Source organism: Coregonus clupeaformis, chromosome 23, assembly GCF_020615455.1.
Source record: "Coregonus clupeaformis isolate EN_2021a chromosome 23, ASM2061545v1, whole genome shotgun sequence".
NCBI classification, from domain to species: domain Eukaryota; kingdom Metazoa; phylum Chordata; class Actinopteri; order Salmoniformes; family Salmonidae; genus Coregonus; species Coregonus clupeaformis.
The window spans coordinates 18551263-19695827 of NC_059214.1; the positions used below are offsets into that span (position 1 = coordinate 18551263).

At 43.0% G+C, this 1144565-nt stretch overlaps 19 protein-coding genes across 52 annotated transcripts; 10 read left to right on the forward strand and 9 right to left on the reverse strand.

The window, feature by feature from the left end:
• Nucleotides 1-16285: 16285 nt before the first annotated feature.
• LOC121536685 (polypeptide N-acetylgalactosaminyltransferase 5) lies at nucleotides 16286-31849 on the forward strand. The gene is made up of 10 exons (XM_041844121.1): nucleotides 16286-17981; nucleotides 18112-18278; nucleotides 18614-18733; nucleotides 18904-19039; nucleotides 19844-19963; nucleotides 28939-29056; nucleotides 29323-29646; nucleotides 30213-30293; nucleotides 30576-30728; nucleotides 31097-31849. The coding sequence occupies exons 1-10, from the start codon at nucleotides 16804-16806 to the stop codon at nucleotides 31235-31237; spliced, it is 2538 nt and encodes an 845-aa protein (XP_041700055.1). The 5' UTR covers nucleotides 16286-16803; the 3' UTR covers nucleotides 31238-31849.
• An 8354-nt stretch (nucleotides 31850-40203) lies between these two features.
• LOC121536235 (cytohesin-interacting protein) lies at nucleotides 40204-44667 on the reverse strand. The gene is made up of 8 exons (XM_041843501.2): nucleotides 44299-44667; nucleotides 43768-43817; nucleotides 43596-43650; nucleotides 43384-43486; nucleotides 42600-42693; nucleotides 42218-42284; nucleotides 41814-41880; nucleotides 40204-41578 (listed from the first exon to the last, which is right to left on the reverse strand). Exons 1-8 carry the CDS (start codon nucleotides 44479-44481, stop codon nucleotides 41136-41138), a joined length of 1062 nt encoding a protein of 353 aa, XP_041699435.1. The 5' UTR covers nucleotides 44482-44667; the 3' UTR covers nucleotides 40204-41135.
• A 30789-nt stretch (nucleotides 44668-75456) lies between these two features.
• On the reverse strand, nucleotides 75457-138432 carry LOC121536271 (activin receptor type-1C-like). The gene is made up of 9 exons (XM_041843537.1): nucleotides 138266-138432; nucleotides 117012-117242; nucleotides 106524-106775; nucleotides 106003-106233; nucleotides 105664-105831; nucleotides 104794-104950; nucleotides 104062-104186; nucleotides 82694-82824; nucleotides 75457-76143 (listed from the first exon to the last, which is right to left on the reverse strand). Exons 1-9 carry the CDS (start codon nucleotides 138333-138335, stop codon nucleotides 76018-76020), a joined length of 1491 nt encoding a protein of 496 aa, XP_041699471.1. The 5' UTR covers nucleotides 138336-138432; the 3' UTR covers nucleotides 75457-76017.
• Nucleotides 138433-164433: 26001 nt separating this feature from the next.
• On the reverse strand, nucleotides 164434-296256 carry LOC121536834 (activin receptor type-1). 7 transcript variants are annotated; one of them, XM_041844429.2, is made up of 21 exons: nucleotides 296043-296256; nucleotides 294985-295105; nucleotides 284651-284754; nucleotides 283458-283841; nucleotides 283020-283129; nucleotides 278863-279043; nucleotides 278144-278230; nucleotides 267309-267503; nucleotides 242335-242453; nucleotides 241707-241801; nucleotides 187370-187443; nucleotides 186237-186491; nucleotides 185650-185913; nucleotides 184859-185119; nucleotides 174429-174631; nucleotides 172213-172312; nucleotides 171332-171478; nucleotides 170759-171034; nucleotides 169729-169926; nucleotides 168928-169058; nucleotides 164434-166756 (listed from the first exon to the last, which is right to left on the reverse strand). In XM_041844429.2, the coding sequence occupies exons 11-21, from the start codon at nucleotides 187434-187436 to the stop codon at nucleotides 166622-166624; spliced, it is 2037 nt and encodes a 678-aa protein (XP_041700363.1). In that variant the 5' UTR covers nucleotides 187437-187443; nucleotides 241707-241801; nucleotides 242335-242453; nucleotides 267309-267503; nucleotides 278144-278230; nucleotides 278863-279043; nucleotides 283020-283129; nucleotides 283458-283841; nucleotides 284651-284754; nucleotides 294985-295105; nucleotides 296043-296256; the 3' UTR covers nucleotides 164434-166621. The 7 variants fall into 7 exon arrangements, with proteins under 7 accessions (XP_041700363.1, XP_041700357.1, XP_041700359.1 ...); XM_041844423.2 differs by having other exon boundaries at nucleotides 174429-174634; nucleotides 296043-296255; XM_041844425.2 differs by lacking the exon at nucleotides 283020-283129 and having other exon boundaries at nucleotides 174429-174634; nucleotides 296043-296255.
• On the forward strand, nucleotides 224890-235271 carry LOC121536837 (uncharacterized protein C7orf57 homolog). 2 transcript variants are annotated; one of them, XM_041844431.2, is made up of 9 exons: nucleotides 224890-225034; nucleotides 225243-225295; nucleotides 225553-225720; nucleotides 226209-226317; nucleotides 226914-227010; nucleotides 227534-227613; nucleotides 229822-229860; nucleotides 234325-234425; nucleotides 234784-235271. In XM_041844431.2, the coding sequence occupies exons 2-9, from the start codon at nucleotides 225259-225261 to the stop codon at nucleotides 234795-234797; spliced, it is 645 nt and encodes a 214-aa protein (XP_041700365.1). In that variant the 5' UTR covers nucleotides 224890-225034; nucleotides 225243-225258; the 3' UTR covers nucleotides 234798-235271. The 2 variants fall into 2 exon arrangements, with proteins under 2 accessions (XP_041700365.1, XP_041700366.1); XM_041844432.2 differs by lacking the exon at nucleotides 229822-229860.
• LOC121536835 (uridine phosphorylase 2) lies at nucleotides 236042-238928 on the forward strand. The gene is made up of 8 exons (XM_041844430.1): nucleotides 236042-236151; nucleotides 236301-236378; nucleotides 236493-236628; nucleotides 236729-236887; nucleotides 237569-237683; nucleotides 237791-238000; nucleotides 238183-238329; nucleotides 238492-238928. Exons 2-8 carry the CDS (start codon nucleotides 236320-236322, stop codon nucleotides 238632-238634), a joined length of 969 nt encoding a protein of 322 aa, XP_041700364.1. The 5' UTR covers nucleotides 236042-236151; nucleotides 236301-236319; the 3' UTR covers nucleotides 238635-238928.
• A 1587-nt stretch (nucleotides 296257-297843) lies between the features above and the next one.
• On the forward strand, nucleotides 297844-427142 carry LOC121536833 (plakophilin-4-like). 7 transcript variants are annotated; one of them, XM_045206554.1, is made up of 23 exons: nucleotides 297845-298023; nucleotides 335168-335307; nucleotides 353113-353225; nucleotides 364068-364102; nucleotides 371672-371797; nucleotides 372218-372414; nucleotides 372828-373389; nucleotides 375847-375873; nucleotides 393561-393755; nucleotides 397093-397303; nucleotides 398979-399111; nucleotides 406737-406950; nucleotides 414977-415160; nucleotides 416079-416196; nucleotides 417164-417355; nucleotides 418116-418289; nucleotides 418747-418897; nucleotides 419892-420084; nucleotides 420458-420542; nucleotides 424132-424249; nucleotides 424480-424611; nucleotides 425420-425493; nucleotides 426223-427142. In XM_045206554.1, the coding sequence occupies exons 2-23, from the start codon at nucleotides 335173-335175 to the stop codon at nucleotides 426475-426477; spliced, it is 3624 nt and encodes a 1207-aa protein (XP_045062489.1). In that variant the 5' UTR covers nucleotides 297845-298023; nucleotides 335168-335172; the 3' UTR covers nucleotides 426478-427142. The 7 variants fall into 7 exon arrangements, with proteins under 7 accessions (XP_045062493.1, XP_045062489.1, XP_045062491.1 ...); XM_045206556.1 differs by having other exon boundaries at nucleotides 426226-427142; XM_045206555.1 differs by lacking the exon at nucleotides 297845-298023 and adding an exon at nucleotides 298356-298432.
• An 860-nt stretch (nucleotides 427143-428002) lies between these two features.
• LOC121536832 (death-associated protein-like 1-A) lies at nucleotides 428003-430579 on the forward strand. The gene is made up of 4 exons (XM_041844420.2): nucleotides 428003-428335; nucleotides 429450-429549; nucleotides 429747-429810; nucleotides 430020-430579. Exons 1-4 carry the CDS (start codon nucleotides 428269-428271, stop codon nucleotides 430143-430145), a joined length of 357 nt encoding a protein of 118 aa, XP_041700354.1. The 5' UTR covers nucleotides 428003-428268; the 3' UTR covers nucleotides 430146-430579.
• Nucleotides 430580-431627: 1048 nt separating this feature from the next.
• On the forward strand, nucleotides 431628-724221 carry LOC121536829 (protein TANC1). Of its 4 annotated transcripts, none has more exons than XM_041844415.2 (27): nucleotides 431628-432294; nucleotides 474949-475036; nucleotides 516175-516384; nucleotides 551580-551687; nucleotides 589794-589933; nucleotides 595255-595483; nucleotides 605688-606011; nucleotides 630770-630892; nucleotides 633097-633378; nucleotides 634162-634319; nucleotides 664703-664934; nucleotides 667558-667724; nucleotides 672991-673598; nucleotides 681736-681844; nucleotides 684427-684549; nucleotides 689971-690207; nucleotides 692055-692240; nucleotides 697671-697749; nucleotides 716280-716413; nucleotides 716530-716653; nucleotides 717153-717328; nucleotides 717562-717694; nucleotides 718804-718833; nucleotides 718948-719039; nucleotides 719997-720143; nucleotides 722311-722411; nucleotides 722571-724221. In XM_041844415.2, the coding sequence occupies exons 2-27, from the start codon at nucleotides 474976-474978 to the stop codon at nucleotides 724195-724197; spliced, it is 5940 nt and encodes a 1979-aa protein (XP_041700349.1). In that variant the 5' UTR covers nucleotides 431628-432294; nucleotides 474949-474975; the 3' UTR covers nucleotides 724198-724221. The 4 variants fall into 4 exon arrangements, with proteins under 4 accessions (XP_041700349.1, XP_041700351.1, XP_045062495.1 ...); XM_041844416.2 differs by lacking the exon at nucleotides 431628-432294 and adding an exon at nucleotides 454005-454241; XM_041844417.1 differs by lacking the exons at nucleotides 431628-432294; nucleotides 718804-718833 and adding an exon at nucleotides 433107-433199.
• Nucleotides 724222-725719: 1498 nt separating this feature from the next.
• LOC121536831 (WD repeat, SAM and U-box domain-containing protein 1) lies at nucleotides 725720-746026 on the reverse strand. Its single transcript, XM_041844419.2, has 12 exons — nucleotides 745989-746026; nucleotides 745303-745722; nucleotides 744834-745021; nucleotides 740240-740326; nucleotides 738301-738394; nucleotides 737495-737528; nucleotides 737286-737326; nucleotides 737066-737172; nucleotides 736267-736293; nucleotides 734748-734933; nucleotides 728217-728351; nucleotides 725720-726628 (listed from the first exon to the last, which is right to left on the reverse strand). Exons 1-12 carry the CDS (start codon nucleotides 746009-746011, stop codon nucleotides 726477-726479), a joined length of 1494 nt encoding a protein of 497 aa, XP_041700353.2. The 5' UTR covers nucleotides 746012-746026; the 3' UTR covers nucleotides 725720-726476.
• Nucleotides 746027-751407: 5381 nt separating this feature from the next.
• LOC121536123 (bromodomain adjacent to zinc finger domain protein 2B-like) lies at nucleotides 751408-849283 on the reverse strand. Of its 9 annotated transcripts, none has more exons than XM_045206563.1 (37): nucleotides 849110-849283; nucleotides 835572-835613; nucleotides 793305-793484; nucleotides 788244-788432; nucleotides 786363-786524; nucleotides 785719-785912; nucleotides 785296-785493; nucleotides 784355-784939; nucleotides 782872-783535; nucleotides 782359-782652; nucleotides 781323-781383; nucleotides 779712-779820; nucleotides 779364-779465; nucleotides 778693-778906; nucleotides 772694-772786; nucleotides 772395-772456; nucleotides 771877-771942; nucleotides 770873-770938; nucleotides 770341-770385; nucleotides 770054-770080; nucleotides 768820-768885; nucleotides 768405-768545; nucleotides 767026-767280; nucleotides 765792-766027; nucleotides 765054-765128; nucleotides 764516-764744; nucleotides 764214-764276; nucleotides 763961-764105; nucleotides 763056-763741; nucleotides 762366-762654; nucleotides 762056-762211; nucleotides 759662-759822; nucleotides 759299-759507; nucleotides 754730-754865; nucleotides 753590-753912; nucleotides 752944-753087; nucleotides 751408-752832 (listed from the first exon to the last, which is right to left on the reverse strand). In XM_045206563.1, the coding sequence occupies exons 3-37, from the start codon at nucleotides 793480-793482 to the stop codon at nucleotides 752676-752678; spliced, it is 6780 nt and encodes a 2259-aa protein (XP_045062498.1). In that variant the 5' UTR covers nucleotides 793483-793484; nucleotides 835572-835613; nucleotides 849110-849283; the 3' UTR covers nucleotides 751408-752675. The 9 variants fall into 9 exon arrangements, with proteins under 9 accessions (XP_045062498.1, XP_045062497.1, XP_045062496.1 ...); XM_045206562.1 differs by having other exon boundaries at nucleotides 762366-762651; nucleotides 763056-763747; XM_045206561.1 differs by having other exon boundaries at nucleotides 763056-763747.
• An 8782-nt stretch (nucleotides 849284-858065) lies between these two features.
• LOC121536828 (CD302 antigen) lies at nucleotides 858066-863023 on the reverse strand. 2 transcript variants are annotated; one of them, XM_041844413.2, is made up of 6 exons: nucleotides 862883-863023; nucleotides 861108-861233; nucleotides 860640-860750; nucleotides 859809-859991; nucleotides 859487-859510; nucleotides 858066-859386 (listed from the first exon to the last, which is right to left on the reverse strand). In XM_041844413.2, exons 1-6 carry the CDS (start codon nucleotides 862971-862973, stop codon nucleotides 859187-859189), a joined length of 735 nt encoding a protein of 244 aa, XP_041700347.1. In that variant the 5' UTR covers nucleotides 862974-863023; the 3' UTR covers nucleotides 858066-859186. The 2 variants fall into 2 exon arrangements, with proteins under 2 accessions (XP_041700347.1, XP_041700348.1); XM_041844414.2 differs by lacking the exon at nucleotides 861108-861233.
• Nucleotides 863024-871732: 8709 nt separating this feature from the next.
• LOC121536827 (RNA-binding motif, single-stranded-interacting protein 1-like) lies at nucleotides 871733-918904 on the reverse strand. 6 transcript variants are annotated; one of them, XM_041844407.1, is made up of 14 exons: nucleotides 918680-918904; nucleotides 901053-901231; nucleotides 893926-893984; nucleotides 890132-890229; nucleotides 886167-886324; nucleotides 885262-885341; nucleotides 882431-882546; nucleotides 880430-880479; nucleotides 880157-880244; nucleotides 879659-879709; nucleotides 878182-878292; nucleotides 877821-877898; nucleotides 877424-877502; nucleotides 871733-872172 (listed from the first exon to the last, which is right to left on the reverse strand). In XM_041844407.1, exons 1-13 carry the CDS (start codon nucleotides 918749-918751, stop codon nucleotides 877431-877433), a joined length of 1212 nt encoding a protein of 403 aa, XP_041700341.1. In that variant the 5' UTR covers nucleotides 918752-918904; the 3' UTR covers nucleotides 871733-872172; nucleotides 877424-877430. The 6 variants fall into 6 exon arrangements, with proteins under 6 accessions (XP_041700341.1, XP_041700340.1, XP_041700342.1 ...); XM_041844406.1 differs by lacking the exon at nucleotides 871733-872172 and adding an exon at nucleotides 872864-875442 and having other exon boundaries at nucleotides 918680-918903; XM_041844408.1 differs by lacking the exon at nucleotides 871733-872172 and adding an exon at nucleotides 872864-875442 and having other exon boundaries at nucleotides 890138-890229; nucleotides 918680-918902.
• A 25529-nt stretch (nucleotides 918905-944433) lies between these two features.
• On the forward strand, nucleotides 944434-963537 carry LOC121536826 (TRAF family member-associated NF-kappa-B activator). The gene is made up of 8 exons (XM_041844405.1): nucleotides 944434-944593; nucleotides 956648-956789; nucleotides 957017-957128; nucleotides 957415-957524; nucleotides 959018-959091; nucleotides 959173-959291; nucleotides 959866-960272; nucleotides 963060-963537. Exons 2-8 carry the CDS (start codon nucleotides 956691-956693, stop codon nucleotides 963258-963260), a joined length of 1122 nt encoding a protein of 373 aa, XP_041700339.1. The 5' UTR covers nucleotides 944434-944593; nucleotides 956648-956690; the 3' UTR covers nucleotides 963261-963537.
• A 17990-nt stretch (nucleotides 963538-981527) lies between these two features.
• On the forward strand, nucleotides 981528-999516 carry LOC121536824 (T-box brain protein 1-like). Of its 2 annotated transcripts, none has more exons than XM_041844404.1 (6): nucleotides 981528-981888; nucleotides 995631-995785; nucleotides 996031-996152; nucleotides 996478-996636; nucleotides 996821-996882; nucleotides 997794-999516. In XM_041844404.1, the coding sequence occupies exons 2-6, from the start codon at nucleotides 995635-995637 to the stop codon at nucleotides 998626-998628; spliced, it is 1329 nt and encodes a 442-aa protein (XP_041700338.1). In that variant the 5' UTR covers nucleotides 981528-981888; nucleotides 995631-995634; the 3' UTR covers nucleotides 998629-999516. The 2 variants fall into 2 exon arrangements, with proteins under 2 accessions (XP_041700338.1, XP_041700337.1); XM_041844403.2 differs by lacking the exon at nucleotides 981528-981888 and adding an exon at nucleotides 994084-995320.
• Nucleotides 999517-1017630: 18114 nt separating this feature from the next.
• On the forward strand, nucleotides 1017631-1064840 carry LOC121536823 (sodium-driven chloride bicarbonate exchanger). 3 transcript variants are annotated; one of them, XM_041844402.2, is made up of 27 exons: nucleotides 1017632-1017905; nucleotides 1023510-1023536; nucleotides 1042111-1042192; nucleotides 1045241-1045384; nucleotides 1045754-1045892; nucleotides 1047244-1047404; nucleotides 1047696-1047884; nucleotides 1050531-1050622; nucleotides 1051769-1051926; nucleotides 1052375-1052462; nucleotides 1052558-1052704; nucleotides 1052819-1052916; nucleotides 1054143-1054317; nucleotides 1054511-1054644; nucleotides 1056230-1056475; nucleotides 1056628-1056733; nucleotides 1057182-1057343; nucleotides 1057774-1057887; nucleotides 1058008-1058169; nucleotides 1058526-1058777; nucleotides 1059022-1059090; nucleotides 1060561-1060734; nucleotides 1060965-1061087; nucleotides 1061497-1061564; nucleotides 1061689-1061793; nucleotides 1062245-1062281; nucleotides 1063204-1063285. In XM_041844402.2, the coding sequence occupies exons 1-26, from the start codon at nucleotides 1017858-1017860 to the stop codon at nucleotides 1062261-1062263; spliced, it is 3282 nt and encodes a 1093-aa protein (XP_041700336.1). In that variant the 5' UTR covers nucleotides 1017632-1017857; the 3' UTR covers nucleotides 1062264-1062281; nucleotides 1063204-1063285. The 3 variants fall into 3 exon arrangements, with proteins under 3 accessions (XP_041700334.1, XP_041700336.1, XP_041700335.1); XM_041844400.2 differs by lacking the exon at nucleotides 1062245-1062281 and having other exon boundaries at nucleotides 1017631-1017905; nucleotides 1063204-1064840; XM_041844401.2 differs by lacking the exons at nucleotides 1017632-1017905; nucleotides 1023510-1023536; nucleotides 1062245-1062281 and adding an exon at nucleotides 1023907-1024460 and having other exon boundaries at nucleotides 1063204-1064840.
• A 606-nt stretch (nucleotides 1064841-1065446) lies between these two features.
• On the forward strand, nucleotides 1065447-1066354 carry LOC121536270 (ribose-5-phosphate isomerase-like). Its single transcript, XM_041843536.1, has 2 exons — nucleotides 1065447-1066212; nucleotides 1066280-1066354. The coding sequence occupies exon 1, from the start codon at nucleotides 1065447-1065449 to the stop codon at nucleotides 1066152-1066154; it is 708 nt and encodes a 235-aa protein (XP_041699470.1). The 3' UTR covers nucleotides 1066155-1066212; nucleotides 1066280-1066354.
• Nucleotides 1066355-1075489: 9135 nt separating this feature from the next.
• LOC121536269 (glucagon-1-like) lies at nucleotides 1075490-1076745 on the reverse strand. Its single transcript, XM_041843535.1, has 4 exons — nucleotides 1076636-1076745; nucleotides 1076374-1076479; nucleotides 1076101-1076256; nucleotides 1075490-1075751 (listed from the first exon to the last, which is right to left on the reverse strand). Exons 2-4 carry the CDS (start codon nucleotides 1076466-1076468, stop codon nucleotides 1075631-1075633), a joined length of 372 nt encoding a protein of 123 aa, XP_041699469.1. The 5' UTR covers nucleotides 1076469-1076479; nucleotides 1076636-1076745; the 3' UTR covers nucleotides 1075490-1075630.
• A 604-nt stretch (nucleotides 1076746-1077349) lies between these two features.
• On the reverse strand, nucleotides 1077350-1092232 carry LOC121536822 (fibroblast activation protein, alpha). The gene is made up of 26 exons (XM_041844399.2): nucleotides 1091918-1092232; nucleotides 1091599-1091683; nucleotides 1090916-1091008; nucleotides 1090684-1090778; nucleotides 1090510-1090584; nucleotides 1090365-1090417; nucleotides 1090174-1090246; nucleotides 1089482-1089602; nucleotides 1089225-1089379; nucleotides 1088927-1089024; nucleotides 1088674-1088803; nucleotides 1088458-1088496; nucleotides 1088264-1088362; nucleotides 1088025-1088095; nucleotides 1087856-1087909; nucleotides 1087473-1087597; nucleotides 1087156-1087206; nucleotides 1086930-1087028; nucleotides 1082235-1082304; nucleotides 1081928-1082122; nucleotides 1081587-1081641; nucleotides 1081369-1081468; nucleotides 1081176-1081234; nucleotides 1078926-1078998; nucleotides 1078631-1078704; nucleotides 1077350-1078202 (listed from the first exon to the last, which is right to left on the reverse strand). Exons 1-26 carry the CDS (start codon nucleotides 1091918-1091920, stop codon nucleotides 1078095-1078097), a joined length of 2253 nt encoding a protein of 750 aa, XP_041700333.2. The 5' UTR covers nucleotides 1091921-1092232; the 3' UTR covers nucleotides 1077350-1078094.
• Nucleotides 1092233-1144565: the final 52333 nt, after the last annotated feature.

Consider the following 1144565-nt stretch of genomic DNA (forward strand, 5'->3'; position numbering starts at 1 on the left):
TGTTTTCTTTGTTGACTCGTGTGAAGTGTCTAAAGTTGCTTGAAGTGGCTTGAGAGTGAAAAGCATAATTTACCCCAAAATAAAATAATAAATATGCATTAACCAAGATATTGTAAACTCATTCCAGACTGATAAATGGCCTAACCAATCACAGCCAGGATAGGGACCATAACAAACAAAATGTCAAGATCAAATGCTGAACTATATTACAAGTCACTGAAACAGTGGCTCAGTTTTCCTACTGGAACACAACCAATGACCAGTGTCATTTTAGGTCATCTACCACAAGAATATGCAGAGCTTTGTGAAACAGTATTGAAAGAGAATGAATACACTTCTGCTTATCCATCCAAAATTCCTAGTTGTTTTCCAGCAAATTGGTCAATTTTCAAACAGGACAAACACAGATTTTGTGAATTTTGGACACTCCTTTCTCTCACATAGTTTCCACACCATGTCCCTCCTCTTAACAATCTTCTCATTGTGACACAGGATGACATGGTTCAACAAGTGACTCAGTCCATGAATGTTCACTTTCATTAAAGACTCCAGTAGGCCGGCATAATCACTGATATTGAGCCATGACTCACTTTTCCTGCTCTGTTGTGGTGTTTTTTGTTCTCTTTGCTTTTTTGTCCTTTTCATTGCCTATAAATGGCTCGCACCAGGCTTCCAACGTGATACTAGCTATATCGCTGCAGATAATCAACTACCACATGATTAGGGCTTTAGAAAAATGCAAAACATTGTGGTTGTGAACAAAGAAACATAATAATGAAACATTCCAAAGATATATGTTCAGATATGACAACATCTTACTGTATGAGTAAACCAAACTAACTGAATACGAGAACAAAAGCAATTGGTTTTCTCGTCTTCTGTTCTTTTATTTGTAATTTTGGACACAAATGAATGTCAATAGATGTGCATGTACTACATCTTCTTACAAATTATTCAGAGGCTTCCGTTTTGCCATTGTGGAAGTCAACAGAACAGCATTTACCTGAGTGACAAATGAGTGTGTAATTGGGTCCTTAGGGAAAATAATTCAGCTTAACTACTGGAAATAACGTGTAAATTCAATACATTTCCTAATGAGCTAATTTGAGTTTGCTGCAATTAGTCTGGGTACAGAGAGACATTCTGTGGCAGAGGTGAGGTAAATTAAACCACAGCCCTGTTATATTCATTAAAATTAGCATATGGACCTGTCAACACTACTCTGAGCTGCGTTGTAACAATGCCATTTAGCCCCACATCAAACCATGCCATTGGAATGAATGCATGTGGTGGGTAAATGCTTCCCTACCCCCAGCGACAGGGAGGACTGGGACTGGCAAGCATGGCTCTGACGCACAAAAGACCAAGCCTTTTTACAGCCAGGCCCTGGCTCCTGACCAGAGGCCATCCACATCAACACGACTTACACTCCACCATTGCTCTGAGCTACTGTCTCCTTCTGCTCCATGCTACGGCTGCTCTCCCTTTCCCCTCACAACACACACAGTTAGAGAGAGGCAGTGGGTGAAGGAGGAAGGGAGGGAAGGAGGGAAGGAGAGAAGGAGGGAAGGAGAGCCCTGAGTGTGTGGTTAAGCACAATGGGATTTTCTTATTGTTATTCAAAGCTTTTGCTATTGTCTTGAGATTGATCCCTGTTGTACACTGTTATTTTGTGTTTGTTAGGGTCTAGGTTTTCAATTCTTATATACAATGCCTTCAGAAAGTATTCACACCCCTTTTTCCACATTTTGTTGTGTTACAGCCTGAATTTAAAATGGATTAAATTGAGATTTTTGTAACTAGCCTACACACAATAACCCATAATGTCAAAGTGGAATTATGTTTTTAGACATTTTTACAAATTAATAAAAAATGAAAAGCTGAAATGTCTTGAGTCAATATGTATTCAACCCCTTTGTTATGGCAAGCCTAAATAACTTCAGGAGTAAAACATTTTTGGGATGAATACAACGTGTTATGTTTGGGGAAAATCCAATACAAGACATTCCTGAGTACCACTCTCCATATTTTCAAGCATAGTGGTGGCTGCATCATGTTATGGGTATTATTGTAATCGTCAAGGACTGGGGAGTTTTTCAGGATAAAAAGAAACGGAATGGAGGTAAGCACAGGCAAAATCCTAGAGGAAAACCTGGTTCAGTCTGCTTTCCACCAGACACTGGGAGATGAATTGACCTTTCAGCAGGACAATAATCAAATAAATAAGGCCAAATCTACACTGGACTTGCTTACCAAGAAGACAATGAATGTTCCTGAGCAGCCGTGTTACAGTTTTGACTTAAATCAACTTTAAAATCTATGGCAAGACCTGAAAATGGTTGTCTATCAATGATCAACAACCAATTTGACAGAGCTTGAATAATTTTGAAAATAATAATTGGACAATCCAGGTGTGGAAAGCTCTTAGAGACTTACCCAGAAAGGCTCACAGCTGTAATTGCTGACAAAGGGGTGTGAAGACTTATGTAAATTAGATATTTATGTATTTCATTTTCAATAAATGTGCAAAAGATTCAAAATAAATGTTTTCACTTTGTCATTATGGGGTATTGTATGTATATGGTTGAGAAAATAAATCAATTGAATCCATGTTTTTGAATTCAGGCTGTAACACAACAAAATGTGGAATAAGTCAAGGGGTATGAATACTTTCTGAAGGCACTTTAGCCTATATAGGCCTGACAGTTTTAAGCAGGTACAACATTTGGGAATATACAACATTTAACAAAACATGAATATCCAAATGTGCCAGAATAAAATGAAAATAGTTATTTTGTTGTTGTTGTTGTTGTTTGTCATCTTTACGTTTGAACCCTCTAGTGAAAACAGGTATTGTTACTCAGCAGAGCACAGCAGGCCTTGGTTTCATTGTTCTGCCAGGGTTTTAAAACAGGCTGCTAGTTATCAATACAACACAGACTATTCCACTCACTCAGCTGTGCCTCTCGATACACTTCAGAACCTTGCATGCTGAACAGCCAGCCATGATCTCACACAATTGGGCATCTTCACTGACAGATCCTTTCTTTCTAGATGGATTGGCCAGGCCCGTGCCTAAGCTCTGGGCTTCCTTCTGCTCGCATATTATCTGACTGAACACTATTTCAATTCATTAAATCCCATTAGAGAATGTGCCGTTTTATATATTGGTAGCTACTCCGGATTAAGACCTAATTAACCCTGCGATTTGCTTGTGACAGCAGAAATGGAGCGTCTGAATTCAGCCCTATAGAGGGGGGGGTGTAGTGAAGACAGGCCATGGAGAAGAAGACGGACCCTCTCTTCGTCCCTACCTCGGCTGATCTCCCCACTCTGACTACTTGGAGTAGAAAAGCAAATGTAAAGGCCTTGGGCAGGCTTTGATATGTCAGCTGTTCGTCTGCTTTAACCTGGACTATATCTAACAGACCTAGACTAGAGGTCAATGAGAATCAGAGGACAAGGGATGGAAGAAAGAAAGACAGACAGAAAGACAGAAAGACAGAGGCCCGTGGCCGAATACCTATCCTTGCGTTCTAAATAGTAGACATTTTAGGTAAGCAAAAATAATTATTTTAGAGTATGTGAAATTTAGAAAATTGAGGACGCTTTAAATGCCAGGATGTTATACAAATTTCAACTTTTCATCTAGTAGAAATGGCGTGTGTTTGACAACAGCTGATAATCAGCTGATAGTGAAATAAGGGGACACATTGTACCCAAAGGAAGGAGTGGCTGGAGAATTTATCATTTTTCAAACACCTGAAACAGCTTTTTTAGCAATCTAGAGCTTTAATCAGTAAGCTTAATTCTATGTCCAAATTCTTTTGTTTTGCATATCTAAGCATACCTCTTGAGCTGTCTGTATCCTCCTGACTGGTGGTTCTTTTTTAAAGAAACGTAATATGCTTCTCTGCATCTCTGCTAAAATCTGGGTAAAATATGGAATGTGAGTCTTATTCAGTACATTTAGTTATTTCTTGCTTTTCTAAAGTCTACCAACCTTGCCGGCAGGAATGCCAGCTAAGATACAGTTAACTGCCAAAATAATGGAAACACTTGAGTAAATGAGGGATACAAAGTATATTGAAAGCAGGTCCTGAGTTAATTAAGCAATTAACATCCCATCATGCTTAGGGTCATGTATTATTTTGGCTACCATGACTATGCCCCCATAGGATGGCAATGCCCCCATCCACAGGGCACGAGTGGTCACTGAATGGTTTGATAAGCATGAAAACAATTTAAGCCATATGCCATGGCAGTTTCATTTACCAGATCTCAACCCAATTGAACACTTATGGGAGATTCTGGAGCGTTGCCTGAGAGAGCGTTTTCCACCACCATCAACAAAACACAAAATTATGGAATTTCTCGTGGATGAATGGTGTCGCATCCCTCAAATAGAGTTCCAGACACTTGTAGAATCCATGCCAAGGTGCTTTGAAGGTGTTCTGGCTCGTGGTGGCCCAACGCCCTATTAGTGTTCCCTTTATTTTGGCAGTTACATATAGTTAGACAAGCTAGCTACTCTAACTTGATTGATAGCCTGAAATGGCTTCTTGGTAGCTAGTTATGAGGTTGGGAGATTGGGAACCAATCTGGGCTAGCTAAAGCCAACTTCATAAAATTGCTAGGTGGTTAGTAGTATTACAGAGAAACAACAACAACAAACATTTGTTATGATGTTTTATTTTACAGGACAAATCTGAGGGGGCATGTGCCCCTGTGCCCCTTATAGGCATGACGCCTTTGGCAGGAATCAACGCAATTGCGCATTAGATGACACATTCTCAGGATGGTAGAGCCTTGTATGTTGTTATTTGTTGCTTACTGTATTCGTTTTACTAAACAGTATGTTTGAAATTGTATGTAGTACGATTAGTACACAGTATGTAGAAAGAAAGAAAGAAAGAAAGAAAGAAAGAAAGAACAAACGAATGAAAGAATGAAAGAACGAACCAAAGAAAGTATGTTGAAGATACCCTCCTCCCTCTCTCACTAGTCACGCCCCTGTGATGGCAGTACGGGAGAGATTTGGGAGGCACAGGACGCATAGCGGCCTCATAACGGACACCTTTGTCCAGTATTGTGTTCTATTACCTCTCCCTCCCCAGCATTAAAACCATTAGAAGCACCTTCATCCTGTCACAGTCCGTATTAGAACATTACATATTCACACCTCTGTAGGACAGCCCTTTAATGAGGATGAAGGGAGACCAATAGAGTTTTTTCCGTCCCCTTTTTATGACATAAACTATGGACAATAATGAGCTGGGGGAGTGGAGACAGGGAAACAGCTCCCCTCTTCTCTGAATCAAAGCCAACGTTTATGAGAACGCTATAAGTATGGCACAACAAGAAAACCGAGGGGCTGAAAGCATGTGAATACCGATAAATAAAGGTTTAGAATGTTATTTTTTTAAACCTGCACTATACAAACGATACACAGAATTATTAAGAGTAGGGTACATGCTACTCACTCAAATTCGGCTTAGCGTTCAAGCTCAACGATTTCAAAAGGCCAGTGAAAGCAAAACCTATGAGTGTGAGTATGCGGTCAGAGCCAGTATGCAGTGTAGTGACTGGCCGGCACGTTCAAATTGACTGTAGCCCAGATACAACAGCTCCCTCTGCAGTCTCACACCCTCTGATTGAAAAGACACATTTGCAATGTACAATATTTTCCAGTTAATAAAAAAAAAAGATCAATAATAAATAGCAGCTCAAGAACTATAGTCTCATAAAATCAGAGGCCAGAACAATAATAATACCAAAGCACACTATAAGGTTAGCCGTTGAGGCAAAACCCCAGCAATGGGATTGTATCAATCCCTGCATTACATACAATTCTATTCAACAATCCTAGAACAGTAAATAAAGTGAAATAGGATGTTCATCCATGGGACAAATCTGATTCCTGATGGAGAATTCAACAGCATTTTAACTGTGCTACTTCACATGACAGCTTACAACGCTTTTCTGAAGAAAATAATTCTTATTTGAAGTAATACAGCTCAAATTTCCCTCACCCCTTCAAGCGCAAAACACAAAAAGGCTGCCACCACCTGATTCAATCAAGTGTGCTACAATGTATACCCATGGGCTACAGGGTGACTTGTATTTTAATTCATAATGTAATACCCTATTCTCAACGGCTAGGTCTGTAGTGTTCTGAGCTGCCTTTTCTTATTTTCTTGTAAACACTTTAAAGAAACCAAAAAATATGCTAGGAAGCACATTCTCCCTCATGCAAATTCTATGTGATCTATAACACCATGTGCTCAGACTCTTTTGTGACTACAAGACATATCAGCAAATGGGAAGTCGATTTTAACAACAAATTGGGTTAGCCTATAAACCAACAATGGCGATTGATGAAAATGCAAAAAGGTACATTTGTCTTACAATATGCAGGCATTCAGCAGCAAGCCCAGGGAAATGTTCAGTGGGAGGAAGAGGAGGGTGAGAAGAAGAGGAAGAAGAAGAAGAACAAGAACAAGAAGAACAAGAATAATGGAAGGACCTCAAGGAAGGATAAAAAAAAGCAAGACAATTAAAGAAAGAGAAGGGGGGTGGAGGCCATGTACTACATAGTGGGACTAACTTAATGTTTGAGGCTATTAGCACAGAGACATGGCTGTGGGTGCCAAGTTTTGAGGAATAACAAGAACAGTGAAGGGTGAAAAGCACGCTTGTGTGGAGAGGCTGAATCGGAAGGAGCTATGGGGGAACCCTGGGGTTTTGGGAGATGGGCTGTATTCAACCTTTCTCTTTCTCCAGTCTCACAGTACACCCACAACTGATGTGACTTTTTTACTGCTTAAGTCATGACTCATTTCATATACTCTTATAAATGCATGTGTGATGATGGGAAAATATGCAGTAACATACCAGTACAAAATGATACTGACAAGATGTTAAGACAACATATGAAAATAGATGACGTTCTGTAACTTGAATACAGGTATTTCACTTTGAACATGGCATGCTCTCCCGCTCTCCACATGAAATGTCAAACATTATGTTCCTTACAGACCAATATCGGTTGAATGATACAGTTACAACATAGAAACAGAGCTTGTGTTATAATAAATCTGGAATTTTGTTAATCGTTCTTATTTTCAACCCAATCTGTGACAAAACATTTTCATTACTTTGGATGAGCATGGCTCTCAGAAAATCTAACGTGATTATTCCTGCCCTGGGAGAAGGGCTGTCTCCCTGCGCTCTGTCAAAAGGTCAATTATGGCCCCAAACCGGCATGCAGTGACACTGACCTGGAAGCAGTACTGATGACCCCACATCCAGGAGCCCAAAAGAGTTGATCATCTAACATGCACGCTGCCTGAAGCAATGGAAATCTGACATTTGTCCTTATTCAAATGAACACAAACAATATGCATCTCAGGCCTTTCCCTAACCTGAGCCAAACATAAGACATGGGGACCAGCAATCTGTTTTGCAATGTCCTCCATACATGTTCTAGTCTTTCCCTCTGAATAAAACCAACCAGCAATCACACTGATACAGAAGATACATGCTGCCAGTTTTTACACTTTAGAAATTAGGTTCTGGTTGGATTTGCTTACATCAAACAATGTTATGAGAAGGATTTAATAAGCATTGAGTGCAAAGTTATTTTCACATAAATCTAGTAGCCTATAGTACACTATTAATGGGATGCAGACTTACAGCACAGCACTCTTACGCTGTGGTGAGCTAAATGTTGTCCACATTCAGCTGGTAAAAATGAAGCAAGTATACTACAAAGTGCCATAATACAGGTTTATACACAGTACATTCGCTCTGAATTGCATTTGCCCGGAGCGTTACCTTCCACTATAAATGTTTATCCATGTAGACTTCCCATCTCATGCTGTTTGGTCTCTGTGCTGAAGGTAAAGGGCTGGCTGATAACCGTATGACACAGAGCAAGGGCTCTCATGTCTTCAGGGCGTTTCACAGAGCATGATCATGAAAAGCAGAAACATGGAGCAGACGGTAGAAGGTTGAGCATGGGACCATTTTTCTCCTGCACGTCAGTTAATTTCCTTTCCCTTTTGTTCCACATCACTTTTCTATTATGCTTTGGCCACATTGGCAACATAGTACAAATCTAATCTAATCATTACCCTCAAACGAAAAATGGATAGCCAGTGAGGGGAATGTGGGGGAATTGTTATTTTTCACATTCTAATTCATATCACAAGGAACCCAAAAGAAACACATATATCAGATTGGTTTGGCGCCTTTCCGCCCGCAGCCATGCAGCACACACTGATATTAGTTTTAAATACAGATTGCCGGCAATAACACAGCAGAGGGGTCCCTGTCTGGTACACAAACCACAGCCAGGATTGCTTCACATAGCCGGCTCTCTGTAAGTGAGACACCTTCAATCAAAAAGCTCAAATAAATGTAGTTCTTTGGCTCTGTCAACTGTAAACTGTTATTGATCCCAACAAATGAAATTTGTTCACGCTGATCGATCAAACACATGATCTGTTTTTTTCAGTCTATTACCAGCAAGTGGAAACTCAAGAGGCATCAATAAATACAGCTGGGTCACTCAGGATAGATTCTCTCTGCAGCCAGAGGGCTGTAAAAACAGTAAACCAAACATAAGCACTTGTACTTAAAGGTAATGGACCTGTGTCATGACTAAACGTTAAGTGCCCGAGGTAAGATACAGGATGCAGCTTTGTAGTACCTCCAAGGTCTGTCTGCAGACACTTGGAGTTTGTTTGTCTCTCTTTTTGCCCCTGCTAATATCTCTCTCTCCCCCCTGTATAAGCCTTCCAGCTGGCATGCTGCTGTGCTTGGCAGGTTGGGGGAACATGAGAATTAAACCTATATCGCACCAGCTACCAGTTCTCAAATATCAGCGGAGTCCAGCACTTCACAAGGGACTAGTGGGAGGAAAGCATGTCAACGGTACAAACAACCAGCTCATCCTGGCAGAGCTTCAAGAAAAAAGTTTTCATAAGAAAGTGTGCAATGTGCATCCATTTTTCAAAGATGGATTACATAGATGGAACCATCGGACCATAACTCATATCTGTGCACTAATTAATGGACAAACCTGAAGACTACGGGTACAGTTGCGGGAAAGGCACAGGCAGGACAGGTATTGGTTTCTCCAAAATAGGAGGAGGGGGTATAGCTACTCCCCATAATTCCTGTCACTAACAGGTTTTCCATTTCATCCTTTCAATACTCACATCCTGAACTGGTATAGTAGAACCAGTGCCACGTCTACAGCACTGACCAGACATGGAGAAGCATGATGTTGATCTGTAACCCCACTAAAGCAGCCTTCTCAACTATTGGGTGCCCCCCCCCCCCACCCCCCTTCCAGTAAAACCATGGCTCATGGCCCAGAAATGCATCCATTCCCTTCTTCTAAACAAACAGAAGCCATTAAACCCAAATATCAGAAGTATCAAAGTCATTCATACAGTACTAGTAAAAACTCAAAGGTTGGAGACTAAATTCATCCAGTAAAAACACGGTTCAGTTGACATTCTTATGAAATTCCATGAGACTATTCTTTGTGATCATGACCTTAAATGCCAGATACAGATACTGTAAACAAAGAGATACAGACTATACCACAGGAAATAACACGTTTAGTTGACGAGACACCATAAAAGGTGCCTTTGCCTGGTGCCTGAGAAGAACTGTGGTCTAATTGTTCAATCCTTTGGAATAAGTCCAATGTTCTCGATACTGACTGTAGCTCAATTGGTAGAGCATGGCGCTTGTAACGCCAGGGTAGTGGGTTCGATCCCCGGGACCACCCATACGTAAAAATGTATGCACACATGACTGTAAGTTGCTTTAGATAAAAGCATCTGCTAAATGGCATATTATTATTATCACTGTCTAGGTCCATGGGAAATTAAACACTTTCACCTCCAGTGTCTCATGTTAAGAAGCCTTGCCTGAAGTCAACCCGAAACTATCTTCTTCAGTCCTTTTGCATTTCCTCTGAATACCATGAGAAGAGTGACAGCTTGTCCACAAACCAAAGGGAGACTTCTAGAAATAAGACTATCCACCCCTCCACTGTGATAGAGCAAGGCTGATAAGTCCTTTATAATGGAAAATCATTTAAAAAAGTGTAAAATGTTGGAGGCTCAGTTTTTTCCATGTTTCTGCCACTATCACTCCAGCTATTGATAAGATGTATAAATGTATTGCAGAATAATTCTGCAGGAAAATAGATAAAAGGTTGCTGAATAAAATATGAGGCGAAGGCTGTAAATTGTAGCAATGCATATCATTTGATTCAAATGTAGGACGCAATTACCATCTGCTACACTCATCAGTTCCCTCCTTTATGACTTAATTATATGTTTAATGCTATCAGATCAAAGAAAGGGCAAAACAGATGAATGAGGGAGAAAGAGAAAAGATTCCGCAAAAAGACAAAAGGCACATAAAGGATGGAATTGATTCAATTTACCGGGAAATAGAAAAAGTTAATTTAGATACAATGTTCCCTCATCTTCTTTGCCATTGTGAGATAATAAAGAAGTGTGTTTGCCATTAGGTCTCGTACAAATGTAACAAAAGGAGTCAAGTTCCTCAAAACCAGCTGTCTGCCCGCATTCATTTCTAAAGTATTGTGACTTTGTGAATTTTTCAAAACGTTGTGTGATCACTGACAAGAACCAATCTCTCATTGACATTTATGTAAAAGTTAGTTACAATGTGTAACTTCAATTAACTCTCCCACTGATGGAAAGCCTTGAGAAATCAGTCTATACATCCATATACGATACACATAATTAATAGCAGTATTGATTATAAGTATTGGGTTATTGATGATGCACTGTCCATATATTAAGCAGATCATATCTTTTTACCTGGGTTTATATTGTATGACATCACATTCTATGTATTTATGCATCTGTGCCAAGATGTTAAAATAAACCTAACCTAAACCTAACCAAACCCAGACCCCGAAATCACAGTAGAACTGACTGAAACTTTATTTGGATGCATGAGTAGTCCAAATGGCTGAGGGGTATGTGGCTGCCTGGCCAGTGGCATTCCAGGTGCCAGCGGGCTCCATCTCCTAACTGTGTACCTTTGGCCAGAACTCATTACAGCCTGACATTTAGGACTTGCTGTCCATGCCAAGTCAGCCCACTGGATTGAGACAAATTATGTAGTTCTTTTTTATGTCACACATTAACTCACGTCCAGTGGGAGCCAAATCTGTATCACCTTCATATCAACTGGTTAAAGGATATGGATTTGACCATGGCGTTATGCTCCTTGCCTTCTTCTTGCTGGATGATGTACGTGGTTTTGTTCACCTATGCAGAATAAATATGTTACGCTCTCATCCTCATCATATACATATCCATGGTCCATGCATGGAGTTCATAATGTGCTGGTAGAGAGTCAACAAGACATTACATCTCTATGGTGTGGTTTCCCAGACATAAACTAAGCCTAGTCCTGGATTAAAAATCAACCTCAAATGCTTTTTAGTCCAGGATTAGGCTTTATCTGTGTTGGGAAGCAGCCCCTAAGAGAGGTAAATGTCTATTGTTATGTGATAAACCCCATAGTATCTGTTAATAAAGTTAATCATCAAAATGTACCTATCATGAATAGTTACAACTAATCTTTGTAAGACGGCAACCAAATGTTCTACACTAATATTTTAAAATATGACTGACAAGTTGCTCAACTTTACCTGGGTAGAATGCAGTGATGTCCCCTGTTGTGTTCTGTCCCCAAATGCTGAGAAGAAATTAAAAAGAGATGGAAGAAAAATAATGAATCAACAAGAATAGATGTAATTGTTTCTCCTCTGACAGCATATCCTACCTAATCTTCAAATACATCTTAATTGAAGCATAATGATAATGAATATTTTTGACTATTCTAGATGTTGAAATTAGTCAAACTATTCATATCAAGAGAGATGACTGAGATGAGAGAATGAGACAGATTTATTTGAAAACACCTTCATTAGGGTATTTTTGTGGGTTACAATGAGATGATGCTTTAAATTTATCAAATCATGTTTGGAACTTATTCTCTTTCAATCTTAGGAAATTTCCCATGAAAGGTAGGGGTTTGCTTTTGGACTACTAGACCAAAGAAAAGAACATGAAGAGAGCAAAAGCTCCATCTTGTGGTGTGAAAGGAGAATGGAACTTCAGAACAAACAAATACATTCCCAGGTACTCTACACTACAGAACTGTGAGCAGTATACTACTATACTATACTATACAAACTATACTATAGTAAGCATCTCATAATATAACCACTAGCATTCAATAAGGTAACAAATACTAGATGCAGGTAAGATATTGGTTAATGTCAAGAATCTGTGAGATGGAGTACCAGAAGATATTGTGGGATCTGAATTCATTCAAACCAATGATAATGTTTTGGGGGGAACAAATACAATGATAATGAATAGCAAATGAATGAGACAAATTAAGTGGGAATTAAATATCCCCCTGGGAGCAAACAAGATATCATATGTAGTGGACCCTTGTCTTGTGAATGACATGGCAGACAATATTCTACCTGGTTGAAGGCCTAGTTTCATCATTACGAAGGCCTATACGGTACATTTGGTGATGGAGACGTTTATAGTTGAGGAGGTCTATGAGACAGGCTGTGTCTCAAACGGCACCCTATTCCCTACAGTGAGGGAAAAAAGTATTTGATCCCCTGCTGATTTTGTACATTTGCCCACTGACAAAGAAATGATCCGTCTATAATTTTAATGGTAGGTTTATTTGAACAGTGAGAGACAGAATAACAACAACAAAATCCAGAAAAACGCATGTCAAAAATGTTATAAATTGATTTGCATTTTAATGAGGGAAATAAGTGTTTGACCCCCTCTCAATCAGAAAGATTTCTGGCTCCCAGGTGTCTTTTATACAGGTAACGAGCTGAGATTAGGAGCACACTCTTAAAGGGAGTGCTCCTAATCTCCGCTTGTTACCTGTATAAAAGACACCTGTCCACAGAAGCAATCAATCAGATTCCAAACTCTCCACCATGGCCAAAACCAAAGAGCTCTCCAAGGATGTCAGGGACAAGATTGTAGACCTACACAAGGCTGCAATGGGCAACAAGACCATCGCCAAGCAGCTTGGTGAGAAGGTGACAACAGTTGGTGCGATTATTCACAAATGGAAGAAACACAAAATAACTGTCAATCTCCCTCGGCCTGGGGCTCCATGCAAGATCTCACCTCGTGGAGTTGCAATGATCATGAGAACGGTGAGGAATCAGCCCAGAACTACACGGGAGGATCTTGTCAATGATCTCAAGGCAGCAGGGACCATAGTCACCAAGAAAACAATTGGTACGCCGTGAAGGACTGAAATCCTGCAGCGCCCACAAGGTCCCCCTGCTCAAGAAAGCACATATACAGGGCCATCTGAAGTTTGCCAATGAACATCTGAATGATTCAGAGGAGAACTGGGTGAAAGTGTTGTGGTCAGATGAGACCAAAATCGAGCTCTTTGGCATTAACTCAACTCGCCGTGTTTGGAGGTGGAGGAATGCTGCCTATGACCCCAAGAACACCATCCCCACCGTCAAACATGGAGGTGGAAACATTATGCTTTGGGGGTGTTTTTCTGCTAAGGGGACAGGACAACTTCACCGCATCAAAGGGACAATGGACGGGGCCATGTACCGTCAAATCTTGGGTGAGAACCTCCTTCCCTCAGCCAGGGCATTGAAAATGGGTCGTGGATGGGTATTCCAGCATGACAATGACCCAAAACACACGGCCAAGGCAACAAAGGAGTGGCTCAAGAAGAAGCACATTAAGGTCCTGGAGTGGCCTAGCCACCTCTCCAGACCTTAATCCCATAGAAAATCTGTGGAGGGAGCTGAAGGTTCGAGTTGCCAAACGTCAGCCTCGAAACCTTAATGACTTGGAGAAGATCTGCAAAGAGGAGTGGAACAAAATCCCTCCTGAGATGTGTGCAAACCTGGTGGCCAACTACAAGAAACGTCTGACCTCTGTGATTGCCAACAAGGGTTTTGCCACCAAGTACTAAGTCATGTTTTGCAGAGGGGTCAAATACTTATTTCCCTCATTAAAATGCAATTCAATTTATAACATTTTTGACATGCGTTTTTCTGGATTGTTTTGTTGTTATTCTGTCTCTCACTGTTCAAATAAACCTAACATTAAAATTATAGACTGATCATGTCTTTGTCCGTGGGCAAACGAACAAAATCAGCAGGGGATCAAATACTTTTTTCCCCTCACTGTATATAGAGCACTACTTTTGACCAGAGCCCTATGTGCCCTGGTCAAAAGTAGTGAACTATAAAGGGAATAGGATGCCTTTTGAGATGCAGACATAATGTCACTTACAGAGATTTGATGGACTAGAGATCTAGGGATGCTCCATGACAATTGTGTAGCAAGACTATATTGCTATATTATATGAAACGCTTAATTGCTGATTAAAGCCAGCAACCACTGTACGTGTAGATATAGTATGCAGGAGATTTACAATATCTTGAGTTGACAGTCATTGAGTGCACTATCAGTGCTTAGTTAAGAGATAAACTGCAAAACTTACATTGAGTCTGGCTCATTTATCTGACTTGTACATTGTTAGGGGAATTGTAGATAATAGACCATTAAATGAAGCTTAAATAAAAACCCAGTTGATGCATGTGCCATGGATATTTTCCACACAAATGGAAAAGATGTAACAAAAGGAAAAAATGGAAGTAATTGATTTCAAATTAATTGTGCAAAGGTCTCCCTGATGGGTACCATCTGTCAAAACAAGCTGTACGTTTAGTAAATCTAATCATAATTAATTAAATGGCTAACAAATGACATACATCATAGTTAACACTTGTAGAAACTACCGCAGGAACTGTTATGAAACAAATTAGCTTTAACAATTAAAGAAAATGACATCACATAACTAAATATTACACTCATTTCCGCCAGTCATATTTCTTAATGAATTCTCTAATTAATTTAATTCACACATTGTGCATAATTTGGAGCTGAAAATGTCAGTGGGTCAGACTTAACAACCATTCTTGCTGGCTGTCGGTTTCAACGAGAGACATATTAGCAAAACATGACCTCTATATAAATTACAGAGACCAAATGTTGTCATTTTAATTCCAAGGTCTGATTAGCATGTTCTAAATATATCATACAACTACATGTTGTCCATTTTACACATGCCAGTGTCAAATTAAGAGCTTCAATTGTTAGTCACGTTTTTTGCATAATCCCTCTGTTTCAAAAGAAAATGGCTACCAGTAAACAAGGACAACCTACAGCATATTGAGAATTCAGTACCTATCCCTATAACACAACATAGGATGTATATTCATTCACCTTAAACCAAAAAGCTAATCACTGCATGTTTGTGGGTGCCACAATAGTTAAACGATAATGAATACATGAATAACTTGTCCAATGAATAGGACATATAAACTGACACATGCATTGCGAGGCTTCAGGGCTTTCCTGGGGCCAATAATTTAGCCAAGGCACTAATGAAAGCCCATGTACTGTGGCTAAGGGCAGCCACCAGGGGAGACAGCACAACACCCACCCCGCCTCCCTCTCTCTCTCTCGCTCTCTCTCTCGCACTCTCTCTCTCGCGCGCTCTCTCTCTCTCTATCCAAGTGGTGGGGGCACTTAATGGTCTGGATGGAGCCAATAGGGCTCCCAAGAGATGCCTGCTGATGAAGTGAAAACCTGTTGTTTCCTCTCTGAATCACTGCCTAATGGCTATAGCAATACAGCTTTTATGACGCCTTTGTGTGTGTGTGTGTGTGTGTGTGTGTGTGTGAGAGAGAGAGAGAGAGAGGAGAGAGAGAGAGAGAGAGTGAGTGAGTGACAAACACACAGTTGAACGTTTTACTTGAATTGTGAATATATTCACTGCACCTCTATTACAGACACAAAAGTAACTGACACACCTGTACTGGTTACACCAGTTATGCTTGATTATTATGCCTATTATCACCATACTGACACATCACACTTTGCTATAATTTGAAAGTTGAAAAAACGGCCGTGCAAAGGTCCATTACTGACTAAAAGACTGTCGGGGAAAAAAAACTCATCAAAATAATCAGTTTTTGTTTAGGCCTACACTTACTGTGCGATGCATCATGTATTCTTTTGTTGATATTAGACAGGACACACCCACTTTCACGCCACCTTCCCTGTACCCTAAAACGATTTGCTTAAAATTAAGCTATCTATCCAATCACTGTGTGTGCTCTCAAAGTGCAAAGTTGAAATATGTCGTTGATGGCCGCTACCTCCACGACAGAACAGGGGCAAATGTGTCAAAGAAGTAAATATATGGATGTCTGTGGTTTTCCATTCTTCTCAAGGAAATATGATCCTTTAACTTCTCATTCGAAGATATTTAGGTGAGGGCAAGTAACAACAAAATGCAAGATAATTGCCTGTGCATAATAGTGGACAGCGCATGGATACTTGTGATATACATTGTAACATTCAGGGAAGTAAATTGACAAAGTGGAGGTAAGTTTTATTGATACATTGTTGCGTTTGTGTTTCATGTTTTTCGCTACAAAATGCACACTAGTTCAACGACTTTTGACAGACGATTCCAACGGTAGTTTGGCCAAAGCAATCTTCTCCGCGTGGAATGCCACGCAAGCAATAGCCTACAACTATTATAACTACCCAACGTAAAGAGAAGTTGCACGGGGGGTGAAGTATGACTTGCGCATGCATTAATAAGATATTGTGACCTATTATATATAGACTTACTAAAATGAAGGCTATAAAGAAATACTTTAGGGGTAGTGGGAGGGCATTTGCATTTGTTTTCATTGCATCTGTCATTTGGCTACTTTTCGATATGGCAGCACTTCGCCTTTCAATAAATGATGTTAACAGCCAACTTTTGAAAGAAAGCATGGTGAAGGAAAGGCTGGCTGACATACAGCAGGCCACGAAACGTACGAAGTTGGTGCATAGGGGGTTTAAAAATCCAGTACAGAGAGTAGACTTAGACCTGGACGATGCAGGTAATGAAGGTCCAGTCCAGAATGAAAAGAAAGTCCTTGAAGTGGACAGAAAGCGAGGGCCTACTGTCAAGAAGGACCCGCAGTTGAAGGACAAAATCAACTCACATGAGCAACAAGGGGGGAATGCCCAACCAAAGTCAGAACATGGAAATGTTCTCATTTTTAAGCCTAACCAAATCGAAGCTGTGACTCATGTCACAGTACAGTTGAGTGTGCCTTTGAATACGAAAGCACCTGTCAAAGATACTTTGCCTGTCAAAGACGTGTCAAAAAAGGCAGTGGACTTGATGAAGTCTGAGGATAAGAAAGTGGCATTGCTGGCAGCAGTGCTCTCGAACTTCACCAAAGTGCCACCTGGTGTTCAGGAAGGAAAACATGTTGAAACATTTACCTCAAAGACAGAGAAAGCAGAGGAAAATATAGACCAAGTGCAAAAAGCCAAAGACAATATGGACTCCAAGACAAAGGAGGAAGTCCTAGATTCACTGGAGCCTGGCATACAAGAAAGTTTTATAAAATACAAAGTTGCGGTGGACCCCACAGTTAAACCTGTCAAAAAGGATGTACTGAACGGAAAAGAGGTGGTTGTCAATATTAAGGACAAACAAATCAATGCAGTTGATAAAGGTAAGCCTTATGCTGTAAATGAGAACTTACCACCTACAGCAAAGCCTAAACTCCAACCAGAAGTTCCCACAAACTCCACAGATGTTCGAAACACAGGTGTCCACAAAGTGCTGTCATTAGACATGACCCAAGCCCCCAGAGATGCCAATGCAATTGGGCAATTTGGGCAAGCAGCCATGGTGCCCAGTGACAAAGAGCAGGAGGCGAGGAACCGGTGGAATGAAGGCCATTTCAACGTGTACCTGAGTGACCAGATCCCTGTGGACCGAGCCATCCCAGACACCAGACCTAATACGTGAGTCACACTGTGGCCTGGAGCACATCATGCATACTCACGTACTCCCACACTCATATTACTCATACAGTGATATAGTACGGTTAGCATTAGGTAACCTCTCTTGTTACTGTGTTGTGTTGTTTTCCAGGTGTTCTGAGAGTGTGGTCCATGATGACTTGCCCACCACCAGTGTGATCTTCTGCTTTGTGGACGAGGTGTGGTCCACTTTGCTCCGGTCCGTCCACAGTGTCCTCAACCGCTCTCCACCACACCTTATCAAAGAGATCATCCTGGTGGATGACTTTAGTACCAAAGGTAAGAGAGGGGAGGGGCTTTCCTGGTAAACAGTACAGACTGGGTTCAGAGTTTTTCCCAGCCATGGGAAATTCTGGGCCCAACTGAAGAACATTTAATTTCATGACTCTAGGACCAAGAAAATGTATTCAAAATAGTTAATGAAGTTTCGTAATTGTATTTTCTTAATGGTAAAATATGGCAGTTTTTTGCAATATACTGTAAAATGGCTGATTTGGAGATCTTCAGACAGCAACGATATCTTATAAATAGGACCTGGAGTTTTTCCTGGGCAGGTCACATGGTCAGAATAAACTCAGGGCCCTAAACACACTTGCTCTCATCCACTCTTTCAGAATATCTCAAGGACCACCTGGATGTGTACATGTCCCAGTTTCCCAAAGTGCGGATTGTCCGTCTGCAGGAGAGGCAGGGCCTGATCCGAGCTAGGCTGGCAGGAGCCACCATTGCCAAAGGTAACCAACCACATCCTGCTATATCGTATCACCACTCTCGTTTACCTTGTATGCTGTTTAAACAAAAAATGATATGCAAAGAATCTCAATCTTGTCCTCCCGTACATGTGGCAGTCAAGCGTCCCTGTGGTTTTGTTTGTCTTCAGTGGTTTGTTTGCATTTCCCTTCAGGTGATGTTTTGACTTTTCTTGACTCACATATTGAATGCAATGTGGGCTGGTTGGAACCTCTGCTGGAGAGAGTGTACATGGACAGGAGGAAAGTGGCATGCCCAGTCATCGAAGTCATCAGTGACAAGGACATGAGGTAATGTATCATTACCATAACATTATATGCTTGCGTTTCGAATGGCAAAATATTTCCTATATAGTACATCAGTTACTTTTTTACATTACTTAAAACTACTACTACTACTTTGAAAGTTGTAGCTATCAATTGTCTTGTTAGCAATCACCCATATTAGCAGACATATTTAATTTCAAACTTCACATTTCTCTAGTGTAGGCTACTTATTGTAATTATCAATATCAGTAACATTTTCTCAAGAAGTGATCGTTTCGGTCGGTGTTGCTACATTTTGGTTTATCGTCCCAGCTCTAATTTCAGAGTTATTATTCAACCTTATTGTCTATGAGTTAGACCCCCAAATTTGGTATGTCAATACCATCTGGGGGCAAAATGTCTCATAGTTTTTTTTTTTAGGTCTATTTACCTAGACTGGGCCGTTCTGGCTCGGACACAGCTTACTTAGCTGACTATGTCCCTAAAGTTGCAAAATGTGTGATAGCATTGCAGCAATGGAAGCTTTCTATGTGTTACCTACAAATCATACATCATTAGAAAGATTTTCCGAATATTTCGGTCAACAGACTTCTGACTTCTAGGGTTCAAGTTGGACTTACCTGTATACATTGCTGTAAAAAGTAACCCTGATAACCCAAGAGTTTTATCAGCTTATTTTTATACAGCCAGGTTTGATGCAACATCCTGTTTACTGGAAGTCAGTCCCTGTAATGTTGATTCATCTGAGTTATCTTGAGTTTTGTGCATTTCATTCCCTAATGCATTGTTAATCCAGTAATGTCATATTGTTTAATGATCTGTTTACAGCTATGTGTTGGTGGACAACTTCCAAAGAGGGGTATTCAAATGGCCCTTGGTGTTTTGGTGGAGCAGGTTATCAGAGGACATCATTAAGAAGAATCACATCAAGGATTCAGATCCTATCAGGTAATTCTGGATTTCATTACACCCCTTATTACTGTATGTTTATATACACAGCAAATTGGCCAGTGTTACCTAGTGTTGATTTTTCAGTGTAGCATTTCTAATGTTGATTCAGGAGTTAAATTAACTCTAAGATTGAGAATTACACATCACTCTGCAGGTCAGCATAATGTGACTTGCAGGCCTGATGTGGCCTGTAAACCAGGAGGTTCCTAACACCACTGTGTTAGGGTAAAACATGTCTGTCAAAGTAAGGCCTCCCCACTGGTTGAATCAACGTTGTTTCCACGTCATTTCAATGAAATTACATCGAACCAACATGGAATAGAAGTTGAATTGTCTGTGCCCAGTGGGTTATGATATATATATTTGCATATTTGTTTCTAGCTCCAAACGTGCTCACTCTCCTGCCCTTTATCTTTCACCCCTCCACTTCCCTCCTTCCCGCTCACTCACCAAGTTACTCTCACTTTCACTACACTAGACAGAGCTTTCACTCTTGAGCCTAATATGTACACAACAATACTCCCATAATCCAAAAAGCAAATATCAGAACGAGCAATGTCAGAGTCCGGAATATATATACAGTTGAAGTTGGAAGTTTACATACACTTAGGTTGAAGTCATTAAAACTTGTTTTTCAACCACTCCACAAATTTCTTGTTAACAAACTATAGTTTCTACTTTGTGCATGACACAAGTCATTTTTCCAACAATTGTTACAGACAAATTATTTAACTTATAATTCACTGTATCACAATTCCAGTGGGTCAGAAGTTTACATACACTAAGTTGACTGTGCCTTTAAACAGCTTGGAAAATTCCAGAAAATGATGTCATGGCTTTAGAAGCTTCTGATAGGCTAATTGACATAATTTGAGTCAATTGGAGGTGTACCTGTGGATGTATTTCAAGACCTACATTCAAACTCAGTGGCTCTTTGCTTGACATCATGGGAAAATCATGGGAAAATCAAAAGGAATCAGCCAAGACCTAAAAAAAAGTCTGGTTCATCCTTGGGAGCAATTTCCAAACGCCTGAAGGTACCACGTTCATCTGTACAAACAATAGTACGCAAGTATAAACACCATGGGACCACGCAGTTGTCATACTGCTCAGGAAGGAGATGCGTTCTGTCTCCTAGAGATTAACGTACTTTGGTGCGAAAACTGCAAATTAATCCCATGAAAAACAGCAAAGGACCTTGTGAAGATGCTGGAGGAAACAGGTTCAAAAGTATCTATATCCACAGTAAAACAATATAAAGTGGGTAAAACAGTATGTAAACATTATTATTAAAGTGACCAGTGTTCAATGACATGTGGGAAAGCAGTCTCTTAAGCTTCAGGTCAGGGTACTGGGCGAAAGCCAGCTAGTGGTGACTGTTTAAGAGTCTGATGGCCTGGAGCTGTTTCTTTGTCCCAGCTTTGATCCACCTGTAGTGTCTCATCCTTCTAGATGGTAGTAGGGTGAACCGGCCGTGGCTCGGGTGGCTGAGGTCCTTGATGATCTTCTTGGCCTTCCTGAGACATCGGGTGCTGTAGATGTCCTGGAGGGCAGGCAGTGTGCCCCCAATGATGCGTTGGGCTGACCACACCACCCTCTGGAGAGCCCTGCGGTTGCGGGAAGTGAAATTGCCGTACCAGGGGTGATACAGCCCAACAGGATGCTCTCAATGGTGCATCTGTAGAAGTTTGTGAAGATCTTACTGGCAATGCCGAATTTCTTCGGCCCTCTGAGGTTGAAGAGGCGCTGTTGCGCCTTTTCACCACACTGTCTGTGTAAAAGGACCATTTCAGGTCGTCAGTGATGCGCGCGCCAAAGAACTTGAAGTTTTTGACCCTCTCCAACTCTGCCCCGTCGATGTGAATTGGGGTGTGCTCTCTCTGATATCTCCTGTAGTCCATGATCAGCTCCTTTTGTTTTGTTGACGTAGAGGGAGAGGCACAACTTCCTCCCTGTAGGCTGTCTCGTCATTGTTGGTAATCAGGCCAACCACTGCTGTGTCGTCAGCAAACTTGTTGATCGAGTTGGAGACGTGAGTGGCAACGCAGTCATGGGTGAACAGGAAGTACAGGAGGGGGCTGAGCACGTACCCCTGTGGGGCCCCGTGTTGATGATCTTCTTGGCGGAGGTGTTGTTACCTATCTTCACCACTTGGGCCCAGTTGCACAGGGCGGGGTTCAGACCCAGGGCCCTGAGCTTAGGGATGAGCTTGGATGGCATGATGGTGTTGAAGGCTAAGCTGTAGTCGATGAACAGCATTCTTACATAGGTATTTCTCCTGTCCAGGTGGGATAGGGCAGTGTGCAATGCAATGCCGATTGCGTCGTCCGTGGATCTGTTGGAACGGTATGCGAATTGTAGTGGGTTTAGGGTGTCGGGTAAGGTGGAGGTGATATGGTCCTTAACTAGCTTCTCAAAGCACTTCATTATGACCAGAAGTGAGTGCTACAGGGTGATAGTCATTTAGTTCAGTTACCTTCGCTTTCTTGGGTACAGGACCAATGGTGGACATCTTGAAGCAAGTGGGGACAGCAGACTGGGATATGGAGAGATTGAATATGTCCGTAAACTCTCCAGCCAGCTGGTCTGCACATGCTCTGACAACATGGCTTGGATCAAATCAAATTGTATTTGTCACATGCACCGAATACAACAGGTGTAGACCTTACCATGGAATGCTTACTTACAAGCCCTTAACCAACAATGCAGTTCAAGAAATAGTTAAGAAAATATTTACTAAATAAACTAAAGTAAAAAATAAAATATGAAGTAACAGAATGAAATAACAATACAGAGGCTATATACAGGGGGTACCGGTACCGAGTCAATGTGCGGGGGTACAGGTTAGTCGAGGTAATTTGTAAAAAAAAAATGATTAATTGTTCAGCAGACTTATGGCTTGGGGGTAGGAGCCTTTTGGACCTAGACTTGGCGCTCCGTTACCGCTTGCCTTGCGGTAGCAGAGAGAACAATCTATGACTTGGGTGACTGGCGTCTTTGACAATTTTTTGACACTGCCTACTATATAGGTCCTGGATAGGGGAAAAGGTATTGTCGTGCCCTCTTCACGACTGTCTTGGTGTGTTTCGACCATGAACAGTCGGCCCTCCTTTTCCTGTAGTCCACGATCAGCTCCTTTGTCTTGCTCACGTTGAGGGAGAGGTTGTTGTCCTGGCACCACACTGCCAGGTCTCTGACCTCCTTCCTATAGGCTGTCTCACCACTGTCGGTGGTCAGGCCTACCACTGTTGTGTCGTCAGCAAACTTAATGATGGTGTTGGAGTCGTGCTTGGCCATGCAGTTGTGGGTGAACAGGGAGCACAGGAGGGGACTACGCACGGACCACTGAGGGGCCCCCGTGTTGAGGATCAGCGTGGCAGATGTGTTGATGCCTACCCTTACCACCTTGGGGTGGCATGTCAGGAAGTCCAGGATCCAGTTGCAGAGGGAGGTGTTTAGTCCCATGGTCACTATGGTGTTGAACGCTGAGCTGTGGTCAATGAACAGCATTCTCACATAGGTGCTCCTTTTGTCCAGGTGGGAAAGGGCAGTGTGGAGTGCGATTGAGGTTCCGTCATCTGTGGATCTGTTGGGGTGGTATGCGAATTGGAGTGGGTCTAGGCTTTCCGGGATGATGGTGTTGATGTGAGCCATGACCGGCCTTTCAAAGCACTTCATGGCTACTGACGTGAGTGCTACGGGGCAGTAGTCATTTAGGCAGGTTACCTTCGCTTTCTTGGACACAGGGACTATGGTGGTCTGCTTGAAACATGTAGGTATTACAGACTCTGTCAGGGAGAGGTTGAAAATGTCAGTGAAGACACTTGCCAGTTGGTCCGTGCATGCTCTGAGTACACATCCTGGTAATCCGTCTGGCCCCGCAGCCTTGTGAATGTTGACCTGTTTAAAGGTCTTGCTCACATCTGCTACGGAGAGCGTGATCACACAGTCGTCCAGAACAGCTGATGCTCTCATGCATGCTTCAGTGTTGCTTGCCTCGAAGCGAGCATAAAAGACATTTAGCTCATCTGGTAGGCAAGCGTCACTGGGAAGCTCGCGGCTGGGTTTCCCTTTGTAGTCCGTAATAGTTTGTAAGCCCTGCCACATCCGACGAGCGTCAGAGCCGGTGTAGTAGGATTCAATCTTAGTCCTGTATTGACGCTTTGCCTGCTTGATGGTTCGTCTGAGGGCATAGCGGGATTTCTTATAAGCGTCCTGATCAGTGTCCTGCTCCTTGAAAGCGGCAGCTCTAGCCTTTAGCTCGGTGCAGATGTTGCCTGTAATCCATGGCTTCTGGTTGGGATATGTACGTACGGTCACTGTGGGGACGATGTCATTGGTTCACTTATTCCAGTCTGTGCTAGAAAAACAGTCCTGTAGTGTAGCATCCGCGTCAAATGACCACTTCTGTATTGATTGAGTCACTGGGACTTTCTGCTTTAGTTTTTGCTTGTAAGCAGGAATCAGGAGGATATAATTATGGTCAGATTTGCCAAATGGAGGGCGAGGGAGAGCTTTGTGTGCATCTGTGTGTGTGGAGTAAAGGTGGTCTAGAGTTTATTAATTTTTTGGTTGCACATGTGACATGCTGGTAGAAATTAGGTAAAACGGATTTAAGTTTGCCTGCATTACAATCCCTGGCCACTAGGAGCACCACTTTTGGATGAGCATTTTCTTGTTTGCTTATGGCCTTATACAGCTCAATGAGTGTGGTCTTAGTGCCAGCATCGGTTTATGGTGGTAAATAGATAGTGTGGTCTACAGCTCGCTTGAGGTAGTCTACCTCAGGCGAGCAATAACTTGAGACCTCCTTAATATTAGACATCGCGCACCAGCTGTTATTGACAAATAGACACACACCACCACCCCTCGTCTTACCAGATGTAGCTGTTCTGTCCTGCCGATGCACGGAAAACCCAGCCAATTTATATTATCCGTGTCGTCTTTCAGCAACGACTCGGTGAAACGTAAGATATTTGTTTTTAATGTCCCATTGGTAGGATAGTCTCGAGCGGAGATCATACAGTTTATTCTCCAGTGATTGCACGTTGGCCAATAGAACGGATGGTAGAAGCGGGTTACCCACTCGCCGACGAATTCTCACAAGGCACCCCCGATATATACCCTTGTATTTCCGTCTTTTCTTCACGCTAATGACGGGGATTTGGGCCTGGTCTCGGAGAAGCAGTATATCCTTCGTGTCGGACTCATTAAAGAATAAAATCTTAATCCAGTTCAAGGTGAGTAATCGCTGTTCTGATGTCCAGAAGCTCTTTTCGGTCGTAAGAGACGGTAGCAGCAACATTATGTACAATATAAATTACAAACAATGCGAAAAAACACAAAATAGTGCAGTTGGTTAGGAGCCCGTAAAACAGCAGCCATCCCCTCCGCCACCATTATTATTATCTGGGGCGAGGGTTAACACGCTTAAATGACTTACTCACGTCGGCCACGGAGAACGAGAGCACACAGTCCTCGTGAGCGGAGGGGGCCCGCTTCGGCGGCTCAATGTTTTCCTCGAAGTTGGCGAAGATGATGTTTAGCTTATCCGGGAGCGAGGCGTTGATGTCCACGACGAGGCTGGCTTTCCCTTTTTAATCCGGGATTGTCTGGAGTCCCTGCCGCATACGTCTCGTGTCTGAGCCGTTGAATTGCGACTACACTTTGTCCCTGTACTGTTGTTTTACCTCTTTGATTGCCTTACGGAGGTCATAGCTGGTCTGTTTGTACACATCCATGTTCCCAGTCACCTTGCTATGGTTAAATGCGGTGGTTCGCGCTTTCAGTTTTGTGCGAATGCTGCCATCTTTCCACGGTTTTTGGTTTGGATAAGTTCTAATCCACTATGCACTTCCTGATTAACCCAGTCACGGAGTCAGAGTATGCGTCGAAACTATTCTGAGGTGACCCAGAACATTTCCCAGTCCGCGTGATCAAAACGACCATGTCTCTATCACTAACAAATACAGTCATGGGTGGTAACTCTACAATTCACTCAAAGGCTCACTGGGAAATGATATCAGAGGCATAGCTTAGTGAGGGAGTGGCTTTCAATTGGTTATTTATGGCCACCGTGAGTGGACGTGTTGTGCCAGTTTAAATGGTCTATGGTTATGTTAATTAAAATTTTAGCATGTCCACTGCCAGTTCTTAAGTCTTTGTAAATGTGACCGAACGCCTCGATTCGGTCTTATGTAGCAACATTTGAAATTGTGTTTTGTACATTGGATAAAAGTAGAGACTCAGAGCTAGGAAATGGTATGTCATACACTGCAGTTGAGAAACAATGGGAAAGTTATTTTCAGTTTATGAACTTGTAACCCCACTTTTGAGAAAATGGCCCTTGAATGTTTTGGTACACCTACTGGAGAGCTCTTCTTTGTCTACACCCATTCAGCATCACTCACACCCTCTTAAGCCTTAGCCCCACCCATCTCTTTAAGGATTCACATGTGAAGCCATGTGGTAAACACACGCTATATCAAATAAAATGTAAGTTTATTTGTCACATGCACAGGATACAGAAGGTGTAAATGGTACACTGAAATGGTTACTTGCATAGTAGCAATATCAAAAACAGAAAGTGTCCAGATAAAAATATTTTATAATTATTAGATGACCCTTACACGACACACTTGTCTAAATTGATGGGTCATGTGAAGGTAATGCTATAACCACCCCCCAGCCACATCTAGCTAAGTGGATGGGTTACTATTGTCTAGACATGTACACATGTTCATGAAATACAATAGATGGCCGTAATCACCCCCAGAAACACCTGGCTAATTTGATGGGTCATGTAATAATCCGGCCGAAGTGCAGTCTTTGGTTTAGCTAAAAAATTAACCGGCATAATCCCAACTCATACTACTACCAATGCAAACATTATCATAGCTGTAGTATGAATCTGCAGATAGCTAAAAGCTAACAAACTAGGTTCAATGTTAGCTAGCTAACATTAGGCTATAACTAGCAGTGCAAATGGAATTCTGATTCGAATAATATTACTACACAGATCATACACGTAACGTTAAGCTAACGTTCGCTAGCTAACTAACAGTACGCTTTAACTTGCAATAAAAGCGACTTTCTGACAAAATTTGAAATGTATATCAGAAAATGTAGCTAGACTCTTACCCGTGTACATGGATGAACGCTTCACGGCAGACTGGAACCATTTAACTCCATTTTGTTTGTAGCTACATCTTGTTTGGCCAGCGTTGTGTCAAGTCACTCCGGTTCACATTGACCGTGGCGTGTGCAGAAAGTAGCCCATCACTTTTTCCAACTGATCTGTCGATAGTGCCTGCTAAATTCAGGGCATCAATGTTTTTGAGAAAAGTAGCAAAACTTTTGTAGTTCTCGATGGCTAACATTATATCTTTCAAAAACGGTGCGGTAGAAAGGACTATCAACACATACTGAACAGCTCACGTTACAGACAAAAGCATGCTACATGGAAGACCAATCCAATCTCATGTCCCGGCATGTCCAGCCCATCCATTATCTCAGCCAATCATGGCTAGTGGGAAGGTTCCTGTCTTTTTCCGAGGCTAAACCAACAAGGCTCTTAATTTAGTCATTTTATTCATATTTATGGATGGAATACAAGTTTGTTATTAAGGCACATGAAAGTTCACTTGTTCCAGAAGGAATTTCTGCCAAAAAAACGCATTTAGATAAAAAATACATGTTTACGTTCAAATGCCTCTCCTGTGAAGTAGTGACGTATGACATAGGCCTAGTTTCCTGAAACGAGTCACAAATGCTTACATAAGAGCATGTGGCAATAAAGACTTGTAAATATTATTGCAATGTCCTTAACCCAACACTGAGTGACCTTGTCAAGAGATACAGACCTCTTGATGTAATGGTTAAAAATACTTGGAGGTGTTAATGCATAAAACCATTGGTGTAAACTATATACACTTCCTAGTGTTAAAAATACTAAATGAGGTGTTATTGCATAACACTAAAAGTGTTAATTCCCTAACACTGACAAACTGTAACAGCGTTAGCACTAAACAGTGTTAATCTAACACTCAAAAGTGTGGACCTGTATAGACAGGTTTCCATCCAAACGTTTTATGCGTGTAAAGTACATGATGGAAACAAAGAAAAAAATGGTGGTGAAAGCATGCAGTTTATTAAGCTACAGATTAAATATATTATGATGAACTTCACAGGGGGATAAAAGTGCAAGGGGATGAGCTTGATGCTCCTTTGCAATAAATATTGAGGGTCTTATTCTGGTGACATGATAATCAGTGCTTGGCTGCCGTTTGACAAATAATAATAATCTCATAATGTAGGCTATACGTGCGCTCTAGCCAACAGTATTTCTTATTCGGTACATGGCAATTTAACCGCAAAAGGTATTTTTATGTGTACTACGTCATCACGCACAGCCTTTTTTATCTGCAACAAGTCAATTAGATGGAAACACATCTCTGGTGGGCATATTGTTTTAATGCACATTTTGGAATATTCGCATGAAAATCTTCCGCCAATTGAATGGAAACTAGCTAGTGTTGATTTAACACTGGAGAATTTGCTGTGTAGTAACAGTTGCGGATTAGTTCAAGTACTTAAGTATTGGGCCCCTCTTCCAATACTTCAGAAATTCATCCTTCGTTCCTTGTTTCCTTCAGTTAATCATCGATCTATACATGATTGGATAGGTCAATGCTACTTTACGCCAACCTATTACTAATCCAATCAATTGAGATCAGTGATTACATCAAGGGAAGGATGCAGGATGGAAGTATTCCAACCAGGGTCTGACTCATATCTAAATTCCTCTAAGTTGATAAGACCAAGGAGCAATGTTGTGTTTGTGATAAGGTGAGGAATACAATCTCGGGGAAATATAAACGGAAAACGTTTTGCAACGAAAACAAATGGTACTTATTAGATAAATTCAGCTTAGTCCCTCCCTAGTGAATATGACTGTGTGCGTTGTTCCTCAGGTGTCCCATCATGGCAGGAGGCCTTTTCTCCATCGATAAAAAGTACTTCTATGAACTGGGCTCTTATGATCCTGGCCTGGACGTATGGGGCGGAGAGAACATGGAGATCTCTTTTAAGGTCAGTTTGACTCATTTCTTCCCACTGTTTTCTATTAGAGATTGGACTATTTGCAGGTTTGTTATTCTTCAACCTGTTCCAGGATCACACACTTAACTCTGCCCTTATCTCGGCTCATGATCAAGGCCAAGGCTGCGTCTTAAATGGCAACCTATACCCTATATAGTGCACTACTTTTGACCAGAGCCCTATGAGCAATAGGGTGCCATGTGGGACTTAGATCAAATGTTCTGATCACATCCTACCCTATGTTGTTGATTTTGCAGATTTGGATGTGTGGAGGTGAGATCGAGATCATCCCATGTTCCAGAGTGGGCCACATTTTCCGAGCCGCGAACCCGTACAAGTTCCCCAAGGACAGGCAGAAGACGGTCGAGCGTAACCTGGCCAGGGTGGCAGAGGTGTGGTTGGATGAGTACAAGGACCTGTTCTACGGCCATGGATACTACCATCTGCTGGATAGGAGTGTCATCGACATTGGCAACCTCACAGACCAGATCGAGTTCCGGATGAAGTGCAAGAGCTTCAAATGGTACCTGGATAATGTGTACCCAGACATGGTCGCTCCATTGGTCAAAGCTGAGGGGCTGGTAGGTGTACTTGTTATAATATTAATAATTGATTCGATTTATATAGCTCTTTTCCAGATGCTCAAAGCCCTTACGTATTATGCACCTTGCAGTTTATTCCTGCGGTTTATAACTTCATTTGTCACACTTACAATCATTGTCTTTACTGAATTAGTAGGAATCCAGTTTTTGCTTTTAGGCTGTTTAAAAAAAAAAAGAGCATTAGTGCTCTTTTTCTGGCAAACAATTGTTACTCTTACTTTCTTTCTTTTTTCATTAAATTATCCCTCATCTCAATGCTGACAGACAATTGTACTTTTCTTCTGAGAGGGGGATGTTTACTTGTCTGCTCTCAATGCCTCTGCAACACAAACAGATGTCAATTGTCCTCTTATCTGAACAAAAAGTGACTGTCTCTTCAGGCTTGTGACAGTTCTCTGTCAGGATTTGTTGAAGGCACAGAATGGAAAGAAAGGAGAAGCTTTTCTACTGTCAATATGGTGCAGTGACACTACCCATGTAAACTACTGTTATGACTGCTCTAGGCATTGCCATGTAATGTTGTACCTGTGATCCTCCTTTGCTAGGTTTTCAATCGTGGAGTAAGAAAATGCCTCGCTCTGCAGAAAGGCTCCCTTGCCTTTGAGAGATGTGATCTCAGCAAGCTGGTAAATACTCCTAATTTCCCCATTTGAAATGAAAAGCTTTCTTATGACTATAACTCACTATGGAATGAATCCCTGTTGAGTTTAACACACACCCAACCGGCCTTGAAAACCCCATAGTTATCATGAAGCCTAATATATGTCTGACCCTAAGGTGCATCCCAAATTGCACCCTATTCCCTAGCTAGTGCACTACCCTATGGGCCCCGGTCAAAAGCAGTGCACTATATAGTTAATAGTGCCATTTGGGACGCATCTTAACTCCCCTCTGTCCCTAAACCTCAGAGTCAGCACTTCAATTACACCTGGATGAGGCACGTTCGCCAGAAAGATGTCTGTGTCACTGCTCAGGGCAAAGGTAGCAGGCTGGCTATGCAGCCGTGTGACAACACCAAGCCACAGCTACGCTGGCTCCACAAGGACTCCAACTCCGCTCTGGTAGGTTCGCTTTAGAGTGGGCCTTCACCTCCTCTACTAGAGTTCTCTGAATATCGATTTTGTGAAGAATATTTGTTATTCTTAAACCAAGCTGTTGTCAGCTACTAGCATACATAATATGCTTGATGAAGGTTGAAGTGAAGAGGAAATTCAGCAACTCTTGGAGGATAGTGGAAGTTGATAGAACTGCTTCTTTATTGTTAAAACCATCGCTTTTTGGCCCTTAGCCTTCATCAGGGTTTGCACCTCAATTCATAACACCTTGGTTGGAGAGCGAGGTAGCAGCAGTGTTCCTTTGCTGAACGAAAGTTAACATTATGCACATTGTGATTCTTACTGTACTATTTCCCTGTGTTGTCTTTGCTCAGGTGGAGCACCTCGTTACGGAGCTTGCTCCCCAGCGTTTGTGTCTTGAGGCTGGGGCTCTGGGTGACAGCATGCAGCTGAAGGAGTGTGAGCCTACCAGTCCCTACCAGAAGTGGCAGTTCACACACTACCACACTGGATGACGGGAGTACAGGGCTACAGCACTATTCATGCGTTAGTGATTGACTGTACTGTGTGTATTTGGATGTGGTCAGTGTATGCTGCAATAGGAATATGCATGGTGCGGCTAGTATGTTGGTGTGAGGGTGGTGTTGGGATGTGCAATGTTTTTTTTTCTCTTCCTTTTATCATGATCAACCTTACCTTGGAATTTGAATGTTGCATGACTTATGAGGCCCTGGAATGATTTGAAAGGGCAGCTGTTACACAATATAAGTACAGTGTTTTTGGAAGCATAGTTTACTGGTTTTGCACTTTTTATTGAGATCTTTGGTTTTACATGTTTGTTCATCAGCTTTGCAAAAAAAAATAATTGTCGGTAAAGAGCCGTGGCAAACGACCACGAATGTGCCTTGACTATTTACATGAGGATTTTTCTACAGATGTTCTCTATATTGTAGCACTCGGATTGACCGCACAATTTACCATATTTCTTACTGTTTCAGTGCCAAATAGCTGGATATATTATGCCACTTTTCCATGATTCATGTAAATACAGTACCAGCCAAATGTTTGGACACACCTACTCATTCAAGGGTTTTTATTTTTACTATTTGTTACATTGTAGAATAATAGTGAAGACATCAAAACGATGAAATGACACGTATGGAATCATGTAGTATCCAAAAAAGTGTTAAACAAATCTTCCCTTTGCCTTGATGACAGCTTTGCACACTCTTGGCATTCTCTCAACCAGCTTCACCTGGAATGCTTTTCCAACAGTCTTGAAGGAGTTCCCACATATGCTGAGCACTTGTTGGCTGCTTTTCCTTCACTCTGCCGTCCGACTCATCCCAAACCATCTCAATTGGGTTGAGGTCAGGGGATTGTGGAGGCCAGGTCATCTGATGCAGCACTCCATCACTCTCCTTCTTGGTAAAATAGCCCTTACACAGCCTGGAGGTGTGTTGGGTCATTGTCCTGTTGAAAAACAAATTATAGTCCCACTAAGCCCAAACCAGATTGGATGGCGTATCGCTGCAGAATGCTGTGGTAGCTATGCTTGTTAAGTGTGCCTTGAATTCTAAATAAATCGCAGACAGTGTCACCAACAAAGCACCCCCACAACATGATACCTCCTCCTCCGTGCTTTACGGTGGGAACTCCACATGCGGAGATCATCCGTTCACCCACACCGCGTCTCACAAAGACACAGCGGTTTGAACCAAAAATCTCCAATTTGGACTCCAGACCAAAGGACACATTTCCACCGGTCTAATGTCCATTGCTCGTGTTTCTTGGCCCAAGCAGGTCTCTTCTTCTTATTGGTGTCCTTTAGTAGTGGTTTCTTTGCAGCAATTCGACTATGAAGGCCTGATTCACACAGTGCTCTCTGAACAGTTGATGTTGAGATGTGTCTGTTACTTGAACTCTGTGAAGCATTTATTCGGGATGCAATTTCTGAGGCTGGTAACTCTAATGAAGTTATCCTCTGCAGCAGAGGTAACTCTGGGTCTTCCGTTCCTATGGCGGTCCTCATGAGAGCCAGTTTCATCATAGCGCTTGATGGTTTTTGCGACTGCACTTGAAGAAACTTTTAAAGTTCTTGAAATTGTCAGTATTGACTGACCTTCATGTCTTAAAGTAATGATGGACTGTTGTTTCTCTTTGCTTATTTGAGCTGTTCTTGCCATAATATGGACTTGGTCTTTTACCAAATAGGGCTATCTTCTGTATACCCCCCTTATCTTGTCACAACACAACTGATTGGCTCAAACGCATTAAGAAGGAAATAAATTCCACAAATTAACTTTTAAGATGGCACACCTGTAAATTGAAATGCATTCCAGGTGACGACCTCATGAAGCTGGTTGAGAGAATGCCAAGAGTGTGCAAAGCTGTCATCAAGGCAAAGGGTGGCTATTTGAAGAATCTCACATAAAATGTATTATGATTTGTTTAACGCTTTTTGGGTTACTACATGATTCCATATGTGTTATTTCATAGTTTTGATGTCTTCACTATTATTCTACAATGTAGAAAATAGTAAAAATAAAGAAAAACTCTTGAATGAGTAGGTGTGTCCAAACTTTTGACTGGTAGTGTACATATTTTCTGTCCATGTACTGTTTTCACTGTTTGAAATACCATTTGATGAATTGAAATGCATGCAGTGTGCATGAGCCTGTGTAGACGTTACATATCACAGATGTCTTTAGCAACGCTATCTGACTTTCTTTTATTGAGATAAAATAGAATAGCATTGTATTATGTGAGGTTATGACTCAGCTCCGGGTTGATGTTTTCCCTAGGTACAGATCTAGGATCAGCTTCCCTTCCCCCAATCCTAACCTCAAGGATTAGTGGGGAAAATGCAAAACTGACCCAAGATCAGTGTCTAGGGGCAACTTCACCCTACACCTTATGGCTCACCTGGGATAATAAGAGCTGCTTCTTTTTTACTATATGGTTATGGGTTTAATACATACTGTATGGACATTTCTCTGACACTAGAGGGGACTGTTGTTGATGCCAAAGATGAAAAATATGATTTTCTTTCTCCTTTTCTGAATAGATATTAAAGATGATCATTTAATGTGGGTCCCTTTTTCCAATGTTATGCAACAGATATTTCACGAGAACATATAGGCCTACACTTTCTCACTGTTCTTATGGAAATATTACAGTACAGAAAGGTATGGCTGTTACAGAGAGCTTTAGGGGTTAACTTTAGTAGTTGAGTTCTTATAGCCCAAAGTGAACTAAACCCAGCAAAAAAAGAAAGTCCCTTTTTCAGGACCCTGTCTTTCAAAGATAATTCGTAAAAATCCAAATAACTTCACAGATCTTCATTGTAAAGGGTTTAAACACTGTTTCCCATGCTTGTTCAATGAACCATAAACAATTAATGAACATGCACCTGTGGAACGGTCATTAAGACACTAACAGCTTACAGATGGTAGGCAATTAAGGTCACAGTTATGAAAACTTAGGACACTAAAGAGGCCTTTCTACTGACACTGTAAAAACACCAAAAGAAAGATGCCCAGGGTCCCTGCTTATCTGCGTGAACGTGCCTTAGGTATGCTGCAAGGAGGCATGAGGACTGCAGATGTGGCCAGGGCAATAAATTGCAATGTTTGTACTGTGAGACGCCTAAGACAGCGCTACAGGGAGACAGGATGGACAGCTGATCGTCCTCGCAGTGGCAGACCACATGTAACAACCCCTGCACAGGATCGGTACATCCGAACATCACACCTGCGGGACAGGTACAGGATTGCAACAACAACTGCCCGAGTTACACCAGGAACGCACAATCCCTCCATTATTGCTCAGACTGTCCGCAATCGGCTGAGAGAGGCTGGACTGAGGGCTTGTAGGCCTGTTGTAAGGCAGGTCCTCACCAGACATCACCGGCAACAATCTTGCCTATGGGCACAAACCCACCGTCGCTGGACCAGACAGGACTGGCAAAAAGTGCTCTTCACTGACGAGTCGCGGTTTTGTCTCACCAGGGGTGATGGTCGGATTCGCGTTTATCGTTGAAGGAATGAGCGTTACACAGAGGCCTGTACTCTGGAGCGGGATCGATTTGGAGGTGGAGGGTCCGTCATGGTCTGGGGCGGTGTGTCACAGCATCATCGGACTGAGCTTGTTGTCATTGCAGGCAATCTCAATGCTGTGCGTTACAGGGAAGACATCCTCCTCCCTCATGTGGTACCTTTCCTGCAGGCTCATCCTGACATGACCCTCCAGCATTACAATGCCACCAGCCATACCCAAATATAACCCAAATCCTAAGGGTTATATTCAATCAGATCTGCTTAGCGGTTGTTTTGACGGAGGTGGAACTGTGTTAGAACTGTCACAAGTGGATCATGGCATTATACCTAAAGAGGATATTGCCAGTGGCTGCACGGAGTCGCAATAACAGAAATCCCATACAACCTTGTTTACAAGTTCGAACACTGGAATGTGAGATGTAATCTACACCTCGATTAGGATGACAGAAATCCTCATTATTTGATAAGGATGACAGAAATCCTCATTATTTTGTTAAATTATTTTTTAATTTGAGCATAATTATTTCTATATACAGTGAGGGAAAAAAGTATTTGATCCCCTGCTGATTTTGTACGTTTGCCCACTGACAAAGAAATGATCAGTCTATAATTTTAATGGTAGGTTTATTTTAACAGTGAGAGACAGAATAACAACAAAAAAATCCAGAATAACGCATGTCAAAAATATTATAAATTGATTTGCATTTTAATGAGGGAAATAAGTATTTGACCCCGTCTCAATCAGAAAGATTTCTGGCTCCCAGGTGTCTTTTATACAGGTAACGAGCTGAGATTAGGAGCACACTCTTAAAGGGAGTGCTCCTAATCTCAGCTTGTTACCTGTATAAAAGACACCTGTCCACAGAAGCAATCAATCAATCAGATTCCAAACTCTCCACCATGGCCAAGACCAAAGAGCTCTCCAAGGATGTCAGGGACAACATTGTAGACCTACACAAGGCTGGAATGGGCTACAAGACCATCACCAAGCAGCTTGGTGAGAAGGTGACAACAGTTGGTGTGATTATTCGCAAATGGAAGAAACACAAAATAACTGTCAATCTCCCTCCGCCTGGGGCTCCATGCAATAACTCACCTCGTGGAGTTGCAATGATCATGAGAACGGTGAGAAATCAGCCCAGAACTACACGGAAGGATCTTGTCAATGATCTCAAGGCAGCTGGGACCAGAGTCACCAAGAAAATAATTGGTAACACACTACGCCGTGAAGGACTGAAATCCTGCAGCGCCCGCAAGGTCCCCCTGCTCAAGAAAGCACATATACATGCCCGTCTGAAGTTTGCCAATGAACATCTGAATGATTCAGAGGAGAACTGGGTGAAAGTGTTGTGGTCAGATGAGACCAAAATAGAGCTCTTTGGCATCAACTCAACTCGCCGTGTTTGGAGGAGGAGGAATGCTGCCTATGACCCCAAGAACACCATCCCCACCGTCAAACATGGAGGTGGAAACATTATGCTTTGGGGGTGTTCTTCTGCTAAGGGGACAGGACAACTTCACCGCATCAAAGGGACGATGGAGGGGGCCATGTACTGTCAAATCTTGGGTGAGAACCTCCTTCCCTCAGCCAGGGCATTGAAAATGGGTTGTGAATCGGTATTCCAGTATGACAATGACCTAAAACACACGTCCAAGGCAACAAAGGAGTGGCTCAAGAAGAAGCACATTAAGGTCCTGGAGTGGCCTAGCCAGTCTCCAGACCTTAATCCCATAGAAAATCTGTGGAGGGAGCTGAAGGTTTGAGTTGCCAAACGTCAGCCTTGAAACCTTAATGACTTGAAGAAGATCTGCAAAAAGGAGGGGGCGAAATCCCTCCTGAGATGTGTGCAAACCTGGTGGCCAACTACAAGAAACGTCTGACCTCTGTGATTGCCAACAAGGGTTTTGCCACCAAGTACTAAGTCATGTTTTGCAGAGGGGTCAAATACTTATTTCCCTCATTAAAATACAAATCAATTTATAACATTTTTGACATGCGTTTTTCTGGATTTTTTTGTTGTTATTCTGTCTCTCACTGTTCAAATAAACCTACCATTAAAATTATAGACTGATCATGTCTTTGTCAGTGGGCAAACTTACAAAATCAGCAGGGGATCAAATACTTTTTTCCCTCACTGTAGCCAATACCTTTTTGTTCTGAACTTCTAAAATGAGTGGGGCGGTTGTGGCTTCCTGACAGTGACCAAGTTTACATGTGCACAGTATTCCAGATAGTAGCTCATATCCAGCTTAAGGTCTTATTTGGGATAAACTGTTTACATGCACCTTTGATATCCCACTCACGAGTATCCCTGGTCCATGAATAAACAGAATTTTTCTCATTTAAGTTCATATGGGTTAAATGGAATAGTAACTGAAATATGGACACTGACTGTAGGCCTATAACCTCTCACATGTAGCTTAATATAATATTAACTCCTGCAGTATTAGTCATTTCTTGCAGTAAAATGATAAAACATTTTATTTTGTCTCGGGAACAGGAGTGGAGAAAGATGATTTATTTCTTTCAGCATCTCTTGAGAAAATGTGAATGCACATGTAATGTGTTATCTTTGACACTGTTATGCAAGCAGACAGTATTTCAGAAACGTGTTTCATCGTTTTCTCAGCTTTTGATTTCCTGAAAAACAGGTCAAACTGATGACATTTGGACATTTTGCACAGGACCAATCTTTCCACTGTTTTGGAGTTATTGCGTTTTCTCCCCGGTCCCTAAACGAAACAGACAACTTTACCAATGTTAACTAGATTACTAATGCATTAATTCTACCGATGTAAGACATTATTCTGGTGAGCACAACTTTACTGTCTTCTGGGGCAACAAGTTATGACAGAAGAGAAGCTGCATGTATCTAACTATAGTTGACAAACCAAATGTCAGGAAATTATAATATGGCCTACCAAACTTGTCTAAATTAGGGGTGAAAGTAGCCAGTAGGCTATATGGTCCAGAACAGAGTACCAGCAAAATTAATTATTATGGAATTAAGGTGGATCAAACTGCACAGGTAGGCTACTTTTTGAAATGACTTGTTTGACAATCAGATGCAAACATCATCACACAACATGAAACTGAGCCTGCACAGACCGCATAAAACAACAGTAAACAGGATAAGATGTTTACATGCCACAGTATCCCGTCTAAGATCAGCATATCCCAGTTTCTCATATCCGGGTTTCTCATAACCGGGATACAAGTTTTTTTCGGGTTATTGTAAATGGGATATGATGTTTAAATGAGTCAACTAAAAATCAGAATCCTTCAGTCTCCCGAATAATAATGGGATATTGGTGTGCATGTAAACGTGGTATGATTGCAAGAGCAGCTTCTCATCAATTTGATCCAACACAGTTCCACCCCTGACACCGCCAGTCACCGCTAAAACATCCGTTATGTGGGTGTCTGCTATCGCTGGTTAATGCTTGATCTGGCTGAATTTTAAAGAGCAACTGCCCCAAAAAACAAACTTCTCATTTAGAAAACATCCTATGGTCATTGATATGTCAGAAACATGTATTCTACTGTCAAATTGACTACAAAGTCTAAATAGGATACATTTGGTCACATAGTCAGTCTCATCCAAAACTGAGTTTTGTGAGACTTGTGGTCTGACTGCATCACTAAATAAATGGTTGGGTTTGTTTCAATCCTGCCCACATGCCCATAGCTGGCAGCACACAAGTAACCATCCATTTGGAGTGCAGCTGCACAACACCCCATCATAATGCCTGTTTAACTTAGTTGTAGTCAAAATCTGGTTACCCAGAGGGCCAAGTGTGCGTTTCACTAGCCAAAATGTTTTTTTGAAATGCATCAGTGGAGGCTTCCACTGCTGAGGGGAGGACGGCTCATAATAATGGCTGGAACAGAGCGGAATAGCATCAAACACATGGAAGCCATATGTTTGATGTATTTGATACCATTCCACTTATAGTGCATTCAGAAAGTATTCAGACATTTACATTACATTTTAGTCATTTAGCAGACGCTCTTATCCAGAGCGACTTACAGGAGCAATTAGGGTTAAGTGCCTTGCTCAAGGGCACATTTACGTCATTTAGCAGACGCTCTTATCCAGAGCGACTACAAATTGGTGCATTCACCCTATAGCCAGTGGGATAACCACTTTACAATTATATATATATATATATATATATATATATTTTTTTTTGGGGGGTAGAAGGATTACTTTATCCTATCCCAGGTGTTCCTTTTTCCACATTTTGTTACGTTACAGCCTTATTCTAAAATTGATTAAATTAAACATTTTCCTCATCAATCTACACACAATACCCCATAATGATAAAGCGAAAACACGTTTTTAGATTTTTCTGCAAATGTATTAAAAATAAAAAAGATACCTTATTTACATAAGTATTCAGACCTTTTGCTATGAGACTAAATTGAGCTCAGGTGCATCCTGTTTCCATTGATCATCCTTGAGATGTTTCTAGAGTGGCCAGACGGACGCCACTCCTCAGTAAAAGGCACATGAAGTCTAGTCAGGATTGAGGGAAAGATGAATGGAGCAAAGTACAGAGAGATCCTTGATAAAAACCTGCTCCAGAGTGCTCAGGACCTCAGACTGGGGCGAAGGGTCACCTTCCAACAGGACACAGCCAAGACAGCGCAGGAGTGGCTTCGGGACAAGCCTCTGAATGTCCTTGAGTGGCCCAGCCAGATCCCGGACTTGAACCCAATCGAACATCTCTGGAGAGATCTGAAAATAGCTGTGCAGCGACGCTCCCCATCCAACCTGACAGAGCTTGAGAGGATCAGCAGAGAAGTATGGGAGAAACTCCCCAAATACAGGTGTGCCAAGCTTGTAGCGTCATTCCCAAGAAGACTCAAGGCTGTAATCAATGCAAAAGGTGCTTCAACAAAGTACTGAGTAAAGGGTCTGAATACTTATGTAAATGTTATATTTCCGTTTTTTATTTTTAATAAATGTGCAAACATTTGTGCAAACCAGTTTTTGCTTTGTCATTATGGGGTATTGTGTGTAGATTGATGAGGGGAAAAAATGATTTAATCAATTTTAGAATAAGGTTGGAAAGTAACTAAATGTGGAAAAAGTCAAGGGGTCTGAATACTTTCCGAATGCACTGTATAAAACTCCACGAGCCCGTTAAGTTAAGGTGCCACCAACCTCCTGTGAATGCAATGCTGTCTCTGGCTGCGGAGTCCCCAGTCTTGAGGCTCCAAGTCGAAGTCAAGTCTCAAGTTATTTATTTTTCTATCAAGTTGAATCTCATGTCATCAAATTTGAGACTTGAGTCCAAGTCATGTGACGTTTATGCTACCTACCCTTTAATTTGTTATGTTTATGCTACCTAGCCTTTAATTTAAGCAACAGAAGAAGGCAATATGAGAGTATGAGAGAGAATGTGAAGAGTGACAGTTTAGGAACCAACTATTCGCTGTTTATTTGTTAAGAAAAATGACAGGTCACTTGTGTTCAGAGAAGTTCAAACATATTTGCTTTGATTCTTAATAAAAGCAGCAAAATGAAGATAGCAAGCATACAATAAATTAAATGACACTCAAAGTTACTGAAAAATGTCCTGAATTACAGGAAACTTCAGATGTGTAGTTTATTTATCAAGATTGAAAGTAAGTTGTAGATACGTAAGCCAAAAGTGGCATGGGAACAGAAATAGTGAAGAACGTAGCACCTTCTCTGCCCACATCCTGTTTTGTACTGTGGAGTTAGCTACGTGGTTAAGAACTCACACTTTTTACGTGACTAAACTGCCAGACATGTCCAATATAACTTATTTGATCACATGTAAATATGAAAAGCATATATGTCTTAAGTTATATACAAGCAAAATGTTTAATTGAGGAAGATCGTGCCTTTTCCTTCATATTATCTCTTAATTATCTCCCTACATCTAATGGTCACAATTTTAGAAATGCCAAGCACAATCTTTGTTTCACTGGCTGCACACACATGAACTGAGTCTTGCGTTCTTTATGACAAATAACTGCATTCTTTATTACAAAGAATTGTTACAATTATAAGGATTAATGCTGTCTTCTCAATATGATTTTGGTCAAGAACAAATCCTCTGAAAATGGTTGTGTGAAAGTGCAACACCAAAGCAGTCCATCATGCATACAGTAGCTGTAGATAACTGAAGGCTTTTGTCAAAGGGAGAATGCTTGCTTCCTCCTAATGCTTCTCATGCCCATAATGCTCATATAGTATGTGTCTCTTCCTGAGTCCAGGTATGGTATCCATATAAGGACAACCTCCATCTCAGCAAGAAATGTTTGTATTGAACGTCACATCACACGAAGACGTACTGTAGTGTTCGTTCACAGCTCAGTTCAGGTGTCCTCCTCCTCCACTGAGTGGTTGAATCCAGGGATGAACTTCAGGATGTGTTTGCGGACGTTGGCTCTCCTGGCCTTCCTGGGGAGGGTCCCAAACAGGGAGGAGGCTCTGAAGGGGTCCCATGTGGGGGAGGGGGAGGAGAGGGAACTGCTGCTGCTGGCCAGGCTGCGGGTACGGCTGAGGCTGGCTGGGGGGGGCCCTTCCTGGGTGAAGTCTCTGGAGAAGAAGCAACTATCGTCTGGACTGGCCGCACTGCAGGGGCTCGGGGAGCTCAGGTCACCAAACACACTGGCCAGGTCACTGTCCTCTGTCATCCCACTACGGCAGCTACTGTCACTGGAGAAGCGGTGGCTGCGGTGGCCACTGTGTCCTGACAGAGACATTGGAGACATCAGGGAGTCCGTAGAGGGGTGTAGAGAACTGTCATTCAGGTTACCTGGAGATAAGAGAAGGGTAGTTCGTTGACAGTGTTGACTTATCCAACCACAGTATTCATGTGCACTGTAAAGGATGTGGTTGATTGACAGGATATATATTTTTTTCCAGGTAATTTGTCACAATGACGATCAACGAAGCTCATTAATACACCGATCAGCGATTTACTCGTCATTTTCACATCAGCTAATGAGAAAGGAAGTTCTGTGGTTTCACAGCTGGGCCAAACCCCTCACCTCGCATAAGGCATGTTTCCTTTAATGTGAGCGCTTGCAACTCCATCCTTTTCTCTCTCAGGGTTTGCTGTGTGGACAAAAACATAGAATGAAAATTAGACTTGGATGACTCTCAGGTCAACTATACAGTACTTAACATTATCTTTATAATGGTGTGTTTCCCTGTGACCCAATTCATCTACAGTAGGATTAGTGATGAAATGGTGTTGAGCATACATAGCTATACTGAACCTGTCTCAATACTGTGCTACTGTCGTTCTGTCATGTGAGCTTCTTTGTGTTGTGCTGGGTGGGGTTATGTGGTTGGCTACAGAAGAGTACACCACCCATATTTTCCACTGTAAAGTCTATTCAACTACGGTGTGTTATTGAAGCCAAACATCCGCCCTGTAAGAGAGACACACCTTGAGCAAGCTCATCTTCTTCTCCAGTTCAATCCTCTTCACCACCGTCCCACACACCGTCTCCATCCTGAGATTACACAGAGACAAAATGAGCACAAGCAGCCATCGCTCCGTATATAGTGCGCTATTTCTGACTATGTCCCATAGGACTCTGTATAGTGCACTACTTTGACCAGGGACCATAGGGCTCTGTTCAAAAGTTGTGCACTATATGGGGAATAGGGTACCATTTGGGATGCAGCCAGACAAATCTTACAAATAATTCTGACACCTTGATACAATATCAAGGTTCATCAAAAAGTTTATGTTCAATGTTTTTCTCATTCTTCAGAGTTACAAACAGTAACCCTTTGGTTTGGGTCTCATTGCAGGTCTTACTCACTGTAATAAGTTGGTGGATTCTCGAATCAGGTCAACGATGTGCTGATGGCTTGACCCCTCAATGCTGACCCCATTGATGGTGACGATAACATCACCTATATGCATAGAGCAAGAGAGAGAGCGAGAGCGAGCATGAGAGAGAGAGAGAGAGAGAGAGGTCAGGCCTTGCCTTGTTGGCCCTTTTCTGTGTGAAAGTTACATGTATTGTAATGAGTGTAACGAGGACATCTCTCTGTGTGAGAACCATAATGCACAGCACTGAAGCCAAGGCCTAGATTCAATCAGATCAAGCGTTAACCGGCGATAGCCAACACCCGCATAGCTGATGTTTTGGCTGTGTCCGAGGTGTAACTATGTTGGAGCTGTTAAATCGGTGAGCAGCTGCTCTTGATCATTGTCACGAAGCCACACCCATCCCACTCACGTTAGAAGTTCAGAATGAGAAAGTGTAGGCTATATAGAAATAATGACGCTCAAATTGAAAATCATAAAACTATTCATTTCTGCCAGCCTAATCGAGGTGTAGATCACATCTCACATTTCAGTGTTCAAACTTGTAAACAAGGCTGCATGGGATTTCTCGCAATGCGACTCCGTGCAGCCAATGGCAATGTCCACTTTAAGTATAATGACAGGAGCCGCTTGTGGATTTGACAGCCCTAACACAGTTCCACCTCCGACACCACCAGAACAAACGTTATGCAGATGTCGACTAAAGCGGATCTGATTGAACAGAGCACTGAGTCTGGGCCACAGGTAGAGGAAGTAGGATGTGGGTGTCTCACCAGCGGTAAGGCCTGCACTCTCAGCTGAGCTGTCCTCCTGCACCTTGCACACAAATGTGCACATCTCCACCGCCATGCTTTTCTTCAGCAGCATGCCATACGTCTAGATCAGGAGGAATCATACTTCGGTCACTAGGCAGGACTGATAGCCAGGTTAAACATTTCTTGAAAATGTATTTTGTATTCATTCTAAAACTGATTCAATGTCTTACCTGAATTTCAAATCCAAACGTCTCATTGTCTTGCTTTTGCAACATAATGGTAGTCCTATGTGCAGGAGAAATTCAGTTACACACTTGTCATAACTTGAGTCGTTAAACATAATTGTGTTTGTATCTTAGTATTAATAGTGTACTATACAAATGACAAAGGGCTTGTATTTACCTCTGAGGATCAGTGTAATCCACTAAGGAGTTTGAGCGGGCTCTGTTGGACTGGAAAGTCAAATGTATATTTAATACATTTTCATATATTTTATAAATACAACAGTGAAAATAACTATTCTGATTATATATTTATTTAATTTCATGCAAAATAGACTAGATTTAGACCAGTCTCTTCAAATTCTTGGTATATAATGTGACAATATATTTGTAATTTATCTTAAACATAAACAATTAAACAAACTGTGTTTCCAGGTACTTTTTTTCTGATAATGAACTAGTTTGTCTCTTATGTAAAACAAAAACCTTACAATTGTCAAAAAGCTTTTTGTCTTTGCAAGTGCTCCGTTTTGTTTTGGAACATGTTAATGTATACCTCTGATGCCACTGAAACAGTTTTATATACTATCCACGAACATCAATGACCTCTAAGAATAACAAACTCTGTGCAACTTATAGGTTACATGACTGAAATGATACACAGTAAAACTGTTCAATCTTTTCCTGTTTCTTTCCAAGGTTTCTCACTCACCTGTTTCCAGCCTCTTGGCAGAGTCCCAGGAGTAGTCCCCCCATTCTGACTGGTTTTGTTATGGTGTTCCTTCAGAGAGCGCTGATACCATAGACGACCCTTCTTCCTCAGAGAGCCCTCCATCATGTAACTGTCCTGGCTGCCCTGTCGCAGGAGCCCGTTGAAGTTCATGGTGGATTGCATGGTGGAGTGGAGCGCTCTCTCTTCACAGCACCATAGTGCAGCTCTGCTACAGCTAGTTAAGTACAGTAACTCTGCATGTGTTGTATGTGGTGTGTCCCTGCCCTGCTGCTGAAAGTAAATGTGTCAAAGCGGAAATCCACACCATGTGATTATGGTGAACCTGTGTTAGCCAATCACAGCCCTCGCTCGCTCACTTTCTTCTCTACTTCACCCCTTTTAGCATTTTTTTTCTTATTTTTCTTGTGTCTGCTGTGCTGCAGCCGGGAAAAGGAATCTGCTTACGTTTTTTTTCTTTTCAAAACATCCCCCTTTTCTTTGTTCAGTCTGTGCGATTCGATTTATGGTCTGTCAGAAATCAGCAATGCATGGACAAACTGCCACCTCTGTGGTCTAACCTACCATCACCTGCTTCCCCTTACTCCAGTTTCTGTTTTCTGAATAGGTTGGAGTCAACCTGAGCCTCTCTGGTCTGCCAAGCAAAGAGGCTTGTCTTGTGAGGACAGACAAAAGCAGGCTTTCGCTCGGGGCTAGAGACTTGCTTTACAACAACACAGCATGGGTCAATGGCTAGAAGGCATCAGACATGGTTTGATTAAAGAGGAAATCACACACAGGCCAACGGTCAAGAATAAAAACAAAGTCTGATGTGTTGAAGAAGATGGTCTCACAGGACATAAAAAATATAAAATTGTTCTATTGTTCTTTGATATTGAAGTATTTTTTCCTCATTCATTTTCCAAGATAAAGAACAATATGTATTGGATGATTATACAGTACAAATACCCCAAACTGTATGATGTGTTTGGGATACAAAACAAATGAATTGTCAAATAGAAACATCAGAATGTCCCACACCTAAAGCCAGTCTTTGTGACGCTGTCCCAAATTGCACTGTATTCCCTATATAGTGCACCACTTTTGACCAGAGCCCTATAGGTTGCCATTTGGGACGAGCCCTCACGAAACAGAACAGTGGACGGCAGTGTTGCCTCACTCTAATCCCCTCTGGCCCATTGAACCTGTGTGACCCATAGCAGTGCCAGCTACCAAGCTTCCACGGGACAGTCAGGCCAGTAAATTTCCCCTCCATGGTAACACTGTGTACAGAAAAGGAATGCATCCCAAATGGCACCCTATTCGCTATACAATGCATTCGGAAAGTATTCAGACCCCTTGACTTTTTCCACATTTTGTTACGTTACAGCCTTATTCTAAAATGGATTCAATAAAACATTTTCTTCATCAATCTACAGACAAGACCCCATAATGACAAAGCAAAAACTGGTTTTTAGAAATTTTAGCAAATGTATACCAATAAACCTCAGGAAATATCACATTTACGTAAGTATTCAGACCCTTTACTCAGTACTTTGTTGAAGCACCTTTGGCAGCGCTTACAGCCTCGAGTCTTCTTGGGTATGACACTACAAGCTTGGCACACCTGTATTTGCAGAGTTTCTCCCATTCTTCTCTGCAGATCCTCTCAAGCTCTGTCAGGTTGGATGGGGAGTGTCGCTGCACAGCTATTGTCAGGTCTCTCCAGAGATGTTCGATCGGGTTCAAGTCCGGGCTCTGGCTGGGCCACTCAAGGACATTCAGAGACTTGGCCTGAAGCCACTCCTGCGTTGTCTTGGCTGTGTGCTTAGGGTCGTTGTCCTGTTGGAAGGTGAACCGTCGCCCCCAGTCTGAGGTCCTGAGAGCTCTGGAGCAGGTTTTCATCAAGGATCTCTCTGTACTTTGCTCCGTTCATCTTTCCCTCGATCCTGACTAGTCTCCCAGTCCCTGCCACTGAAAAACATCCCCACAGCATGATGCTGCCACCACCATGCACCGTAGTGATGGTGCCAGGTTTCCTCCAGACGTGACGCTTGGCATTCAGGCCAAAGAGTTCAATCTTGGTTTCATCAAACCATTGAAACTTGTTTCTCATGGTCTGAGAGTCCTTCAGGTGCCTTTGGGCAAACTCCAAGCGGGCTGTCATGTGCCTTTTACTGAGGAGTGGCTTCCGTCTGGCCACTCTACCATAAAGGCCTGATTGGTGGAGTGCTGCAGAGATGGTTGTCCTTCTGGAAGGTTCTCCCATCTCCACAGAGGAACTCTGGAGCTCTGTCAGAGTGACCATCGGGTTCTTGGTCACCTCCCTGACCAAGGCCCTTCTCCCCCGATTGCTCAGTTTGGCCGGGCGGCCAGCTCTAGGAAGAGTCTTGGTGGTTCCAAACTACTTCCATTTAAGAATGATGGAAGCCACTGTGTTCTTGGAGACCTTCAATGCTGCAGAAATGTTTTGATACCCTTCCCCAGATCTGTGCCTCAACACAATCCTGTCTAGGAGCTCTACGGAAAATGGCTTGGTTTTTGCTCTGACGTGCACTGTCAACTATGGGACCTTATATAGACATGTGTGTGCCTTTCCAAATCATGTCCAATCAATTACATTTACCACAGGTGGACCCCAATCAAGAAGTAGAAACATCAAGGATGATCAATGGAAACAGGATGCACCTGAGCTAACTTTCAAGTCTCATAGCAAAGGGTCTGAATACTTATGTAAATGAGGTATTTCCGTTTTTTATTTTTAATAAATGTGCAAAAAAATCTATAAGCCTGTTTTTGCTTTGTCATTATGGGGTATTGTGTGTAGATTGATGAGGGAAAACATTTATTTAACCCATTTTAGAATAAGGCTGTAACGTAACAAAATGTGGAAAAAGTCAAGGGGTCTGAATACTTTCCGAATGCACTTGAGGGCTCTGGTCAAAAGTAGTGCAATGTGTAGGGAATAGGGTGCCATTTGGAACGCATACCATTAGTGTCTCAACTAGAAATGTATATAATAATATATAAATATAATATAATATGCCATTTAGCAGACGCTTTTATCCAAAGCGACTTACAGTCATGCGTGCATACATTTTTGTGGTTGTCACGCTTAACATATTGCAATATTTCATCATCAAGACAAATGTGTTAAACAGACTGAAAAAGTCTCAACATATCTTCACTAAAGTTTCGTTCATACTATCTGATGTGTTGCCCTTGTCCAGTAATACATATTGTGGTTCCAGTGTGTTAGTACAAGGAATTGAAATGGGTTTCGTCCCAGTGCCATTGCACTTTGTGAACGTACACTCTGAGTTAGTCAGTGGATTGTTCAGAGTTGGCGTACGTCCTATGTTGCCAGTAAAAGGTGTGACATTTATAATGGGCAACGATATTGCCGGAGGAAAGGTAATACCCATATTGGAGGTATTGGATAAAAGTGACCAGTCTCTCTCCGAGGAGCTGGCACAGGGTTATCCAGATGTGTTCCCCGCTTGTGCTGTCACACGTGCTCAAGCACGACAAGTGGGTGAAGTGGTAGATTTGTCAGACACGCCTGGCGTGCCTCAAGAACCGCTAGGCTACTGCTACCATACAAAAATACAGTGGGTGGTCCGCTCAGGTCTCACTAGTGTTTATAGACAGAGTTCTTCCTACGGGTAATGTACGCCCAAGGGCAACTAGCTTAAACTCCCCTTTTCCCAGAAACACACAAAGCTACCAAACAGGGTAATCAGCAATTATATAAGTACACACCACAAAGGATACAACAGTATCCACACTCAGGTAAAGAAATAGATTCTAATAAAGTTACCAATAGGGTAACCAACAACTTAGTGAGTACACAACACACAGGACACCACCGTGTCCATACTCACATATGGAAAAAGTCTCTCTCTCCTGGTGGTAGGTGCGGGAAATGCGTTTATAGCCGAGACCTTGGCATCTACAGGGCGCACCTGACCATGGCCGACCTGTTTACCAAGATACGTAACAGTGGCCTTCCCAAACTCGCACTTTGCTAAGTTCAGGGTTAGAGAAGCGGTTGCTAGACGTTCACACACTACCCTTAGAGTGTTAACATGATCAGACCACTCAGTTGAATAAATTACCAGATCATCAAGGTAAGCACTACAATTAGGAACTCCAGCCAATACTGTGTTAACCAGGCGTTGGAAAGTGGCTGGTGCGTTCCGCATCCCAAATGCCATGACAGCATATTGTAGGAAGTGATCTGGGGTCACAAATGCAGAGATGTCGGAGGCACGTGGGGTTAACGGCACCTGCCAGTAACCTTTAGAAGATCTAGTTTGGTTACATAAGTAGCAGCACCAACAGTATCAATACAGTCATCCAGTCTGGGTAACGGGAACGAGTCGGGCACTGTGACCGCATTGACTTTCCGATAGTCCGTACATAATCTGGATGTCCCATCAGGTTTAGGAACCAGGAATGCACGGAGAACTCCAAGGACTTGAACTTGGCATAGCCAGGTTATTCTCCAGCAAATAACCGACCTCACCCCTTATTATCTTTCTCTTACGACGTTGACACGATAAGGATGTTGCTTGATAGGTGCAGCGTTTCCAACATTAATGTCATGTTCTAACACATTTGTACATGTAGGAACATCATTAAAAAGACATGGAAAGCTGTGTAATAGTCTCACAATATCATCTGACTGTCTGTCCATTAAATGAATCAGGCTTGACGGGAGAGACAGCAGCATCTCTGAATTGGGCAATCTAGCACACTGCTGCTGAGTATTGCGCAACTCCAAACCATCTCCGTCCACATCATTAACATGACCTCCCACTACAGCCGTAGCAGCAACAGAGACAGCCGACTCGGCCAGTTTCTCTGGACTATCTACCTGAGTGACGGGTCTGTTGTGGTATGTCTTCAACATGTTAACGTGGCACACACGAGATTGGCGTTTTCTATCAGGAGTCTGTATCACATAGTCAGTTTCAGTTAGTTTCTTTTCAATGACATAGGACCAGAGAAACGTGCTGACAATGACGCTCCTGGCACAGGCAACAATACAAGAACTTCGGTCACCTGGCTGCAGTGAACGAGAAACAGCCTGTGTGTCATAGTGTCGTTTCATCCGTTTCTGTGAGGAAGACAGCGCTTCCTTTGCTAGAGCACAGGCAGCATGTAGGCGCTCACGAAAGCGACTAACGTAGTTCAACACATTTTCTTTCACACACAACTCTTGTGACAAAAACTGATCCTTAAGGACTTTCATAGGTCCTCTCATGGTGTGTCCAAACACCAGTTCAGCTGGGCTGAACCCTAGGGATTCCTGTACTGTCTCACGGACAGCAAACAACACTAGAGGAACTCCCTCATCCCAATCTTTCTCAGATTCCAAGCAATATTTACGGAGCATAGACTTTAGGGTCTGATGCCAGCGTTCAAGCGCACCCTGAGACTCTGGGTGATATGCGCTTGACACACGGTGTATAACTGACAAGGATTTTAACACTTGTTTGAAAAGTTTAGAAAGGAAATTCGTACCCTGATCAGTTTGTATCACCTTAGGTAATCCAAAAGTTGAGAAGAATTTGATCAACGCTTTACTCACCACCGGAGCAGTAATCCTTCGCAGAGGAATGGCCTCTGGGTACCTGGTGGCCACACACATAATTGTCAACATAAACTGGTTACCAGATTTTGTTTTTGGTAATGGTCCAACACAATCAACCATCACATGTTCGAATGGTTCACCTATGGCCGGTATGGGACAAAGAGGCGCGGGGGAAATAACCTGGTTCGGTTTCCCAACTACTTGACAGGTGTGGCAAGTCCGACAGAACTGAGCCACATCTTGTTTTAAGCCAGGCCAAAAGAAATGTCGCAAAACACGATCATAAGTCTTGGTGACTCCCAGATGTCCGGACCACTGGTGATCATGAGCGAGGATAAAACATTTTGTCGAAAGGCTGTAGGAATCACTATTTGGTAAACAGCATTCCAATCTCCGCCAGCGTCAACATGGGATGTCCATTTACGCATGAGGAGATTACCATCAATGAAGTATGCCATGTTTTTCTTCTTTAGCTCGTCCTCTGAGACAACACTAGAAAAACATTTAGCCAGGCTAATGTCAACCTGTTGGTTAGCGATCAGCTGCTCACGAGTAACTGGTAACTGTATTGCCTCAGCAACAAGTTCCACATCCTTCTTCCTTTCTCTGGGCTGTTGGTCAGACTGCACCAGCTTACCAGAGGTAGCACCCGTTGATCAAATTCTTCTCAACATTTTGGATTACATAAGGTGATACAAACTGATCAGGGTACGAATTTCCTTTCTAAACTTTTCAAACAAGTGTTAAAATCCTTGTCGGTTATACACCGTGTGTCAAGCGCATATCACCCAGAGTCTCAGGGTGCGCTTGAACGTTGGCATCAGACCCTGAAGTCTATGCTCCGTAAATATTGCTTGGAATCTGAGAAAGATTGGGATGAGGGAGTTCCTCTAGTGTTGTTTGCTGTCCGTGAGACAGTACAGGAATCCCTAGGGTTCAGCCCAGCTGAACTGGTGTTTGGACACACCATGAGAGGACCTATGAAAGTCCTTAAGGATCAGTTTTTGTCACAAGAGTTGTGTGTGAAAGAAAATGTGTTGAACTACGTTAGTCGCTTTCGTGAGCGCCTACATGCTGCCTGTGCTCTAGCAAAGGAAGCGCTGTCTTCCTCACAGAAACGGATGAAACGACACTATGACACACAGGCTGTTTCTCGTTCACTGCAGCCAGGTGACCGAGTTCTTGTATTGTTGCCTGTGCCAGGAGCGTCATTGTCAGCACGTTTCTCTGGTCCTTATGTCATTGAAAAGAAACTAACTGAAACTGACTATGTGATACAGACTCCTGATAGAAAACGCCAATCTCGTGTGTGCCACGTTAACATGTTGAAGACATACCACAACAGACCCGTCACTCAGGTAGATAGTCCAGAGAAACTGGCCGAGTCGGCTGTCTCTGTTGCTGCTACGGCTGTAGTGGGAGGTCATGTTAATGATGTGGACGGAGATGGTTTGGAGTTGCGCAATACTCAGCAGCAGTGTGCTAGATTGCCCAATTCAGAGATGCTGCTGTCTCTCCCGTCAAGCCTGATTCATTTAATGGACAGACAGTCAGATGATATTGTGAGACTATTACACAGCTTTCCATGTCTTTTTAATGATGTTCCTACATGTACAAATGTGTTAGAACATGACATTAATGTTGGAAACGCTGCACCTATCAAGCAACATCCTTATCGTGTCAACGTCGCTAAGAGAAAGATAATGAGGGGTGAGGTCGGTTATTTGCTGGAGAATAACCTGGCTATGCCAAGATCAAGTCCTTGGAGTTCTCCGTGCATTCTGGTTCCTAAACCTGATGGGACATCCAGATTATGTACGGACTATCGGAAAGTCAATGCGGTCACAGTGCCCGACTCGTTCCCGTTACCCAGACTGGATGACTGTATTGATACTGTTGGTGCTGCTACTTATGTAACCAAACTAGATCTTCTAAAAGGTTACTGGCAGGTGCCGTTAACCCCACGTGCCTCCGACATCTCTGCATTTGTGACCCCAGATCACTTCCTACAATATGCTGTCATGGCATTTGGGATGCGGAACGCACCAGCCACTTTCCAACGCCTGGTTAACACAGTATTGGCTGGAGTTCCTAATTGTAGTGCTTACCTTGATGATCTGGTAATTTATTCAACTGAGTGGTCTGATCATGTTAACACTCTAAGGGTAGTGTGTGAACGTCTAGCAACCGCTTCTCTAACCCTGAACTTAGCAAAGTGCGAGTTTGGGAAGGCCACTGTTACGTATCTTGGTAAACAGGTCGGCCATGGTCAGGTGCGCCCTGTAGATGCCAAGGTCTCGGCTATAAACGCATTTCCCGCACCTACCACCAGAAGAGAGCTACGCCGTTTTTTAGGGATGGTTGGCTACTACCGTAGTTTCTGTAAAAATTTCTCTGCGGTAGTTGCTCCATTAACGGATTTGCTCAGTCCGGCGAGAAAATTTGTATGGTCTGAAGATTGTTGTACTGCTTTCAACACTGCTAAAGCACTCTTGTGTAGTACTCCTGTTCTTGCTGCGCCAGATTTTGAGCGGCCGTTTAAACTGGAGGTAGATGCAAGTGCCAGAGGTGCTGGTGCTGTTCTACTGCAGCAAGACCAGAGTGGAGTGGACCATCCTGTCTGTTATTTTTCACGGAAATTTAGCAAATGTCAGACAAACTATTCCACCATTGAACAAGAAGCTCTAGCTTTGTTGTTAGCTCTGCAGTACTTTGAAGTTTATGTTGGTTCCAGTGCATTACCAGTGATAGTGTATACTGATCATAACCCCTTAGTTTTTCTCCACCGGATGTACAACCAGAACCAACGCCTTATCGTTGGGCACTTGTCGTGCAAAATTATAATTTGGAGATCCGCCACAAAAAAGGGGTTGGATAATGTGTTGGCAGATGCTTTGTCTCGTGTGTAATGATCTAGGTTTTTTTGTTGTTATCCCGGCAGGATGATTTGTGAATTTGGGTGTTGTGATAGATGCGTGTGTCGCAAACCATTGTGGTTTGCTCTTTTAAGGGTGGGAGTGTTACGGATACAGGTATCCTGTGTTTTTGTGTGTTTCTCTCCTTCTGCCCTAATCACAGGTGTCCTGTATGTTCCTGATTGGTGGTCGTTGAGGTGTCTGCTGATTGGACCAATCAGTGAACATTCCTGTGCATTGCACCACCTGTTACTCGTTTGTTCAATCACACAGCCCATTGTATAAAAACCAGTCTTGTGTTTGTTGAGAAAGAGAGAGATTTTTTCCATATGTGAGTATGGACACTGTTGTGTCCTGTGTGTTGTGTACTCACTAAGTTGTTGGTTACCCTATTGGTAACTTTATTAGAATCAATTTCTTTACCTGAGTGTGGATACTGTTGTATCCTGTGTGGTGTGTACTTATATAATTGCTGATTACCCTGTTTGGTAGCTTTGTGTGTTTCTGGGAAAAGGGGAGTTTAAGCTAGTTGCCCTTGGGCGTACATTACCCGTAGGAAGAACTCTGTCTATAAACACTAGTGAGACCTGAGCGGCCACCCACTGTATTTTTGTATGGTAGCAGTAGCCTAGCGGTTCTTGAGGCAGGCAAGATCAGTTTAGGGGGTTTTACACTATTGTTTCATTTCTTGGGTCCTGCTCAGCCCTTTTTCCCAAACCCTTACCGTGTGTTCAGAAATAAACACTTTGTGTTTGACGGTAGTTCATGGTTGTTGTGTCATTTTTGGTTCTCACTGTTCCCTGCCACACTTATAATTTACATGAATTTATGTTACGGGTCTCATGTCCATCCACCCTAGATGTTTAGAGCCACGGGGTTCGTAACATAAAGTGGGGGTTGGTCCGGGATATATCCCATGCTACTCATGTAAATTAGTTAGTGTCTGGTTCAGTGTTGAGCTTAGCAGCTGTAACTACCTGTTTTTTTTTGTGTGTGTTCAGTAGTCGACGGCTCGTGTTGCTAGTAGGATGGCTACTTTTGAGTTGGAGGCATTTTTGGAAAACCCTACGTGGGAGGTTTTTGAGAATTGCCGTAGAGTGGATCTACAGGTTTTGGCTGACCACTTTTCTGTACCGATATCAAGGGTTTTAGTGAAAGCCGAAGTGAGGAAAGCAGTGTTAGAAATATTGTTGAGCGAGCGAGTGCTTGAGTTACCGCCGCCTGAGTCTGCTGCTCCTGTAGGGGAGGTGGTGGCTGTTCCTGTAAGCCCATCAGTGTCTGAGGACGAGGCTAAGGCTCCAGCCACATTGCCCCGTTATGACCCACTCTCCCCACTGACTGACAGTGATGCCAGGATGGATGTCCGCTCGACACGGCTCCAAATGGAGGCGGAAGAGCGGGCACAAATCAGGCTAGACAAACTGGAAACGCGTAGGCTTGATCAGGAACTGGAGACGCGTAAGATGGAACTGGAGACGCGTAGGCTTGATCAAGAACTGGAGACGCGTAAGATGGAACTAGAGGTGCGTAAATGGAACTAGAGGCAGAAACAGCGAGGTTAGTCTCTGCTAATACTATGCCTGCTAGTGAGCCATCCTCACCAGCTGTGTCATCTGCTACGTTTGATATTAGTAGGCAGATCACCTTGGTACCTGTGTTCAGGGAGTCAGAGGTTGATTCCTATTTCAGTGTTTTTGAACGTATAGCGGTAGCATTGAAATGGCCCGACGAGGTATGGTGCCTATTACTTCAGTGTAAGCTAACAGGTAAAGCCCAAGAGGTTCTGGCAGCGCTACCTCTTGAAGACAGTTTGAATTATGAAGTGGTCAAAGCTACTGTTCTTCGTGCCTATGAGCTTGTTCCTGAGGCATATCGGCAGAGATTTAGGTCTCATAAAAAGGCTCCTACTCAGACTTATGTGGAGTTTGCTAGAGACAAAGGAAATCTGTTTGACAAATGGCACAGTGCTAGTAAGGTAACTGATTTTAACTCTCTACGGGAGTTAATCTTGTTAGAAGAGTTTAAAAATTGCTTACCCGGAACGCATTGTAGTTTATCTGAACGAACAGAAAGTATCCTCACTGTCGGAAGCGTCTGTATTGGCAGACGAGTTTGTGTTGACGCATAAGAGCGTGTTTTCGGCTCGTACGGAGAGCAGGGCTGCGGAGTTGCTAACTTTTAGTCCTAGTCGACCAGCAGTACATCCAGCACGCCCAAAAGATGTGCGCCACTGTTTCTATTGTCATAAGGTGGGACATATGGTTAATGATTGCTTTCTGCTTAAACGCAAACCGGGGATACCTCAGCACGCCAGGCCGCCAACGGGTGTTGGGCTGATTACGTGCGGTTGTAAGGCCGGAATCAAGACAGAGGCCTCATACTGAATGTGGTTTGAAAGTCCCTGTCCCAGATCACAGTTATGAACCGTTCATTTTTGAGGGGTTTGTTTCTATATCAGATGACGAAGCGTCTCAGCGTCCAGTTAGAATCCTCAGAGATACTGGTGCGGCGCAGTCGTTCATACTATCTGATGTGTTGCCCTTGTCTAATAATACATATTGTGGGTCCAGTGTGTTAGTACAAGGAATTGAAATGGGTTTCGTCCCAGTGCCATTGCACTTTGTGAACGTACACTCTGAGTTAGTCAGTGGATTGTTCAGAGTTGGCGTACGTCCTATGTTGCCAGTAAAAGGTGTGACATTTATAATGGGCAACGATATTGCCGGAGGAAAGGTGATACCCGTATTGGAGGTATTGGATAAAAGTGACCAGTCTCTCTCCGAGGAGCTGGCACAGGGTTATCCAGATGTGTTCCCCGCTTGTGCTGTCACACGTGCTCAAGCACGACAAGTGGGTGAAGTGATAGATTTGTCGAACACGATTCTATTCAGAGAGTGTGACCCAGAGGATAGTTCGGGTGCTACCTCTGGTAAGCTGGTGCAGTCTGACCAACAGGCCAGAGAAAGGAAGAAGGATGTGGAACTTGTTGCTGAGGCAATACAGTTACCAGTTACTCGTGAGCAGCTAATCGCTAACCAAAAGGTTGACCTTAGCCTGGCTAAATGTTTTTCTAGTGTTGTCTCAGAGGACGAGCTAAAGAAGAAAAACATGGCATACTTCATTGATGGTAATCTCCTCATGCGTAAATGGACATCCCATGTTGACGCTGGCGGAGATTGGAATGCTGTTTACCAAATAGTGATTCCTACAGCTTTTCGACAAAATGTTTTATCCCTCGCTCATGATCACCAGTGGTCCGGACATCTGGGAGTCACCAAGACTTATGATCGAGTTTTGCGACATTTCTTTTGGCCTGGCTTAAAACAAGATGTGGCTCAGTTCTGTCGGACTTGCCACACCTGTCAAGTAGTTGGGAAACCGAACCAGGTTATTTCCCCCGCGCCTCTTTGTCCCATACCGGCCATAGGTGAACCATTCGAACATGTGATGGTTGATTGTGTTGGACCATTACCAAAAACAAAATCTGGTAACCAGTTTATGTTGACAATTATGTGTGTGGCCACCAGGTACCCAGAGGCCATTCCTCTGCGAAGGATTACTGCTCCGGTAGTGAGTAAAGCGTTGATCAAATTCTTCTCAACTTTTGGATTACCTAAGGTGATACAAACTGATCAGGGTACGAATTTCCTTTCTAAACTTTTCAAACAAGTGTTAAAATCCTTGTCAGTTACACACCGTGTGTCAAGTGCATATCACCCAGAGTCTCAGGGTGCGCTTGAACGTTGGCATCAGACCCTGAAGTCTATGCTCCGTAAATATTGCTTGGAATCTGAGAAAGATTGGGATGAGGGAGTTCCTCTAGTGTTGTTTGCTGTCCGTGAGACAGTACAGGAATCCCTAGGGTTCAGCCCAGCTGAACTGGTGTTTGGACACACCATGAGAGGACCTATGAAAGTCCTTAAGGATCAGTTTTTGTCACAAGAGTTGTGTGTGAAAGAAAATGTGTTGGACTACGTTAGTCGCTTTCGTGAGCGCCTACATGCTGCCTGTGCTCTAGCAAAGGAAGCGCTGTCTTCCTCACAGAAACGGATGAAACGACGCTATGACACACAGGCTGTTTCTCGTTCACTGCAGCCAGGTGACCGAGTTCTGGTGTTGTTGCCTGTGCCAGGAGCGTCATTGTCAGCACGTTTCTCTGGTCCTTATGTCATTGAAAAGAAACTAACTGAAACTGACTATGTGATACAGACTCCTGATAGAAAACGCCAATCTCGTGTGTGCCACGTTAACATGTTGAAGACATACCACACCAGACCCGTCACTCAGGTAGACAGTCCAGAGAAACTGGCCGAGTCGGCTGTCTCTGTTGCTGCTACGGCTGTAGTGGGAGGTCATGTTAATGATGTGGACGGAGATGGTTTGGAGTTGCGCAATACTCAGCAGCAGTGTGCTAGATTGCCCAATTCAGAGATGCTGCTGTCTCTCCCGTCAAGCCTGATTCATTTAACGGACAGACAGTCAGATGATATTGTGAGACTATTACACAGCTTTCCATGTCTTTTTAATGATGTTCCTACATGTACAAATGTGTTAGAACATGACATTAATGTTGGAAACGCTGCACCTATCAAGCAACATCCTTATCGTGTCAACGTCGCTAAGAGAAAGATAATGAGGGGTGAGGTCGGTTATTTGCTGGAGAATAACCTGGCTATGCCAAGTTCAAGTCCTTGGAGTTCTCCGTGCATTCTGGTTCCTAAACCTGATGGGACATCCAGATTATGTACGGACTATCGGAAGGTCAATGCTGTCACAGTGCCCGACTCGTTCCCGTTACCCAGACTGGATGACTGTATTGATACTGTTGGTGCTGCTACTTATGTAACCAAACTAGATCTTCTAAAAGGTTACTGGCAGGTGCCGTTAACCCCACGTGCCTCCGACATCTCTGCCTTTGTGACCCCAGATCACTTCCTACAATATGCTGTCATGGCATTTGGGATGCGGAACGCCCAGCCACTTTCCAACGCCTGGTTAACACAGTATTGGCTGGAGTTCCTAATTGTAGTGCTTACCTTGATGATCTGGTAATTTATTCAACTGAGTGGTCTGATCATGTTAACACTCTAAGGGTAGTGTGTGAACGTCTAGCAACCGCTTCTCTAACCCTGAACTTAGCAAAGTGCGAGTTTGGGAAGGCCACTGTTACTTATCTTGGTAAACAGGTCGGCCATGGTCAGGTGCGCCCTGTAGATGCCAAGGTCTCAGCTATAAACGCATTTCCTGCACCTACCACCAGAAGAGAGCTACGCCGTTTTTTAGGGATGGTTGGCTACTACCGTAGTTTCTGTAAACATTTCTCTGCGGTAGTTGCTCCATTAACGGATTTGCTCAGTCCGGCGAGAAAATTTGTATGGTCTGAAGATTGTTGTACTGCTTTCAACACTGCTAAAGCACTCTTGTGTAGTACTCCTGTTCTTGCTGCGCCAGATTTTGAACGACCGTTTAAACTGGAGGTAGATGCAAGTGCCAGAGGTGCTGGTGCTGTTCTACTGCAGCAAGACCAGAGTGGAGTGGACCATCCTGTCTGTTATTTTTCACGGAAATTTAACAAATGTCAGACAAACTATTCCACCATTGAACAAGAAGCTCTAGCTTTGTTGTTAGCTCTGCAGTACTTTGAAGTTTATGTTGGTTCCAGTGCATTACCAGTGGTAGTGTATACTGACCATAACCCCTTAGTTTTTCTCCACCGGATGTACAACCAGAACCAACGCCTTATGCGTTGGGCACTTGTCGTGCAAAATTATAATTTGGAGATCCGCCACAAAAAGGGGTTAGATAATGTGATGGCAGATGCTTTGTCTCGTGTTTGATGATCTAGGTTTTTTTTTGTTATCCCGGCAGGATGATTATAGAATTTTGGGTGTTGTGATAGTACGTGTGTCGCAAACCATTTTGGTTTGCTCTTTTAAGGGTGGGAGTGTTACGGATACAGGTATCCTGTGTTTTTGTGTGTTTCTCTCCTTCTGCCCTAATCACAGGTGTCCTGTATGTTCCTGATTGGTGGTCGTTGAGGTGTCTGCTGATTGGACCAATCAGTGAACATTCCTGTGAATAGCACCACCTGTTACTCGTTTGTTCAATCACACAGCCCATTGTATAAAAACCAGTCTTGTGTTTGTTGAGAGAGAGAGAGACTTTTTCCATATGTGAGTATGGACACGGTGGTGTCCTGTGTGTTGTGTACTCACTAAGTTGTTGGTTACCCTATTGGTAACTTTATTAGACTCTATTTCTTTACATGAGTGTGGATACTGTTGTATCCTGTGTGGTGTGTACTTATATAATTGCTGATTACCCTGTTTGGTAGCTTTGTGTGTTTCTGGGAAAAGGGGAGTTTAAGCTAGTTGCCCTTGGGCGTACATTACCCGTAGGAAGAACTCTGTCTATAAACACTAGTGAGACCTGAGCGGACCACCCACTGTATTTTTGTATGGTAGCAGTAGCCTAGCGGTTCTTGAGGCAGGCAAGATCAGTTTAGGGGGGTTTTACACTATTGTTTCATTTCTTGGGTCCTGCTCAGCCCTTTTTCCCAAACCCTTACCGTGTGTTCAGAAATAAACACTTTGTGTTTGACGGTAGTTCATGGTTGTTGTGTCATTTTTGGTTCTCACTGTTCCCTGCCACACTTATAATTTACATGAATTTATGTTACGGGTCTCATGTCCATCCACCCTAGATGTTTAGAGCCACGGGGTTCGTAACATAATGTGGGGGGCTCGTCCGGGATCTATCCCATGCTACTCATGCAAATTAGGAAGTGTCTGGTTCAGTGTTGAGCTTGGCAGCTGTACTACCTGTTTTTTTTTTGTGTGTTCAGTAGTCGACGGCTCGTGTTGCTAGTAGGATGGCTACTTTTGAGTTGGAGGCATTTTTGGAAAACCCTACGTGGGATGTTTTTCATAATTGCCGTAGAGTGGATCTACAGGCTTTGGCTGACCACTTTTCTGTACCCATACCGAGGGGTTTAGTGAAAGCAGAAGTTAGGGAAGTAGTGCTAGCGATATTGTTAAACGAGCGAGTGCTTGAGTTACCGCCGCCTGAGTCTGCTGCTCCTGTAGGGGATGTGGTTGCTACGCCTGTAAGCCCATCAGTGTCTGAGGACGAGACTAAGGCTCCAGCCACATTGCCCCGTTATGACCCACTCTCCCCACTGACTGACAGTGATGCCAGGATGGATGTCCGCTCGACACGGCTCCAAATGGAGGCGGAAGAGCGGGCACAAATCAGGCAAGACAAGCTGGAGCTGCGTAAATGGAGCTAGAGGCAGAACAGGAGACGCGTAAGCTAGAGGCAGAACAGGAGACGCGTAAGCTAGAGGCAGAACAGGAGACGCGTAAGCTAGAGGCAGAACAGGAGACGCGTAAGCTAGAGGCAGAACAGGAGACGCGTAAGATGGAACTGGAGATGCGTAAGATGGAACTGGAGGTGCGTAAAATGGAACTAGAGGCAGAAACAGCGAGGTTAGTCTCTGCTAATACTATGCCTGCTAGTGAGCCATCCTCACCAGCTGTGTCATCTGCTACGTTTGATATTAGTAGGCAGATCACCTTGGTACCTGTGTTTAGGGAGTCAGAGGTTGATTCCTATTTCAGTGTGTTTGAACGTATAGCGGTAGCATTGAAATGGCCCGAAGAGGTATGGTGCCTATTACTTCAGTGTAAACTAACAGGTAAAGCCCAAGAGGTTCTGGCAGCGCTACCTCTTGAAGACAGTTTGAATTATGAAGTGGTCAAAGCTACTGTTCTTCGTGCCTATGAGCTTGTTCCTGAGGCATATCGACAGAGATTTAGGTCTCATAAAAAGTCTCCTACTCAGACTTATGTGGAGTTTGCTAGAGACAAAGGAAATCTGTTTGACAAATGGCACAGTGCTAGTAAAGTAACTGATTTTAACTCTCTATGGGAGTTAATCTTGTTAGAAGAGTTTAAAAATTGCTTACCCGAACGCATTGTAGTTTATCTGAACGAACAGAAAGTATCCTCACTGTCGGAAGCGTCTGTATTGGCAGACGAGTTTGTATTGACGCATAAGAGCGTGTTTTCGGCTCGTACGGAGAGCAGGGCTGCGGAGTTGCTAACTTTTAGTCCTAGTCGACCAGCAGTACGTCCAGCACGCCCAAAAGATGTGCGTCACTGTTTCTATTGTCATAAGGTGGGACATTTGGTTAATGATTGCTTTCTGCTAAAACGCAAACCGGGGATGCCTCAGCACGCCAGGCCGCCAACGGGTGTTGGGCTGATTCAGTCACGGTTGTAAGGCCGGAATCAAGACAGAGGCCTCATAGTGAATGTGGTTTGAAAGTCCCTGTCCCAGATCACAGTTATGAACCGTTCATTTTTGAGGGGTTTGTTTCTATATCAGATGACGAAGCGTCTCAGCGTCCAGTTAGAATCCTCAGAGATACTGGTGCGGCGCAGTCGTTCATACTATCTGATGTGTTGCCCTTGTCTAATAATACATATTGTGGTTCCAATGTGTTAGTACAAGGAATTGAAATGGGATTTGTCCCAGTGCCATTGCACTTTGTGAACGTACACTCTGAGTTAGTCAGTGGATTGTTCAGAGTTGGCGTACGTCCTATGTTGCCAGTAAAAGGTGTGACATTTATAATGGGCAACGATATTGCCGGAGGAAAGGTGATACCCGTATTGAAGGTATTGGATAAAAGTGACCAGTCTCTCTCCGAGGAAATGGCACAGGGTTATCCAGATGTGTTCCCCGCTTGTGCTGTCACACGTGCTCAAGCACGACAAGTGGGTGAAGTGGTAGATTTGTCAGACACGATTCTATTCAGAGAGTGTGACCCAGAGGATAGTTCGGGTGCTACCTCTGGTAAGCTGGTGCAGTCTGACCAACAGCCCAGAGAAAGGAAGAAGGATGTGGAACTTGTTGCTGAGGCAATACAGTTACCAGTTACTCGTGAGCAGCTGATCGCTAACCAACAGGTTGACATTAGCCTGGCTAAATGTTTTTCTAGTGTTGTCTCAGAGGAGGAGCTAAAGAAGAAAAACATGGCATACTTCATTGATGGTAATCTCCTCATGCGTAAATGGACATCCCATGTTGACGTTTGGCGAAGATTGGAATGCTGTTTACCAAATAGTGATTCCTACAGCCTTTCGACAAAATGTTTTATCCCTCGCTCATGATCACCAGTGGTCCGGACATCTGGGAGTCACCAAGACTTATGATCGTGTTTTGCGACATTTCTTTTGGCCTGGCTTAAAACAAGATGTGGTTCGGTTCTGTCGGACTTGCCACACCTGTCAAGTAGTTGGGAAACTGAACCAGGTTATTTCCCCCGCGCCTCTTTGTCCCATACCGGCCATAGGTGAACCATTCGAACATGTGATGGTTGATTGTGTTGGACCATTACCAAAAACAAAATCTGGTAACCAGTTTATGTTGACAATTATGTGTGTGGCCACCAGGTACCCAGAGGCCATTCCTCTGCGAAGGATTACTGCTCCGGTGGAGAGTAAAGCGTTGATCAAATTCTTCTCAACTTTTGGATTACCTAAGGTGATACAAACTGATCAGGGTACGAATTTCCTTTCTAAACTGTTCAAACAAGTGTTAAAATCCTTGTCAGTTAAACACCGTGTGTCAAGCGCATATCACCCAGAGTCTCAGGGTGCGCTTGAACGTTGGCATCAGACCCTGAAGTCTATGCTCCGTAAATATTATCGTGTCAACGTCGCTAAGAGAAAGATAATGAGGGGTGAGGTCGGTTATTTGCTGGAGAATAACCTGGCTATGCCAAGTTCAAGTCCTTGGAGTTCTCCGTGCATTCTGGTTCCTAAACCTGATGGGACATCCAGATTATGTACGGACTATCGGAAGGTCAATGCTGTCACAGTGCCCGACTCGTTCCCGTTACCCAGACTGGATGACTGTATTGATACTGTTGGTGCTGCTACTTATGTAACCAAACTAGATCTTCTAAAGGTTACTGGCAGGTGCCGTTAACCCCACGTGCCTCCGACATCTCTGCCTTTGTGACCCCAGATCACTTCCTACAATATGCTGTCATGGCATTTGGGATGCGGAACGCTCCAGCCACTTTCCAACGCCTGGTTAACACAGTATTGGCTGGAGTTCCTAATTGTAGTGCTTACCTTGATGATCTGGTAATTTATTCAACTGAGTGGTCTGATCATGTTAACACTCTAAGGGTAGTGTGTGAACGTCTAGCAACCGCTTCTCTAACCCTGAACTTAGCAAAGTGCGAGTTTGGGAAGGCCACTGTTACTTATCTTGGTAAACAGGTCGGCCATGGTCAGGTGCGCCCTGTAGATGCCAAGGTCTCAGCTATAAACGCATTTCCTGCACCTACCACCAGAAGAGAGCTACGCCGTTTTTTAGGGATGGTTGGCTACTACCGTAGTTTCTGTAAACATTTCTCTGCGGTAGTTGCTCCATTAACGGATTTGCTCAGTCCGGCGAGAAAATTTGTATGGTCTGAAGATTGTTGTACTGCTTTCAACACTGCTAAAGCACTCTTGTGTAGTACTCCTGTTCTTGCTGCGCCAGATTTTGAACGACCGTTTAAACTGGAGGTAGATGCAAGTGCCAGAGGTGCTGGTGCTGTTCTACTGCAGCAAGACCAGAGTGGAGTGGACCATCCTGTCTGTTATTTTTCACGGAAATTTAACAAATGTCAGACAAACTATTCCACCATTGAACAAGAAGCTCTAGCTTTGTTGTTAGCTCTGCAGTACTTTGAAGTTTATGTTGGTTCCAGTGCATTACCAGTGGTAGTGTATACTGACCATAACCCCTTAGTTTTTCTCCACCGGATGTACAACCAGAACCAACGCCTTATGCGTTGGGCACTTGTCGTGCAAAATTATAATTTGGAGATCCGCCACAAAAAGGGGTTAGATAATGTGATGGCAGATGCTTTGTCTCGTGTTTGATGATCTAGGTTTTTTTTGTTATCCCGGCAGGATGATTATAGAATTTTGGGTGTTGTGATAGTACGTGTGTCGCAAACCATTTTGGTTTGCTCTTTTAAGGGTGGGGAGTGTTACGGATACAGGTATCCTGTGTTTTTGTGTGTTTCTCTCCTTCTGCCCTAATCACAGGTGTCCTGTATGTTCCTGATTGGTGGTCGTTGAGGTGTCTGCTGATTGGACCAATCAGTGAACATTCCTGTGAATAGCACCACCTGTTACTCGTTTGTTCAATCACACAGCCCATTGTATAAAAAACCAGTCTTGTGTTTGTTGGAGAGAGAGAGAGACTTTTTCCATATGTGAGTATGGACACGGTGGTGTCCTGTGTGTTGTGTACTCACTAAGTTGTTGGTTACCCTATTGGTAACTTTATTAGACTCTATTTCTTTACATGAGTGTGGATACTGTTGTATCCTGTGTGGTGTGTACTTATATAATTGCTGATTACCCTGTTTGGTAGCTTTGTGTGTTTCTGGGAAAAGGGGAGTTTAAGCTAGTTGCCCTTGGGCGTACATTACCCGTAGGGAAGAACTCTGTCTATAAACACTAGTGAGACCTGAGCGGACCACCCACTGTATTTTTGTATGGTAGCAGTAGCCTAGCGGTTCTTGAGGCAGGCAAGATCAGTTTAGGGGGTTTTACACTATTGTTTCATTTCTTGGGTCCTGCTCAGCCCTTTTTCCCAAACCCTTACCGTGTGTTCAGAAATAAACACTTTGTGTTTGACGGTAGTTCATGGTTGTTGTGTCATTTTTGGTTCTCACTGTTCCCTGCCACACTTATAATTTACATGAATTTATGTTACGGGTCTCATGTCCATCCACCCTAGATGTTTAGAGCCACGGGGTTCGTAACATAATGTGGGGGGCTCGTCCGGGATCTATCCCATGCTACTCATGCAAATTAGGAAGTGTCTGGTTCAGTGTTGAGCTTGGCAGCTGTACTACCTGTTTTTTTTTTGTGTGTTCAGTAGTCGACGGCTCGTGTTGCTAGTAGGATGGCTACTTTTGAGTTGGAGGCATTTTTGGAAAACCCTACGTGGGATGTTTTTCATAATTGCCGTAGAGTGGATCTACAGGCTTTGGCTGACCACTTTTCTGTACCGATATCAAGGGTTTTAGTGAAAGCCGAAGTGAGGAAAGCAGTGTTAGAAATATTGTTGAGCGAGCGAGTGCTTGAGTTACCGCCGCCTGAGTCTGCTGCTCCTGTAGGGGAGGTGGTGGCTGTTCCTGTAAGCCCATCAGTGTCTGAGGACGAGGCTAAGGCTCCAGCCACATTGCCCCGTTATGACCCACTCTCCCCACTGACTGACAGTGATGCCAGGATGGATGTCCGCTTGACACGGCTCCAAATGGAGGCGGAAGAGCGGGCACAAATCAGGCTAGACAAACTGGAAACGCGTAGGCTTGATCAGGAACTGGAGACGCGTAAGATGGAACTGGAGACGCGTAGGCTTGATCAAGAACTGGAGACGCGTAAGATGGAACTAGAGGTGCGTAAAATGGAACTAGAGGCAGAAACAGCGAGGTTAGTCTCTGCTAATACTATGCCTGCTAGTGAGCCATCCTCACCAGCTGTGTCATCTGCTACGTTTGATATTAGTAGGCAGATCACCTTGGTACCTGTGTTCAGGGAGTCAGAGGTTGATTCCTATTTCAGTGTTTTTGAACGTATAGCGGTAGCATTGAAATGGCCCGACGAGGTATGGTGCCTATTACTTCAGTGTAAGCTAACAGGTAAAGCCCAAGAGGTTCTGGCAGCGCTACCTCTTGAAGACAGTTTGAATTATGAAGTGGTCAAAGCTACTGTTCTTCGTGCCTATGAGCTTGTTCCTGAGGCATATCGGCAGAGATTTAGGTCTCATAAAAAGGCTCCTACTCAGACTTATGTGGAGTTTGCTAGAGACAAAGGAAATCTGTTTGACAAATGGCACAGTGCTAGTAAGGTAACTGATTTTAACTCTCTACGGGAGTTAATCTTGTTAGAAGAGTTTAAAAATTGCTTACCGGAACGCATTGTAGTTTATCTGAACGAACAGAAAGTATCCTCACTGTCGGAAGCGTCTGTATTGGCAGACGAGTTTGTGTTGACGCATAAGAGCGTGTTTTCGGCTCGTACGGAGAGCAGGGCTGCGGAGTTGCTAACTTTTAGTCCTAGTCGACCAGCAGTACATCCAGCACGCCCAAAAGATGTGCGCCACTGTTTCTATTGTCATAAGGTGGGACATATGGTTAATGATTGCTTTCTGCTTAAACGCAAACCGGGGATACCTCAGCACGCCAGGCCGCCAACGGGTGTTGGGCTGATTCGATGCGGTTGTAAGGGCCGGAATCAAGACAGAGGCCTCATACTGAATGTGGTTTGAAAGTCCCTGTCCCAGATCACAGTTATGAACCGTTCATTTTTGAGGGGTTTGTTTCTATATCAGATGACGAAGCGTCTCAGCGTCCAGTTAGAATCCTCAGAGATACTGGTGCGGCGCAGTCGTTCATACTATCTGATGTGTTGCCCTTGTCTAATAATACATATTGTGGGTCCAGTGTGTTAGTACAAGGAATTGAAATGGGTTTCGTCCCAGTGCCATTGCACTTTGTGAACGTACACTCTGAGTTAGTCAGTGGATTGTTCAGAGTTGGCGACGTCCTATGTTGCCAGTAAAAGGTGTGACATTTATAATGGGCAACGATATTGCCGGAGGAAAGGTGATACCCGTATTGGAGGTATTGGATAAAAGTGACCAGTCTCTCTCCGAGGAGCTGGCACAGGGTTATCCAGATGTGTTCCCCGCTTGTGCTGTCACACGTGCTCAAGCACGACAAGTGGGTGAAGTGATAGATTTGTCGAACACGATTCTATTCAGAGAGTGTGACCCAGAGGATAGTGCGGGTGCTACCTCTGGTAAGCTGGTGCAGTCTGACCAACAGGCCAGAGAAAGGAAGAAGGATGTGGAACTTGTTGCTGAGGCAATACAGTTACCAGTTACTCGTGAGCAGCTAATCGCTAACCAAAAGGTTGACCTTAGCCTGGCTAAATGTTTTTCTAGTGTTGTCTCAGAGGACGAGCTAAAGAAGAAAAACATGGCATACTTCATTGATGGTAATCTCCTCATGCGTAAATGGACATCCCATGTTGACGCTGGCGGAGATTGGAATGCTGTTTACCAAATAGTGATTCCTACAGCTTTTCGACAAAATGTTTTATCCCTCGCTCATGATCACCAGTGGTCCGGACATCTGGGAGTCACCAAGACTTATGATCGAGTTTTGCGACATTTCTTTTGGCCTGGCTTAAAACAAGATGTGGCTCAGTTCTGTCGGACTTGCCACACCTGTCAAGTAGTTGGGAAACCGAACCAGGTTATTTCCCCGCGCCTCTTTGTCCCATACCGGCCATAGGTGAACCATTCGAACATGTGATGGTTGATTGTGTTGGACCATTACCAAAAACAAAATCTGGTAACCAGTTTATGTTGACAATTATGTGTGTGGCTACCAGGTACCCAGAGGCCATTCCTCTGCGAAGGATTACTGCTCCGGTAGTGAGTAAAGCGTTGATCAAATTCTTCTCAACTTTTGGATTACCTAAGGTGATACAAACTGATCAGGGTACGAATTTCCTTTCTAAACTTTTCAAACAAGTGTTAAAATCCTTGTCAGTTACACACCGTGTGTCAAGTGCATATCACCCAGAGTCTCAGGGTGCGCTTGAACGTTGGCATCAGACCCTGAAGTCTATGCTCCGTAAATATTGCTTGGAATCTGAGAAAGATTGGGATGAGGGAGTTCCTCTAGTGTTGTTTGCTGTCCGTGAGACAGTACAGGAATCCCTAGGGTTCAGCCCAGCTGAACTGGTGTTTGGACACACCATGAGAGGACCTATGAAAGTCCTTAAGGATCAGTTTTTGTCACAAGAGTTGTGTGTGAAAGAAAATGTGTTGGACTACGTTAGTCGCTTTCGTGAGCGCCTACATGCTGCCTGTGCTCTAGCAAAGGAAGCGCTGTCTTCCTCACAGAAACGGATGAAACGACGCTATGACACACAGGCTGTTTCTCGTTCACTGCAGCCAGGTGACCGAGTTCTGGTGTTGTTGCCTGTGCCAGGAGCGTCATTGTCAGCACGTTTCTCTGGTCCTTATGTCATTGAAAAGAAACTAACTGAAACTGACTATGTGATACAGACTCCTGATAGAAAACGCCAATCTGCGTGTGTGCCACGTTAACATGTTGAAGACATACCACACCAGACCCGTCACTCAGGTAGACAGTCCAGAGAAACTGGCCGAGTCGGCTGTCTCTGTTGCTGCTACGGCTGTAGTGGGAGGTCATGTTAATGATGTGGACGGAGATGGTTTGGAGTTGCGCAATACTCAGCAGCAGTGTGCTAGATTGCCCAATTCAGAGATGCTGCTGTCTCTCCCGTCAAGCCTGATTCATTTAACGGACAGACAGTCAGATGATATTGTGAGACTATTACACAGCTTTCCATGTCTTTTTTAATGATGTTCCTACATGTACAAATGTGTTAGAACATGACATTAATGTTGGAAACGCTGCACCTATCAAGCAACATCCTTATCGTGTCAACGTCGCTAAGAGAAAGATAATGAGGGGTGAGGTCGGTTATTTGCTGGAGAATAACCTGGCTATGCCAAGTTCAAGTCCTTGGAGTTCTCCGTGCATTCTGGTTCCTAAACCTGATGGGACATCCAGATTATGTACGGACTATCGGAAGGTCAATGCTGTCACAGTGCCCGACTCGTTCCCGTTACCCAGACTGGATGACTGTATTGATACTGTTGGTGCTGCTACTTATGTAACCAAACTAGATCTTCTAAAGGTTACTGGCAGGTGCCGTTAACCCCACGTGCCTCCGACATCTCTGCCTTTGTGACCCCAGATCACTTCCTACAATATGCTGTCATGGCATTTGGGATGCGGAACGCTCCAGCCACTTTCCAACGCCTGGTTAACACAGTATTGGCTGGAGTTCCTAATTGTAGTGCTTACCTTGATGATCTGGTAATTTATTCAACTGAGTGGTCTGATCATGTTAACACTCTAAGGGTAGTGTGTGAACGTCTAGCAACCGCTTCTCTAACCCTGAACTTAGCAAAGTGCGAGTTTGGGAAGGCCACTGTTACTTATCTTGGTAAACAGGTCGGCCATGGTCAGGTGCGCCCTGTAGATGCCAAGGTCTCAGCTATAAACGCATAACTTTATGTTACGAACCCCGTGGCTCTAAACATCTAGGGTGGATGGACATGAGACCCGTAACATAAATTCATGTAAATTATAAGTGTGGCAGGGAACAGTGAGAACCAAAAATGAAACAACAACCATGAACTACCGTCAAACACAAAGTGTTTATTTCTGAACACACGGTAAGGGTTTGGGAAAAAGGGCTGAGCAGGACCCAAGAAATGAAACAATAGTGTAAAACCCCCTAAACTGATCTTGCCTGCCTCAAGAACCGCTAGGCTACTGCTACCATACAAAAATACAGTGGGTGGTCCGCTCAGGTCTCACTAGTGTTTAAAAGTTCACAACACCCACATAAAGTGGGGGCTCATTATATTGTGCTGATCCGCTTTAAGTAGCTGGGATATTAATTGACCAATTGTGTGAATGTAGGAAGTTTACAGTCAGTTGTTCAGATAGGCCTTGCCTAGTAGGAGATTCACTGATGAGAGAGTTTGTAAAGTATGTGTACTGTAAGTGGTTTTATGGCAGTTTTCACTCAACTCTGCAGAACATACAAATCAAATTAGTTTGAGGCCTTGAATACTTCTACGTCACCATTGAGAAAAACCAAGCCTGGGTTCTGAAATGTGTCTCACAAAGCCACATCTGTGAAGTTATGATTGCCCAAGTTCGATTAAACCTAAGCACAGCACATTCAGGAGTGGCTGACTCATCTGAGTAGTGCTGCTAACAGCCAAGATGATAAGGCTTACTTCCTCCGTTTAACTGTTGTAGTTGTCAAGTTAGCTGTCATGTCTTCTGAACCACAGTACAATTATGAATCATTGCAGAGGATAAATGGATGACATACATGGTCATTTCAGGTAAACGACCGAAAATGAGAGGGAAATGCTCTCATTCAGGAAGTTCAAATCATAATCTGTCATGGGGAATTACATTTGACCAAAAAAATGATGAGATATTAAAGTACTCAGAATAATTACATTTTCAATGAAAAGTAGTTTATTGACTCTCTGTTGTCACATATTCATAATAAATAGAGTAAGACAAAGACAATGTGATGACATATTGACATAAGAGACCCATATCTGAATTCACAACACAAAATAGTTACTCTTGTCAACAGAAAGAATGACGCTAATTCATTGGAGGATGACATTTCAACGTCAAACCTTTATAAACTAATACCACATTCCCAGAGCAGGCAAAACTTCCAAATTGTGTCATACACAATCTTCAAAAGATATTTGACCAGAAATTGCAGAATTAGTCTCTTTTCTTTGGAATGACTGCTGGTCTTATAGAAGCAAAACAATTCCACACATCATCTTGAGCAGTTGTCAAACATTGATCAGACTGTTGAGTTCCTCAGAGAAACTGACTCGACTGTAGGCCTTGACACAACAAAAGCACAGCTGAATTTCCAATTAGATCATTAACATTCGCTTGCTTGTCCACAGGATACAGGCAGAGCACTAAATTCTGCAATATATATTTCGTTACAATATTTTTGAAATAATTACATATTAAGTGAAACAATCATTGTTTTTACATACAAAACATAATTGTAACATTGACTTAATGATACAGCTATATGGGCAGCAGAGCAGCGAGCCGGTCATTATGTACACCCATGAAACAACTGCAGATGCTACATTGACCATGCTTAGTAGGTTTACTGTACTGCCCCCCCCAAAATGACACCACAGACAATACATTGGCAAATTTGCAAACATAAGCACATTGGCAAAATGTCTGTGTGATATACACGTCGTATACCTCTGCTTGAACTTGCTGCAGGCCTACACAAACAGAGCACCAGGCCTGCCATGTCGTGTACAGGAGACACCCACACCAGATTTAGCGGCTGATTTTGTACGTTTAACCACTGACAAAGAAATTATGAGTCTATAATTTTAATGGTAGGTTTATTTGAACAGTGAGAGACAGAATAACAACAAAAAAATCCAGAAAAACGCATGTCAAAAATGTTATAAATTGATGTGCATTTCATTGAGGGAAATAAGTATTTGACCCCCTCTCAATCAGAAAGATTTCTGGCTCCCAGGTGTCTTTTATACAGGTAACGAGCTGAGATTAGGAGCACACTCTTAAAGGGAGTGCTCCTAATCTCAGTTTGTTACCTGTATAAAAGACACCTGTCCACAGAAGCAATCAATCAGATTCCAAACTCTCCACCATGGCCAAGACCAAAGAGCTCTCCAAGGATGTCAGGGACAAGATTGTAGACCTACACAAGGCTGGAATGGGCTACAAGACCATTGCCAAGCAGCTTGGTGAGAAGGTGACAACACAAAATAACCGTCAATCTCCCTCGGCCTGGGGCTCCATGCAAGATCTCACCTTGTGGAGTTGCAATGATCATGAGAACGGTGAGGAATCAGCCCAGAACTACACAGGAGGATCTTGTCAATGATCTCAAGGCAGCTGGGACCATAGTCACCAAGAAAACAATTGGTAACACACTACGCCGTGAAGGACTGAAATCCTGCAGCGCCCGCAAGGTCCCCCTGCACAAGAAACCACATTTACATTTTAGTCATTTAGCAGACGCTCTTATCCAGAGCGACTTACAAATTGGTGCATTCACCTTATGATAGCCAGTGGGACAACCACTTTACAATATGTATTTTTTTTTTTATCTTTGGGGTGGGGTAATGGGGGGAGAAGGATTACTTTATCCTATCCCAGGTATTCCTTAAAGAGGTGGGGTTTCAAGTGTCTCCGGAAGGTGGTGAGTGACTCCGCTGTCCTGGCGTCGTGAGGGAGCTTGTTCCACCATTGGGGTGCCAGAGCAGCGAACAGTTTTGACTGGGCTGAGCGAGAACAGTGCTTCCGCAGAGGTAGGGGGGCCAGCAGGCCAGAGGTGGATGAACGCAATGCCCTCATTTGGGTGTAGGGACTGATCAGAGCCTGAAGGTACGGAGGTGCCATTCCCCTCACAGCTCCGTAGCCAAGCACCATGGTCTTGTAGCAGATGTGAGCTTCAACTGGAAGCCAGTGGAGTGTGCGGAGGAGCGGGGTGACGTGAGAGAACTTGGGAAGGTTGAACACCAGACGGTCTGCGGCGTTCTGGATGAGTTGTAGGGGTTTAATGGCACAGGCAGGGAGCCCAGCCAACAGCGAGTTGCAGTAATCCAGACGGGAGATGACAAGTGCCTGGATTAGGACCTGTGCCGCTTCCTGTGTAAGGCAGGGTCGTACTCTGCAAATGTTGTAGAGCATGAACCTACAGGATCGGGTCACCGCCTTGATGTTAGCGGAGAACGAAAGGGTGTTGTCAACATATACAGGCCCGTCTGAAGTTTGCCAATGAACATCTGAATGATTCAGAGGAGAACTGGGTGAAAGTGTTGTGGTCAGATGAGACCAAAATAGAGCTCTTTGGCATCAACTCAACTCGCCATGTTTGGAGGAGGAGGAATGCTGCCTATGACCCCAAGAACACCATCCCCACCGTCAAACATGGAGGTGGAAACATTATGCTTTGGGGGTGTTTTTCTGCTAAGGGGACAGGACAACTTCACCGCATCAAAAGGGACGATGGACGGGGCCATGTACTGTCAAATCTTGGGTGAGAACCTCCTTCCCTCAGCCAGGGCATTGAAAATGGGTCGTGGATGGGTATTCCAGCATGACAATGACCCAAAACACACGGCCAAGGCAACAAAGGAGTGGCTCAAGAAGAAGCACATTAAGGTCCTGGAGTGGCCTAGCCAGTCTCCAGACCTTAATCCCATAGAAAATCTGTGGAGGGAGCTGAAGGTTCGAGTTGCCAAACGTCAGCCTCGAAACCTTAATGACTTGGAGAAGATCTGCAAAGAGGAGTGGAACAAAATCCCTCCTGAGATGTGTGCAAACCTGGTGGCCAACTACAAGAAACGTCTGACCTCTGTGATTGCCAACAAGGGTTTTGCCACCAAGTACTAAGTCATGTTTTGCAGAGGGGTCAAATACTTATTTCCCTCATTAAAATGCAAATCAATTTATAACATTTTTGACATGCGTTTTTCTCGATTTTTTTGTTGTTATTCTGTCTCTCACTGTTCAAATAAACCTACCATTAAAATTATAGACTGATCATGTCTTTGTCAGTGGGCAAACGTACAAAATCAGCAATGGATCAAATACTTTTTTCCCTCACTGTATATATCAATATATTTTAAATGTTTTTTACTAATACTTCTCTCTTCTGTAATATAACAAAAGTTGTGCTTCTCAGAGAAGATGCGATTGTTAGGGAAAATATAGTGTGTGGATGTATTTAAAGGGGCAATCTGCAATAGCTACATCAGTTTGACTTTAATTACATTAATGATATACAGTTGAAGTCGGAAATTTTACATACACCTTAGCCAAATACATTTAAACTCTGTTTTTCACAATTCCTGACATTTAATCCTAGTAAAAATTCCCTGTTTTACGTCAGTTAGGATCACCACTTTATTTTAAGAATGTGAAATGTCAGAATAATAGTAGAGAGAATGATTTATTTCAGAATTTTTTCGTTAATCACATTCCCAGTGGGTCAGAAGTTTACATACACTCATTTAGTATTTGGTAGCATTGCCTTTAAATTGTTTAACTTGGGTCAAACGTTTCGGGTAGCCTTCCACAAGCTTCCCACAATAAGTTGGGTGAATTTTGGCCCATTCCTCTTGACAGAGCTGGTGTAACTGAGACAGGTTTTTAATCCTCCTTGCTCGCACACGCTTTTTCAGTTCTGCCCACAACTTTTATATAGGATTGCGGTCAGGGCTTTGTGATGGCCACTCCAATACCTTGACTTTGTTGTCCTTAAGCCATTTTGCCACAACTTTGGAAGTATGCTTGTGGTCATTGTCCATTTGGAAGACCCATTTGCGACCAAGCTTTAACTTCCTGACTGATGTCTTGAGATGTTGCTTCAATATGTCCACATAATTTTCCTTCCTCATGATGCCATCTATTTTGTGAAGTGCACCAGTCCCTCCTGCAGCAAAGCACCCCCACAGCATGATGCTGCCACCCCCATGCTTCACGGTTGGGATGGTGTTCTTCAGCTTGCAAGCCTTCCCCTTTTTCCTCCAAACATAACGATGGTCATTATGGCCAAACAGTTCTATTTTTGTTTCATCAGACCAGAGGACATTTCTCCAAAAAGTACGATCTTTGTCCCCATGTGCAGTTGCAAACCGTAGTCTGGCTTTTTTATGGCGGTTTTGGAGTAGTGGCTTCTTCCTTGCTGAGCGGCCTTTCAGGTTATGTCGATATAGGACTCGTTTTACTGTGGATATAGATACTTTTGTACCCGTTTCCTCCAGCATCTTCACAAGGTCCTTTGCTGTTGTTCTGGAATTGATTTGCACTTTTCGCACCAAAGTACGTTCATCTCTAGGAGACAGAACGCGTCTCCTTCCTGAGTGGTATGACGGCTGCGTGGTCCCATGGTGTTTATACTTGCGTACTGTTGTTTGTACAGATGAACGTGGTACCTTCAGGCATTTGGAAAATGCTCCCAAGGATGAACCAGACTTGTGGAGGTCTACAATTTTTTGGCTGATTTCTTTTGATTTTCCCATGATGTCAAGCAAAGAGGCACTGAGTTTGAATGTAGGCCTTGAAATACATCCACAGGTACACCTCCAATTGACTCAAATTATGTCAATTAGCCTATCAGAAGCTTCTAAAGCTATGACATCACTTTCTGGAATTTTTCAAGCTGTTTAAAGGCGCAGTCAACTTAGTGTATGTAAACTTCTGACCCACTGGAATTGTGATACAGTGAATTATAAGTGAAATAATCTGTCTGTAAACAATTGTTGGAAAAATTACTTGTGTCATGCACAAAGTAGATGTCCTAACCGACTTGCCAAAACTATAGTTTGTTAACAAGAAATTTGTGGAGTGGTTGAAAAACGAGTTTTAATGACTCCAACCTAAGTGTATGTAAACTTCCGACTTCAACTGTATACACCCATTGATTCTTAAAGAATATAACTTATAAATGCCTCATGAGTTTAGTAAAACTGTCGTAGCACATCAGAACCCAAAATATAAGCTTGTTTTAATCCATTGTTTGTATAGCCTCAAAACATGGTTAAAACCAAAGAGATCCTATTAAATTACTATTATTATTAAAACTATTAGTATTCTAATTCCTAATTATATGGTTAATACTATAATCTTACTATCATGGATGGTCAGTCCTTGCATCCATAGCTCTGTCTATGAATTTGAGAGTAGTTACATTTCTCCAGCCCCATCCCTCAGCTGTTTACCAAAATAGCGGTGGGGTGTCCACTTTGTCATTGATATTGTTTGAAATGCAGATTGCCCCTTTAACAATAATATATTATATTAACATATTATTATATATATATATATATATATATATCAAAAATATATATGGATGAGAAATAGAATAGGGTGGGGAGGGGGAAGCACCCAAGTAACAGCTATCTTTATTGATGTAGACCATGGGTGTCCTTTACTATCAGGCATAGCAGTGAGTGCATTACTCAGTAACATTTACAGTCATTTTGCATGTTGCCTAGCACTACATACATTATTATATGGCATGAAGCATTCAATGTGCAACTTCAAGCTTTGGGCACTTAAAAACATCTGAGGTAGCAGAGGAAAATCGGTACATTGTAAATCATCCTAAAAGGTCACAGTTTCATTTCCTGTTCCTTCTGGATTGGTTGATCCAGTTCCAGTCACACAGTGTTCCCTGCTGGATAGCAACAGTAGGCTCCTTTGGCATCACAAGCTGAGAATGCACACTGCTGGGTCATATTCATTAGTGCACAACATAGCAAACGTTTTACAATGAAAATTAGAGTTTCTTATTTTACAAATTCAGGTAGACTCCTCCCTGCTTCGGCCTGTTTTATTCTGTTTGGTTTCTAATGAATTACCACCCAGTTGAGGGTTTCAGTGTGGTCCTGAGCATGCTTTTCTCCCGACCAATAACAGTACATTGGGGGATGCGCCAGCCAGTGGGCTAGCTTACCTAGCTAATCTTTGATGTCCTTGAGTACAGTCACCTGAGAGACGGTTTTCTTGACCCTCAATGCGGTGAGGCGAGCTGCAGCATTGGCGTACCAGCACTCACGCATCAGCTTGCCTATCACCCGCAGTGCCTGACGAAGGAGGGATTTTTATCAAATCAACAGGCCCAGATTTTACATGGTCAGACCAGGTTTTTAATGGTAATTTAGCATAGGCTCTTATCCAGAGCAACTTACAGTAAGTGCATTCAACTAAGGTACAATGCCTTCAGAAAGTATTCATACCCCTTGACTTATTCCACATTTTGTTGTGTTACAGCCTGAATTCAAAATTGATTAAAAATAATAATCTCATCCATCTACACACAATACCCCATAATGACAAAGTGAAAACATGATTTTAGAAATGTTTGCAAATATATAGAAAATAAAATACATAAATATCTCATTTACGTAAGTAGTCACACCCCTGAGTCAATACTTTGTAGAAGCACCTTTAGCAGCGATTGAGTCTTTCTGGGTAAGTCTCTAAGAGCTTTCCACACCTGGATTGTGCAACATTTGCCCATTATTATTTTCATAATTCTTCAAGCGCTGTCAAATTGGTTGTTGATCATTGCCAGACAAACAATTTCAGGTCTTGCCATAGATTTTTAACTAGATTTAAGTCAAAACTGTAACTTGGCCACTCAGTAACATTCACTATCTTCTTGGTAAGCAACTCCAGTGTAGGTTTGCCCTTGTGTTTTAGGTTATTGTCCTGCTGAAAGGTAAATTCATCTCCCACTGTCTGGTGAAAATCAAATCAAATGTTATTGGTCACATACACATATTTAGCAGATGCTCCAACAGTGCAGTAATATCTAACAATTCACAACAATACATACAAATCTAAAAAGTAAAATAATGGAATTAAGAAATATTTAAATAAATATTATGAAGAGCAATGTCGGAGTGGCATAGACTAAAATACAGTAGAATAGAATACAGTATATACACATACAGTGGGGGAAAAAAGTATTTAGTCAGCCACCAATTGTGCAAGTTCTCCCACTTAAAAAGATGAGAGAGGCCTGTAATTTTCATCATAGGTACACGTCAACTATGACAGACAAATTGAGGAGAAAAAAATCCAGAAAATCACATTGTAGGATTTTTTATGAATTTATTTGCAAATTATGGTGGAAAATAAGTATTTGGTCACCTACAAACAAGCAAGATTTGTGGCTCTCACAGACCTGTAACTTCTTCTTTAAGAGGCTCCTCTGTCCTCCACTCGTTACCTGTATTAATGGCACCTGTTTGAACTTGTTATCAGTATAAAAGACACCTGTCCACAACCTCACACCTCCAAACTCCACTATGGCCAAGACCAAAGAGCTGTCAAAGGACACCAGAAACAAAATTGTAGACCTGCACCAGACTGGGAAGATTGAATCTGCAATAGGTAAGCAGCTTGGTTTGAAGAAATCAACTGTGGGATCAATTATTAGGAAATGGAAGACATACAAGACCACTGATAATCTCCCTCGATCTGGGGCTCCACGCAAGATCTCACCCCGTGGGGTCAAAATGATCACAAGAACGGTGAGCAAAAATCCCAGAACCACACGGGGGGGACCTAGTGAATGACCTGCAGAGAGCTGGGACCAAAGTAACAAAGCCTACCATCAGTAACACACTACGCCGCCAGGGACTCAAATCCTGCAGTGCAAGACGTGTCCCCCTGCTTAAGCCAGTACATGTCCAGGCCCGTCTGAAGTTTGCTAGAGTGCATTTGGATGATCCAGAAGAGGATTGGGAGAATGTCATATGGTCAGATGAAACCAAAATAGAACCTTTTGGTAAAAACTCAACTCGTCGTGTTTGGAGGACAAAGAATGCTGAGTTGCATCCAAAGAACACCATACCTACTGTGAAGCATGGGGGTGGAAACATCATGCTTTGGGGCTGTTTTTCTGCAAAGGGACCAGGACGACTGATCCGTGTAAAGGAAAGAATGAATGGGGCCATGTATCGTGAGATTTTGAGTGAAAACCTCCTTCCATCAGCAAGGGCATTGAAGATGAAACGTGGCTGGGTCTTTCAGCATGACAATGATCCCAAACACACCGCCTGGGCAACGAAGGAGTGGCTTCATAAGAAGCATTTCAAGGTCCTGGAGTGGCCTAGCCAGTCTCCAGATCTCAACCCCATAGAAAATCTTTGGAGGGAGTTGAAAGTCCGTGTTGCCCAGCGACAGCCCCAAAACATCACTGCTCTAGAGGAGATCTGCATGGAGGAATGGGCCAAAATACCAGCAACAATGTGTGAAAACCTTGTGAAGACTTACAGAAAACATTTGACCTGTGTCATTGCCAACAAAGGGTATATAACAAAGTATTGAGAAACTTTTGTTATTAACTTATTTTCCACCATAATTTGCTAATAAATTCATTACAAATCCTACAATGTGATTTTCAGGATTTTTTCTAATTTTGTCTGTCATAGTTGACGTGTACCTATGATGAAAATTACAGGCCTCTCTCATCTTTTTAAGTGGGAGAACTTGCACAATTGGTGGCTGACTAAATACTTTTTTCCCCCACTGTATGAGATGAGTAAAGCAAAAATATGTAAACATTATTAAAGTGGCCAGTGATTTCAAGTCTATGTATATAGGGCAGCAGCCTCTAAGGTGCAGGGTTATGTAACCGGGTGGAAGCTGCCTAGTGATGGCTATTTAACAGTGATGGCCTTGATATAGAATCTGTCTTTCCAGTCTCTCGGTCCCAGCTTTGATGCACCTGTACTGACCTCGCCTTCTGGATGATAGCGGGGTGAACAGGCAGTGACTCGGGTGGTTGTTGTCCTTGATTATCTTTTTGGCCTTCCTGTGACATCGGGTGCTGTAGGTGTCCTGGAGGGCAGGTAGTTTGCCGCCGATGATGCGTTGGGCAGACCGCACCACCCTCTGGAGAGCCCTGCGGTTACAGGTGGTGCAGTTGCCGTACCAGGCGGTGATACAGCCCAACAGGATGCTCTCAATTGTGCATCTGTAAAAGTTTGTGAGGGTTTTAGGTGCCAAGCCAAATTTCTTCAGCCTCCTGAGGTTGAAGAGGCTCTGTTGCGCCTTCCTCACCACACTGTCTGTGTGGGTGGACCATTTCAGATCGTCAGTGATGTGTACGCCGAGGAACTTGAAGCTTTCGACCTTCTCCACTGCGGTCCTGTCAATGTGAGAACACACCCTTCTGGGGCCCCTGTGTTGAGGATCAGCGAAGTGGAGGTATTGTTTCCTACCTTCACCACCTGGGGGCGGCCCGTCAGGAAGTCCAGGACCCAGTTGCACAGGGCGGGGTTCAGACCCAGGGCCCCAAGCTTAATGATGAACTTGGAGGGTTCATTCCAGATGGAATAGGGCAGTGTTCAGTGTGATGGCGATTGCATCGTCTGTGGATCTATTGGGGCGGTAAGCAAATTGAAGTGGGTCTAGGGTGTCAGGTAAGGTAGAGGTGATATGATCCTTAACAAGCCTCTCAAAGTACTTCATGATGACAGAAGTGAGTGCTACGGGGCGATAGTCATGTAGTTCAGTTACCTTTGCTTTCTTGGGAATAGGAACAATGGTAGACATCTTGAAGCAAGTGGCGCCGACAGATAGGGCACCTCTGCTTCTAGCTCCTACGCAACTTTGCAGCATTTTTTTTGTGTCATTTCTTACATTATTAGCCCAGGCATTTTGTGTTATTACATAGAGCCGGAAATAACTTTTGGATATCAGACCGGCGGTAACTCACCAGCATTACGACCAGGAATACAACTTTCCCGAATTGGATCCTTTGTTCGTACCCCCCAGGGCAATTGAACTGATTCCAGAGGCTGATCCAAAACACCGCCGGCGGAGAAGAGGTAGCCGGAGTGGACTTCTAGTTACTCGCTAATGTTCAGTCTCTGGATAAAAAAGTAGACGAGCTCAGGGCGAGAATCTCCTTCCAGAAAGACATCAGAGATTGTAACATACTCTGTTTCACGGAAACATGGCTCTCTCTGAATATATTTTCTTCGTCCATTCAGCCAGCTGGGCTCAGTACATCACGCAGCCAGGAATAAAGAACTCTCCGGGAAGAAGAAAGGCGTTTCATGATTAACTACTCATGGTGTGATTGTGATAACATACAGAAACTCAAGTCCTTTTGTTCACCTGACCTAGAATACCTCACAATCAAATGCCGACCATATTACCTCCCAAGAGAATTCTCTTTGGTTATAGTCACAGCAGTGTATATTCCCCCTCAAGCAGATACCACGACGGCCCTCAAAGAACTACACTGTACTTTATGCAAACTGTAAACCACATATCCTGAGGCCGCATTTATTGTAACTGGGGATTTTAACAAAGTAAATTTGAGGAAAACGCTACCGAAGTTCTATCAACACATTGACTGTAGCACTCGCTCTGAGAAAACGTTAGACCACTGCTAGTCAGCTTTTTTCGAAATCCCTACAAGGCCCTCCCCCGCCCTCCCTTCGGCAAATCTGATCACGACTCCATTTTGATCCTCCCTTCCTATAGGCAGAAACTCACAGGAAGTACCCGTGCTAAGTACTATTCAACGCTGGTCTGACCAATCTGAATCCATGTTTCAAGACTGTTTTGATCACGCGGACTGGGATATGTTCCGGGTAGCCTCTGAGAATAACATTGACGAATATGCGTATACGGTGACTGAGTTCATCAGGAAGTGTATAGGAGATGTTGTACCCACTGTGACTATTAAAACCTACCCAAACCAGAAACCATGGATAGATGGCAGCATTCGCACAAAACTGAAAGCGCGAACCACCGCATTTAACCATGGCAAATGGGAATATGGCCGAATACAAACAGTGTAGTTATTCCCTCCGTAAGGCAATCAAACAGGCAAAACGTCAGTATAGAGACAAAGTGGAGTCGCAACTCAACTGCTCTGACACGAGACGTATGTGGCAGGGTCTACAGACAATCACGGACTACAAAAGGAAAACCAGCCACGTGGCGGACACCGACGTCTTGCTTCCGGACAAGCTAAACACCTTCATCCACTTTGAGGATAACACAGTGCCACCAACGCGGCCCGCTACCAAGGACTGTGGGCTCTCCTTCTCCGTGGCCGATGTGAGTAAGACATTTAAGCGTGTTAACCCTCGCAAGGCTACTGGCCCAGACGGCATCCCTAGCTGTGTCCTCAGAGCATGCGCAGACCAGCTGGCTGGAGTGTTTATGGACATATTCAATCTCTCCCTATTCCAATCTGTTGTCCCCACTTGCTTCAAGATGTCCACCATTGATTTACGGAAATCCTCTAGGATTTTGCCTGTGCTTAGCTCCATTCCGTTTATTTTTTATCCTTAAAAACTCCCAAAGTCCTTAATGATTACAAGCATACCCATAACATGATGCAGCCACCACTATGATTGAAAATATGGAGTGGTACTCAGTAATGTGTTGTATTGGATTTGCCCCAAACATAACACTTTGTATTCAGGACAAGAAGTTAATTGCTTTGCCACATTTTTTGTAGTATTACTTTTAGTGCCTTGTTGCAAACAGGATGCATGTTTTGGAATATTTATATTCTGTATAGGTTTCCTTCTTTTCACTCTGTCAATTAGGTTAGTATTGTGGACTAACTACAATGTTGTTGATCCATACTCAGTTTTCTCCTATCACAGTCATTAAAGTATTTAACTGTTTTAAAGTCACCATTGGCCTCATGGTGAAATCCCTGAACGGTTTCCTTCCTCTCCGCCTGTATCTTTGTAGTGACTGGGTGTATTGATACACCATCCAAAGTGTAATTAATACATTCACCATGCTCAAAGGGATATTCTTTGTCTGCTTTTTAAAATGTTTACCAATCTACCAATAGGTGCCTTTCTTTGCAAGGCATTGGAAAACCACCCTGGTCTTTGTGGTTGTATCTGTGTTTAAATTCACTGCTCGACTGAAGGACCTTACAGATAATTGTATGTGTGGGGTGCAGAGATGAGGTAGTCATTCAAAAATCATGTTAAACAGTGAGTCGATGCAACTTATTATGTGACTTGTTAAGCAAATGTTTACTCCTGAACTTATTTAGGCTTGCCATTACAAAGGGGTTGAATACTTATTGACTCAAGATATTTCAGCTTTTCATTTGTAAAGATTTCGAAAAAACATAATTCCATTTTGACATTATGGGGTATTGTGTGTAGGCCAGTGACAAAAAAACCTCAATTAAATCCTTTTTAAATTCAGGCTGTAACAACAAAATGTGGCTGTAACAACAAAATGTGGAAAAGGTCAAGGGGTGTGAATACTTTCTGACTGCACTGTAGGTAACACAACCCTATATCACAGTCATCGCAAGTAAAAACCTATATAAAAACAGCAGCTCAATTTACAGAGGTACAATTCAAAATGCTAACCAAGCCACAATACAGTATACTGTATTTACCCTATGGCCCTGTAGTTTTTAAAGCAAAAAAATTATAAAATATCCCAGTCTAGGGTTGCAAAATTCTGGTAACTTTCACAAAATTCCCAGGCTTCCCGGTTGGAGGATTCACAGATTTACTGCTGATTACAGGAATCTTCCAACTGGGATTTCTGGAAAACCTGGACATTTTGGGAAAATTACCACAATTCAGCAACCTTATTACAGTCAGAATCTTATCTCACCTCGCAGCTCTGCCACTGGTTGGGAATGTTGGGTCTCAGTTTCTGGTCACAGACGATCTTTCTCATGTCCTCCACAGAGGGATCTGAAGGTACCGTATCATAGTAAGGCAACTGGAAATCTTCTTGAAGTCCTGTGGGAAAAAAAAGACATTTTTTTTTTGATCAGTGCCCTGGCACAAATGTACCTCCCTTCATCAGTTCCATGGCAATATTAAACATTTTGTTTATTCATTATCAGTGGTAATATAATCATTCTTGAAAAAGGTCCCAAACAGTGAAAATCATGTTTTTCATCCAATTTGATGATATTTGGATGAAACCAGTTCATAGTAGGTTGATCCAAGTATTGAAAATTACAGTAGCTGGTACATTGACAAAGTTCATAATAAAGTTACTGGTCCCCTCCCTCCCACCAATGTCAAACACTTGGATTCAGGAGGCAGTCATTACTTCTGGCATTATGCAACGTCACATAACGCTGGACATTATATACACCAATGGTGTAGTGTCAAATATTTTTATAACTAAACCAAGATAGACCACAGCCCGTCGTTTCAAATGGGAACAAATGAGTCACAGTGGGCAGAACAAGCAAGGAGGTGGGCAGAGCCAAGCACGAGCTAGCGAGATCCTATTGGCGCAATCTAGCATGCATTTGCATATTTCCATTAGGTTACGCCTACTCTGTGAAGTGTGCGTGTGCAATAACTCAATTTGACTTTGCACTCCTTCTAAACAACGGCATTTTTTAAAACTTTGGCAAAGGGTAACGTCTAAAAAACATAGTCCAATCGGTTCGTAACATATTTTAGTTTTGGGAACAGAAAACTGTATTGCGATTAAATGTTTCATAGATGAGAAAATTAGCAGAATGTCGTCCAAACTCCATCTCGTTCCATCTTCTCCCACTGCCGGCCACAGGACTTCCTCTCACTACCATATTTGGTAGTGAATGGAAACGCCAAGCGGATGCTTCACATTTATACAGTACCAGTCAAAATTTGATTTGAATGTTGTCCACAAAAGGAGTTGCGGTGTATATAATATTTGTAATTTATTTAATAATATTTGTAATTTATTTAATTGTGTGGGTTATTGTCGTTTGTCTCATTGGGGCTAATCATCATGATTGGGGGGTTATTATTACTTAACTTTCCATCTCCTTTTGTCTTTCCACTATCATCAAGCTGTGTAATGAGACATTTTAGAAAATTCACACAGCTTCCCAGTCAACCACCGCAGCAGGAATGCTGTGATACAAAATCACAGCATATCCCCCAAGGCAAAGAAGGGGGATATTCTGTGAAGCCTGTGAAGACCAACCCAACATACTGTAAGTCATAGTTATTCATTTCAAATCAACTGAGCATTTCAGGCACACACATTGAAAAGTTTCAGCAAAAAGTGCATGACCAAATATTGCATATTTCAAATTGAGTGCTTAAAAAATAACAGAAAACACATTGTAGAATGAGTAGATCACTACATAAACGAATTGATAGCATCATAACTCAGAGCAGTAAATAAAAGGAAATTAAATTCACTACCCATTTAACAAACATTTCCCTTTTCAAAAAAAAATGACATGCTAGGTAGACAGGCTCCTGGATCTTCTTTTCAATGAGGTCACCCTTGATCCAGCGCCGTATATGGTGAAGCTGTGTGCGCTGTCCATCCCAGGACCCCAGTTTGCCCAGTGTGAGAAGCCTGACAAGGAGGAGGCCATAGCTGGATTTGTGTCCCACTTCAATCTTGGGAATGACTGAAGCCAAGTGGGTGACTGAAGCCTGCTTGACTGAAGCAGGGCACATGGATCCCCCTCCTCTCCCGCTCCCCTCCCCATCAATCTCTGTAGTCGGTTGCATTTCCTAAAGCCTAAGTAATTCACTTTTACGTGATATGATATCATATTTTGTTACATTACTTTTTAAAGCATTCAGACGGGAGATGAGTGTTACAAATTGTACAAATCAATGGCGGCCGGGTGCCTATATTAGGCTTATGGATCCCCAAAAAAATATTCTGTCAAATGATGTCTTACCATTATTTCTCACCTTTATTTCTCATGAGTGTTCATGTTGATCAATAATTTGGCTATACTGGCCCATTGTAAATTATCAAATAAATGTCTGATCAATAGATACTATTCTGAACATAGTAATTTATCATGTTAATGCAGAGGCACCAATAAAGTGTCCAGTACACTTATTGAATGCTGTTTTTATGTACATTCCCTTATGTCTAAGCTTTTAAGGTGACTCAGGCTTTACTCATTCTTGTGAAGAGGTGTATCAGTGAACTGTATTTTGTAATTATACTGAACAACTAAAATATAAACGCAACATGTAAAGTGTTGGTCCTATGTTTCATGTGCTGAAATAAAAGATCCCAAAAATGATCCATACACACAAAAAGCTTATTTCTCTCAACTTTTGTGCACAAATTTGTTTACATCCATGTTAGTGAGCATTTATCCTTTGCCAAAATAATCCTTCCACCTGACAGGTGTGGCATATCAAGAAGCTGATTAAACAGCATGATCATTACACAGGTGCACATTCTGCTGGGGACAATAAAAGGCCACTCTAAAATGTACAGTTTTGTCACACAACACAATGCCACAGATGTCTCAAGTTCTGAGGGAGCATGAAATTGGCATGCTGACTGCAGGAATGTCCACCAGAGCTGTTGCCAGAGAACTGAATGTTCATTTTTTTACCATAAGTGTCACGTTCATTGAGTACAGGATTGGACCAAGGTGCAGCGTGGAATGCATACATGTTTATTTATTAATTAAACACCGACAAAACAACGTAACGTGAAGCTCACAATGGCTACACACAAACAAGCCAAACCAGTCCATTAAAAAAATTGGAGGCCCCTTACACTTCAGTGTTGTGATGCAAAAATTATAGCAAAATGTATAGCGCATAGAATTAAAAAGGTATTGTCGGATATTATTCATTCTAATCAGACAGGTTTTTTACATGGAAGATACATTGGAGATAATATAAGGCAAGTATTGGAAACAAAAGAACACTATGGAAAATATGGGAAACCAGGCCTGCTATTCATAGCAGACTTCGAAAAGGCATTTGATAAAGTACGACTGGGGTTTATATATAAATGCCTGGAGCATTTCAATTTTGGAGAATCTCTTATAAAATGGGTCAAAATCATGTATAGTAACCCTAGGTGTAAAATAGTAAATAATGGCTATTTCTCAGAAAGTTTTAAACTGTCAAGAGGAGTGAAACAAGGTTGTCCACTATCAGCATTTCTATTTATTGTGGCCAGATGTTAGCTATTAAAATCAGATCCAATAATAATAGAGGATTAGAAATCCAGGGCTTAAAAACAAAAAGGTGTCATTGTACGCTGATGATTCAAGTTTTCTTTTAAATCCACAACTAGAATCCCTCCACAGCCTCATAGAGGATCTAGATACATTTTCTAACCTCTCTGGATTACAACCAAATTATGACAAATGTACTATATTACGTATTGGATCACTAAAAAATACAATTTTTACATTACCATGTAGTTTACCAATAAAATGGTCTGATGGTGATGTGGATATACTTGGAATACATATCCCAAAGGAAATAAATGATCTCACTTCAATACATTTTAATAGAAAGTTAGCAAAGATAGATAAGATCTTACTACCATGGAAAGGTAAATACCTGTCAATTTGTGGAAAAATGATTATCCCAGTTTACCTATTTGCTTATGGTCTTGCCTACACCTAGCGAACGTTTTTTTTAATTATACGAGAGAAAAAAAAACATTCCATTTTATTTGGAATGGCAAGCCAGACAAAATTAAAAGGGCCTATTTATATAATGAATATGAATTTGGAGGACAGAAATTATTAAATATTAAAGCATTAGACCTATCACTAAAAGCTTCAGTCATACCAAAGTTATACTTAAATCCGAACTGGTTCTCAAGCTAAGGTAATATTTTATGTATCATTAAGGAAAATGTTGGGAAATGTCTAAGATAAAATATAGTAAACATGATTGACATTTTATAAGTCCAGATGCATGTTTAAATAAGGAATATAGTCAATACAATGTGTAAACATGCTTAAATGAATGTATGCATTTTATTTTTAAAAGTGTCTGAGCCACGTCACCAATATAATGAGATAAGGGGAAGAGGCCATATGGAAAAGCGCCCATGGTCTTTTGGAGTAAACAACATGTGTTGTTGGACTTTGAAAGATAATAGTGGCGTGGCAGTTAAAGAAGTTAATCAGTGATCTTAAGGGGAGTAGCTTTGTAAGCTATGTATACATGACTGTGCATTTGTGTGTTATATAAGAGATCTCTAAGCAAAAGAGAGACAGTTGTTCCATGGAGCAAGCTCGGCTTTGTTATGCAATAAAGTCTAATTCTTGGATTCACAAGCTCCGGTCTCTTGAGAAATATATCTTTAAGTTGACTACTTTTCAGTCAAATATTTCTACCACATAATTGGCGAGCTTTTGCCAGGAGTTGAAAAATAGGGACCAGAGACGGTATACATCTGCAGTTGTGAAACGGCTTGGACGGACCATACAAACAAAAGCGGCCTCTTTTAAAAGGTAAGCCAAGTTCTTACTTATATAGTATAACGTTTGTGTGGTCCGATCCGGGGCTCGGCAACATCTAAAGAAATACCAAGTAGGTCTCTCCAAATTTAAGAACCAGAAAATTAAAAACTAGGAGCTTTTGAATTTAAGAATACATGTCGCTGTTGTTTGTCTGAACCATCTGTTCAATTGATTTGATTCATTTGATTCATATGATTCATTAGATTCATCCTGCTGATCGCTTTGTCTGAGTCATTTTGGCACGGGTGGTTGTCCATCTGGTTGAGCGATCAGACAATAACATGTTAAGTCCTGCGAATACCGCTCTAGACGTGTAGTGGAAGTGAATCGTCTTGAGGACTGCTTAGGTAGGCAGAAATCCTGTGTAATACCGCTCCTTTTTCTGTGTTGAGGAAGTGTAACAGAAAAAAATAGGGCAGAATTTACAGGTCGCTTAGGAAAGCGTAGTAGAAGTCCAGGTGTGTCGAGGAAGTGTAACACCTAGGGGGCTAAATAAATAGAATTCCTGTGGATACCGCTTTGGAGAGCTAAAATTAGCACTCCAGAGGTCTGAACGGGCAGGTGGCTACCTACGGTTACCGCTCTAATGAGAAATTCTTTGTTAGAGGTCTGCTCGGGTAGGTAGGGCATCATCCTGTGTTGTGGTGATGCCAAAATTAGGTAGGGTCGATCAGGTAAAAAAGTTAGGTCATCCGGCGTAGGTGACACCATAAATTGGAGTAACACCGGTCATCCTGAGTAGGTGAACGGGTTAAATAGCTACCAGGGCTTCAAAATATTGAGAAAGTGTTAAATAGAGTAGGTCTGCTCATCTCGTATGGGTGAATGGGTTGCTTGGGCGGCTGTGAGTCATTCAACTGTCTGATTCATTTGGGCACAAGTGGCTGCTCATCTGTGTGAGTGAGAATAATAAGAAATCCGGCAAGTAAATAGCCTTTCTGTAAGGAAAGGAAATATATTTGAGGTTGTTTGAAGCTTCTGTCTGATGGAGAAAGGGCGTGCCCAATCTCACATTAGGAAAGAGAAGAATAAATGGTGCGTGGATATTCATTGACCAACTGAGTGTAGAAAATTCACGTTACCAGGAGGCGTAGAATAAATCCTGTTGGAGGAACAGGTCACGTGTACCGGTGTGGTCATATGACGTCTATGCATTGTATTTTGATAAATCTTTTAGGGTATGTTTCTGACATTATATTTAGAAACTTTAGAGGTGATATAGTATTATGATAAATTGACTACAGTAAACTAATAACTAGGATAGGGTTAACATTCCAAATTTGGGCCCTTTGATAGAATAAAATATTCCTGTAGGTTATACAAATAGTAATTAAGGGCGTTTGAGGACAACATTGTATAAATATGGAATAAGAGTGGTATAATGGTGTAAATTAGTCGCACTCTGAAGTTTGAATGATGAGATATAGAGGTGTGTTTGATAATTATATATACGTTGGAATAATAAGCTTTTCTTGTAAATTACATCTTGGAGTTTCGTACAACAATGCCTGTCATAGAATTTTGTAGGATCAGGGAATAGTGACCAGCATATATGATTCTAGGAGGATTCTATGACTGAGGGAAAGGATTTGGGTAATTTGTTGTTTGTTCCGCTGAGACTAGATGGTGATTAACTGATTTGTGGCAATAAAGAATAATTAGAAACATGAATGGTTTGGTAGATATGAATATATTGGAATATAATGAATTTTATGTGAGTGTGATTTAATACGAGGGATTGGATAAAATTATAGGTGTTGACTTGCCCAAACACGTAGACGTACGTGGAAATGGGAGAGAGTACATAGGACATGTGGTAGAATTAAGCATTATAATAAACTATCTATTATTTCAGAAGCAGAGGTAAGATAGTCAAGAAATTTTAGTATGTTAGGGGAAAATATAATTCATTTGGTTAGGTCGTTAGATCTGTTTCCAAATCAATGAATGTGGGGTTTGACTCGTTGACTGTTAAATTGTATATGTTGAGCGTGTGAGATCTATGTCCTTCAAAGCTATTTTCTGATAAGGTGTGGTATGTGCCAGATACTATAACTACTGACCATTATCATTGGAATAAAGGAGGATTAACTTGTCATTTCAATTAAGCATAGATTCTGCATCGCTGAACAGAGTCTAGGTTTTCTAAGTATAGTTTAGCTATAGTTGTGGGTTGTTTAGATTGAAGGAACATTCAGGATAAGACTGGACGATCTAGTAGCCTGAGTCTTTTCAGACTGAAGGACTCACTTATTCAACGTGAAAGAAGGAGGAGTGTCTATAGTCTAAATCAGAAAGGACAGTTGCATTTGAATAGCGGACTGGCAATTTGGATAAGAGATTTGGCCATAATTTGAATTGTTTAGGTAGACTGGAATGAAAGTAAGGTATTATAATAGTATGAATATAAATATATTATTAGTTATTGTTGGGATGTGAATAGACTTTACTAATGCCATGAATTAGTTTCCGGTTAAAAGAGAGTCATACTTGCTTGACTGTATCGAGCTGAAATAGATATTTGAAGCAAGTTTGAATAGCTGGATGGAAAACATTTATTTGACAAAATTCTAATTGTTATTACTTTATTCTATGGTTTGCGTGACATCAGTAATGTATGCGAATAGTTGGTGAATTGTAGAATGATAATGTATTTTCGTTACGTGAAATAGGGAATGCAAGGAGCTTTGGCTTTTATTCTGAGTGAATAGCACCAATTTATAGTGGGTTCTAGATTTTTTGAATAAACAAACTTATATTTTAAACTAAAGTAATGCAATAGGCTACAATTATAACATTATCAGAAAAAGGCACTATACGCTCATCTGTGGTCCTCTGTAGCTCAGTTGGTAGAGCACGGTGCTTGCAATGCCAGGGTTGGGTGTTCGATTCCCAAGGGGGGCTAGTATAAGTATAATAATGTCGTTTGGAATAAGAGCATCTGCTAAAATGTTAACGGACATGGAGCGGAGAGTACGTGGTAGTCATTGAATAAGGTTTTGCTAGATTAAACGAGTGACAATGGTGGAATATTTCTATAGATAAATTGGATTGTGATGAATGGATGATTTCAATATATGATGGTAAACTACAGCAAGTGTTTGGTGTTACTTGTAGCTTACTTAGAAAGGATAGTTAATTCATTCTGATAATGGCAGAGTGATGGTTTAATTGCGTGGCTATGATTTTAGTTGATTACAAGAGAAATAGGATATAGTTTATGACGCATGGAGAAGTGAATGTCTTATATGGTAATAGATCAACTGAACCAAACATGACGTTACTACGGCAATTTAGGATGGTTAATGTTGTTAAGTTCGTTTTTAAACCCTATGATAGAGGTAAATGCAGAACGCTGTTTGAAAGTGTTTTATTAGGTCTGCTAGTAAAAATGGAAGAATTTCCATTTTTGTCTGTGGGTGTTAAACATTGGGGCTTGCTGAAACGTGAGAACGCTATAAGGGACATTATGGGTTAAGTTAGGTGTACAAGGGCCGCGTATGTTGTAGGATGTCGTGGAAGGTTGAATATTATTGGCAGGAAATTGATAGCTAGTTAGCGGTGAGAGCTAGTGCGGTTTTCGTTGGGTGACGTCACTTGCTCTATGAACTGGAAGTAGATGCTTTGTGTGGCATTGGTGGAGCAACGGGTAACGGTGCTTCGGTGGTGAATCCTGTCGATGTGTGCAGAGGGTCCCTGGTTCGAATGCAGTAAGGGACAGAAAGCAAATCTTTTACATTGATGCCATTGATGTGAATTACTGGTTTCATTGATAACATTATAGGAAAGATGTTGTCCTACCAATCCATGTCGGATAGGATAACATAGTGATTAAAATTGCATATTGGTGAATTGGATGTTTTATTGGTTTTTACTATAAATATAAAATAATTTGTCATTTGTTGAGGTACCGTTATGAGGGAAATTAGCGGTAGAGTATGATAGATATTGTAGAGGGTTTAAAAAATAAGTTAATTGGGTGATGAGACAGGTTGACTTGATGTTGAATGGGATTGTTTAATATAAGTAATTATTTATATTTAGGAGAATGAGAATATGTTATTAGGTAGTATTGCTTTGTGGAGACGATTTACTAATGAAGAACCTGTCTCGATAGTTGAATAAGGAACGATATTTGATAATTGATCATTTTATTATGACATTATATAGTTTGTTTAAACAGCAGTGAGTTATGATGATGTTTTATTACTTCAGATAACGATAATTTGTTTATAGTACGTTGAACCTTGGGAGGTAGTTGTTGCTGTTGGCTTGATGGATTAAGTAGACATCTTTTTATGGGTTTTGGATTATGAAACAATAAGTTTATATTTTAAAGAAAAAAAAGAGAACATCAATGCAACAGTTTGCGACGTTTAAATTACTAAAATGGGGTTATAGGTTTATATTAACATAATAGTTAACATAATAAAACGTGTTATTATCTAGTGTCTTCTAAGTGGGAGTTTCTTTTAAGGGTTGATGGGAGTCTCCTATAATATTATGTTAGGGGTAAGGTAGGACACAATGTATCAAACAATTTTAAATTGATGCTGGGGTTAATGATTGTTGATGAGATAGGACTGGGGATATATGTATGATGTTTTGTGTGTAATTACTATCTTTGGATTGTTGATTATATGTTAACGACATGTATACTTTCTCTTCCAGGAACATGGGGATTTCTTTATTGGGAGGTTAAAAAAGTCTGTAGGCCAGGGTGGAACTAGTGAGTAAAATTAAGAAGTTTTATTTTTAGGTTGTCATAGGGAGCTACCAAAATAAATAAGGCCTGGCCATTTTTGTTTGTTTATTGTTTTACTATATGGTGTTCGAATAACCACAAACAAACTACTTAGTATGAAATGTTAGTTGTATAGGATTTTTATTTCTATTTGGGGTTTTTAGATGGGATGGAAGTGAAATATCTTAAAGGGGCATACACATGTAATTTGGGTTTTATTTACTGAGGGATAAGTAAATATGTGTGATTTATGTTGAAAAGAGTTGTACTAAGGACTTACAACATTTATGAAAGGTCTTGATGGTTGTTAGGAGTAGTATACTATTGGATGAAACAATTCATTGAATGATTTCAATTACCTCTGAAATCTGTCCTGGCTTTATAGTGTGACCTGATCACCCGCACTATAAATTCTAGAGGCATGCTGAATTAGGGGGTTAGATAAAATAAGGATAATTGTGAAGAAGTTTATAATTTGGAAAAAATCCTATATATAAATTAGTCGAAACAGGTCAAGGATGTAGTGAGAGGGTTAGTCCTGAAGGAGAGGTATTCCTTGAAAAGTGTTATGGAATACAGTTAAGTAAAGATATGCTCAAGGGTTGTCATTTTAAGGTTAGTTATTATTTTAGGTTTGATAGGCAATATTGTTTTGTTTTGTTTTTTGTACACATGAATCACGATGTGATGCATGTGTCCAAGGGGGGAAGTTGGGATTACAGAGGTTTTAATGTTTTATTATGGTTTTGTGGGGAAATATGCAAGGTGTATTAAGGATATGAGCAGTAGTAATAATGTGTTATGGGTTAGGTTAAATCATTTTTTGTTTTTGTGATAGGAGGCATGGGGTAGAGGTGGTCTGTCTATGAGATAAGTGGACTACAACAAGCTGGAAGCAGGTGTGCTTCATAATCTCAAGGCTTCTCTTGACGGATGAGAGGACATGAGTAGCATACTGTGTCTCACTTAACCTAACAATGCTCTTAAGATTTTATTTTCATGGGTGAAGATAACTCTGCCCAACTAAGTAGGAGTCTGAGCATTCTCTGCGCCCTGGAGACTATGTGATGGCAAAAGACTACAGAAGAAAGAGCTGGAAAGACTAAGTGGAGGGGCCTGTACCAGGTGTTGTTGGCTACCTTAATGATGGTAAAAGTGGTGGAGACAGATACTCAGATCCATGTTTCCCACTATAGGAGTGTTCCAACCTCAGCCATTGGGTAGCATTGTTGTCTTTTGTGTGTGTCTGTGCTTGTGTCTTTGCAGCAGTAACCCTGAGCTTCCCTATGGGTAGGCTGATTGAAGGACACTCTTCGCAGACCGATGTCGATAGATTGAGAGGGACTCTGGCTGACCCGGAGACCCTAGTGATGGAAGAAGGTTAACAGCTAAAGTGACCATACATCGTTGTCCAGGTTACACCTACGGCGGTACGGATAGAGGGGAGCGCGATCGGGTATCATCTAAGCCATTGTACCAGAGTGAGGAAACTGATGATTAAGAGACCACCGAGACTTTCAAGACCTCCAAGACGCACCAGAAATCCTCATCATTGATTTCTCTGTACTTGACTAGTTCCCTGAGAATAAGGGGAATGGGGTACTGATAATAGTAGAGAGCTGAAGAACAAGACATAAAAGGGATATAGACAGGATTAGAAAGTATATTCTTGCACAGGCAGGAACCATAACTAAAATGCAGGAAGGGATCACTATTAAAATACAAGGGTTAAAATATTATTGGTGTGTGAGGAACCAGCACAAAGACTATGGGGAAGTCACATGGGGTAGTGTGACTTTAAGATAATGAAAGAAAGAGACAGGTGAATCATAGACATAAGGAGAACAGTCCAAGACTTAGATAAACAATTTGATGTAGTACTTAGTGTTAGAGTTCCAGGGGGAAATGTTGTTGGAGTAGTTATTCCTTGGGAAAGTGCACTGAACCCTGTACATGTTAGAGCCATACCAAATACAGAAGAAAGGGAATTGAAGGAGCCGTTAAACAATGATTGGTATAGATGAGTACAATATATTGCATTAAAATTAAATAAAAGAATAGTCTAATATGCACCACATCTCCGTTTTAAATAGTTAACAGTAGTTCAACATCTTCACAGTTACTAGGACTGTGTGCTAGGATTCAATCATAATTGTTGTAATGTTTAGGACATTTTAATTATAAAAAAATTTATGATCAACCAGGATGAAGAGAGAAGTGTAAGCAATTGTTGGAATAGGAACAAGGAAAATGGAAACACCAGAGTAATGTCAAATAGATTATGAGCAAAAATATAGGAATGTTAAAGTAAAACAATTGGGTTATATAGTTTGGGAGGATTCAAGGGAGAATGTGAAAATAGGGGGTGTTTAAACAGATAGCCTTTGGAATACAGGGACCCCTCAAAGAAAAATCTATCGGGCATTAGATAGAAATGGGTATTAAGAATGAGTGATGAAACATAAGACATGTAGACAATGTTAATAGGAATGTTTTGGATTGGAAATGAACTCGAACTAAACTGTTATGATCTGTCCTTTCCTGAGGTTACTACGGATGGTGTCGTAATGCATTGCAGAGATAATTTGGTCCAGAGCGGTGCAAACCTCAATAAAAACAAAAAACCCTCTACTCGGCTGAAGAGGAACAACAAAGGCGTTGAAGACGTTCCTGTCTGACACCACTTCTGCCAGGAGACCTGAATCCAGCATCAAATCAAAGCAATCAATTGCCTTCTCTTTTGTGCCTTTTCTTTCAAGAATGTGAGGAAAGAGGTCTATGCAAATGCAACGTTCTTCCTAGTTTGGGTATACTGGTTTGCACATGGACAAAACAGAATGATGGTGAGGTGGGGCGGTTCAGGTGTGACATTGGAATTGGGACATTGCTATGGGTAATCCAAGATGAACTATGAAGCTATCTGAAGAACATAATGAAGACGCCAGAAGATTGAGTGCCGGTAGAGGAAGGGACTGTTAGTTGAGGTAGTATGTTGATTAAGGAGGTATTATACACTACTAAATTTATAGTAATTTGGACAATGCATTAGGGTACTGATCTGTTGTAATTCTCGTTATGAGGAAGTTAATGCTAGAATTATTATAATATAAATATACATTCGGCCAGTGTCAATATGTGCCAAGGTGAGAGTTTTAACTTTGAATGATGGAACAAAGGTGACTAACTAAGAATTGCCATTCCAAAGTTGGTTTGGGTAATTAATTTGATTATGATTATAAATTATAAGTGGACTGATTGATCTGAATAACTTATTAATATTAATGCTTAGTGATGTTGACATGGCAATTACTTGATTAGATATGGATATTGATTATTTTGATTGTTATAATACTTGTGATATGGGTGAAAAAGGTTATGTAAGCTAAAGATATTGACACCATTTTTAAACATGTCCTAGATCAGGGGTGTCAAACTCATTTTAGCTCAGGGGCCACATGGAGGAAAATCTATTCCCAAGTGGGCCGGACCGGAAAAATCATGGTATATATAACTTAAAAACAACAACTTCAGATTGTTTTCTTTGTTTTAATACGATCAACATACAACATAAAGCTGGAGCCTGAGGACAGTGTGTCCAAAATAGTACAAGCACAACATCACTATTAATCATAAAACACGTCAAGTTTATTAGAAAATTTTAAAGAAAAAGAACAAACACACAATGCCTCAGTGATTAACAGAACTGCTTCACAGATCACAGAACTATATCAGGGTGTCATTTCTCAGATAGAAATGTAGATAAAAATAATGAAATCCTGTTCCCCAAACAAGTGCAAGAACCACAGAGTCAAGAATAGGTTAAATATACAAATAAAATAAAATCAATTAAAAACAATAGCACATCAACATAAAAACATATAAACATAAAGCTGGAGCCTGAGGACAGTGTCCAAAAGCACAACATCACTATTAATCATAAAACACCTCAAGTTATTTGAAAGTTCTGAGGACAAAGAACACACAAACACACAATGCCTCAGTGATTAACAGAACTGTTTCACAGATCACAGAACTATATCAGGGTGTCATTTCTCAGGCAGAAATGTAGATACAAATAATGAAATCCTGTTCCCCAAACAAGTGCAAGAACCACAGAGTCAAGAATAGGTTAAATATACAAATAAAATAAAATCAATTAAAAACAATAGCACATCAACATAAAAACATAAATCTGAAAGCGTTGCTCAAACTCCCGTAACAGTCCCGTTAGTTTATCTTTGAACCGCTTCATGTCTGCCACATGTTGGGTCCCGCACACATTTTTCAGACAGGGGAAGTGAGCTGCATCACCACCGGCAAGTTGCGTCTCCCACAATGACAGCTTCAACTTGAAAGAACGTATGCTGTCATAATACTGCGTGACAACTTTGTTGCGCCCTTGCAGCTGTTTGTTCAAGTTATTCAGGTGCTCTGTAACATCCACCATAAATTCAAGGTCCGGCATCCATTCTGCGGAATGAAATTCTAACACTGGTTTGCCCTTTTCTTCCATGAACTGTTCAATTTCTTCTCGTAAATCAAAGAAACGCCTCAGCACAGCACCTCGGCTTAACCATCTTACCTCAGTGTGGTATGGCAGGCCATAGATGTGGTCTTTCTCTCTGAGAAGGCTGTCAAACTGACGGTGATTCAGGCTTCTGGATCAGATGAAATTAACAGTTTGGATGACCACCTTCATGACGTTATCCATCTTTAATGACTTGCAACACAAAGCCTCCTGGTGCAAAATACAGTGAAAAGTCAAAAAATCACGTCCTCCATTTGCAGATTGCACTTTCTCTCTGAACTCTGTCACAACACCTGCTTTTTTCCCGATCATTGAGGGCGCACCATCTGTAGCCAGGCTGACAGCGCGGGACCAGTCCACTCCGACCCTGTCCAGCGCACCGACGAGTGCGGTAAAAATATCAGCTGCTGTCGTTGTATCTGTCATCGGCACCAACTCCACGAACTCCTCAGTGACGGTCAATGTGTCATCAACTCCGCGGATGAAAAAATGGCCAGTTGTGCAACATCTGTAATGTCCGTGCTTTCATCAATTGCAACGGAAAACGCAATAAATGACTTTACTTTTTGCTTCAACTGGCTGTCCAAATCCACTGAAAGATCGGAAATCCTGTCTGCAACTGTGTTTCTTGTCAGGCTGATATTTGCAAAAGCCTGCCGCTTTTCAGGGCACACAATCTCCGCTGCCTTCATCATGCATGTTTTTACAAATTCACCCTCACTAAATGGTTTTGAAGCCACTGCGATTTCATTAGCAATGAGGTAGCTAGCTTTCACTGCAGCGTCACTGATGTCTCGGCTGTGAGTAAACACAGACTGCTGTTTCTTCAGACCCGCCAACAGTTCATTCACCTTCTCTCATCTCCGCTGTCCTTGAAAGTTGTCATATTTGTCGGCATGAAGACTCACATAGTGGCGACGAAGGTTATATTCTTTCAGCACTGCAACATGCTCTGAACACACCAAACATACAGCTTTCCCATTCAATTCCGTGATTAAATAGGATGACAATTTTTCTTGGAACACTCTGCACTCTGCGTCCACTTCTCTTTTTTGACAGAGACATATTGGGGCAATGAGGGTGCCAAAGCACATAATGTTAAAAGTAGAAGCCGTAATAAATATCGCGGGCAAAACAAAGTAGCTCATTGGCTGCACGTGCTTGACCTACTTGCTCTGCCCCGGTATAAACAGTTTGCTTGCTTAACACAATTGTTATTGCGCCATCCAGTGGACGCAATTGGAACAGCAGTTTATTTAATTGAAAAATTGCAGTGCAATGTTTTTTTTTTTTTTTAATTTAATCATCTCGCGGGCCGGATTAAACCTGTTTGCGGGCCTGATCCGGCCCGCACGTTTGACACCCCTGTCCTAGATATTATTGTTAAGACAAAGTTGCATATGTTGATGTGATAGGATACTAACACATATATGGGAAATGCTATAACTAAACAAAAGTGGGGAGCATTGTTTATAAAGAAATACACCCAGTTCAGGGAGCGTCATGACAGTAGGTAAATAAATATGGGACATTTTGGGAATTTGGGAATCCTGAATGTTTGTATGAAGTTGTTCCTGGGGGTGGATGGGCCTGCCATGGTTACAAAGCCTAATAGAAAAACTTGGAGGTTAATTTAGAGGAAAACCTTCCAAACTTGTATCCAATACCTGACTGGGCTCTGGGTCCTCATCAGGATGGGTCAAACAATGAGGAATATATATTGGTTTAAATATATGCATATGAAAAGTAACCACATATGGCAAGGATAAGAATAAGTAAATGCGCATGCTTACATTCATAAAAAAATTAATCTTTGTATTATTTGGGACATTGTTGGAATGTCCCAAAGGGGGGAATTATATGGTAATATTTTATGTATCATTAAGGAAAATGTTGGGAAATGTCTAATATACTAATTGACAAAAAACCTTTGTCAAAAAATAAATGTTTAAAAAAGGGTATAATCTTCGTAAATGTCATCATCGGTAGGACTGGTGGAATTATGTCACACATGCAGCTAACAAAAACATATGGAAATGTCTGCTCTACCCAAAATTACAACCAAATAATTGCAGCCTTACCGCAAAAGTGGAAGAGGAATGTGGAAGGGGGAGAAAGTAAGGAACTTGTCTGTCGGCCTTGCATTAAATAACATAATTGGTTAAGGAAAACTGTGATAAATAAAAAAGTATATCAGTTTCACTTAAGGACCAAAGGATTGACAGCCGTCCCATATAAATTGCAAAATAGTTGGGAAGAGATTTTTGACGTACCGATCCCATGGCATAGTGTTTATGAACTGACACGCAAAACGACACCGGATTCAAAAATTAGAATCTTACAATTTAAATTATTATATTAAATTATTGCTACCAATAGAATGTTATTTATATGGGGGATACAATCTTCCCAGCTCTGCAGATTTTGCTGTGAAGAGACAGAATCATTAGATCATTTGTTTTGGTTCTGTCCATTTGTAGCTTGTTTTTGGACACAGGTCCAGGAATGGCTAAAGGATTGCAATATTTACCTGGAGCTAACCTTGCAGATAGCATTACTGGGTGATCTGAAAAGTCATAGTCAGTCGATCAATAATATAATAATACTTTTAGCAAAAATTTTTATTTTTAAATCACAATCTGTAGAAGCAATGAGAATAGAAAGGTTCAGAACTTTTGTAAAACATCACAGTACGGTTGAAATATATATGGCAAATAGAAATCCTATATGGATGGTGTTAAGAGATAGATGGGAGGTGTTGAATGGAGTTGAAGGATGGGACTAATAACAAATAATAACAAGATAACTAATAATGTAAGCATACTGTGTCCATAATAAGTATATAGGTTGTATGTTGGGAGCTTTTGGGAAAGAGCACAGTTAGAAAGATATGGCATATAGAAGCAAACCGGATGGACATCATGAAAATGATCGGAGAGGTTGAGAGTAGAAGCAAAAATAAATAAAATATAAATATTGTAAAATTGACTGTGTCCATAAGGTGTAGATAGTAAGTATAGGCTGGAAGTAGAGGCCTGGGCATTGTTGTTCACTAATTTACCCCAAGTAGGGAAAGGATGGTGGGGTTGAAAAGTAATAAAGGGGAGTATATATATATATAAAAAACATGGGGGATTGGAAGTGATGCAGACAATTACATTGATGGAAGTTACAATCTATCTGCAATATTAAGCTGATCTACCCCCCCCCAAAAAAAAAACAAGCCAAACAAGAGTCAAGATCCCACAACATAGGTAGGCAAAATGGCTACCTAAGTATGATCCCCAATCAGAGACAACGATCGACAGCTGCCTCTGATTGGGAACCACACCCGGCCAACATAGAAATACAATAACATAGAATCTATACATAGAAAGTCACACCCTGACCAAACCAACGAGAAACAACAGGCATTTAAAAAAGGTTAGGGCGTGACAGTACCCCCCCCCCAAAAGGTGCGGACTCCAGCCGCAAAACCTAACTTAACAGGGGAGGGTCCGGGTGGGCATCTAGCCTCGGTGGCGGCTCCGGCTCCGGGCCTGACGTCCTCTCCCTTACTGCCTCCCCGTTGCATCCCTGGTCCGGTCTGGACCTCGGCATGATGCTTCCCCTCTCAGTCCTCCCACGATGCACCAAGCCCTGTCTGGACCCTGGTGTGGGAGGCCCCGACCCTGGAGAGGGGTTGACGTCTGGTTCTGGAGTGGAGCTGCTGACCGGAGCTGGACTGGGCACCGGTGGAGCAGACAGCTCTGGCACTGGAGTGGAGCAGCTGACCAGAGCTGGACTGGGAACCAGTGGAGCGGACTGCTCTGGCACCAGCCGTACCAGGCTGGGGACACACACCACTGGTCTGGTGCGGGGAACAGGCATGGGCCGCACCGGGCTGGGAACACGCACCACTGGTCTGGTGCGAGGAACAGGCATGGGCCGCACCGGGCTGGGAACACGCACCACTGGTCTGGTGCGAGGAGCAGGCACGGGCTGTGCCGGACTGGGAACACGCACCACTGGTCTGGTGCGAGGAGCAGGCACGGGCTGTGCCGGACTGGGAACACGCACCACTGGTCTGGTGCGAGGAGCAGGCACGGGCTGTGCCGGACTGGGAACACGCACCACTGGTCTGGTGCGAGGAGCAGGCACGGGCCGTGCCGGACTGGAGACACGCACCACTGGTCTGGTGCGAGGAGCAGGCACGGGCGTACCGGGCTGGCGACACGCACCACTGGGCTGGTGCGAGGAGCAGGCACGGGGCGTACCGGGCTGGCGACACGCACCACTGGTTTGGTGCGAGGAGCAGGTATGGGCCGTACCGGACTGGATACACACACCACTAGTTTGGTGCGGGGAGCAGGTACGGGGCGTACCGGGCTGGGGAGGCGCACTGGTGACACAGTGCGTAGAACCGGAGCAGGATATACTGGACCGTGGAGGCGTACTGGAGGTCTGGAGTGTAAAGCTGGCACAACCCATCCTGGCTGGATGCCCACTTTCGCACGACACGTGCGGGGCGCTGGCACAGGACGCACTGGACTGTGAAGGCGCACTGGCGACACTACGTATCTCCGCATAACTAGGTTCCTCAATGAACACACGCTCCTTCTGTTGCCTGGCCAGCTCCTCTCTCCGTGCATCCACTAATTCCTTCTCCCTACGGGCATCCTGCAGCGCCTCCTTTTGAAGGAAGCTCTCCTGCTCTCGGTAATTTTCCCCCAACCGAGGAGGACATCTACCAAGGTTGCTTCCCGCTGTGTCCAGGGTGTTTGCTCCTCCTGGGCACGTTGCTTCGTCCGTTGGTGGTGGGATCTTCTGTCACGTTTGTTGAGTACAGGATTGGACCAAGGTGCAGCGTGGAATGCATACATGTTTATTTATTAATTAAACACCGACAAAACAACAAAAGCAACGTAACGTGAAGCTCACAATGGCTACACACAAACAAGCGTCAAGATCCCACAACATAGGTAGGCAAAATGGCTACCTAAGTATGATCCCCAATCAGAGACAACGATCGACAGCTGCCTCTGATTGGGAACCACACCCGGCCAACATAGAAATACAATAACATAGAATCTATACATAGAAATTCACACCCTGACCAAACCAACGAGAAACAACAGGCATTTAAAGGTCAGGGCGTGACAATAAGCCACCTCCAACATCGTTTTAGACAATTTGGCAGTACGTCCAACCGGCCTCACGACCGCAGACCACGTGTAACCACGCCAGCCCAGGACCTCCACATCCGGTTTCTTCACCTGCGGGATCGTCTGAGACCAGCAACCCGGACAGCTGGTGAAACTGTGGGTTTGCACAACCAAATAATTTCTGAACAAATTGTCAGAAACCTCCCAGGGAAGCTTATCTGCGTGCTTATCATCCTCACCAGGGTCTTGGCCTGACTGCAGTTCGGCGTCGTAACCGACTTCAGTGGACAAATGCTCACCTTCGATGGCCACTGGCACGCTGGAGAAGTGTGCTCTTCACGGATGAATCCCGGTTTGTATGGCGTTGTGTGGGCGAGCGGTTTGCTGATGTCAACGTTGTGGACAGAGTGCACCATGGTGACGGTGGGGTTATGGTATGGGCAGGCATAAGCTACAGACAACAAACAATTGCATTTTATCGATAGCAGTTTGAATGCACAGAGATACCGTGACGTGATCCTGAGGCCCATTGTCGTGCCATTCATCCGCCACCATCACCTCATGTTTAAGCATGATAATGCACGGCCCCATGTCGCAAGGATCTGTACACAATTGCTGGAAGCTGAAAATGTCCCAGTTCTTCCATCGCCTTTATACTCACCAGACATGTCACCCATTGAGCATGTTTGGGATGCTCTGGATAGGCGTGTAAGACAGCGTGTTCCAATTCCCACCAATATCCATCAACTTGGCACAGCCATTGAAGAGGAGTGGGACAACATTCCACAGGCCACAATCAACAGCCTAATCAACTCTATGCGAAGGAGGTGTCGCGCATGAGGCAAATGGTGGTCACACCAGATACTGACTGGATTTCATATGCCCTCCCAGGCCCACCCATGACTGCGCCCCTGCTCAGTCATATGAAATCCATAGATTTTGGCCTAATGAATTTATTTCAATTGACTGATTTCCTTATATGAACTGTAACTCAGTAAAATCTTTGAAATTGTTGCATGTTGCATTTATATTTTTGTTCAGTGTAATTACAAAACAATAGAAATGCAATTGTGTATTGCTGCTGTTTGTCTGATACCCAACAGTCCATGATCAGCTCTGTTGACCATGAGAGAATTTTGCAGAGAAAATGGGGTAACTTATACTATAGGTCATTATGAATAAAACATCACAATAAGGTGCAGAGCATTCGATTTTCCTGCTGGGGGGCAAGGAGACACTAAGCTCCGCTACAACCATTGACAACTGCGTGCTGTTTTTTATTTGGTTGTAATATCATCACCTCTTAAGAGCATAGTCAGAACTACTCATTTGTGATTATTCCATCCAAAACAATTGCGAACATTTAGCTATAGGCCTGTCAGAGTTACACAGCAAGTAACTTCATGCTTTTCATGATACATTGATTGATTGATGGACCACGTCAAATTGGCTAGCTAGCTAATAACAGATCAAGTGCAGTTGGCTAGTTAACAAGCTAACTTTCAGGGGATAAACTAGATGGCTAGGCTATATTTGCTTTGCTTCTATAGTGGTGATGACAGTAGTCCAACTGACAACTGTACCAGGACGAGGATCAATTGATGTTTACTGATCATGAAAAGCATGCAGTTACATGTTGTATAACTCTGATGATAGAGATAAATGTGGAATAATCAGAAACGTGTAGTTCTGACTATGCTCTTCAAGAGGTGATGATATTAAAACCAAATAGTTATAACATTTAACAATCCCTTGAAAATGGCACGTAGTTGTCATTGTTTTTTTGGCCCATTGTTTACCTTGTTACCTGGCAACGACTACAAGGGTGTTTCAAAAAGCTGTCAGTCAAGGCGAGCTCATGAATATAAGCTCCCTGACCACTCCGCCTGTTCTTTCAGGCTTCCTGATCATTAGAGATGAGAGAAAAGGTGCAGTATCTTCAATTCTGAGCATTTTAATAGTGTACAAATATTATGGGTGATGTTTTGGTCATTCAGGGAATTTTTATTTGGGAAATAGGTTGACTGTGCTGTACCTTTAATATTTATAAAATGATGAATCACTGATTAAAGTAATTTGAGTTACCTACCCAATAACTGCATCAGTCACTTCTCCAGTGTAATTTATTTCAGTGCATTAGCTGCAGACTGGACACTTCCATTTACATTTGTTTCAGGTTGCTTTTGTACTAAGAGTTAAATAACTTGATGTGTCCCAAATGGCACCCTATTCCCTATATAGAGGTGCCCTGGTTAAATAGTGTCATTTCTAGGAGTGCATTAGTTCCACAGTCTGGAGACTTCAATTTTATTTGCTTCAGGTTGCTTTTGTACTAAGAGTTGAATAACTTACCCCTGACGGAGCACCTCCGTGCCAGTTCCCAGAACACCAGGCCCAGGGAGTAGATGTCGGCCCGCTTGAATGACTCAAAGCTGCTCATATTGATCGTGTCATCCAGCAGTTCTGGGGCCATGTACCTGCCAAGAGAGAGGATACACTTGTTAACTCCTAATTAACTGGGTTTTAGGGTGAGAGAGTAAACAATGATGCATCTGTCCTTTAGAAGAAGAAGACTCAATGTCCTGGCAGAGATACACAGACAGGCAGCAGGCACACAGAGATACACAGAGTCATTTTATTATTATAGAGACAGGGCTCCATGTGAGCTGCGGTCCCATCACTATGTTTACAGTTTACAAGCAAAGCATATGGTGGCCCTAAAAAAAGGAGCTCTGAATGATGGAGAGAGCATGTGGAAGGGGATACCTGTCGGTTAGCCATCAATTTCCTAAACAAAACGAGGGCGAGTGATATGAGGTAAAGACTTGGTGTGTGTACCAAATGGCACCCTATTCCCTAGTACACTACTTTAGATAAGAGCTGTGGCTTTTGGGACGTACTCAAAGTCAATGTGAGACCTTCCTGATCATCGTCCCAATATTTCTCACTCCATCTCTCTAAAAGGACATATAAATATAAAATACTAATAATTTAATAAGAGGTAGATCAAAGTGGCCAATAAACATGCCCATGCTCCGTCATTGCTCTTGTCGCTCTTCTCTCAGGTAAAAGCTGCCTAGTTACCTCTTTGTTCCTACTCTGTGATTGGACGGTATGTCGATGGTGTTGGTGCTGGAGTCGTGTTTCACAGCCAATCCCAGGTCTGCTATGACAGCTGTCCCATTCTTCTTCACCAGGATGTTTTTAGACTTGATGTCTCTGTGGGCAATGGCAGGTTTCCCTGTAAGACAGATCCCAAATCATAGTTATATTACATGTTATTTCAACTTGCTAACGTGACACATGGGGTTTGCAAAATAGAATAATAGATGTACATATTACAATACAGTCATTTCAATAACTTGCTAACAGGATACATGGATTGATGTTTGTGGTCACTGTTTTATGACCCTTGCAAAACAGACGTCCGATGCTAATAATCGATTAACAGTGGTACTGTGTAAACATCTGATACAAAGAAACCCCATTCAGAAGAAAATACAGTATGTGTTATATTGTAATTATAGAAGTAGGGCTTTGGTTCTGAATGTGACAAGGTCACTACAGCAAGTAACTAGCAACACAAAGAAGTGTGCTTGGGAGTGTAGCTTTTCTAAGAATTAGAAAGCGCTCCATGAAAGAGGATTTTCTGCTGTTAGTGCTTTGTTACAGTAGGAGGCCCTCACCTAGTCACAGTGAGTAATCTTCGGACCTTTCGTAAATAAATACATGTCAATCCTGTGGGATGTTAAAAAGATTATCTATAGCGGGAATGGCATCATTGCAACACTAGATTGACAGATACACAGGTCTGCAGTTGGTACTGGATTGGAGGCTACTATAATGCACTACAAATAAGAGCCTAGGGCATGGTATATCTGTGGAGCTGTGGCTAGGACCTGGGAGCTGTAGTGCCCGATCTAGTCAGAGAGGATTGCGGTGCCAGTCCCTCACCCTGAGTGCCAATGATCTCCATGTGGAGGTGTGCCAGGCCGCTGGTGATGGACAAGGCCAGGACGATCATGCCGTCCACAGACAAAGTGTACCTGTTCAGGTAGTCAAACAGAGAGCCGTGCTCGTGGTACTCTGACACCAGCCACAGCTGAGTCCAAGAGCCGTTATCTGCAACACAAACAGCAGAGGGCATACACCTGGGGTTAGTGTATGTGTACAGTCTTATTGAGAACGTTGGTCTCACATGGTCAAAACAATAGAGATGACCCTGGTCAAAAGTAGTGCACTTAATAGGGAACAGGGTGCCATTTGGGACTCTGTAATTGTGTCAATAAGTACCCTTGTTATCGGCTGCGATGAATCCCAGGATGTTCTCGTGTCGGAGCATGATGGTCTGGTAGATCTCTGCCTCTCTGAACCAGGACCTCTCGTCTCGGGATGAAAAGATCTTCACCGCCACGTCCTCCCCTCGCCACTTCCCTCGCCACACCTCCCCGAAGCGGCCCTTCCCAATGGTCTCCTGCAGCACGATGGTCCGAGCTATTGTCCGCTGTACCAGCAGCGGCAGCCCTGTGAAACAAAAACTAAATCAGGATTTCGTGTTACAAACTATCTGCCTCTCACTTCCTGCCCAATGTGGCCATATCAAGCAAATAAAATGGTGTTCAATATTAAAACAGCAAATTGATTCAAAACACTACACTCACTATGAGGTCTATCTATCAGAGCACCATTACCTGCTCTCCTCTGGTGTGCGCCTAAATGGAATCACCATTACAGACCCATTGACTTGAAAAGGGATGTCCGTTCTAGTGATTCTATTTCTATGACTGTAAATGCATTTATATACTCTCTCTTACCAGAGCCTGAGCCTGACGTGCTCATGTCGTAGATGAGGTCTTTAATACACTTGTCGGGGGACATGAGACTCTGGTCATCCAGGGGCTCGTCCACGTCATTCTTGTGGGCCCTGTTGTAGGCACAGAGCTGGCCCTGCATCACACACACCCCCAGCAGGATGCTCACACACAGCAGGGCAGAGGGAACCAGGATGACCGCTGCCAGCTCCAGCCTGCCCCAGCCGGGCTCCTCCGATGGCCTCTCTACATAGCCTACACAACACAGACATAGCAGCATACTATGTATTCAAAAACAGAGGGCCACATTCAGTAACAACACTTGATCAGTAGATTCATGTGCAATGGCCCACACATTTGTGATATAAGATTTTAAAAATGTGGATGGAGAATGTTTAGGGATGGAAAAAAATGATACATAGGCTAATACTTCTCATGATCCCTATGCCCTCTAGTGGTCCTTTCCAACTTTATTCATTAACCCATTACTGCCAACAACGTACAGTACATAATGTAGTAAAACACTGTACCAGCTTGTCTCCCAAAACGAAGGCACCATTCTGTTCACCAGCAGCTAACAATGTTATGAATGTGGTTGTGTCCCAAATGGCAACCTTTTCCCTATATAGTGCACTACCTTTGACCAGAACCCTATGGGGGTGCCAGGATAATTTACTCCAGGATCGTTTAGTCAGACCGAACCTGGCCTGGGTGCTATTCTGCTTAAAAACAACTTGTCATTGACTTGCCAAACAATGTTGTGTTTTAGTATGGCTGCAGAAAGAGTCAGGCACCCAGGCTAGACAGAACACCGTGAATCCAGAAAATGAATACAGCCCTTCAGCTAATCTAAATCCTCTCAGATCCTGAGAAATTTGAATTTGGCAGATGCAGAGCTAGGTTTGCAATTAAACAGATTTCTAAAAGTCAAGTTCTATGCCAAAAGCCGTAGAATTGCCAGATGTTCTCAGGCAATCAGATTCATCAACAGCACAAGATACAGAAGCTGGGTTTTACTGGCCAAAAGTTTTATAAGTTCAGCTTGTTTTACCAATAATAAATTCCATGGAGTCATGTACTGACTGCAAAATGCATCTTGGAGATATGCATCTAGACTCAATCACTCAACAGATGAACAGGCTCCGGCTGTACTGCCAGACATATACAGTAAGTAAGTCTAACTTTGTGTCGTTATTTTAGTAAATTAATGAGCACTGACTGAATGACATTTATGCAAATGTCCTTGATTCTTTTAGTGGGTGGATTTGGGAACAATATGGTCAAAAACAACCACTTCATGGACAACAACATCTCCTTCTCAAACCCATTTAATAAGGTTAGAATGCTGGAATTACCATGGAAATACTAACTTAAAGAATAATAAAGTAATAGAAAAATTATGTAATAAAGCAGTTATTTTTCCAAGTTGGAATAGCCTTACTATCAACAAAACAGAAAGTGCACTCTAACGCTTAAGTGGTGTCATGTTAGTTTGACCTCATGGTCTTATCCCCAATTGCAGCAATAGTCTATTGAGTGTCCTCATCTAGTAAGACGTCTTGCAACATTGACAGGGTGAGAACTGTACACAGATTCAGATATGTGAACACCACAACCCAAGTCAACTATTTCATAACACGTCTTTCCCTTTGACCTAAAAGCATTTCTACCACACGTCCAAGTAGAGCAAAGCAAGTCACTCAATGAAGCATGCAAAACAACAGGAAAATCAGTCTCTAACCTCCATTGCCCTACTGGTGAAAAGATTGAATGTTTTTCAACATGAATATCAGTTGGATGCACTTGGGACATATCTACTTCCCCATGTGCTTTGAGTAGTTCACTTATCTGTGTCTAATGTTGGGAGGCTACTTTGGGAGTGGCATGTGTTAGGGCAGCAATCTCAAGTCATTCATCATTTTTGACATATTCAAATATTTGTATCCAAATCACAATATCTCCATCTCGATATTTATGTGACGGTATGATACAACGCGTTCTTTAGACTAGGCACATTTCTGGAAATCAACGTCCCGTTTGAAATAAAGAGTAGTGCGTTTTATTTTTCCCAACAACACAGACTGCTACAATCATTTGCCTCAACCTGGAGGCAAACAGTCATTATGACAAGACCATAGAAATAGAATCTATAGAACGGGCCTCCCCATTCAAAACAATGATGGCATAATGGGTGGACAGGTAGCCATTGCTAGCGTACCCATAGGAGCTAGATCATATATTCAATTTCTATGCACAAGGCAGATACAGCTTTTTACATGCACAGAGCCATTCTATTATAGATTTCAAACATTACAACTGTAGTGGGCTAACGTCATCTCATCTACCCTTTGAACTTTCAGTCGTGCTCTAACCGGTTACAATAAGATCCATAAACATATCTAATTGAGCTTGTTTTCACATGATCCATTGAGGTCAGCTTATATATTATATATATATATATATATATATATATATATATATATATATATATATATATATATATATATATATATATATATATATATGAGTTAACTGATTTCAAAAGATCAGCTGTGACTTGAAGGCTAATGAAATATACTGGACAAAGCATGTATAACAGGCATATGGAACAGAGCCTTCTGTTTATACTACTCATTCAAAATGTTTTAACTTTCATCAATGGAGTCCGGAAAGCTTCCATAAACTACACTGAACAAAAATATAAACGCAACTTTTATTTATTTTTATTTCACCTTTATTTAACCAGGTAGGCCAGTTGAGAACAAGTTCTCATTTACAACTGCGACCTGGCCAAGATAAAGCAAAGCAGTGCGATAAAAACAACAACAACAGAGTTACATATGGGGTAAAACAAAACATAAAGTCAAAAATACAAAAGAAAATATATAATAATAATATGCCATTTAGCAGACGCTTTTATCCAAAGCGACTTACAGTCATGCGTGCATACATTTTTGTGTATGGGTGGTCCCGGAGATCGAACCCACTACCTTGGCGTTACAAGCGCCGTGCTCTACCAGCTGAGCTACAGAGGACCACATACATACATACATACATACATATACATACATACATACATACATACATACATACATACATATATATATATATAGTGTGTGCAAATGTAGCAGGTTATGGAGGTAAGGCAATAAATAGGCTATAGTGCAAAATAATTACAATTAGTATTAACACTGGAATGATAGATGTGCAAGAGATTATGTGCAAATAGAGATACTGGGGTGCAAATGAGCAAAATAAATAACTATATGGGGATGAGGTAGTTAGGTGGGCTAATTTCAGATGGGCTCTGTACAGGTGCAGTGATCGGTAAGGTGCTCTGACAACTGATGCTTAAAGTTAGTGAGGGAGATGAGTCTCCAGTTCAGAGATTTTTGCAATTCGTTCCAGTCATTGGCAGCAGAGAACTGGAAGGAATGGCGGCCAAAGGAGGTGTTGGCTTTGGAGATGACCAGTGAGATATACCTGCTGGAGCGCATACTACGGGTGGGTGTTGCTATGGTGACCAATGAGCTAAGATAAGGCAGGGATTTGCTTAGCAGTGATTTATAGATGGCCTGGAGCCAGTGGGTTTGGCGACGAATATGTAGTGAGGACCAGCCAACAAGAGCGTACAGGTCACAGTGGTGGGTAGTATATGGGGCTTTGGTGACAAAACGGATGGCACTGTGATAGACTACATCCAATTTGCTGAGTAGAGTGTTGGAGGCTATTTTGTAAATGACATCGCTGAAGTCAAGGATCGGTAGTATAGTCAGTTTTACGAGGGCATGTTTGGCAGCATGAGTGAAGGAGGCCTTGTTGCGAAATAGGAAGCCGATTCTAGATTTAACTTTGGATTGGAGATTCTTAATGCGAGTCTGGAAGGAGAGTTTACAGTCTAACCAGACACCTAGGTATTTGTAGTTGTCCACATACTCTAGGTCAGACCCGTCGAGAGTAGTGATTCTAGTCGGGTGGGCGGGTGCCAGCAGCGTTCGATTGAAGAGCATGCATTTAGTTTTACTAGTGTTTAAGAGCAGTTGGAGGCTACTGAAGGAGTGTTATATGGCATTGAAGCTCGTTTGGAGGTTTGTTAACACAGTGTCCAATGAAGGGCCAGATGTATACAAAATGGTGTCGTCTGCATAGAGGTGGATCTGAGAGTCACCAGCAGCAAGAGCGACATCATTGATATACACAGAGAAAAGAGTCGGCCCAATAATTGAACCCTGTGGCACCCCCATAGAGACTGCCATAGGTCCAGACAACAGGCCCTCCGATTTGACACATTGAACTCTATCTGAGAAGTAGTTGGTGAATCAGGCAAGGCAGTCATTTGAGAAACCAAGGCTATTTAGTCTGCCAATAAGAATGCGGTGGTTGACAGAGTCGAAAGCCTTGGCCAGGAAGATGAAGACGGCTGCACAGTACTGTCTATTATCGTTTAGGACCTTGAGCGTGGCTGAGGTGCACCCATTACCAGCTCGGAAACCAGATTGCATAGCGGAGAAGGTACGGTGGGATTCGAAATGGTCGGTGATCTGTTTGTTAACTTGGCTTTCAAAAACATTCGAAAGGCAGGGCAGGATGGATATAGGTCTGTAACAGTTTGGATCTAGAGTGTCACCCCCTTTGAAGAGGGGGATGACCGCGGCAGCTTTCCAATCTCTGGGGATCTCAGACGTTACTTAAGAGAGGTTGAACAGGCTAGTAATAGGGGTTGCGACAATTTCGGCGGCTAGTTTTAGAAAGAAAGGGTCCAGATTGTCTAGCCCAGATGATTTGTAGGGGTCCAGATTTTGCAGCTCTTTCAGAACATCAGCTGTCTGAATTTGTGTGAAGGAGAAGCGGGGGGCATGGGCAAGTTGCAGCGGAGGGTGCAGAGCTGGTGGCCGGGGTAGTGTTAGCCAGGTGGAAAGCATGGCCAGCCGTAGCAAAATGCTTATTGAAATTCGATTATTGTAGATTTATCGGTGGTGATAGTGTTTCCTAGCCTCAGTGCAGTGGGCAGCTGGGAGGAGGTGCTCTTATTCTCCATGGACTTTAGTGTCCCAGAACTTTTTGGAGTTAGTGGTACAGGATGCACATTTCTGTTTGAAAAAGTTCGCCTTTGCTTTCCTAACTGCTTGTGTATATTGGTTCCTAACTTCCCTGAAAAAGTTGCCTATCGCGGGGGCTATTTGATGCTAATGCAGTACGCCGCAGGATGTTTTTGTGCTGGTCAAGGGCAGTCAAGTCTGAGGAGAACCAGGGGCTATATCTGTTCTTAGTTCTGTATTTTTTGAATGGGGCATGTTTATTTAAGATTGAGAGGAAATTACTTTTAAAGAACAACCAGGCATCCTCTACTGACGGAATGAGATCTATATCCATCCAGGATACCTGGGCCAGGTCAATTAGGAAGGCCTGCTCGCTAAAGTGTTTTAGGGAGCGTTTGACAGTGATGAGGGGTGGTCGTTTGACCGCGGACCCATTACGGACGCAGGCAATAAGGCAGTGATCGCTGAGATCCTGGTTGAAGACAGCAGAGGTGTATTTAGAGGGTAAGTTAGTCAGGATGATATCTATGAGGGTACCCATGTTTACGGATTTAGGGTTGTACCTGGTAGGTTCGTTGATAATTTGTGTGAGATTGAGGGCATCTAGTTTGGATTGTAGGATGGCTGGGGTGTTAAGCATATCCCAATTTAGGTCACCAAGCAGTGTGAACTCTGAGGATAAATGGGGGGCAATCAATTCACATATGGTGAACAGCACAGCTGGGGGCTGAGGGGGGGTCTGTAGCAAGTGGCAACAGTTAGACTTATTTCTGGAAAGGTGGATTTTTAGAAGTAGAAGCTCAAACTGTTTGGGCACAGACCTGGATAGTATGATAGAGCTCTGCAGGATATCTCTACAGTAGATTGCAACTCCACCCCCTTTGGCAGTTCTATCTAGACGGAAAATGTTGTAGTTGGGGATGGACATTTCAGAATGGTGGCCTTCCTAAGCCAGGATTCAGACACTGCTAGAACATCAGGGTTGGCGGAGTGTGCTAACGCAGTGAATAACTAAAACTTAGGAAGGAGGCTTCTGATGTTAACGTGCAGAATTCCAAGGCTTTTACGGTTACAGAAGTCAACAAATGATAGCTCCTGGGGAGTAGGAGTGATACTGGGGGCTGCAGGGCCTGGGTTAGCCTCTACATCACCAGAGGAACAGAGGAGGACTAGAATAAGGATACGGCTAAAGGATTTAAGAACTGGTCTTCTAGTGCGTTGGGTACAGAGAATAAAGGGGGCAGATTTCCGGGCGTTGTAGAAAAGATTCAGGGCATTATGTACAGACAAGGATATGGAAGGATATGGGTACAGTGGAGGTAAACCTAAGCGTTGGGTAACAATGAAAGAGATAGCATCACTGGAGGCACCGATTGAGCCGGTCTCGGTGTGTATGGGGGGTGGAACAAAGGAACTATTTGAGGCAGTTTCAGAGGGACTTAGGATTCTACAGTGAAATTGTATAATAAGAACTAACTGGAACAGCAATAAGCAAGGCATATTGACATGGGAGAGAGGCATAAAGCAATCACAGGTGTTATTAGAGAGAGCTAAGACAACAACTGGTAATGGCGATAAAGTTTGGGCTGAGGCTAAACAGGACAGGGTACCGTGTAAAAAGGAACAGTCCAGCAGGCATCAGCTGTGCAGCTGAGTGATCATAAGGTCCAGTGAACAGCAATATGTGAGTCCGAGAGCAGTTCAAATTGGTGCTTCAGCACAGCAAGCAGGAAGCACGGTTGTAGTTTGCATGTGCTAGCGGGCCGGGGCTAGCAGATGGATCTTCGTGGTCGTCGCAACGGGAAGCCTGTTGAAACCACAGACGATTACGTCGGCAGACCAGTCATGATGGATCGGCAGGTGCTCCGTGTCGACTCTAGGAGGTCCCGTCTGGTTGACAGAGGGGTAGATAGCCAGGAGATGTGCCCGACTCAAGGCTAGCTCAAGGCTGATTAGCCAACAACAACGTTAATTTGGTTGCAGCTAGCTAGTTGCGATTATCCAGTGTTAAAGGTCCAGTGATTCAGTGTAGCAACATGTAAAGTGTTGGTCCCATGTTTCATGAGCTGAAATAAAAAATCCCAGAAATGTTCCATATGCACAAGAAGCTTATTTTGCTCATATTTTGTGCATCCCTGTTAGTGAGCATTTCTCCTTTGCCAATATAATCCATCCACCTGACAGGTGCGGCATATCAAGAAGCTGATTAAACAGCATGAGCATTACACAGGTGTACCTTGTGCTGGGGACAATAAAAGGCCACTTTAAAATGTGCAGTTTTGTCACACAACACAATGCCACACATGTCTCAAGTTTTGAGGGAGCATGCAATTGGCATGCTCACTGCAGGAATGTCCATAAGAGCTGTTGCCAGAGAATGTAATGTTAATTTCTCTACCATAAGCTGCCTCCAACATAGTTTTAGAGAATTTGGCAGTACGTCCAACCGGCCTCACAACCGTAGACCACGTGTATTGTGTTGTGTGGCCGAGAGGTTTGCTGATGTCAACTTTGTGAACAGAGTGCCCCATGGTGACGGTGGGGTTATGGCATGGGCAGGTATAAGCTACGGACAACAAACACAATTGCATTTTATCGATGGCAATTTGAATGCACAGAGATACCGTGACGAGATCCTGAGGCCCATTGTCATGCCATTAATTCGCCGCCATCACCTCATGTTTCAGGATGATAATGAACGGCCCCATGTCGCAAGGATCTGTACACACTTCCTGGAAGCTGAAAATGTCCCAGTTATTCCATGGCCTTTATACTCAGACATGTCACCCATTGAGCATGTTTGGGATGCTCTGGATCGTTGTGTACGACAGTGTGTTCCAGTTCCCGCCAATATCCAGCAACTTCGCACAGCCATTGAAGAGGAGTGGGACAATATTCTACAGGCCACAAGTCACCAGTCTGATCAACTCCATGCGAAGGAGATGTGTCGCGCTGCATGAGGCAAATGGTGGTCACACCAGATACGGACTGGTTTTCTGATCCACGCCCCTACATTTTTCTAAAGTATCTGTGACCAACAGATGCATATCTGTATTCCCAGTAATGTGAAATCCATAGATTAGGGCCTAATTAATTTATTTCAATTGACTGATTTCCTTATATGAACTGTAACTCAGTAAAATGGTTGAAATTGTTGCATGTGGCGTTTATATTTTTGTTCAGCAAATATTTAAGAACTGGGTGAATTTAGACAGAGTCACTCATTTGGTGCATACAAGGAAAAGTAGAGGAACCCTTGATGTAATCAGTTATTTTATTGGAAAACAATATTGCAACCCCTGGGCAGTCTGTCATACCAACTCCCTGACAAAATAAACAAAATAATGTTCTTTAAAAACAGCTATACACACTTCATCCACAGCAATAGTAGTCAGTTATATCATTGTCATCTCTAAGTGGCCTTTATGAGTAATTGATATAGTTGTTATCTTTTCTCTGTAGCTCGGGCAATTTGAAAGCGGTTGGACCGCTCCGCTTCGGTACATACAATCAATTTGGTAACCAGGGGAACGTACTCAAGGTCATAGCACAGGCACTGAAGAATAGAGGAGAGAGAGTCTGTACCCTCTTAAATAGAGGGAGGTCAGCAATAGTACCCGAAGTCGGTGTGTAGACTATTATCTATGAACAATTTATGAATGTTACCTTAAATGACTTTATCATAATGTGTGTGTTTATTCTTCACATCAAAGCGTCAAAGGGTCTAAGTATAATCTGATGATGGGTTTGGATCCTATATAGCATCACTGTAATGCAGTTATTACCAACCCTGGAGAGATACAGGGTGTGCAGGCCTTTGTTGAAGCTCAGCACAGTCTAATTCGACTTATCAACTATTCTAAACCTTACATATAAGATTCTAGATATAAGAAGCTTTATGACACTCACTATTTATAATATTTCTATGGAAAAGGTCAGATAGGTCAATTATATGATATGAAGAGTACAAGATTTTTTTCTATTCTAGGGTATTGGGCTATTTAGGGAGAGAGCCGATGTTAACTTTCAAGGTACAGCCCTGCCACACTGCTACTGCGAGCTGTACACTGAGTGTACAAAACATTAGGAACACCTGCTCCTTCCATGACATAGACTTACCAGGTGAAAGCTTTGATCCCTTATTGATGTCACTTGTTAAATCCACTTCAAATCAGTGTTGATGAAGGGGAGGAGACAGGTTAAATAAGGATTTTTAAGCCTTGGGACAATTGAGACATGGATTGTGTATGTGTGCCATTCAGAGGGTGAATGTGCAAGACAAAATATTTAAGTGCCTTTGAACGGGGTATGGTAGTAGGTGCCAGGCGCACCGGTTTGAGTGTGTCAAAAACTGCAACACTGCTGGGTTTTTCATGCTCAACAGTTTCCTGTGTGTATCAAGAATGGTCCACCACCCAAAGGACATCCAGCCAACTTGACAACTGTGGGAAGAATTGGAGTCAACATGGGCCAGCATCCCTGTGGAACACTTTGTAGAGTCCATGCCCTGACGAATTGAGGCTGTTCTGAGGGCAAAAGGGGGTGCAACTCAATATTAGGAAAGTGTACACTCAGTGTATATCAATTTCAAGGCCTAAATTGTAATAAATATAAATTTGACCGATTATAATGTGTACAAACCCTCACATTCCTAATGACGAGTAACTTTGTGGAGAGCAAAGGAAAATGCCTGGAACTAAAAAGGGAGAAGCATTTATACAGCTTCAAAATCTACAACTTCAAACAACACCATAACTAACTGCAGATCTTCCATACTGAGCAGTAACAGAAGTCAGATGACATTAAAACATAAAAGATGAGAACGTTTACACCACTAAACTACATTTCATAGAAACACTAAAGGAGCAACAATCGATTTCTAAGCATTTCATACAGCCAGCATACAGGCATAGGCTACATACTGGGGTCACTGAGTCAAGAATAGCAACATGTACCGACAGCTTTAACTAGCCTTCCTCTAAGCCCTCTACCTGCGACAAAGCAGACGTTTCACTCTACCAATTCCACACGCCTGGCCTGACGAGGTGTTTATAAACCTGATGGGCGGATCACTGGCTGGCGGCTGGTAACCTCTGACAACAGGATATGCAAGGCCAATCAATGGTAGCTCAGCTCATCTGGCTAGACCACAGTCTGAGTGAGAAATCCCTCCGGGAATGCGCTCTAGCTACTGATGATGTCTGCGTGGGTTTTCTTCTAATTATTTCCTTTATTAATCTTTCCTTTGGTAGAATAACCACAGGTCAAGCTGAGATTATTAAATGGGTAAGGGCCATATTGTGGAGGTGTGTTTGAGTTTCGAAACCATGTGGTTAAATTCCACAACCATGTGGTTAAATTGCCCAACCATAATGATTGGGCAATAGAGTCTAATAACAGTACAATAGACTTGGCAATAAGTATCATAACTTCATTGCTACCACATAAGTACCTGGATGCAGATGCAGGGTCTCATTGTTGCAGAAGTCTGTGAAGCAGCAGTTTCTCTTGGAGACGTTCCGGGAGCTGTAGCAGAAGACCTGTCCCCTCATCTCGGCCGGGGACAGACAGGACTTGACGGCCTCCTCCTTCCCGTTGATCAGCATCACAGAGTTCCAGCAGGCCCCGTCTGCACCCGTCTCACAGGTGTTGTTGGCACATAGCTGGCACACACACTTCAGAGCTGAAACGCAACAGAGTGACATCAGATGTCTGGCTTTCTACGAAGACATTTCTTAGTACACGCCTAATTTTGTGATTTTCTAGAGCCTTTCTTGCCAGGCTTGCATATCACTTAGACTTCTGAAGAACAAAATTAACAACTGTATACCTCATGTTTTAGGACAAGCAGTCTCAGCTACAGCATGGAAAACAGTCGTTTTTATCAATTTAGAAACACTTTGCATACATTCTTTCAGTACTACAATAGGAAGTGCTGAGTGGCCATTGACCAATGTCTCCTACAGACCTCCATGGATAGTGACCATTATGGCTAGTGGCCATTCGCTCTTTTGAAGCGGAGGCTTCCTGCCTGTTATGTAATCCTGGACATGCTCTTAAAAAAATAAATAAAAGATTACCCTATAATGCCTCTTAGTTTAAACACCCAGATAATATTGTGCTCTTCTTGGAGCGTCTACCCACTCCTGCCCTGTTTTGATAAAGCCACGAGGACAGCAGGGCTCTCCTACTCACAAGGAATTGGTGGTCTATTCTGTAGGATGGGACCAGTGGAGGAAGGGGAGGACCATCCTCCTTAGTGAATTTAATAAAAATAGAGAAATATTAAAAAAGTTATTCTATTCTAAATATATTGACGTCACCAAATAATTGATTAAAACACACTGTTTTGCAATGAAGGTCTACAGTAACCTTAACAGCACTCTGTAGGGTAGCACCAGGGTGTAGCCGGAGGACAGCTAGCTTCTGTCCTCCTCTGCGTACATTGACTTCAATACAAAACCTAGGAGGCTCATGGTTCTCACCTTCTTCCATAGACTTACACAGTAATTATGGTAACACATTAGTTCTACTAGCTATGTTCACTATGACTTTTAGCTAATATGGTGACAACAATGTAGGCTGTGTGTAGCGGTTATGATATGAAGGTTTGGCTTGGAAAGGTTTTATCACTTGGTCACAGACAGCTGATGTCTTGTGCATTGAAGTCCACAGGCGAAGGGAAAAGGTTAGAGGAGGAGAGCGCGGAGGTGCGAGAAGGAATACAACGAGCTGTTTGTATGTGGCTGCTATGAAAGTGAACTGTGTTTGGTGTGATCAGGGATGTATTCATTCCGCCTAATATGTTGAAAAACGTTTCTTAAACGAAGCAAACAGAACAATGATAAACATACCTGAATTTGTCCAATAGAAACTCTCGTTTGCAACTGTTGGACTAATGATTACACCCTAGAACAGCTAGATGCAGGCAAGAGTGTGCAAGGCGGTATAGAATGTGTCACCAAAAAAATTCTCGACCTGTGTGCACCTACGTTGTAAACTTTCATTCATAGGCTAGGTTGTAGCAACCTCATGATGGGTATAGGGAAAATTTGAGTATCATGTAGTACCCTAAACCTATCGATGTTACATTGAACTGGGTGAATGGAATATGAATGACAGTCATCCAATATGCTGTAATAGAAATAAGGCCATGCTCATGAAAATAATCGTCCTCCCTCATCTTAAAAACGGCACCGACCGCCACTGGATGGGACTATGTCCAACTTTTATAGGAGCATAGGAAATGTTTGCCTGGTTGATATGGAGCTGTTGGAAATCGCTCAGGTCCTTATCTCAGGTCCCTGCTACATGTCTGAGCAAAGCTTGATTTCTCTGACTATCAGAACGCCCCACAACACTGCTGATAAATATACTAATCCATTCCAAATAGATGTTTTATTGTAAACAGTATGACTTCACTTGTCCATATGCCTTTACAATATTCCTAGGTGACTTCTGCCATCACTCAGTTGTTGTTGTTTTTAATATATATATATATATATATATATATATAGTGGGGGAAAAAAGTATTTAGTCAGCCACCAATTGTGCAAGTTCTCCCACTTAAAAAGATGAGAGGCCTGTAATTTTCATCATAGGTACACGTCAACTATGACAGACAAAATGAAAAGAAAAAATAAATCCAGAAAATCACATTGTAGGATTTTTAATGAATTTTTTTTGCAAATTATGGTGGAAAATAAGTATTTGGTCAATAACAAAAGTTTCTCAATACTTTGTTATATACCCTTTGTTGGCAATGACACAGGTCAAATGTTTTCTGTAAGTCTTCACAAGGTTTTCACACACTGTTGCTGGTATTTTGGCCCATTCCTCCATGCAGATCATGCAAAGATTTTATATGGGGTTGAGATCTGGAGACTGGCTAGGCCACTCCTTCGTTGCCCGGGCAGTGTGTTTGGGATCATTGTCATGCTGAAAGACCCAGCCACGTTTCATCTTCAATGCCCTTGCTGATGGAAGGAGGTTTTCACTCAAAATCTCACGATACATGGCCCCATTCATTCTTTCCTTTACACGGATCAGTCGTCCTGGTCCCTTTGCAGAAATACAGCCCCAAAGCATGATGTTTCCACCCCCATGCTTCACAGTAGGTATGGTGTTCTTTGGATGCAACTCAGCATTCTTTGTCCTCCAAACACGACGAGTTGAGTTTTTACCAAAAAGTTCTATTTTGGTTTCATCTGACCATATGACATTCTCCCAATCCTCTTCTGGATCATCCAAATGCACTCTAGCAAACTTCAGACGGGCCTGGACATGTACTGGCTTAAGCAGGGGGACACGTCTGGCACTGCAGGATTTGAGTCCCTGGCGGCATAGTGTGTTACTGATGGTAGGCTTTGTTACTTTGGTCCCAGCTCTCTGCAGGTCATTCACTAGGTCCCCCCGTGTGGTTCTGGGATTTTTGCTCACCGTTCTTGTGATCATTTTGACCCCACGGGGTGAGATCTTGCGTGGAGCCCCAGATCGAGGGAGATTATCAGTGGTCTTGTATGTCTTCCATTTCCTAATAATTGCTCCCACAGTTGATTTCTTCAAACCAAGCTGCTTACCTATTGCAGATTCAGTCTTCCCAGCCTGGTGCAGGTCTACAATTTTGTTTCTGGTGTCCTTTGACAGCTCTTTGGTCTTGGCCATAGTGGAGTTTGGAGTGTGACTGTTTGAGGTTGTGGACAGGTGTCTTTTATACTGATAAGTTCAAAACAGGTGCCATTAATACAGGTAACGAGTGGAGGACAGAGGAGCCTCTTAAAGAAGAAGTTACATGTCTGTGAGAGCCAGAAATCTTGCTTGTTTGTAGGTGACCAAATACTTATTTTCCACCATCATTTGCAAATCAATTCATTAAAAATCCTACAATGTGATTTTCTGGATTTTTTTTCCTCAATTTGTCTGCCATAGTTGACGTGTACCTATGATGAAAATTACAGGCCTCTCTCATCTTTTTAAGTAGGAGGACTTGCACAATTGGTGGCTGACTAAATACTTTTTTTCCCCACATATACATATATATATACATATATATATATATATATATATATATATATATATATATATATATATATATATACATATACACACACACACACACACACACACACACACACACACAACCAGTCAAAAGTTTGGACACACCTACTCATTCAAGGGTTTTTCTTTGTTTGTAGTATTTTCTTATTGTTGAATATTAGTGAAGAAATCAAAACTATGAAATAACACATATGGAATCATGTAGTAACCAAAAAAGTGTTAAACAAATCAAACTATATTTTATATTTGAGATTCTTCAAAGTATCCTTTTGCTTTGATGACAGCTTTTCACACTCTTGGCATTCTCTCAACCAGCTTCAGGTCGTCACCTGGAATGCATTTCAATTAACAGGTGTGCCTTGTTAAAAGTTAATTTGTGGAATTTAATGCATTTGAGCCAATCAGTTGTGTTGTGACAAGATAGGGGTATCTTCTGTATACCACCCCTATTTGGTAAAAGTCCATATTATGGCAAGAGCAAAGAGAAACGACAGTCCATCATTACTTTAAGACATGAAGGTCAGTCAATCTGGAACATTAAGAACTTTCAAAGTTTCTTCGAGTGCAGTCGCAAAAACCATCAAGCGCTATGATGAAACTGGCTCTCATGGGTCTTCCTCAGAGTTACCTCTGCTGCAGAGGATAAGTTCATTACAGTTAACTGCACCTCAGATTGCAGCTCAAATAAATGCTTCACAGAGTTCAAGTAACAGACACATCTCAACATCAACTGTTCAGAGGAGACTGCGTGAATCAGGCCTTCATGGTCGAATTGCTGCAAAGAAACCACTACTAAAGGACACCAATAAGAAGAAGAGACTTGCTTGGGCCAAGAAACACGAGCAATGGACATTAGACCGGTGGAAATCTGTCCTTTGGTCTGATGAATCCAAATTTGAGATTTTTGTGTCCAACCGCCGTGTCTTTGTGAGATGCAGAGTAGGTGAACGGATGATCTCCACATGTGTGGTTCCCACCGTGAAGCATGAAGGAGGTGTGATGTGTGGGGTGCTTTGCTGGTGACACTGTCAGTGATTTATTTAGAATTCAAGGAACACTTAACCAGCATGGCTACCACAGCATTCTGCAGCGATACGCCATCCCATCTGGTATGCGCTTAGTGGGACTATCATTTGTTTTTCAACAGGACAATGACCCAAAACACACCTCCAGGCTGTTTAAGGGCTATTTGACCAAGGAGAGTGACGGAGTGCTGCATCAGATGACCTGGCCTCCACAATCACCCGACCTCAACCCAATTGAGATGATTTGGGATGAGGTGGACCGCTGAGTGAAGGGAAAGCAGCCAACAAGTGCTCAGCATATGTGGGAACTCCTTCAAGACTGTTGGAAAAGCATTCCTCATGAAGCTGGTTGAGAGAAGGCCAAGAGTGTGCAAAGCTGTCATCAAGACAAAGGTTGGCTATTTGAAGAATCTAAAATGCAAAATATATTTTGATTTGTTTAACACTTTACTACATGATTCCATATGTGTTATTTCATAGTTTGTCTTCACTATTATTCTACAATGTAGAAAATAGTAAAAAATTAAGAAAAACCCTGGAATTAGTAGGTGTGTCCAAACTTTTGACTGATAGTGTATATATACACACACACACACACACACACACACACACACACACACACACACACACACACTGTCATAAGTCTTTGGGCCCGTTTCCAAGATTGAGCCTATTCCTGACAAAGCATTTTTAACACGAGCATGCTTTTGCTCCAGGAGTAGGCATCAAATGGGTCTGGCTGCCTGACACGGACCAAACATTTAATAGAAATTGTAATTGAAACAATTGCCACTAATTTTGAAGAAGAAAAAACTAAATGATGACCGCAACACACCTTAATTGTGAGGTCAGTTCCTGATAAGATATACTTTATTGGCCCTTAACTTACAGAGAATGGAAATGTGTCTTTATGCTCACAACTCAACCCAACCGAGACGCACACATACCCCTGAGGGGCTGGAAGCAATGGGTCAGCCACCGCGCAGAGCCCCTGGAGCAATAATAGGGGTTTAAGTGCATTGCTAAAGGGCACAACGGCAGGCGATGTATCTAGGATGATGCTGGCTCACTCCACACCAGATTTTCCCATCTGAGCTGGGATCAAAACTAGGCTACCTGCCGCTCCATCTACCATTGAGTGTTTACATTATACTCTGCCCTTCCCATTAGCCATAGTGAAAGGAGAGGTCTGTATCTTAGTGTGCCTGTCCACTGGCAAGCATGGGCAGGCACACTAAAATACAAGAGGGTTTCTGGCATAAGAGGCACTCTACTGTGAACAGATGTCTGGTAAATTATACCTAATCATAAAGTGCAAAGAGAGAGAGAAAGTAGCTGCACTCAACCTAACCTGTCAATGGTAAGACTGCAAATGAGGCAGAGTAGATGAGTGCCTATTTACAAGAAAGAGAACTAAATGGGGGGAAAACAGCTCTGACAGGCAGGCAACCTGTGGCTCTGGATATGTCTTAATTGCCATCTGTGGTTCACAATCATGACAAATCACTATAAAACCACATTGCAAATTGTTTTAATACTAGCAGCTTGTACTGTTTACAAATGGTCATTGATTTGAACTGTACTATACGAATGCAACTCATAATTCTCTCATAGTGATGATTGGGTCTCACTTGCCATTCTTGCTTATCCCCATGGGTAGGGTTGTGATGATTATGGAGTTTGGGTTAACAAATAATTGTTATGCAAATGGGAACACAGTTATTGTAATAAATCATGTTTGTAGAAAAATGTTTTAACCTTATAATGCATCATAATGCATCTATTAATTTATTTTTTAATTGGTTGAAATCTATAAACTACACTCCCCTCATATGTATTTGGACAGTGAAGCTAAAATTGTAAATTTGGCTCTATACTCCTGCATTTTACAAACGTTTCATATGAGGCGACAGTACAGAATGTCCAAAATAGGGGGAGGTTTGTCTAACTCTTTTTTTTGGCTTTGGGGAGAATTGTGTGCGTTTTATTTTATTGTTTTAATTGGGCTCAAGGTAAGGTAGTGCTATTTTCACTGGTTTACATTCGTCCTTTTGCAGATTTTACTATATAATTTCTTCCATCCTAGCCAAAATGTCCTCATCTGCTTGCATGCACCTCCCCTATCAAGGTGTTTTGGTCCTTCCCTTATGCACTGCACTTTTCCACGCGCTAACTATACCGCAGGTCAATATTGTCTACCAGTCTGTCTATCCTGCCCTCTACTCTAATAGTGGTAGGTGAAACGTCTGTCTAGATCTGCAATAGGCTAACTACTAGCAATCATACCACACATACAGTCCTTCAAAGCTGCACCAATTTTCTATATAAATCCACAAGAACAAGGAGGAATAGCTGATAGGCAGCGGAGGCCATGTGCGTCATTGCGCATTGAAAGAACATTGAAGACATGAGACACGCAGCTCAAAATGCTTCCCTATTGATCTTGTTTAGGGACAATACAATGATCCTAGACTAGCCTACAATACCACAATGCAATGAAAAAATAATATTAATTGATTTAACTTCTATAGCACTTAATTACAAAAATAATCTCAAAGCGCTTGAAAAAGCAAAAACAATAAAATAATACAGATATATGATAGAGTAGGTCTGGATTACGATTTTTAGCCGAAGTTGAAAGTTGAGTGTTTCAAGCCTCCAACAGATGGAGCGACAGTCAAGAAGGAACCACATGGGATGAGCACAGTTCACTCCGTTGAAGGCGTCTCACCCGCGCCTTGCCGTTCCTGTGGTCTGACAAATTTCTCCGTAGCTGTTGACTCTCTGGTCTTGTAGAACGAGATTAAGTTTGTTTGAGCTCTCACTCACTCAGGATAATTATGACAGCTGCTCATAACTTCAGATGATAACTTCCTGAGCAATCAAATTGTCACTTCCAGCTCACCATGCATTGTAGTCCTATTTATTGGGTTAGGAGACCGTCGAAACAGAAAATAAATAGTCTGATGTTTTCAAATCAAAATACACCAGCTAGCATTGCTACCGTAACCTGGTAGCATTGCTAGCTAGCCATCTTTAGAAATATGATTTTCCATGAATTCATAGGCAGGAAACAAATAGATGCAATCCAGACTTAACCTATACACATTTGGCTGTTCAAAATCAAAAAAAAAAAAATTAAGTAAGAAGATTCAAACAAAAAACACGGGGAAAATATGTAATATTTACAAATGTACAGAAGCCCTCTGCCTAAGCGACCTCGTGGTGCCACGGCAATCACGGAACTTCAATTGCATTATTGTTTTTAAGTGGGTACAAAATTCTACTCTAGGCTGTAAACTGCAGTGAAGGTGTAATTTGAATAACGAAGCAAAAGCCCTATGATTTGAATGATTCATTCCATTTGGATCACTCATAAATTCATAAGGTCTAGAAAGGCACAGTAGGAGGCCAGTCTGGCTGTATTTTTATTAAACTTCTGACACTGAGATGCACCGTCTGTTATGGCTCATCATTCTCCCAAGTCGTCCTATAATAATGTGGCCACATATGCCCCCAGCAGGCCCAGTTATTCAGGAAAGTGACTCATTTACATTTTAGTCATTTAGCAGACGCTCTTATCCAGAGCGACTTACAGTTAGTGAATACATATCTTTTATTTATTTTTATACTGGCCCCCCGTGGGAATCGAACCCACAACCCTGGCGTTGCAAACGCCATGCTCTATCAACTGAGCTACATCCCTTCCGGCCATTCCCTCCCCTACCCTGGACGACGCTGGGCCAATTGTGCGCCGCCCATGAGACCACTGCGCCACTCAGGAAACATCTACACTCGCTTCCTATTGGGAAAACAAAGCTGTAAATGAATCCAACAAGTTTGTAAAGTCACAATCTTGATGTAGTCATTATGTGCAAGGAATATGGGACCAAATACTGAACTTTTGACTACTTTAATACACTAAGTGAATATATCCAAATACTTATGACTTCTTCAAATGGGGGGACTGGATAAATAAAGTGCTTTAATTTTGTCACGTCTCCTCCCGTTGCTCCCCTCTGCGCTCTGATTCGCCGGTCTACTGAGCCACCGGTCTACTGAGCCACCGGTCTGAGTGCACCACCTCGGCAACACCGGAATGGAAACCCAACGCACCCTAATCACCTCATCACCACCCATATATAGCCCTGGACTGTTCAGTGTTGTGTTGTGTGTGATTGTTAGTGTCATGTCGTCACTCGCTTTTTGTTGTTCTCTTGCTCAGTGTTAATGTAGCCGGCTCGTTCTGCTCGTTGCCGACTACTGCGTTGTGTTCCGGTGCACTGAAGACAAGACACTGGCGTACTTGAAGGCACTTTATTGTGTACAACTCTCTCAATCTGTTCAACATCAAAGAGAGAAAATGTTCAAAACTACCCTCGACCAGAATCCGCCTCTCCCAGCCGAGTACAATGCAGACTGAGAAAAGCATGACCTCCCTCCGCATATAACCAAACCAACTCTAGAGGGCGCACTTACACAACTAACTCTCCCAATATCTGTAGACTACACGAAATGCTGAACAATACAATATTTTGGTGAAATCAACTCACAAAATAAAATAAAAAATAGAAAATGAACGGTTGCAAAAATCTGTAATTCTTTGACCTGTTACATTCACCCCTCTTTAATTTCACCAAAATCCTTCACACTTCGAGGGTGGAAAATAACCAAAAACATATAGAATAAAACTCTTGTCCACTTGGTCCAAGATAGCCCTGGGACTCCATTTCCCATATACAGCGTATAAAGCTACTTACAAAGTAAGTTAAAAGAAAACAGCAGTTGATCAGGCTACTGCCCCTTCTAGTGAATATGATGCCTTATACATCATATGAAATCTTGGAACACTTTCCCTCCATTATGAACATCTCATGACCCAGGTCATACTACTGGTAATAAAGAAAAATATCTCAATCTCAAAAATGTATCTAAAATAAAGAACGGAAAGACAGTGACCTTCTGACTCCTGTAACAAAACCCTTGGTGAGTGGTTTTGCACCATGTTCTCTATCAAGCGATCGACTGCCTTAACAACCCTGCCAGTACGTGTTCTGACAACCTGACTTTCAAACCCTTGTACTTGGGAGGGTATCTGACTATCAATCAGTGTAACAGGTGAATTGACGTCCGAAGACCCTGTCTCATCTAAGTCAGGAACATCAACTGGGGGCAACAGAGTCAGTGTCAGTCATGTGCAAATCAGGGGGTCACTGGAATCCGACAAGTCTCCCACAGGTGAGCATTCATTTTCCCCTTGGCCTCTGACCTCTTCAGACTGGGCTCCCGTGGGTGTCAGCTGAACAGACCTCCTGGACAGAGAGCGGGGCGTCTCATTCTCCATCTCAGACTCATCAGCTTCTCCAATAGACTCAGAGTCAGAGGATGCGTTTAACCACGAACATGTACGGTCCTCAGAAGCATCTACTGCTAGGCCACTCAAAGCATCAACAGAAGGAGGCTGAAACTCACTGGCCACATCCGAGGCAGCTCCATTCGTCTCTTCATCGCTTAGTTCTGGCATGGGCAAGAAGCTCACGTCCAACATCAAATTCCGATGAACAACTTTTGTTTTCCCACTTTCGTCTCTGACTTTGTAAACGTGAGTCTGAGGGTTCCGGTCTATGATGGTATACATAGTGGCTTCCCACTTATCCGCTAACTTCCTCTTCCCTCTCTCTGCTTTATTAGCTAACAAAAACTCGGTCGCCAACGTTCAAGTGGGTTCCACGAACTCTCTTGTTGTAGCCATCAGCTTGATGTTGCTGTCCTTTCCTCGCATGCTGCTGAGCTATGTCGGCAGCCACATGGAGGTTCGCCATCAGTTTCTCTGCATAGGTCTTATAATTCACCACGACTGGATCCCTCAAGACTTGTTTGAAGACCATGTCTACTGGGAGTCTGGGCACTCGACCATACATCAAATAGAATGGAGGATATCCAGTTGTTTCATGAGTGGTGGCATTATACGCAAAAGTCAAAGTCTGTATCTGTTGGGCCCAGTGTTGCTTAGCTGTCAGGGGTAGGGCACGCAACATACTGCCAAGTGTCCTATTGAACCTTTCGGTTTGCCCATTTCCCATGGGATGGTATGCTGTTGTGTGTGTTTTCTTAATCCCTGTGAGGCTGAGGAGTTCAGCTATGAGTTTGCTTTCAAAATTGGCCCCTTGATCAGAATGTATTCGCTCTGGGAAACCGTAGATGCAGAATACGTTATCCCATAACTTCTTCGCTATTTGCTTTGCAGTTTGGTTTACGTGAGGAAAGGCATGAGCCAATTTTGTAAAGTGGTCTGTTATGACTAACACATCGACAGATCTTTGCTTAGAGTCCTCAGCACTCCAAAAATCAATGCACACCAGCTCCATGGGTGCCGAGTGCGAATGCTCTCCAAGGGAGCTCGGGCAGCTGGTTCAGGGGTCTTTGCAAGGATACAGCGTTGGCAGCATTTCACATATTCCTTGATGTCTCTTCCCATTTGCGGCCAGAAGAAACGCTGTCGGGCGAGGGTGTGCTGTCCTAGCCTGCCCTTGATGCCCAGCGAAGTCATGCACACCAGCGAGAGCTTTGGCCTTCAAGCTAGCAGGCAGCACAAACTGATACCTCTTCTCTCTGCTTAATGGGTCTTTGGTTACCCTATATAGGACTCCGTCCTGGACTTTTAGATGATGCCACTGCTTGCACAGTGTCTGGGTCGTAAGAGCTAACCTCCTCCTCCCTCGCCTAGGTGGTGGCTCACCCCTCTGAATGAGTGGCAGGACTTCCCTGATAACTGGATCTATTTCCTGGCTGTGCCTCAGCTCGCCGATGGAGAGGGCTGGAAGTGTGTCTTGTTCTGAGGGCACCGCCTGGGGAAGAACATTGAGAAACTGTGTTGCTCTTATCTCTGCTCCCCTTTCCCACTCTACATGAGCTTCACAAGCAGATTTCACATGAGAGGGTTCTTGACTGCCGGCCAGCCTGTCTTGAGTGGGGTCCATAGTTACACAGCACCCTGCATCAAGTGCCTGGAGACACTGGGTCTTACTCCGGAAGAGATCTTGGACTTTCTCCTCTTTGGTTCCCTCCGCCTCGGCCAAAAGACTTCCATAGGGCTCACTGATCAACCTTTGGCTCACTGATTTAGCAAACGGATCTCTACTCAGGGCATCTGCCACAATGTTCTTTAGGAATGTGTTTTAGGAATGTGTTTGATACTGAAGGTGTAGGGGGAAAGCTTTGCCACCCACCTCTGTTCGCAAGCGTCAAGTTTTGGTTTGGTCATTATATAGGTCAAAGGATTATTGTCGGTCCACACTGTAAAAGTGTGGCCTTTCAACCAGTGGCTGAATTTTTCACAAACACTCCATTTGAGCGCCAAGAACTCCAGTCGGTGAGCAGGATACCTCTTTTGTGAGCCAGTGAGGGTCTTGCTGGCAAAGGCGATCGGGCGTGCCTTCGTTTCTCCTTCTGGTATCTGGGACAGAACTGCCCCAAGGCCATCAAGAGACGCATCAATGGACAAAACCAAGGGCTTAGTAAAGTCTGGATGGCTAAGGACCACACAATTCAGGAGCTTCTCCTTAAGGCCGGCGAAAGCGGAATCGCAGTCAAGGGTCCAATCCGCAGGTTTGAGCTTTCTGTAGACTCCCGCATTCTGACTGTACTTCCCGGCCTTTCCTCTCCGTTTCTGGCCAGCTGTGAGAGCAAACAGGGGTTTTGCGATGGAGGAGCAATTTGGTATGTAGTGTTGGTAATAAAATACCATCCCCAGGAACGACTTCACTCTGCGAACTGAAGGGAGTGCAGCCATCATCTTCCATCAAGTCCCTCTTTGACATTTTGGTGATGACCTCGACCTTCTCTGGGTCAACAGCAACACCGTCACTGTCAACGATGTGTCCGAGAAACTTCACAGATCTCCGCAACAGATGGCATTTTTTTGGACTCAACTTTAGATTGTGCTCCCGTAGCCTCTGGAAAACAACCTCTAATCTGCTGAGGGCCTGCTGTTCATTGGGGGCAAATATCAAGAGATCATCTAGGTAGCACAAGAGACTGCTGAAGTTAAGATCGCCAAAGATACTCATCATCATCCTCATGAAGGACGCTGGACTGTTGCAAAGCCCCTGTGGCATTCTGTTATACTCGTGCAGGCCTAATGGTGTTGTGAAGGCGGTATACTTTTTTGTCCTCCTCATGCATGGGCAAGTTATAAAATCCAGACGTGAGGTCCATGGTGCTGAAGACAGCATTACCGCCAAGGGCAGCCAAGCAGTCCGATTGATGGGGCAAAGGATGAGCATCCTTGATAGTTCTTGCATTCAGCCATCGAAAGTCTGTGCATATCCGGAGGTCGCCATTTTTCTTCCAAACCATCACGAGTGGAGAAGCATATTCACTCATTGATTTCCGTATGATTTCCTGTTCCTCCATCTCGGTGAGAACTTGGCGCAGCTTTTGATAGTGGGCTGGCGGCACTCTGCGATATGAAGCCCTTGGCTTCTCCACAGTCAAGATTATGCTTTGAAAATATATCCTGATATTTCTCCAGCAATGTCACAAGTTGGAGCTTGGTGGAGGGGCTCGCTTCACAATGATCAATGTCGACATTTCCTAGACCAGACTTCTGCAGTCTGTCTTTCAGGTCACCGTTGTCGTCCTGTTTCACATGAGTCACTCCAACAGAGCCAGCATCACTCTGACAGGAACCCTGGAACAGTGTGAGATCTTCAGCTGCAACACAAGTAGAGACGTCCGCAAGCTTGCTGTTCCTTTTCAGTGTGAGTGGTTTGTCTGAGATATTAGTGACTTTCATGGGAGTCCAGCCATCTCCCCATAACGGTGTTACCACTCTCCCCACCATAATGCCCCCGAGGCACACACCTGGAGGTTGTAGGCTCCACCATAACTGTACTCCCAGGTGACTTGGGTATATTACTTGGCAGTCTTCCCCACAGCAGGTACTCTTGTTTGGGAAGGAGAGTCACCGCCTGAGTTAGCTTCACTGTCCCTACTTTTCCTGGGACATCTTCACCCCTCCATCTTGTGAGACTGGTCATCATTTCTAGAAACTGTTCGCCATCTGGAGACCCTTTTGTGTTGCTCGAGATAAGTGTCCAATAACTGTTCTCGTTTTTCAGCTGATGCAGTACACGTTTCAACATGTTGGTGCCTACTATTATGTCGTCTTTCTGACCAGTGATCACCAGAACTGGGACCATGCACTTTACCCCATACAGACTTAGTTCTATGTCATACATGCACTTGGGGCGCACTTGTACTCCTCCACAGCCAACAAGGATGATATGCTGTGAGAGTTCTTGATGTGGGGTCAAGACGGCTATCCGATAGTAGTCTCTGCTCTGCCTCTTCACTTATCGTGCAGGCCATTGAGCCTGTATCGAGGAGCCCTTGCAACTGAGCACAGCCATTAACTGTCACCGGTGCGTGAAATAACTCACTGAACGTCTCAACTCTGTGAATATTCTGAACAATTACCGTGCAATTATCAGACATTGCTTTACAGACATTGACATACATCTCCTTCAATTCTTCACTTTTTTCAAGGGTTGAATCTTCAACGCTCACACATCCCCTTTCCGTATGTGAGCTATCTAGTTTAAACTGGCTCCAACTTGCTCAGAGTTAGGTGGTGTGTGCACTAACTGTGGCTGAGCGTTAATTCTTGGCCGGCGCTGTTGGCATTCTCTCTTCCAGTGGCCGGGCTTGTAACAGCCCATACAGAGGTTCGCCTGTCTACAGTGTGCAGTAGTTGAATGTTCGGCAGACTGACAGACTTTACATCTACTCTGAACAATGGCTGCTGGCCCCCTGCTTGGTGGCACGACTGCTGTTGTGTGTGCCGTCTGCTCTAGCACACGGTCCAGCAAGCCAATGAGAGACTGCATGCAGATGCTCTCTGTCTGAGGAGAGGATGGAAGCCCCATTGCCTTTGGGTAACCAGTAAGGTCTGTTGGGTTTTCAGCAGCGACTGTCTCTGTGGTTAATGCCTGAGCATGTGCACCAATGTTCTTTGGCCGATAAGATTTGGCTTGACACATTGTTCTAGCCTCTCTCTGATGTTCAACGAGGTGTTCATGAATCTCATTTGCTGTCCACTTTTCAGCTGTTTTGCACTTTAGGACACTTGTAAGAGCGGGTCGGGACAGTGTTTCACCAGCATCATTGTGACTTCGTGAGAGGGGTCCTCAATGTTTCGCCCTGCCTTCTCAGACACTCATCTCCGACATCCACAGCCTTGTTCAAGCGTATCCAATAGTCCATGGGACTTTCTCCAGCCAGAGGAAGTGTGTTATAGAAATCTGCTAAAGGCATAGAGGAGTAGGTTAACTCACTGAAATGTTGTTTCAGAATATCAAAGACGAAGCTTGGAGTTCTCAGCTGGCTGCAGCGATGGCATACTGCGCAGGGTAACTTTAACAATGTCTCTAGCCTTTCCCATTAGTCTTGACATTATCTCCTGGGAGTGCTCTTGTGGGTGTACACCCCTCTTATTCAGGTAAACGCTCATAATCTCTTCCCACTCATGCACTGTGTGTTTGTCTGTTCCATCACCCCTGAAGTACGGCGGCTCTTTGACATCTGTCTTCATGACTAACTTTACTCCTGTCATGTTCAAATCAGACTGTCCATATCCTAAGTTCAGGCTAGGCGTAGGGAGTGGTTTGGTTATCTGCACTACCAACAGATCTCTGTAATTGGCTAGCAATGTTCTCTCCTATTTCATGAGCTAACTGTGTGATGAGACTCCCTAGGTCTGCAGAACTCACATGTGAACTAGACACTGGCTGACGTGGAGAATGTTCATCTGTTTGGGTGTGAGTGTATGAAAATGCAGGACAGCCCCCTGAACTAACGCTGCTTGCAATGTCTGGAGCATCTCCTAAGCTACGCATGTGTGGTGCGGGGGGAATATTCATCAGTGCGTAAGCGTGTGGACGAGAGTACAGGTCTGCCTAGTATACCAGCACCCCCTAACCGGCGTGCTCTCCACCATACTCATAAACCTGCCCCTCCCCAGGCTTACCCCTGCAGCATCTCCAACACTAAATGGTGTCTGCGCATCCTTGCCATCAGCCATTTTTTTTAAATAGAAAGTTGTAATAGACTATGGTAATGATATGTGAATCACCAAAACATGTGAATATGAAAAAAAAATTGTACAATGATAGAAGTAGCTGAGGTAAGCAATTAAGAGCTACAATTTACACATTAATGTTTGCCCTTCTACTTGTCAACGTTCCGAAGAGGTTCCTACTTGTCACAGCAACCACCGGCGATCACCCTGGCGATGATCTGAAGCGAAGATATCCGGGTCACGGCACCAATGTAGCCGGCTCGTTCTGCTCGTTGCCGACTACTGCGTTGTGTTCCGGTGCACTGAAGACAAGACACTGGCGTACTTGAAGGCACTTTATTGTGTACAACTCTCTCAATCTGTTCAACATCAAAGAGAGAAAATGTTCAAAACTCTACCCTCGACCAGAATCCGCCTCTCCCAGCCGAGTACAATGCAGACTGAGAAAAGCATGACCTCCCTCCGCATATAACCAAACCAACTCTAGAGGGCGCACTTACACAACTAACTCTCCCAATATCTGTAGACTACACGAAATGCTGAACAATACAATATTTTGGTGAAATCAACTCACAAAATAAAATAAAAAATAGAAAATGAACGGTTGCAAAAATCTGTAATTCTTTGACCTGTTACATTAAGTAAACCTTTACATTGTTAATTCCTGCGTCTGCGTCCTGCCTCTTCGTATCCTCAGTACTCGTCACACATTTCTAAACAGTAAAACAGATATGTATTAAAATACCCTCAAATAAAGGTGACATTCTGTGTCACCTCATGAAACATTTGATGTCAAATCCAAAATGCTGGAGTAGAGAGTCAAATTTAAACTGTAGCTTCACTGTCCAAATACATACGGAGGGAAATGTACCTAATGAATACAACACAGCTTTGGTGACACCCAGTCTTAAAAACCGCTATGAACTTTTGAAAATGAATGTTCTCCTCCCGACCGTGTTGTTCTGCTCGTAAAATTATTGCCAACTTGACCCATTTCATGTCAAAATGAAAAACGTATATTTAATAAACTATATCTACTTGAATATGAAGTTGAATTCCCTTCTCCTAAAATGAATGTATTAAGACGATTATGATTATTCATTATATGTAAAGTTAATGGTTATTGTCCATATTTGTCGGCTACACAATTATACGATAGTTGTGCCAGCCCGACCCATGCGGAAATGGCAGGCTCTCTGGCAGCCTCTCTGGCCCCTGCCCATGCTTGCCATGGGTCAGGCACACTAAGACAGTCCTCTCCTTTCACTATGGCTAATGGGAAGGGCAGAGTACAGTTATGTAGATGGCTCCTGTACAGTCATGTAGATCAGTATTCCTCGATAGTGAGAATGTACACCTGCTCTATCTAGAATGTCCAAATAAGTGATGAGGAAGATGGAAGTCTTCACTCATCACAACATTGAGGATTTTTTACATTTATATTTTACCTTGTAATCATTTAGCAGATGCTCTTATTCAGAGCGACCTACAGTGCTTTCAACTAAGTAGGAAAAACAACCACATAGCACAGTTATTGCAAGTGTAGCACATGGGGATGTGTGAAACTTACTCCTCAAATGCTGACCACACCGCTCGAGTCGCGTGCGCAAGCGTTGCAAAATAAATGTACCCATACATGTTATTCAATCATTGCACCCACACTGCTCACGCGCGTCTGCGTAGCCAGGCGCTAAACAAGAACTTGGTTCTATTTGTGATGCTTGATGTGCTGCAAGTCCTGCCTCTCCCATCTCCTCATTGGTTTTTAGGAGCATATACCCACGTGGGTGATTGAAAGATGAAGTGAGCCATATAAAGTCCAAAGAAGAAGAAGCCTGAAGGAGAGATTACTAGAAACTAATTCTGTTTAACCTTTTATCTGTGGATTAATTGTCAGAGTAGAGGACCTTGTGCATTTCAGGTAAAATAACAACCCAATGTTTATATACCAGGACAAATTAGCTAGCAACAGCAAGCTAGCTAGCTAAATTGCCATAAATGTGTAAGGCTTTTCGACCTGTTCCCAAATTAATATAATTGGTTCAGAGTTCGTTTTGATATTTCAACCTGCGTGTCCTGATCCTGTCTGGTGTGGGTGGACAAAATCAACATGGGTGCGATGGCGCACGAGGACGCACATAGTAGTGTATTTTCCCCCCTAATTTACATAAGCCATTTAGCGGGTTTTACTATATAATGTATTCGATATAGCCACATTTCCACATCTGCTTGCATATGCCTCCCCTATCAAGGTGTTTTGGTACTTCCCTTACGCTCTACAGGTCAACACTGAACAAAAAGATAAACAACATGTAAAGTGATGGTCCCATGTTTCCTGAGTTGAAATAAAATATTCCAGACATTTTAAACAGCATGATCCTTACACAGGTGCACCTTGTGCTTGGGACAATAAAAGACCACTCTAAAATGCATAGTTTTGTCACACAACACCACAGGTGTCTCAAGTTGCGGGAGCGTGCAATTGGCATGCTGACTGCAGGAACATCCACCAGAGCTGTTGTCAAGGGATTTTAATGTTAAATTCTCTAACACATGACGCCTCCAACGTCGTTTTAGAGAATTTGGCAGTACGTCCAACCCGACTAAAAATCGCAGACCACGTGTACCACCCCAGCCCAGCACCTCCACATCCGGCTTCTTCTCCTGCGGGATCGTCTGAGACCAGCCACCCGAACAGCTGCTGAAACTGAGGAGTATTTCTGTCTGTAATAAACCCCTTTTGTGGGGGAAAAACTCATTCTGATTGGCTGGGCCTGGCTCCCCAGTGGGTGGGCCTGGCTCCCAAGTGGGTGGGCCAATGCCCTCCCATGGCTGCGCCCCTGCCCAGTCATATTCAATCCATAGATTAGGGCCTAATGAATTTATTTCAATTGACTGATTTCCTTGTATGAACTCTAACTCAGTAAAATCTTTGTTCAGTATAGTATACCAGTAAACTGTCTATCCTGCCCTCCATCCATAGTGACAATAGTGGTAGTTGGATCGTTTGTCCAGATCTGCAATATGTTAACTAGCAATCATACCACGCATAAAACGAATCAAATCTGCACACATTTTCTATAAAAAATCCACAAGATAGAGGAATAGCTGATAAGCAGTGGAGACCAGGTGCGTCATTGCGCATTAAAAAAGTGAAGACATGCAGCTCAAAAAGCTCCCCTATTGATCTTGTTAAGGGACAAAACATTTATCCTACCTAGACTAGCCTACAACACCACAATCCAATTAATAATTGCATTATTGGTTTCAAGTGAGTACAATTGTACTCTATGCTGTAATATGCAGTGAAAATGTAATTTGAATAATTGAGCAAAAGCACTGTTATTTGACTGTTTCATTCCATTTGGATCAGTTGTGGGTCTACTCTCAATAGATTCTAGAAAGGCACAGTAGCAGACCAGTCTGGTTCTATTTTTACTTCTGATACTGATGAGCTGTCTGTTGCTGATCATCAGTCTCCCACGACCACATAGGCCTATACTCTCCCAGCAGGCCCAGTTATTCAGGAAAGCTTAACACACATCATGCCTCCTTTCCGATCCGAGCGGCTATTCATCAACCTAGAAACTAACGCTTCAATATAGCCTAAATATTTGTCATTTAACTTTTAAAAATGTATTACCTTTTACACAGAGTTTTGTTACACAAAACATTAGGAACACCTGCTCTTTCCATTACATAAACTGGCCAGGTGAATCCAGGTGAAAGCTATGATCCCTTATTGATGTCACCTGTTAAATCCATTTCAAATCAGTGTATATGAAGGGGAGGAGACAGGTAAAAAACATATTTTTAAGCCTTGAGACATTCAGAAGGTGAATGGGCAAGACAAAGGATTGAAGTGCCTCTGAATGGGGTATGGTAGTAGGTGCCAGGCGCACTGTTTTGAGTGTGTCAAGAACTGCAACGCTGCTGGGTTTTTCACCCTCAACAGTTTCCCGTGTGTATCAATATTGGTCCACCACCCAAAGGACATCCAGCCAATTTGACACAACTGTGGGAAACATTGGAGTCAACATGGGCCAGCATTCCTGTGGAACGCTTTCGACACCTTGTAGAGTCCATGCCCTGACGGGATGAGGCTGTTCTGAGGGCAAAAGGAGGTGCAACTCAATATTAGGAAGGTGTTCCTAATGTTTTGTACACTCAGTGTATATGTGGCATAAACAACTAGTCACAATGTTTTAATCTGATTAGGTTACCTACACACGTTCATCCACACTAATATAATTACAGCATCCAAACTGCGCAAAGGACATTCGACTAATGGAAAGAGACATCTGTTCCAAAACATCCAAAAGTTTAATGACATTCGATCCTGTTTTCAAGTTAAATGTCACATGCACAAGTACAGTGAAATGCCTTTCTTGCTAACTCTAAACCCAACAATGCAGTAATCAATAACAATGTAATACTAAAAATAACATAAGGTAGGGAGGGATTGACAATCAATTTAATTGAGGTGTTAAACGCAAACCATGAGAAAGGCTCGAAGTTGGTAATCGGTATGCATTTATGCGTGGTTTATTGGTTGTGTGGAAATTGGCACAGAAACCTGTCGGTGGAAAATTCGTTGCATTTAATGTATATAATTATAGCATCCAAATGTTTGTCTGCAGCCGGCTCTGATCGTAGTGTAATGAAACAGGCAGGGTGAGTGAGCTCGTCCGTGGTGGTCGGTGAATCCTCAATCTTCTGGCCCATTAGCCCTGCATGGCATCAACTTTGCCACAAAAAAAACATGCTGAAGTGGTCGAATCGATATCCACGTTTATAAACAAAGGGTTGCTACAGTTATTGTTATTTATGGTGGTAATATCTATTTATTTTTATTTTGTTATGATGGGGGAGGGGGTGTGTACAAGGGGAGGGTCATGTGAAAATATTTAAGGTTGGAGGGGGGTGCATTGTTTTGACACCTCGAGTTGGACCAGCAATGTAAAGAGCTTTTACATTAAATCTACCTATTGAATAAAAACAGTTTCATCATAGTACTGTAGAAAATAGTTTTAAAAAATTACATTAATAATACAAATGTAAAAAGGTATTACAATTTGTGTTTGGTTCAGTTTAGAAAGGTGGAACAAATTCAGTCTCAGCGAAAGCAATTAATTTGAAAACTAGAGTGAATTAGGTTTATGACATAGTAGCCTACAGCCTAGCCAAGTCATATGAACTGAGCACATGCATATGTTAACTTCTATCACGTTGATTCAAAATAAACCAAGCGCTTTAGACTGATCTTTTGACATTAGCTACTTTTCATATGGTTATAGAGTGTAGCTATTTTACTTAATGTTCAGGATACAAAATGTGTTAACAAAAAGATGTAGCAAACTGTATCATATATGAACGGCAGTCATCATATGATTGAGTCCACTCAAACTGTCAGGCTGTAGCCTAAATTTAAAGTCCAACTGCAAAATAGGACACAGAAAAACAGCCTACAATTACCGCCTAAACAAGTTCTCACGAAACACATGATACATGCAGTGGTCGCACAAAGTTTGTCTTATAGCCTACCTGTGCTCAGCTGTGCAACGGATATAAATATCAACGCCGCTTCTACCGTGTGGAGCCTGGGATTAATCATGGTCGGAGCCACATCTGCTTGGTTCGTGGACGCACTGTCTACACCACTATTCTAGAGAAAATCATTACTTTAGTGTTTAAGTCCGTCATGTGCACACTTCGCATTGCTCCACTCTAAATAACCAGTGAGAGAGCTGAATAAGCAGGCAGATTTGCTCCGCCTCTGTCGACTGGAATTTAAAAGGATTAACGCTCCCCAGCTAGCACATTTGGTTACTTGAAAGCTGTGGGAACGTCTGTTTTTGGTTTCACATTGGTTGTGGGAAGTAAGCCACATACGTTTCCTGACTGGTAAAACGGAACGTTTTGCGAACAGAAGTGACAATTTGGCCTGTTCTGGGAATGTTAATTTTTAGGTTACAGGGAGGTTCTGAGAACGTTTTAATCAAATCAAATCAAATCAAATTTTATTGGTCACATGCGCCGAATACAACAGGTGCAGACATTACAGTGAAATGCTTACTTACAGCCCTTAACCAACAGTGCATTTATTTTAAACAAAAAAGTAAGAATAAAACAACAACAAAAAAGTGTTGAGAAAAAAAGAGCAGAAGTAAAATAAAGTGACAGTAGGGAGGCTATATATACAGTAAAATAAAGTGACAGTAGGGAGGCTATATATACAGGGGGGTACCGTTGCATAGTCAATGTGCGGGGGCACCGGCTAGTTGAGGTAGTTGAGGTAATATGTACATGTGGGTAGAGTTAAAGTGACTATGCATAAATACTTAACAGAGTAGCAGCAGCGTAAAAAGGATGGGGTGGGGGGCAGTGCAAATAGTCCGGGTAGCCATGATTAGCTGTTCAGGAGTCTTATGGCTTGGGGGTAGAAGCTGTTGAGAAGTCTTTTGGACCTAGACTTGGCACTCCGGTACCGCTTGCCGTGCGGTAGCAGAGAGAACAGTCTATGACTAGGGTGGCTGGAGTCTTTGACAATTTTGAGGGCCTTCCTCTGACACCGCCTGGTATAGAGGTCCTGGATGGCAGGGAGCTTTGCCCCAGTGATGTACTGGGCCGTACGCACTACCCTCTGTAGTGCCTTGCGGTCAGAGGCCAAGCAGTTGCCATACCAGGCGGTGATGCAACCAGTCAGGATGCTCTCGATGGTGCAGCTGTAGAATTTTTTGAGGATCTGAGGACCCATGCCAAATCTTTTTAGTCTCCTGAGGGGGAATAGGCTTTGTCGTGCCCTCTTCACGACTGTCTTGGTGTGTTTGGACCATGATAGTTCGTTGGTGATGTGGACACCAAGGAACTTGAAGCTCTCAACCTGTTCCACTACAGCCCCGTCGATGAGAATGGGGGCGTGCTCAGTCCTCTTTTTTTTTCCTGTAGTCCACAATCATCTCCTTTGTCTTGGTCACGTTGAGGGAGAGGTTGTTGTCCTGGCACCACACGGCCAGATCTCTGACCTCCTCCCTATAGGCTGTCTCATCGTTGTCGGTGATCAGGCCTACCACTGTTGTGTCGTCGGCAAACTTAATGATGGTGTTGGAGTCGTGCCTGGCCATGCAGTCATGGGTGAACAGAGAGTACAGGAGGGGACTGAGCACGCACCCCTGAGGGGCCCCCGTGTTGAGGATCAGTGTGGCAGATGTGTTGTTTTACTCTGGATTCTTGAAAAATGTCTTGGGAGGTTTTATTAATGGAAGTCATAGTTTTTAAAACCAGTTGAGTTGACAGATGTTTTGCACTGTTTCGCTATGGCTTTAGTCATCAATCTAGCAAAAGGTCAATATTGTATTAATGTAGGTAGGATTTCACCTGGAATTGTTTATTTATGTCTGAGAAATAAAAAACGTTTCAACACATGTGATCTAGTACACAATAAAAGTATAATAAAACATATACATATATGATGATATGATAAATAAAACAAATGGCATATTGTCTCCTGAGTGGCGCAGTGGTCTAAGGCACTGCATCGCAGTGCTAACTGTGCCACTAGAGATCCTGGTTCGAATCCAGGCTCTGTCGCAGCGGGCCGTGACCGGGAGACTCATGGGCGGCGCATAATTGGCCCAGCGTCGTCCAGGGTAGGGGAGGGAATGGCCGGCAGGGATGTAGCTCAGTTGATAGAGCATGGCGTTTGCAACGCCGGGGTTGTGGGTTCGATTCCCACGGGGGGCCAGTATACAAAAAAATAAATGTATTCACTAACTGTAAGTCGCTCTGGATAAGAGCGTCTGCTAAATGACTAAAATGTATATTATTATAAAACAAATTGTTAATGAATCAGCCTTTTCATACTTTATAATATGTCCAGATATAGTTATAATGTTTTAGGAACATCTACCCAAAATATTTCACCTTTTTATTACTTTAAAAAACATATAATGACATTGGTGATAGTCAAAATCTGTCAGATTTGTGACCGTCTAAATCAACAGCGTGAGTCCGTCCTATAGAAGGGCTATGTAAAGGGCTCGATGTTGTCGTTCTGAGCATATGCAATGTGTCTGCCTCCAACGTAAAACAAATGTTTGACTTCCACACAAAATTACTTCTTCTTCTTACTTATTTTAGGTTTAAGGAAGTGTGTAGGTCACATTCTTTGTTGTAGAGCTATGAAAGTTATGTATTTAGAGACAAATTCAGCGATTGCTTTGCCATGTCTGTGCCATGAAGCAGTCGAGCTGGATAAATGTTTTTCTAAGGACCGCCCCGGTATTTAAAAAATTTTCCATCCTGAGAATAAATCACTTTTCTCCCGGGTAACCCAATATTTCCAAGCAAAACCGGAAGTATCATTTAAAAGCATTATAAAGCATATAAATAGGCCTATGTCTGGATTTGATTAGAGCTTTGAACGAAAATTCAAGCCTGATGCTACCTGAGCCTGATGAGCTATACAATAAATACATTTTATGAGCCCTACATTACAGACATTTAATGAGCCCAAGCCCAAAAAATACCAAATGATTGTGCCGTTATCCAATACATATGACACATAACTATATGATAGGACAATGATCGAAAACACACCTCCAGGCTGTGGAAGGGCTATTTATCAAGAAGGAGAGTGATGGAGTGCTGCATCAGATGACCTGGCTTCCACAATCCCCCAACCACAACCCAATTGAGATGGTTTGGGATGAGTCGGAAGGCAGAGTGAAGGAAAACTCCTTCAAGCTTGTGGGAACTCCTTCAAGACTGTTGGAAAAGCATTCCAGGTGAAGCTGGTTGAGAGAATGCCAAGAGTGTGCAAAGCTGTCATCAAGGCAAAGGGTGGCTATTTGAAGAATCTCAAATATAAAATATACTTTTATTTGTTTAACACTTTTTTGGTTACTACATGATTCCATATGTGTTAGTTCATAGTTTTGATGTCTTCACTATAATTCTACAATGTAAAAAATAGTAAAAATAAAGAAAAACCCTTGAATGAGTAGGTGTGTTCAAACTTTTGACAGGTAGTGTAGGCTACTGCACATTCCTCACGACAGAAAAAAATAAAAGCCCATAGATTTAGCTAGCTACATGCTCTCTTGGGTAAATACACAATATACAGTGCATTCGGAAAGTTTTCAGACCCCTTACTCAATACTTTGTTGAAGTACCTTTGGCAGAGATTACAGCCTTCAGTTTGTAAGTCGCTCTGGATAAGAGCGTCTGCTAAATGACGTAAATGTAAATGTAAATGTGAGTCTTCTTGGGTATGACGCTACAAGCTTGGCACACCTGTATTTGCAGTTTCTCCCATTCTTCTATGCACAGCTATTTTCAGGTCTCTCCAGAGATGTTCGATCAGTTTCAAGTCCGGGCTTTGGCTGGGCCACTCAAGGACATTCAGAGACTTGCCCTGAAGCCACTCCTGCATTGTCTTGGTTGTGTACTAAGGGCCATTGTCCTGTTGGAAGGTGAACCTTCACCCCAGTCTGAGGTCCTAAGAGCTCTGGAGCAGGTTTTCATCATGGATCTCTCTGTACTTTGCTCCGTTCATTTTTCCCTCAATCCTGACTAGTCTCCCAGTCCCTGCCGCTGAAAAACATCCCCGCAGGATGATGCTGCCACCACCATGCTTCACCGTAGGGATGGTGCTAGGTTTCCAGACGTGATGCTTGGCATTCAGGCCAAAGAGTTCTATCTTGGGTTCATCAGACCAGATAATCTTGTTTCTCATGGTCTGAGAGTCCTTCAGGTGCCTTTTGGCAAACTCCAAGTGGGCTGTCATGTGCCTTTTACAGAGGAGTGGCTTCCGTCTGGTCACCCTACCATAAAGACCTGATTGGTGGAGTGCTGCAGAGATGGTTGTCCTTCTGGAAGTTTCTCCCATCTTGCCAGAGGAACTCTGGAGCTCTGTCAGAGTGACCATCGGGTTCTTGGTCACCTCCCTGATCAAGGCCCTTCTCCCCTGATTGTTCAGTTTGGCAGGGTGGCCAGCTTTAGGAAGTCTTGGTAGTTCCAAACTTCTTCCATTTAGGAATGATGGAGGCCACTATGTTCTTGGGAACCTTCAATGCTGCAAAAATGTTTTGATAACCTTCCCCAGATCTGTGCCTCGACACAATCCTGTCTCGTAGCTCTACAGACAATTCCTTCGACCTCATGGCTTGGATTTTGCCCTGACATGCACTGTCAACTGTGGGACCTTATATAGACAGGTGTGTGTCTTTCCAAATCATGTCCAATCAATTTAATTTACCACAGGTGGACTCCAATCAAGTTGTAGAAACATCTCAAGGATGATCAATGGAAACAGGATACACCTAAGCTCAATTTCGAGTCTCATAGCAAAGGGTCTGACTACTTATGTAAATAAGGTTTTTATTTTTTTATTTTTTCAAAAATGTCTAAAAACCTGTTTCGCTTTCTCATTTTTTAGTTAATAAATTTTAGAATAAAGCTGTAACGTAACAAAATGTAGGAAAAAGTTAAGGGGTCTGAATAATTTCCAAATGCACTGTATACAAAAGTATGTGGACACCCCTTCAAATTAGTACATTTGGCTATTTCAGCCACACCCGTTGCTGACAGGTGTATAAAATCAAGCACTCAGCCATGCAATCTCCATAGAGATTGGCAGTAGAATGGCCTTACTGAAGACCTCAGTGACTTTCAAAGTGGCACCGTCATAGGATGCCACCTTTCCAGCAAGTCTAATTTCTGCCCTGCTAGAGCTGCCCCGGTCAACTGTAAGTTCTGTTATTGTGAAGTGGAAACGTCTAGGAGCTACAACAGCTCAGCCACAAAGTGGTAGGCCACACAAGCTCACAGAACGGGACCGCCGAGTGCTGAAGTGCATAGCGTGTAAAAATCGTCTGTCCTCGGTTGCAACACTCACTACCGAGTTCCAAACTGCCTCTGGAAGCAACGTCAGCACAAGAACTGTTCGTCGGGAGCTTCATGAAATGGGTTCCATGGCCGAGCAGCCGCACACAAGCCTAAGATCACCATGCACGATGCCAAGTGTCGGCTGGAGTGGTGTAAAGCTCGCCGCCATTGGACTCTGGAGCAGTAGAATCGCATTCTCTTGAGTGATGAGTCACTCTTCACCATCTGGAAGTCCAACGGACTAATCTGGGTTTGGCGGATGCCAGGAGAACCCTACCCACCCGAATGCATAGTACCAACTGTAAAGTTTGGTGAAGGAGGAATAACGATCTGGGGCTGTTTTTTATGGTTCGGGCTAGGCCCCTTAGTTCCAGTGAATTTAAATCTTAACGCTACAGCATACAATTACAGTGCCTTGCAAAAGTATTCATCCCCCTTTTCCTATTTTGTTGCATTACAACCTGTCATTTAAATGGATTTTTATTTGGATTTCATGTAATGGACATATGCAAAATAGTCCAAATTGGTGAAGTGAAATGAAAAAAATAACTTGTTTCGAAAAAATGTATAAAAGTGGTGCGTGCATATGTATTCACACCCTTTGCTATGAAGCCCTTAAATAAGATCTGGTGCAACCAATTACCTTCAGAAGTCACATAATTAGTTAAATAAAGTCCACCTGTGTGCAATCTAAGTGTCACATGATCTGTCACATGATATCAGTATATATACACCTGTTCTGAAAGGCCCCAGAGTCTACAACAACACCAAGCAAGTGGCACCATGAAGACCAAGGAGCTCTCCAAACAGGTCAGGGACAAAGTTGTGGAGAAGTACAGATCAGGGTTGGGTTATAAGAAAATATCAGAAACTTTGAACATCCAACGGAGCACCATTAAAAATATTTAAAAATTGAAAGAATATGGCACCACAACAAACCTGCCAAGAGAGGGCCACCCACCAAAACTCATGGACCAGGCAGGGAGGGCATTAATCAGAGAGGCAACAAAGAGACCAAAGATAAACATATGGAAGAAGGTACTCTAGTCAGATGTGACTAAAATTGAGCTTTTTGGCGATCAAGAGAATGCTATGTCTGGCGCAAACCCAACACCTCTCATCACCCCGAGAACACCATCCCCACAGTGAAGCATTGTGGTGGCAGCATCATGCTGTGGGGATGTGTTTCATCAGCAGGGACTGGGAAACTGGTCAGAATTGAAGGAATGATGGATGGTGCTAAATACAGGGAAATTCTTGAGGGAAACCTGTTTCAGTCTTCCAGAGATTTGAGACTGGGACGGAGGTTCACCTTCCAGCAGGACAATGACCCTAAGCATACTGCTAAAGCAACATTTGAGTGGTTTAAGGAGAAACATTTAAATGTCTTGGAATGGTCTAGTCAAAGCCCAGACCTCAATCCAATTGAGAATATGTGGTATGACTTAAAGATTGCTGTACACCATCGGAACCCATCCAACTTGAAGGAGCTGGAGCAGTTTTGCCTTGAAGAATGGGCAACAATCCCTGTGGCTAGATGTGCCAAGTTTATAGAGACATACCCCAAGAGACTTGTAGCTGTAATTGCTGCAAAATGTGGCTCTACAAAGTATTGACTTTGGGGGGGTGAATAGTTATGCATGCTCTAGTTTTCTGTTTTTTTGTCTTATTTCTTGTTTGTTTCACAATAAAAACTATTTTGCATCTTCAAAGTGGTAGGCATGTTGTGTAAATCAAATGATACAAACCCCCCCAAAATAAATTTTAATTCCAGGTTGTAAGGCAACAAAATAGGAAAAATTCCAAGGGGGGTGAATCATTTCGCAAGCCACTGTACATTTACGTTTACATTTACGTCATTTAGCAGACGCTCTTATCCAGAGCGACTTACAAATTGGTGCATTCACCTTATAGCCAGTGGGATAACCACTTTACAATATGTTTTTTTGTTTTTTTGTTGGGGGGGTAGAAGGATTACTTTATCCTATCTCAGGTATTCCTTAAAGAGGTGGGGTTTCAAGTGTCTCCGGAAGGTGGTGAGTGACTCCGCTGTCCTAGCGTCGTGAGGGAGCTTGTTCCACCATTGGGGTGACAGAGCAGCGAACAGTTTTGACTGGGTTGAGCGGGAACTGTGCTTCCACAGAGGTAGGGGGACCAGCAGGCCAGAGGTGGATGAACGCAATGCCCTTGTTTGGGTGTAGGCACTGACCAGAGCCTGAAGGTACGGAGGTGCCGTTCCCCTCACAGCTCCGTAGGCAAGCACCATGGTCTTGTAGCAGATGCGAGCTTCAACTGGAAGCCAGTGGAGTGTGTGGAGGAGCGGGGTGACGTGAGAGAACTTGGGAAGGTTGAACACCAGACAGGCTGCGGCATTCTGGATGAGTTGTAGGGGTTTAATGGCACAGGCAGGGAGCCCAGCCAACAGCGAGTTGCAGTAATCCAGACGGGAGATGACAAGTGCCTGGATTAGGACCTGTGCCGCACTCTGCAAATGTTGTAGAGCATGAACCTACAGGATCCAGTCACCGCCTTGATGTTAGCGGAGAACGAAAGGGTGTTGTCAACATATACAGGCCCGTCTGAAGTTTGCCAATGAACATCTGAATGATTCAGAGGAGAACTGGGTGAAAGTGTTGTGGTCAGATGAGACCAAAATCGAGCTCTTTGGCATCAACTCAACTCGCCATGTTTGGAGGAGGACGAATGCTGCCTATGACCCCAAGAACACCATCCCCACCGTCAAACATGGAGGTGGAAACATTATGCTTTGGGGGTGTTTTTCTGCTAAGGGGACAGGACAACTTCACCGCATCAAAAGGGACGAAGTGCCTGGATTAGGACCTGTGCCGCTTCCTGTGTAAGGCAGGGTCGTACTCTCCGAATGTTGTAGAGCATGAACCTACAGGATCGGGTCACTGCCTTGATGTTAGCGGAGAACGACAGGGTGTTGTCCAGGGTCACGCCAAGGCTCTTCGCACTCTGGGAGGAGGACACAACGGAGTTGTCAACCGTGATGGCGAGATCATGAAACGGGCAGTCCTTCCCCGGGAGGAAGAGCAGCTCCGTCTTGCCGAGGTTCAGCTTGAGGTGGTGATCCGTCATCCACACTGATATGTCTGCCAGACATGCAGAGATGCTTTATTGTACATTCTAGATGATTCTGTGCTTCCAACTTTGTGGCAACAATTTGGGGAAGGCCCTTTCCTGTTTCAGCATGACAATGCCCCGGTGCACAAAGCGAGGTCCATACAGAAATGGTTTGTCAAGATCGGTGTGGAAGAACTTTACTGGCCTGCACAGAGCGCTGACCTCAACCCCATCAAACACCTTTGGGATGAATTGGCACGCCGACTGCGAGCCAGGCCTAATCGCCCAACATCAGTGCCCGACCTCACTTATCCTCTTGTGGCTGAATGGAAGCAAGTCCCTACAGCAATGTTCCAACATCTAGTGGAAAGCCTTCCCAGAAGAGTGGAGGCTGTTATAGCAGTAAAGGGGGGACCAACTCCATATTAATGCCCATGATTTCTGGAATGAGATGTTCGACAAGCAGGTGTCCACAAACTTTTGGTAATATAGTGTAAATAAAACTAGCTCCAGTAGGCTAATCTTTTTCATTGTGAACTGTATTACTGTACTGTATTGTATTATACTGTATTATATGGACTGGAATTACGCATATCATTCAAACCATGATAAAGCATGGAGAGAACATGCGATTCTGATGCAGCACATGCTGCCTACAAAGTTACAAGTATAGGCTAGAGAATTTGATTTTAATTGTGAAATACAATAGGGCCTATTTGCATAATCAGTAGGCTGAAGCATACATACCCATCATAATATTTACCCTTATGTTATTAGCCAGTATGAAAATGTATGCACTCTAACTAACTGTAAGTCGCTCTGGATAAGAGCGTCTGCTAAATGGCTAAAATGTAAAAAAATGTTAATGTAATTAGCCGACCTCCTCTTTCTCTCTCTATTGTTGCATCATTCATTCCTTGCTTTCAACAGTTAAATGAAATACGTTTCGTTGTCCTTATCTTCATCATTCTAATGACATCCTTGAATAATATAGGACTAGAATTAGATGCAGAAGGCTTTCACTTCTATTCATGAAGACTGAATGGTTATAATTCTGAATAAATAACTACTATAGCCTACCGCCATCGCGCGTTCGCTCTTCTTTCAAACTACCAGTATAAGGCTAATGCTCCATTGAAGTTATTACCTGAAAGAGGTAGATTAGGACATCTATATACTGTATAGGGCTATATACAGTGCATTCGGAAAGTATTCAGACCCCTTGACTTTTTCCACATTTTGTTGCATTACAAAAAATAAAAATACTCATCAATCTACACACAATACCCCATAATGAAAAAGCAAAAACAGGTTTTTAGAAATGTTTGCAAATATATTACAAATAAAAAACAGAAATACCTTATTTACATAAGTAATCAGATTTGGAAATGCACACATCTGTCTACACTACCGGTCAAAAGTTTTAGAACACCTACTAATTCAAGGGTTTGTCTTTATTTTAACTATTTTCTACATTGTATAATAATTGTGAAGACATCAAAACTATGAAAAACACATATGGAATCATGTAGTAATCAAAAAAGTGTTAAACAAATAAAAATACATGTTATATTTGAGATTCTTCAAATAGCCACCCTTTGCCTTGATGACAGCTTTGCACACTCTTAGCATTCTCTCAACCAGCTTCACCTGGAATGCTTTTCCAACAGTCTTGAAGGAGTTCCCACATATGCTGAGCACATGTTGGCTGCTTTTCCTTCACTCTGCGGTCTGACTCATCCCAAACCATCTCAATTTGGTTGAGGTCGGGGGATTGTGGAGTCCAGGTCATCTGATGCAGCACTCCATCACTCTCCTTCTTGGTAAAATAGCCCTTACACAGCCTGGAGGTGTGCTGGGTCATTGTCCTGATGAAAAAAAAAATGATAGTGCCAGTAAGCCCAAACCAGATGGGATGGCGTATCGCTGCAGAATGCTGTGGTAGCCATGCTGGTTAAGTGTGCCTTGAATTCTAAATTAATCACAGACAGTGTCACCAGCAAAGCACCCCACACCATAACACCTCCTCCTCCATGCTTTACGGTGGGAAATACACATGCGGAGATCCTCTGTTCACCCAAACCGCGTCTCACAAAGACACGGCGGTTGGAACCAAAAATCTCCAATTTGGACTCCAGACCAAAGGACACATTTCTACCGATCTAATGCCCATTGCTCGTGTTTCTTGGCCCAAGCAAGTCTCTTCTTATTATTGGTGTCCTTTAGTAGTGGTTTCTTTGCAGCAATTCGACCATGAAGGCCTGATTCACACAGTCTCCTCTGAACAGTTGATGTTGAGATGTGTCTGTGACTTGAACTCTGTGAAGCATTTATTTGGGCTGCAATTTCTGAGGCTGGTAACTCTAATGAACTTATCCTCTGCAGCAGAGGTAACTCTGGGTCTTCCTTTCCTGTGGCGGTCCTCATGAGAGCCAGTTTCATCATAACGCTTAATGGTTTTTGCAACTGCACTTGAAGAAACTTTCAAAGTTCTTGAAATGTTCCCTATTGACTGACCTTCATGTCTTAAAGTAATGATGGACTGTTGCTTCTCTTTGCTTATTTGAGCTGTTCTTGCAATAATATGGACTTGGTCTTTTACCAAATAGGGCTATCTTCTGTATACCACCCCTACCTTGTCACAACACAACTGATTGGCTTAAACATTAAGAAGGAAAGAAATTCCACAAATGAACTTTTAAGAAGGCACACCTGTTAATTGAAATGCATTCCAGGTGACTACCTCATGAAGCTGGTTGAGAGAATGCCAAGTGTGTGCAAAGTTGTCATCAAGGCAAAGGGTGTTTGAAGAATCTCAAATAAAAAATATATTTTTAGTTCTTTTGGTTACTACATGATTCCATATGTGTTATTTCATAGTTTTGATGTCTTCACTATTATTCTACAATGTAGAAAATAGTAAAAAAAAGAAAGAAAAACCCTTGAATGAGTAGGTGTTCTAAAACCTTTGACCGGTAGTGTATATAAGGTCCCAAAGTTGACAGTGCATGTCAGAGCAAAAAGCAAGCCATGAGGTCAAAGGAGTTGTCCGTAGAGCTCCTAGACAGGATTGTGTTGAGGCACAGATCTGGGGAAGGGTACCAAAACATTTCTGCAGCATTGAAGGTCCCCAAGAACACAGTGTCTTCCATCATTCTTAAATGGAAGTAGTTTGGAACTACCAAGACTCTTCCTTGAGCTGGCCGCCCGGCCAAACTGAACAATCGGGGGAGAAGGGCCTTGGTTAGGGAGGTGACCAAGAACCCGATGGTCACTCTAACAGAGCTCCAGAGTTCCTCTGTGGAGATGGGAGAACCTTCCAGAAGGACAACCATCTCTGCAGCACTCCACCAATCAGGCTTTTATGGTAGAGTGGCCAGGTGGAAGCCACTACTCAGTAAAAGGCACATGACAGCGTGCTTGGAGTTTGCCAAAAGGCACCTAAAGACTCTCAGACCATGAGAAACAAGATTCTCTGGTCTGATGAAACCATTATGGGATATTGTGTGTAGATTGATGAGGGGAAAAAACAATTTAATCCATTTTAGAATAAGCCTGTAAGGTAACACAATGTGGAGAAGTCAGGGGGTCTGAATACTTTCCGAATGCACTGTATCAACCTAGAACAGGATTATCTATTTTGGATGCAATTTGAATGGAGTTGATGCTCACACGTGCACTGATTTAAAGCAACGATATTCGAGTGATAGGCTGTTTTAAAACTCTGGAGCCGCAATAAAAAGCTAAAAAAAATACAATAAAAAAATAAGGTGACCCTCAATAGCCAGATGGAGATGGGTAAATTGGACGCGCAATCAGTCTTTATCTTACTGTAGCATAGACTATGCTGCATAAAAATGCAGGCCTACCTGTCACAAGAAAAAAAGTTACCATGATGAGATGATAGGTCAACATGCATTGTGAACTGCGCTCCATACTGAGATGGGCTGTCTGTCCCCACCCTGAGTGTTGATGATTCATCAGAGGCTGTAGAGAAGCCAGATTTAGACATTTAATATAATTTAACAGTTCCATTTCACGCCATGCTGTTCATATAAATAATTTATTATAATTTACCGGTTTTTCTCAGTTATTTATCCCGTGAAAAGGGAGTGGTTTTGGGCGGTAAATTTCGGTAACCAGGTTCCCGCCATTCAATTGTAAAACAGACCCCATTTCAAAGGAAACAATCGTTCATTAAAATCAGCTGTTGCCATTTAGTGGGCGTGGCCAACACACCTGAACACATTCTTAGAACGTTTTCTGAACTTTACTTAAGTTTTCCTGTGATTTTTATGGTAAGTTTTCTTTATGTTCTGAGAATTATAATATTTTAGAGCATTCCCAGAATATTGCCAAGAACTGACATAAAAGAGAACCATACATTCTCTGAACGTTCTGAGAATATCGCTTCAGTCACATCATTTGTGAGAACATTCCAAGAATGTAGTAAAAATATGACATTAAATAGAACCACATCAGAACTTGTGTGGAATGTTCTGTGGAAGTATTCCCACAGAAGGAAATCGTTTCTTAAAGGGGCAGTGCAGTTAAAAATGTGTTTTTCGTGTATTTCTTATGAAATTTCCACACAATGAGGTCGAAATCACTCAGAAATGTCAGACTGTTTGGTGGGATGTAATTTTGGCCCACCACATCCCTTACAAAAAAAGATTGCAGTTTTGAAACTCCAGTAAAAGTGCAGTAACTGCAGACAACTGTGGTATTTTGGACCCAGTAATTGCAGTTGAATTAAGTGATATTGCCCGAGAACCCAGTGTTTGGAGGATATTGGCACAGGTGTTGTTAAGCCCTAGATGAAGTCGAGGTGCCAATATATCCTCCAAACATCTGCTTGGAGGGCATTATCACTTTTATACAATGGGTTACCAACATATTCAAATAATGATTGACATATTTTCATTAACGTTATTTTGATGCTGTATTCATACTATTTCATCCTTCCACAAGATATAGTCACGACACAAATTTAGGTTGCTACCTGTAGTGTTTGAGAGATAATCTGCATGTTATTATGCACACCTAGTTAAAATGGTATGCACGTGTTCAGTGCGTGATATTGGAAATATGTATCTGAATGGATACGCATAGCTTAATTGGCATGCCCTCATTGGTTGTTGGCCAGGATATTCAAGAGCGCTGCGTTTGAGCCGGTGCAGGTGGACTCTGCTTTGAAGTGGCTGTGTTGTATCTGCTGTCATGTTGGAAATGAACTGTATTCGTGATGTTAATGCTTTATACTGTCGCGTTTCTTTTTGCAATTCCCCCCCAAAAAACGCTTCCTTTAACCTGGGATGCAACAGATTGGCGACGAGGTCCTGGAGGTTTTTGTCTGAAGGAGAAGAGAGCGAGCAAGAAAGCGCTAGCTCTGTCGAGACAGTCTGTGTAGAAAAGCTAACACCGAAGATGGCGTTCTGCAAGGCCGAGGATTTTTACTTCGAGGAAAGTTTCGAAGCCTATTTGGAACAGTACGAGGATGATAAGTCAAAAGCAAATTTTCTGACGATTTGTTAATGGCCTTATTTGCGCCACAGAAACCAAGTGAAAAAACGCAGACCGAGTTGGTCGCGCTGCTGAAACATGCAAGGAGTAAACTCGAGGGGAAATCGATTAGTGAGTACTTGGCTAGTTTTCTTAAACTATCAGCCACGTAAATTCGGTCAATTCTTGAAGAGTCATTACGTGATAGATTTGTGTGCGGTGTTAAATGTGCAGAGCTGAGAGACCGTTTACTGAACGTAACATACACACAAAATACTTTAGTACTTGCTGTGGAAATGTGATTTTCTTTTGAAGTAACAAAGAAAAGTGCACAGCAGTTTTCACAGTACTTTTAAAGCAAATGCACTCGAGAAGAAAAGCGTTGCCAAGAAAACGGAGGCAACAGGTAAACCATGTTACCGTTCCGCGGGAAAAGGGCACAATCCAGATGAATGCTGCTACAAGGATTTTGAGTGTCGGGAGTGCAAGGAGAAAGGACAAATAGCCAGGGCATGCCGCTTGCTTCAAGTGGGAAAGAATGACACGAAGCAAGCGAAATGGAACAAGCACCTGGATGCTACTGAGGGAGAGCCCTCTTTACTGTGACTGCAAGAAGACAAGAGGAGCAACGATGATCAACACTAGGGCAACACACACCAGCGAGAGAGAGGACAAGAAAGTCATTGCAACATAGATGAGCATTGCTTCGCACTCAAGCGCCAGAGTGATGAGCATTAAATCTCACATGAGTGAGACATCTGATAAAGGGTTATCACCACTCACTATGAGTTGGGTAATGTAAATGGAACTGAACTGTTTGCATTAGATACAGGTAAGGACATTACTAAACCGTACTATGTATGTAAGGGTAGATGATGTGAGACTCAAAATGGAAGCTGATACAGGTGCAGTAGTTTCAGTGATAGCAGGGGTTGTACAACCGCAGCTTCAAAAAGGCGAAATGGAGCCCTGCAAACTGTTTAAAAACATACAGTAAAGAGTCACTAGTTCTAAGAGGGAAAATCTCAGTCAACGTCAAGTGTAATGGGAGCACCAAAACTTAACTTGCTGGTGGTCAAGGGAAATGGTCCTACCCTGCTGGTTAGAGACTGGATCAGTCAGTTGAAGCTTGACTGGTCACATGTACACAGAGTAACAGCTGTAGAGACCATAGAGGGTTTGTGTGGAAAAATATTCTGTTTCAGCCAGAGCAGGGAATGCTAAAAGGTAACACAGCCAAGATACATGTAATTAAGGGGGGCTGTACCTACATTTTGCAAGCCTTGCCCAGTGCCTTATGCACTTAGAGAAGCTGTTGAAAACAGCTAGTCAAGTTTGAGTCAAAGGGAGTCCTTACTCCAGTTAACTACAGTGAATGGGCTGCTTCAATTGTGTGTATACCGAAAACAGACAATACTGTAAGAATATGTGGAGATTACAAGGTATCTATCACAAAGCTGACGGGGTGAAAAGTTCACAAAGCTGGATTTGTCACAGGCATACCAGCAAGTACAGTTAGAGGAGAGCTCTAAGCACTATTTCACCATTAACACGCATAAGGAGTTGTTTAAGGTCAACAGGCTTCCTTATGGTGTTGCCTGCGCTCCGGCTATTTTTCAGAAAATGATGGATCAGATCCTACAAGGTATAGATGGGGTAATCTGCAGTCTTGATGATATACTTGTCACAGGGCGTGACATAGGAGCACATGAGAAACCTTGAAGAAGTGCTAAAAAGACAGTCTGCAATCTGAAGGTTAAAAGATAAATTGTCTTTCTTCTAGAACAGCGTAGCCTATCTAGGTCATGTGATAGATGCAGAGGGGATACACCCCATGAAACAGAAAACTGAAGCTATTGAGAAGACTACCATTCCTACAAACACCACTGAGGTCTTTTCTTTCGTTACTTAACTATTATGGCAAATTCATTCAAAATATGTTACCATAGTTAAGCCTATGACCGCTCTACTGCAGAAAGATGTAAAATGGGAATGGTCACAGAAAAGCAGTGCTTTTGAGGAAGCTAGGAGACATCTACTTACTAGCCAGGTGTTAGTTCACTACAACACCGTGCTACCGCTCATACTAGCCTGTGATGCTTCACCAGTAGGTGTAGGTGCAGTGATTTCTCACAAAATGAAGGATAGTTTTGAGAAACCTATAGCATTTGCCTCCAGGATGCTTACCAAAACAGAAAGGAACTATTCTCAAATAGAGAAAGAAGCACTAGGACTGGTGTTTGGAGTTATGACATTTCATGAGTATCTGTATAGTAGGAAATGTACCTTGCTGACTGTCACGAGAATTTCTATCTCTAATTAAACTCAAGCTTGAATAATTCCCAGAGGTTGTAATGCTCTGGTTTTAATAATGAATTAAACAAGGTCCACAACCAGCAAGAATGATCTGTATGTTTAATCATGAGAGCTCTCCTGCCAAAAAACACATACAGCCTTTTTATACCCCTTCACACAAAGGAACTTTGCTCCGCCCACCTTTAGGCGGCCTGCACATTTCCACAGTATAGAATTATTAACTAGTTTCTAAGTCCCCTCCCTCCTGGAATGTTTGTCTCAGCAGTTTCTAACTCACCCCCTCTGTTAGTGGGTTCATAATGATAACCCTAACACAGTTCACACAGTCATCGTCAGTATCGGGGTGGAACAATTTTAGTCATAATCATAATTCCTCTATCACTGACAGACCATAAGCCTCTTAAGATTCTTGGTCCTAACACCGGTGTCCCAACACTTGCAGCAGCTAGAATGCAACAATGGTCTTAGAATTTTTTTTGTTGCAGCTTACACATATGATACAGTAGAAACCGTCAGAGCAGCATGGCATTGCAGATGCATTGTCCAGACTCCCACTGAGTGATTGTAGGATATAGTGTAATTTATAGATGACTTGCCAATCATTGCTAAAGATATAGCACTTGAAATTGAGAAAGGTCCTGTATTGAAAATGGTTAAGCAGTATGTAATGTCAGGTTGGCCAAACCATGTACCAGACGAAGTCTTTTAAGTCAAAAGAAAGTTTGAACTTACCATTGAGGATTACTATTCTTTGGGTTTACAGGGTGGTGATTCCACTAAGCCTGCAAAGCAGACTATTGGCAGAACTACATGAGAGTCATTGGGGTATAGCTAAGATGAAATCCTTAGCTAGAAGTCTTCTCTGGTGGCCTACTCTTGATGAAAATATTGAAACTGAAGTAAGTCTCTGACATGCAAGCTGCAGGGTAGCATACAAAATAAAAAGATGTGTAATGTTAAAACGCTGTAAATGGGTTGTCCTCAGGAATTGTATTTAGTTTGGAGAAAAATAAATAATAATAAAACATTGTTTAAGGTAAAATAAGAGTACGGTTCTCAAAACGAGTTGAAGTTACAGGGGAGGAGCTGTAGTGTTTGAGAGATAAGCAACATGTTATGCACACCTGGTTAAAATGGTATGCACGTGTTCAGTGCGTGATATTGGAAATATGTATCTGATTGGATTAATTAGCAGGCCCTCATTGGTTGTTGGGTATTCAAGAGTGCTACCTTTTGAGCGGGTGCAAATGGACTCAGCTTGGAACTGGCTGTGTTGTATCCGCTGTCATGTTGGAAATGAACCGTCTTCGTGATATTAATGCTTTATACTGTCGAGTTTCTCTTTGCAATAACTAAAAAGAACCCGCTTCCTTTAACTGGGGATGCAACACTACCCAAGCCGGCTGGTCGTTCGTTCTATCGGTTCAGTTGCCAGAGACGTGACCCAGTCATTCAGTCTTCTTGTTCTGTATCTATGGACGTGACCCAGTCGTTTGTTCTAAGTGTTCCATTGCCATACTGGCTGGCAACGTTCTTATCCCTTGCTTGCTAGCTAGCCAACTACGGCTAACTTACAGTCACGTCAAAAAGTGCAGCCAGAATAACACCAAAGTAGCTGCATTTGTTTAAGCTGTTTTCTAGTGACATTTATTTGGATACATCCATAACAATGAGCTAATGAGGCGCGATTTCACCTGGCATAGAAAATGTACTCCCTCGTCAGGACACTGTTGTTCAGAGGAGCTAGCCAACGACACAGCTAACACAATCAATTCAAACTGAAGCTGGAAAGACTGCAAACTAGCTGCCCTTTGTTTTGTTTGACCTTTTTTCAATTGACATTTCTTTATGTATCCATAAAAATGATGCCAGCTGAATCATGATTTTGACTGGCTGAGAAACGCTGCCTGCCTGTCTCTCATCCTGACTCCGACACGTTCATTACTATGGGACAGCTGGAGATCGAATTTGAATATTGAAACAGACGGCAAGGTTTATACAAATCTCCACTGTTGAAAACTAAATGTTAGTCTAAAAGAAATGTGAGATAATGTCTAGATGCTTTTTATAGTGGAGATCAAGTTTATAAATTGCTTGGCTGGGCTGATGAGACAGTGGATTACGCAGTAAGATGGAACAGAGTAAATAGGCATTTTAACATCATAGATTTAGCCGGTGGTAACTTGTGGAATAGACCCCGGCTGGAATGCAGTTTTAACCAATCAGCATTAAGGATTAGACCCATCCATTGTATAACTGCAGTTATACTGCAAAATTGCTGCAGTAAAAACGTGGTGTTATTTTGGACACAGTATTTGCAGCATAGTGCAGTTATACTGCACTCTGACTGCAATCTTTTTTCGTAAGGGATAAAGTCACAGGCAATTTGATTATAATAAACAGATTAACGTTCATAGTTTATTTACATATTCCCTCCTAGTTTTGGTGCTGATCCCGCCCAAAAGCAAGAGTGATTGTGCAGTATGGCTGCATTTGCACTGTATTCCATCCGAAACAATCACTTCGTCTGATTTGTTTTCATAATCAACTGTCAGACTACATTGCAAATCCATCAAGAATCGCATAGATCTTGAAGTCGGCAGCAGCAGCAACCATTCATGAAATGTCTAGATAGTTAGTTATTGTTCTATTATAAGTAAAGGACATCCTATTCATGGGTTGCATGCTTCGTCACTATTGTTTTGAAAAACCATTTTCCACCACCATTTTCGGACAATTTAGCCTGAATGGAGGATGCTTTATGTACAGTGCCAGTCAAAAGTTTGGACACCTACTCATTCAAGGGTTTTTCTTTATTTGTACTATTTTCTACATTGTAGAATAATGGTGAAGACATCAACTATGAAATAACACATATGGAATCATGTAGTAACCAAAAAAAGTGTTAAACAAATCCAAATATATTTTAGATTCTTCAAAGTAGCCACCCTTTGAATTGATGACGGCTTTGCAAACTCTCAACCAGCTTCATGAGGAATGCTTTTCCAACAGTCTTGAAGGAGTTCCCACATATGCTGAGCACTTGTTGGGTGCTTTTCTTTCACTCTGCGGTCCAATTAATCCCAAACAATCTCAATTGGGTTGAGGTCGGGTGATTGTGGAGGCCAGGTCATCTGATGCAGCACTCCATCACTCTCCTTCTTGATCAAATAGCCCTTACACAGCCTGGAGGTGTGTTTTGGGTCATTGTCCTGTTGAAAAACAAATGATAGTCCCACTAAGCGCAAACCGGATAGGATGGTGTATCGCACAGAATGCTGTGGTAGCCATGCTGGTTAAGTGTGCCTTGAATTCTAAATAAATCACAGTGTCACCAGCAAAGCACCATCACACCACCACTTCCATGCTTCGCGGTGGGAACCACACATGCAGAGATCATCCATTCACCTACTCTGCATCTCACAAAGACACGGTGGTTGGAACCAAAAATCTCAAATTTGGACTCATCAGACCAAAGGACAGAATTCCACTGGTCTAATGTCCATTGCTCGTGTTTCTTGGCCCAAGCAAGTCTCTTCTTCTTATTGGTGTCCGTTAGTAGTGGTTTCTTTGCAGGAATTCGACCATGAAGGCCTGATTCACGCAGTCTCCTCTGAACAGTTGATGTTGAGATGTATCTGTTACTTGAACTCTGTGAAGCATTTATTTGGGCTGCAATTTCTGAGGTGCAGTTATTCTAATGAACTTATCCTCTGCAGCAGAGGTAACTCTGGGTCTTTGTCACGAGAATTTCTATCTCTAATTAATCAAACTTAATGCTCTGAATAATTCCCAGAGGGTGTAAGGCTCTGGTTTAATCATGAATTAAACAAAGGTCCACAACCATCAAGAATGATCTGTATGTTTAATCATGGAGAGCTCTGCCGCCAAAAAACACATACAGCCTATATACCACTTCACACAAAGGCACTTTGCACCGCCCACCTTTAGGAGGCCTTTAACCAGTTTCTCAGTCCCCTTCATCCTGGAATGTTTGTCTCAGCAGTTTCTAACTCACCCCCTCTGTTAGTGGGTTTATAATGATAACCCTAACACAGTTCACACAGTCATCATCAGTATTGGGGTTAACAATTTTAGTCATAATCATAATCCCTCTATCAGTCTTCCTTTCCTGTGGCGGTCCTCATGAGAGCCAGTTTCATCATAGCGTTTGATGGTTTTGCGACTGCACTTGAAGAAACGTTCAAAGTTCTTGAAATGTTCCGGATTGACTGACCTTCATGATGGACTGTCATTTCTCTTAGCTTATTTGAGCTATTCTTGCCATAATATGGACTTGGTCTTTTACCAAATAGAGCTATCTTCTGTATACCACCCCTACCTTCTCACAACACAACTGATTGGCTCAAACGCATTAAGAAGGAAATAAATGCCACAAATTAACAAGGCACACCTGTTAATTGAAATACATTTCAGGTGATTACCTCATGAAGCTGGTTGGTAGCGCTCACCTTGTCTTCTCCGGACAAGGTGTTTTCCGGATGCCCCAAACAATCGGAAAGGGTTTCATCAGAGAAAATGACTTTACCCCAGTCCTCAGCAGTCCAATCCCTGTACCTTTTGCAGAATATCAGTCTGTCCCTGATGTTTTTCCTGGAGAGAAGTGGCTTCTTTGCTGCCCTTCTTGACACCAGGCCATCCTCCAAAAGTCTTCGCCTCACTGTGCGTGCAGATGCACTCACACCTGCCTGCTGCCATTCCTGAGCAAGCTCTGCACTGGTGGTGCCCCGATCCCGCAGCTGAATCAACTTTAGGAGAAGTCCTGGCGCTTGCTGGACTTTCTTGGGCGCCCTGAAGCCTTCTTCACAACAATTGAACCTCTCTCCTTGAAGTTCTTGATGATCCGATAAATGGTTGATTTAGGTGCAATCTTACTAGCAGCAATATCCTTGCCTGTGAAGCCCTTTTTGTGCAAAGCAATGATGACGGCACATGTTTCATTGCAGGTAACCATGGTTAACAGAGGAAGAACAATGATTTCAAGCACCACCCTCCTTTTAAAGCTTCCAGTCTGTTATTCTAACTCAATCTGCATGATCGAGTGATATCCAGCCTTGTCAACACTCTCACCTGTGTTAACGAGAGAATCACTGACATGATGTTAGCTGGTCCTTTTGTGGCAGGGCTGAAATGCAGTGGAAATGTTTTTGGGGGATTAAGTTCATTTTCATGGCAAAGAGGGACTTTGCAATTAATTGCAATTCATCTGATCACTCTTCATAACATTCTGGAGTATATGCAAATTGCCATCATAAAAACTGAGGTAGCAGACTTTGACAATTAATATTTGTGTCATTCTCAACTTTTGACCACGACTGTAGGTAATCATGGCATTCTGCAATGAATAGACGGCAGACAGGGTATAGGCCAGGATGGTCCACCAGGTAAACAGGCTTTTCTGGTCCTGCTTCTTCTGCATCATCTTGTGACCTATTGAAAACAGTACAACAATGATTTAGCAAATGTAAGATGCATTATGTATGCCTTTTGTTTTGATGACAAAACAAAGTAGCCCACACACCTGTGGACGTCTGTCACTTTCAGGGTCCAACTCAAGCTCCAACTGACAGGCTGTTTTAAAAAAATAATTTTGAAGGGGTAAGGCCATATCAAATTCCAATCAAATTGTATTTGTTGCATGCTTCGTAAACAACAGGTGTAGACTAACAGTGAAATGATTACTTACGGGCCCTTCCCGACAATGCAGAGAGAAAGAAAAGGCAATCAGGCTGTGTATGTAAATATCTAATTTCCTATTCAATTCAGTTTCCTAATGCAGTAGCCCAAGGGAGGCTCAGGGATATATATATATAGATATATACACACACACACACACAGGGGAAAAAAAGTATTTAGTCAGCCACCAATTGTGCAAGTTCTCCCACTTAAAAAGATGAGGCCTGTAATTTTCATCATAGGTACACGTCAACTATGACAGACAAATTGAGGAAAAAAAATCCAGAAAATCACATTGTAGGATTTTTAATGAATTGATTTGCAAATGATGGTGGAACATAAGTATTTGGTCACCTACAAACAAGCAAGATTTGTCTCTCACAGACCTGTAACTTCTTCTTTAAGAGGCTCCTCTGTCCTCCACTCGTTACCTGTATTAATGGCACCTGTTTGAACTTGTTATCAGTATAAAAGACACCTGTCCACAACCTCAAACAGTCACACTCCAAACTCCACTATGGCCAAGACCAAAGAGCTGTCAAAGGACACCAGAAACAAAATTGTAGACCTGCACCAGGCTGGGAAGACTGAATCTGCAATAGGTAAGCAGCTTGGTTTGAAGAAATCAACTGTGGGAGCAATTATTAGGAAATGGAAGACATACAAGACCACTGATAATCTCCCTCGATCTGGGGCTCCACGCAAGATCTCACCCCGTGGGGTCAAAATGATCACAAGAACGGTGAGCAAAAATCCCAGAACCACACGGGGGGACCTAGTGAATGACCTGCAGAGAGCTGGGACCAAAGTAACAAAGCCTACCATCAGTAACACACTACGCCGCCAGGGACTCAAATCCTGCAGTGCCAGATGTGTCCCCCTGCTTAAGCCAGTACATGTCCAGGCCCGTCTGAAGTTTGCTAGAGTGCATTTGGATGATCCAGAAGAGGATTGGGAGAATGTCATATGGTCAGATGAAACCAAAATAGAACTTTTTGGTAAAAACTCAACTCGTCGTGTTTGGAGGACAAAGAATGCTGAGTTGCATCCAAAGAACACCATACCTACTGTGAAGCATGGGGTGGAAACATCATGCTTTGGGGCTGTTTTTCTGCAAAGGGACCAGGACGACTGATCCGTGTAAAGGAAAGAATGAATGGGGCCATGTATCGTGAGATTTTGAGTGAAAACCTCCTTCCATCAGCAAGGGCATTGAAGATGAAACGTGGCTGGGTCTTTCAGCATGACAATGATCCCAAACACACCACCCGGGCAACGGAGTGGTTTCGTAAGAAGCATTTCAAGGTCCTGGAGTGGCCTAGCCAGTCTCCAGATCTCAACCCCATAGAAAATCTTTGGAGGGAGTTGAAAGTCCGTGTTGCCCAGCGACAGCCCCAAAACATCACTGCTCTAGAGGAGATCTGCATGGAGGAATGGGCCAAAATACCAGCAACAGTGTGTGAAAACCTTGTGAAGACTTACTGAAAACGTTTGACCTGTGTCATTGCCAACAAAGGGTATATAACAAAGTATTGAGAAACTTTTGTTATTGACCAAATACTTATTTTCCCCCATAATTTGCAAATAAATTCATTAAAAATCCTACAATGTGATTTTTCTGGATTTTTTTTTCTAATTTTGTCTGTCATAGTTGACGTGTACCTATGATGAAAATTACAGGCCTCTCTCATCTTTTTAAGTGGGAGAACTTGCACAATTGGTGGCTGACTAAATACTTTTTTTCCCCTGTGTGTGTGTGTGTGTATATATATTTTTTATAATACCTTAAGTGACTTAGACAGTGACAATTTTAAAATAACATTTTAAAAGACTGCATGGGGGCTTTAATCTTCTCTGAACAATTTGAGAACATGACTTTAAATAGAACCATGAGGAAACCTGTAGGAAACATTATGCTGAAGTACGGAAATTCCCCATAGAAGAGCGTTGTTAACGTTCTCTGAACTATTTGAGAACATTCCCAATGTCAAACCAGTTTGAGAATGTTCCTAGAACATTACATTCTGTTAAAGTAATGAAATACCAAGAAAATAACGTTCCTTAAATGTGCTGCTGATAATGTTCCAAAGCCAAGCAATTATCCTGCAGAATTCCCAGAAAGTTGTGGGAAGGTAATATGCAAAATAACCAAAGGACAACCACGCTCTCACCAAGGTCTAAGAAACGTATGGTTCTCAGAACATTTATGTGCTAGCTGGGTTTAGCCCACTGATAAAGACAAGTGAATGAGTGCTGAATATCCTGGTCTGTTTAATCCATTTAAATTGTGGAGCACACTTGTCTGTGATGAACAAAATCTGCAGCCTACATTCAATACATGTTCCATTTATAAAATTGTCCTGTGCTTGGGTTTTCCCAAAACAACATAGCAGTCAAATGAAAACATTGTTTGTGAGGTATGATGACTCACCTCTGCATCTGGCACCACAATCAACTCTATTCTCCTTTTCTGATTCACCTATGTAGGCATATCAGAAGACAATACCACCTTGATCCAGTAAAGAAATATTGTCACCAGAGTCAACATGTAAGATAAGCAATATTTAGATTTCCCATTTCACAGTTTCTAAACTGCTTATAATCCCTATAATAATAATAATATGCCATTTAGCAGACGCTTTTATCCAAAACGACTTAGTCATGTGTGCATACATTTTTACGTATGGGTGGTCCCGGGGATCAAACCCACTACCCTGCCGTTACAAGCGCCATGCTCTACCAATTGAGCTACAGAGGACCACATATCGTGTTTATAAAGGGTACCTTGAAATAAAGTGGTGTATCTACCAACTAATTGTCCATCTAAAACCAATGGTCAAACTAACCTGATACATTTGTAATTCACCAGGGATACCAAAAACACATGAACACACATTGTTTTAATTGATGAAAGGCCATGGTGAATGCTATCTGCATATCCCGGTAGGTGCTATACCAGTAAAATACTGTTCCTACTGTTGCAAATGTGTAGGGATTCACCAGAGCTGGACACAACCTTGCAGCTGTCAGTGTACAGTGTACAATCAAAGCCATTACACCAAGGCGTCTCACAAGTGATTTACTTCAGCCTCTGTTTACACTTGGCGCCAAACTACATGGTACAATAGCCAGGGCACTGCACTAGCGCCATATACTGTATGCACCCTGCAAGCTGTTCTACGGTACCTCAAGCCCCGGCATACCTCCTGGTCCGGTCACATGGTCAGGAAAAACTCAGCCCAATTTATAGCCTCTCGGCAACGCCATTCCAGTTATGAAAACAATGTAGTACATTTCGAAGAAAAAAAACTGTACTTCTCTGCTCAACAGTCCCTCACCCCCTGGCATGCCTCTGGTGTAGTCTGGGACTCTGTCCTCCATATCAGGTCCCTAGTGTAGATTTAAGTGCTGTAACTTTCAGAATGTAGAGGTCAGCCAACTGGGCAACAGAATAAGGTTAAGGGTATTCCATATACAGACCAAGTCCAACAACCACTCGAGTACTGTACTATTTACTGAATCCTTGCAGGACAGTGGAACTTGATTAAAAAGTGCTTCTTTATTGACGAATGCGTCCTTAGCCATCAGGTTTTAACAATAAACACTTCCACTGTCCTTCAAGAATAGATTTATTTCCTCTTGCACCTTAGTTGAAGGGCGAGGTAGCGGCAGTGTTCCCTTCCTATCGTCTGTGAATCTGACTGAAGGCCTCCCATACAGCTACCTGCATGAACATCACTACACAACAGCCATGGGTGACCACATTGTATGCACTGACTACTGTAAGTCGCTCTGGATATGTGTCTGCTAAATGACTAAAATGGAAATGTAACCCATTTCGAACCTACTAGCAAACCCTCTTTGAATGTGGGGGTTGTATTCACTTTCATTCTCACCTGATCTCTCTAGTCTTCAAGGCCAAGGCTACCTAAATTACATGCTGCCCCTGGATAAATAGCACAGCTTCAGGAGATGGAAAGAATGAGAGAAAGCAACAGAGAGGGAAAGCGAAAGGGGTGTGTGTGTGTGTGTGTGTGTGTGTGTGTGTGTTTTCCGTGGTGTCAGGCTGTGTAGGAAGCTGAAAAAGCAACTGCTTCAAAGAAAATGATTTGCCAGCTTAGTGATGAAGTTGGACAAATGAACTCTAGAAATGAATATGAAGAATTCAAGGCCCTCAGGATCTCTGAGCTCTGTTGAAGGATCATTATCACCACAGGCAACACTTTGCTTCAATGTTTTAATTGAAAAGCTACCAAACCTAAAAGCTGAGGGAAAACAAGTACACAAATAATATGCATTGCTGTCGTTTAGCAGTCCTGTAGTGGGAATTAGTCTAAAAAGCCATTTTCTATAATTTGCATGTAAATGGGAAGCAAAGTGAGTGAACAACAGGCCTGATACACAAAGCAGCGAAATTAGACCTTGTTAAAAACTACATCTGGTCATTGTGGATCAGTTCACAGTAAGTCAGGAGACCGATAAAATGGCAGTTAATATTGACCGTGGATCAGTCTCAAAGTGCACTACTTTTGACCAGATTGGTATTGGCCTTGGTCAAAAGTAGTACACTATATAGGGAATAGGGTGCCATTTGGGACAGACTCATATTTCCTAGGATGTTGTCTAGAAAATATTCTAAATTTGGAGATGCTCATTTTGGGTGCCAGTCAGTCCTGGCAGACAACTGACATCCATTGCTTTGCCCTTTACCGGCCCCATGCTGATTCAGGAATACAAATGAGTGCAGGTGACACCATTTACTGTACCATTCTAGACCTGCCTTTTGTTTCTGTTCGGGCAGGTGCTCCACAATTTTTAAGCAGCTCAATTTAGTCATTAGGGCCTAGCAAACCCTCTGACATTTCCCAAATGAAAATGTATTTGTTGCATTTTACAGCTGAGATTGAGCAGTGTTTAATATGGAAATGGATTAACATGCCCTACATACTTTGCTGCATTTCATTATTTGTTTAGTAGTCGACAAACTGGACACAAGAAAAGTTCCTTTGTGCAGTGAACAGCTGCAGGTCAGTAAGACTTTAGGGGCTGCGCTATGCCAAGGCAAGAGAACTGTCTAGCCCGGGGGGACAAAGGAAAATATGCAGAGCTGATGAAATTAAAATACGCTCTGGATTTGCATAACAACCACTGCTAGTACTCACCACGAGCATATTACTTATCCTGACATAGTTGCAAAACTGTGGTAACGTTCACAAACTTCAACCAGGATTGCATGGAAAACCTGGAAAGTATTCCAGATTTACTGTTTATTCCCACCTAAAGTCTGTGAATCTTCCAACTGTCATTTCTGGAAAACCTGGGGATTTTGGGAAGGTTACCAGAATTTTGCAACCCTATCATGGCATGTTGTAACTGTGACAGATGAGACAGATGGCATCTACATGTTTTCTCTATTTAATTAATAGAAATCACTACTTTGATATAAAATGTAAAAAATAAAAAAGGGCTGAAGTCTGACTTCAATTACTTTGACAATGCACAAATTAAGACAATTACTTTACAGGCATACGTTCTGCTTCTGTATGAATTGAGTTCAGCGTCATCTAGTAAATCTTTTATTTGCTCTTTTAGGATTTGTCTCAATAAAGCTGATGAAACAACCAAACAAAGAACAGGTACATAATGTGAAATGTATGGTGATATAAAAAGTTTCTGCGACAGGATATGTTAGATGACATCTCAGAAGGAAGAAGTAAAGAGTGGCTATAACTGTCTGCAGCACAATTCTACAACACAGTGTGTTAGCTAAATTAGTTACAGGTTGGATGAAATACCAAAAGAATTGTTCTAACAGTATTGTAAACAGCAGTGCAAGAGAGATGCAGTCAAAGTAAAACTTAACTATTTTCTCCTCATTCTGATTACTGTTAAGATAGGGAGTTTGTATGGACTATAAACCAAAACATTTTTGGCAAGTTGTTTTTTTCCAAATGCAACAGTGCAAGCCAAGAATGCAAAGATTGCTAGTGCAATAACAGCAATAAAGCACAGCCAATATTGCTAAATTAAATATGTTCAGACGTTTCTCAAACTTAAGTCGTGTCAAAGAAAATCGGCAGCTCTAAAGCGATATACAGTACTCAAATGCCCAGGTAACAGTTTCTTCCTTGAAGAACGTGACTATTAGTTCAATATTCCTATGTCTTAAAAGGGATAGTCACCTAATATCCAAGACTATTGGCAGTCTTTTAAATGCCCTCTAAGCCATCTTTGGATGCCAAAATGTGTCCCACCAAGGGTTTAAAAATAAATACAATGTGCCACTTTAAGAGCACTGAGCCCAACCAGTCCTTTTTTCTCCTGTGTGTTGTCCAGGGGAACCGAACTGCCTGCTGGACGTCTTTAAAGGCCTTTAGGTCTCCTCTCCCTTCGCACCAATGAGGAAGAAGCTCAACAGTCCATTTTAATTTTGTCCAGAGAGTTGTCGATTTTTGTCAGTGTCTTTTTGATGCGTAGTGCCGTTAATCTGGCAGATGGATTCTGGTACCAGCACTCCTTCATAAGTTTTGCGATGGACGTTAAAGTCTGGAAAGCAAGAGGAAATCAGAGTTAAAGTCCATCTCCAGCAATTCTTTTACTTTTCACGTTTCAAAATGATATCCCAGGTATAAAGTAATGAACACACGCAAAATAACGTTGTTTTCTTCTCATTATTTTACTGCGAAAGTGTATAGTTACGCAAAGCAAAGGGTAAAGCAATTATTCTTAAAATCAAATATGTTTATTGGTCCCGTACACAGATTTGCAGATGTTCTTTCAGGTGCAGCGAAATGCTTGTGTTTCTAGCTCCAACAGTGCAGTAATATCTAGAAACAATACAATAACCAAAAAAGTATTAAAAAAATATATAAACTCAGCAAAAAAAGAAACATCCCTTTTCAGGACCCTATCTTTCAAAGATGATTCGTAAAAATCCAAATAACTTCACAGATCTTCATTGTAACATGCACCTATGGAACGGTCGTTAAGACACTAACAGCTTACAGACGGTAGGCAATTAAGGTCACAGTTATGAAAACTTAGGACACTAAAGAGGCCGTTCTACTGACTGAAAAACACCAAAAGAAAGATGCCTAGGGTCCCTGCTCATCTGCGTGAACGTGTCTTAGGCATGCTGCAAGGAGGCATGAGGACTGCAGATGTGGCCAGGGCAATACATTGCAATGTCCATACTGTGAGACGCCTAAGACAGCGCTACAGGGAGACAGGACGGACAGCTGATCGTCCTCGCAGTGGCAGACAGGATCGGTACATCCGAACATCACACCTGCGGGACAGGTACAGGATGGTAACAACAACTGCCCGAGTTACACCAGGAACGCACAATCCCTCCATCAGTGCTCAGACTTTCTGCAATAGGCTGAGAGAGGCTGGACTGAGGGCTTGTAGGCCTGTTGTAAGGCAGGTCCTCACCAGACATCACCGGCAACAACGTCGCCTATGGGCACAAACCCACCGTCGCTGGACCAGACAGGACTGGCAAAAAGTGCTCTTCACTGACGAGTCACTGTTTTGTCTCACCAGGGGTGATGGTCGGATTCGCGTTTATCGTCGAAAGAATGAGCGTTACACCGAGGCCTGTACTCTGGAGCGGGATCTATTTGGAGGTGGACGGTCCGTCATGGTCTGGGGCGGTGTGTCACAGCATCATCGGACTGAGCTTGTTGTCATTGCAGGCAATCTCAATGCTGTGCGTTACAGGGAAGACATCCTCCTCCCTCATGTGGTACCCTTCCTGCAGGCTCATCCTGATATGACCCTCCAGCATGACAATGCCACCAGCCATACTGCTCGTTCTGTGCGTGATTTCCTGCAAGACAGGAATGTCAGTGTTCTGCCATGGCCAGCGAAGAGCCCGGATCTCAATCCCATTGAGCACGTCTGGGACCTGTTGGATAGGAGGGTGAGGGCTAGGGCCATTCCCCCAAAAATGTCAGGGAACTTGCAGGTACCTTGGTGGAAGAGTGGGGTAACATCTCACACCAATAACAGGCAAATCTGGTGCAGTCCATGAGGAGGAGATGCACTGCAGTACCTAATGCAGCTGGTGGCCACACCAGATTCTGACTGTTACTTTTGATTTTGACCCCCCTTCGAATAATGTGTCCCTGAACAATTTCTATTAGTCACATGTCTGTGGAACTTGTTCAGTTTGTGTCTCAGTTGTTGAATCTTATGTTCATACAAATACTTAGTCTTCCCATGTAGCTCAGTTGGTAGAGCATGGCGTTTGCAACGCCAGGGTTGTGGGTTCAATTTCCACGGGGGGCCAGTATGAAAAATGTATGCACTCACTAACTGTAAGTCGCTCTGGATAAGAGCGTCTGCTAAATGACTTAAATGTAAAAAAAAAAAAATGTAAAGTTTGCTGAAAATAAACGCAGTTGACAGTGAGAGGACGTTTCTTTTTTTGCTGAGTTTATTTCAGAATTAGTAATATAAAGGCTAGAATTCTAAGCACAAAATATTTAAACCGCCAATCAGACCGTATTATGTTTTCAATGGAGCTGGGAAATGAGGTTGGCGGCTGACAGGCTGTTTACAGAGACACGTAACCGTCTGATGAAGGACAACCTAGCAGACAGTGCAGCATTCTGCACAGTTTATAAATAGACAGATTTGGAGAGGCTCGTATTATTTATGATTAACATATTAGCTAGTTCTCCACCTCTGCTTGTCTTTGTCTCTGTACTCACTGGGTCTGAGAACCATCGGTTGGGGATGTTGGGTCTCTGCTGGTCCACACACACCACCTTCTTCATGTCTTCAAAGCTGGGGTCGCTGGGCACCACGTCATGGAAGGGAGGCTTGTAGTCCTCTACAATGCCTACACAGAGTATGGGGGAAAATACACAACATAGAAATGTCTGAGATCTCCAATCTGCATGGGAATTTTAATATTGAGCAATATGCAAGTAACAGAGAATAGGAAAAATACATGTCCTCCTCTGAAGTCACATTCACTCATTTCATCAATGAGACTGTCAGCCCAAATATTGATTTGAATCATTTGACTTGTTCTGTCAACAGCCAATGCAACTTTGTGAATAGCAAAGTGATACGGCAGTTTTGCTATTCGATTGCTAGACTTTCTGCGAAAGGAACACTTCCAGCTGGACACTAAATGATGTTCTACATATTATTATAGGTTTTCATTATGCCCTGACAGGGACATCAAATAATATTCCAAGAACAGCATGCAGACACAGACAGGCAGGTAACAGACAGATACCTACAGCAGCTCTGTATGATCAAACTACTACATGTCATGTAGTAAATGCATGACATTCTAGATGTTTGTTTTTATTCTACTTTTTACTAAATACTTGTTATAGTTGCTGCACTGTTTGAGAGGAGAGCTTGCAAGTAAGTATTTCATTGTACTGTGTACACTACACTGTATTCTGTGCATATGACAAATCAACTTTGATTTGATGGTAGATGAGTAAAGGAGTGAGAGAGAACAGAAGAAACCATTCAGCGTGTATTGTACTGACCGTTGCTGACCGTGCTCCTTGCAATCTCCCACAGGACCAGGCCAAAGGCCCAGATGTCCACTCTCTTGAAGGACTCAAAGCAGTCCATCTGGATGGAGTCGTCCAGGACCTCTGGAGCCATGTAGCGCTTCGTGCCTACTTTAGGGTTGTTGCCCACGTCTAACTCATTTGTGTCTTGGAAATGCATCACTGCAAGACCTAGGACAAAAATGATTGTCCCTATAAAATGAATATATCCAAAGTAGAGTATACTGTCCTCCTGGTGGATTTGATTAAAATAGGAATGGTAAAACAACCAGATAGCTTAGGACTGTTGTCAAAAACAACCCTATTTATGAAATGACATCACGGTCGTGTCACGACAAAAACAACTCATCTTCTATGTGAGCAGAATGCAGCTCATAAACAACTTAATAAGGGTGACGGTCGTGATCGTAGTAGTAGTCTCAAAGAGTAGCCAGCGCTACCTGAAATGACTCACACTTTTATCATTAGCACCGAGAACTTTGAGTATGGGACATGAGTGCCCCTTAATGCATGTTTGGTTAAGGCTTAAAAAGCTTCCTGCCCTGCTGTTCTTCCTCTAATGCTCAACAAACAGGGTAGACCGAGGGAAGAGGGTTGGTGACAATTTGAAAAGAAGCAATTACCACCACTTTTACAGCATCACAAGAAACAAAACAGGGCATTTTCTCCGCAGTTAGTTTTATCACAATCTATAATATGGACACAATAACAGAACACGGTCACATTAAATTGATTAATTTACAACATCTAGTGAACAACAACCAGTGGAGGCTGGTGGGAGGAGCTATAGGAGAATGGGCTCATTGTAAAGGCTGGAATGGAATAGATGGAACAGAGTAAAATATGTGGTTTCTATGTTTGATACGGTTCCATTTATTCCATTCCAGCCATTACATTGAGCCCATCCTCCTATAGCAACTCCCACCAGCCTCCTCTGACAACCTATACACATTTGGAATGAACGCATACAGTTTGCTTTATATCCACAACACTATGCTCTTACCCAGGTCGGCGATGCAGCACTGGCCGTTCTTGTTGACGAGTATGTTTTTGCTTTTGAGGTCTCGGTGGGCGATGGCCGGCTTGCCCTGGGTGCCGAAGATCTCCACGTGGAGGTGTGCCAGGCCGCTGGCGATGGACAAAGCCATGCGCAGACAGCTGGCTGTGTCTAGGGTGCTCAGCTGCAGGTAGTCGTAAAGCGAGCCCATCTCGTGGAAGTGGGTGATCAGCCACAGCTGTGTACTCGAGTTTCGAGAAGTCATGTCCGAAGCGATGAAGCCTGCAGTCAAGGACGCACACAGACAGCTATTAGAGCTCAGGGAAAAGCTGGGAAAGGTCTTTCTTCAAAATCAATATGACAGACATTTTTTCACTAAAATAAAAAACACTGCCAGACAGATAGCGGTGAATCTTAACTCCCACAGGTCAAATTTTCACTTAGTCTTCCATTGACACCAATGCAGGACTAAGAAAAAAAAAAAACATTCCACTTCAGTGGGAGTTTGGATTTGCCCCATATAGAGCAGCTCCTGTCAGACTGGGTTGCTTCGCCCAGAGCGTATCTGGAGGTACGTACCCAGGATGTTCTCATGCCTCAGCAGCACTGTGTTGTAGATCTCAGTCTCTCTGAACCAGGACTTCTCATCTCTGGAGGAGAAGATCTTCACAGCCACACTCTCCCCCTGCCACTGGCCTCGCCAAACCTCACCATAGCGCCCCTTACCTATAGCAGGGGGAAACGGGGGAAGAGATGAACACAGCAGACGTTCTCAATAAGCCCTGCATTCATAAGTAGTGTTGACCTAGGATCAGTTTAGCCTTTTAGATCATAATGAATTAAATGATATGGACAGGGGTGACCTGATCCCAGATTAGCACTTTGAGGTGTTTTGGGAATAAAGATCTGGCCATAAATGACAGAATGGCATCCATCAAATACAGTGGAAAAATATAAACCCATCAAACTACGACATGAATACCCCTAATGTTCTCTCCCAACTCAAATGTCAGAATCTCTGTATATAGAGATCGTTTTGCTGATTTTATAGGTTTTATAAAAGGTAGTTACACAAAACTGCAGACCATTAGTTAATGGAACACGCAGTACTTTTATTTTGGTCATCTTACTCAACTTGACCTTTTGCATGAACTACATCTAACTATATCCCCATTTGACATGAAACCACACATCTCTTAAAAATATTTTTGTTGCCAGTTACATTGGCCATTTGGCCATGTTTCAGACCGAGCTGTAAGAAAACGAAGAAAAAGAAAAATAATACTAAGAAAACTCCCAGGGTCAGGGAACAGCACTGGCTCTGTTTTGCAAAACAAATCTGTTCCAAAGGTGCTACACTTTACTCCAAAACCATGTCCATGCATACAATGGATGCCCTGAGCCTAAATGTACACCTCAGTTACTGAACAAAGAGAGAACAGACTGTATTGGATACTGACCCACACACTCGTTGAGTGTGATTTGTCGGGCGACGGTTCTCTGAACTAGGAAGGGGAGTCCGGAGCCACTTCCCGACGTGCACGAGTGATCCAGCAAATCCTGAGAGAAGGGGAGGGACAGCCAATAAAGGAACAGCATCCAGAGGGATCAGATCAACCTGTAGTCCCTAGATGAAAAAGGTGGCCCAGCCCCAGACTCAACATAGCAGAGCATTTGGGATTCAGATGGGGAGCTAACATGGTCCCCCCTCTTTGATGTGCCTGATTGGAGCGGGAGTTGCTCAGTGCTCATACTGCTCAGACTCCAAGGGCTATCTAGCCGTCTCCCTGTCTGGGTAGTGGCCACGCTGGAGAGATGTCTGTCTGTCTGTCAAATCACATTTTTGTCACATGCTTCGCAAACAACAGGTGTAGACTAACAGTGAAATGCTTACTTACGGGCCCTTCCAAACATTGCAGAGTATAATAGTAACACAATGAATAAATACACAATGAGTAACAATAACTTGCCTATATATATGGGGTACCAGTACAGAGTTTATGTGCAGGGGTACAAAGTAATTGATGTAGATATGTACATTAAGGTAGGGATAAAGTTTCTAGGCAACAGGATAGATAATAAGCAGTAGCAGCAGTGCATGTGATGAGTCAAAAGAGTTAGTGCAAACGTGGGTCAATGCAGATAGTTCGGGTAGCTATTTGGTTAACTATTAAGCAATCTTATGGCTTGGGGGTAAAAGCTGTTCAGGGTGCTGTTGGTTGGTTCTGTCTGTCTGGCCTCCCTGGAGCAACAGAGAGTTCTCTGATGGGTAAACAACAGCAGTTCCTGGTGATTAGTGAGCTGAAGGGGCTGATAGATTTGATCTAATCCCAGCCCTAGACTCCAAACAGGCACAATGCTGCTAAATCTTTATTTTGTATCTCTCCAGGCCTCTGCAGGGCACCATGACTGACACAAGGGGGCAGTGTTTAGCAACTCCTTCAAATACAGCTGAGAAAAACACTAACAAGCAGAGAGGAATAAAATGGAAACATTTAAAATATAGATGCTGCATGCGTAAAACAACAGCTGTGTGAAAGCAAGTAAAGGGAAGGAATGGTAAATAGAAGCCGTAAATCCAAATGACGACTCATTTTGTCGTGAGTTTAACATCTCTGTTTGGTGGGAGGGCAGATCTGGGCTGTTCGGTGGAAGGGGAGAGAGGAGCGGGGGGAAATTCAGCCACAGCATTACCATAATCATAATCACCACAGACTTAGGCACCCAGGGCTACAGAGGGAGCTCTACGTGTGTTTTAAGGAAATGTGTTTACATTGTCTACTGCCACCACTGCTCCTAATAACTTTTCTCTGGGTGCTGCCAAGCACTTTTTAATTATACTGAAACAAACATTCTGCGGCAGCATATTTGGGGATTCCGTTGCCAATTTCTCTGATGGGCTTTGAAAATAGCTTGAAATAGATCCAACATCAGCAATTCCTAGTCTAGCACACCCCAGCCCAGTGTTATCAGGGAGACTGGTCAGTGGTCACACTTTGCTGTAAACACTCTGTGTTTAGTGTTTTCCTTAAAGTTTTTAATTACATTTATGGGTTTTTCTTGGGTTTATCAAACAAATGCTGATTACAGTTGCGAGCTTAAAGCATTCTATCACTAGAGTAACCAAAATTCTACAAAACAAGCAATTTTGTTGAAATCATGTGTATCCGTGAAACACATGCACTCAATTTGCTATGGCAAAACAATACGACTATTTTCCATCACAGTTGTAGAACAAATACTTTAATTCCCAATTCACAGGACAAAAATTGAATCCCGGCACAGTTGATATAGGCCTACTACATGAACAACCAGGAACATGGAGTGCATGACTACCTAGCACACATTCTCTAGTCTAGCGCACACAAAAATGCTCTTTGGGCTCAACATAATGACATCGTTTGAGAGTCCATAAATGTTTTCAGTGCTGTACTGTGTGGACTAACCACTTAAACCACAGCACCACACCCAGCCCATCCCAGACCTTGGCCCATATTTTTAAAGCCTCTCACCAGAGTAGAGTGCTGATCTAGGATCAGTTTTAACTTTGAGATCATAATGAAATTACATTATTATGGACATGCAGGACCTGATCCTAGTAAAGCTCCCCTGCTCTGAAATTCTGATAATATGGGCCCTGGTATGGTATGGTACAGTATGATCATGTCCTACTCACCGCCAGAGTGCTCTCCCCCACGTTGGAGGCTATGAGTCCGTCTATTGTGCCGTACTCAGCCTCCCGGGCCGTCAGCCTCTCCATCTGGTTCTGGTGGATCCGTCTGAACACCAGGATGGCGATGCCTGAGAGGATGATGAGCACGATGACCGGAGCCACGATGACAATGGCCAGTGTAGTCAAGCTGTAGTTGGGAAGGTCGCCTGCTACGAGGACAAGAAAGAGGTTTAGGTTCATTTGAACATCTTGATACGTACAGTACCAGTCAAAAGTTTAGACACACCTACTCATTCATTTTTACTATTTTCTACATTGTAGGATAATAGTGAAGACATCAAAACTATGAAATAACACATGGAATCATGTAGTAACCAAAAAAGTGTTAAACAAATCAAAATTTGAGATTCTTCGAAGTAGCCACCCTTTGCCTTGATGACAGCTTTGCACACTCTTGGCAATCTCTCAACCAGCTTCATGAGGAATGCTTTTCCAACAGTCTTGAAGGAGTTCCCACATATGCGGAGCACTTGTTGGGTGCTTTTCCTTCACTCTGCAGTCCAACTTATCTCAAACCATCTCAATTGGGTTGAGGTCGGGTGATTGTGGAGGCCAGGTTATCTGATGCAGCACTCAATCACTCTCCTTCTTGGTCAAATAGCCCTTACACAGCCTGGAGGTGTGTTGGGTCATTGTCCTGTTGAAAAACAAATGATAGTCCCACTAAGCGCAAACCAGATAGGATGGCGTATCGCTGCAGAATGCTGTGGTAGCCATGCTGGTTAGGTGTGCCTTGAATTCTAAATAAATCACGACAGTGTCACCAGCAAAGCATCCCCACACCATCACACCTCCTCCTCCATGCTTCACGGTGGGAACCACACATGCAGAGATCATCCATTCACCTACTCTGCGTCTCACAAAGACACAGCGGTTGGACCAATTGCTTGTGTTTCTTGGCCCAAGCAAATCTCTTCTTCTTATTGGTGTTCTTTAGTAGTGGTTTCTTTGCAGCAATTCGACCATGAAGGCCTGATTCACGCAGTCTCCTCTGAACAGTTGATGTTGAGATGTGTCTGTTACTTGAACTCTGTGAAGCATTTATTTGGGCTGCAATCTGAGGTGCAGTTAACTGTAATGAACTTCTCCTCTGCAGCAGAGGTAACTCTGGGTCTTTCATTCCTGTGGCGGTCCTCATGAGAGCCAGTTTCATTATAGTGCTTGATGTTTTTTGCGACTGCACTTGAAGTTCTTGACATTTTCCGTATTGACTGACCTTGATGGACTGTTGTTTCTCTTTGCTTATTTGAGCTGTTCTTGCCATAATATGGACTTGGTCTTTTACCAATCAGGGCTATCTTCTGTATACCACCCATACCTTGTCACAACACAACTGATTGGCTCAAACGCATTAAGAAGAAAGAAATTCCACAAATTAACTTTTAACACGGCACACCTGTTAATTGAAATGCATTCTAGGTGACTCCATTAACATTTTAGTCATTTAGCAGATGAAGCTGGTTGAGAGAATGCCAAGAGTGTGCAAAGCTGTCATCAATTCAATGGGTGGCTACTTTGAAGAATCTCAAATATAAAATATATTGGGAACCAAAAATCCCTTTTAAACTCAAATTACATGCTTCCAGTACTGTGTTTGGACTATGAGTTAGAAATCATCAGTACAACCAAGTGCCTTCCCCGTTAGGCTCAGTCAAGGGGTCAAACACAGTGTTTACTAAAGCCCTCAGCTTTAGGAGGCATCATTCAAGGAGATGCGATGATAATTAGTTATGTTAAAGAATATATTCTCTCCCTCCTCCGCTGTCCGCTTGCCTGCCTTCCCGCCTGGACCACACTGAGGGGGACCAACCAGAAGCAGGCAGGGAGTCGGAGGTAAGAGCATGCTGCACACACTGCAGCATACAGCCACGGGTGGGTGGGCTACACAACCACAGGCTGCAGGGCTGCAGATCAGAGCCCACCACCACCAAAACCAAGCCTGGGGATATGACTGACTCCTCCACATTCCAGGGAGGAAAGACTGCAGAGACTGCAGCACAGACAATGCTCGTCCTTTTCTCCCTTGCATACTGAACTCTTTCTCCTTCGCATAGCACACATAGTGGAATTCAAAGAGGCTAACCTAGCTCAGAATACACAGCATAGAAAACAACTGATTTTAGGGAGAAATTATGGCACTCAAGTGTCAATAACGTTCTATACTGGTGAGACTTGCACACGGGAACAATAGAAAATATTGACAATATTTTCTACTGTTCCCGTGTTCAAGTCTCACCAGTATAAAATGTAATTGCAGCAGTTTATTGCAGCAGTGGCCAGTTTATTAGGTACATCACCCCGTTCACGAAAATGGTTCGCTCCTACAGACAGTGAGTCACGAGGCCGTGGCTTGCTATTTAAAGCAGGCAGACAAGCATCGAGGCATTCAGTTACTGCTCAATTGAACATTAGAATGGCAAAACAAGTGACCGAAGCTACTGTACTTTGAACGTGGTATGATAGTCAGTGGTAGGCGTGCCGGTTCCAGTATCTCAGAAACAGACAGCCTCCTGGGCTTTGCACCTGCGACAGTGCCTCGGTTTTACAGAGACTGGTGCGACAAGCAAAAAATAAAACTATACAGTCAGCAACAGTCCTATGGACAAATACAGTTTGTTGAGCAGTCAAAGGAGAATGGCAAGAATTGTGAAAGCTAACAGGAGTGCCACAAATAGGAAAAGAATGGCGCAGTACAACAGAACGGCATCTCAGAATGCACAACTCGTCAATCCTTGTCATGGATGGGCTATTGCAGCAGACAACCACAGTGGGTACATGATCACCAACACTGGACAATTGAGGAGTGGAAAAACATCGCCTGGTTGCGTTATGCTGATGGCAGAGTCAGGATTTGGCGTAAGCAGCATGAGTCCATGGCCCCATCCAGCCTGGTGTCAACGGTACAGGCTGGTGGCGGAAGTGTAATGGTGTGTGGAACGCTTTCCTGGTACATGTTAGGTCCCTTGATACCAATTGAGCAACGTTTCCATGCCCCGAAGAATGCAGGCTGTTCTGGAGGCAAAGGGGGTTAGACCCGTTGCTAGATGGTGTACCTAATAAATCGCATGTGTTTGTGTCTAATGCAAAACCGGGTCTAATCTCAAGGAAATATTGATATTTCAGAAATAATTCCATGTAAACTCAGCAAAAAAAGAAACGTCCTATCACTGTCAAATGCGTTTATTTTCAGCAAACCTAACATGTGTAAATATTTCTATGAACATAACAAGATTCAACAACTGAGACATAAACTGAACAAGTTCCACAGACATGTGACTAACATAAATTTAATAATGTGTCCCTGAACAAAGGGGAGGTCAAAATCAAAAAGTAACAGTCAGTATCTGGTGTGGCCACCAGCTGCATTAAGTACTGCAGTGCATCTCCTCCTCATGGACTTGCTGTGAGATGTTACCCCACTCTTCCACCAAGGCACCTGCAAGTTCCCGGTCATTTCTGGGGGGAATGGCCCTTGCCTTCACCCTCCGATCCAATAGGTCCCAGACGTGCTCAATTGGATTGAGATCCGGGCTCAACACATTCCTGTCTTGCAGGAAATCACGCACAGAACAAGCAGTATGGCTGGTGGCATTGTCATACTGGAGGGTCATGTCAGGATGAGCCTGCAGGAAGGGTACTACATGAGGGAGGAGGATATCTTCCCTGTAACGCACAGCGTTGAGATTGCCTGCAATGACAACAAACTCAGTCCGATGATGCTGTGACACACCGCCCCAGACCATGACACACCCTCCACCTCCAAATCGATCCCGCTTCAGAGTACAGGCCTCGGTGTAGAGCTCATTCCTTCGACGATAAAACGCGAATCCGACCATCACCCCTGGTGAGAAAAAACGCGACTCGTTAGTGAGGAGCACTTTTTGCCAGTCCTGTCTGGTCCAGCGACGGTGGGTTTGTGCCCATAAGCGACTTTGTTGCCGGTCATGTCTGGTGAGGACCTGCCTACAAGCCCTCAGTCCAGCCTCTCTCAGCCTATTGCAGAAAGTCTGAGCACTGATGGAGGGATTGTGCGTTCCTGGTGTAACTCGGGCAGTTGTTGTTACCATCCTGTACCTGTCCCGCAGGTGTGATGTTCGGATGTACCGATCCTGTGCAGGTGTTGTTACACGTGGTCTGTCACTGCGAGGACGATCAGCTGTCCGTCCTGTCTACCTGTAGCGCTGTCTTAGGCGTCTCACAGTTCGGACACTGCAATTTATTGCCCTGGCCACATCTGCAGTCCTCATGCCTCCTTGCAGCATACCTAAGGCACGTTCACGCAGATAAGCAGGGACCCTGGGCATCTTTCTTTTGGTGTTTTTCAGAGTCAGTAGAAAGGCCCTTTAGTGTCCTATGTTTTCACAACTGTGACCTTAATTGCCTACTGTCTGTAAGCTGTTAGTGTCTTAATGACCATTCCACAGGTGCATGTTCATTAATTGTTTATGGTTCATTGAACAAGCATGGGACACAGTGTTTAAACCCTTTACAATGAAGATCGTGAAGTTTATACACACACACACACGGTGTACAAAAACATTTAAATATTTTGTCTTGCTCATGCACCCTCTGAATGACACACATACACAATCCATGTCTCAAATTGTCTCAAGGCTTTAAAATCCTTCTTTAACACGTCTCCTCCACTTCATCTACACGGATTGAAGTGGATTTAACAAGTGACATCAATAAGTGATCATAGCTTTCACCTGGAGCAGGTGTCCTTAATGTTTTGTACACTCAGTGTATACAGTGCATTCAAAAAGTATTCAGACCCCTTGACTTTTTCCACATTTTGTTACATTACAGCCTTATTCTAAAATGGATTATATAATTTTTTTCCCCTCATCAATCTGGGTATGACACTACAAGCTTGGCACACCTGTATTTGGGGAGTTTCTCCCATTTCTCTCTGCAGATCCTCTCAAGCTCTGTCAGGTTGGATGGGGAGCGTCGCTGCACAGCTATTTTCAGGTCTCTCCAGAGATGTTAGATCGGGTTCAAGTACGGGCTCTGGCTGGGCCACTCAAGGACATTCAGAGATTTGTCCCGAAGCCACTCCTGTGTTGTCTTGGCTGTGTGCTTAGGGTCGTTGTCCTATTGGAAGGTGAACCTTCGCCACAGTCTGAGGTCCTGAGCGCTCTGGAGCAGGTTTTCATCAAGGATCTTTCTGTACTTTGCTCCGTTCATCTTTCCCTCGATCCTGACGAGTCACCCAGTCCCTGCCACTGAAAAACATCCCCACAGCATGATGCTACCACCACCATGCTTCACCATAGTGATGGTGCCAGGTTTTCCTCCAGACATGACGCTTGGCATTCAGGCCAAAGAGTTCAATCTTGGTTTCATCAGACCAGAGAATGTTGTTTCTCATGGTCTGAGAGTCCTTTGACCTCATGGCTTGGTTTTGCCCTGACATGCACTGTCAACTGTAGGACCTTATATAGACAGGTGTCTGTGCCTTTCCAAATCATGTCCAATCAATTGAATTTACCACAGGTGGACTCCAATGACGTTGTAGAAACATCTCAAGGAAACAGGATGCACCTGAGCTCGATTTCGAGTCTCATATCAAAGGGTCTGAATACTTATGTAAATAAGGTATGTATTTCTTATTTTATAAATTTGCAAAAACTTCTAAAAGCCTGTTTTTGCTTTGTCATTATGGGGTATTGTGTGTAGATTGATGAGGGAAAACATTTATTTAATCAATTTTAGAATAAGCCTGTAACGTAAAATTTTTTGGAAAAGGGAAGATGTCTGAATACTTTCCGAATGCACTGAACAAAAATATAAATGCAACAATTTCAATGATTTTACTGAGTTACAGTTCATATAAGGAAATCAGTCAATTTAATTAAATTCATTAGGCCCTAATCTATGGATTTCACATGACTCGGCAGGGGCGCCATGGGTGGGCCTGGGAGGGCATAGGCCCACCGACTTGGGAGACTGGCCAACCCACTGGGGAGAAAGGCCCAGCCAATCAGAATGAGTTTTTCCCCCACAAAAGGGCTTTAATACAGAAATACTCCTCAGTTTCATCAGCTGTCCGGGTGGCTGGTCTCAGACGACCACAGCTATATATCGCATTCAGTCTGTGTCCCAAATGGCACCCTATTCCCTAGTACACTACCCCATGGGCCCTGGTCCAAAGTAGTACACCATATAGGTCAGTGTTTCCCAACTCCAGTCATCGATTTCCCCCAAAAGTACACATTTGTATTGTAGCCCCAGACAAGCACATCTGATTAAACTTGTCAACTAATCATCAAGCCCTTGGTGAGTTGAATGAGGTGTGTTTGTCCGGGGATACAACTAAAATGTGTACTGTTGGGGGTACTTGAGGACCGGATGTGGGAACCACTGATTTAGGGAATAGGGTGACAATTGGGATGCATCTCAGTTCTGTTCTGCTTTGCCCTAGAGCTCTGTGTCAAACCGCACTGACAATCTCAGAGAGGACAGAGGAGGAAGTAGACCGTGACTAAACAATATTCAAACGTCCGTCTCTTTCCTTAACTCTCCCCTCCTCTGCTGTGGCTGTGGAGGTGCTCATGGTGTAACCGCCACACAGACACTGAAAAGCAAACCAATAGATGGCCGTGCAGCAAACGGATCTGGCAGACAATTTCACACACCGCGGCGTCGTGCCCTCGCTGGAGAATGGCCAAGTGGATGGAATGAGCGTCCCTCGGACCTTAAACACGGGCAGAACTAAACCTTACGGACGGATACGTACAGTCCTAATTGGAAGAGGAAACCTAGTCTTGTTTGCACTTGGCCTGACAATAAGGCTAATCTGGCAGAGCATCATGAATGGGTAAGAAAAGTATATCCCAAAAGAAAATCACAGTGCCTCGACACCATTGGTTTATCAATTGAGCACCTGCCTGTGAACCGTGTCAGTGAATCCATTACAGACAGCAGATCACCAAAAGCATCTGGCACAAAAATGTTTTTGTTTTCCTGGCATGAATAACCTTGGTTTGAATGCAAATGTGCATCACACAGACCTCTCGTTAGAATAGGGATTGCATATAAATGAATGTGAGCCATTGTATTGTGTGTTCCAAATGGCACCCTATTACCTACAGTTGAAGTCGGAAGTTTACATACACTTACAGTGGGGAAAAAAGTATTTAGTCAGCCACCAATTGTGCAAGTTCTCCCACTTAAAAAGATGAGAGAGGCCTGTAATTTTCATCATAGGTACACGTCAACTATGACAGACAAAATGAGAATTTTTTTTCCAGAAAATCACATTGTAGGATTTTTAATGAATTTATTAGCAAATTATGGTGGAAAATAAGTATTTGGTCAATAACAAAAGTTTCTCAATACTTTGTTATATACCCTTTGTTGGCAATGACACAGGTCAAACGTTTTCTGTAAGTCTTCACAAGGTTTTCACACACTGTTGCTGGTATTTTGGCCCATTCCTCCATGCAGATCTCCTCTTGAGCAGTGATGTTTTGGGGCTGTCGCTGGGCAACACGGACTTTCAACTCCCTCCAAAGATTTTCTATGGGGTTGAGATCTGGAGACTGGCTAGGCCACTCCTGGACCTTGAAATGCTTCTTACGAAGCCACTCCTTCGTTGCCCGGGCGGTGTGTTTGGGATCATTGTCATGCTGAAAGACCCAGCCACGTTTCATCTTCAATGCCCTTGCTGATGGAAGGAGGTTTTCACTCAAAATCTCACGATACATGGCCCCATTCATTCTTTCCTTTACACGGATCAGTCGTCCTGGTCCCTTTGCAGAAAAACAGCCCCAAAGCATGATGTTTCCACCCCCATGCTTCACAGTAGGTATGGTGTTCTTTGGATGCAACTCAGCATTCTTTGTCCTCCAAACACAACAAGTTGAGTTTTTACCAAAAAGTTATATTTTGGTTTCATCTGACCATATGACATTCTCCCAATCCTCTTCTGGATCATCCAAATGCACTCTAGCAAACTTCAGACGGGCCTGGACATGTACTGGCTTAAGCAGGGGAACACGTCTGGCACTGCAGGATTTGAGTCCCTGGCGGCGTAGTGTGTTACTGATGGTATGCTTTGTTACTTTGGTCCCAGCTCTCTGCAGGTCATTCACTAGGTCCCCCCGTGTGGTTCTGGGATTTTTGCTCACCGTTCTTGTGATCATTTTGACCCCACGGGGTGAGATCTTGCGTGGAGCCCCAGATTGAGGGAGATTATCAGTGGTCTTGTATGTCTTCCATTTCCTAATAATTGCCCCCACAGTTGATTTCTTCAAACCAAGCTGCTTACCTATTGCAGATTCAGTCTTCCCAGCCTGGTGCAGGTCTACAATTTTGTTTCTGGTGTCCTTTGACAGCTCTTTGGTCTTGGCCATAGTGGAGTTTGGAGTGTGACTGTTTGAGGTTGTGGACAGGTGTCTTTTATACTGATAACAAGTTCAAACAGGTGCCATTAATACAGGTAACGAGTGGAGGACAGAGGAGCCTCTTAAAGAAGAAGTTACAGGTCTGTGAGAGCCAGAAATCTTGCTTGTTTGTAGGTGACCAAATACTTATTTTCCACCATAATTTGCAAATCAATTCATTAAAAATCCTACAATGTGATTTTTCCTCAATTTGTCTGTCATAGTTGACGTGTACCTATGATGAAAATTACAGGCCTCTCTCATCTTTTTAAGTGGGAGAACTTGCACAATTGGTGGCTGACTAAATACTTTTTTTCCCCACTGTAGGTTGGAGTCATTAAAACTTGTTTTTCAACCACTCCACAAACTTCTTGTTAACAAACTATAGTTTTGGCAAGTCGGTTAGGACATCTACTTTGTGCATGACACAAGTAATTTTTCCAACAATTGTTTACAGAAAGATTATTTCACTTATAATTCACTGTATCACAGTTACAGTGGGTCAGAAGTTTACATACACTAAGTTGACTGTACCCTTAAACAGCTTGGAAAATTCCAGAAAATGATGTCATGGCTTTAGAAGCTTCTGATAGGCTAATTGACATAATTTGAGTCAATTGGAGGTGTACCTGTGGATGTATTTCAAGGCTTACCTTCAAACTCAGTGCCTCTTTGCTTGACATCATGGGAAAATCAAAATAAATCAGCCAAGACCTCAGAAAACAAATTGTAGACCTCCACAAGTCTGGTTTATCCTTGGGAGCAATTTCCAAACGCCTGAAGGTACCACGTTCATCTGTACAAACAATAGTACGCAAGTATAAACACCATGGGACCACGCAGCCGTCATACAACTCAGGAAGGAGACGCGTTCTGTCTCCTAGAGATGACTGTACTTTGGTGCGAGAAGTGAAAATCAATCCCAGAACAACAGCAAAGGACCTTGTGAAGATGCTGGAGGAAACAGGTTCAAAAGTATCTATATCCACAGTAAAACGAGTCCTATATTGACATAACCTGAAAGGCCGCTCAGCAAGGAAGAAGCCACTGCTCCAAAACCGTCATAAAAAAGCCAGACTACGGTTTGCAACTGCACATGGGGACAAAGATCGTACTTTTTGGAGAAATGTCCTCTGGTCTGATGAAACAAAAATAGAACTGATTGGCCATAATGACCATCGTTATGTTTGGAGGAAAAAGGGGACAGCTTGCAAGCCCAAGGACACCATCCCAACCGTGAAGCACGGGGGTGGCAGCATCACGCTGTGGGGGTGCTTTGCTGCAGGAGGGACTGGTGCACTTCACAAAATAGATTGCATCATGAGGAAGGAAAATTATGTGGATATATTGAAGCAACATCAGTCAGGAAGTTAAAGCTCGGTCGCAAATGGGTCTTCCAAATGGACAATGACCCCAAGCATACTTCCAAAGTTGTGGCAAAATGGCTTAAGGACAACAAAGTCAAGGTATTGGAGTGGCCATCACAAAGCCCTGACCTCAATCCTATAGAATATTTGTGGGCAGAACTGAAAAAGCGTGTGCAAGCAAGGTGGCCTACAAACCTGACTCAGTTACACCAGCTATGTCAGGAGGAATGGGCCAAAATTCACCCAACTTATTGTGGGAAGCTTGTGGAAGGCTACCCGAAACATTTGACCCAAGTTAAACAGTTTAAAGCCAATGCTACCAAATACTAATTGAGTGTATGTAAATTTCTGACCCACTGGGAATGTGATGAAATAAATAAAAGCAGAAATAAATCATTCTCTCTACTATTATTCTGACATTTCACATTCTTAAAATAAAGTGGTGATCCTAAATGACCTAAGACAGGGAATTCTTACTAGGATTAAATGTCAGGAATTGTGAAAAACTGAGTTTAAATGTATTTGGTTAAGGTGTATGTAAACTTCCGACTTCAACTGTATATAGTGCACTACCTAGGGAATAGGGTTCCATTTGGGACGCAAGTGTTTTATTTACCTATGACAGGCAGCGCCACAGTGATGTTCATGTTACACAGGTGGCCCTGGCAGCACTCAACGATCTGGTCGCGGGAGGGCGGCGTCTTGCAGGTCATCCTGCTCTGCTCGTACACCTTGAAGCAGCCCTTCTGGTAGGCCAGGTCTCCGTCGCTGACCGTCAGACTGGAGAAGCAGTGCTGGCCCATACAGCGCGGCCCAGTGACACACGAGCGCCCCTCGCACACACACTCGTGCTCGGCGGCAGACTTCACTTTATCCTCTGGACAGGTAACAGAAAGACAGAGTAGGGTGAAGTTGCTCCTAGACGCTGATCTTGGGTAAACTTTGAATATTTCCCACTAATGGTTAAGAATGGGGGAAGCTGATACTAGATCTGTACTTAGGGGAAACTTCACCCAGGAGCAAGTTATTCCCCATTCTAACATTTGCTTTCCTGTTTGTAAACAAAATAAATGTGAAGAAACACTATATAGCCTCAAAAATTATATAATAATAATAGAATTGTGATACCATGGATGGTCAGTCCTTGCATCCTATAGCTCTGTCTATGAATTTGAGAGTGGTAACATTTCTCCAGCCCCATCCCGCAGTTATTTACCGAAACATGGGCAGGGATACTCTTTGTTATTGTTTCAACTGCTGATTGCTGCTTTAAGGAATTTCTGTACCTCTAATCATTAATTAAATCTAAATGAATCATGAAACAAAGAAGTGAGATGGACCTTCAGTGAAGCCATGATTATAAAAAATTACAGTAATGATTTCAGTGAAAACAGGGTGGTGGGTTACCTTTCACTGGTGCTTCCACAGTGATGTTCAGGTTACACAGGTGCCCGTGGCAACACTTGACTATGTGGCTGGGAGAGGGAGGGGTGGCGCAGGTGGCTCTCCCCTGGTCGTCATCCTGAAGGCAGCCCTTCTGGGGAACCACAAACCCGTCACTGATCTTCACAGAGGAGAAACACTGCTGGCCCATACAGCGCTCTAAGCCCTCACACGACCGCCCCTCACACACACACTCATTGTCTTGCAAGACAGGCATCACTTCCTCATCTGTTAAAAAAAAGGAGAGGGAGATCAGAGAAATCCATGAATGCTTGTAATTCTCATTCATTTAGGAGAATATAACAACTCTTCCAGGAGTTTTGTTTATGCACGGATTTCACTTATGTACCCAACTGGCCTTGACGCAATTGAACAATGTAAATGTGTCATTAGCTAAATCTATGTGCAAAGTGGTCATGTGCTGCTTAGGTAGGTAGGTATCGGTAGTGGAAATGTTTATGACTCAGCACATTGCTAGTGCTAAGCCTAGGTTGAAGGAGGGATAAAAGCTTGTGTGCGATGACTCTAATCCAATGAGAACAATGTGTCACCTCTCGCTGGTGTTGCCATTGTGACATTCATGTTACAAAGGTCGCCATGGCAGCACTCCACCGTCAGATTATGGGATGGGGGGCTTTCGCAATTTATGGACTCCTCGCCCCGCCCCACAATGCATCCCTTCTGCTGGACGGACATGGCGTTCTGGACGGAGAGGGCCGAGAAGCACTGCTGGCCAAAGCACCGGTCTCCTCTGTCGCATGACGGCCCACCGCACACACACTCGTAGTCGCTCACGCTCCCCTTAACTGCACAGGAAACACAGTCAGAAGAACAGACAGACATTGGATAGAACCGAAAAGGAAACACATTTTAACCATCGATAATTACATTTACATTTTAGTCATTTAGCAGACGCTCTTATCCAGAGCGACTTACAGTTAGTGAATACATATTTTTTTTTATACTGGCCCCCCGTGGGAAACGAATCCACAACCCTGGCGTTGCAAACACCATGCTCTATCAACTGAGCTACATCCCTGCCGGCCATTCCCTCCCCTACCCTGGACGACGCTGGGCCAATTGTGCGCCGCCCATGAGTCTCCCGGTCGCGGCCGGCTGCGACAGAGCCTGGATTCGAACCAGGATCTCTAGTGGCACAGTTAGCACTGCGATGCAGTGCCTTAGACCACTGCGCCACTCAGGAGACTTTGGCATACAGTATACTATGTGGATGTTCGGCATTGTGAATATCATGGTCATATTGTGGTCATGTTAGTGCAAGAGCTTTGGTATATCCAACCTGCCTCATTTACTTCTCTCTTTGATTTGAGAGTTTTATCATTTAGCTGCAACTCTACAGTAGATTATGCAGAATAATAAGTATCCCCAGCCAGACAGTGACAGTGAGAAATCCTCAGTTCTCCCAGAGCTCAGTCTGAGCCTGTCACTGCAGTTGTTAAAAAATGCTGCAAGACAGCGGGGGGAGAGGGAGAGAGACATAGGGAGAAAATGAGAGCCATAACATGCCCTTGACAGGAAGATGTTTAACTCACTACACAGTTTCGGAGCCGTGTACTTGGCCGAATGAATGTGTGTAGTCTCTGAAGAGACACCCTAATGTACCCCAATCTCTTTGTTAGTGAGAGTAGCCATGTTTTTTTAAGGAGATGTGTCAAAATCTTACCTTTCACACTGGAAGAGGGTAAAACCAGAAGTATGAAGACCAGGAAAAACATGTCGCCATCTAACATTGTAGACCTGGAAGACAGGGTAGAAGTTGCGATTAGACCACCAAATGACATTGGAATAATGTGTTCACTAAACATGGACCTGCCCAATAGCTTACAATCTATGTACTCAGAAGATTCCCTGACAAGACGCACACATTTATTTGCATCACACAGAAATTGACAAGCAGCATCTGTATAAATGCCTTTGTCATGTTCACTAAAAGGAATTCAAGCCATTGGTGTGACGGGATAAAAGTAAAGAAAGAGATGAAAGTAAAGGGATTAGATCTAAGAGCACCATGACAGAGGGGAATTTTACTGAGAGAGAAATACCTTCCCTTGTTTTCAGTAAAGAGTCAACACCAAGTTTAAAATGCTCAAGTAAAGTGGGTCTCATGCCTTCCTGTTGTCCTGGCAACAAGGCATTGAGTGGCAAGCAATTGGGCGACTGGTGCTCTCCTATTGGCTGAGCTGTACTGTGAGAGTGAGAGACAGCCTGCTTGGCAGCGAGTGGAGCAGACAGACGCAGGAGAACGAGGAGGAGGACTAGATGATCACAGCAGGGAGCCCAAACAGAAACATTTCAAATGAAGAGGCTGCCTCTAACCCTTCAATATTGCATATGTCTTTAGGCACAACGACATAAATGTACATTTACCTCTGTTTGATTTCAGCTGTGATCTGTCTGACTGATTCAAGCAGAGCCCACCACACTCTACAGCAACACATCCACACTATTCCTGTACCAATTCCACATTGATAAGATTTGATGATTGTTGCTGTTGGCATAAATCTCCCTGCAATTCCGGCACCTATTCCCCATGCAGCGTGTTTTTGACATACTAAGCCCAGGCTGACCGATATCTTGGTAGTGTTTGTGTCTGCCAACTGATAAATACCCCAGTGTGTTTCCCCAAAGCCTTTGTGCCTGCTCCCAGACATAAATGATTAAGCACGTAATGTTAGCATTACCCCAACGTTGCTGTATGGCCCCGCTCACACACAGACCACATGCTGCTTCTTTAATCAGAGCACAAAACAGAGGCTGCCACTGAGAGATAATCAGGGGCTCTGTGCAGAGCAGAGAGGGGGCAGGAGGACAGAGGGGGGCACCCAGGGGGCACAAAAGTATGGCCAGGGGGCAACGAGAGGGCAGAGGGAGGGGGGGGTTCCACTAGATAATGTAGGCAATCTTTCACAAACACAAAGTCCAAATTGGCTACACAAATGTAGGGTTAGGCATAAGGTTAGCATTGTGGTTAAGGTTAGGGTAAAGATTAGGTTTAAAATCAGATTTTAAGAATTACATGTTTAGAAATAGGCGAGCTTTAGCCATAATGACTTTGTGGCTGTGTTAACTAGTGACGACCAGGGAGGGGAGGACACTGAGGAGGAAAGGAGGGGGGCAGGTGAATAGTGGGCCACCCAAAAAGGAAGACAGGGCACAGACAGGTAAAGGGGTATTTATGCCCAACGGAAAAGCATGATTCGGAGCTCCGAAATTCGACATACTCCTGTGCCACATGAAAATTGGAATGTGCCTTATCATTCCTTGCGCAGCCGTGGGTGCAGTGATTCTGTATTTTACCACCAACTCGCTTTGTTCCTTGATCTGATCTACAGTGCCTTCGGAAAGTATTCAGACCCCTTGACTTTTTCCACATTTTGTTACGTTACAGCCTTATTCTAAAATGATGAAATGTTTATTTTATTTTTTTATCCACACAAACAAACAAACACACACACACACACACACACACACACAATACCCCATAATGACAAAGCGAAAACAGGTTTAGAATTTTTTGCAAATGTATTAAAAATAAAAAAGAAATACCTTATTTACATAAGTATTCAGACCCTTTGCTATGAGACTCGAAATTGAGCTCAGGTGCATCCTATTTCCATTGATCATCCTTGAGATGTTTATACAACTTGATTGAAGTCCACCTGTGGTCAATTCAATTAATTGGATATGATTTGGCTGTGGTCTGTGGTCCTCTGTAGCTCAGCTGGTAGATCACGGCGCATGTAACGCCAAGGTAGTGGGTTCGATCCCCGGGACCACCCATACACACAAAATAATGTATGCACGCGTGACTGTAAGTCGCTTTGGATAAAAGCGTCTGCTAAATGGCATATTATTATTATTTGGAAAGGCACACACACGTCTATATAAGGTCCTACAGCTGACAGTGCATGTCAGCGCATAAACCAAGCCATGAGGTCGAAGGAATTGTCCGTAGAGCTCCGAGACAGGATTGTGTCGAGGCACAGATCTGGGGAAACGTACCAAAACATTTCTGCATCAATGAAGGTCCCCAAGAACACAGTGGCCTCCATCATTCTTGAATGGAAGAAGTTTGGAACCACCAAGACTCTTCCTAGAGCTGGCCGCCTGGCCAAACTGAGCAATCGGGGGAGAAGGGCCTTGGTCAGGGAGGTGACCAAGAACCCAATGGTCACTCTGACAGAGCTCCAGAGTTCCTCTGTGGAGATGGGAGAACCTTCCAGAAGGACAACCATCTCTGCAGCACTCCACCAATCAGGCCTTTATGGTAGAGTGGCCAGACGAAAGCCACTCCTCAGTAAAAGGCACATGACAGCCTGCTTGGTGTTTGCCAAAAGGCACCTAAAGACTCTCAGACCATGAGAAACAAGATTCTCTGGTCTGATGAAACCAAGATTGAACTCTTTGGCCTGAATGCCAAGCATCACGTCTGGAGGAAACCTGGCACCATCCCTACGGTGAAGCATGGTGGAGGCAGCATCATACTGTGGGGATGTTTTTCAGCGGCAGGGACTGGGAGACTAGTCAGGATTGAGGCAAAGATGAACGAAGCAAAGTACAGAGAGATCCTTGATGAAAACCTGCTCCAGGGTGCTCAGGACCTCAGACTGGGGAAAAGGTTCACCTTCCAACAGGACAACGACCCTAAGCACACAGCCAAGACAATGCAGGAGTGGCTTCAGGACAAGTCTCTGAATGTCCTTGAGTGGCCCAGCCAGAGCCCGGACTTGAACCCGATCTAACATCTCTGGAGAGACCTGAAAATAGCTGTGCAGCGACGCTCCCCATCCAACTTGACAGAGCTTGAGAGGATCTTCAGAGAAGAATGATAAAAACTCCCCAAATACAGGTGTGCCAAGCTTGTAGCGTCATACCCAATAAGACTAGAGGCTGTAATCGCTGCCAAAGGTGCTTCAACAAAGTATTGAGTTAAGTGTCTGAATAATTATGTAAATGTGATTTACTTTTTTTTTTTTTTATACATTTGCACAAATTTCTAAAACCCTGTTTTTGCTTTGTCATTATGGGGTATTGTGTGTAGATTGATGAGGGAAAAAACAAATGTAATCCATTTCAGAATAAGGCTGTAACGTAACAAATTGTGGAAAAAGTCAAGGGGTATGAATACTTTCCGAATGCACTGTAGGCTATGCATCAAAGTAGTATATTTTTCATTGATAACCAAATATATTCATAGCGACTGTTCAAACAATAAACCAAACAACAACGTAGCCTTATTAATCCCCCCCAAAAAGTATTTTGTTTAGAAGTAATAACTAGTGATTCCAGGCTATTTTGGGTTTTTTTAAACTGCGAGTCATGTGCTTTTTCTCCACGACTAAAACATGACATATTGTTTGCTGATATGGGAGTGAATACATTCAAGCATCACACTAAAAACTGTGATAATGTTGTAGGTTACACTAGCAAGTAAAATAATATTTTTCAAATTATAAAGCTGATAATTTCACATGGCGATGTGGGAAGCTAATCAACTTCAAAATCACTTCAATTTCAAGATTGCTGTCTTGGTTTAGCTTGGCATTAAACAAGCAGCCCATTTTGCATTAATAACCTAATATAATCCCTGTGACTGTTCAAACAATAAACCAGACAACGTTGTAGCCTTTATTAGAATCCCCCAACATGGTATTTTGTTTAGAAGGGATTACTATGTTATTCTATGCTATTTTGGAAATACAGCTGTAGTCATGTGCTTTTTTTTATCCATGACAAAAAATGATGACATTCTATTTTTAGCTGATATGGGAACAAATACATTGAAGTAGCATATCAAATTGGGTTAATGTTGTAGGTTACACTGACAAATATACAAATATTTGCCAGGGCATATTTTACGTAACTATACATCGGAGCGCAGTGGTCTAAGGCACTGAATCGCAGTGCTAGCTGTGCCACTAGAGATCCTGGTTCGAGTCCAGGCTCTGTCGCAGCCGGCCGCGACCGGGAGACCCATGGGCGGCGCAGAATTGGTCCAGCATCGTCCAAGGTAGGGGAGGGTTTGACCGGCAGGGATGTGGGTTCTTTTCCCACGGGGGGCCAGTATGAAAAAACAAAAAAACATGTATGCATTCACTAACTGTAAGTCGCTCTGGATAAGAGCGTCTGCTAAATGACTAAAATGTAAATGTAATTATTTCACATGGAGATGTGGGAAGCTAAAAAGGCTAGCTAGCTATGTTTTTAGCCAGGCTAAAGCTAGCTGCTACTGCTACTACTACTAGCAACTAGCAAGGGCAGACAACTTTTGCTTGCTTTCACCACAAATAAGAAGACAAACAAAAAGACAGCCATCGCCCCCTTGTGAATGGGAGTCTAGGAAACACGGACCGGCGAGGTTATCATGTTACCAAAAGGTGTTTGCTGCTCCAAAAATCAGACTCCACCCACACTCTCATAGATCAATGGAACGAAGCTTGTATCGGCCTTAAGCAAGGACAATGAGGGGGTAGGTTGGTTACAGTGGACAGTATATTTTGGTTAGGGTTTGGTTAGGTTGCAAAATTACGGTAATTATCCCAACATTTTCAGGTTTTCCCAAAGTACTGGTTGGAAGATTCAGGATTTCCTCCTTATTTCCTCCTGATTGCGGAAATTTTGGGGAAAGATACCAGATTTTTGCAACCTTAGGTGAGAACAAACAATACGGGTGCAGAAGCAGATAGGGATGGCATAAAATGACACAGATCTCCCCAACACCCTGATACAGGATGTGGCCCTCCAGGCACTTAATATCCATCCTGACGGATCAATATATCACCTCAATTATCTGCCCAGTGCATCTCAGCCACTTCCACTTAATCTGCCACTAGCCTTTAACTAAATGGGGTGTTTCATTTGCTATCTTTTACATCCCCACAAAAAAATCACTGTCTGTCTGCAGTCTGCCTCCACACAAAGACGAGAATGCAACCCAATTTCTTAAGAGGATAGCCTAGCTTTTGAACCGTATCAAAGGCAAAACCCTATCGCCATCTTGAGAGGACAGCTAGCACCAATGCCGGTGATGAATAACAAGTCGGGTCGGGCAAGGCAGAGTCAGACTGATCTGATGCAGTAGTTTTGTTGAGGGATTAACATGCGCTCCCTCCTGATATTAGAGACCTCAGAGTTGGAGACAAACAAGGCCAGCAGCATCTGCAGAACACATTGAGCAAAGCAGAAAGAGCAGTACGTTTTTAGAGTTGTGTGCCTGTGTTCCCGCTGTCCCTGCATATTGAATTCCCTGGCAGTCTCTTCGCTGCAGTGAGTTCACAGAGTCGACATCCTGACAGGGGTGTGCTGCTTCCCAAACTCCCCGCAATCCCCCCTCTCTCAGTCTCAGGGAGGGAGGCCAGGCAGTTGTCGTTGGCTGCCATTTTCTGTATCTTGGGCTAGTATCTAGTATCACTGTAATAGTCATCCAAGGGAAGGCTAAAACACAAGAGGGGAGATCAAATACAGAGCGCCCTCTACAGTACATAAGCAGAGGATTGGAGCTGGGGTTGGCAGTGGAAAGGCTTTGCTGGGATGTTGTCGTTGAGGACCAAGTGGGACCAAACAAAAATGTGGCCAAGTTGTGGTCAAGGCAGTTCAAAAAAGAATCACGTTTCATGCAGTCTTCCTTCGCTTCCTAAAACTATTCAAAGTCCCTGCTCCTTTTCAAAACCCTAAATTTGCATCAAAATGAACATTTCAGTGTTGACTGTTGAGTCACATGCATACACCAGATATTTGGATTCATCCTCTTTTACCCAACCATCATGATTCCATCATATGTTTGGTTGGTTGTGATATGATTAGATAGTGCTCAAGTAACGATTGGTTCGATGCAGTGTATATTGAGTGAGTGAGTGAGTGAGTGTTGCTTGGGAGCCCTGCAAGAGTTGCAGAGTCATCAGGCTGCCGAGCTAGGAGACAGGAGGTGGAATCTGTGTCTGAGCTGGCATAGTTACCATGGCACAAATAGCCCCAGCGCCAGGGGAGCCACAGGGAGAGAAAGCTGGGCAGAGCAGGGCATAGCTGACCCAGTCTTGGCCTGCTCCGGGGCCCATGCCTCCCCTCACATGTCCCCGTCCCACTCAGCGAGGAGCGTGACACCAGGAACACGCAGATGGCCCGCTCCGAGATAGATGTGGGTGTGACACAGACAGCGCTGGGGGCAAACTAGCCCTCTGTGAGCTCACCTCGCATTTACACAGCAGACTAGCACAGCATATCGAATCAAACACTCCTCCACCTCTTTCAGAGGGGCAATCTCTGCTCACAGCCAAGTGAATCAGAGCGAACAAAGTAAAGCAGACATAGATTTGCAGTGTTTATTTCGGTTGTTTACTAGACCTGTCTGGAAACTCTAAAGAGAGAGAACCGAGAATAGTCTGAGTTAAAGATAGGTGCAGCTACGATAAATAGAAATACTACTATAGGTTATATGAGGAACAGGCGTATCTCATAACTGCACAACAGATTGCAGCCCATGACTGGTTGTGACATGAAGAACGCCATATACAAACACAAAACAATCCCCCATTCAAATTGAAAATGTGCCAATTTCAACAAACACATTAGATGTTAATGTTTGTTATTACAGTGTACTAGGAGCAGGGAAGAAAATGTCCTTGCTTCCAATTGAACAGCAGAGAAATGCTGCACTTAAGTGTAGTGCTTAAAATCAAGAGCAAGGACAACTTCTGTCTTCCCCAGGCACTGCTGTTTAACTCATCCAATGATTAATCATCGTTTTTTTTTGCTTCCATATTTATGCTGCATTTTGCACTTCAATCAATTTCAATCAATTTTATTTTATATAGCCCTTCTTACATCAGCTAATATCTCGAAGTGCTGTACAGAAACCCAGCCTAAAACTCCAAACAGCTAGTAATGCAGGTGTAGAAGCACGGTGGCTAGGAAAAACTCCCTAGAAAGGCGAAAACCTAGGAAGAAACCTAGAGAGGAACCAGGCTATGAGGGGTGGCCAGTCCTCTTCTGGCTGTGCCGGGTGAAGATTATAACAGAACCATGCCAAGATGTTCAAAAATGTTCATAAGTGACAAGCATGGTCAAATAATAATCAGGAATAAATCTCAGTTGGCTTTTCATAGCCGATCATTAAGAGTTGAAAACAGCAGGTCTGGGACAGGTAGGGGTTCCATAACCGCAGGCAGAACAGTTGAAACTGGAATAGCAGCAAGGCCAGGCGGACTGGGGACAGCAAGGAGTCACCACGGCCGGTAGTCCCGACGTATGGTCCTAGGGCTCAGGTCTCTCAGTTGGCTTTTCATAGCCGATCATTAGGAGTTGAAAACAGCAGGTCTGGGACAGGTAGGGGTTTCGTAACCGCAGGCAGAACAGTTGAAACTGGAATAGCAGCAAGGCCAGGCGGACTGGGGACAGCAAGGTGTCAGCATGCCCGGTAGTCCTGACGTATGGTCCTAGGGCTCAGGTTCTCAGAGAGAAAGAGAGAACGAGAGAATTAGAGAGAGCATACTTAAATTCACACAGGACACTGGATAAGACAGGAGAAGTACTCCAGGTATAACCAACTAACCCCAGCCCCCCGACACATAAACTACTGCAGCATAAATACTGGAGGCTGAGACAGGAGCGGTCCGGAGACACTGTGGCCCCATCCGAAGAAACCCCGGACAGGGCCAAACAGGAAGGATATAACCCCACCCACTCTGCCAAAGCACAGCCCCCGCACCACTAGAGGGATATCCTCAACCACCAACTTACAATCCTGAGACAAGGCCGAGTATAGCCCACAGAGGTCTCCACCACAGCACAAACCAAAAGGGGGGCGCCAACCCAGACAGGAAGATCACGTCAGTAACTCAACCCACTCAAGTGACGCACCCCTCCCAGGGACGGCATGAAAGAGCACCAGCAAGCCAGTGACTCAGCCCCTGCAACAGGGTTAGAGGCAGAGAACCCCAGTGGAGAGGGGAACCGGCCTGGCAGAGACAGCAAGGGCTGTTCGTTGCTCCAGAGCCTTTCCGTTCACCTTCACACTCCTGGGCCAGACTACACTCAATCATATGACCTACTGAAGAGATAAGTCTTCAGTAAAGACATTTAGGGACATTACACTTCAAGAATGTGTCATCCTACAACAAAAAATGCAAACAAAAGAAAATGAATAATCTACAGAGAGAGAGACTGCGCTGTAAAAGCGAAACAATCTAAAGAATTCCGGGGCCGCAAACAACTCTGCTATGTTAATTAATTACGGCACGCTAGACAGCTAACAACTGGGGGTTGCCATAATCACACTAAATCAGTTCATTGGAAGAAAACACTCATTAACCTATGGAAATCCTCCTCCACCCTTGCTAGGGGCCTCATCAAATGGGAGATTAAAGATGAAGTGAAAAGCCCCCAGGCAGCCCTCCGTGGGCCCTAGGACCCTATGGAATCTACGGTGGCCCAGTCGGCTCATTCTGACCCTACCGGAGCCCTGCCTGGGTCCGGGCTCTCTCTCCTTTCTCTCTCCAGGGCTTCACTCAGCAGCCGACTTGCTCACAACGTAAGGAATGTCATCAAATGCAAAATGGGCCTTTTCTTGTAAACTCACAGTACTGACACTCCTATCCTGGTAAGAGGCGAGCGCAGCAGGTTTGGTTCTAGGATATTGCAGGAAAGGGTCATTTCAGATACACACATAGGGGCATAATTTGTATTAGATCATTTGTAATCAGAGACAAAAGATGTCTTCTCTTTCAGCAGTACTTTTTTTTACCATCACTCTGGCTTCGACAACAACCAGAGACCCTCCTGAAAACAGGCCATTTTGTTTCTCCTTAGTCTCAGATTATCCATTCCTCACTGAGTAGAATGAAGGATGTTGGCAGGGACTAATGATATAGTCAGACAACCTTGTTTACTTTGAAATTACATTGGATTGAGGAGATGGAGATTGCTACAGGTTTGATCCCATTGAATACAGCAGAGGATCTGAACGAGACATAACTCTGTAGCCTTCAGCCTCAACCTCTGACACTTTGTACAGGTGAGACTTGAGAGCAAGAAAGGAAAAATGTATGATTGCACCATCACAGAAGCTCTAAAATGTTCTAAAACCTCAAGCATAGAGTGAATTCCTGAACAATCAAATAAAGAAGGTGCTTTGTGCTACAGAGATGAATCAAGGGCAATTATTCAAGCACCACTGAAGACATTCCAAGACAAGAAGTCAGCATATTGATGGCCAGAGTATACTGCACCCGGCAGCAGTCACCATGGCACTGCGAAGTTCACTGTAGGGACCACCATCACAACACTCGACACGGCCAATTCAAACACTGTCTTTATGACCTTTAGCAATGTTTGCCTAAAGTGGAATGCACAAACATTCTCCCTCCGAATGACCCACTGATAAAGTTTAGTGTGCTGGAGTGACACGGCTCTCCAAGAGCACCTTGATTTGTAGCACACGGACCCTTGTTCCACCTCTTCTCCACTGTCAGACCTGATTGGTCACATTGGGCTCCCGGACAAAGATCCAAAGATACAGTGTGGGCTTCGAGAGGCGAAACGTCTTAAGACTCTAAAACTACAGTATGGTAGCAATGAGAAGAAGAATCATAGGCGACATCACCAAGCACAGAATTTAAATCTGTTTCTATTGATTTTATGTCCTGTGGCAGAAAGTCAGCTTTGCCATTGAGAATGGGTAAGCCCATTCTCAATGGCAAAGCTGACTTTTTGCCACAAGATCAGTCTCCCCCAGCCACACACATCACCCCCACTCCAGTCCTGCGTGTCTACCTGTCAGCTTGAGTCTTCCCACACTGACTGAGTCCCACACAGCACTACTGCAGCTGGACCATCACAGTCACACCTTCCTGTCAATGGAAGCTTTATGACCTGGGTTTTCTGATATTCCTGAGTGAGAATTCTTCGTAGGAGTGGGACCAACTCCCATTCAATTGTTCTTTCAATTACAGAGAATAGGTGACAAGACATTATAGATTATCTGGTGGATCTCCGCTCTCATTGATCTTGAAGCATAGGAGCACACAAAAGTTTCACTGTTCAATAGCATTTTTTTGTGTCTGGTTATGTTGTTGAATAATCTGGGAACATAATGTCATATTGAGAACAGAGATAATAGGTGACAGATTTGGGGCTCTTTATAAATGTATAAAAATCTCAGGTGTTAGCTAGCTTCCTTACAAAGCCATGGAGATATAACAAATAACAGCATTGTAACAAGTGTAGAGAGGAGTAGGCAGGAGGCAGTCGCAGGTTTAGAACTACTGAATTTATTAAAGCACCATAGCTTAAAGCGGGACGAAACCCACAGAACTAAATATAAAGTACTCAGGAAATACAGTGGGGGAAAAAAGTATTTAGTCAGCCACCAATTGTGCAAGTTCTCCCACTTAAAAAGATGAGAGAGGCCTGTAATTTTCATCATAGCTACACGTCAACTATGACGGACAAAATGAGGAGAAAAAAATCCAGAAAATCACATTGTAGGATTTGTAATGAATTTATTTGCAAATTATGGTGGAAAATAAGTATTTGGTCAATAACAAAAGTTTCTCAATACTTTGTTATATACCCTTTGTTGGCAATGACACAGGTCAAACGTTTTCTGTAAGTCTTCACAAGGTTTTCACACACTGTTGCAGGTATTTTGGCCCATTCCTCCATGCAGATCTCCTCTAGAGCAGTGATGTTTTGGGGCTGTCGCTGGGCAACACAGACTTTCAACTCCCTCCAAAGATTTTCTATGGGGTTGAGATCTGGAGATTGGCTAGGCCACTCCAAGACCTTGAAATGCTTCTTACGAAGTCACTCCTTCGTTGCCCGGGCGGTGTGTTTGGGATCATTGTCATGCTGAAAGACCCAGCCACGTTTAATCTTCAATGCCCTTGCTGATGGAAGGAGGTTTTCACTCAAAATCTCACGATACATGGCCCCATTCATTCTTTCCTTTACACGGATCAGTCGTCCTGGTCCCTTTGCAGAAAAACAGCCCCAAAGCATGATGTTTCCACACCCATGCTTCACAGTAGGTATGGTGTTCTTTGGATGCAACTCAGCATTCTTTGTCCTCCAAACACGACGAGTTTGGAGGACCAAAAAGTTTACCAAAAAGTTATATTTTGGTTTCATCTGACCATATGACATTCTCCCAATCCTCTTCTGGATCATCCAAATGCACTCTAGCAAACTTCAGACGGGCCTGGACATGTACTGGCTTAAGCAGGGGGACACGTCTGGCACTGCAGGATTTGAGTCCCTGGCGGCGTAGTGTGTTACTGATGGTAGGCTTTGTTACTTTGGTCCCAGCTCTCTGCAGGTCATTCACTAGGTCCCCCCGTGTGGTTCTGGGATTTTTGCTCACCGTTCTTGTGATCATTTTGACCCCACGGGGTGAGATCTTGCGTGGAGCCCCCAGATCGAGGGAGATTATCAGTGGTCTTGTATGTCTTCCATTTCCTAATAATTGCTCCCACAGTTGATTTCTTCAAACCAAGCTGCTTACCTATTGCAGATTCAGTCTTCCCAGCCTGGTGCAGGTCTACAATTTTGTTTCTGGTGTCCTTTGACAGCTCTTTGGTCTTGGCCATAGTGGAGTTTGGAGTGTGACTGTTTGAGGTTGTGGACAGGTGTCTTTTATACTGATAACAAGTTCAAACAGGTGCCATTAATACAGGTAACGAGTGGAGGACAGAGGAGCCTCTTAAAGAAGAAGTTACAGGTCTGTGAGAGCCAGAAATCTTGCTTGTTTGTAGGTGACCAAATACTTATTTTCCACCATAATTTGCAAATAAATTCATTAAAAATCCTACAATGTGATTTTCTGGATTTTTTTTCTCAATTTGTCTGTCATAGTTGACGTTTACCTATGATGAAAATTACAGGCCTCTCTCATCTTTTTAAGTGGGAGAACTTGCACAATTGGTGGCTGACTAAATACTTTTTTCCCCCACTGTAGTAGGAGATTCCTCTCAGGAAAACAAGCAACATATACAATGACCAACAAAGACAAATGACAGAGGGAGTATATATACAGTGATAGAGTGGGGATTGGAACCAGGTGTGTGTAATGATGACGGGACAAGTCCGGGGTTGATGAGTGAAGGGCGTTTGCCAGCAGCAGGTTCGGCAGCAGCTAGAAGGCCGGCGACGCCGAACGCCTGAGCTGGACAGGGGGGGGGAGCCAAACCGAAAGCTGGTGTGACAAGCATCACAAAATGGAAAAGAAAAGGAAGTCCAAGTTGAACTGCAGCACACCACAGACGCACATATGTTCGATATTAGAGAGTGTAACTAATGTTAGTCTTAAAGGGATACTTCGGGATTTTTGTAACAAGGCCCTTTATCTACTTCCCCAAAGTCAGAAGAACTCATGGATACCGTTTTTATGTCTATGTGTCCAGTATGAAGGAAGTTAGAGGTAGTTTTGTGAGCCAATGCTAACTAGCGTTAGCACAATGACTAAATCTATGGGTATCTGCTAGCAGATAAATAAATCCTGGAAACGATGTTTGGTTGCAGAGGACAGGCTATATGGTCTTCTCAAACTCATGTAATGAAACGTAATGTGATACTTTGAGTATTTACAAGTCATGCCAAAAATGGCATCTTTGTTATTCTCTTCAACCATCAGCTTATTACATAAGTATTAAATCACACAAAACCGTACATGCCACACAATTCTAATACTGCTCATTTTAACTTTCCAAACACAGACTTGACTTAAATAAGGGAATCCTTAAATAAATGAATGTACAATCACACAAATCAAGGGATCGATCAAAACAGAGGTCACTGCTAAATTAGGGAATTGATCATTGTTTAATTCTATTAGTAAACTACATCCACTCCAAAGCCCAGGAATGGGGAGAGGCAGAGAAACCAAACAGAGCCATAACTTTCCCCCTAACAACTGAGCGATAAGAGCTTTGAAGCGAGTGAAGCGCTCATAAAATGTGTATTGCAGATGGTCTCCAGTGCAGTCATGGGGTAATGGGAGAGAGGGGCCAGGAACACTGCAGATCTTTGTCTGCTTTAGTCTGCATAGACAGCAGACTCCAGTCTCCTCAATTTGCCTTTCACCCACATCTGCAGAGAGAATAGAACTAGAAATCAATAACCCACTGGAGAGCCACCAAAGGAGAGGAACCTGGAAGCAGACACACACACACAGAAGTAGGACCAAAGTCTGGCTGGGGCACAGTCGCTGTCTGACTTCCTGTCTAGCACCAAGCCGAGGCTACAGAGCCCGCTAAGCCCCAGACGACTAGGCTACACTCATCCTGATATGTTTCGGCTGCACTAGGCTTATGATTATTAAAGGCTCAAGGATGTTAACTAAAAATAACACTGTCCTAAAAAGCAGTGGAAAATGGGGTGAAACAGGCAATGCAACCCACATGCTGTGTTCCTCTGCAGCCCCGCCTCATCCACAACTGCTTGGTCCAATGCTAATCCAAACAGAAAACTAAAAGTACAACTTACTCGCACGTCAGCGTGCGGCACATAAGGTCAGGAGTGCCAACCTCACAGCTGATGGGTCCTTAAAACCTCATCAGTCCCAGGAAATGCCACAGTGAAAAAGCTCAAATTCACTACTTTCATTCATCTGCTTTCTCTGCCCTCATATTTAGCCTCACAACGAACTGTTTTACCATTTGCTTTTCAGGACAACCAGGGCTACAAGGAGAACACAAAACAATTTGAAATAAACCGTTGCATTCATGAGTTTTATTGACAAATGTCAATAAAACATTAAAGTCCGCCAAGCAAAAACCGGGAAATTTTTTTTAATTTATAAGAATGCTGTAAGTACAGAAATTGTTTGCTCAGTGGGAAATTAATATCCAAGTAGTCAGTGACAACTGTGTGGAGTTTAACAACAACTATGTGAGCTTATTACAGTATTATAGGCACCATGTCCTGGGATTTCCTATGATCTTCTATGTAGAACTTCTTACCTTCTAACGACTCGTGTAGCTTGTAAGCGTCATAGAGCGAAACACAGCTCTAGCTCAGGACCCGTTAACGAATGGTTGGTATTAGCGGATGCAGAAGAAATAGACTAATCAAATGCAACAACCCAGCAGTCTGTAGCTCAAACACACAATGTTTAAAATGGGTTAGAAATCCAAAACGCGCAGGCGTCATGGTGAGACTGTAGGAGATTGCTGCTCTGTCGTTGGAGTCTCTGCCAAGTCCCACCCCCTCTCTCTTCCTCCGTCCCTCCCTCCCCTTCTCTCTCTCTCTCTCTCGCTCTCTCACACACACACATTCATACACACAGGGATACAACCAACCAACCACACACAGAGTGACACTACCTCCTATTCTCTCTCACCCCCAGGCTGGTTTGAGACGGAGGCACTTACACCACCACGCCTGAGCCAGCCCCAGATTCCTGCTCAGACTTGAAGCCCTGCGTCTCTGTGCATGGCACAGACTGTTGTTAATGACAAAGTGTGTAACTTGATCCTCTCGCAGTCCAGCCAGGGCTCCCTCGCGCTCTCTCGGAGCAAGGCAAGCTCTTCCCTTCTCCCTCTGCTCTGCTCTCGTATTGTCTCAGCCCATACTGCCAGCTGTTTCTGACAGCCAAATTACTGTGCACAGAGAAATGATTGCTGTCGGAGGACTATTTTTCCATCTCGCTCTTTCTTTCTCTCTCGCCTCTGCATTCTGAAATGTTCAGGCCTCAGTGGGCAAATTATACACTTTGTGGTGCACTGAAAGAGCAGCTGCAGAACGGATCTGCTGAGGAGAGGCCAGCATATCTGCTCCAATAGAAGTGGATATCATGTAATGTGGAAATAATGACTTTGATAATGTTTATGAGAGAGAATTAGAAACCATCTGTTCAAAACAATTGACATTACAGTATGATGGGTCAGAAACTATTTATGTTGAACCCACTAACCCAGGGTTTCCCAAACTCAATCATGGGGTCCCCCATGGATGCACATTTTGTTTTTTGCCCTAGCACTGCACAGCTGATTCAAATAATCAAAGCTTGATGATGAGTTGGTTATTTGAATCAGCTGTGTAGTGCTAGGGCAAAAAACGAAACGTGCACCCAGGGGGGACTGAGTTTGGGAAACCCTGAACTAACCCAACATGAACACTTGGTATTGAAATTAACTTGAACAAAATATAAACATCAGAAAATAGAACATTTCTGGTTGCTGTACTCAGGCATAATATCCCAGTAGATAAAGGGTGCATGAATCAAACAGCCTCTAGAGATCCGTAGATAATAGTCCATAAGTAAAATAAAGGTTTGAAAATACATTAAGGAGTTATAATAAGGGAAACATGGTAATATCCAGAATCACATAGGCAAGATATCATTACAATAATATGGGTTGTTCCACCATCAGCAAAGCTTTAATAAACCTTTTCCATTGCTTTGACGGCTACTTGAAATTAACTTTACATCTTTATGGAAGAAAGGAGTGCTAAAGCTCTGAGGAGTCTACCATAGATTTTCACAACATTCATTAGTGTCACTGTCAGGAGGGACACTGGAGAAAGAGACCTTATCAGGACGTTATGGGTGAGCAGGCATGATCAAGTCAGATGGACCTTTCACGTCAGCTGAATAGAGTGGGAGCCCTGTCTCCGTCCAGACTGACTGACATCGTGCTATCTGACCACTATCAGCAGACTCTAGGAATCAGCTAACCTAGTGAGACACTCCAGATCACCAACGACTCACAGCTCCATTAGTAGGTACAAACATCCAACACAGCTCTACTATTCTGAACAACTTTCCTCATAGCAATTTCTATCAATTATATGCACCATTTCTAGCATTGTTTCATAGACAGGTCAGAGCTACAGATTCCCTTCAATATTGATGCCAACCAAAGAAATGACTAGTGATCAACACTCATTTGTGTATTCCAAACTGTCTAGAAGTCTATTCCATGACCAAATTCACCTGCCAATACACACATTGTTCACATGTGTGACAATGTCAACAGTAGGGCAGTCAATCATCAGCTTCAAAAATAGACTATTTTCAAGGTTCTAGGTGAGCTGTGAGGCATACCTGCCTCGACACATTACGATGATCTCACATAGTAGACGCCACTGTAACCAGATTACTCAGACAGCCAAACATTTACACAACATCATCATGACCTCTTGACTCATTTGAGCATGGAGGCTAACCTTGGAGACTTTATGACACACTGATGCCTATGGGATGTAAGGAGATGATTCGTTTCATCAATTAGAAGGGACTAAGGGACAACTGATAATATTAATATTGACATTCACAGCCAATAACTGATTTAGTGTGTGTATAACCTGTTTGAGAAGTGTATTGAAAAAAGCAGGACCTCTAAATGATGATACCAATGACTTGTAAGTGTTACTATAAGGATTTTTGTTTAGTCATAATTCTTTTCAAATGAAATATGCACCACATTCAGATGCACCAGTCTGCTTTCTTTGCCTTGCAAATGCGTTTCAAATCTTCAAACCCATGATAATTGTATGACTTTTTTTTGCGCCTAATTTCTGTGATAGGGTTTGTCTTAAAAACATACTAGTGCAACACGTAATGCAGAAATATTGAATACGTACATGCTATAAAAAGTGTTCATATTATGTAATGTAGCCCAAGTGAGGCCAAAATTAATTAGTTCGTGTGCTGTCTGTGCATGCTCTTAATTAGTTAGTGTGCTGTCTGTGCACACAAAGTGAACTGTGAACTATCAGGTAGTAATCAATGTGTGCTCCAATGTCGTTAAATATTTATAGTTCTTCCCCCTCTCTGGCTACAGGACCATTGTGATGCTTATTGCCCAGCGTGGGCTTGATGGAGGCACACGATCAAGAAGGAGTGATGCTCCCAACAAAGTCTACATGACAAAGACACACTAACAAAGTGAAAAAATTTGATGCAATTTTCAGCCTACGAGTGACTGTAACCGCTGAGCATAGAAAATCGCCGCCAAACAAATACCCAAAATCTTCACATATTTCAGTTAACGGGAGTTTGCGTTGGCTATTGTGGTATTCCTGTCTAGGCTTCTGTAAATAATAACACAAATGTTTTCCTCCACAACAGTAATTTTCTATTGTTTCTTGTTTCTCCAGATTGAAATTTGTTTTGCCTAAAGAATAGTATATATAGGCCTAGTATTTCAAAGAGAGAAATTCACCTTATCTGGTTGACTTAAAGCTTGTCAGAGACTGAATGTGGCACTCGCTGCCTTATTAAGCGAGAAAACAACTGTGATAGTGGGCTACAGACAAGGCTACATTTGTACTATTTAGGGTCCCCGCAAGTCCAAAGAATAGGCTACGCCTAGAACTCTAGCCTACAGGTAGCCACACATTCCTAATAAAATATATAATTCTAAAAACAAACCAAAACAACTTACCTTGCATGTAAAACTTCCGAAGTGATTTGAGGACGCACAGACGTAGCCTAAAATGTGTTTACAGCACAAGTCAGGCTATTCTGCAATCTCCAGAAAATTCACCGACAATAGCCTAACGTTATTTGTTTTGTTTCTTAAAAGCAAGACTCCGGTTTCAGCCGACATTGCCCTTCTTCGGCGTCGATACTATGTTACAATTCAACGAATGTTCATAATCTAAAGTGATGCAAAGTTGCGGTCAGTAACTTTGCCAGCGTTCCATAAGCTTTGGTGTTCTTCACTCGATATACGAACGGTAAAAACCCCTAACACCATATCTTATGTAGCGGAGCTAGGCTAAGGCAAATCCTAGGAGGAAGTAGCCTGCAACTCACTGTAATTAGAGGACCATTACCACATCATTTCCTCTGCGCATATTTCCACACCAGCCACCTGGGGAGGCGGTCATCTATGAAATTTGAATTTGAAATGTATACATTTTCAGTCATCTGACTTGAAAAACATGCATGTTAGGAAAATATTATAGCCAATGTAATAGTGTTCAACAAATTCTCATCCATGAGACCTACATTCAAGAACAAAAAATCACTGAATAGCCATACGCTACTTTATAAAATACACGGAGCCATAATATAAAACCAACCTTAGACATATCAAATCGAGTTAGATCAGTATGGAAGCTCATTCCTGCCACCAAAAATAAATACCTCTGACTACCAGTTATGAGATAGTAAGCAGGGTTGGTTAGGTTACTTTCTAAATGTAATCCGTTACAGTTACTAGTTACCCGTCCAAAATTGTAATCAGTAACATAATTTTTTGATTACCCAAACTCAGTAACGTAATTTGATTACTTTCAATTACTTTTAGATTACTTTCCATTTAAGAGGCATTAAAAGAAGGCAAAAATGAATATTACCAATTGAACGACATCTATTGCAGGATAAATCAATGTTAGAGTTTACATTGCTGGCCATTAATGGATGTTGCATTTTACTTTATGTGTTGGTTATGTAGGCTTCTTTTAACCCATTGCTTTCTACTACAGATAAAAATACGATTAGTTTATATCTTTACATTAAAAACCAAAGTCTATCAGATTTCCAGTCATTCCAATTAATTGAATACCCCTTGATCTTCAAGAATATGACTTGGAAATATAGATTTGCCAAATTGTTTTACCTGAGCATAATCATTTTTTGGAACTCAGTCGGGGGCTCAACTTACTGTTGAGAGTTAGAATAGTAGGATACACAAGATGCAATTTAGAAATGCTGTTGTGCATCTGCAGTTTTTCTCATGTTATGTCAGTCACAGACTGTCACTCAATTAGCCATGTCAGCTAACAATTTTTACATTGTTAAGTTATTCTAGCCAGCTATCTAAACTTGTATTAATAATGGCCGAATACCAACTGGGCATGCAGGGCACGTGCCCAGGTGCCCTTACCTCCAGGCAGCCCCCATTGATTTTGTTAGTCACTCTCACTCAGATATCATTGACATGTCATAAATCATGGCAAAATGTGTAGAAATGCAGGTAATTAGCTTTCTCTCTGCTGTCAGGAGGGGGGTGACTAAAGTGTTTTTTCCGTGAGGTAGGGGGCACCCATCCAAATCTCACTTAGGGCCTGTCATGCCAAATAGTGTCCCCCTGCCAGCTAGCTAGCCAAATAGTTTTATTTAGCTAAAGTTAGCTAGCTAGCTGGCTAGCTACTGTAACTGGTATGGTAGCGTTCTGTTTGTATGTAACTTGCACTTCAATGACATCCCTCGAGGAGATTTTATTTTATCTTTCCAACCAGGCAAAGTACTATGAAGACACCACTGATCTCGACAAGAGGCATAACATTCAGAGAAATTCACAATTCAGGGTAATGTTAAGCAGTTAACTTCTAGTAGATAACTGGACGAATCAAGCTATGTACAACCATTTTCAACAACCATTTTCTATATAGCTAGTTGGTCATCTACATGTTACTAGCTATACATATATAGTTATATGTCTGTCATATTGAGGTATCTAGCTATAAATTAAACCTGATCAATCAAATGGATAGGTTTAACCAATTATGATAATTCCAAATGCCCTTAACTAGGTGTCTTTGCTAGACAGACACAGAGAGATAGAGAGGGGGGGATAGAGAGGAAGAAAGTGAGAAAGAAAGGATGAAAGTGAGAGCGGGAGAGAGAGAGAGGTGGGAAGAGAGTGGAAGACAGACAGAGAGAAAGATGTAGAGAGAGAAATAGAGAGAGAAAGACAGCAGTGCAAATGTACTTAGACTTGAGTATTTCAACAACTCGTCTCTTCCAACTTGTTAGGCAATCACATGTATCTACGGTGTTAAGGATGGCCTGCCACACAGAAGGGTGATTTTTACTAAGGAGGAGAAGGAGGCCGTGCTGACCGAGATGCATGCTGGCCATTTCGGAGTGAAGCGCATGATTGCCAAAATCAACCTACGCTTCTTCTCACGGGGAATTGACAAGGAGGTGGACAGCTGGGCAAGTGAAATAAGCTTTGTTTACCAATCACATTCTATTATATCTGAAATTATTATGATTTCAATTAATGTAATATCAGAGAGCACACAATGTCTCAATGTGTCACTTTTTGCTTAAAGGTCAGTACCCTGTCTAGCCTGCTAGAAGTTTGAGAGGGTGAAGACTGTGGCGCCTGTGTTGAAGTCCATCAAAGTTGTTTCACCATGGCACATGATCGGTAAGTGTCCCAATTCAAGTTTTGCCCTGATAAGTTGTTTTGTAACGGTTGCTTTATTTGACCACAGCAGAGTTCAATATTAAAGAATGTGTGTGTGTGTCAGTATCCTTAAAAATATGAAAATCTGCATACTGTATGATACAGATACGAGTAAGTATAAAGTAATCTTCTCTCTAACACTTTAAATGTTAGGGGTGGACCTCATTGGACCCTTCACAGAATCCAGGAATGGCAACAGCTGGTGTCTGACGGTGACCGATCACTTTACCAAGTGGGTGGAGGCAATACCCATTAAGGTCAGTAAAGGAAGAGAACATGCTTAACTCTAAATTCCCTTCTGTAACCCATCAAAAAGGGTGCTTGAAACCAAAAATTTATTTTCGCTTTGTATGATACCCATCAAGGACGAGACTGGCAAGGCCACCTCCAAGGCGACGATGGACATCTTCCACACCCACGGTTCTCCTGAGGTCATCTTGAGTGACTGAGGTCATGAACGCTGGAACAAGGTACGGATGTTATAGGTTATATTCTATCACCAATGGTTTGTTTTATTAATTTTTTACAATTTGTTTTTGTTTTTCCATGGTACATAATCAGACATATTTCAATATCTTACAGTGTCAATAGATATCGCTTTCCTACCCCCTGTCACGATCGTCGAAGGAGGAGGACCAAGGCGCAGCGTGGAATGCAAACATATTTTATTAATTAACTGATTACACGAACAAAACAATAAACGATAACGTGACGTCCTCGGTCTAACACAAACCAACACGGAACAAGATCCCACAACTACTGTGGGAAAACAGCCTGTCTAAATGTGGTTCCCAATCAGAGACAACCAGCAACAGCTGACACTCGTTGCCTCTGATTGAGAACCACTCTGGCCAACATAGAAATTCAACAACTAGAATCTACAACACAGAACACCAACACATAGAATCTACACACCCTGGCTCAACATATAGAGTCCCCAGAGCCAGGGTGTGACAGTACCCCCCCCCCAAAGGCGCGGACTGCGACCGCGCCTAAACATAAACCGAACAGGGGAGGGCCGGGTGGGCATTCCTCCTCGGAGGCGGTTCCGGCTCCGGGCATGACCACCACCCCTCAACAATCCCCCCGTAGCGCCCCTGGTCCGGTCTAGCCCCGCTGGCTGGACCTGGACTGGACATCGGTGGAGCGGATTGCTTGGGCTCCGATGTGGAGCTGATGACCGGTACCTGACCAGGTACCGGTGACCCAGGCACAGGTTGTGCCGGACTGACGACGCACACCACAGGCTTGGTGCGTGGAGCAGGAACGGGCCGGACCGGGCTGACGACGCGCACCCCTGGCTTGGTGCGTGGACCAGGAACGGGCCGGACCGGGCTGACGACGCGCACCCCTGGCTTGGTGCGTGGAGCAGGAACAGGCCGGACCGGGCTGACGACGCGCACCCCTGGCTTGGTGCGGGGAGCAGGAACGGGCCGGACCGGGCTGACGCCGCGCACCCCTGGCTTGGTGCGTGGAGCAGGAACAGGCCGGGCTGGGCTGGCGACGCGCACCGTAGGCTTGGTGCGTGGAGCAGGAATGGGCCGGACCGGGCTGACGACGCGCACCGTAGGCTTGGTGCGAGGGGCAGGAACAGGCCGGGCTGGGCTGGCGACGTGCACCGTAGGCTTGGTGCGTGGAGCAGGAATGGGCCGGACCGGGCTGACGACGCGCACCGTAGGCTTGGTGCGAGGGGCAGGAACAGGCCGGGCCGGGCTGGCGACGCGCACCGTAGGCTTGGTGCGAGGGGCAGGAACAGGCCGGGCCGGGCTGGCGACGCGCACCGTAGGCTTGGTGCGAGGGGCAGGAACAGGCCGGGCCGGGCTGGCGACGCGCACCGTAGGCTTGGTGCGAGGGGCAGGAACAGGCCGGGCCGGGCTGGCGACGCGCACCGTAGGCTTGGTGCGAGGAGCAGGAACAGGCCGGGCCGGGCTGTGGAGACGGATTGGAGGCCTGGAGTGAAGAGCTGACACAACCGGTCCTGGCTGAATGCCTACCTTCACACACTCTGTGTGAGGCATCAGCACAGGACGTACAGGGCTGTGTACACGTACTGGCATAACAGCACGTGACACTGGCGCAGGATATCCGGGACCGAGGAGGGGCACTGGAGGCCACGAGCGCTGAGCCGGCACACTCCGTCCTGGCTGCATGCCCACCTTCGCACGACACGTGCGGGGTGCTCGCACAGGACGTACCGGATTATGCCGGACCACTCGTGGCACAGTACGCAGCTCAGCATACCCCGGAACCTGCCCAGTCTCACGCTGCCATGCCTGAGTACGGGGAGTTGGCTCTGCTCTACATCCAGGCTCCGCCAACCTGCCTTCCGGCCCCCCAAACCCGGTGGCCTCCTCTCCTAATCCCCAAACTCGACCTGTAGCTGCCTGCAGCAGCCCCGTCGTCCATGCAGTGTGCCCCCCCCTAAACATTTCTTGGGGGTGCCTCTCGCCTGTCCGACCACGGCCCGGTTGGCGCCGCTTCTCCTCTCCTGCCTGGGTCTCCCCCTTCATAGCCCTCCGGTACCGGACGGCCTCCTCCTCCGTAATCTGCCCCCAACCGAGGAGGACATCCACTAGAGTTACCTCCTGCGTGTGCTCCTGGACACGCTGCTTGGTCCTGTTGTGGTGGGATCTTCTGTCACGATCGTTAGAGTGAGTGGACCATGGCGCAGCGTGGAATGCAAACATATTTTATTAATTAACTGATTACACGAACAAAACAATAAACAATAACGTGACGTCCTCGGTCTAACACAAACCAACACGGAACAAGATCCCACAACTACTGTGGGAAAACAGCCTGTCTAAATGTGGTTCCCAATCAGAGACAACCAGCAACAGCTGACACTCGTTGCCTCTGATTGAGAACCACTCTGGCCAACATAGAAATTCAACAACTAGAATCTACAACACAGAACACCAACACATAGAATCTACACACCCTGGCTCAACATATAGAGTCCCCAGAGCCAGGGTGTGACACCCCCCTCCTCCAGGTTTGGTGAATGGACCAACCAGAACCTCAAGACTGCCATAGGCAAGTCCCTTGACGGGTACCAGGAACGGTGGGAGAACAACCTGAAGGTAATTATCTTTGCACACAATAGCAGCGTCCAGGCCTCCACCAAGTAGGGACAGAGGTAAACAATGCAATTGTATATACAATTATTGCACATACTGTAGTCTTTCAAATTTATGATTGACTTAGTGTTGTTTGTCTATTGCTATTTTTGTATAACGTACTTTCAGATCACTGAATCCCCACCTGATGTGGTGGAAATTGTCAAACCAGATCAGCACGCCTTCGAGGACCACCTTCAGGCACGGACTGAGAAGGATGTGGAGGTTTATGACCAGGTAAAAATGATTGTCCGCTGTTAATTTATTTTCTGGCCCTCCAAGAGATATGTAAGAAATGTATTTGTAATATGAAACATAATCGCATTTATTCCTGTTATCAATAAAGGTGAGACTGAACATGGACAAGGCGCAGGAGAAACAGAAGGAGAGCTACCGGAGCTGAATCAAGAAGGGGACCAAGTGCTTCAACATCCGGGCGAATGACTTGGTTTGGAAGAAGGACGAAAAGAAGGCAAGACCTGGGAAACCTCGCTGCTCTTTTGCTCCTAGCTAGGGTCACCATCTGTTAAGGTGAATATAAAACATTACATTTACATTTTAGTCATTTAGCAGACGCTCTTATCCCGAGCGACTTACAGTTAGTGAGTGCATACATGTTTTCATACTGGCCCCCCGTGGGAAACGAACCCTGGCATTGCAAGCGCCATGCTCTACCAACTGAGCTACACGGGGCACACAAAATAACCTAAAGCTAGTTTTAGTTTCCCTAACACTGATATTTTTTACATTTTCTCTTCCTAGGGTTACCTCGGTGGAAGCCAACAATCTTCTCCAGTTGGATGGTCGACCACTGAAAGCCCTGACGCCCTACGTTCCCACGGGGGGCAAGTATGAAAAAAAAAAAAAAAGTGTAATGTAAGTCGCTCTGGATAAGAGCGTCTGCTAAATGACAAAAATGTAAATGTAAAAATGTAAAGCCCAATAGACAAAGTATGTTAAGCTTTGGTGGACATTTGAGAAAGCAAGAAATGGTAGTAATGCTGAGCTTATAAAGATATACCTCTTCAATTTACCTTTCCAAATGACTTTAGGACCATCGACTGTCCGAGCCCCCCAGGAGGTATCCCATCCACCAGAGCCAGTGAGTTCGGATCAGTCTGATTCTCTGTGCTCTGAGTCGGAGGGGGACCAGCTTGAGGTAAGCTATACCTTTCAAAACTGTTGAAAGTACATATCTCCCATTTATAACACTGCACTAATCCATCAAATCTTCTCACAGTAAAGTGTAACCTATGTGTTTGCTTGTTTACGTCTCTGTATCCTACCCTGTTCCCTTTAACTCTGCTCCTGTTCTCCAGGACCTAGGGGTTATGCCCAACACCCAGACATGGATCCACCTGATGTCCTCCATTACCAACCACCCTCCAACTTTTCATTACATAATCTACAGCTACGGTTATTGTCATGTTCTCATTATCTGCTAAAAGGTTTTCTTGCTCTATCATAGAGAGCATCAGTGCCTGGACTTTGCAGTCTCCCTCTTCAAGTCTCCCTTCCGAGACTGGCTGTAACGATCCCGGCAGTCTGAGTCGGGTCCTGTCTGTGTACTAGTTTTTCTGCTCGTGATCTCCAGTTTCCCGAGGGTTCTGGAACGCTCCCTGCCTGGTTGCCGGGCAACGTTGCTAGGCGGGAGCTCTCTTGATTTCCGCACCTGCATCCCATCAGCAATCTGCACACCTGGTCCTGATCATCACCCTTCTTAGGCTCTGGCCTAACATCCATTCCCTGCCGGATCGTTAGCCATGAACAGTATGTTTATCAGCGGATCAGTCTTAGAGCTTAGAGCATTAGTTTTGTTGTTTTGCACCTTGTTTGCTTGTTGTATGCTTACCTCCGTTTTGTTCTCCCTGCAGTCACTCGTCCGGAACCTTCACCCAACCTCTGCCTGATGGTCGGCGGCTGCCGAGCCATCATTGGACCAACTACTGCACCCTCAACAACTCATCCACGCCGCCCGCTCTGTTCCCTGGATTATTCAGCAGCACTCGTGGATCAGTTAAATAAACACTCACCTTTGACACCACTTACCTTGTCCTGGTCTGCTTCTGGGTTCTGGCTTAGTAAACCGTGACAGGCTGCCTGTTGAGAACAAGTCACAGGTAGTACCTCCCACCCACACAGCAACCACCTCCTCTATATTCCACACACCAGAATTCAGTATTTTAGTCTATGATTGCCATGTGTACAAAAAATCTGTGAAAAAAAATGAATGACACAACTGTACCAAAAAAGTATCAGCGTTTATGTATTAAAATCTTTAATATTGCCAGGTTGGTTTTCACAGCTGTTTCAAAAGATGTTGATTATTGTAGGTTGTAAGGTATCCTTTGATGGTATTTATTTGTTCCACATTATTCATTGTTGTATACTAGGACCTACAATAGATACATATACAGTGCCTTTGGAAAGTATTCAGACCCCTTGACTTTTTCCACATTTTGTTTGGTTACAGCCTTATTTAAAATAAAATAAAAGTAAATTGTTTTTTCCCCCTCATTAATCAACACACAATACCCCATAATGACAAAGCAAAAACAGGTTTTTAGACATTTCTGCTAATTTATACCCAAATAAATATCACATTTACATAAGTGTTCAGACCCTTTACTCAGTACTTTGTTGAAGCACCTTTGGCAGCGATTACAACCTCGAGTCTTCTTGGGTATGACACTACAAGCTTGGCACACCTGTATTTGGGGAGTTTCTCCCATTCTTCTCTGCAGATCCTCTCAAGCTCTGTCAGGTTGGATGGGAAGCGTTGCTGCACAGCTATTTTCAGGTCTCTCCAGAGATGTTCGATCGGGTTCAAGTCCGGGCTCTGGCTGGGACACTCAAGGACATTCAGAGACTTGTCCCGAAGCCACTCCTGCCTTGTCTAGGCTGTGTGCTTAGGGTCATTGTCCTGTTGGAAGGTGAACCTTTGCCCAAGTCTAAGGTCCTGAGCGCTCTGGAGCAGGTTTTCATCAAGGATCTCTCTGTACTTTGCTCCGTTCATCTTTCCCTTGATTTTGACAGGTCTCCCAGTCCCTGCTGCTGAAAAACATCCCCACAGCATGATGCTGCCACCACCATGCTTCCCCGTAGGGATGGTGCCAGGGTTCCTCCAGACGTGACGCTTGGCATTCAGGTCAAAGAGTTCAATCTTGGTTCATCAGACCAGAGAATCATGTTTCTCATGGTCTGAGAGTCCTTCAGGTGCGTTTTGGCAAACTCCAAGCGGGCTGTCATGTGCCTTTTACTGAGGAGTGGCTTCAGTCTGGCCACTCTACCATAAAGGCCTGATTGGTGGAGTGCTGCAGAGATGGTTGTCCTTCTGGAAGGTTCTCCCATCTCAACAGAGGAACTCTGGAGCTCTGTCAGAGTGACCATCGGGTTCTTGGTCACCTCCCTGACCAAGGCCCTTCTCCCCGATTGCTCAGTTTGGCTGGGCAGCCAGCTCTAGGAAGAGTCTTGGTAGTTCCAAACTTTTTCGATTTAAGAATGATTGAGGCCACTGTGTTCTTGGGGACCTTCAATGCTGCAGACATGTTTTGGTACCCTTCCCCAGATCTGTGCCTCAACACAATCCTGTCTCAGATCTCTACGGACAATTCCTTCAACCTCATGGCTTGGTTTTTGCTCTGACATGCACTGTCAACTGTGGGACCTTATATAGACAGGTGTGGGTCCTTTCCATATCATGTCCAATCAATTGAATTTACCACAGGTGGACTTCAATCAAGTTGTATAAACATCTCAAGGATGATAAATGGAAACAGGATGCAATCAATTTCGAGTCTCATAGCAACGGGTCTGAATACTTATGTAAATAAGGTATTTCTGTTTTTTATTTTTAATAAATTAGTAAAAAATTCTAAGAACCTGATTTTGCTTTGTCATTATGGGGTATTGTGTGTAGATTGCTGAGGGAAATTTTTTCTTTAATCCATTTTAGATTAAGGCTGTAACGTAACAAAATGTGGAAAAAGTCAAGGGGTCTGAATACTTTCCGAAGGCAACCACAAGGGTTTACTAATGAGCCATGCGAGATAGAAAAAAATGAATAATAATAGAGGACTACTGAAATTATATTATTTCACTGTAGATAAGGGAAGGGCAGGTTCAAATAAAAACATGACAGCCAGACAAGCCAGTGTATGAATCAAACGGATTTGCATATTAATTGAGTGGAAATGAGCTGACTTTGTGATCTGTAAGGTAAGTAACTTTAATGTGTCAAGCAGATTACATGTTTTCTTTGCTATTTCAGAAACATAGCAACGTTTACATGTTGTAATGTTAACAAGGTACCCAAAACACCAGTCTCAATGTCAACAGTGAAGAGGCGACTCCAGGATGCTGACCTTCAAGGCAGAGTTGCAAAGAAAAAGCCATATCTCAGACTGGCCAATAAAAAGAAAAGATTAAGATGGGCAGTCTGAGATATGGCTTTTTCTTTGCAATTCTGCCTAGAAGGTCAGCATCACGGAGTCGCCGCTTCACTGTTGACGTTGAGACTGGTGTTTTGCGGGTACTATTTCATGAAGCTGCCAGTTGAGGACCTGTGAGGCGCCTGTTTCTCAAACTAGACACTCTAATGTATTTGTCCTCTTGCTCAGTTGTGCACCGGGGCCTCCCACTCCTCTTTCTATTCTGGTTAGAGCCAGTTTGCGCTGTTCTGTGAAGGGAGTAGTACACAGCGTTGTACGAGATCTTCAGTTTCTTGGCAATTTCACGCATGGAATAGCCTTCATTTCTCAGAACAAGAATAGACTGTTTAGTTTCAGAAGAAACCTGTAATCGAACCCCCAATTGCTGATGCTCCAGATACTCAGCTAGTCTCAAGAAGGCCAGTTTTATTGCTTCTTTAATCAACAGTTTTCAGCTGTGCTAACATAATTGCAAAAGGGATTTCTAATGATCAATTAGCCTTTTAAAATGATAAACTTGGATTAGCAAACACAACGTGCCATTAGAACACAGGACTGATGGTTGCTGATAATGGGCCTCTGTACGCCTATGTAGACATTCCATTAAAAATCTGCCATTTCCAGCTACAATAGCCATTTACAACATTAACAATGTCTACACTGTATTTCTGATCAATTTCATGTTATTTTAATGGACATAAAAATTGCTTTCTTTCGAAAAACAAGGACATTTCTAAGTGACCCCAAACTTTTGAACGGTAGTGTGATATATATATATATATATATATATATATATATATATATATATATATACATATACAGTGGGGAGAACAAGTATTTGATACACTGTCGATTTTGCAGGTTTTCCTACTTACAAAGCATGTAGAGGTCTTTAAACAAAAATCCAGAAAATCACATTGTATGATTTAGTAGTATTATATATATATATACAGTACCAGTCAAAAGTTTGAACACACCTACTCATCCAAGGGTTTGTCTTTATTTTTACTATTTTCTGCATTGTAGAATAATAGAGAAGACATCAAAACTATGAAATAACACATATGGAATCATGTAGTAATCAAAAAAGTGTTAAACAAATCAAAATATATTATATATTTGAGATTCTTCAAAGTAACCACACTTTGCCTTGATGACAACTTTGCACACTCTTGGCATTCTCTCAACCAGCTTCATGAGGTAGTCACCTGGAATGCATTTCAATTAACAGGTGTGCCTTCTTAAAAGTTAATTTGTTAAATTTCTTTCCTTCTTAATGCGTTTGCGCCAATCAGTTGTGTTGTGACATGGGGGGGGGGGATATCAAGAACTTTGAAAGTTTCTTCAAGTGCAGTCGCAAAAAACATCAAGCGTTATGATGAAACTGGCTCTCATGAGGACCGCCACAGGAAAGGAAGACCCAGAGTTACCTCTGCTGCAGAGGATAAGTTCATTACAGTTAACTGCACCTCAGATTGCAGCCCAAATAAATGCTTCACAGCATTCAAGTAACAGACTCATCTCAACATCAACTGTTCAGAGGAGACTACGTGAATCAGGCCTTCATGGTCGAATTGCTGCAAAGAACCCACTACTAAAGGACACCAATAAGAAGAAGAGACTTGCTTAGGCCAAGAAACACAACCAATGGACATTAGACTGGTGGAAATCTGTCCCGTGGTCTGATGAGTCCAAATTTGAGATTTTTGGTTTGTGAGATGCAGAGTAGGTGAACGGATTATCTCAGCATGTGTGGTTCCCACCGTGAAGCATGGAGGAGGAGGTGTGATGGTGTGGGGGTGCTTTGCAGGTGACACTGTCAGTGATTTATTTTGAATTCAAGGCACACTTAACCAGCATGGCTACCACAGCATTCTGCAGCGATACGCCATCCCATCTGGTTTGCGCTTAGTGGGACTATCATTTGTTTTTCAACAGGACAATGACCCAAAACACACCTCCAGGCTGTGTAAGGGCTATTTGACCAAGAAGGAGAGTGATGGAGTGCTGCATCTAATGACCTGGCCTCCACAATCACCCAACCTCAACCCAATTGAGATGGTCTGAGATGAGTTGGACAGCAGAGTGAAGGAAAAGCAGCCAACAAGTGCTCAGCATATGTGGGAACTCCTTAAAGACTGTTGGAAAAGCATTCCTCATGAAGCTGGTTGAGAGAATGCCAAGAGTGTGCAAAGCTGTCATCAATTCAAAGGGTGGCTACTTTGAAGAATCTCAAATATAAAATACTACATGATTGGTTACTACATGATTCCATATGTGTTATTTCATAGTTTTGATGTCTTCACTATTATTCTACAATGTAGAAAATAGTAAAAAAATTAAGAAAAACCCTGGAATGAGTAGGTATGTCCAAACTTTTGACTGGTACTGTCAAAGTTTGGACATATATATACAGTACGTCAAAATGTTGGACACACCTACTCATTCCAGGGTTTTTCTTTATTTTTTACTATTTTCTACATTGTAGAATAATAGTGAAGACATCAAAACTATGAAATAACACATATGGAATCATGTAGTATGTTACAGGAGGGGGTCGCAGTTACAGGAGGGGGTCGCAGTTCCGGAGCGACCCACTAGGTGTCATCCTCCGACAACCTTAGGCACCTCCTCACTCACAGTCGGGACTAATCATCTTCCTATTGGTGTCACCTGTGTCTGTCTGATTCACCTGTGTATTTATGCCCTCACTTCCCTATGTTCCCTTGCTCAGTTTTCTCTGCTAGTTTCACTATGCCAAGCAGTACTAATCAGTGTCTGATCACAGGACGTATGGACAGGTAAGTGAGAAGTGTTCTCCCTGTTTATGTATTATTTCAGTCATTGTTAGTATTTCGTATTTTTGGCTGTCTGCCAGTTTTTTGGAGTCTTATTTGCTCCGCCTTTCTTTTATTGTGTTAAGTCTGTTGTTTTGTATCCTGGCTTCGGGACCATCAGTAAAGTGCACCGCACCTGGGTCACACCTCACACCAACCCTTACAGTAGTAACCAAAAAAGTGTTAAACAAATCAAAATATATTTTATATTTGAGATTCTTCAAAGTAGCCACCCTTTGAATTGACAGCTTTGCACACTCTTGGCATTCTCTCAACCAGCTTAATGAGGTAGTCACCTGGAATGCATTTCAATTAACAGGTGTGCCTTCTTAAAAGTTAATTTGTTAAATGTATTTCCTTCTTAATGCGTTTGAGCCAATCAGTTGTGTTGTGATAAGGTAGGGGGGTATACAGAAGATAGCCCTATTTGGTAAAAGACCAAGTCCATATTATGGCAAGAACAGCTCAAATATGCAAAGAGAAACAACAGTCCATCATTACTCTAAGACATGAAGGTCCGTCAATACGGAAAATGTCAAGAACTTTGAAAGTTTCTTCAAGTGCAGTCGCAAAAACCATCAAGCACTATGATGAAACTGGCTCTCATGAGAACCGCGACAGGAATGGAAGACCCAGAGTTACCTCTGCTGCAGAGGAGAAGTTCATGCGAGTTACCAGCCTCAAAAATTGCAGCCCAAATAAATGCTTCACAGAGTTCAAGTAACAGACACATCTCAACATCAACTGTTCAGAGGAGACTGCGTGAATCAGGCCTTCATGGTCAAATTGCTGCAAAGAAACCACTACTAAAGGACACCAAGAAGGAGAGACCTGCTTGGGCCAAGAAACACAAGCAATGACATTAGACCGGTCCAAATTTGAGATTTTTGGTTCCAACTGCCATTTCGTTGTGTGGGTGAATGGATGATCTCCGCATGTGTATTTCCCACCGTAAAACATGGAGGACGAGGTGTTATGGTGTGGGGGTGCTTTCCTGGTGACACTCTCTTTTGATTTATTTAGAATTCAAGGCACACTTAACCAGCATGGCTGCGACAATATTCTACGGTGATATGCCATCCCATCTGGTTTGGGCTTAGTGGGACTGTCATTTCAAGACTGTTGGAAAAGCATTCCAGGTGAAGTTGGTTGAGGGAATGCCAAGAGTGTGCATAGCTGTAATCAAGGCAAAGGGTGGCTATTTGTTTACTACATGATTCCATATGTGTTATTTCATAGTTTTGATGTCTTCACTAGTCTACAATTTAAAAATAAAGAAAAACCCTTGAATGAGTAGGTGTGTCCAAACTTTTGACTGGTAGTGTATGTTTCTCTGCCTCAAGGGTCCCTTAAGAGCTTCAGCCCCTGTAAGCCTCTGCATTAAACAGGCCTTGGATCAGCTCTATGCAGCTGTTGCAAGAGCACATTTTTCACTGGCTGTCCATGGTCGCAAAAACAATGATAGATGGGCAGCTTCAACTTATTCAGTTCAACCATTATTGGGTTAAAATACACATAGACATTTGTGAACAGCCATCCACAACAACCACAATCGGCGAGGGGCAAAAATCTAAACGAGAGAACAGCAGTGTGATTCACATCAATGCACTATGTAGATATAAAAAGTTATATCCGTATCGCCTGTAGGCTACACCACTGCTCCCGTCATTACCCCCAAGTGTTTATTTAAGTTGGATGATCTTTGGATGCCGACAGCAGGCACACCATTGGAAGACAGCTTTGACTGTAGCGTATAAACGCCTGTTCCTGCGATCCATCACACACATTTTTACATTTTAGTCATTTAACAGACCCTCTTATCCAGAGCGACTTAGAGTTAGTGAGTGCATACATGTTCATACATATGGTGAGTCATCACAGTGGTCTCCGACTTGTGGTCAGACTCGCTCAGGTGGAACAAACTTAAACTTGCGCCTTTTTTCAATGCTGATTTGAATGTCATTGAGAACCGAAAGGTGTCAGATTTTTTTTCTGCAAACATCTGGTCTGAAAAGTAATCCTAGAAGTAATCATCTAGTTCTTAAAGTATCTGTAATCTGATTACAATATTATTGCTTTCACACCTACTCCCGCTCGACGTCGCCATTCTACTAACCACCGGCCCTGGCAATCATCATTGCACACACCTACTCCCCATCGTTACGCACACCTGGACCTCACCGTCACCTTGATTATTCTCCCTTTATTTAGCCCTCAGTAGCCGCAGTATTGGTTTTTGTCACTTCAGCACGCTTCTCCTGTTTTTGTGTATCTACCTTACTTATCATTAAACTTACCTTCTGCACCTGCTTCCTGACTCCAAGCATATATGTTACATTTGCTGGTAATTGAACGGATTACTTAAAATATATATATATAATCCGTTACTCCCCAACCCTGATAGTAAGTCAATTATGAGATAGTATATCATAATAATGAGAAACAAAGTCATAATTATGAGAAAGTATTCACACCCCTTCACTTTTTCCACATTTTGTTGTGTTACAGCCTGAATTTAAAATTGATCAAATGTACATTTGTTGTCACTGGCCTACACATGATGTCAAAGTGGAATTATGTTTTTTGACATTTTTACAAATTAATAAAAAAGAAAAGCTGAAATGTCTTGAGTCAATAAGTATTCAACCCCTTTCTTATGGCAAGCCTAAATAAGTTCAGGAGTAAACATTTCCTTAACAAGTCACAATAAGTTCTATGGACAATAATAGTGTTAACATTATTTTTTAAATGACTACCTCATCTCTGTACCCCACACATACAATTATCTGTAAGGGCCCTCAGTCGAGCAGTGAATTTCAAACACTGATTCAACCACAAATACCAGGGAGGTTTTCCAATGCCTTGCAAGGGCACCTATTGGGAGATGTGTAAAAATAAGAAACAGACATTGAATATCCCTTTGAGCATGGTGAAGTTATTAATTACACTTTGGATGGTGTAACAATACACCCAGTCACTACAAAGATACAGGCGTCCTTCCTAACTCAGTTGCCAGAGAGGAAGGAAACCGCTCAGGGATTTCACTGAGGCGCATGGTGACTTCTAAACAGTTACAGAGTTTAATGTCTGTGATAGAAGAAAACTGAGGATGGATCAACAACATTGTAGTTACCCCACAATATTAAGCTAATTGACAGAGTGAAAAGAAGGAAGCCTGAACAGAATATAAAATATTCCAAAACATGCATCCTGTTTGCAACAAGGCACTATTGTGATACTGCATAAAATGTGGCAAAGCAATTGACTTTTTTGTCCTGAATATGAAGGGTTATGTTTGGGGCAAATACAACACATTACTAAGTACCACTATCCATATTTTAAAACATAGTGGTGGCTGCATCATGTTATGTGTATGCTTTTAATTGTTAAGGACTGGATAATTGTTCAGACTGAACCAGGTTTTTCATTTTTCAGAAACGGAATGGTGCTAAGCGCAGGCAAAATCCTAGAGGAAAACCTGGTTCAGTCTGCTTTCCACCAGATGAATTGTGAAGACAATAACCTAAAACACAAGGCCAAATCTTCACTGGAGTTGCTTACCAAGAAGACCGGGACTGTTCCTGAGTGGCCGCCTTACAGTTTTGACTTAAATCTACTTTAAAATATATGGCAAGACCTGAAAGTGGTTGTTTAGCAATGATCAACAACCAATTTGACAGAGCTTGAAGAATTTTGAAAAGAATAATGGGCAAATGTTGCACAATCCAGGTGTGGAAAGCTCTTAGACTTACCCAGAAAGACTCAATCGCTGCTAAAGGTGCTTCTACAAAGTATTGACTCAGGGGTGTGAATACTTATGTAAATAGGATTTCTGTATTTCATTTTCAATACATTTGGAAAATGTGTCTAAAAACATGTTTTGACTTTGTCATTATGGGGTATTGTGTGTAGATGGGTGAAATGTGTTATTTATTTCATCCATTTTGAATTCAGGTTGTAACACAACAAAATGTGGGATAAGTCAAGGGATATGAATACTTTCTGAAGGCACTGTAAGTCATACTTATGAGATACTACCTCATAATTATGACATACTAAGTCTGAATCATGGACATTGAATAGTCCTGCAGGTGGACACCTTTTTAAAGGGGCAATCTGGGATTCAAACAATAACAAAAGTGTACTCCACATCACTTTATCTGGTAAACAGCTGAGGAATGGGGCAGGAGAAATATGACCACTCTCAAATACATAGACGCAAGGACTCTCACATATGAACCCAAAATATAAGCTGACTCCATTGTTTGTAAACAATGTAGATGTAAACAAACACTGTATAGCTTCAAAACATGGTCCAGTCAATCATTTTGATCTCATTGATGGTCAGTCCTTGAATCATTCTTCAAGAATCAATGGCTATATATTAATAATTTTAACTTCCCAAAATGGATGTACCAATCCCAGATTGCCCCTTTAATTTAATGAATTAAAGAGATTATCCTGTACTTTTGTATACTTTTTATCCAGTAGTTCTGAAAGTAGAGGGACAAATTGCGTACGACGTCATATATATATATATATACAGATATGTGCACCACGTCATTGCTCTCTCTCGCTCTGCTGTGTGTCCATCTTGCTAGCTTTCACTCAAATGGCGAGGGGCTGAAGCTCATTGGCTAGAACTCTAATTGCTAGGGTGCTGCCCCAAGTGGAGGAAACTGTAGGGAAAATGGCGCAGCACTAGTCTGAGTACCAGTCTCTCTCTTTAGCTAACATTCCACTTGCCACTCCTTGTCAATGCCAAAGAGACTGGCCTTTCAGCAATCTCAATGTTCAATATGCACTGGATTTATGGCGGAGTTGCTCATTGGTTGTTGGAAATAACTTTAACATTTTCCATGACAAAATGTGGAGCCTCGAAACTATAATGAAAATGTATAACAAAGTCAAAAACAAACATTTAGCTGTTAGCTAGGCTAGTTGTTGTATTTTGAGGCTTAAAATCAAAACGAAGATGTTTTGAGGTTGAAATTGCAGTATGTATTTAGTTTGAGAATTTAGACGTGAGCAAGCAACTGTTGACAGACTGGTTTCTAGACAAACAAAAAACGGATGCTGCGCAACCTGATACCAACATGTTCTGTGGAGAAAAAAGTGGAAGAGTTCCAATATTTGCATAATTGTTGTGATTTGAGGATAGCTGTGAGGGTGATTGAGTCAGGATCAAATTCTCTGTTCTCTTCGAGCACATTAATGATAGAATGTTCATATTTGAAGATGGCAGAAAGGCCAGTCTCTTTGGCACATGACATGGAGTACATGGAGTGGATTAGCTAAAGAAACTGGTACCCAGACTAGCGCAGCACAGCTTCCAGAAAAACTATTGCTTTCAAACTAGGGATTTCGAGGTTAATTGGGGTAAAACAGTAATTATGCTCAGATTATGCATGTATGAACTACTAATTGACACATCCAGCCCAAAGCGGGAGGTTTAAAAAAACACTTAGTAGTCGCCAAAGTTCCAGAGCATGTCTGTAATTAAATCTGATGTCAACCAGATGTCATCAAACAGGCACCAACTCACATCAACAAAACGCTCCACTCCATTAATATGGAACAATATCACCATTTTTTACATTTACATTTTAGTCATTTAGCAGACGCTCTTATCCAGAGCGACTTACAGTTAGTGAGTGCATACATTATTATTATTTTAAAAAATATAATTCATACTGGCCCCCCGTGGGAATCGAACCCACAACCCTGGCGTTGTAAACGCCATGCTCTACCAACTGAGCTACATCACCACAAACCCCCTCTCTCTCTTTCTCTCGCTCTCTCTCACACACACGCACACTCACACACGTGATTGACTATAGGATATACATAAGGTAATCCTTGAAAGTTGAGGGCCCGATGCAAAGTGCACATTGGATTCATGTGATACAGATCGCCTAAAAGTATCTCATAATAATGACTTGCTATCTCATAATTATGACTTTCTTTCTCATAGTTATGACTTAGTAAGTCATGATGATAATAATATACTATCTCATAATGACTTACTAGCTCATGACTTACTATCTCTTTATTATGACTTACTATCTCATAATTATGACTCGCATATCTCATAATAATAACGATTTCATTATTATGACTTAATATCTCATAATAATAACTTACGATCTCGTAATAAGGACATACGATCTCATAATAAGGACTTACGATCTCATAATAAGGACTTACGATCTCATAATATTGACTTACTATCTCATAACTTGTAGTCAGATTTTCTGTTTTTGGTGGTGGGAACGAGCTTCCATAGATCAGAGACAGGAGGAGAGAAAGATGTTGTTTTTTCATTTGCTGCATTGCAAGGTAATTCATGGAAAATTAGCCTAATGTTTTAAGACTAGGCATAATATAGGTCTAATTACAAGGTATTCAAATAATAAAGCAGAAGATGAAATATTGTTGTTATTTTTAAATCTCATTTTATTTTTAAACTATATTGTGGGTTATGGATAGGCTACAATAACTGGCAGATAAAGGGTTTGGTGGATTATTCATAATTGAAATATCTTTATTTTCATGTAATAAACAGTCCAAAACAAAATATAGATATCAGCTCTGATTTAATTTAAACCCATTCACGAAAAGAGGTTATTGAACACATCCCTAAAAAGGCAACGCTCCAGCCCTGTTTCCATGGTAACAAAACACTCAGCACAGTCGGACGTTTGTTTTGTCACTCGCTGCCAGCTAGCTCAAAATCCATACTCGGGTTTTCTCCGCTCTCTTTTGCCGGTGTCCAGATTTGCAACCGCTGTATAGCTGGAAATGTAAGTAATGTTTTGCAATGACATCACATTAACTTACTAGCTACCTACACTTACATCCATGTACTAAAACGAACACGTATAGATACAGCTAACTAGCTAATGCTAGCTGGCAACGCCTTATTGCGCTAAGCTAACATCGTTACCGAGCTAGCCATTTGGCCAGCAGTGTTGGCTAGGATGACAATGTACTGCGTTCTTTTTCCATCAGAAAGACGACAGTAGACATGAACACTGACACAGATCGCCGACAAAACGACAATGGCAAGTACAGAGGGTCTTCAAATGTGCAAAGCTGACTAGCTAGCTAACTTAGCTAGCATAGCTAACTACCGTTAGCTGTGAAGGCCTAGCTAATACCTCTGACTCTCTTGGCTAGCTAGCTACACCTCTTATTCTAACGAGCCTCTAAGATGTAACGTTACCAGGTGAAGGTGCTAGCTAGTTGAAGTAGCTAACGTTAGCTAGCGAACTAGCTACAACTTGAAGAAAAGCCTTATAATTGTGTTTGTGTTTTTTAGGCGTTGCCAATGGCGATGATTCAACAAAAGCTGCCCCGACCTCCCAGATTCCTGGGCTGTCTGAAGATGCTAACAATGGTCCTGAGGAGAGGTCTAAAGGACGCCGTACGGGAGTTAATGAGTCCGATTCTGCTTATACTAAACTGGCTAAACAAGGAGGACAGAGGGGTAAAAACTGTATTCTGTTTTAACTAGAAGTAACAAAGATTATCTCCCCTTTCATCTGTGGAAATAAATTAAGTTATAGCTAGCTATCTGTCTAGCTCATAGACTGTAAAAAGGTGCAGCTAGGTAAAAGGACACACCCCATCCAGTTTGGAAGGATGGCCTAGCGAGACTACTAACGTTAACTGGCAAACTCACTCGCTAACTAGCAAATAACTAGTAGTATTCCAGGGGATCCAAAACGTTTTCACTCAGGCCCCCCTTTCAGCATAGGGGAACATCCCGCATGACAGGAGGAAAACTGATGATGCACTACCCAATTTAAAAATTGCAGCTTGTGCATACTACTATTACAACTTTAAAGAGTAAGTTGAAAGCCGGACTGAGTTCCTTTAAAAAGGGAGCCCCTGCTGATCCCTGGGGCACGCCCCACAGTTTGGGAACCACTAGTGTACAACATTGATAACCAAGTTCTTTTCATTCATTTACAGGTTTATTGTGGCACGAGGAGACCAATTTGGACACCAAACCTAACTCTGCATCATCTTACAAAGCTCCTAACTGGTTCTCTGGATCTCCAAAAGCTCAAGAGCAAGCAAGGTAAAGCCAAAAAGGCAAATTAAGATGAGAATAATGAGTCACTCTGGAATTAAAAAGTAATCTATTTGTGAAGGTAGTTTGTTAGTAATTTATGCCTACTTAGCTAGGCCAAGATGGATTGTGTGCATTGATCATTCAAATTGCATATTTGTTTAAGGTTGTATGGCATGTACCCTATTGTAAAACGGGTGTGTTCAGTTTATTAAATGTTTTGCTACATTGCGTGACGGTTTGTACCGAATGACACGTTTTCCCCAAACGGTGCCCACCGTTCTTCAACAGCCTTTGTATGTTTGTATGGAGTGTGGCCTGATCAATATGGGCGCGGTCACCATTTGAAATCGCAAAACTCATGCAAGACACTGTATACACATTCACCCTCTGGGCCACCGTTATCACAACATCCTTCAACTAGTCATTCAGAACAGCACCGTCTCTGTCGTATCAAAGCGTCTGCTAAATGACTTAAATGTAATGTAAATGTATCAAACATTGCACATTGTTGAGTCCAGCTGAACGCAGCCCAGTTATACAGGCTAAGGCTATTATTAGTATAATGGATTATTTGACATTTGTACATTTTGTCTTTCTTCCAGCCCAACTGAGAGCTTCCAAAACTACATGTCAACTAATGCTCCCTTTGGGAGTGATAATAAGTCAACTTGGGAAAGGGACTTTGATGACAAAGAGAAGGTAAATGGAGAAATCCTTGCAATTTCACTTCAGCAAACTTTTTTGGCAGTATTATCACCTGCCTAGTATCATGAAAAGCTAAATGATTTTGGCGCAGTAAAAATAATAACAATATTAGCGAACAATGAATAGGGTTCTCAGACTTAACACCTACTGTATCTAGTAAACTTATAACCAACCACTATACCACCATCTTTGGCTATGTCAACCTTTGTTGCTGAAATGTATTTGATTAGCGTCAAATTGTCACTGGCGTTTACGATATTTGAATTATTCTAGATTTATAAGATTCCTCTCTTGCTGTTGCAGGGATTGAGTAGAACGTGACCAGTATGAAAAATGTATGCACTCACTAAAACTAAGTCGCTCTGGATAAGAGCGTCTGCTAAATGACTATAATGTAAATGTAGGTCCAATAGAAGCAGATTTTTGCCAACTGAATAGGGGGTTTCATCTCTGTTCAATCCTGACGTGATTCCAGATGATAAATTACTATTCAAGACACTTTTGGTTTTGCTGTCAGATCTCTCCCAACAGCCAGATGGAGAACTTGTCTATAGCATCAGGAAAGAATGAAGATGCAGCAGGCAATTTCAAGAAAACGTGAGTGACCCCTTTGAAATATTTGCACCATATATCCACAAGATGGCAATGTGCTACTTTTTCATTCACAGCACAGAAGAGTGCAGCTCCAGACAGCTTGGGCACCTTTACAATATGTAACTCTTTGTTATAGGCTCAAAGATTCAGTCTAATATATATATATATATACTGTACAAAAATATAAAGGCAACAATTTAAACGATTTTACTGAGTTACAGAAATGAACATTCAATTCTCTGGCAACAGCTCTGGTGGACATTCCTGCAGTCAGCATGCCAATTGCACGTGCCTTCAAAACTTGAGACATTTGTGGCATTGTGTTGTGTGACAAAACTGCACATTTTAGAGTGACCTTTTATTGTTCCCAGTACAATATGCACCTGTGTAATGATCATGCTGTTTTAATCAGCTTCTTGATATGCCACACCTGTCAGGTGGATGGATTATTTTGGCAAAGGAGAAATATTCACAAACAGGGATAGTCTACAAATTTGTGTGCATAATTTGAGAGAAATAAGCTTTTTGTGCGTATGGAAAATGTCTGATCTTTTATTTCAGCTCATGAAACATCGGACCAACACTTTACATGTTGCATTTATATTTTGTTCAGTGTATTTACAGTCAAATAGAAATAGAGGTCAAACACATGACTTCAGTATGTAATTCATATTGATTGTTAATGATATGGGATTCTTTGTACTGTAAGGATACAAATAATTATAAAGTACTGTTTTGTAATGTAAAAAAATGGTAACAGCATTTCTGTGATCATTCTAAAAAATACTTCATAAATTGTGACAAAGTGTTTGAAGTAATATGGGAAAAATATATAATATGTTACTGGTTTTGATAGAACAGGGGCCAGCTCTTAGGCCTATGTAGGATGAACATACTGTGGAAACAAACTAAGCTGCATATCGCCCCAAAATAGCCATAATATTGTGTACTTGTTTACTGCACACATTATATAATGATAGAACCATGCAAACAAATGTTGGAATAGTTTTTTTGCACATAAAATGGCCCTAAAATATACAAATGCAAAATCAATTTTATAAATAAAACAATTTGCCATATGGAAACACTGTGACAACGGTAATTCGTAAACTACAAAAATCATAACAAATGTTGGTTTCTAATATAAAGTAGGTGTTTGAATTATAATTGTATCGTTCTTATTCATTCACACTCTGAAATTATGTTTTCTTGAAATAAAGAATTCACTCTGGCCGTATTTTTAGTTTTACTAATGGATATTATACATTTAATTGTACTGTATTATCCATATGTATATAAATACATTGTTTGGCTATATGTTATCTTTACAAAAAAATATGTTAAATTCATATGACTCATGCCAATATTACTTTAAAATTACAGAAAATGACTATTTCACTGTCTTTTGCCTAAGACTTCCAGGAACCTCCCACTTGAGTTGCAGTGCCATCGCACAGTGTTCATTTGGCAACAAATACATCTGATCAGTTTCCTAAGAACAAATACTTGGAAAATCTGATTTAATGTTTAATATCTCTTGAGATTGAGTTTCCATTTTTATTGAAGGAGATATGTACAGATAGTTTTATGAGAACAATTTGTGGAGCATTTCAATAACGGCTAGCTATTTCTGCGTTCGCGTCTAGTCGGAACTAGGAAACTGACATTTCCGACTTGCTAACTGGTTGTAGTTATACAAGTGCTGCGTTCAACCAGTTAGCAAGTCAGACATTTCAGAGTTTCCTTATTCCGAATAGCACATGATCGCGTCATGTGTGCGGGAGAGGAGGTGCATGTCATGTAAGGGTGGCAGGTAGCTTAGTGGGTAAGAGCGTTGTGCCAGTAACCGAAAGGTCGCTGGTTCTAATCCCCGGGCCGACTAGGTGAAAAATCTGTCGATGTGCCCTTAAGCAAGGCACTTAACCCTAAATGCTCCTGTAAGTCGCTCTGGATAAGAGCGTCTGCTAAATGACTAAAATGTAATGTGACTTCACCAAAGGACATCATTGGCTAGTCTAAGGCCCCCCCCTTTTGTCAAGTTCAATGGTGTTTGTATTTCTTCATTCATGGAAGCAAGTGGGTGAAGAGAAATGGTATGTTGCCACATGGCAACATTTATGCATCAAATGTGAAAAGTAGACTCATTTACCAAGCTCAACAGTCTTCATGAGTGTTAATTAAAGCTACACTCTTGGTGTATTTGTGTTTCAGCCCAGCAACCCCGCTACCAATTGATGGGGCTGAAGAAATGTAACTATTTTAACATTTACAGACCGCTTTGGATGCAATTCCATGATATCATCAACATAGTTTTTAAAATGTTTGAAGCTATATATTGTTAACAAACGCATTTGTTTAAAAACAATGGAGTAAAGCAACATTAGATTTTGAGTTATGAAGGGTTAAGACCGTTTTACTCACAAGCTCAAGGCAAGTTATGTTATGCAATTTTTATTACATTATTCAAGAATCAATAGGTATTGGCCTCTTTTTATTTTGGTGACCAAAATCGGCTGCAAATATCCCAGATTGCACCTTTGTCACTCCAGAAGCTTGCAGATTCAATGTGCTGACAATATTCGCTGTGGTAGTCTTGGAACTGGCCTCCCTAGTTCTCATACAATATAGCACTACCCAAAACTCCTGCCCCACACCTTTTAAGAATGGATAAGGCCGCTGTGATGTGGCCAAGGCATAGAGTTAGTTAAATGACTCCTCTTTCTATCTGTCCCATTATGGCATCTGTAACAGCACGGGCAGCACCATTGAAGCCATCTCCATTTTGAAGTAGTCCGTTTTCTTCTTTCGTGTTTGAAAAAAAGCATAAAGCTAATTAATGGTGATTTACCACCACCTGCAGTGCTGGTGACCTGAACCCAATCTTGTCATTGATTTATTGTGGACACCAGATGGCGATGACATTTACAAACCATAGTTAACTCAATTTGAAGAAGTAGACAATAGTGATGCGTGGGTCAGCTGTTTGTTCACCCGCACCCACCCGCAATTGCTAATAACCCATCCGCAACCGCCCGACTATATGTGATAAAGTGAAAATCTGGGACCCTAACCCACAAATAGGCCGATAGAAAATGTGATGTACAGTCAGACGGCAGAACAATATTTCGACAGGGGGTGCAGGATTTCTTTTTTTAAGACTAATTTAGATATGTTTCTGCTTTTCAACGTGTCTATAATTAGATACATGCAGCTTTTCTTCTGTCATTACTGCCCTAGAAGACTAAATACACCCTGAATAATCAAACATCAATGTCATGTCATTAATCGACGAATTCAATCTAGTTGACATTGTTAAAGTTCCCTTTCATCTCTGCTTCTCTCCTGCAGCAGACATTTAGGGACTGGAAGAAAATGCAATAACCCCCAAATCTACAAATGACATCATTTTGACTGGTTTTAAGGAAATTAATAGCAGTGAAAAATAAATATTTCTGATAAGATTTAAATTAGTCTTGGATGCATATTTTATGTGGTTGAAATACGATCAGCTTTTAGGACGCTGATAAAGATGGCACCTTTACAGACGGTCCCTAACCGCGCATTCATTCTTTCAAGATGCTGAAAGAAATCACATTTCTCCATTCCTGTTCCCGAGTCAAAATGTACATTTGGTGTATCATTTTACTGCAAGACATGCTTAATTCTGCAGGAGTTAATATTATATTAGGCTAAGTGAGAGGTTATACAGTGCTATGAAAAAGTATTTGCCCCCTTTCTAATTTTCTCTACTTTTGCATATTTGTGATACTGAATGTTATCAGATCTTCAACCGAAACCTAATATTAGATAAAGGGAACATAAGTGAACAAATAACACAACAATTACATATTTATTTCATAAACAAAGTTATGCAACACCCAATTCCCCTGTGTGAAAAAGTAATTGCCCCCTTACACTCAATAACTGGTTGTGCCACCTTTAGCTGCAATGACTCCAACCAAATGCTTCCTGTAGTTGTTGATCAGTCTCTCACGTCGCTGTGGAGGAATTTTGGCCCACTCTTCCATGCAGAACTGCTTTAACTCAGTGACGTGTGAGTTTTCAAGCATGAACTGCTCGTTTCAAGTCCTGCCACAACATCTCAATTGGGATTAGGTCTGGACTTTGACTAGGCCATTCCAAAACTTCCAATTTGTTGCTTTTTAGCAATTTTCATGTAGACTTGATTGTGTGTTTTGGATCATTGTCTTGCTGCATGACCCAGCTGCGCTTCAGCTTCAGCTCAGATGGATGGTCTGACATTCTCCTGTAGAATTATTTGATACAGAGCAGAATTCATGGTTCCTTCTATTAAGGCAAGTCATCCAGGTCCTGAGGCAGCAAAGCATCCCCAAACCATCACACCACCACCACCATGCTTGACCTTTGGTATGATGTTCTTACTGTGGAATGCAGAGTTTGGTTTTCTCCAGGCATTACTGGAACCATGTCGTCCAAAAAGTTATACTTTTGAATCATCTGGCCATAGAACGTTCTTCCAAGAGTCTTGATGATCATCCAGGTGCTTTTTGTCAAACTTGAGTCAACTTTTTGGACGAGATGGGTCCCATTATGCCTGGCGAAAACCAAACACTGCATTCCACAGTAAGAACATCATACCAAAGGTCAAGCATGATGGTGGTGGTGTGATGGTTTGGGGATGCTTTGCTGCCTCAGGACCTGGACGACTTGCCTTAATAGAAGGAACCATGAATTCTGCTCTGTATCAAATAATTCTACAGGAGAATGTCAGACCATCCATCTGAGCTGAAGCTGAAGCGCAGCTGGGTCATGCAGCAAGACAATGATCCAAAACACACAATCAAGTCTACATGAAAATTGCTAAAAAGCAACAAATTGGAAGTTTTGGAATGGCCTAGTCAAAGTCCAGACCTAATCCCAATTGAGATGTTGTGGCAGGACTTGAAACGAGCAGTTCATGCTTGAAAACTCACACGTCACTGAGTTAAAGCAGTTCTGCATGGAAGAGTGGGCCAAAATTCCTCCACAGCGACGTGAGAGACTGATCAACAACTACAGGAAGCATTTGGTTGGAGTCATTGCAGCTAAAGGTGGCACAACCAGTTATTGAGTGTAAGGGGGCAATTACTTTTTCACACAGGGGAATTGGGTGTTGCATAACTTTGTTTATGAAATAAATATGTAATTGTTGTGTTATTTGTTCACTTATGTTCCCTTTATCTAATATTAGGTTTTGGTTGAAGATCTGATAACATTCAGTATCACAAATATGCAAAAGTAGAGGAAATTAGAAAGGGGGCAAATGCTTTTTCATAGCACTGTAGACCTACAGTCAGTGTCCAGTTTTCAGTTAGGCTACAAGTCCCTTGACGTGCCATATTTGAGAAAAAAAAATTAATAATAATATTTGAAGTCCCTGTCTTTTGACTCTCGAATTTGTGTAATTCATCACACATAACATAGTCGGCACTGCTATCATCCTCTTTTACCACTTCACCAAATCTTTCCCAAACATTACTTTTCTGGCCCTCCCTTCTCTTTATTTTCAACTCTCCATTTCGCCGCTTTTCTCTTATTGAATTAAACTCCAACATTGTCCTTTTTGCCTCAGTGGACCGACGTTATTTCCTCCCCCCAAGTTCCCAAAAGCACAGTTAGGCCCTAAAGCTAAGGCTTGCGCACTAACGGCAGATACAAATAATGAAAGAAAAACCTCAGTGTAGCCTATAGACATGAATTGCACAAGAAATATATTTATGGATTTTAAATGCATTGTTTTCTCTTTATTCAACCCGCCACCTACCCGCCCTTCAGGGGACTGCGGTTATGAGTCACCGCCCTACGGATATAACCGCGGGGACTGCGGGTTATGAGTCAACGGGTTATGAGTCACTAGTAGACAATGCTCTCAACATTGTCTGATCGCTCCCAACCCATAGGAATCTCCACCCAGTTAACTACTGAAAAATGGTGGAAGGCCTTAATGGCAATGTCCATACAAATATGGGTCATCTATCTCTATGGGCCAATGCCATACATGCCTGTCTGCAAACCTCCCATGCCTGGCTGCAAATAATACTGATCAAAGAGCACAGATGTCCTCACAAACCGTTCAGCTCAGTTAGCTATATGAACCAATACATCAACAAACAGATCGCTAGCTTCAAATAGTGTGGTGACATGACCACCCCCTGACTTAGTTTTTGCTTCCAATGTGGTCATTACTCTACAATTCAAGTCATTGTGCAAATGTTTTTTTAAATGTGCCACCTGTCAGTGACCTGTGACATTGACCTGTCAAACATGGGCCTACAGATGTCTCTTAAGCATATAGCATGATGTCAGAGATGGCAAATAGCTACGGCTACACAGTCAATAAATTATTAGAACCATAATGAATAACAGGACATTTTAAAATGTAAAGATATTGTTGATCCATTTTGTAGGGTATAAAAACATGTATTAGTTCAACTGTAGCTCAGTTAGAGGTGTTTTCAGGGTCCAAATTCAATGTTTGCTGTTAGTGTACTCCCTCTCACCATATCAATATTACCATCAGCTGACTGATTCTCCCACTGTTTTTATGGTTGTTCTGAAGTTTTATGGTTATGAACCCTCCACTAGCTCTAAATGTTCAAGAGCTCAATGATTTTTACGTTTTGTTTCCGCATTTTGTTTAGGCCCCATTTTGCCTCCCGCTGTTTTTTAAATGCTTGCCTTTTGGTCTTGCAGATCTCAGAAATCTCAGAATTCGACCCCTGTCAACATGTCTACGCTCTTGAGCTTCGGCTATTTAGAGGACAAGAAAGGGGCACCAAATACGCATTCATCAAGTAAGTAGATGTTAGTGACTGTGGGTTGATGTTCGAACTTCAAGGTAATTTGAATTCAATTGGCAATTTGTCTCATTGCTCAGAAGCACATGCCCCATAGACTAACTAATAAAATATTGAATGAATATCAAGTAGTATAGATTATTTTTGATGACAAATCATGTATAGATCTACATAAGGGCACCGAAGTAAGGTTGCAAAATTACAATGCATGTACTGTTCAGACATGATGATATGCCTGTCGGGAAAATTGGAAATCCTGACTTGCATTGTTATCTGTGATCATGGGGTGGGACAGCAAATGAAAATGTGTGGGGAAAACGCGCACACACAAATGAACTTGTGTGTATTCCTGCAGGTTCCAACGAGTAGAAGGGAGCAAGGGCAGTGGCGCACGACTGACTCCTCAATGTTCTCCTCCACAACGTTCCTTCACCAGGTTTTGCCTGTTCACAACCGCATATAGGTGAATTAAAGCAGTTTGTTTTGGTTCAAGTCAGAGTTATAGCACTCTTGTCATGCTACATGTTTATGCTTGTCCCAAGAAGTATACACAACTGCAAAATTAGATTGCACTCAGACCCGCTCTGTTCTGTACCTGAAGTTGTTGCTAATGAACTGCATTTGCACTGTAACACTAATAACAGCTAATGTACTAGCCTGAGCTATGCTCTTGTTCGTCTGTTGTAGTTTTGGGAAAGATTGTTTACTTTTAAAAGGTGTCTATGGCTTAGAAGGGCTCCTCTAAAAATGCCTGCTGTTTGAAGTGTTATGTGTTTTTTTGTGCCTCGTTATGGTTGCTATAAAGATTTGTTTTAAAAAAAATAAATGTGTTGTGCATGGAAATATTGGATGTGTTCTCATTCTCTTTGTGTGCTTAATGAAGCACTCGTCACTATTTGAAATGGCACCTAGACATGTATTTGTTGAAATGTGACTCATAGCTAGATTGCTCCAGAGACCTGTGATCTCTGAATTTACTTAATTGTTCCTTCCTCTTTCCCACTGTCATCATAGTAGAAATTATGTTCTACGGATGTAATTGACACAGGATACAAAGTGAATATGCAATATAATTGGACATGTTTCTCCCCATAATGATTAAACAAATGACTAGGATATGCGGCATATCTGAAACATCTGGTTAAGGTAATATATTTTGTTGATACACACACACAGTCAAATATTTGTGCACACTCAATTCGTTTGGAACCTGAACATCATGAGATCCCCAGGATTCTGTGAAAATTACATAAGTCTAGCTCGTGTTTGAAAACTTGCCAGGACATAGTGACGTTGTTTATGTAACTTCATTCTTCACGTTTTTTAGAATGGTTGAATGCACCTGGCAATCAGAACATTGACTTGGCTTTTTACTATTTCACTACTTTTCAATGGCATGGCCGTTGTACAGGATTTTACACCACTGAAGTAATTCATAGGTTTTCAAAAAGATATACTGTGTCGAGTCATGACTTTGGATCTGGGCCAAGTATTTGTAATGTTTGGAACAGTGTTTGTTTGAGATCAGTTAACGTTTCAGTGGGAGAGACTGGACCAGACAGTCACTACCCCTCTCTCCACAACCAATCACTCCTGAGAGAGGTCACAGGTCAAAGCTATATCAGCCCAAGAGGCAGAGACAGGCAACGCGTATTTGGGAACTGCTACACAGCACAACAGAATATTACCCATTGAATTCAGAAGAACCTTTCTAGCCTGAAAGGTATGTGTTGCACTTGTGGCTGTATGTAATATTGTGCTTATAGTACATTGTGTGTAATATTGTAGCTCTAAGTATTGTGTTTATAATATATCGTGTTATAACTCAACAGTTGATAGTAATTATACATGTTTTCTTCATATTTATTTTAGTATACAGTGAACAACAGCCATGTCACCTATTTTACTGAACGGTATGGGGATTGTCAATGACCATTCTGAATATATTGAGTGAGTATATGTATTTTACTTTGAGGTTTTATTACACTACTGGTTATTGTTCTGCACTAGAGAACCTTCTGTTATGCAATTCTCATGTGCTCTCTCATATCAATGTTATTACAGACCCGAGGTCCCTTTCAAGAACCCCCAGATCCATGTCAAGAACCCCCACTTGGATACAATGGAAGAGGACATTCTCTATCACTTCAACCTGGGGACCAAGACCCACAACCTGCCTGAAATGTTTGGAGACATCAAGGTTTGTGAAAGTTGCCCAGACAAAATATTTGCAATACCTGATTACGAAAGCTAGTCTCATAGACAGAGGAATACAATGGTCTTTCTATCTCCCCATTAAGTTTGTGTGCGTCGGTGGCAGTGCCAATCGGATGAAGTCCTTTGCCCAGTTCATTCACCAGGAGCTGGCCTTGCCCGGAAACATGGATGACATCACAGATATCTGTGAGGGAACCGACCGCTACTCCATGTACAAAGTGGGACCCGTACTTTCTATCAGTGTAAGTATTGCACAATGGATACATCTCCCTCACACAAGATAATGATCTGACTTTCGATAGCCTGTATAAGACTTTAGAACTTGATAAGTGAAGATACTTTATGTAAGCCAGTGACTGACACCTGAAATGATGTAATATTATCAGATGTTTGTCCAGTTCGGTGTATTGCTGTATCTTATAATAATTGTTTGGATTTATATAGCGCTTTTCCACCTAGATGCTCAAAGCACTTTATGGCACCCACCTGGGTGATGCACAGCAGCCATTTTTGTGGCAGAATGCAATTCAACGTCTATTCCACGTTGGTTCAAAGAAATGTCATTGAAATGACGTGGAAACAATGTTGATTCAACCAGTGTGCCCAGTGGGAGGAGTGCATGTCGACCTGAGTTGCTTCCCACTGCACAGCTGTATCACTGTGTCGCCGGCAGTAGCTAACGTGGCCAAATGTTTTCCTCCAAGTAAGGTAGCAGCCTTCATGAAAAATAATTGTTAATTTGGTAATCATCTGGATGTCACTGTGACCGTCTACTCGTTGGAGAGAGCATGCACGACAAGTCGGTGTTTCACAACACCAGGACATAGTGTCGTTCGCCACCCCACCTGCGACGCACTGCTTTCCCGCAGTTCTGTTAACGTTAGTCAGTAAAGATTGTTAAGCTCACCCTTCTGTGTCTGCAGCATGGTATGGGCGTCCCTTCCATCTCCATCATGCTCCATGAGCTCATCAAGCTGCTGCATCATGCCCGTTGCATCGATTTTGTCCTCCTCCGCATTGGCACCTCCGGTGGAGTTGGTAAGAGCATCCTCCCCTCTTCCATTCTTCTTTCAAATGTTGATACACATGTTTATATAATTGAGTGCCACTGCTCTCTAAATCATGTCACTGGTGTCCCGTCACAGGTCTGGCACCAGGAACAGTAGTGGTCACAGACAAGGCGGTGGACTGTTTCTTCCGTGCCCAGTTTGAGCAGGTGGTTCTAGGTAAGGTGATCACAAGGGGCACAGAGCTGGACGTGGGTGTCTCCAAGGAACTGTTGCAGTGCTCCTCCGAGTTAGAGGATGTGCCCACCGTCATCGGAAACACCATGTGCACCCATGACTTCTATGAAGGTAACCACATCATGTATCTCACCTCTGTACGCTCTGCTACACAAAAGCCCTAAGTTAAAGATAGTCTGCAAGTTGTTTTGTTTTTCGAAACGCAGACTGCCCCTTTAACTTAGGATGTACGTTCCCAATGTTGCCTCCTGGCCTTGATCTAACCCAGTCTGTTTTCTGTTGTGGTCCACCAGGTCAGGGTCGGCTGGATGGAGCTCTCTGCTCCTTCTCCACTGAGGACAAGCTGGAGTACCTGAGGAAAGCCTATAACACGGGAGTCAGGAATATTGAGATGGAGTCCACTGTCTTCGCAGCCATGTGTCGTGCTTGTGGCATCAAAGGTGTTATTCCAAATAAATGACTGTCCCACTGTCTCCAATGCCACTAACTTTGACAGAGAGAACCTGTAATCAAATATGTTTTTTCTTTGTTTTGCCACTTTTGCATGATTTTTGTTTTACATTGTTTTGACATTTGTAACAGATTTCACTTTTTCTCCGCAGCTGCAGTCGTATGTGTGACTTTGTTGAACCGTTTCGATGGGGACCAGATCTCCACCCCTCATGATGTGCTGGTGGAGTACCAACAGAGACCTCAGGTTCTGGTGGCCCACTTTATCAAGAAACACCTGGGCCTAATCGTCTAAGCTCCCTCCGATCACCTCTGCTGCCCATGAAGTGTATATAGCTACAGACCCAACTGATATGTGGATATATGTATAAACATGTTGATATGTGATAAGATATTATTTAAAGAGTTCTAAGAGTACATGAAGATACATTTTACAGATTTGTTTTACGAAAATTGTGGTATTTGTGTATATTTGTATGGTATTATATATTGTGTTACTTTGACTGTATAGATTAAATTGTTGTTTGTTACTACTTGATGAAGTTAAGTCCTGTGACTTTTAAAATGAATAAAATACTGAAACAAAGAAGCTCTCTTCTGACTGTAATTGAATCAACCGTCTCATGGCTCAGGAGTTAGGCACTGGTGTTGCCGGGCTATATTTAAAAATGGAAATACATCTGACTTCATTGTACCTGACATTTTAAAATCCTGAATACATTCCCTTCAGGTCTGGCTGATATGGGTCCACATCCTCTTATTCCACATGGATTAGTAAGAAATTATTAGCTTCAAAATGGAGATGACACTACAGGATTGCAGCCAGAAAATAGTCTGAACTTTGCACTGACACGTAGCCCAATCAGCTGATGGTTACAACATCCATGTATGTCAAATGAGCAAATATATACAGCTAAATAACATGCCTGTCATGACAAACCTTTCATGTAAGTTTTATCTAACGTCACAGTGGCATGAAACACAGACATTGTGTTAAATGATGTATCAGATATTGATGGATTGCAGAGGGAGGCATATAACATTTTACAAGGAGTACATGAAAAGTTGAGCCAACATGGTCTGCATTGACAATCACAGAAGTATCCCAAAGAAGACATGTGGACAAATGACTTTTTATCTTTATCTGTACCTTCAGCCAGGTTTCCAAGTTGCGTAAAAAGTAATTCAACTTCACATCAATGCAAATATGCTCTCTCACTGGCCTGGGAAAATGCTATTTACATTATGACTTATTCCGGACATCTGGTTAGTGGTTTTGATTGAATAGGGCTAAACACTCTTTGAGGAAGACTTGAACCCTGTGGAATCAGTGTCCCATCGAGGTGGTCTGGGTGGCTGGACTCCAGAGAGAACCTCCTTAGCATACAGTGTGTTGTGGAGTACTGTTTAATCCTTACTCTTGGATCAGACACAATCTGGAATACAGTAGTAATAGGGCTCTGGTCAACAGAAGTGCACTATATTGGGAATACGGTGCCATTTGGGACACACTCATTGTAAGGTCCAAAAGGCACCAAAAAAAAAGATGAGGACGATACTGTTACACCCTTGTTCGTTATTCTTTATGATATTTTGGTATTCTAGTCAAACATGTCTATGTGTGTTCCTCACATTCCTCAAACCAAGGTCAGTTAGTTATTGATCACAAGTTTCAATTGGAGGAGATGATCTAACCGTCACTGGCCTGATTCCACAATAGACTGCAGGTAAACAAGTGTGCTCTCCTGCACAGTGGAGTCTTGACAAAATGTACCAGACAGATGTACTGTATGTTGATTCACCCACCGGCCTTGAGGGGAGGTCGTTTAAAGGTCTGTCTGCATGAGGGTAAGGTTTGGTTTAGCCAGGTCAAACATTGTTGTGAATGATTTTCTGGGTTTTATGTCAGTGTGAGGCAGAAAAGCAGTAAACACAAAATAGTACATTGACACGTTAACAAACTTGGGAACTAGTGGAGAAAACCAAACACTTAAAGCAGAGGTGTCAAACATATGGCCCGCATCCGGCCCACGAGGGGGTCCGATCCGGCCTGCGGGTGGTTTGAGTAAAACATTTTAATGATACAAAATGTTTAAAGGCCCAGTGCAGTCAAAAATGTGATTTTCCTGTGTTTTATATACACTGAGTGTACAAAGCATTAGGAACACCTTCCTAATATTGAGTTGCACCCCTTTTTGCCCCCAGAACAGCCTCAATTCATCGGGGCATGAACTCTACAAGGTGTCGAAAGCGTTCCACAGGGATGCTGGCCCATGTTGACTCCAATGCTTCCCACAGTTGTTTCAAGTTGGCTGATGTCCTTTGGGTGGTGGACCATTCTTGATACACACGGGAAACTGTTAAACGTGAAAAACCCAGCAGAGTTGCAGTTCTTGACACACTCAAACTGGTTCGCCTGGCATCTACTACCATACCCCATTCAAAGGCACTTAAGTATTTTGTCTTGCCCATTCACCCTCTGAATGGCACACATACAATCCATGTCTCAATTGTCTCAAGGCTCTCCTCCCCTTCATCTACACTGATCTACGAGTGACATCACTAAGGGATCATAGCTTTCACCTGGATGCACCTGTCAGTCTGTCATGGAAAGAGCAGGTGTTCCTAATGTTTTGTACACTAAGTGTATATTTCCACACTGAGGTTGGAATAATACTGTGAAATTGTGAAAATGATGATAATGCCCTTTTAGTGTAAGACATTTTTGAAAAGACTGCCTGAAATTTCAGCGTGTTTTGGTGGGAGGGAGTTTTGGTCTTCCATGGTGACATCCCCATGCTGTAAATAGACAATAAGAGAGTTCCAAACCACTCTGCCAATAACAGCTAATGTTCAGTTTTCCCCTTCCCACTCAAACCACTCCCAGACAGTCCTAGCAAAATTCTAGCTTGAGAAATTGCTCTTTGCTAAGAAGCCATTTTTGTTTATTTTTGACTATTTTAATTGAAAACAATTACAGTAAGGGGGGGACTCTATAATTTAAAATAACTACAATCAAATTGAAACTGTGTAGAAATGATAATGGTTTCAATACTGTGTCCAGCTCGCTAATAAAAATCTAAATGAAAATTCCCCAAATGATGGATATTTTATAAAAGGCCTCCGTATCTCCCATCATCCTCTCTGGGTCTGGCTCTGCCATCACTCCCAAATTGACCGTGTGGAGGGTGGGAAAAACCCTAGTAATTTCCTTGTATTGCTCCATCCCACCAGAAAGTGGCAGTGATGCCTCAAAACCAACATGAAACAGGGTCAAAACCCTCCACAAATCTTATCTGGCATAGCATTTTACATGGCAGATCCAATCAGGGCAGCTAATGGGAATAAGTGCTGATAAGAGACGTACCTAATTTCTCAGGGCCTCCAGACGACTGTCTCTCCTCTTCCCGCACCTCCCTCTACTCCCTGCGCTGCAGCAGCATCTCCTCGCAAAACTGAACCCTGAAGGCAGTAGGGACAGAAAGGGGGGAGGGAGAGAAGTGGCCAAGGACATCAGCCCAGGCACCACCTATCTGTGGTGGCACAGCGGCCCTGCAGGTTGAGAGAGCTTTACGAGCTGCCAGAGAGCTGCTCCTCACAGTCACAGCTATCTCATCTCCCCTCAGTCCTCCTCACCCTGCCCTGACTAACTCAACCTCTATCTCTTTCTCCTAGCACGGTTTAAATGCCAGGGGCTTGAAAGGAGGATACAATTTTAGCAAAGACCATGGATAAAGAGGAGACGCACGGAACAGAAAAGAAAACACTACATCGAATCATACCAGTGGTTCGTGAAATGCATGGGATATTTCCTCAATTTGTCATGGACTTGTATATACATCTCCATAAATGAGTCATTGTTAAACATAAAGAATAACATACAGAACATCATCCAAAGCCTGAACTGTCTTTCAGTCAGGTGTCGAGCCCTCTCCTTTAGCGTCCTTGAGGCTAAGCTGCTGCTGCTGCAGTCATGGCCCATGATGCATGCTTACCTCTCCTTATCACTCTTAGCTTGCTCTGCCATGAGTCTCCTCAGCTCTGTCAGTCTCTGCTGACCTCTACTCTCCAGCTCCTCTCTCCTCCTCTGTTTCTCCGCGTAATACAGCTTCACCTGAGATACAGAGGAACAAACATTCACAACACAAAGCAACTAAAAAGTTTACAACAATGCCCGCAGCGAGTCAACACGAGGGAAACTTTACTGTAATATCTTCAAGTCCTATTGATTGTGACATTGCGAAATCAGATAAGAGTAAATCAAATGAATGAGATAATATTTCATTGTCTGCAAGACGATTGTGGAGAAGTATATGTAATCCATTTCAGCCTAAACGGCATCATTAATCAGAGATTCTCCCAGCTGTTCTGTGCTACTGTAGCAAGCCCCACAGGAGGGGCGCAATTAAAAACAAGACCGGCACCCCTACACACCCTGGGGGGATGCCAGGGGCAATGCGGGTCAGGGACCACACACACTCATACACATGCACACACTGTCAGGGCGTGTGTAGGTGTGGTGTAAGGAATCAAATGCAGGACGCAGACGGTAGGTTCCAAATGCTGTATTCTGGCCCAAACACAGGCAACAGGACAATTAAGCCCAACAGCTAAACTACGCACGAGGCGAAAAGGCAAATGCGCACAAACAGGTGCGACAAAACGAAGTGGTGCACGAAACAGGTGCAACTGAGCTCCAGCGCAGTGGAGAAAATATGCTCAACCGAGCAAACACAACACTGACGAAAAACAATCATACACAACCCATGACAAACACAACGAGAAACTTATAGGACACTAATTACGTAAAACAGAAACAGGTGTGACACAAACAGACAAAAGCAAACGAACATGAAACATCTATCGGTGGCAGCTAGAATTCCGGAGACGACGAGCGCCGAAGCCTGCCCGAACAAGGAGGAGAGGCAGCCTCGGCCGAAACCGTGACAGTACCCCCCCTTGACGCGCGGCTCCAGACGCGCGCCGACTCCGGCCTCGGGACGGCCAGGGGGACGCGGGCGCAGGGCGCGTCGGATGCCTCCGATGGAACTCCGTCAGGAGCGACGGGTCCAACACGTCTCTCCTCGGCACCCAGCACCGCTCCTCCGGACCGTACCCCTCCCACTCCACTAGATACTGGAGACCCCCATCCGACGTCTCGAATCCAAGATGGATCTCACGGAGTACGCCGGTGCCCCCTCGATGTCCAACGGGGCGGAGGAGTCTCCAAGATCTCATCTTCTTGGAGTGGGCCCGCTACCACCGGCCTGAGAAGGGGACACATGGAACGAGGGGTTAATACACTTATACTCCACAGGTAGCTGTAATCTATAACAAACCTCGTTCAACCTCCTCAGGACTTTAAATGGCCCTACAAACCGCCGACCCAGTTTCCGACAGGGCAGGCGGAGGGGCAGGTTTCTGGTAGAGAGCCAGACTCGATCACCAGGTGCGTACACCGGTGCCTCACTGCGGTGGAGATCAGCGCTCGCCTTCTGACGTCGGAGGGCCCGCTGCAGGTGGACGTGTGCAGCGTTCCAAGTCTCCTCCGAGCGCCGCGCCCACTCATCCACCGCAGGAGCCTCGATCTGGCTCTGCTGCCAGGGTGCCAGAACCGGCTGGTAACCCAACACACATTGAAATGGGGTTAGGTTCGTGGAGGAATGGCGTAGGGAATTCTGGGCCATCTCGGCCCAGGGAACGTACCTAGACCACTCCTCCGGCCGGTCCTGGCAGTATGTTCTGAGAAACCTACCCACATCCTGGTTTACGTTGCCCACCTGCCCATTGCTCTCCGGGTGGTAGCCCGAGGTGAGGCTCACCGAGACCCCCAACCGCTCCATAAACGCTCTCCAGACCCTGGAGGTGAATTGGGGACCCCGATCAGCCACAATGTCCTCGGGCACCCCGTAGTGCCGGAACACATGGGTAAACAGTGCCTCTGCAGTTTGCAGGGCCGTAGGGAAGACCCGGCATGGGGAGCAAACGACAGGCCTTAGAGAACCGGTCCACAACGACCAAGATGGTGGTATTCCCTTGGGAGAGGGGAAGGTCTGTTATAAAGTCCACTGATAGGTGGGACCATGGCCGTTGTGGAACGGGCAGGGGTAGCAACTTACCCCTAGGTAAATGTCTAGGCGCCTTACACTGGGCGCACACCGAGCAGGAGGAAACATAAACCCTCACATCCCTAGCCAACGTGGGCCACCAGTACTTGGCACTAAGACAGTGCACTGTCCGGCCGATACCCGGATGTCCAGAGGAGGGTGACGTGTGAGCCCAATAGATCAATCGATCCCGAACCTCGAGCGGAACGTACTTCCGACCCTCCGGGCACTGTGATGGACTAGGGTCGGTGCGTAACGCCCGCTCGAGTTCAGCATCGACCTCCCACACTACCGGCGCCACCAGACACGACGCAGGCAGTATGGGAGTGGGCTCCACGGACCTCTCCTCCGCGTCATACCGCCGAGACAGCGCATCTGCCTTGCCATTCTGTGACCCAGGGATGTACGTGATCTTAAACGTAAACCTGGTCAAGAACATACTCCATCTTGCCTGGCGAGGGTTCAGCCTCCTCGCCGCCCGGATGTACTCCAGGTTACGGTGGTCCGTCAAAATGAGGAAAGGGTGTTGAGCCCCCTCAAGCCAGTGCCTCCACACCTTTAGAGCCTGTACCACGGCTAACAGCTCCCTGTCCCCTACGTCATAGTTCCGCTCCGCCGGACTGAGCTTCTTAGAGTAAAAAGCACAGGGGCGGAGTTTAGGTGGCGCGCCAGATCGTTGTGAAAGCACGGCTCCTAAACCGGCCTCCGACGCGTCCACCTCTACTTGGAACGGCCAAGAGGGATCCGGGTGCGCCAGCACCGGGTCCGAGGTAAACAGGTCCTTCAGCCTCCCAAACGCCCTGTCCGCCTCGGCTGACCACTGCAGACGCACCGGACCCCCCTTCAACAGAGACGTGATGGGAGCTGCCACCTGTCCAAAACCCCGGATAAACCTCCTGTAGTAATTTGCAAACCCCCAAAAACTGCTGCACCTCCTTCACAGTGGTTGGTGTTTGCCAATTACGCACGGCCGACACTCGATCTACCTCCATCCTCACCCCTGACGCAGACAACTGATAACCCAAAAAGGAGACCAACTCCTGGAAAAACAGACACTTCTCTGCCTTCACATACAGGTCGTGCTCCACCAGCCTCCGCAACACCTTGCGCACCAGGGCTACATGCTCGACACGGGTAGGTGAGTACACGAGAATGTCATCAATGTACACCACCACCCCCTGCCCCTGCATGTCCCTGAAGATCTCATCCACAAATGATTGGAAAACTGATGGAGCGTTCATCAACCCGTATGGCATGACCAGATACTGCGTAATGGCCCGAGGTGGTACTAAAGGCTGTTTTCCATTCATCGTTCTCCCTGATGCGCACCAAGTTGTACGCGCTCCTGAGATCTAGTTTCGTGAAGAAACGCGCCCCATGCAACGACTCAGTCATGGTCGCAATCAGCGGGAGTGGATAACTATACTTCACCGTAATCTGATTGAGACCACGGTAATCGATGCATGGGCGCAAACCACCATCCTTTTTCTTCACGAAAAAGAAACTCGAGGACGCGGGGGAAGTGGACGGCCGTATGTATCCTTGTCTCAGTGATTCGTCTATGTAAATCTCCATAGCTTTCTTCTCCTCCTGAGACAGAGGATACACATGGCTCCGTGGGAGCGCAGCTCCTGCCTGGAGGTTTATCGCACAATCCCCCTGCCTATGGGGTGGCAACCGCGTCGCCCTCGCCTTACTAAACGCAATAGCCAAATCCCCATACTCAGGTGGAATGTGCAATGCGGGCACCTGGTTTGGACTCTCCACCGAGGTAGCCCCTACGAAACGCCCAAACATCTACCCACACACTGGGCAGACCACTCCATCAGAGCCCTCTCCTGCCACGAAATCACTGGGTTATGGGTACTCAACCAGGGCATGCCCAGCACCACCGGATACGCAGGAGAGTCAATCAGGAACAGCTGAATCATCTCCTGATGATCCCCCTGCGCACACATCCTAAGTGGCGCCGTGACCTCCCTGATCAAGCCCGTACCCAACGGACGACTATCTAGGGCGTGAACGGGAAAAGGAACATCAACAGGAATGAGGGGAATCCCTAACGCTAAACAAAACTTTTTATCAATAAAATTCCCAGCTGCGCCTGAATCTACCAGCGCCTTATGCTGGGCATGAGGTGCTACCTGTGGAAAACGTACAGGCATACAAAAATGGGCAACAGAGAGCTCTGGGTGAGTGGGGCGCCTACTCACCTGGAGGGAATCCCCAGTGCGGGACCTGTCGTCATCTCCCCTAGGAGGCCATCCCCAGCACCTAGCCGCGGTGTGTCCTCCCCGACCACAGTTGGTGCAGTGGATGGACCCCCTAGCCTGCCGACTCCTCCTCTCTCTAGCGCCAGCGCCCCGAGCTCCATGGGACAAGGCTCGGAGGCGCTGGAGGGTGGAATGGACGGACCCTCCGCAAGACGTCCGCGGGTAGCCAGCAGGGTATCCAGCCTGATGGACATATCCACCAGCTGGTCGAAAGTGAGGCTGGTGTCCCTGCAAGCCAGCTCCCGACGGACGTCCTCACGTAGGCTGCATCGGTATAGATCGATGAGGGCCCGATCATTCCACCCTGCATCTGCCGCCAGAGTACGGAATTCGAGCGCGAATTCCTGGGCACTTCTCCTCCCCTGTCGGAGGAAGACCAGACGCCTCCCCGCCGCTTTGCTCCGGGGATGGTCAAACACCGCCCTGAAGCGGCGGGAGAACTTCGGTGTACGTAATCGTCGTGGCGTCGATCTTCCTCCACTCTGCGTTGGCCCACTCCAACGCTTTTCCGGCCAGGCAGGAGATCAGGGCGGACACGCTCTCGTGCCCTGACGGTGCCGGGTGCACGGTGGCCAGGTATAGCTCTACCTGGAGCAGGAATCCCTGACACCCAGCCGCTGTCCCGTCGTAAGCCCTCGGGAGAGATAGTCGGACTCCTCGAGGTTCCGGCGCTGGACTGGGCGGGCTGGCCGATGGTGCTGGCAGGGCGGGTGGTGGTGGAGGCGAACCCCAGCCTCGGAGTGTGGTAATCACCTCCTGCAGGGCGTTCCCCATCTGCAGGAGTTGCTCTTGCTGGTCCCGAACCTGGGCTTCCAGTCTTGTCTGGGCTGCTTCGGCTCCTGCTGATTCCATGACTGGTGTATGATTCTGTCAGGGCGTGTGTAGGTGTGGTGTAAGGAATCAAATGCAGGACGCAGACGGTAGGTTCCAAATGCTGTATTCTGGCCCAAACACAGGCAACAGGACAATTAAGCCCAACAGCTAAACTACGCACGAGGCGAAAAGGCAAATGCGCACAAACAGGTGCGACAAAACGAAGTGGTGCACGAAACAGGTGCAACTGAGCTCCAGCGCAGTGGAGAAAATATGCTCAACCGAGCAAACACAACACTGACGAAAAACAATCATACACAACCCATGACAAACACAACGAGAAACTTATAGGACACTAATTACGTAAAACAGAAACAGGTGTGACACAAACAGACAAAAGCAAACGAACATGAAACATCTATCGGTGGCAGCTAGAATTCCGGAGACGACGAGCGCCGAAGCCTGCCCGAACAAGGTGGAGAGGCAGCCTCGGCCGAAACCGTGACACACACACACGCACACACACACACACACACACACGCAGGCGCACACGTACCATTTTACCTCATTCAGCTGAATATACAATTAATCAAGCTAATGAAAATCATCATGACACACACGTTCCCTAACAAACATAGATAGGTCATTTCCATCTGACAACATTATAATCCATGGAGTTAAAACATTCAAATGAACCTGGGACATACTAACATTTAATGGATACTAAGCTGTTTTTATACACCGTCAGAGAATCTGAAGAGCACAGAACACGTTCAAACATAGTATGACTGGGGACAGTTGAATATGCTGGAGAGTGTCGGGTGTAAGGAGTAAGTGGTCTTGACTTTCTCTTTCTGCAGTGACCTCATGGCCAAGTCTCCTGCTCCCTCCTCAGTCTGTCCTCCTCTTCCTCCTGCTGCCTAGCAACAATGGCTGCCTCCAATGTGGCAACCTCCTCCTGATAGACACGCCATTGCTGCAGCTGGACACACACATGCATGGACGCGCACAAATGAACAAGCACGAGCCACACACACACATACACACACAAAATAACAAGCACACACACACACACATAAACACAGAGGCCCGTAGGTTAGTGCCGATACGTGATTTGCCTCTCTTGACCAAATCACGTGACCAGATGCCCAGCTGGGTACCAGCCCCAGAGTCTGGTGTAAAATGGAAAGGAAAGAGAGGTGTTGAAACAGCACATCTGTGTTAGAATACTTCAGGACAGTACAGAGACCCAGAAAACCCTGCTCCCACACTGTAATGTACGGGTAACTGCCAAAATAAAGGAAACACCAACATGAAGTGTCTTAAGAGGGAGTTGGGCCACCACGAGCCAGAACAGCTTAAATGCGCCCTGGCATAGATTCTACAAGTGTCTGGAACTCCATTGGAGGGATGCGTCACCATTCATCCACAATAAATTCCTTAATTTGGTGTTTTGTTGATGGTGGTGGAAAACACTGTCTCAGGCGCCACTCCAGAATCTCCCATAAGTGTTTGATTGGGTTGAGATCTGGTGACAGCCATGGCTTATGGTTTAAATTGTTTTCATGCTCATCAAATCATTCAGTGACCACTTGTGCCCTGTGGGTGGGGGCATTGCCATCCTAGAAGAGACTACTCCCATCAGGATAGAAGTGATTCACAATATGCCTGTGTATTTATTGGTGTTTACCTTGCCCTCTAAGGGGTTGAGTGGACCTAAACCATGCCAGGAAAATGCACCCCACACCATAAGAGCTGCCAGAATCCTCATTTACTCACGTGTTTCCTTTATTTTGGCAGTTACCTGTAGCACTTTATGCCCTACCCTGCACAACACTTATTTCATCAACAACATCCTGCCAAGAGCTATGGTCTCACAGTGACACTCACTCAACACATACAGTACCACCCACCCAATCAGACCTGGGAAAAAACACACACTTTACATATGCAATCAGACTGTGTGAAAGTGCGAGTACACACGCATGTGCACACACAAGCACACATACACGCACACACACACAGTTGTTGAGGAGTGAGTGACAGGTTGGTTATGCACCAGGGTCCCTGTGGCAAGATGTGCAGTGAAGTGTTGCATTCCAAACAGGCAGACAGATTTACAGATCCATCAACATAGGGCTTAGGAATCCCCCAAAGAGAGCCAAGCATTAACAGAGTCTATCACACATTAACACCAGCAACATCATAAATTCAATCAGCCTGCCTGCCTGAGAGGAACCAACAACTAGCTGCTGTCTGTCTGTTTGTGGAAAGCTTAGAGGAAATAACCTACCCTGCCTTAATCAAATTACATCAGGGTGTGTCTCAAATGGCACCCTACTCCATTTAGTGCACTACTTTTGAGTAGTGCACTAAATGGAATAGTGCACTATGAGAATTGGGTGCCAGTTGGGATGCAGACTTAGTGCTGGAAATATATGGAGTTTCATGTTTACATTAAGGCTCCTCAGACTGCCCGTAGATCAGAGCTGTGGGAAGTTGTCTCTCAGGCTTCAATATGCCAGTATAGTGTCTAGTCATCCTTGTTGTGGTGAGAGAGACAAGAGAGAGAGAGGTAAGTATCAGATGCTCAACATGCTCTGCTCACACCTACTGTAATGGTCCGAGCCTAAACCACACGAAAACAACACCAGACGCTATGGAACACAAAGCTTTTACTATTTCATCTTGGAATATACAAGGTCTGAGGTCATGTGCCTTTGGCCTAAAGAGCAGGAAACCTCATCAAATAAATTGGAAATACATCCACCAAACTACCAGGTGTGAAACAGGGAAGAGACTCAGGGGGTATGCTAATTTGGTATAGAGGAGACCTAACCCACTCTATTAAATTAGTCAAAACAGGAACATTTGACATCTGGCTAGAAATTTATAAGGAAATTATCTCAACAGAGAAAAATGTCCTAATATGTGCTACCTATATCCCCCCAATAGAATCCCCATACTTTAACAATGAAAGCTTCTCCATCCTAGAGGGGGAGATCAACCATTTCCAAGCCCAGGGACATGTACTAGTCTGCGGCGACCTAAATGCCAGAACTGGAAAATAACCTGACACTCTTAGCACACAGACGGACAAACACCTTCCTGGAGGTGAAAGCATTCCCTCCCAAATATGCCCCCCTAGACACAACTATGACAAAACAACCAACAAAAATAGGTCACAACTCCTGCAGATCTGTCGCACGCTGGGTCTGTACATTGTCAATGGTAGGTTTCGAGGGGACTCTTATGGTAGGTACACCTACAGCTCATTCCTTGGCAGTAGTACTGTAGATTACTTTATCACTGACCTCAACCCAGAGTCTCTCAGAGCGTTCACAGTCAGCCCACTGACACCCCTATCAGATCACAGCAAAATCACAGTCTACTTGAACAGAGCAATACTCATTCCTATGGCATCAAAGCCAAAGGAACTGCATAATATTAAGAAATGCTATAGATGGAAGGAAAGTAGCGTAGAAACCTACCAAAAAACTATTAGGCAACAACAAATGTAATCCCTTCTAAACAACTTCCTGGACAAAACGTTTAAAATCAAATCAAATCAAAATTTATTGGCCACATGCGCCGAATACAACAGGTGCAGACATTACAGTGAAATGCTTACTTACAGCCCTTAACCAACAGTGCAAAAAACGTGTTGAGAGAAAAAAAGAGCAGAAGTAAAATAAAATAACAGTAGGGAGGCTATATATACAGGGGGGTACCGGTGCAGAGTCAATGTGCGGGGGCACCGGCTAGTTGAGGTAGTTGAAGTAATATGTACATGTGGGTAGAGTTAAAGTGACTATGCATAAATAATTAACAGAGTAGCAGCAGCGTAAAAGGATGGGGTGGGGGGGCAGTGCAAAAAGTCCGGGTAGCCATGATTAGCTGTTCAGGAGTCTTATGGCTTGGGGGTAGAAGCTGTTGAGAAGTCTTTTGGACCTAGACTTGGCACTCCGGTACCGCTTGCCGTGCGATAGCAGAGAGAACAGTCTATGACTAGGGTGGCTGGAGACTTTGACAATTTTGAGGGCCTTCCTCTGACACCGCCTGGTATAGAGGTCCTGGATGGCAGGAAGCTTGGCCCCAGTGATGTACTGGGCCGTACGCACTACCCTCTGTAGTGCCTTGCGGTCGGAGGCCAAGCAGTTGCCATACCAAGCGGTGATGCAACCAGTCAGGATGCTCTCGATGGTGCAGCTGTAGAATCTTTTGAGGATCTGAGGACCCATGCCAAATCTTTTCAGTCTCCTGAGGGGGAATAGGCTTTGTCGTGCCCTCTTCACGACTGTCTTGGTGTGTTTGGACCATGATAGTTCGTTGGTGATGTGGACACCAAGGAACTTGAAGCTCTCAACCTGTTCCACTACAGCCCCGTCGATGAGAATGGGGGCGTGCTCAGTCCTCTTTTTTTTCCTGTAGTCCACAATCATCTCCTTTGTCTTGGTCACGTTGAGGGAGAGGTTGTTGTCCTTGCACCACACGGGACAATGGTAGGTTTCAGTGTAATAGTGAAGGTGTAAACTTGGCAGTCGAAAACCTAAACAGTATTTTTGACCTCTCAGCTTCCCTATCAAATCTAAAAGTGTTAAGCAGACAACCTAAGAAAATTAACAACAATGACAAATGGTTTGATGAAGAATGCAAAAACCTAAGAAAGAAATTGAGAAACCTATCTAACCAAAAACAGAGATCCAGAAAACCTGAGCCTTCACTGTGGTAAATCACTAAAACAATACAGAAATACACTATGGTAAAATAAGGAACAGCATGTCAGAAATCAGCTCAATGTAATTGAAAAATCCATCGAAAATAACCACTTCTGGGAAAATTGGAACAAACTAAACAAACAACTACACAAAGAGTTATCAAAAAAAGATGTATGGATAAACCGGAGCCTGCTGGTTTTCTGTTCTACCTGATGATGAATTAAACACACCTGGTGTCACAGGTCTAAATCAGTCCCTGACTAGAGGGGAACAATAAAACAATTCAGTGGAACTGTCTTCAAGGTCCAGAGTTGAGTTTGAGGGATATACATGATCAAATACAAATCTTAAAATCAACTATTAAAGATTACCAGAACCCACTGGATTCTCCAATTACAATGAATGAACTACAGGACAAAATACAAACCCTCCAACCCAAAAAGGCCTCTGGTGTTGATGGTATCCTAAATGAAATGATAAAATATACAGACAACAAATTCCAATTGGCTATACTTAAACTTTTTTACATCATCCTCATCTTCCCCAATATTTGGAACAAAAGTGGAGACAAATTTGACCCCAATTACTACTGTGGGATATGCGTCAACAGCAATCTTGGGAAAATCCTCTGCATTATCATTAACAGCAGACTCTTACAATTCCTCAGTGAAAGCAATGTACTGAGCAAATGTCAAATTGGCTTTTTACCAGATTACCGTACGACAGACCACGTATTCACCCTGCACACCCTAATTGACACACAAACAAACAAAAAGTATTCTCATGGTTTGTTGATTTCAAAAAAGCTTTTGACACAATTTGTCATGAGGGTCTGCTATACAAATTGATGGAAAGCAGTGTTGGGGGAAAAACATACAACATTATAAAATCCATGGACACAAACAACAAGTGTGCGGTTAAAATTGACATAAAACACACACATTTCTTTCCACAGGGCCGTGGGGGGAGACAGGGATGCAGCTTGAGCCCCACCCTCTTCAACATATATATCAACGAATTGGCGGGGGCACTAGAACAGTCTGCAGCACCCTGCCTCACCCTACTAGAATCTGAAGTCAAATGTCTACCGTTTGCTGATTATCTGGTGCTTCTGTCCCCAACCAAGGAGGGCCTACAGCAGCACCTAGATCTTCTGCACAGATTCTGTCTGACCTGGGCCCTGACAGTAAATCTCAGTAAGACAAAAATAATGGTGTTCCAAAAAAGATCCAGTTGCCAGGATCTAGACACCGTTGCCCTAGAGCACACAAAAAACTATACGTACCTCGGCCTAAACATCAGCACCACAGGTAACTTCCACAAAGCTGTGAACGATCTGAGAGACAAGGCAAGAAGGGCCTTCTACGCCATCAAAAGGAACATAAAATTCTACATATCAATTAGGATCTGGCTAAAAATACTTGAATCAGTTATAGAACCCACTGCATGGAGAATTCCTCAGTGTACAACGTAAAACAACAAATAATACACGCAGAGCAGAATTAGGCCGACACCCGCTAATGATCAAAAATCCAGAAAAGAGCCGTTAAATACAACAACCACCTAAAAGGAAGCGATTCCCAAACTTTCCATAACAAAGCCATCACCTACAGAGAGATGAACCTGACAAACACAAACAGAGCCCCAAGACAGCAACACAATTAGACACAACCAAATTATGAGAAAACAAAAAGATAACTACTTGACACATTGGAAAGAATTAATAAAAAAAACAGAGCAAACTAGAATGGTATTTGGCCATAAACAGAGAGTACACAGTGGCAGAATACCTGACCACTGTGACTGACCCTTTGACTACAGTATGTACAGACTCAATGAGCATATCCTTGCTATAGAGAGATGCCACTGTAGGCAGACCTGGCGCTCAAGAGAAGACAGGCTATGTGCACACTGCCCACAAAATGAGGTGGAAACTGAGCTACACTTCCTAACCTCCTGCCCAATGTATGACCATATTAGAGACACATACTTCCCTCAGATTACACAGACCCACATATCTATTGGGTGAAATACTACAGTGTGCCATCACAGCAGCAATATTTGTCACCTGTTGCCACAAGAAAAGGGCAACCAGTGAAGAACAAACACCATTGTAAATACAACCCATATTTATTTTCCCTTTTGTACTTGAACTATATGGCCATAATATGACATTTGAAATGTCTCTACTCCTTTGGAACTTTTGTGAATGTAATGTTTACTGTACATTTTTTATTGTTTATTTCACTTTTGTTTATTATCTATTTCACTTGCTTTTGGCAATGTAAACATATGTTTCCCATGCCAATAAAGCCCTTTGAATTGAATTGAATTGAGAAAGAGAGAGACAGAGAAAGTGAGAGACAGAAAGAGAGAGAAAGTGAAACAGACAGAGACAGAAAGTGAGAGAGAGCGTGAGAGAAAAGAGAGAGAGAGAGAGAGAGAGAGAGAGAGAGAGAGAGAAAGAGAGTCCTGTCATTTGATGTTAATGAGCAGCCTGTGGATATTGCAGCAGCAGCTTCTGTGGGCGGCGTCCTCGTCCAGACTGAGCTCTAACGAGGTTAGAGGCATTTCTAAATGAGACCCTCACGTCTCAGATGAGTTCACTGTAATTGCAACAGCACTAACATGGAGTGACCCTGCCTGAAGCAGACAACTCCAGAGTGGAAAACAAACACTTCCCATACATGAGTACTGGACCACACTCTTACAGTGCATTTGGAAAGTATTCAGACCCCTTGACTTTTACACGTTTTGTTACGTTACAGCCTTATTCTAAAATGGATTAAATAGTTTTTTCCCCTCATCAAACTACACACAATACCCCATAATGACAAAGCAAAAGCAGGTTAAGAACATTTTCCTAATTTATAAAAAAATAAAAAACGGAAATATTACATTTACATAAGTATTCAGACCCTTTACTCAATACTTTGTTAAAGCACCTTTGTCAGTGATTACAGCCTCGAGTCTTCTTGGGTATGACGCTACAAGCTTGGCACACCTGTATTTGCGGGGTTTCTCCCATTCAGGTTGGATGGGGAGTGTCGCTACACAGCTATTTTCAGGTCTCTCCAGAGATGTTCGATCAGGTTCAAGTCCGGGCTCTGACTGGGCCACTCAAGGACATTCAGAGACTTGTCCCAAAGCCACTCCTGCATTGTCTTGGCTGTGTGCTTAGGGTCGTTGTCCTGTTGGAAGGAGAACCTTCGCCCCAGTCTGAGGTCCTGAGCGCTCTGGAGCAGGTTTCATCATGGATCGCTCTGTACTTTGCTCTGTTCATCTTTCCCTCGATCCTGACTAGTCTCCCAGTCCCTGCCGCTGAAAAACATCCCCACAGCATGATGCTGCCATCACCATGCTTCACCGTAGGGTTGGTGCCAGGTTTCCTCCAGACGTGACGCTTGGCATCCAGGCCAAAGAGTTCAATCTTGGTTCCATCAGACCAGAGAATCTTGTTTCTCATGGTCTGAGTGCCTTTTGGCTAACTCCAAGCGGGCTGTCATGCGCCTTTTACTAAAGAGTGGCTTCCGTCTGGCCACTCTACCATAAAGGCCTGATTGGTGGAGTGCTGCAGAGATGGTTGTCCTTCTGGAAGGTTATCCCATCTCCACAGAGGAACTCTGGAGCTCTGTCAGAGTGACCATCGGGTTCTTGGTCACCTCCCTGACCAAGGCCCTTCTCCCTCGATTGCTCAGTTTGGCCGGGCGGCCAGCTCTAGGAAGAGTCTTGGTGGTTCCAAATTTCTTCCATTTAAGAATGATGGAGGCCACTGTGTTCTTGGGGACCTTCAATGCTGCATACATTTTTTGGTACCCTTCCCCAGATCTGTGCCTCGACACAATCCTGTCTCGGCGCTCAACAGACAATTCCTTCGACCTCATGGCTTGGTTTTGGCTCTGACATGCACTGTCAACTGTGGGACATTATACAGACAGGTGTGCGCCTTTCCAAATCATGTCCAATCAATTGAATTTACCACAGGTGGACTCCAATCAAGTTGTAGAAACATCTCAAGGATGATCAATGGTAACAGGATGCACCTGAGCTCAATTTCAAGTCTCATAGCAAAGGGCCTAAATATACATTTGCACAAATGTCTAAAAAACAGTTTTCGCTTTGTCATTATGGGGTATTGTGTGTAGGTTGATGAGTACATTTTCTTTTTAATCAATTTTAGAATAAAGCTGTAAGGTAACAAAATGTGGAAAAAGTTAAGGGGTCTGAATACTTTCCGAATGCACTGTATATGAAACTCAAGAGTATTAAATAAAGTAAGCCTTTTCCCGAGCCAGAACAGTCTATAGGTCAGCAGGTTCTGTAGCGTGAGGAAGCTTAATGCACTTGTACACCCCCTGGAAAGTCTGTCGCAGGGCTTGTTATTAATGATTGAGTTAGACAAAGACTTAGATATTCAGTTTGCTGCACATTACTGTAAGAGCCAGAATGCATGGATGTAAGCTCTCTGTGTCAACATACAGTATATTACGTATTTTGAATTTGATATCTGAGTCGAAATAGTTGTGCAAAGTCTGAGCTGTGTTCGAATACTCACACTAACCGCACTTACCGTACTATTTGTGACATAAATATAATATATTATATATATAGTATGCTTATTGGTCATAGTATGGATATAGTTAGTATGCCAAAAGTTCCCGGATGTCGTACAACATTTGCCAAAATAGGAAGTATACAAACAGTGGACATTATTTCTGTTCTGTTAGGGCCCATAATGCGATTCTTCAGAAAATGGGCGTGGCTTCACATAGTTTTCAGATTTGAAGGAAATTGCGGAAAATATGCAGCCGAAGTCCAACGAGAGCAGATACAAATTCATTGCTTTAACTAATTATGACAAATGTTAAGAAAATGTTGAACAATGTAATAAAGTCATGACTTTTCAAATACGTTACCTTACACCAGGGTTCTTCAATTCCGGTCCTGGAGGGCCGAAACACCTGTTTTTCATCCTCTCCTTCTAACCAGGGGCTAATTCAGACCTGGGACACCAGGTGAGTGCAATTAACTACCAGGTAGAAATAAAAAACAGAAGTGTTTCGGCCCTCCAGGACCGGAATTGAAGAACCCTGCCTTACACGTTATGTTGGCTGACAATTTGTTAGCTACTCTACAAACCACATAGCATATCATCACAGCAGTATGTACCGGTATGTTAGCTAGCTACCTAACGTTAGTTGGCTACTAATACATCAAACTTGCCAGTACATTATCTATATGCTATCTAACTAACTAACCAACGTTTATTGACTTGATTATTCCCGTCATTCTTAGCTAAGTGGTATAGTCGTTGTGCGTTCTCAACGGACATTCGGGTGCTTTCGTAAATTCCCTCTGGCGATCTACTCCGATTTCAGAGCACTCTCGTCTGTGTACCAGAGCGCAGAATAACTGATGAATTTACGAACGCTCAACACCCGTTGAATATGGCCAGTGTCAGTAAACGTAGTCAAAAAAGGGTAAGTAAATTGTTGCCAACACCACAGTTACAGTCACCAACGCTCTGGATAACATGAAAACTAAAAAAAATCTAATCTTCCATACACCAAAACAATACTTACAAACGCACAGACAATCAACTAATTGTGATTAAAAAGTCCCTTTTGATCAATACCTATTTTGTGTGCACTGTTTCTCAACCTGAGAGGCTACTCTCATGGATATATTATCTGTCTACGTCTCCAATGGCACCCAATTCCCTACACAGTGCACTACTTTTGACCAGAGGCTATATGAGGTAATATAGTGCCATTTAGGACACACCTTTGTTATGTAACCAATGGAGGTGAAAAAACCCACCAGAGAAAATCTAGGTTTTTAAAACCCTCGATAACTAGCACACATATTGCACCATCAATCAAACTCTGCTCTGGCCTAGATAAGATAGCTGGGTGCTTGATGCTGGGAATGTGGAGAAATGTGAGGGAGGCAAACAACCTGGTTTTGTGTGTGTGTGTGGCCCCGTGTAGCTCAGTTGGTAGAGCATGACACTTGCAACGCCAGGGTTGTGGGTTCGTTTCCCACGGGGGGCCAGTATGAAAAAATGTATGCACTCACTAACTGTAAGTCGCTCTGGATAAGAGCGTCTGCTAAATGACTCAAATGTAAATGTGTGTGTGTGTGTGTGTGTGTTTTCTGCCATTGAAATCCTTGGGCGGGCCGCCTAAGCGTTTTTTCGGGATGACTAAGTCCAAACAGTGTAAAAAATATATATTTTTGAGAACTAACACTTTATTTGGATAGTCCGGATTGTCCATCTGTAGAGCAAACCATCTGTTGATAAGCAACTGCTTGCTAAGGTTACAGTTAGGGTTAGGTTTATAATAAGGGTAAGGGTTAAGGCTAGGGTTAGGGTAAGGGTTAAGTTTAGGGTTAGGATATGGGTTAAGGTTAGGGCTATAGTTAGGGTTAGGGCTATAGCAGATAGTTAGTTGAAATGTCACTGATAGTCTATAGAGCATCTACAGATGGACTATTCAAATAAAGTGTTACAGATTTTGTTATGTTTGAGCAAAACAACACAGCATTAGCCATGTCAAAATCCATAGAATTTAAGGAAATTTGCTTTAAAACAGCAACATTTCTCGCAGCTCCATGGAGAAATGTGTAGAATTGTAGGAAATTGGCATAAAAATATAAACATTTCTCTACACCACCAAGATGGGGTCCTCTAAACTGTTAGCTAAAATTCAGCCACGCCGACTGCGCCCATTGCCACACCCCCTGTCACATCCTCCTCACGCCCACCTCCAAAGCCCCTTTTTGATCCAGAAAAAACAGTGTGTGTGTGTGCGTGCATGCATGCCTCTTTCTGTCAAGTTAGCCCTTTAGCCAGTCTTAGTGTTTATCATGTCCTCTCCTGAATATGACTATGTAAATATGAAGAACCAAACAGCACAGTGTAGTGTCCATCATAGCCAACTGAGATCTTAAACTAATCTTACTTAATCTTCCCCAAGTTCCCAAGAAAACACTGAAAACTATGCCACAACAGTTGAACTGATTGGGTATGTCTTGCTTGTTTAGGGCTGGATGAAAATGCATTTTTGAGAACACAAGTGGAATAATATGCTCATTACGTACAGTCTACAACAATTCATCACTACAATCTCACTTTCTGTGCCTCGCTGCCAAATACAAACATACTTTTTGAACATGACAGCCTTAAAAAATGAAGACTAAATCTAGAAATGTCAGAATGATAGAAGCTCAGCTGCCTTTTACATCTGCAAGCCCTGCCTTCCCCAAACCAAATTCTAACATGGCTCTAATGTCTGCCTCTGATGTCTGCCTCTTTGATGCTGGTGGGGGGGCAATAGGTTCCCATTTCACTTTACTCACTGACAGACTAACCAATGAGTGATCAGCCAAGATATTCACAGCATCAATTTGTACAATTCCTTGTACAATAAGAAACAGTGATGGTGAAGTGGATATGAAGATTGAGTGTGGCACTGTATGGTACCACTGTAGCTATCGCCATGCAATACTACACTTCTGGCCATGATTGTGGTAATTTCTATGGAGAAATACAATGTGCTTCCCAAATGGCACCCTTTTCCCTACATAGTGCACTACCTTTGACCAGAGCCCTGGTTAAAATAATTGCACTATATAGGGAATAGGGTGCCATTTGAGATACAGCCTATATTTATTGTGTCAGTCTGGGTGTGACAGAGGAAAAGGATATTGTAGACTCCACTCCAGTCATGTGCGTTTAAAGGGACAGTGGACTAGGCCTTTGTCTTCAGGATGATAAATCCTGTGGGAGATCAATTTGACCCAGATTAGTATCTAATTATTGGGAACTGGCAGCTCAAGCACCTTGTGTGGCCCATGCACAGTCTTACACACCACCAACTGAAGCTCCCTAAACACCAGTCCATCACATGCAGGCTCTCTGTCTCTCTGCTGGGTGCTGAGCAGAACCTGAACCTCCTACTCACCATCTTCAGAACACCATACCCTGAAATCAGCGCATTATGTACCAAGTCTCTCAGAGTAAGTGTGCTGATCTAGGATCAGGTCTCCCCTGGCCATGTAATCTTATTCATTGGGAGATAAAAGAGAAAACAAAGCACTCGTACTCTGAGACCCCTGGTATACGGCCCCAGAAACCCTTCCTCCAGACACTGAGGCTACGGGGGGGATACACAGAACATATGCCTGAACACAAGTTAATTTATAACATTGTTGTTGCTACTGCCAAGTACTACAGATAGCACTGACTCAAAAATGAGCTCTTCCCCCATCTTACCAATAAAACCTCCCTCTTTCTCTCTTTTTCATCATCTGGTGTACAGGATTGATTTCCAACGCAATCCATAATCTAAATGGTTAATTTGTTGATGTGCTAAGCATAATAGTTAATCGTATATCTAAACGGGAGACAGCTGTGGAGGAGTAAATGAACAATGTAAACAAGGCTATTTGGGTTCAACTAGCCTAACCATGGCAATGTCCTTACAAGTGGTAGTCTTAAAATGGGGGCCAGAACAATGTACAGTCATGGTCAAAAGTTTTGAGAATGACACAAATACTAATTTTCACATAGTCTGCTGCCTCAGTTTTGATGATGGCAATTTGCATATACTTCAGAATGTCATGAAGAGTGATCAGATGAATTGCAATTAATTGCAAAGTCCCTCTTTGCCATGAAAATGAAAATCCCCCAAAAACATTTCCACTGCTTTTCAGCCCTGCCACAAAAGGACCAGCTGCCATCATGTCAGTGATTCTCTCGATAACACAGGTGAGAGTGTTGACGAGGACAAGGCTGGAGATCACTCTGTCATGCTGATTGAGTTAGAATAACAGACTGGAAGCTTTAAAAGGAGGGTGGTGCTTGAAATCATTATTCTTCCTCTGTTAATCATGGTTACCTGCAAGGAAACACGTCCCATCATCATTACTTTGCACAAAAAGGGCTTCACAGGCAAGGATATTGCTGCTAGTAAGATTGCACCTAAATCAACCATTTATCGGATCATCAAGAACTTCAAGGAGAGAGGTTCAATTGTTGTGAAGAAGGCGTCAGGGCGCCCAAGAAAGTCCAGCAAGCGCCAGGACCGTCTCCTAAAGTTGATTCAGCTGCGGGATCGGGGTACCACCAGTGCTGAGCTTGCTCAGGAATGGCAGCAGGCAGGTGTGAGTGCATCTGCACGCACAGTGAGGCGAAGACTTTTGGAGGATGGCCTGGTGTCAAGAAGGGCAGCAAAGAAGCCACTTCTCTCCAGGAAAAACATCAGGGATAGACTGATATTCTGCAAAAGGTACAGGAATTGGACTGCTGAGGACTGGGGTAAAGTCATTTTCTCTGATGAATCCCCTTTCCGATTGTTTGGGGCATCCTGAAAACACCTTGTCCGGAGAAGACAAGGTGAGCGCTACCATCAGTCCTGTGTCATGCCAACAGTAAAGCATCCTGAGACCATTCATGTGTGGGGTTGCTTCTCAGCCAAGGGAGTGGGCTCACTCACAATTTTGCCTAAGAACACAGCCATGAATAAAGAATGGTACCAACACATCCTCCGAGAGCAGCTTCTCCCAACCGTCCAAGAACAGTTTGGTGACGACCAATGCATTTTCCAGCATGATGGAGCACCTTGCCATAAGGCAAAAGTGATAACTAAGTGGCTCGGGGAACAAAACATCGACATTTTGGGTCCATGGCCAGGAAACTCCCCAGACCTTAATCCCATTGAGAACTTGTGGTCGATCCTCAAGAGGCGGGTGGACAAACAAAAACCCACAAATTCTGACAAACTCCAAGCATTGATTATGCAAGAATGGGCTGCCATCAGTCAGGATGTGGCCCAGAAGTTAATTGACAGCATGCCAGGGTGGATTGCAGAGGTCTTGAAAAAGAAGGGTCAACACTGCAAATATTGACTCTTTGCATAAACTTAATGTAATTGTCAATAAAAGCCTTTGACACTTATGGAATGCTTGTAATTATACTTCAGTATACCATAGTAACATCTGACAAAAATATCTCATAACACTGAAGCAGCGAACTTTGTGGAGACCAATACTTGTGTCATTCTCAAAACTTTTCACCACGACTGTACTCTAACAAAAAATATATAATTAAGTCAGTGAACATGAAGTCTGCTTGTACATTGTGTGAAATATCTTAAGAAAATAACTATTGATTACGTTACATTATTTTCAATTTCAGCTAGCAGATGTGTTTCTTAGCTAAACTCCACTTTTCTTGGAAATTACATGTACATTTACATCATTTAGCAGACGCTCTTATCCAGAGCGACTTAAAAATTGATGCATTCAACTTATGATAACCAGTGGGACAACCACCTTTTTTTTTATGGGGGGTGGGGGAAGAAGGATTACTTTATACTATTACCTAGTCTAGTTCTCGATTCCATATTCATTTATAGAAATGTGCCAACTCATTATCTATGCACCAACATGGGTGACTCTCAAATCAAGATGAAGTAGCATCAATAAATCTACAGCTGTACAATCTGTAATGTAATAGAAAAACATCTGTAGATAATAATTGATGTCATCTCTGTCCAGACTTGATTTTCCCCACTCCCATGGGAGTTTCGTCAGCCTAGTTTCCCTTGATCCATGCAGCCATCTGTGCTGCCTGATCCACAGCGTAGCTAGCAGGGGTGTCATGCACCCCAAAAATCTGAGGGGGCACAAATTACGTAAGGATGGCTGGGGAGGGGGGGTATCTGGTTTTTTATTAGGATCCCCATTAGCTGTTGCGATAGCAGCAGCTATTCTTCCTGGGCTCCACACAACACATGAAATAATACAGAACATGAATAGACAAGAACAGCTCAAGGACAGAACTACATACATTTAAAACGTCACACATAGCCTACATAGTAGGACATACACACAACATTTCTAGGTCAAATAGAGGAGAGGCGTTGTGCAGTGAGGTGTGTCTTTATCTGTTTATGAAACCAGGTTTGCTGTTCACTTAAGCAATCTGAGATGGAAGGGAGTTCCATGCAATCATGGCTCTATATAATACTGTACGTTTTCTTGAATTTGTTCTGGATTTGGGGACTGTGAAAAGACCCCTGGTGGCATGTCTGGTGTGGTAAGTGTGTGTGTCAGTGCTGTGTGTAAATTGACTATGCAAACTATTTGGAATTTTCAACACAAGAAGTGAGGCAGTCAGTCTCTCTTGTTGCTGTCTCAGGTTCTTGTTTGTTACTGTCTCCTTTGTCTATCCTCTTCTGTTATGGCCTGTTCTTTTCTTTTAGTGTCTCTCTCCATCAACTATTATTCTGTTGCTGTCTCTGTGTCTTGTCTGGTGTATTTTTTTATTGTGAAACAAACAAGAAATAAGACAAAAAAACTGAAAACTTGAGCATGCATAACTATTCACCCCCCCAAAGTCAATACTTTGTAGAGCCACCTTTTGCAGCAATTACAGCTGCGAGTCTCTTGGGGTATGTCTCTATAAGCTTGGCACATCTAGCCACTGGGATTTTTGCCCATTCTTCAAGGCAAAACTGCTCCAGCTCCTTCAAGTTGGATGGGTTCCGCTGGTGTACAGCAATCTTTAAGTCATACCACAGATTCTCGATTGGATTGAGGTCTGGGTTTTGACTAGGCCATTCCAAGACATTTAAATGTTTCCCCTTAAACCATTCAAGTGTTGCTTTAGCAGTATGCTTAGGGTCATTGTCCTGCTGGAAGGTGAAACTCCGTCCCAGTCTCAAATCTCTGGAAGACTGAAACAGGTTTCCCTCAAGAATTTCCCTGTGTTTAGCGCCATCCATCATTCCTTCAATTCTGACCAGTTTCCCAGTCCCTGCCGTTTCTGGGTCAATTTGGCCCAGAAACATTTATTCTGGGGCTCCTCCCACTGCACACCATAATAACCCACAGGAGAGCTGCTCAGTGGGTCATCAGTATCAGTCTACAGTATACAGCAATAAGCACACAGCCCAACTCCCAGCTCCCAATGATGCCAGCAGCCCAGCACCACCAGCAGGCCTCCTCCAGCACCACCAGCAGGCCTCCTGCAGCACCACCACCAGGCCTCCTGCAGCACCACCAGGCCTTTTCCAGCACCATCGCCAGGCCTCACCTCCTCAGGCTCCATGATTTCAGTACATCACAGAGAGGATCATGGGGAGGCTTGAAGCATGATAGGGGTAGGGAATCATACTGATTTACCAACATGTCCCCTCAAATTATGATATAAAATACAACATTGTTTGAATTGTGCATGTGAATCAAATTTTTTATAAACCAATTTAATCATACTTTACCAAAGCTTTACAATAGTATGCAATGAAATATACTGAACAAAAAATAGAAAGGCAACATGCAACAATTTCTAAGATTTGACTGAGTTACAGTTTATATAAGGAAATCAGTCAATTTAAATAAATTCATTAAGCCCTAACCTTTGGATTTCACTTGACTGGGAATACAGATATGCATCTGTTGGCCACAGATACTTAAGAAAATGTAGGGGTGTGGATCTGAAAACCAGTCATTATCTGGTGTGACCACCATTTGCCTCATGCAGCGTGACACATCTCCTTCGCATAGAGTTGATCAGGCTGTTGATTGTGCCCTGTGGAATGTTGTCCCACTGGCTGTGCGAAGTTGCTGGATATTGGCGGGAACTGGAACACGCTGTCGTACACGTAGATCCAGAGCATCCCAAACATGCTCAATGGGTGACATGTCTGGTGAGTATGCAGGCCATGGAAGAACTGGGCCATTTTCCGCTTCCAAGAATTGTGTATAGATCCTTGCGACATTGGTCTGTGCATTATCATGCTGAAACATGAGGTGATGGCGGCGGATGAATGGCACGACAATGGGCCTCAGGATCTCGTCACGGTATCTCTGTGCATTCAAATTGCCATCGATAAAATGTTATGCCTGCCCATTCTATAACCCCACCGCCACCATGTTGCACTCTGTTCACAACGTTGACATCAGCAAACCGCTCGCCCACACAACTCCATACATGTGGTCTGTGGTTGGGAGGCCAGTTGGACGTACTGCCAAATTCTCTAAAATGACGTTGGATGCGACTTATGGTAGAGAAATGAACATTCAATTCTCTGGCAACAGCTCTAGTGGACATTCCTGCAGTCAGCATGCCAATTGCACGCTTCCTCAAAACTTGAGACATGTGTGGCATTGTGTTGTGTGACAAAACTGCACATTTTAGAGTGGCCTTTTATTGTCCCCAGCACAAGGTGCACCTGTGTAATGATCATGCTTTTAAATCAGCGTCTTGATATGTCACACCTGTCAGGTGGGTGGATTATCTTGGCAAAGGATAAATGCTTACTAACAGGGATGTAAACACATTTGTGCACAACATTTTATAGAAATAAGCTTTTTGTGCATATGAACATTTTCTGGGATCTTTTTCAGCTCATGAAACATGAGACTAACACTTTACATGTTGCGTTTATATTTTTGTTCAGTGTAAGATAATGAAGTTGCAGAAGTGGATTTCATCCTGATGAATATGTAAATAATTGTTCATTTAGCAGGGCTCCTGGAAACAGACAAAAGCTGCAGAAACAAAGCATTTGTAAGAAGGCTGACAGAATGGCAAAGAGAATCCATTTTGTGCTCTGTTCGTGTCACTGTGTCAGGATGATAAAGGCCCTGAGAACCCAGGAGAGATTTGGCTGGAGGGAGACTTCCTTTGTGCTCCAACTCCACTCCAGCACAGAAATATACAGTTTGACTATAATGGAACTCATATAAGGTAAGGTTGGTAAAGACTCTGATTAAGTTGGCAATGCGTTTGAATGAGCGCACAAAATGCATGAATTCCCTCTATTACAGTCTGTGCATTGTGCACCGAGGGGGCCATCTATAGGTCATGGGACTATTATTTTCTCTCTATGTGGGCCATAGATATGATATGATCACTTTTACCACAAGGTGTTGGTGAGGCACTGATGTGTCCATCTAGTGTATGTATTTTTTTGTATCTACTGTATGGTACAGTATGTGGGTAATAGATATGACAGGCCAGGTGATGTTAATGTAAACAGTGCGTGGGAAGCCACGTGTCCACATGTGTACTATGGCTACTTACACCAGGTCATTAGGAGTTAGTCCAGGTCATAGAGCTTCGTTATCTAATCAGCTTCAGTACGACTTAAACCTCCAAGCCCTCATAACAAGCATGCTATAGACGGCTACATAAACAAACAGAGGTTGTTCATCATTGACAAGGAAACCTAATTATGATGCCACACAGCAACAGTGGGGGAGTTTTTCCATGTACGCAACTTCGTTGTTGAGCGAACCAAACATACCCAAGACAGTTAGATCATATCAGCAAGACAAGGCTGTCCTTATTAGCTTGTTAGCATTCACAGCCCATCCCCAGTGGCTGCCCAAACCGAGCGTGAGAAGCTAGCTGGCAACAGGAAGTGAGTGTGAGTGTGAGTAAGCTGCCTCCTTAGTGGAGACCTTCTGCACAGTCAGACAGAGCGTGTATTTGTATTTAGTAAGGATCCCCATTAGCTGCTACCAAGGCAGCAGACACTCTTCCTGGGGTCCAGCAACAATAAGGTAGTTAAATACAATAAAAATATTCCATGACCTTATATTTCATAAACTACTAGAACACAGCACGGACATCCATACATACTCCACAAGACATGCCACCAGAGGTCTCTTCAAAATCCCAAAGTCCAGAGCAGACTATGGGAGGCACACAGTACTACATAGAGCCATGGCTGCATGGAACTCCATTCATGTCTGGTGACATTAATATTATTAATGTTAGCTCTCCGTGTACATTTAAGGGCCAGCCGTGCTGCCCTGTTCTGAGCCAATTTGTGGCACCTGACCACACGACTGGACAGTAGTCCAGGTGCGACAAAACTAGGGCCTGTAGGACCTGCCTTGTTGAAAGGATAGATCCCAAATGGCACCCTTTTCCCTATATAGTGCACTACTTTTGCCACAGGTTCTGGTCAAAATAGAGCACTATATAGAGAATAGGATGCCATTTCAGATGTAGGATGTCATTTCAGTGTACCCCATATACCTCTACCCTGTCTCTGAAGCGGGAGAAGATGTCCTGCTGGTGCTGGCAGTCTGTGTGGAGGGCCTGCCTGGCCGCCTCCAGGGTCACCAGGGCTTTGAGCAGCAGGTCAGCTCGTTCCCGCTGCCAGCTCTGGGCCACCACACTCAGCTGGGTCGGGGTAAAGCGATGCCAGTCCAAGCTCCGCTCGTGTTCCGTCTGCAACAAGACAGCCATGGAGATATAATTACCACTATAACAGAAAACAGAACAGGATTCGCTGCAGTGGTTTCTATTCTAGTTTTTTCTTAACCTTTATTTAACCAGGAAAAGGCCCTTGAGGTTAGAAACCTATTTTGCGACGGGGACCTTCTGCTAGGTTTATGTAGCGATATAGCCTGTAACAACAGTGCTATCACAAGTTGGTCATAGTGACATTTAGTAAGATGTAACATATAATATGGAACAACATATAGCATATACATTTGAAGTCGGAAGTTTACATGCACCTTAGCCAAATACATTTCAACTCAGTTATTCACAATTCCTGACATTTAATCATAGTAGAAATTCCCTGTTTTAGGTCAGTTAGGATCACCACTTTATTTTAAGAATGTGAAATGTCAGAATAATAGTAGAGAGAATTATTTATTTCAGCTTTTATTTATTTCATCACATTCCCAGTGGGTCAGAAGTTTACATACACTCAATTCGTATTTGGTAGCATTGCCTTTAAATTGTTTAACTTGGGTCAAACGTTTCGGGTAGCCTTCCACAAGCTTCCCACAATAAGTTGGGTGAATATTGTCCCATTCCTCCTGACAGAGCTGGTGTAACTGAGTCAGGTTTGTAGGCCACCTTGCTCGCACACGCTTTTTCAGTTCTGCCCACAAATATTCTATAGGATTGAGGTCAGGGCTTTGTGATGGCCACTCCAATACCTTGACTTTGTTGTCCTTAAGCCATTTTGCCACAACCTTGGAAGTATGCTTGGGGTCATTGTCCATTTGGAAGACCCATTTGCGACCAAGCTTTAACTTCCCGACTGATGTCTTGATGTTGCTTCAATATATCCACATAATTTTCCTTCCTCATGATGCCATCTATTTTGTGAAGTGCACCAGACCCTTCTGCAGCAAAGCACCCCCACAGCATGATGCTGCCACCCCCGTGCTTCACGGTTGGGATGGTATTCTTCGAATTGCAAGCGATCCCCTTTTTCCTCCAAACATAACGATGGTCATTATGGCCAAACAGTTCTATTTTTGTTTCATCAGACCAGAGGACATTTCTCCAAAAAGTACGATCTTTGTCCCCATGTGCAGTTGTAAACTGTAGTCTGGCTTTTTTATGGTGGTTTTGGAGCAGTGGCTTCTTCCTTGCTGAGCGGCCTTTCAGGTTATGTCGATATAGGACTCGTTTTACTGTGGATATAGATACTTTTGAACCTGTTTCCTCCAGCATCTTCACAAGGTCCTTTGCTGTTGTTCTGGGATTGATTTGCACTTTTCGCACCAAAGTACGTTCATCTCTGGAGACAGAACGCGTCTCCTTCCTGAGCAGTATGACGGCTGCGTGGTCCCATGGTGTTTATACTTGCGTACTATTGTTTGTACAGATGAAAGTGGTACCTTCAGGTGTTTGGAAATTGCTCCCAAGGATGATTTTCCCATTATGTCAAGCAAAGAGGCACTGAGTTTGAAGGTAGGCCTTCAAATACATCCACAGGTACCCCTCCAATTGACTCAAATGATGTCAATTAGCCTATCAGAAGCTTCTAAAGCCATGACAACATTTTCGGGAATTTTCCAAGCTGTTTAAAGGCACAGTCAACTTAGTGTATAAAAACTTCTGACCCACTGGAATTGTGATACAGTGAATTATAAGTGAAATAATCTGTCTGTAAACAATTGTTTGAAAAATTACTTGTGTCATGCACAAAGTAGATGTCCTAACTGACTTGCCAAAACTATAGTTTGTTAACAAGAAATGTGTGGAGTGGTTGAAAAACGAGTTTTAATGACTCCAACCTAAGTGTATGTAAACTTCTGACTTCAACTGTATGCAGCACAGCAACACGTAAACCTGTATTCATACATTAGATTAGACTAACGCGCTAAAGCAGATATTCAGAGATTACAGAGTAACAACCAGGTCTTGATATTGGCTTTAGATACACTATATATATATACACAAGTATGTGGACACCCCTTCAAATTAGTGGATTTGGCTATTTCAGCCACACCTGTTGCTGACAGGTGTATAAAATCGAGCACACAGCCATGCAATCTCCATAGACAAACATTCACAGTAGAATGGCCTTACTGAAGACCTCAGTGACTTTCAATTTGGCACAGTCATAGGATGCCACCTTTCCAACAAGTCAGTTCGTCAAATTTCTGCCCTGCTAGAGCTGCCCTGGTCAACTGTAAGTGCTGTTATTGTGAAGTGGAAACGTCTGGGAGCAATAATGGCTCCGCCGTGAAGTGGTAGGCCACACAAGCTCACAGAACGAGACCGCCGAGTGCTGAAGTGCGTAAAAATCGTTTGTCCTCGTTTGCAATACTCACTACCAAGTTCCAAACTGCCTCTGGAAGCAACGTCAGCACAACAACTGTTCATCGGGAGCTTCATGAAATGGGTTTCCATGACTGAGCAGCCGCACACAAGACTAAGATCACCATGCGCAATGCCTCGGCTGGAGTGGTTTAAAGCTCGCCGCCATTGGACTCTGGAGCAGTGGAAACGCGTTCTCTGGAGTGATGAATCACGCTTCACCATCTGGCAGTCCGACAGACGAATCTGGGTTTGGCGGATGCATAGTGCCAACTGTAAAGTTTGGTGGAGGAGGAATAATGGTCTGGGGCTGTTTTTAATGGTTTGGGCTAGGCCCCTTTGTTCCAGTGAAGGGAAATATTAACGCTACAGCAGACAATGACATTCTAGATGATTCTGTGCTTCCAACTTTGTGGCAACAGTTTAGAGAAGGCCCTTTCGTGTTTCAGAATGACAATGCCCCTGTGCACAAAGCGAGGTCCATACAGAAATGGTTTGTCGAGATCAGTGTGGAAGAACTTGACTGGCCTGCACAGAGCCCTGACCTCAACCCCAACAAACACTGTTGGGATGAATTGTAACGCCGACTGCGAGCCAGTCCTAATTTCCCAATATCAGTGCCCGACCTCACTAATGCTCTTGTCGCTGAATGGAAGCAAGTCCCCGCAGCAACATCTATTGGAAAGCCTTCCCAGGAGAGAGGAGGCTGTTATAGCAGTAAAGGGGGGACCAACTCCATATTAAATGTCCATGATTTTGGAATGAGATGTTCAATGAGCAGGTGTCCACACACTTTTGGTCATGTAGTGTATGTGGTGTAAAATTGACTTTTTCCTTTATGGTAAAATGTGCCAGAGGAAACCTCTAGGGTTTTCCATGAGGGTCGTCTGTAGCCATTTATCATTGTGTCAGCGATCACACAGAGGCAGCTTCACTTGGTTACCTTTTTGGAACAGAGGGAATGATATTAATCTATGGACTAATAGTGGCTAACTGCCGGTGTAAAGGCATTATGCGGCTGACTGGTTTTATTGAAAGTGAGTGAGCTGACAGATCTGCCAATGTAACATTCGGCGCCACGCCAGAGGCAGCCGAGCATATCTTGTTTATTGATGCACAACTTTACAACTTCAAGAAGATCCATCATTCTTTTCCTTCTCTGTCTCTCTCTCTCTCGATGTTTCTTTCTCCCTTGCTCTTTCGGAATTTGTGTGTGTGTGTGTGTGTGTGTGTACAGTGCATTCTGAAAGTGTTCTGACCCCTTGACTTTTTCCACATTTTGTTACGTCACAGCCTTATTCTAAAATTGATTAAATAAATACAAATCCTCATCAATCTACACACAATACCCCAAAATGACAAAGTGAAAACAGGTTTTTAGAAATGTTTGCAAATGTATTAAATATAAAAAGACAGAAATACCATATTTACATAAGTATTCAGACCCTTTGCTATGAGACTCAAAATTGAGCTCAGGTGCATCCTGTTTCCATTGATCATCCTTGAGATGTTTCTACAACTTGATTGGAGTCCACCTGTGGTAAATTCAATTGATTGGACATGATTTGGAAAGGCACACACCTGTCTACATGTATATAAGGTCCCACAGTTGACAGTACATGTCAAAGCAAAAACCAAGCCATGAGGTCGAAGGAATTGTCCGTAGAGCTCCGAGACAGGATTGTGTTGAGGCACAGATCTGGGGAAGGGTACCAAAAAATGTATGCAGCATTGAAGGTCGCCAAGAACACAGTGGCCTCCATCATTCTTAAATGGAAGAAGTATGGAACCACCAAGACTCTTCCTAGAGCTGGCCCCCCAGCCAAACTGAGCAATCGGGGGAGAAGGACCTTGGTCAGGGAGGTGACCAAGAACCCGATGGTCACTCTGACAGAGCTCCAGAGTTCCTCTGTGGAGATGGGAGAACCTTCCAGAAGGACAACCATCTCTGCAGCACTCAACCAATCAGGCCTTTATTATAGAGTGGCCAGACAGAAGCTACTCCTCAGTAAAAGGCACATGACAGCCCGCTTGGAGTTTGCCAAAAGGCACCTAAAGGAGTCAGACCATGCGAAACAAGATTCTCTGGTCTGATGAAACCAAGATTGAACTCTTTGACCTGAATGCCAAGCGTCACGTCTGGAGGAAACCTGGCACCATCGCTATGGTGAAGCATGGTGGTGGCAGCATCATGCTGTGGGGATGTTTTTTCCACGGCAGGGACTGGGAGACTAGTCAGGATCTAAGGAAAGATGAACGGAGCAAAGTACAGAGAGATCCTTGACCTCAGACTGGGGCGAAGGTTCACCTTCCAAAATTTCAAAAAACCTGTTTTTGCTTTATCATTATGGGGTATTGTATGTAGATTGATGAGGGGAAAAAACAATTTAATCAAGTTTAGAATAACGCTGTAACGTAACAAAATGTGGAAAAAGTCAAGGGGTCTGAATCCTTTCCGAATGCACTGTATATGCGCGCCTATGTGTTCATGTGTGTGCATGTACACGTGCATGTGAGTGTGTGTGCGTGTGCTCATATTCTATAATACAGCAGTATTAGTTCAGCTGCTGACTGACAAATCCATGCAGAGCCCGAGCCATCACTGTGAGGGCTGAGGCAGCCGTACCATGATGGGAAGGAAAGTAAAGACAAATCCTCCAAGCCACTAGAAAAGATTAAAGAACCTAAATTAATTCCATAAATGCCAAGGAACATTATTTGGTAGCTCCATTGAATGTTAATAGCAGACAATTGGCCTCTCACTTTTCTTTAGCGGTGGCATGTGACAAGGAAAACATGACCATTAGAAATGGAAACATTCACCAGCCATATCCACCAGGGGGCATAGTGCACTCTGTCAAATGGACGGCAAACCTCAGCATCCCTCTGATCCAGGGAGGAAGTCACTTTTTCCCCATCCCTAGCAAACACAGCTGATTAAACTAATTGGATTTTAAACTGAAGATCATGATTAGTTGATTATTGGAGTCAGGTGTGTAAGCTGGGGCTGCGGCAAAAGTGTGACACCAATCAGGCCCCCGAGGACTAGAGTTGTCCATCCCTGATAATCATCAAATGACTATGGGTTTAAAAACACCTACTATATTTTCATATCAAAAAGGGGGGGTCGTGCATCCCAAAAATCTGAGGGGTACAAAGTACGTGAGGATGGCTGTGGGGGTAGTCAGGAGGGGGGCTAAGTTGGAGAATTTTGCATTTTTCAAACACCTGAAACAGCTTTTTCCTGCAATAATGATTATGCTTATAGAAACAAATAAGGAAGGGGAGCGCTGCTAAGGTACACAATACTACATTTTTGTAGACAGAAGGTGCTCTTTGGTAAAAGGGGTAAATTGGTTATCAAAAAGAAAGGAGGACAAAGGAACTCTTCATATAACTAATTCAAATGTTAAATGGAAACAAAGATTAAAAACTCTGACGCGTTTCGGCTGCATGGCCTTCGTCAGGGAGTACAAAGATATGATAATACTATGTCCTCTTTTGAACAGCATTTTCCAACCAACCCTGATTTGAAGAGGGAGTGTTTACATAATTCATTGGACAACACCTAGTAAGCAATACTATACACATTAAAAAGTGAAATACTGTAGATATGTTATCAAAATGCAAATCAAGGCTAGAAACATCAGAACCCCTGTATTTTTTCTGCATATCTAAGCATACCTTTCGAGCTGTCTGTATCCTTTTTTAGGTTTAATTTATTTGCACCAAAGAAAAGATGTGAAAGACAAAACAGTACAGATAAAAAACAGTGTGCAGGTGAGGTTGGAAGCCCAAAAGGGCTTATGAAAACCACACCACAAATATATGTACAAAAACCTTTGTTCAGTCAGTTAAACAAAACATATGAATTATAATTGTACATGATATACTCAGTATACAAGAAAAAACATGTTTGATTATGTGTGTGTGTGTGTGTGTGTGTGTGTGTGTGAGTGAGTGAGAGAGAGTTAGGCTACATGGAGGGGATTATTGGGTAGTTTGGTTCATCAGGCTGACCCCCAGTCTTCGCTTGAAGTAATTGAGGGATAATTATGTTTTGGCAATGTGATGATAAGAATTCCGGAGTATGGTACCTCTGTATCTGATAGAGAATTGACTATGTGAGGTGTGGCAGTGGGGAGGGTGAAGATTATCACAGTGTCTTATGTTATATAGATGGATTTCAGAATTAACCTGGAAGAATCCATTGAAGGGTTTAGGTAAACTGTCTGGGAGGTATGAGTATCTGTAGATGAAAGTGCATAATTGGCATACATTAATGTCATAAATAGACAAGATATTTAGTTTCTTAAACAAAGGTGCAGATGGAGCCAGGTAATTAGAGGGGGTGGCTAGTCTTGCAAATGTATTTTGTATGATGAGTAATCATCAGTAAATAGTGTAATGGCCCAGACAATATTACAGTAAATTAGATATGGGTAGATTAAGCTGTAGTATAGAGTTAGGAAGCAAGCCTGATGAACCAAACCACTAGTCTGTCTGATGATACCAACAGATTTCCTCACTTTGCTACAGACACATTGAATAGGATCTTTCCAGGATAACTTTCCATCAATTAGAACTCTGAGGACTGAGTACAATCTGGGTAAAAGATTGAAAGGAATGTGAGTCTACATTTAGTTATTTCTTGCTTTTCTAGAGTCTACCAACCTTGCCAGCAGGCATGCCAGCTAATATAGTTAGACAAGCTAGCTACTCTAACTTGATTGATGCCTGAAATGGCTACTTTGTAGCTAGTTATGAGGTTGGGAGATTGGGAACCTACAGTGAGGGAAAAAAGTATTTGATCCCCTGCTGATTTTGTACGTTTGCCCACTGACAAAGAAATGATCAGTCTATAATTTTAATGGTAGGTTTATTTGAACAGTGAGAGACAGAATAACAACAAATATCCAGAAAAACGCATGTCAAAAATGTTATACATTGATTTGCATTTTAATGAGGGAAATAAGTATTTGACCCCTCTGCAAAACATTACTTAGTACTTGGTGGCAAAACCCTTGTTGGCAATCACAGAGGTCAGACGTTTCTTGTAGTTGGCCACCAGGTTTGCACACATCTCAGGAGGGATTTTGTCCCACTCCTCTTTGCAGATCTTCTCCAAGTCATTAAGGTTTTGAGGCTGATGTTTGGCAACTCGAACCTTCAGCTCCCTCCACAGATTTTCTATGGGATTAAGGTCTGGAGACTGGCTAGGCCACTCCAGGACCTTAATGTGCTTCTTCTTGAGCCACTCCTTTGTTGCCTTGGCCATGTGTTTTGGGTCATTGTCATGCTGGAATACCCACCCACGACCCATTTTCAATGCCCTGGCTGAGGGAAGGAGGTTCTCACCCAAGATTTGACGGTACATGGCCCCATCCATCGTCCCTTTGATGCAGTGAAGTTGTCCTGTCCCCTTAGCAGAAAAACACCCCCAAAGCATAATATTTCCACCTCCATGTTGACCGGTGGGGATGGTGTTCTTGGGGTCATAGGCAGCATTCCTCCTCCTCCAAACATGGCGAGTTGAGTTGATGCCAAAGAGCTCGATTTTGGTCTCATCTGACCACAACACTTTCACCCAGTTCTCCTCTGAATCATTCAGATGTTCATTGGCAAACTTCAGACGGGCATGTATATGTGCTTTCTTGAGCAGGGGGACCTTGCGGGCGCTGCAGGATTTCAGTCCTTCACAGCGTAGTGTGTTACCAATTGTTTTCTTAGTGACTATGGTCCCAGCTGCCTTGAGATCATTGACAAGATCCTCCCGTGTAGTTCTGGGCTGATTGCTCACCGTTCTCATGATCATTGCAACTCCACTAGGTGAGATCTTGCATGGCGCTCCAGGCCGAGGGAGATTGACAGTTCTTTTGTGTTTCTTCCATTTGTGAATAATCGAACCAACTGTTGTCACCTTCTCACCAAGCTGCTTGGCGATGGTCTTGTAGCCCATTCCAGCCTTGTGTAGGTCTATAATCTTGTCCCTGACATCCTTGGGAGAGCTCTTTGGTCTTGGCCATGGTGGAGAGTTTGGAATCTGATTGATTGATTGCTTCTGTGGACAGGTGTCTTTTATACAGGTAACAAGCTGAGATTAGGAGCCCTCCCTTTAAGAGTGTGCTCCTAATCTCAGCTCGTTACCTGTATAAAAGACACCTAGGAGCCAGAAATCTTTCTGATTGAGAGGGTGTCAAATACTTATTTCCCTCATTAAAATGCAAATCAATTCATAACATTTTTGAAATGCTTGATTTTGTTGTTGTTATTCTGTCTCTCACTGTTCAAATAAACCTACCATTACAATTATAGACTGATCATTTTTTTGTCAGTGGGCAAACGTACAAAATCAGCAGGGGATCAAATACTTTTTTCCCTCATTGTATCTGGGCTAGCTACAGCCAACTTCATAAAATTGCTAGGTGGCTAGTAGTACTACAGAGAAACAACAACAACAACAAAATTATCCATTATGGGCATGACGCCTCTGATATCAAGTGTCTCCGCGTTTCCATTGGTGAGGACAGGGACAGTGGCCGGAAAGTACAACTTGAATAGAGGTCAAGGTAGAAGTGATTGTTAGAATTGATCATAAGTGCACTGTCTAAGTGTCCAGAGAGCCGTTCATTTGGAAGAAAACGTATTTGATAGAGCAACCACACCTCAGGTAAAGTGTACTACAGAGGAAACAAAACAGTACAAAACAGGTCATAATATCAAAGCTTTGACTGGGCTGTTGACCGTTCCATTTATCTCCTACTGCTCTGGTTTGATCAAACATTACTCCCTTAATGCTCCTCCAATGTGAATGAATTGCAAATGATGGACAATAGCTTACAATCATCCCCCAAAAAATCTCCCCAAAGTAAATAAATGAAGACGGAATGGGAGAGTAGTTGAACAAAGCCCTGTTAACCCTGGTATAATGACAACCATCTTCCGCTCTGATTTTCAACTAGCGAACTGTAGCCAAAAGCTAAGTAGTAAGTAGTTGTGGTTATATGACTTCTCTAATCCTCATGTTCACGATTAGGCTTTACAATGGCCACATATGTCTATGGATGAGCTCAGAGAATGATGTTTTCCAACAACACACACACAGGGAAAATGTGGCAACAACACAGCTGCGATGCAGTAAAGTTGACGTGTCTAATGGTGCAAACAGAGTGTGAGGAACACATATTTCTATTATCACTGTCAGTGTATTATGTCAATAAAACTGTTTGTACCATTCACTGTGTGTATATTGTGAGAGTAAAAGTATGTTTCTACCATTCACGGTCTATGTATTTCGAGAATAAAACTATGTTGAAATAACTGTCTGAGCTTGTTTTTCATTTTCATCGTTGAGGAAAACGTTTCACCATGGGACATATCCTTTTTCATCAATTTGAGATCAATGTGAGAGTTTGGCAATGCAAATACTGCTTAAGGAAAGAAGACTCTGCCTTTTTCGTACCAAACTTCACAACAATGAGGTTTGCCATTTTGCTCAAGGGGCTGATTACCAATAAGAATTGAGCCAACCTAATTGTGACTAATAGCCGTATTCGGTGCAGTCTGCACTACATTGACTCTGTGTCGGGTTGGAAGATGAGGAACGGAGAGTGCAGGAGAAAATGGCTAGATCTATCTCATCACAGCCACTTGAGGCTGAATGTGGCCCCTAAGTGTAGCACCCAGCTGGAACAGATATGAGGAGAGGTCTGGAAAAGGAGGGAGAGGAGGGAGAGAAGGGGGAGGAGAGGACCTCCCTGGCGGTTGTCATGGAGACGGGGGAGCGGAGGCAGTGGTGTGAGGGCTGAGATGTGTCCACATAGGGTGACACGGCACATCCTGCAGCCTGCCAGGCACATAATTCACTAACCAGGGAGATGGAGAGTAGAGACAGAGAGTCTCAGAGCTCTGGAAGAGGATGTTTGCATGTAAAGGGGTGTGATGACAAATAACTTTGCTGGGCTGAGTCCTAAGTGGTACCCCCCCTTTTGCCCTCAGAACAGCCTCAATTCATCGGGCATGGACTCTACAAGGTGTCGAAAGAGTTCCACAGGGATGCTGGCCCGTGACATCACTAAGGGATCATAGCTTTCACCTGGATTCTCCTGGTCAGTCTAGGTCATGGAAGGAGCAGGTGTTCTTAATGTTTAGTACACTCAGTGTATATAAAGTATACTTTCGACCAGGGCCCAAAGGGTGCCATTTGGGCCGCATCATTAGAAAATCCAGAGTGGTAACTGTTGTATAATGACAGCTCCTGTCTGAATCTGTGTGGGAACAGTCATGGCAGCATGTCCACGTACATGGCTCTGTGGTTGTGCAGGTCATCAGGGTACTGGCTCACAGTCATCTGGAAGCGCAGATGGTCATCTGCCGACCAGCCACAGAACCTGGAACAGTTTGGACAGAGAGCAAAGAGAAACATGTCTGGATCACCCACTGCATTCACAACAAAACACATGCTGAGAATTTTTGTACAATGACAACCACTCTTAATGTCTCATTCCTGGCAACATTACATTTTCACCAAAGAACGTCTGTATGATGAAGATCTGAGTCTTTTTTGAGTGTGTGTGTAACTGTGTTTAGCAACAATGGAGATGAAAATCAAGGTATTAGTAGATTAGTAATCAACCCCCTGGTGTGTTAGACTCGACTTGTTTAACAGACCGCCTCCCTGGGGAGAGTAAAATCACTATGTACATATTTGCTCTGCACATTGTATGCTGTAGGGGGGAGAGAAATCACTAGATATGCTATTCTCTAGAGTCTAGAGTCTACATATGCTCTAGGCACCAAGCTGACACTCATCTCTTATCAACATCCACACTGTGCACCATTGTCTTGTCATACGGCAGGATCTCTCTGCATAAAAACCAGAGCTTTACTTTGATTCGTTTTGAGCAAGATATCAAATCAAAATGGTGGACTCTCAATCACCCCGTCGTATACTGTATCCGCTCAAGAGGAGCTACAGCCTTCAGGCAAAGACCACTATAGTTGTGATCAGTCAGTGCTTTACCTATCCAGTCTTTGTAGGCGGTCCTGAGCACTCTGCAGTCTGAACTGGTACATCTCAGACAGGGATTGGAACTCTGGATTAAGGACGCTGTCAGTTCAGGGTAGGAGCACTCTGATTACAAAACCTCCTCTGGAACCTGGTCTACCTCAGCCAGACAGCTGGCAGTTTTGGTGGGACACTCCTGGAAGGATTATGTGGTTATGCCTTTTGAAAGACAAAAGACTCAGTGGCAGCACAATCAAACAGCATGGTGAGAGATAAGGTTGCAAAAATGTTCCGATTCCCACCCCTCCTCCCCCGAAATCCTGGGTGAAAGATAAGCAGGAGGGAATAAACAGGAATACAGGAATCCTGATAACATAATCTCTGGAAAAATCTGGGAATTTGGGATCAGAATTATGCAAGCCTAATGGTGAGAGACCTACAGTTGAAGTCTGAATTTTACATACACCATAGCCAAATACATTTAAACTCAGACATTTAATCCTAGTAAAGATTCCCTGTCTTAGGTCAGTTAGGATCACCACTTTATTTTAAGAATGTGAAATGTCAGAAGAATAGTAGAGAGAATGATTTATTTCAGCTTTCATTTCTTTCATCACATTCCCAGTGGGTCAGAAGTTTACATACACTCAATTAGTATTTGGTAGCATTGCCTTTAAATTGTTTAACTTGGGTCAAACGTTTTGGGTAGCCTTCCACAAGCTTCCCACAATAAGTTGGGTGAATTTTGGCCCATTCCTCCTGACAGAGCTGGTGTAACTGATTCAGGTTTGTAGGCCTCCTTGCTCGCACATGCTTTTTCAGTTCTGCCCACACGTTTTCTATAGGATTGAGGTCAGGGCTTTGTGATGGCCACTCCAATACCTTGACTTTGTTGTCCTTAAGCCATTTTGCCACAACTTTGGAAGTATGCTTGGGGTCATTGTCCATTTGGAAGACCCATTTGCGACCAAGCTTTAACTTCCTGACTGATGTCTTGAGATGTTGCTTCAATATATCCACATAATTTTCCTTCCTCATGATGCCATCTATTTTGTGAAGTGCACCAGTCCCTCCTGTAGCAAAGCACCCCTACAGCATGATGCTGCCACCCCCATGCTTCACGGTTGGGATGGTGTTTTTCGGCTTGCAAGCGACCCCCTTTTTCCTCCAAACATAACGATGGTCATTATGGCCAAACAGTTCTATTTCTGTTTCATCAGACCAGAGGACATTTCTCCAAAAAGTATGATTTTTGTCCCCATGTGCAGTTGCAAACCGTAGTCTGGCTTTTTTATGGCAGTTTTGGAGCAGTGGCTTCTTCCTTGCTGCGCGGCCTTTCAGGTTATGTCGATATAGGACTTGTTTTACTGTGGATATAGATACTTTGTACCTGTTTCCTCCAGCATCTTCACAAGGTCCTTTGCTGTTGTTCTGGGATTGATTTGCACTTTTCGCACCAAAGTACGTTCATCTCCTTCCTGAGCGGTATGACGGCTGCGTGGTCCCATGGTGTTTATACTTGCGTACTATTGTTTGTACAGATGAACGCGGTACCTTCAGGCGTTTGGAAATTACTCCCAAGGATGAACCAGACTTGTGGAGGTCTACAATGTTTTTTATGAGGTCTTTGCTGATTTCTTTTGATTTTCCCATGATGTCAAGCAAAGAGGCACTGAGTTTGAAAGTAGGCTTTGAAATACATCCACAGGTACACCTCCAATTGACTCAAATGATGGCAATTAGCCTATCAGAAGCTTCTAAAGCCATTACATCATTTTCTGGAATTTTCCAAGCTGTTTAAAGGCACAGTCAACTTAGTGTATGTAAACTTCTGACCCACTGGAATTGTGATACAGTGAATTATAAGTGAAATAATCTGTCTGTAAACAATTGTTGGAAAAATTACTTGTGTCATGCACAAAGTAGATGTCCTAACCGACTTGCCAACACTATAGTTTGTTAACAATACATTTGTGGAGTGGTTGAAAAACGAGTTTTAATGACTCCAACCTAAGTGTATGTAAACTTTCGACTTCAACTGTACGTACCACTCCCAGAGGCAGGGTGTCTTCCTCTATGGCCAAATACTCTTTGTGAAGTTTTTCATTGATGGCTTCCTGCTGGTCACAGAATGAATTGTTGAACACAAACTCTGTTTCAAGAAATTACTAATTCAGTTCTCTTTCCTCCTCTACATCCAAAAAATAACAGTCTGCCATCCTTCTCTGATATCCATCATGGTATAAGGAGCTCTGTATCTGATGAAATATAATGAGAGGAAACGTCTCTGTTAGAGTACAGAACCCATAGAAATCGAATATTTCCCTTTCCTCCTGTAGTTTTTCTTCATTTTCTACTTGGTGGACAAATACAGTGAATCCTATAATCAGAGCAATTCACTGACGGCAAGTTATCGGTAATCATACCCTCTTTCTGTTTCTAACAGGTTTGATTTTTGATGCCACTCAGAGGGAGGAAACTCAGGAAAGCAGTTTATTGTGAAAGAGTACAGTGCCTTGCAAAAGTATTCATCCCCCTTGGCGTTTTTCCTATTTTGTTGCATTACAACCTGTAATTTAAATGGATTTTTGGGGGGATTTCATGTATTGGACATACACAAAATAGTCCAAATTGGTGAAGTGAAATGAAAAAAACAACTTGTTTCAAAAAATTCTACAAAATAAATAACGGAAAAGTGGTGCGTGCATATGTATTCACCCCCTTTGCTATGAAGCCCCTAAATAAGATCTGGTGCAACCAATTACCTTCACAAGTCACATAATTAGTTAAATAAAGTCCACCTGTGTGCAATCTAAGTGTCACATGATCTGTCACATGATCTCAGTATATATTCACACCTGATCTGAAAGGCCCCAGAGTCTGCAACACCACTAAGCAAGGGGCACCACCAAGCAAGCGGCACCATGAAGACCAAGGAGCTCTCCAAACAGGTCAGGGACAAAGTTGTGGAGAAGTACAGATCAGGGTTGGGTTATAAAAGACTATCCGAAACTTTGAACATCCCACGGAGCACCATTAAATCCATTATTTAAAAAATGGAAAGAATATGGCACCACAACAAACCTGCCAAGAGAGGGCCGCCCACCAAAACCCACGGACCAGGCAAGGAGGGCATTAATCAGAGAGGCAACAAAGAGACCAAAGATAACCCTGGAGGGAGGGAGGGAGGGGGGGAATAGTTATGCACGCTCAAGTTCAGTTTTTTTGTGTTATTTGTTGTTTGTTTCACAATAAAAAATATTTTGCATCTTCAAAGTGGTAGGCATGTTGTGTAAATCGAATGATACAAACCCCCAAAAAACCCATTTTAATTCCAGGTTGTAAGGCAACAAAATAGGAAAAATGCTAAGGGGGGTGAATACTTTCGCAAGCCACTGTACATACTAGATCACAAAGATAACCCTTAGATTGTCCTTCCTGCTGCACATTCTCATTAAAAACATACAGGAAAAGTGAGGAAATTTCGACTTAACCATTCAATTTAATGTATAGTGGAGAGTGGCGGTGAGGTCATTTTCGCTCACCTTCTGAAGCCTTAATGCAGTGCAGTACGTCTCAGACAGGCCATTAGGGACTCACAGAATGCCTCCCAAATGGCACCCTATTCCCTATACAGTGCACTACTTTTGACCAGAGCCCTATGGGTCCTGGTCAAAAGTAGTGCACTATAGGGAATAGGGTGCCATTTGAGACGTAACCACTGTTTTAAAGCCATACAAAACGTCTCAGGTTAATCTCAAACCTCAACCCTTCCCTCCAAACAAGTATGGAGTCGTAATTAAGTGTTTTAAGGGAATGGTATTTAGCATGGTGGGTCACTGAGTACAAGAAGCATGCAGGCGGCTAGAGAGAGGAGAGGAGGCAGTAGCTCCATTATGGTGAGGCTCTCAGGTGGGCAGGACTGAGTGGGGGGGACAGCAGGGGCTGGATGAAAGAGAAGATGAGTGGGGGATGGAGGTACGCCAGAGACTGACTCACTCACACAGGGGCAGTCAGGCAAAATGGCTGGCAGTGTCTTCCTCATCCCCCTATATGGCCCAGTTTCAAAGACATCCCTCCTCCTGCCTGCTCTTAATCCCACCATTCTCTCCCTGAGAATGAAAAAGCCTCCAGGAGTCAAAAGGAGAATGAACTTAAGAGAGGTGACTTACGTAGCGTGGAGTTCTAACAAACACCAGATTCATGGGGAATGAATGTTGCACTGTGGGCAACCAGAGGACTTTTGGTAGGATCTGCAGAGTACGGTCTATTAGTTTGGTACCTGTAGAGATTGAATGCCTTAAGATTCATCGCAGTATATTGTGTGGATTGAAAAAACAGAACCACAGTTTTCACAAACAAAGTCAAGGGCTCCACTTTCATATGAAGAAAAGTAAGTTCCTCTGCAGCTTTCTGAAACAGTGGGCACAGAGCTCCTCTCTCAGGTTATGGGATGCGTCCCAAATGTTACCCTATCCCCTATCTAGTGCACTACTTTTGACCAGAGCCCTATGGGACTCCCTATGGGTCCTGGTCAAAAGTAGTGCACTACATAGGGAATAGGGTGCCATTTGGGACGCACCCATGTTGTTACCTAACTGCTGGAGTACCTGCTCTCAGTCTGCCAGCTGAGGAGGCTGGTGGTGCTGCTGGTGTTGGACTTCACTCAGTCTGTACTGCAAGTCCTCCCTCAGCTGCCAGATGGGCTCCACAGTTGCACACCTGAACCATTCCCGCTCACTCTCCAGAAACAGCGCACATAAACATGCGTTTGTGTACAGACACACACGTCATGTATGCCCACACAAACACACACACAGCATGGTCAGCATGGTATTGTCTCACTCTATAGGGACTGAAACAGTATCTATACACTCAGGACTGAGAGGGGTACTGTACTGTGGTCCAGTAGCTCAGAGAGGATGCCCATATCTGTTCTACTGGCCAGACCATTTGGTCCCAGAAATCCTTGTAGCTCAGCTTCAGCCTTTTCACTGCAGCATGGAAAGAGAGCAAAGGGAATTCCATTAAGCATACAGTACCAGCACTACTGAACACAGGCTACTTCCCAAATGGCAACCTATTCCCTATATAGTGCACTACTTTTGACCAGGGCCCATAGGGAATAGGGTGCCATTTGGGATGCATCAACACAGTGTGCTCATCCAATAGTCCCAGCTAAAATATAATGGGATTGTAACTATAGAAACAAACTTTTTCTCCCTTATCTTATATCACCTTCACACTAATGAATTCAGTGGCTATGTGCGGTTGCTGTGGTGCAGTCGGTCGATCTGTGTGTCTGTCTTCAGAGAAGGCTCATTACAGGAACCCACGCTTGTGTACACCATTAACTTTGGATCGCGCCGACACAGTCATTACCCCGAGAACAGGCTACACCCCAGAGCTAGCGCTGCCCTTCTCACTTCACAATGCATGACACCAGCGGGCTGTGGCAGCCCAATGCTTCCTCTGTCTCTGCCTCATCATCACACTAGGGAGTCAATTTTACAATGCCACATCAGCTAGCTAGCAACCTCCACTGAGCTACCCCTTCCCTCTCTCGTTGTTTCTTTCTCTCTCTCTCTTTCTGTATTTCATTCTTTCTGTCTTTCTTTGGTCACGGAAAGCCATTTCAATTCCCCCATCTCATTTTACAGGGGCTTATTTTAGTTTTGAGCAGTGTTTGCCAGAACTGAATGGGGCTGAGTAGGGTGGATAGTAGGCTACAGACTACAATACAGTATAACAGTATATGGTGTAGTGGTTCATGGTCATGTGTGTGCTGGGAGGGGTTTCTTACCCTGCATTGACTCATCTGCTGTTCTCTCTGCTCCACACCTGTCTGTGCTGCTTCAGTAGGGAGCTCTCTTTGGTCTCCTTGGCTGCACGGAGAGTCCTTTTCACCTGAAAGACAGCTCTTAAATCAGCCAACAGCTAACTGTGGAACACTGTGGTCATTATAAAATGTCCTCTCACAAGTTTATGATAACATGATCACGTAATGATAGCATTATCATGTAATCGCTGATATCATTATGACCAATCATGACCAAAGCATAGACTGCAATCATGGTAGATTATGGCTGCATCCCAAAAGTCGCAGCCTAAATTAACTTTATGTTCTTTTGACCAGGACCTATGAGTAAAAGTAGTAGGCCTCTGGTCAGAAGTAGTGCACTATGTAGGGAATAGGGTGCCATTTGGGACCCAGACTATGAGTAATACATGGTATAAACATTACCAAAAAGGAGTCCTCTCCTTAGTGCTCTATGTTCCTAGTTTACTGAGCAATACAGCATGAGAGATTGGTCCATTTGTCCTTGTTATGCGTCACGGGGAAAAGGACCTTTATTCAGCAGTTCAGTCAGTGTGTGTGTGGTTTTGTCTTTGAAATATTTACTTTGAAAGGCTCCTGATCTGCAGGAATTCATGTGAAACATTATCGCTGTTGAACACTTGAAAGGAAAACACACATTGGAAAATTGAAATATTCAGGTGGAATATACATAAGGTGTGTTTCTGGTGGGAATAGAAGGAGGGGGTGAAGATCTTAATCTCCTTCCATTTAGTTGCCTTTTCCATTATGAAAATGCTCCCTCTGTGCAGCCCTTGATATTGTCCTCTATCGCAGTGAATGTGCCCTTAGTTCTGTTCCATTTATACAGTCTAAGGAAAGAAAGGTGCTATCTAGAATCTTAAAGGGTTCATCGGCTGCCCCATAGGAGAACCATTTGAATAACCCTTTTGGGTTCCATGTACAACCCTTTCTACAGAGGGTTCTACATGGAACCCAAAAGGGTTCTACCTGTAACCAAAAAGGGTTCTCCTATGGGGACAGTCGAATAAGCCTTTTTTCTAAGAGTGTAAGGGGGAAAAGGATGTTTGATATTAACATGCGTAAAATATGTGAAACTACAAATAAAACATATCGGTGATATGAGATTAAACCACACACCTACAAGCACAGGCAAACCACTGCTCTCGATTACCCTGCTAGAAACCCCAGCCATTAAAGTAGGCTGTGAATTCTCCCTTTACTATGTGTTGACCTAGGGATCTTATCAGGATCTCTCCTTCAAAGATGTAAGGCCTTAGCATCTGATCACATCCTGCGGCGACTTAAGTAATTTATTTCCCCTCTATCACCACTGGGAAATCCACAACAGAAAGCCTGCCTTTCAGCGTGGCGGGCGTATGCAAACACTGGTTGCCTTATCTGGTCCATGCAGAGAGCTGAATTGGAGGGAGCCATGGGCAACCGTAATGAGACACACACAAAAAAGCTGCTGCCAGTTTACAAATTAAAACACTGCAGGTCTACAAGTATAATCCTCATGCCCCCTAGGGTTAACTTCTCACAGTGCTAGGATGCAGAGAGATTGGGAACTTCAAACAGCTTTATGGTTGATCCTCCTGCAGACTCATGAATATTCATATTTGATGTTGATATTCTTCTTAAATGCTATATATTTTGGAGAGCCCATATACAGTAGGTTATGTAATGGTCTGCTGTTTTATAGTAAATCCACTCCTCCGGATCATTGGTGTCACGACTTCCGCCGAGGCTGCCTCCCCTCCTTGTTCGGCGTTCGTCGTCACCGGCTTACTAGCTACTGCCGATCCCATTCTCATCACTCCACTTGTCATGTCTTGTCTTGTCAATCACACACACCTGGTGCTCATTCCCCTAATTAGTATGTGTATAAGTGTTCCCTCTGTTCCCCTTGTCTTTGTGAGTGATTGTTTCATTGTGAGAGCGAGCAGCTCGGTTGAGCTACTCTTCCATTTGGTTTTGCCAAGGTGGAATATTTCCCTTGTGATAGTTTCGTTTTGACGCTGGGTGCGTTTTATTTATGTATTGGAATAAACTCTGGACTTCTGTGTTTTACCTCCTGCGCCTGACTCCTTCATTCACACCTGTGTGTTCGTTCATGCCCATGATCTTTGAAACTCTGAATGAAGGTTTCTACCACCGTAAAACTGTATTATGATTCAGAAAGAGCTCATGGTTGTTAATTTGAGAAAGAACATCAATTCCACATATCATGCAGAGGCATGCATGCACTGTCTCAGTCTTTTACCGTCCCATTATGTCAACAGATCTGTCACCCATCAACTGTCTCCATACTGAAAGTTGCACATACAGAATCAGTATGTTGCCTAAAAGAAAAGCTGAATTATTTAATGAACATGGTAGCTTGCACCTAAGGATGTTCAAGAACATACTGTACTATGGAATTACAAAATATATATCATACCAAATTCAACTTTTTACTTTATACATTCTTCAGCCCTTTGCTTCTGGTATGGGCTTGTATTCACACAGTGTCTCAGAGCAAATCAAATCAACAATATCTACCTTTTGCGCGATGTGTGCAGACTACAGTCATTTGGCTTTTTTTGTGCTTTTTGTTAGTCATTTAGCAGACACTCTTATCCAGAGCGACTTACAGTTTTTTAGTGAGTGCATACATTTTCATACTGGCCCCCCGTGGGAATCGAACCCACAACCCTGGCGTTGCAAACGCCATGCTCTACCAACTGAGCTACACGGGACTATGGCATCAACTATGGCTTGTAGTTTCTCATATTCAGCCGGTTTATACTGAGCTTCCAAGTCCATCCTTCATCAGTAGAGTCAGTTTCAAAGAAAGAAAGCATCAACTACAAGATAAAGCTGTGTTCTAGTAAGCATTGATCATGTGAAAAGTACATTAACTATCACTCACTCAATCAACTGTCAATTCTTAGGTCAGGTGTTATTTATGCTGATGACAGCAGAGGAAGGAAGTGAGATGGAAATGGCACATTCTCTGACCCATCCTATGTCTTCCACTGCATCCCAAATGGCATCCTATTCCCTATGTAGTGCACTAATTTTGGTCACTACTTCGGAAATAGGGTGCCATTTGGGACGCACCCTTCATGATGAAAGATATCCTATATAGGGAGTAGCAAGGAGGGAGGGAGGAAACAAACTGGCCATGTCAGACAGGCAGGTCCTGACTAGTTCAGCTGTGTCTCCATGAGACAGGTGAATAAACACAAGCCATGTTGCTGCCACTGACAGCGCACACATCAAGGTCCTGGCAGACGGTTGAGACTGCAGAATCTCATAACACTGGGACTTCAGGTCAAATTTGATTAAGAGAGCAACAGACTATGAGGTTAGTGAGTCTAGAGGAAAGAGCAGTCAGCATTGGTTCAGACTGGAGCTGAGCTGACTTACCTAAATCTTCTGTTCGGTTGCTGGTTATAAAGCCATGTAGGTCACTTCCACGCATAGCTTCACATCGGTTGATCAATAGTACATGTGATTTCAACAAGGAATTTAGGGTAACACTCTACATTCATTTGCCCGTATACCTGTGTGATGGTAACACAGTTATTACTCTCGTGACAACATTGTAGTAATATGTTATGTAATATTACAACATTGTAATCACAGAATTTTGTCAAGTAAAATCAGCCAGGAGGAAAAAATGAATATGTAAATAGAAAAGGTTTGTTAAAGTTTGACAGAAAGGTCACCACACCACCTCATCACCTTCCTGCTGTTGCTTTAATCAGTTTAGGCCTATTCTAAGGATTAACATTTACATTGAAGAACTTAATGGAGAAAACCACTATCACTCAACTTCTCCCAAAACAGCCTATTCAACATTCAGGGTCTAAGACGTTATAGAAATAACCTCTGAATTCTCATCAGGGCCCAGGTTTTCAAAAGTTATCGGTCTGGATTTCGCCTATCGTATAGGATTAAATGCATAGAAATAGAAAGAATATAATGGATTAATCATTGACTTGATTGGCGACTCCTGTTCTATTCATTCTATTTCTATGCATTTAATCCTATCCGATAGCCGAAATCCAGATAAGTTTAGAAAAACTGGGCCCAGATCTTCAAAGTGTCTGCGCATGAAAGTTAACGACAGATGGTACACTGTAAACAAAGTGTGGAACTGTAAAAAGTGTGGAATATCCTCCTAAATACATTCAGAATTTATCATGTAAATTACTTGTAATATAATTATTCTGGTGTGCTTTATTATGGTAAATTACACTCAATAAAAAAGTGAATTCATACAGTTTCTACCCTATCATAACATAAGCAAAACGGATAAATGGAGACTGACTTAAAATGTCATTTAAAGTAGAAATCAATTTAACATGGTAGGACTGTGGGAGGGTGTTGAGGAAAGAGAAAAACTGAATAATAATTCATGCTGAAGTGTTTTGAGGTTTCTTTACATTGTATTGGATTAATTCCATCCATACCTAAAGTGTGGAAGATTTTTTAAAGGCATTTTTGTATGGAGATCAATAAGATAGTGTCGAATTTGGTCAACAGAAAATGTAATTGCTAATTTGCTACATGAGTCTTATTTGATCGAATAGAAGTTTCGTAAGGGTTAGGTTGTTGTTACGAATGCACTGATATAATCGGACTTTGAAAAAAAAAACGTATATTGGAGTTGTGCCTGTTGTTCACACGCGTATCGGTCCATGCATTGTGCTAGAATGGTCCCACCTGATCTCGCCTCCTCCCGCCTGCCTTCCATCTTTAAGGACATGTAGGCCTATTTCCATTGTTAGAGCGGTCACTCGACTATCTTGTCAATATAAAACAAAATCTTTGCTTATAGGTCACTGACCAAATGGTGTATAGGTACACAGGTGACCGGAATCGTTAGCACGCCACTTCGATTTAAAGAGATTTCCGTAGCAGGTTAGGAGAGCATTTTCGCTAACCCTAACCCTTTTCCTAACCTTAACCTCGTCTCCTAACATGCTGCATAAGTTCTCCTAACCTGCTACAAAAAAGTCATTTCGGTATCGAAGTGATGTGAAAAGAGTGTTTCCCGTTTTGACTAGGTGGAACTATACACAGAGACGGAAGTGGAAGCGAGACACCCCACTCACTGTTTTTTTTCAAGATTTTTTTCTGTTTCAATGAACTATCTTCATTTATCCACAATCTTTGGTATACAGCTACAACCGGAAGTTACTTATTCATAGCAGGTTAGGAGAACTGAGGAGAAACATCTCAAGGGTGATCAATGGAAACAGGATGCACCTGAGCTCAATTTCGTGTCTCATAGCAAAGGGTCTGAATACTTATGTAAATAAGATATACATTTTTTATTTGTAATACATATGAAAAATATTCTACAAACCTGTTTTCGCTTTGTCATTATGGAGTATTGTGTCTAGATTGATGAGATTTTATTTTAATCAATTTTAAAATAAGGCTGTAACGTAACAAAATGTGGAAAAAGTCAAGGGGTCTGACTATTTCTGAATGCACTGTATTCACACACACACACACACACACACATACAGTGGGGGAAAAAAGTATTTAGTCAGCCACCAATTGTGCAAGTTCTCCCACTTAAAAAGATGAGAGAGGCCTGTAATTTTCATCATAGGTACACGTCAACTGTGACAGACAAATTGAGAAAAAATAATCCAGATAATCACATTGTAGGATTTTTTATGAATTTATTTGCAAATTATGGTGGAAAATAAGTATTTGGTCACCTACAAACAAGCAAGATTTCTGGCTCTCACAGACCTGTAACTTCTTCTTTAAGAGGCTCCTCTGTCCTCCACTCGTTACCTGTATTAATGGCACCTGTTTGAACTTGTTATCAGTAAAAAGACACCTGTCCACAACCTCAAACAGTCACACTCCAAACTCCACTATGGCCAAGACCAAAGAGCTGTCAAAGGACACCAGAAACAAAATTGTAGACCTGCACCAGGCTGGGAAGACTGAATCTGCAATAGGTAAGCAGCTTGGTTTGAAGAAATCAACTGTGGGAGCAATTATTAGGAAATGGAAGACATACAAGACCACTGATAATTTCCCTCGATCTGGGGCTCCACGCAAGATCTCACCCCGTGGGGTCAAAATTATCACAAGAACGGTTAGCAAAAATCCCAGAACCACACGGGGGGACCTAGTGAATGACCTGCAGAGAGCTGGGACCAAAGTAAAAAAGCCTACCATCAGTAACACACTACGCCGCCAGGGACTCAAATCCTGCAGTGCCAGACGTGTCCCCCTGCTTAAGCCAGTACATGTCCAGGCCCGTCTGAAGTTTGCTAGAGTGCATTTGGATGATCCAGAAGAGGATTGGGAGAATGTCATATGGTCAGATGAAACAAAAATAGAACTTTTTGGTAAAAACTCAACTCGTCGTGTTTGGAGGACAAAGAATGCTGAGTTGCATCCAAAGAACACCATACCTACTGTGAAGCATGGGGGTGGAAACATCATGCTTTGGGGCAGTTTTTCTGCAAAGGGACCAGGACGACTGATCCGTGTAAAGGAAAGAATGAATGGGGCCATGTATCGTGAGATTTTGAGTGAAAACCTCCTTTGACCTGTGTCATTGCCAACAAAGGGTATATAACAAAGTATTGAGAAACTTTTGTTATTGACCAAATACTTATTTTCCACCATAATTTGCTAATACATTCATTAAAAATCCTACAATGTGATTTTCTGGAGAAAAAAAATCTCATTTTGTCTGTCATAGTTGACGTGTACCTATGATGAAAATTACAGGCCTCTCTCATCTTTTTAAGTGGGAGAACTTGCACAATTGGTGGCTGACTAAATACTTTTTTTTCCCACTGTACATATTCACACACACATACATACAGTGCATTCGGAAAGTATTCAGACCTCTTCACTTTTTCCACATTTTGTTACGTTACAGCCTTGTTCTAAAAATGATTAAATAAATACAAATCCTCATCAATCTACACACAATACCCCATAATGACAAAGTGAAATCAGGTTTTTAGAAATGTTTGCAAATGTATTCAAAATAAAAAACAGAAATACCTTATTTACATAAGTATTCAGACCCTTTGCTATGAAACTCGAAATTGAGCTCAAGTGCATCCTGTTTCCATTGATCATCCTTGAGATGTTTCTATAACTTGATTGGAGTCCACCTGTGGTAAATTCAATTGGATGGACATGATTTGGAAAGGCACACACCTGTCTATATAAGGTCCCACAGTTGACAGTGCATGTCAGAGCAAAAATGAAGCCATGAGGTCGAAGGAATTGTCCGTAAAGACAGGATTGTGTCGAGGCACAGATCTGGGGAAGGGTACCAAAAACGTTCTGCATCATTGAAGGTCCCCAAGGACACAGTGGCCTCCATTATTCTTAAATGGAAGAAGTTTGGAACCACCAAGACCCTTCCTAGAGCTGGCCGCCCGGCCAAACTGAGCAATCAGGGGAGAAGGGCCTTGGTCAGGGAGGTGACCAAAAACCCGATGGTCACTCTGACAGAGCTCCAGAGTTCCTCTGTGGAGATGGGAGAACCTTCCAGAAGGACAACCATCTCTGCAGCACTCCACTAATCAGATCTTTATGGTAGAGTGGCCAGACGGAAGCCACTTCTCAGTAAAGGGCACATGACAGCCCACTTGGAGTTTGCCAAAAGGCACCTAAAGGACTCAGACCATGAGAAACAAGATTCTATGGTCTGATGAAACCAAAATTGAACTCTTTGGCCTGAATGCCAAGAGTCACGTCTGGAGGAAACCTGGCACCATCGCTACGGTGAAGCATGGTGGTGGTAGCATCATGCTGTGGGGATGTTTTTCAGCGGCAGGGACTGGGAGACTAGTCAGGATCTAAGGAAAGATGAACGGAGCAAAGTACAGAGAGATCCTTGATGAAAACCTGCTTCATAGAGCTCAGGATCTCAGACTGGGGCGAAGGTTCACCTTCCAACAGGACAAAGACCCTAAGCACACAGCCAAGACAACGCAGGAGTGGCTTTGGGACAAGTCTCTGAATGTCCTTGAGTGTCCCAGCCAGAGCCCGGACTTGAACCCGATCAAACATCTCTGGAGAGACCTGAAAATAGCTGTGCAGCGACGCTCCCCATCCAACCTGACAGAGCTTGAGAGGATCTGCAGAGAGAAATGGGAGAAACTCCCCAAATACAGGTCTGCCAAGCTTGTAGCGTCATACCCAAGAAGACTCAAGGCTGTAATCGCTGTCAAAGGTGCTTCAACAAAGTACTGAGTAAAGGGTCTAAATACTTATGTTATATTTCAGTTTTTTTTATTTTTATAAGTTTGCACACAAAAAATAAAACCTGTTTTTGCTTTGTCATTATAGGATATTGTGTGTAGATTGATGAGGGGGAAAAAACAATTCAATCAATTTTAGAATAAGGCTGTAATGTAACAAAATGTGGAAAAAGTAAATGGGTCTGAATGCTTTCCGATTGCACTGTAACTTAGCCTACTGTTCTGACTTGATGGTGCTTATGTAGCCTATTGCCAGTTTTAGAGAAATGTTATCGAACATTGTACGTAATTTCTTTGACTGCTTATATGCCCCTTTTATTTATCCTATGGTTCTGACTTGGTGTACAGGGAGAATCCTGTAAGAACGGCCCATGTTCTGAATTCTGTCACTGTACATTTCAAAAGTGCTGAACAAATAGTTATATTGACTACGTCTGTCCTAGCTCGCTCATTTATGTCTTAATTGAAATTACAGATTGCCTCTTATCCGCACGTCGTTCCCTTATGCCATAGTTTGTACATCTCAATTGTCAGTAGAAACCACATTTGTTTAAGCAAGTCAGCCATATCAGCTCAGTTTTTTTTTAAAGGCAGTTAATGAGGCTGAATGAACTGTTTCACTGCCAGACAAGGCTCTGCTGATAACCAGGTGTAGCGGTGGTAAGGATTCATTCCATGGTGCTGAAAAGAAAGCTCTGCTGTTGGGATAGCTTTATGAAGGCCCTAACAGTTTGTGGGCACTGTTTGTCACTGGTATTGTGCAATTAATGTATTTCGTGTTGTGTTGTGTAATGGCTTTGCTGGCGTGCATCAAAAAATGAAATAAATGTGTTTGCCCCACCAAGATTTATATGCTAAAATCCTCACTGATTACATCATATTGGTTGACTATCATTCATATTCCATTCACCCAGTTCAATGTAACATTGATAGGTTTAGGCTACTACATGATAATCTAATTTTCTCTATACCCATCATGAGGTTGCTACAACCTAGTCTATGAATGAACGTTTAGAACGTAGGTGCACACAGGTCGAGCGAAAATTTTGAGGTGACAGACAGTGACTCATGGACAGACAGTGACACATTCAATACCGCCTTGCAAACTTTCGCCTGCATCTAGCTGATCTACGGTGTAATCATTAGTCCAACAGCTGCAAACGAGAGTTTCTATTGGACAAATCCAGGTATGTTTATCCCCGTTTTGTTCTGTTTGCTTCTGTTTAAGAAACGTTTTACAACAGAATCGGCGGAATGAATACACCCCTGATCACACGTAAACACAGTTCACATTCATAGCAGCCACATTGTATTACTTCTCGCGTTTATGCGCTCTCCTCCTCTCACCTTTTCCCTTCGCTTGTGGACTTCAAATGCACAACACATCAGCTGTATGTGACCAGGCGAAAAAACCTTTCCAAGCCAAACCATATCATAACCGCTACACACAGCCTACATTGTTGTCACCATATTTGCTAAGGTAACATCATAGTCAACATAGCTAATAGAACTAACGCGTTAGTAAACCCGCTACAATCATGCAGTAACGTTACAGTTCAATAAGCAGTTACACCAGCGAGCCCCGGTGGCAATAAAATAGTAAAACCAAAAGCTTACCTTGACTTGGAAGAGTTCCAGTGTTGTGTTGGATAGTCATAGCCAGCTAGCTAACATAGCATCTCTCTGTTTGAGGGGTAGGGTAAACTAGCTAGCTAGCTGCATTTGCTAGCTAAGTAAGTGAAAGTGAAAAATAATATATACTGTATATATTTTTAATTAGTTGTTTATACAAAACGTTATTGCATTTTGTCATCATTTGAAAGCTTTGATAGTTGCATCCTTCCTCAGGGAACTGTGTGCAGATAGCTGACAACAGGGTGGCAGGTTTTTTGATGTGCTGCTCTAGAGTGCCACAGCCCAGCAGACTCATCTGGATAATAGTCTGGGAGACTTTTACTGGGAGGAGAGAGCATGAGTTTGCGTGAGTACAGTAAATCCAATCAGTGGCCCTGGATAATATGCTATGTATCATGCAATGTAAAGGAAAACAATAATATCATTTCTTACTAACACAGAGTGCTCCATGTCCCTGCTGGTAGCAAGCCTCAACCTGGATGCAAAGAAATGTCCTGTCTTGTAGTATGGTTGCATCTATCTCCACCAGGCTCCAAGAAATCAGATGACAAACCTGCAGAGATGAAGAAAAGTAAATGCTACCTGTATTTAGGATTCATGCATCAGTCTGCCTACTTCACATGACAACAATAGATCTGATTAAAAGTATGCATGCCATTTTGTGATAATGGCTACGACAACGTATATGGCATACATGTGAATTTATAGCTAGCTAAGCTATTATTTATATTATGGCACCACATCTCGTCTCACTAACAATTGCTAAGGTGAACAGCAAATTCCACTATTGTGGCTAATCCTTATTCTGGCTAGCTTCACATTGGTGACTTATTCCATCATGACAACATCATGCTCCTCCTTATTTGACTGTAGGTAGCTGCTAGCTTAGATGCCTGGGATTGTTGAGACCTACTTTTGTAGCCAAACTGCTTCAAAGATCGATGATGTCGAGAATTAGCCTAGGTAGCTAGCTTTCTAGCTAAATGACAACCCTGATAAGTAACTATCCACTCTATCGCTTAATTCAGAAAGTAGGCTACACCTCTTAGTTACATCTGTAAGATACATTAGCTAGTTAGCTAATGTGATCTAGCTAATGTGAGATAGCCATCATGCATTGCTTCTGACACATGCTACGATCCTGCTTGCTTTACATCTGACAGATATTTAGCTACTGTAGCTAGCTAGATAATAATGGTTTATGATAATTGCAGTTTAGTTCATTATCTAGCTAGCTAGCCAAGTATAAAACTAAGAGTATGGCTGTAAAATGCAGCTAGCTAGCTAGCCAACTCGACTTTATCAGTTGTAGTCAAACTAGCTAGCTTGATACTCACTCAGTAACGTTAGCTTACCATGATTTTCTGGCCAACTGGACATGAGCTATGTGTAAAACTGAGAGTATGGCTAAGTGTAAAACAGAGTCTGGCTGTAAAACGCAGCTAGTTAGCCAACTTGACTTTATCAGTTGTAGCCAAACGTTAGCTTACCATGCTTTTCTGGCCAACAGGACATTCCTCTCGCCAAACCCGGTCGACTCTTTCTTGCCTACTCCCATCTCTTAATCTTCTTCTAGGTTCAAAACTATATGGCTGTAGTCTGGTGCCTTATTGTCAAAAGCAACCAACTCGTAACACAGCCACCTGGTGCAGTCAATGGCTCAGTGTTCCAAAACTGTTCACCTGTTTCTAAGTAAAGCAAGGACAATGTTCCACTTGTTATTTTGTTTTTATGGTGCGCGTGTGGCACAGTAGTATATAATCAATTTAATCTCCAATGGCAAAAAAAAAAAAAGGCTACATAGCTATATGCACTACACATTATTGTTTGGGGGGTGGTAATGTGGAACATGGTGTTTAAATGTTGAACATCGTTCTGTCATACTGAACGCAGCCCAGGCAAATGCAATCGAGCAATGTGCCATGGCATTGATCAACCAATGGTGTGTTTCATACCACCCACATACATTTGCTTGACAGCCCTTCATTATCATATTGGAGGAAGAAATACTTAAATAAATACATGAAATAATATAAATAAATAAAATGAAAGAAAGTGGGGTGAATTATTTAAATAATGATTTATCTATTTATGTGTGCATTCATCCATTTATTTATGTGTGCATTTATATATTTATTCACTCATTTCTAATTATGGCAGGTTTGGTCCTCCATACTTTCCATCTCACTAAAACACATATAAATGCATTGAAAGCAGTTCATGATGCGTTCACATAGAATTGGTATTAGTTGGGTGATTTACTTCAGAATATAACATAAATAGTTCCAAAACAAAAATGAGAGCTCATCACGTTTGTACGGTAATATTTTGGAATTACAACTATTTATGTTATATTCTGCAGTAAATCACCCAACAAATGCCAATTCTATGTTTACGCGTCATTAACTGCTTTCAACCTGTGCAAGTGGCGTTTCAAAGGGAATCAACACTACACTGCCTACATTTACAATAAAAAGTTGTTTTGGCCTACCTGTGCACTGCTCACTAATCGCATTCGGAATGTTGTGGACGTGGGGTGTAGAGTCTAACCTGGCTGGACAATAAACATGGATTAGGCCACAGGAGGTTGGTGGCACCTTAATTGGGGAGAACGGGATCGTGGTAATGACTGGAGTGGAATCAGTGGAATGGTATCAAGTACATCAAACACATGGTTTCCAGGTGTTTAATGCGATTCCATTTGCTCCATTCTGGCCATTATTATGTGCCGTTCTCCCCTCAGCAACCTCCTGTGGATTAGGCAATATTTATTATTAGGCCAACTCATGAAGAATATAAATTCATGTTTTATGCCGCTGTATAGGCTACTGTATAAAGCAATTAATGCGTAACCTAGGGTGGATATGACACAGAACAGACTACCCTACATAAAGGTCAGTGGCGGCTGGTGGGAGGAGCTATAGGAGGATGGGCTCATTGTAATGGCTGAAATTGAATAAATGGAACAGAGTCAAGCATGTGGTTTCCATATGTTTGATGTGTTTGATACAGTTCCATGTATTCCATTCTAACCATTACAATGAGCCCGTACTCCTATAGCTCCTCCCACCAGCCTCCACTGATAAAGGTACATAAAGGGACTGACATTGGGAAACAATTTACTACATGATTATGGTATCCTGCTTGACAAAATGTGTAACCAAGGAAACTATTTTTCCCTTACCATTGGTCTATTCAACAATGCGAGTCTCAAATGAAACGCCCTCTTTTCCAAACTAGACCCAATGAATACTGAAGCTGCAAACCTACAGTGAGGTGACGTCATGCATACTCGTATTCCTTTGGAGTGGAAGCGGAGAGAGAAGGGATCTTGTTCTTGACTATGGAGGCGAGTTACACTGCATGGGACTAGGAGCGGACTTGTAGAGGTGCTACTTCCATGCTGATGAAGTTACATGTTCCAATGTGGATCCACGCCAAAACACAGCGATCACAATAATACTCCTTAAGGTACAGGCTTTGTTTTCATTCATTTTGAAACCATGGAGAATATCTGTAAAAATGAAAACATCTGCAGGCTAAAGGTCTGCACTAGACAAGCTACTATTTAAGTCCTAAATTCATTTTATTTTTTTACTATACAAACAGTACAGCATGTGTTGTTTTATTTTCTGCTTTTGCCATAGCCTATACATAGCAAGCAAGGATATTAATGCAAACTAATCTTTCTCTTGTGACTGATTCACTACCACGCACACCTCTGAGGGTCATTCACTGGGTATTGAGTGTGCCCCTTGATACATTGTTGCCGAAACTTTTGACTAGTCCATTATTGTATCTTGTGGACGTTACACGAAGTGTTACTTTTTGTAGGACTATGACTCTGATCGAAATGCACCGGTCGAGAATGAATAGGCAGGTGAGTTTAGTGTGTGGGAATCTGAGGAATGCGAGGTTTAGGGGCAGAGATTAATGCTCTTCCCTACATCTTAATTTTCTCACGTTTATTTAGGTTTAAACTCACGACTGTATTCAATGCCCTTACCTGGTCTAACAGTCACTATATTTGCCATTGGCATAGATGCTTATTTTTTCCATTCTCAAATTACGTAGCAAGATTGTTTTACAGTTCTGCACCAATTTCGAACCAAAACGAAAAAAAATTGGTCACGCTCGAGAGTGACTCTCGTCCCTTAAATGTCGCTTAATTTAAGTTATAGGCCTAATAGTTGTATGCCTATCTAACATTAATACAATTTATTTGGGATTGACAATGCTGGTGTTTTATTTCGTCCGGTTAACATTTTCGTGTTTTAATTTCAACTAGTCTAAAGAAAGAAATCAGCTAGACTACTTCACGTGTCCCATGGCCGTTTGCTGGATTCATGCAAATCAAGGCAAAAGACGTTTGGGCAAATTGATACTAGGCAACTCGACTGAAAACTGCAAGTCGTGTCAATTTGAAGCCAGTGTGAACGGTCGTTTAGCTTCAGTAGCCTATTAAAGTGTAAGGAACATGGCAAGGTTTTAGTGTGCCTTTCTTTTCACAAGCGTGCACTATTGCCTAGATGTCTCAGTGGAATCACAGTGTCCAACTCAGGATAGATAGCAGGAAAACTGTTCCCAACAATTGAGATGCAAAGCTAGCCTACTCGATCTCTTTGAAGTCTCCACGTTTTCTTTCAATTGAATTTATTTAAAATGAACCAATTGGAATGTTCACAAATATCTAAACTGATCGCTCCATAGGAATGAGAGAAGGCAGCCACAACATTTAGAGGGAAAATGCTTTCATTATCACGAGTGACAAGTGGTTATATTTCTTGAACTGAAGTTGCTATTCCAAATAACTCAAACAATACAGGAATAGTCTGCTGTGCCATCATCACACTTTGTCATTCACAGACATATATCGTTACATTGCTGCCTTGCTTTGGAAGACCTTTACAAGGATATATGCACTATGCAGAAATAGATTGGCACATGTGACTGAGACCAGTACAACTGCCTCTGGACACTTGTAAATGATAAGAACATATTCTTACATCTCACAACATGTACATGAAGGCATTATAATTTCCGTGGTTGTCAGGGCAGCTGAAACACTGCATAGGTTTTGTGTTTGGGCGATTTGTAATGGAGATTTGATGGACATCCGTATGAAATACAAATTTGTTTAGTTCTACCATTTACCAAATCACTTTAGGTCCAGTTGGTGACCTGCACTCTTTGGTGTGCAGAACTGTGTTCAAAATAACCCTTTGGTTATTCTAAGGAATTGTTTCTCACTGTGGTCATCTTCCAATGCTTCTCCATACTTCCTCTTCTGTTGAAAAGTATTATGTTTGCCTGGTCACCTATTGGTGCCAATGATAATAGAATTGAACATGTCATTGATGTAGCATACTATAATATCATCAACAACATAAATATCAGGAAGATCTCTAGTCTCCAATCCTGTGTCTATTTGCTTTAGATGCTAGCTCTGGACATACCTAGCACTAAACTGTACAGTAGCTCACTAGGTGGTGGTGGTGATATTTGAGGTCACAATTGTGCAACTATACTCTTAGTCTGTGTGCTCTTTGCCTAGCTCTCTCTCTCTGGCTCTACCTGGTCAGATGCACAATGCGATGCTCCTCATGATTCACATTACCCAAGCCACAGTCCCAACAGCTGACATCTATTGAAGGAATTCACCTAATATTTTTTTTTTTAAGGACGATTTTTCATGAGGTATTGCAGCAAAGGCTCCAGATAAAAACCTTATTTGTGCGAGTGTTCTGGTTTGGAGAATGTGGTTTTGCTCTTGCAGTGCACAAATGGTGAGGAGTTTTTTTTTTGTGTGGTTTTGCTCCTTCATGGCACAATGGGAGACAATCGCAAATGTCTTATTGGAGTCTATAGGAGATGGAGCAAAGCTTGTGGGTTCAACAACAACGTTTGTTTGAATTGTCTGACCCCACGAGAGTTTCTGCCCCTCACTCTCCTCCTTATCTTGGTATAGATGCAATCAATTAATGCACCGTGCTCCTCTGTTGTAAGACCATGACTGTTGGCTGTAGATGAAGGCTGTGTTGTTTGCATGATGATGGGAACAAATGCTGCTGTTATAGTCTGAGTCTAAGCACAAACACAGCCAAGTTCTGTCCTAAATGGCACCCTATTCCCTAAGTAGTACACAACTTTTGACCAAAGCCCTATGGGCCATGGTCAAAAGTAGTGCATTATATAGGGAATAGGGTGCCATTTGGGATTCAAACTGCGTACTGCCTGCGAAAGGCCCTCTTTTATCTGTTTTGGTGTGGTTATTTTGACCCCATGCTCATGTCAGATTCTGTTGAACAGGAACTGACATCAGTCAGATGAATAGTTCAGCTGTTCTTAGACGCCCCTTGATAAGTCATTCTCTCTCTAATGCTGCTCAGACAGACAGTAGCACGGCAATGCTCAGCTCACTCTGCTACATATCTAGGGCCCTGTAAAATCTGTTTTTATTTTTTACCCAAATTCAATTTTCTCAGTTTCTGTTTTTCCAGGTTTCCGTTTTTTTCCAGGTTTTCGCTCTCAAAATAAACATTGTAAATAGAAAAACAACAATTGGATGTTCTAAGTCCACAACAATGTTTAAACCACATCAAGAGACAATTTCTGAGGTCTGGGAAAAATTGAAGAAGTTTAGATTTGTGGGTGTAGTTACCCTTTAATGCAAGTGCGCACCAGGAAGAGACCATTATTTGGGTAAGTGCTGTTGCTGTAGCACTCATGTGATTGCAGAGTTTGCAAAACAAATGGCCACTGGATTAATGGAAATAACCTAGTCAAAAGTCACGCAGTATATGTAGGTATTAGGGTGCCTTTTGGGACGCATCTCCATTACTCTACTGCCTCTGTGGCTGGCCTCAGTGGCTGCTATTACCCTCCTGCTTTAGGATCCCTCTATTTCCATCAAGTATTTTTTTCTTCTTTCTTTCCATCCCACATCTCCATGGTCTAAAGAGAGTTAGCCTACTCCTTGAAGACAACCACAAGTTGTAGACTTGAGCAATTCCACATTGAGCCTGTAACATCGATCCCTGTTTTATCACTTGGGAGACAGACTTTTCTGGGAATAGAACTGTGTGCGGAACATATTTTAATCGGTGACTTTGTCAACAGAACAAGAAGAGAAGAACCAACACCCACACATGAAAGTTTAAACCACTGACCTCACTAAACTGTAGAGTATTTTAATAAATACCCAGCATATTGCTGAATCTAGGCTAGTGCCCTATTATATTTAATGCTAGCCTTCATGTATTGTACTGTATATAAAATCAAGGTAATTAAAGGATAATGTTCCACATGCAGTGTGCATTCATACTATGGGCTGTTCGGTTGTGGTACAGTGAAATTATTTGGTGAGGCATGTGGGGCTGTCTGCCGCTCAGTGTTGATCTTACTGGATATGTAGATACGTTCCTGAAAGAGCTCCAGATTTCATGCTTTGGTTGGATCCTGGACGGCTGAAGATAATGAACACAAAGCATGTCAGCGCTTTGAGAGATTAGGCACACAATAGATTTTTCTCCAGTGAAATAGCCCTCCATAGTCCTGGCATGCTGAGTATGAAAGACCAGCGGCTCTCCGCTCTCCAGACTTGTGCTATGTGGAGTGGACAGCAGTGAATGGGAAAGAGCCATTTAATTTCAGTGTGAATTGCTCCAGATGTGGCTCACTCACCAAAGTATTTTCTGCTAGCTCCTAATCCCCTACCTGCAGTCTTACCTCGACGGGGAAGAGGAGGATGGCATCTTGTTGAATATTTCAAAGACAAAGTGCTTGTTACTGTATCACTCCGGGGTGCCCGCTCTCTGGTTACTAGAGGCAGAAGACTGAAGGGGACAGGCCGTCTCCCCACTGAGCACATTGCCTAACAAACAAGGCCTCCAGAGAATTCAGCAGCAGTCACTGAGCACTGGACGACATGACAACCTGGCATGACACCTTGTGATGAATGGACAATTGTTCATCCTAATGTCATATCGCCGTAAGTAATACACGTTCAGCTGTGTCCAAAATGGCCAATAGTTTTGTTGTTCTGGCTTCATTTGGATGACGGATGTATTTCGTCGGTATAGATGTTTTCCTTAATCGAGAACCCTATAGTTAGATGTATCACCTAGCCTAACTATTCAGTGGTGTGTTGACTGTTATAGGGTTCGGGTGAAATACTACACGTGTCGTATCGGTTGTCGTCCCAGAGTGGTGTGCAGTCACGCTTGGTTGCCGGATTTGGTTTGAGGTAGTCTTGCGTTGTCATACGCCAAAATCACATCGTTATCATGCCTCCATTGGAGGTCTGGAGAATGTTGTATTGCAAAAACAGTTTGAATGGTCAGCTGATTTTGATTAGGATGTTACATTTCAAGAACCCTCTCCCCACACGCCTGTAGAAGGGGTGCCGTGTGTTATGTGCGCACTGTTTGGATGGAAAACAGTGAAAGTGGTGAAGTTACGCTGGTAAAGTCAAACGTCACAACACGTTCTAAACTGCTCTGGTGAAAAACACACTTTTTGCCTCCATTCGTCCACATGACTGCTGGCTGCGCTTTGCTACCACCGGAAAAATCTTGAAGATTATTTTGTTATTGTAAGGACCCAAAAAACGGAGGCAGTGGGAGAACCTATTCAAGTAAGTAAATACATTTTTGAAAATGTTCAACGATGTATTACAGTACTAGTAGTAGGCCACTGTAGGCTAAGTCTCCTGAGTGGCGCAGTGGTCTAAGGCACTGCATCGCAGTGCTAGCTGTGCCACTAGAGATCCTGGTTCGAATCCAGGCTCTGTCGTAGCCGGCCGTGACCGGGAGACCCATGGCGCGGCGCGCAATTGGCCCAGCGTCGTCCAGGGTAGGGGAGGGAATGGCCGGTAGGGATGTAGCTCAGTTGATAGAGCATGGTGTTTGCAACGCCAGGGTTGTGGGTTCGATTCCCACAGGGGGTATGAAAAAAATATATAACGTAAGTCGCTCTGGATAAGAGCGTCTGCTAAATGACGTAAATGTAAATGTAACTGAGCTGCTAGCTAGTTAACTTTATCCACAGTTTAGCTAATTGAATTAAATGTCATCAGCTAGCTAACGTTATCATTGTACATTTAAAAAGTCTCCAAATGCATTTGCAGTTAGCAGCCATGGAAAAGGGTGAAATTGCAGCTCCAGCTGTCAGTAAAGGGAGAGAGTGTAGGCTACTGGATAGAGTAGGCTTTGTGGGAGGACATTATGAAAAGATTCTCCAGTTCCAGTCCCTAGAGGGGAAAAACGTTTGAGGACAGAGATAATAGCAATATAATTTACTAATTTGAGTATAATGAAGCTTGTTTCTTTGTGATGTTTTCTGTCCTCAGAAATGGAAAGCTGTGAAAGCCTGTGTTTGTAGATGAAGATGGAGGTCCCAAGAGACTAATGGCGTATTTCCATACAGGATTTACCCCAGTGTTTTACCCAAAAGGCTCAGACTTTTCTGTTTCCATCTACACGGGCCGTCACCCGTGTCTCACTGGGCCATGGCTCCGGCGGACCTGCTCTCACATGGGACCAAAGCCAGGCCAATGGTACTTTCCAGCTTGCATTTACATAACAATGGCTAACTGTGAACTTTAACACCTTCTCACAAAGCAACTGTGTATAAAACGGAGATCACCATCGTATTCGTGAGAGTCCATAGAGTGGTCATATTAGTTTGTAGGCCGACCCGTTCGGACGCTACAGACATTTTTGTGAAAATACTGTTTTTTGGGACGTCTCATGGTCTGACAAACAGCTGTAGCTCGGCCACCTTCCACTGCAGATGCGGAAGGCCGACCATAGGCGGATACGGTTGATTGAGACGCAGCCCATGCAAATAAACTGATATCTCTAGATTAAACTGACGGATTTTGATAGGGATTTTGTTTTGGGTTACTTCGATTGGCACAATAAAGAGGGGAAGTGTGCTGTTCTCTGTGTTCTCAAGTGAACATTTCCTTTTTGTCTAGTTGTAAGATCTCCAATCTGTTTTATTTGATTGTCACTCTGTCTCAGTATATCAGCTATCTGAATCCATTTGGCAGCTTATCATATTTTTTATTTTTTTTTATTTTATTTCACCTTTATTTAACCAGGTAAACCAGTTGAGAACAAGTTCTCATTTACAACTGCGACCTGGCCAAGATAAAGCATAGCAGTGCGATAAAAACAACAACACAGAGTTACATATGGGGTAAAACAAAACAAAAATCAAAAAAAAATACAACAGAAATACAATTAATATACAGTGTGCAAATTTAGCAAGTTATGGAGGTAAGGCAATAAAATAGGCTATAGTGCAAAATAATTACAATTTAGTATTAACACTGGAATGATGTGCAAGAGATGATGTGCAAATAGAGATACTGGGGTACAGATGAGCAAAATAAATAACAATATAGGGATGAGGTAGTTGGGCGGGCTAATTTCAGATGGGCTGTGTACAGGTGCAGTGATCGGTAAGGTGCTCTGACAACTGATGCCTAAAGTTAGTGAGGGAGATAAGCGTCTCCAGCTTCAGAGATTTTTGCAGTTTGTTCCAGTCATTGGCAGCAGAGAACTGGAAGGAATTGCGGCCAAAGGAGGTGTTGGCTTTGGGGATGACCAGTGAGATATACCCGCTGGAGCGCAGACTACGGGTGGGTGTTGCTATGGTGACCAATGAGCTAAGATAAGGCGGGGATTTGCCTAGCAGTGATTTATAGATGGCCTGGAGCCAGTGGGTTTGGCGACGAATATGTAGTGAGGACCAGCCAACAAGAGCGTACAGGTCACAGTGGTGGGTATTATATGGGGCTTTGGAGACAAAACGGATGGCACTGTGATAGACAACATCCAATTTGCTGAGTAGAGTGTTGGAGGCTATTTTGTAAATGACATCGCCGAAGTCAAGGATCGGTAGGATAGTCAGTTTTACAAGGGCATGTTTGGCAGCATGAGTGAAGGAGGCTTTGTTGCGAAATAGGAAACCGATTCTAGATTTAACTTTGGATTGGAGATTCTTAATGTGAGTCTGGAAGGAGAGTTTACAGTCTAACCAGACACCTAGATATTTGTAGTTGTCCACGTACTCTAGGTCAGACCCGTCTAGAGTAGTGATTCTAGTCGGGTGGGCGGGTGCAAGCAGCGTTCGGTTGAAGAGCATGCATTTTGTTTTACTAGTGTTTAAGAGCAGTTGGAGGCTACTGAAGGAGTGTTGTATGGAATTGAAGCTCGTTTGGAGGTTTGTTAACAGTGTCCAATGAAGGGCCAGATGTATACAAAATGGTGTCGTCTGCGTAGAGGTGGATCTGAGAGTCACCAGCAGCAAGAGCGACGTCATTGATATACACAGAGAAAAGAGTTGGCCCAAGAATTGAACCCTGTGGCACCCCCATAGAGACTGCCATAGGTCCAGACAACAGGCCCTCCGATTTGACACATTGAACTCTATCTGAGAAGTAGTTGGTGAACCAGGCGAGGCAGTCATTAGAGAAACCAAGGCTATTTAGTCTGCCAATAAGAATGCGGTGGTTGACAGAGTCGAAAGCCTTGGCCAGGTCAATGAAAACGGCTGCACAGTACTGTCTATTATCGATCGCGGTTATAATATCATTTAGGACCTTGAGCGTGGCTGAAGTGCACCCATGACCAGCTCGGAAACCGGATTGCATAGCAGAGAAGGTACAGTGGGATTCGAAATGGTTGGTGATCTGTTTGTTGACTTGGCTTTCAAAAACTTTTGAAAGGCAGGGCAGGATGGATATGGGTCTGTAACAGTTTGGATCTAGAGTGTCACCCCCTTTGAATATGGCATGCATCGCCAATGCAGCCATAGGCCTACAGGATGATGGGATTACTGGCCTTATGGGAATCTGTCATCTGAAGCAGAGAATAGCTAAACTCAAACATTGTTTACATGTTGAGCTATATGTTCTCAAGTTAAAATGATACTGGTAGACAATGTATGAGGCAAACCATATAACAGATTTTGTACATGCCTTTTATGTGCTTACATATATACAATTGTTTAGTGCAAATCCAACCCTTTTATTTTACCTTTATTTAACTAGGCAAGTCAGTTATGAACAAATTCTTATTTACAATGACGGCCTACACCGGCCAAACCCGGACGACGCTGGGCCAATTGTGCGCCGCCCTATGGGACTCCCAATCACCGCCGGTTGTGATACAGCCTGGAATCGAACCAGGGGGTCTGTAGTGACGCCTCAAGCACTGAAATGCAGTGCCTTAGACCGCTGCGCCACTCGGTACAATATGAAAATAAGGAGATGACAGTTAGGCTACAGGAGATTAGCATTACAGGTAACATATGAGGTTCATTTTATTTTATTCATTTTAGCAATGTTGCTTGCAAAAAGGTTGCAGTTGTTCCCATAGTAGATAGTCCATGGGTATTCAACTCTTATCCTATGAGGTCTGGAGCCTGCTGGTTTTCTGTCCTTCCTGACAGTTGCATCCACCTGCTGTCCCAGGTCTAAATTGGTCCCTGATTAGAGGGGAACAATGGGGGGAAGAAAGCAGTGGAACTGGCTTCGAGGTCCAGAGTTGAGTTTGATGGAGATAGACAGTACATAGTTGCTCTATGTAGGCCTATCACTGACCCTGGATGAGCTAGATACTGGGCTCACAGCTAACCTTTTTAGGTCAATAATATGCTGTTTTTATTAACATTTTGTTGGCTTTATAATCGTGAGAAATTTAACTAGCTTGTAGCAAGTTATACCTAGGTAGCTTACAAGGTTAGCTGACTTTTCTCGAAACGAACATCCATTGTGGCTAGCTACTTGTCCCTCATGCTAGTCTGCACAACCAAATATCACTCCAGAAACGTCAACATTTAAAATATTGAAATGGCCAGCATTATAAACAATTTTTCCCCTCTTGCTGCAGTTTTAGCTAATCTCTAAATAACAGAGAAATGCAGTGAAAATCAGCCTGCTGCAAACGTTCTAAAATGTTTTGTCACCAGTGCTTGTTTTGTTGAATTTTTTGCGGCACTAATCTGGTTAGCAAGGCGTTTGATGGACTTGTTGCGAGGCGTCACTGATTTACATCACGTTCCCACCCCTCTTTAACTGATTTCTGCCATGGAATTTCTCCATGGAAGCCTGGTTCTCGATGAAGCTAGGTTTGAGGTGATGGTATCTCCCCTATGTCAAGAACCTATATATTCTCCTCAAGTCATGATGTCCTGATGTCAGAGGCTTATACAGGCTGCGGAGTCTCCAAGTCTAAAACTGAAACCCAAGCCAACCTGCAGGACCCCTACGCCTCACCTGCTTCCATCATGGCCATTCCAAAAGCAAATAAGAAGATTCAGTTGTTAAATGTCAAGCAATTTCAAAGTGCTGTATCTTTTGATAATTAACTTCAGTGAAAGGGGTTGAGATATTGAAACAGTTCAAGTATATGACATTTATATTGGCATTTCATCAGATGCTATTATGTACTTTTACAGTGGTTGGTTTTAAGATCTAGTGTTGATGTTGAGGAGCTAGAATACTCTTATCAGACGCTTTTAGCTTGGAAAAGATACTGTATGTGGCTCACTGTCTTGATAAAGTGACAAGATCAAAGCTGACAAATTTTGAGCCTTGAGGAAATGGTAGGCAGATTGAAGTAGCTTTGACAAATCACACATTTCCAATGCACATTCTTCTCTTCATGTTTTTCCTTTCCAGGACAAAGTTCTGACATGATCCTGGAAGCAGAGAACAGTCCCAGAATAACCTGCAATTTACTCCCACTGTGTAATGTCTGAAAAGTTGACATTTGGCAGAGTGGAGCTCAACTATGGCCATTGGCCACTATGCTAACAGCTATATACTGTATAATGTCAGAAAGCCGACCCATTAAAGGGCAGATTTTCCTCCTCTGTTTTACTATTGAATATACAGTGAGGGAAAAAAGTATTTGATCCCCTGCTGATTTTGTACGTTTGCCCACTGACAAAGACATGATCAGTCTATAATTTAATGGTGGTTTATTTGAACAGTGAGAGACAGAATAACGGCGTAGTGTGTTACCAATTTGTTTTCTTGGTGACTATGGTCCCAGCTGCCTTGAGATCATTGACAAGATCCTCCCGTGTAGTTCTGGGCTGATTCCTCACCGTTCTCATGATCATTGCAACTCCACGTGGTGAGATCTTGCATGGAGCCCCAGGCCAAGGGAGATTGACAGTTATTTTGTGTTTCTTTCATTTGCGAATAATCGCACCAACTGTTGTCACCTTCTCACCAAGCTGCTTGGCGATGGTCTTGTAGCCCATTCCAGCCTTGTGTAGGTCTACAATCTTGTCCCTGACATCCTTGGAGAGCTCTTTGGTCTTGATCATGGTGGAGAGTTTGGGATCTGATTGATTGATTGCTTCTGTGGACAGGTGTCTTTTATACAGGTAACAAACTGAGATTAGGAGCACTCCCTTTAAGAGTGTGTTCCTAATCTCAGCTCGTTACCTGTATAAAAGACACCTGGGAGCCAGAAATCTTTCTGATTGAGAGGGGGTCAAATACTTATTTCCCTCATTAAAATGCAAATCAATTTATAACATTTTTGACACGCGTTTTTCTGGATTTTTTTGTTGTTATTCTGTCTCTCACTGTTCAAATAAACCTACCATTAAAATTATAGACTGATCATGTCTTTGTCAGTGGGCAAACGTACAAAATCAGCAGGGGATCAAATACTTTTTTCCCTCACTGTATCACTGGCGAGAAGGGCCTCATATCAGCCCTTTTCACACCAACTGCTTTGCCAAACCTCTATTTGGATCATTTGTGCTCCCGAGTGGCACGGTGGTCTAAGGCACTGCATCTCAGTGCTTGAGGTGTAACTACAGACCCCCTGGTTCGATTCCAGGCTGTATCACAACAAGCCATGATTGGGAGTCCCATAGGGCGGCGCACAATTGGCCCAGCGTCGTCCGGGTTTGGCCGGTGTAGGCCGTCATTGTAAATAAGAATTTGTTCTTAACTGACTTGCCTAGTTAAATAAAGGTAAAATAAATACAAAATATATTTAGCATTTATATATTTAGACCTTACCGTGAAATGCTTACTTATAAGCCCTTAACCAACAATGCAGTTCAGGAAATAGAGTTAAGAACATATTTACTAAATAATCTAAAGTACAAAATAGTAAAATAACAATACAGAGGCTATATACAGAAGGTACCGGTACCGAGTCAGTGTGCGGGGGTACAGGTTAGTCGAGGGAATTTGTACATGTAGGTAGTGGTAAAGTGACTATGCATAGATAATAAACAGCGAGTAGCAGCAGTGTAAAAACCTGGGGCGGCAGGTAGCTTAGTGGGTAAGAGCGTTGTGCCAGTAACCGAAAGGTCGCTGGTTCTAATCCCCGAGCCGACTAGGTAAAAAAATTCTGTCGATGTGCCCTTGAGCAAGGCACTTAACCCTAATTGCTCCTGTAAGTCGCTCTGGATAAGAGCGTCTGCTAAATGACGTAAATGTAATGTAAAATGTAAAAACATAGGGGGGTGTCAATGTAAATAGTCCGGGTGGCCATTTTATTAATTGTTCAGCAGTCTTATGGCTTGGGGGTAGAAGCTGTTAAGGAGCCTTTTGGTCCTAGACTTGGCGCTCTGGTATTGCTTGCCGTGAGAACAGTCTATGACTTGGGTGACTGGAGTCTTTGACAATTTTTGAAGGCCCAGTGCAGTCGAAATTGATTTTTTTCCCCCTGTGTCTTATATCATATTGTACAACAGCTGATGAAAACTGAATTTGTTATTTCCTGATAGTTGCTGGTTGAAATTACAATCTACACAGGACCTTCTAATCAGCAAGTTTTGCATGTGTGGAGTTTCAGCTGGCCTGTTGACATCACCTGGTGGTAGATAAGTTAAAGGTCCAATGCAGCCATTTTAATCTCGATATCAAATCATTTTGGTGTAACAATTAAGTACTATACTGTGCTTGTTTTAAATGTATAAATGGTAAAAACAAGTTGCTTTTAAGTAAATGGCAATTTCTCAAGCAATAATTTTGCTAGGACTGTCTGGGAGTGGTCTGAGTGGGGAGGGGAGGTTATTGGCAGAGAGGTTTGGAACTCTCTTTCTTATTGGTCTATTTACTAATTTGCTGTCACCACACAGTCCAAAACCCCATCCCTCCAAAACAGGTTGAAATTTCAAATAACTCTTGCACTAAAAGGGCATTATCATTTTCACAGTATTATTCCAACCTCATAGTGTGAAGAAAAATAATATATACATACATACATACTCATTCAAGGTTTTTATCTTTATTTTTTACTATTTTCTACCTTGTAGAATAATAGAGAAGACATCAAAACTATAAAATAACACATGGAATCATGTAGTTACCAAAAAAGTGTAAAAACAATCCAAATATATTTTTGATTTTAGATTCTTCAAAGTAGCCACCCTTTGCCTTGATGACAGCTTTGCACACTCTTGGCATTCTCTCAACCAGCTTCACCTGGAATGCTATTCTTGAAATTTTCCATATTGACTGACCTTGATGTCTTAAAGTAATGATGGACTGTCGTTTCTCTTTGCTTATTTGAGCTGTTCTTGCCATATATCTTTTTACCAAATACGGCTATCTTCTGTATACCACCCCTACCTTGTCACAACACAACTGATTGGCTCAAACGCATTAGAAATTCCACAAATTAACTTTTTAACAAGGCACACCTGTTAATTGAAATGCATTCCAGGTGACTACCTCATGAAGCTGGTTGAGAGAATGCCAAGAGTGTGCAAAGCTGTCATCAAGGCAAAGGTGGCTACTTTGAAGAAACTCAAATATAAAATATATTTTGATTTGTTTAACAGTTTTTGGGTTACTACATGATTCCATATGTGTTATTTCATAGTTTTGATGTCTTCACTATTCTACAATGTAGAAAATAGTACAAATTGAGAAAAACCCTTGAATGAGTAGGTGTGTTCAAACTTGACTTTTACCAATATATATATCTACACAGGAAAATCACGTTTTGACGACTGTACTGGGCCTTTAATAGACCAATAAGTCCCAAACCTGTCCGCTAATAAAAGCTAGTTTAGAGTTTTCCCCTCCCAGACAGTCCTAGCAAAATTATTGCTTGAGAATTGTTTTTGTTGGGGGGAAAAAAGCTGTTTTAAAGTAAGGTACTAAATTGTTACCCAGAAATGATTTGATATTGATATAAAAACAGCTGCATTTGGCCTTTTTACACTCTCAGCTGCTCATTCCTTCCTCACAGTTGTTGATATGAAGAGCTAGTTTGACCTTCAGAAACATTGGGTATTTATGAAATGCAATACATTGATAATACTTGAGCAGTGGTTTCTATTTAGATGTTGCTAAGCTGTTTAAACTGAATGTTTGGATTTTTCATCTTCGCTCCAATTGGTCGTTTTATACCCAAAAGCCAGGGTAAAAAGGACAAAATGAACGAGATGCACATTGAATTGATTTGAGAAAATGTAGGAAAGAGGAGCATCACAAGCTGTAGCATGATGAACGTGATGACACTACACTTAGGGCTATTGCTCCCTCCAGACATGCATTGCAGTCCAATGCCTTTTGATAAAAGCACACATTCCACCTCGGAGCATAAAGTCATGCTTATAATTATAACTGAGAGTACAACTAAGGGGGAATTTATTTTACTAACCTGTTGGGTGTGATTTATGTTTCAATTTAAAAGCCCTTGTCATAGATCCCCCCCAGCCCAGCTCCCTCCCACTCCTCAGCCCAGCTCCCTCCCACTCCTCAGCCCAGCTCCCTCCCACTCCTCAGCCCAGCTCCCTCCCACTCCTCAGCCCAGCTCCCTCCCACTCCTCAGCCCAGCTCCCTCCCACTCCTCAGCCCAGCTCCCTCCCACTCCTCAGCCCAGCTCCCTCCCACTCCTCAGCCCAGCTCCCTCCCACTCCTCTGCCCAGCTCCCTCCCACTCCTCTGCCCAGCTCCCTCCCACTCCTCTGCCCAGCTCCCTCCCACTCCTCAGCCCAGCTCCCTCCCACTCCTCAGCCCAGCTCCCTCCCACTCCTCTGCCCAGCTCCCTCCCACTCCTCTGCCCAGCTCCCTCCCACTCCTCTGCCCAGCTCCCTCCCACTCCTCTGCCCAGCTCCCTCCCACTCCTCTGCCCAGCTCCCTCCCACTCCTCTGCCCAGCTCCCTCCCACTCCTCAGCCCAGCTCCCTCCCACTCATCCCAGTGCTCTATATCCCCATTCCTGCGGCTTTGCTTTATAAGCCATCTTGTGTTTCATAGAGTTCATGTTTAAAAGTGCCATTGGTTTGTGAAAAAAAATGTGTCTGAACCTTTGGACATAAGTAGAGCATGGTATTTATCTCACTGGCCCCACCTAAAGCGTTGTTTTTCGAAGGGCAACTGAAGGTGATTGGGCTTTTTGTCATTTTCCTCATGCTAATTTCCCTTTCTCCACATGGCTCAATGGATGTTAGCTCCCCAGTTGCATACGACACAGCACTTTGTGTAAGTTTCATTTGTTTTTGCTAAGCCCCCAAGGAAGACTCTAAATGGAATAACATTGAGTTGGAACACATCAGCTTAGCTAGCCTCATGCACACCTTGTGCAGGTAAATGCATGCAAATACTGTGACAATGTCTACAATCTCTACATTGTATTGTATGCCCCATCCCTAGGTTGGAAAGTAAATATGTACTTGGCCTTTTCTATTGTAAATGCTTTTTTTTCTCTTCTCTATACAGATTTACCTGTCCTTGAGAAGACTCGACTCACAAAAAGGGTTTTAGTTGAGCTGTTCCAACTAAGGGCTCTGTTGGAGTGAAGGAGGATTTGAAAGAGACGTTTACTTGTATATCCCTAATAAAAGCCAATGTATCATGGTGTTGTGCAGCATTCTCTGTTGAGATGTTGGTGCTCAGCTTTGTAGCTTGCAGTTTAAGGTCAACGATGCACCGTGAGGCAGTTACTTCACAGATTCAATGTGACAGGACTTTTGTTTGCACCAAAGCCAAAGAAGGGAAGGCAAATGTGATAGAAATGAAATGAGACCTTTGAATAAACTGATTTAGTTTGATTTCACAGGCTAAACGTGAAAGGTGCTTCACTTTTCATACTTACTATGACTTAATCTATTGCTCAGCACTCTAGATATTGCAGAGGCGGTCCAAGGAACTGGGATATAACAATTTATAAAAGTTAAGCATTCTAAAATAGGGGAATAGCGCTTTTGCAGCCAGGCCGTGGCTGTGTTGAAGGCCAGGACAGAAGAAGACGGGTGTTTGTCTAGGCAGAAAACGGAGTGTAACCTCCCCAATGAAACAACCCTGTAGCCTGAACGCTGTGTGTGGACGCCATCCGTCACCTCCCACACTGCAAGTCAAGGACGTCCGCAGACAGGCGAGATAAGGTAAAAAAGGTGGGGGGGCCTGTTTTAAAGTGTTAATGAGCTGTAAAACTATGGGCGCTACGCTAGCTGCACGCTAACTGGTCCTTAATGATTGACTCGGCGCAGACAGACCAACTCTATTTTTCATGAGGCATGTACTTCATCCCCAATACCAAGGCTGTTATAGCATGCTTTTCATGCAGTTATCAGTAACAACCCCCTCATTTAAATGGATGGCAGCACGGTTCTCAGTGACCCCTGCTCGCCACTCTAAAGCCATGAGTATTTAATAGGCACCGTTAATGCAAATCAACCGTCAGGGGAGACGTTGACAGATCCAGTTTTTCTCCTCTTCTGCATAAACCCTCTCTTTCGAAGATGTACTGCTGGTAATTTCTACTAACAGATAGGTTGATGCCCTGTTCCTTACCCAATCATCTCTTCCCATGGGTTATTGGGATGGGGTTTATTTGCCTTTCCTCCCTAGTGTCAACTTCTCCCATTTCTATGGTGGTTTGATCCTTTCCATATGAATGACTCAATGCTGTGTGAGAGCATTAATGATGGTAACGCTTTACATTAAATAGGATTTTTGTCCAAGCGAATGGCCGGAAAATAATTATAATACACTGCACACTGCAAATTGACCACAACTAAGCCCAAAAAGAGAATTTATTTCAAATACAATAATTTCAACCTTGATAAAATTGAGACACGATCACATATGTCAATACTTCGGAACAGATTTCCTAAATTAAAGTACCTTTTAGCTTAATTCCAGGTGATTTTAGGCAAAAACCCCTGTGACCGACCCCTGCTTTACACTTTACATAAGATAATTGAATCTTTACACGTGTAACACTGTAATTACTACAGTAACAACATTTGTTGTTTAATGTTGTTTGAGGAATTGCTTTGTAGTAGCGGTTTTTGAATCGTCCCAATTCCTATGGATTGTGCGTGTTACAGATGGAACTGCCTTAATATTTATAACATTGTGTTCAGCTGGTTACCTCCCACTCCCATTGCAGTTCATGCCTCCTTTTTGATTGAAGCCAATGGGATTTATACATGTGCTATCACCAATGATGGGTTTCCCATTGAGACAGAAATCGAAGCGATCCCGTGCCTCTGTTTCCAACCTCAAACGGAAGCCTGATTCTGCATCCCACCTAGCACCATATTCCCTATATAATCCACCATATTCCCTATATAATCCACCATATTCCCTATATAATCCACCATATTCCCTATATAATCCACCATATTCCCTATATAATCCAATACTTATAGGGCTCTGGTAAAAATAAATGTTGTGATGTGTCGCGCTGCATGAGGCAAATGGCCGTCACACCTGATACTGACTGGTTTTCTGATCTACGCCCCAACCTTTTTTTCTTTTTTGTAAGGTATCTGTGACCAACAGATGCATATCTGTATTCCCAGTCATGTGAAATCCATAGATAAGGGTCTAATTAATTTATTTCAATTGACTGATTTCCTTATCTGAACTGTAACTCAGTAAAATCTTTGAAATTGTTGCATGTTGCGTTTTATATTTTTGTTCATAGGCAATAGGGTGCCATTTGGGACACGACCTGTGACTGTGATGTATGATGAATGTGAGTGGATGTTGACTTGGAGGGAACGTGATGGCAGGACAGCTAGCTCATAGAACAGGAACTTGAGGAGGGGAGTTGTGAGGGATGGCTGGCGGGCAGCACGGCTGTGTGTTAACACCACAAGTCATTTTCTCATGGTTTTGTAGAGGGGACCTGACACAGCCCTACTGGGCTCTCTGCCCACGGCTGGATGGCTGCTGGATGCTGGCCCTGTCAATACCAGTGATGGAGTATAGAAGGAGATAAATAAGGTTGATACTTCACTATGATCATATTAATCCCCCACTACACACTCACACATTCCACAATGGCATGTGTTCTTGCGTGAGCACACGCACAGTAAGTGACATGAATATCCCAGTGTGTGTGTGACTAATTGTGTGTGTGACTGTAATTGTTGCTGCTGTCGTCCCCCTTAACTTCCCATCTGCTTTAATGAGCCTACAAGGATGCCCTATTGATGAATGGGCAGACAGATAAGCTAATGCTGTTCTTACCAGCAGTGTGATTGATCATTCATCAGAGTACAGTGAAGGCAGTTCATCAGCTGCTGTAATCAGTCTCAAACAGGGGAAGAAGCAGAGGTGCTGAGCACGCTCGGTAATTCACTCCAGACAGGATGCATTGTGGGAGCCAGAACACTGCCAATAGTATGCCAATTGTTATGTTAATGCACTTTTACATCATAATTGATTCCAGTCATTTCGAACATCTTGGAATTTCTCGCTGGTCCTTTCCATAAAATCCTGCACGCTTACAATGTTCATATTGAAATTTGATAACCACCTGAAATGGGAGAAATGAAAATCAACCGCTATGAGTGTGAGGCAAAATGGAATGGAACATGTGATTAAACAGAATTAATTTCTGCCTTTCCGGCAAGAAAGAATGATTAACTTTCACCGCGGCCCTGATCACCATTTCATCTTCCTTCTTTATGAACCACCGCAGCGGCTTGGAGTGTTATTTCTGTTTTGGCTTTGTTTTGTTGCTGTTTTTGCTTCAGCAAATGAGCCTGCTGTATTCACTCTCATGGATCAACAACACCAACCAGCAGATCAAAAACCTCAAATAATAAGTCCCAAATATTCTGACTCACCCGACAGAGACACCGGTCAACTCAACTCCCCTTACCTGGGTTTCGCCGCACAGCAGCTCACTGTGCACCAAGATGTCTTATTGCTCTATGATATTGGTAATGAATTATTGTATTCAGCTCTTTCAGGAAGAATCCTCAGTTGACTTCTGTGTTCAGTCTGTGTGTGACCACCATTTCACTTCAAAGATTTAATCAACCCACATAGCCAATGTAAATGTCTTGATTCTTGAGGGTGTGCAGCAGACTCCATTTGATGCTCCATACCCCTTTTTAAAGTCGTCATTCTGTGGGCTGAGCATAATTTATGCCCCCAGCCCCGCTCTATCACAACATGTTATTGATTACATGTTTTGAACAGCTGATTTAAACATTTGGATCAGTCTCTCAGTGAGGCTTGCGGTTGCGTCCCCATATGGGCGTCCCCAATGGCACCCTATACCCTATATAGTGCACTACTTTTGACCAGAGCCCTATAAGCCCTGGTCAAAGGTAGTGCACTATGAACAGAATAGGGTGCCATTTGGGATGCAAGCAGGGTGAATGAGCAGAACAGGAGGAAGTTCCTCGTAGAATGACCACTCATAGTATTCTGTTTGCAATGTTGCACAATGTAGACACAGATTAAATTATTACACATGAAGCCATCTCCCTCTTGTCCACTTGCAATGGTGAGTCGCTTTGGCTTAATGCATTTCTTTGAAAGAGGTATATCTGGGTTCTAAATTGTGAGCTGTATGGGCTGCTCTAGGCTGCCCTGGTGTGACTGTTTTCTTGCCTTATTCCTGGTTTATCTTGAGCCAAGTCCATCCCTGTACGCACATGCTCCGATTAGCCTGGAGTGATTTAGATGTTACAATATTTGTGGGATATGATTCAAGGACATCTGAGGCGGGCAGAACATCTATAACATTCCTCCCACATTTCAAATCCCTCTCCAGTCATCCTATTGAGTAGGAGGACACTTATGACTCGGTCTCAGTCTCTCCACACAGCTAACCTCTGCCTTTAAAATTCACCCTCTTTAATCCCATATCACCACGTGAATAGGTAGGTTTTCTATCTACTTCTGGGTTGTATAGTGTATACAGTAATACTGGATGGATCTGGGTGTACGTGTGTCTATGTTCATGTGGTGTGTGCGTTCCTATGCACCGGTGTGTGTGTGTGTGTGTGTGTGTGTGTGTGTGTGCGCGCATATGTGTGTGGCATCTGTGTTTTGAAACCTAGCTCCAGCACGTACTGGGATACATTCCTCAGCTTTTGGGGTGTGTCAAACAGAGTAAAGCACTTTCAGCTTTTGAGCCCTTTCAGCCTATCAGAAAGTAACATTGTTAGAGATCTTATAATAGCCCTTTGTGTTCTGCTGTCAAAGGCATCATATATACACTACCAGTCAACGGTTTGGACACACCTACACATTCAAGGGTTTTTCTTTATTTTTACTATTTTCTACAGTGTAGAATAATAGTGAAGACATCAAAACTATGAAATAACACATGGAATCATGTAGTAACCAAAAAAGTGTTAAACAAATTCTTCAGATAGCCACCCTTTGCCTTGATGACAGCTTTGCACACTCTTGGCATTCTCTCAACCAGCTTCACCTGGAATGCTTTTCCAACAGTACTCTGCAGTCCAACTCATCCCAAACCATCTCAATTGGGTATACAGAAGATAGCCCTATTTGGTAAAAGACCAAGTCCATATTATGGCAAGAACAGCTCAAATAATCGAAGAGAAACGACAGTCATTACTTTACGACATGAAGGTCAGTCAATCCGGAAAATGTCAAGAACTTTCAAAGTTTCTTCCAGTGCAGTCGCAAAAACCATCAAGCGCTATGATGAAACTGGCTCTCATGAAGACCGCCACAGGGATGGAAGACCCAGAGTTACCTCTGTTGCAGAGGATAAGTTCATTAGTGTTACCAGCCTCAGAAATTGCAGCCCAAATAAATGCTTCACAGAGTTCAAGTAACAGACACATCTCAACATCAACTGTTCAGAGGGGACTGTGTGAATCAGGCCTTCATGGTCGAATTACTGCATAGAAACCACTACTAAAGGACACCAATGAGAAGAAGAGACCTGCTTGGGCCAAGAAACACGAGCAATGGACATTAGACCGGTGGAAATGTGTCCTTTTGGTCTGGAGTACAAATTTGAGATTTTTGCTTCCAACCGCCGTGTCTTTGTGAGACGCGGTGTGGGTGAACGGATGATCTCCGCATGTGTATTTCCCACCGTGAAGCATGGAGGAGGAGGTGTTATGGTGTGGGGATGCTTTCCTGGTGACACTGTCTGTGATTTATTAACCAGCATGGCTACCACAGCATTCTGCAGCGATACGCCATCCCATCTAGTTTGGGCTTAGTGGGACTATCATTTGTTTTTCAACAGGACAATGACCCAACACACCTCCAGGCTGTGTAAGGGCTATTTTACCAAGAATGAGAGTGATGGAGTGCTGCATCAGATGACCTGGCCTCCACAACATCACGACCTCAACCCAATTCAGATGGTTTGGGATGAGTCGGACCGCAGAGGGAAGGAAAAGCGTAGAGTGAAGTGCTCAGCATATGTGGGAACTCCTTCAAGACTGTTGGAAAAGCATTCCAGGTGAAGCTGGTTGAGAGAATGCCAAGAGTGTGCAAAGCTGTCATCAAGGCAAAGGGTGAATATTTGAAGAATCTCAAATATAAAATATTTGTATTTAACAGTTTTTTGTTTACTACATGATTCCATATGTGTTATTTCATAGTTTTGATGTCTTCACTATTATTCTACAATGTAGAAAATAGTAAAAATAAAGAAAAACCCTTGAACCACTCCACAAATGTCTTGTTAACAAACTATAGTTTTGGCAAGTCGGTTAGGACATCTACTTTGTGCATGACACAAGTCATTTTTCCAACAATTGTTTACAGACAGCTTATTTCACTTATAATTCACTGTATCACAATTCCAGTGGGTCAGAAGTTTACTACATACACTAAGTTGACTGTGCATTTTAAACAGCTTGGAAAATTCCAGAAAATGTTGTCATGGCTATAGAAGCTTCTGATAGGCTAATTGACATTTGAGTCAATTGGAGGTGTACCTGTGGATGTATTTCAAGGCCTACCTTCAAACTCAGTGCCTCTTTGCTTGACATCATGGGGAAATCAGCCAAGACTTCAGAAAAAATGTTGTAGACCTCCACAAGTCTGGTTCATCCTTGGGAGCAATTTCCAAATGCCTGAAGGTACCACGTTCATCTGTACAAACAATAGTACACAAGTATAAACACCATGGGACCACGCAGCCGTCATATCGTTCAGGAAGGAGACACGTTCTGTCTCCCAGAGATGAATGTACTTTGGTGCGAGAAGTGCAAATCAATCCCCGAACAGCAGCAAAGGACCTTGTGGAGATGCTGGAGGAAACAGTTACAAAAGTATCTTAAACAAGTAAGTTAAACAATTTAAAGGCAATGCTACCAAATACTAATTGAGTGTATGTAAACTTCTGACCCACTGGGAATGTGATGAAATAAATAAAAGCTGAAATAAATCATTCTCTCTACTATTATTCTGATATTTCACATTCTTAAAATAAAGTGGTGATCCTAACTGACCTAAAACAGGGATTTTCTACTAGGATTAAATGTCAGGAATTGTGAAACTGAGTTTAAATGTATTTGGCTGAGGTGTATGTAAACTTCTGACTTCAACTGTATATGTGTGTGTGGGTGTGTGTATATGTATATGTATATGTATGTGTGTGTGTGTGTGTGTATATATATATATATATATATATATATACACACACACAGTGGGGAGAACAAGTATTTTATACACTGCCGATTTTGCAGGCTTTCCTACTTACAAAGCATGTAGAGGTCTGTAATGTTTATCATAGGTACACTTCAACTGTGAGAGACAGAATCTAAAACAAAAATCAAGAAAATCACATTGTATGATTTTTAAGTAATTAATTTGCATTTTATTGCATGACATAAGTATTTGATACATCAGAAAAGCAGAACTTAATATTTGGTACAGAAACCTTTGTTTGCAATTACAGAGATCATACGTTTCCTGTAGGTCTTGACCAGGTTTGCACACACTGCAGCAGGGATTTTGGCCCACTCCTCCATACAGACCTTCTCCAGATCCTTCAGGTTTCGGGGCTGTCACTGGGCAATACGGACTTTCAGCTCCCACCAAAGATTTTCAATTGGGTTCAGGTCTGGAGACTGGCTAGGCCACTCCAGGACCTTGAGATGCTTCTTACGGAGCCACTCCTTAGTTGCCCTGGCTGTGTGTTTCGGGTCGTTGTCATGCTGGAAGACCCAGCCACGACCCATCTTCAATGCTCTTACTGAGGGAAGGAGGTTGTTGGCCAAGATCTCGCAATACATGGCCCCATCCATCCTCCCCTCAATACGGTGCAGTCGTCCTGTCCCCTTTGCAGAAAAGCATCCCCAAAGAATGATGTTTCCACCTCCATGCTTCACGGTTGGGATGGTGTTCTTGGGGTTGTACTCATCCTTCTTCTTCCTCCAAACACGGCGAGTGGAGTTTAGACCAAAAAGCTCTATTTTTGTCTCATCAGACCACATTACCTTCTCCCATTCCTCCTCTGGATCATCCAGATGGTCATTGCCAAACTTCAGAAGGGCCTGGACATGTGCTGGCTTGAGCAGGGGGACCTTGCGTGCGCTGCAGGATTTTAATCCATGACGGCATAGTGTGTTACTAATGGTTTTCTTTGAGACTGTGGTCCCAGCTCTCTTCAGGTCATTGACCAGGTCCTGCCGTGTAGTTCTGGGCTGATCCCTCACCTTCCTCATGATCATTGATGCCCCACGAGGTGAGATATTGCATGGAGCCCCAGACCGAGGGTGATTGACCGTCATCTTGAACTTCTTCCATTTTCTAATAATTGCAGTTGTTGCCTTCTCACCAAGCTGCTTGCCTATTGTCCTGTAGCCCATCCCAGCCTTGTGCAGGGCTACAATTTTATCCCTGATGTCCTTACACAGCTCTCTGGTCTTGGCCATTGTGGAGAGGTTGGAGTCTGTTTGATTGAGTGTGTGGACAGGTGTCTTTTATACAGGTAACGAGTTCAAACAGGTGCAGTTAATACAGGTAATGAGTGGAGAACAGGAGGGCTTCTTAAAGAAAAACTAACAGGTCTGTGAGAGCCGGAAATCTTACTGGTTGGTAGGTGATCAAATACTTATGTCATACAATAAAATGCAAATTCATTACTTAAAAATCATACAATGTGATTTTCTGGATTTTTGTTTCAGATTCCGTCTCTCACAGTTGAAGTGTACCTATGATAAAAATTACAGACCTCTACATGCTTTGTAAGTAGGAAAACCTGCAAAATTCGCAGTGTATCAAATACTTGTTCTCCCCACTGTGTGTGTATGTATGTATGTATGTATGTATGTATGTATGTATGTATGTATGTGTATATATATATATATATATATATATACACACACACACACACACACACACACACACACACACACACACACACACACACACACAAACTCAGCAAAAAAAGAAACATTCCTTTTTCAGGACCCTGTCTTTCAAAGATAATTTGTAAAAATCCAAATAACTTCACAGATCTTCATTGGAAAGGGTTTAAACACTGTTTTCCATGCTTGTTCAATGAACCATAAACAATTAATGAACATGCACCTGTGTAACGGTCGTTAAGACACTAACAGCTTACAGACGGTAGGCAATTAAGGTCACAGTTTTGAAAACCTAGGACACTAAAGAGGCCTTTCTACTGACTCTGAAAAACACCAAAAGAAAGATGCCCAGGGTCCCTGCTCATCTGCGTGAACGTGCCTTAGGCATGCTGCAAGGAGGCATGAGGACCTCCGATGTGGCCAGGGCAATAAATTGCAATGTGCGTACTGTGAGACGCCTAAGACAGCGCTACAGGGAGACAGGACGGACAGCTGATCGTCTTCGCAGTGGCAGACCACGTGTAACAACACCTGCACAGGATCGGTACATCCGAACATCACACCTGCGGGACAGGTACAGGATGGCAACAACAACTGCCCGAGTTATACCAGGAACGCACAATCCCTCCATCAGTGCTCAGACTGTCCGCAATAAGCTGAGAGAGGCTGGACTGAGGGCTTGGAGGCCTGTTGTAAGGTAGGTCCTCACCAGACATCACCGGCAACAATGTCGCCTATGGGCACAAACCCACCATCGCTGGACCAGATAGGACTGGCAAAAAGTGCTCTTCACTGACGAGTCGCGGTTTTGTCTCACCAGGGGTGATGGTCGGATTTGCGTTTATCGTCGAAGGAATGAGCGCTACACTGAGGACTGTACTCTGGAGCGGGATCTATTTGGAGGTGGACGGTCCGTCATGGTCTGGGGCGGTGTGTCACAGCATCATCGGACTGAGCGTGTTGTCATTGCAGGCAATCTCAATGCTGTGCGTTACAGGGAAGACATCCTCCTCCCTCGTGGTACCCTTCCTGCAGGCTCATTCTGACATGACCCTCCAGCATGACAATGCCATCAGCCATACTGCTCGTTCTGTGCTTGATTTCCTGCAAGACAGGAATGTCAGTGTTTTGCCATGGCCAGCGAAGAGCCCAGATCCCATACCTATTGAGCACGTCTGGGACCTGTTGGATCGGAGGGTGAGGGCTAGTGCCATTCCCCCCCAGAAATGTCTGGGAACTTTCAGGTGCCTTGGTGGAAGAGTGGGGTAACATCTCACAGCAAGAACTGGCAAATCTGGTGCATGAGTAGGAGATGTACTGCAGTACTTAATGCAGCTGGTGGCCACACCAGATACTGACTGTTACTTTTGATTTTGACCCCCCCCTTTGTTCAGGGACACATTATTCAATTTCTCTTAGTCACATGTCTGTGGAATTTGTTCAGTTTATGTCTCAGTTGTTGAATCTTGTTATGGTCATACAAATATTTACACATGTTAAGTTTGCTGAAAATAAACGCAGTTGATAGTAAGAGGACGTTTCTTTTTTTGCTGAGTGTGTGTGTGTGTATATATACATATATTACCGTTCAAAAGTTTGGGGTCACTTAGAAATGTCCTTGTTTTCGTTGAGACTGGTGTTTTGCGGGTACTATTTAATGAAGCTGCCAGTTGAGAACCTGTGAGGCGTCTGTTTCTCAAACTAGACACTCTAATGTATTTGTCCTCTTGCTCAGTTGTGCACCGGGGCCTCCCACTCCTCTTTCTATTCTGGTTAGAGACAGTTTGCGCTGTTCTGTGAAGGGAGTAGTACACGGCGTTGTACGAGATCTTCAGTTTCTTGGAAATTTCTCGCATACAATAGCTTAAATTTCTCAGGACAAGAATAGACTGACGAGTTTCAGAAGAAAGTTATTTGTTTCTGACCATTTTGAGCCTGTAATCGAACTCACAATTGCTGATGCTCCAGATACTCAACTAGTCTCAAGAAGGCCCGTTTTTTTATTGCTTCTTTAATCAGCACAACAGTTTTCAGCCGTGCTAACATAATTGCAAAATGGTTTTCTAATGATCAATTAGCCTTTTAAAATGATAAACTTGGATTAGCAAACACAACGTGCCATTGGAACACAGGACTGATGGTTGCTGATAATGGGCCACTGTACGCCTATGTAGATCTTCCATAAAAAATCAGCAGGTTCCAGCTACAATAGCCATTTACAACATTAACAATGTCTACACTGTATTTCTGATCAATTTGATGTTCTTTTAATGGACAAAAATTGCTTTTCTTTCAAAACAAGGACATTTGTAAGTGACCCCAACTTTTGAACGGTAGTGTGTGTGTGTATGTGTGTATGTATGTGTGTGTGTGTGTGTGTGTATATATATATATATATATATATATATATATATATATATGTGTATGTGTAAATATGTATGTGTATATATATATATATATGTGTGTATATATGTGTGTGTGTGTATATATATATATATATATATATATATATATATATATACACACACATGTGTGTACGTACAATGACATGTAAACACATGCCTGTCTCATATTGAATCTTTGATGTGGGATAAATCTCAGTAGAATTCATGTGTTATTGTACTGGGAGATTTTAAAAGAAAATAGTATGACATGAAATTGTCTCTGCAGGGTGTGTGTGCTCTAGGGCCTAGGCCATGTTGTAAAGTATGAGAGGCTCACTTGAACTTGTTTGTGTTTAACACATGCTTTAAAAACCAAATTACATCAGCAACTGTAGTTAGTTTTAACTATAGTCAGCAGTCTACGCATATGTGCTTTGTCTGCGTAATAGTTTGGGCTGGGGCTTTCAGAATATGTCTCTGACAACTACTTGGTAAGAAATATGTTGCATTCTTGCTGCAGTCTTGATATATACTTTATTTGGCCCGACGTAGAATTATAATTCATGTCTGTTATTTTTTGGGGTTTGTTTATCAGCGCTGAAATATGGTATCGACCATGCTTAGTGAAGTCTGAAAAGGCAACCAGAGACCAAAAATATCACTTTTATTTAGCTAAGTCAATATGCTATTTGAAAGAGGCAATTAAGCTTTGTGGGTGTTTGAGGACATTACTGTGGCTACTTTGTGCTGTGTAATGGAGGTGTGGTTCCCTACAAGCTCTTTATTGCACATGGCCAAGGCATCAATCAGTAGGCTTCTAGAGGAGTTAATTATGCCCTTTGTTTGCTGCCCTCGTGCCGGTTTAAGAAGTCCAGAGGAACCAATGATTGGGGGGGCCAAGAGTTTTAATGGAATGTTAAACAGGCCAATATAACACATTTATTAGGACTTCTGCATAATGTGCTATCAGCTTTAGTTTTTGCCTTGTGGCTGAAGTAGACCTGTACGAGGGTTGTTGGTCCAATTATCAAATACAGCATATATTTAATTAATACTAGTGTAGATTTTTATATCTAAAATGTGGTGTAAGTAAAAAAATCTGACCTAATTTCGTAGGCAAAGTAAGGGGAGCACCATATTGTGGTCGGCTTTCATTCCCATTGCTGTGAGTAGCTAGCGCGAGTCAGCTCACAACTCTATTTGAGCTGTTTGATTTCCCATGCTTTATGGTTGAAGACTGAGCAATCAGCATTTGAACTGCCGCTCTGCTGAGACTGCCTGCCTCTGCATTTCAGGCTAATGTATAATTATATCTGAGCTCTGGTTTTCCCTTCCACGTTTCATTGTTCAACAAATGTGACCTGGTTAATTTGGGTGTCAATCAGCCTTATGAAGCCTTCTTCTCCACAGTTCTTCTCTTCCCTCTGGTTGACTGACGGTCCAATGCGTATTATTACTGTCAGCCACGTGGCATTCAGTCTCGTGACCAGTTTTTTCTTAACCTTTATTTAACCAGGAAAAGGCCCCCTAGCGATATAGCCTGTAACAACAGTGCTATCACAAATTGGTCATAGTGACATATAGTAATATGTAACATTATAATATGAAACAACATATAGCATATACAGTTGAAGTCGGAAGTTTACATACACCTTAGCCAAATACATTTCAACTCAGTTTTTCACAATTCCTGACATTTCATCCTAGTAAAAATTCCCAGTTTTAGGTCAGTTAGGATCACCACTTTATTTTAAGAATGTGAAATGTCAGAATAACAGTAGAGAGTGATTTATTTCAGCTTTTATTTATTTCATCACATTCCCAGTGGGTCAGAAGTTGACATACACTCAATTAGTATTTGAGAGCATTGCCTTTAAATTGTTTAACTTGGGTCAAACATTTTGGGTAGCCTTCCACAAGCTTCCCACAATAAGTTGGGTGAATTTTGGCCCATTCCTCCTGACAGAGCTGGTGTAACTGAGTCAGGTTTGTAGGCCTCCTTGCTCGCACAAGCTTTTTCAGTTCTGCCCACACATTTTCTATAGGATTGAGGTCAGGGCTTTGTGATGGCCACTCCAATACCTTGACTTTGTTGTCCTTAAGCCATTTTGCCACAACTGTATGCTTGGAGTCATTGTCCATTTGGAAGACCCATTTGCGACCAAGCTTTAACTTCCTGACTGATGTCTCGAGATGTTGCTTCAATATATCCACATAATTTTCCTTCCTCATGATGCCATCTATTTTGTGAAGTGCACCAGTCCCTCCTGCAGCAAAGCACCCCCACATCATGATGCTGCCACCCCTGTGCTTCACGGTTGGGATGGTGTTCTTCGGCTTGCAAGCGACCCCCTTTTTCCTCCAAACATAACGATGGTCATTATGGCCAAACAGTTCTATTTTTGTTTCATCAGACCAGAGGACATTTCTCCAAAAAGTACGATTTTCGCACCAAAGTACGTTCATCTCTAGGAGACAGAACGCGTCTCCTTCCTGAGCGGTATGACGGCTGCGTGGTCCCATGGTGTTTATACTTGCGTACTGTTGTTTGTACAGATGAACGTGGTACCTTCAGGCGTTTGGAAATTGCTCCCAAGGATTAACCAGATTTGTGGAGGTCTACAAATGTTTTTTTGAGGTCTTGGCTGATTTTCTTTTGATTTTCCCATGATGTCAAGCAAAGAGGCACTGAGTTTGAAAGTAGGCCTTGAAATACATCCACAGGTACACCTGCAATTGACACAAATGATGTCAATTAGCCTATCAGAAGCTTCTAAAGCCATGACATCATTTTCTGGAATTTTCCAAGCTGTTTAAAGGCACAGTCAACTTAGTGTATGTCAACTTCTGACCCACTGGAATTGTGATACAGTGAAATAATCTGTAAACAATTGTTGGAAAAATTACTTGTGTCATGCACAAAGTAGATGTCCTAACCGACTTGCCAAAACTATAGTTTGTTAACAATACATTTGTGGTGTGGTTGAAAAATGAGTTTTAATGACTCCAACCTAAGTGAATGTAAACTTCAGACTTCAACTGTATGTGATGTAGTATGCAATTTTCTGGGATCACTTTTGGCTCATGAGTGCTACTTTCAGAACTTCTGGCTAAAAAGTATACAAAAGCACCAAATAATCTCTTTTTAAAGAGGTTTCTGCAGCCAGATAAAGTATCATGCAGAGGATTTGAAAGTCACCCATTAATGTCTAGACTAGGGTTGAATGGCAGGAACCTGGTTATTGAGATTTACCGCCCAAAACCACTCCCTTTTCCCGGGATAAATAACAGAGAAACCAGTAAATTATAAGAAATTATTTATATGAACAGCATGATGTGAAATGGAACTCTACAATTATATGCAATGTCTAAATCTGGATTCTCTACGGCTTTCCCTCTGGTCACTGCATGATGAATCATCAACGCTCAGGGTGGGGACCGACAGCCCATCTCAGTATGTAGACCTATCATCTCATCATAGTAACTTTTTTTTTAAATTGTGACCGGTAGACCTACATTTGCTGCAGCATAGCCTATGCTAAAGTAATATAAAGACTGAATGCACGTCTGGCTTTCAGGGGTCACCTTATTTTTTAATTGTAACGTTTTTTTATTTTATTGCAGCTGCAGAGTTTTAAAACACTCCTATATCATTGCTTTAAATCATTGCACGAGCGAACACTCTCGCAGTCTTTCTCTCGCTCCATCAATTCCATTCAAATTGCATCCAAAATAGATAATCGTCTTCAAGATTGATATATAGGCCTATATATAGATGTCCTAGCCTACTTCTTTCAGGTAATACATTCAATGCACTATTAGCCTTCTATTTAGCTAATGAAGGAGGGGTTATGCATAATAAGCTTCTAACTTATAGCCTCTGTCTCTTGCGCAATACGCACGCACCTGTGTTCCGCTGGCCTCTCTCCTTTAAAAACGCTCCTTAGCTCTTGTAGTCCCATGCAGGAAAATCTAGACTAGAATAGCTTGCTGGACATAATTTGTTTTTAGCATTTCTTATACCAATAGACTTCGAAGAGGGACGCAAGCTCTTGTTTGCTTAATGTGAAATGCAGCAGCCAATAGAACTCACTGGTAGTTTGAAAGAAGAGCGAATGCGCAATGGCGGTAGGCTATAGCATCAAGGATCTCTCTGTACTTTGTTCCGTTCATCTTTCCCTCGATCCTGACTAGTCTCCCAGTCCCTGCCGCTGAAAAACATCCCCACAGCATGATGCTGCCACCACTATGCTTCACCGTAGGGATGGTGCCAGGTTTCCTCCAGACGTGACACTTAGAATTCAGGCCAAGGAGTTCAATCTTGGTTTCATCAGACCAGAGAATCTTGTTTCTCATGGTCTGAGAGTCCTTTAGGTGCCTTTTGGCAAACCAAGCGGGATGTCATGTGCCTTTTTTACTGAGGAGTGGCCTGATTTGGTGGAGTGCTGCAGAGATGGTTGTCCTTCTGGAAGGTTCTCCCATCTCCACAGAGGAACTCTGGAGCTCTGTCAGAGTGGCCATCGGGTTCTTGGTCACCTCCCTGACCAAAGCCCTTCTACCCCGATTGCTCAGTTTGGCCGGGGGGCCAGCTCTAGGAAGAGTCTTGGTGGTTCCAAACTTATTCCATTTAAGAATGATGGAGGCCACTGTGTTCTTGGGGACCTTCAATGCTGCAGAAATGTTTTGGTACCCTTCCCCAGATCTGTGCCTCGACACAATCCCGTCTTGGAGCTCTACGGACAATTCCTTCGACCTTATGGCTTGGTTCTTGCTCTGACATGCACTGTCAACTGTGGGACCTTTATATAGACAGGTGTGTGCCTTTTCCAAATCATGTCCACTCAATTGAATCTACCACAGGTGGACTCCAATCAAGTTGTAGAAACATCTCAAGGATGATCAATGGAAACATGATGCACCTGAGCTCAATTTAGAGTTTCATAGCAAAGGGTCTGAGTACTTATTTTACATTTGTAGTCATTTAGCAGACGCTCTTATCCAGAGCGACTTACAGTTAGTGCATACATTTTGTTTTCATACTGGCCCCCTGTGGGAATCGAACCCACAACCCTGGCGTTGCAAGCGCCATGCTCTACCAATTGAGCTACATGAGGCCTATGTTAATAAGGTATTTCAGTTTTTTATATTTAATACATTTGCTAAAATGTCTTAATACCTGTTTTCGCTTTGTCATTATTGGGTATTGTGTGTAGATTGATGAGGGGGAAAAAACTATTTAATACATTTTAGAATAAGTCTAACAAAATGTGGAAAAAGTCAAGGGGTCTGAATACTTTCAAAATGCACTGTATATGCTTTTGAATGATACTTCCGGTTTTGGCGGGAAATACCGGGTTATCCGGGAGAGGTGATTTATTCTCGGGATGGAACATTTTGTAAAATACCGGGAAAATTCTAAACCCTAGTCTAGACCCATTACATATTCTCCACTGATCTGCTAGACTACTGCTCTACCTTTTCATTTGAACCCCTTCCCATTCCCAACTTCCCACCACATTGACCATTCCCTGCTGCGGTGCAGACACAATTCTGTGCTCTCTGGACTCGATTGCGTAATAGAAGCTTGGAAGAGTGGCTGGACTATGAGGTCACTGACTGGACTACTAGACCATGTGACCTGGTTGGCGTTGGCGGGAGTCCGGGTGGGGTCATGCGAAGCGGTTTCTTGGCAGAGCTAGAGATGCCGAGGATTTTAATGATTAGGAAATAGGATTTGTATTTGTCTTGTCAAGGCTGCTTAGCCGAGCAGCCAGTTAGTAGCTGGTTAGTAGCGTTTACAGATGCTCATTGTTTTGCTGATTCCTTGACCCTTGAGTGCACTTCCAGCTCTAGTGTATATCCTGTGCCCAGTAGATGGCGGGGAGAAGTCAAATTAGCCCAGTGTTTTGGCCAGAAGAAATGGATAACCTGACCAGGGGTCAGTTGTCTGTGTGTCTGTACCCATCTTTCTGCCTGTGTAATGGGGGGATGTCATCTAGGGAAAGCTCCTTACTCCAGACAGATTTAATTTTGTGATGGTGTGTTTTGACTCACACACAGAAGGTGCAATAATCCTCCCTAAATATTGACACTGAAGTCCCACTGGAGGTCCTAGTAGTGTCTGTCTGTCTTATTGACTGTGTTTGTCTTGGGCTTAGCCAGAGGAAATGACCAGGTTCATAATGACATTGGCCCATCTTTTTGTTCTGAGTGACTTAACCTGGATCCTGTGAACTCCTGGTATTGTCCTGGAGGCATTATCCTAATTACAGTCTTTAAAGCAGCGCTGATTGTGTTTGACTCCCTTTGCATCTTGGTTACTTGGCAGGCAGCCTCTAGCTTTGCTTTGAAACTACCAGACGCCAAACAACCCTACAGAGACCTGATGCATGGGGGCTTTTCACAAGGCTCCGGTTCATTATTATAATACTTCTTTTTGCATCTCGTTTTGAAGGGAAACAATGGAGGTAATCCTGAAGAACTTGCTGGGTCAGCAGCTTTGCTCTAACTTCCAGGTTGTTGTAATAGCAGTAGTAGTAGTAGTGTGCAGCAGAGTTGTGGTATGTCCAACACTCTCTGGAGCCTGATCTTAGTAATGGAGAACCCCGAGCTGAGAGAGGTTAAGTAGTCCTGTCCCAGATAGGATGGGGAATTTCAGTAAGATAAGATACAAATCACAATTTTCCTTTTGCTTTAGGTGGCCGCAGATTTGGTTTGTGGAAGCATATTGGTTTTCTGAGAGTGTGTTTTCCCCACTCTGGTTAGTGGGCAGTTTTCCAACGTAGATTTTCTGCACATGGAAATGTGTCATGACTTATCTAATTGCGTAGTTTCAGTCTTACTGTGTATCAATCTGAATTTACAGCGGTTGCTTTGGCTCTACTCATCTGTGTATTGAAGAGTTATGTTACATGTTGTCCATAAAAATGTCATACTATTCATTTCAAGGGAGCTCCATGAACAAAGGCCATTCCATACTTTGTGACAAAAGCAGACATGTTTTTCTCAGTGACTGGGACATGCTAGCTGAATAGCATTCTTTTGAATCCTTTCAGAGTACTGTGTATATATAGGGTATTAACAGAAACCTACAGTGAGCCCTGACTACTTTTTTTTGCTCTTGTTTTTGTAACCATCTTGACTTGGCAAGGAAGAGCACACTCAATTTGGAACTGTGATTCTCTAGATTCCTGTCACTGCTCCATGTTATGGGAACTAAAGGCAAGATACTCTCCTTGAGACAAAAGAGTAACACTGTGTAACAACTAGGAAAACATTTTGTTCCTCCCTGCTACATTACAAAGTATATCTATATATTGTGAGGTGTAAAGGCTATGACCCTGCTACCAGCATGCTTGTAATACTAATAGTAATATTCCCTGTCTGCCACCCGATACCCACACGTGATCCGATCTGCTGCGACCTTGAAATACCCAGAATACCACGGTTCACATATTGTTCGACTATCTCGGGGACCTCCCAGACTGGCTTGTCTTCCCCGGACAGGAGCTTCCCATCAGAGCCTATCTCTACTGTAAACAGCCCAATGGGCCTCTCTGTTGGCTGGCTGGCTGTAAGCTTGCGTTAAATGATTCCTGTACTAGGTGTGTGGTGCACATCCAGTGCAGTACTGTACTCAGTAGCCTCAATAATGCATGGCTCTGTTGGCATAATATGCCAGCGGAACAACTCCACCAATCACCAGCTGACTGCCATAATGAATGAGGCATATAAAAAGAGACAGTTTCATGGAGGTCTTATTGAGTTATGCTGGGAGGGTTGGAGCTCTCGTGGTGTAAATAAGGATATGGTTTAATGACGCTCCCCAGTAGCCAATATCCAGACTGCAATTCGCCGTAGAGGAGATTGAGACTGACTCAAAATCAAATCAAAGTTTATTGGTTGCGTACACAGATTTACAGATGTTATCGCAGGTGCAGCGAAATGCTTGTGTGTCTAGCTCCAACAGTGCAGTAATACCTAGCAATAAAAAAAACAATACACACAAAAAAAAAGAAATTAGGAAATTATTAAGAAATATACTCACCATTACCAAATGACACCCTATTCCCTATTTAGTATACTACTTTTGACCAGGGCCCATGGAGCACTTTGGTGTACTATATAGGGCACTATACTATGTATTGCACTATATAGGGAATAGGGTGTCATTTGGGTCCCATACCTCAACATGCTCCTGTTCTGTCTAGGCCACACTGGGACTGGCTCTACTGTAGCTTTCAGACCAGATGACAGCAGCAGTGGAGGATTGAAGAAGCAGTAAAAGTCCTTGTGACATCCCTGTTTCCCCAAAGTCCCCAACAGCACCCCCTCATTATACCTCAGCCCGTTGTCTTATCTCAGCCTGTGGCAGCCCTGTGAGCTCTCAGCCCGGCTACGGCTCAGGTGCTTAAACACCTTGTTTGGCTAAACAGGCTCCTTCATGTAAAAATGGATCAGAAACTGCCTCCCCTTGCATTCCTCTGGTGGTTGGCCTGTCATGAGGCCATAACTATTTTGTGCACTTTTACATTTCACTCCTGATGCCCAGGAGCGAGGAGCGTACAGCATTTTCCACTGTTGTGCCGCTGTACGCTCTAGGAATTGTGGGCTTTCTTGGAATTCAAATGTCCTTTTTGGACTTCACTTGAAGATTTAGTGTGTTTGGAGTTGGGGTTTGGATTTTTTATGAGTCTGTACACAAGTCATCACTGAAGTTGTTTGTTGCCTCAAGGCCATATGGAATTGACTCAGTGTTTGTGACTGTCTTTGGAATGGTCCATCTGGCATGCGTGGGTGTGTTTTAAGTGTGTGTGTGTGTGTGTTAGCCTACTGTTTTAGTATCTTCAGTTAATATTTATATAGCCATACTGTGTATCATGTCTGCTTGGTGGGTTCTGTGCAAGCATGTGTGCTTGTGTGTATTATTGCCTCTGTCTACTGTGCCGATGGTGTGGGGATGCCATCGGTTGGGTCATGTGTACACAACTACACACACATGTCCACATGTACACTACCAGTCAAAAGTTTGGACACACCTACTCATTCAAGGGTTTTTCTTTATTTTTACAATTTTTTACATTGTAGAATAATAGTGAAGACATCAAAACTATGAAATAACACATATGGAATCATGTAGTAACTAAAAAAGTGTTAAACAAATCAAAATATATTTTATATTTGACATTCTTCAAATAGCCACCCTTTGCCTTGATGACCGCTTTGCACACTCTTGGCATTCTATCAACCAGCTTCATGAGGTAGTCACCTGGAATCCATTTCAATTAATGGGGGGGGGGGGGGTATACAGAAGATAGCTCTATTTGGTAAAATACCAAGTCTGTATTATGGCAAGAACAGCTCAAATAAGCAAAGAGAAACAACAGTCCATCATTACTTTAAGACATGAAGGTCAGTCAATACGGAAAACTTTGAAGGTTTCTTCAAATGCAGTCGCAAAAACCATTAAGTGTTATGATGAAACTGGCTCTCATGAGGACCGCCACAGGAATGGAAGACCCAGAGTTACCTCTGCTACAGAGGATAAGTTCAATAGAGTTACCAGCCTCAGAAATTGCAGCCCAAATAAATGCTTCACAGAGTTCAAGTAACAGACACATCTCAACATCAACTGTTCAGAGGGGACTGTGTGAATCAGGCCTTCATGGTCGAATTGCTGCAAAGAAACCACTACTAAAGGACACCAATAAGAAGAAGAGACCTGCTTGGGCCAAGAAACACGAACAATGGACATTAGACCGGTTAAAATGTGTAATTTGGTCTGGAGTCTAAATTGGAGATTTTGGGTTCCAACCACCGTGTCTTTGTGAGACGCAGTGTGGGTGAACGGATGATCTCCGCATGTGTAGTTTACATTTTAGTCATTTAGCAGATGCTCTTATTCAGAGCGACTTACAGTTAGTGAACCCACAACTCTGGCGTTGCAAACGCCATGCTCTACCAACTGAGCTACACAGGACTGTTCCCACTGTAAAGCATGGAGGAGGAGGTGTTATGGTGTGGGGGTGCTTTGCTGGTGACACTGTCTGTGATTTTATTTAGAATTCAAGGCACACTTAACCAGCATGGCTACCACAGCATTCTGCACCGATACGCCATCCCATCTGGTTTGGGCTTAGTGGGACTATCCATTTGTTTTTCAACCCAACACACCTCCAGGCTGTGTAAGGGCTATTTTACCAAGAAGGAGAGTGATGGAGTGCTGCATCAGATGACCTGGCCTCCACAATCTCCCGACCTCAACCCAGTTGAGATGGTTTGGGATGAGTCGGACCGCAGAGTGAAGGAAAAGCAGCCAACAAGTGCTCAGCATATGCAGGAACTCCTTCAAGACTGTTGGAAAAGCCTTCCAGGTGAAGCTGGTTGAGAGAATGTCAAGAGTGTGCAAAGCTATCAGCAAGGCAAAGGGTGGCTATTTGAAGAATGTCAAATATAAAATATATTTTGATTTGTTTAACACTTTCTTGGTTACTACATGATTCCATATGTGTTATTTCATAGTTTTGATGTCTTCACTATTATTCTACAATGTAGAAAATAGTAGAAATAAACAAAAACCCTTGAATGAGTAGGTGAGTCCAAATTTTTGACTGGTACTGTATGTATCAGAGCAGCGTATTGGGTGACCAGATTGTGTGTGTTCCTGCAGGAGGAATGCCAGCTCCTGAGCAGAGCCCATCGACGGAGGAGGTGCTTCTGGTGACCATCAGAGAGGGAGCCCAACACACCATCCGAAACATGGAGGCTGACAGCACCGCCAACAACATCCTGGCATCCGTCAAAGAGCAGGTACTGGAAGCTCCATAACACACATCTTACTGTATCACTGCCCAAATACCTCTTGTCACACCTGTGTGCCAAAGAGCAGGTACACAAACCTCTGTTACACCTCTCATTACCTCTCATATTGTATCACTGCTCGAGAGCAGGTAGTCATGCTGTACTTTCTCTGCACTCTTAACACCCACACTGTATGAACACTGTTACTATCTCGTTAAGCTACTAAAGGACTGGCCCCGATTTACTGTAGAAAATGCCTTTTTGGCAAAACGAGGCAGTATTTACTTTTTTGAGAACACAGAGAAATAGCTAAGAATGCTCTGACCTTTGACCATTGGCAGGTGGTCCTAGCTGGCGGTAGGTTGTAAATGGTGACTAAGTTGTGCCCAGCCGTGCAGTGCGTTCACAATCAAGAGATCCATCTAGTGCAAACAGAGAGATGAGCCATCTGTATAAGGACACGCTCTGACTCACACCCCTCCCTCCCTCGCTCGCTCCATCCCTCGCGCCGTCCATGGCAGCGCTCCACACTCCCGTTGTTTACCCAAGTCAACAGGAAGGAGGGTTCAATTGGAGAGCACCTGTCAATGTCACTTCTTTCCCCCATAGTGCTCCTCTGTTCTGCCGCTCCTCCTTGGAGTCAGTCAGGACAGGCAGGCAGTAAGTCAGTCAGGGGAGACAGCGAGTGAGAAAGAGAGGGGAGAGAGAGTAGCCGGGGTGAGACATGCCTCGGAGGGAATTCTTGTTTGGGATTGGGGAGAGTGTAAATTAATCCGTCCTCACAGTGTTGAAAGGGAGTTGGAGAGACTGGAGTTAAGGGGAGAGAGACGGAGGCAAGGAGGGAGGAAGCCGGGTGCCTTGGATGTCACAGTCGTTGCTGGGATAGTAGTTATTTTCCTGGTTCTGCACGAGTCTTTCCTGTGATTGTGGGGAAACAGACCTTCGAGGGATCTTGCCTGCTGTAAACATGCTAGCCTGCGCCTGTGGACAGGCTTATGATGAGTCCTTGCCTGGTGAGTCCATATGCTAGAAATCCCCCCCTCTCTCTTTCTCTTAAAACTTCTCCCTGTACTTCTTCATCCCACTCTGCCCGAACAAGGACAGTCTGGCCAAGATTTTTTTGAGTGCATTCGTTGTTCATTTGCAGTTGTGCCTCCTCTGCTCCTGACTGCTAATGAACCAGAGAGTGTGTTTGGTGTTAATGTGAGGGTTTTTGGGCTGTCAGACTTGAAGTGCTAGTTATTACCGGGGTTGCGTCCCAAATAGCCCATAGGACTCTGGTGTAAAGTAGTGCACTACATATGGAATAGGGTACTATTTGGGACACAGCCGGGCTTTGCTGCTCCCTCGTTAGTGTACTTTGACCCGCCATCGGTGGGACACATTCATAATGGCTTATTACAACCTACCTCTTTTTGCTCCGCTCTTTCACACTCATCTCACTCAGAGACTTTAGGAGATTTCTTCTCTCCTTACACACTCAAACAGTTTTTCTAATTAACTTTACACGCGCTCTCTCTCTTTCTCATATTTATTATCGTGCTAAAATTGTATTTAGACGAAGGGGTGTTTTGGAGATAATCTAAGACCTACTTTTTAAAATCAATTTCATCTAGAGTGGAATGGAACTGGAGACTGGAGGGAAGCCACAGTATGTCACTCAGCCAGTCAACGTCTCCTTTTCTGTGAATTCAGCAATAATGAGAAAGCCTTTGTCTCTGAATGCTTTTTCTGCCACATTATTGTTATCCCTGTGAATACGTAATAAGCACTGGAGCACGGTATTGTGGCCTTAAGACAATAACACAGTCATTATATGAAATGAAACATATAAAACGTCTCTCTGCATACATCTGTGATCACTCTGTTTTAGTTAGACACAGTGAATCCGCACAGGGAAATGTTAGTCTACCCTTAAATTAGTAAATGCAAAATGGAAAATGTGGGAGAATGTGTGAGAAAAGAAGGGTACTCCTACTCCAATGTGATGTGTAGGGGAAAGTTGGCTGATTCAGTGTAACCATCTACTAGGGGATGTTGTACATGGCTGAAGGGTAGAATAATCCCCTGCAATAATGAAAAGCAGGAAAAGAGGAGGAAGTTTCTGTATGCTTTCATCCAGACTCCTCCTCTCCGGGTGTAACCAAGTCAACAACCAGAGAGGAATTCTTCAAGCTGTAATGTAGCCTAGCCGTTTACAACTGGGCCTATTTGAAGCTGCTTGGAAACGACTGTCTGATAAGGATGGAGTGGGGTCAAAGGGACGTAGGGAAGTCCCTCTTATAGCCTGTCCTGTTGGGGCCCAGCCTAGCCTCTAGACTTCCATTAGCCCTGGTCTATGGGTCCTGGTCAAAGGTTGTGCACTACATGGGGAATAAGGTGCCATTTGGGACGCATACCATGACGCAGACCATGCCTCAGTAGTGTCCCCACTGAATACTGAGTGGTGTGGTGCCATTCACAGGAGACAAAGAGACAGTTGAGCTGAGCATGCATTATAATACCCCCTCTCCCTCCCGTCGCGTGCTAATGAATATGAGGGGAAGGCAGGTCCACTAACGAGCTCTCTGTTGATCACGCTGTGCCCCTGCGTGCTTCCTGTGGGGTCTCCCGGGGGAGGGGTGAACGCTAGCCAAGGAGACCACCAAAATTTTTATTTTTATTTTATTTTTATTTTTTATGCCATTTAGCAGACGCTTTTATCCAAAGCGACTTACAGTCATGCGTGCATACATTTTTTTTGTGTATGGGTGGTCCCGGGGATCGAACCCACTACCTTGGCGTTACAAGCGCCGTGCTCTACCAGCTGAGCTACAGAGGACCACAAACATTATTGTGTGTGTGTGTGTGTGTGTGTGTGGTTTAAATGGTTTCTTTGTTTTCCAAGGCATATAATTTTTCATCCTCTGGATTCTAATGTACACACACATCTTAGTCATGCTCGCTCCTCGGCTCCATGCAGGATAGCGGCTGCCTGTCGGCGGGGGGAGAGAGCGGAAGGCATGTTAGGCGGTGTGCCTGATTACGTCGCTAGTGCCTCTGACAGCTCACCGGTAAAGCAGAAGGTGAGCCGTATAGCTGGCTGCTTCTCACAGCCCGACGCGTCGGATTATTGACTTAACCCTTGAAATGTCACGACGAAGTCTTCCGTTTTCTAAACGGAATAGAGTGGAGGGTTTTTCAGCAGACTTTCTATGTGGAGGTTGTGTGTGTGTGGTGAGGTTAGAGGTCAGACGTTAATGTTCTTATCTCTCTGTAGGGAGAGCGAGATAAGACCACTCTCTGTAGTGGCTCCAGGAGCAGTATGTCCTGAATAAAAACCTAAATAGCACCTCAGTAGTGCACTAGCTACAGTGCCTTTGGAAAGTATTCAGACACCTTCCCTTTTTCCACATTGTTACATTACAACCTCATTCTAAAATGGATTAAATTAAACATTTTCCTCATAAATCTACACACAATACCCCATAATGACAAAGCAAAAACAGGTTTTTATAAATGTTTGCAAATATATTAAAAACAAAAAAACGATACCTTATTTACATAAGTCTTCAGACTCTTGGCTATGAGATTTGAAATTGAGCTCAGATGCATCTTGTTTCCATTGATCATCCTTGAGATGTTTCTTCAACTTGAATGGAGTCCACCTGTGGTAAATTCAATTGATTGGACATTATTTGGAAAGGCACACACCTGTCTAGATAAGGTCCCACAGTTGACAGTGCATGTCAGAGCAAAAACTAAGCCATAAGGTCGAAGGAATTGTCCGTAGAGCTCCGAGACGGGATTGTGTTGAGGCACAGATCTGGGGAAGGGTACCAAAATATGTCTGCAGCATTGAAGGTCCCCAAGAACACCGTTGCCTCCATCATTCTTAAATGGAAGAAGTTTGGATCCACCAAGACTCTTCCTAGAGCTGGCCGCCCAGCAAAACTGAGCAATCGGGGGGGAGAAGGGCCTCAGTCACGGAGGTGACCAAGAACCTGATGGTCACTCTGACAGAGCTCCAGAGTTCCTCTGTTCCAGAAGGACAACCATCTCTGCAGCACTCCAACTTTATGGTAAAGTGGCCAGACGGAAGCCACTCCTTAGTAAAAGGCACATGACAGCCCGCTTGGAGTTTGACAAAAGGCACCTAAAGGACTCTGACCATGAGAAACAAGATTCTCTGGTCTAATTTAACCAAGATTGAACTCTTTGGCCTGAATGCCAAGCGTCATGTCTGAAGGAAACCTGGCACCATACCCATGGTGAAGCGTAGTGGTGGCAGCATCATGCTGTGGGGATGTTTTTCAGCGGCAGGGACTAGGAGACTAGTCAGTATCGAGGGAAAGATGAACAGAGATTCTTGATGAAAACCTGCTCCAGTGCGCTCAGGACCTCAGATTGGGGCGAAGGTTCACCTTCTAACAGGACAACGACCCTAAGCACACAGCCAAGACAATGCAAGAGTGGCTTCGGGACAAGTCTCTGAATGTCCTTGAGTGGCCCAGCCAGAGCCCGGACTTGAACACGATTGAACATCTCTGGAGAGACCTGAAAATAGCTGTGCAGTGACGCTCCCATCCAACCTGACAGAGCTTGAGAGGATCTGCAGAGAAGAATGGGAGAAACTCCCAAAATGCAGGTGTGCCAAGCTTGTAGCGTCATACCCAAGAAGACTCGAGGCTGTATCGCTACCAAAGGTGCTTCAACAATGTACTGAGTAAAGGGTCTGAATACGTATGAAAAATATATGCACTCACTAATTGTAAGTCGCTCTGGATAAGAGCGTCTGCTAAATGACTACAAATGTAAAAATGTAAATGTGATATTTCCATTTTTTTAAATACATTTGCAAACATTTAAAAAATCTGTTTTTGCTTTGTCATTATGGGGTATTGTGTGTAGATAAAATATATATATTTACAATATAAGGCTGTAATGTAACAAAATGTGGAAAAAGTCAAGGGGTCTGAATACTTTCCGAATGGAATAGGGTGCCATTTGGGACGCAGCCTACACACTCTGTATGGCTCGCTGACAACACTACACTTCACACACAGGAAATATTAGCCGGTGTTAATACGCCATCAGTCCAACTACAAATCCCATTTCTGATACACACCCCTCGCTCGCTGTCAGCTCACGCGCAACCTTCTGATAGGGCTGTAACTCTGAACTGTGTGTGTGGCTGCTAGCCTGCTAACTGTGGTCAACAGTGGTTACGTAACAGCTGACAGGGGAGTTCTTGTCCATTTCACACAGGCTTCTTCCCTCAGGTCAACTCAACTGAAACCGCTAATCCCACTCTGTGTGTGCGTCCCAAATGGCACCATATTCCCTATAAAGTACACTACTTTTGACTAGAGCGTAGTGCATAGGGTGCCATTTGGGACATAGACTGTGACTCCGGTGTTTAGACAATCTTAAGCTCTTTGTGTATTAAATAAGGAAACCAAGAACCCCCCCTTCCCTCCATCCCTCTATCCTTCCCTACGTCCAGTGCCATTACTCTTCGGGGACGTTGGATGTATTTACTGTGATAAGAGGATCAGTCACAGGGAAAAGAGGCTAGGTGGATAAGTAGCTCATTGTGCTTTCTCCCTTCGGTGATGGTGAGTGGAAGCTTTGACTTCAGTCCACCATGGTTGTTTCACTCATATGGTGTAAGTGGCGTAACTGGTTTGGGTTATATTCATTAGTGCACACCATTTTCAAAACGTAGCAAAATGTTTCATAACGAAAAAGGAAAATGAGTGTTTCTTATTGGACAAGTTCATGTAGATCTTTTCCATGTTTCAGTCAATTTTCTTCCATTTGGTGCCTAATGAATACAACCCTGGTCTTGTGTGTTGATGTGTTTCGATGCTGCTCTCTCAGCCTTGCCAGTCCTGGGGCAGAGTGCCCCTGGTGAACAGTTGTAATGTGCCCAGGCATGCCTAACGGCACCACTGAGACTGGCAGAATGGGCCTCTCAGGCACTGCACCACATGATTTCCCAACTCATCGCCTCTTAGAAAACACAGCCGTGGAATGTTCCTACTTTGCTTTTTTAGAGTCCATTACACATGAAGAATCTGTCTGCTGAATTGCTTTCTCTGGCCGACCAGGGCACACTTATTATGACCCTGCCTACGTCTGGCTCAGCCTCACACACACACACACACACACACACACACACACACACACACACAGACACACACAAACACACAGACACACACAAACACACACACACACGGCCTGGTGTGTGTTGTAGTAAAGCACTGCTCAGGGGGGTGACCTTGCTGTGCGTGCTAAAAATGTAATTGCTCCTTAAGCAATGAAAAGCAGGCTGATAAATTGCCCTCTTGAGATCACAATGCAATGCTTCCTCCATTCTTTTTTCTGGTAAAATGCTCCAAGTGATCTCTAAGGACTTTTCTTACTTGAAGCTGGAGAAGTTAAAGAAATATAATAATTTGGCAGTTGACTAAAAGGCAGGATTTGTCTTTCTACATATGCTGCTGGTGAAAAGCAGGAGAAAGGTTAAAATTGCACTGCTGGCAGACACGGTTCCACCTCTGGAGTTGAACAAAGGTCTTTAATTGGAATCGATTGGTGATTTTCTCCACTAGCTAGCTAGCTCCTAGGCTTATATCCTCTTTCCTCCCTGGTGCTGTTACTGCTGTGACACAGGCAAGGAGAAATCTGGAAGCATAAGCATTCCCGCCTCAATTATAGTCCGAAAAAATGGAAGCCCATCTCGCCGCAATTTTCCTATGGGACTTGAGAGAATTAAATCAAATCAAATTGTATTTGTCACATGCTTCGTAGACAACCGGTGTAGACTAACAGTGAAATGCTTACTTCCGGGTACTTTTTTGACAATGCACAGTTAAAAATAGGATAACAAATGAAATAGAATAGAGAGCAGGGGATAGAGAGAACAGATTAGTTTGCTGCAGACAGTATGCTGTTTAGCAGCAGCATGCCGTCACTGCGGAGACTGACTGACTTGCAGAAGGGAGGGCAAATAATCTGCTGCCAAAGTGACATGATGAAGACCCCAGAGGAGCGGTGTGCACGGGCTCAGTGGGCCGGCCCTGGCACACACAGGCCTGTCTGTTTTTAAACCCAGCCCAGCTCAGGGACAACCCTCTTCTTCCTTCCTAATATCGATCGCTGTTATCATCATCAGTGTCATCAGTAGTAGGCAGGAGGGCATCTGTAGCACCAGCAGCAGCATGACAGAGACCAATGACCAGAGACCAATGACCAGAGACCAATGACCAGAGACCAATGAACAGAGACCAATGACCAGAGACCAATGACCAGAGACCAGCGTGACAAGGACCAGCGCGACAGGGACCAATGAGAGGCTTCTCGCAGCATGGGAGGAGGATGGTATACAGGACTAGGCCTTGGCTGTCCTCACAATTCAGTTTGTCCTCGGAATCCCGAAGGAAGAGCAGAAGGCAGAGTAGCGGGAATAGGCCGACACAGTTCCGGGGTGGATTACCCATGAGCTCTAGCAGCTCTCTGAGGTACCCATCTCTCAGCAGCACAAGGCTCTGACTCTCCCACCAACTAGCACTGAGGTAGGCTGAACTAACACTGCTGGTCGGTAGACTCCATCCATCTCTTTTTCCACTGCAGTAGCAGCCAGGATCTCAAGTTTCTAGATAACTCTCCTCATAGAGAGATCGTGCCTGGAGCCACAACTTGGAAAATACCTAGCTATCGATCTCCCAGAGTACATTTATGTTCGTGAGGCCCAGATGAATGGCAGTGGGGGTATGATTGCCCTTCTTCGGCAGTGTTTGTATCTTTGTTTGGTTCTAAAAGACACACATATTGCCTTTTGTGTTGCTTTCATTCAGCTGCAGAAGGCATCATCCGTAGCCAGTTGCAGCCAGCCAGGCAGAACTACACAACTACCATCAGGCTCAGGGAGGGGAGTGAGCTTGGAGAATATTGGTTGAGTCACAAACTGCACTCTGTGCCCTGGTCAAAAGTAGTGCACTATATAGGGAATGTGGTGCCATTTGGGATGCAAAAGTTGTCTTCTGGAATGTAGTTTACAAAACACAGTATATAGAGAATCTTGTGGTTTTTGGAGAGAAAATGCTATAAAACGGTCCAAATCCTCTCTGTGGTACAATCTCTGTCTTCTTTTTTTTTCCCTCTGTGAAAAATCAGCCATTGTTAAAATGCAAAGTAAGATTAGAGGCATCCTCTTTTAGATGGAGCAGACTGGGTTTACTCTCCCTCTCTCTGTAGTGCACTGTGTAGGGAAGACCCTGGCTGTGACCTGTGAGTTGGAATATGCAAAAAACACATTTCCAATTCAATTGAAATAGGACAAATATAAGCACCCACTTAATAATAATAATGTATTATTATTATTATGTAGGGAATAGGGTGCCATGGCCTTTGGGCCATGGTCAAAGTAGTGCACTATATAGGGAATACGGTGCCATTTGGGATGCAGACAGTCTGGGTTTCAGAGTCTGGTCCAAGTGTTGGTGGAATCCACTGAGCCAGCTTGCTGCTAATGCAGCCCCTTCATTGGTAATCTATGTGAGAAGCTCGAGCACTGAGGACCGTATGTACAGTTTAGAGGAGACCTTTAATGCCATCCCACAGGGCAAACACTGGTTGAATCAACGTTATTTCCACTACGTTGAACCAACGTGGACAAGACGTTGAATTGATGTCTGTGCCCAGTGGGATGCTTTACATAGACTGGCATCAGAGAGCTTTGTTGACACAATATCAGAAGAGATCTGTTGGAGAGTGATTTGTTCTCTACACATGAAAATACTACATATGGAACATAAAGCGATGAATAGCATTCAATAACATTTGATTAAATTCTTCATATTGTTGAGGTTTATAGATTAAGGTATGACCTTTCTAAGTTATGTTTTAAGGGGCCTTGAAATCGGTTCTCTTGTTCGGTGCTTTGATTTTCTTGTTGTCTTTGGTAGCATTGTGTTATGCTTATTGCTTACAAATGCCTGTGACAGCCAACCTGTACCTTGTTCCTCCCACGTCTCAGTGTTTTTCCCAAGGTGATTTTTCTCCTCTCCTCCAGCCCTTCTTTCACCTCTGCTGTTTGTCTCTCTTTCTCTCGCTCTCCTCTCTCTCTTTATTCTCTCCTCACCCCTCTCTCTCTTTTTCTCTCCTCACCTCTCTCTCCCTCCCTCCCTCCCTCCCACATTCAGCTATGTCGTAGGCCTCATCAGAATACGTTAGCAGCCACACACACACTGCTGCTAGAGAGCAGGACTGTCAAGCTCCATTGCCACTTAATGAACAAATATGTTTCCAGAGGATTCCTCAACCCCCGGTAAAGGACATATCCATCGGCCTTAGTAACTTTAAATGAACCTGCAGGCCTTTTGGATGACAAGAGTCTGTGCCCTCTTTTTTTACAGTGCCTGGATCAGAGCAGAGCCCAGTTTGAACACCAAATGGCACCCTATTCCCGGTATAGTGCACTACTTTTGACCAGAGCCCTATGGGCGCTGATCAAAAGTACTGCACACTATAAAAGGAATAGGGTGCCATTTGGGACGCACAACTCTTTCTGAGTGCTGCTGGGCCTGTGCACCATCACATAGAGACTTGGCTGCACAGAGAAGAAGTGAGAAATGAAAAGTCAGATAAGTTCTCTAGTTTTAATTAATAGAGGGATTTGGACGTCCTCTGCTGCCAGGGCTGAAGCACAGATTGCTGTGATATAACTCACTGTGTGTGTTGTCGGGGGGTGGGTAGAGTGCAGTACTCTCTCCTTCACTAAAGTCAGGTAGGAGGTATGTTGAAAAAAGGGACTGCACTTGTTCCCACATTGAAAGGTCTACCATTAGTTTACTATTAATTTAGTAAGTCAACTAGTAGTCTTCTAAAGTACACTATAGCTTCACTTCCAGGTGTACCTCATGTCTGCAGCATTGCTACAATATACCAATGGACTTCCTTTGATTTCCATCATCTTGATTGTTGTAGAAGATGCCTATGAACAACACCCCGCTGTGCTGTAGCAGGAGGTATTGTTTATTCCTGTCAACATGTTGATGATGCTTATTGTTACAGTTGCTCTCCGCATGATCGTCAGTTTGAGATGGTGGCTTTAGAAATTTCAACAAACCCCATTATGATGATGATGGATTCTGATTATATTCTTCTGTCATGGCAATGGGGTAGAAAAGTGTGAAGTACACTAGGATTACAACTGCTGCTACTACGTGGCATGTCAGACCTTGCAAAGGAACTCCAAGAACATCTGTAACACTCAATGCTTTCCGTCACACTACCCATCATGTTACAAACGCATTAGATATGCATTAAAGTGCTGCATAAAATATATTGAAATCCTTGGCTGCTCTGGGATGGTAAAATTGCAGTCACTTGAGGAAGAGATGTGGAGTATGCTGACACATGCCATATGTTGTCATTTCCTGTCTCTGTTCTACAGTAGAGCAGACAGTGAGGACGTGTCTAGGAGAGGGACATGCCACCTCTGTCTCTGCCTCTCATTGGGCCTCCCCAATGCAATCCAATTCCAACTCTATTGTCCCAGCCAGGAGTACAGAAAATACGTGCGTATTCACACTTCACAAAGACCCACAAAACTGTGCTGAGCCAGTCGCCTAGCTCCCGGCACTAACCACATGTTTCTCTCCACCAGACACCGGGGTGAATCCCTGCGTCCTCCCTTCTCACTATCTCTCCAACCTTTCTGTCTCTTCTTCTTGTGTCATTACTGCCTCAATTAAGTGTAAAAATATGTAAGGAGAGTGGAATTTAATGTTTTAAAAGCCCCACAACACTGTGGAGTGGTGTGAGGAGGTTGCTTGGGGCTGTTGGATCAGACATAGTGTGGATCTGGCCCAGGACATGAGGAGCCTGCTGTAGAACATTGGGGCTAGACTATCCCCTTATGGGTTCATATTTGCATGCGCTCGCTGAGATATTTATATCTCGGCATAAGTGCGTGATTAGTATGTCGGAGCTGATGTTTGAGGGCCGACAAAGAGCGCTCCAAAGCCCATCAATTCTGACTTATTCTGGCCCAAGGCGGCCAAGCCAGCGTCACCCAAACTAGCCCTCAGAACATAATGGCTCAATCAGGCCTGGAGAGGAGGACAGCCCGTTGGAGTGGAAGTGATCAGCAGCTTCTAATCAGAGCCCTATAAATCTATATACAGGATGACTCTGCTACAAAAAATACACAGACACAGTTAAGCCTGTATAGCATTGTTGTGACCTCACTGTGCCTGGCCTATAGGGCCAAAGACTATCTTCCTCTCTGGTATGAAGTTACAATGCCAGTGTTGGAGTCTTTCTAATGCTTTATGTGGTTTTGAAAGTGACCGATACCACTTAACTCTTTAATTCCTACTTGTTCAATTTCAGAGAATTTCATTTTCAGCAGAGAATATGACATTTAGTGTTAAGTAGTGTACTATAAAGGCACCTCTCAATGGGACTTCCTGGATAAATAAAGACTAAATTAATACAGAAATAGGGTGCTATTTTAGGATGTCAAGTGTAGACCAGTAGGTGGAGTGAGGGGCTGAGGCTGCAGGACAGACTGAGCAGAGGGCAGGCTTGGAGCTTTGAGTTCCCGTTTTGTCACTTTCCATTAAGCGTCTGCGAGGGGCGTGCAACCTGGGGCATGGCGGAGTGTCATCTGTTTGTACTGGGCCGTCAGGCTCGCAGACTGACACTCATTGTCATGCCGAACAATGAACGGAGCTGAGCAGAGCCTGAATGTTGGTACAGGACGGCCTCCATTGTCTCCAACTCTCTTTCCACTAAGCCTGGCACAGACCGAGGGGGGAAGAGGGCCCCCGCCGCCTCGCCTCTGCCACTCGCCGCAGGAGATCAATAAGCACAGGCCTTGTTTAATGGTCATTACCGCAGCCGTTGTCCTGACGCGTCACATCATTAAGCTGAATAGATGTGTCCCATTCCGCGGCTGACTGAGCCACGCTCGGCAAACACAATTAATTATACATGGAGACCATAGCTAGAGACATTCTATTTAAGGCCTGTAATATACGCTTCTTTTAGGCCGTGTAGTCTTTGCCCTTGTTTCAATAGATCGGCGCTCATCGCGACAAGTAACGGCCTGGTATGAGAAGCTAATTATGAATGTATTTGATCCATATTTGTCATGGGCTTCATACTGTTCATAATAACCAATCCCTGTGGAAATTCCTGTTGAAATGTACAATAGAGAGAGCCTAAAGACATAAAATATTAAAAGATGAGGAGATTGATGTTGAGTAGGATGTTGTAGTTATAGTTAGATGCAGTGGAAGATGCAGTGAGGGGCGGATGAGCTGGCGACCCTTAAGTGTTTGGCTGCAGGGTGGGAGAGGGCCAGTTATTTCCAGTGCCTTCAGAACGTATTCACACCCCTTGACTTTTTCCAAATTTTGTTGTCTTACAAAGTGGAATTAAAATTGATTTCATTGTCCTTTTTTTTAACGATCTACACAAAATACTCTGTCAAAGTGGAAGAAAAATTTGAACATTTGTAAAAGAAAAAATCATGAAAAATACAACACTAATATATCTTGATTAGATAAGTATTGAACCCCCTGAGTCATTACATGTTATAATCACCTTTGGCAGCAATTACAGCTGTGAGTCTTTCTGGGTAAGTCTCTAAGAGCTTTGCACACCTGGATTGTACAACTTTTTTATTTGTTCTTCTAAGATCTGTCAAGTTGGCTGTTGATCATTGCTAGACAGCCATTTTCAAGTCTTGCCATAGCTTTTCAAGGAGATTTAAGTCAAAACTGTAACTAGGCCACTCCGGAACATTCAATGTCATCCTGGTAAGCAACTGCAGTGTGTATTTGGCCTTGTGTTTTAGATTCTTGTCCTGCTGAAAAGGGTATTTGTCTGTTGGAAAGCAGACTGAACCAGGTTTTCCTCTAGGATGTTGCCTGTGCTTAGCTCTATTCCGTTTCTTTTTATCCTAAAAAACTCCCTAGTCCATGCCGATGACAAACATACCCATAACATGATGCAGCCTCTACCATGCTTGAAGATATGAAAGTGGTACTCAGTGATGTGTTGTGTTGGATTCGCCCCAAACATAATGGTTTGTATTCAGGACATAAAGTACTTTTCTTTTTTTTTTTCTGCAAACAGGAATATTTTTATTCTCTACATGCTACCTTCTTTTCACTCTGTCATTTAGGTTAGTATTGTGGCGTAACTACAATGTTGTTGATCCATCCTCAGTTTTCTCCTATCACAGCCATTAAACTATATAACTGTTTTAAAGTCACCATTGGCCTCATGGTGAAATTCCTGAGGGGTTTCCTTCCTCTCCGGCATCTGAGTTAGGAAGGATGCCTGTATCGTTGTAGTGACTGGGTGTATTGATACACCATCAAAAGTGTAATTAACAAATTCACCATACTCAAAGGGTATGGGTAGATGGGTATTTATTTTATTTTTACCCATCTACCAATAGGAGCCCTTCTTTACCAGGCATTGGAAAACCTCCCTGGTCTTTGTGGTTGAATCTGTGTTTGAAATTCACTGCTCAACTGAGGGACCTCAGTTAAACACTATTATTGCACACAGAGTGAGTCCATGCAACTTATTATGTGACTTGTTAAGCACATTTTTACTCCTGAACTTATTTAGGCTTGCCATAACAAAGGGGTTGAATACTTATTGACTCAAGACATTTCAGCTTTTCATTTTTAAACATTAAAAAAAACATAATTCCACTTTGACATTATGGGGTATTGTTTGTGTGTGTGTGTGTGTGTGTGTGTGTGTAGGCCAGTGACACACTATACATTTCATCAATTTAAAATTCAGGCTGTAACACAACAAAATGTGTGAATACTTTCTGAAGGCACTGTAGTACCCGGCTCAGGCAAGAAAGACCTGGAGAGGGAGAGGCCGAGGGTAGTTTGCTCTGCCTCCATACATGAAGCACTGGATCTCCTCCGTACAGGCAGGCAGCCCCAGTGGAGGTGGGGATGGGGAATAGAGCGTGGGTAGGACAGGCTTGGAGCTGGTCCTATAGTCGTGTGTATCAAGCCCTTAGCACCTTATGGCAGCAGCAGATGCCCCTCTCTGCCCTGTTTGACCATAAACACAATCTGGATTCTATTTAGACCTGCTGCATTGGAGTTGCTCAGTAGAAAATGCAACACAATATTACCTTGAATGTCATTTATTTAATATATATATATATATATTTTTTTTTTTAAGGAACTCAGTCTGGCTTTCAACTTACTTTTGAAAGTTGTAATAGTAGAATGTACAAAGTGCAATTTCGAAATTTCATCAGTTTTCCTCGTCATGTCAGTCATTGCATACCTTAGAGAGCTATTTAGAACTTGTCAGAAATGTCCAGATCAACTAGCCCATGTCGGCTACTGTTTTTTAGCTAGGTTTTTTAGCCCATAGATTTTGTAGTAATGTTAGTTATTCAAATATCACATGAATATAATTAGACATGGCAAAATGTATAGAATTGCAGGAAATAAGCTTTTAAACCTGCAAAATATTCTCTCCGCCAACAAGACGGGTGTGAACAATTTGTGTCATGAACAGTGCTTGTGCCCAGAGAAATAGACGTGGCACGCAGGATGTACCCAATGCTGGAAGGGGGCCTGGGTGAAAAAGTTTGGGAACCCCTGATTTAGCAGACGCTCTTATCCAGAGCGACTTAACCCTAATTGCTCCTGTAAGTGCCTTGCTCAAGGGCACATCGAAGTCTGCTTCTGGGATTCAAACCAGCGACTTTTCGGTTACTGACCCAATGCTCTTGACCGCTAGGGCACCCTATATCTAGCAATGAGACTAGTACGATTCTTCCCCTCGAACATGCAAGACAAGCACAGTCAAACAGGACAATTTGAGTAGGAGCTTAGATAGAAGGCAAACATAGTCAACTGAAAACACGGCCAACTATGTTCATGACAAAATATGTTTCTTTCTGTGTGTTTACACAAACATTTGTACATCTTCTTCAAGAAATGTTCAAATTCAAATGAAAATGTTTTTTAATAGTCCATGATACGATCGTGTTGTATCATGTGGAAAGTGTTTTCCGTAGTGAGCTAATGAGAGGGAGGGAGCAGTAGAACTGAAGCATATCTGTGTTCTCTGCCTGTAAGGGTCGTCCACCCTGAAGGCATCCCAAATGGCATCCTATTCCCTATACAGTGCACTGCCCTGCTCCAGAGAGGTGCACTACAAAGGGAAAAGGATGCCATTTGGGACACATGCTGTTATGTGTTTCTATCAGGCTCTGGCCCAGTGCTTCCATACTGTCCTGCCTACTGGCTGTGAAATTGTTTGTTTGAATCTTTTCTCTGTTTGCCTACAAGAAGCACCCCTGCGAGTTTCATCAAATGTTCTTTCTTATACACAACAGCACTCAGTAATAACTCCACAGTATTAACTCTTGGATCCTGGTGGCCTACTTTTCTCCCATGGCAGTGGATTACCAGAACTCCCCTAGCCTACAATGAACTGGAAAGATTATTTGTTGTTTTTTTTGGGGGGGGGGGCATAAAGTCCCACTCTCTCTTTCTATACTCTACTTCTCTACTCTAGTCTAAACAGATACTCTCGCACCAGTGATCGGACAGCGTAGCCAGTCAAACTGCACACATGCTTTGAAGAGACGATTATGAAAGTGGAATGTGCGGAGACATGCATATACCAGTGGTCTATGCGCTCAGAGGTTTAATATCATGTGTAATGTGGTGCAGTGCTGAGAGAGCATGAGGATGGGTACAAGCTGTTGGCGTCACACACACACACACACACACACACACACACACAGTACACTAGCGCTGTTAAATTACCCTGTGCAGTGCAGTGTTGAGCTTTATTTAGATGGATGAGCAGTTACAACATCACCCCAGGACATATTTTGCTAGATGTCCCTAAAAATATATCATTGTCCCTAAGACCTTGAGATTTTATGAACTTACTCAGAGAGAATCTATAATAACTAGACTCAGAGTAAGCTTGACTTGATAACTAGATTTAGTCTGTTTTATTTGTCATCATAGGCCTGATTCTTGAACAGAAAATAAGTTTTCCTCTATACATTTCTAAAGCGGCTTCCATGAAGGATTGATACTTTCCTTTAAAGTATATCAGTGTGTCTTCCTGTCAGGACAGGAGGCTATATACACATGGAGATCTCTGTTTCTGTCCCTGTTTAAGATCCTGTGTGGGGTGGGTGTGGGTGGGTGGGTATGGGGGTGGGGGTGTGCGCGTGCTCGCTATTGGCGGGAGCAGAGCCACACTGTGGATGTTCCTACTTCCTGAGGAAACTGCAGTGTTGTCTCTCTCGCTCGCTCTGTGTGTGTGTGTGGAGGAGCAGGTTTGAGCAGTGTTCCCCTCTCTGCAGCAGGAATAGGCTGCACATGACCATTACAGAGCCAGAGGAGAGCGGAGAGGAGGGGACAAGTCAAGGCGGGAGGGGAGGGTGTGAGGGAGCATTAACTAGCATTCTTCTGAGCCGAATGAGTCTCCAGTCAAGAGACGTTCTCGGAGCACCTACAGGAGTGGTGGAGAGGAGGCGTGAAAAGTGGGCACCCTGAAGCCACAGAGACAGTGGCCAACTTCCTCTTGAGGAGTAGAGTGCTGTGGCTGGGACTGTGGCTGGGTGATGCTTTATGGAAGGGACTACAGCTGGGCTGAAGAAAGCGCGAGCTAGGCTAGCTAGATTACCGCCTCCTCAGCCCCACATGCAATTAAGGTGAGTGGGAAATGGCTGTGCGGGATGTATGTAGGGCTAGTTGTGTGTGTGTGTGTGTGTGTGTGTATACATGCATGCATTCGTTTTGTGTATATGTGAGTCTCTCTTCCTATGACATGCTGCAGTGCTTGAAGCCCGGCTGAGACACAGAGAGAGATCCCAGGCAGAGTCCTAGACAGGCAGCCTCACTGGGGATAGATAATTAGAAGAGTCAGATACTGATTCCTGCATTGCTCCCTGAGGAGCAGCTAGTAGAAGCAAGGCGGAATAGCACTATTTTTGCCCAGGCTAAAGTGGTGCTTCTATCTCTGTGTGGGCTGTACATATGCCATTTAGCAGACGCTTTTATCCAAAGTGACTTACAGTCATGCGTGCATATTTTTTTTAACGTATGGGTGGTCCCGGGGATCGAACCCACTACCCAGGTGTTACAAGCGCCATGCTCTACCAATTGAGCTACAGAGGACCACAAACATTAGTGTGTGTGTGTGTGTGTGTGTGTGTGGTTTAAATGGTTTCTTTGTTTTCCAAGGCATATCATTTCTCCACGTTATTAGAGAGTGATTGTGCTTGTTTTTGTACATCCTCTATTGTGTAGTGCCTGTACACGCGAAGAACCAGGCTGCTTCTGTTCTTTTTTTTTTTTTTTTTTTTCACCTTTATTTAACCAGGTAAGCCAGTTGAGAACAGGTTCTCATTTACAACTGCGACCTGGAAGGGCTTCTTCAAAGCTATCAAACTGTTATCATTCCTCCTTTTACATTTTTTAAATTTTAGTCATTTAGCAGACGCTCTTATCCAGAGCGACTTACAGTTAGTGAGTGCATACATTTTTCATACTGGCCCCCCGTGGGAAACGAACCCACAACCCTGGCGTTGCAAGCGCCATGCTCTACCAACTGAGCTACAGGGGACCATGTCATCATCATCATCATCAGTGGAGAAGCACCATGTCTTCTTTTTTTTTCTTTTTTACCAGGAAGTACCAGTCAGGCCAGAATACACATTTTACAAGGGAGACCTTGTATAAGGCATGGCATCGCCGACCTTGTGTTAATGTGTCTTGTCCTTGTGTCTTTCTGCAGGAGCTCCAGTTTGAGAGGCTGACCAGGGAGCTGGAGGTAGAGAGACAGATTGTGGCCAATCAGCTGGAAAGATGCAGACTCGGGGCCGAGTCGCCAGGCGCTGCTAGCGACAGGTAATGCACACACACACACACACATAGTCCCATACAGTGTAGCCTACATGCTCGTCATAGCTTGGCACATGGCTTCTTCCTCAGTCGGAGAAGTTGGCGTACTCCATAGTGTAGCCTCTTGGCAAGGGAATACAGTTGCAGTGTACTGAAATCTGATTGGACAGTGTATATGAAACAGAGATGGAGGCGTCATCTTAGATGCTCTCATCAATTCACCTATCAGTTTGACTCACCATTACATTGCTGAGATAAGTAAAAACACAGTTGGTTGTCTATGGTAGCAGATGTAAAAAATGGTTGAAGTGGGCAGTAACCGGAGAAGATGGCAGGAAGTTTGCTGGTCAAGGCTTAAGCCTAATTTATACCCTACGCAATTATGCAACGCAAGAACACAATTAGCTATGCAATATTGCTGTCCTGCGTACTTGCGCCGCTGCACACGTTTGTGTATTTTTGCTAGGCAAGTACGCCAAGCATTTTGCATAGCTTATTGCGTTGCATACTTGCATAGGGAGGGGTTTTCAAACTTTTCTTGCCCAGTAACCCCCACCCAGGTAAACCCACGACCCAGGAACCCCCACCCAGGTAAACCTACGACCCAGGGATCCCCATCATACTGTATGTTAGCAAAAAGTAAATAATAGATTTGGTAGACAGTTGAATTATTTTGACCTCTCCACAGTTAATTGGAGAGGTCCTGTGGTCCTCTGTAGCTCAACTGGTAGAGCACGGCGCTTGTAACGCCAAGGTAGTGGGTTCGATCCCCGGGACCACCCATACACAAAAATGTATGCACGCATGACTGTAAGTCGCTTTGGATAAAAGCGTCTGCTAAATGGCATATTTATTTATTATTTATTTTATTTTAATTGGAAGAGGAAGTGTGAACTCTTACATAGTCTATTAGCTAGAAAGGTATCTTGGCGGCGTAGGGAAAATGTTGCAGTTTTGATGCAACATTTCTGCAATTCTACATAGTTTGGCATGCAACCAAATAAAATCACATTTGGTCCGGGGGCTGGCAGTTGGGAAACCCTGCTGTATAGGCTATAGCTAGCAGCCTCTTGGTTGGTGCCTTGGCTGAGCTTGGCTGCGTCCCAAATGTAAGGCTATTCCCTATTTATAGTGCACTACTTTTGACTAGGGCTCTGAAGGCGTCCGCGTTCTTCCCAGCCGAAACATTTTGGAAGAGTTCGTGAATATATTATGACAACTTTTTGTTAGTTTTGGACTTCGGTGAGTGTTTTTTTGGCTGTTCGGGCACACAAAACATTTTCTAGAGGCAAGCCGAAGTTTGGAGCCGAAGTCTACGCCCCTTCGTCGGTGATTGGTCAACAGTAAGGATTCGTCAAAGTATTTGTTGTCATTCAACTTACATCAACATACAAGTACACAATCGTATACAAAACATTAAGAACACCCGCTCTTTCCATGACATAGACTGACCAGGTGAATCCAGGTGAAGGCTATGATCCCTTAACGACTTGTTTTCATGCACATTTTTTCATTGAGAAATACTGCTCCAAACATCTTACTTAGATGTAAAATTGCGCGACAAAGATCTCCTCTGCAAAAACGTCAAAATTATTGACAGATTTCTTTCGTTATTTGAGATTAATTCTGACTATTTTGAGGAAGTGCATACTGGCTACAGCGTCTCAAAATGAACAAACAGTACTATTGCTGCTTTTATTTCTAGTTTCTCAAGCGAAGGTCTTTTAAGGGAGTATGCAAGCACACTCGTTCGTTTCGGCTAGCCGAATTCGGCTAAGCGCCAGCTGAACTGAAGCATGCTGATGCCTTAAGGGAGTAGGGTGCCATTTGGTCCTTCAATTCCGCACACATCAGTTAAGATAATGCTCTGTGCTGTTCCTCCTCATGTCTCACTGGCCACCACACACACATCTGTCCACGGGAGCCTTCGTTTATTTACATTAGCCAACATTACATTCAAATCGCTGAGCTTTTCCTATGTCTGGCTAAATCTCCTGCATGCTTACTTTGAGATGCTATATGGATGTCATGTTACGTATATCCGTTGGTGGGTTTATTTGAAGAACTGTTCAGATTTAGGTTGAGTCCCAAATGTCACCCTATTCACTACGTTTGACAAGCTCTGGTCAAAAGTAGTGCACTATATAGGGAATTGGGTGCCATTTGGGACTCATTCTGTATTTAGCCTACATTTACAATTTAGTAATTTAGCAGATGCTTTTATCTAAAGCGATTTACAGGAAGTGCATTCATCTTAAGATAGCTAGGTAAGACAACCACATTACATTTACATTTTAGTCATTTAGCAGACGCTCTTATCCAGAGCAACTTACAGTTAGTGAGTGCATACATTATATATATATATATATATATATATATATATATATATATATTTATTTATTTTTTCATACTGGCCCCCCGTGGGAAACGAACCCACAACCCTGGCGTTGCAAACGCCATGCTCTACCAACTGAGCTACACCCCTGCCGGCCATTCCCTCCCCTACCCTGGACGACGCTGGGCCAATTGTGCGCCGCCCCATGGGTCTCCCGGTCGCGGCCGGCTACGACAGAGCCTGGATTCGAACCAGGATCTCTAGTGGCACAGCTAGCACTGCACTGCAGTGCCTTAGACCACTGCGCCACTCACAGTTGTAGTAATTACATTTTTCCTCAACACAGAAGTTATCATCAAAGTCAGTGCTTGTAGGAAAAGACTGAGATGTCTTATTTAAGATGCTATTTGAAGAGGTAGGGTATTATGTGGTTTAAAGGGATCTAGCTATGCACCATTGGATATCATTGATTAATTTTGGGGGGATCATAGCTCTTGGTGTTGCTGTTTGAACACTGATGTAGTGTTGAGTAGGAATGTTAATGGTGAAATGCAGCAAGGGAAATAAGAGAGGAGGTTAATGGACTGTGACATTTTAGGGAAATTGCTTAATGAATACGTTAGTGGCAGCTATTAATACTGGTGTTTCTGTTGGTTTTTAATATGGCCGCTTTAATTAAGTCAGTCAGTCAGTTATGCACTATGTTGATGTGACGAGTATTGGTCTGGTTTTTGAGTAATGGCCAACATGTTGAATTGTGTGAGATATTCGGCTGCGTCTGAATTTATGTCCCATATTACTCATGTAATGTACAAATTTTGACCAGGGCCCGTAGAGCTCTGGTCAAAAGTAGTGCACTTTATATGGGAGTATGGTGCCATTTGGGACACACCCAGTGTGTGTATACAACGTATTGTGTAGAGGAAATGAGGTCTCTACTTTCTAGTGCTATGTCTCTTTGTGGCTTGCCCGTTAGAACTCATTTGCCATTTAGCCAGTATAGTTCTATGTGGGTATAGTGCTCCAGACTCCAGTTCTTGAAAGTAGAGTGTACCCTAAATCATGAAAGCTCTTTCTGGGGTGGTAATAACCCTGGGGCCCTCATAGGAAGCATTTCCTCGCCGCAGACCTAAGGTACGTCCAAATGGCACCCTATTCCCTATGTAGTGCACTTCTTTCTGGAGCTGATCAAAAGTAGCGCACTACATAGGGAATAGGGTGCCATTTGGGACCTGCATGGCTCCAGCTGGCCAACAGCAGCTCTCCATGTGTGAGTGTCCATTACAGAGCTCAGGGCTCCCAGAACTGCTGCAAAGAGGAGCTGAAGAGCAGCCTGGCCAGAGAGAGAGGCTCTCCAAAGTTTCCAAACAAAGGCTGCCTACAGGGAAAAGGGTGTCAACCAGGCTATTTACTGCTATTTCCTCCACAAGAGGCTTCTCCATCCTCGGCCATGATATTCATCATATTGTTTGATTGTTAGATACCAAGGTATCAGTGACATTTTCTCCCTACAGGATAGGGGTAATTTCCTCTGGTCATATTCTCAGCACTCACAACCGATATAGGCTTAGCCCTTTTATCATAACATTGAGTGTTTTGCAGGGTTATTTTGAACCTTTGTATACCTTGTATGCAATTAATTCCAATCATGTGATGGCCATGGCCAGTTGGGAGAGGTTGTGGCGTTTTGGTGACCCTAGCCAGAGTAATCAGCTTTGGCAGGTCATATTATGTCCAGGATGGCCGGTGGCCAGAGAGCTGCCACAGCTGGGCTGGCTGGCTGGGCTGTGTGGTGCTGCCTGTACTGTGTTGACTGGAGAACACGCTCTCTGGTCTGTACTGACTGTACAATATGGGTAAAGCTCCCTGTACTACTGACTGAGGAGGGCTTTGAAACACTCCGTGACTGAGGATGGCTGGTGAACGCTCCCTGTACTGTGAGGTAATGCTCCCTACTCCCTGGACTGTAGTGAAGCAGCGTCCAGAATAGAGCCATCACAATCAGTCTGGGGGAGAGAGAGTCATTGGCGTCCCACTGTGGGATCAATACAGACCCGGCACCTCCTCCACAGCCCTGTAAAGACAACATGCACAGTAATCCTGGTGCCATTTGTGTCTGAATGGAACAGACTAGCCTAGACCGAAAGCCAGCGCTTAGCTCAGTAGCCCGTCCGACCCAACAATAGAGGTGACACCATGCTAAAGTGTTCTGTTGGGGCTCATTACATTTCATTACACCTCCAGTACTGGAGTACTTCCTCATACAGTGCATTCGGAAAGTATTGATACCTCTTGACTTTTTCCACATTTTGTTACGTTACAGCCTTATTTTAAAATGGATTAAATTGTTTTTCCCCCTCATTATTCTACACACAATGCCCTATAATGACAAAGCAAAAACCGTTTTTTAGAATCTTAAGCAAATTTATTTTAAAAAATTAAAAAAGAGAAATACCCATTTACATAAGTATTCAAACCCTTTACTCAGTACTTTGTTGAAGCACCTTTGGCAGCGATTACAGCCTCGAGTCTTCTTGGGTATGACGCTACAAGCTTGGCACACCTGTATTTGGGGAGTTTCTCCCATTCTTCTCTGCAGATCCTCTCAAGCTCTTTCAGGTTGGATGGGGAGCGTCGCTACACAGCTGTATTCAGGTCTCTCCAGAGATGTTAGATCGGGTTCAAGTCCGGGCTCTGGCTGGGCCACTCAAGGACATACAGAGACTTGTCCCGAAGCCACTCCTGTGTTGTCTTGGCTGTGTGCTTAGGGTCGTTGTCCTGTTGGAAGGTGAACCTTCGCCCCAGTCTGAGGTCCTAAGCGCTCTGGAGCAGGTTTGCATCACGGATCTCTCTGTACTTTGCTCCGTTCATCTTTCCCTCGATACTGACTAGTCTCCCAGTCCCTGCCGATGGAAAAACATCCCCACAGCATGATGCTGCCACCACCATGCTTCACCGTAGGGATGGTTCCAGGTTTCCTCCAGACGTGACGCTTGGCATTCAGGCCAAAGAGATCAATCTTGGTTTAATCAGACCAGAGAGTCTTGCTTCTCATGGTCTGAGAGTCTTTAGGTGCCTTTTGGCAAACTTCAAGCAGGCTGTCATGTGCCTTTTACTGAAGAGTGGCTTCCGTCTGGCTACTCTACCTTAAAAGCCTGATTGGTGGAGTGCTGCAGAGATGGTTATCCTTCTGGAAGGCTCTCCCATCTCCGCAGAGGAACTCTGGAGCTCTGTCAGAGTGACCATCGGGTTCTTGGTCACCTCCCTGACCAAGGCCCTTCTCTCCCGATTGCTCAGTTTGGCCGGGCGGCCAGCTCTAGGAAGAGTCTTGGTGGTTCCAAACTTCTTCCATTTAAGAATGGAGGCCACTGTGTTCTTGGGACCTTCAATGCTCCAGAAATTGTTTGGTACCCTTCCCCAGATCTGTAACCTCGACACAATCCTGTCTCTGAGCTCTACGGACAATTCCTTCGACCTCATGGCTTGGTTTTTGCTCTGACATGCACTGTCAACTGTGGGACCTTATATAACAGGTGTGTGCCTTTCCAAATCATGTCCAATCAATTGAATTGACCACAGGTGGACTCCAATGAAGTTGTAGAAACATCTCAAGGATGATCAATGGAAACAGGATGCACCTGAGCTCAATTTTGAGTCTGATAGCAAAGGGTCTGAATACTTATGTAAATAAGGTATTTCTGTTTTTTTATTTTAATACATTTGCGAAAATGTCTAAAAACCTGTTTTCGCTTTGTCATTATTGGGTATTGTGTGTAGATTGATGAGGGAAAAAAATACAGGCATCAGGGGTGGTACGATTTGACCAGCGGCCAAACTTTCTGGGTGGGTTGAGACTGATGAGACCTCCCACTGGGGGAATGGAAGCTCCGGAGTGAAATTTCCCGTAGGTACAGATCTAGGATCAGCTTCCCCTCCCCCAATCCTAAACTTAAAGGGATACTTCTGGATATCTACTTCCCCATTCAGATTAACTTGTGGAAGTCTATAGTATCTGATATAGACTTCCAGTCATTGTGCTAACGCTAGCTAGCAATTGCGCTAGCGCTAGTTAGCAACTTCCTTCAAACTGCACGCAGAGACATAAAAATGGTATCCATGAGTTCATCTGCAAATGCATTTTGCATCATGATGTGGCAGGTGACACTTTGCTTCTTGGTGGACTAATGAAGAAAATACTGAAAGATCCTTTTTGAATGTTTTCCTTAACCATTTGTCGGGGAAATGCAAAACTGACCCAAGATCAGCGTCTAAGGGCAACTTCACCCTTCACTGGAATGGAAGGCGTAAACACTTCCCCTTTGTAGCTTACCACCGGAGTGATGTGGGTGTGAGCTAAAGTTTTGCTGTCAGGGATGGTTTTTTTTTGTAATGTTTGAGTATCAGCAGTTTACTGTCCGTCTCCCTCCACTCACCCAGGCTGCTGTGACTGTGAGACTGGGTATGACGATAGCAGGAGTTTGTGGCCACGTCCCAAAGGGCACCCTATTCCTTATATAGTGCACTACTTTTGACCAGAGTCTTATGGTCCGCCCCTATGGGCCCTGGTCAAAAGTAGGGCCCTATAAATGAACTAGGGTGGCATTTGGTATGTAATGTTGTGCCACTTCATCTGCCATGGCTCAGTGGAGCACACCTCTCCTAGCTTCCTCTTTTAATTGCCTGCGCCTCGTTGGCATGCAGATCGCCCTCCCCTAATTCCAGTGGTGTAAAGTACTTAAGTAAAAATACTTTAAAGTACTACTTAAGTAGTTTTTTTGGGTGTCTGTACTTTACTTTACTATTTATACTTTACTTTTTCTTCACTACATTCCTAAAGAAAATAATGTACTTTTTACTACATACATTTTCCCTGCCATCCAAAAGTACTCTAAAATGGTTAAATTCACACACTGATCAAGAGAACATCCCTGGTCATCCCTACTGCCTCTGATCTGGCGGACTCACTAAACACTAATGCTTTGTTTGTAAATTATGTCTGAGTGTTGTAGTGTGTCCCTGGCTATCCGTAAATAAAAATAAAAAAATACAAGGAATTTGAAATTATTTTTACTTTTCCTTTGATACTTTTTGATGCTTAAGGATATTTAAAACCAAATACTTTTAGACTTTTACTCAAGGACTATTTTACTGGGTGACTTTCACTTTTACTTGAGTCATTTTCTATTAAGGTATCTTTACTTTTACTCAAGTATGACAATTGGGTACTTTTTCCACCACTGCCGAATTCTATAAGTTCATTTAACATTCCATGAAATGGAAAGATCCAGTCAGCAAACGGCAACAGCAGCTGGGTCGTTCCACACTTTCTGTCGCAGTCTTTGTAATTTTATTTTTAAATCATCACTGTATGTCTAATAAATCAGTGTGTGTGTTTATTTAATGAAAATAACTCAAATATGTATTTGAATCATTTATTTCCCTGAGCTGCCTTTGGCCATTGAAATGCTCAGTCTGTTCATGTGGGCGTTAGGAAACAAATTTGAAGATATTTACATAACAGCCCTGATTGGTTGACAGGATGGTCTAGAGCCCACGCCCTTACCCAGATGAGCAGTCATTGGTTTATTATAATAAGATCACATTGTGACGTAATGATGTGGGCCAAAAGTTCCATTCCACCTGAACAGGCTGAAATTCCAGGATTTTTTTTTAAAACAGCTCTTACACAAAAAGGGCGTTATCATTTTCACAATTCATTTGGAATTTGGACCTTCTAGTGTGGAAATATTATTTTTTTAAACAGGAAAATCATGTTTTAACTGCATTGCCCCTTTAAGTAAAATGTTCACCAATATTGCATTTTAAAAGCCTGTTATAATCAATGAAGTGCCCTTTAATATAGACCACATGGAGAATTCAATAAATCTCATTTTTAATATGAATAAAGAATTCTGCATTTTGACATGTCCCTCCATTCACCCTATGTGACTTCCAGGAAGATTGTAACCCATTTCTCCAAGTTTTCACCATCATTGTAAAGCCCTATTTATTTTGTTGCTTTGACAGTCATTTCTTAAGATTGGTATTTATTTCCTGTGATTAGTGATTAATTTTAAGGTAAAAAACCTGTCCCTCATTTTGTCAACCCTGTTACGTGAGCTGAACTCTAATTTTAATATGGTTTAACTATTCCTTAAAAAAAAAAAAAAGATCTAAAGAAACATTGAACATATAATAGTCAAATCATAGTGTAAAAGCAGTTGAGCTGGTTCTACTCTCATTGGCAATTTTAAATGGTTTAGCAATTAAATTTTTTGGGGGAAGCTTGCATTCAATTACCTCTTCCTGTTGCACACAACAAGCTTCAATTTCCCCTGTCACAATTGGCTGATGGCTGATTTAAGATGAAAGTGTCAACCCTCTTACGGTCAATCCTGTTACGTTCAACCCTGTTACTCTATTTGGCACTTAATAAGATCTTACTATAGTACTTTTTTTATTAACCTCTTGATGAGAACATGTTTTTTATTAAGTTGAACATGTGCTCTTTATGACAGAATGTTAAAATTAGGTGAAATCAAATGTTTTTCACCAAGTTGCACATCTCAAAAGGCACTGAATTGGTGGAACAACCAAGGTGCATGGCAATAATGACCCACTAGATATTTCCTTGGAAAGCACATGGGTGGGAACCCTGCTTTTAGGTCCAGCGCTCACATAAGTATTCTAGATGGCTTGAGCATTAGAAATGCCCTGTAAATTGCTCTATGTTTGAAAGGTCCTTTTCTAATTGAAGCTGGCCGGTCCAGGTGGCTATTAGTTAAAGCTTTTACAGGTTTGGACTTGGTGCGCTTTAGTTTAGTGCTGCTCTCTGCTTTGAGAGTCCCGTGTAGCTCAGTTGGTAGAGCATGGCGCTTGCAACGGCAGGGTTGTGGGTTCAATTCCCACGGGGGACCAGTATGACATTTTTTTTATGCATGCACTCACTAACTGTAAGTCGTTCTGGATAAGAGCGTCTGCTAAATGACTAAAATGTAAATGTCTTCCCCCCCTATAATCATGTTGAAGTGGCTGAGGTATACTATAGCGTAGCAACTTGGGGCCTAGTTTTATGGCCTCTTACAGACAGAGCGAGCGTCCCAAATGGCACCCTATTCCCTACATAGTGCGCAACGTTTGTCCAGAGCCAAATAGGATCTACTGTATGTCCTTTGCGCCCTGGTCAAAAGTAGTGCACTATATAGAGAGTAAGGTGCCCACTTGGGACACTACAACAGAGTTGCTCTCTGGTTGGCTTCAGTAGGAATGGGCTCATCCGTTAAGCCCTGGCCCTCTCCTCTCCTGCCTCAGCACTTTCCCAGGCCCATGATTGGGATGGCTGCCTCTAGTCTCTGGCATCAGTTTGAGCTTTCTGCCTGCCCACCTCTCCACTGATCCAGGACCAGGCACTACTGACCCCACCATCCATCACACTCCCTACCTATACATCCACTTGGTTCTGCAATACCAGCATTACCAGCATGCCCAGGCTGCGTCCAAAATGGCACCCTATTCCCTATGTAGTGCACTACTTTTGACCAGGGAAAAGTAGTGCACTGTATAGTGAATAGGGCGTCATTTGGAGCGTAGCCTCAGTGTTTGTCTGAGGGCCATAATGTGTTTTAATGTGGCCTCTCTCTCTGGCCACCAAGCTGTATCCCTCATTATTCTTGGGAGACAACTGCCCCTTTATTGCTGAGGAATATGCACCGGCATCCATGTCATCGTTGCGTATGCTCAGCATGCAGTAGTAACTCAGAACAGGCAGATCCGTGTGTGTGTCCGTGCATGTGTGCAGCCATCCGTGTGTGTGTGCGCACGTCCGTCTGTCCGCGTATGTGTGTGCACACGTGTCATGCTTGCCTGCTTCCGTCTATGTTTTATTATCGGCGGGGCATTGGCATTTTTGCTCAGAGATCAATAGGTTTTTTCTATTTACTCTAGTAGCAGGGCTAGCAGCTTGTCTTCAGCCTCCGAGCCTATCAGAGCCTCAGACCCCATCAGGATAGATGGTCAAGCCTGACCTTTTCCGTTTGTTCGCAAAGTGTGTTTCTTAAGGACTGGCGAGGATGAAAAATAACCGACACAACCTCATGGAAAAGGATGATCCTCCTCGTTCTCTGTCTGTCGTGGCAGTAAAGACCACCTGTCACGAAGGCCTCCTTTGCAACTAGAGAGGAGAAACAACCATTTTGAATCATATTTAAATGTTTGGTTGTAACCATGTTATTTGTATGTAGGCATATGCTGCACTGGCCACAACAATTATCTCTGTTTCTTTCTATTTTGTCCGATCTATGAATGCTCTGATTGCATCTGAACTTACGATGGCCAGAGGCATGAGACACACTTTTATCTCAAGCAACAAGTAAAATAGGCCCATTTGAAAGCATTCGGAGGATCTCTGCTGGATATCTGCTATATGAATTTAAACAAGTGTCATGTTGAGAACATTCACTTTCTGTCTAATATTTGTACATGTATCTAAGACCTTCTCTCTTTTTGTCTTTCAGCTCGTCTGAGAAGTCCCTCCCCTGGAGATCTGCAGGTACAGTCTGATCATCCTTCCCTACACCATGTCTGACACATTCCCCATTCCCTTTATAGTGCACACATTTTGACCAGGGCCTAGAGGGCTCTGGTCAAAAGTAGTGCACTATATAGTGAATTGGGTGCCATTTGGGACACAAAGTCCATGTCACCATACACTGACTGATATTCTTGTGAATCATTGAAAACCATACCATGATACCATGCCATGGATACAGTGCATTCAGAAAATATTCAGACCCTTTCACTTTTTCTTCTCATCAATCTACACACAATACCCCATAATGACAAAGAAAAAACAGGTTTTTAGAAATTGTTGCAAATTTATAATGAAAAGACCCCTGAAATATCACATTTACATAAGTATTCAGACACTTTACTCAGTACTTTGTTGATGCATCTTTGGCAGCGATTACAGACTCGAATCTTCTTGGGTATGATGCTACAAGCTTGGCACACCTGTATTTGGGGAGTTTCTCCCATTCTTTTCTGCATATCCTCTCAAGCGCCGGTTGGATGGGGAGTGTCACTGCACAGCTATTTTCAGGTCTCTCCAGAGATGTTTGATCGGGTTCAAGTCCGGGCTCTGGCTGGGCCACTCAAGGACATTCAGAGACTTGTCCCGAAGCCACTCTTGCATTGTCTTGCCTGTGTGCTTAGGGTCGTTGTCCTGTTGGAAGGTGAACCTTCGCCCCAATCTGAGGTCCTGAGCGCACTGGAGCAGGTTTTCATCAAGAATCTCTGTTCATCTTTCCCTCGATACTGACTAGTCTCCTAGTCCCTGCCGCTGAAAAACATCCCCACAGCATGATGCTGCCACCACTACGCTTCACCATGGGAACCCATCAGGTTCTTGGTAATCTCCCAGACCAAGGCCCTTCTCCCCCGATTGCTCAGTTTGGCCGGGCGGCCAGCTCTAGGAAGAGTCTTGGTGGTTCCAAACTTCTTCCATTTAAGAATAATGGAGGCCACTGTGTTCTTGGGGACCTTCAATTCTGCAGACATTTTTTGGTACCCTTCCCCAGATCTGTGCCTTGACACAATCCTGTCTCGGAGCTCTACGGACAATTGCTTCGACCTCATTGCTTGGTTTTTGCTCTGACATGCACTGTCAACTGTGGGACCTTATATAGACAGGTGTGTGCCTTTCCAAATCATGTCCAATCAATTGAATTTACCACAGGTGGACTCCAAGTTATAGAAACATCTCAAGGATGATCAATGGAAACAGGATGCACCTGAGCTCAATTTTGAGTCTCATAGCAAAGGGTCTGAATACTTATGTAAATAAGGTATTTCTGTTTTTTATTTTTAATACATTTGCAAACATTTGCAAAAACCTGTTTTCTCTTTGTCATTATGGGGTATTGTGTGTAGATTGATGATAATTTTCATTTATTTAATCCATTTTAGAATAAGGATGTATCGTAACAAAATGTGAAAAAAGTCAAGCGGTCTGAATACTTTCCAAATGCGCTGTATACACTGGACAGTTTATTAGGTACACCGCCGGTTCACGAAAATGGATCACTCCTACAGACAGTGAGTCAGGTGGCCGTGGCTTATATAAAAGCAGGCAGACGTGCATCGAGGCATTCAGTTACTGTTCGATTGAACGTTCGAAAGGGAATAACGATTGACCTAAGCGACTTTGAGCGTGGTATGTTCGTCGGTGCCAGGTGCGCCGGATCCAGTATCTCAGAAATGGATGCCGTCCTGAGCTTGGGCTTTTCACGTGTGACAGTGTCTAGGGTTTACCGAGAATGGTGCGACAAACAAACAAAACATCCAGTCAGCGGCAGTCCTGTGGGCGAAAACAGCTTGTGGATGAGAAGTCGAAGGAGAATGGCAAGAATCGTGCAAGCTGACAGGCGGCCCACTAACAGACCAATAACAGCGCAGTACAACCGTGGTGTGCAGAACGGCATCTCGGAACGCACAACTCGTCGATCCTTGTCACGGATGGGCTATTGCAGCCACCGTGTTCCACTCCTATCAGCTGAAAACAAGAAAAAGCGGCTCCAGTGGGCACTGGACAATTGAGGAGTGGAAAAACATTGCCTGGAACATGACAGCGAGTTCAGTTTACTTTACATTTACATAATTTAGCAGATGCTCTTATTCAGAGCGACTTACAAATTGGTGCATTCAACTTATGATAGCCAGTTTTTTTTTAATGGGGGGGTGGGGGAAGAAGGATTACTTTATACTATTCCAGGTATTTCTTAAAGAGGTAGGGTTTCAAGTGTCTCCGGAAGGTGGTCAGTGACTCTGCTGTCCTGGCGTCGTGGGGGAGCTTGTTGGGGTGCCAGAGCAGCGAATAGCTTTGACTGGACTGAGCGGGAACTGTGCTTCTGTAAAGGTAGGGGAGCTAGCAGGCCAGAGGTGGATGAACGTAGTGCCTCGTTTGGGTGTAGGGTCTGATCAGAGCCTGAAGGTAAGGAGGTGCCGTTCCCCTCACAGCTCCGTAGGCAAGCACCATGGTCTTGTAGTAGATGCGAGCCTCAACTGGAAGCCAGTGGAGTGTGCGGAGGAGCGGGGTGACATGAGAGAACTTGGGAAGGTTGAACAGCAGATGGGCTGCAGCGTTCTGGATAAGTTGTAGGGGTTTAATGGCACAGGCAGGGAGCCCAGCCAACAGCGAGTTGCAGTAATCCAGACGGGAGATGTCAAGTGCCTGGATTAGGACCTGTGCCGCTTCCTGTGTAAGGTAGGGTCATACTCTGCGAATGTTGTAGAGCATGAACTTGCAGGATCGGGTCACCGCTTTGATGTTAGCGGAGAACGACAGGGTGTTGTCCAGGGTCACGCCAAGGTTCTTTGCACTCTAGGAGGAGAACACAATGGAATTGTCAACCGTGATGGCGAGATCATGGAGCGGGCAGTCCTTCCCCGGGAGGGGAGCAGCTCCGTCTTGCCAAGGTTCAGCTTGAGGTTGTGATCCGACATCCACACTGATATGTCTACCAGACATGCAGAGATGCGATTCGCCACCTGGTTATCAGAAGGGGGAAAGGAGAAAATTAATTGTGTCGTCGTCTGCGTAGCAATGATAGGAGAGACCATGTGAGGATATGACAGAGCCAAGTGACTTGGTGTATAGAGAGAATAGGAGAGGGACTAGAACTGAGCCCTGGGGGACACCAGTGGTGAGAGCATGTTGTGCGGAGACAGATTCTCGCCACGCCACCTGGTAGGAGCGACCTGTCAGGTAGGACGCAATCCAAGAGTGAGCAGCCCTGGAGATGCCCAACTCGGAGAGGGTGGAGAGGAGGATCTGATGGTTCACAGTATCAAAGGCATAGGTCTGGAAGGATTTTTATTTTATTTTTTTATTTTATTTCACCTTTATTTAACCAGGTAAACCAGTTGAAAACAAGTTCTCATTTACAACTGCGACCTGGCCAAGATAAAGAGCAGAGCAGAGGAGAGAGAGTTAGCTTTAGCAGTGCGGAGAGCCTCCGTGACACAGAGAAGAGCAGTCTCAGTTGAATGACCAGTCTTGAAACCTGACTGGTTTGGATCAAGCAGGTCATTCTGAGAGAGATAGCAGGAGAGTTGGCTAGAGACTGCATGCTCAAGAGTTTTGGAGAGAAAAGAAAGAAGGGATACTGGTCTGTAGTTGTTGACATCGGAGGGATCGAGTGTAGGTTTTTTGAGGAGGGGTGCAACTCTCGCTCTGTTGAAGACTGAAGGGACATGGCCAGCGGTCAAGGAGAGTTGATGAGCGAGGTGAGGTAAGGGAGAAGGTCTCCGGAAATAGTCTGGAGAAGAGAGGAGGGGATAGGGTCAAGCGGGCAGGTTGTTGAGTGGCCTGCGCAGTCCCCAGACCTCAACCCAATATAGCACCTTTGGGATGAGATGGAACGGGCTGTTCACAGCATGAATGTACCGCCGTCCAATCTGCAGCAACTGCGTGATGCCATCGTGTCAGCATGGAGCAACATCCCTGTGGAACGTTTCCGACACCTTGTAGAATGCCCCGAAGAATTCAGGCTGTTCTGGAGGAAAAGGGGGGTCCGACCCGGTACTAGATGGGTTCCTTCAATGAATGACAGAAAATCTCCTATTTGGCAAAATAGAGTTGATGATTATACAGATGGCAGATCAGCTCATGAATAACCGGGAGATGAAAAGTGGAAATGGGTATCTTAATGGGGACCAACTCTGTTAAAAAAATATCCATATCTACTCTCATAACGTTTGTTGATCACGCATTCGCTCTCTCTATGTTGACAGCAATAAGAGACAGCGAAGAGAACCGGGGGAAATGTTATAGGGTTATTTTCTTTTACATGCGTAGGCGAGAGGAGTACTTTGATAATGCATCGTATGGATTACAGAATAAAGTTAGGAATTTTAATGCGAGACAGGAGTCAGGATTTTGGGATTCGGACTGGAAAATAGCCCTAGGCTCTAGGACAGGAGAATATATATATTTTCCCTCATGCCTCTCTGTATTGTTAACAGACTTCATGTCTGTGACCGATGCATATGTAGTGAATTGTGCATAGGCCTATCAAATTTGTCACTGTATGAAGATTCACAATGGCAGCTCAAAGAGGCACACGTTCTTTTATAGGCTGTACTGTAGGGCTTATTAACTGCATTTGGGTCGTGTGTGCAGTCGTGCCAATTATGTGTGCAATTTGAATTATGGCGAGTAAATACACTAGGCTAAAGGTTACCATGCGACAACCTGTTTGGATAATGTGCCATTGTATTTTTTGCTATTCTGCTGCTGCGCATGTTGTGTATTTTGTGGAATTGCATTAGTGCGACATTAGTGGGGGAAAATGTTGTAATTTACGTGGTCTTGTCATTTCATTTTTTCGGGAAATGTAAAGAGTGTTCCCGGGACAGTCCCAGGATCCCGGTTCCCCATGTTAATCCCTACTACTGACTGAGTTGATAACAGTTTCTTCTGGCACATTTCAGATTCAATATTTCTCTTCAGCTACTCCCACTCTCTCAGACCGTAACACTTTCCCTCCACTCCAACTCTGTTTATTTAGCGCGGATACTTGTAGGACAATAGTTACTTTGCTGCTGCTGCTGCTCAAATTGATAATGAAGTCCATTTTACTAATGTATTTCATCGCTTATTAATTGTATAATGAACTAAGTGAATCGCCTGGGAACGTTAATATGGCTTGTCTCGGTATTGTTTGGAATTTTCCACTCGCTCCAGTTGGTTCATTGCTCATAAGCAAGACTAGCAGAGAGATACAGTAAGAACAAGGACATGTGTTCCAAATGGCACCCTATTCCACATAGTGCACTACTTTTGACCAGGGCAAATAGGCGGCCATAGTCCAAATATGAAACAGAAATGATAGCTGGTGTTTGTAGATATTAAGTGAGAGGCTGCCTGTCTGTGGAAGAGGAGAGGGTATTGTTGTTCCTCACCATTTTAATCAGCTGTCTAGCCATAATGGTCTGAGTTCATACACAGGTCATTATTTTGTTACCCTAGGCACTCCTCAACCACTTATTACATTAAGAGCCAGAGTTGGAGTCAGCGTCCCAATTGGCACCCTATTCCCTAAATAGTGCACTACCTTTGGCCGGTGCTCTATGGGCCCTGGTCAAAAGTAGTGCACTATAGGGAATAGGGTGCCTGTGACTGTGCTGTCCACATGCTCCAGGTTAAAGAAAGCCTCTCTCTCCACAGTAACACTTCCTCTCGAAATTCACAGGCTGGCGACGGGCAGACGGGCCGGAGGCCTGGGAGGGCAATAAGCAGCCCATGCAGACATAGTCATCATCCTCTACAGCAACACACTGCAGCTCATTTCACTCCAATCACACTCTCTCACCCACAACACTCTATGGCTGCATTCCCAAATGGCACCCTATTCATATATAGTGCACTACTTTTAACCAGACGCACCCACACTTTAATCCCACCGTTCAGGAGGAGGGATGTAACACTCTTTCATTGTGTACAGTCTAATTTCTCCAACAGGGTCAAGGCTCAGTAGCGATGCCCTGAGGGCAGAAATGTCATATAAAGCGCCATCACTGTCTACCTGAAAAGTTACTTCTAATATGCTATGAGGAGCAGGATGGATGCGTGAAGCTTTGTTTTACTTGTTTATGGGGATTAAAGTTGCTTTTTGGTCAGAAGCGACACCCTATTCAGATAATTTCCCATTGTTCTGTAAATACTGCATTTAACGATTTAGTTTTATCCTCTGCATGAATTTTTCATGATCTTTTTCCCAACGCTATGGAAATCAGTCACACGGCAAACGTGGCCTTTTGAAAGATTTAAGTGTCCGCCGTGCCGCACACAGTGGTCTAGCGAGAATTGCAGCAGCAGAATTTATTGAGGTGCCGTAGCTGCAGTCAATTCATACGACCCCTGGCAAAGAAACTGATTGCTGAGACACTTACAAGCCAGAGAGGAACAGCATAGGGCTCCTCCATGGAATTCAGCCTTCCCCCTCATCCATAAGTCAGCCAACAATGCCCCTCCCTCCGGTTCTGACTGGCTAGCTATTGGGTTCTGACATCCCATTGTTGCAGCTATTGCAGTGGAGCTCATTCACGCCGGTCACACTTAACTCAATTTTGATTGTGGAGCAACATTGTGCAGCAGGCTATGAGAGACATTACTGTGGTAATTCCTCCTCCTCGTTGCCTTACTGGCTGTTCTCATGGACTGTGTCCTAAATGTCACCCTATTCACTATACAGTGCACTACCTTTGGCCAGAGCCAGGGCACTATATAGCGAATAGGGTGCCATTTAGGTCACAGCCGGGAAACGTTAGAGTTTGGAAACAGTTTTGAGGAGGGGATTTTCATCAGTGTCCTGGCACAGCAAAATAGGAGCATCACAAATTTCTCTCCTATGAATCAGTATGATAATAAAACTTCATTTACATGAGTGTGGAATTGATGTTATTGCCCCGACGCTAAATTCTTTAACTTCTACGTCTCCTGTCTCTTCCATATACACTGAGTGTACAAAACATTAAGAACATCTTCCTAATATTGAGTTGCACACAAGGTGTCAAAAGCATTCCACAGGGAGTCAAGTTGGCTGGATGTCCTTTGGGTGGTGGACCATTCTTGATACACACTGGAAACTGTTGAGCGTGAAAAACCGAGCAGCGTTGCAGTTCTTGACACAAACCGGTGCACCTGGCACCTACTTCCATACCCCGTTCAAAGGCACTTAAATCTTTTGTCTTGCCCATTCACCCTCTGAATGGCACACATACACAATCCATGTCTCAATTGTCTCGAAGCTTAAAAATCCTTCTTTAACCTGTGACATCAATAAGGGATCATGGCTTTCACCTGGATTCACCTGGTCAGTCTATGGCATGGAAAGAGCAGGTGTTCTTAATGTTTTGTATACTCTGTATTTTTCCCATTATACATTTGCCATTTATCAGACACTTTTATCCAAAGTCACAGTAGTGTGTGCATACTGCATACATTTTGTATGGGTGATCCCAGCGGGAATTGAACCCACGATCCAGACAATGCAAACGCCATGATCTACCAAATAAGCCACACAGGTAACACTGACTTTGTCATCCCTTTCTTTCCCAGATGCCTCGACCTCCGGGGACACCAAGTCTCGAGTGACGGACAGCTCTCAGTCGCCCACCTACCGCCTCAGAACAGAGCAGGAGCAGGTGGCCCTGTACTCCCCAGAGCAGACCTCGCTCCATGAAAGTGAGGGTCTGTTATTAATGCAACCTCTGTCTGTTCCACTGTGGTTCTCTCTTTCTCTTGTGCTCTAGCTCTCCTCTCTTCTCTCTCTCTCTCCCTCCCCCCGTCAAGGCTGGGACACTCCCTCTCTCAGCCCCACCAGAGTCAGAGCCTTTTAATGATGCTTTGAAGTGTACTGCTCAGATAGCCTCAGAAGCACATGTGATGTGTATAGTTTTATTGAGCCAGTGTATGGCTACAGAATGGAGGTGGAAACGGCCACTCATTAGTACTGTGTGGACTAGCTAAATATCATGTAGTGCTTGAAGAACACTCACGCGGTCTCCCTCCCTCTCTCTCTCCTTCTGCTCTCTCTCTTGCTCCCTCTGTTTCTCTCACTCACTCTTTCCCTCTCTTCCTCCCTTCCTCTCTCCTGTCTCTCAGGGTCTACAGGGAACTCCCGCAGCTCCACCCAGATGAACTCGTACTCGGACAGTGGCTACCAGGATGCCAGCAGCTACTACGGCAGCCAGAACCAGAATAATCTGGCCAAGGCCGACCTGAGGATGCCGCACTCTTACCCGGGCACAGGCGGCACCTCTACCCTCCTGAGGAATGCCAGGGCCGAGGGCCAGGCCCAGGTAAGGTCACGGAGCTAGAGTGTATACTGTCTGCAGCAGTCATGGCCATAGAGTTGGATAGAGGGTTGCACTTGGCCACACTCGGACCGAAGTCAGTTTTAGCCCTCAATGGCACTATCTATGCGGTCAAAGAAGTGGCTATAGCAAAGATAGGAGATGAGCTCTCTAGTACATCTCTATGGTCATGATTCATACACTGACTGCCACTGAGCACACAAATGCTACTACTGGCTGGGAGATGGGAAGGAAGTTAGAGAAATGAGAGAAACATATCCTATAATACTCCCATAAGACACTAGACACTTTCTGTGAGGATGTAAAATATCACCATAAAAAGATTTTAGGGCTCTATTAAATGTGATGCTGAAACATGTGGTGGTTGCTCAGTAGTTTGTACTCGTCTGTCCTGGCAGGCCCCTGTGTTAACCGCCGCAGCGCCGGGTCGAGCCATGAGGAGGGTGAGCTCGGTGCCCTCACGGACCCAGTCCCCGGCCTACGGCAGCAGTGTGTCCCCCTCCCGAGGCTCCCTGCGGGCCACCATTGGGAGTAACTACGGCTCGCCAATTGTCACCGAGCCCAAGCCCCTCTCCAGTATCTTCTCCACCACCCTGCCCTCAGCCCAGCGTGCAGGCTCCCCTTACAACACCCAGAAGAGTTCCCCTGCCGCCCTGCGCCGCATGGGCAGTGCCAACTCCCGCTCGGGCAGCGCCAGCCGCACCACTTCGCCCTACCAGGCCCTGGGGTCAGCCTCGGGGCGCATGGGCTCCCCCCTAACGATGGTGGACGGCCCCTTACCCCTCACCCAGCAGCCAGGGGGGTCGTCGGCGTCTCCGGGGCGCTCCAGCATGACGGCCCAGCCCCAGCACTATGGCTCCACCCTGCCTCGCTCGCAGATCCACCACGATGCAGACCCCTACGGAGCTCAGAGCTATGACGTCTATGAGAGGATGATCCCACGGCCTGACAGCCTCACAGGTCAGTTCTTCTGCCTTCTCCTCCCTTGTACACACATACCCAGAAAGCTATCTAGAGTGGGTGTGCTCACTCTGTCCAAGTGTCCACTCTCTCCAGAGATCATACGTGCATACCTTCACAGTGATAATGTCTGCTTCCCAAATGGCATCCTATTCCCTACATAGTGCAATATTTTTGACCAGAGCTCTATGAGACTACTGCTGCCTCTGCTTCCTTCACTCAGTGGTTAGTTGTTTAACATATGCTACAGCTGACGATAGCTAGTCTGTCACAGGAGCACAGGTCAACAATTATGCCTGATAATAAGTACATGAAGGTCGTCTCCCCATAATCAGAGATGGACTCCAGTCTGTGGCTCTGCTATCAAAGCTTTTCCATTGGCATGCTGCAGCACAAAGTGAGTCACTGCGCATAACCTAGAGAGACCTAATTTTAACCAGATCTCTATCGTCCCTGGTCAGGCTCTGGTCAAAAGTAGTGCACTATATAGGGAATAAGGTGCCATTTGGGACAAAGCCCATGTCTGTCTGTGGCATGGGCCAGGGCCAGCCCCTGACTCATGTAGACTCGCATCATGAAACTCAGGCCACTGCTTGAAGGGAAACTCCAGAGGGTTTGGCAGATATGTATTTTCCAGCCACTCACACAGTTGGATGTATTGCCACTGCACTTGAATACATGCAAATAGCCCAATATCCACTGAGAAACTCAGTGCTAGAGGTACTAGATTAAGACTGGAGTTTCTTAAGGAAATGGTGGAGCTGAAGAATAATTTACAAAGACTTAGTTGTTTGTGTAGGTTATCTGATTTTATCCCAAGTACATAGATGAGATGTGTGTTAAAGGCCCAGTGCAGTCCAAAATTTGATTTTCCTGTGTTTTATAAATATTTCCACACTGAGGTTGGAATAATACTGTGAAATTGTGTAAATGATGATAATACCCTTTTAGTGTAAGAGCTGTTTGAAAAGACCGCCTGAAATTTCAGTCTGTTTTGGTGGGAGGGAGTTTTGGCCTGCCTGGTAATAGTTCCAAACCTCTATGCCAATAACAGCTAGTTTTCAGTTTTCCCTTCCCCACTCAGACCAATTCCAGACAGTCCTAGAAAAATTATTGCTTGAGAAATTGCTCTTTGCTAAGAAGCTATTTTTGTTTCTTTTAGGACCATTTTAATTGAAGACAATTACAGTAAGGTACTTAATAGTTACCAGAAATTATTTGATATATTTTGTTTCCCTTGTCAAGTTCATTCAATTTGCAATGAGTCGTTAAGCAAAGGGTGCCAGCAGGCCTGCCTGCCTTCCCCCTGAGATGCAGAGAGCATCAGTGTGCTCTGGTTGACAGCTCCTCTAAGTAATTCATATGTTGTGTGTTGATTGATAGATCTGTTGTCGTTTCTCTTCCTGGGTGTCAGCCATAGGAGTCTGACTTGACATTTCAATGCCGGTAAATATGAGCTGCTTGACAGGGAGTCTGAAGAAAGAATGGTATAATAATGGTAGAGGCTTTTCTACTTCCACTGCATCAGAAATGAGCATTTGTCACTCGTTTGTCGTTTCCATCTGAGACGGGAGGGTTGTTATCTTAAATTTTCTGTGTTCTTTCTCTTCGAAGGAAAGAACACTGTGGTGCAAACAGTTTAACTGAAATTATGTTCTATAATTCCTCACAACAGGGATTCTGTTCTTGGTACAAAGCTGTATGGGAAAACAAGGCCCGGCTGATTCAGGAAGTGTAAGAGGCGTGATGCGTCCCAAATGGCACCCTATTCCCTACATAGTGCACTACCTTTGACCAGAGCCCTGGTCCTAGGGAGTACGCTATATACGGAATAGGGTGCCATTTGTTCTCCACCCCAGAATAATTTCTGATATTTTGAGGCTTTCTTCTATGGAACATTGAGGTTTAATTGATTAGTGTTCCACTGAAGCTAGAAACCAAGCATGCATTCCCAACGCTGTTTGAAGAGAGTGGGAAATGATTCTCTGCTATTGTGGGCCATTTATCACTACAGTAAGCGTAATGGCTCAGACTATATGTTCATTTGTCCTCTTCCTTTCAGTCTAGGAGCTGCTTTTAAGTATCTACTATAGATAAGAATGTAGGTAGATTAGGAAAATGGCTGCTATTCCAAGGCACACAGATTATAAAAGAAGGGGTTAATTACAAATGGTTACTGTTTTCATAATGTGTGGCATTGCAGATTGATATCGAAATGTAGGCAGTCAATTTACGGTACTAGGCCTATGACATTTTACTGTTATTTATATATTTACTGTATATACGGTCTATGGTTCCCGCCTTTAAACTAATATTCATATGACTTTGTGTTGTGTTACTTTGTATTATTTCAGCTGTCCCAGTTAGTCCAGCAATATTTATCCAGGTTTTTATCGTGAAAAGGTTGATATAATGTGTGTATTTTTTACTTTTCCTGCTGCCAATGGATATCTACAGACCCCCTGGTCGATGATGACCTTCAAGGTGAATTCTAACTTCATCATGATTCACCTCCCCTCATAATGTGTTTGGCTTTGAGGTGATGTTTCTCCTAGGTACAGATCTAGGATCAGCTTACCCTCCCTAAATCGTAACCTAAACCATTAGTGGGGAAAATGCTAAACTGACCCAAGATCAGAGTATAGGGGCAACTTCACTCTACTCCGTGGCTCATCTGTCTTTTTTTTTTTTGGGGGGTGGGGGGTAGATCAGCTTTATATTGCAGATAGATTGTAACTTCCATCAATGTAATTGTCTGCATCACTTCCAATCCCCCATGTTTTTTTTATATATCTATATATATATATATATATATATATATATATATATATATACACATACATACATACATACATACATACATACATACATACATACATATATATATATACTGCTAAAAAAAATTAAGGGAACACTTAAACAACACAATGTAACTGTCCACTTAGGAAGCAACACTGATTGACAATACATTTCACATGCTGTTGTGCAAATGGAATAGACAACAGGTGGAAATTATAGGCAATTAGCAAGACACCCCCAATAAAGGACTGGTTTTGCAGGTGGTGACCACAGACCACTTCTCAGTTCCTATGCTTCCTGGCTGATGTTTTGGTCACTTTTGAATGCTGGCGGTGCTTTCACTCTAGTGGTAGCATGAGACGGAGTCTACAACCCACACAAGTGGCTCAGGTAGTGCAGCTCATCCAGGATGGCACATCAATGCGAGCTGTGGCAAGGTTTGCTGTGTCTGTCAGCGTAGTGTCCAGAGCATGGAGGCGCTACCAGGAGACAGGCCAGTACATCAGGAGACGTGGAGGAGGCCGTAGAGGGCAACAACCCAGCAGCAGGACTGCTACCTCCGCCTTTGTGCAAGGAGGAGCAGGAGGAGCACTGCCAGAGCCCTGGAAAATGACCTCCAGCAGGCCACAAATGTGCATGTGTCTGCTCAAACGGTCAGAAACAGACTCCATGAGGGTGGTATGAGGGCCCAATGTCCACAGGTGGGGGTTGTGCTTACAGCCCAACACCGTGCAGGACGTTTGGCATTTGCCAGAGAACACCAAGATTGGCAAATTCGCCACTGGCGCCCTGTGCTCTTCACAGATGAAAGCAGGTTCACACTGAGCACATGTGACAGACGTGACAGAGTCTGGAGACGCCGTGGAGAACGTTCTGCTGCCTGCAACATCCTCCAGCATGACCGGTTTGGCGGTGGGTCAGTCATGGTGTGGGGTGGCATTTCTTTGGGGGGCCGCACAGCCCTCCATGTGCTCGCCAGAGGTAGCCTGACTGCCATTAGGTACCGAGATGAGATCCTTAGACCCCTTGTGAGACCATATGCTGGTGCGGTTGGCCCTGGGTTCCTCCTAATGCAAGACAATGCTAGACCTCATGTGGCTGGAGTGTGTCAGCAGTTCCTGCAAGAGGAAGGCATTGATGCTATGGACTGGCCCGCCCGTTCCCCAGACCTGAATCCAATTGAGCACATCTGGGACATCATGTCTCGCTCCATCCACCAACGCCACGTTGCACCACAGACTGTCCAGGAGTTGGCGGATGCTTTAGTCCAGGTCTGGGAGGAGATCCCTCAGGAGACCATCCGCCACCTCATCAGGAGCATGCCCAGGCGTTGTAGGGAGGTCATACAGGCACGTGGAGGCCACACACACTACTGAGCCTCATTTTGACTTGTTTTAAGGACATTACATCAAAGTTGGATCAGCCTGTAGTGTGGTTTTCCACTTTAATTTTCAGGGTGACTCCAAATCCAGACCTCCATGGGTTGATAAATTTGATTTCCATTGATAATTTTTGTGTGATTTTGTTGTCAGCACATTCAACTATGTAAAGAAAAAAGTATTTAATAAGATTATTTCATTCATTCAGATCTAGGATGTGTTATGTTAGTGTTCCCTTTATTTTTTTGAGCTATGTATGTATGTGTGTATATATATATATATATATATATATATATATATATATATATATTGTGATGTCACGAGAGGCTGTGTCCTGGAGGGACGTTACATCCCCTGAGATGGCTGCAAACCCAGACAGCTATGGCTCCATCTGCTGGTATGGTCGGGAACTCCACCCCTCTATGGCCAATCTTCCCACGCAGCTGAAACAAATGAGGAGCTGATGAGCTGAAGGTTTGGGAAGGGAAGAGACACAGTCTCCAACCTGGGCTCTGGAGGACAAGAGTGCTGCACGTCCACTTCCATGAGGAATATAAGGATTTGGAGATACTTACCTTTGGGAAATACTCACCTTTGGATATATGCACCTGTGGAAATACGTGTGGGACATTTGGAAGGACGTTTTGCTGGGTTGGCCACTAGCTGCAACGTGGAATACAGTAAGACTGGGGAAAAGTTATTTGAGCGAGGGAGAGTTATGATTTTGGATGTGGAAGAGACATCCCTGAACTGTTAACCCTTAAAGAGCCACCAGAGAACAGAATTGTGTTATACTTTCGTTAGTTTCCCAAGACCTTTAATAAAATCCTTGTTTTGGTTGAACCTGGTCTCCTTGCACTACTTGAGCAATCCCGCTGAAAGCTGTGTAGCCTCTCGTGACATCACAGATGGTGGAGAATACAGGCACGCTCAAGCGTTAATAGTGCATGTCAGAGGAGGATACCGAAGGTTTGATCACCCAGTTTTCCAAGTTGGCCGTAGGCTCCCCGCCGACTGAAATGGAGGACATATTGAAAGCCCTTGTTGCTGGCCAGCAAGCCCAGATGCAAGCAAACGTGGCTCTCTTGGAGGAGCAAAAGAAAGCCAACCTTCTGAAGGCAGAGGAATTGCAGTTGCAGAGACAGAGGGTGGTCCAAAATACCCGCCCAATAAAGGCAAGTGACTTTGTATCTAAGATGGGAGCTACCGATGACATTGAGGCATACCTGCATGCATTTGAGGCCACGGCCACTAGGGAAGCCTGGCCCAAGCAACAGTGGGTTGGTCTGTTAGCCCCCTTCCTAACCGGGGAATCGCTGAATGCTGTCCGGGACCTGGGCCCTGACCAGGTTACTGACTATGATGCCTTGAAGTCTGAGATCCTCAGCAGATATGGACTCACAAAGTTTGGTATGGCCCAGCGCTTTCACAGCTGGACCTTCCAACCAGACCAACCTCCTCGGGCGCAGATGCATGAACTTGTCCGAATCGCAAGGAAATGGCTGGATCCGCAGAGGAATACAGCAGCGGCGGTGGTGGAGGCCGTTGTGGTGGATCGTTACCTACGCGCCCTGCCTTATGAGGCAAAACGGTTCATCAGTCAACAGGCCTTGACCACGGCTGATCTGACCGTGGAAGCTGTGGAAAAGTACCAGGCCACAGCGGAGATGCTGAATGCTTCCCGAAAAGACCCCAGGAGTGCGGCCCCACCACAAATGGGAAGAACCCGTCCAAAGGACCCCAAGGTCTCGAACCCAGCCACGTCAGGACTTATCCCGGCTCCAGGGGGAGCCAGAAACCAGGCGGGTCCAAGAAGAGTACACCAGGAGGGGGAAACTTCGACAGTGTTACCGGTGTGGGGAGATGGGACATATCTCCTGGCAGTGTGGGAAACCAGCCGATGAACCTATGCCCACTGCGGAGTCCTCCAGCTCAGCACCCACACACCGTTTTGCCTCGCTCTTGGGAGTCGTAGATGGCGGCCCAGATCGACCCCCCACCTGCCCGGTAACTGTGAATCACCATGATGTGGAGGCCTTACTGGATTCTGGTAGCCGGGCCACCCTGGTGCGTAAGGATTTGGTGGGCCCAACGTGTCTGACCCCGGGGAAAGTCCTCCCAGTTTCCTGTGTCCATGGGGACACCAGAGAATACCCCATTACTGAACTTACAATGACCAGCACACGGGGAACCATACACACGACGGCGGGGGTGGTTGATTCCCTCCCCGTCCCTGTCCTAATTGGACGAGACTGCCCAGCCTTTTACCCACTCTGGAGAGAGTCTCAGGAGAGGATAACCCGAGTACCTCGGAAACGGAGAGGCAAGACTCATCCTGGGAAGGCTCCGGTGCAATCCTCCGAGTTACTCACTCCCGCCCGGGCTCTGATAGGGATGGCAGGTGCCCAGACCGACACAGAGACGGAGCTACAGAATCTGGACAAAGAACTGTCTGGTCTGAAGGGGACCGCTGAGAGGTATCGTTTGTTAAAGCAACAGTTAGACATGAAGACAGAAGAGTTAGATATCCTCCAGGCTAAACTCCAACAGAGCTCCTTCCCTAAGCAACAGGAGGAGCTGGAGAGGCTGCGCAGGACCATCGAGGAGTGTGAGGAGACCCTGCGCAGGAGTAAGGAGGTCCAGAAGAAGGCAGAGGAGAAGTACAAGGTGTTGGAGAACAAGATGAAGAATGCGGAGGCAGAGAGAGAGAAGGAACTGAAAGCTGCTCAACAGAAGCTAAACTCTGCTAAAACCAAGGCTGATGCTTTCAGTAAGAAACTCAAGGAGAGACAACAGGAGGCTGAGTCCCTGGTCCTAGAGTTGGAGGAGTGGAAGAGAGAGCAGTCTGGCAAGCACCACGGCAATGCGGACGCCCTCTCCCGGCGTGATGCCTTCTTCGCTGCCTTTACCCCGACGAGGACGTCGGTCCCGAGGAGGGGGATGTGTGATGTCACGAGAGGCTGTGTCCTGGAGGGACGTTACATCCCCCTGAGATGGCTGCAAACCCAGACAGCTATGGCTCCATCTGCTGGTATGGTCGGGAACTCCACCCCTCTATGGCCAATCTTCCCACGCAGCTGAAACAAATGAGGAGCTGATGAGCTGAAGGTTTGGGAAGGGAAGAGACACAGTCTCCAACCTGGGCTCTGGAGGACAAGAGTGCTGCACGTCCACTTCCATGAGGAATATAAGGATTTGGAGATACTTACCTTTGGGAAATACTCACCTTTGGATATATGCACCTGTGGAAATACGTGTGGGACATTTGGAAGGACGTTTTGCTGGGTTGGCCACTAGCTGCAACGTGGAATACAGTAAGACTGGGGAAAAGTTATTTGAGCGAGGGAGAGTTATGATTTTGGATGTGGAAGAGACATCCCTGAACTGTTAACCCTTAAAGAGCCACCAGAGAACAGAATTGTGTTATACTTTCGTTAGTTTCCCAAGACCTTTAATAAAATCCTTGTTTTGGTTGAACCTGGTCTCCTTGCACTACTTGAGCAATCCCGCTGAAAGCTGTGTAGCCTCTCGTGACATCACAATATATATATATACACACACACACAGTGGGATGTGTTATGTTAGTGTTCCCTTTATTTTTTTTAGCTATGTATGTGTATATATATATATATATATATATATATATATATATATGTGTGTGTGTGTGTGTGTGTGTGTGTGTGTGTGTGTGTGTGTGTGTGTGTACACACACACACACACACACACACACACACACACAGTGGGGAGATATTTGATACACTGCCAATTTTGCAGGTTTTCCTACTTACAAAGCATGTAGAGGTCTGTAATCTTTATCATAGGTACACTTCAACTGTGAGAGACGGAATCTAAAACAAAAATCCAGAAAATCATATTGTATGATTTTTAAGTAATTAATTTGCATTTTATTGCATGACATAAGTATTTGATCACCTACCAACCAGTAAGAATTCCGGCTCTCACAGACCTGTTCGTTTTTCTTTAAGAAGCCCTCCTGTTCTCCACTCATTACCTGTATTAACTGCACCTGTTTGAACTCGTTACCTGTATAAAAGACACCTGTCCACACACTCAATCAAACAGACTCCAACCTCTCCACAATGGCCAAGACCAGAGAGCTGTGTAAGGACATCAGGGATAAAATTGTAGACCTGCACAAGGCTGGGATGGGCTACACGACAATAGGCAAGCAGCTTGGTGAGAAGGCAACAACTGTTGGCGTAATTATTAGAAAATGGAAGAAGTTCAAGATGACGGTCAATCACCCTCGGTCTGGGGCTCCATTCAAGATCTCACCTCGTGGGGCATCAATGATCATGAGGAAGGTGAGGGATCAGCCCAGAACTACACGGCAGGACCTGGTCAATGACCTGAAAAGATCTGGGACCACAGTCTCAAAGAAAACCATTAGTAACACACTACGCCGTCATGGATTCAAATCCTGCAGCGCACGCAAGGTCCCCCTGCTCAAGCCAGCGCATGTCCAGGCCCGTCTGAAGTTTGCCAATGACCATCTGGATGATCCAGAGGAGGAATGGGAGAAGGTCATGTGGTCTGATGAGACAAAAATAGAGCTTTTTGGTCTAAACTCCACTCGCCGTGTTTGGAGGAAGAAGAAGGATGAGTACAACCCCAAGAACACCATCCCAACGTGAAGCATGGAGGTGGAAACATCATTCTTTGGGGATGCTTTTCTGCAATGGGGACAGGACGACTGCACCGTATTGAGGGGAGGATGGATGGGGCCATGTATCGCGAGATCTTGGCCAACAACCTCCATCCCTCAGTAAGAGCATTGAAGATGGGTCGTGCTGGGTCTTCCAGCATGACAACGACCCAAAACACACAGCCAGGGCAACTAAGGAGTGGCTCTGTAAGAAGGATCTCAAGGTCCTGGAGTGGCCTAGCCAGTCTCCAGACCTGAACCCAATAGAAAATCTTTGGAGGGAGCTGAAAGTCCGTATTGCCCAGCGACAGCCCCGAAACCTAAAGGATCTGGAGAAGGTCTGTATGGAGGAGTGGGCCAAAATCCCTGCTGCAGTGTGTGCAAACCTGGTCAAGACCTACAGGAAACGTATGATCTCTGTAATTGCAAACAAAGGTTTCTGTACCAAATATTAAGTTCTGCTTTTCTGATGTATCAAAGACTTATGTCATGCAATAAAATGCAAATTAATTACTTAAAAATCAGACAATGTGATTTTCTGGATTTTTGTTTTAGATTCCGTCTCTCACAGTTGAAGTGTACCTATGATAAAAATTGCAGACCTCTACATGCTTTGTAAGTAGGAAAACCTGCAAAATCGGCAGTGTATCAAATACTTGTTCTCCCCACTGTGTGTGTGTGTGTATATATATATATATATAATATATATATATATATATATATATATATATATATATATATACACACACACACATACATACATACACATACATATCCTTTAAAAAATATATATTCCCAATTTATTACTTTCCAACCCCACCACCCTTTCCCTACTTGGAGTAAACTAGTGAACAACAGCGCCTAGGCCTCTACTTCCAGCCCATACCCACTATTCTATTCTCATCTGTCTTAGCATGGCATGTGTCATGTAGCTCAGTTGGTAGAGCATGGCGCTTGCAACGCCAGGGTTGTGGGTTCGTTTCCCACGGGGGGCCAGTATGAAAATGTATGCACTCACTAACTGTAAGTCGCTCTGGATAAGAGCGTCTGCTAAATGACTAAAATGTAAACATTTTAAAATGTTTTTTGTGTAGGTACTACGTGTTTTGTTCGTAATATGATCATAATTTCCAACCCATTACCTTTTACAAGCATTAAAACCCCATTCACATAGGGCAGACATTTAAAAGGCTATGGAGAAATGCCTTCAAGTGTAGAGTTATCATTCCCAGACCAAGTAAGTCTGTGGTTTTCCCATTTCTCTCCAATTACTTTCTTGAACTGTTGTAAATCAGGGCCCAATAATAATAATCTCGGCGAGGCCATTATATCACTGCAGTGCCCAGAGTATCTCTCTCTCTTTGTGCTGATGGCCATAACCCACATACGCTACGATGACTGATGATCTCTCCCCTAGACACAAATGGCTTTTTAAACATCTTCTCTGAGGTGCAAAGTCTGCAGACACATTGGCCATTGTGGCCAGTCAAGCACAATAGGTCTCTTCTGAATCTGCTATCTGCCTCTGTCCCAAACCCTCATGCCACCTCGCACCCAGCTACCTCCATAGAAACTAGCTGGCACAAAGTCGCATACTGTATGTCCTTTGATGGCATCATGGCACAGCTCCTCTCCTCATCTAGGTCAGGACTGCCTGTGTGACCTGTGGATTATGTCACAGATGCTTGAGCAGCTGTAGCAGCAGTAGCAGTGACTGGGATGTTGATGTTCACATGCCCGCACTCATTTGCATTCAGTTGGCAAATGCCACCTGAAAGCTGAAACCTGAGCCTGCAGGTTGGCTGCAGCTCCCTCTCTCTCTCTGGCCAGACCCAGACCACGATCCTCCCTCTCCCCTCCCTGCTCCCACTAGCTCCAGCATTGTCAGGAAGTCATCTCTCCTCTCTGCCGCCAAAATTGGAAGATGAAGTCAAATCATCCCTGTAATTATGTCCGATGTCCATTTCAGAGCACAGGAGAAGAGCGAAGGGAAATGTGGATCAACAGCATTTTAGAAGCGTGTGGTGCTCAGCCCATGCCTAGTAAGCCTTATGCTTTGGTTTACGGAAACAGTGGTGTATACTTATAGCCTGCTGATTTCCATACTTAAGTTTGTAATATTCTGCATGATCGAGAGCAGATTAGATTGTTTTCATGGATTTAGTTTTTCTTACTCCTATGTTGGGAAAAGGTTTAGAGAATTATTTTGGTTCAGGAATGTAAGTCCGCTGCATCCATTTAAATGTTTGTTTCTGCAGAGTCAGTGTGCCAAACTGCCACCTCCCTACAGTACGTCTAGCCTCTGCCAAGTGCAATCTGTTAGGGCCACGGGAGGAGGTGAAGGCAGCATTAAATGAGTATAACACATCATGAATGTTCACCATTCATATATTATTTTCAGAGACAATTTGCAGCTGCTTTAGAAGCTGACTGCTGCATTTTACCAGGGGAACAGAACAAAGGCACAGGGATTAGTGTGTGCTAAGGTTTATAATGGTACTGTTAGTGAGAGAATGGGGGAGAGGGAGCCTGCAGAGCGGGATGGATATGCATGGTAGCTCCTGTCTCTGGGAGATTCCTTCCTCTCCTCCCTCTTTTTTCCTCCCTCGCTTTTCCTCTCCTCTTCTCCCCTAAAGCTACGGTTCTACTGAAAGCCCTCATGTCCGATGGATTTGGCCGATTACTTGGCTGTGGCGGGCTGTGATGTGGTGTCCTACACTGGCTCATTGATATTCCCCTTCTCTAATCGGAAACCTTTTAACAAGAGAAGCCCAAGTGAATTACTACCAAACGGAATACCATTGTCTGAAGCCCTGCATATTGACTATATGAGCCTGCGCCACTGCCTGGATGTGTCACCACAGCAGCCCACAGCAGCCCACATCAACCTCCCCAATGACAACCCACTGGGCACACCACATCATTTCATCGTTTTTTTTCCCGAATTTTGGTTTAGTTGTCATCTAAATGTGTTATCACTGCACTTTCAACCATTTTAAAAGCACAACAAATACAATGTCAGATATTTTTACAACAATTTTAATGTTTTATCACTGTGCTTCATCTACTAGCACAACCAAATGACCTGGATTGCAGTTGAGATTACATTAAAAGTACATTGTGCAAGTGATCTATGCTGTTTGAGCTTCTGCGCAGATTATTACAGCAATTGTGAAGATCTCCACAGTCCTGCGACCTTTGCATGCTTTCTTGAATATGCATGCTTTCTATGATTAGATAAGAAGACATTTATAGTTACTGTAGGCTAACCTCAAAATATGGCCATGGATGTGTTACTAATTTTAAGGTTGAATAAATACTGTTACATTAGTTTGTAAGATAGCCTTAATATTAGGCTATTTACTGTATTACAAAAGTGATATTTAATTGTGCTTGGTTGTCAATGCAACCAAATATCAACATTTGAGGGAGATGTATCTTTTGTGCCATTGACTTAGTCTGGCTTTAATTCCAGTTTGTCTACAAATGTATAATTGATATGTTGGATTCAAGTCTTCATCTCAACCAAAAATCAAAGTTAAAGAATAGGACTCAATCTAATCTAATCAAACTTTAAATGCACTTTAAATAAAGTTTGATTTGATTTTGTCCTATTCTTTAACTTAGATTTTTGGTTGAGATTGAGACGTGAATCCAGCATATTAATGATTAACTTGATTCAATTTGAAATCGGCCAAAGCTGGAAACCCTAGTCTAGGCCTATACAGAAAGAAGCACAGATTCATCTAGAATGTACAGTGGCTTGGAAAGTATTCACCCCCCTTGACATTTTTCCTAATTTGGTGCCTTACAACCTGGAATTAAAATGGATTTTTTGGGGGTTTGTATCAGTTGAATTACACAACATGCCTACCACTTTGAAGATGCAAAATATGTTTTATTGTGAAACAAACAAGGAATAAGACAAAAAAACAGAACTTGAGCGTGTATAACTATTCACCCCTACTTTGTAGATCCACCTTTTGCAGCAATTACAGCTGCAAGTCTCTTAGGGTATGTCTCTATAAGCTTGGCACATCTAGCCACTGAGATTTTTGCCCATTCTTCAAGGCAGAACTGCTCCAGCTCCTTCAAGTTGGATGGGTTCTGCTGGTGTACAGCCATCTTTAAGTCATACCACAGATTCTCAATTGGAATCAGGTCTGGCCTTTTGATTAGGCCATTCCAAGACATTTAAATGTTTCCCCTTAAGCCACTTGAATGTTGCTTTAGCAGTATGCTTAGGGTCATTGTCCTGCTGGAAGGTGAACCAGTCTCAAATCTCTGGAAGACTGAAACAGGTTTCCCTCAAGAATTTCCCTGTACTTAGCGCCATCCATCATTCCTTCAATTCTGACCAGTTTTCCAGTACCTGCCGATGGAAAAACATCCCCACAGCATGATGCTGCCACCACCATGCTTCACTGTGGGGATGGTGTTCTCGGGGTGATGAGAGGTGTTGGGGTTGCGCCAGACATAGCGTTTTCCTTGATGGCCAAAAAGCTCTCATCTCATTTAGTCTCATCTGACCAGAGTACCTTCTTCCATATGTGTGGGGAGTCTCCCACATGTCTTTTGGTGAACACAAAACGTGTTTGCTTATTTTATTCTTTAAGCAATGGCTTTTTTCTGGCCACTCTTCTGTAAAGCCCAGCTCTGTGGAGTGTATGGCTTAAAGTGGTCCTATGGACAGATACCCCAATCTCCGCTGTGGAGCTTTGCAGCTCCTTCAGGGTTATCTTTGGTCTCTGTTGCCTCTCTGATTAATGCCCTCCTTGCCTGGTCCGTGAGTTTTGGTGGGCGGCCCTCTCTTGGCAGGTTTGTTGTGGTGCCATATTCTTTCCATTTTTGAAATAATGGATTTAATGGTCCTTCGTGGGATGTTCAACGTTTCTGATATTTTTTTTGTAACCCAACCCTGATCTGTACTTCTCCAAAACTTTATCCCTGACCTGTTTGGAGAGCTCCTTGGTCTTCATGGTGCCGCTTTCTTGATGATGCCCCTTGCTTAGTGGTGTTGCAGACTCTGGGGCCTTTCAGAACAGGTGTGTATATATACTGAGATCATGTGACACTTAGATTGGACACAGGTGGACTTTATTTAACTAATTATGTGACTTGTGAAGGTAATTGGTTGTACCAGATCTTATTTAGGGCTTCATAGCAAAGGGGGTGAAAACATATGCACGCACCACTTTTCCGTTATTTATTTTTTTGAATTTTTTGAAATAAGTTATTTTTTTCATTTCACTTCACCAATTTTGACTATTTTGTGTATGTCCATTACATGAAATCCAAATAAAAATCCATTTAAATTACAGGTTGTAATGCAACAAAATAAGAAAGAATGCCAAGGGGGATGAATACTTTTGCAAGGCACTGTATGTATTGTCTATTTTTAGTTGAACCCTCCCACTAGGAAAAAACTGGTTGAATCAACTTTGTTTCCACGTCATTTCAACAACAAAAAATCTATGTGATGACGTTGAATCAAAGTAGAAACATTATTTGGATTTGAAAAAAGTCATCAACTTAAGTTTTTTCAACCAACTTTGAACCAAAATCCAATGACATGGTGAATTTTTGTAATTGTTGATTTCACATTGAATTCTTGTTAGTTGACAACTCCACCAAATGTAAATCAAAACTAGACGTTGAACTGACGTCTGTGCCCAGTGGGCTTGGTTAAATTGAAACAAGCTGTTGATGACTTTGCAAATGCTATATAAAGGCCTAAATAGTATCATGGTCCTCTGTAGCTCAGCTGGTAGAGCACGGCGCTTGTAACGCCAAGGTAGTGGGTTCGATCCCCGGGACCACCCATACACAAAAATGTATGCACGCATGACTGTAAGTCGCTTTGGATAAAAGCGTCTGCTAAATGGCATATTATTATTATATGACTTATAAGGTATGGTTACATTTCATTTGCTCTGTTAAACCTACCCTTTGGAATGACTTCGATAGCAATAGTGAATATATATCTAGTTATTAAGAGATCTCTCAATAATCATTCTCACAATAGCACATTGGTAGTAGTCAGTGACAAATATCTAAGCTGGGCTGGGCTGGGCTGGGCTGGGCTTGGTTAAAACCCTGGATGTGAGACCAAATTAATAGATGTAGATATTTCTACTCTCCAGTAGGAGGTACTACCCAGCCCATAGTTTTTTTTCTCATAGTGCATATAACGTTGGGGATCTGACATTGTTTCAAAGGTACAAATTCAACATATTTTATACAAGGTTTCTAACTGTTGAAAATTGGTTATAATGATGAAATAATCCTGTGGTTGATATTCCATCCTCAAAACAACAGTTTACGTTGATTAATTTCTTCATCAAAAATCAATGTATTTTCCACATATATTCCAAGTCATAATACGTTGACAAATTACGTTGAAACAACGCTGATTCAACCAGTTTCTGCACAGTGGGAAGTCCCTCCATAGGGTTGCAAAATTCTCCGGTTTTTCGGAAATCCCGTTTGGAAGATTCCCGAAATCAGGAGGGAATAAGCAGGACATCTGGAAACTTTCTACCAGGATTTCTGGAAAACCTGGGAATTTGGGGAAAGTTACCATCATTTTGCAACTCTAGTCGCTTCTTTTCCCATCCTCTCTGAACTAATGTAGTAGATGTCCCTTCTGCTAACCCATGGAGAACTACAGTTTTAGCGGATGACAGTAGCTATGCTTATCATGTCCCCCCAGTAAGCAGTTTGAATAGGGTTTATTCTCCACTGGCTTGCCATTTAGCTGTTCATTAGTTATCATACGAAGCTGGAGTTTATCCGGGGTCTCGCGGAAGCATCCTCCCCAGAGACAAAGCACCCCCCTGGGTCTCTCTCCACAGCTGAGGGCACACTGCGGATGCTCCAGAGGTCATGTTTATTTGGTACTGTTTCTGAGGCAGAGTAGGAAAGTGTGCTGCTGCTGAGTGGCTAAAGATGTGTCCCAAATGGCACCCTATTCCCTTTATAGTGCACTAGTTTTGACCGGGACCCATAGGGAATGGGGTGTCATTTAGGACACAGCTTATAGCTGCCTTACTGGGCTTCAGCTCTCCCCGAAAAGGCAAACACTTTTATTTATTCATTTGTGCTGTTCTGAACTCTGATAAGAATCCCTAATTTATCTCATTAACTCATGACAGTGTTGAGCAGCTTGGCAGACTCAAAATAATGGTGTTTGGGCTCTATTGAAGTGAGTGAAGTATGCAGTGAGTGCACAGTGACTCGGCCACTGCAGTCTCTCTTGCACTGGGGAGTGGAGTCCCCTTGGTGCAAGGTTAGGTCACTTGTATCCACATGAGCCATGTGTGTGGGATCTGTCATGGTGTTAGGAGCTAAGGCTTGTGATCTTTGGGCAGGCTGCTGCAGTAATAACAGCCGGCTGGATTTATACGCCTGGATGCGGAATGGCAGATGCTGCATTCCCGCCGTAGGCTCAGTCTGCATCCCAAACGGCACCCTATTCCCTATGTAGTGCACTACTTTTGACCAGAACCTGGTACATTTGGGACGCAGTCAGACTTTGTTCCACATCCGGACCGACCAGGCCTCAGTCAGTCAGCTAGTCAGCCGTGCTGGGCTGCGACTCCCCCAAATACTGTTGTCATAGTGATTCATCTGGTGTGAATTTCTAATTTGATTTACCTCATTGGGGCTTCCCCCTGGTAAATGAGCTTATGGTTAGGAGGACCCCCCCCATTTCCAGAAACACACACCCACTTCCTGGCATATCCGGGCTCAGCCGTGTTCTACTAGCCCATATATCCCTTCACTCTCATTACAAAGCCTGATGGGGAAGGCAATGTCTAGCCTGTCAAGACCCAGGGCTGAGTTCCAAATGGCACCCTATTCCCTTTATAGTGCACTACATAGGGAATAGCGTGCCATTTTGGACTCATCCCAGGTGTGGCCTCTCAGGTGTAGCCCTCAATGATACTGAATTCACTGCTGATTGGTTTCAACTAGTGGTCGAGGCTTTGGGCTATATTTCACTATGTTTTTCCATTTAGGCCATAGAGGTACTATGCGATACACTGAGTGTACAAAACATTAGGAACACCTGCTCTTTCCATGACATAAACTGACCTGGTGAATTCAGATGAAAGTTATGATCCCGTATTGATGTCACTTGTAAAATCCACTTCAATCAGTGTAGATGAAGGGGAGGAGACAGGTTAAAGAAGGATTTTTAAGCTTTGAGACAATTGAGACATGGATTGTGTATGTGTGCCATTCACAGGGTGAATGGGCAAGACAAAATATTTAAGTGCATTTGAACGGGGTATGGTAGTAGGTGCCAGGCGTACCGGTTTGTGTCAAGAACTGCAATGCTGCTGGGTTTTTCACACTCAACAGTTTCCTGTGTGTATCATCAATGGTCCACCACCCAAAGGACAACCAGCCAACTTGACACAATTGTGGGAGATATTGGAGTCAACATGGGCCAACATCCCTGTGGAACGCTTTAGACACCTTGTAGAGTCCATGCCCCGAATTGAATCTGTTCTGAGGGAGAAAGGAGGTGCAACTCAATATTAGGAAGGTGTTCCTAATGGTTTGTACACTCAGTCGTGGTCAAAAGTTTTGAGAATGACATAAATACTAATTTTCACAAAGTCTAAGGCCTCAGTTTTGATGATGGCAATTTGCATATACTCCAGAATGTCATGAAGAGTGATCAGATGAATTGCAATTAATTGCAAAGTCCCTCTTTGCCATGAAAATGAACTTTATCCCCAAAAAACATTTCCACTGCATTTCAGCCCTGCCACAAAAGGACCAGCTGCCATCATGTCAGTGATTCTCTCGTTAACACAGGTGAGAGAGCTGACGAGGAGAGGCGGGTGGACAAACAAAAACCCACAAATTCTGACAAACTCCAAGCATTGATTATGCAAGAATGGGCTGCCATCAGTCAGGATGTGGCCCAGAAGTTAATTGACAGCATGCCAGGGCGGATTGCAGAGGTCTTGAAAAAGAAGGTTCAACACTGCAAATATTGACTCTTTGCATAAACGTAATGTCATTGTCAATAAAAGCCTTTGACACTTATGGAACGCTTGTAATTATACTTCAATATACCATAGTAACATCTGACAAAAATATCTCATAACACTGAAGCAGCGAACTTTGTGAAGACCAATACTTGTGCCTTTCTCAAAACGTTTAACCACGACTGTATATGGCTAAGTGTTATTTTTTCAGCTGTAAGCTGCAAAGAGAGCTTATTAACCCATAAGTCTAAGCCCTCTCTAAGCCGGAGGAGGGGGGGTGGTTCTGCTAAGCTATATGGAATTGTTTTTTTGGCCTTACTGCTATTAGCCCATACAAAACGCATTGAATAACAGATTCACTATATGGAACAACAGATACACTACATGACCAAAAGTAAGTGGACACCTGCTCGTTTGAACATCTCATTCCAAAATCATGGGCATTTAAAATGGAGTTGGTCCCCCCTTTGCTGCTATAACAGCCTCCATTCTTCTGGGAAGGATTTCCACTAGATTTTGGAACCATTGCTGCGGGGACTTGCTTCCATTCAGCCACGAGCATTATTGAGGACTGCGTGATTAGGCCAGGCTCGCAGTCGACGTTCCAATTCATCCCAAAGGTGTTCGGTGGGGTTGAGGTCAGGGCTCTGTGCAGGCCAATCAAGTTCTTCCACACCGATCTTGACAAACCATTTCTGTATGGACCTCGCTTTGTGCACAGGGGCATTGTCATGCTGAAACAGGAAAGTGCCTTCCCCAAACTGTTGCCACAAAGTTGGAAGCACAGAATCGTCTAGAATGTCATTGTATGCTGTAGCGTTAAGATTTCCCTTCACTGGAACTAAGGGGCCTAGCCCGAACCATGAAAAACAGCCACAGACCGTTATTCCTCCTCCAACAAATTTTACAGTTGGCACTATGCATTCGGCCAGGTAGCGTTCTTCTGGCATCCGCCAAACCCAGATTCGTCTGTCGGACTGCCAGATGGTGAAGCATGATTCATCACTCCAGAGAACACGTTTCCACTGCTCCAGAGTCCAATGGCTGTGAGCTTTACACCACTCCAGCCGACACTTGGCATTGTGCATGGTGATCTTAGGCTTGCATGCGGCTGCTCGGCCATGGAAACCCATTTCATGAATCTCCCAACAAACAGTTATTTTGCTGTCGTTGCTTCCAGAGGCAGTTTGGAACTCGATAGGGAGTGTTGCAACCGAGGATAGATTATTTTTACGCGCTTCAGCACTGGGCGGTCCCGTTCTGTGAGCTTGTGTGGCCTACCACTTTGCGGCTGAGCCGTTGTTGCTCCTAGACATTTCCGCTTCACAATAACAGCACTTACAGTTGATTGGGGCAGCTCTAGCAGGGCAGAAATGTGAAAAACGGACTTGTTGGAAAGGTGGCACTTTGAAAGTCACTGAACTCTTCAGTAAGGCCATTCTACTGCCAATATTTGTCTATGGAGATTGCATGGCGGTGTGCTCGATTTTTATACACCTGTCAGCAGCGGGTGTGACTGAAATAGCTGAATCCACTAATTTGAGGGAGGGTCCACATACTTTTGTATATATAGTGTATTTTGTAGGCCAAACCGTTCAGACGCTAGATGATTTTGGGAGAAGACCAATTTTCGGGAAGTCTCATGGTCTGACAAACACCACTCTAGGTTTGCCACCTTTCACCGCAGATGCGGAAGTGCGACATCGGCGGATGCGGTGGATTGAGACGCATTCCAATGCAAAACCAGATATCTCTAGCTTAAACTGACAGATTTTTATGGGGATTTTTTTATGCCTATACGATTTCCGCGGGGCACAGACATCGACTCTAGGGGGTTAAAAAGCTGGATCATTAAAAGTGAGAGCGTAGCAGAGATCTGGGGGCGGTGCGGCTTGACAAACTGCATAAAGCTACTGCCTTAGCATTACACAGAATTGGAAATGAGCCCTGAATTAATTTCAATTAAGTCATTCTTTAGCAGCTTAACTGTCAAACTCCAACATGGACAGCACTTTCAGCGTGTCTGAATTATTGCAGCTGATCCCTAGCTAGCTAGCTGTGGTGAGTGCTGCTGTGTAGTAGCTGTCACTGTGTGATGGTAATGGGGATTAGGGGTGACACATAGGAAGACACACGAGGCCGGTGGCAGTCTCTAACCCTGTGCCTGTACTACTGTCTGATGATGCGTCCCAAATGACACCCTATTCCTTATTAAGTGCATTACTTCTGAACAGGGCCCAATGGGCTCTGGTCAAAACTAATGCACTTAATCGGGAATACGTTGCCATTTGGGACGCAGACTTACGCTCTCCCTCCCTCCAGGCATGCGGAGCTCGTACGCCAGTCAGCACAGCCAGCTGGGCCAGGACCTGAGGTCAGCCATGTCCCCTGACCGCCACATCACACCCATCTACGAGGACAGGACCTTCCAGGGGCCCCTGTACCGTAGCCCCAACCACCACGACCCAGTGGACCTCAACAACTCCTCGCAGAGCGCCATCTACAGGAGTCCATCAGGTAGGACACTACACTACTATACAGTACACCACGTGTCAAACTCATTCCATGGAGGGCCGAGTGTCTGCAAATTTTTGTTCTTCCCTTGTACTTGATTGATGAATTAAGCTCACTGATTAGTAAGGAACTCCCCTCACCTGGTTGTCTAGGTCTTAATTGAAAGGAAAAAACAAAAACCAGCAGAAACAAGGCCCTCCATGGAATGAGTTTGACAGCCCTACTGTACACCATTGGTTTTCAAACCTCTCCTTGGGGACTCCCAGACGTTTCACAATTTAGTTGTAGCTCTGAACTAGCTCACCTGATTCACCTATTCAAGGGCTTAATGATTAGTTGACAAGTTGAATCAGGTATGCTAGTTGTGGAATAGTTAATTTAAAATACATGGAACGGCTTGTGGGCCCAAGGAGAGGTTTGGAAAACACTGCTCTATACTTCATCTTAGGCTTGCAAAATTTTGGTAATTTTCTGAAAATTCCCAGGTTTTCCACATTCTGGTTGGAGGATTTCCTGCTTATTCCTTCCTTACTTCTTCCAACTAGGAATTTGGGGAAAGTTACCGGAATTCTGCAACCCTAACTTAATCTCAATGTGTAATGATGAGAACACTAATGCAAGCAGGATGGAACCATGGCATTAATAAGCAGATTTGACCAGCAGCGTTAGTGAGAAACAGATGTTGAAGAGCGAGAGAGCAGTCGTCTTCATTTAAAATGACCCCGTCATAGTTTATACATTGCTGTTACATGGCTACTCCTCCTGCCTTTCCCACTCTAGCACAGGTTCTCTCGCTCCCGCTCTCTCTCTCGCTCTGTCTCTGTCTCTCGCTCTGTCTCTGTCTCTCGCTCTGTCTCTGTCTCTCGCTCCCGCTCTCTCTCTCGCTCCCGCTCTCTCTCTCGCTCTGTCTCTGTCTCTCGCTCTGTCTCTGTCTCTCGCTCTGTCTCTGTCTCTCGCTCTGTCTCTGTCTCTCGCTCTGTCTCTCTCTCTCGCTCCCGCTCTCTCTCTCGCTCCCGCTCTCTCTCTCGCTCCCGCTCTCTCTCTCGCTCCCGCTCTCTCTCTCGCTCTGTCTCTGTCTCTCGCTCTGTCTCTGTCTCTCGCTCTGTCTCTGTCTCTCGCTCTGTCTCTCTCTCTCGCTCTGTCTCTCTCTCTCGCTCCCGCTCTCTCTCTCGCTCCCGCTCTCTCTCTCGCTCCCGCTCTCTCTCTCGCTCTGTCTCTCGCTCTGTCCCTCTCTCTCGCTCTGTCTCTCGCTCTCTCGCTCTCTTGCTCTTTCTCTCGCTCTTTCTCTTGCTCTCTCGCTCTGTCTCTCGCTCTCTCGCTCTCTTGCTCTTTCTCTCGCTCTTTCTCTTGCTCTCTCGCTCTGTCTCTCGCTCTCTCGCTCCGTCTCTCTCCCCTACCCCCTCCCTCCCTCTCTTTCTCTCTCTTACATGATCTATCCTGGGAACACTTTGTCCAAGCCAGACAGCCATCCAGCCCAGCCAGACTGCCTGCCAGCCTGCCTATCTTGCACTCCTTTCCTCCCTCCTCCATCAGAGATGGGGCTGAGACAGGAGAGAAGAGGAGAGGAAGGAGACAGGCATGGGCTGATACGCCAGCCACAAAGGAGTCAATTACCTGTGTGTCACACTCATAATGAGAAGAGGGATGAGGGGCCAGGGAACAGTCAGTGTCCCAAATGGCACCTTATTCCCTATTAAGTGCGCTACTTTTGATTGACCGGGGCCCAAAAGTAGGGCATGCTATTGCTGGTCAAAAGTAGTGTACTTTATAGGTACTAGGGTTCTATTTGGGAGGTAGCCACGGCCAGCTGTGTTTGGATGTTAGAATTCTCTCCTCATCGCCCCTCCATCGTCCTCCAGCATGCAGCCATTTAGCATCCTCTATACAGCAGATCTGAGATCCTCCCGGACTGATAAGTTCAGTAATAAATGGTATTGATGCTCAGAAGAAGACTCCTCTCAGATAACGATAAGCAACCATAATGTGCTCGCGGCCTGGCTATATTGAGAGGAATGCAAAAAAGGTAGTTTGGAGTCCTTACCAAAAAATCATTAGAAATAAATATCCAATTTGATCCCCAAGCACTCTTTGTTATGGTGTGAAATTAAATATTAATGGCCTTTTTCCCTGGCTCTCTTTCCATAAATTCTTTATCTACAGTATTTCTGGTGGCGTGTATTTCTTTTTGTGAGGACAAAGGTTTTTATGCTAAATGGAAATATCGATCCCTGTTGCAAAAAAGAAAGTCGCAGTACTCGGGTACGGCATTTCAAAGATGGATTTTTTTTTTTCTTAATGTAAAAGGATTTTAGTAGACTAGCATTTTAGTATCGAGTCGTTCATGATATCACAGAACTGGCCTATGAACTGCCAAATAGAGAGGGGTATTGATGTGGGCTTTTATATTTTTGGAGGGCAGCTTCAAGTTGACGTCTTGTGTCTTGTGTGTGTGTTCGGTGTGTGCACCGTGTGCAGGCCCAGTCCCTGCAGGATGTTAGGATAGAGATCTGACCGGAGGGAAGGAGAGCAACAGTCACGCAGTCACATGGTCTCTGCTCTGTGTGCTCTGAGCAGGAAGGCAGGCAGGGACAGGCTGTGTGAGTGTGTAGGGCATATTGTCCTAGAAACTAGGTCACAATATCACAACGTAAGGAGGAGAGAGGGGCAGAAAAATAGACATGGTTTAAGGACGATGACACAGTTAAAATTCTGGCAGACTAAATGTTTACCCTGGCCTGGAGGGAAGGATGTCCTGTTGGTGTGTTAGCTTAGTGCTGGTGCTGTTTCACCTAAAGAGGGAGGACTGTGTGTCTATTCCTGTGTCGGACACAGCCAGGGCTCACTGGCCTCAGACCACACTGAAGCATACAGGAGAAGAGGAGAGAGGGAGGAGAAGAAGAGTGTTGCTGGATCACCTATTACAAGGCAGACTGTAGCCCTGTAAAAAAACCTGCAGGATCTGGCTTGCTTAATCCTACCTCGTTAATTAAAGAAACAACAACAACAAAACAATCCCTTTGAAGGAGGAGACTTCTCTAGTGTGGAATCATGGGAGCGCCATTTTACCCTCTTCATTAAGTGGATCCAGATTGGAAGAATTGGTGTGTGAGTCAAAAAGCCTTGTGTTTTCAGCTCCAGTCAACACGTCTCTGGGTGTGTCCCAAATGGCACCCTATTCCTTATAGAGTGCACTACTAGGTGAAAAGGTCTAGGTGAAAAGGTTTGAACCACACTGCTAATCTTCACTAGCCCAGGGAGTTCTAGTTGAGTCCAGGTCTGGTAGCTGGCGTATATTTGTCTTGTTCAAATCAATCTGAATTGTTTTTCTTTGTGCTTTCAGGCATGGGGACCCTCCAGAGGACCTCCAGCCAGCGTAGTGCCATGACGTACCAAAGAAGCAACTACGCTCTGAACACGGCGGCCACGTACGCAGAGCCCTACCGCTTGGCCCAGTACCGGCCTTCCGAGGGCAACTACGTCCGGCAGCCGGTCGTCATGGCTGACGGGGCCACCCGCTCGCCCTCCATAGACAGCATCCAGAAGGACCCGAGGTAAAGCACTAGGCTCTAGCCACTAGGCTGCATCACTGGGTCGTTTTCATTAGTTCACACCTTAGCAAAACTTTACAACGTAAAACGAAAACAACCGTTTCTTATTGGACAAATTCAGACAGATCCCTCCCTGTTTCAAACTGGTTGCTTTCGTTTGGTTACGACTGATTCATCCCTACCTTATCATCCAGTGGGTCTAACAGTGGTTCTAACCGTGCTTACGGGGCTACTACTGTATATACTGCTGGGTCAACACTAGTGTTACTATTCACACATAAATCCCCCTGGGCAGCCATCCAGAGCCTTAGCCATTAAGATACAGATGTAGGATGTTAATTTGAGCTAGTTTGCTACAGCAGGAAAATAATCCTGCAGCAACAGGAAATGTGAATTATTATGTGGATTATAATTAATGGACATTTTGTGTAGGAGGTGATACATTTTTTGTTTCGGTAAAACAAGTCACATTTTTAAGTGGAAATTACAAACTTTAGAAGCCTTTTTAAACCTTGAACACACTACAAGTTTGCATTTCCTGCACAATTCCTAGCAACAAGAGTGATCAAATTAAGATCCTACATCTGTACATGGCTACACAGACCACTCTACAATGGATCCCCAGATTTCAGTGAACTGCTGTGTCTGCTCTTGCTACAGAGACATGTGTACTATGTAAGCACGGCCGGGTTTTTGGACACGGAGCGCTAAACCCCTGACCTTGCACATTAGGAGTGCTGTTCACACCCCTGAGTCCTGCTCTAGCTGAGAGCAGTGAGAGGGTGACAGCGGACCTCCTTCCCTGCCTGCTCTACACAGCAGACCATGCTCAGACCCAGGGTGCCTCCAAAATGCCCCACTCTTCCCTATATAGTGGCTATGGGTCCTGGTCAAAGTAGTGCACTATAAAGGGAATAGGGTGCCATATGGGTCACATCCAGAGGCAGGCCTAAAAGCACCTGTACTTAGAAAAACATGTTGCATCAACTGGGTCCCTACTCCCAACCAGATTAAATGTAGCAGTGGTGTTGGTAACGGCTGTTTGTGTCCCCCGGGGTAAATTAGATGAACATTGTATTTTGATTTGATTGGACTGGCGTCTTGCTTCATGTAACACATGCTGAGGCAAGGGCAGGAGTATTACAGCCGACACATCAATACAGCCAATTCTGTCACAATGTGGACGTGCATCTCATGTTGCTACTTTCTCATTTCAACTTATTTTGTTTACTCTGCTAGTCAGAAGACTTTTGGCAGTCAAAGATAAATACAAGTTCTGAAATAGACGCAGACTTGGTAATATCTACGCTTTTCTCTTGTCATAAGGGTTGTGAATTCTAGTAGAAAAGTTAAATTATAGTAGACTTCATTTAGACTGATTAAATTAAGCTTTATGAATCAGGAGAAGCTCATAGCAGTGACTCTCCAAAAGCCAAGACATACCTTCTAGTCTTACAAATGAAACTGAAGTGAAATATCATCCTTTTATATTGGGAGAAAAGCAATAATCCTGGAGTGTTATAGATGCCGATGTCAATGTAATTTCCTGGGCTTTAAACTTATTGCGGTGTGCCCCAGCCCTGTGGATAGGGGTGGATAGTTGTTGTGTGCTGACGTCATACTGATTTGTGTCTGTTCCTGGGTGTATGTCTGATATCTCTCTGTGTCTGTGTTCCAGGGAGTTTGCCTGGCGTGACCCTGAGCTGCCTGAGGTCATTAATATGCTGCAGCACCAGTTCCCCTCGGTGCAGGCCAACGCCGCCGCATACCTGCAGCACCTGTGCTTCGGAGATAATACAGTCAAGGCTGAGGTACGTATGCATCGCTCCCCTGCACCCCTGCACCCCAGATCCTTCATCAGTCCCCAGCATGCAACTCACTGAAGTGCCCCCCATCGGGGGGGGTGAATAGGGTTGTGGCAGTCATGGCATTTTGTCAGTCTCATGGTAAATGACCCGTAATTAACATAAATATGTTTAGCATCTCCTGGCTTCCACGCTTAGCCTACTAGCCACTGATGCAGACCTTTGGAAAATCTGCATTTTAAAAAGTCTAATGAATCCATATAATATAGCCTACACCATCACAATAAATCCATTATTTCTTTTAGACCGGTCTAAAGAAACATGATGTGAAGAAAATGTAGTCTATTTCAGAAGAACTGAATAGCATACACTGAGTTGTCCTTATGTTAGGCCCTGATCTGGCTATGCCATAGGGCTGTGGGCTACACTAGTTCATTTAGCAGACAAGAATTTCTTAGAATTCCGTGGCATTATTTTATATTATTTTATAGCATGAAGAATATAGCAGCTATTCTGTGTTGAGTGGTTAATAAAGAAACAGGTCCTCCTATATGCTTAACTTAGAGTTATTTATGCAACTTTAGCTGTGATACAAACGTTGGGCTTTGATTTTTTTTATACATTCTAAGGCTGCATGATGCGAAGTCGCATGAAAGGCATGAGCTCTGCTTTTGTTTCTTGTGCAGGCTGCACACGCTTCATCAGTCTCTCATTCATAATTAGACAAGCGCTTGATAATATTCTCACCAGGCATCGAATTTCCCGGCGGCATTCCCCTTGTGTGGACGTAATGCCCCCTAAAAAATTCCATGCCTTGCGACCAAAGTGGCCGTTGTGTCCTTGGGAATATAATAATTATAATTCCCTTCTCCCGGCTGCCAATCGCTGTGCTCCAAAGTACCTCTCACTCACATGGCTCTTTCAGATATCTCAATTCTTATTAGCCAATGCCCCTCATATGATCAGGTCCTTCTCACAGGCATCTTAGCTCCGAAGTAGGCTACACGTGAAGACCGACACATCGGGGAGACAACTGCGCGCATCCTTATCAAATTCCGAGGCGCATATTGAAGATGTTAGAAGAACCGTCCACATGTACTTTTCGTCAGCCAACAAGATGAGTAGGCCTAACGAACAGCAAAAGCACTAGCCTATGTCAATTTCCTATCCCCCATAGTACAAATGTTAACCTATTCTATTGGTCAACTTGTCCTTCTGTGCGAGAAATAAATATTCCAAACATACTCTGGGACAGTTGTGGGATGCGTTAGATCCCAAGTTAATACAACCACTCGCATCAAAAAACCTTTTAAAAGCAATGAGGCTGATGCAACAGATCAGAACATTTACTGTAGCTTTAAATTTCTTCACATTATAAGCGCAGCAATGCGCACACAGCAGTAGGCTATAAGTGCGAATGTTCCAAAATGCAATCAATTAGCGGGAAAATACTGTTCTCAAAAGTGACCGCAAATGTTATTTATGCATGTAAAGATTTATTATAAAGGTGCATTTTTATGGTGAAAATTATCTTCCCCAAAATTGAAACTCACGCGCTGCCTAATATGCCCGTTAGGATCTACACCAGTTGTAAAGTGGATTAATGTGCTTACTTTTAAGAAGTTATTTGGCCACATTAGTTGTGACACAAACCTTATCAAAACATATAGTCCTATGGGCTACATGAGGTGTGTGACAATGATTTGAAAAAGTTGCAAAAAAAAGGAATGTGCTGTTTCTTGCCTTACTGCGCATGCTGGGCATCATTCACAAGTTATAATATTGTCACCCATCAGACTATTCTTAATTTAATCTTGTTTTTACAAATACTAAATAATATACTGTATGTGTGAAATGAGTTTAGACTTAGAATAGACCATTATCCTGCACCTGTCTCAGAACAGGGGCAGGGAAAAAAATACATGTCAGGCCTCCGTGTTCGATCCCAAGCTGTGTCACAACCGGCCGTGACCGGGAGTCCCATAGGGCGGTGCACAATTGGCCCAGCGTCGTCCGGGTTATGGGAGGCTTTGGCTCATTGCACTCTAGCGACTCCTTGTGGCGGGCCGGGCGCTTGCAGACTGACTTCGGTCGTCAGTTGGGCGGTGTTTCCTCAGACACATTGGTGCAGCTGACTTCCGGGTTAAGCGGGCGGGTGTTAAGAAGCGCGGTTTGGCGGGTCATGTTTCCCGAGCCCGTTGGGGAGTTGCAGCGATGAGACAAGATCGTAATTGGATTGCAATTGGATATCACGAAATTGGGGAGAAAAAGGGGGTAAAATACACACACAAAACATACCCACAAAAAATACATGTAATCTATGCACTTAAATAGCAAATGGAGGACGCTTTTCTCATGGTTTATTTTCATGCCAGCAGGATAGGCTAAACTCCTGTTGTAAAGCGAAGCAATGTGCTTAATATTAGGAAAGTTAAGAAATAAATACAGTGCATTCGGAAAGTATTCAGACCCCTTCCCTTTTTCCCCATTTTGTTACGTTACATCCTTATTCTAAAATGGATAAAATAAAAATGTTCCCTCCTCAATCTACACACAATACCCCATAATGACAAAGCGAAAACAGGTTTTTAGAAATGTTTGCACATTTATTAAAAATAAAGGGCTAACGTCCTCCTTTCTCATCTCCTTCTCATAACGCATTGGAGGAGAAGATCACATGGGAGGAACCTCAGATATTCTCCTACAATGCGTTTTGAGAAGGAGGCAACGAGAGAGGACATGAGGAATCAAGGAAATGCAATTGAGATTCACCCAGGCTGTGAGGACTGTGCTGCTGCAGAGGCCTGGCTGGGCCTCCGGCTGGGCTGGGGTGGGTTGGGCTGGCCACTCCATTCCACTCCAGCTCCCTCTGGAATTTCACAGCTCCACAGGGTGCTGTTACTGCCGCTGGAGTCGTCGGCTGGAAAAGCTGATCTCTTAAGATCAGTAGGGCTGTGACGGTCATGGAATTTTGGATGACGGTTATTATACAGCCAAATGACCACGGTCAACATTATAATCGTAGTTTTTTTTTAAAGACTCATTTTCTCCTCTTCTCTGCTCCTGACTGCATGTGCTTCTGCTGCAGTTAGGGAGGTGTTGCCTCTTGAACACACTCATACATATGAAGACACACATTTCAAGCATGTCATTGTCAAGGAAAGAACATTGAGTATTTTCTAGGTTTTGATGAGGGAACTGTCCGCTCTGTGCTTTTTTATTTTTTTAAATTTCTTGTTACAATATATATATATATATATATATATATATATTGTGACGTCACGAGAGGCTACACAGCTTTCAGCGGGATTGCTCAAGTAGTGCAAGGAGACAAGGTTCAAACAAAACAAGGATTTTATTATAGGTCTTGGGAAATTAACGAAAATATAACAAAATTCTGTTCTCTTGTGGCTCTTTAAGGGTTAACAGTTCAGGGATGTCTCTTCCACATCCAAAATCATAATTCTCACTCGCTCAGATAACTTTTCCCCAGCCTTACTGTAGTCCACGTTGCAGCTAGTGGCCAACCCAGCAAAAAGTCCTTCCAAATGTCTCTCACGTATTTCCACAGGTGCATATATCCAAAGGTGAGTATTTCCCAAAGGTAAGTATCTCCAAATCCTTATATTCCTCATGGAAGTGGACGTGCAGCACTCTTGTCCTCCAGAGAGCCCAGGTTGGAGACAGTGTCTCTTCCCTTCCCAAACCTTCAGCTCATCAGCTCCTCATTTGTTTCAGCTGCGTGGGAAGATTGGCCATAGAGGGGTGGAGTTCCCGACCATACCAGCAGATGGAGCCATAGCTGTCTGGGTTTGCAGCCACCTCAGGGGGATGTAACGTCCCTCCAGGACACAGCCTCTCGTGACATCACACATCCCCCTCCTCGGGACCGACGTCCTCGTCGGGGTAAAGGCAGCGAAGAAGGCATCACGCCGGGAGAGGGCGTCCGCATTGCCGTGGTGCTTGCCAGACTGCTCTCTCTTCAACTCCTCCAACTCTAGGACCAGGGACTCAGCCTCCTGTTGTCTCTCCTTGAGTTTCTTACTGAACGCATCAGCCTTGGTTTTAGCAGAGTTTAGCTTCTGTTGAGCAGCTTTCAGTTCCTTCTCTCTCTCTGCCTCCGCATTCTTCATCTTGTTCTCCAACACCTTGTACTTCTCCTCTGCCTTCTTCTGGACCTCCTTACTACTGCGCAGGGTCTCCTCACACTCCTCGATGGTCCTGCGCAGCCTCTCCAGCTCCTCCTGTTGCTTAGGGAAGGAGCTCTGTTGGAGTTTAGCCTGGAGGATATCTAACTCTTCTGTCTTCATGTCTAACTGTTGCTTTAACAAACGATACCTCTCAGCGGTCCCCTTCAGACCAGACAGTTCTTTGTCCAGATTCTGTAGCTCCGTCTCTGTGTCGGTCTGGGCACCTGCCATCCCTATCAGAGCCCGGGGCGGGAGTGAGTAACTCGGAGGATTGCACCGGAGCCTTCCCAGGATGAGTCTTGCCTCTCCGTTTCCGAGGTACTCGGGTTATCCTCTCCTGAGACTCTCTCCAGAGTGGGTAAAAGGCTGGGCAGTCTCGTCCAATTAGGACAGGGACGGGGAGGGAATCAACCACCCCCGCCGTCGTGTGTATGGTTCCCCGTGTGCTGGTCATTGTAAGTTCAGTAATGGGGTATTCTCTGGTGTCCCCATGGACACAGGAAACTGGGAGGACTTTCCCCGGGGTCAGACACGTTGGGCCCACCAAATCCTTACGCACCAGGGTGGCCCGGCTACCAGAATCCAGTAAGGCCTCCACATCATGGTGATTCACAGTTACCGGGCAGGTGGGGGGGTCGATCTGGGCCGCCATCTACGACTCCCAAGAGCGAGGCAAAACGGTGTGTGGGTGCTGAGCTGGAGGACTCCGCAGTGGGCATAGGTTCATCGGCTGGTTTCCCACACTGCCAGGAGATATGTCCCATCTCCCCACACCGGTAACACTGTCGAAGTTTCCCCCTCCTGGTGTACTCTTCTTGGACCCGCCTGGTTTCTGGCTCCCCCTGGAGCCGGGATAAGTCCTGACGTGGCTGGGTTCGAGACCTTGGGGTCCTTTGGACGGGTTCTTCCCATTTGTGGTGGGGCCGCCCTCCTGGGGTCTTTTCGGGAAGCATTCAGCATCTCCGCTGTGGCCTGGTACTTTTCCACAGCTTCCACGGTCAGATCAGCCGTGGTCAAGGCCTGTTGACTGATGAACCGTTTTGCCTCATAAGGCAGGGCGCGTAGGTAACGATCCACCACAACGGCCTCCACCACCGCCGCTGCTGTATTCCTCTGCGGATCCAGCCATTTCCTTGCGATTCGGACAAGTTCATGCATCTGCGCCCGAGGAGGTTGGTCTGGTTGGAAGGTCCAGCTGTGAAAGCGCTGGGCCATACCAAACTTTGTGAGTCCATATCTGCTGAGGATCTCAGACTTCAGGGCATCATAGTCAGTAACCTGGTCAGGGCCCAGGTCCCGGACAGCATTCAGTGATTCCCCGGTTAGAAAGGGGGCTAACAGACCAACCCACTGTTGCTTGGGCCAGGCTTCCCTAGTGGCCGTGGCCTCAAATGCATGCAGGTATGCCTCAATGTCATCGGTAGCTCCCATCTTAGATATAAAGTCACTTGCCTTTATTGGGCGGGTATTTTGGACCACCCTCTGTCTCTGCAACTGCAATTCCTCTGCCTTCAGAAGGTTGGCTTTCTTTTGCTCCTCCAAGAGAGCCACGTTTGCTTGCATCTGGGCTTGCTGGCCAGCAACAAGGGGCTTTCAATATGTCCTCCATTTCAGTCGGCGGGGAGCCTACGGCCAACTTGGAAAACTGGGTGATCAAACCTTCGGTATCCTCCTCTGACATGCACTATTAACGCTTGAGCGTGCCCGTATTCTCCACCATCTGTGACGTCACGAGAGGCTACACAGCTTTCAGCGGGATTGCTCAAGTAGTGCAAGGAGACAAGGTTCAAACAAAACAAGGATTTTATTATAGGTCTTGGGAAATTAACGAAAATATAACAAAATTCGGTTCTCTTGTGGCTCTTTAAGGGTTAACAGTTCAGGGATGTCTCTTCCACATCCAAAATCATAATTCTCACTCGCTCAGATAACTTTTCCCCAGCCTTACTGTAGTCCACGTTGCAGCTAGTGGCCAACCCAGCAAAAAGTCCTTCCAAATGTCTCTCACGTATTTCCACAGGTGCATATATCCAAAGGTGAGTATTTCCCAAAGGTAAGTATCTCCAAATCCTTATATTCCTCATGGAAGTGGACGTGCAGCACTCTTGTCCTCCAGAGAGCCCAGGTTGGAGACTGTGTCTCTTCCCTTCCCAAACCTTCAGCTCATCAGCTCCTCATTTGTTTCAGCTGCGTGGGAAGATTGGCCATAGAGGGGTGGAGTTCCCGACCATACCAGCAGATGGAGCCATAGCTGTCTGGGTTTGCAGCCACCTCAGGGGGATGTAACGTCCCTCCAGGACACAGCCTCTCGTGACATCACAATATATATATATATATATATATATATATATATATATATATATATATATATATATATATATATATATATATATATATATATATATATATATATATATATATATATATATATATAATTTTTTTATCTATTCATACACTTGCAGACTCAGTGAGGGATTTCATATGATGGAACTGTCCTTGAAAGTGGCATACAAATGCAATTATTTGCTTCAACTCTTTACTTTACTTGAGTTTAGACCTTATATTCATCCTACACTGAGCATACAAAGCATTAAGAAAACCTGCTCTTTCCATAACATAGACTGACCAGGTGAAAGCTATGATCCCTTATTGATGTCACTTGTTAAATCCACTTTAATCAGTGTAGCTGAAGGGGAGGAGACCGGTTAAAGAAGGACTTTTAAGCCTTGAGACAATTGAGACGTGGATTGTGTGCCATTAAGAGGTTGAATGGGCAAGACAAAAAAATGTAAGTGCCTTTGAACGGGGTAAGGTAGTAGGTGCCAGGTGCACCAGTTTGTGTCAAGAACTGCAACGTTGCTGGGTTTTTCACACTCAACAGTTTCCCATGGGTATCAAGAATGGTCCACCACCTAAAGGACATCCAGCCAACTTGACACAACTGTGGGAAACATTGGCGTCAACATGGGCCAGCATCCCTGTGGAGTGCTTTCGACACCCTGTCCATGCCCCAACAAATTGAGGCTGTTCTGAGAACAAAAGGGGGTGCAACTCAATATTAGGAAGGTGTTCCTAATGTTAGGTATACTCAGTTTATGCGATCACTGAAGATATGCATTACATTTTCTATATGTCTTTCATCTGGTTTAAAGAAAGCCATTGGTATATATTCTCAGCATCCCTTACATGAATAAATACAAAGCCTAGATTTATGTTGTCAGAGTCATCATGAAGGCCCTGGTCATAACTAATTGCTATTAGACTACAATGCATTAGTCACTACACGTTCATGTTTAATCCATGTTCAGCTCCTTATAAGATATTTGTGATATTGATCCTGCATTACTGTTGTCCTCACAATTTTTCATTCTGGTGGTATCTTACTGTACAAACCAATTAGTTATGCTCAAGGCCTTCATGATGACTCTCCGTACCCTCTAGGTGTGCCGTCTAGGGGGCATCAAACACCTGGTGGATCTATTAGACCACAAAACCCTGGAGGTCCAGAGGAATGCGTGTGGAGCTCTGAGGAACCTGGTCTACGGGAAAGCTACGGACGACAACAAGGTCGCCGTGAGAAACGCAGGTGGCGTCCCTGCTCTGCTCAGACTGCTGAGGAAGACTGTAGACGCTGAAGTGAGAGAGCTGGTCACGGGTAAGAGAGACAGTGAGAGAGTGTGTGTATGCGCTTGCATCCGCGTGGTGAATTCACTCAGAGTGTGTGTGCGTGCGTTGATGAATTCACTCTGTGCGTGTCTGCCTGCATATGTCTTGTGTTTTTTTCTGCTTTTCTGGGTAAGAAAGCAGCGTTTATTTAAAATGGCCTTTTTAACCTCGAAACTCCACGGACCGTGCCTTTCCACACCACAGCTCTGTGTGCTATTTTCTCTCTCTCTCTCTCTCTCTCTCTCTCTCTCTCTCTCTGCCCTCTGGCGTATTCACAATGGTCACATTTCCACAGTTCCACATTATTTCACTCATCCATTATTCAGTGACGTTTGCCCAAATCAGATCCACTGGAGTTCCACTACAGGGTTTTTGTGGGACAGGAACATTACTACACAACCTAAAGTAGAGCTGTTCAATTATTAACCTTCTCGCCTGCCTGCCAGTCCGCTTCTTCAGTAATTTGGCATTAGTCACTGGATGTGTCCCAAATGACACCCTATTCCCTATATGGTGTACTACTTTTGACCAGGACCCATGGGGAATAGGGTGCCATTTTGGAAGTACATAATGGGTATTCTGGTCTGGTCCTAACCAGTTCTCCCCTAGTATCTGTCATTCAACTCAGGGGATTGGAGTTCCTTGCTACCCTCCCCTGGTTCATGTTTAGTAGACACAAAATGAGAGATAATGTTTTGACGGTACTACCTGAACGATCCAATAAGAACACAAATTTCCGTTCTCCGTTTAAAAATGTATTGTTTTTTTATATGCGTTCTGAACATAACCCTTGGTGAGAGCAGAGATTCCGTCGCTCCTAGTTGTGTAAACACAACAGTCCTTGACGTTTGAGCGAACACTCGTGTTTCCCAATGCACATACAGTTTTCCCTGTGTGGCTTGAGCTCTGCAAACAGGGTATAAAACCAAGTTGTGTAGGATCAGGTATTAAAGAAATATGCAGTGGTGTAAAGTACTTAAGTAAAAATACTTTAAAGTACTACTAAAGTTGTTTTTGCGGTATCTGTACTTTATTATGTATATTTTTGACTACTTTTACTTTACTACATTCCTAAAGAAAATAATGTACTTTTTACCACATACATTTTCCCTGACACCCAAAAGTGCTTGTTACATTTAGAATGCTTAGCAGGACAGGAAAATGGTCCAATTCACGCACTTATCAAGAGAACATCCCTAGTCATCCCTACTACCTCTGATCTGGCAGATTCACTAAACACAAATCCTTTGTTTCTAAATGTTGTCTTGAGTGTTGGAGTGTGCCACAGGCTATCTATGAATTTAAAAACAAGAAAATGGCGCTGTCTGGTTTGCTTAATATAAGGAATTTTAAGTGATTTATACTTTTACTTTTGAAACTTAAGTATATTTTAGCAATTTCATTCCTTTTGATGCTTAAGGATATTTAAAACCAAATACTTTTAGACTTTTACTCAAGTAGTACTTTACTGGGTGACTTTTACTTTAGTCATTTTCTATTAAGGTATCTTTACTTTTATGTAAGGGTACTTTTTCCACCACTGGAAATAAACAAGCCAAGATGTTTGGCTCTCAGGTGGCTGAATCAGCTGTTCTACTCTGACTAGCTCTGACTCTAGTTCAGGTTACAGTGTAATGGTTCCACCAGGGTATCAATACACAGAGAGCACAAGCACAGTGCAGCATCCAATTGCTCCTTTCTGTAGTAAAACATTGCGGATGTGAAGTGGAGATATGACTTGAGTCTCGTGTCCATGAAGTTGGTGTTTGTTTGGTTTTTCTCCAAGCATGGTGAACTCCAAAGAACGAGGAAGAGCCAGTTGTTCTTGGGGTCTCCTAAGCATTGATAACACAGATAGAACAATGAGCCAGATGTTTCACCGATTGTATAAATCTGAAGCATCCGGTTGGCATTCCCACTCACCACCAAATATGGAGTGGGAGAAGATGGAGTGAGATGGATTTTGGCCGACATTCTGCAAATGTTTTCATCGATGAAACATCTGATCTCAATACAGTTTTCGGTTCCCAAAACTAGAATCTGTTACGAACAGAGTGGACTAAGTTTTTTGTCAACTTTACCCTATGCCAAAGTTTCTAAATATTGCGTTGTTTAGAAGGAGTTCAAGGGCGAGTTGAGTTATTGCACACGCCCACCACAGAGTATGCGGTCCCTAACGGAAATATGTAAATACATGCTAGAACGCGCCAATAGGATCTCGCTAGCTCGTGCTTGGCTCTGCCCACCTCCTTGCTTGTTCTGCCCACTGATTTAATTTGCTCCCATTGGAAATGACAGGATGTGGTCTATCTTGGGTTAGTTATACACATCTTTACTGATGTGGTGAATTAAGGAACTAACGAATCAGAACCACATGCAGTCTATAACAGAATGGAGTATGGGGGATGGAACCACTGGCATTTCAGTCACTTCTAGCCAGTCTAATCCATTGTCATTCAAACGGGAGGCCAGTTCAATGCAGATGTGTGTCATACAAATCTTGGACCAAATTGCTTTGACGTGTAGTGAGTACTTCTTACGACTGTGTGTATTAAAAAAAAAAAAAACCCAGCTAATTGGCAGTTGGGGACCCAGAATACTATGCAATTAAAGAATGTCGGCGATCACAGCGTCACCTCTGGAAATCAGAACAATCTACGTGAGGAGCTTTCTGCCGCACTTCCTGCTGGCCAAAGCCAATGGGCTAATTGGAACTGACAAGACTTAGGATGCGTCCCAAATGGTTCCCTATTTAGTGCACTAATTTGGACCAGAGCCATATGGATGCCATTTGGGATGCATTTTCTCACCAACACCCCTCTGACATATTTCTACCCTTGAAAACCCTGATGGCGGTGTAATTGAACCTTGTTTTTTAAGAGCCATTTTTTAAGAGCACTCAGCGTGCCCACCTCTGAGCTTTACTGATAGGAGATGTTTGTTCCACTCCCCTGTATGTCAGTGGTCCTTTATTCCAGCGGGATCATCAGCCGTGCTCCATATGAGCCACTACGGTAGCAGGAGGAGCCCCCCTCTCTTCTCTTTTCTACCCAGGTCAGGGGGGTCATTTTGTGGGGACATGTAAAGCAATCTAGCCCTGGTCCCTGATTCCCATAGCAGCTGTTGTGGTTATTGGCTTGTCCTCAATAGGCCTCTGAGATCAAAGGGACAGGCCTCCCCTGGTTGTCAGCACCCCAGTGGCAGTACAGGTGTCACCTGGCCCCTACGGAGGGACCAGCATGGCCCTGAACAGTGTCATTACAGCCTCTGTACACATACACACACAGTACACAGGGGCCCTGTCCTAGAACACACTGTCTGTCCGTATGTGACCCCACTCTTATCATTGCTGTCGCAAATACACACACAAACACACAACCTGGGACGGAACAAAATGACAGTACATTACAGTACATCACATGTGTGGAATCTGTGCTCCTGCGTTTCTATGTTGGTGTGGCTTCCCTTGAATACAAGTGCCTATGTGTAGGAGTTCAGGAGACAAGCAGCTACAAGCCTAACCTTGTGTTGTGTGTATTTCCAGCGTGCTGTCGGGAAAACAGCCCCACTGTGCTAATCTCTGGTCCGTGTTCCTTTGAAATTGAACAGAGCTCATCAAGGAAGGCACACTGGAGCTGCTGCAAAGCTTCTATTTCATCAGATGTAGGGCACAGATTGTCATCTAGCTCACCCTGCAGCCACTGTACAAATACGCTGAGACTTCAGTCACACAGTTATTCTGTAGTAGTCAGCCACACCCTACAGACTGGGGGACAGCTAAACTCATAGTACTAACCACTAGTCGACACACCTCTCTGCTCTGCCCCCATTGGCGTAGGAGAATAACCGTATCAAAGCTAGTCTTGATTTTTTATTGTGTCAGAAATTGTTAGAGCAAGCCGTGGGCTTTGACCAGAAACAAGACTGTACCAAATGGCACCCTATTCACTATGGGCCATGTTCAAAAGTAGTACGCTCTATAGGGAGAATAGGGTGGCATTTGGGATGCAGGCCAGATCAACATATGGCCCCCAGCCTCTTAGCAACCACTATCCAGCCCCTCCCCCGCTTAATCTGATTATTGATAATGCTTGGTCTAGTATTGCAATGGATCTGCATGCTCATACTAGCTCCATAGCATGCAAACACATGCCACTCTAAATCTCTCACTCTCAGAGCCAACTAATGCCTGATCTACGCACATTAATCCACCCAATCAGAGCCTGTTAATATCGACCACACCCACCACCCCCTTACTCTGGCCAGTCAGAAGGGACTAAACATCTGAGCCATGCCAGCTCAAACCCAGGGTACTGTAATGGCCTACCTGGCTTCAGCACCTCATTCCTGCAGACAGTAACTGAATAACAAGCTCAGTGGAGATTTCATTATGGGGCGGAATGGAGCCCTTTAGTCGGATCACTGCTTCCCAAGCTATGAGAGACACACTCTACCCTCCCCAATCGCTCTCTCTCTTACACACAAACAAGTGCACATACACGCTCTTTCTCTCTCTTTCTTTCTCACACACACACTCCCTAACTTTATAAATCTAGGCCACAGTCAAATGACTTTCGAGGATTGATCCAAAGGCAGATGATTGGCTCCTGTGTCACAGCGTATCACAGCGTATTGCCTCTCCAACTCGGGCGTTAGTATACATTGGGCTAGTGTTCCCGTGCCTGGCTAACGTATACACTACTAGTCAAAAGTTTGGACACACCTACTCATTCAAGGGTTTTTCTTTATTTTTTACAATTTTTTACATTGTAGAATAATAGTGAAGACATCAAAACTATGAAATAACACATGTGGAATCATGTAGTAACCAAAAAAGTGTTAAACAAATAGAAATAGCCACCCTTTGCCTTGATGACAGCTTTGCACATTCTTGGCATTCTCTCAATCAGCTTCATGAGGTAGTCGCCTGGAATGCATTTCAATTAACAGGTGTGCCTTGTTAAAAGTTAATTTGTGGAATTTTTCCTTCTTAATGTGTTTGAGCCAATCAGTTGTGTTGTGACAAGGTAGGGGAATATATACAGAAGATAGCCCTATTTGGTAAAAGACCAAGTCCATATTATGGCAAGAACAGCTCAAATAAGCAATGAGAAATGACAGTCCATCATTACTTTAAGACATGAAGGTCAGTCAATCTGGAACATTTCAAGAACTTTGAAAGTTTCTTCAAGTGCAGTCGCAAAAACCATCAAGTGCTATGATGAAACTGGCTCTCATGAGGACCGCCACAGGAAAGGAAGACCCAGAGTTACCTCTGCTGCAGAGGATAAGTTCATTAGAGTTACCAGCCTCAGGAATTGCAGCCCAAATAAATGCTTCACAGAGTTTGAGTAACAGACACATCTCAACATCAACTGTTCAGAGGAGACTGTGTGAATCAGGCCTTCATGGTCGAATTGCTGCAAAGAAACCACTACTGAAGGACACCAATAATAAGAAGAGACCTGCTTGGGCCAAGAAATACGAGCAATGGACATTAGACTGTTGGAAATCTGTCCTTTGGTCTGGAGTCCAAAATGCATCAAAATGCATCAGATGACCTGGCCTCCACAATCCCCCGACCTCAAACGAATTGAGAGTCGGATGGCAGAGTAAAGGAAAAGCAGCCAACAAGTGCTCAGCATATGTGGGAACTCCTTCAAGACTATTGGAAAAGCATTCCAGGTGAAGCTGGTTGAGAGAATGCCAAGTGTGTGCAAAGCTGTCATCAAGGCAAAGGGTGGCTATTTGAAGAATCTCAAATATAAAATATATTTTGATTTGTTTAACACTTCTTTGGTTACTACATGATTCCATATGTGTTATTTCATAGTGTTGATGTCTTCACAATTTTTCTACAATGTAGAAAATAGTAAAAATGAAGAAAAACCCTTGAATGAGTAGGTGTCCAAACTTTTGACTGGTACTGTACATCACAGGATGTTAGTGGCATTTTAATTGGGGAGGACGCCCTCATGGTAATGGCTGGAGTGGAATGGTATCAAATACATCAAAACACATGGTTTCCATGTGTTTGATGCTATTCCATTTGCTCTGTTACAGCCATAATTATGAGCCGTCCTCCCCTCAGCAGCCTCCACTGATATACATACAGTATATAGGACTGAGCCCAGATCACACTGAGAGATCAAGCCTCCGCGCACAATTCACATAGGCAGTTCCATCTGACTGTCAAATATGACACATGGGTATCGTTGGGGCTTTATAGAGACAACTGTCAGTCACACCTCACGCAGATTTATCCCATGTTTAAAAAGACTGCAGCACAGGGCCAGTTTAAAGGCTGGCTGTTAGCCGTTTCTCCAAATAGAGCTTTAGGGGTGATGAGGAGGAACTGGGGGGTTGATGGCTAGAGAGACAGACCTGGGTCATTTCAGTCTGCCTGAGTACTTTATCCAGCCGCGTGCGCGTGTGTGTGTGCACGTACGTGCGTTATCACTTCATTACGAGGCTCTCATCCTGAGGGAGTCTCTAAGGGAGTTCACCATCAGAGAAAGCCAAGGCAAACACCAAGCTAAAGGCTAAGCTAGTAGAGAACGGTGCTCAATCACTACAGAGGGATTCCATTTGAAATGAATCCCAGGGCCTGAGAATACACGTTATAGCTGAGGTGATGTTACAGCTTCGGTATGCAGCCCCACACGGCACTGGCAGGAGCAGATAAGAGGCTTCATCGGGTGAATGTTAACCGTGTAGAGACACTTTCATGGGTTGCTTGGGCTAAGCTGAGAATTTGTCTTTCTATTCTTATTGAAATTAAGATGTGAAATCGGACAATTTTGGTCCCCCATTATCGTAACTGGCATGACGTTATTATTAACGTTATTTCATAAAAGTGTGAATGGACCTTTATTAAACAGGGTAACTCAACAGATAGGGATGGAACAGACACTCTTTGGACCACATCCCTGGCTGTGTTATGCCTTGCTGGCATCCTCTTAATGATGTGCCCTTGGGCTTTTGTAATGGGTGTGATCATCTCCATTGGTTTAATTGGAGAGAAGAGAAAACCAAACAGTGGCTAGGATACATACACACTGTGGTGGATAGAGGAGAGCTCAAGGAAACTACGAGGATTACACACACACACACACACACCAGGCATCACTCCCATCCCATGCTTTCCTACCCTCACACACATCCAAAGAGATCAGCCAGTCAGCGGGGTGTAGCTAGATCTCCTCTGCTGTGCCTGCAGTCTTAGAGGTAGTAACTATGGATGCATCCCAAATGGCACCCTATTCCCTGTATAGTGCACTGCTTTTGACCAGGGCCCATAGGGTTCCCATAGGGATCTGGTCAGCAGTAGTGCACTACATAGGGAATACAGTGCCATTGGGCTCTGGTTAAAATTGTGCGCTAAATAGGGTAGGGTCCTATTTGGGACACATTCTATGTGTCTCTCTCTCTCTCTGTGGTTAGACAGGAGCTGAGCTGCAGCCCTGTCCAAGGATAGTGCCGCCCTGTAGAAATCAGCCTATATTTTCTGCTTCCAGTAACAGCCATCTAATTAAAAGAACGTGCTCCACGCTGGTTATTCTGGAGCAGATGCAGCATCAAAGGGCCCCTCATCACACACTATACTAGGAATATTACTGGTTACCATAAGTGCATTTGAAACTAATAAAATGATTACAGGATATCGGGAGATGTTACATTATTCAGATGATACGTTGAGCCAGTACCTTATGGTGTTTTGTGTTCATCTCAAGTCAAAAGTCTTCCTCACTTGCCTTGAGGATATCTAAAGCTTTTAAGATCCTATTTAATGCAGATGCCCGATGTGTCTCTGCTCTGCTGAAGTATGGTTTTCATTTGTTATGAGGGCTATTCTTTTTCCTCTGATCCTCTCTTCTCTCTGTGTGGTACTGAGCTATGAAAAGCCCTGGATTTCGGCAACTCTAGAAGGCTAGCCTAACTGCACATGACAGCTGACAACCAGGGGTTTGTGGGCCCGTCTCTCTCTCTAACATGTCCCTCCCGCTTCTCTGCAGGGGTGCTGTGGAACCTGTCCTCCTGTGATTCTGTCAAGATGACAATCATTCGGGATGCCTTAACTACTCTGACAAACACTGTGATCATACCCCATTCTGGATGGAGCAGCTCGACGTTTGACGATGACCACAAGCTCAAATTCCACTCGTCTCTGGTCTTGAGGAACACAAGTGGCTGTCTCAGGTAATGGACATTTTGAGCGTGATGCTACCACCCCCTTCTGGATGTTTCAAGCTACTGCAGCCTGGTTCATTTGAACATAGCCTTCGAGCTAGTCCGTAAATAATATTACAAACACATGATTAGTGAATGAGACAAACCTGACTGTGGGAGCTTACAAATAATGCATTGTAAACAGGTCATCTATGACTGTATTTAGTATGTTAAAGAAAATATACAAACAAAATACACAGAATTATGTCTGTATGTACTTACAGATTCAATAATACAAGGAGTAGATGGGTGTTATGTTATAGTTGCCCAGTCAGTATAATCACTGTGCGACCCAGCCGTAGAAAAGGGGATTCTCGCTCTCCAGCCACCCTGCCAGGGCCCTCGTTTGAAGGCAATGGGTGCATCCCAAATGGGTCCCTTATGGGCTCTGGTCAAAAGTAGTGTACTAAATAGGGAGTAGGTTGCTATTTGGGAAGCTGCCAGAAGTTTGGTCTCTAATTGGTGACAGTGTCTCTGAGCGCGCTCAGTTAGGCTCTCGTTTCCCCCACAAAAGTACTCATAATGGCATCGCTCAGGCCAACCAGAGAGCCTCGTCCATTATGGATGGTACGGAGCAAGTAAACCCCACAACACAAACCAGCGTCGCGCTAAGGGAACAAACACAGACACAGTTTGGTTGCATCCCAAATGGTACCCTATTCCCTTTATAGTGCACTATGTTTGACCAAAGGCCTTTGGGGCCTTGTTAAAAGCAGTGTACTAAATGGGGAATAGGGTGCCGTTTGGGACGAAGCTTTCTTATTTTATGTGGATGTTTGTGTTCGTTGCTGGGCCTGTCTTTGTGTGTGATTTATTTGAGTGTTTGTGTGTGCTGTAGGGGCATATGTCTGTGTACAGAAGTCCTGAACAGTGTGTGTTGTTTTAAAGGAACCTGAGCTCAGCGGGTGAGGAGGCTAGAAAACAGATGCGTTCTTGTGAGGGACTGGTGGACTCTTTACTCTATGTCATCAAGGCCTGTGTCAACACCTCTGACTTTGACAGCAAGGTCTGTGCATACACACACACACACACACACGTGGCAAGAGATATGTATACAGACACACACATACTCCCACTCTAACTCTGTCCCTCTCTCTTTCTTACTCACACAGACGCATAAGCGCGCGCGCGCACACACACACACACACACACACACAGTCACACAATGGCAGGCAGCTGTAGGGGATAAGGAGAACACCTACCCTACCGGTTTTAAATTATTTCTCACTCACATCTACTTGCACAGCTCCATAACTTGATTGGGAATGCCTTTTATCAACCCATTGTTAATAGCATGCAATTAAAGTTCATAGACTTTAGCCAGCTGTTCTGGTTAATTATTTCCGCTATAAATTTGGCCTTTTTGATTTTGTGTCCCAAATGGCACCCTATTCCCTATGGGTCCTGGTCAAAAGTAGTGCACTATAATAAAGGCAATAGGGTGCCATTTGGTATGCATCCTGTGTATTTATTACCATGGTGATCTACTGAACAAATACCACTATATGGGCTTCAGACAGTAAGGAATTAAACCCATTTGTCAGACCCCAGATCTCCCTTTCTAAGTGGAGAAACGTTAATCTGTTATTATTATTTGTTTTTGTCATTTTAGCAGACGCTCTTATCCAGAGTGAGTGCATACATTTTTCATACTGTTATTACAGTGTGGGTCTCATACCTAATTAATTTACACTGCTACAGATAACACCAGGCCTGCATGTCTCCACTCTCTCTCTCTCTCACACACACACACACACACACACACTTGCCTAGCTTATTGAGCACTATTTCATTGGAACAAACCTCTTCTCTGTCTCTCTTTCTCTATCTCTATTTTCTCTCTCTCTCAATCTGTTGCTATCTCTGTTACTGCACACATTTCCAAAGCAATCGTATAGAAACATATTAAATCAATAAAATCAATAAAATAACATTCAATGATTAACAGGACCCCCCGCGTCTCCTCCCTCTAGATTGTAGAGAACTGTATTTGCACTCTGAGGAACCTGTCGTATCGCCTGGAGCTGGAGATGCCCCCATCGAAGCTGCAGGGAGCCCAGGAGCTGGATGGTCTGCTGGGCAGTGAGTCTCCCAGTAAGGACGTGGAATCCAGCTGCTGGGGCAGGAAGAAGAAGAAGAAGAAAAAGGGCTCCCAGGAAGACCAGGTAAACGGCACCCTATTCACTATGTAGTGCACCTTCTTTTGACCAGGTCCCATAGGGCGCCCATAGGGCTCTGGTCAAAAGTAGTGCACTATATAGGGAATAGGGTGCAATTCCGTACGCAACTTCCGTCTGAGTGGTGGAAATATCACTTCCTAGGCCTCCAAAGTGAATGTTCACTCCAGGTGAGCTAAGGGATAACAACTCATCACTGAGTGGTGGAAATGACACGTGTCACTTCCTTCCAGCCTTTAATGTGAATGTTCACTCCAAATGTTTGTCAAACATTTAGTTTTTTTATCAACAGTAGTCTAGTAGCAAGATGAGTCTACGTTCCACGGCATCTGTTGTCTAACATGACGGAATCAGACGGTGTCTGCCTGTCTTTCCAAATCATTTGGGATTGAGGCGTTGTATCGCTGGTTCTACACATAAGATGTCATGGGACGTGGACTCATTAGACCACTCCTGAGAAACTGAAACATCTGACCGACTTTGATTTTGGAGTGAACTATTAGTTTAACTCTTCTAGGAGCCCATATTCACAAAACGTCTCAGAGTAGGAGCACTGGTCTAGGATCAGGTCTCTCCTATGATCTAAAAAATGCTAAACTGATCCTAGATCAGCACTCCTACTCTGAGATGCTTGATACAAACAGCCCCTGAGCTAAAGTGAATCTCAACACTGTACTCGTTCATCATATATAGTCAACATTGTATTAGAACCTCTAGTCATGATCATGTGTTTGTAATGTGTTCTAAGTGGGACGGAGTGGGCCCCATCCCCGGCTTCTCCAAGTCCCCCAAGGGGGCAGAGATGTTGTGGCACCCAGCTGTGGTGAAGCCCTACCTGACCATGCTGGCCGAAAGCTCCAACCCTGCCACTCTGGAGGGCTCAGCGGGCTCCTTACAGAACCTGTCTGCTGGGAACTGGAAGGTATATAGTACACATATTGCATCCCAAATGGCACCCTATTCCCTATATAGTGCACTACTTCTGACCTGGCCAGTCAAAAGTAGTGCACTAAATAGGGAATAGGGTGCCATTTGGGACATAGAGACACAGCACCCAGGAGAGGATATGACAAGAACACTACTCTATTGAGTTTTCTTTTCCCCTGTGTAACAGGAATAGTTTCTTAGATGTGTAAAGGCAATCCTATTTAAAGGAGAACTCTCCTCCCTAAGCATGCCAGTGAAACTAATGTCAATTGTCGCTTATAAGTGAATAAGTGAAGTCAATGTACGTTTTTAAGTCTTCTATTTACTGTATGCTAATTGCTGCAAAACAAATTTCCTTCTTGGAAACATGAAACTTGAAGTGTACACTTTTGGGTCAAGTTGCATTGAAGAGAGTTTAAACGTCATCTCTGTGTCTTCTCTGTTTGTACCAGTTTGCGGCGTACATCCGTGCAGCGGTGCGTAAGGAAAAGGGTCTGCCCATCCTGGTGGAGCTGCTGAGGATGGACAACGACAGGGTGGTCTGCTCTGTGGCCACGGCCCTGAGGAACATGGCCCTGGACGTCAGGAACAAAGAGCTCATAGGTGAGGATCCAACACAGGCTCTGTGAAGGGACGACCCAGGCCACGTTCCAGGCTGACTACATTGCAGACGCCTGCCAGATCTCACAACACATGGATAGGTGTTTAATGTAGTCGGTATGGCTACATGTGCTATACAGCATTACAGAATGAAAAAGGGAAGAGATGATGGGAAATTAGAGGTTCAAAATTAAGTAGAACCAGAAGAGCTGCGAGTGCTTGCTTACTAATCTAACTGCCCAGATCGCCACACTTAAATTGCATTCCCAATCCTTCTTGTTTTTTGTGAAATCACCCCTTTTCAGGGAACAGGTTTTTATGGGCTAGCTGTATGGACATAATGAGGAGTTAGCGTTCCAGCAAGGCTGAGGCAGCAGAGCCTGTAGCCTGGGAGAGGGGGGAGGTACTGGGGGAGAGGGGGGAGGTACTGGGGGGAGAGGGGGGAGGTACTGGGGGGAGAGGGGCTGTGTGGAAAGGTACTCTGGAGGGACTTCTCTTCTGAGGGAGACTCAGGGGGATCCCAGGATCTGTAGGTCTAGACCCTTGGGGTACTAGCACTATGGAAAGGCATATGGTAGGCTGTGGAAGTACAACTCCAGCTGAACTAATATAGCATCCACAATGTAAAAAGTAGAGCCCTAGAGAAAGGAATCTGCCGTACAAATACATTACGTAAGACACATGCAATGAATGTCTCTGTTTCCGTTTGTCTGTTTCTCTCTGTGGCGTTCTAGTTTTAGTTGAAGGTGTAGCTAGTTCATTTATTTGCAGCAACAAATATCAAATAGAACATAATGTATGTAAAGGTGAGGATGACAACTAGAATGGGCTTATAAAGAAACCTTGCCATAATCTAGATGGTCAATTCATAGCAGAAGTTATAAGTACATAAGCAGTACTTTATCCCTCCCTCCTTCCTTTGCTCCCTTCTTTCTGCCTTCTCTACCTCCTTCCGTCTCATCCTTTCCTCCCTCCTTCCCTCCGTCCTCCCCCCCAGGGAAGTATGCGATGAGGGACCTGGTGAACCGTCTCCCTGGGGGGGACACCACCCTGCTCTCTGACGAGACGGTGGCGGCCATCTGCTGCACCCTGCATGAGGTCACCAGCAAGAACATGGAGAACGCCAAGGCACTGGCTGACACAGGCGGCATCGGGAAGCTGTTCAACATCACTAAGGGCAGGGGAGAGAGGTGAGGGAAAGGCTGCCTTCAGCTGCTGCTAAGACAGAGGCTGCTTTGCATCCTAAATGGCACCGGATTCCCTTTATAGTGCACTACTTTTGATCAGGGCCATATGGGAAGGGGGAAAAAACATAGAAGGAACAGAGGGTCTGGTCAAAAGTAGTGCATTATACTGTATACGGAATAGGGTGCCATTTGGGATGCACATTGAGAGTCTGAGAAGAGACAACGTGTGCTTCCACTAGGGTTCATATGAGCTGAGGTTAAACCTCAGAATGGTCTAAGCATCTCAAGTACAGTTGAGAGTAGACACATTTTTCTACCACAGAAACATGCAATATGCCATGTAGTGTAGTGACGTGTGTTTCTCTGTCCCTACAAGGTACTCTACAAAGGTGGTGAAAGCTGCCGCTCAAGTCCTCAACACACTCTGGCAGTACAGAGACCTGAGAACTATCTATAAGAAGGTAAGAAAATGACCAGTGTTGGGATGAGGAGGCCAACTACAGTAGAGCTACGTCTCAATTATCTCTCCTTCCCGCCAAAGTTAAATAGCCATCACTAGCCGGCCTCCAACCAGTACCCTGCCCTGAACTTAGTCACTGTCACTAGCCAGCTACCACTCGGTTACTGAACCCTGCACCTTAGAGGATGCTGCCCTATGTACATAGACATGGAACACTGGTCACTTTAATAATGGAACCAGGACCAGCTGCCATCATGTCAGTGATTCTCTTGTTAACACAGGTGAGAGTGTTGACGAGGACAAGGCTGGAGATCACTCTGTCATGCTGATTGAGTTAGAATAACAGACTGGAAGCTTTAAAAGGAGGGTGGTGTTTGAAATCATTGTTCTTCCTCTGTTAATGGTTACCTGCAAGAAAACACGTGCCGTCATCATTACACAAAAAGGGCTTCACAGGCAAGGATATTGCTGCTAGTAAGATTGCACCTAAATCAACCATTTATTGGATCATCAAGAACTTCAAGGAGAGAGGTTCAATTGTTGTGAAGAAGGCGTCAGGGCGCCCAAGAAAGTCCAGCAAGCGCCAGGACCGTCTTCTAAAGTTGATTCAGCTGCGGGATCGGGGCACCACCAGTGCAGAGCTTTCTCAGGAATGGCAGCAGGCAGGTGTGAGTGCATCTGCACGCACAGTGAGGCGAAGACTTTTGGAGGATGGCCTGGTGTCAAGAAGGGGAACAAAGAAGCCACTTCTCTCCAGGAAAAACATCAGGGACAGACTGATATTCTGCAAAAGGTACAGGGATTGGACTGCTGAGGACTGGGGTAAAGTCATTTTCTCGGATGAATCCCCTTTCCGATTGTTTGAGGCATCCGGAAAACACCTTGTCCGGAGAAGACAAGGTGAGCGCTACCATCAGTCCTGTGTCATGCCAACAGTAAAGCATCCTGAGACCATTCATGTGTGGGGTTGCTTCTCAGCCAAGGGAGTGGGATCACTCACATTTTTGCCTAAGATCACAGCCATGAATAAAGAATGGTACCAACATATCCTCCAAGAGCAACTTCTCCCAACCATCCAAGAACAGTTTGGTGACGACCAATGCCTTTTCCAGCATGATGGAGCACCTTGCCATAAGGCAAAAATGATAACTAAGTGGCTCAGGGAACAAAACATTGAAATGTTGGGTCCATGGCCAGGAAACTCCCCAGACCTTAATCCCATTGAGAACTTGTGGTCGATCCTCAAGAGGCGGGTGGACAAACAAAAACCCACAAATTCTGACAAACTCCAAGCATTGATTATGCAAGAATGGGCTGCCATCAGTCAGGATGTGGCCCAGAAGTTAATTGACAGCATGCTAGGGCGGACTGCAAAAATATTCTCTTTGCATAAACGTAATGTAATTGTCAATAAAAGCCTTTGACACTTATGGAATGCTTGTAATTATATTTCAGTATACCATAGTAACATCTGACAAAAAAATCTCATAACACTGAAGCAGCGAACTTTGTGAAGACCAATACTTGTGTCATTCTCAAAACTTTTGACCACGACTGTACATCCCATCACATACAGTGTGTGTGTGTGTATATTTATATACACTGCTCAAAAAAAATTAAGGGAACACTAAAATAACACATCCTAGATCTGAATGAATGAAATAATCTTATTAAATACTTTTTTCTTTACATAGTTGAATGTGCTGACAACAAAATCACACAAAAATTATCAATGGAAATCAAATTTATCAACCCATGGAGGTCTGGATTTGGAGTCACCCTCAAAATTAAAGTGGAAAACTACACTACAGGCTGATCCAACTTTGATGTAATGGCCTTAAAACAAGTCAAAATGAGGCTCAGTAGTGTATGTGGCCTCCACGTGCCTGTTTGACCTCCCTACAACGCCTGGGCATGCTCCTGATGAGGTGGCGGATGGTCTCCTGAGGGATCTCCTCCCAGACCTGGACTAAAGCATCCACCAACTCCTGGACAGTCTGTGGTGCAACGTGGCGTTGGTGGATGGAGCGAGACATGATGTCCCAGATGTGCTCAATTGGATTCAGGTCTGGGGAATGGGCGGGCCAGTCCATAGCATCAATGCCTTCCTCTTGCAGGAACCGCTGACACACTCCAGCCACATGAGGTCTAGCATTGTCTTGCATTAGGAGGAACCCAGGGCCAACCGCACCAGCATATGGTCTCACAAGGGGTCTGAGGATCTCATCTCGGTACCTAATGGCAGTCAGGCTACCTCTGGTGAGCACATGGAGGGCTATGCGGCCCCCCAAAGAAATGCCACCCCACACCATGACTGACCCTCCGCCAAACCGGTCATGCTGGAGGATGTTGCAGGCAGCAGAACGTTCTCCACGGCGTCTCCAGACTCTGTCACGTCTGTCACGTGCTCAGTGTGAACCTGCTTTCATCTGTGAAGAGCACAGGGCGCCAGTGGCGAATTTGCCAATCTTGGTGTTCTCTGGCAAATGCCAAACGTCCTGCACGGTGTTGGGCTGTAAGCACAACCCCCACCTGTGGACGTCGGGCCCTCATACCACCCTCATGGAGTCTGTTTCTGACCGTTTGAGCAGACACATGCACATTTGTGGCCTGCTGGAGGTCATTTTGCAGGGCTCTGGCAGTGCTCCACCTGCTCCTCCTTGCACAAAGGCGGAGGTAGCAGTCCTGCTGCTGGGTTGTTGCCCTCCTACGGCCTCCTCCACGTCTCCTGATGTACTGGCCTGTCTGCTGGTAGCGCCTCCATGGTCTGGACACTACGCTGACAGACACAGCAAACCTTCTTGCCACAGCTCGCATTGATGTGCCATCCTGGATGAGCTGCACTACCTGAGCCACTTGTGTGGGTTGTAGACTCCGTCTCATGCTACCACTAGAGTGAAAGCACCGCCAGCATTCAAAAGTGACCTAAACATCAGCCAGGAAGCATAGGAACTGAGAAGTGGTCTGTGGTCACCACCTGCAAAACCAGTCCTTTATTGGGGGTGTCTTGCTAATTGTCTATAATTTCCACCTGTTGTCTATTCCATTTGCACAACAGCATGTGAAATGTATTGTCAATCAGTGTTGCTTCCTAAGTGGACAGTTTGATTTCACAGAAGTGTGATTGACTTGGAGTTACATTGTGTTGTTTAAGTGTTCCCTTAATTTTTTTGAGCAGTGTGTGTGTATATATATATATTTATAATCCGGACTCCGACATTGCTTGTCTTAATATTTCTGTATTTCTTAATTCCATTCTTTTACTTTTAGATTTGTGTGTATTGTTGTCTTGTTAGATATTACTGCACTGTTGGAGCTAGGAACACAAGCATTTCACTACACCTGCAATAACATCTGCTAAATATGTGTATGCAACCAATAAAATTTGATTTCATTTGTTCACTGCCCTTCATTGAAAGGAAATGATTGGTATAAGAAATATGGTGGAAACTTCCACTAGCCCAATGGTTTTAGATTTGTGGGATGTAGTGAAGGAGTGTACACTTCAGGAGAAAGGAAGTATTATTGGGACACAGCCCAGGTCTCTGTGGCTCATACTAACACTGTTTCCTTTCTCGGCTGGTCTTCAGGACGGATGGAACCAAAACCACTTCATCACGCCCGTGTCTACTTTAGAGCGCGACAGATTCAAGTCTCAGCCCACCCTCCCTACCAGCACCATACAGATGTCACCGGTCAACCAGTCAGGTCAGCCTAGCTACATAGACAAAAATTAACCTAGGATACGTCCCAAATGGCACCCTATTCCGTAGGGGGCCTAGTGCACTACTTTTGACCAGGGCCCATAGGGCTCTGTTCGAAAGTAGTGCACTAGATAGGAAATAAGGAGCCATTTGGGACGGAGCCCTAGATAAGGACACAAATACGTTTCAATTCAACGTTTGGTTGTTTTGACCTCCATGTTGTGTTCTCCACAGCTGGCAGTACAACCTCCTCTCCTGCAATGCTGGGAATCAAAGAACACCGTTCTGATTATCAGAGGGCACAGTCAACTATGCAATTTTATAAAAACCAAGGGGACAACAATGTACATAAATACCGATATACAGGTAAACAATGAGCATAGAGAATTATCATACAAAAATCATATTAACTGTACATAAAAACACAGCATATCAGTTGAGACGTTGGAATTTGATTGAAAACATATCAGCCATGTGCACCAGACCGTGATCAAAGTAGCCCCTAGGCCCTTTCTGCCTCTATGTAGCGCGTAATCCATTTGATCCATCTCACCACTCCCAGGAATCACATTCCATGCCCCCTCTCCCCTAGCACTCCCCTAGATCTCTCCTAGCTCTCCGCTAGCTATCCCCTACATCCACCCCTACCTCCGTTTCTTATCATCCTTATTGGGAGCTGGAGGCTCTTAGACAGTTGGCAGTTCAAAAGAGCACTTGAGCCTCTTTGTTGCGTTTAAGTGGGTCTGCTGAGCAATATAGTGGCTGGTCCGCCCGCATTGTGAGCAACTCGGCTCAGCAGCCACTACAAAGCGGCTATTGTTAGTTGCCCTGAGGAAGAGTAGGGCTACTTCCCAAATGGCACCCTATTCCCTATATAGTACACTACTTTTGACCAGAGCCCTGGTCAAAAGTAGTGCACTATATATGAAATATAGTGCCATTTGGGACGTAGACTGTGTATGCAGGGCACCCACACAAGCCGCTGCCAGATGGAGAGCCCTCAAAGGGGCGCTGAGAGGGCAGAGTAAACAGAGTCGGGGAAGCTGCAGCCTCCCTGCCTAACCCTCTGCCTGGCTACCCAGCAACACTCCCTGGGATAATATTGTATGGTAACAACGTTTATGTTTATGGCAAAGTTTAAGTTATACCATTATCTTGTTAATTTCTCTTCCAGGGTCTGGAAAGCAGTCACCGTATTATATCGGGTCCTACTCCTCGCCAACAAGAGAGGACCCCAGAAGAGCACAGGTAAATACAATACAGACTCTAAATCGGTCCCTTCTGGTTGGACATCCTTCTCCATCTTTCCCTGCACTATCAACTTGGCCAGTGCAGGCGGCTGGTTCGCTTCGCTACACTAATGCAAGGAGACTGACACATATTACAGTGTGGGTGAATGAGAGAGTTGGGAGACATCCAACACATCAGTCATTGTGTGTGCTAGAGTGAATGTGACCGCTGTGATAGGGATGGTCCGGGTGGCAGTGGGTGTGTCTCAGGCACCTGTCACAGTGTGGACACGTCCCTGTGTGCTCACTCGGATAACACCCGGGGGAGGGAGCTCTGTGCCCTCCTCTCCTCCCTCCACCTATCTCTGACTAGACAGGAAATAGACAGTCAGGATATTACACCCAGAGGAGGCTAGTGAAAGGAGGATGTCTCATAATAATGGCTGTGATGGAGTTAATGGAATGGTTTCAAACACATGGAAACCATGTGTTTGATACCATTCCATTCCGTTCCAGCCATTACTAGGAGCCCGTCCTCCGATTTTAAAGAGCCACCAGCCACCACCGATTACAACCAACTTTGTTCAGCCACACAGACATACAGCTGAGTTTTGATACACAAAGTTGTAATAAGTTTGAATCAACCAACTATTTCTCATCCTTTTCTCCCGTCAGACAGTTGAAAGTAGATATTTTCCTGTATTTTACATAGACAGATCTGATTGTGTTGCTTCTCTTGCCTCCACAGCAGCAGGTGTACTACACTGAGGAACCGAGCAGGCGGAACTACGACGCCTACAGAATGTACCTGCAGTCTCCACACGGCTACGAGGACCCCTACATGGAGGAAGTGGTCAGCTTTCCCCCCACGGCAGACTACAGCTCTCAGTCGCACGGTCACGGACTCAAATCCACCACAAACTACGTGGACTTTTACTCCACCACGCGGAGGCCTTCCTACAGGGCGGAACAGTACCCAGGTTCGCCAGACTCCTGGGTATAGGGACTCCATCTTGGAACCCAACCGATGAACTCTTCCATTAAGTTTTACTTGTGTGTTTATTTTGAAAACGTGGATCTGAATGTGGGTACGAAGCGATGGCAGATGGAGAAACGTAATGTTAGCCAAAGAAAGAAGGAAACCAAGGAATGGGGTTGTTTTTTAAAAGAAGAGCAGTGGGTGTGTTCAGGGCGGGCGGCACTGGACATTATCGTGAGTGGCGTCCTGCTCTGTCTAGACGTTAGTTTTTCTTTTGGAAACCTGTAGCAGTGGTAGCATGGTGAGGGTTATGTGATGAAAGGTTTGCGGTAAAGAGTCAGAAGGGGTCATGTGTATGTTTGTAGGCAAAAATGGATCATGAACTCATATCTGTAAAAAAAGATATAGTAACCTAAAGATGTTAGTTTGTACAGAGGGATCAAATTGTATTTGTTCTTAATGTTGAGATTGTGTATGCCATGGAGTCTTGTACATTTCCTTCATTTTATTGTAAATACAGAAAAAATGCCACCTGGTTTACGCTCATCAGCACTGGTAAAGAGGTGTGCCATGTTAAATCTATATTATAGATCTATAAATATATGAAGAAATAAAGGGAGGAGGGAAAGATGGCATCATAACACAAACATGCAACGATAATAAAAGTTCACTTTTGTTTTTTAAATGAATTGTGAAATTGCAGACATTTTCGTGACTTTGAAAGATTTTCTCTTTACTTTTCCATTCCCTGTCCTGGACCATTCATGGGATAGTTCACTGCCATTTTCTATGCACACCAACCAACATAAATAAATGTGAACATTTGGTCCATGAAGAGCTCTACAACTCCCCCCTACGCTTCCTCATCCTCTTCTCTTTGCATACAATTATTTCAGTAGAAAAAGAAGACAACGGATGCACCCCATTCCCTACATAGTGCACTACTTTTGACCGGAATCCCCAAATGTCACCCTATTCCCAATATAGCGCACTACATTTGACCAGAGACCTACAGTAAATTGTCCCCTTTTGACCAGAGACCTATGGGCCCTGGTCAAAAGTAGTGCACTATATAACGAATGGTGTGCCATTTGGGACATTAGCAACATGATAGAATGACCAGACACTCAGCATTTTCTTCGTCTTATTTTATAAACCGACTATAGACCTTTCCATTTACACTTTGAAAGTTGTTAGAAGTGACAAAAAAACTGATAATGGAGGCAGTGTTTTTTTTCAGGACATCAAGTTAGTTTTATTTTCAAAATATATATTTTTAAATGATTACATAATATCACGCATTTATGACTAAGATAAATGTGAGATGAGTTCTGTTCAAAAACAATCTCTAGCCCCTCCCTGTACTCTTGGTCCTACAGAATGTACAGATCTTTAAAAAGTCGGAAGGTAATGTATAAAGTTCACACTACCATCACCATATTGCTTACATCTATTCTGCTCTATTCAGATCTGCAAACAGAAAAGGGGAGTGGCTGGAGGTTTGTTTTTGAACTAGGCAATGATGTTGTATAAATGACAAGATTGGTAGATAAGCAATAGGATTAGATCAAAAACATCCTCAATGCGCACCATCCACACAAATGCGCCAATCTATATATTGAATTAATAGAAAATGCAACTTGTTAAAACTGTTCACGCCATATTTCTGGTTCAGTCATGTGGAATAAATTAGTCTGCTGCAGCCCCATGCTGCTAATGGTCGCTTCCTGCATTAACCACGTCGTTTTCCTTTCAGCAGTATAAAGTGGGCGTTGTGCTACTTTGTGTTCAGCTATTGTTGTTCAGAAGTCGAGAATGGTGCAACTATCAAAATCTGGAGCGAGAGAGAGTCCTGAATTGAAGGCTGGCCATCTTCCAGCAGGTATGGCAGTGATTAATTCGTAATTGGCATCAAGCTATGCATATTTTCTTTGTTCGATGTAATGTTTACATTCAGTGCATTTACAATATAGGCCTGATCTTGTTGTCGCATGCAAACATTGTTACAATCTTGCACAAACATTGGTAGGCGACAATGTTGCAACGCACGCTCAAACCTCAAGTGCGTAGGTGGTAAACGAATCAAAACTAAAGTAATTCTAAATGCCCTCATTACTGCTACTATGATCTTTTTTTCGTTATGATGCTTGATGAAAATTGAATCCGTGCATAACCAATTGTGCAAACATGGTACATTCTGTGCTCTAAGCTGCACTCAAGGGACAGGCCAACACTGTTCATATAGTTAAGTGAATATCCCCTGCAGATTTTTGCTTATGTATGGTGATTTTTGGAGTCCAAATAGTCTCAATCCAACTATTATTAAAATGATAATTTAACGGTATGTTTGCAATGAACTATTATTAAAATGATAATTTAATGGTATGTTTGCAATGCCCCCCTTTCTTTGGTTTTGAACCTGGCCTACGATATGCCCATTGCATACTGTTATGGTGTGACATGAAGAAATAAGTTGTGGGGCCATAGGTGTCTCTGAGTAGGAGTGATTTTTGGATCAGTTTTGCCCTGCTTGATACATACGGCCCCTGAAAGGGATTCTTTGCACAGTACAAATTCAACTATTTCTGAACTGCACATTGTTTGGCTGTATTTTAGAAAATCAAAGTGCTTTTTGCTTTGACAGGATGTGGGTAAAGTAGACTATTTTGATTAAACCTGCCTATAGCAAGTCAGAGAAATAAAAAGAAACAACAATGCTGAATTGTATTCTCACTGCCAACTTTATTCTTCCAACACCGACACTCCCAAAGTCTCCTTGTATAATGGCAAAATTCCAAGGCATTAACCTGAAGTTGTTTGTCTTACAGTAACTCTGAATAGTTTAACTCTTTCCTGATCAAGTTTTTCAACTCTTTCCTGATCGAGGATCGAGGAAGTTATATAACTTTCCAAATGGCATGAAATGCTGGATTTGCAAAGAATTAGTATGTAATTTATTATCACCTATTTTAAACGGTTCCACTCTGGCTCCACAGTGAAGGCTGGGGGGAAACGAGTGGTCAAGAAGAGCTGTGAGGAGAGTCATGCCACCCACCATGTGAACCCAGAGAGGGAACACAAGGTTCCCAAAACCAGGTACAGGTCAGGTAGTCCCTCCCTGTTTCAGTCTTTTCTTCTATTAGGTGCCTAATGACCACGACCCAATACTCCAATCTACAGGGTCTCGCCACTGACAGAGATCTGATTGTGTTCAAATGTTTTTTTTTTACATTGCGTCAGGAAAACCCTTAATTGCAATGTTGAGTGTCGTTAAACATGCAATACTGTTCTAGATCTGCAGCCACCTCCAGCAGAATGCAGCAAATCAGTGTCTTGATGTCAGGAACACTTGACAAGGTAAGGATATCCAACTTAAAATGATTGCTGCATCAGTGTCCCACAAGGGTTGGCCAAAAAGCAGGTTTTGATGTAAACAAAAAAATTGGCTTCATTTGTAATGATCATGCAAGTCTCAACACTTAGCTTCTATAGATTGGCATAGTAAAATAGTCTCCTCCAGATTGCTTTGTAAACCATGATTTTATAAAATGTCCTCTTTGTTTCAGTTGGGACATGACTTCCCAGAGACCCCAGTAAGTGTGAAACACAGCAGACTCAGACCTGCTATGGAGAAGGCACACTCGCCAGCTTTCAAGTCCAGCTTCTGCATCCAGCAACCAAAAAAGTTCTGAAGCAACATGTGATAGTTGCCTGAGGGGAAACATGTTAAGTCAACTGTTAAAGACCAACAGGAAGTGTTAGTTATATGCATGAGGGTACCGACATGAAACATTAGAAAATACTTAAATGTTTAACTTTCTTGATTTAATGTAGAATCAATTCGGCTTCTTTGAATTTGTTGCAATTTGGGACTTTGCTACTTTTAGGTGTGGAAGTGGAGCTTTGTAGGGATGTGGGTTTTCGGCTTACTCCAAACCAGCATTTACTGTGCCTTTTTATTAATATATGAATGAGACACCCTGTAACCATAAGTGAACTAAAGGCACATATGGTGGGCATTTTGGAATTAGTATGTTGCGTAAGTGGGTAAAGCTGGATGACTGACATTCATCATTTAATGTTTTCATAGTGAAAAGCTTGAATAAAAACACTGCATGGCATTAAACATTTTGTCCTTTGTGTTTATGGGTATTTCTAGATTCACATAATTCGTAAATTGTATTTTATTGAATAGTTCAGTTAAAAGTGTTATGATTTTTAATGCTGCAAATTTTGTAACGACCACAGGGTGGCGACAAGTAACTTCTGTTAGCTTGAAGGAGATGGGATTTTTCGTTGTACCCAAAGACCTTGGTTTTCATAGGTGTTAAACATCTATGGTAAAGCTTAAAAGTGCATTTCCCCTGCCGTTATGAGGTATTTTCTGTCTCGCTTGTCTATTATATTGACAGGAACTGCTCTTCCACATGCATATTGTACACGATTTACGATGTACACGATTTCCATAATTAATATACTTTAGTTATGTTACGTACTATGCAGTATTTCTGAGAGTGAAAGTACCCTGGCATGTCTCCGTGAAGCTCTGCCAGCAGTATGCCAGTGTCCTGGTGTTTCCACAGAAACTAACCCACAGCAGAATGTCTTTGAACTCTGCCTCTTGGGGGGAGTTCTCTGCATGTGTAGACTTCCCTCTTTATAGGGCCCTCACAAAAGTTCCCCTGTTGTGAGGATGAACCCAGCCAAGCACTGAATTGAGTGAGTACTTCTTCCAGATCCAACAGAGTATCTGGGGACTCTTTGTCTGACATTAACCTGAGTAGTGCCCCACTTATCACACACTGTTTCATTTGGGGTCCACTTTCCGGGCTCCTAGCTTATTTCATATTTTGTTGCCCGTCTTTGTGGCAAAGAAGACCGCTGTCAGTGCCAGTAAAATCCTTTTGTGGCACACTGGGAGGTACTAGGCCATACTAACCTGGCATTTTGCAAGATGGCAGTAGCCAGTAGTAGCATAACGCAGGAAACAAATGTTTTTACAACAGCTGACCGCCTTAGCCAGATTCCATTCCAGCAGATGGTGAGGTTGGACAAAATATGAGAAGGCACTGGCTTTGTTGCCTCCTCCAGCCTATGAGGCTTTTTGATCCACTGGGATTTGGACTAGTTACCTGTGCATGCATAACAAGGAGACTGGAGGACAGAAATAATATTAATAACATTGAATTGATACCATGCAGACCTAAAGCTCTGTGGTGCTCACTGTTCTCTCAAGCCTTCGGTACCATCTGTGTATGTAATTCTGAGGCCTCAGTCTCTAGTTGAGTGGTTGGTGGTCTGCTGAGCTGCAGACAGACTGGGTGCATTTCCCTGCCAATGACTTCCCAGCCATCTGACAGGGTTGATTGCCTCTATGACATCTGCTGTACTGCTGAGAAAACACTTGAGTCCAACAATAACCCTGCCTCACACAGGGGAGGAGGAGTTGAGAGAGGTAACCAAAAGATGTACTGTTTCTTTCTTACAAATCATATTCTGTTATATTTTAATAAAACACATTTCTGCTCAAGAAAATGATTATAGGAAAGATATTGTTATAAACAATATGAAAACCAATGCTTATATAAGGTGTAGTATCCATTGGTTTATAGGCTACTTCTGTGGTTGTTTGTCCTTGAAACAGCACATCTTTTTTGTATATTCCACTTAATTTTGTACACTAGGATGGGTCACTGGTCACGTGTATGGGGGTGACCAGGAAGTGGGAATGCACAATGGAGAGCGGGAAATTACATCTACCTGTATTTGTTATATATTTTTAAATCTTTGCTGCTAATAAATGGACGAAAGACCCAACCAAAGATCTACGTTTGGAAAACGGTTTGTTTTGCACGCATTTATGAACATTTGCTAGACCTGAGAGTGGTTATCAGGAACTTTTGATTAGGTTAGCTTCCACATGAAAACATTGTTTAAAAGTTACACTTTAAAAATAGATTATATTGACCTAGATAGTTTGTGTGTATGTATTGATATGTAAGTTACGTGTGCCTTAAACATTTTTTTGTATGTAGTTCTGTCCTTGAGCTGTTCTTGTCTATTAATGTTCTGTATTATGTCATGTTTCATGTTTTGTGTGGACACCAGGAAGAGTAGCTGCTGTTTTTGCAACAGCTAATGGGGATCCTAATAAAATACCAGACCGGTCACTTCTATCCGAAAATTGAAAGTACTTAGAACGTGAAAGGTTTTTTCAATGACTATCTCAATCCACTATCTTTCTGTTATTAGCAGTTTGTGCCTCACGGTGTCGCCATACACCTGACTATAATCGGTATAAAGAGCAAGCCTAAAGCACTTGTAATTTACTTCACATTAAATCATCACTCAATGAAGCACTAATCCAGTAATCTTCGTTCAGCAAATAATTTTACACCACATCAAATACCTTTCGCAAATGTAATGTCGGCCTACATGGGATAAATATTAGGCGCAAAAAACAACAACAACAAAGGGCTTTGTAGTTTTGCCCCGTCATTTGATGCGCATCACTACTGTACTTTGATTAAAAAAGAGCATGCACATTAGGCATGCACTATGCATGGGGGTCTGCTTGGTTACCAGTACGGTGCACTGCAGTTGATGCGCAGTTGCGCACACGACCAGTTCTAAATGACCTCATGGAGAGAGGGAGGAGCTCGCGCGGTCCATCAAGGCCAAGGGATTCATGTGGCGATACGCTGTTGGAAAACTTTTTCTACTGAGATATCCATGACATTTACCAGGTAAATATTTTACTTAAGTTCAGTGTGTTCGTCTTTAGTGAAATATCAAGTACAGCTTGGACTGTGTTTAGTTAGGTTAGTTAATCTCCTCAAACCTAACTAGCTAGCTATTTGGAGAGTTGAGTTTCGGCTTTTCTCAGGCTGTCTAGTGAAGGAAGAGCGACCAAGGAGAATGAATATGTTGGAACATGACTCAGACTGGAAGCGCTGTGAGTTCACATTGAAGAAAGAAACAGAACGTTAAATAAATATGTATATTACTATTATACGGGAAGTATGTTTCATACTGAGCGATATGGCCTCACTTTAAATACATTATTTATTGAGCAAAGTATGAGGGGGTTCTTGTAAAAGTGCGCTCATTGACAGCTCGAGCTTCAAGTCAAGCTGTCAAGTCCTAGCAAAAATATTATTTAGACATTTCTATTGAGTCCAAGCATAACTTAAATGTATGTTCAAAAACTTTAGCTGTGCAACTTGTCATGTTTTGTCGCTGTTATCAGGCCACTCAGAACCTTGCTGAACTAAATCCTGTTGGCCTTATTTGATCTTATAGTCGCACACTGAAACTGCCGCTCATTTTGGCATGCTTGGGAAATGTGTAAACTGTCAGCAATGCATCCCTACAACAGACAAAAAAAACTGCTGTTGGCTTTGCTACTACTAGGAATATCATGGTAATGGTATAGTAACACGTTAGTTACACACCATTAAAACATTATTTGGCCAGATACCAATTCATTTAAGTACAGTATAGGCTAATTATATTTTGTCAGGGTAAAAAACCACACACTGTGTGCCATAGTAGCTAGAATAACAGGTATCCCCCCCTTTTTAACCCTATCCTCAAACCCTTCCTTCCATTTTAACGGACTGTTCTTGTGTTGTTACCTCTCTATAACAAAACAAGGTAGGTTAATGTGTATTCCCCTGAAACAAGAGTGTCAATGTTTATTGTGAGAAACTAACTTGTTACCATACCATTAACAATGTTATTGCACTTTATTATATTCTGTAATGTTAAGTGCTAAAATTACATTCTGTTTTTAATGGATAAGAAATAGTTTATTACATAGTAATGTGGTCTTGTTTGATGCTTGAACTGTATATACCATGCAGTGGTTTTGAAATCAAGACCCAACCCATATGCAGCATTCTTGCTCACCCTTGGTTTGAGTCATGTTGAAGTATGTTTGTTCTGTGTTTACATAAGACACTTCTTTGCTTATTGGAACTCATGTAGACCTCAGATGCTTAAAACAGTTAATGTAGTTCTTTCTGAAAAGTTCTTCATGCTGAAAGGTCTGTTTCCATTTCGAAGAAAAGGGGCAGATTAAATTAATGAACATAGCATGTCCTCACTGAACTTTGTGATGGTAGCCTGCCTGGAAAGGGCTTTGAGTCTGACACAAAGTTCAGATGAATTCACAGTGACCATTTTGTTGTTGTGACCTACTTAGTCACTGTAGTGTCAGTTGACCTTACATATGATAAGAGAAAAGCTTGTCTCTTCTCTATTAAACATTTCCATATCCATAACCTTCAATGTTAGCCTATTATTCATTTCACAATCATGACATCTAAGCTTAAAAAGATTTCCAGCTCCACAACAGGTGACTGACTGCAGCTGACAGGTGCTTGCTTGTGATGACTGGACTGAAGTGTCATAATAGTTGAAGAAAACATATTTTATCATGCATTTGCAAAGTTACTATATGTCGCCTTTAAAGTGCCAAGGAGGTCTGTAGTCACAGTAGAGAAGCTGGTTCCCATGGTTCATAGCCAGTTGCCCAGTAACAGGTGCTGGAACCAAGGAGAAAATATGGGGCTGAGGAGACAGTCAATGGAGCCACTGACCTGACAGTGTTCAGGCCAGGGTGCTTTGAATCAGTGTCCAAACACTGTCTACATTATGTAGCAAATTATTCCACCACATTAGGTGGCACATTATTCCAATAATAAGGAGTGATATTGAATGTCTACTGACTTGAAGAGTTTAATTGGGTTTAAAGGACCCTCATTACCAGAAAATTGTTCACCAGAATTGTTTTGTGTGGCAAAGACAGGGAAAGTGTGTGCTGTTTATTTTCAGAGCTCTGTGTCAGTTGGTTTTGTAAAATGAAATGTTATTGGAAGGATTCTCCATGAATCTGGTTGCGTGCTAATGCCAGTGTAAAGATATGGGTTGACACTAAGGCTGTGATGGTCATGGAATTTTGGATGACGGTCAGTCAAATGCTGACGCGGTCTCCATAATAACTGTTAGAATAGCAAATTTTCTCCTCTCGCTGCGAGTGTACCCATGAGTTTACCAGTTAAATTACCAGGGTTACAGGTTCCAAGCCCATTCTATTCATTCTATTTCTATGTGTGCTACTGCTGCACAACCGGCCGTGATTGGGAGTCCCATAGGGCGGCGCACAATTGGCCCAGCGTCGTTCGGGTTTGGCCAGTGTAGGCCGTCATTGTAAATAAGAATTTGTTCTTAACTGACTTGCCTAGTTAAATATAGGTAAAATAAAAAAGGAGCATCAACGTTTCATCTCTTGTGAAGAGTCCATGTTACTGCAGAAACAGACTCAACCGCACGAATGCCCGGCCATCCCGTCTTCAGTCAGCTGTTTAAAATTATTATTTTTGTTTTAAACTGTTATTTTATTTTCATGACAGTCTTCCTCCATAACCGTGGGTTATACTGTAATTGTGCCAGCCCTAGTTGACACCAATAACAAATGTGGCAGAAGGTTGTCAGTCCACCCTCCACATGCTTGAAGTTGAAACAGAAAAATTATGATGTGCAATCACACTCCCATCCTCTGTTTGCAAAAGGGGGTCTTGTGTTTTATTCAGATTATTATAGGGACGTTTTTATTGTGTCATGGTTGTTTCAGTGGTTTGAGGGGCCTGTTGTGAAATTATCATTTAATAACTGTGGCTGTTGCCCTTCTGTGCTCAGAGTTAGGACAAAGCAGGGTCTTGTATGCAGTGCTGTGTGTCATGCCAACCCTATGCACTGAGGCTGCTCGTTGCAAGCCCTCTGATGTTATTACTGGAAACAACATTGTGGCATTTTAGGGGTTCCCATTGTAAAATAAATCCTGAAGATGGTGTGTAGTTTGTGTGTAGATTGTCATAATAAGAGGTTGTTTAATTATTAATGTAATAAACACTAAATATATAAAGTATGTGGACACCCCTTCAAATTAGTGGATTTGGCTATTTCAGTCACACCTGTTGCTGACAGGTGTAAATCGAGCACACAGCCATGCATTCTCCATAGACAAACATTGGCAGTAGAATGGCCTTACTGAAAAGCTCAGTGACTTTCAACGTGACACCGTCATAGGATGCCACCTTTCCAACAAGTCAGTTCGTCAAATTTCTGCCCTGCTAGAGCTGCCCCAGTCAACTATAAGTGCTGTTATTGTGAAGTGGAAACGTCTAGGAGCAACAACGGCTCAGCCGCGAAGAGGTAGGCCACACAAACTCACAGAACGGGACCGGCGAGTGCTGAAGCGCGTAGCACGTAAAAACATCTGTCCTCGGTTGCAATACTCACTACCGAGTTCCAAACTGCCTCTGGAAGCAACGTCAGCACAAGAACTGTTCGTCGGGAGCTTCATGAAATGGGTTTCTATGGCCGAGTAGCCACACACAAGCCTAAGATCACCATGCGCAATGCCTAGCGTCGGCTGGAGTGGTGTAAAGCTCGCTGCCATTGGACTCTGGAACAGTGGAAAAGCGTTCTCTGGCATGATGACTCCCGCTTCACCATCGGGCAGTCCGACAGACAAATCTGGGTTTGACGGATGCCAGGAGAACGCTACCTGCTCCAATGCATAGTGCCAACTGTAAAGTTTGGTGGAGGAGGAATAATGGTCTGGGGCTGTTTTTCATGGTTCGGGTTAGGCCCCTTAGTTCCAGTGAAGGGAAATCTTAACACTACAGCATACAATGACATTCTAGACGATTCTGTGCTTCCAACTTTGTGGCAACAGTTTGGGGAAGGCTCTTTCCTGTTTCAGCATGACAATGCCCCCGTGCACAAAGCGAGGTTCATACAGAAATGATTTGTCGAGATCGGTGTGGAAGAACTTGACAGGCCTGCACAGAGCCCTGACTTCAACCCCATCAAACACCTTTGAATTAGAACGCAAACTGCGAGCCAGGCATAATCGCCCAACATCAGTGCCCGACCTCACTAATGCTCTTGTGGCTGAATGGAAGCAAGTCCCTGCAGCAATGTTCCAACATCTAGTGGAAAGCCTTCCCAGAAGAGTGGAGGCTGTTCTAGCAGCAAAGAGGGTACCAACTCCATATTAATGCAGATGATTTTGGAATGAGATGTTCGACGAGCAGGTGTCCACATACTTTTGGTCATGTAGTGTAACTAGACACTATTATTTTGTCTGTCATAGGATTCCCTCACAGTTAATAATAGGATGCTAACGATATACCATAATTTCATCCTTGGTGCTATGATCTGCTCAGTTCAGCTGACAATGGCTAGGCCTAATATTCAAATTGTACACAGGCTATTACATTCACCAGTAGCTAGCCTATAGGGTGCGAGGCATTGTGTAATTGCATGATCTACAATTTCTTAAGGGTTCAAAGCAGTTTGTATGTATCGCTCGCCTTAACTCTTTTAACCCCACCATTTAATTGCACTGCTTCCCTCTAGGCATCAATTCAAATGTTACAGAATGACAGATGCATATTGAGTTGCCTTGGTAGATCGGTGGAGGATTTGGTTTCTGATCATGAGAGCACCTCAGGCAGAGAGAAGAGAGAGAATGTGGCAAGCAAACAAAGCTACTGTACGACCTTGTGATATTTCAGTGACCTCATTAGCTCCCTGAGAACATACAGTTTAGAAACCACAATTATTTGGATCTGCCAAATGTTTTATGATTGCACCCTTGAATTAACACATTTGACTCAATGAGGCATTCCATCGAACTGACATGGTAATAATTCATTCATGAAAGGACTCTCAAAAACTCTCAGTGGGCTACAATACTGTATGAGACTCCAAGCCTGTGTGAGTGCAACCAAATGTGTGTGTTTTAACTTTACCTCCTGATGAAACAGCTGTTATTGATTTAAAAAAGTGTGTTAAGCATTTAGAAAGCCGCAGAGAGAAATGGAAGGCTAAATCGCTGTGTTATGACCAATGTTCCCTCTAAGCTGCGAGCGTGCGCACAGCTCCCCTCGTACCGTGCAGAAGAAATGTCAGCCTGCGCTGAGAGAAGCACGAGATTGAACTTCACTCAACTTTCTAGTTTTCCCGTTTAGTTAACACTATCAACGTATCGCTCTACTGTGGGAATTGTGCTCGCATCAATGCAATATTAGCCACTTTCAATGTAACATACCGAAACAAAACAAACTATGCAAGACTTACTTAGTATGCAAAACTAACTGTGCAAGATATTTCCTTGTAGGCAGAGCGCATTTGAGTAGGATTCTATTGCATTGACAGGCACGACTCAGGCCATAACCAGTCAGAGCTGCAGTAGACCTACAGGGAATTCGGAAAGTATTCAGACCATTGACATTTTCCAAATTTTGTTACGTTACAGCCTTATTCTAAACTGGATTACATTGTTGTTGTTTTTACTCATCAACCTACACACAATACCCCATAATGACAAAGCAAAAACAGGTTTTTATTTTTGCAAACTGAAATATCACATTTACATATGTATTCAGACCCTTTACTCAGCACTTTGTTGAAGCACATTTGGCAGCGATTACAGCCTCAAGTCTTCTTGGGTATGACACTACAAGGTTGGCACCCCTGTATTTGGGGAGTTTCTCCCATTCTACTCTGCAGATCCTCTCAAGCTCTGTCAGGTTGGATGGGGAGCGTCGCTGCACAGCTATTTTCAGGTCTCTCCAGAGATGTTCGATCGGGTTCAAGTCCGGGCTCTGGCTTGGCCACTCAAGGACATTCAGAGACTTGTCCCAATGCCACTCTTGCATTGTCTTGGCTGTGTGCTTAGGGTCGTTGTCCTGTTGGAAGGTGAACCTTGGCCCCAGTCTGATGTCCTGAGCACTCTGAAGCAGATTTTCATCAAGGATCTCTCTGTACTTTGCTCCGTTCATCTTTCCCTCAATCCTGACTAGTCTCCCAGTCCCTGCCACTGAAAAACATCCCCACAGCATGATACTGCCACCACCGTGCTTCACCGTAGGGATGGTGCCAGGTTTCCTCCAGACGTGACGCTTGGCATTCAGGCCAAAGAGTTCAATCTTGGTTTCATCAGACCAGAGAATCTTGTTTCTCATAATCTGAGAGTCCTTTAGGTGCCTTTTGGAAAACTCAAATTGGGCTGTCATGTGCCTTTTACTGAGGAGTGGCTTCCATCTGACCTCTCTACCATAAAGTCCTGATTGGTGGAGTGCTGCAGAGATTGTTGTCCTTCTGGAAGGTCTGTGCCTCCTTCCCCAGATCTGTGCCTTGACACAATCCTGTCTCGGAGCTCTACGGACAATTCCTTCGACCACATGGCTTGGTTTTTGCTCTGACATGCACTGTCAACTGTGGGACCTTATATAGACAGGTGTGTGCCTTCCCCAAATCATGTCCAATCAATAGATTTTTACCACAGGTGGACTCCAGTCAAGTTGTAGAAACATCTCAAGGATGATCAATGGAAACAGGATGCACCTGAGCTCAATTTCGAGGGACTGAATACATATGGTAATAAGGTTTTACATTTTTTATACATTTGCAAAGATTTTAAAAACCTGTTTTCGCTTTGTCATTATGGGGTATTGTGTGTAGATTGATGAGGATTTTTATTTATTTAATCCATTTTAGAAAAAGGCTGTAACGTAACAAAATGTGGAAAAAGTGAAGGGGTCTATATACTTTCCGAATGCACTGTGTATATACACACACACAAATAGACATACACACATTAGATTTTATTCCGGTATACATTATATGTATTGTTTTCCGAATGCACTGTATATGCAAATAGTCATTGACATCTATGGATCTTTGCCATTCACTTTGAACTGGAATGTGTTTATAGCATGAGCGATCGCAAGTAGATGTGCTTGTTTTGATATCAAAGTGAGAGCTGCATGTAGCCACCTGTGCACATTTGTTCATATTCTTTGCTAGTTAGTGAGTTATTAGCCCAGTTATAGCAAATTTCTAGTCAACAATGGGGGAGGGTTTGCTTCCTACAAGAGCACAAAATGTGTGCATTTCTAGCCATCTTTGAAAAGCCAGTCAGGTAAAGCAGTCAGGTAAAGTTTTTTTTTGTCTTAAAGGGGCAGTGTTGTATTTTGAGACAGCCTTTAATAAGCTAAGTAGCCAATAGGCAGATGTTTGCATAATTTGTTCGTCACGACTTCCGCCAAGGCTGCACCCCCCTCCTGGTTCGGGCAGGCTTCAGCGTTCGTCGGCACCGGAGTACTAGCTACTGCCGATCCTATTCTCATCACTCCACTTGTCATGTCTTGTCAATCACACACACCTGGTCATTCCCCTAATTAGTATGTGTATAAGTGTTCCCTCTGTTCCCCTTGTCTTTGTGAGTGATTGTTTGTTGTGAGAGCGTGTAGCTCGGTGGAGCTACTATTCACTGTGTTTATGCCAAGGTGGATGTTTTCCTTTGTAATAGTTTCGTTTGACGCTTGGGGCGTTTTATTTATGTAAACGGAATAAACTCTGGACTTCAGTATTTTTCTTCCTGCGCATTGTCTTATTCTCTCTAATAATAGTATGGGAATAATAATGCATTTTATTTTGTAAAGTGGTTTCCTACATCAAAGAACACAACATTTTCAGTCACCTTGTCTGAAGGTCAAGTGGAAACAGGTTAATGTCAAGCCCTGCATGTTTTTTTCAAAAGTGGAAGGTAGGCCTACATTGAACACCACACATTTGCTGTTACTGTAGACTGAATTACAGAACAGCTATTTCCTTGTTAAAATGTTATGGGATGCATTTTCTCCATTGTTTTTGATGGTAGGCCACTCTGGTAGGCCTACATTATGATCAAATAGCCACAGTAGCCCACTTGGCCACTTTTAAAACTAACTTAAAGCGGGTACATCCTCAGTGTTCATGGTAAACGCGCGTCGGAAGTTGCACAGAATGATGTTTAAGTTTGCGCTCAGCAGACCTGAAATTTGCTCAGTGCTGAATTTTTTTTTGAGGAAATATTGGTTATGACTGTGGAGTATGAGGGGCTCCTCTCAGGCTGTGACTCAGGGCCAACTGGTCCTCGAGAGAGGATCACTGACAGTTAAATCAGATACAAGGTGATCATGACAACTGGTGTTTAATGCAGTGCTCTCTTGTGATATTCAAACATGTTTCCCCTAGCCTCCCAATAGCCTCCCACAACAGTTTGGCCTACCTCCACCATCTGCCATTAGAGTAGTGTTGCACGGTATACCAAGGTAAAGTGCCTTGCAAAAGTATTCAACCCCCTTGGCGTTTTTCCTATTTTGTTGCATTACAACCTGTAATTTAAATGGATTTTTATTTGGATTTCATCTAATGGACATACACAAAATAGTCCAATTGGTGAAGCGAAATGAAAAAAATAACGTCTTTCAAAAAAATAAATAACAGAAAAGTTGTGCGTGCATACAGTGGGGGAAAAAAGTATTTAGTCAGCCACCAATTGTGCAAGTTCTCCCACTTAAAAAGATGAGAGAGGCCTGTAATTTTCATCATAGGTACACGTCAACAACTTTTTTTTCCAGAAAATCACATTGTAGGATTTTTAATGAATTTATTTGCAAATTATGGTGGAAAATAAGTATTTGGTCACCTACAAACAAGCAAGATTTCTGGCTCTCACAGACCTGTAACTTCTTCTTTAAGAGGCTCCTCTGTCCTCCACTCGTTACCTGTATTAATGGCACCTGTTTGAACTTGTTATCAGTATAAAAGACACCTGTCCACAACCTCAAACAGTCACACTCCAAACTCCACTATGGCCAAGACCAAAGAGCTGTCAAAGGACACCAGAAACAAAATTGTAGACCTGCACCAGGCTGGGAAGACTGAATCTGCAATAGGTAAGCAGCTTGGTTTGAAGAAATCAACTGTGGGAGCAATTATTAGGAAATGGAAGACATACAAGACCACTGATAATCTCCCTCGATCTGGGGCTCCACGCAAGATCTCACCCCCGTGGGGTCAAAATGATCACAAGAACGGTGAGCAAAAATCCCAGAACCACACGGGGGGACCTAGTGAATGACCTGCAGAGAGCTGGGACCAAAGTAACAAAGCCTACCATCAGTAACACACTACGCCGCCAGGGACTCAAATCCTGCAGTGCCAGACGTGTCCCCCTGCTTAAGCCAGTACATGTCCAGGCCCGTCTGAAGTTTGCTAGAGTGCATTTGGATGATCCAGAAGAGGATTGGGAGAATGTCATATGGTCAGATGAAACCAAAATATAACTTTTTGGTAAAAACTCAACTCGTCGTGTTTGGAGGACAAAGAATGCTGAGTTGCATCCAAAGAACACCATACCTACTGTGAAGCATGGGGGTGGAAACATCATGCTTTGGGGCTGTTTTTTAGAAAAATTCTAACATTTGTAAAGAAAATCATGAAAAATAAAACAATATATCTTCATTAGATAGGTATTCAACCCCCTGAGTCAATACATGTTAGAATCACATTTGGCAGTGATGACATCTGTGAGTCTTTCTGGGTAAGTCTCTAAGAGCTTTCCACAACTGGATTGTGCCACATTTGCCCATTTATTATTTTCAAAATTCTTCAAGCTCTGTCAAATTGGTTGTTGATCATTGCTAGACAACCATTTTCATGTCTTGCCATAGATTTTCAAGCAGATTTAAGTCAAAACTGTAACTCGGCCACTCAGGAACATTCACTGTCTTCTTGGTAAGCAACTCCAGTGTAGATTTGGCCTTGTGTTTTAGGTTATAAAGTGAATTAATCTCAGAGTGTCTGGTGTAAAGCAGACTGAACCTCTAGGATTTTGCCTGTGCTTAGCTCCATTCCGTTTATTTTTATCCTGAAAACTCCCCCAGTCCTTAACGATTACAAGCATAGCCATAACATGATGCAGCCACCACTATACTTGAAAATATGGAGAGTGGTACTCAGTAATGTGTTGTGTTGGATTTGCCCCAAACATAACACTTTGTATTCAGGACAAAAAGTGAATTGCTTTGCCACATTTTTTGCAGTATTACTTTAGTGCCTTGTAGCAAACAGGATGATTGTTTTGGAATATTTATATTATGTACAGGCTTCCTTCTTTTCACTCTGTCAATTAGCTTAATATTGTGGAGTAACTACAATGTTGTTGATCCATCCTCAGTTTTCTTCTATCACAGCCAATAAACTCTGTAACTATTTTAAAGTCACCATTGGCATCATGGGGAAATCCCTGAGTGATTTCCTTCCTCTCCGGCAACTGAGTTAAGAAGGATGCCTGTATCTTTGTAGTGACTGGGTGTTTTGATACACCATTCAAAGTGTAATTACATTTTTACTCATCTACCAATAAGTGCCCTTCTTTGCGAGCCATTGCGAAACCTCCCTGGTCTTTGTGGTTGAAATTCACTGCTCGACTGATGTCCGATGTCCACCAGATGCTTATGTGTTTGTTTTGTCAGATATCTATCCCGCATTTTCCGTACATGACGCACATGTGCTTCGCTTTTCAACTAGCTAAAAGCTAGCTAGTTGGAGTCTGTGTGTGTACTTCCATTTGTACCACCACACGGTAAAGCAACGCACAAGTTGATGGCAAATATTGAACGCATGCGGTACACAGAACGCACTGCAGCCTAGTGCGGCACCCCAAACGTAGCACTGCGGACTGCTCCATTAACAATAAATGACTTCCGCCGTAATGGAAAGAGTTTGATGCATCTGGTGGACATGAGGCGTGAGGGACCTTACAGAGACTCGTATGTGTGGGGTACAGAGATGAGGTAGTCATTCAAAAATCATGTTAAACACTATTATTATTGTAACTTATTATGTGACTTGTTAAGCACATTTTTATTCCTGAACTTTAGGCTTGCCATAACAAAGGGGTTGAATACTTAATGACTCAAGCCATTTCAGCTTTTCATTTTTGTGTAAAAAATTAAAAAATTAAAACATTAAATAAGATTTCCACTTTGCCATTATTGTGTGTAGGCCAGTGACAAAATAAATCCTTTTAAAATTCAGCCTGTAACACAACAAAATGTTTCAAGTGGGGGGAATACTTTCTGAAGGCACTGTAGCTACAACCTGTTAACTTGACAGTAGATCTAGGCACATTTGATGGGCACAGGAATAATGAAAAGGGTCTGCTACTCATGAACTGTGTTTCAAAGCTAGGATTCATATAGGCCTAAACTATAAAAAGTATTTAGTCAGCCACCAATTGTGCAAGTTCTCCCACTTAAAAAGATGAGAGAGGCCTGTAATTTTCATCATAGGTACACGTCAACTATGACAGACAAATTGAGAATGTTTTTCTCCAGAAAATGACATTGTAGGATTTTTAATGAATTTATTTGCAGATTATAGTGGAAAATAAGTATTTGGTCACCTACAAACAAGCAAGATTTCTGGCTCTCAAAGACCTGTAACTTCTTCTTTAAGAGGCTCCTCTGTCCTCCACTCGTTACCTGTATTAATGGCACCTGTTTGAACTTGTTATCAGTATAAAAGACACCTGTCCACAACATCAAACAGTCACACTCCAAACTCCACTATGGCCAAGACCAAAGAGCTGTCAAAGGACACCAGAAACAAAATTGTAGACCTGCACCAGGCTGGGAAGACTGAATCTGCAATAGGTAAGCAGCTTGGTTTGAAGAAATCAACTGTGGGAGCAATTATTAGGAAATGGAAGACATACAAGACCACTGATAATCTCCCTCGATCTGGGGCTCCACGCAAGAGTCAAAATGATCACAAGAATCCCAGAACCATACGGGGGGACCTAGTGAATGACCTGCAGAGAGCTGGGACCAAAGTAACAAAGCCTACCATCAGTAACACACTACGCCGCCAGGGACTCAAATCCTGCAGTGCGAGACGTGTCCCCCTGCTTAAGCCAGTACATGTCCAGGCCCGTCTGAAGTTTGCTAGAGTGCATTTGGATGATCCAGAAGAGGATTGGGGAGAATGTCATATGGTCAGATGAAACCAAAATATAACTTTTTTGGTAAAAACTCAACTCGTCGTGTTTGGAGGACAAAGAATGCTGAGTTGCATCCAAAGAACACCACACCTACTGTGAAGCATGGGGGTGGAAACATCATGCTTTGGGGCTGTTTTTCTGCAAAGGGACCAGGACGACTGATCCGTGTAAAGGAAAGAATGAATGGGGCCATGTATCGTGAGATTTTGAGTGAAAACCTCCTTCCATCAGCAAGGGCATTGAAGATGAAACGTGGCTGGGTCTTTCAGCATGACAATGATCCCAAACACACCGCCCGGGCAACGAAGGAGTGGCTTCGTAAGAAGCATTTCAAGGTCCTGGAGTGGCCTAGCCAGTCTCCAGATCTCAACCCCACTAAAATATTTGGAGGGGAGTTGAAAGTCTGTGTTGCCCAGCGACAGCCCCAAAACATCACTGCTCTAGAGGAGATCTGCATGGAGGAATGGGCCAAAATACCAGCAACAGTGTGTGAACCTTGTGAAGACTTACAGAAAACGTTTGACCTGTGTCATTGCCAACAAAGGGTATATAACAAAGTATTGAGAAACTTTTGTTATTGACCAAATACTTATTTTCCACCATAATTTGCAAATAAATTCATAAAAAATCCTACAATGTGATTTTCTGGATTTTTTCCCTCGTTTTGTCTGTCATAGTTGACGTGTACCTATGATGAAAATTACAGGCCTCATCTTTTTAAGTGGGAGAACTTGCACAATTGGTGACTGACTAAATACTTTTTTCCCCCCACTGTACATGGGCAGAATGTTTAGAAAACGGGAACAAGTGTCCAGGGGATGGGGCAAACAGGGTGCTAGGCCACTGGTTTCCCCCCACGTGGCATCGCGATACTACTCGGTATGGTGATACTTGGCCTGGTATCATATCATTAGTAATATTTTATTATCGTGATAACACTACATGAGAGCAGGGGTTGGAGCAAATTATTTTCCAATCGTTTAATTCTGAACAGAACCACTAAGTTCTGAACTGGTTTGAACCAGTTATTTTCTGTTCCTTTTTTAATGTGTGAAATCAACAGTATTTAGCTCATTAAATGACTTCAGCAATCAGTGCGGATAGAGCAGGCAAGCTAATTGTTTACATGCATAATGGACAGACAAGTGTAGCCTTTGGCGCAAGATGCCACAGAAAAGTTGCATGTGGGGAGAGAGCGAGAGAGGGTTGAGGAGGAGGCTTGAAGTGCTCGACATCTTATGACATGCATTATCTGAATTAGGTCCACAGAATTATAACTAGCATGAGCGGCTTCTATGAAGGAACTTTGAATGTCCTTTGAGCTAGCTAGCTAACAAACTTGTGATATCTACACTCTTAGAAAAAAAGGTACTATCTACAACCTAAAAGGGTTCTTCGGCTGTCCCCATAGGAGAAGCCTTTGAAGAACCCTTTTTGGTTCTGGGTAGAACCCTTTTGGTTCCAAGTAGAACTCTTTCCACAGTTTTACCTGGAACCAAAAAGGATTCTACCTGGAACCAAAACAGGGTTCTCCAATGGGGACAACCGAAGAACCCCTTTGGAACCCTTTTTTCTATGTGTAGGCCTACAAGTATCCTTAACTAGCATTGAAAAAGTTAATTAATTATTTTCTAGCTAATTAAAAATCTCTCCCTATCTTCTGAATCATGCTTGTAATGTCAGTACGGTAGCCTATGCTTCGGAGAGGCAGGTAGCCTAAACACGCCCACACACACAGGCAAAGATTTTTAGAGTGAGGGCTTTGCATATGCACTTTGTTGCATTTTTTTGTGGGGCTAGAAAAAAAAGCCTGGAACGTAAAATAACAATATTTACCGGTTTCCATGCTTTTAAAATAACGGTTCTGTTCCGGAACAGTATGGATCCCTTTTGTTCCCGGTTCCATTTCTGTTCCTCGAAAATGTTTGTTATTTTCCGGTTTTCGGTTATGTTCCCTGAACCAGTTCCAACCCCTGTATTAGAGTGCTGAGTTGAGGTCTTTTACTTAGAGGTATATAGGTATATATTACTGTTTGTTCAGTGTGAGGTAGTCTAATAATAAACCTCTGCTGCTGTGGTGATGAGTGGCCATGAAGTCTTATCCACAAACTGTCTAGGCTAAGCTCAAGCTGAACACCTGTGGAATGTTCATCAGCCAAAACCCATGAGTGATTTATTAGAAGTGCGCATCTGCTTTAAACAAAGGGATTGGCTCGGAGTCGCTATGATGCCAGAGTCCTGACTATGACTTTTTTCCCAATCTACCCTTCCTTGTTAAGATGCCAATTCCATGAAATGTCTTACTGACCTAGAATTTCCTACAAGAGAAACTCATAAAGTTAAACGGATGAAGATGCTGTGTGTTAAGAGAAAGCCTGTAGAGGGTCGTTCCATTTAAATTCAATCACTTTTTCACTGCACGCCTTTTGATTGAACAAAACTTTCCATACATATTTGCCCATGGTAGAAGTGGTCAGAAAGTGACTTTCTGGACCTGAATGCCCAAACATTCAGGAGATTGAGGTAGGGCTGTGACGGTAATTGAATTACAGTGTAACTGACGGTTATGGATGAAGACCGTCATAAAAATAAAATAACCGTTTAAATAGGCCTACATACATCTGTCAATCAAATTGAAAGCAAGTCTAAGAAGCGGTAGATATATTCTGTGTGCCATTTCTATGCTTCCCATTCTTAACTTTTGTTTTTGTGTCTTACTTTTGTTTTTTTGACACCAGCTTCAAACAGCAGAAAATACTTAATTTTTGGTTATGGAAAATATATTTCACAGTGGTTTAGATGGTACAATGATTCTCTACACTGCAGTGCATTCGGAAAGTATTCAGACCACTTCCCTTTTTCCACATTTTGTTACGTTATAGCCTTATTCTAAAATTGATTAAATAAAAAAATGTCTTCAATCTACACACAATACCCCATAATGACAAAGCAAAAACAGGGTTTTAGAAATTTGAACAAATAAAAAAAAGTACATTTTTTACATAAGTATTCAGACCCTTTGCTATGAGACTCGAAATTGAGCTCAGGTGCATCCTGTTTCCATTGATCATCCTTGAGATGTTTCTACAACTTGATTGGAGTCCAGCTGTGGTAAATTAAATTGATTGGACATAAAGGCCTGATTGGTGGAGTGCTGCAGAAATGGTTGTCCTTCTGGAAGGTTCTCCAATCTCCACAGAGAAACTCTGGAGCTCTGTCAGAGTGACCATCGGGTTCTTGGTCATCTCCCTGACCAAGGCCCTTCTCCCCCGATTGCTCAGTTTGGCCGGGCGGCCAGCTCTAGGAAGAGTCTTGGTGGTTCCAAACATCTTCATTTAAGAATGATGGAGGCTACTGTGTTGGGGACCTTCAATGCTGCAGAAATGTTTTGGTACCCTTCCCCAGATCTGTGCCTCGACACAATCCTGTATCGGAGCCCTACGGACAATTCCTTTGACCTTGTGGCTTGGTTTTTGCTCTGACATGCACTATCAACTGTGGGACCTTATATAGACAGGTGTGTTTCTTTCCAAATCATGTCCAATCAATTGAATTTACCACAGGTGGACTCCAATCAAGGATGATCAATGGAAACAGGATGTACCTGAGCTCAATTTCGAGTCTCATAGCAAAGGGTTTGAAATATTTATGTAAATAAGGTATTTATGTTTTTATTTTTAATACATTTGCAAACATTCAAAAAACCTGTTTTCGCTTGATAATTTTTTCATTTTTTTTCATTTTTTACCCATCTATTTTTTACTTAACTTAATTTTTCTTAAAACTGCATTGCTGGTTAAGGGTTTGTAAGTAAACATTTCACTGTAAGGTCTACACCTGTTGTACTTGGTGCATGTGACAAATACCATTTTATTTGATTTATTGTGTGTAGATTGATGAGGAAAAAATTGTATTTAATCAATTTTAGAATAAGGCTGTAACGTATCAAAATGTGGAAAAGTGAAGGGGTCTGTATACTTTCTGAATGCACTGTATATACAGTGAGGGAAAAAAGTATTTGATCCCCTGCTGATTTTGTACGTTTGTGTCACGCCCTGACTCAGGGGACTCTTATATGTTGAGTCAGGGTGTGTATATTCTTTGTTGTGTATGTTCTATGTTGTATATTCTAGTATGTGTGGATCTATGTTGGCCGGTGTGGTTCCCAATCAGAGGCAGCTGTCGCTCGTTGTCTCTGATCAGGGACCATACTTAGGCAGCCTATGGGCACTATTGAGTTGTGGGATCTTGTTCCGTGTAAGGTATGTTGTGTGTATCTACCTTAGGACTTCACGTTACGTTTCGTTTATTGTTTTGTCGTGTGTTTATTTAGTTGAATAAGTCTGCCAATGAACATCTGAATGATTCAAGAGGAGAACTGGGTGAACAAAATCGAGCTCTTTGGCATCAACTCAACTCGCCGTGTTTGGAGGAGGAGGAATGCTGTCTATGACCCCAAGAACACCATCCCCACCGTCAAACATGGAGGTGGAAACATTATGCTTTGGCTGTGTTTTTCTGTGTTTTGCCCCCAAGTACTAAGTCATGTTTTGCAGAGGGGTCAAATACTTATTTCCCTCATTAAAATGCAAATCAATTTATAACATTTTTGACATGCGTTTTTCTGGATTTTTTTGTTGTTATTCTGTCTCTCACTGTTCAAATAAACCTACCATTAAAATTATAGACTGATCATGTCTTTGTCAGTGGGGAAACGTACAAAATCAGCAGGGGATCAAATACTTTTTTCCCTCACTGTACACACACACAAATAGACATACACATACATACATTAGATTTTACTCCGTATACATTATATTATATGTAGTGTTTTCAATAATACCATTACCGATCATAAACTCCTTAATCCCACCCCTCAGCCACTCACATCCCATCCTACCTATCACTGTAGACCACCTTTGTTTGGTTTCCATGTGCCATATATTTTTTAACTGTGCTGTGATGTTTTACCTGACGTTTTAACCTTTCTAATAGCGTAGTATCCACAGATTGTGAGCTAACAATGAAAACCATTCCTACTAGTATTATTATATTGTTGATTGATTGACTATGGCTTTCCAAATCGCCCAACACTGCTATTTGTAGGTTTAATTCTAAATGAATGTTGTGATTTTTTTAGCCATTCCTGAACCTGTGACCAGGAACAAGCTCAGGAAGGAGACGCGTTCTGTCTCCTAGAGATGAACGTACTTTGGTGTGAAAAGTGCATATCAATCCCAGAACAACAGCAAAGGACCTTGTGAAGATGCTGGAGGAAACAGGTACAAAAGTATCTATATCCACAGTAAAACAAGTCCTATATCGACATAACCTGAAAGGCCGCTCAGCAAGGAAGAAGCCACTGCTCCAAAACCACCATAAAAAAGCCAGACTATGGTTTGCAACTGCACATGGGGACGAAGATTGTACTTTTTGAAGAAATGTCCTCTGGTCTGATGAAACAAAAATAGAACTGTTTGGCCATAATGACCATCTTTATGTTTGGAGGAAAAAGGGGGTAGCTTGCAAGCCGAAGAACACCATCCCAACCGTGAAGGACAGGGGTGGCAGCATCATGCTGTGGGGGTGCTTTGCTGCAAGAGGGACTGGTGCACTTCACAAAATAGATGGCATCATCAGGAAGGAAAATGATGTGGATATATTGAAGCAACATCTCAAGACATCAGTCAGGAAGTTAAAGCTTGGTCGCTAATGGGTCTTCCAAATGGACATTGACCCCAAGCATACTTCCAAAGTTGTGGACAACAAAGTCAAGGTATTGGAGTGGCCATCACAAAGCCCTGACCTCAATCCTATAGAAAATGTCTGGGCAGAACTGAAAAAGCGTGTGCGAGCAAGGAGGCCTACAAACCTGACTCAGTTACACCAGCTCTGTCAGGAGGAATGGGCCAAAATTCACCCTATTTATTGTGGGAAGCTTGTGGAAGACTACCCGAAACATTTTACCCAAGTTAAACAATTTAAAGGCAATGCTACCAAATACTAATTGAGTGCATGTAAACTTCTGACCCACTGGGAATGTGATGAAATAAATAAAAGCTGAAATAAATCATTCTCTCTACTATTATTCTGACATTTCACATTCTTAAAATAAAGTGGTGATCCTAACTGACCTAAAACAGAGAATTTTTACTAGGATTAAATGTCAGGAATTGTGAATAACTGAGTTTAAATGTATTTGGCTAAGGTGTATGTAAACTTCCGACTTCAACTGTATATATATATATATACACTGCTCAAAAAAATAAAGGGAACACTTAAACAACACAATGTAACTCCAAGTCAATCACACTTCTGTGAAATCAAACTGTCCACTTAGGAAGCAACACTGATTGACAAGACATTTCACATGCTGTTGTGCAAATGGAATAGACAACAGGTGGAAATTATAGACAATTAGCAAGACACCCCCAATAAAGGACTGGTTTTGCAGGTGGTGACCACAGACTACTTCTCAGTTCCTATGCTTCCTGGCTGATGTTTTGGTCACTTTTGAATGCTGGCGGTGCTTTCACTCTAGTGGTAGCATGAGACGGAGTCTACAACCCACACAAGTGGCTCAGGTAGTGCAGCTCATCCAGGATGGCACATCAATGCGAGTGGCTGTGTCTGTCAGCGTAGTGTCCAGAGCATGGAGGCGCTACCAGGAGACAGGCCAGTACATCAGGAGACGTGGAGGAGGCCGTAGGAGGGCAACAACCCAGCAGCAGGACCGCTACCTCCGCCTTTGTGCAAGGAGGAGCAGGAGGAGCACTGCCAGAGCCCTGCAAAATGACCTCCAGCAGGCCACAAATGTGCATGTGTCTGCTCAAACGGTCAGAAACAGACTCCATGAGGGTGGTATGAGGGCCCGACGTCCACAGGTGGGGGTTGTGCTTACGCCGTGGAGAACGTTCTGCTGCCGGCAACATCCTCCAGCATGACCGGTTTGGCGGTGGGTCAGTCATGGTGTGGGGTGGCATTTCTTTGGGGGGCCGCACAGCCCTCCATGTGCTCGCCAGAGGTAGCCTGACTTCCATTAGGTACCGAGATGAGATCCTCAGACCCCTTGTGAGACCATATGCTGGTGCGGTTGGCCCTGTGTTCCTCCTAATGCAAGACAATGCTAGACCTCATGTGGCTGGAGTGTGTCAGCAGTTCCTGCAAGAGGAAGGCATTGATGCTATGGACCGCCCGTTCCCCAGACCTGAATCCAATTGAGCACATCTGGGACATCATGTCTCGCTCCATCCACCAACGCCACGTTGCACCACAGACTGTCCAGGAGTTGGCGGATGCTTTAGTCCAGGTCTGGGAGGAGATCCCTCAGGAGACCATCCGCCACCTCATCAGGAGCATGCCCAGGCGTTGTAGGGAGGTCATACAGGCACGTGGAGGCCACACACACTACTGAGCCTCATTTTGACTTGTTTTAAGGACATTACATCAAAGTTGGATCAGCCTGTAGTGTGGTTTTCCACTTAAATTTTCAGGGTGACTCCAAATCCAGACCTCCATGGGTTGATACATTTGATTTCCATTTGATCATTTTTGTGTGATTTTGTTGTCAGCACATTCAACTATGTAAAGAAAAAAGTATTTAATAAGATTATTTCATTCATTCAGATCTAGGATGTGTTATGTTAGTGTTCCCTTTATTTTTTTGAGCAGTGTGTATGTATGTATGTACAGTGGGGAAAAAAAGTATTTAGTCAGCCACCAATTGTGCAAGTTCTCCCACTTAAAAAGATGAGAGAGGCCTGTAATTTTCATCATAGGTACACGTCAACTATGACAGACAAAATTAGGAAAAATAATCCAGAAAATCACATTGTAGGATTTTTTATGAATTTATTTGCAAATGATGGTGGAAAATAAGTATTTGGTCAATAACAAAAGTTTCTCAATACTTTGTTATATACCCTTTGTTGGCAGTGACACAGGTCAAACGTTTTCTGTAAGTCTTCACAAGGTTTTCACACACTGTTGCTGGTATTTTGGCCCATTCCTCCATGCAGATCTCCTCTAGAGCAGTGATGTTTTGGGGCTGTCGCTGGGCAACACAGACTTTCAACTCCCTCCAAAGATTTTCTATGGGGTTGAGATCTGGAGACTGGCTAGGCCACTCCAGGACCTTGAAATGCTTCTTACGAAGCCACTCCTTCGTTGCCCGGCCGGTGTGTTTGGGATCATTGTCATGCTGAAAGACCCAGCCACGTTTCATCTTCAATGCCCTTGCTGATGGAAGGAGGTTTTCACTCAAAATCCCAAAAAGTTGGATCAGCCTGTAGTGTGGTTTTCCACTTTAATTTTGAGTGTGACTCCAAATCCAGACCTCCATGGGTTGATAAATTTGATTTCCATTGATCATTTTTGTGTGATTTTGTTGTCAGCACATTCAACTATGTATTTAATAAGATTATTTCATTCATTCAGATCTAGGATGTGTTATTTTAGTGTTCCCTTTATTTTTTTGAGCAGTGTATATATATATAGCATTCTGTTGGTGGCATGGATTTAAATGGAAAAACTCGAAGTGTTGATTCCAGTGTTGTTTTTTGTATCAGTTCATATGGTGCCTTCTTGCCGTGGGCTCAAAACGAAAGAGAAAATTACACCAGCTTGCTCTAATTTTGTAGTACCTCGTCTGATCTCCTTTTTGTTTTGTCAACTTTTCGGCATGTTCTCTGTGATGTAGGCTACGGGAGTTTTGTAACTTTTCCCACCTTGGCTTTGTGCTAGCGTGCTAGCTGACTGACATCTGGAATCTATCTATTTTAGATTACACTGACTCTCCATTGGCTGGTGAAGCGCCCGCCTCCCCCTGGCTTTGGTAGCTAACCCAGCCTGCACGCTTTTAAAAGTTTTCCATCAATCTGTAAGTCTCTGCTCTCTCCATTTTTGATGTGTGGTTCTTTTTTAGTTGTGTTAGCTGTGTCCTAGCTGGTCTCCACTAGTTAGGCTCTAGCTTTCCGACCATAACCGTGGTGGTTGGCTAGGCTAATAGCTAGTTGGCTAAATAGCTGATGTTAGCTTGATGACTAGCTTGCTGGCTAAGATAACTGCATATAGCTAACATTCTTTGATATCTTGTTAGCTAGATAGCGTTATGTATTTCCAAAACTTTGGCGCGTCCTCCATATAAAAATTTTTCCGACATGTCTTCGTCATTCTTCATAATTCTGATCGGTTGTATGTAATAACAAAAAAAATATAGAAAAGTGAGTTGTAACTAATACTCTATTGGTTTTCAAATCAACTTTCTTTCATTGTCCAATAGCCGAAGGCACAGTCCTAGTCATATTAGCATCCCATGCTAGTTGTTGCATCTTTAGATCTCCCCTCTTTCAAATTTCGAATGGATATTTTAATCTTTGTCACATAAAACTGCTTGCATGTGGGTGCACTTTTGCTAACGGTGCTTTCCCACTAATTGCATTATTGAACGAACATTCACACATAGCCTACTGCCTTTTGCGCATTGCTGCACTTCTAATGTGAAGAAATAATAGTTAATCAACACACATTTTCCTAACGGAAACCCTGGTGTCTGTGTGTGTGTGTGTTTTTTGGTTTTACTATCCTTGTGGGGACGAGAAGTGAGGACATTTCACCGGTCCCCACAAGGTAAAAGGCTATTTTAGACTTAGGGTTAGGGTTTGAATTAGGGTTAGATGTTAGGGTTATGGTTAGGTTAAGGGTTAGGGCATCCGTCCCCGATTCAAATGTTTAAGATACGGCTGTTTAAGATGCGGACCCCAAAACGATCCAAATGTAGCATGCATCAGTCAGAAAATGGATTCAAACGTTACGAATTACCAATTCACTAAAATGTTTTGCCCATATTACTTTCTACTGATGCGTCCTCTCCTTCAGTGTCGAACTAAGCATGTAACTATGTTGACAATCATTGATTTACAAGTAATTTTGCATGCCGAACAACCCCAGGCAATATCAGTAGCCTAGTCAAACTGCGCACTGTGCCCAGCTTCGCTCGCTAACCAACGGCAAGTAGGCTGTTCCTGATCTTGCACATCTGCGTGGCATCTTCAGCATTTAAATGCTAAAATGGCTTGCATGATAGTAGGCTTTATTACTTGAGTGTCTACCTATGTAATTTGATAGGTTGTTGTCATCAATGTGTTGTTGAAAATTGTGCTATATGCATCTCCCACCCCCACTACCACTATCAGATTAGGGGGGGGGGCAATGTAGTCTATGTTTTTTGTGCCCCCACTTCGTTTCGTAAAATCACCATCACCCACTAATTAACTTGTCATTTTTGGAGATTAAGTGTTTGAGCAAGTAATGTATGAATAATTATCATTTAGAAATTAGCTATGACATAGCCAATGAATATATAGCACAACTTTGGATTTCACCCCATCTCAAAATCACGGAGTGATCTTCTCATCTCCTCTCGCTTCGACCATGCAGTGCACCTCTCAAAGTGATTGCTGTCCTCATTATGAAATGTTCAACTTTACCCTGTAAATGTTTTTTTTTCTTCCATATACACTGAATTGTTTAAAGCAAAACTACCAAAACTATTGCTGAACCTAAACAATCAAAATAGAACCTATTCTAACCCTTTTTCAGCAGGTATAGACAGATGAGAGTTGTGTCTCCGGTAGCTTATTTTTATTCCGGTAAAACACAATTTTCAACAGCGCATAGGTAACAATAACATAGCAAATCCACGGGTCGCATTAGCTTTCATAAATTTGCATTTTCAAAGCGCAGACCTTAAAAAAATCTGCTCTTTAAACCATTTCACCTGCGTTTTATGTTGAAAGGCAACAGTGTATTTTTTGCTTCAATAGAGTGTAATGGGGCGTGCAACTATAGTTTTCCTTCACAGAAAATACATTAGTGCAACACATTCGGCATTAAATAATTTTCTTCATATGACAGAAGTGAAAAGCTATTGCTAGCAACCACAGAAAGTATTCACACCCCTTGACCTTTTCCACATTTTGTTGTGTTACAGGCTGAATTTTAAATGGATTAAATTAAATTTGATAAAAAATGAAAAGCTGAAATATCTTGAGTCAATAAGTATTCAACCCCTTTGTTATGGCAAGCCTAAATAAGTGCAGGAGTAAAACGTTGCTTAACAAGTCACATAACAAGTTGCATGGACTCATTCTGTGTGCAGTAATAGTGTTTAACATGATTTTTGAATGACTAATCTCTGTACCCCACACATACAATTATATGTAAGGTCCCTCAATCGGGCAAGGACTTTCATACACAGATTCAACCACAAAGACCAGGGAGGTTTTCCAATGCCTCGCAAAGAAGGGCACTTATTGGAAGATGGGTAAAAAAAAGAGTTTCATGGCTGTAATAGGAAAAAACTGAGGATGGATCAACAACATTGTAGTTACTCCACAATAGTAACCTAATTGACAGAGTGAAAAGAAGGAAGCCTGTACAGAATAACAATATTCAAAACATGCATCAGGTTTGCAACAAGGCACTAAAGTAATACTGTCCTGAATAGAAAATGTTACAGTGCATTCGGAAAGTATTCAGACCCCTTTGCTTTTTTCACATTTTGTTACGTTACAGCCTTATTCTAAAATTGATATATTTTTTAAATGTCCTCATCAATCTACACACAATACCCCATAATGACAAAGCAAAAACAGGTTTTCAGACATTTTTGCACTGAAATATCAAATTTACGTAAGTATTTAGTACATTTACTCAATACTTTGTTGAAGCACCTTTGGCAGCAATTACAGTCTAGAGTATTCTTGGGTATGATGCTACAAGCTTCGCACACCAGTATTTGGGGAGTTTTTCCCATTCTTCTCTGCAGATTCTCTCAAGCTCTGTCAGGTTGGATGGGGAGCGCCGCTGCACAGCTATTTTCAGGTCTCTCCAGAGATATTCAATTGGGTTCAAGTCCGGTCTTTGGCTGGGCCACTCAAGGACGTTCAGAGACTTGACCCGAAGCCACTCCTCCGTTGTCTTGGCTGTGTGCTTGGGGTTGTTGTCCTGTTGGAAAGTGAACCTGGCTTCCATCTGTCCACTCAACCATTAAGGCCTGATTGGTGGAGTGCTGCAAAGATGGTTGTCCTTCTGGAAGTTTCTCCCATCTCCACAGAGGAACTCTGGAGCTCTGTGAGAGTGGCCATCGGGTTCTTGGTCACCTCCCTGACCAAGGCCCGTCTCCTCCGATTGCTCAGTTTGGCCGGGCGGCCAGCTCTAGGAAGAGTCATGGTGGTTCCAAACTTCTTCCATTTAAGAATGATGGAGGCCACTGTGTTCTAGGGGACCTTCAATGCTGCAGAAATTGTTTGGTACCCTTCCCCACATCAGTGCCTCGACACAATCTTGTCTCGGAGCTCTACGGACAATTTATTCGACCTCATGGCTTGATTTTTGCTCTGACATGCACTGTCAACTGTGTGACCTTATATAGAAAGGTGTGTGCTTTTTCAAATCATGTCCAATCAATTGAATTTACCACAGGTGGACTCCAATCAAGTTGTAGAAACATCTCAAGGATGATCAATGGAAACAGGATGCACCTGAGCTCAATTTTGAGTCTCATATCAAAGGGTCTGAATACTTAAGTAAATACGTTATTTCTGTATTTTATTTATAATAAATTAGCAAACATTTCTAAAAACCTGTTTTCGCTTTGTCATTATGGGGTATTGTGTGTAGATTGATATGTGGAAAAAATTATTTAATCCATTTTAGAATAAGCCTGTAACATAACAAAATGTGGAAAATGTCAACGGGTCTGAATACTCTCCGAATGCACTGTATGTTTGGGGCAAGTCCAATACAAAACAATACTGAGTACTACTCTTCATATACATTGGCTTGCGAAAGTATTCACCCCCCTTGGCATTTTTCCTATTTTGTTGCCTTACAACCGGGAATTAAAATTGATTTTTGGGGGTTTGTATCATTTGATTTACACAACATGCCTACCATTTTGAAGATGCAAAATATTTTTTGGGGTGAAACACACTAGAAATAAGACAAAGAAACAGAAAAATTGAGCGTGAATAACTATTCACCCCCTCAAAGTCAATACTTTGTAGAGCCACCTTTTGCAGCAAGTCTCTTGGGGTATGTCTCTATAAGCTTGGCACATCTAGCCACTGGGATTTTTGCCCATTCTTCAAGATAAAACTGCTCCAGCTCCTTCAAGTTGGATGGGTTCCGCTGGTGTACAGCGATCTTTAAGTCATACCACAGATTCTCAATTGGATTGAGGTCTGGGCTTTGACTAGGCTATTCCAATACATTTAAATGTTTCCCCTTAAACCACTCGAGTGTTGCTTTAGCAGTATGCTTAGGGTCATTGTCCTGCTGGAAGGTGAACCTCCGTCCCAGTCTCAAATCTATGGAAGACTGAAACAGGTTTCCCTCAAGAATTTCCTGTATTTAGCGCCATCCATCATTCCTTCAATTCTGACCAGTTTCCCAGTCCCTGCCGATGAAAAACATCTCCACAGCATGATGCTGCCACCACCATGCTTCACTGTGGGGATGGTTTTCTCTGGGTGATGAGAGGTGTTGGGTTTGCGCCGTTTTCCTTGATGGCCAAAAAGCTCAATTTTAGTCTCATCTGACCAGAGTACCTTCTTCCATATGTTTGGGGAGTCTCCCACATGCCTTTTGGGCAACACCAAACGTGTTTGCTTATTTTTTTCTTTAAGCAATGGCTTTTTTCTGGCCACTCTTCTGTAAAGCCCAGCTCTGTGGAGTGTACAGCTTAAAGTGGTCCTATGGACAGATACTCCAATCTCCGCTGTGGAGCTTTGCAGTTCCTTCAGGGTTATCTTTGGTCTCTGTGTTGCCTCTCTGATTAATGCCCTCCTTGCCTGATCCGTGGGTTTTGGTGGGCGGCCCTCTCTTGGCAGGTTTGTTGTGGTGCCATATTCTTTCAATTTTTGAATATGGATTTAATGATGCTCCGTGGGATGTTCAAAGTTTCTAATACTTTTTTATAACCCAACCCTGATCTGACCTGTTTGGAGAGCTCCTTGGTCTTCATGGTGCCGCTTGCTTGGTGGTGCCCCTTGCTTAGTGGTGTTGCAGACTCTGGGGCCTTTCAGAACAGGTGTATATATACTGAGATCATGTGACACTTAGATTGCACACAGGTGGACTTTATTTAACTAATTATGTGACTTCTGAAGGTAATTGGTTGCACCAGATCTTATTTAGGGGCTTCATAGCAAAGGGGGTGAAAACATATGCACGCACCACTTTTCCGTTATTTAGTTTTTAGAATTTTTTGAAACAAGTTCTTTTTTTCATTTCAATTCGAATCCAAATGATTGTAATCATTAAGGACTATGGAGTTTTTCAGGATAAAAAATTCATGGAATGGAGCTAAGCACAGGCAAAATCCTAGAGGAAATCCTAGTTCAGTATGCTTTCCACCAGACACTGGGAGATGAATTCACCTTACAGCAGGACAGTAACCTAAAACACAAGGCCAAATCTTCACTGGAGTTGCTTACCAAGAAGACAGTGAATGTTCCTGAGTGGCTGAGTTACAGTTTTGACTTAAATCCACTTGAAAATCAATGGCAAGACCTGAAAATGGTTGTCTAGCAATGATCAACAACCAATTTGACAGAGCTTGAAGAATTTTGAAAAGAATAATGGGCAAATGTTGCACAATCCAAGTGTGGAAAGCTCTTAGAGACTTACCCAGAAAGACTCACAGCTGTAATCTCTGTCAAAGGTACTTCTACAATGTATTGACTCAGGGGTGTGAATACTTATGTAAATGTGATATTTCTGTATTTTATTTTTAATACAGTTCTAAAAACATGTTTTCACTTTTTCATAATGGGGTATTGTGTGTAGATGGATGAGAGACAATTCATACATTTTATCCATTTTTAATTCAGGCTGTAACACAACTAAATGTGGAATAGGTCAAGGGGTATGAATACTTTCTGAAGGCACTAAGTCCTTTAGCTTACAATGAAATAAGTAATTTTTTTGTGCAAAAATGATGCATGGCCATCTTATTTCTAATGTTTATTATAGAAAGAATGTAGCCAGCTACATTTCCTAATGTTTTGCCAGAAGTTAATTTTGCATTTTAATCTGCTACCGGAGAAAAACTACACCGGAGAAAAGTAGCCTACACATCAGCTGTCTTGTGATCCAATGACAAGAGCAAAGCTATTTCATCGGAGTGAAGTTCAACTGAAGTACGAAATGAGTCCTTTTAAATTCATGATTTACATTGAACCCTTACTAAAGCCGAGCAGAATTTGCAATAAGAAGCATTTTAGATCTTCTTTTACAAAATGCAGAAAGATATTTTAGCAGAATCCTGCATTAATGCAACTGCTGAAAAAGGGATGGGCACGGTTATTCGAATATCCAAATAGAGGTTAGTATTCGATTACTTAAGAGAGTATTCATTTTTGAGAAGAAAAATAATAGGCTATTTGAACAATGAAAAGTTCTAAAATGTAATAAAATTATCTGTGACATTGCTACATAGCCTACAAGGATAGACCATTACATTAAACTTTTTAATAAAACAACCATTTTATGACAGTTTTTATGAGCGTGTAGCTTGTTGTTATTGTAGCTTGTTGTTATTGTCGGTCAATCAGAACGGCTCTACAGTCAGAGGCTCCATGTGTAGCAAGTGAAGTGGGAGATTTCTAATCAATACAAAAATAAATACATTTTTGGGAAGTAAGTTGGCTAAATGAGAAGTAGGCTACAATGATCAACCAACCGGTAGGCTGTTGTTTGGAGTTGTTGTAGACAAGGACGGGAGGGAGCACAGCAAAATAGCCTCAATTAGCCTTGCTACTTTAGCTAGCTAGCTGGCTAACTTAGCTGGCTACTGTTTCTAGCTAGCTTCTTTGCAACGATTTGATGTAGTCAAGACAGGCACTACCAGATGGTTTGATAGACAAACTTAACTAACTAGTCGAGTCAGTTTGGCTACTTTCTTTCAACTTTCTCTCTCTCCCTTTCAACTTTCTCTCTCTCCCTGTGTGCCACACACACAGACTGTTACACACACACACCGGCCCCTACTCCACTCCCGCCCCTCCCCCACCCTTCTGCTGAAACAAGCAGAGCGCACCAGCGTTCTCTTCATGCAATCAAGTCTCCATTGAAGCCCCAAAAAACTTTTTTAAAACACATGTATTTCGACTATCACATGTATTTGGACTATCCGGATATCCAAAAAAATTTCATGATATTATTCAAATCATTTAAAATGCCCATCCCTATCCTGAAATTACATAGATTGTCATTCAACTAATAAAGCATAATATCATGCAAGCCATTTTAGCATTTAAATGCTGAAGGTGCAGGGCAGATGTGCAAGATCAGGAACAGGCCGCCTACCTCACGTTGGTCAGCGTGCGAAGCTGGGCACAGTGCGCAGTTTGACTAGGCTACTGATATTGCCTGGAGTTGTTCGGCATGCAAAATGACTAATAGATCAGTGACTGTCAACACAGTTACATGCAGTTCGACACTGAAGGAGAGGACACATCAGTTGTCACAAAAGATGAGAGGTATTTTCGGAAGGTAGAATGTAATATGAGCAAGAAATTAGTGAACCAGTGATTCGTAACATTTGAATCGATTTTCTGACCAATGCTTGCTACATTTGGATCGGTTTTGGGTCCGCGGACCTATGCACTTGTATTTTGAACATTTGAACGGTGAATTGTTACATCCCTAAGGAAACCCCTCAGCCAAATATCTGGCTACGGTCCGGATATGCTAAGTCAGACTGACTGAGTTGTCCATTAGTAGGAAAGGATTGGAATTCTGAGGAATCAGTGGTTTTGTCCAGGTTTTTATGATCCCATAGACATAGGGGAGAGTTGTTTGTTCGGTTTGGGAGTGTTCCTAGTCGAGTGTAGAGGAGGATTTAAGGAGTCCCCCTGATGTTCAATACAATAAACCTGATAAAGATTTTAAATAGATGTGGGCAGGCTGAAGCTGGCAACTAGTAACTCATAGCTAGATATCATCCTCTCAATCAGATCAGTTTACAAGATCAAGATATATGTGAACTAAGCCTTCATGAGCTCACTGCTGATATTTGAGGCAGATCTTTTTTGAAACACTTTGGCTCCTCATGAAGAGAGATAGTAATCTCTGATGTGAAACGTGTTTTTCTGTGGAGGCCATGTGTAGGGTAATGTTGTTTAACTCATGAACGAGGTGAGGTGTAGCCTATTGGGTAAGGGAGGGATGAGCAATGTCGTGTCTGCCAATGTCTAAAGGATAGACATGTCAAGTTGACTCCACAGCCCCAGGTACAACTGTAAATTCTGAGGAACATGTCTCAACTCTTCATTGATGTTGGGAAGCTTGGATAGGGCATAAAAACAAGTTTCTCACACTCTTGACTGCGGACTAGGCAGTGGCAATTTCAAGGTGAAAGTTCATGCCTCAAAAATCACATTAGCAGTATGGAGTCAGCTTTCTCTCAAAATGATCTGAAAAGTGAAACTGTCATTTTAATAGCAGTTCTCCTCTTGGGTAAAATACGAGCTCGCTAATGAGCAGATTAGGCCTGTCATCTTTTTCAATTTCAACATAAGCCATGTGGACATTCATTCTAGAAGAAAATTGGGTTACATGCCCCTAGTCACTGCTGTAAATTGTATTTGAATCTGCTTGTGACAGCATGACCTAATTTTTGCCCTAAAGGCAAGGTGAATAATCATACGATCCCAGAGAATGTCAGGCTATTTTCCCAGCATCTTCCAAAGTTTATAGACGGGTTAGCTGACAATGTCACGAAAACGATGAGCGCACTTCAAAAGGGCAGAAGGCCTTGTGTTGTTATGGTTCTGTATGGCCAGATAACTAGCAACAATGACAAGAAACTGCCATGTGGTGAATCAGAAGTGGCTCGTTTCAGCTCATTTGATCTTGTTCTTGATACCATGTCTTGTTTTGGTGTTTTGACTGATGTCATGTCTATGCTAATATGGCAAAAAAAATGCTACCTAGCTAGCTAACCAACAAATGTATGTAACAGTATATTTCAGAGACAAGTGCTCATTGTTCAATTTTATTATGTTTTCAATTAAATTGGAGACTAAATATAGTTTACACGTTATCAACAATCTAAGCCAACTTGTCTGTTTTGCCCCATAGTTGTGCACACATCAGTTTTGTTGCTAAACAACCAACCTGTCTATAAGAACACACTGCTCCAAGCGTATTTATTTCCCAGGTAAACTACTTTACATAGGCATGCACATAAGTGACGCCAGATAGGAACTCCTACAGTTAAACTATTTGTACTATAACAGTTCTAGCCTAAATCCTCCCATTACACCACCAGTCGTGTGGCTTTAAGATGGATGCGTCCTATCATGGTCATAGTGTGACCTGTGTGCAATCTGCGGGGCAGAAAAAGTTTGCACACAACTTGAATTAGCCTATGCAGGCATGAAAAACACATGGATGTCAGACCTCTCCATGTGACAGGGTTGTGTAGGCTACTTCAAAGGTCTAACCACATTAACTTTGTTAACCCAAATGCTAGTATAGTATTAGTATAACATTGCCTTTGCGGTACAAGAAGGAAGCAAATATGGCCAGTGAAGAGTTAATTAACAACTTAATTGATACTGCCTTAAACAATGTCAACAACTTGTTTCCTAAAGGGGCACTTTCAGGAAATTTGACAAGAATAAAATAGCTTAGTTGTGTTGTAAATCTCAGCCAGCCAGACCCACACTCCTTCCTCTCATATGGGTGGACAGCACAGCATTGGCTGTATTTTAGAGCTGGGACATGCATGAATCATAGTGGAATTTGACTGGTGGACTAGGTATGTAAAAAAGGATTTCTCATTGTCATTTCCTCCTTTCATAACATAGACTTCCAGTGTGAAGGGCAGACATTGTGCACAATGCCTGAGACAGCAGCCACCCATTCTTCCATACCTGCTCCTTCACTTCCTCTTCCAGGGTTTAGGATTGTGTTGTTCACTTCTCATTGTTTCAGTGAGCTTTGAATTCAGAACATCCTATTTCCTCCTTCTGTATAAATGGGTAGTAATATAACGGCCATCATATTTAACCTGTCAAATGTAGGCTGGAAATGAACATTTGCCCAATCTCCCCCAAATAAAAACTCATTTCATAGAGGCATTCTTTATCTGACAAACTGTTATTGGCAAAGTGTCTATTTTCTCAGATGACTGAAAGGTCATAGACTGCCTGGTGTGAATTTCGACTGTCGCTATGACAACAGCGGTGGGGAAAATTTAGAGGAATCATTCATGTAGAATCAGTGGATGAAAAGGCTGTGGCGATGGCCATTAACAGGAGAGCAGTAAATAAAAAACTGACCGCAGGCTGCAGGGGAAGTCATGCTGAAGGTTGCTCTCTTCATTGTCTGACATCTCACAGAGTACAAAGCAGCTCCACACTCAAACAGGCCTGTGTGTCGATGGCACAAGCCCCAAAGGCAATCAGGAAAACAATCCTACTTCCGTTCCATATATATAGTCCAGCGTCTTGGATGACCGCTATAGATGGCCCCATTAAGCACATGTCAGCCCTTGCCATTGTGCAGGTGAGACTTTCCTTTCTTCCCCTCAACCTGTATGTGGTGAACTCCATTAAGAGAGACCCATGAAAAGGCTACAACATGATAACTTCAACCCATCTGGTATCCAATTTTTGCGAGCTGAAAGGATACTTTTCTATTGGGTCATAGGATCATAGAATGGAGGATCGTCCCTTAGATTAAGCTTGGTTTACACCAAAGGTGACTACTAGGCCTACTTATAAGGTGATACGGGCGATGTACAACAGGTGAGGCAATTCTGCACATCATTTCCTAAAAAGTAATTAATTGCAGTTCAAACACGGATTAGACATGCCCAGAACCTCTTACATTTTTACAATTAGGCCTAAGCCTGATATTTTGAACAATGGGAGCATGTGTAGTCTATAAAGGCCTATGTGTGTCAATGTGAATGTGAATTCCCAGTACCTCCCCCCTCTAGCCTATATATTTGACTGGTGGTGGTCCCTGGGAATCTCTACCATACGCCTAGTCGTGGCTGTGGCTCTGGGAATGGTGCTTGCTTTGCGGTGCCTCAGAACAAATGTGAATATTGAGTGTCTGCCCCTCAATTCAGTGTGTCCACAAAGGCCTGACAGCCACAGTAGGTCTTTGGCAGCACTGCTCTGCTAGAGAGAGGCCCTTTTCAGGGGCTTTGCCCAAAGAAGATAATACCCCAACTTCTAAATGTTATGGGTTGGTTGGTAGTCAACTGGCTTATCAAATTGAGGGTGCCTAGCCATCCTGTATGTTGCATGCATGTACACTACCAGTCAAAAGTTTTAGAACACCTACTCATTCAAGGGTTTTTCTTTATTTTTACTATTTTCTACACTGTAGAATAATAGTGAAGACATCAAAACTATTAAATAACACATATGGAATCATGTAGTAACCCAAAAAGTGTTAAACAAATCAAAATATATTTTATATTTGAGATTCTTCAAATAGCCACCCTTTGCCTTGATGACAGCTTTGCACACTCTTGGCATTCTCTCAACCAGCTTCACCTGGAACGCTTTTCCAACAGTCTTGAAGGAGTTCCCACATATGCTGAGCACTTGTTGGCTGCTTTTCCTTCACTCTGCGGTCCGACCATCTCAATTTGGTTGAGGTTGGGGGATTGTGGAGGCCAGGCCATCTGATGCAGCACTCCATCACTCTCCTTCTTGGTAGAATAGCCCCTACACAGCCTGGAGGTGTGTTGGGTCATTGTCCTGTTAAAAAACAAATGATAGTCCCACTAAGCCCAAACCAGATGGGATGGCGTATCGCTGCAGAATGCTGTGGTAGCCATGCTGGTTAAGTGTGCCTTGAATTCTATGTGTTATTTCATAGTTTTGATGTCTTCACTATTATTCTACAATGTAGAAAATAGTAAAAATAAAGAAAAACCCTTGAATGAGTAGGTGTTCTAAAACTTTTGACCCGTAGTGTAGGCCTATGCTCTGTGGTCCTCTGTAGCTCAATTGGTAGAGCATTGCGCTTGTAACGCCAGGGTAGTGGGTTCGATCCCCGGGACCACCCATACGTAAAAATGTATGCGCACATGACTGTAAGTCTGCTAAATGGCATATTATCTTATATTATCTCTTTAGTTTTTCTTAAAGGTCACAATTTTTTTCCACCTAAAGCTTATCGTTTTTTAATGTTGATTTTGTCCCTTTGTTCTTGTAAGAGGCACACGTTGATTTAATTAACTCCTAAGGATCATATATCATAGGGAGATTTATGGACAGGGAATATAGCCTAGCCTATATATATCCTAACTATTGCTCTCTACCTTTAACTTTAAGCCCAGTCTGCCCTTCAATAGAACTCTGGATGCCTCAGAAATTCACCCCCTTCAAATGTTAGGCCTAATGGCAATCAAGCTTTGAGGAAAGTTAGCATCTAGGATTAGGAGTAGGAGAGGATCTCTCCCCTTCCACAGTTAGTGTTAGCGTGGGTCCACCTGGCTCTGAACTTGGCCACAGTACAACGGAATGTGTAGGATACAGTGATTGTAAACATGTGCAGCCCATGACCACGAGCCACTGCGGCCCCTCATGATGAGTTCCGTTTTTTTGTGGCCCCCACCCCATCAAAGTTGCCCACCCCTGTTCTACATCGGGGTTCACATAAAGCTGGTTCACATGAGCTCCTGAGTGGCGCAGTGGTCTAAGGCACTGCATCGCAGTGCTAACTGTGCCACTAGAGATCCTGGTTCGAATCCAGGCTCTGTCGCAGCCGGCCGCGACCGGGAGACTCATGGGCGGCGCACAATTGGCCCAGGGTAGGGGAGGGAATGGCCGGCAGGGATGTAGCTCAGTTGATAGAGCATGGCGTTTGCAACGCCAGGGTTGTGGGTTCGTTTCCCATGGGGGGCCAGTATAAAATAAATAAATATGTATTCACTAACTGTAAGTCGCTCTGGATAAGAGCGTCTGCTAAATGATGTAAATGTAAATAAAGAGAGAACATTTGATAATTTATGCTGCAGGTGCTATTTCTTTTCACAAGAGTGGAGTGTGTAGCTTGTTGTCGTCCAATCACAAGTCATCGAACCGGCACTAGGCTACAGTCAAAGAGCTAGAGCCTCTGTGTAGCTAGTTATTAGGAGATAACTAAAATCAATGGAAGATGGAATTAAAATGACAGAACTTAAAGTTAAATGAAAAGGATTCAGATTCAGAATTTTGAATAGTCACCTGTACAGGGTTGCAGGTGTGATTGTAGGATACAGTGAAAATCTTAGCCTCCGAGCTCCAACATGCAGGACTAAGGGAAATAAAAAAATGAAAGTGGTAATTTAAAAAGAAGAAATAGAAATAGCACTATATACACTGAGCAAAAATATAAACACAACATGCAACAATTTCAAATATTTTACTGAGTTACAGTTCATATAAGGACATCAGTCAATTGAAATAAATTCATTAGGCCCTAACCTTTGGATTTGACTTGACTGGGAATGCAGATATGCATCTGTTGGTCACAGATACCTTAAAAAAAGGTAGGAGCACGGATCAGAAAACCAGTCAGTATCTGGTGTGACCACCTTTTGCCTCTTGCAAAGTGACACATCTCCTTTGCATAGAGTTGATTAGGCTGTTGATTGTGGCCTGTGGAATGTTGTCCCACTCCTCTTCAATGGCTGTGCGAAATTGCTGCATATTGACAGGAACTGGAACACGCTCAATGGGTGACATGTCTGGTGAGTATGCAGGCCATGGAAGAACTGGGACATTTTCAGCTTCCAGGAATTGTGTACAGATCCTTGCGACACGGGGCCGTGCATTATCATGCTGAAACATGAAGTGGCACGACAATGGACCTCAGGATCTCGTCACAATATCTCTGTGTATTCAAATTGCCATCAATAAAATGCAATTGTGTTCATTGTCCGTAGCTTATGCCTACCCATACCATAACCGCACGCCACCATGGGGCACTCTGTTCACAACGTTGACATCAGCAAACCGCTCGCCCACACAACACCATACACACTGTCTGCCATCTGGCCGGTACAGTTGAAACCGGGATTTATCCATGAAGAGCAGACTTCTCCAGTGTGTCAGTGGCCATAGAAAGTGAGCATTTGACCACTGAAGTCGGCTACGATGCCAAACTGCAGTCAGGTCAAGACCCTGGTGAGGATGACGAGCACGCAGATTTCTTTAGCAGTAACAATTATTTTATAATTAAAAAATAATAATAATAACCCTCCATTTTCTTGTTATTTTATTTTTATTTTATATTTTTCAATTTTTAATTAATTTTTCGTTTATTTTTTTATTTTTTATTTTTTTTAGTCATTTAGCAGACGCTCTTATCCAGAGCGACTTACATTATCTTTTTATTTTTCATACTGGCCCCCCGTTATTGTTATTATTATGATCATAATTATAATAATAAGTAATGTCATTATCATTAGTAGGTTAAGTATAGCAGTCTTATATAACCACCATCGAGCTGTAGGCCTTAGAGCGCATCCTGTTTAGTCTTAATACCGTAACTCACTTATGCCTATATTTCAATACTTACAGTGCATTCGGAAAGTATTCAGACCCCTTGACATTTTCCACATTTTGTTACGTTACAGCCTTATTCTAAAATTGATTAAATTGTTTTTTCCCCTCATCAATCAACACACAATACCCCATAATGAGAAAGCAAAAAAGCCACTCCTGCGTTGTCTTGGCTGTGTGCTTAGGGTCGTTGTCCTGTTGGAAGGTGAACCTTCGCCTCAGTCTGAGGTCATGAGCTCTCTGGAGCAGGTTTTCATCAGGGGTCTCTCTGTACTGCTCTGTTCATCTTTCCCTTGATCCTGACTAGTCTCCTAGTTCCTGCCGCTGAAAAACATCCCCACAGCATGACGCTGCCACCACAATGCTTCACCGTAGGGATGGTGCCAGGTTTCCTCCAGACCTGATGCTTGGCATTCTGGACAAAGAGTTCAATCTTGGTTTCATCAGACCAGAGAATCTTGTTTCTCAAGGTCTGAGAGTCCTTTAGGTGCCTTTTGGCAAACTCCAAGCGGGCTGTCATGTGCCTTTTACTGAGGAGTGGCTTCCGTCTGGCCACTCTATCATAAATGCCTGATTGGTTGAGTGCTGCAGAGATGGTTGTCCTTCTGGAAAGTTCTCACATCTCCACAGAGGAACTCTGGAGCTCAGTCAGAGTGACCATCGGAGCTCAGTCAGTGACCATCCGTCACCTCCCTGACCAAGGCCCTTCTCCCCCGATTGCTCAGTTTGGCTGGGCGTCCAGCTCTAGGAGTCTTGGTGGTTCCAAACTTCTTCCATTTAAGAATGACGGAGACCACTGTGTTCTTGGGGACCTTCAATGCTGCAGAAATGTTTTGGTACCCTTCCCCAGATCTGTGCCTCGACACAATCCTGTCTCTGAGCTCTCCGGACAATTCCTTCAACCTCATGGCTTGGTTTTTGCTCTGACATGCACTGTCAACTGTGGGACCTTATATAGACAGGTGTGTGCCTTTCCAAATCATGTCCAATCAATTGAATTGACCACAGGTGGACTCCAATCAAGTTGTAGAAATATCTCAAGGATGATCAATGGAAACAGGATGCACCTGACCTCAATTTTGAGTCTCATCGCAAAGGGTCTGAATACTTATGTAAATAAGCTAAATCTGTTTTCGCTTTGTCATTATGGGTTATTGTGTGTAGATTGATGATTTAATCCATTTTAGAATATGTCTGTAATGTAACAAAATGTGGAAAAGGGATGGGGTCTGAATACTTTCCGAATGCACTGTATATATGTATACATAGACTACATGACCAAAAGAATGTGGACTCCTGCTCGTCGAACATCTCATTCCAAAATCGTGGGCATTAATATGGAGTTGGTTCCCCCTCTTTGCTGCTAGAACAGCATCCACTCTTCTGGGAAGGCTTTCCACTAGATGTTGAAACATTGCTGCAGGGACTTGCTTCCATTCAGCCACAAGAGCATTAGTGAGGTCGGGCACTGATGTTGGGCGATCAGGCCTGGCTCGCAGTCGGCGTTCCAATTCATCCCAAAGGTGTTTGATGGGGTTGAGGTCAGGGCTCTGTGCAGGCCAGTCAAGTTCTTCCACACCGACCTCGACAAACCATTTCTGTATGTACCTTGCTTTGTGCATGGGGGCATTGTCATGCTGAAACAGGAAATGGCCTTCTCCAAACTGTTGCCACAAAGTTGGAAGCACAGAATCGTCTGGAATGTCATTGTATGCTGTAGCATTAAGATTTCCCTTCACTGGAACTAAGGGGCCTAGCCCGAACCATGAAAAGAAGCCCCAGACCATTATTCCTCCTCCACCAAACTTTACCGTTGGCATTATGCATTCGGGCAGGTAGCGTTTTTCTAGCATCCGCCAAACCCAGTTTTGTCCATCTGACTGCCAGATGGTGAAGCATGATTCATCACTCCATAGAATGCGTTTCCACTGCTGCAGAGTCCAATGGCGATGGGTTTTACACCACTCCAGCTGACGCTTGGCATTGCGAATGGTGATCTTAGGTTGGTGTGCAGCAGCTCAGCCATGGAAACCCATTTCATGAAGCTCCTGACGAACAGTTCTTGTACTGACGTTGCTTCCAGAGGCAGTTTGGAACTCGGTAGTGAGTGTTGCAACCGATGACAGATGATTTTTACGCGCTACGCGCTTCAGCACTCTGGGATCACGTTCTGTGAGCTTGTGTGGCCTACCACTCACGGCTGAGCCGTTGTTGCTCCTAGACGTTTCCACTTCACAATAACATCACTTACAGTTGACCGGGGCAGCTCTAGCAGGGCAGCAATATTACGAACTGACTTTTTGGAAAGGTGGCATCCTATGACGGTGCCACGTTGAAAGTCACTGAGCTCTTCAGTAAGGCTATTCTACTGCCAATGTTTCTGTATGGAGATTGTACGGCTGTGGGCTCGATTTTATACACCTTTCAGCAACGGTTGTGGCTGAAATAGCCGAATCCACTAATCCACCGCCGCTGCTTAATTAATATAGGGGAAACACTAAGCAAAGGCATGAACACACTCTCACTCTCTCTGTCATTCAGAACAATGCGGCGGAGGCAGCAGCAGAATGAGGAGACGAGAAAACAGCCCTTGCTTTGTTGTCTAATAAAAGTGAGAAGAGAGGAAATCCCAACTTAATTAGGTCTCTGGTATTATTTACACTGTTCCAAATTGTCAGAAAAATTATATTTAGAATAATAATAATAACCCTCCTTTTTCTTGATCTCCTTCTTATTGTTATTATTACTATTATTATTATTATGATCATCATTATAATAATAAGTCATGTCATTATCATTAGTAGGCTTAGTATAGCAGCCTTGTATAACCACCATCGAGCTGTAGGCCTAAGAGCGCATCCTGTTTAGTCTTAATACCATAACTTACTTATGCCTATATTTCAATACTTATATAGGATACTGTATCAATCAATCATTCATTTGTTCATGTCATCACACAGCATACGAGTCATTCATGATTTGAAATGCAATCAAGCATTTTAGTTTTAAAATAAAATAACAAAGCAACCCTTTAATATTTAGCGTAAACAATAAATAAACCGTTCCGTTTCGGAAGTTGCATTCACCAATGAATGCGAATGTTTTTAGTCTTTGCTGTAATAAAGGCTTAGCAAAAAAACTTAACAACAGTCTCTTGTACGCTTATAATTCATTTAGTGTTGTTTACATTGTTCCAAACAGTCAGAAAAAAATTTTTCTAACAGCACGTGTTTGGCACACATAATATGCACGCGCACTTGCTCCTTACCTTATTTTTCTTGATCTCCAGTATTTTCCACAACTAGACAAATTTATTCCACACATCTGACTTCCACGTTACCTCCTGAGCAACCAGTTAACATTCCCCCGTTTCGAGTTTATTTGTCACGTCCTCTGCATCCATTTTGCTGTTACGATGTTCAGAGTTTGTTATAACCAATTTATTGATGGGATTATGATATGCTATAGGCGATGCATACATGTGTCACGTAACGAGAGCAGCGGTTGAAGGAATAGGGAATGTTTTTCCTAAATAAATGAGGGATTTCGGTAATGGAACTTTTCAGTTAGAAATGGCTGTAGTTATGTTGCAGCTTCAAATCAAATCAAATAAAATAAAATTTTATTGGTCACATGCGCCGAATACAACAGGTGCAGACATTACAGTGAAATGCTTACTTACAGCCCTTAACCAACAGTGCATTTATTTTTAAAAATAAAACAACAACAAAAAAAGTGTTGAGAAAAAAAAGAGCAGAAGTAAAATAAAATAACAGTAGGGAGGCAATATATACAGGGGGGTACCGGTGCAGAGGTTAGAGGGCTGTAAAACAGCAGCCATCTTCTCCGCCGCTGTTCAGCAAAACGGACAGCGCGATAAACATATATATTTTCTGACACAGTGCAGCAAGTCTGAGCCGGCCCAGCACAATCCAATCAATTGCGATCAGTCATTTGTGTGTCTTAATTATTTCATCAAACAATGTGCTTAAACCATCGGAGAAGCTCAGTGCATATGGTTGATTTGAATAAAACACATATGATGTGTCTAAATATGGAAAAATACATTACTTTATTTTTTTGCAATCAATATATTTCGACAACTCTTGGTCAACCAAGATTTTTTTGGGTCGGGGACAGTCCTAGTTGTTTTGCTCCAGGATGCCTACAGGCCTCACAAGACTCGTCTGAAGGTCCCCCGGTACCAGTTGAAAAAATGAATGGAAGTACACTACCGATCAAACGTTTTAGAACACCTACTCATTCAATGGTTTTTCTTTATTTTTTACTATTTTCTACATTGTAGAATAATAGTGAAGACATCAAAACTATGAAATAACACATATGGAATCACGTAGTAACCAAAAAAGTGTTAAACAAATCAAAATATATGTTATATTTGAGATTCTTCAAATAGCCACCCTTTGCCTTGATGACAGCTTTGCACACTCTTGGCATTTGCACAACCAGCTTCACCTGGAAAGCTTTTCCAACAGTCTTGAAGGAGTTCCCACATATGCTGAGCACTTGTTGGCTGCTTTTCCTTCACCCCCCATCAGTCTGTCCAGAAGAGGGCCAGTGCACACCATCTCATCTGAGGGCTTGGATCAATGCGTCTCGGAAGACCTCCCTGCTAATGAAAATCTATAGTTTTTTCCTCCACATCTCCAGGAGCCAGTGGAGATCTAAGTGGAGCCCCCGGGCCCCATGCTAGCTCACTGAGGGCCCACATTCTGGGTCCTTGCAGCCTATGTCCTGTGTGCAAAAAGACGGCCATATTTGGCAGGGTGAATAATGTGCTGGTTCTATAAGTAGAGTGCCAAATTCAGCACCATGTATTCAGCTATTAGGGAGTGAAGAGTGAAGAAAAACAATATATGAGGTGTTAACTAAATCAGGGTTGTTAATAGTTTTGGCTCTAATTTGGGGCTGCATTGTACTGTGAATGCGAGAAAATGGTCAACCAGAACTGTAACTGTAATAACACTTTTAAAGTAATAGATGTTTGAATCGCAGAACATAAATCACAACAAAATGCAACTCACCAAGGTCTTTTTACCTAGCTATATTCCTTCAAGTTACCAGCACACGTGCCTCTTGACTCAGAAGGCCCTCAAAATTGTCAAAGACTCCAGCCACCCTAGTCATAGACTGTTCTCTCTGCTACCGCACGGCAAGCGGTACCGGAGTGCCAAGTCTAGGTCCAAAAGACTTCTCAACAGCTTCTACCCCCAAGCCATAAGACTCCTGAACAGCTAATCATGGCTACCCAGACTATTTGCACTGCCCCCCCACCCCATCCTTTTTACGCTGCTGCTACTCTGTTAAGTATTTATGCATAGTCACTTTAACTCTACCCACATGTACATATTACCTCAACTACCTCAACTAGCCGGTGCCCCCGCACATTGACTCTGCAACGGTACCCCCCTGTATATATAGCCTCCCTACTGTCACTTTATTTTACTTCTGTTCTTTTTTTTCTCAACACTTTTTTTTGTTGTTGTTTTATTTTTTACTTTTTTTGTTTAAAATAAATGCACTGTTGGTTAAGGGCTGTAAGTAAGCATTTCACTGTAATGTCTGAACCTGTTGTATTCGGCGCATGTGACCAATACAATTTGATTTGATTTGATTTGATTTGAGATTCGAAAGATTCAGTGAATATATCCAAATGTTAGAATTTTGTGAAAAGTGAGGGAGAAGGCCCAAGTTCAGCCGGCTAGCATCAATTTAGATGTGGAATGTGGAGAATCTGACAGACTGTTTTCCTGCATAACAAGATAGCAGACCGTTCTGTTTAAATATTAGAGCATTCTTTCTGCGGCCAGCCCTCTAGAGATGACCTGCTGGATTGGGAGCGTGTCAGGAGAGGAGTGTCAGGAGAGGAGTGTATGAAATGCCGGATGCATTATTGTCAGCGTGTAAAGTTTCTGTAGACTCGCTCACTCACTCTCTACCTGTTCTGCTCTCTCTGAGTGTAAAATGGTTGTGTTTTTGCAGGGGGAGAGTGAGAAGATTCCAAGAATCATGTTCAAAGCAGTGCTGAAGAAGAACAGAGACGGAGGGAAAGGGAGCAAGAAGGAGCCAGGTATGTTGAGTTACGACTGAACTGCTGCAACCACGGTATGGTCACTTTGACCATTGTGCAACAACATGTTTCCCTCAGGCTAGCGCATTTCACACATAGACCTGTCTTAACCTGTCTCCATTATTTGTATGGGTTTATGGCCATCTATGAATTGTTTAGTCCTACATTTTACTCGCTGTTCACAAACATTGCATCATCTGAGCCAACATTTGTAGTGAGCAAGCAGTTTGAACATACTGTATATGGTCATAAACTGGTGTCCCTGCCACTGTCACTGTCATTGACCATTTGTCTTTGGTGAGTAATTTGCTTGAGGCTCAGGGTATAGGCATAGTGCGTACACACACACACACACACACACACACAGACACGTATAAGGACCATGGCTCCAAGTTGTCAATATTTTTCAGTATTTACCAGTCTCTGTTTCAACATGAAAAAGGTTGGACTAGAAAGGGGGCTAGGGTAATGAACAGTTTTAGAATAGATACCTCCCCATCACACACAAAGGCCTTATCATTGCGGTCAGAACCATGCTGGTGGATTCTGATGATATGATGATGATGATATGCCATTTAGCAGACGCTTTTATCCAAAGCGACTTACAGTCATGTGTGCATACATTTTCACGTATGGGTGGTCCCGGGGATCGAACCCACTACCCTGGCGTTACAAGCGCCATGCTCTACCAATTGAGCTACAGAGGACCACCACATTCTGAACTGGTATACTATTTGACACCACTATTATTGTCAGTTTGACATCCCCATCAGGATGCAGGTGTTGTACTGGCTTGCCCATGTAACCTTTTGGATTATTAACCATTTTCCATTACGGGGAATTCATTTTTTTGTGTGAGTCACTCAGCAGTGTTAATTCCTTTCTGACTCACCTCTAGCAAACAGACCAGGATCTATCTTTTTTATAAACATGACAGGCTAATGTTCTCTGGTCTAGACTCTCCTACTATAGGAAGGAACCGTTGTAGCTAAGTAGCATAATAGGTAATATATAGCAGTACAGTAGTTAAGTATCTTCTGACGGCCCTGCTCATACTTGCCTTGTCCAGGGGCTGTTTCATGCAGTTGAGTCAATTTGCTCTTCTTTTTACGGGATCTCCTTTAGAGCAGGCTGCTGCTTGCCTCTTTTTTCTTTTCTTTTTTTAACTTTTTTTTTAGGGGATAGATCAGCTTAATATTGCAGATAGATTGTAACTTCCATCAATGTAATTGTCTGCATCACTTTCAATCCCCCATGTTTTTATATATATATACAGTGGGGGAAAAAAGTATTTAGTCAGCCACCAATTGTGCATGTTCTCCCACTTAAAAAGATGAGAGAGGCCTGTCATTTTCATCATATGTACACGTCAACTATGACAGACAAATTGATTGAGATTGAGAAAAAAATTCCAGAAAATCACATTGTAGGATTTTTAATGAATTTATTAGCAAATTATGGTGGAAAATAAGTATTTGGTCACCTACAAACAAGCAAGATTTCTGGCTCTCACAGACCTGTAACTTCTTCTTTAAGAGGCTCCTCTGTCCTCCACTCGTTACCTGTATTAATGGCACCTGTTTGAACTTGTTATCAGTATAAAAGACACCTGTCCACAACCTCAAACAGTCACACTCCAAACTCCACTATTGCCAAGACCAAAGAGCTGTCAAAGGACACCAGAAACAAAATTGTAGACCTGCACCAGGCTGGGAAGACTGAATCTGCAATAGGTAAGCAGCTTGGTTTGAAGAAATCAACTGTGGGAGCAATTATTAGGAAATGGAAGACATACAAGACCACTGATAATCTCCCTCGATCTGGGGCTCCACGCAAGATCTCACCCTGTGGGGTCAAAATGATAACAAGAACGGTGAGCAAAAATCCCAGAACCACACGGGGGGACCTAGTGAATGACCTGCAGAGAGCTGGGACCAAAGTAACAAAGCCTACCATCAGTAACACACTATGCCGCCAGGGACTCAAATCCTGCAGTGCCAGACGTGTCCCCCTGCTTAAGCCAGTACATGTCCAGGCCCGTCTGAAGTTTGCTAGAGTGCATTTGGATGAACCAGAAGAGGATTGGGAGAATGTCATATGGTCAGATGAAACCAAAATATAACTTTTTGGTAAAAACTCAACTCGTCGTGTTTGGAGGACAAAGAATGCTGAGTTGCATCCAAAGAACACCATACCTACTGTGAAGCATTGGGGTGGAAACATCATGCTTTGGGTCTGTTTTTCTGCAAAGGGACCAGGACAACTGATCCGTGTAAAGGAAAGAATTAATGGGGCCATGTATCGTGAGATTTTGAGTGAAAACCTCCTTCCATCAGCAAGGGGATTGAAGATGAAACGTGGCTGGATCTTTCAGCATGACAATGATCCCAAACACACCGCCCGGGAAATGAAGGAGTGGCTTCGTAAGAAGCATTTCAAGGTCCTGGAGTGGCCTAGCCAGTCTCCAGATCTCAACCCCATAGAAAATCTTTGGAGGGAGTTGAAAGTCCGTGTTGCCCAGCGACAGCCCCAAAACATCACTGCTCTAGAGGAGATCTGCATGGAGGAATGGGCCAAAATACCAGCAACAGTGAGTGTGTGAAAACCTTGTGAATACTTACAGAAAACGTTTGACCTGTGTCATTGCCAACAAAGGGTATATAACAAAGTATTGAGAAACTTTTGTTATTGACCAAAGACTTATTTTCCACCATAATTTGCAAATAAATTCATAAAAATCCTACAATGTGATTTTCTGGATTTTTTTTTCCTCATTTTGTCTGTCATAGTTGACGTGTACCTATGATGAAAATTACAGGCCTCTCTCATCTTTTTAAGTGGGAGAACTTGCACAATTGGTGGCTGACTAAATACTTTTTTCCCCACTGTAAGGTCCCACAGTTGACAGTACATGTCAGAGCAAAAACCAAGCCATGAGGTCAAAGGAATTGTCCGTAGAGCTTTGAGACAGGATTGTGTCGAGGCACAGATCTGGGGAAGGGTACCAAACAATGTCTGCAGCATTGAAGTTCCCCAAGAACACAGTGGCCTCAATCATTCTTAAATGGAAGAAGTTTGGAACCACCAAGACTCTTCCTAGAGCTGGCCGCTCGGCCAAACTGAGCAATCGGGGGAGACGGGCCTTGGATTGAACTCTTTGGCCTGAATGCCAAGCGTCACGTCTGGAGGAAACCTGGCACAATCCCTACGGTGAAGCATGGTGGTGGCAGCATCATGCTGTGGGGATGTTTTTCAGTGGCAGGGACTGGGAGACTAGTCAGGATCGAGGCAAAGATGAACGGGGCAAAGTACAGAGAGATTCTTGATGAAAACCTGCTCCAGAGCACTCAGACTGGGGCGAAGGTTCACCTTCCAACAGGACAATGACCTTAAGCACACAGCCAAGACAATGCAGGAGTGGCTTCGGGATAAGTCTCTGAATGTCCTTAAGTGGCCCAGCCAGAGCCCGGACTTGAACCCGATCGAACCTCTCTGGAGAGACCTGAAAATAGCTGTGCAGCAACGCTCCCCATCCAACCTGACAGAGTTTGAGAGGATCTGCAGAAAATAATGAGAGAAACTCCCCAAATACAGGTGTGCCAAGCTTGTAGCGTCATACCCAAGAAGACTAGATGCTGTAATCGCTGCCAAGGGTGCTTCAACAAAGTACTGAGTAAAGGGTCTGAATACTTATGTAAATGTAATATTTCAGTTTTTTATTTTTTTTATTTTGGCTAACATTTCTAATAACCTGTTTTTGCTTTGTCATTATGGGGTATTGTGTGTAGATTGATGAGGGAATAAAAAACAATTAAATCAATTTAAGAATAAGGCTGGAACGTAACAAAATGTGGAAAAAGTCAAGGGGTCTGAATACTTTCCAAAGGCACTGTATTTGATCGTATACAAATGTAAACAATGTTTGAAATGATTATGTTAAATGTTATGTCTGTTTTGCAGTCTACAAATTATTTGTAATTATGTTGCGTCCCCCTGACTATCTGCTCAAGAAAAAATCGTCCCGCGGCTGAGTCTAGTTGATGATCCCTGCTGTCGAGGTAGTGAATCACAGAGCAGTACAGTACAGTAGTCTCCCGCTAGGATTACTATGATGTTATCCATGTTACGTTTACGATATTGAATAGCGATGTTGTTGGCCAATGTAATATTTCCAGTAGAGGTATTGAAACCTGTCTAACATGTTATGAATCACTCTCTGATTACAAGACTTTCATTGTGTGTCAGCCCAGTCAGTCACCACCAGAGGCGAACACACACAGGACTGCTTGCAGTAGCTGAGCTGTAGGATGTGAATGGTGGGAATAAGCTACATCACCCTTTTTCCCAGCTCTTTCCCCAGTTAGACGCTATCCATCAAGCAAAAGCAGGTCTCTCTCCCTTTCCCATGCTTGAACAATAAAAGTCAGCCACTCCTCTCCTCTATTCAGGGAAGGACAGATGAGCTGCCTCAGCCTTTGATTACTTGGTGGTGGCCATTAGTGGTGGTCATTCGGTTACTCTGCTGTCTTTATAGATGGGGTCACTCACTAAATAGCCAGCAGGACCTCTGGCAGTAGCTAGATATAGATGGTGAATCGCATCTCTGCATGTCTGGCAGACATCAGTGTGGATGACGGATCACCACCTCAAGCTGAACCTCGGCAAGACGGAGCTGCTCTTCCTCCCGGGGAAGGACTGCCCGTTCCATGATCTCGCCATCACGGTTGACAACTCCATTGTGTCCTCCTCCCAGAGTGCAAAGAGCCTTGGCGTGACCCTGGACAACACCCTGTCGTTCTCCGCTAACATCAAGGCGGTGACCCGATCCTGTAGGTTCATGCTCTACAACATTCAGAGAGTACGACCCTGCCTTACACAGGAAGCGGCACAGGTCCTAAGCCAGGCACTTGTCATCTCCCGTCTGGATTACTGCAACTCGCTGTTGGCTGGGCTCCCTGCCTGTGCCATTAAACCCCTACAACTCATCCAGAACGCCGCAGCCCGTCTGGTGTTCAACCTTCCCAAGTTCTCTCACGTCACCCCGCTCCTCCGCACACTCCACTGGCTTCCAGTTGAAGCTCGCATCTGCTACAAGACCATGGTGCTTGCCTACGGAGCTGGCACCTCCGTACCTTCAGGCTCTGATCAGTCCCTACACCCAAACAAGGGCATTGCGTTCATCCACCTCTGGCCTGCTGGCCCCCCTACCTCTGCGGAAGCACAGTTCCCGCTCAGCCCAGTCAAAACTGTTCGCTGCTCTGGCACCCCAATGGTGGAACAAGCTCCCTCACGACGCCAGGACAGCGGAGTCACTCACCACCTTCCGGAGACACTTGAAACCCCACCTCTTTAAGGAATACCTGGGATAGGATAAAGTAATCCTTCTACCCACCCTTACCCCACCCCCCAAAAAAATAATAATATTGTAAAGTGGTTGTCCCACTGGCTATCATAAGGTGAATGCACCAATTTGTAAGTCGCTCTGGATAAGAGCGTCTGCTAAATGACGAAAATGTAAATGTAAATTTGTTTGTAAAGTCAGCACTCGTCAAGGAGGGGCCTGGAATGAGGTTAGTAACACAGTAGTCCTGGAAACGGCCATGCTAATCAGAACGGGTATACTGCAGAATATGAAGTGCTCTCCGTGCCTCGATTGTAACATATTGCACATAAAGTATTAAATGAACCGTCTGTTCTGGTGTGAATAAAGATTGCATTATGCTCCCAAATGGTATTGGACAGAGAAATAATGCTTAAATCTCCCGTCTGGTCTGATATAGTGGAGTCAAAATTCCCTTTTAATTTGCAGAAATGTGATAATTTCATCATGGCACATTCAAATCTGACTTATGCACAAAGGTGAGCTTTTATATCAGAATTGGATATGAGAGGAATTATTGCTTGCTGCTGTGTTTGGAATTGTTCCTCCTCCCCCCCTTCCCCAGGCAATGACCTCAGAAATAGCCACCATTGAGACAGCATTAACCAGTAGAGCATTTCTGAAGAATTTGCTCTCATGTAAACATCACAGAGAGACCAGCAAACATTCAAGGCACCCCCCTTCCCTGTAAAGAGAATGACAGCAATAAATGCTTTACAAAAGCATATCAAAAGTCCACAGAGAGATATGTCATGGAAATTAGTGGGAGGAAAATCTTTGATAATTGTATAATTACATGATAGCTGAGCATATGTTCCTCATAACACCGTAGCTGTGGCCTGGAGGCAACTTAAAAGGAGTCAGGGAAACTTGGCCCCCGTGCCAGACAGACCACAATCATTAGGCTGCCTCTAGGAGCCCAACATTGCCAGGGCCCACAAACACACCATTTGCTAATTCACACCTTCTCCCTCCTTTACTCCTACCACTACTCCACCTCATCCAAATCTGCTGTTTGGAATTGTCCTTTTTGATCCCTTCTAAGTACACTTTTTTATGGTCCGGCATTCCGGAAGTGGGATACTGGTTAGCTTTGGCCTCTGGGCTTTGATGTGAACACTTGATTTAAAAGGTCACATTGCCAGCCGGCCTCACTGACATTAATGGATTTGAGGCTCATGGCACCGGGAGCTCAGTGGATTATGTAGTTGTAAAATTAAACTTGTCTGGATTAATTGGTATTCTCTTTGAGGATATACGCTGGTTTAATGGAGGGTTCTTCCTGTTAACTTCTTAACAGCTAGGAGATGCAGTCAGCAGCAACCATAAGGGTACAAGATGGGTTTTTAAAGGAGAACTCTTGAAGAAGCACTTAGGAAATTGGTATGGCCAGCATGGGAGATATTTCACTTCGTAATATCACATTGAAACATGACATTGACATTTCACTTTTGCTTCTACTGCCAAATCAATTTGTCCTTGAGACATTTTCAGAGTTAGAGTATTCTTATCTGTGTGACAACCTGTAATATAGGCCTATATGCCTTTCGTCTATCATTAATTATTGGCAAGGGGCTTTTGACAAGGGGCTTTCAACTGCGTCTAAAGATACGTAGTGGCCCATATATTTAAAAGTCCTAACTCTGATGCATTGAAGATGTTATGCGTTTAATGAGTTGGAGATGGAGCGAAGCTGAACTGCGGGCCCTATCTCGTCCCTCTGGCAGACTGGAACCACATGAAGAGAATCTAATGTTTCAGTGTACTGTCTTCCCTCTGAGATTTAGCACTCTGTCTTTGGGGAGCGCTACAGCTACATACCTACATCACTTCAGCATTTCATTCCTCACAGCAGCACCCTCAAGCTCTATTCCTCTGATGTCTCACTTCCCAGCACAGAGACCACTTACTTTCTATAGTAAAGTTTTACCTTTACCTTCCTACTGTACTGTCTGGGGAGTACAACTCTCACATCCCACCATTTCCCTCTCTCTCAATGCAGTGATCAGAGCCCAGGGAAACTGACTGTGAAGGCTCAGGCTGTGTGGGCTGGACTCATCCCTTTTGCGGCTCCCAGCTCTAGCTATAGCTCTATCTGCTGAGCTGAAGGAGACAGCCAGCTGCCAGACAGAGCTGTCTGTTGTGGCCAGTGTTAATCACACTAGCATGTCTTTGCCTTGTACTCTCTGAGGTGGCTAGGGTAAACTGCCTCAGCTGCTCCTCTCTACTGACTCCCTCGCCTGCCACCAGTTGGCAGGAGCCCTACGAGCTCAGCCACACTCTGACACATCGGCCAGCTGGTCAGAGGAAAGTAAGAGTCAGTACAGAGTGGGCCCAAGCACACTGCCCTGGCTGCGCTAACCACTAGTCTGAAAAGCAGAGACCGTATCCAAAGCAAACTGAACTTTTTTTCAGTGTTGTATTTTTCATTCAATAATGTGGTGAACCTAGCCCTACCCGTACCCAGTTTGCTGACTCGTCTTTGTCAGCAGTTGTGGGCAATCTTACTTCACTAGGCCTACCTATACAGTGTAACAATCTTATATTTGTTATATTTTACTGTACTACATAGCAGGGTTGGGGTCAATTCCATTTCAATTCCAGTGAATTCAGGAAGTACACTGAAATTCCAATTCACTTCAATGCTTTTCAATTAGGACATTTTGGAATTGGAATTCGGTTTATTTTCTGAATTGAAATGGAGTGACCCCAACCCTGCTACATAGTATGTTATCATGCCATTGTAATTCAAAGTATATGTGTTATATGATGATGACGTTATCCTGTTTGATAGGCTAAGTCACGTCTTGCTCATGTGGAGTTGTGGAAGGTGATTACCTCACCTTTGGAGGACTAAACATGTCTTACTCACACTGATATTTTCAGTTGCATGGACCATCTATCTATACTATGGCTCAGTTGATGATAACGCCCTGCACATATACAGATCCCCAAGTAATTGGAATGCACTTCATTGATGTTCCTGTCATCTCATCAGATCTGGCGTAGCATCCAGCCAGAGACTGAGCAACATGGCCGCCGACCTTTCCTTCAAAGAGCTCGCACAGCAGGCGGTGGTTTTGCTCTTCAGACCAAAATCCAATTGATATAAACCACATTTAATTGAGAGGCTTACGCAAAAAGTAAACTTGGACAAGAATGTACCGCTTTATTACTTCTGCTTCTCAATTTTTGTATTTTCTTAATCACACTCATCTTTAATAAGAGCAATGTTTAATCAGGACTTTGAGCTCCAAAAGGCAGCTTGCTCATGTCATTTAGCTCTCAGGAAATTAAAGATTAAACAAATATAACGATTGTGCCGAACACTAATGAGTACTTGTGCATGTGTGTATGTGTGCGTGACCATTACAGGGGGTGGTGGTTAGGGTTGCAAAGCTACCGGTAATTTACCAAAGTTACCGTAATGTTCATTAATTTTGGTAATTAACTGAATCTATGGCAATCTATCGTAACTTTGGTAATTTATACTTGGATAATAAATGTATTAATATATACTATTAATTTATTATATCAGTGTCCATATTGTCCATGAGTTTCTAGTTGATAGACCGTATGGTTCAAGAGAAAAGATAATGAATGAATTTATGAAGTATTTAATCAATGGCATTCTTTTTTATTAACTATGCAACTCTTCCAACTAACTGCCATCAGTTTGACGCCAAAACATTGACAACAAATAAATATTGACATAGTAAAATAAATACAAGTTTGTAAAAAAAGATATATTACGGATATTTCATGCTGAAACCCTCATATTAAACACCAATTGTATTCACTAAATTGATGGTTTATAGTTAGGATAATGTTTTACAGCTTTGTCATTCTATATATTTTTTTATCATCTTATTTAAAAATGTCATGTATTTTACATGTGATAATGGCACAGAGGGCCAGTGATTATTACAGACAGCTGTGATCATCTGAAGTACCCAAAAGGGCCAATAGATGTCTTGTGAAATAATTCATAAATCCTTGAAAGTTTCCAGTAATATACCCTCCCTATGCAACCCTAGTGGTGGTGGTGGTAAGATGTAGGCCTCCACGTTGTTGTCTCAGCTGTGAGGGTGGCTGGTACAGGCTGTCTCAACAGAGCTTCTGTGTGTTTGGGATCTGGGAGAGTAGGCCTAATTTGGTGATGGAGGGGCAGATGAAAGAGGAAAACACATGGCTGTCACTCAGGGCTGTTGTCATTCTAGTGTGCTGATGTCCAATTCTGTCTCGGCCATAGCTCTGAACATTCACAATATTGCAGTGATTAGGCCTAAAAATGGATTATTCAAGTCAAACATTCCCCTTTAGAGTGAGAGGATTCTGTTTGCGTGATGATTTCACTTGAACAAATTCTGTCTCTGCCATAATTCTAAACATTCGCAATATAACAGTTTTTCAAAATAAATTACTCAAATGAATAGATTCCTGTAGCGTGAGAGAGATTCTGTATGCGTGAGGATTTCTCTTGAACATACATAGCAGAGATTCCTGCAGCTTTTCATATTTCTCTCCCCTCTTTAACATGATACATTTTCACTTAGCTATGAAAACCTTCCCCATTAAACAGCAACAGCAGATGTTTGGGAAGTTGTTTATGGACAGAACAGTTTTGCTGATTAAGCATGTTTGTCACAACAAACTTGACAGTAGTAGGCCTACATTATTTTGTGAAATGTGAATCATAGTTTTAGTGGCTGCATACAAGGGCCATTCTTTGAGCGGTTGAAATGCTAGCTAGCACATTGTGTCCAGAATTGTCTCCATACCATTGACATTTAAACATAAGGTTTTATGCTGTTGTTGCTGCCCAGTTAAATTTAGCCATGGTGAGCTTAGCCCTGTAATTTCCTAAATTTCTGTCAGGGAATACAGATATTGGCCCGTATTCATATAGTGTGAGTCCATGTAATCTAATTCATTATGCAATATGAAAAACTGGTCTTAGTTCAGCTCCCCTACTCTGAGACACTTTGTGAACATGGGACATTGGAACCAGTGGAGCTCCTCAGAGGAAGGGGAGGACCATCCTACTCAGTGAATTTCAGTTATCCTTTTTAGTTAAAACTATTCTAAATATATCACCAAATAACTGATTAAAACACACTGTTTTGGAATAACGGTCTACAGTAGCCTCAACAACACCCTCTAGGGTAGTACCATGGTGTAGCCGGAGGACAGCTATTTTCCGTTCTCCTCTGGGTACTTTGACTTCAATACTAAACCTAGGAGGCTCGTGGTTCTCACCCGTTCCATAGACTTACACAGTAATTATGACAACTTCCGGAGGACATCCTCCATCTTATCAGAGCTCTTGCAGTATGAATGAACATCTTGTCCATCCAATCAAAGGATCAGATAATTAATCTAGTACTGAATGCATAAGCTACAGCTAGCTAGCACTGCAGTTTATAAGGTGTGGTCAGTAGTTGACTCAACGAGAGAGAAAGACAATAGTTGAACAGTTTTGAACAAATTCATTTCTTCAAAAATTGAGAAGTAGCAGAGAGCGAGAGAGCCAGCTATATGTTGTTCTTAGTTTACCTTTCACTTCATTTAGCCTACTCAGCAACCTGACACAAACAGAGAGGAATGCTATTTATGTTAGCAAGCTGGCTAAGGTCATCCAACACTGCAACTCTTCCAAGTCAAGGACCTCTATATCAGGCCTGGAAAGACCCTTTGCATAATGAAAGGAAGGCCTGGAAAATTGAAACTCCATAGACTGTTCTCTGCTTCCGCACGGCAAGCGATACCGGTGATTCAAGTCTGACACTAACAGGCTCCTGAACAGCTTCTGTCCCCAAGCCATAAGACTGCTAAATAGCAACAAAAAAATTGGCTACACGGACTATCCGAGTGATCCTTGTATTTTATTTGTATTTTGGCACTTTATGCACACTCACAGGACTCTACACACTCACGTACACTGACACTCCAACTCTCTCACACACACACACACACACACACACACACACACACACACACACACACACACACACACACACACACACTCACACACACACACACCATATAATCATCATAAACAGTCGTGGCCAAAAATAATGCCACCCTTGCCCTGATTTCATGGAATTCGCAATTTTCCCTAAAAATAAGTATATTTTTTATTTCACTGTTAATATTACAGAACCTTTGTTTTTGTTTCAGAACGTAATATTTCCATTTAAATCAGAAAATAAATAGAAATGGCACTGACAAAATTATTGATACCCTAGACTTAATATTTGGTAGCACAGCCTTTGGTCAAAATAACTGCAATCAAGCGCTACCTATAGTCATCGATGAGCTTCCTGCACCTCTGTACTGGCAGTTTGGCCCACTCTTCTTGTGCAAACTGCTCCAGTTCTCCCAGATTTGAAAGGTGTTGTCACGATCGTTGACTGATGAAGCGGACCAAGGCGCAGCGTGATAAACGTACATACTTTATTCAGTACTTAACACGAACAAAACAACAAACGAAACGTGAAGTCCCAGGTGAACACAAAACCTTAACGGAACAAGATCCCACAACCTAACATGCCACAAGGCTGCCTAAGTATGGTCCCCAATCAGAGACAACGAGCTACAGCTGTCTCTGATTGGGAACCACCCTGGCCAACATAGAAACTAAACGATCTAAAACCAATGAAAACTAAACATAGAAAATCCACACCCTGGCTCAACAATTAAGAGTCCCCAGAGCCAGGGCGTGACAGGTGTCTTCTCCCAACTGCTGTTTTCAGATCTCTCCGCAAGTTTTCAATAGGATTTAGATCAGGACTCATTGCTGGCCACTTCAGAACAGTCCAGCGTTTTGTCTTGAACCATCCCTGGGTGCTTTCTGAAGTGTGTTTGGGGTCATTGTCCTGCTGGAAGACCCATGACCTTTGACGGAGACCCAGCTTTCTGAGACTGGGTCCGACATTGCACTCCAAAATGCCTTGTTATTCTCCTGATTTCATGATGCCATGCACACGTTCAAGGCACCCAGTACCAGAGTAAGCAAAGCAACCCCAAAACATCACTGAACCTCCTCCATGTTTGACTGTAGGGAAGGTGTTCTTTTCTTTGAAGGCTTCATTTTGTTTTCTGTAAACATAGAAATGGTCTGCTTTACCAAAAAGCTCTAATTGGTCTCATCTGTCCACAGGACATTCTCTCAGAAGGATTTTGGCATGTCCAGGTGTGTTTTGGCAAATTGCAATCAGGCTTTCTTATGTCTTTCTCTCAGCAGTGGGGTCCTCCTGGTTCTCCTACCATATAACCCCCTTTCATTGAGTTGGCGACGGATGGTGCGGGTTGAAACTGTCGTACCTTGTGTCTGAAGATCAGCTTGAATCTGTGTGGCAGTTGACCGAGGTGCTTTCTCCACCGTTGGAACAATCCTTCGATGCAATCTTCCATCAAGTTTTCTCTTGCAGCCACGTCCAGGGAGGTTGGCTGCAGTGGCATGGGCCTTAAACTTCTAGATAATATTACGCACGGTGGAAACAGGAACATCAAGGTATCTGGAGATGTACTTGTAGCCTTGAGATTGTCCAAGCTTGGCTACAATCTTGTGTCTTTTCTCCATGCTCATTGCAGTAAACACAGTGACACAAAACAGGAGAATGAGTCCTTTTCTCTATTAAAACTGGTTGAATTAGTGATTTTTATATTGCAGGCACCTGCAACTCACCACAGGTGAGTTCAATTCCAAAGTAAAGGAGAAACACCTGCTTGAAATCGGATTATTTCTAACTTCTTCTAGAAGGTGCCAATAATATTGTCCGGGCCATTTTAGGATTTCTTTGTGGAATAAGTTAAGATTTAGTAAATTATTCAGATTTTGTTGTATTGTTCAACTGCACACTGAAGATATACTAATGTGGACACCAAAATATTTTTTAATTTCAACAGTTTTCTGGAAGAAATTGTGCATTATTTGAAAAAAGTGCTAGGGTGCCAATATTTTTGGCCACGACTGTACACTGCTGCTACACTGTTTATCATATATCCTAATGCCTAGTTACCACACCCCTATACATATCTACCTGCACATTGTAAATGGGTGATTCTGCAACTTCGGGCACTTTGGCCCTGCAAGCTTTCAGAAATTAAAACTTATTGAAACACCATTTTACCAGTATTATAATTGTCTTTGATTTGTGTAGAAACAATATCTGATAATGGCTGCGATCGTACTATTCAGGAATTTATATATTTTTGTCATTTTTCTCAGACAGCCATAGACAAATGCCATTTCCATCACGTCATTAAACATAAATTTTAGTTGAAAATGAAATATCATACAATTAATTTATAACACATTTCTTATACATTTGTACATTAACTTGTATTGAATATTATTTTAAGTGATTTTTAAGGTTTTCCTAATATTAATAATTCAACATGACGCCTGAATGTATAAACTTGCCTTTGTGACAGCTGAAAACATATATTTGTCATGAAAAATAAGATATTTCCATCCAACCTTTTTGTGAGATTATGATAACAACCATATGATTTCCCTATCTAAAACATATCAGTCAATGTAAATTATACATAATATACTAATTTACCTCAAAAATATGATTGTGTTGGAAATTACAAGGTGTGGTGGAAATGACATCTATGTAAAAAAACAAAAAAATACATGAAAACAATATTTTACATTTACATTTACATTTTATTGCAAACATTTTGAACAACCATTGTTAAACATTTAATTAATATAAGACAAAGTAAGATTCCAAAAGTAGCCGATGGGCAGAGCTCAACGAAGTAGGCCAGTGTTTTTGAGAGATGGGCCCAGATAGCAGAGGGGTCATCCGCATAGAAGAGCTCAGTGAGCAAATAGAAACTATATCATTTGTGGTATATCCAACACAGGTGTAGCGGGTCACCTGCTTGTGAGAATCACCAAAGTGAACTGCCTGGATTTCACTGGTGTATTTACACAGGTAGTTCCCTGCCAAGTCAATATGCACGATCATCTCCTCTTTCCGCAGATTCTCTTTTAATTCTCTCAGTTTGGAGTATTGTTGTCGAATGTTGTACAAGTGTTTCCTCAACTTCTCTTTCAATCCTTTGGAGAAGTCCTCCAGTAGAATCTGCAGTGTGCCACACACCTTTTCTTTTACTGGCAAATGTACAGTGAACTTCTCCATGTTTCCCTCTTTGTTTTTCTTCTCTCTCTCTTCAGCTTGTCTGCTCACCAGCATCAAAGTCAGATATTTTAAGGTTGTTTGCTTGGCAAAGGGAGCACTCTGTGTACATGCACTCTTTCTTCAGGTCCTCACAGCACAAAGACTCAATAAGGTTCTCAATGTTGTTGCAGCTGATCACTTTGTGTTACTGTAGTTTGTCCGCCATGAACTGGAGGTTGCCGTGGGTTTTGCAGAGGCATGTGTCCCTATCCTGGACTGTTAGCTTGACATTTTGATCTCTGAATATTCCCTCTTAAATTTCTGATAAAGGGTCTGAATTTTGCCATTCAAGAAGTTTGTGTGTCCTTTTTCCCTGTTGTTGCGCTACTGTTGTCATCACGTTCATAGAAGCTAGTGATTTTTTTCTTCTGTGGCTGTGCTAATTCTGTTACACTGCTTTTTCCTGGAGTATTGAAGACTTGTGGTCCTGTTTTCATTTGCCCTCATTGCTTTTGCTGTAAATCCAAATTCTCTGTTTCGGTTTTCACCAGGCCTTGCTTTCTCAGGATGTTGCCTCTGAGCGTTTTTGAAGCCACTTGTTTGTCATTGACACTGCACATTTTTTGATACTTTAGCTTTAATTCTGCAATGATGGCATTTTGAAACAACAAAATCTTTCTGAAGTTCTTCGAAATTCCCTTCATTTGCTGTTTTGTCTTCGGGGAATGTTGTCTCTCCATTTTCTTCATCGGTTGATCATATATTTTTTTGTATTTCTCAGCTTTCCGTAAAGCTTTATGAAGTTTGACATTTGTCATGCAAAGATCTCTGTATGTTTTTGAGCGACCTCTTCCAACCTTTTTCCTTCCAGCAAGTATTCGACTTCTCATTCCTGTTGCAGACGATGAGGAAGGGGTATCAGGGCATGCATCAGGGGCAGGTAAGTTAGAGGCAGGTATGTTGGCCTCATGTTCTGGCTGCAAGCCATCTGGTAACTGAGGTGGTGTGTTGCCTGATAGGTAGGTCTCCATTGCAACTGTTCTCTTTAAAGTCTGTCTTCTATTCCGTCGGTTGCATTTCCATTGCCTTCTCTTGCTTCTTTGTTCTCGCTTTGTAAACTCAGAGATAGATTTCACTTCTCCCTTCTCTTTTTTTCTTCCATTATCTCTCCCTGTCTTTTTGCAGATGTTCCTGGTATCGTATAGGATATATATATTTTTCTTCTATATGTCTGTGACCTCTGTGCTGTTTTATGTGGCATCTTCTAAAAACAAAGAAAAATATTACTTACATTTTCAACGTGCACACCTTGGAGCATTTTCTAGATTAAATTAATTTAAAACATGATTAAATAAGCCTAAAGTTAAAAATAATATCATAATGGATTTTTGCCATTTCCACCACATTCTGTCATTTCCACCACAGTTAAGTTTGTGATGGAAATGACGCTTCTACTGTTTTTTTGAGAAAAATGACAGACTGCTTAGCATGCTTTGGCTAGTATTACAAATACATTTACATTTACATTTACGTCATTTAGCAGACACTCTTATCCAGAGCGACTTACAAATTGGTGCATTCACCTTATAGCCAGTGGGATAACCACTTTACAATATGTTTATTTTTTTATTTATGTTTTTTATTTTTTTTGGGGGTGGGGTGAGGGGGGGTAGAAGGATTACTTTATCCTATCCCAGGTATTCCTTAAAGAGGTGGGGTTTCAAGTGTCTCCGGAAGGTGGTGAGTGACTCCGCTGTCCTGGCGTCGTGAGGGAGCTTGTTCCACCATTGGGGTGCCAGAGCAGCAAACAGTTTTGACTGGGCTGAGCGGGAACTGTGCTTCCGCAGAGGTAGGGGGCCAGCAGGCCAGAGGTGGATGAACGCAATGCCCTCGTTTGGGTGTAGGGACTGATCAGAGCCTGAAGGTACGGAGGTGCCGTTCCCCTCACAGCTCCGTAGGCAAGCACCATGGTCTTGTAGCAGATGCAAGCTTCAACTGGAAGCCAGTGGAGTGTGCGGAGGAGCGGGGTGACGTGAGAGAACTTGGGAAGGTTGAACACCAGACGGGCTGCGGCATTCTGGATGAATTGTAGGGGTTTAATGGCACAGGCAGGGAGCCCAGCCAACAGCGAGTTGCAGTAATCCAGACGGGAGATGACAAGTGCCTGGATTAGGACCTGTGCCGCTTCCTGTGTAAGGCAGGGTCGTACTCTCCGAATGTTGTAGAGCATGAACCTACAGGATCGGGTCACCGCTTTGATGTTAGCGGAGAACGACAGGGTGTTGTCCAGGGTCACGCCAAGGCTCTTCGCACTCTGGGAGGAGGACACAACGGAGTTGTCAACCGTGATGGCGAGATCATGGAATGGGCAGTCCTTCCCCGGGAGGAAGAGCAGCTCCGTCTTGCCGAGGTTCAGCTTGAGGTGGTGATCCGTCATCCACACTGATATGTCTGCCAGACATGATCCCCGGGACCACCCATACACAAACATTTATGCACGCATGACTGTAAGTCGCTTTGGATAAAAGCGTCTGCTAAATGGCATATTATTATTTATTATTATTATTATTATGCAGAGATGCGATTCGCCACCTGGTTATCAGAAGGGGGAAAGGAGAAGATTAGTTGTGTGTCGTCTGCGTAGCAATGATAGGAGAGGCCATGTGAGGATATGACAGAGCCAAGTGACTTGGTGTATAGCGAGAATAGGAGAGGGCCTAGAACTGAGCCCTGGGGGACACCAGTGGTGAGAGCACGTGGTGCGGAGACAGATTCTCGCCACGCCACTTGGTAGGAGCGACCGGTCAGGTAGGACGCAATGCAAGAGTGAGCCGCGCCGGAGGGAGGGTGGAGAGGAGGATCTGATGGTTCACAGTATCAAAGGCAGCAGACAGGTCTAGAAGGACAAGAGCAGAGGAGAGAGAGTTAGCTTTAGCAGTGCGGAGAGCCTCCGTGACACAGAGAAGAGCAGTCTCAGTTGAATGAGCAGTCTTGAAACCTGACTGGTTTGGATCAAGAAGGTCATTCTGCGAGAGATAGCAAGAGAGTTGGCTAAAGACGGCACACTCAAGAGTTTTGGAGAGAAAAGAAAGAAGGGATACTGGTCTGTAGTTGTTGACATCAGAGTGATCGAGTGTTGTTTTTTTGAGAAGGGGTGCAACTCTCGCTCTCTTGAAGACGGAAGGGACATAGCCAGCGGTCAAGGATGAGTTGATGAGCGAGGTGAGGTAAGGGAGAAGGTCACCGGAGATGGTCTGGAGAAGAGAGGAGGGGATAGGGTCAAGCGGGCAGGTTGTTGGGCGGCCGGCCGTCACAAGTCGCAAGATTTTATCTGGAGAGAGAGGGGAGAAATAAGTCAAAGCATAGGGTAGGGCAGTGTGAGCAGGACCAGTAGTGTCATTTGACTTAACAAACGAGGATCGGATGTCGTCAATCTTCTTTTCAAAATGGTTGACGAAGTCATCCACAGAGAGGGAGGAGGGGGAGGAGGATTCAGCAGGGAGGAGAAGGTGGCAAAGAGCTACCTAGGGTTATAGGCAGATGCTTGGAATTTAGAGTGGTAGAAAGTGGCTTTAGCAGCAGAAACAGATGAAGAAAATGTAGAGAGGAGGGAGTGAAAAGATGCCAGGTCCGCAGGGAGTCTAGTTTTCCTCCATTTCCGCTCGGCTGCCCGGAGCCCTGTTCTGTGAGCTCGCAATGAGTCATCAAGCCACGGAGCAGGAGGGGAGGACCGAGCCGGCCGGGAGGATAGGGGACATAGAGAGTCAAAGGATGCAGAAAGGGAGGAGAGGAGGGTTGAGGAGGCAGAATCAAGAGATTGGAGGGAGAAGGATTGAGCAGAGGGAAGAGATGATAGGATGGAAGAGGAGAGAGTAGCAGGAGAGAGAGAGCGAAGGTTGCGACAGCGCATTACCATCTGAGTAGGGGCAGAGTGAGTAGTGTTGGAGGAGAGCGTGAGAGAAAAGGATACAAAGTAGTGGTCGGAGACATGGAGGGGAGTTGCAGTGAGATTAGTAGAAGAACAGCATCTAGTAAAGATGAGGTCAAGCGTATTGCCTGCCTTGTGAGTAGGGGGGGACGGTGAGAGGGTGAGGTCAAAAGAGGAGAGGAGTGGAAAGAAGGAGGCAGAGATAAATTAGTCAAAGGTAGACGTAGGGAGGTTGAAGTCACCCAGAACTGTGAGGGGTGAGCCATCCTCAGGAAAGGAACTTATCAAGGCGTCAAGCTCATTGATGAACTCTCCAAGGGAACCTGGAGGGCGATAAATGACAAGGATGTTAAGCTTGAAAGGGCTAGTGACTGTGACAGCATGGAATTCAAATGAGGAGATAGACAGATGAGTCAGGGGAAAAAGAGAGAATGTCCACTTGGGAGAGATGAGGATTCCTGTGCCACCACCCCGCTGACCAGATGCTCTCGGGGTATGCGAGAACACATGGTCAGACGAGGAGAGAGCAGTAGGAGTAGCAGTGTTTTCAGTGGTAATCCATGTTTCCGTCAGCGCCAAGAAGTCGAGGGACTGGAGGGTAGCATAGGCTGAGATGAACTCTGCCTTGATGGCAGCAGAATGGCAGTTCCAGAGGCTGCCTGAGACCTGGAACTCCACGTGGGTGGTGCGTGCAGGGACCACCAGGTTAGAGAGGCAGCAGCCACGCGGTGTCAGGCGTTTGTAAAGCCTGTGCGGAGAGGAGAGAACAGGGATAGACAGAGGCATAGTTGACAGGCTACAGAAAATGGCTACAATAATGCAAAGGAGATCGGAATGAAATGAACTAAACATCTGGGAAAGGAGAGAGCGGGGCCTCCCTCACTTACATTTCACTGAAACACCCAAATATAACTCTCCCAACTTCCACCTCAGAAACTATAATTTTTGTAAACTACAGCGGTTCAATGTTTTCTAGGAATAGACTAACTTAGTTTATTCAGCTAGCTAACTTGGTACAGTATTCTTCCGTGAAAATCGTCCAGGGCACCTAGTCATATGACGCCACAGCCAACTAGCATGCCGGACTCCAACAACACGGTTTAGCACCAATACTCGGCCACAACAAACCACCAGTGTGTCAACACGCCAAGCAGATCATTTGTGTCCGTCTAACGTTGTGGGTTAGTCCCGACAGCTTGAGCAAGTCCGTCGTCAACTTATTCAGCCAGTTAGTTAGCTAGAATAGTTAGCATACTAGCTAGCCATTGCTTTCAGACAAAGAAGAAACCCCTCCTCCCACGGCACGAACACACAGAGAGAGCCAAGCTAACGTTAACTAGTCACCCATGTCCCGAATTCCCTTGAACGACTCTGGCTACCAGTATGTAAAAACAAAACACAAATGTAGGTTATAACTTACCCCTAGCAGCTACTGTTAGCTAGCCAAGTGCAAAGCTAGCCACTGAATTGACTCCTCGCTAGGTCGTTCCAGCCATTGTTTAGTAGCTATCCAGGTAGCAACAAGCTAGCTAAATTTCAAGCACAGTAGCCACTTACTACCTAACGTTAACGCTTCAGACAATGAGGTTATAAAAACAGCTGAATGGTAGGCATTATTGTATGTAACCATTGTAGGCAGCTAGCTGGCGTAATTACAGGTACTCTCAGGCGTGAAACAACTATCCACAGTTGCAAATAGTTACCAGTAGATACCCGCCAGCTAGTCCAGGTAGTGGGTTAGCTAGCAAATAGTTTACATTAAATACATAAAAATATATATATATATATTAATTCTACGACAAATCAAAGAAATTATAGCCTGTTTGGAAATGACGGACAATAAAAATATTCTCTACACAAGCAATATTTACCTAGGTTTTTCTTCAACTTCTGGACATCACATCTGGAACAACTGTCTGCTGCAGCCATGTGCTTCAGTGTCACAATACGTTTCCATGGTAACTAAATTAACATTCTCTTGGAAAAACTTTAATAATGATGAATTTGCCCTCAGTGGTGGAAATGACCAAAGGACAGGTATATTTTTGTGTAAAAAACAATATAAAGGGCATACTCACAATGAATATTGATGTAGATTTTATTTTATTGACTCTTTCTCTAGTAGGTAACATTATATAATATATAATTATTAATGTTTTCTCATAGAAAAACATAGTAGAAGCTATAAAGTCTGGGTCAGGGACAAGGGCAAAACAGTGAAATGTAGGTATAAAATGCATCTGAAAAGTATCTTAAATACTTGATAGAGAGGTGTTTAAAAAATCTGGGATGATTGTAGTGTGAACTTAACATATAAATAATAAAAACATATTTTTTTCTTAATCACCCAACTATGGAATTGGAACTGGTGCTGTGAACTCACTCTTCCTACAAAGCCAAAACGCAGTAACTACATTTTTTTTTAAACTGCAAAATCTGACTTCAAATGATTGTTCTGTCTAGACAGACAGCCATTTATGATACTACATTTTTGACCAAATTCGTAGTTACTGCATTTTGCCTTTGTAGGGCAGTATAGCTTACCTACTTTCTCGTGTTCTTCTTACTTTTATTTATTTTGCGTTTTTGTTCTACCTTATGTTTTTTTTGTACTACATTGATATTGATTACTGCATTGTTGGGTTTAGAGTTTCCAAGAAGGGCATTTCACTGTACTTGTGCACGTGACATTAAAACTTGAAACTTGAGAAACTCTCGTTTTAGTTTGCAAAACAGAACGTTTTGCAACTGTTTGGACTAATGATTACACCATAGATCAGCTAGATGCAGGCGAGAGTGTTCAAGGCGGTATTGATTGTGTCACTGTCTATCACCTTGATTACTCCAATTTGTCTCTCGACCTGTGCACCTACGTTATAAACTGTCATTTGTAGGCTGGGATGGGTATAGGGCAAATTCAAGTATTATCTAGTAGCCTAAACCTAGCAATGTTACAGTACATTGAGCTGGGTAAATGGAATATGAATGACAGTCATCCAATATGCTGTAATAAAAAAAAAATGTTTTATTGTGCTCCCTAATGTTGAACGGCACCAACCGCCACTGATTGGAACTGAAGGCTCCATCTGTACTCCTTTTGCTGTTGCTATGTTTTGTCGGGAAGAGGGAACATTTGGTCAAATATTAAACAGACAGGCAGGGGAAATACAACTAAACCACCCAGAAGGCTTGTTGTTTTTTCTGGACTGTTCTCTCACTATTAGTCTGTCCTCTCTCTTTGTTTGTCAACTGCCTCAGCTTACTAGGTCAGCAGGAAGCCATTTCCACAAATCTGATTTGCTTTAATGAGGTGCCTGATGCTAATGGCATGCGTCTCAAGTCTCCTGTTTCCAGAGTGAACTGTTTGCCAGTTAGGTTCTATTCCTACTCCAACATCATCACTGTGGGGGAGCGGTTAGCCCAGAGTGTGGAGGTAGGCTAGGCTATTTGTTGAATATGGGGGCAGTTCAATGAGCTCACAGACACATAGCAGCCAAGAGGCTCTAGTAGACTAGACCCTCCACATACGAACCTGTCTGTCCCACACTTTGCCCTTTCACGACCTGTCTGGCCACAGGTGCCATTCTAAGACTATTTGTCAGGCTGGCTGGCCGTCTGTGAACAGCTGCACTGGTCAGCCCAGCTCTCCTCTCCTCAGTGACCACCACCTCCACCACAAGCAGCTCCAGGCAGGAAAACGCCCTCTCAGCGTTCTTGGAAATAGGAGAGGGGAGGACGCTGGGGCTATGAACAGACTCTCCCTCACCATCCTACCTATCCCCAGGGTTGAAGAAGAGCTATATCACCTAGGTGCGATAGGAAGCAGTGACTCAGAGGTATTGACGTTTAGAGAGGAGCTCATGTCTTTTATACAGGGGCTCAAACCCTGTCTGCGGTCATTTTGCACTTGAGGTAAAAGGAGGAATGTTGTAAACAAGCCAGAGAGGGGGTAGGTAAACTTTGCTTTTTCTATAATATCCTGAGTCATAACTCAGTCTGAGGTCTTCTTCTGGCCGAAGACAGCAACATACTCAGGCAGCCACAGCAGGAAGTCTAGACCACAGATGATACATGTGAAACAAGCAGGAGAACACACACACACACCTTTTTTTCCTTCATAAATTGAACAACGACAATTAACATTTTCCGTCGCCACAATCAACTGGCTTTGATATTGTTAAACCATAATAGCCTAGCACTTCAACCATAATAATAACCTCCTTTGTCATCCTCTCTTAGTTTCCCTTGTGAACAATGTGTTCCACTTTGCCTAGATGAAAAGGCATCTAGAATAAATTACCTTTTGGTTTACCAGTGCACAATGTCTTTTATAGTACAGTTTATCCAATGACAATGATCAACAAAGACCTCAATTCCACTCACAACTCTGAGGATGTTTGCTATTCTGTTTAGCCTACTCCTATTACTGCAGCTAATTCATATGAATAAAACACCTTGCTGACACTTGGCTAGAGCCCCGATTGGTGTCTTTCTTTGTTATTGTGTTTGTCTAAATGGTCATGCCCAGACAGTGGAGGTGAGATTGTACATGCTGGAAGGTAGGAATGTAAAAGAGTCACAAAGGGAACCATTGAAGCTAGCTCCAGACCTATACCAGTATCAAAGCACTGTTCAGCCAGTAGGCAACGATTAGCAGGGCGTAGCTCAAACCACATGACAAACACACACACAGACACACACGCACACATACCCACACACACTTACACACACCCTTAGTTTAGAAAGCCCTCAAACCAAACCTCAGGTGGGTCCACATGAGGCCCACCCTGTCTCTCCATGTCTCCTGAAAAGCAAAATATGGGCGCAATGGGAAATCATTGAACCAGGTCGGCCAGTCACACTGTTTTGTGTTTGTAGAAACCTCACAAACAACAAACATTACATTTCCCCCTCACATCATATGATGTGGAGCTCGGAGGCCAGAGGCTTTGAAGCAAATATAATTTTACTAATCTCTTTCAGCACAGTTGGGCTAGATTTCCTCTCCAATATGCTGCCTTAATGTAGTCATGCAATAATAAAGGCATTAAAGCTGCAATATGTAACTCTTTGGGCGACCCGACCAAATTCACATAGAAATTTGAGTTAAAGATCTTTCTCATTGAAAGCAAGTATAAGAAGCGGTAGATCTGTTCTATGTGCACTATTTCTATGCTTCCCCTTAAGTTTAGTTTTTACGTCTTTTACTTTCGGTTCTGTATACCAGCTTCAAACAGCTGAAAATACAATATTTTTGGTTATGGAGAAATATATTTCACAGCGGTTTAGATGATACAATGATTCTCTACACTATACTTGCATGTTTTGTCACATAAACTGAAATCATGCAAACTATTAGAATTTTAGCAACCAGGAAATGGCGGAGCGATTTCTGCATAGTGCATCTTTAATGCCATGTAATGCAATAGTATTGATTGAGGAGGCAATTGGCCTTTAAATCGCATCATGAGGTGCAGCGTTCACTTTGGATTCCTGCACCACTCATATTGTGTGGGACTTGAATTGTAAAGGTCATGGAATTCTATTCCCATCAGTGGTTCCAAATTCCAGTTCTCGAGTACTCCAAATAGCACACATTTTTGTTGTAGCCCTGGACAGAAAACACCTGATTCAATTCATTGAGGGCCTGATGATTAGTTGAATCAGGTGTGCTTGTCCGGGGCTTCAATAAAAATGTGTACTGTTGGGGGTACTCAAGGACTGGTGTTGGGAACCACTGCTCTAGAGGATATCTTAGTGTGTCTCTGTCCCAATGCTGTAAAGTCACCAGGCTATATCAAGACAGGGGAGCTGTGATACTGGTTTATTCAACTCCTATTTCCTAGAATTGAGGCTTGTTGTTGCCGTATCCGAAAGGGCTGGGAATTGCCATGGACCTCATGATACGATACTTTGGTGCCGATACGATATGTATTGCGATTTGATACTGTGATTTTATTGCGATTCAATGTTCCAAACATACAGTGCATTCGGAAAGTATTCAGACCCCTTGACTTTTTCCACATTTTGTTACGTTACAGTCTTATTCTAAAATTGATTAAAAAACATTTTTTCCCTTATCACAATACACAATACCCCATAATGACAAAGCGAAAACAGGTTTTTAGAAATGTTTGCAAATGTATTAAAAATAAATACCAGAAATACCTTGTTTACATAACTATTTAAAACATGTCCTTGGGGTTTTGGTACATGTACAGCCAACTAGCGTAAAAATAATATTGAGATATTGTCAAAACTACGATATATCGTCAAAAATAATATCCCAATATTTAACTGTATTGATTTTTTTCCCCCATCACTATTATCCGCACCTTGCGGGGTGATAATTGGCACAGGGTCAGATATTACACCCTGCGTCCTGAACAGTGGCTGCTGTGTCGTGAGGAATCCGGAGTGGGCCCCAGGCTCCCAGCGGCCCTCCAGGCTCCCAGCGGCCCTCTAGCTGCCAGAGGCACCCGGCTGGTGAAATACTCTTAATTTCCCTTCTCTGCTCCCCAGCGCTTTGCACCGGTGTCCATGACCTTGGAATGGCTGGTGTAGTGAGGGATAAAAAACAAACAAACGCATCAGAATTGGCTGGGTACAGAGAGTGATGTCATACTGAAATATAACAGCACAGCACACAGGCAGCAAAGTGTTATCTTGGTTTTTCACTGGCTCTGATGCTGATGAATTCTCTTGGCGCTTCAAAGGGGGGGAAAGGACAGTCGTATCAGCTAGCAACGGCGGGTGTTTTGGAAGGCTTTTGAAGGCCGATAGTGGCTGTTATGGCAGTTCATTGGCTGGAGAGGTCAGCGGGCCACAGGCTTTTCTCATTACACCGTGACCTGACTGGGTAGACGGACACATTCCTTTTGTCTGATTTCCTTCGGCTTTTATACCTCTGACATCCTCCATACTCCCTCTGACTGTGTGTGCACCTAATTTGGTGTTTCACTCTCATGTTTACACTAAGCAAGTTAAGAAAAATGTAGTGTATAGTACATGAGCCTCTGACTGAATGTGAGTAAATGTGTTTTACAATCCCTCCGTTCCAAGTCCATATCGGTTTATCTGAGACAGTATAGTTTGCAGTGTTTTACGACTTCATGCTTCATCTGAGGTCTCTATCCTGAGAGACTTATCCCTTCAAGTCACAGAGTGTTTGTGGGAGTCCGCGAGGCCTCTGCCCCGGGCCCCTCTCTCTTTCTGCTCTGCACTGCTCTGTGGCAGGGCTGTATGGGACAGAGAGCTGCTCTTTGTGATTGCGTCGGCAGATAAATGCGCCAGTCCGTCCCCAGCTCAGGAGCGTTTGAGACCGGCTGAACTAATGACCTCGGCCCTCTTTGTGCTCGGCCTCAAAGGGAAGAGGAGGATAATGCTTTGCCGATCGGCTCCCTCTTTACGTTCACCTTCCTCAACCTTAAAATGGCCTCCCCTCCAAGGCCGGTTTTCTTTAAAAGGAGACAGCTACTCTGGCACATTCCAGCTCCTCCAGCTACAGTACTGAGGGTCTCTGGAGGTCGATTGGAGCAGTCAATAGTAGGAGAGCAGACAACGTCAACATTTAGGAAGGAGGAAGATCTGGTTGAAAGCAGTGGAATGTCACTGGGTGCTGTCCTGTCAGTCAGTGGTCCCTCTGTCAAAGCTCTTAAAGCTTCCGGAGAAGTGATAAATCATTAATAGATCATCGTCATCAATCAATTGATCATCATCAATCCATTAATAGATTATTTATACATAAAACGGAAATCCCCTTTGTCGAACTAAGGCAACAAAAGCAACCATCGGCATGTGTTCTGAAGGTTCAACATAAGGACAGGTTTTTTCGGCGTGACACAAAGTATTGTTTGCTTATGGGATTAGGCTGTGCAGAAGGGGATGGATGGACAGGCTTTGTACGGCGGCCACATCCATTTAACTATTGAAAGGGGCCTGAGCTGAGACTTCCAATTGTCTAGTGAGTGATATTCTCATGACCTCACCTGCCCCACAAGAAGGACTGCCTAATGACCTGTGTTAATGGCAATCACAATCTGTTGTTAACCTCTGCTCTCCACGGCCTGCGAAGCTCCCTGCATGGAAAATGCATTCATTCAAACCCCAGAGCTGGTTTGTGAATACAGTGGAAGAGAGAGGAAACTGCCGCTCTGAAAAACGTGAACATTCAGAGGAGCTTTAGAAGTCCAAGGTTGATGGGGCCAACAGAACAGAGAGTGTAGGCAGCAAGACCCCTACAATCAGGCCCCCTTTCTCTTGTCCACTCTTCAGGGGGTTGTGTTGTATAGTGAACCTGGGTTACTCAGCTCCCTAGGCATCATAACCCTCAAAGGTATTTTCAGAGTCACCACATGATTGATCACAGTAAGAAAAACTCTTCAGTGTCATCCATCATCCCTCTCTCTTCTGGTAGTGCCAGCCATACAAACTGTCTCAGTACCAAGGGCTAGCCTACATACGGGGGTAAGTAGAGGACAGCCATATAGTTAGCCACATCATGTGAATCATATGACGCGAGCAATAGAGTTGTAAAGGGTCTTCTTGGATTTTCCTCTCCACTGTCTACTAGACACTAGAGCAGTGGTCACCAACCAGTCGATCGCGATTTCTTTAAAAAAAACTACAATAAAGCCTTGTGTTCCTTTTATTTTATTTTTTTTGCGATGTTGGTGGTAGGTGCACCCAATTCAGCTGCCCTGTGTGCCAGGTAGGCGAAGTGTTACAATTTTTTATTTTTTAGTGTCTGAAGGTACAAACTCTGTCTTCCCGGCGGGCCCGGAGAGCAAATCAAGTGCACTATAGGCCTACCGTTGCCCAATTGGATGGCTCAGATTACCAAGTCTGCAGTAACGTAGCAGGCGTAAGGTTTCAAAACTTTTAAAACCATGACTAGAGAGAGACTGTTTGTGAATACAGCAAAGAGCTGCTGTTTTTATGAGTGAGTTCATGTTTAAGTTTTTACTCTTTTTCTTTTACACTTTTTATTGAACACTTTTATAAACCATAATATTTGCATTGTTCCTACTTCCACTCATGCTACTACGTGATGAATGAAAAATAGGAAATTGTATCGATAAGCTTGCGTTGTTATTATTAGCAGCTTGGGTCTTTTTTAATATCGAGGAATATTTAACTTTCTCTGTTCATAGGAGTAATGCGACTCGAGTTTCGCCATCAGCTGGAAGACGGTGTCCCTTTTTGGTCAGTGTCAGTGGAGGAAAGGGAGAGGAGGGTGGGACGTTGAGAGGCGGACCCTCAGTCTGCTGCTCTCTCCCTCCACTGAGCCTGACCATCAGACGCAGGCACTATCAGCTCAGTAAAATATAAATAAAAAGCAAATTATTTAAATGTATGCTCACTCAGCTGTGCCTCACAACTAATACAACAACTGATCTATTACCGGTGTGATCATATAGCATACCTCAAATTTTGAAATATAATTTCGAAAAAATGGTCCGAACAACAATGCATCGGCAAGGCAATTCAAGCAAAGCCAATATGTGATGATAATGTATTGGGCCTATAGCCTACTGCACATACCTCATTGCTACAGTACTGTTTTTCATAGGTTAATGTTGCATAGGCTTACGTTTTTTAAGTCATGTAAAAAAAAAGATCTGAGTGGTAGATCTCTGCTTGCATTTTGACTCAGAAAGTGATCTTGACTCAGAAAAGGGTGGTGACCACTGCACTAGAGCAATTGGAGTGTGACTGCTGCTTTGGTCAGGTGACTGTCTCCGTGCCTCATTGAAGAGTTTTCAAGGAGACATGCAGCAGCAACAAGCAGCTGACTTTACTGTCACCAATCAATGTGGCCAGATGAGGATTTGCTGTGTATGAATGGGGAGGTGAGAGGGGTTTTTCCCCAAAGCGTGGGAGGGTGGCTGGGTGCCCCACTTCTCCAGACCATGGGGCTCAAGAGGCCTGTGGAAAGCCATTCAGACTGGTAATCGCACTCACAATGCTGCCAGTATGAATATCAATAACCCCCTCTCCCTCAACTCAAACTGGGCCTGTCATCAGTAAATCTGTGAAAATGTATTTAAAAAAGACTTGGATCAGAGAAGACCACTTGGCTTCTTTGTGGCTCAATGAAAGTAGTTTTTAAGGACAGGCTTTTAATGTGAAGGCCCTCTCTTCATTGCACTTCATAAAGCTCACCACCCACCAGCTGAATGCAGAAAACTGCTAAAGGTGTTTGTAGGCTATCTCAGTAGGTTGTTGAAAAAGAGTTGTCAGGATGTTCTTCTCTTTCTATTCTTCACTCTAATCGCACTGCTGTCAATGCCTTTGTAACATATATTTGTGACCCCACAAATTATCATTAGGGCCAAATTTGCTTGTCTTTGACCCCTTTTGCACTTGGTAAAATAGGTATCAAAATATATGCTGTGATGAGATTATGTCCTCAGGTAGGACAGGGACATTCTTTGTGGATGATCTGTTTCTTCACTTCTGAGTGATGGGAATAAGGTCATTCTCTCCTGTAGTTTCTTAAAACACTGGAATGGTGTTCTGGATGGTGACGTTGAGTGCAATAAATGTAGTGAGCGACACATATCCTCACATTGCCCCACCGCCAGTTCCCCTTTCTAAGCCCTGACAGACCTGTTAAGTCCTAATGATACATGTGTGACTGTCATGTGTGTTTTTGAGATCAACCGACTGACTGGTTTTTACGGCACACCTGTGCTGCTCTATGGGAGAGCTCTCTCCTTGTGTTGCTTGGCACCTCATTGGTATTCATATATTCTCCTACAGAGATCATGATGTTTTAATTAAAACCTTCCCTGGGCTCTGTCTGCTTTATGCAGTATCAGTTGGCACATTGTATCTTTTCCCTTCACCTCCAATGCCCTTTCTTGCCTCCCTGCTTGATACCAACTTAAAATAAAACATGTGGTAAAGACATTGTCTGGCCCAGATATGTTTCCCATACCTGCTTAAATTGACCATTTATGAAGAGGAATGGGAACTGTCATGGTCGCTGGCTGCCCACCGCCTCCTCCCTCTGCCCTCCTTCCCCTCCCACTGTCTCTGTATCCCAGGGGAGGCTGGTGAAGACATTCCAGTGCACAGGCCACCGCAGAGCATTTTTTACTGCGGGATGATTCTGCAAGTCTGCCTGCCTATTGCCTGCAAAACGGCTTAGGCTCTGCTTTAACCAGCTCATTTGTTCACATTAGCCACTTTTGGGATGAGAGTGGATGGTTTCTGTGAGATGTTGCAACCAAAAGACTGTCAGCGTTAGTGTATCTCCCCAGCAGAGATGACTCAATTAATTAAATTCAACAAAGATGTTTCTGAACACTGCCAGTGGGTTTTAGTCTTTGACAGGCTATTGGTATTCAGATAACTGAACATTGAGAAAATACTGTCAGTGGATTTTAGTCTGAAGGAAGCTTTGTGTGCAAAGTCAATTTTGGCATTCTTCATAAACAAGAGCGTGTAATGAACTTGAAAGTAGAAGCCCTCTAAGAAGGGAGAGATGAACTGTGATTGCATATTCTCTCCATCCTCTAGTCTCACAGACAGAAATTATGCTGCTATGTGGAGATTGATTCCTCTATGTGACGTCTTGATGTTATCACACAGGTGAAATTAGTTTTTGAGGAATGTGTATCCACTATCCAGGTAGCCAGCATATTCTGAAGCGTGTCTAATGTGTGGAATTGTATTATTATACTGGATACTAACATAAATCTGTCCTCTCTGAATTGGGTATTTTTCCAGCGTATTTGATATTGAGACGGTTGCCATGACTACAGCTGGCTGACCAAATGGGCCTTGTGGCTGTATATTTACATTTACGTTATTTAGCAGACGCTCTTATCCAGAGCGACTTACAGATTGGTGCATTCACCTTTTTTAGAGTATATTTTTAATTTTAATTTGTTTTATATATATATATTTTTATTTTATTTATTAATTTATTATTATTTTATTTATTTTTTGGGGTGGGGGGGTGGGGTGGGGGGTAGAAGGATTACTTTTATACTATCCCAGGTATTCCTTAAAGAGGTAGGGTTTCAAGTGTCTCCGGAAGGTGGTCAGTGACTCCGCTATCCTGGCATCGTGAGGGAGCTTGTTCCACCATTGGGGGTGCCAGAGCAGCGAACAGTTTTGACTAGGCTGAGCGGGAACTGTGCTTCCGCAGAGGTAGGGGGACCAGCAGGCCAGAGGTGGAAGAACGCAATGCCCTCGTTTGGGTGTAGGGACTGATCAGAGCCTGAAGGTAAGGAGGTGCCGTTCCCCTCACAGCTCCGTAGGCAAGCACCATGGTCTTGTAGCAGATGTGATACAGTGCATTCGGAAAGTATTCAGACCCGATTCCTTTCCCCACATTTTGTTACGTTACAGTATTATTCTAAAATTGATTAAATAAAACGAATTCCTCAATCTACACACAATACCCCATAATGAGAAAGCGAAAACAGGTTTTTAGACATTTTTGCAAATGTATAAAAAACAACAACATATATATATATATATACCTTATTTACATAAGTATTCAGACCCTTTGCTATAAGACTCAATATTGAGCTCAGGTGCATCCTGTTTCCATTGATCATCCTTGAGATGTTTCTACAACTTGATTGAGTCCACCTTTGGTAAATTCAATTGATTGGACATGATTTGGAAAGGCACACACCTGTCTATATAAGGTCCCATAGTTGACAGTGTATGTCAGAACAAAAACCAAGCCATGAGGTCGAAGGAATTGTCCGTAGACCACCGAGACAGGATTGTGTCGAGGCACAGATCTGGGGAAGGAGGCACAGACCTTCCAGAAGGACAACCATCTCTACAGCACTCCACCAATCAGGCCTTTATGGTAGAGTGGCCAGACGGAAGTCACCCCTCAGTAAAAGGCACATGACAGCCCGCTTAGAGTTTGCCAAAAGGCACCTAAAGGACTCTCAGACAAGTCTCTGGTCTGATGAAACAAAGATTGAACTCGTTGGCCTGAATACCAAGCGTCACGTCTGGAGGAAACCTGGCACCATCCCTACGGGGAAGCATGGTGGTGGCAGCATCATGCTGTGGGTTGTTTTTCAGCGGCAGGGAGACTAGTCAGGATCGAGGGAAAGATGAATTGAGAAAAGTACAGAGAGATAAGATCCTTGATGAAAACCTGCTCCATAGTGCTCAGGACCTCAGAGTGAGGTGAAGGTTTACCTTCCAACAGGACAACAACCCTAAGCACACAGCCAAGACAGCGCAGGAGTGGCTTCGGGACAAGTCTCTGAATGTCCTTGAGTGGACCAGCCAGAACCCGGACTTGAACCCAATCGAACATTTCTGGAGAGACCTGAAAATAGCTGGGCAGCGACGCTCACCCTCCAACCTGACAGAGCTTGAGAGGATCTGCAGAGAAGAATTGGAGAAACTCCCCAAATACAGGTGTGCCAAGCTTGTAGCGTCATACTCAAGAATCGAGGCTGTAATCTCTGTAAAGGGTCTGAATACTTATGTAAATGTGACTCATTTCAGGAAGCTAGAAGTATGTTGCTCGTCAATACTTCACAGGAGAGCCATTTGAACATAAACTTTTTTTTAAATCAAAATGCGTTTGTTTTGGCAGAAATGCCTTCTGGAACATGTGAACTTTCATGTGCCTTAATAACAAGCTTGTATGCCATCTGTAAATTGTTAAATTACGAGCCTAGTTGGTTTAGCCACAGAAAAAGACAGGAACCTTCCCGCTAGCCATGATTGGCTGAGATAATGGCTGGGCTGGACATGCCGAGAGATGAGTTCGGATTTGTCTGCCATGTAGCACGCTTCTGTCTATAACATGAGCTGGTCAGTATGTGTAGGTAATCCTTTCTAACACTGCTTTTTTGAATGATATCACGTAGTAGAACTGCAAAGGTGTTGCTCTCCACTTTATGGAGGACCGAGTTTTGAAATCAGTGGAATGCACGATGGAATTAGAGTGTGATAGCTAAGGAGATGGAGAAAATGTTTGGCGTTTGATTGCAAATATGCAGACGGAGTCGAAAAGAGAACACACAAAACGCTGTTGTATAAAACACCTGTCTCGGATTACATCTTCAAACTAAGGCCACCATGGAATCCGCGACAGAGAGGGAGAAGCGTCCATCCATGTATACGGGTAAGATAGTCTAGCTAGCAAAATTTGCAGATATTACACGTTTCTAATTTTGTCAGAAAGTCGTTTTCATTTCATGTTAAAGTGTAATGTTAGCTAGCTAGCTAACGTTACGTGTATGATCTATGTAGTAATATTATTTGTATCTCAGAGCTATTTGCATTGCTAGTTATAGCCTAATGTTAGCTAGCTAGCTAACATTGAATATGGTTGGTTAGCTACAGTGGGGAAAAAAAGTATTTAGTCAGCCACCAATTGTGCAAGTTCTCCCACATAAAAAGATGAGAGAGGCCTGTAATTTTCATCATAGGTACACGTCAACTATGACAGACAAATTGAGGAAAAAAAATCCAGAAAATCACATTGTAGGATTTTTAATGAATTTATTTGCAAATTATGGTGGAAAATAAGTATTTGGTCACCTACAAACAAGCAAGATTTCTGGCTCTCACAGACCTGTAACTTCTTCTTTAAGAGGCTCCTCTGTCCTCCACTCGTTACCTGTATTAATAGCACCTGTTTGAACTTGTTATCAGTATAAAAGACACCTGTCCACAACCTCAAACAGTCACACTCCAAACTCCACTATGGCCAAGACCAAAGAGCTGTCAAAGGACACCAGAAACAAAATTGTAGACCTGCACCAGGCTGGGAAGACTGAATCTGCAATAGGTAAGCAGCTTGGTTTGAAGAAATCAACTGTGGGAGCAATTATTAGAAAATGGAAGACATACAAGACCACTGATAATATCCCTCGATCTGGGGCTCCACGCAAGATCTCACCCCGTGGGGTCAAAATGATCACAAGAACGGTGAGCAAAAATCCCAGAACCACACGGGGGGACCTAGTGAATGACCTGCAGAGAGCTGGGACCAAAGTAACAAAGCCTACCATCAGTAACACACTACGCCGCCAGGGACTCAAATCCTGCAGTGCGAGACGTGTCCCCCTGCTTAAGCCAGTACATGTCCAGGCCCATCTGAAGTTTGCTAGAGTGCATTTTGATGATCCAGAAGAGGATTGGGAGAATATCATATGGTCAGATGAAACCAAAATAGAACTTTTGGTAAAAACTCAACTCGTCGTGTTTGGAGGACAAAGAATGCTGAGTTGCATCCAAAGAACACCATACCTACTGTGAAGCATGGGGGGTGGAAACATCATGCTTTGGGGCTGTTTTTCTGCAAAGGGACCAGGACGACTGATCCGTGTAAAGGAAAGAATGAATGGGGCCATGTATCGTGAGATTTTGAGTGAAAACCTCCTTCCATCAGCAAGGGCATTGAAGATGAAACGTGGCTGGGTCTTTCAGCATGACAATGATCCCAAACACACCGCCCGGGCAACGAAGGAGTGGCTTTGTAAGAAGCATTTCAAGGTCCTGGAGTGGCCTAGCCTGTCTCCAGATCTCAACCCCATAGAAGATCTTTGGAGGGAGTTGAAAGTCCGTGTTGCCCAGTACAGCCCCAAAACATCACTGCTCTAGAGGAGATCTGCATGGAGGAATGGGCCAAAATACCAGCAACAGTGTGTGAAAACCTTGTGAAGACTTACAGAAAACGTTTGACCTGTGTCATTGCCAACAAAGGGTATATAACAAAGTATTGAGAAACTTTTGTTATTGACCAAATACTTATTTTCCACCATAATTTGCAAATAAATTCATTAAAAATCCTACAATGTGATTTCCTGGATTTGTTTTTCTCATTTTGTCTGTCATAGTTGACGTGTACCTATGATGAAAATTACAGGCCTCTCTCATCTTTTTAAGTGGGAGAACTTGCACAATTGGTGGCTGACTAAATACTTTTTTTCCCCACTGTACTTGCAGATTCATGCAGGGTAGTAATGTTTGGATTATGGTTCATTATTTAGCTAGCGTGTACGACAGCCTGTTCCAGCTCCCGCCAATATCCAGCAGCTTCGCACAGCCATTGAAGAGAGTGGGACATCATTCCACAGGCCACAATCAACAGCCTGATCAACTCTATGCAAAGGAGATGTGTCTTGCTGCATGAGGCAAATGGTGGTCACACCAGATACTGACTGGTTTTCTGATCCACACCCTTACATTTGTTTTAAGGTATCTGTGACCAACAGATGCATATCTGTATTCCGAATCATGTGAAATCCATAGATGAGGGCTTAATGATTTTTTAAAAAATTGACTGATTTCCTTATATGATCTATAACATAGTAAAATCTTTGAAATTGTTGCATGTTGCTTTCATATTTTTGTTCGGTGTAATTTTACATAATACATGTCCATTTGTAAGCTTTGAACGTTTGGAAATTAAAAAAATGTATTTTTAAGAGGTGGGCTTGTTTGAAAAACCCATTGGTTTAATAGCTACACTCGGTACCCATTAAGCTCATTCCGGACTTTTCACATATTTTATCAAATATTTTTTATAGTCGCAGGTAAGTAAAGTCATAAAACTTCACATGAGAGATTAATCTTTCATTTTTTATCCACTTTTCTTACAAAAATTAGGGCAGTATATGTTAGAAATGTTTAAACTTAGATAATGGTTGGCTTAATAGCTACACTTACCCTAATGCAAAATCTCACCTTTCCCTCACCCATCATCTTTTACTTCTAGTCTATTTCTACAGGCAGTTCTGAATTGCCTAAAACCTTCCTAGTCAAGTAATTGATTTCCACTTACATTTTTAATCAATGACTTAAATTATTATCAGGCTTTTTATTTGGAGGGCATGTCCTCATTGGCCTTGGTCAATGAGGGAGAAACGGGCATGAAAGGGACTGTAATTATTTGTACATAATCTTGGTGCAGGGATTTATAATTAGAAAGGGTTGATTTCCTTGGACCACAGCAGGGGCTGAAATTGCAGGCCTCGCCTGGGCCAGGACTTCAGGAAAAGCAACTGAAATAGCCCATGGTGAGTTTACATTACTGTTTCCCTCTGAGTTTTAGCTCTGGGTCAGATGGCAGTGCAGCCACCATAACACAAAGCCAGCAGGCCGTCCAGCCTGCAACTTATTCAAGGCCAGCTTTTATGTGGTGCCTCTTTTCAAAACTATCAGCCCTAATTACAACTTTGTCATAATGTCTTTAGCATGCAACATGCCTGAGATGTAATGCCCACTGTCTAGCATCGCTGCACAAATGAGCACTCCAAAGGGGGTATCATGATCTGCCATTCAGTCAAGGACTGGTATTTAGTTTTACTAGCGAAAAAGATGCAAGTGACAATAAGGATATTGCCATTGTTAACAGGTCCAGCTCTTGAAATGTGCGAATAGACTTGCGTACTGAGAGTTTAAGGAATTTGGGCTTACATAATTTACTGGCACACAGGGCGAACGGAAGTCACTATTGGCACCCCTGCATAACTGGAGCACAGTGATAGAAGGGGTCTACCTCCCTCTCAGAGCCCCCTACTGAAATACATCCCTCCTCTTTGATGGCTACTTCTCAAAAGTGCTATTGTAATACAGTAGTAGTGTTTGTGTTAATTGCCCTTGTAACTCTTAGCAGTTCAGGGTTCTTCATGAATGGAGGGGTTCTCTGTCTCTCTCTGTCCGCCCTCTCCCTTCCCCTGTCGTATAACACCCTGACACCTGCTAAAGCTGTGTGGTCATTAGTTACTGCACATAACTAGCATAGCAACGGATGAGGTCCTGCTTCAACTGCTTGACCTCTGATCGCTTGGCCTGTGGTTGCGCCCATCGCAATAATTCAATGGTCTTAACAAAATCCTTTCCTGTCTATTCACAACACATATTGTCTTCATAGTAGCGGTTCATTCATTTTGCCTATGTAAAGTAACAGATATTGTTTCATGAATAGTCTAGTCTAGTGGTAGTGAAGATATAGACTTAGATGAGCTGGTAAGGGCAAATCCTGGAATTGGACGCAGAAAGAATCAGGATCTACTGTACCAAAGCATACTGTGGAATTCTCTGGCTTGGAGTACTGTTTCTCCTGTCTATGGGTGGCGTAATTGGTCGAGATGAGTCCCTGAGTGTCTTTAGAGTGTCTTTAGTCTAGGATTGGGCCCCTCTTTTCATATGTGCTTGGAGCAGCCTGTTCTATTCATGTCAGTGTTCCGTTGGGGCTGTTTAAATAAGCGCAATAGCTACTGACAGTAGCTCTGTGTTTTTGGCTCTTCTGCATTGACATGTCAGGTTCAGTACCTAATGCAATACAAATCTGAAAATGTGCCTAGCAGATCATTGACTCTGTACTAATGCGTCATGTTTGTTAGCCATTCAGTAATGGTCCATTTGCAAATCTGTGTGTTAAATCTGTTGAATATGGATGGTGATCTCTGGTCAGTAGGCCTTTGACCAGGTCACGGTGACTGCAGGGCTCAACTGCGTGGACGAACACTTCACAAGCACCTGGAAACATGCTGATGTGTCATTGCACTGGGGCCAGATCCTGTTTCTGGCATTCTTCTTTATTTAATAGCCCTTTAAACAAGACAGCTTTGTGTCTCCCGTTGCGAGGCCCCAGGGAGAACACAGCGCTCTGTTGCTGATTATTCTCAGCAGCCAACATTCATTTCCCCTAGGAACCGAGCAATGTCCTGGCTGGCTAATAGCAGCAGACCACTAGCACCCTGATCCTTTCCCCTTGGTTCATCCTCATGGTCCAGACTGGCGTCATGGGCTTCGTCCTAAAGGGCAGCCTATTCCCTATATAGAGCACTACTTTTGACCAGGGCCCATAGGGCTCTGATTCAAAGTAGTGTGCTGTGTAGGGAATAGGGTGCCATTTGGGACGAAGCCCATCGATTATCTGGGAAAAGGGTCCCAAACAAGAGGCTGGCATGGTCCTTAGAACATAGCCAAGCCTAATGGGCATGTGGCTCCCCACATCTATGATTATGATCCAGCCTGCTCTTTCTGTTGACGCATGAGCAGCAGTACTATTAGAGGTTGATCATTCAGACATTTGTATGTGTGGTTGGTTTGATGAGAGCCTGAGAGGGCAACATTTATATTCAACAAAATATATTACTTATTGAGCATGGTCTTTTCATTCAAAGTTGGCTTTCGATAAAGGGTCCATGTTTTCCATTTAGCACTGGGCTAGCGACTAGGTGTGTGTAATCATTAACAGGTCTTGAGCAAGGTCATCCCTAGCGGACTAAACTCCACTCCATGGTGAAGGAAGTTTCTGATGAACTTCACCAACGGCGTGGAGCCGAGACCAGGCTTTGTGGAATCTAGCTCCGACTACATCGATTCGCCCAAGGTCAATACTTTAAAAAGTATAATTATCAAATGCCCACCTTGTTTGTCCTCGGTAGTTGTGTGCCTTTCTTTGTTTGCTGAAATCCATAATTTTTCAAAAACGTTAAACAAATACCACCACTGATTGTTTCCTTGTTGAGATTAAATGGACACATGCGCATTTGAGCAAAGTTGCCATCTTAGAGCAACAGCAATGAGCAAACAGTCAGTGTTTGTATTTGATTAACGTTTATTGAAAAAGTATGGATTCAGAAAACAAAGAAAGACACATATTGGGTACAAGGTGGGCATTTCGTAATTTATATTTGTGAAAGTATTGACCTTGGGCGAATATGTTGTAGTCGGAGATGGATTCCACAAAGCCTGGTCTCGGCTCCACGGCGTTTGTGAAATTCATCATAAACTTCCTTCACAATGGAGTGGAGTTTAGTCCGCTAGGTTGTCCCTAGCCAGAGCTCCAGGGAACTGTTTGGGAGAAACAGCCTTGGCTTAGTGCTCACTGGGTCTAACACAGGAAGAGTGTATAGCCTACATGATGGGAAAGACTCAAAGCTATAGCTGAGGCCATATACAGTGCATTCGGAAAGTATTCAGACGCCTTGACTTTTTCCACATTTTGTTACGTTACAGCCTTATTCTAAAATCGATTAAATTTTTTCCCCCCTCATCAATCTACACACAATACCCCATAACGACAAATCAAAAACAGGTTTTTAGAAATGTTTGCAAATGTATTAAAAAAATAAAAAACTGAAATATCACATTTATATAAGTATTCAGACACTTTACTCAGTACTTTGTTGAAGCACCTTTTGCAGTGATTACAGCCTTGAGTCTTCTTGGGTATAAAAATAATAATAATATAATATGCCATTTAGCAGACGCTTTTATCCAAAGCGACTTACAGTCATGCGTGCATACATTTTTGTGTATGGGTGGTCCCGGGGATCGAACCCACTACCTTGGCGTTACAAGCGGTGACGCTACAAGCTTGGCACACCTGCATTTGGGGAGTTTCTCCCATTCTTCTCTGCAGATCCTCTCAAGTTCTGTCAGGTTGGATGGGGGGTTTCGCTGCACAGCTATTTTCAGATCTCTCCAGAGATGTTCGATCAGGGTCAAGTCCAAGCTCTGGCTGCGCCACTCAAGGACATTCAGAGACTTGTCCCAAAGCCACTCCTGCGTTGTCTTGGCTGTGTGCTTAGGGTCGTTGTCCTGTTGGAAGGTGAACCTTCACTCCAGTCTGAGGTCCTGAGCTCTCTGGAGCTGGTTTTCATCAAGGATCTCTCTGTACTTTGCTCCTTTCATCTGTCCCTCGATCCTGACTAGTCTCCCAGTCCCTGCCGCTGAAAAGCATCCCCACAGCATGATGCTGCCACCACCATGCTTCACCGTAGGGATGGTGCCAGGTTTCCTCCAGACGTGACGCTTGGCATTCAGGCCAAAGAGTTCAATCTTGGTTTCATCAGACCAGAGAATCTTGTTTCTCATGGTCTGAGAGTCCTTTAGGTGCCTTTTGGCAAACTCCAAGCAGGCTGTCATGTGCCTTTTACTGAGGAGTGGCTTCCGTCTGGCCACTCTACCATAAAGGCCTGATTAATGCAGTGCTGCAGAGATGGTTGTCCTTCTGGAAGGTTCTCCCATCTCCACAGAGGAACTCTGGAGCTCTGTCAGAGTGACCATCGGGTTCTTAGTCACCTCCCTGATCACCTCCCTGCTGTTAGCTGGAGTCTGTAGAGCAGGGTTCCCCAACTAGTGGCCCACGGTGGTTTTATGTAGCCCCCAACTTTAAAAAAAAAAAGACTGTAAAATACAAAAAAAGACAGTTAAAACACCAGGAAATCAGCTCCAAGTGATTTTAATTGAAGAAATCTGTTCCCAAGTATTCCCACGCATAATAGAGAGACACGTGATCGTATACAAATATAAGCAAGGTTTGAAATGATTATGTTTTAGTCAAACATTATATCTGTTTGGGCTTCTTGCTGTCAATTTGCTGTCTACAAATTATTTGTAATTATGTTCCGGCCCCCTGACCATCTGCTCAAGAAAAATATCAGACCGCGGCTGAATCTAGCTGATGATCACTTCTGTAGAGTTCTGTACAGTGTAGATATAGTACTCTGTTTTGGAGTAGCCTATTGCACCAATAACGGCAGCTTTCTTGCCTTTAGCGTCTCAAGCTCAAGCTGCTCCACCTGAACCACTGAATTAAAGATATTACTTCTTCATTATTCATTCCTCACACATTAGCTGTACAATGAATTTACTAGAATGCTCTCAGTATTGTACAGAGCAAAAACAGTATTTTGCTAATATTTGCTCAATTAGTTTGTCCAAATGATTTTCGATCAAAGAGTCACACATGTTATCTCAGCTCCATGGTCAATGACACCACTCTTATTTATGCTGCAAACTGGGTGTCTTGCCACATCATGAGCCCCATGGCGTATAAGTGTGGGCCCATGACCTCTGGTTAAACCACACAGCATGTGGCTCCATTCACTCTTAATGTGTGTGTCTGACTCTGTCCTGGTCTATCACTGATCATGATCACTCCCTGGACCTCGATTTGAGAACACTTATCTTGGTATCTGAAAGATATCTGAAATTGTCTGTTTTATTTCATGGTGTGTGGCTAGGCGCAACTCTCCACAACCGCGGCTGACCGTGCAGAACACAGCATTAGCAGAAAGCCTCCATAGAAGGGGGATTTGTTCTGCTGTCTGAATGCCTTCAACTTCATTAGACATTCAGGAGTCCACATGTCTGGTAATATCTGATCTCAAATCAGTTTTTTCCCTCATGGAGATTTTGAATGGTCTGACGTATTTCATTTGTAATTTTCTCTCCAAAAATGTATGCTTAGCTTATATAATCAGGGTTGGCTAATAATATTGATGGGCGAAAAAATCAATACAGTTACATATTGCAATATTATTTTTGGACGATATTATATCAATACTTTGACTCCAAATATTGATTTGTTTAAAAAAAGTTAGCATTAGCTAGCACTAGGGAACTCCGGTATTTGCCATCTTATAGCTTGTTCTCCATCTTCTTTTTAAATAGTGAGCCAACATGTTTTCCTCACTTTTATTTCCATGACTGATCAAAACTCATTTTCTCATGCTCTCTCATCTCTCTGCAGCAGACATATAGTGAGCAATGTGTTTGGAACATCAAATCGCAGTATCGAATCGCAATACATATAGAATCGTGAGAATCGCAATACATATCGTATCGGCACCTAAGTGTTGTGATAATATCATATCATGAGGTCCCTGGCAATTCCCAGCCCTAGTGAATAATGTCCTAAACAGTGTCCATCCTCTCTTCTCAGCGGGTGAGCTCTACATTGCACAGCGAAGGTGCCCGCCCGGCGGCGGTGCCCCCCAGACACATGAGCCTGGAGGCCTCCACCACCCCTACTCCCCAGAGGATGTGTTCAGACTGAGCCTGGCCAAAGGCGTGTCCATGTCTCTGCCCTCCTCGCCCTTGCTGCCTCGCCAGTCCTACATGATGCCCTCGCGCTCTAGCAAGCGATCCCCAGGTACTGTACTGCACTGCCTCCATCCAACCTCACCCCACCTCACCCATCATCACTCCTCCTCACCCTACCCCTCCTCACCACACCCCTCCTCACCCCACACCACCCCTCACTTCTAGGCTTACAGCACTATACTATTACTGCAGTAGCTACACCACTACACTTACATTTACCAGTCCAGGCGTGAAGTGCTATGAGCATTTCCTGTTTCTCTGTTCTTGTAATCCCAGCCTGGGACTGGTTCAGTCTCAGTGGACGTCTTCTGAAAGTGACGTTTGCTGTCTTCCTTCAGGTGTTATTGTGTCACTGCTGAACATCTGACAGCGCCTGAGGATCGACAATCCTTTTCGCTTTCAACCAGAATTTCTGTAGCTTCCAGCTTGTTTTTTTCTTCTAAACATGTCATACACACTTGTCGTTGTTATACTCGAAAAATACCTTCTTAGAAAGACAGGGAAAACAGTATTGGTTCATCCACTTGTATTCCTTTCATACTAAGATGTTTTTCCGCCAACTTTACCATACCGCCAACTTTTTTCCGCCTTTTCTTTATATCTGAAAGGTATTGCCATGTATCAAAGCCGAAACTTTTATTTTAACCAAACGACCTAGTAATAATTTCGGTAAAGTTCTTCCTACTGCTTAGTATGAAACGTAGCTGCAATACTGAGGCGGCATTGGGCACGCACTAGGCTCTTAACCTCTTAAGGATCACACCCTTCTTTTCAATTTTCGCCTAAAATGCATACCCGAATCAAACTGCCTGTAGCTCAGGACCTGAAGCAAGGATATGCATATTCTTGATACTATTTGAAAGGAAACACTTGGAAGTTTGTGGAAATGTGAAATGAATGTAGGAGAACATAACATAATAGATCTGGTAAAAGATAAAACAAACAAAAAATGTTTGTTGCATCATCTTTGACATGAAAAATAAAAGACATAGATTCAGATAGGAAGCTGGAGGTAATTTAGATGTTGTCCACAAGAGGTCAACAATGTACGTGCAAATAATACGCTAATATAAGACATGTATATGTCCGTGAAAATTTGCTTTTGTTTACAACGTCATTGTAGTCACATTATCCGTATTGAGCAACAACTGTCCCGATTTCGGGACACCCATCTAGTAGATGTTAAACTCTTGATGGTTGCTAGGCAGCGCCCTGTTACCATCATCCTGGCAGTTTTAAACTTTGCAAGGCATGTCACTTCACCCATCTCTTCGCATAGCCCACCACTAAGAATGCACTGTTTTCTTAACCACAACTGGATGGATCCATAAAGAATTACTGTGGGAATAGCCAAAATATCACTGAATGACGAAAATATTGGAATAAAGTAGGCTAATGCAATTGAAGGCATGTATCAAATTGTTGATTCCTGAAACTCACAAAGTCATTCAATCCTTGTAATAGATATGAAGCAATAGCCTACCGTCTGTGGTCAACTAGATAATAATTTCAGCACTGTTTTGTTTGGGACAGCGCCATCGCGCTGCTTTGAGACAAGCGTAGGGACTCGTCATCATAAATCAATAGGCCTAATGCCAGATTTTTGTTTTCACTGAATCATCATTTGGATATTGGTTAGGCTACAATTAGGCTGGGAAAATGTTAGTTAAGTTGAGGTGGGTGGGTGCTGCTCATGATCATCTTGTCTAGTTGGCTCATTTAGGCCTGTTAGAACATTTTGCCAGTATGTTATGTAGTTTAACAAGTGGATTATTTTGGTCTTCAGTCGCTTAGTAGCCTATAGGCCTACCCCTGACCAAAAGCCTGTGACTTCACTGACTTGTCTGATAATCAATCAATGTTATTTGGTTTCACTGAATCTCCGTCTGTATAGGCTATTTGGTTAATTGTTTTCTGGCTGGGCAAATAAGTGGAGGTGGTAGCCTAAGTCAAGGGTAGGCCTATTATTTTGCTCGATCACATATATACAATTCCAAAAGCCTGCGGAGGTTGTGAAATGTGAACACGAGACTCACATGCTTTTGAAAATAGTATTGCTATTATTTTCTATCGGTATCATGATAAAGATAAGACCCTACGCCTGCTTCATAACAAAGTGGAGTGAGGGTAGGAAAGAGATTAAATGTGGATCCAAAAAGTATGGGCAGCGGTTCCACACATTTCCGTGACACAAGTTGTGTGGGAAAAATATTATTTGTATTTTATTCCGTTATATTCTTACTATAAAATATAGGCAATGTGTGTTGACTGTAGTCGGGTAGGTGTGTCTTGTCTGTTTAATGAACAAAATAATGAACTATACAGTAAATCCTATGTGAAAGCAGTATTGGTCAATTCATTCAGCTTTTGCCCTATAGTCAATCTCCATGTGATTCCAGTGTGTTTGAGTCAGGGTAGAGGAGGGTAAAGGGTTTGTTTGTTTGTTTCACTGTATCCCTCCTCTTCATCCCTCCCTCTTTATTTGATCAGCTTCTGTCAGGATGGTGGCCTTTACAACGACGGAGCTTGTTGGCACTCTATTGGTTCTTAATGGGGGGCATGTGTATACACAGTGTCTGATTGTTGCTCCCCTTTATCTGCTCCCCTCTCTCTCCCATGTTGAGAACATTGCTGTCAACAGCTGTGGGTGTGTGCAGCCATCTTCAAAGCAGCATGGGCCATTGTATCTGGACCTGTTTCAACCTGAGTCTTTGTATTGTGAAGACAGCAAAGAGGATAGAAATCCTTTAAGTGGTCACTCTGGCCCCTTGCACACATCTGGGACTCATCTGTGTGGTATCTACTCTTCAGTGGAGGCTGCTGAGGGGAGGACGGCTCATAATAATGGGTGGAACAGAGCAAATGGAATGGCATCAAACACTTGGAAATCATGTGTTTGATGTATTTGCTACCATTTTACTTAGTCCGCTCCAGCCATTACCACGAGCCCGTCCTCCCCAATTAAGGTGCCACCAACCTCCTGTGCTACTCTTTGTTTTGAGTGCTCAATGCTTTGATCTAGCCTTTAGTATAAGATGTGCTGGTAAGTAGGCCTTTGGCCTCTAGATCCAACTAGGCCACTGGTCTAATTTCAGAGCAAGGCTATATTTTCTATACCTCAACAAATACTTCTATCATCAGTAACATAACTTTATTTTGGAGATTAAAATGTGGAAATCTCTACGGATTTTTTAAATTAAAAAAATAAAATAATTAGGGGGTAGATCAGCTTTAATATTGCAGATAGATTGTAACTTCCATCAATGTAATTGTTTGCATCACTTCCAATCCCCCATGTATTTTTTTCACAAATATATATATATATATATATATATATATATATATACACACACACACATACATACATACACATAAATACATGAGGTACGTTTTACTCGCTCCAACTGTATTGGAAAATGGAACCGTATTTTGGTATATTTTTGCCTGTTTGGAATGAGGTTTCTAATGGGGAGTATCCTGTTCTAATTTCAGCTACAGAGCTTGGGAATAGTACCCTCTGATCCAGACTGTTTTCATTTGAGAGATTGTGGTTGCCACAGATTTTTTCATCTCAAACCTCATTTGCTATGCTCTTTTTCCACAATTCTCTCCGCACAGTGCTCTCCAATTCTAATGTTGGACTAGTGAGTTTGTAAAGCAAACAGCATATATTATGCAAATTAACGTCTTTTTTAAAAGAGGCCTTTGACTGCAAATATGCTTACTCTGTAGTTTATTGTGCTAAAACGAGAATTGGTAGCTGTATTTGTTAAAGCCAAGGAAAACCGTAGTCAAGTCGAGCAATGTGAAATCCACATCTGAATGTGTTGTAAGTTTGTCTAAGCAGTGTACAGTCCCCTCTGACTCACGTACCACTCAACTTAAAAACACCTTTTATTCTCCATCCTGCAGGTGGTATTGGTATTTGCCGTGATTGTTTTAAGCCCATCAAAGGCAGCTCTGATGAAAAGCACATTGACAGGAAAGAGAGAGAGGGGAAGAGGGAGAGAGAGGGGGGGAGGACAGGGTTTGTGAAGGTGAACAGGGCCCAGAGAGAGAGAGGGCCATGTTCATTACAGACACACATCCCTATGGAGACACTCTGAAGGTAAAGAGGTACAAAAGGGATATAGCAGAGTAGGAGAGAAATAGTTAAGATGGTTCAGAAAAGAAGGGAAAGGGGGATGGTTGAGGGTGGATACTCCACTGTCTTGCTCACAGGTAAATGACAAACTGTAGGGGAAGAGTTCACACCTACAGTTAATTAACACATACCCGAGTAGCACTGTAGGAAATATCCCAGCTCTCACTAATAACAGGTTGCCATCTTGAATATGTTATTTTGGTCAAATACCTTCAGGGCAAACCCATAGTGAAAGCCTACCGTGGGAGAGTGTGTGTGTTTACTCTGCTGTAGTTTAGCAGTGTTTAACAAAGGGAAATGTCATGACCCAGTGACTTATCCTCTACAGACGTCATGTCAGAGAGGGGGACAGAGAGAGAGAGAGACGTTTGTAAGTGAAACCGGATTGTGCTGTTTCATCAGGGCAGCTCAGAAACATGCCTATAGTTACTGTGACAGAGGGAGGAAGGCTTGGGGGAGGTAGGGTGGGGGGTGGGGGTCCTGTCACCCCCACACTAGTCAACCCGCCCATCTCTCTACCCTGCTGCTCATCCTACCCCCATACTCCTCATCCATCCACTATGACCTTTATGGGAAGTGGTTGCTCTGATCCCAACGCCTTTGTGGCTTGCTTCATTTCCTGACAGATTGGATAATCTATAGCATTGTGGTGGAAGGCTTGATTTTAATGGGTGTCCTTTCATGAAGACTTCACAGAAATAACACAGATAACACTGCGAGCCAATTAAGAGCATGACGAATGCCTGAGCCACATGGGCCTGGTGGTGCTGCTCACTGCTGCTGCTTTGATCAGCTAAGCAGAGAGCTTACAATTAACGCAGTGCAGACATGTGTTGCACAGGACCTCCAGTGTACAGTCTGAAGTTTACAGGTCCGGAGGAGGCTGGCCCACTCGAGGGTAGGGGCTCAGCCCTCAGCCTCAGGAACGTGTGACTGACTGCCTCTGCTCTGACTGCCAGTGGGACATGATGGAATCCTGGGCAACTCCACAGTGACCTCCTCTGGTCATGTCAGGTCACTGTGTTTTCCATCAGTGATTTCCTCCTGCCTCTAGTCTTCAAGGTCGTAACCGCCCAGCCAAGCTCTGTCTGAACCAGCCCTCCCTGTCTCCCTGATGACTTTCTGGGGGCTGGGAGTGCATGAGCAACATTCAAACAACCTATCTCCTCTCAGCCGAACACACATCTATATGCACATCAGCCGTCCTGCCTACCAGATATGCCAATAACAGCTCTGCTTCCGTCCCAATTACAGGCTTTACTAGTGACATTGGATTTAAACTAAGGAGATAGAGTGGGGAGAGTAGAGTTTACGCTCTACTTCCCCCACCAGAGAAGATAGGTGAATGGACATTGTGAGGCACGTGAACAACAATTAGGCGTATACTTAGCCATCTTGACACGCTTTAGGGAAACAAAACGGCAGTTCATATCATATGTATCACCGTCTCTGGCCCTTATCATTTTAATCTACATGTACTGTACAAATAAAAATACATTGAATATACCTTTGAGCATGGTGAAGTTATTAATTACACTTTGGATGGTGTATAAATACACCCAGTCACTACAGAGATACAGGCGTCCTTCCTAACTCAGTTGCCGGAGAGGAAGGAAACTGCTCAGGGGTTTCACCATGAGGCCAATGGTGACTTTAAAACCGTTACAGAGTTTAATGTCTGTGATAAGAGAAAACTGAGGATGGATCAACAACTTTGTAGTTACTCCACAATACTAACCTAACTGGCAAGGAAGCTTGTACAGAATAAAAATATTCAAAAATATGCAACAAGGCACTAAAGTAATACTGCAAAAAATGTGGCAAAGCAATTAACGTTTTGTCCTGAATACAAAAGTGTTATGTTTGGGGCAAATCCAATACAACACATTACTGAGTACCACTCTCCATATTTTCAAGCATAGTGGTGGCTGCATCATGTTATGGGTATGCTGGTAATCATTAAGGACTAGGGAGTTTTTCAGGATAAAAAAGAAACAGAATGGAGCTAAGCACAGGGAAAATCCAAGCGGAAAACCTGGTTCAGTCTGCTTTCCACCAGACACTGGGAGATGAATTCACCTTTCAGCTACAAGAAGACAGTGAATGTTCCTGAGTGGCCAAATTACAGTTCTGACTTAAATCTGCTTGCAGGTTGTCTAGCAATGATCAACAACCAATTTGACAGAGCCTGAAGAATTTTGAAAATAATAATAGGCAAATAATAATGCTGGGTGAGAAAAAAAATCAGTTTAATCCATTTTGAATTCAGGCTGTAACACAACAAAATGTGGAATAAGTCAAGGGGTATGAATACTTTCTCAAGGCACTGTACATTGAGGGGAAAAAGTATTTGACTCCCTTTAAGAGTGTGCTCCTAATCTCAGCTCGTTACCTGTATAAAAGACACCTGGGAGCCAGAAATCTTTCTGATTGAGAGGGGGTCAAATACTTATTTCCCTCATTAAAATGCAAATCAATGTATAACATTTTTGACATGCATTTTTCTGGATTTTTCTGTTGTTATTCTGTCTCTCACTGTTCAAATAAACATACCATAAAAATTATAGACTGATCATTTCTTTGTCAGTGGGCAAACTTACAAAATCAGCAGGGGATCAAATACTTTTTTCCCTCACTGTATATGGAATGAGGCTTGGGCAGAGCAGGTACCTCGTAGGCCATTTCACATGGAAATCATTTAAAAATCTTACGCTTTGATGGGGAGCTTTGGCCCCAGTTCTCTATGGTTCAAAGGGTTATTTTATTTTCCTCGATCTGTCAGCCAGATGTGCATCTTATCTGTGAAGGAGAGCATGCCGGCGCAGGACTCTTGGCACTGTAGTCTCAGTTTGGTATCTATATCATCATCAGATCTGAGTCTTCCTCCTTTTCCCAGCCAGGCGTGTAAGTAACCCTGACTGGCCACTGCTATTGATGGATCTGAGAAGACCCTGCTGCCATGATATACTATGTTTGGAAACGTCCTTGGACTAAACCCTACTACCAAATGTAAATTCCCTTAAACCCTCCGACCCCCTACAGACTCCTTAAGTCCTGTGTTAGAATATCATGCAGTGTCTGTATGGAGACAAAGTAGAGTGACACAGATCCTCTTTTTCCACGAGTCTTATCACGGAACTTCATTTTGTAGCGATGGGGTAGAGGGAGTTACAGAGAGAAGCCAACCACAGTTCACTTAAAGTTAACCCAGCAGTATCCGTGAGTGATGGTGGACTGTTTGAGCCACTGCTTCTTCCACTATCAGACAGGATGAAGGGCTGCCACTTAAAGGGGAATTTCACCCACGGGGAATCAGGGCTTGTTTTCATAATGACTGAGGCATTTCTAGGACAGTGAGATGTGTTTCACACATAATTGGCCAGGAGGAAGGCACGTCAGGGCTTTGTGCGCTGAATGATACACCCTATGACGGCTTCCGGTGTATTGATGGGGGGTCTAAAAATACATGTAGTCCTGCTTTGTGGCTCTATGTTATGCTGATTGCACTATATGTTTTTGTGGGTGTAGATATTGTTGTCCTTGTTCGATAGAGCCATTGGACAGACGTCTTTTAGCGATGTTCCTATCCGCGGATTCATTAGTAAATATACAAGCAGACCCATTTTTTCTAGTGTCTGAAAGTCCACAACTTTGGTTGGGTGGTGCTTCCTGCACTGGCCCACGTCCCTCCCCCAAGGCGGACACTAACAACAATCCTTTGGGTAAAACTGAAAGAACTGACCAGACGCAATGGCTTCAAGTGATTCCTCTCATCAACACGAATTCGACGATAGAGCATCTATTAGCTACATGGTGACATTCAACCATACATGCTTCAACCAGAATATAGCGAAGAGGATTCGAAAAACAAAGAGTTGGATTTAGCTAACATTAGAAGCTCAGCTAAACAAAGAGTTGGATTTAGCTAACATTAGAAGCTCAGCTACAGCCGATGCCAGCACCAAGAGGGCAGATGACAAATATGGTGCCTAGCTAAGTAAGTTATTTTATCCTACAAGCCACCTACAGTGAGGGAAAAAAGTATTTAATCCCCTGCTGATTTTGTACGTTTGCCCACTGACAAAGACATGATCAGTCTATAATTTGAATGGTAGGTTTATTTGTAGAGTGTGCTCCTAATCTCAGCTTGTTACCTGTATAAAATACACCTGGGAGCCAGAAATCTTTCTGATTGAGAGGGGGTCAAATACTTATTAAAAAGCAAATCAATTTATAACATTTTTGACATGCTTTTTTCTGGATTTTTTTGTTGTTATTCTGTCTCTCACTGTTCAAATAAACCTACCATTAAAATTATAGACTGATCATTTCTTTGTCAGTGGTCAAACGTACAAAATCAGCAGGGGATCAAATACTTTTTTCCCTCACTGTAGCTAGCGAGCTAACTTTAGTTTATCTAGTGAAACCCATATTTTGTATTGCTGGCTAACATACTACTGTGTTACAGTGGGGGGAAATTAAAAATATATATATGTTTGCTAACTTAGCAAGTTATGTAGCTAGCTAGGTAGCTAGCTAACTAGCAAAGTTAGCTAGCTAGCTAAACAACTACCGGTAGCCATATATATGACAAAAAATAGAAGAGGTTGTACAATCGGAGATCTTTTGTATCTCGATTGTAAAGCTTTTTCTCTTAGTCGTAGATATGGCTAGCTACTAAACAGCAAGCTACAACGTTACAACCAGCCACCTAAAGCTAGGTTTACCAGCAAACGTTAGCACATGACTGAAGTTGGCTAGTTTGTTAGCCTGGCGCCTGCTAACTTGCTATGCGCCACACCTCACATTTGTAACTTGTTAACAAACGTGTAACATCAGCAACTGTAAATAATTGTACTAGCTAGCTATGTAACATAATTGATGAGGGCTGACGTTGGTTATGATTATGACCTTGGATGCATTTAATTCTCACAAAATTGTAGGTATGATGCAAGATAGGATTCCAATCAGATGTAAATAACAAGTATTGCATGTCCAGCAAGCTAGCTAGCTAAGTTTACTACCAAACATTGAGGATAAATAATAATACAACAATTTACTGTTGTAAATCTCTAAAACTGAAGCTGGATTTACTATAAAACATATTTGCCTAAGCATGCCTGATAGACATGGTGTCACGCCCTGGCTCTGGGGACACTGTTATGTTGAGCCAGGGTGTGAAATTCTATGTTTGTATTTCTATGTTGGCGTGAGTGACTCCCAATCAGAGGCAACGAGTGTCAGCTGGTTGTCTCTGATTGGGAGCCATATTTAACTGTCTGTCTTTCACTTTGTGTTTGTGGTTTCTTGTTCTTATTTGGTTTGTGTTAAACCGTAGACATCACGTTTTCGTCTGTTATTTTGATCATACCCTAATAAATAGAAATATGTTCACCTTCAACGCTGCGCATTGGTCTCTCCCTGACGATCGTGACAGAAGAAACCACCAGAACTGGACCAAGCAGCCTAGTGAGGAGCAGAGTGGGTGGACTTGGCAACAGTGGAGGCAGAGCTTCGACTGGGTCAAGCCGAATGAGGAGCTGAATGGCGGAGATTGGCAGCAGAAGAGCGAGAGTTGTGCGAGAATTATCGAGGCCTGGCCCACGGGGAAGAGAGACTCCCAGAAATTTTTTAGGGGGGGGCTCACGACGTCGGACCAGCAGGAGGCCGCGATAGAGCGGTCCAGCGGGTTGCCAGAGGAGGCCGCCAGGTTACGGGGGCCACTGGTCGAAGAGGGGATGGAGGATGTAGAGGCACGGCGAGAGGTACTGGTGTGTGTCCCCAGTACGGTCCGGTCCATTCCTGCTCCCCGCACCAAGTCAGTGGTGCGTTTCGTCAGCCCTGTCCGGCACGGTCCTGCTCTCCGCACCAAGTCTGTGGTGCGCGTCGCCAGCCCAGTCCGGCCCATTCCTGCTCCCCGCACCAAGTCTGTGGTGCGTTTCGTCAGCCCTGTCCGGCCCGTTCCTGCTCTCCGCACCAAGTCTGTGGTGCGCGTCGCCAGCCCAGTCCGGCCCATTCCTGCTCCCCGCACCAAGTCTGTGGTGCGTTTCGTCAGCCCTGTCCGGCCCGTTCCTGCTCTCCGCACCAAGTCTGTGGTGCGCGTCGCCAGCCCAGTCCGGCCCATCCAAGCTCCCCGCACCAAGTCAGTGGTGCGCAGCCAGCCCGGTCCGTCCCGCTCCTGCTCCCCACACCAAGCCAGTGGTGTGCGTCGTCGGTCCGGCACGGCCCGTGCCTGTTCCACTGGTGCCTGGTCCGGCACCGGTCAGATGCGTTACGCCGAGCTAGAGCAATCCGCTCCATCAGTGTGCAGTCCAGCTCCGGACAGCGGGGCCAGACCGGACCAGGGGTACTTTGGGGGTTGGAGAGGGAGTGGGGATCAGGCCCGAGCCGGATCCGCCGCCAAGGCGGAGTGCCCACCCGGTCCCTCCCCTGTGGTATTTAGTTGGCGCGGTCGGAGTCCGCGCCTTTAGGGGGGGGTACTGTCACGCCCTGGCTCTGGGGACACTGTTATGTTGAGCCAGGGTGTGAAATTCTATGTTTGTATTTCTGTGTTGGCCTGAGTGACTCCCAATCAGAGGCAACGAGTGTCAGCTGGTTGTCTCTGATTGGGAGCCATATTTAACTGTCTGTCTTTCACTTTGTGTTTGTGGTTTCTTGTTCTTATTTGGTGTTATTTTGATCATACCCTAATAAATAGAAATATGTTCACCTTCAACGCTGCGCATTGGTCTCTCCCTGACGATCGTGACTCATGGCTGTAGGTAGACACTGTCTGCTAACGTATCTAGGCTCATTTGTACGTTCTGGTCACTGTGCAAGGGTTGAGGGTTATGCCATATTTCTTTCTATTAGGCTAGATATTGTTGTAAATGTAATAACTGTGCCGGTGCACATGTATGCATGTTCAACTAGACTACCCTAATGTTATTGTTATGCTGGCACGGTTCAACTGTTGTTCAAACTGTACAATAGAGCATAATTTGAATTAATTAATACCGTGTATTGCCTGGGCTTCTTCCTGGAGTGGATTCTAGATACAGAAACATAATTATTTTCCTGCGTGTGTCATTGTTGCAGAACTGTGTCCCGTGAACTGTATCCCTCTCGAGGGATTAGACTAGGGCTGTCCCCAACAACAACAAAAAGAGTTGTCTGTTCTTTCGACCAATCAATAGGTCTAAATCTTTAAACGTGTATCTTTCCATATATAGACACATCCTATGTGTTTAATTAAATCAACTATATGCACTAAGCTTGTCTGATGATGTAAGCGCACTGTTTGATGAAATAATTAAGACACCCAAATGACTAGAGGTAGTCCGACCACATTTGATTTCATTGTGCCGGACTCAGACACAGCGAGTGACTGTGTGACTAGCACCCATTGTCTATCTCTCCTCCCTGCTGCAGCGACCACCACAGAACATCAACAGTGTTTATCACGCTGTCCGTGTTGCTGAAGTTGCAACATAATTACAGCCATTTCTGACTGAAATATTTAACAATAAATTGGTTATAACAAACTCTGAACACCGTAACACATGTGACAGTAAAATGGATGCAGAGGAAATGAGAAATAAACTTGAAACGGGGGAATGTTAACTGGTTGGCGAAGTGAGATGTGTGGAATAAATTTGTCTAGTTGTGGAAAATACTGGAGATCAAGAAAAATAAGGTAAGGAGCAAGTGTTGCGTGCATATTATGTGTGCCAAACAGGTGCTGTTAGAGGACATTATATTTTTTCTGACCGTTTGGAACAATGTAAACAACACTAAATAAATGATAAGCGTACCAGAGTGTTTATTTTATTTTATTTTATTTTATTTTTTTGTGAAGCCTTTATTACAGCAAAGACTAACAACAGTCGCATGCATTTGTGAATGCAATTGCTGAAATGGAACGGTTTATTTATTGTTTATGCTAATACTTCAAGGGTCGCATTGTTATTTTATTTGAAATCTCGACAAACCATTTCTGTATGGACCTTGCTTTGTGCACAGGGGCTTTGTCATTCTGAAACAGGAAAGGGCCTTCCCCAAACTGTTGCCACAAAGTTATGCTGTAGAATTAAGATTTCCCTTCACTGGAACTAAGGAGCCTAGCCCAAACCATGAAAAACACTATGTTGGCACTATGCATTCAGGCAGGTAAGGTAGCGTTCTCCTGGCATCTGCCTAACCCAGATTCGTCTGTCGGACATTTCCAATGGCGGCGAGCTTTACACCACTCCAGCCGACGCTTGGCATTGTGCATGGGGATCTTAGGCTTGTGTGCGGCTGCTTGGCCATGGAAACCCAATTCATGAAGCTTTCGACGAACAGTTCTTGTGCTGACGTTGCTTCCAGAGACAGCTTGGAACTTGGTAGGGAGTGTTGCAACCGAGGACAGACCATTTTAACGTTTTTTTGTTGTTGATATAAATAAATAAACTATGACATAGGTGAAATTGATTGACAGTGTGTATACCAAAAGATAGATATATGATTTAGCTGATGGCTTTCAGAGTTCAATACAGGACTGTAACGTTAGCTAGCTAACTTACCCAGCTAGCCTCCTGTAGTTCAGTTGGTAGAGCATGGCGCTTGCAACGCCAGGGTTGTGGGTTCGATCCCCACGGGGGGCCAGTATGAAAAATGTATGCACTCACTAACTGTAAGTCGCTCTGGATAAGAGTGTCTGCTAAATGACTAAATTGTAAATTGTAGGCTAGCAAGCTAGCTAACGTTAGGTTACCTCTAATTGAGAATCTTCCGTTTTGTTGTGAAGGGGGGAAAAAATGCTGTTATCATATCACTTCTAAGCTGTTGTCGAAATGGATTCCCCATCAGTTCAGCCTGATAATCCCTTTGGTCACCGCACCATTCTAGTTAGCCGCAAGCCACTGGCAGAATCGGGGTTTGGCCGGGCGGCCAGCTCTAGGAAGAGTCTTGGCAGTTCAAAACTTCTTCCATTTAAGAATGATGGAGGCCACTGTGTTCTTGGGGACCTTCAATGCTTCAGAAATGTTTTGGTACCCTTCCCCAGATCTGTTTCCTCGACACAATCCTGTCTCTGAGCTCTACTGACAATTCCTTCGACCTCATGGCTTGGTTTTTGCTCTTACATGCACTGTCAACTGTGGGACCTTATATAGACAATTGTGTGCCTTTCCAAATCATGTCCAATCAATTGAATTTACAACTGGTGGACTCCAATCAAGTTGTTGAAACATCTCAAGGATGATCAATATAAACAGGATGCACTGAATATTTATGTAAATAAGGTATTTTTAATACATTTGCAAACATTTCTAAAAACCTGTTTTTGCTTTTTTTGTCCATTTTAGAACAAGGCTGTAACTTAACAAAATGTGGAAAAAGTCAAGGGGTCTGAATACTTTCCGAATGCACTGTAGTAATGACTATATGCCGTGGCAGAGCCAGGGTGAAATTCCCCTTTAGGCCACATGTCAGAGCCAGGCTAGCCTCCCCACAAATACCACATCAAACTAATTCAGTAGAGAAAAAGAGAGATGGACAGACAGAGAGAGAACAAGCACAGGGACACAGTTGGATGCTATTCCCCTGGCACAACACAATGTATTTTGCATTGTGTATCCTCTCAAAAGGTACATGCACACGATATTGATTTAATACCTCAGGGTATTTTCCTATCTTAATAGGTCAAGGAAGCAATTGGAATGAGTTATCTGAATAGGAAAAAATTGGTTGGGAGGGTTAAACAATAGCACTGCTTGAGGGACTATTGATTTGAAGAGAACAAAGGGATTTTATGAATAGTAAATATTGGCAGTGTTAAATGAAGGAGGTGGGGAGTCACTCAACAGCATATTGGTACAATAGGCAACGCAGAGAAGATTGGATTTGTGTCAACATAGAATTTATAGAGCACTGTTGATGGGTGGCGTTTGATTAAGTACTACAGTAATGGTTAAGCATGGCTATGTGTTTTCCAGTAGATTTCATAATTAAACCAAATACATTAATATAATGTAATATGTACAGTTAATTTAGTGCTTAAATTAGGTTAATGCTCAAACTGATATACCCATCTGTATCTGTCACAAGACTTTCATAATATGACTGATATTGATAATTACCTTTTCATCAGAGGGCGACTTTAATTTCCATGCTCAAGCCTCTGCTAAATGTTTTCTCAATATTCATTTTCCTCTGCTATGCCCCTGCCTGCCAAATCGTTTTTTGGCTCTCGTCCAAATCACTGTTCAGTTACCGATTTTAAAGACGGAACATTTTAAATGATAAATTATACAAAAAAAGCATAAATGTTCCTTCTTGTAACATTTGTCATTACTTTAACTGTCCATTGGGCCTTACAAATAATGTTCTGTCTCTGTCGAGGGGATGAATTTGCACGTCTCCTGAAGTCACCTCTACAGTATTATCCCAGCAGTTACATGGCTGCCTCAGGGGATATTGATATGTTTCTGGGGGCTGTGGTAGAAAGGCTGAGGATAAATCCCAAATGTCACCCATGTTCCCTTTATAGTGCACTACTTTTGACCAGGACTCATAGGGATGAAATGTTTATAAATTTACTGAAAAACAATACCATGTTGCCTGGTGAAGGGTTTAATTTATCTCATTATCTAGAACAGAGAGGGTTAGAATAGACATGACTATTAAACTTTGAAAGCATTATACCCATTTGCAATTCCTCCATACTAGTTAGTTTCCGAAATCCATTGCATTGTCCTGAATGATAATTGTTATGAATAAAATAGTATGTATGTCTGCTCATGCCATTATCATGAATCATGTCAAACATTATAATGAAGCAATCCTCTTCAATGATGCCTGATGGGTTTATTAGAGTAGAAGAGCAAAGGGTAGGCTATATGGGATCGGTGTCACGCTATCCCCATTTGTTTTGTATGAGAGAGGAATTGACCAATTGTCACGATCGTTTACGAACGAGAAGGACCAAGGCGCAGCGTGATAAGCATACATGTTTATTTAACGAATAAACACCACGACAAAACAACAAACGAAACGTGAAGTCCAAGGTAGCATACACACAACATACCTTACACGGAACAAGATCCACAACTAACAGGTGCCAAAAGGCTGCCTAAGTATGGGCCCCAATCAGAGACAACGAGCAACAGCTGCCTCTGATTGGGAATCACACAGGCCAACATAGATCTACACATTCTAGATCTTAAACATAGAACATCGACATAGCAAACACAACACAGAAAATACACACCCTGACTCAACAAATACAAGTCCTCAGAGTCAGGGCGTGACAGTACCCCCCCAAAGGTGCGGACTCCGACCACGCCACATAAACATAACAGGGTAGGGGCCGGGTGGGCATTCCGCCTCGGAGGCGGATCCGGCTCCGGGCGTGACCACCACTTACTCTCCACCTCCCTGTTGCGCCCCTGGTCTGGTCTGGACCTCGGCGCGCTACTTCCCCTCTCCCTCCTCCCACGACGTACCAAGCCCTGTCTGGACCCGAGCAGGAACGGGCCGGACCGGGCTGACGACGCGCACCACTGGCTTGGTGCGGGGAGCAGGAACAGGCCGGACCGGGCTGACGATGCGCACCACTGGCTTGGTGCGGGGAGCAGGAACGGGCCGTACCGGACTGGCGACGCGTACCACTGGCTTGGTGCGGGGAGCAGGAATGGGCCGTACCGGACTGTACCGGACTGGCGAAGCGCACCACTGGTCTGGTGCGGGGAGCAGGAACAGGCTGGACCGGGCTGGCGACGCACACCACTGGCTTGGTGCGAGGGACAGGAACAGGCCGGACCGGGCTGGCGACGCGCACCACTGGCTTGGTGTGAGCGACAGGAACAGGCTGGACCGGGCTGGCGACGCGCACCACTGGATTGGTGCGAGGGGCAGGAACAGGCCGGACCGGGCTGGCGACGCACACCACTGGCTTGGTGCGAGGGACAGGAACAGGCCGGACCGGGCTGGCGACGCACACCACTGGTCTGGTGCGGGGAGCAGGAACAGGCCGGACCGGGCTGGCGACGCACACCACTGGCTTGGTGCGAGGGACAGGAACAGGCCGGACCGGGCTGGCGACGCGCACCACTGGCTTGGTGCGAGGGACAGGAACAGGCCGGACCGGGCTGGCGACGCGCACCACTGGCTTGGTGCGAGCGACAGGAACAGGCCGGACCGGGCTGGCGACGCGCACCACTGGCTTGGTGCGAGGGGCAGGAACAGGCCGGACCGGGCTGGCGGCGCACACCACTGGCGGTGCGAGGGACAGGAACAGGCCGGACCCGGGCTGGCGACGCGCACCACTGGCTTGGTGCGAGGGACAGGAACAGGCCGGACCGGGCTGGCGACGCGCACCACTGGCTTGGTGCGAGCGACAGGAATAGGCCGGACCGGGCTGGCGACGCGCACCACTGGCTTGGTGCGAGGGGCAGGAACAGGCCGGACCGGGCTGGCGACGCACACCACTGGCTTGGTGCGAGGGACAGGAACAGGCCGGACCGGGCTGGCGACGCGCACCACTGGCTTGATGCGAGGAGCAGGAACGGGCCGGGCCGGGCCGGGCTGGCGACGCGCACCACTGGCTTGATGCGAGGAGCAGGAACGGGCCGGACCGTACTGGGAACACACACCACTGGCTTAGTGCGGGGAGCAGGAACGGGTCGGGCCGTACTGGGAACACGCACCACTGGCTTAATGTGGGGAGCAGGAACGGGCCGGACCGGACTGGGTTCCTTTATAAACCCCCGCTCCTTCTGCTGCCTAACCAGCTCCTCTCGCCGTGCCTCTACACTCTCCTTCTCCCTTATCGCCTCCTGTAGCGCCTCCCTCTGACCTAATAACTTCTGCTCCCTCTGAACCAATAGCCCCCTTAACCTGGTGGCCTCCTCTCCTAACCTGCTGATCCGCCCTGTCGCTGCCTCCTGCTGCCTCGTCGGACGGCCTCCTCCTCCGTGATTCTCCCCCAACCGAGGAGGACATCTACTAACGTAACCTCCTGTTTAATTCCCGCCGTTTGCTCCTGAACACGCTGCTTGGTCCTATTTTGGTGGGATCTTCTGTCACGATCGTTTACGAACGAGAGGGACCAAGGCGCAGCGTGATAAGCATACATGTTTATTTAACGAATAAACACCACGACAAAACAACAAACGAAACGTGAAGTCCAAGGTAGCATACACACAACATACCTTACACGGAACAAGATCCCACAACTAACAGGTGCCAAAAGGCTGCCTAAGTATGGTCCCCAATCAGAGACAACGAGCAACAGCTGCCTCTGATTGGGAACCACACAGGCCAACATAGATCTACACATTCTAGATCTTAAACATAGAACATCGACATAGCAAACACAACACAGAAAATACACACCCTGACTCAACAAATACAAGTCCTCAGAGTCAGGGCGTGACACCAATGCTCAATGTCTCACACTTGTAACTGAGTATTTCAGTCTGAATACATTGTTTCACTGCTGAGTTGTAGAATGACGTCCCTAAAACAGAAAGAAGGGTATTGTCAGATATTGTCAGAGGCCTCCTTTTGTTGTTGCCACACAGAGCCATGTATGCACTCACTAACTGTAAGTCGCTCTGGATAAGAGCGTCTGCTAAATTACTAAAATGTAAAAAAAAAAAAAAAATAGTGTTTATGTGGAAACACAACTTAAAGACGTTTTGAAAGCTTAGATAATCACCCCATCCCTCATTGGGGATTGACATCAACTGGACAATATTTCATATTTGAATGCTTTTCCTAGCTATGTTTATGTAGCGTAATAGCTTGTTTGTATGCCATGGAGGGCTTGCACTTGTCTGAAGCTCGTGCGTGTGTGGCGTGCACACGTGTGTGTCACAGCTCAGTGGTCATGGCCCTCTGAGCTTCACCACAGAGAGGGCCAGTATGCAGAGTGCTCGTCACATCATGCTTGGCTGCCTCTCTCTCCCGTTGAGACCAGACCACTCTGCTTGGCTCCTCTGCATGCCCCTACATAGCGATCTACCCCCCCATCCTCTCTTCCCTTTGGGTAAAGTTTGAATACTTCACAAATGTATCCATCTTTCCTTGTTTCCTTGAGGTAAGCATATTTGTTTTACCTTTATTTAACCAGGTAAGCCAGTTGAGAACAAGTTCTCATTTACAACTGCGACCTGGCCAAGATAAAGCAAAGCAGTGCGATAAAAACAACAACAACAGAGTTACATATGGAATAAACAAAAACAAAACGTACAGTCAATAACACAATAGAAAATCTATATACAGTGTGTGCAAATGTAGTAAGTTATGGAGGTAAGGCAATAAATAGGCCATAGTGCAAAATAATAACAATTTAGTATTAACACTGGAGTGATAGATGTGCAGAAGATGATGTGCAAATAGAGATACTGTGGTGCAAATGAGCAAAATAAATAACAATGTAAATAACAATATGGGGTTGAGGTAGTTGGGTGGGCTAATTACAGATGGGCTGTGTACAGGAGCAGTGATCGGTAAGCTGCTCTGACAACTGAGGCTTAAAGTTAGTGAGGGAGATAAGTGTCTCCAGCTTCAGAGATTTTTGCAGTTCGTTCTAGTCATTTGCAGCAGAGAACTGGAAGGAATGGTGGCTAAAGGAGGTGTTGGCTTTGGGGATGACCAGTGAGATATACCTGCTGGAACGCATACTAAGGGTGGGTGTTGCTATGGTGACCAATGATCTAAGATAAGGCGGGGATTTGCCTAGAAGTGATTTATAGATGACCTGGAGCCAGTGGGTTTGGCGATGAATATGTAGTGAGGGCCAGCCAACAAGAGTGTACAGATCACAATGGTGGGTAGTATATGGGGCTTTGGTGACAAAACGGATGGCACTGTGATAGACTACATCCAATTTGCTGAGTAGAGTGTTGGAAGCTATTTTGTAAATGACATAGCCGAAGTCAAGGATCGGTAGGATCGTCAGTTTTATGAGGGCATGTTTAGCAGCATGAGTGAAGGAGGCTTTGTTGTGAAATAGGAAGCCGATTCTAGATTTAACTTTGGATTGGAGATGCTTAACGTGAGTCTGGATGGAGAGTTTACGGTCTAACCAGACACCTAGGTATTTGTATTTGTAGTTGTCCACATATTCTAAGTCAGACCCGCCGAGAGTAGTGGTTCTAGTCGGGCGGGCGCAAGCAGCGTTCGATTGAAGAGCATGCATTTAGTTTTACTAGCGTTTAAGAGCAGTTGGAGGCCACGGAAGGAGTGTTGTATGGCATTGAAGCGCGTTTGGAGGTTTGTTAACACAGTGTCCAATGAAGGACCAGATGTATACAAAATGGTGTCGTCTGCGTAGAGGTGGATCTGAGAGTCACCAGCAGCAAGAGCGACATCATTGATATACACAGAGAATAGAGTCGGCCCGAGAATTGAACCCTGTGGCACCCCCATAGAGACTGCCATAGGTCCAGACAACAGGCCCTCCGATTTGACACATTGAACTCTATCTGAGAAGTAGTTGGTGAACCAGGCGAGGCAGTCATTTGAGGGGGGGGGGGCATGGGCAAGTTGCAGTGGAGGGTGCAGAGCTGGTGGCCGGGATAGGGGTAGCCAGGTGGAAAGCATGGCCAGCCGTAGCAAAATGCTTATTGAAATTCTTGATTATCGTAGATTTATTGGTGGTGACAGTGTTTCCTAGCCTCAGTGCAGTGGGTAGCTGGGAGGAGGTGCTCTTATTCTCCATGGACTTTACAGTGTCCCAAAACTTTTTGGAGTTAGTGCTACAGGATGCAAATTTCTGTTTGAAAGAGCTAGGCTTTGCTTTCCTAACTGATTGTGTATATTGGTTCCTGACTTCCCTGAAAAGTTGTATATCGCGGGGGCTGTTCGATGCTAATGCAGTACGCCACAGGATGTTTTTGTGCTGGTCAAGGGCAGTCAATTCTGGGGTGAACCAGGGGCTATATCTGTTCTTAGTTCTGTATTTTTTGAATGGGGCATGTTTATTTAAGATTGAGAGGAAATTACTTTTAAAGAACAACCAGGCATCCTCTACTGACGGAATGAGATCTATATCCATCCAGGATACCCGGGACAGGTCAATTACAAAGGCCTGCTCGCTGAAGTGTTTTAGGGAGCGTTTGACAGTGATGAGGGGTGGTCGTTTGACCGCGGACCCATTACGGACGCAGGCAATAAGGCAGTGATCGCTGAGATCCTGGTTGAAGACAGCGGAGGTGTATTTAGAGGGTCAATTTGTCAGGATGATCTCTATGAGGGTGCCCATGTTTACGGATTTAGGGTTGTACCTGGTAGGTTCCTTGATAATTTGTGTGAGATTGAGGGCATCTAGTTTAGATTGTAGGACGGCCGGGGTGTTAAGCATATCCCAGTTTAGGTCACCAAGCAGTATGAACTCTGAGGATAGATGGCGGGCAAGCAATTCACATATGGTGTCCAGGGCACAACTAGGGGCTGAGGGGGGTCTGTAGCAAGCGGCAACAGTGAGAGACTTATTTCTGGAAAGGTGAATCTTTAGAAGTAGAAGCTCAAACTGTTTGGGCACAGACCTGGATAGTATGATAGAGCTCTGCAGGCTATCTCTACAGTAGATTGCAACTCCGCCCCCTTTGGCAGTTCTATCTAGACAGAAAATGTTGTAGTTCGGATTTTTTGGTGGCCTTCCTAAGCCAAGATTCAGACACTGCTAGAACATCAGGGTTGGCAGAGTGTGCTAACGCAGTGAATAACTAAAACTTGGGGAGGAGACTTCTGATGTTAACATGCAAGAAACCAAGGCTTTTACGGTTACAGAAGTCAACAAATGATAGCGCCTGGGGGGTAGGAGTGATACTGGGGGCTACAGGGCCTGGGTTAACCTCTACATCACCAGAGGAACAGAGGAGGAATAGAATAAGGATACGGCTAAAGGCTTTAAGAACTGGTCTTCTAGTGCGTTGGGTACAGAGAAAGGGCGCAGATTTCCAGGCGTTGTAGAATAGATTCAGGGCATTATGTACAGACATGGATATGGAAGGATATTAGTACAGTGGAGGTACACCTAAGCACTGGGTAACTATGAAAGAGATAGCATCACTGGAGGTACCGATTGAGCCGGGGTTGGACAAAGGAGCTCTCTGAGGCTGGTTGAGCTGAACTTGGGGCTCTACAGTGAAATTGTATAATAAGAACTAACCCAAACAGCAATAGGCTAGGCATATTGACATGGGAGAGAGGCATAACGCAATCACAGGTGTTATTCGAGAGGGCTAAGACAACAACTGGTAATGGCAACGAAAGTTTGGGCTGAGGCTAAACAGATAAACAGGATGGGGTACCGTGTAAAGGAACAGTCCATCAGGCATTAGCTGTGTAGCTGAGTGATCATAAGGTCCAGTTAACAGCACTAAGTAAGTCCGGGGAGCAGATCGTAGGCTGCTAAAGCACAGGCGAACAGGAGGCACGGCTGTTGATTGCGCGTGCTAGCGGGCCGGGGCTAGCAGATGGATCTTCGTGGTCGTCGCAACGGGAAGCCTGTTGAAACCACATCAGATGATTACGTCGGCAGACCAGACGTGATGGATCGGCTGGGCTCCGTGTCGACAGAGAGGCAGATAGCCAGGAGATGGGCCTGGCTCGAGGCTAGCTCAAGGCTAACTGGTACGTCGGGAAGTGGATATTAGCCATCAACAGCCATTTGGTTGCAGCTAGCTAGTTGCGATGGTCCGGTGTTAAGGTCCAGTGATTCCGGCAGAAAATCCAATATGCTCTGGGTCGATAGCACGCTGTGCAGACTGGCCGATAATTGTCCAGGCTAGAGCTGGCTGGTAGGTAGTGCAGGCCACGGACAGTGGTGAAGACTGCTAACGGTGGCTAATAGCAAGTAGCTAGTTAGCTGGCTAGTTTCAGCCGTAGGTTCTTGATAAAAATAAAGAAATAATAGAATCCGTTCCACATTGGGTGAGGCGGGTTGCAGGAAAGTATATTTAGATTAAAGGATGGAAAGTGAGAGAGAAATATATACGAATAAAATACCAAAAAACACAAAAAAACTGGCTGTATACACGAGGACACAACACAATACATGAACGCACTACTACGCCATCTATAAGTTGTTTGTTTAGGTGAAAGCAAGGTGACCACCGTATTACTTTCACCAATCCAACCCATTCAGGTCTATAGTTACTTCAAGGAAGGAAGGATGCATTTCTGAAGTATTCGAACAGGGCACTGGTCTCCCAGCTATGTCTGTATGTCTAATATCTCTTCTCCACATTGGATTCCGGACAATCAGGAAGTCACACCCTACTAAACAGTAGGCTGTTATTTGATAGTGTGTTGTTTATCCAGAAACAACACAGGTGGAATCATGTATTGCATTTTGTTATGTAAATGGCAGGACTACTGCTTGTCCAGCCACCCATTTTTGTCCCAGTAACCAGCCTTTCAAACCCACTGAACCATCAGAGCTCTGCTGAATTAGGAGAAACTGCCTTGTTCCTGGTCTGCATCCCAAATTGCACCCTTTTGGTGAAAAGTAGTGCACTATATAAGGAATAGGGTACCATTTGGGACAAATCCCTGGTTTGTTCTCCATGGCACTGTTATCATGGCATTTTCCTTCCCTCACTCCCTCTCTCCAGTTCTATTTTGTTCTGCTTTCTTCCCCTCCTGTGATGAGCTTTCAATTGCCGTTGGAGGACATCACACTGAGATAATACTTATTTGTCCTCTCTGCGAAAAGTCTGCTGAGAGTGCCGAGCTTGGTTCATGCATTTTTTATTTGTTATGATTGGCACAGAGAGTCAATGTAATTTGTGTGTCCAAATTTGGCACCCTATTCCCTATAGTGCACTACTTTTGACCAGGGATGTGACAAACAAAATAGTTCTTAATGTTTTCGGTTTTCCATTAAAACGATAAGATAATGTCATAACATGCGACGTGAAATCCTATTGGGTGTTATGACTGCTAAAATCTGCTTTTTGGCTGCAGGTGAAATATCGTCCCGAAGACAACCGTTAATTCACATTGACTCTAGTGTTCCTTCCATTTGTTATGTGCATTAGCGACTCACAACAAAAATAAACCTACGTTATTTTCCCTACATTCTCTTTTCCTTCCGTTACGTGTCTTTCACTCAATAACGATCCAACCACTCCCGCTACACACACACGTGCTGCGTACCCAAGCACCCATTAGGCCTACAGAAATGACTGCCTATAAAAACATATCTAACTGATGGAATACACAAACCAAAGTGTAGAAAAGCTACATTCCTTGCCAAATCAAGACAGCTTTAGCACAAATTCTAAATGGACTGGTTGATTAAATTAGGGAAATATGTGTTCCAAGCACTTGCTGTAGTTTTGGAATAATAGATGCATCCAGTCTATTTTAGGGTTTTTTGTGAAGTGCGCACCTATAGTGTGCCATTTAGAATAGGTTACAACCCCCCCTAAACCTAGGCAGGTTCCAGACTGAAATATGCAACAAAATCATTGTTTCGATGAAGGCAAATAGCGTATTCATTAGTCTAGGGGCCTACTTTGTTTCATGTTTAACAAAAGCCTGCCCACCAAGTTTAAGCTCACAAATCAACACAGGGCAAAAGAAAACACACTCCAAATGCTGGTATCTATTGGTTAAAAGGGAAGAAGTGTTGCTTTCTAATGCTGTTAACTGTATGTCTCAACTCCCATTATAACACCCTGTTGAAACGGGAGTAAACGCTGAGCAGTGTTATTGATGATAAAGATGTACCTGTTTCAGTAGCGCGAATGCCACTTGCAGCCCTTCATTTAGCACATTAGCTCTCAACTCAAGTAGACCATTGGCAATGGCTGCATATCAACTGCAGTAATTTCTGTAATCATCGCTTTCTTTTCCAACTATTATCGACGATGACGTGCGGAGCGTTGTTGCATTAGGTAGGCCTATTTGTTGCATTTTTTCCATTTATCAAGATGACCGGGACCTGTTAGTGGTTGTTTTGTGATAACTGCACTGTGATTTACATTTTGTGGTGAAAAAACACTTTTGGTTAGGGATTTTTTCTTAACGTTAATTATTCAGTTTCGTTTAAACGCTTTAACGTTTAAACATTCACACCCCTACTTTTGACCAGAGCCCATTAAAAGTAGTGCACTATATAGGGAAATTGCTGCCATTTTGGATGTGTCTTAAGAGAGGCAGAGAGAGCTGGCATAGTGTCTGTTTTGCTCCTCCTTGATCTGTCCTTCGCAAGATCTCAGCACCCTCACTCACTCACTCTCCAGCCTATTTCATGCTTATTAAACAATGCAATTTCTCATTGGGCAGGTCTTAAGTGCAGAAAGCAGCACACTCTAATGGCTCTTTCAGGGATAGGCAGCCATTGATAAAGGCTTTGGGGTAAACATGAAAGAGTCATATCTAAGCGATGAGATTTTGGAAGAGGAAAACCCTCCCGCCCTCTCTCTATGCTCGGACCTGAGAGTACTAGTAGGTACTATACCTAACTATCTACATTATCTAGCCTCTTAACTTTAATTGACCCTAGTGCAGACATATAGTCACGTTTCGGTTACTGCTTGAGTACATTAGGGTTGTTCTATGAAAAGAGTGCTTTTTGTGTCCCTTTGATATTTTAAGTAGCAATTGTGCACCAATATTTAATTTTAAAAGCCTGTTATATTAAATGAAGTGCCCTTTAATATAAACCACATGGATAATTCAATCAATCATATTTTTAATATGAATAAAGAAAAACATTCAGCATTTTGGCATGTCCCTCCGTTTGCCCTCTGTGACTTTTAGGAAGATTTTAACCCACTTAACCCCAACATTTCTCCCAAGTTTTCACCATCAATGTAAAGCCCTAGTTATTTTGAAGGAGGAAACAAAGTACTTTAAGCATATGTTTTATTTTCAGTCGCCTCCATCTCCTCTAACTGAAGCTAATTGTAGAGATTTCTTTCTATTGATAATGTCAAAATAACAGCTATACAGAAAGACTCATGTGAAGGTGAAATTACAGAGGAGGAACTTCTGGATGCAATTAAAGACTTTTAAGTCCGGGAAAACTCCAGGGTTGGATGGCATACCAGTCGAGGTATACCAAACCTTTTTTGATATACTAAGAGGACAGTTATTAGCATGTTTTAACCACTCCTATGTAAATGGTAGATTATCTGACACTCAAGAAGAAGGTCTGATCTCATTATTACTGAAACCGGATACAAGTGGAAAATATAAAGATCCAGTCCATTTAAAAAATCCTTCGTTGCCCGGGCGGTGTGTTTGGGATCATTGTCATGCTGAAAGACCCAGCCACGTTTCATCTTCAATGCCCTTGCTGATGGAAGGAGGTTTTCACTCAAAATCTCACGATACATGGCCCTATTCATTCTTTCCTTTACACGGATCAGTCGTCCTGGTCCCTTTGCAGAAAAACAGCCGCAAAGCATGATGTTTCCACCCCCATGCTTCACAGTAGGTATGGTGTTCTTTGGATGCAACTCAGCATTCTTTGTCCTCCAAACACGACGAGTTGAGTTTTTACCAAAAAGTTCTATTTTGGTTTCATCTGACCATATGACATTCTCCCAATCCTCTTCTGGATCATCCAAATGCACTCTAGCAAACTTCAGACAGGCCTGGACATGTACTGGCTTAAGCAGGGGGACACGTCTGGCACTGCAGGATTTGAGTCCCTGGCGGCGTAGTGTGTTACTGATGGTAGGCTTTGTTACTTTGGTCCCAGCTCTCTGCAGGTCATTCACTAGGTCCCCCCGTGTGGTTCTGGGATTTTTGCTCACCGTTCTTGTGATCATTTTGACCCCACGGGGTGAGATCTTGCGTGGAGCCCCCGATCGAGGGAGATTATCAGTGGTCTTGTATGTCTTCCATTTCCTAATAATTGCTCCCACAGTTGATTTCTTCGAACCAAGCTGCTTACCTATTGCAGATTCAGTCTTCCCAGCCTGGTGCAGGTCTACAATTTTGTTTCTGGTGTCCTTTGACAGCTCTTTGTGCTTGGCTATAGTGGAGTTTGGAGTGTGACTGTTTGAGGTTGTGGACAGGTGTCTTTTATACTGATAACAAGTTCAAACAGGTGCCATTAATACAGGTAACGAATGGAGGACAGAGGAGCCTCTTAAAGAAGAAGTTACAGGTCTGTGAGAGCCAGAAAGCTTGCTTGTTTGTAGGTGACCAAATACTTATTTTCCACCATAATTTGCAAATAAATTCATTAAAAATCCTACAATGTGATTTTCTGGAATTTTTTTCTCTCAATTTGTCTGTCATAGTTGACGTGTACCTATGATGTAAATTACAGGCCTCTCTCATCTTTTTAAGTGGGAGAACTTGCACAATTGGTGGCTGACTAAATACTTTTTCCCCCCACTGTAATATAAGGCAAGTATTGGAAACAATAGAACACTATGGAAAATATGGGAAACCAGGCCTGCTATTGATAGCAGACTTCGAAAAGGCATTTGATAAAGTACGACTGGGGTTTATATATAAATGCCTGGAGCATTTCAATTTTGGAGAATCTCTTATAAAATTGGTCAAAATCATGTATAGTAACCCTAGGTGTAAAATAGTAAATAATGGCTATTTCTCAGAAATTTTTAAACTGTCAAGAGGAGTGAAACAAGGTTGTCCACTATCGGCATATCTATTTATTGTGGCCAACGAGATGTTAGCTATTAAAATCAGATCCAATAATAATATCAGAGGATTAGAAATCCAGGGCTTAAAAACAAAGGTGTCATTGTACGCTGATGATTCATGTTTTCTTTTAAATCCACACCTAGAATCCCTCCACAGCCTCATAGAGGATCTAGATACATTTTCTAACCTCTCTGGATTACAACCAAATTATGACAAATGTACTATATTACGTATTGGATCACTAAAAAATACAATTTTTACATTACCATGTAGTTTACCAATAAAATAGTCTGATGGTGATGTGGATATACTCGGAATACATATCCCAAATGAAATAAATGATCTCACTTCAATACATTTTAATAGAAAGTTAGCAAAAATAGATAAGATCTTACTACCATGGAAAGGTAAATACCTGTCAATTTGTGGAAAAATCACCCTGATTAACTCTATGATTATCCCAGTTTACCTATTTGCTTATGGTCTTGCCTACGCCTAGCGAACAGTTTTTTAAATTATATGAGAAAAAAATATTCAATTTTATTTGGAACGGCAAGCCAGACAAAATTAAAAGGGCCTATTTATATAATGAATATGAATTCGGAGGACAGAAATTATTAAATATTAAAGCATTAGACCTATCACTAAAAGCTTCAGTCATACAAAAGTTATACTTAAATCCGAACTGGTTCTCAAGCAAATTAGTAAGATTGTCTCACCCAATGTTCAAGAAAGGCCTTTTTCCCTTTATTCAGATTACAACAACTCATTTTCAGTTATTTGAAAAGGAAATCATCTCCCAAATATCACTATTTCTAAAACAAGCCATAGAAAATTGGTTGCAATTTCAATTTAATCCTCCAGAAACGACAGAACAAATAATGCAACAAATATTGTGGTTAAATTCAAATATACTAATTGACAAAAAACCTTAATTTTTTGACAGAATGTTTAAAAAAGGTATAATCTTCGTAAATGATATCATCTGTAGGACTGGTGGAGTTATGTCGCTCGCACATGCAGCTAACAAAAACATATGGAAATGTCTGCTCTACCCAAACAATTACAACCAAATAATTGCAGCCTTTCCGCAAAAGTGGAAGAGGAAAGTGGAAGGGGGAGAAAGTAAGGAACTTGTCTGTCGGCCTTGCATTAAAGAACATAATTTGTTAAGGAAAACTGCGGTAAATAAAAAAGTATATCAGTTTCACTTAAGGACCAAAGGATTGACAGCCGTCCCATATAGATTGCAAAATAGTTGGGAAGAGAATTTTGACTTACCGATCCCATGGCATAGTGTTTATGAATTGACATGCAAAACGACACCGGATTCAAAAATTAGAATCTTTCAATTAAAATTATTATATAAAAATCTTGCTACCAATAGAATGTTATTTATATGGGGGATACAATCTTCCCAGCTCTGCAGATTTTGATGTGAAGAGACAGAATCATTAGATCATTTGTTTTGGTTCTGTCCATTTGTAGCTTGTTTTTGGACACAGGTCCAGGAATGACTAAAGGATTGCAATATTTACCTGGAGCTAACCTTGCAGATAGCATTACTGGGTGATCTGAAAAGTCATAGTCAGTCGATCAATAATATAATAATACTTTTAGCAAAAATGTTTATTTTTAATTCACAATCTGTAGAAGCAATGAGAATAGAAAGGTTCAGAACTTTTGTAAAACATCACATTACGGTTGAAATATATATGGCAAATAGAAATCCTATATGGATGGCGTTATGAGATAGATGGGAGGTATTGAATGGAGTTGAAGGATGGGACTAATAACAAATAACAACAAATAATAACAAGATAACTAATAATGTAAGCATACTGTGTCCATAATAAGTATATAGGTTGTATGTTGGGAGCTTTTGGGAAAGAGCACAGTTAGAAAGATATGGCATATAGAAGCAAACCAGATGGACAGTAGAAGTAGTTCAGGAGCAAAAACAAAAAAACAACAAATAAAATATAATTATTATAAAATGTACTGTGTCCATAAGGTGTAGATAGTAAGTATAGGCAGGAAGTAGAGGCCTGGGCATTGTTGTTCACTAATTTACCCCAAGTAGGGAAAGGATGGCGGGGTTGAAAAGTAATAAAGGGGAGTATATACAGTGAGGGAAAAAAAGTATTTGATCCCCTTTTGATTTTGTACGTTTGCCCACTGACAAATAAATGATTAGTCTATAATTTTAAAGGTAGGTTTATTTGAACAGTGAGAGACAGAATAACAACAAAATAATCCAGAAAAACGCATGTCAAAAATGTTATAAATTGATTTGCATTTTAATGAGGGAAATAAGTATTTGACCCCTCTGCAAAACATGACTTAGTACTTGGTGGCAAAACCCTTGTTGGCAATCACAGAGGTCAGACGTTTCTTGTAGTTGGCCACCAGGTTTGCACACATCTCAGGAGGGATTTTGTCCCACTCCTCTTTGCAGATCTTCTCCAAGTCATTAAGGTTTCGAGGCTGACGTTTGGCAACTCGAACCTTCAGCTCCCTCCACAGATTTTCTATGGGATTAAGGTCTGGAGACTGGCTAGGCCACTCCAGGACCTTAATGTGCTTCTTCTTGAGCCACTACTTTGTTGCCTAGGCCGTGTGTTTTGGGTCATTGTCATGCTGGAATACCCATCCACGACCGATTTTCAATGCCCTGGCTGAGGGAAGGAGGTTTTCACCCAAGATTTGACGGTACATGGCCCGTCCATCGTCCCTTTGATGCAGTGAAGTTGTCCTGTCCCCTTAGCAGAAAAACACCCCCAAAGCATAATGTTTCCACCTCCATGTTTGACGGTGGGGATGGTGTTCTTGGGGTCATAGGCAGCATTCCTCCTCCTCCAAACACGGCGAGTTGAGTTGATGCCAAAGAGCTCGATTTTGGTCTCATCTGACCACAACACTTTCACCCAGTTCTCCTCTGAATCATTCAGATGTTCATTGGCAAACTTCAGACGGGCATGTATAGGTGCTTTCTTGAGCAGGGGGAACTTGCGGGCGCTGCAGGATTTCAGTCATTCACTGCGTAGTGTGTTACCAATTGTTTTCTTGGTGACTATGGTCCCAGCTGCCTTGAGATCATTGACAAGATCCTCCTGTGTAGTTCTGGGCTGATTCCTCACCGTTCTCATGATCATTGCAACTCCACGAGGTGAGATCTTGCATGTAGCCCCAGGCTGAGGGAGATTGACTGTTATTTTGTGTTTCTTCCATTTGCAAATAATCGCACCAACTGTTGTCACCTTCTCACCAAGCTGCTTGGCGATGGTCTTGTAGCCCATTCCAGCATTGTGTAGGTCTACAATCTTGTCCCTGACATCCTTGGAGAGCTCTTTGGTCTTGGCCATGGTGGAGAGTTTGGAATCTGATTGATTGATTGCTTCTGTGGACAGGTGTCTTTTATATAGGTAACAAGCTGAGATTAAGAGCACTCCCTTTAAGAGTGTGCTCCTAATCTTAGCTCGTTACCTGTATAAAAGACACCTGGGAGACAGAAATGTTGCTGATTGAGAGGGGGTCAAATACTTATTTCCCTCATTAAAATGCAAATCAATTTATAACATTTGTGACATGCGTTTTTCTGGATTTTTTTGTTGTTATTCTGTCTCTCACTGTTCAAATAAACCTACCATTCAAATTATAGACTGATCATTTCTTTGTCAGTGGGTAAACGTACAAAATCAGCAGGGGATCAAATACTTTTTTCCCCTCACTGTATATTACATATTGGATCACTAAAAAATACAATTTTTACATTACCATGTAGTTTAATATAAACCACATGGATAATTCAATCAATCATATTTTTAATATGAATAAAGAAAAACATTCCGCATTTTGGCAAGTCCCTCCGTTTGCCCTCTGTGACTTTAAGGAAGATTTTAACCCACTTAACCCCAACATTTCTCCCAAGTTTTCACCATCATTGTAAAGCCCTAGTTATTTTGTTGCTTTGAGAAAGTCATTTCTGAAGATTATTATCTATTTCATGTGATTAGTGATTAATTTACGTCTGTCACTCATTTTAAGGTCAACCTTGTTATGTGAACTGAACTCTCGTTTCAATATGGTGAAACTGTTCCTTTTAAACATTACTTTTTATAAAAATCTTTGAACATCTAATAGTCAAATCATACTGTAAACCAGGTAAACTGGTTCTACACTTTTTGGCCATTTTCTGGTGTTTTGTGTTGGAAAACTGAGCAGGTCGAGCATAACACATCAACTCTGTTACCAATACAATTTTTTTGTGAAGCTTGCATTCAATTGCCACTCCCTGTTGCGTACAACAAGCTTCCATTCCCCCTGTCACAAGGGGATTTATGGTTGAATTAAGATGGAATTGTCAACCCTGTTACGGTCAACCCTGTTACTTTAATAGGATCCTACTATAGTATTTTTTTATTTCACCTCTTAAGATTGGAAACATGTTTTTTATAAAGTTGAACATGTGCTCTTTATGACAGAATGTTAAAATTAGGTGAAATCAACATTTCTGTGGACCAATTTACACTTCTCGAGAGGTACCGAATTGGTGGAATGACCCATTAACTCCTTACAATATTGTAAACTTTCAAGCATGTGTTTTTTTAATTATTCAAGTCATCATGGCACACTGCGTGCTTGAATGATGTGAATGCATTTAGTGGGTTTGTGATTATTCGGAGATGTTGACCTCGACTCAGTAATTGTACTATGTAAAACAGCCGTGGCTCTGTCTCGTCTCTTCCCCCTAGCTAATTGGCTCTGTGTGACTCCTGGCTAATAGGTTGAGCCTGACCATCCACAGATGAATGGACTCTTATGCAGACTGTTTACTTCCTCATCCAAGAAGCTGACTTGGCCAGGTCCGTCCTGCTGGAGGCCAGCTACAGACAGATTAGATGCATTCAGACTTCAGCTCACATGTGGTTCATTTGAAAGAGATCCAGACTAGATGATGCTCTCCAGAAACATCTGTCTTCCTGGCATTGTAGAACGTAAGTTCCAGGCAGCTCCCGTGCTCACTCACTGGATTGGTAATGTGCCGGTTTGGGTGCTCTTTGCTCATTTTTATGCGCAGTTTTTCACTGTAAAGATTATGATTTTCCACTATGATATGTATAATACCCCTAATTTACTTCTATAGTTTTATCAATGCTATTGACCTTGGACAAACAGTTTCCTGATGATAACCACATGCCACAGCAGTGGGCTGTGTAGTAGTGGAGCGCGGGTCAGCTGTTTGTTCACCCGCAATTGATAATAACCCATCCGCAACCGCCCGAATATATGTGATAAAGTTAAAATATGATGCCCGCACCCGACCCTAACCCGCTAATATAGAAAATGTGCTGTAGGCTACAGTCAGAGACGGCGAAATGATTTTTTGACGAAGGGTGCAGGATTCTTTTTGCCTGATTTAGCTATGTTGCTGCTTATTATTTCCGATATTTTGGTAGGCTATTTGTTAGTCAACACACGGCATCTCTTCTGTCATTAGGCCTATATGTTGCTCTAGAAGACTAAATAAACCCTTGCTCACCAGAATAATGTCATAAATCGGTAGAATGAATGCTTCAATCAAGTTGACATCGGTAAAAAGTTCTCTGTCATCTCTGCTTCTTTCGCAGAGCAAAGACGTTTAGGGACCAGGGAGAAAATGCAATATCAAATGGGAAAGATTTTCGGTGCAAAGGATTTTCGGTACAAAATTTCCAAATTACATCATTTTGACCGGTTGTAAGTAAATAGGCTACTATCCGCGTTTATGATGCTGATAAAGACCTCTACAGACAGTATCTATCTGCGCATTCGAATTCTCTCAAGATGCTGAAATAAATAATTGTTGTATTGTTTTCTCTTTATTCAACCCGCCCGTCACCCAACCGCCATTCATCCACCCAATACTTAATCACCCTAAACCTGCCCACCCCGCAGATACACTACATGACCAAAAGTCTGTGGACACCTGCTCGTCGAACATCTCATTCCAAAATCATGGGCATGGAGTTGGTCTCCCCTTTACTGCTATAACAGCCTCCACTCTTCTGGGAAGGCTTTCCACTAGATGTTGGAACATTGCTGCAGGGACTTGCTTCCGTTCAGCCACAATAGCGTTAGTAAGGTCGGGCACTGATGTTGGCCAATTAGGCCTGGCTCGCAGTCAGCGTTCCAATTCATCCCAAAGGTGTTCGATGGGGTTGAAGTCGGAGCTCTGTGCAGGCCAGTCAAGTTCTTACACACCGATCTCGATAAACAATTTCTGTATAGACCTTGCTTTGTGCACAGGGGCATTGTCATGCTGAAACAGGAAAGGGCCTTCCCCAAACTGTTGCCACAAAGTTGGAAGCACAGAATCGTCTAGAATATCATTGTATGCTGTAGCATTAAGATTTCCCTTCACTGGAACTAAGGGACCTAGCACGAACCATGAAAAACAGCCCCAGACTATTATTCCTCCTCACCAAACTTTACAGTTGGCACTATGCATTGGGGCAAGTAGTGAACTGACTTGTTGGAAAGGTGGCATCCTATGACGGTGCCACGTTGAAAGTCACTGAGCTCTGGCTGTGTGCTCAATTTTACACACCTGTCAGCAACAGGTGTGGCAGAAATAGCCGAATCCACTAATTTGAAGGGATGTCCACAAACTATAGTGTATAACCGCGAGGACTGCGGGTTATGAGTCAACCCGCGCATCGCTACCTTGTAGCCTTGGCTACGCTCTATGCATTTCAAGACCTAGATCCATAGGTGGCAGTATGAATCAAGCTGAAGCTGCGTGGTGGTGACTGGTGGTTGGTTCTAGTGCCATTAACATGGCTGGCTGCTGGCTGGAACCGTATCTGAGGATAAGATCACAGCTGGGGGATGCGGGATGGTTTCACAGCAGCATAGCACAGCGCTGGCCGGCCCAATGTTCCATCTGAGTCAGAGGGAGGGAGAGCTAGCACACACACACACACACACACACACACACACACACACACACACACACACACACACACACAGAGAGGGGGTTAGGTTGGGGGGTGGATGATGTGGTAATGGCAAACGACAATCTCTCTCTCCCCATCTAATCTTTTTGTTATGGCTGGGGTTACACATGCAGTCATCTGATTAGAGAACACTAGAGGAGAACTAGATTGGGTTACAGTAGGTCAATGTGTGAGAAAGCAGAGAGGGAAGGAAGGCATACTGTTCTTATGGATTTGAAGTTTCCATTTACTTCCTGGTATTGGTTGTTATTCAGGTTGATTGCTCCCACAGATGTTTTTATTGATTTACCAACCAGGATTGCTGTCTTCATGTAGTGATGCTTAGGTATTGTTGATGCATTAAATTATGCATTACATTTTGGGTATGTAGACCTATACTATATTAGCTGTGATGAATGTATGGATGCCCTTAGGCATACATTGTGTACTTACAATGTGTAAACATCTCTCATGGCCCATCATGCTGTGTTTTCATGGCTGTGAGAGGCAGGCTGTGTGTGAAAGGAGAGTAGTTCAGAGATGTCCTTTGATAGTATTGTTGTCACAGGGAGAATAGAATAGCAGGCAGACTCTTTTTGAGTGGCTTGGCCCTGCACTGTGCCCCGGGTGCATGCAAGCACACACACACACACTAAAGTTGCTAGAGATTGATGCCTCCGGCGGGACCAGTGCGTCAGCGTTTGGGATCATAACGACAGGCAGGGAACAGTTCTGCATCCCAAATGGCACCCTATTCACTATATACTACACTACTTTTGACCAGGGGCCCTGAGGGCTCAAAAGTAGTGTACTATGTAGGGAATAGGGTGCCATTTGGGACAGACCCAGTGTTCTGCTCACACTGGGATTAGGTGCTTCTATTCTTATCAGAGACGCACACGAATCTCAGTCATCCTCACCAAGGGGACAGAACAAAGACCCTCCTGAGGATCCTTAGCTCCTGTCCCAGAAACAACATCTGCTGGGACGCAGCCTGGACCACATTTTTTTAAACTACTCTCCTTCCATACACGTCAACAGCAGCACACTTAACTTACCGCAGAGCCACACTCCCTCACATACAAGCGCACAGCAGTACCCTACTGGTATGCGCACTCTCTCTCGCTCTCTCACCCTCGCTCTCTAACTCACTCACTCACTCACTAACACACACACACACACACACACTGTCTCTCACACACACACACATATACACACACTCACTCTCTCACACACACACACACCTACACAGTCAGACTGAGACACACACACATATGCATTTCCCCGAGCTGGCCGGTGTGTGTGTTACTGCTGGGTGTCTCTGCAGGCAAATCTCTCTCTCTCCTGGCTGTCAGACAGAGCAGAGCTGCTATCAGCACAGGGAGCTATTCTCTCTCTCTCTCTCTCTCTCTGTTTCTCTTGAGCAGTCCCGCTAGGACACTCATCATCTCTCAATCCCCATCTGGAAAAAGTTAATTCAGCGAGAACTCTCTCTCTCTCGCTGCGCTCTGACTGCAGGTCCAATCAGGAAGCCCAAGTATGTGGAGAGCCCTCGCGTTCCCGGGGACACCATTATCTCAGCGCTGAGGAAGGTGGCTGACAGCAAGACAGAGTCCTCTCACAATGGTGAGTGTACTGTGTTTGTGTTTCTATGGGGTTTGTTGGGGTTTTGCTGTGATAGTTTTCCAGTTTTATTTGTCGTATGTACAGGATACACATGGTATACACCGTCCAACAAAATGCTTACTTGCAGGTTCCTTCTCGACAAGAAACAACAAAAAACAAGCAATTTAAAAACAACATAATTAATCATCATGAGTAGATCGACGGTCAAGAGACTGAAGGTTGAGAACGTTCATGGCTCGAGTGAGGTCAGCGGAGGGAGGAGGGGTCAAAGGGGAGAGCCGGGAGCAGGCAGGCAGCACGTTGTCATCACGGTGTCTCGCCATCCACGCCGTCTGTGGCTTCGTAGTAGGACTCAGTCAGATGACATTAGAGTTCCATACTAGCCACTGGACTAGTAGCTAGCTAGCTACTCTTCATCACTAACAAAATGCAGCACCCACTTGGGTGATAGTAATTCAGGAGTGTCCTTATAACTGGTTATCTGTCATCTCTGTACACCTCTGTATTCAGGCTTCTCTCCATCCTCAACCTCCGGACAGTTGGCATACCGGTAATTGAATCAAAACGTTGTATGCTAGGCAAAAAAAGGAGAACCATGCACAGTAGTGATCTTTTTGATTAACCTTCTATTACAGATTTTTGGAAAATGTATTTGCATACCAAATTAACAAAATTGTAAAAACATGATTTATAACCAGATTTTCAAAACCTTTAAATTGAATTTAGAATAGAACAATAGGAAATCACTATGGAATAATACAATATTTCATTTGTGTATATTACTTAGTTTTTATTTGATTACTTTATTATTTTTCATTCCTTAAAGTCATCATCTCATCTCTGCTCAGGCAGTAGCAGCCAGCCAGCCAGACCATCTAACGTTATCTCTGTGCTCCTCATACTGACCTATTTTTTGTCATTTTATTTAGCTAGGTTAGCGTGCCTAAGTATGCTGCAGAGCTGTCTGACAATCATTCTACTAGCTCTTCAAAGTAGATAAGGCATACATTCACGAACTGTCTCTATCCCTCTCACCATTGTGTTGTGTACATTCCTCTCTCATTCGGTCTATGCAGTCTGTGTGTATCTAACCTAACATAGCCGGCATAAAAGTGTATCCGTCTCTGTCCTAGCCGGAAAAAACAGGCACAATGGATTATGGTCATTGTAGTTAACTACCATGTTGCTGTGCTGAACTAGGTTGAATATTTGCTTAATGAAAACTACAACTCCCTTCAGCTCAGCGCCCCACATAGTTCTTGACTTGATTTCTCTCGTGAATTATTTCATTTCTCTCTAGAGAAATGGTGCGTTGGGCTCACAAAAAAAAAGAACTAAATGGAATTCAAGTAATTGAACAGATGTCGGTCAATTAGTTGTTTAATAGCCCCCCCCAAAAAAGTAGTTAACTGGGTGGGGATTCCTATGGGTTGGGAGTGATCAGCCAATGATCAGAGAGCATTGTCTTCTTCAAATTGGGTTGCCAATGGTTTTTAAACCAAAGACTAAAGGAATATCCAGGAGCCAAGACCAAGATTTATACCAGGACACTGGTCCCAAGATCCAGTGAGTTGAGACCATGACAAGTTAAAGACTGAATTGATGTGGTCTTGAGTGGTCTCAAGACCAAGACCACTAGATCAAGTCCATTGGCCATTTCTTCAATTTTAAGAAGCTCAAGTAGAGTAAACTTAAGGAAAGTACAGTACAGTATAGTAGACCACAGTACAGTACAGTATAGTATAGTAGACCACAGTACAGTAGAGTATAGTATTGTAGACCACAGTACAGTAGAGTATAGTATAGTAGACCACAGTACAGTACAGTACAGTATAGTAGACCACAGTACAGTACAGTACAGTATAGTAGACCATAGTACAGTACAGTATAGTATAGTAGACCACAGTACAGTAGAGTATAGTATAGTAGACCACAGTACAGTAGAGTATAGTATAGTAGACCACAGTACAGTACAGTACAGTATAGTAGACCACAGTACAGTACAGTACAGTATAGTAGACCACAGTACAGTACAGTATAGTATAGTAGACCACAGTACAGTAGAGTATAGTATAGTAGACCACAGTACAGTAGAGTATAGTATAGTAGACCACAGTACAGTACAGTACAGTATAGTAGACCACAGTACAGTACAGTATAGTATAGTAGACCACAGTACAGTAGAGTAGGGTACAGTATAGTAGACCACAGTACAGTAGAGTAGGTTACAGTACAATAACGTATAGCACATTATAGAGGGCTATGTTTTGGCCAAATAGATGTAAATGTTCAGGCTCTTGGAGGGTTGGAGCACACCTGCTGGCTATGCACCTCAATATTCTACACTTTTCCATGAAGTGGGCACTTGACCACTACCCACATGGTGGTCCTCTGTAGCTCAGTTGGTAGAGCATGGTGCATTCAACTTTAAAATGGAGATAGCCTCATTGGCGCTGCACGTGCTGTCACAGACCCCATAATGGCACAGATACAAAGATTAGTCCTCTATATATATCTCTATGGTGTCAATTGTTTCAGTTGGACAATTTTGACTTATTTTGGACTTTAAAGAATCTCCATAGCTAAGGCTGTCTATCTTTCATTTGGACAGATGTTCATCCCAGCAAAGATATATTTTAGTCACAAAACGGTACTTGACATATTTATAGATTTTCGGTAGTGACACTTCTTAAAAATACATTAAGATTTACCAACTTGCTCACTAATTTTCTCCAAAATGTTTGCAGACAGACTACTCACCATGTGGCCATGCTGGAGAGGGGTGAAATCCCATCAACTGGTGATATTTGTAGGGGTGTGGCTTAAGGCACATTCATGTATTTTAATGTGTGCGTTTCGGTAAAGACGTCAAAAGATGGGACAGCAGTTTTTGGAGAAAGATGTTTTAAAATGAACAAAACTAATAATTAGACCAGTGTCTTTCAATGTAATAATAGAACAACTCTAGATGTTCTATTGAAATTATCATGGTTTGGGACAGCCACCTATCAATAGAAATAGGTATATAATAGGCTTGGGCGGTATACCGTATATAGCATATACCGGAGTACTTGGAAATAGCCACGGGATGGTTTTTCAATACCGTCAATACCATTGAAACTATTTCTTAGAATTTTTTTTTTATACATTTGAATATTTGAACCTCCCTGGTCTTTGTGGTTGAATCTGTGTTTGAAATTCACTGCTCGACTGAGGGACCTTGCAGATAATTGAATGTGTGGGGTACAGAGATGAGGTAGTCATTCAGAAATCATGTTAAGTACTATTATTGCACACAGAGTGAGTCCATGCAACTTATTATGTGACTTGTTAAGCAAATGTGTACTCCTGAACTTATTTAGGCTTGTCATAACAAAGGGGTTGAATACTAATTGACTCGAGACGTTTCAGCTTTTCATTTTTAATTAATTTGTAAAAATTTCTATAAACAGAATTCTACTTTGACCTTTCTTTGGCCACCAAGCAAAAACTTTGGCAGTGATATAATTTCAATTGTGATGGTGGGTAAAAAAACAAAACTTTGGATTTCACCTAATTTTAACATTCTGTCATAAAGAGTACGTTCACCTTCATAACAAACACGTTTTCCCATCTCAAGAGGTAAACATGTTTAAATACTATAGTAAGTGCTGCTTTTCAGCTTAATTAAATAATGAGATCGTTTTAGATTTTTTTTATTTAAACAAAAACTATAGAGCCTGGTCAACAACAGCGCACTAAATAGGGAATATGGTGCAATTTGGGACACAGACTAAGTCTCAGAGTGGGCTGCTCTGTTCTGGAGGCTGGGTCATGGGTGGGCTGCTGCTGGACATGAGGCAGCGTTGTGCTGCTGCTGCTGAGCAGCTTTACGAGCGCACTAAGCCACACTGTCTTACTGTAACTGTTACGGTACACAGGCTCGTAACACGGTACATTTGTTGAATGTTGGGGGGATCCAGTACGGTCAGTCCCTCCTTGTCATCAAACAAAGCCCAAAATAACCTGTCCTGAGTTTACACCCCCACCCTCTTCAGAGTACCTGTACATTTCCCTCAGATTTTACCCCTCCAGCCCCATTCCCCCTGGCTGGCCTTTCACAGTGGGCTTGCTGACCCCAGAACCCATCCAGCCCCTCACCCCCCAGCACTCTGCCACCAACATGTGTTTACAGGAGTGGGCTGGCCCAGCGTTGTCTTAACCCTGCGTGTGCTACAGCCTGTGTATACAGAGACGCTCAGCGCAGCACTCCCCTCTAGGGTTTCAGCTCCGTGCCAAAATGGGCTTTTCACGCAATGGAAATTCTACATGTCTGTGGCAGATCTGGAGGCCTCCAGACATCTCTGCTGTAGCCTTACTACTCCTCCAGGCCATGGGGATTCTGAACCATCTGACTGACCTGGTGGAAAGGGATGCGTCCCAAATGGCACCCTATTCCCTAAACCGACAGCAGGGGAAAATGACAAGTGTTCAAGCCGTAGTAGACACTGCACTAAGCCACACTGTGCTTGTAGGGACTGTGGAGGGAGCTCTCTCTGGGCATGTTCTGTGTTAGGGTTTGCTAATGCATGCAGTGTGTAGCTCCACCAGCCAGCCTCCCATACTTCTCACGCCTCATCTAGAGCACTTACCATAAAAGGAGGAATTTGGACTGCCGAGGAATAACACCGCCATGAGGAATTAGTCAACATATTTCAGTAAAGGCATAAAATAATGTACAATAAATCATGTACAATTAGGGACTTTATAAGAACTCTGTAACGAGGCCTAATTGGTATGGCTCAGCTGTCGTGAGGCCCAGGTGCACTGCACTGTGGACCAGGTGCACACACACACACACACACACACACACACACTGCTATAGAGTTTCACCTCTCATTCTGAACTTTACACAGACTCCAGTAAGATCATACTGCTCTTTGAATGTCCCTTACAGTTGTGTGCCTTGAAATGTACTTGGGGATGTGTGCCTGTTTCAACCATCATTCATCCACTCTTGTGTCAACAATGAGCTTGTGTTAGTTCTGTGGGAGTAATGTCTCACTGACAGACAACTACACTGACTGGCACGCATATTTGGTTGGTTCTGAGAGGTTACGCTAAACATGTGACCCCCAGGGTTCAAGTAAGAGGGTTTGTGACAGGGTCAGTGTAACTGTGGAATGCTGTCAGAGAGGATTGGAATGTCGGGATGGGAATGAGTGGAATATCCATCGGAAGTTTGTAGCATGAGAACTGTGTGACATTTAGACCAGGATCAGGACCGCAGCGGCTCAGACAAGTTGAGAAGAGACTTTTTTGTTCTGAACGATGTCTCATCTCCAACTTTATGAAACTACGTTTCACAGCAACTCCAATGGATGGAGAATGAAAGAGGGAGAGAGCGAGAGAGACTACTGGGTGACTGAAGGGAACAGAGAGTAGTGATGGGGGAAAAAATCGATACAGTTAAGTATCTGGATATTATTATTATTTTTGTGAGTATTTTACCCCCTTTTTCGATCTTGTTTCATCGCTGCAATTCCCCAACGGGCTCGGGAGGCGAAGGTCGAGTCATGCGTCCTCTGAAACATGACCCGCCAAACCGCGCTTCTTAACACCTGCCTGCTTAACCCGGAAGCCAGCCACACCAATGTGTCGGAGGAAACACAGTTCACCTGAATACCGAGGTGAGCCTGCAGGCGCGTTGGCCCGCCACAAGGAATCGCTAGAGCGCGATGAGCCAATTAAAGCCCCCCCGGCCAAACCCTCCCCTAACCCGGACGACGCTGGGCCAATTGTGCGCCGCCCTATGGGACTCCCGATCACGGCCGGTTGTGATACAGCCCGGGATTGAAGACAACGCCTCTAGCACTGCGATGCAGTGCCTTAGACCGCTGCGCCACTCGAGAGGCCCTCTGGAAATTATTTTTGACGATATATCGTTTCGTATCGTTTTGATAGGGAACCAATTTGTTTTCTGCACTTTTATTTCCATGACTGATCATAACTCATTCTATCATGGCTCTTTCTTGTCCCTCTGCAGCACACATGGTGAGCAATATGTTTGGAACATCAAATATAAATAATAATATGCCATTTAGCAGACACTTTTATCCAAAGCGACTTACAGTCATGCGTGCATACATTTTTTTTTGTGTATGGGTGGTCCCGGGGATCGAACCCACTACCTTGGCGTTACAAGCGCCGTGCTCTACCAGCTGAGCTATCTCAGTACATATAGAATTGTGATAATTGCAATACATATCGTATCGGCACCTAAGTATCGTGATAATGTCATATTGTGAGGTGCCTGGCAATTCCCAGCCCTAGCAGAGAGGGGGCTTTGTAGGGTGTTTGGTAGTTTGTCTATGTGCTGGATGTTACAGGAAATGCTGAATATTATTTTCTCTGTGGATGTGTTTTTAAAATATAAATGTATTTTATGTTGTATTTAATGGATACCACAACTCAGACACATGGTTTCTGTCCCCTATTTGGTTTTTGGTTGGGCTTTCGGGATTAAAATGGTCTTTCCTTATTACTGAACGTGGATGATGGGGTTGGGACTAAGAAAATAAATGTGTGTCTGGACTGGAGTGAAGGAATCTCACTTTTGTCTTTGAAGATGGATACAGTTTCCTGCAAGCCAGTGGCTTGCGTGTGTATGTGTCATGCATGCTGTGTGTGTGTGTGTGTGTGCAAGTGTATGTCATGCATTTTGTGTGTGCGTGTATGTGTGTGCGTGTGTGTGTGTGTGTGCGTGTCTGTCATGCATGTCTTGTGTGCGTGTGTGTGTGTGAGACAGAAAGACAGCAGTGGTCAGAGTTGTCTCAGCTGTGGTCTTTCCTCACAGACCCCCTGAGGTCTTTCTCTGTCAATCAGGTCTGAACCATAGCTCTCTGTTCTCTCGCTCTGTGCTCTCTCTCTCTCTCTCTCTCTCTCGCTTTCTGTTCTCTCTCTGTTCTCTCTTTCTTTCTCTGTTCTCTCTTTCTCTGTTCTCTCGTTCTCACTCTCGCTCTCTCCATCCCCTCTGCGTTTTCCTTCACTCTTACTACCCCTCAGGGACTTGAAACAGTGGCTGAAACATTTCACATCTGTGTTTCTTGCGACATTCATGCTCTTTTGGATCTGTTGGCAACCTCAAAGGGCTAATTGGTTGTGGATTTGGATTAAACTAATTGATCGTCTACAGTAAACATTTGCTGTATATAGGGCTGTTGCAGTGACCGTATTACCGCCACACCAGCAGTCATGAGTCATGACCGCAGTAAAATTCCACGTGACCGTTGAGTCACGGTAATCTCCTCTTATGCACTCTGGACATGCCTTGGTAGGACTCAACTCGCTAACGACCATCAGGTTGCTAATAGCCTGGTACTCAGGGCTCTATTGTCCCTCTAACCCCTCTGACATCAATGCAAATGCAATCGAAAATCACATCAAATACTTATCATCAAATCGGTATCGTGATTTTAAAACTCACCTCACTGTGATCTATCAATTTGAAGAAAGAAGTTGAGTGGAAAACATGGTCGTTGTGGATGTTGTTTCAAAGCCTAACACAACGAAATGGACAGTGCTTTCTAAGGTGATAATTCATTCAAAACACCCATACACATATTAGAGTGCATTCGGAAAGTATTCAGACCCCTTGACATTTCAAAATGTTGTTACGTTACAGCCTTATTCTAAAATTGATTAAATACATGTTTTCCCTCATCAGTCTACACACAATACCCCATAATGACAAAGCGAAAACAGGTTTTTATAATTATTTGCAAATGTATATATAAATAAATAAAATATATACCTTATTTACATAAGATTTCAGACCCTTTGCTATGAGACTCGAAAATTTAGCTCAGGTGCATCCTGTTTCCATTGATCACCCTTGAGATGTTTCTACAACTTGATTGGAGTCCACCTGTGGTAAATTCAATTGATTGGACATGATTTGGAAAGGCACACACCTGTCTATATAAGGTCCCACAGTTGACAGTGTACGTCAGAGCAAAAACCAAGCCATGAGGTCGAAGGAATTGTCCGTACAGCTCCGAGACAGGATTGTGTCGAGGCACAGATCTGGGGAAGGTTACCAAAAGATTTCTGTAGCATTGAAGGTCCCCGAGAACATAGTTGCCTCCATCATTCTTAAATGGACGAAGTTTGGAACCACCAAGACGCTTCCTAGAGCTGGCCGCCCAGCCAAACTGAGCAGTCGGTGGAGAAGGGCCTTAGTCAGGATCGATGGAAAGATGAAAGTACAGAGAGATCCTTGATGAAAACCTGCTCCAGAGCACTCATGACCTCAGAATGGGAAAGATTAAAGTACAGAGAGATCCTTGATGAAAACCTGCTCCAGAGCACTCATGACCTCAGAATGGGGCGAAGGTTCACCTTCCAACAGGCCACGACCCTGAGCACACAGCCAAGACAACGCAGGAGTGGCTTTGGGACAAGTCTCTGAATGTCCTTGAGTGGCCCAGCCAGATTCTGGACTTGAACCCGATCGAATGTCTCTGGAGAGACCTGAAAATAGCTGTGCAACGACGCTCCCCATCCAACCTGACAGAGCTTGAGAGGATCTGCAGAGAAGAATGGGAGAAACTCCCCAAATACAGGTGTGCCAAGCTTGTGGTGTCATACCCAGTTATTTTTTAATTTTATTTTTGCAAAAAAAATCTAAAAACCTGTTTTTGCTTTGTGATCATGGGGTATTGTGTGTAGATTGATGAGGGGGGAAAAATTATTTAATCAATTTTAGAATAAGGCTGTAACGTAACAAAATGTGGAAAAAGTCAAGGGGTCTGAATACTTTTCCGAATGCACTGTATATATGAGCCCGAGCCCGAAAAAAAAACCCTGAATTAAAATAATGATTGTGCCGTTATACAATACATAGCCTATAGCATATTACGCACGGCAGAAAAACATTAAAAACAACTGATTTAAGATGTCTTTGGTACATGCTCCAAAATTAAACACATTCTAGTAATCACCTTTGAGTGTGGACTGTATTATTATGCATACTGGATGGACTGGTTACCTTATGCTACACTCCAAACTTTCTATCCACGAGTCAGGGAGAGAACATATAGGCCTAGGCGATGCTGTTGGTTCACTGATTGTGCAGGGCGGCTTACAGAGTTAGCCTACAATTATAGTGAGTTTGTATTTTATTTTGAATAGCCTAATAATAGGGATTTTTAATGTAATAATTAATAGGCTGACACATTACCTTTAGCTACAGAATATATCACCACTGTGCATTTCCATCTCCTCCTCTGTCTCCTTCATTCCTTTCTCGAGCGCATAGAGAAACAGTTTAATTAAATATGTTTTGTTGTGAAAACATGTTACTATCGATGTTCCCGAACAGATTTCACTTGGTTTCCCAAATAAAGCTCTGGGTAGCTGCAGGAACAGGGTTAGAGAGCCTATGGCATACAGAGTTTGGGCGGAATATCGAGAGAGGCTCCTAAAACAGGGGTTGATGTGTGTTCTTATAAACCCAGACATTTCTATATGTAATCCCGTGTGAAAGCAGAGTAAGGATGGTTGCCACTTAAAAGAGGAGGATCCCAGCTGCTACTATATTTATTTCTCAGCTGCTCATATTAAGCCATGCTCTGCTATAAAACCAGAGTAGCCTACCCGGCATGATTGAAAAACAAACCGTCGGGAAAGCGGCCTCCATTCGCTATTTGGGTGCATATAGATGACATGTATTTTTCCCCCTGCCCGTGTTCGTGCCCATTTGATAATGGGAAATTATAAATCAAAACTAATTTATTTGACATATTAGTAAAGACAAGATTAAATTGAGAATAGTCTGACTTTCTCAAATCATCAATAGGCTATAGTCGCATCATGCAGCCCATATATGTTTTGATTTCTAAGACGTGCTAAGGTTTGTATCATTCACAACTAAAGTTGCCAAGTAACTCTAAATCTAGCATATAGGACCTGTTTCAAATGATCACTTTTATGCTCAACATAGCCACTTCATATGTGCTTTCACTCCGTAATGGGAAAAATATCCTTTCTATTTTATTCAGTTAAGTTCAATTATATTCTAACTATAAAATCATATAATATAAAATAATGGCATATCTTGTCTACTAAATAAACAAGCCTACAGCCTATGGCATGGCGCATAGCCAGATAACATACAGTAGGCCAACTCGTATTCTGTTCTTCTGAAATATATTTTCTTCATATCATAAGCTGCCTAAAATAAGTACTTTTTTGTGATGGTGTATATTTAGACCTTTTGAAATGTGTATGTTCCAAAGGCGCGCATAAGCGGCTTGTATGCGGCCTGTATGCGTGGAGGCCTGGAGATGCTAAACGTGTTTATGTTAATTAACGGTCAATTACCGTGAGACCGGCAGACTTTTGCATGACAATAACCAGCTGACAAAATGTTATGACCGCCACAGCCCTAGCTGTATCCCATATGTTTAGTTCATATGGTGACATTCCTAACTGTATCTTTAACCAGGGGCCATTTTCCCAAAAGCGAATTAGTCTTCTCTATTAGCCCAGACAGACGATGTTCCTGGGTCGTGTTCATTAGCCGCCAAACTGAAGAAAACTGACTGAACTTGTCCAATAAGAAACAATTCTTTTCGTTTTCCATAGCAACACATTTTGCTACGGTTTGCTTTAATGAATACGAACCTGGTGTGTGTGTGGCCATCAACAGAATGCAGTAGTGTGGTGCTGCTGTGTCTTAATGCTACTCCACATCCACATTCCCCAGCATGTTCTCATTTCGTAAGCCCCAAACTTCTCATCAGGCAGAAGTATGCAATCCGAATCAGGATTTCACAGCCACACAGCTGGGGCCTTGGCAGGAACCAGCCGAGCCCAGAACACAAACCTACTCTCTCAGGGAGCAAGTGTTACAGTAAATGTGTGGAAGCATCATAAAAAAAAAGAAAACAAGTTGTTTTATTGTCACATACACCGGTTAGGTGCAGTGAAATGTGTTGTTTTACAGGGTCAGCCATAGTAGTACGGCACCCCTGTAACAAATTAGGTTTAAGTGCCTAGCTCAAAGGCACATCGACAGATTTTCACCTTGTCGGCTCGGGTGTTCAAACCAGTGACCTTTCGGTTACTGTCCCAACGCTCTAACTGCTAGGCTACAGTCGTGGCCAAAAGTTTTGAGAATGACACGAATACTCATTTTCACAAAGTCTGCTGCCTCAGTTTTGATGATGGCAATTTGCATATACTCCAGAATGTCATGAAGAGTGATCAGATGAATTTCAATTAATTGCAAAGTCCCTCTTTGCCATGAAAATGAACTTAATCCCCCCAAAACATTTCCACTGCATTTCAGCCCTGCCACAAAAGGACCAGCTGCCATCATGTCAGTGATTCTCTTGTTAACGCAGGTGAGAGTGTTGACGAGGACAAGGCTGGAGATCACTCTGTCATGCTGATTGAGTTAGAAAAACAGACTGGAAGCTTTAAAAGGAGGGTGGTGCTTGAAATCATTGTTCTTCCTCTGTTAACCATGGTTACCTGCAAGGAAACAAGTGCCATCATCATTGTTTTGCACAAAAAGGGCTTCACAAGCAAGGATATTGCTGCTAGTAGGATTTCACCTAAATCAACCATTTATCGGATCATCAAGAACTTCAAGGAGAGAGGTTCAATTGTTGTGAAGAAGGCGTCAGGGCGCCCAAGAAAGTCCAGCAAGCACCAGGACCGTCTCCTAAAGTTGATTCAGCACCACCAGTGCAGAGCTTGCTCAGGAATGGCAGCAGGCAGGTGTGAGTGCATCTGCACGCACAGTGAGGCGAAGACTTTTGGAGGATGGCCTGGTGTCAAGAAGGGCAGCAAAGAAGCCACTTCTCTCCAGGAAAAACATCAGGGACAGACTGATATTCTGCAAAAGGTACAGGGATTGGACTGCTGAGGACTGGGGTAAAGTCATTTTCTCTGATGAATCCCCTTTCCGATTGTTTGGGGTATCCGGAAAACACCTTGTCCGGAGAAGACAAAGTGAGCGCTACCATCAGTCCTGTGTCATGCCAACAGTAAAGCACCCTGAGACCATTCATGTGTGGGGTTGCTTCTCAGCCAAGGGAGTGGGCTCACTCACAATTTTGCCTAAGAACACAGCCATGAATAAAGAATGGTACCAACACATCCTCCGAGAGCAACTTCTCCCAACCGTCCAAGAACAGTTTGGTGACGACCAATGCCTTTTCCAGCATGATGGAGCACCTTGTCATAAGGCAAAAGTGATAACTAAGTGGCTCAGGGAACAAAACATCGACATTTTGGGTCCATGGCCAGGAAACTCCCCAGACCTTAATCCCATTGAGAACTTGTGGTTGATCCTCAAGAGGCGGGTGGACAAACAAAAACCCACAAATTCTGACAAACTCCAAGCATTGATTATGCAAGAATGGGCTGCCATCAGTCAGGATGTGGCCCAGAAGTTAATTGACAGCATGCCAGGGCGGATTGCAAAGGTCTTGAAAAAGAAGGGTCAACACTGCAAATATTGACTCTTTGCATAAACTTAATGTAATTGTCAATAAAAGCCTTTGACACTTATGGAATGCTTGTAATTATACTTCAGTATACCATAGTAACATGTGGCAAAAATATCTCATAACACTGAAGCAGCGAAAAAAAGAAAAAAAAGAAAGACATATTGTAAAGTGGTTATCCCAATGGCTATAAGGTGAATGCACCAATTTGTAAGTCGCTCTGGATAAGAGCGTCTGCTAAATGACGTAAATGTAAATGTAAATGTGTCATTCTCAAAACTTTTGACCACGACTGTACCTGTCGCCTATGACATCATCACCAGTTACATGCATGTTAAAGACGATCTTCATTAGCCACAGATTTATCATGAATGATCAGTCTCTCAAACAGCAAGTTAGTATGAGAAAAGTTGCCTTGGAAGAGTTAGATTAATCGGTTTTGGAGGTCCAGTGGTCCAAGTCCAATTCACCACTGTTACGGATACAGGTAGCCTGTATGTGTATTTGTTTTTCTTCTCCTTCTGCCCTAATCACGGGTGTCCCTTGTTTTCCTGATTGGTGGTCGTTGGTGTGTCCCAACTGTCCGTCATCCGTTCGTCTGCTGATTGCTGAGGTGGACCAATCAGTGGACACTCCTCTGTATTGCACCACCTGTTTCTGGGTATTCATTACCATATCACATCATACATCCCCTGGTTTTAAAAAGCCAGTCAGTTGTGTTTTCTGACCAGAGACTCTTTTTTCTTTGTGAGTATGTATACTGTGGTGTCTATGTTTTTGTGTACTCACTTGTTTGCTGTTTAGTCCATATGGTACCTATGTTGTTTGTTTGTGCCTGGGAAAAGGGGGATTTAGCAAGACGCCCTTGGACATACACTACCCATAGGAAAACCTTGTCTAAACACACTAGTTAGACCAGAGCGGACCACCCACTGTATTTTTGTATGGTTAGCAGTAAGCTTAGCGGTTCTTGAGGCAGGCAAGATCAGTTTAGGGCTGTTTGACTTTGTTTCATTCCTTGGGTCCAGCTTAGCCCCTTTTCCCCAAACCGTTTACCATGTGTTTATAATAAACATTTTGTGTTTGACGGTAGCATATGGTTGTCGGTGTATTTTGTTCTCACTGTTCCTTGTCAATATTCTAATTCGCATGAGTTATGTTACGGGTCTCTTTTCCATCCACCCTAGACTTTTAAAGCAACAGGGTTCGTAACAGCCACTGAACATCACTACTGTACATGTGATGAACCACATGTTATTGGCACCACATAGGCTTCTGTTCAGGCCGAATCGCTCAATCTCTCACCCTTGAATCTCAAAGTCCAAAGCTACAGTACTGTGTCTGAATCCTCTCTGTATTTAATTTCACCCTGCAATTAAAACCTCTCCTTTTAGTAGATGACACCTTATGAAGATGTCTTTGAACGCTGATTGGGATACAGACATCAGTTCTGATTCACTGGTCCCTTTTCAGGAGGAAAATATCGTAATGACAGCTTAGATGGGCCCTAATTATGGTTAACTGTAACCATTGATATTTTAATCCCTTCCATGGCATCTTACGCCCTTTGTACGGTCCTCCTTCAATTAGAAGGAAAAGGCCAAGTCTTTGTGTACTTGTTTGTGTCTCCCCTGGTTAAAGGATGAGTCTTCATTAGTCTCTGATCTGCCTCTACAGCTTAGCCACAGGGTGCATCCCAAATGGCACCATATTCCCTATTTAGTGTGCTACTTTTGACCAGAACCCTATTGGCCCTGGTCAAAAGTAGAGCATTAAATAGGGAATAGCGTGCTGTTTAGGACAACGTCACAATGTCCTCTTGTTGGTCTGGATGGCATTTACACACCACCTGACTTGCAGATTGTCAGGTTTGTTTGAAAAATAACATTTTCACGTCCCCATCTACAACCTTTCGTACCACATATAAGCTTCCATTATTGTCTAGACACATTGATGGAAAAACTCTGTAAATGTGACTGCATCCAGACGCCTGTCAGGTCTGCCATGTCTCTGATCGTCTGTCTGTCCCTCAACGTTGTGTACAGAGTGTCAAGAGTGAAAGGGCTCAAAGATCTCTTTGGTTTGACTTGAAAAGTGTTGACTGTCTGTCGCCAATAGCAGTAATCACAGAGCTAGCGGCGGAAGGGTGGCTAACTGTCAATTGCACCGTCATGTCCACTTCCCAGTTTACCTGGTAAAGCTATGTGGTAACTCCTCTCTGAACATACCACTGGCTCTACCTGTTTCAATCTCTACTGCACACGCCCACTCTCTACTGCACACGCCCACTCTCTACTGTACACTCCCACTCTCTACTGTACATTCCCACTCTCTACTGCACACTCCCACTCTCTACTGCACACTCCCACTCTCTACTGTACACTCCCACTCTCTACTGCACACTCCCACTCTCTACTGTACACTCCCACTCTCTACTGCACACTCCCACTCTCTACTGCACACTCCCACTCTCTACTGCACACTCCCACTATCTACTGTACATTCCCACTCTCTACTGCACACTCCCACTCTCTACTGTACACTTCCACTCTCTACTGTACACTCCCACGCTCTACTGCACACTCCCACTCTCTACTGCACACTCCCACTCTCTACTGCACACTCCCACTCTCTACTGTACATTCCCACTCTCTACTGCACACTCCCACTCTCTACTGTACACTCCCACTCTCTACTGTACACTCCCACTCTCTACTGCACACCCCCACTCTCTACTGTACATTCCCACTCTCTACTGCACACTCCCACTCTCTACTGTACACTCCCACTCTCTACTGTACACTCCCACTCTCTACTGTACACTCCCACTCTCTACTGTACATTCCCACTCTCTACTGCACACTCCCACTCTCTACTGCACACTCCCACTCTCTACTGTACATTCCCACTCTCTACTGCACACTCCCACTCTCTACTGCACACTCCCACTCTCTACTGTACATTCCCACTCTCTACTGCACACTCCCACTCTCTACTGCACACTCCCACTATCTACTACACACTCCCACTATCTACTGTACACTCCCACTATCTACTGCACACTCCCACTCTCTACTGTACACTCCCACTCTCTACTGTACACTCCCACTCTCTACTGCACACTCCCACTCTCTACTGCACATTCCCACTCTCTACTGCACACTCCCACTCTCTACTGTACACTCCCACTCTCTACTGCACACTCCCACTCTCTACTGTACACTCCCACTCTCTACTGTACACTCCCACTACTCTACTGTACACTTCCCACTCTCTACTGTACACTCCCACTATCTACTGCACACTCCCACTCTCTACTGCACACTCCCACTCTCAACTGCACACTCCCACTCTACTGCACTCCCTACCTTCAGTAGTGCACTCCATCCTGTCCCCTATCCATCCACATGACAGCCCTTCCGTGCGGAAAGAAGCCTCTGCTCCAACAGCGGGCTAGCTAGCTGTAGTACAGTTGTGCAATGGAATGTGCACTAGGAGCGGCCAGTGCATTCTAATGGGAGATGTCATCTCTCCTCCACCTCTGAACTCTCTGTGGAAACTGGAGATGCGTGCAGCATTCATCAAGTGTTCATTAAACGTGCTCCAGTGTTTGGTAACACTCCCCAGCTGCTAATGAGCGCCTGCTGGATCGTTTACTTCTCAGCAAGGAGAGGGGGCTCAGACTGCTCCACAGGGCTGGGGCCCGTTCAAAGACCTCCCCTTCCTCCACTTATCCTTTCCCTGTATCACTTCACTGTCAGGGCTGCTGCTAAGTTTACCGCCTTGTAAACTCCCTGCCTGCTGAGGTAGAGGATAATGATGTTGTTTTGGTTTTGCCTCCTTCGCCTCCCTACAGTTATTGGAATAGCAGAGTGATTTCCAAGTCTTATTTTTCCATATCTCCAGGCTAGGAGGAGATACAAACGTCTAATAGGATGGAGCGAGCACAAGGAACTCATTTTCATCCTTGGATACCTCTTGATGAGTACGGATGTTAGTTAGGAAGACTGGTAGCCATTTTGGTACTACATCGTCTCCGCCTTGTTCCAAGTTTCCTCTGCTAAGTGACTTATTTGTTGTTCAGACAGTTTGTTGCAGGCCTCCCCGAGGTCAAACGCTTCATATATCGGCGTGTTCTGATTGAATTGAACAATGCCACTCGGCTGTTCAGTCAATTGCCATTGGAACAATCATTGTTGAGGTTTTCAAAAACACCCACACATTTATACCATTATCGAAAGGCATCGGGGTGTATGTTATGATATAGCCTACTGTACAGTAACAATTATGGTGAAATAGAAATTGAGAGGAGGGTTTAGCCTAGCAGTAATGGTATGTCCGCATGCCAATATGGCAGCATAGAAACATGTTGTGGTTTATATGGCTAAGTCTGACACTTGGCCAGGGTCCGTATATGTCAAGCTACCCAGAGTAGTGCTGATTTAGGATCAGTTTTGCCTTTCAGATCACAATGAATAAGATCACATGGACAGGGGGAACCTGATCCTAGATCAGCATTCCTACTCTGAGACGGTTGATACATACGGACCCTGGTCTCCTATTCTTAGTCTGAAATTACTCATCAGATGCCTCAACTGCAGCTGATCAGAGAAGAAAAGACATCACAGCATCTTTCATATCTATTCAAATATTTAGCCTATGTTTAGTTCAAATGCTTTATTGTCCCATAGGTAAATTTACTTGGCACCAATATAGGCATTCCTGGCATACATACAACTAGGGCTGGGCGGTAAACAATATTTTACGATATACCGGTATTGATGCACGGACCGGTTTGGGTTTTTACTTTACCTTCTATAACGGAATTGAATGTTTGGTTTGTTAAATGTGATACGCCGTGTGTAACGTCCATTTTTATAGTTTACTTCACTACTTGAGTCATGTCTCTCCACTCTCCACTCTCTCTCTCTCTCTCCATGCCGCTTTCCACACAGACCTAGCCCCGCCCCCTGTCACTCAAGAAACGCATTTGTTGTTCCTCGACCACGAGACACTTGCATTCAGTCTCTGTATGGTCAATGCAGCACATGCAACATGTTGATGACAACGATGCTGTTTTCATATAAATCCACTAGCGTTCTATAATTACACCATTAATTTGTGTTTCTTACATCTGCAAACAGCTAGTCTGTCTTTTCTTAGCAAGTTGGGCCTCAGCTGGTAGAGCACGGCGCTAGTAACGCCAAGGTAGTGGGTTCGATCCCCGGGACCACCCATACACAAAAATAAAAATAAAAATTTATGCACGCATGACTGTAAGTCGCTTTGGATAAAAGCGTCTGCTAAATGGCATATTATTATTCTTATTTTAAATCTTGTTAGCCGCTAATGCTAATACTAATCGCTAGCTAATAAATGTACTAAGTCAGAGAAAACCTAATTAGTTATGCAGTCTGATAATACCAGTGATAGTGTAGACCTAAATCTGCATGTTTTTGTTTAACAGTATCTTCTAAATCAAAAAGGAATACGCGAAGCATGAATATGTCAGCTAGAAAACATTCAATGTAGCCAAAGATTATAGGGTCTCCTAGGAAACACTTATCAACAATTTGGTTCCTACTCTGTCACAACTCCTCCCTGGAGCAGTTCACCCAAGTGTTTTGCTCTAAATTGCAAGTCAAATTGTAATTGCAACATTTGGTTAGAAATAAGGCCAAGATTGTTTGCCCATATCGTGCAGCCCTATGTGGCAGTGTAGAAAGGATCTCAAATGAGTGCAGGAAATGCAGAAATGACTGAAAATGTATAAAACAATCAGAATCAAGAAAGACGCACTGAAATCACTTAGAATGTATGTGTTGCCACGCTAGGGTCACACACTACTCATAAAGCAAATGTTGAACTTTTATTATTCAAAAACATAAAATACCATCATACTGTCAATTTTTTAAAAAATATACTGGGATATGATATTTTGGCCATCGTATATACAACACATAACATAAACACTTCAATTAGGCCAGTGGTCACCAGCCTTTTCTGAGTCATGATCACTTTCTGAGTCAAAATGCAAACTTTTGTTTTACATGACTTAAAAAACGTAAGCCTATGCAACATGAACCTACAGTATTAAAAAGAGTTCTGTAGCAATGAGGTTTGTGCAGTAGGCTATAGGCCCAACACATAATCACCTCACATTGGCTATGGTGTAAATCCATTTGAATTCAATAATTTTTTGACAGCATCCCTTTTGATTTTATACCAAACTTTCCAAAATGTTCACCCACGGAAGAAGTGGTCAGACTTCTTTGGACTTTGGACCTGAATGCCAAAATATTCAGGAGATAAAGGTGTGCAAGTTAACCTATTTTGCATACCCCACTATACCATGAGACATCAATGTCTTCAACACTGGAAAAAATAAACGGTTGAGTTTGATATAATTTAAAAGCTTACAAACAGTGTTGTCAAACTATTTTATTATTTCTTTTTTTATAAATCTTCTAAATAAAAACGGTCATTTTTAAACCTCTAAAAAATTCGTAAACTCTGTTTTTTTTCTTCATGTTTGCAAATGTTGTAGCTGAGACCCTACTTCATATAATCTGAGGTTTTTGTGTTGTGCCTGCCATCAGTTGAGACAACATGCTCTTGAATACAGGGTGGGTGTCATTTCAATCATATAAATAGATTTCATAGAATGGACCTATCCCTTTAGACCGCTGCAATTTAGCTGGTACACCATTGACATTTTCATCACTCAACTTTCTAGAGTTTCCTCCCTTAGGTAACACTATCAACGTGGGAATTGTGATCAAATCAACGCAATATTAGCCACTTTCAATGCAACATACCGAAACAAAACAAACTATGCAAGACTTAGTATGCAAAACTAACGATGTAAGAGATTTTGTTGTAGGCGTCGGAGTCGGATTCTATTGCATTGACAAGCACAACTCAGACCGGTGTGGCATAACCAAGATGCGCTTGTTTTGAGATCAAAGTGAGAGCTGCATATAGCCATGTGTGCACATTCATCTTGTTCATATCCTTTGCTAGTTAGTGAGTTATTAGCCCAGTTATAAAAAAAATGTGTAGTCAGCAATGGGAGAGTGATTGCTTCCTACAAGAGCACAAAACGAGTACATTTCTAGACATCTTTGAAAAGCGAGTCTGCTAAAGAGCTTTTTTTTTTTGTCTTAAAGGGGCAGTGTTGTATTTTGAGACAGGCTTGAATAAGCTAAGTAGCCAATAGGCATAATTTGTTTGATTCTCTGTAATAATGGTATGGGAATAATAATGCATTTTATTTTGTAAAGTGGTTTCTTGCATCAAACAACACAACAACATGTTCAGTCACCTCCTTGTCTGAAGGACAAGTGGATAAACAGGTTAATGTCAAGCCCTGCATGTTTTTTTCAAAAGTCATGGAATGTAGGCCTACATTGAACACCCACACATTGGCTGCTATTGTAGGCTGAATAATAGAACAGCTATTTCCATGTTAAAATGTTTTGGGATGCATTTTATCCATTGTTTTTGATGGTAGGCCACTCTGGTAGGCCTACATGATGGTCAAATAGCCTCAGTAGCCTACTTGACCACTGTCTGAAACTGTAAATTAAAGCGGGTACAGCCTCAGTGAACGCGTGCTGGAGGTTGCACAGAATTTACACAACGTTGAAGTTTGCGCTCAGCAGACCTGAAATATGCTCAGTGACAAAAAATATTTGAGGGAACATTGGTCTTAACTACAACATATGCAAATTTGAAATATATGCATTTTTACATAATTGACGTTGAAGGTTAAAACATTTAAATTGTAATTAAATTGATACACTTTGATTTGATTTATTAGGATCCCCATTAGCCGACGCCAATGGCTACAGCTAGTCTTACTCCATTAGAAATTATAAAATAGTTTGACAACCCTGTTTGTAAGCTTTTAAATGATATAAATCTCAACTGTTTATCTTTTCCAGTGATGAAGACGTAGATGTCTCATGGTATGGTGGGGTATGCAAAATGGGTCAACTTTGAGCACCTGTATCTCTTGGATATTTTGGCGTTCAGGTCCAGAAAGTCACTTTCTGAGCGCTTCCACAATGGGAAAATATGTCTGGAAGGTTTTGTTCAAATCAAAGGGGTGCTGTCAAAAATTGATTTAATTCAAATTGATTTACCCTATGCTTGAATTCCCCTGCCAAGGTTGTTCTTCTTAGTCCATTTAAAAATTATATAAAAACATTTGAGGTATATGATCACACCGGTAATATATCAGTTGTTGTATTAATTGTGAGGCACAGCTGAGTGAGCATGAATTGAAATAATTTTTTATTTTTTTATTTACTGGACTGATGGTGCCTGCATCTGATGGTCAGTTTCAGTGGAGGGAGGAAGAGAGCAGCAAAGGGTTAGCCTCTCACCATCCCTCCACTCTCCCGTCCTCCCTCCGATGAGACTGACCGAAAAGGGGACACCATCTTCCAGCTGATGGCAGAAACTCGAGTCGCACCACATAATTTCTGCTCCATGTTTTTTTTAAATTACTCAATAAGCCGCTAATAATAACAACGCAAGCCTATCGATACATATTTCTTCTCATTCATTGCAGCTGCAATGCTGGTTGTAGCGTGAGTGGAAGTTGGGAGAATTGCATTTTATAAGTGTTGAATAAAAAGTGTTGACAGTGCTGGAAGAAAACTTAAATATGAACTCACTCATAAAAACAGCAGCTCTTTGCTGTATTCATTGACAGTCTCTCTCTAGTCATGGTTTTTACAGGGGTGCGTGCTCAGCCCCCTCATGTACCCTGTTCACCCATGACTGCGCGGCTACGCACGTCTCCAACTCAATCATCAATCAACCAATCAAATGTTTTTATAAAGCCCTTTTTACATCAGCAGATGTCATAAAGTGCTTATACAGAAACCCAGCCTAAAACCCCAAACAGCAAGCAATGCAGATGTAGAAGCACGGTGGCTAGGAAAAACTCACTAGAATGGCAGGAACTTAGGAAGAAACCTACAGAGGAACCAGGCTCTGATGGGTGGCCAGTCCTCTTCTGGCTGGTTTAGATTATAAGAGTATATGGCCATTAAGGCCAGATTGTTCTTCAAGATGTTGAAACGTTCATAGATGACCAGCCGGGTGAAATAATAATCACAGTGGTTGTAGAGGGTGCAACAGCGCAGCACCTCAGGAGTAAATGTCAGTTGGCTTTTCATAGCCGATCATTCAGAGGTCGAGACAGCAGGAGGGAGGGAGGGAGGGGGAGGGAGGGGGGAGGGGGAGGGGGAGAGGGAGAGGGAGAGAGAGAGAGAGAGAGAGAGAGAGAATTTAAATTCACACATGACACCAGATAAGACAGGAGAATTACACCAGATATAACAGACTGACCCTAGCTCCCCGGCACATAGACTATTGCAGCATAGATACTGGAGGCTGAGACAGGGGGGGTCAGGGGACACTGTGGCCCGTCCGACGATACCACCAGACAGGATATAACCCCACCCACTTTGCTAAAACACAGCCCCCACACCACTAGATGGAAATCAATAGACCACCAACTTACTACCCTGAGACAAGGCTGAGGATAGCCCTGATCTCCTCCACCGCACCAGCCTGAGGGGGCGCAAAGCCAGACAGGAAGATCAGGTCAGTGACTCAACCCACTCAAGTGACGCACCCTCCTAGAGACGGCATGGAATAGCACTAGAAGATGGAAAAAAGCTGCCCTTGAAATATTCTTGATATGTTCGTCAAAAGAGAGATCAGGGTCCTGTGTAATGCCGAGGCCCTTCACAGTTTTATTTGAGAGGACTGTACAACCATCAAGATTAATTGTCAGATCCAACAGCAGATCTCTTTGTTTCTTAGGACCTAGAACTAGCGTCTCTGTTTTGTCCGAGTTTAAATGTAAAAAATCATCAAGTTTGCTGACAACACAACAGTGGTAGGCCTGATTACAGCCTACAGGGAGGAGATGAGAGCCCTGGCAGAGTGGTGCCAGGAAAATAACTTCTCTCTCAACGTCAACAAAATGAAGAAGCTGATCGTGGACTACAGGAGAGAGAGCACGCCCCCATTCACATTGATGGGCCGCAGTGGAGAGGGTCAAAAGCTTCAAGTTCCTGAAATGGTCCTTCCACACCGAGAGAGTGGTGAAGAAGGCGCTACAGCACCTCTTCAACCTCAGGAGGCTGAAGAGATTTGGCTTGGCCCCTAAGACCCTTACGAACTTCTACAGATGCACCATCAAGAGCATTCTGTCGGGCTATATCACCGCTTGGTACGGCAACTGCATCGCCCGCAACCGCATGGGTCTCCAGAGGGTGGTATGGTCAGCCCAAACCCTCACCGGGGGCACACTGCCTGCCCACCAGGACATCTACAGCACCCGGTGTCACAGGAAGACCAGAAGATCATCAAGGACCTCAGCCACCCTAGCCATGGCCTGTTCACCCTGCTACCATCTAGAAGGCGGAGACCGTAAAGGTGCATCAAAGCTGGGACCGTGAGATTGAAAAACATCTTCTTTCTCCAGCCCATCATACTGTTAAAGGGACATAAAAAAAAATATGTAAACTTCATTTTCATAATCTCCAGCACTACCCCAACATCAACATATGTGAAAATGGCACGTTTCTATGTTTTGTAGTAACAAAGATAGAAAAGGGTAAATGTTTTCAAGTACATCATCAGCGTGCATCATTTGATTTTAACAAATGATGAGTAGGCATTGCCTGCTAATTGTCGACTAATTGGTTGATGAGCCTCAGTTTTGGATTTATTCCTTCTTTCGACAGTGTGCGAGTCTCCATATCTTCCAGTATTCTTATTTTGACTCCTACGCACCTGGAACCGACACTATTCAGTAGTAAGGACCTTAAAAGAGTGCAGACGGCCTCTTATCATATACTGTATTCTAGTCATGGCTCATCCTATATAACTACTCTTGTACACACCTTTTCTATTCATATACTGTCCATACTGTCTATATACACCATCACACACACATATATATATATATATCAATTTATATTTAATGTTCTGGACTCTGACATTGTTCGTTCTGATGTTCCTCGTTGTGATATTTTGTATATATATATTTTTTTCATTCTTGTATTGCTAGATATTACTACACTGTTATTTCGCTGCACCTGTGATAACATAAACTTTGATTTGAGTTAAACGTTTTGTATCAACTATTAACTTTGTTGTTTGCTCGAGGAAGCTGCAGACAAGGTTATCTGAGCCATTCGATCGGCCAGCGGTAGGCCTATTGGTGCACTTGATTTGCTCTACGTGCCCGCCTAGTAGGCAGAGTTTGTACCTTCAGACACATGAAATGGTTCAAAATGGGAACACTTCGCCTACCCGGTGCGCAGGGCAGCTGAATCAGGTGCACCTACCACCAGCAGCGTGAGACAAATTAAGAAAGTAGGAAGGCAAGGCTTTATCGTTGGGTTTGGAGATCGACTAGGAATGGTGACCACTGACTTAGGCTATATCACAGGACATACTTCACAAGACATGGTTAGACAGATATATTAATTAGTATACTCTAGGCCTAGGTCCGCGTGCATGTCAGTCATGCAATGGGCTTGATAAGATCTTAACTGGTAGCAGAACTATATGTAATTCAATATTACAGTCTATTTACCGCCTGTTTTATAGTTCTTTATTTCCATCTCGAGGCTCTTCGTGGGGTTTGTGTGATGGGTCACTCAGTGCCAAAGCCCTTTATATGACAACACACAAAGTGTGTGTGTGTGTGTGCCCCATTAGAGCTTCATTTGGCCAACTGAAGGCCTCTCAACCACATAGGAGGAAGGTATGTAGAAGTAGATAACACTAAAGCCAATATCATTTTTTTTGTGTGTCTTTAGACAGCCTAGGCCCCCGCCCCTGTGTAGCCTAGACCTAAGCCACTGGAGGGAATTGGTTTCAGTGATCAGCGAAAGGGTCACTAATGACATTAGTGCTGCTGTTTGACTATCAGGACCCAGACAGTCAAGGATCCATCACTCTGTAGAATTCTCTTCTTAAATGTTTTGGTAATGCCCTGAGAATTGTACACAAAAGGTAGGTGCATCCCAAAGGGCACCCTATTCCCTATATAGTGCACTACTTTTGACCAGGGCCCATAGGGAATAGTGTGCCAATTTGGACTCAGCTGTAGTGTTAGCCAGTAGCATTAATATTCTATATATTACTATTGCTTACAGCTACTACTGTATCACGGTTGCTATGAATGTCCTGGCACAAACCACCACCTCTTATATCTGTCAGAATTCACAATTTATGGGGTGTTCAAATTCAGTTTAGGAGAAGAAGGTCAGACTTTCACACTTCTGTTAGCAATTTTATAGGACTGTTAAAATGTCTGCTTTACGCCTCTTCTGTAAACTCAGTCTGGGCAGGAGTGTTCGTCACGTTTTCTCATCACCAGCTGGCCCAGACTGAGTTACCAAAGGGATCAAGTCCCAAATGGCACCATATTTCCCTATGTAGTGCACTACTTTTGAACAGGGCCTATAGGGCTCTGATCAAAAGTAGTGCACAATATAGGGAATAGGGTGCCATTTTGGACACAATCTGGCACTCTGAGACACTTAGGGGAGGATTTGATGAGAAGTCTCCAATTATGAGCTCTGAAAGCCTGCTTTAGACAAGTGCTAAGAAAAGTACATTGCATCAATCTCTTGGAGACACAAAAACCCTGGGAAAATGTTAAGGCAGACAATACAGACAAGCATTCAACAAACAAATACGCCTACATGGATGTTCTTTTCTCTTGAGCTTCCCTCCTTAACTTATACCTGGGTGTTCTTTTCTTTGGAGTTATATTTAATTTAATCAGTTCAGATATATTATTATTTTTACGCGACACACCTTGACGAGGTGCTCTACAGGCGTGTGCTTCATGCTAACAATTACACATACATGGGCAGATTTTTGGACAAATCAACAACGTTCACCTTTGTTCTCGACTCCTCTGCGGCGGTTGAAACAAAGCACTGTTCCATCTCTGGCTTCATAATGAGGAGCAGTGTTCCTCTGCCTCTGCTGCCCAATACTCCTACTGATTACCTTTGATTTGTTGTCTTAGGGATGAATTAAGGCTGCTGTATCTCATATGTAATGTGCAGATTTGTTTTTATTACAGGTATTTGGCAGGCTAATAAATGCCACAGCTGTCAGGATAGCCAAGCAACTGCATCATTACTGCCTAAAGTGTTGCGGCTTACCTCGGTGACCCCAATATCACACAGCACACACAGCGGTACACAGCATGTCAGTTGTCACACTGGTTTGTAAATGATAACAGGTTGGCATTTACATCAGTGACTTTGCCATTTCATTCCCGAATGGGTCACCCAGTAGGCTATTTCTCATCAATCTAGTGTTATTTTTTATGGGAATTGTTAAACTGGCTAAATAACAAATCTCTCAAAATTGTGAGCAGTACAGTAAAAAATGTTGTGTGAGCTTTTTGAGAATGATTCAGGTTTACACTATAAGGAGCCTAACTATGAGCGAGGCTCTTCTATGCCAGAACTGAGGTGTCTGTCTGTGAGTGGCTGAAGTGACTGAGCCATCACTGGCCCCTGGCTACCTTTCCATGCCCAGAGGCCTGCACACTGTCCAGCCTCCACAAATCCACAGAGATATGGAGACAGGAGAGCACTGAGATGCCGTCTTTATAGGGTCCTTATGAGAGCTAGGAGCCGTGGAGGTGCCTGTCACCTCAGAGCCGGGTGAGACCCAAATGACACCATATTCCCTATATAGTGCACTACTTTTGAATAGAACCCTATTCAAAAAACTGCACTATATAGGGAATAATGTGCCATTTAGGACGTAGACCCTTGTGGGTGCCAGCTCTGTGATGACTAACCTGCACAGCCTCAGGTAAAAGAGCCAGGCTGCAGCATTAACACAGGCAAGGCAGGTTCGGCCTAGGAGCACCGCTAGCTAGCTCTCAGCTCTCTCTTCTCTCTCGCTCTCTCTCCATTTCTCTCTTTCTCTCGCTCTCTGCCTCTGTCTATCTCTCTCTCGGCAGGTTTCCATTGACCCAGGTTTTTTGACAAAAGCAATGTCGCAAAAAGATCTTTGCAACATGTGTAATGGAAACGGCAGATATAGGAGAAATGTTCTAAAGATCGACAACATTTTTATCTGTTTGACAGGGGTGGATTTTTATTTTGTCAAACTTTCTTTATTTTGACAAATGATGATGGAAATTGACAAATAATTGTGAAAGTACAGTCGTGGTCAAAAGTTTAGAGAATGACACAATATTGGTCTTCACAAAGTTCGCTGCTTCAGTGTTATGATATATTTTTGTCAGATGTTACTATGGTATACTGAAGTATAATTACAAGCATTCCATAAGTGTCGAAGGCTTTTATTGACAATTACATTAAGTTTATGCAAAGAGTCAATATTTGCAGTGTTGACCCTTCTTTTTCAAGACCTCTGCAATCCGCCCTGGCATGCTGTCAATTAACTTCTGGGCCACATCCTGACTGATGGCAGCCCATTCTTGCATAATCAATGCTTGGAGTTTGTCAGAATTTGTGGGTTTTTGTTTGTCCACCCGCCTCTTGAGGATCGACCACAAGTTCTCAATGGGATTAAGGTCTGGGGAGCTTCCTGGCCATGGATCCAAAATGTCGATGTTTTGTTCCCCGAGCCACTTAGTTATCACTTTTGCCTTATGGCAAGGTGCTCCATCATGCTGGAAAAGGCATTGGTCGTCACCAAACTGTTCTTGGACGGTTGAGAGAAGTTGCTCTCGGAGGATTTGTTGGTACCATTCTTTATTCATGGCTGTGTTCTTAGGCAAAATTGTGAGTGAGCCCACTCCCTTGGCTGAGAAGCAACCCCACACATGAATGGTCTCAGGATGCTTTACTGTTGGCATGACACAGGACTGATGATAGCGCTCACCTTGTCTTCTCCGGACAAGGTGTTTTCCGGATGCCCCAAACAATCGGAAAGGGGATTCATCAGAGAAAATGACTTTACCCCAGTCCTCAGCAGTCCAATCCCTGTACCTTTTGCAGAATATCAGTCTGTCCCTGATGTTTTTCCTGGAGAGAAGTGGCTTCTTTGCTGCCCTTCTTGACACCAGGCCATCCTCCAAAAGTCTTCGCCTCACTGTGCGTACAGATGCACTCACACCTGCCTGCTGCCATTCCTGAGCAAGCTCTGCACTGGTGGTGCCCCGATCCCACAGCTGAATCAACTTTAGGAGACGGTCCTGGCGCTTGCTGGACTTTCTTGGGCGCCCTGACACCTTCTTCACAACAATTGAACCTCTCTCCATGAAGTTTTTGATGATCCGATAAATAGTTGATTGACGTGCAATCTTACTAGCAGCAATATCCTTGCCTGTGAAGCCCTTTTTGTGCAAAGCAATGATGACGGCTCTTGTTTCCTTGCAGATAACCATGGTTAACAGAGGAAGAACAATGATTTCAAGCACCACCCTCCTTTTAAAGCTTCCAGTCTGTTATTCTAACTCAATCAGAATGACAGAGTGATCTCCAGCCTTGTCCTCGTCAACACTCTCACCTGTGTTAACGAGAGAATCACTGACATGATGGCAGCTCGTCCTTTTGTGGCAGGGCTGAAATACAGTGGAAATGTTTTTTGGGGATGAAGTTCATTTTCATGGCAAAGAGGGACTTTGCAATTAATTGCAATTAATCTGATCACTCTTCATGACATTCTGGATTATATGCAAATTGCCATCATCAAAACTGAGGCAGCAGGCCTTTTTTTAATTTTTTATGGCAGCAGACTTTGTGAAAATTAGTATTTGTGTCATTCTCAAAACTTTTGACCACGACTGTATATTTTGCAACCTGTATGGCGCAGCTGTAAATTTTTTGCTCCTTAAATGAAACTGGTATACTTTTTTATTTATCACAATTTTCTTTAGCCAATTTGAGTCTTTAATATAGGGCCGACAGACAAGTTCCTTACTTTCTCCCCCTTCAACTTGCCTCCTCAATTTTGTGGCGCTAATGGTGCGATCAGTTGGTTGTAATTTTGGATAGACCATACCTTTCCATATATTTGTGTTAACTGCATGTGTGACATAACTCCACCAGTCCTATTTATGATACCATTTACAAAGATTATACGTTTAAAAAATATATTTTTTATCAATTAGCATATTTGAGTTTAACCATAATTTTTGTGGATGAAACTGAAATTGCAACCAGCTTTCTCTTAATAAATGGACAAATCATGCAGTTCATCATCGAGGCTTTTTATGTTGAGCGTGGCATGAGATATCTTGCTGTTAGATTTGGAATGCTTTGGAGTCCATACTAGGCATGATGTCACCACCCTGTCTTGTTTCTGGGCATGTGTGTTAAACAGAGATAAAATGCCAGGCTATTCTGAGAGTGGCCCAGGTTATGTCCCCAATGGCACCCTATTCCCTATGTAGTTCCCTACTTTTGACCAGAACCATGTGCACTATATACAGTGAGGGAAAAAACGTATTTGATCCTCTGCTGATTTTGTACGTTTGCCCACTGACAAAGAAATGGTCAGTCTATAATTTTAATGGTAGGTTTATTTTAACAGTGAGAGACAGACTAACAACAACAAAATCCAGAGAAACGCATGTCTAAAATGTTATAAATTGATTTGCATTTTAATGAGGGAAATAAGTATTTGACCCCCTCTCAATCAGAAAGATTTCTGGCTCCCAGGAGTCTTTTATACAGGTAATGAGCTGAGATTAGGAGCACACTCTTAAAGGGAGTGCTCCTAATCTCAGTTTGTTACCTGTATAAAAGACACCTGTCCACAGAAGCAATCAATCAATCAGATTCCAAACATGTCAGGGACAAGATTGTAGACCTACACAAGGCTGGAATGGGCTACAAGACCATCGCCAAGCAGCTTGGTGAGAAGGTGACAACAGTTGGTGCGATTATTCGCAAATGGAAGAAACACAAAAGAACTGTCAATCTCCCTCGGCCTGGGGCTCCATGCAAGATCTCACCTCGTGGAGTTGCAATGATCATGAGAACGGTGAGGAATCAGCCCAGAACTACACGGGAGGATCTTGTCAATGATCTTAAGGCAGCTGGGACCATAGTCACCAAGAAAACAATTGGTAACACACTACACCATGAAGGACTGAAATCCTGCAGCGCCCGCAAGGTCCCCCTGCTCAAGAAAGCACATATACAGGGCCGTCTGAAGTTTGCCAATGAACATCTGAATGATTCAGAGGAGAACTGGGTGAAAGTGTTGTGGTCAGATGAGACAAAAATAGAGCTCTTTGGCATTAACTCAACTCGCCGTGTTTGGAGGAGGAGGAATGCTGCCTATGACCCCAAGAACACCATCCCCACCGTCAAACATGGAGGTGGAAACATTATGCTTTGGGGGTGTTTTTCTGCTAAGGGGACAGGACAACTTCACCGCATCAAAGGGACGATGGACGGGGCCATGTACCGTCAAATCTTGGGTGAGAACCTCCTTCCCTCAGCCAGGGCATTGAAAATGGGTCCTGGATGGGTATTCCAGCATGACAATGACCCAAAACACACGGCCAAGGCAACAAAGGAGTGGCTCAAGAAGATGCACATTAAGGTCCTGGAGTGGGCTAGCCGGTCTCCAGACATTAATCCCATAGAATATCTGTGGAGGGAGCTGAAGGTTCGAGTTGCCAAACGTCAGCCTCAAAACCTTGACTTGGAGAAGATCTGCAAAGAGGAGTGGAACAAAATCCCTCCTGAGATGTGTGCAAACCTGGTGGCCAACTACAAGAAATGTCTGACCTCTGTGATTGCCAACAAGGGTTTTGCCACCAAGTACTAAGTCATGTTTTGCAGAGGGGTCAAATACTTATTTCCCTCATTAAAATGCAAATCAATTTATAACATTCTCTGACTGTTCAAATAAACCTACCATCAAAGTATAGACTGATCATGTCTTTGTCAATGGGCAAACGTACAAAATCAGCAGGGGATCAAATATTTTTTCCCCTCACTGTAGGGAATAGGGCATTTTCCCTGCTGTTTGGTTTACTTATGTGTCTATGTGTCCCAAACGGCACCCTTTTCCCAACTTAGTGCACTACTTTTGACTAGGGCCCATAGGGTCTTTGGTCAAAAGTAGTGCAATATATAGGGAATAGGGTTCTATTTGGGACACACACACCCATACTTCAATGAGGTTGATTCAGTGAGTAGCACAGCCTACATGTTTGTTCGATATGCTTCTTACTGAATGATCATTCCTATGGCGCCGTAACCATGATTCATGTCCGGCCTCCATTTCTGTAGTGGCGCAGGTCACTCCTCTCTCCACCAGAGAGTAGGGGTCATCTAATAAAAGCTCCTGTGACATTAATATGGCCTCTAGTATAGCCCGGCTAGGACTCATAGGACACTCCCATCAGTGTCAAAGGTTACATTCTACACATACAGCCTGCTTTACAGGTAGCATCTTTATCTCACCTCCCCCTCTGATGGACAAGCCCACCGTCATCAACATGCATTAGCGATTACACAGAAAGCAGTCAATGTCACATTGAAGGCAATTAAACCCAGACAAGACTTCAAATGCTAACAAATTTGCCATTGCAGTGAATGCAGTAAATGCCTAGGGGTGGAGGTAGCTAGGACAGCAAGGCCAATGAAAAGGGACCGGTAGGTAATACTCCACAGTATACAGGAAGGAGGAGATGGACTGTTTGTTAGAGGATCTGCCTGGAGATAAAACACTCTGGCCAAAGTCTCCCCAGACAGACAGTGTGTAATGATAATTTACAGTGTGTCTGTACTGCCATCTCAGGCTGCCTGTCAGTAGCATTGTATCTGAGTCCCCCCCCCAATTCCCTTTATATTGTACTACTTTTGACCACTATAAAGGGCATAGTGTGCCGTTTGAGACGCACCCACAGACAGGGCAGAGGTAGTGATTGCTCCTCAGAGCCAGGTGGATCTTAGGCGCTTTAGAAGAGCCTGATGGAGCTGCCTGTCACAGCCCAGTAATAAAGGGCTCCCTGATGGATGCAGCTCGCAGCCTCGCATCGCCCTGGCCCAAACCCTCCATTTGGCCTGATTGCTGCTGAGCCTAGTTCTGTTGTGGGGGACAGGCCAGGTCTGGGAGGGCTACCTGAAAACAGTGGTGCTCCTCGCTGCAGTAAGTGACAGTAACTGTGAATGTACAGGAACTGTCTTAACATGAAGCATATAAAAGTGTGTTATTTTTACAAAGAATGAGGGAAATGTATGTAGGGTGTCTACCCACTCTGCCCAGAGTGGGTGAAAACACGCTTTGGTGATGACAGTTCACTTCCTTATGTTATAAAATACATTTTACCAAGACAAATATGATTCTTCATGTTCTGAATCATTCAGTGGGGTCTTTCTCTAACATATCATTAACATTATATAAAAAAAGTCGGATTTCGTAACCTAATACATCCGATAATAAGCACCGAGCTCTGTTGACAGAGCGTTGCAGCTTTAACGCCGAAACTTATGAGGATTTTACATTTTGTGGTCGTGTCTTCCAAGTTGTTTCCGCGGGTCACAAATAACAAAATTAACATGACGTGAGCTGAATGAAATGTAAAAGGCTTTGAAAATAAAAAGCTTGGGGTACGCTCAGTGATCCATTGACATTTCAGAGAGATACGCTTGTTGTTGTGAGAAGTCTTCGAAATAGAACAGGAACTTCGCATTAATATGAACGTATACTATATAATAAAATATGAAAATACTACATGTCATGTCTCAAAATCGATATCTATCTTACCTCTATTTTGTTTAATGTCCTCCGGATTTGAGAAAAAAGATGACGAGTTCAATGGTAAGCCTGTCCGAAAGCCTTAATTCTCGCACAGCATCCAGCCTAGCTGACATTTTCCTGATTTATGACCTTTTTTAAAAATCTGGCCTCCATTGATTTAGTCACCCTAATTTTGACCATTCTACATGGATAAAAACTCCAATAGATTTGGAATGGTTTATGATAGAGATATGAGGTTTGGACCTTTGGTTTTCTTAGAGGATTATTTTACCCATTGGTCAAAATATGCGTTTTTATTGGACTCCCTACATAAATGCAGTGTCGTCAACAGGTTTGATTTCTTTGGTTTCTTTGATGTGATGTTGACATGCTTTGTACTGCCATTATACTGAACAATGCTGGGGGTTCCAGGAGCACCAGCTGCATGCATTTACACACATTTACCATGCAGCTTTGGTGCTACAATTGACTCAGATTTTAGTTTATGGATCATTTGTTCCTGGAACAATCTGTGTGTTTATTTTATTCCAATCAGGTTTCATCAGTTAGTTTTTACCTCTGAAATCAAGGTCACTCTTTACCCATTCCTTTTTGCAATTAGCTTGATTAGACTTCCAAATGCATCGTTTTGGTTTTCCAAGTATGTTCAAATGTTACTTTCAAAATCACAATACAAAAATATTCCAGCTGTTTAAATGGGGTGAATGATATTAATGTCAATGCAGCAGTTTATAGACAGCAGTATTCATAGGAAAGTCAGTAGTTCACAGGCCTATTATTTATAAAAGCCCAGAGTCCTATGGGACACTCTATAGGCCCTGGTCAAAAGTAGTGCACTATGTAGGGAATAGGGTGCTGTTTGGGACACATCCTTACACTTACATCTCTCCTTGCCCAGCAGTAACATGACCAATGTATAGGCTAGCCTACCAAAAGGGGGGTGGAGGGGTTCCACTGCTCCAGATTCCAATGGCGGCTAGCTTTACACCACTCAAGCCGACGCTTGGCATTGCGCATGGTGATCGTAGGCTTGTGTGCGGCTGCTAAGCCATGGAAACCCATTTCATGAAGCTCCTGATGAACAGTTATTGTGCTGACGTTGCTTCCAGAGGCAGTTTGGAACTCGGTAGTGAGTGTTGCAACCGAGGACAGGCGATTTTTACGTGCTTCAGCACTCGGCGGTCCCGTTCTGTGAGCTTGTGTGGCCTACCACTTCGCGGCTGAGCCGTTGTTGCTCCTAGACGTTTCCACTTCACAATAACAGCACTTACAGTTGACCGGGGCAGCTCTAGCAGGACAGAAATTTGATGAACTTGTTGGAAAGGTGGCATCCTATGAAGTCACTGAGCTCTTCAGGAAGGCCGTTCTACTGCCAATGTTTGTCTATGGAGATTGCATGGCGGTGTGCTCGATTTTATACACTTTCAGCAACAGGTGTGGCTGAAATAGCCGAATCCACTAATTTGAACGGGTCTCCACATACTTTTGTATATATAGTGTAGATTGCAGACTTTGGAGAAAGGAGAAGCCAGCCGAGCAGTGTGTGTGTGTGAAAACGAAGGAGCTGATTGTGGACTGAGGAGACAGCAGAGGGAGCATGCCCCCATCCACATCGACGGGTCTGCAGTGGAGAAGGGGAAAAGCTTCAAGGTCCTCGGCGTACACATCACTGATAATCTGAAATGGTCCGCCCACACAGACAGTGTGGTGAAGAGGTGCAACCTCAGGAGGCTGAAGAAATTCAGCTTGGCCCGTAAGACCCTCACAAACTTTTACAGATGCACCTTTGAGAGCATCCTGTCGGGCTGTATCACCGCCTGGTACGGCAACTGCACCACCCGCGCCCGCAGGGCTCTCCAGGGGGTGGTGCGGTCTGCCCAATACATCACCGGGGGCACACTGCCTGCCCTCCAGGACATCTACAGCACCCAATGTCACAGGAAGGCCAAAAAGATCATCAAGGACATCAACCACCCGAGCCAAGCCTGTTCACCACACTATCATCCAGAAGGCGAGGTCAGTACAGGTGCATCGAAGCTGGGACCGAGAGACTGAAAAACAGCTTCTATCTCTAAAAAACATAAATACCTTATTTACATAAGTATTCACACCCTTTGCTATGAGACTCGAAATTGAGCTCAGTTGATCCTGTTTCCATTGATCATCCTTGAGATGTATCTACAGTGTGATTGGAGTCCAGCTGTGGTAAATTCAATTGATTGGACATGATTTGGAAAGGCACACACCTGTCTATATAAGATCCCACAGTTGACAGAGCATATAAGAGCAAAAATCAAGCCACGAGGTTGAAGGAGTTGTCCGTAGAGCTCCGAGACAGGATTGTGTTGAGGCACAGATCTGGGGAAGGGTACCAAAATAATGTCTGCAGCATTGAAGGTCCCCAAGAACACAGTGACCTCCATCATTCTTAAATAGAAGAAGTTCCTAGAGCTGGCCGCCCGGCCAAACTGAGCAATCGGGGGAGAAGGCCTTTGGTCAGGGAGGTGACCAAGAACCAAATGAGTTCCTCTGTGGAGATGGGAGAACCTTCCAGAAATACAACCATTTCAGCAGCACTCCACCAATCAGGCCTTTATGGTAGAGTGGCCAGACGGAAGCCACTCCTCAGTAAAAGGCACATGACAGCCCGCTTGGAGTTTGCCAAAAGGCACCTAAAGGACTCAGACCATGAGAAACAATATGAACAGCGCAAAGTACAGAGAGATCCTTGATGAAAACCTGCTCCAGAGTGCTCAGGACCTCAGACTGGGGCGAAGGTTCACCTTCCAACAGGACAACGACCCTAAGCACACAGCCAAGACAACGCAGGAGTGTCCAGGCTCTGTCGCAGCCGGCCGCGACCGGGAGACTCATGGGCGGCGCACAATTGGCCCAGCGTCGTCCAGGGTAGGGGAGGGAATGGCCGGCAGGGATGTAGCTCAGTTGATAGAGCATGGCGTTTGCAACGCCAGGGTTGTGGGTTCGTTTCCCAGGGGGGGGCAAGTATAAAAAAAAATATATATATATATGTATTCACTAACTGTAAGTCGCTCTGGATAAGAGCGTCTGCTAAATGACTAAAATGTAAATGTAAATGTAAGTCTCTGAATGTCCTTGAGTGTCCCAGCCAGAGCCCGGACTTGAACCCGATCAAACATCTCTGGACAGACCTGAAAATAGCTGTGCAGCAACATTCCCCATCCGACCTGACAGAGCTTGAGAGGATCTGCAGAGAAGAATGGGAGAAACTCCCCAAATACAGGTGTGGCAAACTTGTAGTGTCATACCCAAAAAGTCTTGAGGATGTAATCGCTGCCAAAGGTGCTTCAACAAACTACTGAATAAAGGGTCTGAATACTTATGTAAATGTGATATTTACGGGGGGGTTTTAAAAATACATTTGCAATAATTTCTAAAAACCTGTTTTTTCTTTGTCATTATGGGTTAATGTGTGTAGATTGATGAGGAAAGAAAATAATTTAATCAATTTTAGAATAAGGCTGTAACGTAACAAAATGTGGAAAAAGTCAAAGGGTCTGAATACTTTCCGATTGCACTGTAGACATGGAATCACTGGTCACTTGAATAATGTTTATATACTGTTTTACTCATTTCATATGTATATACTGTATTCTAGTCCAGGCCATCCTATTCAACTATTGCTGTATGTATACAGTACTATTCTATCCTACGTATTCTTCAGATATACTAAATATTCTATCCACATACTGTCCATAATATTTATACATCCCACATATATATTTATACTCCGGACTCCGACATTGCTCGTCCTAATATTTATATATTTCTTTATTCCATTATTTTACTTTTAGACTTGTGTGTATTGTTGTGAATTGTTAGATATTACTGCACTGTTGGAGCTAGGAACACAAGCATTTTGCTACGCCTGCAATAACATCTGCTAAATATGTGTATGCAACCAATCAGATTTGATTTGATTTTGATTTGAAGGCAGTGAAATTAAATGAGTTAGAGGGCAAAAGAGGGGAGATGGGTGGAGTGGAGGTGGAAGAGTGAGGGAGCTTGTGTGCATTGGTGGTGGGTCTCCTTGGTTAATTCCTTAAGGGAAGTGAGTAATGAGATATTCCATAATTTCTCTCTTCCTCTCCCTCTCCCTTGACTCTCTCCACCTCTCTCCTCTCTGTTTTACCACATTTATCTTTCTGCTGGATTTCTCCTCTTAACCCTCAACCAGGTTGGAATCATATAAATATAATTGCTTTAGTCTGTTTCTATGTTTGGAACATCCTCCCTCTCAACCAATATGGTGTAGCATTTGTTCCTATATAGAAGACAATAGTAATACACAGTTTGTAAGGGAATGTCTTGGGAGTAGGGAAGTAAACATGTTCATGGTGGCAGAGTGGTTTCTGCTGCGGCTCATGTCAGTCTACATTGCATCCATCAGCAGATTTCATATTTGAATAAAATGTCTGTATTCTTCTTGCATCCTCTGCCACCACAGCAGCAAATAATTGTAAATGTGTGTGTGCGCATGTGTGTCCATACACGTGTGCGTGTGTGTGTGTGATGGCTTTAGTTTTGACTTCATTACGTCTTGGCAGTACATTATGTGGCTGGACGGGTTTGTATTTAATCAGATGGACTGCCAGCATTATTAATAACTGGAAGAGAGAGGGGAGGGGGAGGTGCTGACAGAATGCAGTACAATAACTTATTGTACCCCACGCCTTCCCACTGCCCTTAGGGGTGGGGTGGGGTGGCAGGGTAGTCAGACCCATATAAATACTAATAATAATCATATCATACGATTTCTATGTTCAGTCCATCATATGTGGAGCCAATATCCCCCTGGCTCCTCATTAACATGTTGGGGTAATGTACATACAAAATAACATAGTCATCCCCCAGTTGTGGATGTATTGGTTTGCAGTGTGCTTGTAAGTCAATGTTTTGTGAGCTCAAGATTTATTGACAGTGAAAACCAATATGTACATTCTTTGGAACGTCATAGCAGACAAATATACAGCAGGCTACATGTAAGAGGATATAGGCCTACACTGTCAATGTGAAATTGTGCTACAGAAATATAAAATGTAATCCACCCAATACAAATACAATAGCAAGGGGTTGAAACTAGGGTTGCAAAATTCCGGGAACTTTCAATAAATTCCCTGATTTTCCCAAAATCCTTTTTGGAGGATTCCGGATTTCCTGCTTATTCCCTCCTGACTCCGGGAATCCTCCAATCAGGATTTTGGGAAACCCAGGGAATCTTTTGAAAGTTCCTGGAATTTTGCAACCCTAGACAGCTACAGAACTGATAAACAGAAGCCTTTTTTTGCGATCCTTTAAAAAATATATATATAATTTTTGGGGGTAACACTGACAGGAGACAACAGTTAGGACCAAAAAGTGAATACTTTTCTATTCCATTCTACTATTGCGTTCTTCATTGATATTCCGAGGCTCTGCTAGTGAGATCTGTAAACAGGCAGCAGCACCATGCAGAATGGCACCCTGGACGTGTTGCAGAGAGACAGACACTGTCACAGCATTCCTAACGAAGCAGGCAGGCAGGCTGGACCTGTGCAAGCAGACCCTGCAGAGTACTGCCTCTGGAGTGCACTGAGCTGTACTGTGCTGTTTTCCATGCTTGCTGTATCCACCTCTGTGTCAGTGTGTATGCCTGCCTCTCTGCCTGCACAGCCCCAGCAGCAGTGTGTGTGTGCGTGGGTGCAGCTGTGTGTGTGTGTCTTTCTGTGCGTGTGTGGAGCACGGCAGCAGGGGCACAGCCAGTCACTCGCCCTGGGTTGGCCTGCCTGTGAATATTAACGTGAGTCAATTCTCTTCTCTCACACAGCAGAGCTGCAAGCCGAGAAAGAGCCAAGCTCCTCCTCCTCCCCTGCCACTCAGGAGCTGATGACAAGGCTGGGCTTCTTACTGGGAGAAGGGATCCCGGGCACGGCTCGCATACCTATGGAAGACAAGAATGAAAATAAGGTATTTCATTTCCCCCCTGCAGCTGCTGCAGCAGCCGTACAACAACAGAGAGAGAGATAGAAGGAGGGAGCAGGGGGGAGTGGAGTTGAGAGAGTGTGAAAAGAGTGGAAAGAAGAAAGGATGCTTTTTTGGTGCAGCTTGTGCGCTCGCCTTTGCCCGGTTCTTTGGACTTGGATTAAAGTCTCAATTCTTCCACGGAAATGATACTAATTGCGGCGAATAAGGGTAACTCTAAACTCTAACATCAATGTGTTCTCAGAGATGTTTTGTGTCTGTAAACAAAGTGAATGTTTGGTTAGTTAAACTGCTTGAGTGTGTTAGTGTTGGAGTATGAGCCTGAGGTATCCAGTGTGATGATCTTAAGCAAACTTTGAGTGGCTCTTGCAGGGGCTCTTGAGTATGTAACACGAGTGTACGAGCTTACCTCCAGAAATAGTTATGTCAAGTCTTCGGCTCAGTTTGTTTGGCTCTGCTAATTAGTCAGAAGCTCAGTGGAAGGGAGCAGAGCACCCCTTTGATTTCCCTCTTCATGCATTATGCTTCTTTGACATATTTTGGCCCAGAATTGGTAATTCAAGTCACTTGTAAGAAGCTTATATTTCATGAATCATATTCATTAGTCGAGATTTCAAAGTGAGAAACCCAAGAAATGAGGGGAACACTGGTTTTGGGATGTTTTTTGTCTATCTAGTATGATGTTCTTCTCAGTGCTTCAGAGAGAAACGCTTGGAGGCATTGATCATCTGTTAAAGGTCCTTGATCAGTCATTCTGATTCCCATGTAAAATAGCCCCTCGAGTGACTGTAACATCACCTGCAGTAATTTTTTCAGATAAAAATGCTCAAAAGGGCCTTTTTCTCTTCGGTTAAACTACCAGGAAGTCTGAAAAGACAGAATGAGTGGGTGGGGAGCTCACCTTGACTGACGGTTCTTTGAAAACGCCTATGTCAAGCAACATGGACGCAGTGAGATTATCTCAAGCAAATTTGCTGATACACAAAGCAACTCAAACAACATTGAAATTGCATGCAACATATAATCCTGTCATACATCATGGTTTCACAAAGATTGTTTTATCCAACTGTTTTGTAACAGCATCAATATAGAAAAAAAGGTTGGCTGTTTAATTTAGCTAGCTAGCCCAAATGGAATTGTCAGCACTGTTTATCAAACTAGCTAGCTTGTTCATCTTGGACAATTTCAGTTGTCATAAAATATATACACTGAGTGTACAAAACATTAAGGACACCTGCTCTTTCCATGACATAAACCGATCAGGTGAAAGCTATGATCCCTTATTGATGTCACTTGTCAAATCCACTTCAATCAGTGTAGATGAAGGGGAAGAGACAGGTTAAAGAATGATTTTTAAGCCTTGAGACATGGATTGTGTATGTGTGCCATTCAGATGGTGAATGGGCAAGACAACATACAGTGAGGGAAAAAAGTATTTGATCCCCTGCTGATTTTGTACGTTTGCCCACTGACAAAGACATGATCAGTCTATAATTTTAATGGTAGGTTTATTTGAACAGTGAGAGACAGAATAACAACAAAAACATCCAGGAAAACGCTTGTCAAAAATGTTATAAATTGATTTGCATTTTAATGAGGGAAATAAGTATTTGACCCCTCTGCAAAACATTACTTAGTACTTGGTGGCAAAACCCTTGTTGGCAATCACAGAGGTCAGACATTTCTTGTAGTTGGCCACCAGGTTTGCACACATCTCAGGAGGGATTTTGTTCCACTCCTCTTTGCAGATCTTCTCCAAGTCATTAAGGTTTTGAGGCTGACTTTTGGCAACTCAAACCATCAGCTCCCTCCACAGATTTTCTATGGGATTAAGGTCTGGAGACTGGCTAGGCCACTCCAGGACCTTAATGTGCTTCTTCTTGAGCCACTCCATTGTTGCCTTGGCCGTGTGTTTTGGGTCATTGTCATGCTGGAATACCCATCCACGACCCATTTTCAATGCCCTGGCTGAGGGAAGGAGGTTCTCACCCAAGATTTGACGGTACATGGCCCCATCCATCGTCCCTTTGATGCGGTGAAGTTGTCCTGTCCCCTTAGCAGAAAAACACCCCCAAAGCATAATGTTTCCACCTCCATGTTTGACGGTGGGGATGGTGTTCTTGGGGTCATAGGCAGCATTTCTCCTCCTCCAAACACGGCAAGTTGAGTTGATGGCAAAGAGCTCGATTTTGGTCTCATCTGACCACAACACTTTCACCCAGTTCTCCTCTGAATCATTCAGATGTTCATTGGCAAACTTCAGATGGCCCTGTATATATGTGCTTTCTTGAGCAGGGGGACCTGGCGGGCGCTGCAATTGTTTTCTTGGTGACTATGGTCCCAGCTGCCATGAGATCATTGACAAGATCCTCCCGTGTAGTTCTGTGCTGATTCCTCACTGTTCTCATGATCATTGCAACTCCACGAGGTGAGATCTTGCATGGAGCCCCAGGCCGAGGGAGATTGACAGTTTTTTTGTGTTTCTTCCATTTGCGAATAATCGCACCAACTGTTATCACCTTCTCACCAAGCTGCTTGGCGATGGTCTTGTAGCCCATTCCAGCCTTGTGTAGGTCTACAATCTTGTCCCTGACATCCTTGGAGAGCTCTTAAAATTATAGACTGATCATTTCTTTAATCAGTGGGCAAACGTACAAAATCAGCAGGGGATCAAATACTTTTTTCCCTCACTGTATTTGAGTGCTTTTGAACGGGGTATGGTAGTAGGTGCCAGGCGCACCGGTTTGTGTCAAGAACTGCAACGCTGCTGGGTTTTTCACGCTCAACAGTTTCCCGTGTGTATCAAGAATAGTCAACCACCCAAGGATATCCAGCCAACTTGTGGAACGCTTTCGACACCTTGTAGAGTCCATGCCCCGACGAATTGAGGCTGTTCTGATGGCAAAAGGGGGGAAGCAACTCAATATTTGGAAGGTGTCCTTAATGTTTTGGACACTCAGTGACTGCCAGATAATGTTCATATATCATGACTATAAATGACGTCAAGAAGTTTGTATGTATCTTCCGTTTGGCATGTCTCTTGATGTAATGACATGACAACTGCATCAGAGTTTTGGGCAACCCTTCCCCGCTTTTGTTCCATGCTGGCTAAAGACTTAGCTAGCCAGTTATTAGCTAACACCAGACACAGATGAAAGTGGAAACCTATGTGACCTCACCGCCTCGATTTGGTCTTCTGTAGCAACATTTTTTATTGGTGTTGTTTACATTGATAAAAGTAGAGACTCAGAGCTACAAAATCGTATATCATACACTGCAGTTAAGGACCAATGGGAAAGTAATTCTGCTTTGAAAGTTGATGAACTTGTAACCCCACTTTTGAGAAAATGGCCCTTGAATGTTTTGGTACACGTACTGAAGAGCTCTTCTTTGTCTACACCTATTCAGCATCGTTCACAGCCTCTTAAGCCTTAGCACCACCCATCTCTTTAACGATTCGCTTGTGAGATCATGTGCTAAACAGAATGAGTAAGGTAGTGTAGTAAACAACCAAAGATTAAAGACTAAAAGTGGTGAAAGTAGTAGCCTACAATAAGGAAAAACTCTAGGTAAAAATACACTATCTAGTTCTTGTCCTATATCCTAATCTGACTTTGGTGCAGGTCATGTTGTCCTTCACATTACCGTCTCTGGTAAACACAAACTATATCAAATAAAATCAAAGTTTATATGTCACATGCACAGGATACAGGTGTAAACGGTACAGTGAAATGGTTACTTGCATATTTGCATGGTAGCAATATCAAAAACAGAAAGTGTTCAGATAAAAATATGTTATAATTATTAGAAGATGCTTACCCAGACCTTAATAATCCCGCCTCCTGAATCAAGGTGTTTGACATGGGGGAGGGGACCAGTAACTTTATGGTCCAACTTTAGTTGAGTAATCAACTTTACCAATGTAGAAGCAACAGTAATATTTTATACTGTGGTCATCCTACTTTGATGTGGTTTCATCCAAATATCATCCAATTTAATGAAAAACATGATTTTGACTGTGCATGACCTTTAAATATTCTCTGTCCCATTGACTTCTACACCTGTGTTTTACTATCAGTTTTAAAGCATAATCTGTTTAATTCTGCCTTAGAGTAAATGTTTTGTTGTTGTTTACCCTTATGAATTTGACCCTGATCACCATTTAGCTAGCGTTGTTCTCCAGAGTGCGACGTTGTGATGTAGATGGGAAACGATGAGGAAGAGTTAGCATGTAGAACCTAATCAGCTTGGAGCCCTTTGGTGAGGCAGTGTTAGCAGGCTCCTGGACTACATCCCAAATGGCATCCTATTCCCTATATAGTTCACTACCCATAGGGCTCTGGTCAAATGTAGTGCACTAAATAGGGAATAAAGTGTCATTTGGGAGCAGGCATGTAGCACACCTCTAGGCGGTAACACTAATAACCCCAGCCATCAAGCACTCATCCTGACCTAGGCTACACACTGGATGGCATAGGGAGAGAGAGGCAGTGGAGAGGAGAATACAGGGGACAAACCTAAAGGTTGGGGTTATGGCATTAGCACTTCTTTAGTAAGAAGAACATGGTGATCAATCATGGGTTGAGTTATTCTGGTTAGTAGTTACATTGTAAGTTGGTATTCAGTTGTTCTGCCTCAGGTCTAGTCTATGGCCTGGGCCCCTATTTATCATGCATCTTAGAGTAGGAGTACTGATATATGATCAGTTTCATAATGAATCCTATTCCATATTATGGAAAGGAGGGAACTGATCCTAGATCAGCACTCCTACTCTGAGACACAGGTCCTGGAGTCGTTTTAGACCTGAGTTTGCTGTTTTGAAAGCCTCACTTTGTTTACTGAGCGAGCTCATGCCCTCAGCTTGTGTGTCACGCTCACATGTAAACTGCTAATTTATTTGCCCAGGAATTTGCATTGCTTGCACATGATTCGGGTTATTTGCTCAGGTTAAAAAAAGCTAGTTGACTTGACTCATATTTTCCAGTCTGCTCCCATATAAGGAGACAAGCTCTTTATTCCCAAGTGAAAAATATGAACATGTTTTTATTGTTAAACTTTGTAGCTGTGAGATTCCATTCATACTGATTGCACTAGTATTCTTTCCCTGGCTCAACGCTCTACTCTCTCTCTTCCTCTGTTGTCATGTTTTACTATGTTGTTATTGTTGTTGTTGATGAGGACAATGATGACGACAACTTCATAGGACTATGTGCCTTATCTTTGTAAATACCCATGCATTTCAGTAATATATTTGACCGCCATGTGGAATCAATAAAGCAAAATAAAATATGTTTCTCCTTCTCCAGTGCTCAGTGACTAGTCAGGGTATCAGTCCCTGCTCCAGTCTGACCAGTAGCACGACGTCCCCCTGCACAGAGAGCCCGTGCTCCACCCTGAACAGCAACGCCAGCCACAGCCTCAGCCTCAGCCACAGCAGCAGTGGTCACGGCAAAACTCCTCTGAGTCACTCCAGCCCCTGTGGAACCATCACCAGCCCCAGCTCCACGCTCGAGAGCAAGGACAGCGGGATTATAGGTGAGAGACACTCGGGTTGCGTCTCAATTGGCACCATATTCCCTATGTAATGCACTACTTTTGACCGAGGCCCTTCTGGTCAAAGGTTGTGCACTATAGGTAATAGGGTGGCATTAGGGACACAGCCTCACTCACCCATCCACTCAATCAGTCACTCAGTCCCCAGCACTCAGCCTTTCCTCAGCACATACTATTCACATTCTGCACAGTGCCCACAGCAATAGACCTATAATGTCCTCCATGCCTCTTGTGTCTCATGAGACTAGCATCATCAACAATCTCAACAGGGTCTGCATTACAATCTATCATTATTCATATGGACTTTATACTTTAGAACATTCATCTTCTCCAAAATCTTTGAGCGTTTTACTGTTCTATTGCCTGACAACTCATCCTGAACCCATCGGTTTCTGGGACCAATCAGAACGGTTAGAATATGTTTGCATTCTACAAGAGGGAGGAAGGCAAATCCAGACTCATCGTGGAGAAGAAAGCGGTGTTGCATTGAGCTGTTAGTGGTGTGTACAGTATTAAAGAGTAGTGGTGGTTAACAGCTCCAACAGCATGTGGCTGTTCAGTTCCTCTACTAACAGGGGCTTTAGGAGATTTGGGGATTTAAACGTGCTGACAGGAAGATGGGTTATTACTGCATTCAACTCCTTTGTGGTTTCTGCTTAAAGGTTCCAGGGACAGTCAAACCTACTAGAAATCCATTCGGAATTCTGAATTGTAGCGTTTTTATTGCCCAAAGATGTTAGTCATGAAACATTGTTCGTTTTTCAGTAAGTCTTTTTTTGTCTGGTTAATGACAAGGCTCCAGTTGATTTGGACCAAAATAGAACAAAGCAGTTAACCTCACTAGGACATCACAATTCTATCCCCTATTGTACATTCACCCAAGTAGCCAAATTTGGCCTATATGAAAATAAAATGAAGGAAAAAGACCTGTTGCAATAGCCTCTGCTGAAATCGTGAGCTGTTTCACCAGTGTTTCAACCTTTTTGTACCATTTTGTGGCCAAGACAGACTTGGTTGGTTGGCAGTAATACTTTGCATCTCCCGAATGCAAATCCTGTGCTGCTGTTGACATAATTGATAACTGTGACTCATATTCCTCCTAGCCCCCCCATAGTTGCTAAATAATTCATGCTGGCTGTGATATTATATCTGCCATAGTAAAGCAGCGTGAATAGCGCTGTGCTGTGCCTAGCTACTGCCCAGGCTGAGACCGAGAGATGTGGCCTAAGCGTCTCAGAGTAGAAGTGCTGATCTAGGATCAGGTCCCTGTCCATGTAAGCTTATTTATTGTGATCTTCAAGGCAAAACTGATCCTAGATCAGCGCTCCTACTCTGAGACGCTTGATACATATGGGCCAGCCAACTTCAGATCACTAGGACCTACTTCTTCTTCGGTGGAATCAGTACTGTAGAACTCTATGCCTTTAGCCAAGTCTAGCGGCCTCATGGTTTCTCCTTCAAACACTCAGAATTCTGTTTGTTGGCGGAGGACAAGCTATAACATTGGTCCTGAACTTCCCCCTAGTGAGTTGGGCTTCTTGGGTTATTTAAAAGGCAGAGAGAGAAGCCAAGTAGGTTGCGTTCCAAATGGCACCCTATTCCATAGGGCTCTGGTCAAAAATAGTGCACAATGTTGGGAATAGGGTGCCATTTGGGACGCATACATTGTGTCCATGAGACTGATTTCCAGCTCTGATGAATAGTAGTCAGGGCCTTTGAAGTGGTTGAAATGGACTGTGGAAGAAGCAGGATAATAGAACGCAAGGAATCATTTACTTCAAAAGCCCATATTCATTTGGCTGGTTTTTAAACAGCACGTTGGGTGGGATGGTATGGGGCCTACTGCAGAGTGTGTGTTGACATATGAAAACCTGCAGCTGCTGTTGTGGGGTGGGGCCGAGGGAGGGAGGGCATCGCAAGGAGGGGACTTAAGAAGGTCATAGGAATGGTCATAAGCATTTATTCATGTTGTAAATAATGGTCATGACCAGTTATTCATGTTGTAAATAATGGTGATAACCAGTTATTCATGTTTTATACACCGGGTGGGTCTAATCCTGAATGCTGATTGGTTAAATCCGCATTCCAGCCGGTGTCTATTCCATAAGTTACCACTGGCTAAATCTATGACGTTAAAATGCCTATTTACTCTGTTCCACCTGACTGGGTAATCCACTGTCTCATCAGCCCAGCCAGGCAATTTATAAACTTGATCTCCACTATAAAAAGCATCTAGACATTATCTCACATTTCTTTTAGACTAACATTTAGTTTTCAACAGCGTAGATTTGTATAAACCTTGCTGTCTGTCTCTCTGACATCTGCAACATTGTATCAATATTCAAGTTTGATCTCCAGCTGTCCCATAGTAATGAACGTGTCGAGAGTCTGTTAGGCTATGGTTCAACCCAGCACTCAGAGAAACAAACACGACAAAGGGAGTGGAAGAAACAAAAATATTTAATAAAAGTTAAAATTGTCTTAGTCCAAAAACAACTGAAGTAAAGGAACAGAGTGGGCTAGTCGGCTCCGGAGGAAGGAGAGGCTGAGGCAGGCAGGCAGGCAGGCAGGCAGGCCGACAGGCAGGAAGGCAGGCAGGTTGGGAGGTATGTCCGAAACGCTCTGGTAAGAACAACGATCTGGCGCCGGTGGAGAGCCATGCCCCGGAATTAGTAGTGCAGGTTGATTAGAGAATAGGATGCAGCTGCGTAGGCAGGAATCACTGGAAACAACCCGCAGCTGCACAGGAGAGGCAGATCCTGAGCACGCCCCTGATCCACTCCAGACACACCCACATAAAGGGGACAAACACACATACAGATACAACAGACACAGAGGGGACAAAACAAGGAGGAAGGGAAACAGAAAAGGGAGAGACAAGCTGCCCACATAACAGTACCCCCCCTCAATGGTCGCCACCTGGCGACCCACCAGGCCTGTCAGGGTTGTCGTGATGGAAGTCCGTGATCAACTGAGGATCCAACACAAAACGCTTAGGGACCCAAGACCTCTCCTCTGGTCCATAACCTTCCCAATCGACTAGGTATTGGAGACCCCTACCCCGCCTCCGAGAGTCCAGTAGCCTACTGACGGTGTAGGCCGGATGGTCGTCAATGAGACGAACAGGTGGAGGTGGAACAGCCGGCGGACACAAAAGGCTGGAGGACACAGGTTTCAGTTGGGAGACGTGGAAAGTAGGGTGTATCTTCATGGCTGAAGGCAACTTCAAACGAACCGCAGCGGGGTTAATGATGGACTCCACCACAAACGGACCCAGGTACCGAGGAGACAGCTTGCGTGATTTGGTACGAAGAGGTACGTTCTTAGACGACAGCCAAACCTCTTGACCAGGATGAAACACAGGTGCGGGAGTCCTGCTCCTATCCGCTGTCATCTTGTTCCTGTCGATGGTCCGAAGCAACGCTTCCCGAGCGTCGCGCCACACTCTCTGGCAGCGGCGGAGGTTCTCCTGAACCGAAGGAACAGCCAATTCCTTCTCCTGAGCAGGAAACAGAGGGGGTTGATAACCCATGGTAACTTCGAAGGGTGAAAGACCAGTGGCAGAGGTGGTGAGGGAGTTGTGGGCGTACTCTATCCAAGGCAGATGTTTGGCCCAGGATGATGGATGTTGAGCAGCCACACAACGAAGGGTTGCTTCGAGGTCTTGATTGGCTCTTTCTGTTTGACCGTTGGTCTGGGGATGAAACCCTGAGGACAGACTAACGGAAGCACCCAAAGCAGAACAGAAAACCTTCCAAACACGGGAAGTAAACTGTGGGCCTCTATCAGATACGATGTCCACAGGTATTCCATGGGGACGGAATACATGTTGGACTAGGAGGTCCGCTGTCTCACTGGCAGACGGTAATTTTGGTAATGCTATATAGTGAACAGATTTAGAGAATCTGTCCACAATGGTAAGTATAGTATCATTACCTTCAGACTTGGGTAGGCCGGTGACAAAATCCATGGCTATGTGGGACCAGGGACGGCTGGGAACTGGGAGGGGTAGCAGCAGCCCCGAAGGGGGACTGATGGGAGGCTTTGCCCCGAGCACAGGTTGAACAGGCTGCCACAAAAGCCCGAATGTCAGTTTCCATTGAAGGCCACCAAAAATGTCTCCTAAGCAGCGTCAACGTGCGTCTCATCCCAGGGTGACCAGCAAAACGGGAGGTGTGAATCCACTGCAACACCTGAGACCGGACCGTCTCGGGAACAAAGAGTAGGTTGGGAGGTCCATCACCCGGTCCCGGGTCCGTGGCAAGTGCAGTCTTCACAAGAGACTCGATCTCCCACTGAACAGCCGCCACGACGCATGAGGAAGGCAGGACTGCCTCAGGCTCGCTGGTCTCCGAAGGGTCAGCAAACTGGCGGGACAAAGCATCTGGTTTAACATTTCTTGACCCCGGTCTGTATGTAAGAATAAAGTTAAACCTACTAAAAAACAGGGCCCATCTGGCTTGGCGTGAGTTGAGTCTCTTAGTGGCTTGGATGTAAGCCAAGTTCTTGTGGTCTGTCCAGACCACAAACGGCAGTTCAGCTCCATCCAGCCAGTGCCGCCATTCTTCCAGTGCTAGCTTGACCGCCAGCAGTTCTCGGTTTCCAACGTCGTAATTCCGTTCTGTGGGTGACAATTTTTTGGAGAAAAAAAGCACAGGGGTGAAGCTTTTGGTCAGTGGGGGAGCGCTGGGAGAGGACGGCTCCCACACCTGAGTCCGACGCGTCCACCTCCACAACAAACTGCAGAGAGGTATTGGGGTGTATCAACACAGGGGAGGTGGAAAACAGTTCCTTCAAAACCCCTACCGCCTGCTCCGCCTCAGGGGACCACAGAAAAGGGACTTTTGGGGATGTGAGTCTAGTAAGGGGTGCCACCACTTTACTAAAACCCTTAATGAACCTACGGTAGAAGTTAGCAAAGCCCAAAAATCGTTGAAGTTGCTTACGGGTGGTGGGTATGGGCCATTCCGTCACTGCCCGGATCTTCTCGGGGTCCGCCTTCACCTGCCCGCTCTCAATGATGAAACCAAGGAACGATGTAGACTGTTTGTGGAACTCACACTTCTCTGCTTTGACATACAGCTTGTTTTCCAAGAGCCGTTGAAGGACTTGACGGACGTGTGACTCATGCTCCTCGGGTGACTTGGAAAAAACAAGAATATCATCCAGGTATACAAAGACAAAACGGTTCAAAAATCCCTAAGAACATCGTTCACCATGGCTTGGAAAACAGCAGGGGCGTTTGAGAGCCCAAAGGGCATGACCAAATACTCAAAATGTCCCAGTGGAGTGTTGAAAGCGGTTTTCCACTCATCTCCCTTACGGATCCGGACAAGGTGATAAGCGTTCCTGAGGTCGAGCTTGGAGAAAACTGTGGCGCCATGCAGAGGTTCAAAAGCAGAGTTGATGAGTGGAAGGGGATACTTGTTTTTAACAGTTATGTTGTTTAAACCCCCTGAAATCGATACAGGGGCGTAACGACTTGTCCTTCTTTTCCACGAAAAAGAAACCTGCACCCAAAGGAGACGACGAGGGACGGATTATGCCCGAGACCAGAGAATCACCAATGTACTGCTCCATTGCCTCTCTTTCCGGTCGGGACAGATTGTATAAGCGACTAGAGGGCAAGGGAGCACCAGGAAGCAGTTCAATAGGGCAATCATAAGGCCTATGTGGTGGTAGAGACAGAGCCTTGTCCTTACTGAAAACCTCCGCTAAGTCATGGTATTCTTTGGGGACAGATGACAGATCAAGAGGAGCTGAGGGATGAGTTGGGTTACACTTAGTGGGGGAACCGCTGACCTAAGGCACTCTGAATGGCAGTTAGTGCTCCAACTGAGAATGGTGTGACGTGTCCAATCAATTTGTGGGTTGTGAAGAGCCAACCAGGGGAAGCCAAGGATTAGGGAGGTAGCTGAGCCAGACATAACTCTTAGCTGAATGCTTTCACAATGATTGCCAGAAATCACTAGGGAAATGGGGGTGGTTTGATGAGTTATCTCCGCGAGGAGGCGCCCATCAAGGGCTGTGACCCGAATGGGGGTAGGTAGTGGCTCCATGGGGATACGAGCTTGTGTAACGAACTGGTGGCTAATAAAGTTGTCTTCTGCACCTGAGTCTATGAGAGCTGAGAGTGGCAGGGAATGACTCTGGAAACGTAAGGTAACAGGTACTTGTAATCGGGGAATGATGGGTTCAGGATCTAACTCTGGGCTCGCAAGTAGACCCACCGTTACGAGCGAGCCTTGTCTTTTGGCCGCTTAGGGCATGTAGCCAGAATGTGTGTGGCGTCTCCACAGTACAGGCACTCACCCGCCTGGAGGCGCCGTTGCCGTTCTGCTGGAGGTAGTCGAGCTCGACCCACTTGCATAGGTTCCTCCTCTGTGCTCGGGATGGAATCAGGAATAAGAAGCTGCCGGCTCCGGGGAGGCGAGACTCGAGTGGTTGAAGGCTGGGGAACTCGTCCTCCTAGATGCGGCCGACCGCCTCTCTCCCGACGCCTCTCCGCAACCGGTTGTCTAGCTTAATGGACAGGGAAACGAGAGAATGTAAATCATGTGGCTCGTCACGAGCAGCCAGTTCATCCTTAATGGCTTCATTCAAACCGTTTAGAAATGCTCCTTGAAGTGCCACATTGTTCCACTTGGAGTCCGCTGCCAAAGTCCAGAACTCAATAGAGTACTCAGCCACACTGTTAGAACCCTGCCTCAAATTAAAAAGTATCTTGGAGGAATTACCCACATGGTCAGGATGGTCAAAAACAGTCTTCAATTTAGCAGAAAAATCAGCGAAAGTCAATCCAGTCAAAGTTTGATTTGAGCACACAGCCTCAGCCCAAACCAGAGCTCTCCCTCTTAACAGCCCCAGAACATAATGTACCTTAGAGGAATCAGTAGAAAATGACAGTGGTCTCTGCCGAAAAAATCAAGTCACACTGAAGCAAAAATCCCCGGCACTTGTCCAATTCTCCATTGAACGGTTCAGGCGACGTGACAGGGGGTTCCCCGATGGAACGAAGCCTGCATCATGTCCGAGGAACCAACTTGGGGTGCATCAAACTGGGGGTCAGAGAGAGATGGAGAACTGATAACAGACAATTTAGAGACTTGTGTAGTTAACTGAGTCACCTGGTTCAGCAGTTGATGATTATTTTCCAAAAGAGTCCGAATCAGTTGGTCATGCTGTCCTAGCAACGTTCCTTGAGCCTGGATAGCTTGTTGGAAGCTGTCTTCGTTTGCCCCGTGCTGTCTCTCTGTTGGGTCCATGGCCAGATCGTTCTGTTAGGCTATGGTTCAACCCAGCACTCAGAGAAACAAACACGACAAAGGGAGTGGAAGAAACAAAAATATTTAATAAAAGTTAAAATTGTCTTAGTCCAAAAACAACTGAAGTAAAGGAACAGAGTGGGCTAGTCGGCTCCGGAGGAAGGAGAGGCTGAGGCAGGCAGGCAGGCAGGCAGGCAGGCCGACAGGCAGGAAGGCAGGCAGGTTGGGAGGTATGTCCGAAACGCTCTGGTAAGAACAACGATCTGGCGCCGGTGGAGAGCCATGCCCCGGAATTAGTAGTGCAGGTTGATTAGAGAATAGGATGCAGCTGCGTAGGCAGGAATCACTGGAAACAACCCGCAGCTGCACAGGAGAGGCAGATCCTGAGCACGCCCCCTGATCCACTCCAGACACACCCACATAAAGGGGACAAACACACATACAGATACAACAGACACAGAGGGGACAAAACAAGGAGGAAGGGAAACAGAAAAGGGAGAGACAAGCTGCCCACATAACAGAGTCGGAATGAGACAGACAGGCAGCCTGCGTTTCTCAGCCAGTCGAAATCATGAATCAGCATAATTTTTATGGATATATATAAAGAACTGTCAATAGAAAACAGGTGAAACGAAACAAAGTGCAGCTAGTTTGTGATTGTGTTAGCTGTGATGTTGGCTAGCTCCTCTGAACAACAGTGTTCTGACGAGAGAGCACATTTTCTATGCCAGGCGAAATCTCGCCTCATTAGCTCATTGTTATGGATGTATCCAAATAAATGTCACTAGAAAACAGCTTAAACAAATGCAAATGCAGCTACTTTGTGGATATTCTGGCTGCACTGTTTGACGTGACTGTATGTTAGCTGTAGTTGGCTAGCTAGCAAGCAAAGGATAAGAATGTTGCCAGCCAGTATGGCAATGGAACATTTAGAACGAACGACTGGGTCGCGTCCCTAGATACAGAACAAAAAGATTGAACGACTAGGTCGCGTCTCTGGCAACCGAACCGATAGAACGAACGACCAGCCGGCTTGGGTAGCAACCCTAGATTTTTGTCGGGACTATATCTTGTGGAAGGATTAAATAGTATAAATAAATTAATCAAAATAGCATTTTTAATGAAAATATGTCAACCATTATTTGAATATGTTGGTAACCCGTTGTATAAAAGTGATAATGCCCTCAAATCCAGTGTTTGGAGGATATATTGGCACCTCGACTTCGTCTCGGGCCTAACAACACCCGTGCCAATATATCCTCCAAACACCGGCTTCGAGGGCATTTTCACTTAAGTAAATAATGGTGATAACCAGTTATTGATGTGTAAATAATGGCGATAACCAGTTATTAATGTTGTAAATAATGGTGATAACCAGTTATTCATGTTCTAAAGCAGAGTGAGGAGATGGTAAAGCTAGTGTAAGATAATAGGCTGTTTTACCTTTTAATTCAGACCACTTTGGTCTATCTTTGTGAGTCAAATAACTGATGCTTATAAGCATGTATCATATGTTACAACATTTAGGGATTTCTGAATTGCTGAATATTTGCACAAGCATCGGGCTAGTTATCCCAGACGTATGTGTTATGTGAATATTAGCGATGATGCAACACACGGCACCGTTATGAAATCCAGATTAGCTGTGTGGTACAGTGGGTTTACTCTAAAGCTGCCAAAAACAGACGCAGTCGCATTTCCTCTGACTGCAAATGTGTGCATCCCAAATGACACCCTATTCCCTATATAGTGCACTACTTTTAACCGTCAAAAGTAGTGCACTATAGAGGGGATAGGGTGCAATTTGGGACGCATTCCCATGTTTTGGAGCCCAGCTGCTAGTCAGTGGCTTTTGCCTTTCCCCTCAGCTTTTAGTGATTGTGTTTAGCATGGCCAGCCAGGCCTGAGGAGAGGATTAAAAGGGGATTTGCTTTCATGTAAGCAAACACCTGTCTAAACTCTTCAAATGGAAATTGGTTGTTCTCCACACCAGCCCCCCTTTTCTCCCTCCTAAATATTGTGTTCTTGTGATCTCTTCATATAAGAGGATCTGATGTAGCTATAGGGTTGGCTGGGAATTCTTTCTCAGAATTCTCAGTTCTTCCAGAAATCTTGATTGGAGGATTCCCTGCTTATTCCCTCCTGATTCCGGGAACCTTCCATCCTGAATTTCTGCAAAATGTGGGAATTTTGGGAAAGTTACCGGAATTTTGCAACCCTACTACAGTATCAACCTCAGCTTGATCACACCATGTTCTATTAGATGGATGACAGTACTGTTTGGAGGCAAACATATTTGATGTACAGTGTACACTATTATTGGACATTCTAAGCTAAACATTCTAGGGCGGCAGGTAGCTTAGTGGGTAAGAGCGTTGTGCCAGTAACCGAAAGGTCGCTGGTTCTAATCCCCGAGCCGACTAGGTGAAAAATCTGTCGATGTGCCCTTAAGCAAGGCACTTAACCCTAATTGCTCATGTAAGTCGCTCTGGATAAGAGCGTCTGCTAAATGACTAAAATGTAAAAAATGTAAGCTACTCCATTCAAGATACCTTTGATAGGGGAAAATAATGGTGGTTAATACAAAGACTAAAAAGCTATTGAGGAAATGAATGCCATAAATCTACCGCCCCATGCCAGCGCTGGATAATTCTCATTAGTTGGAACTAAATTTAGTGGTAAATATCAGATCAGGTGGAGGGTGTTGATAAGGTCAATGAAAAAAGAGTGGGAGCGCTAAAGACTCAACTTCTCCATTATAGGCCAATGTCGTTTCACTCCATATCAAGGTGCAGGGAATTCCTGATAATGATAATGACGTACTGCACCGATTTTATTCTCTCTCTTTCTCTCTCTCTCTCTCTCTCTCTCTCTCTCTCTCTCTCTCTCTCTCTCTCTCTCTCTCTCTCTCTCTCTCTCAGCCACCATCACAAGCTCCTCGGAGAATGACGACCGCAGCGGCTCCAGCCTGGAATGGAGTAAAGATGGCAGCCTGAGGAGCAGCGGGCACCATGGCCTGGCGCCCAGCGTGCGGGCCGATACATGCTCTCCCGTGGCGGAGGAAGACCCCAGTGGGCCCCCAGAGACCCCCACCCCATCCAGGACAGAGCACCCCACGGGCTCCTCAGCAGGGGCTGCAGGAGGAGCAGCAGTAGGACCAAGCCACCCACCAGAGGGCCCCGTTCCATACCCCACAGCACACACCTCCTTGTCCCTCATGATGCCGCGGCCTAACTCTGTTGCAGGTAAGAAACCTTGGCTTTGGGTGATTCATGATGCGGAGAAGGGATATTATCAGGACTTGTATACTGCTTTGAGTTCACTGGACTTGTATACCGGTTTGAGTTATCTGGACTATCTACTGGTTAGAGGTTTTTAGACTTTTACATTGTTTTGAGTTATCTGGACTTGTACACTGGTTTGCGTTATCTGGACAAACTTGTATACTGGTTTGAGTTGGTATCGGGTCATCAAAGGAAGTGCTCCTTGATCCTTGCTCAGTGAATCCCCCTTCAAATGTGACTCAGTTCATCTTGACTTTGTGTCTGCATTATCTCCTTAGGAAGATCTCTTGACCTGGAAAGGAGGGTGTTAGTCTGTGACCCTTTAGGACCCAACAGTGTCTGTACTTCACAGAACGTCCTGACTCAGGTCCTCAGTAAGCCACGGTGCCCTGTGTGACTGTGGAGCTGACTGAAACACAACTCTGTCCTTTTCCCAGCTGACCAAGTGAGAGGGAAATGGAGAGAAGAAAACTGGGGGTGGACAAGTCTTTGATGTGCCAATTCAGCAGACAGAGAGAGGGAAGGAGTGAGTGAGTGAGTGAGAGGAAAAGAGAGCGAGAGAGAATTTTACTGTGTGTTCTACAGCTAGCTGTTTGTACACAAACATGCATACACAGTGGATTTCACACACTGTTTGCTCTTAGTGCACAAAACATTAATCTTTACTGCATGCTGATAAATCTATAACCTTGCCATATAAAGAGTATAGAAGTGCATACAGGGCATTGGTGTGGATCATTTACTAAGGCCTCTTGCAGTTAACCACCTAATTATTCCAATAACTCATAACCTGTTTTAACATCTCCTGTTGTTTTGGTCCGATGCAGCTTAAACAGCATGGACACACACACACACACACACACACGGACAAACACACACTCACGGACATCCACTGCCTCGTAAAGCTAACAGCCCAGGAGCCATCGGCCCCTTCTTTCCTCTAGGACTAGGAGTTTGTTATTCAGTGTTGCCCCTGAGGAGTGCGTTGGATTCACACCTCTGATTTTATGGTTGGTTACGTTGCCCTGGGAGCAGACAGCAATGACATGGAAGGACAAGCTCATTTATGGTCCAAATGAACCTGCTCTGTCACCAGGGGCCAGAGAATATGAGTGGGGCTTGAGTTACTTCCCAAATGGCACCCTAGGCCCTTCGTAGTGCACTACTTTTGACCAGTGCTCTGGTAAAAAGTAGTGCACTATATAAGGAATAGGGTGCCATTTGGGACAATTATTTTCCACTTGCTCTTTTATGAGAGGGCTATAGTAGGTTAAATGTGATGTCTTAATAGGTTAATACATTGTGTGTGCATCAATGAATGCTTGATAGAGAGAGACTATAGGAGTGAGAAGAAGTGAGATCACTGATTTACTTATTTTCCGCCAGTGGGGGAAGATTGAACGTCATCTTGTGCTTTTGTAATCACGAGGAAGTTGGATGAAGCCATTATCTTTGTTTGAGTCCCAAATGGCACCCTATTCCCTATATTGTGCACTACCTTTGACCATGACCCATAGGGCTCTGGTCAAAGTAGTATAGTGTAAAGGGATAGGGTGGCCTTATCTGTAGCTTTATACCACACATTCCATATGGAGAACATGACAACATCCCACAGTCATCCAGAGCTAGACAGCCAGTGCCTGCAGGATTGTCCTGTGATTGCCCCTCTCCTGTCCCTGTCACACACCAGTCTGTCACAGCAAAGACATCTGGCCATAATCTGTAGGACACACTGATAGAGAGGGACTGACTGATAGCGAGTGATAGGGGGGAGAGAGAGAAAGAGAGACAGTGGGCAGACTGAGAGAGAGCGAGAGAGAGAGGTGTCATGTGATGCAAGTCCGTGTCGTAGAGGAGAGGAGTCGTAATGAAATCCCCATTGTCTGATTGATGCCAAAGTGCTGAAAGTCAAGCTGTCATTGATTGGAGCGCCTTAACTAGGGCTGTGATGGTCATGGAATTTTGGATTATGGTTATTGGTCAGCCAAATGACCGCAGTCACATTTTCTCCTCTTCTCCGCTCCTGACTGCATGTGCTGCTGCAGGGAGGGGGGCGTTGATCTGCCAGGAGAGCGAGAGAGGGATTTGAGGCGAAATGTTTGAATACTACATCCTGTGACTTGTTGCCGGGCAGACTAGAGTCTAATGAGAGTCCAGAGGATGGCGTTGCCTATGCAACCAAATACTTGTTTGCTACAACACCTTGCTTGTTTCAGCAAGGAGCAACAACGTTTTATCACGTCGTAGAGTCCATGTTATAGCGGAAACCGACTCAACCACACGAATGCCCGGCCGCCATCCCGTCTTCAGTCAGCTGTTTGTTCCACACAAACGGTTATGCGGTAATTATAAACTGGGTGGCTTGAGCCCTGAATGCTGATTGGATGAAAGTCGTGGTATATCACGGGTATGACAAAACCGTTATTTTTACTCTTCTAATTACGTTGGTAACCAGTTTATAATAGCAATAAGGCACCTCGGGGGGTTGTGGTATATGGCCAATATACCACGCCTAAGAGCTGTATCCAGGCACTCCAGGTTGGGTTGTGCGTAAGAACAACCCTTAGCCGTGGTATATTGGCCATATACCACACCCCCTGTGGCCTTATTGCTTAATTGTACAAGCCCTAGGCTTAACACGCTTTGAGGCAGAGTTTCTGCCAGGACTTCAGGAGTTAGAGTTGGACTAGCTGCTGTCTCTCTGCTGCTCTGCTGACCTGCTGGCTCAAAGTTGAACTATTATGGACTGGACAGACACCATATAGAACGTCAGCCATGCACAGTAGCTCACCTGCTAGGTGTCTACAAGCGGTGGCGGTTCAACATGTAGAATTGTCAGGAAATGAACCGAAAATGAAGGCTAATGTTCTGTGGTCAAAGGGGATAGGACCACTGTTTTTATCCGTTCTTCGGCACGGTCTGTTTTGTCCTTTAGACTTATTTCTGTCTGCACATACAAGAGTGTTTGTCCCCTTCTCAGGTCGTTGGACGTTTTTAGCCTGAGAGCAAAGGGTCCATTTCTCTGGGGGTGAATTAGTGTAGTCTGTCTAATGTCCCACAGCACTGCTAAAATGTGAGATATGCGCAGGGAATGTTTCCGTGTTGCTCAGAAATATAATTTGCAGTGTGTGTGATTACAGCGGACACCGTGACTGGCCTGGTACAATCAAGCTGCTGCTGTGGGAAATCCAAGCAGCACTGTCTGCACATTAAGCTGTGGCTAACTGGCTAGGTCCAGATCCACAGCAATACACTACCTGTCTGAGTGAGAAGACAGAAACCTGAATCCTACTCATTAAACCAAACCACCAAATGTCTTAGCTCAGAAAATCAACAAGCGGTTTGCCGTTTTCTCAGGGCATAGCAGGACTCAGTTGATCAACCCACCATGAGCGCACAAATATGCTTCATTCAAATTAAAACACAGACAAACTCGCAACATAACACTGACAATATGATCATTATTTTTGCACAATCCCCCTGGCTGCAGCTTGTCTTGTCTAGTCAGACCCTGCTGGAAGACTTTAAAGGGGATATTTCCTCTTTTTGCACAGTCTGTGTTTTTGATTGACTCTCGTGGCTTGTAAGCCCCTCCTAAATCTGTTGGAATAAATCCCTAATTTTATTGTCTCACAGCAGGACATGTCTGTAAAGCGGCTTTTTGCTCCATCCATGTATATGTATCTCAGTCACAATGCCTCCACTGGAATGTGGCATTTGTTTGCGTCTCAAATGGCACCCTATTCCCTGTATAGTGCACTAATTTTGACGAGGGCCCATAGGGTGCCATTTGGGACGCACACTTTGAATTATTAAGGCAGTCAGACTGGCAAGAAGCCACACAACTGCTCCGGGCATCATCACATTTTTATTCATTTAAAAACCACACAATATAAATGAGATGCGACGGAGAATGAGACTGTGGGTTTAATTACAAATGACTGTAACATTGGAAGCCTAATCATAACTTAGTGATATCACACTCACACACAGCCCCTAATCTGACAGTTGTCACACTCCCCCTGCCTCTCTTTGCTATGGCTGGGAAATTAACCCCTACCATTGGAGGATTTCAACTACAGCAACAGTTCCAGCTGCACAGAGTTTGGTGACACAGCGCCTGCATGCGTTCCAAATGGCACCCTATTCCCTATATAGTGCACTACTTTTGATGCACAGTCGCACACACTCTGTGCCAGAACGTCTTAGGGAGTGACGGGTCGGAATGTTGTTTTGCTTCCTTTCACATCAGACACCACAGCACAACTCACACTACTAGAGACATAATAACTCTACAGAGTTACTATTTGGTAATGCGTTGCTACTGCTAAATGCCAGCTTCACCTCAATAAGGCTCTGCTTCAAAGTGTGCACTATATAAGAAATAGGGTGCCATGTAAGACACAGACAGTGGCTCCAGGATAAGCTTCTGAAAACATCTCAGAGATGACTCTCTCCTAGCCCAAACCACACCCCATCACAGGTGCTACCGGCTTCAAAAAGGATTGCCTTTGACACGGGCTCTGTAACGGAAACTAAATATGTAAATGTTATTATAATACTGCATGTAAAGTGGTGGCTTCAGAGAGCAGAATTCTAAATGAGAACTGAGAGGACAAGGAAGGTAGCTGAAATAGATATTCTTAGTTACTACCCCTCTGATGTGTGGGGGTACAGAGTAGAAGGAGAGGGGTCTGTCTTGGCTGTATTGTAAGCTCTTCAGATTTGGCTGAAATCCAATTTGACACCATGCCACCTTCATCCAGTGCAGATTCAGTGCTTTTCGGGAAAATAATTCAGCTCAAAGCCTTCTGTATTATTTGTTACACTCAAATAATAAGAATTATATTTCAAGTCATCAGAGTTAAGCCATTTAGCGTGGCTTAGGGAATCAAAGGCTACATTAAGACTGGCCACAGGAATCCCATGGTCCTAAGACCTCCTGTTGAACCGCTGGTGGAGATTTCTCCAGACAGTAAAACGGCATTAGGGTGGTTAGCTGTGGAATGGTTCGGCCATAGCACGTAGCCAAGGGGCACTTCACTCAACCTTGGAACATGTTGATTGGTGCATTGCCTAGACATGCATTAGTACTATTGTGGTTCACAATCGTGTGCCGGGTGCCCAGTCTGCATAGGTAGTCTTTGTCACTGCCCTGCTGCCCTACTCAGCATTCCTTTGTGTTACGGTGTCTTGTTGTGTCTAGGTGATTGTTCCTTTGTGGCTGGCAGAAGTCCGCTGCCCAGCTGCCCTGCCCCCCAGAGCAGAAGTAGACATCATTGACAGACATTGTTCCATCTCCTGGATACTATGGATCCCTCTTCATAGGAGAATACTTTTTGATTACTGGAGCACATAGTGACTGCAGCACACAGCTGTGTCCCGTCTCTTGGACTGATGTCATCTCCACGAGTCCCAGATGGACACACTCTCAGTGGTCCCCAGATGTTCTGCAGGTTTGTTTATGTTGCAGTCATTACTTCAAATCATGTGTCGTGTTTTAACCACGGGTGGATGAGGTGATAAACCAGAACAGGCTTAACTGGTTTTATCAGCATTTATGTTTTGTCTACTCACGTATGGATTTTATGAGGTGATTCTTTGGGTATGCTTGTATGGTCAAGTTTCCCATTCGCTCATTGAGAGTATGTGGAGTCTCACTGTTCCCTGAAGACATGGCGTCCATTTTGTCACCGCTGACCAATTTTCACTCTAAGCTGCGAGCGGGCGCGCAGATCCCCAGTGACTGCGGCACAGAAGAAAAATCTGCCGAGAAGCACAAGATTGAACTTCTCTCAACTTTCTGAAGTTTTCCCTGTTAGTTAACACTATAAACGTTTCCCTTCACTGTGGGAATTGTGATAGAATCAACACAATATTAGCCACTTTAAATGTAACTTAATGAAACAAAACAAACTATACAAGACTTAGAATGCAAACCTAACTATGCAAGAGATTTTGTTGACGGCAGAGCGTATCGGAGTACGATCCTATTGCATTGACAGGCACGACTCAGGCCCGTACTTTACACAGACCGGTGCGCCATAACCAATCAGAGCTGCAGTAGGCCTACAGTGCGTTCGGAAAGTATTCAGACCCCTTGACTTTTTCCACATTTTGTTACATTACAGCCTTATTTTAATATTGATTAAATTGTTTTTTCTCATTCATCAATCTACACACAATACCCCATAAAGACAAAACAAAAAAGGATTTTAGAAAATGTATTAAAAATAAATAACTGAAATAACACATTTACATAAGTATTCAGACCCTTTACTCAGTACTTTGTTGAAACACCTTTGGCAGCGATTACAGCCTTGAGTCTTCTTGATTATGACGCTACATGCTTGGCACACCTGTATTTGGGGAGTTTCTCCCATTCTTCTCTGCAGATCCTCTCAAGCTTTGTCAGGTTGGATGGGGAGCATCGCTGCACAGCTATTTTCAGGTCTCTCCAGAGATGTTTGATCGGGTTCAAGTCTGGGCCCCGGCTGGGCCACTCAAGGACATTCATGGTCTGAGAGTCCTTTAAGTGTCTTTTGGCAAACTCTAAGCGGGCTGTCATGTGCCTTTTACTGAGGGGTGGCTTCCGTCTGGCCACTCTACTTTAAAGGCCTGATTGGTGGAGTGTTGCAGAGATGGTTGTTCTTCTGGAAGGTTCTCCCATCTCCACAGAGGAACTCTGGAGCTCTCAGAGTGACCATCGGGTTCTTGGTCACCTCCCTGACCATGGCCCTTCTCCCCCGATTGCTCAGTTTGGCCGGGCGGCCAGCTCTAGAGGAAGAGTCTTGGTGGATCCAAACTTCTTCCATTTAAGAATGATGGAGGCCACTGTGTTCTTGGGGACCTTCAATGCTGCAGAAATTTTTTGGTACCCTTCCCCAGATCTGTGCCTCGACACAATCCTGTCTCGGAGCTCTACGGACAATTCCTTCGTCCTCATGGCTTGGTTTTTGTTCTTACATGCACTGTCAACTGTGGGACCTTATATAGACAGGTGTGTGCCTTTCCAAATCATGTCCAATGAATTTCATTTACCACAGGTGGACTCCAATCAAGTTGTAGAAACATCTCAAGGATGATCAATAGAAACAGGTTGCACCTGAGCTCAATTTCGAGTCTCATAGCAAAGGGTGTGAATACTAATGTAAACAAGGTATTTCTGTTTGTCTAAAAACCAGTTTTCGCCTTGTCTTTATGGGGTATTGTGTGTAGCTTGATGAGGATTTGTATTTATTTAATCCATTTTAGAATAAGGCTGTCAAGTAACAACATTTGTAAAAAGGGAAGGTGTCTGAATACTTTTCGAATACACTGTATATGCAAATAGACCATTGCCATATATGGATTTGTGCCATTCACTTTGAACTGGACTTTTTTTACAGCATGAGCGGTCGCGATTATTATTCTCTTGTTTTTAGATCAAAGCCAGAGCTGCATGTAGCCACGTGTGCACATTTGTTCATATTATTTACTAGTTAGTGAGTTATTAGCCCAGTTATAGCTAATTTGTAGTCAGCAATGTGGGAGTGATTGCTTCTTACAAGAGCACAAAATGTGTGCATTTCTAGCCATCTTTGAAAAGCAGGTCAGGTAAAGAGCTTTTTTATGTCTTAAAGGTGTTGTATTTTGAGACAGGCTTGAATAAGCTAATAGCCAATAGGCAGAGGGTAGCATAATTTGTCTGATTCTCTGTAATAATGTATGGGAATAATAATTCATATCATTTTGTAAAGTGGTTTCTTGCATCAAACAACCCAACAAAATGTTCAGTCACCTCCTTGTCTGAAGGACAAGTGTATAAATTTGTCCTTCAGTGAATCCCTGCATGCAATCCCCAGTTTTTTTTTCATAAGTGTCATGGAATGTAGGCGTACATAAAAGTAATCCTTCTACCCCCGTACCCCACCCCCACAAAAAAAAAACATTTATAAATATACTCTAAAAATTAAGATTTAAATTAGGAAAAAAAAAAAAAAAAATTGTAAAGTGGTTGTCCCACTGGCTATCATAAGGTGAATGCACCAATTTGTAAGTCGCTCTGGATAAGAGCGTCTGCTAAATGACGTAAATGTAAATGTAAATGTACATTGAACACCACACATTGGCTGCTACTGTAGGCTGAAAGATAGAACCGCTATTTCCATGTTAAAATCTTATGTGATGCATTTTCTCCATAGTTTTTGATGGTAGGTAGGCCGCTCTGGTAGGCCTACATTATGGTCAAATAGCCACAGTAGCCTACTTGGCCACTGTTAAAACAGTAAATTAAAGCGGGTACAGCCACAGTTTAGAAATTATAAATTAAGGGCTTAAAAACAAAGGTGTCATTGTACGCTGATGACTAATGTTTTCTTTTAAATCCACAACTAGAATCCCTCCACAGCCTCATCGAGGATCTAGATACATTTTCTAACCTCTCTGGATTACAACCAAATTATGACAAATGTACTACAGTGAGGGAAAAAAGTATTTGATCCCCTGCTGATTTTGTATGTTTGCCCACTGACAAAGACATGATCAGTCTATAATTTTAATGGTAGTTTATTTGAACAGAGACAGACAGAATAACAACAAAATAATCCAGAAAAACACATGTCAAAAATGTTATAAATTGATTTGCATTTTAATGAGGGAAATAAGTATTTGACCCCTCTGCAAAACATGACTTACTTGGTGGCAAAACCCTTGTTGGCAATCACAGAGGTCAGACGTTTCTTGTAGTTGGCCACCAGGTTTGCACACATCTCAGGAGGGATTTTGTCCCACTCCTCTTTGCAGATCTTCTCCAAGTCATTAAGGTTTCGAGGCTGACGTTTGGCAACTCGAACCGTCAGCTCCCTCCACAGATTATCTATGGGATTAAGGTCTGGAGACTGGCTAGGCCACTCCAGGACCTTAATTTGCTTCTTCTTGCGCCACTCCTTTGTTGCCTTGGCCGTGTGTTTTGGGTCATTGTCATGCTGGAAAATACCCATCCACGACCCATTTTCAATGCCCTGGCTGAGGGAAGGAGGTTCTCACCCAAGATTTGACGGTACATGGCCCCGTCCATCGTCCCTTTGATGCGGTGAAGTTTACCTGTCCCCTTAGCAGAAAAACACCCCCTTAGCATAATGTTTCCACCTCCATGTTTGACGGTGGGGATGGTGTTCTTGGGGTCATAGGCAGCATTCCTCCTCCTCCAAACACGGCGAGTTGAGTTGATGGCAAAGAGCTCGATTTTGGTCTCCTCTGAATCATTCCGATGTTCATTGGCAAACTTCAGACGGGTCTGTATATGTGCTTTCTTGAGCAGGGGGACCTTGCGGGCGCTGCAGGATTTCAGTCCTTCACGGCGTAGTGTGTTACCAATTGTTTTCTTGGTGACTATGGTCCCAGCTGCCTTGAGATAATTGACAAGATCCTCCCGTGTAGTTCTGGGCTGATTCCTCACCGTTCTCATGATCATTGCAACTCCACGAGGTGAGATCTTGCACTGAGCCCCAGGCCGAGGGAGATTGACAGTTCTTTTGTGTTTCTTCCATTTGGAATAATCACACCAACTGTTGTCACCTTCTCACCAAGCTGCTTGGCGATGGTCTTGTAACCCATTACAGCCTTGTCTACAATCTTGTCCCTGACATCCTTGGAGAGCTCTTTGGACTTGGCCATGGTGGAGAGTTTGGGATCTGATTGATTGATTGCTTCTGTGGACAGGTGTCTTTTATACAGGTAACAAACTGAGATTAGGAGCACTCCCTTTAAGAGTGTGCTCCTAATCTCAGCTCGTTTCCTGTATAAAAGACACCTGGGAAGAAGAAATCTTTCTGATTGAGAGGGGGTCAAATACTTATTTCCCTCATTAAAATGCAAATAAATTTATAACATTTTTAACATGCGTTTTTCTGGATTATTTTGTTGTTATTCTGTCTCTCACTGTTCAAAAAACCTACCATTAAAATTATAGACTGATCATTTCTTTATCAGTGGGCAAACGTACAAAATCAGCAGGGGATCAAATACTTTTTTCCCTCACTGTATATTACGTATTGGATCACTAAAAAATACAATTTTTACATTACCATGTAGTTTACCAATAAAATGGTCTGATGGTGATGTGGATGTACTCGGAATACGTATCCCAAAGGAAATAAATGATCTAACTCCAATAAATTGTAATAGAAAGTTAGCAAAAATAGATAAGATCTTGCTACCATCGAAAGGTAAATACCTGTCAATTTGTGGAAAAATCACCCTGATTAACTCTTTAGTATTATCCCAGTTTACCTATTTGCTTATGGTATTGCCTACGCCTAGCGATCAGTTTTTGAAATTATATATATGAGAAAAAAATAATCAATTTTATTTGGAACGGCAAGCCAGACAAAATTAAACGGGCCTATTTATATAATGAATATGAATTCGGAGGACAGAAATTATTAAATATTAAAGCATTAGACCTATCACTAAAAGCTTCATACAAAAGTTAGACTTAAATCCGAACTGGTTCTCTAGCAAATTAGTAAAATTGTCTCACCCAATGTTCAAGAATGACCTTTTTCCCTTTATTCAGATTACAACCTCTCACTTTCAGTTATTTGAAAAGGAAATAATCTCCCACGTATCACTATTTCTAAAACAAGCCATAGAAAGTTGGTTGCAATTTCAATTTAATCCTCCAGAAACGACAGAACAAATAATGCAACAAATATTGTGGTTAAACTCAAATATACTAATTGACAAATAACCTATTTTTTTTGACAAAATGTTTAAAAAAGGTATAATCTTCGTAAATTATATCATCGGTAGGACTGGTGGAGTTATGTCGCACATGCAGCTAACAAAAACATATGGAAATGTCTGCTCTACCCAAAATTACAAACAAATAATTGCAGCCTTACCGCAAAAATGGAAGAGGAAAGTGGAAGGGGGAGAAAGTAAGGAACTTGGCTGTCGGCCTTGCATTAAAGAACATAATTGGTTAAAGAAAACTGTGATAAATAAAAAGTATACCAGTTTCATTTAAGGACCAAAGGATTGACAGCCATCCCATATAGATTGCAAAATAGTTGGGAAGAGATTTTTGACGTACCGATCCCATTGCATAGTGTTTATGAACTAATACGCAAAACGATATCAATCAATTAAAATTATTATATAAAATTATTGCTACCAATACAATGTTATTTATATGAGGATACAATCTTCCCAGCTCTGCAGATTTTGCTGCGAAGAGACAGAGTCATTAGATCATTTGTTTTGGTACTGTCCATTTGCAACTTGTTTTTGGACACAGGTCCAGGAATGGCTAAAGGATTGCAATATTTATCTGGAGCTAACCTTGCAGATAGCATTACTGGGTGATCTGAAAAGTCATAGTCAATCGATCAATAATATAATAATACTTTTAGCAAAACAATTTATTTTCAATTTACAATCTGTAGAAACAATGAGAACTTTTGTAAAACAGTTGAAAAATATATGGCAAATAGAAATCCTATATGGATGGTGTTAAGAGATATATGGGTGGTGTTGATTGGAGTTGAAGGATGGGACTAATAACAACTAACAACAACTAATAACAAGATAACTAATAATGTAAGCATACTGTGTCCATAATAAGTACAGTGAGGGAAAAAAAGTTTTTGATCCCCTGCTGATTTTGTACGTTTGCCCACTGACAAAGAAATGATAAGTCTATAATTTTAATGGTAGGTTTATTTGAACAGTGAGAGACAGAATAACAACCAAAAAATCCAGAAAAACGCATGTCAAAAATGTTATAAATTGATTTGCATTTTAATGAGGGAAATATGTATTTGACCCCCTCTCAATCAGAAATATTTCTGGCTCCCAGGTGTCTTTTATAAAGGTAATGAGCTGAGATTAGGAGCACACTCTTAAAGGGAGTGCTCCTAATCTCAGTTTGTTACCTGTATAAAAGACACCTGTCCACAGAAGCAATCAATCAATCAGATCCCAAACTCTCCACCATGATCAAGACCAAAGAGCTCTCCAAGGATGTCAGGGACAAGATTGTAGACCTACACGAGGCTGTAATGGGTTACAAGACCATCGCCAAGCAGCTTGGTGAGAAGGTGACAACAGTTGGTGCGATTATTCGCAAATGGAAGAAACACAAAATAACTGTCAATCTCGCAAGATCTCACCTCGTGGAGTTGCAATGATCATGAACGGTGAGGAATCAGCCCAGAACTACACAGGAGGATCTTGTCAATGATCTCAAGGCAGCTGGGACCATAGTCACCAAGAAAACAATTGGTAACACACTACGCCGTGAAGGACTGAAATCCTGCAGCGCCCGCAAGGTCCCCCTGCTCAAGAAAGCACATATACAGGCCTGTCTGAAGTTTGCCAATGAACATCTGAATGATTCAGAGGAGAACTGGGTGAGAGTGTTGTGGTCAGATGAGACCAAAATCGAGCTCTTTGCCATCAACTCAACTCGCCGTGTTTGGAGGAGGAGGAATGCTGCCTATGACCCCAAGAACACCATCCCCACCGTCAAACATGGAGGTGGAAACATTATGCTTTGGGGTTGTTTTTCTGCTAAGGGGACAGGAAAACTTCACTGCATCAAAGGGACGATGGACGGGGCCATCAGACCTTAATCCCATAGAACATCTGTGGAGGGAGCTGAAGGTTTGAGTTGCCAAACGTCAGCCTCGAAACCTTAATGACTTGGAGAAGATCTGCAAAGAGGAGTGGGACAAAATCCCTCCTGAGATGTGTGCAAACCTGGTGGCCAACTACAAGAAACGTCTGACCTCTGTGATTGCCAACAAGGGTTTTGCCACCAAGTACTAAGTGATGTTTTGCATAGGGGTCAAATACTTATTTCCCTCATTAAAATGCAAATCAATTTATAAAATTTTTGACATGCGTTTTTCTGGATTATTTTGTTGTTATTCTGTCTCTCACTGTTCAAATAAACCTACCATTAAAATTATAGACTGATCATGTCTTTGTCAGTGGGCAAACGTACAAAATCAGCAGGGGATCAAATACTTTTTCCCTCACATAGGTTGTAGGTTGGGAGCTTTTGTGAAAGAGCACAATTAGAAAGATACGGCATATAAAAGCAAACCAGATGGACATCATGAAAATGATCGGAGAGGTTGAGAGTAGAAGAAGAATATAATTATTGTAAAATTGACTGTGTCCATAAAATGTATATAGTAAGTATAAGCTGGAAGTAGAGGCCTAAGCATTGTTGTTCACTAGTTTACTCCAATTAGGGGAAGGGTGGTGGGGTTGGAAAGTAATAAAGGGGAATATATATATTTTTTAATGATATGTATGTGTATGTATGCATGTATGTATATGTATGTATGTATTTGTGTATGTGTGTGTATGTGTGTATATATGTATGTATATATATATACAGTGGGGGAAAAAAGTATTTAGTCAGCCACCAATTGTGCAAGTTCTCCCACTTAAAAAGATGAGAGAGGCCTGTAATTTTCATCATAGGTACACGTCAACTATGACAGACAAATTGAGAAAAAACAATCCAGAAAATCACATTGTAGGATTTTTTATGAATTTATTTGCAAATTATGGTGGAAAATAAGTATTTGGTCACCTACAAACAAGCAAGATTTCTGGCTCTCACAGACCTGTAACTTCTTCTTTAAGAGGCTCCTCTGTCCTCCACTCGTTACCTGTATGAATGGCACCTGTTTGAACTTGTTATCAGTATAAAAGACACCTGTCCACAACCTCAAACAGTCACACTCCAAACTCCACTATGGCCAAGACCAAAGAGCTGTCAAAGGACACCAGAAACAGAATTGTAGACCTGCACCAGGCTGGGAAGACTGAATCTGCAATAGGTAAGCAGCTTGGTTTGAATAAATTAACTGTGGGAGCAATTATTAGGAAATGGAAGACATACAGACATACAGACCACTGATAATCTCCCTCGATCTGGGGCTCCACGCAAGATCTCACCCCTTGGGGTCAAAATGATCACAAGAACGGTGAGCAAAAATCCCAGAACCACACGGGGGGACCTAGTGAATGACCGGCAGAGAGCTGGGACCAAAGTAACAAAGCCTACCATCAGTAACACACTACGCCGCCAGGGACTCAAATCCTGTAGTGGGAGACGTGTCCCCCTGCTTAAGCCAGTACATGTCCAGGCCCGTCTGAAGTTTGCTAGAGTGCATTTGGATGATCCAGAAGAGGATTGGGAGAATGTCATATGGTCAGATGAAACCAAAATATAACTTTTTGGTTAAAAAAACTCAACTCGTCGTGTTTGGAGGACAAAGAATGCTGAGTTCCATCCAAAGAACACCATACCTACTGTGAAGCATGGGGGGTGGAAACATCATGCTTTGGGGCTGTTTTTCTGCAAAGGGACCAGGACGACTGATCCGTGTAAAGGAAAGAATGAATGGGGCCATGTTTTGTGAGATTTTGAGTGAAAACCTCCTTCCATCAGCAAGGGCATTGAAGATGAAACGTGGCTGGGTCTTTCAGCATGACAATGATCCCAAATACACCGCCCGGGCAACGAAGGAGTGGCTTCGTAAGAAGCATTTCAAGGTCCTGGAGTGGCCTAGCCAGTCTCCAGATCTCAACCCCATAGAAAATCTTTGGAGGGAGTTGAAAGTCCGTGTTGCCCAGCGACAGCCCCAAAACATCACTGCTCTAGAGGAGATCTGCATGAAAGAATGGGCCAAAATACCAGCAACAGTGTGTGAAAACCTTGTGAAGAGTTACAGAAAACGTTTGACCTGTGTCATTGCCAACAAAGGGTATATAACAAAGTATTGAGAAACTTTTGTTATTGACCAAATACTTATTTTCCACCATAATTTGCAAATAAGTTCATAAAAAATCCTACAATGTGATTTTCTGGATTTTTTTTTCTCATTTTGTCTGTCATAGTTGACGTGTACCTATGATGAAAATTACAGGCCTCTCTCATCTTTTTAAGTGGGAGAACTTGCACAATTGGTGGCTGACTAAATACTTTTTTTCCCCACTGTGTTATATATATATATATATATATATATAGACATGGGGGATTGGAAGTGATGCAGACAATTACATTGATGGAAGTTACAATCTATCTGCAATATTAAGCTGAAAAAAAAGATAAAAAGATAAAGACCTCTTCTTCAGGGATCGATCGGGTCCAATTTTGAGCAGCCAATTAGCATTCAACTCAGTGGTGCTCATTGATTTATACAAACCAGTGGAGAGACAACCAAGTACAGCCTCTCTGAGGAACGATATGCTACCAGCCTCCAGTGAGCCATCTGACAGAGTTTGACTGACAGGTCCCAACATTGTTTTGCTTTGTGGATTCGCTCCTTGTGGGACGTTATTAGCATCCTTTTTTTATTTCATCATCACACAATTCAGAGTTCAATTGTATTCTGCCATGTGAATTAATTGAATGAACAAGAACTTGACAGTACTGCATATCAGGAATATGTGGAATCTATACTTTTTTCGTAGTCTGGATCCTGGTGATCCTCTTTTTTTTGTTGTTGTGATTGTTAGGGTAAGCGTACCTATTAAGCCCACTTCCGTCTTTGGATTCAAATAAAAAATAAAACAATTCTGCTGTTTAATGTTTCAACCAATTAATCTGGTTGTTATATCCATAGCAGTTTTTATTCTAAGCCAATGATATGTTTTCTTATTAAGTTATTGACAGTAATGTGTAAATTCCCACTAGTGGCCAATTTCAAAGGTGTTGAGGCAACCTTCAGATAAACACATTTTCCAGATATTTTTGTACCTTCTCAGATAAGTGATCATACTTTATGTCAAATAAAGAGATTCATGTACTGATATATGCACATGATAGCATATTTTATGGGCATTAATGACTATTTCTTGCCAATTGAAAATATGGGTTTTTCATGCTAGCAGTCGTGCCTGCTTGACAAAGTCTCACAGTAGCACCATAACTTGGTGAACTACAACAAGATAATAGATTTCAGGTGTTCACAGTTTACATTGTTAAATGCATTTTGTCTTATTTTACTGTTAAATTAACCTCTTATACATAGATTATATTTTTGTAAATTTGACATTTTTCTCAGGTGGGCTTAAAGGGTACAGTAGAACAAAAAGCACTCCCTTTATACAGAATGGAAATGGAAATAAATAAATATTGTTAAATATGATCAATACTAACTTTACATAATATTATAGTCTATATAATATATTTATACCCCAAACCATTGGTCTCCAAATATGTTATGAGAAGACTTTGCTATTCTGTCTTTTTCACCATAAATTACTGTTGTTCCAATTAATGATGTAGAGGTTAACCCAGGCCCTGTAACCCCCAGTATCACTCCTACTCCCCAGGCACTATCATTTGTTAACTTCTGTAACCGTAAAAGCCTTGGTTTCTTGCATGTCAACATCAGAAGCCTCCTCCCCAAGTTTGAGTTATTCACTGCGTTAGCACACTCTGCCAACCCTGATGTTCTAGCATTGTCTGAATCCTGGCTTAGGAAGGCCACCAAAAATTCAGACATTTTCCATCCCAAATTACAACATTTTCCGTCTAGATAGAACTGCCAAAGGGGGCGGAGTAGCAATCTACTGTAGAGATAGCCTGCAGAGCTCTATCATACTATCCAGGTCTGTGCCCAAACAGTTTGAGCTTCTACTTCTAAAAATCCACTTTTCCAGAAATAAGTATCTCACTGTTGCCGCTTGCTACAGACCCCCCTCAGCCCCCTGTTGTGCCCTGGACACCATATGTGAATTTCTTGCCCCCCATCTATCCTCAGAGTTCGTACTGCTTGGTGACCTAAACTGGGATGTGCTTAACACCCTGGCCGTCCTACAATCTAAACTAGATGCCCTCAATCTCGCACAAATGATCAAGGAACATACCAGGTACAACCCTAAATCCGTAAACATGGGCACCCTCATAGATATCATCCTGACTAATTTACCCTCTAAATACACCTCCGCTGTCTTCAACCAGGATCTCAGCAATCACTGCCTCATTGCCTGCGTCCGTAATGGGTCCACAGTCAAACGACCACCCCTCATCACTGTCAAACACTCCCTAAAACACTTCAGCGAGCAGGCCATTCTAATTGACCTGGCCCGGGTATCCTGGATGGATATTGACCTCATTCCGTCAGTAGAGGATGCCTGGATGTTCTTCAAAAGTGCTTTCCTCTCCATCTTAATTAGGCATGCCCCATCAAAAAATTCAGAACTAAGAACAGATATAGCCCCTGGTTCACCCCAGACTTGACTGCCATTGACCAGCACAAAAACATCCTGTGGCGTACTGCATTAGCATCGAACAGCCCCCGCGATATGCAACTTTTCAGGGAAGTCAGGAACCAATATACACAATCAGTTAGGAAAGCAAAGGCTAGCTTTTTCAAACAGAAATGTGCATCCTGTAGCACTAACTCCAAAAAGTTTTGGGACACTGTAAAGTCCATGGAGAATAAGAGCACCTCCTCCCAGCTACCCACTGCACTGAGGCTAGGAAACCACCGATAAATCTACGATAATCGAGAATTTCAATAAGCATTTTGCTACGGCTGGCCTTGCTTTCCACCTGGCTACCCCTACCCCGGCCACCAGTTCTGCACCCTCCACTGCAACTTGCCCAAGCCCCGCTTCTCCTTCACCCAAATTCAGATAGCTGATGTCCTGAAAGAGCTGCAAAATCTGGACCCCTACAAATCATCTGGCCTAGACAAACTGGACCCTCTTTCTAAAATTAGCAAAATTGTCGCAACCCCTATTACTAGCCTGTTCAACCTCTCTTTCGTAACGTCTGAGATCCCCAGAGATTGGAAAGCTGCCGCGGTCATCCTCCTCTTCAAAGGGCGTGACACTCTAGATCCAAACTGTTACAGACCTATATCCATCCTGCCCTGCCTTTCGAAAGTATTTGAAAGCCAAGTTAACAAACAGATCACCAACCATTTCGAATCCCACCGTACCTTCTCCGCTATGCAATCTGGTTTCCGAGCTGGTCATGGATGCACCTCAGCCACGCTCAAGGTCCTAAACGATATAATAACCGCAATCGATAAAAGACAGTACTGTGCAGCTGTCTTTATCGACCTGGCCAAGGCTTTTGACTCTGTCAATCACCGCATTCTTATTGGCAGACTAAATAGCCTTGGTTTCTCAAATGACTGCCTCGCCTGGTTCACCAACTACTTCTCAGTTAGAGTTCAATGTGTCAAATCGGAGGGCCTGTTTTCTGGACCTCTGGCAGTCTCTATGGGGGTGCCAAAGGGTTCAATTCTCGGGCCGACTCTATTCTCTGTGTATATCAATGATGTCGCTCTTGCTGCTGGTGACTCTCAGATCCACCTCTACGCAGACGACACCATTTTGTATACATCTGGCCCTTCATTGGACACTGTGTTAACAAACCTCCAAACGAGCTTCAATGCCATACAACACTCCTTCCGTGGCCTCCAACTGCTCTTAAACGCTAGTAAAACTAAATGCATGCTCTTCAATCGAACGCTGCTTGCACCCGCCCGCCCGACTAGAATCACTACTCTCGGCGGGTCTGACTTAGAATATGTGGACAACTACAAATACCTAGGTGTCTGGTTAGGCCGTAAACTCTCCTTCCAGACTCACATTAAGCATCTCCAATCCAAAGTTAAATCTAGAATCAGCTACCTATTTTGCAACAAAGCCTCCTTCACTCATGCTGCCAAACATGCTCTCGTTAAACTGACTATCCTACCGATCCTCGACTTCGGCGATGTCATTTACAAAATAGCTTCCAACACTCTACTCAGCAAATTGGATGTAGTCTATCACAGTGTCATCCGTTTTGTCACCAAAGCCCCATAGACTACCCACCATTGTGACCTGTACGCTCTCGTTGACTGGCCCTCACTACATATTCGTCGCCAAACCCACTGGCTCCAGGTCATCTATAAATCTCTTCTAGGCAAATCCCCGCCTTATCTTAGCTCATTGGTCACCATAGCAACACTCATCTGTAGTATGCGTTCCAGCAGGTATCTCACTGGTCATCCCCAAAGCCAACACCTCCTTTGGCCGCCATTCCTTCCAGTTCTCTGCTGCAAATGACTGGAACGAACTGCAAAAATCTCTGAAGCTGGAGACACTTATCTCCCTCACTATCTTTAAGCATCAGTTGTCAGAGCAGCTTACCGATCACTGCACCTGTACACAGCCCATCTGTAATTAGCCCACCCAACTACCTCATCCCCATATTGTTATTTACATTGTTATTTATTTTGCTCATTTGCACCCCAGTATCTCTATTTGCACATCATCTTCTGCACATCTATCACTCCAGTGTTAATACTAAATAGTAATTATTTTGCACTATGGCCTATTTGTTGCCTTACCTCCATAACTTACTACATTTGCACACACTGTATATAGATTTTCTATTGTGTTATTGACTGTACGTTTTGTTTATTCCATATGGAACTCTGTGTTGGTGTTGTTTTTATCGCACTGCTTTGCTTTATCTTGGCCAGGTCGCAGTTGTAAATGAGAACTTGTTCTCAACTGGCTTACCTGGTTATATAAAGGTTAAATAAAATAAATGTAAAGAAAAGCCCAGTATGCTCCTATTAAGCCCGGTTTGCATTGAAACACATGGGGATAGTTTGTTGATATCCCTAATATTCAATTAACATAAGCATAAATTAGTTTTTTTGTTCAGATTTAAGTTGATTAAAACACACAAAAACTACAGTTATGCGTATTATGCATCTAGCCATGGTGACTTTATCAAGATTGGAAATAATTAGGAACAATTAGATACCTCTGTACTCTCTCCTAGACGTTTGAAGTGGACAGGTATTGGTTGATGCGGAGAGAGAAGAATAAAAGATCAGGGTTGAGGGATATCTGGCATAGGAGACCTACAAGTGGATAAAAAAGCAAACGAATGTGGGACAAGATGACTATTGGGCAACTACTCATGCACTTTTGGGTGGGGGCATTGTCATATTGTTGTCCTTCATTCATCCAGTTAATTCAGTTTTTTGGTCCACCACCTGTACCTTTGTAATACAACAGTAGAAAGGGAGATGTGAAACTATCTTCAGATAGGCTTTAGGAAGTTGAACTAATTAACAAGAATAGCAGTACAGCAAATGTGAATCCGCTTTCAGATAATTCACTGAAACTTGTGTGTGTTATGGTCTTTGTGCATGGCTTCTTATCACACCTGCTTTAACTAATCATGTCTTGATTGAAGTCTATGATTAGTTGAATCAGGTGTGAACTGGTTGGCAAGAACAAAAGTCCACATTGGTCTCTGTGGATACGATTGGACACCCCCCTGTTATGAGTGCTACTTTAATGATGAATAGTAATGATCAGTTATTTAATAACTTTAGGGGAGATTAATATTATCACATTTTATATAAATATCAGTTTGTACATTTTGAAAATTAGGTGGGCTTATTTGGAACAACTATGGGCTTTCAGTAACAATTAAGCCCAGTCCGGACTTTTCACATATTTTATCAAATATTTATTAAAACATTTAAGTAAAGTTATAAAACCTCATATGAGAGATTCATCTTTCATTTTATCTCAACTTTTCTTACAGAAATTAGGGCAGTAAATGTTAGAAATGTCTAAATTTAGATTCTGGCGGGCTAAATAGGTACACTTACCCTAATTATTTCTTATAACATTAATATTGAGTTGTCCTTCCATATATGTAGTTTGCCTGCATTGCTTGGCCAGCATTGTGGGGGATGCAGGCAGTGTAATGCAGGGCTCCAGTGAAGTTTGTGTGCTCTGGTCTGCTTTAAAGCTCTTCTGCATTCTGCTATGTGCCCTGCAGTGTCTGCTGCCTGTACCACACTAACAGGTTAGATCTAAGTCTCTGTGCCCACTAGTGGAGCAACTTACTCCTCATATATTCTGTCATGTCTTAGAGTGTGATAAATAAAGGTGTTTGTGTTTGGTAACAAAATAACAGGGGGAAAAATCAGGTTTATGCAGGCTGTTACATCCTCATTATCTTATTTATTTTCTTCATAACAATGAGATTGCTCGCCATGCAGCCAGCGACAACCAGCGAGGAATCGAGCGTAATCTGTTTACTTGGTTACGTGCCACAAACTGTGCGTAAGCCACTTTGATTTCCATTTTGCACTTAGTCAATTCCAGCTCAGGGCATTTTGACATGGTGCGTCAGAGAGGGATTTGAGGTGGAAGTCTGAGAGATGCCAGGAGTCTTCTGGAGGCATTAAGCCTATACCAGAGCCCATTAACTAACACTGGGGGTGTGTCCCAATTGGCACCTTATTCCCCCCTATATACACTAGTACACTACTTTTAACAAAACCCCTATGACCCTGTGGCACCCTGTTCCCTATGTAGTGCGCTACTTTTGAGAATATGGTTGCCATTTGGGATATACACAAGTACTGGGGAGTGGTGCACGGGTGCAGGCGAAGCGATGTCCACAGAGCTCGCAACTCAGAGCCCCCCCCCCCATCCTGCTCTGACAAAGGAGGAAAAAGAACAGAGGGTTTCAAAGGGCAGAGCCGCATCAAAAAATAACCGATTTTCATCAGAAGGGAACCTGACACATTTGTGGAGCTTCAAAGCTGCTCCCAACACAGTCATACGGAATAAGAAGAGGAGAGAGAGAGAGAGACACTGACTATTGGCACCCTGTAGAATATGTGGGGCTTGAAAGAACAAATAAAGAAACATGACTTTACAGCAGAAGTATTTTTCTTCTCTTACATTAGAGAGGATTGCCCATTTTTGTGTGGCGGGAAATGGTGCCGTCTTCGAGCAGCTCTGTTACAGGCGAAAATGAAAGAGCATCTAATGGCACAGTGCATCTGTGAGACAGCCCTAGTAGCACTCTGAAACAAGTTACACTGACTCATCCCTGCCTCCTTGGTTTTAGCACTAACAGACATATGTCTGCTGCGAAATATCTGTATTACAGCTTTGTATAAAGGGATACCAATTCCGATGGGTGTGCTATGAGAGCACGAAAGGGGAGGGGAGGTAGAGAAGGGAGAGATGGGATGGTAATCTCACTGCAGACCACGAATGTCAGCATGGGCCTTGACTGATGCGCTAGAGCTGGATCGCCGCACAGACTTTCAACTTAACTTCTCTCTCCCTCCATCTCTTCTCCTGTCCCTCTCCTTTCTGCCAACTCTCACTCCATCTCTTCTCCTGTCCCTCTCCTTTCTGCCAACTCTCACTCCATCTCTTCTCCTGTCCCTCTCCTTTCTGCCATCTCTCCCTCCATCTCTTCTCCTGTCCCTCTCCTTTCTGCCAACTCTCACTCCATCTCTTCTCCTGTCCCTCTCCTTTCTGCCATCTCTCACTCCTCTCTTCCTTACATTATTCTCCCTCTGTGCTTCTCACTACCCTCTTCCTCCTCTCCCCCGGTGCCCCTCTTTCACTTTCTCTCTCCCTCTCTCTAAATACTGTATATATATCTCTCTCTCTTTCTCACTCTCTTTCTCCATCTCCCCCCTCTCTCCCCCCTCTCTCTGTGTGACAGCAGTACAGGGAGGATCATTGATTAATTCCTATGTGAGTCCGGCTGCCTAGTGCAAACTGTAATCAGCCAGGAGAGCAGCTCTCACCGCATTCCCGCCTTTAATTTCTTCTTTGGTTTATTCACCCGCTTTTTCTCCTCTGCTTGCTAAAAATCTTTGTGAGGGGTGGGTAGGGGGAACATTTTCGTAAAGCACCTGCATTCATTTTGCACGGAGCGCTGCTAATGCTGTGGATGTTGTGAGGTAGGGAGATGGAGAGAGAGCAGTGCCTGTGGACTGCCAAGCCCAGTCACCAGTTGAATGCAGCCAGTGTGCCTGGACATGGATGGGAGCGCTGGGGAAGAAAATTCACTTGGGTACCCTGATGAGCGTCCAGCCCACTGGGGAGAATAATTATCTGGAGCTTTTCCACAAAGGGCCTCCACCCTGCCTGCCTCTCAGCCTGCCTGCTCCATGCCGGGAATGAGGAGGAGTGTTTTTAAATACCTGCTGCTGTCCTGCCCAGCTCTCTGACTCTGCTGCCGCTGACCGACTGTAAGTAGCTACTTCAGCCTCTAGTGTGGTAATACCGGCGGGGGGGGCCACTGCCCAGCACTAACAGGTTGGCAGTGTTGGGAGCGTTGAGCTCAAGTGCAACGAACAGTTTAACATTCTGGCTGCATTGTGTGAAGTGATTTCTCACCGTGCATGCTGTGCATGCTGAATTAAAGTTACGCTATCCCGGACTTGAGCTCTCATTTATTCTCATTTTGGAGCCGAAATGAAATTCACATCAACAGGCTTGTGAAAAGTAAAACCTAAAAGTGGCTGATCGTTGAGTTCTATTGATGTCTATTAAAGTTCTATTGATGCCTATTAAAGTTCTGCCTTGCCTGCTGGTTCCTAATTAGGAGAACATTCCTCAGAGTAAGTTGGGGAAGAGAGTCGCTCACTGTCCTGTGTCCTCCCGGCTCAGCTGAGGCTGATGGAGTAGAGAGAGAGAGAAGGGCTTAGATTTTTCTTGTTAAAGGGACAATCTAGAATTGGTACATCCATTTAGCTGTTTAGCAAAAAAAGTGGTGGCGTGTCCTCATTGTTGTTGTTCGAATCCCAGACTGCCCCTTTAAACAGGACACCGGCTAGACGTCAGCCAGTTCTCCATGGTGATTTCGTTGTTGCCAGGAACACCGAAGACCTTGTTTCACGTTGACTGTCTCTGTCTGCATGTTGTTAGAGGAAGCCTGCTCAGACGGTAGGTAGAGTTTGAGGTTGAGTTTTATATAGCAAACTGCTAGTGTTTATTATCACTTCTCATTCTGATCCAATGACAGGAATTGTTTGCAGTCATTCTTCCTTCATGACTGTTTCTTCTCCTGTGGCTACAGGCTGCATGCTCTGTGGGTTTGGGCGCTGTGAGTTTCTCTGTAATTTTGCTGTAGCCTACTGTATGTTTTCAGGCAGTAATCCCTGCAGTAAGGCTGGCTTTAGTGAGTAAATGTGTCTGTTGGCTCTGTGTGTATTAGTTCGCTGAGTCCCAAATGGCACCATATTCCCTATAAAGTGAACTACTTTTCACCAGAAGCCCTATGTATGGGCCCTGGTCTAAAGTATTGCACTATAAAGTGAATAGTGGGGCATTTGGGACGCAACCTAGTTGTATTTGGGTTGTTACTGTAGCTCTGTTTGTACTCCACCACACATTAGTATTTATGGGGGACAGACACCTCTCTCTGGATCCTCCTCAGCTGTCAGGTTGGATCAGGGTGGGGAACAGGGGATTTTAGGGGGGATAGGGAATGGATATTGCTCTCCTCTCCTGTCGGCTGTACTGTACCTGGCTGCCCAGTGCCCACACCACACCACCTCCAGGGAACTGCCAATGCCAGGGTCCACTGCTCTGGCCCAACTCCCGTTCGCTTTCCTCTCCCTGAAATCCTGCCATCGTCACCCTGGATCTGTGCCTCACATCTCCCCTCCTCTCTTCTTCTCTCTACTCCTCTTTTCTCTCTCAGCGTATTCCCGACAAGCCCTGGATTAGGATTTATGACTTATTAACATGATTTCCCCTGTTACATGTTTGTCATCATTGGTTTTAGCTTGTGATCATTGTCTGTTCAGGGTCATCTGATCATGTGCATTCATCTAATAAAGGCTGAACTGTGAATCACGTCATCCTTTTCATGAAACACATTATCTCATTGTTTTCTCTCTCTTTCTCTGTAGCCACCAGTTCCACCAAGCTGGAAGACCTGAGCTATCTTGATGAACAGCGTAATACTCCCCTGCGGACGTCCATTCGGCTGCCCTGGCATAACACAGGTGGGAGGGCACCACAAGACTCCAAAGGTACTGTTAAACAGCATGGGCACTGTACACCTAGGTTGCATCCTAAATGGTACCCCATTCCCTATATAGTTCACTACTTTTGACCAGGGCCCTTCGTAGAGCACTATATAATAGGGAATAGGAATGCCATTTGGATCACACCCATACAGTAACTAGTTACTCTCCAGGATAGAACAAGGGCCACCACAGTGCACACCAGACTCATAAACGAAACATAGGGAAAATGTAGACCTATTCCATAGAACACAGAGCAGCATATGCTACATGGCCAAAAGTATGTGGACACCTGCTCGTCACACCTTTCATTCCAAAATCATGGGCATTAATATGGAGTTGGTCCCCCCTTTGCTGCTGCTACTATTTAACCCTCTTTTAAAACCCTCTCAGTTTTCTCTGCCGCTGTCAGTATACAGTTGTTAGTGTTATGTAAAATGTCCCTGTGGACAAACATTTTTGCAACAGTCCACATTGATGAGCATTATGTGTTTGGCTTTTATTAGACACTGTAAGCAGTCTAATAGAAGCATTTATATTTGTTACATTGCAAACCTTTGCCATCCACCTCCATGATTGTCAGTGGCTGTTTAAATGCAGTTGAGCAGCTTCTCCAACTAAACTGCTATTCCCAGAGTACATCGCTCAGTAGACAGAGGGGACTGGCGGTCGTCGGATAGTACAGCTAGTACTGATTTGTCGCTCTTATGCAGTCAAGGTGTGTGGGAGAGAGAAATAATCAGCGCTGAAGTTAGCTGCCCTGTTAATGATCACTTACAAATGGTCCAAGCCAATGGAGCTAGCTAGTCATAGCTCAGACTGAGAGATGGAAAGAGATGGGGAGAGAGAAAAAGAGAGAAAGACAGACAGAGAGAGCGAGAGGAAAAAATACAGAGAGAGGGGGGAGAGATAATCAGAGAGGGCAATGATGAAGAAGTAGAGAGAGCTGCAGAGGAAGAATAGCCCACTCTGTTTCTCTAGCTGTGTGGTGGACACTGACTGCAGTCCAGGCTTAAGCCATCTCCTCTCCTCCCCTTCAACAGCCCTGAGAAGAGTGTTTGGCCTGCAGCAGGTGTTTATCGCCTGGCTGACAGTCAGCACTTATCACACTGCAACTGCCATAGACAGACAGACGGACAGTGATTTCTTGTTATGATCAACTGATATTTATGTTCCTCAAATGGTTTGTGAACGAATGGTGTGACAATGAGACACACAAAGACAGTTCAGATGATTACAGGAGAAAAATATCCTGGATGGGACTAGGGCTTGGCCTCCGCATTCTAATTGATCTTGCATCTCGATGTGCGAGTTTGATCTTGCTGTGGCGTGTGTATGTGTCAGGTTTGCAATCCACAGAAATGTTAAACATTGTATCATATTGTGTCATTTTGACTGAGCGCTGGCTTTCAGAGAAAACAGATGAAAGATGTGTAAGGTAAACAGCCCAGGTGTAAACGGTGTTTCAGATGGAGACATTCCTCTAATCAGTGACTGAATTGGTTTTGAGGCTTGGCTTCACGCCAGCTAGGGAGGCAAATGTCTGTCTATTCACGCTCTCGCCTAGCTGCTTTTTACCACCTGTGTAAATGTATGATGGATTATACTGTTGAAGTCGGAAGTTTACGTACACCTTAGCCAAATACATTTAAACTCAGTTTTTCACAATTCCTGACATTTAATCCTAGTAAAAAGTCCCTGTCTTAGGTCAGTTAGGATCAGCACTTTATTTTAAGAATGTGAAATGTCAGAATAATAGTAGAGAGTGATTTATTTCAGCTTTTATTTATTTCATCACATTCCCAGTGGGTCAGAAGTTTACATACACTCAATTAGTATTTGGTAGCATTGCCTTTAAATTGTTTAACTTGGGTCAAACGTTTCGAGTAGCCTTCCACAAGCTTCCCACAATAAGTTGGGTGAATTTTGGCCCATTCCTCCTGACCCGCTGGAATTGTGATACAGTGAATTATAAGTGAAATAATCTGTCTGTAAACAATTGTTGGAAAAATTACTTGTGTCATGCACAAAGTAGATGTCCTAACCGACTTGCCAAAACTATAGTTTGTTAACAAGAAATTTGTGGAGTGGTTGAAAAACGAGTTTTAATGACCTAAGTGTATGTAAACTTCCGACTTCAGCTGTATATGTTCATATATCTTATGAACCTTCAGTTAGTAAATGTTTGTATTTTATTTGGTTCCCTCCAGCGCGCTTCGCTCCCTACAAGCCGGTGGACATCATGCTCAAGCCGCTGCTGTTCGAGGTGCCCAGCATCACCACAGACTCAGTGTTTGTGGGCCGCGATTGGCTCTTCCAGCAGCTGGAGGACATTCTGAATGGTGGCGGTTGCGAGGAGAGCCGTGGCGCCGTGGTTGTGGGCAACGTGGGCTTCGGCAAGACGGCCATCATCTCCCGCCTGGTGGCGCTCAGCTGTCACGGCGGCCGCATGCGGCAGATCGCCTCCAACAGCCCTAGCTCGTCTCCCAAAAGTAAGAAATAACTGCTAGTTATGTTTCAAATGGCACCCTATTCCCTATTTAGTGAACTCCCTTTGACCAGGGCCCAGGACGCATCCACAGTCACGCACTGCCTGGACCAAATGTGACCTAATCCTCCTCCTCATCATCATCATTCATGTTGGGTGCTCTAGTGTAAATAGACCTGTCAGGGACTTACAGAAAGATTAGACTGTGGGCTGAAATAATGTGTGGTTAAATACTGTACATGTTGTACAGTAGTGACATGAAATGTCCAGGAACTGTGTAGCCCAAAACATCATTCATCCAGGTTCTGACAGGAAGTGATACTGATAGGTACAGTATAGAGTTTTCACTTTTCTACTGAGTGGCAGACAAAAATATGTAATTGTAATGCTACAGACTACTGTATGTTTCTGAATACAGAAGGGCACAACCTTGGTTGCATTGATGTCATTTCTATGCTTTCTCGAGTTGTGAAATGTTGAATACTGTATGCTATGCGTACGTTTTTTTCACATTCTCACAAGGTTATTCTGTACGAATGAAAATACATTCTCATTGTGAGAATCAGAACTGATTTGTCAAACAATTAAAAGTTATCAGGTATGTCCCAAACAGCACCCTATTCCCTATATAGTGCGCTGCTTCTGACGAGCCAAAAATAGTGCACTATTGGAGTGCCATTTGGGATGCAGCCATGGTTGCACCTGAAGAGTCTTAGAGCAGTAGAGTCTTTACAGTGAGTCTTCCTGTTGATGGACAAGCCTGCTTCCCTCCCTCTCTTCCTTCTAGATGGTGGGGACACCCAGAGCACCGACCTCCCCCTCAGCCAGCCCCCCCAGCCCACCCCTCCACCCAGCGCCACCAACACCATGCGGAACAACAGCTGTCCCGGCACCCCTGAGATCCAGAGACGCAAGGAGGAGGCCGTCAAACGCCTGGCCACCAAGGTACTGGAGGCTCACATGGTCAGATCACAGTTCATAGCCCAACCCAACATTGGGAATGTTGTTACAGTGACTTTGTCTGTGTCACAGATCACCTATAGAGCTCTGGTCAAAAGTATCACTATATAGGGAATATGGTGCAATTTGGGACATACCCTTTGAGATTAGAAGATAACTTTTGGTCTCTTTTTTAAGTTGGTCTTTTGTAGGTTTGCATGGAAATGTGTTTATTACACATGACGGCTTTGGGGCATTGTGTCATTTCACCGGTCAGGTTCAAGGAAGACATTTTGTTACTGTGAAGTGCATATTGGTGCTCAGAATAGCAAGAAGTCGACGAGAGTGTCATACCTTAACACTAGAACCGCTAAAGCAGTCATTTTGACTGCTCATGAATTGTATTTATTTATTACTCTGCCATTTTTTAAGTCATGCCCCCCGACCCCCCGTCCTTGTCTTTTCCTAAATAAGTCTATATAACAGGCTGTCAGTGTTAGAATCTTAATATCACAAACAGAACTGGGGTTATAACCAGTTTTAGGAGGGGATGTCTTCTCCCAACAGTAGGGCCAGCTCCGCTCCTTCTTCCGACAGTTGAAATTGCAGTGCCCAGCTGATAATCACCCCGATAATTGCCTCGAAACTGAACCTAAACTATACTGAAAATAATTTCACACATATAACAACAGATTAAATAAATTAAGTAAAGTATGATGGGGAGAAAGAGGGAGAATGGGTGAGTTGATGAGCGAGGGGAAGTGAACAATGCATAATTATGTAATCAACAATTGTGAATGAAGAACAGGGCGGGCCATTCTATTGTATTGATCCATGCTAATTATAATCTTAAAATGGTACAGTGCCTTCAGAAAGTATTCACACCCCTTGACTTTTTCCACATTTTGTTTTGTTACAACCTGAATTTAAAATGGATTAAATTGAGACTTTTTGTCACTGGCCTACATACAATACCCCATAATGTCAAAGTGGAATTATGTTTTTTGAAATGTTTACAAATTAATTTAAAATGAAAAGCTGAAATGTCTTGAGTCAAATCAAATCAAATCAAAACAAATTTTATTGGTCACATGCGCCGAATACAACAGGTGCAGACATTACAGTGAAATGCTTACTTACAGCCCTTAACCAACAGTGCATTTATTTTAAACAAAAAAATTAAAAATAAAACAACAACAAAAAAAAGTGTTGAGAAAAAAAAGAGCAGAAGTAAAATAAAGTGACAGTAGGGAGGCTATATATACAGGGGGGTACCGTTGCAGAGTCAATGTGCGGGGGCACCGGCTAGTTGAGGTAGTTGAGGTAATATGTACATGTGGGTAGAGTTAAAGTGACTATGCATAAATACTTAACAGAGTAGCAGCAGCGTAAAAAAGGATAGCCATGATTAGCTGTTCAGGAGTCAATAAGTATTCAACCCCTTTGTTATGGCTAGCCTAAATAAGTTCAGGAATAAAAAAGTGCTTAACACTAGAACCGCCTGGCCTTTCAGCCTATAAGTACCTGCTAGAGAACGTTGCCGCCCATCAACCCACAAGGTGCGAAAACATAAGCACCTAGGCTTGATAAATAGTGCATAAACAATTGTAAAGCATGTTATGCATGAAGAAATATTAGTGGAAATAAAGTATATCCATGTAAAAATATAACAACAGTATTTTTGTGTTTAGATAGAGTCAAAGATATGTTTTGTATAATTCTACAAAACCCTTGTGAAAATGTAGGCCTAAAGCCAATTTTCGACACTTCCAGCCAATGACTCATGAACATTCTAACGGTCTAATAAATACATTTCATAAATGCTATCTGAATTTTGAGAGTTATTTGACAAATGTAAGTGTCATAGAAACAGAAGAATATGCTATGTTTGATAGTATATAGAAACCAAAACGTTTTACCTGCATGTGACTCTGAAGGAGGATTTGATAAAGTGATGCTCCTTTCCCTGCCTCTGTCATTTCCAAGCTGCGCCCATCTCTTCATGTACAATTTGACAACTGATAATATTGTCACTCAGACTATTGTCAATTTAATCTTGTCTTTAGGATAACTCTTATTATGTGTGAAATTAGTTTCGGTGTAGTTTCGATGGGCCGGCTGTGCAGGCTGACTGGCATCGTTTGCTTCCCCTCGCTCATCAATTCGGATAGAGTTAAGGATATGTTTTCCATTATTCTAAAGGCCTTTTGCAACACGTAGCATGTTTTCGTTTCCCTTACAATAAATGTGATTAGTAATAGCGTTATAGTAAATAAAAAAAGTCCCATAACGGCTTCTTTTTACAAAGTAAAACTTAAAACAGATGGTATCAACCCGCAAGGCGCGCAGTCAAATTATTAATATGAGCGCCAACTATGATAAATAGGCATAACACAAACTCATCATTACACTATTGTGGTTCTAAATTAAATCAACCTCTTCACCCTCCTTATCATTTAGTTGGCCTTATTTAAATTTGATTCTAAAGTAATGTGCACAATTATTGCCTTTCATCCATTTGTCATTCATTCAGTGGGCTGGCATCGTTTGCTTCCCTTTCCTTATCAATTCGGATAGAGTCAAGGATATGTTTAGCATTATTCTAAAGGCCTACTGCAACATGTAGGATGTTTTTATTTCCCTTACAATAGATTAGTTTAGTAATAGAGTTATAGTAAATAAAACAGTCCCATAACAACTTATTTTTACAAAGTAAAACAAAATAAAATTATGTCAACCCGCAAGGCGTGCGGTCAAATTATTTGCTATAAACATGAGCGCCAAAGCTGATAAATAGGCATAACACAAACTCATCATTACACTATTGTCTTTCTAAATTAAATCAAGCTCTTCACCTTCCTTATCATTCAGCTAGGTCTAATTTAAATTAAATTGTGAAGTAACCCATTCATCCATTATTATCAAAATTTTGTCATTCATTCAGTGAGGAGAGCGAGGCGCATTAGTGCCTGGCTGGGTACCAACATCCTACAGCGCATTTGTCTTGGCCCATTAAAGTAGGACTAGGTGTGAAAACAACAGGTAAAAGAGCTCTAAATACTTTTCTGTTTGGGATTTCAAAATTCAGACAACTGAGCAATTTAAAATGCAAACATTTAGGAAAAGTCAGGGTAGGAACAGGAGGTAGCTTTTTTGCTGGTTTTATTTATTTACAAATCGAACGTCAGTGGACGTTGACCTATGACGGTTCTAGTGTTAATAAGTCACAAAAGTTGCACTCTGTGTGCAATAATAGTTTTTAACATGATTTTGAATGACTACCTCATCTCTGTACTCCACACATGCAATTATCTGTAAGGTCCGTCAATAGAGCCGTGAATTTAAACACAGATTCAACCACAAAGAGCAGGGAGGTTTTCCAATGCCTATTAGTAAATGGGTAAAAAAAAATGTAAGCAGACATTGACTATCCCTTTGAGCATGGTGACGTTATTAATTACACGTTGGATAGTGTATCAATACATCCAGTCACTACAAAGATACAGGCGTCCTTCTTAACTCAGTTGCCGGAGAGGAAGGAAACTGCTCAGGGATTTCACCATGAGGCCAATGGTGACATTAAAACAGTTACAGAGTTCAATGGCTGTGATAGGAGAAAACTGAGGATGGCTCAACAACATTATAGTTACTCCACAATGCTAACCCAATTTACAGAGTGAAAAGAAGGAAGCCTGTACCGAATAGAAATATTCCAAAATATGCATCCTAAAATTCATGGCAGCAATGTTGTTGAGTGCAGTCCATGTTGTTGAGGGCAGTCCAACGTTATATCTTTCAAAAAAGCCGCGGTAGCATGATTATCTTCACATACTGAACAGCTCAAGTAATGGACAGAAGCATTCTACATGACAGACCAATCCGAACTCATCTCTCGGCATGTCCAGCCAATCCATTATCTCAGCCAATCATGGCTAGCAGGAAGGTTCCTGTCTTTTTCCGTGTCTGAACCAACTAGGCTCATAATTTAACTATTCTATTCGTATTTACAGATGGCATACAAGTTTGTTATTAAGGCACATGAAAGTTCCATTTTCCAGAAGGCATTTCTGCCAAAAAGCGCATTTGATAAAAAAAATAATTTAAAAAACATTCACGGCTCTCCTGTGACGTAGTGACGTGCGACATATGCCTAGTTTCTTGAAGCGGGTCACAATTGACTATTTTTGACTGCTGTTCATTATAATTCCATTATTGCTTTTGTGCCAAGTTTCACTATTTATGAAGGCCACTTGTTGCTTATTATGATGTTTTGGCTACTGGTGTTTTCATAATTTCATCAGTGTTGCAGATGCATGTACAGTGGGGGAAAAAAGTATTTAGTCAGCCACCAATTGTGCAAGTTCTCCCACTTAAAAAGATGAGAGAGGCCTGTAATTTTCATCATAGGTACACGTCAACTATGACAGACAAAATGAGAAAAAGAAATCCAGAAAATCACATTGTAGGATTTTTTATGAATGTATTTGCAAATTATGGTGGAAAATAAGTATTTGGTCAATAACAAAAGTTTCTCAATACTTTGTTATATACCCTTTGTTGGCAATGACACAGGTCAAACATTTTCTGTAAGTCTTCACAAGGTTTTCACACACTGTTGCTGGTATTTTGGCCCATTCCTCCATGCAGATCTCCTCTAGAGCAGTGATGTTTTGGGGCTGTCGCTGGGCAACACGGACTTTCAACTCCCTCCAAAGATTTTCTATGGGGTTGAGATCTGGAGACTGTCTAGGCCACTCCAGGACCTTGAAATGCTTCTTACGAAGCCACTCCTTCGTTGCCCGGGCGGTGTGGTTGGGATCATTGTCATGCTGAAAGACCCAGCCACGTTTCATCTTCAGTGCCCTTACTGATGGAAGGAGGTTTTCACTCAAAATCTCACGATACATGGCCCCATTCATTCTTTCCTTTACACGGATCAGTCGTCCTGGTCCCTTTGCAGAAAAACAGCCCCAAAGCATGATGTTTCCACCCCCATGCTTCACAGTAGGTATGGTGTTCTTTGGATGCAACTCAGCATTCTTTGTCCTCCAAACACGGCGAGTTGAGTTTTTACCAAAAAGTTCTATTTTGGTTTCATCTGACCATATGACATTCTCCCAATCCTCTTCTGGATCATCCAAATGCACTCTAGCAAACTTCAGACGGGCCTGGACATGTACTGGCTTAAGCAGGGGGACACGTCTGGCATTGCAGGATTTGAGTCCCTGGCGGCGTAGTGTGTTACTGATGGTAGGCTTTGTTACTTTGGTCCCAGCTCTCTGCAGATCATTCACTATGTCCCCCCGTGTGGTTCTGGGATTTTTGCTCACCGTTCTTGTGATCATTTTGACCCCACGGGGTGAGATATTGCGTGGACCCCCAGATCGAGGGAGATTATCAGTGGTCTTGTATGTCTTCCATTTCCTAATAATTGCTCCCACAGTTGATTTCTTCAAACCAAGCTGCTTACCTATTGCAGATTCAGTCTTCCCAGCCTGGTGCAGGTCTACAATTTTGTTTCTGGTGTCCTTTGACAGCTCTTTGGTCTTTGCCATAGTGGAGTTTGGAGTGTGACTGTTTGAGGTTGTGGACAGGTGTCTTTTATACTGATAACAAGTTCAAACAGGTGCCATTAATACAGGTAACGAGTGGAGGACAGAGGAGCCTCTTAAAGAAGAAGTTACAGGTCTGTGAGAGCCAGAAATCTTGCTTGTTTGTAGGTGACCAAATACTTATTTTCCACCATAATTTGCAAATAAATTCATTAAAAATCCTACAATGTGATTTTCTGGATTATTTTTTTTCAATTTGTCTGTCATAGTTGACGTGTACCAATGATGAAAATTACAGGCCTCTCTCATCTTTTTAAGTGGGAGAACTTGCACAATTGGTGGCTGACTAAATACTTTTTTCCCCCACTGTATTCTCTTCTCTCTGTCTGCTTCTCCTGTCCTTAATTTCATCCCTCAATCCACCACCGGTAGATTGGGGAGGGAGGCTGTGGCGCCTCCTTGAATCATGTCCTTTCATATCGAGGCTGGGTTATCCTTGAGTATTTATGAGGTTTCATCAAAAACGTAACAGACCATGCGGCACTCAGTTGATTTATGTTTGTTTACATTCATTTATTTGTATCTGAAGCAAGTTAATTAAAACATTTCCCTGGGGTTCCTGGTTGTTTACTGAAGACAATCACACAGAGTCCCCATTAAATTAATTCTCACATCATAGGCCCGTTTGATTTGCAGCGAGCACTGGGCTTAGTTAAATAACCATTCCTCTTGATTCTCCCTCATCAAATGGACATACAATCCAACGCAAAGTCACTCAGGCCCAATTTTCACCTCGGCGGCTCCAATACAATGGAGAGGGAGAGAGTGAGAAGCTAATTCTGGATCCTTAACATGTTGTGATTGCTACTGCACTCTTCTGTCACTCACAGAGAGAGTCAAATGATTTGTCGGGTCATACTCCCCTAGGACTCGTCTCTGTCTGCATCCCAAATGGCACCCTATTCCCTATATAGTGCACAACTTTTGACCAGAGCCCTATGCACTATAAAGGGAAATAGGGTGCCATTTGGGACAACCTCAGTGTTGCCAGGGTAACATGTTAGCAGTGTGGTCAGAAAGACCTCAGGTAGGGTAAATTGGCCAAATCGGAAGGCTGTGGCTCACAGTTCACAACATGAATATAGCAGCTTCCTACAATCTGAGGCGACTTGTCAATACAGAATGGTTTATTCATCGGTTTATTTATTCCACCATACTGTATGGCAGGAATCGTCAACTGGCGGCCCACGGGCCAAATTAGATTTTATTTGGCCCCCCAACGTTCTTAGGACATTAAAGTGTAAAATCACTAGGAATTCACCTCAAAATTATTTTAATTTAGGACATCTATTCCTAAGTATTTCCATTCATAAATAGACCAAGGAGCTGATCGTGAACTACAGGAGAAAGCAGGAAGAGCACGGCCCCATCCACATTGATGTATAGTTGTCATGAGCCCTCTCACTCCACCGGGTTACCACCTTAATGTGTTTCCACTATCTTCCACTCTGCTCATCTCTCTCTCTCTACTCAGCCTAACGAGCTCCACCTGTCCCTGCTCTGCTCGGCTCTAATTACTCTGCCAGCTGCGCTGCATTACCCACTAACCTCTCCCAGTATTTAAAGTCCCGTCTCTCAGCTCTCCTTTGTCAGATCGTCTGCAAAGCTCACACCCGGAACCTGTGTGCTCGCGCTTCTGGCTCACCCTTGTTTTGTGACCCCGGACCTGCCTGATTCTTGGATACTCTTCTGCCCCAGGAAAACCAGACCTGCTTTCTGCCATTACGACTCCTGACTACTCTTCGACCCCGGTAACTCTGACCAGCCTTCTGCCTTGCTACAACGTATTTGGATTTCCCTTGAACTGTACTTCTGCCTTGTTTCATCCGCCCCGTTGTGTCTGTGTTTCCTCCCCCCCCCCAGGACTTCTGGACCACCAACCACCGGCGTCATCGGACGCACCGCTGCCACTGGGGGGGGGGCACAGACCCAGCACATTGGACGGGATAACCCCTGGAGCCTTCACTCACTCCCTACTTCCCTTTTCCCTTAAGTTTTAATAAACTTTCTGGTGTGACGCAATTGTGGTCCTCTTGTCGTCTGTCTGAACCGTGACAGTACGATCTGACCATCATGGACTCAGCGCACACTTCCCCCGACATGGAAACCGAAGAACCTGAGCAACCCACCGCCATGCTACGCCTGGAACACACTGAGAGAGAGCTAGGCCGCATGAGCGGCGACATCACCTCTCTGCTTCAGGTCGGCCACCAACAGCATCAGCAGTTCCAGCAGCACCAGCAGCAGTCCCAGCAGCAGCAACAACAACTCGCCAGGATCATCCAACTCCTCACCAACCTTACCCCAGCCAGTCTGCCCACCAGCCCTGCCTCCGAGTCACCTGCCCCGGTCATTTCAGCCGCTGCCCCGGAACCCAAGATTGGAAACCCCGAGCGGTTCAACGGCGATTCTACCCAGGTCCGGCCATTCCTGACTAGCTGCCGACTTCAGTTCTCCTTGCAGCCAAGGACCTTCGCCACGGAGGGGGCTAGGGTCGGGTATGCCATCACTCACCTGACGGGCCGAGCTCGACTCTGGGGAACAGCAGAGTTCGAACGTCAAACCCCCGCATGTGCAACCTTCGACCTGTTTGCTGAGGAGATGCTGAAGGTGTTTGACCTGGATTCACCAACCGCAGAGGCGTCTCGTGAACTGTTCAGTATTCGACAAGGCAGACGTACAGTCGCAGACCATTCCATCGACTTCCGAACCCTGGCAAGACGAAGTTCTTGGAACACACCATCGTTGGTGGACGCGTTCTTCCATAGCTTGGCTGACTATATCAAGGACGAGTTGGTCTCCCATGAACTGCCTTCCACTCTTGATGAAGCCATCGCACTGACTGTCCGGATCGACAGAAGGATACAGACCCGTCGTCGTGAGAGGGGGCGCCAACCAACTACCGGCATTCGGAGAGATCCGACTGGGCTCCTGTCAGCTACTGCCACTCACCCAAGTCAGCTTGATCAGTCTGAGCCTATGGAGATTGGGCGAGCCTCTCTCACTCCTGCAGAGCGCCAGCGCCGCTTCACCTCAAACCTCTGCCTCTATTGTGGAGGTGATGGACATCGGGTGGTAACCTGCCCTTTTAAAAGCCGAAGCTCACCGGGCATAGGGGGAGTCCGGTTGAGCTCAATGACCATCCAGTCCTCCGACCGCAAACCCTTGCTGCAAGTTCACCTCCGCCTCTCTGACTCTACTCACACCCTGGCTGCTCTGGTGGATTCTGGCGCCGAAGCCAACATAATGGACATCAAGCTGGCACGCCAACTGGGACTGGAGAACCTCCGTTTGACACCTCCTATTCCTGCCCGGGCACTGGACGGACACTTACTCGGATCGGTCACTCATGTCACAGCCCCGGTCTTGATGGGTCTGTCCGGAAACCATCAAGAAACTATCCAGTTTCACCTGCTCCCCTCTCCAGGCCAACCCCTCATCCTGGGTTACCCATGGCTCCGCCCGGCACAACCCTCAGCTCGACTGGGTGACCGGGGTGATCAGGGAGTGGGGAGAGGACTGCCACCGAACCTGCCTGCTTGCTGCCGCACTACCCCCTCGGCCAGTACCTACTAGCTCCGCCCCTGACCTCTCCCATGTCCCAGAATGCTACCATGGTCTCAGAGAAGTGTTTAACAAAGCAAGAGCCACATCTCTGCCCCCTCACCGACCGTACGACTGTGCCATCGACCTCCTCCCTGGAACAGCCCCTCCAAGGGGCCGTCTTTATTCGTTGTCTGCTCCTGAAAGAAGGTCCATGGAGGACTACATCAATGACTCTCTGTCCACAGGATTGATCCGTTCATCTTCATCTCCGGCTGGTGCTGGCTTCTTCTTTGTGGGGAAGAGGACGGATCTCTTCGCCCCTGCATCGACTACAGGGGACTCAACGACATCACAGTGAAAAACCGTTACCCTCTCCCTCTGCTCACCTCTGCTTTTGAGTTGCTCCAGGGAGCCACTGTTTTTACCAAGTTGGATCTCAGAAACGCTTACCACCTAGTGCGGATCCGGGAGGGAGATGAATGGAAGACCGCATTCAATACACCAACAGGCCACTACGAGTATCTGGTTATGCCTTTTGGCCTCACCAATGCTCCTGCTGTGTTCCAGGCTCTAGTGAATGATGTACTGCGGGACATGTTAAACAAGTTTGTCTTCGTTTACCTGGATGACATCTTAATCTACTCCAGAAACCTGTCTGAACACACCCGCCATGTCCAGCAAGTCCTTCATCGTCTTCTGGAGAATTCCCTCTACGCCAAGGCAGAGAAGTGTGAGTTTCACGTCAAGACAGTGGCCTTCCTGGGGTACATAGTGGCAGAGGGAAGTATCCAAATGGATCCTGCCAAAGTATCAGCAGTCACGTCATGGCCAGTTCCGGAGAACAGAAAGAAGCTGCAACAGTTTCTGGGGTTTGCTAACTTCTATAGAAAGTTTATCCGGAACTACAGTACCGTTGCTGCCCCTCTCACTGCTCTAACCAGCACCAAGCAACCCTTCACCTGGACCCCAGCAGCCGACAAGGCCTTCAGTACCCTCAAGGTAAGGTTCACCTCCGCTCCCATCCTCCAGATGCCTGACGTGGACCGGCAATTCATTGTGGAGGTGGACGCCTCGGATGTGGGAGTTGGTGCTGTGATTTCTCAGTGGGCTGCGGAGGATAGGAAGCTCCATCCCTGTGCCTTTTTCTCACGTCGGTTGTCCCCCTCTGAGTGCAATTACGACATAGGGAACCGAGAGCTGCTGGCTGTGAAGCTTGCCTTGGAGGAGTGGCGTCACTGGCTGGAGGGGTCCACCACTCCATTTCTCGTTTGGACCGATCATAAGAACTTGGAGTACATCCGCACGGCCAAACGGTTGAACTCCAGGCAGTCCCGCTGGGCCCTGTTCTTCACCAGGTTTAATTTCACTCTGTCATACCGGCCTGGATCACGCAACACCAAGCCAGACGCCCTCTCCCGTCAATTCCAGAAGGATGACAACCCCTCCAAGGATCCTGTGTCGATTCTGCCAAGTCCCTGCATCGTAGCAGCTCTGACCTGGGCTGTTGAGGAACAGGTGCTGGAAGCTCTCCGTAACCAGCCCGGTCCCAGCACTTGCCCAGCTGACCGCCTTTTGTCCCCGAAAACCTAAGGCCCCAGGTCGTTCAGTGGGGACATGACTCCCGCCTAGCTTGTCACCCTGGCTCCACCCGCACTTACAACCTGCTCGCCCAGAGGTTCTGGTGGCCCGCTCTGAGAAAGGATGTACGGGAATTCGTCCAAGCCTGCCCCATCTGCAACCAACACAAGTCGTCCTGCCAGCCCCCAGCCGGATTGCTGCAGCCCCTGCCTGTGCCCAGAGCGCCCTGGTCTCACATCGCCCTTGACTTTGTCACGGGGCTGCCCCCTTCAAGGGGCAAGACCGTCATTCTCACCATAGTTGACCGATTCAGCAAGATGGCACACTTCATTCCCCTCCCCAAGCTCCCAACCGCCAAGGAGACCGCCCAGGTGGTCCTGGAACACGTCTTCCGGATCCACGGACTGCCAAAGGATGTAGTTTCTGACCGTGGTCCACAATTCTCCTCCGCTTTTTGGAAGGAGTTCTGTCACCTGCTGGGAGCCACAGTCAGTCTGACTTCCGGATTCCATCCCCAATCCAATGGGCAGTCAGAGCGGGCAAATCAGGAGCTCGAGAAGGCACTGCGATGCATGACTTCACGCAACCCCCACTCCTGGTCGCAGCAATTGACATGGGTGGAGTACGCACACAATTCTCTGACCTGCTCTGCCATCGGTATGTCCCCTTTCCAATGTGTTTATGGATACCAGCCTCCTCTATTTGCCAGTCAGGAAGGGGAGGTTACTTGCCCATCTGCACTTGCGTTTGCCCGTCGATGTCGCCGCACCTGGTCACAGGCCCGAGCCACACTTCTCAGATCCGTTGCCAGCTACACTACCGGGGCCAACCGTCGGAGAATCCCCTGCTCCCACCTACCATGTTGGTCAAAGGGTGTGGTTGTCGTCAAGGAACCTGCCACTCAGGGTGGAGTCGCAGAAGTTGGCACCTCGGTTCATTGGCCCATTCCCTATCATAAGAGTGATTAGCCCAACTGCTGTCCGGCTCCAACTGCCTAATTCCATGAGGGTGCACCCCACTTTCCATGTGTCTAAGATTAAGCCCATTCATGAGAGTCCGCTGGTCCCTGCTGCGCCTTGTCCTCCTCCTCCACGGCTCAGTCGATGGTGGTCTGGTTTACACCGTCCGCCGCCTGCTTCGGTCCAGACGGAGGGGTAGGGGTCTCCAGTACCTCATTGACTGGGAGGGCTATGGACCTGAGGAAAGGACCTGGGTGCCAGCTAGTCGGATTGTGGATAGGACTCTCATCACCGCCTTCCACCAACGGCATCCTGATCAACCTGCAATCCGTAGGGGGCCGCCCCAGAGGGATCCCTAACCGTCCTGCCCGCTCGGCTTCCTGTCCTGTGCCTGATCCTGTCTCGGGACCTGTCCCATCTCCCGACCACGGCCCTCCGGCTTCCTCCGAGGATGAGGGCGTTCGCTCGGACCGTTCGGAGGAGTTCCTAGCCCTCCTCCGGCTCCCCTCCTCCCGCCCGGCGTGGTGTTGCTCTTGGGACTTCTGGGGCCGTCCCTTGGGGGGGTTCTGTCATGAGCCCTCTCACTCCACCGGGTTACCACCTTAATGTGTTTCCACTATCTTCCACTCTGCTCATCTCTCTCTCTCTACTCAGCCTAACGAGCTCCACCTGTCCCTGCTCTGCTCGGCTCTAATTACTCTGCCAGCTGCGCTGCATTACCCACTAACCTCTCCCAGTATTTAAAGTCCCGTCTCTCAGCTCTCCTTTGTCAGATCGTCTGCAAAGCTCACACCCCGAACCTGTGTGCTCGCGCTTCTGGCTCACCCCTTGTTTTGTGACCCCGGACCTGCCTGATTCTTGGATACTCTTCTGCCCCAGGAAAACCAGACCTGCTTTCTGCCATTACGACTCCTGACTACTCTTCGACCCCCGGTAACTCTGACCAGCCTTCTGCCTTGCTACAACGTATTTGGATTTCCCTTGAACTGTACTTCTGCCTTGTTTCATCCGCCCCGTTGTGTCTGTGTTTCCTCCCCCCCCAGGACTTCTGGACCACCAACCACCGGCGTCATCGGACGCACCGCTGCCACTGGGGGGGGGCACAGACCCAGCACATTGGACGGGATAACCCCTGGAGCCTTCACTCACTCCCTACTTCCCTTTTCCCTTAAGTTTTAATAAACTTTCTGGTGTGACGCAATTGTGGTCCTCTTGTCGTCTGTCTGAACCGTGACAATAGTAGCAAGTTGAGAGCTTCAAGTTCCTTGGCGTCCACATTACTAAGGATTTAACATGGTCCACACACACCCGCACAGTCGTGAGGAGGGCACGGCAGTGCCTCTTCCCCCTCAGGAGGCTTAAAAGATTTGTCATGGGCCCTCAGATCCTCAAAAAGTTATACAGCTGCACAATCGAGAGCATCTTGACTGGCTCCATCACCGCTTGGTATGGCAAATGCACCTCGACCGCAAAGCAATACAGAGGGTGGTGCAGAGAGCCCAGTACATCACTGGGGCCGAGCTCCCTACAATCCAGGACCTCTATATCAGGCGGTGCCAAAAGACTCCAGCCACCCATGCCATAGACTGTTCACTCTGCTACCATCTGGCAAACGGTACCGGAGCATCGGCTCTCGGACCAACAGGCTTCGAGACAGCTTCTACCCCCAACCCATAAGACTGCTAAATAGCCATAAGTCTGATAAATACTGTAGTTAATTAATAGTTACCCGGACTATCTGCACTGACCCTGTCTTGCACTGACTCTATGCACATTCATAAGACTACAATGCCTTGCAAAAGTATTCATCCCCCTTGGCTTTTTTCCTATTTTGTTGCATTACAACCTGTCATTTAAATGGATTTTTATTTGGATTTCATGTAATGGACATACACAAAATAGTCAAAATTGTTGAAGTGAAATGAAAAAAAATAACTTGTTTCAAAAAATTCAAAAACATTAATAACGGAAAAGTGTTGCGTGCATATGTATTCACCCGCTTTGCTATGAAGTACCTAAATAAGATCTGGTGCAACCAATTACCTTCAGAAGTCACATAATTAGTTAAATAAAGTCCACCTGTGTGCAATCTAAGTGTCACATGATCTGTCACATGTTCTGAAAGGCCCCAGAGTCTGCAACACCACTAAGCAAGGGGCACCACCAAGCAAGCGGCACCATGAAGGCCAAGGAGCTCTCCTAACAGGCCAGGGACAATGTTGTGGAGAAGTACAGATCAGGGTTGGGTTATAAAAAAATATCAGAAACTTTGAACATCCCACGGAGCACCATTAAATCCATTATTAAAAAATGGAAATAATATGGCACCACAACAAACCTGCCAAGAGAGGGCCGCCCACCAAAACTCACGGACCAGGTAAGGAGGGCATTAATCAGAGAGGCAACAAAGAGACCAAAGATAACCCTGAAGGAGCTGCAATGCTGTCCATAGGACCACTTTAAGCCGTACACTCCACAGAGCTGGGCTTTACGGAAGAGTGGCCAGAAAAAAACCATTGCTTAATGAAAAAAATAAGCAAACACGTTTGGTGTTCGCCAAAAGGCATGTGGGAGACTCCCAAAACATATGGAAGAAGGTACTCTGGTCAGATGAAACGCTATGTCTGGCGCAAACCCAACACCTCTCATCACCCCGAGAACACCATCCCCACAGTGAAGCATGGTGGTGGCAACATCATGCTTTGGGGAAGTTTTTCATCGGCAGGGACGGGGAAACTGGTCAGAATTGAAGGAATGATGGATGGGGCAAAATACAGGGAAATTCTTGAGGGAAACCTGTTTCAGTCTTCCAGAGATTTGAGACTGGGACGGAGGTTCACCTTCCAGCAGGACAATGACCCTAAGCATACTGCTAAAGCAACACTCGAGTGGTTTAAGGGGAAACATTTAAATGTCTTGGAATGGCCTAGTCAAAGCCCAGACCTCAATCCAATTGAGAATCTGTGGTATGACTTAAAGATTGCTGTACACCAGCGGAACCCATCCAATTTGAAGGAGCTGGATCAGTTTTGCCTTGAAGAATGGGCAAAAATCCCAGTGGCTAGATGTGCCAAGTTTATAGAGACATACCCCAAGAGAATTGCAGGTGTAATTGCTGCAAAAGGTGGCTCTACAAAGTATTTACTTTGAGGGGGGGTGAATTGTTATGAACGCTCAAGTCTTCTGTTTTTTTGTCTTATTTCTTGTTTGTTTCACAATTAAAAATATTTTGCATCTTCAAAGTGGTAGGTATGTTGTGTAAATCAAATGATACAAACCCCCCCAAAATCGATATATGTATATACAGTGCCTTCGGAAAGTATTCAGACCCCTTGACTTTTTCTACATGTTGTTACATTACAGCCTTATTCTAAAATTGATTAAATTGTTTTTTTCCCCCTCATTGATCTACACACAATACCCCATAATGACAAAGCAAAAACAGGTTTATTTTTACTTTGTTCTACGTTGTAGAATAATAGTGAAGACATCAAAACGATGAAATAACACATATGGAATCATGTCGAACCAAAAAAGTGCTAAACAAATCAAAATATATATTTTATTTTTTATTCTTCAAATAGCCACCCTTTGCCTTGATGACAGCTTTGCACATTGATCTGGTGCTCCCTGTATATACATGTAGCTCCATTCTTGTGTATTTTATTCCTCTTGTTTTACTATTTTTTGTTTTTTTACTCTGTATCGTTGATCATGATTATGTTTTTGTCAAATACAATATCTGTTTGGGCTTCTTTTGTTAATTTGCAGAGTACAAATTATTTATAATTATGTTCGGGCCCCCTGACCATCCGCTTGAAAAAATCGGTCCCCGGCTGAACCTAGTTAAGGACCCCTGCTCTATGGCTTGGCTTTGCAACTTGTTATATACAATGCCTTCAGAAAGTATTCACACCCCTTTATTTTTTCAATAAAAATTTGTATTACAGCAATAGTACAAATTCATTAAATTGAGATTGGCCTACACACAATACCCCATAATGTCAAAGTGGAAGTATGTTTTTTTAGTTTTTACAAATTCATTAAAAATAAAAAGGTGAAATGTCTTGAGTCAATAAATATTCAACCCCTTTGTAATGGCAAGCCTAAATAAGTTCAGGAGCAAAAATCTGCATAACAAGTCACATGATACGTTTTTGAATGACTACCTCATCTCTGTGCCCCACACATACAATTATCTGTAAGATTCCTCAGTCGAGCAGTGAATTTCAAACACAGATTCAAACACAAATACCAGGGAGGTTTTCCAATGCCTCACAAAGAAGGGCACTTATTGGTAGATGGGTAAAAAAAAAAAAAAAAGCAGACATTGAATATCCCTTTGAGCATGGTGAAGTTATAAATTACACTTTGGATAGTGCATCAATAAATGCAGTCAATACAAAGATACAGGTGTCCTTCCTAACTCAGTTGCCGGAGAAGAAGGAAACCGCTCAGGGATTTCACAATGAGGCCAATGGTGACTTTAAAATAGTTACAGAGTTTAATGGCTGTGATAGGAGAAATGTCACGAACGTCGAAGGATGAGGACCAAGGCGCAGCGTGATGAGCGAACATACTTTACTTTATTAAGTATCACACGATAAACAAAACAATAAACGATAACGTGACGTCCTAGGTCTAAACACAACCAACACGGAACAAGATCCCACAACTACTCTGGGAAAACAGCCTGTCTAAATGTGGTTCCCAATCAGAGACAACCAGCCACAGCTGACACTCGTTGCCTCTGATTGAGAACCACACTGGCCAACATAGAAATAGAACAACTAGAATCTACAACATAGAACATAAACACATAGAATTTACACACCCTGGCTCAACATATAGAGTCCCCAGAGCCAGGGTGTGACAGTACCCCCCCCCCCAAAGGCGCGGACTGCGACCGCGCCTAAACATAAACCAAACAGGGGAGGGCTGCGTGGGCTTTCCTCCTCGGAGGCGGTTCCGGCTCCGGGCTAGACCACCACCCTTCAACCATCCCTCCGTAGCGCCCCTGGTCCGGTCTGGCCCCGCTGGCTGGAGCTGGACTGGACATCGTAGGAGCGGATACCTTAGGCTCCGGTGTGGAGCAGCTGACCGGTACCTGACCAGGCACCGGTGACCCAGGCACGGGTTGTGCCGGACTGACGACGCGCACCCCTGGCTTGGTGCGTGGAGCAGGAACGGGCCGGACCGGGCTGACGATGCGCACCCCTGGCTTGGTGCGTGGAGCAGCAACAGGCCGGACCGGGCTGACGATGCGCACCCCTGGCTTGGTGCGTGGAGCAGGAACGGGCCGGGCCGGGCTGGCGACGCGCACCATTGGCTTGGTGCGGGAAGCAGGAACAGGCCGGGCCGGGCTGGCGACACACACCGTAGGCTTGGTGCGGGGAGCAGGAACAGGCGGGGCCGGGCTGGCGACGCGCACCATTAGCTTGGTGCTGGGAGCAGGAACAGGCCGGGCCGGGCTGGCGACGCGCACCATTAGCTTGGTGCGGGGAGCAGGAACAGGCCGGGCCGGGCTGGCGACGCGCACCATTAGCTTGGTGCGGGGAGCAGGAACAGGCCGGGCCGGGCTGGCGCGCGCACCATTAGCTTGGTGCGGGGAGCAGGAACAGGCCGGGCCGGGCTGGCGACGCGCACCATAGGCTTGGTGCGGGGAGCAGGAACAGGCCGGGCCGGGCTGGCGACGCGCACCATTAGCTTGGTGCGGGGAGCAGGAACAGGCCGGGCCGGGCTGGCGACACGCACCATTAGCTTGGTACGGGGAGCAGGAACAGGCCGGGCCGGGCTGGCGACGCGCACCATTAGCTTGGTGCGGAGAGCAGGAACAGGCCGGGCCGGGCTGGCGACGCGCACCATAGGCTTGGTGCGGGGAGCAGGAACAGGCCGGGCCGGGCTGGCAACGCGCACCATTAGCTTGGTGCGGGGAGCAGGAACAGGCCGGGCCGGGCTGGCGACGCGCACCATTAGCTTGGTGCGGGGAGCAGGAACAGGCCGGGCCGGGCTGGCGACGCGCACCATAGGCTTGGTGCGGGGAGCAGGAACAGGCCGGGCCGGGCTGGCGACGCGCACCATTAGCTTGGTGCGGGGAGCAGGAACAGGCCGGGCCGGGCTGGCAACGCGCACCATTAGCTTGGTGCGGGGAGCAGGAACAGGCCGGGCCGGGCTGGCGACGCGCACCATAGGCTTGGTGCAGGGAGCAGGAACAGGCCGGGCCGGGCTGGCGACGCGCACCATTAGCTTGGTGCGGGGAGCAGGAACAGGCCGGGCCGGGCTGGCGGCGCACCATTAGCTTGGTGCGAGGAGCAGGAACAGGCCGGGCCGGGCTGGCGACGCGCATCATTAGCTTGGTGCGGGGAGCAGGAACAGGCCGGGCCGGGCTGGCGACGCTCACCATTAGCTTGGTGCAGGGAGCAGGAACAGGCCGGGCCGAAGCTGGCGACACGCACCGTAGGCTTGGTGCGAGGGGCAGGAACAGGCCGGGCCGGGCTGGCGACGCGCACCGTAGGCTTGGTGCGAAGGGCAGGAACAGGCCGGGCCGGGCTGGCGACGCTCACCATTAGCTTGGTGCAGGGAGCAGGAACAGGCCGGGCCGAGCTGGCGGCCAGCGCACCGTAGGCTTGGTGCGAGGGCAGGAACAGGCCGGGCCGGGCTGGCGGCGCGCACCGTGAGGCTTGGTGCGAAGGGCAGGAACAGGCCGGGCCGGGCTGGCGGCAGCGCACCGTAGGCTTGGTGCGAAGGGCAGGAACAGGCCGGGCCGGGCTGGCGACGCGCACCGTGAGGCTTGGTGCGAGGGGCAGGAACAGGCCGGGCCGGGCTGGCGGGCGCACCGTAGGCTTGGTGCGAGGGGCAGGAACAGGCCGAGCCGGGCTGGCGACACGCACCGTAGGCTTGGTGCGAGGAGCAGGAACAGGCCGGGCTGGGCTGGCGGCAGCGCACCATTAGCTTGGTGCGGGGAGCAGGAACAGGCCGGGCCGGGCTGGCGACGCGCACCATAGGCTTGGTGCGGGAGCAGGAACAGGCCGGGCCGGGCTGGCGACGCGCACCGTTAGCTTGGTGCGGGGAGCAGGAACAGGCCGGGCCGGGCTGGCGACACGCACCATTAGCTTGGTACGGGAGCAGGAACAGGCCGGGCCGGGCTGGCGACGCGCACCATTAGCTTGGTGCGGAGAGCAGGAACAGGCCGGGCCGGGCTGGCGACGCGCACCATAGGCTTGGTGCGGGGAGCAGGAACAGGCCGGGCCGGGCTGGCAACGCGCACCATTAGCTTGGTGCGGGGAGCAGGAACAGGCCGGGCCGGGCTGGCGACGCGCACCATTAGCTTGGTGCGGGGAGCAGGAACAGGCCGGGCCGGGCTGGCGACGCGCACCATAGGCTTGGTGCGGGGAGCAGGAACAGGCCGGGCCGGGCTGGCGACGCGCACCATTAGCTTGGTGCGGGGAGCAGGAACAGGCCGGGCCGGGCTGGCAACGCGCACCATTAGCTTGGTGCGGGGAGCAGGAACAGGCCGGGCCGGGCTGGCGACGCGCACCATAGGCTTGGTGCAGGGAGCAGGAACAGGCCGGGCCGGGCTGGCGACGCGCACCATTAGCTTGGTGCGGGGAGCAGGAACAGGCCGGGCCGGGCTGGCGACGCGCACCATTAGCTTGGTGCGAGGAGCAGGAACAGGCCGGGCCGGGCTGGCGACGCGCATCATTAGCTTGGTGCGGGGAGCAGGAACAGGCCGGGCCGGGCTGGCGACGCTCACCATTAGCTTGGTGCAGGGAGCAGGAACAGGCCGGGCCGAGCTGGCGACACGCACCGTAGGCTTGGTGCGAGGGGCAGGAACAGGCCGGGCCGGGCTGGCGACGCGCACCGTAGGCTTGGTGCGAAGGGCAGGAACAGGCCGGGCCGGGCTGGCGACGCTCACCATTAGCTTGGTGCGAAGGGAGCAGGAACAGGCCGGGCCGAGCTGGCGACGCGCACCGTAAGCTTGGTGCGAGGGGCAGGAACAGGCCGGGCCGGGCTGGCGACGCGCACCGTAGGCTTGGTGCGAAGGGCAGGAACAGGCCGGGCCGGGCTGGCGACGCGCACCGTAGGCTTGGTGCGAAGGGCAGGAACAGGCCGGGCCGGGCTGGCGACGCGCACCGTAGGCTTGGTGCGAGGGGCAGGAACAGGCCGGGCCGGGCTGGCGACGCGCACCGTAGGCTTGGTGCGAGGGGCAGGAACAGGCCGAGCCGGGCTGGCGACACGCACCGTAGGCTTGGTGCGAGGAGCAGGAACAGGCCGGGCTGGGCTGTGGAGACGGATTGGAGGCCTGGAGTGAAGAGCTGACACAACCCGTCCTGGCTGAATGCCTACCTTCACACACTCTGTGTGAGGCATCAGCACATGACGTACAGGGCTGTGTACACGTACTGGCATAACAGCACGTGACACTGGCGCAGGATATCCGGGACCGAGGAGGGGCACTGGAGGCCACGAGCGCTGAGCCGGCACACTCCGTCCCTGGCTGCATGCCCACCTTCGCACGACACGTGCGGGGGTGCTCGCACAGGACGTACCGGACTATGCCGGACCACTCGTGGCACAGTACGCAGCTCCGCATACCCCGGAACCTGCCCAGTCTCATGCTGCCATGCCTGAGTACGGGGAGTTGGCTCTGCTCTACATCCAGGCTCCGCCAACCTGCCTTCCGGCCCCCCAAACCCGGTGGCCTCCTCTCCTAATCTCCCAATTCGCCCTGTGGCAGCCTCCTGCTGCCCCATCGCCCATGCCGTGTGCCCCCCCCCCCCTAAAAATTTCTTGGGGGTGCCTCTCGCCTGTCCGACCACGGCCCGGTTGGCGCCACTTCTCCTCTCCTGCCTGGGTCTCCCCCTTCATAGCCTTCCGGTACCGGACGGCCTCCTCCTCCGTAATCTGCCCCCAACCGAGGAGGACATCCACTAGAGTTACCTCCTGCGTGTGTTCCTGGACACGCTGTTTGGTCCTGTGGTGGTGGGATCTTCTGTCACGAACGTCGAAGGATGAGGACCAAGGCGCAGCGTGATGAGCGAACATACTTTACTTTATTAAGTATCACACGATAAACAAAACAATAAACGATAACGTGACGTCCTAGGTCTAAACACAACCAACACGGAACAAGATCCCACAACTACTGTGGGAAAACAGCCTGTCTAAATGTGGTTCCCAATCAGAGACAACCAGCCACAGCTGACACTCGTTGCCTCTGATTGAGAACCACACGGGCCAACATAGAAATAGAACAACTAGAATCTACAACATAGAACATAAACACATAGAATTTACACACCCTGGCTCAACATATAGAGTCCCCAGAGCCAGGGTGTGACAAGAAAACTGAGGATGGATCAACAACATTGTAGTTACTCCACAATACTAACCTGAATGACAGAGTGAAAAGAAGGAAGCCTGTACAGAATAATAATGTGCAAGTAGACTTACGCAGAAAGACTCAAAGCTGTAATCGCTGCCAAAGGTGATTCTAACTTGTATTGACTTAGAGGTTGAAATTTGCTAACATTTCTAAAAGAGGTTTTCACTTTGTCGTTATGTGGTATTGTATGTAGATGAGTGAGAAAAGTAATATATTTATTCCATTTTGAATTCAGGCTGTAACACAACAAAAGGTGGAATAAGTCAAGGGGTATGAATACTTTCTGAAGGCACTGTAGTTGCTGTTATATTCACTGGACAGCATTATATAATAGTTCACCATAATAATATAAAAAGGACCTGTATATTTAGTCAGAATTAATCTAAGATAACTCAAGAAATCAGTCATTCGTTTTGAAGTTTAAATAAAATGTTTGGTGCAGTATTTCGCAAGTTATATTTTTCTCCATGAAATGCGATGTGTCTCTCGTTGAATGACAGCAAACACTTCATTGAAGAATCCCTACTACAATCAACGACGAAGGGGCGTAGACTTCGGCTTGCCTCAAGAACATTTTTGTGTGCACAAACAGCAGAAAAATATGCACAAACTTCTTCGGATGGAAAGCATGCGGACCCCTTTACCCCTTCAATGTAGGATGATACATATGCAGAATAATCAGATCAAATTGTGATGTTATGCTGTGGGCCAAAAACTCCATCCCACCTGAACAGGCTCTTACACTAAAAGGGTATTATCATAATTTTAACGATTTCAGAGTGTTATTTCGACCTCATAGTGTGGAAATATCTTAACAAAAAATTGGAAAATCTAGTTTTTGACTTCACTGCCCCTTTAACATCTTTAAACTCTGCGAATCCCTCATGCCAATTATGCACTAAACTGCTTTCAACGGCGTCTCTCAAAGGAGCGTTCCTGTAGTGTTGTTACTGCTGCGCAACATTGCATCGTCTGTCATCACGGCTAAATGAAAAGGAGATGCCGCTCTTCAAATTCACCCTCATATCCAGGGCACTCACTGATGCATGCACAAAGTATTTGATGCTTTTGCAGTAGCAATTAGGCACTGCTATCGCTTGATTCGCTTATACAGTGGGGAAAAAAAGTATTTAGTCAGCCACCAATTGTGCAAGTTCTTCCACTTAAAAAGATGAGAGAGGCCTGTAATTTTCATCATAGGTACACGTCAACTATGACAGACAAAATGAGAAAAATAAATCCAGAAAATCACATTGTAGGATTTTTTATGAATTTATATGCAAATTATGGTGGAAAATAAGTATTTGGTCAATAACAAAAGTTTCTCAATACTTTGTTATATACCCTTTGTTGGCAATGACACAGGTCAAACGTTTTCTGTAAGTCTTCACAAGGTTTTCACACACTGTTGCTGGTATTTTGGCCCATTCCTCCATGCAGATCTCCTCTAGAGCAGTGATGTTTTGGGGCTGTCGCTGGGCAACACTGACTTTCAACTCCCTCCAAAGATTTTCTATGGGGTTGAGATCTGGAGACTGGCTAGGCCACTCCAGGACCTTGAAATGCTTCTTACGAAGCCACTCCTTCGTTGCCCGGGCGGTGTGTTTGGGATCATTGTCATGCTGAAAGACCCAGCCACGTTTCATCTTCAATGCCCTTGCTGATGGAAGGAGGTTTTCACTCAAAATCTCACGATACATGGCCCCATTCATTCTTTCCTTTACACGGATCAGTCGTCCTGGTCCCTTTGCAAAGCATGATGTTTCCATCCCCATGCTTCACAGTAGGTATGGTGTTCTTTGGATGCAACTCAGCATTCTTTGTCCTCCAAACACGACGAGTTGAGTTTTTACCAGAAAGTTCTATTTTGGTTTCATCTGACCATATGACATTCTCCCAATCCTCTTCTGGATCATCCAAATGCACTCTAGCAAACTTCAGACGGGCCTGGACATGTACTGGCTTAAGCAGGGGGACACGTCTGGCACTGCAGGATTTGAGTCCCTGGCGGCGTAGTGTGTTACTGATGGTAGGCTTTGTTACTTTGGTCCCAGCTCTCTGCAGGTCATTCACTAGGTCCCCCCGTGTGGTTCTGGGATTTTTGCTCACCGTTCTTGTGATCATTTTGACCCCACGGGGTGAGATCTTGCGTGGAGCCCCAGATGGAGGGAGATTATCAGTGGTTATTGTATGTCTTCCATTTCCTAATAATTGCTCCCACAGTTGATTTCTTCAAACCAAGCTGCTTACCTATTGCAGATTCAGTCTTCCCAGCCTGGTGCAGGTCTACAATTTTGTTTCTGGTGTCCTTTGACAGCTCTTTGGTCTTGGCCATAGTGGAGTTTGGAGTGTGACTGTTTGAGGTTGTGGACAGGTGTCTTTTATACTGATAACAAGTTCAAACAGGTGCCATTAATACAGGTAACGAGTGGAGGACAGAGGAGCCTCTTAAAGAAGAAGTTACAGGTCTGTGAGAGCCAGAAATCTTGCTTGTTTGTAGGTGACCAAATACTTATTTTCCACCATAATTTGCAAATAAATTCATAAAAAATCCTACAATGTGATTTTCAGATTTTTTTTTTCTCAATTTGTCTGTCATAGTTGACGTGTACTTATGATGAAAATTACAGGCCTCTCTCATCTTTTTAAGTGGGAGAACTTGCACAATTGGTGGCTGACTAAATACTTTTTTTCCCCACTGTATGAGCACAATCACACTTCAAGGTTTTGTCCCTGAATTGGAAATTAATGACAGTCAGTCAAATCTCTGGAAACATCCAGTTGTACTGCAGAGAATCACCTAGAAATAAGTGACAAACACCAGATGTTCATGTCTCTTTGATGAGGTAGTGGTCTGCATGGGATGTACAGTATATGGTCCACATCTGTGAGACATTGTAACGCACTGTTACTGCATCCTTCCTCTCAGATGACTACAGAGTAGCTGTTCAGGAAAACAGTTTCTGATTAGCAAGCTGCTGTCTCCTTTCTTTCATTCTAATCCATCCCCAACAATGGACATCTACCTGCCCCACGCCCAGTGTCTAACGGCATTGTGTCTCTCTCACAGCAGTATGTCATATCGATGGCAAAGCTAGGTTTTCCCTCGAATACAGCTCTTTATTATTCTGCATTCTTTTGTCGGTACAGCTCGTTTGACTTAATCGTCTCAGTGTGAGAAATGTCTTGGCAGCAGAGCTGGTAACAGTACCTTGGCAATGGTCCTTTCTTCTGCCGCTTTATCATTATGCTCTGTGAAAAAGTGGAATTCTCTGTAGATTAATCATGTTAGCTTGGCCATCCCTCTCAGAAGGTTGCGTTGGGCCAGGAAGTTTACCCCCAAGGAGGTGTAGGACAAGCCATCCCTATTAACCCTGTCTGTCCAAACAAGAAAGGACGCCATCCGTTAAGCAGACGATTCAATAATAATTTGATAATTTCATTGGAAATCATGAAGAAAGCAGCCGTAATGGTGGCAGCCAGGCCTGCGCCTTAAGGTCCTCCTTCCCTCGTCCTAGGCCACAATCGTGTGCCACCTTCCTCTGCCATTTAGATCTCAGTGACAGAGATCATCATTAGGGCACTACTTTGTTACCGTTAAAGTGCTTACTCTTGTTTTATCTTTTGGCGAGGGTTATATTTCTCTCATTTTAAATTAGACAATTTGGGCGTGATTTACTCGCCGGTAGCATCCAAGACATTTGCGTGGCCATATTTATACTGATAGTGAATGTGCGGTTCTGAGACTGGTGTTGTTCAGGGCCAACTGTCTCTCTGACCTCTCTGGGACGTCTTTGTCATTGTGCCTGGGGACAGGCTCCAGGTCTGCAGTCCTTCTGCAGTAGACCCAGGCAGAGGCAGGGCACTAAGGTGCGGTAACCAGTCACCTGCTTCTCCCTCCTCTTGTCCTGCTGCCCTGTAAAGTGTGTCAGCTCCTCCAGGTATGATTGTAATTAGGACACAGAGAGAGAGAGCCACAGATCCACAGGGTCCCACCGCCCCTCTCCCGTCCCCCACCCTCTGTCCAATTCAGATGTCCGTGAACACAGCAGAACCTGTTCAGCACAAGGCACAGGCAGCACATCCTACTTTTAGAGCTCCACTTGGGAGCCAGTAATTGGGGACGTTAGCTGAGGTCGTTGAGCATTGCTTCAACCAGTTCATCATCATCCCATCTGTCTGGGTAGGGGATGCCACCTGGGTCGTATTCATTAGTGCACAACGTAGCAAAATGTTTCGCAATGGAAAACTAAAACTAATATTTCTTGTTGGACAAATCCAAGTAGGCCCCTACCCGTTTCAGCCCATTTGCTTCCGTTTCGTTCCTAGTGAATACGACCTTGCTCAAGTGGGCTGGATTGGGTTATAGCCTAGTGGGTGTTGGTTAGTCAGACGACTGCGTATGAAGGTCACAATACAAGAACACGCCTTCAAGTCCCAGCTTTGGTTTCAGACTAACAAATAGCTACTGTATTTTCTCACCGCCAAATTCCATTTTATAATGGCGAAAGTGGAATGAGGTCAGTGCTGGCTTAGTCTGTATGCCGAGCTGCTTTTTTTAAGGCCCTATAAAATCTGCGTTGAGGAGAATGGGGGGGTACACATAGATGCAAATGATAACCGTCTTCTGGTAGAGATGGAAAGGCTTTCCCATAAACCTTCCCAATTATATGTTAACTACAAAGTAGACAATTTCTACCTGGCAGAATGATATCATGATTATTTGCATCAATCCAGTGGCCATTTCTTTTGCAAACTCTGCAATTACATGAGTGCTTACCAAACAACGGTCTCTTGCTGGTGCGCAGATATGTTAATGGTTAACTACACCCCAAAATAAAAATGTATTTGATTTTTCCCAGACCTCAAGTGGTCTCCTGATGTGGTTTAACCCTTGGCCTACAATGGTCGCGCCCTCGCGGAAATATAATGGAATATTAATACAAAAATCCCCATAAAAATCAGTCTGTTTAAGCTAGAGATATGTTTTTTTGCATGGGATGTGCCTCAATCCATCACACCCGCCGATATCGCCCTTCCGCATCTGCGGTGAAAGGTGGCAGAGCGTTGTTTGTCAGACCATGAGACATCCCAAAATTCAGTCTTCTCACGAAAATGTCTGTAGCGTCCGAACGGTTTGGCCTACATTATGACCACTCTATTGAAAGCTGAGACTCTCATGAACACGCTGGTGTTCTCCGCCCACAAGTGTCACAAGACTGATCTGAAGTTCCCTGGTACCAGTTTAAAAAAATTAATGGACGTACAGTACCAGTCAAAAGTTTGGACACACCTACTCATTCCAGGGTTTTTCTTTATTTTTACTATTTTCTACATTGTAGAATAATAGTGAAGACATCAAACTATGAAATAACACATATGGAATCATGTAGTAACCAAAACAGTGTTGAACAAATCAAAATATATTTTATATTTGAGATTCTTCAAAGTAGCCACCCTTTGCCTTGACAACAGCTTTCACACTCTTGGCATTCTCTAAACCAGCTTCATGAAGTAGTCACCTGGAATGCGTTTCAATTAACAGGTGTGCCTTGTTAAAAGTTAATTTGTGGAATTTCTTTCCTTTTTAATGCGTTTGAGCCAATCAGTTGTGTTCTGTCAAGGTAGGGGTGGTATACAGAATATAGCCCTATTTGGTAAAAGACCAAGTCCATATTATGGCAAGAACAGCTCAAATAAGCAAAGAGAAATGACAGTCCATCATTACTTCAAGACATGAAGGTCAGTCAATCCGGAAAATTTCAAGAACTTTGAAAGTTTCTTCAAGTGCAGTCGCAAAAACCATCAAGCGCTATGATGAAACTGGCTCTCATGAGGACCGCCACAGGAATGGAAGACCCAGAGTTACCTCTGCTGCGGAGGATAAGTTCATTAGAGTTACCAGCCTCAGAAATTGCAGCCCAAATAAACAGAGTAACAGACACATCTCAACATCAACTGTTCAGAGGAGACTGCGTGAATCAGGCCTTCATGGTCGAATTGCTGCAAACAAACCACTACTAAAGGACACCAATAAGAAAAAGAGAATGCTTGGGCCAAGAAACACGAGCAATGGACATTAGACCGGTGGAAACTTGTCCTTTGGTCTGATTATTCCAAATGTGAGATTTTTGGTTCCAACTGCCTTGTTTTTGTGAGACGCAGAGTAGGTGAACGGATTATCTCTGCATGGGTGGTTCCCACCGTGAAGCATGGAGGGGGAGGTGTGATGGAGTAGCAGTGATGGTGCTTTGCTGGTGACACTGTCTGTGATTTATTTAGAATTCAAGGCACACTTAACCAGCATGGCTACCACAGCATTCTGCAGCGATATGCCATACCATCTGGTTTGCGCTTAGTGGGACTTATCATTTGTTTTTCAACAGGACAATGACCCAACACACCTCCAGGCTGTGTAAGGGCTATTTTACCAAGAAGGAGAGTGATGGAGTGCTGCATCAAATGACCTGGCCTCCACAATCACCCGACCTTAACCCATTTAAGATGGTTTGGGATGAGTCGGACCACAGAGTGAAGGAAAAGCAGCCAACAAGTGCTCAGCATATGTGGGAACTCCTTCAAGTCTGCTTGAGAGAAGCTGGTTGAGAGAATGCCAAGAGTGTGCAAAGCTGTCATCAAGGCAAAGGGTGGCTACTTTGAAAAATCTAAAATGTATTTGGATTTGTTTAACACTTTTTTGGTTACTACATGATTCCATATGTGTTATTTCATAGTTTTGATGTCTTCACTATTATTCTGCAATGTAGAAAATAGTCAAAATAAAGAAAAACCCTTGAATGAGTAGGTGTGTCCAAACTTTTGACTGGTACTGTATACACTACCGTTCAAAAGTTTGGGGTCACTTAGAAATGTCCTTGTTTTCCATGAAAACATACATTAAATGAGTTTGAATAGGAAATATAGCAAAATGAATAGGAAATGTAGTCATTGACAAGGTTAGAAATAATGATTTTTAATTGAAATAATAATTGTGTCCTTCAAACTTTGCTTTCGTCAAAGAATCCTCCATTTGCAGCAATTACAGCCTTGCAGACCTTTGGCATTCTAGTTGTCAATTTGTTGAGGTAATCTGAAGAGATTTCACCCCATGCTTCCTGAAGCACCTCCCACAAGTTGGATTGGCTTGATGGGAACTTCTCAAGCTGCTCCCACAACAGCTCAATAGGGTTGAGATCCGGTGACTGTGCTGGCCATTCCATTATAGACAGAATACCAGCTGACTGCTTCTTCCCTAAATAGTTATTGCATAGTTTGGAGCTGTGCTTTGGGTCATTGTCATGTTGTAGGAGGAAATTGGCTCCAATCAAGCGCCGTCCACAGGGTACGGCATGGCGTTGCAAAATGGAGTAATAGCCTTCCTTCTTCAAGATCCCTTTTACCCAGTACAAATCTCCCACTTTACCACCACCAAAGCACCCCCAGACCATCACATTGCCTCCACCATGCTTGACAGATGGCATCAAGCACTCCTCCAGCATCTTTTCATTTGGTCTGCGTCTCACAGATGTTCTTCTTTGTGATCCGAACACCTCAAACTTCGATTCGTCTGTCCATAACACTTTTTTCCAATCTTCCTCTGTCCAGTGTCTGTGTTATTTTGCCCATCTTAATCTTTAATTTTTATTGGCCAGTCTGAGATATGGCTTTTTCTTTGCAACTCTGCCTAGAAGGTCAGCATCCCGGAGTCGCCTCTTCACTGTTGACGTTGAAACTGGTGTTTTGCGGGTACTATTTAATGAAGATTCCAGTTGAGGACCTATGAGGCATCTGTTTCTCAAATTAGACACTCTAATGTATTTGTCCTCTTGCTCAGTTGTGCAACGGGGTCTCCCACTCCTCTTTCTATTCTGGTTAGAGCCAGTTTGCGCTGTTCTGTGAAGGGAGTAGTACACAGCGTTGTACGAGATCTTCAGTTTCTTTGGAATTTCTTGCATGGAATAGCCTTCATTTCTCAGAACAAGAATAGGCTGATGAGTTTCAGAAGAAAGTTCTTTGTTTCTGGCCATTTTGAGCCTGTAATCGAACCCACAATTGCTGATGCGCCAGATACTCAACTAGTCTCAAGAAGGCCAGTTGTATTGCTTCTTTAATCAGCACAACTGTTTTCAGCTGTGCTAACATAATTGCAAAAGGGTTTTCTAATGATCAATTAGCCTTTTAAAATGATAAACCTGGATTAGCAAACACAACGTGCCATTGGAACACAAGACTGATGGTTGCTGAGAATGGGCCTCTGTACGCCTATGTAAATATTCCATAAAAAATCAGCTGTTTCCAGCTACAATAGCCATTTACAACATTAACAATGTCTACACTGTATTTCTGATCAATTTGATGTTATTTTAATGGACAAAAAACGTGCTTTTCTTTCGAAAACAAGGAACTTTCCAAGTGACCACAAACTTTTGGAACAGTAGTGTATATGCGGATAAATAAGGGCATAAATACATGCAAAACAAAAAAACATATATTGTTTCCTGATCTTTCTTATATCTCTCAGATATAGGACTGTCACTTCAGAACAAACTTTGTTTGATTTTTTCTGTTGTTCCATGTAGTGGATCTGTTATTCTATGCGTTTCTATTGGCTAATAGCAGTATTGCCAAATTCATTTTTTTTATATATATATTTGTTATACCTTAAAGGTTCTTCAAATTCAAAATCAAATAGCTAAATTATCTTAAAACAATTCCATATGTTAGCTTAGAACCCCTCCCACCCCACCCCTTAGACTCTAAAGGGTTAATTAAGCATTGCTGTGGACTTAGAACATCCAATGTTGTTGTTTTTCTATTAAAAAAGTGTACTTTTGAGAGTGGAAACCTGAAGAAAAAAAACAGGGAAAATCGTAGACCTGGAAAAATGGAGAAAACTGAATTTTTAAGTTTTATTGTCACATGCACAAGTACAGTGAAATGCCTTTCTTGCAAACTCAAAACCCAACAATGCAATAATCAACAACAATGTATTACTAGAAAAAAACACAAGGGGAATAAGAAATATGAAATACAATAATGTAGGGGAATCAGGCAAAAATAAAACTGATTTTATAGGGCCCTATGTATTGCATCAAATGTCTTTTAGTCACCAAGTCTATTGGCTTTACAAGGACTTTGAGATCACACAGCCAGCTTAGCAGATTTCTGATGACTAAAACCAACAACAATGTAAGCTACTCACAGTCGATACTATTGTATGGTTTGGTAATACACCAAAGGTTAATGTCTGATACATTTTAAGCCTCTAAAGTTCCTTAACAATTGTTCTCTCTCTTTTCTCCCATCCAGGTGGTTGCGTATCACTACTGCCAGGCTGACAACACCTACACCTGCCTGGTCCCAGAGTTTGTTCACAGTATCGCTGCCCTGCTATGCAGAGCGCACCAGCTCACCGCCTATAGAGAGCTGCTGCTGAAGGAGCCCCATCTACAGAGCATGCTCAGTCTGCGCTCCTGCGTCCAGGACCCCATGGCAGCCTTCCGCAGGGGCGTGTTGGAGCCGCTGGCCAACCTCCGCAAGGGTACGATGCTAAGCTAGTTACACCTAGGTTAATTCATATCTGACTGTCTCATTGTCACTGGTGTTCATGGTCCAAAATGAAGTCTTGAAAGCACACATTGAATACATATTATATAATCTAGGCCTTCCGTGGCTCAAGGTTTCTAGCAAGTGTATTATAACTGTAATTTAACCACAGGTTTGCTTAGATGTCTGTGTAGAGACAGATGCGGACCGTTCCAAGGTGCCCTTCGGTGTCATAAATTGCAGACGGCTACCTAAGGTCACTCCAGAGACCATTTACTGTTCTTTTCTTTAACTTCTTCCAGCCAGTTGATATACATTTGTTCCATTCCTTACACAAAGGACCTGAAATACCTGAGTTAAATGGGTTAAGTGCTGGCCGTACTAAGGGAGCATAGTCTGCGCGGACATTGTTAATTGCTTAGCGTAGGCGCTCCGTGTTTGCTCTGACACAACATTGATTTGAATTGGCGTTATACTAAATAATTAGCATTACTTTGTTATTGTTGGAAGAATAGTGCCTCTCCAAGGAAGCGTGACCCTCGTGACAACTGCATCTCTCTGAGACAGACAGACAGACAGACAGACAGACAGACAGACAGACAGACAGACAGACAGACAGAAACACGACTATCTCAAGGTCAAGTCCATTGTGCAAAGACAACACGACCCACCATTTTCCCTGCTCTACACTGAATCGATATGTTACTGCAGCAGCCTAAACACCCGATGTAGATAAACAAACAGGAGATGGAAAAGATGAGAACCAATGTGCAGCCAGGGCATGCAGCAGCTCTCCTGTGACGGAACCGCTAGGGTGGACTGATGGTCCCCCTCACATGTCTCCTTTCCCTTGCCTCCCCTCACGACTGCCCCCTGTTCCTTATTGAAATTAATAGCCTGTTTGATTGGGCTTGATACAGGGTGAAAAGTGTTGATTGGTCCACTCCATCACAACGAGAGGGTGGGGTTGTACAAATCTGATTTGACATCCCAGCTGGGAGAGGAGTTGAGATTTGCACATTTTCCTGTAATTAATATTTTAGCGTGTTTCTGATCACTGTGCAGTGTGAGAAGCTGGATGTGAGGAGGAACACTAGGTTGCATCCCATATGGCACCCAATCTGTATGGAGCGCACTACATTTGACAAGTAGCCTATGGTCAAAAGTAGTGCACTATATAGGAAATAGAGTGTCATTTGGGATGCACACAAGGGCCCTGTCGTTCTACTGCTGTGAAAACATGGCTTAGATACTGCAGTGAAGAAGAGCAGATCCTCGCTGCGGTCTCACCACAGAGCAGTTGAGTGTACTGCACTATACAGTGAGGGAAAAAAGTATTTGAATACTGCAGCGCCCGCAAGGTCCCCCTGCTCAAGAAAGCACATATACAGGCCCGTCAGAAGTTTGCCAATGAACATCTGAATGATTCAGAGGAGAACTGGGTGAAAGTGTTGTGGTCAGATGAGACCAAAATGGAGCTCTCATCAACTCAACTCGCCGTGTTTGGAGGAGGAGGAATGCTGCCTATGACCCCAAGAACACCATCCCCACTGTCAAACATGGAGGTGGAAACATTATGCTTTGGGGGTGTTTTTCTGCTAAGGGTACAGGACAACTTCACCGCATCAAAGAGACGATGGACGGGGCCATGTACCGTCAAATCTTGGGTGAGAACCTCCTTCCCTCTGCCAGGGCATTGAAAATGGGTCGTGGATGGGTATTCCAGCATGACAATGACCCAAAACACACGGCCAAGGCAACAAAGGAGTGGCTCAAGAAGAAGCACATTAAGGTCCTGGAGTGGCCTAGCCAGTCTCCAGACCTTAATCCCATAGAAAATCTGTGGAGGGAGCTGAAGGTTCGAGTTGCCAAACGTCAGCCTCGAAACCTTAATGACTTGGAGAAGATCTGCAACGAGGAGTGGGACAGAATCCCTCCTGAGATGTGTGCAAACCTGGTGGCCAACTACAAGAAACGTCTGACCTCTGTGATTGCCAACAAGGGCTTTGCCACCAAGTACTAAGTCATGTTTTGCAGAGGGGTCAAATACTTATTTCCCTCATTAAAATGCAAATCAATTTATAACATTTTTGACATGCGTTTTTCTGGATTTTGTTGTTGTTATTCTGTCTCTGACTGTTCAAATAAACCTACCATTAAAATTATAGACGGATCATGTCTTTGTCAGTGGGCAAACATACAAAATCAGCAGGGGATCAAATACTTTTTTCCCTCACTGTAGATATGGCTGCCGACTAAAACACACTCATGTTCATTCAACACTGTGCTAGCTGTAGAGATGTGGGAGAATACCAGAGTAAACCGTTTAAAGATGTGTTAATGCACCAGGCACTGCAGTGCAGAGAGATCTACCCATGTCATCTAAGTACAAAGTTGTTTATAGGTCTTTAAAGTGTGGTGTCCAACTATATTACTCTCTTTCTCTACTGTGTGTTCAGTTCTTATTTTTACTGACAACAAACTCAAAATAAAATATTCTACTCCTTGGCAAAATGCCATGTTTGCAGTCGACTTGGCCTGAAAGGTTTGTGAATTGTCGATTTGTTTCTTTCCACCATGTCTTCTCCACTCATCCGTGTGTGTGTGTGTGTGTTTAGAGAGGAAGATTCGCGAAGAAGACCATATCATACTGATAGATGGGCTAAACGAGGCAGAGTTCCACAAGCCCGACTACGGAGACACCATCGCCTCCTTCATCACCAAGATAATCTCCAAGTTCCCCTCCTGGCTCAAACTGGTTGTCACTGTCCGAGTCAACCTACTGGTGAGTCTCCATGTACACTCCTACTGTACGGTGTAGGATTACAGAATACTGGTAACTTTCCAAAAATGTCCAGGTTTTCCAGAAATCCTGGTTGGAGGATTTCGGATTTCCAACCGTGATTTCTGGAAAACCAGGGAATTTTGGAGAAGTTACCAAAATGTTGCAACCTAAGATGGTGTGATACTGCAGCAGGTAGCTTAGCGGTTAAGAGCGTTGGGCCAGTAACCGAAAGTTCACCGGTTCGAATCCCCGAGCTGACTTGGTGAAAAATGTGTCGACGTGACCTTGAGCAATGCACTTAACCCTAATTGCGCATGTAAGTCACTCTGGATAAGAGCGTCTACTAAAATGGCAATATGTCACCATACAGGTATTCATGTTGATATCCTATAATTCACTAATTAATTGAATTGACACCCTGTATTTTTCCCAGTAAGGGTGCTGATGAGTTTAGCTGTATTCAAGGGCCATCTCAGCACAGCTAACTTGCCAATTTCATGTGAATAAGATACTTTTACAACCTCCATGGGTAAGTCTGGGTATCAATATTTGATATGTCTCTCACTGAATGACACAAGCACCGGCAGATCCTGACAAGTGTAAAAGATAAACTGCTTTACGAAGCGTTTCTTGTTGTCATACACTATCCTCTACAAAGTGTAATTTCTGTTGAGTGCTTCGAGAATGGTAGTGGAGAGAGTGAGAGAAATAACAGTTACCTGTTAAACAAGACAGCATGACAACAGAACATGCAGACAGAGCCACTGAGTCTACCAATGGAGGAGATGAGCTGAGCTGGGTTGTGTCCCAAATTCCCTATTCCCTATGTAGTGCGCTACTTCTTACCAGAGCTCTGACTACATAGGGACTAGGGTGCCATTTGAGACGCAGATCCTGGTGTCACTTCTTTGCATTCTTTGCAGAGGTTTTGACAGGTCTGATGGACAGAGATGGACAGAGCTGGGCTGATTGCCTTGGCTGGCAATGTAGACTGTGGGAGAATCTCAATGTCATACTCCTCGCGTCCTCTCTCCTCGCCTCCTTCTCAAAACCCATTGGAGGAGAAGGTCAGATGGGAGGGACCTCTGGCTTTCTCCTCCAATAGGTTTGCAGAAGGAGGAGAGGAGAGAGGATGCAAGGAGTGCAATTGAGATTTTTCCTGGGCCTTGGGATAATTTGGCAGCTGACTGACAGCCATATCTGTACCAGCTCTAGTCATTATTGCTCTCTCAGCCACCCTGGCCACGGGCACAACCATCCATCACTGTGCATAGGCAGGAGTTAGTTACACTGCACTGCAGACAGGGAGCATAGGAGGCAGCACACATTTGTTAGATCTATGCTGTTCAGTTTTCTTTTTTTACGACTGGAGAATTGAAGGGGTATGGGTAAGGGATTATCCTGATCTCGTATTCAATAATTTTTTTATTTCCTGCTCCGTTTTGGTTATTCCTTGCATGGTGTGGGTGATTCTGTGATGTGCAGGGTTCTATACTGCGATCAAAACAGTCACATTTGCAACCGTTTGACTTGGCAGTGCGACATATTTTTTATTGGTCTCAAGGTTGCCCGTGAAAAAAGTGTACCTGGTCACGTTCGTTTTTGGTTCACAATTATTATTATTTTTATCTTCATGATTTATTCAAACAGTAATGTGCAGTTGACCAAAAATATACAAACTTTCGGAAGAGGCAACAATGGCACGGGAATATTGTAATAATGCTATTTTTAATCTAGGCTATATAATTGATTTAAAAAACTGATTCCCAAAGCTGTTTGTTCGTTATGTCGATTATTTATCACATGCGCGCTGCACACATACACTACCAGTCAAAAGTTTTAGAACACCTACTCATTCAAGGGTTTTTCTTTATTTTTACTATTTTCTACATTGTAGAATAATAGTGAAGACATCAAAACTATGAAATAACACAAATGGAATCATGTAGTAACCAAAAAAGTGTTAAAGAAATCCAAATATATTTGAGATTTGAGATTCTTCAAATAGCCACCCTTTGCCTTGATGACAGCTTTGCACACTCTTGGCATTCTCTCAACCAGCTTCACCTGGAATGCTTTTCCAACAGTCTTGAAGGAGTTTCCACATATGCTGAGCACTTTTGGCTGCTTTTCCTTCACTCTGCTGTCTGACTCATCCCAATCATCTCAATTTGGTTGAGGTCGGGGGATTGTGGAGGCCAGGTCATCTGATGCAACACTCCATCACTCTCCTTCCTGGTAAAATAGCCCTACACAGCCTGGAGGTGTGTTGGGTCATTGGCCTGTTGAAAAACAAATGATAGTCCCACTATTCCAAACCAGATGGGATGGCGTATCGCTGCAGAATGCTGTGGTAGCCATGCTGGTTAAGTGTGCCTTAAATTCTAAATAAATCACAGACAGTGTCACCAGCAAAGCACCATCACACCTCCAGAGAATTTATCCAAGGGCCTCCCTAGGGTTGCAAAATGTCCGTAACTTCCCAGGTTTTCAAGAAAATGTACAGGTTTCTTTTTTAGAATGATGGATCAATATATTTTGACATGACATGTAGCCTAATTTCTTTGTGTGTAGATACCCTTTAATTCAGGTGCACACCAGCCAGACAGTTGTGCTTGGCTATACAGGGTTCATATAGACATTGGTAAGTCAAATTCAAGGACAGCCAGTTTCATCATAGCGCTTGATGGTTTTTGCGACTGCACTTGAAGAAACATTCAATGTTCTTGAAATGTTCTGTATTGACTGACCTTCATGTCCTAAAGTAATGATGGACTGTCATTTCTCTTTGCTTATTTGAGCTGTTCTTGCCATAATATGGACTTGGTGTTTTACCAAATCTTCTGTATACCCTCCCCCTACCTTGTCACAAGACAATCGATTGGCTCAAATGCATTAAGAAGGAAATAAATTCCACAAATTAACTTTTAAGAAGGCACACCTGTTAATTGAAATGCATTCCAGGTGACTACCTCATGAAGCTGGTTGAGAGAATGCCAAGAGTGTGCAAAGCTGTCATCAAGGCAAAGGGTGGCTATTTGAAGAATCTCAAATATAGAATATATTTTGATTTGTTTAACACTTTTTTGGTTACTACATGATTCCATATGTGTTATTTCATAGTTTTGATGTCTTCACTATTATTCTACAATGAAGAAAATAGTAAAAATAAAGAAAAACCCTTGAATTAATAGGTGTTCTAAAGCTTTGGACCGGTAGTCGGGCAGAGAGAGCGCGCAGCTCTCAAACAGCTGGTTGTTGCATGGAGCAACTCACCTAAGACCGACATCGGTAGTAGGGGTAGGAAAGCTGTATGAAAGTTGTTCGAAGTTATGATATCTACCAGTAAATGCTAAGGCAAGGATGGGTATGCAAACCAGTTATTTAAAAAGTTCAACGTTTTGGTTGAATATTTGTGATGCGCAATTCAGTTATCATGGAATAGCCTACCTTAAAAATCAGACATTTCCTCTAGGGTTTGGTCCTTGAAAAGTCCTTGAAATTATGGTAGCCGATTTAGACGTTCTACTGCTCCAATATAATTATTCTATGATTTCATTTCTGATCAGTTTTTATGAGAGATGTAGCTGCTTTCGTTTGTTTCCCGTCCTTTCAATTGATGGGTGTTGCACTAGTCTGTTGCGCTTGTTGCGGTAAAACCATGTGTGGTTATTATGAGCAAGACAACATCGAATGTTGGCTTCAACTTGGTTTTCCATACAAAGTGTTCCATTACAAAGGGAACCTGGTTTTAGGTCGCTTTCTCGTTTAAAAAAATATAATAACCCTTCAATAACTCTTCAACATCTCAAATGGCGAGACTGACTAGCTACTACATGGACAGACTTCATTAGTGTGTTTGTGTCGGGAGCCTGCTGTCTATTTATTTAGCCAGGCAATGCCCACATTATTCTGACATATTTTAGAATGTAATTTTTTAAAAATGCAAATGCCATTGGGTAGGCCTAAAATGCATTCTTAAAGTGGTAATGCATACTTTTTAGCATACCGGTACATTTTTGGGGGAGTTTTTTTTTCTATAGGGTAATTACAACAATTGTGGAAAAAATGTAGGTCCTTGAAAATTACAATTAAGTGCTTGAAAAAGTCCTTGAATTTGACTTACCAATGTCTATATGAACCCTGTATAGCCAAGTACAACTGTCTGGCTGGTGTGCACCTGAATTAAAGGGTATCTACACACAAACAAATTAGGCTACATGTCATGTCAAAATATATTGATCCATCATTCTAAAAAAAGAAACCTGTACATTTTCTTGAAAACCTGGGAAGTTACTGAAATGTTGCAACCCTAGGGAGGCCCTTGGATAAATTCTCTCATTAAGTAGGTAGGATAAGTGGAGACTAGAGCCAGGTGACGGTGTAAGTGTTACCTCATGCTCACACATCCAAAGTGTAAACAAGATCTGAAAGCAAGGTCGCTCACAATGGCTAACACCACGGACTAATAACTGTGAGGTGTTCTTAGGGGAGGTGTTGCTCACAGGAAACTTGGCCAGCCTGTGTATTATTCAGTATTTTCTCCTTTATCTCTCGCTCACTTTCACTGTGTCTGACTCTCCCTCTATCTCTCTCTCTATCTCTTCTCTCGCTCTCTCTCTCTCTCTGAGAAGAAGGCGTTATCTCTGGGCTGCATTACTTCTCTATCCTCTCCAGAAAGGCAGGGGGATTGCAGCAGTATTAAGGCGGATTGATTTTTCCCACCCTGAGGAGTGAGATTGAAGTGTGGGTTGTGTCCACAGCGTGCCCGCTAAAAGTCTCCCCAATGGACCCATCTCCTGCTCTCTCCAGATCTCACAGTCTCCCAGCTCCCAAAGCCTTTGTTTGCAAACACAGCGGCGAGTGACTGCGGCAGGCCGATAGCTTAGTGCTCAGTGTCAGTTCCAGCTAGCCCCCTGTGCTTACTGACCTTGGGCTGATAAGAAAAGCTGGAGGATCCACACATGATATAGCTTTCATGGAGAGTGGAAGATTTTCCATTAAGCTCTTCATTTTGCGGTGGTTTCTGTTGTGTGGAGAGAAACCGTTTTGGAATACGAATTTAGAATTCTGGGCATACACTTAAGTGTACATTATATGGTTGATTTATTGTTTTACCCACTTTCTCATTTACATAGACATCATTTTCTGTATGGGTGATGATACTGGAGAACAAATATTTCTAATTTAAAAACGATATAATGTAACAATATAATATTAAAGTGCAGTAGCAAATCTAATGACAATATCCTTGTGCCTTCCATAGGAAATCACAAGCCTCCTCCCCTTCTCCAAGATCTCCCTGGACGACTTCCCAGAGAACAAGGAAATCAACACGGACCTCAACGCCTACATCCAGTACCGCATCAACGGCAGCAAAGACATCATGAACAACATCTCCCTCAACGGCAAGGCCGACCCCATCATTGTGGGCAAGGTGAGCAGCCACCTGATTGCCCGTAGCCAGGGCTCCTACCTGTACCTCAAACTGACCCTGGACCTGTTCGAGAGGGGCCACCTGGTGATCAAGAGCGCTAGTTACAAGGTGGTGCCCGTGTCGCTGGCAGAGCTCTACCTGCTGCAGTGCAACATGAAGTTCATGACTCAGTCGGCGTTCGAGCGCTCGCTGCCCATCCTGAATGTAGCGCTGGCGTCTCTTCACCCGATGACGGACGAGCATCTGTTCCAGGCCATCAACGCGGGTGCCGTACGTGGCGAGCTGCCCTGGGACGACTTCCAGCAGCGCATGGAGACGTTGTCCTGTTTCCTCATCAAGCGGCGGGACAAGACTCGCATGTTCTGCCACCCGTCCTTCAGAGAGTGGTTGGTATGGAGGGCCGAAGGAGAGAGCACCGACTTCCTCTGTGACCCCAGGTGAGTTAGACTAACTCAAATCTACCCTGGTTAGTTAGGCGAACTTAAGCCCAATCAGTGAGTTAGGCAAACTTAAGCCCAATCAGTAAGTTAGGGAAAGTCAAACCTACCCAGTAGGGATGACCACGGTTATTAGAATATTTGAATATCTGAACGGACATTAGTATTAGAATATTTGGGAGAGTATTCATTTTTTGAAAAAAAAAATATATATGCTAATTTTAACAATATTGCTACATAGCCTACAAGGATAACCATTACATTAAACATTTTAATAAAACAACAGTTTTAAGACAGTTTTTACGAGTGCGCCCCATAAAAAAGACGCACCGGTAACCTACACACTTATCACACATGTAGCTTGTTGTTATTGTAGCTTGTTGTTATTGTAGCTTGTTCTTATTGTCGGTCAATCAAAGTGACGCTACAGTCATAGGCACCATGTGAAGTGGGAGATTTCTAATCAATGCTAAATGGAATTAAAATTACAAAATTAAATTGGCCAAATGAGAGGGAGTAGGCTACAATGATCAATCAACAGGTAGGCTGTTTAAAGGGAAGCAACATATTCATCTCCAGCACCACCCCAACATCAACATATGTGAAAATAGTGTGTTTCTATGTTTTGTAGTAAAAAAGATAGAGAAAGATAAGTGTTTCCAATGACATTATCACCAGATTAGTAGACAATGAGTAGACAATTAGTAGGCAATGCCTACTCACAATTGGTGAAATCACACAATGCACACCGATGATGTAATTCGAAAACATTTATCTTCCTCTATCTTTTTTACTACAAAACATAGAAATGCACCATTTTCCCATATGTTGGGGAGGTGCTGGAGATGATGAATATGAAGTAAAACAATTGTGATGTTTCCCTTTAATATGAATGGGGTTTTTGTAGACTAAAATGGGGAGCACAGCAAAATAGCCTCAATTAGCCTTACTACCGTAGCTAGCTAGCTGGCTAACTTTGCTTGCTACTGTCGCTAGCTAGCTTCTTTACAACGATTTGATGCAGTCAAGACAGGCACTACCAGATGGTATGATAGATAACCTATGGCAGCAACAAGTTTGTCTAACTAGCGCAAGTCGGTTTGACTACTTTCTCTCTCTCCCTCCTGCCACACACATAGACAGTCACACACACCGGCCCCTGCTCCTCTCCCGCCCCTCCCCCATCTTCTGCTGAAACAAGCAGAGTGCAGCGCACCAGCTCTCTCCCGATTTGCACAAGAAGTAAAAACATTTTTTTAAACACATGTACATTGAACAAAAATATAAACGCTACATGTAAAGTGTGTTTCATATGTGTTTCATAAGCTGAAATAAAAGATCCCAGGAGATTTCCATAGGCACAAAAAGCTTATTTCTCTCAAATGTTGTGCACAAATTTGTTTACATCACTGTTAGTGAGCATTTCTCCTTTGCCAAGATAATCCATCCACCTGACAGGCGTGGCATATCAAGAAGCTGATTAAACAGCATGATTATTACACAGGTGCACCTTGTGCTGGGGACAATAAAAGGCCACTCTAAAATGTGCAGTTTTGTCACACAACACAATGCCACAGATGTCTCAAGTTTTGAGGGAGGGTACAATTGGCATGCTGACTGCAGGAATGTCCACCAGAGCTGTTGCCAGAGAATTGAATGTTAATTTCTCTACCATAAGATGCCTCCAATGTCGTTTTAGAGAATTTGGCAGTATGTCCAACCGGCCTCACAACCGCAGACCACTTGTAACCACGCCAGCCCAGGACCTCCACATCCGGCTTCTTCACCTGCGGGATTGTCTGAGACAGCTGATGTAACTGTGGGTTTGTGTAACCAAATAATTTTTGCACAAACTGTCAGAAACCGTCTCAGGGAAGCTCATCTGCATGCTCGTCGTCCTCACCAGGGTCTTGACCAGACTGCAGTTCGGCGTCGTAACCGACTTAAGTGGGCAAATGCTCAACTTTGATGACCACTGGCACACTGGAGAAGTGTGCTCTTCACATATCAATCCCGCGTTCAACTGTACCGGGCAGATGACAGACAACGTGTATAGCGTTGTGTGGGCAAGCGGTTTGCTGATGTCCAAGTTGTGAACAGAGTGCCCCATACTGGCGGTGGGGTTATGGTATGGGCAGGCATAAGCTATGGACAGCGAACACAATTGCATTTTATTGATCGTGGTCCTCTGTAGCTCAGCTGGTAGAGCACGGCGCTTGTAACGTCAAGATAGTGGGTTCGATCCCCGGGACCACCCATACACAAAAATGTATGCATGCATGACTGTAAGTCGCTTTGGATAAAAGCGTCTGCTAAATGGCATATTATTATAGTATTAATGCAAAGAGATACCGTAACGAGATCCTGAGGCCCGTTGTCGTGTTATTCATCCGCCGCCATCACCTCATGTTTCAGCAAGGGATCTGTACACAATTCCTGGAAGCTGAAAATGTCCCAGTTCTTCCATGGCCTGCATACTCACCCATTGAGCATGTTTGGGATGCTCTGGATCGACGTGTGTGACAGCGTGTTCCAGTTCCCGCCAATATCCAGCAACTTTGCACAGTCATTGAAGAGGAGTGGGACAACATTCCAAAGGCCACAATCAACAGCCTGATCAACTCTATGCGAAGGAGATGTGTCGCGCTGCATGAGGCAAATGGTGGTCACACCAGATACTGACTGGTTTTCTGATCCACGCCCCTAACTTTTTTTAAAGGTATCTGTGACCAACAGATGCAGATCTTTATTCCCAGTCATGGGAAATCCATCGATTAGAGCCTAATGAATTTATTTCAATTGACTGATTTCCTTATATGAACTGTAACTCAATGAAATCTTAGACATTGTTGCATGTTGCATTTATATTTTTGTTCAGTGTATTTCAACTATTCGGATATCAACCCCCAAAATAATGATATTATTTGAATAGTGAATTCATTTCAAATGCCCATCCTGGAACCCATTCAAAACCTGCCTAGCATATTCTGTCAGGAGGTTAGCACTGACAGTAGAGCTTTTAATCAGCAATACATTCATAGCCAGTAGGAGATTTCTCTTTTCAGTCATTCAGTTGTGTTGAATTGAAAATGCAACCTCTCTACCATAAGTGAAATGTGTGGTTGCCTAGGATGGATGGCTCACTCTGGCATTTCTTCTAGCACTCAGGAGGATAAATAATTACAGTACCTTGTTTGGCGCTGCATATTCTGCTCTTCAAATGCTTTTAAAAATGTAAATAGCGAGGGAGACAGCGCACCATTTTGTTTGAGGAGCAAACAAGCACAAGACAGTATTGAATGGTTGTTTGTGCAGTAAAGAGGGAGGAAATTACCATCAATAACAAGTTGTGCTTGACTCATCTCTGCCTGGGAGATCTCTGATGTCTGATGATGTCTGTTTCTTCGCTTGAAGAGGAAATCGAACATTCAAGACAGCGTCACCGCGTTCCATTTTGAGTTATATCAATCCATTCCTTTTCACTCAATCACAGATATGTTATTGCTCCCTAGTTTGTATACCGCCATTGATCGATACACATGGGGCAGGAGGGAGAGGACGGCGCTTCGCTGCAGAACAAATGACAGAATCTATTGCTCAACTCTGAAACAGAAGCTGACAAGTCATATTTCTTCCTGTTGCTGTTAAGCTGTGCTCTACTGGGTGAGGGGATGGATGGACAGCCAGGGGAAGTAGCCTAGTGGATGTCTGCGTCCCAAATGGCACCCTATTCCCTATATAGTGCACTACTTTCGACCAGAGCCCTATGTCAAAAATTGTGCACTAAATAGGGAATAGGGTGCCATTTGGGACACAGCCGCTGTTGTTTGGCAGAGAAACACAGGAGTTGTCAGCATACATCCTCGGTCCCATACCTGTCGCATTATCTTACATGTGGTCCGACTGATAGGTTGAAAGAAAAGAAAGGTAGGGCTCCTTCAGTGCTGTGCGTGTAGGGAAATTGATTTAGCTCAAGTCGGATGAGGGAGGTTGTTTACTGGCAAGGATGTTTCCATAAATACTATTCAGTGTAATAGAAGAGCCATCTGTGTGAATTTGCTCTTAGACATGGTTTTCTCTCAGCAAAGATACTCTCGAGTTGGCAAATGGATACTATACAGTAGCTAGCATTACTACTGTCAAGAGTGTACTACTATCTTGTTGCTATCATTTATAACAACAATAACTTATGTTGTCCCTAAAGCATCAACACAGTATGCAGTGTTATTGCTGGCGCCGACGGAGATGGCCGCCTCACGACTAGATCTTAGGAAACTTTGCAGTATTTTGTTTTTTTTATGTACAATTTTTTACATTATTAGCTCAGAAAGTGTTTTGCATCATTACATACAGCCGGGGAAAACTATTGGATATCAGAGCGGCGGTAACTCACCAGCATTACGACTAGGAATATGACTTTCCCGAAGCAGATCCTTTGTTTGCTCTCCCCAAGGCAACTGAACTGATTCCAGCGGCTGACCCAAAACATCGCCGGTGGAGGAGAGGCACTCGGAACGTCCTGCAGGTTCGACTTAGGAGGCGCGCACACCACCCACCGCTTCCAAGTATACTACTCGCTACTCTTTGGTTAACAAGCTCGATGAACTCCTGGCAAGGATTTCTTTCCAGAGAGACATCAAGGCCTGTAACATACTCTGTTTCATGGAAACATGGCTCTCTTGGGATATTCTGTCGGAATCGGTCCAGCCAGACGGGTTCTCAGTTCATCACGCAGACAGGAATAATAAATATCTCTCCGGGAAGCAGAAGGGCGGAGGTGTGTGTTTCATGATTAACGACTCATGGTGTAATTGTAGTAACATACAGGAACTCGAGTCTTTCTGTTCACCTGACCTAGAATTTCTCACAATCAAATGCCGACCGTATTATCTCCCAAGAGAATTTTCTTTGGTATATCCCCCCTCAAGCCGATACCACGACGGCCCTCAAAGAACTTCACTGGACCTTATGCAAACTGGAAACCACATATCCTGAGGCTGCATTTATCGTAGCGGGGGATTTTAACAAAGCAAATTTGAGGACTAGGCTGCCGAAGTTCTATCAACATATCGACTGTTGTACTCGCGCTGCTTCTCCCTTCCTATAGGCAGAAACTCAAACAGGAAGTACCCGTGCTAAGAACTATTCAACGCTGGTCTGACCAATCGGATTCCACGCTTCAAGATTGTTTTAATCACGCGGACTGGGATATGTTCCGGGTAGCTTCTGGAAATAATTTAAACGAATACACTGAAACGGTGACTGAGTTTATCAGGAAGTGTATAGGTGATGTTGTGCCCACTGTGACTATTAAAACCTACCCTAAACAAAAACCATGGATAGATGGCAGCATTCGCGCTAATCTGAAAGCGCGAACCACCGCATTCAACCATGGCAAGGTGACTGGGAATATGGCAGAATACAAACAGTGTACCTACTCACTCCGCAAGGCAATTAAACTGGCAAAACATCAGTATAGAGACAAAGTGGAGTCGCAATTCAACGGCTCAGACACGAGACGTATGTGGCAGGGTCTACAGACAATCACGGACTACAATAGGAAAACCAGCCACGTCGCCGACATCGACGTCTCGCTTCCAGACAAGCTAAACAACTTCTTCGCCCACTTTGAGGATAACACAGTGCCACTGACGAGGCCCACTACCAAGGACTGTGGCCTCTCCTTCTCCATGGCCGACGTGATTAAGACATTTAAGCATGTTAACCACCGCAAGGCTGCCGGCCCAGACGGAATCCCTAGCCGCATCCTCAGAGCATGCGCAGACCAGCTGGCTGGTGTGTTTACGGACATATTCAATCTCTCCCTTTCCCAGTCTGCTGTTCCCACATGCTTCAAGATGGCCACCATTGTTCCTGTACCCAAGAAAGCAAAGGTAACTGAACTAAATGACTATCGCCCTGTAGCACTCACCTCTGTCATCATGAAGTGCTTTGAGAGACTAGACAAGGATTATATCACCTCTACCTTACCTGTCACCCTAGACCCACTCCAATTTGCTTACCGCCCCAATAGATCCACAGACAATGCAATCGCCATCACACTGCACACTGCCCTATTCCATCTGGACAAGAGGAATACCTATGTAAGAATGCTGTTCATTGACTATAGCTCAGCATTCAACACCATAGTACCCTCCAAGCTCATCATTAAGCTCGAGGCCCTGGATCTGAACCCCGCCCTGTGCAACTGGGTCCTGAACTTCCTGACGGGCCGGCCCCAGGTGGTGAAGGTAGGAAACAACATCTCCACTTCGCTGATCCTCAACACTGGGGCCCCACAAGGGTGCGTGGTCAGCCCCCTCCTGTACTCCCTGTTCACCCATGAATGCGTGGCCAAGCACGCCTCCAACTCAATCATCAAGTTTGCAGACGACACAACAGTAATAGGCTTGATTACCAACAATGACGAGACCGCCTACAGGGAGGAGGTGAGGGCTCTGGGAGTGTGGTGCCAGGAAAATAACCTCTCACTCAACATTAACAAAACAAAGGAGATGATCGTGGACTTCAGGAATCAGCAGAGGGTGCACCCCCCTATCCTCATCTACGGGACCGCAGTGGAGAAGGTGGAAAGCTTCAAGTTCCTTGGCGTACACATCACCGACAAACTGAAATGGTCCACCCACGCAGACAGTGTGGTGAAGAAGGCGCAACAGAGCCTCTTCAACCTCAGGAGGCTGAAGAAATTCGGCTTAGCACCTAAAACCCTCACAAACTTTTACAGATGCACAATTGAGAGCATCCTGTCGGGCTGTATAGCCTGGTACGGCAACTGCACCGCCTGCAACCGCAGGGCTCTCCAGAGGGTGGTGCGGTCTGCCGAATGCATTACCGGGGGCAAACTACCCGCCCTCCAAGACACATACAGCACCCGATGTCACAGGAAGGCCAAAAAGATCATCAAGGACATCAACCACCCGAGCCACTGCCTGTTCACCTCACTATCATCCAGAAGGTGAGGTCAGTACAGGTGCATCAAAGCTGGGACTGAGAGAATGAAAAACAGCTTCTATCTCAAGGCCATCAAACTGTTAAATAGCACATTAGAGGCTGCTGCCTATTGAAATCACTGACCACTTTAAGAAATGGAACACTAGTCACTTTAATAATGTTTACATATCTTGAACTACTCATCTCATATGTATATACTGCATTCTATTCTATAATATTCTAGTAAGAGGTTAGTGACTATCATAGTGCACACTAATCAGACTGGGGACACATCCCAAATGGCACTCTATTCCCTATATAGGGGTCAAAAGTAGTGCACTATATAGGGAATAAGGTGCCATATGAGACGCACACTGGTTGTCCTTACTTTCTCTCTGTTCTGACTCACCTCTGCATACGTCCTCCAAGCTGCAGTCACTGACCTACCTCTATACACCCCCTCTCAGACCCCTCCAACACAATCTGTCAAAACAAAAGCAAGTGAAGACCTGGCACAAGGACTGACACACAGAGCTAGAAGAAAGCTCTAGCCGCTAGCTTGTTATTTCCCCATTTAAAAGAGAAGGCACACCTTAATGGAAAAGGATCAAAGTGAAACGGCAGTCATGCGTGGCCTTTTAATGAAGTTCTCTGGTAATTAACACCAGAGAGCAGAGCTTCAGTGAGGAGAGGAAGGGGTTACATTCAACACAAGGGCTGCATTCTCTAGCCTACACTTCTTGTCCTCCTCTCCTCACGGTCCGGGCCAGGCCAGGTATGGCCTAGACAGGGTCTAGACACTAGCGTTTAACAGTGTTTAATCAGACCGACCAACAGAGAGACCGACGTGGAGTAATGGATGGAATAATGCACCATGACTACAACAAACTCTCCAATCTCTCAAGTTAAGAAAATTACAAATCTCAATTCTGTCTCTGACTGCCTGGGGAAATTAAACAAGCTTTAGTTGGAATGAAAAACAGCAGCCGTCACTCCCCGATCAGCCGAGCTTGAAAGTGGATGATGAACAATGTATCATTCACATTGATACATTGTAAGAACATCCTACCATGGCATAACCACGGCACCTGTAGGCCCTAGACATTGTTTTTCGAACACTTTGCACACTTTTAGTTGATAGTAAGGAAAGTTGTTGATGGGAATTGTCTTGGTATTTCCTCTACAGGAGTGGACACGCGCTCATGGCCTTCATGCTGTCGCGACAAGAGGGGAAACTGAACCGGCAGCAGACCATGGAGCTGGGCCACCATATCCTTAAAGCACACATCTTCAAGGTACAGTTGATGTCGGAAGTTTACGTACACCTTAGCCAAATACATTTAAACTCAGATTTTCACAATTCCTGACATTTAATCCTAGTAAAAATTCCCTGTCTTAGGTCAGTTAGGATCACCACTTTATTTTAAGAATGTGAAATGTCAGAATAATAGTAGAGGGAATTATTTATTTAAGCTTTTATTTATTTCACCACATTCCCAGTTGTTTAGAAGTTTACATACACTCAATTAGTATTTGGTAGCATTGCCTTTAAATTGTTTGACTTGGGTCAAACGTTTCGGGTAGCCTTCCACAAGCTTCCCACAATAAGTTGGGTGAATTTTGGCCCATGCCTCCTGACAGAGCTGGTGAACTGAGTCAGGTTTGAAGGCCTCCTTGCTCGCACCCGCTTTTTCAGTTCTGCCCACACATTTTCTATAGGATTGAGGTCAGGGCTTTGTGATGGCCACTCCGATACCTTGACTTTGTTGTCCTTAAGCCATTTTGCCACAACTTTGGAAGTATGCTTGGGGTCATTGTCCATTTGGAAGACCCATTTGTGACCAAGCTTTAACTTCCTGACTGATGTCTTGAGATGTTGCTTCAATATTTCCACATAATTTTCCTTCCTCATGATGCCATCTTTTTTGTGACGTGCACCAGTCCCTCCTGCAGCAAAGCACCCCCACAGCATGATGCTGCCACCCCCGTGCTTCACGGTTGGGATGGTGTTCTTCGGCTTGCAAGCTGCCCCCTTTTTCCTCCAAACATACAGTGGGGGAAAAAAGTATTTAGTCAGCCACCAATTGTGCAAGTTCTCCCACTTAAAAAGATGAGAGAGGCCTGTAATTTTCATCATAGGTACACGTCAACTATAACAGACAAAATCAGATTTTTTTTCCTCAATTTGTCTGTCATAGTTGACGTGTACCTATGATGAAAATTACAGGCCTCTCTCATCTTTTTAAGTGGGAGAACTTGCACAATTGGTGGCTGACTAAATACTTTTTTCCCCCACTGTAACGATGGTCACTATGGCCAAACAGTCCTATTTTTGTTTCATCAGACCAGAGGACATTTCTCCAAAAAGTACGATCTTTGTCCCCATGTGCAGTTGCAAACCGTAGTCTGGCTTTTTTATGGTGGTTTTGGAGCAGTGGCTTCTTCCTTGCTGAGCGGCCTTTCAGGTTATGTCGATATAGGACTTGTTTTACTGTGGATATAGATACTTTTGTACCTGTTTCCTCCAGCATCTTCACAAGGTCCTTTGCTGTTGTACTGGGATTGATTTGCACTTTTCGCACCAAAGTACATTCATCTCTAGGAGACAGAACGCGTCTCCTTCCTGAGCGGTATGACGGCTGCTTGGTCCCATGGAGTTTATACTTGCGTACTATTGTTTGTACAGATGAACATGGTACCTTCAGGCGTTTAGAAATTGCTCCCAAGGATGAACCAGACTTGTGGAGGTCTACAATTGTTTTTCTGAGGTCTTGGCTGATTTATTTTGTTTTTTCCCATGATGTCAAGCAAAGAGGCACTGAGTTTGACTGTAGGCCTTGAAATACATCCACAGGTACACCTCCAATTGACTCAATGATGTACATTTGCCTATCAGAAGCTTCTAAAGCCATTACATCATTTTCTGGAATTTTCCAAGCTGTTTAAAGGCACAGTCAACTTATTGTATGTAAACTTCTGACCCACTGGAATTGTGATACAGTGCATTAGAAGTGAAATATTCTGTCTGTAAACAATTGTTGGAAAAATTACTTGTGTCATGCACAAAGTAGATGTCCTCACCGACTTGCCAAAACTGTAGTTTGTTAACAAGAAATTTGTGGAGTGGTTGAAAAACGAGTTTTAATGATTCCAACCAAAGTGTATGTAAACTTCCGACTTCAACTGTACAAGAGACTAGCCAGGACCGGATTACCAAACGGGCACGCTGGGCACATGCCCCAGGGCCCCTTTAAAGCTATAGATGAGCTATAAAACAGCAACAAAAAAATCTCTACCTCATGGCAAAAAGTGTAGAATTGCTGGAAATTATTTTTTCAACTGAACATTTTTCTCTTAGACTCATGACAAAATGTGTAAAATAGCATTATAAAACTGCACATTTTTCTCTCTGCACCTTTGCAAAATGTGTTGAAATACAGTAAGTTAGCTGATTTAATAAAAATAATAATAATATACAGTATAATGCCCCAGGGCCCCAAATGCGGTAGTCCAGCCCTGTGACCAGCTACTTAGTTCTGGGCCAGAATTCACAAAACGTCTCAGTCAGAGTGCTGATTTATGATCAGTTTTGGACAGAGAGGGACCTGATCCTAGATCACCACTCCTACTCTGAGACTCTTGGCCCCTGAAGCCTATAGTGTATATCCCACCCTTACTCAAATTACATTCCTTTTGTGAATTTTTGAGTGCGTATGTTTATTAATGAATCAAGATACATGTAGATACGGACAGTATCATCAGAGGATAAGCCCTCTCGGTGTGAGAGAAGGCTCTGAGAGTGAATCTACTGTATGCATCACTGGTTTATTGACCTAGTATGTGTCCATGGTTTCAGTGTCTCCGTCTCTGTCCTCAGGGTCTGAGTAAGAAGACAGGTGTGTCGTCCAGCGTGCTGCAGGCCCTCTGGATCAGCTGCAGCGCCGACGGCCTCTCTGCAGCTCTGGCCTCTCTGAGGAACCTCTACACCCCCAACGTCAAGGTGAGACCTCCACCCTAGACGTCCAGACCCTCACCTGGAGCACTGCTATGACATACTGACATTGGATATGGTATTTATTTATTTACTCAGGGTATTTTGTATTTTTATTGATAGATACAGTGAAAAGGGGATTGAGATAAAGGAGAGGGACATAGAATAGAAAATGGCGCTGTCAGGGGTTGAACCCATGCCTCCAGGGGCAATGGGTAGTCTGCAAGCAGTAGCACTAACACTAGACCAGCCAAACTCAACTGGTGGTCCGGGTCCGGACCCAGAGAAGGGTCAATCCGGACCGGACAACATCCCATTTTGTTATATAAAAGTCCATACATTATGTGAGGAGCTGTTGGGCTTAACAAATCTAGAAGCACACACGCGGGGAGAGGATATCCATGAGGCCATCAAAGGGATGCTGACAAAAAGGGGGATAGATCTGATGTCAGTGGACTCCATCACCACAGATGGAGCTCCAGCCATGATAGGAAGAGGGAGGGGACTGGTTGCACGTTTGAAAAAGGACCACCCTGACTTGACATCATATCACTGCAGGACAATCTGTCCTGTGTGCCAGTCTGGGAAAATAGTATTCTGAGGTCATGACAACGATGCTGAAACTGATCAACTTTTTGAGAGCAACATCATCCCTACAACAGCGCCTGCTACAAGGCTTTCTGACAGAGGCCAATGCCAGTTTTGATGACTTACTACTGCACAACAATGTCAGATGGCTTAGCAAAGGCAGGGTTTTGGAACACTTTTGGGCCGTTCAGGAGGAAATCAAAGCTTTCTTATCAGAGCAAAAGAGTGACAAGGCAACTCAGTTTTCTGAGTTTTTGGAAGATGAGGAGAAGATGAAAACAGTTGCATTTTTGACAGACATTACATCACACCTTAATCAACTGAATGTTAAGCTGCAGGGACGGGACAACACAGTGTGTGATATGATAACAGCAGTCCGGGCTTTCCAGAAGAAATTTCATCTTTTCAAGAATGCTCTCCAGGGAGAACTTGTCCACTTCCTCAATCTTCTGGTGCAAACGCAGGGAGACAAAGATGTTCCCAACCATGTTGATTTCATCCAGAAGCTGATGGATAACTTCAAGGCTCGCTTTGATGACTTCACTGTTGGAAGAGAACTGCTGCTGCTCATCCAGAACCCCTTCTTGGTCACAAATGTGACAAAGTTGTCAGAAGAAGCAAAACAGATCTTCAGATGGTTATATCACAGCAAATGGAGTTGATTAAGCTGCAAGAAAATATGGCTTTGAAGGAGCAGGCTGGTGATTGTGACCTTGTTACTTTCTGGGGAAAGATGGTGCCTGCAGCTCCACAATGAACTTTATTAAAAACAAATACCGCACCAGGCTCACCAATGAACACCTGCACCAGTGTCTCAGAGTTTCTCTCACACCATTTGTGCCAAAGTTCAAAGCATTAATGCAGGGCAAGGCCCAGAGTGACTTATACATGAATATTGCATGGCCTCAGTGAAGTTCTGTGCATTCAGATTATTATTTTTTTTCAACTCTCCTTTGTTCTCCAGAAAACATGCACTTTATTTTGTATGCTCTGTATTTTATATTGTTAATGTATTACATACTAACCTCCCCTGTTATTGGTAATTGTGAGAGGTTAGCATGTCTTGGGGGTATGATCTTTGACCCTCTGTAACTTTCTCACTCATCATTATTCACGATTTATTCAGGATTATCCGTAATCATGGTTGCATGCACATTAATGTAGAAGTGTTTAGAGACATATTCTATTCTTATTTATAATACAAGTGACTCCAAAATTACACAATACATTATTTACAATTAATTTCAAATGGGCACAAAACAAACTGCAAAAATGAAGCTAACAAGTTTGTAGAGTCACAAGCTTGATGTAATCATTGTGCGCTAGGTATATGGGACCAAATACTAAACTTTTGACTACTTTATTTATAAGTAATTATTGATCAGTGTGTCAGTAATTTTGGACCCCACTGTATGTTCTTGAGCGCATGCATGTTACCTGAACACACTCGAGTGTATGGTCATTGGTCTCCCTGAATTCTTTCCTATCACATTTTTCCACCAGTGATTTGTATTAGCACAGTGGTATTATTGTAATCTCCTCACTTCGAATGTCCTCCCTGAGTGCATGTTAATTCCACTGATGGCTCCCAGTGTGTGTTATGATAAGCATTCTGATCTGTTTCCTGGAAACACTCACTTACGGTGATGAGTGTGGCCTCGCCACTGATGAACAACAGCTCATTGGAAATCTCACCAAGATGCTCACTGGCTCAGATAGATTGATGCAGGTTGCACTCTCTTCCATTAGTTTGATCCATTTGCTATCTGTGATGCTGCTCTCTGCGGGAGAAAAGGAGGCTGTGCCATTCTAAGTAATTACAGGGTCCTTTTAGATTAGTAGTAATTTAATAACCAAAAGGGCACGTTAATGACAGAGCGGGCAAAATAATGTTTTATGTTAAATTAGGCCTGGCTGTGTGTCTGTCTACGTGGCCACTCTATTATGGTGGGAGAAAGAAAATAGCCCTCCCTCCTAAGGCGTACAAGGCAATTATCAGTGGGGAAAGATGTATTCTAGCTTTAAGCAAAAACAATCATATATTTTTCTTTGCATTAGCGGTACGCTTAGAGTGTGGTTTTATTAAACATTATCATCTCTGTTTTCCCAGTGTAAAATATTCTGTTTCAGTGTAACATCACTCATGAAGACAGTCACAGTCAGAGTTGTTCCTTGTCCTCCAAGGCCCCTAGAATCATTGGTGCTAATTTATTCCGTTGCGGTTCCGCCGGTAAATGAAACGAATTCAATTTCCTCTGCTTTTAACACTCAGTGGGTTCGACGCCTCGTCTGATTAAACATAAATTATAAATGTCCTTATCAAGGAGAAGAAGAATATGCTCTGATTATCGCAACACTAGATAAATTCCACTGTGTACTCTTGCGTTGAATGCATTTCTAAATGACTATATGTGAAATCCAACTTTGTTTTAAACTAATCTGAGAAATGTGGTAAGGTCATCTTTAAAGCTAGGAAGAAATTATATATATATATATATATATATATATATATATATATATATATATATGTATATTTAACTTTAGCTATTTTCACAGAATTCGGTGCTCAATTTTATTTTTTCAAAAATATTTTTAAAACTAATATAGTGAGAGAGGATGACAGTGGGGAAAGATGGAGCGAGGAGGTGTCAAAGGGCAGTAGGCCGGATTTGAACCTATGCCGACAAAATAGACATGTGCCTGAGGATAGTGGTGTGTGGGTCAGCTGTTTGTTCATCCGCTCCTCCCGCAATTGCTAACCCATCCGCAACCGCCCGACTATATGTGATAAAGTGAAAATCTGAGGCCCGCACCCGACCCTAACCCGCTAATATAGAAAATGCCTGTAGGCTACACTCTTAGAAAAAAGGATTCCAAAAAGGTTCTTTGGCTTTCCCTGTAAGATAACCCTTTTTGGTTCCAGGTAGAAATATTTTAGGTTCCATGTAGAACTCTCTGTGGAAAGGGTTCTACCTGGAACCAAAAGGGGTTATTGAAAGGGTTCTACTATGGGGACAGCCAAATAACCCTTTTTGGTTCTAGATGGCACCTTTTTGAGTGTACAGTCAGAAACGGCGGAACGATATTTTGACAGTGGGTGCAGGATTTTTTGCCTCATTTAGATATGTTTCTGCTTATAATTTCCAACATTTTGGTAGGCTATTTATTAGTCAACTTGTCTATAATTAGATAAATGCAGCTTCTCTTCTGTCATTATATGTTGCCCTAGAATACTAAATAAACCCTTGCTCACCAGAATAATGTAATAAATTGATAGAATGAATGCTTCAATCTAGTTGACATCGGTCAATTTTTCTCTCTGATCTCTGCCTCTTTCGCGGCGCGAAGACGTTTAGGGATCGAGGAGAAAATGCAATAACATTTATTTTATTTATTTATTTGTGCAAAAAATCAGTTTGACCGGTTCTAAGGAAATAGAAAGCTGTGAAAACGACCCAACATGTTTCTGATAAGATTTCTTACGAAAAAGTAAGAGCGTCTGCTAAATGACTAAAATGTAAATGTAAATTCATATTTTATGGGGTTGAAATACTTTCAGCTTTTATGATGCTGATAAAGATAGCACCTTTACAGACAGTATCTATCTGTGCATTTGCATTCTCACAAGATGCTGAAAGAAATAAATAATATTTCTCTACTCCTGTTCCAGAGTCAACATTTACTGCAAGAAATGCTTAATTCTGCAGGAGTTAATATTAAGGCTGTGTGAGAGGTTATTGACAGTGTCCAGATTTCAGTTTCCATTTAACCCATCTGAATAGTAGGCTACAGTTCCCTTGACGTGCCATAGGCCTATTTGAAGTCCCCGTCTTGTGACTGTCGAATATGTATAACGCCTCACAATCATCACACATATAACACTGCTATAATCCTCTTTTACCACTTCACCAAATCTTTCCCAAACATTACTTTTCTGGCCCTCCCTTCTCTTTATTTTCAAATCTCAATTTGAATTGAATTAAACTCTGACATTGCCCTTTTTGCCTCTGGATGACGTTAACCTTTTCTGTCTGTTCCCAAAAGCATTTGGCGATTGGCATGTAGGCTACAGTTAGCCCCTAAAGCTTAGGCTTACTCACTAATGCCAGATAGCCTAAAATAATGAAAGAAAACCTCAATGTAGCCCATAGATATAAACTGCACAAGAATTAGGTCCAAAAGGCTCCATAACAGCTTCTACCTCGAAGCCATAAGACTGCTGAACAATTAATCAAATGGCCACCCGGACTATTTGCGTTGACCCCCCCCCCTTTGTTTTTACACTGCTGCTACTCGCTGTTTATTATCTATGCATAGTCACTTTACCCCTACCTACATGTACAAATTACCTCGACTAACCTGTACCCCCGCACATTGACTCGGTACCGGAACCCCCTGTATATAGCCTCATTATTGTTATTCTATTGTGTTCTTTTTTTATTTCTTACTTTAGTTTATTTAGTAAATATTTTCTTAAAACTGCATTGTTGGTTAAGGGCTTGTAAGTAAGCATTTCACGGTAAGGTCTACACCTGTTGTATTCGGCGCATGTGACAAATAAGATTTGATTTGATACATTTATGGATTTTTTAAGGTATTGTTTTCTGTTTCTTCAACCCACCCGCCACCCACCCGCCCTTCATCCGCACAATATTTCATGATCATAAACTCGCCCGCCCCACAGATACAACCTGCTGCATTACCACTAGCCCAGCCAGGCCTTGATTTTCTTCAAACACGTTTAGGGAAGCCAAAAAGTTGAATTCCATGCTCATGTTTTTCTTATACGGTTTGATAAGACAGTTGAATTCCATGTGTATTTAATGTGTGCTGCTCTTGCAGGTGAGTCGTCTACTGATGCTAGGCGGGGCCAATGTGAACTACAGGACAGAGGTGCTGAACAACGGCCCAGTGCTGTGTGTCCAGTCCCACCTGGGCCACCAGGAGATGGCCGGCCTGTTGCTGGAGTTCGGGGCTACCGTGGACGTGGTGTCCGAGAACGGCATGAGCCCTCTCTGCTTCGCCTCGGCTGCCGGACACCTGGGTTTAGTCAGCCTGCTCAGCAAGAGAGGAGCCAAGGTTGGTGGTACTGCCCCTAGACTCACCCTCAGACAACTACAGGATCAGGGCTAACCTCTATCCCAGCTTTTCCCTTAACACTAGAACCGCTGGTCCTCGATGGACCCCCCTTCAAGCTAATGAGCAGTGTATCTAACAGTGTATTTCATATATTTCATATATGCTATCGCAAAAATAATCATTTGGTTGTGTTTAGAAGGCCTTGGGTAACATTAGAATATGATTTTTATTTTATTTCAAATAACACAATAGCATTTTCATTAGTTTACTGTAGTTTACTGTAGGCTATATGTAAAAACAAAAATCCCCCAAAAACGCCAGAATTCAAGTGTTCAATCAATTTTATTTGTGGAATACCTTTGTTACAATTATGAAACAGAAAGCATATGTTCTGGAACACAGTAACAGCTTATTTTTATAACTACAAAATAAATATACCCCAACCACAAGAAGCACAGTCAAATTATGAAAACATCAGTAGCCTAAACATCATTATAAGCGCCAAGTGGCCTTTATAAATAGTGAAACTCGACACAAAAGCAATAATGCCATGATAATGATATGACAGCAGTAAGAAATTGTCAATTATTGTCAGCTCGTGCTTATATTATGTGCATCTTGACGCAATGGCATCAGTTGGATTTCATTTATCTGTTATCCCTTGTCCTAACAGTTGGCACAATTTTCGTAACTTTCACTTCCTTGACACACTTTGACATACCTTTGTTTGGTTGTAGTGCTAAATAGTCTCAGATTTTCTCTTTATTGTGTCCCGTTGTCTTGTCATTCTTCAGCACCGTTTTGGAGTACAACGGCTGTGCAGGTGCCTTATTTTGCGCAGCGGGAGGGAGCTCCCATCTCACTTTGTTCATGGTGCCGGCCAGACTTGTTTTCTTTGCAAGAAAATTGTTAGCCAATGACAGTGAAGTTAAGAAATTGTCCATGGTGACATTTCTCCCCTTGCCAACGTAAGGTTCCACAAGCCCCATCACCGCATTATCCAACACTTGCTAGATATTGAAAGCCGTTCAGTGTGTACAAATATGCACGCTCTCACTGTGTAGCATACTCGGAGTAGGCCAGAGTAGACTGATAAGACTGTTTTGATTCGGTGGACTGATATAGGGTACATACCATTTTAAGGTTATGATTAGAATGGATTAATGCAATTGAATGGCCCGCCCTGTTCTTCATTCTCAATTGGTAATTCGATAATTATGCATAATTTGCTTCCTCTCGCTCATCAACTCACCCATTCTCCCCATCATACTTTGCTTAATTTATTTCATCTGTTGTTATATGTGTAAAATTAGTTTCGGTATAGTTTAGGTTCAGTTTCGAGGCAATTATTGGGGTGATTATCAGCTGGGCACTGCACTTTCAACTGTCGAAAGAAGGAGCTGAGCTGGCCCTACTGTTGGGAGAAGGAGGGGCAAAGGAGGAAAACCGTTCAAAGAAATGAGATTAAGATTCTAACACCAACAGTGTGTTATATAGACTTATTTAGGAAACGTCAAGGACGGAGGGGGGCATGACTTTAAAAATGGCATAGTAATAAACAATTATAATCATGAGCAGTCAAAATGACTGCTTTAGTGGTTCTAGAGTTAAAAGTGAATGCTAGATGACAGAGACTGGCAACACAATATTAGATCAGGGCAAATACAGCTATTAGTACCAGGGGAGACATTAGAACTAAGATCATATTTTGGAACCCTAGCTTAAAGGTTTTGATAAGACCTCACATAGATTGTAAAGCTACTCTGGGAGAGTGTAGGAGGAGCTATGTCACTGTATTACAGCAGATAAAACATGGTCAGATGAGCCCTGTTATTGTTTTGTTGCAGGTTGACCATGTGGATAAGAGCGGTCAGTGTGCTCTGGTCCATGCTGCTCTGAGGTGCCACCCTGACATCATCCAGTACCTCCTGGAGCTGGAGTGGACCGCCGAGGGCCAGCAGCAGAACTGCAGTCTGAAGAACAAGGCCCTCCAGCAGGCTCTGATCGCTGCCTCCAGCATGGGACACACACAGGTCAGTCAAGAGACACCTGTTGAATCCCAAATGGCACACGTTGCAAACACTCACTGTACTGCACAGGGCTCGTACGGTCATGAAAATCCTGGAAAAGTCATGGAATTAGAAAATAGTTTTCCAGGCCTGGTAAAGTAGGGTAGTGCCGATCTCGTCATACTTGTATTCGTAATCGTATCCGTTTCATCTCGTGATCGGAAAACCCAGAAGTGCACTTTAAATGTCAGTAAAGCCTATACCTCAAGTGCACATTACTGCGCTATCACTCAGACTGCATCTCATAGCACATCGTTATGTTCCTTCACTCATTCACACACATTGTTAAATGACCCCAACAGATGAAAATGCTCATGATTTACTTACTTAGTCCTTTTCAATTATCAATGAAATTGGCTAATAAATACCGTAATGCATGGCTGGCTACTACTGCCTGCATTTATTCCAGACACAGATTTAGATGAAAGTAGGCTAATTCGCTTTAGCAATATATTGTTTCACTTTCGAGAAGAGCAAATCTTTTATCTCCTGACACTTACAGTGAGGGAAAAGGGTATTTAATCCCCTGCTGATTTTGTACATTTGCCCACTGACAAAGACATGATCAGTCTATAATTTTAATGGTAGGTTTATTTGAACAGTGAGAGACAGAATAACAACAAAAAAATCCAGAAAAATGCATGTCAAAAATGTTATAAATTGATTTGCATTTTAATGAGGGAAATAAGTATTTGACCCCTCTGCAAAACATGACTTAGTACTTGGTGGCAAAACCCTTGTTGGCAATCACAGAGGTCAGACGTTTCTTGTAGTTGGCCACCAGGTTTGCACACATCTCAGGAGGGATTTTGTCCCACTCCTCTTTGCAGATCTTCTCCAAGTCATTAAGGTTTCGAGGCTGACGTTTGGCAACTCAAACCTTCAGCTCCCTCCACAGATTTTCTATGGGATTAAGGTCTGGAGACTGGCTAGGCCACTCCAGGACCTTAATGCGCTTCTTCTTGAGCCACTCCTTTGTTGCCTTGGCTGTGTGTTTTGGGTCATTGTCATGCTGGAATACCCATCCACGACCCATTTTCAATGCCCTGGCTGAGGGAAGGTTCTCACCCAAGATTTGACGGTACATGGCCCCATCCATCGTCCCTTTGATGCAGTGAAGTTGTTCTGTCCCCTTAGCAGAAAAACACCCCCAAAGTATAATGTTTCCACCTCCATGTTTGACGGTGGGGATGGTTTTCTTGGGGTCATAGGCAGCATTCCTCCTCCAAACACGGCGAGTTGAGTTGATGCCAAAGAGCTCGATTTTGGTCTCATCTGACCACAACACTTTCACCCAGTTCTCCTCTGAATCATTCAGATGTTCATTGGCAAACTTTAGACAGGCCTGTATATGTGCTTTCTTGAGCAGGGGGACCTGGCGGGCGCTGCAGGATTTCAGTCCTTCACGGCGTAGTGTGTTACCAATTGTTTTCTTGGTGACTATGGTCCCAGCTGCCTTGAGATCATTGACAAGATCCTTCCGTGTAGTTCTGGGCTGATTCCTCACCGTTCTCATGATCATTGCAACTCCACGAGGTGAGATCTTGCATGGAGCCCCAGGCCGAGGGAGATTGACAGTTATTTTGTGTTTCTTTCATCTGCGAATAATCGCACCAACTGTTGTCACCTTCTCACCAAGCTGCTTGTCGATGGTCTTGTAGCCCATTCCAGCCTTGTGTAGGTCTACAATCTTGTCCCTGACATCCTTGGAGAGCTCTTTGGTCTTGGCCATGGTGGAGAGTTTTTGGAATCTGATTGATTGATTGCTTCTGTGGACAGGTGTCTTTTATACAGGTAACAAGCTGAGATTAGGAGCCCTCCCTTTAAGAGTGTGCTCCTCATCTCAGCTCGTTACCTGTATAAAAGACACCTGGGAGCCAGAAATCTTTGTGATTGAGAGGGGGTCAAATACTTATTTCCCTCATTAAAATGCAAATCAATTTGTAACATCTTTGACATGCGTTTTTCTGGATTTTTTTGTTGTTATTCTGTCTCTCACTGTTCAAATAAACCTACCATTAAAATTATAGACTGATCATTTATTTGTCAGTGGGCAAACGTACAAAATCAGCAGGGGATCAAATACTTTTTTCCCTCACTGTATGCCACAACATTTCTACAGTCAAAATAAACTGTACATTTGTCATTTTATTTTCTAATGATCTGTCGCTCGGTAAACATGCCTGGGTGAGAATAAATAATAATAGCAAGCAAGCATGTGTTTGGATCACGACAGAACGACAGACGTCATCAGCAATGGAATAATTATACGGACAGACAAAGTAGGCCTACTAAACAACGGCAAGTAGTCAGACAGAAACAACCATATGGCCTAAGCAAAGTCGACAGGAAATAACTATATTGAACAACAATGACTAGCTACAGATTCTGATTCATACAGGATGTTTGGAGAAGTGGAGACTTGTTCCCTGAGACGAGTGACTATGAGTGAGTGAAACAGCCACGCCTGTCTGGGGAAATGAGAGCAGAGGGAGAGCGACTTGGTCTAATCCAATCGTTGCAGCAGGCTCAACCGATACCCCGCTCATTTCTTTACAGACAGAAGAACTAGCCAATAGTTGTTTAGAGCACACAGCGCATCACACTGTTTGAGTGAAAGAGAGATGTGCGCTTGCAGCAGAAAATATTTTTTTTTAGATCACAGATAATTACAAAAAATACTTGTGTCATAATAGTATTCGGAAAATTCTCCATATCCGTTACAATACTCGTTTTGTCCAAGTACTCGGCACCCCCCTATGGAAAGGTTTTGGAAAATAATACAATCCGAAATGTTTTGAAAAAGTCATGGAAATTAATTTAATAATTTTGCCTCATGTAAATCATTTAGGCACACTTTTTAAATATTGTATAAATCACGTAAAAATCTACATATCAGTCATGATCGGAATGATCCTTCATCACACGTCTCTGTGTGTGTGTGTGCATACTTGCGTATGTGTCCTAAAAACTTGCCACTGGCAAATGGCTGACATGCAGTTGATGAATATTAGGAGTTGAGAAATACATCTGACACTGTTGGAAAGCTGGCATTCCCCTCTAATCAACAGTAGCCATGTTATTCTGACAATGTTAAAGAAATATTCTTAAAATAGCCTAATTGACAAACAACTCCCATGCTGTCATTAGATCTCCCCTGAAACCTGAATATTTTAGCCTTAGAATGTTATAGATAAACATGTCTTCGTTAGCTACCTTCCTTTGAAGGTGCCTGCCTTTATAGCCATTTGATCCCTGATTCATTGAAAGAGGGAATGATTTTATAAAGACATAAAAAGTAGTTGTTTGTAATGTTGCCATATTTTATATCAAGAGTGGCCAACCATCCCCCAGGAGAGCTACTTGGTGTGCAGGCTTTTGTTCCAGCCCGCTATAACACAGCACATTCAAAAAATCAGCTGCTCAACAGGACCTTGATAAGCTGACTCGGGTGTGTTTAAGCAGGGCTGGATCAAATTAGCTCTCTAGATGGTGGGTTGACCACATGTGTTTTGTACAGTAGCCTTACAATGCTGTTATTCAATTTTGTGGGGGGTTAAGTGCCTTGCTCAAGGGCACAGCGGCAGGAGATGGTACAAGTGATCAGAGTCCACATTTATGCTAGCTTTTTCATGTATACATGGAGACCACCAAATTATTGGTCATGGAAATGTGGTTAAAAGTCATGGAGAAGTCAGGGAAAAGTAATGAAATTCCATGTGTCAAAAAGTGTATGAACCCTGACTGCAATGTACTGTACACCCACACTATCCACACGGGTCAGTTCTGTACTGTACACAGGAGAGTTCTCCCACAGAGTCTCTCACCTGTACAATTCCACAACACAACCTCACCTCTGTGCTTTGGAAACAAAGATGATTCCACTGAAAACTTCAGCAGCAGGTTCTTCTTGGTTTCACATATGAAATAGGCTGTAGGTCTGCAGCAGTGGAGGCTGCTGAGGGGAGGATGGCGCATAATAATGGCTGAAACGGAGCAAATGGAATGGCATCAAACCATGTGTTTGATGTATTTGATACCATTCCACCAATTCTGCTCCAGTCATTACCATGAGCCTGTCCTCCCCAATTAAGGTGCCACCAACCTCCTGTGGTCTGCAGCTAGCTGCCCAGGAGAGGAGCATAGTGGGCTGTGGGTTAGGGATGGGCATTGAAATGATTTCACTATTCAAATCATATCATGCTATTGTTTCGGATATCCAGATTGTCGAAATACATGTTTTAAAGAAAACATGTTTTGGGGAAACTTCAATGGAGACTTGCTCGCGCGATTCGAGAGAGAGCCGGTGCGCTGCGCTCTGCTTGTTTGAGCAGAATTGTGGGGGAGGGGTGAGAGATACGAAGGGGCCGGTGTGTGACCGTCTATGTGCGTGGCAAGGAGAGAGAGAAAGTAGCCAAACCGTCTCGCGTTAGACAAACTTGTAGCTGCCATAGGTTATCTATCATATCATCTGATAGTGCCTGTCTTGACTGCATTACATCGCTGTAAAGAAGCTAGCTAGCGACAGGAGCCAGCTAAGTTAGCCAACTAGCTAGCTAAAGTAGCAAGGCTAATTGAGTCCATTTTGCTGCACTCCCTGTACTTGTCTACAACAACTCCATTCATATGAAACAACAGCCTACTCCTTCTCATTTAGCCAACTTAATTCCGTAATTTTAATTCCATTTAGCAGTTATTAGAAATCTCCCACTTCATTGCTACACATGGAGCCGCTTTGATTGACCGACAATAACAACAAGCTACACGCGTGAAACGTGTATAGGCTACCGGTGCGTCTTTGTTTTATTAAAATGTCAAATGTAATGGTCTATCCTTGTAGGCTATGTAGTAATGTCACAGATAATTTGATTACATTTTAGACACAGCCAAATATAGGCCGATTTTTTCCCACAAAAATTAATACTCTCCCAAGTAATCGAATACTAACTTTGAATAACCGTGCCTATCCCTACTGTGGCTTGATTGATGACAGTTCCTCATTAAAAGGGCTGTGATACTGTTAAGCATATACATGAGGGCTGTGGGTCGACAGTATTATAGAATGGGCCAGAGTGAGCAATCAACCTCCACCTCCACAGAGGGCCCAGTGAGAGGAGCGTAAAGGAGAGCACAGACAATGGGGCTAGCTAACACTACTGACGTATTAATACCATTGGGCCTGTACTACACAGCACGGAGAATCTCTACTATAGAGGCTATATAGATACTATAGTCCATGCATCAGCACTCTAGTCCAGTGATTCATTTAACATGCGCCAGAGAAGCATCATTTGCTGGGGCAGCTTTTTAAATCGATCAGCTGAAGGTGTTTCATCGCTCCGGTGTTTTGATGCTTGGATTCTGTGTCATTAATCAAAGTTTCTCGTTCGGCAGGTTGTGAGAGGCTTGTTGGCGTTGAATAACGAGCACGCTGTGCAAATTGATGGCCATGACACTCTGTGGGGAGAAACCGGTACGTTTCCTCTCAATTCTTCTTCTTTTCTCTATGTTGTTCTCGTTGTGTTAACACTTGTTGTAATATCAGTGTTTCATTGCTGCTGAAATTGTGTGTGCTTGTCCAGTGTTTTGTATTCTATCTCCTTCCAGTAGCATAACACTTTCTTTTTGCATTTACCCAACTATGTGGTCATTTTTATTTTTACTGCCTGTCCTCTTCCCTTAAAGGGTGTCCTCTTCCCTTAAAGGGGCAATCTGTAGTTGCTACATACATTTTTTGACTTATAAATTAATTATATGTACTCATTGATTCTTAACTTATTAATGCCTCAGAAGCTTAGTTCAACTGTTGTACCCCATCAGAACCAAAAATATAAGCTTGTTTAACTCTAATGTTTGTAAACAAAGTAAATGTAAATACATTTTATTGCCTCAAAACATGGTTAAAACTATCACTGAGATGCCGTAGATGGTCATTCCTTGCATCTATAGCTCTGTCAATTAATTTGAGAGTGGTTACATTTCTCCAGCCCCATCCCTTAGATCTTTACTGAAACAGTGGCAGGGAGTCACTTAATTATTGTTTCAACTTCGGAAAGCCCCTTTAAAAGTGTCTCTGCTTTGGTCATTTGGTCCTTTATCTGGATGGAAAGCCATCAGGCCATCGTGGTGCTTACTGAGTGATTTTCTACTTTAGAGCAGAATTACAGCCATCGCTCCCAGCATGAGCAGTCTAAGCACTAAGTCATCGGTGCAATACATTGTCCATTTAGGTCATGTCAAGCCATTTGGCCTGTTTTTTTGTCCTGCATTTCTACCAATAATCACACACCTACTCATATATTCTTCTTACTGGAAGTGTAGCCAGAGCTTCAGTTTCGGTTTAAGACCTGAAACGAATCATTGATCATAAAGTACTGCAGAAAATTATTACAATCTTTTTGTTGGACAGTATTAAAGTCCCAGTGGTAATACAGAGAACTGTTGATATTGGGAGAGGTACAATGTACTTAGTGGCCACTTAAATTGTATATGCTAGACCTCTTTTGGAAGAAGCAGGAAAGTTGGGACCCATCTGACAAAAGCAACAGCTGAGAGAGAAAAAGCAGGAGCAGGAGAGATATGGAGCTGCTGGCAGGGGGTGGCAGCAGGAGACATGAGTTGTTAATGGCCGGTCAAAGCAATTTAAGATTGATCCTGGAAATGGTGGGGGAAGCCAAATGGAGCCGGGAACAAAAGTTTAAAAGAACACGTCCAAAGTGGCACCCTTTTACCTACATAGCGCACTAATTTTGACCAGAGCCCTATCGGCCCTGGTCAAAAGTAGTGCACTTTATAAGGAATAGGGTGCCATTTGGGACGCAACCTAAAAGCATGGGTCTGTTGTCATATCTGTGAGTCACCAGGGTTGTCATATACATGCTGAACAAAACAAATGTGTCTGTGGGGAACATTGTGTTTTGATATAAATCAAAGATGAGGCCCCTGGGTATGGAAGTATTAAAATGGTCTGAGATCTGGGATGGGTTTCAAACATTTGCCACAATCACAGTACCCCCATGCTGATAAACATTACCACTTACCAGTACCATCACTATTGGTGTTGGTGCAGCATCTCTGTGTACTGAATGAGTAAACACACCTCCAAATGGCACCCTATCCCTTTAATATTGCAGTACTTTTGACCAGGGCCCATAGGGAATAGGGTGCAATTTGGAATGCAACCTACAGCGATACAGTTTTTTAGAAATTATTCTTGATTTATGAAATGTTGTTTTTGTTATCATCATTGCCTCTTGTGGAAAGCTGCACACTGGAGATAAACAGAGACAGAGTGGAGATAACTGACTCCAGCATTCTCTTATCTGTGGTAGTCTGTTAAAAATGAGAGTACAACAGCAGAGACAGGGATCGGTGAGTGTCTGTCTATCAGATGTCTTTCAGACTTTTTCACAGTAGCAGAACTTCACTTGTTAGGCCCAACATGAAAGAAGCCTATTTTATATGATCATGATGACCAACTGTTGCTCAGAAAGCCTAGTGATCTAGACCAGAGCTGCATTCAAATGGGCCAGAAGTTCCCAACTCCTCATCATTCGGGCAGCTCATTTGATGTGTGTGTGTTTTAGAGCACACAATCTAATGGTGAGAGAGAATGTGAACAATAGTCTCTCTGTGGCCTCAGTAGAATGCCAGCCTGGTGCAGCCTAGCAGTAACAAATGTCTCTGATGTAGGTCAGCCCATTAGGACTAGGAGAGAGAGGATCGCTCAGTCCCAAATGGCACCCTATTCCCTATACATTGCACTACTTTTGACCAGGGCCCATAGGCCCAAGCTGTATTCTCCTTAGTGCTACTCCTGCCAACTGGTGCTGCTTCTGCAAAATACATTTCCTGGCAAAAAGTGCTGAAGGGCTTTGGGGCTTATTACATCCTAGAGACAAAGATATCTTCATTCGAAATGGGCCTTCATCTCTGGAAACGGCTGCTTTCCATCTTAGCGCCAGATGTTCTTATAGCTGAGAAATGTGCCGCAGTGTTGTTTTAGATTGGGACGGAAACTTTTATATTTCTTTATCAAAAAGTGCTGCTTCAAGTTTTGCACCTTGTTACATCATCACACTGCTGCATACCAACATTTCTGTTCCAACCACCACCACCTACGTTGTTTTAGAGAAGGATAGAGGCCTACTTTCTTTTTACTTGATTAGACGGTAGTGCAAATCAAATCACATTTTATTTGTCACATGCTTCGTAAACAACAGGTGTAGACTAACAGTGAAATGCTTATTTACGCTGTTACTGTAGTCTACACCTGTTGTTTACGAAGCATGTGAAAAATAAGATTTTATTTGATTTGCACTATCGTTTTGATTTGCAAGAGGTATATGACAAAATACTAATTTATCATAAGTAGTAGGCAGATGTGTATGGGTCCCTTTAAACAGAGCAGATTTACACACAGGCCTTGGCTGGTTCCTGTAGACATGACCATTACTGTGAATAATAGTAGTCAAGCTTGCCTTCATTCTCAAAGTCATCCAGAATGTGCCACCTGCTGTAACTGTGATCTAATATTTACCTCTGAGCTCTATGTATTTACCTAGTGGATGTTAAATCATAGCCACATTCCTCCTTTCAACTCCCATCCATTACAGGCTAATGCAATAGCAGGTTGCAGGTGGCCGCATGGCGCCGGGCACAACACCAGCGACCTGAAACAAGGAGACACGCTCCAACACCCAACTCAGCCACCTAGTGAACGCATTTTGAAAGCCCTTTGCACCCACCTGGCACTAGGCTCATTCAAAGCAACACTTTGTATTTGAGCAGATTTTGTGCGCTGTGGTGCTTTAAACTCATTGAATATACACTACCAGTCAAAAGTTTTAGAACAGCTACTCATTCAAGGGTTTTTCTTTATTTTTACTATTTTCTACATTGTAGAATAATAGTGAAGACATCAAAACTATGAAATAACACATATGGAATCATGTAGTAACCAAAAAAGTGTTAAACAAATCAAAATATATTTTATATTTGAGATTCTTCAAATAGCCACCCTTTGCCTTGATGACAGCTTTGCACACTTCCGCGTGTGTTATTTCATAGTTTTGATATCTTCACTATTACACTATTCAATCTAGAAAATAGTAAAAAATAAAGAAAAACCCTTGAATGTGTAGGTGTTCTAAAACTTTTGTATTTTAGCAAACGTAAAGAGGTTACGCTTCTCTGCACTTCTCCTGACCCCTTAGGAGAATGACTCAAATGGTTGTATTCAATGCCTCTTACAGGCATGATTGGGTTGTAATTCAATGGAGAGCCATCACAGCTATAGAAAATAGCATCTATACTTAAATGTTGTGGATACAGCATAGACAGCAGAACCTGTTAGGCCTTAGAAATACTGAAAGTGAATATCACAGTCAGACCCCTACATATGAATTCTGATTGAGGGTTTATTAACCCAATCTAGAGGCCTGTATGGCGATATGGGAGAAAACACAGTGAGACACAAATACCCCAGGTGAAATATCCTACTGAAAATTGACATTTATTGCTGCGGCTCTGAACAAATTCTCTCAGTTAATGAACTGTCGGAGAAATATCATTTCATATTTGAAAGGCAAAGTGTGAAAGAAATAACATCTTTATGCAAATAGGCTCACTGCACTTTGTTTGGAAAGAGAGAGATTGGATTACGGCTCTGTGTTGGCAAAAAAAATAATACAAAATCCCTCCTCAGAATGACTGTTTTACTTCTAGGAAGGAGAAAAAGTAATTTAGCTCTCTTTGTTGAACAGCTTTCTGATATTTGTGAATAAGTCGGCAGCAGTGGAAAAGGTTAGGGGAAAGACATATAGACACAGTGAGGTATAATGTTTGTGATCACGTGGCATATACCTCAAGTTACAAGAGAAGAGATATTCTGAGGTGATGGTTTCTGTAGAAATGGGCAAATAGAGGTTGTTTTCCATCCGTAAAAGAGAATGTTTGTTTACATTATATATCACACCTATCAAAAATGAATAATGCAGCGACCAAGTCAAGAGGCGGCCCTGACATTTTCTACATTACTTAGTAAAACGATGAGATCAACTTCTCATTATCATTAAATATACAGTAGAGACATCGGGTGTAGTACCGTATATTGTTTTTTTATCCACTGTAATTATGCCAATAATCTTTTTTTAAATATATATAAAATATTCCCTGTTCACAGGCTGTGTTTAATATATGTGGTGTTTAGTTGTTTGTGTTATAAGTGTTTGGTTGTGTTTAATTATTTACACTGGGTGAAGTGTGAGCGTGTTTCTCTTGCAGAGTATGTAGACAAGCGTGCAGAATGTTGTGGAAACCACAGCTGTGACACCAGGGCCAAGGATGACTTGCCGCGTTCACGTGCTAGTCGGAACTCTGACATTTCTGACTTTGTAACTGGTAGTAGTTATACACATGCCGCGTTCAACCAGTTAGCAAGTTTCCTAGTTCAGCTTTAAAATTGCAGATAGACTGTGGCTTCCATCAATGTAATTGTCTGCATCATTTCCAATCTCCCATATATTTTTTTGGGGTAAATATATACAAAATATATATATATATATATTTCTTAATATATTTTCGTTTATTATTTTCCCCTAACCCTACCACCCCTCCCCTAATTGGAGTAAACTAATGGACAACAACACTTTTGCTTCTACTTCCAGCTTATACATCCTATACATTTTACGGACACAGTACAGTATATTTTACAATAGTTATATTTTGTTTGTTTTTAGTCCCATCCTTCAGCTACCCTCAACCCCACCCATCTATCTCTGAACACCATCCAGCTTTGATTTATATTTGCCATATACTTTTCAACTGTGCTGTGATGTTTCACAAAAGTTCTGAACCTTTCTATTCTCATAGTTTCTACAGATTGTAAATTAAAGTTAAATATTTTTGCTAAGAGTATTATTATATTATTAACCGATTGACTATGACTTTTTAAATCACCCAGCAGTGCTATTTGCAGAGTTAGCTCCAGGTAAATGTTGCAATTCTTCAGCCATTCCTAAACCTGCGACCAAAAACAAGCTACGTATGGACAGTACCAAAACAAATGATCTAATGATTCTGTCTCTTCGCAGCAAAATCTGCAAAGCTGGGATGGTTGTAATTTAAATTGAAAAACTCGTAAGTTTTGAATCCAGCATTGTTTTGTGTATCAGTTCATAAACCATGTGCCATGGAATCGGTACATCGAAAATCTCTTCCCAACTATTTTGCAATCTATATGGCACAGCTGTCAGTTTTTTGGTCCTTAAATGAAACTGGTATACTTTTTTAGTTATCACAATTTTCTTTAACCAATTTTGGTCTTTAATGCAGGGCCGACAGACAAGTTCCTTACTTTCTCCCTCTTCCATTTTCCGGTAATGCTGCAATTAGTTGGTTGTAATTTTTGTTAGATGCATGTGTGACATAACTCCACCAGTCCTATTTATGATATAATTTACAAAGATTATACCGTCCGTCCGCCCCCAATTAGTATGTTTGAGTTTAACCATAACATTGGTTGTAATATTTCATCTGTCTTTTCTGGTGGATTAAACTGAAATTGCAACCAACTTTCTATGGCTTGTTTTAAAAATAGCAATATTTTTTAGATTATTTCATTTTCAAATAACCTAAATGAGAGGTTGTAATCTGAATAAAGGGGAAAAGGCCATTCTTAAACATGGGGTGAGACATTCTTACTAATCTGCTAGAGAACCAGTTCGGATTATTGAGAGGTCTTTAATATTTAATCATTTCTGCCCTCTGAATACATATTTATTATATAAATAGGCCCGTTTAATTTTGTCTGGCTTGCTGTTCCAAATAAAATAGAATATTTTTTGCTCATATAATTTTAAAAACAAGTCGCTAGATGTAGGCAAGGCCATAAGCAAATAGGTAATCTGGGATATGACTAAAGAGTTAATCAAGGGGATTCTTTTTTATTTTTTTCTTGGTAGCAAGAGTTTATCTATTTTTGCTAACTTTCTATTAAAAGGAACTTAAAAAGGAGAACAACTTTCTGAGAGAAGCCTTACTAGACATGCAAACATGAAAATCTAGTACTTACGGGTATCCAGGAAAAAGAGGGAGAGTTAACCAAGACTATTGTGAAGGACTTCTTTCTAACAGCGCTTCAAATCCCACTGGAGGCTGTCGATAAAATCCAACTCGAACGTGTACACCGCTTCGGACAAAGAGGACAGAGATATGAGCATCCAATCGTTGCCAAATGTGCTTTTTTTGAGGATAAAGTAATGGTTAAAAGCCTAGGTAAAAGACTTGCTGGCACCAAAATAGGAATGAATGATCAGTTCGGAAAATCTTCAAGGAAAATAGATTAAAAGGGAAGCGTGTTGCTCTCAATGTCGATAAACTGTATATTGACAACCAAATGTACCGCGACACAAAGACTACTCCATGGCTATTCTGAAAGTTCTAATAGAGGAGTTGAATAATGGAGCACCCAATACTAGCCATGGTAGGGATTGTAATAGTAAAGAACATTTATAGTATGTATAGTATTTATAAAAGGATAAAACGGTATTACAAGAAAAGATAACAAGCAAAATAATACATCTTCAAATACAACTAATTAGAACACATGTACTCAATCAACATAGTGGAGATAAAAACATAGCGAACAGAAGACATAGAAGGCACAGTATGTGGGTATGTGTGGATTAATTGTGATGGAAGGTGTGGTGTGCGTTTTTGTGTTTGAATAAGTGTGGCGTTAAGTGAGTGAGAAAGGAAATGGTTGCATATCCCAGAACCAACGTGTGTCTGTGAGCAGGGGTTGTGAGAGAGAGCTTTCAATTTTGTGCAGATGAGGGATATACATTTTAAAATATAGTATACATCTAATCTATATTTTTATTGTCCTATCATGATGGAACGATCCCCAACCCTATATCCTAGACACCCACCTGAGTGACCCATAAACCAAAGAGAAGTCCCCATCTGTTTTATGGACCTGCTGTGAGTTGCCTATATGCAGCCTAAACAGAAAAATAAATGCGGTCAGAGACCTACTTGAGCAGCACCGCCCCCTCAAGATTCTGAGCCTGCCTGGCAGGTTTGGTCCTACAAAGCCAGAGCCCCCTGATGGGAGAGCATAATATACAAGGAAATTCTCAAAGCTGCTAATGAGAACCTTGATGACCTTGTACCTAGCCGGTGGGAATTCCGGTGGGGTACCCCCACCCAGGTAGTGGCAGTGCTGGCAACACTGGCTGCAGTAACCCATGGGGAGGGGGTCACACTCGGACAATCAGAGAGGGGGCTTATTATTGTGGCCCAAGTGGCAAAAAATTATCAAAGGTCTGACTGCACGGAGATGCTTGGGGGAAATGGTTACAACGGGGTACCAGAGTGTTGGTGTCCCAGGTGAAGAGGGTGGATCTGATCTCCATCACCTAGGACTTGACATAGATTAAATAGATTAATCAAATCTCACATTGTTGTCCTTTTTTTGCTCAATCTTGCATGCTTTCTCAAACAGCTGTAACTGTATATGCATTCGTAAATCAGGTCCTTTCTTGAGTTGGGCTCTGGGATGTAACAACCGTTGAGCATCTGATCTTATGGTTGATTTAGGAGGAAAGGGGTTGAGTGTGTTAGAGTATGTGCGTGTATGTTTATCCCACATCTGTTGCAAGGGGGTAAGGATGTTAGGGAGAATATAGGATGAACCACAATAATTGTTTGCTAAAATAATAATTGCTTGTCAAAAATGTAATGTAATACAATGGAAATCCGGGTTCTAGGTTAAAATCCTACATTATTACGCATATTAATCGATAGTGATGAAAAATAAGATATGCAAGATATGTGAATGGATATATATTTTTAAATGGCTATATACAGTGGGGAGAACAAGTATTTGATACACTGCCGATTTTGCAGGTTTTCCTACTTACAAAGCATGTAGAGGTCTGTAATTTTTATCATAGGTACACTTCAACTGCGAGAGACGGAATCTAAAACAAAAATCCAGAAAATCACATTGTATGATTTTTAAGTAATTCATTTGCATTTTATTGCATGACATAAGTATTTGATACATCAGAAAAGCAGAACATAATATTTGGTACAGAAACCTTTGTTTGCAATTACAGAGGTCATACGTTTCCTGTAGGTCTTGACCAAGTTTGCACACACTGCAGCAGGGATTTTGGCCCACTCCTCCATACAGACCTTCTCCAGATCCTTCAGGTTTCGGGGCTGTCGCTGCGCAATACGGACTTTCAGCTCCCTCCAAAGATGTTCTATTGGGTTCAGGTCTGGAGACTGGCTAGGCCACTCCAGGACCTTGAGATGCTTCTTACGGAGCCACTCCTTAGTTGCCCTGGCTGTGTGTTCCGGGTTGTTGTCATGCTGGAAGACCCAGCCACACCCAATGCTCTTACTGAGGGAAGGAGGTTGTTGGCCAAGATCTCACAACACATGGCCCCATCCATCCTCCCCTCAATACGGTGCAGTCGTCCTGTCCCCTTTGCAGAAAAGCATCTCCAAAGAATGATGTTTCCACCTCCATGCTTCACGGTTGGGATGGTGTTCTTGGGGTTGTACTCATCCTTCTTCTTCCTCCAAACACAGCGAGTGGAGTTTAGACCAAAAAGCTCTATTTTTGTCTCATCAGACCACATGACCTTCTCCCATTCCTCCTCTGGCACTGTGTGCTGTTTTCGATGGATGGGTCCTGGCCTCTCGGGGCCCTAGGGATTTGGGGGGACGGGGGTGGTATGCTGAACACTGGAATGACGGCCCAACTTGGGATGGGGGGAGGGGCTTTAGCGGAGGAATTAGTGGAGAACAATTGGAGGGTTACTTAGTAGCAATGCAAATATCATGGTACAGCTACAGTGAGGGGAAAAAAGTATTTGATCCCCTGCTGATTTTGTACGTTTGTCCACTGACAAAGAAATGATCAGTCTATAATTTTAATGGTAGGTTTATTTGAACAGTGAGAGACAGAATAACAACAAAAAAATCCTGAAAAACGCATGTCAAAAATGTTATAAATTGATTTGCATTTTAATGAGGGAAATAAGTATTTGACCCCCTCTCAATCAGAAAGATTTCTGGCTCCCAGGTGTCTTTTTTATACAGGTAACGAGCTGAGATTAGGAGCACACTCTTAAAGGGAGTGCTCCTAATCTCAGCTTGTTACCTGTATAAAAGACACCTGTCCACAGAAGCAATCAATCAATCAGATTCCAAAACATGGCCAAGACCAAAGAGCTCTCTAAGGATGTCAGGGACAAGATTGTAGACCTACACAAGGCTGGAATGGGCTACAAGACCATTGCCAAGCAGCTTGGTGACAACAGTTGGTGCGATTATTCGCAAATGGAAGAAACACAAAATAACTATCAATCTCTCTCGGCCTGGGGCTCCATGCAAGATCTCACCTCGTGGAGTTGCAATGATCATGAGAACGGTGAGGAATCAGCCCAGAACCACACGGGAGGGACTTGTCAATGACCTCAAGGCAGCTGGGACCATAGTCACCAAGAAAACAATTGGTAACACACTACGCCGTGAAGGACTGAAATCCTGCAGCGCCCGCAAGGTCCCCCTGCTCAAGAAAGCACATATACAGGCCCATCTGAAGTTTGCCAATGAACATCTGAATGATTCAGAGGAGAACTGGGTGAAAGTGTTGTGGTCAGATGAGACCAAAATCGAGCTCTTTGGTATCAACTTAACTCGCCGTGTTTGGAGGAGGAGGAATGCTGCCTATGACCCCAAGAACACCATCCCCACCGTCAAACATGGAGGTGGAAACATTATGCTTTGGGGGTGTTTTTCTGCTAAGGGGACAGGACAACTTCACTGCATCAAAGGGACGATGGACGGGGCCATGTACCATCAAATCTTGGGTGAGAACCTCCTTCCCTCAGCCAGGGCATTCAAAATGGGTTGTAGATGGGTATTCCAGCATGACAATGACCCAAAACACACGGCCAAGGCAACAAAGGAGTAGCTCAAGAAGAAGCACATTAAGGTCCTGGAGTGGCCTAGCCAGTCTCCAGACCTTAATCCTATAGAAAATCTGTGGAGGGAGCTGAAGGTTCGAGTTGCCAAACGTCAGGCTCGAAACCTTAGTGACTTGGAGAAGATCTGCAAAGAGGAGTGGGACAAAATCCCTCCTGAGATGTGTGCAAACCTGGTGGCCAACTACAAGAAACGTCTGACCTCTGTGATTGCCAACAAAGGTTTTGCCACAAAGTACTAAGTCATATTTTGCAGAGGGGTCAAATACTTATTTCCCTCATTAAAATGCAAATCAATTTATAACATTTTTGACATGCGTTTTTCTGGATTTTGTTGTTGTTATTCTGTCTCTCACTGTTCAAATAAACCTACCATTAAAATTATAGACTGATCACGTCTTTGTCAGTGGGCAAACGTACAAAATCAGCAGGGGATCAAATACTTTTTTCCCTCACAGTATATGGACAGTCAATCGCTATGGTATTTTTTATTGGTAAATTTACAAACATACAGTGGGGAGAACAAGTATTTGATACACTGCCGATTTTGCAGGTTTTCCTACTTACAAAGCATGTAGAGGTCTGTAAAATTCAGAAAATCACATTGTATGATTTTTAAGTAATTAATTTGCATTTTATTGCATGACATAAGTATTTGATCACCTACCAACCAGTAAGAATTCCGGCTCTCACAGACCTGTTAGTTTTTCTTTAAGAAGCCCTCCTGTTCTCCACTCATTACCTGTATTAACTGCACCTGTTTGAACTCGTTACCTGTATAAAAGACACCTGTCCACACACTCAATCAAACAGACTCCAACCTCTCCACAATGGCCAAGACCAGAGAGATGTGTAAGGACATCATGGATACAAGTGTAGACCTGTACAAGGCTGGGATGGGCTACAGGACAATAGGCAAGCAGCTTGGTGAGAAGGCAACAACTGTTGGCGCAATTATTAGAAAATGGAAGAAGTTCAAGATGACGGTCAATCACCCTCGGTCTGGGGCTCCATGCAAGATCTCACCTCGTGGGGCATCAATGATCATGAGAAAGGTGAGGGATCAGCCCAGAACTACACGGCAGGACCTGGTCAATGACCTGAAGAGAGCTGGGACCACAGTCTCAAAGAAAACCATTAGTAACACACTACGCCGTCATGGATTAAAATCCTGCAGTGCACGCAAGGCCCCCCTGCTCAAGCCAGCGCATGTCCAGGCCCGTCTGAAGTTTGCCAATGACCATCTGGATGATCCAGAGGAGGAATGGGAGAAGGTCATGTGGTCTGATGAGACAAAAATAGAGCTTTTTGTTCTAATCTCCACTCGCCGTGTTTGGAGGAAGAAGAAGGATGAGTACAACCCCAAGAACACCATCCCAACCGTGTAGCATGGAGGTGGAAACATCATTCTTTGGGGATGCTTTTCTGCAAAGGGGACAGGACGACTGCACCGTATTGAGGGGAGGATGGATGGGGCCATGTATAGCGAGATCTTGGCCAACAACCTCCTTCCCTCAGTAAGAGCATTGAAGATGGGTCGTGGCTGGGTCTTCCAGCATGACAACGACCCGAAACACACAGCCAGGGCAACTAAGGAGTGGCTCCGTAAGAAGCATCTCAAGGTCCTGGAGTGGCCTAGCCAGTCTCCAGACATGAACACAATAGAAAAAAAAAAACAGCCCCGAAACCTGAAGGATCTGGAGAAGGTCTGTATGGAGGAGTGGGCCAAAATCCCTGCTGCAGTGTTTGCAAACCTGGTCAAGACCTACAGGAAACGTATGATCTCTGTAATTGCAAACAAAGGTTTCTGTACCAAATATTATGTTCTGCTTTTCTGATGTATCAAATACTTATGTCATGCAATAAAATGCAAATTAATTACTTAAAAATCATACAATGTGATTTTCTGGATTTTTGTTTTAGATTCCGTCTCTCACAGTTGAAGTGTACCTATGATAAAAATTACAGACCTCTACATGCTTTGTAAGTAGGAAAACCTGCAAAATCGGAAGTGCATCAAATACCACTGTATATACAGTGGGGGGAAAAAGTATTTAGTCAGCCACCAATTGTGCAAGTTCTCCCACTTAAAAAGGTGAGAGAGGCCTGTAATTTTCATCATAGGTACACGTCAACTATGACAGACAAAATGAGAAAAAATTTTTTCCAGAAAATCACATTGTAGGATTTTTAATGAATTTATTTGCAAATTATGGTGGAAAATAAGTATTTGGTCAATAACAAAAGTTTCTCAATACTTTGTTATATACCCTTTGTTGGCAATGACACAGGTCAAACGTTTTCTGTAAGTCTTCACAAGGTTTTCACACACTGTTGCTGGTATTTTGGCCCATTCCTCCATGCAGATCTCCTCTAGAGCAGTGATGTTTTGGGGCTGTCGCTGGGCAACACGGACTTTCAACTCCCTCCAAAGATTTTCTATGGGGTTGAGATCTGGAGACTGGCTAGGCCACTCCAGGACCTTGAAATGCTTCTTACGAAGCCACTCCTTCGTTGCCCGGGCGGTGTGTTTGGGATCATTGTCATGCTGAAAGACCCAGCACGTTTCATCTTCAATGCCCTTGCTGATGGAAGGAGGTTTTCACTCAAAATCTCACGATACATGGCCCCATTCATTCTTTCCTTTACACGGATCAGTCGTCCTGGTCCCTTTGCAGAAAAACAGCCCCAAAGCATGATGTTTCCACCCCCATGCTTCACAGTAGGTATGGTGTTCTTTGGATGCAACTCAGCATTCTTTGTCCTCCAAACACGACGAGTTGAGTTTTTACCAAAAAGTTCTATTTTGGTTTCATCTGACCATATGACATTCTCCCAATCCTCTTCTGGATCATCCAAATGCACTCTAGCAAACTTCAGATGGGCCTGGACATGTACTGGCTTAAGCAGGGGGACACGTCTGGCACTGCAGGATTTGAGTCCCTGGCGGCGTAGTGTTTTACTGATGGTAGGCTTTGTTACTTTGGTCGCAGCTCTCTGCAGGTCATTCGCTAGGTCCCCCCGTGTGGTTCTGGGATTTTTGCTCACCGTTCTTGTGATCATTTTGACCCCACGGGGTGAGATCTTGCGTGGAGCCCCAGATCGAGGGAGATTATCAGTGTCTTCCATTTCCTAATAATTGCTCCCACAGTTGATTTCTTCAAACCAAGCTGCTTACCTATTGCAGATTCAGTCTTCCCAGCCTGGTGCAGGTCTACAATTTTGTTTCTGGTGTCCTTTGACAGCTCTTTGGTCTTGGCCATAGTGGAGTTTGGAGTGTGACTGTTTGAGGTTGTGGACAGGTGTCTAAAAAGTATTTAGTCAGCCACCAATTGTGCAAGTTCTCCCACTTAAAAAAGATGAGAGAGGCCTGTAATTTTCATCATAGGTACACGTCAACTATGACAGACAAATTGAGAAAAAACAATCCAGAAAATCACATTGTAGGATTTTTTATGAATTTATTTGCAAATTATGGTGGAAAATAAGTATTTGGTCACCTACAAACAAGCAAGATTTCTGGCTCTCACAGACCTGTAACTTCTTCTTTAAGAGGCTCCTCTGTCCTTCACTCGTTACCTGTATTAATGGCACCTGTTTGAACTTGTTATCAGTATAAAAGACACCTGTCCACAACCTCAAACAGTCACACTCCAAACTCCACTATGGCCAAGACCAAAGAGCTGTCAAAGGACACCAGAAACAAAATTGTAGACCTGCACCAGGCTGGGAAGACTGAATCTGCAATAGGTAAGCAGCTTGGTTTGAAGAAATCAACTGTGGGAGCAATTATTAGGAAATGGAAGACATACAAGACCACTGATAATCTCCCTCGATCTGGGGCTCCACGCAAGATCTCACCCCGTGGGGTCAAAATGATCACAAGAACGGTGAGCAAAAATCCCAGAACCACACGGGGGGACCTAGTGAATGACCTGCAGAGAGCTGCGACCAAAGTAACAAAGCCTACCATCAGTAACACACCACGCCGCCAGGGACTCAAATCCTGCAGTGCCAGACGTGTCCCCCTGCTTAAGCCAGTACATGTCCAGGCCCGTCTGAAGTTTGCTAGAGTGCATTTTGATGATCCAGAAGAGGATTGGGAGAATGTCATATGGTCAGATGAAACCAAAATAGAACTTTTTGGTAAAAACTCAACTTGTCGTGTTTGGAGGACAAAGAATGCTGAGTTGCATCCAAAGAACACCATACCTACTGTGAAGCATGGGGGGTGGAAACATCATGCTTTGGGGCTGTTTTTCTGCAAAGGGACCAGGACGACTGATCCGTGTAAAGGAAAGAATGAATGGGGCCATGTATCGTGAGATTTTGAGTGAAAACCTCCTTCCATCAGCAAGGGCATTGAAGATGAAACGTGGCTGGGTCTTTCAGCATGACAATGATCCCAAACACACCGCCCGGGCAACGAAGGAGTGGCTTCGTAAGAAGCATTTCAAGGTCCTGGAGTGGCCTAGCCAGTCTCCAGATCTCAACCCCATAGAAAATCTTTCGAGGGAGTTGAAAGTCCGTGTTGCCCAGCGACAGCCCCAAAACATCACTGCTCTAGAGGAGATCTGCATGGAGGAATGTGCCAAAATACCAGCAACAGTGTGTGAAAACCTTGTGAAGACTTACAGAAAACGTTTGACCTGAGTCATTGCCAACAAAGGGTATATAACAAAGTATTGAGAAACTTTTGTTATTGACCAAATACTTATTTACCACCATAATTTGCAAATAAATTTTAAAAAAATCCTACAATGTGATTTTCTGGAGAAAAAAAATCTCATTTTGTCTGTCATAGTTGACGTGTACCTATGATGAAAATTACAGGCCTCTCTCATCTTTTTAAGTGGGAGAACTTGCACAATTGGTGGCTGACTAAATACTTTTTTTCCCCACTGTGTATATATATATATATATATATATATATATATATATATGCGAGAAAAAAAACTGGAAGTGATGCAGACAATTTACATTGATGGAAGTTACAATCTATCTGAAATATTAAAGCTAATAGCCCCTAAATATTTTTATAAAAAATATATTTAAAAAAAACATTCAATTAATATGTATTGTAGTGAGATCATGTATTTCTTTTGGGATATGTATACCGAGTATGTCTACTTCACCGTCAGACCATTTTATTGGTAAACTACACAGTAATCTAAACGTTTAATTTTTTTGTGATCCAATATGTATATTTATCATAATTTGATTGTAATCCAGAGAGATTAGAAAAATGATCTAGATCCTCTATGAGGCTGTGAAGGGATCCAAATTGTGGATTTAAAATAAAACATGAATCATCAGCGTTCAATGACACCTTTGTTTTTAAGCCCTGGATTTCTAGGCCATTGATATTATTGTTGGATCTGATTTTAATAGTTAACATTTCGATGGCCATAATAAATAGATATGCCGATAGTGGACAACCTTGTTTCACTCCTCTTGACAGTTTATTACTTTCTGAGAAGTAGCCATTAATTACTATTTTACACCTAGGGTTACTATACATAACTTTAACCCATTGTATAAAAGATTCTCCAAAATTGAAGTATTCCATGCATTTATATATAAATTCCAGTCGTACTTTATCAAAAGCCTTTTCAAAGTTAGCTATGAATACCAGGCCTGGTTTCCCAGATTTTTCATAGTATTCTATTGTTTCCAGGTTTGGTTTGTGTATCAGACTGTGATTTACAGTGCCCCCCCCTCAGGACAGCAGTGTTGGTGGGCCGGAGAGGCAGATTAGGAGGAAAGACCAGGTTGAGTGGCTTATTACAGAACATGCCTGGCTTTGGAAGAAGGAGGGAAGGAAAGAGGGAGGGATAGATGGGGAGGGAATGGGCACAGTGAAGATAAATGTTTGTGAGATCAGAGAGAGACATAAAATGCATTGAATTGTACTTAGAAGATCAGAGATGCCACTAGGGTCTCCTATAGGGTTTGATAGTAGTATGCAGACAGAGCCCCCTGTTAGTCATTCCTTATCATTCCATTCTAGTTAAGTGTACATCAGAATCGTGTCTAAAATCACAGATCTAAAAACGAATGCATCCCTGAAAGAGTCCATCATTAGAACAATCAAATATTTAATATTTTGGGCTTTTGAGTTTTTACTCATGAAGCCAGCTGATCTCAAATCCGTTTTGGCTGATGCTGCTCCATAGAGATTCATACTGAGTAGTAGTCTGGAGGTGTCAGTCTGCTCTGAAAAGATATGCTAGTGGATCAGATGGAGGGTGTGGTCGGCTGAGACAAGCTCGTAATGGAACAGCCCTCCGCTCACACTCACATCCAGATGGATGATGTCACTCAGCCAGAGACAGGGGCTCTGGGTCTTTAATCTTTCTGAGGTGAATCAGAGAGCACCACTATTCTCTCTCTCCCTCTCTGTGGTGTCTGGGGATTTATTGTTTGGATGCCAACATTCATCCAAGATTGCCTGAATCTACCACAGCCCAGAGTAAAGTGTAGCATCCACTGAATGTGGGCCTCAAACTACTGCTAAGATTAGTCTGTTTCGGCATGGCTCAACTGGATGCAAAGCAGGAGGTGAGCCTATTGACTATTGTATTATAAATATGTGGTTTGTCACTGTATCTTATGCGTTTAGATTAGTTGGAACATACTTGCATGCATCTGTCTTTAAAGTAGATATTCTGTACAGTAATTTGAATTAAAACAGAAATGGCAAAGATTTATTAATTAACCTGCATTACTAGCTGTTACACTAGCTTCTACACCTGCATTACTAGCTGTTTGGGGTTTTAGGCTGGGTTTCTGTACAGCACTTCGAGATATTAGCTGATGTACGAAGGGCTATATAAAATAAAATTGATTGATTGATTGATATCTCATTTAGTTTTTTTCCCTGTTTTCATCATTTTCGACCTGCTATTATGCAGACATTAGATGAGGGGACTTTTCAAATCTCAAAGCACATCTTCAGACAGCTTAAGGCAAGAAGTTAACGAGTTGAATACATACATACAGTATAACAGAATTGTCTGATTGTAAACAGGACTTGCATAAAAGCATTAGCCTATTTTCCCCATTCTGGTATTTGAATTAATGGTAGGCCTATATACTGTAGATAATGTAACAATATGAGTGCCGTAACCAGTAATAGGCTATTCAAACATTGTGTCTGTAGTATGTGTATGTCTCTGTTGCTCTCCTATTCCATTGAGGTGTGTGTGTGTGTGTGTGTGTGTGTGTGTGTGTGTGTGTGTGTGTGTGTGTGTGTGTGTGTGTGTGTGTGTGTGTGTGTGTGTGTGTGTGTAACATTGGCACTGTTTCTGGGTGAACAGCCAAACTTCCTGACCACAGTTCCTGCGTCAGTGTTTATTTTTGTCATGTAATGACTGAGCAGGCCCAGCACACGATTCCAAGAGATAAGATTCCACATGAATGTACAATCAACAGTACAATCAGAGTATTGTTTATTAAGCTTTGTTGCAGCTTATTATCATTTACATTTACCTTTACATCATTTAGCAGACGCTCTTATCCAGAGCGACTTACAAATTGGTGCATTCAACTTATGATAGCCAGTGGGACAACCACTTTTTTTTTTTTTATGGAGGGGGGGTAGAAGGATGACTTTATACTATTCCAGGTATTCCTTAAAGAGGTAGGGTTTCAAGTGTCTCCGGAAGGTGGTCAGTGACTCCGCTGTCGTGGGGGAGCTTGTTCCACCATTGGGGTGCCAGAGCAGCAAATAGCTTTGACTGGGCTGAGCGGGAACTCATCCATTGACATATTCAGACACTTGTGTTGTCCCTTTTCCCAAGAAGGAAATAATACTATTTTGTGGTTGTGTCCAATTGATGGCACTCAGTGGATGTACAACTAAATGCTGTATATTTTAATCTTGAATGGGAGCAAGCTTTGTCTCACGTGAGCCAGACCATAGCCTGCCGTATGTGTGTGTGGTCTCACCCTTGGTGACCCCAGTCCTTACCAATCTCCTCTCCTCTGGTCTCTTCAGCTCTGACGGCGGCGGCGGGCCGGGGGAAGATGGACGTGTGTGGCTTCCTGCTGGAGCAGGTGGCCATGGTGCAGCAGGTCAACCGCAGGGGGGTCTCACCTCTCTTCTGTGCTGTCAGGCAGGGACACTGGCAGGTGAGGAACATACACTGCTGGACAGAGATCATATTGCCTCAAACTACAATTACACATCAAAGTAACCATGATGATTTACCTTGAGGAAGTAGAGTTTAAGTCTGTGTGTGTGTCAGGTTGCAGAGCTGCTGCTGCAGCATGGTGCTGATGTGAACATCAGTGACAAACAGGGACGAACACTACTCATGGTGGCGGCGTGCGAGGGCCACCTGAGCACGGCCGACTTTCTGCTGTCAAAGGGTAAGTTACCGCGATGCTACGCTAGATAACGTCTGTGTCAGTGGAGGCTGCTGAGGGGAGGACAGCTCATAATAATCGCTGGAATAAAAGCAAATGGAATGGCATCAAACACATGGAAACCATGTGTTTGATGTGTATTTGATACCGCCTATTCCGCTCCAGCCATTACCAGGAGCCCGTTCTCCCCAATTAAGGTGCCACCAACCTCCTGTGGTCTGTGTCCCAAATGGCACCCTACTTTTTACCAGGGCTCATAAGACTCTCAAAAGTAGTGCACTATATAGGAAATAGGGTGCCATCTGAGATGCAGACCGTGTCAGCGATCTGAATGCAAACCATGCAGTCTGCTCTTTTTTTAAAGTCAAATGAAATTCAAATTCAGAGCATCCAAATATCAATAACCACATATCACACTTAGTTTTATATCAAATGTTTTGTTGAGTGAAGTTATATGCTGTGGTTTTGAAAAATATGATGTTGAATATTCGGTCTCTCCCAGGTGCGTTGTTGACGTCGATGGACAAGGAAGGGTTAACGCCCCTGAGCTGGGCGTGTTTGAAAGGACATAAGAACGTTGTGCAGTTTCTGGTGGAGAAGGGTGCAGTCATAGACCACACGGACAAGAATGGACGGACGCCGCTGGACCTGGCCGCCTTCTACGGAGACGCGGCAATCGTGAGTAGTAGAGAGAGATGGACGGACGGACAGATAGACAGAGACAGTCATTGAGCTTAGTCTAAATCTGTCTCACTAGGCCTGCCCATTAGTTAGGCTCAACACAAGTCCTCTGTGTCTCCTTATGGGACGCACACTGCTGAGAATTACCAAAGATTTATGGGAGAGTTAAGAGTGTGTGTTCTGACTATAGAAGAGAGTGTGTGTTTGACTGTGTTGTTCCTGGTGTGTAGGTCCATTACCTGGTGGAGAGAGGAGCGGTGATAGAGCATGTGGACTACAGTGGCATGAGGCCGTTGGACCGGGCGATTGGGTGTCGGAACACGTCAGTAGTGGTGACCCTGCTGAAGAAGGGGGCTAAACTGGGTAAGAAACTAAGAACTCTAACTATGATACAAATGGTCCGTGTCTGTTTGCTGCAAATAATGTTCATTCAGTTAATGTGTCCACTTTCGTCTGAGTATTCCAACCATAGGACGTTCTTTTGGTTGCTTTACGATGTTAGTAATGAGACTTGTGCTTCCAGCTGAGTGTCTGTAATTCTACTAAATAAGATGAGGCTAATGCCATGGAATCAGGTGACAAACTCCTGGTTTCATTGATGGTCACTGCTAAATTCAAGGCAATGACACTGAACCAATTTCTACCAGCATTCACCTAGTGTGTGTAGTGTCTCTCTCTCTTTCTGTGTCTCTCTCTCCCCCTCTCTCGCAACGCGCTCTCGCTCTCTCTTTCTTTTCTCCCCGGGGTGTGCCGGCAGGCTAATTTGAGAATGTGACTTATCACCTAAATGACATTCACTGAGGTATCTAGGCCTGGAGCTTATCTGCCTCATTTTACATCTGCAGTGCAGGCCAGCCAGGCGCACCCCTCCCAGAATTAGCTAATGGCCAATATCTTCAACCCACTCCCCTTGCTCTGGTAGCAATGTAGCCTGCTCCTAGCACACAATGCTATCAGTCTTTATGATCTGAATGACCATTACGACCAGCAAATCACCATTTTGTTTAATTAGGATTCATATCAATGCAATTGTAGGTACAGTATATCCACTGACAGACCCGCTCTATATTATCAGTGCAGGAATCCTTAATGGTGAAACAGCCACATCCATTTGCGATATTAACACAACAAAGAAGTTACTGTAAACAACAAACACTGTTTTTTCCCTCAGACATCATTCCACGCGCGATAGAACGGCAGAATATGTACTGCAATTTTCTTTCGCGCGACACGCCTCACCTCCACTTCGGCAACAAAACAACAACGGCGGACAGTGCCACTGTTTCCCCTACTGTGAATTCCATCTTTAATCTGGGAAAGGTCCAAAATGAATAAATCACATTTTATAGTTGTAGCAGTTTCAAATTCTCCTCTGCTTTTCTGAATGCTTTTATCTTTTTGCATGATTCCTTCCTTCCTTCAATCTCTCATCCTTTTTCCTTCTTCTTGACTGCATTCAATGTAACCCTAAGGGTGCAGAACGTCGCCTTATGATCGATCAGGTACAATCTTTAGGTAACTTTACCTTGTTACCAATTTCCTAGTGAATATAGTCCGTGGATTGGGGAGCGACAGTGGTGTAACTCTACTTTCTCTGTGTCTTTGTGGACCAACAGGGAATGCAGCCTGGGCTATGGCCACATCCAAGCCTGATATCCTCATCATTCTCCTGCAGAAGCTTATGGAGGAGGGCAACCTGCATTACAAGGTATGGAAAAGAGATCAAGTCAACATTACACTGTTAAAAGGATACTTCGGGATTTTGGCAATGAGGCCCTTTATTTACTGTACTGTGCCGTTTGTAGGAAGTTGCTAACTAGCGCTAGCGTAATTGCTAACCAGCGTTAGCATAATGACTGGAAGTCTATGGTATCTGCTAGCATGCTAGCAGATACCCATATACTTCCTGTCATTGCGCTAACGCTAGTTAGCATTGGCTCATGAAACTACCTCCAACTTACTTCATACTTGACACGGAGACATAAAAATGGTATCCACAAGTTCATCTGACTCTGGGGAAATAGATAAAGGGCCTCATTGCCAAAATCCCGAAGTATCCCTTTAAGCCTGAACTTTATGGTTCTAAACAAGGACATTATACTGTATAATGTTTATGTACAGTCAAGTGTGTTCTGAGTGAATGGAATATATTTGATATTTTATGATGGGCTACATTTAAACAAGACTGAGGCAAGTACTATAATTATGCCTTGATGATGTCACTGAATTGATCAGCCATCAAAAGGAGTGTTTGTATACATCTTAGCCACTGTATAAAAAGGACGTCTCAGCCACTAATTTGGTTAAGATAAAACAACATAATGACTGTCATATTTTGAGCAGCTCAATGCGACGCAGCAGAGATGAATGGGTGTGTGCAGTGCCACGCTCACCTTCTGATCCATGATTGATCCGTGACATTTAATAGATTGAGTTTTATGGCAGAAAAGGACAATCCGCTCAGGTGGAACCTGTGTGTGATTGATGAGAGAGAGAGAGAGAGAGAGGGAGTGTGTGAGCTGCTGCCGCGCGGCTGTTGGGTTGGGGGAGTATCTGACGACCATCCTTCTCTTCCTCTCTCGCGTCCTCTTTCTCTTTCCTTCCCTCCCTCTCTCGCTCTCCTTCCTTACCTGTCTCGTTCTCCATAATTTCCCTCTCCCTCCAGAAGGGGAAAATGAAAGAGGCAGCCCAGAGGTACCAGTATGCTCTGAGGAAGTTCCCCAGGGAAGGGTTCGGCGATGACCTGAAGGCCTTCAAAGAGCTGAGGGTGTCTCTGTACCTCAACCTCTCCCGCTGTCGAAGGAAAACCAACGTAAGATTCCCCACGTCTATCCTCCTCCTCTCCTTTTCTCCTCTAGTGCTGTATTTACTGGGTCATTGGTTCCCTAAGGTCTCCGTTAAAAAGACATACAGTGCATTAGGAAAGTATTCAGATCCCTTTACTTTTTCCACTTTGTTACATTACAGCCTTGTTCTAAAATTGATGAAATAAATGTTTTCCCTCATCAATCTACACACAATACCCCATAATGACAAAGCGAAAACAGGTTTTTATAGATTTTTGCAAATGTATAAAAACTAAAAACAGAAATACCTTATTTACATAAGTATTCAGACCCTTTGCTATGAGACTCGAAATTGAGCTCAGGTGCATCCTGTTTCTATTGATCATCCTTGAGATAATTCTACAACTTGATTGGAGTCCAGCTGTGGTAAATTAAATTCATTGGACATCATTTGGAAAGGCACACACCTGTCTATATAGGGTCCCACAGTTGACAGTGCATGTCAGAGCAAAAACCAAGCCATGAGGTCGAAGGAATTGTCTGTAGAGCTCCGAGACAGGATTGTGTCGAGTTACAGATATGGGGAAGGGTACCAAAAAAGTTCTGCAGCATTGAAGGTCCCCAAGAACACAGTGGCCTCCATCATTCTTAAATGGAAGAAGTTTGGAACCACCAAGACTCTTCCTAGAGTTGGCCGACCGGCCAAACTGAGCAATCGGGGGAAAGGGCCTTGGTCAGGGAGGTGGCCAAGAACCCGATGGTCACTCTGACATGGCTCCAGAGTTCCTCTATAAAGATGGGAGAATCTTCCAGAAGGACAACCATCTCTGCAGCAATCCACCAATCAGGCCTTTATGGTAGGGTGGCCAGACAGAAGCCACTCTTCAGTAAAAGGCGCGTGACAGCCCGCTTCGAGTTTGCCAAAAGGCACCTAAAGACTCTCAGACCATGAGAAACAAGATTCTCTGGTCTGATGAAACCAAGATTGAACTCTTTGGCCTGAATGCCAACCGTCAAGTCTGGAGGAAACCTGGCACCATCCCTACGGTGAAGCATGGTGGTGGCAGTAGGGACTGGGAGACTAGTCAGAATAGAGGGAAAGATGAACGGAGCAAAGTACAGAGAGATCCTTGATGAAAACCTGCTCCAGAACGCTCAGGACCTCAGACTGGGGCGAAGGTTCACCTTCCAACAGGACAACGACCCTAAGCACACAGCCAAGACAACGCAGGAGTGGCTTCGGGACAAGTCTCTGAATGTCCTTGAGTGGACCAGCCAGAGCCCGAACCTGAACCCTATCGAACATCTCTGGAGAGACCTGAAAATAGCTGTGCAGCGATACTCCCCATCCAACCTGACAGAGCTTGAGAGGATCTGCAGAGAAGAATGGGAGAAACTCCCCAAATACAGGTGTGCCAAGCTTGTAGTGTCATACCCAAGAAGACTTGAGGCTTTAATCGCTGCCAAAGGTGCTTCAACAAAGTACTGAGTAAAGGATCAAATTTATTTTATATATAATTCTAAAAAACGGTTTTTGCTTTGTCATTATGAGGTATTGTGTATAGATTGATGAGGGGAAAAAACTATATAATCCATTTTAGAATAAGGCTGTAACATAACAAAATGTGGAAAAAGTCAAGGGGTCTGAATACTTTCCAAATGCACTGTAATATGTGATCAGGCCATATATGACACTAGAAGGGGACATTGGAAGATCTTTAAGTCTAAGAAACTGTTGTTGTACTGTGTATTTCTGAATGTATCTCAAAGAGACACGCACCAGAAGTATGGCTGCTGTTAGGGAGTAGTAGACAGCGCTTTAAAAGCCCCATGATACAATTTCAAGCCAATTCGTGTTCCAGATCGATGAAACGTGCTATAAACTAACACAATGCTCTTAGGAACAGAATGAATGCAATAAATAATACTATCTACTACCCGTACAAAATTATAGCTATTAAGCTGTCCAGTTGAGTGAGTTTGATTGAGCCATTCAGGGCTAAATTATAATCTGTGCAGAAGTCCACAAGCGATAGCATGCTTGTAGACATTAGTGGAGCTAATGTCAGCTTGCTGCCATAATCAATCAGGGAGATAGATGCAGAGAGAGAGAGAGCTGGTCCCCTGGACAATGTGTATTTCCATTTCCCTGCATTGGTTAATCATATTGATCCTTCACTCCCCTCACAACAGGACTTTGGCTTGGCAGAGGAGTTTGCAACAAAGGCCCTGGAGCTGAAACCCAAATCGTACGAGGCCTATTACGCCCGCGCCCGAGCCAAGAGGAGCAGCAGGTAAAGCTATTCATCAGGAGAACTCAACTTTTAGGAGACCATTGTTAGCATGAATTGTGAGAATATGGTTCTGTTTTTTCTTTTTTTTTTGCGCTTCTCCAATATCCACATACCTCGTTCTGTATCTCTCTATCCCTCCCTATCTCCATTCCACCACAGGCAGTTCACGGCGGCCATGGCTGACCTACACGAAGCAGCCAGGCTGTGTCCCAACAACCGGGAGATCCGGAGGCTGCTGGCCCGTGTAGAGGAGGAGTGTATGCAGATGCAGCGCAGCACCACCCAGGGAAAACCGCAGGGGGCCACGTCCTCGTCCAACCAGGCCCCGGCCAACCACGACTCTGACCACCAACACGAGGAGGGGGAGGAGGAGGTGGTGTCGGAGCATAGCATGGCCGTCAGTAGAGGTCTGGATGGACAGAACACTCTGGGGCTTAATAAAGTGGAAGGGGAGGGGACTTCTCAGTTTCAACACTCAGATAGGAGAGGAGAGAGAGGTGATCCCTGGCCACAGAACATCTACTCCATCAATAGAACTCTGCCTGACACCCTCACCACCCAGCAGCAGCAGAGTACCAGGCCTGGCTCTCCCCCCTCCGGCCCTTCGTGCCCTGGTAGGCTGAGTCACCACTACCCTCCCGGGGAGCCCAGAGAGCCCACCAAGCAGGCCCAGATAGTCAAAACCAACCAGCACATGAGCTCCCTGCAGGCAGGAGGCCGCTCCTCGGGGGCCAAGTCCCAGTACGCCCCTTCCAGCCCCCTGCCCAGCCGACACATGTCCAGCATGCTGAAGCCAGGGGGTCTGGGCATCGACATCAGCCCTCTACCGCCCCCTCCTGATGAGCCCGTCCACGGGGAGCAGCGCCTGTCCATGGCTGCTGCCTCCCAGAACATGGCTATGGGTCACCACTGCGACAGGGACAGCGAGTCCCTGCACTCTGCCCAGGCCTCCTACTCCTCCCAGGACTGTCTGTCTGCCCACTCAGTGTCCTCCCTGGACGCTCTGACCTCAGGGTCTCCCCAGGACCTCCTCAACGCTGCAGGGCCAGGCCAGGAGCGGAGGAAGGTGTGTGGGGGTAACGGGGTCTCCCAGGCAGTCTCTCAGGGGGGAGACGGCAACATCAGGGTGTCCAGCTCCACCAGCTCCCTGGCCTCCAGCAGTAGTCTATCTGAGAGCGGCAAGCTGCAGGGCCCTGACGTACGTACCAAGACCACCACAGACAAGGCCAAGCAGGGCCAAGGAGGCACAAGCGAGTGGAAACCCAGGCCCTTCATGGGCATCATGGACAAGAAGGCACGCTTTCTTCAGCAGCAGCAGCAGCAGCGGGAACAACTGCAGCAGCAGCAACAACAACTGCAGCAGCAACAGCACCAAAGGCTCCAGAACCACCCAGGCCTACAGACCGCCAACGGAGCCCTCCGCAGCTGGCAGAGTCACTCCTCTGAGGGATTAGTGTGCCACACCACGTCTGCCATGGGCCTCCAGGTGGCGGGGGCGAACTGTGAGCTACCTTATGCCAAAATAGGGAGCATTTACCACGAGCAGCTCAAAGCTCCATCTCAGGGTGCTATGGGGAGCCTGCAGAACGGAATGCACTCAAAGGAATTTGCAGAGAAGTTCTGCCAAGCAGCCACCTGTTACAAGGAATCCAAGCCAGCTCTGGCCATGCCGTCGCACGCTTTTGTGGACAGTAGGCCCAAGCAGCCGAGCTTAGCCCGAGAGAATCCCACCATTCACGTAGCTTCAATGAAACCAAAGCGATCATTCATAGAATCAAATGTGTAGGGATATTTATCTCCCCTCTCTCAACACACACAGACACATGTGCGCGCATACACACACACATACACAGATACACACGCAGGTACACACACACATACAGACAACACGCACATGCACATTGTGCACACACACAACACACCCACAAACACTTTACACACACACATCTTTGCAAAAATTCTAAGTGGAGGGATTGCTTAAGGTTTTACCAGCCCATAAAAAAAGTCTAAACTTTTAAAGTATGCAAACTATGTTTGTTCCCCCTGTGAATATCTGCCACAGGCAGCGTTTTGATTGAAGCAGTAACAGAACAGATGGATTTCTTTCCTACTGTTGCATATGGCTGTTTGCTTCTGTTACTGGATGATATGCTCCCTCTCATTCAGCAAAGCTGGAGACATTGCACTGAGACATTGGGCATGTACTAAAAGACAAAACAGTGACAGCACTTTACGCATTTACATAGGCCTTTAAGTAAAGTGCTTACACAACATATTATATTACAGGATAATGTTATTACTGAATTGTTCAATGTTGAGTATAAGACAATATTTGCATCCAAAATGGCACCCTATTCGCTATATACTGTAGTGCACTACTTTTGGCCGGCCCTGGTCAAAAGTAGTGTACTATATAGGGAATAGGGTGTCATTCTGGACACACAATGGGATTTGAACTGTGTTCATTATGTCAATGGTGCTGATGGCAGAATTATGGAGCTGTTTAGAAGAGATGTAAGAATATGTTGGAGATGGGCATTCCTGTGTTCTAAGAAGGATGTTGTAGATCCTCACATTGTGTATATATAAATATGTATTTTTCCTTCTTTTGAGTGAAGATCTATGTCAGCGTATTGACTTGTTCAAATGATCTGTATTTTGGAGGTTTCTTTTATGTACATTTTGGTTCCGACGGTGTTCAAGGTTCAAAAAAAATTATTTGTTTATATGTTTGTACATTCTATAAATTTCCCGATAACGTTCAAACTAAATCCTCTCTGTATCTGCTTGTCGTTGCTGTCTAGGTTAATTTATTTACAGCGTCTATGGCTTGATTAATTGTAAAAACAATATATTTTATAGTTATTTTTGCACAGCTACTAAGACGTTTTACGAGTTCAATAATAAGCGCTGTCAAAGTAATATTGGTTTAAGTGCATGCCACAATTTCAGTTTATAATAAAGTTTTTAAAAAATCTATAAACAATAAAGGTTTGGGGGAGCGTGGTGCCATCGATAATATTTTAATATGTATGTTACTTGCAATGGTTGCCATGTTTCCAGTATTGTGAGCTGTGTTACCCGTAATCACATACTGTAATAGAACATTACTTCCATTCCCACCATGGGGAAATAAAGTCCCACTGAGAAAACACAGGCCTGCTGGCTGTCATTGTAGCAGGGAAAGAAGAGGCACGTTCAACATCGCTCTGGTCCAGGGCGGTAGTGCCCGTTCGAATGCACACTAACGTCCTGGACCAGAGCGAAGTTCGACAATACATTTTAGAAGCACATGTTTATACTGCATATACTGTATAAAGGTGGACTAGTTTATTCCAACAAAATCCTATTGCACAAATTATGTAAAGGTCTAGTAATTTACAAGGCACACACAGGCAAACGACATATCATATCACCATCATGAATAATCACCCTAGTTTAATCCAAAGTATATTATAGAACTGTGCAGTGAACTGATTGTCAGTAATCACATTGTACAAATTTGGCTTGATTCTGAAATGTGGGCTCTTCAGAGCAGGGGAGAATGAAGGCCGACCGCGGTACTGCAGGCATTGTTTCCAGAAAACAGGATCCCCATTATAGTGAATGGGGAAATGGCGATCTTTGTGGTCAATATTCGTGGATATAAAAACATTTTCCGAACACAATCATGGTACGAATAATTGTTTATATTTCACCAGATGTATGTCTTTGAAGCGATTACTTTAAAATCACACACAGACAAAGTTATAAGGATGATTTACTTGTTAACGGTAGCCTGTAGTACCTCGTCGGCCTTCAACTTGAGGTTCTTCATGAGGAGGCTGCACTGAGCTAGCCTGCAACGTCACTTCCTGGAGTAGCTCAAACTGTGCATGCAATGTTTCCAAAAAGTCCTCCATGTAGCAAGATGGCGACATGCTGAAATGACACTTCCTGATCATCAAATGTGCCACTGACCATTCTCATAGGAAACAATTGGGTGACGTCATCGATGGCTTCGTCCGTATTTGTTTACAGTCTGCTTCAGAGTAAGGCATTACTGATTACTCGTGCACCAATCCATCACTGAGTGACAGTCCAACGGCCAATAGCGGTCTTCAGGCTTCTGTTGGGCATGACCAGAGTGGTTGGTAAAGGTAGGTTGGTCATGGGACTGGAGCGGTTCTTAGCGCTGATCCAACTCTCAATGGCCTCTCTCTCATAGGAATATCCATCTGTTGATTTCAGACACATTTTATACATCAGACAGTGACATAATTACTTTTATAGGCTACATACAGTATAATGTGAGTTGGAGCAGGAAAGTGCAGATTTCTATTTTTTTTAAACAATAACAAATGGGCTACATTAGCATTGACGAACAAGGACATGTATACAGTGCATTCGGAAAGTATTCAGACCCCTTCACTTTTTCCACATTTTATTACGTTAACCCCTTTATTCTAAAATTGATTAAATGTTTTTTTTTCTCATCAATCCACACACAATACCCCATAATGACAAAGCAAAAAACTGTTTTTTTAGAAATGTTTGCAAATGTATAAAAAAATAAAATACCTTATTTAAATAAGTATTCAGACCCTGTGCTATGAGACGCTCAGGTGCATCCTGTTGCCATTGATCATCCTTGAGATGTTTCTACAACTTGATTGGAGTCCACCTGTGGGAAATTCAATTGATTGGACATGATTCGGAAAGGCACACACCTGTCTATATAAGGTCCCAGAGTTGACAGTGCATGTCAGAGCAAAAACCAAGCCATGAGGTCGAAGGAATTGTCCGTAGAGCTCAGAAACAGGATTGTGTCGAGGCACAGATCTGGGGAAGGGTACCAAAATATTTCTGCAGCATTGAAGGTCCCCAAGGACACAGTGGCCTCCATTATTCTTAAATGGAAGAAATTTGGAACCACCAAGATTCTTCCTAGATCTGGCCTCCTGGCCAAAACTGAATAATCGGGGGAGAAAGGCCGTGGTCAGGGAGGTGACCAAGAACCCGATGGTCACTCTGACAGAGCACCAGAGTTCCTCTGTGGAGATGAACGGAGCAAAGTACAGAGATCCTTGATGAAAACCTGCTCCAGAGCGCTCAGGACCTCAGACTGGGGCGAAGATTCACCTTCCAACAGGACAACAACCCTAAGCACACAGCCAAGACAACGCAGGAGTGGCTTCGGGACAAGTCTCTGAATGTCCTTGAGTGGCCCAGCCAGAGCCCGGACTTGAACCCGATCGAACATCTCTGGAGAGACCTGAAAATAGCTGTGCAGCGACGCTCCCCATCCAAGCTGACAGAGCTTGAGAGGCTCTGCAGAGAAGAATGGGAGAAACTCCCCAAATACAGGTGTGCAAAGCTTGTACCGTCATACCCAAGAACACACGAGGCTGTAATCGCTGCCAAAGGTGCTTCATCAAAGTACTGAGTACAGGGTCTGAATACTTATGTAAATCTGATATTTCCGTTTTTGCTTTGTCATTATGGGGTATTTTGTGTAGATGGATGAGGGGAAAAAACAATTTAATACATTTTAGAATAAGGCTGTAACGTAACAAAATGTGGAAAAGGGGATTGGGTCTGAATACTTTCCAAATGCACTGTATGGTTGTGTTTAGACAGGCAACCCAATTCTGATCTTTTTTCCCCTAATTAGTATTTTGACAAATCTCTGATCTTTTCACGTCAGATCTTTTTCAGAGCTGATCTGATTGGTCAAAAGACCAATTCATAAAAAAATATCAAAATTGGGCTGCCTGTCTAAACGCAGCCTATGTGGGACAGATGTTTTTATGTCCTCTCCCTCACCTGCAGCAATGACAGGGTCCTTCATCACCTCTCTGGTGATTGGACAGAGGAACTCATCTGGGGCATCTAGTCCCGTCAACTCTGCCTTCAGAGCTTCCACCTTCCTCAGGACTTTACCACGGAGACCCACCGACTCTAGCAAAACAATGGCAACATACAAAACTATACTGAACAAACATATAAACGCAACATGTAAAGTGTTGGTCCCATGTTTCATGAGCTGAAATCAAAGATCCCAGAAATGATCCATATGCACAAAAAGCTTATTTCTCTCAAATGTTGTGCACAAATTAGTTTACATCCCTGTTTGTGAGCATTTCTCTTTTGCCAAGATAATCCATCCATCTGACAGTTGTGGCATATCAAGAACCTCATTAAACAGCATGATCATTACACAGGTGCACCTTGTGCTGGGGACAAAAGGCCACTCTAAAATGTGCAGTTATGTCACACAACACAATGCCACAGATTGGCATGCTGACTGCAGGAATGTCCACCAGAGCTGTTGCCAGATAATTTAATGTTAATTTCTCTACCATAAGTGTAACCAAGCCAGCCCAGGACCAAGGAATGATCATCTCCCCAATCAGACGGTTTTGACTAGATGATATACAGCTACGGACAGAAAGTTACTTTTCGTAGCAGGTTAAGAGAATTACGTTAAGGTTAGGAAAAGGGTTAGGTTTAGCTAAAATGCAAAAATTCTCCCAGACGCGACCTGAACATGCAACTTTTTTACCGTAGCTTCATACCATCTAGCAGCAACCCAATCAGGCCTCTTCCTATGGAAGACCTTGCTCCTACATATGGAACGCTCTGTTTGTTAATCAGGGTTCTGCCGTTGCCTAGTGCCTTGGCGCTCAAGCGAAACAGATCCACACACACACACACGCACTTAGGCTAGGAACTGACAGACAGCTGTGTTGGTGGCGTGGAAGACAGAAACCACACCACCTGCCACACATCAGTGAGATTATGGCACTAGGTTATGATGACTTTAGTGTCTTGGTAGAGTTAATTAGCCAGAACCTGCAATCAGGGGCCACATGAGACTGGGGAGCAAACTCAACCAATGTGATTGGAGGAAACTCAGTGCAGATACAGCACTATAGATAGATAGGGCACTGCAATCACAAAAGGTCAAATCCCAGTGGGCACTGTAGTGGGGAAAAGTGCTCAATCAAAATGTGTTCGTCCAATCAGACTTGCTGAACCCATTAGTCATACAATTAACTAATGTGGATAAGGGAATTGCTAAACTCTGAGCAATATTTACAGTATCTTGCTTTGTGCCTGCATTGCAGCAAATGAGGTGACATTCATGATTGTTTGCAAAATACACTTTGTAACTTCACCGTTTGCATTTTGACAATCACAGCACCAAGACTACATTGGGGTACATTGACAAACCACCATAAACCTGCAATGCAGCGGACTGATGTTTGCTGTAGTTGGGGGTTGTTGTACCAGAGAAGCTAGTCCCTAAAGAGAACACATGTCCTACTGTGCTGCACCGAGGTGCTGTTCTCTCTGTGGGTGTGATACATAATTCTCCCTAAGCCCCTAGAGCAGGGATCATCAACTAGATTCAGCCGTGGGCCAATTTATTTCTTGAGAGGATGGTCAGGGGGCCAGAACATAATTACAAATATCTTCAGGAAATCATAACGTGGGTTAGTGTGGACAGCGGAAAGGAAAGTGGATTTTTAGAAATGTATTGTTTCCTCAGTCCTGATTAATTGGTAATGATTAATACTGATTCAGAAAACTATAGTCTTTATGGCACTATCTCAATCGATTGCAATACTATCACAGTGAAGACACAGAGTAAACATATAATTTTCTCTCTAGCTTGGATGGTTGAGGTAATAACATGCCATAGAAAATGTAAGACACTAGGTCCTGTCCAAATCCACAAAACTCATTTTCGGAGGGATTATCTAATTATTTTCTAACTATTTTAACATCTATGGTCATCTGATGGCTTTTGGGAAATTGTCTGAAGCAAATTATATAAGCAAGTAATATCCAATGGGACATTTTGGAAGTAGTAATGTCACAGCTTGGCAGCCCCAAAGCAGATTACTATTTGATTTTGGGAGCATTGTGGGAATATTAGAACACAGATAAAAGCCTCTGTGGCATGTATTCCATTCCAATAGAACTGCATAATACAGGATAATACAGTAAATCCTATGGATCTATTCCTGCATCCCGTCATTACTAATGAGGAGTGGAAATGCCAGGTCACAGGTCAGACATGCCTGAGATCTGTGTGTTGTGCTGTGAGTAGGGTGGCAAAATGGTTTTACAGAAATCCTGGTTGGAGGATTTTGGATATCCTGCTTACATGTATTCCCTCCTGAGTCCTGATTTTGGGAATCTTCCAACCCGCAGTGTTTCCCAGCTGCACCGCTGAAAAATTGTTGCCGCCACACCCACATTTTTTACTAAATTAATCTGGATGTAAATACGCTTTCAGTGTAAACTTAAATAACTAAAACCAGTCAGAAAGTTTGTAGAAAATATAATTTACCTATATATTTAAAAAAATATATATAATCTTTGAGAACTACAAATCACCTAAATAAAAGCTAAAACGATGAAACCAATAAATAAAATGAATTTAGGAGTACTTTTGGCATGGCTGGATTACTGACCATGCTCAGAGTCCCCGATTGGGGTCCCCATTGATTTGGTTATAACCTTTGAGCATAAGAACACATAATTAGCCATGGCAAAATGTGTAGAATTACAGGAAATTTGCTTTCACACTGCAACATTTTCTGTCAGCTCCATGGCAACGTGTAGAATTGCAGCAACATTTTCTTTAAAATTGCAATATTTTCTCTCAGCACCATGGAAAAATGTAGACTTGCAGGAAAGTAGCTCCTTTTTTATCCAGAAAAAACTTTGCTATTACTGCTGCCTGATATGAAAAATATGAAGAAAAAAAAATATATATATATATATATATATATAAAATGTATGCACTCACTAAATGTAAGTCGCTCTGGATAAGAGCGTCTGCTAAATGACTAAATTGTACAAATGTAAAATAATATGGTATGGTCCCATGTATAGGCTATGGTAAAAGAGTCAACCCTAAAATAATTATAGATAGATGGTGTCAGCATCATTTGATTTTCATTCATTTTGGAGTAGAATGTCCTTTTAAAAAGTGACCTTCTCAAACTCCTACAAAAAAAGTATCCCCTCCTTCCACCGCCTTTGCAAAACAAATGATAAATTATTCTCAGAAAATGGCGCCGGAGAAGATGGCTGCCGTTTTACAGCCCTCTAACCAATTGTACTATTATGTGTGTTTTTCCGCATTATTTGTAATTTATTTTGTACATAATGTTTCTGCCATCGTCTCTTATAACCAAAAAGAGCTTCTGGATATCAGGACAGCGATTACTCACCTCGTATTGGACAAATAATTTTTCTTCAACGAGGCGGCCGCGAAGGATATCCTACAGACACCCGACAAGGCCCAAATCCCCGTCATTCGCATGAGGAAGAGACGGAGATATCGTGGACGTAGGTCGGGGTGCCTTGTAAGGATCCGACGGCGAGCGAGTAAACTGCCGCTCCCATCAATCCTATTAGCCAATCTTCAATCATTGGAAAATAAATTGGATGACCTAAGATTACGGTTATCCTACCAACGGGACATTAAAAACTGTAATATCTTATGTTTCACCGAGTCGTGGCTGAACGACGACATGGATAACATACAGCTACATCGGCAGGATAGAACGGCTGACTCCGGTAAGACAAGGGGTGGCGGTCTGTGTATATTTGTAAACAACAGTTGGTGCACAAAATCAAATCCTAAGGAAGTCTCGAGGTTTTGCTCGCCTGAGGTAGAGTATCTTATGATAAGCTGTAGACCACACTATTTACCAAGAGAGTTTTCATCTATATTTTTCATAGCTGTCTATTTACCACCACAAACCAATGCTGGCATTAAGATTGCACTGAATGAGCTGTATAAGGCCATAAGTCAACAGGAAAACGCTCATCCAGAGGCAGCGCTCCTAGTGGCCGGGGACTTTAATGCAGGGAAACTTAAATCCGTTCTACCTAATTTCTACCAGCATGTTAAATGTGCAGCCAGAGGAAAAAAAACTCTAGACCACCTTTACTCCACACACAGAGACGCATACAAAGCTCTCCCTCGCCCTCCATTTGGCAAATCTGACCATAACTCTATCCTCCTGATTCCTGCTTATAAGCAAAAACTAAAGCAGGAAGCACCAGTGACTAATAATAAAGTGGTCAGATGACGCAGATGCTAAGCTACAGGACTGTTTTGCTAGCACAGACTGGAACATGTTCCGGGATTCTTCAGATAGCATTGAGGAGTACACCACATCAGTCACTGGCTTCATCAATAAGTGCATCGATGATGTCGTCCCCACAGTGACCGTATGTACATACCCCAACCAGAAGCCATGGATTACAGGAAACATCCGCACTGAGCTAAAGGGTAGAGCTGCCGCTTTCAAGGAGCGGGACTCTAACCCGGACGCTTATAAGAAATCCCGCTATGCCCTCCGACGAACCATCAAACAGGCAAAGAGTCAATACAGGACTAAGATTGAATCGTACTACACCGGCTCTGACGTTTGTCGGATGTGGCAGGGCTTGAAAACTATTACAGACTACAAAGGGAAGCACAGCCGCAAGCTTCCCAGTGACACAAGCCTACCAGACGAGCTAAACCACTTCTATGCTCGCTTCGAGGCAAGCAACACTGAAGCATGCATGAGAGCACCAGCTGTTCCGGATGACTATGTGATCACGCTCTCCGTAGCCGATGTGAGTAAGACTTTTAAGCAAGTCAACATTCACAAGGCTGCAGGGCCAGACGGATTACCAAGACGTGTACTCCGAGCATGTGCTGACCAACTGCCAAGTGTCTTCACTGACATTTTCAACATGTCCCTGACTGAGTCTGTAATACCAACATGTTTCAAGCAGACCACCATAGTCCCCGTGCCCAAGGACACTAAGATAACCTACCTAAATGACTACCGACCCGTAGCACTGACGTCTGTAGCCATGAAGTGCTTTGAAAGGCTGGTCATGGCTCACATCAACACCATTATCCCAGAAACCCTAGACCCACTCCAATTTGCATACCGCTCCAACAGATCCACAGATGATGCAATCACTATTGCACTCCACACTGCCCTTTCCCACCTGGACAAGAGGAACACCTACGTGAGAATGCTATTCATTGACTACAGCTCAGCATTCAACACCATAGTGCCCTCAAAGCTCTTCACTAAGCAAAGGATCCTGGGACTAAACACCTCCCTCTGCAACTGGATCCTGGACTTCCTGACGGGCCGCCCCCAGGTGGTAAGGGTAGGTAACAACACATCTGCCACACTGATCCTCAACACGGGGGCCCCTCAGGGGTGCGTGCTCAGTCCCCTCCTGTACTCCCTGTTCACCCATGACTGCATGGCCAGGCACGACTCCAACATCATCATTAAGTTTGCCGACGACACAACAGTGGTAGGCCTGATCACTGACAACGATGAGACAGCCTATAGGGAGGAGGTCAGCGACCTGGCCGTGTGGTGCCAGGATAACAACCTCTCCCTCAACGTGACCAAGACAAAGGAGATGATTGTGGACTACAGGAAAAAAAAAGAGGACTGAGTACGCCCCCATTCTCATCGACGGGGCTGTAGTGGAACAGGTTGAGAGCTTCAAGTTCCTTGGTGTCCACATCACCAACGAACGATCATGGTCCAAACACACCAAGACAGTCGTGAAGAGGGCACAACAAAGCCTATTCCCCCTCAGGAGACTGAAAAGATTTGGCATGGGTCCTCAGATCCTCAAAAAATTCTACAGCTGCACCATCGAGAGCATCCTGACTGGTTGCATCACCGCCTGGTATGGCAACTGCTTGGCCTCCGACCGACCGTCATAGACTGTTCTCTCTGCTACCGCACGGCAAGCGGTACCGGAGTGCCAAGTCTAGGTCCAAAATACTTCTCAACAGCTTCTACCCCCAAGCCATAAGACTCCTGAACAGCTAATCATGGCTACCCGGACTATTTGCACTGCCCCCCCACCCCATCCTTTTTACGCTGCTGCTACTCTGTTAATTATTTATGCATAGTCACTTTAACTCTACCCACATGTACATATTACTTCAACTACCTCAACTAGCCGGTGCCCCCACACATTTACTCTGCACCGGTACCCCCCTGTATATATAGCCTCTCTACTGTTATTTTATTTAACTTCTGCTCTTTTTTCTCAACACTTTTTTGTTGTTGTTTTATTTTACTTTTTTATTAAAAATAAATGCACTGTTGGTTAAGGGCTGTAAGTAAGCATTTCACTGTAATGTCTGCACCTGTTGTATTCGGCGCATGTGGCCAATAACATTTGAATTGATTTGATATAGAAGAAACACTGAACCCTGTTTCTGGAAAATCTGGGAATTTGGGGAACATTACCGGAATTGTGCAACCCTAGTTGTGAATTCCATGTCCTTACCAATGCTCAGCTCTGAGGCCATGGTCTCCTTGGTTAGACAGAGCAGCTCAGGGCCGTCTATGTTGTTGGTTGTGAAGGTGGTGACCAGCTCCTCCAGACCCTCCTCATTCAGCCAGGCCAACACATCCTCCTCGGACCAGTCGCTCACCAGCAGCCTGGAGTGACCTGGCAGCTTTCTTCCTGCTCCTGTGGAACACACACAAACACAGGAAGGGAGGAAGGGCCCCCTCCTCGAGTCCTTCACCCCCGCCAGTCTCCTGCAATACTACATATCAGATCCCTACAAACACGTCCCACACATTCCACACAAAGAAGACCCTCCATCGGTGCTGATAGCAAATGACCACTCATTCTAGTATGCAGAGATAAAAGCCAACCAGTGCTTCCTAACCTGTCACCCAATTATACGTCCTCTTTTTATCAACAGTGCTTTAATCACATTTGCATGCCCTGGGAATATTTATCAGCTTCGGAGCTTCCCTCCCCCCGACAAGGTTGTGTTTTTCTGGCCTTTGCAGGCACACTGTTCATCAGAGGCAACCTTCATATGACATTGCGCGAGCTGCTATCATTTTTCATGTATCGTTAAGATAAAATACAGTGTTGTGTGCTGCGCTCGCTAATGACACCTCATAGCACTTCATGCTTTACATTTCCTATCATTAGGCAGCTGAGTGATAACAGTGGGGACTACTGGAGCTATTTCTCATTCATGTGGCGTTGTTTGCTTTTCCTCACCTCTCTCACTCCCATCACGTCACCCTCCATCTCTCGCTATCTGTTATCCTAGTCATTCACAATCGCTTCCTTGCCCATCTGGCCAAAATAACACCACCACTGACTTCCCCACTGAATTTCCCTCTCAGAAGCATACATGTGGATGGGGGCTTAATGATGTTATGTGAAACAGCAGCAACACTATCAACCGAAACATACCAGAACATTAGTAAAGTAAGTGTCCTCTTGTCAAATCTGCCTGTACTGTACAGTAACACCTCCCCCCTCCATAGTCCAGGCCCATAGAGGTGGGAATCTGAGTCTACGTCCCAAATGGCACCCTATGGACCTTGGTCAAAAGTAGTGCACTATACAAGGAATAGGGTGCTATTTGGGACTCAGGGGAAGGTTATGTCAATATCCTTGAAGCTTCTGGGAGCCTAGCTGACTGGGGGGTTAGGGAAGCTCTGCCAAGACTGGAGAGGTTCCACTCTTGGACTGGCTCCTCATCATCATCTGTCACTTTACAAGTCATCATCATTTATTTTAATGCCTCCTCCACTCATTGAGGCCTCCAGACATCTCATCCATTTATTGGCACAGTATCTGGCTCCAGGGTGATGTTTCCCCTATGTATATATCTAGGATCAGTTTCCGCTCACCTAATCCTAACCCCATTAGTGGGGAAAATGCTAAACTAACCTAAGATCACCATCTATGGGTAGTATCTGGAGACTGCTGCTCCTGACTGTCCCATCATGCACTGGAATGAATGATAAGACATATTCCTGTGTGTTCTTACCTTGGCATGAAGGGTTCCTGGATTCAGCTAGAAGTCACAAGAAAACACAAAATGAATCACTTTCAAAGGAGAATGTGTTCATAGAGCGATAGAGAGAGCTTGGAATGTGCTCTGTCAACGTGCCTACTCTCAGAAGGAAACCCTCTGTTGAATACTCTAGTCTAGCTTGGCCCCCTGATGTCTGAAGACACGGCTACATTCTGGTGCAGTGCCTTTTTATTAAGTGTTTTTGTGTTTAAGACATTTCATCTTATTTCTCTCTGTCTCGCCATTGTGCCCTCTGCAAGTGTGGCACTGTGGGGCTTAGAGGTTAGACGAGGCCATTTGGGATCTCACCACCTAGGGTCAGAGCCAGCCTGCTAATGATTATTAAAGAGACATTTCATATTCATCATCTCTAGCACCACCCCAACGTCAACATATGTGAAAATGGTGCGTTTCTATGTTTTGTAGTAAAAAATCTAGAAGAAAGTGTTTCCAATGACATCATCGGTGTGCATCATGTGATTTTAACGAATTATGAGTAGGCATTGCCTACTAATTGTCTACTAATTGGTTGATGATGTCATTGGAAACACTTATCTTCAACTATCTTTTTTTACTTTGCTGGAGATGAATACGTGTGTCTTTAGTCTGGCCCTCTCAGCACAGCAGGCACACTACTCCTCCAGTCCCAGAGGAGCCTCTCCCACTGGGGCTACATTCCCACTACACTCCCTTGGGAACTGGCTGTCTGGCTCACACAAAATGGCTGCTGGTCTTTGAGTGGTACATTAGAGAACATCAGGCTACTACCTACCCTGCCCGCTGTCTCCATCTGCTATCCTCCACACGTTGACCTTTTTGTCCATGGAGCCAGTAGCCATCAAGGGCAGGGTTGGAGAGAAGGCACAGACTGTCACAAAGCTAAGAGAGGGAGGGAGGGAATAGGAATTGATTGTCTTTGAAGGCATACAGTTACACTGAGTTATATAACTATATAAATATATCAGGGGGTAACAGGCAGGTCAGGCTGGTACCTCTCATGCCGTTTCAAAGTGTGAAGAAGGACTCCATCGCTCTACAAAGGAAGAAATAAACAAACATTGACAAAGCAGAATGTCTGGCATTTCTCACTGTTTAGAGACTGTGATTTGTACGAGGGAAACAGTGGTGTTTGTGTGGATGGATACATCTGTTTAAAAAGCAAAACACAACTTACTAAGACCACACCAAAGGTTTTACATACCGCATTGTACACCGTCGCTGTTTTATCCACTGAGCTGTTGAATTGATTTCAACAGCTCATCAGTACAAGATACAAACAAATAATGACACATAAAACAATTGTATTTTCCCATTAAGTGCAGAAATTAAGCAAAAACTTCTACTTCACCAAACAGACACAAGCATGAATGAGATTGAAGCCTCACTCACAGAGCAGAATGTTGTAACAGAGTAGAGACCCCTAGTGGTCCAATAGGATAACAGCAGTATTTAAAAGCAACAATGGATGTTTCTACTTGATTATACTAACAGTGCTTATTCCTACTGAACAGGGATGTAAGAAATATTTGGTCACACCTTACATTACAGTGATGCTATTACTGTGTAATTATTCCTACAAGTACCCTAGAGTAGCGTTAGGGCAATGCCAAAATTAGGGTTAGGGTAGTTCCCCACTGGGCACAGACATCAATTCAAAGTCTATTCCATGTTGGTTCAACGTATTTTCATTGAAATTATGTGGAAACAACGTTGATTCAACAGTGTGTGCCAAGTGGGTCTGGTCTAGGGCGTTCGTGTGGCTTGCGTTAGGGTAGCTCTGGTCCAGGGTGTTCATGCCGCTTGCAATCTGCACAAACGGCCTGGACCAGAGCTATGGTTACATTTTACATTTTAGTCATTTAGCAGACGCTCTTATCCAGAGTGAGTGCATAATTTTTTTGTTGTTGTTGTTCTTACTGGCCCCCCGTGGGAATACCTGTGATGGTTAGGGATAAGGGTCATGAGAGGACTAACATCAGAGCATACATGGAGGATGGATGGTCTTACCCTGAGACAAGCAACTCTCCGTCAGATGAGAAGGCACAGGAGAGCACAGGGGCCGACTGGCCAGTCAGAGTGTGAAGCAGCTTCATCTCACAGGCTGGGAATCAATAACACACAAAGAGCTCGTGTAGAGAAAACCTCACCACCCACACCCCACTGTCTGTCTGTCCCACTGACCACCCCTCTGACCATCCCTGCAACCCTTCCCTTGACCGGATTAACAACTCACTGTCCATTTAGGAGTCAGCTACACACTATACACACTGGATTCCAATTCAGTAATGCCACATCATTTACTTGCAGGTTGACAACTGAGCACTGTGGTAAGGCTGCTGTTGTCCTTTTCCAAATTCATCTTATCTATATGACATTTTCCCCTCCTGGCAAGTCATTCAAAATCACTAATTGCTTATTTTTAATTGAGCCTTTACAGGCTGAGTAAGTAGTTATGGCCATGTGGCTATTAAAATTCACAGTGAATGAAGAGATAAGATAGAAAAAACATATTTCTAAAACACACAAAAAAAACACTACAGGACAATTAAGAGGAAACGCATGAATAATAACATATCAGCTATAGGAAGCAGAAGCAGAATGCCAGTTGAATTGAAAGGTTACTGACACAAAAGAGAACTGAAAAATGATGACTATAAAAAATTCCACCCATGTTGCTAAACCCATCTGCAAAACACCATTTCCTGTGAATGTGGAACAATAACCATGCGAGGCACAGCACCTGCACTTTGCAGCAGGCAGCCTATTCTGCAGCCTGTGAGAGGTACGTGTTCTCTGGTTTTATTCCCTGTGTTTCTGTGTGCTCCCTTCAGTGTGCTGCGGCTGCTGCTCTAGGACAAAGGCACCACAACACATCCATGTGGAACACCACTCAGGACGCACATCTCACCCAGGCACAGCTGTTTCCACAGCAACAGAGGCAGGTTAGTCAGGACCTGTACTGTACTATATAGGTAGCACAGGACAAGACCATCCACCAACACCTTCCAGAGCAGGGTTGGGCAATCATTTCGGCCCAAGAGCCACTTCGGGAATTCAAAAATTCTGTGGAGGGCCGCCCAGATTTATTTTCGGACCGATTTGTTAGTCAAAAGCAATTTGTGTACCAGAAAAATATCAGTTATTTTAAAACGTATAAATACATTGTAATTTCTACTTACTTTCTATCTAGTTTTAGATGTTCAAGAGTGGTCTGGAGTGTTTTTTTTAACCCAAAATAATATCCCCCCCCCCCCAAAGATAAACGTATGTTACCCACCCCTGTTCCAGAGGCTAATACAAAGCCTGCTATTAGGCCATTCAGGACCATTCTAGTATGTGTTCAATTAATTGCAGCATTTGTGGCTTGTTCAAGGCCATGATTGTTTCCATTTGTTTGCCGCTCATTGGATTGTTGACTGTACTGTTCCGGAATGGGCAGATACAAATAAAATAAAATAAAATAAAATATATATATACACACACACATCAGACGCTCATCACAATCCAGAACACATAACTAGTATGTGTTGAAAATACCATAAAACACACTTTAAACAATGTTTGGGTACATTTATTACATTTTCATATTTGAAAGATATATATTTTAAGCCGACCGGATAGAGATTTAACACAAGCACAGCCAAACACGCACGCACGCACACACACACACACACACACACACACACACACACAACCTTGCTGGTCTGTTGTCAAATCTGATATGACTGAAAACAATCTATTATTAATGAGGATTATTTTAAGCACTGATGCGGTTTGTTCTAAACACTAATGCAATTATTTTATTCAGTGCAGATAATTCAAGGTTGTTGATGCTGTTCCCTATCTCTCTATCTATTCCCATGTGTGTGTGTGAATGAGAGAGAGCGAGAGAGGAAAGAAGAGAGAGAGAGACGGCCTGGGGTGAATAGAGGCCAGGCCAGCTTACCTGCTGCACCATGCTGAGATACGATCCATACCTTCAGTTGACTGTCCTGTCCACAGGAGGCCAATCGAAACTCCACTGAACTGAGATCTGTGGAGCAGAGGAACAAACCCGGCACATTAGCCCTCCATCAGAACAATAATGTTAACTTGTTTACAACCCATCACAATAGGACACAAATGACTGTTGCCTATCATTTGAACTGCTGGGCAACAATGACAATACATTTCAGGCAATTTCTAGAATTCAACTGTGACAATCATAAATGGATTGCATTGATAATAGGAACGGATTATGTTACTGATTGATGAAAGAGTAAATCATGTTTCACCAGTTTAATAAATGAATAGCTGTGAGCGATTGGAACATCTAATCATAATCAAACATTATAATCATTATTTCTTTATTCAGGGCCCCACAGAGACTACAGTGAAGCTCTAGGAATGCCATAAAATAGGGGTTTCTAAATAAATCTACTTATAGTCTGGATTTGAACTCTCCATACTATGTCTGCGTCCCAAATGGCACCCTATTCCATTTTTAGCTCACTACTTTTGACCAGGGCCCATAGGGACACACTGTCAGGTCCATAATTATTGGCACCTTTGATAAAGATGAGTAAAAAAAACGGTATAAATTAAATAATACAAATACTGAGCTACAGTGCCTTCAGAAAGTATTCATACCTCTTGACTTATTCCACATTTTGTTGTGTTACAGCCTGAATTCAAAATGAATAAATATATTTTTTCTCACCCATTTACACACAATACCCCATAATGACTATGTGAAAACATGTTTTTAGCCATTTTTCCAAATGTATTGAAAATGAAATACAGAAATATCTCATTTACATAAGTAGTCACTCCCCTGAGTGCATACAGTACATGTTAGAAACACCGTTGGTAGCGATTACAGCTGTGAGTCTTTCTGGGTAAGTCTAAGAGCTTTGCAAACCTGGAATTTACAATATTTTTTAATGATTCAAGCTCTGGCAAGTTGTTTGTTGGTCATTGCTAGACAGCCATTTTAAAGTCTGGATTGGAAACACACCTGTCTATATAAGGTCCCACAGTTGACAGTGTATCTCCAAGATAGAATTGTGATGAGGCATACAGTGGCTTGCGAAAGTATTCAACCCCCTTGGCATTTTTCCTATTTTGTTGCCTTACAACCTGGAATTAAAATTGATTTTTTGGTGGTTTGTATCATTTGATGTACACAACATGCCTACCACTTTGAAGATGCAAAATATTTTTTATTGTGAAACAAACAAGAAATAAGACAAAAAAAACTGAAAACTTGAGCGTGCATACAGTGGGGAAAAAAAGTATTTAGTCAGCCACCAATTGTGCAAGTTCTCCCACTTAAAAAGATGAGAGAGGGCTGTAATTTTCATCATAGGTGCACGTCAACTATGACAGACAAAATGAGAAAAAAAATCCAGAAAATCACATTGTAGGATTTTTAATGATTTTATTTGCAAATTATGGTGGAAAACAAGTATTTGGTCAATAACAAAAGTTTCTCAATACTTTGTTATATACCCTTTGTTGGCAATGACACAGGTCAAACATTTTCTGTAAGTCTTCACAAGGTTTTCACACACTGTTGCTGGTATTTTGGCCCATTCCTCCATGCAGATCTCCTCTAGAGCAGTGATGTTTTGGGGCTGTCGCTGGGCAACACAGACTTTCAACTCCCTCCAAAGATTTTCTATGGGGTTGAGATCTGGAGACTGGCTAGGCCACTCCAGGACCTTGAAATGCTTCTTACGAAGCCACTCCTTCGTTGCCCGGGCGGTGTGAAATATAGCCTTTACACAGCCTGGAGGTGTGTTGGGTCATTGTCCTGTTGAAAAACAAATGATAGTCCCACTAAGCCCAAACCAGATGGGATGGCGTATCGCTGCAGAATGCTGTGGTAGCCATGCTGGTTAAGTGTGCCTTGAATTCTAAATAAATCACCCCCACACTATAACACCTCCTCCTCCATGCTTTACGGTGGGAAATACACATGCGGAGATCATCCATTCACCCACACCGCGTCTCACAAAGACACAGCGGTTGGAAACAAAAATCTCAAATTTGGACTCCAGACCAAAGGACAAATTTCCACCGGTCTAATATCCATTGCTTGTGTTTCTTGGCCCAAGCAGGTCTGTTCTTCTTATTGGTGTCCTTTAGTAGTGGTTTCTTTGCAGCAATTAGACCATGAAGGACTGATTCATACAGTCCCCTCTGAACAGTTGATGTTGAGATGTGTGTTACTTGAACTCTGTGAAGCATTTATTTGGGCTGCAATTTCTGAGGCTGGTAACTGTAATGAACTTATCCTCTGCAGCAGAGGTAACTCTGGGCCTTCCATTCCTGTGGCGGTCCTCATGAGAGTCAGTTTCATCATAGCGCTTGATGGTTTTTGCGACTGCACTTGAAGAAACTTTCAAAGTTCTCAATTGGTAGAGCATGGCACTTGTAACGCCAGGGTAGTGGGTTCGATCCCCGGGACCACCCATACGTAAAAATGTATGCGCACATGACTATAAGTCGCTTTGGATAAAAGCGTCTGCTAAATGGCATATTATTATAATATTATTAAATGTTCCGTATTGACTGACCTTCAAGTAATGATGGTCTGTCGTTTCTCTTTGCTTATTTGAGCTGTTCTTGCCATAATATGGACATCAGGTCTTTTACCAAATAGGGCTATCTTCTATATACCTCCCCTACCTTGTCACAACACAACATTGGCTCAAACGCATTAAGAAGGAAAGACATTCCACAAATTAACTTTTAAGAAGGCACACCTGTTAATTGAACTGCATTCCAGGTGACTACTTCATGAAGCTGGTTGAGAAAATGCCAAGAGTGTGCAAAGCTGTCAAGGCAAAGGGTGGCTATTTGAAGAATCTCAAATATAAAATATATTTTGATTTGTTTAACACTTTTTTGATTACTACATGATTCCATATGTGTTATTTCATAGTTTTGATGTCTTCACTATTATTCTACAATGTAGAAAATAGTAAAACATTAAGAAAAACCCTTAAATGAGTAGGTGTGTCCAAACTTATTACAGGTACTGTAAGTATTCAGACCCTTTGCTATGAGACTCGAAATTGAGCTCAGTTGCATCCTGTTTCTATTTATCATCCTTGAGATGTTTCTACAACTTGATTGGAGTCCACCTGTGGTCATTTGAATTGATTGGACATGATTTGGAAAGGCACACACCAGTCTATATAAGGTCCCACTGTTGACAGTGCCAGTCAGAGCAAAAACCAAGCCATGAGGTCGAAGGAATTGTCCGTAGAGCTCCGAGACAGGATTGTGTCGAGGCACAGATCTGGGGAAGGGTACCAAAAAATGTATGCAGCATTGAAGGTCCCCAAGAACACAGTGGCCTCCATCATTCTTAAATGGAACCACCAAGACTCTTCCTAGATCTGGCCGCCCGGCCAAACTGAGCAATCGGGGGAAAGGGCCTTGGTCAGGGAGGTGGCCAAGAACCCGATGGTCACTCTGACAGTGCTCCAGAGTTCCTCTGTGGAGATGGGAGAACCTTCCAGAAGGACATCCATCTCTGCAGCACTCCACCAATCAGGTCTTTATGGTAGAGTGGCCAGACGGAAGCCACTCCTCAGTAAAAGGCACATGACAGCCCGCTTGGAGGTTGCCAAAAGGCACCTAAAGGACTCTCAGACCATGAGAAACAAGATTCTCTGGTCTGATGAAACAAAGATTGAACTCTTTGGCCTGAATGCCAAGCATCACGTCTGGAGGAAACCTGGCACCATCCCTACGGTGAAGCACGGAGGTGGCAGCATCATGCTGTGGGGATGTTTTTCAGAGGCAGGTACTGGGAGACTAGTCAGGATAGAGGGAAAGATGAATGGAGTAAAGTACAGAGAGATCCTTGGTGAAAACCTGCTCCAGAGCGCTCAGGACTTCAGACAGGGGAAGAAGGTTCACCTTCCAACAGGACAATGACCCTATGCACACAGCCAAGACAACGCAGGATTGGCTTTGGGACAAGTCTCTGAATGTCCTTGAGTGGACCAGCCAGAACCCGAACCTGAACCCGATCAAATATCTCTGGAGAGACCTTAAAATAGCTGTGCAGTGACACTCCCCATCCAACCTGACAGAGCTTGAGAGGATCTGCAGAGAAGTTGGGAGAAACTCCTCAAATACAGGTATGCCAAGCTTGTAGTGTCATACCCAAGAAGACTCAAGGCTGTAATCGCTGCCAAAGGTGCTTCAACAAAGTACTGAGTAAAGGGTCTGAATACTTATGTAAATGTGATCCGTTTTTTATTTTAATAAATGTGCAAAAATTTCTAAAAACCTGTTTTTGCTTTGTCATTATGGGGTATTGTGTGTAGATTGATTAGGGGGGAAAACAATTTAATCAATTTTAGAATAAGGCTGTAACGTAACAAAATGTGGAAAAAGAAAAGGGGTCTTTCCAAATGCACTGTATATACGTTTTTTTTCTTTCAGTTGATACCTCAACTGGGCACTATCCCAATTTGTTGAAGAGAACAGTGACCCAAGGAGAGGATCAGGGACATAACTGTGCTATATTTTCATCTTACCAATGTCAAACTGGGGTGCAAACTGGCAGCAGGTCACCCCCATATCATGGGCATCCTTCTCTGCATAGAGCTGCTTCATGTCCAGATCCCACACTTTGATATCTCCAGATGTACATCCTGTCACAAACATCTGACCACACGGAGTGAAGCAGCACGCCGTCACCGTGGACTCTGTCACGGCCTTAGATCTGGGAAGTTGAACAATGGAATATGACGTACCATTTTAAAGAGTAGGCCTATATACACTGATTTGGTTGGAGCAATGAGGACAAGCAATATAATGCTTTATTTGAGATTATTGAAGCTCATTGGGATTATTATTGTATTTAAAATATGTTTATCATCATAGGATATGTCTGTACAATATTCCGTAGACCTATACATTTGTTTTTCATTACTATTAAGATTGGTTCTCTAACGCCATCAGGACAATGCATTATAGGGATTAGTCTCATGATCTATAACTTACTTGCGTAATTTCTTAGTGTGGAAATCCCAAAGGGCCAATGTTCCATCTGATGCCCCTGAAAGCAGGAGTGAGGAGTAGGGAGACAGCGAGCATACCCTGACCGGGCTGCGTCCAGGATGCTCTAATTTTGCCGTTACCTCACCTGTTGCCATACTCCAAATGATAGTTGAAGCGTCTGTGGAACAGGTGACCAGGTAGATGCCACATACACTGAAACTGCAGCAGTGAACTCCATAGCCATGGCCGGACAGAGGCGAAAACGGCAGCTCCGAGAAGTCATTGGTGTTATAGATGCGTATGGTCTTATCCCCGGAGCAAGTCGCCAGTAGTGTGGGGGAGAAAGCGCACCAATTGACTTCATCTCGATGGTCCTGGAGCGTGCAGATTAATGACACCATTTTGTCCCAGTAGATGTTATTCCTGTAAATAAAAGTGAACAACCTTAGCTTACACTAGGTGGCGCAAAACACCCAGGCATTAACGGAACCAAAATTCTGTAGGCATCACTGAATATAGAAATAATATGCAATAATACATAACACAGCAATACGCCATAATCAGGTAGGTAGGTGCTACTCTCAGGTGTGTGCATGTGTTAAATCATTAAAGATAAAGCGTTTTATTACTGATATTGTTAATATTACCAAATCGAAAACTAGAAATCTTTGAAAATAAGAGTCGCTTACCTTTCTTGACCTGTTATCAGCATGCAAGTGATGTTGGTGCCAGGTGGAGCTTACCTTTTGTACACAATAAACCTCATGACCGATTGTTCAACACGTGACACAGGACGTTGTTAGGTCAATGTGCAGTTGGTAGCCTAGGTAGGAAATGTCCTTATATTTACGAACATGTTTCTCAAATATGATATAGACTCTGTCGAGGTAGAAAGGAATTGTAGCGCTCAACAAAAAAAGCAACGATTTCTTTATTTTAGCTCACTTTAATCCATTGTACAGGATGCGGACAGGTGACTGACGTTTCGACGTCAAGAGTGAACTGACCATTGGATTTAGCTCCTATATATAGCGTAGTGTCCCATTGAGACACAATGTAAGAACATATTAATGATAATGTTTCAAGGTAAATGGCAAATTATAGAACAAAATATTACTAATAATACGATAAACAGTGTGTCTCGTTAATCAATAGGCCATGTCAATACTGATACACTGAACAGAAATATAAATGCACCATGTGGTCCTCTGTAGCTCAGCTGGTAGAGCACGGCGCTTGTAACGCCAAGGTAGTGGGTTCGATCCCCGGGACCACCCATACACAAAAATGTATGCACGCATGACTGTAAGTCGCTTTGGATAAAAGCGTCTGCTAAATGGCATATTATTATGTAAAGTGTTGGCCCCATGTTTCATGAGCTGAAATAAAACAGCCCAGAAATTGTCCATACACACAAAAAGCTTATTTCGCTCAAATGTTTTGCACACATTTGTTTACATCCCTGTTAGTGAGCATTTCTCATTTGCCAAGATAATCCATCCACCTGACAGGTGTGACTTATCAAGAAGCTGATTAAACAGCATGATCATTATACAGGTGCATCTTGTGCTGGGGACAATAAAAGGCCACTCTAAAATGGGCAGTTTTGTCACACAGATGTCTCAAGTGTTGAGGGAGCATGCAATTGGTGCTGACTGCAGGAATGTCCACCAGAGCTGTAGCCAGAGAATTGAATCATTTCTCTACCAAAAGCCGCCTCCAACAATGTCAGAGAATTTGGCAGTATGTCCAACCGGCCTCACAACCACGTGTGTGGCGGTGTGTGGGCGAGCAGTTTGCTGATGTCAACATTGTGAACAGAGTGCCCCACGGTGGCGGTGGGGTTATGGTATGGGCAGGCACAAGCTACAGGCAACAAACGCAATTGCATTTTATCGATGGCAATTTGAATGCACAGAGATACTGTGACGAGATCCTGAGGCCCATTGTCGTGCCATTCATCCGCCGCCATCATCTCATGTTTCAGCATGATAATGCACGGCTCCATGTCACAAGGATCTGTACACAATTCCTGAAAGCTGAAAATGTCCCAGTTCTTCCATGGCCTGCATACTCACCAGACATGTCACCCATTGAGCATGTTTGGGATGCTCTGGATCGACGCATACGACAGCGTGTTCCAGGTCCCGCCAATGTCCAGCAATTTCGCACAACCACTGAAGAGGATTGGGACAACAGTCCACAATCAACAGCCTGATTAACTCTATGCGAAGGAGATGTGTTGCGCTGTATGAGGCAAATGGTGGTCACACCAGATACTGACTGGTTTTCTGATCCACGCACCTACCTTTTTTTAGGGGGGGTATCTATGACCAACAGATGGTTATCTGTATTCCCAGTCATGTGAAGTCCATAGATTAGGGCCTAATGAATTTATTTCAATGGACTGGTTTCCTTATATGAACTGTAACTGTAAAATCTTTGAAATTGTTGCATGTTACGTTTATATTTTTGTTCAGTATACATCCAGTGCCTTCGGAAAGTATTCAGACCCCTTGACTTCCACATTTTGTTACATTACAGCCTTATTCTAAAACGGATAAAATAAATACAAATCCTCAGCAATCTACACACAATACCCCATAATGACAAAGCGAAAACAGGTTTTTAGACATTTTTGTAAATGTTTACAGTGAGGGAAAAAAGTATTTGATCCCCGGCTCATTTTGTACGTTTGCCCACTGACAAAGACATGATCAGTCTATAATTTTAATGGTAGGTTTATTTGAACAGTGAGAGACAGAATAACAACAACAAAAATCCAGAAAAACGCATGTCAAAAATGTTATAAATTGATTTGCATTTTAATGAGGGAAATAAGTATTTGACCCCTCTGCAAAACATGACTTAGAACTTAGTGGCAAAACCCTTGTTGGCAATCACAGAGGTCAGACGTTTCTTGTAGTTGGCCACCAGTTTTGCACACATCTCAGGAGGGATTTTGTTCCACTCCTCTTTGCAGATCTTCTCCAAGTCATTGAGGCTGACGTTTGGCAACTCGAAACCTTCCGCTCCCTCCACAGATTTTCTATGGGATTAAGGTCTGGAGACTGGCTAGGCCACTCCAGGACCTTAATGTGCCTCTTCTTGAGCCACTCCTTTGTTGCCTTGGCCGTGTGTTTTGGTTCATTGTCATGCTGGAATACCCATCCAAGACCCATTTTCAATGCCCTGGCTGAGGGAAGGAGGTTCTCACCCAAGATTTGACGGAAATGGCCCCGTCCATCGACCCTTTGATGCGGTGAAGTTGTCCTCTCCCCTTAGCAGAAAAACACCCCCAAAGCATAATGTTTCCACCTCCATGTTTGACGGTGGGGATGGTGTTCTTGGGGTCATAGGCAGCATTTCTCCTCCTCCAAACACGGCGAGTTGAGTTGATGCCAAAGAGCTCGATTTTGGTCTCATCTGACCACAACACTTTCACCCAGTTCTCCTCTGAATCATTCAGATGTTCATTGGCAAGGTTCAGACGGCCCTGTATATGTGCTTTCTTGAGCAGGGGGACCATGCGGGCGCTGCAGGATTTCAGTCCTTCACGGCGTAGTGTGTTACCAATTGTTTTCTTGGTGACTATGGTCCCAGCTGCCTTGATATCATTGACAAGATCCTCCCGTGTAGTTCTGGGCTGATTCCTCACCGTTCTCATGATCATTGCAACTCCACGAGGTGAGATCTTGCATGGAGCCCCAGGCCGAGGGAGATTGACAGTTATTTTGTGTTTCTTCCATTTGCGAATAATCGCACCAACTGTTGTCACCTTCTCACCAAGCTGCTTGGCGATGGTCTTGTAGCCCATTCCAGCCTTGTGTAGGTCTACAATCTTGTCCCTGACATCCTTGGAGAGCTCTTTGGTCTTGGTCATGGTGGAGAGTTTGGAATCTGATTGATTGATTGCTTCTGTGGACAGGTGTCTTTTATACAGGTAACAAGCTGAGATTAGGAGCACTCCCTTTAAGAGTGTGCTCCTAATCTCAGCTCGTTACCTGTATAAAAGACACCTGGGAGCCAGAAATCTTTCTGATTGAGAGGAGGTCAAATACTTATTTCCCTCATTAAAATGCAAATCAATTTATAACATTTTTGACATGTGTTTTTCTGGATTTTTGTTGTTGTTATTCTGTCTCTCACTGTTCAAATAAACTTACCATTAAAATTATAGACTGATAATTTATTTGTCAAACGTACAAAATCAGCAGGGAATCAAATACTTTTTTCCCTCACTGTATATCTTTTTTTTATTACAATATTTACATAGGTATTCAGACCCTTTGCTATGAGACTCGAAATTGAGCTCAGGTGTATCCTGTTTCCATTGATCAACCTTGAGATGTTTCTACAACTTGATTGGAGTCCAACTGTGGTAAATTCAATTGACTGGACATGATTTAAAAAGGCACACACTTGTCTATATAAGGTCCCACAGTTGACAGTGCATGTCAGAGCAAAAACCAAGCCATGAGGTCAAAGGAATTGTCCGTAGAGCGCCGAGACAGGATTGTGTCGAGGCACAGATCTGGGGAAGGGTACCAAAACATTTCTGCAGCATTGAAGGTCCCCAAGGACCCAGTGGCCTCCATTATTCTTAAATGGAAGAAGTTTGGAACCACCAAGATTCTTCCTAGATCTGGCCTCCTGGCCACACTGAATAATCAGGGGAGAAAGGCCGTGGTCAGGGAGGTGACCAAGAACCCAATGGTCACTCTGACAGAGCACCAGAGTTCCTCTGTGGAGATGAACGGAGCAAAGTACAGAGATCCTTGATGAAAACCTTCTCCAAAGCGCTCAGGACCTCAGACTGGGGCGAAGGTTCACCTTCCAACAGGACAACGACCCTAAGCACACAGTCAAGACAACGCAGGAGTGGCTCTGGAACAAGTCTCTGAATGTCCTTGAGTGGCCCAGCCAGAGCCCGGACTTGAACCCGATCTAACATCTCTGGAGAGACCAGAAAATAGCTGTGCAGCGACGCTCCCCATCCAACCTGACAGAGCTTGAGAGGCTCTGCAGAGAAGAATGGGAGAAACTCCCCAAATACAGGTGTGTCAAGCTTGTAGTGTCATTTCAGTTATTTTTTTATTTTTATAAATTAGCAAACATTTCTAAAAAACTGTTTTTGCTTTGTCATTATGGGGTATTGTGTGTAGATTGATGAGGTGGAATAAACAATTTAATCAATTTTAGAATAAGGCTGTAACCTAACAAAATGTGGAGAAAGTCAAGGGGTCTGAATACTTTCCAAAGGCACTGTAGGTGATTGGTGATATTTGGGTGTCTGTGAATCTGGAGACAGAGACCCAAGCAATCAATCTCTGCCTTTTTTGTTGAGCGCTCCAACTCCTTTCTACCTCGAATTAGTCCTTTTGGAAGTTTTTCTTGGAATGCCCTTCTCATGATTTTTGTCATTGTTGTTGAGCACCCCTCCTTTCCTTTGTTTGCTAAAAGCGAGAACTCTGATATAGAATCTCTTTAGACAAATCTAGTAATAATGACATTGACAATGACATTGCTAAATACCAGGCCTACAGTATGTTTTGTACTGAGTGTACAAAACAGTAGGAACACCTCTTTCCATGACAGACTGACCAGGTGAAAGCTGTGATTCCTTATTGATGTCACTTGTTAAATCCACTTCAATCAGTGTAGCTGAAGGGGAGACAGGTTAAATAAGGATTTGTAAGACATGGATTGTGTATGTGTGCCATTCAGAGGTTGAATGGGCAAGACAAAATATTTAAGTGCCTTTGAACGTGGTATGGTAGGTTTGAGTGTGTCAAGATCTGCAACGCTGCTGGGTTTTTCACGCTCAACAGTTTCCCGTGTGTATCAAGAATGGTCATCCAGCCAACTTGACACAACTGTGGGAAGCATTGGAGTCAACATGGGCCAGCATCCCTGTGGAATGCTTTCGACACCTTGCCTCGACGAATTGAGGCTGTTCTGAGGGCAAAAGGGGGTGCAACTCAATATCAGGAAGGTGTTCTTAATGTTTTGTACACTCAGTGTATAGGTATGTTCTAAGAGGACAAAGCCTAGATATCCTACCAACATAAATGTTTGTAGTATGGAAATATGACGGAACGCAAAATACAGAGTTGAAAAAGATCATTTTTATTAGATCCGTGCCCCACACACTAGTGAAAAATAATGCTCCTACAAAATAATTATACTTTTCCCCACAATATTCATAAATAAAATAACTTCCAAGAACTCTGACTCAGGTACAAAAAGAACTGCTCTACATGCCACCAGTAGGCCATGACACACAGCAAGATTCAAACACAGTGGTTATTACAAACGTCCTGTGTCCTTGGGTCTGTGGGAAAGCAAATGGAGAGAACTGCTTTTATGAAAGGTACTGTGCATCGCAATGGATTCTATACTGATGATATTCATGTCAGAATTCAGAGTTGACATTTTGTATACTGGTATACACACACACACACACACACACACACACACACTCACAAAGGAATACTAAACCAAAAGATTGAAATAATATCCTCCACACACTTTTGTAGGGGAAGGAACTACCCAGATTGAAGAGACCACAGTGTTTGCAGAGGTTATACATTACAGGTTATATACATGTATTTATCACTTAAGACTGAAATTAAACGCTACAATCATAGGCATAAACAATATCGGATTTCTTGTAACAATACTGTATGTACACATATTACAAACAATACTTAATATTAACATTAATGAACAGTATATACAGATGTGTCATTGCTGCCTCACTGTCCGTGTGAAGTTAGCGAGCAATGCAAACATACATGGAAATGCAGTGTTACAGTATTAACGTCATGAATCTTGTGGTACCTTGGAGGCACAGAGCAGTGTAAACAATTCCTTTTTTTTCTCTTGGCTTTTGTTTTATGTCCAAAAAACATTCTGTAAGATTTGTTAAAGCAGTTTAGCTTTTTTCTTCCTTTTCTTAGAAAACTAAGACTGAACCATTTTCACTCATGAATAATAATTGACAAAATTAAATACATTCACTTTAATATTAATGATAAAAAACTATAAGTACAGTTAGTTGGAAAGTTTTTGTTCCCAGTTACAGCTCTGATGTGGTTTCTTCTAGGAAATGGTATTGCACTTTAAAAACACCCACCCCTTTTGAAACCCTTTGGATGCATTTCTCTGCTAAAGAAAACCCCCAGCATTCTACTGTATATCAGTGAAGTGAATGTGTAGATTTAAAATTATAAATTAATTTAGGTTCCCTGGTTGCTGATGGAGAGACTTGAGCCTGAAGTCTTGAAGACGATCTTCAGACCAATCCAGGTGCTCTGCTTGTGGTTCCTGCTGGTCCCATACAGCATAGTGAGGATAAAGTAGTTAAAACAAGCCTAGTTGGTTTGTTTTAACAGCTCAGTCCATCTCTTCTCAAAAAAACTCCTCATGTTATGTCCGGCTCGCCCAATGTCCGAATTGTCTTCATTAAACCTTTCGCAGTTATCAAACACCAAGTTGACGTCGATTATAAACGTCTCGAGGTTCAAGTACCTGTAAATTGACACATAACATTTAATTATGACATTTATGAGACAGAATCATATAGGTATCAGACACACTGTATGCAGATCATTTTTCATACTAATATTGTATGGTACGTACTGGCTGTTGACAAGCTTCTCTCGGATAGTGTAGAAGTCCATGGGTTTCCTGATGACTTTCTTGTAGCCAGGGACAGATTTGGGGTTGACAGGGTTCAGGAAGGGCCAGGCATCCTGGTGACCCTCCAGCTCAACCAGGAGCACCCTATAGAGAACAAGGAGTCAACAAATCGATGAACCTCAGATGAACTATGGTACAGCATGGAAATGCATTACACACTACAGCAGCTAGTGTATGTTAGCCTGAGTACCAGCCTGTTTATGATACCATGGCAACTGGGGCCGGGACGTTAACAGTATCACGATACTCGTTAGTATCGTGGCAAGGAAACAAAACAGGAAGCAGATTTAATTTCTTTAGGAAAACAGCCCTAATGTTGCACACAATAGTTTACATAGAGCAGGTTTTTAAAGGACCAAAGACTTAGTTCTGCGTCAGGTTTTCATTTTTGCCATGGAAAAAATATTGCGACACAGCCCTATTGCCAACTCCCCGTCACTCATTGTCATGCCAAACATGTTTGTCTTGACAATGACCGCAATGGAGTTGGCAAGCACTCAAACAGATCTGGGACCAGTGTAAGTGTATGTCACTTACTGGGTCAATATATTATTATAATAATGGTGCAACCGCAGTCATTCTGTACCTGCACAACATCAGATCCTTTTCATTGTCTCTGGCTGATGTGGCCGTCTTAGCCTTCTTCACACAGATGGGACTACTGTCTTGCTTGGACTGGTTGGTAGCTGGGCTCCCCTCTCTTGGGCTCTTCCTCTTTTTGGGCTCTTTGCTCCCTTTCTTTGGCGTGCTGCTGCTGGTGCTGGCAGCATCGTCCTCAGAGACCTCTCCGCTGGCTACAGATGAAGGTTTCCTGCTCCGTTTTACCTCAGTGGTTCTCTTCCCTCCTCGCCCGGCTGCTCCCGCTCGGCTCTGCTGCGGCTTCTTATTCTTGGGGGATTGACCGCTCGCCTGAATGACACAAAATATGCTGAGTGGAGGCATTTCGCATTTACGGAGGATCACACTTGTCATTGATGAATTTAATTAATATGAGGGTGCGGTGAGATACCCAATGGGTTGGACCATACTTTTCTCGTCAATCATTTAGAAAAATGTTTTACTTAAACTGGAAATCAAATTATCATCGTTAAGACAGTGGAAGAATCAAATGCATTATTATTTAAATATTGAAAAGGTGTGGGCGACAGAAAAACAGAATAGCTCAATTTGAAAGCCATATGGCATAGTCTTACAAGTACTGGAGATAGATACGGTGGGAACATGTGGGTCTGGGCAGGTGTGATGTCATTGTTTGTGTACATCTGTCTGTTGTCTGTATATGTTTATACAGTGAGCTCCAGAAGTATTGGGACAGTGACGCATTATTTGTTGTTTTGGCTCTGTACTCCAGCACTTTGGATTTGAAATGATACAATGACTGAGGTTAAAAGTGCAGACTGTCTTTAATTTGTTTTGGTTGTGTTTCAGATTATTTTGTGCCTAATAGAAATGTATGGTAAATAATGTATTGTGTCATTTTGGAGTTACTTTTATTTTAAATAAGAATATAATATGTTTCTAAACACTTCTACATTCAATTTTTATTTACAATAAAAGTGACTCCAGAATGACACAATACATTATTTACCATTCATTTCTATTGGGCACAAAATAATCTGAAACACTACCAAAACAAACAGCAAATGCACCCAACAAGTTTGTAGAGTCAAAAGCATGGGGTCTGAATACATTTCCGAAATGCACTGTACTTCAAATAAACACGTACCACTTTCATGATGGATCTCTCCCAGGCAATGGACTTCTGGAGCTGCTGGATGCAGAGAGACAGTTGGGCGGCGCTGCGGACCTCGCCCATGGCCTTGCGCCATGCCTTCATGCCCGGGGCCAGTTCCTCTTCCCCCCTGAGAGGATGTAGACAGACAAAGTGATCAGAGGACCAGCCACTCACAACATCACAAAGAACAATCAGAAACACTGCCAACAGCAGTGCACAGAAAGCCACGAGAGTGAAAGAGTGTTTTGGTCAAAGTAGACATGGTTAAGAGATACTGTACAAGACCCCACAGACCAGGTGACTGACCTGCTTCATAGTAGGGATGGGCATTTGACATTATTTCACTATTAGAATAATATCATGACATTAGTTCAAATATCCAGGTAGTCGAAAAAAAGCTCTCATCTCTCTTGACCAATTAGAATGACGCAAATGCACATGGCAGAGGTAAACAGCGGACCGGCTGTTTTTCTCCGGTAGTTTTTCGCTAAAGCAAGTTGGCAGGTAGCCTAGCGGTTTAGAGCGTTGGGCCAGTAACCGAAAGGTCGCTGGTTCTAATCCCCGAGCAGACTTGGTGAAAAATCTATAATTGTGCCCTTGAGCAAGGCACTTAACCCTAATTGCTCATGTAAGTCGGTCTGGATAAGAGCATCTGGTAAATGACTAGTCTGATTTTCACCATTATAGAATCGATAGTTACAAAAATGTTATCTGGTGAGTGTTTTCCATTGATTTGTGTCAGGTCTTGTGGAAACTCTTAGGTGTGCACCTGTAATTGCTATTTGAAGTGGGGAAAATAGCATACCGATGTCAGCTCAGACTGTAGGGCTAAATGCGCAGCCGTAGCTCAACACACAGTTATAAAAACTACATTCAAATGTTTGTTTAATTAAAGGAAGTCTTTAAAATGTCATGGTATAACCTTGTAGGTAACAATATCACTCATAGATACAGTTGAAGTCAGAAGTTTACATACACTTAGGTTGGAGTCATTAAAACTCGTTTTTCATCCACTCCACAAATTTCTTGTTAACAAACTATAGTTTTGGCAAGTCAGTTAGGACATCTATTTTGTGCATGACACAAGTAATTTTTCCAACAATTGTTTACAGACAGATTATTTCACTGTATCACAATTCCAGTGGGTCAGAAGTTTACATACACTAAGTTGACTGTGTCGTTAAACAGCTTGTAAAATTCCAGAAAATGATGTCATGGCTTTAGAAGCTTCTGATAGGCTAATTGACATAATTTGAGTCAATTGGAGGTGTACATGTGGATGTATTTCAAGGCCTACCTTCAAACTCAGTGCCTCTTTGCTTGACATCATGGGAAAATCAAAAGAAATCAGCCAAGACCTCAGAAATCAAATTGTAGACCTCCACAAGTCTGGTTCATCCTTGGGAGCAATTTCCAAACGCCTGAAGGTACCGCGTTCATTTGTACAAACAATAGTACGCAAGCATAAACACCATGGGACCATGCAGCCATCATACCGCTCAGGAAGGAGACGCGTTCTGTCTCCTAGAGATGAACGTACTTCGGTGCGAAAAGTGCAAATCAATCCCAGAATAACAGCAAAGGACCTTGTGAAGATGCTGGAGGAAACAGGTACAAAAGTATCTATATCCACAGTAAAACAAGTCCTATATCAACATAACCTAAAAGGCAGCTCAGCAAGGAAGAAACCACTGCTCCAAAACCACCATAAAAAAGCCAGACTACGGTTTGCAACTGCACATGGGGACAAAGATCGTACTTTTTGGAGAAATGTCCTCTGGTCTGATGAAACAAAAATAGAACTGTTTGGCCATAATGACCATCGTTATTTTTGGAGGAAAGGAGGGGGTGGGGGGCCTTGCAAGCCGAATAACCCCATCCCAACCGTGAAGCATGGGGGTGGCAGCATCATGCTGTGGGGGTGCTTTGCTGCAGGAGGGTCTGGTGCACTTCACAAAATAAATGGCATCATGAGTGGAAGGAAAATTATGTGGATATATTGAAGCAACCTCTCAAGACATCAGTCAGGAAGTTAAAGCTTGGTCGCAAATGGGTCTTCCAAATGGACAATGACCCCAAGCATACTTCCAAAGTTGTGGCAAAATGGCTTAAGGACAACAAAGTCAAGGTATTAGAGTGGCCATCACAAAGCCCTGACCTCAATCCTATAGAACATTTGTGGGCAGAACTGAAAAAGCGTGTGCGAGCAAGGAGGCCTACAAACCTGACTCAGTTACACCAGCACTGTCAGGAGGAATGGGCCAAAATTCACCCAATTTATTGTGGGAAGCTTGTGGAATTCTACCCGAAACGTTTGACCCAAGTTAACCAATTTAAAGGCAATGCTACCAAATACTAATTGAGTGTATGTCAACTTCTGACCCACTGGGAATGTGATGAAATAAATAAAAGCTTAAATAAATCACTCTACTATTTTTCTGACATTTCAATTTCTTAAAATAAAGTGGTGATCCTAACTGACCTAAGACAGGGAATTTTTACTAGGATTAAATGTCAGGAATTATGAAAAACTGAGTTTAAATGTATTTGCCTAAGGTGTACAGTGAGGGAAAAAAGTATTTGATCCCCTGCTGATTTTGTACGTTTTCCCACTGACAAAGACATGATCAGTGTATCATTTTAATGGTAGGTTTATTTGAACAGTGAGAGACAGAATAACAACAGAAAAATCCAGAAAAATGCATGTCAAAAATGTTATAAATTGATTTGAATTTTAATGAGGGAAATAAGTATTTGACCCCTCTGCAAAACATGACTTAGTACTTGGTGGCAAAACCCTTGCTGGCAATCACAGAGGTCAGACGTTTCTTGTAGTTGGCCACCAGGTTTGCACACATCTCAGGAGGGATTTTGTCCCACTCCTCTTTGCAGATCTTCTCCAAGTCATTAAGGTTTCAAGTCATTAAGGTTGACTTCAGCTCCCTCCACATATTTTCTATGGGATTAAGGTCTGGGGACTGGCTAGGCCACTCCAGGACCTTAATGTGCTTCTTCTTGAGCCACTCCTTTGTTGCCTTGGCTGTGTGTTTTGGGTCATTGTCATGCTGGAATACCCATCCACGACCCATTTTCAATGCCCTGGCTGAGGGAAGGAGGTTCTCACCCTAGATTTGACAGTACATTGCCCCGTCCATCGTCCCTTTGATGAGGTGAAGTTGTCCTGTCCCCTTAGCAGAAAAACACCCCCAAAGCATAATGTTTCCACCTCCATATTTGACGGTGGGGATGGTGTTCTTGGGGTCATAGGCAGCATTCCTCCTCCTCCAAACACGGCGAGTTGAGTTGATGCCAAATAGCTCCATTTTGGTCTCATCTGACCACACCACTTTCACCCAGTTCTCCTCTTAATCATGCAGATGTTCATTGGCAAACTTCAGACGGGCATGTATATGTGCTTTCTTTAGCAGGGGGACCTTGCGGGCGCTGCAGGATTTCAGTCCTTCACGGCGTAGTGTGTTACCAATTGTTTTCTTGGTGACTATGGTCCCAGCTGCCTTGAGATCATTGACAAGATCCTCCTGTGTAGTTCTGGGCTGATTCCTCACCGTTCTCATGATCATTGCAACTCCACGAGGTGAGATCTTGCATGGAGCCCCAGGCCGAGGGAGATTGACAGTTCTTTTGTGTTTCTTCCATTTGCGAATAATCACACCAACTGTTGTCACCTTCTCACCAAGCTGCTTGGCGATGGTCTTGTAGCCCATTACAGCCTTGTGTAGGTCTACAATCTTGTCCCTGACATCCTTGGAGAGCTCTTTGGTCTTGGCCATGGTGGAGAGTTTGGAATCTGATTGATTGATTGCTTCTGTGGACAGGTGTCTTTTATACAGGTAACAAGCTGAGATTAGGAGCATTCCCTTTAAGAGTGTGCTCCTAATCTCAGCTCGTTACCTGTATAAAAGACACATGGGAGCCAGAAATCTTTCTGATTGAGAGGGGTCAAATACTTATTTCCCTCATTAAAATGCTAATCAATTTATAACATTTGTGACATGCGTTTTTCTGGATTATTTTTTTGTTATTCTGTCTCTCACTCTCAAAATTATAGACTGATCATTTCTTTGTCAGTGGGCAAACGTACAAAATCAGCAGGGGATCAAATACTTTTTTCCCCTCACTGTATGTAAACTTCCGACTTCAACTGTACATTCAGGCTGCCGTGGTGAGTCAATGAGTTGACATAGAACCACGGTTACCAGTGTGATGCAGAGCTACAGTAAAGACTGGCTTCCAAAGAGACAGATACAACCACCTACATTAAGGGACATCACAAACGAAGCAAAACCACAACGCACACATCAGCAAAAGAGAGGAGGGAGAGAGAAACAGGCAAGACAGCGAAATAACAAAATAGGCTCCAGTGAAGCAGAGGGAAGCCCAACGAAGTGTTCAAATGGGAATCTGGATGAACCTACCCTTCACCATTACTACTAGATTACTTCTTCACTACTAGATGGTGTGGGAGCAGGGACAGTGAATGTACCCAGCACATTATCCAGTTTGACCTGAATGGTGGTACTTAAGGGGCTCTTCGGGTACCTTCGCTCGATGTTCCTCTCCAGCTCGGCTAGCCGTGTTACAGCTATATCTAGGGGGTTGTTCACGCGCCGCACCAGGCTGCAGCCGCCGTTGGCCTCCTTCTCCCCTGCAGGCTGCTCCTCTCCTGCTAGAAGCAGCTTAGTGAAGGGCTTGTGTTCATGGTAGACCAGTTCCTCTCTCTCTGACTGGGGCTCAGGATACATCCAACCCTGGGAGGAAATAGGAAGTGAAAAACAACAGTAGTTTGTGTGTGCGTGCTGAAGGAAGGAACACTTTATTCAGCGTAGTCTTTCATCATTGCAGATAGATTCCTTCTCCACTACATACCACATGGATACAGTGCTATAAAAGGATGTACTGTACCTTGACCTGCAGGCTGGCCGAAGTGACCTTCCTCTCCAGCTCCTCCACCTGCTGCAGCACAGCGATGTCCATCTCCATGGCCTGCTCCTCCACACACCAGCTCTCCACTGTCTCCTCGCCCATCCCGTTCTCCTCCAGCTTGGACTTGTCTATCACCGCCGCTGAAGAGAGGGAGGGAGGGAGGGAGGGAGGGAGGGAGGGAGGGAAAGAGAGGGAGGGAAAGGGAGATACACAGAGAGAGACAGAGACACAGAGAGAGACAGAGACACAGAGAGAGAGAGAGAAAGAGAGACAGAGAGCGAGAGAGACAGAGACAGAGAGAGAGACAGAGAGAGAGAGAGACAGAGAGAGAGACAGAGAGAGAGACAGAGAGAGAGAGAGAGAGAGAGAGACAGAGAGAGACAGAGACAGAGAGACAGAGAGCGAGAGACAGAGAGCGAGAGACAGAGACAGAGAACGAGAGAGACAGAGACAGGTTAATAGGGATCAACTCAAGACCCCCCAAAACACATTGTTTTCTAAAACCAAGTTTACTACAGTTATTGTATCTTAGTATGTACTGTGAAGTTTGAGAAGGATATTTTCTAATATAGGGATGCAGTGTTTCCCCTGCCATTTGTATTGGGGCGGCGGGCTCCCCTTCTTAGCTCTGTAGAGATGCATGCAGACAATCTTCAGTTTAGAATATATTTGGCATCGAAGTTACAGAATTCAAAGCCGTCAGACAGCATCATTCAATCACGCCAACATGCTGTAAGTGATTGTGAACCTAAGGAATGGTGGTAAAGATCATGTTAGCTCTGAATGATGCATCTGAACAGTCCACTCTCTCCCTGCAGTGTGTTGACATTTCAGTATAATTTTAAAACCAAGGTCATGCATGCTACCACATCATTAAAGGTCAGATTTAAAGAGTCACAAGATACTTTGGACATCTATAAGGACTCATTTTGAAATGGCACTCTATTCCCTTTATAGTGCACTGTATCACCCTATTCTGTATCACCCTATTCTGTATCACCCTATCACCCAATCACCCTGTTTTTCTTCCGGATTAGTCCAACATGGTCGCGTCCTTATGATTTACGATATAGTCAAGCTGCAAAAAACTTGAAAACATGCAAATCAAAGAAATAGTCAAGTGGAATGTACGGGTGTCTATGCTGTACGCTTTCGGTATATGGACATTGCTCGGCACATACGGATATTATCAGTACATGGGGCGCAATGAAGAAAAGCCAGTCAAAGAAGAGAAGGAGGAAGAACCTCCAAATCCTAGAGAAGTGACTATCCAGAGTGCCCACATGAAAACCACCATCATATACAAAGAAAACTTTGTTCCTTATTCTACAAGGATCTACAATTTTGTCAGCTCGCTCAGTGGGGACTCGGCATCGGCAGGCAGCCAAGACAATACAAAGTAATGGTGAAAATGTACATGGACAGATGCCATTGCCTGCCTAGGCCATCATGCCTAGGCTACCACATTTGAGATGTGTGTAGCTAAATACTTAGTGTTAATTCCTATCTTGTAAATTGTACTTTGATTATATCTCTGTGTGTAAAATACACTGATTTAAATGATTTGTTACTTGTACAATTAATTTAAATACCACAGTATCCCTCTGTTCGAGAACCACTCTGCAAGCCTTGAAACCCTCTCAACCTACACTGCATACATTCTCAATGCGATGTGGCAGTGATAACCTGTCCTGTGCATTGCTGCTGTATTACATTAAATCCAAATTTTGTAAACATCTGAAATAGGAGCATAACCTTTATACCACTAGCAGAGTGTCTGACAAGCTGGCCTATATCATGCATGATTTTCAGGACTTCAAGATAAATCAATACTTCTGTCAAATACACTTGATTTGTAAATTAAGCGCAACTGCTTCTTAAATGTTTGCTATCATCTGTGATCACAGTAATGTTATATCCATTTATCTGAGGATGTCCTCTACACATTAGCCTATTATGATTTGTGGATTATGATTACATTGGGGGAGTACCAGTACCACTCACCACTTTTTAATTGGAGACAACTGTTAGCAGTAAAATAGTTTACTGTTGAAAATGTTCATGATTTGAAGAGGGATTTCAACAACTTTTGGAGGGTAGCACAATTGGCCCAGCGTCGTCCAGGGTAGGGGAGGGAATGGCCGGCAGGGGATGTAGCTCAGTTGGTAGAGCATGGCGTTTGCAACGCCAGGGTTGTGGGTTCGATAAAATAATGTATGCGCTAACTGTAAGTCGCTCTGGATAAGAGCGTCTGCTAAATGACTAAAATGTCAAATGTATTCCCTATGGGCCCTGGTCAAAAGTAGTGCACTTTATAAGGAATTGGGTGTCATTTGAGAATTCTATGTGTTAACCCTAGTCTAAACCACTCACCATCTCTGTTTTTGGCGCAGGCCTGTGCAATGTACTCCATGTGTTTCTGGATCTGTTTCTGCAGGGCCCGCTCTCTGATACCTCTGCTGTGTAAGGCCTTGACCAGGCTCCTCAACTCCTCCATGTCTGCCACTCTCCACCAGCCTGATAGCATCTCTGCAACACACACACACACGTAAGTTAATAAGACTTCTGTAAATAAAATCCATGACAACACATAATGAAAATTCTTGGCAGCCACTTAAAATCCTGAATGTGTTGTGTCATCTCCCATCTTTCCTATCAGCGGGTGACAGTGTGCCATGCTTACCCTCTGGGATGGGCAGTGGGTCGGGGTAGTCCTGGGTCTTGGCCACCTCCACCACAGGGGACGGGGCAGAGGGGGGCTTCTCTCCAGGGGGCACTGGGGACTCACTCTTGCTGCTGGAGAGGCTGGCTGCTGCCAGGAAGGGGTTGCCATTACCCTCCACATGGTGGTAGGCAGCGCCCAGCATGGAGGGGGGCAGTGGACTAGTTGAGAAGGGCAGGGTGGGGATCATCATGCCACCGGGCCATCCACAGAATGGCAGACCCATCATATGGACACCAGACTTCACCTGCTTGGAGGAGTTCATGAACCAGAGAATTGCACAGACAGTGGTGAGGAGTGTGAATGTTATGTAGCAGATCTTGGTTCACTGACAACTAGCACAAATGCCGTCTATAAATAAAGCTATAATAAAAAGGAACATTGCTAAAGAATAAAATCAGACATGAACATAAGGGGGTCGTTTCCTAGAGACAGATTAAGCCTAATCCAGGACTAAAAAGCATTCAAAAAATGGAGATGCTCCATGCTTTTGAGTCCAGGACAGGCACTCATGTGTCCGGGAAATCAGTACTTACGATATGGGACAACATCAAAAGCCTGCCTGGTATGCCTGTCATTAGCAATATGCTTACACCATGTTAACAATAATCCTAGAGGATCAGAGATGGAGATATGGTGCAGGGCCTCTACCTGGAGAGCTGAAAAGGAGAAGTTATTGATCCCGGTGGCGGGGTTGCTGGGGCTGGCTGAGGTGGAGGCTAGGGGATGAGGGGACAGGGAGGAGGAGGCCGGGGGGGTGGTGGTGGAGCTGGTGGTGACAGACGACTCGTCACACGGGGAGCGGGGCAGCAGGCTGAACCAGTGGCAGCTCTTCTCCGTCAGCACCCTGAATAGCTGGTCATTGGGCTGGAGCTGCTGCTGCTGGGGGCTGGAGGACTTCTTCCCTGGGCCGCTGCTGAGGTAGCGCGGGCTGAGGAGGGCTGTGGAAAGCTCCGCTTTCACCTCTGAACACAGCGGAGAGGGAGCTGCACAGGGGTTGCTGGGTAGTGTAGTCTGAGTGGTGGGGCGGATAGGGGAGGATACTTTGGTGGGGAATTTGGCTGGATTACAGCTCAGACTGTGAGGGTGGTTGTCTGAGTCCGGGGACATCTTGGCCACGTCCAGGAGTTTGCTGAGTTTGGAGAAGGAACCAGGCTTCTGGAGGAAGAGGTTGAGGGTGTGTTTGTCTGGTGTGTCGGTGTGCCTGTCACTACTACCCTCCAGGGTGGACGCCCCTAGCCTCCCCTTCACCTCCTGTGGCCTCCTTTCCACCTCCTCCTCCTTCACCTGGACCAGCTCTGTGCTCCTCAGTCTCTCTCTCTCCTTCTCCAGCTCCTCTGCTCCTGGAAAATATAGTAATATTATTAACCACAGTTATAGAAAGTGAGATACCCAAATTCACGTGTATCATATATAGACCGATCTGAAGCCATGTCACAAGAAGAAGAAGCTGAATTGGGTTAGCCAAATGAACTATAATATCCCAATAGTAAGTTGATAAAGTAAGTAGAAACAAGTGTGGTGCCTGTATGTCATGTCAGTGTTTTAAGTCTCACCTTCGCCACTCTCCATACCCTCCACAAAGATGCCCCCACACTGTGGCAGCACCCAGTAACGGCGCTTGTAGCGGTCCTGGCCGAACATCATGGAGCGCAACGAGTGGGACGACTCAAACAGCTTCCGTCTGATCTGACTCTGTTGCTAGAGAGAGAAAACACAAATGGTATCAAGGCTGAGGTCTTTTCTGCCCGGAAACTGACCCTCATAAAAAACTCCCTCTGATCCCATTGGGTATCAAAATCCCTTTACCTTGGTTAATTTGTCGATCTGTTTCTCCAGCTCCTCTACACTGGCTGTCTGGTCTCCATCATACTAGATGGAAAGATCACATTCATTTGACACCAGAGGAGTGGCTGACATTTACAATAGACAAACAATGACTAAGGTTGTGTCCCAAATGACATCCTATTCACTATGTAGTGCACTACTTTTGACTAGGGCTCTGGTAAAAAGTAGTGCACTAAAGTGAATAGGTTGCCATTTGGGACAAATCCATTGTCATTTGGTTCAGTGGCTAGATCCTGTGGAAAGGTGACAATTTCCTCACTGACCTCATCCTCCACTTTCTTCCCTTTCTTCCCTCGCTCCTCCTCCTCCTCCTCCTCATCGTCTTCATCCCCCTGGTCCTCGCTGTCCTCGTCATCATCCTCGTCCTCCTCGCTGTCCCCTCCTTTCCTCTTGCGTTTGCGTCCTGGGGTGGGTGTACCAAGGGACTGGGTTTCCTCTCCCCCCACACTGCTGTCCCTCTTCCCCGTCTTCTTTGCATGGATGGTCCTCAGCCTGGAACAAGACAACCATCAGGAGGATAAGAGTGCCAAATGTTTTCCTAAGCTTTAGTATCTACTCTACTATATAAAAACATTTGAAAAGCTTAAACATTAAAAACATTCCAATCAAATCCACATTTATTTGAAGTGGAATTTCAAACAAGTCTGTCACAATACAAAATAACAAATTGGAGGGACAACAGCAAATTCTGTTATGATATCTTTCATTTTTCACTGAACACCCATTAGGTAATACAGGTCTATTAATGCATGTCCACACAGCCTTCTCCTGAGTGCTCCTTGAGATGGCTCAGGTGCTCACTTGCGAAGTGTGCCCTCGATGACCCACTTGTCCCGTCGCAGGTTGGTCATGTGATCGATGTTCTTGTCGATCTCACTGCAAAGAAGCACGAAGCACCAATTATAGATAGATCGACTTTGTTAAACAATGCAAAAAAGGTGAAGTAAGGTTTTAGTTGCACAATTTTACTTGAGCAACAAGATTGTATTTTAAAGCATTGCCAGTTGTCACATAATCTACCTCATGCAACCCAATGAAACGCTCCATGACAACACAACTCTTTCTTTTGATATTAGAGGTAGAACACAAAAAATGCAAGTCCCAATTAATAAAACAGTACTATGTCCAGCAAAACCCGCTTTATGCTCAAAGATGAGTGATACAGGCATCAATCAGCAAAACAAATCTGTGCTCAGAATAACATTGGGCTATATTCAATCCACATCGCGTGATTTACATTTAAAGGCAATGCTTTAGCGGAGACTGCATTCACGGTAAATGCTGTATATGTCGGCTCAGTCGGAAACTACCTTTAGATTTCTATTGCGGAATCTGTAACGCTTCAGCTTTACAGATTGAATAGAGCCCTTAATCATTTTTTGTATGGACACTGAACAACATCAAATATCAACAAAGTAGTTTCCCACATGCAAGCCTAAAGCACTTAACTTGACATAATTTGTCTAAATAGTTCAACTTAGCAGTGTTGTGATCTAGATAGCAGAGCTGCTGTGACTAGAGTTCAGTGTCCTCTCTTACCTGACAACACTCTTACTGCAGGACAGCTCGTTGACCAGGAAGGCCAGGACCGAGGCCTTCTGTGTGGCCGTGTGGGCCTGGAAGGCCTTGGTCTTCAGACTGGCCGTGACCTCCCCCAGATCAGTCTGCAGCTCCGTCCCCCCACTGTGAGCCTCCATGTAGATCTGCAGCACCTCCGACACGTTGTCCCGATTGATGCCCACGTTACTCAGGTGGTCCCCCAGGGCCGTCTTCGTCTGGTGGGGCGGAGAGGGACATATATTGGTAACACTTTATTTGGATAGTACCAAGAAGATGGTTTGTAGATGTTCAGAAGATGTTCATAACTCTAGCCATCACCCTCACCCTTATCCTAAACCTAACCGTAACCTTAGCAAGCAGTTGCTTATCAACAAACAGTTTGTTGATAGTATGACCATCGGTAGAGCATCTATATGGGACTAACCAAATGAAGTGTGACCCATATACTGTTTAAGACATTTTCAAGTTTCATTGACGTGTTTAGGAGAGAGATGTAGATAGAGGAGAAGGATGCAGGAGAGAAAATGAGTGGCGGAACAGGGGATCGAACCGCTGCCTTTAGGGGCATAACGTAGTCCGGAGGCAGCAGCACTACCACTAGACCAGCCCACAGCACAGAGGAGGACAGTTAGAGGGGACTACATTCTTCTCTTTTCAGGGATACATTTTCCCTCAACGTCGACTGAGGCTCCATAATAGGCGACAGTCTACTGGGTTCCTTGAAGAAATAATGGAAAGCCACATAAAAGTGTGACTAAGCCCTGTAGATTAGCATGGAGAGAAAATGCTTTGGGGATGAATTCTACATGTGGGGGTATAACTGTGGAAGCTGTATTAAGAGCTATAAACACTGATACCCTCCAAAACAGATAAGCCCCTTCATTTAGCCTCACAGAGCCAGAGATATTGATAATGCCCCACTTGTGTGTTCTGATTACAGTAGGGGCATCTCGTCTTTAGCTCTGCAGTGCTGCGAGTGCAGCCCTCTAAGCTGTGGATAGTGCATACAGTACATTATATGAAGGCAGATCAGAATATACTGTACAACTGCTGATAGTATGGGTGTGTCAGCATGTGGAAAAGTGCGAATATACGTGGCTGCAAGCATTCATCAGATTGTATGTATGCCTTTTAGTAATTATGAGTGTGTGATGAGTGTGAGCGCGATGAGTGGGTTTACATGTGTGTAGTTCTAAACTGTAAAGTCCCTCACCCGGTGTCCTGGGGGCAGTCCAGGGTCACACACCACAGCTGAGAGCAGGCGCACCAGCAGGTCCTGGACCTGTCCCATGCTGTCTCCCAGGTTGAGCAGGCCCTCCTGCAGCACGCTCAGGTTGGGTATGTGGGCGTCCACGTCAAAGCCCAGCACCTTCCCAAAGCTCCGCAGGAACTGCATCACCATCAGACAGTCAGAGAAGCTGCTTCCTGGTAGAACCAGGCCCGGAATACGGGATAACTCCGGGAGAGGCTGGGAACGGAGGGAGGACATTCAGCTACACATACTTGCTACAATAACTTACTACAGCATGTAACTACAGTAGTGTGCTGTGCACTTGTTATAATTTCAAGGTTCCTAATGCAGTGTAAGAGCAAAATCTTGAGAGATAGCTTCTCTACCTGCAGATTCAAGTAGGACAAACTGAGCTTGACCCGTATGCAGTGAGGTTTAGTGAGAGCCGTATGGAGACAGGGATGATGTGATGTGTGATCTGTGAACTGGTTATCCAGGGGCTCAATGCTCTGTCTGGTGGAAATCATGAGAAAGCAGCTCTCAGAAATCCTCTGGTCAGTGTTGTGCTAGGAGCAGCCACTTGATGGCAGTACTCTAACCTGTACCTGTGTTTACTTCACTTTACATTTACATCATTTAGCAGACACTCTTATCCAGAGCGACTTACAAATAGGTGCATTCACCTTATAGCCAGTGGGATAACCACTTTACAATGTTGTTGTTTTTTTTTTTTTTTTTTTTTTTGGGGGGGTTGGGGTAGAAGGATTACTTTATCCTACTTTATCCTTTATCCTATTCCTTAAAGAGGTGGGGTTTCAAATGTCTCCGGAAGGTGGTGAGTGACTCCGCTGTCCTGGCGTCGTGAGGGAGCTTGTTCCACCATTGGGGTGCCAGAGCAGCGAACAGTTTTGACTGGGCTGAGCGGGAACTATGCTTCCGCAGAGGTAGGGGAGCCAGCAGGCCAGAGGTGGATGAACGCAATGCCCTCGTTTGGGTGTAGGGACTGATCAGAGCCTGAAGGTACGGAGGTGCCGTTCCCCTCACATCTCCGTAGGCAAGCACCATGGTCACTTCCATTTATTCCAATATGGAAGATGTTATCATTAGACAATAAAGCACTGGTGTCATTTAAAAACACTCTAATCATATTGATTAAATAGGTAACAGGCAAAGAAACAGATCAGTGATTAAATGTGGCCAGTATTAACGATTTCTAGGTTGGATATCAAAGAGAACGTCTAATAGAAATGCGGTTGGAGAACTAATCTATGAGTGATGGCACACTCATAGCCATAGATATAGAAGGCTCATAGCTCTCCCTTTATACATTTCCACTAGTAGCTCCTATGAATAGTGAATACCTTGTGATCTGCTAAGCACATGTCTTCATTTGGCTTCTTCAGCTCCTTGGCAATTTCCATTTCCAGTCTTCTAAGCTCCAATTTCCGCTCCTTTTTTAACCGTTTCTCATTCTTCTTCTCCTGCTTCAAGCGCTCCCGCTCCTACGTTCCAAATTACAGACCAAGTTAACAGTGCATGCACCGTTGCAGACAATCGTGTTAAGGATTATGTCATCACAATTCAGCCCAACACTAGGCCTTCCTTGCTTATAAATTGCCGCACTTTCACAGAAAATTGCTTGGGGCCCGATTCCCTCTTTTATTCACAAGCCATATCGTTTTTAAAAAAATAAGAGGAGGAGGAACTGAGGAGAGGAGGCAATAGCCAGAAGCCTGCTGTAACAGTTTCAAGGAGGAGGAGTTGTGAATCACGCACCTCCGCTTTCTTACGGGCGTCCATGGTCTTCGTCAGCATCATGTGCTGCCTCCGCCTCTCCCTCTCCTGACAGAGCACACACAGCCACACTTAACACAGCTCAACACAGACAGGCCACTTCATATAGACATCAAACAACAGCTTAGTATGACACATACAGTATAGTAGGACAAACAAACGACGACAAACAGAAGTATGGCCATCGTTGTGAACATTATAGCGTAGGTTCAGAGGTCAATAAAATAATGACAACCAACTATCTAAAAGGGCAAAGCATCAGGTATGAGGGCAGTGTCAACACAAAGTGTAAGCTTGAAGTTAGAGTCGGCTTGAATGCGTCTGAATATGCCGGCAATAAGCAAACTGAAGTGCTAATTCTACAACAGCATCTAAGAATTAAACAGGCAATGTCATATTATGCTGTGTTATAAAGTTAAGCTAAAAGCTGCTACAGTTTCATTCTCTATTCACTGGAGAAAAGCAAAGCAAAATACCTTCTTATATCAGAATGCAAATAAGATAATACTACAGAAAAGCAAGTTACCTCTCACAAATACATTCATGGATTCAATTGGAGATTGAGGCCTTGTAGTAAGGAATTTATCTTAGGCATGTACTGAGGGCACTCCTAATTTATATTTAGTATGGCATGGGTTTAAAGCAATGCTATCATTGCCTGTCTTTAGCCTATTGTAACTTATGGTAAGTAGGTTTGTGTACAAAAGCAGAAATCAAATCTCAAATATGGAACAAGAAACACATCAACAAAACGATGAATGAACATTTTTCTGTGAGGTTGGTGATTTAAACTGATGTCAACAAGCAGGAGAAAAGCCGGCGATGGACGGGTCTGATTTGTCAGGTGGTAAAATGGACAACTGCAACATACTCTACATTGACTTTTACACCTGGATTTCAAGCACTTACATTCACTCGACAACAAAACAAGGCAATGGATGTCACATCTTTAGGACCATGATAGAGTGCATTGCTCCCCTTAATGTAATCTGAATGAGTCAAGAAGTTCTTGTCTATTTGCGCAGATATCGTTTTTTGTCTTGCACAAGAACAAATAGCGCAAGACGTACGTACGCAATGCACTTTGCTCGAAAGCCATGCAGAAGAATGTAGTATGATGGCAGCCAGTGCTACACTTTATGCATTGCTATGACAACCATATCACAACCAATATCACGATGCGGTGTTAGATGTGCAAGAATAAACATACCCATACCATATCTAGTCTATGCCTCTCCAACTCCTGGGAGAAAGAGTTGGCAAAGTATTATGAAACAGAAATCACTCATTAAAAACCAAGTTCATATAAGAAGAACCCCCCCACCCCAAGAAGAGTGACAAGCGAGGGTCATCAAAACTGAAATTAACAAAGCGACATGGGGAATTGGACAGGGAATTTGTCAAGTGTTATATCAAAAAGAACCCTTTTCCAAAAAGATTCCAGTAGAACTGAAAGTGAAAATGGGCTTTAGGCATCATGTGGTGCAGGAGAGAGATACATACCTGGTGCTTCAAAATGACTGCTTGCTGCCTCCTCATCTCCTTCTCCTTTAAGGGGAAAAAGATAAACGACATTACAATCCAAACATACCCCTCATTTCCATCATCTAAAAAAAGCAGCCGACACAAACGGATAAGGTTTCTCTACTTCATTCCACAGGAAGTTCAAATCCCTCACTAATCTGATTGAAAGACAGGCAAAGAGCCCGGGCAGGTTGTAACTAATGTGAAATGGAAATGCCATAGTTTCTTTTTTCAAGACGTGCAGGAAGCAGAGACAGAATGTAATGTCCTTTATGACACTGATTAACATGGAAAAGGTCTGCTCTGCGTGACAAGGAGATTTCCCTAAACACAGAGAAGCATTCCCTTGGAGCGATGAGCATTGCTTTACATTCACCTAAATGACGCAATGAGGTGCAAGTAGGAGATTGGGAATCGACAGGAGAGGGGTTGTATGGCTTGAGGCAACAGTGGGAGGTGGAGTGGGCCACAAATTAATGGTTGATTATTTTAACAGGACATCTAAACTAACCTTGATTCGTTTTTCAGCCTCCATTATTTTGGCATTTGCCGCTTCTTCCTTCCTTTTCCTTTTAGTCTGCGCATGCAAAACAGGTCTACAGGTCATGCAACAGAACAACCTCGACAGATTCAACACTTCATTCAACAGCACATGGACAGTACTATATGCCGATAGGCAGTACAGAAATACACAGACAAATCCATTTATGCTCGTGTAAGATTAGGCTTTTATCACTAGTTCCTACTAGAAGCAAATATTGAATTTCTGTCAGGTGGGAGGGCTAACATTGTTTGATTAACTAAAATCAAGACAATTTTCACAAATAAACATGCAGGGCAAAATACATATTTTGGTTCTAGTGACTACACTATCTAACAGTAAACACCCTATTAAATAGCCATATGTGCAACATAGATAGAACTGTTCAATTCAGAGCAGAGAGAGAGAGGATAATATTGAATGAGACTAGTCCCACTTGCAGCAGGGACTTACTGGCAATGTCAAGCATAAAATATTGCAACCTTGTGCAATGAGATAATTATTTCCTCCCATTAACACTAAAAAGACAAACTAGTTGTAGTTGTTACAAAATACCAGCAGCCAGTCGGAATAAATTAAGCCAAATTTCAATATGTAATTACAAGCATAGAGGAATCCTGTTAAGAGCGGCTTGCCAACCATGTCAACTGAAATTTGATTTAGTAATGCTAAAACACTTTGGAGCTTCTATTAGCGCTGTTCATGGAAAATAGTTTTTTCACCTCCTTGTGCTAAACTGTTAGCGACTATTGTCTGAGAGATGGTATTTTGTGTCGAATCCCATCACGGTCTGAGGAGATTTTAATATTCAATGGTACTTTGTGAAAAACCAATTAAGCGTTAGTCACATGTAGTCAAGAGACAGAACCGAAAAGGTGCAACCACATAATTTTGAAATAGCCGTTGGTTGATTTAGAAAAAGTCCTACCAACTGCAAAAAGGAAGTGTTTCGGAATGTTTCTGCAATAACTCACCTCGAGAATCTGCTGCACTCTGAGCTCCTTCTCCATTTGAATTTGCTGAATTCGCTTGATCTTCTCCTGGTGGGGGGGGGGGGGTAAAATGAATTCAATCTACAGCCATGCATGTTAGAACAGGGGGCCTGTATACGTAGTTCTAATGGAGATTAGGGTTGCAAAATTCCATGAATTTTCAATAAATCCCCCACTGGTTTTCCAGAATTCCTGGTTGAAGGATTCTGGATTTCCTGCTTGTTCTCACCTGATTCCGGGAAACCTCCAACAGGGATTTGGGGAAAGCCAGAGAATTTATTGAAAGTTCCCGGAATTTAGTAACCCTAATGAAGATTAAGTGAATGTAGCATCTTGAAGGTTAGCATCTTCCCTTCAGAGAAGATTTCAAAGCATTTAACTCTGCTTGGGATCTTTTCACCTTGGAGCCGTCCAATCAAAAACACAACTTGTGAACAGATGCATCCGAGTGGTGAGCTTTTGTACATGACACAATGATCGTGCTGTAGGCAACTCCCTACCTGCTGCTTTACAATCTTCACTTGCTCCTTCTGTTTCCGCTTCTCCTCAGCAGCCATGATTGCTGAGAGAGGGAGAGAGAAAAAGAGAGAGAGAGAGAGAGAGAGAAAGCGAGAGAGAAAGCAAGAGAGAGAAAAACAAAGAAAGACAGAGACAGAAAGAGAAACAGAGAGAAAGAAAGAAAACATTGAGATTACGGTTGTACTGTGAGGGTTGTACTGGAAAAACTGTTATGGTAGAGAACAGGATGGCATTGTCACAAGAGCAGCTTTCACAGAACAACAACACTAGCTTACTGTACCTTGTTGTTTCCTGGCCTCCTTGGCTGCTAGTGCCATGGCCTGCTTTTCAAGTTTCTTTATCATTTTTATCTGGGCTGCTTGTCGAGCTACCTCTGCAACAGAAGAGAGATTTTTATTGGTTACAGAAGCTTTAAAGATACACTATACAGTGCATTCGGAAAGTATTTAGACCCCTTTACTTTTTCCACATTTTGTTACGTTACAGCCTTATTCTAAAATGGATTAAATAAAAATGTTCCTCAATCTACACACAATACCCCAAAATGACAAAGTGAAAATAGGTTTTTAGAAATGTTGGCAAATTTATTAAAAATAAAAAAACAGAAACACCTTATTTACATAAGTATTCAGACCTTTTGCTATGAGACTTGAAATTGAGCTCAGGTGCATCCTGTTTCCATTGATCATCCTTGAGATGTTTCTACAACTTGATTGGAGTCCACCTGTGGTAAATTCAATTGATTGGACATGATTTGGAAAGGAACACACCTGTCTATATACAGTTGACAGTGCATGTCAGAGCAAAGACCAAGCCATGAGGTCAAAGTAATTGTCCGTAGAGCTCCGAGACAGGATTGTGTCGAGGCACAGATCTGAGGAAGGGTACCAAAAACTTTCTGCAGCATTGAAGGTCCCCAAGAACACAGTGGCCTCCATCATTCTTAAATGGAAGAAGTTTGGAACCACCAAGACTCTTCCTAGAGCTGGCCGCCCGGCCAAACTGAGCAATTGGGGGAGAAGGGCCTTGGTCAGGGAGGTTACCAAGAACACGATGGTCACTCTGACAGGTCACTCTGACACTTCTCTTTGTGCTTACCTTTTGCTTTACAATGCTCAGTAGCGGCCTGAGGTCAAACAAAGTAATCTGTTCCCGGTCTCCACACAAAACCTAAAACTTTCAGCACTACTCCTTGTGTTTCTAGTGCCAACGGGTGGTCAGTTGACGTGCTCGCCTCCCATTTTGTTTCCAGTTCAGGAGAGTTGGTCATCCACTTGCAGAGGTCCATGCCTGCAGTCGACAGCATTCACTTTGCAGTTGTCACAAAGTAAGCCTCTTCAACATCGCGTGAACTTGCAGTGAAGTCATCTACATAGAGTGACTCAATGTCTCTACAACTTCTGGTTGTTCTATTTCATATTGTTTCAGGTGCTTCCTGATTGTAGCTGCGAGCAAGAATGGCCTTGGGGAAGCTCCAAATACCACTCTGTTCATCCTCAGCTCCTCTTCATTTTCTCTCCTTGGTGGGCCTGTGAGCCAGAGGAATCTCACGGCGTCTCTGACTCTCTCTGCTAGGGATATCTGCAAGAAAGCCTTCTTGATGTCTGCCATGAATGCAATCTCATGTAGTCTGAACTTTATCAGAATGCTGAGCAGATCCAGATTCGGTCCTGTGAGTAAACAGTCATTGAGGGATGGACTGCCATCTTCATGGGACGAGGCATCAAACACCACTCTGTTTTGTCGTCACCTTGTCCTCTTGAAGTACTGCATGGTGAGGTAAGTAGTATTTCACGTCGTCTGAGCTTGATGCGTTGTCCTTGGGCACGTCCTCTGCCATATCCTCTACTACTTCATTGTATCTGCTGTACAACGTCACAGTCTTTTCTTCAGACCTTCAAACCGTTTCTTGGCGATTCTATAGTTGTCTTTGAGTTCTGGCATTTCTCATTTCCATGGCAACTCCACGTGGTATCGTCCATCTTTGAAGGTGGTTGTTCTCTCGAACATCTGTAGAGCCTCGTTTTCCTCTGGGTTCTGTGTTTTCTTGCTTGTGATACCCAGAGACTCAAGCTCCCAGAATGCATGCAGTTGTTTGGAGACTAGTGTGTCTTCATCATGTGGGATGAACATGCATGTTGCCTCGGCGACACTTGACATGGACACTGGTCCCTGCACCGACCATCCAAAGGTGCTCTCTAAACCAACCAGGTCAGTCACACCACTCAGCCTGATACTATCTGCCAGTAGTAGTCTGCACCTATCAGGACAGAGAGTTCAGGATCATTGTCATCTCCTGGAAAGTCTGCGAGCTGCAGTCCCTTTCTATTGAGCTCATGTTGAATCTGCTCACCAGGAACCTTCATCACAGCTGTGCACACTTGTGGGGTTTCTATTGCCTCTATTTCAATTCTCTGCTGTTTGTCCCAGACATTCTCCAAGATGACATGAGAAACAAGATGGTCTCTCTGGTCTGATGAAACCAAGATTGAACTCTTTGGCCTGAATGCCAAGCGTCAAGTCTGGAGGAAACCTGGCACCATCCCTACAGTGAAGCATGGTGGTGGCAGCATCATGCTGTGGGGATGTTTTTCAGCGGCAGGGACTAGGACACTAGTCAGGATCGAGACACAGATGAACGGAGCAAAGTACAGAGAGATCCTTGATGAAAACCTGCTCCAGAGCGCTGAGGACATTAGACTGGGGCGAAGGTTCACCTTCCAAACAGGACAATGACCCTAAGCACACAGCCAACACAACGCAGGAGTGGCTTCGGGACAAGTCTCTGAATCTCCTTGAGGGGCCCACCCAGAGCCCGGACTTGAACCCTATCGAACATCTCTGGAGAGACCTGAAAATAGCTGTGCAGCGACACTCCCCATCCAACCTGACAGAGCTTGAGAGGATCTGCAGAGAAGAATGGGAGAAACTCCCCAAATACAGGTGTGCCAAGTTTGTAGTGTCAAACCCAAGAAGACTCGAGGCTGTAATCGCTGCCAAAGGTGCTTCAACTAAGTACTGAGTAAAGGGTCTGAATACTTATGTAAATCTGATATTTCAGTCAAAAATTCTAAAAACCTATTTTTGCTTTGTCATTATGGGGAATTGTGTGTAGATTGATGAGAAAAAAATAATATATATATATAAATATATATATATAAAACATCCCTCCGCTCTCCCTTTCCTTTTACAATAAGGCTGTAACTTAACAAAATGTGGAAAAAGTCAAGGGGTCTGAATACTTTCTGAATGCACTGTACATACAAAATGATGTGGACACCAATGTTCCCTAAAACAATGTGGGCACTTAGCAAATTTCAGGTCTGCTGGGTGCAAACTTGAACGTTGTGAAAATTCTGTGCAACTTCCAGCGCGCATTTACTGTGAACACTGAGGCTGTACCGGCTTTAAATTACAGTTTTAACAGTGGCCAAGTAGACTACTGTGGCTATTTGATCATAATGGAGGCCTACCAAAGTGACCTACCATCAATAACAATGGAGAAAATGCATCCCATAACATTTTAACATGGAAATAGCTGTTCTATCATTCAGCCTACAGTAGCAGCCAATGTGTGGTGTTCAATGTAGGCCTACATTCCATGAGATAAAAAAACAAAAACATGCAGGGCTTGACATTAACCTGTTTATCTCCTTGTCCTTCAGACAAGGAGGTGACTGAAAATGTTGTTGTGTTGTTTGACGCTAGAAACCACTTTACAAAATAAAATTCATTATTATTCCCATCCCATTAATACAGATAATCAGACAAATCATGCTACCCTCTGCTTATTGGCTACTTAGCTTATTCAAGCCTGTCTCAAAATACAACACTACCCCTTTAAGACAAAAAAAAGCTCTTTACTGGACTCGCTTTTCAAAGATGTCTAGAAATGTACACGTTTTGTGCTCTTGTAGGAAGCAAATCACTCCCCCCATATTGCTCACTACAAATTATCTATAACTGGGTTAATAACTCACTAACTAGTAAAGGATATGAACTAAATGTGCACACGTGGCTACATGCAGCTCTCGCTTTGATCTCAAAACAAGCACATCTACTCACGACCGCTCATGCTGTAAACACAGTCCAGTTCAAAGTAAATGGCACAGATCCATATATGGCAATGGTCTATTTGCACATAGGCCTACTGCAGCTCTGACTGTTTATGCTGCACCGGTCTGCGTAGAGTACGGGCTGAGTAGTGCGTGCCAATGCAATAGAATCACACTCCGATGCGTTCTGCCTACGACAAAATCTCTTGCATAGTTTGTTTTGTTTCGGTATGTTGCATTGAAAGTGGCTAATATTGCGTTGATTCTATCACAATTGCCACAGTAAAGGGAAAGGTTGATAGTGTTAACAGGGAAAACTCTGAGTCAAAATGCAAGCCGAGATGTACTGCCCAGATTTATTTAAACATTATTCAAAAAACGTAAGCCTATTCAACATTTACCAATTAAACAGTACCGTAGCAATGAGGTTTGTGCAGTAAGCTATAGGCCCAGTACATTATCACCACATACTGGCTTTGCTTGAATTGCCCTGCCAATGCATTGTTGTTGGGGTCATTTTTAAAAATTATATTTCAACATTTGAGGTAGGCTATATGATCACACCGGTAATATATCCGTTGTTGCATTACTTGTGAGGCACAGCTGAGTGAGCTACATTTAAATAATTAGCTTTTTATTTTTATTTTACTGGGCTGATGGTGCCTGCATCTGATGGTCAGTCTCAGCGGCGGGAGAGAGTGGCAGACTGAGGGTCTACCTCTCAACATCCCTCCGCTCTCCCTTTCCTCAACGGACACTGACCAAAAAGGGGCACCGTCTTCCAGCTGGTGGCGAAACTCGAGTCGCACCGCATTACTTCTGCCTCATGCACAAATTGATGTTGTTACTCCTATGAACAGAGAAAGTGAAATATTCCTCGATATTAAAAAAGACCCAAGCCGCTAATAATAACAACGCAAACCTATCGATACACTTTCCTATTCATTCATTACTGCTGCAGTGCTTGGAAATAGGAAGAACGCTCATTTTATGGCTTATAAAAGTGTTGAATACAAAGTGTTGACAGTGCTGAGTAAGAACTTAAACATGAACTCACTCAAAAACAGCAGTTCTTTGCTGTATTCGTTGACAGTCTCTCTCTAGTCATAGTTTTAAACGTTTTGAAATCTCACAGTATCAACTTTGCTGTAGCTTTTTTTTATGCCTGCTACATTACTGCAGACACGGTAATCTGAGCCATTCGATTGGCCAGCGGTAGGCCTATAGTGCACTTGATTTGCTCTCCATGTTTGTACCTTCAGCCACATTAAATGGTTAAAAATAGCGACAGTTCACCTACCTAAGTGCTGTTATTGTGAAGTGGAAACGTCTAGGAGCAACAACGGCTCAGCCGTTTAGTGGTAGGCCACACAAGCTCACAGAACGTGACTGCCGAATGCTGAAGGGCATAGCTCTAACTACAGAGTTCCAAACTCTGGAAGCAACGTCAGCACAATAACCGTTCGTTGGGAGCTTCATGAAATGGGTTTCCATGGCTGAGCAGCCGCACATAAGCCTAAGATCACCATGCGCAATGCCAAGCGTCGGCTGGAGTGGTGTAAAGCTCACCGCCATTGGACTCTGGAGCAGTGGAAATGCGTTCTCTGGAATGATGACTCCCGCTTCACCATCGAGCAGTCCGACAGACAAATCTGGGTTTGGCGGATGCCAGGAAAACGCTAATGGTCTGGGGCTGTTTTTCATGGTTTTGGCTAGCCCCCTTAGTTCCAGTGAAGGGACATCTTTAACGCTACAGCATAGTGACATTCTAGACGATTCTGTGCTTCCAACTTTATGGCAATAGTTTGAGGAAGGCCCTTTCCTGTTTCAGCATGACAATGCCCCTGTGCACAAAGCGAGGTCCATACAGAAATCGTTTGTCGAGATCGGTGTGAAAGAACTTGACTGGCATGCATAGAGCCCTGACCTCAACCCCATCGAACACCTTTGGGATGAATTGGAACGCCGACTGCTAGCCAGGTCAAATCGCCCAACATCAGTGCCCGACCTCACTAATGTTCTTGTGGCTGAATGGAAGGAAGTCCCTGCAGCAATGTCCCAACATCTAGTGGAAAGCCTTCCCAGAAGAGTGTAGGCTGTTCTAGCAGCAAAGGGGGACCAACTCCATATTAATGCCCATGGAATGAGATGTTTGACGAGCAGGTGTTCACATACTTTTGGTCACGTAGTGTACCTCAGTGATGCTTGCGAGAACTGAACCCACCTTGAGCTTCCAGTTTGCGTAGAAGTTTGGCGTCGGTGGCGCCTGGGAAGTCGGCCTCGCCAACGTTAGGAAGTCGGCCCTTCCTGCGCCTGGACCGGGGGCCCTCGTCACCTGTCCTCTGGTGCTCAGGGTTAGGGGGATGCCCACGCCTCCCCTTCATGGCCAGGATACGAGGAATCACCTCCTCCTCGGTCAACAAGCTCCACTGCAATCCCTTATAGGCAGGAGAGAAGAACGAGGGACAGCCAGTTAGAACCTTCAATTTACTTACACTGAGGTATAACTATACTTGATACAGTATAAACACACATCCCTCATGACAAAACATATGAACGTCAAGCTTAAATACATATATCTATGTGATTGCTGCCTTTAAGTATGAATCAATTAGACATCATGGAGTTCTTCTTATTCACTGGTTATTGTTGTTAAATGTTGAAAGACACATCATCATCACATTATTTTCTATGTACTGAAAGTGCTCCATCTTAAAATAGCGTTTTTGAGTGAACTATCCCTTTAACTATATGCACCTGGCCTTCATATTACAATAGAGCAATATAACTTTTCATGTGAATGTAATATTAACACAATGATATACAGTACTTTAGGCTACGGATGACTCTGCTCTGTGGGAGGGAGAAAACGGTCAATAAAGAGAGGACAGTCACCTGGGGTCCTTCTCTGGCTTCATAGAAGTCACCAACCCTTATTTTTGCACTGAAGCTAAAATTATCGCGTGTGATGTCACTTATTCCATTTCTGGACAGATACTACAAAGAAGAACATAATGAGGCTTTGGTGAGACAAAAGATCAGTGTTAAGGCAAAGATTAAGTTAATAACAGCAACTTTATTGGTTTGGGTGTAAATTATGTATTTCTTGATCAAAATCTGGAGACAATTCAAAAAACTAAATCATTAACATTAGCTTCAAATCTATTAGGATTAATATGAGAGCGATATATAGAAGAGAGGATGCTAATGCCAATGCTAGTGACCTGTGAGGTATGATCTTACCTTCATCACGTCGGGGTACTGCCGGAGCTTCTTCCCACACGGGGCGTAGTACGCCACATCTCCCTGCAGACGGCCCGCCACATTACAGATACGCGTCTCTCTCTGCCACCTAGGATGGAGGGAAGTTACAAGTGACTCACGTACAGGAACACAATCCCATTCACACTATTGGTCAGAGCGATACAGTGCAGTACAAATATATTGCAGTCATGTATCATTTTGTAATGTTTCAAGCAGTCAAAGTAGAGGGACTACACAAGTGCAGTATGAATTGTATTGTCTATATTGTATATCAAGGTACATGGGTGGAAACTTTAAGTTGTTTTGTGCTACAGTCTTACACCATCTTTTTTCTTTTACACAACACTTAGTCAGCTAGAATTGCTACACGCTCTTCTCCGAGCTGCCAATCCTTCAGCAGACAGCTAGATCCTGATGTTGACGAGGTCAGCGATCTAAATGAGCTGTTTACAGCTGTGCCTTCTGTACTGAGTGGCCTGGCTGCCCTGTGAGCCCTGTATGACTCCAGCAGTAATCAGACTCTCCTGGATGGACAGCTGCCAAGAGGAACACCACACCACACGACACTTCCCTCAGTGCATCTGGACTCCTAACAGAAACGGCCTGAGGATTGCGTCCCAAATGGCACCATATTCCCTACATGGTACACTAACCCATAGGGCTCTGGTCAAAAGTAGTGCACTATACAGGGAATAGGGTGGCATTTGGGATGCAACCTGGGTCTTAAGCAGAGCAGAGCAGGGGACTGATATATAAGGCTTGTCGCCTCGCTTTCCTCTTTGAACCTGCTGATGAGAAACATCCGTGGGAGATGAAAGACACCCTGATCTGAGTGCAGCATTGCTGGGTTTGTGGGGGGCGGTGGGACGGTGCTGGAGCTGCTAATGTTGCGTGTCTGTTGAGACTGGATGTGGTTAACCCCTGACCATCACTGCTGCAGCGCCTCATTTCCTGGCCACTCTGCTTACTGTCAGGCCTGGGCTTTGGAGGGGCCAACTGAGGGAGGGAGGGAGGGTTAGAGAAAAGGGATGGAAGGATAGAGGGAAAGAGAGAGGGATGGAAAGTTTGAGGAGGGGAGAGTGGGAAGGATGGAGGAGGGATAGCGGGAGGGAAGGATGAAGGGAGGGAAGGAGGGATTTTGTGTTGTTTACTGTTTTTCGTCTAGCCACTGTTGTTGACGATGTATCATCACTGCTCTGGAAAAAGGAACCTCACTGATTGGGATCATTGGGATGTATCCACTATGACTTGGCTCCTTTAAAACCCTTTTAGTCATCACCACCCATACTGTTTGAGGGACAGAGGAAATCACCACACCATCATATTATAGTACTAGGGTAGCTAAATGTCTACGTCCCAAATGGAGGCTCTGGTCAAAAGTAGTGCACTATATAGGGAATAAGGATGCAGGTACTGTACAGTGGGTAGTGCTGAGTGATTAGTGCTTTTTGATGTCGGTTCGGTTTCAGTTAGATTATTATTAAACTTTTTTACATTAAATGCACTATGCATTATCAAATCAAATTGTATTTGTCACATTCCAGTGACATTCTGAGTGGTGTATGTATGTATGTATGGTGCATATCTTACCCAAACTCTAGAGGTGTCCGCAGCTCTCTCTCATCTGTCACTCTCCTTCTCTTCCCTGTTCCTGGGAGAAAGAGTGGACTCATTAGAACGGTCGGACAGATCCACTGTGACCTGAGCAAATGCAGAAACCCTGTCGCGTTGGCCAGAGGTGGCCTAGTCAATTCAGTTGCCCAGGGGAAAACAATGGCTTGAAAACTCCACCCACCAGACAAGGGTACCTTAAGAACATTTCAGCCTGTTATGTTCAGTTGTTTTATTCAAAGAAACAGGCAAAACCATAGGGTCCTTTTAACCACTGTTGCTTTTAGAAATGACACATCAACACAGGATTAGCAATACAATACCTTGTCAAATTGACCATGTCAAAGCCGATATCAAGGAATAGAGCTAAGAATGATTATATGGGAGTGGAACTACAACAACAACAAAAAGATTCCAACATGCAGCTATTAGGAAAAAGAGACTCAGACTGCAGTAATCATGAGGTCTGAGCCAGCCAAGTGCTTCAGCTGCTAACAGGTTAAACATATGCCAGCCAGGGTAATCAATAGACTCAAAGGGCCTGCTCTGGGTCATCAAAACAATGACACAAACACTTTTGACCAGAGACGTCATTTTGCATCGAGAGACTCGCTGAACAATGTTTTCCTGCTGGACTGAACTGAGTGATCTGACTAAGCAAATGGAAGAAGGAGATAACAGTCTGGACTGCCAACAAACAGCCTCAAGGCCCACCACCATGTCCCAAATAGCACTATATAGGGAATAGGGTGCCATTTGGGACGCAGCCATGAGAGTAGTGCACTGGTTTTAGCAGGGCTCTCCAACCCTGTTCCTGGACAGATACCGTCCTGTAGGTTTGCGCTTCAACCCTAATCTAGCGCACCCGATTCTAATAATTAGCTGGTTGATAAGCTGAATCAGGTTAGTTACAACTGGGGTTGGAACGAAAACCTACAGGAGGGTAGCTCTCCAGGAACAGGATTGGAGAGCCATGGGTTAGAGAGCAAAGATGAGCTGAGAGTTCCATTGGTACCTGGTGGAGTGGAGCAGAGAGTGTATGAGGAAGAGGGGGTGCTGTGGTAGGCCAAGGCCCCAGAGCTGGTCACTATGGCTGGGGTGGGCAGTCCACTGGATGCCTTGATGACCTGGAGGTTGAGAGGGGAGCAGCTGGCTGAGAGGCTGGAGGAGGTGGTGTTGAGTAGAGAAGAGGAGCCTTTGGTGCGCTTCAGAGGGGTCCTCTCTGCCTCCGTGTCCGTGGTGGTCTCGTCGCGGTCCTTCACGTCGTCCTCAGAGCAGTCCGAGTCGCTCTCCAGATTACTCTCAGACTCTGCAGGGGACACCAGTGGGAGTGGAGGACTTGATAAGTCATTCTCCAATTAACATTCAGTTCACATTCAACCACACTGATAATCACAGGCCTCTTGAAGGAACCTCTTTAAAGTATCTGCTGAATCTGTATCTAAAGTGGCGATGAAGCATTTAAAGTCATACCAGATGTAAGCGCTGTTTCAGAAGTGCATCACATTAACGTGCTGAACTGACTAACCTGATAGGCTGTCGTCAGAATCCTCCTCATCGTCGTCATCATCTTCGTCGTCATCATCATGTTCATCGTCCTCATCCTCTACGGAGTCGTCGGAGTCCTTACTGCTGGGAATGTCCGACTCTGTGTCCCGGAACAATTCCACCAGGGACTGCACCAGGTGGGTCTGGGACTGGGAGACACCCTTCCCCGTGTGGAGAGCCTTATGCTGGGCCTTGCTCTTCCCATCTCTGTGGGCCAGGCCCGGTGAGGTAGAGGCCCAGCCTAGGGCTCCAGAGCTGTGCTCCTTGTGTCCAGTGCTCAGGTTGACAGGCATAGAGAAGGGTGGGCTGGTGGCAGCCAGGAGAGGATTGTTGATGGTGCTCCTGCTCTGACTGCTGCTGCGAGGCTTGGTGATGAGGGCCAAGGGGGCCTCCTGCACCGTGCTGTGGATCACCCCATTGGGGTGGGGGCCCAGGAGGGAGGAGGCCAGGAACAGGTTGGAGTGGTTGGTGTGTGGAGAAGGGAGCCCGTGACTGCTCGGGGTCTCTGAAGACAGTTTGGGCGGTGCTAATGAGGAGGAGGATGATGAGGCGGCCATTTTCTTTTTCTTCTGGCTCTTGAACAGGTCCTGATGCATCAGTGGCAGAGGGAAGGCCTGTTTGAAGTGCTCCTGGGAGAGGAAGGGCTAAAGGAGAGAGGGAAGAGGGGAAGAAGAGAATGGAAGTAATTATACGAGCTGTCAGTCATTTGCATTAATGCAGATTGTGAATGGAAAATGTAATAATAAGAAATGCACTTGTAATTGCTCAGTGAGAATGACAATGAAGAAGAGGGTCTCTCCCATTAAAGTATATTAAAACAAGTCGGTGTCGAACAAGGTACACAAATAATTAAAAAACTGTTCGGCACAATCTTTGGCAATTTTTTCTGTTTAGTGCCGTTTTCTAGGCTTAGCAATCAACTTCCTTTTTGGAGATACCTCTACTAAACTCCGGCTGTACTAAAATCCCGTTCCAAAGGTCTTGTTATAGATTGACATGCTATCACCACTGTTCAGATTAACAATAATAATTGAATCCTTGGAAAAAGGCAGATTTTTCCCTTTTGATAACAACGGGCTTCCTAAAGCATTACTGAGTTAATTGCGTGTCAGCTTTAGTGAAGTATTTCCAATAAAGCTAACTAACTTCATTGTCACTTTCGGTCATGTACAGGGGGAGCCGGCATGAAACGCAATCCAACTGCTGATAACAGTGCTTAGACATTTAATTTTCTGTAGAGAGGAAGCTGACCTTTTGCAAATCAGAAACAATGATAGTCAAGAAGAAATGGGAGATACTACATATCCATATCCGAAATTCTTGGTAAAAAAAAGTTTGTTATCAATATTACTTTGGAGAAAGACTTAAATCGAATAGTCTTCTTTTAATGAGTGGAAAACAGACCATTACACACATGTACAAAACAATGAAAAGGCAAATCATTTGCATACAGCAAGACTCACCTGTTTCAATTTAAAGTTGTTGATGTGTAACAAGGTTTCATCCAGGAAGTTTCTGCTTCCCGACTTCATACTGTCAGACAGGGTGGGGGGTTTGGGGGAGCCCGTCTGAGATTTGGGTTTGTGTGAGGGCGATAGGGTGGGTGGTTTGGGGGACGAAGCCAGAGAGGGAGGCTTGGGTGAGGAGGAGAGAGACAAGGGCTTGGGGGAGGAGCAGAGGGAGATGGGCTTGGGAGATGAAGAGAGGGAGAAGGGTCTGGTGGGTTGAGGAGAGGATGAGGCCTCCCTGCGTGGTTTGACCAGAGCCAAGGGTTTAGTACTGGCCAGCCCCGTAGCCTGGATCACACTGGTGTGCTGCTTGATTTCTTCTTCTCTGCTCCTGTAGCTCTGGAAGACTAGGGACGTGGACTGGGACAGCGCTGGGGGCTGGAGTGAGGGTTGGAGCGGGTAGTGGAGGGAATGGAGAAAGGCCTTGTCTGGATGTTTCTGAAGCAGACCACTCCGGCTGTCCTGAGCATCCCTCGCCTTCTCGCCTTCAGCAGCGCGGGGTCTCTTCTTCTTGCTGTTGGCAGTGGTCTGTGTCAGGCTCTGAGAGTGAGAAGAGGAGGTGGAGGAGAGAGGAGGGGGAGGACAGTTCCATGTCAGCTCTGACTCAACCCAGCCCACAATGGCAGCCCTGACGGGCAACGCGGTTGGGCGCCCAGTGCGCCACCCACCAGTGGAGCTGCCCTTGACATTTAACTGAGATTAACATTCATTGAGAGCATCACAGTGTGCTTGGAACAAAGAGGAAAGTATAACATTTTCAAAAGACAAACCATAGACAAACCATAGACATGTCATGTTAAAATAGTGTATGCATGAGTCCAGATATATGGCTACTGAGTTCTAACAATTCGACCCGGACAGTTAAACTAGACAAGCGCCTGAAATCTGAAACACACCTTAATCTTCCTCATTACACGGCTCTCCTTCTCAGAGTCAGAATCATCGCTGTCGTTGCTCTGATCTTCATCATCATCATCCTCCTCGTCTAGGTCGTCTGAGTCACTGCTGTTCACCCCATCGCTGGAGATATCCGAGGAAGACCCTGATTCGCTGTCACTGTTGCTGGACGCCTCCACTGGTTTCTTGCTGAGTTTCTATAACAGGGAACAGTGATGGAGTCATTCCAGTCAATAGGGTAAAAGAATACCATAGCAAACAGCACACATCTCAGATGTCAATGTTTGTCTAGATCGCATCCATCCTTGTGGGACATTAACGTTTCCAGATATGTTTACCACAAACTAGTCCTTTTTGGACTAGTTTTTCCTGGGTAAGCCATTTTATTAGTTGCCAGATATGTGTTTGGTGATCCTACTAACCTTCTCTTTAGTTTTCTGAACGCTCTTCTCCTTCACTTGGGTCATGTCCTGGTGGCTCTTGCGGCTTCTGACGCTTCCGTTGGTGGCTTTCTGTTTCTCCGTGTTCCCCTGTGTTGAGAACGTAGTGGTGGTTGTGCTGAAGCTGCTCTCAGACACAGTGGAGATACTGCTGCCATTCACAGCTTCATTCACTCCTTAGACCATGAGGAAACACAGTTAGATACCACAACTATGAATCAGGAACAACCATTTTAGTACAGTGAGCATGAAGAGGAAAACAAGGTGAAAGACAGTTCTCTAAAATGATGAGTTATCAGAACTTGCCAAAGCACTTACTAATAGGAAAAATCTCATTATATTAGCAAGAGGATCTCCCGGTTAACATATTCACTGGTGAGACACCCGGCACCTGCTTACAAACTGATTTATGCATTTACATGTCTTCGTATTGCCTCCAGGGTCAATTAAACATATTTGATGTTGTACCTGTGCCCATAAGGACATCATTCTCTTTTATGCAGAAATGTTCCTTGCTTCATTAAATTGCTTGCAGAGTAGGGAAAACATCTGGCAAGAGTGTGTGTGTGTGTGTGTGTGTGTGTGTGTGTGTGCGTGCGTGCGCCTGTCTGTCTTTGTCTGCCTACCTTTGGCAGTGGCTCGTCCGTTCTTGCTGGGGGTGCGGGGCTGGAAGGGGCTGGGGTCGTGGCTCTGCTGGAGTTGGGGTAGGAACATGGGCGGGAGCCCCAGGAGATGGGGAAAGAAGGCTGCAGCTCCACGCCCCTGAGCCTCAGCTGCCCGCCACCATTCTTGGGTGTAGAGGGAGAGGAGAGAGAATTCATGAGAATCCATGCCAGTGATTTCACTGTTATGCATCTAAGTGATGACACACTGTTTCAGACAGCCAGGGTTTCGGCTGTTCAATCTTTCCGTTTCTCTTTGAACAGATCTCAGCAGATGACCAGTGCATTCCACTGGCTCACCTGATTTCAGCCCATTTAATTGTAAACATGTTGAGAATTGTAAATCCCAGAGGATAGCTCCACATTTGAGGCTCATACATGCTGGATATTTCACAGCTGAAAAAACAGTCTCGCAGGAACTTTCTCCCTTTCCCTTTAAAATGGCAAAAGCAATTCAAAATGTTAGTTTTTTTCAGAGGACAAATATATATATATATGGGGCATACAACATTCTGTTGGTGGCAAGAATTTTAAATAATAATTTAAATAGAAAAACTTGAAGTGTTGAATCAAGTGTTGTTTTTTGTACCAGTTCATAAACCATGTGCCATGGAATCGGTACATCGAAAATCTCTTCCCATTTATTTTGCTACCTGTATGGTTGAAACTGGTATATTTGTCTATTTATGCCAATTCCTTTCAGCCAATTTGTATCTTTAATACATGGCAGGCAAACAAGTTCCCTACCTTCTCCCTTTTCCACTTGCCTCCTCCAATTTTGTGGTAATGCTGCAATCAGTTGGTTGTAAGTTTGGATTGAGCAGACATTCCCATATATTTTCGATAGCTGCATATGTGACATAACTCCATCGTTTCTATTCATAATATCATTAATAAATATAATACACATAAAAAAAAAAAATATCCATAAAGAATGTTTTTTTAAATTAATTAGTACATTTGAGTTTAACCATAACATTTGTTGTAATATTTGTTCTATCTTTTCTGGAGGATAAAAATGAAATTGTAACCAACTTTGTATGGCTTGTTTAAGAAAAGGCGATACTTTAAACAAAATTGTATTTTCAATTAGTCGGAAATGAGAAGTTGTAATCTGGATAAAGGCAAAAAGGCCATTTTTAAACAAAGGATGAGCCTTTCTTAATAAGCCCTTCGTGCTTGATGAAGTTGACTACATACTCCTGATTCATTTGTGATTCTTGTTATGAACGTCACAATGTCTAAAAGGTACATTTCATATTCACATGCTCCGGATACTGTATACAGTTCCTGGACGCTAACCAACACCATTTTCCTCTGAGTGTGATATAAAAAAAAAGAATGTAACACAAAAAACATTTAGCTCGAAAAGTGTGATAGGTCCAATCTTGTTTTCTCAGAGGTCAAGGTGGTGCTGTGAACCTTCCCAATCTATAAACGTCATGTCCTGAATGCTGCCTATTGAACTGATGGACGATACCATAAAGGTGATGCATGCTAGCTGGGCTCTCTGTGGGAGTTGGCTGGGCCTAATAACAACACATTCTGGGAACTCTCAGAAGGCAGAATGAACTGATCAAATGATTGTGTTTGTGTTTGTGTCCCAAATGACACTCTATTCCCTTTATAGTGCACTACCTTTGACCAGAGCCCTATGGTCCCTGGGCAAAAGTAGTACATTACATATGGTCTGCTCAAAAGTAGTGCACTATATAGGGACTAGGGTGCCAATATGTTATTCACTGTGAGATACTGATGCATTTATAGCTTGTACTATTCATTACTAGATATAAACCAATAATAGTGCATCTAGTTTATAATGGATTGTAGTCAAGGCTCTCCTACCTGGAAAGGCTCCTAGCTGGGAGTGAGCAGCCAAGGCAGCAGACACCCCCAGGGAGCCCAGGCCTCCAAACTCTGAGCGCCCTGAGCTGGTAGTGTACAGACCAAATGCTGGGTGGTTGATGACGGGAAAGGCACTTGAGACTGTAGACATGTTGAAATGTTGATCGCCCGCCGCCCGGAACAAGTGTCCTGGAAAAGGAGGAAACGTCTAAATGAAGCGTCTGTATGAATTTAGATACATAAACCATGTAGCTAAAATCCCACAGCTAAATAATTCATCCGTATGACTGTTAATGTTTAATATCGCAATAAAGTCTCCTTAAGGATCTGTTACAACATCCTCTGGTTGGGAAGAGATCATGTTTTATGCATTATCAATAAAGACGCTGGTTAGTGGGTGTAAAGGAAAAAGACTCCCACGGATTCTGCTTGATCTGTTCAAACATGCTTTTGCAAATATGAGACATGGTTGTGGGAGGCTGTTCGGATTCTATTCAGAGAGAGATCATCATGCATTTGTAAAGCGCCTGGTGCTATTGCTCTTGTTTGAATACGATTATAAAGGCAGACGCATCTATTGCAACATCAACAAAATTGCATCATTAACATTTTGCAGAATCATTTTGTTAAATGAAAGTAAAACTGCATTTGGTTTGGTGGGGGGGGGAAATACAAGGTATTTACAAGGATGTTCATTTCATGTTTTTTTTTTTTCTGTATGTTGAAATTGGCGCAGGACATTTGAACAGCTGATAATGCAATCCCAGGGATCCTCCTCCTGCACCTAACAGATGCAACTAACAGATCACTCCTGGTTCTCCACTACCGGTACTCTCTGAAGGCTGACAAAACAGAGATATTATAGGCAATGTTCCCTAAACATTTTTGGGGCACTGAGCAAATTGTAGGTCTTGTGAGCGGAAACTTGAACATTGTGAGAATTCTGTGCAACTTCCGGCGTGCGTTTACAGTGAACACTGAGGCTGTACCCTTATAGTTTTAGACAGTAGCCAATGTGGCTATTTGAGCAGAATGTAGGCCTACCAACAAAACCAATGGAGCAAATTCCATAACATTTTCACATGGAAATAGCTTTTGATTTCTATGATATAGCCTACAGTAGCCTATATGTAGTGTTCAATGCAGGCCTACATTGCATGAGACCTTTAAAAACGTTTGGGTTTTACATTAATTACTTGTTACTTGGTCTGTAACACCATGGGCCAAATAGGTGACTGTAAATGGCATTGTATTGTGTTGTGTTGTATGATGCAAGAAACCATTTTATAAAATAAAAGTTATTATTATTCCCATACAGAGAATTAGACAATGTAGGCTACCACTCTGCCTACTGGCTTATTTTTCACAAAAAAACGTTTATTTATGTAGTGCAAACTAATGGGGCGAACTAAGTGAAATTCAATATCTTGTGTGTCTGCGCAGCATGGCATTTCTTCTGTGCCGCAGTCCTGGAAGAAGTGCGCGATTTAGAGGGAACATTGATCGTAGGAGATTTTGTGTTTAGAGTGCATCATTGCGAATGGGGAATTTTGGAGCATTAGAGTGGCCGTGTCCGAATACCCGTACTAGCGTACTAAATAGTATGCCAACAAATTATGTTTTATAGTATGTGAAATTTCTAAAATAGTACTCCGAATGCATCTGATGCGCAATTGCGTTGACCCCCGCCATTCATTCATTTTGGTACAGCACGTCAATTTGATTATCAGCTGTTGTCAAACACGAGTTGGAAAAGACAAGTGAATTCTAGTAGCTCAAATGCCGAAATGAGTATGCAGTAGCTAGTATGGGTATTTGGACACCACATTGTTTCTCTCCGATCACTACTTCCCAGGACTCCTGGGAAATTAGTGTAAATTGTTACTTAGTGGGAAATCTCAGTTAACCCAGAACTAAACCTTGCGTAATTTCGTCAACTGCTCGATTAGGTTTGGGGGGAGGTGTGTTAGAAATTGAGATTCCCGGTTTGCCAAGGCATCCACCCTTGCAAAAGGAAACTGCTAGCCAAAGCAGTCTTATAACTTGGGGGTAGAAGCTGTTTAGGGTCCTGTTGCCATACCCAGTGGTGATGCAGCCAGTCAATATGCTCAATGGTGCAGCTGTATAACTTTTTGAGGATCTGAGGGCCCATGCCAAATATTTTCAGCCTCTTGAGGGGGAAGAGGCGTTGTCGTGCCTTCTTCACGACTGTGTTGATGTGTGGACCATGATAGTTCCTTAGTGATGTGGACACCAAGGAACTTGAAGCTCTCGACTAGTTCCACAGCAGCCCGGTCGATGTGGATGGGGCCGTGCTCGGCACACCCTTTCCTGTAGTCCACGATCAGCTCCTTTGTCTTGCTGACGTTGAGGGAGAGGTTTTTGTCCTGGCACCTCACTGCCAGGTCTCTGACGACCTCTCTGTAGGCTCTCTCATCGCGTCGGTGATCAGGCCTACCACCATCGTGTCGTCTGCAAACTTAATGATGGTGTTGGAGTCGTGCGCGGCCACTCAGTTGTTGGTGAACAGGGAGTACAGGAGGGGACTCACATTGGCTACGGAGAGCGCGATCTCACAGTAGTCCGGAACAGCTGGTGCGCTCATGCATAGTTCAATTTGGCTTGCCTCATCTGTCGAAGCGAAGCAGTTTAAGCAACACCTTCGCCTAATACTGATAAGTCCAACTAACCAGTGACAAAAAGTCATGACCCGGAACTAATGCTGCTCGTTACCTCACGCATCCTATAGCATGCCGACAGATCTACAGTACTAGTTATGTTTAGGTAGTCTGTCCACAAGAGATTATTGAGTGGACTTTCCTAGATAAATACAACTATTTAATTACTTTAATATTCACAACAGTCTATGTCTATGTTGGCAAGGAACCCTGCATGTTGTCCTCTCTCACAGTCAGATAGACTAGAGTACTGAAGGACCATATTTAATGGAAACTCAATTAGCAGCACAGACGTGCAGAGAAGCTTGTACCTGCTGTTCTAACAGGCAGTACCATGTGCCAGCCAGGTGATTGGCATAATTAAAAAAGATGACTGAACACATTTCCTCATAACATTACTAAATCCCCCAAAGAAATAAAACTGTCAACTTACGTCCTAAAATCGAATTTCAAGTCAATTTATAATAATTAAAAGAAAAATCTGGAGTGATTAGTTTGTTTATTTTCACTTGGTACAATGGCAAATTGATTAAGTTTATAAGGCTAAATTTTTTATAGTCAAATATAGTTGGCCTAATTCCATGGCTAATTCCATGGCTGCTTTGCAATACTTGCTTGAAATTGCCCAAAAACATTGTGGAGTGCTGCCGTTTCCCAATGTTCTTGAACTTGGGAATTCATATTAAATGACCAAAAAGATATTGCTGTAAAAATCTTACCAGGATATAAAGTGGGGGTCTCTGTAATGATCCATTACTGATTCCCCATCTCACTTTATGCATTCTCCTTCAATCTATATTGAAGGATTTATGGTCTGGGTTTGTGACTGGTCTATAAACCCACCCTGTGCACTAGCTCTTCCAAGCAGCTTGCTTACAATTTACAGCATGTGATTTCAGCTTTCCCATTTTCAAAACAACATTCACACTCACACACACACTAAACACTTTTTATACAAGAATGCAAATAAGTGTTATGGGATAAATGGTAACTATAAAGGCCAATGTCAGGTCTAGATTATCTGCATGTAATTCTTATAATTCCCTGACATCTTGGTATTGGTATTGTTAGATAGAAACTGATGTAGGTCTAAATTATGTGGAGATAAGTTAGTTAGGCCTACACAAGTTTGCCATGAAAATAAAATATGAAGTGAGTTTCACGCTCGTCAGTTCAAATCAACCAACGTATACTTTTTCATTGCATCTGTGACAGCAAAAGAACTGCATCAATTACTCCTCGTCTTATCATCCATTTCACTTCCAGATAAAGGAGCACTTTTTATTTCAGATTTCAATCAAGCCCTTTCGGTTGAACATTGTATCAGCTTAAAGACAATTTTCCAATCCATTATCGATTCAAAGCACTGTGAAATTAAACTTATTTCCCCCATTTCAACCTAAAAAGGTTAGTAATATCCAAAGCCGATTGAGAATTAGTATCTGAAAATTGCATTATAAAATGCATTTGCAAACATGAAAAGTAATGCGTGAGACAAGTGTAAATTCATGAATTAATAACCATAAGTATAGCATGCATGTGTAATTAAATCACTTAGAAAGAGTGTAACTAACACAGGAGATGTAATATCTTTACTTTGCTTTCCACCGGGGGGGGGGGTGAGAAATCTCTTAAAATTTGCTTTATTCTCATAACCGCAACGTGACTTCAGAGGTGCTGTGCTTTCTGCATTTAAATTCCAGCTCTCTGTCCAAAATAGCTTATCTAGAGAAATCTCTGAGCACGTTTGGTTGGTGTGTAGGGGGATAGAAATGTATAATGTATGAGCAAAATGTCTAATGGCTTCTTCATTGTAACAGCATGAAAAAAAAATAAAAAAAAGTCTTTCTTTTTTAATTATGAAAGAAGAGGGAGAAAAATCACAGATGATAAATTTGCATGTTATTTTCTGGTCAGGGTAATCTGACAGTTTATGCATCATCGCTTCTCGCCACATTATGGCTTTGACCACAATTAGTATTCAGAGAAAACAGAGGATATTCGAGGCAGCAGCGGCCACAGCAGTCTCTATTTGGCTGACAGACCCGTCAAATCACAACGGGCTAAACTGGTGCTAAAGGTTGTCAAGAAACATCCAAGCGGGTGCGCGACGTCTTACACAGAGAGGATTTTTTATTGTTGTTATCCATTAATGCAAAAGCGTTTTAATTTCTACACAAACTATCAGAAAATGAAGTGTGAGAAGACGGTGCTTTCTTTATCTTAATGAACCCTCATAATTAACACTCAGGAATGCTCTTTTCTTGTTTAATTTGAAGTTGGAGAATAATGAAATATGATGTGTTAAAGGTGAATACAGCCCATGTGTTTGCATGTAACGTGATTAATCTGTGCATCAGTGTGTGTGTGTGTGTGTACGTACCACAGGTGGTGAGAGGGGAGCCCAGGACGGCACGGCTGGGGGTGAGGCTGCACTTGGAGGAGGATGTCTTGGCCGAGGCAGGGGCAGGTGAGGAGCCGACAGAAGAGACAGTGGAGGAGGCGATGTGCAGGGAGGACGGGGCTGACGATGGGGAGGCCAGCCGCTCTCCAGACTCCATATCTGTCAAACACAATCCAATCAACACACTTACAAAAGGCAGGGGAAGAAAAGAGGAGGAAAAAAACCAAACACTCCCACCACACCCCCCACTGAGCCTCTCCCCCTCTCACATGTTAATTACCCCCTCAACAATATCTCCGGTTAGCTAAGGCCACTGGCCAGAGAATCTCCTAAACAAACCCACAGAGAGCTTTCACTGAGGCAACAGGGAAAATAAGGACAAGTATTTGATCACATATTATGGACACAGACAGACAGACAGACAGACAGACAGAGGATCCTCTTGGGTTTACAGGAGTGTTTTATATAAGATGTCAAACTGGTGCCACTCAAGACTTGATCGCTAATGAGAATATTAACGCTTTAACATGGACAGTTTTCAAGGAATCATTGAAATCAGTCCCAGCTTACAATGCAGCAGATGTTCCTCTTAAATGTACAGTTAAAACACTGACGGTGACTCTATGGGTAGATTTGCAGAGAGCTATCACTAAGCCATCTCTCTGTTGACACAGAACACAGTAGCTCTGCCCATCATCCCAATGAAGACATAGACAGACCAATTCTTTAGAAGTAGTCTTTCATGATTTCTCCCAGCTTTTCCATTATTTATGCCACTTCTCTTTGTTGTGTTTCACAAAAGACCAAAATCCAGTTTTACAGCGCTGGCATCATCGTTATTGTATCATTAGACATAAATAAACTATTTCTAAATCTCCCTGGTGACTGTCCTCTGCCGCGGAGGCAGCTAGGCCTGCTGGTGAATACATCTGGGAGACAAAGCTATCCGCTGAATATCAAGTAACGTCCCTCCTCGCCACCACACTGACAACACTGAGGAGACGACGCAAATGACATGAAAGCTGCAGCCGTGCGCCACTGAAAAGGCCATGCTGCAGTGTGTGTGTGTGCTTGCGTGTAGAGTGTGTGTGTCCGTAGTCGAATCAAAACCCTTTTAATTTCTACTGGACAGAGGTGACTTTATAATTCTAATAGCACTCTTTAAAAAGCTATCATCATAAAGAAACAATCTAGCCTATTCTTTACGGGAGGATAATTTATTCTCATTTGCATGAAGATTGAACAAACCAACAAATATAGCCTACATTTAATATAACTGGGCAGAAGGTAGGTTAAATAATCCAAATCAAATCAAATATGAAATGATTCTGAATTAGATACTAGATTAGATTTAAATAGAAGTCAAGTGTGACTCACACATTTCACACACACAATTTAATATTTCCTTGATGTCTGCCAACTTCTCCCTTCTATTGGGAAATGTTACAGAAATGATTTCCTCTTGGGCAATTCATTTCTGCTGCACAAGACAACGGACGTGTTTCTCTGGGGCCTCTCTCTGTCAATAACAGACAAACTGTCTACAGAAATAATCAGAAAAACAGGTGTTCCCTTAAACAATCCCTCAAACCCCATTACTTACTAAACGTACATTTGAGGAAATTGAAAGCGAAACATGAATGAGACGACGGCAGAGACTATAATCACCTAAATTAAATCAAGTATTTTCTGGATTTAGGAGGCCAATCCTGTCTTAATGATCATAAATTAGAACTGGGTTTAGCTTGATTTTATAGGTAATTAACGTGCATGGCACAGTGGCGCTGGTATTCCAGGTGCTATAGAACCTCCATGTGAGCAGCTACATTAATTTGACTTTGCAGTGTGCATGTGCAACTCATCTTGAGCCCCTGACAGCATGTGAAACGTGGCAGTACACACAATGCACACATCCCTAACAGCAGGCCGCAGATCCCATAGAAGCCATTATAATGTACAGGAGAGGATTTATAAGAGAAATGGCTCTGCTTGAATCAAAGTCACGTTCTGCAGATATCACCCTTCACACAGTGCAGCTACCTGCCTGTTGTGCATGTCATGCCGCAAATAACAAGATATGCCCCTTCCTTCAGACAATTTGATGTGCTTATAAAACAGACCCATCTTTTTCTTAATGAAAACAAGTTGCAAAACCCACACACCTCCAAATGCCACTGATCACTGAAATGCCATGAGATCATTAGGTCTGGTGGTTACGGTGGGAAATGCCATGTCTGTGCTCCCTGCAACTGTGTGTGTGTGTGTGTGTGTGCAGCTAAGTTGGTCGGTGTGTATCTGTGTTGGTGTGTCGTCGGTCTCATTATCTGCCAACCCAGAGTAACAGATGGCTGACGCTAAACAGTGATAATCCCACAACAGAGTTATCAGCATGGATCAGCAGTATTCAGACTGCCGACGGACGGACGGACGGACACAATGTCTTCTCCAGCTAATGGAAGGTGCAGGGCTGCTAGAGATCTTGAGGAAGCATATAATACAGAATGCCTTGACCCCATTCAAAGTCAGCTAGAGAGCTGCTGCATGCTACCTCACTACACTACTAGCCTCTCACTGACTGCTCTCACCATGCACTCTGGTTCTGTCTCAAGTGGCACCCTATTCCCTATGTAGTGCACTACCGCAAAAAAATACTGCAAAAATCGGAAGTGTCCATTTAAAGCATTTAAACCAATGATATGGTTACTCAGGGTTCTTCCAAAATAAGATTGTCGCTGTGCCACATTGCAGTCTGGCTGCACCACTAGGTAAAGATTTCACAGCAAGTAAAACTGATATTTAGTAATGATAGAGTAACTTTGATCGCCAATGACATGGTTGTGAATTGAGAAACAGGCCGTTTATAAATTCAGAGCATTATCATGTTCCTCAATTAATTCAGCGCATTTCAGCAGTAGTCCTAGGCTATCTCGACACAGAAACGCGCTCAGGACGCACCCCGAATAGGCCATAGCATTGTCGAATCATACAAACTTAGTAACGGTAGTCAAACAAAAGACAAATGACCAAAGTTGCTAAGCTTGCTAGATAACCTCCAACGAATGACAGAATATCTCCCATTTGGCAAAATCAAGTAGATGATTATACAGATAGCAGATCAGCTCATGAATAACGGGGAGATGAAGAGAGGAAATTGTTTAAATATCAACTCGGTTGAAAAAAAAAATCCATATCTACTCTCATACCGTTTGTTGATCACACATTCTCTACTGAAGCTCTCATATTGGCAGCAATATGAGACAGCGCAGAGAACGATATAGAGGTAGGCGAGACGTGCTTTGATAATGCAACCTATGGATTACAGAATAAAGTTAGGAATTTTCATGTCAGGATTTTGGGTTTCAGTGGGATTGGGACGATAGGAAAATAGCCTATGCTCTATATAAGGCTACTATATGAGTTAATAGGTCAATAATACACTTGATTTAGGCTACATTATTGCATGCTAAATGTTCCTGATCAGTGATAGATGAGCAAACAAATAAATGAGCTATCACTTCCACTTGTCCAGCCAGAGATCAATTAACCAAATATACAGACAGAGACTCAGTGAAACAAAATCACATTGCTTGATTCTCAGACAAGTCACAGGCTTTTGGTCGGGAGTAGGACAGGCTACTACGCGAGTGAAGAGCAAAATCCAGTTGTATAACATGCTAGAAAAATGTTCTGAACAGCTATATGAGCAAACTAGAATAAAGATGATCATTAGCACTCACCTCAACTTAGCTAACATTTCCCCAGCCTAATTGTTACCAAATATCAAAATGGAGATACAGTGAAAACAAAAATCAGACATTGATTGATTTACCTAGAGTCCCCCATGCTTGTCTCAAAGCAGCGCTATGGCGCTGTCCCAATCAAAACTGTACTGAAATGATAATCTAGGTGACCACACACGACTATTGTTTTAAATTGAACAAAAATATAAATGCAACATGTAACGTGTTGGTCCCATGTTTCATTAGCTGAAATAAAAGATCCCAGAAATCTTCCATATGCACAAAAAGCTTATTTCTCTCCAATTTGTGCACACATTTGTTTACATCCCTGTTAGTGAGCATTTCTCCTTTGCCAAGATAATCCATCCACCTGACAGGTGTGACATATCAAGAAGCTGATTAAACAGCATGATCATTACACAGGTGCACCTTGTGCTGGGGACAATAAAAGGCCACTCTAAAATGTGCAATTTTGTCACACAACACAATGCCACAGATGCTTCAAGAGGGAGCATGCAATTGGCATGCTGACTGCAGGAATGTCCACCAGAGCTGTTGCCAGATAATTTAATGTTCATTTCTCTACCATAAGCGGTCTCCAACGTCGTTTTAGAGAATTTGGAAAACGACCAACAGGCCACACAACCGCAGACAACGTGAAACCATGCCAACCCAGGTCCTCCAAATCCGGCTTCTTCACCTGTGGGATCGTCTGAGACCAGCCACCCGGACAACTGAGGAGTATTTCTGTCTGTAATAACGCCCTTTTTGTTTGGCTGGGCCTGGCTCCCCAGTGGGTGGGCCTATGCCCAGTTATGTGAAATCCATAGATTAGGGCCTAATGAATGTATTTCAATTGACTGATTTCCTTATATGAACTGTAACTCAGTAAAATCATTAAAATTGTTGCATGTTGCGTTTATATTTTTGTTCAGTATAACGGTTGCATATTACTTTGGGAGTTTGAGTATAAGCAAGAATGTGATACATGCCTTCAATTGCATTAGCCTACTTTGTTACAATATTTTCATCACTCAGTTGATCATAAATAAGGTGAGTGTTCCTCTCTCTCTGCTCTCTAAGCCTAATGGTTGTTTCCTCGTCTCCTCACTCCGCTGCCGCCCACCTCCACCGCGTTTTTCTCAACACCACTTTAAATCAATATAGCCTACTGTTTTGTAGAAATATGGCTTTTTTTGTGTGTTCGGCTCATTTAATTTCTGTAATGTCGGACCAGGCCTGGGCTCTGGCTTTCAGCTCACCGGGCTTGGATCGGACCGGGATAGAATTTTCAGTTCCGATGAGAACTCAACTGTATTCGGGTCTCGTGTGCCAATGATGCATGTGCTTTGAATTGATGGTGACTTTGTGTGAAGTAAATACACTAGGCTCAAGGCTTCCATGTGACAACCTGATTGGATAAGGTGCCATTTAATGTTTTGCCAATCTGCTGCTGCATATGTTGTGTATTTTGTGGAATTGCATTAGTGCGACATTAGTGGGTGAAATGTAATTTCCCGGGTCTTGTCATTTTATTATTTTGGGAAATGTGAAGAGATTCAGTGGACAGTCCCGGGATCCTGGTTACCCATGTTAATCCCTACTTTACACATAAATGAATAGGTGACATAAACAATAAGTAATGGAGGAATAGGCCTAACATGCTAGTTCATGTGATAACCGTGGTCCGTGGATGCATTGTATTCATTCTCTTGACCTTAATGGTTTAATGATTAGCTGCAGCCCCGGACATTGTTTTGTCGGAGTCAAATCTCCTGAAGCATGAGCAGTGTCTTGCCCTGGTGCTCTGCATGGTTGCCTGGTGACACTGCCAGATTATTTTTACCTACACAAATCACCAGTGGTGTCCACCGTGTCCACTAAACACAATTAAGGAAGCTTCTGCTACACTGGACAAATAGCTGGGCCACTGTTGAGCCGGCATGATTTGCGGCACGGCGGGATCGAGGGATGGAAGGAGATGTTAAAAAGACAGAAGAGGATAATCCAACCTGATAAGCACGTGACAGTTAAATACAAAAAAATACAAAATAACTTTCACCCCACCTCACTCCCAATCCCCTCAGAGTTCACCCAGCAGAAGTGAATTATTTGTGGGGCTTTTTTTGTATACACTTGTGTGCGTCTGTCTGCCTGCCTGTGAGGAGAGTAGCTCCCTGTGGGGGCTGGTTGATACGGCGGAGGAGGAGGTTGGTCGAAAACGGAAAGTGTCTCAGGTCAGTGTGGCTGGATGCATCTGTAGTTCACTGGTAACATCCACAGTTCAGCTGAAATCCCAGGACGGCTCCACTGAGCATCAAACTGCATGACAGAGAGACAGACAGACCTCAATTCTGCCTGTGTTTGTCTGTCTGTCTGCTGCGGTCCTTTCTGGCCTTGACGTCCACTACCTACCTCCCTTCCTAGACAGTGATGAAGTGCTCTGTCTGCCCCGGCCCCGGCTTTCTAATGCGGGAAACTTTAGATTGGGACACATCTGACAGAGAGCGCTGGAGAGACACACAGTGTGGTATGATGAAAGGAATGAGGTGACTTTAAAAAGAGCACCTCTCTCCCCCTCGCCTCCCAAACTCTGATCACTAACACCTCCAATCATGATCAAACAGGCCTCTTCGTGTTTTGGTGAGGGAGGTCATAGACTGACAGAGCTGCCGTGAGAGGATGTGACCGGGGGAAAGGGGAAAGAAAAACACACTGCACGTGTTGTACAGTAACGTCTCAATGCTTTAGCACAAGGCAGTCAAGTCTGGTTTACCATTCATCTCAGGCTGTGTGTTTGTAGTAGGCCCCCTTGTTTGTACCACGTGCAGCCAGACAAATTAAACCATGTGCTCCTTCGGTTTTGTTCAAAGACACAAGCTATTTTTGTGTTGTATTTCATTAGGATCCCCATTAGTCAAAGCTGCAGCTACTCTTACTGGGGGTCCACATGCAGTTTGTAATGACAGGGAAGTTGCATTACAGTACGATTTTAAGAAAATAAGTCAAAATGTTAATTTCCTAAGATGTATGAAAGTGTTACTATTGGACTTCAAGCCCTACTCAGAAGGGAAAGTAACTACAACCCCGGACAACAAAACCCCCATTTGTTTCATTGAGTTCTGGATGGCAGATGGCTGCACAGTGTTCGTTCAAATGGACAGCATCCTTCAGCCTTTCAGACCACTTTGGCATTGCCACGGGGGGTGCCACATTACACTGATCTATCCTAGAGCCCTGCTGTCCTGGTCCAACAAAACACCTCCTCCTCAGAGCTGGCTGGCTGTCTGTCACAGCTAGGCTACATAACATTTAGTCCTTTACAGCCCAAGCTGTAATCATATTTTTGACCTAGTATGCAAGGGCACACGTATCATCCCACACCACACGGCAGATCCATCTGTGTTCATAATACTGGGATACTAATCCGTTTTTTCTTCTTATGAACGACCCACAAAACACAAAAGGCAGGGCGTTTGGTCTTCATCATTCCTCCGGGAGCATACATCTTTTAGGAGAGGAGACCTTCACGCCAAAAAGTAATTCTGTTCGCATCGACTGCCGAAAACACATATTGAATGCTACCGTGAATAAAGATGGAGGGGGAGGGGGTAGTTTGGGAGGCAAATGAACTCTGATGAATGATGTGGAAGTTCAGTGTGACAAATGTTGGAAGAAATGCATTTGTCCTTCGTGGCAGCGTTAGCGAGCTAGCCCGGTTCTGAGTGCAGCGGAGCTAGCGGAGGCAGATCATTTCCATTTGGAGTGATCCAGGGGCGGAACGTAGGGAACGCGGGGGCCTGCAAACAGGAATCCCACATGTTCCATACAAACTGGTATCCATCACACAACACATTCCTTGGCCTGCAGCCTTTCCTGGCCACGTCAACACCAGGCATTAGCCATAAAATATGGATCCCTGCATATTTTAATTATAGAGGGAGAAGAAGAGAGAGAGAGGAGAGAGGGAGAGAGAGAGAGGAGAGAGAGCGAGAGAGAGAGAAGGAGAGAGCGAGAAGGAGAGAGAGAAGCAGGGTACTTCATTCATCCGTCAATCTGTTGCTAGCCTTTGAGGGAGGTTGACACGAGACTAAGTAATAAGTCTGTTGGTGCCTACAAAACCACTTAGGAAGGGGCCCCATTTCAACAGCACCAATAGCCTAGGCCTAAGCGCTCGTGCTAAAGTCAAACAAGACTATACTAATCCCAATACATGGGACAGCGTTTCTTTCAAAACGATTAACTCTGTGATGCCAAACCAAATATTTGTAGTGTTAGTGGACTTTGACAATAGCACTGCTTCTTAAGCATACTCAAAATATCCCCCTGAATCTAGCTTTAAGTAACCTTCAGCTTTTGCTTATACCAGGAGAATAATTCTTAATGTTACCTTCCAGAATGATTCCTCTGTCATTACAGCAGTTCCATATGAATTGTTAACTGGATATATTTAGAGAGGTCCATTACAACAGAAGCTGTTCATGGGAATGGTGCACGCTCCTCTTAATGTGCACTTCCCAAAAACATGGAGGAGAGAAGGGTATGGCAACTGGCAAGCAAATGCTGGTTAGAGATAATCACAGTGTTATTACTGTACATTACATAAATTCCCATCTCTCTCCTCTCTTGTTTACTCCTAAACTATTTGCTCAACTTTTTTTCTCCCGCAGGCTACGTCACAATGATTATCTGTTGCTAATAAGGGAGAAATTAGGAAATATGAGGGTCATGGTGCAATAGTGTTAATGTTCAATGAATGTTGAATCAAAAGTGGGAAATGGTACTATGGTGCGGATACATCTTATGAAACGGAGTCATCCTGTGAAACGGAGCCATCCTGTGAAACGGAGCCATCCTGTGAAACGGAGCCATCACTAGCCGGCTACCACCCGGTTACTCAACCCTGCACCTTACGAGGCTGCTGCCCTATATACATAGACATGGAATCACTGGCCACTTTAATAATGGAACATTAGTCACTTGAATAACGTTTACATACTGCTTTGCTCATCTCATATGTATATACTGTATTCTATTCTACTGTATTTTAGTCAATGCCACTCCGACATTGCTCGTCCTAATATTTATATATATATTTCTTAATTCCATTCTTTTACTTTTAGATTTGTGTGTATTGTTGTGAATTGTTAGATACTACTGCACTGTTAGTGCTAGGAACACAAGCATTTCCCTACACCCGCAATAACATCTGCTAAATATGTGTATGTGACCAATAACATTTGATTTGAGCCTGACATTGTAGATTCCAGTACAGAATGTGTTTCAATACAATAACTGTATTTAATCTAGTATTCTATCTACATATTCACAGAGAGAAAAAGAGAGGGGGGGGAGTCAGAGAGAAGGCAGAGGGACGAAAGAGAGAGAGAGAGAGAGAGAGAGAGAGAGAGAGAGAGAGAGAGAGAGAGAGAGAGAGAGAGAGAGAGAGAGAGAGAGAGAGAGAGAGAGAGAGAGAGAGAGAGAGAGAGAGAGAGAGAGAGAGAGAGAGAGAGAGAGAGAGAGAGAGAGAGAGAGAGAGAGAGAGAGAGAGAGAGAGAGAGAGAGAGAGAGAGAGAGAGACACACAGAAGACAAGGGAGACAAAAGGAAGAAAAAGACAGGAGGAGAGGGCGAGAGAGAGAGAAGGCAAGGGGAAGAAAACGACAGGAGAGAGATAGAGGAAACAGGAGACACCAGACCTCCATCAGTGGTCTCTGATTGGAGCCTTTTCCAGTCATGATATACATAATGCAGATGACACGCATGTGAGAGGCAAGACAAAAAGCTACTGCTTTCAGCCTGGAACAATGAGGGCCTCTAAAAGCATCTGCATGCTCAGCCTAAGGCTCCATTGTCACCCAAGATGCTACTCAATCTATACAGGGCCTGAGGAAAATGCTTTACAAATTAGGCTACACCAAGGCCTCACACATTTTGTTATATAAACATACCAGTAAACATATTTCTTGTGCTGCTTTTCCTAAAAATGAGAGACACACAAATTGTCAATAGTATTCAGATTTGCAATTCTCCCAAATGTGATTTTAAATGTGCAATTCTCCAAAATGTGATTTAAAGGAAATAAAGACAGGCCCTAGGCCTATTTCTTTGAAAAAAAAAAGAAGAAAAAAATCTGATTGTAGTGTGGACTATGAAGTTTGACTTGTCTATTACATTTTCAAAACCAATATTTATAACAACAGCCAAAAAGATTAACATTCAAATCATAACAATGGCAACAAATTAAAAAACTACTACTGGCAATTACACAAAAAACACCTATTTACTTTGTTTGTGTGGACTTCACACTTTCCTTTGCTAAAATAATATTTATTGGTTCCAAACAAGTGTTAATGTAGGTGATAAAAATGCAATGTGTCTCAGGAAAACATAATTTGCATATAGCTTTAACTTGCAACTTAAATTATCCACAAAAAGCAAAGGTGTTAACGCATTTGGACCACGACTCATATTCAGAAATAAATTTGGCATTTAAAAACCCTCAGTGTAATATTATGGGAGAGGAGGGTGTGTTTGCATGTCAACAGGAGAGAAGAGCTTGAATATAAATAGAATGCAATCACCTTACAGGAGAGGAGACAGAGCTACAAATTAAACATGAGCCTAGGCTGCCGGTGCAAAGGTTATCCTTCATTCTGCACCGCTGAATAAAACACGCCAGACCCATGGGCATTTCTCACTCTGCTAATTCTACTGTAATATACAAGAAATACATCTTCACTGGCAAACTCCCATTAGGTAAACTAGAGAAAGACTTGATGAACTACTTTTTAACTAGGCCTAGTTGATGGGAAGTTGGACCTACGGAAAGTATTCAGACCCCTTCCCTTTTTCCACATTGTGACGTTACAGCCTTATTCTAAAATTGATTAAATAAAAACAATTTCTCATCAATCTACACACAATACCCAATAACGACAAATCAAAAACAGCTTTTTAGAAATTCTTGCAAAAAAAAAGACCCTTTCCTATGAGACTCAAAATTGACTTCAGGTGCATCCTGCTTCCATTTACCATCCTTGAGATATTTCTACAACAAGTGCATGTCAGAGCAAAAACCAAGCCATGTCGAAGGAATTGTCCGTAGAGCTCAGAGACAGGATTGTGTCAAGGCACAGATCTGAGGAAGGGTACCAAAATTGTCTGCAGTATTAAAGGTCCCCAAGAACACAGTGGCCTCCATCATTCTTAAATGAAAGAAGTTTGGAACCACCAAGACTTTTCCTAGAGCTGGCCGCCCGGCCAAACTGAGCAACAGGACCTTGGTCAGGGAGGTGACCAAGAACCCGATGGTCACTCTGACAGAGCACCAGAGTTCTTCTGTGGAGATGGGAGAACCTTCCAGAAGGACAACCATCTCTGCAGCACTCCACCATTCAGGCCTTTATGGTAGAGTGGCCATTCGGAAGCCACTCCTCAGTAGAAGGCACATGACAGCCCACTTGGAGTTTGCCAAAAGGCAGCTAAAGGACTCTCAGACCATGAGAAACAAGATTCTCCAGTCTGATGAAACCAAGATTGAACTCTTGGCCTGAATGCCAAGCGTCACGTTTGGAGGAAACCTGGCACCATCCCTACGGTGAAGCATGGTGGTGGCAGCATCATGCTGTGGGAATGTTTTTCAGAGGAAGGGACTGGGAGACTAGTCAGGATAGAGGGAAAGATGAATGGAGCAAAGTACAGAGAGATCCTTGATGAAAACCTGCTCCAGAGTGCTCAGGACCTCAGACTGGGGCGAAGGTTCACCTTCCAACAGGACAACGATCCTAACCACACAGCCAAAACAACGCAGGAGTGGCTTCGGGACAAGTCTCTGAATGTCCGTGAGTGGCCCAGCCCGGACTTGAACCCGATCAAACATCTCTGGAGAGACCTGAAAATAGCTGTGCAGCGATGCTCCCCATCCAATCTGACAGAGCTTGAGAGGTTCTGCAGAGAAGAATGGGAGAAACTCCCCAAATACAGGTGCCAAGCTTGTTGCGTCATACCCAAGAAGACTCGAGGCTGTAATCGCTGCCGAAGTTGCTTCAACAAAGTACTGAGTAAAGGGTTTGAATACTTATGTAAATGTGATATAAATTAGCTAAATAAAACTAAAAACCTGTTTTCGCTTTGTCATTATGGGGTATTGTTTGTAGATTGATGAGGGGAAAAAACAATTTGATCCATTTTAGAATAAGGCTGTTAAGTAACAAAATGTGGAATAAGTCTGAATACTTTCAGAGGGTCTGAATACTTTCAGAATGCACTGTATATATCAACAAACCAAGCCATTGGTTTGTTGCAAACATCACACTTTGTAGCCAATATCATATCAATATAAGGCTTATCAAAATGATTTGCAATTAAGTGGTTGCCATAGTTTTTTGTTGCAATGTAACACCACAGATAGAACAATGAGCCAGATATTTCACCGGATGTATACATTTAAAGCATCCGGTTGGCGTTTCCACTCACTACCAAATATGGTGATGAGAGGAAGCCCAGTGGCCGGCATTGGGAGAAGATGGAGCGAGATGGATTTTGGACGACATTCTGCACATTTTCTCATCAATGAAACATTTGATCTTCATACAGTTCTGTTTCCAAAACTAGAATTTGTAACAAACAGAGTGGATTGCGTTTTGTAGAATTTACAATTTGCCAAAGTTGAAGGAAATTGCGTTGTTTAGAAGAAGTGCAAAGGCGAATTGAGTTATTGCACACGCGCACTTCCCAGAGTAGGTGTTCCCTAATGGAAATATGCAGATAAATGCTAGAACGTGCCAAAAGGATCTCACTAGCTCGTGCTTGGCTCTGCCCACCTCCTTGCTTGTTCTGCCCACTATGATTCATTTGCTCCCATTGGAAACGACAGGCTGTGGTCTATCTTGGGTTAGTTATAAATATATTTGGTAACACTCTCTTGAACTAGGCCCTAGTTCTACTGGTATGTCAGCAGTTGGCAATAGCACAGGTCCTTAGGTTGTGTGGTCATGTCTGACACGCTGCTAATTTCACTGGCTAACAATAGCCTCCCACTGCTAGAGACAATGGGACACAAAGTCCAAGGCTCCCTCAAGGCTTTAGGGGCAACACGCCACAATGTCACTGACCTCCACGCTATTTATGTATAGAGGGAATCAGAGGGGCAAACACGGCTTTCATCCCGTTTCTCTGACCCTGCCAGGTGTCTGAGGCTGAGAGAAAAGGCAAACCAGGATCAAGGTAAACATCACTATGATGGCTTTCTCATTCCTGCAGAGGGGTCCCCTCAGAGGAAGCCCAGAGCATAAATCACATATCAGCAGCACTATACAAGGGCCTGGCAGCCTATTTCCTATATAGTGCACTACTTTTGACCAGAACCCTATGGGATTCCCTGGTCAAAAGCAGTGCACTAAAAATTTAAGTGTGCGCCATTTGGAACGCTCCCAGGGAGTGGGCTGCAGTGAAGCAAAAAAACGTATCCAGAGCACGGCATCCCTGACCGAGCATTTGTCACACACACACACCATCCATATATGTCCACTGGTAGGCATCATAAATACTGCACACTCTACCCACTGAAGTGCTACATTTGGTTCACTTCGATGCTAATGTGTGTAAATCTGACTGTGCTTTGTCGGAACCTTACATGGTGTATTACAACTTTGAAAAACAGAGCGCAAAAGTGTTCTACACAACCTTAGATAAAGGCACCCAAGGCCGCCTCTAACACAACATCTAATGATACAGGAGCAGCTAACTGGTGAAAACTGAGGCCTTGATTTAGTTGAACTTTGTGTCCTACGATGCCAAGGCTGCTACATTATCAAGGACGAATCTTGGTTGAAACTCAGGAATGAGAAGCAGGGCTTAAAAGGGGGGAACCAGATAGAGAGTTGTTTCAGGGATGTCAGACATGAGGGCTGTGTGTAGAGTGCTGAGGGTGTTTGGGTGTGAGACATGGAGGCACTCAGTGAACCTGCAGCAGAGCAGAGCGGAGCAGAGCCATGGTCCGTGCCTCAGCACAAAGGAAAGAAAGGAACCCTGGCTGGTCACAGCACACGACGACAACCCCCCACTCATCTGCAGCACACCAGCCATTCACCTTAATCTGTCAATCAACCTCTGTCCATCCGGGCTTCACAGCACTATCTCTGAATGGGGAAGGATATAGCTTTTCACACTATACACACACAAGAAATAAAAGAAAATCTTGGAAGAAGCTAGCCAAGCCAAAATCATAGGCTAGGCCTATAACCTCCCAAAGGAGAAATAAAAATGGGGGGGGATGATATAAAAGATATCTGAAAATGAAAAATAAAAAATAAAAAAGTTCAATAGTGGAATCAAGATTGAGAAGCCACATGCTGCAACCGGTTCTCTTTTCAACACTGGGTCTTGTTGGTGAGCTGACAGACAGTTTCTCACATGGCCATCTTTAATCCAGTCATGTGGGAAACACATAGTGACATCTCAAGGTACACAGCCGAGGAAAACGGTCTCAGAAGGAGGAAAACAGTCTCAGAAGGAGGAAAACAGTCTCAGAAGGAGGAAAACGGTCTCAGAAGGCGGCTGCATTGTCATTTTTGCTCTCAGTTTTAAAGATATTATCGCCTGTGATTAGCATAATCTAATCAATTTTGTGAATTGACTTCTAATTACCAGGAGCACATCTTCTTGAAATTAACCCTCGCGAAGCACACAGTCACTCGTTCTTTTTTACTAAATCAAAACGGAGAGATTCTTTTTTTCAAGGCGACCATTTTAAACCCCAACAAACAAAGGATAGAGAAGCATAACCATTATGTGAGAGAAAATAGTTCAAAATAAATAAAATAGCTTTACTGTATGCCCATTAAAATCTAGCCTACTGTATCAAGTTAAGAGTACAACAATCACTTAGACCTTTCACTGATGGGAATACAAAGAATGCATTTTGCTCATTATAGAAACGTCTTTCAAGCAGCTTTTTGCATTTTGGAAATTGGTCTAGTCTTCATCTTAACATGTTGCCTCGGCTAAATCCTAAATTTACTCTGGCAATACGGACACCTAGAAATGAGAATGTGCTCTACAACACACACACACAGTATGCAAATTATGAATGAGAGAACTCTCATTTCAACCAATATGCTGAACAAATGCCTCTTTGGTCTTTTAGTCTTGAGAAATCATTTTGGGTCTCATTTCTGTTTTGAAGTGTTGCAGAAATAGCGAGTAATTATCTTGAAGCATACAACCCAGCATAACCTAAAACTAAACACATTTTCTTAATGTGAGAAATTTACATTATAATCAAGGGGGTAACACTCCAGAGAGCTGTTTGCATTAGAAACAGGCCAGAAAAATACATTGCACAGGAATATTTAATCCGTGCATGAATAGAATGGCCTTAAAGAATACACAGGTCTGATTTGAAGAGCTTGATTAAAATGAAATGCAATCGTATGCAAAACAACTCTGAAGGTCATTCATACTGTAGGCAATCCTTTCAGAGCCTTCAATAAAAGAAATGCGGGTCTGTGAAAGCACAGTCAGTACTCCTCCATTCCTATTAGGAATTCCTATTTCTATTCCTCTATTCCTACTTACAGTTACAGTGGAGTATAAAACTAAAATTCATCACACACAGCTTTATTGCATTAATAAGTGTACACAGCAACAAGATTGATAAATAAGCAGACAACTCTTGCCAAATGTCTGAATGTTGTTTTGACTAACGGATCTTCCTGATTGGTCACTCTTCAGCCTTTATCTTGCATTGAAGTCATTCCATGTCATTTCAGCAAGCCATGACACCCACCCTCTCAGATTGTTCTAAAATCGATTCTGTAGTTGAAAACATAACATTAGCATTACTGCAACATATGAGAAATTAAGTTAACTGATTGCACCCAAACTAGTCCTTTTAATTTATAGGACTCACATAATATTCAATAAATATTGTACCTAACATCCGATTTGGACCACACTTCTTCCTACAATTGAGTAAGACACAAGGAATTCCCGCAAAATATCTAAAGCCACTGACTCCCCACCACCACACACCAATCCCAACCCAAAAACCAGTATACAGTATTAGTTCTTCATGTCAAATCAAATGTTATTCGTAACATGCTTCGTAAACAACAGGTGTAGACTACCAGTGAAATGCTTACTTACGGGCCCTTCCCAACAATGGAAAGAGGGCTATATACCCCCCTACCTTGTCACAACACAACTGATTGGCTCAAATGCATTATGAAGGAAATAAATTAACTTTTAAGAAGGCACACCTGTTATTTGAAATGCATTCCAGGTGACTACCTCATGAAGCTGGTTGAGAGAATGCCAAGAGTGTGCAAAGATGTCATCAAGGCAAAGGGTGGCTATTTGAAGAATCTCAAATAAAATATATTTTGATTTGTTTAACACTTTTTTGGTTACTACATGATTCCATATGTGTTATTTAATAGTTTTGATGTCTTCACTATTATTCTACAATGTAAAGAAAATAGTAAAAATAAAGAAAAACCCTTGAATGAGTAGGTGTGTCCAAACTTTTGACTGGTACTGTAGGTGTTCTTCTTGTCCAGGTGGGAAAGGGCAATGTGGAGTGCAATAGAGATTGCGTCATCTCTGGATCTGTTGGGGCTGTATGCGAATTGGAGTGGGTCCAGGGTGTCTGGAATAATGGTGTTGATGTGAGCCATGACCAACCTTTCAAAGCATTTCATGGCTACAGATGTGAGTGCTACGAGGCGATAGTAATTTAGACAGGTTACCTTGGCGTTCTTTGGCACAGGGGCTATGTTGGTCTTCTTGAAACATGTAGGTATTACAGACTCGGTCAGGGAGAGGTTGAAAATGTCAGTGAAGACACCTGCCAGCTGGTCAGCGCATGCTCGGAGTACGCAGACTGGTAATCCGTCTGGCCCTGCAGCCTTGTGAATGTTAACCTGTTTAAAAAGGTCTTACTCATATCGGCTATGGAGAGCTCGTCTGGTAGGCTCGCATCACTGGGCAGCTCACGTCTAGAGTTATGGTCAGATTTGCCAAATGGAGGACGAGGGAGAGCTTTGTATGCGTTTCTGTGTGTGGAGTAAAGGTGATCTAGAATATTTTTGTCTCTAGTTGCACAGGTGACATGCTGGTAGAAACTAGGTAAGACGGATTTCAGTTTTCCTGCATTAAAATCACCAGCCACTAAGAGCGCCACTTCTGGATGAGCATTTTCTTGTTTGCTTATGGCCGTATTCATTTGGTTGAGTGCGGACTTAGTGCCTGCATCGGTTTATGGTTGTAAATAGACAACTATGAAAAATATAGATAAACTCTTGGTAAATAGTGTGGTCAACAGTTTATCATGAAATATTCTAACTCAGGCAAGCAGAACCTTGAGACTTCCTTAATATTAGAGATTGTGCACCAGCTGTTGTTAACAAGGAGACACAAACACCTCCCCCCTTGATCTTACCTGACGCTGCCGTTCTGTCCTGCCAAAAAAAAACTAGCTAGATGTACAGTATATTATCCATGTCGTTGTTCAGCCACGACTCCGAGAAACATAGGATATTACAGTTCTTCAGGTCCCGTTGATAGGATAGTCTCGAACTGAGCTCGTCCAGTTTGTTCCCCAGTGATTGTACTTTCACCAATAGAACAGATGAGGGTAGAGGTGGTTTATGTACTCGTGGACGTAGTTTCGTCAGGGTGACCACTTGTCGGCCTCTCTTACGCCGCCTTTTTCTTTTGAGTCTCTGGGATTAGTGCCTGGTCCGGGGTGAGCAGTATGTCCTCTGCCTCCGACTCATTGAAGTAGAAATCTTCATCCAACTTGAGGTTAGTGATCGCTGTCTGACAAGTAGTATGGAGCTGCGGCTTGGAGTATTGCGTCGTCATCGAATGTAAAGTTTTCCCTATGAATCTGGTGATGTTTTTCCCCTACAATTTATTTTCATAATGAGCAAAAGCTATTGGTTTTCTATCCAAAGTTGCAAAGAAAATGTGGTCCATTTAACAAACACAAGAGACCAACAGAATTTATAAGGTGTGGCAGTAGCAGCAGGAATAGCGGCATCTAGCGTTGGCAAAACCTGGTACTTTTACACTAATTTATGGTAAATAATGGCTAATTTCTCTGGGGAAAAAAGGGGAAAAAAACATTACCAGATTCACAGGGAATACAGTCGTGGTCAAAAGTTTTGAGAATGACACAAATACTAATTTTCACAAAGTCTGCTGCCTCAGTTTTGATGATGGCAATTTGCATATACTCCAGAATGTCATGAAGAGGGATCAGATGAATTGCAATTAATTGCAAAGTCCCTCTTTGCCATGAAAATGAACTTAATCCCCCCAAAACATTTCCACTGCATTTCAGCCCTGCCACAAAAAGGACCAGCTGACATGTCAGTGATTCTTTCGTTAACTCAGGCGAGAGTGTTGACGAGGACAAGGCTGGAGATCACCCTGTCATGCTGATTGAGTTAGAATAACAGACTGGAAGCTTTAAAAGGAGGGTGGTGCTTGAAATCATTGTTCTTCCTCTGTTAACCATGGTTACCTGCAAGGAAACACGTGCCGTCATCATTGCTTTGCACAAAAAGGGCTTCACAGGCAAGGATATTGCTGCTAGTAAGATTGCACCTAAATCAACCAAGGAGAACTTCAAGGAGAGAGGTTCAATTGTTGTGAAGAAGGCGTCAGGGCGCCCAAGAAAGTCCAGCAAGAGCCAGGACCGTCTCCTAAAGTTGATACAGCTGTGGGATCGGGGCACCACCAGTGCAGAGCTTGCTCAGGAATGGCAGCAGCCAGGTGTGAGTGCATCTGCACGCACAGTGAGGCGAATACTTTTGGAGGATGGCCTGATGTCAAGAAGGGCAGCAAAGAAGCCACTTCTCTCCAGGAAAAACATCAGGGACAGACTGATATTCTGCAAAAGGTGCAGGGATTGGACTGCTGAGGATTGGGGTAAAGTCATTTTCTCTGATGAATCCCCTTTCCGATTGTTTGGGGCATCCGGAAAACACCTTGTCCGGAGAAGACAAGCTGAGCGCTACCATCAGTCCTATGTCATGCCAACAGTAAAGCATTCTGAGACCATTCATGTGTGTGGTTGCTTCTCAGCCAAGGGAGTGGGCTCACTCACAATTTTGCCTAAGAACACAGCCATGAATAAAGAATGGTACCAACACATCCTCAGAGAGCAACTTCTCCCAACCATCCAAGAACAGTTTGGTGACGACCAATGCCTTTTCCAGCATGATGGAGCACCTTGCCATAAGGCAAAAATGATAACTAAGTGGCTCGGGGAACAAAACATCAACATTTTGGGTCCATGGCCAGGAAACTCCCCAGACCTTAATCCCATTGAAAACTTGTGGTCGATCCTCAAGTGGCGGGTGGACAAAGAAAACCCCACAAATTCTGACAAACTCCAAGCATTGATTATGCAAGAATGGGCTGCCATCAGTCAGGATGTGGCCCAGAAGTTAATTGACAGCATGCCAGAGCGGATTGCAGAGGTCTTGAAAAAGAAGGGTCAACACTGCAAAAATATTGACTCTTTGCATTAACTTAATGTAATTGTCAATAAAAGCCTTTGACACTTATGGAATGCTTGTAATTATACTTCAGTATACCATAGTAACATCTGACAAAAATATCTCATAAACACTGAAGCAGCGAACTTTGTGAAGACCAATACTTGTGTCATTCTATATACTTTTGACCACGACTGTACATGACATAGGATGAAGAAGCAATACTCCAAGCCGCAACTCCATACTACTTGTCAGACATAGAGAACTGATACTGTATACTGGTTGTTGGGGTGGGATTGCCGTGGGGTGGGGGGTCCGTGGATGGCTTTTGACTATTTTATTGGATTCCTCACGTCTTACTCATTGTTAGGAAGAATTATGGCCCAAATCATATGTTCCGTACTATATTTATTTTAGATTATATGAATCAGATACATTTTAAAATGGCCAATTTGGGTGCAATCAATTAGCTTAAATTCTCAGATATCAAATTAGATTTCAACAAAATAATGTTTGAGGAATGCTTAGCTTATCTGTTGATATACGATTTCAGAACAATATGAGATGGTGGGTGTCGAAATCCTCTTTGTGCTTTTTGAGGTGGAATGACCCATTGGGTAAGGGATATCAAAGGGCGAAGACGGTGCTAGATACCGCGACAACTGCTTGGACGCTCAATAAATATGCTTGTGTGGAGACTATTACCACAAAAAAGACTAAAATTATAAAAATGGCATGTCCTTTTGATGTTTGTGGGCAAAAGTCACACAATGAAGCAATTTGTATTCAGCTGTGATGAATAAAATAGAGTGTTTCACATTTGGCCTAATTAATCCTTTGTATGAGAGCCACTTGAATCCCGATCCCAGGTTGGCCAGGGCTTGCCCAGGGCTAAGTGTAAATGACCATTTAGAACACATGAATATCGTAATGTGAACATCCCACGCTTCTCTCTGAGAGCAGGCATTACTGTTAAAGTAAAAAACAAAAAAGTAGCCTAAGTAACCCTGTGCACCTTTAAAGAAGGACTCAACACTTAATTATTGGGGGGCAATTAATGGAACTTCAAGCTAACCAGAAATGTTATATTGTGTTCTTGGTATGGTTTTAAATGTCTGGATGTGAAGATATTTGTTCAGGTGTCTTTCTATTCAAGAAGAACCACCACAGTACTACAACGATCCCATGAAATTCAGGATGATCAAATCAAACCTTGAGCACAGATATTAACTCCATGAGCCTCACACCAATTAGGCTGTGAATTAGCATTTGCAGTTAAATCTAAAAGGAATTGCTCTGACAGTATGTAAACTGACAGTGGCTAGACCAACAGTCAGAGTGCTTATCTTTCCCTCTGGTTAAGAGGAAATAATTGCAGAATGAATACCAGTGAATGTAGGCCTTTTGCTTGCTTGTGCTCTTACAGTAAACCTATGACAGCAGTAACGTTGTGCTAATCTGTTTAAGAGCCAATCACAGCCTAGTTCCTTGGCAGACAAGCTGTCTGAGGCTTATCTGCAGTACCACAATATGAAGGCTCTCCTGGCTAAAACAACTAGGCCAGTCTGGGCCATAGAGCACAGAAGTTTTTTTAGACAAGCAAAAATTGGTCCCGGTAGCTGATACCAGAGATATCCCAAAATATGTGTGGGCAAATTGTTGGCCTCTCTGTCTGCCGAGCCCGAGAGGTACTCAGAAAACTAAATTGTAGGCTCCGTACAGTATGTGTGTAAGTGGTCTGTCCGAAGACCTCTTAAAGTGTATGAGCGCCATCATAGAGCTGGGCCTGTATCCAAAAAGTGACTCAGAGTAGGAGTGCTGATCCAGGATCAGGTCCCAACCTGTCATTATATCTTATTCAATATAATCTAAAACTGATCCTAGATCAGCACTCCTACTCAGATGCTTTGTGGATACGGGCCTGCATGGCTACAGATCCCTCAATCTGATTTAGCTATGTCATTTACAGAAGGAAAAAGTCAGCGCATGGCCTTGGTGGTACCTCATACCTGTCAAAGACCGATGTTACGTGTAAATCAAATCATATTGTATTTGTCACATGCACCGAATACAACAGGTGTAGACCTTACCATGAAATGCGTACTTACAAGCCCTTAACCAACAATGCAGTTCAAGAAAGAGTTAAGAGAATTTTAACAAATAAACTACAGTAAAAAATTATAAAAAGTAACACAATAAAATAACAACAACGAGGCTATATACAGGGGGTACCGGTACCGAGTCAATGTGCAGGGGTACATGTTAGTCGAGGTAATTTGTACTTCGGAAACAAAACCACAGTTTTCTCCGCTGTGAAGCATCACAGAGACATCTGAACTTTATTTGGGAAACAGAGATGTCAAAGTGAAAGAAAGCATAGTTTTTTTCCCCACATTGGGCAATTCCTTAGCACAGACCCCTACATTAACATAACTAGACATGTTAGTATATGTCAATGAATAATAACAAACAGTTAGGTTAGTATTTATTTACTATGGTATGGTATGCAGGGCCTGTCCATTGAAATAGCTGAGCAAAGCAAATGTTTTTGCAAAGTAAGATCAGAGGAGATCTTACTTTGCAAGTCTATCATTAACTAGGACTGTGAAATGCCAGGGACCTCACGATAGATATTATCATGATACTTAGGTGCCCATACGATATGTATTGCGATTCTCACAATTCTATATGTATTACGATTCGATACTGTGATAATATTGCAATTTGATGTTCCAATTTGATGTTCCAAACATATTGTTCATTATATGTCTACTGCAAAGGGACAAGAAAGCCATGAGAAAACTAGTTTATCATCGGTCATGGAAATAAAAGTGATGAAAACAAATTGGCTCCGTATTTAAGATGGATAACAATATATGAAGGAAAAATACTGGCGTTTTGGTGCAGGTACAGCCAACTAGCGTAACAATTATATTGCGATATTGTCAAACCGATACATCAAAAATTATATCCCGATATGTAACTATCGATTTCTTCCCCCATCACTATCATTAACTAGCACTGAGAAACACAGAGGAAGTGTTCAAGCAACAGCTGATCTAATCACTCTAGGACTAGTTGCTATCAAATACTGAAATTAAATGTTTTAAAAATGACTAGGAGATGATTTGGAATAGGGTGCCTTTTCAGGTTAACAGAAAGCAATAAAAAAAAAAAGAATGCAACAAACACACTCCACTGCACTTCCTGCTGTACACCTTCCACAAACACCCTTCACACATCAGGCCACAGAAAAAGGAAGACGCTGAAAATAAAAACACATGCTATTATGTGAGCTCTCTGATATCTTGGATTACATTGGTCTCCGGACAAGAGGCAGCGAGTCATGTGGCGTATGTAACACCTGCACTGTGTTTCTGTTAGCCATTAAATGAAAGGTTATCAGACAGTGGTGTCAGAACCTTGTGTGTAACAGTATTATCATCTGTAGTGAATATCTCATACTTGGTCCCAGACTTGTGTATGTTTTCCAATAACATTGTGGTCAGATCCTACTATATTATTCCTGTCATGATTTTCAGATTCACAAATAAAGTAGGCCGTGTCATATTTCAAAATCCTGTCTTCCTTACAGAACGAAATGGAGGACAAAATATTTTAGACTCACAGGAGAAGCAGCAGGAACAGAGGGTTGATTTTAATATTGCTCCAAAACACCTGAAATTTATCGGAGAGTTAACAGTGAGTGTGTGGGTGTGCAGCCGTGGCTCCTACACCAAGTGTATTCGGGGCTGAAAGAGTCACTTGGGATACTCAGACTATTTTTATTTTGATGAATGTGCAGAGAAAATAACTAATTTCCTTACTGCCTCTGAGCCATCTTCAAAAAAGAGCTCCTCTCTGCTAAATGAACGTTTCCATAATCCCAGTGTGCACTTCTCTGGGTCTCAGTGCTCCACTTCATATCCTAGCTAAATGTGCAGCCCAATACAGCTCTATGGCCTTAGAAAGCTGTAAATGTTAAAAGAAAGATATTTCATTAGGGTTGGAAATTGCCAGGGACCTCGTGATACAATATTATCACGATGCTTAGTGGCCGATAAGATAAACTCAGCAAAAAAAGAAACGTCCTCTCACTGTCAACTGCGTTCATTTTCAGCAAACTTAACATGTGTAAATATTTGTATGAACATAACAAGATTCAACAACTGAGACATAAACTGAACAAGTTCCACAGACATGTGACTAACAGAAATTGAATAAGGTGTCCCTGAACAAAGGGGGGGGGGGGTAAAAATCAAAAGTAACAGTCAGTATCTGGTGTGGCCACCAGCTGCATTAAGTACTGCAGTGCATCTCCTCCTCATGGACTGTACCAGATTTGCCAGTTCTTGCTGTGAGATGTTACCCCACTCTTCCACCAAGGCACCTGCAAGTTCCCTGACATTTCTGGTCCTAGCCCTCACCCTCCGATCCAACAGGTCCCAGACGTGCTCAATGGGATTGAGATCCAGGCTCTTCGCTGGCCATGGCAGAACACTGACATTCCTGTCTTGCAGGAAATCACGCACAGAAATCACGCACAGAAATCACGCACTTCCTGCAGGATGAGCCTGCAGGAAGGGTACCACATGAGGGAGGAGGATGTCTTCCCTGTAACGCACAGCGTTGAGATCGCCTGCTATGACAACAAGCTCAGTCCGATGATGCTGTGACACACTACCCCAGACCATTACATTTACATTTACGTCATTTAGCAGACGCTCTTATCCAGAGCGACTTACAATATTATTATTTTTTTCATACCCCCTGTGGGAATCGAACCCACAACCCTGGCGTTGCAAACGCCATGCTCTATCAACTGAGCTACATCCCTGCCAGCCATTCCCTCCCCTACCCTGGACGACGCTGGGCCAATTGCGCACCGCCCCATGGGTCTCCCGGTCACGGCCGGCTACGACAGAGCCTGGATACGAACCAGGATCTCTAGTGGCACAGCTAGCACTGCGATGCAGTGCCTTAGACCACTGCGCCACTCAGGAGACGGATCCCATGACGGATCCTCCACCTCGATCCCGCTCCAGAGTACAGGCCTCGGTGTCACGCTCATTCCTTTGCCAATAAACGCAAATCCGACCATCACCCCTGGTGAGACAAAACCGCGACTCGTCAGTGAAGAGCACTTTTTGCCAGTCCTGTCTGGTCCAGCGACGGTGGGTTTGTGCCCATAGGCGACGTTGTTGCCGGTGATGTCTGGTGAGGACCTGCCTTACAACAGGCCTACAAGCCCTCAGTCCAGCCTCTCTCAGTCTATTGCAGAAAGTCTGAGCACTAATGGAGGGATTGTGCCTTCCTGGTGTAACTCGGGCAGTTGTTGTTGCCATCCTGTACCTGTCCCGCAGGTGTGATGTTCGGATGTACCGATCCTGTGCAGGTGTTGTTATACGAGGTCTGCCACTGCGAGGACGATCAGCTGTCCGTCCTGTCTCCCTGTAGCGCTGTCTTAGGCGTCTCACAGTACGGACATTGCAATTTATTGCCCTGGCCACATCTGCAGTCCTCATGCCTCCTTGCAGCATGCCTAAGGCATGTTCACGCAGATGAGCAGGGACCCTGGGCATCTTTCTTTTGGTGTTTTTCAGAGTCAATAGAAAGGCCTCTTTAGTGTCCTAGGTTTTCAAAACTGTGACCTTAATTGCCTACCGTCTGTAAGCTGTTAGTGTCTTAACGACCGTTCCACAGGTGCATGTTCATTAATTGTTTATGGTTCTTTGAACAAGCATGGGAAACACTGTTTAAACCCTTTACAATGAAGATCTGTGAAGTTATTTGGACTTTTACAAATTATCTTTGAAAGACAGGGTCCTGAAAAAGGGACGTTTCTTTTTTTGCAGAGTTTATGTATTATGATTTTCACGATTCTATATGTATTGCAATTCGATACTGTGATTTTATTGCGATTCGATGTTCCAAACATATTGCTAACCATATGTCTGCTGCAGACAGACAAGCGAGAGCATGAGAAAACAAGTTTTGATTAGTCATGGAAATAAGTGCTGAAAACAAATTGGCTCCCTATTTAAAAAGATGGAGTTTTTCTGCAAGTACAGGCAACTAGCGCAAAAATATTATTGCTATTTTGTCAAACCGATACATCGTCAAAAATAATCTCCCAATATGTAACTGTATCGATTTTTCCCCTATCACTATATTTCTAAGAAATGATTGTTTCAGTAGAGGCTGCACTTGAAATCAGCTGCTCTTTCAAGGCAGTTGGCTTTTTTACTGTGAAGGAAATCTGTCTATAGATAAATGTACCAACATACTTCATATGGTGGTCTATCCTATAATTTATTATCCAACACTGTCTGATTCAGCTTATAAAACGATCATTTTACAAATGTCAAGGATTCAAAGGTTGGCTAAAAATCCCTTGCTACTTTACAACCAGAGGGACTAGTCTATACTGTATAATCCAATAGAACAGTGTAAAATATGACAATTATGTCCATAAGTAATACAAACTCTCACCATACTGTAGGCTAATAAAACCTTTATGTAGTTGCTTGTGAGTGATACGAATCCAAAAAGCTTGTTTTACCATGACAAGCGGCATGTTACTAAACCTGTTTAAAGCTGTGCTGCCTGGTAGCACAATGACTGGTTTGACTGTGGACTTGGACCGAGTCCACATCTTTCAATCATCACATCACAAGGTTTCTGAGAATGAGGCTACGGTGAGTAGGCTAATCAAGCCCATTCATTTCCACACAACATCTGTGACTATTTCACTGCTCATCCCTGCCCAGCCACATACAGTTTTCCAGGTTAGAACTCTGAAGTGGTCTGGGATTTTATTATATTATGGCTTGTATGCATGCTAGGTCTATGTGATCTCAGGGTAGAGATGGGCACGCACATGGATACACAAACACACACACAGCCTCTTACAGTGCACTCAACATTCACAAGACACCATCCTGGGGTAAAATATCTAACTGCGGTGTGCTGACAGAGACTGAAGGGCAGACTGAAATGAATGAAGGGAATTCTCAGCGGGAGTGGCTCTGGCGGCTCAACACTCATTTGCATGCAAAAACATAGACTGGCTCCTCAGTCACCTGTGACCACATGAACCTCACAATTCCTCTGAGGTTTCACACTTCCCGAACACTCCCCTCTAGTATTCAGGGCAAAACCCACATTAACCCTTCCCTTGCCACAAAATCTCAGGTGCTGCAAGTCACCGCAAGATAACGAAGGTGCAAGCCATTCCAAAAGGCTTAAATTGGAGCTGATGAGATGCTTTTACATTGTCATGAAGCTTTTCAAACTATGAATAACCATAACAGCAATAGCAGTCAAATACCCCTATTTTGTGTAGCCTACCACGTGTATGCCCTTTGCTAGCAGGGCCAGGTGTATAGAAGCTGGTGTGAAATAGAGCACCTTGCACACAGAGTGAGTCCTGCTCCTCCCCACACACAGCTCCTGTTACCGCCAGGCTATGCCCTCGGTGTGCTGTGTGCAGCAGGGCCTGAAACAGGGGAGGACAGATGCCTGGCATAACAGGAGAACCTCACCCTCGATATAGAGGAAAGAAAATAACTGCCTCTTGACTTCCCGGGTTTCAGGGTTTCAGATACGACAACAATCTCTTGAGAGCAAAGACAACACATAGGCTACACCTCTGTATTAGGCTTCACATAAATGGGGGATTCTCATCGCATTATGAAATAGACCTAGACAGACTCAATGACTTTGACCACAGGTACAGTTTAGAAATGTTATTTTAAAGATGTTCATTTACTGTTAGGCTATAACATTTTCCAAACGTGAAGCATTTTGTTTCCGATTTATAATGGGAAGTGAAACAATCAATTAATTGTTGATTCACAAGAAACTATGGATGTGTCCCAAATAGCAGCCTATTCAATATATAGGTTCCTACTTTTGACAGGAGCCCTTGCCTAGTGCACTAAGGGATTCAGGTGCCATTTGGGATGCACACTATATCCGTTCATTTGTGCCTGATAAACAAGGATTCCTGAGGCAGTACTGGTGTACACAACAGCTCCATGTCCAAAGTGTCTCACCAAGGACACAACACAGCCTTTCCTAAACACCACATTATCTCACTTAATACTATTCAGCGCTGTTTGCTTCTCCTATTGAGATACAACTCATCTCAGTTCATCTTGAGCAACTGTACAAGGCTTTCTGTAGGGTAAAGGGATCTCGATGATATCCATTTCATTAGATTGCTTGTGGAGTGAGACGGGAGGAGACAGGAGTCAGGCCTGCTGCTTGGCTGGCCGGTCATGCATTTGTAAATGGGACTATAGACCGGAGCGGGTACAGCTAACTGGCAGGTTAATCTGTCTGTAAAAGCTGGGAGCTGCAGCACACCACAGCAGTGGGACAGGACTCTGTGCTGTATCAGCACTAAACTCACATCCATCTTAATGCTAGGTTTAACCGTTATTGTACAAAACATTAGGAAGACCTGCTCTTTCCATGACATAGACTGACCAGATGAATCCAGGTGAAAGCTATGATCCCTTATTGATGTCACTTGTTAAATCCACTTAAATCAATCAGTGTAGACGAAGGGGAGGAGACAGGTTAAAGAAGGTACCTTGATACAATTGAGACATGGATTGTGTATGTGTGCCATTCAGATGGTAAATGGGCAAGACAAAATATTTAAGTGGCTTTGAACGGAGTATGGTAGTAGGTGACAGGTGCACCGGTTTCAGTGTGTCAAGAACTGCAGTGCTGCTGGGTTTTTCACGCTAAACAGTTTTGTGTGTATCAAGAAAGGTCCGCCACTCAAAGGACATCCAGCGAACTTGACAACTGTGGGAAGCATTGGAGTCAACATGGGCCAGCATCCCTGTGGATTGCTTGACACCTTGTAGATTCCATGCCCCGACAAATGGCTGTTCTGTTGGCAAAGGGGGGTGCAACTCAATATTAGGAAGGTGTTCTTGATGTGTTGTACACTCAGTGTAAGCTAACACGTGTATTGTACTACTCTCTTTATACTGTTTACGTTTGAATATCTGACAAATATTGTCTCTAGTTTCTGACTGTACATATTTGGCTGTAATCCTACAATAGGATCCTCTCTAGTCTCATTCAAGCCTGCTGCTTCAGGAGACCCATGTCTAACATACTAGAAACCAACTACAATGACAGCATCTGTCAACCATTCGTTTGTACAACAAACAGATATTTGGTGGACTATACGAAAACCAGCATACCCTTGCCTGGGAAAACAAGGCCAAATTAGCAAGAGCAATTTAACACCACTTGGCAAATTAGCCGACATCTGGAGTGAATGACAGACACTCGAATCGTATTAATTGTGACCGTGAGGGCAGGCAGGGAAGGGAAGCAACACTTCTTTTTTTCCTGAAGGATGCCATCTAAATCCAAACATTTCCTCCTGAATATTCAGGCCAAGTGAATACAATATTCATTTTGCTGCAGGAGAACAGTTGATGCATAACAATGAGACTGGCTAATGAAATCAACCATCAAGCTGAAATACATACATATTAAACCGGGGTCTCAGTGTCACTCGCTTTTTTTGCATCGTTTGTTCTTTTTCTCATTTCTTTCCCTGACCTTTCAATATTTTTGTCTTATCTTGAATTTGCTCACAGCCAAGAATGAAGATTGCATTTTATGACGATTTTATTCTGGGCATGTACAAATAATCTCTGACTGTTTCTCTGAAAGCTTGCATTTTCTGACCGTATTAAGGTTGTTTTCACAAACAATGCATTTTTAAATGTTATTTGGGGAAGAAATTCGAGCCATTTCATGACTCCAAATATAATAAATGAAGTGTAATTGCCATTCTACTAAACGTCTGTTTGTGCCAAGAGAGTATAGGCTTACTTATGCAATTTATAGTGTTTAAGTAATTAGAAGTAGGCTAATCAATTGCAAATCTTGATCAGGTTTAGTCAAATCAATGATCGTAATTGTTAAACAAAACAAATACAGGGAACGTATTTACAGTGTTTCTCCTATGCTTTGGAAAGATGCCTGTGTTTACATTTGATATCCGTGTAAACACTTGAATTCACACACAAACGTGTATTAAATCAAGTACAGGACCAATGGGAGTGAGAGAACCAAAGCACTCAACCTGCTCAACAGAGATTTAGCCTGTTAGATATCTATGTTGGTTGCGAAGGCCTGACGAAAATAGCCAGAAAATAACTGAACAGTAGGCTACATTTTAGACAAAACACCAGGTAGCCTAGTAGTAATATTCAGGAAATACAGGGTCCCTCTTAGGAATGATGAAAAAGGCTGTGAATTATTTTGAACGTTTTTGCCTAAGCCCTTCACAGCACAAGCCAATGCTAGTTTCCTGACTCCACATATAGATCTTTCCCTTAAAATTGTCATTTTAATCCTTTTGCACATTCCTTGTAAACAAAGGGAGGGGGATAATTGATCAAAGTGGGAGGAAGGGATCCCAGTGAGTGGTGGAAGGTCAGCCCCCGTCAGCCAGCCAGCCGAGAGAGCTGATAGGGAAAAAAGCCCCATTGCTCCCGAGCTGCCATTCCTCTTCCCTGACAAAGACTCCATCTGCCACCGAGCCATTTGCAGCCTCCGATTCAGAATATCAATGATTCCCAACCATTCTGCAAGTCTAGCGTTCACCTTGGTATCACCTCTACGCGCATCTGATGCGCTGACGGTACAGATCTCCTCTCTGCAGGCAGCAGTGCACTGCAGGCTGCCAGCCCAGCCCGCCACAGAGCACAGCACTCATCCAACTAAGTGGCATTCATGCAGTTCCTGGAAGGACAGCATTTTATTAGCATCAATATTATTGGAGCCCTTTTAGATCTGTGCGAGATTTCCAACGCATTATAATTCACACTCAAATGGTAATAAGAGGAGATTGGAGAAATGGGAAGGATTAAAAATCATGCCAAAGTAATGAGAGAGTGGGATGCTCTACCTGCAATTACAGGGAACACCGTGTGAAAGGATTTTCATTTTGCTGTGCATAGTGTGTGGTGTGCATTTTTCCAGCCCTCAGAGGCAATGGGAGTCAGAGTGAGAGGGGGGGAAAAATCCCCTGGCCTCTGCTAAAGTCTCAATGCCAGCATTAAGGGGAAGGCAGGCAGCTGGCCCTAACAACCCAATGATACTAAAGAGAATTCCATTTTCCCCTTCGCCATCTGCACACCAAACCACAGAGAGACACTTCTGGGACAGCCTCCTCTCCTTCTATTAGAACAACTCCCTGTGTAGACCTTGCCGGTGCTGTCCCAAGACCCTGTCTTCCCTGACCTCTCGACCCTGAGGGGAAGCGCCGTGATTAGTTCTAGTTTATTGACAACAAATTAGCGTCTGTGGTGGGCGCAGCTGGCCGGAGCTCATCCCGCAGCTTCAAATACCAATTCTGTAATTACTTCCCTCACGTTCACAGTTATACCTTATTCCCACTGCCTTTAAAAGAGAGGAACAACACACAAATCCAATCATAGCCAGAATGAGGCATGGAAATTCCATGATGCGTGGTTGCTTCAATGGGGCTGTTTCTCATGTCTACTCCTCATGGTCTCAAGGCCCATCTCTCAATGAGAGAAAGGTCACACTAGGCCTTGTACTAAGCACACATTAGTCTGAAACTAAATGTTTCAACTGGCTTTGTTTCAAGTCGGTGATACCTCCGCCAGGAGGCCTACTGAGGTTAGTCTGTGTACTGAACACCAGAGAGAAAGGAAGGGGGTGAAGCCCCCCAGATAGTGTGGCCTGTGTTCATGGCAGAGGGCTTAAACACTGAACGAGGGGACAGCACTTAGGAGACAGCACTTAAAGCAAGACCTGTGTGACCCCCTCCCTCCAGCCAGATCCCCTGGGAGCACAGCCACCCTGACCCCAGCTACCCTAGCTGTCTCGGCCAGCAGAGACACACAAATCCCCTGCCTCGGCCTCCCTCGCATCTCCACCCTGGCCCTCCTGCAGTCCTCACCCTGCCTGCTTTTAAAACACACCCAACCACTTAGGCACGACAGACCCCAAATGGCTCAACAGTCTCTCCCCTCTCCATATGCAGATACACTGCTCACTGTGGATGACATACATACATACATACATACTTGGCAAATTGAAGCGCAACTGAATCATGGCAGTGTGCTTCATTAAGGGACATTATCTCCTGCTATATTTGCCTTTCCGAAAAGGCATAAATATTTGGCTCAGTTTGTGCACACATTAGCAGCGAGGCATGCATGCGCCACAGTCACACAGGGGAGATGCAATGAGCGGTTCACACCCTTCCAATGACAAGCGATATCTAACGTCTCCGCCGAAGATCTGAGGATGAATTAATTCAGGGAATGTATTGAACAAAGATACAATAATCCAGAGAGGTTAAGCAGATGAGAAGTGACAAACTCTGACTTCTCTGTCTCTACAGTGCTTCAGTAAAGCTGCTGGGGACATTGTTGACCACAGCACAGTTGTTGACAATTAGCACGTTACAAAGTAGCATAAAACAGAGACCTTCGGTGTTGGATGAGGTTACCAGTGTGCTGCATAATTCACAAGTGTCTAAAGCCCCACTGAGGTGTCTCACAGACGGTCGCCTTTCAGAGAGAACGGTCTGACTCTGAACAAGCTCACGTGTAGCATGATATCTCGCGTACTGTATTGGGGCTTGCCAAGAGCCTTGTCAAATGGACGGAGACATCCTTTTCAAAACCCAATGCTGAGATGCTGAGGACGCATTGTATTTAGGCCTATCTCTGCTAATATAACACTCATGGGTAAGCTGGTTGTTAATATATGCTACACTGTCATTTTCTCCACTTACTCAATCACTCACTCAAAGATCACAATAAATGTAATATGAATCTGGCTTAACTGAATGAATAGCCTACACTAAATGTTGGCATAAAATCAAATCAAAGTTTATTGGTAGCGTACACATATTTGCAGATGTTATCGCAGGTGCAGCGAAATGCTTGTGTTTTAGTTCCAACAGTGCTGTAATATCTAGCAATAAATAAAACACACTATCCAGAAAAGGTATAAATTAAGAAATATCAGAATGAGCAATGTCAGAGTCCGGAATATATATATATATACACATACACACACACACACACACACACACACACACACACACACACACATACATACATACATACTACCAGTCAAAAGTTTGGACACACCTACTCATTCAAGGGTTTTTTCTTTATTTTTACTATTTTCTACATTGTAGAATAATAGTGAAGACATCAACACTAAGAAATAACACATATGGAATCATGTATTAACCAAAAAAGTGTTAAACAAATCAAAGTTTATTTTATATTTGAGATTCTAAGTAGCCACCCTTTGCCTTGATGACAGCTTTGCACACTATTGGCATTCTCTCAACCAGCTTCATGAGGTAGTCACCTGGAATGCATTTCAATTAACGGGTGTGCCTTGTTAAAAAGGTTAATTTGTGTAATTTATTTCCTTCTTAATGCGTTTGAGACAATTAGTTGTGTTGTGACAAGGTAGGGTTGGTATACAGAAGATAGCCCTATTTGGTAAAAGACCAAGCCCATATTATGGCAAGAACAACTCAAATAAGCAAAGAAAAACAACAGTCCATCATTACTTTAAGACATGAAGGTCAGTCAATCCGGAACATTTCAAGACCTTTGAAAGTTTCTTAAAAGTGCAGTCGCAAAAACCATCAAGCGCTATGATGAAACTGGCTCTCATGAGGACTGCCACAGGAATGGAAGACCCAGAGTTACCTCTGCTGCAGAGGATAAGTTCATTAGAGTTACCAGCCTCAGAAATTGCAGCCCAAATAAATGCTTCACAGAGTTCAAGTAACAGACACATCTCAACATCAACTGTTCAGAGGAGACCGCGTGAATCAGGCCTTCATGGTCAAATTGCTGCAAAGAAACCACTACTAAAAGGACACCAATAAGAAGAAGAGACTTGCTTGGGCCAAGAAACACGAACAATGGACATTAGACCGGTGGAAATCTGTCCTTTGGTCTGATGAGTCCAAATGTGAGATTTTTGGTTCCAACCACCGTGTCTTTGAGACGCAGAGTAGGTGAACGGATGATCTCTGCATGTGTGGTTCCCACCGTAAAGCATGGAGGAGGTGTGATGGTGTGGGGTGCTTTGCTGGTGACACTGTCAGTGATTTATATAGAATTCAAGGCACACTTAACCAGCATGGCTACCACAGCATTCTGCAGCGATACGCCATCCCATCTGGTTTAAGCTTAGTGGGACTATCATTTGTTTTTCAACAGGACAATGACCCAACACACCTCCAGGCTGTGTAAGGGCTATTTGACCAAGGAGGAGAGTGATGGAGTGCTGCATCAGATGACCTGGCCTCCACAATCACCCAACCTCAACCCAACTGAGATGGTTTGGGATGTGTTGGACCGCACAGTGAAGGAAAAGCAGCCAACATGTGCTTAACATATGTGGGAACTCCTTCAAGACTGTTGGAAAAGCATTCCAGGTGAAGCTGGTTGAGAGAATGCCAAGAGTGTGCAAAGCTGTCATCAAGGAAAAAGGGTGGGTACTTTTTTGGTTACTACATGATTCCATATGTGTTATTTAATAATTTTGATGTCTTCACTATTATTCTACAATGTAGACAATAGTCAAAATAAAGAAAAACCCTTGAATGAGTAGGTGTGTCCAAACTTTTGACTGATACTGTATGTATGTTAAATAGCCATCACTAGCACATTAGAGGCTGCTGCTGCCTATTGAAAACACTGGCCACTTTAAGAAATGGAACACTAGTCACTTTAATAATGTTTACAGTCACTGTTTACATATCTTGCACTACACATCTCATATGTATATACTGCATTCTATTCTATAATATTCTACTGTTTCTTAGTCCATGCGGCTCTGTCATTGCTTGTCCATATATGTATATTTTCTTAAATTCCATCCCTTACTAGTTTTGTGTGTATTAGGTCTATGTTGTGAAATTGTTAGATATTACCTGTTAGATAATACTGCACTGTCAGAGCTAGAAGCACAAGCATTTCACTACACCCGCTATAACATCTGCTAAATACGTGTATGTGACAAATAAAATGTGATATGCACACACACACAAACAAACACACACACACACACACACACACACACACACACACAGTATACAAATACATTGAGTGTACAAAACATTGATATTGAGTTGCACCCCCTTTTGCCCTCAGAACAGCCTCAATTCGTCGGGGCATGGACTCTACAAGATGTCGAAAGCGTTCCACAGGGATGCTGGCCCATGTTGACTCCAATGCTTCCCACAGTTGTGTCAAGTTGGCTGGATGTCCTTTGGGTGGTGGACCATTTTGATACACACGGAAAACTGTTGAGCATGAAAAACCCAGAAGCGTTGCAGTTCTTGACACACTCAAACCGGTGCACCTGGCACCTACTACCATACCCCATTCAAAGGCAATTCAATATTGTGTCTTGTCCATTCACCTTCTGAATGGCACACATACACAATCCATGTCTTAATTGTCTCAAGGCTTAAAAATCATTCTTTAACCTGTCTCCTCTCCTTCATCTACACTGATTGAAGTGAATTTCAAGTGACCTCAATAAGGGATCATAGCTTTCACCTAGTCAGTCTAGTCATGGAAAGTGCAGGTGTTCCTAATGTCTTGTACACTCAGTGTAATGGACAGTATATGAATAGAAAATATGTGTACAGACTAGAACAAAGTATATACATATAAAGTGGGTAAAACAGTATGTAAACATTAGTAAAGTGACCAGTGTTCAATGACTCTGTTCATAGGGCAGCAGTCTCTAAGGTGCAGGGTAGAGTACCGAGTGGTAGCCGGCTAGAACAGTGACTAAGGCTAGTGGTGACTGTTTAACAGTCTGATGGCCTGGAGATAGACTGAGAAACAGCTTCTCTCGGTGCCAGCTTTGATGCACCTGTACTGTTTCCGCCTTCTAGATGGTAGCGGGGTGAACAGGCCGTGGCTCGGGTGGCTGAGGTCCTTGATGATCTTATTGGCTTTCCTGTGACACCGGGAGTGGTAGATGTCCTGGAGGGCAGGCAGTGTGCACCCGGTGATGCATTGTGCTGACCGCACCACCCTCTGGAGAGCCCTGCAGTTGCGGACAGTGCAATTGCCATACCAGGCGGTGACACAATCAGATAGGATGCTCTCAATGGTGCATCTGTAAAAGTTTGTGAGGGTCTTAGGGGCCAAGCCAAATTTATTCAGCCTCCTGAGGCAACACAGTGCATAGCCACAGTGCATAGCCTAGTGCAAGCCAAAGTGCATAGCCTAACTGACGTGAGCAAACATCACTAAAACCAAAACGGGGGACAAAGTTTGGTTGGAGGAACCCAGCAATATAATAGAACAGTCTGTAGGAGAGGAGATTCAGCCAGGGCGTCTGGGGCGACTGGCTGGGCTGATGCAATCCATTGTGAAGTCCTTGCATCTCGTGGCCCGGCCGCCCACTGCTCGTGACCTTTGGGGTTTGTTCTCCTCTCACTGGGCTCGCCGGGGATTGACTATCTGGTGGTGTCCCGAATGGCACCCTCTTCCCATTGCAGTGCACTACTTCTGACAAGGGCCCATGGGGCTCTGGTCAAAAGTAGTGGACTATACAGGGAATAGGGTGCCATTTGGGACACATCCTCAGTCATTAAACCACCTTGCAGTCCCATTCGAATGAGGTGGAGCTCTCTGCTTAAGCATCACTGACTCCTTGGAAAACACCCCACCTTGACTACGGTTCCTCACAACAGCTCTGGTCTTTTATGCACAGGATGTCTTGAGATCTACGTACAGTTGAAGTCGGAAGTTTACATACACCTTAGCCAAATACTTTTAAACTCAGGTTTTTCACAATTTCTAACATTTAATCCTAGTAAAAATTCCCTGTCTTAGGTCAGTTAGGATCACCACTTTATTTTAAGAATGTGAATTGTCAGAATAATAGTAGAGAGAATGATTTATTTCAGCTTTTATTTATTTCATCACATTCCCAGTGGGTCAGAAGTTTACATACACTCAATAATATTTGGTAGCATTGCCTTTAAATTGTTTAACTTGGGTCAAACATTTCGAGTAGCCTTCCACAAGCTTCCACAATAAGTTGGGTGAATTTTGGCCCATACCTCCTGACAAAGATGGTGTAACTGAGTCAGGTTTGTAGGCCTCCTTGCTCGCACAAGCTTTTTCAGTTCTGCCCACAAATGTTCTATAGGATTGCGGTCAGGGCTTTGTGATGGCCACTCCAATACCTTGACTTTGTTGTCCTTAAGCCATTTTGCCACAGCTTTGGAAGTATGCTTGGGGTCATTGTCCATTTGGAAGACCCATTTGCGACCGAGCTTTAACTTCCTGACTGATGTCTTAGAGATGTTGCTTCAATATATCCACATAATTTTCCTTCCTCATGATGCCATCTATTTTGTGAAGTGCACCAGTCCCTCTTGCAGCAAAGCACCCCCACAGCATGATGCTGCCACCCCCATGCTTCACGGTTGGGATGGTATTCTTCGGCTTGCAAGCAGCCCCCTTTGTCCTCCAAACATAACGATGGTCATTATGGCCAAACAGTTCTATTTTTGTTTCATCAGACCAGAGGACATTTCTCCAAAAAGTATGATCTTTGTCCCCATGTGCAGTTGCAAACCGTAGTCTGGCTTTTTTATGGCGGTTTTGGAGCAGTGGCTTCTTCCTTGCTGAGCTGCCTTTCAGGTTATGTCGATATAGGACTCGTTTTACTGTGGATACTTTTGTACCTGTTTCCTCCAGCATCTTCACAAGGTCCTTTGCTGTTGTTCTGGGATTGATTTGCACTTTTCGAACCAAAGTACGTTCATCTCTAGGAGACAGAACGCGTCTCCTTCCTGAGCGGTATGATGGCTGCGTGGTCCCAAGGTGTTTATACTTGCGTACTATTGTTTGTACAGATGAATGTGGTACCTTCAGGCGTTTGGAAATTGCTCCCAAGGATGAACCAGACTTGTGGAGGTCTACAATTTCTTTTCTGAGGTCTTGGCTGATTTCTTTTGATTTTCCCATGATGTCAAGCAAAGAGGCACTGAGTTTGAAGGTAGGCCTTGAAATACATCCACAGGTACACCTCCAATTGACTCAAATGATGTCAATTAGCCTATCAGAAGCTTCTAAAGCCATGACATCATTTTCTGGAATTTTCCAAGCCGTTTAAAGGCACAGTCAACTTAGTGTATGTAAACTTCTGACCCACTTGAATTGTGATACAGTGAATTCTAAGTTAAATTATCTGTCTGTAAACAATTTTTTGAAAAATTACTTGTGTCATCCACAAAGTAGATGTCCTAATCGACTTGCCAAAACTATAGTTTGTTAACAAGAAATTTGTGGAGTGGTTGAAAAACAAGTTTTAAATACTCCAACCTAATTGTATGTAAACTTCCGACTTCAACTGTAGGCTAATAATAACTGATGTTGTAGTTAGTGCTGGGAATTGCCAGGGACCTCAAGATATGATATTATCACGATACTTAGTGTATCGTATCAGCACCTGCCTTCAGAAAGTATTCTGCTTCTAAAAATGGCATTGTTTGCCATTTGGGGTTTTAGGCTGGGTTTCTGTATAAGCACTTTGTGACATCTGCTGATGTAAAAAGGGCTTTATAAATAAATGTAATTGATTGATATTCATACCCTTTGACTTATTCAACATTTTTTTGTCACCCATCTACACACAATACCCTATAATGAGAAAGTGAAAACATGTTTTCAGAAATGTTTGCAAATGTATTGAAAATGAAATACAGAAATCTAATTTGCATACATATTCACACCCTTACATATTTAGTCATTTTAGCAGACGCTCTTATCCAGAGCGACTTACAGTTAGTGAGTGCATACATTTTCATACTGGCCCACCGTGGGAATCGAACCCACAACCCTGGCGTTGCAAACGCCATGCTCTACCAACTGAGCTACACGGGACCCCTTGAGTCAATACATGTTAGAATCATCTTTGGCAGTCATTACAGCAGTGAGTCTTTATGGGTAAGTCTCTAAGAGCTTTGCACACCTGGATTGTACAATATTTGCACATTATTCTTTTTTAAATTCTTCAAGGTCTGTCAAGTTGGTTGTTGATCATTGCTAGACAGCAATTTTCAAGTATTGCCATAGATTCTCAAGACGATTTAAGTCAAAACTCTAACTAGGTCACTCAGGAACATTCAATGTCGTCTTGGTAAGCAACTCCAGTGTATATTTGGCCTTATGTTTTAGCTTATTGGCCTGCTGAAAAGGTGAATGTCTTCCAGCGTCTGTTGGAAAGCCGACTGAACCAGGTTTTCCTCTAGGATTTTGCCTGTGCTTAGCTCTATTCCGTTTACAAGCCGATTACAAGCATACCCGTAACATGATGCAGCCACCACTATGCTTGAAAATATGAAGAGTGGTACTCAGTGATGTGTTATGTTGGATTTGCTACAAACATAACGCTTTGTATTCAGGACATAAAGTTAATTTCTTTGCCACATTTTTTGCAGTTTTACTTTAGTGCCTTATTCCAAACAGAACGCATGTTTTGGAACATTTTTATTCTGTACAGGCTTGCTTCTTTTCACTCTGTCATTTAGGTTAGTATTGTGAAGTAACTGCAACATTGCTGATCCATCCTCAGTTTTGTCCTATCACAGCCATTAAACTGTAACTGTTTTAAAGTCACCATCGGCCTCATGGTGAAATCCCTGAGCGGTTTCCTTCCTCTCCAGCAACTGAGTTAGGAAGGACGCCTGTGTCTTTGTAGTGACTGGGTGTATTGATACACCATCCAAAGTGTAATTAATAATTCACCATGCTCAAAGCGATATTCAATGTTTGCTTTTTTATATTTTTACCCATCTACCAATAGGTGCCCTTCTTTGCGAGGCATTGGAAAACCTGAGGGACCTTACAGATAATTGTATGTGTGGAGGACAGATATGAGGCAGTCATTCAAAAATCATGTTAAACACTATTATGGCACACAGAGTGACTCCATGCAACTTATTATGTGACTTAGGCAAATTTGTACTCCTGAACTTATTTAGGCTTTCCATAACAAAAAGGATTGAATATGACTAAAGATATTTCAGCTTTTAATTTTTTATTAATTTGTAATTTCCACTTTTACATTATGGGGTATTGTGTGTAGGCCAGTGACACAAAATCTCCATTTAATCAATTTTAAATTCAGGCAGTAACACAACAAAATGTGGAAAAAGTCAAGGGGGCGTGAATACTTTCTGAAAGCACTGTATGTATTGCGATTCTCACGATTCTGTATGTATTGCGATTCCGATACTGTGATTTTAGTGCGATTCGATGTTCCAAACATAATTGCTCACCATACACTGAGTATACAAAACATTAAAGAACATGCTCTTTCCATGACATAGACTGACCAGGTGAACCCAGGTGAAAGCTATGATCCCTTATTGATGTCGCTTGTTAAATCCATGTCAATCAGTGTAGATGAAGGGGAGGAGACAGGTTAAATAAGGATTTTTAAGCTTTGAGACAATTGAGACATAGATTGTGTATGTGTGCCATTCAGAGGGTGAATGGGAAAGACAAAATATTTAAGTGCTTTTGAACGGGGTATGGTAGGTGCCAGGCGTACCCGTTTGTGTCAAGATCTGCAACGCTGCTAGGTTTTTCAAGCTCAACAGTTTCCTGTGTGTATAAAGAATGGTCCACCACCCAAAGGACATCAAGCCAACTTGACAACTGTGAGAAGCATTGGAGTCAACATGGGCCAGCATCCCTGTGGATTGCTTGACACCTTGTAGAGTCCATCCCCCGACGAATTGAGGCTGTTCTGAGGGGTGCAACTCAATATTAGGAAGGTGTTCCTAATGTTTGGTATACTCAGTTCATGTCTGCTGGAGAGGGACAAGAGAGCCATGAGAAAACGAGTTTTGATCAGTCATGGAAATAAATGTGCTCCCTATTTAAAAAAGAAGATGGAGAACAAGCTATGAAGGACAAATACTGGAGTTTTGGTGTCGGTACAGCAATCTAATTCAAAAATAATATTGCGATATTGTCAAAATGATACGATATACCGTAAACGATATCTGGATATGTAACTATCGACCCCTCCCCCCACCACCACTAGTTGTAGTACACTGATACACAGACACACGTATCTATGTAGCGTTATGAATCAACTTTGACAAGTTCTTCCATCACCATATCTCTCTCCTCATCCTTCCCCCTCTCCACCCCCTGGCCCAGAGCAGGGAGGAGGAAGAGCGGAGGCTGAGGCTCCAGTATTTACTACCACATCATATTACACAGCCACAGCAATCTGTTAGCCATTCAGGCCCCGTCACAGAATACACTCTTTGAAGCCACACCGTTAACTGTAGGAGGACATAAATATTTAAAAAAGGAAAATAGAAAAATATCATTGGTGTTTCACCCACCCCCCACACACACACACACACACACACACACACACACACCTAGGGGGCTGGGCATCTCAGTAAAACACACCAGTCAATAGGGCCCTCCTACCCCCTTCTCCTCATCTACCTACTTCTCCCCTCCTGTCTCCTCAGCCTTGCCTCTTCAGCAGTAAGAGCAGGAGGAAAGTCAGCCAGGCTTCTAGGTAAACTCAAGGTTACTGATGACTACCATAGTACATTCTGGATGGTTCACATTTCACACCACCTGGGCAGGATCAGGATCTGGGATGATAGGATTCCTCTCCTCATTCCCCATTACCATTCCAACTTTGTCTGGAACGCTGCGGATGACCCGTCTCCTGGCAGGGTCACACATAAAGATTCTAATAGGGTTTTCCTCAGGATCACAAAGTTGCCTGAAGAATGTCACTGCACTTGGTTTTCAGCACATCGACTTCAGTAGAAAATAACATGTCGCCGATGGTTACTTGGTTTACTTTCAACAATGCACATTTCAAATGCTGCTGAGGAAGAAAACAGGTCTGTGATGCACTATTTTAGTTGGAAGTTTTCTGTTGAAGAATTGAACAGTGAATGTTCTAGTTAGAACATAAAGGCTCGGCTATAGCAGCCCTGAGAGGCACGACAGGCAGCCACGTGGAAAGTCCAGCAATAACACTGTCTTGCTATTAGTGACATACACTTGACACCTGATACTACCTGATCTTTCTCACACTGTATCCGACGGTTGAAAAACCTGTACAGAAACCAATGACTCTGATATACGGATGTATTAACAATAACCAAAACAAAAACCAGAGGTTTGCATGATTCCTGAATCGAGGCATTTCTCTGTGGCTTGTGTGTTGTAAACATACGTTCTACATTGCACTGCAAATAACTCTGGGTCTCCTCACACCATGTGGTAATAATTGTTGCAGTTGGAGGGAAATCGTAAATCAGACTATCTGATAGGAGTGGCGCTGAAGCTTTCAGATCCCTCCTGACATTGTCTGGGGGGCAACACTACACTACTATTTACAGAGGCAGCCATGCAGCCACTGTTCAAAGCTTCTGTATGCAAAGTGGGTCACTTTCAAATTCAAAACAAAGGCAAAGGACAGCTCAAACTCCACCAATTACCCCAATTTGGTTGACAGTAATTTATTTGGAAATAGCCAAAAGTAAAAGAATGTTTCTTTTCATAGAGATTAGTATGTTTTGAAACTTTGACATGCTAATTCTATGCAAGACGGGCGAACTAATTAGAAATTCGCAAAAAAACCTGAGCAAAGTGTACTGTAGCACAAACTAATTCCATTAAAGAGGGTCTTGTTAAATCTAGGCCTAATTGGAAAATGCTCTAATCCTATACCTAAATAATGCTTTAAATTGAAGAGTTAGTCCAGTTAGTCTATCCCTTCATGACTTTCAGAGACCAATTTGACAAAGTAAATAGATTTTCGGATGCAAAAATAAAAAAAACACAGACAGTGGGCACAAATTGTTTACAGTAGCGATGGGTGATTAGAATGCAGTCAGTGTGACCAAACACTTACTGTTGAAGGATCCTCAGTTCTGTGACATCACGGATCTGCAAACTGAAACGAAAGAAGACAACAGTCGGCTTAATTGCTTTATTTGATTGATTTATTCATTCACCATCATTCCTGACTGAAAGCAACATGAAAATAAAAATGCTAATTTGGATGGTTTTAGGCCCTGAGGGGGGATACCTTATCCATTCTAACATCGACTGGGAATCAAAGCCCTGCTGCAGCAGCATTGTATTATGGACCGATCAAACTAAACAAAGGCTGGTGTATTTCAAATATGACAACAAAAATCAACTACAATTGGAATATAGCCATATCTAGCCCAAAACTGCTAGTCTAATCAGTTTGAGTCAAATCGAACCTCTGAGACAAATCAATGGCTAAGTAGTCTAAAATATTCTTCATCAAGACAGACCCTCCTATTTGTCCTCAAATTAGTGTCTGTCTCAAGTCCAGCAGCTATTTGTCAGTCAGTGCAGTGGATTGAGAGAAAGTGTGTGACATGCTGGTGGTGTCTCGCCTATCATGTTGCTGGAGGAGTCGTGTCACACTGGTGTTGAGCTCGACACAGTAAGGCAGACCTAATCTCAGCTCATCCACAAATCGCTCTCCCCTTCTCTCCTCTCCACCAACACGCATATCATCCTGGAAGATTTGGATCACCAGAAACAACAGCACTTGCATAAGCACTCCCAAACATTTCTGGCGAGACAGCAAATTTCATTACACATTTCCATCTGGGTTCGTTTCAATTGGAATGTGAAGGAAACGAAGGCTGCGGCAGTTTAACACCCGGTGTCGGCAGCAGACTTAAGCACACATGATTTACAGCCTCAACGAATCACTCAAATTCCCCTAGTCCACCATGCAATCTGTCTCCAGGACGACTACGGCATCACAACGGAGCCAAGGGAAACAGACATGACTAGTGTTCATACTACAACAGACAATTATAGCAGCACAAACAATGAGTGACAGCAATAGGCCTAACGTCAATGTTAGCGATCATGACAATGTTATGACAATGATTATCGTCATTTAAAAGACAGCCTATAATCAACAATGTATATCTTTATATCAGACTACTAATTTGTTTTCATCATAAAACTGGAGAGGTGATAAACATAAAGGGTTTCTATTCTATTCGTTCAGCGCTCCAGGAGTGGAGTGTAGCCTAAAACTCAAGACAGGCTACAGATGATGCAGGCAAGTATGGACACAAATTCCTAGGCCTGGCCTACCTAAGATTTATCTGAACGCAAGCCTGTGACATATGAACTCAAACAACACATCATTCTCATGCTGCACTTGATTAGGCCTAACTGTAGCTTTTTAGACAATCCTCTCTAGGAACTGTGCTCAGTGAACTATTTACTGAGCGAGGAAAACAGGATGTTGTTAAAACTACACTTGTGCCTTTTCAGCTCAGGAGGCTATTTGCTCTCAGTCATCGTAATCTTGCTACGACTGCTGCTGCAGGCTATGCCATTTCCCCATTTCCCTATCCTAGCAAATGCTTTGCTCAAAATGGCTTCAAGCCAATTACTGGTATCTAAGGAGTGTGCCTCCATCTTTATTCACTCAGGATGGGTATCAATTACACACTAATTAGTGAAACACGCCTCCTCCTGCTACAGCTTGGTAACAAATCCATCCGGATTCACCCTGTGTTGATAGAAGACACTTTCAGAGTATGACAACTTTGACGATGTCCCCTTTTCGCCTCCTGTTTAGCATAACCTAAACTACCAGTACTTAACAGGATCTTAGGTTACACACCATATAGCCTAACCTGGTAATAAGGTTTGACTGGCTGTAAACTCAGTGAAGATGATGGTCGACATCCCGTATGTTGTCCCTCTACAGTGAGGTTTATGGAGATTAAAAGCAGATGAAGAAGAAAACGTTGGAGAAAGCATATGTTAAACTCATGTTGACCCATAGTCTACGAGGGGAAAAAATGTAGGCTAATGAATTGGATCAAGGCCTGGGTCTAAGCTGTCCTGAATCACCATACATGGCATTTGATCAATATACAGTGGGGGAAAAAAGTATTTAGTCAGCCACCAATTGTGCAAGTTCTCCCACTTAAAAAGATGAGAGAGGCCTGTAATTTTCATCATAGGTACACGTCAACTATGACAGACAAAATGAGAAAAAAAATCCAGAAAATCACATTGTAGGATTTTTAATGAATTTATTTGCAAATGATGGTGGAAAATAAGTATTTGGTCAATAACAAAAGTTTCTCAATACTTTGTTATATACCCTTTGTTGGCAATGACACAGGTCAAACGTTTTCTGTAAGTCTTCACAAGGTTTTCACACACTGTTGCTGGTATTTTGGTCCATTCCTCCATGCAGATCTCCTCTAGAGCAGTGATGTTTTGGGGCTGTCGCTGGGCAACACGGACTTTCAACTCCCTCCAAAGATGTTCTATGGGGTTGAGATCTGGAGACTGGCTAGGCCACTCCAGGACCTTGAAATGCTTCTTACGAAGCCACTCCTTACGTTGCCCGGGCGGTGTGTTTGGGATCATTGTCATGCTGAAAGACCCAGCCACGTTTCATCTTCAATGCCGTTGCTGATGGAAGGAGGTTTTCACTCAAAATCTCACGATACATGGCCCCATTCATTCTTTCCTTTACACGGATCAGTCGTCCTGGTCCCTTTGCAGAAAAAACAGCCCCAAAGCATGATGTTTCCACCCCCATGCTTCACAGTAGGTATGGTGTTCTTTGGATGCAACTCAGCATTCTTTGTCCTCCAAACACGACGAGTTTAGGTTTTACCAAAAAGTTATATTTTGGTTTCATCTGACCATATGACATTCTCCCAATCCTCTTCTGGATCATCCAAATGCACTCTAGCAAACTTAAGACGGGCCTGGACATGTACTGGCTTAAGCAGGGGGGACACGTCTTGCACTGCAGGATTTGAGTCCCTGGCGGCGTAGTGTGTTACTGATGGTAGGCTTTGTTACTTTGGTCCCAGCTCTCTGCAGGTCATTCACTAGGTCCCCCCGTGTGGTTCTGGGATTTTGCTCACCGTTCTTGTGATCATTTTGACCCCACGGGGTGAGATCTTGCGTGGAGCCCCAGATCGAGGGAGATTATCAGTGGTCTTGTATGTCTTCCATTTCCTAATAATTGCTCCCACAGTTGATTTCTTCAAACCAAGCTGCTTACCTATTGCAGATTCAGTCTTCCCAGCCTGGTGCAGGTCTACAATTTTGTTTCTGGTGTCCTTTGACAGCTCTCTTTGGTCTTGGCCATAGTGGAGTTTGGAGTGTGACTGTTTGAGGTTGTGGACAGGTGTCTTTTATACTGATAACAAGTTCAAACAGGTGCCATTAATACAGGTAACGAGTGGAGGACAGAGGAGCCTCTTAAAGAAGAAGTTACAGGTCTGTGGAGCCAGAAATCTTGCTTGTTTGTAGGTGACCAAATACTTTATTTTCCACCATAATTTGCAAATAAATTCATTAAAAATCCTACAATGTGATTTTCTGGATTTTTTTTTCTCAATTTGTCTGTCATAGTTGACGTGTACCTATGATGAAAATTACAGGCCTCTCTCATCTTTTTAAGTGGGAGAACTTGCACAATTGGTGGCTGACTAATTACTTTTTTTCCCCCACTGTAAATAGGCATACAGGCCAAGACTGAGGCCCAGTGGAGAAGGTTTAGCCTACATACAACAACATGAGCTGACTAAAGAACGCCTCATCACAGAGTAACAAGTGGACACAGATTCTACGGCCCAACCAGCCACAGATCTTAACAAGTCAATACACCGTGCAGCATGAACAAACCAGCAGGGCTGCACAGCTGTAATGGTTTCCACATGCTGCAACAACATACTCTATATTTTCTCCCAGAGTCACCTGGACAAACCATTCCCTGCCACGCTGGCTCTGGTCTAAAACATGACTGGAGAGAGAACATGAGATGTTCTTGAAAACGTCCTATCTTATTGTCCTTTGAGACAGCATCGGAGGAAATAGACCCAAATGATAAATGTTTTGGATCCCTGGTTGTGTGGTGTTCCCAGGACACAATCCTACGCCTTCATCAGCAACAGGATTCAAATCCACTTGAGGAACACTGAGATGAATGCTGAGATGTTCTGACAAGAGAGGGTGATGGAGTGCTGTTGCATCCCAGAGCGCCGAAATGGTAGGACTCACAGAGAGAAATTAGTAGTTTCTTAAAAGATGCCGGTGCTCCTGCCTGTATGCTTAAATTAGCTCTAAATACTTGGATTACACCAGGGAGCTCTCACAGAGGATTTGCCATAGCCTGGAGGAGCCGTTTCCATCTCCACACAACTCACACATCAATAACAACCTCGGCAAAGTGCAACTAATACACCGTTTAGACCTCACCACAACAAACAGTCTCTTTCTGCAACTCCATCTGTGCCATTTTGTGGTTAGAACATCAGCAGAGGGCAAGTGGGAGATACAGTGAGGGAAAAAAGTATTTGATCCCCTGCAGATTTTGTACGTTTGCCCACTGAGAAAGACATGATCAGTCTATAATTTTAATGGTAGGTTTATTTGAACAGTGAGAGACAGAATAACAAAATAAATCCAGAAAAACGCATGTCAAAAATTTTATAAATTGATTTGCATTTTAATGAGGGAAATAAGTATTTGACCCCCTCGCAATCAGAAAGATTTCTGGCTCCCAGGTGTCTTTTATACAGGTAACGAGCTGAGATTAGGAGCACACTCTTAAAGGGAGTGCTCCTAATCTCAGCTTGTTACCTGTATAAAAGACACCTGTCCACAGAAGCAATCAATCAATCAGATTCAAAACTCTCCACCATGGCCAAGACCAGAGCTCTCCAACTACACGGGAGGATCTTGTCAATGATCTCAAGGCAGCTGGGACCATAGTCACCAAGAAAACAATTGGTAACACACTACGCTGTGAAGGACTGAAATTCTGCAGCACCCCCTGCTCAAGAAAGCACATATACAGGGCCGTCTGAAGTTTGCCAATGAACATCTGAATGATTCAGAGGAGAACTGGGTGAAAGTGTTGTGGTCAGATGAGACCAAAATGGAGCTCTTTGGCATCAACTCAACTCGCCGTGTTTGGAGGAGGAGGAATGCTGCCTATGACCCCAAGAACACCATCCCCACCGTCAAACATGGAGGTGGAAACATTATGCTTTGGGGGTGTTTTTCTGCTAAGGGGACAGGACAACTTCACCGCATCAAAGGGACGATGGACGGGGCCATGTACCGTCAAATCTTGGGTGAGAACCTCCTTCCCTCAGCCAGGGCATTGAAAATGGGTCGTGGATGGGTATTCCAGCATGACAATGACCCAAAACACACAGCCAAGGCAACAAAGGAGTGGCTCAAGAAGAAGCACATTAAGGTCCTGGAGTGGCCTAGCCAGTCTCCAGACCTTAATCCCATAGAAAAATCTGTGGAGGGGCTGAAGGTTTGAGTTGCCAAACGTCAGCCTCGAAACCTTAATGATTTGGAGAAGATCTGCAAAGAGGAGTGGGACAAAATCCTTCCTGAGATGTGTGCAAACCTGGTGGCCAACTACAAGAAACATCTGACCTCTGTGATTGCCAACAAGGGTTTTGCCACCAAGTACTAAGTCATGTTTTGCAGAGGGGTCAAATACTTATTTCCCTCATTAAAATGCAAATCAATTTATAACATTTTTGACATGTGTTTTTCTGGATTTTTTTGTTGTTATTCTGTCTCTCACTGTTCAAATAAACCTACCATTAAAATTATAGACTGATCATGTCTTTGTCAGTGGGCAAACGTACAAAATCAGCAGGGGATCAAATACTTTTTTCTCTCACTGTAGATTCTCTGATGTTTCATCTAGCGCTTGGAGCGTAAAAGGGCACTCCCTGGCCTCAAATAAAGGTCTTTCCCAGTAGTTCCTTTAGAACTGCTTGGGCTGAACCTTCTCATGTTGCAGCTAGCCGTCTTTCCGGGGCATCATTAAAGAATAGAGATAATAGCATGACACTTGCCTTGAGAGAAAGCTCAACAACAGTAATGAGTAATAAATAACAGTTATGTTCCAGGAGGTTTCCTTTTCTGTCCTCTCCGCACAGCTGTGATGGATTACAGAGTTTCACCGTTTATTAAGGAGTTCAGTGGAAAACCTTTAGTCTGTCAAACTAACAGCGTCTGAAGGTCATTCACCAACCTCAAACATGTAGGCCTAGGCCTATTGCAATACCCAGTCACATCTTGTAACACTTTAATTCCTGATAACTTAATCTTGTATCTTCACCTGATGATGCAGCACTAGCAGAAATAAGGAATAGCCTAATAATCCTGCCTACTGTAGTGCAGTAGGCCCACATGTTGTGAGACACCTCCATGCTCATACAGATTATTCCTGATAATCCACTCCTTCCACACTGGGGATAATTTTAAACCACTCAGCTAAAACAGGTTCCTGCACTTGGTGCCATAATCCAATAAAAATATGTTTATTTACAGAGGGCGACATCTCAGATCAGTCGTTTAGGCGACTAACTAAATAACTTTGAAAAGTATTGTCAACATGGAAAAATGTCCGGAAGAGTTGTAATGGAGGCTAAAGGGGAATGGAGTCGCATCGTTCTAAATGGCCAAATGTGATCCGTATTTCCTACAATCATGTGGAGTGGCAGGGTCCTTTTCCCTCCTTCCCCCTCCTGTATCTTGGGAGACATTAAGCAGAGCTTGAATCAACAAAGCAGAATATGTCCAATGTTGGTCTCTACTGACCCAAACATCTCCGGTAAGGATGGATTCACACATTCACAATTGTGTCCCCCTTTTCCTTGTAATTTCATGCATGTTCGATAAATGTAATATTTCAAGCTGCAATATGTAACTTTTGGGGCGACCCGAAAGTTATAGATCACTCATTGAAAGCAAGTAAGCAAGTCTAAGAAGCGGTAGATCTGTTCTACAGTGGGGAGAACAAGTATTTGATACACTGCCGATTTTGCAGGTTTTCCTACTTACAAAGCATGTAGAGGTCTATAATTTTTATCATAGGTACACTTCAACTGTGAGAGACGGAATCTAAAACACAAATCCAGAAAATCACATTGTATGATTTTTAAGTAATTCATTTGCATTTTATTGCATGACATAAGTATTTGATACATCAGAAAAGCACAACTTAATATTTGGTACAGAAACCTTTGTTTACAATTATAGAGATCATTCGTTTCCTGTAGGTCTTGACCAGGTTTGCACACACTGCAGCAGGGATTTTGGCCCACTCCTCCATACAGACCTTCTCCAGATCCTTCAGGTTTCGGGGCTGTCGCTGGGCAATACGGACTTTCAGCTCCCTCCAAAGATTTTCTATTGGGTTCAGGTCTAGAGACTGGCTAGGCCACTCCAGGACCTTGAGATGCTTCTTACGGAGCCACTCCTTAGTTGCCCTGGCTGTGTGTTTCAGGTCGTTGTCATGCTGGAAGACCCAGCCCGACCCCTCTTCAATGCTCTTACTGAGGAAGGAGGTTGTTGGCCAAGATCTCGCGATACATGGCCCCATCCATCCTCCCCTCAATACGGTGCAGTCGTCCTGTCCCCTTTGCAGAAAATCATCTCCAAAGAATGATGTTTCCACCTCCATGCTTCACGGTTGGGATGGTGTTCTTGGGGTTGTACTCATCCTTCTTCTTCCTCCAAACACGGCGAGTGGAGTTTAGACCAAAAGCTATATTTTTGTCTCATCAGACCACATGACCTTCTCCCATTCCTCCTCTGGATCATCCAGATGGTCATTGGCAAACTTCAGATGGGCCTGGACATGCGCTGGCTGGAGCAGGGGGGACCTTAGCGTGCGCTGCAGGATTTTAATCCATGACGGCGTAGTGTGTTACTAATGGTTTTCTTTGAGACTGTGGTCCCAGCTCTCTTCAGGTCATTGACCAGGTCCTGCCGTGTAGTTCTGGGCTGATCCCTCACCTTTCTCATGATCATTGATGCCCCACGAGGTGAGATCTTGCATGGAGCCCCAGACCGAGGGTGATTGACCGTCATCTTGAACTTCTTCAATTTTCTAATAATTGCGCCAACAGTTGTTGCCTTCTCACCAAGCTGCTTGCCTATTGTCCTGTAGCCCATCCCAGCCTTGTGCCGGTCTACAATTTTATCCCTGATGTCCTTACACAGCTCTCTGATCTTGGCCATTGTGGAGAGGTTGGAGTCTGTTTGATTGAGTGTGTGGACAGGTGTCTTTTATACAGGTAACGAGTTCAAACAGGTGCAGTTAATACAGGTAATGAGTGGAGAACAGGAGGGCTTCTTAAAGAAAAAACGAACAGGTCTGTGAGAGCCGGAATTCTTACTGGTTGGTAGGTGATCAAATACTTATGGCATGCAATAAAATGCAAATTAATTACTTAAAAATCATACAATGTGATTTTCTGGATTTTTGTTTTAGATTCCGTCTCTCACAGTTGAAGTGTACCTATGATAAAAATTACAGACCTCTACATGCTTTGTAAGTAGGAAAACCTGCAAAATCGGCAGTGTATCAAATACTTGTTCTCCCCACTGTATGTGCGTTATTTCTATGCTTCCCGTTCTTAAGTTTCGTTTTTGAGTCTTTTACTTTCAGTTTTGTACACCAGCTTCAAACAGCTGCAATTACATAGTACATCTATAAAACCGTGGCTGCAGCAGACTTGCTAGCACAGCTAAAATGGCAAGCCTTTGTGGCAGCAGTGACTGATTTTAAATGCAGGAAGATCAATAAATAAAAAGGGGCCCTGCTGAAGCACAATCTTGGTGTGTGAGTGGAATGCATTATAATAGCCAGTGAACGTCTTCACTCATACTGCAACCAGCTGTCCTGAATTATGAATATATACGTAGCACTCACTTCTGTCATCATGAAGTGCTTTGAGAGGCTAGTTAAGGATCATATCACCTCCACCTTATCCGACACCCTAGACCCACTGCAGTTTGCATACCGCCCCAATAGATCCACGGATGATGCAATCGCCATCGCACTGCCCTATCTCATCTGGACAAGAGGAATACCTATGTAAGAATGCTGTTCAGCCTTCAATACCATAGTACCCTCCAAGCTCATCATTAAGCTTGGGGCACTGGGTCTGAACCCCGCCCTGTGCAACTGGGTCCTGGACTTCCTGACGGGCTGCCCCCAGGTGGTGAACACCTCCACTACGCTGATCCTTAACACAGGGGCCCCACAAGGGTGCGTGCTCAGCTTTAATAATGTTTACATACTGTTTTACTCATTTCATATGTATATACTGTATTCTAGTCCAGGCCATCCTATTCAACTATTGCTGTACATATACTATTCTATCCTATGTATTCTACAATCTATTCAAATCCCAGAGCCCTCTCTGGCCTCCAAAATCCCAGCAGTTTAAACGTGTACTACAGTACATGCAATTTCAGCTAAGGATGCAAACAGCAGTAAGCAGCCAAACAAAATGGGCCTAACTATTGGCATTTCAAACATGGAGCCCATTATCACAGCAGGGGACTTCAATCATTGGAGCATCCCTGCTTCAGCTAAGACATTATGACAACCATCTCCAGGAGCTGAAAAATAAACCAGGAGAAGGAAAAATGTGTAATCTCCCACTCCCTGACATATTCCTAATAAACGACCCTGCCTAATACGTCTCCGGATCAGCCAATCAGAAAGTGTCAACCCTGACCTACAAAAGTACTCACGTCAAGCCTTAAATTATGTTATTTTATTATGAAAACAAAAGAGAGGACATTGAATTATACAGTATTAACCTCCATGGTTTGCATACAAAGACCTTAGATTTATTTATGCCTGTGTTAAGAGCCTCGCCGTGCTGTTCTTTACAGTGAACCGGCTGCCAATTTGATGAACCTCTCAGCCCTCAGCAGGAGTTCAGCGTCTTTGATTAATGAGTGCAAGCTTGTGGAAAAGGGTACGAACAGGAGGGACAGGGGAAAGAAATGGTGTGAAAACGCACAATTGCCAGTCCTCCATCAGGACGGCTGCCATAATTACTGATGGGTCTAGTTCATCCTTTTAGAAGAGCCAAAACACACTTGGGCCCCTTTCACATCCCACCAAAAGATAGAAAAGAGGCTGACCCCCCAGCCTTGTTAATAGCCTCACACTCAAGATGGCAATGGTGACTATTCACAGAGATAGGCTACTAAATCCCCAAAAGCACAACAATCTCATTTAGCCTAATCCGGAGAGATAGAGAGATCTTTATTAAACACAGTAAGCAAAATGAAACATTAGCCCACGTTTGTGACAAACTCTTTAACCTTGACCATTCGGAACACCAATCAGAAAAGAAAAAATAACTTCAGTTTTATCGTGGAAATTCAAATTGAATCGTAATTTTTTTGGTCAATTAGGCTAACTTAATGTTGTAATCAGCAGCAGGACATCTACCCTAAACAAATATCTGAATGTTTTACATTCTGGTACAGGCTACATTGTGCCGTTTAGTCTGCTTGAGCCTAGCCTAAGGAAAAAACAAAACACCTCATATCTGCCAATTAGCCTACCAGTTACACTAACTAACCAGTTGTAGCTAAATCATGAATGTACTTTTGTGTTGTGCATAATAGCATACTTTTACAATAAGCAACCCATTACACTGCATGTAAGGAATAGGCTAGGCTGTACCCAAGTGGATGAATAGCTGGAAATAATGATTGAGCTGAAAATAAACTGTATTAAATCACACCACTGGGCGGGTAGCATTTAGAAGTGCTGTTTCAAGCAATTTAGCAACCGTGAGCTACTGATAAGATTTTCCATCCTTGAAGAACCCTACGATATTCCAAACATTCAAATGCTCCACTGCGGTTTTTCTTAATGCTAAAGCTCACATCCAGAGCCGGTGATTTGTTACGATGCATTATTGTTCCCTCATTCTGAGACTGTTTTCAAGGACATGAGCTCTGAATAAATATGAGGCAAATTCAGTGACCTTCCAGCGTTGTATCTGGTTATTGGTTGATTCATTGGCAGTTACTGGATGCATGCATAACACATCAAGACTGTAATCTGATTTATCTTGCTTCCTTGGCTGGAATGGCTGCATGAGCCATTTAAATGATGGACCTTAAGGGGAATAATGTTTGCTGTTTCACTTAGACTGTGTGCAATAGTTAATTTACTATCAATTAACTATTTACAAAGACCAATCAATTCCGCTGTAGCACCAGTCGGAAAAAGCAAAGCGGTGTCAAAGGAAAGACAGATGTGACATGTGGAATCAATGGCCCCAACAATCATGTTCTGAATGCAGTCTGGTTGAAGTGATACTAAAACTTTCAAAAACACAAGGACAGCAGCTTGTTGTATTTAACACTTGTTTTCTCAGGTTATACATCACCTATGCCTATTCAAGCAGAATATTTTATTTTCTTATAGAGTAAGTGGTAAAGCTTCCTATGACACCAATGTTTGCTTTTTAGCATCTACAGATAATACATTCTGGAGTCTTAAAGGACACCTGAGTAAGGCCAAAATGTCATGAATACGTCAACTTTGATTAATTATTTCTCACTTATGCTTTCAGATACAAATGTCAAATATATGTCAACCATCCTTCCTCCAAAGGTCTATTCTATGGATTACATTTAGTAAAAATCCCCAATATCATGGTATTTTTTGTGTCTGGCTTTCGTGAGGAATCACTCAATAGGCATTTGTAATCAGAGTTGAAACGGAGTTGAGTGTCTGCACGTCTCTGCACTGCTTGTTTGTTTGTGTGTGTGTGTGTGTGTGTACGTTTGAGTGTGTGCTGGGGGTTTAATTAATTGGCATCAATGATATGTATTAACCCATCATTGATTGCCACCGTTGGTTACCTACTAGCATCTTAACGAAATGAAGCGGATGTCAAGTCGATGCATCATAGGGAAGTGGAAGCCATTCCCATAAGAGAAAGCCACACATCAGGATATGTGGCTAAACATTTGCTCCTTTACATTTAAGCTATGCAGTGAATATCCAAACAAAGAAATGTGAGGTGGAGCGATTAGTATTTAGAGCAGAGGCATTATGCTCTCAGAAGAACAATATTTTTTGAGTGGGCAGCTTTCAAAGAATCCCCTGAATGAACCACAGATTGGCAGAGCAAGAGACCAGTATAGCCTAGTGCTGGTACAATCTCAGGTTCATTTTCAGACACTGGCGTGAATAAGACAAAATGTTAGGAGTGATATACATACACAACACTACAATATACTGTAGTTACAACCCATGAACAACCCTTTACATACATCACACTAACGATTCAGAATTGTAACTAATACGGATTCCTTCCCCTAACCATCAACCTAATATTGAAAGTGAATATCAGTCCAATAACTCAAACATTGAGAACACTCAACCCCACCACCTGTCACCCTTCAAAATGACTAGCCATATTAAGCAAATGTGTGCTTTGCATTGTTAAAACCTTCTCTTCATGAAAAAGTGTCTTAGAAACATGAAACCAATAGCCTCAGTCGTTTCGAAAGTTACAAAGAATGAAATGTTATCAAAACTTCAGATGATGTCATATCTTGTCCTCGTGAAACATTTGATAACTTTTGGGTCTAATTAATAAGCATTCTGGATCTTTGAAATGAAAAGAGTGGGTGGATTAAATTGCCCAAGATGGCGAGTGGCTTGTTGTTTAGAGGGCAGAAAAATGGTGGATATTGTAATAAACAAAGGGATAAATGTAATCAACTCAGCCGGGCTGCATGCAGCTGCTTTTCTTTATAGGAAGCCATACAAAAGACAAGAGGAAAGGAGCTTCGGACCCAAGCAGTGGACTGTTTGACACGGATGTGATTTCCACTAACACCTCCAAACATATTGTCAGAACATTAGCTACAACACAAATAAGCAACAGCGAACTAATGTATTATTTGTGATTTAATTAGGTTTACTCAATGAAGAGCAGACTTCGGCATCATCAGCTCAAGACACACTGAACAGACCTCTTCTCAGCATTCACACTCTTTCCACATGAGCTGCCTGCAACATTGTTAAAAATTTTTCAATGTAACACTTCGAGTGATTATAAACCTAGCTAACACCAAATGTATTTATCTCTGTCACGCATACAATGGTAGCTTGTTTTACTCAGCGTATTAAAAACGCGCAGTCAAGCCGCACCAGCTACGGACACAAAGACGAGATTCGCTAGCTAACCAGCAAGCTGACACTGACAGTCACCGACTCAGTCTACACCGTAAAAAGTGATAAAAAAATATACGTGAGTCTCGTCATTAAGTTACAAACTAGTTAAAGTTAAAACCCGAGTGCTGCTATTATTGATACATTTACAAGCGTTATCATTCTTGACAAGTTTGTATGTCAACCTGCTCCACTCAGGACACGATAAAGAGCAAGCTGCTGGACAGCGTCGATAGAACGAGGTGCTAGCTAGCTAGCCAAAAATCTAGCTAACTGCATTGAATCTCTAGCGAAATTGCAAACTGAATGTCGTTATGAATGATAACGTAAGCTAACTTCCCACTACGAAACATAAGAAAACTCACCTTATTTTCGTCACTTTATGTATCCTCCTTCACGTCAGTTACTATTTAAAAGAGCGTTATGTTCCCCCAGATTTGCGTTGTTTGAGGACAGTGCCAGGAGATTATAAAGAAGAAAATTGGGCTGTAATTGAGTCTCACTGAGTGTGTATGTGTGTTAGTTAGGTACTACTATACAGCAGATTGAGGGAGACTCTTCTCAAGGTTTGTTCAGCTTCACTTCAAGGAACAAAAGTGACGTCAGCTAAAAGCTCCAACAATGCAAACTTTTGTCTGATTAATTAACAATTCATTGCTAGAAATTACTGTAAGCAGATACCAGGCTATGCATCTGGTAGGTATTATTTTATTCAACCTGGAAGCAATCTATGATTGATATTGCATTTCAACAAAATAAACTCTGGATTCAGGACTCTGGAAAAAGCAAATAAGTCAAGTGAGCAACATCACATGTAGGCTAAATAAACTGATTTGGGGTAATAGTGGTAAACTAATAAGGGTATATGCTGAGGATGAATGTGGAATGCAGGTGTGGAAAAACTGGAAAAAGATATGGCAGTGTATATACACTGATTATTTATTTGTACATTAGGTCATTGCAATTATGTAACAAAATGCATAATTAATCAAACAATACATGAAAAGATTACACATAGATATTTTTATTTTAATCATGTGATCTGTTTTTGTCTTGGGACCTTACAATATGTGATACATTAAAAGGTAAATCTTGAAAGATAACATGATCACAGTGAATTCTTTGAATATGTGAACCATTGGTCTTTTGATTAAGTGTCTTTGGATAATTTGCAGTAATACAATAACTCAAAGAAGTCTTATCTAATAGCACATCTATTAAAGTTGGGCAAAGACTGCCATCAGTGCCTAATTGTGTTTTTTTCTTTGAGCAGACATCAGCAACAGGCTGAGCAGAGACCTTGTGACCTAGTCAGGGGATGCATTTTATTACATTCAACAAACACTGTGAAAATGTAGATAGTTTATGTAGATACTGTTCAATGAATCATAAAATTGACAGGGGGGCGGTAGAGATAATTTAACTAGAGTGTATATAAGAAAATATTTTAGATTTGAAAAAATACAAATGTTTTTTAATGCTTTTATGAGACATATAGGCTACATATAATCACCAAATCCTTCCATTTAATTGTTGATATGTTGATTTTAGACAGATAGCAAAACATTCAGAGGAAGCAGAAATTAGCAGCGAAAGCTTTATGTGAATGTTCAAGGGAGCAAAATGCCTTTGAATTAAGGGAAATGTGCCTTTTCCTTAGCAAATTGTACATGCACTAGAGGTAATTGGATACACTAATTAAGAAACAAAGTCACTCTTGAATTATGTGGGGGAAAAAACGTATTCAGCATTGTGAATTTTAAACAGGTTTATTTGCTAGTTTACCATCCTTGTGCTCATTGATTTCCCCCCTTCCTGTGACTCAGTTCAGACACTGCATTCAGACGTCCTTAACTGGATAAAACAAGCTTGCCTGGATTGACAGAGATGGTGGGAAAACAATTATTTGATTATTTTTTAATTTTTATTGTATTAGGGATAGCGAGTGATGAAAGCGCTCAGAGCTGCATCAAGAGGCTTCACTGGCCAGGCCTTTTCACATGAAATGAAAATGTCAGCCTTAACTCAGTCATTTGTAACACAAGTGCAAGTCCAATGAGTGCAATGCAAGCACATGGGGGAAGGGCAAACTGTCTGTCTCCTTAAATTTTATTTTAAAGAGTCTTGATTAGAAAGTATAATGAGATACCAAAAGACATAGTAAAGATGATCTCTCTGTGCTTGCCGTTATTGATTTTCACCTGACACATTCAGAGAATACAGATTTTAAAAATCTCAGTACACAACTCCCTATAATTCCATTAAAAACAAGAACCTTCCAGCACCACACATACATTTAATTTACATGACACAAATTCCTCTCTGAGCTATAAACAGGGTAAATGCAGTCCAAGGTTTCGGTACATGTTTAAATTCAGGGTAAAAGCCTAATTGTAATATCTACCATTAAGACAACAGTTTACTACTGTTGACTAACCAACCTACAGTGAATTAAAACATTCAGTTAAATGACTGTCTTAGTGCTTGAAATATCATTGAAATACAGCTAATTGCCCTACAAAACAGAACTTTCACATTTTCAAAGCATGGTCTGTTTTTCATGCAACAATGTTTGATAACTTTCTTTATCCACAGATATTTTTAATATCACCCAGTTTGGGCCACTTAGAAGGTATTTAATAATATGAGCTTTAGGAGAATTACATGACAATGAGGTATATATTACCCTTTGAACTCAGAACAAAACAATACTGTGCAGATATGTTAGGTGGGTTAATGATGCCATGCTTGTCTGTCCTGGACACCAACACTCTATGGTACTATGTGTCTATGGTACTCCCTGCTGTGAGATCCCAAAAGATTAGCTATGGTGCATTTAAAATATTAATAATGGTGTAACAACTGGACTGGTGTGGTATCAGTGGTACCTCAGGGGTGGCATCCATCCAAACTGATATACATTTCATTTCAGGGGATATCAGACACGAGTACCAAGGGAAGTATTCCAGGTCTGAGAATTTAGGATAGAACATGTGCTATTCCTTTTAACTACATAGGTATGAATAAAATATTTATCCCTTCAGGTGTTCCAACGCCAGGCCAATTTGTCTGTGCTTACAGCATAACGTGTTACATGTCTTTATAGCGGCGGAACTGGGGTGATAAACATTGCTTCCAAAATGACCTAAGTTTTCCACTCTTCAAAATATTTATCAAATGCATCTAACACACATAGGCAAGGCTTTAACATGTGTGGTATTCACATTTACAAATATAATAGCCCTTCTTCACCCAGAATTTAAAATGACATAAATCAAGGGAAACATCACCCACTATGACACAAACATGATCAGGATTAATACAGGAGTGCATTGGTGGAATACAGATAGATCCATACAACATACAGTGGGGAAAAACAGTATTTAGTCAGCCACCAATTGTGCAAGTTCTCCCACTTAAAAATATGAGAGAGGCCTGTAATTTTCATCATGGGTACACGTCAACTATCCAGAAAATCACATTGTAGGATTTTTAATGAATTTATTTGCAAATTATGGTGGAAAATAAGTATTTGGTCACCTACAAACAAGCAAGATTTCTGGCTCTCACAGACCTGTAACTTCTTCTTTAAGAGGCTCCTCTGTCCTCCACTCGTTACCTGTATTAATGGCACCTGTTTGAACTTGTTATCAGTATAAAAGACACCTGTCCACAACCTCAAACAGTCACACTCCAAACTCCACTATGGCCAAGACCAAAGAGCTGTCAAAGGACACCAGAAACAAAATTGTAGACCTGCACCAGGCTGGGAAGACTGAATCTGCAATAGGTAAGCAGCTTGGTTTGAAGAAATCAACTGTGGGAGCAATTATTAGGAAATGGAAGACATACAAGACCACTGATAATCTCCCTCGATCTGGGGCTCCACGCAAGATCTCACCCCGTGGGGTCAAAATGATCACAAGAACGGTGAGCAAAAATCCCAGAACCACACGGGGGGACCTAGTGAATGATATGCAGAGAGCTGGGACCAAAGTAACAAAGCCTACCATCAGTAACACACTACGCCGCCAGGGACTCAAATCCTGCAGTGCCAGACGTGTCCCCCTGCTTAAGCCAGTACATGTCCAGGCCCATCTGAAGTTTGCTAGAGTGCATTTGGATGATCCAGAAGAGGATTGGGAGAATGTCATATGAAACCAAAATAGAACTTTTTGGTAAAAACTCAACTCGTCGTGTTTGGAGGACAAAAGAATGCTGAGTTGCATCCAAAGAACACCATACCTACTGTGAAGCATGGGGGGTGGAAACATCATGCTTTGGGGCTGTTTTTCTGCAAAGGGACCAGGACGACTGATCCGTGTAAAGGAAAGAATGAATGGGGCCATGTATCGTGAGATTTTGAGTGAAAACCTCCTTCCATCAGCAAGGGCATTGAAGATGAAACGTGGCTGTGTCTTTCAGCATGACAATGATCCCAAACACACCGCCCGGGCAACGAAGGAGTGGCTTCGTAAGAAGCATTTCAAGGTCCTGGAGTGGCCTAGCCAGTCTCCAGATCTCAACCCCATAGAAAATCTTTGGAGGGAGTTGAAAGTCCGTGTTGCCCAGCGACAGCCCCAAAACATCACTGCTTTAGAGGAGATCTGCATGGAGGAATGGGCCAAAATACCATTAACAGTGTGTGAAAACCTTGTGAAGACTTACAGAAAACGTTTGACCTGTGTCATTGCCAACAAAGGGTATATAACAAAGTATTGAGAAACTTTTGTTATTGACCAAATACTTATTTTCCACCATAATTTGCAAATAAATTACAATGTGATTTTCTGGATATTTTTTTCTCATTTTGTCTGTCATAGTTGACGTGCACCTATGATGAAAATTACAGGCCTCTCTTTTTAAGTGGGAGAACTTGCACAATTGGTGGCTGACTAAATACTTTTTTCCCCCACTGTAAACATAGTAAAATTCCACCAGAAAGTGTACTCATTTTCCAGGTACTTCACATAAGAAGCATTCCCAGCAAATTATAGACCAAGAAGAAAGAGAGAAATGATCAGGAAAATCTGGCATGGATTGTGCTATAAAGGAAGCAAAATTCATCCATACATAGATGACTAGCACTTATTAAATATCAGATCACAAGACATATTACACAGACCAATTTTTGTTCAGAATTTCTTATAAAATGCTTTTGCAGTGGACGGCCATGTAAATAGTGGCCTTTGTTTTTTCTCTGTTAATCGGAGCATGTTCCAGGACAGTGAATGGAGGGGAAACATGAGCCTTCCGGAACATGGGAAACAGATGCTCCACACTTCTGTCTGCAGGCACCTTCGTTTGAAAAGGCAGGAGAGGGGGATGATAGAGAATAATAAAGAACAGAGTTGAAATGTAATGAAATAATGGGTTTGAAAAGAAACCTGGATTTGACTTGGGTAAAACCTGATCCTCTTAGGAAAATAATGGTTTGGATGACATCATTGCTTTTCGGTAAGGTAAGTCACATGTATAACAGAGTAGATTCAATTCTTTGTTTCAGAAATGTCTGAACATGTAAAATTCAGGGAAGTATTTCAGGAGTGTTTTACCAGTTGCATAAACTATTGAACATTTCAGAGTAATTGTTGGCATATTTGTAGTGAGCTTAGCATCTTTTGTCCACAAATGAATGCAACAATACACATATTACTTGGTAACCTCTAGTGAACAGCAGTGGCTCTGTGTATCCCATATTCATACCAACTGTTAATCCATGTCATATCTTATTTATGCATACCACTGTCCCTTTTAATTAGACATTTCAGGTCAGTGCAAAACCCATCCTCCTCCAGGCTGTGGCAAGGCAGACGTGTGAATGAAATGCCTTCAGTGTTATTTGATTGAAAATAGGCCATTACAGCGATATTCATAATGGCAACAGTCTTTACATAATGTATGCTCTCCAGAAACGATCCATCTTGGGGTGAAACAGCAACTTGTATTGGGGAAGCACCAGAAAAACAGGATGAAACACAAAAGCACAGATCTGTCTGGAAAAATTAAGTACCATGCTAGACAAGGTCATTATAATGTAAGCTGGTCCCATCATAGAAAAAAAAAACTCAAGCTAGGCTTTTTTTTGTCCACATTAATGCTACAATTAATTATGATAATCGCTTCTGGGCATGAAAACAAACATCCATTTTAGAAAACCTGGCCTTGCACTAGATCTAGGAGATAAATATTTCATTGATATTTTATTGTTGAACTGGTATATTAAAAAAAAAAGTGAACTGTGTTTAATTTTGTGACCACTTCTATAATAAATGGCTGACTGGTTTAATTGAGCTGGCATTACTGTTGAAACCAAAGACAAAGCAAATGTAATACAATTGATTGTCAATGGATTTGTATAAACATTTAAATGCTCTCTCAGCTCTGAAAAAAGCTGAGCTTAAGCTCTTGGGTTGGGTGCAAATAGCATAGTTTTTCAAACACACTCAAAACCATTCTAAAGGCGTCATTCAAGGTTCCTTTCATGGACAACTGCATTCACAGCAAGCTGCTATTGTATTCCTATCTAATGCATTATGCTTTGTTGAATATTCATAGCTGCCTTGTCCAGAGAGAGGAGTGTGAGACAGACTGGGCCCTGGGAAAATTGTGGTGAAGTTGGGTTGAACAAGTCACAAAGCATTCCTCTGTGATTGCAACACATCTGCTGAAATCCCATCCAGACAGAGGGCCATTTCTAATGTCTGTCTGGACAGTCTATTTCTAGGATGTATTGTTGTTGTATGTAACCCCTTGGCAAAAAAAAGAAGATCAGAGACTGACCGTTTCAATTTGACTCATCTACAAGCCACAGAGTGCCAAGATTAGAAAAAGATATACAGTGAATATTGTAAACATTATATTCTGTTTAAATGTATTTTGTCTGAAGGATATGCATTCATAACATTTAAATATCCACAGTGCCTCCATACCAAGAAGTATGCATTTTGTGCGTGCTTATACATTTTTCAAGTGAATAAGCACAAAGTAACTTGAGGAGCACTGAAGAAAATGGCCAATAAAAACAGTTTGAGGACTGAAATATACCTTTTCCTAAGAGGAACTATGGGAGTCCTGACGGATCACATTACAAGACAAACACTCCTCTGGGTTCACTGGGCCTTGTGTTTCACCTGACCTCATAATTTGTTGTTCTTACTTGCCATTTGATCTGTGGGATTAGTTACTGGTAGTCTGTGTTCCTTCAACAGAACTTTGAATCAGGATGGGCTATCTTTGTTTAATCTATATACATGACCATACCCTACTCAGTAAAGTTAAAGCTTACACTTTTTAAAACAGACTGCATGTTGCAGTTGAAAAACTAAGCATTTGAACAGACTTTTCAACCAATCATATAACAGTTTTGTTCACAAACTGGCACATATGTGCCATAAATCAAATTGAATAGATAGCAGCCAGGAATATTTATCTTAATCAAGTTCAATAAGATATACTTACACTTGATCATTATCATAATCTCTACCTGAATTAATCTAATTATTCTGCCATTAGATTAGACAATTATCAATTTTTTTTTTTTTTTTTACATTTAAAAAAACAACCCATACACAATGATTACCTCAAGGAGTTTATGCAATCTGTTTCTGTTACTGTTCCTGGAAAGTACAGGCTGGAAATGTGAGAAAATGTGATCCACTGTCCCGCCTAGTGGCCAAACTCCTAAATCACCGTTATATTATGAGAGTTATCTCCTAGACAGCAAGATGACTTTACCCTGTGAGATGTCATGGATCTCTAACTGTTGACATCACCATTGTACCCTTACTGGAGGGCTGCATGACCAAAATGTACATACCTTCCATCTGGAGAATGCCTTTTCTGGGAGCAAAATATAGATAGCCTATTCCAAAGGTAGGGAATAAGGAAAATTAGGTTGTATTCATTAGTGCACACCATTTCAAAACGTACCAAAACGCTTTGCAATGGAAAATGAAAGTGAGTGTTTCTTATTAGACAAATTCAGATAAACGGGGAGGGATCTAAGTCCTTTTTCTTCCATTTGGTGCCTAATGAATACTACCATCTAGTGCCATAGCAGAGCCAGGACAGGTAGTCATGCAGTTGGGAGGGTTGGTGTGACACTTCTCATGCCTGACAGTTGACAGTGATTTATAATATTAAATATCCCTTAAGGAGTAATTAGACTGTCCTCAATCCGTTGTCCTAATTCATCACCTCCTATTTAATTATGCATTGACAGATGTATATTTAGCTGTAAAGTTCTGTAACGATCTGAGGAATGGACAGAATAATGCTGATATGAATATGGTTGATGTCACTTCAGATTTTGCACTTTGGGGTTAGGTAGGTTTGCAAAAATCCCAGAAATGGAAGACTTTCGGAATAAGGGAATAGTCAGAAAATCCAGGAGTCCTCCAACTGGGTTTTCTGGAAATAACTGTGAATTTTGGGAGTTACTGGAATTTTGAAACCCTAGGGTTAGGTAGGATTCTTTTCATACAGTACATTATAGGAGGTATTTCCATGCCTTTGGGTTAAAAGGTTGGAAGCACCTCCTAAAGGAAAGGAAGGTCGAACCAGTGTCGAACCAATGTATGAGGGATTACTTTGAGATTCCATTGACAAACTATGTAACATTGTTATCCATGTCGACTTGTCAAAGAAGCAACAAGTACAGCAACAACGTCGACTGCAATATCATGTACTAGATACCGTCTCAAACAAGCACAATCTTACAAAGTTTGCCCACAAGATGAGATGCTCACATACACAGAGTGTACAAAACATTAGGAACACCTTCCTAATATTGAGTTGCACCCCCTTTTGCCCTCAGAACAGTCTCAATTCATCAGGGCGTGGACTCTACAAGGTGTCGAAAGCGTTCCACAGGGATGCTGGCCCATGTTGACTACAATGCTTCCCACAGTTGTGTCAAGTTTGCTGGATATCCTTTGGGTGTTGGACCATTCTTGATACACAAGGGAAACTGTTGAGAGTGAAAACCCAGCAGCGTTGCAGTTCCTGACACAATCAAACCGGTGCGCCTGGCAGCTACTACCATACCCTGTTCAAAGGCACTTAAATCCTTTGTCTTGCCCATTCACCCTCTGAATTGCACACTAACACAATCCATGTCTCAAGGCTTAAAAATCCTGACATCAATAAGGGGATCATAGTTTTCACCTGGTAAGTCTGTCATGGAAAGAGCATGTTCCTAATGTTTTGTACACTCAGTGTAAATCAAACATAGGACAGGCAGGCTCATAACTCGCAGGTAGCCTCAGACTTCAGGCTTCAACAAGAATGAACTTGAAAGGATGGTCACGCGAGACTAACTCACAGGTGATGTCCAAACTTTATTTTGAGTAACAAACAGGGCTTAGCTAAAGCCAAATGAAACAAATATCGCACAGTAATCAGCAAAAAGCTTTCAAATACAGTCATATACCTTACAGGGATGTAGTGCTGACAAAACACCATTTAAGCACCACTCCCCAAACTGTAACATATCACTAATGCATTAGTAAACCACTGACCGTATTCATATTAGTAAAAATGAATTATAAGTGTTTATTCAGGTATCCCACAAAGGACATTACTAGAGAAAGACAAACAATCCTCGCTCAAAAATGTTTTCTCCCATGAATAGAAGTTTATGCATGTCATTACAGACTAATGCACAACAAATCATATCTATTATAAATGTAATAATCTGTAGAAGCCTGTTACAGCACACAAATGACAATGGGACACAGAATTACAGATCCCTTGCTGAGAAAATGCACACTGGTTGAATGTGGCTCTTTGACATATTTTACCAGCCTTAATCGGTTTGAGATATGAATGATGGATTAGTCCCTCTGTACTTTCAATTACTTGTATTTATCTCATATTGAGAACTAAGGGTAAGAGACTGAGTATGAGCACTTACAAGGGCAATACAACATAAAGATGTGTGATAATGATAACGTATCTCAATCAGACTCGCCATGCGGTACAAAGATCACTAACTTTATGACAGAAAACAACAGGAGACCGAACTTCTTTGAAGATTGAAAACAGTGATTCTCACAATTCAAACGAGTATTTAATTAATTGTAACTGCATGCAACGCATTCAGTGCGTAGGCTAAATGTCATTTGAAAACACAATTTCCTTAGGATCCTGTTTGGTTAGCACAAACATTCATAATTCAAAGAATAAAGCTTCAGAAAAGCAGACTGACCCAATACCCATATGGGAGCCCATTCAGACAGGCAAAGGACGGGGCATACCGTGGCATTAGTTGGTGGTGTAGCTACGCATGTCCTTGCATTGTAGGATGTAATTTTACCTGTCAAATCATCTTTTCCGGACAATGGAACCAGTCTCAATTAAGAGAAAGGTCGCCTTTTTCTCTCCAAGGCCTCTCATCCAACAGCGACTCCACACAGCAGAATCTAAGAGCAGGATCTTCATTACGCCATGTCATCAGTCTCCTCTGTCTCCACTAGGCAGGCCTCATCAGAGGTAGGAGCCCTGAACGGGGGGTGGTACTCGAATGATGTGAGGACGGCACCGTGTTGGTGATTTTGGTGCAGGAACCAAAAGACTGCCGAGATCCCCATGATGGCGACCACACTCAGAATGACCAGAGCTGAGAGCAGTGGACTGGTAGCTGAGCAGGACAAAAACAATGTAGGGAGAGAGGTCACCATTGAGCTTACTGTACGGCTATCTAAGAACAAAATAAAGGAAAATGGCTTTGCTTCACTTACTGGGTTTGCCGTTTTTCTCTGCTTCTGAAAAATAAATTAACAATATATCAGTGAAATATGAGTAAAAATAACTCATATGAATGAAAATAATAACATCTGTATACACTTGTTTATCAAATTGACATAACAACACATTGCTGCTGCAGTGGGCCTATGTCAACTAGTCTATGTCGGCGGGAAATGAAAATAAATGTTTCTGTGTTCTGTGGTCGGAGGCTATTTGACGGCCGCCCGCTGTGCATGGACGATGTTCGTTATGGTGTGTCCCGTCTCAGAGTAGAAAGATTATGGTTCACAAATGCTGCTAAAACTAGGGCCTTACTTTCAGCAGTTTCACAGACCACTCCATTCTCTGGGTTTTCAACACAGCTGACTTTCTCCCACACCCCTGTGGTGGTGTGCATGGCAACACAAGTGTCCATGGGAATCAAGTCAGGTGAGCTGGAGCTGTTCCCCCAGTTCTTAAAGCTCAGGCCCATTTCATCTTGCCACTTAAAGTCCTCATCTTATCAGACAAAAAAAACAAGACATCAAAATTAGAAAAATAGCAATTACTTCACTCATTCTCTCTCTGTTAATTTCACATTTCTTTCATAACCCAAACAAACCTGGTCTGAAATAAATAGTTATACACATAGTGAAAATAACCCCGTTCAAAGAAAATCAGTGGCGTCTGCTTTTTTCCACATGATTTGCACATGAAAGGCATTAATATCTGGGTACGAATCACAGTTTCTTTCAGTTGCTTTTTTATCCTCCTGCTTCTGCTTCCTCAATATAGAGCTACATAAAAACAGTATTTCCTGACATTGTGCAGTTCAGAACTGTTCCAAATGGGGAAGAAGCATTATTCATGCTTGACTAATCCGAAGTGGGTCAATGGGAAATCTTCCCAGGCAGTGTTGACAGTACTGTCAAAGAGTGTGTGCCAGGGCACACATACAAGACCTGATAAACCTTATTAGCAAATAAATGTGATCATGATACTCATTATGTAAAAACAATCATAGAAACACTGATCCCAATGCCTAGTTTAATATGTATTATGGCAGTGGGTGAAGTAACCGCATTATGCTGTACAATCACATAATAGGGCAAAGTAGCTTTCATAAAACAGAGGTGTCATAATTTCAGAATAAATATCAGTACTTACCGTCACTGTCATAATACATGCCCAACCACACATGGATGTTGCCTTTCCACACCTGCGGACTGTACTTGATGATGAAATCATTCTCCTCTGCACTTTGGACACTCACCAGTTCTAAGAGACAACACAGGACAATCTGTAAAATCAGGAATGGGCAACTTTGAGGGGATGAGGGCCACAAAACATCTGAACTCATCATGGGGGCCCGGGTCTGCATACCCACATCCATACATGTAGTCATAGCCGGCCTTAGCCTTTAAGTGAAATTTACAAGAGGAAAACTGCTTATGCACAAGCAAATTTCGAAATTGCACCTTGTGTATTCTACTATTCTAACTTTGAATAGTTGAGACCGACAGTTTTTTGTCTTTGGAAATTGATCCGGGGGCCTACAAAAGGGGGGCAGTTGCCCATCCCTGACCTAAATGATAAAAAAGTTGCAACATAATGGGATACAAAAGTCATGAGTACCATATCCTGAGCAGAGAGACTTCGCAGCTTCAATCGTATAACTTTTAGCTATGTCTTCTTCTCCATGGACAAAGTGGTAGCATCTTTGTCCAAAAGGCACCCAGGTGCGCCCATCTGCAGGACAATCTGTGGGGAGAATTAATCATGAGACAAAACCACTATAGTCTCAACCCCACTTTCAAACAAAGTAAGTCCCTGGTCCAACCTACATTTCCAACAGCTCACCGAAAACAAGTCAAGCAAGAGCCACCAGTGTTACCAGTTGGGATGTGACTGGTGTAACAGAGTTAAGAATGTAGCGTAAACTCACTCCACAGCTAGATTGAAATGTCGCGGATGGAACCTTCCAATTGGTACCTTTTGGGTGACTCAAACCGTTGGAACGTTGTCAAGGAGGTCGGTCACATGTGTTAGCAAAGCAGAGGTCCCAAGTTCGAGCCAGGTATGAGCCGAATCGGGTGGAAGTGGTACTCGCTTAGCAAGCAACGTGACACCGTAACACTGGCAATCACGGATGTTTGGAGTGATTCTTCACAAAACCCAGACACAAAAAGACCAACAACAAAAAAAATTCCATAGAATAGTCCTTTGGAGGAAGGATTGTTTACATATATTTGACATTTGTATCTAAAAGCATAATTGAGAAATAACTTATCAAAGCTGGCCTATTTATGACATTTAATACTCCATAGTGTTTCATCTGTAGGTGCTACAAAGTGTCAGATGAAGCTCTACCGCTTGCTCTGTAATATGAGTAGTATTTTGATTTTAAAAATCATTTAATTTATGAATATTCCAAAATATAAACATGAATATTGAAAATATACAATTTTTGATTTGGCTCATTTTTCTATATATTGATGAACATAATATACTCTACTTGCATATCAAAGTTCCAGAGTGGGATTTCTGCTACAGGTATGATCACATTTGTCAGCATTACCGTGAACGTGAAAATGGATTCAAAAAATGGTCACCCTCTGTGATTGGAGGATGCGCAATGATACAAGTAAAAGGCCAATTTATAGGTATGAAATGGGTCATAACTTTAAAATTAGCAGGGATCCTACTCTTTTTTTTTTTTTTGTCTGGTTTCGTGAGGAATCACTGACTTTTTTAAAGCAAGAGTCTTTAGTGCGATATCTATTTACTGGAAGCATTAAGTACTTCTAAAGCCACAGTCTGGATGTTTTCCAGTAATTTCAACTAATTAAATATACCCCTTGACTTTAATGTATGTATACCTTCGTGAGATTAGTGCAATTGCATTATCTTGTCAAATAGAAATCAAGTGCCATGTCAGCGAAAATGTCATGGAATAAATTGTTTGTTTCCATTTTGTAGGTGGGCCCACTTGGAGATTATGCACATTTTACAGAAGACTATCTGAAGACTAGGCTACACTGCCTTGCTACCTTTGGAAATTATATGGACAAATATTGTTTGCTTCAACATTATACCTCGATGTCCGAACTATACATGGTTACAAGCCAAATCACGAGGGCAGCTTTATGCCTGTCTAATAAATACTAGAATATTTGGCATGTAATCGAATGAAAATATAAATCCCTACAAAAATATATGCGGACATGGAAATCGTGAGCATTAGTGCAATGTTACAATGTTGTTCAGTGAACTTTGCCCAAATGTTATCTCGTTACAAGTTTAAACTGAAAGCACAACAAGTACTTAAACTTTCTCGAACAACACGAAGGGAGCATTTGCCATCCACTTAATATAATAAAATTAAACAATACTTAATTATCTCAACTTACCACCAGCTAAAGTAGATTGCCAATAAACAACAACGAAAAGGAGATTGCACAAGGTTAAGGTGCGAAGGTGCCATTTCATCATTGACTCCATGTCCGCGAGCTCCAAATCATGGCTCCAAAAAATTTCTGAGCTTCGTACGTCAGCATCTCACATTTAAATGTAATCCCACCCCTACAGTGCCTGAATTGACATGCTCCCTCAAAAAGTAGACTGTAGCAAAGTTCAGACTCAAGCGTATGTTTGAAGCTTGTCAAAACAAATGATCATACCATAAACTTTATTTTGAATTGCATTATATTGCATAGCTGCATATTGTTGAAATTATTAGTGAAGTTGAAGAATAACATTAAATTCATAAAATTCTATAGAATTTTCAGTTGCTTTATTATGGATTATGGAGAAGGAAGCAAGATCATTCAAAATTAGGGGGAAGTGTGTCTATTTGGTTATGTTTTGTTTTGTCACAGGAGTAGGGCCCCATGGGGACATTGATTTAGAGAATACCCATAAAGCCTCTAGATGGTGCCATAACTGCATACATTTGTATAGATTTCAGTGATTGCAACCCAGTGGTATCACATTCTGCCTAGAGTGCCTCTTTATGTTTTGAAAAAATTACAGAATAAATATATCACAGTCACACAGGAACATATTTTATACATTTATTCAACTGAAATTAGTGAGCAATTGGATGTAAATAAGAAGCACAATAAATTCCATTCATTTTTAGGTTGTACAGCCTGATCCTTACTTAGGCCTACCATGACTCAAATGATGAATAACATTATTGTCTCATTAATTAATCCAAAACTCCCAGTGATTCCGCTGAGTTGACCAGGATATGGCTGAAAAAACAAGATGCGAGACTTTAAGAAGTGAGAAGAATGTTGGTGAGAGCTGGAATGGCAGAGCGCTCAGTGGGGTACGTGAAAGCCTCATTTCTAGACAAAAGAAGATTAGAGACACTGCATTAATAAACAAGACAAAATCAACAGGGAACATAGACGCAATGTCTGCTGCATATCCACTCCAAAAATTATTCAGCAATGCCAGAGATTCTTTGGAGGTTTAATAACAGACAATCTGCATAGTTGAGACTTGTAAAATGAGAGCAGATATTTAATAAGTCAACATACATTAGCAATGGACAAGACTGTGATTGATATCTCACACATACTTAATATGTAGAGGAGAGTGGGATAAATTGAGACATTTTTTTAATTCAGCATCACTCTGTCAAGGGAAATACAGTATTCTTTCTAACAAAGATATCTACATATAATTCTGGATGTTGTGTATCCCTGGAAATAATCAGAATTTATGTAAACATTACAGTTCTAAAAAAGTTGTCTCTTGGCACGACTTACCCCGGGTATGGGGAAATTGTGCCGCAGGACAGGGTAAGTTAAACCGCCTACACATTTCTGTACTGAATGAAATATTACCACCACCTTTTTAAAACCATGTCTATCTCTATTTCACAAACACAATTCAACACATACACAATTGTTTTTTTTTGCATATTTTAACACAGGCTTAACAACTATCAAACACTTTGTACTTAAACATTTTTTTTTTTTACATAGGTCAGGCCCTGTTGTTACCTGATATCCCAGCGATAATGCCTTGCATTATGCCAGGGAAGAAAACGCTTACATTTGCTCAACTTGCCATTGGCTCAACCATTGGCTCAACTTACCCCGATAGACTGTCACATGACTATAGAAATGGAAACGTTGTGATTTTAGAGACACAAAGTAACAATAGCCTATGATTAAAGGGACTGCATTCAATCTGTTACTAGGCTCACACCATCATCATCATTATCATTAGGCTATTCACCTAATTCAAATACAATCAAATCACACCCACAATTCAATCGCCCACCATTCATTCATTGACATCAGTGAGGAGAGACATTGGGTTTAACAACAACATAGATCTAGGACCAAGTTTGCCTGCATCTTGCCTGCGTCTATTTGGGGACAAAACACATTCTTTATAGGCCTAGATATAGTATAGGCTGTTTTTAGCCTTCAACCTTTATATACTGTAACCATATGAGTGAATTTATATACAATATTCTGGTGAGATGATGGCAGTGGGATGGTAGGCCCCTAAATGGCAGGTAATCCAAGAAAGATAAGTAGGTGCCCAGTATGTTGCAATAAACTTTAGTGAACTATTAACAGAATATATTTACAAAAGAATAACACACACACACACACACACACACACACACACATATATATATATACAGTACCAGTCAAACAAATCAAAATATATGTTATATTTGAGATTCTTCAAATAGCCACCCTTTGCCTTGATGACAGCTTTGCACACTCTTGGCATTCTTTCAACCAGCTTCACCTGGAAAGCTTTTCAAACATATGCTGAGCACTTGTTGGCTGCTTTTCCTTCACTCTGCCCTCTGACTCATCCCAAACCATCTCAATTGGGTTGAGGTCGGGGGATTGTGGAGGCCAGGTCATTTGATGCAGCACTCCATCACTCTCCTTCTTGGTAAAATAGACCTTACACAGCCTGGAGGTGTGTTGGGTCATTGCCCTGTTGAAAAACAAATGATAGTCCCACTAAGCCCAAACCAGACAGGATGGCGTATCGCTGCAGAATGCTATGGTAGCCATGCTGGTTAAGTGTGCCTTGAATTCTAAATAAATCACAGACAGTGTCACCAGCAAAGCACCCCCACACCATCACACCTCCTCTCAAAGACACGGCGGTTGGAACCAAAAATCTCCAATTTGGACTCCAGACCAAAGGACACATTTCCACCGGTCTAATGTCCATTGCTCGTGTTTCTTGGCCCAAGCAGATCTCTTCTTCTTATTGGTATCCTTTAGTAGTGGTTTCTTTGCAGCAATTCGACCATGAAGGTCTGATTCACACAGTCCCCTCTGAACAGTTGATGTTGAGATGTGTCTGTGACTTGAACTCTGCAAAGCATTTATTTGGGCTGCAATTTCTGAGGCTGGTAACTCTATTGAACAGCAGAGGTAACTCTGGGTCTTCCATTCCTTTGGCGGTCCTCGTGAGAGCCAGTTTCATCATAGCACTTGATGGTTTTTGCGACTGCACTTGAAGAAACTTTCAAAGTTCTCCAGTACAGTAGATGAAGGTAATCCACCATAACGTTGGATGCCAACAGCTGATAAACCCCACAGAAGAAGAGGCGGGGGCGACAACGGTAGCTAGTACACAGCGGTAGAATGTCCTTCGCCCCTGCATGTGGGGCACTTTTTTCCCGCAGTTCTGTTAATGACAGCGAGGGCAGGTGTTCGGCAGGCTGGAGCAAAGGACATTGTGTGCTAGCTACTCCTAAACTCACAGTGTCGCTAGCACACAGTGTCACCCAGTCTCCCACCTGCTAGACAGTGTCCTTTGCCCCCGCCTGTCAGGCACGGTTTTCTCCGGTACACAGCAGGTGGGAGGCGGTCTTCTCACAGAAACGTCTGTAGTGTCCGAACGGTTTGGCCTACAGACTCTCGCGAACACGATGGTGTTCTCCGTTTTGCTCTACTACCCCCACAAGTCCCACAGGACTCATCTGAAGTCGATAACGCTGATGTGCCAACTTCTGTCTGTAGCGTCCGAACCGTTTGGGCTACACTGTGGAAAGGGGAGACTCTCACGAACACACGTTTTGCTCTATGATCCCCACAAGTGTCACAGGACTCGTCTGAAGATAACCCATACAAATGGATGAAAATATGGGGGTAGTTTCGTGCCAACAAAAATAAGGGGTTAATAATAATAATAATATGCCATAGTGGCAGACACTTTTATCCAAAGCGACTTACAGTCATGCGTGCATATATTTTTGTGTATGGGTGGTCCCGGGGATCAAACCCACTATCCTGACATTACAAGCGCCGTGCTCTACCAGCTGAGCTACAGATGACCACAGTGGCTTGCGAAAGTATTCACTCCCCTTGTCATTTTTCCTATTTTGTTGCCTTACAACCTGGTTTTTTGGGGGTTTGTATCATTTCATTTACACAACATGCCTACCACTTTGAATATGCAAAATATTTTTTACTGTGAAACAAACAAGTAATAAGACAAAAAAACTGAAAACTTGAGCATGCATAACTATTCACCCCCCCCAAAGTCAATACTTTGTAGAGCCACCTTTTGCAGCAATTACAGCTGTACGTCTCTTGGGGTATGTCTCTATAAGCTTGGCACATCTAGCCACTGGGATTTTTGCCCATTCTTCAAGGCAAAACTGCTCCAGCTCCTTCAAGTTGGATGGGTTCCGCTGGTGTACAGCAATCTTTAAGTCATACCACAGATTCTCAATTGGATTGAGGTCTGGGCTTTGACTAGGCCATTCCAAGACATTTAAATGTTTCCCCTTAAACCACTTGAGTGTTGCTTTAGCAGTATGCTTAGGGTCCTTGTCCTGCTGGAAGGTGAACCTCCATTCCAGTCTCAAATATCTGGAAGACTGAAACAGGTTTCCCTCAAGAAATTCCCTGTATTTAGCGCCATCCATCATTCCTTCAATTCTGACCAGTTTCCCAGTCCCTGCCGATGAAAAACATCCCCAAAGCATGATGCTGCCACCACCATGCTTCACTGTGGGGATGGTGTTCTCGGGGTGATGAGAGGTGTTGGGTTTGCGCCAGACATAGCGTTTTCCTTGATGGCCAAAAAGCTCAATTTTAGTCTCATCAGACCAGAGTACCTTATTCCATATGTTTGGGGAGTCTCCCACATGCCTTTGGGCAGAACATGTTTGCTTATTTTTTTCTTCAAGCAACGGCTTTTTCTGGCCCCTCTTCCGTAAAGCCCAGCTCTGTGGAGAGTACGGCTTAAAGTGGTCCTATGGACAGATACTCCAATCTCCACTGTGGAGCTTTGCAGCTCCTTCAGGTTTATCTTTGGTCTCTTTGTTGCCTCTCTGATTAATGCCCTCCTTGCCTGGTCCGTGAGTTTTGGTGGGCGGCCCTCTCTTGGCAGGTTTGTTGTTGTGCCATATTCTTTCAATTTTTTAATAATGGATTTAATGGTGCTCCGTGGGATCTTCAAAGTTTCAGATATTTTTTTATAACCCAACCCTGATCTGTACTTCTCCACAACTTTGTCCCTGACCTGTTTGGAGAGCTCCTTGGTCTTCATGGTGCCGCTTGCTTGGTGGTGCCCCTTGCTTAGTGGTGTTGCAGACTCTGGAGCCTTTCAGAAATATATACAGTGGGGAAAAAAAGTATTTAGTCAGCCACCAATTGTGCAAGTTCTCCCACTTAAAAATATGAGAGAGGCCTGTAATTTTCATCATAGGTACACGTCAACTATGACAGACAAAATGAGAAAATAAAATCCAGAAAATCACATTGTAGGATTTTTAATGAATTTATTTGCAAATTATGGTGGAAAATATGTATTTGGTCACCTACAGATTTCTGGCTCTCACAGACCTGTAATTTCTTCTTTAAGAGGCTCCTCTGTCCTCCACTCGTTACCTGTATTAATGGCACCTGTTTGAACTTGTTATCAGTATAAAAGACGCCTGTCCACAACCTCAAACAGTCACACTCCAAACTCCACTATGGCCAAGACCAAAGAGCTGTCAAAGGACACCAGAAACAAAATTGTAGACCTGCATCAGGCTGGGAAGACTGAATCTGCAATAGGTAAACAGCTTGGTTTGAAGAAATCAGCTGTGGGAGCAATTATTAGGAAATGGAAGACATACAAGACCACTGATAATCTCCCTCGATCTGGGGCTCCACGCAAGATCTCACCCCGTGGGGTCAAAATGATCACAAGAACGGTGAGCAAAATCCCAGAACCACACGGGGGGGACCTAGTGAATGACCTGCAGAGAGCTGGGACCAAAGTAACAAAGCCTACCATCAGTAACACACTACGCCGCCAGGGACTCAAATCCTGCAGTGCGAGACGTGTCCCCCTGCTTAAGCCAGTACATGTCCAGGCCCGTCTGAAGTTTGCTAGAGTGCATTTGGATGATCCAGAAGAGGATTGGGAGAATGTCATATGGTCAGATGAAACCAAAATATAACTTTTTGGTAAAAACTCAACTCGTCGTGTTTGGAGGACAAAGAATGCTGAGTTGCATCCAAAGAACACCATACCTACTGTGAAGCATGGGGGTGGAAACATCATGCTTTGGAGCTGTTTTTCTGCAAAGGGACCAGGACGACTGATCCGTGTACAGGAAAGAATGAATGGGGCCATGTATCGTGAGATTTTGAGTGAAAACCTCCTTCCATCAGCAAGGGCATTGAAGATGAAACGTGGCTGGGTCTTTCAGCATGACAATGATCCCAAACACACCGCCTGGGCAACGAAGGAGTGGCTTCGTATGAAGAATTTCAAGGTCCTGGAGTGGCCTAGCCAGTCTCCAGATCTCAACCCCATAGAAAATATTTGGAGGGAGTTGAAAGTCCGTGTTGCCCAGCGACAGCCCCAAAACATCACTGCTCTAGAGGAGATCTGCATGGAGGAATGGGCCAAAATACCAGCAACAGTGTGTGAAAAGCTTGTGAAGACTTACAGAAAATGTTTGACCTGTGTCATTGCCAACAAAGGGTATATAACAAAGTATTGAGAAACTTTTGTTATTGACCAAATACTTATTTTCCACCATCATATGCCAATAAATTCATTAAAAATCCTACAATGTGATTTTCTGGAATTTTTTTTCTCATTTTGTCTGTCATAGTTGACGTGTACCTATGATGAAAATTACAGGCCTCTCTCATCTTTTTAAGTGGGAGAACTTGCACAATTGGTGGCTGACTAAATACTTTTTTTCCCCACTGTATGTCCATTACATGAAATCCCCCCCAAAATCCATGTAAATTACAGGTTGTATTGCAACAAAATAGGAAAAACGCCAAGGGGGATGAATACTTTTGCAAGGAACTGTATGTGTCCAAAAAAAGTAAAATATTTCCTGAGCTTTCTTATATCTCCTAGATATAGGACACACACTTTAAAAACGTATTCCTTATGATACACTTTTTGACTGTATTTTTTGCTCTTTAGGAATGTGTTATTCAATGCGTTTCTATGGGCTATAGTAGTAAAGGCTAAATTACATTTTGTTATATATATTTTTTTATACCTAAAGGGGTCCTAAAATTCTAAATCAAATAGCTAAATGATCCATGGTATTACCATCTTAAAACAAGGCTAAATTACATTTTGTTATATATATTTTTTTATACCTAAAGGGGTCCTAAAATTCTAAATCAAATAGCTAAATGATCCATGGTATTACCATCTTAAAACAATTCCATATATTAGCTTACTAGAACTCTCCCCCAATGGCTTAGACTTTTAGAGGTTAATAATAGACTTGTAAACACAATCACGCAATAGGCTACAGCTGGTTTCACAGCTTCCATGGCGCTTCACAGCTTCCCCGGGTAACTCAATGTATTGTAGCCTCACTCAGACAGTGTTCACTGTACAAATATAACGCATTGCAGCGGTGCTTCGAACATTTTGACTATATTAGCCCACACAGCTACAAAGATGCACTTTTATGCTAGGTTTAGGACCTCATATTGAAGTTTATAGAGACCCCAACTGATGTATAGAACAATCTTTAAATTATCTACTTGGTTTAGACACAAGTATCATGAAACCTCTAACACAAAATATTTATTTGACTTGGTGAAACGTTTTTTACCCGCTTACCACTTTAACTTGCTTACCACTTTTTCCAAGTGATTTCTTCCTTCACAAACTCCATGAAATTATGGCCTCTTCCTAAATATTTGGTCAAATGATTAATTTTGTGTATGGTTTCCTAGCAACAAGGGTGGTTCAACTCACCCCACTCTCCCCTACGTATATGGATATACAGTTCTTATCTTCAGGAGCCCTCCAGAACCTAATACCGAGCAGACATTTTAGATTGAACCTCTGTGAGTGAAGACAGAGAAGAAGAGTAATAGACCCAGCCATTCAAAGTCATCGGACTGTTAGATGATCTAGATCAAACATAATGGTCAGCTAGAAAGATAACACTGTTATTTCACTCTCCACTGAGATGCATGGAGGTTGATGTTTCAGAGAAGTCCAAAAAAGATCAAGAGCTCTTTGTCCTCCTCCTGTGTAAAGGCCACGTACTTCGGTGGAACAGAAAACAGGATTTCTCGTAGACGGCACAATTATTACACCTTTGTTGAGGTGTTTCTTCTTGGAGAGCTGCTGTGCTGATATTACCTGCAGACAGACAAAAGGGCAGTGTGATATAGCTATAGTAGAGGCAGAAGGCGTGTCCAGCTTGTACAGTAGACGCAGGTGGCTGCAAGCCACAGACAGCTGCAGCATAGATCTGGCTCCTTGTCCGTCTGCTGCTCATGGCTTCCCGTCGGGTGGCACCACACCCCGCAGGACACCAGGAAGACCCATCTGCCAATCCAGGGCCTGGCCACAATGGTCCTCTCCAAGCTCCCGTCCCTCTATCCTCCCTCCCATCCACCACCCACCCAGGCCTGGCCACAGCCCTCTCCAAGCCTCAGTCCCTCTAGCCTCCCTCCTGTCACCACTCACCCTGGCGGAGACAGGGACATGCATGTTAACACCATGACCGGGAGATGGTGTTGATGATAATCTCTACACTGCCCTCACCCTCAGGGCTGTGAATGTGCTAGTGCCAAACACACTGTATGTCCAACTCAACAGAAGGTCTCTTCAACAGTAAGGTCTGTTCAGGCATTCTAAGGACAGACTAGAGCAGTGAGTCCTGGTATATTGATTAGATTGCCTCCATAGCTGATTTACAAAACAGTGCACAAGATGAGGAATAAAACAGACAAAAGTTTAATGATAAATTGCATTGTCAGAGTTATTTAATCGGGTTGGATTGACATGGTATGATTCTACCCCATTTATGCAATTTCCTTTTCCCGAGCCTGTCATTTTCAAACGTAACGGACCTCATAAATAAGTTTCCCCTCTGTTGCGAGAGGAAATGTGTCACATATCTTAATTGTATGAGAGAGCGGTGTCAATCTCAACTCTATGTGAGGGAAGGTCAGAGTGTCAGTGTGTTGAGACCAATAACTGGAATTCTCATGTGCTCTGAGGAAATTGCTACTGTAGGATGAATCTCGCTCCCTGGCCTTGGTGAGCCAGTCGCTGGTAAGGAGATTATACAGGCCATGCTGTACTGTCGCTCCAATCATTTCCTGAAAGCTTTTGGCTTTGTGAGGAAGATCAACAAGAAAAATTCTGCAAAGGCTGTGTCAGCGGGAACTGCTGAAATTGTTTTCCTTCAGCACCTTATCTGTGGAAACAGAGGTTACGGGTATCATTTACAAAAAGAGACAAAAAGAAAAGGTTAAAATATAATACACTTTTCAAAGATATGCTCCATTTCTGATAGGCTTCCAATTTTTCTGGTCTTGACACATTTCACTGTAAGGAAAGAATATAAAATAATAAGCTGCTAAAACTGCTTTTTTTCTCTCAAAGTCTTATGTTTTCAATATATCCTTTAATTTGTCTTCCAATTGTTACTTCTGATTGTTACTGATAAATGTAACTCCAAAATGTATGTTTGTATAGAGCAGGAGCAGCTACCATTGGTCAAATTAAGGACCTCCAATACAGACTCCACAGTGGATTGGTGGGATGGGGTATGGATCAGCAAGAAAGAGGGAGGAGGCAAAGACAGTGAAACAAAACTTTACAGCCAAAGGCAATTACTTTGGGGAATTCGGCCTGGATTGCTTTAGGCATAGAGATCCTATAACTTAAATTATGCTAATTTATAACTCTTTTTTTTTTGTCATGTTGCTACGATGGAAATGAACAAGCTCTTCATAGGCAATTGTCTCAGCTCTGAGGGTGTGTGTTTACTATTGGCAAGAATCAAGGGAAATACAACAGGCAGTGATCAATATAATGCCATCTCTCCCCTCCCACACCAACACAGAAGTTGGTGACAGAACACAGAATCAGAGACAGAGACAGAACACAGAATAATTCCAATGGAAGTTTTTATTTAAAAAGATTCTAAGAAATTAACAGAAATAAAGCTTAAGTAACAATCTACTGAAAAAAATATTTTTGGCTTTAACAAACACTACAAAACAAAAATATAGAGGAAAGTTTCCTTAAACTGGACATACAAGTTACCACTGGCAAATGTGTGGCACATGTAAAAGAAAATAACAAATTAACTCTCATATCGATATCTCTATGAAAATCTTTTTTTTCTTCAAACGATCTGTACAAAACGTATCTTCATAAATTACTACTTTTCAATATAACTTAATGACTGTTTAACATTATGGTTAATTAAATGAGCTTTTCTTTCTTTATGCACCTTTCCAACTCTTGACCCAGATGCAGTATGGCACTTGGTTCAGACATTACTAGCAGCATAACCCTCACAAGAATTCAACAGTATTAGTTATCAGTCTCATGCGTTACACAGAAATCTCAAGTATAGTCACAATGGCCCTTCACTTTGGTAACTCAACTCAAGCTGACTTCAGAGGAAATGCTGCTGCAAGTCTGTCTGGACTCTGACAAAGCAACAATGATGTTCTCAGGAGCACAGATCCAGAAAATACCACAGCTTTCAGCTTTTATTTATCTTCAACCACTTTTATTAGCCTCTGGAATCTGGAATTGTGATGAAAGCAGCAGTTCTATTTTTGAAACTATGAAACTGAATTTCTGAACACAACTAAAACACGCTCAACGCACAATTTTCCTCAGAATGATTATAATTATACGTCATAAAAAATAAAACAATTATGGTGAAGAAAATAAAACAACCTGAAAGGAAACAAGTGTATATTGCCAGCTCCTGAGCATGGCGTTTGGTCTGGAAGGGCGGGCTGGACCTGCTAACCCGGCCCAATACAGAGGAGAAAGTAAACTCTGAGGTAGATAACTGGTCAGTCTGTCTGACCATCAGGCCAGAACATAACATATATGGGCCAGAACACAGGCTTCTGGAAAACAACTTAATCATAAAGCCTGTTCAAATCTACTATGATCAAAATAATCTAACTTTAGCAATATCATTCTGTTACACAATGTCAAAACAGATAATTATTGTATTTTTTGTAATTTCATAGTTTCAAACTGTCTTCTTTCCTGGTTTATTCATTTTATAACATTGCATTTTCCATTTTTCTGTAGTGATGAAATCAGTGTGTGGCACTTGTTGGATCCGAATCATCCTTCATGCTTGTTTGTGTCCATATTTTCCATAAAACGTATGAGAACTGAATGTAAATATACAAAAAAAGGCACATTCTCCAAACTGCAATCTAGTCTGGCAAAAAGTCAATTACATCCTGGTTAGAGAGAGAAGTTAAACTATTTCCTCAATTTACTAGCTCACAGTTCTTTGGTGAAGTAAATCAAAATTGAAAGTGCCGAGCTTGTTTGTTTCCTATCAAAGAGCTAGGTGCAATAAAATCTACATATTTATCTCAGTTTCTCCCCAACTCAAACTCCATTAAACGTTTGCCGTAAGTTGTACTGGAAGGCTTTGATAGTTTTTGCACAATAATAGATCCAAGTTTGCCTGTTTGCATTTCAACTGAAAGTGAAAAAGAAACATCCTGCCAAACTGACAAAGAACAACAACATCCCCCAAAAAGACACAACCACAGCCTCCCTTATTCCACCCCCACCCCACAAAGCTTATTTTAGGCTAATCTACAACACCAAGTAATCAAAAAAGGCAAGATTCAAAATGTGATAATTCAGCAGAATTTCTACCACATTCAAACAACCAGAGACATTTAAGGCCCTGTGATTATACAAACATTACATCCTATTAAAAAATCATCATCAGATTTAGCGGGTAATTCACTCTAAACTTTTTTTTCTTAAAAATGTCTACTTTAGATTCATTTTCAGAGGGGAAAAGCAACATCTAAACACAGCAGATTTATTTAGCTATATCCAAAGGAAAAGCCCTATTTCGCTGATTTACAAGGCAATAGCTCTCACCATGTCTTGCTCATTTCTAGCCTAGGTTGCCTATACAGCTACTGTGGTCTAGATGGAAAGATCAATCTAGACCACTAAGATAAATCACTGTACAATAAGAAACATTTAACACTTCACCATAGCAACACTCACACAGCAAGCACAAAACATAATTTTCAAGATGTCTGGCTAATAAAACGTCAGAAAAATCTATTTCAGTACAAAATAAGAGGAAAAACTAAATTAAAATTATAAAAAATATTAACAAAAGAAATCTTTACTATCATGCACCTTAAACAACAAGTCACATGGTCCTCTATAGGTTCTTGCATCCATGTGACAATTCTTGGTAAAAAATAAACATTCTTTCTTTAGTAAAATACAACAATTTCTTTCTTATTTTTTAGAGAATTAATGACTTATTTGCACTTCATGGAACTTATACCAAAATAGTCTCACTTGTTTTTCTTATCACTAACAAAAGGAAATCATTGCAGAATCTGTGCAAAATGGTGATACATCCTTAACGCACAATCCATCACCAGAAGAAGCCATGATTGTTTCAACTGTCATCCCATCTTCTGGGCTCCTACCACACCTGAGAGGACACAACCAAGACAGTCAAATGATTGTACACTCTGGTACTAAAGCCTTGTTCACATTTGCAGTTTGAAGTGACTTAAATCCTATTTGTTTGCATATCCGATTCGAATCTGTTCTTTTTCCTGCAGTCTGAACATACAAAAAGCACATGGAATCTGATATTTCAAGCCACATTTCAAACCTTGGTAGGTAATTTGAAATCAGATACAAATCTGATTCCTGGCCATTCGACTTGTGTCTGAACGGTCAAATCTGATGTATTTGCCCTCAAGTGGTTTTTAGACTGTTATTTGGCATATATTGTTGCTTACTAGCTACTCTGTTGAGATTTTGACAAGAACATGTGGTAGCTAACTAGCTTGTTAATTGTTTACAAACAAATTAGTGAATGCGCTAGAAAGCTAAACAGCTACCTAGCTAGCTAGTTGACTGCTGTGGCTAGCCAAAAAGGACTCGTTTTGAAAGTTGGATCATCTTATCCTATGAGGCTTTAAAAGTGTCCTTACACTATGATTTTCAACATTCAAAGCAACTGGGAAACATCCATGGCAGGCATTGTTGTCACGTTAGCTTGATACGTAACCTCTTGAGTGATAGGAAGCACGAGCACCACCATCAATCAGCCTACACGTTACTATGACAACTAGCCATGTCAGCAAATGACTGCTGTCTGACCACACACAAACCCGATTTGGTCACTTGTAACTTGCTGTTTGGTCAGTCAGTATTTGAAAACAGATTAGAAAATTTAAATCATTAAGCAATAAGGCATGATAACCTGGGGATTACCGTGTGAATAACTCCCGAATAAGGGCTGTTCTTAGGCCCAATGCGGAGCGAAAGGCCCAGGGAAACAGCCCTTAGGAGGGAGTTATAGGCTACAAGATAGTTCCCGGGATCGAGTGCCTTATTGCTTTTATAAAACGATTCCCAACATATTAAAAACAGATGAACAATATGTTTACATTAATAACTTTATTTTAGTGAGTAAATTAATTTTATTTAATACTTCCACCTGACGATATAGTCCGGGGAAAAGCCAGTTGTTAGTTCTGAGATTGTGAAGTTGCTAGCCAAATAGGCTGGTCATTCATTCTATCCATTCTATTTGGCTGGGCTATGCTAAACAAATCATTGGCATGTAGCTACGCAGGCTAGCTACTTCTGCTTTGCTAGCTAGCCAACTAAAGCTAACTCACAATCACACCAAGCAGCTGAATTGACAGCAAACTATGTGCAATTTTGTTTGTTTTACCTTTGTTTCTATTGCCATTTCTATGGATATATCCATTATAATTATCCCATAAATTAATGAATTCGCCTGGCTCAGAGAAGCTGTCAGTCTCATATGGCACAGGGGAGATCGCAACATTGTTGCACAGGTCGGCGAGGCAGGCAGCAAAGTTTAGACAAACCCCCAATGTTGCAAACCTCATGCTAGACTTACAAGCATGGGGAAATTTACATTTTAGTCATTTAGCAGATGCTCTTATCCAGAGCGACTTACAGTAAGGAGTGCATAAATTTTTGTACTGGTTCCCCGTGGGAATCAAACCCACAAGCCTGGCGTTGCAAGCGCCATGCTCTACCAACTGAGCCACATGGGACCATAATGTCTTAATGCTTTTTTCCAGGGGAGATTACGTTTATGAATGGCCTAGCTGGGCTGTGGCACAGTGGATGCGCATTGACAATTTACATGGAACTGTTAACAGGCAATACCCGGGGATTGTGGTGAATAACTCCATGCTATCAACCAATCAGCATCCAGGATCCAGGATCCAAACAATCCATTTTATAATATAAAACATCTACACACAACCATACAGGCTAGCCTGAAGACCATGGTCCCAAATGGCACCATATTCCCTATATAGTGCACTAAGTTCTGTACTCGTGCACTATATAGGGAATAGGGTGCCATTTGAGATGCACCCCATGTATGACATATGAAAAAGATCCCACACTGACTGTACCTCCGTATTACTTGGTTTGTTGGTAGGTGTATGGGGAATGATCACCGGATGACTCCACCTGTTGTTGCTGACTGTTGTCCTGGAAGGAAAATTAAGACTGGATAAGGCTCAACAGCAGTTTAGCATCTATAAATACATCAATGGTTATCTATGTGAATTATCTCTTTTATCTAGCATCTATAAACATCCAAGTCGTAAGTATGGCTAAAATCTTATGGGCCTTGTTTCACAGACCTAGTCCTGGACTAAAAATCATTCTTAATGGAGATTCTCCATTGAAATAACTTTTGAGTCCAGAACTAGGCCTAATCTGTGTCTGGTAAACCGGCCCTATAGGTACAGCTAAGGTACAGGACAGCATAAAATAGGATTAATAAATAGTAAATTAATCTCAAACCTCCACTGGAACATTTGCAGTCTGCATGTGTGTGTACTGGGGAATATAGGCTCCTTGCATAGAGTTTGCAGCCATGTACTGCACAAGGAAGGACAGAACTGTGTTAGCATAAATCCATCTAAATTGCACTATATACAATACAGATTCCGACATCAAATGTACTTCTGGGGCTGTATGCGAGTGTCTCAGAGTAGGAGCACTGGTCTAGGATCAGGTCTCTCCTATGATCTAAAAAATGCTAAACTGATCCTAGATCAGCACTCCTACTCTGAGACGCTTGATACAAACAGCCTTTGCTCTAATTATACAACACATGAACACAGTTTAGAGGTATTTGACCCTGCGACCCCAGATCTCTCACCGTTCCTGTGCTTCCCATGGAGAGATGACTCATCTGCTGAGTGAGAGGGCTCATCATGGATGTAGGCTGTAGTGACATAGTATGGTCCATAGAGGGCGATATCACCGCTCCCTGGGGCAGAGAGTGTAAGAGGATGAGAGCACGATAGCAGAGGCACACAGACATTCATGGATCCTATATTTCTTTGTACTTATAATAAGTAAATGCTACACACATCCACGAATATCATGCAATATCAAAATGGCAGAAACAGAGGAGTGAGAGACAGTGTAAGAGAGAAAGAAGGACAGACCTCAGGTGCGTCCAGAATGGCACCCTATTTCATTTTACATTTTAGTCATTTAGCATACGCTCTTATCCAAAGCGACTTACAGTTAGTGAGTGCACACATTTTCATACTGGCCCCCCGTGGGAATCGAACCCACAACCCTGGCGTTGCAAGCGCCATGCACTACCAACTGAGCTACACAGGGCCCACGTAGTGCACTACTTTTGACAAGAGCCCTATGGAACCTGGTCAAAAGTAGTCCACTGAAAAGGGAATAGGGTGCCATTTAAGACGCAGCCTTCCTGTTAAGTGTCTGGAACTAGTCAGGGCAGATAGGTGGAGCTGGAGAGGGTTAGAATAATACCTAGATTAAACCCTTCCCTTCCTGAATCATGTATCATTCCACAAGGGCATGCCCTCTGTTAGGTTTCAGACCGAGAGGGAGATCAACTGAGCTCAGTGCGTCAGACTTCATATCCTATATCCACATTACAAGGTAGCTGGCCACACTGACTTTAGAAGTCACTGGATGCATCCCAAATGGCACTCTATTCTGTATATAGTGCACAACCTTTGACCAGAGGTGTAGGCACTACATAGGGAATAGGGTGCAATTGGGAAGCAACCACTGACAATCTTGGGTTATTATCACTGAGCAAGCTAGAGGCAAATTGGAGTATTTGTAATTAAAACACCCACTGGGAACCACTATTTCCTTGTAAAAGCAGGTACTACTTTACTGTACAGAACAACAATTACTCAGCTCCCTACCATCTGTTAGGAAATACAAATGGAATCACTCATCAAACACAAGATGTTTGAAGCGCTTCCAACTTGTTGTGTGGTGAGTGCTTGTGGTGAGCATCACCAAGAGAGCCAGGCAGTATTTCACCGTAGTGCCAGTAAATCCCAGAGAGCCCAGTCACACCCTGTATGTGTGGCCTCACTACCATCCATCTTACTTTTCACCTCCCTGTTTCTCCTCTTTTCTAAACATAGAGCAAAGGGAACATCTGCATACAGCTGATCTACACCTGCCCAGAGTAAGAAAGAAAAGAAGAGAGAGGAGAGAAGGGAAGGAGAGAAGAGAAGGAGAGGAGAAACATTACATTCCAAGGTGAGGGAAGAAAATGAGGACAGGAGATGATGAGAAAAAGAAGCAGGGGGAGTGAAAGAGAGAGTCAAGTAAGGTTGTTTATTTGGTCTTACTGGGTGCTGCATGATGTAGGGCTGGTGGGTAACCCAGGAGGGATTCTGTACCTGGAACATCACACATTCACTCTGTAAACACACTGGCACAGGGCACAGGGCAGGAGCTATTTCAGGAGCTCACATGCCTCTCGGTTTGGCTCAGCACTACAGGATGCGTCCCAAATGGCACCCTATTCCCTATAAAGTGCACTACTTGTGCAGTACTTTTGACCAGTACCTATAGGGCTCTGGTCAAAAGTACAAAATTAGTGCACTATACAGGGGATAGGGTGCCATTTGGGACACAGTCCAGGGAGTAAGGCCATAGTGACCTCTCACAGCCCCAGCCCCAAACCTCTAAGGAGAGCCCTCAAAGATAAGTGTTATATAAGGTTAATACATACATACAGACCTGGTCAATTACATAAAGTGTGTATTGTGGGTGTGTAGAACAGTAATGCTACTCAGTCATGCAAACCCATCCATCCATATCAATTGAATGAGGTAGATGCCAACCTGGTACGTGGAGATAGGTGAGAGATATGGAGACATGGACGTTTGAGCAATCATCCTGTTTCCGATGCTGTATGGAGACGCATAAAATCTGTAGAGGGAAATTCAAACGTTTATAAAGTCCTACGCACCACAAAATAATATGCCTTTGATTTGATTGATTCCTTACTCACAGTTTACCCCCCCCCCAAAAAAAAAAAAAAATAAGTAAATGCTGAATTGACATAATAAAAAATTGCATTATGAACACAGGGGATTTGTTTCGGTGGCTCTTACCCGTTTTGCATTGCCGCTGTGGTGGTGTCGTATGTGAGGGTCATTCCAGCCTGGGGACATAGAAATGAACAAGAGAGCTAAAATGAGACAAGCTAACCCATACCCTGGGGCAACCCACACAAACAGTCACATTAGCCTTAAACAAATCTCCCCTTGACACCTACAGTGGGGAAAAAAAGTATTTAGTCAGCCACAAATTGTGCAAGTTCTCCCACTTAAAAAGATGAGAGAGGCCTGTAATATTCATCATAGGTACACGTCAACTATGACAGACAAATTGAGAAAAGAAAATCCTGAAAATCACATTGTAGGATTTTTTATGAATTTATTTGCAAATTATGGTGGAAAATAAGTATTTGGTCACCTACAAACAAGCAAGATTTCTGGCTCTCACAGACCTGTAACTTCTTCTTTAAGAGGCTCCTCTGTCCTCCACTCGTTACCTGTATTAATGGCACCTGTTTGAACTTTCTATCAGTATAAAAGACACCTGTCCACAACCTCAAACAGTCACACTCCAAACTCCACTATGGCCAAGACCAAAGAGCTGTCAAAGGACACCAGAAACAAAATTGTAGACCTGCACCAGGCTGGGAAGACTGAATCTGCAATAGGTAAGCAGCTTGGTTTGAAGAAATCAACTGTGGGAGCAATTATTAGGAAATGGAAGACATACAAGACCACTGATAATCTCCCTCGATCTGGGGCTCCACGCATGATCTCACCCCGTGGGGTCAAAATGATCACAAGAACGGTGAGCAAAAATACCAGAACCACACGGGGGGACCTAGTGAATGACCTGCAGAGAGCTGGGACCAAAGTAACAAATACTTCCATCAGTAACACACTACACCGCCAGGGACTCAAATCCTGCAGTGCCAGACGTGTCCCCCTGCTTAAGCCAGTACATGTCCAGGCCCGTCTGAAGTTTGCTAGAGTGCATTTGGATGATCCAGAAGAGGATTGGGAGAATGTCATATGGTCAGATGAAACCAAAATATAACTTTTTGGTAAAAACTCAACTCGTCGTGTTTGGAGGACAAAGAATGCTGAGTTGCATCCAAAGAACACCATACCTACTGTAAAGCATGGGGGTGGAAACATCATGCTTTGGGGCTGTTTTTCTGCAAAGGGACCAGGACGACTGATCCGTGTAAAGGAAAGAATGAATGGGGCCATGTATCGTGAGATTTTGAGTGAAAACCTCCTTCCATCAGCAAGGGCATTGAAGATGAAACGTGGCTGGGTCTTTCAGCATGACAATGATCCCAAACACACCGCCGGGCAACGAAGGAGTGGCTTCGTAAGAAGCATTTCAAGGTCCTGGAGTGGCCTAGCCAGTCTCCAGATCTCAACCCCATAGAAAATCTTTGGAGGGAGTTGAAAGTCCGTGTTGCCCAGCGACAGCCCCAAAACATCACTGCTCTAGAGGAGATCTGCATGGAGGAATGGGCCAAAATACCAGCAACAGTGTGTGAAAACCTTGTGAAGACTTACAGAAAACGTTTGACCTGTGTCATTGCCAACAAAGGGTATATAACAAAGTATTGAGAAACTTTTGTTATTGACCAAATACTTATTTTCCACCATAATTTGCAAATAAATTCATTAAAAATCCTACAATATGATTTTCTGGATTTTTTTTTCTCATTTTGTCTGTCATAGTTGACGTGTACCTATGATGAAAATTACAGGCCTCTCTCATCTTTTTAAGTGGGAGAACTTGCACACTTGGTGGCTGACTAAATACTTTTTTTCCCCACTGTATGTAGACTAATTACTGTATTTACACCTCATAACTCTGTCAGAGTTTTAGGTATAAGATTGAACCTTGACGTATGTTTATTAAAATTGGAACTAGACTGTTTTTACACATACAAACACATAGCCTTTGTGTGAGTTCTCCTGTCTGAACACCCTTCCTATAGATGTGCTCTTCCATGTACAGTAATCCCACTCCATCCAACATGCATACTGAAACGAAAGGGCAGCAGCACTCACCAGTCTTGCATCGCCGTCTCTAGCCCACGCACGGCCGTTCTGCACATATTTATACTGGCTCTGCCTCTTTTTCTGCCCGCCGTCAGCAAACTTACACAGCAAGGGCTCCAGTGGCACTGGAGAGAAAGAGAAAGTGAGAGAGCGAGAGAGAGAGGGGGGGACAAAGGGAGAGAGAGGTGACAAAGGGAGAGAGAGGGGACAAAGGGAGAGAGAGGAGACAAAGGGAGAGAGAGGGGGGACAAAGGGGGAGAGAGGGGGGACAAAGGGGGAGAGAGGGGGGACAAAGGGAGAGAGAGGGGGACAAAGGGAGTGAGAGGGGACAAAGGGTGAGGGAGGGGGGACAAAGGGGGAGAGAGAGGGGACAAAGGGAGAGAGAGGGGACAAAGGGAGAGAGAGGGGACAAAGGGAGAGAGGGGGGACAAAGGAAGAGAGAGGGGGGACAAAGGGGGAGAGAGGGGGGACAAAGGGAGAGAGAGGGGGACAAAGGGAGTGAGAGGGGACAAAGGGTGAGGGAGGGGGGACAAAGGGAGAGAGAAGGGAAAAGGGAGAGAGATGGGGGACAAAGGGAGAGAGAGGAGACAAAGGGAGAGAGAGGGGGGACAAAGGGGGAGAGAGAGGAGACAAAGGGAGAGAGAGGGGACAAAGGGAGAGAGAGGGGACAAAGGGAGAGAGGGGGGACAAAGGAAGAGAGAGGGGGGACAAAGGGGGAGAGAGGGGGACAAAGGGAGAGAGAGGGGGACAAAGGGAGTGAGAGGGGACAAAGGGTGAGGGAGGGGGGACAAAGGGGGAGAGAGAGGAGACAAAGGGAGAGAGAGGAGACAAAGGGAGAGAGAGGGGACAAAGGGAGAGAGAGGGGACAAAGGGAGAGAGAGGAGACAAAGGGAGAGAGGGGGGACAAAGGGAGAGAGAGGGGACAAAGGAGAGAGAGGGGACAAAGGGAGAGAGGGGGACAAAGGAGAGAGGGAAAGGGGAGAGAGAGGGGACAAAGGGAGAGAGAAAGGGGACAAAGGAGAGAGAGGGGACAAAGGGGGAGAGAGGGGGACAAAGGGAGAGAGAGGAGACAAAGGGAGAGAGAGGGGGACAAAGGGAGAGAGAGGGGACAAAGGGAGAGAGAGGGAGACAAAGGTGAGAGAGAGGGACAAAGGGAGACAAAGGAGAGAGAGAGGGGACAAAGGGAGAGAGAGGAGACAAAGGGAGAGAGAGGGGGACAAAGGGAGAGAGAGGAGACAAAGGGGAGAGAGGGGACAAAGGGAGAGAGAGGGGACAAAGGGAGAGAGGGGGGGACAAAGGGGAGAGAGAGGGGACAAAGGGAGAGAGAGGGGACAAAGGAGAGAGGAGGAGACAAAGGGAGAGAGGGGGACAAAGGGAGAGAGGGGACAAAGGGAGAGAGAGGAGACAAAGGGAGGAGAGAGGAGACAAAGGGAGAGAGAGGAGACAAAGGGAGAGAGAGGGGACAAAGGGAGAGAGAGGAGACAAAGGGAGAGAGTGGAGACAAAGGGAGAGAGAGGGGACAAAGGGAGAGAGAGGAGACAAAGGGAGAGAGAGGGGACAAAGGGAGAGAGGAGACAAAGGGAGAGAGAGGGACAAAGGGAGAGAGAGGGGACAAAGGGAGAGAGAGGGGACAAAGGGAGAGAGAGGAGACAAAGGGAGAGAGAGGAGACAAAGGGAGAGAGAGGGGACAAAGGGAGAGAGAGGGGACAAAGGGAGAGAGAGGGGACAAAGGGAGAGAGAGGGGACAAAGGGAGAGAGAGGGGACAAAGGGAGAGAGAGGAGACAAAGGGAGAGAGGGGGGACAAAGGGAGAGAGAGGGGACAAAGGGAGAGAGTGGAGACAAAGGGAGAGAGAGGGGACAAAGGGAGAGAGAGGAGACAAAGGGAGAGAGGGGGACAAAGGGAGAGAAGGGGACAAAGGGAGAGAGAGGAGACAAAGGGAGAGAGGGGGGACAAAGGGAGAGAGGGGGGACAAAGAGAGAGAGAGGAGACAAAGGGAGAGAGTGGGGACAAAGGGAGAGAGGGGGGACAAAGGGAGAGAGAGGGGACAAAGGGAGAGAGAGGAGACAAAGGGAGAGAGGGGGGACAAAGGGAGAGAGAGGGGACAAAGGGAGAGAGAGGAGACAAAGGGAGAGAGAGGGGACAAAGGGAGAGAGAGGGGACAAAGGGGGAGGCAGGTAGCCTAGTGGTTAAGAGTGTTGGGCCAGTAACCGAAAAGTCGCTGGTTCGAATCCCTAGGTAGACTAGGTGAAAAATCTGTCCATGTGCCCTTAAGCAAGGCACTTAACCCCAATTGCTCCTGTAAGTCGCTCTGGATAAGAGCATCTGCTAAATGACTAAAATGTAAATGTTACTGTACAGTCAATCAGGCAGCTAACTGAGCCTGGGAGTGGGCTTTTAGCCCGGCTGAGAAACACAGGACATCTCATTTGACAGCTGTGGCCCTGTAATCCCTGTCCTTTACTAAAGGCGGCAGGGCCAGAGGACACTATTTCAGTCGATTAATCCAATTAAATAGCTTAGACTGGGAAAGAACGCAGCTCTCCAGCCACAGAAGGCACTCTGCCTCTTAGTAGAGGGTCTATGGCACTAGGGCCCTGGTCAACAGTAGTGCACTATATAAGGAAAAGGATGCCATTTTGGACACAGACCCAACCTCCTGAAGGGACCACAGATCTGCTGCTTGACCACTCACTGTATTGGTTCACATCCCAATGAACCAATAGGCAATCCATCTTTTACTGTAATTTGAAGCTGTTTAATAAAAGAGCTAACACTTGAGAGCCAGTGCAGCTGATGAAAGAGTGAAAAATAATTGGTTGGTAGAAATCGGTCTCTTACCAGCAACTCCAGGTGGTGTCTTAATAAACTTCCCGTTGAAGTGAGAGATAACTGAATCACATTTCTCTGTCGACTCCATCCTGAAATACGCAGGAGATGAGAAGTTAAATCAATTTCATTATATATACTGCAGAATCACATGGTGGCATCCTACAGTGCTTTATGTTTTAGACTGAATATAAATGTAGACTTTCCAATAAATGTTTTTTAAATGGATCAATATCCTGGGCTTTAATCTTGGTTGCAGGTCCTAGAGTGTACTTGAGGTTAATATATATTCATATAGAAATGTAATATAGTAAATATATCTCTGCTCTGGATCTGGGGTAACATGCATGCAGGCAGAGACTTGACCACACACCCTCTCATAGACAGACAGAATATTGTGTTTCTGCTTTGTGAATCAAGGGCTTGGCCTCCCTTTCAGGTTAGTCAGTCAAGTGTCCTGTTATGTGAGCATGAAAGGCGGCGGTCCACGTTAACACTATAATTACACCACCCCAGTCATAACGAAACTGATCTTCAACAGGCACTTCAATACATTAACTCTTCATCGTCCATTAAAATCCACGTCTAACCAAAGTGTGTTCACTCATTCTCTCTGGGGAAAAGTGGAAATACAATAGCTCCTCACTGCAAATGAATGGGCTATAATCAAGCAATGCAGTTGGGAATTTTGATTACATGATAATAAATGTTTAGCCTGATCTGTTTGTGCTCTTGTAAACTCCATTGCTATCCTTGCCAAGCCAAACATTGGTTTTGCACGACAATGAATGACAAGGAGTTGGCGTGATAGCACAAATGGACTGGCATTTAGGCTATCAATTTCAGTCATGTGAATAAAAATGCCATTCATGAATGTTGGGTTGTGGCGCCTGTTCATTCTACTACTAGTGGCTGACCTTGCAAAGCCCACCCCTCTACTGGCTCCATTGGAGTCCCTCAGTATTCGGGTAGAGATGACCTGGCCAAAGGGCTTGAGCATGGTCTCAAGCTCCTGCTCGTCCATCGACAGCGGCAGGTTTGAGATATACAGGTTGGTGGGGTCTTGTTCTTGTTGCTGCGTGGTGATAAAAGACAGGAAGCATTGACATGTTAAGACACTTAAGAACAATCTTGACACAACCTGGAAAAACACCTCAAACATTTCAACTCCATCTCTTCATTGGCATCAATTTCACTTTCAGGCACGGCAGTCATATCCCTTGAATAATTCCTACTCTCTGTCTGTGTCCCAAAATGCACTCTATTCCCAATATAGTGCACTACGTTTGTCCAGAGCCCTTGACCAGGGCCCATAGAGCTCTGGTCAAACGTAGTGCACTGTATAGGGAATAGGGTGCCATTTGGGACACACAGTCTGAGATCGCTTTGACAGGGGTTAACCCTGGCCATGATGTCTCTCTCTACCTCTGCTGTCTTTGTCTGCCTGGGTTTTTAGCTAATAAAGGGTCACCATGAATAGTGATTTGCATGCAGCCCACGGCTGGTTGAGACCCACATCAGCTGATTTCTTCCTGTATTTCAATAGCATCAGCAGAAATATAAGACATAGCTATGGGTCCCCGGGTAGCAGCCGCTCACCATTAATATTCATCAGCGTCCTGCCGCATTCTGTACCCAGCCTAACACACTGGATTGGATTACTAAGGTATAACGCTGACAGAAACATTTACACCCAACTATTAGGAACAATGAATTGGCCCCACACTGAACAGAACAGCAGAGCAAAGCACCCAGTGGAGGTGTTCAATCAGAGGGATTGGTAAGGAGTTGAGGGAGGGATGGATGGAGGAAGGGAGGAGTGTGTTTCAGCACTCAGCAGCTCCAGGGTGGGTGTGCTGCTCTAATAACTCTAAAGAGCTCTCTAGAATGGAAAGAAAGGGTAGCCATCAGCAACAATCCTCCCTGCTCTCACACACACAAATTATATTCAAGGGCAAAAAGACTGCCTTACCATTTTATCCTTTATGGCTTCCCTAAAGGGTAATGGTGAAGCATTCATCCAGTTAAATGACCTTTAAAAATATATATATTGAATAAGCCACAGATATCCATTCAGGATAGCAGGCTGCCTACATTATGTGTTAAAACACAGGAAGTATGGAATATATGATAGATGGAAAATCAAACTAACTTAGTCAACACACAACCTGTATTCCACAGGGAATTTCACTCGTAATGTATTCAGTGGATCAAAGGGAGGAATGAGTGTAGGATAATTACCACATGGTTTACCCGTGAGTCATCCCGAATAGGAGTTCTCTTAGTATAAGCCCCGACTCACTCCTAACTCCGCCATCATCTGACAGAAATTAGAGAGAAAAAAGTATTTCTGTGCGTGTGAAGTGGCTCTTAAAATGTAGGGACCCGAAATTTGGCAGTGAAATAAGACATCTGTTTGTGCAGCAGTGAATGGGGTCACCAGCAAAACAAGCAATGTGACTGAGGCGTGCTCATTGAGGGTTATGTCTAGAAGGGATACAGCTTTTGTCAAAATTGACTTTTCGTAGCAGGTTTAGGAGAACTTAGGCAGCAGGTTAGGAGGGCCAGTGGCGGCTGATGGGAGGAGGAGGGGAAGGGTGGCGTGGCAATTGCTTGTCTAGCCGGAGAGGGAGTCCCTCCAAATGCTGTGCTTAGGCCACAGGGTTATTATTATGGTCATCTGTTCATGTCCAAAATCAGTAGGAAAGTAGACCTCACTCATCTGTCATTACTAGGGGATGTTCACGTCATCCTAAACAAGTTTATGCACTTACAATATTATGATACAGACACATTGTATCATTATTATGTTATATTGGACTCCTTCTGTAAAATGTTAGAATGTGAGAATATAAGTATGCAATCCATCTAGGAAAAGGAACATATCTAGGCGGTAATCACACTGGGAGAGCATTTTCAACAGGAAACCCTCATCTGCTGACTTCCCACCCACCTGCCTTTGAAAAAATAATGAGTGAATGCCTATTGAATGTTTCCCGGGCAGAGAGAAAATACCTTTGTTTGGGGAGTCCATTAAGCCCAAGCAAGCCCTGGTAATAATGAGAAAAAGTTAACTGAAAAGGCTCTGACTTTTAAATGGCCTTTACCTTGAACAATGCCTAGATTAAATATAGGCATTCCTCACAAAAAAAGCTTTATTTTTATTAAAAGTTAAATAGGTGCACAGAGGCATGTCAAGAAGCGGCGGATTTTGAGGATTCTTGTTTAGGCTTTGCGGGCCTGATTTCCACAACTTTAACTGGCTCGGTTGCCACGGCAACCTCCAAATTATTTACATCCCTTTCTTCTGTCCAAGAATGTAAACTACCTTGTTCAAAGTTATTACAGCCCCTGCTGCCCCTTTGAAGACTGACAATGTGAATTCTCTGCCCAATTGACTCACACCAGAAACTGGTCTCAAAACACTCCAGTAATGCTTTACTGAGCTCAGTCTGCCTGACACATAGGACTTTCAAAGGACTTCTATAACAGGACAAACTTGCTACATGTATGCTGCTTATAACCCTTTCATTACAGACTGTCTAGTTAGTCAGGCCTTTTAAAGTGACACAAGTTGGTGTGCCTTCAGTGAGTAATGCTGCAGCAAGCTAGATCGGTTACACGCAAAATGCAAGGCTCATGACTCATGCTTCTCAAACTAATATCCGTCTTCACCACCTCGTCTTATTCAAAGTTTCACATTACTTTTATCCTCTTTTGCCTCCAAATTTCCACAGCAATACTTCCAGGAAGCTTGAGAGAGAACCTAATGGCTCATCTAATTTATACACTTTACTTTCTTACACTGTAAACATATATGTTTACACAAGCACATGTGAATCATTGTCCAGTAATTTTAGAGCTAAGAGTCTGTGAGACAAGAATATTCGGCATTGTGTCAAAAAGCAGCCTTCACCTGTCCTGCCTAAAGCCAAGGGGCTCAAACTTGTCTCAGTGCCAGTCTGCGCTTTGAACCCATTAAGACTTTCTAAACCTGGAACACCGTTCATTGACATTTACATCTTCTTTGGATGTGGAGCGAGAAAACAGGAGAAGATACTGTATTTCCCAACAATTTGTGCCTTGGTTGGTTGTGCTTGCAAAACCTAGTTGGCCGGAACCGGGTTTGGAAAGGCTAGTGTAAATGAGCCCTTTGAACAGACAAGATGAGCCTCCTTTAGAAAGGACACACTGCATGCGTCCCAAAAGGCACCCTATTCCCTATATAGTGGACAACTTTTGACCAGGGCCCTAGTGCACTAAATAGGGAATAGGCTGTCATTTAGGACACAGTCTGTCCTATGAGCCTCCTTTAGAAAGGACACACTGAGTCCTCTCTGCTCCTGCTGAGGCTTAGACACACGTCCCCAGGGGCAATTCCTGCTCCAGCACGTCACCCTGTTGTCATCGCAGAGTATCACCAGCCTGTTCTCTCCACCCAACAGTCTGCCTATCGGTGCCACTCACTCCTGGAGCCCCTCCAAAGTGTGTGACAGGATACTTTTAGGAACTGTCAAGCACACCACCACCACACACACACACGCAAGCACACACACACAAACTCAAGAGCTCACACACACACACACACACACAAAGGCAAGAACACACACACGAACGCAAGAGCACTAACACAAACACACACAAGCAAGCACGCACACACACACTACTATGGGCTCATGTTACTGCACAGTGACCACAGAGTCACAGGGGGGCTGCAGACAAACTCGAGAGGTACACATGCACCCCTGGCAGGGAGATGCCTATCCATCTAAGTAATGCTGGGTGGGTCAGGTTTTTGCTGCCTATAAATGGAATACCCAAATCCATTGGAGATTGTGTATTGTCAGGTGTTTGTGAGAATAGGAATAGACTGCAAGCATACCCTCACCTTAGCCATCTGGGCTTGGACCCCGCTGGTCTTCAGGGCAGTGACGGCTTTCTGAGCTGCAGCAGGGCTGTCAAAGTCCACAAAGCCGTAACCTGAGGGACAGAACACCACACCAGTCAAGCCTACCTGGAAAGACAACCATCCTAATTCATCATTCAGTTGGCAATGCAATTAACAGTATAACAATTACGGGCCCTGGTCAAAAGTACTTCACTACATTTCTCTCTCTCTCTCCTCTCTCTCTCTCTCTCTCAATATATATATATATATATATATATATATATATATATATATATATATATATATATATATATATATATATATATATATATATATATATATATATATAGCTGTGGAAAAAATTAAAAGACCACTGCAAATTTTTCTTAAATCAGCATCTCTACATGTATGACAGCCATTCCATTCCAGTGTCTGTTGAATTCCAACACAGGCACACCTCATTCTACTGAATTAGGTACTGATTAGGTGATCACATAAACCAAATCTTATTTAACGAGGAAAAGTATAAAAACCACTGCTGTGGTCATCACTATCCTCTTGCAATAGGACCAGCTGGATGGCAAAAACAGTGCGAATTGTACCTCAAATGTAATATTAATCAAAGAATAACTATTGACCATGCCAAAAGAGTTGAAAAGGAAAGTTTTGAGTGAGGAAAAGAAGGGTTCAATTCTGGCTTTACTGGCAGAGGGATACAGTGAGCGTCAGGTTGCTTCCATCCTTAAAATTTCAAAGACGGCGGTTCATAAGAACAAGGTCAAGCAGCAGACATTGGGGACAACAAAGCTACAGACTGGCAGAGGGCGAAAACGACTCTCTACTGACCGGGATGACCGCCAACTCATTCAAATGTCACTCAACCGTAGGATGACATCAAGTGACCTACAAAAATAATGGCAAACGGCAGCTGGGGTGAAGTGCACAGCGAGGACGGTTCGAAACAGGCTCCCAGGGGCAGGGCTGAAGTCGTGCAAAGCTAGAAAAAAGCCCTTCATCAATGAGAAGCAAAGAAGAGCCAGGCTGAGGTTTGCAAAAGACCATAAGGATTGGACCGTAGAGGACTGGAGTAAGGTCATCTTCTCTGATAAGTCAAATTTTCAGCTTTACCCAACACCTGGTCGTCTAATGCGGCGGCAGGTAGCTTAGTGGGTAAGAGCGTTGTGCCAGTAACCGAAAGGTCGCTGGTTCTAATCCCCGAGCCGACTAGGTGAAAAATCTGTCGATGTGCCCTTAAGCAAGGCACTTAACCCTAATTGCTCCTGTAAGTCGCTCTGGATAAGAGCGTCTGCTAAATGACGTTAAATGTAATGGTTAGACAGAGACCTGAAGAGGCCTACAAGCCACAGTGTCTCGCACCCACTGTGAAATTTGGTGGAGGATCGGTGATGATCTGGGGGTGCTTCAGCAAGGCTGGAATTGGGCAGATTTGTCTTTGTGAAGGACGCATGAATCAAGCCACGTACAAGGTTGTCCTGGAAGAAAACTTGCTTCCTTTTGCTCTGACATTGTTCCCCAACTCTGAGGATTGGTTTTTCCAGCAGGACAATGTGCCATGCCACACAGCCAGGTCAATCAAGGTGTGGATGGAGGACCACCAGATCAAGACCCTGTCATGGCCAGCCCAATCTCCAGACCTGAACCCCATTGAAAACTTCTGGAATGTGATCAAGAGGAAGATGGATGGTCACAAGCCATCAAACAAAGCCGAGCTGCTTTCATTTTTGCGCCAGGAGTGGCATAAAGTCACCCAACATCAATGTGAAAGACTGGTGGAGAGCATGCCAAGACGCATGAAAGCTGTGATTGAAAATCAGGGTTATTCCACCAAATATTGATTTCTGAACTCTACCTAAGTTAAAACATTAGTATTGTGTTGTTTAAAAATAAACATGAACTTTATTTTCTTTGCATTATTCGAGGTCTGACAACACTGCATCTTTTTTGTTATTTTGATCAGTTGTCATTTTCTGCAAATAAATGCTCTAACTGACAATATTTCTATTTGGAATTTGGGAGAAATGTTGTCAGTAGTTTATAGAATAAAACAAAAACTTTATTTTTACCCAAACACATACCTATAAATAGTAAAACCAGAGAAACTGAAAATTTTGCAGTGGTCTCTTAATTTTTTCCGCAGCTGTGTGTATATATATATATATATATATATATATATATATATATATATATATATACACACACATACATATACACACTGTACTGTATTTATTCTTTTTTAAATTATTATTATTGTAATTTAGCAGACACTCTTATCCAGAGTGCCTTACTGTAGTGAGTGCATATATTTTCATACTTTTTTGTACGATACAGGGAATAGGGTGCCATTTGGTTGGCACTTTAAATCTCAGATCAACATTGACGTCTACAGCAAGCAAAAAGTGACAGGATGTGATTGACAGCCACCACAGTGAGGCCAGGCCAGAGGCCACCATGTTCTGTGGTTGACCCCCACCTCTCTGTGGCCCATGGTGGTCAGTCAGTGCCTGGTGGTGAGGTAGTGTAGTAGGCCGGGGGAGCAGAGCACAGTGCTGAAGCTGCAGATTGCAGTGATGACGCCCAGGGCTCAGGTCAGCTCATTGTCCCCTTGGGCTACATGCAGGCCAGAGTCAGACCTGTAGTCCCTCCCTACCCTCTGCTCTGCCTCTGTGATGCTGCTATATTTAATTATCAAACAACCTCACAGGTCCACAGCAAACTCGCTGCTCAATGTGGAATCTAATTACAGATTCTAGATTGATCTTGGTGATAACCAGCACAAACCAAGTATATTCTGAATCTGAACATTCTGCTATTTGTTTGTATTTCTAAAGACATGAAGACAAAAGGCAAATGTTCATTTGAATTTCAAGTTGGGATTTTGGGGAGTTTCTTAGGTACCTTTCTTCAAGCAAGCTGTGAGTTCAAGTAAAAATCGGCATGCAAGATGAAAGGATGTTTCTCAGTCGCCACCTGTGATTAGTAAGGGTATAATAATCCCCAGCAGGACAGTGACCAAGGTTTTTTCTTATCCCATCTGTGGTGCGTGCTGGCTGGGCTGGGCTTCAGTGTCATTGTGCTTCTCACTAGTCAGAACAGGGTGTTGGGCCCAGGGCTGCAGCCAGAGCCAAGACTGTTTGTCACGCTCCAGAGGGAGAGGCACGAGCTGTCACTTCCTCTCGTGATCCGCCCATAGCGCGCCGCACGGTGACAGACATCAGTAAAGGGACTAAAATAACATGAAGTAGTGGCAGCCTTTTGCCAGCCTGTCTGTCTGTTTCCTGACTAGGCCAGCCCCTCTGAGGCACATAGCTGTTGGATGACTGAATGACTTCAACAAGGCAGAGCCAGTACACTTTGACAGTACTGGGCTGCCAAACCCACTGCGTGAGTGAAGAAGGCCTTAAGCAATAATCTTCATTCTTTCCTTAGCATGGCCTTTGTCTTTAGTATAATAGCATTAGGAGGATTATGGCAAAAATCCTATGTGTCATCATATCACAAACTGGAAGTCCAAGTCAAAACTCCAAAGCCTTGACACTGATCTCCTGCTTTACAATGAGTCATTGTGATACATACATTATCCTCTCAAGGAAGATGCATGTGATGAGTTTTTATTGCTTTAAGCCTAGGGGTTGTTATGAGCATGACTTCTTGAGTTGTGTGCAAAAATACTAAATAAATAAATATAAATAAATATCTGTTACCAGAATTTCTCAACCACGTCACGACTTACTGAAAGTCTTTGTAAAAACAGAGGAAGCCATACACACCTTTACATTTGTTTGTCGTCTTATCCAGGATTGCCTTTGTTGATACAATTTTGCCATACCTACGAGAGGAAGAGAGAGGTATTCTTAGTTGTGCTGCGTTATGTCCCAGACAGAGGCAGCCTGTTATAAAATACAAAAAGAGTGAGGCCTGGCTTACACAATAATCAACAAAAAAAGCATGAGAAACAGGAAGCAATTTGTTTCCATGTGGATTTGAGAATCTCTGCGGTGCTAGAGCAAAGATGTTTACCAAACCACAGAATCATGGAGGATTACCTATCCTCCATAGACAAAAGGATGTCAGACTCGTGAAAAATACTGAGAAGCTTCTTCAGAAAACGTACCGAAAATCAGAAAACATTTAGGAATAAACTTGAATGAAATATGCATAACACACAGCTTTTTTTACGACTTCTTGACAATGCAGGAACATGGGGACGGAGTAGCATTCCATAGCCACATCCTGTGCTTTAACAGTTATTTGGTGCACTGTCTTGCTGCTGCTGCTGCCAGCTCTGACAAATGAACTCAGCGGTGACCCCTAAACACTGGCTGCACTGCATTTCCTTTCAACGCTAAGCTAGCTCACTCTATTCAGAATGAATAGCAAATCAGTGCAAAGAACACAACAAAGACATATATTGCGACTTTCTCTCTGTACAATGATGAATGCAACCAATAACAGCGCACAGACGTCAGGCCGTAGTAGTAAATGAGCCTCCCTTGTAGTAATCAGCGCGGCAGACAAATGATTGATGAGGGGATTGGCTCTCTAGATGGAGGAGGAAGTGTGAACTTTGACCTGAGCTGGGAGGCGGACAGGTGGTGGCTTTATGAAAATGACGCCTATGTCCCGACCGTGAGTCATAGATAAAACCGATTGTGACAGATCTGGTTGTGTGGCATGGTGTTATGATTGTCACAGAGGAAAAGGTCACCTATAGTGCCTTTGCCATTAACGATCGCTGATCAGCAGTGGCTTAATGTAACCAAATAAGTCTCCATGATTTTTGAAATCCAATTACAGAGCCTGACTTTGCGAGCAGTAGCACATGTCTCTGTGTGCTGTGCTAGACTCCATGGGCCAGCGCGACCTTACCCTGTGCTCCACTGGGTAAAGAGCCTCGAGGATTAAGGGGTTTCCACCAATTGACTCCAAATAAATCAATTACAGGAATCACCACATCAAAAACTTGAACGCAAGAGGTTAAAAAAGGCACGGGATTACGACACCCGCTTCCTAATCTGGGCCACTGTTGGGTGAATGAGAGGACACAGTTTAACTCTCTGCATAAAATCAGTAGATTAGCATCGAAAGTATATGACATCAGTACAGTAGTTCAGGGTAAAGGTGTCTGCATGCTTCCCATCTGAAACAGTTCGTGCATATACAGTGCATTCGGAAAGTTTTCAGACCCTTTCCCTTTTTCCACATTTTGTTACATTATAGCCTTATTCTAAAATGGATCAAATAAAAAGAAATCCTCATCAATCTACACACAATACTCCATAATGACAAAGCAAAAACACGTTTTGAAATGTTTGCAAATGTATAAAAAAGAAAGAAAAATAAATACCTTATTTACATAGGTATTCAGACCCTTTGCTATGACACTCGAAATTGAGCTCAGGTGCATCCTGTTTCCATTGATCATCCTTGAGATATTTCTACAACATGATTGGAGTCCACCTGTGGTGAATTCAATCGAATGGACATGATTTGGAAAGGCACACACACCTGTCTATATAAGGTCCCACAGTTAACAGTGCATGTCAGAGCAAAAACCAAGCCATGAGGTCGAAAGAATTGTCCATAAAGCTCCGAGACAGGATTGTGTCGAGGCACTGATCTGGGGATGGGTACCAAAAAATGTCTGCAGCATCGAAGGTCCCAAAGAACACATTGGCCTCCATCATTCTTAAATGGAAGAAGTTTGGATCCACAAAGACTGTTCCTAGAGATGGCCGCCCGGCCAAACTGAGCAATCGGGGAGAAGGGCCTTGGTCAGGGACGTGACCAAGAACCCGATGGTCACTCTGACAGAGCTCCAGAGTTACTCTGTGGAGATGGGAGAACCTTCGAGAAGGACAACCATCTCTGCAGCACTCCACCAATCAGGTCTTTATGGTAGAGTGGCCAGACGGAAGCCACTCCTCAGTAAAAGGCACATGACAGCCCGCTTGGAGTTTGCCAAAAGGCACCTAAAGGACTCTCAGACCATGAGAAACAAGATTCACTGATGAAAACAAGATTGAACTATTTGGCCAGAATGCCAAGCATCATGTCTGGAGGAAACCTGGCACCATCCCTACGGTGAAGCATGGTGGTGGCAGCATCATGCTGTGGGGATGTTTTTCAGCGGCAGGGACTGGGAGACTAGTCAGGATCGAGGGAAAGATGAACAGAGCAAAGTACAGAGAGATCCTTGATGAAAACCTGCTCCAGAGCGCTCAGGACCTCAGACTGGGGCGAAGGTTCACCTTCCAACAGGACAATTACATTTACATTTACATCATTTAGCAGACGCTCTTATCCAGAGTGACTTAAGAATTGGTGCATTCAACTTATGATAGCAAGTGGGACAACCCCTTTTTTCTTCTTTTTTTATGGTGGGGTGGGGGAGGGGGGGTGTAGAAGGATTACTTTATACTATTCCAGGTATTCCTTAAAGAGGTAGGGTTTCAATGACTCTACGCACACAGCCAAGACAACGCAGGAGTAGCTTCGGGACAAGTCTGAATGTCCTTGAGTGGCCCAGCCAGAGCCCGGACTTGAACCTGATCGAACATCTCTGGAGAGACCTGAAAATAGCTGTGCAGCGACACTCCCCATCCAACCTGACAGAGCTTGAGAGGATCTGCAGAGAAGAATGGGAGAAACTCCCCAAATACAGGTGTGCCAAGCTTGTAGCGTCATAACCAAAAAGACTTGAGGCTGTAATCGCTGCCAAAGGTGCTTCAACAAAGTACTGAGTTAAAAGTCTGAATACTTATGTAAATGTTATATTTCAGTTTTTAATTTTTAATAAATGAGCAAAAATGTCTAAAAACCTGTTTTTGCTTTGTCATTATGGGGTATTGTGTGTAGGTTGATGAGGGGGAAAAAATAATTTACTCCATTTTAGAATAAGGCTGTAACATAACAAAATGTGGAAAATGTCAAGGGGTCTGTGATGTTTTTGTTGGATTTTTTTCAGCTGTTCGTGCAGAATACTTTTTTTATCGAGGCAAGCCGAAGTCGGTAGCCAAAGTCTACGTCCCTTCGTCGGTGATTGGTCAACAGTAGCGATGGTATTCTTCAATTAAGTGTTTGTAGTCATTCAAAGAGAGAAGATTAGTTATTATGCACATTTTGTCACTTGAGAAATACTGCACCAAACATCTTAGATAGATGTTAAATTGCACGACTAAGATGTCCTTAATGACAGATTTCTTGAGTTATCTTAGATTCATTCTGACTATTTCGAGGAAGTGTATACTGGCTATGGCGTCTCAAGCTGGACAAACAGTAATATTGCTGCTTTTTTTTGTTTTTCAAGCGAAGGTCTTTAAGGGAGTATGCGAGCACACTCGTTTGCGGAAGGCTTTAGACCACGACCAAAGCTGTCTTTGTGTGTGTGTGTGCTAAAACACATCTTCCAAGAAAATACGCTTCTTAAGACAACCTTTGCCATTAGACTCACCCCTTTTCCATTAGCTTTCACTAACCATCTATTACAGTGTGATGGAGCTGCTTGGTGCTGTCAGACAGACGAGAGAGAGCTACTTGAATCAGGTAGAATGTATTCTCTGAGAAAGAGGCAGCAGCAGCTAGGAGAACAATGAACTCCCATTCCACCTGCCTTTATCCCATTACAGTGGCTAAAAGGGCTCTGGTTACTATTCACTGCATGCTTATTGATTCCCGGGGACAGCACTGAGGGATACTGTTCTGTCTGCTCTGAAAATAGCAGGATTGAGTTATGGCCTGAGGGAACATCCTCGTCTTGACTGAGGGCTGTGAAGTTTTCCTGAGTAGCATGTGGAGAAAAAAAAGTATGTGAATCACTTTGCTATAAACAAGAACTGATTGTACCCTGTGCTTTTTGAACCCTCAATAATTGGCTCAAAGTTTTAAGCAGAGGTTTCATTGGGATTTTATTTTGGGATATTTTGGGATCGGGTGGTGGATCAGCTCAGGTCAGACACACAAAACGATGACAGAAAGAAGATGGGGTCAGTCGGAAAAACACAGGGATCTATTCCAACCTCTTTAGATTGTCTAACAACTAGCTAACGTGCATTACCCATTACCTACTGACTGAGTAGCCTGGTGGTCCAGTCTGTTGGTGCTATAGCCAACTTCTGTTCATGTCCATTCATGGTCATACCAATCAGACTGGCCTCTGCGATCTCAACGTTAATATGCACTCCCAGTATTTAGGCTACTAGATACTGAAAAGCAGCATTGATATAACATTGATTAGGGTGAGTTTATATGCTAAGAACATTTCAGTCGGGGGAAGGATTAAGCTAGTTACAACACAGGGTAAAAGAGCAAGAACCGTTGACCCTGAATCTCTAAACTGAGCTCTAATCCCAAATCTTAAATGGCAACAGCCAGCAGCTGCGCTTTGACAAACCATCAACAGTGCAAGAGATGGCCCGGATATGAATCCCTTACTGCCTACTGAACATACAATAGAGTCCTGCATCGGGTCGGATACCCATGGTTCCCCGTGGGTGACCCACAAAAAAAAATCAGCTGGTGGGTGGAATTAAAACATTCTTTCAACCCCCGGGTCGGCTCGTGGTTCAGAACAATTATATTGCGGGTCGGAAACGTTTTAAATCAAGATAATATAATTTTTTGAAACCCAGGAGCTTGTGGTGTGGTGCTGAAACATCGGCTCTCTGAAGAATCCTATGCGGGTGGGTCGGTTGCAGAGAAAAATCTGTCCTGATGTTGGGTATCGGGTGGGGCTTGGAATTAATGTGGCCGGCGCAGGGTGGGTGCGGCTCCAAAAAACTGTCCCGTGCAGGACTCAAACATTCAATACCTGTTTGCTTTCTTCAATGAATAAATTCCCCTCTTCTTTCCCCTTTAAGTCGTTTTTTTATGAAAAGTAAACATAGACGTGTGTGTTCCAGATAATCCTGTGTGTGGTGTAGGTCGCTAAACAGCAGCTATCGGTCTGTATCTCTCTTTCTAAACACGGGATAGAGGATCTATGCCAGCCGATAGGGAGATCGAGGGGTTGAATGTGCCGCAAAGTCAACATCACATTGTAGATGTGGGGGGGTCCGGGAGATGAAAATGAGATTTCAAAGTCACCTCGGTGGTCTTTTCCATAGATGTGAGGTATACAATAACACAATGGGGCTCTGGATGAGAGCGGGCTGGGATGGCTTCTTTATCCTCTGCATACATGAACTCCCCACTGTCTCGCTTCAGATACTGTCAGCTGCTAAGGCTCTCTGGGTTTGCCCTTGTAGTCTTCCAATATCATCTTTCATTTTAAATTCAGATGTAATGCCCGTCAGCTCTCCCCCTGCAGTGTTGGCCATCATCTTCTCAAATATCTCCATACCCTCCCCTTCACTCACCGCTATCTCTCTCCCTCTCTCTCTCTGGTCCAGTGATCTGACCTGTCCCAACTAGGTTCTACTTAAAACATGGCAGTAATATATAATAATACTATATGCCATTTAGCAGACACTTTTATCCAAAGCGACTTACAGTCATGCGTGTATACATTTTACGTACTGGTGGTCCCAGGAATCTAACCCACTATCCTGCCGTTGCAAGCGCCATGCTCTACCAACTGAGCTACAGTGAGTCATCTAACCTTATTAGTATCTATTAAATGCACAGGGAGATGGTCCACTGGTAACTGAGGTCTTGTTCTTCATATAGCATTGTGACGTCACAGGGAGACCATGCAACACCAAACATAATGTGGACACATTTAGATTTAGATTCTCACTGAATATACACTGAGTGTACAAAACATTAGTTTCTGTGTATGAATTAGATTCAATCGCAACAAAGCCTCCTTCACTCATGCTGCCAAACATGCCCTCGTAAAACTGACTATCCTACCGATCCTTGACTTCGGTGATGTCATTTACAAAATAGCCTCCAACACTCTACTCAGCAAATTGGATGTAGTCTATCACAGTGCCATCCGTTTTGTCTCCAAAGCCCCATATACTACCCACCACTGTGACCTGTACGCTCTTGTTGGCTGGTCCTCACTACATATTCGTCGCCAAACCCACTGGCTCTAGGCCATCTATAAATCACTGCTAGGCAAATCCCGCCTTATCTTAGCTCATTGGTCACCATAGCAACACCCACCCGTAGTATGCGCTCCAGCAGGTATATCTCACTGGTCATCCCCAAAGCCAACACCTCCTTTGGCCGCCATTCCTTCCAGTTCTCTGCTGCCAATGACTGGAACAAATTGCAAAAAATCTCTGAAGCTGGAGACACTTATCTCCCTCACTAACTTTAAGCATCAGTTGTCAGAGCACCTTACCGATCACTGCACCTGTACACAGCCCATCTGAAATTAGCCCGCCCAACTACCTCATCCCTATATTGTTATTTATTTTGCTAATTTGCACCCCAGTATCTCTATTTGCACATCATCTCTTGCACATCTATCATTCCAGTGTTAATACTAATTGTAATTATTTTGCACTATAGCCTATTTATTGCCTTACCTCCATAACTTGCTACATTTGCACACACTGTATATATATTTTCTGTTGTATTTTTGACTTTATGTTTTGTTTTACCTCATATGTAACTCTGTGTTGTTGTTTTTATCGCACTGCTTTGCTTTATCTTGGCCAGGTCGCAGTTGTAAATGAGAACTGGCTTACCTGGTTAAATAAAGGTGAAATAAAAAAAGAAAAAGAAAAAAAAGAAACTATGCTTGCAGAGGTCTGACAAATAATGACATATCATTATGACTTCGGAATTACATTGAACAGGCTGTTATTATTACCAACTCAAGTCAAATAAGTAACTGTTGCTTTGAATCTCGACACTCTACCACAGTAATTGTGGTGGTGACCACAGCCAACAAGTCAATAGCCAGTCAATAGTTGTAATCATAAGATGAAGGAAGTGTACTCACGGCTGGCAGAGCTTGACCAGATCATGGTCGGTGGTGGCTGGGGCAAGGCCTCGGATGTACAGGTTGGTTTTACTGAGCTGCTCCCAACCTGCAGTGCTGGAGCTACTGCTGTTGTTGGTGCTGCTGTTGGTACTGGGGCTGGGCGGAGCCATGGGCTGGGAAGAGGAGGCAACAGGTGGCTGCCAAAGGGAAACACACAGAATGGTGTCAGTCCAAGACAAAACAACATGTCTGTGCAAAGTGCAATACTATTGTTCCCTGCTGCAAAACAAGAGGGAGAAAGAGAGAGAGACAGACACAGATAAATAGATTTCTCTGAATGAAACAGACTACATTGCCTTGCCACATGGATTCAGGGCCATTTAATTGCTTAAAGAAATATATCTGTTACATTTGTATTGATGTCTTGTATTGATGTCAGAGCTAGTGATTGCCAGCCAGAGAGTAATCATGAAACAATAAAAGTCTGCATTTCATTAGTGAGTTAACAAAGCGTGCATGGATTTTATTCCAACCCTCAGCTTTGTCTATGAATCTTGTCTCCTCCATGAGTTACTCAGAGAGATTCTTGAACTCACTCCCACTGTAACCAATATCAGTATTTTAGTGAGCTGGACCAGAAAACCATCTGTCTTCACTACAAGCATATCGTTGTGTGGCCTAGCTAAATCTTCCATATAGGTGCATACTAAAAAATGAACTGTCCCAATACTCCATCATTTGAGAATATTGAGTGGGTGCCCAGTGTGAGGATTAATATTTCATAGAGCAGTGATACATATCGGCAGAAGTCAGCACGAACTGGGTCCAGAGAGACCTGCAGATCTGCTCTGACACTAGTGTGACACTGGAAGGTTGTGCGTGAAAGAGTGAGCACTTCCGATGCCACACCCCCTTGTGACTGACTGACTCCCAACCAGACATGTCAACAACTACACCCCCAGCATGGCTTTCTTGCCATTCCACTGCCCCACTACACTAACATGCAGACTTAAGGTATGGTGCAGAATGTAACTCAACCTCAAGACCAGTACTGCTATTTCTGAACTCTGAGGATCAGCGTGATTGAAACAATGATATGACGCCCATTTTCTGTAACTTGCCGAATGCTAACAACGTACCCTCTCGAATCAAATGGAAAGAGATGAGAAGTTCTGTGATGTGCACGAACAATGTGTCGACCAGTTCTTCCAGCATTGAATTTCAGATATATTTCCAAGATGCTTGGTCTCATTCAATCAACATCTATAAATCAGATGGGCTGTGTCAAGAATGGCTTGATGTCCACATCTCAGAAAACATCCCTTGTGTGATTGAGCAATAGGCTATTATACAGATGTAAGATCTTAATTTGAGACAGTTTGCTACAGCATGAAAATAATCCTGCAGCAACAGGAAATGTGAATTGTTATGTGGATTATAATTACAGACATTTTTGTTGGGGTTGATACATATTTTGTAAGTTAAAACCAAGTCTGATATTTCAAAGTGGAAATTACAAACTTCAGAAGCCTTTTTAAACATTAAATACACTACACGTTGCATGAGGGATGTAGTTCAGTTGGTAGAACATGGCGTTTGCAACGCCAGGGTTGTGGGTTCGATTCCCACGGGGGGCCAGTATGAAAAAATAAAATAATGTATGCACTCACTAACTGTAAATCGCTCTGGATAAGAGCGTCTGCTAAATGACTAAAATGTAAAATGTAATTGCAGGAACATTCTCCTGCAACAGGATGATGAAATTAAGATCCTACATCTGTAGCATGCTTCCTCTTTGTAGGGACACATACACTACCGGTCAAAAGTTTGGACACACCTACTCATTCAAGGGGTTTTCTTGATTTTCACATTGTAGAATAATAGTGAAGACATCAAAACTATGAAATAACACATATGGAATCATGTAGTAATCAAAAAAGTGTTAAACAAATCAAAATATATTTTATATTTGAGATTCTTCTACTATCTTCTACTATCATTTGTTTTTCAACAGGACAATGACCCAACACAGCTCCAGGCTGTGTAAGGGCTATTTTACCAAGAAGGAGAGTGATGGAGTGCTGCATCAGAGGAGTTGGACCGCAGAGTGAAGGAAAAGCAGCCAACAAGTGCTCAGCATATGTGGGAACTCTTTCAAGACTGTTGGAAAAGCATTCCAGGTGAAGCTGGTTGAGAGAATGCCACGAGTGTGCAAAGCTGTCATCAAGGCAAAGGGTGGCTATTTGAAGAATCTCAAATCTCAAATATATTTTTATTTGTTTAACACCTTTTTGGTTACTACATGATTCCATATGTGTTATTTCATAGTTTTGATGCTACCGCACGGCACGCTGTACCGGAGCACCAAGTCTAGGTCCAAGAGGCTTCTTAACAGCTTCTACCTCCAAGCCATAAGACTCCCGAACATCTAATCAAATGGCTACCCAGACTATTTGCATTGCACATTTTTTGGGGTATTCTTTCTTAAAACTGCATTGTTGGTTAAGGGATTGTAAGTAAGCATTTCACTGTAAGGTCTACAACTGTTGTATTCGGCGCATGTGACAAATACAATTTTATTTTATTTTATTTGACTATTATTCTACAATGTAGAAAATTGTAAAAAATTAAGAAAAACCCTGGAATGAGTAGGTGTGTCCAAAGTTTTGACTGGTACTGTATGTTCTGATCTGAAAAGCTTGCCCTCTTCTAAAACTGTTCTGTGTGTCTGTTCTGTGTCTGACACTGATTATCACCCTTCCCCCTCTGAGGAATCACAAGAGAGAAAGCTGATGGAATCCCAAGCATGAAGTAAGTGGTGACAGAATTGTTCAATCCTCAAGATGGACTCGTCCCAAGCAAAGTATCTTCTTCCTTTCCGGTTCACATACCTTCACCATGGAAACCAACTTGACCTGCTGTTTTCAAGACGACAATGATGAGGATTTAATTTCCTTCATTGTTTCACATTCTGACACAAACAGCTCATTGCCTGGGAATTGTTCTGTATGGTGTGAAACTCCTCAAATGAAATGCCTACCTTTTCACAAAGAGTGCTGCTATGACTCTACAATTATCTCAGAGGGCTGTCCTCAATTAACTCTGACGGGACTGTTGGCATTTGGAGGATCCCCTGTATTTTCCCTTTACAGTGGGGAGAACAAGTATTTGATACACTGACGATACACTGACGATATTGCATAACATAAGTATTTGATACATCAGAAAAGCAGAACTTAATATTTGGTATAGAAACCTTTGTTTGCAATTACAGAGATCATACGTTTCCTGTAGGTCTTGACCAGGTTTGCACACACTGCAGCAGGGATTTTGGCCCACTCCTCCATACAGACCTTCTCCAGATCCTTCAGGTTTCGGGGCTGTCGCTGGGCAATACGGACTTTCAGCTCCCTCCAAAGATTTTCTATTGGGTTCAGATCTGGAGACTGGCTAGGCCACTCCAGGACCTTGAGATGCTTCTTACGGAGCCACTCCTTAGTTGCCCTGGCTGTGTGTTTTGGGTCGTTGTCATGCTGGAAGACCCAGCCACGACCCATCTTCAATGCTCTTACTGAGGGAAGGAGGTTGTTGGCCAAGATCTCGCGATACATGGCCCCATCTATCCTCCCCTCAATACGGTGCAGTCGTCCTGTCCCCTTTGCAGAAAAGCATCCCCAAGAATGATGTTTCCACCTCCATGCTTCACGGTTGGGATGGTGTTCTTGGGGTTGTACTCATCCTTCTTCTTCCTCCAAACACGGCGAGTGGAGTTTAGACCAAAAAGCTCTATTTTTGTATCATCAGACCACATGACCTTCTCCTATTCCTCCTCTGGATCATCCAGATGGTCATTGGCAAACTTCAGACGGGCCTGGACATGCGCTGGCTTGAGCAGGGGGACCTTGCGTGCGCTGCAGGATTTTAATCCATGACGGTGTAGTGTGTTTCTAATGGTTTTCTTTGAGACTGTGGTCCCAGCTCTCTTCAGGTCATTGACCAGGTCCTGCCGTGTAGTTCTGGGCTGATCCCTCACCTTCCTCATGATCATTGATGCCCCACGAGGTGAGATCTTGCATGGAGCCCCAGACCGAGGGTGATTGACCGTCATATTGAACTTCTTCCATTTTCTAATAATTGCGCCAACAGTTGTTGCCTTCTCACCAAGCTGCATGCCTATTGTCCTGTAGTCCATCCCAGCCTTGTGCAGGTCTACAATTCTATCCCTGATGTCCTTACACAGCTCTCTGGTCTTGGCCATTGTGGAGAGGTTGGAGTCTGTTTGATTGAGTGTGTGGACAGGTGTCTTTTGTACAGGTAACGAGTTCAAAAAGGTGCAGTTAATACAGGTAATGAGTGGAGAACAGGAGGGCTTCTTAAAGAAAAACTAACAGGTCTGTGAGGGCCGGAATTCTTACTGGTTGGTAGGTGATCAAATACTTATGTCATGCAATAAAATGCAAATTAATTACTTAAAAATCATACAATGTGATTTTCTGGATTTTTGTTTTAGATTCCGTCTCTCACAGTTGAAGTGTACCTATGATAAAAATTACAAACCTCTACATGCTTTGTAAGTAGGAAAACCTGCAAAATCGGCAGTGTATCAAATACTTGTTCTCCCCACTGTATATGGTGGGAGGACAGGTTAAGACATTAATCACCATGCCGTGCATGCTTGTGGTCATAACGTATCGGCTAGAGGTTTTGAGATACGAGGCAAGATACAATTTATCTATCTAGCATCATATCTGACATACGGGCTATTATTAACCTCTAGACAAAGAATGCAACTGACATTAATGCAACTTTCTTATTCCAATCTGCAAAAAATAACCCTGGTCTTTGTCACTGTACTTTTTGAACAGAGAAGTCCATTCCATGAAATACAGCTGAAAAAGTATAAGATGGAAATGTAGCTTTGTCTTGATGAAACCCAACACCCCACTATTCCATGTTTATCTTGCACTCCCTGGATGTTTGCGTTTCGGGCATAAATCTCATGGTGGGATCTATAGGGAATAGGAATTTCCGTTTCAAACCAGCTTTCGCAGCATTTCACTATCCAGTTCACTATCCAGTTCACTACCCGTGGTCGGATATCACAAATTCTAATACTTATTGTTGTATGAGTCATCATTCAGCATCATGTCTCATTCTGTGGACAACAATGTTACTATACATTCAATTAAATAAAGATTACATTGAAAGTCTGGATACGAAGGTGGCATTGAACATTCTCCTATTGAGTTGGCCTTATAACTCAATACACAGTCCTAGCCTAAAAGACATGAGAAAAAGGAGATAAAAGGTCAAAGCTGACGTGTCCTCCTAGGTGACACTGACAGTAGAACCTGATTGAGAATCATTGCATGGATTTTTTAAAACATGTCCCAAATACCATGTATTCAGGTAACATGCAAGAAGAAGGATCACATGTAATCTCCAGGCTATCTGTCAAAGAGTATCATGTCCTGATAGGTCGCTTTACAAAACAGTCAATTATTTCATGTGTTTTCTGTCAACTGTGAAGGTCCTTCAATCACCGGCACCTTAAGTGCACATGGTGCAGGAAAGCTATAGCATTGAGAGCATTGAGTATAGGTCGAGAGCCATGTTGATTGTTCTCATAATGTCAAAGATGGTGTTGTTGGATATTTGTGCTTTATGAACATTTTAACAACAAGCACATAATTATCATGTAGTAATTCATAGCAATCCAATGTATTCAATGGCTTGTTTTAACTTTCTATACATAACTTTCAGTCTGTTCCATGTAATAACGAAGAGAAAGAGAACATTTAGCTCATGACATAATCATTTGATCTCAGCATCAGGCTCTCAACTAGGAAGTGTGCCATCAGCTAAAGCTATATGTGAACAAAGACAATCTTTGAGGAGAATACCAGCAGTTCCCTCGGTTTTCAGTCCTGGCTAAACCCACATCCTAAAGGATAGAAACTCCCTTTTCTACAGGATTGAAAGCCTGTTTGTTTTCATACATCTGCCTGCCTATTGAGCTCCAGAGTCTAATGGAGTGTGATGGGGAGAACCCAGCATCTTATCAGCATGCTCCAGACCAGCACAGCCGTCATATCCGAGCTGGAAATACACTGGGCTTCCAGTAACACAGACCGCGCCCTCACAGCACTATCCCAGCCCTGAACTAAAACTGGCCTCTTGTTATGAGAGCGGACTTGAATTATACTGAATATGAATAATCCTGAACTCTTCAACACCATCATGTTAATCCATATCTAAGTTGGGAAAATTGGATGCATGACTGCATTACATTCCACTATGCATACATTTGACATGTGAAACAGCAAGCTACAGAGGCACATCATATTTTCCAAGCTATCATTCGATTATAACAAGGTCATTCCAATACATTTCTTCATGACCTCAATGTTATCTGGGTGGATTATTACATTGTTGTAGGTTTTGAAAATATGATATAGGATGGTTTATATAGAATCCTTCCAGTCATATAAATAGATCATATATCAACATTGGCTAGGCACTGCTACTGAACCAGTTCTACATTGGAACACATTAGGGCAATTCCACAGTAACAGAGTGATGCTGAGACTCAGATTTTTCACTATTGCAAAGTTAAACAAACCAGATAACACTGTGCACAAGGACTACTTTTAACAATTTACACTGAACATTTTACAAAAACACATTTACTTGAAGAACTGTGCAGATGCAAAGTTTGGTAAGAGAATGATTGCACAAACAGCATAAACCATTCTGTTACTAAACTTTGCATCTGCACTGTTCTTCAAGTAAGTGTGTTTTTGTAAAATGATCAGTGGAAATTGTTAAAAGTAGTCCTTGTGAATAGAGTTACATGCTTTGTTTAACTTTGCAATCATTGGTTTTTGTTTGGCACACAAAGTGAAAATTGAATTTGATAACATAAACTATATGATATGAACCATCAACTAAATTAATTGTTGGTTAAAATCCAGGTCACATAAAGGTTGATGAGTAGCTAGATTAAATTAACCTTCAAAGGGCGAAATACAATGACATCAGGACCAAAAAAACAGTAGCAATAGCCTACTAGTTTACTGAAAGAATACAACGAGAATACAGCAGAGTTTCAGAGTAACCCACTAATACTATATGAGTAGAAATACGTTTTAAAATGCCGAGTAAAATTCTGTTTACAAATCAAAACGGAACGTTATGTTCCTCAATTCTCTCTGCGATTAAACTATTCGTCACCATAGGCTGATCAACAAAAAATATCCTGTTTTGCAATTTGAATGAAGTCAGCTTGGTGATGAGGATTACTATTGCATACCTCTTGTATAATCAAATAGTCCATTTACCTGCTTACGATACGGAGTCCTCAATGGGTTGGCAGAATTCGCAAAAATCATCGTCGGTTTCCAAAGTCACAAAACAGATTTTTACCAAATTTATTTCGAAGTATTTGTATCCAATGGCTGTTTAGGAGAAGTTGTACATTTGACCACAGATGTGTTTGTAAAACAAATCGTCTCTTTGCTATACTAAAGCATAGACTATAGGCTACTGTAGGCCTATATAGTATACTGTATTTGACATATACTACCATACAGCGATGGCAATGTATCCGCGAATCAGTCCGAACTTCACTTGCCCAACCCCGTTTGTTTGACTGAGTTCATTGATTTGCATTGAGTCTTCCGCAGAACCGACCCTGATACCGTGGGGAAAAACCATTACTCTATCCGGTATAGGGACGATGACTTCACTGGATAACATGAAAGCAACACTATATAATAACTTTTTTTTGCAAATTCCACGGAGATAATCTACTACAAAACAGCGTATATAAGATGTAGAGGCCATGCTGGTTAATAGCTGGTATGATAAAATAATAGGTCTATAAACGATAGATTGTTAAAATGTTTCCCCGTTTCGCTACACTTCGTCTAGTCTGGAATGCATACCAAACATTCCATAGTGCGGCCATCAGATAGTTAAAGGAGCAGTACGATATTTTTGATCGAGCCAGGACTCGTATCATATTACAATTTGAAGAATATTTAAGAAATTGAATGAACACAGGCCACAACTTAGTCCATTAAACACAAATGATTGAATTGTTGTGAAGATAAACAACACTGAAAGAAAAAGGCAATTGAGGGTTATGACCCTCGTTGAAATAAGTATTAATCAGACTGATGAAAGCAGACAAAAGAGAGCAAACAGTGAGATGAAAATACACATGGAATTTTTTTATTGAAAAGATATATAACCAATTGAAAATTGTATAATTTCAACAGTTCTAATCCAGTAACAGTTACAAGGTCTATGGGTGGTATCGATGGGAAGTAACTGTGCAAAGACACTGCATGCAACAGTTAGGATTCAAGCCACTCTTCAGCAGAGATCCCAATTGTGAGTGGTAGGGTGACCCAGCTTTTTATTATAGCAAAACATAAACTCAGAGGCTGCACTAGGCTGTAAATCAAAACCAATTCACCTGCCATTCTCAGTCTCTGATTAGAAAACCAACAGTGATGGTGTAGTCAGAATGTGAATGCATGCTGACCTTCAGTGGTTGTTGCCTTTGTGGTCACCTTTTTGACCTCTTTCTTGTTCCGCCAGGCTCTTTCTTTCACCTGGCTTGTATGTTATCCTTTACATCCTTTCTCCAAGCTGCATTTCCTGTCTTTAACTAAGTATATTAGTTTTGTTCGCCCTTTTGTGTCAGGGGCTTTGAACCAACTGCTAATGAGATTATGCAACATCTGGTCTTTTGACCACTGCAAACAGAGCAATGTCAACTTTGGTCTAAAACCAAATCAGCCCAAAAAGCCAATCACAATAAAACGTTTCCTTTTGGTTTCAGCATGGCCTCACTTTAAGCCTGAACAATACGGATGTTCTACTAAAAGCTCTAATTTGAGTCTTTCCTTCCTCTTTTTTCCTTGTTGAATTAATTTAGGTTGTCAAAGTAAAATGTAAATGTAATGTAAATGATACTGTATATTAATTTTGAAATACGTAGACGTTTTAACATATGGTTTCCTAAAAGACACCGCAGATAAGAGTCATATAGATAGAGCATGTAGGGAGGTCCTTTGGGCCACCATGAGGTGCCAATATGTTGTGGTCCTCTGTAGCTCAGCTGGTAGAGCACGGCGCTTGTAACGCCAAGGTAGTGGGTTCGATCCCCGGGACCACCCATACACAAAAATGGATGCACGCATGACTGTAAGTCGCTTTGGATAAAAGCATCTGCTAATTGGCATATTATTTATTTTATGTCACCCTTAAAGGGAACAGAGAGACCTGAATCAGCACTCCGTGGAGGTCACTGAGAAATGGAGACCAGGGCGGGGAGAGCGACAGACAGTGGAACTGTCCCTTTTATATAGGAGTCAAAGGTACATATGTTTATTGCCTTAAAGTTGTTACATAAAACATATAGCCAACTGTAATTGTTTTTTCTTGTGAATGCATTTATTGACCTGAAGCTTCATTTATTATTTTCTAAAGGAATTGATACTGACAGTAATGTAATATAATAATATATTCCATTTAGCAGATGCTTTTATCCTAAATGACTTACAGTCATTCGTACATACATTTTATGTACAGTACCAGTCAAAAGTTTGGACACACCTACTCATTCAAGGGGTTTTCTTTATTTTTACTATTTTCTACATTGTAGAATAATAGGGAAGACATCAAACTATGAAATAACACATTTGGAATCATGTAGTAACCAAAAAAGTGTTAAACAAATCAAAATATATTTTACATTTCACATTCTTCAAAGTAGCCCCCCTTTGCCTTGATGACAACTTTGCACACTCTTGGCATTCTCTCTACCAGCTTCACCTGCAATGCTTTTCCAACCGTCTTGAAGGAGATCCCACATATGCTGAGCACTTGTTGGCTGCTTTTCCTTCACTCTGCGGTCCAACTCGACTTGAATTCTAAATAAATCACAGACAGTGTCACCAGCAAAGCACCCCCACACCCTCACACCTCCTCCTCCATGCTTCACGGTGGGAACCACACATGCAGAGATCATCCGTTCACCTACTCTGCATCTCACAAAGACATGGTGGTTGGAACCAAAAAGCTCATATTTGGACTCATCAGACCAAAGGACAGATTTCCACCGGTCTAATGTCCATTGCTTGTGTTTCTTGGCCCAAGCAAATCACTTCTTATTATTGGTGTCCTTGAGTAGTGGTTCCTTTGCAGCAATTCGACCATGAAGGCCTGATTCATGTAGTCTCCTCTGAACAGATGATGTTGAGATGTGGCTGTTACTTGAACTCTGTGAAGCATTTATTTGGGCTGACATTTCTGAGGCTGGTAACTCTAATGAATTTATCCTCTGCAGCAGAGGTAACTCTGGGTCTTCCATTCCTGTGGCGTTCCTCATGAGAGCCAGTTTCATCATTGCGCTTGATGGTTTTTGCGACTGCACTTGAAGAAACTTTCGAAGTTCTTGAAATGTTCCAGATTGACTGACCTTCATGTCTTAAAGTTATGACGGACTGTCATTTCTCTTTGCTTATTTGAGCTGTTCTTGCCATAATATGGGCTTGGTCTTTTACCAAATAGGGCTATCTTCTGTATACCAACCCTACCTTGTCACAACACAACTGATTGGCCCAACGCATTAAAAATAAAATAAATTCCACAAATTAACTTTTAAGAAGGCACACCTGTTAATTGAAATGCATTCCAGGTGACTACCTCATGAAGCTGGTTGAGAGAATGCCACGAGTGTGCAAAGCTGTCATCAAGGCAAAGGGTGGCTTTTTGAAGAATCTCAAATCTCAAATATATTTTGATTTGTTTAACACTTTCTTGGTTACTACATGATTCCATATGTGTTATTTCATAGTTTTGATGTCTTCACTATTATTCTACAATGTAGAAAATAGTAAAAATAAAGAAAAACCCTGGAATGAGTAGGTGTGTCCAAACTTTTTACTAGTACTGTACGTGAAATAAAAATTCAGATTTGGTGCTCTACAGACTTAAAGCAACACTTCTAGTGCTTGAGAATTTCTGTATACATGAGGTATGACAAATATCTCACCTATGAGTGAACCTACAGTCACAGAAAAGCCTGCAGTGAGATCCAATCTCACACGGCCACAAATCTGTTCCTAAGCAAGCTGTTTTGACATGATACAGTCTCTGCTGAATCGGCAGAGCTAACAAATTATCAGGAAGCAGACCCCTCCCATGCTGTGTGTCTCTTTCAATTTCATTCTGGCTCTATGTCAGACCAAACCCTACAGACATCAGGGCTCTTACAAAGAATCTAGCAGCTTGCCTAATAGATGACAACTATACACACCATGCCACTATACAGTGCCTTGCAAAAGTATTCATCCCCCTTGGCGTTTTTCCTATTTTGTTGCAATACAACCTGTAATTTAAATTGATTTTGGGGGGGATTTCATGTAATGGACATACACAAAATAGTCCAAATTGGTGAAGTGAAATGAAAAAAATAACTTGTTTCAAAACATTCTAGAAAATAAATAATGGAAAAGTGATGAATGCATATGTATTCACCCCCTTTGCTATGAAGCCCCTGAATAAGATCTGGTGCAACCAATTACCTTCACATAATTAGTCAAATAAAGTCCACCTGTGTGCAATCTAAGTGCCACATGATCTGTCACATGATCTCAGTATATATACACCTGTTCTGAAAGGCCCCAGAGTCTGCAACACCACTAAGCAAGGGGCACCACCAAGCAAGTGGCACCATGAAGACCAAGGAGCTCTCCAAACAGGTCAGGGACAAAGTTGTGGAGAAGTACAGATCAGGGTTGGGTTATAAAAAAAGATCAGAAACTTTGAACATCCCACGGAGCACCATTACATCTATTATTAAAAAATTGAAAGAATATGGCACAACAACAAACCTGCCAAGAGAGGGCCGCCCACCAAAACTCACGGACCAGGCAAGGAGGGTATTAATCAGAGAGGCAACAAAGACACCAAAGATAAACCTGAAGGAGCTGCAAAGCTCCACAGTGGAGATTGGAGTATCTGTCCATAGGACCACTTTAAGCCGTACACTCCACAGAGCTGGGCTTTACGGAAGAGTGGCCAGAAAAGGCCATTGCTTGAAGAAAAAAATAAGCAAACAGGTTTGGTGTTCGCCAAAAGGCATGTGGGAGACTCCCCAAACATATGGAAGAAGGTACTCTGGTCAGATGAGACTAAAATTGAGCTTTTTGGCCATCAAGGAAAACGCTATGTCTGGCGCAAACCCAACACCTCTCATCACCCCGAGAACACCATCCCCACAGTGAAGCATGGTGGTGGCAGCATCATGCTGTGGGGATGTTTTTCATCGGCAGGGACTGGGAAACTGGTCAGAATTGAAGGAATACAGGGAAATTCTTGAGAGAAACCTGTTTCAGTCTTCCAGAGATTTGAGACTGGGACGGAGGTTCACCTTCCAGCAGGACAATGACCCTAAGCATACTGCTAAAACAACACTCAAGTGGTTTAAGGGGAATGTCTTGGAATGGCCTAGTCAAAGCCCAGACCTCAATCCAATTGAGAATCTGTGGTATGACTTAAAGATTGCTGTACACCAGCGGAAGCCATCCAACTTGAAGGAGCTGGAGCAGTTTTGCATTGAAGAATGGGCAAAAATCCCAGTGGCTAGATGTGCCAAGCTTATAGAGACATACCCCAAGAGACTTACAGCTGTAATTGCTGCAAAAGGTGGCTCTACAAAGTATTGACTTTGGGGGGTGAATAGTTATGCACGCTCAAGTTTTCAGGTTTTTTGTCTTATTTCTTGTTTGTTTCACAATATAAAATATTTTGCATCTTCAAAGTGGTAGGCATGTTGTGTAAATCAAATGATACAAACCCCCCAAAAATCCATTTTAATTCCAGGTTGTAAGGCAACAAAATAGGAAAAATGCCAAGGGGGGTGAATACTTTCGCAAGCCACAGTACATGCCAATTTTAGCCATTCATGGTAATGGTAGGTACAAGACTGCAACAGCTTTCCTTTGCTGAATTGCTGGTAAGGAAATCCGCTACTTCATCATTCAAGGAATCAGGCACTCACAGCACATATAATCATAAGAATCAGTTTGTCTCGAAACTAACAGCAGCTGTACGGTTTAACATAACAGGTTGACATCTCCCATCCATTTCCGTCCTCTCCGTTAGCTCGCTCAGAGTGAGATACAGCAATACCACAGCACCCTGAAAATCAAGTGGAGGAAAGAGAGTCCCAGCAGTACCAGGAAGTAAACAGCTCTGTATATGTACCTTCCTGCCTGGATTATTAGTATTGGGCTATGAAAAGCCAACTGAGAGACCTGAGCACCTAGGACCATACGTCGGGACTACCGGCCGTGGTGACTCCTTGCTGTCCCCAGTCCGCCTGGCCTTGCTGCTATTCCAGTTTCAACTGTTCTGCCTGCGGTTATGGAACCCCTACCTGTCCCAGACCTGCTGTTTTCAACTCTTAATGATCGGCTATGAAAAGCCAACTGAGATTTATTCCTGATTATTATTTGACCATGCTTGTCACTTATGAACATTTTTGAACATCTTGGCATGGTTCTGTTATAATCTTCACCCGGCACAGCCAGAAGAGGACTGGCCACCCCTCATAGCCTGGTTCCTCTCTAGGTTTCTTCCTAGGTTTTCGCCTTTCTAGGGAGTTTTTCCTAGCCACCGTGCTTCTACACCTGCATTACTAGCTGTTTGGGGTTTTAGGCTGGGTTTCTGTACAGCACTTCGAGATATTAGCTGATGTAAGAAGGGCTATATAAAATAAAATTGATTGATTGATTGATGGAAGGGGTGAGTTCAGGGGACAAAGCCCTTCTGAGGCAGCAACAGAATCCTTTTCGACGACTCCCAGCGCACTAGGGTGGAAGCAAGTAAGTCACAAATACAGATGTGTGTGTTTGTGTGTGTGTGTGTGGCATGGTGGTGGGGTAGGAACAGTCAACCTAAAGTTGTCATTATCCAAGATTGGGAGTAGATGAATGGAACGTCTTTCCATACTTCCAAATTCAGAAAATAAAAATTATATGATGATAAGTCAGTTATGAAAATCTCACACAAAACATTATCCATGTATTACATTAGATTAGTTATAAAAGAGACTCTGCAAGGTATCAGGGGTATCAAACTTCAGAGACAATTCAATAAAAGATTTTAGAGTGGATGCTACACTCATGACAATGATGGTCTTACAAACTTTTGCTTTAGACAAACAAAACTTCACAAATGCCTGATACTGAACATTTTAATCAATCATAGTTTTTGCAATGATAAATGGAGAGTAGCTTGGACAGGACAGTACAGTGTAAACATGATGTACTGCTCATCTGTATAAAGCACTCACTGGTCATGTGATGTCAGCACCAGGGATGGGATCATGTGGCAGGTGATCTATGTTTGACTTACCACACCAGCACTGAGGGATAGAAAATCAAAAACGGATGTTTTGATGTCAAAAGCACATTGCTCAATGAGAGAGCTTTGGCTATATTGGTGGCCAGTTGAGAGGGGTTGTAATAGAACATTGCAAACTCACTTTTCAAGTTTTTTATATGTCATACTGAATGCCACATTCATATAAGAGTCCTTCTAAAAATTCTAAGAATGTTTCATCTTGTGCACTGACTAAATGTAGAGCATGCAATGTATTCCAAATATATATATATATTTTTTCATTTCATACTACTCTATATGGCCAATGAGATGTTTTTTTATTATTAGTATTGTTTTACTGTGAAAGCAAATAGGGAACATTGAATAACCCACATCCATTCTCTAATATTCATGTGAAATAATTCATATCCATATTGCTTGAAAATAAATACATGATTTACATGAATGCACCCATTTTCAATTACCTTTTCTATTCCCCGCCTCAGATCCAGTGAGGTGTTTCATAAAGGGGGAATTGATTATCAATGCAATAGCCTGATACGAGATGTTTATGTTTTTCTTATAAATAAGATATGTTCTCATGAAAAAAAGATAAGGGCCTTGATGAGAAGTGAAAATCCAAAATTCTAAAACCCTGACTACACTCTGCCTCCATAATAATTGACTTTGCAAAGTGAAAAAAAGTCGAAATAGATTGCAATATTCCTGCTACATTACAATTGATATTACAGCTCATGTTGCTTTATTTCATTGCATGCTCATTTAAATTGTTTACACAAGAAGCAATGAATAATAAATGATTACCTTCATGGCCCATGTGTCACCATTGACATCTTTCTAACTCTGATGAGGCTTTTCAATGTTTTCTCTATTTTTATGAAAGAGCCTTTTGGCAGAGAGAGCATCAATAGCAGGGTGGGTATTATTGTGCACTGTGTAGGCCTCATTTTGTTCATGTCAAAAGTCCCCAAGAATGAGAATCATAGGAGCACAATGGGTGCTCTTTCAGCCCTGCGCCAACATAAAGCGCAACAACATTGTGCTGTTCAAATGTGTACATTCAGCTCCCAGGCAACTCTCCAAACTGTATTGTAAACATTGTATAGGGCTTTTTAAGCCTCAGCGTAATGCCATTGTTCACAGTCTCTGCATGTAATGTCCGATGGCAGTTAATGTGCTCACCTTCGATGGATTATTATAGGCTTGTGTTGACAAAAAATAAGAGTACAAAATAGTGATTTAATTGGATTTTTAATCATTATTAAGCTTGTAAAAGCTTATTTCCTTCAATGTAAACACTTCTTCAGCAGTATGTTGTTCAAACTATTGCAAATCTGTGAACCCCTAGTTTAGTGGATCACTGAAATACTGGATCACTCACATAGATATATGACACCAGTTTGTACAATGCACTTTGTTATGAATCTAGAAGCAGTCTGTTCTGCGCCACTTGAATTCCTCGATCAAAGTACTGTAGCTAGTCTCCTGTCGAGACAGAAATCCAATTGCTTGAAAAACATGCTAAAACATGCTACGAATTTCTGTGCTTTGTCAATGCTATTCCTGTGACAGTATCTCAAAACGTAACAACAAATGGACGACAACAAAAGCACAAATCATGAATAATGCAATATTTCTGCGCTGACTGAACATGATACAGCTCTTCTATACAAAATCAATATCACAAAAAAGAACATACAATATCACTAAACCTTTAAAGACTCCCAACATCACATACACACCAAAATAAACGGCATGTTTACAGCCAGGGAGAGAAATCTGTGCCAGGCCCCCGCAATAAGATCATAATAGGGTCATTTCATTTGGATCCAAGCAGAGAGGAGTGCAGGACATAGCAGGACAGTGAAATGTAAACCACCGTGTCAGTTATCCACAAATCCATGAGCAAGGCCATGTTTGAAGTGGACAAGCCACTTCTGTATTAAGGCCACCCCACACATATATGGTGTGTCATAAAACAAACTGAATGCGGCCACATCCCTTTCCATGCAGAAATCACATGAATGACCCTATTCTTGAATCAAATTCAAATAATTACTCTTTAGTCAATGAAATAGTAGGATTTGAAGGAAAAAAACACATGGCATATTGCTCATCAGTAGGAAGATGGAGTTTGGTGTCTTTTATCAAGGCAGCATTTTATGACTACATTTCAGCAATGAATGCAGGTGACATTTTGACTAACTTTGGCGAATAAGCTAATACTTTCTCTTCAGACTTTCTCTTTAAATAAAATAAAACCTGCTATTGCTATTATCGCTTATTTTTATGGAAGCTCTTCAAATGATATCAACATGGAAAATAAAACGCCCATGCATTTATAACACAGCTATAATTGTCTGTTTAGCTAACACAATGCCATTCTAAAATCATGTTTATGGTCCTTTTCATTGGATCGATACACTCAGATGTCTATCTCTGTTTGAAAACATATCCTCATTTTACTGTTGCATACTAAGCAGCCTACAGGGCTGCCGCTCTGGGACCTTGTCATTTAATAGGCAGCCAAGCTGATTAAACATGTATGGAGCTTAAGTGATGCAAAGTATTCTGGAAGAGCCTCTTGATGATAAGTGGTGATGCCTGTAGGTCAACTAAGGACTGTCATTTGACCCCCATATGCCCTCAGATTTTCAACACATAATGTATTAATGATGCTGTAAAGAATTCGATGAAACCTGACTTGCGCTCTTATGATCATTCATCACTACGAAATAGCATATCAAATACTACCGTACATAAACAATTCATAATAGTTCAATAAATTGGGTTGGGAGACGCTATCTTGATCTAACACTTAATTATACATGGCAGTGTTTAAGGGATTTAAGAATAACAGTAATCCTATAAATTGTGCATCGTATCTATTAGCCACAGTCTCCCCAATGTAAATCAAATTTGTCATAAGAGTTTTACAGGTGTTGAGATGCACTAAATAGCCAACAGCTGTCCAGGGTGCTTAAGTCATGAAGTAATCTCAATCTATTTTCCTGAATACATAGGCCTATGCGTTTCAAATGACTTAATTAACAGAACCCTAACGAACAAGAAATCTGACAGCCAAAATAGAGTACAATAATCTACCGAGGCAGATGAAGAACATGTTCTTATCAATTGTCGAATCTAACCACGCATTGATCATTTTACAATGTAGAGTCAATCGTCCATTTTAAAGTACATAGAACACTGTTTTACTGTACCTTCGCTTGCAGGTATCGGGGGTAGTAATAGGAGTACTGGGGGTACATCTGCTGTTGCCACACTTTTCCCATGAATATAGAAAGATGAACTAGCCGCACAGGAACTGAAGGTTACTTCAGTATTTCCTTCAATTCCGTTTTGCCTCAGTCAATTTTCTCGTTGTTGGGAGACCTCACCCTGGAAGCAAACAGCGAAACAGTGGAATATCAGCCAGCCTCTGCGCAAATGAACTGCGTTTCTGCGTGGGCGTTGGACCTGCTACGGGTGATGGATACATTCTGACTGGCGCTAAAGTGGTCACAGCAAATGCTGACCAGTTGGCTATTCATGAAATCTCATTCAGAATAGGGTCAAAACAACAGTTTGAATCATTTTGATAATACAATTTGTATTTGAAGATACAATAAGGAAGTTTTAGTCACTGATACACTGGAAGTCCATAGGCCTACTCTCCAATGTTGGACAGGCACTCTCACCTTTGCACAAGCAATCCAAACATTGCCATGTGACATCAATAAGTGCTTCACTGTAATGATGCACTCATATTGGTTCAAGGAGTGGTGGTACACTATACAATGTACACTACCTTTCATGGCATCAAGCAATTTCATGGCAATTTAAATTCATTAACAAAAAAACTAAGCCTGATATGATACCAATGTACAGATCACATGATGCACATGTACTCAAACCAATCTATCACAGTTGCATACCAACAAACATCTGCCAACTGTGCCAAGCCAAAAACAAGTACCATGATTCTACTTGGGTAGCTTATAAGTCTTTAAATCACCATCATATCCTCACACATTAGTCATGGAAACTGCAAGGGAAGGGAGCATATTATATCCGATTTTTGTCCGTGAAACTCATTTATGTCTCACTAACTAACTTTAACTAACTTTAAGCATCAGTTGTCAGAGCAGCTTACCGATCACTGCACCTGTACACAGCCCATCTGAAATTAGCCCACCCAACTACCTCATCCCCATATTGTTATTTATTTTGCTCATTTGCACCCCAGTATCTCTATTTACATTTACATTTACGTCATTTAGCAGACGCTCTTGCACATCATCTCTTGCACATCTATCATTCCAGTGTTAATACTAAATTGTAATTATTTTGCACTATGGCCTGTTTATTGCCTTACCTCCGTAACTTGCTACATTTGCACACACTGTATATATATTTTCTGTTGTATTTTTGACTTTATGTTTTGTTTACCCCATATGTAACTCTGTGTTGTTGTTTTTTATTGCACTGCTTTGCTTTATCTTGGCCAGGTCGCAGTTGTAAATGAGAACCTGTTCTCAACTGGCTTACCTGGTTAAATAAAGGTGAAATAAAATAATTAAAAAATGTGAAAGGTCACAACATGAAATGCAGTGGTCGACCAGATATGGCCCCAAGGCTGCTCTTTGAGTACAGTATAAAAGTACTATTGAAGAAATATTGAATGAATTGTTTAAATGAATTGTTTAAATAATAAGGACACATAGCCACATTGTAATGTAAAATTCGTATCAAGTAGAACCAACTAAGAAGCACTGCGGATGAGAATATAGAATGAGGAACTATATTGTGTTTTTGTAGGGCAGAGTTTAGGACACAAAGCTACAGTATCACAAAGGAAGCTCAGAGAGGTTACTTGCAGGCAACAGGATATATCAACCGCTTTCTTCTGCAATACCACAATTCATATCAAGGGAGAGAAATATTACATGAAAATTAACACATTTTCCTTCTCGGGAATATTTGGTTCTCGATTGTTTAGAACTTTTCATGAATTCCTCCCAAAAATATCCAAACGTATTAGAGTAGTAATGTTCATCTTCATTAAAGTGCAGGCCACCAGCTGATGATGTGATGATGCCTGGGGATGGTCGTATTGCTGTCTGTTGCAAATGTTGTTTGAATCCATTAATGAGGATGAAGAGCTTCTTCGATCCTTTGATCCTGTAGTAATTAAAGCAAGCTAGAGCCACATGGAGACAAACAAACCTTCCATAGGTTTGCAACAGGGACTGTTTAGGCTACTACTACATAGCACTACTACATACTATATTGTAGTAGTGGTTATGGCTCTTTTCTGTCGAGTACAAAGTAGTCCTCCTGAACATAAAAATTATCCATTTTCATTCTCCTTCACCATTGCCATCTAACCGGAGCGCTATAGGTAATGGCATAGCCATAGACTTGGTTTATCCTGTTACGTTTTAAAGGCTCAGAAGGGTCTGTTACGGGTCGCTGGTGGTCTCGGTGCTCCCCTCATTGTCGATTTATTATCTGCTGTCTATCTGTCCTGCTACTCACTTCCAGATGTATATGGATGACATGCTCATTTATCAAATGGAATAGTCCACTACAGAGGCCAGGGAAAAATGTGCACAGGTGAAAAATAGCCCCATAACCCACTCGCGTTATTTCCCACACACTGGATACCGACTAACAACTTCATCACTCTACTGTTGGACCAACAAAAATATATGTTTGAGTTAAGGGAATATTTTTCATACTTAAATGTTTTTACATCGAATAATTGTGACTAAAAAGTAAAAATGCATTATAATACACTGAACAAAAATATAAACGCAACATGTAAAGTCTTGGTCCCATCTTTCATGAGCTGAAATAAAAGATCCCAGAAATGTTCCATCTGCACAAAAAGCTTATTTCTCTCAAATGTTGTGCACAAAGTTGTTCACATCCCTGTTAGTGGAGCATTTCTCCTTTGCCAAGATAATCCATCCACCTGACAGGTGTGGCATATCAAGAAGCTGATTAAACGGCACCTTGTGCTAGGGACAATAAAAGGCCACTGTAAAATGTGAAGTATTGTCACACAACACAATGCCACAGATGTCTCCAGTTTTGAGGGAGTGTGCAATTGGCATGCTGACTGCAGGAATGTCAACCAGAACCGTTGCCAGAGAATTTAATGTTCATTTCTCTACCATAAGCCACCTCCAACGTCGTTTTAGAGAATTTGGCAGTACGTCCAAGTGGCCTCACATCCGCAGACCACGTGTATGACGTCATGTGGGCGAGTGGTTTGCTTATGTCAACGTTGTGAACAGAGTGCCCCATGGTGGTGGTGGAGTTATGGTATGGGCAAGCATAAGCTATGGACAATGAACACAATTGCATTTTATCGATGGCAATTTGAATGCACAGAGATACCGTGACGAGATCCTGAGGCCCATTGTCATGCCATTCATCCGCTGCCATCACCTCATGTTTCAGTATGATAATGCACAGCCCCAATGTCGCAAGGATATGTACACAATTCCTGGAAGCTGAAAACGTCCCAGTTCTTCCATTGCCTGCATACTCACCAGACATGTCACCCATTGAGCATGTTTGGGATGCTCTGGATTGACGTGTATGACAGCGTGTTCCAGTTCCCGCCCATAGATTAGGGCCTAATGAATTTATTGGAATTGACTGATTTCCTTATATGAACTGTAACTCAGTAAAATCCTTGAAATTGTTGCATGTTGCGTTCAGCATATTTTGGTTGTGAAGATTGATTATGGAATTGTTTTCAAACTATTGAAATAAATAGGAGATTTAATTGATTTGGTTTTATTTAATTGATTTGGTGTCAAGTCTCAGGAGCCAGTTGAGTTTGGTGCTTTCTGTCATATTGACAAAAGCTCTGTGTTGTCATAGGGGTTGTAGCCTACAGGTGAGGACAACCGTCAGGTTGTCCTCACCTGATGATGAACTCATCTTGGTGAGATGTATTTGCTGAAAACCACAGCATATAATGGCTGAATACTGCCATGTTTACATGTGTCTAAAGTTGTATTATTTTAAATTACTCCTAGCACAAATTCATGACATCATACTATTTTAGAAAACAAAATGTACAATATCTCAGATTCAGAAAATAATAGAATTACATGCATCAACAGAATTGGCCATGCTACACATTGCACAATTTGATTTATTTGTGGTATAGATTAAATTGGTTCCATTGGTTACTATGTTATGCTCTGTAATATAGGATTCTCTCAGGCCATTATTCTGCAAACATCCCAACAACATATCTCCCCAAATCCCCACTCTAATAGCAGGAACCCCCTGAGGCCAGAATCTCCACTAAAACAACAATATTACATCCAGCTCCCCCCTCTGTTACTGATGGCAACCTCTGGCTTCACAGCCTTTTGTTAGGGGTTGTCTGACTTCCTGTAGGCAGCCATTTTGTTTCCCCAAATACATAACTACTCCTGCAGTTTGAAATACATGATTTTTAGGGTATTTTGACACAGACGGTGAGGGCATAAACATTGTTTAATTACATTGGAGGCATTGAGGCAACGTTAGAGTTAAAAATGTAATGAAAAGTTAAAGTGCTAATGAAGTTGCATCCTATACCACTCTCTGCGACCTCTAACCCCTTGCAGATGTAATTTTACTTTAGAGTTTCATTTCAGGGCCGCTTCTTAGACACTTGTTCTCCAGGATCCTGAAATATGATCTTTGAGTTTTCTCTGTGCATTCCTCTTCCCTTCCCCTGTCATGCCTGAGCTTTCTGTCGCTAATATTTCAGATAGATTGTAACTTCCATCAATATAATTGTCTGCATCACTTCCAATCCCCCATATGTTTTTTTTCTCGCAAATATATATATATATATATATATATATATATATATATATATAAATATATACATACACATATACACACACATATACATATGCACATACATACACACACACATATATATACATACATACATATACATACATCCATACACACACACATATCCTTTTTTAAATTATATTTCCCTTCATTACTTTCCAACCCCACCACCCCTTCCCCAATTGGAGTAAACTAGTGAACGACAACGCTTAGGCCTCTACTTCCAGCCCATACATACTATATACATTTTATGGACACAGTCAAATCGTACAATAATTATATTTTGTTTGTTTTTGCTCCTGAACTTCCTCCGATCATTTTCATGATGTCCATCTGGTTTTTATCTTGTTGTTATTAGTTGTTGTTATTAGTCCCATCCTTCAGCTCCATTCAACACCTCCCATCTATCTCTTAACACCATCCATATTGGATTTCTATTTGCCATATCTTTTTCAACTGTACTGTGATGTTTTACAAACGTTCTGAACCTTTCTATTCTCATTGTTTCTGCAGATCGTAAATTGAAAATAAACATTTTTGCTAAAAGTATTATTATATTATTGATCGATTGACTATGACTTTTCAGATCACCCAGTAGTGCTATCTGCAGGGTTAGCTCAAGGTAAATATTGCAATCCTTTAGCCATTCCTGGACCTGTGTCCAAAAACAAGCTACAAATGGACAGTACCAAAACAAATGATCTAATGATTCTGTCTCTTCGCAGCAAAATCTGCAGAGCTGGGAAGATTGTATCCCCCATATAAATAACATTCTATTGGTAGCAAGAATTGTATATAATTCTAAGTTTTGAATCCGGCGTCATTTTGTGTATAAATTCATAAACACTATGCCATGGAATCGGTATGTCAAAAATCTCTTCCCAACTATTTTGCAATCTATATGGGACGGTGGTCCTTTGGTCCTTAAATGAAACTGGTATACTTTTTTATTTATCACAATTTTCTTTAACCAATTATATTCTTTAATGCAAGGCCAACAGACAAGTTCCTTACTTTTTCCCCCTTCCACTTTCCTTTTCCATTTATGCGGTAATGCTGCAATTATTTGGTTGAAATTTTGGGTAGAGCAGACATTTCCATATGTTTTTGTTAGCTGCATGTGCGACATAACTCCACCAGTCCTACCAATAATATCATTTACGAAGATTATACAGTTTCTAAACATTTTGTCAAAAAAAAAGGGGCTTTATCAATTAGTATATTTGAGTTTAACCACAATATTTGTTGCATTATTTGTTCTGTAGTTTCTGGAGGATTACATTGAAATTGCAACCAACTTTCTATGGCTTGTTTTAGAAATAGTGATATTTGGGAGATTATTTCCTTTTCAAATAACTTAAAGTGAGAGGTTGTAATCTGAATAAAGGGAAAAAGGTCATTCTTGAACATTGGGTGAGACAATCTTACTAATTTGCTAGAGAACCAGTTCGGATTTAAGTATAACTTTTGTATGACTGAAGCTTTTAGTGATACAGTGGGGAGAACAAGTATTTGATACACTGACGATTTTGCAGGTTTTCATACTTACAAAGCATGTAGAGGTCTGTAATTTGTATCATAGCTACACTTCAACTGTGAGAGACGGAATCTAAAACAAAAATCCAGAAAATCACATTGTATGATTTTTAAGTAATTCATTTTCATTTTATTGCATGACATAAGTATTTGATACATCAGAAAAGCAGAACTTAATATTTGGTACAGAAACCTTTGTTTGCAATTACAGAGAGCATACGTTTCCTGTAGGTCTTGACCAGGTTTGCACACACTGCAGCAGGGATTTTGGCCCACTCCTCCATACAGACCTTCTCCAGATCCTTCAGGTTTCGGGGCTGTTGCTGGGCAATACGGACTTTCAGCTCCCTCCAAAGATTTTCTATTGGGTTCAGGTCTGGAGACTGGCTAGGCCACTCCAGGACCTTGAGATGCTTCTTACGTAGCCACTCCTTAGTTGCCCTGGCTGTGTGTTTCGGGTCGTTGTCATGCTGGAAGACCCAGCCACGACCCATCTTCAATGCTCTTACTGAGGGAAGGAGGTTGTTGGCCAAGATCTCGCGATACATGGCCCCATCCATCCTCCCCTCAATACGGTGCAGTCGTCCTGTCCCCTTTGCAGAAAAACATCCCCAAAGAATGATGTTTCCACCTCCATGCTTCACAGTTGGGATGGTGTTCTTGGGGTTGTACTCATCCTTCTTCTTCCTCCAAACACGGAGAGTGGAGTTTAGACCAAAAAGCTCTATTTTTGTATCATCAGACCACATGACCTTCTCCTATTCCTCCTCTGGATCATCCAGATGGTCATTGGCAAACTTCAGATGGGCCTGGACATGCGCTGGCTTGAGCAGGGGGACCTTGCGTGCGCTGCAGGATTTTAATCCATGACGGCGTAGTGTGTTACTAATGGTTTTCTTTGAGACTGTGGTCCCAGCTCTCTTCAGATCATTGACCAGGTCCTGCCGTGTAGTTCTGGGCTGATCCCTCACCTTCCTCATGATCATTGATGCCCCACGAGGTGAGATCTTGCATGGAGCCCCAGACTGAGGATGATTGATCGTCATCTTGAACTTCTTCCATTTTCTAATAATTGCGCCAACAGTTGTTGCCTTCTCACCAAGCTGCTTGCCTATTGTCCTGTAGCCCATCCCAGCCTTGTGCAGGTCTACAATTGTATCCCTGATGTCCTTACACAGCTCTCTGGTCTTGGCCATTGTGGAGAGGTTGGAGTCTGTTTGATTGAGTGTGTGGACAGGTGTCTTTTATACAGGTAACGAATTCAAACAGGTGCAGTTAATACAGGTAATGAGTGGAGAACAGGAGGGTTTCTTAAAGAAAAACTAACAGGTCTGTGAGAGCTGGAATTCTTACTGGTTGGTAGGTGATCAAATACTTATGTCATGCAATAAAATGCTAATTAATTACTTAAAAATCATACAATGTGATTTTCTGGATTTCTGTTTTAGATTCCGTCTCTCACAGTTGAAGTGTACCTATGATAAAAATTACAGACCTCTACATGCTTTGTAAGTAGGAAAACCTGCAAAATCGGCAGTGTATCAAATACTTGTTATCCCCACTGTAGGTCTGATGCTTTAATATTTAATAATTTCTGTCCTCCGAATTCATATTCATTATATAAATAGGCCCGTTTAATTTTGTCTGGCTTGCCATTCCAAATAAATTGAAATACTTTTTTTCTCATATAATTTAAAAAAACTATTCGCTAGGCGTAGGCAAGACCATAAGCAAATAGGTAAACTGGGATAACATTAAAGACTTAATCAGGGTGATTTTTCCACAAATTGACTGTTATTTACCTTTCCATGGTAGCAAGATCTTATCTATTTTTGCTAACTTTCTATTAAAATGTATTGGAGTAAGATCATTTATTTCCTTTGGGATATGTATTCCGAGTATATCCACATCACCATCAGACCATTTTATTGGTAAAGTACATGGTAATGTAAATTTTTTATTTTTTAGTGATCCAATACGTAATATAGTACATTTATCATAATTTGGTTGTAATCCAGAGAGGTTAGAAAATGTATCTAGATCCTCTATGAGGCTGTGGAGGGATTCAATTTGTGGATTTAAAAGAAAACGTGAATCATGAGCGTACAATGACACCTTTGTTGCCTCCTGTAGCGCAGTTGTAGAGCATGGCGTTTGCAACGCCAGGGTTGTGGGTTCGATTCCCACGGCGGGCCAGTATGAAAAATGTATGCACTCACTAACTGTAAGTCGCTCTGGATAAGAGCGTCTGCTAAATGACTAAAATGTAAATGTAAACTCTGGATTTCTAATCCCTTGATATTATTGTTGGATCTGATTTTAATAGCTAACATCTCGATGGCAATAATAAATAGATATGCTGATAGTGGACAACCTTGTTTCACTCCTCTTGACTGTTAAAAACTTTCTGAGAAATAGCCATTATTTACTATTTTACACCTAGGGTTACTATACATGATTTTAACCCAATTTATAAGAGATTGTCCAAAATTGAAATGCTCCAGGCATTTATATATAAACCCCAGTCGTACTTTATCAAATGCCTTTTCGAAGTCTGCTATGAATAGTAGGCCTGGTTTCCCAGATTTTTCATAGTGTTCTATTGTTTCCAGTACTTGCCTTATATTATCTCCAATGTATCGCCCATGTAAAAAACCTGTCTGATTAGAATTAATAATGTCCGACAATACCTTTTTAATTCTATGCGCTATACATTTTGCTAGAATTTTTGCATCACAACACTAAAGTGTAAGGGGCCTCCAATTTTTTAAATGGACTGGATCTTTATATATTTCCACTTGTATCCTGTTTCAGTAATAATGAAATCAGACCTTCTTCTTGAGTGTCTGATAATCTACCATTTACATAGGAGTGGTTAAAACATGCTAATAACGGTCCTCTGAGTATATCAAAAAAGGTTTGGTATACCTCGACTGGTATGCCATCCAACCCTGGAGTTTTCCCGGACTTAAAGTCTTTAATTGCATCCAGAAGTTCCTCCTCTGTAATTTCACCTTCACATGAGTCTTTCTGTATGGCTGTTAATTTTACATTATCATTAGAAAAAAAATCTCTATAATTTGCTTCAGTTAGAAGAGATGGAGGCGACTGAAACAAAAACATATGCTTAAATACTTTGTTTCCTCCTTCAAAATATAATTTGGTGAATCATGTGTGACTCCTTCATTTGTAACCAGTTTCAATACATTATTTTTGGTAGCATTCCTATGTTGAAGATTAAAAAAGAATTTGGTGCATTTTTCCCCATATTCCATCCAGTTTGCTTTATTTTTATAATATATTACACTTGATCTTTCTTGAATAAGTTTCTCCATTTCTTTTCGTTTTTCCTCTAATGTATTCTGAGCCTCTATGTTACAGTTTTTATTGCTATCTATCTGTTCTGTTAGACGTTCTATTTCCTTTGTTAGTGTGGACTCTTTTGACCTAAATTGCTTTTGTTTTCGAGATGAGTACTGAATTGCATGGCCTCTAAAGGCACATTTAAAGGTGTCCCATACAATAAGGGGATTTGCTGTACCTATGTTATGTCGGAAAAAATCAGTTATAAATTCCTCTGTCCTAGTTAAAAACAAGTTATTATCCAATAGGCTTTGATTACATTTCCAATATCTTTGCCCACGTGGAAATTCAGTAAGAGTAATGTATATGCCAATTATATGATGGTCCGCATTCTGTCCCCTATCAACACTTTTTTAACTTTTAGTGCCAACGAAAATGACATAAGAAAGAAGTCAAGACGACTAGCTTGATTGAGTCTCCGCCATGTGTATCTCACTAGATCAGGGTATTTAAGCCTCCATATATCTACTAGTTCTAATGTATCCATGACATTCACGATTTCCTTAAGAGCATGAGGGTGATTGTTTGTAGTGTGATTTCCTTTACGGTCCATTGAGCTATTTAAAACGGTATTATAATCTCCCACCATAGAGTCTTGAATTGCTTGCAGAGTTGATAATTTATTATATATATTGTCAAATAAGTGTGGATCATCATTATTTGGTCCGTAAAGGTTATGAGCCATATCTGTTTATGGTTCCTTCTTACTATATCACTGATGTGACTTTGTCAGCGTTCAGGTCAGGGCGTTACAAGAAAAGCACTTTTAGAAATGTGTTTCTTGACTGCATTGCATTTCTTGCTGTACACTTGATGATGCATATTGAGGTTTTACGGCTATTTCAAGAGGCAATATGCCTGTGATTTATTATAGACATGATGGGGAAAACCATTTTTGAGGTGCAAGGTCAGGGGTCAACCAAAACGCTTTTGATAAACCAATGCTTTTTACTGTACATTCAGTAAACACTTCTATACTATTTATCTCCTGAACATAGTATGTATGACACATCAGTAAGTGGTCATTGAGATTATCTGAAAATGTGGCCAGCACCGACTTGAAACCAATGACTATCAGTGCTCCTGTGATCAAATTTACGTCAGCAGATGTCACAAAGTGCTATACAGAAACCCAGACTAAATCCCCAAACAGCAAATAATACAGATGTAGAAGCACGGTGGGTAGGAAAAACTCCCTAGAAAGGCAGGCACCTAGGATGAAACCTAGAAAGGAACCAGACTCTCATAAAAATTTGTGAAAATGCAAAAAAGAAAGCAGCAAATCAGATGTATGCGTCCCCTGCAGTGTGAAATGAAAGTGATTTGTGACCTTGTTGCAGAAGTGTCATTATATGAGGTGAGGACCCTACAGCCTGACACAATCCTCACTGGGATCTTTGTGAAGAAAGCACAATTAAGCGTACTCCATGTGAGGCTTTGAAGAAGGCACCATTAAGGCATTTTGATTACTTCTGGGTCACTGGGTACAGACATGGATTGTGTATAAATTTCAGTGATGAGGCCACCTTGCTACGTTGTGTTGATGGTGGGTGGGTCTGGAGAAGGACAAGTCCTCAGGCAGAGCCAAGCAGAAACTCACTCCGATGGCCATATTTGTGCTGCATAGTTACAAATCATCGCACTCCTGAGTGTAGGGCCGTCAGCTAGACATTCTGAGAGCGAGAGCGAGAGAGAGAGAGAAAGAGAGAGACAGAGAGAGAGAGAGGGTGGTAAATCAAACAGGATAGATTTGCACATGAAAGGGAACAGTGTTCATCCTAGAGTCTTGCATTCTGCTTATCAGTCTCTGGATCTCTCAACAGACCTGCTCACCTGCTCGCCCACAGACTGTGTTCAGACCTAATGAAGTGGGTTGGATTTATCTAGAAATAGGAGGTTTGAGTTACAAAACACACTTGAATGAAGTATAGCTTAGACATTTAAATGGACAATTTGTTTTTTGGAGTTGTCAAATTGACACAAATATGCTAGGGGGAGGGACAGTGCATGGCAGCTGTCAGAATTAATTTACATCTAGTTAATTTGGGAATATAAATTATTTCTGTCTGTGTAATTACAGAAAGCAGGAGGAATATTGATGATACCTATACTGATTTCAGGAGGTCTAGCAGTCGTTACTGATCTGTTGTCATAAATCTTATGGTCAAAGCATCCATTAAGACTCATGTTGTGAGTTGTGGAGCAGTGACAACCCTATTGCTGTATATTCCCTCAAGACAGGGACGCTGGGCTGGGCTGATCGTAATTGGGGTTGTTGCCAATCTGCACTCTTAGAAAAAAGGGTTCCTAAAGGGTTTTTTGTAAGGCAAAGGGTTCTACCTAGAACCTTGAACACCCTAAGAACTGTTTTTGGAAGAAAGGGATTGATGATTCTTTGGAAGGCAAGAATGATTCTTTAGAAGGCAAGAAGGGTTCTTTGGTAGGCAAGAAGGGTTCTTTGGTAGGCAAGAAGGGTTCTACATACAGCATGCTCTATTGCAGGGTGATTTTCAGAATTGTTTGTTTTAATATCTGTGTTTTTGCATGTACATTGATTGGTTGATACATTTTATGCTACACAAACATAAATAACATACATATTTCTAAACTAATCCAATCCGTTAGTAGTTAGTTATACTTATTGCATATGTTACTGACATGGTTGTTCCAGTTTAGATGATTGAGATCATCTCAGTATTCAATCTTCCCTACACTGGCAGTAGTATTCCACTTATTGGATATCCTGACTCTGGCTGGATTCCAATAGGAATTACACATCACTTTGCAAACCAGCATAATGTGGATGTGGGTATGCAGACCCGTGAGCAACTGCGCCCCCTCATGATGAGTTCAGATTTTCTGTGGCCCTCACCCACATCAAAGTAGCCCATCCCTGCTCTAGATCAACACTAGTTTTAAATAGAAATAACATTGTGAGTGTTAATTAGTAATTACCCCATAGTGTTACATTTGAGTAACACTGGCAAGTGCAATGCAGTGTTACTTTTTTACACCACAGAGTGTTACATTAACACTCAAAATGTAACACTATAATTAGAGTACGTTTTACACTCTGTAGACTGGGACCATATGTTATCTGAGATAGTTTTAACTCTTGAAGTGTTTATTTAGCACTGCAAAATGTACTGTGTACATAGAGGGTTCTGCAAAGGGTTCTACCTAGAGCCAAAAATGGTCCCCCTATGGGGACAAACCAAAGAACCCTATATGGTTCTACTTAGCATCTTTTTTTCTAAGAGTGTGGATCCACACCAGGTGGAGAGGTGTCAGGGTTTTAATGTATTGGAGGGTTATGGATGACAACTACAAAGCAGGGCTCCCAAGAGGGTGATCCCTGGCTAGGGTCTGAGAAGCAGGAGCCATGTCTAGGAAGCCCCCTCTGTGCGAGGCTGGGGGCCACAAAGACCAGCAGCAGATACATGCCGAGCTTCACCACAGACTGAGGACAGAGACAGACAGGACCTTCTAATCCACTTATTCCAGTCTCCTCTGTAGGTCTTATAAATGCAATACAAATCAGCCATAGCTATCAGTTGTGTTTTCCTCTCTGTACCTCATTGTACAAGTCCCCTATTGCATGGCTAAACACATGCCTTAACTGATAAAACTTGCAAACAAAATGCATTCCTCCTTTCACAGGAGTGAAATGAATGTGTCAATCAGAGCCACAGCATCTCCCCCCTCTGGCCGTGAATACTAGGGCAGCAGATAGACGTGTGAGGCTCACTCAGACAAGGCTGACAAGAATGCCAATAATTCAGATACCTCTCCAAACGTCCATGTGGCTGAGGTTGAAGCATGTAGAACAAGCAGTGGTGTGGTTACTGACCTCTGGTGGCAATGTGCATTATGCTCCTAAATGTAATAATTTTCAAGAGGTGGATAGTTTTTTTCTGCAGAGCACATTCCTTCCCTCTGTCTGAGACCACAGCCAGTTTGGGGTGGGGGTGCTTCACAGGAGAGGCATTTGAACGTTTTTAATTTAAATGTTTATCAAAATGCGTTTTTTGGCAGAAATGCCTTCTGGAACATGTGAACTTTCATGTGCCTTAATAACAAACTTTACAAGCGTAGTTGGTTTAGCCAAGGAAAAATACAGGATATTATCGGTCCTAACAAAAACATATGGAAATGTCTGCTCTACCCAAAATTACAACCAAATGATTGCAGCATTACCGCAAAAATGGAAAAGGAAAGTGGAAGGGGAAAAAAGTAAGGAACTTGTCTGTCGGCCTTGCATTAAAGAATATAATTGGTTAAAGAAAATTGTGATAAATAAAAAAGTATACCAGTTTCATTTAAGGACCAAAGGACCGCCGTCCCATATAGATTGCAAAATAGTTGGGAAGAGATTTTTGACATACCGATTCCATGGCATAGTGTTTATGAATTGATACACAAAATGACGCCGGATTCAAAACTTAGAATTATATACGATTCTTGCTACCAATAGAATGTTATTTATATGGGGGATACAATCTTCCCAGCTCTGCAGATTTTGCTGCGAAGAGACAGAATCATTAGATCATTTGTTTTGGTACTGTCCATTTGTAGCTTGTTTTTGGACACAGGTCCAGGAATGGCTAAAGGATTGCAATATTTACCTGGAACTAACCCTGCAGATAGCACTACTGGGTGATCTGAAAAGTCATAGTCAATCGATCAATAATATAATAATACTTTTAGCAAAAATGTTTATATTCAATTTACGATCTGCAGAAACAATGAGAATAGAAAGGTTCAGAACGTTTGTAAAACATCACAGTACAGTTGAAAAATATATGGCAAATAGAAATCCAATATGGATGGTGTTAAGAGATAGATGGGAGGTGTTGAATGGAGCTGAAGGATGGGACTAATAACAACAACTAATAACAACAAGATAACTAACGTAAAGCATACTGTGTCCATAATAAGTATATAGGTTATAGGTTGAGAGCTTTTGTGAAAGAGCACAGTTAGAAAAATATGGCATATAGAAGCAAACCAGATGGACATCATGAAAAAGTTCAGGAGCAAAAACAAACAAAATATAATTATTGTAGAATTTGACTGTGTCCATAAAATGTATATACTGTTGTATGTATGGGCTGGAAGTAGAGGCCTAAGCGTTGTTGTTCACTAGTTTACTCCAATTGGGGAAGGGGTGGTGGGGTTGGAAAGTAATGAAGGGAAATATAATTTTAAAAAGAATATGTGTGTGTGTATAGATGTATGTATATACGTATGTATATATGTGTGTGTGAGTGTGTATGTATGTGTATATGTGTATGTGTATGTGTGTATATATATATTTATATGTATATACAGTGGGGGAAAAAAGTATTTAGTCAGCCACCAATTGTGCAAGTTCTCCCACTTAAAAAGATGAGAGAGGCCTGTAATTTTCATCATAGGTACACGTCAACTATGACAGACAAAATGAGGAAAAAAAATCCAGAAAATCACATTGTAGGATTTTTAATGAATTTATTTTCAAATTATGGTGGAAAATAAGTATTTGGTCAATAACAAAAGTTTCTCAATACTTTGTTATATACCCTTTGTTGGCAATTACACAGGTCAAACGTTTTCTGTAAGTCTTCACAAGGTTTTCACACACTGTTACTGGTATTTTGGCCCATTCCTCCATGCAGATCTCCTCTAGAGCAGTGATGTTTTGGGGCTGTCGCTGGGCAACACGGACTTTCAACTACCTCCAAAGATTTTCTATGGGGTTGAGATCTGGAGACTGGCTAGGCCACTCCAGGACCTTGAAATGCTTCTTACGAAGCCACTCCTTCGTTGCCCGGGCGGTGTGTTTGGGATCATTGTCATGCTGAAAGACCCAGCCACGTTTCATCTTCAATGCCCTTGCTGATGGAAGGAGGTTTTCACTCAAAATCTCACGATACATGGCCCCATTCATTCTTTCCTTTACACGGATCAGTCGTCCTGGTCCCTTTGCAGAAAAACAGCCCCAAAGCATGATGTTTCCACCCCCATGCTTCACAGTAGGTATGGTGTTCTTTGGATGCAACTCAGCATTCTTTGTCCTCCAAACACGATGAGTTGAGTTTTTACCAAAAAGTTCTATTTTGGTTTCATCTGACCATATGACATTCTCCCAATCCTCTTCTGGATCATCCAAATGCACTCTAGCAAACTTCAGACGGGCCTGGACATGTACTGGCTTAAGCAGGGGGACACGTCTGGCACTGCAGGATTTGAGTCCCTGGTGGCGTAGTGTGTTACTGATGGTAGGCTTTGTTACTTTGGTCCCAGCTCTCTGCAGGTCATTCACTAGGTCCCCCCGTGTGGTTTTGCTCACCGTTCTTGTGATCATTTTGACCCCACGGAGTGAGATCTTGCGTGGAGCCCCAGATCGAGGGAGATTATCAGTGGTCTTGTATGTCTTCCATTTCCTAATAATTGCTCCCACTGTTGATTTCTTCAAACCAAGCTGCTTACCTATTGCAGATTCATTCTTCCCAGCCTGGTGCAGGTCTACCATTTTGTTTCTGGTGTCCTTTGACAGCTCTTTGGTCTTGGCCATAGTGGAGTTTGGAGTGTGACTGTTTGAGGTTGTGAACAGGTGTCCTTTATACTGATAACAAGTTCAAACAGGTGCCATAAATACAGGTAACGAGTGGAGGACAGAGGAGCCTCTTAAAGAAGAAGTTACAGGTCTGTGAGAGCCAGAAATCTTGCTTGTTTGTAGGTGACCAAATACTTATTTTCCACCATAATTTGCAAATAAATTCATTAAAAATCCTACAATGTGATTTTCTGGATTTTTTTTTCTCAAATTTTTTTGTCATAGTTGATGTGTACCTATGATGAAAATTACAGGCCTCTCTCATCTTTTTAAGTGGGAGAATTTGCACAATTGGTGGCTGACTAAATACTTTTTTCCCCCACTGTATGCATCTGTTGTTCACAGATATCTAAAAAAATAAAATAGAAATCGGCCTCACAATGGGCGCCAGGATCTCATCACAGTATTTTTGTGCATTCAAATTGCCATCGATAAAATGCAATTGTGTTATTGTCCGTAGCTTATGCCAGCCCATACCATAACGCCACCACCACCACCACCACAGCAAACCGCTCGCTCACACGATGCCATACACATGGTCTGCGGTTGTGAGGCCGGTTGGCCATACTGCCAAATTCTCTAAAACAACGTTGGTGGCGGCTTATGGTAGAGAAATTAACATTCAATTCTCTGGCAACAGATCTGGTGGACATTCCTGCAGTAAGCATGCCAATTGCATGCTCCCTCAAAACTTGAGACATTTTTGGTATTGTGTTGTGTGTGACCAAATACTTATTTTCCACCATAATTTGCAAATAAATTCATTAAAAATCCTACAATGTGATTTTCTGGATTTTTTCTCCTCAATTTGTCTGTCATAGTTGACGTGTACCTATGATGAAAATTACAGGCCTCTCTCATCTTTTTAAGTGGGAGAACATGCACAATTGGTGGCTGACTAAATACTTTTTTTCCCCACTGTATATATATATATATATATGTATGTATGTATATATATATTTACGAGAAAAAAAAACATATGGGGGATTGGAAGTGATGCAGACAATTATATTGATGGAAGTTACAATCTATCTGAAATATTAAAGCTGATCTACCCCCTAAAAAAAATATTTAAACAAATATATTTTTAAAAATGCCTTCTGGAACATGTGAACTTTCATGTGCCTTAATAACAAACTTTACAAGCGTAGTTGGTTTAGCCAAGGAAAAATACAGGATATTATTGGTCCACTATTATAGGACTAGTAAAGGCCCAGTTCACTACTTTTGTGAAAAAATTTAAACCAAATGTATTTGAGTGTTTACCAGCATTTGTAACTTGAGTCTGATAATTATCTGTACAAAACTGTTAATCTGATAATACTTGTGGAATATAAAAATACTTCCTTGATATATGTTTTCCAGTTTCTTGAAATACTTTGCAAATGCAACTTATTTCTATGTAAAACTGAAATGGTCTATTCATTCCTTTTCGTAGTGCTCTTATCCAGGGCAATTTACAGTAGTGAGTGCATACATTTGCATACTTTTTTGTACTGGTACCCCATGGGAATCAAACCCACAACCTTAGCATTGCAAGTGCCATGCTCTACCAACTGAGCCACATCATCATCACCCACCATCACAAACGACTTGATGTCTCAATGTACTCAATTACTGTATTGTGCATTGTTTTTCTTCATGGTGATGGAAAGTCTACAGGTACAAACCTAGATGACCAGCCTCTGTACAGCACAATACAATAATATACATTTATATTAAGTGGTATTTAAGGATGGTAAATTAATACCACACAAAAAGTGTTTGTTTTCCATGTTATTTGATCATTTAATTTGATGTGGATGTTTTGTGTCTTTGCCCATAACTTTGCACCTTTTGATGTAAATGTTTGAGGACAGCTTTAGTTCTTTTTGGATTCCATTAGAATGACAATCGCAGCGAAAGGGACAGGGCAACAACTCTTACAATTCCAACTTTTGAATCCTGCAAGATACTGTTCTTAATTATACTACCTTTTTTTTTTTTACCAAAGCAGAGATGCTGAAAATGTTTTTTTTCCCGAGCTACAGACGTCTATTTCGTTATTTGTGTTGTATTCTGATTTTTCAGCACCCCTACTTCCCGTGGCTATGTCTGAGACAACACTGCTTACGCTCAGAGGGACACGCTGGGAGACAAAAACAAATACAATTGTATTTGTCAAATATGCCGAATACAACAGGTGTAGACTTCACTGTCAAATGCTTACTTACTAGCCCTTTCCCAATAATGCAGAGTTAAAAAATATGAAAATTACCAAATAGCCATATAACAATAACGAGGCTATATACAAGGAGTACCGGTACCGAGTTCAAGTGCAGAGGTACGAGGTAGTTGAGGTGATTGAGGTAATATGTACATGTAGGTAAGGGTCAAAGTGACTAGGCAAACAGGATAGATATTAAACAGAGTAGCGGCAGCGTATGTGGAGAGTGTGAAAGTGTGTGTGTGTGTGGCGTTTTGTGTGTGTGAACTAGACAACTCACTCTACCAATCGATGGGGTTAAACTCTCAAACTGATGCCCCGTTAAAGGACCAGCCAAGCAAGTGGAAATATTGACAACATTCCCTATAAGCATTCTTTCACTAGTGCAAAATCTGCATATATTTTGTTCTTGATGGAGAAAAAGAAAGATAGCAACAACAACAAAAATTGGATTCTTTGTCAATCTGGTCTGTATCTAGAGCAGGCGTTCACAGTAGCATGCACATCACACACTCATATTGCAGCATAAACCTTCATTACCAATCATTGGCTGGAATACAATCAAATCCACACAGCAGAAACCTCAAAGGCTAAAAATAATGTTCAAGCCCCTGGTTTACAGTAATGTGTATTCATTTGTAAGACATACTGTTTGTTCATTGTGGCCAATATATTGCTCATACTATGCATGTTCTGATTGAATGTGTTTTACATAGATGGAACTCGATGAAGATGGAGCAAATGTGTGGAACAAACGAAGCGAAACTAATTCATTTGTAATGTGGAATATGCACTTTTGTTTTCTGAAATAAATTGGAACATAGAGTAAAATGTTGAATTTGTAAATGCCTGTTTCATTTAAGTCAAACCCCTCCAAACAAACAGGTTTCACAGTTAATATCAGAACATTTTTATTTACACATAATTGTCTATTATAGGCTACTTCTGTGTCATTTACATAGCACACAAATAAATGGGTACATACAGTTCTTACAAGCTTAACCTACCAATAATGATCACACATACACATACTGTATAATAACTTTACCTTTTTTGGTTATAGTGTTCTTTGAATCAATGCTCCAGAGAACCACAGTGACATTCAATGAGCCCTCTCTCTCATGCAGAGACAGCTTATGAAATCTGTTACTAGTTATTCTCATTCCCACACCTATCTTCTCCAGAATTTCTTGGAATCAGCAAGGAGGTCAATCTTGGCTCAGTGCCTGGACTGACATGTGTACCTGCTGCATGATGAAATGAAATACTCTTCACCAAGGCTGAAGGAACACCTTTGCCCTGCACTCTCTCCCTAATAACTTCCCTCTAAAAGGTGTGTACAGTATAGGCCCAAGCCTCTGATCCAGCCAGTATCACTTTCAACCCAGATGGACAGTAAACATCAGGTAAAAAGCAGGAAAATAGCAGGCCTACTGTACTATATTATAGTTCAAAACAAACTATATACTTTTGAAACACATGCTACATAAGTTAGAGGAAAACCTGCCTCAGTCTTCTGAATACCTAACCCTGAGATATATTTGTTTTTTTAGCTGGACAGTTATGTCAGAATGGCGAATTGCAATGGCTTTCCAAGAAGTGTTCAGTGTTCCTGAGTGGTCCAGTCACAGTCCTGACTTGAATCTGATTGAAAATCTAAAACAAAGTTTGAATATTGCTGTCCATCAATGATTCCCAAACAAATGTACTAGCTTCATTGCCCTAAGAGTTGTGCAAAATCTTATTCAAAATGATTTTCAGCTGTAATTGCTGCCAAAGGTGCTTACACAAAGTATTAGCTTTCGGTGTGAAGACATACGCAATCGAGACATCTTCGTTTGTTATTTTTAATTAATTTAGAAACATTTCTATAATGTTTCTTTCACTTTGAAAATGTGGAGCAGGTTGTGCAGATAAGTTGGGGAAAAAATCGAATTAATCCCTTTTTATATTTTATTTTTAAGGCAGCAGAATGACAAAACTGTGCTTACAAAACTGTGCAAGGGGTGTGTAGACTTTCACTAGGCACTATATAGATTCTACAGACCCTACTGAGTACTCCCAACCCTACTATAGCCCAATATGAAATTCATATACAGTGTATTGCATTGGGGCCAATGAAATGGGTGTAGTAAAAGGTCAGAAACACTCCATATTCCTCAGTCAATGAAATTACACCATATATAGCAGTGGTGGTCGGTGTCTTTTAAGGTGAGGAAGGACTATTTATTTTTTATGAGCATGAGCATGGCCTTATTTCTATTACAGCACATTGGATGACTGTCATTCATATTCCATTCACCCAGCTCAGTGTAACATGGATAGGTTTAGGCTATGATCAGTTTCCCTATACCCATCATGAGGTTGCTACAACCTAACCTGTGAATGAAAGTTTGCAACGTAGGTGCACAGGTTGAGAGAAATTTGAGTAATCAAGGTGACAGACATTGACACATTCAATACCACCTTGCACAATCTTGCCTGCATCTAGCTGATCTAGGGTGTAATCATTAGTCCAACAGTTGCAAACGAGAGTTTCTATTGGACAAATTCAGGTATGTTTATCCCCGTTTCATTTTTCAACAGAATCGGCGGAATGAATACACCCCTGATCACACGCAAGATCGTTGTATAATTCCTTCTCGCATCTACGCGCTCTCCTCCTCTCACCTTTTCCCTTCACTTGTGGCCTTCCGTGCACAACACATCAGCTGTCTGTGAGCAGGCAAAAAACCCTTTCCAAGCCAAACCTTCATATCATCAACGCTAACCGCTACACACAGCCTACATCGTTGTCACCATATTAGCTAACGTCAAGTCAACAACATACTGTAGCTACTAGAACTAAGCGTTAGTAAACCCGCTACAATCATGCAGTACAGTGTACAGTTAGCAAGCAGTTTAGCAGTTACACCGGCGGGTGAGAACCAAAAGCCTCCTAGGTTTTGTACTGAAGTCAGTGTACCCAGAGGAGGACGGAAACTAGCTGTCCTCCGGCTACACCATGGTGCTACCCTACAGAGTGCTGTTGAGGCTACTGTAGACCTTCTGTCACGACTTCCGCCGAGGCTGCCTCCCCTCCTTGTTCGGGCAGGTTTCGGCATTCTTCGTCACCGGCTTACTAGCTACTGCCGATCCCATTCTCATCACTCCACTTGTCATGTCTTGTCTTGTCAATCACACACACCTGGTGCTCATTCCCCTAATTAGTATGTGTATAAGTGTTCCCTCTGTTCCCCTTGTCTTTGTGAGTGATTGTTTCATTGTGAGAGCGAGCAGCTCGGTTGAGCTACTCTTCCATTTGTTATTGCCAAGGTGGAATATTTCCCTTGTGATAGTTTCGTTTTGACGCTGGGTGCGTTTTCTTTATGTAAACGGAATAAACTCTGGACTTCGGTGTTTTACCTCCTGCGCCTGACTCCTTCATTCACACCTCATCACACCTTCATTGCAAAACAGTGTGTTTTAATAAATTATTTGGTGACGTGAATATATTTAGTATAGTTTTATCTAAAAAGGATCACTTTTTAAATTGTCACTATTGTTATTTTTATGAAATTCACTGAGGAGGATGGTCCTCCCCTTTCTCCTCTGAGGAGCCTCCACTGATATATATATTCTACAGACTCTACTGAGTACTTCCAACCCCAACTGTACTGCGGCACAAAGAATAGTTATTTCTCAATAAGCCAATATGTTATTCATATAAATTTACATTTGAGTTATTTAGCAGATGCTCTTATCCAGAGCGTCTAAAAATGAGTGCATTCATCTACAGTGTATTGCATTGCAGTGAATGGAGTGGGTGGAGTAAGGAGTCACCAGCACTCTGTATTAACCCAGTTGCCCAGCACAAGTGACCAATAAAAATGTTACAGACTCTATTGAGTAATTTCAATAAGATACATGTGTGTTATTAAAAGTGTTCGTTTTTTTAAAACTACATCTACACAATAGATTGAAATAGTATTTGTGTAAATGCTGGCACCATATAAATAATAGAATATAAAATAAAAGTGCATCAAATTATCAATTTATTTTTTCCTAGGTGGTTGCAATGCTGTGTAAAACAATTGTACTGCAAAAAAAAGAAGATATTTCCAAAGCTTAGCATGTCTTTGCAGGGGGACTCTTTTGAGGATAAAATAAAATCTGCTGCCAGCATAATGTCCTGCTGCTAGGAGAATGGTTTCATTGTTTGGTTTCATTGTTTAATTGCTCTCACATGGGCCTAAACATTTGGTTTATGAAACTTGAGTTAGTACAATCATGGATCCTTGGGATATAGCTACCCTAAACCCTAAACCCTACCTTTACCCTAACCTTAACCTTTACCTTAAAGACATGCTCCGGAACTTTGGCGACTACTAAGTATTTTTCAAACCTCCCGCTTTGCGCTGGATGTGTCAATGTATAGTTCATACATGCATAATCTATAAGCAGAATTGCTGTCTTATCTCAATTAGCTACGAAATCCCTAGTTTGAATGCGACTGTTCTCTGGAAGCTGTGGTGCGCCATTTCCCCTACATTTTCCCCCACCTGGGCCAGCCCCCTAGCAATTTGAGTTCCAGCCAATGAGATTCAGCTCTTCGCCATTTGATTGACAGCTAGCAAGATGCACACACAGCAGAGCGAGAGAGAGAGCAACCCATTTTGCTGCTAGGTAGAACCCTTTGCACAGGGTTCTACCTAGAACCCTCTATGTAGGGTTCTTTATAGAACCCCCTGTATATGGTCCTACCTAGAACCCTCTATTAAGGGTTCTACCAATAACCATTTTATCATCTAAAGGTTCTTCCTAGAACCCTCTATGAATGATTCCACCAGCCTTATTAGTCTTTAAAATTAAATTATTTATGACAATACATTACATATACAATAAGGCCTTTCTTTGAGGTCCTAGTTACACCCTAACACAGTGGTGTTAGGGAAATCCTGGTTTACAGGCCACATCAGGCCTGCAAGTCACATTATGCTGGCTTGCAAAGTGATGTGTAATTCCTTTTGGAATCGAGCCAGAGATAGGATGTCCAACAAGTAGAATATTTTATCACCCGCAACCTGCATTCAGAATGACTATAAGGGTAGGGATGATTGAATACTGAGACTACCTCAATCATATAAACTGGAACAACCACCTCAGTAATGGGTGCAATCAGTCCAACTACTAACAGATTGGATTAGTATAGAAAAATGTATGTTATATACACTGATCAAAAATATGAACGCAACATGTAAAGTGTTGGTCCCATGTTTCATGAGCTGAAATAAAAGATCCCAGAAATGTTCCATATGCACAAAAAGCTTATTTCTCTCAACTTTTGTGCACAAATTTGTTTACATCCCTGTTAGTGAGCATTTCTCATTTGCCAAGATAATCCATCCACCTGACAGGTGTGGCATATCAAGAAACTGATTAAACAGCATGATCATTACACAGATGCACCTTGTGGTGGGGACAATAAAAGGCCACTCTAAAATGTGCAGTTTTGTCACACAACACAGTGCCACAGATGTCTCAAGTTATGAGAGAGCGTGCAATTGGCATGCTGACTGCAGGAATGTCAACCAGATCTGTTGCCAGATAATTGAATGTTCGATTATCTACCATAAGATGCCTCCAACGTCGTTTTAGAGAATTTGGCAGTATGTCCAACCGGCCTCACAACATTTTACATTTACATTTACATCATTTAGCAGACGCTCTTATCCAGAGCGACTTATAACCACAGACCACGTGTATGGCGTCATGTGGGCGAGCGGTTTACTGATGTCAACATTGTGAACAGAGTGCCCCATGGTTGCGGTGGGCTGGCATAAGCTACGGACAACTAAAACAATTGCATTTTATCGATGGCAATTTGAATGCACAGAAATACCGTGACGAGATCCTGTGGCCCATTGTGAGGCCTATTTTTGTAAGGTATCTTTGACAAACAGATGTATATCTGTATTCCCAGTCATGTGAAATCCATAGATTAGGGCCTAATGAATTCATTTCAATTGACTGATTTCCTCATATGAACTGTAATTCAGTAAAATCTTTGAAATTGTTGCATTTATATGCAAACAATTCTGAAAATCACCCGGCAATATAGCACTCTGAGAAATATGATAAATGGTTCTATGTAGAATCCTTCTTGCCTTCCAAAGAACCCTTCTTGCCTTCCAAAGTATTATCAAATAACCCTTTCTTCAAAAAAACGGTTCATAGGATATTAAAGGTTCTCGTGGAACCTTTTGCCTTACAAAGAAACCTTGTCTTCCAAAAAGGGATTTTCAGATCAAAACGGTTATTGGTAGAACCCTAACCCTTTTTTCTAAGTGTGTAGCTGCCCTCTGTTGGTTACTATTGGACTTGGCACAAAAAAAAGATGTATTGTCACATACTGTACACCGGATAGGTGCAGTGAAATGTGTTGTTTTACAGGGTCACACATAGTAATACGGCGCCCCTGGAGATAATTAGGGTTAATTGCCTTGCTCAAGGGCACATCGACAGATGTGTAATCTTTCGGTTATTGGCACAACGCTCTAACCACTAGGCTACCTGCCGCCCTGCTGCCCACTTGTGTCCCATATTCATGTTGCATTTTATTCTGCACAAATAACCTTTTTCAATGGTAAATGTGAAACAGCAAAAATCATTATGATTGCATTCTCGTTATTACATGGTAATACATGTGTGATTGCATATTGTAGGAAAATAAGAGTAGGCTTATATCTTCCAAATACAGCACAGGAAGATGTTGATATACAGTATCAGTATTCTTGCTGGTGCAATGAAAGTAGATCATTGTTGTAGGCTATAGTACACAGTGGCATGCCCCTACTGTACATCTTTCAGAATCATTAAAATAACACTGTAAAGTTTACTAAATTAATTGCACCAATTTGTAAGTCGCTCTGGATAAGAGTGTCTGCTAAATGACTTAAATGTTAAATGTTAAATATGGCCTAGTGCACAGGCATAGGGTAATAACAATACCTCAGCTAGTGATATTTTTTGGCAAAGAGCATGTTGACATATTTTTATATTTTGCTATACACTATCTGTCAGAGACCAATAACTGTTCACCACAATTTTGGCAAAACACTTTTCACACTAACACTCATGACAATGAGGGCTGAAATGAGGGTTGGGTTCTGCTGAATTTAGCTAGCAATGCTTAGCAGTGTGAGAAAACACTTATCAGCGATGGTGACAGTAAATTCAACACATACATTTTTCTGCCACTTAACTTTGTTTCATCGGATTACTTTTTACATGCACAACATTGCAGACGTGTAGGCAGCAAGAAGAACCCTCAATTTGCTAAACCACCTAGTACAAATTTAGTACCTCAAAGTTGATTGGTCAGAGTCCAGCAAGGCGGAAGTCTGACAGGCGCGGGGGATTCCCCGAGGGAAGTTCCCAACGCATGATAAAACATGTAAAATGTACATTTGTTCGAAATACACCATATCCTCTCCCGCACGTCGTACATATAGGCCACTCGAAGAATAAGAAGGTGTCGCAGTATCAAAACAATAGTTTTGCAATTTTCGAATGAAGGTAAGATACTGCTATTATAGGCTACAATCAGATACCAAAGTTGAGGGGGAACTGAACTAGGCTATATGGTTATATCTATCTAACTATTGACACTCAATACGAAAAACGGAACTGTACGGGACCACTTTTGTACACTTACTAATGAATGTCAACGTTCTATATAGCCAGTTCGTGCTTGCTACAATGTTGGTACAATTTTAGAACTATTTGGCTGCTTCAGGCTACTGTGTATCTTCATATCATGTAGCCAGCAGATATGACCCGCTTGCTTACAGCTGCACTAGGATCAGACAGGCTTCCTGTGTAGATTAAGACACAGCGGAGCGCAGCGAGATATGGCTCGGAAAACGTATCTCAATCCAGGGATGAGAAATGCGTTGTACTCCGAATTGTCTAGCAGTCATTCAATCTTCTAAGTGTAACAGCTGGGATAATGGAACAGTTTGGAGTACATCACATTTGTCATGCCTGGATTGAGGTACGTTTTCCAAGCCATATCTCACACTGTGGTGTTTTAATCGACACAGGAAGACGTTCTGGCACACACGGTGGTGTTTTAATCCACACAGGAAGACTTTCTGGGTCAGATCTGCTGGCTGCATATCATGCTGCTTGGTCTGCAACCATTGACATACAATGACTGTTTTAAGCTTGAGTGTGTTTAAAGTAAATTACAAGATAGAGAACGGGATTAGCTGTTTAATCAAATGAAGTAACCAAACATATTACCATGCTCATTATTCATTGGAAACTCAGAAGTTTAAAAAAGTATATTCAGGACACCTAGAAAAACAATACCCAACCCAAAAGCATTAGATATGTCAAAGCTTCACAGTTTAGGTCAGGGGAATTTAACCAGGGGTCCATACTGCAGGGGTTCCATATACACTATCTCAAAAAAGTGAGTACACCCCTCACATTTTTGTAAATATTTGAGTATATCTTTTCATGTGACAACACTGAAGAAATGACACTTTGCTACAATGTAAAGTAGTGAGTGTACAGCTTGTATAACAGTGTAAATTTGCTGTCCCCTCAAAATAACTTAACACACAGCCATTAATGTCTAAACCGCTGGCAACAAAAGTGAGTACACCGCTAAGTGGGCCCAATTAGCCATTTTCCCTCCCCGGTGTCATGTGACTCGTTAGTGTTACAAGGTCTCAGGTGTGAATGGGGAGCAGGTGTGCTAAATTTGGTGTCATCGCTCTCACACTCCCTCATACTGGTCACTGTAAGTTCAACATGGCACCTCATGGCAAAGAACTCTCTGAGGATCTGAAAAAAAGAATTGTTGCTCTACATAAAGATAGCCTGGGCTATAAGAAGATTGCCAAGACCCTGAAACTGAGCTGCAGCACGGTGGCCAAGACCATACAGCGGTTTAACAGGACAGGTTCCACTCAGAACAGGCCTCGCCATTGTCGAACAAAGAAGTTGAGTGCACGTGCTCAGCGTCATATCCAGAGGTTGTCTTTGGGAAGTAGACGTATGAGTGCTGCCAGCATTGCTGCAGAGGTTGAAGGGGTGGGGGGTCAACCTGTCAGTGCTCAGACCATACGCCGCACACTGCATCAAATTGGTCTGCATGGCTGTCGTCCCAGAAGGAAGCCTCTTCTAAAGATGATGCACAAGAAAGCCCGCAAACATTTTGCTGAAGACAAGCAGATTAAGGACATGGATTACTGGAACCATGTCCTGTGGTCTGATGAGACCAAGATAAACTAATTTGGTTTAGATGGTGTGTGGCAGCAACCAGATGAGGAGTACAAAGACAAGTGTGTCTTGCCTACAGTCAAGCATGGTGGTGGGAGTGTCATGGTCTGGGGCTGCATGAGTACTGCCGGCACTGGAGAGCTACAGTTCATTGAGGGAACCATGAATGCCAACATGTACTGTGACATACTGAAGCAGAGCATGATCCCCTCCCTTCTGAGACTGGGCCGCAGGGCAGTATTCCAACATGATAACGACCCCAAACACACCTCCAAGACGACCACTGCCTTACTAAAGAAGCTGAGGGTAAAGGTGATGGACTGGCCAAGCATGTCTCCAGACCTAAACCCTATTGAGCATCTGTGGGGCATCCTCAAACGGAAGGTGGAGGAGTGCAAGGTCTCTAACATCCACCAGCTCCGTGATGTCGTCATGGAGGAGTGGAAGAGGACTCCAGTGGCAACCTGTGAAGCTCTGGTGAACTCCATGCCCAAGAGGGTTAAGGCAGTGCTGGAAAATGATGGTGGCCACACAAAATATTGACACTTTGGGCCCAATTTGGACATTTTCACTTAGGGGTGTACTCACTTTTGTTGCCAGCGGTTTAGACATTAATGGCTGTGTTGAGTTATTTTGAGGGGACAGCAAATTTACACTGTTATACAAGCTGTACACTCACTACTTTACATTGTAGCAAAGTGTCATTTCTTCAGTGTTGTCACATGAAAATATATATTCAAATATTTACAAAAATGTGAGGGGTGTACTCACTTTTGTGAGATACTGTGTATATATATATATATATATATGTATATATACACACACAGTGAGGGAAAAAGTATTTGATCCCCTGCTGATTTTGTACGTTTGCCCACTGACAAAGAAATGATCAGTCTATAATTTTAATGGTAGGTTTATTTGAACAGTGAGAGACAGAATAACAACAAAAGAATCCAGAAAAACACATGTCAAAAATGTTATGAATTGATTTGCATTTTAATGAGGGAAATAAGTATTTCCTGTCGTAGGTCAGTTAGGATCACCACTTTATTTTAAGAATTTGAAATGTCAGAATAATAGTAGAGAGAATGATTTATTTCAGCTTTTATTTCTTTCATCACATTCCCAGTGGGTTAGAAGTTTACATACACTCAATTAGTATTTGGTAGCATTGCCTTTAAATTGTTTAACTTGGGTCAAACTTTTCGGGTAGCCTTCCACAAGCTTCCCACAATACGTTGGGTGAATTTTGGCCCATTCCTCCTGACAGAGCTGGTGTAACTGAGTCAGATTTGTAGGCCTCCTTGCTCGCACACACTTTTTCAGTTCTGCCCACAGATTTTCTATAGGATTTAGGTCAGGGCTTTGTGATGGCCACTCCAATACCTTGACATTTTTGTCCTTAAACCATTTTGCCACAACTTTGGAAGTATGCTTGGGGTCATTGTCCATTTGGAAGACCCATTTGCGACCAAGCTTTAACTTCCTGACTGATGTCTTGAGATGTTGCTTCAATATATCCACATAATTTTCCTTCCTCATGATGCCATCTATTTTGTGAAGTGCACCAGTCCTTCCTGCAGCAAAGCACCCCCACAGCATGATGCTGCCACCCCCACGCTTCACGGTTGGGATGGTGTTCTTCGGCTTGCAAGCTTCCCCTTTTTCCTCCAAACATAACGATGGTCATTATGGCCAAACAGTTCTATTTTTGTTTCATCAGACCAGAGGACATTTCTCCAAAAAGTACGATCTTTGTCCCCATGTGCAGTTGCAAACCGTAGTCTGGCTTTTTTTATGGCGGTTTTAGAGCAGTGGCTTCTTCCTTGCTGCGCAGCCTTTCAGGTTATGTTGATATAGGACTTGTTTTACTGTGGATATAGATAATTCTGTACCTGTTTCCTCCAGTATCTTCACAAGATCCTTTGCTGTTGTTCTGGGATTGATTTGCACTTTTCGCACCAAAGTATGTTCATCTCTAGGAGACAGAATGCGTCTCCTTCCTGAGCAGTATGACGGCTGCGTGGTCCCATGGTGTTTATACTTGCGTACTATTGTTTGTACAGATGAACGTGGTACGTTCAGGCGTTTGGAAATTGCTCCCAAGGATGAACCAGACTTGTGGCGGTCTACCATTTTTTTTCGGAGGTCTTGGCTGATTTCTTTTGATTTTCCCATGATGTCAAGCAAAGAGGCACTGTGTTTGAAGGTAGGCCTTGAAATACATCCACAGGTACACCTCCAATTGACACAAATGATGTAAATTAGCCTATCAGAAGCTTCTAAAGCCATGACATCATTTTCTGGAATTTTCCAAGCTGTTTAAAGGCACAGTCAACTTAGTGTATGGAAACTTCTGACCCACTGGAATTGTGGAACAGTGAATTATAAGTGAAATAATCTGTCTGTAAACAATTGTTGAAAAATGACTTGTGTCATGCACAAAGTGGATGTCCTAACCGACTTGCCAAAACTATAGTTTGTTAAAAAGAAATTGTGGAGTGGTTGAAAAACAAGTTTTAATGACTCCAACCTAAGTGTATGTAAACTTCCGACTTCAACTGTATATACACTACCAGTCAAAAGTGTGGACACACCTACTCATTCAAGGGTTTTTCTTTATTTTTACTATTTTCTACATTGTAGAATAATAGTGAAGACATCAAAACTATGAAATAACACATGGAATCACGTAGTAACCAAAAACGTGTTAAACAAATCAAATATATTTTATATTTGGGATTCTTCAAATAGCCACCCTTTACCTTGATGACAGCTTTGCACACGCTTGGCATTCTCTCAACCAGCTTCATGAGTTAGTCACCTGGAATGCATTTCAATTAACAGGTGTGCCTTCTAAAAAATGTATTTGTGGAATTTCGTTCCTTCTTAATGCATTTGAGCCAATCAGTTGTGTTGTGACAAGGTAGGGGTGGTATACAGAAGATAGCCCTATTTGGTAAAAGACCAAGTCCATATTATGGCAAGAACAGCTTAAATAAGACATGAAGGTCAGTCAATACGGAATATTTCAAGAACTTTGTAAGTTTCTTCAAGTGCAGTTGCAATAACCATCAAGCACTATGATGAAACTGGCTCTCATGAGGACCGCCACAGGAATGGAAGACACAGAGTTATCTCTGCTGCAGAGGATAAGTTCATTAGATTAACCAGCCTCAGAAATTGCAGCCCAAATAAATTATTCACAGAGTTCAAGTCACAGACACATCTCAACATCAACTGTTCAGAGGAGACTGCGTGAATCAGGCCTTCATGGTCGAATTGCTGCAAAGAAACCACTACTAAAGGACACCAATAATAACAAGAGACTTGCATGGGCCAAGAAACACAAGCAATGGACATTAGACCAGTAGAAATGTGCGCTTTGGTCTGGAGTCCAAATTGGAGATTTTTGGTTCCAACCGCTGTGTCTTTGTGAGACGCGGTGTGGGTGAACGGATGATCTCTGCATGTGTATTTCCCACCGTAAAGCATGGAGGAGGAGGTGTTATGGTGTGGGGGTGCTTTGCTGGTGACTGTATGTGATTTATTTATAATTCAAGGCACACTTAACCAGCATGGCTGCCACAGCATTCTGCAGCGATACACCATCCCATCTGGTTTGGGCTTAGTGGGACTATCATTTCTTTTTAAACAGGACAATGACCCAACACACCTCCAGGCGGTGTAAGGGCTATTTTACCAAGAAGGAGAGTGATGGAGTGCTGCATCAGATGACCTGGCCTCCACAATCACCCGACCTCAATCCAATTGAGATGGTTTGGGATGTGTTGGACCGCGGAGTGAAGGAAAAGCAGCCAACAGGTGCTCAGCATATGTGGGAACTCCTTCAAGACTGTTGGAAAAGCATTCCAGGTGGTTGAGAGAATGCCAAAAGTGTGCAAAGCTGTCATCAAGGCAAAGGGTGGCTATTTGAACAATCTCAAATATAAAATATATTTTGATTTGTTTAACACTTTTTTGGTTACTACATGATTCCATATGTGTTATTTCATAGTTTTGATGTCTTCACTATTATTATACAATGTAGAAAATAGTAAAAATAAAGAAAAACCCTTGAATGAGTAGGTGTGTGCAAACTTTTGACTGGTACTGTGTGTGTGTGTGTGTGTATATATATATATATATATATATATATATATATATATACTGAACAAAAATATAAACGCAACATGTAAAATGTTGGTCCCATGTTTCATGAGCTGAAATAAAAGATCCCAGAAATGTTCCATATGCACAAAAAGCTTATTTCTCTCAAATGTTGTGCACAAATTTGCTTACATCCCTGTTAGTGAGCCTTTCTCCTTTGCCAAGATAATCCATCCACCTGACAAGTGTGGCATATCAAGAAGCTGATTAAACAGCATGCTCATTACACAGGTACACCTTGTGCTGGGGACAATAAAAGGCCACTCTAAAATGTGCAGTTTTGTCACACAACACAATACCAAAAATGTCTCAAGTTTTGAGGGAGTGTGCAATTGGCATGCTTACTGCAGGAATGTCCACCAGATCTGTTGCCAGATAATTGAATGTTAATTTCTCTACCATAAGCCGTCACCAACGTTTTTTTTAGAGAATTTGGCAGTATGGCCAACCGGCCTCACAACCGCAGACCATGTGTATGGCATTGTGTGAGCGAGCGGTTTGCTGTGGTGGTGGTGGTGGTGGCGTTATGGTATGGGCTGGCATAAGCTACGGACAATAACACAATTGCATTTTATCGATGGCAATTTGAATGCACAAAAATACTGTGATGAGATCCTGGCGCCCATTGTGAGGCCGATTTTTATTTTATTTTTTTTAGATATCTGTGACCAACAGATGCATACAGTGGGGGAAAAAAGTATTTAGTCAGCCACCAATTGTGCAAGTTCTCCCACTTAAAAAGATGAGAGAGGCCTGTAATTTTCATCATAGGTACACATCAACTATGACAAAAAAATGGAGAAAAAAAAATCCTGAAAATCACATTGTAGGATTTTTTATGAATTTATTTGCAAATTATGGTGGAAAATAAGTATTTGGTCACCTACAAACAAGCAAGATTTCTGGCTCTCACAGACCTGTAACTTCTTCTTTAAGAGGCTCCTCTGTCCTCCACTCGTTACCTGTATTTATGGCACCTGTTTGAGCATAAAGGACACCTGTTCACAACCTCAAACAGTCACACTCCAAACTCCACTATGGCCAAGACCAAAGAGCTGTCAAAGGACACCAGAAACAAAATTGTAGACCTGCACCAGGCTGGGAAGAATGAATCTGCAATAGGTAAGCAGCTTGGTTTGAAGAAATCAACTGTGGGAGCAATTATTAGGAAATGGAAGACATACAAGACCACTGATAATCTCCCTCGATCTGGGGCTCCACGCAAGATCTCACTCCGTGGGGTCAAAATGATCACAAGAACGGTGAGCAAAAATCCCAGAACCACACGGGGGGACCTAGTGAATGACCTGCAGAGAGCTGGGACCAAAGTAACAAAGCCTACCATCAGTAACACACTACGCCGCCAGGGACTCAAATCCTGCAGTGCCAGACGTGTCCCCCTGCTTAAGCCAGTACATGTCCAGGCCCGTCTGAAGTTTGCTAGAGTGCATTTGGATGATCCAGAAGAGGATTGGGAGAATGTCATATGGTCAGATGAAACCAAAATATAACTTTTTGGTAAAAACTCAACTCGTCGTGTTTGGAGGACAAAGAATGCTGAGTTGCATCCAAAGAACACCATACCTACTGTGAAGCATGGGGGTGGAAACATCATGCTTTGGGGCTGTTTTTCTGCAAAGGGACCAGGACGACTGATCCGTGTAAAGGAAAGAATGAATGGGGCCATGTATCGTGAGATTTTGAGTGAAAACCTCCTTCCATCAGCAAGGGCATTGAAGATGAAACGTGGCTGGGTCTTTCAGCATGACAATGATCCCAAACACACCGCCCGGGCAACGAAGGAGTGGCTTCGTAAGAACCATTTCAAGGTCCTGGAGTGGCCTAGCCAGTCTCCAGATCTCAACCCCATAGAAAATCTTTGGAGGGAGTTGAAAGTCCGTGTTGCCCAGCGACAGCCCCAAAACATCACTGCTCTAGAGGAGATCTGCATGGAGGAATGGGCCAAAATACCAGCAACAGTGTGTGAAAACCTTGTGAAGACTTACAGAAAACATTTGACCTGTGTCATTGCCAACAAAGGGTATATAACAAAGTATTGAGAAACTTTTGTTATTGACCAAATACTTATTTTCCACCATAATTTGCAAATAAATTCATTAAAAATCCTACAATGTGATTTTCTGGATTTTTTTTCCTCATTTTGTCTGTCATAGTTGACGTGTACCTATGATGAGAATTACAGGCCTCTCTCATCTTTTTAAGTGGGAGAACTTGCACAATTGGTGGCTGACTAAATACTTTTTTCCCCCACTGTGTGTATATATTAGGGCTGTCAAATGATTAAAATTTTTAATCAAATTAATCAGAATTTTCAGTGGATTAATCATGATTAATCACTATTTGCAATTACACCTGAATCCTAACCATTTTTTTTCTGAAATGCATACCAAAAGATAAATAACAGGACACAGATACATAATTTTCATATTATGTCTGTTTATTAACACAGCCAAATAATGGTGTTTTAAATCAAGCTGAAACATACTACACACCATAATATTTGTCTTTGTAATGTTCCATCACTTCCTCTTTGGCATTCCTCTTAACCAGGATGTACAATTTACAGTATTCAATTGAACAGAAAGCAATAAATGTAGTCAAATCATAACAGTGACCTACCACATTTTTGCACAATTTGAGTCATCTGTGGGAAAAAAACATTTTCAATAAAACTTTTAAATCAAACCAAAGAACAATCTTTTACCTTTTCCTCCATTCTTTAATCCAGTTGCTCAAAAATCCAGTTGCTAACTACTATAACATGTTGCACTGAAACTGGTCTTTTTGTTTGAACATCACCTTTCAAATCTACTGAGCTTCATCATCTTTCAGCCAGTTGCTGAGGCAAACTAACTTGTTCACATTTTCTGAAAGTAAAGCTGACCTTTTCTTGTTCACAATGTGACCTGCAACTGAGAAAAGTCGTTCACAGGGAACAGTGGTTGCAGGAGTGGCTAGATATCAAATTATCTGAGGTTGATTTTGTTAATTGCCTGCAAACATTCAGCGTGGTCTGGCGCAAACCACTTGCTGAATCTGACGGCCCAGCAAACGCATGTTTGGCGTTGACATGGTACTTCAAGCTTGAACAGCTCCGGTGAAATTGAAACTCCTTCTTACAAATCTTGCAAATAACCTTGTACTTGTTAACTGTACCATCATCATTCTTTTTATATTTGAATCCGTCAATAGGCCCACTTTGCTCACCTTGCTCCATCTCGCCTCTAGCTCCCAACCACTTTCCTGACCTGAATAATTTGTCACACTGCGCATGCGTGAAATGCGTTAAAAAAATTGACGTAATTAACAGCAAACAACTAATTAACGTCGTTAACGCGCTATTTTTGACAGCCCTAGTATATATATATATGTACAGTGGGGAAAAAAAGTATTTAGTCAGCCATCAATTGTGCAAGTTCTCCCACTTAAAAAGATGAGAGAGGCCTGTAATTTTCATCATAGGTAGACGTCAACTATGACAGACAAAATGAGGAAAAAAAATCCAGAAAATCACATTGTAGGATTTTTAATGAATTTATTTGCAAATTATGGTGGAAAATAAGTATTTGGTCAATAACAAACGTTTCTCAATACTTTGTTATATACCCTTTGTTGGCAATGACACAGGTCAAACGTTTTCTGTAAGTCTTCACAAGGTTTTCACACACTGTTGCTGGTATTTTGGCCCATTCCTCCATGCAGATCTCCTCTAGAGCAGTGATGTTTTGGGGCTGTCGCTGGGCAACACGGACTTTCAACTCCCTCCAAAGATTTTCTATGGGGTTGAGATCTGGAGACTCCAGGACCTTGAAATGCTTCTTACGAAGCCACTCCTTCGTTGCCCGGGCGGTGTGTTTGGGATCATTGTCATGCTGAAAGACCCAGCCACGTTTCATCTTCAATGCCCTTGCTGATGGAAGGAGGTTTTCACTCAAAATCTCACGATACATGGCCCCATTCATTCTTTCCTTTACACGGATCAGTCGTCCTGGTCCCTTTGCAGAAAAACAGCCCCAAAGTATGATGTTTTCACTCCCATGCTTCACAGTAGGTATGGTGTTCTTTGGATGAAACTCAGCATTCTTTGTCCTCCAAACACGACGAGTTGAGTTTTTACCAAAAAGTTATATTTTGGTTTCATCTGACCATATGACATTCTCCCAATCCTCTTCTGGATGCACTCTAGCAAACTTCAGACGGGCCTGGACATGTACTGGCTTAAGCAGGGGGACACGTCTAGCACTGCAGGATTTGAGTCCCTGGCGGCGTAGTGTGTTACTGATGGTAGGCTTTGTTACTTTGGTCCCAGCTCTCTGCAGGTCATTCACTAGGTCCCCCGTGTGGTTCTGGGATTTTTGCTCACCGTTCTTGTGATCATTTTGACCCACGGGGTGAGATCTTGCGTGGAGCCCCAGATCGAGGGAGATTATCAGTGGTCTTGTATGTCTTCCATTTCCTAATAATTGCTCCCACAGTTGATTTCTTCAAACCAAGCTGCTTACCTATTGCAGATTCAGTCATTCCAGCCTGGTGCAGGTCTACAATTTTGTTTATGGTGTCCTTTGACAGCTCTTTGGTCTTGGCCATAGTGGAGTTTGGAGTGTGACTGTTTGAGGTTGTGGACAGGTGTCTTTTATACTGATAACAAGTTCAAACAGGTGCCATTAATACAGGTAACGAGTGGAGGACAGAGGAGCCTCTTAAAGAAGAAGTTACAGGTCTGTGAGAGCCAGAAATCTTGCTTGTTTGTAGGTGACCAAATACTTATTTTCCACCATAATTTGCAAATAAATTCATTAAAAATCCTACAATGTGATTTTCTGGATTTTCTTTTCTCAATTTGTCTGTCATAGTTGACGTGTACCTATGATGAAAATTACAGGCCTCTCTCATCTTTTTAAGTGGGAGAACTTGCACAATTGGTGGCTGACTAAATACTTTTTTTCCCCACTGTATATACAGTGCATCCGCTTCACAGTGCATCCGCTTCACTTTTTCAACATTATGTTACATTACAGCCTTATTCTAAAATTGATTAAATTGTTTTTAAATGAATTTTATGAATATCGCTAGCAACAACAGAATACAATTTTTTGAATTACATACCTACAGTAGAAAAGAAGATATTATATTTCTAATGATGTGAACTTTACTTCTCAACTCCTAATATTGAGCAAATTACACTCATTGGAGCCAATTACACTCACTAGAGTATATCTGAAAAACTACCCACGAATAGGCTACCGGTGCGGTAAGTGCCACTGGCTGCTGGTAAGCTTTTGTGACTTGGACATACATTTTTGCCAACACATGGCTAACCTTTTTTTAACTCTTCCAATTATAATGTGTGGAGGTCAAAATAATACAAAACGATATACCAAATCAATTCATTTTAAAATGTTGATTACTTCTCCTTGCCATTATTATTCACATGATGAAAATACCATTTTCCCCCCTAACGTATGATGGGGGACCCTGGGTCGCCGGTTTGCCTGGGAAGGGCTCCCTGGGCAAGAAAAGGTTTATCGTATTAGTAGCTTAATGTATTGATCATGTCATAATACAATTGTATTGATAGAGATACAGTAGGTTATTTGGTATTAGTCATTAGCTATCATAAATAATGGCTAACTACATTGAGGTACGTTTACCCAAAATATTGTACATTTCATTATAATTTATGAAACCTATTAACACCTTCTCAGTGATTTATTTATTACAGTTGTTGCAGCCATTGCTCAAGTCATGTATGAACCAAAGATTAGTAACGAACGATGGCATTCAGTAATGTCAATTAATGTATCGGTAAAAAAAAGGCTATTATTCAATATTGCATTAGTGTCAATAGATGTAATCAATTTCTTATCATCATGAGTACCAGAACATTTATTTATTTAGTAGATATTTTGGATGTTTGTTTTTGCTTTCTCATCAATAGGCTATTTCTACACAGGGAACTTATGATAATCCTGAAATGTTTATCGTGAGTTTCTAAAATTAGCAAGTACAGGCATGAAAGAGAAGTGTGCACTGGCTCCAGTTTCATGATTATGGAGGAGGACTTGCATTTTACAGCAAATCATGTGATAATGTGCTTTAATGCTGCATTCTGCCCCTAAACATTGGTTGTGTGATATGTTGCCACAGGGCCCATGACTGCTGTGTCAGTGATGATCGTGGAGCACACGGCATGGAGAGGAATATTGGAGACCAGCTCAACAAGGCATTTGAAGCTTACCGCCAGGCCTCTATCGAGAGAGACAGCGCCAAAAGGGAACTACAGCAGACGGTATTATACCTAAATCATTGTGATAGAAAACTAAATCTTCTAATTTACCTATGAGACTTCAACTCTGTCCAGTGCGATGTGGCATAGCCTTCTATACAGTGCTTTGATATAATGAAATACTGTAGCATGGTAATTACAGTTATTTACAATAGAGGCTACAAAAGGCTACCTACCTAGTAAGTGATGACATTCATGATTAATATGTAATGAAAGGTTAACTTTTGCAGAATGAATATTATGAACGGCACACTCAGAAACTTCAGAAACAGATAGAAGACCAGCAGCAATTGATTTCAAAACTCAAAGTTCAGTTGATATCAGCAACTAAGCAACCCTCAGGTAAGTGACAAGCATCATTGTTTTCTTAATACTATTGTTTGCATGATGACATATTTTGACATATTCTATACCATACAGTTCAACTATAGTGAAAGAAACAGTGAAACAGTAGTCTACATTGGGCACGTGCATGCATTCTGTTGCATTTTCGGTTCTCCTGGAGATAAATTGTGCTGATTATTGCTGTTTCAGGACATTGTACACTTCCCATCAAAAATGAGACTTCCCGTGTTGACTAACTGGTTGGTCTGCTACATTATATTTTTCTATCTTATTTGATTCTTAGGAGAGGTCAAAGGTGAGGCTGTTCCTAGAAAACAGGAAGAAGAAACCCTGCCTCCTTCCAACCATCTCTTTGACAACCCAGTCAGCTCCTTCCGGAAGATTCATTACTTGGTAGCATGTTTAACACAATTATTAATACAATCCACATAAGAGGATAATTAGATATTGTTTATTTATGTTTACAAATATGATGCAGACAGGCAAAATGCACGGATGTGATAGGGTCAGAGTGCGAATTATGCTGTGACATTTGGGGTGTCTAAATTTTTTTCACAAGACCACCTATGTGTGAAAAAATACATGTTTTATGGGCCTAATAGTAAAGACATTTAATGGTAAAAATAATGTATTCCCTTTTAATTGTCATGAACACAACCAGTCATGATGTTTTTAATTTTATTGTCAAACAAATCACTTCAAAAAGTAGGCTACTTCTGCATGTTCGTCCACTCCAAAATAATTCCAGCATTCAAACAGTGCACTGTGCCCTCGTGCCATTTGATGAATGAAAAGAGACATCTGTTACAAACCACCAAAAAGTGTAATGACATTTGCCGATTGTCATTGGGTCTACACCCTTGCAGCCTGAATTAATTGAATCGTCTTGCTGACAGAAGGGCCTTTTTTGTAGAAAGAAAAGGGACTGAGATGCGGGACTGTCCCGGGATGACAAGTGCAGCCACATGGGGGAAAAAAACGGTTTAAATCATGACACAGAGATGGGGGTGTTTGTTTAATCTGGAATAAGCTTTTATTTTAATATTTGCCACTGCAGCAGTACAAATAGCATTTTAAACAAATAGTAGAATGGTTAAATTAGTATTATTTAGAGAACCCTAAATAACTTTTTTGCATTTAGGGTGCCTCATGTCTCATTCAGGGGTTCACGCACTGGATAGGGTGTAAACATGGCATTTGCTGCCTCATAATTATTTTATTTTTGTTTTCTCTCAAATGAGCTCAATATCCTCGCTCTCTCTTTTTTACAAGCAAGCACACGCACAGCCACACACACAAACAGACGTTATTGTTCACAAATTGTACATTGCTTGTAGATGTTCCGTGTCTGCAGTGCCTGATAGCAGTAACAGTGATCATGCCAATGCACAATACAATAGTTCCACTTCCTGTGACATAGGTCATCTTTCATCTTGTTGCTTCACTCTAATAAAGGTCACAAGCTCTATTTTTAGCTGGGAAACATGAACATTTAACATTATTTTTTAAAGAATGAATACACACATACAGTCTTTCATCGACAGGTGGCGCTAGAGGATAGCATCACCGAACCTCAGGGTCTGAGGCCATTATAAGCCATCAGCTTTATAGCGCCACCAGCTTTATTGTTGATAAATAATTCCCTAATCGATCACAAGGCAGCAACCATTTTAGTAGATTCATTAACAATAATCAGATAATTTTTGTTTGAATGTATAATTATCGTAATTAGATTACATATGTTTTTATGAAATGATGACTTTATGCAGGAAAAAAATATAGTATTTGATTTCTAAGCTAAACATTTCAATATGAATAGTTGATATTAGTACGGTGGATATTTCTTGCCATGTAAGTCCTCAATGCCATGTGTGTCTGTTTTTCAGAAGGGGAATATGGAAACTGCAGTGATTGTGTCACCTTCACCACACACAGCACCTGTAGACAGCAGTTTTGAGAAGTATGTGCATTAGTCACCAGTATCTTTACTTCATTTTTGGCTGAAAAGCAGTTTTCTTACTTGTATATCTTTGTCTCTCAGTAAAGATGTTCTTGCCGCGTTTCAAGCTCTTCAGGGGAAATTCCAACAGATACAGACATTAACCCGGAGACAAAAAGATCACCTGAAAAGATTCTACAGAGGAAATGACATGGCAAATGGTAATATTAAAGTCTGCACAATAGTAATTTTAGATTGGAGAAATTGCGTATTATTCCAGCACTGTTGAAAGGCACCCAAGGCCTGAACTCATGTCCAGCTTGACTCTTAATTTAATTACAATAGAGAAAATATGTTGAGTTACAATTGCTTTGGATATGTCATAACACTGTATTAGTAATTATATATTGTAGCTTTAGCTTTATTCCTGTACACAATTAGATAGCAACACATTAAGCAGAACCATACATGAATGCCTCATTGGCCTATTGACCCATGGACCTCCACCTGTGTGGAAATAGAATGAGCAGAAAAAAAATATTCTGTGATGTAGCACTGGTTAGTTAAAGTTGGAATAAAAGAAAACAAATGCTCATATTATAGTTAATGTGTGAAATTAGAAGACTAAATTAAAAGGGAAATGGTTCTTGACATTATTCATTATTACTCGATTATTCATAATTACTTGAACTAATCGCAACTCAATAGCATAACTTAATATCTCAATGCTGTAAGTGAATATCGATTATGTTACATAAACAGTATGATAAAAGCATTGCGTTTGCCATTCGACAGAGCAGCAGTTCTCCATGCCCATTCAGTGTACAGACGTGACTGCGGAGCTGGCGGAGAGGCCCTTCCCCTCAGCCTCAGCCTTAAGGCCAGGGGTCGACCTCCAGCACCCGCCCACGGCCCTGGCATCCCGCGGTGCCAGTCAAGAGGACCTATTGGACTCCCTCAACAGACTCAGCGTCAAGTTCCCCCCCTCCACAGACAGTGAATATGAGTTCCTGAACAGCGCTCCAGAGAAACACTTTGACCTGTCCATGCCAAGGAAACGGCCAGCAGTCAGCAGTATCCCTGCCGTCATAGTGGAACCGTCTATGGAGCTGGCCATCCCATTCCTGTATCCTACATCTCCCTCTCACCCCACCTCCCCCTCCACCTCGCTCTCACACGAGAGTGTGTGTGGACCCCAGAAGGTGAGAGCTCTTTTCTTTATTTGCAGGTAAAAGTAGGACATTCTCAACACCAGATTTGTTCTGGCAAATGAATGGGAGAGAGAGGGCATATAAGTAGTGAAAGACAACCTCACACATCGACGAAAGTTGTTGATCACGATAAAAGGCAATTATTCTCTAATTACTGAGTTGAGAGCGCCAGCCAAACTTAAAACTAACATGGAAATGCCCTTAATTGGTTAGATTCAGTAGATTTATACCTGTTGAAGAATGGTTTTCAACAAGTCCAGGACGAAAATAGTGCCTACTACTGCTAAAACAAAGAGAGGTGAGGTGAGATATGATAGGCCTATGTGTACAACAATGCTTGTTCCATATTTATTACAAGGTGACTACCTCACTATTTGTCATAGACATAAAATCAGCAAATAGAGAATTAACAAATTATCATAAAACACCAATTGTTTTGGATGATAATGCTTTTCTGCCATGCAGTTTTGTAGTTGGTTATATACAGTTGAAGTCGGAAGTTTACATACACCTTAGCCCAATACATTTAAACTCAGTTTTTCACAATTCCTGACATTTAATCCTAGTAAAAATGCACTGTCTTAGGTCAGTTAGGATCACCACTTTATTTTAAGAATGTGAAATGTCAGAATAATAGTAGAGAGAATGATTTATTTCAGCTTTTATTTATTTCATCACATTCCCAGTGGGTCAGAAGTTTACATACACTCAATTAGTATTTGGTAGCATTGCCTTTAAATTGTTTAACTTGGGTCAAATGTTTCGGGTAGCCTTCCACAAGCTTCCCACAATCAGTTGGGTGAATTTTGGCCCATTCCTCCTGACAGAGCTGGTGTAACTGAGTCAGGTTTGAAGGCCTCCTTGCTCGCACATGCTTTTTCAGTTCTGCCCACAAATGTTCTATAGGATTGAGATCAGGGCTTTGTGATGGCCACTCCAATACCTTGACTTTGTTGTCCTTAAGCCATTTTGCCACAACTTTGGAAGTGTGCTTGGGGTCATTGTCCATTTGGAAGACCCATTTGCGATCAAGCTTTAACTTCCTGACTGATGTCTTGAGATGTTGCTTCAATATATCCACATAATTTTCCTTCCTCATGATGCCATCTATTTTGTGAAGTGCACCAGTCCCTCCTGCAGCAAAGCACCCCCACAGCATGATGCTGCCACCCCCGTTCTTCACGGTTGGGATGGTGTTCTTCGGCTTGCAAGCCGACCCCTTTTTCCTCCAAACATAACCATGGTCATTATGGCCAAACAGTTTTATTTTTGTTTCATCAGACCAGAGGACATTTCTCCAAAAAGTACGATCTTTGTCCCCATGTGCAGTTGCAAACCGTAGTCTGGCTTTTTAATCGCGGTTTTGGAGCAGTGGCTTCTTCCTTGCTGAGCAGCCTTTCAGGTTATGTCGATATAGGACTCGTTTTACTGTGGATATAGATACTTTTGTACCTGTTTCCTCCAGCATCTTCACAAGGTCCTTTGCTGTTGTTCTGGGACTGATTTGCACTTTTCGCACCAAAGTACGTTCATTGAACGCGTCTCCTTCCTGAGCGGTATGACAGCTGCGTGGTCCCATGGTGTTTATACTTACTTGCGTACGATTGTTTGTACAGATGAACGTGATACCTTCAGGCGTTCGGAAATTGCTCCCGTGGATGAACCGGACTTGTGGAGGTCTACAATTTCTTTTCTGAGATCTTGGCTGATTTCTTTTGATTTTCCCATGATGTCAAGCAATGAGGCACTGCGTTTGAAGGTAGGCCTTGAAATACATCCACAGGTGCACCTCTAATTGAGTCAAATTATGTCAATTAGCCTATCAGAAGCTTCTAAAGCCATTATATTCTTTTCTGGAATTTTTCAAGCTGTTTAAAGGTACAGTCAACTTAGTGTATGTAAACTTCTGACCCACTGTAATTGTGATACAGTGAATTATAAGTGAAATAATCTTTCTGTAAACAATTGTTGGAAAAATTACTTGTGTCATGCACAAAGTAGATGTCCTAACCGACTTGCCAAAACTATAGTTTGTTAACAAGAAATGTGTGTAGTGGTTGAAAAACAAGTTTTAATGACTCCAACCTAAGTGTATGTAAACTTCCGACTTCAACTGTAAGTCCATGTTGATGTCAGAACCAAAGTAATGTATATTTTTTTACTACCATTATCAGTACAACTGTGCTCCCCTGTGAGGTCGTGAATGCAGAATTATAGAAGCAATAATTATTTTTTATGAAGTATTTTGATAATACACAGCAATTTGCCTCACAGATTTCTTTGATCATCCGAGTCCCATATTGCTGGATGTGTACATCAAATTGATCTTTAGCTGTCATGTATTCTTTAGAATTTTAGGAAGGTCATCTTGTCTTTATTGAGTATTGCTTAACCATGCTTTTGGTTAAAAAATACACAGAAGAAATACACCTTTGTTCAGACGCGTGTCTGGGGTATGATTAATGCTGTGTCTGGGGTATGATTTATTTGGTTAGATTTCTCTGTTTCTAACTTAACATACAATGCCAGAAACAAGTAACTATTCAATCCTACTGTTAGCAAATGTACAGCATTACAATACTACAAGTAGTGGGGCAGGAACTATGGATGTTGAGAAAGCGGGTTCAAGTGGGACACTGCTTTGCTTGTATTCCCCGGAGCAACAGATCTTTCATCAGTGGAGACCCAAGCACATGGCCAACTGTAAGTGGGTGAGTGTAAGCAATGCAAAGTGTATGAATAATGGAGTATAAGTGGTGTGTTTGTCCCTTCATGTAGCCCCTGTGGAGCCCTGAGCTTTGTGATGCTACAGCAGTAGCAGCAGCAGCACAGGCTGTGAGTGCCAAGCCACAACAACAGATCAACAACAACAGCCCTGATATCTGTGCTTACTGCAACGCGGTAGTTCCCCAAGACCACATGAAGAGCCACCTTTTTACTCATTGCCAGAGGGCGAGTGAGGCCAGCAATCGACACTAGCAGACACTGGCTGCCCAATGCAACACCTCTAGGATTATTTCATGGTTTATTCATGTCTTTGTTGCCCTGCCATGAATTACACGCGCTGGGCTGGATGTCACACTGGCGTTTGCAACGGGACTAGAATCCACTCTTGATCATTTATTTAATTTGTAAGAGTTGAATGGTACATTTTACAGTCGTCGTCTTAAGATATTACTTGTACATCTCTAGACATATGAAATGATATTGTACAGTATGTAGGTTTAAGTATAATAAAGCAATAATTTAATCATGATTTTTCACTTATATTATTTTGTTTGTCTTTATAAAACACAGGGACTTGGCATGGTGCAAATATGTTGACATACAGTGTGGACATGTAGGCTTACAGGTGGTCTGCGGTTGTGAGGCCGGTTGGACGTACTGCTAAATTCTCTAAAATGATGCTGGAGGCGGCTTATGTTAGAGAAACAAACAATAAATTATCTGGCAACAGCTCTGGTGGACATTCCAGCAGTCAGCATGCCAATTGCACGGTCCCTCAAAACTTGAGACATGTGTGGCATTGTGTTGTGTGACAAAACTGCACATTTTAAGTGGCCTTTTATTGTCCCCAGCACAAGGTGCACCTGTGTAATGATCATGCTGTTTAATCAGCTTCTTGATATGCCACACCTGTCAGGTGGATGGATTATCTTGGCAAAGGAGAAATGTTCACTAACAGGGATGTGAACAACTTTGTGCACAACATTTGAGAGAAATAAGCTTTTTGTGCGTATGAACAATTTCTGGGATCTTTTATTTCAGCTCATGAAACATGGGACCAACACTTTACATGTTGCATTTATATTTCTGTTCAGTATAGTAACCATTCATACATTTTAGGGGAATAATTACTGTATCTGCATTACATAAATCCTTTCAATCTACAATATATATTCCAGCACAATGTGTTACTAATGAATTTATAGTGAGGATCTTTGGCAACTTTTAAATGATTAGGCTGTCTGCATGCTGGTTAGTAAAATATTGTTCACATAAGTTTTTATTAAAAGTAATGCCTAAATACAGGCTAAATTTGCTTTTGCAATTTGTAGCAGCTGTATGTATGCTTAGCACAGAATGTGAAGTCATTCCAGTTCATTAAAACAATTTTATAAGTTATAACACCATATGGTCATTGAAAGCAGATGTGTGCAGGTAAACATGTTAATTAAAACGTGTTACTCAACATAACATCAGGTACATGCTCAGTTCTTCAATTACATGCACAATTATCTTACAATTTGTAGTGTAATGTTTTTATCCTTGGCATAGATTAGTGTTATACATATTTAGATGATAGGTAGTGCATTATTAACAGATGAATAGACAAATGAACATGGTTTATTATGTATTCCCCCCCTCCCTTTTTATGGGTTGGTGATTAGGACTACATTATCAAGCCTACATTTTACATTTGAAAGTCTTTAATTCTATCAATGACCAGCTAGTAACAGTATACTAAATACACAAGCTGTTAGAAACACAGGAGTTTTCATGATTAAACTCTTGCCTACAAATAGCTTTTGACTTTGGCAATATTTATTCACAGCTTTGCAAATAATTGTAGTAATTTTCACTATCTTGTGTGACGATGTCTTAGGGAAATAGGGAAAATATGTGTATTAAAACACATCTGTGTGCATAGAGGACCTTGCAGCCTTTCAGATATGGGCTGGTAACACTTGTGCTGTGTAGATGAGCTGGTGTGAAGACTGCAAACAGGATATTTTATTAATCCCATTTTGCATGCTTTACTCAACACCGGTGGATACTTCATTTTACATTTGACTCATTTAGCAGAAGCTCTTATCCAGAGGGACCTCCAATAGTGAGTGCATACTTTTTACTTTATAGCTATTTCATTTATTTTACATAATGGAGAATCATATTGAGTCGTGTTTTATGGATTTGATCATCACAGAATACTGTCATTGCTTTATCACTGACATTATTGCCTGATTTTTATACATTACTTCAACAATCTTTATAGTTATGCTCAAATCTTCTGTGATGGAGGACCAAGAGAAAGAGATCAGGATTTGATATCAAAAGGGAGAGGAGAGCCTATTCATCCTCTTTGACCTATGCTAATGAATATTAGAACAATGTGTTGCTGTTCAAGTGGACAAGGGAAGGGGAAGACATTAGTACCACACAAAAACAATACATTATCTGAGAGGGCGAAATAGCTGAAACAACATGTCCTTGTGCTGTATTTACAAAGCTGAATATTACATTTTGGTCATGTACAATGTGCCAAGCATAATGTGCTACGCCTAATTTGGTTGAACATAAACTGTAGAATTTTCACATCAAATTATGGACAGTGAAGGAGAGAGAGAATTTATTCTGGAAAATGTAGCAAATACAAATAAGCAATCTCCCTAATGATTGTGCCTTGTAATTCGGTGAAGAGTTGAACACAGTGCAGACTGTATGGTTCTCTCTCTGGAATCATCGACAGATGCTTGCACATAATTATGTTGTCACTGCTTGTTATTTGGAAGGGAAGCGGCACTGACAGCTAGGCTTATGATTTTTTTTGTCTCTTTTGTATGTTTACTCACTTGTTAATAAAGTAATGTGGACAGCGAGAGAAGAAAACTCACTTTAGCTCTTGGGATCCCATTTTATGCCCACCTTGAGGTGCACCTAACCTCTTGTTGTTCCATGTGAGTTGTGTTGGCTGTGTTTGGAGGGAACATTTGAGGAATAGGAGGAAGAACGATATGGATTGGGAGGGAGAAGCAGCAGGCTGATTACGAGGTGTCAAAATTGCCAGGAGCAAAAAGGTGAAAGCAATCAGGGGTGAGAAGAGTGCAGCATTCGTGAGGGGCAACTAATTATCCATCTCATTTGTGAAGAGCAGCATTTGAGGCAGCGCTAGTCCGCTGAACGGTGACAGATTGGTGCGGAGGAGAGGGGAGGTGTTAGAACAATGGAGCCCGGCTCACCATCATTACTTCATGCTAATCAGGAGTGCTGCTGCACTGCCATTCTGAGCTACACAGAGTTCAGGGAAAAATAGGAAGTGACCAGCTTCAGGGGACTGCAGTCAATTGCAACTGGAGGAGAGAGGGGGGTGGGACTGACATATTTGTGCTGGCACCAGTTCTGCCAATGAATGAATAAGCCAAAAGGTCATCCTAGGCAGGAGTTGATTTGTGTGGCCTGTATCATCACATCTCTTTATTCTAACCGGTTTGGAAATGAATCTGCAGATTGTACATATGAAGTTCTTCCATTTTTATTCAACTATCAAACTAATATAATATAACTTGAATAAGGGATTTTTATGATCACAGTGATCAATTTAACATCTGCCATTTTTTGTAAATTAGATTCCTTTCACAATAGCTGGTATTAAAACGGAACTACTAATGATTGATATTTTAGAATGTATGATACAGTCCCAGTCAAAAGTTTGGACACCTTCTCATTCAAGGGTTTTTCTTTATTTGCACTATTTTCTACATTGTAGAATAATAGTGAAGACATCACAACTATGAAATAACACATATGGATCATGTAGTAACGCAAAAAGTGTTAAACAAATCAAAATATACTTTATATTTAAGATTCTTCAAATAGCCACCCTTTGCCTTGATGACAGCTTTGCACACTCTTGGCATTCTCTCAACCAGCTTCACCTGGAATGCTTTTCCAACAGTCTTGAAAGAGATCCCACATATGCTGAGTACTTGTTGGCTGATTTTCCTTCACTCTGCGGTCCGACTCATCCCAAACCATCTCAATTGGGTTGAGGTCGGGGGATTGTGGAGGCCAGGTCATCTGATGCAGCACTCCATCACTCTCCTTCTTGGTAAAATAGCCCTTACACAGCCTGGAGGTGTGTTGGGCCATTGTCCTGTTGAAAAACAAATGATAGTCACACTAAGCCCAAACCAAATGGGATGGCGTATCACTGCAGAATGCTGTGAATTCTAAATAAATCACAGACAGTGTCACCAGCAAAGCACCCCCACACCATAACACCTCCTCCTCCATGCTTTATGGTGAGAAATGCACATGTGGAGATCATCCGTTCACCCACACCGCGTCTCACAAAGGCACGGTGGTTGGAACCAAAAATCTCCAATTTGGACTCCAGACCAAAGGACAAATTTCCACCGGTCTAATGTCCATTGCTCGTGTTTCTTGGCCCAAGCAGGTCTCTTCTTATTGGTGTCCTTTAGTAGTGGTTTCTTTGCAGCAATTAGACCAGGAAGGCCTGATTCACACAGTCCCCTCTGAACAGTTGCTGTTGAGATTTTTCGCTTCCGCATTGTCTCCGTGCTGCTGTGCTGTTTGCTGCTACTTGGCTACCTGCCAAACTATTCACGTTTTACTTTTAATAAACGTTTAATCAATCTCTGTGTTCAACAAATTTACCAACTTTTTAGTTTTGTCCTCACTCATCTTTTTCGTTTAAACTTTTTCACCCCGGACGTTTTATCCCGAGACAGAAGAGTCATTTTCCTGTGCGTTTTTGCTGCCAACTTTACTTTATTTTTCCTTTTTTCCATCGCAACTTTTTTCCCTCATTCAACTTTTTCACTCCGGACGCTTTATCTGGACATGGTTCGTCAACATCTTCAACAGCCGAAGCTAAGTAGTAACATTAACATGATGTCTTCTAATTGCAGTCGCTGTACTCATAATATACAGGAGAACGATCGCCTTACGGCGAGAATAGCTGTGCTACAAGCCCAGCTTCAGACGCAATCGTTAGGCAAGGGTAATTTCAGTGTAGGAAAGGAAGAAACAGCGTCTGTGCCACCAGTAAGTACAGATAGTAACGTTAGTATAAATCCCCCCGCACAGTCCCCGCAGCCGGACAACTTTCTCATGGCTTCTGGAGGGAAATACTGTTGGAATGATCAACCGGTGTCGCTCATTCAGCCGACAGAAACTTTCAACCGGTTTTCCCCATTATGTAGCGAGTCGGAGTCTGAGTCTGAGTCTTCTCTTGTCTCTACTCCTCCCGTTACGGGGTCTGAGACGCCGAAGGCTCCCACCATTAGCTCTGACAAATTGAAAACCCTAGTCATTGGCGACTCCATTACCCGCAGTATTAGACTTAAAACGAATCACCCAGCGATCATACACTGTTTACCAGGGGGCAGGGCTACCGACGTTAAGGCTAATCTAAAGATGGTGCTGGCTAAAGCTAAAACTGGCGAGTGTAGAGAGTATAGAGATATTGTTATCCACGTCGGCACCAACGATGTTAGGATGAAACAGTCAGAGGTCACCAAGTGCAACATAGCTTCAGCGTGTAAATTAGCTAGAAAGATGTGTCGGCATCGAGTAATTGTCTCTGGCCCCCTCCCAGTTAGGGGGAGTGACGAGCTCTACAGCAGAGTCTCAGCACTCAATCGCTGGTTGAAAACTGTTTTCTGCCCCTCCCAAAAGATAGAATTTGTAGATAATTGGCCCTCTTTCTGGGACTCACCCACAAACAGGACCAAGCCTGACCTGCTGATGAGGGACGGACTCCATCCTAGCTGGAGGGGTGCTCTCATCTTATCTACCAACATAGATAGGGCTCTAACTCCTCTAGCCCCACAGTGAAATAGGGTGCAGGCCAGGCAGCAGGCTGTTAGCCAACCTGCCAGCTTAGTGGAGTCTGCCAATAGCACAGTCAGTGTAGTCAGCTCAGCCATACCCATTGAGACTGTGTCTGTGCCTCGACCTAGGTTGGGCAAAACTAAACATGGCGGTGTTCACCTTAGCAATCTTATTAGGATAAAGACCTCCTCCATTCCTGCCATTATTGAAAGAGATCGTGATACCTCACATCTCAAAATAGGGTTACTTAATGTTAGATCCCTCACTTCAAAGGCAGTCATAGTCAATGAACTAATCACTGATCATAATCTTGATGTGATTGGCCTGACTGAAACATGGCTTAAGCCTGATGAATTTGCTGTGTTAAATGAGGCCTCACCTCCTGGTTACACTAGTGACCATATTCCCCGTGCATCCCGCAAAGGCGGAGGTGTTGCTAACATTTACGATAGCAAATTTCAATTTACAAAAAAAAAATGGCGTTTTCGTCTTTTGAGCTTCTAGTCATGAAATCTATGCAGCCTACTCAATCACTTTTTATAGCTACTGTTTACAGGCCTCCTGGGCCATATACAGCGTTCCTCTCTGAGTTTCCTGAATTCCTATCAGACCTTGTAGTCATAGCAGATCATATTCTAATTTTTGGTGATTTTAATATTCACATGGAGAAGTCCACAGACCCACTCCAAAAGTCTTTCGGAGCCATCATCGACTCAGTGGGTTTTGTCCAACATGTCTCTGGACCTACTCACTGCCACAGTCATACTCTGGACCTAGTTTTGTCCCATGGAATAAATGTTGTAGATCTTAATGTTTTTCCACAAAATCCTGGACTATCGGACCACCATTTTATTACGTTTGCAATCGCAACAAATAATCTGCTCAGACCCCAACCAAGGAGCATCAAAAGTCGTGCTATAAATTCTCAGACAACACAAAAATTCCTTGATGCCCTTCCAGACTCCTTCTGCCTACCCAAGGACGTCAGAGGACAAAAATCAGTTAACCACTTAACTGAGGAACTCAATTTAACCTTGCGCAATACCCTAGATGCAGTTGCACCCCTAAAAACGAAAAACATTTGTCATAAGAAACTAGCTCCCTGGTATACAGAAAATACCCGAGCTTTGAAGCAAGCTTCCAGGAAATTGGAACGGAAATGGCGCCACACCAAACTGGAAGTCTTCCGACTAGCTTGGAAAGACAGTACCGTGCAGTACCGAAGAGCCCTCACTGCTGCTCGATCATCCTACTTTTCCAACTTAATCGAGGAAAATAAGAACAATCCAAAATTTCTTTTTGATACTGTTGCAAAGCTAACTAAAAAGCAGCATTCCCCAAGAGAGGATGGCTTTCACTTCAGCAGTAATAAATTCATGAACTTCTTTGAGGAAAAGATCATGACCATTAGAAAGCAAATTACGGACTCCTCTTTGAATCTGCGTATTCCTCCAGGGCTTAGCTGTCCTGGATCTGCACAGCTCTGCGAGGGCCTGGGATCGGGAGAGACACTTAAGTGTTTTAGTACTATATCTCTTGACACAATGATGAAAATAATCATGGCCTCTAAACCTTCAAGCTGCATACTGGATCCTATTCCTACTAAACTGCTGAAGGAGCTGCTTCCTGTGCTTGGCCCTCCTATGTTGAACATAATAAACAGCTCTCTATCCACCGGATGTGTACCAAACTCACTAAAAGTGGCAGTGATAAAGCCTCTCTTGAAAAAGCCAAACCTTGACCCGGAAAATATAAAAAACTATCGGCCTATATCGAATCTTCCATTCCTCTCAAAAATTTTAGAAAAAGCTGTTGCGCAGCAACTCACTGCCTTTCTGAAGACAAACAATGTATACGAAATGCTTCAGTCTGGTTTTAGACCCCATCATAGCACTGAGACTGCACTTGTGAAGGTGGTAAATGACCTTTTAATGGCGTCAGACCGAGGCTCTGCATCTGTCCTCGTGCTACTAGACCTTAGTGCTGCCTTTGACACTATCGATCACCACATTCTTTTGGAGAGACTGGAAACCCAAATTGGTCTACACGGACAAGTTCTGGCCTGGTTTAGATCTTACCTGTCGGAAAGATATCAGTTTGTCTCTGTGAATGGTCTGTCCTCCGACAAATCAACTGTACATTTCGGTGTTCCTCAAGGTTCCGTTTTAGGACCACTATTGTTTTCACTATATATTTTACCTCTTGGGGATGTTATTCGAAAACATAATGTTAACTTTCACTGCTATGCGGATGACACACAGCTGTACATTTCAATGAAACATGGTGAAGCCCCAAAATTGCCCTCGCTAGAAGCCTGTGTTTCAGACATAAGGAAGTGGATGGCTGAAAACTTTCTACTTTTAAACTCGGACAAAACAGAGATGCTTGTTCTAGGTCCCAAGAAACAAAGAGATCTTCTGTTAAATCTGACAATTCATCTTGATGGTTGTAAAGTCGTCTCAAATAAAACTGTGAAGGACCTCGGCGTTACTCTTGACCCTGATCTCTCTTTTGACGAACATATCAAGACTGTTTCAAGGACAGCTTTTTTCCATCTACGTAACATTGCAAAAATCAGAAATTTTCTGTCCAAAAATGATGCAGAAAAATTAATCCATGCATTTGTTACTTCTAGGTTAGACTACTGCAATGCTCTACTTTCCGGCTACCCGGATAAAGCACTAAATAAACTTCAGTTAGTGCTAAATACGGCTGCTAGAATCCTGACTAGAACCAAGAAATTTGATCATATTACTCCAGTGCTAGCTTCCCTACACTGGCTTCCTGTTAAGGCAAGGGCTGATTTCAAGGTTTTACTGTTAACCTATAAAGCGTTACATGGGCTTGCTCCTACCTATCTTTCCGAGTTGGTCCTGCCGTACATACCAATACGTACGCTACGGTCACAAGACGCAGGCCTCCTAATTGTCCCTAGAATTTCTAAGCAAACAGCGGGAGGCAGGGCTTTCTCCTATAGATCTCCATTTTTATGGAACAGTTTGCCTACCCATGTGAGAGACGCAGACTCGGTCTCAACCTTTAAGTCTTTACTGAAGACTTATCTCTTCAGTAGGTCATATGATTGAGTGTAGTCTGGCCCAGGAGTGTGAAGGTGAACGGAAAGGCTCTGGAGCAACGAACAGCCCTTGCTGTCTCTGCCAGGCCGGTTCCCCTCTCTCCACTGGGGTTCTCTGCCTCTAACCCTGTTACAGGGGCTGAGTCACTGGCTTGCTGGTGCTCTTTCATGCCGTCCCTAGGAGGGGTTGCGTCACTTGAGTGGGTTGAGTTACTGACGTGATCTTCCTGTCTGGGTTGGCGCCCCCCCTTGGTTTGTGCTGTGGTGGAGACCTCTGTGGGCTATACTCGGCCTTGTCTCAGGATTGTAAGTTGGTGGTTGAGGATATCCCTCTGGTGGTGCGGGGGCTGTGCTTTGGCAGAGTGGGTGGGGTTATATCCTTCCTGTTTGGCCCTGTCCGGGGTTTCTTCGGATGGGGCCACAGTGTCTCCGGACCGCTCCTGTCTCAGCCTCCAGTATTTATGCTGCAGTAGTTTATGTGTCGGGGGGCTGGGGTTAGTTGGTTATACCTGGAGTACTTCTCCTGTCTTATCCAGTGTCCTGTGTGAATTTAAGTATGCTCTCTCTAATTCTCTCGTTCTCTCTTTCTCTCTGAGAACCTGAGCCCTAGGACCATACGTCAGGACTACCGGGCATGCTGACACCTTGCTGTCCCCAGTCCGCCTGGCCTTGCTGCTATTCCAGTTTCAACTGTTCTGCCTGCGGTTACGAAACCCCTACCTGTCCCAGACCTGCTGTTTTCAACTCTTAATGATCGGCTATGAAAAGCCAACTGAGAGACCTGAGCCCTAGGACCATACGTCGGGACTACCGGCCGTGGTGACTCCTTGCTGTCCCCAGTCCGCCTGGCCTTGCTGCTATTCCAGTTTCAACTGTTCTGCCTGCGGTTATGGAACCCCTACCTGTCCCAGACCTGCTGTTTTCAACTCTTAATGATCGGCTATGAAAAGCCAACTGAGATTTATTCCTGATTATTATTTGACCATGCTTGTCACTTATGGACATTTTTGAACATCTTGGCATGGTTCTGTTATAATCTCCACCCGGCACAGCCAGAAGAGGACTGGCCACCCCTCATAGCCTGGTTCCTCTCTAGGTTTCTTCCTAGGTTTTGGCCTTTCTAGGGAGTTTTTCCTAGCCACCGTGCTTCTACACCTGCATTACTAGCTGTTTGGGGTTTTAGGCTGGGTTTCTGTAAAGCACTTCGAGATATTAGCTGATGTAAGAAGGGCTATATAAAATAAAATTGATTGATTGATTGATTGATGTATCTGTGACTTGAACTCTGTGAAGCATTTATTTGGGCTCCAATTTCTGAGGCTGGTAACTCTAATGAACTTATCCTCTGCAGCAGAGGTAACTCTGGGTCTTCCATTCCTGTGGCGGTCCTCATGAGAGCCAGTTTCATCAAAGCGCTTGATGGTTTTTGCGACTGCACTTCAAGAAACTTTCAAAGTTCTTGACATTTTCCGTATTGACTGACCTTCATGTCTTAAAGTAATGATGGACTGTTGTTTCTCTTTGCTTATTTGAGCTGTTGTTGCCATAATATGGACTTGGTCTTTTACCGTATACACCCCTACCTTGTCACAACACAACTGATTGGCTCAAACGCATTAAGAAGGAAAGAAATTCCACAAATTAACTTTTAAGAAGGCACACCTGTTAATTGAAATGCATTCCAGGTGACTACCTCATGAAGCTGGTTGAGAGAATGCAAACAGTGTGCAAAGCTGTCATCAAGGCAAAGGGTGGCTATTTGAAGAATCTCAAATATAAAATATATTTGATTTGTTTAACACTTTTTTGGTTACTACATGATTCCATATGTGTTATTTCATAGTTGTGATGTCTTCACTATTATTCTACAATGTAGAAAATAGTGCAAATAAAGAAAAACCATTGAATGAGTATGTGTGTCCAAACTTTTGACTGGTAGTGTACAGTGGGGAAAAAAAGTATTTAGTCAGCCACCAATTGTGCAACTTCTCCCACTTAAAAAGACGAGAGAGGCCTGTCATTTTCATCATAGGTACACGTCAACTATGACAGACAAATTGAGAAAAAAAATCCAGAAAATCACATTGTAGGATTTTTAATGAATTTATTTGCAAATTATGGTGGAAAATAAGTATTTGGTCACCTATAAACAAGCAAGATTTCTGGCTCTCACAGACCTGTAACTTCTTCTTTAAGAGGCTCCTCTGTCCTCCACTCGTTACCTGTATTAATGGCACCTGTTTGAACTTGTTATCAGTATAAAAGACACCTGTCCACAACCTCAAACAGTCACACTCCAAACTCCACTATGGCCAAGACCAAAGAGCTGTCAAAGGACACCAGAAACAACATTGTAGACCTGCACCAGGCTGGGAAGACTGAATCTGCAATAGGTAAGCAGCTAGGTTTGAAGAAATCAACTGTGGGAGCAATTATTAGGAAATGGAAGACATACAAGACCACTGATAATCTCCCTCGATCTGGGGCTCCACGCAAGATCTCACCCCGTGGGGTCAAAATGATCACAAGAACGGTGAGCAAAAATCCCAGAACCACACGGGGGGACCTAGTGAATGACCTGCAGAGAGCTGGGACCAAAGTAACAAAGCCTACCATCAGTAACACACTACGCCGCCAGGGACTCAAATCCTGCAGTGCCAGACGTGTCCCCCTGCTTAAGCCAGTACATGTCCAGGCCCGTCTGAAGTTTGCTAGAGTGCATTTGGATGATCCAGAAGAGGATTGGGAGAATGTCATATGGTCAGATGAAACCAAAATAGAACTTTTTTGGTAAAAACTCAACTCGTCGTGTTTGGAGGACAAAGAATGCTGAGTTGCATCCAAAGAACACCATACCTACTGTGAAGCATGGGGGTGGAAACATCATGCTTTGGGGCTGTTTTTCTGCAAAGGGACCAGGACGACTGATCCGTGTAAAGGAAAGAATGAATGGGGCCATGTATCGTGAGATTTTGAGTGAAAACCTCCTTCCATCAGCAAGGGCATTGAAGATGAAACGTGGCTGGGTCTTTCAGCATGACAATGATCCCAAACACACCGCCCGGGCAACGAAGGAGTGGCTTCGTAAGAAGCATTTCAAGGTCCTGGAGTGGCCTAGCCAGTCTCCAGATCTCAACCCCATAGAAAATCTTTGGAGGGAGTTGAAAGTCCGTGTTGCCCAGCGACAGCCCCAAAACATCACTGCTCTAGAGGAGATCTGCATGGAGGAATGGGCCAAAATACCAGCAACAGTGTGTGAAAACCTTGTGAAGACTTACAGAAAACGTTTGACCTGTGTCATTGCCAACAAAGGGTATATAACAAAGTATTGAGAAACTTTTGTTATTGACCAAATACTTATTTTCCACCATAATTTGCAAATCAATTCATTAAAAATCCTACAATGTGATTTTCTGGATTTTTTTTCCTCATTTTGTCTGTCATAGTTGACGTGTACCTATGATGAAAATTACAGGCCTCTCTCATCTTTTTAAGTGGGAGAACATGCACAATTGGTGGCTGACTAAATACTTTTTTCCCCCACTGTATATGTTTACTCAAAATGAAATGATATCCGTATTGAGCTTTTCATAATTACTGAACAAATTCCCCTAGTGACAGACTTACGTGGTGTTTGCAGTATGGTACTTTAACACCACATTAACACATCACAGTCAGTGAAGAATAGTACTGTACAGTATGCTCCAAATCAGTGTGTATTTGAATACTTTACACTAAGATGCACTGTTTACAATAGTACTGTACAGTATGCTCCAAATCAGTGTGTATTTGAATACTTTACACTAAGATGCACTGTTTACAATAGTACTGTACAGTATGCTCCAAATCAGTGTGTATTTGAATACTTTACACTAAGATGCACTGTTTACATGTACAGTATTTCTTCAACCACTTGTTATTGATTATTTATGTCAAAGACCAATTTATTTTGTGTTCCTTATCAGTCAGGAGAGATCCATACAATGCTACACCTACATTACATCGTAGTCATAAAGCCGACCAATATCCAGCTGTAATATTCTACAGTACTGTATAATTACATTGGACACAAACAGGTCAAACTGAACAATGATTAATAAACATACATTACATATCAACATTGCATAAGGCCAACATGCATATCCACACCATATCTAATTTAGTCACTGTGAAATTATTCACTCAAATGTTTTTGATGGAAACCCTCTATAGAGCCATGCCACTTCTGTTTACCAGAACGTCTGGAAAAAATATAAAATATTTGTTAGATAGAAAAGGAAGACAGATTCTAGAATTAGTATGTAGTGTTAATTAACAGGAAGTTTGATTAACCCTTTTAATTACCACCAACATTTGGGAAGTTGAATTAGTAGGCCGAGACTTCTAATTGCTGCATTGTTTACAATGGCTTCTTTCTTCGGCTTTTCTTATTGACATACAGTAGACAGACCCACCATATTGTAAATGTTATGACCCAGACAGGTACAAATGTGTTCTTACTGTAATGTAAAAAGCAAACTATCTTGGTACTGAACATTATTCTACCATATTCTACAGTTATTATATATTATGATCTTCGAAGGAATAATTAGTTTAAATGTTTGTATTCTCTCTTACAAATTTTCTCCTCTTCTAAACATGTGTTTACCTTTTCCATCTTAACATTTTGTGATGTTTTGCAAAAAAAAAGGCTACAATCTAGATGTCTGTCTACACATGCCCAGCCACTGTAATAAGGCCACCTGGCCAGAACAGCGTCTCAACATCAATGTCACGCAGACAATTAACAACTCATGAGAGAAACATATTCTGTTATCTGCAGGCTGGTCACAATGGGACTGCCAAATCTCCTGGCATAGTGAGCCCAACGTATCACCTCACAGTTTCCATACCATGCGCTGAGCTGCATCTTGCTCTTTGTGTCAAAGCAGTAGGATTTACCAGTGTCAGATTAAATGTGTTGAAGCCATTGTTGCCTTTGGAAAGTCTCAGAACGGCCCCTCTCTCCATGCTGTGTTTGTTTCAGTGCTGGTTTGAGAGCCCTGATTTCTGGAGAACAGATTTTACAGTCACAGCAAAAGATGACAGAGGCAGTGGTGAGATCGCACCCCGAACCCCAAAGGAGCCTCCGATTTCAGGGGACCTGGAGGCTGGATGGTACACAGGTTCACATGAGTAGTGATCAGTGTGATTTTGATAATGCCATTGTTGTTAAAATCTGTTACTAATTCACATTGAGTCTGATTAATTTTTCAACATCACGTTAACAGCTCCAAGAGTTATGGCCCTTATTGACATGGCCTCATAGCGTATATGAAAATATAACATCTCATGGCTGTGTTGTAGAAAGATTATCATGAGAATAGTTGTCAGAATAATTGGTAGATACTTATTGCAGAATAGTTGGTAGATAGTGGGCATTACGGTTGTGATATTGAAAGCCATAGCCCAAACGAAATGCCTTCTTCTTCGATGCCCCTCTGTTGCATCGATGTAGGTTGTTTTTCACTATAACACATGGGGGTGGGTTGGAGCGTGGGGGTGGGGGGGGTAGTGGAATAAAATTATAACTTGCATTTCAAGGGTTAAGGCAGCATGAGAGAATCCATTCTCGGTTTAATGACCTAGCCTTGCTGGGCGAGGACGACAGGGAACATGCTCTTGACTTGTACTGAATTTGCCAATTAACACCTTCAATAACAGGCTGCCTCTGCACATCACCAATGCCAGGGGAGGAGGAGCAACTCATATGCACTATGTTATTCATCCTTTGATCTTGTAATTTTTAGGGACTAGAAATTCGGCATGTTATACAAATAATCGTTTGCCCACACCATTTCTCCTTTTTCATTTTCTTAGAAAATTATTTTTTTGTTGTTGAATTTGTCTGCGGAGGCATCTTTGTATTAACTGTCATGATAAACTTGTCATTCGTTGATGAGATATTTGGGAATTGAGTATCCGACTGGTAATACTGGAAATGCTGTGTTTTTTCATGTACCTCATAAATCCTTATGCATTTCTTGGACATTCTATTTTCACACTTGCCCATATGGCCATGTTCAGCTTCAATTAGAACAACCACTCTGGTATCTAAGATACACTGCTGCTCTACTGCACATTTTTTCTTTCCTCTTTTTGTTTTACATGGAGATTAAGAAACGACAATCTCAGCCTCAATATTCTCTTGATTTCTATGTCATAAAATCTATTTTTGGATTAAGTATTCATTCTACTCTACCCCTTAAATTTCACACATGTTTATCAGCCTTAAAAACAACACCTCGTATAGGTGTGAATTTCTAAGCCCCTGGTGAAAATCACAGTGGGCACTCCTTTGTTTTCCTCCGAATCCCTCTGCAGGTAGAGGCCTCTGCTTTTGGCCTGTAATGAAGGTGGCAAATAACAAAACCAGAAACGCCTTTGTCTATGTGTAAGGTGGACACCCTCACACCAACTACTGGCCTAATGAATGAAAACCACTAAAGATATACTGTAATTGAAAAAGGTGCTTGCATACTGCTGTAAATGTAGTGAATCGTTCCAGTGAAGCCGCCACAATCACACCATAACACTTAGTTTCACAATTCATTAGCAGGTATTTTAACAATATATAATAATTGAAAGACAGCTAAATAATTGATACCAGTTCACACCATAGGAAAAGGTGGAGTGATCTATCTAATGATGTTAACAAATTGAAGTGGAGGAGGACTTGGTGGATCACACTTTTAGGTGTGAGCTGTGTACAGTTATGTTGACAAAGGCTCCCATCTTAACACTTTGTCAACAGAACAGCTTTAGACACTGTGAACATGTTAGTCAACTTCTAGAGCAGCAGAAACCTTTCCTTGGTAACACACACTATCCAGGTTACTAGATCATAGCTTTATTCTCCTTCTGATGACCATCATGTTTTCCTGTATATATGTACATGAACCCTGCTATAGAGGTCCACACATAAATCCAGTTATTTATTCAGTGTTAACAAACCATCTGGCTTGGGTAGAACTGAAAGTCATTCTGGCAGGCCAGTTCCCTGACTGACACCTCATTGCATTAGTGGGAGGATGATGGCTTCATTAATGCCCAGTCTCTTTGCTCTTCTACTCAGACATTGTTGTATCCCTGTTGAATATCCATCTCTCTCTTCACTATTTGTTTTTGATAATGAGTGCTTAGTAAATTCACCTGGAGTCTTTGTTACCATGGTAAATCTGTTTAATGTTTTAACAGTGTTGGATAGTGAGACGTAGCACTTTTTGCGTTCTCTTTGTCGAAGCTGTGAAAATGGCACACCATATGTAATGTTCCTGCCTGCTGTTAGCCCCGCCAATTGCCCATGGATCACTCTATCTCTCTCTTTTGTCTGTGAGATTAGATTGAACTTCATGGATTTGATATATTTCTTATTTTTTTATCTCTTTCATGCTTAATCTTATGTTTGGTAGTAGTTAGAATTTGAGTCATATCCAATCTGTGTCCGACAGTTTTAGATGATCCAGAATATATGCAGGTTATGTTTTTCTCAATTTTGATTCAGTGCAAGACAAATTGGCTGCATATTTTCTTCACACCTTTCTCTATCTGGGGACAGCAAGCGCAAATCTCCCCCATCATACCTGTGACAAGAACCTGCAAAGTGCTCCCAGTGCCCTAATCTGCAAGTTAGGGACCCTGTTCTGCCGTTGCATCGAGACAAGAAATATGTTTTTCATTTTCTTCTTCATTTCTTGTCCCTGTGGTTTTTGCATTTACACAACCCATAGAATTACATAAGATATAACAATATGTGGGTGTCTTATAGGCCAGCCTTCTTCAAGCAAATATGTTAGCTACTGTTTTACACAATACATTTAGAACTGGCAGTCGAACCATGATTTAGATCAACAGATGGCCGATAGATTGATCTAAATATGTGTAGCATAGAACTGCTTGGATTTGGAGTAAGTTCAAGTTGTGTGATAGTCCCATAGATTAGGGAGTAGTATCTCAATGTCCCTGTGTGTGTGATGATCTTGTCCAGAAACACTATAGCTCCACAACACAGACCAGAGCTACTCTGCCATGTCTGTAGAGACCTACACTGGGAGATCCCTGTGTAGTTGCATTATTAAACCACACTCCTTACCTCTCGGAGGGAAAAAGCGACTGTTGAATATTTGAAGGAAATATTTGATTTTTTATTTAAGGATATAGATTTAGATGGGTTGAAAAGGGGAGATGTACAGTGACAGTATCGGTAGAGATAATACAGTGAGATGTTGTTGTTCACCCTTTGGGACATCTAATGCTGTTCAGTGACATCTTTCAATTTCTCATGAATGTGCAGCTCTACAGATGATGGGGGTTTTGTTTTCTATAGCTCTGGCTGTCTTACTCATTTGTGTAAGTCATCCTACCTGCCACGACAGTCACATCACCTCACTTGCAGTAACCCAAAGGTCACCATTTGAACAGACCTTCAGAATTTCTTACAGGAACCTCTACCAGGCATTCTATAGTTTGAAGATTAAGGAACCTCACCATTATTACTACTTAATTCGAAAAAAATGTAGTGCTACTGAATCTGGTAGGACTTGATATTGAAGCGGATAAACATTGCAGTATAACTGCTCAGATGCCCACTGAGCTAAGCTAAGTATCGATCCCTCTGGCTCTGAAGACACTGTCATGTCACCTCTGTGTTTAAGTGTTATCTTGTCAGGTTCCAATGATCTCTATGTCAGGTTCAGGAGATGTCCCTGTGAATATATGTAGCTAAAACTCACATGTGACCGACCGGCTCGATTCGGTGTTATGTAGCAACATTTGAAGATGTGTTTTTTTACATTGGATAAAAGTAGACTCAGAGCTAATAAATTGTCTTTCATACACTGCAGTTGAAGAACAATGGGAAAGTAATTCTGCTTTGAAAGTTGATGAACTTGTAACCTCACTTTTGAGAAAATAGACCTTGAATGTTTTGGTAAACCTACTGTAGAGTTCTTCTTTGTCTACACCCATTCAGCATCATTCACACCCTCTTAAGCCTTAGCTCCACCCACCTCTTTAAGGATTCACATGTGAGGCCATGTGCTAAACAGAGTGAGTAGTGTACTAAACAACCAAAGATTTCAAGACTAAAGGCTGGTTTATACTATGTTACTGCAGTGCATCATTATAGAATATGATTAATCTTCTTATAATTGTGAACAGGTATAATAGCTGTGTTTGTTTGTGTCTCTTTATTCTTGTTTGATAGAAAGATGGAAAGCACAGTTTATGAGGATTAGCGCAATCTATTTCAGTTGCAATAATTGTTAATTCTGTTCCCTTCAACAGTTGTCATCCACCTCTTCGAATACCTTTTATCTAGAAAGAAAAAAACATTAAAATGAATGTGAACAAAGGCTCAGCAGCAGAGCAGCACAGTGCAAATTGCTTCATGATGGATTCCTTAGTCCCACTGCTGATTTAATTGATACTTAAAAGGTGGGTATCCAGTCTCGGGTGCTGAAAGGCTACAAACTGTCTCAGCCAAGGTGTGGTAACAGGGTGAAAAACTGAAAGCAAGTTCTTCCACTGCTAATGTACATCCCGCTTAATGTAAGCACACCTTCCGCAATCCACTTGCAGCGCTCATTCTCATGTTTTCACTCAGGCATGTTGTAAAAGAGATCTCTACATGTCCTTTGTTTAATTTTTTTCACACCAATTTCTCATCAGACCCATCTGCCCAATTTATACCCATTTTGGTGCAGGTGTCCGGTCATTTATGGATTGGCACAGCTACTCGCAAGTCCTTCTTGTGCTGCAGGCCTGAGATGGTGCTGGTGACTGGCTATCAAAGCCACCCTGGTTGTAACTGCAGGCTGTCTGGAGACCATATTAACACCTAGCAGAGGTTCTTGTCGGAGCATGCAGGTGGTGCCATGGTGACGGTGGAGCCCTTCCAGAGTGTATATCTACCAGGTATGCTTCTATTCCTCACCTTCACCCTTGTGTATCTCATGTCCACATGAGAGGCAGTGTGACAGTCTAATTCTGTGTCATTTACTGTATGCAATATATACTGGTTTATTTGTAACATATAACATAAACACAGTGATTTGTACTTGTGAGAACTCCAATACTCAGTTTCAGGTCATCTAGTTAATTCAATGTCAATTCAATTTGACATCTCTTGCTGCAGCAGCCTACATTATTGTCATAGCTTGTTTTTTAAAGCGGCATGAAGATATTACTGTTTTTCACCTGTGTTTGTTTGTCATAAAGAAGAGATGTAAGTCAGTCTGACAATCATGTCACATTTTTTCCCTCTCAACTTGGAGCGTAGTTTCTCCCTGTAGAATTCAGAAATGATCATTAACCTTTCCTTTGGTTTCCTCCTTTGCCTGGGCGCCTCTCCTTTCTATTTGGTTCCTGGCCCCATATGCCACTTTCCTATTTCCTGCCTGCAGACAGCAGGGAGTAGTTCTATTATCACCTTCACAGAGCTGTCTTTGAATGTGAGAGGCAATTCCATTTCACTTTGCCATGGGGAGGAGGAAAGAGTCAGGCACACTGTACAGCACACAGAAATTGGCTGAGGGCTACCTCTCATAGTTGAATGGCAAGGACACGGTTTGTCTACTTTTATTGCTTAGATGTTTTTTATTTATTTCTATTATCAAACGTATTGTGTGTAGGCCTATAGTGCTGGCGTAGATATTCTTCCTGAAGTTTGAGATTACTGCAAAGGTTTAGCATATCATGTCTAGCTGTTGCGTGAACACCTCATTGTTAACTTTCCTTAGAGATGGGGCTCTTCCTGAAATATGAATGGACATAAACCAGTGATATGACGCTGCTGTGAAGCTGTGCTAAACATATTGAAGATGTCTCTAATGCTTTCACTCTCGAGCGTTCACTCAGCCATTTTGTGCAGTGACTGTGTGGCTGTGTTATTTCTGGCCTTGCCTTTTTGGGTTGTATTCCAGCTTTTATCAGTCACTATTCCTTTGACAGAGAGGGAGCCTGACTGTATTGCTCCAGGATAAATTAAACATGAGTTAGAGCGATAATCTGTGGGTCTCTCTTTTCACACTGCATTCCCAATGAGCCGCGTGTTGGCCTGCTGTTGTTGCTTGCTACTTTAATGAAGATTATTCTTGTAACGCGACAATCGGCTGTTTGCTCCTATTTTCAAAATATCCTCTCTTCTGCACCTTGCCTGAGAATATTGTATTTTCTGTGCAGAGGGGAATTTTTATTGTACATTTAGGGGTGGTTTCCCAGAGACAGATTCAGACTAGTCCTGTACTAAAAAGAAAGGTCAATAGAGAATCTCCATTGAATGTGCTTTTTAGTCTAGGACTAGGCTGAATCTGTGTCCGGGAAACTGCCCCTCAATTTCATATCTTGGTGTTTTACGCAATATCCACTAATTTCCCATGAATACGATTTGCAGGTTTTTGTTTTTGTCACAAAATATATAAATATGCTTATGTGGTTTTCAGGTTAACATTTTCTTAACATTCCGCAAATGTATTAATGTGATTTTACTTGTGTGTCTCTTTGCAGATATTGGGATTGTAGCAGCTTGTACCTACATGCTTGGTATGATCTATTAAAAGGGCAATGCTGAGGATACTGGAGAGTATAATTTTTTTAATCATTAGATTTAGGCCCAGTGGATAAAAACTCTGAGGAAGCTGAAGGAAAATGTGCACACTTCATGGCATGGGTACTGTTAAAATGAAATTGATGTTTTATAAATAATTTCAACGTTACAAACATCAACCCCACAATCACAGCGATTCAGTGATATTCATTTGGCATGAGTCAGTTTCATTTTTGTGTGCTTTTCATCAGAAAGGGCTTTAAATTAGAGTTAGCCTGAATTTTTTATGCCATGGGCTTACTAGGGACAGTGGCCGATGTTCTTCACTTGTAGACGTCTGACAGTGCATGGCAGCAGAAATAACAAAATGGTCACAAACCCCAGCTGCACTCACAGGGTCACACAGTCCAGTTAATTTTTAAAGAGACTAGCAACAAACTGAACATTTGATAACAGGTCAGTAGCAGGTGATAAAATAAGTTTTAGTTGGAACATTAGCCCTTTTCTACACTTTGTGATTTCTGTCATTATATCCTCCTAGCCCCGATAACCCTTTCTAATACACATCAGTGATTTAGCTTGGCAAAGCAGTTGTAGAGAATCCTATAATCCAAAGGAATATCGTACTAGCTATCTATAGTGCTGTTTGGTATTGTCATATGTAAAAAATATTTTAAAAAACTACGAAATTGTACAACATTGCTGATTTTGGTGAGTTCATCTGTCAGGAATTCCACAGCTGTTTATTGGTGCTCCAGTCCAAGAGCTTGAGTTCAAACATGGTGAAATCCGGACATCTGGACACTCAGTGTTCAAAACATTAGGAACACCCACTCTTTCCATGACATAGACTGACCAGGTGAATCAAGTTTAAAGCTATGATCCCTTATTGATGTCACCTGTAAAATCCACTTCAATCAATGTAGATGAAGGGGAGGAGACAGGTTAAAGAAGGATTTTTAAGCCTTTAGACAATTGAGACATTGATTATGTACACTACCAGTCAAAAGTTTGGACACACCTACTCATTCAAGGGATTTTCTTTATTTTTACTATTTTTTACATTGTAGAATAATAGTGAAGACATCAACACTATGAAATAACACATATGGAATCATGCAGTAACCAAAAAAGTGTTAAACAAATCAAAATATATTTTATATTTGAGATTCTTCAAATAGCCACCCTTTGCCTTGATGACAGCTTTGCACACTCTTGGCATTCTCTCAACCAGCTTCATGAGGTAGTCACCTGGAATGCATTTCAATTAACAGGTGTGCCTTCTTAAAAGTTAATTTGAGCCAATCAGTTCTGTTGTGACAAGGTAGGGGGGTATACAGAAGATAGCCCTATTTGGTAAAAGACCAAGTCCATATTATGGCAAGAACAGCTCAAATAAGCAAAGAGAAACGACAGTCCATCATTACTTTAAGACATGAAAGTCAGTCAATACGGAACATTTCAAGAACTTTGAAGTTTCTTCAAGTGCAGTCGCAAAAACCATCAAACGCTATGATGAAACTGTCTCTCATGAGGACCACCACAGGAATGGAAGACCCAGAGTTACCTCTGCTGCAGAGGATAAGTTCATTAGAGTTACCAGCCTCAGAAATGTCAGCCCAAATAAATGCTTCACAGAGTTCAAGTCACAGACACATCTCAACATCAACTGTTCAGAGGGGGCTGTGTGAATCAGGCCTTCATGTTCTAATTGCTGCAAAGAAACTACTACTAAAATATACCAATAAGAAGGATAGACCTGCTTGGTTGAAGAAACACGAGCAATGGACATTAGACTGGTGGAAATTTGTCCTTTGGTCTGGAGTCCAAATTGGAGACTTGGTTCCAACCGCTGTGTCTTGTGAGACGCGGTGTGGTTGAACGGATGATCTCTGCATGTGTAGTTCCCACTGTAAAGCATGGAGGAGGAGGTGTTATGGTGTGGGGGTGCTTTGCTGGTAGCACTGTCTGTGATTTATATACTTAACCAGCATGGCTACCACAGCATTCTGCAGCGATACGCCATCCAATCTGGTTTGAGCTTAGTGGGACTATCATTTGTTTTTCAACAGGACAATGACTCAACACACCTCCAGGCTGTGTAAGGGCTATTTTACCAAGAAGGAGAGTGATGGAGTGCTGCATCAGATGACCTGGCCTACAAAATCCCCTGACCTCAACCCAATTGAGATGGTTTGGGATGAGTCGGAGGGCAGAGTGAAGGAAAGGCAACCAACAAGTGCTAAGCATTTGTGGGAACTCCTTCAAGATGGTTGGAAAATCATTCCAGGTGATGCTGGTTGAGAGAATGCCAAGAGTGTGCAAAGCTGTCATCAAGGCAAAGGGTGGCTTTTTGAAGAATCTCAAATATAAAATATATTTTGATTTGTTTAACACTGTTATTTCATAGTTTTGAAGACTTCACTATTATTATACAATGTAGAAAATAGTAAAAATTAAGAAAAACCCTTGAATGAGCAGGTGTGTCCAAACTTTTGACTGGTACTGTATGTGTGCTATTCAGAGGGTGAATGGGAAGACAAAATATTTAAGTTAATGGGGCATTTGAACGGGGTATGGTATGGTAGTAGGTTCTAGGCGCACCGGTTTGAGTGTGTCAAAAACTTTTCACACTCAACAGTTTCCCGTATGTATGAAGAATGGTCCACCACCCAAAGGACATCCAGCTAACTTGACACAACTGTGGGAAGCATTGGTGTCAACATGGGCCAGCATCCCTGTGGAACGCTTTCGACACATTGCCCCGACGAATTGAGGCTGTTTTGAGGGCAAAAGGGGATGCAACCAGTGTATTCATGGATGCCAAGGGAAGCCAGGCTTTCCCAAAAAAATTCCCCAAAAACACATATCAAATAATTTATCTTTCGTCTCTCTCTGTGTTTCATCATTTTCCTTCAATTCGCAAGAGGTTGAATGTATCTTACCGGAGAAAGCATCCAATCGAGCAAAATAGCGCCCCTCTGTCTCTCTATGTGTAGCCCATCTATCTGATGCTGTCTGGTCAAAAAGAGTATGGCATTGTTGCCACCTGTAGCATTGAATGCAAGGGACACCAGCGAGCATTTGGCCAATCAACATTGAGCTAAACTGAGTGAGCTCAACTGTGAACGGTCCTGGCGCACCAAAAAAAAGTGTTACGGGAAGCCAGTTTGGATTTGGCTTCACACCAATCAAATCACATCGGGAGCAAAACATAATTGACAGAAAAAACTGGAATTGTTGCATCTCGTTGTGTTGTTATCCTCCAGTGGATAGCTAGCTAGCTAAAACTGTCCCTTTCCTAAATTAGCCATGGATAGAGATAGGGATTTGGACTTTTTACTTAATTCGCCGTACTGGCCAATGATTATAACGGCGATTGTGATCCAACCATAAACTCATACATTGTGCCCCTGGCCTCAGAGGATGGAAGTTCAATATGTAGCCAGATGTAGTAGGCTAATGTTAACTAGCTGGCTCATCGTTGCCCCTGAAAGGAAGTTAGGCTAGCGAGCAAGCATTTTAGCCAGGTAGCCTAGGACAACAAAAACTAAAGGCAAGCACTGTATGACAGAATCATAGACCGTTTCATCAACATGAAAGAGAGGATGATGGCATTGGCGTAGGGTGTAGGGTGAGTCAACATGTTTTTTCTACTTGCACGAACACATGCACACACACATGCACACACACACACACACACACACACACACACACACACACACACACACACACACACACACACACACACACACACACACATACACACATAGAGAGAGAGAAATCAGAACCATGGACAGCCACATCAGATTTAGCTTGTTTTTGGTATATTTTAGTTTTCACTGTTTTAGACTAAGCATAGGTGATTTGATGATGTTGAAATGTTGAAGTTGAAATGGTGCAGGAATAGTGGAGGCAGCTCCTGCTTTCTTTGCGACTTGTGGTAACTCTCCGTGGTTCTAAATCAATAGTTTTATAGTACTCCGAAAATGTTGAAAACATTAATTTGCTTGACCATGCTGTAGGTCATGTAACAATATGCTTTGTGGACTTCACCGGACAGAGGTTGCTCTCCAGTTTTGTGATAAAACAAAGGTGTGGTTGAATTTATTCTGCCACTGTGTCTTCTTATTGTCTCGGCCTTAGGCCTATACAGTGGGGAGAACAAGTATTTGATACACTGCCAATTTTGCAGGTTTTCCTACTTACAAAGCATGTAGAGGTCTGTCATTTTTATCATAGGTACACTTCAACTGTGAGAGAAGGAATCTAAAACAAAAATCCAGAAAATCACATTGTATGATTTTTAAGTAATTAATTTGCATTTTATTGCATGACATAAGTATTTGATACATCAGAAAAGCAGAACTTAATATTTGGTACAGAAACCTTTGTTTGCAATAACAGAGATCATACGTTTCCTGTAGGTCTTGACCAGGTTTGCACACACTGCAGCAGGGATTTTGGCCCACTCCTCCATACAGACCTTCTCCAGATCCTTCAGGTTTCGGGGCTGTCGCTGGGCAATACGGACTTTCAGCTCCCTCCAAAGATTTTCTATTGGGTTCAGGTCTGGAGACTGGCTAGGTCACTCCAGGACCTTGAGATGCTTCTTACGGAGCCACTACTTAGTTGCCCTGGCTGTGTGTTTCGGGTCATTGTCATGCTGGAAGACCCAGCCACGACCCATCTTCAATGCTCTTACTGAGGGAAGGAGGTTGTTGGCCAAGATCTCGCGATACATGGCCCCATCCATCCTCCCCTCAATACGGTGCAGTCGTCCTGTCCCCTTTGCAGAAAATCATCCCCAAAGAATGATGTTTCCACCTCCATGCTTCACGGTTGGGATGGTGTTCTTGGGGTTGTACTCATCCTTCTTCTTCCTCCAAACATGCGAGTGGAGTTTAGACCAAAAAGCTCTATTTTTGTCTCATCAGACCACATGACCTTCTCCCATTCCTCCTCTGGATCATCCAGATGGTCATTGGCAAACTTCAGACGGGCCGGGACATGCGCTGGCTTGAGCAGGGGGACCTTGCTTGCGCTGCAGGATTTTAATCCATGACGGCATAGTGTGTTACTAATGGTTTTCTTTAAGACTGTGGTCCCAGCTCTCTTCAGGTCATTGACCAGGACCTGCCGTGTAGTTCTGGGCTGATCCCTCACCTTCCTCATGATCATTGATGCCCCACAAGGTGAGATCTTGCATGGAGCCCCAGACCGAGGGTGATTGACCGTCATCTTGAACTTCTTCCATTTTCTAATAATTGCGCCAACAGTTGTTGCCTTCTCACCAAGCTGCTTGCCTATTGTCCTGTAGCCCATCCCAGCCTTGTGCAGGTCTACAATTTTATCCCTGATGTCCTTACACAGGTCTCTGGTCTTGGCCATTGTGGAGAGGTTGGAGTCTGTTTGATTGAGTGTGTGGACAGGTCTCTTTTATACAGGTAACGAGTTCAAACAGGTGCAGTTAATACAGGTAATGAGTGGAGAACAGGAGGGCTTTCTAAAGAAAAACTAACAGGTCTGTGAGAGCCGGAATTCTTACTGGTTGGTAGGTGATCAAATACTTATGTCATGCAATAAAATGCAAATTAATTACTTAAAAATAGTACAATGTGATTTTCTGGATTTTTGTTTTAGATTCCGTCTCTCACAGTTGAAGTGTACCTATGAAAAAGATTACAGACCTCTACATGCTTTGTAAGTAGGAAAACCTGCAAAATCAGCAGTGTATCAAATACTTGTTCTCCCCACTGTATATCACGGTGACAAGGCATATGAACTAACAGCTTATAGAGCAAACAACACAATTATCACAATAAATAGGTTGTAATATGGCTTTTTTTTGATGACTTGGCTTCCCCAGTGATTTTACCCACACACCGCTACCGGTGCAACTCAATATTAGGAAGGTGTTCCTAATGTTTTGTACACTCAGTGTATATAAGAAAGTGTAATAGGATGATCTCATACTAACTTTATCTTTGACAATGCCCTGAAAAGGTTAGGTCTCTTATTAGTTTCAAGATTCCAAGTGCAAGGGTTTGCAAGCTTGTGATTACAGCTTGGCGACCAGAGTTTCATTTTAGTTTGGAGTCAAGAGTGTTCAAAGAGACACCTTATGTCATCTGCCCTTTTATGTAACTCACTGACAGCCAGGTAAAGGTTTGTGGTCAAGAATCGGCGGGATCGCTGACTTGAGGACGTGAAAGGACATCAATAATGAGGGCTATAGGAGTACACTTCTTCAGATGACATGGCTGGGAGGATGGTTAATAAGGCTTTAAAATCCATAACTGTCCAACTGGCCCCTTAGCAGACCACCAGCTGTCTTTTTCCCAAAGTGCACCCTGATTCTTTCTGACAGTGGGAGATCTGTGGTTGCAGGAGACCACAGGGGCCAACATGTATGTTAGTGTCAAACAGACAAAGGCTTAAGAGAAATGAGTTGGACTAATTAAGTTTAGGGGGAATTGATTTGCTTCCTCTTTTTTATTCAAACGGCAGAGAAAAAGAGAAATACTTACTAACTTGATTTATTGATGAAAATTCCAATGTGATGTCTGGCAAACAACATATAAATAACTTAAAGGGCATCTTAAATGCATTCCCATGAAATTTTTAGTGCCACTGTAATATAAGCCACTACCTGTCATGAATCACAAATAACCTTGGCTCTATCCTCTTAGTTCAGCTCAGTGTGCTTCATTCCTTATTACTGGCCTGACAGGGAAATGTTTACCCATCCGACAAGAGAGATGCCATTTCATAGGCACAAAAAGGAATTGCATCTGACTGGGGCAGCACACTCTGTCCCCATATCCTTGCTGGCTATAATTTTGTTGTCATTTTGTGTGCTGTGATCACATCATTGATGTGACAGTGCCGGGCATTAGGTAAAGTCCCTGAGCTGGTGCTCACTTTCAGGCTTTTTCTCTCCTTGTCATCCACATTGATTAGATTAGACCCAGGTGGCAAACATAGTTCTTTGGGACATCAAGGAAAAGGATGATACTGTTCTTGACTGAAAATTCAGGGTTAAAATGTTCAAAGATTATTTATATATTATTATTATATATTTTAACATTTACAATAATTGTCAAAAGGAGATACCTTAATACCTTAAAAAGAGACCTGGCTAGCAACCATAGGCAGATGTTTTGGTGCGGTGGACAGCTGCCCTTACTGTAACTAACGTTTATGCTTTTATTGATGGTACACAGTACATTTTGCAGTGTTAAATCAACACTTAAAGAGTTAATTTTAACACTATCTCAGATAACATATGGTCCCACTCTACAGAGTGTAAAAAGTACTCTGATTATAGTGTTACATTTTGAGTGTTAATGTAGATCTCCATAGTGTAAAAAGTAACACTGCATTACACTTGCCAGTGTTATTTCTATTTAACACTAGTGTTGACCTAGAGTTAACTCCTATTAGTGTTAAACAAAAACACTGTTACAGTAAGTCATTTTGGGTGTTGTTTTAACACTGTTTGGTGTAAAGCCACATTTGCATATTTCCCATGATGCCTTTGCTTTTCGAGTGAATTGTAGAGTTGCCACCCATGACTGTATTTGTTAGTGACAGAGACATGGTTGTTGAATTATTTCCTTTTAAAGGCATGTGGCTTTCACCAAATGATTACCTAAGATGAATGTTATCATAGAAATGTAACTTTATGACAATACATTACATATATCATAAGGCCTTACTTTGATGGCCTAGTTTTACCCTAACACATTGGTGTTCGGAAACTCCTGGTTTACAGGCCACATCAGGCCTGCAAGTCACATTATGCTGGCTTGCAAAGTGATGTGTAATTCCTATTGGAATCCAGCCAGGGATAGGATATCCAACAGTTGGAATTTTTATTCACCCGTAACCTGCATTCAGAATGAAACATTTAAACTGGAACAACCATTTTAGTAACTGGTGCTATAAATCTAACTAACTGATTTGGATTTGTTTATAAAACATTTATGTTATTTATCTTTGTGTAGCATAAGATTAATCAATCAATGTATGTGCAAAAATACAGATATTAAAAACAATCCTAAAAAATCTATATGCAGAGCATGCTGGGAAATATGATAATGATGGGTCTAATAGGATGTTTTGGGGACATTAACTTTAGTTGAATGAGCTGTCCATAGGCATACAGGTAAAGTTTCTTACAAAATATATCTAAAACAATATATAATAATAATATAATAATAATAATAATATATCAAATGGATTGAACTGAAGACATTAACAGGCAGTATCGTTCTTTATATCTCCCATTATAACCATGCATTTCAAGAAGGCTTATGGTTATAACAGATTCAACTTTCATTATTTCATATTGTCTTCATATAGTCTGGTCAGTGGAGGGTGTGTGCCGAGCCTGAGGTATAGTCCCTCCCTAACCTGCACAATGAACTCCTGAGGGACTGGCCGTGGCATGGATAATCAGCCTGGTCCCTCTGTGGTTATGGCCACTAGCTGGGCTAATAAGAACAAAGTACTGGGGCTAATAACAAACAAATGGGAATAGAGCATGGGGAGAAAACAAACTACGGTGCTGCTGCTGCATGGATGATTCAACCATTGGTTGGTTCGAAAAAAGCAAGCCCAGTTTGCTTATTAAAGATCAGTGATGGAAGTGAAGCATAATGCTGTAATGAGGATGGGAAGGCCTGCGCCAACTCCTGGTTGGAGGCACAGGCAAGCCCATGCTTGTACGTTTTACAGGAATAGATTACTGGAGCCTATTGCCCTGCTGTAATGACCTCTCTTCTTAGCCTCAGATGCACAGCCCTTCATTAGAATGCAAACCCTTTCACCTCTCTGGATACCCCACTATCAGAGATGGGAGCTTGTTTTGCACCGTTCAATTTGGCTTGTTTAACACAGACTTTATGCAACTTTATTGAAACAGAATGCAACATTTATTCAAAGTAATGTTCAGTATACTGATACTTGATGCTTTATTTCAAGCCTGGCTGTTTTCCCTCAGAAAATTATGACTCAAGAAAACATAGGAACTTTTCATACATCAAAAGTATTCTGTATATTTTACTCCAGTCAAACCTGACTGATTTCTGCCAATAGGCTATGCTGGCTATTTCAGTTATTAGCATCTCATCCTCCCACTTTCACTAGTCAATTGTCTTGACCTGTAGGAATGGAATTTAACCATGCAGCTACACAGCACTCCTTCTGATTGTTCACATTGTGTTTTCTCACCTATCTTGATAAATGCATTTGCTGAACTTGCTAGAACTTGCAAGACTACCAAGGGTTTACCATAAGGGTATGGTAAGGGTATACAATAATGTAATCAGTTGTGTTGATCCCTCTGAGTTAATGCATAACTGTGAACACTCCACATGGCTACTGAGTTGTGTTCTCTATTTCAAGCTGTTGAGGTTTGGGGCGGAGGACAATGGCAGCCAAACAGCTGGCTCTGAAGTTAGAAAGAACAACGATGTGTTTGTTGTCTTATCATGACATTTACCAATGTGCTTTGCAATGCCTATATGTTGAGGAACATGCTATTTTCGAATAATAACGTAATATCAACGGCAGTTACATATCATAGTGTTGATATGGAGCATAAAAACACAATTTCATTGATGCACTTCAAGAAAAGATTGGAGCTAGGAACACAAGAATTTCGCTACATCCGCTAAATACGTGTATGTGAACAATAACATTTGATTTGATTTGAGAGATTTAAATAGAATGTGGGGCTGGCCTTGTGATATTTATCAAAACAAAATGTCCATGCAAGGAATATTTGGATTAGGTTTACATATTTCAGTCGATAAGTAGGCTTAAGTAAAATGTGGAGTTTTGCCAGCCTTGTAAAGCAACACACAGCATCGTCTTGGCTCATTCTGGACCACAACATTCAGGTTGGATTTTGTCCAATTACCCTGTCACACTGCCCCACATCAATGAAGCTGTAATACTGAAAAATAGTCAAGATGACAAGATGACATCGACCTTTTCTTCAGAATAGTTCCCTTTTAAGTTAGTCTATATATTTGAGAGGAATATCAGATTTTCACTTTTTCCCTGTGCATAATTAATTAGGCCTATAACTGCTAATCAAACAACACAACTCAAAAGAGTCCACTCGTTTAATAATTACAGTGATATTTTATAATATCATTAAACAAAATCGCATGAATTCTTAAGATTTTATACATTTGTTAGAATTCGGAAATAGAAATTGGGTGAAATAACTTCCTTTGGCTCAACGTCCATCGAATTAAAAAAATATTTTCATAATGTTATTTAATTGGTGATTTTGTTTTTTCATTCTTGCTGATTTTGATTCTGTTGTTTTATTTGTCAGTGCACTCGCTGTTTGGAGTGCTCTGATTCAAAACTTTAGACCAGAGTAATAAAATATTTACCTGCCTTGGGACTCATAAACACATCTTCAGAGGAACGGCATGATTTCACGCTATATCACAAACATTTTAAAGCATGAAGTGCACTGCCTGTCATTGCCTGTCATTTGTGCTATGTTAATAATATATTTTTGTTTCCTCGGTAAACATACTTTACCACTCTTACCACATTAATAGGTAAATAACGCACATTTTCCTTAATAATGTCAAAATCTACAGGGGGAAAACATAATTGTATGTTTCCGGCAGGCCTATTTGTGTTGATGTTGGTTTCTACAACCAACATGAGCATGTGGCGATGCATAAAGATATGAAATAGTTAACATACAGGTGTGATATCTATATATCACATAAAGTTGATCATTTTTTATCAAATTATGACATAATGCTGATTGATTGTCTCTACAAGCAAATGGGGTATATGCACAAAGCCTTGATGATTATCCCAATTAAGAGCTGTCTAATTAAATTACTGTCTTGAGCTAACCAATAGCAATAGTTGTTTCATTAGCAAGGAAGAGTGTTGAAAAGCAAATCTTTCCTGATTGCAGGATGGTGTCAATTGGCTTATTTGCTTTCTTACTCAAAGTGCCTCAAACCATAGGAAGGTGTTTTTTTCGTTTGCTAGATTAGAGTTATTAGGCGTGGACAAAAGCTTGCATATAGTTTGCCTTAATAGCGGTTTGTCATTGAGAGCTATGCAGCTCGAGAATTGCATCTTGCCAGCTAGTGTGCTCTCCAAGAAATGTCTGAATGTGGGCAGTGGCTATCCAAGCTCCGATGGATCTGAGCTTGCCTTGCAGGACCATACAATTATATCTGCTAGTGACAACCTGGAGAGAAGTTCACCTCTGAAAAAAAAATCCATGGGGATGACGAATCAGTCAGAGGCAGACAATTTTTCCGATTCCAAGGACGCATCAGGGGACGTCCAGAGAGGAAAACTCTCTCCTGATCTCCACGGAGTCTCTGAAATTCGTCATCATTTCGATGGATCTTCAGGAGAAAGGTATATCCTTTCTCAGTCTAGCCAACCACAGTCAGTCTCAGCAACTCCAAGTGCCATGTTCCCCTATCCGAGTCAACATGGACCAGCTCACCCGGCTTTTTCTATTGGGAGTCCGAGTCGTTATATGGCCCACCATCCAGTCATCACTAATGGAGCGTATAACAGTCTTCTGACCAACAGTTCTCCGCAAGGCTACCCAACCGCGGGTTACCCATACGCGCAACAGTATGGACACACTTATCAAGGAGCGGCGTTCTACCAGTTTTCCTCCGCGCAAGCTGGGCTGGTGCCTGGGAAAGCGCAGGTATATCTGTGCAACAGGGCCCTGTGGCTGAAGTTTCATAGACATCAAACAGAGATGATAATCACTAAACAAGGACGGTAGGTATCCCTCTCCAGTTACATTCACTTCACCACAAGTTTGGAGGCAAAGATTGTGAAAATAGCCTAATACGCATGATTTCGTTTTTTTGGGGGGGATATGGAAGGTCATTGCAATTGTAATTCGTTCAATATATTGCCTATATTCTCAATATAATTGAACATGTTCAACTGACTATATTTTTCTTGGATTGTTTCACAAATACTTTCACAATTTGATAGATCACCAAAAGTGTTGGTCTGCTATGCATGACACATCGCCTGATATTACCACATCAGCGCACAACATTTTTATTTGTTATTATTACAGACGGATGTTCCCCTTTTTGAGTTTCAACATTTCTGGTCTCGACCCGACGGCGCACTACAATATATTTGTGGATGTTATTCTTGCTGATCCAAATCACTGGCGATTCCAAGGTGGCAAGTGGGTACCATGTGGCAAAGCGGATACAAATGTGACAGGTACGTTCCTGTAGCCTACATCTCTGTGAAATATACAGTGAGGATAATGGTTGATAATTAAGATAAGAATATAGCCTTTTTTTTATTTTACGTAGGCCTTGATTCTGCAATGCCAAGCTAACACGCAACATTGACCTAATACAATCAAACAAATATATAATATAATATAATTGAAAATCTATATTTGTATGATATTTTCTAATAGCAGTGCATTTCAATGTATTTAATGTCTTTATTTTCCACAGGAAACAGGGTGTATATGCACCCTGACTCTCCAAACACCGGGGCGCACTGGATGCGCCAAGAAATCTCCTTTGGAAAGCTGAAGTTAACGAACAATAAAGGAGGTTCAAACAACCCGGGACAGGTCAGCTACGACCTTTTAATTTTAGATACAGGCTATAAAACAAAACGTTAACTAGTATGACCAGAAACGTTCAAAGACCATCAATTAACTATTGAGTAAGGAGAGTTTGTTGTGCTCACACCTGCATTTACACAATAGTTAGCTTATTATGTTTCCCCCAATAATTCATCATAATCTAAAGTCTAAATAACCATTTTTATAAAATGGTCTTCAGTGTTGGTCCTTTGGGCTACATTAAGAAAATACCATGGCTTATTGGCTCCAATTTTAAGTTCGAAATTGACCGTGGTCATTTATGGAATCTCTTCCTTACTTGTACCTCCAGATGGTGGTTCTACAATCCCTTCACAAGTACCAGCCCAGGCTCCATGTAGTGGAAGTCAACGAAGATGGAACCGAGGACTCCAGCCAACCTGGAAGAGTACAGACGTTCACCTTCCCAGAAACACAGTTCATCGCAGTCACAGCTTACCAGAATACCGATGTAAGAAAATCTTATTGAAAAATCTTATTGAAAATCGTATTGACGATAATTCCATTCGTTAAGTATTATAGTATTGTTGCCTATATCAAAAAGCCACATTTCGTTTGGTATATTAGGATTTGGAACGGTAGAAAACAAGAAGCACCTGTTATTCCTTAAAATCCGCCTCCTTTTTTCTGTGCAGATTACGCAGCTAAAAATCGACCACAATCCATTTGCTAAAGGATTTCGGGACAACTATGACACGTAAGACTATTTGTCATTTACTATTTGTGCTTTTATTCTTTGTGTTTAATCCCGTTTGTTTTGCTTGGTTCTGCCTCTCCCCGATTATAAATTAAATTAAATAAAAAATTTTTTGAAAGGACACTGGCTATAGGGTGAATGGGTGGGAACTAATTGAATGTAAATGTAAATGTAAATATAGGTCAATTAATTGGACAGAACCCATTTGATGCAATTCAAATGATAGAGTTCCTTTTTATGTAAATGAAGTGTAGCCTAATCATACATCATTCTTTTTTGCTCATGCTACATTTTAATTTAAAGACATTTCAATCGCAGGAAAACTTTTAACCAACATTTCTAATACAGCAAGTTTTTGGTAATATTGTGAGAATGTTAGGCTTTTCGTTAGGCTATTGTAAATGAACAAAATAGGCTATTAATGAGAAGCCATATATATATATATATATAGCCATATATGATATAGGCCTATCAAGTTCTTGGAACGTGCGTTCATTGGGAGCGAGGATTGGTATATAACCTATGTTGTGTCCACGTTGGCTCTTCAATATCAATCATCTTAAAATGTGATCAGCATCGATAACTAATTAGCCTATCAAGGTTCAAGTTTTCGTTTAATTTTAATGCGGACACATTAATACGCATAGGCCTAATTATAATTTGCAGTAGGCCTCAAGCAGTCCACTATAATAACCACATTATGGTTACTTTTTTTATCAGGCCACTTGGTTAGATGATAATCTTTATTTGATGATGTCCCCAAAAAAACTTTGGTCGGCCTAGGCCTAGTTCCTTCTGCATTTTTATCAAATTAGTATTTGTGAAAGTTTGTTCCATTCTTTCACATTGGCAGTGACGGATATTTCTCATGATTCATAGTTTGTTTGTATGTTTCTCCCTCATCTTTTCAGTGTCTACACAGGTTGCGACATTGACCGGTTAACGCCATCACCGGGTGACTCGCCTCGCTCTCAGATCATGCCTGGTGCGAGATATGCCATGGCTGGTTCTTTCCTACAGGACCAATTTGTCAGCAGTTATGCCAAATCTCGCTTTCACCCTGGCGTAGGGACTGGTCCTGGCACGGACCGCAGCGTCCCACTTAGTAACAGCTTGCTATCCCCGCAGCAAACCGAAGAGCCCACAGTTGCATCCCCGCAGCGATGGTTTGTCACCCCTGCCAATAACCGACTGGACTTTGCCGCCTCGGCATACGATGCCGCCGCGGCTGCTGATTTTGCCGGTAACGCGGCCACCCTGCTGTCATATGCAGCGGCTGGAGTAAAGGCACTTCCCCTGCCCACTGCAGGGTGCTCAAGCAGACCTCTAGGTTACTATACCGACCCATCCGGCTGGGGGACACGCACACCACCCCAGTACTGCAGTAAGTCTAGCCCTGTTCTCTCTTGCTGGCCCACAAATTCTGTTGGTGGCAGAACAGGCACCTCCAACTACCTGGTTGATGACGCCGACACCATCCCAACAGAAAGGTCACCCATCGGAGGGTCTGAGGAGGCAAAACCAAAAGACTTATCCGAATCCAGCTGGATAGAGACGCCGTCTTCAATCAAGTCGATTGATTCAAGTGATTCTGGCATCTTTGAGCAAGCCAAACGGAGAAGAATTTCACCGTCTGCCACACCGGTTTCGGAAACCCCGTTGAAATCTGAGATGTTGGCTCCAAGAGAGTGTGAGAAAAATTGCGCCAAGGACATTGGTTACTATAGTTTTTATCCACACAGTTAAACAACCACAAATCTAGAAAAAACGCATGACCCATGTGTTCTTTTTAGATCCATCTATCTTTAGCCTTTATCCAACTGATAATATCCTACGGATAGGCCTATCAGTTGCAATGCACACCCTGTCTTGGACCAACAATGACGAACGATTTAAGATGTTGGCTTGTAGCGCATAGGCCTTCTTGGGAAATTTAGGCGAGATTCTTCCATTTAACAGTATTCGTTTGCTATCTGATAGGCCTTAAATACAGTAGGCTATTTATTTAATTTAAACGATTTTTCATCAACAGCAATTGTCTATTGTAATTATGAAAATAATGTAAATAATATTTAACCCTTTAGTGATCCTGTGAAATTAATGTAAACTATTGAATTGATTTGTAATATTTCTAAGTATAGACATACTCGTTGGTTGTGGTTTAAAACGCATATCGTAGGCCTATACTATAGTCAAGTGATCTCATACAATGTGTTAGATTAAAAAAAAAATAACTATTGAGAGTCTATGATGGCTATGTCGTTGTGTAGCATACTTTTACTGTTAGGAGCGAGATCTGAGTATATGTAGCCTAATTATTAATGAACTCATTGTAGTAGGCTACTCTTTGCCCATCATGTTCAATCACAGTGTCAATACAAAATATTTGAGGACGCAACCATTTTATCTTACGCAAAATAAGAAGGAAATTCATTATAGGTGTGGTAATAAACGTTATAAATGTTGATATAGTATACTTTTTACTAGACTACAATAATAAAGGGAAAAACAATGTTGTAATTTGTAAGTCTTTCTCGGACCTTCTATTATTTTTTATAGATTGTGTTCTAGGGTATGTGGAAGCTTCTGTATCTGCTGTAATGTGCTTCATTGCAATAAATTATATAAAAGTTGGACCAAGATGCTATCATCCTTCTAAATCCACAGTAGCCTATGCAAGGACCAAACGTGACGTACCCAAAACATAAGTTGCCACATTTTCATAGAATGACGAAATGCTTGAATTTTGGTGCCAAGACCACGTTCCGAAAAGGTGCGAAATAATGCGAAAATGCGAGATACGAGCGCATCTCAGTGAGCTCGAGGCCATAGATGTGATCGATGTTTTATTAATTGTATTTTCAACTCAAATGTATATACAGAGAGAGAGAGATGCTATCAAAAGGAACATAAAATTCGGCATACTAATTAGGATATGGCAAAAAATACTCGAATCAGTTATAGGCCTCCTGTAGCTCAGTTGGTAGAGCATGGCGCTTGCAACGCCAGGGTTGTGGGTTCGATTCCCACGGGGGGTCAGTATGAAAAATGTGTGCACTCACTAACTGTAAGTCGCTCTGGATAAGAGCGTCTGCTAAATGAGAAAAATGTCAAATGTAATATAACCCATTGCCCTTATGGTTGTGAGGTCTGGGGTCCGCTCACCAACCAATAATTCACAAAATGGGAGTTATGTTATGGAAGGTTTGGGAATCGCTTCCTTTAAGGTGGTTGTAGAATTTAACGGATCTTTTCTGGATTTTGATAATTAGCAGGCATCGGCCTAATTGAGACTCTGCATGCAGAATTCTGCAAAAAATATCCTCCGTGTACAAAGTAAATCACCAAATAATGCACGCAGAGCAGAATTAGGCCAATGCCTGCTAATTATCAAAATCCAGAAAAAAATCTACAACCACCTTAAAGGAAGCGATTCCCAAACCTTCCATAACAAAGCCATCCCCTACAGAGAGCTGAACCTGGAGAAGAGTCCCCTAAGCAAGCGGGTCCTGGGGCTCTGTTCACAAACACAAACATACCCACAGAGCCCCAGGACAACAACACAATTAGACTCAACCATAATCACAAGAAAACAAAAAGATAATTACTTGACACATTGTAAATAATTTACAAAAACAGAGTTAACTAGAATGCTATTTGGTCCTAAACAGAGAGTACACAGTGGCAGAATACCTGACCACTGTGACTGACCCAAAATTAAGGAAATCTTTGACTATGTACAGACTCAGTGAGCATAGCCTTGCTATTGAGAAAGGCCACGTAGGCCGACCTGGCTCTCAAGAGAAGACAGGCTATGTGCACACTGCCCACAAAATGAGATGGAAACTGAGCTGCACTTCCTAACTTCCTGACAAATGCATGACCATATTAGAGACACATACTTCCCTCAGATTACACAGACCCACAAAGAATTCGAAAACAAATCCAATTTGGATAAACTCCCATATCTATTGGGTGAAATACCACAGTGTGCCATCACAGCAGCAAGATTTGTGACCTGTTGTAAATACAACCTAAATGTATGTTTATATATTTTCCTTTTTGTACTTTAACTATTTGCACATCAATATAACACTGTATATAGACATAATATGACATTTCAAATGTCTTTATTCTTTTGGAACTTTTGTGAGTGTAATGTTTACTGTTCATTTTTTATTGTTTATTTCACTTTTGTTTATTATCTATTTCACTTGCTTTGGCAATGTAAACACGTTTCCCATGCCAGTAAAGACCTTAAATTGAAATTGAATTGAGAGAGGGAGAGGTCCCGTCTGAAATGGCATCCAAGTGCACTACTTTTGAACAGAGGGGTCAACTCTGCATGATCAAAAGTAGTGCACTATAAAGGGAATAGGGTGTCATTTCAGACGTAGCCAGAGAGAGAGAGAGAGAGAGAGAGAGAGAGAGAGAGAGAGAGAGAGAGAGAGAGAGAGAGAAGAGAAAAAGCATGCATAAGTTATCCTCACAGATCCACAGATCATGAAGATTATTATGGGGCTAGCCTATGCAAGCCCTATTTTAAGTCACTGATGGTGAGTTAGGCCAAAGGCTCCATTCAAGGATGGGCCCAAGTGCGAATTATACTGTGACATTTGGTGGTTTACATTTTTTTTATGGACCTAATAGCTAAGACATGCATTTTAATGGTAAACATGTATTACCTTTTAATGTGGTATGAACACAACCATTGTCAAACAAATCACTTCAAAAACTAGGCTACCTGCGTACATTTGTCTTCTCCAAAATAATTCCAGCATCCAAGCAGTGCATCAGCCATTGGATGAATGGAAAGCGACATCTGTTACAAAACACCAAAACTTGTAATGACATTCAGTGATTGTCATTTGACCTACACTCTTGTAGCCTGAATTAATTGATGCATCTTGCTGACAAATGTATCATTTTTGTACAAAGAAAAGCCAGGACACCTGAAAAGGGGCTGAAATAGGGGAAGAAAATATAGCTGTGTCTGTCCTCTGTCCAGCTCATATCAGCTAGAAACTGTGAGGGCCCAGTTGAAACAAGGCAACAACAGTAAACATGTTGTCCCCCACGAATGATGCAGAGCCACCGCCACCCCTTTTTCTCCCCAATTTCGTGATTACGATCTTGTCTCATCGCTGCAACTCCCCAACGGGCTCGGGAGAGGTGAAGGTCAAGTCATGTGTCCTCCGAAACATGACCCGCCAAACCGCGCTTCTTAACACCCACTCGCTTAACCCGGAAGCCAGACGCACCAATGTGTCGGAGGAAACACCGTTCAACTGACGACCGAAGTCAGCCTGCAGGTGCCTTGCCCGCTACAAGGAGTCGCTAGAGCACGATGAGCCAAGTAAAGCCCTCCCGGCTAAACCCTCCCCTAACCCGGACGACGCTGGGCCAATTGTGCGCCGCCCTATGGGACTCCCGGTCATGGCCTGGGCTCGATCCCAGGCTGTAGTGATGCAGCAACACCGCGATGCAGTGCCTTAGACTGCTGCACCACTCAGGAGGCCTGGCAAAATTGCATTTTAAACAAATTGGAGAATGATTACATTAGAGACCCCACTAAAGTTGGACTTTTGTTGCATTTAGGGGAGCTTATGTCTCATTGGGGTGTTGTGAGCCCCCCCTCTTTTACTCAGGACCTGTAGGCCTATACAGTATCTGCACCACTGTCATCTTGTGGCTATCATGATGCATTACATGTTAAATTGTGTATTTTATTGTTCATTGTCTTTCAGGTAGACATTACAAACATACAGTACCAGTCAAAAGTTTGGACACACCTACTCATTCAAGGGTTTTTCTTTATTTTTACTATTTTCTACATTGTAGAATAATAGTGAAGACATCAAAACAATGAAATAACACATATGGAATCATGTAGTAACCAAAAAAGTGTTAAACAAATCAAAATATATGTTATATTCTTCAAAGTAGCCATCCTTTGTCTTCATGACAGCTTTGCACACTCATGGCATTCTCTCAACCAGCTTCATGAGGAATGCTTTTCCAACAGTCTTGAAGGAGTTCCCACATATGCTGAGCACTTGTTGGCTGCTTTTCCTTCACTCTGCGGTCCAACTCATCCCAAACCATCTCAATTCGGTTGAAGTCGGGTGATAGTGGAGGCCAGGTCATCTGATGCAGCACTCCATCACTCTCCATGGTAAAATAGCCCTTACAGAGCCTGGAGGTGTGTTTTGGGTCATTGTCCTGTTGAAAAACAAATTATAGTCCCACTAAGCGCAAACCAGATGGGATGGCACATCGCTGCAGAATGCTGTGGTAGCCATGCTGGTTAAGTGTGCCTTGAATTCTAAATAAATCACTGACAGTGTCACCAGCAAAGCACCCTCACACCATCACAACCCCTCCTCCATGTCTCACGGTGGGAACCACACATGCAGAGATCATCCGTTCACCTACTCTGCGTCTCACAAAGACACAGCGGTTGGAACCAAAAATCTCATATTTGGACTCATCAGACCAAAGGACAGATTTCCTCCGGTCTAATGTCCATTATTCGTGTTTCTTGGCCCAAGCAAGTCTATTCTTCTTATTGGTGTCCTTTAGTAGTGGTTTCTTTGCAGCAATTTGACCATAAAGGTCTGATTCACGCAGTCTCCTCTGAACAGTTTATGTTGAGATGTGTCTGTTACTTGAACTCTGTGAAGCATTTATTTGGGCTGCAATCTGAGGTGCAGTTAACTCTAATTAACTTATCCTCTGCAGCAGAGGTAACTCTGGGTCTTCCTTTCCTGTGGCGCCCTCATGAGAGCCAGTTTCATCATAGCTCTTGATGGTTTTTGCGACTGCACTTGAAGAAACTTTCAAAGTTCTTGACATTTTCAGAATTGACTGACCTTCATGTCTTAAAGTAATGATGGACTGTCATTTCTCTTTGCTTATTTAAGCTGTTCTTGCCATAATATGGACTTGGTCTTTTACCAAATAGGGCTATCTTCTGTATACCCCCCTCTACCTTGTCATAACACAACTGATTGGCTCAAACGCATTAAGAAGGAAATAAAATCCACAAATGAACTTTTAACAAGGCACACCTGTTAATTGAAATGCATTCCAGGTGACTCCCTCATGAAGATGGTTGAGAGAATGCCAAGAATGTGCAAAGCTGTCATCAAGGCAAAGGGTGGCTATTTGAAGAATCTCAAATATAAAATATATTTTGATTTGTTTAACACTTGTTTGGTTACTACATGATTCCATATGTGTTATTTCATAGTTTTGATGTCTTCACTATTGTTCTACAATAAAGGAAAACCCTTGAATGAGTAGGTGTGTCCAAACTTTTGACTGGTAGTGTGTATATACACTGCCGATTTTGCAGGTTTTCCTACTTACAAAGCATGTAGAGGTCTGTAATTTTTATCATAGGTACACTTCAACTGTGAGAGACGGAATCTAAAACAAAAATCCAGAAAATCACATTGTATGATTTTTAAGTAATTAATTTGCATTTTATTGCATGACATAAGTATTTGATACATCAGAAAAGCAGAACTTAATATTTGGTACAGAAACCTTTGTTTGCAATTACAGAGATCATACGTTTCCTGTAGGTCTTGACCAGGTTTGCACACACTGCAGCAGGGATTTTGGCCCACTCCTCCATACAGACCTTCTCAAGATCCTTCAGGTTTCGGGGCTGTCGCTGGGCAATATGTACTTTCAGCTCCCTCCAAAGATTTTCTATTGGGTTCAGGTCTGGAGACTGGCTAGGCCACTCCAGGACCTTGAGATGCTTCTTACGGTGCCACTCCTTAGTTGCCCTGGCTTTTTGTTTCCGGTCGTTGTCATGCTGGAAGACCCAGCCACGACCCATCTTCAATGCTCTTACTGAGGGAAGGAGGTTGTTGGCCAAGATCTCGTGATACATGGCCCCATCCATCCTCCCCTCAATACGGTGCAGTCGTCCTGTCCCTTTTGCAGAAAAGCATCCCCAAAGAATGATGTTTCCACCTCCATGCTTCACGGTTCGGATGGTGTGCTTGGGGTTGTACTCATCCTTCTTCTTCCTCCAAACACGGCTAGTGGAGTTTAGACCAAAAAGCTCTATTTTTGTCTCATCAGACCACATGACCTTCTCCCATTCCTCCTCTGGATCATCCAGATGGTCATTGGCAAACTTCAGACGGGCCTGGACATGCGCTGGCTTGAGCAGGGGGACCTTGCGTGCGCTGCAGGATTTTAATCCATGACGGCGTAGTGTGTTACTAATGGTTTTCTTTGAGACTGTGGTCCCAGCTCTCTTCAGGTCATTGACCAGGTCCTGCCGTGTAGTTCTGGGCTGATCCCTCACCTTCCTCATGATCATTGATGCCCCACGAGGTGAGATCTTGCATGGAGCACCAGATCGAAGGTGATTGACCGTCATCTTGAATTTCCTCCATTTTCTAATAATTGCGCCAACAGTTGTTGCCTTCTCACCAAGCTGCTTGCCTATTGTCCTGTAGCCCATCCCAGCCTTGTGCAGGTCTACAATTTTATCCCTGATGTCCTTACACAGGTCTCTGGTCTTGGCCATTGTGGAGAGGTTGGAGTCTGTTTGATTGAGTGTGTGGACAGGTCTCTTTTATACAGGTAACGAGTTCAAACAGGTGCAGTTAATACAGGTAATGAGTGGAGAACAGGAGGGCTTTCTAAAGAAAAACTAACAGGTCTGTGAGAGCCGGAATTCTTACTGGTTGGTAGGTGATCAAATACTTATGTCATGCAATAAAATGCAAATTAATTACTTAAAAATCATACAATGTGATTTTCTGGATTTTTGTTTTAGATTCCACCTCTCACAGTTGAAGTGTACCTATGATAAAAATTACAGACCTCTACATGCTTTGTAAGTAGGAAAACCTGCAAAATCGGCAGTGTATCAAATACTTGTTCTCCCCACTGTATATATATATATACACTTTTTTATTTTAATTTTTTTTAATGATCACGGAACCCCTGCAGTATGGACCCCCGGTTAAATTCCCCTGACCTAAACTGTGAAGCTTTGACATATCTAATGCTTTTGGGTTGGGTATTGTTTTTCTAGGTGTCCTGAATATACTTTTTTTAACTTCTGAGTTTACAATGAATAATGAGCATGGTAATTTGTTTGGTTACTTCATTTGATTAAATGGCTAATCCCGTTCTCTATCTAGTCATTTACTTTAAACATACTCAAATCTTAAAACAGTCATTGTATATCACTGGTTGCAGACCAAGCAGCATGATATGCAGCCAGCAGATCTGACCCAGAAAGTCTTCCTGTGTAGATTAAAACTTTTAACAAGGCACACCTGTTAATTGAAATGCATTCCAGGTGACTACCTCATGAAGCTGGTTGAGAGAATGCCAAGAGTGTGCAAAGCTGTCATCAAGGCAAAGGGTGGCTACTTTGAAGAATCTCAAATATAAAATATATTTTGATTTGTTTAACACTTTTTTTGGTTACTACTTGATTCCATATGTGTTATTTCATAGTTTTGATGTCTTAACTATTATTCTACAATGTAGAAAATAGTCAAAATAAAGAAAAACCCTTGAATGAGTAGGTTTTCTAAAACTTTTGACTGGTAGTGTACATTTAGAATACATTTCAAAGAAAATATCTTAGCTGAGAATTAATCAAGGATTCTAATATTTTAGCTAGGCAAGAAAGTTTAGAAATAGGGTGATAATTATTTAGGTCACAAGGGTCAACATCTTTGTGAAGGGGGAGTACATGGGCTGCCTTCTAAACCTTTGGGATAGTACCAGATATAAATATGGGTTAGTGATTCAGAAATCAGGGGTGCAGAGAGCTGCAGCTAAAATGGATCATGCATATCAGCCCCAGTGGATGTTTCAAGACAAAAACAGAAAGAGGAGTGTGTGTTACAGTCTGGGCGTTCCAAAAGCTCCTGCTACATCAGACAAACGTGATGAAAGTTCATTATCAGCCTGTCGTTTGTTTCAAATCACAAAAGAGCTGCTCTTACCCACACCAGCATTAATCAATGTACACAGCATGTATTAGCAGTGTGTCTAGCAGAAATAACACCAGAGTTAGCCTGACTACGACCCACTACTTTATTATTTGTTTATTTGCATCCCCATTAGCTTTTGCAGAAGCAGCAGCTACTCTTCCTGGGGTCCACAAAAAAAACACAATACATGACAAGTACCAAAACACTGATACACTGATAGACAAGGGCAGTTACACTAATGTTTAATTCCAACAATATACAAACAATACAACCACAAAAAATAATACAAACAACACAACAAAATAGTTGTGTGTTAGATTGTCTGTGTGTGCGTGTGTTTGTGTGTGTGTCCCCTCACAGTCCCCGCCGTTCCATTAGATTTTTTAAATCCGTTTTTTAAAAGGTCATTTTGATATTTTCTGGAGTAATTGGAGATAAAAGGTCCCATGCGATAATGGCTCTGTATAATACTGTGCGTTGCCTGAATTTGTTTTGGACTTGGGGACCGTGAAGAGACCCCTGGTGGCAGGGCTCGACATTAAGGCTTGTCCGGGGCAAATAAAAAAATAGTCGGACAAGCAGAATATAGATCTCAGTTGTCCGAATGGCCAAGTTAAAAAAATCACAATATCAAACAATTACTCCGATCAGAATTGGATCAGGTAGCGGCACTGCCACAGTGCACAGCAGGGCAGTGCATGGTTGACAATGAGTAAATTGGCTATATTCCTATTTGCTATAGCCTATTTCAATAAATGTGATATATTTACACAAAGCAAGAGAACAATGTAGACAGAGCTAACATTCTCACCAAAGTTACGCAAAATATTCGGTTAGAAAATATATATATATATATTTTTTTCTCTCTCTCAAATGTTGGATGATCTGGGCCAATAGCCAAAGTCTATTTTTACAGCAGACACTCCGGTGTCTTATTGTTGCAAAAGCCCAAATGTTATATTTTCTCTCCATTTGATATGAATATGACTTGGCCTATTAAGCCACTCTTTCAGTTTAATCTTTTAAGTTGTTTTTGAATAACCCAAAAACATGGGTTATAAGGTAATAATGAAAGAGATAGAAGAAACAATAGCAAGATATGAAGATCAAACGAGAAATTTGAACAAACTTTACAGATGAGCAAATCATTACAATACAGAAATTATGAATGCATGCAAGGCCAAAAAAAAGAACTTCCTTGCCATTGCGAACCAAACAACCAAAAGCCTAATCCTACTAACTGAAATATCATAAAAGCATGAAGACAAATTAAAGTTATGAAGAGTATTTTCCAAACTATTCTAATAAAGTTTTTAGTGTCCTAAAGTTTCATCTTTTAAATTGGAATAATTATTGAGCAAACAAGACATTTAAAATAAATAAGTTTAAGCTGAGGAAAACTTATAAAAGAAATGTGTATTTGGCCTAGGCCTATTTCCAAATTATTCTAGCAATGTGAAACCTACATACAATGCATTTAATAGCCTAGGCCTAATAAGAGGGGAGGATGAGAAAAAATGTGAATCAGTTTATAATTATCCTGTTCTGAGCCCATGACGATGTACAACCCATCACAAGACACACAGCCAGCGAGACTCGTTAACTGTGTCACTCGATACATCTGCACGCTTCTGCATAAGGCCTTGCTAAAGATTTGGCTCCACTAAATATATTTAGTCAATGTCATGATTCCTCGTCCCTCCCGTAGAATGCCAGCCAGTCTTCTTGTATTTACTTATTTACTTTTCTTTGTATATTATTTTGGATGGTCACTACATTTACATTTACATTTACGTCATTTAGCAGACGCTCTTATCCAGAGCGACTTACAAATAGGTGCATTCACCTTATAGCCAGTGGGATAACCACTTTACAATGTTTTTTATTTTTTTATTTTTTTTGGGGGGGTAGAAGGATTACTTTATCCTATCCCAGGTATTCCTTAAAGAGGTGGGGTTTCAAATGTCTCCGGAAGGTGGTGAGTGACTCCGCTGTCCTGGCGTCATGAGGGAGCTTGTTCCACCATTGGGGTGCCAGAGCAGCGAACAGTTTTGACTGGGCTGAGCGGGAACTATGCTTCCGCAGAGGTAGGGGAGCCAGCAGGCCAGAGGTGGATGAACGCAGTGCCCTCGTTTGGGTGTAGGGACTGATCAGAGCCTGAAGGTACAGAGGTGCCGTTCCCCTCACAGCTCCGTAGGCAAGCACCATGGTCTTGTAGCAGATGCGAGCTTCAACTGGAAGCCAGTGGAGTGTGCGGAGGAGCGGGGTGACGTGAGAGAACTTGGGAAGGTTGAACACCAGACGGGCTGCGGCATTCTGGATGAGTTGTAGGGGTTTAATGGCACAGGCAGGGAGCCCAGCCAACAGCGAGTTGCAGTAATCCAGACGGGAGATGACAAGTGCCTGGATTAGGACCTGTGCCGCTTCCTGTGTAAGGCAGGGTCGTACTCTCCAAATGTTGTAGAGCATGAACCTACAGGATCGGGTCACCGCCTTGATGTTAGCGGAGAAAGACAGGGTGTTGTCCAGGGTCACGCCAAGGCTCTTCGCACTCTGGGAGGAGGACACAACGGAGTTGTCAACCGTGATGGCGAGATCATGGAACGGGCAGTCCTTCCCGGGAGGAAGAGCAGCTCCGTCTTGCCGAGGTTCAGCTTGAGGTGGTGATCCGTCATCCATACTGATATGTCTGCCAGACATGCAGAGATGCGATTCGCCACCTGGTTATCAGAAGGGGGAAAGGAGAAGATTAGTTGTGTGTCGTCAGCGTAGCAATGATAGGAGAGGCCATGTGAGGATATGACAGAGCCAAGTGACTTGGTGTATAGCGAGAATAGGAGAGGGCCTAGAACTGAGCCCTGGGGGACACCAGTGGTGAGAGCACGTGGTGCGGAGACAGCTGCTCGCCACGCCACTTGGTAGGAGCGACCGGTCAGGTAGGACGCAATCCAAGAGTGAGCCGCGCCGGAGATGCCCAGCTCGGAGAGGGTGGAGAGGAGGATCTGATGGTTCACAGTATCAAAGGCAGCAGACAGGTCTAGAAGGACAAGAGCAGAGGAGAGAGAGTTAGCTTTAGCAGTGCGGAGAGCCTCTGTGACACAGAGAAGAGCAGTCTCAGTTGAATGCTCTTCTAGGGGGCGCCCCCTCTCACTAGGGGGCGATAACATCGTCTATGGCAGGGGTGCCCAACTCATTCCATAGAGGGCCTAGTGTCTGCTGGTTTTTGGTTTTTCCAATCAATTAAGATCTAGACAACCAGGTGAGGTCCTTAATAATCATTTACCTTAATTAATTAATCAAGTACAAGGGAGGAGCGAAAACCCGCAGACACTCGGCCCTCTGTGGAATGAGTTTGACACATGATGTATGGGCAAGCCCAGAAAATTATTTCAGATCCCTCCTATGTACTTAATTCATTTTCAGTCACCCTTTTGCTGAAGGTGTTACGGACAAGTGACTTCAGCTTTCGGACAAGTAAAACATCTATCCTAAATAGCTAAAAAAGTGAACGTCAAGCCCTGCCTGGTGGCATGTCTTGTGGGGTATGTATGGTTGTCTGAGCTGAATTTCATTTGATTATGCAGACAATCTGGAATTTTCATCAGTAATATTTCTCATAAAAACTAGAAGAGAAGCAGTTAATCTCTCGTCAACCCTCAACCAGGAAAGACTGGCATGTTGTTGATGTTAGTTCTGTATAGGCAGTTAAGGGCAAGGTGTGCAGCTCTGTTTTGAGCCAGCTGCAGCTTTGCTAGGTCTTTCTTTGCTGCACTTGACCATATTACCAGACAGTAATCAAGATGGGACAAAACCAGAGACTGAACAACTAGTACAATTGATTTGTATCAAAAACACAGAACATCTTGTTATAACAGACATACCCCTACCCATCTTCACAACAACTTTGTCAATATGACTTGACCATGATGATTGACCATCCAATGTTATACCTAGGAGTTTAACTTCAACTTGCTCAATGGTCACACCCTTTATGCACAACTCCAGTTAAGGTTTAGGTCGTAGAGAATGTTTTGAACCAACTACAATGCTTTAAGTTTTAGATGTATTTAAGACCAATTTATTATTAATCACCCATTCTGATACTGAGTGTAACACCTTATTTAGAATTTCAGTGAGCTCACTGTAGAGTGTGGAATCATCTGCATACATAGTCATTCTAGCTTTGTGTAAGACCAGTGGCAAATCATTTGTAAAAATAGAGAAGAGTAGCAGCCAAAGGCAACACCCTGAGGAACACCGCACTGCACATATCTGATGTTAGAGAAGCTTCCATTGAAGAACACTCTCTGGGTTCTATTGGATAAATAATTTATTCAATAACAATTTATGATCAATAACATCAAAGGCTGCAATGAAATCTAACAATACAGCTCCAACTATCATCTTATCCATTTATTTTAACCAATCATCAGTCATCTGAGTCAGTGCAGTACACGTTGAGTGGCCTTCTCTATATGCATGCTGAAAGTCAGTAGTTAACTTGTTCTCTGAAAAATAGCATTATTTTTGGTCAGTTTACTAAGAACAGGCAGCAAACTGGTTGGGCAGCTGTTAGAGCCAGACAAGGGTACTTTACTATTTTTAGGCAGTGGGATTACTTTAGCTTCCTTCCATGCCTGTGGACACACACTCCTTTAGGCTTTTGTTAAAGATATTGCAAATAGGGGTGGCAATACAGTCTGCTACCATTCTCAATAGTTTCCCACCAAGGTTGTCTATACCTAGTGGCTCATCATTATTGATGGATAAAAATAGTTTTTCCACCTCTCCCACACTAACTTGACTAAATTCAAAACAGCTATCCTTCTCTTTCATTATTATATATTTTATACAAAAATATGATGGTTCACTGTTCAATGTTGTCATTTCACTTCTGAATTTTTCCACTTCACTAGTGAAGCAGTCATTGAAATGATTGGCAATATCAAATGCTTTTGAGATGAGGTGGTGTTGAAGAAGTCAGGCGCAGGAGGGTAAATCACAGAATAACAGGCTTTAATCTGCAAAATACAGGTTTACGCAGAAATGCGTCAAACATACTCCAGGGCACAAAACAGGCGCACTGGAAAATACAAGGCACACGGGAAAAATATTCCCGTCGATACACAATACACGAGCTCCACCGAGCTTCACAAACCTCCACAATAAACAATCACCCACACAGACGAGGAAGCAGAGGGAACACTTATACCATGACTAATGAGGGAATAAGGACCAGGTGTGTGTGATTGAAGACAAGACAAATGGAGTGATGATAAATGGATCGGCAGTAGCTAGTAAGCCGGTGACGCAGAACGCCGAAACCTGCCCGAACAAGGAGGGGAGGCAGCCTCGGCGGAAGTCATGACAGCTTTTATTATAAATGACCCATCAACTTTAATGAACGATGGAAATGAATTGGGTTTTCTGCCCATGATTTTATTTAAGATACTCCAAAAATATTGATGCCATTTATCTTGGTTTGGTATTATAGTTTCTTCTTCATTTTGTTACGTTTAGTCACAAAAGTTCTCAATTTACAGTATGTCAACCAAACAGCTGAGCAGCCTGACTTATTTGCCACCTGTTTTGCATGAAAATCTTTCAACCATACCATTTTTCAATTCATCATCAATCCAGGGGGCTCTAACAGTTCTCAAAGTTAATTTCTTAACAGGTGCATGCTTGTCAACAATTGGCATGAATCACTTTACAAATACTTCCTGTGCTGCATCTGGATTCACTTCCTCATACACATCAGACCAACATAAATGTTTTTCATCTTCAACAAATGTCCTGAGGAAAACATTTTGTATGATCTCTTATAAATTACATACTTTAGGACGAAACTTAGGATTTCCTTGTTATTGCCACAATGTTATGGTCAATGGGAACGGATGTTACTTTGGAGCAAAGCTCTGCAGCATTAGTCAATATATGATCAATACAAGTGGATGTCACAGATCCAACACTATTGGTACGCGCTCTAGTTGGTTGAGTGATAACCTGGGTCATAATACAGCTCTTGAGAGGAAGTCAATGTTTAGGTCACCCAGAAAATAGAGCTCTCTGTTAACATCACACACAGTATCAAGCATTGCACACATATTATCAAAATACTGACTGTTATCCTTGGTGGCCTATAGCAGCACCCCAAAAGAAGAGGCTTTAGATGAGGCAGGTGAACTTGCAACCACAACACCTCAACAACATTTGACATGAGATCCGCTCTAAACTTTACAGGATTATGGCTCTGAAGCTATACAGCAACACCTCCCCCATAGGCATTCCTGTCTTTTCTGTAGATGTTATATCCTTGTATTGCTGTATCATCAAAGGAAAGATCTAAGTGAGTTTCAGAGATGGCCAGTACATGAATGTTATCCGATGATAGCAAGTTACTGATTTCATGAACCTTAATTCTAAGGCTACATATATTAATATGGGCTATTCTTAGCCCTTTCCTGGGTAGCTTATCGGAGGTAGAAATAATATAAGTTAAAAACATTGTGTGGCTAATAGAGTCCGTCAATCAGGCACTTGTGAGTGTGTGTTGTTGGGCTGAAGCTACTGACCCGGAAGCTTGGTTCTCTCACTCCTCCCAGGCTTTTGGGATGGAGCGTGGGGAATGAGCTTGTCGTAGCGGATGTAAGCAATGTCCCCACCCTCTCTGGTAGTTTTCATAGCTGGGATAAGTTATTTCCGCCTCTGGCACACAGCTTCAGAGAAGTCCTCGTTGAGGAAGATGTTGGTTCCTCTCAAGTTCTTGGCTCTCTCCAGAAATTCCATCTTGTCCTTGAACCTTAGGAACTTGGCCTATGTCCCACTATGTCCCACTACGAAATAGAAAACAATTATGTCTCCTGAAACACTAGCTAGGCAAATCAATTACAAACACAAGGAACAACACACAGCAGCTTTTCACCAAAAGATGAATAGTGTTCTATTTTAGTGGTTGGTTGGTTTAGTGATTACCAGGCTCCTATGCTCTGACCCATATGTGAACTTGTAAAGGATGTGTGTTTCCCTCCCTCGTCAGATCTGTGCAATGACAAATGGGACTGCGAGAAGCCCCGAGACTACCTGGATGAGTCAGCACAATTGCAGGACCTGAGGGGCGAGGATGACGCCGCCAGTGAAATCACATACGGAGAGGTGGAGCAACGCTTAGATCAGCTCCAAGAGCACTTAAACAGGTAGGCCTACTGTACTGCACTCCTTTGGCCATCTCTGACCTTTACAATGTAATGTCTAACATTCATGGAAATCTAGCTTCAATCCAGCTATAAAGCTCTTGTTTTTCTATACTGTCTCATGGAGACAAAGGAACTTCTGAATTAGCATAAAAAGTCAATTGTTGTTACTGTTGCATTTTGTGAATCCGTCTGGCCCTGTGGGCACCTCATGACTGAAATCTATGAATCCCAAATAGACAAGTCACCCAGAATGTGTCTGAAAGCTGTTATAAAACCATACGAAAAATGACAGCACACACTCTCCAATGAATAAAAATTCAAACAACATCACAACATGTAAATAGAAACTTGTTCCATGTGCAGTGTTATATTTGAATCCCCATTATTTCCTGAGGCAGTCAAACAGGCTGAGAGGAGAGATATCAACACACCTGCAGCCAGCAGGCTGCCGAGAGCAGACAGACAAACAGCAGGTGGTATTTTTAGCAGGAATTATCACAGAGAACAGGAGACCTCAAATAAAATCTTATTCGTCACATCAAATCAAATCAAATTTTATTTGTCACAAGTGCCGAATACAACAGCTGTAGACCTTACCATGAAATGCTCACTTACAAGCCCTTAACCAACAATGCAGTTTTAAGAAAAATAAGAGGTATGAAAAATAGTTATTAAATAAACTAAAGTAAAAAATTTAAGAGCAACAATAAAATAACAATAACGAGGCTATGTACAGGTACCGGTACTGAGTCAATGTGCGGGGGTACAGGTTAGTCAAGGTAATTGAGGTAATATGTACATGTAGGTAGGGGTAAAGTGACTATGCATAGATAATAGTTAATAAACAACGAGTAGCAGCAGTGTAAAAAAGAAAGTCTGGGGCTAGCCCCTTAGTTCCAGTGAAGGGAAATCTTAACCCTACAGCATACAATGACATTCTAGACGATTCTGTGCTTCTAACTTTGTGGCAACAGTTTGGGGAAGGCCCTTTCCTGTTTCAGCATGACAATGCCCCGTGCACAAAGCGAGGTCCATACAGAAATGGTTTGTCGAGATTGGTGTTTAAGAACTTGACTGGCCTGCACAGAGGTTGTTATAGCAGCAAAGGGGGGACCAACTCCATATTAATGCCCATGATTTTGGAATGAGATGTTCGACGTGCAGGTGTCCACATACTTTTGGTCATATAGTGTATGTCTAAAGATGTTAGGTAAAGTGGGACTTTTTGTATCAACCTATGTGACATCAAAGAGGGCCAACCAACATTCTGGTAGAGAATGCAGTGATGAGTACTAAAAGTGTCACCCGTAATAAAGCGCAGTGCGCTATGATATACTGCATCTAACGGCTTAAATGAATTGGCACTTCATATAGATGATGTCACCATAGTCTTGGACTGATAGGGACATCAACTGAATAATCTGCTTTCTACTATGTAGCGAGAGGCAGGACCTATTTCTATAGAATAACGCCATTTTTATTCTCAGCTTCTTAACTAACTCATCAATATGCTTTTAAAAGACAGCTTTTCATCCATCCAGATACCCAGATATTTGTAAGCAGGGACATGATCAATATGGACACCATCCAAAGTACATATGCTTAAATTCGTTATTTTTATGCACTTTTTTTAACCTGCATTCAATACTAATTTCAGGTCAGTAAAGTTTTTTCTGTAATACAATGAAGGCAGACTGTAGTTCAGATAGATCTGGTCAACAATGGAGGCAATAGCACACACAACAGCATCATCGGCATACAAGTGCAGGTTAACATTTTTTACAGACAACTCGATATTGTTAATGTAAACAGTAAGAAGTGCTGGACCCAGAATCGACCCCTGCAAGACACCTTTCATAATATCCAGGAAACCTGATTAACACCATCAGTAGATACACATTGAGTTCTATCTGTGAAGTCATTTTTAAACATGTTTCATGCAGCCTTGTCAGGGCAAATTGAGGAAAGCCTCTGAATTAGCAGTCAGTGATCAACCGTTTAGAAAGCCTATGACAGGTCAATGAAGAGGGCAGCACAATGTTGCCTTTTAACCATAGAGTTAACCACATCATTAATAACTAGAGATGAAGCATAGATGGTGCTATGATCTGGTCTAAAACCCGACTGATGTACACTACCTGTCAAAAGTTTTAGAACATTGGGGGGGGGTCAATACAAATAGTCTGGGTAGCCATTTGATTAGCTGTTCAGCAGTCTTATGGCTTGGGGGTAGAAGCTGTTAAGAAGCATTTTTGACCTAGACTTGGCGCTCCAGTACCGCTTGCCATGTAGTAGCAGAGGAGAGAACAGTGTATGACTAGGGTGGCTGGTGTGTTTGGCCATTTTTAGGGCCTTCCTCTGACACCGCCTGATATAGAGGTTTTTGTATTCTCAAATGCAGTTTAACTTTCCACAATGATTATTGACCAATATTCTGGTCTAAAGGCAAATACTGCAACAATATCTCTGTATCTCATTGATGCTGTTCCATTCATATACACCAGAGGGCATCAAATACTTTCCCAAAACTACTTTATATGAGAATGAACAATAGTTCAACTGAATCAGTCAAAACAGCATAGACTTTGCCAGTTGACTGAACGATTGTATGACTTGATACATTTTATATGATGCCTAGCAGCAGGCATTGTGCCCAGAGGGAAGGAGTGATGATGTTTGAGGTGGATGGTGAGAGCTTTCTGGGGAGGACATGTTGTTTAGAGTGGGACTGGAGCACAGCCGAAACCTAAGGGAGGGCAACGTGGGCTCCCCCTTTGATGCTGAGAGCCAAAGGAGAGCTGCTGCCATGGATTTTGAACCAAGGCCATGTTGGACACTGAATTTGGATGGCGTGAGCTTGGCCAAGTAACGATCAGGTGTGACCAGTCTGAGTAGTGTGATGTCCTGTCTTGGTAACCTCCAGGACCTGTCCATGTAATCTTAATCCATTATGATCCACTCCTAATCTGAGACAGTTGATGAGGATGAGCCCTGATATCTGTGGTGAGTGAGTGCACAGGGGGAGCTGCTGGTTGTGAGATGGAGAAATGTTCAGAGTTGGACTGTATATGGTCTGTAAGGGCTTGGAGAAGTAACAGGTTTTGTGGGAATATGGCATGCAGCTGTCTAGAGGAGGGGGAAAGGGAAAATAAGACATTATCATGACCTATGATCTGAGCATTACATTTGACCAGCCAAGAGGGGGCAGAATATGTTATGTGTTGATGGACTTTTTTCTCAGCTACATATTTACTGCCATGCATTCACATCTATTGGTAATACACAACCCATTATACATTTTAATAAATAAAACTTATACACTTAAAATAAACTTGACTTTTAAAGGACATGGACATTTAAAATGACATTATATGCTCTCGGTTCTAGCCTAGTACTGTAGTTTGAGTCAGAGTTGTGTAAAGTTTGTCTTTTAGAATTGTAATTTTGTCATCACAAAAACTTCAATGAGATATGGTAGCCTACCAACATCATCCGTTCAAGAGGTAGCCTACCAACATCATGGGTAAGAGAAGGGCCCCCGATAATCTATTCTGCCCCATCACGACAAAGCAAAAGGGATGCTCATGGTTTGTGAGAATGGATATAATATAAACTGCGCCCCTATGAGGAATAATTATCTGGCTAGGCTTCACGACGACTGCTAAACATGTGACCATAGCGTGACAATTCGTGGTTTTCTGCACCGCACTTTTCAGACCTGACAGAAATAGTGAAAAGAACAGTAGGCTACCACCATTCCATACACACGGATTCATTATTGTTCACGCAACAGAACATGGACATCAAGGACCAAGGAGCTCAAATGGAGCCGCTACTGCCAACGGTAAGGAGCCACTCAACCGCATTGCACTGCACTCAGCGGATGTTATCTTCTTTGTGGCGCACATTGACTACATCCCGCGTGCATATTTATGATCCAAATATTTGACGGTGAAAGTGATTCAGATGATGACAAGTAGCATGTGGAATATACTATAGTGTTATAGCCGATATCACGTCGAAAATCCGCGATATTGACACAATTAGATAAACAGGAAAGCCGGGATAATGTTTTGAATCTGCTACAGTGGTTATATCAACCACCTGCAGTAGTATAAATATGCCATATGCTTTTCACACACCAAGCGTTCTAACCTATGCATACATGACTTGCTGTTGTTTTTTCATGTGAAATGCAATTTAGGTGAAGGAAATATTTTTGACAGCTTTGATTGATGTTCCAACATGAAGACATTCTATTATAGGCTTCTATTTTTTTCATTATGATATCAGTGAAATTAGATATAGTTATATTTTCCTCAATAGACTATAGACTCATGTCATGTAGAATATAGTAGAACAGAATTCTTAATTTTCTTCTAGGAGGACATTCCTTGCACAAGGATTTGGTGAGTCAAACAGGACAAATTATACCACTGGGTTCTAAAATATTAATATAAACATATTGCTCATTAATAATAAATTAGTGAATCTGAATAAAAAATCCGACTTTCTGTGACTGAAGAGTGTAGTTTACCATTGCAGGCCTATACACATTTAATTAATTTCCTAATTATAGTTGCATTATAGTAAGTGCTTCTCCTCTGGCAGATGACATTTGATTTTAATTTGGTAAAACAAGTGGTGACCCCATGCACCAAGGTCATACAGTATATGAACCCAGGGAAATAGATTGTACAGTATGTTTACACTGACATTCACCGAATCATAGACACATTAGTGCAACCTATGAAATAAGCCTGATTGATCTATGAGGTTGCTTAATCATATCCTAGGGGATAGTCTCAGGGTGCCTGCCAAGTGCCCTGCTAATGATCAGAGAGCCTTGAGTTAAGTGATCAGACAAGTTGCATGCATCCCAAATGGCAGCCTATTTCCTTCACAGTGCACTACTTTTGACCAGGGCTCACAGGACCATGGGTGTCTGTAACCAGGCTTCAAATTGTATTCAATAATTGCTTGTGGACAAAGTTAAAGCTTGTAGCGTATAGCTTATTGCTTATATCTTGCACTGCACAGAACTGTGACAGTATTTTGGTTGGCTGCATTGGGGAGTGATGGGCTTCCCAAGGGAATATCCAGCAACTGCATAGGCCTCTGATGTCAACCTCAGTTTAGCATGTGTGTGAGTGCTTGTGGAACTGCTTGGCATCTGACCGCAAGGCGCTACAGAGGGTAGTGCATACGGTCCAGTACATCACTGGGGCCGAGCTCCCTGCCCTGCCATCCAGGACCTCTATACCAGGCGGTGTATACCAGGGAAGGCCCTAAAAATGATCAAAGACTCCAGCCACCCAAGTCATAGACTGTTCTCTCTGCTACCGCACGGCAAGTGGTACCGATGCACCAAGTCTGGAACCAACAGGACCCTGAACAGCTTCTACCCCCAAGCCATTGGACTGCTAAATAGTTAGTTAATTAGTTAACCAAATAGCTACCCGGACTATCTGCATTGACCCTTTTTGCACTAACTTTTTTGACTCATCACATACACTGCTGCTACTGTTTATTATCTGTCCTGTTGACTAGTCACTTTATTCCTAGTTATATGTACAGTACCAGTCAAAAGCTTGGACTCACCTACTCATTCAAGGGTTTTCTTTATTTTTACTATTTTCTACATTGTAGAATAATAGTGAAGATATCAAAACTATGAAATAACACATATGGAATCATGTAGTAACCAAAAAAGTGTTAAACAAACAAAATATATGTTATATTTGAGATTCTTCAGATAGCCACCCTTTGCCTTGATGACAGCTTTGCACACTGTTGGCATTCTCTCAACCAGCTTCATGAGGTAGTCACCTGGAATGCATTTCAATTAACAGGTGTGCCTTGTTAAAAGTTAATTTGTGGAATTTCTTTCCTTCTTAATGTGTTTGAGCCAATCAGTTGTGTTGTGACAAGGTAGGGGAGGTATACAGAAGATAGCCCTATTTGGTAAAAGACAGAGTCCATATTATGGCAAGAACACCTCCAATAAGCAAAGAGAAATGACAGTCCATCATTACTTTAAGACATGAATCCGGAACATTTCAAGAACTTTGAAAGTTTCTTCAAGCGCAGTCACAAAAACCATCATGAGGACCGCCACAGGAACAGAAGACCCAGAGTTACCTCTGCTGCAGAGGATAAGTTCATTAGAGTTACCAGCCTCAGAAATTGTAGCCCAAATAAATGCTTCACAGAGTTCAAGTAACAGACACATCTTAACATCAACTGTTCAGAGGAGACTGCGTGAATTAGGCCTTCATGGTCGAAATGCTGCAAAGAAACCACTACTAAAGGACACCAATAAGAAAAGAGACTTGCTTGGGCCAAGAAACACGAGCAATGGACATTAGACCGGTGGAAATTTGTCCTTTGGTCTGATGAGTCCAAATTTGAGATTTCCAACCGCCGTGTCTTTGTGAGACGCAGAGTAGGTGAACGGATGATCTCCGCATGTGTGGTTCCCACCGTGAAGCATGGAGGTGGAGGTGTGATGGTGTGGGGGTGTTTTTCTGGTGACACCGTCTGTGATTTATTTAGAATTCAAGGCACACTTAACCAGCATGGCTACCACAGCATTCTGCAGCGATGCGCCATTCCATCTGGTTTGCGCTTAGTGGGACTATCATTTGTTTTTCAACAGGACAATGACTCAACACACCCCCATGCTGTGTAAGAAGGAGAGTGATGGAGTGCTGCATCAGATGACCTGGCCTCCACTATCACCCGACCTCAACCCAATTGAGATAGTTTGGGATGAATTGGACCGCAGAGTGAAGGAAAAGCAGCCAACAACTGCTCATCTTATGTAGGAACTACTTCAAGACTGTTGGAAAAGCATTCCTCATGAAGCTGGTTGAGAGAATGCCATGAGTGTGCAAAGCTGTCATGAAGACAAAGGATGGCTACTTTGAAGAATATAACATATATTTTGATTTGTTTAACACTTTTTTGGTTACTACATGATTCCATGTGTGTTATTTCATAGTTTTGATGTCTTCACTATTATTCTACAATGTAGAAAATAGTCAAAATAAAGAAAAACCCTTGAATGAGTAGGTTTTCTAAAACTTTTGACTAGTAGTGTACATTTAGAATACATTTCAAAGATAAGATCTTAGCTGAGAATTAATCAAGGATTCTAATATTTTAGCTAGGCAAGAAAGTTTAGAAATAGGGTGATAATTATTTAGGTCACATGGGTCAACACCTTTGTTAATGAGTAGGTGTGTCCAAACCTTTGACTGGTACTGTACATATCTACCTCAATTACCTCATATCCCTACACATCGACTCGGTACTGGTACCCCGTGTATATAGCCACGTTATTGCTCCTCATTGTGTATTTATTATGACTTTTATTATTACGTGTTTTACTTTTCTATTATTTCTCTATTTCCTTTCACTCTGCATTGTTGTGAAGGGCCCATAACTAAGCATTTCACTGCTAGTCTACTACACCTGTTGTTTATAAAGCATGTGACAAATAACATTTGATTTGATTTGATTTGGAAGGAAGGATGCAATGAACATTTTGCAAACAAGTCCAGATTAAATTAAAAATGAAATGTTTATGCACTACCGGCATCTGTGCTGCTATAATCACTTCCGAAGAGATTTGTTTTCATTATCCATTTGCTGTTGACAGTAAAGCAGCTTTTTGTATAACCCCCAAAATACAATCCTCTGTCTGCATTGACTGGTGTGGTGACTGACAGGAGGATGACAGGTGGATGAGTCTGTTCTGATCCTGTGCTTAATGCTGTCTTGTACCCAACGTTACACCCCCTTAATTAGAGTGGTCGTGAATCAGAATGCTCTCTAGGTTGTTGAGAGCCATGTGGAATGATGAGAAATCTCTTCTGCCTACAGCATTATATTCCTGACTTTAATCTAATTTCAAATCACCTCACACACTTATCACACACTTCAATCATCAGTAATTTGATTTAGATTAGATTATGTATACTTTATTGTCTGTTGTTCATAGAAATTTACTTTACATTCAGAAAAATCCACAACAAAAAGAGAGACATAAAACAGTTATAAGGGACATACAAACAATTTATGAAAACCACAGCTTAAAGGCCCAGTGCAGCCTTTTTTATATATTTTTATCTCAAAATCAAATCATTTCTGGGTTACAATTAAATACCGTACTTTAATAGTTCTCCATTAAAATTATTAAAAAGAAACAAAAATAGCTTTTTAGCAACGGAAAAACGATTTCTCAAAAACGAGGACTGTCTGGTCTGAGTGGGGAGGGATATGTAATCTGAAAGTAGCTGTTAATGGCAGAAAGATTGTGAACTCTCTTTGTTATTGGTCTATATTAACTTACAGTATACCGCCTGGTGATGTCACCAGGCAAGCCAAAACTCAACCCATGCAAAACCTGGGCTGCGTTCAGTATGTTTTTACATTCTGGAACATTACATTTAATGGAAACGGTGCTGTACTGAACAACCAGTTGAAAAACTGGGAGAGGTTGGGGGTTGGGGAACACTGTCAGCATGGCCACTGCCCTTTAAATACGTCACTCATTGCTTCAAGCCACACCTTGCCATACCCACCAATCGGGAGCAAACGTACCTCAAAGTCTATTAAATAGACTTTACATTTTAAGAATGTACAAGAAAGTTTTGGGGAAACGTGTTGTTCAGTACAAACCGTACCGCAACGTAGCAAATGTTCAAGCGAACTGAACGCACCTCTGCTAATTAGAAGGTCCTATGTAGATTGTATTTTCAACCAGCAACTATCAGTAAATAACACTGATCAAATTTCTTCACACTTTTACAGTGTTAGTTTCATCAGCTGTTGTACAATGTGATACAAAACACAGGAAAGACAGAATTTTGACTGCACTGGGCCTGCGTCTTTATAGGTTGCCTGTAGTAAGACCATCATCCTATTCTACATAAGATGTTAGTAGAGTGTACAGAAATATGCACACATGGCTTTGCTGCATTCATTGCATTCATATATATGACTGATATTCAGAGGCATCATCATCATATATATAGGATATTCTTTCATTATATTCTAGTTCAGTAGTTGCTCAAAGCTATGTATATGTCCTCCTGGATCAAGATCCCTGTTACCTAAATGTTTGTAAAAAAAAATTATAGCGCCCCTTGTGTGCACTTCCGGTAATACCGTATACCCCGGTATGGTACAGAAACAGTGTGACCGTATAAAAATCTGGATACCACCCAACCCTACACCCTATTCCTTTATAGTGCACTACTTTTGACCAGGGCTCTGGAAAGGGGATTAGGGAATAGGGTGCCATTTGAGACGCAGCCTCAAGACTACTGGAAAGCAGGACAGCTTCTGCCCTACACAGGTTACCAAGTTGCTTTTGAAGTTGTTTCATGCTATGGTCTTGCTTGCCTAAAAGATGCTGATAATGACAATATTGTCTTTTCAGGTGTCAACTCCTGGACGCAGAAGTGTGGTAAGTTAGCTCTCTGATTTATTTTTAAAGTGCTTGAAAATGTTCACTGGTCTCTCTATCAAAGCACATCCCAGTGTGACTACAATAGATTCATAGAATCAATGCTTAACAATTGAATTACTTTAGTGTCAGTGACATTGTTGTCTTTGTTCAATCTGGCAGTGATACAGAGACAAACACTGTTCTGGTACTGGTAGTCAATGCAGCATTTAAAATAATGAACTTAGGCCCCTACACTGCACAGAAGGGTTTTAGTTGGCTACATTGGGGTGATGGCTCTCCATCTTTTGTATTGCCCCATGGTTTACCTGAGCTCCAATCAGCAGAGAGAGAGAGAGAGAGAGAGAGAGAGAGAGAGAGCAAGAGAGAGAGCAAGGTCAGGCCAGAGTGGCTGAGCTGACAGGTCATGCTGCAGATACTGGGAACACTCCCAGCAGCCCCAGGGGAGGCTCGAGGCGATGCTCTGTGCTCTGCGTTGCGGTGTGGAGCAGTGCAGCGATGGCAAGCTGCTGCTACAGGGGCTTTACTCTGAAAGCCATACAAAAGAGGGAAACACAGTGGCTTAGCACCAGCTAGCTACCTCATAGATAAGAGGCTGGACACCAGTGATGTCAATGCTGTAATCTCATGCAGGATTGGTGGATAAATGGTTGCTCAGTTGTACAAAAAAATATTGAGGTTGCGTGAATCAAAAGAGACAGCGAGTGGTGCGTTTGTAAGACGGTTCCTGGCATGTTGAGCGGGTAGATTGCTTTGCCGCGTGTGTGCCTGTCCCGGCAGTAGAGGCATACTGGTGCTACGGAGCCCAGCTCGGCTCAGCCTCCTCTCTTCGGCTCAGCAGCACTCTCAACTACAAGAGGAAAGGAAAGGGTCATGCATTCTGCTGGAGGCTTGGATCCTAACAGTCGCTTTTATTCTTTAAAGGTATGCCTGTGCTCTGCTACTCTGTAAAGGTATAACTATGCTCTGTTCTCTGCTCTGTGTTTGGGAGGTTTTTCATCTCTAGATGTTCTTAAGGTTATCTAAGGTTAAAGGATGTGTGTTTGATGCTGGTGTTTGTTGGTGATACTGATAGCCTTTTTGAAATATCTGTACACCTCAATGTCAAACAGCTTGACTTTATCATGCATGCAGTATCCTGTTCTTTAATAACATGTTAAAGGGCAAAGTTAACACAATGACGCACTATTTGAATGGCGTTAGTTTAATAGCAGAGTTAACATTGTATGTAAGAGTACAATGTTAACTCTGAGAGATAGGAGGAGATAGGAGAGCGATACAGTAGAGGACCGTCAGCAGTGCTGTGGGAGAGAAGAGAGAGGAGAGGAGAGAGGAGAGAGGAGAGAGGAGAGAGGAGAGAAGAGATGGGAGAGAAGAGAGAGGAGAGTGGAGATTGGAGAGAGGAGAGAGATAGAGGACAGAGGACAGAGGACAGAGGAGAGAGGAGAGAGAAGGAGGCGAGGGGAGAGAAGAGAGAAAATAGAGGAGAGAAATCAAATCAAATCAAATGTTATTTGTCACATGCGCGGAATACAACAGGTGTAGACCTTACAGTGAAATGCTTACTTACAAGCCCTTAACCAACAAAATAAGTGTTAAGTAAAAAATTGATAAGGAAAAATAAAAAAAGAAGAAAAATAGAAAAATAACAAATAATTAAAGAGCAGCAGTAAAATAACAGTAGCGAGGCTATATACAGGGTTTATCAGTACAGAGTCAATGTGCAGGGGCACAGGTTAGTCGAGGTAATTGAGGTAATATGTACATGTAGGTAGAGTTAAAGTGACTATGCATAGATAATAAACAGAGAGTAGCAGCAGCATAAAAGAGGGGGTGGGGTGGGGGGACAATGCAAATAGTCTGGGTAGCCATTTGATTAGCTGTTCAGGAGTCTTATGGCTTGGGGGTAGAAGCTGTTAAGAAGCCTTTTGGACATAGACATGGCGCTCCGGTACCGCTTGCCGTGCGGTAGCAGAGAGAACAGTCTATGACTAGGGTGGCTGGAGTCTTTGGCAATTTTTAGGGCTTTCCTCTGACACCGCTTGATATAGAGGTCATGGATGGCAGGAAGCTTGGCCCCAGTGATGTACTGGGCCGTACGCACTACCCTCTGTAGTGCCTTGTGGTCGGAGGCCGAGCAGTTGCCATACCAGGCAGTGATGCAACCAGTCAGTAGAGAGAAGAGAGAAGAGAGGGGAGAGAAAGGAATGAGGAGAGAAGAGAGAGGAGAGATGAGAGAAGAGAGAGGAGATGGGAGAGAAGAGAGAAGAGGGAGGAGAGAGATAGAGGACAGAGGAGAGAGGAGAGAGGGGAAAGGAGAGAGGAGAGAGGAGAAAGCCTGTCCTGCTGATGTCAGCCATTGATCTCTGGGATACAGGAAAGGAGATAAGTGCACTCATGTTTATTCTGCACCAGCAAAGGCAAAGCCTGCTTACCATTTTGTATTACAAAGCCTATAGGGTCTCTTTCCCTTGGAGGTCCTTCCTGAGTCTTCGAGATGTGCCAACTTTGTTGGGGAAAAGTGAATGGAACTTGAACAAGACTGTATTCGCTGTACTATGTAATTTGTGTTCTATGCCAAGCTGAGCTCATCTGAGCACGGTGTTGTTGCTATCATTATGATGCTGCTGGCCTGGTGCTGATGCTGCCAGCGTGACCATTGCCATCTGCAGGGATCAGACCCCTCATCCAATTAAATCACTTGGGCTGCCCCCAGTAATCCTCCAGTCCTCTGCTCTTAAAGATAGCTTTGCTTTGAGTGCACACCACTCAAACAGTGTGAGTTAAGCCAACACTATTCATCATCATCGCACTTCCGATTTTCACCACTGTTGTTCAGGACATGTATTGTTGCCTACCGATCTTTGGCCATCTTTTTTCTCTTGTTATTCATTCCTACAGTATGTCATGCTTCTATGCACAATGCCATTCTCATTAGGAGTTTTGGATATAGCCCACCAGATTAACCAGAAACTCACACATAGAGAGGTGTTCTAGTTAGGGGAAATAGGTCACAAGCCATTGCTTCTGGAGAACAGTAGATTAACCCTAAAACAGTTTTACACTACTTTAACTCTTTACACGCACAACAACCTACTACTATGTTGTACAGACAGCAAATAATTCTATACACGACAAACAGAAACACACTTCAGGAAGCACACAAATTAAACCGTTTGAATACATTAACAGCTCATTTTAATGTAGGCTAATGTAATGTTAATATACTGTATCGCTAAACAAAATGTACAGTGTGTACTTTAATCCTGTAGCACTGCACAGACTTTGATCCCTCTCCAGTGTATTAGCATTCAGATTATCATCCTGGGTCCTGGCCATGGAGCCTGACCTATGTGCCACTGCAGCTGTGGACGGACAGCATTGTCCTTCAGCATCCAAATAGCCCACTGACAAAGAAATGATCACTCTATAATTTTAATGGTAGGTTTATTTGAACAGTGAGAGACAGAATAACAACAAAAAAATCCAGAAAAACTGTCAGGTTTTGGCCATGACTGTTCGGGTTTTGGTCACTAGATGTCCCCATTGCACCTTTTTTGTACCTTTTGTTTTTTCTTGATCTAATTATTGTTTGCACCTGTAGGTCATTCCCTTGTTAGTATTTAAACCCTGTGTGTTCCTCAGTTCCTTGCTCAGTGTTTGTAAGTTAGCACCCAGCCCCAGCCCAAGCCTTGTGTTATATGGATATTTCTCTGGTGGGATTTTTTACCACTTTGTGGAGTTTCTTTGTTTTTGGAGGTTTTCCTCTTTGTGCCTCTTGGCTTTATTTTTGGACATTGTGGATTTAGTTTCTTTGCCTGAGGATTTTGTTCTTTATTAAACCACCATCTCTAGTACTGCTGTGTCTGCCTCATCTTCTGGGTTCTGACAATTATTAGTGACTGTTTCTCGCACCGGGTCCTGACAAAAACCATGTCAAAAATGTTATAAATTGATTTGCATTTTAATGAGGGAAATAAGGATTTGACCCCCTCTCAATCAGAAAGATTTCTGGCTCCCAGGTGTCTTTTATACAGGTAACGAGCTGAGATTAGGAGCACACTCTTAAAGGGAGTGCTCCTAATCTCAGTTTGTTACCTGTATAAAAGACACCTGTCCACAGAAACAATCAATCAATCAGATTCCAAACTCTCCACCATGGCCAAGACCAAAGAGCTCTCCAAGGATGTCAGGGACAAGATTGTAGAACTACACAAGGCTGGAATGGGCTACAAGACCATCGCCAAGCAGCTTGGTGAGAAGGTGACAACAGTTGGTGCGGTTATTCGCAAATGGAAGAAACACAAAAGAACTGTCAATCTCCCTCGGTCTGGGGCTCCATGAAAGATCTCACCTCGTGGAGTTGCAATGAACATGAGAATGGTGAGGAATCAGCCCAGAACTACACGGGAGGATCTTGTCAATGATCTCAAGGCAGCTGGGACCATAGTCACCAAGAAAACAATTGGTAACACACTACGCCGTAAAGGACTGAAATCCTGCAGCGCCCGCAAGGTCCCCCTGCTCAAGAAAGCACATATACAGGGCCGTCTGAAGTTTGCCAATGAACATCTGAATGATTCAGAGGAGAACTGGGTGAAAGTGTTGTGGTCAGATGAGACCAAAATTGAGCTCTTTGGCATCAACTCAACTCGCCGTGTTTGGAGGAGGAGGAATTCTGCCTATGACCCCAAGAACACCATCCCCACCGTCAAACATGGAGGTGGAAACATTATGCTTTGGGGGTGTTTTTCTGCTAAGAACACAGGACAACTTCACCACATCAAAGGGACGATGGATGGGGCCATGTACCGTCAAATCTTGGGTGAGAACCTCCTTCCCTCAGCCAGGGCATTGAAAATGGGTCATGGATGGGTATTCCAGCATGACAATGACCCAAAACACACGGCCAAGGCAACAAAGGAGTGGCTCAAGAAGAAGCACATTAAGGTCCTGGAGTGGCCTAGCCAGTCTCCAGACCTTAATCCCATAGAAAATCTGTGGAGGGAGCTGAAGGTTCGAGTTGCCAAACGTCAGCCTAGAAACCTTAATGACTTGGAGAAGATCTGCAAAGAGGAGTGAAACAAAATCCCTCCTGAGATGTGTGCAAACCTGGTGGCCAACTACAAGAAACGTCTGACCTCTGTGATTGCTAACAAGGGTTTTGCCACCAAGTACTAAGTCATGTTTTGCAGAGGGGTCAAATACTTATTTCCCTCATTAAAATGCAAATCAATTTATAACATTTTTGACATGCGTTTTTCTAAAATTTTTGTTTGTTATTCTATCTCTCACTGTTCAAATAAACCTACCATTAAAATTATAGACTGATCATGTCTTTGTCAGTGGGCAAACGTACAAAATCAGCAGGGGATCAAATACTTTTTTCCCTCACTGTATATAGAGAATATGGTGCCATTTGGAACACATCCATGGACTTCAGAGATGTCATCAAGGCTTTCAAAACATGATTTTTGACCTTTGATCTGTGCTTTTTTGTCATTACGCTGTCTCTGTTTTGATACATTCTGAAGCTCCCCCCACCCGTTCACACACGACATCATCCTACAAGAGTATGTTTTGTGTGGGAGGCCATAGTCTTGACTGAAGAATCAGAGCAGCACAGCATTGCTGTCTTCTAAGCTCAATTTAGCTTTTTGCCTGCCAGCAATGTTTTCCCCCACTTTGTTTGGCTTATACTTTGGATGCCTTTAGAAAAAAACTACATATTTCTAGTCACTAAAAAAGTTGATTTCATCTGTCAGTTTCCGACCATCTTAGTGAATAGCATCAAAATAAAGCTGATTTCATAATTCCTAGTGTACACATTCTGTACAAGATGCTAATTCTTGGCAATGTTTCTAAATATTTATACTGCGTACATGGTGCCTTATGGCAAATTCTCCTATTTAAACATTTTAAGCAATTTCTATGAATGTATTTCAAGTATATGGATAATAACTTGTTAAATTGGCTTCAGTTTATTGAGTACAGTTTTTTTCAATCACTGGTGTAATTTCCACAAGTATGTGGTACATTTTCACAACTCTAAGCACAAAAATCGAAACAGATCATCAAAATGTGTCACGCCCTGGCTCTGGGGACTCTTATATGTTGAGCCAGGGTGTTAGTTTCTATGTTTAGTGTTCTATGTTTAGTTCTAGTTATGTGTTTCTATGTTGGCCGGGGTGGTTCCCAATCAGAGGCAGCTGTTGCTTGTTGTCTCTGATTGGGAACCATACTTAGGCAGCCTGTTTTGCACTTGTCATTTGTGGGCTCTTGTTCCGGAGAGGTTTGTGTTTGTTAACCTTAGGACTTCACGTATCGTTTTGTTGTTCGTGTTTAAAGTACTCATTAAAAGATGTACGCATATCACGCTGCGCCTTGGTCCGTTGCTTACGACGATCGTGACAGAAGATCCCACCAATTAAGGACCAAGCAGCGTGTCCAGGAGCAAACGCCGGAGGTAACGCTAGTGGATGTCCTCCTCGGTTGGGGGAAGATCACCGAGGAGGAGGCCGTCCGCTACCGGAGGGCGATGAGGGAGGATGTCCAGGCAGGAGAGGAGAAGCGGCGCCAACCGGGCCGTCGTCAGACAGGCGAGAGGCAACCCCAATAATTTTTTTTGGGGGGGGGGCACACGGCATGGACGACGGGGCTGCTGGAGGCAGCTACAGGGCGAGTTTGTGGACTAGGAGAGGAGGCCACCAGGTTACGGGGGCCATTGGTCAGGAGGGAGAAGGAGAGTGTGGAGGCACGGCGAGAGGAACTGAGTAGGCAGCAGAGGGAGCGGAGGTTTATGAGGAAACCCAGGCCCGCTCCTCGCACCAAGCAAGTGGTGTGTGTCACCAGTCCGGTCCGGCCCGTTCCTGATTCCCGCACAAGGCCAGTGGTGTGTGTTCCCAGTATGGTCAGGCCCGTTCCTGCTCCCCGCACTAAGTTAGTGGTGCGTGTTTTCCCAGTCCGGCCCGACCCGTTCCTGCTCCCCGCACTAAGTTAGTGGTGCGTGTTCCCAGTACGGCCCAACCCGTTCCTGCTCCCCGCACTAAGTTAGTGGTGCGTGTTCCCAGTCCGGCCCGACCCGTTCCTGCTCCCCGTACTAAGTTAGTGGTGCGTGTTCCCAGTACGGCCCAACCCGTTCCTGCTTCCCGCACTAAGTTAGTGGTGCGTGTTCCCAGTCCGGCCTGACCCGTTCCTGCCCCTCGCACCAAGCCAGTGGTGCGCGTCGCCAGCCCGGCCCGGCCTGTTCCTGCCCCTCGCACCAAGCCAGTGGTGCGCGTCGCCAGCCCGCCCTGGCCTGTTCCTGCCCCTCGCACCAAGCCTGTGGTGCGCGTCGCCAGCCCGGCCCGGTCTGTTCCTGCCCCTCGCACCAAGCCTGTGGTGCGCGTCGCCAGCCCGGCCCGGCCTGTTCCTGCCCTCGCACCAAGCCTGTGGTGCGCGGCCAGCCCGGCCCGGCCTGTTACTGCCCCTCGCACCAAGCCTGTGGTGCGGCGTCGCCAGCCGGTCCGGCCTGTTCCTGCTCCCCGCACCAGCCAGTGGTGCGCGTCGTCAGCCCGGTCAGGCCCGTTCCTGCTCCCCGCACCAAGCCAGTGGTGCGCGTCGTCAGCCTGGTCCGGCCCGTTCCTGCTCCCCGCACCAAGCCAGTGGTGCGGCGTCGCCAGCCCGGTCCGGCCGGTTCCTGCTCCCGCACCAAGCCAGTGGTGCGCGTCGTCAGTCCGGCACAGCCCGTGCCTGTTCCACCGGTGCCTGGTCAGGTACCGGTCAGCTGCTCCACACCGGAGCCTAAGCAATCCGCTCCACCAATGTCCAGTCCAGCTCCAGCCAGCGGGACCAGACCAGGGGCGCTACGGGGGGGTAGCGAGAGAGTGGTGGTCACGCCCGGAGCCGGATCCGCCTCCGAGGCGCAATGCCCACCCGGCCCCTCCCCTGTTGGGTTTAGTTGGCGCGGTCGCAGTCCGCGCCTTTGGGGAGGAATACTGTCACGCCCTGGCTCTGGGGACTCTTATATGTTGAGCCAGGGTGTTAGTTTCTATGTTTAGTGTTCTATGTTTAGTTCTAGTTATGTGTTTCTATGTTGGCCGGGGTGGTTCCCAATCAGAGGCAGCTGTTGCTTGTTGTCTCTGATTGGGAACCATACTTAGGCAGCCTGTTTTGCACTTGTCATTTGTGGGCTCTTGTTCCGGAGAGGTTTGTGTTTGTTAACCTTAGGACTTCATGTATCGTTTTTTGTTGTTCGTGTTTAAAGTACTCATTAAAAGATGTACGCATATCACGCAGCGCCTTGGTCCGTTGCTTACGACGATCATGACAAAATGGCTTGTTTCAAAACTCTAAGCACATTTTCAATTGACTAAGTACATCACACAAAATCATACAGTCACTTTTTCACCAAACATAATCAGTGTTTCATCTAGAAAATACATGTTTCACATTGCAATATATGTTCATATAAAGTAATTGCCTTTCACAATGCAATTCTCACATTACTTTTGATATGATTCTCTTCTCTTTTGTTAAAATACATTTTACTATTAGTTAATCCGACTGCTCTTACTAAAATGTAAATGTAATGATCACTTAAACGTTTGGTAAACCTATACACACTGCTTTACTAAAATTGCATTGGCTAATACAGTACTGTAATACTGTAATATATGCCATTTACTTAGCAGACACCTGTGACAACAGTCCACACATTTTGGTATGTGACTCCAGTGGGAATCAAACCCACAAATCTGGTGTTGCTAGTGCCATGCTCTTGTGAACTGAGCCACCTACAGTACCACTACAATACATAAGCATAATACAATACTGTAAAATACAATACAAGATTACGTTACAGGTGGAAGATGTATGATTGCCATCCTCATGAGCATACGACCCTCAATTTACAGTACTGTAGCATACTACATTCAAAGGGCAATTTTGAAACATGTATCTTAGATTTTTTGCTATTGGATTAACTCGTTAAAATAACTAAATTGAGAAGATAACATTATGTTGTGTTTTGGTGATTAAACCAATGTACTCATTATATTTCACAGTAAACGTATATTTTGGATCAATGGTTGTGTGGTGAAAGATGTCTACAAACAAAATTAATGCACAATGAAAGGTTTTGAATGTAAGACTGGCTGTGTTACAAGTGTTACCAGTTTGGAGTTTTGTACTAAGAGTTTTGAAAATTCACCACATACTAAAAAAAACTTTAAGTGCTGAACACTGTTAATTTCTATATTTGTACCTCATACATCTATTAATTTGACATCAATTCATGTTGGAAGGTAAAACAAAATCATATATGGATGTGGCTGTAAATACTACATCATCATGCTCCATCAGCCAGTGTGCTTCAATAGGACACAGTGAAAAGAGTCTATGTGCTACCATTATAGTGTAGTGTACAATGCACTGCTGAAATACAGTTGAAGTCGGAAGTTTACATACACTTAGGTTGGAGTCATTAAAACTCGTTTTTCAACCACTCCACACATTTCTTGTTAACAAACTATAGTTTTGGCAAGTCGGTTATGACATCCACTTTGTGCATGATACAAGTAATTTTTCCAACAATTGTTTACAGACAGATTATTTCACTTATAATTCATAGTATCACAATTCCAGTGGGTCAGAAGTTTACAAACACTAAGTTGACTGTGCCTTTAAACCGCTTGGAAAATTCCAGAAAATGATGTCATGGCTTTAGAAGCTTCTGATAGGCTAATTGACATCATTTGAGTCAATTGGAGGTGTACCTGTGGATATATTTCAAGGCCTACCTTCAAACTCAGTGCCTCTTTGCTTGACATCATGGGAAAATCAAAATAAATGAGCCAAGACCTCAGAAAAAAAATTGTAGACCTCCACAAGTGTGGTTCATCCTTGGGAGCAATTTCCAAACGCCTGAAGGTACCACGTTCATCTGTACAAACAATAGTATGCAAGTATAAACACCATGGGACCACGCAGCCGTCATACCGTTCAGGAAGGAGACGCGTTCTGTCTCCTAGAGATGAACGTACTTTGGTGCGAAAAGTGCAAATCAATCCCAGAACAACAGCAAAGGACCTTGTGAAGATGCTGGAGGAAACAGGTACAAAAGTATTTATATCCACAGTAAAACTAGTCCTATATCGACATAACCTGAAAGGCCGCTCAGCAAGGAAGAAGCCACTGCTCCAAAACCGCCATAAAAAAGCCAGACTACGGTTTGCAACAGCACATGGGGACAAAGATCGTTATTTTTGGAGAAATGTCCTCTGGTCTGATGAAACAAAAATATAACTGTTTGGCCATAATGACCATCGTCATGTTTGGAGGAAAAAGGGGGTGCTTGCAAGCCGAAGAACACCATCCCAACCGTGAAGCACGGGGTGGCAGCATCATGCTGTGGGGGTGCTTTGCTGCAGGAGGGACTGGTGCACTTCACAAAATAGATGGCATCATGAGGAAGGAAAACTATGTGGATATATTGAAGCAACATCTCAAGACATCAGTCAGGAAGTTAAAGCTTGATCGCAAATGGGTCTTCCAAATGGACAATGACCCCAAGCATATTTCCAAAGTTGTGGCAAAATGGCTTAAGGACAACAAAGTCAAGGTATTGGAGTTGCCATCACAAAGCCCTGACCTCAATCCTATAGAACATTTGTGGGCAGAACTGAAAAAGCTTGTGCGAGCAAGGAGGCCTACAAACCTGACTCAGTTACACCAGCACTGTCAGGAGTAATGGGCCAGAATTCACCCAACTTATTGTGGGAAGCTTGTGGAAGGCTACCCGAAATGTTTGACCCAAGTTAAACAATTTAAAGGCAATGCTACCAAATACTAATTGAGTGTATGTAAACCTCTGACCCACTGGGAATGTGGTGAAAGAAATAAAAGCTGAAATAATTAATTCTCTCTACTATTATTCTGACATTTCACATTCTTAAAATAAAGTGGTGATCCTAACTGACCTACGACAGGGAATTTTTACTAGGATTAAATGTCAGAAATTGTGAAAAACTGAGTTTAAATGTATTTGGCTAAGGTGTATGTAAACTTCCGACTTCAACTGTACCTGGGTTGGATATAACAATACTCCACTCATTATTTCAATTTCATTGATACACTGTAAGCTGATAAATTTCAAGCAGAGAGACAGGCAATACTGTATTAGTAGAAAAGGTGTTCTTGTACTGTACAATGTTGCATGGGCCAGAAATGGCATACAACACCGTGCTACGTTTTTACAATAGCCAATTGCTTTACAATACCCGTATTTCTGATGATTTGTCCTACATATGTACTCTATAAGGATAATTCAACTGTAAAACTGACATATTTCTCAACATGCTCACAACCTGCCATTAGATACAAATTATAAAATGGTGCATGTCAAGTTATAGTCCAATACTGTATGGAAAATGCTATTAACAATCTACTATTCTTTCTAACCAGGACTTCAAAAATAACAGTTTTTAGTTTTGTATCTTGTATTTTTTTCTTTTGAATTAAAAGGTATTTAAAATGAGTAAATGGTGAGCCTATCATTATCTGATGTATTGGTAACTAAACAAAATGGTATTTCACAGAAAACTTTGATTTTGCATGAATGACTCATGGGTGAAAGATGTGTGAAACGCCAATGAATGCCCAATCAAAGGTTTTGAACATAAGATAGGGAGCATTACAAGCAGGGGCGCCACTTTGGTTTTAGAAGTGAGGGGGGAAATAACCTGCCGTGGGTTCTGGGGGCCCTCCCCCAGAATATTTTGGGGCATCTAAAGCTCATTTACTGTATTTTTACACAATCCAATATGCCGTCTCCATTTAGAACAAAAAGTAAGCAAAAATGCCCACAGTCATCAAGCTAGGTAAGAGATCAGTATTAAATATGATTAAGTGATTAATAAGACTGAACTAGATCAAAGATAATTCAATAATAAATATTGTGTTGCACCTTTAACCAATATCCTAACAAACGAACAACGCTTTAAAAAATGCAAAGACTTTTGATTGTCTTTATTAAGACATTCTCTACATCAAATTTCAGCCAGAACTGACCAGCCAGCCTGAGCCGCCTGCACGCCCGAGACCCCCACCAGTCTAGTCAATAACTCGACTCTCTCCCAACACAATTTCCTTCCCAGTTCACACCTTACATTTTTTAATTCCCAAGGGAAAGGTTTGGAAACAAAATAATAATTTAAAAAAACCCACATACACCTAAAATTTACATTAACACAGCAAATCATCCATATAATTCATCTCATAGGACTAATAGGACTGTAGAGCTCTTTTTACTTGCACGCAATATAGTGGGTCGCCCCGTCCTGTCCCTACCACCCTGCAGCCCCCCAACCCAACACACCCCACTCAGCTTTAGGATCTTAGTAAAACATGAATTATTGGTTTTGGGTGTGTTAGGCCAAGGCCAGAGTGACAACCCACAGGACGGCAGACCCCCAGGGCCAGGACTGAGCAGCCCAGCAGATAGGGATTGCCTAAATAGGTATCTCCCCTGAGGTGGGCATGTTTTCAATACAGACTCCTTTAGTCATACTGTATTCCATATAAGACATCCAGACCTTATGAAAGTTGCCCAGTATACCCTTAATCTTGTAATAAATCAAATCTAGTGATACATAACTTGAAATTGTGGGAGGATAACCAACCTTCCAATTAATGGCAATGCTTTTCTTAGCCGCTATAAATGCTAGGTTACACAGTTTCTTCTGAAAAGTCTCCAGTATCAACTTTTCCAAGCAAACAAAAACAGGGAGAAGAGAGAATCTGTAGACATGCTGAGATAAAAGAACATACTCTTTGCCAGAATTCAGCCAGTCTACACAAGACCATAACATATGCAAATATGTCCCCTTTTGTGTTTTACATCTCCAGCAGAGGAATGACATTTCTGAGTGCATGTAATTCAGTTTCACTGGCATATATTACGGTCTATGGATGGCCTTAAACTGCACTAATTTATGTCTGAGATGATATGAACATGACTGGGAATTTAAACACATTTGTATCCATTCATCATCATCATCAGCTTCTACCAGGTCTTCCTCACGTTTTTATTTTACATGTTTTGTGTCATCCTGAAAAGCCTTCATCAACTCTTGACACAGTTTGGAAATCAACTTTGGAGGTTTGTCAGACTGCCTTAAAATAGCATCTGGCTTGTCCAGTGTTTGCTGCACAGAGAGAATAAAATTCACCTCACGTCCTCACAGACTGGTCTTCCCTGGCTGCCTGACCCTGCTGAGACCCCTGTCACCATCTGATCCTACTAAAATGAGGCATGACAAAGAATTACCTTGGTGTACAGTTATACATTATATTATCCAAGAATAGAATCAATGGTTCAATAATTGAAATGACCATTATTCCCAGATCCCAGACTGTAGCTTTAAGCTGCTGTCCTGTAGCTATTGTAGGTCTACCCATCAATTCAAGATGGAACTTTGTATCATTCACTGACATTGTTAATATACTGCAACATTCACCAGAGCTCTGTAGACTGGTCTTCCCTGGCTGTCTGGCCCTGCTGGGACCCCTGTCACCATCTGATCCTGTTAAGACATGATGAGCATAGTGTTGTGTACTGACTGCACTAGAGGGCTGCATTCCTGTTGTCAGACGACTTTGGGATGAAAATATTTGTATTGTCCCACAAACGGTCCTCTTTCTCCTTTGTACGTGTTAACCTACGTATTGTATTAAAAGTACATATTTTTCCGCATTATTCACACACTCAGAATTCGCTGCTTCAACTTCAGTAGCCTCCCTCTCCTAGTTGAGCGTGAGAGTTAAAGTGTGCCTAGTATGTGTGGTCTCATTGGCGGAGAATCACGTGGCAGTTAACTTGAACATGAAATTAACTTAAATATGATTAGACTGTAGTTTACTACAGTGTCTGTAAATAAATATGGTTAATGGAAAGAAGTGGAGGGCGCTCAACCAACGTGAGTTGAAGTGAAATCAAAACATGTAGTCATCATTGAAAAGGAAAAGGCACAATGCGCACATAGGTTAGGCTACTATGGTGAGCCAGCGTTGCGCCCAGTGTTGATTACCCATTTATTTGTCTCTGCCTGCAAATCGTCCTCCTAAACGATAAGCGATATCCTATAGGCCTATGGAAAATGTAGCAAGTGTCGCTGTCATCATTCTTGCTGCTTCCAGTTCAGTAGCCATACCTGTGAGATCAGGTGTGCGTGTGGTCTCCATTAAATAGAGTAGGCTATAGCCTATGCATGGGCAGAGAAGGACGGGGTAGTTATCTTTCCAAGGAACTGTACAGTACTCTGCTCTCTTCAAACTACATCTAGCATATTGGCTGATATAGCCCAGTAATACAATATAAGGCCCATGTGAAAAGCTCTGGTAATTTAACTTATTTCTGAAGTTATTTTTGCGCATTTCATATTGCCTATAGGGCACAAAATTACTAGGACCATGTCTGGCAACTGAGCTGTGTCACATACGCCTAAAATAACATTGCGGGACTGCGGTTGGGTTTGGGACCAGTTCTTGTGGTAGCACACGGGAGTTGGACAGAAAGCCAGCGGGTGCGGGCGGGAGCGGGATGAAGAAATCGGTCCCACGCAGACCTCTGCTGTGCACCACAGTGAAGCCTGTAACGTTAGAGCTGTTTATTACTGTGTCAGTGTGAAAAGTAGGGAATTAGCTAGGGAAACTGACAGATCAATAACGTACATTGCCATACTGACTAATAAAACTCACATTGCACTGAAAAAACATCAGAATATCAATCTTCAATCGTTTGGCCGATGGTTTCATCGTTTGATTCAGGTCTAGTGTCATTGATGCAAAAATAATAGCTAACGTTAGCCAACTTTTGGCCAGCTCTCCCTCTAACGGTACATCAACTGGTGAAAGCTAGCCAAGTGTATTTACTTCTGAAACGGGACAAAACAAAGGCTACAAAACATTTTCATACAAACAACAGCTGTTCGATAGCGATATGAGGTGGCTATTATTACTATCTGACAGATAACTAGGGGCTAGAGCTGACCTGGCTGTGGTAACATTAGCTACTAGCTAGCATAGCTAACTTATTCATTCACCTCAGTCGAGAGGGGATGAAACATTAGCTAACGTTACATGTCAGTTACAATACTAGCTCAGCACTGCGAATAAACACTAGTTTAGTTTTTTTCTGTTAAGTTAAACAGCAGTTACATCAGTCAACTAAAGAGTAGCCAGTTTCTGCTCTGCTTGCTTTTACAACTCGGTTTTTGTATCACATTGCAATGATAAAACCTGGGGGTACAAAAATGCAATTTCAGAAAGTTGCGCCCCTGATTACAAGTGTTTACAGTTTAGAGTTTTGTACATCTTGATCAGCCAGTAGTAACTCATTGTCAGTAATAAGGTTATTACCGTTAGTTCTCCTGAACACCCCTTGGACTTCTGTGGTTAGGGAGAAGACAGCTTTTTGGGTCAGATAGACAGGGTGAGATTGTAATGATAGTACTTATGTCAAGAGAAGAAGGAGCTGGATTATGTTTTATACAGATTAAATGTCATTTATTTTTAGAGCATAAAATGCTTTTCTTTTGAAAGAAGTGCTCTCATGTCTGTGAGCCTATCTGTGTGTGTGAGTGTCTGTGTGTGTCTGTGTGAGAGGCGACTCAAATGTAGAGCATATGGCACAACAAACAGGATCATTCACATAAGTCGCTCTGGATAAGAGCGTCTGCTAAATGACTTAAATCTGAAATATATCTCCGCATTCATCAGACAGCAAGAACGTTAGCAACGTTCCGGTAAATGTATGCAGGCCTATCCAATGTTACAGTATGTTGCTGACAGTCAATACTGATAAACCAATCAAAGAGTAGACCTGTTGAGCAGGATGGACAAAAACACAGCATCCAATGGCACTTTGTAGGGGGCAGTATCATTGAAGTGCTGCACTTAGCTTACTAGCCTTCCCACAATTCACTTGCTCTACCTGCTAGCTGTTTGAAGAAATATATCTTAATCTGTCAATGCTTCTCTCTTCTCTCTCTGCTGTGTGCCGCTCTCTCTCTCTCTCTCTCTCTCTCTCAGCTGTCTTCTCAAAGGTGCCTTTGAGGCCGGCAGACAGGCTCCTGCTTCTTCCTGCTGTACCAGCCTCCCCCATCTCCTGGGAGTTCTGGTCATATGTCCTCTAAACTGCCACGTGCACACATTAGCAATTGCACTCATTAGCATAGTAAGTGACTGGAAGGCACAAAATAAGGCATGTTAAAACATAGAGCTATGAACTACTGTGAGGCTTGAGCAGAGCTCTGATGATTCAGTGCCCTTGTCCGGCCAGCTGTGTGTCTGGGGATACAGCAGGTCGTGATAGAGTAGCAGTACTAGAAGAGGTACTTGCAGACTTTAGACTGAACACTGTGTAGAGTTTGTGTTCCACCAAAGCAGGGGTGAGACAGCTTGAAGTTGTTGGGTTGTTGGATTTCCTGGCCATCTCTGCTATTCATAGGTTCTTATGGTTTGCTAGCAGTAACATAACATTTGGACTATAACAGCCATCCTGAGGCCATATCCCAAGTCATAACAATGACAAAGCATAAATCACTTATTTATTGCTATTGTACCTCCCCACAACCTTGTGATTTATTATCACTGTCATGTTTGTGAGTAGAAGATTTGTCAATGTGAGACTGTAATAGACATTAATAATACATCACATCTGGACAAAGTCTGTTCAGGACGAAGACTGCTCAGTTGGAGATTGTAATTCCTAGGGTTTGGAAGGGCAAATCTTTTTAAATTAGATTTGTGAACATCTTGTCATGTCGTGACACCCAGTCCTAAAACGACAACATCTGTCCTTCCTCTCGCTCACTTTCGCTCTTGCGCTCTCTCTCTCTCTCTCTCTCTCTCTCTCTCTCTCTCTCTCTCTCTCTCTCTCTCTCTCTCTCTCTCTCTCTCTCTCTCTCTCTCTCTCTCTCTCTCTCTCTTTCTCTCTCATTATCCTTTCTGCTGTCTCACATGGGTGGATGTGTGGTTATCATACAGTACAAGCAGCATCAGCAGCATTCATCACTAATCTCCCCAAGTCACCCTCTTATCAGCACCACACATCTGACACATTCACACTTAATTTAGACACAAGTATTTTTCCTCCATCTATTATTTTGGCTAGCAGAGACATTTCACCATGAAGGATTGTGTGTGAGGTGCTAAATGTAACTTTAGTAACTGCATCACAGTTCATTCACAATGGGAAGCAGTAGTTATTTGCTCTGGTGGTACGTGTTTTTAGAAGAGGTTCTCTCAGACTGGGGCTTTGCTAAACAAGAAACACTGTGTGTAAATCCTTACTATCCAGCTGTCTGTCTGTCACCATTTAATTAAGTATTCTGAGGTTAACCTCCTTCTTAAAAATGTCTTATATATTGCCGCCCCTCTGTTATGTTGCCCTGTTTGAACCGTCTCTTGTCCCAATACTTGGGTAGCATACGTACTAGTTTATGTTTCTTGTTACTCTGGAAGTACGTCATCGAAATTTGACGGTAATGAATACAGCAGTCACGGTCATGTAATAAACTCTTGAGTGCTTTGTTGTTTACCTTCTAGTAGATCATGTTTGAGCTGGCCACATTGAAATGCCTAGGTGACCTGGCTACTATGTGCAGGATGCAGCTCCGAGACAACAAGTGCAGTTCTGATTAACCGCATCGTGATCAGTCTGATTCACTGCACCTCAAAGCAACCGTGCCTAATGAGACTCCTGGGTATTATGGATGTCTGTTTTAAAGCAGTAATATTCTCCTGGGGAAGATAATGACTATGTAATCACTATATGGATTCAACATTGTAATTGTTCCCATTATGGAACAATATTGGCATCAAGCAATGCCCACATTCACTACTACACAACTTTGGGTTTCAGTTGTTGATTGGCTGCTTGGCTGCTTTAGAGGCCTGTCCAACAATGTGTTTGGAGATTATGACTACAGTATTTTCTCGATTAGTTGAGCAGACTTGCTATTAGTTGCCATGGAAACTGTCTTATTAAATGGGTTGGTGTGTTTATTCACTGAGCCCACTGAGGGAGCACACAAAAGAGATTGTGTGTCTTAATGGGTTTCTTCCTGGTTACATGTGATCCTCTGTAGCTCAGCTGGTAGAGCACGGCGCTTGTAACGCCAAGGTAGTGGGTTCGATCCCCGGGACCACCAATACACAAAAAAAAATGTATGCACGCATGACTGTAAGTCGCTTTGGATAAAAGCGTCTGCTAAATGGCATATTATTTTTATTATTTATAAAGGTTAAATAATAAAAACGAATAAAAAAAGGTCAACTGCTATTAAAATGCCTGCTTGCAACACAAGGACACAGAGACAGCTATGATATCTTAATACCATGGTTTAGACTACAAATATACCTTTGATAAGATTGTTTAAGTGATGTTCAGTAGCCTAAAGTCACATACACATTTTAGACAACGTTAGAATGATGATGTGTGAAGAATAGAAAAGTAACAAAGACAGACAATTTCTGACCATTGCAATCATCCTCTAACAACAAATCCTGACTGAACGGTGTCTCTCCTTCACAGAGAAATGATGAAGAGGCTGTGGTGGACAGAGGTGGAACACGGTCCATGCTGAAAACCAACTTTGAAAAGGAGGAACTCGAAGGTACATCAACTTTATGAAGTACAATGCCTTAAGGCCTTAATTCAGTTTTGTGGAAGGAAGAATAGAAGGCCACCTACAGTGAGGGAAAAAAGTATTTGATCCCCTGCTGATTTTGTACGTTTGCCCACTGACAAAGAAATGATCAGTCTATAATTTTAATGGTAGGTTTATTTGAACAGTGAGAGAGAGAATAACAACAAAATAATACAGAAAAACACATGTCAAAAATGTTATAAATTGATTTGCATTTTAATGAGGGAAATAAGTATTTGACCCCTCTGCAAAACATGACTTAGTACTTGGTGGCAAAACCCTTGTTGGCAATCACAGAGGTCAGACGTTTCTTGTAGTTGGCCACCAGGTTTGCACACATCTCAGGAGGGATTTTGTCCCACTCCTCTTTGCAGATCTTCTCCAAGTCATTAAGGTTTCGAGGCTGACGTTTGGCAACTCGAACCTTTAGCTCCCTCCACAGATTTTCTATGGGATTAAGGTCTTGAGACTGGCTAGGCCACTCCAGGACCTTAATGTGCTTCTTCTTGAGCCACTCCTTTGTTGCCTTGGCCGTGTGTTTTGGGTCATTGCCATGCTGGAATACCCATCCACGACCCATTTTCAATGCCCTGGCTGAGGGAAGGAGGTTCTCACCCAAGATTTGACGGTACATGGCCCCGTCCATCGTCCCTTTGATGCGGTGAAGTTGTCCTGGCCCCTTAGCAGAAAAACACCCCCAAAGCATAATGTTTCCACCTCCATGTTTGACGGTGGGGATGGTGTTCTTGGGGTCATAGGCAGCATTCCTCCTCCTCCAAACACGGTGAGTTGAGTTGATACCAAAGAGCTCGATTTTGGTCTCATCTGACCACAACACTTTCACCCAGTTCTCCTCTGAATCATTCAGATGTTCATTGGCAAACTTCAGACGGGCATGTATATGTGCTTTCTTGAGCAGGGGGACCTTGCGGGCGCTGCAGAATTTCAGTCCTTCACGGCGTAGTGTGTTACCAATTGTTTTCTTGGTGACTATGGTCCCAGCTGCCTTGAGATCATTGACAAGATCCTCCCGTGTAGTTCTGGGCTGATTCCTCACCGTTCTCATGATCATTGCAACTCCACGAGGTGAGATCTTGCATGGAGCCCCAGGCCGAGGGAGATTGACAGTTATTTTGTGTTTCTTCCATTTGCGAATAATCGCACCAACTGTTGTCACCTTCTCACCAAGCTGCTTGGCGATGGTCTTGTAGCCCATTCCAGCCTTGTGTAGGTCTACAATCTTGTCCCTGACATCCTTGGAGAGCTCTTTGGTCTTGGCCATGGTGGAGAGTTTGGAATCTGATTGATTGATTGCTTCTGTGGACAGGTGTCTTTTATACAGGTAACAAGCTGAGATTAGGAGCACTCCCTTTAAGAGTGTGCTCCTAATCTCAGCTCGTTACCTCTATAAAAGACACCTGGGAGCCAGAAATCTTTCTGATTGAGAGGGGGTCAAATACTTATTTCCCTCATTAAAATGCAAATCAATTTCTAACATTTTTGACATGCGTTTTTCAGGATTCTTTTGTTGTTATTCTGTCCCTCACTATTCAAATAAACCTGCCAATAAAATTATAGACTGATCATTTCTTTGTCAGTGGGCAAACGTACAAAATCAGCAGGGGATCAAATACTTTTTTCCCTCACTGTATATGGCCACCAGAGATAAGGTTGTTTTTTAGATTGAGCCAACTCCTGCTAAGACTGAGGTTGTCCTAATATGGACACCGTACACATGAGACTACAGAGGGTGATAACAAAAGAGCTGCTTGAGCACACAAAAGCACTTAGCTCCAATAACAAATTAAGAGTCTGCAGAACCATTTATGCTGAGCTTTCAAGGACGTTACTTAAAATTCATTTAATCTAAATTTCCAGCAATGCATTCATCATAGTACTGGAGGCAGTGATTAGTCCTGATACCCTAGTGTTTGTGGGTGGGATAACTGGGATTGGTTTGAATAGCAGAGGCTGCTAGCTGCCTGGCAGTAGCCCCAGGCCTGAAGGAGCACTCACAAAGCAGGCTGGAATCAGGGTGGATTACCCTCACACTGTGACAGCACCACATCTATTCAGCCTCAGTAATATCAGCAGGGTGACGATCCACCCCCGCTGCCTGCTTATCCTCCCCATTCTGCAGTTCTGGTTGCATAGATCCCAGGTCAACACCATACGGTTTATTTTGAGTTTCTAGATGAGACAAGTGTGAATTACTAATCAATTTCAGAATATTAGACATATTTATAGAACTATTTATACAATATTCATGCTGTTCACAGATGGTAAAATATACTTTGCAATTGGTGTACTTCACTCAATAGTTTGCTTTTCCTGTATTATTTTGACAACTGTCCCATTTATGTAACTCAGTTTAACAGTAATATCAAATCTGATTTGACTAAAATATGTTTGATATCGAATGTCAAATCTGTTCACTATTTTTAGATGAGTTTTTATTACATTATTTATTCATCCTACCAGATGATGCACTAAGGGGATTTTAAGCGAGACCAAGCCTTTATTGTACTTCTGTGGCAGATGTTGAAGCTAAAAATATTCCCAGAGATTTATTTTTAGACTTAGACTGATACAAAGTAACGATATCAGTAAAAGGGTTGCATACATGCCAGTTTAATGTCAAAGAGACATGTGGTAGGTATCGCTCAATAAAATACCAGTGACATGACCTTAGAATCATAAATCCAGATTATTCTAAGATACAGTATATTAATGCAATTTGGTAATGCTTTATTTTATAGCCCTTTGTAATCTGGTATTTACTTGGTATATATATTGTATTGAGTAACAAACTAAGTCGAGTAAATTGTAACCCATAATGTCTGTCTTTTTAGTGGGCATATTGCTGTTGGAAGTTGACCCATATATATAAACAAAAGGAGCAGGCTGAATCAATAACTTCTCTGAATTAAATCATTTCTCTTCTTCTCTACTTCTTACCTTATTCTTCTTTATTTTGTCTTATCTTATTTCTCTCTCTGTGATGGCTGCCTCCAGGTCACAGGACACTCTACATCGGGGTACATGTCCCCCTGGGAAGGAAGAGCCACCGGAGGCATCGGCATCATGGACACAGACACAGGAAGAGGAGCAGGGAGCGGGACTCTGGAGTGGAGGATGGAAGAGATTCTCCCACATACAGTAAGTTTTCCACTCTGGCTGGCTGGCACATTTCAAAGCAGCAGCCGAATTGTCTGGTCCTTTGGGGTAGAATAATGCAATTTTCCTCCTAAAAGATATAGGATTCTGTAATAATATGTTAAGTCTATATGGCTGCATAATGCATTTCAAAAGAGGGGATTAATGTCCACTCACCACAAAAGAAAAGCTATCTGGACTCAAAACTCAATGTATACTCATCAAATGTACTCATAACATATACTCATCAAATATAGTAGCTATATTTATGAAAAAGTGTATGTGCATAGTCTGCTGCAGAGCTCCCTAGTCAGGGAGTGTGTATAGCAGACAGTACTGTAAGTGATGACCTTACTTGACCCTGCGCTCCAGACACGCCATCCCAGAGAGTGCAGTTCCTCCTGGGCACAGAGGATGACGATGAGGAGCACATCCCCCATGACCTCTTCACTGAGCTGGACGAGATCTGCCTGAAAGACGGAGAGGATGCAGAGTGGAGGGAAACCGCCAGGTAAGGAGTCACATGACACACCCCTGGCCCATCAGCCAATCACCGCCAAGTCATGTTATTACTGAATGCTTTTAGTCAATTCCAACGTTGGTCCATAGGTAGTTTTTTACCTGTTGCTTTTAATCATGCTAAGTGATGACATTGTTATATATAATATGATTTATTATCTATAATTTATTCCTTATTATAATATCTTAATGTCTGAAACATTAAACAACTGTTACCTGAAAGAGTTAACGTTACATAAAGAGAGATTGTTGTGTAACCTTGGAGATGGGCTAAATAATGCTCTAATTATAAAGACTGCTGCATGTGCAATGCATGGGAGCCCAGCTCTAAAGGAAATGCTTGTTTACTTGAAGTACACAAGCATAATGTCTGGACTGGAGAAATATCCTGTTGTGCAGTACTTTCTGTGCTACAGTGCATCTAGACACAACTGTCACATTGTCACATATTGACGGACAGAGCTCTACTTGCCATAGCTTGTCAGTCAGTCAGTCATTCAGTCAGTCAGTCACTCAGTCAGTCAGTCCCTGCCACGGTGTAGGAGGTGTTTAGTTTCCGGTGAATAAAACAAGGTTTATGCAGACACAGAGTGACACTTATTCTGTATTGTCTTGGGAAAGTCACCTGTTGAAATATCCTGGGGTAATAAATGCTTTTTTGGATGACCAAGTCCCTCAGTCGAGCACCTGATTCCCTTTTTTGTTCAAGCTGGAATGAAATGCATTTGTGTAGGCTTTTGGGTAATGTCTGATGTGTCCTTGGTATCCCCATCAGTGTAAAGTGAGCTCTATCAGCACATGGCTTCTAGATGGCTGGACAGCTCGCTGTCATCTATCCCATGGTCCCTTGGCTCAGTGTTACTGGTCTGCACTCTTAGAAAAAAGGGTTCCAAAAGGGTTCTTCAGCTGTCCCCATAGAAGAAGGTAGAACCCTTTTTGGTTCCAGGTAGAACCATTTTTGGTTCCAGGTAGTACCCTTTCGGGGTTCCATTTAGAACCCTCTGTGGAAAGGGTTCTACCTGGAACCAAAAGGTTCTTCAAAGGGTTCTCCTATGGGGACAGCCGAAGAACCCTTTTACAAAGGAACTCAGGTATTTAACAAGGGAAATTGGTTGCAGGTGCGCTCAGAGCATAGAGATGTGTAGAGATCACTAGTGCACAGAAGCCTGTATAACATGGGCAGCGCCATTTGAGGACTACACATCTCTATGGCAATTTTAGAGACACTTAACAAAAAAGTGCAATTAAAGGAACAGTTAACTAAAAAGTTAGAGAAAAAATGAGAGCCTTTTCTACAGTTCTAGATAACACATTATTTTCTAAGAGTGTGGGCATTTGTACAGGTGGCTGAAGTTTGAGGAGGACGTGGAGGATGGAGGGGAGCGGTGGAGTAAGCCCTACGTGGCCACGCTGTCCCTGCACAGCCTGTTCGAGCTGCGCAGCTGCATCCTCAACGGCGTCGTGCTGCTGGACATGAGGGCCAACTCTGTGGAGGAGGTAGCAGGTACTGTAGAGCACTGAGTGGCATCAGGAACTACCCCATACACCTTTGTCGTATTCATTAGTGCATACCATAGCAAAATGATTTGCAACGTCAAACAAAAATAAGCATTTCTTATTGGACAGTTCCAGTTAGGTCCCTCACCGTTTTGGCTCGTTTGCTTCCGTTCTGTTCCAAGTGAATACGACCCTGTTCTATGATCTTCATTGTACAATTGTAAACATTGTAATCAGAATGTAATGGATGGAATCCTAGTTGCTGTTGAACTGTTGACTGTGTGGTCCTGTTTGTCAGACATGGTGTTGGACCAGCAGGAGACCACAGGTCCACTGGGGGACGAGGTGAGGAGGAAGGTGAGAGAGGCACTCCTCAAAACGCACCATCACCAGAACCAGAAGAAGTTGGCCAACCGCATCCCCATCGTCCGCTCCTTCGCTGACATTGGCAAGAAGCAGTCCGAGCCCCACTCCATGGACAAGAACGGTCAGTAACAGGCAGCCCTCTGCTTAGGGTTGCAAAATTCCTCTAACCTTCTCAGGTTTTCTAGAAATCCCAGTTGGAAGATTCCTGGCATCAGGAGGGAATAAGCAGGGAATCCGTGAATCCTCCAAACAGGATTTCTGGAAAACCTGGGAATTTTGGGAAAGTTACCGGAATTCAGCAACCCTTCCGCTGCCACATGACTCCCGAGTGGCACAGTGGTCTAAGGCACTGCATCACAGTGCTAGCTGTGCCACTAGAGATCCTAGAGATCCCGGCCGCGACCGGGAGACCCATGGGCGGCGCACAATTGGTCCAGCGTCGTCCAAGGTAAGGGAGGGTTTGGCCGGCAGGGATGTGGGTTTGTTTCCCACGGGGGGCCAGTATAAAAAAATAAAAAATAAAAAATACATGTATGCATTCACTAACTGTAAGTCGCTCTGGATAAGAGCGTCTGCTAAATGACTAAAATGTAAAATGTACATTAATGGTTCAGGATGACTGCAAGTTTTTCAGTTCTCCTCACTTTGTACTGCTGGTCACAGCAACATTGAAATTGGAAATAATATTGTTGTAAGTAGTGCTCTCAGTCATCCCATGTGGATGCCTTTCTCATTCTACATGACATTGTCCATGTTTGACCTTCTTTTCAGTGTCTCAGTGTGACTCTCTTCTCTTGTTTCCTTGTGTGTGTGTGTGTGTGTGTGTGTGTGTGTGTGTGTGTGTTTGTTTGTGTGTATACGTGGATGTATGTATGTGTGTCTGGCAGGCGGCCCATCACTCTGTTCTACCCTTAAGTCCTCCTTCTGGGGCTCATTTATGGCAGCGGGGTCTAGGAGTGACAGGCAGGTCTCATCCTGCACCCCATGGCCACTCTGTTGTCCCCAGTGTGTCTCCTCCTCCATCTCCTCTCCACTCCCGACCTCATCCACCACCCACCCCCCTCCAGCCACTCCACACCCAGACCCCAGACCCCAGAAACAGGGTCCCAGACCCCAGTCTGATATGCAGCCCGTGGACAAGGAGGATGACCCGGACCCAGGCAACTCTTAAACCTTGACAGAACCTTTCTCTACTGCTAGCACTTCCTAAAACATAACTTGTGAAGGTGGTAATCTCAAAGTTGTTTCGGTCAATAATAGTTAGAGGTTGTGTTTTGAACTTCAGATAATTTAATCAAGTTAGTTATAGCCCATCAGGTGAGAAAGTGTATAGTATAGACAATATCTCATATCATATGAGCCGTACATTGTATTTTATCGAGCACAGTGAGAAATCAGTGGAAGTTACTAGATATAACTATCAACAGGGATAAAGTTGAAAGAGTTGCATGAAAGAGTTACTGAACTTATCATTAACATCGACTATATATTAATTTCTCTGTTTTTAATATCAGACTATGTTAAAATATAGTGATAGGGTGTAGGCCTAACAAGTGTAGAAGATGTTGACAGGAAAATATTCAGAAGAGAAAAGGCCCTGAGCAGAGGTGTTCACTGATAATAGGGTTGTGGGTTCGTTTCCCACGGGGGACCCGTATGAAAAAAGTATGAAAATGTGTGCACTCATTACTGTAAGTCGCTCTGGATAAGAGTGTCTGCTAAATGGCTAAAATGAAAATGTAAAATCATAAGGAACCTTTACGTTCCGCTGCGAATGATACCTCATTGAGAATGTCCATCACCTTTTACAGGAATTATGTTTCGGAAGCAAGTTTGCCAGCATTCCACATGCCAATTTTGATACATGAAGACCACCCAAAACCCTTTTAGCAAATCATTCTCTGCTGTAATTTAATTCAGAGCGGTTTGTCACAGGCACATTCATTCTAGTAGAGTTATGCAAAAGCTAAATTAAAACGTGGCAACAGCGAGTGCGTGACTAATAAACCAAACCGGGGCCATCTTAGTGAGGGCACCCTCCTGCTCATTGCAAGTAAGAACATTTCAATCTAAAGGGTTTGTCGCTGTGTTTCTTCATGGGCAGCAGCAGCTGACTCTGTAAATTGCTTTCAGACTTAGGGCTCTCATTGATTTCATGTGGAAATATGAGTCGAAATGAATCTTTGCAAGGCATGCTTTTATTTCTGAGTCTCTTGATTCTTAATGCAGCCGTTAGTCACTGATAGCTTCCACTGGCTTGTGAACGGATCAAACACTGAAATTAGTATTTATCTGTACCCTCTCACTAATGAAAATTAATCCTTTCGATTTAAATCCTTCTTGCTCTACTCTGGCAGCTGTGGGCTAATTTCGTGTTTGTATCGGTCAGTCTCCTTGACACAATGATAATGCTGAAATCCTAATGGACAAGCTTCATCCACCCATCCTCACCAAGGCCATCCATGACTTCCATCCTTCACCATGCAGCCACTCATAGGCTTTATCTTCTGTCCTCTCTTGAGATCTGCACTAAATAAGGGTACTTTGCCAATGTCTAATAAATCCCAGATTACTTCAACCTTAGAGTGCAAATCTATAGATTACTAAAGCATTTTTGGTCATTTTGGTAGGCCAAGAGCTCTCTCTGTGTGACGATGCTGTGATTTATTACCATTGGCGCCTGCACTGCCGTGAAACCTTGGTGTTGGTCTGATATAGAGGTTTTAGTAGTTGACTTATTGGACTCTGTCATCTCTGTTTGATCTAGGTCAGGTGATTTCTCCCCAGACCTCTCTACCCGTCCCCAATGACGGCAAAGCTGAAATCAGCAGAGAGAACAGTGCTGTGGACTTCAGTAAGGTACAGTAAGACATTCTTACAATCAGGTCCCCCCTCTTATTCATTATGATTAAAAGGCAAAACCAATCCTAGATCAGCACTCCAAGTCTGAGACGATTTATGAATACGGGCCTTGAACGTACTATCCTACTACAGTACCACATACTCAACATGCCAGTTCTGGCAGTTCAGGTGTGTATGAACACAATAATCTGTTCCATTTTCATTTGTTGTTTGTATGTATTGCTTTAAAAAATTGTTTAAACCATAAACTATTATTATAACCATACTATAAATATAGCAAACCAGTCATCTCACTCACACTGCCATTAACACTGTAGATTATAGTAGGACAACAACAGTTTATCTTACCTCTGAATCCTACAATGATAACCTTTTGTCGGTAACCTTTTGTTCAGAGCCTTTTGTTCCCCTTCACCACAAGGTTTCCTTATTCTGTTAGCAGTGAGCATGGTGTTTATAACTGGGACTCTGATGCCCCTACTGCTTCCACTTAATGTTACAGCACTTCCATTTGACGCAGTGCAGCTCCATAGCAGACAGACAGACAGACAGACAGACAGGATCGCAGCAGAATAGTGATTGGAGGATCAGTTAGCAGGCAGTCAGGCAGGCTCAGGTCTGGATGAATGTGTCACTGCGGGGGCAGACAGGGTATCAAGGAGATGATAACCTCTGGAAATGTTATGTAACTGATGATACCACTTTAGGCTGATGATGGCAATCTGCTGTAATATTTCATCATAACACATGGTCATATGTATGTTATGATGGTAATGTTATGAAATAGATGAAATAGGGTCCAGTTGGCTAATCTATTATGTATCTTAAGTCATCAACAGGATATTAATTACAAAAACACACAAGGTTCCAAAATTCTTATAACTATCCCAAAATTACCAGGTTTTCCAGTACTGGTAATCCTGGTTGGACAATTCCCCAAATCAGGAGGGAATTTTGCAACCCTAGTCACAGTAGGGATCAACAGTAGGGATTACGTTATGTTTGTTTTGAGAATGTATTTCATATTTCAGCTTTTCTTTTCCTATGCTCTTCTTTAGGATTGAGGATTTGCGATATTCACACAGTAAAATGCACCATTTAGACTCAACTAATGACTGCGTATTCTATCCTGTGTCCGTGTAGATAGACCTCCATTTCATGAAGAAGATTCCGCCGGGAGCGGAAGCGTCCAATGTGTTGGTGGGTGAGGCAGAGTTCCTAGACAAGCCTGTGGTGGCGTTTGTACGTCTCTCACCTGCAGTCATGCTCAACGGGCTGGCTGAGGTCCCCATCGTTACCAGGTTAGAAACACTGTGACCTCCATTTAGGGTTGCAAAATTGCAGTAACTTTCTCAAAATTCCCAGGTTTTCCAGAAATCATGGTTCGAAGATTCCTTGGAATCAGGAATACAGTGAGGGAAAAAAGTATTTGATCCCCTGCTGATTTTGTACGTTTGCCCACTGACAAAGAAATGATCAGTCTATAATATTATTGGTAGGTTTATTTGAACAGTGAGAGACAGAATAACAACAAAAAAAATCCATAAAAACGCATGTAAAAAATGTTATAAATTGATTTGCATTTTAATGAGGGATTTCGCAACACTACTTCCAATTAGTCTATCACTATGGTCTCCTGTCTATGACTAACACTATGACCTTCTTAGTCCTTATTTGGGCTGACCCCCAACTGTCTCTTCACCGCTCTGTCTGACTCTTATTGTGGCCCATTTCCTCTTCCCCTGTTAGGTTCTTGTTCATTCTGCTGGGGCCTCTTGGGAAAGGGCCACAGTACCATGAGATTGGCCGATCCATTGCAACTCTCATGACAGACGAGGTAAGACAGCCTCTCCAATGGTGAACATAGTTGTTGGGCATGACTGAACGAACATGTCAATTAATGACTGAATTTTCATTCTTCTTCATTCCAAGGTTTTCCATGATGTCGCCTACAAAGCGAAGGACCGCAATGATCTAATTGCTGGAATCGATGAGTTCCTTGACCAAGTGACTGTCCTGCCACCGGGGGAGTGGGATCCCTCTATAAGAATAGAGCCACCAAAAAATGTACCGTCTCAGGTGAGTTTAGCCCCTTCTTTAAAAACAAGTCTTTCATCATTGGACATACAAATCACAGCAATGTCTTTCATTTGAAAAAGGAAAAAAATAACAGATGTGGTGTTTGAAAAACAGGAGAAGAGGAGGAGTGCAGCACAGTGCGGCACAGACCCAGGGGATGAAGAGGAGGAGGACGAGGGACATGGGGGTCCGGAGCTGCAGCGGACAGGACGGTAGGTGGGGGGGGGTATGTGGTTGTGTTTGTGGTTGTGTATTATGTGGTTGTGATTGTGTATTATGTGGTTGTGTTTGTGGTTGTGTATTATGTGGTTGTGGTTGTGGTTGTGTATTATGTGGTTGTGTTTGTGGTTGTGTATTATGTGGTTGTGATTGTGTATTATGTGGTTGTGGTTGTGGTTGTGTATTATGTGGTTGTGGTTGTGGTATTATGTGGTTGTGTTTGTGTATTATGTGGTTGTGTTTGTGGTTGTGTATTATGTGGTTGTGGTTGTGTATTATGTGGTTGTGTATTATGTGGTTGTGGTTGTGTATTATGTGGTTGTGTATTATGTGGTTGTGTTTGTGTATTATGTGGTTGTGTTTGTGGTTGTGTATTATGTGGTTGTGGTTGTGTATTATGTGGTTGTGTATTATGTGGTTGTGGTTGTGTATTATGTGGTTGTGTATTATGTGGTTGTGGTTGTGTATTATGTGGTTGTGTATTATGTGGTTGTGGTTGTGTATTATGTGGTTGTGTATTATGTGGTTGTGGTTGTGTATTATGTGGTTGTGTATTATGTGGTTGTGGTTGTGTATTATGTGGTTGTGTATTATGTGGTTGTGGTTGTGTATTATGTGGTTGTGTATTATGTGGTTGTGGTTGTGTAATATGTGGTTGTGTATTATGTGGTTGTGGTTGTGTATTATGTGGTTGTGTATTATGTGGTTGTGGTTGTGTATTATGTGGTTGTGTTTGTGTATTATGTGGTTGTGTATTATGTGGTTGTGTATTATGTGGTTGTGGTTGTGTATTAAGAAAGATGGATAAAAATAAACCAGGTTTTTCTCCTGGTATTTGAAACATCTATCTATGGAACATTGCACAGAGGCCAGGCTTGCCATTGCCACTGATCTCCCTCCCAGGTGACTGTGTGCAGTTCATGCAAAGGTTGCCATAGCAACCTCCTGCAGTGAGCTCCCAATTGCCTTGTCTATATTCTGCAGCAGGGGCATGAGCTCATGCTAAGTCATCCTCATGACTGTGTCTATTTTATGCCCATTAAGTTCTTTTGGAGAGGGGGAAATCAAAAAGAAAGGCTCCAGCTGCAAGCTAAATCCTCACCACGAGACAGCAGGTTACCCATGTGGTTGTAGTTTGATTCAGTCATTAGAAGAGATGCTATACATGACCGTATTAATGCAGTCCACTATTTTCTCTATGGTGTTATAATGTTTCCAGATTCTGTGGTGGTCTCCTGTTGGACATCAAACGCAAGGCGCCACACTACCTGTCTGACTACACAGACGCTGTCAGCCTGCAGTGCTTGGCCTCCTTCCTCTTCCTGTACTGTGCATGCATGTCGCCTGTCATCACGTTCGGGGGTCTACTAGGAGAGGCAACAGAAGGACGCATAGTAAGACACCAGGGTTTCATCCCAAATGGCTGTCTATTCCCTACATACTGCACTATTTTGGGGTCATGGTCAATAGAGAGCCATTTGGGATGCAGCCCATCCCTGTCGAATACACAGTGATAAAATGAAAAAGAGATTGATTGAAGTTCAGCCTTTCTTACGCATGGATATTCTCTGCATTTGTTTCCTGCAGAGTGCAATCGAATCACTTTTTGGCGCCTCCATGACGGGAATAGCCTATTCCCTGTTTGCTGGCCAGCCACTCACCATATTGGGCAGCACAGGGCCTGTGCTGGTGTTTGAGAAGATATTGTACAAATTCTGCAAGTAAGTTTGAATAAAATACTGTAGTTATTTAAGCAATAAGGCCCGAGGAGGTGTGGTATATGGCCAATATACCACTGCTAAGGGCTGTTCTTAGGCACGACGCAATGCTAAGTGCCAGGATACAGCCCTTGGCCGTGGTATATTGGACATACATCACAAAACCCTGAGGTGCCTTATTGCTATTATAAACTGGTTACCAACGTAATTAGAGTAGTAAAAAGAAATGTTTTGTCATACCCGTGGTATACGGTCTGATATACCACGGCTGTCAGCAAATCAGCATTTAGGGCTCGAACCATGCAGTTTATACAATTCTATAACACCCATGTGATTAATCATCTATCTAGCCCACTGCTCTAAGGCCATTTCTGTATCTGTACCCACATCTCGGATAATCTGTGATTAGATTGTATGATGATCTTCTGTCCTTATAACAATAGCAATATAGAATGACCGGATGCAATATACACTCTTAGAAAACAAAGGTGCTATCTAGAACCTAAAATGGTTCTTCCGCTGTCCCCAAAGGAGAACCCTTTGAAGAACCCTTATTGTTTCCAGGTAAAACCCTTTTGGGTTCCATGAGGGTTCTACCTGGAACCAAAAAGGTTTCTCCAATGGGGACAGCCAAAGAACCCTTTTGGGAAAAAAAAATTCTAAGAGTGTACTGCCAAAATACATTACATTTACATTTACGTCATTTAGCAGACGCTCTTATCCAGAGCGACTTACAGTTAGTGAATACATATTTTTTTTTAATATACTGGCCCCCCGTGGGAAACGAACCCACAACCCTGGCGTTGCAAACGCCATGCTCTATCAACTGAGCTACATCCCTGCCGGCCATTCCCTCGCCTACCCTGGACGACGCTGGGCCAATTGTGCGCCGCCCATGAGTCTCCCGGTCGCGGCCGGCTGCGACAGAGCCTGGATATACATGGATAATTTAATGTCCTATACTGCTTTAAAGAGTATTAAAATACCATTGTTATAATGACGACCTCAGATTCAGTATATTCTGCAGATAGATAGATATACAGGTAACTGCCAATATAAAGGAAACACCAACATAAAGTGTTTTGATAGGGCATTGGGACACCAGGAGCCAGAACAGCTTCAATGGACCTTGGCATAGATTCTTCAAGTGTCTGGAACTCTATTGGAGGGATGTGACACCATTCTTCCATGAGAAATTCCATCATTTGGTCTCAGGCACCGCTCCAGAATCTCCCATGTGTTCAATTGGGTTGAGATCTGGTGACTGAGTTTTCATGCTCATCAAACCATTCAGTGACCACTCATGCCCTGTCGATGGGGGCATTGACATCCTATGGGGGCATAGCCATGGTAGCCAAAATAATGGCATGCCCAGCATATCCCTAAGCATGATGGGATGTTAATTGCTTAATGAACTCAGGATCCACACCTGTGTGGAAGCACCTGCTTTTAATATAATTTGTATCCCTCATTTACTCAAGTGTTTCCTTTATTCTGGCAGTTATCTGTAGATAGTGGATAAAATATCCCACAGATGTTGTCATATAATGTATGCTGCAGTACAGTGAGGTTTTAACTCTCTCCTCAGGGAGTATGGATTATCCTACCTCTCACTGAGAACCTGTATAGGGCTGTGGACAGCATTCCTCTGCCTGGTCCTAGTGGCCACAGACGCTAGCTCCCTGGTCTGTTACATCACACGCTTCACAGAGGAGGCCTTCGCCTCGCTCATCTGCATCATCTTCATCTACGAGGCCTTGGAGAAGCTCATCCACCTGGGGGAACACTACCCCATCAACATGAACAACAACCTGGACAAACTCACACAGTACTCGTACGTTTGCACTCACTCCATTGAAAGTGCCTTTTAATCCAGAACTAGGCTAAATCGGTTCCTTAGAGTTCTGAACGAAAGTCATATCTTTAATTTGAGATGATTGTGATCAGTGAGGGATTTAATGGTGAAGTGTTCCACTGTTTCTATAGGTGTTCATGTGTTGAACCTCCAGATCCAAGCAATGCCACCGTACAGTACTGGGAGCAGAGCAACATCACTGCTTCGGAGATCTACTGGGAGGCACTCGAGGTTAAGGTACCGTATAAGAGTGTCTAGTTAAATCTGTGGAATCTATGGAAAGGATCAAGCAAAATTCAGAGAAGGAGTTATTCTGGGTCAGGTCTCGTGTTCTGAGAAAACCCCCCTGGCCATATAGTACATAAAGGACAACAATTTGTTGTTTAATAAACGGAATTAGAGAGCAAAAACAGGTGTTCCCCACAAAGTGGCATACTCTCCCAGATGGAGCTGGTCCTGTGCAGAAGATTAAGGACATGTGGTTGACTGGATTATTCTGGATTACCCCATGCCAAATCACCATAAAAGCATATTTGTATTATTCATTTTCCTTTTCGTGGACAAGGATGCTCTTAACCCAAGGCCCTCTTAACCAAAGGATTTAGTAATTGACAGCAATGTCATGCACCGTTAATTCCACTTGTAGTAGCGCAGACCAATCACCCTCCTCTACCTGTTGTTGCAGGACTGCATAGAGAAAAGAGGGGAGTTTGTGGGCAGCGCCTGTGGCCCTCACGGACCCTATATTCCAGATGTTCTCTTCTGGTCCGTCGTTCTCTTCTTCTCCACTGTCTTCATGTCAGCTTTCCTAAAGGAGTTCAAGTTCAGCCGTTACTTCCCCACCAAGGTAAGGCAGCAGACCCAGATCCTACTGTAATCCCATTGGTTTGTATCTATTATGTGTTTGTAGACTGCAGACAGGCTTTCTGTCATTCTGCTGAGGTTTATGGTGCAGTGGAGCACTCTAGTGGTCATATGTGAGTACTGTCTGATTATGGTAGTTCAAAGCTAATTAATAATAAAATAGAGTTTTTAATTAAGAAAAGAGTCGCGCCTCCACTTTGTATTTTGTATTCTATTATGATTTAAGGCATAACCCATTGTTTGGGCAAGGAACCCCCCTTTTTTCTGACTAGTGGCCCATGTGAGAATTGAATCCACAACCATTGTGCTCAGCGTTTGAGTGCCCTGTGCAATCTGTGATTGATATTAAACAATGATATAGATGGTTCCTGTACTAAGACCAGACAGTTGACATGCACCCCTCTCTTGCACAGTTGAGAGCTGTCATCAGTGACTTTGCTGTGTTCATCACCATCTTTACCATGGTACTGGTGGACTATGCCTTAGGGGTCCCATCACCAAAACTAAAAGTCCCCAGTGTGTTTAAGGTGAGCTATATAACAAAGTATTACAAGATGATTATACATTTTTACTCAAAATACTGTACACCATGGACATGTGCCATGCTATGTAGATGCAATATTTACCAATAATCCAAATCCTTGCAGCCGACCAGAGATGACCGTGGTTGGTTGATCAGCCCATTAGGCGGCAACCCTTGGTGGACCACCATCGTAACAGTGATCCCTGCTCTGCTCTGCACTATCCTCATCTTCATGGACCAACAGATCACCGCTGTCATCATCAACAGGAAGGAGCACAAACTAAAGGTAGTGTAGGATACTGTAATGGCTCAGCTCAGCTCATTGTAAGTCGCTCTGGAAAAGAGCGTCTGCTAAATGACGTAAATGTAAATGTAAATATGCGAGGCTTTGTTCACCATAACCTGAATGTCCCCTTTTTAGTTGGCTTTGATTTGGTGCATGTGTAGTTGATTGTGAAATATTGGAAAGCGTCCAGTACTGGTTGATATGGACTGGAAAAGTCCCTTTCAGAAGTATTTTTCTACTTGGGGAATTAGTTAACATTTTGACAATAATTTCCTGAACTATTATAAAATGTTGACGATCCGGAATATTGAGTAGTGTATTCTCAGTTGTACTGTATTGTGTTTCCCTCCCCACAGAAAGGCTGTGGGTACCATCTGGACCTGTTCGTGGTGGGTCTCATGCTGGGGGTGTGCTCCATCATGGGCCTGCCCTGGTTCGTGGCTGCTACCGTTCTCTCCATCTCCCACGTCAACAGTCTGAAGCTGGAGTCAGAGTGCTCTGCCCCCGGGGAACAGCCCAAGTTCCTGGGCATCCGCGAGCAGCGCTTCACCGGCCTCATGATCTTCCTACTCATGGGCTGCTCGGTGTTCATGACATCTGTGCTCAAGGTCAGATAGCTTCTCTGAGGACATATTGTGTTGGCTCTAAATGTGTTCCTATTGCAGTGTGATAGAAGTGTCTCTCATGCACACGCTGTATTTATTTTGCACCCAGTGTATTAGTCTGCAGTGCCTCAAAGTATACTCAAATATTTTCCACTACGTTTTGTAGAGTTGAATCACACTTTTTCAACCATTTCCTGGTTGATGCTTCTATGACTGAATCATAATATAATTGCTCTTGTCCCTTTAGTACATTCCCATGCCTGTGTTGTATGGCGTATTCCTGTACATGGGAGCATCTTCGCTCAGAGGAATACAGGTAGGAGATCACTAAACACACTAAGATGCAGTTTCTGTACAGTACATTACATTCTCAGTCAACATTGACTTGTAAGGTGCAGGGCCTTGGTCGAGTGGATAACACTCTCGGCACAAGTGACATACACTGAGTTTACAAAACATTAAGGACACCTGATCTTTCCATGACAGACTGACCAGATGAATCCAGGTGAAAGCTATGATCCCTTATTGATTTCACTTGTTAAATTCACTTCAGATGAAGGGGAGGAGACAGGTTAAAGAAGGATGTTTAAGCCTTGAGACAATTGAGACATGGATTGTGTATGTGTGCCATTCAGATGGTGAATGGACAAGACAATGGTAGTATGGTAGTAGGTGCCAGGCACACCGGTTTGTGTCAAGAACTGCAATGCTGCTGTGTTTTTCACTCTCAACAGAAGCTGTTAAGAAGCCTTTTGGACCTAGACTTGGCGCTCCGGTACCGCTTGCCGTGTGGTAGCACAGAGAACAGTCTATGACTAGGGTGGCTGGAGTCTTTTTTAGTGCCTTCCTCTGACAATGCCTGGTATAAAGGTCCTGGATGGCAGGAAGCTTGGCCCCAGTGATGTACTGGGCCATACGCACTACCCTCTGTAGCGCCTTGCGGTCGGAGGCCGAGAAGTTGCCATACCAGGCGGTGATGCAACCAGTCAGGATGCTCTTGATAGTGCAGTTGTATAACTTTTTGAGGATCTGGGGACCCATTCCAAATATGTTCAGTCTCCTGAGGGGGAATAGGCGTTGTCGTGCCCTCTTCATGACTGTCTTGGTGTGTTTGGACCATGATAGTTTGTTGGTGATGTGGACACCAAGGAACTTGAAGCTCTCAACCTGCTCCCCTACATGTGAGAATGGGGGCGTGCTCTGCCCTCCTTTTCCTGTAGTCCATGATCATCTCCTTTGTCTTGATCAGGTTGAGGGAGAGGTTGTTGTCCTGGCACCACGCTGCCAGGTCTCTGACCTCCGTATAGGCTGTCTCATCGTTGTCGGTGATCAGGCCCAGCCAACTTGACACAACTGCGGGAAGCATTGGAGTCAACTTGGGCCAGGATCCCTGTTGAACGCTTTCGACACCTTGTAGAGTCCATGCCCCGAGGAATTTAGGCTGTTTTGTAGGCAAAAAGGGGCAGTGTTTTGTACACTCAGTGTATATGCCTTCACACCAGAGACCAGGGTTCAATTCCTATCTCCACCCTTCCTCCTAAATCTCCCTCCTTACTCTCACCCCATCTGTTTCTGTGCATGTCTGAATAAAGCATGAAATGTACTTTAATAAACAAACATAGGCTTGTAAGGCTAAGTCCTAGCACACTTGACCTACATCTAAAGCTAAGTTCACAAAGACCATCTGAGAACATTAAGACTCCTCTCAACACAGTACAGCAACACAGAAACCGGAATACAATGGTCCTGAGGTTGTAATGTAATCCATTGTTCTATTGCTCATCAGTTATTTGACCGTCTGAAGCTGTTTGGCATGCCAGCCAAGCACCAGCCTGACTTCATCTACCTGAGACACGTTCCCCTGAGGAAGGTCCATCTCTTCACCATCATCCAGCTCAGCTGCCTGGTCATGCTCTGGGTCATCAAGACCTCCAATTATGCCATTGTCTTCCCCATGATGGTTAGCAAACATCTTTCTCCCTTTAAGTCTCATACAGTAGATTCATCTGAATGGGTTTACATGCCAAATATGCCAAGGCAATCCATTGTCTTAAGTTATACATTATGAAGCCTAGATGCCTTGATGCTCTACAGAAACAGGAGATAGGCTCCTGCCCTATGGCTGGGACAAAGATTGCTTCTGCAGATGATTCTGTCTGTATAGTAATGTAGAGTTTGTGTTCCTTGCAGGTGTTGGCTCTGGTGTTCATTAGGAAGCTGATGGATTGCTTCTTCACCAAGAGAGAGATGAGCTGGCTGGATGATCTAATGCCAGAGAGTAAGAAGAAGAAACTGGAGGATGCTGAAGAAGAGGTATGAAACAGTGGAGGCTGCTGAGGGGAGGGACAGCTCATAATAATGGCTGGAACGGAGCCAATGGAATGTCATCAAACACATAGAAACCATGTGTTTGATTTATTTGATACCATTCCAGTAATTCTGCTCCAGCCATTACCACGAGCCCATCCTCCCCAATTAAGGTGGCACCAACCTCCTGTGGTATGAAAATAGCATCAAGGAAGATTAGCCCTTTGGTGGGCTAAAATAAACCCTAAAAATCAATACATGACACTGATATGCCATATATCAGTAGATCATTTTTACTTGAGATATGTAACTTCTGTTGTAATGGTTCATCTCTGCGTTTGTTTTAACAAATATATTACATACAGTACTAGATATCACTAGTTAACAAGTTCCTGTTGATTTTCTTATTCCTAAGGAGGAGGAGCAAAGTATTTTGGGAGAGGAAGATGGAGTAGTGCAAGTACCATTAGAAGGATATCAAAAGTAAGTTATCAGCCATTGTGAGTGAAAAAAATATTAATAGAATCACACTTCATGCGTCATTGGTAGTAAAATAGTTAACTGATTGATGTGAATTATTATGCATGATTATGTCTTGTTTTTTTAGGAGTGAATCCGCACTCAACATCACTGATGAAATGTTGAAAGGCTCTTTTGGAAACACGTGGAATGTCAACTCTGACAACTCTAAAAAAGAGCTAGACTCAAAAAGGTATTGAATTGCCTCAGTCATGTTCATCCAAAATCAACACATTGAAGTTGAAAACCTCTCTTCAAATTTGTATTCTGTCAGTCTGTATAAAAATTTATGAATATGAATCCGAATTTAAGATACATGCATGTAACTCAAACATTCTTGCTAATTTCCCCATGGCATCAGTTCATTTAGAATATCTCAAGTTAGGATTCCTCGTCAAGTGTATTTGTGTTATAACCCATTAAAGAAACGAAAAACATCTATGTACCATTGAATTCATTTACCAAGTTTAATGTTCATATAAAGGATTTTTAGGATATTGATACTGTATGTCATTGCTACTGTAAACAAACATTTTGATTTTATTTATCTACATTCAATGTAGAAAGGGGTTGCCATTACATTTTAGAGCTGATGAGTTGTTCCCTTTCTTGACTGTATTTTCCCATTCCATCTCTATCATTAGCTCCCTTATATCCTCCTAGATGCTGAATCCCCCAAAGGTAAGAGTCTGATCCCTGTGCCCTTGCTTGCTCATCCTTAGTCTGTTTGGTGACCATCACTTAAAATTAAAATTAAAATAAATAATGGGTTTCTCTTTGCATGATATGAGGCAGGACAGAAAAATGTCACATTTTTCAATTTACCATTTGGTTGAAACTAGATGCTGCTTATTCTGCATTCTACAAATTGTCATGGCAACTACATTATACTTTTTTTAGTTCATCAACACTGAGAGAGCACAGCTCTTTGGAACTCTGTAATGACTGCCGATGTTAGGCAAAGATAAACATTTTGGATGCTAAATCCATTACCTTTCCACTGCTTGGAATATAAACCCAGCATATAACAGGCAGTGAAGAGTAAACATAAACTCAGTTTAAAGTGACATGACTGAGACAGCAAGGATGTCAAGTGCATATAGGAGCCATCTCTGAATGATGCTACTGTATCAATCAGTCTCTGCTAGCATGCCAATCATCCTTTGACTGTGTGCCTCAGCCAGTGGCTGTAAAAGGCAGGTTGGCCAGGAGCGCCTCAGCATACTAGCTGCAGGTGACTTTGTATTCGTACATCTCTCCTGAAGAACTGCTCTTTCATGAACATTGTCTGAGGTATTGCCCTTCTGACCCCACACCTCTCAGCTGCCTGGAACATACCGTACAATATTATATATGTGAGTGGATTAGCATGTGGTTACTAAAGCATATTAACTATGAACCTAATGTTAATGTAAAGCCCCTCCCAACTAAGTTGATAATACATTTGGGGGCAGTTTCCCGGACACTGATTAAGCCTAGTCCTGGACTAAAAAGCATTCTCAATGGAGAATCTTCATTGTTGGAGCTGGACAGCTGATAGGGATAAGCTACGTTCTGAAGCTGTATACTTGAAAGCACTAACAGCCAGTGTTTATACCCACAGCTTATCCAAGAACAGTGGAAGGAAACAGAAGAAGAGGAGAAAGATGCAGAAGGGCTGCTTCGAACAGGGAGACAAGTTTATGACGTTTCCCCCTTCACTGTGTTTTAAATAAATCAATATTGTGTGCCACAGTTTACCATTCCTTTATGTTTTGTCTTCTAAATCTTTGTGTGTTCAAAAGCGTAAAACAGTATTTTTTAGTTGATGTGTCCAAAACTGCTTAAACCTAAAGAAATGTAAGCCTCTTTTATTTTTATTTTTTTGTGTTTTTAAATGGCAATTAATACCAGCAAGATATAGGAGAGGTTAGTTTCAATGTATGTGAAAGCAAAAGGAATGTTTGTGTCGAGGATGAATCTGTCACATTAAGAAACTATTTTCAAGTTGTTTGTTTTTGAATTTATTGTGTGTATTTTGTATGTTTTTGTATTTTTTCAGTATCATAATATTACAGTTGTTTGAAATTGATAAATTATCCAACTAGATAAACAATCAATTTAAAGTTTGTACAATACTGCAGTTAAAGACTATGAACGGAAGTATATATATACATATATCATTGATGAATTAATCTATCTATAGGCAAAGTCAAAATGTGCGTTACGCATGAAGTTTTAATTAATTAACTATTATAAAATATACTGCATCTGCTTGAATTTCAAAATGCTATAAATGCAAAGAAAATCTACAGTATCTGTGTTTGAGCATTCCATTTTTTGCATTATGATTTCAGCTTTTTGCAATAGCCTTTAAGCTTTGAATATTGTTGAAATGTATTACTACCAGTAAGGAGATTAGTTGAAAATAGTTTTTTAAAATATTATTTATGGTTGGAAATGTGTTCAAGCATTGCATTGAGCATCTGATTAGTAAAAAGCCTGACTTAAGTTGTAGAATACTGTTACGCATATCAATTGATAGTATTGAAACAATTTTAAAGAAGAAATTAAAATCCTGGCTTTAGTTTAAATCATCATATTTATTTTCATAGTCATACTGCCAAAGTTTAAATAGTTGCAGTTATTGCAGTATATCAATATTTTCAAGCTGCAAAGTACATGCTTACATGTCATTTTATGTTTGTTGTTTGTCAGGGGCCATCGTGTGTGCCCAGGAAGGATTGTCCACTCAATAACTAAAGATGAAGCTGAACTAATACTTGAAGGTGTCTGCTAAAGGGCAACATACATGGCTATAGAAACAATTGCAATAGCACTTTTTCTAGAAGGAGAAAATGTATAGTATATTTATTGTTATAACATTTTTGAAACTATTTCCTTTGTACAATAACAACAATGAATTTGTTCACATATAATTAGCTATGCCGATTTATCTATAATACATACCTGTTGCTTCATTTTAAATTATTAGTATCTGCAAAATATTTTAAAATCTCTTGTTGAACATTTCTACTACTACTCGTTACTAATTTTACTTAGCTCGGAATTAATTAGTTTAAATAGTCACTCAATCAGTTTTGTTTGTGGCAGAAATCATTGTAAGGAAACATGGAACTGCAAAACAATAAGTTGTTATTGGTCTTTGGAGCTGATGTATTACTGTTTATGATGTATCTTGTATATGTACATTTACTATGAAAGTATAAACCTCAAACGTAATAAATGTATTTGAACATGTTTCTTTTCCCCGTCAATATTACTGCATGCTGTTTGGAATGTCTGATGTGGGCTTGACACTTCAAAAAATGTCCCCAAAAATAACCTTAATTCTCCTTTTGAGACAGTTTCTAGATTCACTTTGTAAGCTTTGACTTATGAGAAAGCCAAGGCATGTGCAAATTCTAGTGAATAACGGCAGTGAGGGTATGCTTTGAGTTCAAGTTGACCAGTCAACCGTATACACTAGGTCAGGTCACTTACACTGTAGGTGAGAGTGTTTGACAGCAATCCGCTCAACTGAGTCTTCCGCTACACTCACAGCCACACCTGCCTTGTGAGCATGAGGTTGGATAAAGATAAAGTACACATGCTGAAGTCATTCAGTGCAGGAACTCAATTTGCCTGGAGGTAATACAATACAGTGAGGGAAAAAATTATTTGATCCCCTGCTGATTTTGTACGTTTGCCCACTGACAAATAAATTATCAGTCTATAATTTTAATGGTAGGTTTATTTGAACAGTGAGAGACAGAATAACAAAACAAAAATCCAGAAAAACACATGTAAAAAATGTTATAAATTGATCTGCATTTTAGTGAGGTAAGTCCCGGCGACAGAGACGGCATGGCAGAAGAGGCGAAGAAACTAGCAATCTATGCCGCGGTGGATAACCATGTTCAGAACAACCAGGTAGTTGGAGTGGGCAGTGGATCCACCATCGTGTATGCTGTAGACAGACTAGCGGAGAGAGTTCGTCAAGAGAAGCTCAACATAGTGTGTGTCCCCACCTCCTTCCAGGCTCGTCAGTTAATTCTGCAGCGTGGTCTAACCCTGTCTGATCTGGATAGAAACCCTGAGCTGGACGTGGCCATTGACGGGGCAGACGAGGTGGATGCAGCTCTCACACTCATCAAAGGAGGAGGAGGCTGTCTGACTCAGGAGAAGATCGTAGCCGGCTGTGCCAAACACTTCATCGTAATTGCTGACTTTAGGAAGGACTCCTCGGCCCTGGGCCAGCAGTGGAAGAAGGGTGTTCCTATAGAAGTGATCCCTATGGCCTACACCCCCGTCTCCAGGGCTATAGCCAAGCGTTTCGGAGGGGAGGCAGTGCTCCGCATGGCCATCAGTAAAGCTGGTCCGGTGGTAACAGACAACAGTAACTTCCTTCTGGACTGGAAGTTTGAACACACTCACAACTGGAAGGAGGTTAATACAGCTATAAAGATGATACCAGGTGTGGTAGAGACAGGTCTGTTTGTGGGGATGACAGAGAGGGTATACTTTGGGATGGAGGATGGTAGTGTTCGTATCAGAGACCCCCCAGTCAACTGACCAGAGCCCTGCTCCAGCACCACCTGGAACCAACCACCATCAACCATCTCATCTCAACCATGACTGTAAGTCGCTTTGGATAAAAGCGTCTGCTAAATGGCATATTATTTTATTATTATTATAACCACAAGTGCCCTAATATTCTATCTCTGCCTGATCTGACGGACTCCGACTGTGATTGGTGTAAAAATAGTCACCTGTAATTTTTCCTCACACAGACACAACGTCACCTCAACATCTGTCTCTCATCATGACATGTACGGACCCAAATGGCACTACCTTTGACCAAGGCATATAGACCCATGGGGCTCTGGTCAAAAGGAGTGTAGTATGTAGGGATTAGGGTGCCATTTGGGACTGTCTTAAATAATGTCACTGTCATAAACGTCCAACCTGCATTGACTCACTGTGGCTGTAGCTAAAACTGCATTGACTCACTGTGGTCGTAGCTAAACCTGCATTGACTCACTGTGGCCATAGCTAAACCTGCATTGACTCACTGTGGCTGTAGCTAAACCTGCATTGACTCACTGTGGTCGTAGCTAAACCTGCATTCAATCAATTTTATTTTATATAGCCCTTCGTACATCAGCTAATATCTCGAAGTGCTGTACAGAAACCCAGCCTAAAACCCCAAACAGCTAGTAATGCAGGTGTAGAAGCACGGTGGCTAGGAAAAACTCCCTAGAAAGGCCAAAACCTAGGAAGAAACCTAGAGAGGAACCAGGCTATGAGGGGTGGCCAGTCCTCTTCTGGCTGTGCCGGGTGGAGATTATAACAGAACCATGCCAAGATGTTCAAAAATGTTCATAAGTGACAAGCATGGTCAAATAATAATCAGGAATAAATCTCAGTTGGCTTTTCATAGCCGATCATTAAGAGTTGAAAACAGCAGGTCTGGGACAGGTAGGGGTTCCATAACCGCAGGCAGAACAGTTGAAACTGGAATAGCAGCAAGGCCAGGCGGACTGGGGACAGCAAGGAGTCACCACGGCCGGTAGTCCCGACGTATGGTCCTAGGGCTCAGGTCTCTCAGTTGGCTTTTCATAGCCGATCATTAAGAGTTGAAAACAGCAGGTCTGGGACAGGTAGGGGTTTCGTAACCGCAGGCAGAACAGTTGAAACTGGAATAGCAGCAAGGCCAGGCGGACTGGGGACAGCAAGGTGTCAGCATGCCCGGTAGTCCTGACGTATGGTCCTAGGGCTCAGGTTCTCAGAGAGAAAGAGAGAACGAGAGAATTAGAGAGAGCATACTTAAATTCACACAGGACACTGGATAAGACAGGAGAAGTACTCCAGGTATAACCAACTAACCCCAGCCCCCCGACACATAAACTACTGCAGCATAAATACTGGAGGCTGAGACAGGAGCGGTCCGGAGACACTGTGGCCCCATCCGAAGAAACCCCGGACAGGGCCAAACAGGAAGGATATAACCCCACCCACTCTGCCAAAGCACAGCCCCCGCACCACTAGAGGGATATCCTCAACCACCAACTTACAATCCTGAGACAAGGCCGAGTATAGCCCACAGAGGTCTCCACCACAGCACAAACCAAGGGGGGGCGCCAACCCAGACAGGAAGATCACGTCAGTAACTCAACCCACTCAAGTGACGCACCCCTCCTAGGGACGGCATGAAAGAGCACCAGCAAGCCAGTGACTCAGCCCCTGTAACAGGGTTAGAGGCAGAGAACCCCAGTGGAGAGAGGGGAACCGGCCTGGCAGAGACAGCAAGGGCTGTTCGTTGCTCCAGAGCCTTTCCGTTCACCTTCACACTCCTGGGCCAGACTACACTCAATCATATGACCTACTGAAGAGATAAGTCTTCAGTAAAGACTTAAAGGTTGAGACCGAGTCTGCATCTCTCACATGGGTAGGCAGACTGTTCCATAAAAATGGAGATCTATAGGAGAAAGCCCTGCCTCCCGCTGTTTGCTTAGAAATTCTAGGGACAATTAGGAGGCCTGCGTCTTGTGACCGTAGCGTACGTATTGGTATGTACGGCAGGACCAACTCGGAAAGATAGGTAGGAGCAAGCCCATGTAACGCTTTATAGGTTAACAGTAAAACCTTGAAATCAGCCCTTGCCTTAACAGGAAGCCAGTGTAGGGAAGCTAGCACTGGAGTAATATGATCAAATTTCTTGGTTCTAGTCAGGATTCTAGCAGCCGTATTTAGCACTAACTGAAGTTTATTTAGTGCTTTATCCGGGTAGCCGGAAAGTAGAGCATTGCAGTAGTCTAACCTAGAAGTAACAAATGCATGGATTAATTTTTCTGCATCATTTTTGGACAGAAAATTTCTGATTTTTGCAATGTTACGTAGATGGAAAAAAGCTGTCCTTGAAACAGTCTTGATATGTTCGTCAAAAGAGAGATCAGGGTCAAGAGTAACGCCGAGGTCCTTCACAGTTTTATTTGAGACGACTTTACAACCATCAAGATGAATTGTCAGATTTAACAGAAGATCTCTTTGTTTCTTGGGACCTAGAACAAGCATCTCTGTTTTGTCCGAGTTTAAAAGTAGAAAGTTTTCAGCCATCCACTTCCTTATGTCTGAAACACAGGCTTCTAGCGAGGGCAATTTTGAGGCTTCACCATGTTTCATTGAAATGTACAGCTGTGTGTCATCCGCATAGCAGTGAAAGTTAACATTATGTTTTCGAATAACATCCCCAAGAGGTAAAATATATAGTGAAAACAATAGTGGTCCTAAAACGGAACCTTGAGGAACACCGAAATGTACAGTTGATTTGTCGGAGGACAGACCATTCACAGAGACAAACTGATATCTTTCCGACAGGTAAGATCTAAACCAGGCCAGAACTTGTCCGTGTAGACCAATTTGGGTTTCCAGTCTCTCCAAAAGAATGTGGTGATCGATGGTGTCAAAGGCAGCACTAAGGTCTAGTAGCACGAGGACAGATGCAGAGCCTCGGTCTGACGCCATTAAAAGGTCATTTACCACCTTCACAAGTGCAGTCTCAGTGCTATGATGGGGTCTAAAACCAGACTGAAGCATTTCGTATACATTGTTTGTCTTCAGAAAGGCAGTGAGTTGCTGCGCAACAGCTTTTTCTAAAATTTTTGAGAGGAATGGAAGATTCGATATAGGCCGATAGTTTTTTATATTTTCCGGGTCAAGGTTTGGCTTTTTCAAGAGAGGCTTTATCACTGCCACTTTTAGTGAGTTTGGTACACATCCGGTGGATAGACTCACTGTGGCCGTAGCTAAACCTGCATTGACTCACTGTGGCTGTAGTAGCTAACAGGGTGTAGTAACATCAGTCAGTGGTGTGTTTTCTATTCTCTTTAGATAAACAGCAATCAGAGAGCTCTGGTGGTGTTGAACAAACCAGTCTGACAGCAGTGATACAGTCCAAAGACTAAACCTCCTGAATCGTACCCTATCCCCTTTATAGCGCAATAGTTTTGACCCTATGGGGCACACTGACGCCAATGGTGCCATTTTGACCACTAGCTTGAACATCTGCTCTGTTTCTACTGAGAACTGTCTAACTGGTGTTGTCTGTGTGCCTGTCTGTCTCTAGTAGCCTGGTCCCAGATCTGTCTCTAGTAGCCTGGTCCCAGATCTGTCTCTAGTAGCCTGGTCCCAGATCTGTCTCTAGTAGCCTGGTCCAAGATCTGTCTATAGTAGCCTGGTCCCATATCTGTCTCTAGTAGCCTGGTCCCAGATCTGTCTCTAGTTGCCTGGTCCCAGATCTGTCTCTAGTTGCCTGGTCCCAGATCTGTCAAGCTAACAATGAGTGACGAGGAGTTGGTAGGATGGCCCAAACAGACTTGCTCTCAGGCTATGTCTCTGTTTGTCTAGTTGTTGCACATCGTTTCCGTTCATTGCTCAAGCCAGCCTTGTGGCATTCTCTTACCTAATACCAAAGTTGCAGGGCCTGGATTCACAAAACATTTCTTAAGGTTTTCAAAATCCAGACCCAAATGTCATCAGTTGTACTCAATGCATGGCTCACCTAGTCTCAACCTGCTTCAAAACAGCAGTAGAGGGGAAGTTGTGTGTGTGTGTGTGTGTGTGTGTGGGGGGGGGGGGGTCACTTAGCAGGATGTTACAGTTTAGGATGTTACAGTTTAGCACCAGCTCTATGTCTAACTATTTATACCTTTCAATGCCAATATGACTGTGATGACAATTTGTAAGTCGCTCTGGATAAGAGGGTCTGCTAAATCACGAAAATGTAAATGTAAATGTAAATAAGTATTTGACCCCCTCTCAATCAGAAAGATTTCTGGCTCCCAGGTGTCTTTTATACAGGTAACGAGCTGAGATTAGGAGCACACTCTTAAAGGGAATGCTCCTAATCTCAGTTTGTTACCTGTATAAAAGACACCTGTCCACAGAAGCAATCAATCAATCAGATTCCAAACTCTCCACCATGGCCAAGAACAAAGAGCTCTCCAAGGATGTCAGGGACAAGATTGTAGACCTACACAAGGCTGGAATGGGCTACAAGACCATCGCCAAGCAGCTTGGTGAGAAGGTGACAACAGTTGGTGCGATTATTCGCAAATGGAAGAAACACAAAATAACTGTCAATCTCCCTCGGCCTGGGGCTCCATGCAAGATCTCACCTCGTGGAGTTGCAATGATCATGAGAACGGTGAGGAATCAGCCCAGAACTACACGGGAGGATCTTGTCAATGATCTCAAGGCAGCTGGGACCATAGTCACCAAGAAAACAATTGGTAACACACTACGCCGTGAAGCCTCCCGAGTGGCGCAGTGGTCTAAGGCACTGCATCGCAGTGCTAGCTGTGCCACTAGAGATCCTGGTTTGAATCCAGGCTCTGTCATAGCAGGCCGCGACCGGGAGACCCATGGGGTGGTGTACAATTGGTCCAGGGTAGGGGAGGGAATGGCCGGCAGGGATGTAGCTCAGTTGGTAGAGCATGACGTTTGCAACGCCAGGGTTGTGGGTTCGATTCCCACGGGGGGTATGAAAAAAATAAAAAATAATGTATGCACTAACTGTAAGTCGCTCTGGATAATAGTGTCTGATAAATGACTTAAATGTAAATGTGAAATGACTGAAATCATGCAGCGCCCGCAAGGTCCCCCTGCTCAAGAAAGCACATATACAGGCCCGTCTGAAGTTTGCCAATGAACATCTGAATGATTCAGAGGAGAACTGGGTGAAAGTGTTGTGGTCAGATGAGACCAAAATTGAGCTCTTTGGCATTAACTCAACTCGCAGTATTTGGAGGAGGAGGAATGCTGCCTATGACCCCAAGAACACCATCCCCACTGTCAAACATGGAGGTGGAAACATTATGCTTTGGGGGTGTTTTTCTGCTAAGGGGACAGGACAACTTCACTGCATCAAAGGGACGATGGACGGCGCTATGTACAGTCAAATCTTGGGTGAGAACCTCCTTCCCTCAGCCAGGGCATTGAAAATGGGTCGTGGATGGGTATTCCAGCATGACAATGACCCAAAACACACGGCCAAGGCAACAAAGGAGTGGCTCAAGAAGAAGCACATGAAGGTCCTGGAGTGGCCTAGCCAGTCTCCAGACCTTAATCCCATAGAAAATCTGTGGAGGGAGCTGAAGGTTCGAGTTGCCAAACGTCAGCCTCGAAACCTTAATGACTTGGAGAAGATCTGCAAAGAGGAGTGGAACAAAATCCCTCCTGAGATGTGTGCAAACCTGGTGGCCAACTACAAGAAACGTCTGACCTCTGTGATTGCCAACAAGGGTTTTGCTAAGTCATGTTTTTCAGAGGGGTCAAATACTTATTTCCCTCATTAAAATGCAAATCAATTTATAACATTTTGACATGCGTTTTTCTGGATTTTGTTGTTGTTATTCTGTCTCTTACTGTTCAAATAAACCTACCATTCAAATGATAGACTGATCATGTCTTTGTCAGTGGGCAAACGTACAAATTCAGCAGGGGATCAAATACTCTTTTCCCTCACTGTATGACTTCACTTGAACATACTATACAGAACACAATGTCATCTTCATCTACACAAGTGACTTACTTACTTGATTACGACAAATACCCAGTATGACCCTTAGAGAATCGGAATATAAATAGAATTGAGTGGGCAGGCTTTAAAAAAAAAATTAACAGATGGTTTTTGATGCACTAGGTGACAGCTTAGAAAGGTATAGCATCCCAAAGCATGACATATATCTGGCTCATGTGACTAGTTTGTTTCCATGCCAGGAAGACCTAGGAAGTGATGCCTGATTGATCACTGATCCCTGCCAGGCTGCCAGGCTGTCATTGACATAGTATTGTCTATTGGTTTCCTCAAGTGTCCTTGCTGTCAGTGCTACATGGGGAAAATGTGTTATGATGCTAAATTAGCAGATGTGACACATCACGTCATTCCATTACCTGATTGTAACCCCTGGGTGTGTTTTCCCCTTGATGATATGGCTGTGCTCAAGACTGATTGATTTGGGTTCCACCTCCATGAACACAGGGTCTCTACTTGGACATGATGTCCTTGAAGAGTTACTCGTCAATTGACACAGGTTCTGTAATTATATATAATACAATTAAATGTATTATAAAAGTAAGGATTATATTTACACTGAACATAGTATTTCCACTTAATTTTTGTTTATGGGTTCATATTATTATGTATCTTTCTTGTAAGTGTTTAGATTTGGATATTTGAATAAAAATAATTATGGCAAGATTAATGATTTATATATATATATATACAGTACCAGTCAAAAGTACCACACCTACTTATTCAAGAGTTTTTCTCTATTTTTACTATTTTCTACATTGTATAATAACATCAAAACTATGAAATAACACATATGGAATCATGTAGTAAACAAAAAAAAGGGGGTATACAGAAGATAGCCCTATTTGCTAAAAGACCAAATCCATATTATGTCAAGAACAGCTCAAATAAGCAATGAGAAATGACAATCCATCATTACTTTAAGACATGAAGGTCAGTCAATACGGAAAATGTCAAGAACTTTTAAAGTTTCTTCAAGTAGAGTCGCAAAAACCATCAAGCGCTATATACATTTTACATTACATTTTAGTCATTTAGCAGACGCTCTTATCCAGAGCGACTTACAGTTAGTGAATACCAATTTTTTTTATATATACTGGCCCCCCATGGGAATTGAACCCACAACCCTGGCGTTGCAAACGCCATGCTCTATCAACTGAGCTACATCCCTGCCGGCCATTCCCTCCCCTACCCTGGACGACGCTGGGCCAATTGTGCACCGCCCATGAGTCTCCCGGTTGCGGCCGGCTGCGACAGAGCCTGGATTCGAACCAGGATCTCTAGTGGCACAGTTAGCACTGTGATGCAGTGCCTTAGACCACTGCGCCACTCAGGAGCTATCATGAAACTGGCTCTCATGAGGACCGCCACAGGAATGGAAGACCCAGAGTTACCTCTGCTGCAGAGGCTAAGTTCATTAGAGTTACCAGCCAAATAAATTGCATCCCAAATAAATGCTTCACAGAGTTCAAGTAATAGACACATCTCAACATCAACTGTTCAGAGGGGACTGTGTGAATCAGGCCTTCATGATCGAATTGCTGCAAAGAAACCACTACACTAAAGGACACCAATAAGAAGAAGAGACCTGCTCGGGCCAAGAAACACGAACAATGGACATTAGACTGGGGGAAATGTGTCCTTTGGTCTGGAGTCCAAATTTGAGATTTTTGGTTCAAACCGCAGTGTCTTTGTGAGACACGGTGTGGGTGAACGGTTGATCTCTGCATGTGTAGTTCCCACCGTAAAGCATGGAGGAGGAGGTGCTATGTTGTGGGGGTGGCTTTGCTGGTGACACTGTCTGTGATTTATTTAGAATTCAAGGCACACTTAACCAGCATGGCTACCACAGCATTCTGCAGCGATACGCCATCCCATCTGGTTTGGGCTTAGTGGGACTATCAATTGTTTTTCAACAGGACAATGACCCAAAACACACCTCCAGGCTGTGTAAGGGCTATTTTACCAAGAAGGAGAGTGATGGAGTGCTGCATTAGATGACCTGGCCTCCACAATCCCCCAACTGGTACTGTATATATATATACTGTATATATACTGAGCATACCAAACACTAGGAACACCTTCCTAAAATTGAGTTGCACCCCCCCCCCACCCCACCTCCCCTTTTGCCATCAGAACAGCCTCAGTTCGTGGACTCTACAAGGTGTCGAAAGCGTTCAACAGGGATGCTGGATGCTGGCCCATGTTGACTCCAATGCTTCCCACAGTTGTGTCAAGTTGGCTGGATGTCCTTTGGGTGGTGGACCATTCTTGATAAATACAGGAAAGCGTGAAAAACCCAGCAGCGTTGCAGTTCTTGACACAAACCGGTGCTCCTGCCACCTTCTACCATACCCCATTCACCCTCTGAATGGCACACATAAACAATCCATGTCTCAATTGTCTCAAGGCTTAAAAATCCTTATTTAACCTGTCTCCTCCCCTTCATCTACACTGATTTAAGTGGATTTAACAAGTGACATCAATAAGGGATCATAGCTTTCACCTGGATTCACCTGGTCAGTCTATGTCATGGAAAGAGCAGGTGTTCTTAACGTTTTGTATACTCAGTGTATATATCCACACTATGATGTTGGAATAATACTGTGAAATTGTGAAGATTATGATAATGCACTTTTAGTGTAAAAGTTCTTTGAAAAGACCGCCTGAAATTTCAGCCTGTTGTGGTGGGATGGAGTTTTGGCCTGCCTGGTGACATCACCAGGCGATAAATTAGTTAATAAATCAATAAGAAAGAGAGTTCCAAAACTCTCTGCCAATAACAGCTAGTTTACAGTTTCCCCCTCCTCACTCAGACCACTCCCAGACAATCCTCTCAAAATTAATATATATATATATATAATATATATATATAATATAATATAATATATATATATATGATAAATTGTTCTTTGCTAAGAAAATATTTTTGTTTCTTTTTGACAATTTTAAGTGAAAACAACCACAGTAAGGTACTTAATTGTTAGCCAGAAATGATTTGGTATTGAGCTAGAAAGGGCTGCATTGGACCTTTAAAACGTTTCTGCCCAAAATGTGCAAGGTACAGACTACAGATTTTGGGCCAGTTTTACCAACAGTTTGCACCTGTCATTTTTAGGAGAGTGAAAATAAATCTCACTCTTAGGCTACTCTTTAACCATAATATCTTGTTCCTCTCATTTTTTATCACTTTGAAAATCCTGCCCTTGATGTGTAAGTACAAAGTGAAGAATTTAGATAATACATTGTCACCATTTTCTGTTAACAATCAAAAACATCAGCAATTGACAGACAACATAATTTCTTGTCAGGGGATTTATTAGCATGACCAGAGGAAGGACGATACAGGTTATAAAACATGAAATGAAACAGGGGGGTCATTCTGGATGAGTTGCATTCTCTCTTGACTGCAGGGACATAAGACACTGGGACTCTGTGACTGAGTAGAGGAGCCCTACTCTCGTCTGCCTCGGCCATTCTTCAGCCAGGACACAAACTCCTTGGCTGCCTGGTCCTGCAGGTAGGAGCTCACGTCGCTCGTGTAGGTACCCTCTGCATGCCGTTTGATGGGACCACTGAAAACACATGGAGAGATTTTATAGTGTTGATAATAAGCAAATTGATTCACTGTGCATTGTTAAGCTGATGTAGTAAGGTTTTACTGAGCTGTAACTTATATATACAACCAAGATAATCACCAACATGCAGTAAATATATCCAGTATGTCATAAAAGTGTAGCAAAAGCTTATCTTCGGTTATAGCTCAGCAAAAACATTTGACATTTCACTCGACATCTCTTATTATAACTACTGCATTCATACAGTTTCAGTTTTAGCTGTCTCATATTGGAAGATGATCCACTGCATTGTGAAATGGAATGAGGAAGACCGACACCAGTAGGTGAAGAAGAAAGAGACACTCACCCACTTCTCTTGGAGTTCATCAGCCACTGGACAAAGTCTTGTGCTCGTCTCGACTCGAGATATTTACTGTAGTCGTTAGAGAATGTTCCCTCTGAATGTCTCTTCATGTTTGAAAGCTCCCTTGGCTCACTAAACATAGAGTCCTCTGTCAATAGGCTGCAAAAAGACAAGTCAGCAGTTACAGGATGCTGATTCACAGAGAGATAGAGAGAGAGAAAGCCTTAACCTGAATGGTGCAGAGTTAAGAAGTTGCTCCGAGTTCAAGGCTCTTACCTAGAGTTGTCCTCTGTGTCCTCCTGTGGGATCTGCCAGCTGCTCTGAACAATGATCAAGAGCAGAAGTCCAGCGAAAGAGTGGGTGCCTTTCATCTTTTGACCTCCTAGACATTAGCAGAGAAAAGAGGACAAGTTGTTTAAAATGTCAGCAATTTCAGCCAAACAGCATCACAATAGAAGATAATATAATTCAGAGAAAATTCCTAATGGGAAATATTTCAGCGGTTGAAAATGAGTATTAGGGGTTTGGTGCTGCTCACCTGTGTTCCCTCTGTTGAGTGTCGGTGAGAAAGGGGGAGTCTGTGCCTGGCTGCCTGCTGTGCGTTGGTAGATGTCTTCTGGCTTCTCTCTCTCTGTTTCCCTGGAGTTGCTTCATGGTCCCTTCTAGGTCTGGCCAGCCTTTATATAGTTGAGATGAGTGACTGTGTACTCAGGTGGCACCCTCCTCACAGACACAGCAGCACGTTCGTTACTCTCAATCCATTAGTCAGAACTCGACTCAATGCACTGGATACATTTGCAGTCCATCTTTGTTTAAAAGGAGATGTGGAAATGTCCAGAGGTAAAAGCTGTCACTTAGGTGTCGAAATCAAACATGATTTCATCCTGTCCAACAAATCCAAATACTTATATAACCGTCTACCATCTGTGTTCAGATAACCTGGTTTGCACTGCAGGGTCAGTGTTTGTGGAAGAGAATATGAAGTTAAAATGTAAAACACCTCTTTCCAGCATATAATAATATACCATTTAGCAGACGCTTTTATCCAAAGCGACATACAGTCATACGTGCATACATACATATATATATTTTTCTTTTGTGTATGGGTGGTCCCGGGGATCGAACCCACTACCTTGGCGTTACAAGCGCTGTGCTCTACCAGCTGAGCTACAGAGGACCACATATAACTAAGTACCTAAGTAGAATTTAGTGAATTATCTGCTTTTTAGGTGATTAAGGCACAAATACAACGTTCTTCAGTTTTATATTCAGTTGTTTATTTGTTCAATACTCTTATGATCATATGCAAAACACACAGTCTGTATCAATAATATGTCCAGACTGAACAATCATATACCATAAGATCTTTTCACAATTTTCTAATAAGCCTACATATACACAATTTCCCTTTTTTTAACCTAATAAACATGATACGGTAGTGTATCAAACATGCTAGATAGATAACCAATTCCAAAATGTCTGTCAATATATGTTTTAACTTCATAGAGTTGTTTCTTTTGAACACATGTAAGGACAATTAAACAGTTTCAAACCAGAAAATGGTTATAACCATTTTTTAATTCCTATACAGTTTACTTATATTTCACATACAATGTAAAATAAAACCAAGATTTGAACATTACACAACAAATTCAGTGCAGTAACAATTTTAACCAATATTACTGAAGTCATTGATATAAAATACCATTATACCAACATGCAATGGCTTTGAGTACATAGTGGTGGTCACATTTTTTCTTTGATCAGCACAATCATTTCATATCAAATACAAATAGTCAATACAAGCAACAAAATATTAATTACAGTATATAACTTATTTAAAAAACTACAGACTTCAAAAGCATGGAATCCTCAGTCCAGAATATTAATAAGAACATAATTAAAGAAAAACTGTCAACATTTTTATTGTAGCAATATACTGTATAAATGCTGTCATACGGATACAATGAGAAGGCATCAAACTTCGTAAGGGGTTATTAGATCAACTTGGGTTTGACAAGACATTTCTGTAAGAATTGACTCATGTGGGTGTAGAGGTGATGGTAGGCAGATCCTCCAAGTCCGTGATCCCTGTCAGTGTACCACTGAAAATAATACAAAAAGACACAATTGCTATTATTCTAGATAAGGTGTAAGACATAGGTTAGACTCCAGGCTTCGCTCACAGGTGAAAGTCTGTAGCAGAGTCTAGATATAGCTCATAGATAGGTCATATATAGGTCCTATATCATAAATTATATCATAGATACGTATAAGATAGGTCAGTGTAGGACATCTAAAATGTCTTATAGACTGTAAAATGTGTGTAATTAAAGTTGTAACATACAGTACTAACTCCCCAAAATATCCTTGCACGTACTGTACTTAGCCCTGGGACTATCAGTTAAGGGCTTTATCAAACATGTAGATCAGAACCGATGAAGAGTATAAGACACTCCTCAGTCAGACTCCAAGTGCAACACGTCATCCCCACCGCCCCTCTCTGGTAGTCCTCCCCAAAACCAATATTTACCATCGCCTCAAAGTCAACTTGCTGGTCAACCAGGGCTTTGGAGATCTGTGCAGATTGCTGGAAGTGAACATTGTCTACAGGAAAAACAAACTGTTTGTAATACCTGCTTGAACAAGGAAGCATATGCATCAGTCAAAATACGATTAATCCTATTTTGCACAAGATCAGGAGCCTCTTAATGGCTATACTGATTACTGTATTCTATAGATTACACATTAAGAATACAACATTGTGTATGAGCGTGTGGTTGTTTAGAATGTAAAATACAGTATTTCACTGAAACAGAAACACATACCATCAGCTGTCCCATGAATGAGGAGATAGTCCACTGATTTGAAATTCTTTGCTCTACTTGTTACTGTGGAATTCTGTTGAATAGAAAGTTGTCTGTATGTGGACACAGTTATGGTTGACATACAACAGATTATGTGATGGCAGGTAGCTTAGTGGTGAAGAGCGTTGTGCCAGTAACCGAAAGGTCGCTGGTTCTAATCCCCGAGCCGACTAGGTGAAAAATCTGTCGCTGTGCCCTTGAGCAAGGCACTTAACCCTAATTGCTCATGTAAGTCGCTCTGGATAAGAGCGTCTGCTAAATGACTAAAAATGTAAATGACTATCCAAATAAAGAGGGACCATGCTTTGTGATGTTTCTGATGTCTTTACCATAGAAATAGAATTAATAGAACTGGCGTGGAAGCTCTAACCTGGCAATTTGACTGGTAAACTCATGGGTACACTCACAATGGCTGCCTGGTATTGTGATGCATTAATTTCCATGGTAATTTGGAATGTTCTATCAACTGATACTCGAGGTCGATATTCACATAGTAATAAGGAATTACCCTCGACCACGCCCACAAATTGGGAAAAACAAACATTCTTTCCCATTGACCCCCAGTGTAAAAAATCCCGACCTACGGTTCGCAATGCTCCCACGTAGGGAAATAGAGCCTGCGAGAAGAGCACTGTGGCTTCAGGCTATTCGGCATGGGAGAGTGGGAACCTGGGCCCAGATTCACAAAACCTTCTTAAATAGAAATGTCTTCTTAACAGCCATTTTTTTCTTAACTATCAACTTAAGAAGAAAGTTAAGCAAAGTTGCTATTCCTCAAAAAGGTTCTTGTTTCTCCTTAAGCAAAAAGTTCAGAATAAATTAGATTCTTGAAAATAAGGTTTTTGGAAATGTTCTTAATTCCAAGATAGCTAAACCCTTAAACTCAGGGCAGTGAGAGAATAAACTCATAAAAGCAATTGAACATGTTTAATTCACTCACAAATTCATCTGAAAGTTTCAGTATTGATTATTTTAAACCCAAGAACATGTTTTAGAACAGTCATCTCATGATTGCCATTGCTAGCTAGATAGCTAGCTAAATCGTTTGCCTAGCAACACACATCTTAAAAAGATTAGTAAGAAGCTATTTGAGAAGTTCATAAGAAAATCATTAAATCTTAAGATATTGTTGAGGAATTGCACCTACAAACTATCTTATGAACTTCTTATTATTTTCCTTAAGATGGTTCTTAAGTTTTTGTGTAAGAAGTGTTTTGTGAATCTGGGCCCTGGTGTCCAAGTAGGCTACACATAGCTATGTGTGGAAAACATTTAATCACAGGTAAGACATTTAACTTGTTTAGTATAGTTTGTTTGTAACGCCACTCACTACTTGTAGCTGTATAGTCCATTTGTTTGTGTTGTTAGTCTTGGCTAGCTTAATGTTCTGGTCGGTAGCTAACTAGCACTCAGTCACGTGGCTGCTAGAGCCATCATGTAAAGGGGCATAAGGGAAGCCTACAATATTAAATTTTTCTAAATAGTGAGAATGCCCGGGAGCAGGCAATGTTGAAAAGTAATCTTTAGACATGTTTTACTTTCTTAAATGTAGTTTTGTAATTTGACTAAAACAAACAGACAACAAGAAAATTGCATTAGAAAAAGTCAAGTTTTTGCTGTGAGCCAATGTGGTAATCTAGGTAACCACAGGTTATTTTATTTTCCCCACAGGTGGGCAGGGCCGCGACATTCTATCTAATACGGACTGGGACTATGCTGAATTGCCATGGTAATGCACAATGTTCATTTAAATTATACTAACTGTTGTGGCTCATGCAATGAATGCATTTCTTGTAATGGCAGTTGAGTAGACTCAACAAATCACAGCACAAATTGAAGGTTACACTTCCTGCATGGGTCTAGGTTGAAGATGGGAAGGTTAAGACAACGTAATAATTCCATGCGGAAGCGTTCGAAAATAACCTGTATATTTTGAACCTAGCATGGGTCTAGGTTGAAGATGACAAAGGTTAAGACAACGGGATTCTAATGTCTCATAACTCTTTGCAACAATGGGTTGCTATGCTAGTTAGTAAGGGAGCTGGTAGTTAGCAACAATGCTGGTCCCAGATTTGTGACGACATTGTCTTAATCTGTATATTTTTGACCTAGGCGTGGGTACACTCAAAATGGCTGCCAGTCCACCCATTATGCCATCATTGACTTGAATGGGGATGTCCGTTCTATTCATTCTATTTCTGTGGTCTTTACCTTGTAAGAGTCAGCATTCTCCTCCGGTTTACTCATATAACGTTCAGTATACACCGAGTCTGGAAAAGGAATATCCAGATAGTGACTGAACTCATATAGGATGAAACAAACACTGGCTTTTGAAGTTTATGCATGACTAAATCTCTATTCTTACTATTTGACCTTTTCTACGATTATACGCACTGATACATACCATAATATTCCCACTTAGCTACTGGGGCAACTGCTATTCCACACTTGAAAACTCCACTTCCAGCACCCAAAGCCATCGACGTGACATAGCCACCATATGACTGAAAAACAGATTATTTCAAACCACATCAGTTATAGTTTAATTCAACAAATACTGTGTATTTACAACAACAGATTTATAAGAAATATTGTCAAAATCAAAGAGAATGTCCAACTTACCCAACCCCATATGGCTATACGTTCTTTGTCTATAAAGCCCATGTCAATAAATTTTCTAGTGACAAAAAAACAACATCTTTATTTGATCTGCTCTAGCTATATGTCATTAAAGTGTTGATCTCATCACAATCAAAAACTGACAGGAGCAGATTCAATTGATGAGACCTTTTTCAAGAACAACAGATAGCCCACTTTGGGATACTCCCAATTCGCATTCATTATCAGATATGAATACATTACGTCTTGTATTATTATTATTATTATTATTATTATTTGTACATATTGTTAAACAGATGTTATACTTTACACACTGAGGTCTCTGTACTTCAATGGTACTTTACCTTACGGCCGTTATTTGATCTTCCACTTCAAACGTTCCAAGACGTTGGTAGATAGAGTGCATTATTTTGTCACCTTGGTAACCGCTTCCCCTTCCATCGAAACTGGCCACTATGATCCCCTCCGTACTGGAGAGGTACGAACCCCAGTTCAGTCTGTAGCGATAATCTGATTTCTGACTACAGGGGCCACCATATCTGTAAGGGAAATCAGTATATCAACTTGACACAGTCACAGCTGACATAAAATGGCAGGGCTAATTAATACTCTGCAAATCCTCTTTAAAGATACTTAAGCCTATATACTTACACATCAATTAGAAGAGGGTACTTTTTGTTTTTTTGGAAATTGGGGGGTAACATCATCTGATACCATAGATCTGTTGGCAAAAGGTAGTGAAACATGAGGCAATTAGAAATACAGATGTAGGATCTTAATTTGATCACCCTGTTGCAGGAGAACTTTCCTGCAATGCAGGAAATTTAGAAATGGTAGTGTATTTGAGGTTTAAAAAGGCTTCTGAAGTTTGTAATTTACACTTTGAAATTTCAGACTTGATTTTCCCTTACAAAAAATGTTTCAACCCCTACACAAATGTCCATGAATTATAAACCATAAACGGGCCCAAATCCCCGTCATTTGAGTGAAGAAAAGACAGAGAAAAGGGGGGCGGGGTCGGGCTGCCTTCTGAGAATTCGTAGGCGAGTGAGTAAACTTTCACTACCATCCGTTCTATTGGCCAACATGCAATCATTGGAAAACAAAATGGATGATCTACGATCAAGAATATCATACCAACGGGACATTAAAAACTGTAATATCTTATGTTTCACTGAGTCATGGCTGAACGACGACACAAATAATATAGAGCTGGCAGGATTTTCCATGCATCGGCAGGACAGAGAAGCTACGTCTGGTAAGACGAGGGGCAGGGGTGTGTGTCTACTTGTCAATAACAGCTGGTGCGTGATGTCTAATATTAAATAAGTCTCAAAGTATTGCTCGCCTGAGGTAGAGTACCTTATGATAAGCTATAGACCACACTATCTACCAAGAGAGTTCTCATCTATATTATTCGTAGCCATCTATTTACCACCACAAACCAATGCTGGCACTAAGACCGCACTCAACGAGCTACAGTGAGGGAAAAAATGCCAGGGACAAGATTGTAGGCCTACACAAGGCTGGAATGGGCTACAAGACCATCGCCAAGCAGCTTGGTGAGAAGGTGACAACAGTTGGTGCGATTATTCGCAAATGGAAGAAACACAAAAGAACAAGTCAATCTCCCTTGGCCTGGGGCTCCATGCAAGATCTCACCTCGTGGAGTTGCAATGATCATGAGAACGGTGAGGAATCAGCCCAGAACTACACGGGAGGATCTTGTCAAGGATCTCAAGGCAGCTGGGACCATAGTCACCAAGAAAACAGTTGGTAACACACTACGCCGTGAAGGACTGAAATCCTGCAGCGCCCGCAAGGTCCCCCTGCTCAAGAAAGCACATATACAGGCCTGTCTGAAGTTTGCCAATGAACATCTGAATGATTCAGAGGAGAACTGGGTGAAAGTGTTGTGGTCAGATGAGACCAAAATCGAGCTCTTTGGCATCAACTCAACTCGCCGTGTATGGAGGAGGAGGAATGTTGCCTATGACCCCAAGAACACCATCCCCACCGTCAAACATGGAGGTGGAAACATTATGATTTGGGGGTGTTTTTCTGCTAAGGGGACAGGACAACTTCACCGCATCAAAGGGACGATGAACGGGGCCATGTACAGTCAAATCTTGGGTGAGAACCTCTTTCCCTCAGCCAGGGCATTGAAAATGGGTCGTGGATGGGTATTCCAGCATGACAGTGACCCAAAACACACGGCCAAGGCAACAAAGGAGTGGCTCAAGAAGAAGCACATTAAGGTCCTGGAGTGGCCTAGCCAGTCTCCAGACCTTAATCCCATAGAAAATCTGTGGAGGGAGCTGAAGGTTCGAGTTGCCAAACGTCAGGCTCAAAACCTTAATAACTTGGAGAAGATCTGCAAAGAGGAGTGGGACAAAATCCCTCCTGAGATGTGTGCAAACCTGGTGGCCAACTACAAGAAACGTCTGACCTCTGTGATTGCCAACAAGGGTTTTGCAACCAAGTACTAAGTCATGTTTTGCAGAGGGGTCAAATACTTATTTCCCTCATTGAAATGCAAATCAATTTATACGATATTTGACATGCGTTTTTCTGGATTTTTTTGTTGTTATTCTGTCTCTCACTGTTCAAATAAACCTACCAAATTATAGACTGATCATGTCTTTGTCAGTGGGCAAACGTACAAAATCAGCAGGGGATCAAATACTTTTTTCCCTCACTGTATATAAGGCCATAAGCAAACAAGAAAATGCTCATCCAGAAGCGGCGCTCCTAGTGGCCGGGGACTTTAATGCAGGCAAACTTAAATCCATTTTACCTAATTTCTACCAGCATGTCACATGTGCAACTAGAGGAAAAACAACTCTAGACCACCTTTACTCCACACACAGAGACGCATACAAAGCTCTCCCTCGCCCTCCATTTGGCAAATCTGACTATAATTCTATCCTCCTGATTCCTGCTTACAAGCAAAAACTAAAGCAGGAAGTACCAGTGACTCGCTCAATATGGAAGTGGTCAGATGACACGGATGCTACGCTACAGGACTCTTTTTCTAGCACAGACTGGAATATTTTCCGGGATTCATCCAATGGCGTTGAGGAGTATACCACCTCAGTCATCGGCTTCATCAATAAGTGCATCGACGACGTCGTCCACACAGTGACCGTACGTACATATCCCAACCAGAAGCCATGGATTACAGGCAACATCCGCATCGAGCTAAAGGCTAGAGCTGCCGCTTTCAAGGAGCTGGACACTAATCCGGACGCTTATAAGAAATCCCGCTAAGCCCTCAGACGAACCATCAAACAGGCAAAGCTTCAATACAGGATTAAGATTGAATCCTACTACACCGGCGCTGACGCTCGTCGGATGTGGCAGGGCTTGAAAACCATTACGGAATACAAAGGGAAACCCAGCCGTGAGCTGCCCAGTGACGGGAGCCTACCAGACGAGCTAAATGCCTTTTATGCTCGCTTCGAGGCAAGCAACACTGAAGCATGCATGAGAGCACCAGCTGTTCCGGACGACTGTGTGATAACGCTCTCGGTAGCCGATGTGAGCAAGACCTTCAAACAGGTAAACATTCACAAAGCCGCAGGGCCAGATGGATTACCAGGACGTGTACTCAAAGCATGCGCGGACCAACTGACAAGTGTCTTCACTGACATTTTTATCCTCTCCCTGACCGAGTCTGTAATACCTACATGTTTCAAGCAGACCACCATAGTCCCTGTGCCCAAGGAAGCAAAAGTAACCTGCCTAAATGATTACCGCCCAGTAACACTCATGTTGGTAGCGATGATGTGCTTTGAAAGGCAGTTCATGGCTCACATCAACAGCATCATCCCGGATACACTAGACCCACTCCAATTCGCATATCGCCCCAACAGATCCACAGATTATGCAATCTCAATCGCACTCCACACTGACCTTTCCCACCTGGACAAAAGGAACACCTATGTGAGAATGCTGTTCATTGACTACAGCTCAGCGTTCAACACCATAGTGCCTACAAAGGACCCTGGGACTAAACACCTCCCTCTGCAACTGGATCCTGGACTTCCTGACAGGCCGCCCCCAGGTGGTAAGGGTAGGCAACAACACGTCTGCCACGCTGATCCTCAACACTAGGGCCCCTCAGCGGTGCGTGCTTAGTCCCCTTCTGTACTCCTTGTTCACCCACGACTGTGTGGCCAAACACATCTCCAACACCATCATTTAGTTTGCTGACGACAGAACAGTGGTAGGCCTGATCACCGACAACGATGAGAAACCTATAGGGAGGAGGTCAGAGACCTGGCAGTGTGGTGCCAGGACAACAACCTCTCCCTCAATGTGAGCTGATCGTGGACTACAGGAAAAGGCGGGCTGAACAGGCCCTCATTAACATTGACGGGGCTGTAGTGGAGCGGGTCGAGAGTTTCAAGTTCCTTGGTGTCCACATCACCAACAAGCTATCATGGTCCAAACACACCAAGACAGTCGTGAAGAGAGCACGACAACACCTTTTCCCCCTCAGGAGACTGAAAAGATTTGGCATGGGTCCCCAGAGCCTCAAAAAGTTATACAGCTGAACCATGGAGAATATCCTTACCGGTTGCATCACCGCCTGGTATGGCAACTGCTCGGCATCTGACCATAAGGCGCTACAGAGGGTAGTGCGTACGGCCTAGTACATCACTGGGGCCAAGCTTCCTGCCATCCAGGACCTATATACTAGGTGGTTTCAGAGGAAAGCCCAAAAGATTGTCAAAGACTCCAGTCACCCAAGTCATAGACTGTTCTCTCTGCTACCGCACTGCAAGCAGTACCGGAGTGCCAAGTCTACGACCAAAAGGATCCTTAACAGCTTCTACCCTCAAGCCATAAGACTGCTGAACAATTAATCAAATATTTACATTTGTTTTTACACTGCTGCTACCCGCTGTCTATTATCTACGTATAGTCACTTTACCCCTACCTACAGTACATGTACAAATTACCTCGACTAACCTGTACCCCCACACATTGACTCGGTACCGGTGCCCCCTGTATATAGCCTCGTTATTGTTATTTTATTGTGTTACTTTTTATTATTTTTTACTTAAGTTAATTTGGTAAATATTTTCTTAACTCTTTCTTGAACTGCATTGTTGGTTAAGGGCTTGTAAGTAAGCATTTCACGGTAAGGTTGTTAATACCTGTTGTATTCGGCGCATGTGACAAATAAAGTTTGATTTGATTTGATTTCAAATTTCCTGTTGCTACAGGATTATTTTTCTGATGTAGCAAACTGGCTTAAATTAAGATCCTACATATGTACATTTGATTTTGCATGGCATGATTTGATTGGATCCACCAGTCTCTAAAACTATCACTCACCAAATCCTGCTACCCTCAGGGTCCCACGCTGCATGGTTGGCATTTGGAATTCTTTTAGCATATCTTCAAGATCTTTGTTGTCACGAAGAACCAGGAGCTCTAAAACAAAACAACTTTATCAATTGAAAGTCAAATCAGAAGTTCCCCGTTTACGGTAAAGATTCATGAACCTGTATATTGCTCAGTTACAAAGAGTATCTTCATAGTAGTGGTACTTTTTGCATACCTTCACCTGAGCCTCTATTGTCCCTGAGCGTGAACAACGGTGTTCCAGGTCCTGTAAAGAAACAATCAGCACACACAATACAGTATGACATCACGTAGGCTAATTGTTCACCACATAACCTCAGGTACTAGGTCAGAACTGAGACTGTGTCAACGTCCCAAATGGCACCTTATTCCCTATGGGCCCTGGTCAAAAGTAGTGCACTACATAGGGAATAGGGTGTCATTTGGGACGCCTTCTGTATCACTCATTGATATTCTGCATGGATCATGAATGGGTTAGTGCTCAGGGTGTGAATGGGGAATGGGGTAACTGACCATAGCAGTCCATGCGGTAGAAGGAGGCATCATAGCTGAAGTAGGCTGAGTTGTACTGACACCTGTCCTTATACAGGCCACAGGTGAGGCACTGGGGAGCAGAGTGGCTGCTTCCGATCGTAACCCTGTCAAACAAACAAACAGACACAGGTTCATACGAGTTAACATCTCCGTCTGAATAACGCAAATATTTATGGAAGCAATTGAACATACTTTTATAGTTTATTTTGAATTCAGAATTATTAAGAATTTAGGGAAATCACTTGAAATGAAATATCCATGGGGATCATGAGAAACACATCAAAGACAATGTGGTCATAGTGATAGATAAATAGTAGGTTTACTCTATTTTGTTATTGAATTAAGCAAAATTGATTTCTTACTTGTATAGATTTCTCTGTCCAGGCTTTCCTTGGTACTCATTACTTACATAGTATCTGTGAAAAAGAAAAGATAGTGAAGAAGCATTCTGAAGGAGCAACACACATGACATCGTTTATAATAATAATTTTCTAGTTCTTACATACATACGTCTTGTGCATCTGTACTTACATAGCGTCTTTGGTGAGTTTTGAAATGTAGATGACCTCCCACTTGCCTGCGGTAATGGGTGTTGCCTTGCCCTTTGGAATGATATACACTTTCATAGGTATTGCATTCTGATATTGCTAACATTTACATGCAAGTAGGCATTTTATTGTACTGTGTACACAACGTGTATCTGTGCATAAAGAAAATAAACATTGATTTGATTTTGATTAAACAATCATCTTGAGGTATAACATACTCACATCTTTCACATGGTGAATGTGTTTATAACCGTATGTGTCGCTAATCACTTTGTAGAAACTGATATGATCCAATGCAAACATAGGTTGGAGGGGAGCATACTGGAAAATTGAAATAATGTATTATCATAAACAAAATATTTCAGAACCTAGATTTAGTTCTCATGTTTCTTTCATTATACAGTATGTGAACTTACTTGGCCAACCCAACCAGTCTTGCTTATTTGTTCATATTTCTAAAATAAAAAAAATAGAAATATTTTATTAAATTTATTAGGCCTATACAGTTACAGAATGCGTCACACAGTAACATTCCTGGTGTTAATGTTGAAAAACACATGATTCTCTGTTCCCTGAGTGCTGTTGTCTACCAATGAGCTCACCCACAGAGTCTGAGGTGAGGTGACAAGTACCTGGTTCTCATTCCAGTTGTTTCCATCAAAGTCATACATCTGTAAAAGGACATGGCTCTGCTTCCTCTTGGTCCACTGAACAGCGATGCGCTCATCCATCACCCAAGTGACTGAACTCAAATAGTGATCACTGGGAGAAAAACAACACAAAGCGACAGGTTTACATCACCCTTTTTACATGTGCATGACTATGACCATACTAGACTTTTTAAACCACTACAAATTTATATTAAAGTATGAGATTATACTGTACCCTGCACCAATGGAATCTGGCACCACCACCTGTGACCGTCTTGATGGATTTGTTGTGTCCACTACAAACAGCTTTGCCTTAGGATTAGTTGAGCCAGCCTTGATAGGAGATAACAGGCATAACAAAAACTATCTTCAAAAATCATGAGCATTTTTTAAGGGTACAGTACATATAATTCACATACTTTGTGTATAATCATGGTATATATTTGACCTATTACGTGCTATCTGTGGTATGTCTCTCATTCTTATGACATTCATACCATGCTTTAAAAAAGGCACATATGACAAAATCCCACCTTTGGGTATGGGACAACCACTGTTCTGGGGTATTGTCCATATCCATACAAAGAGTACTCGATCGTGTGGACCTCTGTGTCATTAAACTCAGCATAAGCCAGATACTTTCCAGTTGGTGACCACCATATTGCCTCATTCGATGAGAAAACCTCCTCTGAAAAAAGTGGAAGAAATCAAGTTACCCAAAAGCCTTGTGTGTGATGAAATCCACCTCATCCCTTCCCCCTAAAATGGGTCAATGCTACTCAATACCCACCCTCATATACCCAGTCAGGGGCACCGTTAAGAATCTGATTCTCTTTTCCATTATGGGTCACTTGTATGGCTTCAGCAGTGGCGTTGGGTTTCAAATAAACGTTGTAATTCCAGACGTAAGCCTGGCAGAGAGATCAGCAGTCAAGTTAATGTCAGCATTCCATTGACTTTAGTTTATACCAGATTATTTTGGTTGGTGCAGCAGCTAATCCCACTGTGTTTTGCATCTCTCTGGGCCAACGCCCATACTCGCCATTGGAGAGAGAGCAAATTATGGTGCCAGCAGTTTTCAAAAACTAGCAGAATACTAGTGAGCAGATGAACGATGCAATAGCAATGACATTAAATACACTCCAGACTCTTTTCTCATTATACACTTGTTATAATTACCAAGGGCCTCAGAGAACTCTTAGTCAGGTCGCAAATGTTGTTTTTTCAAATAAAATGTAGGTTATCATCTGATTTATTGTTCTGTTGTTGTTTGAAATTGTCCATGGATAGACTTGACTTTGTATTTTATAGTGTATACACATGACTTTGAACACCCTGTTTAAATCCCAAATGGCACCCTATTCCCTACATAGTACACTACTTCCCTATGGGCCCTGGTCCAAAGTAGCACACTAAATAGGGAATAGGGTGCCATTTAGCACACACTGCCCTAGATAGTGTATCAGACTGGTTTTTAATTACCAGTTTGTTTCCTGTTGGTGCCCAGGAAAAGTACTGCACAACTTGTGGAATGTTCACAGGATTGAGAAATGTTCTGGGAGAAAAAGATGGAAACATCAGGTCTTTAGTGATAGAGGAGTAGTTGAGTCTGGCTTTTCATTATTAGAATTTAACTGAAGACACTATCACTGAGGAAACAGAGATGTACTTACGAACTGTCATATTCATAGATGGAGTAAGAGGCTGTGAATGAATGTCTCCATTGCTGTAAACACATTATACAGTAAATCAGTGTTGTGTATTAAAAAAGACACCCCATGATCAAACTAAAATATAAACAATCATTCAATATATTACCTTGGAGTAGTTGCTCTCAAAGCAGATATATTTCCGATCAGCAGAAATAATATAGTCTGTGGCATCCACTTGTTCCTATGACATAAAAATTTAAAATATAAAATGTCAATACATTATTAGCTTTGAAATATACTACGGGTGATTAAAATACTCTTTGCATGAAAAATATCTTACAAATGTTTTGTTGCTTATATATTCAAAGAAATCCCCTGTTTCAGCATTGTGAAGCATAATGTTGCCTTGTCTCGTTTTATGCACGTATTCGTTATCTATAGGAGAATAAGACAGAAATGTAACTTTTTGAGACATGATCAAAACGCAGTCACTTTAAAATCAAAACAGATAATGACAAGGAATGCATGCATATGCTTTTGGAAGCAATTGAATAAACAAAACAATGAAATACCTGATATCCACCGCAAATTATATATTTTATACCTAATTGTGTCATTGAAATAATCTGCCAGGGTAAAAGGCCTCTTGGGGCCTCCGTCCTCTCCTGAAACATGACAATTTACTTGAATTAGTGACAGATGCATTTTACTTGAATCAACGACTGCATATATTGGTTTGTAGATTATCAAACAATACGCTAGTACTTTCCACAAAAGTGGATATCTTCAACAAATCCTTGGAAATCGTATACTACTACATTCACAAAGGCAATAGCAATCACTTGGTGGCGCCACATGGTTATCACCATATTGTATAGTAGGCCTACTTGAATTTGAAATGTTCACATCGGTGGTTCAATAACTCCCATCCTATCTCATCTTTGGATTGAACGATTCAAGAAATGTAAATCATTCTAGAATAGACCAATTACTGCTCACATTGGAAGTTTCAGTGAAGTGAAACAAGAACACTCAAATCAGAGTTTTGTTGGTTATTTATGACTGACTAAATTGAACTTGGTGAAGTTGTACAATCATCCATTTGAAGGGACATTCGTCAGCAAATGAGCATCATAAGACACTGTCTACTCAGTGAACACCATAGTGTGCAAATTGTTTACAGAGTGAAAGGAAACCATATCTCATTGAATTAAATGTTGAAATCATACATGAATGATAAAATAAAGAAACTTACTATTCAGATATATAGCCATGGGGACAGTTATTAAAGTGATGACGACAGCCGCCCCCACAACCGCCCAAAGCACCTTGCCGCAGCCCTGTTAAAGGTGAGAGACGAGGGTGACAAAATGTTGCAAAAAGTTCTGTGTGAATGATAAAGTAGCCTATTTTAGTCTTGGAGGAGGACTCACTGGCATTCTATCTATATCTCTTCGGTTTTCATATTGCCTTATTAATATGATTACATATTAAGAAGTCTTCTCATTTAATTAATTTCAAAACAATTAACTTTGCATTTTTATGTATTTCTAATGTGCATTAGTTTTACTGACCATAGTAGCACCGATGATGTATCGACATTCACCGGTGAGTGGACATGCAGCTCTCAACCTGAGGAATCCGTTTCGCTGACGTGGTGTGACAGTCGACTTCTTCGCACTCTCTCTGGATGTCAAATAATTAACATACCGCAGAAAAAAAGTCTGGACTCTCGATTAAACCGTAACTTAAGCAGCAAAAAAGAAAGAATGTTACTCCGTCCGTTTTGAATTTAGCTTCCCTTGTACTCCAGGATGCAACCGTAAGGAAGAGTTGGAAATTCTCACTAGTCACAGAGATGCCGCCTCGAAGTCAGCAGCCCACATAACTTTACGATGGCGCCGAATTTGTGAAGATTTAGGAAGTGGCTTTTCCATTCAGCGCATTATCAGTGAACATGGTTAACCTTTGCAATTATATAGAATACATTTTCAATTTGTGGATTTCTATGCATTTTGTGAATAAATAAACATTAATTTGTATATCTGTAAAGTACAAATATTTGTACAGCATCTACACACCATGCAGAAATAATTGAAAGCAAACACACATCAAAGCAGATTCTGCCCCAGTTTATTGTCTCCTCATACACTTTACACATGGCAGGAATTTGTATTTTGGAAATATTCAGAAAGTTATGCATTCAGGATAAGAATTCAACAAAACAATGAAAACAGTAACCAAGGCGCAAAGTTACAAGCATGCAATTTATAATTTTCTTTGATTACTCCCTGAACTATCAAATCACAGTAGCCAGGGTAACACATACCCCTGACATTGACAAAGTGATATTCCAGCAGTAGAGGAAAATCACCAAAAAACACCACCTGTCTACTGTATGTCAGATCTAACGTGAGCATGTGTGCCAACAGGTGCACTGTAGTGAGAAAGTACCACAGGGACCGGGGAAACACGAGGATCCCAAGGGAGAGGAAGTGTGAAGAAGTTCATTATCATCTTTACTTTGATCCATTCCGGTTAGAGAGTTCGGCCAGTAACCGAAAGGTCGCTGGTTCGAATACCCGAGCCGACAACGTGAAAAATCTGTCGATGTGCCCTTGAGCAAGGCACTTAAGCCTAATTTGCTCCAGGGGTGACTTACTACTATGGCTGACCCTGTAAAACAATACATTTGACTGCACCTACAGTTGAAGTCGGAAGTTTACATACACTTAGGTTGGAGTCATTAAAACTCGTTTAAAAATCGTTTTAGCCTCCTGTAGCTCAGTTGGTAGAGCATGGCGCTTGCAACGCCAGGGTTGTGGGTTTGATTCCCATGGGGGGCCAGTATGAAAAATGTATGCACTCACTAACTGTAAGTCGCTCTGGATAAGAGCGTCTGCTAAATGACTAAAATGTTTTTCAACCACTCCACACATTTCTTGTTAACAAACTATAGTTTTGGCAAGTCGGTTAGGACATCTACTTTGTGCATGTAATGTTTCCAACAATTGTTTACAGACAGATTATTTCACTTATAATTCACTGTATCATAATTCCAGTGGGTCAGAAGTTTGGAAAATTCCAGAAAATGATGTCATGGCTTTAGAAGCTTCTGATAGGCTAATTGACATAATTTGAGTCAATTGGAGGTGTACCTGTGGACGTATTTCAAGGCATACCTTCAAACTCAGTGCCTCTTTGCTTGACATCATGGGAAAATCAAAAGAAATCAGCCAAGACATCAGAAAAAAATGGTAGACCTTCACAAGTCTGGTTCATCCTTGGGAGCAATTTCCAAACGCCTGAAGGTACCACGTTCATCTGTACAAACAATAGTACGCAAGTATAAACACCATGGGACCACGCAGCCGTCATACCGCTCAGGAAAGAGATGCGTTCTGTCTCCTAGAGATGAAAGTACTTTGGTGCGAAAAGTGCAAATCAATCCCAGAACAACAGCAAAGGACCTTGTGAAGATGCTGGAGGAAACGGGTACAAAAGTATCTATATCCACAGTAAAACGAGTCCAATATTGACATAACCTGAAAGGCCGCTCAGCAAGGAAGAAGCCACTGCTCCAAAACCGCCATAAAAAAGCCAGTCTACGGTTTGCAACTGCACATGGGGACAAAGATCGTAGTTTTTGGAGAAATGACCTCTGGTCTGATGAAACAAAAATAGAAATGTTTGGCCATAATGACCATCGTTGTGTTTGGAGGAAAAAGGGGGACGCTTGCAAGCCGAAGAACACCATCCCAAACGTGAAGCACGGGGGTGGCAGCATCATGCTGTGGGGGTGCTTTGCTGCAGGAGGGACTGGTGCACTTCACAAAATAGATGGCATCATGAGGAAGGAAAATTATGTGGATATATTGAAGCAACATCTCAAGACATCAGTCAGGAAGTTAAAGCTTGGTCGCAAATGGGTCTTCCAAATGGACAATGACCCCAAGCATACTTCCAAAGTTGTGGCAAAATGGCTTAAGGACAAAAAAGTCAAGGTATTGGAGTGGCCATGACCTCAATCCTATAGAAAATGTGTGGGCAGAACTGAAAAAGCGTGTGCGAGCAAGGAGGCCTACAAACCTGCCTCAGTTACACCAGCTCTGTCAGGAGGAATGGGCCAAAATTCACCCAACTTATTGTGGGAAGCTTGTGGAAGGCTACCCGAAACGTTTGACCCAAGTTAAACAATTTAAAGGCAATGCTATCAAATACTAATTGAGTATATGTAAACTTCTGACCCACTGGGAATGTGATGAAATAAATAAAAGCTTAAATAAATCATTCTCTCTACTGCTATTCTGACATTTCACATTCTTAAAATAAAGTGATGATCCTAACTGACCTAAGACAGGGAATTTCTACTAGGATTAAATGTCAGGAATTGTGAAAAACTGAGTTTAAAGGTATTTGGCTAAGGTGTATGTAACCTTCTGACTTCAACTGTATCTTGGGTATGTGACAATAATTGTGTAATTGTTTTGTTACTGATGGAAGCAAATACAGTGTCTGACACAATAACAGCTCATCTAGGAACACAGATCAAGCACAAAAGATGTAAGCACAATTGGAAGAAACAGAGAACATAGAGCAATTAAATGTTTGCACATCATATTCAACTAGTCATCTTCCTCTCTCAGCTCTCTTCCTGCTAAACCAGTTTTTCCAAGTCAGTGAGTCAGCATGGAAATATCTAGGGCACATAGTTATAAGTAATGGAAACTTTTCTCTATGATCCTTAAAAAAAAATACATTATTCATTTGATTCAACATTTACTGATTGTATTATTCAACTTATTGACACTGACTATGATTAATTTCATTACAATTGGCAACTTGTAAAAAAAAAAAGACACTTGAAACTCCCAATATCATTGCATCATTAACGGACTTCACAATAAAAAAATATATTTACCAAAATAAATTTTAGATTTGAGCTCTTATCCAGAGCGACTTACATTTTATACGGCCCCTGGGAATGACCCACAAGCAAGCACTGACCAAGCGCTGGGCCGCCATGGATATGCTGCTCAGGAGACCACAGATCGAGCATGTTCAGCATAGTCAAAGGCAGGTAACTGGATACCCAGCTCACTCCACTTGTTGATCCTCTTTTCATCATACGTCACCAGGAAGTACCTAAATTCCACGGTAGAGCATCATTGAAGCCCATCTCCGCAGGAAGAGATCAATGTGAGTGGACAACTGGCATTAGCTTTGTAACATGCACTTACAGTAGATATAGATTTAAATGTTTGAATATCTATTCAGGGATTTATTCAAGTTGATCCTGCTCTGAGGTTGCCCCATTGGGCAGGTAAAACAACCAAACAGAAAGAATTCCTGTAGCCTAAAACGGATCATTTTGGTTCCTCCCAATTGTCCCAAGACAGACAATTTATGGCATTTACGGCAGTCGGACAAGTTGAGCCTCCTCTGAGAATTTTCTTACTGATAACAACCAAAATACAAAGAATTCTGATCTTTCTGATTTCTCCCCTATATGTAGGTGAAAGGCAGGAAATATACACTGAGTGTACAAAACATTAGGAACACCTCTTTCCATGACATAGACTGATCAGGTGAAATATATGATCCCTTATTGATGTCACTTGTTAAATCCACTTCAATCAGTGTAAATGAAGGGGAGGAGACAGGTTAAATAAAGATTTTTAAGCCTTGAAACAATTGAGACATGGATTGTGTATGTATGGCATTCAGAGGGTGAATGTGCAAGACAAAATATTTAAGAGCCTTTGAACGGGGTATGGTAGTAGGTGCCAGGTACAGCGGCTTGAGTGTGTCAAGAACTGCAACGCTGCTGGGTTTTTCATGCTCAACAGTTTCCCGTGTGTATCAAGAATGGTCCACCACCCAAAGGACATCCAGCCAACTTGACACAACTGTGGGAAGCATTGGAGTCAACATGGGCCAGCATCCCTGTGGAATGCTTGACACCTTGTAGAGTCCATGCCCCGACGAATTGAGGCTGTCTGGGGGCAAAAGGGGGTGCAACTCAATATTAGGGATGTGTTCCTAATGTTTTGTACAGTCAGTCTATGGCTTTCCTGCATGTAAAAAGCTAATTTACATTTTCAGGCAAGTGATCATAATCTTCAGGCAACCAAAACATACTCCTGACTTGCTAGATGAGCAAGTGCCTTTCAGACTTTAACGTCAAATGTTGTCTATTATAGGTCAACACCAACATCTTTCTCTCTTTACAGAATTAGGACAGGGCATAGGCCTACCTGTCCACAGTCTTTGCATGCTATGAAACCGTCTCGTAGTCCGGTAGCCTCTCAGTAAGTGAGGTGTTTTCTCTTTGAATGAAAAGTTCCCTGCAAAAGAGAAATCAGACATTGTTTCAATAATAACTTAATCTCTTGCTGAGGGGCTAGATTCTGAATCTAGGTATTTTAAATTAAAATATATATTTTAGTTTTCTAATGCTATAACATATGTGTGTATGTCAAAAAGTATTTACCAACAACTGTGTACTGTATATTGCACAGGTTGGGTTACTTTGAGAAGAGAACAGCTGTTTGCTGCAGAACATACTTAAATTGGGGGTTCATGTTGACTGGTTTATTGCAGCTTCTACAGCTGAGCTTCACTTTGGACAGGGTTTTCTTTTTCACGCCTTTCTGCTTTTACTTGGTTGTTCGCACTCATGACATTCATGATCGCCTGAATCTGGAATTCCTTAATCTAGCAGCAAACAATTAAAACACACATTTTTTATTTAACCTTTATTTAACTAGGCAAGTCAGTTAAGACCAAATTCTTATTTACAATGACGGTCTACCCCGGCCGACGCTGGGCCAATTGTGCGCCGCCCCATGGGACTCCCAATCACGGCCGGGTTGTGATACAGCCTGAAATCAAACCAAGGACTGTAGTGACGCCTCTAGCACTGAGATGCAGTGCCTTAGACCGCTGCGCCACTCGGGATCCCAATTAGCGTATACATTTTTTACATTACGGATGTTGACTCAACTAGGTTTGAGAAGTCAATCAAATCTTTAAATGATTTTACTCAATTGCAGGAAAACAGTTAATGTAATATCAAGCTGGCAGTTACGATTTGAGAGTGGAGGCTTACCCTTTTTTCATTTTCTGCTTGATCTAATTTCTTGACTTTATCGGTGGCTTTGCTCATCATCTCCTCACGGTACTCTTGTTCAGAGACCCCAGAATCCTCCCCCGCCACTAAAGTGTAATTACTGTTCTCGGCTCTGCCTCTGCCTCGGGCCTAGAAGACATAAAAACAGTAAACATGCTCTCAGTAAACCATGGCAATGGGAGCTTGAAGTGATGCTAACAGTATGATAATGCCGATTGAGTTATACAGTGAATACATTGTCTGTTAACCATTATACAGTGAATACTATTTAGTCGGAAATATCATGTGGTGCATACCAAAGAGTTAGCAGACGATAGAGAATCTTAGTTCATAGTTCTTAGTTAATAATGACACCATGGATATTGACTAATAATAACATGTTTTTGGCAAAGCCAGTTAACCTTTAAAATCGCTGACCGGAATCATAGTGATCTCATTGGTCACAAGCTCATATCGTATCACAAAGTTACATGCTGCCATGTCCAGACCCTCTTCAGCCACTGTTGTTGCAATCAGCAAGTTGACCTCCGCGTTCCGAAACTTGTTCAAAACGTCCCTTTGTTCTGCCTGATAAACACAAATGTGGGCAAAATAATATACTGTAGATTCAATTATTGAATACAATGTACCTAAGCACAACTTTACAGAGCACAGGATGTACAGTGGGGAGAACAAGTATTTGATACACTGACGATTTTGCAGGTTTTCCTACTTACAAAGCATGTAGAGGTCTGTAATTTTTATCATAGGTACACTTCAAATGTGAGAGACGGAATCTAAAACAAAAATCCAGAAAATCACATTGTATGATTTTTAAGTAATTAATTTGCATTTTATTGCATGACATAAGTATTTGATCACCTACCAACCAGTAAGAATTCCGGCTCTCACAGACCTGTTCGTTTTTATTTAAGAAGCCCTCATGTTCTCCACTCATTCCCTGTATTAACTGCACCTGTTTGAACTCGTTACCTGTATAAAAGACACCTGTCCACACACTCAATCAAACAGACTCCAACCTCTCCACAATGGCCAAGACCAGAGAGCTGTGTAAGGACATCAGGGATAAAATTGTAGACCTGCACAAGGCTGGGATGGGCTACAGGACAATAGGCAAGCAGCTTGGTGAGAAGGCAACAACTGTTGGCGCAATTATTATAAAATGGAAGAAGTTCAAGATGACGGTCAATCATCCTCGGTCTGGGGCTCCATGCAAGATCTCACCTCGTGGGGCATCAATGATCATGAGGAAGGTGAGGGATCAGCCCAGAATTACACGGCAGGACCTGGTCAATGACCTGAAGAGAGCTGGAACCACAGTCTCAAAGAAAACCATTAGTAACACACTACGCCGTCATGGATTAAAATACTGCAGCGCACGCAAGGTCCCCCTGCTCAAGCCAGCGCATGTCCAGGCCCGTCTGAAGTTTGCCAATGACCATCTGGATGATCCAGAGGAGGAATGGGAGAAGGTAATGTGGTCTGATGAGACAAAAATAGAGCTTTTTGGTCTAAACTCCACTCGCCGTGTTTGGAGGAAGAAGAAGGATGAGTACAACCCCAAGAAGACCATCCCAGCCGTGAAGCATGGAGGTGGAAACATCATTCTTTGAGGATGCTTTTCTGCAAAGGGGACAGGACGACAGCATCGTATTGAGGGAAGGATGGATGGGGCCATGTATCGCGAGATCTTGGCCAACAACCTCCTTCCCTCAGTAAGAGCATTGAAGGTGGGTCGTGACTGGGTCTTCCAGCATGACAACGACCCGAAACACACAGCCAGGGCAACTAAGGAGTGGCTCCGTAAGAAGCATCTCAAGGTCCTGGAGTGGCCTAGCCAGTCTCCAGACCTGAACCCAATAGAACATCTTTGGAGGGAGCTGAAAGTCCGTATTGCCCAGAGACAGCCCTGAAACCTGAAGGATCTGGAGAAGGTCTGTATGGAGGAGTGGGCCAAAATCCCTGCTGCAGTGTGTGCAAACCTGGTCAAGACCTACAGGAAACGTATGATCTCTGTAATTGCAAACAAAGGTTTCTGTACCAAATATTAAGTTCTGCTTTTCTGATGTATCAAATACTTATGTCATGCAATAAAATGAAAATTAATTACTTAAAAATCATACAATGTGATTTTCTGGATTTTTGTTTTAGATTCCGTCTCTCACAGTTGAAGTGTACCTATGATAAAAATTACAGACCTCTACATGCTTTGTAAGTAGGAAAACCTGCAAAAATTGGCAGTGTATCAAATACTTGTTCTCCCCACTGTATGACATCATGCATTAGTCAAACAAAGATTAACCACTTCAAATCATATAACATTTTATTGGTCACATATAATAAACTTTGATGTAATACTACAATCATCAACTTAAGTACATTTTCACACAGTCAATGTTTTCAAAGTAGTTTTGATCATATGATCTATTTAAGTAAAAAAGCAGACTTGGCTGGCAGCCATTCTTTGTAAAATGGGAAACAGTGCACTCACAGCGGTCATTGGTTTCACTACACTCTGGTCTCCTCCTCCAATCACATGGCAAGCTTTTACTCAGACTCCCTCAAACTTTGAGTTCTCCTGAACCAATTCAGCTAATGCAATGGTACTGCAATGGGTCATGGTGAAAATGATCCCTCTCACCTTCTCTCTAAATGTAAACTCTTGCAGGATTTTGGTTCTCAACTTAGAGAGGCTATTATATTTATACTGGGGAAGCTTAGCCAACTCCTGCAGTTTCACTTTGCTATCTGCAAGAAAGTATATTTAGAAGAAAGCCATGCAAAATAGTTAAACTCCCAGATATCTATGTAGGGCTACATTACGGACAAAGAACACTAGATATACAGTATGTGTCACGCCCTGGCTCTGGGGACACTGTTATGTTGAGCCAGGGTGTGTAATTCTATGTATTCTATTGCTATGTTGGGAGTTCTAGTTTGTATTTCTATGTTGGCCTGAGTGACTCCCAATCAGAGGCAACGAGTGTCAGCTGGTTGTCTCTGATTGGGAGCCATATTTAAACTGTCTGTCTTTCCCTTTGTGTTTGTGGTTTCTTGTTCTTATTTGGTTTGTGTTCAACCGTAGACATCACGTTATCGTCTGTTGTTTTGATCGTGTGATCATTCGCTAAATAAATATGTTCACCTTCAACGCTGCGCATTGGTCCTCCTCCTTAGACGATCGTGACAGAAGAAACCACCAAAACTGGACCAAGCAGCGTGAAGAGGAGAGAGGAAGGACTTGGGATCAATGGAGTAGGGGTCTCGACTGGGCTAAGCCAAGTGAAGAGCAGAGAGGTTGGAATTGGGAGCAGTGGAGTGAGAGTTGGGCGAGAACCATGGAGGCCTGGTCCACGGGGGAGAGACAAGCCCAGAACATTTTTAGGGGGGGCTCACGACGGGGCAGCAGGAGGCCGCGATGGAGCGGTCCAGCGGGTTGGCAGAGGAGGCCGCCAGGTTAAGGGGGCCACTGGTCACTAAGGGGAAGGAAAGTGTGGAGGCACGGCGAGAGGTACTGGGGTGTGTTACCAGTCCGGTCCGGCCCGTTCCTGATCCCCGCGTAGGGCCAGGGGTGTGTGTCCCCAGTGCGGTCCGGTCTGTTCCTGCTCCTCACATCGAGCCTGTGGTGCGCGTCGCCAGCCCGGTCCGGCCTGTTCCTGCTCCCCGCATCGAGCCTGTGGTACGCTTCGCCAGCCCGGTCCGGTCCGTTCCTGCTCCCCGCACCAAGTCAGTAGTGCGCTTCGTCAGCCCTGTCCGGCCCGCTCCTGCTCCCCGCACCAGGTCAGTGGTGCGCTTCGTCAGCCCGGCACGGCCCGTTCCTGCTCCCCGCACCAAGTCAGTGGTGCGCTTCGTCAGCCCGGTCCAGCCCGCTCCTGCTCCCCGCACCAAGTCAGTGGTGCGTTTCGTCAGCCCAGCTCGGCCCGTTCCTGCTCCACGCACCAAGTCAGTGGTGCGCTTCGTCGGCCCGGCTCGGCCCGTTCCTGCTCCCCGCACCAAGTCTACGGTGCGTGTCGCCAGCTCGGCCCGGCCTGTTCCTGCTCCCCGCACCAAGTCAGTGGTGCGTTTCGTCAGCCCTGTCCGGCCCGTTCCTGCTCCCCACACCAAGCCAGTGGTGTGCGTCGTCAGTCCAGCACGGCCCGTGCCTGTTCCCCACACCAAGCCAGTGGTGTGCGTCGTCGGTCGGCACGGCCCGTGCCTGTTCCACTGGTGCCTGGTCCGGCACCGGTCAGATGCGTTACGCCGGAGCTAGAGCAATCCGCTCCATCAGTGTGCAGTCCAGCTCCGGCCAGCGGGGCCAGACCGGACCAGGGGTACTTTGGGGGTTGGAGAGGGAGTGGGGATCAGGCCCGGAGCCGGATCCGCCGCCAAGGCGGAGTGCCCACCCGGTCCCACCCCTGTGGTATTTAGTTGGCGCGGTCGGAGTCCGCGCCTTTAGGGGGGGGTACTGTCACGCCCTGGCTCTGGGGACACTGTTATGTTGAGCCAGGGTGTGTAATTCTATGTATTCTATTGCTATGTTGGGAGTTCTAGTTTGTATTTCTATGTTGGCCTGAGTGACTCCCAATCAGAGGCAACGAGTGTCAGCTGGTTGTCTCTGATTGGGAGCCATATTTAAACTGTCTGTCTTTCCCTTTGTGTTTGTGGTTTCTTGTTCTTATTTGGTTTGTGTTCAACCGTAGACATCACGTTATCGTCTGTTGTTTTGATCGTGTGATCATTCGCTAAATAAATATGTTCACCTTCAACGCTGCGCATTGGTCCTCCTCCTTAGACGATCGTGACAGAATGCTACCTTTAAAGAGTGTGAAGAGGAATCTCTCTGTGTCGGTCTTAATGATGGCCACCTCGCTCTCAGGGGTCACTTTCTTCTTCAGCTCCTCCTAAAAGTATTTGTCCAGGAAGCTGAAGGCATCACACATGCGGATGGTTTTGCCTAGGTACAGGGCCTCATTGTACTGCCGTAGATGCTCAGCACAAACTTTCACCTTCTGATTCTCCTCTTTTGCAGCAGTAGGAAAACATAGATAATTGTTTAGGAATGTACATTTGGGGTATAACAGGGTGTCATGACACTTGGTATGAAAATGGTTGAAAAATAACTTGATTGTGCCTCTTATCAGTAGCCCTCAAGTACAGTAGAACATGAACGTGTTATCATCATTTTGTTCTTTCTGGACAACCCACTGCTCATAGTTCTGGGTGCCTAGGTCGCAGGTAGGGTTCAGCTCAACATGGGTGTGGATGGCATTCATGATTCCTTTGATAACATTGCCAAAGGGATCCTGACAAGACATAATTATACAGATTTAAGTACATAAATATACAGAAGTCTGCACTGTTACACACTACAAAAACTCAGAGGATTATGTGGATTTTCATGATAGTAATTAGTAATATTAATTAAATACATCTCTTAATTATTTTAAATTATATGAATAATATCTATACATCTCTCTCTCTACTGGAAATAAAAAGAGTAACTATTTTCTCTGGTCAGCAGTGGCAATGTTTTTGTGTGGTTCTTTTTTGTTTTCCCTGAGGTTTACTGTCATAATTTTATATGAGTCCAAGTTTGCACAGATCTACAAAAGACAAAACATGAGTTGAATGAATGAGCAAAAACATCAAAACTAATATGATACGTTTTCAGATATATCAGAAACCATCTAACTCTGTAATAAAGATTAGCAATGCAATACTTCCAAAGTAGTGTTCCGTTAAATCAACCACATAGGTTAGTGATAAAATAAAACAACAATAACAACTTTTTCGTCACCACTTCAGTGTGACCTGTAAAGAGTTAAAATAAAAAGCTGTTTCCAACATTTTCCTGTGTGGTGAAAGTATGAGAGGCATGGTAAGAGTTATGGCTGCCTGGAGTGCGGGGGCCATGTGGAACATTGGAAACAGCTTGGCTGAGCAGAGGTTTGCACTGAGCAGTGTACTAACTGAATGAGGGAGGGACTGAGGGAGGGTGGGGAAGTACTTGACCGGGAGGGAGGAAATTGTTCAATAAACAGAGGGAGGGAAAGAATGAGAATAATGAGTGTGTATGTGTCTAGAGAGAGAGAAAGAGGGAGAAAAAAATAGTTGTAGCCTAGTAGAGCATGTTATTTACTTGTAGAATGTGCTCCTTGGCTTTCTCCATTTTCTTGGCTCCCCCAACGCCGGGTGAGACGGTCAAGCCCAGGATCTGTGGGATGGCCACTGTATCCTTCTGCTCTTTCTTTAATGTGGCGTTCTTGTGCTTCTGCTTCAGGTAACGGATCGTAATGTAGTTGTACACTCTTAGAAAAAAAGGTGCTAAGTAGAACCATATAGGGTTCTTTGGTTTGTTCCCATTGGGGAACCCTTTTTAGTGCTAGGTAGAACCCTTTGCAGAGAATTCTCCCTAGAACCCTTTATGTAGGATTCTTCATAGAAACCCCTGTATATGGTTCTAACTAGAACAGTCTATGAAGGGTTATGCCTAGGACCCTCTATGAAGGGTTCTACCAATAACAACTTTATCATCTTAAGATTATTCCTAGAACTCTCTATGAAGGGTTCCACCAGCCTTATTAGCCTTTAAAATGAAATTATATATGACAATACATTACATACACTACCTTCAGAAAGTATTTTCAAATTTTTGTGAGACAAGGTGGGATTAAAATGGATTTAATTGTCATTTATTCGTCAACGATCTACACAAAATACTCTGTAATGTCAAAGTGGAAGACAAATTGTAAAATATGTAAGAACTTTATGAAAAATAAAACACTTATATATCTTGATTCCATAAGTATTCAACCCCCTGAGTTAATACATGTTAGAATTACCTTTGGCAGCGATTACAGCTATTCAATGTCTGCTTTTTATTATTTTTACCCATCTACCAATAGGTGCCTTTCTTTGCAAGGCATTGGAAAACCTTCCAGATAATTGTATTGTATTGTATGTATGGGGTACAAAGATGAAGTAGTCAAAATCATGTTAAACACACCGGGCCGGCAGGTAGCTTAGTGGGTAAGAGCGTTGTGCCAGTAACCGAAAGGTCGCTGGTTCTAATCCCCAAGCTGACTAGGTGAAAAATCTGTCGATGTGCCCTTAAGCAAGGCACTTAACCCTAATTGCTCCTGTAAGTCGCTCTGGATAAGAGCGTCTGCTAAATGACGTAAATGTAATTGCACACAGAGTGAGTGCATGCAACTTATAATGTGACTTGTTAAGCACATTTTTACTACTGAATTTATTTAGGCTTGAATACTTATTGACTTAAGACATTTCAGTTTTTTAAAATTCATTTGTAAAAATTTCTTAAAACATAATTTCTGTTTGACATTATGGGGTATTGTGTGTAGGCCAGTGACCAAAATTCTGAATTTAATCATTTTAAAATTCAGCCTGTAACACAACAACATTTGGAAAAAGTCAAGGGGTGTAATTACTTCCTGAAGGCACTGAATATCATAAGACCTTTCTTTGATGACCTAGTTTTACCCTAACACAGTGGTGTTAGGAAACTCCTGGTTTACAGGCCACATCAGGCCTGCAAGTCACATTATGTTGGCTTGCAAAGTGATGTTTAATTCTTATTGGAATCGAGCCAGAGTTAGGATGTCCAACAAGTAGAATATTTTATCACCCGCAACCTGCATTCAGAATGACTGTAAGGGTAGGGAAGATTGAATACTGAGACTACCTCAATCATCTAAACTGGAACAACCATCTCAGTAATGGGTGCAATAAGCCCAACTACTAACAGAGTGGATTAGTTTAGAAACATATATATGCTATTTATCTTTGTGTAGCATAAAATGAATAAATCAAAACACAGATATTAAAACAAACAATTCTCAAAATCATCCTGCAATAGAGCATGCTGGGAAATATAATATATGGTTCTATGTAGAATCCTTCTTGCCTTCCAAAGAAATGAAAGAAACCTTTCTTCCAACAACAGTTCTTAGGATGTTAAAGGTTCTAGTAAAACACTTTGCCTTACAAATAACCCTTGTCTTCCAAAAAAGGGGTTCTTCAGATCAAAATGGTTGTTGGTAGAACCCTATCCCTCTGCAAAGAACCCTCTTGGAACCCTTTTTTCTACAGGTGTAGACTCCTCCCTTCTGTGTGTGATGGCACTCATCGATCTCAATCAGTGACAAATCTACACAACAGAAATACGGTGCAAAACACAAGTCAACAATCAAGTCAACAAAAAGACAATGAAACGTATTGGTTTAACATAAGAACATGTATCATATAATGGATATACTGTAGGTCACAGCTGGTGTACATTTTTTTTTTTTTTTTTTTTTACATTTAAAATCATAAACATGCCTGCTATTACTCATTCAACAGTCTAAAACCGCCTGACCCTCATAGACTGTAGAAAAGCATCTGCTGAGGCCAGCTTGGTCTGCTGATCACCTTTTTCTCCTCTAAAGTCTGATTTTCCCATTACATTGTACCGTGGGTCTGGTTACAATGCTGTAGGGTTCCTGGGAACAAGAGTTTGCTCTAGCTTTAACACCGGTATTCAACATCTCCTTTGTTTTCTCTCCCATAATGCTAGTGTTGTAAATATAGAAGTGGCTTATTGACACCCACAAATTACAGTCTTCCTCCCTGCCTCTGTGTCTGAGGTACTCCCACTAACCACCACTTTTCTAGGAAGTCTACGATGCAGTTTTAACCACACTGCATGACTGCTGTGGTGCTAGAGGCCATTTCTCAGAAAGGGGTTTAAATGTGCATTTCACAGCAATGAGAGATGTGTGATGAGGTAAGAACCTTCACAAATATAACTTTAAACAGGAGTGCTACAAATCACCTCCCCAGAGGGGCATAGGAGTCTGGAGTGGAACATTCAGTCTGATGCAATGACAGAGGCTCTCTTGTGAATTTGATAAGGCACACACTGATGGCTTGAACAGACGTGTGGCCTGGAAAGCAGCAGAAAAAATCTAACCCTCTCAGGTGTTTCAACAAACAGCATATGTTACACTGAGGGATATTAGACCTTGGACTGGCGAGTGCCAGCAAGAGCAAGCAGGAGAGCCCGAAGCAACTGACTGACAAGAACCTGTCAGATGAATTCTCAGAGGAAACGCACTCCAGTTTACTTTCCATTCCAATTCCAAACCCCGGTAACTTCCACAGCTGTGAGCAGCAAACTAAGGCAACGCATTGGCTGAGATAAAACACACAGTCGAAGATTTGCATGAACATGCATAGCTACCTGTAGATTTGTCATTAACATTACTACTATCATCACTTACATTGTACTAATCAAGAAACTCCAATGCATGGAAACTATGTCAAACCTGAAAGTTGAATCCCGTCATCATCTCCGCTGTGAGGCCTTTCCAAGTAGTTCTCCAGAATCTGGGCCGTACAGATGATGACATCATTTTTCTGGACAATCTCTATGAAGGAGATTTTGAGCTGGGAGTTGCCACTCTCCACATTGTATTTGTGTTTCAGGAACTTCCAGAACTCAGTGAAGTAGTCCTGCGCCACCAGGGGCACCTGAAGGAGAACACATTATTAAAAAGACTAAAGATGTGAGGGTCTGCCTCTAAAAACAATGATATACTGGATTTCTCACTGTCATGTTTGAAAATGCCACTATTTATTAACAGAGATCATCAAAATATTGTTTAGACTAGACTGTTAACACAAAAGTGATTCACTTTGTTTGAGGGAGGATTTCAAATTGGCCGTGCAACAAGTAGGTTTATTGGTTTTCAATTTGGGGAGGTACTCGGACGGGAAAACACTACCTTTCCTCACAGAAACAGCACTAGGAAACTACTTTAATGAAGATGCATTTCATATGGTGGGGTTTATTGAATAATATTTATCAAATATGGTGTATTTTATACTTTTAACATAGAATTTGTGGAGAGTAGAGAGACAAAAATGGTGTCTTGCCCAGTACTGTACTGAGCTAGCAGTTCTTTGTGATCCATATAGCTATGCTACAATACACACGCATACAAATCAAATGACATTTTATTTGTCACATGCGCCGAATACAACAGGTGTAGACCTTACAGTGAAATACTTACTTACAAGCCCTTAACCAACAATGCAGTTTTAAGAAAGAATACCAACAACAACAAAAAACACACAAAAATACAATATAAAATAATACAAAATAAAAGTAAAAAATAATTAAAGAGCAGCAGTAAAAATAACAATAGCGAGGCTATATACAGGGGGTACCGATACCGAGTCAATGTGCGGGGGCAGCGGTTAGTCGAGGTAATTTAGGTAATATGTACAGTGATGGAAAAATGTATTTGATCCCCTGCTGATTTTGTACGTTTGCCCACTGACAAAGAAATGATCAGTCTATAATTTTAATGGTAGGTTTATTTGAACAGTGAGAGACAGAATAACAACAACAAAATGCGCATGTCAAAAATGTTATACATTTATTTGCATTTTAATGAGGGAAATAAGTATTTGACCCCTCTGCAAAACATGACTTAGTACTTGGGGGCAAAACCCTTTTTGGCAATCACAGAGGTCAGACGTTTCTTGAAGTTGGCCACCAGGTTTGCACACATCTCAGGAGGGATTTTGTCCCACTCTTCTTTGCAGATCTTCTCCAAGTCATTAAGGTTTCGAGGCTGACGTTTGGCAACTCGAACCTTCAGTTCCCTCCACAAATGTTCTATGGGATTAAGGTCTGGAGACTGGCTAGGCCACTCCAAGACCTTAATGTGCTTCTTCTTGAGCAACTCCTTTGTTGCCTTGGCCGTGTGTTTTGGGTCATTGTCATGCTGGAATACCCATCCACGACCCATTTTCAATGCCCTGGCTGAGGGAAGGAGGTTCTCACCCAAGATTTGACGGTACATGGCCCCGTCCATCGTCCCTTTAATGCGGTGAAGTTGTCCTGTCCCCTTAGCAGAAAAACACCCCCAAAGCATAATGTTTCCACCTCCATGTTTGACGGTGGGGATGGTGTTCTTGGGGTCATAGGCAGCATTCCTCCTCCTCCTCCAAACATGGCGAGTTGAGTTGATGCCAAAGAGCTCCATTTTGGTCTCATCTGACCACAACACTTTCACCCAGTTCTCATCTGAATCATTCAGATGTTCATTGGCAAACTTCAGACGGGCATGTATATGGGCTTTCTTGAGCAGGGGGACCTTGCGGGCGTTGAAGGATTTCAGTCCTTCACGACGTAGTGTGTTACCAATTGTTTTCTTGGTGACTATGGTCCCAGCTGCCTTGAGATCATTGACAAGATCCTCCCGTGTAGTTCTGGGCTGATTCCTCACCGTTCTCATGATCATTGCAACTCCATGAGGTGAGATCTTGCATGGAGTCCCAGGCCGAGGGAGATTGACAGTTATTTTGTGTTTCTTCCATTTGCGAATAATCGCACCAACTGTTGTCAACTTCTCACCAAGCTGCTTGGCGATGGTCTTGTAGCCCATTCCAGCCTTGTGTAGATCTACAATCTTGTCCCTGACATCCTTGGAGAGCTCTTTGGTCTTGGCCATGGTGGAGAGTTTGGAATCTGATTGATTGATTGCTTCTGTGGACAGGTGTCTTTTATACAGGTAACAAGCTGAGATTAGAAGCACTCCCTTTAAGAGTGTGCTCCTAATGTCAGCTCGTTACCTGTATAAAAGACACCTGGGAGCCAGAAATCTTTCTGATTGAGAGGGGGTCAAATACTTATTTCCCTCATTAAAATGCAAATCAATTTATAACATTTTTGACATGCGTTTTTCTGTATTTTGTTATTCTGTGTCTCACTGTTCAAATAAACCTACCATTAAAATGATTGACTGATCGTTTCTTTGTCAGTGGGCAAACGTACAAAATCATTAGGGGATCAAATACTTTTTTCCCTCACTGTACATGTAGGTAGAGTTATTAAAGTGACTACACATAGATAATAAACAGAGAGTAGCAGCAGCATAAAATATGGGGGGGGGGCAATGCAAATAGTCTGGGTAGCCATTTGATTAGATGTTCAGGAGTCTTATGGCTTGGGGGTAGAAGCTGTTTTGAAGCCTCTTGGACCTAGACTTGGCGCTCCGGTACCGCTTGCCGTGCGGTAGCAGAGAGAACAGTCTATGACTAGGGTGGCTGGAGTCTTTGACAATTTTTAGGGCCTTCCTCTGACACCGCCTGGTATAGAGGTCCTGGATTGCAGGAAGCTTGGCCCCAGTGATGTACTGGGCCGTACGCACTACCCTCTGTAGTGCCTTGCGGTCGGAGGCTGAGCAGTTGCCATACCAGGCAGTGATGCAACCAGTCAGGATGCTCTCGATGGTGCCGCTGTAGAACCTTTTGAGGATCTGAGGACCCATGCCAAATCTTTTCAGTCTCCTTAGGGAGAATAGGTTTTGTCATGCCCTCTTCACGACTGCCTTGGTGTGCTTGGACCATATTAGTTTGTTGGTGATGTGGACACCAAGGAACTTGAAGCTCTCAACCTGCTCCAGACACAGGTTGTGTGCATAGGACATTTTATGGGAAACTGGAGTTAGTACCTTCTTAACCAGGACAACTAGTTGGTCCTCACTCCTCCTGCTGTCCAGATGTTTTTTTGGTAATATAGACGGCAACTCTGGTTTTACCACTTCCTGTTGGGAGGCATATGATGATGTTTTTTCCCTCCAAGGCGGGCCATGGCCATCTGATAATCTCGAAGAACAATGTCAGCTTTTCTGGGGCCTCCAGCAGCATGGGAGCACTCTAAAGTAGAGCAGAGGCGAGAGGTTCATAACAAAATTGTTGTCCACGTCAGCACCCTACAATTAGGGCCTACGATTACAACATTCCCAGCAAGTCAAGGCTCGGTTTGTCATCGTATGTTGTTTGGTGTTGCGCTGAACTGTGTCCTTCTCAACCCTGCTGTTAAAACAACATCATACTGTATATACATGGAAAACTTTTTACATCTCCCTTCTGTCTCCCTAATGTCTCCCAGACATTGTATGTTAGTGGTCAATGTCTTGCCTGAAGGAACATAATTAAATTGGACTCATGCAACACAAAACTATGGAGATGGAGAGATATGGTCCTAAACTCAATAGGAAATAGATAGTGAACTTTGTGGTCTCCTTTTCTTTTAATAGCAATTCCCCGACTTCAGACTTATTAGAGAGGAAATTCCTCCATTATCCATGGTTAATGCCATGTCAACAAGATTTGAATCCCACACAGACTGGTTTTCTGCCTACTACTTCAATATATTATGAAGTACTTCCAATATCTTATTTTAGCAGAGCAACACACATGCCACTGGTTCATGGAAACACAACATAACCTCATATGTATTGGATCTGCTCACATCAGGCATTCTGCCCAACTTCCAGAGTAGCTAAATAACATTTTATTTTTCTTGTGGTGACTCACGATCTTGATGGCAGAGTAATGTAAGCAAGATTGACAGTAAGTCGAAATCAAGGCAGTACAACACTGTGGTGTCATCAGAGGCTGGTTTGAGTGACAGGAGCCGTCAGCGTCAGTGTGTCAAGCTTCACCTGGCTGTGTCCTCCTGTTAGCTCACCTGCCACATCACATTGACGTCCCATGACTCATCATCACTCCACATCATCATCATGATGTCACAGACCTCTTCTGGTGGATTCATGCCATAAACATCAATTGGATGATATATAAAGTGAACCAATCAGTCATCACTATTATGTGAGGTGAGCAGAGTAAGTGTTGCCTCTAAAAGGGCATACACTTGCTTATAATTGATTTCAAGTGTTAGCGTGTGAAAGATTATGATCTCAAGGCATCATTAACATAAATTCAACCCTCTTTCTGACATGAAAAAGAAAGGAGAGGCTTCCTGGAAAACCCAGTCCTACACCCCTTCAAATTAGCGGATTTGGCTATTTTAGCCACACACGTTGCTGACAGGTGTATAAAATCGAGCACACAGCCATGCAATCTCCATAGACAAACATTGGCAGTAGAATGGCCTTTACTGAAGAGCTCAGTGACTTTCAACGTGGCACCGTCATAGGATTCCACCTTTCCAACAAGTCAGTTCGTCAAATTTCTGCCCTGCTAGACCTGCCCCGGTCAACTGTAAGTGCTGTTATTGTGAAGTGGAAAATGGTTAGGAGCAACAACGGCTCAGTCCGCAAAGTGGTAGGCCACACAAGCTCACAGAATGGGATCGACGAGTGCTGAAGCACGTAGAGCGTAAAAATCGTCTGTCCTCGGTTGTAACACTCACTACTGAGTTCAAAATTGCTTCTGGAAGCAACATCAGCACAAGAACTGTTAGTCGGGAGCTTCCTGAAATGGGTTTCCATGGCCGAGCAGCCGCACACAAGCCTAAGATCACCATGCGCAATGCCAAGCGTTGGCTGGAGTTGTTTAAAGCTCGCTGCCATTTGACTCTGGAGCAGTGGAAACACGTTCTCTGGAGTGATGAATCACGCTTCATCATCTGACAGTCCAAAGGACAAATTTGGGTTTGGCGGATGCCAGGAGAACGCTAACCTGCCCCAATGCATATTGCCAACTGTAAAGTTTGGTGGAGGAGGAATAATAGTCTGGGGCTGTTTTTCATGGTTCGGGCTAGATCCCTTAGTTCCAGTGAAGAGAAATCTTAATGCTACAGCATACAATGATATTCGAGATGATTCTGTGCTTCCAACTTTGTGGCAACAGTTTGGGAAAGGACCTTTCCTGTTTCAGCATGACAATGCCCCCGTGCACAAAGCGAGGTATATACAGAAATGGTTTGTCGAGATCGGTATGGAAGAACTTGACTGGCCTGCACAGAGCCCTGACCTCAACCCCATCGAACACCTTTGGGATGAATTGGAACGCTGACTGCGAGCCAGGCCTAATCGCCCAACATCAGTGCCCGACCTCACTAATGCTCTTGTGGCTGAATGGAAGCAAGCCCCCACAGAAATTTTCCAACATCTAGTGGAAAGCCTTCCCAGAAGTTTGGAGGCTGTTACAGCAGCAAAGGAGGGATTTTGGAATGAGATGTTCGACAAGCAGGTGTCCATATACTTTTGGCCATGTAGTGTATCTATGTACACAAAGCGATGACATGTCATTTAACTAAACAAATGTGACGATGAAACGGAAATAAAACACCACTTTCATTTGACCTGATGCTTGCAGAGTTGTGTTGGGAGTTTATTTGACTAAATGCAGTTACGAGGAGGAAGTAAGCATTTTTTGTTTGGTAAAATGCTATTTCACTACTGAATCATAACCATGCAACAACATCCAACCCTTTCTTTAGACCCTTTATGGAGTCTAAATAGCATGTGGTTGCTTTGGCTATGTTCCGTCCTCTTTAACCTCTGTGTGGTTTGTCATGATACACATGGAACATATTCTCTGAGCCAAATAAGACAGGCTCTAGGAATTCTTCCATTCAAACTTCTCTCTCATTCCATTTTCCACTTTCCCAAACTATGGATTCTCCTCCAAATGGGAAATCAACTGCAAGTTCCTTTCATGCTATCTCATTCAAAATTTTAACTCAAGTACAAGCAACAATAGTGAAATTAGGTTTTTATTTTCATAACAAGGCTTACTTTCCGTTTGAGGCTAGAAATAAGTTTGTTCAAGCCTCTGATAGTTTGTTCAAGCTTCTGATAGGCTAATTGACATCATTTGAGTCAATTGGAGGTGTACCTGTGGATGTATTTCAATGCCTAACTTCAAACTCAGTGCCTCTTTGCTTCACATCATGGGAAAATCAAAAGAAATCAGACAAGACCTCAGAAAAAAATGTGTAGACCTCCACAAGTCTGGTTCATCCTTGGGAGCAATTTCCAAATGCCTGAAGGTACCACGTTCATCTGTACAAACAATAGTACGCAAGTATAAACACCATGGGACCACGCAGCCGTCATACCGCTCAGGAAGGAGATGCGTTCTGTCTCCTAGAGATGAACGTACTTTGGTGCGAAAAGTACAAATCAATCCCAGAACAACAGCAAAGGACCTTGTGAAGATGCTGGAGGAAACGGGTACAAAAGTATCTATATCCACAGTAAAACGAGTCCTATATCGACATAACCTGAAAGGCCGTTCAGCAAGGAAGAAGCCACTGCTCCAAAACCGCCATAAAAAAGCCAGACTACGGTTTACAAGTGCACTGCACTGTTGCTACAGTTGAAGTCAGAAGTTTACATACACCTTTGCCAAATACATTTAAACTCAGTTTTTCACAATCCCTGACATTTAATCCAAGTAAAAATTCCCTGTCTTAGGTCAGTTAGGTAACCACTTTATTTTAAGAATGTGAAATGTCAGAATAGCAGTAGAGAGAATGATTTATTTCAGCACTTATTTATTTCATCACATTCCCAGTGGGTCAGAAGTTTACATACACTCAATTAGTATTTGGTAGCATTGCCTTTAAATATTTATCTTGGGTCAAACGTTTCCGGTAGCCTTCCACAAGCTTCCCACAATAAGTTGGGTGAATTTTGGCCCATTCCTCCTGACAGAGCTGGTGTATCTGAGTCAGGTTTGTAGGCCTCCTTGCTCGCACACGCTTTTTCAGTTCTGCCCACACATTTTCTATAGGATTGAGGTCAGGGCTTTGTGATGGCCACTCCAATACCTTGACTTTGTTGTCCTTAAGCCATTTTGCCACAACTTTGGAAGTATGCTTGGGGTCATTGTCCATTTGGAAGACCCATTTGCGACCAAGCTTTAACTTCCTGACAGATGTCTTGAGATGTTGCTTCAATATATCCACATAATTTTCCTTCCTCATGATGCCATCTATTTTGTGAAGTGCACCAGTCCCTCCTGCAGCAAAGCACCCCCACAGCATGATGTTGCCACCCCCGTGCTTCACGGTTGGGATGGTGTTCTTTGGCTTGCAAGCGTCCCCCTTTTTCCTCCAAACATAACGATGGTCATTATGGCCAAACAGTTCTATTTTTGTTTCATCAGACCAGAGGACATTTCTCCAAAAAGTACGATCTTTGTCCCCATGTGCAGTTGCAAACCGTAGTCTGGCTTTTTTATGGCGGTTTTGGAGCAGTGGCTTCTTCCTTGCTGAGCGGCCTTTCAGGTTATGTCGATATAGGACTCGTTTTACTGTGGATATAGATACCTTTGTACCTGTTTCTTCCAGCATCTTCACAAGGTCCTTTGCTGTTGTTCTGGGATTGATTTGCACTTTTCGCACCAAAGTACGTTCATCTCTAGGAGACAGAACACGTCTCCTTCCTGAGCGGTATGACGGCTGCGTGGTCACATGGTGTTTATACTTGAGTACTATTGTTTGTACAGATGAACATGGTACCTTCAGGCGTTTGGAAATTGCTCCCAAGGATGAACCAGACTTGTGGCAGTCTACAATTTCTTTTCTGAGGTCTTGGCTGATTTCTTTTGATTTTCCCATGATGTCAAGCAAAGAGGCACTGAGTTTGAAGGTAGGCCTTGAAATACATCCACAAGTACACCTCCAATTTACTCAAATTATGTCAATTAGCCTATCAGAAGCTTCTAAAGCCATGACATCCTTTTCTGGAATTTTCCAAGCTGTTTAAAGGCACAGTCAACTTAGTGTTTGTAAACTTCTGACCCACTGGAATTGTGATACAATGAATTATAAGTGAAATAATCTGTCTGTAAACAATTGTTGGAAACATTACATGCACAAAGTAGATGTCCTAACCGACTTGCCAAAACTATAGTTTGTTAACAAGAAATGTGTGGAGTGGTTGAAAAACAAGTTTTAATGACTCCAACCTAAGTGTATGTAAACTTCCGACTTCAACTGTACATTGGTATGTTTTCATATGCAAAGCCCTTCTGGGTAAACTATCTCTACCTCTGTAGCCTACTCTCCTTCACCACTAACAAGATGGCGCCAACAGACATGGTCGCCATGATCCTAGCTCCTAGCCAACTTTGCTACAAGCATTTCACTGCACCTGCGATAACATCTTCAAAATGTGTAAGCGACCCATACAATTTGATTTGATTTACTAGATGCAGTCTACTAGGTGGTTGCTAACTATTTATAGTCCTGAGGTCCGCTACCGAGTTAGGCAAAACTGTATTTTCCTATTGTGCACCATAAGCATGGAACTGTCTGCAAAGTATGCTTAGACTTGATGTACTAGTGCCCCATAATCAGTTTTAAACTCTGGTACAGAATTCTGTTCAGGAGGAGTGTAAATGTTTCCTTTAGGCTGGATCGTATTGCTGTGCAGATTGTATTATATGTTTTACATTTTGTAATGTTGCATTGATTGCTGCTGCCTTGTTGGCCAGGTCTCCGTTGCAAAAGAGACTCTCTGTCTCAATGGGCTTTTCCTGGTTAAATAAAGGTTAAAATGCTTATTATAACTTTACTATAATTACATATTCATCTAATTATTTTAAGTGATCTGATGTAATACTTTTATATCAGCGAAACACCAGCTTTTGAGCTTTGATTGATGGTCCTGACAGATATTATGTAATGTGTAAAATCCATAAAACTATGAAGAGAGCTTTCAAATAATGTTAGGAGGACATTATGCAATATAAGACTGACATCACAGTACGTTCAGAAGAAACAGAAACAATAACTTTTCAGGAAATTTGACTGAGTGAGTAACATCCTGTTGACCTAAGGTTAACATACAAAATTAATACTGCGCTGGATTTCATTGCACATTTGGCTTTAATTTGAAGCCAGCTTGGCAAGCTCCCTCTCCTCCTCCTACATATTTACAGCATTTCCTCACTCTTCCTATAAATTGTTCAACCGATTCCACCAAAGTTAGTTTCAAGATTAATGCTCACTGACACGATACAAGTGCTACTAACTTAATCCAGAGCTGCGGACTAAAGAGTGAGGGATGGATTAGAACTCCCCTTCAAGTGTGTCTTTTTGATGGTTCCCCACTTTGTACAAAGAGGAGGAGTTCAGTATGACTATACACACTATATACAGTGCATTCGGAAAGTATTCAGACCTCTTCTCTTTTCACACATTTTGTTACATTACGGCCGTATTCTAAAATTGATTAAATATTTTTTCCCCCGCATCAATCTACACACAATACTCCATAATGACAAAGCGAAAACAGATTTTTAGAAATGTTTGCAAATGTGTTCAAAATAAAAAACTGAAATACCGTATTTACATAAGTATTCAGACCCTTTGCTATGAGACTCGAAATTGAGCTCAGGTGCATCCTGTTTCCATTGATCATCCTTCAAATGTTTCTACAACTTGATTGGAGTCCACCTGTGGTGAATTCAATTGATTGGACATGATTTGTAAAGGCACACACCTGTCTATATAAGGTCCCACAGTTGACAGTCCACGTCAGAGCAAAAACCAAGCCATGTGGTCGAAGGAATTGACCGTAGAGCTCCGAGACAGGATTGTGTCAAGGCACAGATCTGGGGAAGGGTACCAAAACATTTCTGCAGCATTGAAGTTCCCCAAGAACACAGTGGCCTCCATCATTCTTGAATGGATGAAGTTTGGAACCACCAAGACTCTTCCTAGATCTGGCCGCCTGGCAAAACTGATTAATCGGCGGAGAAGGGCCTTGGTCAGGGAGGTGACCAAGAACCCGATGGTCACTCTGACAGAGCTCCAGAGTTCCTCTGTGGAGATGGGAGAACCTTCCAGAAGGACAACCATCTCTGCAGCACTCCACCAATCAGGCCTTTATGGTAGAGTGGCAAGACGGAAGCCACTCCTCAGTAAAGGCACATGACAGCCCACTTGGAGTTTCCCAAAAGGCACCTAAAGGACTCTCAGATCATGAGAAACAAGATTCTCTGGTCTGATGAAACCAAGATTGAACTCTTTGGCCTGAATGCCAAGTGTCATGTCTGGAGGAGACCTGGCACCATCCCTATGGTGAAGCATGGTGGTGGAAGCATCATGCTGTGGGGATGTTTTACAGCGGCAGGGAATGGGAGACTAGTCAGGATTGAGGGAAAGATGAATGGAGCAAAGTACAGAGAGATCCTTGATGAAAACCTGCTTCAGAGCGCTCGGGACCTCAGACTGGGGCGAAGGTTCACCTTCCAACAGGACAACGACCCTAAGCACACAGCCAAGACAACACAGGAGCGGCTTCGGGACAAGTCTCTGAATGTCCTTCAGTGGCCCAGCCAGAGCCAGGACTTGAACCCGATCGAACATCTCTGGAGAGACCTGAAAATAGCTGTGCACCAAATATAGGTGTGCCAAGCTTGTAGCTTCATAACCAAGAAGACTTGAGGCTGTAATCGCTGCCAAAGGTGCTTCAACAAAGTACTGAGTAAATGGTCTGAATACTTATGTAAATGTTATATCAGTCTTTTTTTCTTTTCTTTTTTTGCAAAAATGTCTAAAAACCTATTTTTGCTTCGTCATTATGGGGTATTGTGTGTAGATTGATGAGGGGGAAAAAAACTATTTAATCCATTTTAAAATAATTCTGTAAAAAGTCAAGGGGTCTAAATACTTTCCTAATGCACTGTATACAAAAGTATGTGGACACCCCTTCAAATTAGTGGATTTGGCTATTTCAGCCACACCCTTTACTGACAGGTGTATAGAATCGAGCACACCGCCATGCAATCTCCATAGACAAACATTGGCAGTAGAATGGCCTTACTGAAGAGCTCAGTGACTTTCAACGTGGCACCGTCATAGGATGCCTCCTTTCCAACAAGTCAGTTCGTCAAATTTCTGCCCTGCTAGAGCTGCCCTGGTCAACTGTAAGTGCTGGTATTGTGAAGTGGAAACTTCTAAGAGCAACAACGGCTCAGCCGCGAAGTGTTAGGCCACACAAGCTCACAGAATGGGACCGCCGATTGCTGAAGCGCGTAGCACGTAAGAATCGACTGTCCTCGGTTGCAACACTCACTATCGAGTTCCAAACTGCCTCTGGAAGCAACGTCAGCACAAGAACTGTTAGTCGGGAGCTTCATGAAATGGGTTTCCATGGCCGATTAGCCGCACACAAGCCTAAGATCACCATGCGCAATGCCAAGCGTTGGCTAAGGTGGTGTAAAGCTCGCCGCCATTGGACTCTGGAGCAGTGGAAACGTGTTCTCTGGAGTGATTAATCAGGCTTCACCATCTGGCATTCAGACGGACGAATCTGGGTTTGGCAGATGCCAGGAGAACGCTAACCTGCCTCAATGCATATTGCCAACTGTAACGTTTTTGGAGTAGGAATAATGGTCTGGGGCTGTTTTTCATGGTTCGGGCTAGGCCCCTTAGTTTCAGTGAAGGGAAATCTTAACGCTACAGCACACAATGACATTCTAGACGATTCTCTGCTTCCAACTTTGTGGCAACAGTTTGGAGAAGGACCTTTCCTGTTTCAGCCTGACAATGCCCCCGTGCACAAAGCAAGGTCCATACAAAAATGGTTTGTTGAGATCAGTGTGGAAGAACTTGACTGGCCTGCACAGAGCCCTGACCTCAACCCCATCGAACACCTTTGGGATGAATTGGAACGCTGACTGCGAGCCAGGCCTAATCGCCCAACATCAGTGCCCGACCTCACTAATGCTCGTGGCTGAATGGAAGCAAGTCCCCGCAGCAATGTTCCAACATCTAGTCGAAAGCCTTCCCAGAAGAGTTGAGGCTGTTACAGCAGAAAAAGGGGACCAACTCCATATTAATGCCCATGATTTTGAAATGAAATGTTCGACGAGCAGTTGTCCACATACTTTTGGTCATGTAGTGTATTTGTGATTGAATGATGACTGGCAACACTTCAAACTATTTTAAGAAGAGTCTCTATTATGAATCTAACATGTAATCCAACTGCATTCAGGTTCTAAGGTCATGTCAGATACAGTATCTAACTTTTGTTCAAATAGTTATTAGGGATTGAGCTATTTTCCCCAAAAAATCTGCATTTGTAACTGAACAACATTTACATGTTAGTAATTTAGCAGACACTCTTATGCAGAGCGATTTACAGGAGCAATTAGGGTTAAGTGCCATACTCAAGGACACATCAGCAGATGTTTCACCTAGTCATCTCGGGGATTTGAACCAGCAAATTACCTGACATTGAGAGATCCCATTTCCCACTTGTTCTTCTGTCATTATATACTGTAGGTCTCCCAAAAAATTTTGTCTCCAATGCACCGTCCTCTAGCACTCTACATACATCTCGTCAAAGACTGAATATTCAGCCAGGTCCCGTATTCATAAAGCGTCTAAGAGTAGGAGTGCTGATCTAGGATCAGTTCTCCCCTGTCCATTCATTATAATCTAAATCGCAAAACTGACCCCAGATCAGCACTTCTACTATGAGACGCTTTATGAATACAGGCCCGGTACTACAATCTTGACTATCATGAACCATGCTGTATAGGTCATTAAAAGGGTAAGACAGTGTTATATTGCACCTGCAGTTTCTGAGTCTCTGAAGATTCATCCAGATGCATGCTGGTCACACTGCTGTCCAGTGTCTCCTGCACTGGGAAAACAGAGTTCTCTGTTGCTCCTACAGGCCCCTCCTCCACCATGTGGTCCCCATTCCCTGGAGCTTCATTCATATCCACCACTGGATCTAGAATGACAAAGCAGAACAGTTTAAAGACCAACTACCCTCATCATACCATCATACAGTGCATTCGGAAAGTATTCAGATCCCTTCACTTTTTCCACATTTTGTTACGTTACAGCCTTATTCTAAAATTGATTAAATTGTTTCCCCCCCTCATCAATCCACCCACAATACCCCATAATGACAAAGCAAAAACTGTTTTTTAGAAATGTTTGCAAATTAGGGTCGTTGTCCTGTTGGAAGGTGAACCTTCGCCCCAGTCTGAGGTCCTGATCGCTCTGGAGCAGGTTTTCATCAAGGATCTCTCTGTACTTTGCTCCGTTCATCTATCCCTCGATCCTGCCGTCTCCCAGTCCCTGCTGCTGAAAAACATCCCCACAGCATGATGCTGGCACCACCATGCTTCACCTTAGGGATGGTGCCAGGTTTCATCCAGATGTGACACTTGGCATTCAGGCCAAAGAGTACAATATTGGTTTCAATAGACCAGAGAATCTTGTTTCTCATGGTCTGAGAGTCTTTAGGTGCCTTTTGGCAAACTCCAAGCGGGCTGTCATGTGCCTTTTACTGAGGAGTGGCTTCCGACTGGCCAATATACCATGAAGGCCTGATTGGTGGAGTGCTGCGGAGATGGTTGTCCTTCTGGAAGGTTCTCCCATCTCCACAGAGGAACTCTGGAGCTCTGTCAGAGTGACCATCTGGTTCTTGGTCACCTCCCTGACCAAGGCCCTACTCCCCCGATAGTTCAGTTTGGCCGGCCGGCCAGCCCTAGGAAGAGTATTGGTGGTTCCAAACTTCTTCCATTTAGAACTGTGTTCTTGGGGACCTTTAATGCTGCAGAAATGTTTTGGTACCCTTCCCCAGATCTGTGCCTTGACACAATCCTGTCTTCGAGCTATACGGACAATTCCTTCAACCTCATGGCTTGGTTTTTGCTCTGACATGCACTGTCAACTGTGGGACCTTATATAGACAGTTGTGTGCCTTTACAAATCATGTCCAATCAATTGAATTTACCACAGGTGGACTCCAATCAAGTTGTAGAAACATCTGAAGGATAATCAATGGAAACAGGATGCACCTGAGTTCAATTTCGAGTCTCATAGCAAAGGGTCTGAATACTTATGTAATATGGTATCTGTTTTCTTTAAAATACATTTGCAAACATTTCTGAAAACCTGTTTTCGCTTTGTTATTATGCTGAATAAAAAAGAAATAAAAAAATAGAATAAGGCTGTAACTTAACAAAATGTGGAAAAAGTCAAGGGGTCTGAATACTTTCCGAATGCACTGTATCTGGTGTATCGATCATGTTTAAGCAATAAGTCCCGAGGGTGTGTGGTATATGGCCAATATACCACTGGCTAAGGGTTGTTCTAAAGCATGACGCAACGCGGAGTGCCTGGATACAGCCCTTAGCCGTGGTATATGGGCCATATACCACTAACCCCCGAGGTGCCTTATTGCTTTTATAAACCGGTTGCCAACACAGTAAGGCAAGGAACTACACATCTAATTTGAAAATGTTGCTTTAATAAATAAATTCATATTAAATATACTACCGATCAAAAGTTTTAGAACACCTACTCATTCAAGGGTTTTTCTTTATTTTGACTATTTTCTACATTGTAGAACAATAGTGAAGGCATCAAAACTATGAAATAACACATATGGAATCATGTAGTAACCAAAAAAAAGTTAAACAAATCAATTTCATTTTATATTTGAGATTCTTCAAAAAGCTACCCTTTGCCTTGATGACAGCTTTGCACACTCTTGACACTCTCAACCAGCTTCACCTGGAATGCTTTTCCAACAGTCTTGAAGGAGTTCCCACATATGCTGAGCACTTGTTGGCTGCTTTTCCTTCACTCTGCCGTCCGACTCATCCCAAACCATCTCAATTTGGTTGAGGTTGGGGGATTGTGGAGGCCAGGTCATCTGATGCAGCACTCCATCACTCTCCTTCTTGGTAAAATAGCCCTTACACAGCCTGGAGGTGTGTGGTGTCATTGTCCTGTTGAAAAACAAATGATAGTCCCACTAAGTGCAAACCAGATGGGATGGCGCATTGCTGCAGAATGCTGTGGTAGCCATGCTGGTTTAGTGTGCCTTGAATTCTAAATAAATCACAGACAGTGTCACCAGCAAAGCACCTCCACACCATAACACCTCCTTCTTCATGCTTTACGGTGGGAAATACACATGCGGAGATCATCCGTTCACCCACACCGCATCTCACAAGGACAAGGCGGTTGGAACCAAAAATCTCCAATTTGGAATCCAGACACATTTCCATCGGTCTAATGTCCATTGCTCCTGTTTCTTGGCCCAAGCAGGTCTCTTCTTATTATTGGTGTTCTTTAGTAGTGTTTTTTTTTGCAGCAATTCGAACATGAAGGCCTTATTCACACAGTCTCCTCTGAACAGTTGATGTTGGGATGTGTCTGTTACTTGAACTCTGTGAAGCATTTATTTGGGCTGCAATTTCTGAGGCTGGTAACTCTAATGAACTTATCCTCTGCAGCAGAGGTAACTCTGGGTCTTCCATTCCTGTGGCGGTCCTCATGAGAGCTAGTTTCATCATAGCGCTTGATGGTTTTTGCGACAGCACTTGAAGAAACTTTAAAAGTTCTTGAAATGTTCCGTATTGACTGACCTTCTTGTCTTAATGTAATGATGGACTGTTGTTTCTCTTTGCTTATTTGAGCTGTTCTTGCCATAATATGGACTTGGTCTTTTAGGAAATAGGGCTATCTTCTGTATACCCCCCCTACCTTGTCACAACACAACTGATTGGCTCAAACGCATTAAGAAGGAAATAAATTCCACAAATTAACATTTAAGAAGGCACACCTGTTAATTGAAATGCATTCCAGGTGACTACCTCATGAAGCTGTCATCAAGGCAAAGGGTGGCTATTTGAAGAATCTCAAATATAAAATATATTTTGATTTGTTTAACACTTTCTTGGTTACTACATGATTCCATATAATATGTGTAATTTCATAGTGTTGTCTTCACTATTATTCTACAATGTAGAAAATAGTAAAAATAAAGAAAAACCCTTGAATGAGTAGGTGTTTTAAAACTTTTGACTGGTAGTGTACAGTACATTCCGCCAGAAAAAGTAGTCTGGACTAAAGTCTCGTTGTTAGACTGGTTGCTCTGCAACATAACCACAGGCTAGCTAGCAAGCTTACATTAAATGTATGCAAAAACCGAGCATTAACGCCACTTCTTGAGTGACTAAAACATGCCAACTATTTATTCATGTTGATCTGAATGTTGCCATTTATTGTGCACGAATGAAAAATTGTCCCATGTTATCGTTTGTTGTTGGCTTGCTCATTGTGTCGTTTGTTGGCTCCACACTGCTGGAAATGGATTCCGTTCTTTTAGCTGGGGGAGCTGCTGCTGTTTTTTCAGAAAGAATAGTGCTCCACCGTTTCCTTGCTTCCAGATTTGTCCTCCAGTAACTTTGAAGAGAGGTTTCGAATCTGTGTCCTCTGACAGACAGTATTTATCGTGCCTCTCGTCAAGCATCCGAACGTTTCTGGATCATGTTGGTTCGGAGGCAGTGGATTGTGTAAATCTGCTACGGGCCAGCTATTTTCCAGATTTTTGCCAGCATTGTTGTGAGGTTCTTCACTCCAATCGGCTCTTTTGTGTACCTGAAACATATAAGACAAAATAACGTTAGCTAATAGTTAGGTCTCCATAGCAACAGGTTATATTGTCAGGGTACATTAGAATGATTTAAATAGCTAGGTAACAGTTACATACCATATGTATCCATTCACTGGTGGGCAGCTTTGTCGCGCCCCTCTTTCCTCAACTTTTTAATTACGCCGACAGACACATTGTTGCTCATTGTGAATTCAGTGTCCTTCTGTGTACTCCATGCCAAACTGAGGAGGGGGGTACCCAATTGTCATACTTGAGTAAAAGTAAAAGATACATTAATAGAAAATGACTCAAGTAAATGTGAAAGTACGAATAATTAAAAATTCCTTATATTAAGCAAACCAGACGGCACAATTTTCTTGTTTTTATTTTATTTACGTATCATACTCCAACACTCAGACATTTTGTGTTTAGTGAGTCCGCCAGATCAGAGGCAGTAGGGATGACCAGGGATGTTCTCTTGATAAGTGTGTGAATTGGACAATTTTCTGTCCTGCTAAGCATTCAAAATGGAACAAGCACGTTTGGGTGTCATGGAAAATGTATGGATGAAAAAGTACATAATTTTCTTTAGGAATGTAGTGAAGTAAAAATATAAATAGTACAGTAAAGTACAGATACCCCAAAAAACGACTTAAGTAGTACTTTAAAGTATTTTTACTTAAGTACTTTACACCACTGATTCGTTGCCATTCATGTTTCTAACTGAACCATAAAAGTCCCATAGAATGACATTCAGCTCCATTTTTGTTGTATTCCCAAACTCACAATGTATCCCTTTTTCTGCACACCAGTCAGTGAAGCAGGTAAGTGCCCACTTCGTTTGTTTCACAATGTTCTTTTCGTTCATCTAAACAAATATTTTCTACATCGGCATGTTGAACTATTGTTGATGTAGCCATTTTATCAAGGTAAAAAGGCGCAATGATATCAAGGTGAAAAGGCTAAATGTCATAGTCATGGTATACGGTCTCACATACACAGGGCTAAATGCTGTTTTAGCCAATCAGCATCCAGTATTCAAACTACCCGGTTTATAATATAAATTATATCATGATGAGAAAAAGACATGGATAGGCTAATCAACATTTACAACTTATTCACAGCTACTATTCCTCATAGCTAGCAGATTACAACCCTACCATTACGCTTGTTTAGACTGACCTACACTGGGGTCTTAACGCAATAATGGTTACAGTGGAGCCTGCGCGAGATATGGGTCGGAAAATGTCACTGCAGGGATGGGATATGCCACTGTTCTCCAAATTCTACCTTTATCCACACTGACACATCGAGAAGATTGAAATACTACTATTTTTCCCAGAAAACTGACCTTTTCGTCCTCATGCTGCGTAGCTAGCAGTAGCCACAGCAGCCATTATGGTATGGCATGTCGCGTTGAACAATAAAGGAGCTGATTGGCTGACACTGCCATTCCAAAAAGGCTGCAGTGGCTACTGCTAGCTAGGACGAAAAGCTTTCCGGGAAAACTTCTCGATGTATCAGTGTGGATAAAGGTAACATTTGGAGTACAGTGGCATATCCTATCCCTGCATTGAGGTACGTTTTCTGACCCATATCTCGCGTCGGCTCCACGGTGTCTTAATTTAACCATGATTGTGTTCTGACCCCAGTCTAACTCAGTGTAAACAAGCGTAACGGTAGGGTCAGAATCTACTGGCTACTATTCCTCACAAGATCTGTTCAAGTTCAAAGGAGCATGGTTTAGGCTAGCATGAAGGGCAATATATGGGCAATTATAGGGCAATATATGAATCCTTACCTATCAAGTAATCAACAGGTGTATTCCCTATCAGTTCTTTAAACAGGTCAGGGTGTTCAGTGTCCTGTAACACCTTCAAGAAGATGGAGAACTCCTGAGAAGTTCCCGAGCCCCACATATATTTCTTCTGTTTTGATATTCAGCTAATATCTAGAACATAAATATAATTGTTAAAATACAGGCTAATGCATGACAAAAAATTTACTCACATAATAAATCCATACCCTATCAATAGCTGCAGTGAAGTTAGTGGCATTAGTCTGCCCTCATCTGGTCCAGAGATGCATTACATAAATATATCTACAGTTTACATTTAGGTCTACTGATCATCAACAATCTGATTTTATAGGAGTTTAGGCTATGGACAATGTCCCATATGGCACTAATACAGTCTACACACATACAATTTCACGGTCCTCTGGGAATAGAATATCTTCCGCAAAACAGGCATCAGTAGTCTTCACCCTCAAAAGAAGTTCAATAAGTCTGACACAATTGTCATTCTCTGCCTCCAGAGATGGACTTGGAGGACTATCCTCCATGTAGATGGCTGCATGTTTACAAACCCCAGCTGACAGTGCATCCTCAAACTCCCTGAACCAACCGTTTGGATGTGGCCAGATCCTGATGATTGTATCAATAAGTAGATCGACTGCCTTTCGATTGCTCTCTCCGTTTTCGCCTTAGTTCAGATAAAGTATTTTTGGTAATTGTCTAAGAAGTTCAGGTGATCCAGTTCGACTTCAATACGTTTCTGCAGCCTGGGTCTTTTTGCCTGGAAACCCGACGTTGAATTGCATTGAATTCTATGTCGGGCAAAAATGTGTGTTTGGATCAGGAAAGTTTCCTCTCACAACCTCTACAAGCCAGCATGTTGAATACAATTACATGTAAACATACTCTACCGGTTGTTACCTCTTTTGGTCCTTTTGTCGGTAGGAATGCAAGACAATATATCCACATAATTAAATATAATTAAATCAGTATAATTAAATCACCTTATCAAAGTGCTGGTATCACCTGAAGCATGTGCATGCTTCGGGTGATAGCCAATCAGGTTGCAGCAGTCTATTGTTTACCTTTGGCTAACCTAACGTAGAAGGCATAAAAGACCTAGCTGAAAGCGGGGCCCAACATCAGGATGTAGCATTAGCCACTCTACCATGGTGGTGGAAAACTAGCTGTTGACTAATCTTCCAATAAATTGAACTATTGAGGAACACCTGTGTGATTATTAGCATAGGGAAGGGAACACCTCGCTTTCCAACTAATGTGCATGAATACAGGAGCAAACTGAAGTGACGAGGAAATTCAGCAACTCTTTCAAGGACAGTGGAAGTTGATAAAAGTACTTCTTCATTAAAAGTAAAAACCAACGCATTTCGGTTTCATAACTTTCATCAAGACTTTACAGATAGAAAAGGGAAGGATTTTATAAATTTCAACACGACCTCCTATGGATTCAGGGACCAATCATAATGGAAATAGAAAACAAACTATGATGTGATTGGTTAAATTAGTTGCAAAAAACGGACCAATTGTTTTTAGACCTCTCCCTCCCATCCCGGAGGACCTGAGCCCTAGGACCATGCCTCAGGACTACCTGGCCTGATGACTCCTTGCTGTCCCCAGTCCACCTGGTCATGCTGCTGCTCCAGTTTCCACTCTTCTGCCTGCGGCTATGGAACCCTGACCTGTTCATCGGACGTGCTACCTTGTCCCAGACCTGCTGTTTTCAACTCTCTCTCTCTACCGCACCTGCTATTTCAACCTCTAAATGCCCGGCTATGAAAAGCCAAGTGACATTTACTCCTGATGTACTGACCTGTTGCAACCTCTACAACCACTGTGATTATTATTTGACCCTGCTGGTCATCTATGAACGTTTTAACATCTTGGAGAAAAATCTGGCCTTAATGGCCATGTACTGTTATAATATCCACCCGGCACAGCCAGAAGAGGACTAGCCACCCCTCAGAGCCTGGTTCACTCTAGGTTTCTTCCTAGGGTCCTGCCTTTCTAGGGAGTTTTTCCTAGCCATCGTGCTTCTACATCTGCATTGCTTGCTGTTTGTGGTTTTAGGCTGGGTTTCTGTATAGCACTTTGTGACATCTGCTGATGTAAAAAGGGCTTTATAAATAAAATGTGATTGATTGATTGATTGGTTACATGTTATACTGACAATCTGTTGGTCAGTCTAAGTCTAAAAACAATTGGTCAGATTTTTGGAACTCATTTACCAATCACATTATGTTTTGTTTTGTATTCCCACTGTGATTGGTCCCTGGACTCATATGAGGCAATTTTCTACATAAAAAATCTTCGCAATTGGATATCACAAAATTGGGGAGAAAAATGGGGTAAAAAAATAATAATAATAACCGATTAGTTACCGGAGTGTAACTCCAGTTCTACGAGTGGAGCGGAGCCCCATAGGGGAGCTCTGCTCCTAGTGGTTTACCCTCTGCCCTAAGGCAGCATCAGCCTGAAGCAAAATTATGCACACACCTGCAGCCAATGGGAGCACAGGTGTCCCTATAAGAGGGGACGCTTCCCCTCAATCAGCCTCCCGAGATATTATCTTCAGCGAGACTAGAGAGGGTCGGCAGGGCCTTAAGTCCTATGGGGCTCCGCTCCACTCATAGAACTGGAGTTACACTCCGGTAACTAATCGTTCTATATCGTGGAGCTCCGCCCCATAGGGGAGCTCTGCTCCTAGTGGTTTAAGGCGGAGCGTAACGCTCCAAAATGTACTCCCTGCCGAGCCTAACACTTCCCATTAAAAAATGAAAAGGTCAAGCCTAGCAATGGCCGCAACCAATTCCCGCAGTACTGCAACTAAAAACCCCTCCGGGCGTCACAATATACCGCGTCATCGGTTAAAGACCCGCCCCACCTAGTTCAATGGCAATGCCAATGACTAGTGGGCAGATCACCAGAATAGAAGCTACACTAATCTGTACTAGCAGATAGATGTGCCTCAATATCCTGTGAAAACACTACCGACCACTAATGGAATGACACCAAGTGTCACTCTACATTATGTACACAGTAGACCACCTCACTCACTCAATGGAATCCCAGAGATTAGTAGGCAGGAACAAAATATAAGTCATACTAAACTGAACACTCAGACCTCACATTCTGTCAATTCAATACATGTCTCTACTATACTGACCCTGTCAGTCAAGAGACATGCCACAAGATATGCTTTCCATCCAAAGCGGACCTGATAGAAACCTGTGTCCATCGTCCTGCTCTTCTCTCTTCTAGCTCAAGATTCCCCTTCAGCTATGCTGAGTACAATCGAGCCATAGAGATAGAAAGCCTATCTATCAAAAAACATGTTTTCCTAACCAAAGCGGACCTGATGGGAACCTGCCCATAGTCCTGCTTTATCCTCTCTTCCTGGCTCAAAATCCCCTTTCAGCTTTGCTGAGTACAGACCGAGCCAAAGAGTTAGAAAACATATCTGTCCAGAATATGTCTTCCTAACCAAAGCGGACCTGATGAACACCCATGTCCACAGTCCTGCTTCTTTCCTCTCTTTCTTGCTCAAGATCTCCTTTCAGCCACGCTGAGTACAGATCGAGCCAAAGAGTTAGAAGGCATATCTCATAGATAGAAACAGAATATGTCTTCCTGACCAAAGCGGACCTGATGGACACCCATGTCCACAGTCCTGCTTTTTTTCCTCTCTTTCTTGCTCAAGATCTCCCTTCAGCCACGCTGAGTACAGATCGAGCCAAAGAGTTAGAAGACATATCTAATAGATAGAAACGGATAAATGGAGACGGTGTCGACCATGACGCTGCTCTACAAATATCCTCTACCCCTGTTCCTCTGAAGAGGGCAGTAGAAGCTGCTACTCCACGAGTGGAGTGAGCTCTGATACCCTGAGGCAGTTGTCGCCCCGCTGCCTCGTAAGCTGTCTCAATACCTTCACAAAGCCAATGAGACAATCGCTGTTTTGAAAGTGGTCTACCTAATGCAGCCGCACCGTGACACACAAACAGCTGAGGCGATGACCTAATCGCTGCTGTGCGCTCAACGTAACACGCCAAAGCGCGCACTGGGCACAGACAATGAAGCTTTTCCTCACTCCTCTCCCCATGAGGAGGGGGGAGAAAAAGCCCACAACTCCACGGTCTGTGATCTATATGCACTGTTAATAACCTTCGGCACAAACGCCGGGTTAGGACGTAACACCGCTCTGCTCAGATCGCCATTAATGGCAAGGCAGTCGGGTCTCGTCGACAGGGCACACAAATCACTGACACGCTTAGCGGTAGTCAAGGCGAGCAACAGCGCCGTCTTGATAGACAGCATCTTGAGGGGTATTTGATTCAATGGCTCGAACGGCGACCTACATAGCGCTTCGAGTACCAAGGCCAAATCCCACTGGGGCAGCGTGGCTCTAGGCCTTGGCCTAAGCCGCCGCGTTCCCAATAAGAAACGTTTCACTAAAGGATGGCTGAACACGTTCGTTCCGCCAAACCCCTCATGACCAGCTGAAATTGCCGCTGCAAACACTTTAATGGTGGAGGGCGATTTCTGCTTATCAAACATAAACTGCAGAAAAGAGAGCACACTCTCAACCTGACAGTTCATGGGGTCCACACCTTGTGTGTCACACCATCGTGAAAAAACGTTCCATCTGCTGGTATACATCCTAGAAGTGGAACCGGCTCGTGCACCTTGTATGGTTCTGATCACTGCATCAGATAACCCACGGCGCCTCAACCTGTCCCATTCAGGAACCAAGCCTTCAGTGGTTGGCCGATTATGGGCCACTGCCCTGTTGAGCCTCCCGCCTGGGTCAACGCGTCCCGTCGATGTGGAATTGGCCAAGGTGGCGCAATCAACATCTGACTCATCTCTGCAAACCACGGAGCCCCCGGGCGATCGGGCGCTATCAGTATCACTGACAGCCCCTCTGACCTCACCCTGGCTAGCAGTGGGAGAATGCAAGACAGCGGAGGGAATGCATACAGGAGAACTTTCGGCCATGGGTAGTGCGCGAATGCGTCTCTTCCCAGTGGTGGCTCGTCCTGTTCCCTCAGAGAAAACCATAGGGGACATTGCGCGTTCACGCGTGACGCGAACAGATCCACCTCGGCTCTCCCGAACTGTTCCCAAATTTGGAGAACAATGTCCGGATGCAGACACCACTCGTCGTCTCGAGGACCCCCTCTTGACATGAGGTCTGCTCCTACGCTCAAGTAGCCCGGAATGTGTGCTGCTCTCAACGAGCGAAGGTGCTTGTGAGCCCACAGCCACAATTCCTCTGCCGCCCTGTGGAGGGCAGGTGACCTGACCCCCCCCTGGCGATTTATGTGAGCTACTGTGGTCCGGTTGTCTGACCAGACCAGCACATCGCGACCCCGAAGGGTAGGCGCGAAGTGGGTCAGAACCAGTCGAACCGTTTCCAACTCCAAGAGGTTTATGTGACGACCTGATTGAGGCCATGCACCTCCTATCGCTTGAGTCTGACATGTCCCTCCCCATCCAGTCAGAGAAGCATCTGTAAATACTGGAATGTAGGATGACACCTTGCCCATCGGGACTCCGTGCGTGAGAACGCTCGGATTCCTCCAATAGTCCAGGTCTGCTCTTAGCGAGAGAGGAACCACCACCAACCGATGACGTTGACGCACTGGGTCTAGTCTTAGTTGGGCGAACCATCGCTGTATTCTGCGCATGTGCAGAAGTCCCAGCGGGACCACAGAGTGGGCTGACGACATGAGACCCAAAAGTGACATGATCGACAGCGCCGTCACTGTGTGATTCGGACGACACTTCCTCAGGGCTAGCAACAATGCTACCCTTCGAGGGTCCGAAATTCGAGCCCTCATCATTACATTGTCTAGCTGTAGCCCCAGGTAGACAATCTGATGACTGGGCCAGGGTGCGCTCTTTTTCCAATTCACAGCGAACCCCAGACGCGTGAGATGAATCACTGTCTGTGTTGTGTGAGTGAACGCCAGCTCTGCTGACGGGCGAGAACCAGCAGGTCGTCTAGGTAGGCTAATAGCCTTATCCCTTGACGACGCAGCGGCTCCAATGCCGCCTCCACACATTTGGAAAACGCTTTGAGGTGCCAGGGCGTACCCGAATGGCATCCTTGTGAACTCGTACGCCACCCCCTTGAAAGGCGAACCGCAGAAACTTCCTGTGACGCGATTGTATCGGCACATGGAAGTACGCGTCCCTTTAGGTCTATGCTTGTACAAAAGTCTCCTTTCTGGACACATTCCAGTAGACGTTTTGTCGTCAGCATTCGGAAGGGTCGTTTGGTTATGCTCTCGTTGAGAGTGCGTAAATCCAAAATCGGCCTCACTCCCCCCGTCTTTTTGGGCACTAGGAAATAAGGCGAATATAGCCCTTTGTTCCTTTGCTCCCGGGGAACTACTGTGACCACCTCCTTCGCCAAAAGTTCCGTAATCTCTGACATCCGAGCGGCCATTTTGTCCGGCGTTTTCATCACCGTCTCCACCACTCCCCTGAACGGGGGTGGGGTTCGATGGAATTGGAGGGCATAACCCTTCTGCAACGTCTGTTCTAGCCAGCGTGAGAGGGTACAGCTTCGTTGCCACTGCCAGCAATGCAGAGAAAGCGGGCGCGCACGAAGCTGTGGTGCATCCAGTAGGAAGGACCTGTATTCCTCTATGGCCCTCGCCGCCGCTATTCCCCAGCACTGGGTTGGTGGAATAGCCCAAGGCGGACACCCCTCGAAAGGGAGAGGAAACATCAGCTCGTTCTGAGAGAATCGGAGGCCTTGATACGTCAGTTACGTCTGTAACTCTAGTATTCCGGCCCTCCGTGAACGCAGCACGGTTTTGAGCTGCACTGACTGAGGTATTAACCTGAGACAGAGCGCCCTCCCGGATAGTAATTGCGTCATCATGTCATTGTCTGACTGAGACTGCTGCTTGCCATGAGATCCGTCCACTGCAGTACTCAACAGAGTCTGGAAAGTGTGGTCTCTAACTGGTACCACAAGGTGGCGCCACAATACCTATTTTTTACTGGTCTCATGAGGCTGCTCAACAGCACACTCTAGGTGTGGTGAGCTGCACTCAGAGTAGTGGGCATTGTTACGTTCTGAATTAACCGGGGGGCGCCCATACATTGGTTACACCTGTAACTCTAGTATTCCGGCCCTCCGTGAACGTCGCACGGGTCTGAACTGCGCTGGCTGAGGCGTTAGCCTGAAGCAAGGCGTCATTCCCAGTTAGCGGCTGCGTCTTCATGTCATATTTAGACTGAGACAGCTGCCTGCTATGTGAGACCTTTACTACAGAGCTCCTAGGAGTCTGTAGTAAAATATCTTTATTAGGTGAGCTAAGGCTACGCCTTGCTACCTTTTTCTCTTTCCTCTCCTGAGTGTATTCAACTACGCACCCTTGGTGGGTTGAGCTACACTCAGGATGGTGAGAGAAATTCATAGGACGTGAAGTACTCTGCAATGTTTCATGGAAGACAGGCCCTTTTGTGACAATGTCAGTGAGAGCCAGCTCTTTATTCACACAACAACAATAAACATTTCCCTCCATGCCCTGAACAGTAGGGTGGGGGGGAACAGTGGGCTCTGTCGCGTCTTGCGCCGAGCCGTCATCCGTCCTCTCCCCTCGTCCCGTCATTGACGCCGTCGTTTCTGGCTGACCTTCTGGTGTTGCCAGGACGGTTTTGTGACGACCTCTCTCGCCGACGGAATCGTCGCCACCACCGTCGTCGCTGGAGGGGCCGAGCCCGCCGCCTGCTGTCGGTGGTAGGCGCCTGTCGCCTGGCCCGTCGCCTCCCTGTAGTTCTACTGGGGGGCGTTGGAGGTTGACGGGTTAGTTGAGGCCCTGCTAAACTTGCCTGCCAATGGCAGGTGTTTAGCCAGGTGCTTTTCTCCTCGTCCAGCTTACCAAAGCGTTCCGTCGCCTCCTTAACGGCGACCCCAAAGAGGCCCTCGCTAGAGACGGGGAGCGTTAGTAGCGAGGCTCTGTCCGTCTCCTTCATGGCTGTCATTGACAGCCAGAGGTGACGTTCCATGACCACCGAGGTGGCCATGGACCGGCCTGCGCATATCGCTGACGCCTGTGTCAAATGAAGAATAGCGCCAGAAATCCTGGACGCCTCTTCAATCTCCTCGCTGGTCAACTCAGACCTACCCGTTGTTAGACGGGATAGGGAGGCCGCGAGGAGGGCAATGTTGTTAGCCGCTGACACAGCCTGGGCTCCCAGCGTAAAAGACTTCTCAGCCAGCTGTGCTGTGAGTCTGTCTTTTTGTGCTGGCAAGGTGGCTTTCTTGGAGGCCGCCCAGGGACTCGAACCCGGCACTAGATACGCCGCCATGGCGCTCTCGAGCTTAGGGATTCCCTTAGCAGCCCACTCACGTCCAGCCACTCTCGTGAATGGGGTGTACACCTTGGCCGGCGAACGCGCCGCCAGGGGTGTATCCCACGAGCCCTCGACATATTTCCCGAGGGAAGGCATAGCAGGAGCCATCGGCTCAGCTGCCTTCCTCGGTCTAGAGTAGGGGCCGCCCTCCATCATGTCGACCTCCACAGGGGGGGGGGAGCAGGGGGCAGCGCTATCTCTAGTCGGTTGGCGGCTCTCTCAATGAGTTCGGGGAAGTCCGAACGCAGAGAGGCCGCTGCGAAGGACAGGGCTGCTGACGTAACAGAGCCCGTGTCGTCATCGCACAAGGAGCCTTCAGATCTCACACTCCCCATAGGGAAGGGGGTCTTGAAGGTTGGCGCCAGAGGGTCGGATTGTTCCATTGGAACATCCATCTCTGCGTCTCTCTCCTTGTCCTCCCCTGAGTCAGCACTGTCCGTCGACGCCTCTGAAGCAGAGGCGAGAAGAGACAGTACATCCTCTAGGGGGATATCCTCCCTAAAAAACGCCCAACGCTGCTTCCTCTCCTTCATAGGAAGGAGGGCGCAGGAGGCGCAATTAGGGGGATTGCCGGTCCCTTCCTTGGCATGCTGCGGCCCCAAAAACACGAAACAAAGGTCGTGGGGGTCCGCAGATGCCATGGAGGAGCATCGGCACTGAGCCCTGAAAAGGGCTTTTGGGGGTGGAAAATTTCCTGGCGTGCTCATTTAGAAGACGTCGATGGCTGGCTCATCGACGGCGATTTCTTCCTGAGTCTTCTTACTTCTTGGAATGGAATGGAACGGTATCAAACCGCTCCATATATTCCATTCCAGCCATTACAATGAGTCCATCTGCCTATAGCTCCTCCCACCAGCCTCCTCTGATGCTTCGGCCATTACATTACCAATGTTTCTGTTAGGATAATGTCTTTATTGGACACTATTTTTAATCCCCAAACTGTAATTTTGTGTATTCTATTTATCTGGGCGTACCAATCCATTCATTACGGAAGGCCAGAGAGGTCCAGAGAGGACATATGAATAAAAAATGATTTCCTTGTTATGTCGGGATCACAACTTATTTATCTCATGATCATGGCATAACAAAAGTTGTTTTGTCGAGATCACAAGATATAAATAGGAGTGGACGTATTGATGATCGATTTCAGTCTGGCTGAGGTGGCAGAGCCCACTTAGGGATGGTAAATTACATGCTAACATCATGCTTTCATTTGTGTTTGGAGCTCATTATTAGTTCATAAGTTAGATTGTTAGCAAGCTAAATGTCCCTTAACTTGAGCTAAGAGCTGGTAGGGGAGCTAAGCCTTCGTGGGGCATTTAAGCCCTGAACGATGCCTGGCATGCAACCCAGTCTCCCAGTGTGCCACTCACAAGACCACAGACAATAGCATGCAAGCAAACATAGCTAACTTGGATAGTCTTGTGAGCTAGCTAGCTAGGTAATCTTGTTAGCATAGATAGCTAGCTCACCCCAGAGTGGGTGAGCTCCATTCCTGACAGGCTGATCAGATTCAATTTCAGCCTCAGAGCTTGATCAGATTCAATAGCAGCCTCAGAGGCTGATAAATCAGGATTCTGCCTTGTAGGCTCTTTCATAAATAAAGCTCCTTGCAGGCAGATTAGCAGTCAGTGCATTATATATCTCAAATCAAAATCAAATCAAATGTTATTTGTCACATACACGTGTTTATCAGATGTTATTGCGGGTGTAGCGAAATGCTTGTGCTTCTAGGTCCGACAGTAAAGTAATATCTAACAAGTAATATCTAACAATTTCACAACATATACCCAATACACACAACTCTAGTAAGGAATGGAATTTAAGAATTTATACATATATGGACAAGCAATGACAGAGCGACAGATTATTATATAATAGAATACAGTATATGCATATGAGATGAGTAGTGCAAGATATGTAAACATTATTAAAGTGACTAGTGTTCCATTTCTTAAAGTGGCCAGTGATTTCAATAGGCAGCAGCAGCCTCTAATGTGCTAGTGATGGCTATTTAACAGTCTGATGGCCTTGCGATAGAAGCTGTTTTTCATTCTCTCGGTCCCAGCTTTGATGCACCTGTACTGACCTCGCCTTCTGGATGATAGCGGGGTGAACAGGTAGTGGCTTGGGTGGTTGATGTCCTTGATTATCTTTTTGGCATTCCTGTGACATCGGGTGCTGTAGGTGTCTTGGAGGGCGGGTAGTTTGCCCCCGGTAATGCGTTTGGCATACCGCACCACCCTCTGGAGAGCCCTGCGGTTGCGGGCGGTGCAGTTGCTGTACCAGGCGGTGATACAGCCCGACAGGATGCTCTCAATTGTACATCTGTAAAAGTTTGTGAGGGTTTTAGGTGCCAAGCCACATTTCTTCAGCCTCCTGAGGTTGAAGAGGCTCTGTTGCGCCTTCTTCACCACACTGTCTGCGTGGGTGGACCATTTAAGTTTGTTAGTGATGTGTACGCCAAGGAACTTGAAGCTTTCCACCTTCTCCACCGCGGTCCCGTCGATGTGGATAGGGGGGTGCACCCTCTGCTGTTTCCTGAAGTCCACGATCATCTCCTTTGTTTTGTTGACGTTGAGTGAGAGGTTATTTTCCTGGCACCACACTCCCAGAGCCCTCACCTCCTCCCTGTAGGCGGTCTCGTCATTGTTGGTAATCAAGCCTACTACTGTTGTGTCGTCTGCAAACTTGATATACATATATATATATATATATATATATGATCAAGAGTGGATGCGCTCTATTCCTGGCAGGCTGATCAGATTCAATAGCAGCTTCAGAGGCTGATAAATCAGGATGCTGCTTTGTAGGCAGCCTACAAGGCAGCATCCTGTCATTAGCCTCTGAGGCTGCTATTGAATCTGATCAGCCTACCAGGAATAGAGCTCACCCACTCTGGATCATAGGCATCAGCCTTTAAGGCACTGACTGCTTTGTCAGCCTGCAAAGATATTTACTTATGAAACAGCCTACAAGGCAAAATCCTGACTTATTAGCCCCTGAGGCTGAAATTGAATCTGATCAGCCAGTCAGGAGCGGAGCTCACCCACTGTACATTTTAATATTATCCACAAAACATGAAGTGTCCCTTATAATTATACACATCAGTTATGCAAGCTAACAACCAGCATAGATAACAAGCTGGCTGGCTGGCTTGCTTGCTAGCTAGCTAGCTAGCTAGCTAGTTAACAAGACTACCTAGCTAACTAGCTAGCTCACAAGACTAGCCAAGTTAGCTGCATTGTTCCTTGCATGCGATTGGCTATGGTCTTGAGGGGGCAAGCAGCCTGGGAGACAGTGCTGCCTGTCGGGGCATCATTGAGCACATTGCAACACAGGGCTCCTTGATGAGGTGGTTATCGTGCATCTTAACAAATGAATGGATGATGCCTGATACTTTTTAGTATCTCGTGATCTCGACAAAATCTATTTTATTATGTCGTGATCACGAGAATGTTATCTCGACATAAGGAGGGATTTTTTTTATTTAACCTCGACATAATGAGGGATTTTTTTTATTTAATCTCGACATAACGAGGGATTTTTTATTTATTCATATGTCCTCTCTGGACTTCCGTTATTCATCATATCCATTCAGTAAAAACAGCTCTCAATTGTAATTTCCACTCTAGTCAGTAAATTGTTTGTCTTGTGTTAAACGCACACACACCAGTAGAAATCCACTTTTTCGAGCTGAAAGACGATATAGCCAGAGTTTACACATGATGTCGCACGACGATATATGTCAATAAGTCATCATTTTAGTCAAAGTATGATGTATTTGGGCTTGGGTTTGAAGTGACAAAAAACGAACTGCCTGCTTCGTGAAAATTTGTGCCAATTATTTTTAGCCTACTTTCCTTTCAGGCCTGGTACAGTACCACCCACCAGCATGGCATTGTTTATTAATCAGAAACACCTGCAAAATTCGCGAGTTGCGACTGAGCTGAGCAATATAATAGATAATCTTTGGCTACAGCAAAGATGGTGGATAGATGAAGATCGTTCACTCAGGCAGTTTACCACATTAAAAGATTTTCAGTTCCGGTCTACTTAATGGGGTGTGTCTCCCATAGACACCAATGCAATAGCAGCTACTTAGTTCATTGACTTTCATTGAACCAGAAAAAAACAGCGAGTGGGGTGTCTCGCATCCTCCACTTTTCTACCAGCAAATTATCATAATCCATTGGATAATTTGTAGTTTCACTTATTTTTGCGCTAGTGTGTATTAAACAAACACATTAACGTTTTATAAATGGTAAAATTGTGTGTGATATGATTGCATTTTGGAAACCCGTTCCCCCCATCGCCCAAGATTAATGATTTTGATCACGCTCCACTGCTTTGATTGGTGCGGCTAAAAATCACAAGTGTCTATCATATAGTGAAAAGGCACCCATGAAAGAAGAGTCCACAAACTTGTTTATCTATGTAATTTGTGCTGTTGTTACATTAAGTATTGGTGTTTCATGTCCGATGCGTTCAGGGTGTTGCTGTTGTTATATATCATTTGCGGCAAGCATTATGAGCAAAGTCATTGTAGCCTATCATTTCACTTCCACTAGCTGTGAGAACCATGACATCATGAGCCTACCAAAGGTTGCACAGTGTCCATTACAATGTAGAAAAACGTGTCTCTAGTCCAAACCATTCAATAGTTAGGCTATCCATATTACCGGAGCTTCATCTTATTCTTTCTATTTCTATGGCTGATTCGCGCAGCCGCAATTTATAGAAGATGCCAAAACTTTGGAGATAACAATAGATAGCAAAGTGTTAAGTTGCGTCAATTCAAATCTCGTATAGGAACAAAAAGAGGTCAATACACGTCTTCTAAAATAGACTAGTATTTTAATTAATGCAAACACTTGAATGGTAAATTTGATGTTCGTATATACGGGCTCACTGAAACACCACGCAGGGCAGACAGACTGAGCTATTATTATAAGTTCTTCTTTAAATACTCTGACAGAGATAGTTCCCGCTCCCTGCTGGGCCTGTCAGAATAGAGGCTGGGTGTGGTTTAAACTTACCCAACCTATCGTTGGCGCTCAGGCTGGTCCCAGCCCCTTGGTGCTTCACTGTTGCCAGGTGTTAGTTGTTTCTGTTGCAGTACACATGTCCTTGAGCGGTTTAACAAAGAGGCAGTGTTTGTGTGTATCACAAGTCTATCTCAGCCTACCCCCTTACGGTTCCTCACATTAATCACAGCTTGTTATGTTAAACAATCTATATCAGTACAGCACAAACCTATTATGTTTAATCATTAATGTATTCTTTCTAAGCTAGGCATCACATCTAGTTGTAAGAGAATAGATCCCAACAAAAGTCAAAGATACTGGTTTCCCCTATCCATCTGTGGCGAAGTTTTCCCTACATGCTTATGGCAAATCCAGCACCAGAACCAGTCATAGCCTAGCTGACTAATCGTTTGAATAAGGTGTAGCAACAACAGATAACATTAGTTAGCTAAATAAGATTAGCATACTAGCTAGCTACATTGACAGCTTCTTCTTCTTTGGTATTATGGCGGTTCACAAACAAATATTATAGGTGCATCTCGCCACCTACTGTATTGGTTGTGTATCAGACTACTATTCTGTAATATGAATTCATTACACTTTGTGAAAAAATTTCCCTGACAACTAACCCTACACGCACTATTCCACTACTTTGGCCCTATCTGATCCTACACCAGGCCCGCAGCCTGGGAGGACAGGGCACTATTTTTCAAAACACCTAACTCTTCTGCAGTAAAATCTCGTACACCCAAGTACTTCTCTGCAGCTGACACCACAACATCTATCCTCTCTGATTTACATTCCAGCGGTACAGTTGACAACCATGGCCATGAACGCCAAAAACCAACCTTACTGAAGCACGTTATTCCTATAACTCTATTGACCTCGGCCTACTCACAGGGATGCTCTTAGGGTCCCTCACCATGGACCCATCTTCCTCTACTACTCTCTTCTCTGCCTCAGCATAGGACACCTTCTGCACTACTCTGATCCTGGCAACCTCAACCTGCCTTTCTCTCACTGGACACCTCTGATCTCCAGCACCATGGGTATCGCTACAGTTTACACACAACTTTTTCCACCTATACTACACATTCCTTTGTCTCATGTCCTCCTGCACACTTCTCACATCTAGGAATTTCCCTCCTACACACTGTTGCCACATGACCATAAGCATGACACCTAAAACACTAATGGGTTCGGGACAAATGCTCTCACGGGATAACTGACACATCTTAACATGACTTTATCTGGTAAAAACGCTGCATCAAAACTCAGTAGCACAGACAGTGTCTTCTCTCTTTCACCACGCTCTCCACCGGGTCTGCATCGCACCAAACAGTGGTCATCATAGACACCGGAAATCTCCAACTTCTGTGGGCCCTCCTCAACACTTAACGCCACTCCAGTTATCACTCCTTTCAACAGCTCCCTGCTCCGGAGAGGAAAGCAAGTCACAGTTCTTGTCCCCTGTCACATGGTGGGAGCGCACGCTCCCTCTGGATGTCAGAAACGCAAAAAATCTACACGATTCCACTTCGAGTCACTTTCACCGACCCAACATTCCCCAACCTCTTCTCCACCCAACGTGACACCACATATGATCGGTCAGAAGGCAAGGATCCATTCTTTCTGAAAATCCCACTCCCACTGGGCAAAAAATATCTTTATCACCATCGGGACGAGGCTCAAACTCAGCGGTCTTCACCGCACCTGCCACCGCAGTTCATTCATCCTTACTCTCATCATGTTACATTTCCTTCTGCAGCACTCCATATTTACGCTTAATATGTTCCACTTTCTTCCTTTTTTTCCTGCCCGCCTAGGACACTGACAGCAACATCCGAGATGTCCGGGAACGCTTGCAAAACAGAGCTAACAGACCAGGCTGAAGTTTAAATAGTTGAACATGTTATTACTCCAACCTCAAACTGAAACATTTTCATTTTCGGCAAAAACAACTTTATATTGAAGGAGTGCCTTTGATTTGACGGCCTACACATGAGCAGTTTGGCGGAAGATGACCGTTAGACCCGATTACGTGTTCTACGCATAAGCTTAGCCATGACATCGCCATGACATCACCTACAAGTGTGATCGGGATTTCTACTGGAGAAGCAGTTTTAGCCCATAGTCATACTGTACTGTCTTTGGTTGTTATTTTTCTTACTCTATGTGGAAATCACCCGCAATGTTCCCACCCCCAATTCATGAATATGTATTAGCAGCCTGCATCATTCTTTGGAGGTGGAACAAAAGGACAATTTCTGCTATAGGACAGGAATTACTTCAAAATAGGGGTGGCATTGTCCTCTGGTGGGGGCCTTTAACTGTGCAGGGCTGGTGTTGGCCATTTTAAGTTAATTGGCCACACACCTGTTCTTGATTGTTTGAACTCCTTGAGCTTGCATTTTGTTTGAAGAGGAAGGTTTTTAGCATTTTAAACGTGTATTTATTTTTGTTACCTGTCTGTTCTTAAATGTAGACTCAGCGATATGACACAGGTACACAAAGTAAACAGCATAGTGGGTCAATTTCCGCAACAACTAAGGGCATAGAGGTGCAAGGCTGAATTCCACCAGCGTGAAGCGAACACATGTATGCATACGCAGAGATACTGTGTGGGAGCGAAGTCTTACTCATCGCAATATCTGCGGTGCTGCTCGTAGCAACGTAATTTCGCTGAGTCTACTTTTAAAATAACAGAAACGTTTGATATCTCGGTCCTTTTGATTTGCACAGTGACTCCAATGCCATTGCATTACATTGGGTCATTTCACATAGCTATACTGCCTGAGGCAAATGCCCCGACGCTGGCCAAAAGCTCTGTCAAAGTGCAAATACGACTCACACGCGATACAATTTTGGAAATATTTGGAACTTAACATTCACATAAGCAATAAATAATTGTTCTAATTTGAAAGATACACTTACTGTACCCAGTTTAGCAAAGTTGCACCCGGCTGTATTTAAAAAAAAAACACGAAAATGTCGAATGGGATTGTGCAAGGTGAGAGGATGTATTATGCCTACCTCGGCTGGAGGCGGTGTCTGAAATCAGCCGGGTGCAACATTGCTAAACTGCGCACAGTAAGTGTATCTTTTGTATTTGAAAGATAATTTCTCGCTGGTATGAAAGTTATGTTCCAAATGTTTCCATAACCGTATTGCAAGTGAGGATTATTGTTAACGTTAAAACAGAGCGTCGGGATTGTAGTTTACATGGAGCCAGCTGTGATCCATATGTTCAGCTGGGAACCCAAAAGGGGGACAGCTGTGGGCCCCCTTGGGTTCTCTAGAGCTAGGCTAGCTTCAGTCTCCATTGATTGTATTGAAACATCTGTCCTGTCCAATAAATAGTTCCCTGGCTTTTATGTTGCAGGCCTTTTGGTCGTTGTTTTGCCAAATAAGGCCTACCTGTGAGTTCCTAGAAAAATACATTGCAATATGTTCTGAATTCCTGTTCATTAGCTGTACAGGACGGTTGATGTGCATTGATGATGACAATCCATGAAAAATATATATATATAAAAGACTTGGTACACTTTAAATTGTATTCAATATACTTTTTATTCCATAAAATAGACAAGGTAATTAACTAAATCAATTGTATTCTATACATTTTATCTGTAATCCCTTTAGAGCAGAAACATTCCAATGATATTTAGTGGAGTGTAAAAAGTGCCAAATGTTGAAAATGCAACAAATACATAAGTGAAAATCTAGACCAGTAAATTAATGTTTCCCTATCCCTTTAGTTTGTGTGAATCCGGCCAATTTACGCAAAAGCTTACTAAGGCCTTTACCACGTATTTACTTGCCATACAATACAATAACTAGGCTACTCACTTCAGGGAATGTTCATAAAGGTGACAGCTGACAGAATCCATGTAAATTAGTTGGATTCATGTGACCATATGTGTACTGCCTGTTGCTCGGGTATGTGTCTTTACCTGGGAATGGACTTCTGTGACACACTCATTCTATCATTATAATACAGTAATCATGGATCCAAAATCGTTCCACTGCTTGAACGTTTGAGTTCTTTGGACATGCACGTTATACTGTCTCGTCTTCATGACTTTAAATTGAAGATAAAGCAAGGGCATTTGTAATGCATTGATAATGTAATGGATTCTAAATGCATGCATGAGACAAAATAATTGCACTGCTGAGTATTCAAGCAGCCTTTAGTGCAAAACAGTTCCCCACGAAAAGATATGGTAGACAAATCTTTGTAGAAAAAAGGTCAGCCATTTGGAAGTTCTTCAAAAGTAGCCTAAATGTTTGCTTTCATTTTGTGGTCCTCTGTAGCTCAGCTGGTAGAGCACGGCGCTCGTAACGCCAGGGTAGTGGGTTCGATCCCTGGGACCACCCATACACAAAAATGTATGCACGCAAGACTGTAAGTCGCTTTGGATAAAAGCGTCTGCTAAATGGCATATTATTATTATTATTTTATTGCTCCCATAGCTTCAAGAAAAACATATGCTACCTAACACTAACATTTCAATTGCACCCCATCCTTTAATAATACAGTATATTCCTTAATAAATATAAATATAAATAAATATTTTTTTTACATCTCTTTCCTATAAGATGTTATATTAATGTGCAGATATAAGATGTTATATCAATGTCTATGATAACAGAATACATTGGGAAACAATGTGATTTTGTTGATGAGAATGAGCAGTATTTAGGCTACAGAAAGATACTGATTTGATATTTGGATTTAGTTATAGGCACAATACCCCATCTATATCTCGTGTGCCTATTGATTATATTCCATGTGTTACATAACATGTACAGTGCCTTGCATAAGTATTCACCCCCCTTGGACTTTTCCACATTTTGTTGTGTTACAACCTGGAATCAAATTGAATTTAATTGGGATTTTTACCATATGATGTACACAACATAACACTTTGAACGTCCAAAATGTTTTTTTGTGACACAAAAATTAATAATAATTTTAAAAAAAAGACATTTGTTGGTTGCACAAGTATTCACCCCCCTGAGTCAATACTTGGTAGAAGCACCATTGGCAGCAATTACAGCTGCAGTCTCTTGGGGTAAGTCTTTACGAGCTTTGCACATCTGGATCTTGCAATTTCTTCCCATTCTTCTTGGCAAAATTGCTCAAGATCTGTCAAGTTGGATGGGGACTGTTGTTGAACAGCAATTTTCAAGTCTTGCCACAGATTCTTAATCGGATTGAGGTCTGGGCTTTGCCTGGGCCATTCTAAGATATTCAGGTAGTTTTTTGAAACCACTCCAGTGTAGCTTTGGCTGTGTGTTTAGGGTCATTGTCCTGCTGGAAGGTGAACCTCTGCCCCAGTCCCAGGTTTTTTGCAGACTGAAACAGGTTTTCCTCTAGAATTTCCCTTTATTTGGCTCCATCCATCTTGCCTTCAATCCTGACCAGTTTCCCAGTCCCTGACAATGAAAAGCATCCCCATAACATGATGCTGCCACCACTATGCTTCACCGTGGGGGCAATGAGCAGTGTTGGCTTTACGCCACACATTAGGCCAAAAAGTTTAAGAACCTTTTTCAACATGTTTGCTGTGTCTACCAAACGGGATTTGATATGGGTTTTTTTCAGCAATGCCTTTCTTCTCGCCACTCTTCCATAAAGCCCAGCTTTGTGAAGCATCCCGGTGATAGCTGTCCCATGGACGGTTTCTCCCATCTCAGCTG

Bases quoted from the DNA above. Each gene is read 5' to 3' on its own strand.
- LOC121536685 (XM_041844121.1), top strand. From the start codon at position 16,804: ATGAAGGCTATAAAGAAATACTTTAGGGGTAGTGGGAGGGCATTTGCA. The intron at 19,040-19,843 runs GTAATGTATCAT...ATCTGTTTACAG, and splicing joins ATCAGTGACAAGGACATGAG to CTATGTGTTGGTGGACAACT. The intron at 19,964-28,938 runs GTAATTCTGGAT...GTTGTTCCTCAG, and splicing joins AAGGATTCAGATCCTATCAG to GTGTCCCATCATGGCAGGAG.
- LOC121536235 (XM_041843501.2), bottom strand. From the start codon at position 44,481: ATGCAATCCACCATGAACTTCAACGGGCTCCTGCGACAGGGCAGCCAG. The intron at 42,694-43,383 runs GTGAGACACCCA...CTATGCATATAG, and splicing joins GAGTGCAGGCCTTACCGCTG to GTGATGTTATCGTCACCATC. The intron at 41,881-42,217 runs GTGTGTCTCTCT...TTGTCCACACAG, and splicing joins AGAAGATGAGCTTGCTCAAG to CAAACCCTGAGAGAGAAAAG.
- LOC121536271 (XM_041843537.1), bottom strand. From the start codon at position 138,335: ATGATTAATCCCAGGCTCCACACGGTAGAAGCGGCGTTGATATTTATA. The intron at 105,832-106,002 runs GTACTTATTGAC...TTTGTGTTGCAG, and splicing joins CATCGCAGCCGATAACAAGG to ATAACGGCTCTTGGACTCAG. The intron at 104,187-104,793 runs GTAACTAGGCAG...CTCTCTTGGCAG, and splicing joins CACAGAGTAGGAACAAAGAG to GTACATGGCCCCAGAACTGC.
- LOC121536834 (XM_041844425.2), bottom strand. From the start codon at position 187,436: ATGTTAGATGGCGACATGTTTTTCCTGGTCTTCATACTTCTGGTTTTA. The intron at 172,313-174,428 runs GTGAGTAGGACA...CCCTTCTCTCAG, and splicing joins TGGGGGAGAGCACTCTGGCG to GATTTGCTGGATCACTCGTG. The intron at 169,927-170,758 runs GTAAGAGCATAG...TTTTTGTCCTAG, and splicing joins GTGCTGCATCGCCGACCTGG to GTCTTGCAGTGATGCATTTC.
- LOC121536837 (XM_041844431.2), top strand. From the start codon at position 225,259: ATGAACACTGACACAGATCGCCGACAAAACGACAATG. The intron at 225,296-225,552 runs GCAAGTACAGAG...TGTGTTTTTTAG, and splicing joins TCGCCGACAAAACGACAATG to GCGTTGCCAATGGCGATGAT. The intron at 225,721-226,208 runs GTAAAAACTGTA...ATTCATTTACAG, and splicing joins TAAACAAGGAGGACAGAGGG to GTTTATTGTGGCACGAGGAG.
- LOC121536835 (XM_041844430.1), top strand. From the start codon at position 236,320: ATGTCACCTATTTTACTGAACGGTATGGGGATTGTCAATGACCATTCT. The intron at 236,888-237,568 runs GTAAGTATTGCA...CTGTGTCTGCAG, and splicing joins GACCCGTACTTTCTATCAGT to CATGGTATGGGCGTCCCTTC. The intron at 238,001-238,182 runs GTAACCACATCA...GTGGTCCACCAG, and splicing joins CACCCATGACTTCTATGAAG to GTCAGGGTCGGCTGGATGGA.
- LOC121536833 (XM_045206554.1), top strand. From the start codon at position 335,173: ATGCCAGCTCCTGAGCAGAGCCCATCGACGGAGGAGGTGCTTCTGGTG. The intron at 335,308-353,112 runs GTACTGGAAGCT...GTCTTTCTGCAG, and splicing joins TGGCATCCGTCAAAGAGCAG to GAGCTCCAGTTTGAGAGGCT. The intron at 371,798-372,217 runs GTGAGGGTCTGT...CCTGTCTCTCAG, and splicing joins GCAGACCTCGCTCCATGAAA to GGTCTACAGGGAACTCCCGC.
- LOC121536832 (XM_041844420.2), top strand. From the start codon at position 428,269: ATGGTGCAACTATCAAAATCTGGAGCGAGAGAGAGTCCTGAATTGAAG. The intron at 429,550-429,746 runs GTACAGGTCAGG...ATACTGTTCTAG, and splicing joins CACAAGGTTCCCAAAACCAG to ATCTGCAGCCACCTCCAGCA. The intron at 429,811-430,019 runs GTAAGGATATCC...TCTTTGTTTCAG, and splicing joins TGTCAGGAACACTTGACAAG to TTGGGACATGACTTCCCAGA.
- LOC121536829 (XM_041844415.2), top strand. From the start codon at position 474,976: ATGTTCAAAGCAGTGCTGAAGAAGAACAGAGACGGAGGGAAAGGGAGC. The intron at 716,414-716,529 runs GTGAGGAACATA...TGTGTGTGTCAG, and splicing joins TCAGGCAGGGACACTGGCAG to GTTGCAGAGCTGCTGCTGCA. The intron at 722,412-722,570 runs GTAAAGCTATTC...ATTCCACCACAG, and splicing joins CGAGCCAAGAGGAGCAGCAG to GCAGTTCACGGCGGCCATGG.
- LOC121536831 (XM_041844419.2), bottom strand. From the start codon at position 746,011: ATGCTGATAACAGGTCAAGAAAG. The intron at 745,022-745,302 runs GTAAGTTATAGA...TCAACTTCCCAG, and splicing joins CACACTAAGAAATTACGCAA to ATCTAAGGCCGTGACAGAGT. The intron at 737,327-737,494 runs GTATGTAAAACC...CTTCCTTTGTAG, and splicing joins CAGCGACGGTGTACAATGCG to AGCGATGGAGTCCTTCTTCA.
- LOC121536123 (XM_045206561.1), bottom strand. From the start codon at position 793,482: ATGGAGTCTGGAGAGCGGCTGGCCTCCCCATCGTCAGCCCCGTCCTCC. The intron at 779,821-781,322 runs GTAAGATATGCA...CCTCCATCCTAG, and splicing joins CGGACACCTCTAGAGTTTGG to GTGGCAGAGAGAGACGCGTA. The intron at 779,466-779,711 runs GTAAGATCATAC...TCTTCTTTGTAG, and splicing joins AGTACCCCGACGTGATGAAG to TATCTGTCCAGAAATGGAAT.
- LOC121536828 (XM_041844413.2), bottom strand. From the start codon at position 862,973: ATGGAGTCAATGATGAAATGGCACCTTCGCACCTTAACCTTGTGCAAT. The intron at 860,751-861,107 runs GTACTCATGACT...GTTGTCTCTTAG, and splicing joins GTCTCTCTGCTCAGGATATG to AACTGGTGAGTGTCCAAAGT. The intron at 859,992-860,639 runs GTAAGTACTGAT...TTGTCTGATAAG, and splicing joins CATGTATTATGACAGTGACG to ATGAGGACTTTAAGTGGCAA.
- LOC121536827 (XM_041844407.1), bottom strand. From the start codon at position 918,751: ATGGGAAAAGTGTGGCAACAGCAGATGTACCCCCAGTACTCCTATTAC. The intron at 879,710-880,156 runs GTTGGCATCTAC...GTGATGTTCCAG, and splicing joins CACCTATCTCCACGTACCAG to GTACAGAATCCCTCCTGGGT. The intron at 877,503-877,820 runs GTTTGAGATTAA...TTTTCCTTCCAG, and splicing joins CTGCAAATGTTCCAGTGGAG to GACAACAGTCAGCAACAACA.
- LOC121536826 (XM_041844405.1), top strand. From the start codon at position 956,691: ATGGAGAGGAATATTGGAGACCAGCTCAACAAGGCATTTGAAGCTTAC. The intron at 957,129-957,414 runs GTAAGTGACAAG...TTTGATTCTTAG, and splicing joins AGCAACTAAGCAACCCTCAG to GAGAGGTCAAAGGTGAGGCT. The intron at 959,092-959,172 runs GTATGTGCATTA...TTTGTCTCTCAG, and splicing joins GTAGACAGCAGTTTTGAGAA to TAAAGATGTTCTTGCCGCGT.
- LOC121536824 (XM_041844403.2), top strand. From the start codon at position 994,629: ATGCAGCTCGAGAATTGCATCTTGCCAGCTAGTGTGCTCTCCAAGAAA. The intron at 995,321-995,630 runs GTAGGTATCCCT...TTATTATTACAG, and splicing joins ATAATCACTAAACAAGGACG to ACGGATGTTCCCCTTTTTGA. The intron at 996,883-997,793 runs GTAAGACTATTT...TCATCTTTTCAG, and splicing joins TTTCGGGACAACTATGACAC to TGTCTACACAGGTTGCGACA.
- LOC121536823 (XM_041844400.2), top strand. From the start codon at position 1,017,858: ATGGACATCAAGGACCAAGGAGCTCAAATGGAGCCGCTACTGCCAACG. The intron at 1,047,885-1,050,530 runs GTCAGTAACAGG...TGTTTGATCTAG, and splicing joins CCACTCCATGGACAAGAACG to GTCAGGTGATTTCTCCCCAG. The intron at 1,058,170-1,058,525 runs GTAGTGTAGGAT...CCCTCCCCACAG, and splicing joins GGAAGGAGCACAAACTAAAG to AAAGGCTGTGGGTACCATCT.
- LOC121536270 (XM_041843536.1), top strand. From the start codon at position 1,065,447: ATGGCAGAAGAGGCGAAGAAACTAGCAATCTATGCCGCGGTGGATAAC.
- LOC121536269 (XM_041843535.1), bottom strand. From the start codon at position 1,076,468: ATGAAAGGCACCCACTCTTTCGCTGGACTTCTGCTCTTGATCATTGTT. The intron at 1,076,257-1,076,373 runs GTAAGAGCCTTG...GTCTTTTTGCAG, and splicing joins GACACAGAGGACAACTCTAG to CCTATTGACAGAGGACTCTA. The intron at 1,075,752-1,076,100 runs GTGAGTGTCTCT...ATGTGTTTTCAG, and splicing joins ATGAACTCCAAGAGAAGTGG to TGGTCCCATCAAACGGCATG.
- LOC121536822 (XM_041844399.2), bottom strand. The intron at 1,090,585-1,090,683 runs GTAAGATATTTT...TTTATGTCATAG, and splicing joins ATATAAGCAACAAAACATTT to GAACAAGTGGATGCCACAGA. The intron at 1,087,029-1,087,155 runs GTATGCAAAAAG...GTTTTGTTTTAG, and splicing joins CAATAGAGGCTCAGGTGAAG to AGCTCCTGGTTCTTCGTGAC.